The 1,153,433-nt window shown below is 36.0% G+C and overlaps 5 protein-coding genes, 6 long non-coding RNA genes and 2 pseudogenes across 30 annotated transcripts; 5 read left to right on the top strand and 8 right to left on the bottom strand.

Moving 5' to 3' along the window:
• Positions 1-70,644: 70,644 nt before the first annotated feature.
• Positions 70,645-93,179, bottom strand: LOC125752245 (uncharacterized). Its single transcript, XR_007401260.1, has 3 exons — positions 92,981-93,179; positions 87,350-87,502; positions 70,645-71,220 (listed from the first exon to the last, which is right to left on the bottom strand). It is a non-coding gene; the product is annotated as an uncharacterized LOC125752245 (long non-coding RNA).
• Positions 93,180-178,437: 85,258 nt separating this feature from the next.
• LOC112658702 (uncharacterized) lies at positions 178,438-238,261 on the bottom strand. The gene is made up of 5 exons (XR_007401258.1): positions 238,229-238,261; positions 197,517-197,600; positions 195,381-195,452; positions 183,610-183,682; positions 178,438-178,917 (listed from the first exon to the last, which is right to left on the bottom strand). It is a non-coding gene; the product is annotated as an uncharacterized LOC112658702 (long non-coding RNA).
• Positions 238,262-240,040: 1,779 nt separating this feature from the next.
• Positions 240,041-243,134, bottom strand: LOC125752242 (glyceraldehyde-3-phosphate dehydrogenase-like; annotated as a pseudogene).
• A 290,133-nt stretch (positions 243,135-533,267) lies between these two features.
• Positions 533,268-982,182, bottom strand: BCKDHB (branched chain keto acid dehydrogenase E1 subunit beta). Of its 6 annotated transcripts, XR_007401257.1 has the most exons (12): positions 981,937-982,167; positions 968,639-968,716; positions 967,183-967,251; positions 936,458-936,591; positions 935,828-935,983; positions 933,023-933,131; positions 910,073-910,170; positions 907,741-907,851; positions 829,779-829,865; positions 769,445-769,593; positions 692,573-692,669; positions 533,268-533,438 (listed from the first exon to the last, which is right to left on the bottom strand). XR_007401257.1 is itself a non-coding variant. In XM_049092277.1 (11 exons), exons 1-10 carry the CDS (start codon positions 982,115-982,117, stop codon positions 769,453-769,455), a joined length of 1,164 nt encoding a protein of 387 aa, XP_048948234.1. In that variant the 5' UTR covers positions 982,118-982,167; the 3' UTR covers positions 757,411-757,479; positions 769,445-769,452. The 6 variants fall into 6 exon arrangements, 5 of the variants coding, with proteins under 5 accessions (XP_048948234.1, XP_025300714.1, XP_025300716.1 ...); XM_049092277.1 differs by lacking the exons at positions 533,268-533,438; positions 692,573-692,669 and adding an exon at positions 757,411-757,479; XM_025444929.3 differs by lacking the exons at positions 533,268-533,438; positions 692,573-692,669 and adding an exon at positions 767,282-767,585 and having other exon boundaries at positions 981,937-982,182.
• On the top strand, positions 566,998-567,465 carry LOC125752243 (60S ribosomal protein L23a-like; annotated as a pseudogene).
• On the bottom strand, positions 579,490-579,880 carry LOC112658701 (40S ribosomal protein S17-like). Its single transcript, XM_025444933.1, is given in 2 exon segments — positions 579,490-579,580; positions 579,582-579,880. Coding segments are annotated over 2 exon segments (390 nt in total).
• LOC112658703 (uncharacterized) lies at positions 682,122-714,275 on the top strand. The gene is made up of 3 exons (XR_003135906.3): positions 682,122-682,231; positions 709,290-709,418; positions 714,050-714,275. It is a non-coding gene; the product is annotated as an uncharacterized LOC112658703 (long non-coding RNA).
• Positions 899,766-905,829, bottom strand: LOC125752244 (uncharacterized). The gene is made up of 2 exons (XR_007401259.1): positions 905,663-905,829; positions 899,766-904,566 (listed from the first exon to the last, which is right to left on the bottom strand). It is a non-coding gene; the product is annotated as an uncharacterized LOC125752244 (long non-coding RNA).
• A 78-nt stretch (positions 982,183-982,260) lies between the features above and the next one.
• On the top strand, positions 982,261-1,021,934 carry LOC112658456 (uncharacterized). Its single transcript, XR_003135718.3, has 4 exons — positions 982,261-982,342; positions 1,010,675-1,010,812; positions 1,011,925-1,011,993; positions 1,021,874-1,021,934. It is a non-coding gene; the product is annotated as an uncharacterized LOC112658456 (long non-coding RNA).
• A 10,567-nt stretch (positions 1,021,935-1,032,501) lies between these two features.
• Positions 1,032,502-1,076,248, bottom strand: TTK (TTK protein kinase). Of its 4 annotated transcripts, none has more exons than XM_049092273.1 (22): positions 1,076,055-1,076,248; positions 1,074,756-1,074,896; positions 1,071,973-1,072,195; positions 1,071,514-1,071,620; positions 1,069,133-1,069,276; positions 1,067,973-1,068,087; positions 1,067,740-1,067,812; positions 1,067,554-1,067,645; positions 1,066,034-1,066,121; positions 1,064,950-1,065,070; positions 1,060,822-1,060,970; positions 1,056,520-1,056,656; positions 1,054,986-1,055,112; positions 1,050,939-1,051,028; positions 1,046,560-1,046,717; positions 1,046,281-1,046,432; positions 1,045,122-1,045,246; positions 1,043,080-1,043,160; positions 1,038,076-1,038,252; positions 1,037,637-1,037,721; positions 1,037,225-1,037,322; positions 1,032,502-1,032,673 (listed from the first exon to the last, which is right to left on the bottom strand). In XM_049092273.1, the coding sequence occupies exons 2-22, from the start codon at positions 1,074,892-1,074,894 to the stop codon at positions 1,032,629-1,032,631; spliced, it is 2,526 nt and encodes an 841-aa protein (XP_048948230.1). In that variant the 5' UTR covers positions 1,074,895-1,074,896; positions 1,076,055-1,076,248; the 3' UTR covers positions 1,032,502-1,032,628. The 4 variants fall into 4 exon arrangements, with proteins under 4 accessions (XP_048948230.1, XP_025300289.1, XP_025300288.1 ...); XM_025444504.3 differs by lacking the exon at positions 1,032,502-1,032,673 and adding an exon at positions 1,033,860-1,035,054 and having other exon boundaries at positions 1,056,520-1,056,653; XM_025444503.3 differs by lacking the exon at positions 1,032,502-1,032,673 and adding an exon at positions 1,033,860-1,035,054 and having other exon boundaries at positions 1,076,055-1,076,247.
• A 40-nt stretch (positions 1,076,249-1,076,288) lies between these two features.
• Positions 1,076,289-1,079,734, top strand: LOC125752241 (uncharacterized). The gene is made up of 2 exons (XR_007401256.1): positions 1,076,289-1,076,543; positions 1,079,478-1,079,734. It is a non-coding gene; the product is annotated as an uncharacterized LOC125752241 (long non-coding RNA).
• On the bottom strand, positions 1,079,509-1,114,765 carry LOC118350379 (uncharacterized). Of its 11 annotated transcripts, XR_007401251.1 has the most exons (7): positions 1,114,455-1,114,742; positions 1,094,545-1,094,620; positions 1,088,131-1,088,294; positions 1,086,760-1,086,868; positions 1,086,255-1,086,434; positions 1,083,502-1,083,615; positions 1,080,717-1,081,654 (listed from the first exon to the last, which is right to left on the bottom strand). XR_007401251.1 is itself a non-coding variant. In XM_049092274.1 (4 exons), the coding sequence occupies exons 1-4, from the start codon at positions 1,114,756-1,114,758 to the stop codon at positions 1,080,485-1,080,487; spliced, it is 708 nt and encodes a 235-aa protein (XP_048948231.1). In that variant the 5' UTR covers positions 1,114,759-1,114,765; the 3' UTR covers positions 1,079,509-1,080,484. The 11 variants fall into 11 exon arrangements, 3 of the variants coding, with proteins under 3 accessions (XP_048948231.1, XP_048948232.1, XP_035553361.2); XR_007401253.1 differs by lacking the exon at positions 1,094,545-1,094,620 and having other exon boundaries at positions 1,088,139-1,088,294; positions 1,114,455-1,114,741; XR_007401250.1 differs by lacking the exon at positions 1,094,545-1,094,620 and having other exon boundaries at positions 1,114,455-1,114,740.
• Positions 1,114,766-1,114,860: 95 nt separating this feature from the next.
• ELOVL4 (ELOVL fatty acid elongase 4) lies at positions 1,114,861-1,146,324 on the top strand. 2 transcript variants are annotated; one of them, XM_025444506.3, is made up of 6 exons: positions 1,114,861-1,115,273; positions 1,136,917-1,137,104; positions 1,138,670-1,138,750; positions 1,140,079-1,140,250; positions 1,141,651-1,141,778; positions 1,144,251-1,146,324. In XM_025444506.3, exons 1-6 carry the CDS (start codon positions 1,115,174-1,115,176, stop codon positions 1,144,524-1,144,526), a joined length of 945 nt encoding a protein of 314 aa, XP_025300291.1. In that variant the 5' UTR covers positions 1,114,861-1,115,173; the 3' UTR covers positions 1,144,527-1,146,324. The 2 variants fall into 2 exon arrangements, with proteins under 2 accessions (XP_025300291.1, XP_025300292.1); XM_025444507.2 differs by lacking the exon at positions 1,114,861-1,115,273 and adding an exon at positions 1,115,445-1,115,592.
• Positions 1,146,325-1,153,433: the final 7,109 nt, after the last annotated feature.

Raw genomic sequence — 1,153,433 nt, 5'->3', positions numbered from 1 at the left:
ATATCAGAAAGGGAGACAGAACATGAAGACTCCTAACTCTGGGAAATGAACTAGGGGTGGTGGAAGGGGAGGAGGGCGGGGTGTGGGGGTGAATGGGTGATGGGCACTGAGGGGGGCACTTGATGGGATGAGCACTGGGTGTTATTCTGTATGTTGGTAAATTGAACACCAATAAAAAATAAATTTATTATTTAAAAAATGACAAAAAACATCTGTGATGACTTACCTAATTTCTGCTTTCTTCAATCCTCTTCTTCCAACTTTACATAACTTGAAAATCTGTATTTACGTCTTGAGTTCCCTATATTTCTTAGAGCAAATTTAAACCATGCTTTAAATTTCAAAAGGAATTCCCATTTCTCATCAAAAGTATCTCTCAATCTCAATTTGCTGCATTTCTGATCAATTTAAATGTAATCCAATTGAGACAGGCTAGGAGAAATGTTGTCATATATTTTGCTGATGCACATCAAACTGTTCTAGTTCAATTTTAATGCTCTATAAGCAGATACTGTCTTTGTTGAACAAGGAAGATAACTGATTAATACTTAACATATTTCATTTGTATTAACTTAGATTAAGCTTGAATACACTCAAATCCATAGGCAAAGCAATTGATCCAGAATATCTGACAAAGCTTTAATAGATGAGCAACAACACCAACAGCACTAATAATTTATGTTCTCTGTAATTAAATATAATACTTTGAATCTCTTGGAAGCACACAGTGGAATGGTATGTACTTGGATTTAGAGTTCTAATAGTGAACAGAGAGGGAGGACTAGCTAAGATATGTTCATCAGAATTATATTTGGCTGGCTGAGGTCATCAAATGTATCCAGTATATTAGTTCTTACCATAACATCAGCTGATAATGCCTCAGCCACAGAAAATGCTATATTTGCAAGATTGGAGATGGAAAAAAAAAAAAGACTGATGTCAACTTGTCAATTTCTTTACAAAAATATTAGAACTCTCCATAATTAATACTCTACAAAAATATTACAGCAAAAGATTGAACTGATTGAGACATGACTTTTGTATCATTCAAACAAATACAGTGACTTTTTTAGATTCTCTGAAAAAAATCTGCATGAGTCTTACTTTACTTTTCCAATGAGGTTTTCATTTAGGCACAGATAAAGGGGAGGAGCATGAAAAGGCAAGGAAATTGTTTAGCCCCTGCCATATGCCAGATTCTAGACCAGGTCCTTTATAAATTATGACTTCAATAGCTCCCCTTGCCTACACTGCAAAGTAGATATTTTTATACCCTGACAAATGAGAAAACTGAAACTGAAGTTGAAAATGGAAATACACAGCTCATTCATGCTGGATGGCTGTATCAGTATCAGTGTATGTCCAAAGACTTTGCCGTATATATACTATCATGTTGAGAAAAAAAATGTATTTATTAAGTGAGGAAAAATGTAAATAAGAAGGAAATTTTCCACCAAGATATATCAAATAATTAATGTTAAAGTCAAAGAAGAACAATATTTTCCAAGTATCCTCTGGTTTGGCTTCTACTAGTATTAAACACAGCCTTTGGGTCATGATTTTCATAACAAATGACATAATTAGGTTCTCTCTTCGTGGAAAATCTATGTGTAAATCAACTTCTTTAATTCTTTATTGAGTTCCTCACAAAGACTAGCATGGTTTGAATTCTGGAAAACGGTCAGAAAATGGGCTTGCCACTTGTGACACAACAAAATTAATTTGATGAGGTACAGATGTTATGCTCTTATGTCTACCAATTTAAAAATCAAGTAACAAACCAGATCACATCACATAAATACACTGATTTTATTTATAACAATGTCTAAAATAAAATTCATTTATTCAATAAATATTTATTGTGTAGCTACTATTGCATTATTCTATATATTGGACACCATTACTTCCATTACTTTATATTACAAAACATTTAATATCTCTTAGGGAGGCAGCAAATAAATATATAACATAATGTCAGATAGTGGTATTGCTTTGAGAGAAATAAATCAATGTAAGAGGGGGCACCTGGGTGACTCAGTGGTTAAGCATCTACCTTTGGCTCAGGTCATGATCCTGGGGTCCTGGGATTGAGCCTTGCATCAGTCTCCCCATAGGGAGCCTGCCTCTCCTTCTACCTATGTCTCTGCCTCTCTTTCTGTATCTCTCATTAATAAATAAATTAAAAATTAAAAAAAAATAAAAAAATAAAACAATGTAAGAGTACAGAAGGACTGGAAATGTTCTTTTCAGATCACTGATCTGAGTTTTCTCTCTGAGAAGCTGATTTGGGGCAATGATTCCAAAAAGGTGAAGGGATGAGTGTGTCCGTAACTGGAGGAAGGTAATACCAGGCAGAGAGAATAGCAGGTGCAAATGCCCTGAGAGTAGAGTGTACCTGGTATGTTAAAGGCACAGCAAAAATACAATATGGCTGGAAGAGAGTGAGCAAGAAGGAATATTGTAGAAGATAAATTTGCAAGAGAGCTACATGTTTGTAGTATGTAAGCTGTGGTAAGAATTTGAGATTTTAAGAATTATGGGAAACCATGCAGGTGTTTTGAGTAGGATATTAACTTAATGTGAGTTGCTATATTTAAAAATTACATTTTGGCTACCAAATTGGAAGCAATCAGGGGGAAGACAAGTGTGGAAGTTACTAAGATAGGATTTAATAAGAATTTCCACCTGCCCCCAGTGAAACACTAATCATATGGAAATGAGTATTTTAAATTATCCAAATCCTTTCTTAATCAGTTCTTAAAATTTTGAAATTCCTTGCTTTTTTTTAATTCCATAGATTTTACTTAGACTAGGGACTTTATTGAATACGAACTGATAATGAGATTTCACAATGAATTTTCAAGGCATTTGCTGACCAAGTATTATAAGGACTGTGACATTTGTATTTGCACGTTAAAAATCCTTGTGATGGAATAATATGACAAAGAGAAAAATGTAACATTTTTGAGCCCTTGGAAGCATAGCCTTTGTCTATAGGAAGTTACAGGGTCCCTTGTCCTCTTCGTTGTTTTTTTTTTTTTTTTTCTCATTAAACTTTTGTTTTAATGGGTCTCAAAATTCTGTGACAGATTTTTGGTCAAGTTGTTTCCATTAAAAAGTACTGATTTTAAAAACTAATAACTTAAAACTGCCACACATGCACACACACACACACACACACACACACACACACACACAAATAAAACAAATGGTCCACAAAACATTCTCCTTTCCTTCTGAAGGTTTTACGATGCATTGTTATCATTAACCAGTCTTTTACTATTAAACTTAAATGGCCAATTGACACAAACAGTTCTGAGACCGTTCTTCCACCACTGATTAAGACTGGGGTGGCAGGTATTGGGGATAGTATTCATTTAGCCTTCTGAGCTTTCTGGGCAGACTTGGTGACTTTGCCAGATCCAGCCGCCTTCTTGTCCATTGCTTTGATGACACCCACAACAACCATCTGTTTCATGTCACAAACAGCAAAATGGCCCAGAGGAGGATAGTCAGAGAAGCTCTCAACACACATAGGTTTGCCAGGAGCCATATCAACAATGGCAGCATCCCCAGATTTCAAGAACTTGGGACCATCTTCCAGCTTTTTTCCAGAACAACGATCTATCTTTTCCTTCAGCTCAGCAAACTTGGAAGCCCCTTGTTCTCTTCTTTGCAGTCTTTAGTTTGTATGTTCCTCTCAGGGATGTTGCTGGCAGGTGATTCTCAGCTAGGTTATTAATATCCAGATATAAAGTGATGTGACTAATCTGGTATCTTAGGGACCCTCACGGAGCCATCAGGTTTTAGAGAGTAGCTTATAAATTATAGGCACTTGTATACATCCTAGTGATTTCTAAGGGAGAAAGGCTTTGAACACCAAAATTTCCAGTTATGCCTCTGATTTACAATCTCAAGGCACAGTAGGGCTTATTTTCTTTAGAGACAACAAAGAGACCCATACTCAGAAAGACTTGGCCTTGAGTGCCTAAGTCACCAGAGAGTGATCAAAGAGGACTCTGGATTGGATGCACCTTCCCTTTTAGTATTATCATAGATATTAAGGAGAAGTGCCTGTTGGTAAAATATGAAAAGAAAATGGGAAGAGAGATGTTGAACTACTACCAAATTCAGATCTGCCTGTTCTGGGAGAAATATTGTGACAATGATTCAAAATGTGGACACTGAGCTAGCATGCTAGTAAAAATAAAACATAGAGATCTTGGATAAATTACAAATAAATACAACTTATAGTACTGTGTACCTATGCAAGAAACAAAAAGAACTTCAGTGCCCCACGCATGCCACAAGGGAATTAAAGAGAGCCTAGAAAAATTAACTCAGGGGACGCCTCGGTGGCTCAGCAGTTGGGTGTCTGCTCAGGGCATGATCCTGGAGTCCCAGGATCGAGGCCCACATCGAGCTCCCTGTGTGGAGCCTGCTTCTCCCTCTGCCTGTGTCTCTGCCTCTCTCTCTTTCTGTGTCTCTCATGAATAAATAAATAAATAAGTAAAATCTTTACAAAACAAAGAAAAATTAACTCAGACCCTACAAATACATATTCAGACCCTAACAAGCTGTATCTCTGACTTTGCTTTAATATTCTTCATCCTGCCTGGCTTCAGAGCTGCAGAGGCAGCTCATGAGACCATCTCCTCCCAATGATACAACTTAAAGCAAACCAAAAGTCCCCTATCCCTGTCGTCCTCCCCTACTGTTTCTCTTGACATGGCTAACAATCCTCATTTAGTCTTACCTAAGTCTGAGGGGTGAATAAGCAATCCAATAAGTAATGCCTCATCCCTGATCCTCTTTTTCTTTTTAGCCTCTTCTTGCATGTTCCCCCTAAGCCAGAGGGATGAAATTTTCTCTTGTCATTTACATTATATTTCTATCGTCTTGAATAAAGAGTCATTGTTAAGCCTTAATGGCACTCAGGAGAAACAGGCAAACCTACTATACCTATAACCTGCCTCTCTAATTTCTTCCAGTTTTCATGGGTTTATGTCTATGCTACCCATCATAGAAGCAATGATGATTCTGCTACACACTCCCAGTTTGGGTGTGGCCTATATGATTCAACATTTGTGTTAATAGATTCTGGGTAATGTCTCTGGAGTAGGGCATGTTTCAGTGGAATAAGAAAGAGAAAAGAGACATCATAAAAAAAGAATAAATTAACTTGCCTGCATGTATTTCTTGCTACTTCAGTATCAAACTACAGCTGGTAGAACTGTAGAGCTCAGAATTCACCTAAATGTGTACCGACTGGGTCAATGCTAAATATTTATTAAGTGTTTCCATTGATAGTATTCCTTCATACCCCATTTTTCTTTCATGAGATGCCATGACTGACTTAGAGTTCTACTGATTTTATACCTAAAAAACACATAATTGGGATATTTTATGAGTTTCAGGAGGGGAGTGAGCAGGTGGTGAGAATTTGCCACTGAAGGGTAGCATAGTCTCACTTTGAAAAATGTAATCATTAATTGGGTATTCCCAAAACACAAATGAAGATAGTTTCCAGAATCCTAGTTCTAAACTGAATAGGAGTTGGATAGGGTGAGGTTGGAGGTCAACAAGTAATGCATGAGGGAGAAAAGTATTGAATTTGAGGAGGCTCAGTAAATTCCACTGTTTTACCCATTCAGGTTGTCTACAAATTGATAAATGAAGCCAAAAGTTAATTTTATACTAATAAAGGTGATATTTGAGAATGTGACTTAGCTCCTGATAGTATTAGGATCTTACCCTCAAATGTGTGCCTAATTACCTTGTCTGCTGGGTCAGGCAGTGCTGAACAATGCAAGCTTCCATATGTGTACAGCATGGATGCCATATAACTCAGAGACAGCATCTTGGCTTCTAGGAAACAGTACAGAAAGGCTCCACAAGCTCTAAAGTTACAGCTTCAGGTTCAATTCCTCCTTCTTTACTGCAACTCCCTTCACATGAAATATTAAAAGCCTTGAAAAATTGTTCCCCACCCACTGTAAGTAACTGTTGTTGAGTGATTCTATCCTTTTTGTTGAAACTTTCACGTTAACACTGAAATTTAACTGTTGAACCTTACCCCACAAATATTAGATATCAGGAGAGGAGAAAAAAGGGCCAGCTGATAGTAGAAAAGACAGAGAATAGCAGTAAGATAAGGCAAAGTCAGATTCAGTGCTAAGGTTGGATTCAGATATATTTGTTTTTCTTTTGTATTTCTAATGACTAGCAGTATGGCACATGGCCATTATGAAGTCATAATTCTGAAGAAGAAAATGTTGAAAAGAACAAATGAAGAAGAAAATAAGTTTTATAACACCTTGATTATATGTTTTGAAATTTATTCCCCTGGGTAAGCAAAGACAATCTTCTGGCATGACTTGCCTTCTTTTGGGGCATAGCATAAATAAATCCTATGAACTGTAATCAAAATGTGAGATTTCTTCTTGCCAAAAATGATTGAAGTGTGAGATATCCTGATTACCAGCTATTGGGAATAGATTCTGTTTTGCTAAAGGGTGGGCCCAAACCACCAGCAATTTTTTCCACATTCTTCAAGTATAGGTATCCCCCACTTTTTGAAAGTTTTCAGTATGCCACTTCACTTTTATGTGAAAGACCTATGTTAGTACCTTAGTACCTGTTTTTGCTAACCAAAAGAAATCTGAAGATTTTCACTTTTGCACAAAAAGCAAAAATAGCATTCACCGTTTCTTTGGCAGTGAGCCTTTATAGAAGCAGAGCACACCCCAGCCTTTATAGAAGAGTGTCACCCCCAAGCTCCTTCCCTGTAAGTACACCAAGTTGTTCAACATCAAGCCACCATAGGTTTGAACCATGTCTGTGAGTATCTGTGCATGATCTCAATTTATTTTGTACATCCATTAGCCTCATGTGTCCTAAGGTATCATAAAAGCCTAAGAGAGGTTATTTTTTTAGTCTAAGACAGCTAAAAAAAATTTAAATATAAACTAATAATAATTGCTTCTTTGCTTTATGCCTTTTCAGCCTTTGAAAAGTTTCACAGGAATGTTCTACTTTTGGATAGCAGAGAAAACATGTACTTAAAATTCTACAAATACACATATTCCAGTATTTTATTTAGAAAATGGATTGATGTAAATGTCAGATACTAAACTCTCATATTAGCAGCCTCAATCTTTATGCAATTCAACTGAAGAAATCTAAAGATTTTCTGGTTGTTCCAGTTTTTAAATTAAAAGAAGGAAAAACTGGACTTATGCCATTATCTTGAACATATTTTAGAAAGTCTGGAGAACATAAGGTTACTATTGAAACCATATATAAAACAAATGAAGCATAATAGCCCGTGTGCTTCACAGTTTCTTAATTGGTGATAGATCAATTTTCAAGCAGTTGCAGTACATTTACCACTTAACATGACATTTCCTAGTTTTAGTTGTTTTATATCAAATTAGATTTAAGTGAAAATATATTATTCTATACAAATTTTGAATAAGATGAATTATAGTATTGCATTGAAAAATCAGTAACAGATTCCATTGGAAATTAAACTAATAATTTCTAGAGGATGAAAAACAGATTGAAACCAGAGTCTGGTTTAGAGAATATGTTGAAGAGGAATAATAAAGGACTAACATATAGACATGATTTTATGGTTCATCGTTATGGAGTAACCCCTGATTCACGGTGGTGTGCGGGTTACCTTGGAAAAAAATGAGCAGGCTATGATGGGCACCTTTAAGTCACAGCTTGGTAACTAGCCAACTAGAGAGAAATCATTTAAGCTACGATTTATGACTTATGTTGCCTGAATTTTTGAACTCTCTAAGAAAAAAGCATGTTTTTACTAAGAAAGAGCAACTTCTTTTTTCTTTTTTTTTTTTGAAAGTGCAACTTTTTAACCTAAAAAAAAAAAAGCAAAATAGATTTTATTTTTGGCTAATAAAGAATGCCTTTTGGATTTCAGTCAGATCATGTTACTCTTCTCTCCCTTAATAATAAGGGGACACCCGATTGTGCCACTAAGTTTTTCTGCAGAGTTGAATTTACTCTGGTAAATATGGCTGTCCCCTCATCTAACTTCTGAAGAAAATGAACACCAATAAGACTAGATATAAGGACACTAAGATAATAAGATATCTCTTTTCTTCACCCAAGTATTTTTGTGTGTTTTTGAAACTCTTTAATAGAATGAAAACTACTGTCATTGGAGGGAAAAAACAAACTGGTTTATTGTTTTCTGTTCTTTGGATAAAAGTAATTGACTTGCCTTTTTACTTTCTTTTTTTTTTTTTTTTCGTTTAAATAATTAGCCAACACATAGTACATTAGTTTCATATGTAGAGTTCGGTAATTCATCGTTGCATATAACACGTGGTGCTCATCACATCACATATCCTCCTGAATGTCTGTCACCCAGTTACCTCATTCCCACACCACATCTCCTCCAGCAAGCCTCAGTTTCTTTCCCATAGTTAAGAATGTCTGTCTCCCTTTCTGATTTCTTCCCATTCCATTTTCCCTCCCTTCCCCTATGATTCTCTTCACCGTTTCTTAGACTCCGCCTATGAGTAAGACCATATGATAATTATCTCTCTCATTGACTTATTTCTCTCAGCATAATACACTCCAGTTCCATCCATGTTGATATACATGGTAAGATTTCATCCTTTCTGATGGCTGAGTAATATTCTATGTGTGTGTGTGTGTGTGTGTGTGTGTGTATATATATATATATACACACGTATATATAAAAAATATATTTCCATATATATATATTTTTACACCTTCTTTATCCAGTCATCTGTCAATGGACATCTTGCTTCTTTCCACAGTTCTGCTATTGTGGACATTGCAGCAATAAACATTGAGGTGCAAGTGCCTCTTTGAATCATTGCACTTGTATCTTTGGGGTAAATACCTAGTAGTGCAATTGCTGGGTCATAGGGTAGCTCTATTTTTAACTTCTTGAGAAACCTACATACTGTTTTCTAGAGTGGAAATTCACATGGTGTCAGTCTTTGTGGAGACATATTTCACAATGAACAGTTCTTCCAAAACAGTGCCGTAAGGATTTAAATCTGAAATGTATAGAATTTGGGACACCTGTGTGTCTCAGCTGTTGCGTGCCTGCTTTTGGCTCACGGTGTGATCCCAGGGTCCTGGGATCAAGTCCTGCAATGGGCTCCCTACCAGGAGCCTGCTTCTCCCTCTGCCTATGTCTTTGCCTCTCCCTCTGTGTCTCTCATGAATAAATAAATAAAATCTTAAAGAAGAAATGAAATGTACAGAACTTGATTATTTACAAAGTTGTTTTGTGTCTAGAAGAATCCATGTGCATAAAGAATTTTCTAAATTCTTCACTTGGTTACATAGACATGGATATGGAAGAGTTCATGGAGAAGCTATGATTTTGTTTTATTTTACTTTTAAGATTTTATTTATTTGAGAAAGAGAGAGAGAGTGAGCACACTAGAGACAGACCATGAGCTGGGGAGGAGCAGAGGGAGAGGGATAAGCAGGCTCTCCACTGAACAGGGAGCCTAATGGGGCAGGTGGGGTCCATCCCAGGACCCTGGGATCATGACCTGAGCTGCAGGCAGACACTTAACCTACTGAGCCACCCAGGTGCCACATGATGATTTTGTTATTATAAACTTGTTTTTGTATTCTTGGATGTGAGGGTGATCCATTTGCAATTTCTCTGTGAAGGCCTTCCTTGAGCATTTGGATTGAACCAACTGATCTTTCTGCTGCCCATCCCTCCCTTGTCTCTCCATGTACCTACATCATTGGAAAAGGATATCCTCATTGATTCAAACATGGTTCTTCAGCCCAAAGTATGGGAGTAATTGTGATTCCTGTCATAATCCCTGTGATTTGTTGATCTGTCTGGTTTCATCAAGATGACAAAACCACTACTTCAGTGTTTTGGAGATGCCATTTCCTGCTGCCAAGTTACCAAGGTGCACATGCCTAGCATATTAGGACAGAGTAGGAAATCATGCAGATGTAAGTTCTGCACAAATGTCAGTTTCCTGAAAATTTGGTCACATCATACCTCATGGCTTATCGTCACTATCAGCCTTTGCTCCCAACCAGCCTGTTCCAGAGGGTACCATTAATAAATGAGCTAATTGAAGCTACTTGCCCCTCTGTGTGAACCAATAATGAAGTCACAGATCAGCAAATAAAAAACACTCCTAGCACCACTGCATAGGTTGAGGTGCAGTCTGCTTGTTATTACCCCCATGACCTTCTGAGCCATTAGTTCTTGATCTGTCTCAACTCTACATCAGAAGGCTTTTGCATTTAGTTTTGTCTGCACTAGGCAGACAGTTTGTCTCCACAAACTTTCCCAGTGGGGAAGCCCATTTTAAATACTACTGTGTTGAACAAGCCAGTCTGAATCCCAACTTAAGGCCAGAGCTTCCGCCTCCTGACTTAAACAGATCCCTGCCTCCACCAGTAGACCTAGCTGCATCCCATTTAATTCCTCCTCAGCATTTAATCACCAAGAACTCGGGTCCAGTCAATCCTGATATTTATGTTTGTTACTTGGAGAGGAGTCCTAAAGAGAGGAGGCTAAAAATTAATTAGTTAATCCTCAATTAATTTTCTCCTGCTTTCTGGAATTGTCTATTCTTTCACTAGCCCAGATCATATCTCTCCTTCAAATTTGGCCCTTACCTCACTGTCCATCTTCCCTCCCCTTGTCTCTAAAGCCAGTTCATGGACTAATTCTGCTATACCTTTGTTCAAATTTTGTCAGGCTTTTGGGTTTTCCTCCAAGCTTCACTGTTCAACTCATTTCCCTCAACCCAGGAGTTCTCCAAACTGTTCCTATTATGAATTCAACTTTCCCATGGGTTTGAACATAGTCTGCAGTTATGTAGTCCATATTAACCTTTTATTGGACACCTAAATAATAAAAGAGCTATTTGGGTTAGGCAATTTACCTGGCTTCTGGGTGGGTTTTTTCTTTACCAGAAATTTCTCTGCCTGTACTAAGGCACAGGAAGTTATTGAGGCAGCGAGGAGACTAGTTCTAAACTCTACTTACTAGCTTGGGGCCTAATTTATCACTAGGCTCATTTTCTGTGGGTTAGGCCTGATTCACTTCTCCAACATTCCTGTTTTTGAGGGACTTGTGGAATGGCTTGGAACTTGCTATGGATCTGATAACCTCTGTATCTTTCTATTCATTTCTAAAGACTTACCCCTTTCCATCATTCCCAGAATTAGACAAATTCCTCATACCCATTTTAGTCTGAATCTTCCATGTCATTGTTCAGATAAGCTCTGTGACATGGAATTATTGTTGGAGCCCCGAGCTTTGACTATTTGCTTAATTCCCTGGATTCTGGTTAGTTTCTCTTCCACTAGGTCACCAATTCCTGGATATAGTCTATTTCATTGCTTTTCCCAAACTCTTCTTTTAATTAGGTAAAGTAAACTCAGAATAAGTACTTCTTCCTTCGTGGAAGCTAATCAGACACAATACATTTAAAACTAATCAGACACAATACATTTATTTTCATTAATAAAAATTGATAAAGTTAACTAATACTATTTCTTTCATCTTATTTTATTGGGAAAAACTTTGCAAGAGGCAGCCAAATGATGGCTTTAAGAAATTCCAGAAAACTGCTACTACTCAGCCTAGAAATTCCTAGCAAACTTAATACCATCAAGGGATGTAACTATGATCACATAATTGCACAGCTCTGTTTTCAAGACTTTGTAATGTGTTTCCTAAATTGATAGCATTTGGCAATAGCAATAAATTTATGACAAACCAAAAGGGTTACAATTATGAATTACGGGGTTTGTTCCTAAGGATCCCACAGAAAAACTAAAAACTCAGAACCCTATTTAAGGCAGTAGAATTATTTCAACCATCATTTTTTCCATATCTCAGATCAAATGCATTGTCTGTCTCAAAACTATATAATAATGGTGTTTTAAGGCTTACTCAAATAGCCACAAAAACCTTTGAACAGATGCATAGTTCCAAATAGCCATTATAAACTATGACAGAAATGGAATTGATTTTTTTTATTGGTAATGAATACTTTGTATGGGGTTGATTTTAAAAAAGCTACACAGACCACCCTACTAAAGTAGGTCATCCAAGCTGTTTTTCTTTCTTTTTTTTTTTTTTTTTTTACATTGTCAGGCTTATCACACAGTGTAGTTGTATAGGTATTTTCTTTGCATGTATATTGGCATGTATATTCACCACTAGATTGTAACTTATGTGCTCCATGAGACCAGATACCATGACTGTTTTATTCATCAGTATGTACTTAGCACCTAAGCCTGTTACTATGTTAGATGTTGAATAAATATTTGTTAAATATATTAATTATAAGCATTCAATAACCATTGAATTGTGATGGACATAAATGAGATTATATAAATACTTTCTGACATAAGACAGAGATAGCTAAATTAAAATAGATTCATGTCTGATATATACATCTATCATATATGTCTTAGAAAGGAATACAATCATAGAATATCTATGATATATAAATCATTTATGTATATATATTTCCCATATATCTATATCTATCATCTATCTATGTATCTATCATCTATGTATCTATCATCTATCTATCTATCTATCTATCTATCTATCATCTATCTATCTAATCTATCTATTTATCTATCATCAACAAGTAGAAATGATTTGGTAAGTAATACCTTGGTTTATTTGTTTTTTGTAATAAGTAGATCTTGAGAATCTGAAAATTTTCCAATAATATTTACTTCAATTTTTCCCCCCAAATAACAGGTCTATTACATTTGAGGTATGATGCTTGGAAGGAAAGTTTAAATACTGGAAAAAATGAATCATCATTCATTCTGTGAACCTAATGATTCCAGACAAAATAGATTAAGTTCTATAGATAAATGCATTTAGTTATACATTTACATTTTTAAAAACTAAAACAACTAGTATAGAATGCGAAGGTTTGGGTAAATACCAGCATGGAAGTGTATGTGGTAAGGAGAGAACTAAATGTTTTAGCTGACTTTTAAGTTCTATTTGAATATTTTTGTGATGATTGCAATAAACTAACTAATAACTAACTAATGAATGAATGAAATTTTAGGTTGTATTATAAAAACACAGTGTTTAGAACATGTCCCGCCATGCCTAGTGTATTCTGTTTAATTCAGAGGATCACATTCTAAGAGACATGGGTAAACATGCACTTTTCCAGAGGCAAACACAATGAGAATTCCAGGAACTTGGAAATGTCACTGGAAAGGAATGTTTGCTATATCTAAGAACATGGGCATAAGCATTGTGTTAAATTACGTGAAGGACTTATCCTTTAAGTCTAGGACCTTCATCGATAATAGTGTGCCATAAAGTATATCCAGAACCAGCTGTGGAACCTAGAAAGTGGAAGAATTTGGCTCAATCCAAGAAGGAACTTTTTAGCATAATAATCAAAGTATTGAAATGAGATACTTTTTAATATGAGTTTCATGAATTCTGATAGCTTTAAAGAGAGGGTAGAAGTCACAGAAGAAATTCATTTAATTATCTAAAAGACTGAACTATAATGTTCTAAAATTGAAAAAACAGCTAACATAATGGATCCTTTAGCCATAAGTGGTTTCTATTAAAAATCGTAGGCTTCCTCCCTTAACCTCTGCTCATTTCATTTTATTATTTTAGTAATTTTCTTCCACCCACTAGAGTGTGTGAGTTTATGTTTCCTTTTACTGGGTTTACTGAAAGCATGAGCAATAATCTCAATGACCTATAATTTAAACAAGAGAGGAATTGTGACTTTTAACAAAAAGGGTAACATGTTAACCTGAGGGACACTTTCCATTGTTTACCAGGACTTCTCAACCTCCAACCTCTGCCTCACTTTATAGGACTCAGGGAAGCCGCAATCTGATGCCTGAACTGAGCCAAGAGAAAGAAAAATGTGCAAACAGTTTGTGAGTCACCTGTGATCCATTCTTCTAGGGACTCGGGGAGTGGGGGACATCAGTTACCTTCACTACACAATTGAAGTGCTTTCACTCACAATAGCTCCTGGCCATAGAGTCAGGTAAGAGTATACTTCCAGCAGCTAGCAACTAGATGGGGGTGAGGGTGGGGTAGTGAGCGCTGGTGGAGACAGCAGTTGACTGAACTTCAGGCAGCAGGAGTGTGAGATTTGATGCTGCCCCTGCAACCTTGGTTAGTTTTGTAAGGAAGCATGAAAACAAACAGAGAATGAAGATTTTATGTTTATGTCTTCCAGTGTCTCTCGTAGTGTGGTTCATGGAAGAATCATATAAAGAAATTGACTTATTGAGAACTGCAGATTTCACAACACCACTTTCATTCAGGATTTCACTCTAGTAAGTCAAGGACTGGCTTAGGAAGTCTGCCTTTTTAATAAGAACAACTACTGATTTAAGCAAAAATGAAACTTTGGCCTTTATGTTTCTCAGGTGTATCTCTTGGAACTCAGAGCCAGTTAATAGGGCAAAGGGCTATGGCAAATGTTAATGCAGGGGTTGGGGTGTGTGTGCACTAAGCATTCGAAGTATGATTTACGGACTACTATAGATAGCATAAATTATTAGATACTAGGAAATAGAGAAAAGTAGGGAAAAAGTGTAAAATAGTGTTCCAAAATTCCAAATAGAATTCCAAACTTCAACAACAACAAAAAATGACTCAACAGTAGGACAGAGGAGCTACAGTTTGCTTTGGGGTTAAGTGTCAAACTTCTATGTAATAACTCACAGCAGGATAGACTGTGCAATTTGCTTTGGGGTTAACAACATCTATAAGCTAGAAGGACAGACCATTATCCTTACTATTACCCTGCCAGCCTTATGAGGACAAGGGGGCACATTGTCATTCAAGCTATATACCAATCTAATGCCACCAGTGAGCTTAGGAAGCAGAAGTTATTAAAAGGAAAGTGATCACATAATGTGTGATACAGCTTTTCTGCACTGACTGTCTCTGAAGATTTTGATGAAGTGTTTATTCACCTCCTCCCAACCTTTCCTGGAATAGCTACATTCAATAATGCAAGATCACAAGGGTGATTTGCCTGCTTCCCGCCTCCCCCCATATACGTGCAAAGCAGAAGGGTGTTGATAGAATCATGGTCAGTAACCACTATTTTCTTCATGTTGTTATGTTTTTGCTTTCAAATCTGAGAAGAAAATCATATGAGAACTTCAGTGAAAACTTCAGCTTGAATCATGTCACTCAGGGTAATCTGGATACCAAGAAGCAAACAAAACAGACTGAATAAAAGCAGCCTGAAGCTCATCAGGTTTACTTTGCCTCCACCTGCTCTTAGAGAGACATAAATGTGCAATGCTTGACTGCAGTTTCATATTTACAGGAATGGATTGGAGACAGAAATCATCCTCAGACCTTAATCTCAAGGAAACCTGATAAACAACTTCTTTTTTTTTTTTTATTTAGTTTTTTTTTTTAAGATTTATTTATTTATTTATGATAGAGAGAGACAGAGAGAGAGAGAGAGCCAGAGACACAGGAGGAGGGAGAAGCAGGCTCCAGGCCGGGAGCCCGACGTGGGACCCGATCCCCGGACTCTAGGATCGCGCACTGGGCCAAAGGCAGGCGCTAAACCGCTGAGCCACCCAGGGATCCCCTGATAAACAACTCTTATAAAGCTACTTACAGGATAGCAGATGTGAAAATATGTTTTAGATCAGACAGGACATAATAAATAACTTATAAAAATGAAGTATTTTGGGGATCCTTGGGTGGCTCAGCGGTTTAGCGCCTGCCTTCGGCCCAGGGAGTGATCCTAGAGTCCCGGGATCGAGTACCACATCGGGCTCCCTGCATGCAGCCTGCTTCTCCCTCTGCCTGTGTCTCTGCCTCTTTCTCTCTGTGTGTCTCTCATGGATAAATAAATAAAATCTTTTAAAAAATGAAGTATTTCATTAAACAACTCAAAATGAGCATTAGAAATTTTATGAACTCTTTCTAAAATAAAATACTAGGAATAATGAGCATTTTTGGCATTACCTCATTCATTCATTTCCTTGTCCTTCATTGTATTGGATTCCTATGGTGTTAATTGTACCGGGGAGTTCTCAGTCTACTTAAGGTAGAAACACTCAGTGCCCTGTAGTGGGTGTGCAGGAAGCTAGAGTGACAGGAGTGTTCCTGGCCAGCTGCAGTCACTACTTTTCTATAGAAGCACACAACTTCCTGCTCCTTGTGGGAGATGTTCTGAAATAGTCCTAACTATGTACTCTTTCAGAAATGTGGCCATTTTATGAATTTTTTGGAACTGAACTTTCTTATTTAGCTTATCAGATTACTATTTGCCGTCATTTGTTCTTTCATTTTCTGTAATATCCCAATCTTTGGAATATATAAATGCATTTTTAGCTCTTCTGTTTTCACTGCCTATATTACAGTTTCTTACCTTTGACAAGAAAACAAATTATTAGCTTTTATTTTTTTAATTTAAAAATATAATTAGCATTTATTTATTTATTTATTTATTTTTTATTATTAACTTTTAAAAGGCATCCCTATGTTGTCCTAAAATGATAATGTTATGAAATATTAAAGACATATTAATATCACCACTAGAGCTTTGATTGGTCTTATAAAAGAGATAGAAATTAGAACCTGTAGGGAAATCAAAACAACCTGTTAATAGGCAGGTGACATTTAAGTTGAGCTTTGAAAAAAAGGACATAGTATTCCAAAAGTCTACTTATGGATAGACCCATAATGGCTTAGCAAGAGATACTCTTAGAAATAATGAAATACCAAAATAATTGTTTAGTACGGGTAAGGCAGATAAGTGTATCCATTCACAAATTTCTAGGACTGAGCCAAACCAATGGGGAATGAAGTATTAGCCCAGGAGTTTGTCCTTTACATTGCTCCTACTTTATTACCCAATTTCTCTAAAAATGAGAGAATAATTAATTTTATTAGCCATCCCCTCACTTCCATTTCTATTCTACTCTAACTCTTGTGTCCCATTTCATGGGAATTTGCCCACTCAATAGACAAGGATCCAAAATCATTAATATAATTTGGCAAACTACAGTTTCATTGGGCTTAAAGAAACATAGATCATTCCATTTCACCCTCATTGGAACAATAGTATAAGAAAGGATTTACCACTTCTGCTACTCTAAAGGAATTGGTCTCACTAATATCCTTGGCATGATGGGCATGTTTTTTCCCCACATAAAGGCTGACTTCCAGTCAGCTCCTCTGTTTCCACTAGACAGACCACTAAACTCACTTTGGAATGAACAGAATTTTCATTATGGATTGAAAGGGATCCTTTATCAATAAAGACTTTGGATTCTTGTCAGGACTTTTCCAAGATTAGAGTGACATTTCTCTAGATTGAAAGCTGCTTTACAAGAAACTCAGCAGGCAACTACCTTTGACAGAGATTATAAACACCGCCTTTTCTGTGTCTAATTTAAGATAACTGGGATCCCTGGGTGGGCAGCGGTTTGGCGCCTGCCTTTGGCCCAGGGCGCGATCCTGGAGACCCGGGATCGAATCCCACATCGGGCTCCCAGTGCATGGAGCCTGCTTCTCCCTCTGCCTATGTCTCTGCCTCTCTCTCTCTCTCTCTCTCTCTCTGACTATCATAAATAAATAAAAATTAAAAAAAAAGAAATATTTAAAAAAAAGATAACTTTTAGATCCTTTCTCTGGCCATTTGTTTAAAATTTTTCGAGATTGGAAGTAAAAGAGAATTTACAGAATAGTTTAGTCAAGATATTCAAGCTTAAAAATATGAATCTTTTAGTCACATAACATTTTTCAAGGAATCTTAATATATAAAAATAAAAAAGCAATATTATTAGTATCACTTTCATTTATAACTTCAATTTCTGTAAAGTCAGTAAAAACAAAGAGACACTTGAGAAAATGAATATTTGAAATGGCACAATTCCTTTCCACATGGTTCATTATAAAAGTATTTGTAAGAACATAAATTTAAAGCCAAATTGGTGAAAAAATCTCAGGATATTCTTTGATTAAATAGAAATGGCAGGGCATGCTTTCTTTTGGAGATGATATAAAACAAGATAATGTAGCAGTACTAATCAATAAGTGGATAGGCTCTGATATTGATTGGGAAAAATACATATTTAGACAGATATATTGGTTTTTCTTCTCAACTGTTACATATGTAAAGGAGTGTGTGTGTGTGTGTATGTGTGTGTTTGTCGTTTTTCATGAAGCATATACATGAAATCCTAGAGTTATGTAGAATTTGGTTGGGAAAGCATTTTACTTGTGCTAGCATAGAAAAAAATAAAAAAAAAACTAAGACTCAGGGAAGCATCTCATTCTAGGTCATTTCACAATCTACTGAGAGGAAGTAATTAGATTGTACACTTCTTGACTCCCATTGTGTTCTGCCAATTATTCCCCAATGCCTCTCTCATTTTATTATTGTTGTTATTATTGATATCTATTGATTGCTATTAATATAATTATTATGGTAAAGATGAAACATCCAAGAAATAATATAATCATAAGACGTTAGCACTGGAAGGGACTTTGAAGATAAACACCAACATCATAATTCCCCGAGGTTGTAAGGTGAGGTGAATTACTTGCCTGAAATCACATAAATTGTTAGCAACAGGGACCTGAGATTTCTGACTCGCTGCTCAGTATTTCTTCTTCATTGTCTTGTTGCTTCTTAGTTTATCAGAAGTGTTCTTGAGAATCAGGTTTAAAGAAGAGAATTTGTATCACCTGAAGCAATCATAGCTGATTTTTCATGGTCAATATTTAGTTCATTCCATTGAGAAACAATACTATCTGTGAAACTGGTTAAATTTTAAAGTTTTAAATGCAACGAGAAGTTCTGGTTTAAAACCTTAAAAAAATCCTTATCACTTTATTCTGAGAAATAGAAAAGAATACAACCACTGTAAAACATGTTTCTCCATTTAGACCTAGATTCTTACAACTTTTTAGCCCAATTTACTATACACCTGTTGCTTAGAAGATCAGACATTATTTTAAATGCTGGAAAAATGAATTATTGCCCTATAGACACAGAGAAACCAACAACATATTCATTTATTTCCTTTGTTCTTGAACTTTAGACTATCTATACTCTCAATAGAAGAAAGAATACCACATGTAAAGCATTTTCCATTGTACTTAAAGATGTTGGCTTTGTGAATCATCCAAGACTTCAACTTTCTTTGAATTTACCCTGAAACCACCACAAGCACCTATTAAGTATCCCTCAGCACTACTGAATTTGCAGTCAAAGTGGAAATATGATGCCTTCTCTGGGTTTGAATACCAAAAGGAAAATTTCATAAAGAAAAAATAACATTGCAGTTTGGCTTCTTTAATGAATGCAAGAGATGCATACTGAGTTTGTAATTAAAATACTTTCTGTCATTTTGGGGAATTTAAATGTTGAATGATGAGTATGCTATATTTATATTCACTTTCTTCTCCATTAATAATAAACATTTCCAATTGGGAATGAGTGTGGCCATAACTTTTGCTTGGTCTCATTTGGGATTCCAAGATCTAAGGCTTTTCTCTCTGGCTCTCTGTGTGCCTTGTATTATAATTTCATCACTGTTCTGTCTGCTTTGGGAAAATATTTTATCAATAGTTTTGTTCATATATATATATACACACACATATATATTTAATTTTTAGAAAGACATTAAAATGCAAAAAGCATATCAATTAAACTGTAGTCTTTTTTGTTATAAAAGTTTACTTAATAGACTGTGTTGTGTTTCTTTATCAATTAGATCATCAACCTAAGTTTATCTGGATCTTTATCCAAAAATCAGAGTTTGTTTTTTACTACTGAAATTAAATAAAAATAAAAAGGTGTTTAAAGTATCTTTCAATATATTTTATAGTAAAGAATAAAAAAGTTGGCATTTGCCATCATCTGATGGATTTTGTGATCATTCCCTTTTACATTACTTATTTCTATAGTCTTTATATTACTGTTCTGAGGGTTGTCATCAGGTGAAGGGTCATGCTTTGGCTATAAATGCATTCCCAAATGTGGTTACACAAAAATTTAGAGACAAAAAGTCTTTTCTCATGACACTTTTTTTTTCCTGTAAAATATGTAACACTTTATTTAAGTACCAACTGATTGCATTTCTTACTTTCCTATAGGTAGAACATAGCAAAAAGAGACATAAGCAAGAATGAAACCTACCTACAATGACTCCTTAGGAGCTGCTGTAACTCACTTGGCATTGGGGAGCTGGAGGGGTCGGTCTACAACCCACAGTCAAGCTCCTTGGACATGACCCAGTCACTGTTTCAGAAGTAAGAAAAATGTTTCCATCCCTATTATAGCCTCACTAGATGCACAACTTTTGGTTTTTTGATGACACAGTTTTATAACTTTCTTTTTTTCTTTTTTTTTTTAAAGATTCTATTTATTTTTTTAACAGAGAGACAGAGAGAGCAAGCAAGCACAAGTAGGCAGAGTGGTAGGCAGAGAGTGAGGGAGAAGCAGGCTCAGGAAGCCTGAACATGAGGCTCAATCTCAGGATCCTGGAATCAAGACTTGAGCTAAAGGCAGATGCTTAAACGACTGAGTCATCCAGGTGCCCCTTTTATAACTTTCTTATCATATTTGAGGCAGTTTCAATGGTGAGATATAGTCACAACTTTCTAGCTCTTTGGGACAACTCTTATAAGTTCTTCTTTATTCCTTAAAATTTACAGCAAAAAAAGCTAAAAATATTATTTCTGTACAAAGAAAGGATTAAAGAAATTGTGTATAATTCATATTTCTACATTTGTTACAAACTGTTTAATTATATTTTCTGTGAAGGGATATGTCTTGCTTAAGAAAAATGATCATAGGTTAGAATTCCATTTATTTCCTGTGTAAAGGAAGTAATGTCCCATGTCAAACCTTGATAGTTTGCTCAATAATTTACTCAATAGTCTGCTCCAGAAAAGGATTTTCTGAAACAGCAGGACTGTCCTTGCCTTGAGGACCTAATGCTCACTAACCTTGATGTCCCTAATTGAGACTTCACAAAAGTCTGCACAGACGTTTTATTTTATTGCCCAGTGCTTCCTGTTAGGAAAAATTTATCTTGCAGTCCCATTTGGAACATTGTACTGTGTTACCTCATGGCACTTATTTCTTCATTTGTTGAGAATACTTAGTGATTACATTCAGGTAGAGTATAAATGGCAGAGGTTGGCAGTCAACTGGGTCCATATCCTAGCTCTCCCACCTACTAGACACAAACCTTCATTTCCTTGTCTTTAAAATGGAGATAGTACCTGCCTGTGGTACAATGAGGATGAATTATTGCTCAGTTGTTTCTCAAGGTTACTTTGCATAAGAATCACTTGGTAGATTCGATTCTGAAGATCTGGGGAGAAGCTTGATATTCTGCATTGTTAACAAGCTCAAAGTTGACCCCCAACACTGCTGATTCATGGGTCACTCTTCGAGTGGTAGCAAGATTATAAGCGAAGACTGAATATACAAACAGATAATGGCCAACTATGTATCAAAATAGAAGTCTGACCCAAACCTGCAGCAATCTGCCCAGGAGACCAACGTCTTATCTTTAATAACTAGTCCTATAAGCCAAGTCAAATCTATAGGAAGTCAGACTGCTTTCTCCAGTAAGAAAGTCAAATTCCAACTTCTATAGCAAAATGGTCAGGACTTGATTAATATCTGACAGCTTGTTCCCACTTCCATGTTGGGACCTATAAGAGAGAGCCAAATATGCGTCTCTAACCAATTACATAAGATGCTCCACTTCTAGTTAGCATACCGAAAGTGTCCCCATACCAAAAGCCCCCAATCAGAGCATACCTGAAGCCTTCCCTATTTTCCACTATCTCACCCCTCTTCCTGCCTACAAGTCTCTGCCAGAATGCAAGTGATGGTGGTTGACTCTCTTGCTCTAAGAAGCTCTAAATAAATAGCCTTTTCTTCTTCTCATTTGATAGGTCTTTATTTCTGTAAATGCAGCTTATTAAAGGTGGGAGTTAACAGACACCCTGCCTCATTCTCTTTTCTATGGTAATATCTTCTCCTGAACTGGAAAGACTTTGACTATTTGCTTGGGATTGGGGGGAGCAGTGCTTTATCCTCTCCTTTCATTTAGGTTGCAAAGAAGTTCAGATAATCTCCAGTAAATGTATTTTCTCCTCTGTCTAACAAGTATAATAATAAGCTGAGGATATCTCTCACCTCCTCAGAGCAAAGCCAAGTCATTTCTCATTAGTGAGCCTATTGCTCTGTCTCTTCCTTATCCTCTCCCATATGTCTGGACTCAAAGGTGGTAAAATGATCATATTTTAGGTTTTGGCTGAAAGAAAAGGAGAAAGAGAAGCCTCCTTAAACCTAAATCATGTACTCTGTCTCAGGCTTTTAATGCAGCTATATTTGAGTTTAAGTTACTTCTTAGCAAAATTCAAGTGGCATTTTGCTTTACTTTCCCATTTTCCCTGTTTATATCTCCTTTTGGGACCTCACATGGAGAAGTAGCTGGTGCAAGGATAGATTTAGGCCTTCTTGGCCTTCCTAGCCATTCCAATAGCATTCCAATTTCACATCCTTTTTTGTCCTAATAATTTAATATATAATCAGACAAACACATGTTTACCCTAGAGGTATATTGACTAAAGGAATATTGATATCTTCCAATATGGAAGAGAAGGAAAAGGGTGACTCAGATTTCTACTAGCCTGTGCTCAAATGCAAATTTCTTGGCCCACATTGGCACTGAAAATTCTATTTGGCTCAGTAAAAAGAACAATTTATAAGTGGCTATGCAAAGGAATGTTTAAAACATAAATGTAGCTGGAGATGGCTGTCAAGCACCTGAATTGTTAGAACTGTGTTTACTTCTAAACACGTTCACAGAAAAAGAAAATATATTTTAGAATTTTTATCTTTACCAAGCATTTTCACCATATACTTGAATAAGTTGCAGTCTCAATGGCAGCTTTTTAGTATACTTTTGTTATTTGAAACAATCAAAATGTATGATAGCTCAATGCATTTGTTTTATGAACGCTTTTCAAGTCACCTTACTTCCTGCACAGTGCTCTATGAAATAGAAGAGAGTCTGAAATATTCCTAAGGAGTAGCTCTCGATTTTCCTAATAGTACAAAGAAATTAAAACTTAAAAGCCATGGTATAGTAGAAGATGGGTATTTTTCAAAATACCATTTCTTTGTAGAACTTTCTCAAAATACCATTTCTCAGGCTTCTTTACAGAAGATTTTGATTCAGTAGATATGGAGTGGGGCCCTAGAAGCTGTGTTTTTAAAAGTTCTGTAAGTTATTCTGTAGCCTGCCAGGTCTGGCTGTGGAGTTGCAATTAGATGGATGCCAACTGGCATGATTAAAATACTTCTGGATTGGAAAAGCCTGCAATCCTTTATAAAGCAGAGCAATTTGATTCAATTCAACATTTATTGAATGTCTACTCTGTGTCAGACACTTTGGTGTGTGCTGCAGAAACAAAGGTGAACACCACTCTGTTCTTGTCCTTCATTGGCTCAGAGACTATAGATAGGTTAGTGAGGGAGAGAGAGAAACAGAGGGAGAGGGGAGCAAGAGTGAGAAGGAAGGAAGAAGACATAGAGAAAGGAAGAGAGGGAAAGGGAGAAAAAATGGGAGAGAGAGAAGGGACAAATTAGCCTACCTGCAGTGTGCCAAGAAAGATGACCATTAAGTCTGCTGGAATTGACAGAGGAATTAGGAGGGAAGAAACAGCCACAAGAGAAGGTAACTTTGGATCTGCTTTGGGGGTTCCAAGAAATACAGCAGAGGTTTCTCAACCAGTGTTGAGCCTTGTGTGTGGGCAATTGTTGTGCTTGTGGGGCTGTGATTGGCATTTAAAAACTGCGGAGTGTTCCTGCTTAAGCACTCCTGTGAGAAATCCTGCATGGGTTAATGAAATGGAAGAGAAGTTAAGATCTTAAAAATCACAGTACTAGAAAATGTGAAATAAAAATGTTGGTTTGGATCATTACCATGATATCCTTTGTAATAAGAATAATAATAGAAAAAGTAATTAAGTTGTGTGAATGTTTTTAGGATGACAAATTTTGACTGCTCTGATAATTAAATACCTATCACTGTTTCAATTTGGAGATGTAGAATTGACACTAGTTACAGTGAAAATGCTAAAATAGAATCAGTTTTTATTTATTTGGAAGAAGCATAGAATGATGCCTTCCCTATAGGTCCTAAAAAACTAAGCATTGACCAATGGCTTTATTGCTTTAGCATCTACTATTTCACAAACAGGATAGTGTCCTCTTGAGGGAGTCCTCAAAACTTCAATTTTCACAGATTTTTTTCCTAAATCAATAGCATTTTTGAAATATGCTTTCTTTGCTTGGCTATATATGAAACTAGTATTTTTCTTTTGATTGTAAACCCTATTTCCAGAATTTTCGAACAAACAGTTATCTGGCAGTTTTTCTACTGAGATGGAAAATCATAATGTTAGGGTCAGAACACTTGCAGCCATCTACATGGTGAATGTGTATATCCCATTAAAAGCAGAGTTCAAAAAAGAAAAGAAAAGAAAAAGAAAGAGCTCAGAGAGCATAAGGAAAGTGTTAACTACATATTTGTTAAGACTAACTCATAGGATATAAGGCAACTCCATTTATTTATTTATTTATTTATTTATTTATTTTTTAAAGATTTTATTTATTCATTCATGAGAGACAGAGAGAGAGAGAGGCAGAGACACAGGCAGAGGGAGAAGCAGGCTACATGCAGGGAGCCCAATGTGGGACTCGATCCCAAGACTCCAGGATCACGCCCTGGGCTGAAGGCAGGCGCCAAACCGCTGAGCCACCCAGGGATCTCCAAGGCAACTCCTTTTAAAAATGCATCTGGACAGGTTCTTTTTTTAAAAAAGATTTATTTGTTTATTTTAAAGAGAGAGCATGTGAGGGGGGAGGAGATGGACAGAGGGAGAGAAGCATACTCCCCTGCTGAACCTGGAGCCTGATATGGGGTTTGAGGGTAGGTTTGAGGTGGGGCTTGATCTCATGAACCTGAGATCATGACCTGAACAGAAACCAAGAGTCGCATGTTTAACCGACTGAGCCACTCAGGCACTCCTAGGTAGGTTCTTGAATAGTATTCCTTATATTCCTCCTGAAAAGATTAATTTCTGTTTTTCTATACAAACATTATATGGTCTCATTCATTTGGGGAATATAAAAAATAGTGAAAGGGAATAAAGGGGAAAGGAGAAAAAATGAGCGGGAAATATCAGAAAGGGAGACAGAACATGAGAGACTCCTAACTCTGGGAAGCAAACTAGGGGTGATGGAAGGGGAGATGTGTAGGGGGTGGGGGTGACTGGGTGACGGGCACTGAGGGGGGCACTTGATGGGATGAGCACTGGGTGTTATTCTATATGTTGGCAAATTGAACACCAATAAAAAATAAATTTATAAAAAAAAGAAATTATGTTTGTTTATAGTTACCTTGGTACACACACCTGAATAAAACTGTGACAGTCTTCTTCTTTAAAATTTCAAATAAGCAGTCATAAATAGAAGTAAACAATTAATATTAAGTATTTTGCAATTATTGACAATTTCCTATGTTATATTAATATTATGCCTACTGTATAAGAAAATTTTCTCTATGATAGTATATGAACAATGTGTCTGTATTCTAATAAAGAAACTGTAAGCACGTTTTCAAGACACTTAAAGTCCAAAATCACAGATGCAATTAAGAGCTCTGGAGTTTTGATTCAGAGCTAAGTGACCCACATTTCCCAGAAATGAGCCTCTTCTTCAATATTCATTCCACTTAGATTCTCTAGCAGGGCACAGTCTAATATTAATCAAATATTTGTTTCCAGGTTTCATCAACAGAACAATCACATATTACTTTAAGTCTTGACTTATTATGTTAGGTTTTGATGATGGGCATGACACTTGGCCCATTGCTCTCAAAGGTGATATGAGGCTACCCCTGGAGACTAACTAAAATAGTATTATGAATAAAATAAATTTGTTTGGAATTATTCACCATCCATATCCTGACCCAGGGTCCAAGTTTTAAAACAAAGTTATCTTTCTTTTAGTCATTTAAAATCTATTATAAATTTTGGAACATACCATTGACTTATTTTACCACGCAAACCACTTAATGTGTAGAAGGTCTCCATTCATTCCAAGAGCAAGGCAAGAACATGCATTAAACCTTGGTCTGGACGATTAGATCTGTATAAACAAAAACATCAGAGTCTGAGAGGAGACATTAGAGACCATCTTTCCAACCTTCATGTCAACCAAGGAAAGAGAGATCCAGAGTGTGCAGCTGATCTAACTGGTCTAAACATGAACCAAAGTCATGTGACAGAATCAGGAATAGAACCTGGAGACTCTGACATCTTATTCATTGTCATTTCCGCTAAGTCACAAACAATGCTGCTCTAGTGTTGCAGACACCACCTTCAGATCTGACCCTTGGATGGCTAGTGGCTAACAGGAATTAGGTTGGTACTGTACATGAGTCACTGAAAGTCATTCTCATTTGTGCGGCATAATACAAAGAACACATTCTGCTGATGGAAGGTCAGAAGCGTGACCATCCTGCATCAGCATCCTATTTTTTCTCAGCACCTTTTGGGGTAGAGAGCAGATATTAAGATTTAAACTCTGAATTAATATATATACTTGAGTGCAAGACATCACTTTGTCAATTACAGATATGTGACGTTGAGGAAAAGTATTTATTTTTTCTAATTCTCATTTTTCTTGACCGTAAAATGAATGCAGTAATACTACTACTGGGGCACCTGGATGGCTCAGTCAGTTAAGCATCAAACTCTTGTTTTCAGATCACGTCATGATCTCAGGGTCATGAGATCCAGTGTGAGTCTCTGCACTCACTGAAGAGTCCTTATGAGATTCTCCCCGCCAACCCCCACCCCACCCCCTGCTCTCTCTCATGCACTCTAAAATAAATAAAATCTTTAAAAAATAGTAATAATTTTACTATTATGTGGAATTTTCAAGATTAATGAAATAAACAGCCTATCTTAAATGTTACATGAATGGATTCTGCTGCTATTTCTCTTTGAAGTTCCACATGGTTACTAGTATTAAGAACAGGAAACAGGCTAAGAATCTTAGACATAATTTGGTTTCATATGTAACATTTCTTTCTAGATAAACACACTGAGAAAGATGCACAATTGTATATATAGGAATTAGCTATCCTGAAATACACATAATTTCCTTCTTTTTTCAGGAAAGACATACTCAGACATTCAACAATTCGTGTTATAACTATGTTTACATTACTTAATGATGTATTTGATATCAAAGCAATAAATCAATATGTAAATAGGAAGAAAAGCATACTTTATATTCTATTAACTTATAATGTAAACTCATATAGAATTCATGAAATGCTTTCACTAATTCTCATCAGTCAAAGAGGATCTTCAAAATTCATGAGTGGTATGAGCCTTTTTATAATAAACGAGAAATACCAATTATCTTTTCTTTAGCTCAAAGAGTAAGGAACTTCTTATTACAAAATGCTTTCCTGCGTACCACAAATTTTCATGGGGTTTCTTTTAATATGACTACATAAAGCACAGTAAGTAATTTGTATAGATTATTTAATCATACAATGATTATTAAATGAACTAAACAGAATTATATTTTTTCCTAATGAAAAACTATGTATAAGTACTTTTCCCATTCATCTTACAAAATTGCTATGCAAGCAATACCATTAGAATCATAACAAAGTATTAGCTCAAAGAATGCATAAATCATGCCTCTCTGTTTCCTAGGCCTATGGCCGAATGAATTTTTCATCACCACATCTCTCTTTTTTATGTATGGTGTTTTTTGTGATTACATCTGAATTAAAGATTTTCTAATTTGAGGATGATAGTTAAACATTTATCAAAATAAAGTGAAAGTAAGCCTTTTTAAATTGTGCCAAAGGAAAAGTGGCAGTCCAATAGGGATTCTATCAGGAAGACAATTCAGAGCCATTTTCTCTCTCATCATACTGTTGATTTTAGTCTGGGCTACAGATATGTTGTGTAGCATAGAATTTAACACGGGCAGCTGGGCTCAGAGACCAAATGTATTATCCAATGCATGAACAATGTGTGATATAATTGTGAGAACATTTTTTTTTTTTGAAGAGTTGAAACATATTGTAAGTGGGACAAGTTAGGCTGGCCTAGTTTCATTTCACTTAAAATGCTGTATCTGAAAATTGAGAGAACATTTATTGAATGCCTATTTTATGACAGGTACTGAGTTCTTATATTTATATTTCAAGTTACTAATGAGGCATTCAAATCTAAATCTAAGAGGTCGATCTAGAATTTCATAGATCCACAAACTGATTCTTTCCCACCCTCATCATCTGACCTACTTTTTTGTCTACTTCCTATATTAACAAATATACAAATATATTTGTATATTAACAAATATATGTATTTGTATATTAACAAATATACAAATATATATACAAATATATTATACAAATATAAACCTAGAGACCCAAGACAGGACCTATGTGTCTTTGAAATTCCTTCCTCTCCTTACTCTCTTACACATAACTTATCAGCAAATCCAATTGATTTAGTCTCTGAAAAGCTTCTTGAATTCATCCCCTAATTCATCTCCTACTATCAGACTCCTAGATTAAAAAATGTGGCCCTTTATTTCTGTCCTGGGCTATTTCAATAGTCTACTCAATCTTCCTCCCTCTCATCTCACCAAATTTAATTTCTCCCTGAGCACTGACACAGAGCAGCTTTCTAAAGTGCAGATCTGAGCACAGTAGCACCACACTTCATATCTTTCATTGGATCCCCATTGACTATAAAAGTAGAGCCGTGTCCACATTTCACAGAACCATTGCCCTTGTTCCCTGCCCTCATCTCCCTTTCTATTTATGCCCTAGGCTCCAGTCCCTTCTACATCTGCCAATTAACCATGGGCTTTCAGGTCCCTGTGCTCTCAATGCTCCCCCTTCTTGGAATTCCTTTTCATCACATACAAATGAAAGCAATCTACTGATTTCTCAAGATCCAGTTTAAGGATTACTTCCTTGATAAAGCCTTTCTTGACGTTTCTATTTAGCTTTTTTTTTTTTTTTGTCTTCATTGCATTCCGCACACATTATTGTAATGGCTCTCACCACAACTACAAATATTTGTTGATGCTTTCTACTAGACAGTGACAGTGGCAAGAACCTTCTAACTGGTGTCTGTCTTCAATTGTTCCTCATTCTAACCTCCCTTCCTCATTGTTTTCAGATTACCTGAACACCTTTGATATTCCTTTGTTGTTTCAACTATGAAGTTCAGCTAGTGGGCATGGTATACTGGGTTTTTCACTCTGTATTCCTGGCCCCAATTCCATCACTCATGCCATGCATCCTACACTCTCGTACACAACAAATCACCCCTAAATGTACTTCTAATTGGTAGTTTATACTAGTATTTATTTTTCCTTTTTTGAGGACTGTTTTTTTCCTTCTCTCCAGACGGTCTATTCTTACTTACTTACTCTATTTGAAAGCTCACAAGACATACAAAATCTCTACAAAACCTTCCCTACACTCTTTGGTGAGCTCATCTACTTCTCTTTCTACTTCCAGAAAATCTTCTGCATAGGGCCGTATGACACTTGGAATCTGGTTAGCAGCCTGTATGGTGGTCTCCTCCTTCTACACTTGTTCTCTTCACTTAATCTTCAGCAGGGTGACCATAGTGATTCATTTAAAAGGAATGTCAAATCTTGTGAGTCTTCAACTGAAAGCCCTTCCCTAGGTCTCCATCACATTCAATGCTGATGAGGCCCTGCATTATATGGACTGTGTCACTTCTCTGACTCACCTTGTACTACTCTCCCATGTGCCCTGCCCCAGCCTTACCAGCTGGCTGCCTTGCTCTGCTCTGGACTCCTCAGACAAGCTCCTGCCTCTGGGAATTTGCACTTGCCTTTTTCCCTACCTGAAATTTTCGTCTCCAAATAATCAGGGCTTACATCTCCTCCCCCTCAAGTATTTACTTAAATATCATACTGTTATTGAGACTTTTCTCAAGTATCCTCATTGACACTGTATTTAAGTCTTTTCCTATCCTCATTCTCTATCCTCCTTCATTGCTTCCATGTTTTTTCACATCAAATATTTTCTTTTTTATTTCTTGTTGCTTTCCCTGGAAAAGAAGTTCCACAGAGGCAGGGATTCTTTTTTTCCTATTTTGTTTTCTGAATTATCCCTAGAGCTTAGAATTATTTCTGGTGTAAATAAGACTCAATTATATATGTTAAATAAATACACACATTCATGCTATAAAGTACTTGAATGGAGAGATCATGTTTGACTCAATCCCATGAATCCATCTGGGAATGATTCCTGGCACATAATCATTAAATCCACAAAAGTTTTTGATTAATAAATGAATGTATTTGCCAATCCTTGAATACAATGTAGAAGAAGCTACTTAAAACATGCAGCAGTTGGATTACTTCCATCTAAATATAGTTATCTAAATAACTTAACCTAGTTGGAAAAATGGTGAGCTATTTTTATTGGCTAGTGATCAGGAAGTTCCTCATTTAACCGAAAGATTATTGGAAGTCAATCCACTGTTCAAGGAAATGGGATTTCTGTTGTTGTTATTGCTTTGTATTTTACCCTTTGATGACTTCATTCTTTTGTATTGTTGAAAGACAATGTTGCTTTTCAACTCTGATTTTAAGGTAGAACACTGGGACATTATGGCTAATTCTGCTGCTACATATACAGAGTCAGGAATTCTGACTCAATTATTTGAAGTGCAGTCTGAACATAAGTAGTTTCCAAAAGTCCCAGAGAAATGAGAATGAAGAATCAGGAGCAGGATCATAATTTAAAAATGGTTGTATCTTAGGCTAACTGGTCAGATCTCAATGGTTGCCACACATCACCTTGCTTTCACCATGACTGGTAAAGTTGAGATAGTATTTTACATAAACTTAACAGATATCAAGAAAAGTATATATGTAGTCATTTTTAATAATGCAAAACTGCTAATTTTTTTTCTGATGTACATGATAGATTACTTCATACTTTTGAAAGTTTTTTTAGTGAGTTTTTGGCTATATTATGTGTAAAATACATCTTTTTTATTCCTTAGCTATTAAATAACAAGTGTGAATAAAGGACAAAAGCTGACATACAAATTAGCAAATTCATTATTTTCTTCTATAAAACTAAATATTATGGAAGGTTTCTTCTTCTCTGTGAATTAAAGTCCTGTGGATTAATTTATCATCAAAACTAGAGTCAACTTAAGAGAGAAACTTAAGAGCCAGCTTAAGAGAGAGAAATGATGTTTTCAGATTAGACATTAAATGATTTTAGAAAGAATTTTTTATCTGCCACTTATTCCTTCCTAACAGAACAGTGAAGAATTGATGGTGATGGTATCCTAGCTAACATAAAATAACCCCATTGGTATGTACAGTGATTTGAATTTATCTCTCTAGGAAATTAAGCAATTAGTTACAATTTGTTATGAATGTAAAGTAAATATAGAATATAGAATTAATTTTATACAATACTTCAATCTCTATATTTTTATACAGAATTGTTACCAGACACACACATTATTGCATATATGCATATTACATACTTATTTATATTTATATATACATATATTTATATACAGAGAGAGAAATGTTATATATGTAGCATTTCTATAAAGAAAATATAATCAGCAGTGTCTAACTTAGAGGATATTATATGTTTCATCTATAGTTTGTAGTAGCTGTGGCTCAAAGAATGGCATTTTTATTTCTTTTTGGTATTGAGTCATTCAAGAGTCTTATAGAGACAGTTGGATTTATTTCCAGTTACAGAGCCTGTATTTTTAGTAATACCTGAGCCTTTGCTTCCTTGTTGAAAATGAACTGTTCCCAAAGCCAGATTGTGTGGGATGAGTTGGAGAAACAGTGACTCTTCTTACTCATCATCAAATGAATAATGACACCAGTGATGTTTTAATATTAGTGGCACCTGAAGGAAAAATGGTCCATCATCATGCCTTCTTCACTGCCCAGTGAAACTATGTACCCACAGCTTCTGGGGAACTTCCAGTTTTACAGCACAATCTGAAACTAGGGTACATCCAGGTTGTAAAAAGAGCTGAAATACTACACTGCTACATTCCATTACTGGGACAAATAAGTCTGGCATGCTTAAGAAGTTCTGTAATTCGGGTTTAATTCACTCTTCCCAGCCCATTGCCTTTAGGTCATTTTGGTTTTCACTTTTAGAAGATGAGTTTTTGATGCTTTCAGGTAAATAGTAGTAGGTGTTTCTCACTCGGTCCAAGTTTTTCTCACTTGGGCCTGTCCATAACTCTCATGAGATAAATAAGTCCATATTTCATGAATTTGCTTGATTCTAAACAAGTAAAACTCTTTATATCCTTTGTCAAGCTCTTAATTTCATTAGAACCAATCTCTATGTACCAGCACAAATAAATAAGAGTGAATTTAATAGAGAAACATATAAATGTGTATTCACCAAGGTTTATTTGTACATAGTTCAATATAGGATAAACTCCATTTATTCTAATGGAGTTTAATGACATGAATTAGACAATTCAAACAGTTCAAATTCCATTTGCTTACCCTACCATTTTTCTTAGATGTGCTTATACCTTTGTCTTATCTTTCTTTAAAAAAAGAAGCTTTTTAAATTAAGACTTGCAGAAAATAAGTGTTCAAAAACTCCTCACTTCTATGATTTTCTTGTATATTTGTTGTTTTATTTAAATTAAGTTTTTCTTTCTTCCCCTTTCTTTTCTTTAAACTCCAAATATTTCTTTGATATAAATTATATTTAAAGTTAACCAATTTGAAGGAGAGACATTTGAAAGAAAATTTTTTTCTCTACTACTGCTTTTGAGTCATCTCAACCCCCTCTCCCATCTCTCAGAATTGAGGGTGTTTTGTTTTGTTTTGTTGTAATAAAATGAAGCTTTTTTAGGGTATAAAATAATTTAGGTAGAAGTCACTGAGAAGTCTTAAAAAAAAGCATGTGGCTTTAGAGTCAAACAGATCTGGCCGAGTAATCTGGGTAAGGAACTGGGTATTTATGCACATCATTTCTATTTTTCATAAAAGGTGAATAGTCCTACCTCACATGCTTTCATGAAATTCAATCTAATTAGAGAACATACAGAGTATGTACTATATTGTAGGCCCTTATTCAAAAATAGAAATTCCAATTCATGTTTCCCCTTCCAATGAAGATGCCAAAATCATTTTTATCTAAGATTTTGTTGATTTCTATACTTCTAAGTGACTGCAGTTATGTTAATGCATAATATAGGCTTAAAAATATGATTTAACTATTTAGTGTCATCAATGACTGCTTCAATGGAATAGATATTCAGTGACCTGAAACAGTTAGTACAGCCACAGAACCAAAAGAATCCCATGCAAGCAAAATTTCAGGTCAAGTGCTTAATATCCTATCAAAGCAAAATCCATAGATTCTTGGCCCTAGAAAAGAACATCTTTAGAACAAAGAGTTCTATATTCAGTTAAATTGCCAGTGATAGTTGTTTTGAATTGGTTTATAGGATTTAACTAAAGACATTCAATTGTCATTGGTGGGGATGGGTGATTCTGAAAGCAAAGAAAGGAAAAAAGGAAACCTGTGTTACATTTAGTGTCTGGATAAAGTAGGTAGGGCGTCTCCTGGACCTATTTTGAGGGGAACCAATCCAGATATATTATCTGTTTAAAAACAGTGTCTCACGGCTGTCAGTGTCTGGGGCTGCTCTAAAAACATAGATTTGTCATAAAACCTGAAATAGAAGGTGTAGTCTCTGGCTGCAGAATGCACCCTGGCATGAGATGTCCATCTCAGCATCTGGTTAGTAAATTACCTCAGCAGAAAACACTCTCCTTTGTTGACAAATGGTCTAGCTGCTTTCTCAGTGAGACTGGAGGATAAGAAACTTCTGGAAACACAGTTTGTATTCAGGCCCTAAATATGGAAATATGTTGAAAAGTCCTCTGATCCAGGTGGAATCATGCTCCAAATATTATTATAAACAAAGTCAATGCTTCTCTTCATTCTTTTCTTTAAAAGCATAACTCAGCTTGAGAACCTAAATCCTAAAAATGCTTTTGCTGCAGTTTTTAAATATCAAAACCAATAAGAAATAAATTTCACACGGCATTCTTATTCAAATAAACTTAAACAATGAGATTTCAAAATGGAACGATTATTTTAAGATGTGTTTATCAAATACTACTATCTAAGACTAACAATTCTTTACTAAGGTAACACTAAAAGAAAACTAATGATGCCCATTCTTTTTTTTTTTTTTAAGATTTTATTTATTTATTTATTTAATAGAGCAAGAGAGAGAGAGTGAGCATGCAGAGTGGGGGAAAGAGCAGAGGGAGAAGACAAAAAGATTCTATGCTGAGTGTGAAGCCTGACACAAGGCTAGATCTCATTACCCTGAGACCATGACCTGAGCCGAAATCAACAGTTGGATGACCAACTGATTGGGCCACCCAGGCACCCCAGTGCCCATTTCTTTCATTTGGACTATGACAATATAAAAAATGAATAAACTAAGAGTTGAAACAGAAAAAAATCATTTAATTAAAGTGTTAGAATTTGAAGAGAACTTCGATATTGTCTAATACAACCTATACACAATACAAATAAAGGTATGACATATGAAGTCTAAGCAGATTTAGAAACTATAAACTACTCAAATCTGTTTTCCTAGTTTTAGATCTAGTGTTTCTTCTATCATATCAAAGATCATTGCCACAGTAAATAGATTTATATGGCCAAAATACAAGGGACATGGAGGAGATGATAGGGCTAAAAAGGCAGCCAATATAAAATTGTGAAGACTGGGATGCCTGGGTGGCTCAGCAGTTGAGCGTCTTCAGTTGACTCAGTGAGTGATCCTGGGATTCCGGGATGGAGTCCTGGATTGGGATCCATTTGGGGAGGCTGCTTCTCTCTCTGCCTATGTCTCTGCCTCTCTGTGTGTGTGTCTCTCATGAATAAGTAAGTAAAACATTTTTAAACAAATAAAAAATAAAATTGTGCAGATCCTTCAATGAGAGGCTGGATAGTAGGGACTTCATTATGTAATAAGGATCCACTGGAAATAGTGTATGGAAGCTATATAAGACAGCTATCCAAGAGGCCCACAGGAAAACCTTAAATCTTCATGTTTATGCTCTGCCCGTAAAGCTCAGAAAACAATCTGTCACCCATTTCACACAGTACACTTGAGTAAATTCCTCTTCTTCACAGTGCCTGGGTACTATGACTATAAGAAGACTGCAAGATGTATATAGGGAGATTCCACTCTCCAGAAATAGATAGCATGATACATATTTGGAGTAGAAAAAAAAAAAAGAAAAGACCTTATGCAAGCCTGTTTCTTTCTCCATTTAGTTCTCTATATTAAGACTGAGGTTCCTCCTTCTAAAAGTCAGTACACCTTGAAAAATGTGGTCAAATACCCACAATTTCTGAAACAATGCAGTGAGAAAGACAGTAGAATAAGTATCGACTTGAAACTAGCAGACCTGCAACAATTTATAACCTCTGGCAAATCTTTTATTTTTTATTTATTATTTTTTAAGATTTTATTTATTTATTCATGATAGACACAGAGAAAGAGAGAGAGAGAGAGAGGCAGAAACAAAGGCAGAGGGAGAAGCAGTCTCCATGCAGGGATCCCAATGTGGGACTTGATCCTAGAGACGCCAGGATCATGCCCTGGGCCAAAGGCAGGGCTAAACCGCTGAGCCACCAAGGCTGCCCATCTGGCAAGTCTTTTAGCCTTAATTTTTTTCATCTATAGAAAGAGAAGAATCTTATTTGCCTATATTAATATTGCGTACCTCAGAGGGTGGTTGTCAAGTACCAATGGGACAATGTATATGGAAGTGCCTAGCCTAATTAGATTCACAACTTTCTTTTTCTAAAAAATTTTAAATTGGACAGGTCATCTTATGGTTCTGAGAATTATGATGATGTGGATATTTATTTAAGGGTCAGACATGGGTCAAATAAACAGAACATTTAAAAATTCACTTCATCTAATCTAATATTCTATCATCAGTAACCATTTAAACAATGACCAAAAGAATCAATTTGCTATCTCAGAAAGTGATTGTGCAAGAAAACATTTGATATTGAAGAGAACTCTTTATTGTGTGGTAATTATTTCTACATCCTAGAACCTTAAAAATATTAGTAAGGAATTATAAAAAATATAATTTGGGACTTCTACTTCTGTTTATGATATAGAAAGTCACAGGATATCATTGCTTTCATCCTAACAACCAAAAGAAGCTGGATAACCTTCAAAACCACAGGGTTCTTTTCTTTTTTTTTTTTTTTTTTTAATCCTTCAGAGGGCTGAGGATGCAATGAAACCTAAATAAACTAATTTCCAGAAAGATGACAAGCCCTTCACAAGAGAGAAGAGTTCCACAGCTGTTCGCTTTTCAGGCAAAGTAGCAGAGGAGAAGGTACCTGCCACAGAAGCGGTTAAGGAGAAACCAGCTAAACTTTTAATGAACTTTTAATGGCTGTGCGTAGGCTGGCATGAGAGATTAGATTTCCAAGGAGCCTAAACCACAGAGCAGATCTGCAACCACCCACCAAATATTTCCCACAAGTCTTCACCTTGTGCTTGAGAGTACTATGCCAAAAAATCTGGAACAAATCAGGAGAGCTGAGAGAGACTGTGCCTCACAGAGTCTCCCCTAAGTATAACACAGCACCCACAGTGGGGGAGGAGGACAATGGCTAGGAGAGCTGAGATATACAGGTCTCTCAGAAAACAGGTTGAGACAGGACAGGAGGAAAACCTTTGTGACATTCCATTCTTTCATAGCATGTAAGACAGCTGCCCATGTAAGGCTGAGGAATGGGAAGCAGGATTGAAAGAGGTCTCCAGAGTTGAAATCAATGATGGCACTGCATGTCAAAGTCTTCCTCCCAGTTAATCAGAAAGTTGACAGCTAAGCTACAAAGCAGAAGTATACTGTTTCATGGTACGGAGAAATAGTGGCTCAGTTCCAGAGTACAAAGAAAACTCCTGAATTTAACCAGTGCTCAAATCCAAAGCCATGCTCAAAGGAAAGTCTAGGTCCTTCCTTAAAACCTGGGAAGCCAGTGATGAAAGTCAGCCCAGTCCAACTGCTTATCATACTGATATAATCAATCTTTCACTCTAGCATCGAAACAAACAAACAAACAAAAAAAAACAGGGGTAACCTTTTTTGGAGGTTAATATTATTTTAGGCTCTGCTGTTCTTTTATGCAAAAGGTCTTACATACAATAAAAAAAATGGTGAGATTAAAAAAAAGCAAGATAAGGGGCCCATGGTCAATAAAGGAAAAAGTCAATAGAAATAGACACAGAAATGGCCCAGATCAGATAGGGACTTTAAAATAGCTGGGACAAAATTTCTATAAGATATGTTGAAAAAAGATAATTAAAGGCAACCTATTATTTTTGAAGATGGTAAGTATTGTAATAAACATAAGTGATATCACAACACATATGAATAACTGAACTGGTAAAGAAAAAAAGCAAGATTTGATTTAAGAAGTATCCTTTCAGGGGATGCCTGGGTGGCTCAGCGGTTGAGCGTCTGCCTTCAGCCCAGGGCGTGATCCTGGAGTCACAGGATCGAGTCCCACATAGGACTCCTTGCATGGAGTCTGCTTCTCTTTCTGCCTGTGTCTCTGTCTCTGTGTGTGTGTGTGTCTCTCATGAAGAAATAAATAAAATATTTTAAAAATGAATTATAAGTTCAGTTGTATCTTATAGTCTATTTAGAAACAGAAAAAATAGAGAAAGGCACTCCAAGAAGATGGAATAGAGAGTACAGAGACAAGTAGTTATGAAATAGCTTGTGTAGCTATAAAGCAATGAGAATTTCCAAGTCATAGGAACAGATAATTCTAGGTGTGGGGGTCATGGTAAATTCATGGGTGTGTAACCTGTACATGTACACAGGACTGGATATCCCAAAGAGCCTTTGCTTGGTTTATGCTTTGTGATGGCCAAACTGAAATGCTTAATCTTTGAAAAGAAGACATCACATTTTTATTCTGCATCAAGACCTGCAAATTATGTAGCTAGTCCTGAGAAGAGGTGTGATTGTGAAGGGCTTTGAATACACCATTAGACAAATTAAGGTGATCACACATCACAAATTCCCTAGAACAGGCCCAGTTTATATTGTCTCTTCATAATTTTTCCTATCACTTTATAGTTTCCTGATTTGAGTATACATCGTATGGCCACACTAGGGTGCATGAAGGAACCTGGGAATATTTTTCAACAGTGATGTCTTTTGAGTATATATGTTTTTCAAGCATACTTTATAGGTTTCAGTATGAAGAGTAAACTGAAGTATGAGGGAAAAGCCTCATTAGAGCAGTCAGGGGGCTTTTGTAAGCCACAAATAGTGGTGATCAAAACCAAAGGAATGGCTGAGGGGAAAGAAAGACGTAGATTATATCAGATTTGATAAATTTTTGGAAAAGAGAAGTAATGGAAATAAAAGGATAAAGGATGATATCCCAGTTTTCCAATTTGAAAGATCGGTAGAAACTGATGCTCTCATGCCAGATTTCAAGGCAATGGAAGAGATTTTTTTTTTTTTTTGACATGTTGAATTTAGAATGGCTGCAGGATAAAGATACAAGTGTTGGATTAGACAAATGAGAGTATACTGGTCTAAAATTCAGACTAGAGGTCAAGACTGGAGGTATGGATTTGAGAAACATGAGGCTGTCTCTTCTCCCCTGGGTTTATTTGTGGCTATGAGTCCTGGTCTTGTCAAACAGGAACTTGTTTATGACAAGATTACCCCCAAAACTGGCACATGACAGTAAAGAAAAGTAGAGGGGGGAAGTCTTAAAACCTTTTTCAAACTCTTCCCAGTGTTGGTGCTAAAAGTAAGGTATCATTTTCAAATGTAGTATCACTCAGTAGCTCTCTACTATCTTGCCTTTTTGCCCTTTTCTATCTTCTTTATTTTATTACAGAGGCACTTACATTATCAATAAATACCTTGGCATGCTTGTTCTGTTTTTGTTTTTGTTTTTGCCCTTTTGCTCTAAGGTATGCTCCTTGTCGTTTATTTTCTCCTTTCTACTTTGATTTATAACCTACTGCTTTAATCTTGGGACAGTTGCTTCTTTGTCTTTAATTATTCCCTTATAATATTTTATTTTTCCTATTTAATCATAAAATTTTCCTTTCTACTCCTTTTACAAAAAAATGAAATGCTTTAAATGATCCTTTAAATTTAAACTTCCAAGTTTAACTTTATTTTTTTTAAATTCAAATTTTGTATAGAGATCAATGAATATTCACATACAGTTGTAAAAACTAATGCAGAGATTTCTCCAAGCTCAGATAGTTTCATTTTACCAAACATTTAAAGAAAAATTGATAGAGGGGAATTATGTCAACGTGATTAAGAGGAATCACAAAACACTACAGCTAATAATGATATTTAAATCAATAATGGTAAAAGAACGAATGCTTTCTTCCAAAGGCTAAGAACAAAGCAAGATTGTCTGTTTTCACTTTTATTTAATATTGCACTGGAAATTCTAGACAAATCCAATTTCTTTATTTATTATACTCCTATTTAGATCGCCTATTTCATCTTAGTTGAATTATGGTAGTTTGTGATCTTCAAAGAATTGGTTAATTTCTTCTAAATTGTTGAATATTTGAGTGTAAAGTTGTTCAGAGTATTTCCTTATTAGCTTTTTAATGGCTGTTAAATCTATAATGGTATTTTGTATTTAATTTTTTATATTAATGATTTGTGTCTTCTCTCTCTACTTTTACTAGTCGTGCTAGAAGTTTATTAATTTTATTGATTTTTCATGAAGAATAGTTTTTTAAATTGAACTCTATTATGTTCTATTTCAATTTCTTTTTTTTAAAGATTTTATTTATTTATTTGAGTGATAGAATATGCACATGTGAGAGACAGTACAAGCAGGGTGGAGGGATGGAGAAAGAGGGAGAAGCAGGCTCCCCACTGAGCAGGGAGATTGACATGGAGCTCCATCCCAGAATCCTGGGATCATGACCTGAGCAGAAGGCAGAGGCTTAATCAACTGAGCCATGTAAGCAACCCCCCATTTCAATTCATTGGTGTATTCTCTTATCTTTATTATTTCCTTCCTCTGATTCCTTTGGGTTTATTTTCCTCTTCTTTTTCTAGTTTCTTGAGATAGCAATTTAGATTATAAGCTGTGTTTTCATTTTCAGTATGCATATATTTAAGCTTCTTCTGACCCATGGATTGGGAGGGGTGTTCCACATGTTTAAAGATTTTCTTATTATCTTTCTGTTATTGATTTCTAATTTTATTCTATTATGGTCAGATAACATACTCTGTATTATTTTAATTTTAAATGTGTTGAGCTTTGTTTTGTGTCTCAGGATATGATCTGTCTTGATGAATGATCCATGGGCACTGAATGCTTTCTGCTATTAGAGGTAGTATGTTCTCTACCTACCCATTAGATCCTATTAGATGAGTATTTTGTACAGAACTTTTCTATCCTTGTTTTCTATTAGTTCTATCAGTTGGTGAGAGGGGACATTGAAGTCCCCAACTATAACTGTGAATTCACCTATTTCTCTTTTCAGCTCTATCAGTTTTCCTTCATATATTCTGCGATACCACTGTTTTGTGCATGCACATTTAGAATCATTATATCTTTCTGATGGATTAATCCTTTTATTGTTATATAATGTTTCTCATTGTTTCTAGCAGTTTTCTTTGTTCTGAAATCTACCTTATCAGATATTAATGTAGCCATACATACTTTTATTTGATCAAGATTTCTATCATTTTTTTCATCCTTTTAATTTTAACATAGTCATGTCATTGAAGTTGTACAGCATATAGGTGGGTGATATTGTGTACCCATTCTACTGATCTCAGTCTTTTGGTGCATTTGACATGTTTACATTTAATGTCATTATTATTGTGTTAGGGCTTAGGTCTTTTATCATTGTTTTGCATTTTCTTTAGGTTTTCATTTTTCTATTTCTCTTTTTCTTCAACCCAAAGAATTCATCTTGATATTGAATATACAGTGTTTTTGAGTGTATTTCTTTGTACAGTTTTTACAATGATTGCTCTGGGTATGACAATATATGCATGTGACTTATAACATTTATCAGTATCAACATTTTACCACTCCAAGTAAAGTGTGGGCTCCTTCACAATTTTGCTTGCTCATTTCACAGTATTTCTTGACAGAATGTGGAAGTCTTAGTAATGGCAAGGAAGACAAGTGCTGCTCCTGTCTGCTTATTACTGACAGAGCTTCCAATCCATTCACCTGCTCCCCAATGCCCTCCGGGCATGTGGACTCACCCAATTTTGTCAGATTTGTGCTTTACTTGGCAGCTAAAAGCACCTACCAGGGCTCTCTTCTTTCAACAGGTTGAGCACTGGGAAATGCAGAGTCTGGGCAGCAACCTTCTGTAGGGCAGAGTGTCACCATCCTGTTCTTCTAAGCCTGGGATCTCAGACCAGCTTACCTTTTGTAGGTGATTCAAGGAATCCAGGGCCTGATCAAAGGAAGAGATACGACAAGAGGGTCAGTAACACACAAGCTTTATTGGGTGATGCTTAGATAGTGTTGCATGAGAGGGGAAGTCCCTAACAGTTTATGGTAAGCAGGCCACCATCTAGAAAGGGAAAAGGGCAAGGCAACTCCCAGGGTAGCGGAGCATTGAAGAGGGAGCTTATACATCTAGGTGATGTCACTCAGTAGTACAGTGGGAGTCTCCAAACAGCAGCAGTGACTTGGAGCCTTACAACCATAAGGCCCTATCTTATCTGTAGGTAACTTGTTGGGTGAGGCTTTGTGGGGCATGCAAAGTAGGCAGGCTGTATTGGCTAGAAATTGTTTGCTTGACCTATTTTTAAAATGATTGGATATGTAAAACTTGAGTTTGGCACTAGTCCACTTTTGAGCTAACAAGTCTTAGCCTGCAGTGAAGAAATAGACAACCTAGGTGTCATCTTCAACTCATTTATAGGATGCCTCTTTACCACCTTGCAGAGTTCTCCCTTGGTTGTTTCTATTTTTCTCAGCTTTATTTAGATACAATTCACATATCATACAATCAATCCAATTAAAATGTGTAATTCAATATATTTTAGTATATTCACAGAGTGTTGCATCTATCACAACAATTTTAGAACATTTTCATTACTCCAAATAGGAACTCCAAACCCCTTAGCCATTCCCTACCAATCTCTTCCATTGACTCACCAGCCCAAGTTAACCACTAGTCTACTTCTGTACTTTCTGTGCCTATACTGGAAATTTCATATAAATAGAATCATAAAATATGTGGTCCTTGGTGACTGAGTTTGTTCACTTAGCATGTCTTCAAGGTTTATGCATACTATAGCAGTACTTATTTTTTATTGCCAAATAACTTTCCATTATATTGATATATTTATCCATTCATCATTTCATGGATACTGAGGTTTCTACTTTTGGCTATTATGAATAATGCTGCTATAAATATTTGTGTACAAGCTTTTGTGTGAACATACATTTTTCATTTCTTTGAATATACGCCTGGAAGTAGATTGCTGGATTAATGTTTACTCTATGTTTAGTCATTTGTGGAAATGTCATATTATTTTTCCAAAAGGGTGCACCAATTTACGTTCTCACTACTACTCTACTGAAAGTTGCAACTCCTCCACACCTTTCCTTTATCTGTCCTTTTTTTTTCCTTTTTGATTATAGCCATCCTGCTGCATGTGAAGTGGTATCTCACTGTAGTTTTGATTGCATTTCCCTAATGATTAGCAGAGTTGGGCATCTTTTCTCTGTTTATTGACCATTTTGTTTTGTTTTGTTTTGTTTTAAGGATTTTATTTATTTGACAGAGCAATCAAGAGAGAGAGCACAAGCAGGGGGAGCAGCAGACAGAGGGAGAAGGAGAAGCAGGCAGGGATCCCAATGAAGGGCTCGATCCCAGGACCCTGGGATCATAGCCTAAGCTAAAGTCAGATGGTTAACCGACTGAGACACCCAAGCACCCCCTTATTGGCCATTTGTATACTTTTCTGGGAAAATATCTATTTGTTCATTTTTAATTATAATTTTATTATTGAGAATTCTTTATATATTCTGGATACAAGTTCCTTATCAAGATTTTTTCTGTATAAAACCATGTTATCTGCAAACAGAAATAGCTTACTTCTTTCTTTCTGACCTGGATGGTTTTTATTTCTTTTTCTTGATTACTGGTTAGAACCTCCAATACGATGCTAAGTTCCTTACCCAAGTCCACTTATCATCAGAAACCTACCCCATGGTGTTTCACTATATGTCTTTTTTTTTTTTTTTTTTTTTTCACTATATGTCTTATTTCCTGTGCATCTTGCTTAAATGCTTACTTAATTTTATACCTTGGGATATGCTAATTTCCATGGGTAATAGAAAATACAATTTATTAAAGTTATATAATCTGTAGAGGTAGGTTATCACTATGTCAGTTCTAAATCAATGTTCCATAAACATTCTTATGTTGTTCAGTTTGTGCATTTTCTATTAAATTTGCCTCAGGTGAAAGTCTCTATGTGTGTGAATATTGATTTTTAGACAATTTAGAAGAGGTTAGAACAGGCTAATAACATCATTTTTTAAAATCCATTTGAGTTTCCTTAAAGATGTCCTCTGTAGAATGAGAATGCAATGCACTTGAATTGCCACAGTCATATTTTGAAAAGGTCATGTAGGACTATCGGTTATAAAATTGATGAAACCATTGAATTTTTTATTTTACTACAAAGAAAAAATAATTTTGGCATGGCCCATATACATCTCCATGACTCATAACTGCATACACAAACACATATATTTAATGTTTATTGTGTACCTACTATATCATTGTATATAGTGAAGTGAAATATTGAAAAAAATATAAATCTCGGATTCTAAAAAATTAAGAAAACTTCCATGTTAAAGGAGATCAAAAAATGAAAACTAAACATAATACATGATCCTGGACTGGATCCATAATCAGAAAAAAAATTATTGCTATAAGAATCATTATTGGGACAACTGGTAAAATTTGAATTATAATTAATACATAGTGTATCAATGTTAAATTTTTTGATTTTGTAAGTCTATTATGGTTATAAAAATGGATGCAGTTAGGGGTAAAGGGGCAGGAAATTTGCAACTTTCTCTTAAATGGCTAAAATGGCAATAATGATGATGGTGATGACTGTATCTCTCTGTATATAATTATCTCTGTCTAAACATATGTATATGGACACATAGATGTAGATATCATATACAGATATGAGAGACAGAAGAAAAATTAATGACACAGCAAATGTGACAAAATGCTAACAATCCATAAGGGTAAAGAATACACTGGAGTTCCTTATCCTAGTTCAATTTCTGTAAATTTGAAATTATTTCCAAATCAGTAAGTTAATACATAAACTGTTTTTTGCGGTCTTCAAGAAGTATATAGTCAAGTTGGGGTTATAAGACCTACTATAAACATGAAGAATGTGTAAATTCAATTGGTAAGAAGACAGTACAAGAGATCATGTCACCAAATTAGTGACAGTGACATTCAGTCTCTACTATGTGCCAGTCACCATGCATAGCCTCAGGCTATGATAATGAAAACACATAGACCTTCTCTTCAAATATTTCATGGACTGATGGGAGAAAGAGACTCCTAAACAAATATTTCCACCTGGGAGAAGAAATGTACTACCAGAAGTATTTGTATGCTTCAAAGGAAGAATCAGCTCTCTCCATGGGTGTTGTAGAAGCTTGAGGAAGATGTTAATTATGTGTCTACTTTGAAGGAGGTAGCAGCATGAGAATAGGCCTGCAGACCTGCCAACCAAAGGAAGCAACTGAACTGTGCCCCAGCCACTGAGCTTTGAAATTCATCACTCACCCCATTTCCAGAGGCCAGGCTCCTATGGGGCAAAGGACTTGACTGTATATAGCAGGGAACTGAGGTCAGCTTTGGATCAAGGACCCCCAGAAGAGTTTCTTGACTGCTAGGCATCCAGGGTACTTCCACCCAAATTTCTTCTTTCTTTTCCTCAGACTTACACTGGAGTCTGATAAGGTTCCCAGCTTTACCCGGCCCCTCCCCTCCACATTTCCTTTTTCTCAGACATTTTCTTTAATGCAAATTTAATAGCATCCTTCCATCTGAGACTTCATCACTATGGCATTTACTGTCCGTATTTCCAATATTCTATTAATGACCATTAGGTATTCTCTAAGAAGACTGAGGCTTTCTTCTTTTCTCTTTATTCTCTATAGTTCTCCTCTTTTTATTCTGTGCCCTAACTAGAATCACCTTTAAGCTTCTGTCCATGGGCAGCCCGGGTAGCTCAGTGGTTTAGTGCTGCCTTCAGTCCAGGGGATGATCCTGGAGACCCAGGATCAGGTCCCATGTCAGGCTCCCTGCATGGAGCCTGCTTCTCCCTCTGCCTGTGTCTCTGCCTCTCTCTCTCTCTTTCTCTCTCTCTCTCATGAATAAATAAAATCTTTAAAAAATATATTAAGTGGGGTTTTTATTTATTTTTTAAATTAATTTGTTTATTTTAGAGAGAGTGTGAGAGAGCATGAATGGGAGGGGCATAAGGAGAGGAAGAGAGAATCTCAAGCAGACTGTGCTGAGTGGGGAGCCAGACATGGAGCTTGATCTCAAAACCCTGAAATCAAAACTTCAGCTGAAACCAAGTCAGTTACTGTGCCACCCAGGTGACCTAATCTTAAGTGTTTTATGTTTTTGTTGCTTCCATATAAATGATAATTTCTATTACAGATTTACCTAGATATTGCTAATATAGAGAGCTTTTTTTCCTAATCTTATCACTTGACTGAACTTTTTCAATAGACTGAATATTTTTACTTTTCTTTCTCTCAGGTTTTCTTGTCATACTTTTATACAGCCAAATACTAATAATTTTGTTTACAGTCTATTTAGATAGTATCTTTCTTGTGTAATCGTATCTTTTTCCTTTTGTGTATCTCTCTGGAGTTGTGTGTGTATTTTGTGTTCATTTTATGAAACTATTTTGAGCTTTTGAATCACATGCCAAGAAACTGGTTTCTGTAGGTTGAGAATGAATGACTTCCATGAGGGAAAATCTTGTAAATATCTTCAGCAGCAACAATACATGTTCCAAAATCTTATACAATATCAATGATCTATTATTTTCTAAGTAATTGGAAAGAAATTGTGATAACTCTCCAAGAATCTTTACTTGCTCTTAGTGATACATTAGAAACGTTTAATGAGCTCTTTACCAAATTTGCTCCTAAGGAGACTACCTAGATCTTTCTTTATAAGACTGGATGATTGCTGATTTGTGGCTCTTCTGTGTATCTCACAATCGTTTGTTTGTTTGTTTGTTTGTTTGTTTCCAAAGGAGGCCATATGACACTTCAGGGCATTTTGCTCTTGTGATTACCAATGTGCTTTGAGGCAAAACACAAAATCAAATTGCCTTCTTTAATCATGTTTTTAATAGACCTTTGCTTCATTTGTTGGACAACTAATTGAGAAGGAGGGAGTGACTCTAGTTTTACAGGTTGGAAAAAAGAAAACAACTTCACCCAATTATTTACTAAGAATTGACATGTCGCTGGAGTTTCTGAGAAGTCTATTTCCTACCACAGAATTCTACTGCATCCAAGTCAGAGTTTTCATCCTTCTGGGAATGATAGAAAGTCTTTTCAATCCTTTTTAGTTATACCATACTGTGTTTATTTTTTTTCTTTCTTATACAGTATAAGCACAAGCATTACTGAAGTCTATAAAGTGTTGGCTTTACTGGAGCTGAAAACTGCTGAATCATCACATAAATCCTAGTTGCCAAGAGGAGAGCATTCTTTCTGCACTTGAATAAATCCTGTAAATTTTCAGAGGCATATTTGAAGAAGTGTACCAAAGCTAAACATTTTTTTCCTAAGGAACATAATTTTTGTTTGTTTGTTTTGCAGTTATAATTTCATTTTTCTCAGGTTTTTTTTGGGGACATAGGGACTATACAACACAGGTTTTGTAAATGAGAACATTGTTCTTCCCCAAACCATCTACAGTCAAAGTACATGGTGAAAAATGTGTCCTGTATTTATTTCCACCCCATGTGATAGCTCTCAATTATTTAATGGCTCTGCGGGGCTCACATGAGCCACCAAAAACTGAAGCACACTTTTCACCAAAATTAAAGGCTGTCAGTTCACCTCATGATTCTAAAATTGTTCTGGACTCTGAATCCTTTCTTACATACCTTGTATTGAGAAACTACTGGTACTAATATGTGAACTGTCAGTTCCCTCTTTGTGAGTCTTTTCCAAATGTAACTGGAAAGTTACATCTTGTTAAATCTACTATGACATTGCTGGAGGAAAATGTCTATAGGCTTTGGTTTACTTAGAGTTACAAGTAATTCATTCAACATTTATGAATGCTTATCATGTTTAGATCTATGTAATAAAGAATAGAAAAATGAATACCACAACATCTTTATCTAACACATGGATCATTGTGTGCTTTCATAGGCTAAGCAAAAATAATTTTGACAAAAGTGGGCCCTGTGTACAGAAGCTTGATGTCCTCCATAGGCAAAGCATGGGCTTCCAGGCCATGCATTAAAAAGCAAGTGAAACAGCACTGCAATAAATGACAAAAGAACAATGGAGCTGTTCCAGAGACCTGTTTAGAAAAGTTGCTGTCTGGGCAGTTTTTGTTCAGTAGCTGCATGCATGGTTAATGACCCATGGAATCATGGACCTTAACAAAGTAAACAGTTTCTCAACAATATCTCTGAAAGACTAGACAGATTTGTTCAACTTCTATAGCTAAAAGCAGAATTTGAGTGGTATAATATTATCTGAGTAGTATAGATTAAGACTTTCACAAAATGTAGGTCTAATTTCTCAGTAATCTTTTGTAGAACATCGCAAGAGAAGGGTACATTCACATCCTAGCCTGTTCAACCTACAAAATAAGAGAACTAGATGGCACGATACAATCATATAAAGAATTCCATTCTGGAAGAGTAGTAATGAGATGAAAAAGACATAAAACTGCTGGCATGACCCTGAAACTGTCCCCTGGGCACTGCTGCTCTCCACCCCCAACCTGTCCAACTCAGCACAATGACACAAGTGTGCAAACCCTTCCTCAGAAATGGCCAAGCAACTGAAATGCTGTTAGCATGTGTGTATCATTTAGTCACAACTTCCCTTAGAAGAAGAAAAAAATAACATAGTTGTAAGTATATATTTCTTCATTCCTTTCTTCCCTTCCTTCCCTTTTCTCTGTTTTTATTCCTTCTCATGCTTCTTTGGTATTATGTGTCAGATATAGTCAGAGATGGTGAGGTGGGGTTGTGGGCATCTGGAGAGATGCAGAAAAAGGGAAAAAAAGACATTAAAAATGATATAAAGATACTAAAACAATGAATAAGTTTGTCTTATTCATCACATAATACAAAGTTTCATCAGAGAGACAGATATAAAGCAAAACAAAGAACCCTGTAAGTGGACAAAGTAATAGTATATATCCTGTGAGGGCATAGAATGTGCCGTGATAACCAGGCAGGTAAACAATTGGATCATCAATTTTTGTAAAGCCTTGCCTGGATTGTGTGAAATGAGGAAGAAATCATTGTGTAATTCAACAATGGAGAACTGGACACAGGAGTCAGCAGGGACAGGACATCACCTACCATCTTTCCCTGCCCTGTTCGCATGCCCTCGTAACCTCGCAGCATTCTCTGATCAGGGAACTCACTTCCTCCAGGGCTCTTCTGCAAAGTGTGTCTTGCTCCTTCTCATTTTCTTAGTTGCTGAACCTTAGTTTTCTCACTCTCCCCTAAGTTGTCTTGCAGAGCAAATAAATCCTCACTAATATGATAATGGGGTATAATGAATCAACATGTAAGAGCTGTGAGGTAATACGCTTGCATTTTAAGGGACATTTTGGAGATAATGTCCCAAAGGAATGGTGAGAAATTTTCTGGGAACACCGCAGGCCAGTGGCAGAAATATTTTTGGATAAGTCGGTAGAGGTCTTTCAAATCTTACCACATCAGTAACCACTTTTTCTGCCATCATGCAGGGCTGTTCCTCTAAGTATATTTACCTTTTAAAAAAAGAAGACCAACTGTAGAAGACTCTGTTATTTAACTCAAACTTAGTTGTGATACCACCCACAAAGAGCTTTACACAATTTCCCTTATGCACCCACAGTCTAGCCCTGTGTATTTTGTCTTTTAGGAAAACCAGAAGTGACCTGTAATTACAAGCACCCATCACTATTTTATTTCATATTCATGTCAAATGTTTCTTTTACACTTTAAAAAGAATGATTGTATCATTAAAGCAATTTCTTTGGGGGCTTAGAACTTCATTCCCCCCTCCCCCCCGCCCGTTTTTCAGATAGGAGTCATCTGAAGAACTATAGGGCACTCCTCCAGGAGGACCTGGAGCATGGGTGGCCAGACTTAGGTCCAGATGTCACCAACAAATCCTTTGATGCTCTACCACTCCCTTTTAATGGCCACCAGCTCCTAAAAGTTCTAGATGCCATATTTTCTTTCATTTTTAAAATTAAGAAAACGGAATATTTTGTTTTGAATATTTTAGAAGAATTTTGCAATGCCTTTTGAGAAAATGGCAGTGCTTGGTATTATAAAATCAAGGTGGAAGATAATTGACATAGAGGCCAGATGAGGGATATATATATATATTTTGCTTAATTGTAAGCCCCACAATAATTTCTTCTCAATTATCACATGTAATTCTTATGCAGGGTCTGTTTTCTAGATATACAGCTATCAATAAAAATGATATGTGAATGCTAAAGACGCATTTCATGCTTTCTTGCCAAAGCATTTCACCGGCTGGAGAAAAGACCAGGGTAATATTTTTATTTGGAAATGTCAAACCCTTATTTGGAAACCCATATGTGTCAGGTTTTAAATTCTTTATTTTTTTAACTCCCCTTACTCTTAACACAGACCTTTGAGATTGTTGAAGTCTATAGATTTTCACCTGCCTGTTAGGGCAGCTGATGTCAGAAGGGGCATTCCTTGTGCTGACGGATGCAAGTGGACACATTGATGGCAGTGTCCCATCATTTCCTCCAACAGTTGGGGAAGTCTCAAGCTGGTTTTGCAGCTTTATGTACACTTTACCGAAAAATGGACGGAAAACCTGGGAAGTTATAAGAAAGCTTCAAAATTTTCCTGGCTGACAAAATTTTAGCATCAAATCATTAGTTTAAAAAAAAAAAACACAAACTCTTCCTGTGTTTGCTCTGGATTTCTTCTCCCCATTCTCCACCAGTCACTGGAATGTTCTTAAAGGATAACTGGCTAGACCATTAAAATGACAATCAAGGAGACATTTGTGTTGTGACCTTTTGGGAGGATACCCTGTCCTGACAGTAACTCTGCAGTGACAGAATTTTTCTCCCCCTACCTTTTCCTGCCATGGAATAACCCCAAAGAAAAACTGAGAAAGATCCCACTTGGATAAGTCCTGAGTGAAGTACTTCAGCTGGATGAGGCTCACTTCTCCCTTGCTCTGTTTCTCAATTTGTTATTTTATTTTGTCACAGTAGTAAATAATGCCATGTGATAATTAATTAGGGTTCATCCATTTTTGCCAACTCACCTCTTCAGTCAATACATAGGGGACTTAAAAGGTTGTCAAAATATAGTCAAATAAGCTTATAACTTCAACTGTCAGACTGAAATTTTAATCACTAAGTGTTCAATATATGTACAGAGGTAAACACACACACACACACACACACACATCCATACACGAAAACAGCAAATAAAGAGTGAACTGTAGAACAAGAATACATGGCAGAATTTTTTTCATGATAGAGAAAATTTGGTTGCAAGGTTTGACACCAGATTAAGCTTTAAAATTAGGGAAGTTGAAATTGGAAATCATTTAAAATTAATCCTGTAAAATTGTTTTCAAATGCATATATTAGACATAGTTTCTCATATTTAAAAGATTTAAATTACAAACAGAAAAATACATCTACCTGCAATGATAGCCATAAATACGATACAAATTTTGATCTGAGTCTCTTTAACATTAGGTCTTCACAAGAATACTTTATGAATGTGGTGAGAAAAAACACCTATGAAAGGAAAATATTTTGGTATTCAAACTTTTTATAGCAGGTATTTTTTTAACTAAAAAAGGAGGAGGAAGAGAGGAAGAATAAAGGGATGGAAGAAGGACTAGAAAAGCACGGGAAAGAAAGAACTGGAGGAAGTGAGAGAGGAGGGGAAAGAAGAGGATGAAAACAAAGGAAGAGGAAAGCAGGGGTGGGAGAAGGAAGGGAGGAGAAAGAGCTAATGAAAGATTTTTTCCAATCCTGCACTGTGATGACCTTTCGTAATTTGACATTCATAGCATGTCATCCTGAGTTAAACTCAGCATCACAGTTTAGAGATATACAATTAGGAACAAAACAAAACAAAAATATTTTAGCGATTTGATAAGTATCAAAATTCCTGGACTATATTTTTCTCATTATGGAAATAATTCTATGTGTCTTGGACATCTTCAAACCATTCAGCAATTTATGGATTTAATAAATAAAATAAAACTTGAATACTCTAAATGCTTCTCAAAGTCATAGAGAGAATATATTCTTCCTTGGGTTTGGATATATGTGAAAATGTCCCCATGTGGCATTATTTACAGTGGCTGTATTTTTTAGATTGTTAGGATATTATTAAAATCAGATTTGAAATTTTTAAGCTTCATGATGCTATCTGTTGGTTTCAGGAAAAAATAAGCACTACTTTTTTCCCATCTCATTTAAAATATAGGAGCATCGAACTGCAGAAACTAAGCTAAGTCAGAAATGCATTATGAAGCAGTCACCTTTTGCATTCTGAGAGGAGCTCTGTGTGGGGGGCGGTGGGGGGGGTTGTTTTTGTTTTTTTGCAGTCCTGAGCAATTGTTAAAACAAGTCACCCGTTGCCTGTCAGGTCTGAGATGTACGTTCAACCAAACACTTGAATTTCAAATAATTAGCTTAGCTGGCATTTGTTTCTATAGCCATTATTTCCTTTAGCAAAGATCAAGTGGGTGGTTTCAAATCAGAAAAAATCTTTCATTTATAAAATTAAACAAGAATTTCAAAAAGACAAGATGCCAAAGACTATTCAAAAGTACACTTTAAGAATAGTGGTGTTAGGCTATAGCCTGATTCTTCTGTTTGAAACTCTAATTTTCCTACTGCATAGAGAGATGAAGATTCTTGTAGTATCTATTTTCAAAAATGTGTTGTAAAGAGTGTTTAGTCCTGGTCTAACACAAAATTAGATGAGCATAAATTTGACAATTGTTTTAATTACAGATATCTTCTGGTCAGCAACAAACCCTCAGAGGTACAAAAGCACACTAAAATTCCATTAATTATCTTTTCTTTATACCAGTTCATTAAATTTGTATCTTAAAATTAAGTTTCCGCTGTGTTGTGATTTAGAAAATAAATTTGGAGATTATCACAAGATCTTACTTTTAGACAAAAGTTTATTTGAACACTGATTATCTCACTTAATTTTTCTCTGATAATATATTTGCACTTGATATTGTCATTATTGACTAAAAGTTACTAAATTAACAAAAACATTTAATTTCCTTAATTAAATTGAAGTAACATTTAGTAAAATTCCAGGTACAGAATAAAGTAGATGTGATGGACAAAGGTTAATTTATAGTATCTTAACATTGGAAGGGATGTCAGTGATCGTTTAATTTAAACTTTTTCCCAAATCAGAGAGCTCCACAAATATAGGCTGACATTCACTGGTCCTCTGTTTGCTTAGCTTCAGGGATGGAGAGCTCATTTCATCACAACACAAACATTTATATTACTGAACTTAAGCGTTATCTGTCTTCTTGCATCTCCTACACCTTGATCTTATATTTTCCTTTTCAAACAGTAGAGAAAATAAGTCTGTTCCTTCCTGCATATGATAAACCTCCTAATATTAAAAATTCTATTCTGTTCTCAATTAGATCTTCCCTTTCTCTAGTTTTCCAACCACTTTTTTTATGGCATGATATTCAGACAAGATTCTAAACTATCCCACCTAAATTATTCTAAATTCTCTTTGTGTCCCATACCATATCTAGAACTATATTCAGTATTCTAGAGTTGTCTGACTAGTGCTGAATATATTGATGGAGAAAATCTCAACTGATTTGAAAAATATTTTTTCTCTGAATGCAACATAAAAACATGTAATTGGCATGTTGGAGAAAGGATTTGGTGGTGGTAGCTATTGTTAGGTGACATCATCTTTGGTTTGGTTTTTGCAATCTGTGGTCAACTAAAGCACTCTGATCTTTTTCAAGTCAACTACTGCCAAGACAGTCATTTTCATTCTGTTTTGTGTGTTCCTTATTTTTGTTGTTATTGTTTTTAATCTCCAAGCAGGAATCCAGTGTTGATCCTGTTGAAAAGGCAACATTTTGATTCTGTCAAAGCCATTTTGAATCTTTAGTTCATTCTCTTATACATGAGCTATCACACACATGCTTAGAACTCTGCAAGTTTGATAAATAAGCCCTCTTTCTTTTCACAAAACTCATGGATATAAAGTTAGACACAACAGAATCAGGAAATTCTATAGAATTCTACATGTCTATAGAAGTCTTGTAGCATATTATGAAAGATCCTTCTCTAGTCCCTGATTAACATACCTGAGCATGATTATGATCATTCAAATTAGTTATTACCTTGCAAGGAACTTCATCAAATGATTTCAGAATCAAGCAGCAGAGTGAAAGGTGATACAGACAGCATGGAGGTTAAGTTCAGGCCCCAGAGTGCCAGGGTTTGAACCTGGGCTCTGGTTCTACCAGCTGTTTGGCTTTGCTTTTGTTACTTACCTTCTCTAGATTAAGTTTCCTCATCTCTAAACTAGAGATGAGGTGGAAGAGGAAAAAGAAGAAATAAAGTATACATAGAGTTGTTTTAAGGATGAGTAAATAGATATAAAGTATTAAGAAAATACTTGACATATAATAAACACAACATTGTGACCAAAACTAACCCTACATTTCACGGCATTCTTTTGACTTATCAGCTTTTGTAAACCATACACTTACTAATCATTGACTTAGTTTTTCAAAGGTAATAAACCATTCATAATTTATTCTAAAAATTTATCTAAAATAAAAATTAAGCCTACTGTTGATAATTTTAAAATGAAATTTTTCATTTTTCAAAGTGAATAATCATGATCTAAAACAGTGTTTCATATATTATTTCAAAGGCTTCTCAGAGAATAAAAATTTTAAATGACCTCAGTCTTTTATATGTATTTGAGACTATTTTAGTAAAATATGTGATTCTAAATTAAAGCAAAGAAAGTATGCTTAATCTTGATTCATTATATTAAACAGAAAATTGTATTGCTTCTTGAACATGATTGTTTGGAATGAAAACTGACACATATATACCCAATAGTTTTTAAATTTTAAATTTAAGATTATTACCTCCTTTGTTCATGTTATTTCACTATAATATTATCAATTCTAAAGTATCTTTTGCTTAAAAATACTATCCAAATGAACTTATAGTGAAAACTGGCATTTGAAACTTCTGTTGAAAGATTTATGAAAATCCCAGCACTTCTGGGTAATTTTGTAAACTAGAAGAATGTACTGTTCTTGTTGAAAAGTGCTTGGATTAACTTCAACTAACAGATTTCTTGGAGTCAAAACCAAAACTTTTTCCAGTTGTATGAATTCAGCCTACAGTGACAGAGGTCAGTAAAGGTCAGAGTCAGGCAAGCAGGGGTGTACTTCTTCCTTGAAGTGTGACAAGGAGGAGCTGATCTCAAAGCTCTTTCTTCCTCTTTTCCCCTTGCTTGTGAAAGCAAGCCAGTAGAAAGCACTAAAACAGTTCTTTGCCTTCCTTTCTCCTCTTCTTCCGCAATCCAAGTAATTCAAATACCCAAATTTGGAATCCCCAAATCTCCAAACCTAAAGTGATAGTTTGTATAAGTATTATCATAATTTTGTTGTTATTTATTTCTTGAGTGAAATGAATAGGGGTACATCGATATGCCTTTGTTATTTCTTTGATTGTTAAATGACTTCTCTTAAATGGTTACTTCGTTGATGCTGTGACGACAGAGTTAATACTGTCTTCTTAATCGTCATTAACTAAGAAGAGCTATAGAGAACGTTCATCTGTCAGATCAGCAAACACTCAGCTTTGGGTGGAAAACTACAGAGGCATAGAGGTAGTTTATCAGTTAGTTTACATCAAAACTGCCAACACTGAGGTCTAGCTCTCAATTCTAAACTGCACAGGAGCATTAAAATTAAACTTCCATCACTCCTATATTTTTCAATAGCTAATTTTTCCTTATCTTGGTTCTCTGTCATCTTGAACTCATTTTTCTCTCATATTTGTAATTCAAATAAGGAAGAATGAAGGGCACTGCCTATAATGAGATAAGGAATAGAGTTAATAGGAAAAAAATATGTGGGTACATAAGGCTATTGACTTTTAGCCATCTAGTTGATTTAAAGGCTAACGAACTAGGGGTGGTAGAAGGGAAGGAGGGCGGGGGGTGGGAGTGAATGGGTGACGGCACTGGGGGTTATTCTGTATGTTAGTAAATTGAACACCAATAAAAAATAAATTAAAAAAATAAATAAATAAAAATAAAGTCTATGTCTGATAACATCAAAAAAAAAAAGGCTAACAGTAGAAGCCAAAAACAAAGTGTTTTCTCCAATAAAGTATCTGGTTTTATGTTAAAATCTATGGAATTCTCCCCCTACATATCTTCCCGCTCCCCTACATATCTTTAATGTGTTTGTTAGTCTCATCTGGATAAGTATTTCCTATATTGTGCTGAGGTAGATCAAGGGCAAATCACACATGGGGACACATCAGTGTGCTATAAACAAAACTTAAAAATGAAATGATAGTAAAGATATGAGTTTTGGGTCCACATCTAGGCAGTCTCATGTGCACTCCTAACTCTGTCAGATGCCTGGTGAGATTGAATAGTTCTTATCCTTATTGAAAGTCTCAGCTTTTTTCCTTCTTTCTCTCTTTTCTCTATAAAACAGGTATACTCCCTACTTCTCAGGATTTTGATGAAGATTTAATTAACTAGCATATATAAAATTTCTAAAATCACTAGGTACTTGATAAGTGTGTTCTGCCTTCCTCTGATGTTTTTAGTAAACAGTTATATTGAATAATTATTCATTAAAATTACATTTTAGTTATATTACATTTTTTGCTAAAGATTTAGCCTTTGGTTTAGAGGGTATGTATTTCATTTCACAATATACAAATCTACATGAAACAACTGTTTCTGGTTCAAAGTTAATGCTGGACACCATCAAGCTAAGAGTAACAACATTAATAATAGCTATGACCTCTAAGGTAAAAATTCCAAAACTATATTATCTCAGTTATGGGTATTTACACAGAAAGAAACCTTTCTTTTTTTTTTTTTGCTTTATATTTCTTTCTTGTTGATAATGAGGGAAAATTACTTAAAATTCATAGAAATAGAATGCTGTAATGAAAGTGTTAATAAAAGTTTAATAGTGGAATGGATCTGCTTGTGTATTTTTTACCTAAAAACATTGATTTTTCATTTCAAAACATTGACTTTAAATAGCTCAGAAAATAACAACTTAAACTGCAAATTATTTGAGGTCCAACTTAAATTCTTTTAACTGAAATAAATGCATATCCCTTATTTCCTTATTATGGTTGCATTAAAACAATGTTGTGGTACCAAGAAAATATGATTTTTTTGTGTTTGTGCTGAATAATATATCCATCACATCTCAGATAATCCAATAAATGCAACCAGATTGCAACATTGTCAGAACACCAAGTTTTAGAATTAGAAATGGGACAAACTTGTTTGGAAGTCATTGAATATCTTTAACCAAGGATTAATGGAAAATAAGGAGGAACACATGAAGTCCCAAATAATAAACTTAGTATTTACTCTTTTATAATTACTTCTCACTGGATGTCCTACCATTATAGTAACTGAGATTCAAAGTGTTACAGAATTGTTTTGCATAAGATTAAAATGAATGTTATATCCATTAATTAGTCAAAAAATCAGTAATGAGTTTCATATTGTGTAACAAATTCTTTTATACATAGTGTAGTAGGAATGACAGTTCTTTTCACCTTTGTCTTTTGAAAAAGAAAAAAGGAAAGGAAAACAGAATTTTTTCTTTTTTGAAATAATGCTCTTAAATGATTTGTACCTAGAGTAAAACTAGCCTAACTTACTTTTATGAACAACTTCCACAATAATTTCTTATGAAATTCAAATTACTTAAAAAGTTATTAAATAGAAGGAATGAGGTTTGTGAAAACATTTTAGAGAATTTTGAATATTGTTTTTTAAGAACTTGCTTCCCTTTTGCTTAAATTCCTATTCATTTTTGGAGAGAAACACATTAATCTCTCAACCACATGATACTTGGAGTCTGTAGTTACACGCCCCAATCCCTTACCCCACCACACACCACTTTAATCCTAATAAAATAGTTACCTTTAAAAAGTGAAGTTTTATAGCAATACTTTGGAACATGAGTTCCTTTTTCATGAACATAATAGATATTAAATTTTGAGGTTAGCTCACTATCACCTATGGAACCAGTGTTATATAGGGAGACTATAAACTCTGGAGACTATGGCCCCTTTCCCAAGGGCAGAAATACAGGATGAAGAGATGCATTGGGAGGCTGTTGTTGGTGTCACAAGTGGCAAAGATGATAGAACATAAACCAGATTAGGTGAAGCTTTAGACACAGCAATCCTGACTAGCAGTTACTAAATACCCTCTTAGGTACTACTTTTGATGACTCTATGTATTTTATATATACTCATATAGTTGATCCTTATAAAATTCCTGTGAAGCAGATGCCATTATTGTGCCTGTTTTCCAGAGGAAGAAATCAAGACATACAGGAGTTAAATAACTTACCCAAGATTACACATCTGTAAAGTGTAGGGCTAGAAGTGAAATCATGATAGCCCAGTGCCAAAGTTCACACTCTTAACCACTACACCCTAACACCTAGATGCATCGTAACAAGCACCACGATCACATTTTCTTCTCTCCCTCATCAGTCAGGGTCACCAGAAGTATGCTGATCTACACCTTTACAGTTTCTCAAGAGGGCAATCATTCCTCACCTCTAAACTGGAGAACTTCAGGTATGTTTTCTTCACATAAGATGTGGGCAAATTCTCTTTGTGCCAATTTCTGTGTAGGTCAAGTATTGTAGTCAACTGTTATTAATATATATATACATATACATATGTATGTATATATATATGCATATATATGAAACATCTTAATAAAAATGCTATTATTTGGTGTTTACTATGTGTGATACATATGACTTAAGTGGATTACCTTCTCTTATTAAGTCCATTTAAAAATGTTTCATAAATACTATTATCTTGTATTGAGTTATTCTTTCAATCACTTCAATCAGTCACAAGCTTTGCCATCTGGAAGCTATGTCAGCTTTTGTGAGTTAGGGTTATACAATGAATGTGGCATAGTTTCTGCCTTCAAGGAATCTACACTTTAGTTATAAAGATAAAAACCTCTAAAATAATATATACTGGACAGAAGGTAATGAGTTTTATAAGAAATATGCATATTAAATGCATATTTACACTTTAAGAATGAGCTCTTGGGCAGCCCTGGTGGCTCAGCGGTTTAGAGCTGCCTTCCACCCAGGGTGGGATCCTGAAGGCCTGAGATCGAGTCCCATGTCAGGCTCCCTGCATGGAGCCTGCTTCTCCCTCTGCCTGTGTCTCTGCCTCTCTCTCTCTCTCTCTCTCTCTCTCTGTATCTTTCATGAATTAAAAAAAAAGAAGAAGAAGAAGAAGAAGAAGAAGAAGAAGAAGAAGAAGAAGAAGAAGAAGAAGAAGAAGAAGAAGAATGAGCTCTTGTTCATGCCACAATACACTACTGTCACTGCAACCTTGGGAACTTTTTCTTGCTACAACTACCTGGGCCCCACCAGAGAAAATTCTTCCTAGTTCCTCTTTTTTGCATCTGTATCTAGAAATGGAAAAGGTAGAGATTACCACAACTGTCCATATTTATGCTGCAAAGGGAAAGAAAGGCAACTATCTATAATCTCTTTCTCTCCTGCAATGGGAGGATGGCTGAGCCCCTTGTGAAGACTCCTAGGGTGGTCAGATGCCGTATCATCTAGAGTGGCCACAGTTAACCAAAGGTTAAGGAATTAGAGAAAGCATTCAGATAAACCTGCCTGTGATGTGGTCAGAGAAATGAGCATCTTGTGGTGTTTCTATAGCATAAAAGTCCATGGAAAGGGTTGAAAGGGGTGGTAAGAAAGCAGAAAAGACTAAAATGAAAACTAGGTCAGATTATAGACCTTGTTAAATATCAAGTAAAGGAATTTAGTGTTTTTTAATACTCGAGATAGAGAGGCATGGAGGCTTAGAGCAGGGGAATGATTTGGCTTGGCACAAATAAGCCTTATTGCTCTGTCTTTGAGAAAGAGAAATTTATTTGACACTTGGTTCTTTTTGATGCTAATTTCTGCTGTGAGAATTTGCATTGTGAAATGCTTTACTCTCTGAATTTCTAACAAGATAACTTGGAGATTTCATCTTCCAATATGATTTTGATTTTGAATAATACATGATAAAATATGATATAAAATCAAACATTTTCATATCCCATGTCTCATGAGATGTTTTTAAAGAAAGTCCTCATGGTAAGTGACATTTCAAAGAATTTGGCTGGTCTGAATATTAGCAGATCCCTTCCTCCCCAAAAGTAAGACCTAAAAGGGCACGTCATCAACTACTATAAATTATAGTTTTCATGTTGTTTTTTTTTTGGTCTCTTGGAAAATAGCTTATCTATTTCACTTTTTCTTTCTTCTCTTTCCCTTCTTTCTAACATTAAATTAAATTTGAATGTGGTCACTCTACATTCTTGCTGAGCTCTAGTTTATTACCCATTTAAAAATTTGTTCTTCTTCAGTTTATGTGTGTTATTTTACTTCAAAAATGTTTTGGAGGGAAATATTGACTGGAAGGCATATCTCAGGTCAGTAAAAAAAAAGAAATGGAAGGGATAAGAAGAAAACATAGTGCTCAGCCTACGGAAGAGATGGTTTCACTCTGACCCAACTTCCTTGAATTTAAGGCAGAAAGAGAAATAGTGAAAGAGATTCTCACCCAAATTGAGCTTTGTAGTTTTGAAGAAACATTTTCTAAGTATTAAAATTTCAAACATGTGACTTTCTATGGGGATGTTTTCCATATCGATGATCTCGGCCCCATTTGATTTCATTGGATGCTAAAAGCACTAGTGCATTGAATGTAGTTTAAATTGCTAGATTATAGAGTTCCCCAATAAGGAGTACTGTTAACTTTTACTTTACTGTGGCAAAATAATCAAAGACAAACATGGAAATAGTAATGTGGCTACACTTTTTCAAGAGAAAGGGCATTTTCAACACTTAGAGAATAGCACCTGTCAGCAGTCCTGTCTATATTTAATGTTTAATTCCAAATGAAAGTTCATATCATTAACCACAATCATTACCTTTTAACAAACTCTAAATATGATTATGTTTGGCCTCTTATTAGTCTCTTACTGTTGGGGTTGTTTTCTCTAAGTGACTTATTTCACTAACTGAAGCCCAGTGCAGTTTCCTATTTATAAAGAGCTTAATTAATGGAGCAGAATAGTCACTTAGGTTTAGGGATTTATTGTCTTAGAATGATAACCAAATAAATTAAGCTTTACTGGCATTGCAAAAGTAATTAATAATATCAGCTGAGTTTTTTAAAAATAATTTGCATATTTTTAAAGACTTTTATTTATTCATGAGAGACACACAGAGAGAGAGAGAGAGAGAGAGAGAGAGAGGCAGAGACACAGGCAGAGGGAGAAGCAGGCTCCATGCAGGGAGTCTGACATGGGACTCTGATCCCAGGTCCCCAGGATCAGGCCCTGGGCAGAAGGCGGCACTAAACTGCTGAGCCACCAGGGCTGCCCTGATTTACATATTTTAATCAAAGCAAGCTTCACCACCAAATTCAAACAATTCTAAATGAGTACAAAAAAATATAATGATACATTCCATATTGTAAAGGATGTGTGTGTGTATGTGTGCGTGTGTGTATAATCACCACATTGAAGTTGAAAGCTGGTCATGAAATGAACCCTAACGTGGTCTGTTTCCTAGCTCATAAAATACTAATGACTATCTTACACATAATAGCCTTTTAGTGTTTATGCATTTACTAGAGCCTGAGGCCTTTCAATGACACATACTTTAAGTACACAGTTAGTTCAGACCACTTTAGTAAATATATTCATTGTAATCACTAATCTCTACATATTCTATGTATTTATGTGGATTGTATAGCATCACAGATTGGCACAGATTGGCATTATATATAAATATGTTATATACACTTATTTTATAAATATAAATAATAATATATATTATAATGTATGTATATTGTATAATATGTATACTGTACAATATATAAAATATACATATAGAAAAATACATAGATATACATATATATTTAGAATTCTATAAGTGGTACAGGATATTATTGGAAATTCTCATAGATAACCAACAGGTTCTTCTATAGAAGAACCATGCAGGCACATTCTAGGGACTGCCACCACTCAAAAGGGTTAATGCCAGAATGAGCTGGCCTAGATGCTTTAGCAGACAAAATTCAGGAGGGGGGAACTGAGGGCTTTCCAAGCAGGATTTCTGTTATGGGTCTAAGAAACTGCTGGCCAATTTGTAGTGGGAAGGAGACAAGAGTAGACAAAGAATGTCCAAGAACTAATTGGAAGTATGAAGAATTAAACTAGGATAATTTTAATATCAAGGTGGGCTCAGAGGGAATATCATCAAGGGATGTGACCTCCAAACTCAGAACTGAGGTTCCTACAACAGCTGATAAACCAGATGGACAGATTAGGGCTCTGAAGGTAAGGCTCTCAGAACCTGTTTTTCCTGTTTTTCAAGTGCCCCAATCCCTAGGGACCTGGTCAGGAGAGTTAGGCCCAACACCTGGGAAACTGACAGTCTATGAGTAAAGAATGCACTTTTTAAACAATCAGGTCTTTGAATGCCTTCATGGGAGATGATTGATGGTTGTTTAACTGATTAGAGAGATCAAGTTGTTCCTAGCATCAGGGCTTCTTTTACTTTCAACTAATTATCAACTCAATTGTACCCTTATTACAAAGATAGCCGTTACCATTTTTTCTCAAACAGAAGATAAATGAATTTAAACTGTGTTTCAGATGAACACTTTGGTAGAGTACAGTTTTCAGTAACATCAAGGATTTCAAATTTTCAGTAATATGGAAGATTTTCTCACTGAAGTGTTCATTAGTGATCTGTCTACCAATGTGTGCCTGCTCACCATTATTTATTTCTGCAGTACCTAAGATGTATTTTATAGGCTCAACAGTAAGTCCTGTCTGCTGTGTCAGCAATGCCATTCCTACCAAATTGCTCTACAGGCACACCTTCTGCTAATGTGATGACCAGAGTGACCACAGTGCTGCCCTGCCAAGGTGGGCATCTCTGCTAAAACTTAGGAAGTGTTGGCAGGACAGCAGAGGAGGTATTACAGTTAGTCAGGAGGAGGAGGCATGACTGTTTTGTGGAGCTGCACTATGCCATAATGCCACACCACCACCTCTGCCACCACTGAGCTTGGGATAGTACTTTGTTACATGCCCTTGTTCTGATACCGCTGAGAGATATTTTATGGACCCTAACCCTGTATCTCCTTAAACTTTTATTGAAGAGTTTCCTGCCTTTAAAAAAAAATTCTATTTTACAGATGAAAAGTGTATAATTTGAGGAACTTGCCAATGGTTACATAATATGAACCATACGAATTAAGAGTGTCTGTGTTTGAACAGTTATGCTGCTTTGTTCCAGGTAATCTGTTACTGAGCCAAGTTTCTCTGTGGAAATCTCTCTTCTCTTACAATGATTTCTTTCAGTCCCTCAGGAAAACAGATTCCTGATAAACCAGACCGACTTTAGAATACCCAGAAATATCCAAGCAGGGCTTGATTTTAGTAATTCCAATACATGATTATCGGAAAATATTACCACCAATCCATTTTGGGCCTCTCTCTATTGGGCTTGTCCCTGCAGGAGGATCATACTTCCTGCCCTTTGATGTCAATATTAGTCATGTGACCAGCTTTGGCCAATGAAAATTAATAGAAATTATGCTATTCCAGAGCAGAAGTTTGAAGAGTCATCTCTTCATTTATTTTCCCTCTGCTTCAAGACCAGAATGTACAGATAGAATGTACATCCTGGATCCCGGAGTGAAAAGGATATGGACCAGAGCTGAAGTTGACCCAAAAAAGACAAGTGAGGAAAAAACTTTGTAAGGAGTGGAACTTTGAGGTTGTTTATTATCAAGCATAACCTAGCTTAAGCTGGCTGAGAGAGAAGTCAACACAGCATGGGTAAAGGCTTAGATCGCTGGGAAGGTCAGCAGTTGCCTGTCTTTTTTTGGATCTGATAAGGGATCATTCCTCTGCTATACAGCCAAAAGCAATCATCCTCTCTCTGAAAATATAGCTTAGCCCCTTCTTCAGATAAACTTAATAGGAAAGAGTAACTGATTTGTTGTGGTACAGTGAAGTAGAGGAAGAAGTCAAAGATGCCTTCCATATTTACATTGCATGCTCAATTACTAATTTGCCTTCTCCCCCCTCTCCTTCTTGGTCAAGTCCACCGCAGTTTGGACCTTCAGTTATATCGGTTTGTCCCTGAAAACTTTGTATTAACAGACCTTTGACCATAAAGTTGTAAGAACTAGGGAAAGCTGGATCCACAAATTGCTAGCTTTGTTACCTTAAGAATGTTAGATATTGTTCAGATCCTCAAGATTTCCAACCTGGACTATTGCAATAACCATGTTCCTTATCTTCATTTCAGCTCCCTCTAGTTCCTCTCATTTCTTGAGAGGTTTGTCTTTGTAAAGAACACATCTGCTTATATCACTTATTTGTTTAATATCCTTTAATAAGTCCTTATTGCCCACTAGACAAAGTCTAAATTCTTTAACAAGGCACACAAGACTTCCATGGACTGGCCCCTACCTATTTGCAGTTTTATGTCTTGATGTTCCCTATCTGAACTTTGTGCACTAGCAGTGTTGAACTACTTGCATTTCCCTCTGCCACCTTTAAACCTCTCTATATGCTGCTTCCTCTGGTTTGTCTGCCCATCCACTCAAAACTCCTGTCTTCCTGACCTTCAGGTATGTGATCTCAGCCAGAACTGTTTCAAGCATGTGGAAAATCCTCTCTTGCTCCTTATTAGTGAGTGTATACAGGATTGTGTTTTCTTAAATAGAGTGGGGGGATCCAAGATTTAAGTATGAGATTAAGGATGATCTTTGCACTGTGAAAAGAGGTAGTCTAGACTTGTCTTTCCAGACAAAAGTAACGCTCCATGAAGTTCAATCAAACTCCCTAGTATCCTACATTTAGTACATATTTCTTTAACTTTGTGATGCATATTTCTATCAAAGACTTCAAGAAGAAGAAAGCTGGTGCTCTGACTGTTACACACTTGTGGTGAAGTCATTCTTAATCTCACCTAAACACACATTAAATTGTTTTGTACTACATGGTTTGCAGGCCTTCCCTCCATTGTAAACTGTGATGAGCTTCAAGTTACTAAACAGCATCTTTTCATCTTTGGAACCCTAGTGCCTAGCTCACTGTAGGTTATTTATAAATATTTTATTTTGATCCATCTCCAGAATAGAGTCAGATTCAGATTTGACTAATAATTACCGGATGCTGTTTACTAGACACACTGTAGTAAGCATTTTGACATGTTATTTTTACAAAATTCTTAGAAGTTATATTATGATTTTTGTTTTGTAACTAAAGAAACAGACTCTTTAGAGTATAAGTTAGACAGTGTCACATAATAAAAACAGCCAGAATTTGAACCCAGGTCTCTCTGGGTCTGTGTTTTTACTATATTATGGCCTTACTTTATTACCCACACAAATACCTTGTGATCTTATCTCTAAAAGGAGGAAAAAATAATTAACAGTTCAAAGTATACTTCAAGTTTTTTAAATAAATGTGAAACATTGGCTTATCAAGCTAATGCTCAAATCAAACTTTCAGTGAAGCCTCAAAAATTAAAACAGACTTTCAGGAAATGCTACTTGAATATTTACAAATTCTATGGCTGAGCTGAAGCAGAAGGCAGGAAGACAGGATCATCACTTAATGGGTTGGCTCCTGCCTACACACTTAGCCATAATTGTCCCTGTAGCATCAGCATAGATAAAACTCCCTTGCCTTCATTTTTACCATGGGATAGCACTCTGGAATATTATAGAAATATAAGATTCTCAAAAAAGCATGGTATTTCCCCCATTGTTGCCTTTCCATCTGTCCCTTATGCCATCTGTCTGCTTAGGAGGTGGCTTCCTGTATGTGAACCTAAGAGCATTCATAGGTGACTATCATTCAGTATACCCTGAATGATGAGAGGACCCCTGTGGACCTCTTATGTGCTCCAGTGTGTCCTGCTATAGGCCTGAGAACCAAAGTAGACACAGACAACTCTATCAGCAGTGGGATCAGTCACCTGGACAACAGATACCCATGCTGACATGAGGGGCTCAATAGGATCAACACAAAAAAGCCTGAGATACAGAAGAAAGAGAATGGCCTTGGGGTTCAACAGAGTCAACTTTCACTTTAGGGCTGCCACCCATTAATTGTGTGACTGTGAGGAAATGCCCAGAAGGTTCATTCTCAGACAAGATGAAGGCTCAGTGACCTTGGAATCACCTGGCTGAAAAGATTACACACAGCCCACCTGAGACAACAGAAACCCTGATTATATTGCCAGTATTAACTTGGGTGTAGTTTTCTCTGATGGAATTTTCATTCTCTGTAGAAGATCCACCAACAAGAGAAAGTTTACTTAGTGGTCTTTTCCTAAAGACAATGATTGAAAGTTAACAGAACAGTGTCAAGAAGGGCAAGAATGTTGAAGCTCATCAGGAGAAAACGAAAAAAACAAAACAAAACAAAACAAAACAAAAAACAGAATAAGAACTTAACATTTTGTGCCTTATAGAAAGTCAAAAAACTATATGCCAGGCACTAGGACAATAAGACAGCAAAAATCTTCATAAACTTTGTAGACTGCCCCATTTATTCATTTGTTTGTTTGTTTTTTGCCTTTCCATCATGATTCACATTTAAGCCCTTAAAATCTGAAAAGGAAGTGGTCTCCTAGGGGAACAAAAAGAAAGGAGTCAGAAACATGGCAACTTGCCATTTCAACACAGTCTAACTTGGAAGAGAAGAATCTTTTACAAGTGAGACATCTACAGAGAGGAAGAAGAAGAGAAGGGGATGGAGACCTATAAGAAGGAAAAGGAAGATGAACTAAGAAATAATGAGGCTCATGTGAGACAACCAGGCAGTGCTCCTGCAAGATTACGGCTGCATTTTCCCTTTCTTAAAATGGGAATAACCACTCCTACTTCATAGGGTTTCTTTGCTGTTAATTGGTTAACATGTCTATTGTACCTAGAATTATTCCTATTATATAGTAATTCAGAGTGGACGTGGCTTGGTGCAGTCAGTAAATATTAGTTCCCTTCACTACAGTGAAATGTTTTGTTTTTTTTTTTTTTTCTGATTTGCTTATCTGTGGTGATGACACTTGCTTATTTTAAAGCTCAGGTCCTAGTGGAGTCTTGTGATTTGTCTTTCAAAGAAAACACACAGACAAACAATAGACTGCCACTGTTGTTTTGCTCCTATATGACTCTTTCTCAAGACCTTGTCTAAACCCATATCCCTCAAGATTCTTAGGAAAGAAATGAAGTTTTTTAGGAAATACATGGAGCGGTCTCTCTTTTCTCTAAGACCAGTACAAGGGTACAAATGGAAGTTCACATATCTTACACCTAAACACTTAAAATTCATGAACAGCCAACAAATTATCTTATGAATTATATTCTATCATCTCTCCTTGACAGAATATCTTCATAATGAAAAAAAATTAAATGCATTAGGCAATGATTTTTACTCTATTAAAACTAATAAAAATATGTAAAACTACTGAATATAATTTTTATTGCACATGTCTGGATGTTTTGTTGATGAGGCATTGATATTCAAATGAGTAACTTCAAAAAGAAAAACATAATCATAATTTATTAGGATACCTGGGTGCCTCAGCAGTTGAGCATCTGCCTTTGGCTCAGGGTGTGATCCCAGAGTTCCAGGACCAAGTCCCACATTGGGCTCCCTGCATGGAGCCTGCTTCTCCCCCTGCCTAGGTCTCTGCCTCTCTTTCTCTGTCTCTCATGAATAAATAAATAAAATATTTTTAAAAATCATAATTTATTATACATTTGTTCCATAAAATTTATTTTTACTGCCTTCATTTTAACAAAATCACTAATTATGTTGGTAAAAATCAAGATTTTTATATAATTTGTGTTCTACTGATAGCAGTGCCCAACTAGGCAACCATTACTAAGTCACTAAAATTCTAGGATAATTTTGTTTAATGAGCTTAGGTTTAGAGAAAGTGCTTTGTTCACACAGCCATACTTAAATTTGAAATGAACACCAACAACAACTATATATATATATATATATATATATATATATATATATATTTATTTATTTTAAGATTTGATCTATTTATTTGTCAGAGAGAGAGCACAAGCAGGAGGAGTGGCAGGCAGGGGCAGAAACAGGCTCCTTGCTGAGCAAGGAATCTCAATATGGGACTTGATCCCAGGACCCCAGGATAATGACCTGAACTGAACGCAGACGCTTAACAGACTGAGCTACCCAGGTGTCCCTGAACAAAAAATTTTAGATATCATTTTCAAACATGATAATGGGGTCATATATGATAAATTGTTGGTAAGCGGAAATACTATGAGATACTTTGACTTCATCATTTAACTTTCTATAATATTTTGACTTCTGAGGACGCCTGGGTGGCTCAGCAGTTGAGCCTCTGCCTTCAGCTCAGGATGTGATCCTGGGATCCTGGGATCTAGTACCTCATTGGGCTCCAGCAGGGAGCCTGCTTCTCCCTCTATGTCTCTGCCTCTCTCTCTCCCTCTGTGTCTCTCAAGAATAAATAAATCTTTAAAAAAATTAACTATTCTTAAAAAAGAATTTTGACTTCCATAAATTCCTAAAGCAATATCTCCATTCATACATAATTAGTACTATACTTCACATATGTTGTCAAGATTATATATATGCATAAATATACATAGACATGTACAAATACATACATAAAATTTTAGAGTAATATGAATTTTTTAATATTGCAAACTGTCAACTGCCGTTTGTAAAATTATATCAATCTGTGAGTATCTCTGGAACAACAAATTAGAAAACAAAGTAAGAAAATGGATGCTTCTGTACTGCTTGTTATATTCCACAGGGGAAGGGAGGGAAAACTGAATGGGGAGTAATCAGAGAGGGAGACAAACCGTGAAAGACTCTTTAACTAAAGGAAACAAACTTGAGGGTTGCTGGAGGGGAGTTGAATGGGAGGATAGAGTAACTGGGTGATGGACATTAAGAAGGGCATGTGATGTAATGAATACTGGATGTTATACGCAACCAATGAATAACCGATGAACCCTACATCCGAAACTAATGATGTACTATATGTTGGCTAATTGAATTTAAATTTTAAAAAAGGAAATAGATGCTTCCTATCACTAGAAAGATATATTTCTTTATGCAAGAAACAGTATTCATGGTATTTAAAAAAAAAAGATTTGACCAGTTAATGAATTTGTCTTTTCTCTTATTTGAGTGCTTTGCTCATCTGCTCTGAAGCAACATCAGTATCTGATGGTTTCAGTGACTCAACACACAAACTTTCAGCTAATTCAGACACAGCTACAGAAGCTACAATGGCGCTTGTCAGAAGCCTAGAAGTTTAGGTTATCGGTCTTAGTGTATGAGCACTAATGCTGGATTCTGAGTGACAAAGAACTCATGGGCATCTCAACAAATTTATTTTGTGTGTATTTATGATATGTGGGGCCTTCTACAGTAATGATTCCAAGATAGGGATCACTGGGAGGAAGAGTGTTATAATGTTAAAAAATGGTCAAATTAGCTCATTGGGAAAGTATTGGGGCAAGAAAGTTATAAATAGATGGAGTGAAACATGTGGCTATATGAGGGAAGACATCTGAGGCTGTGGGAATGACCAGAGATAAAGCTGTGAAGCTGGAAGTATGACAGCTGTGTTGATGGATTGGTTTGAATTCCAGTATGGCTTAAGTTTATGAGTGAAGAGAGTGGTAAGAGAAGGGAGGCCACCAGAGGGTTCAAAGCAGAGGATTGTTCAGATTATATTAATGTGTGACATCAGTAACCAGAGTCATCTTAAAACACAGTTCTGATCATCCCACCTCTTCTCCAATCTTTAGAAATTCCCTACTACTTAAAAAAAAAATGAATAAATAAATGTTCGTTCTTTCTAGGCTACCTCTCAGGGACTTCCACAATCTAGCTCTAATCTATCGCCTGCTATTAACAGTCTCAGAGAACTATTTAAATTCAAATATTTGTTTTTTCCTAAACACTTGCAGATCTTTTGCCTGTGTGACTCCTCTCAAGGCATTTCATCCACTTAAGAATGTCCCATGTCTATCTCCATTCATGTCCTCCTCAAACTTGCCTCCTCTACTGCAATCTTTTCTGAAACTCTCAGTCAGAAGCAACCTCCACCACTCAGAAAGCTCTGCCTTTGCATCTGTCCTATAGTAATAATCACCTTCTAACTTTATGAGAATCATTATATTCATGACTCAGCTCTTGTACTATTGAGCCAAGAATGCTACTTTATTTACCTTTGGATTTCCTTCAATATGCTGCACCTAATATATACTCAATGAATGTTTCTGAGTAAGTGAATGAATGAAAAATCTTTTCAGTTTAGCTCAAAATGAAGACAAGATAATAGCTAATGCCTTTGAATGCAGGAAAATGTATGTGAAGAGTCTAGGTCTAGAGTCCTGATTCTAGAGTAAGGATTCAAATATAAAATCTCTTTTGCATTTCTAAGAATGTGTCTCAATATGTGGAAGAAAATCTGTTATAGAATTGAGAAGGCTATGTGTAGGAATCCCTTTTCTTTTCTCAAGTAACCTAAACTTCAGGATTTGGTGTGCAGTAATAAATGATAACACCACATTTCATCCAATCATGTTTTAATGCTATAAAAATATCTTAATGCAAAGTAAACTATAGGTATCTTTCATGAAACACTATCTTGCATTAGTAAATTCTAAAATACATTAATGATCCATTTATTAATGGAATTCAGTCTCTGGAAGAGCTTTTTGCCTATGGCCTTTTAATGGATCTTATTTTATGAATTGTTTTTCTATACAACTAAAGAAAAATAATTCAATTAATCATTTTGTATGTTCAGAACAGTGTTAGGTTAATAACTGCTATTTTATTATACTGAGACATTTAATAGGACACAAAATTAAATCAGCCATCCAAATTTGATAATTTATTACAGTTATGGATTTAAATTGAAGCATTACATTTTAACTTGCAAAATTTTATCTCTCCAATTCCAGACTTTATATTTATTTCTTTAGAATATTGACTATTTTTTTCTACACTTGAACTGAAAGTCACTTATGTTACCCACACAGATTTTAATTCCCTCACATCCTTTTTTTAGAAAAACAAATTAGTCCAGTCCATATGCATTGAGATTTTGTTAATGAAGTGGAAATGTGTTTCATTGTTCCAAATAGTATATAAATTGTATCATTGTGTTTATTCCTCTACAGATAATTTGCCTTAGACACCATAAACTTGTATAACACTATTGGTGAGAAACCAGTATTATGCAGTTATTTCAATGAAGTTGAATGCTTGGAAAACACAAGACCTAAAAAAAAAGAAAAAAAACAAGACCATTAGTTATTTAAATACTGACAGATGGTAGCAAAATGACATCCAAAGTGATGGTTTGTTTCTGGTGAGGAATAAAGTGCACAATTCAACTAACAAGAGAAATGCCACAAAAGAAGAAGGTTATAAAAAGTCAAATCGTCAGAGGGAAAGAGCAAATGTAGTATCAAAATAATGAGATAGTTCTTAGAGACAGCAATATCCACTTCTGCCAAGCTGAAAATTTTCAGCTATATACAGCAAGATACAGTAAGAATTTTAGCATATTTATGAAGAGTTTATTATTATTATTATTATTATTATTATTTATAGTCTATTAGCTGCCTACTATTTCAGTCGAGAGACCTTTGTTCCTGCACCCCGATGTTTATAGCAGCAATGTCCACAATAACTAAACTGTGGAAGGAGCCTCGGTGTCCATCGAAAGATGAATGGATAAAGAAGATGTGGTTTATGTATACAATGGAATATTACTCAGCCATTAGAAATGACAAATACACACCATTTGCTTCGACGTGGATGGAACTGGAGGGTATTATGCTGAGTGAAGTAAGTCAATCGGAGAAGGATAAATATTGTATGTTCTCATTCATTTGGAGAATATAAATAATATAATATATATATAATATATATATAATAATATATATAATATATAATTTTAACATAATGACATGTTAAAATTCACATATATATATAATATATATAATAATATAAATAATAGTGAAAGGGAATGTAAGGGAAGGGAGAAGAAGTGTGTGGGAAATATCAGAAAGGGAGACAGAACATAAAGACTCCTAGCTCTGGGAAACGAACTAGGGGTGGTGGAAGGGGAGGGGGGCAAGGGGTGGAGGTGAATGGGTGACGGGCACTGAGGGGGGCACTTGGCGGGATGAGCACTGGGTGTTATTCTGTATGTTGGTAAATTGAACACCAATAAAAATAAATTTATTATAAAAAAAGAAACTAAGCAGTTTAATAACTTTAATTTTTACATTGAATAATCTTTAATTTATTTTTTAGTATATTTGGTGTAGCATATTTATCATGATCTTTTTTTGAGATGAATATATGCATTATTTGTGTTAGCTTACCTTACCAGTTTTATTGAGCTGTAAATAACAAAAAATAAACTTTACATATTTAAAGTGTAAAAAAAAAAAAAGAAAAGAAAAGAAAAGAAAGAAATAAAAATGCCACTTTCACTTGGGTGTGGTTATGGTGAAGGCTGAGAGAAAGGAGCATAAGTGAATCTGATAGTGTAGAACAGGTAATTGACCATTGTTCAATCTATTACTACCGTATTAAAACAGTTCTGAATAATGGTATAGAGCGATGATTTATTTTCCCTGTGTAGTTTCCAATGATCCATACATTCTCTGTTGTGTCTTTCCCTTGTCCTCATCCCACACTGGCTTCAAGCTTTTTAAACCTTTTGCTTTCCTTGGGGTCTTGATTCTTAGAGTCCATTATTTCCATTTGGGACTGGAGGCCCCTGAAAAGAATGTGGAGCAGATGGAATTGGTGATATTTCAGATCCTCCTGCATCAGAGTGAAATATTTACAAAGTTAAGTACATGTCTTCTGTGCTAATACTCTCATGGCATATTTGCAATGTATAATTATGCTAAGTCAATCTTCTTTGCTTTTCTCCATTGGAGTACAGATTCAGTTCTATTATTTTAGCATTGCACAGGCCAGGACTTCAGAAGGAATATAGAAAGGGACTTCACTCCAAGATGGTGAGAAAAAATTATCCTACCATATGTCTTATTAAATCCATAGTGATTAAACAAAAATTATTTGCAGTCCCTTTAGGGTAGAGAAAATAGCTATGAAAACTTTCAGCCACTATTTAAGTCATTTTAATACGGTTATAGAATATTCTAATTTTTAATAATGAAGCCATCGAATTGACTAGCAAACTATCTTCACTTTGTGTTTAAATGTAGCCCCTGCCTGAAATACATAGACTTTAAGAAATAGAAAATAACTTCTAGCAATCACAAAGATTGAAGCAGTTGTAAACTGCTTACCACCAAGTCGTTTTAAGAAAACCGGCTTCTACTGAAATGCTTTACGAATGTAAAATTACATATTGAAATAAATAATACACTGTTTTCCAAAGAAGAATATGCTTTTCATTTTGTTTTATGTAACATGGTGTTTTATATAAAGTGATGTACCAGGAAGATATGATGAAACATGCAGTGAAGTTAAACGTAGGGCTCTCAGACTCTCCTCCCTATCACTGTCCTCCCCACCCTTCAGGTTGTTGGTCACTCTCAACACATCAGTCCCTTACACTGAAATGAAACAGTTATTGCTTTCTTGGCTTTGTTTTGGAAATTTAGTTTTCCATTTAAGAATCTCAGAATGCGGGATCCCTGGGTGGTGCAGCGGTTTATCGCCTGCCTTTGGCCCAGGGCGCGATCCTGGAGACCCGGGATCGAGTCCCACGTCGGGCTCCCGGTGCATGGAGCCTGCTTCTCCCTCTGCCTGTGTCTCTGCCTCTCTCTCTCTCTCTCTCTGTGTGTGACTATCATAAATAAATAAAAATTAAAAAAAAAATTTGAAAAGCACAGCTTTAGAGCAATTTAGTTTAAAAAAAAAAAAAGAATCTCAGAATGCTGAATGGTGGGGTACGGGAAGAGTAACAGGTTGAATAGACGGTTCAATCCTACCATCAAAAAAAGCAGCCCCACTTTACCCTTGTATTTTGGGACTTCACTTATGATTTTGGGGGGAAAAAATTCCCCTACTAAAAACTGCTTACACACCACAATTCTCTTTATACTTTAAATTTAGTTTACATCTATCTTTATTAGTTAGCATATAACATTGATGTGTGATAGACACAAACTGTGAAGGTAAAACAACCGAAGGCAGATAGTAAAAAACCATTTCAATATAAATGAAGAATGAGACTTTTAAATATTTTTTCTGACAATTTTATTCCATAAAATGTTTTCATGGTCAAACAAACTTAGAAAATTTCTCAAAGAGATTTACCATGTACATTAACTTATTAAAGACCCTGGTATGTCTTTTATGCTTTGTTCAACACAGTTACCAGTCTTATTAGATGACAGAACTTCATTTTATCTTTTTTTATTTATTTTTTTTAGAACTTCATTTTAAAATGCATATCTGTTACTCATTTGTGGAAACATGCTGCCATAGGGAAATAGAAGTGAGGCAGAAAGAAGATACTTTATTTTCCACTGTCTCTATAGCCAATACTTGGTGAAATCATCCAGAACATTAGTGAGCTTTACATTCTCTTATTTTCTGACATGGATATCTTGGGTTCTTGCTACAGCATCCAAGCCAAATACTGCCTGACATACTGACACAGAAGCTTCCAATATTGGTTAAAGATGACTTAATGCAGAATACATTACACAGGACTATAGACTGAACAAATAATTGTGAGTTTCTTTTCATGTCATGTCTTTTTAATAATAGGAATGGAATCCATTTACAGACAGGAAAAATATTTAGTTGCCATAGAAATGATATGTGTTTCTTAATACAGGAAAATCAACTAAAAGCTTCAGATAAGAAAACTCCATTAATTAGTGGTTTCTACAAAGTATTGATTGGTTATCTCAACTTGAAAATATTAACAGCATTTAGCTATTAGTCTAACTGCATGTTATTTTAATCAAGGTTGCTTCTTGTGTATATGGTATGCAACAGCATTATTTTATGTAAACTAGCATAAATTATTTTGGTAGTGAATTAAATTATCCTATTGTAGCAGAAGAAGCAGAAGGGAAAGGAATCAATTGCCAGTTCAAGAAGTCACAAATGTGATTCTTTTGGCAGTCCACTATTTTATACATTAGTAATAAATATCCAAATAAGAAAAATATTTGAAAATACTTTATTTTAGATATACTATGCAGATTATCAGAAGAGATAGTAAAAGACATTAGATTTTTCCTATCATAATTTAAGGAAGAAATTATTTATTATTTTTCAAAATTGCTTAAATTGAGATATAGCATACATAGAGTATGATGCTCAAAGCTTAAGCATACAGCTTAGTGAGTTTTTAAATATGGATGCACCTGAGAACCACCAATGAGAGGGCTAAATGGAACATTTCCAGCACCATAAAAGCTTCCTTAGGGCCCATTCCTAGTAGATACCCACCTACAACACCAGTAAAATAGAGATAATAATTATTCTGATTTCTGTAATCATGGATTAATTTTGCCTGTTCTTGAACTTCATATTAATGAAACCATGCAGTATCCCATATAGACCTATATTTATTTCTGTCTGACTCTGTCACTATGTTTGTGATATTCATTCATACAAATATTATGAAAATTTTTTAAAAACCTGCTATATACATTCCTAGACATGTCTTTTGTAGAACACCACTTACATCTCTTGAAGTGGAATTTCTTAGTCATGGGTAGACATAAGTGTAGTCTTAGTAAATAATGGCAAATACTAGTTTTAGTGGATGCTGCAGTTTTGTTAGGAAAAAGACCATGTGAATCAATGTTAGCCCATTTAAAGGTTCTTACAAGCTCATATAGATTGAACCCTTATATTAATTAATTGGAGATGACCCAGGGACAAAGTGACATGTTAAAATTCACATAGCTCACAAATGCCATATCTTGGTCTGAAACTCCCACATCTTGTTCACCACCCCTTCATTTCTACACTTCTCCCTTTGAGCAACAGCCTACACGTAGATAGAACTTGAAATTCAGTCAGGCAAGGCTGGATTCAAATCCCTTTTCTGCAACCCTACATCCCCACTCTTGATCACCACCCAGTACTTGATACAACTTAACTTTGAAGTTGCTTTTAGAATTAAGTGAGTTAGGGGTCCCTGGGTGGTGCAGCGGTTTAGCGCCTGCCTTTGGCCCAGGGTGTGATCCTGGGGACCTGGGATCGAATCCCACGTCAGGCTCCTGGTGCATGGAGCCTGTTTCTCCCTCTGCCTGTGTCTCTGCCTCTCTCTCTCTGTGACTATCAAAAAAAAAAAAAAAAAAAATTAAGTGAGCCTGAGGTATAATAGGGTCTCAGAATTATTTGTTCTTACTGTTTCTACATTCTGCTGCTTCCTGAAATATATCCTTAGGCATATTACTTAAGGATTTAGAGCCTGTAATTCTTTATTTTTAAAGTGGCCATAATTCTATCTCCTCTGCCAATTTCATATAACTCTAGTGAGGATTAACTGATAATATAGTAAAAAAAAAAAAAATTCTCTTACCTCATGCAATAAAGACTCACATTTTGGAAATAGAAATTCCAGGGAGGAATTAAAAATTATATATCAACTGTGCATATTTTATTTAATGTAAATTTAAATCTGTATTTATTTTTCAGGCTTTAATTTCAGGTCAGGACTTTTCCTTTGGCTAAGGGTCTACTTTGGCATCCAGACTGTCTTTGTTGTGTAGAAAATACCCACAGAGTGAAGTCAGTGAAAATGCTGCAGTAGGGACATCTGGGGACCATTGCTCCCCAGAAACACCTAAACACTTGTCATAAATTGTCAAAACTAACCTCACTGGAATGCAGTTTGCAGCAAGTGAGGATGCATAACCAGGAGAAATTTCACTGAAACAAGATCAGATATTTTAACTAACTTAGAACCATCCCCTGCTCTGGTGGACCAGTGATCTTGCAGATGACAGGCTGTCTCTACTGTAGGCACCTGGCTCCAGAAACAACAGAGTGGACTTTGTTCTCATTGAATTGTGCTTATCTGGTTTTACCTGACTGGGAGTTTCCCTTTGTTTTGTCTAACTCAGAACTCTACAAGGCTGAACAGTGACATAGCCCTTAAAAACAATAAAAACCAAATGAACAAGCTACTGCTGCCTAGTATGAAAAATAGCAGGAAAGATAAACAATAGGCATGCCAAAAGCCTAGGAGGAAAAACTGAATAGTGAAGTTTTGGGGGAGAATAGGAGATTTGAAAAATTGCCACATATGCAGAGGAAACTACAAAACTACATACATGCGCAGAATAGGACACATACTCAGAAAAGATTTGAGGAAGCTATGAGCTTTCAACTGTAGCTGACCTTTAGGATCAGTGCAAACCAGAAGTCCAGACTAAGAAAAAGCTGAAAATGGCCTGGAGAAGTATTTAAGAAATGTCACAACATAGAGCCAATATGAAAAGACTTGGAAGGTGATTTTTAAATTTCTTTTTTTATTATTTTTTATTTTTTTATAATAAATTTACTTTTTATTGGTGTTAAATTTACCAACATACAGAATAACACCCAGTTCTTATCCCGTCAAGTGCCCCCCTCAGTGCCCATCACCCATTCACCCCCATCCCCCGCCCTCCTCCCCTTCCACCACCTCTACATCATTTCCCAGACTTAGGAGTCTTCATGTTCTGTCTCCCTTTCTGATGTTTCCCACACATTTCTTCTCCCTTCCCTTATATTCCCTTTCACTATTATTTATATTCCCCAAACGAATGAGAACATATAATGTTTGTCCTTCTCCAATTGACTTACTTCACTCAACATAATACCCTCCAGTTCCATCCACGTTAAAGCAAATGGTGGGTATTTGTCATTTCTAATGGCTGAGTAATATTCCATTGTATACATAGACCACATCTTCTTTATCCATTCATCTTTCGATGGACACCGAGACTTCTTCCACAGTTTGGCTATTGTGGACATTGCTGCTATAAACATCGGGGTGCAGGTGTCCCAGCGTTTCATTGCATCTGTATCTTTGGGGTAAATCCCCAGCAGTGCAATTGCTGGGTCATAGGGCAGGTCTATTTTTAACTCTTTGAGGAACCTCCACACAGTTTTCCAGAGTGGCTGCACCAGTTCACATTCCCACCAACAGTGTAAGAGGGTTCCCTTTTCTCCGCATCCTCTCCAACATTTGTTGTTTCCTGCCTTGTTAATTTTCCCCATTCTCACTGGTGTGAGGTGGTATCTCATTGTGGTTTTGATTTGAATTTCCCTGATGGCAAGTGATGCGGAGCATTTTCTCATGTGCATGTTGGCCATGTCTATGTCTTCCTCTGTGAGATTTCTCTTCATGTCTTTTGCCCATTTCATGATTGGATTGTTTGTTTCTTTGGTGTTGAGTTTAAGAAGTTCTTTATAAATTTGGAAACTAGCCCTTTATCTGATGTGTCATTTGCAAATATCTTCTCCCATTCTGTAGGTTGTCTGTTAGTTTTGTTGACTGTACCCTTTGCTGTGCAAAAGCTTCTTATCTTGATGAAGTCCCAATAGTTCATTTTTGCTTTTGTTTCTTTTGCCTTCCTGGATGTATCTTGCAAGAAGTTACTGTGGCCAAGTTCAAAAAGGATGTTGCCTGTGTTCTCCTCTAGGATTTTGATGGAATCTTGTCTCACATTTAGATCTTTCATCCATTTTGAGTTTATCTTTGTGTATGGTGTAAGAGAGTGGTCTAGTTTCATTCTTCTGCATGTGGATGTCCAATTTTCCCAGCACCATTTATTGAACAGACTGTCTTTCTTCCAATGGATAGTCTTTCCTCCTTTATCGAATATTAGTTGACCATAAAGCTCAGGGTCCACTTCTGGATTCTCTATTCTGTTCCACTGATCTATGTGTCTGTTTTTGTGCCAGTACCACACTGTCTTGATGACCACAGCTTTGTAGTACAACCTGAAATCTGGCATTGTGATGCCCCCAGATATGGTTTTCTTTTTTAAAATCCCCCTGGCTATTCGGGGTCTTTTCTGATTCCACACAAATCTTAAAATAATTTGTTCTAACTCTCTGAAGAAAGTCCATGGTATTTTGATAGGGACTGCATTAAACGTGTAAATTTCCCTGGGTAACATTGACATTTTCACAATATTAATTCTGCCAATCCATGAGCATGGAATATTTTTCCATCTCTTTGTGTCTTCCTCAATTTCTTTCAGAAGTGTTCTATAGTTTTTAGGGTATAGATCCTTTACCTCTTTGTTAAGGTTTATTCCTAGGTATCTTATGCTTTTGGGTGCAATTGTAAATGGGATAGACTCCTTAATTTCTCTTTCTTCAGTCTCATTGTTAGTGTATAGAAATGCCACTGAATTCTGGGCATTGATTTTGTATCCTGCCATGCTACCAAATTGCTGTATGAGTTCTAGCAATCTTGGGGTGGAGGCTTTTCGTTTTCTATGTAGAGTATCATGTCATCGGCGAAGAGGGAGAGTTTGACTTCTTCTTTGCCAATTCGAATGCCTTTAATGTCTTTTTGTTGTCTGATTGCTGAGGCTAGCCTAGGACTTCCAGTACTATGTTGAACAGCAGTGGTGAGAGTGGACATCCCTGTCCTGTTCCTGATCTTAGGGGAAAGGCTCCCAGTGCTTCCCCATTGAGAATGATATTGCTGTGGGCTTTTCATAGATGGCTTTTAAGATGTCGAGGAATGTTCCCTCTATCCCTACACTCTGAAGAGTTTTGATCAGGAATGGATGCTGTATTTTGTCAAATGCTTTCTCTGCATCTAATGAGAGGATCATATGGGTCTTGGTTTTTCTCTTGCTGATGTGATGAATCACATTGATTGTTTTACGGGTGTTGAACCAGCCTTGTGTCCCGGGGATAAATCCTACTTGGTCATGGTGAATAATTTTCTTAATGTATTGTTGGATCCTATTGGCTAGTATCTTGTTGAGAATTTTTGCATCCATGTTCATCAGGGATATTGGTCTGTAATTCTCCTTTTTGGTGGGGTCTTTGTCTGGTTTTGGAATTAAGGTGATGCTGGCCTCATAGAACGAATTTGGAAGTACTCCATCTCTTTCTATCTTTCCAAACAGCTTTAGTAGAATAGGTATGGTTTCTTCTTTAAATGTTTGATAGAATTCCCCTGGGAAGCCATCTGGCCCTGGACTCTTGTGTCTTGGAGGTTTTTGATGACTGCTTCAATTTCCTCCCTGGTTATTGGACTGTTCAGGTTTTTTATTTCCTCCTGTTCCAGTTTTGGTAGTTTGTGGCTTTCCAGGAATGCGTCCATTTCTTCTAGATTGCCTAATTTATTGGCGTATAGCTGTTTATAATATGTTTTTAAAATCGTTTGTCTTTCCTTGGTGTTGGTAGTGATCTCTCCTTTCTCATTCATGATTTTTTAATTTGAGTCTTATCTCTCTTCTTTTTAATAAGGTTGGCTAATGGTTTATCTATCTTATTAATTCTTTCAAAGAACCAACACCTGGGGGATCCCTGGGTGGCGCAGCGGTTTAGCGCCTGCCTTTGGCCCAGGGCGCGATCCTGGAGACCCAGGATCGAATCCCACGTCGGGCTCCCGGTGCATGGAGCCTGCTTCTCCCTCTGCCTGTGTCTCTGCCTCTCTCTCTCTCTCTGTGACTATCATAAATAAATAAAAAAATAAAAAAAAAAAAAAAAAAAAAAAAAAAAGAACCAACACCTGGTTCTGTTGATCTGTTCCACAGTTCTTCTCGTCTTGATTTCGTTGAGTTCTGCTCGAATCTTTATTAACTCTCTTCTTCTGCTGGGGGTAGGATCTATTTGCTGGATTTTTCTCTAGCTCCTTTATGTGTAAGGTTAGCTTTTGTATTTGAGTTCTTTCCAGTTTTTGAATGGATGCTTGTATTGCTATGTATTTCCCCCTCAGGACTGCTTTTGCTGCATCCCAAAGATTTTGAATGGTTGTATCTTCATTCTCATTAGTTTCCATGAATCTTTTTAATTCTTCCTTAATTTCCTGGTTGACCCTTTCATCTTTTAGCAGGATGGTCCTTAACCTTCACGTGTTTGAGGTCCTTCCAAACTTCTTGTTGTGATTTAGTTCTAATTTCAAGGCATTAGGGTCTGAGAATATGCAGGGGACGATCCCAATCTTTTGGTATCATTTCAGACCGGATTTGTGACCCAGTATGTGGTCTATTCTGGAGAAAGTTCCATGTGCACTTGAGGAGAATGTGTATTCAGTTGAGTTTGGATGTAAAGTTCTGTAGATATCTGTGAAATCCATCTGGTCCAGTGTATCATTTAAAGCTCTCGTTTCTTTGGCGATGTTGTGCTTAGAAGACCTATCGAGTATACAAAGAGCTAGACTGAAGTCACCAAGTATAAGTGTATTATTATCTTAAGTATTTCTTCACTTTGGTTATTAATTGATTGATATATAAGGCAGCTCCCACATTCGGGGCATATATATTGAGGATTGTTAAGTCCTCTTGTTGGATAGATCCTTTAAGTATGATATAGTGTCCCTCTTCATCTCTCACTACAGTCTTCGGGGTAAATTTTAGTTTATCTGATATAAGGATGGCTACCCCTGCTTTCTTTTGAGGACCATTTGAATGGTAAATGGTTCTCCAACCTTTTATTTTCAGGCTGTAGGTGTCCTTCTGTCTAAAATGAGTCTCTTTTAGACAGCAAATAGATGGGTCCTGCTTTTTTATGCAGCCTGAAACCCTGCGCCTTTTGATGGGGTCATTAAGCCCGTTCATGTTCAGAGTTACTATTGACAGATATGAGTTTAGTGTCATCATGATATCTATTCAGTCCTTGTTTTTGTGGATTGTTGCACTGAACTTCTTCTTAAAGGGGAATTTTAAGAGTCCCCCTTAAAATTTCTTGCAGAGCTGGTTTGGAGGTCACATATTCTTTCAGTTGCTGCCTGTCTTGGAAGCTCTTTGTCTCTCCTTCCATTTTGAATGAGAGCCTTGCTGGATAAAGTATTCTTGGTTGCATGTTCTTCTCATTTAGGACCCTGAATATATCCTGCCAGCCCTTTCTGGCCTGCCAGGTCTCTGTGGAGAGGTCTGCTGTTACCCTAATACTCCTCCCCATAAAAGTCAGGAATTTCTTGTCTCTTGCTGCTTTAAGGATCTTCTCTCTATCTTTGGAATTTGCAAACTTAACTATTAAATGTCGAGATGTTGAATGTTTTTTACTGATTTTAGGGGGGGATCTCTCGATTTCCTGGATCTGAATGCCTGTTTCCCTTCCAGATTAGGAAAGTTTTCAGCTATGATTTGTTCAAATACATATTCTGGCCGTCTGTCTCTTTTGTCGCCCTCGGGAACCCCAATTAAATGTAGGTTTTTCTTCCTCAGGCTGTCGTTTATTTCTTCAAACTATCTTCATGGTCTTTTAATTCTTTGTCTCTTTTTTCCTCACTTTCCCTTTTTGCCATCAACTTGTCTTCTATGTCACTCACTCTTTCTTCCACCTCATTAACCCTCGTCGTTAGGACTTCTAGTTTGGATTGCATCTCATTCAATTGATTTTTAATTTCTGCCTGATTAGCTCTAAATTCTGCAGTTGAAGTCTCTTGAGTCCTTTATGCTTTTTTCTAGATCCACCAGTAGCTGTATAATAGTGCTTCTGAATTGGCTTTCTGACATTGAATTGTAATCCAGATTTTGTAACTCTGTGGGAGAGAGGACTGTTTCTGATTCTTTCTTTTGAGGTGAGGTTTTCCTTCTAGTCATTTTGCTCAGTGCAGAGTGGCCAAAAGCAAGTTGTATTGGGAAAAAGAGAAAAAGAGAGGAGAGAAAGAAGGAAAGAAAAGAGAAAGAGAAAAAAAAAGGGAAGAAAAAGAAAAAAAAAACGAAAAAAAAAAAAAAAGAAGAAAAAGAGAAAGAAAAAGGAGAAAAAAAGGGGGTGGGGGAAGGAAACAAATCAAAAAGCAAAACAAAACAAAAACAAAAACAAACAAACAAAAAAAGAACCACCGGGGAGTATCTTCTGATTCTGTGTTAAGTCCCTTGGCTTCTCCTGGAACTTGTCCATCTAGCTGGTCTTCTGGGGGAGGGGCCTGTTGTGCTGATTTTCAGGTGTTAGCACTTGGGGGAGCTGCTGTGCCCCTGCCTGGTGCAGGGCTTGGTGGGGGTTGTTTACCCCGTGAGGCCGCAGGAGGAACAACCGCAGTGGCGGGGCCAGCTCTGGAGCCCTGGATTCAGCCCTCGCAGGAACTCCGGAGCTCTCCGTCTGCAGGGCCTGGAGGCTCCGGGCGGGGCCGCTGATCTGCTCAGCTCGGGGCAGGAGCGTCCTTGCTGTCCTGGGCCCTCCCGGCCTCTGCCTGTCCCGGGGGAGGCCGGATCCTGGGCTGTGTCCCGGCGCCCTGTGCTCCAGGGCCTGCGATGTTGGATTCGCGCTCCCGCCCCGCAGCCCCCTCCGCGGAGCCGCCCCCGAGCCCTCCGAGCTGCTCCCGCCCCGCAGCCCCCTCCGCGGAGTCTCCGCCCGAGCCCCCCCAGCTGCTCCCGCCCTGCAGCCCCCTCTGCGGAGCCCCCCCGAGCCCCCCGAGCTGCTCCCGCCCCGCAGCCCCCTCCGCGGAGCCGCCCCCGAGCCCCCCCGAGCTGCTCCGGTCCCGCCGTGCGCGCGCTGCAGCCCTTAGGGGGCTCGGCGCACTCTCCCGGGGCGCAGGTGTCTGTTAGTGTCCCAGGGAGCCCGAGGGCATCCCCGCCCTCCTGGGTCCTGCTCCACCTCCCTGCGAGCCCCTTTCCGCCCGGAAGGTCGGTGCAGCTCCTGCTCCTCCGGGACGGGGCTCTCCTGTCCTGGGGACACTCGCCCCGGCTTCAGCCCGGCTCCTCCCAGGGCCCCTCCCCCTTGGAGGCCTTTTGTGTCTTTATTTCTTTTTCCCCGTCTTCCTACCTTGGTAGAAGCGCGAACTCTTCTCACTGTAGCATTCCAGCTGGTCTCTCTTTATATCTCAGGCCGAATTCGTAGATTTTCAGGATGATTTGAAGGTTATGTAGGTAATTTGGTGGGGACCGGTGATTTGGGGACCCTACTCTTCCGCCATCTTGCCCCTCCTCCTTTTTTTTTTAATTTTTTGTTTGCACATCATAAATGTCCACTCTTCAACAAAAAATTATGAAGTATGCAAAGAAGCAAATATGGACCGTACACAAGAATAAAAGAATTGAACAAAAACTGTCTTGACTAAGCACAGATAATGGGTGGAGTAAACAAAGACTTTACATCAACTCTTTTAAGTAAGCTCAAGTATTTAAAAGAAATAATGCACATGTAACTAAAGGGTTGGGAGAACAATGGTTCATCAAACAAAGATTAATCAATAAAGAGAAATTATGAAAAGGAATGCAGTAGAAATTATGGAGCAGAAAACTATAATAGCTGAAATGAAAATTTCACTAAAGGGATTCAACAACATAATTGAGCGAAGAGATGAAAGATTTAGGAAAGATGATGGTAGGTCAAATGATATTATCCAGCTTGAGGAGCAGAAAGTAAATATGATAAAAAGTGAACAGGGGCATCTGGGTGGCTAAGTTGGTTAAGCATCTGCCTTCAGCTCAGATCATGATCCTGGGGTCCTGTGATTGAGTCCAACACCTCATGTCTAACTCCCTGCTCATTGAAGAGTCTTATTTTTTTCCCCTCTCCTTCTGCTCCTCCTCCCAGTCCCCCACTCCCAAGTCATGCTCTCTCTCTCAAGTAAATAGATAAAATCTTTTTTAAAAAGTGAATAGACTCTATGACACCATCAAGCATATGGGCATATACATGAGAGTCCCAGAAAGAGAAGTGAAAGAGAAGGGATTATACTACTTAGAGAAATGATTGTCAAAAACTTTCCACATTTGCTGAAAAAGACATCCATGTATCTCCAGAAACTCGGGATAAAAGGTAGGATAAAAAGAAATCTGCACAGAGACACATTATAATCAAACAGTTGAAAATAAGAAAGAAAGAAAAAATATTCAAAGCAACAAATGAGAAACAACTTGTAATGTACAAGATATTTTCAATAAGATTAACAGATTCTTGGAAGAAACCATGGAGAACAGGAAATAATGGGATGACTTAGTTGAAGTCCTAAAGTGGCAAGGGAACTGTCAATGAAGAATTCTAAATGCAGCAGAGGTATGCCTCAAGAATGAAGGAGAAATTAAAATATACAAATGAACACTGAGAAAGTTAATTACTAATAGATTGACCTTAATAGAAATGTAGGGAGTCCTTTGGGCTGAAGTGGAAGGACACTAGGCAGTAACTCAGAGCCATGCAAAAAAATAAAGAACACTTCTAATGGTAAATACATAGATAAATATGAAAATAGTAAAAAAAAAAGAAAAGAAAATAGTATTATGAGAGTTTGATTTATAGCTTTTTTCCCTGTATTATTTAAAAGGCATATGCATAAAATAATAATTATAAATCTTTATTAGTGGATACACAACATCTAAAGATATAATCTGTGGCAATAATAATACAAGTGGGAAGGATGTGGACATGTAGCAATGAGTTTTTGTGTACTGTTAAAACCAAATTAGTTTCAAACTGGGTTGTTACAAATTTAAAATGTTAATTGTAATTCCCCAAGTAATTACTAAGAAAATAAGTAATATACAAAAAAGGAAATAAGGAAGTCAAAATGGCACACTACAAAAATAAAAATCAGTTAAACACAGAAGAAGGCAGTATGGAGATATTGAGAAACAACAACAACAAAAAGATATGACATATAGAAAACAAATAACAGTGACAAGTGCTTCCCTGTTAGTAATTACTCTAAATGTGTATGCATTAAAATGTCCAATGAAAAGAAATAAAATATGATCCATCTATATGCTGTCTGCATGTGACTGACTTTAGATCCAAAGACATAGAGATTGAAGTTAAAAGGATCACAAAATAAATTCCATGCACATAGTAACCAAAAAAGAGCCAACTGAGTTTCAGACAAAATAGACTTTAAGAGAAAATTGTTGCAATAGATGAAGAGGGACATTACGTTTGATTAAAAAGGTAACTCTGATAAGAAAACATAAATATAGATACACTAAAAAAAGTCCCAAAATATATGAAGCAAAAATGGACAAAAATGAAAGGATAAACACAGTTCTATAATAATAGTTGGGCACCTCAATACCCCAATCTAAATGATGGACAAAAAAACTAGACAGAAGACAAATGAAGAAATAAGAGGATTTGGGGCACCTGGGTGGCTCAATCAGTTAAGCATCCATCTTCTCCTCAGGTTGTGATCTTGCGGTTCTGGGGTCAAGCCCCACATCAGGTTCCCTGCTCAATGGGAAGTCTGCTTCTTTCTCTACCTTTCCCCCTCCCCCTGGTTGTGTTCTCTTTATCTCAAATAGATAAATAAAATCTTAAAAAAAAAAAGAGGATTTGAACAATGCATATTCCACCCAACAACAGCAGTATTCCCTCATGTAAACATAGAATATTCTCAAGGATAGTCAATAATGTTAGGCCAAGAAAAAATTTCAATACATTTTAAAAGATTAAGTTATACAGGGATCCCTGGGTGGTGCAGTGGTTTAGCGCCTGCCTTTGGCCCAGGGCGCGATCCTGGAAACCCGGGATCGAATCCCATATCGGGCTCCTGGTGCATGGAGCCTGCTTCTCCCTCTGTCTATGTCTCTGCGCCTCTCTCTCTCTCTCTCTCTCTCTCTCTCTCTGTGACTATCATAAATAAATAAAAATTAAAAAAAAAGATTAAATTATACAAAGCATCTTATCTTACTACATAGACAAATTAGGAATCAATAACAGAAGGAAAACTGGAAAATTCACAAATATGTGGAAACAAAATACACTCTTGCACAACCAATGAGTCAAAGATGAAATCACAAAGAAGATAAAAAATATCTTGAGAGGAATGAAAGCACAATACAACATATAAAAATTTAATGAGATGTAGGGAAAGCACTGCTCAGAAGGAAATTTATAGTTGTAAATGCCTATAGAAAAAAGAATGAGAGGTCTCAAATTAATAATTTTATTTGCACTTTAAAGAATTAGAAAAAGAGGGGCAAATTAAACTCAAAGCTAGTAGCAAGAAGGAAATAAGAAACATTAGTGGGGAGATATATATAAATAGAGAATAGGTAAATGATAGAACATGAAGGAAACCAAAATTTGATTCTCTAAAAGATCAACGAAATTGACAAATCTTTAGCTAAACCAACTAAGAGAGAAAGAATGAAGGAAGGCACTGATAACTAATCAAAAATAAATGTAGGAACATTACTACAGACCTTACGGAAATAAAAAGAATTATAACACCATCAACAATTTGTCACCGAGATTAAATGGACAAATTCCTAAAACCGCATAAACTACCATAACTGACGCAAGAAGAATTTTTTTAAATATGAAAATACCTGGGATCCCTGGGTGGCGCAGCGGTTTGGCGCCTGCCTTTGGCCCGGGGCACGATCCTGGAGACCCGGGATCGAATCCCACGTCGGGCTCCCGGTGCATGGAGCCTGCTTCTCCCTCTGCCTGTGTCTCTGCCTCTCTCTCTCTCTCTGTGACTATCATAAATAAATAAAAGTTAAAAAAAATTAAAAAAAAATATGAAAATACCTAGCAAGTAAAAAGATTGAAGCCATAAAAAAACAAACAACCAAAACAACAACAACAACAAACCCATGAAAAACTGCCCCAAAAAGAAAACTCCAGAACCAGAGAGCTTCACTGGTGAATTCTACCAGATATTTAGGGAATAATTAACACAAATCATTCTGAAACTTTTCCAAAAAAATAGAGGAGAAAGGAATATTTCTTAACATATTTCATATGTTCAGTATCATTCTGATCCCAAGGAGCAAATGTTTATGATGTTGGATTGACTATTGTTCCTTAGATGTGACACCAACACATAAGCAGTGGTTTCTCAGTTATGTTAAACATACAATTACTATATGACCCAGTAATTCCTCTCCTAGAAATACACTCAAAAGGATTGGAAACAGGTACTCAAACAAATAATTTATACACAAATGTTCATAGCAGCACTAATCATAAAAGCCAAAAGGTGGAAATAACCCAAATGTCCATCAACAAATGAATGCATAAACACATATGATATATCCATACTGTAAAATATTATTCAGCTCTAAAAAAAGAATGAAGCACTGATATATGCTATACATGAAAGAGCCTTGAAAACGTTATGCAAAGTGAAGGAAGCCAACACATAATAGACCACATATTGTATGATTCCATCTGCATGAAATTTCCAGAATAAGCAAATCCACAGTGACAAAAAAAAAAAAAATGGATTAGTGGTTACTAGGTTCCAAGATGAGAAGATAATGGGGAGTGACTGCTTCATGGTATGAAACATCCATTGAGGGGTGATGAAAAACGTGTGAAACTAGATATTACTGAAGATTGCACACATTGTGAATACACTTAATGCCACTGAGTTGTACATTTTAGACTGGTTAAAGGGTCAATTTTATGTGATGTGTACTCTACCACAATAAAAAGAAATAAAGAAAAAAAACATAATGCATCACTTTCAACTGGTAGCTTTGTGTTTTGTAAAATAATGGGGAAAAAAATAGAGAAACTTGGTAGGCAATTTGACAAATCATTCTAAATATTTTCTTTCCGCCAACCTTTTACAGTTGTTTTGCTCACACATAGTTTGACTACAAAGTTGGAAGCAATCATTCCAAAGCATTCCAGTTAGTTTTTAATATGAACAACAGTCTCTTTCTGTATTTTTATTTTATTCATTTTCATAGAATTTAATTAGAATATTTACTATGGTGTTAACAAACATATTTATAGAGATGTGTGACTACAATACGTAGCTTGGCAAAGAAACAAAACTGATTCTCGGTAAGCAGCCCAGCTCTTGGAAGCAGAAGTGAGTAAGTATGTTGAGGAGCATGCTACTACCACGTTCTGGGCACCACAGGCAGCTTTCACTACATTTTTACAGAGAGGATCAGGAGTGCAGATAACTCATGAAGTTGGCCAAAGGAGCTTCAATTATGCTTAATATGTGCATAGTGAACTTTGGTTCACAAAACCTTTTTCTCCTCTGCTATGTGAACTTTAAGAATGCAGAGACCTTACCTACATCATTCATAACTGGGCCTTTGGTGCCTATAAATAGTGCCTGGCACATAATCAGTTTCAGCAAATATCTATGACCAAGAAATTACTCAACAAAAGTGTTTTACTCATTTAACAAGAGAGGATAAAAAGTATGTTAAAGTGTTTGAAAATTTGTACACTCCATATAATATGCTTTATATTTCTTTGCACTTTGCAGCCCATATCTTCCTGTAGTGTATACTTGTTTAGAACATGCACTCTCAATCAACAGTGATTTATAAAGAACTGCACAGTTCTCTAAGAAAACCACAAGACAAAATGAATGGCACTTTTCATTATTTTATAAGCTGGATTATAGGGCCAACATTTTACAGGGCAATAATAAAATGAAAAAACTAAAATAGAACTTACACACATTATCATATACTTATGTGTGCCAACTTGCTTTTGGATCTCAACGTTGCTTTACAATCTCAGCTTTGCCTAATGATTCTGTTAAGCCTGAAAGCAGTAAAAGGGGGTTGATATGGGTATCTACAGTCTAGCTTACGGAAGGGTAAGTGATATACTTATTTTTAAAAAGTTTCTATCTTATCCTTGCTTTCAGTTACTTTGACTTCTTTAAAAATGCTTGTTTTTCTTGAAATGTTGCTTGGGTGGTTCAGACCAAGTGTAAACTGTCTTCAGGGCAAGTAGGGAGGAAAAACAAAATTACTTCAGCTATTTCCAAGTAAGGAAAACATATACTATGTTTATTATCTTTTATTATAATTAAATTAAGGAGAGACATTTGAGGTACCCTCGGCAATTTGAAAGTCATCCAGTGTGCCTATCCTGGAGGCAGTGTGGATGGTGGAAAAAAACAGGAGCCTGAAACCAAAAAATCTTGATTTCAGTAAAAATGTTGCCACTTTGTGGCTATAAGAACTTGGACAAGTCTTTTTACCATGCTTGGCCTTGCTTTCCATATTAGTAAACATGGAAAATAATAATACCCTTGTGAAAGTGGTTAAAATAGTCATCTGATAGCTTTACAAGGTAACAGTGATATTAGTTACTATTTTGTAAAGTTCTCATATATGAACATTAGTAACATGCCGACTTCATACAGACATAGAATACTAATTTTTTTTTTAATTTTTATTTATTTACTTATGATAGTCACAGAGAGAGAGAGAGGCAGAGACACAGGCAGAGGGAGAAGCAGGCTCCATGCACCGGGAGCCTGATATGGGATTCGATCCCGGGTCTCCCGGATCGCGCCCTGGGCCAAAGGCAGGCGCCAAACCGCTGCGCCACCCAGGGATCCCTAGAATACTAATCTGAATCTCACTCTTCACCTCCACAAAGTTTAACAGCTTTTAGTATGGTGAGATAGCCATTATTTTCCAAGTGTGGTAAGTTCCGAGCATTTTATGCTACAAATGATACAGAACTATTAACTCTTTATATTCAGAATCTACCCGTATTTCAAATCATACTGTTTAATCTACTCATCAATATCCCAGAGGTGGGGCTGTATTGCCTCATGTTTAGGTCTGCTGATCTCTTTATAGATCATTTACCTTTCCTTCTGGTTGTGTTTTGTTGTTGTTGTTGTTGTTGTTGTTGTTTACAAAAGCTTCAGCCTACATTTAGGTCCTGGACTCACTGACATGTCTGGAAACTCCAACTTGTCCAAGCTCTGAGCTGTAAAACCTTCCATAGATTGATGCTTGTTATTCATTTTCAGTCTTGCTTTGCCTACTAGTTTTGCCACCATCATCCACCATTTAGCTATGGCTGCAGCCTTTCCCACATACACAAATATAAAAATGTGGTGGGTTAACCAAACCTCTATGTAAAAATTTTGCATATAGATGGTCCCTGGCTTATGATGGGTCAATTTATGATTTTTCAATATTATGATGATGCAAAAATGATTTGCATTCGGTAGAAACTGTACTATTCCAGAATTTTGAATTTTCATCTTTGCCCAATACTCTCTTGTGAAACTGGGCAGCAGTGGCTTCGAGTCAGTCCCTTGATCACAAAGGTAAACAAATGACTAATGCCAAACATTAGTTGGCATTGTGTCTCTATTTTTCACTTTCAGTGCGATATCCTATCAATTATATGAGCATTCCACCAATTCATTTATTATAAAATAAATTTTGTGTTAAATTATTTTGCCCATAGGCTGATGTAAGTGCTCTGAGCACATTTAGAGAAGTATATTAGATGCATTTTCAACTTAGAATATTTTCAACTTGCCATGGGTTTACCAGGAGCGAACCCCATCACAAGTCAAGGAAGATCTATATAAAGATGTTTCTTCTCACAGAAAGACCACAAATATAGCCAAGTTTTACATAGAATTGGCTCTTAAAAAGTATACGAGCTTTATTTTACTTTCTCCACAAGAGGACAGCTCCCTTTCTTTCCGTCTAGCTACTTTGACAGAGCATGACCTCTTCACATCCTTATGACACACAGACATCGACTCATTATGAGTCACGGTCTTCTATGGATGCCAAGAAAGAACTCCATAAAATAACACCTTTTTAGAAAAAAAAAAAAAAAAAATCCAGCACAGTGGAATTTTCAGCAAATTATTTGACCTCATTTTCAAAGGACTATTTAAATTCTTCATAGAAGTTGTTTGAGACATTACCGTTTTGAAGAAAGACATACCAAAACAACTACATTATTGAAATGGACTGAGTTTTAAGGTTGAAATTTACTTTACTAGGGCAGAGTAAATGAAAGGAACAGACTTTAGTCAGAACATAATCCAATATCCATAAATAAAGCACTACTCCAACCAACATTATGGAAACAGAACGAGAAGGAATTTTTACATTCAGAAAATACTCAGACTTTCTGCAGCAGTATTCTTCTTGGAATAGATGACAGTGAAAATCAAAAGTGTGTTTCTACAATGCTCTGATTTGAACATGCAATTGTTTTGCTCTGTGAAGATTAAAATATGTTACATCCTTACAACTGAGCATTCGTTTTTATATACCTAAAATGGCTGACTTTAAAATATCATGTTATTGAAACTTCTTTCAGAATATCACCAGGGAAATTAAATATTTAACAGAAACCCTATGTTCCTATGAATACCTTATGAGAGAGCCTCAAGCTCTTTCCTGTTTCTTGCAGGAGAAATAGCAAGAGAAAAAGTCAGCTGGAACCAGTTCACTGCATCAAGAACACTAGACACCCAGATCAAAGAATATCTTACTATCTTCTAATCCTTTCTACAATTCTCTTTGGTTTATGAGAGTTAACTCCTTTGGTTTACTGAACACTTCTTCAGCAGACAATTTATTCAGAGAAATGCAGGTTTGCTTACAAATCAGAGATAGGAAATTACAGACACTTCAAATGTGATGGGGCCAAGGGGTGACTCCAACTTTATTCCCCATCTAGTTTTATTCTGGGTGGGAGTAAAAATGTGGGAAAAGGCAAGAAATTTATCAAAGGACAACACCAGCTCATATTTCTATAAAAGAAGATAATCAGCCTTTTGCAGTGAAGAAATTTTGCAACAATCTTAGAGCTAAACTTTTTAAAATTAAAGATCTCAGTTGGAAAAGAGAGAAGATTCTATCATTGTGGTGGCAAACTAAATAAATTTATTTTTTATATTTAAAGTCCATGACTACAACTTTGTCAGATCAAGACATGTCTCTATGAAGAATCACAAGGAGGAGGAATATAAAGAGAAGGAAAGTAGGTGAAGGAGGAGGTAATTGAGAAAAATGTGCTTGTTTTCTTACTTAAAAGTAAATAAAATACAAAGGATTGCTTCACATGAGGAGAAAAACAAAGCAATGAAAATGAAACCACTTTTACTGTGATTGTGAAGCTGAAAAAGACAAATTTGAGGATAGTGAAGTACAAAAAAATAATGACGGAATCCAGTGGCCAGTTATGGAAATGGCACTTACCCTGAAGGAATGTCTGGAAAAGTGTTTCCAGTAGAAGCTGGTGAATGGCTGTGCCCCTAGTGAAAATGAAAGTAGGGAGCTATAGCCAGCCAAGGGAGGAGCATCAGAGGGAACATTCCGCTGGCCAGGACAGATGATGAAAGCTGAGCAGCCACACTCAATGCCAGGTCTGGGACAGTCTGGAAAGAGAGGAAGCCAAGGTGGAGTCCAAGCTGGTAGGAAAAAAATATCCAAATCCTGAGTTATAAAAAGCAAAACCAGAAAGGTCACTTAGGTACCTCTTACTCTTTAGCTTATGGGTATAACTGTGGAATACTAAAGTAATGCATAGGGAAAGCATATCTTTGGTGATGTGACCAAAACTATATTGAAGGGAAGGAAAGTTACTCCGAGCACTGCATTTATTCAAAGAGCAGTCACATGGAGCCCATCTCGGCTAGTATAGGGTGGGTTTCAGGAACACAAAAATGAAAAGGGAGTCAGGGCAAGAATGGGTTTCAATAAGGAGAGACAGGACCACCATTATTAAATCCCATAAAGAAATAAAAAATGTCCACTAGATTTGGGAATTAGAAAGTGATGGATGGTGTCAGCAGAAGCAGTTTTAGTGGATGGCAGAGACAGAAAGATTGTAATAAATTGAAAAATAATTTAGTTGTAGGTTTATTAAAAAGAAGAAGAATAAGTATATGTAACTTTCATAACTTTCCCATGTTCCTAGTAGAAAGAGAGAAAAACCCCTAGCAGAGATAGAGGGGCTTGGGGCTCATGTAGTTTTGGTGTTACTAGTATCGTATTGGTGTTTCAAAGGCAAATAGTAATTCAATTGATTGTGGGTTTTTTTGTTTGTTTGTTTCTTTGTTTTAAGATTTAGTTTATTTATTCGTGAGAGACACACACACATACACAGAGAGAGAGAGAGAGAGAGAGGCAGGGACACAGGCAGAGGGAGAAGCAGGCTCCATGCAGGGAGCCAGAGGTGGGACTTGATCCAGAACTCCAGGATCACGCCCTGGGCCAAAGGCAGGCGCTAAACTGCTGAGCCACCCAGGGATCCTGATTGTGGTTTTTGATATGATATTCGGTGTATTCATATTAGGAATGATAATTTCGATCTGGAAAAAAAAACCCTAGAGATCACTCAAACCATTTTTTAAATTTATTTTTCACATTCCATAGATGAAGAAACTTAAGGACCTGAAAGTTGTGATATTCTAGTCATTCATTTTAAAACTTTTTCCAGTAGACATCATCCGTGCGATGACTCACTCCTTCCTTCCTTCCTTCCTTCCTGCCTTCCTTCCTTCCTTCCTTCTTCCTTTCCCCCTCCCAAGATTTAGAAATTCCTTCTCATGGTATCCATTCTAAATAAAGAATATGATTGAAATTATTATCCAGATAAATTAAGGTGGAAATATAAAAGTATACATTTTATATAGCCATATGTTTAAGCCATATAATTATAAGAAAAGCACATTTTGGTATGATCTTATTATAGCCCACTTCTACATTTTACTTTGCTTCTGTGGACGTGATGTTTGTATAAACCATTCTTATAAAAAGCAACTTGTTTTAAAAATAAAACAATTGAATAAAAACTGGACGCTTTTCCTGTACAACATTTTAGCAATAATTTTAAAGTACTATCATTAGAAACTGTAAATCTAAAAGAAAAAAGAAAAAGAAAAAGAAACTGTAAATCTTATAGCTGGACTCCCCGCATTTAAAGTGTCAATAAAAATAATGGTAAGCTGTAAGAATGCCTCAAACCCTATGGTAAATAGTAGACATTTTGTAGTTCTGAAAATTTTAGCATTAAAAATATTTAGTCTTTAGAAGCAGACATTATGTGCACCTAGAAAAAAATACAGGATTTAAAAACCTTATGTGACCTTCGGCTCTAATTGAGCCAAATACATGAATTATAGTACTGCTGAATCTGGAGGAGGAAATGGCTTATTAGGTCATCTAGTATTTCCCCTGCTAAATTTGAACAGTTCCCTACAGCATATTTTCTAACACTAAGTCTGGTTTTGGAAGTTTCACGTGATAACACTTGTCGCCACATCCTTAAAAAGCTATTAATCTAGTGGAGCTTCAAAGGAGGTGTCTAATCATGTTGAACTAGAAGCTTTCTTTTCTTAACATGATTCCACCAGCTTCCCTGCCTGGCATCCATCTCCAACAGACAGACCTTCCTTTTTCTGAGTATTTGAGTTGTATGGAGCCAACCTGAGGAAACATGGAAAAGTGGTAGGACTTTGCCAATAGTGAATCCCTGCTTCTCACTCCCTATCCAAATTCAGACACTGACAGTGAAGCGTCATCCTTCATACTGAAAATTATCTTGCCCTCTTCCTTTTTTCCAACTGTAGTGTTCCCTGAAAGAAGGCTAGTGTCTAAAATTATATTTATCGTCCTTTAGAGATGGATTTTCTTTCATTGTTAGCACTGTGTTTTTCCTAGCCTGTGTGCAAAGCAGAGACTCCATTATCGCAATTCCTTCAGAATGAATACAAGATGACAAACTGATAATAATCTTAGCTAATTTACCTTCTCTAAATTACTTGAAAGAATGGAGAAAAACTTTGGGGTTCATACCTAAAGAGTGATAAGTCATTAAATTTCATTCTAATTAACAACTGTGGGGATCCCTGGGTGGCGCAGCGGTTTGGCGCCTGCCTTTGGCCCAGGGCGCGATCCTGGAGACCCGGGATCGAATCCCACGTCGGGCTCCCGGTGCATGGAGCCTGCTTCTCCCTCTGCCTGTGTCTCTGCCTCTCTCTCTCTCTGTGACTATCATAAATAAATAAAAATTAAAAAAAAAATTAAAAAAAAAAACAACTGTGGTAGTCACTATGCAAGTGAACTGAAGGACAATTTTGGAAATTTGGGTCAACACTTGCAAAAGTGTAAACCCAGTTATTCAGAAGGTATTTAAAACACTTATACTGATATATAAGGGCTTTTATGTGCTAGGACTGACACAGTGCAGATAGTTAAATTTTTAGAATTTTTGTGAGCCAGTTTGATACACCGATGATTAAATACTAAATTATATGAACTAATAAAATTATATTAAAACAAAGACAATACATTCTAAAAATTCATCATTTCCTATTTTTTACCACATTTCAGTATTATCAATGCTCTTGAAACAATTTATGTCTATTGCCTCTTTATGGTGGAAATACCATAAACTAGTATATGCTCCTGAGCATTTCTTTCCAAGACTGTGTTCAGTGGCTTCATAGCTTGAAACCATTAGATTCCACAAAGCAGGGCTCTTTGGTCCCCCAAAAGCTGGTCATTGTGCATTTGCCATCACATCGCTATTGACAAGACTATAAAACAACTCTATTTTTAAAAACCCTAAACACAGATAGGTAAGGAAAAGGGAAGACATTGAATACCTCTCAGAAATTTTATCAGTTGTATGTTATCACTCTGATGCCGCTACACCTTTTAGCTGAATTCTGTGATTGATTTATTTTACTAACATCCTTTATGCTAGGATAGAACATTTAAGAAAATAAAACATAAGAAAATTAGAAATGCAATTAAAATAAAGCTGACTGGTAGAAGCAAATTCGTGGATGTCACTTTGTAATGTGAATAGGTTAATTTTGTAAGTACTGATTTGGTTCAAAATTTTCTAGAAGCAAAATAAAAATGGAACTCAATTAATTGTAGTGTGCTTTTTATCTGAAGAGACACTTATTTTTCTTGCAACAGAATACAAGAAGTGATGCATTTTATGTGTCATTAGGAAATAGATATTAATTAAATATTTTTAATGTTGTAAGCTTTAGGGACACTAGATAAAACCCAGTATATAGGCTCCAGTATATAGCTTATATAGGCTATAAAAGCAGACTATGTAAAGTTAAATTGATTTTTTTTCCTGATCCCTTCTATGTAAACCCAAAGTGTAACTTCTTCAACGTATTGAAAATACTTCACTGCTAGAGTTAGAGCTTGAAAAACAGAGAAGTGTGGATTTTTCAACAAATGTTTATTACCTTCTGGGCCCAACAGACATAAAGATTTTATGAAAAAGATATGTTTCTGGCTCGTGAGACCTAAGACATGAAGTGGGAGATTTTTACTATCTCCTAAATTATTGATTGAATTAAGTCCCCTCTCATTAAAACTTGTTTGATACAAGATACATAGTAAATAGGTATGATGTCTGAAGTGTACCCAGACAGTGTGGCATCAGAAATCATCTGTTAGATGTTGCCATCAGCTGCCTAGATCAAGTAGACACATTCTCTTTTCTGACTGAAAGGAGATTGATAGGCCGAAGATATCAGGTATGTAAGATGAAAAGCTGACAATTTTGATAGAAAATTTCACATAGCAACTTAATTTTTGCTTAGATGATTAATCCAAGCTTCCTTTACAAGGAGGCTTACAGCTGTAACTTAGAAAATAAATAAATATTTATCTATAAAATAAGGACAACTATCCTAGAGGCCATTCAACAGAAACCTTACAGACCAAATTAAACATTTGAGTCACACACACACACACACACACACACACACACAAACACACACACACCTCAAGAGCATAGATAATGCTAAAATGTAGTAAAATATTGGGCCAATATTTTCAGATTCACAGATTTGCTACTTTGATCCATCAAACTTTTATTTGTTTTTGCAGGATATAAACTCACCTATACTGACTTATATACTCTCCATTTACCTTATGAAGTTAGCAAAATTTTAACAGAAAAATTTTATACCTAGCAAATGTACAAAAATAAAATTATATATCAGCCCCATTACAAATAAAAAGGCATTTCTTGAAATAAAATATTACTATACAGTGTAACAAGCTAGTAGTATTTTAAATAGTGCTCATTTCAGTAGTTCAAAGGACTCATTACTAGAAATCTATTAACATAGCTTATTAAATCAAATAATTAAAGAAAAAATTCCATAAATCATAACAAAAGCTACAAAGGCATTTAATAAATTCACCTAGAACTATAACATTCAGTAGTATGTATAGAAGAAAACTAGTTAAGTATAATAAAAATTAGTGTGGTCCAACTCATATATGTGTTTAATTAATTCTCAAAGTTGATTTCGTATTCAGAAAAAATATATTTAAAATAAGTCTAAAGTACTTTCATTTTCAAGTGTCAAGAAAAATATCACAGGAAATTAAGATATAAGTGCTCCACAGGATCCAGATTTTTAAATGAAATGTGAAATCCGGAAATATTACTGAAAGATCTGTTTTTGGTGTGTGTGGAGAAAATATTTTTCTGGGAAACCATGAAAGCCAACTGACTTATGTTATAGAATATTTTATATCAGAAGTATGACTTCTGCGAACTGTTCCATGATACTTCAATTTCTGCCCAGGATAAATTTCAGCATAGGATCACTTTTGATTTTAATCAGGAATTTCAGCTGCCCAACCCGTCCTGCATCCATGTGCTATTTCTGCATAAATCCATCAGAACTCAAACCTTCCAAGCTTATCTAAGAATCTTGTCTCAAGCAATCAATTCCATGCAATACACACTTCACTATTTCACATGGGAGACAGGGGATGACCTTAAAATTATATATCCCTCAGCAATGTATGTAAACAACCCCGAAGTTTTGACAGTTCTGAGAAATGCTCTCTTGGTGGTGTGGCCAATGGCAGTGTAAGTTATTTTACCTTAACCATAAATACTTTTCCTACACTGAGCTCACTGGGCTGGTTTATCTCATTTGCATGATACAGAGCCTCTTCCTCCAAACCTGCATTGATAAAGTTAACATGATTGTATCTTCCAGTTCAAATGACCTACCTTGCTTATGATGTTGGTCCAGCCATTGTTTTGATCAACTGGAGTCCAGATAGGGCTTTCTCACTTGCAGGTCAATGAGGCACTATTTTAAAAGAAGATATTAAAATCAAGGACTCTCCCAAGTGGGAATTTCCAAACTAAAATTTTCTCTATAGCTTTACAGTATAGCATTAAAGCCTACACAGAATTCTCAGACAGTCTTTGGTCTGTCTTTGTGTCAAAAGTGCATCGAGTTTGCAGAAGTACAAGGACATCAATTCTCTACCAAGTTAAATTGGGAACACATCAGGGTGTGCCTGCAGAGAAATTTTCTTTACTGATTTCTTGATTCTCTTTTCAGAGTCCTTCTGACTCACATTTTGATTTTGAACAGTCAACCTCTTTGGGCCTGAGTCTCATTGTCTGAAAAATAGAAATAACCTTCAGGAGATTGTTGAAATAAGTAGAAAAAATACATATGAAGGCCTAGCACATAATAGATATGTAACTAAATGCCAAATACTTATGATAATTATTAGATGAGGTTATGAGTTCAAGTCTTTGATCTTTTACTGAAAAGTAATGACACCTAGAGCATGAGCTGTAAGTTTGTTGCTATATCTTAAAAGTTTAGCAGTTTGTCTGGAATGTCATTGGCAACAAAAAGACATAACAAAACAAAATAAAACAATAACAATTACTATGTTTTGAACTCTGAATGGATTCTGATTCTTCTATATCACAGCTGGGACCTAATTCACCTGCTTTTATACCCTTCTAGTTGTGCTAAATAATTTTACAAAATAATTATTTAGTAGAAAGGCAGCATCAAGGCACAGATTTCTTACAAAGATCAGCTTCAGGTTAAATTTTACAAACATCCTTATTTCTGTTTCTGTGATGTTATTGTCCAATTAAATTCTTACAGAGAATCAAGTCCGGATTCCTTAGCATGGCATATAGAATCAACAAGGGATGAAATAACACCATGGTTATTCTTCTAACTTCATTTCCTGTCACTCTCTTTGACATACTACATCTTCCAGACATATGGAACTACTTAAAATTTCATATATCTATGCCTTTATGCATTCATTCTTTAAGAGATTATTTTTAGAACAGATTCAGATTTACAGAAAAATTGAGTAAATAATAGAGTTTCTAAATACTCCAAACCTAATTTCTTCTCTTATTAATATCTAATGTAAGTATGATACCTTTGTTACAATTAATGAACCACCATAGATACATTATTAACTAAAGTCTTTCATTCAGATTTTCTTAGTTTTTACTTAGTGTTCTCTTTTTACTCCAGGATTTCATCCAAGATACCACACTACTTTTGGCAGTTACAGTTTCTCAGACTTTCCTTGCTTTTGATGGCCTTGACAGTTTTAAAGGGTACTGGTGAGGTATTTTGTAAAATGTCCTTCCAATGGGATTTATTTATTTTTTTTTTAATTTTTTTTTTTTTGGTGTTTTTTTCATTATGAGGCTGGGTTTATACAGTTTTGGGAAGAAGTCCAGAGAAGCAAAGTGCCACTTTCATTACCTGATTACCTGTGCTCTCAACTGGTCACTCTGTATTTTGGGCATTTTCCCAACATGGTGTTTATGTTACTGTTGGTGTTTGTTTGTCTGTCTGTTTGTTTGTTTTAGACTTCTCACAAGATGTTCCAGGTTCATCTTATTTATTACCTGCTTCAACCCTAAATTCAGACATTTTCCCAAGAGCCTTGATTCTTTCTGTTGGAGAATGAATTTAGGAGCCAAGATCTTAGAACTAAATGTGCTTATAGCTACTGGGATGTCCTTTCTTCTAGGCTCTTTCCACTGACAGAGCAAGGATGTATGTGTATGTACATTTTATAAGTAAAAAATAAAAGTAACCAACAAAATCCTGGTAAATAAACTTCTGGTCCCAGTTTAAGAATCCTTTGCTCTGGGAAATCCTTCACTGACTCAGCCATGAAAGTTGATTATCCCTCCCTTTGTGCCAAAACTTGACTATCATAGCAAGTACATTGTAAATTGAAATGATTTTCATATTTTTCTTTTTTTTTAAGATTTTATTTATTTATTCATAGAGATGCAGAGAGAGAGGGGGGCGGGCAGAGACACAGGCAGAGGGAGAAACAGGCTCCATGCAGAGAGCCCGATGTGGGACTCGATCCAGGGTCTCCAGATCACGCTAAACAGCTGCGCCACTGGGGCTGCCCTTATCCCTTATATTTTTTCTTCTACTAGATTTGGCACTTTTTGTGTCTACTAAATCATAAACCTTATAAATGTGAGGAATGGAAATTGAAGGGGTATGTCCCCAAAGCTAATTTAAATGTCTAGCACATAAAAACGTGTTGAATTAGTATATTAATCAACTATGTATTTTTATGATAGCAACTTTATGTGGTTGATAAACTTTTCAAATTATATAGATCAAAAGTGTTTTAAGTATATAAGTTGATGAGTTGTTTAAAGTCAATATGTCTATGTAAGCACCAGAGCAACCAAGACATAGAACATTCCCATCACCTCAGAAAGTTCTTTTATGACCCTTTCCAGAAATCCTAACTTTGTCTCAATGGGCAACCACGGCTAAGATGAAATTCCGTATAGATAAGTTTCACCTATTTTGAATTTTTTACTTATTTATTTTTAAAATATTTTATTTATTTATTTATTTATTCATTCATTCATTCATTCATTCATTCAGGAGAGACACAGAGAGAGAGGCAGAAACACAGGCAGAGGGAGAAGCAAGCTCCATGCAGGAAGCCTGATATGGGACTTGATCCCAAGACTCCGGGATCATACCCTGAGCCAAAGGCAGACTCTCAACCGCTGAGCCACCCAGCCATCCTTATTTTGAATTTTTAAAAGGGCTTATATGGTGGATCCTTTTAGAGTCTGGCTTCTTTTGTTCAACATAAAGTTCTGATATTCTTTCATACGTTTGCCTGCAATTAAAAGCTTATTCTTCTTAATTGTTGAGTAGAATTTTGCTGTGTGATTATATTGGCCATTTCCTGAATGATGGACATATGACTTGCTTTTATTTTATTTTATTTTATTTTATTTTATTTTATTTTATTTTTTTTAGTGAAGTAAGACTGCTTTATTCCCTTTTTTAGTTTTTTTTTTTTAATTCCTGTTAGTTGGCATACTATAATATTAGTTTCAGATATACAATTTAGTGATTCAACACTTACATATTTGTTTTTAGTTTTTGGCTTATTATTAATAAAGCTGTTTTAGTATTTATATGCAGGTGTTTTTATTTCTCTTGGGAACAAACTTGGAGCAGAATTGTTGAGTCATATGATGGGTGCACATTTAATTTTATAAGAAACTCTGAGTTTTTCAAAATGCTGGTGACTGTCTTACATTCACATCAGCAGCGTATGAATTTTCAGATCTACATCCTTGATAATTTTTGATGCTTTCAGGACATTTAATTTTAGCCATTTTAAGGGGTTTTAAGGGAAGTTTGACTATGTGTTTTCCATGATTAATAATGATGAAGATTTTAGGAGGTGCCTCTGTGGCTCAGTCAGCTAAGCATCTGCCTTCAGCTCAGGTCATGATCCCAGGGTCCTGAGATCAAGCCCTGCCATCAGGGTTTCTGCTCAGAGCCTGCTTCTCCCTCTACTGCCACTCTGCCTACTTGTGCTCTCTCTTTGTTAAATAAATAAATAAATATATTTAAAAATGATGAAGATTTTAGATGAGGAAATGATGAAGACTTAGCAGTCATTTCTATATCTTTTTGTGGGCATATGAACTATATATGCAAGGTTTTTATGAACTTTTGAAAATCTGTTATTTTGATCATTAATTAGATATATTTTTATTATTAGACATTCATCACATATTCTGGACCTAAGTTCTTATTTGATATGCATGGGGTGAATATTTCCTTCCAGTCTATGGACTAATTTTTATTTTCGCATCAGTGTCCTATGGTGAGCAAAAAATTTAATTATTATGATTGCCAATCAACATTTTGTCTTTCATGGTTAATGTTGTTTTATCTCATTCAAGAACTCCCTGTTTACATTGAAGATATGAAGATGTTACCTTATATTTTATTCTAAAAACTTTGTTTCTGGCTTTTACATTTAGGTCTATCACCTGCCCCAAAATAGTTTTTTGATTATACAAAGAAGTAAGGATCAAGGTTCATATTTTTTCATGTCTCTTCAGTTGTTCCTGCACTATTTTTTGAGAAGACTTCTTTTCCTCATTGAATAGGCTTGGTGTCTTTGTCAAACATTAACTACTCATAGATGTTTTGAATTACTTGAGTAGTTAATTTGTTTTATTCATCTATTGTTTATATATTTCTTTAAAACTTTATAAGTATAGTTGACATACAATGTTACATTAGTTTCAGATATGCAACATAGTGACTCAACTTATGTGTATATTATGCTATGCTCACCACTGTGTAGCTACCACTATTACCATACACTGCTATTACAGTATCATTGACCAGATTGCCTTTGCTGAGATCTTGCCATTTGTGAAAATATGGATGAACCTAAATGGTATAAAACTAAGCGAAGTAAGTCATATTGAGAAAGATAAATACCACAGGATTTCATTCATACATGAAACCTAAAAAACAAAACAGATGAATAAATAAACAAGGAAAAATAAGAATCAAACCTATTAATACAGATATAAAACTAATAGTTGCCAGAGGAAAAGTTTGGGCAAAATGAGTGGAGGGGAGAGGGAGATAACAGGCTTACAGTGATGGAATGAATCAGTCACAAGAATGATTGTCTATATTTATAAAAATACCATAATTGCTATAGCACAATAAATCCTTAAATAAGGTACTGTGCATTCTCTCTACTCTTTTTTTCAATATTGCTTTAACTATTATAGATCTTTCACATTTCCACATACATTTTGAAATCACATTGTCAATTTGTTAAAAAAAAAAAAAGCTGGGTATTTAGATTGATTGTATTGGTCTTAAGATCAATTTGGAAAGAATGGATTACATAGGCAGAAGGCTTCTTCTAAGTCATTGACATGACATTTCTCAATTTATTTAAGTCTTCCTTACTTTTCCCTCTTTTTCTTAAGTTTTTAGAATAGAGAATTGCACATCTTTTGTTAAATTTATCCCTAAATATTTTAGGTTTCTGATGCTACTGTAAATGAAAATTTTAAATGAATTTTCATCTTGACTTTCCAATTGTTTGCTGCTACCATATACAAATATAATTATTTTTGTATATTTACCTTTATCTAGTAACTGCCAAATTGATTCAGTCTAGGGGTTGTTTTTCATATAGTCAGCTTTTTATATGAATAATTACATCATTTATAAATAAACACAATTTTATTTCTTTAATTCCAATATTTACACTATTCTATTTTTCTTATTTTATTTGATTTACTGGTAAATATTGACTGGAAGTATGCAGAAATTTTTGCTTTGTTCCTGTATTTCTTTATTAAATTTCATGTTGGCTGCAGTTTGTCATGAGTAATTTCACATTGAGAACATATCTTTCTATCCCTAGTTTGCAAAGAACATTATTTTTATTTATAAATGAAAGTCTAATTTTATTAAATACTTTTTATGTATCTATTTAGGTGATCATATAGTATTCTCCTTTATTTTGTTATATGCTAAATTACTAATATTTTTAAAACCTTCCAATGAGGATAAACTTCACTAGATCATAATATAATATGATACATTAGAATTTTTTTCTATTTCAAGTTTTTATTTAAATTCTTGTTAGTTAACACATAGTGTAACATTAGCTTCAGGAGTAGAATTTATTGATTCATCACTTACATGTAACACACAATGTTCATCACAATAAGTGCCCTCCTGAATACTTATTGCCGGTTTAGCCCATCCCCCCTCCACCTCCCGTTCAGCAACCCTCAGTTTGTTCTCCATAGTGAAGAGTCTCTCTTATGATTTGCTTCCCTCTCTTTTTTTTTCTTTCCCCTAGATTAATCTGTTTTGTTTCTCAAATTCCACATATGAGTGAAATCATGTGGGTTTTTTTTAAAGATTTATTTATTTGAGAGAGAGAGAGTGGGGGGGGGGAGAAGAGGGAGATGGGAGAGAGAATATCAAATAAAGTCCCCACTGGGCATGGAGCCCCATGTGGAGCTTGATCTGAGGACCCTGAGACCATGATCTGAGTTGAAATCAAGAGTTGGACACTTAACAGACTGAACAACCCAGGTACTCCAGTATTTGTCTTTGACTAACTTCTTTAGCTTAGCATAATATATTCTAGCTTCATCCATGTCATTTCAAATTGTAAGATTTCATTCTTTTTGATGGCTGAGTAATAGTCCATTGTATATATCTACCACATCTTCTTTATTCATTCATCTGTTAGTGGCCATCTGGGCTCTTTTCATAATTTGACTATTGTGGACATTGCTGCTATAAACATTGGGGTGTGTGTGTCCCTTCAAATCAGGATTTTTGTATCCTTTGGGTAAATACTTAGTAGTGCAATTGCTAGGACATAGGGTAGCTCTATTTTTAACTTTTTAAGGAATCTCCATATTGTTTTACAGAGTAACTGCACCAGTTTACATTCCCACCAACAGTGTAAGAGTGTTCCCCTTTCTCTGCATCCTTGTCAACATCTTTCCTGAGTTGTTATTTTAGCCATTCTGACAGATGTATAGTATCTCATTGTGGTTTTGACTTGCATTTCCCTAATGATGAGTGATGTTGAACATTTTTTTTCATGCTGTTAGCTATTTGTATGTCTTTTTTTTTTTGAGAAATGTCCATTCATGTCTTCTGACCATTTTGTAACTGGATTATTTATTTTTGGGATGAGTTTGATGAGATTTTATTTTAAAGATTTTGGATACCAGCCCTTTATCCAATGTCATTTGCAAGTATCTTCTCTCATTCTGAACGTTGTGGTTTAGTTTTGCTGATTGTTTCCTTTGCTGCACAGAAGCTTTTTTATCCTGATGCAGTCCCAATAGTTTGTTTCTCTTGCTTCAGGAGACATATCTAGAAAGAGGTTGCTGCCTGTGTTCTCTTCTAGGATTTTGATGTTTTCCTGTCTCACATTTAGGTATTTCATCCAATTTCATCCATTTAATTTATTTTTGAATATTTGAATATGGTATAGGAAAGTGGTCTAGTTTCCTTCTTCTGCATGTTGCTGTCCAGTTTTCCCAACACCATTTGTTAAAGAGACTTTTTTCCATTAGATATTCTTTCCTCCTTTCTTGAAGATTAGTTGACCAGGTAGTTGTGGGCCCATTTCTGTATTCTGTCTTCTGCTCCTACGATCTATGTGTCAGTTTTTGTGCCAGTACCACACTGTCTTGATGTCTACAGCTTAGTAATATAGCTTGAAGTCTGGAATTTGTGATGTCCCCTGCTTTTATTTTCTTCTTATGAAGAATGTTGATTTTTGTTCTAGCAAATGGAGGAATTACTGCCGGATTACCTTAAACTTGTGAAGGATAGATCTTTTGGGTTTTATCTTACTTTTAGGATGACTCTCTTAGCTCCAACATGTTCTATTTCTATAATGTAGTCATTCTGGGACTTACATAGGGAGTCACAGTTATTTATCAAGGCTAACAATGCAGGACTCAAACTTTAAACCCCAATCTCTATTCTGTCTTCTCACCCTTTAATTTCTGCTATTCCCTCCATACCCACAAGCACACTTTCATTTCAGTCAAGGCTTTCATGGGAGTTTAGATGCAATGTTGAGGTCTCCCACTCTGTGGCTGTCTTCTTTCCTGATTATTCCCCCTCCATTTCAGGTTTTACTGGAAGCTCTAAAATCCATTCTTTGACAGCTTGAGCCAGATAGCTATGGCTCTCTTCTTGAGTTCTAGCCAAACTATAGTACATGAACTAAAGACTGTACTCAGGAGAAAAGTCCTATAAATGTGGAATTCACCCTGATCAGTTCTCTTCTTTCAAAAGTATAATCCTCTCAAGTTTCTGCCTAATACTGAAAGTATTTCATCCTGACACTAATGTAAAATATTCAAAGAAGTATAATCTAAATATAGTAAATTCAAATAAAATAAATAAGTTGTATTATGTATCCATTGGCTTCATTTACTAGCAAAACAAGTTCTAGTTATAAAATACATATCTTGTAACTAATTATAAATAATTACATTTAGGTCTTTTATCCAATTATTAATAAATAAATAAGTGAAATTACAATACAAAATACTGAAAGGTTTTGTATCGCCTTTATTAAGCTTTTTTGGGTGGAGATTTTAAAGATATTTAATTTAAATTCAATTTGCAAATATATAGTATAACATCCAGTGCTCATCTTATCAAGTGCTCTCCTTAGTGCCCGTGGGTGGAGATTTTTTTAAAAATTTTTCCTTGTAAAAAACAAATTATTAAATTGTGGCAACTAAAACAGAATTCTAAGAAATTCAGAAGACATAACAACATAAATTATTAGGAAGAATCAAACAGTTGTACAAAATGAGCTTTGAATGTGTTTTCCTTTTAGTCTGATTATTAAATATTTGACCATGACAAAAGAATTACATTTGTTAAAAATATCCAAACTCTTAAGGAAGCTTCGTCTATAAATGCAGAGCCTATTTGCCATGTAACATTACCTTAGGTCTCAAACTTATTTCCCTTGTTCTGTAAATGTGGTACTCTTTATTTCCCTCCACATAAAGCTACAAAGTCATGACTTTGATGATATTTATATTGTTTCTTGTCATCTAAGACACCTACCTTTAAAAAACAATAATCATCATCAGAGACATATGAACAGAAGGTAAAGTCAACAAATGCATCCCCAGTTTCACAAGATGCCTCAGAAAATTAATCCAACTCATCAGAATCTCCTATGATGAATCATTAAATCAGTAAATGATGGGCAGTCAAGGCTTTCCTAATAGGTATTTCCCCTCCAATATATTGACAGAATGTGTTGTGGATGAAAGATGGAAGAAAGCATTGATGAAAGAATGTAAGTCTCAAAGGAAATTTAAAGATAGCTCTTCAGGGACCCTGAGTGGCTCAGTCAGTTAAGCATTTGCCTTTGGCTCAGGTCCTGGTCCTAGAGAGCTAGGATCGAGATCTAGGATCGAGTCCTGAATCAGGCTCCCTGATCTGCAGTGATCCTTTACCTCTCATAAATCCCGTTCTTCCCTCTGTCTCTCATAAATAAGTAAAGTCTTTTAAAAAATTGCTCTTCAGACATAAGATGACTCCAGTTATTGAGACACAAAGTTAACAATGCTGTAATTTCTTGTGACTTGAAATAAGATGTACAATATTGAAGATATATTTTTAAATAATCTCAAAAAGTAATTTGCTCTTACATCAACTTACTGTAACTTGGATAGTCTTTTTTGAATATTCAGTATTAGTATAATTAATTTAGTAGATTCAATGTTAATATCAAAAGAAAAGTTAAAGTGTTCATGTTAAAAAAATCAGATAATTCAAGCCATTTAAGTGAATATTTGTTATGCACTTGTGTTATATAAAGCTCACTTTTTTTTCTATGGATAAACACAGATGGGAAACCTATTCTTTATGTTCTCAATCTAATGATGAGGACAGAATGCTCAGCTTATTGAGTGATAGGCAAAATGTGTTAAGTGCCATAGAGTGCAAATAAAATGTTTGAAATCACAAACAGTAGTAAAAATAGTGATAGGAGAGGAATTGTGGAGGAGGACAGAGAATTATTTTGCTTTGGGGTAGATTCTGTGCTAAACATCTTATACACATTATTTCATTTAATCTTGTTAACAACTTTATGCTATAAACACTATTGTTACATCATTTTTTAAAATGAAAACCCTTTTAAAATGAGGCTCAGTGGGGTTAAGTAACACTTCTCCAACTGGAAAGCTCACATACTCAAGATTTTTTGGACTTTAAAAGCTCCTCTTAAATACTGCACTATACTGCCTCCTAGGGGAAAGTGTCATGGAGATGGTGTAATTATAATCTCATAGGAGGTAAAGATGAAGATAAGGATGTTCTCCAAAGTCATGAGAATGAGGGAACAGTGTTCAGGAAATGCTTACAGTATAATTGGCTCAGAGTATCACATAAATGACTTTGGGCAAAAAGTATTATGTATATGCTTAATAGAGCATACAGAGTAAGACTAGACTAACAGAGACTCAAGTACCAGGAAAGAAGCCTGGACTTGACCTTTGTACATTAAGACTCCTTTCATATAGAAAGAACAGCATTAGAATTAACTCTTTGATAGATTTCAAGTCAGTAAGTATCTCCCCTTTTTCTAGATCTCATATCCACATTTCCTTATGGTAATTACAGCATTTCAGAACATCTTAAAATAATTAGTCTTTTCAATTTTCCCAAAATGGATTTGATAAACATAAAGAAGTGGAAATAAAGAAATTGTCATACTTTTTTATTAAGAATCCTTTGCCAATGATTAATATATGTAATTTGTTGAACATAGTTCATTCAATATTAAAAATATTTCCCACAATGAATTAAAAAAAAAAAACTGCCTCAATGGCTTTCACAGTAGCACAGTTTATCTTTTGTTTGTGCGAAAGTCCAACTGATATAGTTTTTCCAAGCAATATGTGGATGGTTGAATACATCAATGATTAAGTAGTTTGTTAGTTTTTCTGTTTTCAAATTTCTGTAGAAATCCCAGCAGCACCAGGTACTCTACCAGATGACAGTAGTGATAATTTAATGAGATTGATGATGTTCCAACTCCAGTTTTTGCTTTTCTTTGAGGATAATGGAAAATAGAAATGTTACAGTTTTCCAGCTGATTAAGCACCAAAAAGTCCTGCCCATTTCCTGAGTTACAGCATTTTCTAGTATCTTACATTGCTTGCTGATTACTTCAAGTCCTTTGTAGAATTATCATTCTCCTGTTAGTCTGCTTGAGAATCACTAAATTTGAATTATATGTGACTTATGAACTCATCTTGATCCAACTCCATCATTTTAGACATAATGATATTAACTGATGGTCAGAAAGATGAAATAAGCCATAACTTCCCAGTTGGCCAGCTCACCTGGAACTTGAACTTGGGTTCTCAAGTTATACTATGTTACAATCCCCTTCAAACCTCCTGCCCTTCTTACAGTGCACTATCCAATCTTTTATGCTATGAAGGTTTGTTGTTGCTTCCATATCTTGGCTAATGTAAATAATGCTGCAATGAACATAGGGTTCATATGTCTTCTCAAATTAGTGCTTTTATTTTCTTCAGTTACATAGCTAAAAGTGCAATTGCTGGATTGTATGTGATATATGTATATATACACATATGCATATATACATATATATACCACGAATATTACCCAACCATATAAAATAATGAAGTCTTGTCATTTGAGAAAATTTGGATGGACTTAGAGGGTATTCTGCTAAGTGAAATAAGTCACCTTCACTTATAAGATGGAATCTAAAGAGACAGAACAAATGGACAAACAAAACAAAACAAAACAAAAACAGAAACAAACTCATAGATACAGACAACAAATTGATGTTTGCCAGAGGGAAGGAGTAGGGACAATGGACAAAATAGGTGACAGGAATTAAGAAGTACAATCTTCCAGTTATAAAACAAATAAAAAACAGGATGTATACAGCATAGGGAATATAATCATTAATACTGTAACAAATTTGTATGATGACAGATGGGAACTAGACTTATTATGGTGACCATTTTATAATGTATATAAATATCAAATCACTATATTGTACACCTGAAACTGAAATAATACAATGTTGTATGTCAGTTGCTTTTTGTGTAACATTTTTAATTTTAAAAAGTTTGTGGTTGAATATATGAAGCAAACCAGAAAGTAGCTCATTTTGCCCAAAATTTTTTTGAATATATTTAACTTACTGTAAAAATGTAAGAAGTATACAATAAACATACATTCACCTTTTACCTGGGGTCATCAATTCATTTTTTTTGCATTTTCTTTCTTCCTTTCTTCCTTCCTTCCTTCCTTCCTTCCTTCCTTCCTTCCTTCCTTCCTTCCTTCCTTCCTTCCTTTTTCTTTCTTTCTTTCTTTCTTTTTCTTTTTCTTTCTTTCTTTCTTTCTTTCTTTCTTTCTTTCTTTCTTTCTTTCTTCTTTTTCTTTCTTTCTTTTCTTTCTTTCTTTCTTTCTTTCTTTCTTTCTTTCTTTCTTTCTTTCTTTCTTTCTTCTTTCTTTCTTTCTTTTCTTCTTTCTTCCCTCCCTCCTTCTCTCCCTTCCTTCCTCCTTCCTTCTTTCCTTCTTTCTGTCTCTCTCCCTTTACCCTCTCCCTCTCTACATACACATATATACATATAAGAAACATATACATATATGTTTACATATGTACACATGTATATATACACATGTATATTCTAAAGTATATATACATATAATACATTTTTTTCTGACTCTGAGAAAAAGTTTCAGACAGCATGAAAATGCACCTCTAAATACTTTATTGTGTATCTCCTCCTCCTTCTTTTCCCAAATTCACCTGAATTACCATAATACAGTTATTACATTTGTAGAGTAAAATGTAATACAATACTATTATCTATTTACCATCTATATTCAAATATCACTTTTATTCTACCAATGTATCTTATATCTATTTCTTTTTCCTTCCAATTCAGGATCTAGTCAAGGATCAAAATTGTTTTAGTTATCATTTCTCTTTAGTCCTTTTGAATCTAGTAAAATTCTACGATTTTTAAGTTCTTCATGACATTGATATTTTTGAAGATTCTAGACCACTTGTTTTGTTGTTTGGATTTGTCTGAGTTTTTCCTTATGACTAGCATCAGGTTAAACCTTTTGGCAGGAACACTACCAAAGTGGTACTGCCATCTTTCTCAGTGCATTAATTCAAGAAGCACATGATGTCAATCTAACCTGTCATTGGTGATGTGATGTTAAATCAATCACCTAGTTAAAAGGATTTCTAATTGACAAAAGCTTGTTTGTTAAGCAGTTAAATATTATCTGGATTCTAAGTTTGTTGTACAGCACCTATCATATCATCTATACATTTCAGTTTTTATATTCTATAAATGTTAAAAATTAAAAACATTGGTTACATAATGAAATATCCTATTTTTAGTATCATACATTGTACCTTGTGGCTAAATTTTTGAATCTTCACCTCTTTTCTTCATATCAAAGCTTTATACAATCTGAAATTTTGAATTCATTATTTGTGTGCTTTTGCTTTTTAACAAGATTTTTCAGTATTTATTTATATGCTTTTACTTGCTATTATGGTGGAAGCATGACCTTCAAGGTCATGTATTTGCATTATTAGTTCTACTAATCCAAAAAAACTCAAACATCACTAGAGGGCTCATATATTGACCATTGCTGCAATTATAACATATTAGGATTCTCAGCCCACTAATAATATGTTTTCATAAATATAATATGCAGAATATGCATAATGAAGTAAGTTGTTTTTGTTAATGTTGCCTTAAACATTGAACAATTAATTAATAACATTATGTTAAACTGTGAGATTTTGATTAACAATTAGCATAGGCATTGAAGACACCAAGAATTATAGCCCTCTTTTTATAAAGTACAAATACAAACACTTTGATATCTTCTGAAGTATTTGCCCTGGGGAATTAATTATCTCTCATCGGTGTTTTATTTTGACTTGTACTTAGTCTAACTGAATTACATTCACTTTAATCTGATAACTTGAAGTTTTGATAAAAGATAGCTCTTTAAAGCTACTTGCAACCTCATTCCAATACCATGTAGCCTTAGATAACCTTGTTTGGCAGTATTTCATTAGGAGTACCCATTTGGACAAAAGAAAGTTATTAAAAAAAAAAAAAAAAGGAAGGCATCCCTAATAGCTTTGGTGTTTAATCTTGCATCACACTAATTCTTTTGCCAAGATAACTACCTTTCATTCAGGCTGCTTGCCATTGTACATTTCAGGTGTCAGAATGAATCTACTTCTTCAACACTGACACAATGTTCTTGATCTTAGAGATCAGTCGAGGTTTTCAAATAGTACAAGAAATTAATATTTTTTCAGAGTTGTAGTTTTCTCTTTTAGTAAAGGCTGTATGGAACTCTAAAAAGGACTCATTTCTAGTTAAATATGGCAAATTCTGTCTTTAAAAGGTTTTGACCAAAAAAAAAAAAAATTAAAATACCACAACTGGAATGTTTTGTCCTGTGGTTTCTAAGTAAAAATTGCCAGCAACTCTTATTTTCTATTTATTTATTTATTTACTTATTTACTTATTTATTTATTTATTTATTTGCTTGCTTGCTTTCATCATCCTCCTTGATAATATATCTCATCAAAGGAAGGACATTAAGTAAGGCCATATCAGGAAGCCACTCTGCTGCATGCTTCTTATTTTGCACACAATGCCAAATACAACGCCATCCCCAATCGTCACATTTCCACATGGCTACCAGGAATGCTCATCTGTGTATGTTAACTAAGGAGAAATCACCCTGACCACATCTTCTTAACAACCTTGTCATCTTCTAATACACTATTTCTAAAATGTAAAGTTCCCATGTGATATAACCCCATAAAAGAATTGAAACAGTTTCAGAATAATTTAATTTCCTAATTTGGAAGGGTTATTTAGTCTAATGTTTCTTAACCTGAAAAGTAATCAGAATCATCTGGGGAGCTCTTTTAAAATACATGTTATTCAACCTCAGACCTACTGTATCAATAACCCCAGGAACCTGTGTTTAATTTGTAAAATTTGTTCAGCCTTCTAAGTAGGTTAAGAATGACATAAGATCTAGCTCAATGTGCACAACCTTTTCCTACATCATAGCTCACACAGAAAGTTATATTCATACAGCACAGTTGGAGATAGGGCTGGAGCACCTCCAGGTGCAGGTTCCAACCAGTTGCACCCAGGCTGGAAGGAGCAGTATATCGGCCCATCTATAACATATCTTTGGCTCATCAATCTTTCTGACAAACCAGATTAGGTAACTGGAAAGCCTAGCTGTAGAAAACAGTTGAGAGTAGGCTTACTCATGGAGCAACTCAACTCTACAATTGCTTCTCTTTCTATTTTGCCCTAAGAGAATGATATTAAAAGGATCCAAAGAGAAATTTAGAATTCTTCCCTTTAACAGTGGTAAAAACACAGCTCACATTTCCAAAATTAAAAAAATAATAATTTATTCGATCTACTTCTCTCTATTTGGATTCTGCTTTCCACTGAGGGGCTGCATTTCCAAACAGGCTCTCCTGTATAACCTGAAGACGGTCCCTGAAGCTCTTAATGAGAGGTGAGCAGAGGCATGGGGGAGAGAGAAGTGATGCCCATACTAAAGAAATATTAAATACTCCACGGTATGTTTATACTGACTAAAGAATATGTTATTTCTCATCATTTGATACCAGTTTAAGCAAAACAATGTGGCTAATAAGGAAAGCATAAAACTGTCCTTATGTTCTAGATACAAAATGGATTGGGTCCTAGAGCAGCAGTTGCCTAGAGGAGGTTTCTCACTCAGAAGATTTAGACTCTGCCAATTCAACACAAACCTTGGGATATTGCAAGATTAGGTTATATGTATTATCTATAGTATTACCATAAATTAATCTGTGCTTTAAATTTGTATTTATTTCATATAATTTTTTTATCATTAGTTTTTAAGTGAGAACATTTTTATTATAGAAATAACAAAATAGTAAATGTGCTATATGCTTTCTGAAAAATCTGGTTTTTTGGACACAAGGCTGTAATCAAGTAATTAATATTATCCTTGTGGCTACTCACCCCAGTTAAAGGCAATTTACAAGAAAGAAAGAAAGAAAGAAAGAAAGAAAGAAAGAAAGAAAGAGAAAAAAACGAAAGAAAGAAAGAAAGAAAGAAAGAAAGAAAGAAAGAAAGAAAGAAAGAAAGAAAAGGAGGAGGAAACACTGAGGTTTATGAGAACTACTTTTACATACATAAATGTGATGTGGCTATTAGACATTACTTGACCTGGGAGAGCCTTTGGTGGACAAATAATCAAGATGCTTTTAACAAAATCGTTATCATAGGTCACCAAGCCTGGAAGACACCACCAGGAAACTCCTAAACTCATCAGACCCTCTTCAAGGGCACAGCCTGTACACAAGAATGAGAACAAATCAATGGGCACTTAATGAATCAGAATTGTCTCAGTTTGGTTTTTGCCATGACAATCCTGTACAGAACAATACCAAGTATCATTTGTATAAATTTATCTAATAAGATAGAATACCTATGATGACTCACAATGCATTAATAAATTATTCTTGATTTGGGTTTACTTTGTATTATACTGAGTTTAATTTGTATTTTTAGAGAGACTTGTATCAATATTTATGATGACTTCTATGATGACTTCTTTTAGTTTATCATTGTTACTTGAAATATCTTTGTAAAGTGCATACCAATTCAAAATGCTCTTACTGAAACAGTACCAAATACTAGTATCAAATACTAGTGAGCTCTTTTAAAATTTCACTACTGAGCCCTCCTTTGGGTATTTCCTGTGGCACTGCAGATTTACTTGGCAGATTCAGAATCAAATCCCAACTAAATGGCTTTGGTTAGGTCATTGCCATTTTCTAAACTTCAGTGCCTTCTTCGATGAAATGTGATCCACATCCCCCCCCCCCCCCCCCCAAAAAAAAAAAGAAATGTGATCCACAGTTATAATAACTAAAATGTTAACCACATCATAGGATTGAATGAATAAAGTTATATATTATCTAAATCTTGTTTTGGTATCATGTATGCATTACTTTTAGACATTGATGTTATAATAAATTCTATAAATATTCTTGAAATAAGGCCCCATCTAAAAAAATCAACATATATTTGAAGATATAAAATATATCTTTATTTTTTATTCCACAATTTCATTAATCTTTAAACACAATGCTTTAGCAGTTACAAGTCTTTTCACACAATGTATTTATTTATGTTATTCTTCAAAAATCCCATGAGACAACTACTCAGGAGAATGGGATAGGCAAAGATTGAATTATTTTTCTCATGGTCATTCAGTTTGTACAAGTCACATGCTGCTATTACTGCATGGCTCTATCACCCAATTGTAAGACACTCTCGAGAGTCCTACTCTCTCAAGAGAATCCTACAGTTTCTCTGAAATGAAGCAACACAGATCTGAGAGAGGTATCATCATTCCTGTTCATTAATCCAATACTATCACATTATATTATAATGGAGAGCTTCTCTTCAATATTTTTTCTTAAGATATGTTAAATATGTTAGATTTCCCTGGTTCATTTATTAGTGTCTAGTCACATTTACCATGAGAATATTTTTGACCTTGTTTTATCTTTGGCATAATCTGTATTAGAACTGCATTAATATTTAACTGCATTACTATTTAACTTGGAAATATTTGGAATTTCCAAATACATTTTGGGAAATACCAATTAAGTTTAATGTAACATACAATTAAATTCAAAGCTGCATGTTGACTACTTTATAAAATACATAATAGATAGATATTTTGAAAGACTTAGTGTTAACTGAATCACCTCTTGAGGAATTAAAAAAATATATAGGGACAAAGAATAGAAGTACAAAAAGAGATTAATTTTAAAACAACAAGACCTGGAAGGCCTACAGAGGAAATACCATGAGTTAGTTGTGCAGTGACAAAAGAGAAACTTGTTTATTCACTTATCTATTCATGAAATATTGATTAACATATACTATATTTCACCATTCCTTCATTCACAGTATCCACTGTGGCATTTATTGTCCCAACCACTCGGGATAAAGAAATGAACAATGACATAATGACTTTCTCTCATGTATCATGGATTACAAGGGGGCAAAAGTAGAAAATAAATACATAAGTGAATAAATATAAAATATTTTAGATAAAGAGAAATAGAATATAATGCCAGATTCCTTGGAGAACAATGAAGTAGATGAAGTGGTCACAGATGTTGAATATGGTTCTCAATCTTGACTGAACTGAAAGCTACTTGAAAATTTTTTATTTTTATTTTTTCCAGTTTTATTGAAATATAGTTGATATATAACTTCTTCTGTTTTTAAATATTCTATTTCTTCTTTTTTTAATTTATTTTTTATTGGTGTTCAATTTACTAACATACAGAATAACCCCCAGTGCCCATCACCCATTCACTCCCACCCCCGCCCTCCTCCCCTTCTACCACCCCTAGTTCGTTTCCCAGAGTTAGGAGTCTTTACGTTCTGTCTCCCTTTCTGATATTTCCCACACATTTCTTCTCCCTTCCCTTAGATTCCCTTTCACTATTTAAATATTCTATTTCTTAAACTGAGTACTAAAGTAGTGTTATTCTTACTATGTCTTAGCACGCACAAATATTTCTGTATACTTCAAAATAATTTCATTTAAAGATTAGTCTATAATTATTTCTATTTTGTTTTCAGTATTGTTATTGTTTAAATCCTAGGGAAAAGGATAGATGAATGTCTCTTAGATGTTTTCCTTTTTTCACAAAAGTATGTAATTTTTTCATCATAGCAGATTTTGGCAGGGCAGCTCAAGTGGCTCAGCAGTTTAGGGCTGCCTTCAGCCCAGGGCCTGATCCTGGAGACCTGGGATCAAGTCCCACGTCCCCTGCAGGGAGCCTGCTTCTCCCTCTGCCCATGTTTCTGCCTCTCTCTCTCTCTCTCTCTCTCTCTCTCTGTCTCTCAGTCTGTCTCTCATGAATAAATAAATAAAACCTAAAAAAAAAAAGAAGATTTTGGCAAATAAAGATGCAAAAAACTGAGTCTTTTTTTAAAAAAATATTTTATTTATTTATTTATTTATTTATTTATTTATTTATTTATTTATTTATGACAGACACAGAGAAAGAGAGAGAAAGGCAGAGACACAGGCAGAGGGAGAAGCAGGCTCCATGCAGGGAGCCCAATGCAGGACTCGATCCCGGGACTCCAAGATCAGGCCTGAGCCAATGGCAGGCACTAAACCATTGAGCCACCCAGGGATCCCGAATTTGCCTTTTACTATGTGACTTATTTTATGCCAATACCATACTGTTTTGATTACTAAAGCTTTGTAATATAGTTTGAAATCAGATGGTGTTATACTTTCAGGTTTGTACTTTAACAGAATTGCTGTCTATTCAGAATCTCTTGAGGTTCCACATGAAATTTAGGATTTTTTTTATATTTCTGTAAATAAATGTCACTGAAATTTTAATAGCGATTGCACTGAATGTATAGATGACTTGTGTAGTATGGACATTTTACAATATTAATTCTTCTATTCCATGAACACAGGATATCTTTCCATTTATTTGCATCTTTTTCAGTTTCTTTCATGAATATTTTATAGTTTTCAGCATACAGATCTTCATTGCCTTGGTTAAATTTATTCTTAAGTTTTTATTTTTGATGCTAGTATAAATGATTTTTAAAAATTTCTTTTCCAGGGTGCCTGGGTGATGCAGTTGGTTAAATGTCTGACTCTTGGTTTCAGCTCAGGTCATGATCTCATGGTGGTGAGATCAAGTCCTGCGTCAGGCTCCTCATTCAGCATAAAGTCTGCTTGGGATTCTATCTTCTTTTATCTCTTTCCCTCCCACTCATGCTCACTCACTCTCACTCTCTCCCTCTTTCAAATAAATAAATAAATCTTTTTTAAAAATTTCTTTTCCAGATAGTCCATTGTTAGTACATAGAAATTCAATTGATTTTTTTTCTTCAGTTGATTTTTGTGTGTTGATTTTTGTATCTTATAGCTTTACAGAATATATTTATTAGATCTAACATTATTTTGGTGGAGTCTTTAGATTTTCTCTATATAAAATCATTCTATCTACAAACAGGACAGTTTTATGCCTTCCTTCACAATTCAGGTGACTTTTTTTTCTTTTTCTTGCTTGATTGCTTTGACTAGGGCTTCCAATACTATGTTAAATAGAAGTGGTGAGAGTGAGTATCCTTGTTTGGTGCTTGATCTTAGAGGAAAAGCTTTCAACCTTTTACCATTGAGCATGATGTTAGCTGTGTGAGCTTGTCATTTACAGCCTTTATTGTGTTGAGGTATGTTCCTTCCATACTCAATCTGTTGAGAGGTTTTATCATGAATGGATATTGAATTTTATTAAATGCCTTTCCTGCATCTGTTGAGATGCAGAATTTTTATTTTTTGTTCTATTGATGTTTGAATTCCATTTGTTGATTTGCATATGCTGAACCATCCTTGCATTCCCATGATGAATTCCATTTGATCATGGCATATGATCCTTTTAATATGCTGTTGAATTTGGCTTGCTAGTATTTGCTTGATAATTTTTACATCTATATAAATCATGGATATTGGCCTATAGTTTTTTGTTTGTGTGTTTGTTTGTTTTTTCTTGTAGTGTCCTAATCTGGCTTTGGCATCAGAAAAAGACTGGATTCATAAAATGAGTTTGGGAGTGTTCCTTCTTTTTTAATTTTTTGGAAGAGTTTGAGAAGGATTGGCATGAACTCTTCAAATGTTTAATAAGATTCATCAGTGAAACCATCTGGTCCTGGAACTTTCCTTGTGAGGAGGTTTTTGGTTATTGATTCAATATCCTTACTCACTTTGATCTGTTTAGATTTTCTATTTCTTCATGATTCAGTTTTGGTAAGTTGTATTTTTCTAGGAATATATTCATTTATTCTAGGTTGTCCAGGCTATAGGCATACAGTTATTCATAGAAATCTTTCATCTCTCTCATCATCCTTTGTATTTCTGTTGATCATCATTTTGTTTATTTATTTTCTCATCCAAAATACCAAAAACTCTATTAAAAACAAACAAGCAATACTAAACCCCTTTCTAAAGTCTGCTTAGGCTGTTGGTAAAGTAATAGAAATGATAGAAGGCCAGAAATTACGAGAAAGCAAGACACCTTAGAGGTAAACCAGTATTATAATCTGCTTTTGCTTGATGTACCAGCCAACCGTAGAAACTAGAGTCTATTTTAAATTAGCAACTACAAAGAAGTGACAAGATATATCTTTAGTTCTAGGAGGATGGAAGATCAGATTCATGTCTTGAATTAAAACCCTGGATTCCCAAGAGTATGGAGCAATAAGAGCCTTCATTCACTGTTGAGGAGAGTAAAAACTCATGCAACCATTTAGGAAAACTGTTTAACATTAACTAAAATCTGATAATATTTATACCCCACAATGGAGTATGATGCCTCTTACAAATTTACCCAGGGAAAATGCATAATAAGGACATATAAAATAATGTCCATAGCTACACTGTAGTTTAACAGCCCCCTACTTGAAACACACCAAATGTCCACTAGTGGAAAATGAATGAATAAATTGTTCTATATTTAATGCCTTGATCCTTTTTCTATTAGTGTTAAATAAGTGCATATTGATAGATGTCAGTAGCAATACCAATCTTCCACCACATAGAAAATCATTACAAACAAATTGGAATTTGTGAAATATATATAAAAAAAAGTAAAAGCAATTGGTTAGGTGTTACCACGCTTTTCAAGTGCTGGTAAGGTGCCAAAATTCTTGTTAATGTTCTGATTTTCTTTTCACATTCATATTGAGAAATGAGTCAGTGGAGTCTTCTTCCTCATCACAATTACCAATTTTCCTTCAATCCCTTGCCTTAAGAGTTCCTGTAAGTATGACCTTTAAGTAAAAGATGAAGACAATTTAAGAACTTGGGAAAATTTTTAAAGGACCGTGGAGAGTTTGTGATGCAATTTCTTAGCAGGAAACCTCAAACTTTTGAAGTAAATTACAAAGAAAACCATCAGTAAGTGAATTTTTCTATGTAAATGACATTCTCCATAATATCTTTGGATATAAAGTCAAATATTCTTAACTGTATAATATACCACTCTTTACATAGATACTATTGGGTGTTTTTTATTTTTGGTTTTGGTTTTTTGTTTTTTTAGTCTAGACTCCTGGCTATTCACTACATCTCCCTTTTTAAAAAAAGATTTATTTATGTGTTTGAGAGAAAGCGAGAGAGCATGCATACAGTGGGGGGAGGGAGAAGCAGAGGAAGAAGAGAGAGATAATCTCAAGCAGACTCCCCATTGAGCACAGAGCATGCAGGGCTCAATACCAGGACCCTGAAATCATGACCTGAGTCAAAAATCAAGAGTCAGACACATGAGCACGTGGGTGGCTCAGTGGTGGAGCGTCTGCCTTTGGCTCAGGTCGTGATCCTGGAGTTCTGGGATTGAGTGCTTCATCAGGCTCCCCACAGGGAACCTACTTCTCCCTCTGCCTATGTTTCTGACTCTCTCTGTGTGTCTCTCATGAATAAATAAATAAAATCTTAAAAAAAAAAGAGAAAGAGACAGTCAACCAACTGAGTCACTCAGGTGCCCCCATCTCTTTCTCCTCATAGGGTCTCTAACACCTGCTTTCCCCCCTAAAGTTATCAATGTCTTCTTGGATTCACTTCCCTCTGTAAAGAACTTAGATTTAATGCTCCATCACTTTAAACATACTTGAGTCAAGACATTTCCTTCACTAACTTACCTCATAGTACATCTGTGATATTTGCCTGTCAAAAATAGAAACCTACATCAATTTGATTCTCCTGTCATTCTGAGGGCTGCTGAAGAAGTCACTCAACCAGGCTCAATTTACTGAAAATAGCTGGTTTCCAGCTTTGACCGAACCTTCAATTCTATTCAGCGATAATTTATATTTTCCTAGTGAAGTCCTTCTCAATTTTCCATACTGACAATTTCAAATCTCCCATTCTTCCCCAACATCTGAACCCACCCCTTCATTCATAGCAGATGACCTTGCCCCTTAATAAGAGACTATAGAATACATTAGATTAGAATTCTCTCTCTCAACCTCTGGCAATTATAGCCACAAATTACTTCTATCTTTCTAACTCTTTTTTTTTTTTTTTTTTTTACTTCTCTTACGACATTTATCAAGGAAAGTAGTATGATTTCTCTTGTACAAATTCAATTCCCCTGTGCTCTGGCTCCCACCTTCTCCATCCAATTGGGTAAGTGAATTCAATCAATCACCAACTCTACCACCACCACTCCTCCTTCTTATATCTCTAGATTCTTTTTTATAATGGATCCCTCTCTTGAGTATGTGGGTTAGTCATCTTTTAAAAATATATCTTATTTTTCATTCTCATATTCCTCCTTCAGCTAATGTCAGCTTTCTCCTCCACTGAGAGTCACATTTCTGCATTCTCTGATTCCCCAGCTCTTACCTTCATCATCGTTCTTTGGTATTCCACTAACTTTTTACTTCTTTTCTCTATATTCTAAACATAAGTACTCTTAGAGTGCTATCTTGGTTCCTTTCTTTCTACTCCATTCTCTTGCTTCTGTGATCTCTTCTTTCAGGGCTTTAATAAGCCTATAAATAGAGATTATTCCCAAATCCTTAACCTAAATAAAACCCCGTACCTTATTTCTAAATCTCTCTATCTGGAAGACCAAGAACAGTTTAGCCCCTCCAAAATTTAATATATGCTCAAGCAAACCTGATTTTTCATTTTTTCCCTCAGGGAATGGTATCATACTCTAACCAATTATCCTGGTGAGAAATTGCTCATCTCTACAGCCATTCACTAATACAAGTCATTATAATTTCCTGCCAGAATTATAGATAAAGCCCTTGGCTAGTTTTTATGCATCTGGTATTGCCCTTCTTCCTACATTTACACTGAAGCCAGGATGATTCTAAAGAGCACATCGACTCCCATCACTCTCCCAACTGAAACCTCTAAATGTCTCCCTACTGACTTCTGATACAATCCCAACTCTTTTTTCAGAGTTTACAAAGTCCTGAGTGATGTGATTCAGGCAGCTTCTTCTCACACTACCTTCTCTTTATAATCAACTTTTAATTTTTCATTTCTAAGGTGTGTAATGTATCCCTTTGCCTCTGAAGCTTTATAAACTATTCTCTGTGAATTAAGTTTTCTTCAGTGACCCACAGAAAACTGGCCTTCCACTCTGAAAGCACATATTCCATTGTAGAATTACCTGTTTTCTTGCCTTACCATCTGATAAAGTTCCTGGGACAGAAGCTGGGCAAAGCTTGTTTAACTCCATATCCCTAGCACCTCCCAGAGTGCTTGTCATATAGCTGGCCACTCAATATAGACTTGTAAAATGGAATCTAACTTCTCTGGTTCTTTCTACAACACCATATTTCTGAGTTTAAATGGACGTATTAGCAATAAATAAGTAATTTTTGAATGGGTGCTATTTGAAAGTTCTTTTTCTAGTCCAACTCTGAAATAATTTACCCTGTTCTTTCTTCCCTTTTTTGTTTTTCTCACTTCAGGTTAGGGTCATAACATTTTTCCTTAAGCTAATTCATACGCTGCCAGACATCTCATCATCTTTTCTTTCCTTGTGCCACAAAGAAAAGATATATACTTTGTCATGTCAAAATCTGTGCAATCTAATGTATCTGTTTTCCTCTTTTTAGATGAATTCTGTTCTTGATAATTGGGTGATCCTAGTCAAGTTAACTTTCAAATGAAAGGAAGACCAATTCATTTTTAAAGTCTCCCTAAGTTCCAAAGTCTAGATTCTATTATATCAGCTCTCTACAATATGATCTCCCCTGCTTTGTAATTTAACATTTTCTATTGTACAGCACCAATAAAGGAGGAGGAAATGTTCATGAAACAAATATTGTAGTAAAATGAATCTATTATGATTTAATCAGATTAATTTAACAAAGTCTTTTTTAAAAGTGAAATGTTGAAATCTTCAAAAATATTAGAACTTAATTTGGAACAAACTGTTTTTCCACATACAATATAACAATACAAGGGGTTCTGAATTACTGAATTTATTTTAGAGAGGCATTTATTCTAGTCTATTCTAGTAGTAGTGCGATGTAACCCTGGGAAGCACCTTCTCTTGTTGGCAGGGAAACGAAATCACCAAGATGTTAGTTTACAATTGTGAGCTTGAAGAAATGGTAGGGACATTCATATTCTGAGCAATCCCCAGGGTAACCGTGGATAAATTGAATATACAGACATCCACAGAGTTGCTAGGTGTGTTTGGTGGAAAATGCATCTTCATGTCGTTTCTATGGCAATCATAAATAAATCTAACTACTCTGAAATCAACACAGTAGCTGCCCATACAAACAGATCTGTTCAATCTGGAGAGTTTCAGCATTCATCAGTAGTTTGGTTCTAGGCAGGCTTGTTTACAATAACAGAGTAAGTTGTTCAGTAACATTCACTTCTTATGTCAACTCCTAAAGCTTCCTTTTAGGTTTGGCTTTTTTCATTTTAAAGAGGGAACTAATGAGGTTAATTTTCCACATAGAAGGGCTGGCTCAATATTGTCTCCAATTACCAATGTAAGAAATAGGGGAAAAAAATGGATTCTTTAGAAAAAAAAGATAATTGGTTCAGCACTTGTTTCATTGAACACAACAAAACAACTATTATTATTACTCTTGTTATCATCATGTTAATATAAGGCAAACATTATGCTAATTGCATTATAGCTATTATTTTTTCCTAGGCCACACAACAACCTATGAATTAGATGGTATTGTGATTCCATTTCATAAAGAAAAGAATAGGCCCAGAGCAATTAAGTGATTTGTCCAGGTAGTTAGAGGAAAGCTAGAATTTGAACACAAGCAAGGTTTTATAATTTTTGATTGAGAAAGCCTATTCCAAGTGGTACATAAAAACTTAATGCTAGAAAAGAGAAGTTGTACATTTGTTTACATAAGACTAAAAATTGGTTTGTATAATAAAAACAAAGTAAAGTTTAAAGAAAACAAAGAATTGTGAACAAATATTTGCAGCTTACAATGAAGGGTTTATTTCCCTAACATATAGAGTATTTATTAGTCAATAAGAGAAAATATCACACATTCAATGGAAAATAAGTAAGAGATATAAATAGACAATATATTAAAAAGAAACAGCTCTTAGATATATGAAATGATTCAAATATCACTCTTAGAGAAATGCAGATTAAAGCTATAGCAAAAGCTTTTTCACCTAACAGATTGGCAAAGATCAAAAAGGAATAATACAGTGGATTGACAAAGGTGTGTGGAAAAGACACTCATATGGTTGGTGAGAACATGAAGAAGTACAAATCCTATGAGCAATAAACTGGCAATAACTTACAAATTATTGACAAAATTTGTCAAATTTTGACAAAAATTACAAATTCATTGACATTCTGACCCAGCAATTCTAGGAATTTATAGCAAACATATGTACATGTATACATCAGTTTCTCATTCTAAAAATAGAAAATATTGGATGCAGCCTGAATATCAATATGGAGACCGGCTTGGATGAATTACTATAAAAGCATACAATGGGATAGTATATCTAATACTTTGTAACCCTTAGAATTACTATTCCTGGTGTTGCTTGGAACACCAAGGGTGGGTACTGACTTGACCTTATTCTGTTGTCTTCTCATTGATGTCACCTGATTTCCTGCTCCTCACGGGACGTGAGCCCCATCTGTAACCCTAGTCCATTTGACCAGGCCTTGATATTCTGTCCATTTCTTTTCCGTAGAAGATGCGTCCTCTTCTAAGTCAAAGCCATCTCCATGGATGTGACGAGAGCATGCAAGCCAACTTGAAATGGTGTTCAGCTGCAACACACCCCAGGCTCATCACCTGACAAATAGGGCTATGGTGTCTTTTTAGGACACTGAGTGCCATAACTCTCCAAATAATCAATTTTCATTTTTTCTTCCTGGATGCAAAGTCTAAATCCCTTCACATATATTGTATAGTACTAGATTTGTTCTTCAAAAGGATTATTTTAGTTTTTATTTAAATGTGCAGAAAATGTTGATTTCATATTCATGTATTCAACAAACCTTTATTGCATACTTGAATATAGCATATTATAAGGCATGGTGCTAAATTGGGGAATACAAAGAAGGATAGTATAGGAGTTCCTATTTCCATGACCTAGCAGTCCAACAGAAAGCAAGGATAGTACAGTGTGCACTATAATTGAAGTGTTCCAGGACAGCAGAAAAGGAGGCCTAATCTAATTTAGCAGGTGGGCGGTGGGACACCAAAGGCTTCAGAGAACAAGTGAAAGTTGAGCAGGGATTGAGAGCAGGAAGGTAAATGGATAAGAGAGAGATTAGAGTAGCCTTTCTAAGATACTTTCATATAAATTACTTAACAGAATGTTTAAAGGTTTAAGAGATTTCTTGTTGCTTAAATGCAGTAGCTGGTGACATATAGTAAATGTTATCTGCTTAGTTATTTTAGTCTTCAAGAGCATTCACATTGGAGCAAAATGAAACCTTTGTTCTTTTTAGAGCATAATAGAGTGTTTGTTGATACTGTGTTTCTGTTCTTTTTTTTTAAACTGATGACAACCATGAATAAGTTCTCTCGCTGAAACTGCATTATCAATTTTACGTAGACAAAAACGTAATTACTGAAGATGGATTTTAGCCAGGCCACCTGAATTAATAACCAGCCTAAATCTGCTTGCTCTGGGAGAGGGTGGAACAAAACTGTTTATTGACCACAAATGGTCATGACCTTTGCTATCTTCCGTACTCAAAATACCACAGGAGGAAGTCATCTAAAACACCATGACATTTAAACCAAGTGAGAAATTTGTGTAGACAATTTATGAGGACAAGCTAACACTTCTAACTTGCATGACTATTTTTTAGATACTGAAATTAAAATAGGTCTTTTAAATTTTTCCTGAAAAATATTTTTTTTCCTTTTTGTTATATTACTACTACCTTCAATCCATTTTTGCCTCTCATGAAAATTTACCTCCTTTTGTTTTTTTTATGATTTTTTTTTTATGCCAGGTGGACATAAAAGAGAACATGCCCAAATTCTCACTTTGCAGTCATGTATAGTGGCTACTCATACTTGGCTGAAGAAATGTATTCTCAATAGGACTATTCAGCCAGTGGTCTATTCACAACTTTGGTTATATTTGCTACTGCTAGGGCCAAAATGACCAAGAAGAATATCCTTTAGCATTTGATTTAACTCTACTTTGATTGGAACACTAGAAAACAATTCAAAGTAATTCCAATAATAAAGTAATTTTTGGTTCGCTTCACCAAACCATTATAAGAATAAAGAGTTCCTGGTCTTGGGGAAGTAGAAACAAGGAGTTTGAATGCCATCAGGACTCTTTCTTGGTCTGTAATTTCTATTTTCCTTTGCAATTCAGCTTTGTCATTCAGCCAGGCATGTCCATGTGACTGGGTCTATGGGTAGACAGGAAAAAACTATCTCTTAGCTTCATTTAGAAATATCCCAAGATAGGGCATTGATAAGCCCAAGTTGGCTCATAACTATCCAAATATTAGGTCAGAAAACTCAGGCTGGATCAGACAGGGAAAAATAGTTTCCAAACAGAAGGAGATGCTGTTGCCATGAGATGCAAGAGTACTGAGCAGACAAAACTGTCAACAGTCTGTGTGAGTTAGTCTTATTACACATCAAAATTGCATTTGCTCAAACTGTGAAAATAATTCTCTTGGATTTTTTTTTATTTTCATACGCAAAAAGCACTAAGGTTGCAGAGTTGCTTGAGGACAGATGCATCATTCAGGACAAAACCCGTTGATTTGCTGTTGATGGAGGGATATTAATTTCTCTGCAAAGCATAATGGTACATGTTAGCGTGAACACCAAGAAATTGTAGAAAACCATAAATTGTTTTCACATTTTTAGTCTTCTGGTAGTTATTATCTATAAAAGCAAACAAATTTGAAAATATACAGAAAAGAATAAAAGTATTGGAGGAAAGACAGATTTTAAAACAAAACTCACTATGATGAGTCATTCTTTACCAAATTCCTTTCTAAAAAAAAAAAAAAATATCTTACAAACAAGTAAGTCAACACTTTATTTACTGGGAAAAAAATCTATTCACCATCAATTTATTTATAATTGAGTAAGTATTTGTTGCATAACCATAAAGAGATAATCTTAAAACATAGAGGTTTTTGCCAAATGAGTATTTGGAGAAATATGGGCAATTGCAATTCAAATGAGAATAAAACATACCTATAGCTAGGAGGATCAAGGAAGGCTTTTATAAATAAATAATATCACAATTGCTGTCTATGGTAATTTTTACATTATAAATTTTCTTTTTATATTTAATCTGAAGAAATTGCCCACCAAAGTAAAGGAAGAGCTGTGAACATCATTTGGACACTCAAGTCATCTTTGACAGCCCCATTGTTCATATTTCTCTTTCTCTGAACTTCTGTTCTTAAATAATTGTCATTAGTGATGAAGAGTAAGGGTGGGAATATCTTTTTGGTATCTGGAATTAGTATTTGGAATATGGAACAGACCTCCCCCTGCCCTTCTGAGGGCAGAGCGTTATATGGGGCTCAATACCAGGACCCTGAGATCATGCCCTGAGCCAAAACCAAGAGTCAGATGCTTAACTGACTGAGCCACTCAAATACCTCTTCACTTGGTGGAATCGAAAAAACTTTTCAAGCTCAATTCACAGAAGCATACATAAGGCTCTAAATAGGCATTATCATTTGTTCATGAAGTAATTAATGAGAAAGTACTACATTTGTTGTTTTATTCAAATCAATAAATATTCAATGAGGATTTGAGAATATGCTGGCAAATAAGATGAAGTTCTTGATCTCATAGAAATTACAGTCTTGTGGGGGAAACTGGCATTTACAATGCTGTTGGCATTCTAGACAGCAAGTAAATGCAATATGAGAATTGTCCTTTGAAGACAATAAAAGCAGCCAAAGGATAAAGAGTACCAGAAGAGGGAAAGTCTCTAGTATGGAGCATACAGACCAAAGAGTCTTGAGGATGAAACAGAAAAGGAAAAATCTCTGTATGTGCTGTGTTCCATCAGGAGACACTACGCTAGTTGCTAATATTTATAAAAAATATGTGTTTGGCATGGTCTTTATTTGAGCAACCAGAAGTTTTCAATTTAATTGGAAAAACAGGACATATGCATAGCAAGTAATCATATAGAATAGTATACACAAGGTTGGATATGGGTATGAATTATCTGAGTGCATGCAATCAGGTAATTCAAGGACTGGGAAACACAACTCATTATTTCATGAACATACTTGATTATAAGTGGCTGAATATGAAATTAGTACCCAAGCAAATATTCCTTCCAGTTAACCTCATCATCATTTTCTGTGCCAGTAGGTCTCTTGCGTGTTGTTGAAGCTTACACTCATGCAAACTTAGTTCTTCCTCTGTGATTCCCTATCTCAGAAATCACTCATTATTTCATGAACATATTTAATTATGAATGACTGAATATGAAATTAGTACCCAAGCAAATATCCCTTCCATTTTTTTAAAGATTGATTGATTGATTCATTCATTCATTCTTTCTTTCTTCCATTCATTTGAGACAGAGAGAGAGAGAGAGAGGTAGAGACACAGGCAGAGGGAGAAGCAGTCTCCATGCAGGGAACCTGATGTGGGACGCGACCCTGGGTCTCCAGGATCAGGCCCTAGGCTGAAGGTGTCACTTAAACCGCTGAGCCATCCAGGCCACCCTATCCCTTCCATTTGAGACCAAATTCTTTATCATAGTCAACACTCCCCTTGGCCTGACCCCTTCCCTGCCTATGTCATTTCCTCTTGCTGCCTGCACACCAGCCACATTGGGCTCCTTTCAAATCCTAGAATATCTGATGTTACCTTTTGCCACCAGACTTTGCCAGGAAGTGCTCTTCAGATTTTTCTTTTTTACCCATCTCTGCTGTCCCTGTCTGCTACACCTTGCATTTCTCTAATGCCTGCTCATCTTGTATATATCTCAGATTGTTTCCTTTCCTCAGGAAAATCACCTTTGACCACCCCACCCCCACCCCCACCAAGAGTTGCTGTGTACCTTTCTCCTAAGATGTACTTACACTTAAATATTATCTTTGTTTCCTATAATTATTTTATTAATATCTAACTTACTTTCTAAGATCTAATTAGAAGACAGACTATGTTTGCTTTGTTAACTTAAAAAGCAGAATGCTTCTTATACTGTGTTGAATGATTAAAATATCATTTTCTTTAAAGCTCTGTTCAATTTTGTCATTCCTGTATTATAAGGGTATAGTATTGGATGCAAAAAAATAATAAACATTTCAAAACAATTGAGATACTGACTTAATATGATTGAGAGATCTAAGTTTATCTGAAATGAGAAAATGATAACCTTTTAGTACTGTAGTTTTCTGATGAAGAAGACATTTTATTTCCTCCAGTGTCTTTTGATTTACTTTGAAGAAAATAAGACACAAAACCACAAGTTGTATGTTACTTCAAATACATTATTTTGTACGTGCTAAAATGAACCCAAATAAGCATTTCTGAATGACTAGACTCAAATAATCACACCATTTTTTTTTTTTTGCCTATAGAAACAAATGATGCATTTTCTATTGCCAAAGATGTGGCAGTTATCTTCAAGCCTCTCAAAAGTTGGAAATAATTCTAGAAGTGCAATATATTTATATGATTCAGACAAGTAGAATGGGTTCCAATTATTCCAGCTAATTCCAATTCCAAAACTCATGTCCCCAAACTGCTGCTTCTTTCCAAGTGCTCCATCATTATATTTACACTCATGCTACATATGACCTCAAGGACTTGACAAAAGCCGTTCTTACAAGGACTCAATTGCATATAAATTCTATTTCTCCAAAAGTCATGTAGATCAACTACCCATTGTAACTTGAACAATGTAAAAATCAATGAAATTGCTTTTCCATTTATATCTTTTAAGAATTCATTAGCACCACAAAAGAGAGATTTTTAGTAATTCTCTGACTGCAGTAATTGCTGGAGATTTTTAAAAAGATATCTTAAAATATGCAAATATACAAAAAGTATTTCCTGGTTAGTCCCACCTAAGCGGTAGGATGGATCCTATGATTTGATGCGAGCAGTGTCAATGTTAAATTCTTAGAACATATGCGATGGAAAATGTAGCCTACTCTTAGAAAATACATACTCTGCTCTTTGTCCACATATTTTATATCCCTTTTATATGCAAAAACAAAACAAAACCAGTTACCTCTCTCTCGAGAATCTCAAAGTCTCATCCCTTATTGCATCAACTAAAAGCTGAATGTGTGAGGGGACGCCTGGGTGGTTCAGCAGTTGAGTGTCTGGGTGGCTCAGCAGTTGAGTGTTTGCCTTCAGCTCAGAACGTGATCCCAGAGTTTCAGGATTGAGTCTTGCATGGGGCTACTGCATGGAGCCTGCTTCTCCTCCCTCTGCCTATATCTCTGTGTTTCTCATGAATAAATAAATAAAATATTTTTAAAAATTAAAAAAATAAAAGTTGAATGTGTCATTATATAAATCAGGATCAATTACAGATGATAATTCTCAGGTATAGCTCCTTAGATTGTATTCTTCTTAATCTAAAAATCCATAATCCAGTGAGACAAATTATTTACCCATCAAACACCCTTTTTTACAATGGTGCAAAATTATGAATAATTGCTAGTCATGTCCATTCCAAAACCAGAAAAAAATGATATGCACACAGCAGACATTGGTCATAGTAATTCTGAAATCTAGTTGGTAATATATTGCCACCTTCTTGAAAATGGCTCAGTCCTACTTCCTAAGGATTGTTCTCCATGGTCTTCAGCTTTGCACTGCACTTGGTTCTCGTTGCCATCCTGAGTCATTCTTCAATCTCCTCCATGTAAAGTAGGTGTTCTCTGTAGCTGAGTTTTTCACAACACCAACAGAAATTTTGTATTTTCTTTGTATTATCAGGTCCAAATTAGAATATTTATATTAAAATCTGTTTCTTTTGTATCAACTTATAACTCACTCCATTAGAAAAAAGTCACACCCACAACCCTCTTCTATATCTTAGTCTCCCTGTGAAATTGCTGTATAACAACATGCTTAGGATTCTTAAAAATCCCATTATTAAATAGAATCTATAAGACATATTGAGGCTTCTTAAAGGGGCTTTCAAGTGTTTGGAAATTTCGATGCGGTATCCGCTTAACAGTTTCCACTATCTTAACAGAGAATTTTATTTTCCCTGGATCTGATCTTTCTCTAAAATTTTTTTGTAATTGAGGATGATTGTTATATAGAGTTGCTGAGAATGAGAAACAGTTTTGCTTTTCAACTCAAAAGCTTCCAGTCTCTTTATATTAACAATTTATTATTTAGTTTATCTCTCTTGCACTTTAATCATAAGTAGCAAAATGAAGCCAGATGTCACTTTAGTCTTCTGCTGGGAATTCTCCTTAGCTAGATTACTGAGTTAGTTAGTTTCCTTCTTTCTGCTTACTGCAGAAACAGTGCTGCTGAACTTCTGGCACAGAGTAAGCCCTCCTTCCCTGCTGACACTGATAAAATTTTTCTTGCTTTCCTTTCCTCTCCTGTCTCATCCCCAGCCTCTTCTTTTTTAATGAGTGTTTTTTTTCTTTTTATTTTATTTATTTTTTTAATTTTTATTGATTTATGATAGTCACAGAGAGAGAGAGAGAGAGAGAGAGAGAGAGAGGCAGAGACACAGGCAGAGGGAGAAGCAGGCTCCATGCACCGGGAGCCTGATGTGGGACTCGATCCCAGGTCTCCAGGATTGCGCCCTGGGCCAAAGGCAGGCGCCAAACCGCTGCGCCACCCAGGGATCCTGATCCCAGCCTATTCAAGTTTCCTTAGGCTTCCCTTGACACCTTCCTAAAAGACCTGTGTAGGCTTTTCTTAATATCTCTTCAAAGTTCTCCCAGCTTCCACAAATCTCTTGATCTTAAAGCCAAGACTACGACGTTACTTTTTTTCTTTTTACCCTGACATTTCCATTTGTTTGTATCAAATTTGTTTTATTTTTTTTAGGTCTGTTTCCATAATTTATCAATCTTCATGTAGACTAAAATCTTATTCAAGTTTAAGATTTTCAAATCAGGCTATTCTCTAGATTAAAGATTCAACTCTTTCTTGGCTAAATATCTGTGTTTCTGATTGAACTGATTTCCCCCCTACTTTATAATCACTTCCTAAAATGCTATTGCTTCCCAGAAGTAATTTTTTCTATATAACACCAAACAAGATCACTCTTATCAGAGTTGCTGTGCCTTTAATAATTCTATCAGAAAGTGTATCTTGAGGTTTTGCCGTATGCTAAGCATTTTGTTTTAGGTGCTGGAGATAAATAGGTAAATAAAACAAATGTATTAGACATGAGTCATAATCTGCTGACCTAGGAGGGCAAAGTTTGTTAAAATTTATTTATTAATTCACTGAAAGTAACAGTAACAAGCCTCATTACGTGTTAATACAAATAATGTGGTTTATGAAAAATAACTTCTTCCAAACAGAAAGGGAAAACGTGGCTATCTTAGTCTATTCTGGCTGTTGTAACAGAACACCATAGACTTGATATCTTATGAGAAACAAACATTTATTTCTCATAGTTCTGGATGATGGAAGTCCAAGATCAGGAATGCCTGGGTGGCTCAGTGGTTGAGCATCTGCTTTCAGCTCAGGTCATGATCCCAGGGTTCTGGGATTGAGTCCCACATTGGGCTCCCCACAGGGAGCCTGCCTTTCCCTCTGTCTCTGTCTCTGCCTCTCTCTCTCTCTCTGTCTCTCATGATTAAATAAATAAAATCTTAAAAAAAAAAAAAAGTCCAAGATCAAAGTGTTGGCAGATTCAGTGTCTGATAAGGGTCTCTCTCTTGGCTCATAGACTGCCATCTTCTCACTATGCCTGTACATGGCAGTGAGGGGAAGAAAGCTCTCTGGGGTCTCTTTCATAAGGGTTCTAATCCCATTTATGAGGGTTCTGTCCTGATGACCTAATTAATTAGCTCCCAAAGGCCTACCTCCAAATACCATCACATTGGGTTATAGCACGTGGATTTTGGAGAGTCTCTAGCATTCTGGCCCTGGCTCCCAAATTCATGTCCTCTCATATCAAAGGCATTCATTCCATCTGAACAGTCACCAAAGTCAACTTATTCCAGCAACATTCCAAAGTTTAAGTCCAAAGTCTCATCTGAGTATCATCTAAATTAAATATGGGGGAGACTTGAGGGATGAATCATCCTGAGGCAAATTCCTCTCCTCCTATAAAGCCAAACAAGTTATGGCTTGGGCATCCTGGCCCACCTGAACTGGAGAGGTATCACCATCCTGTGAGATTGTCCTATGCCTGGGGTCCTTGCATTCTGCCTACCCGTGGAGATGGCACTGCACAGAGAAAAGCTCCTGGCTGCTGTCGAGATGGCTGAACCATAGAGTCTCTCTATTAAATCATCACTTGGCCACATTGTTAGTATTCTCATTTTTTAATTTGTTTTTGGTAATTTCTAAATCTTTAGGTTTCAATTCCTTTTAACTTAACAACCCTATATTTAAGTCATTTTCCTCCTCTTGCATTTTACTATAGGCAGTCAAGAGGAGCCAAGCCATACTTTAATATTTTGTTTAGAAATAGCTTTAGCTAAAAATTCAGTGTCATAATGTGTAAGTTCTACCTTCTACAACACACAAACACAACTCAACCAAACTCTTTGCTCCTTAAGAGGGATTGCCTCTCTTTAGTTTCCAATAGCATATTCCTAACTTCAATCTGAGACTTCATCACTATGGCATTTACTGTCCGTATTTCCAATATTCTGTTAATGACCATTAGGTATTCTCTAAGAAGACTGAGGCTTTTTTTTTTTTCTCTTTCTTCTCTATAGTTCTCCTCTTTTTATTCTGTGCCCTAACTAGAATCACCTTTAAGCTTCTGTCCATGGGCAGCCCGGGTAGCTCAGTGGTTTAGTGCCACCTTCAGCCCAGGGCCTGATCCTGGGGACCTGGGATCGAGTCTCATGTCAGGCTCCCTGCATGGAGCGTGCTTCTCCCTCTGCCTGTGTCTCTGCTTCTCTCTTTCTCTCTTTCTGTGTGTGTCTCTCATGAATAGATAAATTTTAAAAATCTTAAAAAAAAAAAAAAAAAAAGATTCTGTCCATGGCAGTCTAAGCTTTTCCAGCACGCATCTCAAAGCTCTTCCAGTCTCCGGTTTCATTACCCAGTTCTGTAGCTGTTTCCACATGTTTAAGTATTTGTTACAGCAGCAACCCCATCTTAGTGCCAGTTTTCTTCTCAGTCCATTTGGGCGGCTATAAAAACAAAACAAAACAAAACAAAACCAAAAAACACCTTAAACTGGGTAGTTCAAACAATAAACACTTATTTCTCATAGTTCTAGAGGATGGGAAGTACAACACGAAGACACTGATAGATCCGGTGTATGATGAGAGCCTGCTTCCTGATTCATAGATAGCTGTCTTCTCACTATAACTTCATTTGGAAAAAGGGTGAGTGGATCTCTCTGGAGTCTATTTCATAAGGACTCTAATCCCATTAATGAGGCCTCCACCTTCACAATCATATTCTGAAGACGCCACTTCCAAATACCATCACACTGGGGATTTGAGGTGGACCCAAACAGTCATTCTATAGGAATTGTTTATATATGTACTTTAAAAATAAATCCTTAATTTTAACGCGGTTTTACATTTACAGAAAAATTGAGGAGATAGTACAGAGAATTTCAATATACTCTGTATTTAATTCCCCAATTATTAACCTTACAATCGTATGGTACTTTTTTATAATTAATAACCAACATTCATACATTCCTACCCCAAGTCCACATTTTATTCATATTTCCTTAATTTTTATTTAATGTCCTTTTCCTATTTCAAGATATCATCCAGGATACCACATTACATCTAGTTGTGACAGCTTCTTAGGCTCCTTTAGACTTGTGTGATAGTCTCTCAGACCTCCTTTGTTTTGATGACTTTGACAGTTTATTCTTTAATTTGTATATTTCTGATATTTTTCTCATTATTAAAGTAGGGTTATGCATTTGGGGAAGGAAGACGACAGAGACAAAGTGCCATTTCATCACATCATATCAAAGTACATTCTATCAACACGTCATAACAATTCTTATTAACTTTTATCACGTGGTTGAAGTAGTGTTTGTCAGGTTTCTCCACTGTAATATAACTCTCTTTCTCCTCTTCCATATACTGCGGGAGTAAGAACTTGAGGAGTAGGAAATTATGCTCAACCTACAAGAGGGTAGAATATCTACATGGGATTATTTGAATTTTACTTTACATGGGAGAATCGTCTCTTCTCTCCCATTATTTATTATTTAATTATTTATTTATATCAATATAGATTCATGAATATTTATGCATTGGTTATAAACCAAGACACTTAATTTTTTGACATTACACAAATGTTTTAGCTTTCGCTACTGGGATTCTTTCAGTTGGATCCTCTGTCACTTTGACATATTCTTTTTTTTTTTTTAGCCCTTTATAATTTTTTGGAACCAGAGTGCTCCATGATCATTTTGTGTATTTTTTTGCTCCAGTTCTAGAATCATCCATTTCCAAAATAAGCCTTGGTTCCTTCTATTGGAGAGTGGTATTAAAAACTAAGATCTAGATTCTAAGTATGCCTATTGCTTTAATTGTTGTACCAGTTCACATTCCCACCAACAGTGCAAGAGGGTTCCCCTTTCTCCACATCCTCTCCAACATTTGTTTTTCCTGCCTTATTAATTTTCCCCATTCTCACTGGTGTGAGGTGGTATCTCATTGTGGTTTTGATTTGTATTTCCCTGATAGCAAGCGATGTGGAGCATTTTCTCATGTGCTTGTTGGCCATGTGTATGTCTTCCTCTGTGAAATTTCTGTTCATGTATTTTGCCCATTTCATGATTGGATTGTTTGTTTCTTTGCTGTTGAGTTTAATAAGTTCTTTATAGATCTTGGATACTAGCCCTTTATCTGATAGTCATTAGAAAATACCTTCTCCCATTCTGTAGGTTGTCTGTTAGTTTTGTTGACTGTTTCTTTTGCTGTGCAAAAGCTTCTGATCTTGATGAAGTCCCAATAATTCATTTTTGCTTTTGTTTCTCTTGCCTTCATGGATATAACTTGCAAGAAGTTGCTGTGGCCAAGTTCAAAATGGGTGTTGCCTGTGTTCTCTTCTAGGATTTTGATGGAATCTTGTCTCACATTTAGATCTTTCATCCATTTTGAGTTTATCTTTGTGCTTGTCCTCATAGATTTTCATAATGGAATTTACTCAGAAAATGAAAACACTTGATTTTTAAAATGTCATTCTTGGGGGTGCCTGGGTGGCTCAGTTGGTTGAGTATCTGATTCTTGATTTTGGTGCACATCATGATCTCAGGGTCATGGGATCCAACCTTATGACAGGCTCCATGCTCACTGTGGAATCTGCCTAGGATCCTCTCCCCCAGTCCTTTCTCTCTCTCTCTCTTTCTCTCTCTCTCTCTCTCTCTCCCTCTCTCCCTCCAATAAATAAATAAAATAATTCTTTAAAAGTAAATAAATTCTGTCTCCCTTTCTGATATTTAAAGACTCCTAACTCTGGGAAACAAACTAGGGGTGATGGAAGGGGGGTGGTGAGGGTAAATGGGTGACGGGCATTGATGGGGGCACTTGATGGGATGAGCACTGGGTGTTATTCTGTATGTTGGCAAATTGAACACCAATAAAAAATAAATTTATTATTAAAAAAAGTAAATTAATTAATTAAAATGTCATTCTTGGAAATACTCTTTAGGCAAGTTGTTGCTTTGTGCTTCTCATCAACAGAAAAGGAGGTATGTAGAGTGTTCTCAATCTGATCATATTTTAGTGGTGCCATGCATTTTATCTATCTTTATTTTTCCCAAAATTATGGGGAAGAAGATCTTGGCATTATAGCATTTAAGCTTCATGGTACCTATACAGCAGGTCAATCAACTGATTGACGATAACTCACTATTGTGCATTTTCCTCATTTTTACAAACTGATTATGACAATGACATTTATAAAGAGAAGCTGTGTCATTAATCACCAAAGTGTGTCATAATTCTATGTGCATTTTGTAGAATTTAGACAAGCTGGACTTTAAAATTGAAACATTAAGGACCTTCACATATTTTACAAAAGTCAATTGTCTATATTAGGGATGAAATAGCATTTAATAATTGTACAATATAAAATACATAGCCAGAGAGAGTAACTTCCAGTACTTAGATCTACATTGTGTATATTCTTAAGAGCTTGTTTCACAATATATGAAAACATAGCACAAAACTTTAGTTATCAAAACAGTTTACAACAAATACATTAGAAATTAGAGTAAAAGAAAAGGACAAGGGATGCCTGGGTGGCTCAGTGGTTGAGCATCTGCCTTTGGCTCAGGGTGTGATCCCAGAATCCAGGATTGAGTCCCACATTGGGCTCCCTGCATGGAGCCTGCTTCTCCCTCTATCTCCTCTCTCTCTGTGTCTCTCATGAATAAATAAATATAATCTTTTAAATAAAATAAGTAAATAAATGATAAAAGAAAAGGACAAAAAAAAAAAAACATTCTTGAAATAAATTCTTGCTATAAATATTTATAGGATTAGGGTTACCCAAATACCAAAACCAGAAACATGTATAACAAGAAAATAAAACTATATTATGAAAAAAATCTTAACAGGTAATGTGTATATAAATATATATTTACATAAGAATAATATATAAATGCATATACACACTAATATAAATATAAATGTAGACATACAAGTATGTATCTCACATCATAACTGACCAAGTAAGAATTATCTGAGCAAAGCAAGGAAAAAAAGACTCTCAGCAAGCTAGAAAGACAAATTTTTTTTCTCAAACTAATAAGCAGTAGATATGAAAAACCTATAGATAGCATCATAGGTAATAACGAAAGACAAACTGCTTTCCTTCTAATGTTGGAACAAGAGAACAAGGCAAGAATATCCACTCTAACTACTTTCCTTCAACAAAATATTGTTCAACAGTATATATTTATTCAAACTATATAATCATGTACATAGAAAATTTTAAGGTATTTGCGAAAAAATTACTGGCATCAATGAATTTAACAAAGTTACAAAGTATAGAGTCAATATGCAGCAATTAACAATAATTTATATGCTAGAAACTATCATTTGGAAATTAAAAATTTCAAGTGAAACTATAAGAATCCTAGAGGAGAACACAGGCAGTAATTTCTTTCACATTAGCCATAGCAACTTCTTTCTAGATATGTCTCCTGAGAAAAGAGAAACAAAAGCAAAATAAACAATTGGGACTTCATCAAGATAATAAGCTTCTGCACAACAAGGGAAATAACAAAACTAAAAGGCAATCTGTGGAATGGGAGAAAATATTTCCAAATGACATGTCTGATAAAGGGTTAGTACCCAAAATACATAAAGAAGTTACACAACTTACAGAACACAACACTCAAAAACCAAATAAGCCAATTTAAAAATGGGCAGAAAAAAAATTTAAAAATAAAAATAAATATGGGCAGAAGACATGAATAGACATTTTTCTGAATACATACAGATAGCCACAGACACATGAAAAGATGCTCAACATCACTGATTACCAGGGAAATACAAATCAAAACTACTGTGAGATATCACTTCATTCCTGTTAGAATGGCTAAAATCAGTAACAGAAGAAACAAGGGGTATTGATGAGGATGGGAGAAAGGAAAACCCTGTTGCACTTTTGGTGAGAATGCAAACTGGAGCACCACTGTAGAAAACAGTATGGAGATTCCTTAAAAAGCTAAAAATAGAACTACCCTATAATCCAGCAATTGCACTACTATGTATTAACCCAAAGAATATGAAAAACACTAATTCAAAGGGCTACACGCACCCTGATGTTTATAGCATCATTATCTACAATAGACAAATTATGGTAAGCCCAAAAATCCATCCACTGATGGATGGATAAGAAAGATATGGTATATGTATATATATACACACACAATGGAAAATATATATTTAATGGAGTACTACTTATCCATAAAAAAGAATGAAATCTTGGCATTTGCAATATTATGGATAGAACTAGAGAGTACTATGTTAAGTGAAATAAATAAGAGAAAGACAAATACAATATGATTGTACTCATATGTGGAATTTAAGAATCAAAACAAATGAGCAAAGAAAAAAAAAGGGAGAGAGAGAAGCAAACCAAGAAATAGATTCTTAACTGTTAGAGAACAAACTGATGGTGGAGTGAGGATGGGTTAAATACATGATGAAGATTAATGAGTACACTTACAATATGGAAGTGTTGAATCACTGTATTTTAAATCTGAAACTGATATTAGACTGTTTGTAACTAACTGGAATTTATTTTTATTTTTCTTTTTTTTACTAACTGGAATTTAAATAAAAACTTTTTAGGGATCCCCGGGTGGTGCAGCAGTTTGGCACCTGCCTTTGGCCCAGGGCGCGATCCTGGAGACCCGGGATCGAATCCCAAGTCGGGCTCCCGGTGCATGGAGCCTGCTTCTCCCTCTGCCTGTGTCTCTGCCTCTCTCTCTCTCTGTGTGTGACTATCATAAATAAATAAAAATTTAAAAAAAAAACTTATTTAAAAAAAAAACTTTTTAAAAACTGATGTGTGTGTGTGTGTGTGTGTGTGAACTGGCAAAGTGATTCTAAAATTCATGTGGAAATATAAAGACATAAAGTGCCAAAAAAAAAAAAAAAAACCTGAAAACAAAGAACAATGTCAGGATACTTTATATTACTTGGTTTTAATATTTATTTTTAAATTACAGTAATTGAGACTATAGTACAAATATTAGAATGTTTCAAAAATTTCTTGTCCAATATTTCTTCAGGTACTGTTTCTGCCTCATTCTTTCTTTCATTTCCTATAGGGATTCCAAATATGGCCCTTGAGTTTCAGTAGAAGGCTTGAGGTATTTACCAAGACCCTATAACTTGGAATTGAATTCTGAACTCTCTCCCCAGCACTAGTCAGCTGCCAAAATAACCGATTAGTTCTTTTAGCATCTGTTACTTTATGGATACCTTGGAGACTTGCTTTACCCATATGAATACGAAAATAAAAAAAAAATCAGTATAAGATTTGATAGAATGTTTGTATTTAAAATTGGGGCTCTCTCTCTCTTATCTCTTCTACTTTCCTCAATTTTCCTGCTCAATCTCCGGGTACTTTGGTAGGCAACCTGGAACTCTGCCCTCTAATTCCTCAAACAAGACTACTGATTTCTGTTAGAGCTTTGTTCTCTGTGGAATACAGAAGATAACTGTCATCAGGTCAAAGGTATTTTCATGTGGATCTCACTCACTGTATTTGCTTCTTCTAAGGGTCTTATTCACTTAGTTACTGCCTGTTTTTTCCAAATATAAGAAGGAAAGAAAACTGCTAATACAAATGAGATTGTTGGCCACAGGCTAGTGATATCAGTTGGTGTGGATTCATTCACTGAAACACTGACTATGCGTAGTTATTTTTGTTTATTGTTTCCAATTAGGGATTTCCTCTCCTTCCGCAAATAAAATGTTTCTCTGATATTTGATTCATATCTTAGCAAGCCTGTTGCCGACAAAAATCTTTTTCAAGATGTATAATTTTTCAAAATTTATAAAATCCTCTAGGGAACTTTTCATATAAGATCTACCTCCATGAAGAATGACATAGTGCATACAAACATGAGTTTAGGGGAAAAGCCATTTATAATTGATAGGAAGTGCAAGGAGTTTCTTTGCTAATTAGTTAGTGAGTTATTATCATGCTTCTTTCAGTCCAAAGCAAATATCTAAACCAAAATCTTCATAATTGTACTCAAAAAAAGACTCCTATTTTATAATCTGTTGAAATGAGATTAGCTCCCAGGTGAAAGATTTGTTTTGAAACTCCCATATTCATATCTGGAAACTTAGCCATACAATTTAATTTTCTCTTTATGAGGGGATTTGCAACTGTCATGAAAACACTAAATCACTGGAAAGAAGGGTCTCCAAGATATGTCAAAATGAATATTGGTGCATGAGTGCAGAGGTCCAAGTGGGAGGTAGAGTTGGTGGATAAAAAGTAGTCATTAACTAAAGATATTATTCTTCATATTTATATAAGATTGATGAAACTTCAGCTGTTCGTATAAACAAATGGATGAAAAAAAAAACGGATGAAGATGAAGGTGGTGGCTAAGCCATGTGTAAGCCCCTTTTTGATGCTGACATCATTGATAAAAAATAATCTATAGACACAATATCAATATCTCACGAGAGGATAGAGAACTGTGATCTCCCTGAAAAAACATATTTATGTATATATTTTAAATTTACATATATGCATGCATATTTACATATATTTTGTTTACATATATACATATAAAATATATTTTATTTACATATATACATATAACAATATATTTTATATTTACATAAATATAGATTATTATGGTCAGGCTTGTAAGATTTGTGTTCCAGTTCTAGTTCTATTATTAACTGGTAAATCATTCACATGGCAAAGTTTTGCATCATTCGGGATTTGAGATTTTTTATTATGTTTTATTTTACTAAAGTGAGGATATTAGGGGCAGTTCTGGTAGTTTAGCGGTTTAGCGCCGCCTTCAGCCCAGGGCCTGATCCTGGAGACCCGGGGTTGAGTCCCATGTCAGGCTCCCTTCAGGGAGCCTGCTCCTCCCTCTGCCTGTGTCTCTGCCTCTCTCTCTGTGTCTCCCATGAATAATAAATAAAATCTTAAGAAATAAATAAATAAGTAAATAAATAAATAAATAAATAAATGGAAGATATTAGAACACAAGGCATCTAAAACCTACTTAATGATAATTTTATAAGTGAAAGAAACATAGAAAAGATTAGGCAAAAATAAATTGTCTCAGGAACATTCTTTACCTTAGCTTTTGAGTAAGTATTGACGGCCTTTGAGCAAAGATAAAACAAAGCCAGGTGTGCTCAAAAGGTCAAGCTTTACTCAACTGGGTAAATTGTGAAAAGACCTCTCACGGCTATGATGATAAGTTATTGGCAAATTTTTTAAAAAGGGGGCCTTTGATGTGAACTGGCTTGATTATTAAAGCAGTAATGATACAAAGTTGCCTGAGAAAGATGATTGGTTTAGAGATTAACAGTGTTAAACTGTCCAATATATTGTTTATTAAGTTTTTTTTAATTTTATGTTGCACAATAACCATATAAAATAAGCATTATTGATACCCCTACTTTATAGATGAATAAATTAAGATATACATTGTTTAAGTAACTTAAATAAAGTCTCAGAGTGAAATCAGGCTTCTGCTCCTCAACAATGTGTGATACTTCCCTCAAAAAGCATACAAACAAACAAACAAAAAAAAACAAAAAACAAAAACAAAAAAAAAAAAACAAACAAAAAAAGCATACAAACAAAAAACAAACAAATACAAGCAATAAACGAATGAAACCAATAGAATAATCATTAACTATTAGACTGTTTTCTCTATGATGATATTTCTAACATAAATTATCCAATCAAGAATCTCTTTTGATTTAAAATAAACTTAACAGTGTGGAGGTAAGGACCAGATCCAAGTGACATGGTAGGGTTAACCACTTGTAGAAAACTGAAGAGGAAATTAATGGAAACAAACCTGTAATCAATGAAGAAGACACAGTACCTTAGGACTGCCGGGAAAGATGTCCCAGCTCTGAGTGCTCTACTGGAGAAAGTAGACAGAGGGCAAGGAGCCACTAATACAGCTCATTACCTTAAGTGTGTCCTTGAAAGCCCTTTGATTTCAGATCTTTCAGTGATGTAAGAGAAGGAATTTTCACTGAGATGGCATGAAATTGAAGAGAAGGAACTTAAAATAGACCACTTGCTCTGCCTGACAGAATGCCAAACAAAAATTCCAATAACTAGTCTTTAAGACAGACTTTTTAAAAAGCTTTAACACACTGGAAAATGGAATGGAGCATCTTAAATTGCTATTGATCATATACATATGAGTTAATTTTTTTTCTTTTAAAGGTATGTTATTGTTATTCAGATTTGAAAAGAAACCCGTGAAGCTCTTGATATTTGAAACAGCTAAAAATAATCAGGCTCCTTCTGCCAGATGACAGAAAGGTCATATTTGTGACGCAAAACTTACAATTACATGAAATTCAAAGTTCACAAATGGAAGGGTCATCATAATCAGTGATAGACATTTATTCATGCAAAAAAATATAGATTAATATGTCTTTTTCAAAAAGACTGGACTTTAAAATACAAATCCTAGAGATTTTGACAAAAGGAATATTTTATGTTACTGCTAATGTATTTAGCCACTTTCCAGTAGAAAAGGAAAAAAGAAATTTGGTTTGAGTGTGTAAAAGTTAAATATACTCATGAAGCCATTACATTTTAAGAAGGATTTCTCTTTAAAACTCTTAATGTTTGATTTCCAACTTAAAGGAAATACACAGGATTTCTAAAGATTTCATAAATGTCTAGACCCCAGCTAGGCCATCATTCTTAGGTTACATTCAAATGTCTGAGTTTATTTTGAAACACACTGTCATGGGGGAAAGATATTATGCTTAATAGTATATCTGTTTCACTATTTACTCATTATGCCATCATATACACAAAGTGCCACGTATATAGTGGATCATTACAATATTCTGCAGAATGTTAAAACCTTTTAAAATCCCTATAGACTTTATTTTGACAAAGAGCAGGGGATTTTACATGGTCTTGTGTTAAGGTGATGAATGTATGTTTCTGTCATTCTCCTGTAGAAGTGAACTGCCTTTTTTTTTTTTTTTTTTAAGTGGACTGCTTTTGATTTTCTTTATTGATATATTCTGGGACCCCATTTCCCAGATCAATAACTGCAAACAAAGTGTCCATAGCTGTGTGGATTATCTCAGCAAAAACATCTTATTATTATGGCAGCTGCAATTGGGGCTAGCATTATATAGGGTTCATGATCGTCTACCATCAATCATCTTGATCAATCTGATTTTGCAGAAGACATGTTGGTGAATTTAACTGAGAATTGGTAGGGATAATCTTCTCTGCATTCTTTAAGAGTTTAATAATTCCTCCTGCAATTTTATTTTTTCTTAACTGAAGGTTGGGAAGAGGCTCTCAGAGTACAGATAAAAGAACAATTATAAGCTTTCTGCCAGTTAGTGCCCTTATGCACTTGGGATAAGGAAAATGAATATAAGGTAGATTTGCTGACTATTGGACTCATTATGAATTGGACATATTAGTTATGAAAGACCTTAAAAATGTAGTCTATTTCTTCATGGAAATAGAACTGTATTTTTAACACTTGGTCTGCACTGAGATATAACCTGACTTGTAGATAATGGAGGATGGCAAAGATGATCCTGAGGAGGGCAAGTATTATTCCTTAGGTAAGTGCTTTGCAGGGTATTTAGGCAAGCCAGAGCTTTCTCTACAAAGGAATAAAATCTGCTTTTCATGATCAAGAAAATCCTGGGAATCTGTGGGTAAAGATTCCCAGGATTTTCTAGCAAAGCATTATTTCTCAGATCTCAGATTCTATATATTTTATTAGGGTCACACAATACAAGACTAATCTACAAAAATCAACTCTATTTCTTCATATAGCAATAAATAATTGGAAATAAAAATAAAAACAGTGCAATTTACAAATCACCATACAACATAAAATACTTAGGTATAAATGTAACAAAATATGTATGAGATGTATACACTGAAAACTGTAAAACACAAAAGATGTAAGAAGAGCTAATTAAAAAGAAATATATCATGTTCAAGGATTGGAAGACTGGCATTTACTGTTAAAATGCCAATTATCCCCAAACTGAACTGTGGATACAATGCAATCTCAATGAAAATCTGAAAATTTTTAATAGAAACTGAAAAAAATGATTCAGATATTAAATGGGAAAACAAAGGAACTTGAATTACCAGCATGTTCTGGAAAAATAGAACAAAGTTGGAGGCCTCACAATCCTTGATTTTAAGACTTACTATAAAGCTAAAGTAATTGATATTGTGTGGTATTGGTGAAAGGAGAGACACAAAAATCAAAGGAACAAATAAAGAGCCCAGAAACAGATGAACATATGGATGGTCATTTGATTTTTGACAAAGTTTCTAAAGGCAAGTCAATGGAGATAGGATAGTCTTCTTCAAAAATGGTGTTGAAACCACTGGTTATCGATTTGCAAAAAACAAACCTTGACTATAATTTTTACCATATGTGAAAAATAACTCAAAATTGATTATGGAGCTAAATATAAAATCACAAACTATAAAATTTCAAGGAGAAAACAGTATGATCATGAGTTAAACAAATATTTTTTTAGATACAACACCAAAAAATGATTCATAAAGACTACCACAATAAAGTTAGTTAACACATCCATCACTTCACATACTCCCTTTTTTTGTGTGTGAATGGTGAGAACATTTAAAATATATTGTCTTAGCAACTTTCAAGTAGTCACCATGTAGAATATTAGATACCCAGAAGATACCTTATAGCAGAAACACTTTGATCAGAATCTCCTGATTTCCTTCACTATTTTCTTCCTCCTATTGTTGGCTCCTTCATCAAATATTATTTGACTGTATTTGAATGGGTTTATTTCTGAATTCTCTATTTTCTTCCACCGCTCCATGTATCTGTTTCAATGTCAGAACTATACTGTTTTTGATTACTAGAGCTTTATAATATAGTGTGAAATCAGGAAGTACAATGCCTCTGCTTTGCTCTTCTTTTTCTCAGTTGCTTTCGCTATTTAGGGTCTTTTGCGGTTCTGTGTGAATTTTAGGATTTTCTTTTCTATTTTTGTGAAAAAAAAAAAACAGTAATTTTGGTAGGGATTGCATTGAATCTAGAAGGCTTTAGGTAGTATGGACATTATAACAATATTAATTCTTTCAATCCACAAACATGGATCTTTCTATATATTTGTGTTTTCTTCCATTTCTTTCATCAATATCTTGTAGTTTTCAGTGCATGGATCTTATATTCATTTGGTTACATTTATTCCTAAGTATTTTACCATTTTTGATGCTATTTTAAATAAGATTGTCTTCTAATTTATTTTTGGATAGTTTGTTGTTGGCATATAGAAATGCAATTGATTTTTCTATGTTGATTTTATATCCTGAAACTTTACTGAATTTGTGTATTTATTAATCCAACAGATTTTGTTTATTAATCTAACAGATTTTGGTGGAATCTTTGGGGTTCCTATATATAAGATTATGTCATTACAGAGACAATTTTAATATTTTTCCCATTTGAATAATTTTTTTCTTTTTCTTGCTTGGTGGCACTGGGTAGGACATCTAGTACTATGTTGAATAGGAAGTGTGAGAGTGCGTATTCTTGTCTTGTTCCTGATCCTAGAGGAAAACCTTAAAGCTTTTACCATTGAATCTGATTTTAGCTCTGTGTTTTTCATACATGACTTTATCATGTGAAGGAGTGTTTTGCCTATACCCAGGTTTTTAGGAAATTTTATAGAAAAAGCCATGAATGATAGAATTATATATATTCAAGATGGATTGATGGATGACCTTACAGAACAGATAGCTGTTAGAACATAATTCAAAACCAGAAGTGGGTTTGGAAAGAACATCTGCCAGAGATCATAGTCCATATGACCCAGGGTCAACTTTCATCTGACCCCTCCAGGTTCTCATTTAAATTCCAGGGTTTGTTCCTCTACCTCTTTCTCCAATTTAAGGTTGTTTTTATGGTTGATGTAATAGAAAAGTTCATGAAATGAAGATCTTTTCATTTTGCAATACCTAGACAACTCCATGCATACTTTCCACCAATGAACTTTTCAGGAGTACTGCATCATTAAATAGCAATGAGAAAGTCTATTCATCAAAGATCTTTCTTTCTTCCCCAACCCTACACCATGAACATGACAGTAAGTTATCTTCTGGGATAATTCAGCTTTCAAACAAACCTACTAGGACATCTAGACCATCAAAACAAACTAAAACTTGCAAGACTCTTAACTATAAACCAAGGGCTGTTGGAGGTGCACTGGGGACAAATGGGGGTTAAATGAGTGATTGGTACTAACTAGAGCACTTAATATGATGAGCACTGGGTTTTGTATGTAAGTGATGAATCACTAAATTCTACTCCTGAAACTAATATTACACAATATGTTAACAAACTGGAATTCAATAAAAACTTAAAACTAAAAGGGGAAAAAAAATTTAGAACCAACTCTCATTTTAGTTTAGGAAACTACTCTTAGATAAATGATTATACTTTTGTTCAGTGGGAGCTTCTAAGAATTGCAACCCTTAGGATAAAGTTGATTTAATACTATTATATAATGTTAATAATATTATAAGAATTTTTCATGTGGATATCTTTAAGACTATTTTGTTACTAACTCTGCTTCATTAAAAAAAATGCAATCCTACTTCCTTAAGTATAAGGAATTAAGATACAAAACAGGATAAACATTAGAGAAAGATTAATATAAGGAATTGCATTCTGGTTATGGATCTATTCATTTCAATTAGGAGAAGAAAAGCATGTCTTTGATAACTTTTCAGACAACTCAGACTTTTATTTTGTCAATGTGCAAACAACCAATTTACTAGGAGTCTTATTAAATTTTTTTCTTTGTTTCAGCTATAAATCAGTCATCCTCGAGAGTTGGAGCTCCTTTTAGTGCTGATAACATTTCATTTTAAAATACTAACTTGTAAATGGTATTTTTCTCAAAATATCCTTTCTGGTGATATTCTATTTTCCTATTATCTTGTTCTTTAGAAGATTAGTGATATTTGAAGGTCATATTTTCAGGCCACGGAGCAGATCATGGGATAAATTTGCATTTGGATTTGGTGAACTGTTGCCTGTGTGGATGATAAAAAGACAGAAGCTTGATAAAAACGTCTTCACAAACCTAAGAAACATAAAGAAATGAAATAGAAAATGTCAAATTGGCATTTACACCTTAATTTTGAATACCTTAATTATCCTTTACTTATCTTAAGCATGTCATTTTACATTTCCTCTCACTATATCTCAACACAAAAGGTATGAATCTGTTCTTCCACAATATCTATAGGGATTCATTTTCCTCCTGAAAGCAATTGTAAATAGCTGTGTGACATCTCAGAATCCCTGTTTTATGTATGGAGTAGAAAATTCTGAATTTTGAATATATTTAAGGATATGAAGATTTTATAACAGAGAAAACGTATAAACTATATTTCAGATTTTTTTATCAACAAGATAACTTTAAGAAATTATATCTTCCCATTATGGTTTTTAAAACAATAAAAATATGAATTAAAAGTGTGATTTCCAACCATAGTAGTAGAGCACTCACACACTGTTTATAAGATGCTAATAGATCAAGGTGTTTTTTTAATATCTTGATGATTTTTAAGTATTTTACATAATCAACCCATATGAGGCAAAATCTGGTAGAACTGCAAGGAGAAATAGATAAATCCACTAATATAGTAGGGGGCTCCAAAACTTCTCTATTAGTAATTGATAATGGTACAATGAAAATTAATTAAGGACACCAGTGACTTGAACCATCAATTAACCTAATCTAGTTGACATTTCTAGAAAACTACACCTTACAATAGAATACAAATCCTTATCAAGTTGTCATGGCATATTCACCAAGAACTACATTCTTGAACATAAAACACACCTTAAAAACATTTTTATAAAAAAAATTAGAAATCAAAATATATTCTCAGATCTCAAGAGAATTGAACTATCTATAGTTCAATATATATTTCAATATATATATTGAAAAATCTATAGTGAAAGGATAGCTGGAAAATCTTCAAATATTTGGACATTAAAAATAATTTCCAAATAATGCATAGGTCAAAGAAGAAATTATAGGAGAAATTTGAAAAATATTTTCAATTAAATGAAAATGAAATATTGGGATATGTGAAATCAGTTCTTAGAAGTAAATTTATAGTATTGAGCACATATATTTATGAAATAATTAAGTTCTAAAATCAAGGACTGAAGTTTCTATTTTAGGAAGGTAGAAGATGAAGAGAAAATTAAGCCTAAAGCAAGAGAAAAAAACAATAAAAATCAGAACAGAAAACAAATAAATCAAAAACAAGATTCAATAGATAAAAATAATCAAAACTAAAAGCTAGTTCTTTGAAAAGATCAATAACATTGATAAATCTCTAACTACACTAATCTAGAAAAAAAGAAAGAGTACACAAATTATCCATATCAGTAATGTTAGGGAGATCATTACTGCTAAGTCTGTGAACATTAAAATGATAACAAAGGAATATTATCAATAACTTTATGCCTACAAATTTGATAAATGGGATAAAAATGAATCAATTCTTGGAAAGACACAACTAACAAAACTCTTACCAGGATAAATCGGCAACTGGAAAATCTACAGTAAGCAAGATAGTGTGGTAGTGATTTAAAAAAAAAAAAAAATAGGCACATAGCACCATGGACAGAACTGGGGCCCCAATATAGATCCACACAAATATTGTTGACTTTTTTTTTTTTTTAACAAAAGCACAGAAACAATTCAATGGATAAAGGATCATCTTTTCAACAAATGGTGCTAGACTGTTGGAAAATCATATGTGAAATTTGAATTTAACCATAAGCCATACACCTTACACAAAAATTAACTCAAAATTGTAGATATAAGTGCAAAATACAAAACTGTAAGACCTTTGGAAAGAAACATAGACAAAAATCTATATTTACCTAGGTTTTGGTGTTGAATTTTTAGATACTATACAAAAAAACATACAATCCATAAAAGAAAAAACACATGTTGGACTTAATAAAATTCAAAACTTCTGCTCTGTGAAAGTTACTAATTAGAGACAAGCCACAGACAGGGAGAAAACATTTGCAAAATATGTATCTGAAAGGACTTGTATTCAAAACATACCCCCAATTGTAAAACAATAAGAAAACAAAGTAAACAAAGAACATAACCAAGAGATCTGAGCAGATACTACATCTAGAAAAATATACAGGTCACAAATAATCATATGACACAATTCTCATCATTTGTCAGTAGGGCATGGAAATAAGAACAAGATATGACTCCATACCTATTAGAATCTCTAAAATCCAAAACCTAATAGTACTGATTGCTGATCAAGTTTAGGAGCAACACCTGTCATTTAATACTAATGGGAGTACAAAATCATATAGCCATCTTGGAAGACAGTTGGAAGTTTCTTATAAAGCTAAGCATAATCTTATGACCTAGTAATCATCTAAGTATTTACTCATCTGATATGAAAATTTATCTCTACACAAAATCTTGCATGTAAAAGTTTATAGCAGTTTTATTCATAATTGCCAAAAACTGGAAACAATTTGCCCTTCAGTAGGTGAATATATAAATCATCTGATACATTCATACAATGAAATACTATTCAGTGATAAAAAGAATAAAGCTATCAAGGCAAGCAACAATATCAATAAATCTTATGCATGTTGACAAATGAAAGAAGCCAGTTGGAAAAGGATACATATGAATATTATTCAATTTCAATGACATTTTGGGCAAGGAATAATTCTGTAGATGGTAAATAAAGGGTTCAGTGGCAGTAGTGTTGAAAAAGTAAAGCAGAACGGCTTTTTTTTCAAACTGAGAAATTATTCTGAATGGTACTGTAGTCGTTCACAACACCATACATGTATCAAAACCCTTAGAATTTTATGGTATCCAAGTGGACCTAATCATGTGCAAAATTAAAAAAAAAAAAAGCAACTAGGAGGTCAATAAATGAAATAACCTTATTGAAGGAGATATGGGGGAAAAAAGCATTGACCCAGGTAACATTGATGAATGGAGACTATAAGACTAAAGACAGATCTCTACATAAACATTTTACTCTAATATAAAGTCACTGCCCATGGAGGAACAGGTTAGCCATTTCTAAAACCACTGTGTATGTATATTGGAATTGAACATTTAACTAAATGAATCGGGGATAATGAGATCTGGGTTTTCTCACTGATGTTGGGAGATTTTAGACCAGCAAAGAGAGAAGGCTAGAATGATCCAAATGGTTATGGAGTAAATGTTGGAGACCTCAGTATGAAATCATGTTTTAGCTTAAAATAGGGGATGACATATAGAAATAATTATATATATGTGTGTATATACAGTATATATGCATATACTTCCTTGCTCTGTCAGCTGAAGAGGGCCTAGAAGAATTGATACCTCTTTAGCAACAAGGAAACTTAGAACCACGCGCCTGAAGTGTGTCTAAACATAGCAACTCACTTTCAAAAATTATGATATGGAAAGGGGAGTAAAGAGTAACTTTATCATGGGAAAACCTGACAAACACTACCTCAGCTGGGTGATCAAGGTCAACATCAACAGTGCTAAGTAACATTGATATGTATACTCTGGAGGTAATGTGATAAGTGTGGAACTTTAACTCTGTGGTCTTCCTCTTAAAAACCCATGACCTCAGGGCACTTGGGTGGCTCAGTGGTTGACTGCCTTGGGCTCAGGTTGTGATAATGGGGTCCTGCGATCGAAACCCGCATCAGGCTCCCCACAGGGAACCTGCTTCTCTCTCTGCCTATGTCTCTGCTTCTCTCTGTGTCTCTCATGAAAAAATTAAAAAACAAAACAAAAAAACCTATAACTTCAACCTAATAATGAGACTATACAGGGAAATTCTACAGAATATATAACTAGTACTTCTCAAAATTGTTAAGATAATAATAGAAAAAATATATCCTGGATTAATGTTGATTATATTTTGTTGTTGTTGTTGTTGTTGTTGTTGATTATATTTTAAACTAATCAGTTTCCTTTACTTAAAAACTCTGATTTGATTGTGAAACCTTTATTAATAACATTTAATGAGAAACACCAGAACTAAATTTCATAATATTCTAATTTTACACATTTCGTATTTTATAACACAGACAATTCAGATACTATTTTGTATATACTTATATTTTCAGTTAAGAAAGCACTAGTTAACTTAGTTGCTGCTCTTGGACTTAAATTATATGCAAAAGATAATACTGATTTAACAAAGGGTATTTTCTTCAGTCATAAAATATTCTACCATTTTTACAAAATTGGTATAATTTATGTGTATTTTCTTATCTGTAATTAAGTGTGGACTTGATCAATAGTGAAAATATGTAAGCTGTAATATATAAAAATCAATTTTTATATGTTAAAAATTCAGCTTTTTTATGAAAGTTTTTCTCTGACTTAATTATCTTTTCCAACACTTGAAATATTATTAAAGTAGCACATGTAAGTAATTTAAAGAGTACTTCAGATTCATAATAAAAAACAGCTGTTCTGTGTCACTTTCTTTATTCCTAAGACCAGTTCCTTAGAAGTAAACAGTTTCAAATCTTCTAGGTGTTTATTCTAGAATTTTAATACATAAAATGTGTACAATGGTATCTTTGATCCATAAATTTAAACATCTCTATCGATTTTTGCATTATGTAAATATTGTATATTGTTAACCATGCACTGTCTTATATTTTCATCCTTTTTAATTTTTGTGTGTTTTTCATGAGTTTAATATCTACTTATTTTAATTTGCTTAGTTGTATTTTAATCAGAACCGTGGCATTTGGGACGCCTGGGTGGCTCAGCGGTTGAGCTGAGGGATCCGGGCCTGGTATCAAGTCCCAAATCAGGCCCCCTGCATGAAGCCTGCTTCTCCCTCTGCCTGTGTCTCTGACTCTCTCTCTGTGTCTCTCATGAATAAATAAAATCTTCAAAAAGATATATTTTTAAAAAAGAGAGAACAGTGCTATTTCCTTTGGTAATACAATTGCTCAGTTGTGGAATTTCTTGGATAATTGATCAGTTTCATTTTAGATAGTCCTCTATCCTCTTGCTCAGATTTGATTTGCTTCATGGATATGAGATCCTGGAGTTTTCTTTCACTATTATCCTAAGAATTATTCTTTTTGTTTGTTTCCAGTGACTGTATGTTGGATATCATATATTTTCCTCTTCCTTGTTTTGTTCCATTATTTTGGTGGAACATATTATCAGGAAAAGGTAAATAAGAGGAAAACTTTTGTAGACTGTGCACATATGAAAATAATCTTTTGATGCTTGATTAATTGTTTGGCTGGTAATAGAATCTAGGTTGGAAACAAAGTTTACTCTAAATTCTGAGGACACTTGTATTGAGAAGCGTAATGTCATTTTGGTGTCTGATTCTGTATAAGATCTGTTTTGTTCACACATTTTTCTGACTCTGGATATTTTGTGATGGTGTGATTTGATAATTCTCTCTTCCATAGGATTTCCATCAATTCTTTTCATCTCATATACCATCCTTTTCTTAGGAAATAAGCATCTTTAAGTTTTAAATCTATTTGGTTCTGCAGCATAAATAGGCTTGCTGCTGGTTAGTATCCTCTTCCACAGTCATTTGAAATTCTGTTTGCTCAGTTAGGTTAAAAATCTTACTGGTTTTTTATTGATCCCAAATTAGTGATATATCTTTTCCTTTATTATTTGTCCCCTTTTTCTCTTTGTCCTTGTACAATTATAACCTTTTTCTCTTTTAAATGGCCTTAATGAGGAAGGGAGAAGACATGAACGTATATCTTCAATCTGCCACATTTAATTGCAAGTTTATTCAACTACTTTTAAATTTACTTTATTAATATAATTATTATAAGATGTTCAATTATTTTTTCATATCTCCTGTTAAGTTGGTATTTTTCTGTTTTTCCTTTTGCCTTTATTTAAACAAATAAATTAGCTCCAGACTGAGCTTTTGATATATAAACAAAGTTTATCCTTTTTAAGGTTTATTTATTCATTATTTAAGAGAGAGCAGAGAGAGGGGCAGAGGGAGAGAGACAATCTCAAGCAGACTCCTGGCTAAGTGTAGAGCCCCTGCAGGGCTCCATCTCTCGACCCTGAGATTGTGACCCTGAGGTCTTGACCTGAGCCACAATCAAGAATCAGAGTTTAGGGAGTCCCTGAGTGGCGCAGCGGTTTGGCGCCTGCCTTTGGCCCAGGGCGCGATCCTGGAGACCCGGGATCGAATCCCAGTCGGGCTCCCGGTGCATGGAGCCTGCTTCTCTCTCTGCCTCTCTCTCTCTCTCTCTCTCTCTCTCTGATGACTATCATAAATAAATAAAAATTAAAAAAAAAAAAAAGAATCAGAGTTTACCTGATTGAGCTACCCAGGTGCCCTAAACAATATACTTATTCACATATGTGATAGCTATCATTAATCTGGTAAGACCAAGCAAGAAGCTATTTTGACAAATGACTAATTTTAGAAAATGAAAGGTTATTTTCAACTTGAAAATTGGTTCATTAATTTTTGGTGGAAATCTTCCTAAACACAGTGCTCATTTACTTTCTATCTAAAACAGATCATGTATGTTAAGTACTCTTTCAGCTATTGTTGATGATCTTTATTTAACAAAAACTAGTTGATTTACTCAATAGCAAGAGTAACGTTTCGGGTGCAATTGAGATACGTAGGAAAGATTATGAATATACTCACAGAGCACCATTACACTGATATTTGTTTCTCCTGCCTTGCTGTCTACTGTTATAGTTCTTATTTTCACTCACTTAGGCTTTTTTAAGTCTATAACATTCTGCTAGAATTTATCAACTAAAAAAATCAAATAGTAAATTTGTAAGTTAAGACATTTATTTTACTAACAATTGAAGTTTGTTATGAGGGCACTCATGGCTCGTGTCTATAATTATATGAAACAGAGCTATATGACAGTTGTTTTTCTTTTTTTCAGAGACTTTTTTTCCTTATTTCTTCTGAGTTCCTAGATGAATTCTGATTATTTTTCAGTAAGATTTACCTTTATCTCTATTTCTTGTCTGGATATTATAGTTGTCAATATATTATCACTGGATGAAATTATTACATTGCATTTATTAAATAAAATGTATCTATCATATTTACTGAGGTATTATAAGCAGTATTTCTCTGAGTGATCAAATAAAACATTTTAAATTAGTTAAATAACTTACTGAGTGCTTACTACAAAATATTAGTTAAAAGCATAACTGTACTCCCGTCTTCGCTCCACTTCTCATTGGCTGGTGCAAGATATTTAATCATTCTGAATTTTAGTTACCTCCTTTTTAAAACAAAGATAATAATAATTTCTTCCATGCAGGGTTCAATAAAGTTCAAATCACATAGTGTGTGGCACCCTCCCTCATTGTGGAAAAATCCCCATAATCATTAGCTGTTAGTATATTAAAGTTTTATGCCAAGAATCTAAGTGCTAGTGATAAACAAAACAGTTACAATCAATGCCTTAATAGTATAATTTCTTCGTTCTCCATTTCAAAGCAGAAAGTGATATTTAATTAGAATCTCTAATAATATAAAATGTGATTAATGCTAGGAGAGAGGATGGTGATAGATATACGTGGTTTGCATGCATACAGACTGATTTGGATTGGAGTTTTGGTTCTGCTATTGTCTGGCTATCAACTTTGGCAAGTTATTTAACTTCTCAAAGCCTTGGCTTCCTTAAATGTAAAATGGTTATTTATTTTGAGTTTTCTTTATGAAGTATATTTGACACACAATGTTACATTAGCTTCAGGTGCATAACATAGCCATTTGACAATTCTATACATTGCAATTCACCATGAGTGTGGCGACCATCTGTCACTGTACAATGCTATTATAATACCGTTGACTATATTCCCTATGCTGTACCTTTCATCCTGCGATTTATTCTTTCCATCACTAGAAGCCTCTACCTCCCATTCCTCTTTACTTATTTTGCCCATCCCCACCCCCTCTTTTCTGGCAACTATCAGTCTATCATCTGTATTTATGGGTCTGTTTCTGCGTTTGTTCATTTGTTTTTTTTAGATTCCACATATATATGAAGTCAGTCATATGGTATTTGTCCTTCTCTGACTTCTTTCACTTAATTTTAATAACACTTTCCCCATGGGGTTGTCATGGGGTATGTCATTTATATGAAAATGGCCATAAAAGGAACAATACTGTATATTTCACAAATGATTGCATAATACACTTAAGTACAATAGTGCTAATATTTATTTGAATAGCTAAATGCAAAATTTTAGTTAATGCTGTATAATTAATCATAATTTTCTATTTGAGAGTTATACATATAGAAATCTGATTTGTACACACACTTTGTGAACAATATAGCAAATTTAAATGTTTGTTATGATTATATCTCTTTTTAAAATCATATCTTCTAAGAGCAGTCTTTTTGGGGGAATGTTTCAAATAACACGGAAGGATTCTATTTTTATCCACCAATTCAAGAGGTTTATCTTGTACTTCTGACAAGAAAACTATTTAGCAATTTTAGGAAGATTCTGAGTTTTATTCCTTTGTCTGAGACATAGATTTTTTTTACTAACAAGAAATGTAGAGATTCTCCACTTTGCTCCTTTCATTTCATTTCTCCTAAAAATTGATGTCCAAATTAATCTCCAGGAACATACAATAAAGTTGGTATAAATCTTTCCTTATTGTCATGAATCACAGCAACCTATTTTTACTATTTAACCTCTAAGTGAAAGCGAGTGTCATTTTTACAAGATTAATGATGTGAAATTATTATTTGCACCTCTTTCTCTGAAAGTAAACATGTCCAACATTCATGCTCAGTTTTCTACATGATATAAACATAAAAAATAAATGAATTTGATTTGTGAAAGAAACGTAATCAGATTAATGATAGCATATTTTGAAGACCAGATAATTGTTAATTGAATTTTTTATTTTTATAGCGTAAGTTTGCAGCATTACATAGAAATATAATAGGAACAATGATATCCTTTAAATATTGGGCATTTTAATAGAGCTTTACAACTGAAGATCATATCTTTGAAAATGCAAACTATCATTACTTTCCATGTCTATAACATTATATGATTTAGTTGTGAGGATTCTACAAAATAACCTAGAACCTAATCAAATGAGATTTTAAAACTGTAATAAAAACTTGAGTATTTAAACAAAATATTCTAAATTTGGGCCATTTCCCATCTAGAGAACTAACTTATATTAGTTCATATAATAAAAAGTAGCACAAAAATAAAAATAACACTCAGTGGGGTAGGAGTTAGAGACATCTCCATCCCATAATAGACAGGAATTTGTGAACAAACATATATACAAGGAGGAATGTAAGAAAATAGTAATGGAGAAAAGAATAAATAATACATAAATTCTCAGAAGATAATGGAAGAGTATGAAAAACTTTTATAAGTTTCCCTTTATATTATCTTAATATTTTTGACACAGCTAAAGTTTTTTCAGGTTTTGGCAAGTAGTGCCATTATCAAATAGCAGTAAGGATTATGTAAACTATGTTTCAAAGTTGTTGGAACTTTTAAAAAGTTGCAGTATTAAAAATAATTACTATATGCAAAACTCAATGAGGTAAATTTAAAGATCACCAGCTGAAGTCTTATTTTACAGAAAAGCAAACAGACCATCAGTGTTAATTGAAGTCGTGGAGATCATCCTGTGAGTTACTGGCTGATATGGAGATGGAACTCTCACGTGTTCAGGTTTCTGTCTTCACATCACTCCATTGCCACACTAAAGTAAAATACCTCCACTCATCTGCTTTTTAACAAATGTTTACAATCTTTTTCCTTCTTCAAGCTATTTCTTTCAATCTGCAGCAAAACTTCTTCAGAAAATCATCTGTATCAGTTGTCTCCCAAATAGGGTGAAAAAAAAAAAAACTGGAAAGTTTATGGAAGACTAGTCACTGCATTGCAAGAAAACACAGTAGAATTTCCACTTCCATTTACTTTTATCATAGACAACCAAGAATTATACTTTCCAATGTATATCAAATATCACAGTCACATATATTGGATTACAATTCCTCTCCGTTTGCTCAAAGTAATCATAGTTTGCTCCTGTTCCCTTTTCCTTATAAAACTGTCCCAGTTTAGGTGACAGGTTATATGATCCACATAAAATTTCTATATGAGTATACATAAAAATGCCCTGATGGGAGTTTGACAATCTGGAAGTGTCCACTCAGTCACTCTTTCTCATTTGATCATTTCAGTGCATTTTAACACATTACTATTAACCAAGCATCACAAAAATGGCAAGTTCCTGAAAAATATTACTGCAAAAAAATCTGTAAATCAATATTTATGAAAATAATGTAAGCATGGAGAAACAATCAGAAAATGACAGAAGGGAGACCTCAACCCTATAGTTCTATGCTGTTTGTCAACTGTCATTATTTGTCATAATTCATTTCATTATATAATGAAAGCTGAAAAAAATCAAGTATAGAAATTCTTAAAAAGATTTCTTGAAATATGAAATTATATCCATTATCATTAATTTGAACCTTGCTCTAGAAAACTATATTATCTGATTTAAAAATTATCATGATTAGCAAGATATTTAAAATTAAGAAACCAAAAAATAAAGACATCACTTCCAATTGTTACACAACAATGCTTAGCAAATCAATGCATAATCTAAATATTTTACAAAGTATCACTAAATATCACTAATTTCATTAAGCTTTAGAATCTTAATGAAAATACCATTTTTGAACATTCAGTATGTCCCAAGATATGTTCTAATATTTAACATGTATTAATTCATTTGGTCTTTAAAACAACTCTGTAAGGCAAGTATGGCTATTATCTACCCTCTAATTGATGACAAAATTTGATTATAAAGATGATTTTTTTTAGGAGTTTTATTTATTTATTCGAGAAAGAGCGAGCCCAGGAGGAGGAGCAGAGAGAGAGGGACAAGCCGACTTGCTACTAAGTGTGGAGCCTGACGTGGGCCTCTATCTCAGGACCCTGAGACCATGACCTGAGTGGAAACCAAGAGTCAGATACTCAACTGAGTGAGCCACACAGGGACCCCTAAATTACAAAGATTTTTAAAAATTTTCCCGAGGTCACAGCTATTATTTGTTGGAAGCAGTCTGGGAAATTTTTAAAAATTATATTATTAGAGTCGTATATTGATATAATTCATATAAAAGCATTTATAAATGAAAACATTTTAGATTAACTCTGTTTTTGGTCTGTAGAAAAGAAAAACAAGAACAACCATCTCTATTCTTAGAATTTAATCTATAGATTTATTTGAAGATATAGGAAATGATAATATATATTTATTCATTGTAGCATTGTTTGTAATGGCAACACTTGGAAATAAATCAAATGTCCGTCATTTGAGGATTAGTTAAATTATAGCAAAAAGTAAATAAGATAGACCTATAAAAAAACTAGGACATCTGCTTATAGGTATATTGTTAAGTGATGAAAAGCAAGATACAGAATGATGTTTATAGTAGACTGACTTTTTATAAAATGGTGGGAAATGATCTATATTTATAATTGTATATTAAGACACTCTGAAAGTAAATAAAATGGAAGGGAAGAAATAATAACTGTTTACTCTGGGCAGTATTAAGGAACTGCACTGGCTGCATGGAGGGAGGGAATGGAAGAGAGATTTTCACTTTTTATTTGGGGGTTCTTAACTAGGTCTCATTTCACCTATTCAAAATTAAATTAGCTTAAAACTTAAAATGCTGTGAAAGCTATTGTATCACAACTGATCATAGTGGCAAAGACAGGTCAAAAAAAATCCAGAAAATAATTTGCCATAGTAGAAAATTAAGAATGAGAGAAATAGGATATAAACAACATTTTTCCTGTTCTAGTGGCTTAAATGTCAGGGCTACTGAAGGGAAAGTAGAGGAATGGAACATGTTTTGTCATGAAACGACAAAGATTATTTAACTGCCGGCCAGTGCATAGGCTCTAACAAGAGAGTGAAATGCCCACTCTCCATTTCCAGTGAAATTAAATGAACATGAGAAAGTTAATCATTTTCCATAAAGCATGAGTGTATTCATCATTTTACATGGAGCATGATTACAACTCCAGGTTTTAGTTAGTATCTTCATATTGGTCATCTTAGATGATCTTCAGACTATTATCCCTACTTCTGCAAAATCTATATATGAACATCTCATCAATATCTTCCATTTATATAATTTCCCAAGTTAATTATTCTTTCTCAGCAGTACACAAAATTACTCTTGCCTCTGAACTTAAGAATTTTTGACTCCTCAGAATTATCTTTTCATCCTTGAAAGTCATCAAGCAAGTAAACCTTGCTGTTTTTTTTTTCCTTTTATCTGTTCCACCTCACTTTCTTCCCACTAAATTCTATTTTAGATATCCTTATTACAGCGTATAAAGAGTACAAATTTTCCTCAAATTTTTTTCTTTTAACATGTCATTCATTTTTTTTTTTAAATTCCCAATAGTCCTAACCTCTTAATAAGGCTTAATGATGAACCTATGTCATATTACTGATTTAGTGTGATGGCAGTGCTGTGTTTACATATCAGATAAATCAAAGTTATAGAAAACTTATCTCTGTCCTCTGGTTTCATTTTTGTTATTTTATGCTCAACTGACCATGTGTTATTTTCAAATAAGTGAACATTGAACATTATGATCTTCAATAGAACTTTCCAAATACAATAGAAAAAATAATTTAAGAACAGGTATTTTGGGAAAAAAAAATAAATTGAGTAGAGGAATGTCAGTTGTTAACTAAATTGGGTACCTGAAGGCCAATGATTCAGAAGTAAAGGAGAAATTGAGAAACCATTGTATATTCATAGTAAAGACTTCCGAGATCCCTATCCTCAGAGTCCGGGTTGTCTGCCTTATAGGTTTTATTAACAAGGTCCTTTGGTCCTCCAGTAACTAAATTTCCTTAGGTGATACCAAGGAAATACACTCCTTATGCCAATTTCTGATCCATGGCACACAGTGCTACAATAAGGTATGTTTTGTATTACCAGAAGCAGTGTATTACCAAAGCATATTAACTACTACAGAGATTTGCAATGTGCACATTGCACATCACAGCATGACTTAATTGCACATTTGCCTTTACTACACTGCAAAAATAATTTTAAAATCTTGAAAGTAGAAGTTGGATTTTGTTAACAAAAGAAAATAACAAGTGGAAATCAAGTTCTCTTTTTTTGTTTATTTATACTGGAACAATGATGACTACTCTGAAATTAACCAAAAATAGTCCTACTTGGTAGATAATATAACTTCAATATGATCAAAGTGACATTTAGTGTTAATATGGAGCAAAATGAATTGCAAATGAGTTTCAGAATTGAAGATATATTCTATTGTTTCAGGCACGTTAGGGTTTACTTGTCAGTGTTCATTAGCAAGGAAGCTTATATCAACTCTGAAAATAATCATAGACTTCAGAAAGCATGTTATTATATTTCTGAAAATATTTCAAAATTAATGCAAGTAGTGAGTGTACCAATAATTACAAGGGAAAAGGGGCATTACCATTGTAAAAGAGTCCTCGCATATTGGTTGAGAATCCACTGTTAAGTGCAGACACGCTCTTTGTTTATGGAAAGCATTTAAAAATTATTTTCTTCTAATGTACCTTTGATATTGTAATAATGTACCAGAAGTATTCATTGGTGTAGTAGAAATCAGACATAATTTAAATTTAATTTTAATTTTAATTTAATCTAGTTTATTAAGGCACTAGTTTATTCTTTGAATGAAAATCTGGGCAGATTCCATGATGTCTTTGCTGTCCTATCAGCCATAAAATGACCTTAAGTATAGGTAGTATTGGTTCAAAAAATTCAGATATTCAATTTCATTAATAATCAAATCTTGAAAATTCACTTAAATATACTCTTTTTTCTCTCAGTTTTATAAAAAAAAAATGAAATGGCAAAAGGATGTATTTGGCATCTTCTCTTTTTCCTTGAATGGGTTCTATCTATTCTTCACCTTATCAACTGTGGGGGAAGGAATGGAGGAGAGATGATATCAGGAAAGGCCATATTTGGCCAACACCATCCAATATGGCACTGGATCACTCATCCCCTAGCACTTGGCAGTTGTTTAAATTGCTTCTTCCTTTCATGAGGAAATTCACGATCTCTTGAAAAGATTTTCTATTACTCAACATCTTTTACCTGCAGGTCTTTCTTTTGATGTAAACAATTGGATCTTCTTTTAGCTGGGTATTTATAGCTTCATGCTTAGGTTCTGGAAATCCAGAACTCTTTCATCAACATTAGTGTCAGTGTTTCCCTCTAGTGTCTAAGAATAGCATACTTGTCTGGGTGTCACATGTGGACCATGTATAGACTTTGGGAAGAACTCAAATTTTCTGCAACACTAAAATCTTAAAAAAAAAAAAAAAAAAAAAAAAAAGGGCAGCCCCGGTGGCTCAGCGGTTTAGTGCCGCCTGCAGCCCAGGGCGTGATCCTGGAGACCTGGAATCGAGTCCCACGTAGGGCTCCCTACATGGAGCCTGCTTCTTCCTCTGCCTGTGTCTCTGCCTCTCTCTCTCTCTCTCTCCTGTGTATTCTCATGAATAAATAAATAAAATATTAAAAAAAAAAAATTTCTGCAACACATTCCAGAAGCCCCAGTGCAGGACCCTTTCTGTGTTCACCATCAAAGAATCCAGTCAGGCAGACTCTGACCTTTTCTACTTTCCTGGTACATCAGACTGTTCACTATGTCCATAAAATTGTGAGGCCATATATTAAGCTCTCCAGCTGGTTCCACCAAGTCCCACTGAAGCCCATTTTCATAGGCTGATGAGAGGAAAAGCATTTCCTATGTTACCCCTGAGAATGGAAGCTGTGAGCAGTGAGACTAAAAAACTCATCAATTTTCTTTAGAAACTTCTCTTAACCTCCAGTTCTGTTATTTTTTTCTTCAAACCTATTGTATAGACTGAGGATTTTCAGCAAAATGTCACACAAAATGTCCTCCATATTTTTCTAAATCTTGCATGATGGCCTCCCCTTAAATTGTGGTATCTATTGTCATGGATCCTAAGTTGAAAATGAGGCAGTCATTCTCCATTTTTATATCCTGTTAACCTTGCTCAGCTTAGATCCATGCAAATCAAATGCACAGAGTTCTGACTTTGGTTTATGACTGTGATTTCACTTGATAAACTTGAAAAGACAGTGTGTTCCACTGTAATTCCAGATACTGCTGATATGTTTTATAGAAATGTCTGGGAATATTTTTTATCTGCTAATTATAAATTAATTGTAAACTATTTTAATATATAATAAATAAATACTATAAGACAGACATACAAAATGAAAGAACACATTTTTACTTTTGTAAGGTATTATAGGGAAATAAGATAATGTGGCTTTTGAGGACTTTATCTGAAATTCATTCAAAATTGTCTAATGGGATTTAGATTGTCCACCCCTGAGAGGCCATTAAGCTAAGTGTTATTCTGAGCACAAATGAAAGACTGGTTTTCTGGCTGTCTTTCTTCTTGACTAACATTGATGGAATGATAAAAATAGTATCTGCCTGTTCTCCTACAGAACATTATGTTACCATCAGGTTTGGGTCACAGCTACTTGGAGATTATTATCACTGTTTCCAAGCCTAGATAAAGATCCTTGGCAGCACCAGTAGCTCAAACATCTTTGAGGTTCCTAATCCTTTGCTTCAGCCACATATATATGATATGTATGGATGTCATTTATTCGCGTCTTCCACATTCTTATCCTATTGATTTCCAAGTCCTTTTGTTTCTGCTGCCTATGTATGTCTTAAAATTATCTACAAGTGGAAAATACAAGATTTGCCCCTGATTTTTCATATGTAGCATCAGAAGCTATAGTATAGTCAAATAACAGCAACAGATTTCTGACCAAAAAAAAGCTGTGTCCCTAGATAACATTAAATAAATTGATTGAAAGAATCAAGAAAATTACTTTCCCCTTATCACATCAAAAGAAAATATTTGAGAATACTCTGTAATATAATACTAATCAGCCAGAACAGAGAATTCAAGATGGAGACAGGCATTCAAGATGGAGAAAGGCAAAGAGTGAAAAGGAATGGTAGAAAGTTCATTAAAACACAGACTCAAAAAAACAAAAACAAAAACAAAAAACCACAGGCTCCATGAAGGCACAGGTATTTGTTTTGTTCAAGGCCGCAATCCAGTGCCTCACGCAGTCACGTACAATGAGCATTCTATAATTACTTGATAGATGAAGAGATTATTAATGATGTATAGTGTATCTCATTTAGTCTATATAACATATAATTGCATATAAATGGAGAATACCAGATTTTCTGTTACCATGATGGATAACATGAGAAATTGCTACTATAGAATGGATAAAATATCAGAAAACCTTATGTCTTAGAGTCAGATAAAGTATTAGTAAGTATATTCTTAAATTCTACCTAACAAGTGAGAATAAGGGAGAAAGGTGTGAAATGGAGATTATTTGAAGGGTTTCTTCTTCTTACAATGTGAGGGAAAGCAGTGAGAGGAATTAGTATTAGATAAAAAAAAAAAAAAGAGTTGGCATCTTGTTTTTATATAAAGAGTAAAATATTTTTTATTATAAATCCTTAGGAAGGGAAAGTAAATAAACTCCTAAATTTACAATGGAAAAAGTGGAATGATCAAACAAGTAATAATGTAAAGACATATAAACATGATAAAGGAAAAAAACAACTGAAATCAAATAATTATTCCTCATACTAAAAGCAAATAGGCTTTATCATTAGAAGATAGAGATGGCCAGATTGAATTAAAAAATCAATTATCTGTGCTATTTACAGAAATACTAATGTAACTATATAGATGAAAATAAAGGAATGAGCAAAAAGAAATGAGGAAATGCTCCAAAGGGGAAGTAGTAGTAGCAGTCTTATTAATACCAAACAAAGGAGAATTTAAAAAGGATTATCATTATGTACTGATATGATTTTATGTGAAAAATATCACAGCAAAACCCTGTAACATAAAAATAAAGCTAAATGCATAAAGTAAAAACTGGTATAAATGCACAAAGAACAAGCAAAACATACAGGTTTTTGTTTGTTTGTTTCCCACCAAAACATACAGTTGTATAGAAAGACTTCAATTGTTCAAATTAGGTACTTCTAGCAGCCAAGGTACAAGTGAGGATATAGGAAAGTGAATAATCATTAATATGAGTGTGTATAAAACATTGCCTCTTTAATAAAAAGAGGCATATACATATACTATATATATATATATACATATATATATATATATATAATGTGTATATATATACACATTCTTAGATCATGGAACATTGACACAAATTTAATTAGCTACTTGGCCACAAAGAAAACTTTAACAATAGTCATATGGCCTGCATTTTCTGGTTAAGAGACAAGACAATTAGAAATAAATAGTGTTGACCAAATGTACAAATTAAGAAACACACCACTAAACAACCCTTGAATCAATTAGGAAATCATGAGAGAAAATTATGCACAACTTAGGAACAATTTATATTAAAACCTAGTGATTGCAGACAATTCAGTATTTAGGAGAAAAAAAGTATAACTTTAATTACTATAGAAGGAAAGATTTTTAAAGGCACAGAGTGGTAACTAAAAAATTAAAAATAAGAAAAACAAAATAGACCAGAATATTAACTAGGATGATGATCTAAAAGTAATGAACAACACACACACACACACTTAATAAGATAAATAATTCCAAACGCTAATATTTTTATTTATTTTTATTTTTTTGTGTTTTTTTTTTATTTGTTTTTGTAAAATAAACTAAGCTACTGGATAGAACTAACTAAAACACTTTAAAACGAACTGACAAGATAAAACCCTGAATGGCTTAGAACTTAAAAATTACAGAGTCCATATTATTATTATTTTAATTGAAGCATCATTGACACACGGTGCTATATTTTTAAAAGACCTATAAAATTAACACTTCATAAACCTGAAAATGGAAAATGGAGAATTCAAAACTAAGTTAAGAAGAAGCATATAAAATTAGTGTAAAGGAAGAATATACATCTACAGCCATAGGAATCGTAACAGAATTTTTTAGTTGATTATTAAATATCAGTCCATAGCAACATATTTGAAAACCTTTGGGAAATAAAGATTGTTCTAGAGCATATAATTACTAGGAATTTCCAAGATTAAATGGAGACTTGAACAGTTTACAAATTACAGAAGAAATTACAAAATTGATTAAATTCTGTAATCTAAAAGGGCACAGATTAAATGAAGGTCACAGTTGCACTTAAACTTTTTATTTATTTATTTATTTATTTATTTTAGATAGCGAAAAAGAGCACAAACAGGGAGAGAAGCAGACTCCCCACTGAGTAAGGAAACCAACAGAGGGCTCTATCCCAGAGTCCTGGGAACGTTACCTGAGCCCAAGGCAGACTTAACTAAATGAGCCACCCGGGTCTTGCTGCACTTTAACATTTAAGAAAATTCAATATCATTTAAAGAATTTCCCACTATAGGAAATAATGAAAAAGTCTCCAGTTTATTGTGTAACGCCCCAAGAACTTTCATACTAGAACTCAAAGATATAAATAAAGAAAATTATGGAGGAATTTCATTTATGATCATGGAACCAAAATCTTTAAAATATTTTCTTACAATAATAAACTATTATTAGCTGCTAATTGCCTCTCCCGAACTTGTTGCCATCTACTGGAAATTGTCAAGATAAACATAAAAAATTAATATATCTATTTTGTGAATAGTACCCCCTAATGTTATGCAGTACAAACCCTGTGCCATTTTATGGAGTAAGCCTGTCTTATTGACACCGTATTCAAAAACCAGTTGCAGATGGACAGAGAATTTACATACAAACATTAAACAGGAGTGTGTTACAAATAAATCAAGGAGATCCCATGTAAAATTTAAGTACATGGAAGAATTCTTAACCAAGACTGGAAACCCAAAACCTTTAAAAAATAACAACTTGAATTTAATGATTTATTATAAATTAAGGTTTTTATGGTAAAACATTACAAATAATTTCAACAGAATAAAATAGGTTTGGAAAAATCACACATAAACCCAAATGAAATAAAAAGGCTTTATGCCTAGAATATTCAAAGAGTTCTTAGAAATTGAAAAGTATAGGGCAGCGCAGGTGGCTCAGCGGTTTAGCACTACCTTCAGCCCAGGGCATGATCCTGGAGTTCCAGGATTCAGTCCCATGTGGGGCTCCCTGCATGGAGCCTGCTTCTTCCTCTGCCTGTGTCTCTGCCCCTCTCTCTCATGAATAAATAAAATTAGAAAAAAAAATTGAAAAGTTTAAACAACCAACATAAATAAAAACTGTAGTAAACATACAAGTATAATTTATGGAAGATTAAGTCCAAAAGCTAAAACACGAAATTCAAGTAAGAAGAAACCATGATAGCTATTAAAATTTTCATTTTTTAATAGATAAAAATTAAATTAAATTATACTCTATTATTTCATAGTCATCAAATTAGTACCATTTAGAAGAGCTATAATACCTACATCATGATTGGCGGTGGAGAGGCTTATGGGGAAAGGATAGTTTCACATATGGCTGATGGAAATGTAAAGAGTTATTGCCTTTTTTTGGAAAGCAGTATGATAATATCTCTTAATATTAAAAATAATTTAATAACAAAAAATCCATTCCTAGAAATTCAATCACACGGAAACAACAGCATCAATAAATAAAAAAATTAAAAAGTAAAAAAAAAAAAAACACAAAAGACCCTTTACACAAGTATGCTTACCTTGTGCTGGATAAGGATAAATTAGAAAAAAAAAAAAAGTGAATGCAATTCAGTATAAAAAGGAATAATAAACTAAGGCACAGCTACTCCATGAAACATTTTGCATTTATTAAAAAAATAAATCAGTGCATACAAGCTAATTTGAAAGGATTTTCACAGTGCATTCCTAGGAGAAGATAAAATGAAGAAAAATGGATGATGAAAAGTGTATTAAATAATCCCATTTTGTAATAAATAATCAAATCTTCCCTATCTTTGCTAATTTATATCCAAATTTAGAGGAAAATATAGAAAGAGTAAAATGAGTTATAAATCTGAGCTATACTCTTGTGCTGAAATGCAGAGATGTCTGAAGCAGGAAGTCATAGGAGCAGATGATGGGGGAAAGACAGAGTGAAAAGAAGAGTGAGAAAACTAAAGGTCAATGTATTAAATAATTAAAACATACAGATCATACATTTCCTGAGTAGAGGTGTATGCTTTCAAAACAGTTCCTAAAAATTTGGTTAGCTTTATTAAATTTTATAGTTACATTATCTATATGTATGTAGGAAAGATTTACATGTTCTTAATATGTATCAATTATTTGACTAAAACTAAACTTAAGGTTACAGTCTGGAATTTTAAGTATTAAAATCCATGGAGAATTAATCAAGTATTGGAAAAGAATCTCTGCATATGACTATATTTCAGGGTACGTTAGTAAAGAAAATGGCATGAAGCTTGAACACCAAGATCTTTGGGTGTTCTCTCATGGACAGTCTTCCTCAATGGACCTTTCATTTAGTCAGAAATTTGCGTGCAGATCAACTGAACTACAGATATTCTTTGCATTTCCAGTGATAAAGGCAGCTTTGCAATTGTGTTTTGGAACTCTTTCATTCTCATGAAGACACTAAAATAATCTGAATGAAATTAAATATTAAAAAAATAATCCTTACTTTTAAGGCGGCATCTGCTGAACACAGTGAACTAATGAAAATTTCTTGTTCTCCACAGAGGACCTCTTGTGTCACAACTGATCACATCAGAAGGTGAGCAAAGATATTTCCCACTAATAAGATTCTTATAAATCAAATGCCTCTGGAAATGAAATAAGGCTAGAACACTATTGAGATATTCCAATATCTCAAAGAGCTTTCTGGTAACAACCAGTCTATAGTAGAAGTTTCCTCTTAATATGTTCCCCAGATTGGATTAATTCTACAAGACTATTCATATCTCAACCCTCAGTAAGAACGAGTGTATTTTCTTGGTAACTCCTGGTAGGAATTCCTTGGCTGCCATTCAAAATGAGAGCCAAGCTGCGAAGACGCCGTGCTCAGTGAAACAGGCATCTACATCTGGACTTACTCATCAATAAATTACCAGAAGGAATATTTCCTTTCTGTCACTTGGGAGCCACAGATGAATTCAACTTGTACTTACTGCTTGTTCGTGGTCAGGCCCGGGCCTATTGGAGGGCAGGGAAGGCCGGGCACAATGACTCATTCAGGCCTGAGCATAAGGAAGGAAATGCTCTATGGCCAAAATGCTATGTGGAGTTCCATTCAGAGCACCACACATTTCCCTGAAACTTGCTTAGGAAAACATTCTAATGCTGTTTTTAGTGTGTTCTATTTGTCATTCTGAAACACAACACATTAGTTACTTTGAACTGCTGGGCACTAAAAATATTTAAGTTACATAAGCAGATTGAGTGAAAGAAAGACTAAATGGAGCTTTTAACTCAACACACTCAAAAGCATCTCCTTATTGCCCTAACGAATAGTGAAACTCTTGTAAGCGACTGTGGAAAGCCCTCCAGACAGCCAGCCAGCCCATATTGGACAGTGCAAAGAAGCAGCAAAACCAAGATAAACAGCCGTGCATATTTTCTTCTGCTGGAATGAAGAGCAATGTTTTGCAAAAATACACACTCTTTTTTCCTATTACTATTACAATTCTTGCATGACTTGCATGTCCAATTGTTGGCTTACTTAGACTTAAGCAAAATGTTTGAGGATAGAAAGACAAGAGAAAAAAGATATTGCTTTTGTGCCCTAGTCTGTCCCATACACATTTGAAAAGCAGACACTGTGTAAATATAAAAGGAAATTATTCAAATTTGCTTGTCCTTTCAATTTTTTTTTGCCTTCATCTTTGTTTTCTTTTATTTTTCTGGAGCTTTGATTCATACTCTTGAATTTCTTAGTGTGGATCTCTATCTTCAGTAGCTATGTGTAAGGCATTCATTGCCAATGATTAGGATTGTACAGTTCACTAATTGAAACTGATTTTTTAAAGACATATTGTCTGCGTGTGTGATACATATGTGGAATATATTACATGAGAGTGATGAGGGAATCTTTATAGGGGCTCCTGTTATAATAAACAAGCCTTGTGAAAACAAGTTGAATAGGAGGAAAAGCAGAATAAATGGCATCACACATATTCACAATATAATCCTTTCTTAACATTTCTGAAAATAAGTGTGAAATCCTTCAACACACACATACTCCCCAATAAAAGAGAGATCAGTAACCTGAATAACTATTTCTTTGCAGTACTTACTGTAGTACTTTACTGGGGAAAAAAAGGGAGAGAGGCTTGGTAGTGGTATTATAAGACTCATAAAAAGTCAAAGACAAAAGAAACGACTTTTAAATTAAACTTTATTGCTTGATTTTTGATTTAGCATTTTGGGTCAAATGTTTATAAAATTCAGAAGGAAGCATAATTGAATTTTAAAAAAAAATCATATTTGTACGTTAGTAAATTAGACAATTGTCTGTTACTTTGTTCTAAATATAAACACAACTTCATTCCATACTAGTTTCTGAAAGGAGGAACTCAAAATTTTCTTGCTCTAGGGAAAAAAAAAAAAAAAAAAAAACAGAACAAAAAAACACAAGGCAGCCAAATTAACCTGCATAGCAATAAAAGAAAATAATTGTACAACAGATATTTCTTAGAGGGAAATATTTTCTAAAGCCTCTATATTTGAAGAATAATAAAAAAAGAGATGGTATTAATTAGTGGCAAACACAGATGTGAAATAAAATGAGGAGGGGCACAGGATATAGGAAACTATTTGAACTATTTTAGCACTTGAAAATGTCAGACAATTTATTGAGGATTTATTCACTTGGTTTGGAAGGTCTTAGGGACTGACTATAAAAACATCTAAGAACTGGTGCTGTTTTAACGTAGTCAAACAGCGGTGTGAGCGCAGAGTACTTTTCAGGTTATTTTATTGCTCTAGTAAATGAAAGGGATAAATTAATTACTATTCTTTTAACTCTAACCCCATAGATAAAAGACAAATAATTAGGAAGGAAAGCAAAAGTTAAATCAGGAAAAAGTTCATTTTGGAAAAATTTAAACTCTCATCTTTGTATGCCTTCAACACCAAAGGAAGATCATACCTGGTTAACTTTCAAACATCTGCTTTAATTTCAGGGAACCTTTGCATGAATCTGTGATCCTTTAGTTTCTAAAAGTCAAGCTAATATCAAAAGTACTATCTTACTTCACAGGAATATTTTCACAATATATGAGATAATTTATGTGTTAAATACTTTGAGATCTTAGGAAACAAGGAGTTAAGATAATTTTTTAAATTGGTATGGACATATTTAGAATATTGAGGAATTTATAGGAATTGCTATTCAGCTAATTAAATACACTGATATTCAACCTTCAATCCAGGTTTTAAGATGTGTGTAACTACCCCTTCCTACAAAAGACAGGCTATCAAGCATATCATAAATTAATGAGTGCCTAAAGCCCATGTCAAGTTTCTGAATTCCAACTTTTTTAGCACTTTTTTAACCGCCTTGCCTTATTATCATTGCATTAGCTCATTCACCAAAGTCAGGGTAAAACTAGCATGTTTTAAAACAAAGCCAATCTTTGCCTCAGAAAGCAGGTTATTTTCAATGAAAAGTTTTGGATTTTCCAATTCCTTTAACACCATAACCAAGGAGAAGTCATTTCACATTATTGGGCATAGGATACAACACGAGTCAATATTATTTCCCTTCTAAAAACCTGCAAGTGTTTACACAAACCCTTTATAAAATTCATTAATTAATCTTGTGGTGTTCTTGTAGACACTGATGTTTTCCCCTCCTGTTCAGTGATGAGAAGGCAGACTCAGAGAGGGAAAGAAAAATCCACATTTTGAAAAACAAAAATATTATTTTAGGGTTCCCCCCCTCCAGGTAACCTTGGATTATTACTGTGAGTTCCTTACTACCTTTGTGCTGAATGTTGGTGTTTGCTGTGCGTGCAGAAAGTGAATCATCTCATCCCTAGATGTTGGATATTTCTTTTAGCTTCAAATTTCAGAACCGTCATTGTGTAAACTCAAGAGGCTGTGTGCCACAAGAACTGTTAAAGAGTATTCAAAAAAGACATGTTTCAAATCCCACTTACTTTTTTCTCATATATTTCAAACAAAATAAATAACGTTCTTAAGGATCCTTTTAGAGCTAATGATGTCTCCATTTTGTTATGAATTTGTCTCATACTATCTCATACAGTCCCAGACTACGAAACTTTTCCATTCCCCTGTCCTGATTTTGGATTATTTTTTTCACTTGATGGTGATTTAGAGAAAAATGAAGTGTTGTAATTGAGTAACTTTATCCAGGTCACTGGAGCACCCTGCCTGCCTTCTTCCCTCTTCAGCCTTCCCACCCAACACACATACACATGCTAGAATGCAGCTGTGAGCATCATTTTCCTTGTTCTAACGACATCATAAAAACAATTGGGTAAGTGCACAGTGGCCAACTTTCTCTTTCTTTTCCTTTTAGTAAACACTGTGGTTCCTGAGTCTTCATCGCCACTTCTCAAGGCTTCAGCCACTCTCGCTACAAACCACAGCAGCCTGCCAGGGCAAAAACGCAATCAGAAAAAGTGCCACCTGCAAAGAGGAAAAGGGACAGCTTTGTGAGAGGGGCGGATGTGTGAAGCTGATGAGATGATGATGCTTCATCCCAAGGAATTTATTGATTTCTTACTGGGATGTCGCAGGGGAAAATGAGACAAGCCGTTATAAAATGAAACAAACTTGAGATTTGGGAGGGATAGGCTCTGGCTACTTCCCACCATGTCTTCTCAGCTGTTTCACGAACCAGCTGAATTAAATGTAACTCAATGAGAAGAAGGCAAAGCTCTTTGCCATTAATGTGGATACCGGTTGCATTCTTCTTTTAAAATGATCATCTTGGAGCCCCCAGGTGGCCAGTGGTTGAGCTTCTGCCTTCGACTCAGGTCGTGATCTTCGGGTCCTGGGATTGTCGCCCACAAGAGATTCCCTGCAGGGAGTCTGCTTCTCCTCTGCCTAAGTCTCTGCCTCTCTCTGTGTCTCTCATGAATTAAAAAAAAGAAAAAAGAGAAAAGAAAGAAAGATCATCCTTTCCAACTTCTGCCAAATGAACTTAAGGTGATTCAGTTTGAGGAGTTCAAAGTTTATAATACAAATCACAGACTTCTGTATCTGCAAAAAATATTTGCATAAAATATTAACAGACCCTCTTCAAACTTTTAGTATGAATATTGTTAAAATATTTTAACAATATTTTAGTATGTTTTTTAACTACACCCACCACTGCTTGGAGTAGCGTGTGGAAATAAATGTCGCTTAACTTTGTGATCAATATATTCAGACCAAACACACAAAAAAGAAATGTGAATGCAGTCTTTAAAGACAGTGATCTAGAAAGGGAACTGAGTGTGGAAAAGTATAGAAACTGAGCACAATAAAGAAGCATGGACACATAGATCATAAAGCAATTATACTGTTAGGACTGTCTCCAGATTATTTTAAAGACCTTTATCTTCTCAGAGGGCAATTTACAAATCACCTTCTAAACTCTGTATTACCTACTTCCACTTTTACATACTTCTCCCTGATAAGGTTTTCCCAGACATATATTTGAAGCAATTCAGTCTATGTTCAAATATTATGTATAAATAATATCACCTAATCACTAATTTTAAAAACTCTCCAGGAGAAGATTTTTATAGTAACATCCAAAAAAGACTACTTCTATAAAATACATCTATACATAAATATACTTCAGAGATTTGTTTCATTCTATTTTTTAGACTTAAAAAAATAATAGCGGGGTGACTCTTTCATGTGACCTGACAGCCTAATAGTGGCCAGGGCTAAATGAGTATTAAGACAATAATGAACATCAGTAAATTTTGGAAGAGGTTTGATTTCTATTTTTGTCTCAATAGTGGGTTGAGATGAGTCGAGAGAAAGACAATTGGTTGATAGGACATATCTAAGAGAAATGAAATAATCCAATCATGACAAAAAAGTGTTTTGAAATAAGGAATGAAGAAGGCCTTCTTGCAGTGTGATATGCTTTGTTATCAGAATGAATCAGGGTCCCAAATGTCAGATTGTCTTTCTTTTCTGATCTTATTTTGAGCTTCTGGAGAAGGGAAAATCTTGACTGCCTCTGAATATGCAACACTTAGACACTTAACACCTGTTCTCTAGAAAGACTAACCTTAGAAATGATCAGAATATTTTAGATGTAGTTAATGAATTTAAGGTTTGAGCTAGAAATTTCACTGGTGTGACAAATGTAGGTCAGTACTTTCTAAAATTGTGTATCAAGTATGGGTTCTCATGGAAATCATATTATATTTTACATATTCAATTAAATATTTTAAAGAGTAAGGTACCCAGTTGTCAGGATATGTAAAAAAACAACCAAAATGACATAGCTATTGATAGTAAGAAAGAGGACTGATTACTATGGCTTCTCTGTGTGTGGCTGGTCCTTCACACATTGAAGAGATGCGACAATTATCCTATTTAATAGGTGAAGATATGGATGCTCAGAGATACTAAGAAACTCAGAAATCACAAAGGCACTGACTGTCAAAGCCAGAGTCAGAGCTAATCTCATTCTTCTATTTTGTAAAGAGAAAGTAAGAGTGGTTTTTGAAAAATTATGGAGTTGAATTAAATGCAAAATCAGAATTTTGACTATTAAGCAATCTGATCATCTGAATAGTCATCTGAATCGGAATAAATACTCATATTCAGAATAACTTACCTAGTTTTCTTTCCACTTTCCCCTATTTTGATATACATACCAAGAAATTTAACAATTTTTTACTTTGCTGTCATACATTCATAAGAATGTCATACATTCTTCAAGACAATAAGATATGAGGCATCAAGGGTTTCTACAACCTGCAAGATTAAAAGCCAGGTAGCAGCTTTTTATCCAACTCTGTGCTTGAACCTGCCTGTGCCGACTGAGTAGCAGACTGTTTAAAGTTCCTGTGGCTTGGGCAAAAGCCAGTCTTTGCAGACACAGTTTCATAGAAGAGAGACTTTTTCCCCTCACAACTAGCCAAGTTTTAAATCCTTCAGTGGTTGAGTCTGATTAGGAAGGTAACACTGGGGGAAGGTGGAATGGGTTGTAGGAGTTCATTTGTTGAAGAGAAGGTAACGTTTTCTTAAAAAAGAAAGAAAGTCTGCAGCTGCAAAAATGGCATAAAGGCACAGATATTTTCCATTTATATCAGAGGCTAAAAGATGGATTACTCTGAAGTCACTGGGCTTGTTTCTGGGCTTAGAGCTGCCTGGACATAAAAAAATAAATAAAAAATGAAATCAGTTGACCCCCTTGCCACCTCAGTGTCATTGTGTTGTTGCTATTTTTCTTGGCTGGCTCTGAAAGCCTTTTCATTTCATTCGCTCACTCACACATTCACTCATGCATGCCTTCATTCTTCACTTGTGTCTACTGATATAAGCCATATCATTGTTCTAAAGTTCTAAGTTGAGCTCTCTGTGTCTGTCTTGCTCTACTCCATAATCATTTAGTTTCAAAACTACTGAAATGGCTTTCTAATCCATGTTACTCTAAAATAGAACAGCATTTTAAAGATATTTGACATGATTTTTTTTATTATCCTGTAGAGAAATGTGTGTGTGATTCATCTTCAATTCAAAACTACCGATGTAGGGATGCCTAGGTGGCTCAGTGGTTGAGCATCTGTCTTTGGCTCAGGGTGTGATCCTAGAGTTCTAGGATGGAGTTCCATATCAGGTTCCCTGCATGGCCTGCTTCTCCCTCGGCCTGTGTCTCTGACTCTCTCTGTGTGTCTCTCATGAATAAATTAAATTAAATTAAAAACCTACTGATATTTATATCGTTGTTGCACTGGAATAATGTAACAATTACTTGTGTGTTCATATAAAGATGCAACAATCATCAGTAACTACAGAGCTGAGACTCTTAACCCGCGGTACCTATACCTCCTAATTAAATGCACTTTGAGGGGTTTGTAATCACCTGAAATGGTACAACTTTATATATGTATGTATACATACGTATATATAGTAAAGACTCGATATTTTTATCAGATTTATCAGATTTTCAAAGTTACATACATACACATGAAACTGTGTATTACTTCTATTTACATAATTTTATTAAAATCCATCATGAAACGAATTTTACTACTAATGGGCAATGATTTCGATCAATTCAGGAAATATTCTCCTCAAATCACTCCTCTAAGCCTCCTTTCTTTCACTAAACTACCAGTTACAGATCTTCTGATGTGATATTTTGTTCTAGTTTATAGGAGACAAACTCTAAAAACCAACCAAAAATAAACAAACCCTAAAATACTTCTCTTGATCCCATTTCTTAACCAAATCCTGTGCTTTGTTTTTCTTCCAAATTTAAGTTCTTAAGCAAAATTGCACAATCATCTTTATGTCACTCACGAATTATTTAATCTTAATCTCTATGATCTGAGTACTACCTAAATCCAACTAAACTGGTATGGAATTTTGCATTCTTTATTAAGTTGGTTCGCCATACAGACTATGAAAATGCTTTGCAGATCTAACAGGTGAAGAGGCAAAGAAGAGAAAAGGAAATGGCTTGTCAAGATTACATTTGTAAGTACATTTATGCCCTCTGAGTCCATGTCATTTGCTCTTTCTCCCACTCTCTCATCCATCTTTTTGCTAACGTAATATTTTTCTGCATACTGTAACCAACTTATTCATCTTTTTCCAAGTCCTTTAATTCTCAATCATAGCAAACATCATATATCTCCTTGAATCTGTCAGGTTTATCCACTTTTCATGCATTCATCTATCACTCATTTATGCAAGATTTCTCCTAACCTCCTTAGGTTAGGAAAACTACGCTATTCACAAATTAACTGGTCTTTCTCTTCCTCCTAGATTAACTAAAAATTTAGAATTTCAACACTAGATGTCGGTTCTTCAAGCCTTCAGTTTTAATTTTAATTTTTGTGCCCCTATGAGACAGTGATCTGGAAAGATCAATCTATACATATGGAGGAAAAAGAAACTGTAATCATTGTAGTGTTCAGATGTAATGGCTTATCTTGGGGAGATACATTGAGTCTGTTTTGTTTTACTACTTCCTAAGTGTAACTCGATTTTTATCACTCTCGCTTTCAAAGAGAATTCCCTAACCTCTCTCTCTGTTTAAACCTATACATTGCATAATATTTAGTACCCCTTCTAATGTTTCCATGAAGTCTCCCTTAATACCAAAGCCTAAAGTCAATTCATCATCCCCTAAAAAGTTACTATACTAATGCATTGCAATTAATCATAGGAGATTAAGGAGAGCCAAATTAGTCAAAAGAGAGCCAAATCTTTATCATCATTTCCTTGAATTGTGTAATTATGTCATTTTAGTATTTTTCAGAATTGCTTACTTGTTTCCACAACTATATTTTCTATATCAGAGACCTTTCCTCTTATATTTATTACATCTTTTTTCCTACTTTATTTAGGTTTAATCTACTGGTATTATCATAGCTTCTTAAATTGAAAATAAAGTGATTCATTTTAACTTTCTCTCCTAATATACAAATAAAAAGCTATAAATTGTTCTCTAACCATTACTCTAAGCACATTCACATGTCATTAATCACTTGGTTTGAAATACTTTTTAATTTTTTTTATAAATTTATTTTTTATTGGTGTTCAATTTGCCAACATATAGAATAACACCCAGTGCTCATCCCATCAAGTACCCACCTCAGTGCCCCTCACCCAGTCACCCCCACGCCCCACCCACCTCTCCTTCCACCACCCCTACTTCGTTTCCCAGAGTTAGGAGTCTTTCATGTTCTGTCTCCCTTTCTGATATTTCCCACTCATTTTTTCTCCTTTCCCCTTTATTCCCTTTCACTATTTTTATATCCCCCAAAAGACTGTGACCATATAATGTTTGTCCTTCTCCGATTGACTTATTTCACTCACCATAATACCCTCCAGTTCTATCCACGTCGAAGCAAATGGTGGGTATTTGTCGTTTCTAATGGCTGAGTAATATTCCATTGTATACATAGACCACATCTTCTTTATCCATTCATCTTTCGATGGACACCGAGTCTCCTTCCAGTTTGGCTATTGTGGACATTGCTGCTAGAAACATCGGGGTGCAGGTGTCCCGGCATTTCACTGCATCTGTATCTTTGGGGTAAATCCCCAGCAGTGCAATTGCTGGGTTGTAGGGCAGATCTATTTTTAACTCTTTGAGGAACCTCCACACAGTTTTCCAGAGTGGCTACACCAGGCCACAGTAACTTCTTGCAAGATTCATCCAAGATTCAAGAGAAACAAAAGCAAAAATGAACTATTGGGACTTCATCAAGATCAGAAGCTTTTGCAAAGTAAAAGATACCGTCAACAAAACTCAAATACAACCTACAGAATGGGAGAAGATATTTGCAAATGACGTATCAGGTAAAGGGCTAGTTTCCAAGATCTGTAAAGAACTTATTAAACTCAACAGCAAAGAAACAAACAATCCAATCATGAAATGGGCAAAAGACATGAACAGAAATCTCACAGAGGAAGACATAGACATGGCCAACAATCACATGAGAAAATGCTCCGCATCATTGGCCATCAGGGAAATACAAATCAAAACCACAATGAGATACCACCTCACACCAGTGAGAATGGGGAAAATTAACAAAATAGGAAAGCACAAATGTTGGAGAGGATGTGGAGAAAGGGGAACCTCCAAATTATTGGTAATTTTTAAATATTAGTATTACATTTTAATTTAATTCTATTTTCCTAGAGAACATATTTTATAAGCTTCAATCTGTCAGAATTTATTGACACATTTTTTAATAAACCAGTGTATGATCCACATTGTTGTTTTATTTTCTATTTTTTTTATTTTTTTAATTTATTTTTTATTGGTGTTCAATTTACCAACATACAGAATAACCCCCAATGCCCCTCACCCATTCACTCCCACCGCCCGCCCTCCTCCCCTTCTACCACCCCTAGTTCATTTCCCAGAGTTAGCAGTCTTTACATTGTTAAACATTTCTTGTGCATTTGAGAAGAATGTATCTAGTGGTTTGGTGTACTGTTCCAAAAGTATGAATGAATATAATTTAGGTGAAGCTGGATGAAGTACTATTCAGGTCTTCTAGGATTTAGCTTTCTCTCTCTAGTTGTTCTATCACATACTGAGGGAAGGATATTATATTCTCTATTACTGTGCATTTATCTATTTATTCCTTTAGTTTGATCAAATTTTACTTTGATGCTCTGTTATTAGGTGCATACACATTTAAGATTACCGCATCTTCATAATTAATTGAGTCTTTTTTCATGTTTAAATGTCTTCCTTATGTATTATAATTCTTGTTCTAAAGTCTGCTTTTCCAGATATTGAAATAGCTAAAGAATTTTCTTAGTGTTTGAATGGTATATCTTTTTCTACTCTCTTATTTTCTAGCCTATTTTATTTTGATATGTATAGAGTATTTCTTATAAGTGGCATATGGATATGCATTTTTTAATCCAGTTTTACAACTTCTACTCACTAATTAAAGTCTTTAAACCATTTATATTTAATGCAATTAATGGTATTATTGGATTTAAGTCTTCAATCTTGATACTTAAAAAGTTTTGTTGTTATTTTTCCTTTCATCCTTTGTATTTGTTTAGTGGGCTACTTTTGAGTTTTCCATTTTAATGTCCCTATCAACTTTTGATATGCCTACTTGTATTTATTATTATATTACTTCAAATTATATAAGTAAACATATAACAGTATAATTCAATTGGCCTGTATATGTGAGTTTGATTTCTCCACATTCTCTCCAACACTTACTATTTATTTATTATTATGATAGCCCTAATAGAAAGTGTGAAGTGAATGCCCATTGTGGCATTGATCTGCATTTTCCTGGTAACTAATGACATTAAGTATTTATGTGCTTGTAGGCCATTTGAATGTTTTCATTAGAGAAATGTCTATTCAAGTCCTTTGCCCATTTTTAAATTGGGCTGTCTTTTTGTTGATGAACTGTGAGAGTTCGTATATTTTGTTTACTATACCCTTATTAGATATAGGATTTCCAAATGTTTGCTCCCATTATGTAGGTTTTCTTTTCATGTTCTTCTTAATATTTTCTGATGAACAAAAGTTTTTAATTTTAACAAAGTTGAATTTACTTATTTTCTTACTTTTTGTTCATGCTTTTGCTCTCATAACTAAGAATCCAGTACCAAATCCAAGATCATAAAGGTTTACTTCTGCATCTTTTTCTAAGAATTTTATGATTTTAATTATAAATTTAGGTTGACTAATCTGCTTTGAGTTAGTTTTTGTATATTAGCCATTGGACTTTGATGTCCTTTGATGGGGTTCTCCTTGTATCTATCTGGCTTAGGGCACTGATCTTGATTGGAAAGCTGATACTTTGACTTAGTTTGGTAAGTTTTTATCCATTATTTATTCAAATATTTTTAGTATTTTAACATCTCTTTCTGTGATTACAAGGATGATGCACCACTTGCTACTCTCCCACAATATACGATAATCTTGTTCATTTTATTTTATTCTCATTTTTTGCTGTATTTTTTTGTTTTTTTCTTCAGATTGTACAATTTCTATTGATCTCTCTTTAAACTTACCAACTCTTTTCTTCCGTTTCCAATATGCATTCATATCCATGCCGTGAACCTTTTATATCATATATTGTGGTTTTAAATTTTAGAATTCCCAGTAGGTTAGAAACTTTAGAGTTAACATTTCTCTGTTAAGATTTTTACATCTGTGCACTCATTATTTCCACTTTTTACTTTAAATTTTGAACTTTTTTTAAAATTTTTTATTTATTTATGATAGTCACTCAGTGAGAGAGAGAGAGGCAGAGACACAGGCAGAGGGAGAAACAGGCTCCACGCACCGGGAGCCTGACATGGGATCCGATCCCGGGTCTCCAGGATCGCACCCTGGGCCAAAGGCAGGCGCCAAACCGCTGCCCCACCCAGGGATCCCCCAAATTTTGAACATATTTCTGATAAATGTGATACTAAGTGAAATAAGCCAATCATGAAATAATACATACTGTATGATTCAATTCATATCAACATGTAAAATTACTTGATAATGGAATAAATCAGAAGAATATTTACCTTTAGGTTGGTGGTGGGGATATTCTGTGGGGATCTTCTGGGTGGATGGGTGCTCTATATTTATTTTTGGTCAGGTCTACATATGTGCATTCCATTTTTAGAACACATCAAACTGTACATCCAAGAACTGTATACTCTGTTATATGTTGAATATGCCTCAAAATATAGACAAAACTACAGAATATTATTTAGAGTGTACAAACTACTAACATAAGAAAGAAAATGATTAGTAAAAAACACACATTGGTAGTTACCTCTGAAAGGATGAGGGAATGTGATTGGAAAAGGCATACTGGGAACTTCTCAAGTACTAGTAATGTGCTACTTCTTCTGTTTTTAAATATTCTATTTCTTAAACTGAGTACTGAAGTAGTGTTATTCTTACTATGTCTTAGCATGCACAAATATTTCTGTATACTTTAAAATAATTTCATTTAAAGATTAGTCTATAATTATTTCTATTTTGTTTTCAGTATTGTTATTGTTTAAATCCTAGGGAAAAGGATAGATGAATGTCTCTTAGATGTTTTCCTTTTTTCACAAAAGTATGTAATTTTTTCATCATAGCAGATTTTGGCAGGGCAGCTCAGGTGGCTCAGCAGTTTAGGGCCGCCTTCAGCCCAGGGCCTGATCCTGGAGACCTGGGATCAAGTCCCACGTCCCCTGCAGGGAGCCTGCTTCTCCCTCTGCCCGTGTTTCTGCCTCTCTCTCTCTCTCGCTCTCTCTCTCTGTCTCTCATGCATAAATAAATAAAACCTTTAAAAAAAAAAAAAGAAGATTTTGGCAAATAAAGATACAAAAAACTGAGTCTTTTGCATGAGGAAATGCATGTGGTTTATAGTATGTCATATGTGTGACCAGGGTTTTATAGTTTATTAAGTGCCTTAAAGCCAATTTAACCATTCTTTTTCAAATGATTCAAGAAAAGAAAAGGAGTTTAAACAAAGGACTTTTTTTTTAATAAAAAAGTTTTGGGATCCCTGGGTGGCGCAGTGGTTTGGCGCCTGCCTTTGGCCCAGGGCGCGATCCTGAAGACCAGGGATCGAATCCCACATCGGGCTCCTGGTGCATGGAGCCTGCTTCTCCCTCTGCCTGTGTCTCTGCCTCTCTCTCTCTCTCTCTCTGTGTGACTATCATAAATAAATAAATAAAAATTAAAAAAAAAAGATTTTTAAAAAGTTTTTATTCTATAGTATTCATTCAATGCTCACATATGCCATGATACACATTTACCAGATTCCAGGGAATCCTGGAAGAGAAAACCTAGAAGAAACAATACTTATTTTCTATCATTTTAAGTTCCATATGAATTAACTTTGTTATCATTCAGGCCTCTGGACGATTGCTACCAAATTTACAATAGTATAGTGAATAAGATATTCACATACAAAATGAACCTTCTTGGTAGCTCTCACCTACACTGTTCTCTTTCATACCTCATTCATTCATTCACTATTCAAAAGGCATAGCAAATAGTTTAATAGTTTGCCAATCATCATTATAAGTTTAAGAGAAGAAAAGAATAAATGATTCATTATGTTCAGTGATCATTTTTAAGACAAGGAGAGATCAATCCAATGGTAAAAAATACATGCTTTTTATCCTTTTTCATATGTCAGAATGGTTGATTACAATACTTTCCTATTTTCTCCTTTGACATTATCAAATGGTTACTTGATCCTATTTTTTTTTAATAAAAATGAAAATGAGCTTTGACAAAAACCTAGAAATTCATTTGAATTTTTCCTACTAATATATATTTTGTTTGGTTATATATAAATTTTATATTTTATTTAGATGTTATATATAAATTTTATAAACTTTGTACTTACTTATTTTGTGGAAAGTTCAATGTCATTTCTCTATTTGTTATTATGCATCCTGCTTAGTATCTTCAATCTTCATCTAGTTAAAATATCCATCATTAGGAAATCTTAGAGGAAATATTGTATCAGTCATACTAAATTGCTTCACAAACTTTAATGTGCAGAAATACCATTGTCATTTTAAAGACATAAAACTAAAAATGTCAAAAACAGAAACAAAAGGACATTGGTAAAAAGTAGTCCCCACACTAACTAAGTTTTATCAAATTTGATCAAAATAAATTTTCGAATCTTAGGAGTAGAATTAAATTCCAGATTTTTCAGGATTTACTACTTCTTCCTATAGATACCCTGATTAGCCATGGGAATATTTTATGTGATTAATTAGTATCACTATAAAAGCATATAAAACATAAGATGGGGTGAATTGGAAGAAAGCAGGAAACCCCCACCAGAAAGGTGAAATAATATTTTGAGATATATTTAGTCAGTACTCGCTGGTTAAACAACACATAGCCAAAACCTGTATGTAGTAAACTTCAAATAAAGATGCAAATTTAATCTAAAATGCATTTATTGATCATTCATTGCTTTGTAAATTCTATGGAATAAGTCTAAATATACTAATTAAAAGGGAGATTGAAACAGTGATTTAAAAATATTACCCAAATATATGTTGTCTATATGATGCTTTTTTCAAATATAATGATATAGGTAAATTGAAAGAATATAAAAAGATATATAATGCAAATATTAATTGAAGGGAAGTAGGAATGCCTACATTAACATCACATAATATAGATTTTAGAATAAAGAAAATTATCAGAGATGAAGACATATTTTGCTAAAAAGCACAATCCACAAAGAAATGGCATCCTAAACACTGTGAGAGGGGAATTATGTCAGCAAGATGATAGAATCAGGAGCTGCAAAATATGTGATACAGAAAATGACATAATTGAAATAATAAATTGACAAATCCACGATTATAGTTAAAAACAACATCCCTCTTTCTAATGGTTGATAAGCCAAATTTTGGGAAATTCTTGGCTATTATTACTTCAAATATTCATTTTTCTCCCTTATATCTTTCTTCTTCCTCTGTTATTGTGATAATGCATATGTTACATGTTTTGAAATTATCCCACAGTTCATGATGTTCTGTTTGCACACTGTAAAAGGATATATTTTATAGTGAATAAATTACATCTCAATAAAACTGCTCTTAAACAGAGAATAACTTGCAAAAAGACAGTATAATGGAAAGGATTATGAAATGTTTACCATTCAAGTAAGTGAATGTGTGGAAACAGTTTCAGAAGAATAGATATTAATTCTTCTTTAAATGTTTGGTAGAATTCCCCTGGGAAACCATCTGGTACTGGACTCTTGTTTGTTGGGAGGATTTTAAGTACTGCTTGAATTTCCTTGGTGGTTATGGGTCTGTTTATATTTTTACTTCCTCCTATTTCAGTTTTGGTAGTTTATATGTCTCTAGGAATGCATTCATTCCTTACAGATTGCCTAATTTGTTGGCATATAGTTGCTTATAATATGTTCTTATAATTGTATTTTGGGATGCCCAGGTGGCTAAGTGGCTGAACATCTGTTTGCAGCTCAGGGTGTCATCCCAGGATCCAAGGATCGAGTCCTGCATCAGGCTCCCTGTGAGGAATTTGCTTCTCCCTCTGTCTATCTCTCTGCCTCTCTGTGTGTCTCTCATGAATGTATAAATAAATAAATAAATAAATAAATAAATAAATAAATAAAATCTTTAAATAACAGTGATTGCTTGTTTCTTCAGTGTTGGTTGTGATCTCTCCTACTTCATTAATGATTTATTTATTTGGGTACTTTTCCTTTTTTGACAAGTCTGGCCAGGGGTTTAGTGATCTTATTAATTCTTTCAAAGAACCAGCTCTTAGTTTCGTTGATCTGTTCAATTTTATTTTGGTTTCTACTTCATTGATTTCTGCTCTAATCCTTATTATTTTTCTTCTTCTGCTTGGTTTAGACTTTATTTGCTGTTCTTTCTCCAGTTGCTTTAAGTGTAAGGTTAGGTTGTGTATTTGAAACCTTTCTTGTTTTTTGAGAAAGGCTTTTATTGCTATATACTTCCTTCTTAGGACCACCTTTGCTGCATTTCAAAAGTTTCGAATAGTTGTGCTTTCATTTTCATTTATTTCCATGAATTTTTTATTTATCCTTTAATTTTCTGGTTGACACATTCATTTTTTTAGCCTCCATGTATTTGAGTTCTTTACAAACTTCCTCTTGTGATTGAATTCCAGTTTCAAAGCATTGTGGTCTGAAAATATGCAGGGAATAATCCCAATCTTTTAGTACCAGTTGAGACCTGATTTGTGACCCAGTATGTGATCTATTCCAGAGAATGTTCCATGTGCATTTAAGAAGAATATGTAATCTGCTGATTTAGGAGGTAATGTTCTGAATATATCTATGAAGTCCATCTGGTCCAGCATATCATTCAAAGCCCTTGTTTCCTTATTGATCTTATGCTTAGGTGATCTGTCCATTGCAGTGAGTGAGGTGTTAAAGTCCTATACTCTTATTGTATTATTATCAAGGTGCTTCTTTAGTTTTGTTATTAATTTGCTTATACAATTGACTGTTCCCATGTTAGAGACATAAATATTTACAATTTTTAGATCTTCTTTTTGGATAGACACTTTAATTATGATATAATAATAATATATAATATAATAATTAATAATAATTAATATAATAATGATAATAATCTTCATCTTTTATCATGGTCTTTGGTTTAAAGTCTAATTTGTCTGATATAAGAATCACCACCTTAACTTTCTTTTGATGTCCATTAGCATGATAAATACTTTTCCATCCCCTCACTTTCAATCTGGAGGTGTCTTTTGGTCTAAAACGAGGTTCTTGCAGATAACATTTCAATGGGTCTTGCTTTTTTATCCAATCTGATACACTGTGTCTTTCAATTATGACATTTAGCCCATTTACATTCAGAGTAACTATTGAAAGATGAATTTAGTGCCATTGTATTACCTATAAAGTCACTTTTTATATATATTGCCTCTGTTCCTTTCTGGTCTATGTTACTTTTGGGCTCTCTCTTCACTTAAAGTTTCCCTTTTAATATTTCCTGTATGGCTGATTTGGTGATCAAGGTATTCTGTTTTTTGTGTATGCTTTCTTTTTTTTTTCTCTTTGCATTTCAGTTTTGGAAGCTTATATTAACATATCTCCAAGCTCATTGATTCTTTCTTCAACAGTGTCCAGTCTACTGATGAACTCGTCAAAGGCATTTTAAAATTTTTGTTGCAGTGGTCTTAATTCCTAGTATTTCCTTGAATTCTTTCTTAGAGATTTACTTTTCCATGGATCCCTTAACATATGAATAATAGCAATTTTACATTTCTAGTTTGATAATTCCAACATCTCTGCCATATTTGAATCTTTTTGTAATACTTATTTTGTCAGTTCAGCCTGTGTTTTTCTGATCTTTTATTATGGATCATAATTTTTTATTAAAAGCCATGTGCACACACAGAACCATATAGTATATATTGAATAAAAGACTAGAGTTAAATAGACGTTAGTGTGAGGTTTTATGTGAATCAGACTAGGAATTTAGTTGTGTGTAATGTTTCCTATAGCTGTAGTTGCCAGAGGTTCAAATGCCTCTAATATTCTTGATTTTGTCTCCTTTGTTGTCTTTGGGTTTTCTTATTAATTCCTCCTTAAGTAAAGACCGCTCCCTGCAAATCTTTCAACTGTGATACAGTATTATCTCATGTAAGCCCTATTGATGTGGTAGGAAGCTGTGGGGATGAGGGGAAAGCATTCTGTATTTCTACAATTAATTCTCAGTCTTTAGATGGCCTTGTCCCTGGACTATGAGTGTCACAATTGTTTCTTAGCTTCTATTACCCTTTTAGGTGAGAAAGTCTAGAGGGAGCTAGAAGTGACTAATTTCCTTCCCCTTATAATAAATAAAGGCTATTGTAAAGGTATTTCTCTTAAAATATTGGCTTTTCTTATGATGAATTCTTTGGACATATTTCAAAAGGTCAGTTTTCTCCTCCCTCCTACAAAAACACAAGGATATTTCTTGTTTCTTCACTATGAAAACTTGGCAAGGTTTTCAGATGCACAACTCATGAAAGTCTTGGGACTCTTTAAGACTGAAGCCCCAAGAGTTTCCTATTCTCACACTAGTGTCCATTCTGCTTCCAGCAATTCGACAAAATAATCATGTAAGTTTATCTAATAACTTCTGTCCCCAGAAGCTTCTGTTCCTGATAAGCTGATCTCAGCTATGATTTTCTATATTCATCTTAAGATTTGGAGTCCTGGTTTGCTCCAAAAACTCAATTCTCTACAGGGTTCAAAAAAAAGGAATTGACTCTCCACTTGTTCAGCACTTTTTTCTTGTTGTAACATGAGAGTAATAATTTCCAAGCTCTTTACATGTCAGAACTGAAACTAGGACCCTTCCACACTTGTTTACATAAAAAAATTTGGAAAAATAGGAACAGAAAGATTTCCTCAACTAGATATAGAGCACTACAAAAAAACTACAATATACATTATATTTAATAGTGAAAGACTACATATTTCCTGAGGTAGGAACAAGACCAGGAATATCTGTTCTCATCACCCTCATACAACATAGCTATAATGTTCTAGTTAGTGCAATAACAGAATAAAAGGAAATTTAAGGCATACATATTTTAAAGGAAGAAATAAAACTGTCTCTATATGCAGATTCCATGATCATCTATGTAGGTAACCCTAAAGAATTTATTAAGAAAAATTCCTAGAATTAATACATGAATACATTAAAGTCACAGAATATATGATAAATATAAAAGTTGTATTTCTATAGACTATTAATAGAGCACAGAGATACTAAAATCAAAACTGCAACACTATTTACAATTGCTCAAAGGTAGAAAGCAATACTTAAGTATGAATGTAAGAAAACATATACTTGTATGCTAAAAGCAATATAATGTTGATGAAAAAAATGAAAGATCTAAGTAAATGGAGAGTTCTACCATGTACATGATTTAGAAGATTCACTATAGGAAAAAATATCAAGACAAGTATTTAGGACAAAAGCAGAACTCTCAAGACTCATTAGTAAGCAAAACAAACAAACAATGAAGTAGAATATACATGACCAGACATTTCACCAAAGAAGATACACAGATGGCAAATAAACACATTAAATTATATTTAATATCATTAGTCTTTGGCAAAATATATGTTAAACCGCAATGAAATATCTATCACTAGATGCCTAACAGAATAGATAAAATATAAATAGTGAAAACACTATATGCTGACAAGGGTGCAAAGAAAATGGATCATTCATACATTGCTAATGGGCTTAAGGTCATGCATGTTTAGTTTAGCCAGAAATTGCACTGCTGGGTATTTATCCCAGAGAAATGAAGAGTTGTGTTCACATAAAAATCTGTACACAAATGTTTATAGCAGCTTTATTTGTAATATCCAAAACATATCAACACATGTTTTTCAAACAGTGAGTGATTAAACAAAATGTAGTTCATCCATACCATTGAATACTAGTCAGCAATAAAAAAAATTTTTTAAAAAGAATGAATTATTGATATATGCACATCCTGGATGAATCTCCAAAGAATTATGGTGGGTGAAGAAGCCAAACCCAAAGGTATTTTTCCATTTACTTATCATTCTTTCAATGACAAAATTACTGAAATGGATACCGGATTTGTGGTTGCAGGGGAAAGTATATAAAGCAAGACAAGAGGCATCCCAGTGGTGATTGAGATGTTCTGTGTCTTCATCATATCAATGTCAATGTCCTTATTGTGATATTATGCTACAGATTTATGACATGTCATTAATGGAGAAAACTGGGTAAAGCATACACAGGATCTTTCTGTAGTATTTATTACAACTGCATGTGAATCTATGATTATCTCAAAATAAAATATTTAATTTTAAAATTAAGTTAAAAAGAATTCAGATTGCTAGATATGGAATAGACTGCTGAATGGGAAGGGGAGACAAGAATATAAGAAAAAAGTTCTATGAGAAGGTAAGTATAGTAATTCAGGAAGAAGATGGTAACATGTAACAGTAGAAATGAAAAGTACTAAATAGATTCAAGATACCGTTTGTTGCTGAGCCAGAAGACCTGCTGTGTATATGGATATGGGAGGTGATGTAAAGTAAGAATTAAAGGATGACTCAGAATTGCAAAATGAGAGATACTAGTGGGAGAGATATAAGCTGGTTTAAGAAATTAAAAAGGGAATGCGGTCAGGGGGAATGTGGAGAGGTTACCATACATGATTTGGAAGTCTACTCAAAATATGGAATGAAAATAATTTTTTAAGATTTACTTATTTATTTATTCATGAGAGACACAGAAAGGCAGAGACATAGGCAGAGGGAGAAGCAGGCTCCGTGCAGGGAGCCCAGTGCAGGACTCAATCCCAGGACCCCGGGATCACGACGTGAGCCAAAGGCAGGTGCTCAACCACTGAGACACCCCAGACACCTCTAGAATGGAAATAATTAAATAATAATGATCAGAGTTATTTCAGTGGTGTTTTGGAATTAATTAACTTATATATTGAACATTTCTGGACCAACAGGAGTGGGTGGCTAAGATGGCATTGGAATGAAAGTTACTGAGAATAAGAAGGTCTAGGACTGAAGGGCCAGAGGAAGGCTAGCACTCAGGGTATTAGGGTGACTCAGGTGGCATAGCTTTAGGCTGAGAATGGTGTGGCACAGTTTCTAAAAAACAAGAGTTAGTGACTGGGAAGTCAGAAACTGATAGCAAAAAGGAACGGTACAGTGCATTGTAGATGAAGGCATAGGGATTGTTGAAGAAAGACAAAGGCATGGTAGTCTATAAATGGCACTAAAGGTCTTCAGATTGAATACTCAGGTAAATTGGATGCAATAGAAAAACAGGATGTCAAAGAGCAGTGGAGTTACTAAGGGAGCCAGCTTTTGGGTAAGGCAAAGATGGAGTGTTTGGTGCAGATGATGAGGATAAGATGCATGTTTATCATGGAATAAGTATTTCATTGGATGTGTGTAATGATTTATGAGAGACAGAAATTTGGATCAGGGAAGAGGAAGTATATATAGTTTCTCTGGTTATGAAAAAATATAAGACAGATGACTAGATGTGTTTACACATCAGGCAAGATATCAAAATGAAGAAGACAGATATCTCATCCCTAAGCAACTAAAGAGATATAAAAACAGCTATTCACTATAAAAATGCCACACTGGGATTTATTTACTATCCTTTGCATGGACCATTTACGCATAAAGAATCTGCACGTTCTTCACTATCAGAGAGCTCTTTGCTGATGGATTATAATCACTTTACTTGACATGTTCTTGTGGTGGGAGAGCCCATATGTTGTCATGAAAATGGGGTGATGTTTTTATTTTGGTATATAGAGAGGTCACATCACTAGGTTAATACCTTCAATGTATCCACAATGAACTCTTTCTGAGATGTGAAACTGTCCTTGAGACCCAGCTAGAAACCATCCTTGGCAGAAGAAGAATAGGGTTCTGAATAATGAACTACCTCGAAGTCTTTTGGAAGTAATCTGAGTATAAATCCTATAAATAAATTAATTGATGAAATAGTGGATAGCTTGTGATTTCATTGCTCTTATTTTTATTCCCAAATTAATAAAAAAGGTCTGTCTCAAAAAAGAAATTAAGATATATCATGTTACCACATTCAGATTCTATGTCAACCAGATCCAGGTTAGAACTTTTGGTAATAAACCTTAAGTGGGGAGAGGAAAGTCACTTCAGCCAGAGTCTAACTGCGGAGTGGATGGATTCCATTTATCAAACAACAATGCAGCCAGGCCTTATCTTAGAACAAAACAGTTCCTTTGAGATCAGTTTCCAAAGGCTTTGTGTTTGGCAACCTGAAAACTTTAATTTAGGACAGAATCTTACATTCTTATGAGGGATAAAAAAATAAGGCCAGATGCCTTAATCTGAGGTTCAACTCTGTGGAAGAAGCATGTGGTCTAGTAAGTTAATAGTCTATTCCTGACCACAGTATTTTCCCCACAGTCTGTTTTTCCCTACAACAAAATAAAAGTTGTGCTGCCTCCAGCTGTTCAGAATACAGAAGCATGGAAATGAGATGCGGTGGCCTACAGAGGGAGGACAGGTCATTGTCAAATACAAAGCTGCAAATTGTATTATGTGAAATTAAATCTAATTTGTACATGAGGCATAATATAGTTTTAGTCATCCCATAATTAAGCTTGGGCTTCATGTATGAGACATCAGATTTAGGCTGATTCCTTCATTTATAATTGACAGTATATTCCTTCCAAAATGATCATCAAGCTATCTTGCAATTTTGTATGACCCTATAGAAGGCTGATCCTGCCCTGGGCTACTTATTTGCCAAATAAAGAGAGATATAAACTACATTGTTTAAGCTACTATAGTCTTGAGTTTTCTCTTAGTCAAAGGTGAAATTAACCCTGAGAGATACTCTAACAGGAATTCCATTTGCAGAGTTCGCTGCCTTCTGTGGTACCTGTTATTCCAAGGAAAACTTGACATTTTTGTCCTACCAAATTCTAAAATGCAGGTGTGTCCAATGAAACACTCTCAATAATTTCTATCAACGGCAGTTCCATCCATTCTATCCCATAGAATCTTGCACAAGCATCAATCATTGTCAGGTTCAAATTCCAGGAGACACTATATGTACAGGTCTCTAATTAACTTGAACCTATAGATCCCCATTAGATGACTTGAAGTTGTGGGAAGAGTCCTGCTATACAGTCTCCAGTGAGGAGGCAACTAGATACATTTAGCATTCTTTTTTTGACTGAAAATCCAACAAAGAAAGATTCTTTCACTTTCATCTCCATCAATTTCTAGACTTGTTTGTTTAGAAGCTGGGTAATGGACTAAGGATAGCAGAACTACTCTTTAGTCTTAGCAAGTGATGCATGAACAATCAATCATCTCTGTTCTGAAGGTGTGAATACTTCTTGCCTGCTATTGAAATCTCCAAGGTCTTAGTTTAAACTCTGAGGTGATATGGATAGACTCGATACATTCTATTTTAAGAAAACTAAGACCAAAATCAAGACATTTTGATACCAGATTTAGACCACTTACCACAATGTTTCTGATATCAGATGACTATCACTGAAAAAGACATTAATGGAATGATCTCCAGAGGGATTGGTCTTTAAAAGCCATATAGTGGAAAATAGCATGCAAATTCATTTGGATATCCAAAATCAACTGGAAGAATACAGGCAACTTTCCCTTAATAAATTTACCACTGACTGGTTTTGCTGTTTTCATCATATTTTAGGAACTTAATAATGAATCATCCTAAAAGTTTATGAAGAAATGAGATCTAGGTGTGGGTATGATTACGGCAGGCACTATTTGGGGTGTTTCCTGGATTTCTTCTGAGTAGCATTCCACTGGATGCTCCTACCAGACCTGCTATATGAAAGCTCTGGCACTTTCTAACAAACTTATCCAGAGGAGTCCTTCCATATTTAGAGGTCCTCTATGATACCCAAAAGTGGTTTCTCCAACTTTACATTTATGTAATAGTGATTTATGGTTTTCTTCTATATAAAATGTTCTTATTTTTTTTAGTAATATTTCATGTACTTTAGGGAAAAACTTTAGAGTTACAAAAAATATCAGAAGTAGTTATTCAGTCACTTTTGAAACATGAAAATTTGACTTGGACAGAATATTTTTATAAGAGTATATTCAAATATTCTCATTTTATTTTACTTGATTAAAATAAACTACTTAAAATTTTATGTGTTGTCTTTATCAGACACCATAACAAATTTGAACAAATCTGAAATTATTCTTAGTTCATTTCTACACTGAGGTATTATGGATCAATTTCATGACCATATTATGATTTAAGCGTGAAGTTGATGTCACTAAGCTTTTATAATATTCTGGAGGGAAATGTGGAGTCTAACAAGAAAGAGAAAACAGCAACAACAAAAAAATAGGACTGGATTTAAATATCAAAATGCATAAGAAGGAGCAAAAATTAGCCATATGTAAAGCATTTCTAATTATTAGCAGCTTTCTATATGAATTCTGTAGTGATGGTTATGTGAGACAAAAGAGGTCAGTAATCAACTAACACAAACAGACATCATGAATACATTAGAGATTATACATGCCTAAAGGATGAAAGCAGTGTTTATTATCCTAAAGTTTAGCAATAGTGGAACACCATGCCCAAGATGCTTTCTTAGTCTTTGGAGTCTTAAATTTCTCTCTCTCTTTCTCTCTCTCTTTCTCTCTTTTAGAGCCTTGCATTTCAATAGAGGGATGATGGGAGAGGGAAGCTACAAAACGACACTTACACAAGGATATCAAACATTTGACTTGCCTTGGCCAGGCCAATTTAATCTTATCTCCTACCTTCCCATGGCATAACATGCTGGAAAATGACTGCTTAGGATTTCCTTGAGGATAATTGTTATTGTGGTTCAAGGATAACCCAATCTTCAACTACTTAGTGTATTTGCATATTGTTTTCTAGTGCAAATTTTGTCAAGGCACACCAGTTGATGTTTCTGGCACTGTGTTGGAAATACACACAAACATTTGGAAATATTTCATGCCCTATAAATTCAAAGGGAAACAAATTAACTCACCATCATCATAAATAAACAATTCTTTGGATGGTTTGTTATGTTATAATAAGAAATAATTATGTCTGATGCATCATCCTAAAATGATAGTCATATCAATCTGCTCTAACACTGACAAGTGCCAAATTTGCAGTTGAAAAATTATATTAAAGATTAGAGTTATCCTTTTATGAAACTTGTAATGTCATTTTTTAAGGTTTTATTTATTTATTCATGAGAGACACAGAGAAAGAGACGTAGAGACATAGTCAGAGGGATAAGCAGGCTCCATGCGGGGAGCCTGATGTGGGACTCAATCCCAGGACCACGGGACCACATCCTGAGTCAAAGGCAGAGGCTCAACCACTGAGCCACCCAGGCGCTCCTGTAATGTCATTCTTGATGGCAAGTTTAGCATTCTTCCATAGGAGCAATACTGCTAATTTCCTAATTTAGTTTTCTTACTTTTATATAAACACTAGAAATATTAATGATAGGCATGACTAGAAATATTAATGATAGGCATGGGTGTGGAAAGGAAGAATAAACTAGCTACTATTCTCTTCCCAATAGTTGGGAGTATGATAGAATATATAGGGAAATATATTTTAAATCATCAAAATATTATTTCTTTCAAGTAATGTCCATAATATATTAACATATTAACATTTGACTCATACATCAAGTGGACAGACTAAACCAGAGAAATATCCAATCACTGTTCTAAAGTAGGTTACTAACAAGTGAAGCAAGAGGAATGATGTATATAAAATCAAGAAACAGAGGATAACTCATCAATTTTACAAGTAAGTGCTTACTAAATACTATAACAACTGGAGGTAAATTAGAATGGAAAATTCTCTGATAGTGAAAACCCACAGGGTTTTAGATCTATTTTGAAAGACATATATTTTCACTGGCAAAGTAACTCCATCTCCATAGAAAGACATAGCTTTTTAAAAAATCACTAATGAGGATATAAAATGGGAGGAAAAGAATTAATTGTTATCTTGTTTTTCTTATAGATATTCCTTCTAAGAAGCTAAATAAAAATGAAAATACACTGGTAAGAGTTGAACCAACCTGTATATGTGTTCTCAAATTACTGTGACCTTGGACAAGTGGGATGACCTCTCTGACACTTAGTCTCCTAATCTGTTAAAAGAGAAAATGGTTCTGATCTAATGAACTGATATTTAATAAAACTTCCTACAATATATGTCTGTAAATAGATACCAGATACTTCTCTTCCCTCACTGCATACCTCCATTGTATAAATATTTGTTTATATGTTGGTCTTCTCTGCTAGACAACATGTACACATGTACTTGGAGACAGGAAGCTCTGCATTGTATAAACATCTGAAGAGTCTGCATAATTTCTGGCATACAAGAAGAACTTAATAAATACTGGTTGGTTAAGTTAGTGATTCATATAGCACAAAAGTTGAAATTTCTTGAAGATAATATACATCTGATATACAAAAGATCCATATTTCACATTGTTAAAAATAGTAAAGCAAAATCTTTATTTAACAAAATGTATGCCAATTTTATGAAAATTGCTTGAGATTTTCTCTCCCCCTCATCTTTTATCCCTCCCCCTCCCCAACTTGTGCTCTCTCTCTTTTTAAAAAAAAAAGTATATTGTTAATCTTACTCAATGATATACATACAAAAAGCCAAATGACTACAGCATAAGCAGCACTGTGTTAGACATCTCAGTGTCTTGCAAATGGCCCAAATAGGATATCATTGTGAGAGTAAGAATGCTTCACATATTTAGATAAGTAAATAATTCTTAGATATAGTGATTATATGAGATTTTTAAATATCATGAAGAAAAATAGATGAACATCCTTGTGATGAACACAATTTGAGCAGAAAGTAAATAGGAATGCATACAAACAGACCTCTGTCATCCCACTTCCTAGGATTTGAGTTGAATTCACACCTACCTATGACATAATCCTGTTCATGTGAAAATCTAAGAAATCAAACAAGTAATTATAAAAATGAATTGATAAAAGATAACTATGAGACCTTTTTAAAAAGTGTGTGGCTCAAGAGAAGAGAATTTAACTGTGAAGAAATATTTTTGTTGCTTAGTAACTGTCTAGGTAAAGTTCTAATTCCTAGGAACAAAATAGTAAATGAAATAGCTAGGTTCCCTACCATAATTTGTCTCAGATTGTATGATTCAAAAACTTAAGATCATTGAAAAAAAACTTTTGCCTGCGGGCTATGTTGTTATGAGAGAAGAACAACACAGGTTTAAAAGAATGAGAGGAAGAATAAAAAAAGAAATGCCTAGGATGAAAAGCAGACCAGCTGAGTTTCAAACTTTGATGGTGAATGTGATGACTGGAAATCTAAAGAAACCCGATAAACATCACCATTCTTCCATTCCCTACTTCAAAGCCAATTCAAAACTAACACACACAGATGAGTAGCCATGATAATAGCTTCATTTAAGATAAAAGCTGATATTGGAAAACTCTACTTGTATCCACAATTTAGTAAACTTTCGAATAATGTAAAACACTAATAATCCAACTAAAATGATCTAACTAGGATTTTGCTTAGAAATGAAGGAGTTTCTGTGATATAGAACACAGTACTACAACTAGCAATCAGCTGAGCTAATCTGTACTTTCAGATGCATGGTGCATGGATACTTCCCATGACCACCTTAGGGCTGGGTTTGAAGTATTACTTTTCTTCACAATATAGCTTCCCTTTGAAGAATCAGCTCAGTACAATCCTCTGAAGCAAGATGTTCTGGGAAAGAGTTTAGTGTGATCAACTTTTCTTATCAGGCGTCCTATACTACATTCATTCTTCATGACAACTCCTTGAGGGGGGGGGGTCCATAGTATAGACTTTGTTCATATAACGTAAGTTATTTTTCATTTAGAATAAAATATTTACTCTTTTTAATCTGATTCTTATCTATTTCCCCTCCTCCCCACTAAGTAAAGTCCCACACACAGAAGGATCATGACTGGTTGCCATTGAATATCATGGTATCTGGAACAGAGTAGGCACCTAATAACTATATGTAAGTAACATATGAATGAAGCATATAGAATTAATCATTCAGGAAAGGACTATGGGTGAAAATGCATTATTTCTTCAAGACAGTTTTGATAGGACCTAGACTCTGGGTCAGCTGGTATGTTCTAGATCTCCCCGAGTCTCAACTAAAACCTGGGATTACCAGAAATGCTCCAACTTCACTGTTACTTCTCTTCCACCATTGAGGAAGGGGCAGAGTCCAAATCTCTGAGTCTTGTTTACCAAGCTATGCAAAAAAAGAAATGAGAGAAATATTTGGCATGTTAATTATCCTGTATAAGACAACTTTTTAGCTTAAAATGGAAATAAAATCTACTCTAGGGGACCGGGGTGGCTCAGTGGTTGAGTGTCTGCCTTTGGCTCAGGTCATGATCCTGGGGTCCTGGGACTGAGTCCCTCATCAGCCTCCCCATAGGAAGCCTGTTTCTCCCTCTGCCTGTGTCTCTGCCTCTCTCTCTGTGTGTCTCTCAAGAATAAATAAATAAATTTTTAAAACATAAAAATAAAATAAAAAATGCTCTATTGATTCTTGAGGAAAGTAAGTTAAATAATACAATCAAAGAAATTAGCCCAATGCTAGGAAAGATAAGTGCTTATTAAATAATTAATGTAATTGGTAAAAGCAGCAAATAATTTGAGTTGAATGATTTTTATTAAGTTGCTATGCCAAAATGTGAGAGTCTTCAAAATTGTGAAGGCTGTATTATACTTTTTCAGAGATGTTTTTATTGATGCATTCATCCATACATTCAGAAATCTTTATTGAATATTTATGATAATCCATTTTATTTTTCTTGGCACTGGAGATAACAATATTCAAAGAAGACAGAATTGCTGCTCTCAAAGAACTATTAGTCTAATAACTATAAATGTAACAATTTAAAGTGTGGAGGATGAATTACCTAAGAAAATAGCCAACAAATTTTAATAAACTGATGGATAGCGTGATGGAAGTTTGAGATTCACAAAAGGAGTATAAGCCACTTAGGGGTGAGGACAGTGATATTAAAATGTGCATGTAAACTAAATTACTTTTTTAAAAAAGATTTTATTTATTTATTCATGAGAGACAGACAGAGAGAAGGAGAGAAAGAGGCAGAGACACAGGCAGAGGGAGAAGCAGGCTCCATGCAGGGAGCCTGACGTGGGACTCGATCCCAGGTCTCCAGGATCAGGCCTTGGGCTGAAGGCAGTGCTAAACCGCTGAGCCACCCGGGCTGCCCTAAATTACTTTTATAAAATGTTAATACTCCTTCTATATCATTAACATTTGTGCACTCACTTTTAAGTGTTCTGTTCAAGTAAAGGATGTGAGTTAGAAAAACATCACTATGGTAGAACCTAGATCTCATCCAAGCCATTCTGTAAATCAAATGTGTACTATTGGCCAGGCTACCTGAGTATCAGTTTTCTCTTAGATAAAAAGAGAAAATTCATTTAAGCTATAAAATTTAGTTTTCAAATCAAAGACAATGTGTTACTCAACATTATTATAATCACCCCACTGAGGAGGAATGGACCCTCATTCCGAAACTTGGTTCAGCTTTTCAGACTGATGAAGCCACACATGAGCCAAGAGGGTACTTAAAGGCTTATTACTCACAAAAGGGGGATTTCTGGGGAGAATGTCTCTATCAGATAGGCTTATCTCTTAAATAGGTTTGAAAACAGCTAAGAGGGCAGAAAGAGAAACTTGTTTCGAGTATTTATGGTAATTAGGGAGTGAGGTTAGAATAAGAATTTCCATGTGGACCAATATTGAAAAGTCTGAACTTTCCACTTTTGCAAAGGAGGGAGCACCTGGACTTTCTTAGCTTGCTCAGATGTGGGGCAATAAGAGCAGGGAGAGTGGTGGCACTTGAAAGCTGTTAGCAACCAAACATCAAAAATGGAGTCACACTCTTTATTACAAGCCCACAGACCAGAGACTTCTCTTTGTCAGTGCCAAACCTAGGTACCTTCTAGATTGTTCTTCCTAAAGTGATTGAAATTTATTCATAGATTGTTGCTGAACCCTCAGGCCCTTTAGCAATCTAATGATTTATTCACATCATGCTTTTTATTTAAAAATATGTCAATATAACTGACTCATTAAGCTGTATGTTTACAATGGTCCCATGCTTGAATTTATGTGTTACACTTGAAGGTTTAAAAATGTAAAACATGTACGCAACTACTTAAAAATGGGATAGTTCAGCTGAAAATTCAGTAACTTTTCAGTGGTTATCATTGCAAAAACTCCTTGCCTGATAAGACACGGTATTAATTCTTTTTTAAAAAACAAAATTTGTAAGGTTTTTAAATTTAAAAATATTTCTAATATTTTGAAATAAAATTCCTTGCACAGACATAGAAATCAGGCCACTTTGTATGCTGAGACTCTCCCTTGCACGTGGCATACTCAGAGGCACATGTTCTCTAGAAGATAATCATAAACATCTGTCTTTTCAGTGGTATTTTTTTTCACCATAACACATGAAGAGGCTATTCCATGGAATTCTATGGATAAAGAAATATGAATTTTTACATGCACTATTGGAATCCTTTGTTTAATAAAAGCTTAGTGAAGTGTGGAAAATATGTAAAATATGTTGATTTACTATCTCTTAGAGAATTTCTAAGGAAGTATTCATAAACTTGACTGCCTTTAAAAACAAAATGAAATCCTTCTATAAGACTATAGTTTGATATATTCTCAAGTTCACTTTTTTTGCCTTTTCTTTAGTTTTTTCTTTTTTAAATTTTTTAAATTTTTATTTTTTTAGGCACACCATAGCTATGAGCCTAAATTCACTTACTAAGAGACCTATTGAAAACAAACTGGGTATTCTGATATTTATGCTGCAGGTTCTAAATGGAGATTTAAAATTTGACAGGCCAAAAGGATGTGTTGAGAACAATTCCACTCAAGACAAACAACCAGAGACTTGCAAAATCCGTGAGTGTGAGCTACACTGCAAGAGTTTATCAGAGCCAAAAGTTGGGACTTAGCAGCATTCTTGTCAACAGGACATACAGTTTTCCATATAGACTTACATAATCTAGAGAATACATATTTTTTTCTCACCAAAACCCAGCAACTGAGCTCTCAGAATAGTCTTGTCTATATTGTCAAATGTATGCAGACAATTGACAGAATGTGCTGGGTTTTAACTAAACTAACATATTTCTAGTTGTCTTTTTAAAAACTGCCAGTACTTGATATTCCTCTTCTTAGACTTTCTTAAACCAGTAGATTACATTCATTATCTCAGGATAATTGAATGTACTAAGTGGGGTTTGAATTACCTTGAAGTTTAATATTTATTACAGTATTTCTCATTTTGTTATATTTACTAAGAGCTTAAGGCAACATAATAAAGGAGACACTCAAGAAAATTGACAATACAAAAAAATACTATGAGGGAAAAATATTAAACACTTAAGTCAATATAGTTACTGCAATCAATACTAAATGTGTCTATAAATTATATGGCAGTTCTCGCAAAAATGAAATATAAATACTATTTTAATTGTTTGAGTCAGAAAATTTGTTTCAGTAGTCAGTATAGAAGATAATTTACTTGGAAATGAATTTTATCCTTATAAAATATAGTTTATATATATAACTATATATCTATAAATATATATTTATGTGTATAAAGTATAATAATTATACTGGTTTTATAAAGAGAACTACTGAGCAATGAAAACATGTATGGAGAACATGCAGAAGATTTTGCCATGAAGCCATTTCTTATTTTAACCCTTAAAATATTATGTGAAAAGTAGCCTGAAAGTATATTTTCATAAAGGCATTTCTGTAAAGCTATGGGGAAAGAGCAGATGAATTATTGGTTAAAAGTACTGACATATACATGTACACATATTCTGTGTTCTACAGTGATAGAAGACTATGGATCGTACTACTCAAATTAAAGGTTGCTCCTCTGGAACAGGATCTTCTGGATGCTTTAAGAATGTGGTTTGCTGGGATGCTCGGGTGACTCAGCAGTTGAGTTTCTGCCTTTAGCTCAGGGTGTGATCCTGGGATCTGGGATCAAGAACTGCATCAGGCTCCCTACTAGCAGCCTACTTCTCCGTCTGCCTATGTCTCTGCCTCTCTCTCTCTCTCTCTCTCTCTCTCATGAATAAAATAAATTTTTTTAAAAATGTAGTTTGCTAAGCCCCCACTCTGACCCATTGATTCAGAATCTTTAGGACTTGAACTCAAATGGACATTTTGGAGTCATTTTTCAGATATATTAATTATATTAATTGTGGTTTACAACAATAAAATTAACTGTTTTTTAGTGGAAAGTTGTGAGAATAATGACAAAATCCACATGTTGAGCAACTATTTCAGGTGATTGTTTTATCCATTAAATTTGATCACGATTGATTCCATCAATGGTTCTCAAAAATTATTGTGCATCAGAATCACCTAGAGGGCTCATTAAGACACAACCCTGCTGTTCTCCACCCCCATCATTCTGATTAAGCAGATCTGGGGAAAGGCCTGAGAATTTGCATTTTGGACAAGCTCCAGGTGCTGCCACAGCTGCTGCTATTCCTCCTCTGGTAGCCACACTGAGAACTGCGACTGGAGAGCGATAGTTCCGAACTCTCACTCTTCATCACAATCAGAATAGTCTTGTCTTAGGGACAAGACTTAGGGAATTTTGCCAAAAAACATGATTACCTGAGAACCACCCCTTTAGAGATACTGACTTAATTGACCCATGGTAGATCCCAGACATACAATTTATCATGAACTCCCCAGGCAATTTTAATATACAGCCAAGGCTGAGAATCATTATCATAGTGGAAAAAAAGGATATCATTCCAGTCATTTTCCCCAGAGTATACATTTGTTGATAGGAACCAAGGAGTACTGATGCTCTTGTACAATGTCATAAGGTGTTGTATTACATGTTTTCATTTAAGTACATATATTAAAAAAAACTCACTGCCTCCATTATATTGAGGAGGAAATTGAAACATAATGCTATTAATTAAAACTCCAAAGAATATAAAATTAATAAGTGGGGACAGAAGACAACAGCATTTCCCTCTGTCTCTATAACCCATGGTTCATGATTCATACTTTGAATGTCAGACAGTCCTGAGAGAAAATTATATTTTACTGTAAAAATTGAGGATTTGACTTGTCTCATTTCCCATATGCCAGTTTTACAAATGTCACGGACTGCTAAAGTACCTCTGAGGAAAATTTGGACCTATTCAAGAACTTGATAAAATACTAGTTTTCACCCTGCAGTTATTCTCCATTAATCTTGAGAAAAATTATTTGAGCTGGAAAAAAATGGAAGAGGAGATGTTATAATTTGACCATCTGGGCCATAGTATTGCTCCAGTGGGATATCTGATTTTGAATAATATTGCATTCAGATGAGCAGGCCAAAGAGCAATGATTCCCTAATAACTAAGAGCAAAGTCTAAGCTTTTCTCTGGGGGTAGCTTCTGCAGTGGAAGAACATGCTCTTAGGATGTATTCTTTTCCAACATTACTTTTTTTGGTAACAAGATAAAAACGCTAACATAAAAATTCACAGCCTCTTTCCCTTTTCCCAAACATTAGACATTTTATTTATTTCTTCTCTACTTACTCTTAATTTAAATACCCACACTGATGTTAATTCTAACTTAAACGACTTCTTCATTTTAATTATGCAAACCAAAGTAAATTTGGAAGGCAAAATTGAGGTACCTAAGGGGCTATCCAAAGTAGTATTGGAAAACGGTAGAGAAATTCTCACACACACACACACACACACACACACACACACCACAATGAGAGAAACAAAACTGCCTTTGATAGATTACTTGTATGAATGGCCCTAATTCTCTATTACCTACACTGCACTGAGCCTCATTACATTTAACTCTTAACTTTCACTCTGGATTTTTATTCTACAATGTAACATGTTCTGGCCAATAAGATGTTAGCATGTGAAATGAAAGCAGAGACTTGAAAAGCACATGTGCAATTGGCTTGATACTTGTTACCTTCTGACGTCACCATGCAAAGAAAATGTCTGGGTGAAACTACTAAAGGATGAGACACAAGCAATAAGCCCAAACACCCACAGTCATCCCAATCCAGATCATCAATCAATAGCCAGCTAATTCTAGCATTTGAATAAATCTGGCCAAGATCAGCAGAGCTGCCTAGCTGGCCTGTAGCTGACAATACATGCATGTGTGAACCCAGCACAAATCAAATGAAGCCTTCAGTTTTGTAAGCTAAAAAATATTTATTGTTAATGCCTAGGGTTTCCTGAGTATTTTTTCACAACATTATCATAACAAGAGACAACGGATACAAAGTTTGACTATCTCAGTTTAAGACAATTTCAGGAGAGATAGATCAGAGGTAGAGAACGATTTTGGAGCTAAATGTCATTAGAGAGAGAACAGGCAAAAGAAAGTGGTTTTCAAAAAGATTTGATATATGTTTTGAATGGAACATATTTTCACATTATTTAAGAGACTCTAAGTAAATTTTACATTTTTTCCAGTTAATTTTGATTGTCATATTTGAATTACATTAAATATAACTTACACTGAGCCTAGCCCCAACATTACATGAAATGGACCCCAAATTTTATGGGTTATCTTTCATACAAGTTTATGGAACAAGAATAATATTCAGGAAACTTCAGTTAAGGCTAAGGTATAGTCAAGATACTTGGAATACCTAGGAACTAGGCATATCATCATCATCACCTATTGACTTCAAAACCTAGTATAGATTACTCCAGAAAGATAAGCAGGATGATATGGAAATGTACTTCGGAAAAATCTATTTGTGTTTAATGGATTGAAATATTTGAATTCTAAATTACTTATAGAATATAAATTAGTAATATAATCTTAAAGTGAGAATAAATCTGCTGGATTTTCAGGTCTTTAAGCCAAAACAATGTTTATAGAATATTTTAAGTGGGTTGCTTCTAATAAAGAAAGCATAACAATTGATATTCTATAAGTATCTTAATAAGCTCTCATTTGAATTGAGATTTTTATAAGTATTTGAAAAAATTATGCAAAATGATCTCAGTGATTTTGACAAATAGAAACAATTTTCTAGGGAAAAAGTTTCCTAACAGTTTTCTTTATAAAATTGAAGGGGAAGCAATCATTGCCATTTTTACCTATTAAGCAGAAACAAGATGAACTCAGATCTGAGAGATGCAATGTAGGCACCACAGCCAAACACTGATGGATGGGAGAATAATTTGATACACTATTTCTTAGAGATAATTTGACAACTATTAAAAATTAATCAGAAATTATTAAATAAATAAGATATATCCATATTGTGGAATTTGCTTTAGAATTTCAGATCATGGTTTTAAGTAAAGTTAATGAATAAAAAAATAACAATATAGAATTAAGGATAAAAGCAAAATTCAAAACCTCCTACAATATGAATTATATGATGTAAATACATGTAAATTTGACATCCACAGCTTTTTATTAATTAAATAAATCTGATTCTAGTTCTCACTTTCTGTGAGAACAGTAAGTTCTAGATGACCTGCTTTGCATGGCTCCTTCCCCCTTCCTTGGTTTGTAATCCAAGGCCAAACACCTTGATTATAAAAAGAAAATCTCTTGCAATCAAAACATATTGACCATTGCCAGTATTTTTGATAAATAATGACACTGTCAATTACTGCATCTGACAATGTTGTCTAGACAGGCTATGTAGATGATCTTCATTCATCTGACTATAGGTTAGCATTTCAACCCTCTCCATTTCTGTTAAGGCCATAGTCCTAGTAGCAAATTTGTACAAGCATTTCTGTAACCACCTTCTTAAGAGGTCTTGCCAGCTTCATGTGCCAGAGACACTGAGATATAAAACTACAGGAGGCATTCTCACTCTCTAAGCCATGTAAATAGAAACCCCTGAAATGATACAATACAGCAGCCCTGTCCATGCTACTCTGCGTGAATAAAGCAGTCTCTACCTTTCCAAGAAATCGGAAAGCCTAGTCTTTCTTTCCCAGTCCTGGGGAAGCTATTCTGTAGCAATGAGTCAATTCCTCTGTCCTCTTAAGACAATGCCATCAAATAATCTCTTCTTCCAGGAAATATGACCAAATCCTTTGGTGGACAATAAGTTTTCAGAACAAAGACATGCTCTGGGTCTACCTAGGTGTGTACAGAAGATTGTCTCTAGGACTATCTTTCTCTACTTGGCCAGAACACACATCTAAAAAGAAGTGCTATTAGTACTTCTAAGCAAATGTAACCACACAACTCAAGAATATGAAATCTCATCTGCTTTCTTTTTTTGGAGTAGGGGAAAATATATTTTTTCATCTGATACATACAGTCACACACAGCTTTTTAAAAAACAATTTAAAACTTTTAACATTAAGTCAATGATATGACACTATGATAATCTCTATACATATTTTATATTCAAGGAGAAAAAACCCTCAGATATTCAGAGAAAAAGGCAAATTAACATGAAGAAGTCTAAACTTGTTTTTTAAGACAGTTAATGACAATGCAGGGCAGAGGTGAAATTTTAGGCATAAATATAGAAAAAAGGTCTTAGGAATCAGAGCAACCTATAAATTGAGAGCCTATGACTCCAAATTTAACAAATGGCACTATTACAAATGGATAAATGAATGGAAAATGAATCTCAACTTTGAACCTCTTACCACACACAGAAATTAATTTGAGATGCATCATAGACTTAAACATAAAAGTCAAAACTATAAAACTTACTGAAGGTATAATAAAAAAAAACCCTTCGTGCTAATAAAGAAAGCAAACAGTTATCAGAACATAAGAGGCACTAATCATGAAAAAACAAAATTATGATTTAGTAGACATAATAATGGTCCATGCCTTAATCTCCAGAATCTGAATATGTTACCTTACATGTGGAAAGGCACTTTGTGTATGTGATAAAGAATATGAATCTTGGGACAATTGGTGCCTCAGGGTTGAGCATCTGCCTCTGGCTCAGGGAACGTTCCCAATGTCTGGGGATCAAGCCCCACATGGGGCTCCTTGCAAGGAACCTGCTTCTCCCTCTGCCTATGTCTCTGCCTTTCTCTCTGTGTCTCTCATGAATAAATAAATAAATAATTTTTTTAAAAAGTATGAATCTTGAGTATGGAGATTATCTGGTAGTCCCAATCTAACCACTTGAGTTCTTACAATCAAGTGGGTCAGAAAGGAGTAAGACATAAAAAGGAAAAAAGACAGATTCAAAGTGTTAAAGGGACCCAATCCATCATTTCTGGCTCTGAAGCTGGTGGAAGGAGTCAAGAGCCAAAGAATGCAGGAAACCTCTGGAATCTGGGAACAACCTTTGGTGGGCAGCCAGCAAGAAAATAAGATCTCAGTCCTTACAATTGCAAGGAACTGAATTCTGCCAACAATGCTAATGAACAAGGATCAGATCTCTCCCTTGGAGCCCCCAGCAAGGAATGTAGTCTGCTAACCTCTTTGAGCCCCATGTGAGATTTACAGAACTTTAAGGTTGTAAATTTATGTTGTTGAAACTGCTAAATTTTAGGGAATTTGTTACAGCAACAATTGAAAAGTAAATGTAGATGAAGAAAGATGTTAAACTGCTAATTGAAAATCACCATTAAGAAGATGAAAAGGCAAGTCAGGAGAAAATATTTATGATACATGTATCTAACAAAAAATTTTGATCTGGAATATAGAAAAAAACCAATGAAGCAATATCAAAAAGAAAAACAAGTATATTTTAAAATTTATTTTCAATATTTTATTTTATTTTTTATCTTTAGTTTTAGGTGTACAATATGATGATTCAACAATTCTATATATTATTCAGTGTTCATCATGATAAATGTATTCTTCATCTCCTCCACCTGTTTTACCCATCCTCCACCTACCTCCCTCTGGCAACCACAACTTGGTTCTCTATATTTAAGAGTCTTTTTTTATTTCTCCTTTTTTTTGATTGTTTGTTTTGTTTTTTTAAATTCCACATGACTGAAATCATGTGGTATTTGTCTTTCTCTGACAAATTTCACTTAGCATTAGGCCCTCTAGATCCATCCATATTGTTGCAAATGGCAAGAGTTCATTCTTTAGTTATGGCTGAGTAATATTCCCTTTACATATACACACCATATCTTCTTTACATTCATCTATTGATGAGTATTTGGGTGGTTTCCATATCTTGGTTATTATAAATAATGCTGCAATAAACATAGGAGTGCATATATATTTTTTAATTAGTACAACCACAGGTTTTTAATGGGGGAAGGAGTTTGAACAGATATTTAATAAAATAGCAGATGCTAATAACCAATAAGCCAAAGTTCACCTTTATTCATCTGGGAAATTAACAGACACATGATAACATTACATAGCTACAAAATGACTAAAATTTAAAAGACTGACATTGCCAAGTATTATCAAGAATGCAGAGAAACTAGAACTCTTGCACATTGCAGATGCCAGAGTAAAAATGTACAGCCACTTTTGAAAACAGTTTGGCATTTAAAAAAAAAAGTTAAACATATACCTCCCCAGGAAATCCTTGACTATATAGCCTAGAAAAATGAAAACATATATTTAAAGAGAAAAACTTATACATGAATGTTGACAGTAGCTTTAATTGCAAGTTCCTACTACTTAAAACAATTTAAATGCTCATCAATGAAAGGATAGATAAGTAGAGTCAAGTGTGGTCATATAGTTAAATCTTATTCAGCAATAAAAATGAACAGAAGTTCAACAGGAGTTAACATGGATAACTTTTGAAGTATTATGTCATACGCAAGAATCAAGACACAAAAGAATACAAATTGATTCCATTTATAATAATATATGATATATAATGTAATATAGGATAATAGAAATCAGAAGGGGGATTGCCTATGTGATTGGAAGATAACACAAGGAAACTTTGTGGGGTGATGGAAATGTTCTATATTTTACTTGGGGTAGTGGTTACATGATTTTATGTATTTATCAAAACTTCAACTGTACTTTTAAGAACTGTAGATTCCACTGTTTGTAATTTTACCCCAATTCTGGAAACTCTGACAAGGAGTTTTGTATATGAGAAGTATAATAGTTCCAGACATTCTGAAGTTATGAAATACATAGGAGAAAATTTGTTGAAAATTATTCATTCAGCAAACCTTTGTACTAGAAAATGCTATTTGACTAGAACAAAGTTAGATTCAACAAAAACAATGATAGATAACCACAGACATTTCAAATTATATAGTGTAAGAAACTAAACAAAAAGGTTATGCATGCAATTATTTTTTAGATATACTTTAAAGGTGATACTTATAAAACTCTACAATATGAACATTGAGACAACTTCCCAAGTCCACTGTGTTATTACCAATTTCTTTAGAAAACATACAACAAAAAAGAGGGACTAATTGATCTTATTTACAGTGCACTATCACCATCTATTAAATGCTTTTCACATATGACATGCTTTGAAATGTCTAATAAATAAGTATATAAATAAAGCATTCTAAGTTTTAAAAATGTATGTTGGTGAGATGACAATAAGGTTGTTAGTGTCCTAAGAGATGGAATGTATTTTGTCCTATATTTTGCTTACTTGAGTCTTGTAGTGAAGTTATATGCTAAATTTTGTTTCAAAAGTTTTAATTTTAACATTTAAAAAATAGTTTTCTGTGTATTATAAAAGTAATATTATTCCGCAAAATTCAGACATATTGGAAAGTCTAAAGGGGAAAGAAAAAATTTATCTTGTAGTCAATTCAGAAATAACCACTGTTAAAACTTTTGCTACATATTTTGCAAGGTTTTATCTATGCATGGAAATATATTTATATATAATCATAGTAAATAACCATATATTTTATACTGTTTATAACTTTTATAGTACTGTGAAATTCTATGTTAAAAATGATGGATAAGGAATGGCGATTTAAGCATTTAAAAATACATAATGACTACATAGCATTCCTTATAAGGAAATGTCATAATTTTTAAACAGTTCTTTAATTATATATTAAATTATATTTTTAATGTTGTATTGCTATTTTATACAACACTGGGATGCATGATATTTTATAAACTCCTATGTTATTAAAGCCTGAGAATAATCAAGAAACATATTTGTGAAGACTTGAGAAAAATTTAAGAATGTAATAAAATGATCTCAATTATGAAGCATCTTGGGGGATAACTATATACATCTGAGTGTGTACATAGGAGGGAGAGGATTCTGAGAACTTACAGTGAGTACTTTAAGTGTTTTCTCTTCCTGTAGCTTTGCTTTTTTTTCTTGTACTGATGAAAACTATTAAAAATGAACATTATAAAGTCTCTCAATGGGAAAAAGATGGTTTTGAAAATATATACAATATTATAAGTTTGTTCATGAAACAAAATATTGATTGGGCCTTGCTGAAAACATGAGGCTACATAGTTCTACATAGTTTCTAGAAACTGCATATATGCTAAGCCCCTATCATTAAGCACTAGCTGATAGAGTTGCTTCCCTCCCAAAGACGACCTTCTTTGGTCACTATCCAGCATCCATTTTTGAACCCTTTCAAAGCTGACTCAGTGGGGTAATTGTGCTGATCAGAATAGAAGGTTCATGAATGTTGGCAAGTATATGAAGTAATATTCTGTGAGAGAATGGCTAGGGAAAACACAACATAATAATCTGGAGGTATTTCCATTACTTGAGATCTTGTACAGAATAGAGGCACCACCTTCCTGTGTCTTTGGTCCTCAAGTGTCATGATAACAAGGAGCTATGGCAGTGTCTCAAATTGCAGCTCTACATTCCAAAGTAAGCCATTTCTCCAAAAGTCAAAATATTCACTGAGATACTAATAGCATATTGTTTTCTTCATCATTCATATATATTTCATATTGATGTGCTTCGCGGGAGATTAAATAACTTAAAAAAGCAACATATCCTCATTTCTAACTTAGCCAATTGTGGTCATAATGTTTGATTGCCCCCATTTTACACTAACCTGAGAAACTTTTAATTAAACAGAGAGAAAAGAAAAGTCAAAATCTTTTTATCTTACAGTTAGTTTTCCAGAGCTGATTTTTCTTAGAACCACAGTTAATAAAATTAAACCAATGCTATCAAGCCAAAGTCTACTTGTTTTATAATCCAATATTTTCAATCAATTCATTAATGTATAGTTTGCCCCCAAACCATTTAACATGCTAAATATTTTTTTCTAATTTTTTATCAAAGCACTTTTTGAATTAGTCTCAATTTTTAAAAAATCCTTCAGATCTTATTAGACAATCTCCAAGAATAAATTATAGACCTATAATCTATAAATTATAGATACAAACCTAAATTTGTCCAAAAGCACAGGCAAAGAAAATAACTGTCAAATGTGGTAAAATATATAATATTTTATGTTATAAAATGACATTTTTAAAGACAAAGATAAGACAATTTGGTTCACAAAATGTGGTATAGTTTAACAATGTAACTTTGAATAATCATTACTGTCAAAATATTTCTTACTGCTGTACTATAACTCTCAGATCATCTCTGTCATCTTGTTTACATTTCCCCATTCCTCTACACTGGACATTTCAAACATAAATGATTACATCTGCCCCTCAATGTCTAGAATACATGATACATTTTGAACTGATAGAAATTCACGTTAACCTGCAGTTACTGAGCTGTCTTTTATAAGGTATTTTCAAGTATTTATTGCTTCAATTAAAAAAATTTGTAAATTAAAATAAATGGAATTTCTATTTCTGATTTATAGACCCTCATTGTGTTTAAGTAGTTCCCTTTTGTTTAGGAATTTCCTAGAATAATGACTTGCTGGCAGAACTGTAAACTATAGAAGCCATGATGCACTGCTGTTGGAAATACAGGCCTGTATAACTTAAATTCTCAAATAGGTACCAGAAGAGACACATAGTGGAGTGTTCAATGCTACATCATATTTAATGTCAAGGATTTGGAGGCAATCAATCTTCTCCCTATTTCAGAGGGCTATATAAGATGTTGTAGATGCAACATGGACAGTTATGAAGCAATTCATATCAATGAACTAAATGTAATCATAAAAATAAAAAATACGGATGTATCATTTTAAAATGTAATGTCAACTGATAAAAGAAAATGTAGAATAAGATCTAAAACATGACCTAATTTCTGTGAATTAAAATAGATACATGTGAAACCAACATACCAAATTTTCAAGAACACAAATGAAAAATCTTATCTATTAAATATGTTAGAATTATGGACTCTAAAAAAAGAATTATGGACTCTGACAAGTTTTTATGTATATTCTATTTAATATGTACATGTGTATGCATACCTACTTATACACACATGCATATAATTTTTTCAACCTCAGAAAGTAGAATAAAGTTAAAGATGAAAAGCTCTGTACTTGAAATCCCAATTCAAAAATAACAAAATAAGCTAAAGGAAGCAATGGTTAGTAGCAACAATTAAGCCAAAGAAAGACCTAATTGTTTTTGGTTTTATATAGTTTTTCTTAGCTTGGTTTTATACAGTTTCTAACCCAAATCTCTCAAAATTCTAAGCCAACCAATGAGTATTCAGGTAAAAAGGTTAGATCCTTTAAAAATGTTCCTAATACATACAAGCCATTCTAAAGATAATTATATTTTGATATTAGTATTTAGAAGAAATTTTTCCATGCTATAATCTTTTTCCATTGTCTTTTTTCTTTTTCTTTCTTTCTTTCTTTTCTTTCTTTCTTTCTTTCTTTCTTTCTTTCTTTCTTTCTTTCTTTCTTTCTTTCTTTCCTTTCTTTCTTTCTTTCTTTCTTTCTTTCTTTCTTTCTTTCTTTCTTTTCTTTCTTTCCTTTCTTTTTTTCTCCCTTCATAGACATAAATGGTAGAACAAACTATGAAAAAATATAATTTTCTGAGAGAAAGAAACCAATAAGTTCTCTACAAATTGGTAACTATGGTAAAAGGTGCTAGTGTTACCTAATTGCCCCCTCCATTAACTATGAGTGATGTAGAGATGAGTATGTCAGAGAAAAGTCCAATAAATTTGGGAATGTGAATAGTGTAATTTATTGTTTTTCTTAGCAGTAAAGACATCCTCTTTGAATTACAGGAATAAACTTGAGCCAAGTTTCCTTTCTAATAAGATAAAATTATTGACTCTATTACAAGACTTTTAGTAATGATAAAAAGGATAGATTATGGGACCATTAACCCCAACTGACCTAAGGCTTCACAGCACACTCTGCCCTTTAGGATATGCAGTTGGCAGTTATTCAATGGTCCCCCTCCAAAGACGTCCAATCTAAATTTCTAGAATTTGTGGATATAATAGGCTACATGGAAAAGAGGAAATGAAATTGCAATTGAGATTAAAGTTACTAACTAACTGACCTTAGATAAGGAGGTGATCCTGGATTATCAGAGTAGGCCCAATGTAATTTACCACGTTCCTTCAGAATGAAAGAGCAAGGATGAAGAGAATCAGAGAAGGACATGTGACTTTGGAAGCTGGGTTAGAGAATTGCTATGCTGCTGGTTTTGAAGATGGAAGAATGTTAAGGGTTAAGAAATGTAGATAGCCTCTAGAAAACAGAAAAAGCAAGTTAAATGGATTCTCCCTTATAGACTCCCAAAAGGAACACAACCTCGCCAACAACTTGATTTTAGCAAGTGAGATCCATGAAGTACTGCTAATTACAGAACTGGAAAATAACTATTTGCATTCAATAGTAAGATAGTATGCTCCAATTAAAAGAGATAATCAGAATAGATAAAATAAGCAAAACCCAACTATATTTCACCTACAAGGGAAATATTTTAAATATAAAGTCACAGATAGACAAAAGTAAAAGAATGGAAAAGTATGTTCCATTCAAACAACAAGCATTTGAAAGCCAGAGAATCACATAAAAAAGTCACATAAGACTTCAGTACAAGAAGTATCACCAAAATAACGAAGCATTTCATAATGATAAAAGGACAATTTTATCAGGAAGACATAAAAATCATAAATAAGTACACATTTGATTATAGAACATTGAAATGCACAAAACAATATCTGAAAGAATTATTTTTTTAGTATTGTACATCTAACATGAGATGTGTGTTTTTATATATTCATCAATTTACATATGATTAAATTAACAGATTACAACATTCCAACATCATCAGATGATACCACCATATCTCGACATGTAGAGTAGCTAAGTGTTATTAATGCCATATAAATTATTTTATTAAATACTGAGCAGGTATAAGGAATACCAAAATATATATGGAAGATATTAAAAGTAACACAATAACACACATACTACTCAGTTTAAGATATGGAATGTTTCAGGACTTTTGAAGGCTCTGGCCTTTCAGAGGAGGCTGATAATGCTTAATTTTGAATTATTATTCCATTGTTTTGTATGAATATATAAAACTTTGCAGTTGAATGTTGCAGGTTTTGAATTTTATGTATAAGAGATACCATATGTAGTCCTCTTGACTTGTAGTTTGATGAGTTTTGTTGTTTTGGGAGATTTATCTATCTTGATGGGGATACCTATAATTAGCTCCTATTGCTGTTATTTCTACAGCATTTAATTGATTAAAAATGCTCCAATTTGTCTCCCTAGCTACTGGTAAGACTAGTGGGACTGGTTTCTTTTATTCCTCCATTACAAAAAAATGTTATTATGAGTTACTACAGAGGTGTCTTGCTGTAGCTTGCCAAAAGAAAACTGCATGTAGATACTTAGGATTGTGGGATATGTGTATATATGTGTATATACAATACCCAGGTGTGCAGTAATGCTGAATTGTTTCCCAAAGCGGTGGCACAAATTTACACTTCCACCAGCAGTGTATAAATTTCTGTTGCTTTAAATATTGCTAACTTTTGACATTTTTAGCCTTTTTAATTTTTGCCTATCTTTTGACATAAAAGAGAAAACAGATACTTCCATAATCATGATAGTAGATGTTAATACTTTTCACTTGCCAATTTATAAAATGAGAATCAAAGCAATTAGACACGGAAGAATTTGAATATAATTTTCTACTAAACTTAAGTAAGATATTTATAAAACATACTCCCAACAAGCGCAAAATACATATCCTTTCAAATGCATATAGTGCACTTACTATGATCAACCATATACTGGCAATTAAAGAAATAGTATTTATTAATTTAAAAGGATTAAAATCATGCAAAGCATGTTAAATAGCCACAAAATTAGAATTGATTTAGAAGTTAATAACTATAAGATATTTAGAACTATAAAGATTTTCAAATTAAAAATAAACACACACACACCTAAATAGTGCACTTGTATGGCAAGAAAATTAGAAAATATTGTTAGTCAATGTGAGTGACAGCACAACATATCAACTGCAGCACTTAGAGGAAAACTAACAGCTTTAAATGTTTTTATTAGAAAAGAATATAAGTCTAAAATCAATGATCATGAGCCCCCTACAAATAGCTAGAAAAGGAGAGAACAAATCAAAGGCAATCAGGAGGAAAATTAAGTCAAAAGCCCAAATCAACAAAATGGAATACACACAGATAATAGAGAAAATAAATAAAAAATCTAGTTCTTTGGAAAAATCAACAGTCAATAAATCTCCCCCTAGATGGATTGAGGTAAAGAAGGGAGGACATAGGTCACCAATATTATGAATAAAAGGGTCTATCACTACAGATCCTACAGAGATTTAAAGATGAATAAGAGAATGTTATTAACAACTTTATGCCAACAAATTCAACTGCATAAAATAAATGAAAAAATTCTTGAAGTGACATGTGATGCTAACATACATTTGAGAACAAGAAATACATATTAAATCAAACAATTTTGATCCCTCAGTGACTTTCATAAGGTCCTGTAGTGAATGAGAATACAAAGGTCTGACTCAGTGAAGGGCCAATATGAAGCTCTCAAGGATTCAAAGATCCAGGATCCATGAAGCCTGGTTGGGGTGTTGGCAGCAGCTAAATTAGACTTTTGGTACAGTGTGGAAAAGTCTATTCTGCAAAGACAGGTTCCAAGTCAACCCGTTGGATCTCTCCTCCTGGTGACAGGTTCTCAGGTGATTCACTTAGGTTGGTGCCCAGCACTGTCAGTGAGGGCATGACAATGCAGAAGGTAATGTTAGGGAATTTCTATTTTCTATTTTCCAAGGAAAAAGTAGCAAAAAGTAGGACCATAGAATATTGTGATTGTAGCAGTTCTGGGACTATTGATGCTCAATAAATCCCACACAAAACATGTCACCAGTCTTATTTTTACATTTTAATATCTAAGATACACTAAGAGTTTAGTACTAGGCCCCTTCTTATATAACAAAATAACTTAAGTTGTAAAAGAAAAAACTGGTTTTTGAGTTTATATCATGGACCGGGTATCAGTCAGTTAAGTGCCTGACTCTTAATTTTGTCTCAGGTTATGATCTCAGGATTGTGAGATTGAGCCCTGTGTCAGGCTCCACACCTTAAGATTCTCTCTTCCTGGGGATCCCTGGGTGGTGCAGCAGTTTGGCGCCTGCCTTTGGCCCAGGGCGCCATCCTGGAGACCCGGGATCGAATCCTACGTCGGGCTCCCGGTGCATGGAGCCTGCTTCTCCCTCTGCCTATGTCTCTGCCTCTCTCTCTCTCTCTCTCTGTGACTATCATAAATAAATTTTAAAAATTTAATAAAAAAAAAAAAAGATTCTCTCTTCCCTCTCCCTCTGCCCCTGCACCCACCCCCACCCCCAAGGGGGAAAAAATAACATAATAATAAAAACTAAAAAAAAAAAAAAAATCTTTAAAAAAAAGAAAAAGGAAAATAGGAGAAGTAAAAATCTTTCTCAACTCATTCTGCAAGGCCATTATTCTGATACTGTAACCATACAGAGAAATTATAAGAAAATAAAATTACAGACCAATACACTTCATAAACATAGAAACGAAAATCCTTTAAAAACATCAGCAGGTTAAATTCATTATAGAAAAATAGTAATACATAATGACAAGCAGAAGTTATTCCAGGACTATAAGATTGGTTTGTCATGCAAAATCAATTGATATAATTCACTGTATTAACAGAATAGAGGAAAAACTGTATGATCATCTCAATAAATGCAGAAAAAGCATTTGACAGAACTCAACATCCATTTATAATAAATGTCTCAACAAACTAGGAATAGAAGCAAACTTTTTCAACCTAAAAATAGACATTTATGGAAAAAACTATGGCCAATAGAATGCATAAATTTGAAATAATATACATTTCTGTCCTAAGCTTGGGAAGAAGGTAAGAGTGTATACACACTCACTTCTTTTCTATTAAACATTGTCCTGGTGGTTCTAGACATAAAAGACAGGAAGAAACATAACTAACATACTGATCAGCAAAGAAGCGGTAAAACTAAATTTAGTGAGGTGATAGGAAATAAGTTTAAAATGTCAAGAAAGCAACTGAATTTTTTATTTAGAAATTAAATGTTTATATGTCTCATTTATAATACAGCCACCAACAAAATAATTAAGAATAAATTTAGCAAATGTTTTAAAAAACATGCAAAATCTTTGCACTGAAAACATTGTTGGGAAAGACAAAAATGCAGATACATGGAGAAACATGTTATACTGGAACATAATATTTGTAAATTTTTATTTAAATTCCAGTTAGTTAATATACAGTGTAATACTAGTTACAAGTGTGCAATATAATGATTCAGCACTTCCATATATCACCCAGTGCTCATCACAAGTGCCATCCCTAATCCCCATAACCTATATATTCCATCCACCTGCCCACCTCCCTTCTAATAACCCCACTTTGTTCTCTATAGTTAAGAGTCTGTTTCTTGGTTTGCCTCTTTCTCTCTCTCTCTTTCTCTGGAAAAGGAAACACTATTTTTAGAGTTTCATTTTTTTCTATATGTATTTTAAAATCAAATCAATGCCAATAAAAATTCTACCATTTGATGTAAATTGACCGACTGATTCTAAAATTTATAGGGAAATGCAAATGGTCTAGGTAGGCAAAAAAAATTGAAAACACAATAGACTCCTTACACTACTTGAACTGGAGTTTTTCTATGAAGCTTCAGTAATCAATACAGCGATGTAGGTGGAATGGTAGATCAATGGAATAGTATAGAGTGTAGAAAGAAATACTGACACAGATGGTTAATTGACTTCTCACAAAGGGGCCTAGTGGCAAAAGGAAAATCTTCAAAATATTGCTGGAATACCTGGACATCCACAGAGAGGAAAAAAAAATGAACCCTTAATCATACTACACACCAAACATGATACTTGAAATGGGTCAAAAACCTAAATGCAAACCCTAAAAAATATTAAAATCTTGGGAAAAAATGGGAGAAATAATGTTGATACATTTGAGACTTCATAGAAAAGAAAGAACTATTTAAAAAAAGGTAAAATTTAACCTTACCAAAATTTCAAGGTTTTTTTCTTATAGACACCAGTAAGGAAACAATAAAATATTTCATAGAATGAGAGAAAATATTTGTAAATTATATCTGACAAAGGATTTGTATCCAAAATACATAAGCAAAATGTATAAATCAATATTAAGGCAAATCATTGTATAAAAAACAGGTAAAAGATCTCAAAGACATCTCACAAAGAAAAGGCATACAAATAGACAGTAGGCACAATTTTTAAATGTTCAACATCACTGGACAATCCCCATGAGATAGAATGGCTAAATTTAGAAAGATTGGCAAAACAAGTATTCATGAAGATATGGAGCAACCTGAATTTTTTTTTATTTTATTGATTTATTCATGAGAGACACAGAGAGAGAGGCAGAGACACAGGTGGAGGGAAAATCAGGGTCCCTGCAGATAGCCCAATGTGGGACTTGATCCCAGGACCCCAGGGCCACGACCTGAGCCAAAGGCAGAGGCTCAACCACTGAGCCATCCAGGTGCCCCCTAGAACTTTTTTATACAACTGGCTGGATATCAAGTTGTCAGTTCCTTAGGAAAGTTAAGCATATGACAATTTGACCCATCTATTCCACTTCTGGGTATTTTTCCAAGAAAAACAAAATCATGTATCTGTATAAAAAGCTTGCAGAAACACATATACCTTTATTATAGGCTAACCTTGGAAACAACCCAAATGTCTATCAATAGATGAATGTATAAACATAATTTGCCATACCCATATAAGGGAATTCTATTCAGCAATAAAAAAGGAATGAAGTACTGATATACCTAATAATGTAGGTAAATCTTAAAATACATGTGCTGAGTAAGAGAAGCCAAACACAAAAGAGCACATTCTGTACAATTTTATTGTTTTTTTTATGTTTCAATTTTTTTAAAAAATTTATTTACTTAAATCTTTTTAAAAGATTTTATTCATGACAGAGAGAGAGAGAGAGGCAGAGACACAGGCAGAGGGAGAAGCAGGCTCCATGCAGGGAGCCCGACGTGGCACTCCATTCCAGGTCTCCAGGATCACGCCCTGGGCTGAAGGCGGTGCTAAACCGCTGAGCCACCCAGGCTGCCCAATTTCATTTTTAAATGAAAACAAATTTATATCAACAAAAATTAGATCAGCTCTATTGAGTGAGGATAGGAGGAAAGTATTGCAAATGGGGTGAATAGAGTATTTTGAGGAATATGGGAATACTCTGTATTATGATTTTTGTTTTGGTCTCATAGATGTGTATAACTCAAAATTTTGAATTACAGACTTTAAATAGATGCAATTTATTAGCCCTCAATGAAGTTGATATGAGGGAAAATCATAAAAATGTAACAGTGGAAGCAAATATAATCCAGGAAACTGAAGATAAATCTGTAAGAAGATATTAATTGAAACAATGGGAATGGTCTCAGTTCCTAGGAAAATGTTTATTCAGTGAATGGCTGCAGATCCCTCTGGAAAGAGGTATATAACAAAGTAGATGGAAAATGAGCCATAGGTGTGCTGTAATCCCCAGTATCCTCCAACTTTTCCCAGTATGGATCTTTCTATCATTCCTATAGCAGCCATCCAAGAATTCAGCATTGTCTTTAAGGTACTTGCTCTCTATTCAGTAGGTAAGTTTGCTTCTTGCATCACTCAGAAAATTACCACCATCAAGTATGAACCTCCTTTGAAAATTTTCAAATGGAATAAAAAAATTTCCAATATCTGGTACAACTTACCTTTCCAACATTATTTCTTTTGAGCCTCACACTCTAGCCTCCGATTACTGTTCCAGAGAGGATGTTGGGGAACGTTATCGTAAAGACATGACTACCTATTGATCTGTGAGCTGGACTCAGGCACTCAGAAGCTCTTCATGTCCTCCTCTGTTCTTGAAATGTGGATTCCACTTGCATCTCTCACTCAAAGACTGTTCCAAAGACATAGCCTTGAGAGTGATGTGATATTGAGAACACCTGCATAGTTTACATGATTGAACCCAGTTAAGTCCTGGGTTCAGCGTGGGTGTAGGTATCTACTCATCCTACTGTTTATTAAAACTGCCACCTACCAATCTAGACTAGCCTGCCTGCTTCTTTCATCTCTCCCTGTCCTCTGCATATGGGGGCCAGTTTCAGATTACACTTGGGAAGCTCCTGAGGATGTTCCAAACTAACAGAAAGTGTATGAGAGCATTCAGGAACAGATGCACCATTGTGAACTAGGTAGGGCATCCAGGTATGACATAACTAGTGGAACAGAGACACCCAAACAGCAGAAGTGAATTCACAACAGCTTAATAGCCAAACTTAATCTGGTAGGCTTTGCCTCCATGTGCCTTTGACAGAACAAAGTGGCCTGACAACAGATGGTATTCAAACTGTTACGTCCTCTTCAAAAGCTTGATTGGTAATCCTATGAGATGGTTATAAAGGACCTGTAAAATTGAAATGTCCTAGGTATCACAATTAAAAAGAGGCATAGCTGAAATTTGAAGAAATCTTATGATAACAAGTCTATGATTTTCCACCTACTAATTAATAATGCCTTGATTCAAGGAAAGAGCCTTATGCATATCTTGCATTGAAAGCAAGAGGGAAAAAAAGGTCAAGCAATAGATGCAGATCCCGGAGAGCACTGTTTTATATAACTAAAGGGATAAGAATATTTCAAATATGATTGAACAAGTATCAAGTGCCATAAAGAAGACTATGTCATTGAATTACAATTTCAACACTGACAAGTGATAAGAAATATATTTCTTACATCCACCCAAAAGTGATAGTTCCCCAGATGCAAGCATCCATAACTCAAGTCAGAAAATGGACTTTTGTCCCTGATTGATATGTAAAATTAAAGGACCTTTGTTGACAATCATCCTTCTTTCTCAAGATACCATTAACATTCTTTATACCTTTAATCAGAAGAGACTCTTAACCATAAAGAACAAACTGAGGGTTGATGAGAGGATGTAGGTGGGAGATGGGCTAAATGGGTGATGGGCATCAAGGAGGGCACTTGTATTGACCATTGGGTGTTATATGTGATGAATCACTAAATTCTACCCCTGAAACCAATATTACACTATATATTAACTAACTAGATTTTATTTTATTTTTTTAAAGATTTTTTATTTTATTTATTCATAAAGACACACACAGAGAGAGGCAGAGACACAGGCAGAGGGAGAAGCAGGCTCCATGCACCGGGAGCCCGACGTGGGATTTGATCCCGGGTCTCCAGGATCACGCCCTGGGCTGCAGGTGGCGCTAAACTGCTGCGCCACCAGGGCTGCCCAACTAACTAGATTTTAAATAAAAATTTGAAACCACAAATATTGGAGAGGATGCGGAGAAAAGGGAACCCTCTTACACTGTTGGTGGGAATGTGAACTGGTGCAGCCACTCTGGAAAACTGTGTGGAGGTTCCTCAAAGAGTTAAAAATAGACCTGCCCTACGACCCAGCAATTGCACTGCTGGGGATTTACCCCAAAGATTCAGATGCAATGAAACGCCGGGACACCTGCACCCCGATGTTTATAGCAGCAATGGCCACAATAGCCAAACTGTGGAAGGAGCCTCGGTGTCCATCGAAAGATGAATGGATAAAGAAGATGTGGTCTATGTATACAATGGAATATTACTCAGCCATTAGAAATGACAAATACCCATCATTTGCTTCAACGTGGACGGAACTGGAAGGTATTATGCTGAGTGAAGTAAGTCAATCGGAGAAGGACAAACATTATATGGTCTCATTCATTTGGGGAATATAAATAATAGTGAAAGGGAATATAAGGGAAGGGAGAAGAAATGTGTGGGAAATATCAGAAAGGGAGACAGAACATAAAGACTCCTAACTCTGGGAAACGAACTAGGGGTGGTGGAAGGGGAGGAGGGCGGGGGGTGGGGGTGAATGGGTGATGGGCACTGAGGGGGGCACTTGACGGGATGAGCACTGGGTGTTATTCTGTACGTTGGTAAATTGAACACCAATAAAAAATAAATTTATTATTTAAAAAAAATGTTTACACCTTTGTCTCTTGGTTCCTGGCATTTCCCTGTACACCTTGACTCACATTTCCACTCCCAGTCTTTCCCTCCCAGGAACACTGCTCCCAGTGGCTATATAGGTTATTACTGTGGTGATTCCTTTGGTTCAAATATGCTGTACTCATGTGATCCCTACCTGAAAAATTTGGGCTTTTTCCAGGCAAATAAATTTTGCCTGTGAGAACCGTGAACCACCATACAATTTACTTCTTTCACTGCTGGAAGATATATACTGAGTTATCAGGACTCTGTTCCAATTCTTCTTGGACTCTTGAAATCTTGTTGTGTCTAGGATACTACCTATGCCGCATTCAAAGTATTAGAGGGCTATAGTATACTTTTAAAGAGTAGTATGTTCTTTGCTTTAGGTGAGTATTTTCTGTTGATGTGGTGGGGACATGATAGTATTAAGAGATTTCATGTTTACTTCAGGTCGCTATGTTAGACAAAGACACTCAAAGGGAGAGTTAGAGTGCCATTTTTTACTTGATCTCAGATAAAAATACCAGATACAACCTAGTATTGGGAGTTCTGGTGGTACCTTCGCAACTCTAGAAGCAATCTGGCCAGTACTTTCAACCACTACATTGATCCAACTATTTTCTGATTAAAAAATTAAATCAAAAAAAAAAAAAAAAAAAATTAAATCATATAAAATTATTGGTATTTTACTGTACTATTTTCATAAAGGCAGATATTTCATATATTTCAACAGAATACTACTGCTACTGCTAGGAGCTTCCTCTTTCTCCTCTCTGCTTCATGATTTCTCCTTACTCATTATTCCTATTGTCTTCCAACTTCTCATTCGATATAGCTTCTGCTTATTGATTTCTCTATGTCTTGTAGCTTATGGGACACTAAACCATTTGTCTCTATTTGTTAATTAATGACATATCATGCAATAGGTGATTTGATTGGCTTAGCTGATCACTACTTAAAGCAGAGCATGGGGCTGGTGCCATATCTATTTACAGGTACAAAATTTGATTACATATGAGGCATAAGCAGGTATGGGGGGAGCATTGAAGGTGGTAGGCACTGGAGATGGTCAATACAACTACTCTTTTTTTTTTTTTTAGCTCTTTTTATAGTTGGAGAAAAATAGATGCTCATTTCTTAAGGACTCAAACCACATTTCTCCAGAGGCCGTCATATTACTTTGATTCTTTTATTTTCCTTCTCTATGAATCAATGGGGCATATATTCAAATGACCTCATTAAAAACACATGAAATAAAGAACCCCTGACAACCTGCTGGGCCACAAATTCAATTAGAGTTTATCTCTTCTTAACTGTAAGATATTTTATAGATTATTTATGTATTTCCCTTTCATTTTCCTCTTCCCAAAATGGGGTTTCTCTATATTTAAATTCTATTCTAATCAGTCCTCATTTATTTAAAATCAATAATACATATTTAAATAATCTTTGAAATCTTTATGCAGACTGAAGCAGTTTAGAATGGCCCTCAGCTTTCCTTTGCTTTAACACAAACAATAGGTCAAGTTGTCTCCAACTGAACCATGTCTAAGTAAGTCTGGCTTTCTTTTCTCCTTGTTACTGCTTGGCAGGCTGAAGGCCCCAAGGTCAGGTCATGGCTGTCTTTCCAAATATGATGGAGCCTGAAGTCCGGCTTCTCCTCCACTGCCTTCCAGACTGTTTAGTTGCTTTTTTTTTTCTTCAATGTGGCCAGATGGACTTTTTTATATCCTGTACTCAGCACTGTTTGGATTCAGTTTTTCAAGATGAATCCAAGTTTAACCTCTCAGTGTTACAGAATCTTTCCAAGGGAAATTTTTTCCAACCACTCTTATGCATTTAAAATGTCTAAATAATTGCATTAAAAAAATAATTGTTTCATCCAAACTTCTTCCTAGCTCCAGATCTGTATCTAGTGGACATTCACACAGCACACATGAAGACAAAATTTTGCATGGATTCAACTCATGCTCAGTTAAAATTAAGGAAAAGTCAATTAGGAGACTATATTTTATGTAAGAAACACACAGGAGTAATTGGGGGAAAACAGAACAAAGATTTATTTTCTCACTTCTGGTTTACTTTCCTCAATTATGGTACAAAATCTTGGTACATTCATTTTCAATTCTAAGCAAAGAGTGAGTAGATCCCATTCTTTTTCTGCCCCATACCTACAGACAGAGCATCTGACCTATGTGACATCCTATATCTGTAAAGTAATTCACTAGGATTGTCCCACAGACCTAACAGACAATAAACTATATGCAATTTCAAATGTTAACTGCAAGTTGACCCTGTTTTGCTTCACTGTTTGCATGCCTAAAGGTTAGAACTGAAACTCATTCTATAGGTGAGGAACATCAAAATCTTAAGCAACTATCAAAGATATTAAGGTAAGGAGAGGGGGATACTGAGTCAAGAATATAGAATTTCTGGTTTTGTAATGTGTAATGTTTTTTCCAGGGAATTTCATCAACATGAACCCTGGATAGGATCCTATGGACTGTCTTTATTTATGGCATATACGAGATGAAAATTTACTTCTTTCATGCCTAAACAGCTAGGTTTAAACAAATCTCAAGTTACCTCTAAGAGGGAAAAATTGTGTTAGTTTAGCATCCTGAAGGTGTCTGTTAAATTTTGAGTGCCCTTATCTTACTCTTTTGAAATCTGAGCTGAAGGAAAGCATCAGCTTTGGTTGTTTTGGTTACTTATGTTTATTATTTAAACTTAGCATGTTGATAGTTCCAGGGAGATTTGGATTTTAGACTTCATTTCCAATGGTAGATTGAAAGACATTGTTCCTTAATAAAATGATTTAATAAATCAGAAACTAGGTAGTAGAAGTGTCTGAAGACAGAGGTCTTACTGCCAAAATGCTAAGGCTGCTAGGATGTATACTCTCCAGAATGGCAGGACCCCTTCGGTTTTGGATTGACACACATTCATTAAAAAAAAATTAGTGTTCCCATCTGGTCTGACTCATTTGATGGGAACAAGAAGTTCCTTTAAAAGTACAAATAGACAGGGGGGGGGGGAATGGAAAAAATAGAGAGACATGGGAATGGCCTTGTGCAATCTTACTACATCTAAGGACTTCAGATGTAATTCTGATGTACAACTAAAATATTCTGAGCAGAACATCAGTAAGCCCACCTATGTGCAAAGATGTTTATTGCCTTGTATTACGCCACAGTTCAACTAAATTTTCTGTGGTTGACAGCTTTCTTTTAATCAATTTTCAAAACTAGCTTCTGTTCCAGAATCAAGCGTTAAATTATTAAGGGATTTAAATAAAAGTGTTCTGTATTCATTCTGATTCACTTTTGCAGAAGTAGTGGTGGAATTAATAAATAACATAATTAAAATGTAAGTTCTTTTAGCAGGGTTCTTGAAACAAGTAACTCTGAACTTCTTCCATTCTCTAAGGCTTTGTGGGTTGCATGTTACAATCTATAGTCAGGGAGGGGAGAAGGTCATGAAGAAAGAAAAAAAAATCTATATCTATATTATATATATCCAAAGTTCCCAATCACCATAGTAGACTTAACATACTATAAATCAAGTTTATTTATTACCCTTCTTTTGGCAAGGAAAAGATTTTTTCAATTTTTATGGCAGGCAATCAAAATTCTCTTTCACTTCTTAGATTCTTAAATTATTTTCTATTCCTATTTTAATCTTTTTGGTCTTTATAGACTGATAAAATATAGTTGTCTTGGCAGAATTAATATGTTATTTTCTGTTTTTTAAAAGTGCTTAATCCACGAATTACATTTTCAGAAACATATATAATGTAATGAGTTAAACTGACACAAGTAGAGTGAATTCAACTCTATACATAAAACTACTTTGATTATTCTTATGGATAATCTTAAATTGGCATGTAAAGTGAGATTTCCATTGAGTCAATGTTTTTAATTCTGTCAGCATCTTTCAAGGGAAAAAGTTCATGAATGATAAGCCAAAGAGATTTGCCAATTCTGACAATGTATTTTTCTTCTTTCATAGATGAACTAGGAAAGGAATTGAACACTTGTATGACTTATTTTTTTAAACCTGATATCTTTCTCTGAGAAATACCATATGGAACAACCACAAAAACATGTGTGAAAGGAAGTGAATATGTGTTATCAAGAAAAAAAGTAGACAATACGGACAATTATCTTTCAAATGTAATTTTATCCAAGTACATAAGAGGAATTTTTTTTACCACATTCTGAATTTGAAAAACAGATTAAACTTGGTTTGGATTAGCACTGATTCTTGCGGGGGCAGGATAGTAAGTTCAAGATTTTTAATTATCTTTCTCTCTAAAGATCAAGCATTTTATCACAAGAAATCAGAGCCAAGTTATAATCTATATAGAAAATATTCCTCTTTAGTTTTGGCTTCAGATTTTCTTCACTAAAAAGAGCCAATATTTCCTTGCAGGGGACTTCTAGGATATAACAGGCCTAATGTTTTATAACATGGCTACACGTGTATACGTGCAATATAAAATCCATGAAAACATTACTGTTGTTTTTAGTCAGGGTCCCTGAAATGGTCTCAAGGAAAGAATGTGTTTACAGATGTTTGGCTGACAGCTTAGTCAGGGTCTTCTAGGGGTAATACTTTAATTGGATAACACCAACTGAGGTCTAGTCCTCTTCTTAAGACAATTAGAAATTGAATTCGGTAAGTACATTCTGAGATAATCAGTCTCCTTTGGACTGGTTCATGTGAATCCAATTCATAAGAGACCTAGGAGTTATATTTAGTCTCCTTTTCTATGCTCTAGGCACTCTGGACTTCGCCCTGCCAATATAATCCGATCTCACAGCTTTTAAACTAGATCCTCCCTATGTCTGAAATGTTCAATCTTCAAATCTCTGTTTAATTTGGTCTCAGTTGAAATATCACTGTCTCAGAGAAGCCCCATCTGACTACCATAGCCAGCATAACCTCTCCCTGGATTCTCTGTTCTTCTTATTTACTTTGCTTTTTCACATAGCACATAGTAGTAACTGAAATGCTATTATTTATTTAATTTTCTACCAAGGTATCCTCTCCTCCCATTAGGATATATGCCTCATAAGGGCACTTTTGTATTTTTCACTGCTGCCCCAATGCTAAGAACAGCAGAAAAAGCTGGTGATCAATATATTTACAGGCAGGAGGAGGAAATAGGCCAGAAGTAAAGGCATAACCTTTGATTTCTCCCTGTTCCAATCCATAAAAACAACACAGCAAGACAAGATAGCAAAATATAAGTCTACACACAGCATATATAGCACTTGTAGGTTAAAAAGTGATCCAACTACCATCTTCAAAATATGAGTAGCCACATGCTGTCACAGACCACACAGGTATTAGCAACTATTGAAAGAAACCAAGGGAAAGCAAAGGGACCCCTGCAGTTCTGAAAGTCAGAGAACACCGAAATTGCCAGAAGATATTTGTTCCTTACGTATTTACTTTGTGTGCAAAGTCTGGAGAGCCAGTATGAGAATAGAATTCAAAATTAGGAGGGGACACCACAGGCTTTGATGTAAGGGTATAAGGAGACATCAGGAAAGCTAGATTGTTCTGAACTAAAAGAACACTAGAAAATCATCAAAGAACTTATAGTTAACTGTGTGATCAATATGACTGGGCCATGAAGTGCCAAGATATTTGGTCAAATATTATTCTGAATGTTTCTGTGAAGGTGTTTTGGGTGATATTACATTAAAGTCAGTAGACTGAATAATGCAGATTGCTCTCCCAAATGTGAGGGGGCCTCATCCAAATACATAAAGGCCTGAATAGAACAAAAAGGCTGACCTTCCCCTAAAGAAGAGAATGTTTCTCCCACCTAACTGCCTTCAAACTGGGACATCAGCTTTTTCCGGCTTTTGGATTTGAACTGAAACAATAGCTCTTCCTGGATCTCCAGTTTATCAGATGCAGATTAGAACCACACCATCAGTTCTTTTGGGTTTCCAGCTTGCTGATTCATCCTGTAGATCTTGGGACTTGTCAGTCTCCATAATAATGTAAACCGGTTCCTTACAATATCTCTCTTCAGCTAGATTACAGAAATATGATAGATACATAAATCCCCTATTAGTTCTATTTTTCTGGAGAATCCTGAGAAATACAATCCTCTTCAGAAGAAGTCTCACTGAAGAGAAACTCCTGGGAATAAAATCTAAATTGAGCCAGAAGACATTCTAGAGACAAGAGAAAGAGAAACTCCACATGGGATTATTGTGAGAGGGGAAATATAAAGATAAGTTCAAAGAGGCAGGCCTAACAACTGAGAAAACAACTCTAATTAAGAGGGGTTAACAGAAATTAAGACAGTTATATAAGATATGAAAGAAAAGCATAGATCAGAAGTAGAAAAATTTAGGAATGAGACGTTATACTAAAAGTATATTTGAAAAAGGAGCTAACAGGGCAGCCCAGGTGGCTCAGCGGTTTAGCACCGCCTTCAGCCCAAGGCCTGATCCTGGAGTCCGGGGATCAAGTCTCACATCAGGCTCCCTGCATGGAGCCTGCTTCTCCCTTTGCCTGTGTCTCTGCCTCTCTCTCTCTCTCTCTCTCTCTCTCATGAATAAATAAATAAAATCTTAAAAAAAAAAAAAAAGAAAGAAAAAGGAGCTCACAGATATCAGGACAAAAAATGTTTATTTTGTTTTTTAAGATTTTATTTATTTGAGAGAGAGAGAGAGAGCATAAGTGGAGTGGAGGGGAATAGGTAGAGGGAGAAGCCACTCCCCACTGAGCAGGGAGCTGGACACAAGGCTCAATTCCAGGACCCCAGGATCATGACTTGAGCGGCAAAGGGAAAGGAAAAGCAGGTTCCCTGAAGGCAGGGAGCCTGACCTGGAGCTTGATCCCAGGACTCTGGAATCATGACCTGAGCTTAAGGCAGAGGTTTAACCAACTGAGCCACCCATGCACCCCTGGGACAAAATATTTTTTAAAAAGAAAAATATTCTGCCAGAAATGAAAACCAAACTATAAGTTTGGTATAGTATATACCAAGTATATACCAAAGTGTATATATATATATATATATATATATATATATATATATATATAAACCAAAGTATATATATACCGTGAAAAATATCATAGAAGAAGAATGAAGTCTTTGGACAATGGTGCAAAGGCAATTCAGTGGAGAAAGGATAGAGTTTTCAACAAACAATACTGGAAAAATTGGAAATCCACATGCAGAAAAATGAACTTTGACACATACTTTGCACTATAAACAGAAACTTAATCAAAAAAATCTTAGATCTGGGATGCCTTGGGTGGCTCAGCAGTTAAGCGCCTGCCTCTGGCTCAGAGCATGATCCCTGGAGTCCCAGGATCAAGCGCTGGGATTGAGTCTCACATCCAGCTCCTTGCATGGAGCCTGCTTCTCCCTCTGCCTGTGTCTCTGCCTCTCCCTCTCTGTGTCTCTCATGAGTAAATAAATAAAATCTTAAAAAAAAAAAAAACATAGATCTAAATATAAAACTAAAAAAATAAAAATATAAAACTTCTAGAAAAAAGGAAGATAATATCTTTGTGATCTGGGTTAGGCAAAAATGCAGCCCATAAAACAATTTGTTAAATTAAACTTCATCAACATACTTAAAAATGTTCCTATTTAAATTACATTGTCACAAAAATGAAACAATTTTGTGAAACAAATGTCTGAAAAAGAATATGCATCCAGAATATATAAAGAACTCTCAAATTCTGCAATGAAAAACAAACAACCCAATCAAAAATGGCCAAAGATTTGAATAGATACTCCTACAAATAAGATATGCAGTGGCAAATAAGCTCATGGAAAGATATTCAGCAATAGCCAAAAACTAGAAATAACCCTAATGCCTATTGAAAGATAAGTAGATAAAAACACTGGGACATATCCATAGAATGTATAATATATAACAATGATATATGGACTGTTGGTACATGCAACAACATAAGTAAATCTCAAAATAATTATACTAAAAAATTGTGCTGCCATGGTTGTCTAGATATGGGGATAGGAGATAGGGAAGGATAGGAGGGAAGGATAACAGAGATAAAAACTTTTGGGGTTGGATATATTCATTACTCACTATATTCTTGCTAACTCTTCCTTTACTGTTTGTATAGTTGCAGAGATTGAAACATTGTTTTGATTGATTCTACATTATTTAAGAGTGGCTGTATTCAACAGTGAGCTTATAAAATACCTAAAAATTTAACAATCTGTTGCTGAAAGGTGATTTGAGCAAGTTCTAGCATACTACTGTAATTAACCCTCCAAAAAGAGCTAGGTCCAGATGATTTCACAGTAAAATTCTAACAATATATTAAAGGTCCCAATATTACATAAAATTTTCCAAAGCATAAAAAAGGAAGGCAAACTTTCAAATTCTTTTTATAGAGCAAATATAACATTGATATATAATTCTGATAGCAATATTATAAAAAATAAATTAAAAACTACTATCACTTATGAATATCAATGAAAAAGTACTAAGTGAAATAATAAAGAGAATCCAATCGCACATTAACAAAATAATCAGACATTTAAAAGATGCACAACTGGTTCAATATTAGGAAATCCATTAATATAGTATGTCATAATAATAAATCTACAAAGACAAATTATATGTATATCCCAGGGATGCTGAAAAAACTTGTCCCAAATTCAACACGCATTCCTAAAAAGGACACTTAGAAAAATAGAAATTGTTAAATGTCCAGGAAAGGTAGATAAAGTACAACTATATAAAAAAAATGAAAGATGTATGGGAAGAGTGTATAGAAAGTAGAATAAGCTTACATGTCCTTTGGGATCTAAGACTATAGTATAGAAGAAGAGAGATATACATATAACACCAAAAATGTAAAACTTTAAATCTTCATTTTTAATTGGAAATAGCAGTATAAATTTGATATGTTTTCTCTTAAAAAATATCTATTTCTTATTTCTGAACACCAAACTTATCTAGACTAATCTTAAAGCAATAAGCATCCCAAGAATCCATAGTTAGGGATTTCATAACAAAGATAAAAATGTTCGTTAGAGAAATGGTGGATTCTAGACTTAACAGAGGAAAGATAAACATGAACTATCTCATCATAATAGAAAATGAGGATTCAGAAACCATCTGGAAAAGACCCAAATAACCAAAGTTGGGAGAATTAGAATACTAATAAGGATAACTGCAGCATAGTGAACATATGAAATGTATTTATTTCCATGAGTTCACAGCAATGACCCCCCAAAAGACACTTTGATAGATACTAGCAAATAAAAATTATTATTTTTAAAATGAAATGAAGCATGATTTGAAAAGTTAATCAAGGGGAAAGAAAAAGCCAAACATAGTTATGTATTTATTGTATCTTTCCTTTATCACCTATATCTCAGAGTAACCAAACAGTTGATGAAAGTGTGCATCTATTTTATAGAAGTTTTCCAGTTATTCTTTAGAAAAAGGAATAATAAAATTAGAATATCTTGAAAATACTATATTGTGTAACTAAAATATGCTGAGGGTAGAGAGTAAGAACTTAAATGTTTTCACACACAACACAATAAAAGTAAATATGCGAGGTGATGGATATGTTAATTAATTCAATCGTGGGAATGCTTTCAGAATGTATATACATGTATCAAATCAAATCAAGTGCACACATTGTACATTTCAAATATCTTACATTTTACTTGTCAATTATATATCAATAAAGACAGGAAAAACATCAACTTTTCAAACCTAATGAATTAATTAAATGGATAATATCAATGACTGCTAATATCTAAGCATTAAACAGAAATCTAGACAGAAATCTAGGCATCATGTACCTACTGATGAATATATAAAAGCCTACAAAGTAGTCTTGCAAAAATTTAACAAAAACAAAAACTGAATTTGGATCTGATCATATCAAGTCTTTTATATCAGCCTGGGTCTAACCAAGAGACAGAAACCATATAGTAATTTGGACAGGAAAAGTTTAATATAAAGAATGATTAGCTATACTTCAGGATTGGTATAATAAAGGATTAGGTAGTATGGAGTAAGGAGAATTCTAAATAATATAAGACAGGCAGATATAGGGAGTAGCCACTGGCCCAAGTGCCAGAACAGAAAACTCAAAAGAGGAATCCTGAAATCAGACAGAGACTACCAACTAGGGATGAGATCTAGATCTCATGGGAGAGGATTGGGTCAAGATACACTGAATAGAAGATTCACTGAAGTGCCATATGGAGGGATTTACTGATAATCTTCTCTCTGGAGTCCAAGAGAAGATTCCACACCAGAGGAACTCCTTGGAAAACCACTTTGTGAGGTGGTTGAGAAATTCCTGCCACAGGAAGGTGCTGTATCCTGGAACTTATTGCATAAATGCTCAAAGGGGTGCCAGGGAAGTCATCCTCAGGAAGTGCCTTGCACTGCTGGCCACCTTGCACTGCAGAAGACAGCCAGAAGAACACACTAGAGCCAGGAGGCAGAATTCCTTTCTTCCTCTAGAATCTCTTTGGCAATCTCTACTAATAAAACTAAACATCAAGAGAAATTATGTTCCAATATAAGCAAGGTAATGAAGGGTGGATTTGGAAATGAAAAGCAATAGATTGATAACTGGTAAACATTTAGCTCCTAATACAGGGAAGTACAAGGGGATGTTTTATTTAACTTAGTCATAACAAAATACTAGAGACAAGATAGCTTGAACAATAGATATTTATTTTCCGACAGGTTGGGGCCTGGAAGCTCGAGATCAAAGTGCCATCAGTATTAGTGTCTGGTAAAGATCACCCTGACTCACAGACAGCCCTTCTCCCTGTGTCCTCATGTGACTTTTCTTCTCTGTGAGAAGAAAGAGAAAGAGAGATCTATGGGATCTCTTCCTCTTCTTATAAGGACAGCAGTCCTGACAGATTAAGGCCCTACCATTATGGTCTTATTTAATCTTCACTCTGTCTTTATAGGTCCTCTCCCCAAATATGGTCATGTTGGAAGTTAAAGCTTCAGTATATGATTTTGGGAAGTGCACAGTACAGTCCATAGAAAGATGCAAAGTAACATCTTCATCTAATGGGGATTCAATCAGAACATTTTAAACAAGTGATGAAGTCTATTGATTAAAAATAAATCAATAAAGAAGACAATAGTTTTAGGTGATTAAAACAAACTATTTTGGCCAATGTGAACACTTACTAATAATATTTGATGATATTAATAGTGTTTTCAGAAGTGATAATGCTACTGGATAGTGTTTTTTTACAGTTCTCATGTTTTGAAGTTACATGCTGAAATATTTACATATAAAGTGATATAATGTCTTGGATTTTCTTCAACATAAATCAGTAGAGAAAGGAAATGGATGAGGGTAGAGATAAATTAAAATTGCCATGAGTTAATAATTATTGATGCTGAATGACAGGAGAGGTCATTAGCCTATCTCTCTACTTTTGTGTAAGTTTATCATTATCCAAAATAAAAAATGAAAAATAACAATAAGTAAGTATGCCTGTAAATAGATTAAAAATTTTAAAAGAATGCAATATACAACTCTGTCCATTTCTTTGTAAGTATGTCTATATTTTAAAGGAATATTAATTAAGGATGTAAATTATTGATTGTCCTCACAATTGGAAAATAAAAATAAACTGGAATATTAATTATTAAAACATATTCCTAAACTCCCTTCTGAAAATATGCTACAACTACATGGCTTTGCAGGAAATTTATTCAAAACTATCTAAGTCAGAATGTTTCATAATGTACAAATTTTAAAACTTCTGTATCATGTTGGCCAATAAAGTCTGAATTTTTTGAGAATTTACTTGTGATACAGAAAAGATCACACTGGAAAGACAAAGGTACACCAGAGTTGAGAAATTGGTAGTCCAGACTACCACAAATTAAAAAGGGGCTTTTGATAATTCAGAGTTCCTGGATAGTAGAATGGGCATTAGGCCAGAAAAGCAGGAAATTAATTTAAGGAGTGCAAGAGCCCTGGGTCAGGCTTTGCCTTTGGACTCTGCATTGTTTGTGGTGACCATCTATGGACAATAGCTATGGCCTTGGTAGTAGTAGATAGAAATCTTCAGTGATCTTTGATAGAAGTAAAGCAATGATGAACTGATATTCATAGGCTATTCTTAAAAATAATTTTGAAAAACTAAATTAGTAGGCTGAGAATGATTGTGAATGAAAATTGTCACTTGAAAGAAGGAGACTTCCAATTATCTCTATCAGAAAGACCAAGGACAACCATCAATTCTTTGAAGAGAGAGCACTATATCGTATAATATCCAAATTCCATTTTATAGTAATTAAAAGTTGATGAATATATTTCTACCTAAATTATTCATATAAGCAAAATGTAATTTCTCCACCCATAGCACAGGTTCATTTATTTTAACTTTTTGCCATACTCATGAATCCTTGCTTCAATACATGCTCCAGGCAGGTCCTGGGAACAGATACTTTATACTCATATGTGTTTAGACTGCTTTTTATGTTGTTTCAAATCAATTCCAAATACCCAATCTCAACTTTTTAGGGCTCCATTTTCTTCTTCAGTACTTTGTGACACTCCATATCCATTCTGTCTTTCCCAATTCCCTATCACCAGTGTTTCTGTGCCCCTCTGAATTTGTGTCTTATTTTGTTCTTATTTTTATAACTTAAATACAGAACTCTTTCAGGAAATGTATTTTAAATTTCCTCTCCAATGTAAAGATACTTCTAGTGCCTAGCCTCTGTCCTGTGAGAATCTGCTCCATGCAGAGTCACCACAGCATGGGGGATTGGGAGGAAATGCAATAGATACTGTACAACTGTGGTCGTGGAATGTAATGTGAAAAAAAAATCTTAGCACTATCAAACCTAAAATATTTATGTGCATGTGCTGCATCTTATGAATGGATCTTAACATTTGAAAAAGACAGATCTTCCTTAATGATCAGCTATTGCAGGATCCATTTGTTCTTTTAACCCCATTCAAAGAAGTGAATTAATCCTATCAGATTCTCTCTGATCTCAACTTCCAATGAAAAGTACTGATGAGTTTAAGATCTCTATTATGAAGACCAAAGAATGGATAAAAGTGTACACCTATTAAATATTTGGTTTAACTTTTACTTTAAAAAGAGAATCTAGGGGGTCCTGGGTGGCTCAGTCAGTTGAGTGTCTGCCTTCGACTCAGGACATGATCCCAGGGTCCTGGGATCAAGCCCCATGTTAGGCTCTCTGCTCAGCAGGGAGTCTGCTTCTCCCTCTCCCTTTGCCTGCACTCACGTGCACACTTGTATGCTCTTTCTCTCTCAAATAAAGAAATAAAATCTTTAAAAAAAGAAAAATAAAAAGAATTGAAAATTCTTACACAGGAGTTTGTAGTATGCATTTCTTTAAGTTGATGTCTGCTTAATGAGGCCGAGTTTGGCATACTTCTCACAAAGTAGCCAGTGTCTCCTCTTTAACGGTGCTGACAGTGTGGCACTATCACAGCATAAAATTATAAACAAGGGTATTTCTAGTGCTTTTATTTGTATTATAAAATGGTTTCTCAAAAAACAGTATTTTGGACTTAGTTAAAACTAGAGGGCCTATATATATATCAGTTCTCCCAAGGAAATAACATTTTTAATTCATTGTCCAGAATGGGGTGCCTGGGTGGTGCAGTCATTTAAGTGACTTATGGTTTTGGCCCTAGTCATGATCTCATGGTTGTGGGACCAAGCCCCATGTGGAGTCCTGTGTCAAGCACTGCCTTGAGCCCTGCATCAGGCTCAGCATGGTCTGCTTGGGACTCTCTCTCCTTCTGTCCCTCCCATTCTCTCTCTCAAATAAATCTTTAAAAAAATTTATTGCCCAGAATGATTTACTTCTAGTATCTTCTTTCAGTTTCAAAAATATTCCTACATGGGAGATAAATTATATGATCCTACCATCTGAAACCTATAGCCTTCCAGAGATGAGTATCATCCATTTCATCTTCAAACGAAATAAAATTAAAAAGGAATCTAACCATAGCCTGCACCTCTTTGCAAAAGCAATGGTGGACTGCTAGCTACAAAAACATGGGCTTTTACATTAAATCTACTATATGGTAAATGATAAATGTAAAAAAAAGTATGAAAACATTAAATGGGCATGATATCAAGTAATTACATTAAATTAAATATAACCACTTGCTATTAACTGAAATAATTTTTCCTAAATGATAAGTGATAATGGTAGATGACATATAGAATATCATAATGTTTTCAAAAATTTAAGCACAAACAAAACTATGGAATATAGTTTAAAAAAAGAGAAACAATATTAACACAGTAGAATTAGAGGTTGGCATAGTATTCCTTTATAATTTCTTATAATTCTATTGCATTAGTCATTGGGAAAACAAGAGAAGGACACCACAGAAAAAAATAGAATATAATCTACCCATATAAATATAAAATCATCAATGTTAGTGTTGGAGAAAAACTTCCAGTCAGTTATAAGGTGATATATTTTTATTTTAACCATTGTTAAAGTTTCTATACTATCAGTTTTATTGACTGTGATTCTTACTGCTTTTTCTTACTTTGGGGATTTCCATTGAAATCATTCTACCAGAAAAAATAAATACACTCCCTTTACGAGAGTTGATATACATCTATTTACAATCAGTTTTGATGATAACGACTTCATGATTAAGAAGAGCAAAAAAAATCTGTCCTTTGTGTGCAAGCATGCCTCTGGGAGGACAGTTTGGATATCCTCCCCATTTGACATAAAATAGTGATATGCATGACTTTTTAAAGATGGAAAACATAGTAATACTTTTTTTTCCATACAAAAGGAAGTTATGGAAAGAGGAAAGGGGGGAAACTTTAAAATCAGCAGTCCTGCCTCTGGTTTCCATTCTGCCATGAAATAGTATGACCTTGGGTAAGGCCTTCACTACCTAGAGGGATAATGAGGAACAAATGTGATAATACACATGAAATCATGTGTTGGGGTACCTGAGTGACTCAGTGGTTGAGCATCTGCCTTTGGCTCAGGTCGTGATCTCAGAGTCCCCAGATTGAGTCCAGGGATCAAATCCTGCATTAGGCTCCCCACAGGGAGCCTGCCTCTTCCTCTGCCTAGGTCTCTGCCTCTCTTTCTCTGTGTCTCTCATGAATAAATAAACAAAATCCTAAAAAAAAAAAAAAGCATGTGTAAAGTATAAAAGCCTATATACATGTTGACTGTAGAGCACATCATTATTACAGAAAGATTTAAAAAGTGAGTATAGAGTAAGATAGATGTTATATTAGTGGCGTGCATGTAAATAAAAACTAAAACAAAACAAAAACTACATGTAATGATGAAAGATAAAGGGAAAGAGAAAATAACTGGAATTATTATTTCAGAAAATGCCCAAGTTTTGGAATTATAGAGCAAAGTGATACACATTATCTCCAACTAATAATGTCATTATAGAAAACTTTAATTCAGTCTTTCCCTGTCAATAAAAATGATACTGTCTTACTCATAGTAATGGCATAATAAGTCAGTGGTTTTAAACTACTTTGAATTGTCAAAAAAATAAGGTGCTAAAGATATTGGCTTCCTCATAAATCTGACACAGAAAATTCCTAGAGATTTCCCAATGATTGAAAATGTGGTGAATATAAATTGAGAGAAAAATATTTTAAATGAGAGAATCAAATGACACAATAAGCATTGAATTAAACAGGAAAAGAACTAAAAACCCAAGTTATCTAGCCATTGAAATTGGGCTTTTATTTAAGATCAGATGTAACAGTTTAGATCACTCATCTTTGATGCTAACGGTGGCAGACTGTTCCATGAGCTAGAAGTGGAAAAGAGATTCAATTTGGTACATAGATAAAATATAAACACTGAAGATTTTTTTTCAAATAGAAAATATTTTCAAATATTAATAAAGTCATTTTTAACATAGCTTTTAAAACTTTTAGGTGCCCCATTTTCAAAATAGTCCTGAAGAAATAACCTTCCAGCATTAAATGTTAGTAATTGTTGCTATCTCTGTTGATAAAACAGCTCAAGATTCTATGAAAAGAATAAGGCAATAAGAGCACTCAATACATTTCTAGAAATTGTCAATGTTCCTATTAATCCAATGATCCCTTTGAACCTTAGGAGCTGAGTCCCATTAAAAAAAAGTCAACAAACTGAATAGTCCTTTACCAAAATCCACTGCACAACATCAAGCCCCCATGCTGAAGGAGTTCACCTAAATGTGTGAAATTAATCCTTGTTCTGGAGCAAGGGGTTGGGTGCCTTAAAAGCCTTCTTGTTTCCTTGAGTCGTGCCTTGCAAACCAGATGAGTTTAGTGTTTCAGAAGCAGACACTAGGGGAAGCGTGAGCATGCCAATTCTGTAACAGATACTCACATGTCGTCATGTCTCACAAAGACCACCTTTGTGGACCGCATTCTTTTCCCATCAGGCCGTGCAGCCCTGACCTGTGGTGTGTTTTTAGTTTCCAAAGAATGCTGATCCTCTCTAAATGATCTACTGAAAACTGAGTGTTGAAGCACAAATGAAAAGTGAAAAATGCCATTTAGCACACAACGTAATTATTTCATAGCCTACTGCAAGTTAGCAAAGACACGTTCCAGCTTTTAAGATGTGAAAGTCAGACCATGCTGTATCATAATATTTTGTGTATTTTCTGGAAACAGGTTTAAATCCCTCTTTTCCTGGGTTGGAGTCTGCTCAGAAGGAAGGAAGAAGGGAATGATATTTTCATGTGGAATAGCTTTTTAAAGACTGAGTAATAAAACCTTGATTAAGTGAACAAACATTAAATTCAGTATCTGCAATGGCCAGACCCTTCCAAAAGAAACTAGCTTAACTTCGGGAAATAGCATAAGCAATCATAGCTATTTAATTTACTTTGTACTAAAATCTAATCCATCCAAGTACACCATTAAAGTCAATACCATGAATAGCCATACAGTGTGGACATGTATACACATACTAATTTTTAATACTGCATAGGTTTAATTTTATACACGTTCGATATAATACTCTCTAAGTAGAAGAGAAAGTGAGTTTATGTGACTTCCAATTCTCACCTGGATTCCTTCAATAAATTAATCTTTTATTTCCCAGAGATGCATTTATTTATTTAAGGTGGAGAGGGGTAGTGTGGAGAGGCGAAGGGAGAGGGAGACAGAATCCTAAGCATGCTCCACACTCAGTGCGGAACCCAGGCTCCCATTGATCTCATGACCCCAAGATCATGACCAGAGCCAAAATCAAGAGTCCAACTCTTAATGACTGAGCCACCCAGGTGCCCCAACAAATTAATCTTCATGATGGCATAAAAGAATCCATTTTTCCAGAAACACTCTAAGGCTCTATAAACTAATGTCCCTAGTCCTAATAACTGAGAATAACTTCTAATTAGAAAAAAAGAGAAAGTATAAAAAGGAATTACACATTTTACCAGGAAAATCCTAAATGTTTGCTGTGAGAGCTCTTACAGGAAAGGATTTTCTCTTTGACTCACCACCCCATACCACTATTTCACAAATAAATTTTGAGGTAAAGTAATTTGCTTCTCTGCCCAGATATCATATAATAGAAGAAAAAATAAACAAATTCCTTTCCTATTTTTATTTTTCAGAAAAATTATTTAAAAATGATACTCTTGTGATTGCACATTTTCCCACCAGTATCTGCAACAGCTCCACTAGAACTGGAACATTTTGTTTGCTGACCACAGTATAATGACTGTTGTTAATAACCTGCTTGATAAATGTTATTTGAATTAATCAAGACTTTAGGGAATTTCTCAATAGCCTGTCAACTTTCATCAGTGTGAAATGTAGAGATGACAATACGATAGAAAGGGAAGACTATTTGCAGCATTTATGCTATACATTTATGCAGCATTTATGCTATACACCTCAACGTTTGCCCTACTCCCAGTACCAGCCATCTCTCAGTGTTGTTTTTTCTTTATAATCTGTATCAGTAGCTTGTCGAGAAAGACTTGGATTGAAAAATTCATGAAAAGCATCCCCAAATATGTCTATTCTTTACTAAGTGTACACTATGTAACAAGTACTGTGTCTAGCAGTATGAATAACGACTCAAAGACGATATATGATGCTATTTGACAAATTAGCTCTTATTTATTATAACACCATGAAATTATTTAAGGAACAAATTATTTATTGATTTTTCTACCATGTGTTGAACATCAATTTTCATAATAACTATGAATTGTTATTATCACTTTCCACTTTCAGATGAGGATAGTAATGCAAAGAGAAATTGAGAAATATAGAAATTTGCCCAAAGTCATTCAGACAGTTCTTCTAGAGCCAAGATTTGGGCCACAGTAGCCTGGCTCTCACCACTAAATTATGCAGCAAAGGTTTGCTGGGTGATGATGAGAAAGCCTTGCCATATTATGTGATTTGTGTTAGAAGTATATTTTTAGACTGTAATATAGCTCTTCTGTGGCTTCGCCAAAGGTTTTGTGTAAAACAATCACATATTTGCTAACCTACCCGAAGAAATATATCCATTGAATAAAGACTTTTTCTCTGAATTATCAGTTGAACATTATTCATTTACAAACCTTCGATAAATAGTACCACTCACACAACACAGTAATTAGTTTTAATTTCCTTTTGTCCACCTAAAATGAAGGTGGAGTAATTGATATCTTGGTACTGAGAATTTCATGCTACCTAAAAGCAAGTTTAGCACTTTAGTAACTTGAAAGGATAGTTGACAATTGTCAAGAATCTTAAAATTCTGATGACCTCTGCCTGAAAAGGTTGTTTTATGAATTAAATTTCCTGTAACATGTTTCACAAATAAATTCTGCGTCTTAGATTTTAATGATACTTATTTCTGTTTGGTCTTAGTCTTCTGGCTCTAAGAAGAAGATTTTAAGATTATAAATACAAAGAACTCCACAGCTCTTTTTACTGTTAGTGAAATGACATCTGGTTAAGTGGATTCAATGTTTTAAGAAATGCCTCTCAGTCATAGACTTTCTTTTATGTCCTAACTTGGGCTTTATTATCTATCAAAATGCTTCATTGTTCTGTACTCTTTTGCCCTCCTTTTTTCATAACTATTTTGAAGTCTTTGTCCTCACACTGTAAATATTTAAAATGTGCTCTTAATGGTTCATGCTATGGTTTATCAAATATGTATAAAGGACCTGTTATGTGCTGGTACTGTTTATGAGTTGGAAATATGACAGGGAATTAAATTTTGCACTAATTTTAGATTGTTCACATTGCATAATAATGCTCAATTTATACAAAGGAAAGTGCACAGCATATATGTCTAAACTGAAAAGTTCACAATAAAACGAAAACCTCTGAACCTACCATCCAACCCAAGAATTGGAATATCATCAAAATCTCCAAAATCTACAAGTTCATTCCCAATTCCATTCCCTCTGCTTCTTCTCAAGATGTAACTACTATTTGAACTTGCCTTTTTTATTCCCTTTTTTTCTCCTGATTCTTATTGTTCTTTTCCTCCTTCTTCTTTAAGAGTTTTAACATAGGTGCATATATCTACTTTCACTGTTCTACAATATTTCATTCTTCAAAAGGGCACAATTTTATTTATCCATCTCCTATTAAGGAATATTTGGGTTATTTTCAGATTTTGCCATTATGTACAATAATGCAATGGACATTCTTTTATATGTTCTTTAATGTATGCTCTAGAATCTCTTTTGGTAAGTGATATTTTTATGAGAATAAAATCTCCAAACACTTTACTAATTTTAATTGAACTCTCAAAAATTGGGATGCACAGATGGCTCAGTGGTTGAGGTCTGCCTTCAGCTCAGGTTGTGATCCTGGGGTCCTGGGATTGAGTCCCACATCAGGCTCTTCACAAGGAGGCTGCTCCTCCCTCTGCCTATGTCTCTGCCTCTCTCTGTATCTTTCATGATTAAATAAATAAAATTAAAAAAAAAACTCTCAAAAAGTGTAAGATATATGTCAACATCTCCCACTTCAATGGATATTTTCAAATGTCTCCCTAGAATTTTTTGAGGGGGGAGTACAGTATACTTTATTGATGGTACATGACAAGGTAGAGCTCCTGAAGCCCCTCCCCTTCCTAGGGGCCTGGGATGTAAATTGGAGGTCAGAAGATTCTCATTGTGTTGGGGGATTAAGTTGGGGCAGGGACTCCCCAGCAGCTGAGGGCCTCTCTCTTCCTCTTGTTCTTGCTGGGGCTGGTGGTCCAGGAGGCTCTTACTCCTTGGAGGCCATGTGGACCATGAGAACCACCAGCCAGTTGCTGTAGCTGAATTCATTGTCATACCAGGAAATGAGCTTGATGAAGTGGTCATTGAGGGCAATGCCAGCCCCAGCATCGAAGATGGAAGAGTGGGTGTCACTGTTGAAGTCACAGGAGACAGCCTGGTCCTCAGTGTAGCCCAGGATGCCCTTGAGGGGCCCTCTTATGCCTGCTTCCACTACCTTCTTGATCTCCTCATATTTGGCAGCTTTCTCCAGGCGGCAGGTCAGATCCACAACTGACACGTTGGGAGTGGGGACACGGAAGGCCATGCCAGAGAGCTTCCCGTTCAGCTCAGGGATGACCTTGCCCACAGCTTTGGCAGTGCCAGTGGAAGCAGGGATGATGTTCTGGACAGCCCCTCAGCTGTCATGCCACAGCTTCCCAGAGGGGCCGTCCACAGTGTTCTGGGTGGCAGTGATGGCATGGACGGTGGTCATGAGGCCCTCCACGATGCCGAAGTAGTCATGGATGACTTTGGCCAGAGGAACCAAGCAGTTGGTGGTGCAGGAGGCATTGCTGACAATCTTGAGGGAGTTGTCCTACTTCTCGTGGGTCACGTCCATCACAAACATGGGGACATCAGCAGAAGGAGCAGAGATGATGACCCTCTTGGCCCTGACCTTCAGGTGAGCCTTCTCCAGCCTTCTCCATGGTGGTGAAGACCCCAGTGGACTCCACAACATACTCAGCACCAGCATCACCCCATTTGATGTTGGCGGGATCTCACTCCTGGAAGATGGAGATGGACTTCCCATTGATGACAAGTTTCCTGTTCTCAGCCTTGACCGTGCGGTGGAATTTGCCGTGGGTAGAATCATACTGAAACATATACACCATGTAGTTGAGATCAATGAAGGGTTCATTGATGGCGACAATATCCACTTTGCCAGAGGTAAAAGCAGCCCTGGTGACCAGGAGCCCAATACGGCCAAATCTGTTCACTCCGACCTTCACCATCGTGTCTCGGGGTTGCGGCGGGCACTGCACCAGAAGATGCGTCTGTCTAACGTGGAGGAGCAGAGAGCCAAATGTCTCCCTAGAATTTATGTTAATTTTTTCTTTTTTACATTTTGAAGCTTTATTATTTGGTTCATTCCAGTTATCTTTCTGTAAATTGAAACATTCTATTCTTAAGAATGATTGTAATTAGTATTAGAAGTTGTTTAATAAAAGACAGCTAATATTTTCATCCGCTATATTACTCAGCCAATGATTCCTAAGTATTGTTACATGGAAGCACTAGTGTTTGGCTAGGTATAATTTTTATTTTGATTTGATTGCATTAAATCTTTATATTTAATTTTCCCCAAATGTAGTCATTTGCTTTATTTCCTACTAGAAACATTTAGTAAATAATAATGAAAATAACTTTCCAGCATATAGCCTAAAGTTTAAAAAAATAGGTTTTTTATTTATTATTCATTTAATTAAGATCCTAAGTACACAGAAACTGCACTGATCATGATTCTCCGCCCATGCTATAGCCTTATCATTGATTTCTACATAAATCTATATGTTCACTTTTATCTCTTGATTCCTAATTTTTCTTTTTTCTTCCAAGAGGCACCAACTTTAATAAATTTAATGCATATCTTGCAATTTATCTGCCTGTCATTTATTTACATATTTATTATTCCAGAGCAAATAATACATGTTTTGTGTTTATGGAATTTTCATAACTGATATAGCACTACAAATAACATTCTCTTTCACATTTTACCTCGACATTTTTTTATATTTAGTCATGTTGCTCTTATTTACACAGTTCTTTTAACAGCTTTGTATTAACAACAACTAATACTAATACAAATACTAATACAAATTAGTATTAATACAAATTAATACTAATACAAATTTATAATACATTAAATATAGTTATCCTTAGTGACACTTGGGCTGACTCTAATTCTTTGCTTTCAAAAACTGCTCTGTTTAGAATAATCTCATTCATGTCTCTTTGGAGACCTGTGTGAACATTTCTCTGGGCTATATATCCAGAATAGAATTGCTAGATCATACATATATTATACTGTAATATATACTAGGTATATATTACAATATGCACCAACATATACTAAAATATATGTGCATATGTTGGGCAGCCCCGGTGGCTCAGCAGTTTAGCACCGCCTTCAGCCCAGGGTGTGGTCCTGGAGACCAGGGATCAAGTTCATCAGGCTCCCTGCATGGAGCCTGCCTCTCCCTCTACCTGTGTCTGTTCCTCTCTCTCCCTTTCTCTCTGTGTCTCTCATGAATAAATAAATCTTTAAAAAATATATATGTGCATATGTAATACATATTTATGTAATTCGTATTTTGTATATACTGTACATATATTACATATTTCATATATATATCACACATATTATGAATATATTTCACATGGGTATACATTCCCATATACTTACAACTCTTACTGCTATCTGACTTTCTAACTTTGGTAAACATTAAAGATATAAAGTGATATTTCACTGAAATAACCTGTGCTCTTATGATTACTATGTAAAATGTATATCTTTCCCCTCCTCAAAAAAAAAAAAAAACCCATAAATCTTTTGCAAGTGCATATTTGCCATTTAGGTTTCCCCTCTTATGAACTAATGCTCATATTCTTTTTTAATGTTTATGTCAAGTTGATTTTTTTTTATTTTTAACAGATTAGCAGAAGTTTTTTTCTATATTTTAGCTATTGATCTTTTGTAATTGATGTAAATATCCCCTGCCAATATGACAATTTGCTTTCCTTTTGTCCTATAGATGGGCCTTTTGAGGTGTGTAAAAATCATGATGATATTCTCTTATATTTTCTTCTATCAGATTTACCATTTGTTGTATTTTATAGTAAGGCATCGAATAATTTAGTTTTTATTTCAATAAATGCATGTGTGATATAGAAATTCTGAAATTTTTCCCATAAGGTGAATCAACTTTCTCAGTGCAATCATCTAAATAAGCTACTTTTTAATATAAATTTGTGGGGTCACTTCTGTTATATACTAAATATATTCTCACTATTGTAGTTGTCAGAGTGATTGGTATCAATAACATATTTTTAATAAATATAGCTTTGTAATATATCTTAATATATGTAAAATACATGTGTCCTTTTTTATTTCATATTTTCCCCAAAAGGAAATTAATGCCTTTACATTTCATGACCATTATCATGAACTTTATCAAGTTCCTCACATATTTTCACCTTTCATTATATTCTTAAGAGTTTTAAAGTACTTTCCAGTAGATCAGTAGCATACTAAATAGTTTATCATTACTGTAAAGGAAAATTCTTTACTTTTTTTTTAAATGTTGATTGTGTTTTGTTAATCAAATATATTTTTTAATAGTTTGTTCATTTTCCTGAGTTTTCAATTTAAATGACCATATTATCTCCAAAAAAAAATAAACTTTATAAAGGATGCATGTAATAGATATAAATAAGACAGTTGCTTAGAAAATTGATGACAGTAGGTTGCAAATTGTCAGTATTAAGGAAGAATTCTGAGAAAAATAATGGCTTAAATAAAAATAATAGCAAACATTAAGGTTGAGTTGGGGTTTGGAATTTCGTAATGTCAAGATTATTACAGTATCCTGCATTTTTCTTTGTATATTCTTTCTTAGTCATGTCATAACAAAAATAAATATCATAAAACCAGTTAACTTTTACACTAGTTGTTTTTGGTTCCAGTCTAACAACATCTTAATAATTAATGCATTAGTTCCTCAGGTAAGACAAAAAAAGCTATTTGGTGAAAATATATTTATATATGTGTGAAATGTTAAATTATGAGAACTTGTCTAACATTTTATAACACACACATGCCAACACTCCCAAAAACAAATTCCATTTGGACAACTCCCGCAGCAATTTTTCAACCTGTCATTGCTTTCTTGGAACTTATTTTATGAATATAGATTAGTCCCTTTCTAAAATAGAAGTGGACATCTCAAAATAAGATTTTTTCTTTTATTTGTAAAAGGAAAATAACTAATGTAAGTGATATATGTTTGTATCATCCCATTTAAAACTGTTAGTCTGAGCAAATTCATCAGAGAGAAAATGTTTTAAACAAAAGCAAAATGGCAATCTTCAATAATTAGAGCTTTGTGAAAAATAGCCAATTGGTTAATTTCATTCTTTGCTTATGATATTGTAAAAAGAATGATCATGTTTATAATAAATATAAAGACACTGAGCTATATGCCTTAAATTTAAAAAAAGAAAAGAACATGTCATAATATTGAACAAATTTTCAATTATAAATGAACTTAGGTGACAAAATACCTATTAACATTTGTGTGTAATAAGTTTTCAGTGAGGTCCTAAATATATTTCTAATCATAATATCAAAATCATACTATATTTAAATGTTATATTTCTGAATAGATATTATTTTTTTAAGATTTTATTCATTTATTCATTAGAGACACAGAGAGATTGAGAGAGAGAGAAGCAGAGACACAGGCAGAAGGAGAAGCAGGCTCCATGCGGGGAGCCCAACATGGGACTCAATCCAGGGTCTCCAGGATCAGGCCCTGGGCTGAAAGGCAGCACCAAACCACTGATCCACCCGGGTTGCCCTTTCTGAATAGATTTTAATTCACTAGACTTTGTTTAGAATTGAGAAATAAGCAAGGATGAGGATATATAAACAATTTCTAGCAAAACTATTTATAAATTATTCAGCCAGATTCACTATTCCAATATTTAACCACTCATATTCAATAAATATTTACTAAGCACTTCTATGTGATCATTGTCCTAGGCAAAGGAGACATATTAAAAAAAGATTGACAAAGTTTTGAATGTAGATTACAATCTAGTGGGAAAGACCTATAACAATTAATTTTGTAAGCAATGAAAGTAATAGTTTTGGTAAAATAAGATGGGTATTGAGAAGAATGTAGTGTGCAATGGGAGCTCTATATGAAGGGATCTCTGCATGAAACTAAGGAAGAAGTTTTAGGAGAAGCCATGCAAGTCTTCTAGAGGAATTGACAAACATACAGACAGATGTTTAATATAGATTTAGGCCAGTGAATGGGAAAAAGGGAGAGGTAGGATTAAAAAATATTCTGGGCATACAAAGGGATTGTCTGTTGACAGTCACAGTAGTAAGACAGAGCTGACACAGCTGAAGAACTGAATGAGTTCTCTATGTCTACAGTTTGGTAGAAGGAAGGGTGATACTTAGAAAACAGTGTAAAGAGAAAACCACTGGTCAAGTACTGAAAAGGCTAATAAATTCTGTGAGTCTATGTGCAATCTTAGGCAGCCTAGGGTATCTGAGAAAAGTGTCATGGCCATATTTTAATTTCAAGAAGATCATGCTGGCATCATTCAGTGAGTGAATTAGAGAAAGCCAAAATGGTAGCCAGGAGATTTGGTAAGACACTATTGTAATCATCATGGTGCAGGAGGTACAGTCAACACAACTCCATGATCAATTAAGTATAGGGGGATACAGTAGAAGGAAAGTCAAAAAACACCCTCAAGTTCCTGGTCTTAGAACTAGGTGACACATATCATTCACTGAAGTAAGGATTGAGGGGCTTAGTTTTGGACAGTAGAGTTTAATGTATCTGGAACATATTCACATGAACATTTCCATTAGGAGACTGCACTCTAGAACTTAGGAGAGAGAGCTCAGCAGAAAATTGGACTTTTTGAGTCATCCATGTATATTTGACAATTGAAGAAATGTGAGAACCTGGGATATCCTAGGGACTAGAATGAGAAATGAGACCAGGGCAGCCTTGATAGTATTGCAGTGTTTAAAAATGTAGTAATGTGCTAAGAACTTCAATTCCTATCAAATGGTAACACTTCCTGAGAAAGCTTGAATTTTATTAAAATGAACTATCAATATAAAAAGGCAAAAATAATGAATAAGCTTGGTACTTAAGTATATCTGAAAATCTATCTGTATATATTGAAAAATCTAAAAAAAAAAAAAAAAGATCTAACGTGTTATATAAACAACTTGTGACTTGACTTTTGTTTCAAGCTCTTAAAAAAATCATTGAAAAAAATGTCTTCTATGTCATATTATTTTCAAGCAAAACAATTTACCATGCAGATTAGTGTCTCTCAGATTTTTGTTAAATATATTTGCTATGATTTTATCAATATTATGTTCACTAAGCAGAGTTATTAAATATACAAGACAGTGTTAAAAATGGGAGGTTCATCTTATGTTTAGATCATTTATCTTTTTACAGTTGTTTCTGAATTAAACTAAATAACTGAATAATAATTATAATCAATGAGTAGAAGCCTAGTTTACAAGTACAAAAGTAAAACAAAGCCCAAGACTTAAAGCAAGAAAGAATTTAAAACATTTTGTTTTGAGAAAGATGCTTAAAAAATTGACCCTCTGAGATTCACTTTAACATCTGTCTATAAACCTGAAATGGATTTAATTGTCCTTAATAAACAATACTAGCAATAATCCATCCTGAAAATCACTGAGAAATAGTTTACTTGGTGAGCATATCATACCTCCTTTGTAGCCTGAAGATGGAATCGACCTAAATTATAATCAATGAAACCTTGTAAACTTGTGTATTTCAATCTGTTCTGAAAGCAAATGGAAATGAAGATGTATACATAGATATTGAGGGGTTTTGGTAATATAGACATGTGCAGTGGCAAATGAGGAGAATTCCACAAACTACAACTTACTATGTGCCTTGCAAGACAATTATTGTTTAAATCATAGTTAAATATTTTAATATAAATAGTATATTGTTCTACATAATTTTCATTATAACATATATTTTCCTCTGTCAATTATTTTTCTATTCTATCTCCTAGGACTAAATACAGAGTGAGTTTATAATTTATCTTCTGATCTTTTCCTCAAGAACCTCCTCTACAAATTAAATACTTAACATTGTGTCAATATGGGACAAGAGTTGCTCAACAAATGTTAGTTTATTTACTCCCCTCCAACTTCAGTTTAGTTAAACAAATAAATACAGAAGGTTTCACAAACTAATCATGCTTTAAAATTTAAGTTAAGGAATTTTGATTCCTTGTTTTAATAGAAAGAATATGCTGCTAAAAGATAAGCTGACTGAAATAAAGGACAGCCGGTTTCTGAGAAGGCATTGCAATCTCTAAAGTGAACCTGAGGACAAAATGTTTCTGTCATTTTCTAATCCCAGAGAGCTATTTCCTTCTATTATTAAAACTCTGAGCTAGATCATACTCACATTCTTAATTAATGGCTTTGTGTTTTCCCCATTGAAATCTGCACAGCAAAGCTTTGAAGACCTCTCAGTTCTTTGGCAGGAGTATGGCTTTTATGAAACAGTCAACTTTAGCATGCTCTGAGGGCAAACGAAATGGTCAACTTCACAGGGGATGCACTATCAACCAAATCAAAAGCTTTCAGAGAAACTTAACCCCATATTGACTCTGCCAATATTTCCCACTATCCTTATCTCACTGAGTGCATTGAGTCTCCACAGATTCTTCACTGCTATCCTAAATAAAGAGCAGATGAGGAGGCAGGAGCTATGAACCATTCCAACAGCCCAATAAGACTTTCATCCCAAGAGGGAATAAATCCAGCCTGTGTAGTCTCACATAATTTAACATGTATACTGTATTTCACCTACTCAGAAAGGAATTATGCAAGAGGTATACGGTATATATTCCATATTCAGTAAGTACAAATACATTGACTACATGATTAATCTGAAGTTTAAATTTTATTCTCTCTATATAGCATGATTTCATTAATTCTTTGGTAGTGTCTAGCTATATGTAATACCAAATTTAATGTCATTATGTCAACAGACAGCTAAAATACTTCCCTGATAGTTAAAGGAATCTCCTAGAAGTGAAATATTAATAAAAGAAGTGCTTTGTCACTACCATTTGGCCATAATAACCAGAATTTGGGGGAGGCATCACAAAATGCTTCTTCCCTATATTTTATCCCACAATACCACAACTTTCAACTCTAAATGCCAACTGCTTTTTGTCAACTCCTAGTAAGGACAGGAATTATTCTGCCCTGTTATAAAATGTTTGACCATTTTATATAAAAATAAACCAAAAAACAAAGAAAAAGTCTAATTGACACCTATAATGAGCTCTAACATTGTATGGATAAATTGTACCTCTCTTTCCCAAATATTTTATTCATCTATATTTCAGCAGTTAGCCCAATATTATGTCTGATATCCGGGGCTTAGAAGTATATTGTAAACCCTTAACTCCTAGGGAACATGATATCAAATCAAACATTTAATCTACATGATTTTTTTAAACTTTATTGAGTGGCACAGGGTGCAGGACAAAGGATAAAATCTGTCTTGGTATGAGAGAAACTCTCTGAACCAGTAAGATCTGACATTTCACTTCCAACTTTTTCTTTGATCTCTTTACTTTGTTCAGAAGTGGTACTGTCCTTAAGGAATGAGAGTTAAGGTATTTTTGTTTGTTGATTTTTGTGTGTGCATTTTTGTTGTTGCTTTTGCTTAGTACTTGATACTTAGCTAGTTTTGAAGGTAGAGGAGATGGCAAATAGGAGTACTTAGGTTCATGATTTGGCCTAACAGTATCAGGATATAAATAGAAAAAAGACACATTTACCTCAGAATTAAGTATTTTGTAGATTTTACTAAATATAAAACTACTGGGATCCCTGGGTGGCGCAGCGGTTTGGCGCCTGCCTTTGGCCCAGGGCGCGATCCTGGAGACCCGGGATCGAATCCCACATCAGGCTCCCGGTGCATGGAGCCTGCTTCTCCCTCTGCCTATGTCTCTGCCTCTCTCTCTCTCTCTCTGGGACTATCATAAATAAATAAAAATTTTAAAAAAAATAAAAAAAATAAATAAATAAATATAAAACTACTATCTAATGTGTATAAAAATTCAAAGCACAAAAAAATAGGATAATGATAAATTAGTCAATATAGTCAAGGAGATAAAAAATACACCTGCATATTTAAGTATATATTAAAAACTTGGTATTTCATCCATAGAAATGATAGTTGCTCAGTAGCTATTCTTTCCTTCCTCTCTATAATTTCTATAATCTGATTATTTTTTAATTCATATACATTTTTTATTTTATTTTTAGACGAGTCAAGTATTTATATGTGTTCTACTCACTAAATAGTAGTAGTTCTTGTTCTGAGTTACTCTACTGGTTTCAAATTTTGTTTCCAAAACTATGTCAGTGAAACTTAGTCCTTAATCTATTACAAGATTGATTAATTAGGGCTCATATTTTTTAAAAAAATGCTTCCTTAAAGTGGGTTTACTTGAATTATTCATTCTATCTATGTTTTTGATTCCCATACTTTCTAGTTTAAAAGCCCTTAGTGAGAAGACCCTAGGACACTTTATACACTAGATAATTACTTCCTACAGCAATTTTTATGGTTGGAAAATATAGACTTTTAAACTAGAAAATTGAAAATGTAATTTCAGCCCTATTATTTAGTAACTGAATGCCATCAGGAAATGTCCCTTACCTGTTTAAACCTGTTTCCTCATCTATCAAAGGGGTTGTAGGGAAGAAAGGGGCAATACTAGATATTGAGATTGTCTGCACAGTGTTAATCGTGCCTATCCATAGGTGTAGCCACTCATGCACTTGAAAGTGATGCTGACTCAACCATCAGTTGAGGAATGATAATCCTATTTTTCCATCAGAGTTATTGCTTTCAATAACCTCATTCCAAACTAACCTGCATATGGTTTTCCTATGGTCACAGATATGGGTTCTGTGATTCAATTCAGGCCACATAGATACAGGTGGAAATTTTCTGCTGCTGTGGGTGAAAAACAAAAATGTCAGAGGTACATTTCTCTACATTTTTCTTCCACGTGCTGTGGCACACATGTGTGAAGCCTGGAAGTGTTGCAGCTATTTTGCCTCCATGAACTGTCAACTTTGGGTTAACACTGACACTATGGCAGACAGAGAAACAAAGAGAAATTGTATCGTTAGTGTCATCATTTAAGCCATAAGATCAAATCAACACAAAAGTCTGTCCTAATACCTACATTTTTTAAAAGCATGTTTGAGGAGTTTTGTTCACTTTTTTGTTTTGAGTGTTATTATTGCTTTTGCTTTTACTGGCACAAAAACAGACACATAGATCAATGGAACAGAATAGAGAATCCAGAAGTGGACTCTGAACTTTATGGTCAACTAATATTCGATAAAGGAGGAAAGACTATCCATCGGAAGAGAGACAGTCTCTTCAATAAATTTGCTGGGAAAATTGGACATCCACATGCAGAAGAATAAAACTAGACCACTCTCTTTCACCATACACAAAGATAAACTCAAAATGGATGAAAGATCTAAATGTGAGACAAGATTCCATCAAAATCCTAGAGGAGAACACAGGCAACACCCTTTTTGAACTCGGCCACAGTAACTTCTTGCAAGATACATCCACGAAGGCAAAAGAAACAAAAGCAAAAATGAACTATTGGGACTTCATCAAGATTGTTTTTCTACTTTCAACAGGAGGAATAATCACTGCCAAGAAAGGATAGTCTACACCAATATGTACTTTATTTTCCAAATTTTATATATGCAATGTGTTTCATTTTGTTCTTAAAAAAAAAAAGCTTTTGTTTTGTTTTGTTTTAATGATCTTCTTGTGTGTGCCCCTCCATGTCCTTTCTGCACTTTCCCCCATCTTGTTAACTGTGCTAGAAAACTCACCCTTATGGATCATATTAAAACTTTACCCGTGTCCCCAGGCTTCTGTTGGGTTTAGAAAGACCAGACACAGATTGAAGGAAGAGAGAAGAAAGTCAGGGTATTTTTTGCTCTGGGCTTTCCCCACTAAGCATTTGCTTTGAACTGAACGTGTCCTTCCACTGAAGACCACTGATGAGTTTGGATAACTGCTTCAGAGACCCGGGAACTCCTCTCTTCCCTTGTAACTGTGTCTTAGGAGTGGTAAAAACTTAGATGCTCTTGCACTGGGTTACAGTATTTTTTTGTTCTACAAACTTCACATATTTATAAATGAACCTTATGTGAGTGCTCTTCAAATTATCTCTTTGAGTAAGTCATTTATTTCTGATTGGAGCCCTGACTGATATGTGATTCAAATCAGGTAAAATAGAATTAACTGAACTATTCTGTGACCTGCCTGTTCTACAGAAGTCCATAACATTACTTAGAGTGGAATTTTAGAATCTGCATTTTCAAATTGACCATTATAGCACATGCAGTAAAATAGAAAATATGAATTTGGTGGCTTCAAGATAGGGTTTCAACTACTTATTACAGAAAAAGGCTTTTCAAGAAATTTTATAAAATGTTATTATGAAATTTGGTAAAATTCTTTGTGTGATATAATCAAGTTATCTTTCACTAAAGAGAGAAGCTATTATGATGCAAACTCCCACAGGATTAGGTTAATTTTATGTCTTTTCATCAAGTTTGATAGTCCTACTCAGCTGTCCTCATATTGAATATATATGAAAAATTGGCCATTTTAGCTACTCAGTAAGCATTTGATAACAATGGAACATATTTTCTGAGCTACACATTATGTGAACTACTATGTCATTGTGGGAAAAATCCTGCGACATAAGCCGCTTTATATCAAGGCTTTCAAAGATGCGAAAGGAATTATCTCATGCTATGAGGATTTCAATAATGGCTTTAAATTATAGCAGGTTGGTACAACCCTGGTCCTAATGCAGTAGGAATAGTAGACCTAAAACTGCATTCCAACTTCTAAATAGAGCAATTACTTTCAGTCCCCTAAGGCTCTTGGTACACAAGCTCTAATACAACCTGATTTTGCATGCACATAACTTAACATGGCAGTCCAGAAATTACATAAATGCCTAATTCCACTGTGGCTTCTCAGGGTGTGAGTAAGCAAAGGAGATTAGTTTTAAATACCTGTTGCTTTAGGTTTAAAATGACCACTAACCACTACTAATCTGAATGAACACAGTGACATCTTAAATAGACATTACTTTTCCTTATATTATAAACCTCCTTAGTAAAGCATTTCTTGTGTCTATCTTATGAATAATTACAAAATACAGTCAGATACTTCTCTTTCTGATTTAATAGATTATGTATGTGCACACACATGGATTTTGGGATATGAGAACTGTGATTATCACCTGTCCAAAATTTTCTAACTTCAGATGATTAATAAGGTACTTGAGATGTGGTTTTCATTTAAATTTTAGTAAGCATGACAGTTTAACTGGGATTCTTATCCAAAGTATTTCTTTGTCTTTGAATTGTAAATAAAGCAAAATGACAAGAGTATTTGACTACAAAGTTGTGATGAGGGGAAGGAAAGAGGAAAGAAAATTGGTAAATTTCTACATTTTTTCTAATCTGAACTATTAGAGGAAATTTATAGAGGAAGAAGTTAAAGATTAAGTAGTCTATTATCCTTAATATTTGAAAACCTTCACTCCTATCACTGTAACAATTACGCTCATTATTTCCTCATACCACTTCTACCTCAGATTTATTATTCCAAGGATTTAGAAACTAAGGTAGGAAGATAGAATGGCAGGAATTTCCATGAGGGGGTCAAAACAATGATGACTGGTCAGGTCCCTTCTTTAGTCCGTAGTTATAGCCAAATTACTTTCTAGAATAATTGAATTTTCTTTAAATATCAATTATTAACTGACTGGAGTGTGGGGTTTTTTTTAAAAGACTTATTTATTTATTTATTTATTTATTTATTTATTTATTTATTTATTCATGAGAGATACAGAGAGAGAGAGGCAGAGACACAGGCAGAGGGAGAAGCAGGCTCCATGCAGGGAGCCCGAAATGGGACTCGATCCCTGGTCTCCAGGATCACGCCCTGGAACGAAGGCTGCTAAACTGCTGGGCCACTGGGGCTGCCTGAGTGTGTGTTTGATATAATATAAAACCCAATAAATATTAATTTCAAAATTTTAAAAAGACAATTAAAAATCATTCAGTTTATTACTTTTTTACAAAGCAAATGGAGACTAGAACTTAAGTTATTTTACAGAATAATTTTACATATGATGTATTTCAACCCATTTTATTTATTTATTTATTTTTAATTTTTTTTTTTTTTTATTTATGATAGTCACACAGAGAGAGAGAGAAGCAGAGACACAGGCAGAGGGAGAAGCAGGCTCCATGCACCGGGAGCCCGATGTGGGATTCGATCCTGGGTCTCCAGGATCGCGCCCTGGGCCAAAGGCAGGCGCCAAACCGCTGCGCCACCCAGGGATCCCTCAACCCATTTTAAATATTTTATTTTGGGGCAGCCCCGGTGGCTCAGCGGTTTAGCGCCGCCTACAGCTCAGGGCGTGATCGTGGAGACCGGGGATCGAGTCCCACATCAGGCTCCCTGCATGGAGCCTGCTTCTCTCTCTGCCTGTGTCTCTGCCTCTCTCTCTCCTCTCTGTGTATTCTGATGAATAAATAAATAAAATATTAAAAAAAATAAATAAATATTTTATTTTTATTTTAGAGAGAGAGCACACGTGGAGTGCTGTGTGCACAGTGGGGGTGGGCTGGATCTCAAGACCCTGAGATCAGGACCTGAGCTGAAACCAGGAGTCAGTTACTCAACCAACTGAGCCATCCAGATGTCCCATCAACCCATTTTAAAAGAAACAAAGCTTCATGTCATTAAAAGACTTTGTCATTTAATCTATAATAATGTAGTTTATATGTATGAATATAAATTAAATTAGTATCTTTACATTCTACATCAAAGCTATTCGTCTAACGATGTTAAATATTTTTTACAAAGATTTTATTTATTTATTTATTTATTTATTTATTTATTTATTTGAGAGAGTAAGCAAGCACAAGCAGGGGGAGTGGCAGAGGGAGAGGGAGAAGAGAAGCAGGCTCCCTGCTAAGCAGGGAGCCTGACATGGGGCTCCATCCCAGGATCATAATTTGAGCTGAAGGCAGATACTTAACCAACTGAGCCACCCAAGTGCTCCATGTTAAATATTTTATAACACCTAATGGTGTAAAATATTTTAAATATACTGCCAAAAAGTATTTTAATAAAAAATTTAAAAATGCATGATACACTAATTTAGATATATTTATAAATATTCTTTCATATAATGGTTGCTAATCAAAAGTGCAGCTATCATTTTTAAGAACTTACTATGTGGGATCCCTGGGTGGTGCAGCGGTTTAGTCCTGCCTTTGGCCCAGGGCGCGATCCTGGAGACCTAGGATCAAATCCCACGTCGGGCTCCCGGTGCACGGAGCCTGCTTCTCCCTCTGCCTATGTCTCTGCCTCTCTCTCTCAGTCTGTGTGACTATCGTAAAAAAAAAAAAAAAAAAAAAAAGAACTTACTATGTGTACTTTTCTGTTTATACTGACATAGTATTTAGGCCCAAGAAAACATCGGTGATTGACATTTTTCATAGTTTAAATTAAAATGACCTATGTTAAGTACGACCTTCAGCCACCCAAATAAAAGAAGATATTTCCTAAACTCAACTTTATAAATCTTTAATAAATCTCTTACTAAATCTCTTTAAACACATCTGGAAATCAAACCCTTAGAAATCATATATAATAGCACTTTGTTGAATAACATCTTTTTTAAAAAAGTTGGGTAAGGTTTGTAAGAACTTCACTATAATAATTAAAGTAAATGCATGCAGGAATTAAAATATAATAGTATTCACAAGTACAATATGTTGAAAACAGATTGATAAAAATGTTAATTTATGATATAGTCAGTCTCTTCACAAGAAGATCTGAATCATAAAAAGTTTTGAAAGTAAACTTCAAGACTATGAAGGTGGAATATTTGACACCAAGACTCTAATGGTTCAGAAATTGGGGTTGATAATGGTTAAAACTGTGAGTATTCAAATTCAAGGACAGAATGGTTTTGAAAGTTTGCAGTGTAGGCTGTAATGCAACATATTCCTAAAAAGCCTGAAAATTCTATATTATTTACTTCTCATTCTCTTTCCCTAAAATGTCTGCTAAATACAGACATTTCCTTCACAATATTTCAGCATGTGCTAAAACCCCCTTTGGCTGTAGAACCCTCTACTGCCTAAGCCTTCCATGCTTGGACATTACCTAATTTAAAATATCATTCTTTATCTTTGCCTCCCTGTAATTGTGTTTCATTGTCTATTTGTCAGCATTCTGCAAATTAAATGGAACAAGCTAAATCATTATGTCTCTACATTTTATTCCAGTCTAACAATTTTCAATTTCTTTCAATAAATTTCTTGTGGTACTTTTTTGAGTTCCTAGATCTTCCAGGTCATATCAACTTTTGATATCAACTGCCTCATATCAACTTTTGTATTAAAATATGCTACACCAAACTATAGGTATGACTTGACCTGACAGAATGGGGTCATCATTTTGTTCTGAAAAATATTTAATTACATACAACAAATATTATTATAGGCTGCAGTGGCATTAAGGCACACTAGGCGTTAAGGGACTAAAAATACAGTTTGAAGACTACCAATTATTTGTAAAAACTAGAGTGACACAACAAATAGGCACAAATAATGTGAACTAATCAGATAGAACAGAGCTTTTTTCATTTAAGACTTAATTTTTCAGAGCAGTTTTACATTCATAGCAAAATTGAGAGGAATGTACAGAGATTTCCCATATACCCACTGTCCCCACACATGCCTAGGCTCCTCCACTGTCAACATCCCCTACCATAATACATTTGTTAAACTGATTAACCTACATTGACACATTATAATCATCCAAAATCTATAGTTTATATTATGGTTCATTCTTGATGTTGCATATCCTATGGGTTTAGACAAATGCATTGTGACATATCCATTATTATAGTACCAAACAATATTTTCAGGGTCCTAAAAATCCTCTGTGCCCTGACTTTTCATCTCAACCCCTCCCTGCTCCTGATAACTGCTGATACTTTTACCATCTCGATTGTTCTGTCTTTTCAAGAATGTCACATACAGTTATAAGTTTTTCAGATTGGCTTCTTTCACTTGTTAACATGCATTTAAATTCCCTCCACATCTTATCATGGCTTGACAGCTCATTCTCTTTGGCACTGAATAATTTCCCATTGTTTGGATGTTTCCCCATTTATCCATTCACCTACTGAAGGACATCTTGGTTGCTTCTAACTCTTGGAATTATGAATAAAGCTGTTATAAACATCTATGTGCAGGTTTTTGTATGTACATAGGTTTTCAACTCCTTTGGGTAAATAATACCAAGGATCATGACTGTATGGTAAGAGTAGGTTTAATTTTGTAAGTAACTGCTAAACATGGTTTCAAAATGACTGTGCCATTTTTTTTCATTCCCACCAGGATTAAATGAGAAATCCTGTTGTTCCACACTCTCATCAACATTTGGTGTTGTCAGTGTTTTGATTTTGGCCATTCTTATTGGTTGTATAGTGCTAGTTCATTTTTATTTTCATTGCATTTCCCTGGTGATGTATAATGTGGAGCATCTTTTCATGTGCCTTTTTGTGATTTTTTGATTTGTGATTTGATGAGGCATCAGTTAAGGTCTGTGGCCCATTTTTCAGTCAGGTTGTTTCATGTTGTTATTTTAAGATATGCATACATACATATCTTTTTATAACAGTCTTTCTTTTTTTTTTTTTTTTTTTAGTGGGGGAGGTGGGCAGAAGAAGAGGGAGAGAAAGAATCTTAAGCAGACTCCACCTCCAGCATGGAGTCTGATTCAGGGTTTGATCTCACAACCCTGAGATCATGACCTAAGCTGTAATCAACGGTTGGATGTTAATTGATTGAGCCACCCAGGCACCCCCAAAACAGTCTTCCATTAGATGTGTCTTTTGCGGGGCACCTGGGTTGCTCAGTGGTTGAGCATCTGCCTTTGGCTCAGGCCATGATTCCAGGGTCCTGGGATCGAGTCCCACATTAGGCTTCCCACAGGGAGCCTGCTTCTTCCTCTCCTATGTCTCTACCTCTCTCTGTGTGTCTTTCATGAATAAATAAATTTTTTTTAATTTTTTTTTAATTTTTATTTATTTATGATAGGCACACAGTGAGAGAGAGAGAGGCAGAGACACAGGCAGAGGGAGAAGCAGGCTCCATGCACCGGGAGCCCGACGTGGGATTCGATCCCGGATCTCCAGGATCGCACCCTGGGCCAAAGGCAGGCGCTAAACTGCTGTGCCACCCAGGGATCCCAAATAAATATTTTTTTAATGTGTCTCTGTAAATATTTTCTTGTAGTCTATGACTTTTTTCTTTTGACATTGTCTTTCACAGAAGAGATAGAAGCTACATTTTGAGTGAGGTTATATTTAAAAAATAAGGAAAATTTTAAGGAAGAGTAGAAGAAAAATATATTTTCTTGGATTAGCAAAAGGAAAGAAAATAGAATGAAAAGATATAATGTGTCCCAGAATTAGGGGGATGATGGTGTTAATTTAGAATAGTTGGTGATAGATAGAAAATGAGACTCCAAGGACAACTGAATTAAATTGTGAAGAACCTTGAGTGTCATAATGAAAAATGTAAATCAGTGATAGCCAGATGGGAGAGCCAGATTTTTGAAGAGAGGAATAATACAGGTTTTGGCTGATGTGATACATGATTCACCTATATTGTATTGAATTTACTGTTAACACATTTGTAATGTTGTTTCCTCAACTCCTTATTTGTGCGGTTGCTATAGGACCTAGATCAGGAGTGCAACCCAATCCTGATAAGTTCCATCTTTTTAAGGATATCCATCAACACAACCTAGCTGGAACCTAACAATGATGCTGGAACTCTCTTTCCCATATTTGAAGCAGTCGTGTATTTGTAAACTACTATCTTAAAAACATACATAATTGTTTTCCTCATCTTTCTTTTAAGTTAAAAATATAAAAAATAGGGCAGCCCAGGTGGCTTAGCAGTTTAGCGCTGCCTTCAGCCCAGGGTGTAGTCCTGGAGACCCGGGATCAAGTCCATGTCGGGCTCCCTGCATGAGCCTGCTTCTCCCTCTGCCTGTGTCTCTGCCTCTCTCTCTCTCTCTCTCTCTCTCTCTTTCTCTCTCTCTCTCCCTCTGTGTCTCTCATAAATAAATAAAATCTTTAGAAAAAAATTTTAATAGCATTATGCCTTCTTTATAGGCCACATATCAAAGAGAACTCTGCTGCATCCAGCAGAAGGAAGCAATGGCATGGGATTGGAAACAGGCCTTCCTACTGAGTAAGCTATTGCTACTTGCACTCTGTGAACCTCTTGGTCTTTATTTGTAAAATAGGTGGTGGTAATAAGACCAAACTGACAATATTACTGATAAAATTAGAGAATCATTAAAAATTACATTTATATAGTGGCTCTTATTCACATAAGATAAGCATTCAATACATAATAGCTTTTATGTATATACATATTTATACCTGTTATTAATAGTAGTAGTAATTTTATTTCCTTTAAAAATATTCATATTGCATATTAACTTTTACTCAAGAATATAACAATTGAAATATCACTTTCATACTAAATAAAATATTTGAATCTTTTAATACAATGTTGGGAATATAGGACATTGTCTTTTGACCAAGAAAGAAATTTTTGTTAGGTGTAAATCATGGGAAACTGATTTCAACTCTTAGGCCACCAAATCACAGTGACTTCTCACAAGTACCATTAAAGGCAGAGACTTAACTTCTCTTGAGTGGTTTGTGTATTTGAAATAAAACTAACATCACTATATCTGTATGCAACAGAGTTACCATTTTTCCTTTTAGAGTGTCTTTTCAATTCATCAGTTAACCAGAGGTCATAGGAATATTACCTTCTTAAAGCTTTAGAGCATACCTTTTAGGCATCATTAATATTTTCATTCTTCTTTGGAAAAATGTTTTAAGTTCTTTGAATAAGAAATGTATTTGGATGCAAAACTTTATGAAAGTAAAGTTTGTTAATTTGTTTTGTTTTGTTTTTATATGTGAACCTTCTAAACTTTCAAAAGTCGAAGATGTTTGAGTACTTTTTTCTCTCTTCTATCCATGCCAGAAATGCCACTTTCCTATATGAGAAAAGAGAACAGATTTAGAACTGTCTCTGTATATCCTTGGTTTTGTATTCAAGTTGCCTTGGGATCTCAATCCAATAGGTTCTGCTACTAGAATCACAAATCTGAAAAGACACAATTTGTATTCAATATTAGGATTACCCTTGCACTGATACTAAACTAGAACCAAAAATGCCCTCTGGTAGGTGTAAAGCATTTTTATTTCATCCCTCTTTTCCAAAACCCCTATATACCTTGTGATTCTAAACTTGAAAGATTGAGTCAAGATGGGCAATATCCTCTCACTGGGATAATACTTTTGTTATATCTTTATTTGGTACTTCAAAACTTTACCAAAAATTGAAAAGGTAAAAAATACAAAATTTCTCCTTTGATCTTTCATACATGTTCAAGCCAATGTGATCTCTCTAGAGAGCCCGACTTTGTTCAGAGTTGTTTCCTCATTCTACTGAAAACCCTTCAGTGACTCATATCTGCCACAAATCAAACTCAAAATTCCTTAGCCTCACATGTGAAGTTTTTGACTATCAGTACAAAAATTGCTTTCCCATTTTTATTTCCAACCACAAGAGCCCTCCCCTTTGGGCACACTGAATATCACTCCATTTTCCAAAGGTACTTTCCATTTTGCTATCTTTGAGACTTTGTTTGTGTCATTCCTTCTCTGAGAGATGGAATTCCCTCCCTCTTCTCTTCCAGTCAGTATCCTACCTTGACCTTGCTTGGAATGCTACCATGGATCTTGAAGTGTGTGCTGATGTTTGAGAATTTGGGAAATATGTCACTTGGAGAAATTCTGAGTTTTTTACTTCTTATATTGCTGGTTGGCAACAAGGGTACATTTTCTAACTTGCCAACAAGATAGTTTAGGCTGAGTTTTCTCATTTTAAAAATGACACATTTTCATCTGACAGAAGGGCTTAACAGAAGTAAAATCTAAAGGAAAAATATTGTTATACTTTAAGCATAATTGTTACTATCTCATCATCCCATCTTTAATATTTTCCCAGGTTGATTAGCAGGTGAAATCAAAATTTATTGAAACATTCCACTCACTTTAGCTTCTGGAAAACTCAGTACTGTGAGTAGTTTCAGCAAGTATTTACAATTCCCATTGGAACCTGAAGACAATCCTTCCTTAATCTCGCCACTCATCATCATCAGCTTCATATTTATGAACAACATTTTTACCATGGATATCATTTCATTTTCATTTTAGTTTAATTCAACAAAATGAACTTTACAAATAAAGTCTGCATTTAAAATGAGCCATCTACTAAAATGAATAGAAAACCAGATGCCTGAAGGCCCTCAAGTCAACAGAGTATTAGAATCAAGAAACATTTCATGGGGCACATATTTAACACATGTTACTGTAAAGTCCATCGAGTATTAAAAGTAACAAATTTTGTCTGGTTTTACTTAGTGCTCATAAGACACTGATTGATAGATCTAAAGATAAAAAGGAACGCGGTGAAAGTTTAAGTATGAACCACAACACTACAGCAGCTCAAAAGTTCTTACCAATTGGGTCACAGTGATGTTTCTTTAATCTTTAACACTGGCAAATATTTATCACTACTGGTTGGTATCTTACCCTGTTCTAAATGCCACACTAATGGCCACATAATTATATTATGACATAGGATATCATAACATTACAGAAAGAAGTCAAGTTAGAGGATTCTCATTTATTCCTGGTTGGCTTTGGACTTGGTTTAGCAATACCAAAGTATTGTTTGGAATTCTGTTGACCTTGGGACATATGGGTGGCTCAGTGGTTGAGCATCTGCCTTCAGTTCAGGGATTGATTCCCACATCAGGCTCCCTACAGGGAGTCTGCTTCTCCCCCTACCTACCTCTCTCTCTCTCTCTTTCTCTCTCTCTCTCTCTGTCTTTCATGAGTAAATAAATAAAATCTTAAAAAAATCTATTCACTCTATGAATGATCTATCAACCATTCATTGTGTAGAATATTCAATCAGGTATTTAGGGCTATACAGTCTAAATAATTTTTTTTTAATGATAGAATGAGCTAGCTTTGTAACAAAACAGAAAGAATTCTAAGCACATGAATGTTCTATTTATGTATTTACATTTGCAAGTGTCATTTATTAGAATCAAAGCAGTTTATTATTCTTTACAAATCTTCAGAAGCTATTAATAGTATGTGTTGACATGTAAAAGCTTGGATGCATTCTAGCATTGTGTGTATTTATATGTAGTTACTACCTAAACCCATGATAAAAAATAGTGCAAGTGGCTTGTAATTTCCTTTCCCTATTTGGTTAAAATATTTCACACATTTTAAAGTCTACCTCTTTACTTCTTAACTACCAGCACATACTTGTTTCAATAAAGCCTAGCTTATCCTTACAATTTAATGATTAAAATTTCAGTAGTGTTAACCTTTTTCTTTATTTTTTGTGCTATTTAATGTAATAAGTGTTTTATAGAGCATTTTGTAATTGTGTGCTTTTTAATAACTTTGTCAGCAGGAATAATATACAAAATATTTATTTTTATTCTTTTTTTAAAAAGAATTTTTATTTATTTGAAAGAGAGATGAGAGAGAGTATGAGCAAGGGAGAGGGGCAGAGGGAAAGGGAGAGGGAAAAGCAGACTCCCCACTTAGCAGGGAGCCCAACACAGGGCTTAATCCCAGGACTCTGAGATCATGACCTGAGCTAAAGGCAGATGCTTAATGAACTGAGCCACACAGGAATAATATACAAAATATCTAATACACATAAGGTAAGTGCTTTAACCAGTCACCTTGGATTCTTTACTCTCTAGGATGCCACAGCTAATCTGAACAATCACTGCCATCAAAAGCCAATATGTGGGACACCTGGGTGGCTCAGTGGTTCAGCGTTTGCCTTCAGCTCAGGGCATGATCATTATGGGGAGCCTGCTTCTCCCTCTGCCTATGTCTCTGCCTCTCTCTGTGTGTCTTTCATGAACAAATAAATAAAATCTTTAAAAAAAAAAAAAAGCCAATATGTGTGTTCTGGTTGTATATCAACCTTGTTCTGAAGGATGCTCTACTTCGTGATTTGGGTGCTGAGAAACACAAAGACAACAGAGTAAGTTCCTTAATGTCTCTCAACAAATACACTTTTTTTTTTGGAACCAAAGTATAAAGGAATCATTTGGTGATGTATTGCCTATTTTTCACTCATTGATTAATTCTGGGTCTATTCAGATGGATTTACAGGCTTAACTGAATTATGAAGACAGCATGTGTAATTTGGAAGACATCATTTTCCATCAGCTTGTGTCCTATTTATAGCCTTCCATTGTCTGGCCTCTGAAGGTATTGTCATGTGAAAAGTGAAAAAATCAGGGTACCAGATCCAGCTTTGCTACTAACAAGTAATACATTCTCAGATTAATCATATCTTTTGGATTTCTGTTTCTTTCCTTGAAAATCTAAGATTTCAAATTACCTATCTCTAAATGTTCACATGACTTTTTAATTACTTGATTGAAAATATGTTTGAAATAAAGGCAGATATTTCTAGCGGTGATATACAGAATTTATTTTATTATGAATAAAAGGAGCATTCCTTTTTTTTTTTTTTTTTTTTTTTAGGAGCATTCCTTTTTAATGTTATTTTAATCATGGGTTGAAATCTCAGGACTTTTTTACTAACTTCAAGCTCATATTCATCAAATTCTGTACTCACTGGAGATTATAGGCTTTAAGTTTTCCATACTGTCTAGCTATTAACTGTTCTACCAGACAGTAGTGGTAGAAGAATAATCCGAGAAAGATTGAGCAATTATAGAGAATTTATCTTCATTTCTCTCCATAGAATCATTTTTAATTTGACCATTTATCTTGTGTTGATTTGAAGTTTGTCTTTGTCTTATCACTGAAAATATATTCATTAAGTATTTACATAATATTAATACTTCTTCAACAGACATTCCTGAGGAAACAAATATTTGAAAATAATTTAGTAAAATGGTTCCATGGAAAATAATACTACAATTATCTGATCATTTGGTGGCATAAGGTTGTTTGTATAGCTTGAAAGGTGTTATTGAACACTTTGGGGTGGAATTCTCAAACTCAATTTTGAAAACTAGACTAATTTGGACAACTTTGAAAAAATACTAATAACTGGGCTCTACCTCATAACATTTCATTCAAAATGTCTTAAAACATTAAGTTAGGGTAACAATGATGTGGGAAACAAAGGCAAAAGAAAAAAAATAAATTTCATTACTACTTATAGCCCATTGACAAGTTTTTGAAACAAGTAAAGTGACCTTCCTCTAGGGACTCAGCTGCCTTGAATTTGACACTCTGCTAAGGGCAAAAGGCAATCTTAAATTAACATAATCCCAACCTCCAGGATCCTGTAAATCTACTTTAACATATAAAAATTCCTTCGGAAACTTCCTTTATCTCTACTCCCCAAGATACATGTTAGCAATCATCTCCCAAGCATATGGCCCACTGATACACATCTGAAGGGTCTCATGACTAAGGTTTTATTAGACAGTAACAAATAATAGCAGCTAGCCCCCTCAAAATTCTGGAAACCTTGCTTAAAAATTCCTGAGAGACTTATGCTATCCTTAACCCTCTCCCAACTTGAAAGAATATAATCAGTCACCACACACAACTCCAGTGCAACTCTTTCCACCCACAGGTCCTGTCCACGTGCTTTAATAAAACCACTTTTTGCACCAAAGATGTCTCAAGAATTATTTCTTGGCATCAGCTTTGAACCCCAACATTTCCATATCATATGCCTAAAATAAAAATGTCATTTATTTGAACTATTACAAGATAGAGACATTAGAGCAGTCATTCTCTTGCTGCATATTGGAATCACTTGGGGAATCTTTAGAAACTATGGATATCTGCATTGTTTCCCACACATTCTAATTTAGTTAATTTGAGGTTCAGGACGGGCATTGGATTTTTTTTTGGGGGGGGGCATTGGATTTTTAAAATCTCCCCAGTTGATGCTAATATAGAACAAAGTCTGGAAACCACTACCTTGAAAGAACCCTTCTTCTATGTTAATATGTTTTGCTATTTTACAATAATTACATATTAAAAATGTAAAAGTATAAAACATTACTATTCAGAGATCTCTAAAAAGAAACAGAAATAGAAGATATTCAGAATGGAGTATTCCAGGTTTATTAGACTCAAGTATTGCTCCAGGTATAGTGCACAAAATAACATTTCTTCATAAATCTATTTTTTTCAATATATATGGTATTGTGTTGTGTGTGTGTGTTTTACCTTTTTAACACATTTGTGATGTAAATTATTCAGAAAATTGGAAATATTGGGAGCTGTCAATGTTAAAAACAGACATACTGCCTAATTTTTATTGCCAATTCATCTGGATTATTATTTTCACTTGCTTGATTTGAAATTTTAAGGATAGATTCAGATTAACTAATGCCAATGGATGTTCCTTTTCAAAAAATGTGTTGGCTTTTTTTTTTTTTTAAACAACTCCAATGCTATTCAGTAATGGATAAAGCAGATTTTTTTTTCATTTGTTCTCTCTACTAGGAATTTTCAATAGGTAGATAGTATAAAGCCTTGCTGTATAATTTTGGAATTGTTTTGAAAGATTATTTGTACTTTTGGAGGTTTTACTTTATTACATTTTTATTTATTTTGTTTAGAAGAATCTGTATTGGGCATCAAAAAAAAAAAAAGTAGTGATTTGTGTGAACTAGACTGCCTTTGGTGAAACTAGATCTCTATTACTGACATTAAAACTAAATCTTTCCAGTGATTAAGCCGGGTGGATGAAAATGAGAAAGCTACGAACATTAGATGATCATTGAAGACTGCCTATAAAATTGCTTGGGCAAAGAGGCACTTCAGTGCCACTTGGCAGTGGGCATGGCTGAGAATACACAACAAAAGAGTGCAGGCATGTCATCAGTAAAACAGATACTCAGGAGGGTTTGGATCTTTAATACCATTGACACTTTCAAAATAACTATTTCTCCTAATATTTGGTAAGAATATAAATGCTATTCCTGATGTCTTAGGAGACTATAATGATTTGTTTTTCATATGGTCTATAAATTAGAAAGTAGACAAAGAGTTATAAATTTATAAACTATAGGAAGATGGTGACCTCAACAAGAGTGTAGTACCCTGTCCCTTACCACTCCCCACTATTTAACCAATAATGGCTGATTATTAGAGCCTGAAGGAAAAAGCCTATTTGAGATACAATGCATATGGCTGAGACCTTTAAAGGAGACCCTGGTAGATAGCATGTAGAAAAGTCCCCAATAGGGGTGCCTGGGTGGCTCAGTTAAGCATCTTCTTTTGTTCAGGTCATGATCTTGGGGGTCCTGGGATCAAGCTCTGCATCAGGCTCCCTGCTCAGTGGGGAGTCTGCTTCTCCCTCTACCGCTCCTGTCTCTCCTACCCTTGCTCATGTGTACTCTCTTTTTTAAATAAATAAATAAAATATTTAAAGATTTTCTTTAAAAAAAGAAAAAGAAGAAAGGAAGGAAGAAAAGAAAGAAAAAAGAAAAGAAAAGAAAAGAAAGAAAAGAGAAGAAAAAAGAAAAGAAAGAAAAGAAAAAAGAAAAGAAAGAGAAGAAAAAAGAAAGAAAAGAAAAGAAAAGAAAAGAAAGAAAAGAAAAAAAAGAAAAGAAAAGAAAAGAAAAAAGAAAAGAAAAGAAAAAAAAGAAAAGAAAAGAAAAGAAAAGTTCCCAATACTTAAAATGTCTTGTATTGCCAGTGGAATCTGAGGCAAAGTTTACAGATGGAACCATTATATCAGTGTTGGGTGGGAGGGAGGAAGTGAGTTGATCTGTGTGACAATGTATTTGAAGGATGGATGGGGTGCTACTCCTGTGACTTTGTTTATACTAGCTTAGTAGAAATGGAAACACTGGAGGAGAATTATAGCAGTTGACTGAGAATAACCTATACATTTGCACCTGAGAATAGAGTAGCCTCAACACAACTTCCTAAACTAATGACTTTGAGCCTCTGGAGAAGAAATTTTCATCCCAGTTTCTTCCATTTTACGAATCCAATGCTAGCCAAGAGATTACAACATCTTGACCTACATGTTGAGAGGTTCCACAATGCTAACATGAGTTGGTAGAGATATTTATCTTGCATGGAAGCTCTCAATTCATTTTTCCTGCTATGAAGTATTTTGTTCATTAAAATACAATTGTATACCACATTTATCTATGTTTTGCATACCTAGTTTGCTTCTTTTCTTTTTCTTTCTTTCTCTTTCTTTCTTTCTTTCTTTCTTTCTTTCTTTCTTTCTTTCTTTTTCTTTTTCTTTCTTTCTTCTTTTTCTTTTTTGCTATTATAAAGAACACTGCTATTAATGACCTCACATAGGTCTCCTTGTGTTCCTATGAAAGAGTTTCTTTAAGGCAAACTCCTAGAATGGAATGGCTAGAATATATATATATATAATGTATATAATTATATATAATATATTATAAATAATATACATAATATAATGCATATTTTGCATACAATGAATATATATACATATAATGAATATATAATGCATATTTTCATCTATACTAGATATTTCTAAATTACATTTCAGGATGGTAGTACTAACTTTAACTTCAGCTAGAAGTTTATGAGGGTTTACACTGTTTCATATCCTTTCTGACATTTTATTGCCAGACTTTTCAATGTTTGCCCCTATATGGTTGTGGTTTTAATTTTCATCCCTTTGGTTACTAGATACTTAAGCTTTCTTTGTGTGTCATATTTTTTATTGCCACTTATTTGTCTCTCAATTTTCCCAAAAGTTTTATATATATTTTCTCTGACAATATTCCTGTATATTTGACCTCAAATAAACAAACTATATAGGCTTCCTATATAGGCCGCCTGTAATTGTGCCTTCTAATTTCCTTCCAGTTCCCACTGTCCCTTATTTCTTTACTAAAATAACTGTATTTAAGCTGAGTATATTATTACCTACATATATTACTATTTATCTAAGACTCCTTTGTAAGTCAAATGTAGCCATGAGTTCAGTTCTGACCAATGAAATATAAATGACATGTTATATGCAATTTTCAGAATGTTTACTTAAATGGCAAGGGGTTCTCTCTTAGTTTCTAGTCAGTATGGAATAACTGGTAACTGACTACCTCTCCTAATATAGACAATTAGAAAACTGAATTAAATAACTAACCATCTGTCTATAGATATTAAATAAGAGGCATCATTATAATCCCATAGAGAATTAAAATCCCATAGAGAATGAAAACAAATGAGGCATGTCCAACGATTGTCCCAGCTTTCTACCTGGGAATAATATCTAGATATTAGTGTGGGAAGGGAAAATTAAAACAGAGATCAGCTATCTCACTGAGTTGAGAAAATAGAGATTGTTGGGCATCTAATTTTGTAAAGCATAATTCTAGAGAGGAGTGAATAATGTGAAAAGATAACTCTAGAAATATGTATGGAGTTTTCTTTGAGTGGTTGGCTGAATGTTAAACATCATAGAGTGATACACCATAAGATCAGGCAAAAAGCAATTACTAGCGATTGTAAATGGAACAACTTAGAAATAAAATGCTATTCAGTGATAAAAAGGTACAGACTCCCAATACACAAAGAAAAATTGATAAATCTCAAAACGACTATATGAAAAAGAAATCAGACTCAAAAAATACATACTGTATGATTCTATTTATATGAAATTCTGGAATAGGGGATACTATCCTCTACTCATAAAATCACATCAGTGTTTGCTTTTAGCTGGGGCTGAAGTAGCTAACTGATGAAGCATGAGAACATTCTTTGAAGTGATGGAAATGTTTGAAATTTTGGTTGCGGTGGTACTTACATAAATGTATAAGTATGCCAAAATTTATTTACCTGAGCACTTAAAATAGGGCATTTCGTTTTATGAAATTTATACCATAATACGGTTGATTTCACAAAAGATAAAAGATGTCATTTTATTTTCCATTTTCAATTTGTTTTTTGGAATGAGACTCTGTTAACTGGAGTTCCAACAGCTATCCTAGTCCATGAGGACAAGATGTTTTGTAAAGGATACTGGAGAGGTGCATGAAAGACCTTTGGTCTCTGAAATGATATATGTCTACTGTAGCTATACATGAGTCATGTAAATCTAGATAAGATAGACACATCTAGAAAGAGAGGTCACTGGATTTTTCATCTCTCAATTTCTTATACACAGAGTAGTCCTATATTGGGAGCTAAAGAAATATTTTGTTAAGATAGAAGGACTCAGAATGGATGCTATCTTTGTACCCCATATGAGGAAATTCTTTAGGAAACTATTCTAATTAAAGATAGGGAAAGACAAAGATTATAATAAATGGTGATGAACAATAAATATAAAAAAATGATAGATTAATCTATATGATTATAATGATGATAGTACAACTGAGCATTGGTACAATGTGTTAAAGATCTCACATACACATGCACAAGCACATACACATACACACACACTAAAGTAAGGGAAGAAACAGTAACTTAGACTAAAAATTCTGGAGTTTTTAAAATTAAACATCATAGGGGGAATGAAAGCCATACAAAAATTTCATCTCAATGGCAAGAAGAGAAGAAAGTAAGTAAACTACTCATATAAAAGGGTTTTCTTTAAATTTAATTATATATTGGAAATATATATTGAATATTCCTAATAAATAGGAAAATAATTATTGAATATTCTTTAAAAAATGATAAAATGATAAATAGTAGACAAATAGAGGTACATGTTGGATTTTTTTTTCTAAGATTTTATTTATTCATGAGAGACAGAGAGAGAGAGAGAGGCAGAGACACAGGCAGAGGGAGAAGCAGGCTCCATGCAGGGAACCCAATGTGGGACTCAAACCCAGGACTCCAGGATCACACCCTGGGCCGAAGCCAGGCACTAAACTGCTGAGCCACCCGGGGATCCTCAGATATTTTAAGTAGTGAGGATGTGAATAAAAAAAAAAACTTGCTCAATCAAACATATTTTTAAAATATATGTAATAAGAAATTTGTCATAGAAAATATTGAGTTTACAGGAAAATTATAATGAATATGAATGAGTTCTTTTCCCTAACAAAAACCAAATACTTGATAATATCTAGATTTTGTGAAAGAAAGTGACCAAATTCTAATCTTTACAGATGGGACATCATATCTAGAAAGAGAAATCACTCAATTGTATGTTGATTAGGCTCTTTCCATGAATTTTTGAATTGGTCCCTAAGACTAAAATATCCTCACCTTTCATTTTGAATTTAAAATTCTATTTGCTTATCTTCTTATCTCTCCTCCTCAGACTAGTATTTTATATGTCTATTATAATATTTCTCTATTGTGGTTAAGAGATATTTCTGCCTATAGATTGTGACCTCCTGAAAGAAGGTATTCTACATTACAATAGCTCAAAAAATATTCTTTTTAAGAAATCTCCTTATTATAAACACTTTGTGTGATTCTTTTGACATATTTCCATCATTCAGAGGGCTTAACAATATGTTTCTTAAAAAGAATGTTACCTTAGATGTTGTCGAATAAAACTGAATTTAATATATAGAACATGTTCAACTATAGGAAATTCTGTTGAAAAATACAAACCAGAAAATGAGACATCACAAAGATCAAGAAAAATACCATGCGGGATGCCTGGGTGACTTAGCAGTTGAGTGTCTGCCTTTGGCTCAGAGCATGATCCTGGGACACCTACAGGGAGCCTGCTTCTCCCTCTGCCTGTGTCTCTGCCTCTCTATCTCTCTGTGTCTCTCATGAATAAATAAATAAAATCTTAAAAAAGAAAAAGAAAAAGAAAAATGCCATGCAGATGGAGTTCTAAATCTTACCTTTGTATTTCATAGGAAACTCTTTTATTTTTAACATATACTCCCTCTTATTTGACCACATATTTAGTAAAATTCTCTCTCTTTTTCTGGCTCACAGTAGATTTGAAGCAGCAGATTACAAATGCGCTAAAGGATGAGAGATTTTAAAAGTTTGCACATGTAGCAAAACAAATGATTGTTCGTTGCATAAATGTGAGAGAAAAGACAGAAATTACATGAAACAGATTTAAGAACATAGTGGCAAAATGTCCTAGAAGTCTAATGGTCCCTTTGGACATCTTTCCATTGAAATACAAATGATAAGAACATTTTTTATGATGACATTAATATTTTAACATGTGCAAAGTGTTCCACAATCCATTTGTTGCAGAGAGCATGAAATGCATTTTTAAAAAATATTTCTATTAAAAGAGAAAAAAGAAGAAAGTTCATTTGTTGTATTATTCACCTAGATGAACACCTCATTCTATAGCAAAACCCAAATGATGCTTCATTTTTTTAAAGATTTATTTATTTATTAGAGAGAGAGAGGGAGAATGCATGCAGTTGGGGGGGCAGGGGTATAGGGAGTGGGAGAGACAGAATCTCTAGCAAACTCCTCTCCGAGTAGAGCCTGGAGCCCTATGCAAGGCTGACCTCAGAACCCTGAGATCAAGACCTGAGCTGAAACCAAGAATTGGATCCTCAACTCAGTAAGTCACCCAGGAACCATTATTTTATATTCTTTTACATATGGTAGGACTGGTATAGATAGCCTCTCATTCTCTGAACATCACTGAAAAACAGGTAAAGAAATAAATGATTCCTATTGCATAGGGGAAGATATATGTTTGCAAACAACACAGATTCCCCACACAACCAATTTGGATAATAATTTTTAAAATGTTACAATTCTAAAAGTTTTGCCCTCATCCATCAAAAAAGTGTGATCTATTTTTCACATACTCATAGTTTGGAATATTCCCTCAGAAATACATTGGCTGAGCACCTGGGTGGCTCAGGCAGTTAAGCGTCTGCCTTAGTCTTAGGTCATGATCCCAGGTCCTGAAGTTGAGCACACTTCAGGCTCCCTGCTCAGTGGGGAGCCTCCTTTCCCTCTCCCTCTTCCTGCTGCTCCCCCTGCTTGTGCTCTCTTGCTCTCTCTCTTTCTCTCAAATAAATAAGTAACATCTTAAAAAAAGATACACATTGGCATGTTGACTTTTATTTTTTCAATTATGTTTTTATTTAATTTACTCTGCTGTTATAGATGCACAATTATGAATCACTGGGGTTTACAAGGCATTGAGTGCAGCATTTCTTTCAAAGACTGTGCTTTATTTGAGCTGTAATACAGGCTAGGACATCCTTAAACCTCCCTGCAGAACCAGAGAAAATAATGGAGTGCTGAATAGAGGTAAAGAATATACCCAAGTGGGCAGATATAGCCTATGTCTTTCAAAGGTTGAACGCTCTGGGTTTTGTTCAATACTTTCCAAGGTATTATTTCTCCATGTAATGGTATTCTCAAAACAGGTTCTTCAAATGTCAGAAGGGGAGAGGTAGACCAATAGCCTACAGTTTGGAAAAGCAAGTAAAACATTTGTAAGCCTGCTTGAAATGTATTTTGGTTACACTTACTGATTTATCTATAACACTCAGTGTTTGTTTCCCCATGTGGTACATCATTTAGTGAATCTGTCTGCAGAATAAAAATGTTTTCACCTACTGATCTCCAAAGTAAATATGATCAAATTAAAGCTCAAAAGATAACTTCATAGATACTACATAACAGCAGAGTTGGTTTAGATATTCTTTTATTCAAATGACCATTACCAATAGGTGAAAGCTGACACTGAAACTATTCTCCTTAGATTGAAAGTTATCAAGACCCATTAAAGACTTATTTCTTTTAAAACGTGTTCCTTTCTTCTTAATGCCTCTGGAATGGTGCAAAATACAAACTGGGACTCAGAAAGTTGTTTATGTAGGTGGATTAATTTGATTACATAATAATTTCCTGTTGTGATAGCTTACTCTTGTGGCCATTACACAAATACTATTTGAGAGTGATGAATGAGGATTTACTGGGATCACTTTTTCCTTTGATACTACCCAAAGTGGAAACAAACATTGGGCCTTCTGCTTCCAACTTGGAAAAAATGTTGGATTTTTTTCCCCCACAAGCATCACACGTGGATAAAGTAGAGTAGAGATAAAAGTTATTTTCTAAATAAAGATACTATAGAGGTGCCCCTATCAGAAACTTCAGGACTGACTAAGGACTAGTCAATCTTGGCAACATTTTGTAAATGATTTAGATGCACTGCCAAGATTAAGGACTGTTCTAGGATGTAGGCTGTTTAGGATTAGAGCTGAAAGGAACATATATAATGTGGGTTGAATGGGCATTTCACTAATTTGTGTTTGCTCTACAACATATCTAAAATGAGTACTATCAAAGGAGAATGGGTTCTAGTAACTTTAGGTAAAGCAACTTTAGGTAAAGCAATATTATTCCACAGAGGATTGAGTAATTCCTTTTCTATTTCTTTCCTGTTCAAACTAATATCTAGTTCTAAGCATTTAGATCTAAATTTTAATTATCAGTGGTCAGTCTGATAAAGGATAGAAGAATCCTCCTCAAGAAAATACATCAAAATGTTTCCTCATGAACTGTCATTCAACATTGATTGCTTTGGAATGCTCTATTTACATCATGAAAGCAATAAATAATAATAAAAAAACAGCAACAATGAGGAAAATATAGCTTGGAATTTTTTTTTTTTAATTATTCATGAGAGATACAGAGAGAGAGGCAGAGACACAGGCAGAGAGAAGCAGGCTCCTAGCAGGCAGCTAGATGCAGGATTCGATCCTGGGACCAGGATCACACCCTGAGCCAAAGGCAGACACTCAACCGTTGAGCCACCCAGGTGTCCCTATAGCTTGGAATTAATAAAACCTTGCTACGGCATTTAGAGGTTTACTATATAAATTAATTTTCCACTTGTTTTTAGTGAAATCACAAGTGTTCAGATCCAGTATCATTGATACTTGTAGCACACATGTTCAAGATGTTAATTATGTTTACATTTACAAAAATATTTCTTAAAAGCATGGGATTACTCAAGGGAAATAAACAGGTCACATAGGAATATAATCTCTTCCTTAAACATTTTTAAAATGAGATTTCTCAAGATTATGCAATTTAGTAAATATTTAATGGTAATACTTTTAACATATAGATATCATTTTGTTAGTAGATAATAGCTGGAATATTAAAATGGTCAAAAACTATGTTCTTTTTTTGTGAAATAATATTCCAAACAATCTCCAATAGAACAACATCATATATCTTCCCAATATATTTTAGTTATTTTTCAGGTAAATAAAATATACTAAATTTACATGCAGTCTTGAGAACAGGATAGTGTGAAAACTTATTTTCCCTGTTCTCATCAGAGTTTCACTGGTCAGAATATGCAGGTCACAGTTATGTAGGAAAAGTTGGGGTTCAGACCCGATGCCAAGAAAGAATTCTTGAGACATCTACAAAGCAAAAAAGTGGTCTCATTAAAGTATGGGGACAGGACTTGTGGGCAGAAAGAGTTGCACTGGAGTTGTGGGGAGTGACTGATTATATTCTTTCAAGTTGGGAGAAGGATAGGGATAGGATAAGTCTCTCGGGAATTTTTAAGCAAGGTTTCCAGGACCTTGAGAGGGCTAGAGGCTATTAGGAAAAGGTCATTTGTTACTGTTCAGTAAAACTTCAGTCAAGAGATGCTGCAGATGTATATCAGTGGGTCATATACTCAGAGGATGATTGCTAACACTATCTTGGTGGGTTGAGATAAAGAAATTTCCAAAGGAATTTTTATATGTCAAAGTAGATTTACAGGATCCTGGGGTGGGGTTAGGATTATGTTAATTTAAGATTGCCTTTTGCCTTTAGCAGAGTGTCAACATCAAGGTAGTTGAGTCCCTAGAGGGAGGTCACTCTGCTTGTTTCAAGGACTTGTCAATGGGCTGTAAGTAGTAAGGAAATTTAATTTTTTTTCTTTTGCCTTTGTTTCTCACATTAATGGTTGTATAGATTTCAGTCATCACATTTTTCTCAAGACAGTCCTCCATAGAGATTCTATCCTGATCCAAATAAAGATAATTATTTTTATGTTTTGGTTACTTAAATTATGTGTAGACAGCTGTCATCTGGCTCTAATCTATAAGAAATAAAAAATCAAGTAAACACTTAGAAGTGTTAAGGTAACATATATCCAAGATTACTATTCAAAGTCATAATATAAATGTTCCTAGTGTGTTTGGACAAGGAAAATCTCAATGTGTGTTTAATAAAGTTTATTCAGCCTACATGCATTATTTGAACTTGTAGTAATAATTAAGAGTTGATATAAATATTCAAAAACAAATAAGGCTATGCAATTTAAAAGACAACTTGATCAGGGAACAGGGCTGGCTGAAGACAAAGCACAGTTGATATCCCACAAAGGACCCCTGCCCAGGGGGGGATATGTGTGACATTCCTCAGGAAGCTTCCAATTGTCTTAATGTTGATGCCTTGCTATAGGGAAAAACAATCTAACTTGACAATGGCAAGGCCACCAGTATCTTATAAATCCTCTTTAGCATATGAAAATCTTTTGAAATCTCCCTTTTCCCTACTTCCCCCAACTCCCAGGTATATAATCAGCCACTCTTCACAAGCCCCAGGCAGTAGGTCTTCCTGCCCATGGGTCCTGTCCCCAAGCTTTAATAAAATCAGTTTTGCACCTAAGACATCTCAAGAATTCTTTCTTGGTCATCGGCTCCAGACCTCACCTATATTCCAAAACCCCATCAAACTTAATCCTTAATCTCTGTCAGCATTTAAAAATAAATAGTAGTGACAAATTTTTTAATTAGGAACAAGTGCTAGTAAAAACTGAAATGATGCTAGTTTCTTACACTAATAAACCTAGATTAAGTTAAATGGTAATGCATTTCATCACAAATAACTGGCCCTTATCCCAAAACAAAGGAACCATTTCCTTTTGATGATAATATTGTAATAATAAAGACAGCATTTCCATGTTAACCCTTCAAAAAGAAGAGCTGTCTTATTCTTCCACAGAATTATGGGGAAAGAAAAATAATTTTTCCTCTACCCTTCTAGGTTTTTGGCTGAACCCTCCATGTAATAAAAGATGGATTAAAAAAAAAAAGATGGATTAACAGTAGAAAAATAAACAGAAATGTAGTAACATGTATACTTCCTGTCAGAGAGGAAGACCTTCTCTGCCCTATGGTCCTTCTAGCTGCACATAGATTCAAAGTGACATAAGAGAGGTTAACAGGAGAAAATCAAATTTAATAGGAATCCACACAGACTTGGAATTCTGAAGACAATGAGGCAATATTAAATTCATAGGATCCAAGGACAAGGGGAGGGGCCTGAGGACACAAGAGGAGAAAACCCCCTTTAGCAAGAAGGTGAAAAGGAGAAGTTTGAAAAACCAAAATTGTTCAATTATGCAGATGAGTTCCTTTGGGATATAAGGCTCTCTTTTATTTTTTTTTATTTTTTTTTTAATTTTTTTTTTATTTATGATAGTCACAGAGAGAGAAAGAGAGAGGCAGAGACACAGGCAGAGGGAGAAGCAGGCTCCATGCACCGGGAGCCCGACGTGGGATTTGATCCCGGGTCTCCAGGATCGCGCCCTGGGCCAAAGGCAGGCGCCAAACCGCTGCGCCACCCAGGGATCCCCGGATATAAGGCTCTCTTTTAATACTTCTTGTTACAGGCTCTCCTTTCCAATGTAAATTTAGGCAGTCATGAGGGGAGACTGAACACTTTTCTTGTAGCTGCTGGGTTTTTATTAGTTTTAACTTGAAATAATCTTTACGCCACAGCTACCCTTTCACTCCTGTATACATGAGAGCTACCCAGAAAAGCTGAGTGACCCTTCAAAATGGCTCAAGCTACCACCTTAAATACTATCCCTCCAGCTAAAGCCAAAAATAAGATGTTGAGGGATGGGGAGCCAGGTCTGGGACATTTTCAGGCAAAGCATGGTAAACCAGGGTATGAGTTAGGCAGATTTAAGTTTCTGCCTTTTCCAGTGATAATATTTTCTGGAGATTAAGTCATCCCCCTTTTCCTGGTACAGGGAGGGAGAAACTCACAAATGGAGACTTTGGTTATAAACGTAAATGTTTATAATGCTTAGTTTTCAGAGCTTCTCCTGTGTCTGCAGTGTCTTAAAAATAATTAGCCTAAAATAATCCTTATGTCAAAGAGGCATGTTTTGGGGTGATAAATTCTGTTTCCCTTCAGGATAGCTCTCATTCTTGGAAGTACTGTCACCCTGTTACTTTTGGTCATCTTAATTTAAAAATGATCCTTCCTGCCTATGTCATCTAAGAAACAATAACCTGAAAAGGTATAAATTTATGAAACTGTTAAATTGAAAAAACTCTCATCTCAGCATTTGTAAATTGCATTTCTTAAGTTTACTTATATTTCAAAGCTTTATGGAACATATATTTTCAATCTCATGGTTATATTAACTATCATGTGTACATACACATGAAAACATACATGAAAGGCATTAACATTTATAGACATGTATGATTTAAAAAATGAATGATCTGATAATTCCATTACTCTTAGACAGCCTTTTTAAAAGTTTGGTCATATAATTTTTCAGATTTTTTCTAAGTATATGCTAGTTATATATGCTACATTAAAATTATATATAAATTACATAGAATATGGACAGTGGCTGGAGGGTTAAGTGAAGTCAAGAGGTTCTTGAGATGGAAGAAATAATAGCACAGTTGGAGGAACAACTTCGTGTGCAGAGAAAAATGGATAATGTTGCTAAGAATTGCTAAAGAGATAGTGAAACAGCTTAAAAGCATAAAGTGGAACAAAAATCAAAATGCCTGCACTGTTTCAGCGAAGCTCAATTTTATTTTATTTATTTTTTAATATTTATTTATTTATTTTATTGAAGCTCAATTTTAAAGTAACTTTTTTCCTCTTTTCTGCAAACTTCCCCTCCTCCCCTTTGTTTCAGAAACGCAGTACCACCCTAAAGACTTGAAGACGGAAGCAGGTAGCTTGTACACAATTCCTGTCAAAACTGAGTAGATTCTATATTTCCCTCTAAAACCTCTGAGCCCTTTCCTGGGGGCAGGCTTACCGTTTCTTTGAAGGCTTAGCCTGCTACAGCATCCTTCACCCAGCAAAGTAATAAACCATTTCCCTTCCTTATACCCAGACTGTCTTCACGTTAAATATTTAAGCTCCCGAGCACAGAGGTTGGTTTTCAAAAATAAGATCTTGAATATATTAAAGAGGGGATCAAGTATCCAAGGGGAGGACATAGACACGTTCTCTACACTTTGAAGAAAGAGGACAAAATTGGGAAGTACAGAATATGTTAGATGGGTACACATGATGAATATGTTAGACACAGAATATGTTAGATGGGTACACATGATGGTAGAAATTTGTGGAAGCCCTTTTCTGATTGCTTCTGATTGTGTAATGGTTTAGGAAGCAAGATCATTGGCAAACACTGAATGAGAGGGAGAACATGCTGGAATTTTAATGAGAAAGGTATGTGATATGAGAGTTGGAGAATGAATAGACTAGGACAATAATGATCTATGGGTAGCTCTATGAGCTCATTTGTGGCCATAAATTTAAAAGCAGTGTGGTTTGTGTCATTTTCTGTAGTCATGTTCAGTTTGTGGGTGGGGAACAGGTAGAAAGACAACTCATCACATATATGAAGAAGAAGAGGCAAGGGAAGTGAGAAGTTATCATGAAATTATAATGATTGATTATGGATGTTAAGTTGGGTAAAGAGGAGGAGAGAGGGTATAATAGCATGCTTGGGCTGCCATAATGAAATAGTACAGACTGAGTAACATTTACAGAAATTTATTTTCTTTTAATTCTGGAGCTTGGAAGTCCAAAATCTAAGATCCAGAGGGTGGATTTCTGTTAAGCCCTCTCTTCCTGACTTGTTCTGCACCATTTAAAAAATTTAACTCATAGATAAAGCAGCAATACTTCCAGAGTTGAAGGTCTAAACCAATCTTGGTGCAAAGTTCTCTTAGAGAAGTGCTTTTCTTGCCATAGTCTCTGAATTACCTTATGGTTCTATGGAAAAAGCTCAGATAACCCCTAGCTATGAAATTATTGCTTCACTTTCTTTATTGTTTACCAATTAAATTACAGGAACATTATGGAGACTCAAGTGTGTAGCCAAAAAAAAGGAAGGAATTCTATCTCTACCCAACAAAATCAGAGAAGTATTGGAATAAATATATAGGTCTATTAGCATAAATTTCAGACTTCAACTTTAACATTTATGGGTAGTTTATCCCTCACTTCTATACTAAACCTCTGTCCCAGTTTGGGCATCTCTCAGTATACACCTGTTATTCTATCATCCTTAGGTCAATACTTCCCTTTACTTCAAAAGTGTTCCAGTTTGCATAATGAATATATTTAATCAGTCACCAAGATCTGGCAATACAGGCCAATTTAACACTAGTATTTCCTACAGCACTTATCATTTGAAACTGGATATAAAACCAGAATACAGGTTTAATTTATATGTAAAAGTTAAATAAAATTAACACAGCAATAAATCTGTGACATTTTTTATGCTGTTCCCATAAGCATGGTTTCTAGTTATACATGCCCTTTAAAAGTTAACAAAAGGGAAATGAATGTTTAGAATACTTTGCATAAGAAATGTATTGCCTTTATAATAAAAAGTTATCATGGCAGCATTTTATTTTCATATGAAACAAATACTAGGTCACTGGATTTTGATGTTATGAAGAAATACATTAACATATTCAAATGAGAAAAAGGTCTTGACTGTTAAAATTTTTACACCAAAAGATCATAAGCCTTTTGCAAGAAATACAGTATTCTTCAATAGAGTGTTTTGTGTTGTTTTGTTTTAACATGTGATATTCAGTAAGCTCCACTTTAAAAATACAAAAATGGGTAAAAATAATAATACATAAGTACCTTCATTCTTAACATGACAGATAAATATGATTCCCTTTGCTTGGCTCAGATTTCCCCCAAATCCATTCAAATACATGAATCACAGATGTTCCCATGCAAGTCCTTAGAGATGTGAGTACAGGGTATAAACAAATATTTAAAAATAACTTGAGTAACAGACAGAAAAAATTAAATGTGAAAAATGTTAATAGAGTTTTTAGATTAGCAACAACCATTGGGAAGTATGGTGAGCATCTTATTGAAATCATAGAGTGTAGGAGTGTGCAAGGTCACAGTGTGCCATTTCGAATGTGGGAGAAGAGAAGCTATGAGGACCTCATTTGGCAGATGACAAATGTCCTCTAGGCTTTTCTAGATTAAAGCCTGCCAAACATGAAATTTCTACATAAAACTGTCAGCTGATCTGTGGCACTATTGTATTGCTACAGATTTCAGGAGAGATAGCCAAAAGAATGAAGCTAAAACACATGCAAAAAGATTAAAACCAGTTTTGAATGCTTGGGAGCAAAGGAGGACAGTAGTTCACAAACACAACTTAAAATATGTTGAGAAGAGGATGAAAAACTTATATATATATATATATTTTTTAAAGGTTTTATTTATTTATTTATTCATGAGAGAGAGAGAGGCAGAGACACAGGCAGAGGGAGAAGCAGGCTCCATGCAGGGAGACCAATGTGGGACTCGATCTCCTGTCCCCAGGATCACACCCTGGGCTGAAGGTGGGCGCTAAACTGCTGAGCCACCCAGGGATCTCGAAAAACTTATATTGAAGTGATAATTACTTGACTCCAAGTGACATAACAAAATTCAGCTCTACTTGCCATCCCTTATTCATGGAAATTTAGAAACTGTTAGAGTTGAAAGGGATCCTGGCTAGGTCAGCAAGGAAAGTAAGCTAGTCCACCTTTAAGTTACTCCAGCAACTTCTGGATAATGAGGTATGTGATAAGACCAGTCAGTTTCAAAGCCATGAGTCCATTGTTGTAATTTTTGTTGTACAATAAGTTTCTTGATCAGGAACAGTGCTAAAGAGACTTCCACAAGAGTGATTAAGGTGTTCTGTGAGTCTATGGATGGCTGTGCCTATAGAAGTGTTATAAGCAAGGAAGATAAAACCATATCTATAATGTAATTAACTAAGGAGCTAGCTAGTCACAATGGTGCCAAAACAGAGGCTCCATGTTGGTCCCTGCTATTAATAGGTTAGGCATGGAGCAGCAATGTTAGCCAGGCCAGGCTTGGTAAGGAGAATCCCACATTGCAGAACCCATGCATAGTCTTCACTTCTATCTCCATGGCTACTGTTTTACCCTTTGTGCACTCTTTAAGAACTGAAGAGAAAATGAAACATCCACAGAGTGTTAGTTTGTCCACAACTGATAATTAAGATTCTTCTCTGTTTTTGATCCTTTTGATTGCTATTCACATTAGAAACAAATATATTCATAATTTGTACTCATTCTGAAAAGTTTATCCACATACTTCTTACCCAGACTTCCTTGTAGCCAGTCTGTCAGTCCTGTTCCTTCTGATTCACCATTAGCAGTCAAGCCATTAACAACTGGAGATTGATCTCTGTAGCTCCATATTTCTGACCACCTCTCACTCCAGATAAAGTGGACAACTAAATGTTCTGCTTGAAGCTATGCCCACTGGTAGGATTTTCCTTCACCACTGTACTTTAGGGTCACCTTTGAGTGGGGCTGTGTTGCTATGGCTGTCCTCTTTTGGATTATAATAGCATATTGCACAGACTAAATTGTTCACTGAACTAAAATTTTTGGGTTTTTATCTTCAGTTAACCAGTTGTAAGGAACACAACTATAGACCACAGGTACAGTCTGAGGTAGAGGAGGAGATGGTATAAGTTGAATCATGGTCAAAAGAATCTGAGTCTCCATTGATACAACTTACTTATATTTCTTGGACCTTCCTGAGCTCAGTTTCTAATATGCTAGATGATAGATTGCTGCTGCATACACCCAAACTATGCTAAGTGAGGAAAAGGACACTCAGCTAGTATTGGTAATCTCACATCCCATCATGACCTGAGTCTTTTCCAAGTTCCAGTAGCAAACTAGAAACTGTTCCCCAGAATGAGGTTAGTTATCTGCAGGGAAAGGCACTGAATTGCTTCAAAATCCTAGATGTTTGTGCTGTGAGTCTCCTTTCGGTGATGACAGAGATCTCATTCAGCATACCTGTTGCTATGAATATTTTGAGCATCCCTGGATTTACTAGATCAAAAATCCAAGTATTAGAGCAATTTTTACTGAAGCCTTAGCTTCCTGCAAAACCTTTTTTTGTTTTACTCCTCAGTGGAAACTGGTAGTCTTATAGATGACTCTGTTAATCCATTGAAGTAGCACTGTTTAATGTGGTATATCTCCTCCAAAATCCAGAAAAGCATACCAAGTACTATCCCTCTTTCTTCAAGGTAGATTGTGTGAAGTACACCAATTTGATTTGCACTTTGGAGGAATATCTCAACATATTCCAGACATTTATCAACCCTCCCCTTCATATACAACACTGGAAATATTGAGTCAGAGAGCCAGCTTTTGTAAGGTTTATCTCCAACTATCTAGTCTGGATTTTTTTTAAGGTATCTAGAATACTTGTACTTCCTATTCATAGGATCCAATTAGCCTAATGCAGTTAATGAAAAATAGTAGTGTAAAATGCTGTGGCCTATGAAAGATTCAGAACTACTGTGTAGTGATACCTAAAAGATCTAGGTATTTCTTTTTTCTTAGTTCACAGTCCCCTCTATTGTGGCCTCAGGTCCCTTTGGAGAAGGCCTGGAATATTTACTATACTGGCAACTATGGTACAGGATGTTTCCTCAAAGGAACTAATTTCCTTTCAATCAAGGAGCCTTCAATCTAAAAATGTATATGGCTGTGAGTTTCCATTGCTCAGTTCAAGTTAGGTTCTTGGCTACCTGATAAAGAATGTTTGTTTGTTTGTTTGTTTGTTTTCTACTATACAGATCGTGCAGTGCTCTGGTTAACTGACCATTTATTTTGTTTCTAGGGACACCAGGATCAATTAGCCACTGTCAAAAATTCCTGAAAACCAAAAAATTCTTATTATGATATGTCCTTTTGTCCTTTATGGCATATACGTCACCCTTATCTTTGGCAATTAATTGCTGTCATTTCCTATCTAATACTCTTGATTCCCACTAGTGGTTTGTTGGTAAATACTTGCCATCACAAGAAGGGAAGATTGCCATCACAAGAAGGGAAGATTTCCATCACAAGAAGGGAAGAGGAAAGAAGGAAGGAAGGAAGGAAGGAAGGAAGGAAGGAAGGAAGGAAGGAAGGAAGGAAGGAGAAGAAGAAGAAGAAGAAGAAGAAGAAGAAGAAGAAGAAGAAGAAAGGAGAAAGAAGAAAGAAAGAAAGAAAGAAAGAAAGAAAGAAAGAAAGAAAGAAGAAAGAAAGAAAGAAGAAAGAAAGAAAGAAAGAAAGAAAGAAAGAAAGAAAGAAAGAAAGAAAGAAAGAAGAAAGAAAGAGAAAGGAAAAAAGAAAAGAAGCCCCATCTGGGGCAATTACTAGTTTTTGTGGTATAAATACTACCATTATGGCTGACTTCAAGTTACCAGTGTGATGTTACTGAAAACAAAATTGAGAAGAGATGCAGTATATAGTATTTCCACCATATATACACAGTAGACATAATCTCATGGGCTTTTCTAATTTTTATATAAATCACTGAGGATTAAGGAAACAATGAAAAATAATACATCATTTGGCACAATAAATCAAAATTTTGTTATAATCAGTCATAATGCTAAATCCATGTGGATGCTTTCATTTTAGACATATATGTAATGATAAGATTAGTGAACAAATTTTTACGTCATATGGAGGCCTTTTAATATTGAGAGGTTATTAGAGAGAAAATTTTATCTGAGTAATTTTCCTAAATAAAGAAAATAAATAGAAATCATTTATACAACACTTCTTAACACTGAAATAAAACCAGGTCCAAACTGATTTTGAAATTCCAAAATCACAATGCTTACAATAATTTTAAACTTTGATACCAGACATGACTTCCTGATTGTTCTGATATTTTGGAAAGAATAAATTAAGAGACATGACAGAACAACCATACACTGGAATATTGCCTGATGACATCTTCTTATATTGTCTATCTACCTTTAAAATTCTACCTTTTATTTAAAACATTCCTCAAAACTTATCCTCAAAACTTATCCTCATGATTCTAAATCTTATAGTTTTTAAACATAGATTATATATTACTTTGCTCTAATATTGTTGCATAATGAATTGTTCATTTCTCTCTCCACTAAAACAAGTAAATTAAACAAATAGTAATTTCCACCTGCAAGATTGATGAGAAGCATCTCTTTTAACTTTCTCAGGTTACTACACATTATTTTTTGTCCATATTTTTGTTGACACATCCTAACATTTGGCTATTGCCTATTTTACCCTCTTGAAAAATGAAGTAGTCTCTGTTTATCTTTTGGACTAAACCATTTCAGTGTAATACTACTGATTGTATTTAAAGGCTATGAAATAGGGAAGCAGCCAGTCAATGTGAACACATCAGTGAAGCAGTCCAATAACCTGAATGATGGGGCAAGTATTCAAGACTAAAGAGAATTAACACATTGGTGACTTGCTTATGCAAGGTCATTTGGGCAGTGTATTTTGACACTCGTAGATTATTTTCATTATCTTGAATTTCAATTTACAAGGATTAGTTATTTTAGGGCTCTATCAAGCCTACATTATTTCTGGCTGTTCTTAATTCATCAAGCTCATCAGATTACTGCCCTAGTGCTTCTGACACACAACTCAGTTATAAATCTTCTGTGATAGGTAGCATCTCACAGTCTTTCCTCCAGAATTAATAAATTTCTGGCCTTTGACACTATCTATCTTCCAAATCACGATATTGCTTTGCTTTTTTACATAAAATTTTACAACTTCTAGTCTGATCTGTCCTGCTTTTTTCAGAGAAGTGTTTAGATGGAACAAATAACACTTTGTATTGCACTATTTAATTGTGTTGTATGTTTTATGTTACTTTTAAATATTTAATATTGTTATTTCTAAACGCAATATGTGGAGAACAAGAATGATGGTAGCAGTAGCACTGACTGTGAACCTTCCCAATCCTTTTTCAAAAAGAGATTGGAAAACTAGAAGCAACAAAATAACATTTTCACAAAAGTTGCTGACGAGATATTTCTATAAGCCTCAGAGAATGAGCAAGCAAGGTCAACTCAAATGTAATATAAAAAGCTGCACAGGAAGAGAAGCTATGCGGGAAAAGTAGAAGAAAGACAAAGAGGGCTTCTAAAAGAGTTAAGATCCAAGAAACAGAAATCCCTAACAAGCCTTCATTTCTACAAGGGCTTCCCCACTCTGAGTGAAAGAGTCAACTAAAAAATTCCACAGAGGCTCCAAAAACTCCAACTTGTAGGCAAATGCAAAGGGGACTGTGAGACAATCATCAGGCTGGAACCTGGGCCCAGAGGGCCCCCAAAATAGAGTGACAGTAGAGAGCACTGTGAGGAAATACTACTGGAAATAGAACTTAAATTTATTCAACCAGGAACTCTGGAGCAAAGAAGAATGAAATTTCAGATACAAGTGGGAGAGGGGTCCTGACAAAAACATATCTTGAGAAGTTTTGAGGAAGGGGATTGATGTCAGCAGGATGGCAGAAAGGTAAGTCCTAGTCCTTACTCTACCCAAAGAAACCATGATTTTACCATCATATATGTATCAGAATACCTTTATGAAAACCCTAGGATCTAGTTGAGAAGTTACAGTCTCCCAGAAGAGTACAGAACTGAGAATAACTGCATTGAAATAAGTGAGAAGAGTAATTTACCTTTACCTGTGTTTCCCTCTACTCCAAGTTGGCAGAGGTAAGCATCAAGAAAGATCCCAATTGCCAATGAGGATTACTCCTGCAGGCAAAAGAGAGTGAAGGGTACATCTAATATACCCAGCATTTTGGAATGCTGCCTGTGAAATTTTCTCTAGTCTTGCTTCATTTAGAGTGCTGAAGAATTTGGCATGGCTGGATGCCTCAGAAGAGCTAAGAACAAAGAAAAGGCATGGGTGGCTCTCAACAGCTGATGTGGCCCCCAGCAGCCATCTCAGCACCCAGCAGCCAGTGCAACCCCTAGAAGCTGGCAAGGAAATCAACAGAGAGTGCAGATCTCAGCAACCTCTGTAAATCTCAGCAGATGACGCATTTCTCAACAGAAGTCATGAATCTCAGAAGACAGTGCAGTTCTCAGCAGCTGGCTCAGATCTGTGGAACTGGAATGAGGAGCATAACCATGAGACTTCTTCAGAAGAGGGAGACAGAAGTGGAATTTGTGCTCAATGTCTTGGCATCTCAATATACTGTCCCAGAAAAAAAGAAAGATGGCTCTCAGTATCCAGCATGGCTCAGCAGGACTAGAAGAAGATGTATAATCTTGAGACTTCTCTCCCAAGAGCAAGAAGGAGAAAGAGGAATAGAATGTTCACATCCACAAAAAGCCTTGTAAGTCTCCCAGAATCTAGCCAGGCTGATCGGTTAAGGTCTTTCCTTGCTGAAGCCAGTCCTTAAAACTGGAAGAAGTGGCTGCTTCTTCAAATGTGCAAACACAAACAAAAAGTTATAAGAAACACAGAGAATCAACATTAATAAATGAAAACAATAAGTGCCCAACAAACACAAAAGAAATGGAGCTCTATGAAGTACATGACAAAGAATTCAAAATAATTGTCTTAAAGGAGCTCAGTGAGCTACAAGAATACAGACAGTTAAATGATATAAGGAAAAGAATATATGAACAAAATGAAAATATCAACAAAAAGATAGAAACTATACAAAAGAAAAAAACAGAAATTATGGAGCTGAAGAATAGAATAACTAAACTAGAATTTTTAATTTAATAGTTTTCACAGAAGACTTGGTAAAGCAAAGGAATCTGTGAACTTAAAGGTAGGTCATTTGAAATTATCCAGTCAGAGAACAAAAAGAAAAAAATAAAAAGTGTGCAAAAACCTAACTGACATGGGAAACTATCAAGTGAACTAATACAATATAGGTATTATAGGAATCTCAGAAGGAAGAGAGAAAGGGGCAGAAAACTTATTTAAAGAAATTGTGGCCCAAAACTTCTCAAATCTGGGGAAAGAATTGGCATCTGGATTCAAAAAGTCCAAGAAACTCCAAATATGAGAAATTTAAAGCCTTTTATACCAAGAAACAATAAAATTGTCAAACTTAAAGACAAAAAAATTTTGAAAATAGCAAGAGAAAAAAGAATCATCACATATAATGGAGTTATAAGTGAGTCACATATAATCAGCAAATTTCTCAACATAAAACTTGCAGTCCAAAAGAGAATAGGATTATATATTCACAGTGCTGAATGAAAAAAATTCAAAGTCAAGAATTAAAAATGTTTTGCATAAGCCTCATGGTAGCCACAAACACATATATACATATATATATACACACACAAATATATATTGATATACATGAGAAATAGAGAAAAGAATCACATGATATACATGATACTTGATATACATGATATATATATGAGAAATAGAGAAAAGAATCATAGAATATCACTACAAAAATTAATAAAACACAAAGGTAGTTAGCAAAAGACAGGAAAAGACAAACACAAAATGACAAAATTAACAAAATGATGATGGCATGCTTTTCTTCTCAATAATTACTTTAATCATAAATGGATTAAATTTCCAATCAAAAGATACAAAATGAATGAATGGACAAAAACATAAGACCCAACTATATACTGTCTACAAGAGATTTACTTTAGATTAAGACATAGCCTGAAAGTGAAGGGATAGAAAATGTATTTCATGCAAAGAGAGCAGAGGTGATGAAATTTATATCAGACAAAACAAACTTTAAATTAAAAATGGTCACAAGAGACAAAGAAGTACATTATATTATAATAAAGTGATCAATTCATCAGGAAGACATAAAAATTGTGAATATATATGTACCCCACAACAGAGTACCTAAATATAGAAAGCAAGTATTAGCAGAACTGAAGGGAGAAATAAATAGCAATGCAATCATAGGAGAATTCACATGTCACTTTCAACATGGATAGAACATTCAGAGGGAAATTCAATAAGGAAATAACAGATTATAAATCAAATAGATTTGACAGACACATAGAACTTTCCATACAAAGGGCTACACAATACAGATTCTTATCACATGCTCATGGAACATTTTCTAAGATCACATATTAGGCCACAAAACAAGTTGCAGTAAATTTAAGGAGATTAAAATCATATCAATTATCTTTTCTAACCACAATGGTATGGAATTAGAAGTTAATGACATAGGAAAATTAGTAAATTTAAAAATATGTGAAAATTAAATGATACATTCCTGAATTACCAATGAGTTACAGAAGAAATCTAAAGAAAAATCAGAAAACATCTTGAGATAAAAAAATGAAAACATAGTATAAAAATTTATGGGATGCAGCAAAAATAATATTAAGAGGGAAGTGATAAATACTTATATCAAAAAGGAAAAAAGATCTCAAATAAACAACCTAATATTACATGTAAAGAAACTAGAAAGGAGAGAACAATTAAGGCCAAATTTAGCAGAAAAAAAGAAGAAACATGAGAACAGACATAAAATATAGGCGAAAGAAAAGAAAGAAAGAAAGAAAGAAAGAAAGAAAGAAAGAAAGAAAGAAAGAAAGAAAGAAAAAAGAAAGAAAGAAAGAAGAAAGAAAGAAAGAAAGAAAGAAAGAAAGAAAGAAAACCAAGAGTTGGCTTTCTGAAAAGATAATTAAAATCAACAAACCCTTAGACTAAGACAAAAAGAGAGAAATCTCAAATAAATAAAAACAGAAATGAAAGGGGAGACATTACAACTGATGCCATAGCAATTAAAAAAAATTGTGAGACTATTACAAATAATTATACACCCATCAATTAGATAATCTACATGAACTGTAGAAATTCCTAGAAACATACAATCTACCAACACTATATAATGAAGAAATAGAAAACTTGAACAGAACAATAACAAGAAAGGAGATTGAGTCAGTAATCCAAAATCTCCCCACAAAGGAAAGCTCACAACCTGATAACTTCACTGGGAGTTTTGTTTTACCAAATACTTAAAGGAGAATTAACATCAATTCTTTTCAAACTCCTCCAAAAAATTAAGAGGAAGAAAAACTCTCAAACTTTTTTTATAAGCAATACCTTATAATGCCAAATACCAAAGCCAGACAAGGACACTACAAGAAAAGAAAATTACAGTCCAACACATCTTATGAACATAGGTGCAAAAGTCCTCAACAAAATATTAGAAAATTAATTCAATAGCATATTAAAAAGATTACAAACCATGATCAAATGGAATTTATCCCTGGGGTGTATAGATCGCTTGACATACACAAATCAATCAATGTGATGCACACTACTTAACAGAATGAGAAAATCATATGATTATCTCGATATATACCAACAGGGGGTGCATGGGTGGCTCAGTTTGTAAAGCATCTGACTCTTGATTTTGGTTCAGGTCATGATCTCAGGGTTCTGGGATGGAGCCCCATGTCAGGCTCCACACTTAACTAGCAGTCCGCTTGAGATTTTCTCTCCTTCTGCCTCTCCCCCCACTTGCACACACTCTCTCTATCTCTCCTAAAATAAATAATAAAATAAATCTTTAAAAAAATAGGTGAAGACAGAACATTTGACAAAATTCAACAGCCTTTCGTAATTAGACTTCTCAACAAATTAGGTATAGAAAGAAAGGTAATAAAGGCCATATATGACAAGTTCACAGTTAACATCATGCTCAATGGTAAAAACCTAAAAGCTTTTCCTCTAAAATGAGGAACAAGACAAGGATGCCCAGTGTCACCACTTCTACTAAACATAGTACTAGACATCCTAGCCAGAACAAGGAGGCAAGAAAGAGAAATAAAAGGCATCCAAATCAGAAAGTAAGAAGTAAAATTGTCTCTACTTCAAGAGTATATGATCTTACATAAAGCAAATTCTAAACATTCCACACACACACACACACACACAAATTAGAAATGATAAAGCAATTCAGTTAAGTTGTAGAATACAAAATGAAATTACAAAAATTAATTGCACTTTTTATACATTAACAATGAACTATTTAAAAAGGAAATTATAAATCAAAATAAAAAATGAGATACTGGGGATCGCTGGGTGGCTCAGCAGTTTGGCGCCTGCCTTCGGCTCAGGGCGGGATCCTGGGGTCCCGGGATTGAGTCCTGCGTCAGGATCCCGGCATGGGGCCTGCTTCTCCCTCCTCCTGTGTCTCTGCCTCTCTCTCTCTCTCTCATAAATAAATAAATAAATAAATAAATAAATAAATAAATCTTAAAAAAATGAGATACTACCACACATTTGTCAGAATGGTTAAAATTAACATCATGAGAAACAACAGATGCTGGCAAGGATGCAGAGAAAAGGGAGCCTTCTTACACTGTTGGTGGGAATGCAAACTGGTGCAGCCACTTTGGAAAGCAGTATGGAGGATCCTCAAAAGTTAGAAATAGAACCACCCTATGACCCAGCAATTGTACTATTAGGTATTTACCCAAAGGATACAAGATTACTTATTTGAAGAGATACATGTACCTCAATGTTTATAGCAGCTTTATCAACAATAGCCAAATTATAGAAAAAGCCTAAATGTCTATCAACTGATGAATGGATAAAGAAGATGTAGTGTGTATATATATAATGGAATATCACTCAGCCACAAAAAAGAATGAAATCTTGCCTTTTGCAATGATGTGGATGGAGCTAGAGATTACTATGCTAAGTGAATTAAGTCAGTGAAAGATGAATACCATATGATTTCACTCATATGTGGAATTTAGGAAACAAAACAAATGAACATAAGGGGAAAAAAAGGGAGAGGCAAACCGTAAAAGATATTCAACTATAGAGGGTTGCTAGAGAGAGGTGGGCAGGGGGATGGGTTAAATAGATGATGGGTATTAAGGAAAGCACTTGTTATGGTGAGCACTGGGTGTTATATTTAAGTGATGAATCATTAACTTCTATACCTGAAACTAATATTACACTGTGTGTTAATTAGCTGAAATTTAAATAGAAACTTAAAACTAAAATAAATAAAAAAATAAGAGAAACCAAAAAATCTATTTATAGTAGCATCAAAAAGAATAAAATACTTAGGAATAAACTTAACCAAGGAAATATAAGGACCTAAGTTTCATACCATTTACACAATTTAACTCAAAGTGGATCTTGGACTTAAAAGCAAAATTAAAAAGTATAAAACTCTTAGAGAAAGAACATAAGTGAAAAATCCTCTGATCTAGGGCTGTATAAGGCAACTCAAGCTTTCCTCCAAAAGCACAACTTGTAAGAGGAAAAATTGAGATATTGGACTTAATCAAAATTAAAAATATTTGCTCTGTAAAAATCCCTGTAAAAAATATAAAAAGGCCACAAACTGGAATAAAATATCTTCATACCATATACCTGATAAAGAATGAATATCTATTAATCTGAAAAAGAACTCTCAAAATACATATAGTAAAAAGAATGCAAACAATTCCGTTAAAAAATACATAAAACATGAAAAGACATTTCAACAAAGAAGATACACATATACCAAACGAGCATATAATAAGAGGTTCAATGTCATTAACCATTGGGAAAATACAAATTAAAATCCCAGTGTCTAAAATAAAATGTAGTGAGAACATCAAACTCTGGCAAGGATGTGAAGAAACTAGGATCACTTATAAATGCTAGTGAGAATGTAAAATAAGTATAATCACTCAGGAAACATTTTGGTAATTTATTTTAAAACTATGCATACACAGCCATATGGCACAGCAATCTCACTCCTGGGCTTTCTTCCCAGAAAAATGAAAACTTATGTTCATGAAAATCCCTGCACATGAATGTTCATAACACTTTTATTCATAATAGCCAAGAACTGGTAAAAAACCCAGGCATCCTTCAAAGAATGAATATGTAAACAAACTGGTACATTCACACCATGGAATACTACTCAGCTAGAAGAAAGAATGAATTATTGATGCACCCAGAAAATTAGATGGATCTCCAGAGAATTATGCTGCATGAAAAAAGAAAAGTAACATAAAAAGTTACATTGTATTATTGTATTATTCCATTATTCAAAATTATAGAAATGACAAAATTATAGAAATGGAGGGCAGATTAGTAATTGCTAGGGGTTGGGGGGATGGAGTAGCATGGACATGTATGTGAATATAAACAGTAAAAGAAGGGAATCTTGTAGTAATAGAAATGTATCTCTTGACTATATAAATGTTGACATCCTGCTTGTGGTATTCTATAATATTGGAGTATAGTATTATTGGAGCAAACTGGGTAAAGGCTATCTGATTTCCTTGTGTTACTCTTTTTTACAATGGTGTATCAATCTATAATTATCTAGAAATACAAATTTTAATTAAAAATAGTCATAACTTCTTGAGATGAATTCTTAAGTATTTATGAGTCAAACTTTTAAAAACACACAGTTCAGAAAGGTTAGCTAGCATTTTATCTAAAATAACCACAATTCAAAGGAAATGACAAGTACTTCTTTGATCTGTATGTCAATCAGCAAATCTCATTTTGTTAAATAGCACAATGATTTTCATTTCTCAGTGTATGAAAATAGTTTCTTAACTAGTAGAATACATTTTTAGAAATGGACTTTCATTGTTAAAAATAAAAATATTCAAAAATGTGTGGATGGGCTAATATATTTCTGAGATACTCTTAGTGGGGTGCTGGGGTCAACTCACATCAGTTTGTAAGAAAGGATTGTTAAATTTTCAAGAATTTTATGAGTCAGTTCTTCAACAGAGCCACAATTAAAACTTAAATTATATAAATTTCAATTAAATTAATTATGTTTAAAACAAAGGTAAAGCTCATCACTTCTTAGTCAATTTTATGCTTTTGAGATTATTTACATCTATTATAAATATTTGGTGGAAATTCTATATAATGATGTACCACTTCACATTTTTCCCCAACTCTATGCAGTGACATCATGTGGATAGCTTGAGATCAGCCATGGTGGGTATATTTATACTACAGAAATAAACAAATGCTAAAAATTAGAACTGTTTATTTCTGGAGAGCCAGTCGTTAATTTTTACCAAAAAAACACTGAGTGACACTTTTCATTTTTGCCTGACTATAGTTTAAGAAACTAGAGAGGCCTCTAGCTTATATTTATTAATTGATCCCTGAGTGTCCTCTGTCCAATCATTGGTTGTCAAAGGCAAGGAATACTGATTTTGGAACACCTAAAGAGACTCAGCTAGGACTTCATAGAACTTAATCTATATGTTGAATAAGCTGATTTGTGCCTCCTTGCTAATGAATTAAATAATTAACAATCAATAAATGTCTTTATAGTTGCCAGAAGAAGTAAAAATAGGTGCTTAATGTAGAAAAATTGGATGCATAAAAAATAGTAAAAAATTAAAATTACTTACCATCCTATCTTCTAAAATGAACTATTTTTTTAGCTTGATGTCAAAAAAAAAAGCCAAAAGTGTGATTATTTAAAATAAATATTCTGAAACAAGCTTAGTATAATTATTAGCATTCTGTATCAGTTATGTGCCAGGAGCTTTACTATATATTTACACATATTATGTCAATGAATAATCAATCAATCACAGCAGCCCTGCAAATGATGATCTATTTCCATTATACAGATATTAATGAAGTACAAAGAAGTTAGGCAACTTGTTCAAAGTTATCAAGCTAGTAAGTGCTTAGAAATAAAATTTATTAATACTTAAAACTGAAACCTAGACAATCTAATTTTTTTAAAGATTTATTTATTTATTTGAGGTGGGGGGAAAGGCAGAGAAACAGAATCTTCAACCAGACTCCCTGCTCCTGCTGTGTGTGGAGCCTGACAAGGGAAAGGAGGAGGATTGGATCTCACGACCCCATGATCATGACCTAAGCTAAAACTGAGAGCTAGTGCTTGATCCACTGAGCCACTCAGACAATCTAATTTTTTTTATAGACAATCTAATTTTAAAGGATGTTTTTTCTACCTTTTCTAGCCTGTTCTGTTTTAATTTTTATCTTTCTTAAATATTCTTTTTTTAAATTTATTTTTTATTTTATTTTATTATTTGGGGTCGGAGGCAGAAAGAGAGAGAGAGATTCTTAAGCCAGAAATCAACAAGAATGAGCAAGTATTGCATCATTAGAATAACAAAAAAAAAAAAAAAAAGAAAAGCCAGAGGCAACAGAGGTAAAAGCAAACCCTCTAGCCATAGCTGGGAAAAATGTCTTACAATGGCACAGTAAATAAGAGCAATGAGAAGTCTTCTCTTTGAGAGCTTATAAATTCACACAACCCTTTTGGAAAGTATGGTAATTTAATAATATCTAATAAAGCTGACTATAACCCTTCATAACAGACTTTCAACACTAGAGAAAATTCTGTGCAGGTGCTCCTGGAAAAATGTACAATGATGTTCATAGCAGCATTGATTGTAACAGAAAATCTGAAAACACATTAATTTGCCTAACAGAAGAAAAAAATCAATTTTGATACATTTATACAGTGGCTTACTACTCATCAGTCAGAAAGGATAATCTAATGCTACATGTCCCAATAACCATTAAGACTAAACATGGTTAAACTTGAAGGCATTATGCTAAGTAAAATAGTAGACAAAGAAAGACAAATACCGTATGATCTCACTAATATGAGAAATCTAAAAAAAAAACTGAACTCATAAATACAGAGAATGGAGTGGCAGTTGCTAGAAGCAGGAGGTGGGGGTAGGGGAAATGGGTGAAGATTGTTAAAAGTACAAACTTCCAGTTATAAGACAATTAAGCTCTGGGGATGTAATAATGTACAGCACAGTGACTATAGTTAAGAGTATGGTATCATATATTTCAAAGTTTCTAAGAGGATATATCTTGAAAATTCCCATTACAAGAAAAAAAAGTTGTAGCTACAAAAAGAGATAGATATTAACTAAACTTATTGGTAATCATTTTTAAACATGTATATACTTCAAATCATTATGTGGTACACCTTGAATTTATACAATATTAAATGTCACTTATATCTCAATAAGTTGAAAGACTAAAAGGCAGTCTATTAATTAAGAGAAGACAAAAATTAGAAAAAGATATATATAGTAATGTGTAATAAAAATGTAAAGTTTTAAAAGATACAAAACAGCATTGTACATCAATATGAATACACAATTATAGGAAAAGAAAAAATGTATGGTAATAATGCAACCAAATGCTGATAATTGTTGCCTCTAGTATGATACTATTGAGTGAGGAGAAGAGTCTTGCAAAAGGAGCATAAAGTTTTATTTCACTTATATGATGATTTTTAAATGTGTGCTTATATTAATCTTTATTTTTAAAATATATATCATAAGAGTTAAAATGAAAAAATATACAAGAAATATATAAGACTTTTATGGTACATATCTATAAGAAAACTATTAAAAATAATAAGACCATAAATATGTAGCAAGAAAATCCTCCTGATAATGAGCTCATGGTTTAAAAGAAAAGTCGGTCTCATAGTAAGAGCAGAAAAATGGTTGCCAGGGGCAAAGCAGGAGTGGGAATAGGAGAGGATGGTAAAGGGTACAACTTTCAGTTATAAGATCATTACACAGGTAAGTCATTTGATGTCGACTTTATATTTTTTACAATTTTATATGACAATGAAAGCTATAATTAATTAATCAATTAATTAAATGGTCTCAGTCCCCATTTTTTAGTTGTAAAAAACTACTTAATTATTCTAATAAGTTACTGAAACATAAATATAAAAGAAACTCACCTACTCAACATGAGAAACTTTTACTTTTATGAAATAAAATCAAGTTATTTCTTTTTAACTCAGAAGTAATTCAGAAGTAATATTTTTCAATTTAAAAGGCTATAACATCTGTACATATACGTTAAGATGTATTCAAAATTGGTTTGTATTTCTACCAATTTATTAGAAAGCTCTAAGACACTGCAAATGCTTGGTATTTTTCAGTCTAACCCACATAGATTAAAGAAAGCAGAACTATTCTAGTGCTCCTTTCTGGAGAGAATATAACATTTTTCTTTTGCTCTTGCTTGCAAGTTCGAATGTCTAAAAACACTCTTTAATATATCATCCTCGCTTAGATTTGTGATGTAATTCACAACTATTTTATGTGTGGTGTCATTGTGCTAGGTCAGATCCTGTGGAAGAAAGAGCACATAAGCAGAGTTTAAAAGTTTACTTTCAAACATAGTCTAAAGAATGTTGGACTGATATTCCCCATTATATTGAATTCATTTCCACCGGGAAAGATAAGTATTTTTTATTGGAAGTCAAAAGAAAAATATGAATTTAAATAAGGAATCTTACCTACTGGGGGATCCCTGAGTGGCTCAGTGGTTTAGCGCCTGCCTTCTGCCCAGAGCATGATCCTGGAGCCCCAGGATCGAGACCTACATCAGGATCCCTGCGTGGAGCCTGCTTCTTCCTCTACCTCTCTCTCTCTATGTGTGTCTCTTGTGAATAAATAAATAAAATCTAAAAAAAAAAAAAAAAAAGGAATCTACCTACTAATCTAATTAAGGAATCTAGCTAGCAAATTAGCTTTCATTCTCTACCAACTATCACCTATATATTTATCTACCTAGATTTCTACAAGTCTTATATTTTATGGGATTTACTGAGTAATTTCAGTTTCATTTCTGTATCTTCTTTTGAGTGTTTAGCTATGCAGGAAGGGATAATAAGAATATTCCATTTTCTCTTTTTCTACATCCCTCCTGGAAATCTTTTATTCAAATGTCAATGTACAAAGAAGGCATATGGTCAGGAACTTTTAAACTATATTTCATCATTCTTTTTCTGATTATACCTAGATTTTTCTTAAAGGAATTTTTTCTCATGGCAGGATTGGGAAACAATGCATCTGATTAAGACTCATTATAATGTAATGATTAAACCAAATATAAAGACAGAAGTGAGTTTCAGTCTGAGCTGGGTAAACCTGAACAATTTATTTAATCTCTCTGAATGTTTTGGTTGTGTCATTTACAATGAAGATAATCCCCACAGAGTTGGTGTGTGAGTTAAATAAGATGAACTGTGCAGTGTTTAGCACAGATACATGTGCAACATACAAGAGGAATATAAATTAGCTTGCATTATTCTTCCCTGTATCCTGGAGAATATATCCTTTTTAAATTTTAAATACTCAGAAAGAGGAGTATGAGGGAACCTGGATGCCTCAATTGGTTAAGTGTCAGACTCTTGGTTTTGGTTCAGGTCATGATCTTTGGGGTCCTGAGATTGAGCCCTGTGTTGGGCTCTGTGCTCATCACAGAATCTGCTCCAGATTCTCTACCCCAACCTGCCCTTTCTCCCTCTCTAAAATAAATAAATAAATCTTTAAACAGAAGAAGAAAGAAGAGTATGGTTCGTACTATTACATACCTTGTGCAGAATCTGAGGAGGGGAGAGACTACATACTAGTTGTTTGCATCTTCATTTGGTAGTGTATAAGTTTTCTATGTCTGCTATAACAATTACCACAAACCTGGTGGATTATGTCATTTATTCTCTTACAGTTATGGAATCAGACATCCAAAATCAGATCACTAAGTCAAAGTCAAGATGTCAGCAGGGCTGCATTCTCTCCAGAATCTCTAGGGGAGAGTCCATTCCTTATCCTTCCAATCTAATTTGGCAGTTGTCAGCATTCTTTGTTTTGTGGCTGTGTTACTCCAATCTCTGCCTCTATAGTCACATAATTCTCTCCTCTTCTGTATGAAATTTTCCTCTGCCTCCTTTCTATAAATGTACTTTTGATAACTTTATAAGGGCTCACTCAGATGATTTAGAATAACCTTCCCATCTCAGGATCCTTAACTTAATCACATCCAATATCTCTTTGAACATTCCCAGATTCTAGAAATTGGTACTTGGATATTTTGGAGGACAAATTTTCAGCATACCACCAGCATCTTACCCTCATAATCATACTGATCACTTCTTTTTCTTAAGATTTATTTTTTTATCTTGGGGAGAGAGAGCACATGAGAGTTACAGGTGAGGAGAGAAGGAAAGAGAATCTCAAGCCGACTCCATGCTGAGCAGGGAGCCCAACACAGGGCTCAGTCTCACAACCCTGAGATCACAACCTGAGCCAAAACCAAGAGTTGGACACTTAACAGACTGTGCCACCCAGGAGTTCCATACTGATTATTTCTGAATTGCCACTCCTTCTTCATCATAGAACTGGCCAAAATAAGATTCTTTGGTTTAATATTTGCCACACATATGTGATCTATTAAACCCTAAAAAATGAGTTAGTTTCCCTCAAGATTTTAATCACAGACTTTGGGGTCTAGATTCAAGCTTCATGGACCCAAAAATTGGCTCATCCATATACTACATGTGTGACCTTGGGAAGTTTATTTAAGATCTATATACCATAACTTCCTCACTTCTAAATGGAAATAATAATTATTTAATAAACTTGATATGGAGATTAACATAAATCACACTTGTAAAATGCATGTAATAGTACCTAGCATATTATTGAGGATATTATTTTTATTATTATTATGCTACAGCTGTTATCAAATGGGCTTGCACAGGAATGCATTTTTTAATCAGTGATGACAAACATGATTATCATGTGAATAAGGGAGTTTTATTCCATGACCATGCTATAATAAAGAGAACATGGAAGACATTGAATATAGCAGGAGTCATGTGGCAGTCCCCAGTGGTTTCCATCTTCTATCCTTAAATCAGCAGCAGATAAAAACCATACTGAAATTTCAAAGTTAACATTTTAATTTTAAAATTCTTATTTATTTATTTATTTATTTATTATTATTTTATATTATTTATTCATGAGTAACACAGAGAGAGAGGGGGCAGAGACATAGGCAGAGGGAGAAGCAGACTCCCTGCAGGGAACTTGATGCAGGACTCCATCCCAGGACCCTGGGATCATGACCTGAGCCAAACGCAGATGTTCAGCCACTGAGCTATCCAGGTACCTTTTGAAGTTAACATTTTTGAAAGAAGCCAAATATCATTCACAAATTCTTTAAAAGGATTTATGGAAGCCACCAAAGAAATTCTAGTGGTCACAATTTGGAAAATAGTATAATTAATATGAATGAAATTTATTAGTTTAAAGTGGGTTAAAAACAGAATTTCTCATCTACCTATTGCACATTAATTTTATAACAAAAAGTATTATCATTGTTCCATCTTTGTGTCTTTAATACATGCATCCACATGTCTTTTATATATATATATATATATATATATGTGTGTGTGTGTGTGTGTGTGTGTATCTATATATACACTATATTTGTATCAACAGTTTCTTCCATGAATGGTTTTCAAAGTGCTTATTGTTGCATATTTGTTGAATGTTTTGAGTTGTATTTATTCCAGTTGCAGCATAGTGATAAATGATGGCTTAATTCCTGAGACATCCTGATGCAACATTAGAATTTCAGAATCAAAAAAACTATACTACGTGAGAGTATATAGAAGCCATCTACTAATAATAATTATAATTAATGATTATACATTACTCTGTGGGTTACTACATACATTCTAATATTTGATCCTCAAAAGCATCAAATGATTTCCCCATGATTTTATAGCCAAGTCTTTAAAAAACCCAGAAAATGGGCAGCCCAGGTGGCTCAGTGGTTTAGTGCCACCTTCAGCCCAGAGTGTGATCCTGGAAACCTGGGATCAAGTCCCATGTCAGGCTCCCTGCATGGAGCCTGTTGCTCCCTCTGCCTGTGTCTCTGCCTCTCTCTCTGTGTGTGTCTCTCATGAATAAATAAATAAAAATAAAATATTAAAAAATACTCAGAAAATTAATCTCAGACTCAAATTCCTGTGCTTTTTGTACCTTACTTTGCTCTTCTCAAAAGTTTAAAGGACAAAAAGAAAAAAGAAAGAATATTCATTACGATTTGAGAATTATAGAAGAGAATCCACTGAAGTGGCTGAATTTTGACTTTTGACTCAATCTTTTTTTTTTTTTTTTTTTTTTTTAAGTAAACTCTACCTCCAACTTGGGCTTGAATTTATGACCCCAAGATGAAGAGTTGCACATTCTACCAACTGAGCCAGCCAGGTGCCCCTTACCTCAATCTTAAAACATAAAACATAATAGCTTAAAATTAAGGAGAGTATTATTGGATAAAGGGAAAAGCATTAACCAAAATTTAATGAGAAAAAAGTGCAAGTTGGAACTGGGAATTATCAAGTCAATATATACAACCCTTTCAATGAAATCTGGAAATAAGGCTAATATCAAATTGTTGAAAGACTAAGAGCAGATTTTATTAGGCAGATGATAGAGAGTTTGAGTTTTTGAAGAGAAGAATAATATGCTGCATAATCTGTAAAAGGGACATAAGGCTACCAGCAGCATGCAGAATGGATAGGATGGTGTAGTGAAAGGTTGCTGGTAGGGGGAAAATGCAGACCTTTCCTAGAGCCACGGCAGAGTGAGAATAAAAAGGTGAAGAGTATAAGAAATATAACTGAAAAGGATGTGTTGATTTATGAGAAAAAAGATCATAGTTTTCAGGTGCCTGCTAAATAATCATTATTTTTATATGTTGTTGGAAATGATTTTCTAATGTTTTGTTAGGATATTTGAATCTATATTCATAGGACATATTTGTGTTTAGGAATCTTTACTTAAGCTAATTCTCTGATTTTTTTTTAAAGATTTTATTTATTTATTCATGAAAGACACAGAGAGAGAGAGAGGCAGAGACACAGGCAGAGGGAGAAGCTGGCTCCATGCAGGGAGCCTAAGGTGGAACTCGATTCCGAGACTCCAGGATCACGCCCTGGGCCAAAGGCAGGGGCTAAAGCGCTGAGCCACCCAGGGATTCCCAATTCTCTGATTTTATATCAGGATAAACTATCTTCATTGAACAAGTCAGATTGAACCAGTCAGAAAATATTTCCTCCTCTATTTTTTGAGAGTCGGTTTAGAATTATTTATTTACTAAAAGCATGAAAAAAAAATCACCATGTATAACATCTGAGCCTGAAATTCTGTTTATGAATAAATTTTAATTGCAAATTCAATTTCTTTAATAAATATAGGAATATTTATGTTTTCTCTTTCTTTCCAAGTCACTTTTGGTAACTCATGCTTTTAAGGAGCTTTAAGGACTTTTATCTAAGTGGTCAAATTGGAATAAATTTGTGCATTATATTTATCATTTGTTTGCTGTTTATGAGATTTGTACTGATGTTCCCTCTTTTATTACCAATTTCAGTTAGTAATTTTATTATTACCATTAGTAATGTTATTATTTTTTGCCTTTTTTCTTTATTTCTTGATCAGCTAATGGATTTTCTCCAATTTTATACATCTTTTCAAAGAATCACCTTCTGATTTCACTGAATTTTCTCCTTAGTTAGGCTGTTTATTTTACTGACTTCTACTCTTCTCACTGTTTTATTCCTTTGCCTCCTTTGAATTTATTTTGTTTCTTTAGCTTTTTAAGATAGAAGCTTATATCTTTAGATCTTTCTTATTTTTCATGTTCACACACATATGAATTTTACTTGTTGCTTTTCAAAAACAGTTACATGTTATGTTTTCATTTTCAGTTCAAAATACTTTCTAACTTCTCTTTCAATTTTTTTTTTTTTAGGCCCATGGATTATTTAAATGTATGTCATTTAAATTCCAAATTGTCTTAATGTTTACTAGTAAAATTTTGTTAGTAGTTTCTTTTTTTTTTTAAAGATTTTATTTATTTATTCATGAGAGACACAAAGGGGGTGGGGCAGAGACACAGGCAGAGGGAGAAGCAGGCTCCATGCAGGGAGCCCGATGTGGGACTCAATCCTGGGTCTCCAGGATTGCACCCCGGGCCGAAGGCAGATGCGCAACTGCTGAGCCACCCAGGCGTCCCTTGTTAGTAGTTTCTAAGTTAATTTTGTTGTTGCCTGGTCTACGTGATTTAAATTCTTTTGTACTTATTAAGACATGTTTTATAGCACAGAATTTATAAATTCTATATACATGTGCAAAGAATGTGTATCCTGCTATAGTTGGTAGAATGTTTTTTATATATCAGGGTAGGGTAACTTAATTTATAGACTTGCTCAAGTTTTATTTATACACTTTCTGATTTTTTTGTCTACTCCTGCTGGTGACAGAAGAGTATTACAATCTTCCACTATAGCTGGTACATTGTCCATTTCTCCTTTCAGTCTGTCTATTTTGTTTCATGTATTTTGGAGCTTTGTTTATAACCAAGTGTACATTTATAATTGTTATATATATTTTTTGCTGCACTGATCTTATCATTATAATATCTCACTGTGTCTCTAGTAATGCTTCTTAACCTGAAAGCATGAGATATTTTTGTTTCAATCAGTGATATGTCTCAAAGAAATTTAGAGAAAAATGGTGTATATGTATATATATTTGTATGTATAAACATGTACATATGCATGTGTGTCATCTTTTATATTGACCCTTATATTTATCATCTCTGGTGTCCTTCATTTTTTTCTTGCATAATTCAGTTTACCCACTGGTGCCATTTCCTGTCAGTATTTCTTTTAGCATTTCCTAAAGTGGAGTTCTGCTAGCAAAATTTTTCTCTGGTTTCAATATTTATTTGGCATTCATATTTGAGGATTAGTCTAGTAAGTTATAGACCTCTCTATGAATAGTTTCTTTTTAGTACTTTGAATGTACCATTTCAATGTCTTCTGGCTTTTATTATTTCTGATAAGAAGTCAGTAATTAATTGTTATTGTTTCCTATATGTATTAAACATTTTTTCTTGTTGCTTTCAATATTTTCTTTTAATATTTGGATTTTATTGGTTTAACTACAGTGTTTTTCACTGAATTTGAGGAGTTTTTTAGCCATTGTTTCTTTAAAAAAAAAAAAAAGATTTTTTTTTTCCTTTCCTCCCAGGACTCCAATAGTTATAGTGTCCATTTAATATGATCCCACAGGTCTCTGCTACCTTATGCACCTTTTGTTTTGTTTTTACATCTTTTCTTTTATCTGTTTTCATTTTGGAAAATATTTTTTTTGTGTGTATAATTTCCAGCTGTGTTATGATTTCTTATCTTCTTGTTTTTAATATTAAATTTACCTTTAAGTCTTAATTCAGACCTTACTCTTGTCTTTGCAACAAATTTAAAATAGTTGCTCTGAAATTTCTATCTGCTCCATCCCACAACTGGGTCCATTTGGAGTCAATTTCTCCTGACTGCTTTCTTTCCTGAGTGTGGGTCCCATATTCATGTTCAATTGGTCGTTGTGAATAACATGTTTTGAAGACTTTGGGATCCAGTCTTTCTTTTTTTCCCAGTCTGTTTTTGGGGGATCCCTGGGAGTCTTCCTGAGCCTGTGTAGCTTAGTCTTGATTCAAAGCTGAGGCAGAATTTATATTCCGATTTTGAAACTTACTCTCTTGTATGTTTCTTGGCTTCTGGGGTTTGCTCCTAATCTTGCTGTGAGCCTCAGTTCTGCTCACAAGCCTCCCAAAGCATACATGGGTTTGGCAACCAATTAAAAGAGCAGCACACATGTAAATCTCACCAGGAGCAGTTCTTCTCTCTTAAGGTTAGGTACTCTCTGATTTCTGGCCCTTTTTGCACCAGACTACTTTGGGTCCTCCCATGGGTTTGCAGTGTAATGCATTTTATATGCCGTTCAGGACTTTCATGTGAACCTCCAGCCAGAGAAACTTGTCTATAGCACTGCCTGAACTGGGGGCATCAGGATTAGAGAGCTCCTCACACAACAGAGTCACACATTTGCCATTCTTATCCAATGTAGCAGTATAAATACTAAGAGTTCCTGACTGACTTTTGTTTTCAAATGCTTACAAACAGTTGTTTTAAAATATTTTGTTCTAGTTTTTAAAATGTGAAATCATTATCTATGAGTGGAATCACTGACTTCTTCACATAGCCATTACTGGAAGACCTCTGCTGTGTGTATTTTAAATTAGAAGTAGTTTGTGTTTAAGTAAACTGTAAAGTCATTCGCTAATTGGTTTCAGGGAAGACACTGGTTGGTAAGTTCAAACTTTAAAGCACACGATTTATCTAAATTTAAATTCTTATTTTAAAAAAGGCTTATGTAATGAATGCATATCAAGAAATGTGAACTTTAAAACCTGTGCCTGAATCTTCAAAAGCTTCTCTGTGATTGTGACTTTTCATAAATGGGATACATTTATATTGAACCAAAACAGATGGGATTCTGAAAAGGTTCTAGTAGAAGTCCAAAATGTTCAGAGGAAGTTTATTCTTCCAAGACTCATTTCATGGTTCATGTATAAAACACATCTTTCTGTTCCATGATTTCAAAATAATTTTTGAGGAAATTCATCATACTTTGAAGAATACTGGAAATTCACTTTAAAACAGGCAAGAAAGATTAGGGAAGAGTAACATTAAACACCTCACATTTCTTATTTTTTTTTATTTTACCAATGTGATTTACATGAAATATAATTTGCTCTTTTTCTGTTTGATGTTTTCAGTATTTTATTGTCATCTGGAAACACTTGATCTCTAATAAAAAAAAGTCACTACATTTTAAATCTCAAAGAGTTTGGATGATTATTCCAATGCCTTATATTATGTGATATAGTTGCCTTACCAAGGTGTACAAAATATAATCAATTAATCAGTTTTTCTTTTCTTTATTAGCTGAATATTTAATATGAAAAGAAAAAAATAAAGGAGAAGAGGAAAATAACAGGGAGAGGGAGAATGCATGTGTATGTATACATATTTATACATATGTATAATTCCAAACATGGAAAACCATGTTGTAATTACAAGTCACTTTTCTAGTACTTTCATTTTTATCATCTCACTGATAAGAAAATAGACGAAATGTGGTTTATATCCCTGCAGCAGTGCTAATGATTGTCTTATCTCTGTTTTCCTTAACAATTGGACTGGGAGCTTCTTGAGGTTAAGGAGGTATGTATACATCCTTGGATCCTTCAATGCCTATTACAATGTCTGATATATCATATGCAATCATAGTTTTTACCAAAGGGATGAATAAATTCTGGCTTTCATTTTCATTTCATCCTGGTACTCATTTCCAGTTAAATGAGCCCCCCCCCCTTTTTTTTTACCTTTAGTAGAAGAGGGGAGGAGGTCATATTTCAGTGAGAAAACGGAAATAGGAAAAGCAATGTAGTCAGTAAATCGTTATCAGAGTGTATAGACAACTTCACCATTAGCCTTTTATGATAATCAGATTTTTGCCCACTGAAGTGAAACCAGCCTCAGCAAGAAACAATGAATTGATTAAAGCTTTGCTCTGCTCTGGCTGACTTTCAGCATTCTTGTGTTTTATACAGAACACAGATACACTTTGGATTCTGTAGTACAGGATTAGATGATCTACAGAGGATCAGTACCACAGACCTTTGTCTCTCTGCAAGCAATGTCTGCAGTAATCTACACCAGATGGTGCTGTAGAAATCTTTAGTTTATAACATTATCCAAGGAACTCATGACTAAAATCAGGGTAAAATTCAGAACTAAAACTGTAAATTTGTGGAATGAAGTTGGATAGTTCTCTGTAAGTTAAATAATACTTATATTGTTGCTACATATTTTTATATCCTCTCCCATAGTATAGTTGAACAGGATGGTATATAAACAGGATTGAGGGAAAGTTCTGGAAATAAAAATAGATAACTATCTTTTGTGAGCATTTTTACTACACTATTGAAATAGGTTGTAATGAACATTTGAGAGTATGTGTATATTTTAAATTAATAAAAAAAATGGCTTGCTGAATAATTTTGTTTTAAACAAGGATGCTTTTTCTCAGTCTCCCACTTACATATTATTAAATAATGGGATACTACTGCTGGTTTTACTGAAGACGCATTTCTTATATGAAGCATGCCATGGATGTTGAGAAGAGACATTAGTATCCTAATATAAATATACACTTGTATAAATAGATTTTAAATCACTTGACATGCTAAGATTTTCAAAGAGTCATGTACTAGAAGAGTGTTATTACTGCAGCATTGTGTTAAATAAACCCTGTCAGATACTGAGGATAGATGCATAAACTGTCCACAACAACATACCCAGCAATTATAAAATGACAAGAGGATTCCAACACTGAGATTGACAAAGAATTTGAGCAAGCATGTATATATGTATATACTCAAACCACTGGCAAAATATTCAGTCATATCTTCCTTTGATCATGAATTTGTAAACATTAAAAATCCAGAGTAGTAGTTATGAAAAAGTTCTCAGAGAAAGATAACATCTTGAAAGTATTTCACTACAGAAAACTAATAGTTAAGAAAATTATTTTGCATGCTCAAAGGGAAAAAGCATGGCATGGCTTACACAATATGTTGCATGCTCAAAGGGAAAAAAAAACATGACATAGCTTATACAAAAAATCAAGTCTGATAAAGAAAAAAATAAGATGAAATGAAAAGGCAAGAGTATGGGATGAATGAGAAACAGTGAAAAAGAAAACAGAAAAATAAAATGATATACCAATTTTTAAGCTTCATCTGAAGGTTTAAATATAGCAAGTATAATGAGCAATACAAAGGATATGTTCACATTTTGTATGGCATTTTAAAGAATAAGCAAAAACCTGTAATAATGTGGGGTTAATAATTTAGAGAATGGGGAATAGAGCCGTTAAAGGAGATTATTTTAAAAAGATCAATTGCAGTAGCAATGATTATCAGAGATTCAAATGAAGTAATTCATGGGTGAAAAGTACAGTATACAGAAGTTATGGTTTCTTCTAGAAATTTTATAGTTTCGGGTCTTACATTTAAGTCTTTAATTCATTTTGAGTTGATTTTTGCATATGGTGTAAGATAGGGGTCCAATTTGAGGATCCCTGTGTGGCTCAGCGGTTTAGCGCCTGCCTTTGGCCCAAGGCGCGATCCTGGGGTCCCTGGATCGAGCCCCGAGTCAGGCTTCTGGCATGGAACCTGCTTCTCCCTCCTCCTGTGTCTCTGCCTCTCTCTCTCTCTCTGTCTCTTTCTCTGTCTCTCATGAATAAATAAATAAAACCTTAAAAAAAAAAAGAAAAGAAAAGATACTGAGCATAGCATCACTAATCATTTGGAAAATACAAATCAAAACCACAATATCACCCGATACTGCTAAGATGGATATTATCAAAACAAAACAGAAAGATAACAAGGGCTGGCAATAAAGTGGAACAATTAGGGCAGTTATGCATTGTTGATGGAATGTAAAATGGTGCAGCCACTCTGGATAACAGTTTGGAGGCTCCTCGAAAAGTTAGAAATGGAACCACCATATTATCCCACAATCTCACTAATGACTATAGTATTAAAACTATTAAAATATGAATCTCAAAGAGATTCATGCTCTCGCGTGTTCATTGTAGCATTATTCATGATATCCAAAATATGGAAAACCACAAATATCTATAAATGGATGAATGGATAAAGAATATGTGGTATGGTATGTACATACAATAGGATAATATTCAGCCTTCAAAAAGAAGGAAATTGTACTATTTGCAATACCATGGATGGACGTAGAAGACATTCTATGTGAAATAAGCCAATCACATGATTGATTCCACTTAAGTGAGTAGTCTGTAACAGTCAAACTTATAAAAAAAAAAAATAGAATAGTTCCAGGGTCTGGAAAGAGGGGGAAATCAGGGAGTTGTTCAGTATGCATAAAATTATAGTTATACAAGATGTATAAGTTCTAGATCTGCTGCAAAATATAGGGTCTATAGTTAACAATATAGTGTTGTGCACTTAAAAATTTATTAAGAGGATAGAACTCTTGTTAAGTGTTTTTTACCATTAACACACAAACAGAGGGGAGGGACCCAAGAAAACTTTCAGAGGTGATAGATATGTTTATTATGTTGATTGTAGTAATGGTATCATAGGTATATGCATGTGTCCTAACTCATCAAATTGTATCAAATATGTGCAGGTTTTTGCGTATAAATTATACCCCAATAAAACTTAAATAAAAGAAATAGAGAAACTATAATCCATAGCAAACATCAGGCTTAATGGTGAGATGTTGATAGTGAAAAGATAAGAATACCCACTGCTTGTACTTTCATATAATATTTTATCAGAAATTGTAATGAGTGCAGTAAGTCAAAAAAATAATAGTGTATGAGCTGGAAAATAATTATTAATCATGAATATATACTTCACATACATCACAAAGCAGAATATACAGATAAATTACTAGAATTACTAAGAGATTTTTAGCATGTTGCTAAATATAAACACGACCATTATTTGGGTTTCATGCTCAATCACTATGATTTGCTGCCTTGCTACATAAAGAGATTGCACTTCCCAGCTTTCCTTGTTTCTGTTTCCAAATAGCTATAGTCTATGCAGGTCGGGCAGGAGACTGCATGACAGAAGAAATGGAGAAAACAGGGTGGATATTCCCGCTCACCAGCTTTAAGCAATAACAACAAAAGCAGTTGCATCCCTTCCCAATTCACCCTCATTGGTCTATCATCTGCTGAAAACCCCTGTGTTCCAAAGTCCCCATTCTTGGTAGACAGGCTCACTGAAACTGCAGCTTCTCTGTGATGCACCTGCTTCTGGACTCTAAAAACACCTTCTCCTTTCTTTGTTTTTATAGCCCTAGAAGGATTAGGGAATCCCTGCTATTGCTTATTTTGGAGATGCTTGTTTCTGGCTTGCTTATCCATTCTTACACTATACATGTAATTAATTTCTTATATTAAATTACCTTTGTTTAAAATGCATGTAGTGGATTTCATTTTCTGACCAGATTCTGACTGATAGAGTTCTTGGTACCAAGACTCTTGACACCAGAGTACATAATTGAAGTGTCTAATTCTTTAAGTTTGAAATACTTTGATGATCTCCTTTTTCTTTTTTTTTTTTTGGTAAAAAAAGGTATACTAGTATACCATTATACTATACCATTATACTAGTATAATCATGAAATTATGATCTATAATGCTTGGGATGAAGGGCTGGTTGACTGTAAGACTTCAGGAGGTTAAGTATCTGTTCATTTGATAATACGGTTATAATAATGACTACAAAGACTGGGAGGTGGGATGACCACTTATACTATGCTAGAGTTTGCAGAAAAAGCACTGAATTTTCAACTCTTTAATTAAGACACTGTCTGCTGAAACCCCACCACCTCTATAACCTTAAAATAATTACTGTTTTTCCTAGTTCAAGATTCAGGATTTTTTTCGTAAAGAGTCAGATAGTAAAGGCTTCAGTATTTTTCTTAAAGATTTTATTTACTTATTTGACAGAGAGAGAAAGAGTGCACAAACAGGGGTAGAGGCAGAGGGAGAAGAAGAAGCAGGCACCACACTGAGCAGGGTGCCAGATGTGAGGTTCTATTCCAGGATCCCAGGATCCCAGGATCATGACCTGAACTGAAGGCAGATGCTTTAACTGATTGAGCCACCCAGGTACCCCAAGGCTTCAGGATTTGTGAGGCCCCATACAGTCTATGTTTCTTTTTTTTTTTCTTTTACTCTTTAAAAATATCTAAGCCATTCTTTTCATGTGCCATGGGCTATAGTTTTCAGTTTTCATATCCCTGTTTTAGAAGCCTCAGCGAATACATGATTTAGAATTAGATTCAAAAAAATTCAATCTCAAAATTCAAGTTCAAAGTAGTTTTTAAATAGTCATTTTTATTTAATTTATTACATTATTTGGAGTGAATAAAATTCTGATCTTGTGATTGGAGTGCCTTAGATAGGCTCTGATATTCTTTCGCTCCCTTTACCAGCAGAAATAGCCTCTTTTTCTATCTTTTTTTTTTAAAGATTTTATTTTTTCATGAGAGACAGAGGGGGTGGGGAAGAGAGGCAGAGAGAGAAGCAGGCTCTATGCAGAAGCCCTACTTGGGATTTGATCCTGGGCCTCTAGAATTAGGCCCTGGGCTGAAGGCAGGCACTAAACCACTCAGCCACCCAGGGATCCCCTCTCTTTTCTTATCTAAATAGATTAGCTCTTCCTTTCTTAAAACCCCTGTGATGTCTTCATTTGATGGAATTACTTCACAAAGAGCATCCTATTCTCTTCCTAATCCACCCAAACACCATCCATTAATCTCAAATCTGTAAGTAGTTAAATATCAGTGTGCCCCAAGAGAGCAATTACAGAATCTTCTCTATAAAGAGAATAATTTATAGACTCTAGAATTGCAATATTTTGCTAATTCATTTCAACTGGAACCTAGAAAACATATCTGGGATGGGATTCTAAAAATGTTATATCAGAGAAGAAGAAATTTATTAATATAGGTGTCTTTAATCAAAATTCTTGATTTAATGTGTTACTGTAGGCAGCTGGAAGTGACCTCAAGAGATTATTAGTTTGGTTGCAAGCATCCTGGTTTTAATGGTGGCTTTCATTCAGTGAAATTTTTATAGGACAGAATTTCCGTAGCATAATTTGTAGGAAGCAATCAAGGCTTAGAAGATGGGAATTGTGGACTGAAATTATTTTGTTCTATAGAACACCCTCTCAACCAGCAGGGACCCAGCAAACACTCAACTCCCAAAGACATTAAGAAATTGAATAATAAGAGAAATAGCATCCATAAAATTTCCATGAGGGCTGCCCTTTATAAGCTAGGAATTCTAATTAGGGATTCTCCCATTGAAACTGGTTCTTGAATTTAATAGAGATGATGGAATTCTGTAGCAAAGGAATCCAAGTAATAGTGACTGACCATCAGAGTCAATGTGGATGCCAACATTGCAAAAGCATCATGGATGGAGTGGAAATTAGAGTATTTTGACATAAAGGAATCTTCCAAAGTGATTTACTGTTTATGGTGAGCCAAGGAATAACATAGTTTACTAAAGTATAACTTCATCTGTATAACCAAGAAGTTCCTAGGCACAAGTGAGAAGACACTTCTTTTGAACTATTAACATAGGAAGTCATAGCTTTCTCACCCAGTTAGCAGTCCTTTGTAGCAGAGGAGTCTGATCTTCTTGGGAAAGATCTCTGCAGTAAGGTCATAGCACTGTGTTAGGTAGAATAATGGTTCCCCCAAAGATGTCCCTGTCCTAATCCATGAGACCTATTAGATTACTAATAGGCTATCTACTATGGCTATCTACTATGAAAAAGGGGAGTTAAGACTCTTTGTTAATCAAATGACCTTAAAATAGAGAGATTTTTCTGCTTTATCTAGATGAACCCATTGTAGTTACAAGAGTACTTAAAGTGGAAGAAGGAGGCAGGGGCATACGCAGAACGAATGTTGGAGAGTCAGAAAGAGTTGTGGCTAAGAAGAATGGCCAGAGAGATGAAATGTTGCTGGCTTTGAAAATGGAGGGAGGAAGCCAGGAGCCAAAGAATGTGGACAGCCTCTAGACATGGAAAAGGCAAGAAAAGATTTTCCCCTAAATCTGTTAGAAAGGAACATAGCCCTACTTTGATTTTAGCCTAGTGAGACCTATATCAGATTTCTTACCTACAGAAACTTAAAACAATATGTGTGTGTTGTTTTAAGCCATAAATTTGTGGTAATTTCTTATATCAACAAGAAAAAACAAATATACATATATAGTATAAATATTTCTCCCAGACATTTCTAAAGGCCTTTGAAGCTATTTACATCTGATGACTGTGAACTTGAAAAAGAGTAACAACCAGACTTTAGGGACACTGGCTCTGAATTAATGTACATTTGGGGAAAGAAAATAGTACTGTAATCCATATGAAAGTTAGGCTATTGATAAAAGGAGCTTTAGTCTGAGTCTCTTACACGAGGCCTAGTTAATCAATGAATACATCCCGTGGTGTTCCCACATGTCAATTCCTATATTTATAGTCAAAATAGCTGGGCTCAGCAAATGGGAAAAAAAAATCACAAATTGGCTTCTTGAGTCATGGACTAATGGATAATACAGTTGAAATACCAAGTAGAGGTTCCTAAATTTATTCCTCCTTACCAAAATACTAAATTAAATCCAGTACTTTATTTCTGAATGACTTGAAAGATGTAGAGGTGATGATCCTAGCTCCTCCTTATTTAAATTGGCCAGTTTGGCCAATGCAAAAGTTGGATGGATCTATGGCTGTAGGTTATTATTAATGTAATCAAAGATTGAATCTAACTGTAGCTTTCCTCCAGACGTGTAACATTACTGGAGCAAATCAACATAGCTCCATGTGGTATGGAGCTATTGGTCTGGCAGATAAATTTTTCTCTATTAGCAAGGCATATCTGAAATAATTTGATTTTTACCTGGCAGGGACATCCTTATTGTCTTCCCTCAGAGCTAAGTTAGTTCTCTTGCTGTATGTCATAATATAGTCCACAGGGACATCAACTATATAATGTCCAAAGAACATCATGTTGATCCTTGACACTGGTGACATTATGATTACACCTGAGAATAGGAAGTACCAGATATCCTAGATGTCAAGACACCTTATGTCAAGAATTGTCAGAGCGTGGAAGATAAAATCCCTGAAAATTTAGCCACTGGTATATCAGTGAAATTTCTAAAGGTCTATGATATCTATGGCTATCTACTCTAAGAAAAAAACTGGTTGCTGCACTTGTTAATATCTACCAGTTATTGAAAAGTGCAATATAATAGATCTGTTTAGATTTAGAAAGCAACATAAACGACATCTGAGTGGGGAGTTTTTACATGTAACTCAAACACATAAACCAGCTAGCTAGTTGTAAGAGAACCCCAGAGCAAGAGACTGCTCTGCTACAGATTTAAGCTGTGATGTGATTAGTTTTTCCACTTAAGTCTTGTAACCCAGTAGAACCAATGGTAATCAAAGTACCTGTAGCAAATAAAGATGCTTTCAGGGCACTTCTAGTGGGCCAAATAGAAGAATCAGTGTAAAGCTCAAAGATTTGGGGAAAAACTATTTTTTCTCTTGTAGATAACTATTCCCTGTGGTGAAACAGTTATTTAATTGATACCAAACTCTGGTAGAGAGAGAAAGCATGACCAAAGAAAAGAAGATGACAATTATATATTTGCCTTCTTATGACAAACTAGATGTTTCTAATAAAGTAGCTGATCTGAGTCATGAGAGAAGTGAATGCAGCATCAGTATCATTAAGGGAAGGACCCATGTGATATCATGTTTTAATAGGCCAGAAGATACAAGTATGTTATTTAAGCAGATAGATGGGATTCTCATCATGCTTCTTCCTGTTGCATTGCTGACCCTTCCTCAGCCCCTACTTATGGCTATGTGAAGTAACCTACAATCAGGCAATAAGGGAAGAGAAATTAAATTTTCTGTACAGGTGTGTCTGCATAATATGATAGCCCAGGAACTAATGAAATACTGCTGCATTACAGCCCATTTGGGTGATGTGACAAAGTGTGGTGAAGAAGCATCCTTGCAGTAGGCAACTTTTGGTCAATACATGTAACTACTCAATCTTTAACAGAAAAACAGATAACATAATTTAGAGTTCTACACCAATTCACAGGCAATGCTAATGGGTTGTCAGGTTGGTCTGGGATGTAGAAAGAACAAAATAGGAAGACTGGTGATGAAGATATCTAGAAACAGACTTCTCAGATTGGATATAGAATTTTTCCTCTAAGTAAGTGACCTTTCAGAATGGGTATAGAATTTGAAGTCCAATGTGAAAGCCTACTGAGCTGCATCAAAAAATCAGGTGGAAAATATGACTTGTCCTATGGCTGTCAGTCTTTTTTCTTTTTTTTAAAGATTTATTTATTTATTTATGAGAGAGAGAGAGGGAGAGAGAGAGAGAAGCAGAGACACAGGAGGAGGGAGAAGCAGGCTCCGTGCCGGGAGCCCGACGCGGGACTCGATCCTGGGACTCCAGGACTGCGGCCTGGGCCAAAGGCAGGCACTAAACCGCTGAGCCACCCAGGGATCCCCCCGGCTGTCAGTCTTTTTATCTTCAGTTACCATACTTATTTAATGGGTCCATGTGCAAATAAGTCAGAATAGTTGGGATGGTGTTGATGAACAGCCCAAAATAATGCATAGACTCTCACCAGGCTGATCTAGGTATTGTCACTGCTGAATGCCCAACCAGATTCATAAAGAGGTCAATGTGAACACCTGATAGGGCTTCAGCCACTGTGGGAACCAGCTAACAACCTGGGGATAGGTTGTTTACATGGACTCATTTCCTTAAGGAGAGGGTAATAGTTTGTCTTTGCCAGTACTCACATTTGTATTGGATATGTATTTGTCTTCCATATAGATTAGACTGTGCTAAATTTATCATTCATGGACTCATGGAATGCCTTTTGCACCATCACTATAATCCAAACATCACTGATTTGATTAAGGAATTCCTCATTTCACAGTAAAATAAATCCAGCAATGTGAAAAAAATGAGGAAAATGATGTTGCTTGGAGATAGAAAACTAGTGAAAATGGTAACTTTGAGTGTTTTGTTTTCAAGGATCAGTGGGAGCACTTTAATTCAAATAAAAGATAGCTTTTGTTTAGATGGAACATAAAATTGTCCAGGAGTTAAATGTTGGTGAAAGTGTAAGAATAGATTCTGAACAAAAATACAAAATATTCTTAAAATTCTACACTCCAGTAGAAAGGTGAGGAAAAATTTGAATAGCTATTTGCAGAAGATGAAATCCAGTTGGCAAAGTATATATTTCCATCCTTTGGCTATGTGCTTGGCCATGTGATTTATTTCAGCAATGAAATGGGGTAGAAGTCTTGCACATCTTTGCCTATTGTATTTTTACCATTCTAACGAGAAAAATATACCTCGGTGAGTGCAGTGGTCCAAAAAAAAAAAAAAAAAAAAAGATAATAGAAACAGGAAAGAGAGCCCTTCTCCCAGATAGACCCACAAATCTGCAGAAAGAAGCAGAGTCCCCTAGCTAAACCTAGTATGACTAATCGGATCTTCAGTGACTAAAGTATCTGTAAAAATTAGTGTTAATTGCTCCATGCTGCTAAGATATTTTGTTCTTTGCCTATTATGCAAAATAGCTGATTGATACAAATGAATAAATTTCTATTGATTATATAGTCACTAAATATAAAGTCACACAGTGAAGGTCATGAGTAGAGGGATGCTTGAAGCATAATCTACCACCACCACAGCAAAGTACTTGCAGACACATTCCCATGCACAAAAGGTACAAAGTAAATATTGACAAACACAAAAATGGAAAGAAATGTTTCTGCAAGAGACTTTGTAATTCTGTTAAAAGGGTTGAGAGACAGAAAAATATACAACTGACTCTGGAGACTTTATGAATATCTGGTTGTAAATCAACAACTGCTTTACAGACTAGGCAACAAGTGAGATCATTCTTCCTTCCCTGGTCTAGATTCCGAAAGGTCTAAGGTTTTGAAAGCTAATATGGAGAATGCAACTTTGGCTGGGACATTACAGTTCTCATAATAGGCAGCATCAACAATGACAGCAGGCAGATTTACTTCTAAATTGATTTATAGGCAGCAGTTTTCAGTCACTAGCACCCAAAGAGGCCAGACGCTGCAGAATGACTACAGTTTAGAAACTGTAGTGTGAGCAGCCCTTAGGAACTCTACCATTTAGCTAGAGAATGAAGTAAAAACGCTAGCTTTCTGCTGCAAAGGGTGTGGACACAGAAATATACTATTTTAGGCATACAGTTTTAGCTCACTTTGTAATATTACCAGTGAGATTATATATTCTTCTAATGTTCTGACAAGTAACATTAAAGAAATTAATATCTTGGGGAGCCTGGGTGGCTAAGTCAGTGAAGCATCCAATTCTTGATTTTGGCTCAGGTCATGATCTCAGAGTTGTGAGATCAAGGCTCATGTTTGGGCTCCACTCTCAGCCCTGAGTCTGCTTGAGATTCTCTCTCCCTCTCCCTCTGGCCCACCCCACCCCCACTCACGCAAGCTCTCTCTCTTTCAAATAAATAAACAAGTAAAATCTTTTTTAAAAACTAAATTAATATTTTATAGGTAATTTTTCAATCTCATTTTCATTTATGACTCATTTTTTCCATCTCATAGGAAAAATAAGCAAAATACCACTCTAATTCCTCAATTTGAACGGAAAGCTCTTTCCTAAGATAAGAGCATGCAAGTGGTCAAAGGTTTTATTCAATTAAGATGGAATTATATTATAAAGCTCTAAATTCCAAGTTTAATCCCCAAACAGTACTTATATTGCTAGTAGTTTTAATTTTTTCCTGGTACACATTTCCATTGTTCTCATGAAAAGAAAATTTTAATTACGGAGAAGTAAAATAAATTGTCTTAGGAAAAAATGAATCATCCTTTAGGAAACGTAGTTACTGGTGTGCTCAAACAAACTCCCTCTGATATATACTCCCTTTGTTTCAATCCACATAAATTGTAATCTTTCCCACCAAAGGCTGATTTTTAAAATGTCTTATAAAGAAAAAACATAATCATAAATTTTGAAAACACAAATTAACTATTTTAAAATCTGCTTATTCTACTTTTCTTGAAACTCTTGCCAGAAATAGTGCAAATGCATTGTTTACTTCCAAAGCAACATCAAAATAGACCACACGTGTATTGGATGAGCCTGGGTGGGATAATTTATATATTAGCTATATGAACAAGAAAATCACATCAATGTGCCATGCCAAACACAAGCAAAAGTAGACAACTTAATACATGTTCCATGTGCTATGAAACAGAGAAGCTATTTGAAGATGAAGGAAAACGATCACTCAGCTAAGAAATGAAATAAACAATGATGAAATGATCAGATGAGCAACAAAGAGAAGTTCTCAAATTTTAGCAACTATTTAGAATCTTAAAGCTTTATAAAAACAGGAAAATAAGTTTCCTTTAAGAAATACAATTCAATCTATCACTTATGATTATTGTTATTGTTGTTGTTTCTTACTCTGTGCAAAGATTAATTTTAGTTTGTGGCTGGAAAAAAAATGATGAATAAGGACAAAATATAATGAGGAAGACAAGAACATAACCTCTTCCTGTCTACAGCCAAAAGTGCTAGTATGATTGAAGAAAGACAAAGGATTCCAAAGCAGAGTAAAAACATACTTTGCTTGGGGTCAGGAGAGGCTTCTTACTGAAAGTAGCTCTTGTGATCAGCATAAGCCTGGTTGGTATCACTACACAGAAATGTAACTTGAAACCAATGAAAATTTAAATCCAGAATTAACAGCAAAATCCACTAATGATAAATAAATAAAACTAGTGGATGTTCAAATAAATATTGAATATACTCATTCAAATAAATATTGTATTTTTTTAATTTTTGAAGCTATAAATTGTTTTATTAAAAATTAAAATATTGGGGTACCTGAGTGGCTCAGCTAGTTAAGTGTCTGACATTTGATTTCAACTCAGGTTGGGATCTCAGGGTTGTGAGATTGAGTCCCACATCAGGCTCCATGATTCTCTCTCTCGTCTCCTTCTACTCCTCCCCCCACTTTCTAAAATAAATAAATCTTTAATAAAAATAAATTAGTTAAAATTAAAATATCAAATACTCTTTTAGAATCGGTTGCAATTTAAAATTAATTGAATATTACATCCACAAAGGAAATCAAAACAAATACACATTTGTAAATCCCCTTTTCCAAGGATTCTAATACACTCCTCCTGGTTTCTGTTTCTCTGTTCTACTCCTTCCCATTTAGAATCTAATATGGCATAGAAATTGCTGATGAATTGTCTGTGACTACTTATGTTTACACTATTTATCTACCCATCAAATGTTTATTGAGCAATTATAACTTGTAAGGCAAAATGAGTACAAAAGAGAAACATAAAGATACTAATATGATGAGTATAAGTATACTATGGAAGTTAAATGAAGATAGTATTTCCAAGTGGAATATTATGAAGAACTTTAAGGATGTGGTGATATTTGAGCCCTATCTTGAAGGATGGATATGATTTGGTGTACAGAGATTTGGAAACACATAGTTGAAAAATTCTAGGAACTTTCTAAGAAAGAACATAAATGTCATTACATCAAGATATATCTTGATGGGAACTCCATCAAGAGAACTCCATGAAAACAGTTTCATGGAACATACATTGTGTGAAAAGTAATGGGAATTACTTTTGGAAAATAATATTTGAGCCAAAATATGAAGGTAAATAGAGTTTGCTTCAATTCTGTTGTCAGTGGAAATTCACTCTTGGTGATGTTATTTAGATCAATTTTGTTATAGGACAGGAATATGAACAGATTTTGCTTCAGGAATCTTAACCTGGGACACCCAGTTGGTATCCCACTTTATTTTTGAAGCTTTAAGTTATTTTAATAAAAACTAAAGTATTAGTTATATTAATTTTAAAAACTAAAATATTAGTTATATTAATTTTAAGCATCCAAATCTTGATTTCAGCTCAGGTCGTGAGATTAAACCCTGCATCAGGCTCCACGGTGGGTGCGAAGTCTGCTTAGAAATCTATCTCCCTCTCCTTCCACTCCACCCCATCCTCATACTTGTACTGCTACAATCCTGGGTAGCAGACTGGATGATCTGTGGAGGCAAAGGAAGTTAAAACACAGCAATGACAGACTACAAGACAGGTGTGGGACATGGAGGAATGCCTTGTTCACCCCACTCTTCAGAGCCCAGTCTCAGGATGTATTTGTTTTGGTAGTTTGCTCTCTCAACTCTGCTTTACCAAATGAAATCCTAAAAACTTTTTAAGCCTCTAAGTTTTAATGAGAAATCATCAATGTTTCCTTATCATTTGTCAGTAAAACTAGTGGATGTCAGAGCTGAAAGGAGCCTTTTGTGTCAATTAGCTGAGTCTTTCACTTTTAGATGAGGACACTAGAGTTCAGAGAAATCAAATAACTCATTCAAGTTCACGCAACTAATTATCGGTAACTCTCTAATAGAAATATGAGCCTCCAGCCTTGCCAATCGAGTGTTCTTATTAATCTGTACGTTCCTTGCCTGTAGCCTGCTTTAGTCTGCATTGGATTTATCAAGGGGCCTCTGAAGAGGGGGATAGAAGCAGTGTCTGGAAGGGTGATGCCAATGGAGAAAGTCCTGGTAAATACAATGCCAGGATGCTGACACATAGGTGTTAGATTTAAGAATGATACTCAGCTTCCATCCAGCTGATGGGTTATAAACACCAATAAATGATGTCCATTTAGGGGAACCTGGGAGGCTAAGTCAGTTAAGCGTCCAACTGTTGATTTCAGCTCAGGCCATGATCTCATGGTTGTGCCGTCAAGACCCAGTTCAGGCTCCACCCTCAGAGCAGAGTCTGCTTGTCCCTCTCCCTCTGCTTCTACTCCCCTCTCATGATCCCCCTCTCAATCTCTCTCTCTCAAATAAATAAATACATAAAATCTTAAAAAAAGAATCTCCATTTATAAGCTCATGTTTTTGAAGAGGGGTTATGGAGACATACATGCTATGAATATGAAGCAGCTATGCTTTAATGAGCTCTTGAATTGTCTCCCCCAAAGCATTCATTAGCAAAAACCAGGGAGACAGCAGCCATCAGTATCAAGCCCCTACCACTCAGAAATGAATACCATATTCTACAAAGGATCCATGGCTTCAAGTACATGAGTTACATGTAAGAACAGACACTGCATATAAACTCAAATTATATCCAACAAAGAAAAGTCTGTTTACATAGATTCAAACCATAGTTAGATCTAATGCAAATATAGTGGTCTCTGTATTTGCCAGGATTATTTGGTTTGTTTAATTCTGCCCAATTGAAGTTGAACAGAGTATAGGGGAGACCTCCTCTCTACTTTGAACAGAGAGGCAGACAGCCTGCCAGAGCACCACAGGTAAAAGGCCTAATTGAGGGGAAGGGATGATTCAGTCATCTGTGCCTAGAGACTTTCTGTGCTGAATAGAGAATGCGAACCTACTACATCACTACACAGCTGAGTCAGTAAGATTTTGTGATCAAGTGTTTACAGATGCTACTTTCTGATAGATGCTACTTTTCACAAAGGTGAAATGTCTGTTGAAAGAGGACTCTATGTATAAACCCCAAAGTAGGTTCTAGCAGCCAATGAATTGTCCCTTTCGACTTACTCTTTTACTCATATCCGAAACTGAGTATATCTTTTGCAGGAATATGAAAACCCCAGGACATACCAGATTATTTTAGAGTCTGACTGACTTGGGTTTAACTTCTGGGTTTCTGCCATTTACAGGCTTTTTTCTCTATGTTACAGGGAAAATTACTAAGCTTAATTTCCCCTTCTGTAAAAAGGAGCCACAAATATCTCACATATTTGATATAAAAACTACATGTAAAATATCTAGCAAAAACTTAATACACCGTAGACACTCAGGAAATTGTAGTAAATTACAGCAGCTTTTATCACTCAGAATTTTATTGCAGCATGGGACCCTAGGCTCTTGACTATTATCTGGTCTTCCTTTCACATAATGTACACATAATCAATTAAAATGAATCATAAATCTGTAAATGATAATAAAACACCATCTGATTTTATTCCTTCTCTTTAGGAGGTAAACATGCTAAATTATTGGAATTAGATTTAGGTTCCTATGTACAAATTGTTGCTTTATAATTTGAGAGAAGGCAAATGAGTCCAGATATTGAGAAAGAAAATGTAAGGCCACCTGTGAAACTCTAACACTTGATTACTCAAATTCACAGATTCATTTATTCCATTTTTTAAATTAAGAGAATTGGAATTAAGCCATTAATAGGCCAAAGCTCCTGCCTTTGGGGAAGTCATGGTTTAGCCAGGGAGCCAGAAGGTTAAACAAACAAACAAACTATATGCATGTGTTGTCTGTGTGCCTCTGTGTGTGTGTGTGTGTGTGTGTGTGTGAGAGAGAGAGAGAGAGAGAGAGAGAGACTGAAAGTAGGGGTGGGGGGAGAAATAACAGAATGGTTTGCAAATTTTATGGAAACATTCAGGATGGAACAAGTCCCTGTTCAGGTACGAATTCTTCAAACTAGCTGGTTAGTGTACTATTTTTTAAAAAACTTTTCGTGCCTGGTTGGCTCTGTCGGTTAAGTGTCTGCCTTCAGCTCAGGTCATGATCCCAGGATCCTGGAATGGAACCCTGAGTTGGGCTCCCTGCTCAGTGGATAATTTGCTTCTTCCTTTCCCCCTGTTCCTCCCTGCATTTGTATGCTTTTTTCCCTCCCTCTCAGATAAATAAAATCTTAAAAAAAAAAAACAAAAACTTCTCTTGATAGAACATTACTATAGAAACTTCCAAATAATTAGTGATGTTCACCCTGATTCAACTATTTCTGTTTTATGAAATCTAAAATCATTCTTACTGGGGAATTCAGTGAACTATGGAAGAATATAGTTAAAAGGATCCAAAAATATTCTGGGTTAAGCACACACAGATTTACTAAGCAATTTGCAGAGGCACATTAACAACTTAGTAGCCCATATTTTGTACAACAATGTGTTATTGTTAACTTCTTTCAGCATCTCTAATCGATTTTGTCTAATCAAACCACTCTAAAATCAGTGTCCTGGCCCTGCATCTCTGACTGTCTGAGCCACTAGGAGGCCTCACCATGATTGAAGGACTTAACTGGCTCACCCTTTTCTGGAATCATGTTGATGATGCTGGCTTTATGGCTGCTGGTCAGAAGTAGCCACACACTCTACCTCACTTCAAAGACCTCTAAGGGGTTTCTCTGGCTCCTGTAAATCTAGCAGATCTATTATCTATTCCCTGAAGAAAGGACTTTTCTTCCAAGACCCAAGAAAGTCTGTTAGAAAACTGTCTTTCCAGGAAGCTCAATTGTCACTGATCCTGTTTACCTCGTTAAAACTTCCCATACACTGCCCCAAACTGACAGCCTTAAGTTGTGCATTGCAACCATGTGCTGATGGTTGAAATTAGAAATCTCCAGAAGCTTTTCTGCCCAATAATTGTGGGTTACAGACTCTGAAATACAGAAGGTCCTTATTGTCTTAGGGTTATAGTAGTGGGAAATACTATATAAAATAAATTATTTAAGATGAAGATGAAATTAATAAATTAAAAATTATTAACTGACATATTACCTTAAAATGAAACTAAATTAAGATAGTATGTGTTTTTATATTCAATAACATTCAAAATATAGTTGAAATTCTATCTAATTCTTAGAATGGACAAAAAAATTCAATTGCATCATATCTGAAAGCTCTGAATGACAACATTCTAAATTTTCTATTTGGTCTTTACAACAGGATCATAAAAAGTACAAAAATATTTGATATATTCATTGGTTCCCCCAAAGGTTTCTGCTAATCATTTGATAAGCAAATCATTCCCTTTAGAAGTGTCTATCTTGTCATTACCTTTGTTATTTTCTCTTCATCAGTATTAAGCAGTCTCACTATGCCAATTCTAATTTGTCAGTGATTTTGCCTATGGTTTGATCAGCTTTCTAATACAGTATTGCAAAATCAGCATTGTCATTTGTAACTAATTTTCCCTGTATTTTCATTGTATTATTTAGTATTTATAATATCCCCAAATCAGTAAGATATTTAGTAGAGCAGAGTAGTACTTAGTTCTCAACTGGAGAATTATCTTCATAAAGGGTCAATTCATTTGAAAATATGTTTTTATTATAATGTCATTTACCTCATTAATTATAACTTTTCTAATTGGTAGGACACAGATAATAAACCTTTAGATTATGTGGACTCTTACACTATCTTTGCACTGATCCTGGTAATTGTCAACCCAACTTTTTGTCCATGGTTGGCCTAAGGAAATGTCTACATGTAACCTCACACACAAAAATTACTTGATTGCTCAAATACTTATTAAGGTAGTAAGTCAGCAGTGAGAAATTCTCATGCCATTTAGTGACTCTCACAACTCTGCCAGACATGCAACTTATTGATAGTATTGTATTTCTCTCAGTGGTGACAGTCCCCAATCCAAACCTCATGACTCTGAGGGGCAACTAACTAAAAAGTATTGCGGTTTTGGTATTTTCACTGACTTCCTGGTTTATCCCAGTTTATTTATAGAAATATAATCAGAATGAAAGTTCCTGTTTGGCAGTGTCACAGTCAAGGAACTCCACTTGGGTCAAAAAGAACTCCCAGATCTAAGAACCCAGAACTCTAAATCCTAGTCCTTTCTCTTCCACTACCTAGAAGGGAGCTTCATAAAACTGTCTGTGAGCCCTGTTATTTCAGTTTCTTTCTCTGTTAAATTGGATAATAATCTGTGCCCTCTTAATTCCTGTGATAGGCTGGATAATGACCCCTGAGGATATCTGTGTCTTAAATCTACAAAACCTGTGAATATGTTACTTTACATATTCAACAAAGAGATGTTGCAAATGCGACTAAATTAAGGATTTGGGGATGAGGAGATTATTCTGGGCTTTCCAAGTGGGTCCACTATAATCACAAGGCTCCTTTTCTTTTTAAAATATTTTATCATTTATTTGGCAGAGAGAGAGGGAGGGAGGGAAGGGGAGAGAAGAGAGTATAAGCAGGGAGAATGGCAGGTAGAGAAAGGAAGAAGCAGAACCCCCCTGAGCAGGGAACCTGATATAGGACTTGATCTGGGGACCCTGAGATCATGACCTGAGCCAAAGGCAGATTCTTAACCAACTGGGCTATCCAGGTGCCCCAAATTGCAAGAATTCTTATAGGCAGTAGGCAGGAGGATCAGAGTGAACAGCAGATGTGACCATGGAAGCAAGAAGTTGGGGTGCTGTGAAGAAGGCATCATAGCCAAGGAATGCAGGCAGTCTCTAGAAACTGAAAAAGGTAAATAAATGGATTCTCCCATGTAGCTTCTGCATGGAACACAGACCTGTTGACATCTTCATTTTAGACCTCTGACCTCCGAAATTCTGAGAAAATAAATTTATGCAGTAAACCACTAAGTATTTGGTGATTTGCACAGCAACAATAGGGAATTAATACAATCTCCAAATGATTGTGAAGATCAGTGGGGCAGTAAATAAAGAGATCCCTCAGGAAAGGCAAATGAAATGTTTCAAAGCAAGAAGGAATGGTAGATCATTTACTCTGTGTAATTAGAAAATTTCTATAAATTATAAACACAAGCCAGAAAGTTCAATTGTACCTTAGTTTTCATATGCATTAAAACTAGTGGGGAAAGTACAATGAGATGTGACATAAATCTCAGTTTTCTTGATCATGCCTCAAGGGCTTCCAGGTACATTCTATCTTATCACTCCTATGACCTTCAATCATTAACTGCATTATCCCATTTTACTCCACATCTTTTGCCCCCTTTTCCCTTTCTATGCTCACACCTCTCCTTGCTTTATGAAAATGATGACTGTTGCACTTTGTCAGGGGTGGTGATAGGGAGGCCGTTAAAAAGAACCTGAAGGTATAACAACTTTTGGGCAACTTTCTCAGCATAAAAAGCAGCTAGCCCCACATATGGGAAGGAGGGATGAGGTGAGAGAAAGGGATAACTTGGAATATATCATAAATATTCAGACTCTAGGTTGGAAGTCCACAAAGGAAATCAATCTCACACATTTTTCATTTCCTGGTCATTACTACTTTGGCTACAAAATGACAGATTCTAAAGCCAATCAATCTAATATTTAAAAGTCTGAGTATGTTATAGAAACATTTGCAAGGTCGGGAATGATTACTTTGAGTATTATGTATAGTCCCAGGGCTTACTAAATGTGATGTTGTGTTTTATAATAAGAAACATATATTTGGTCTTTATCACACTCTTGGCACAGAGCTCCTAAAACCGTTGGAATTTCCTAATGTTGAGAGCAATCTTGGTGTTTTTTTATATGTTAATGAGGTGACTTTTAGGAAAGCCTGTAGGTAAACTAAGGGTCAGGGCTGGTTGCCAGGAAAGACAAGCTGGGAGACTAGAACTTTCAGTCCACCCCTGAGTCTGGCTCACAGGGAGGAACCACAGGCTCAAGATTGAGTTCAATCACCAATGGTCAATGATTTAACCAACCATACCTATGTATGAAGCTTCCATAAAAACCCAAAAGGATAGGGTTCAGAGACCTTCCAGGTTGGTAAACACATAGAGATTCAGGGACAGTGTCATGCTCAGAGAGAGTGCTCCCATATAATTGTCCTACACACCTTTTCATCTGGTTGTTCATCTGTATTTTTTATCACATCCTTTGATAAACTGATAAATTTAAGTGTTTCCCTGAGTTCTGTGTGCTGATATTGAAGCGGGAGAGAGATTCTTTCTTGTCTCATGGAGTCGAAGAATGAATCTCATGGACAAGGGACAATAAGTAAAGCGATAGAGTTTTTATGAAGCAAGAATACAGAAAAAAAGCCCCCAGGAGTCAGAGGGGTCCCAACAGGTTGCCAGTGTGGCCTTCCACTGACAGTCTGTTATTTAAAAACGACCAGGGAGCTTGTGGCCTTAACAGTCTTGGTTTGAATAAGGACTGGTGATAACATCTTTAATGACTTACTTCCATTTTAGGGTCTGGTAATTCTTTGTTGGTCACAAGTGACTGTTGTAACAAGACCTCACCTCTGACACCTAAGTCAGGGTGGTCTGGTTTGTTCCCTTATCTCTGGTTTCCTTACATTTCCATATTTCTGGGATTTCTGTGAGCTGGATCCCGTAGCCCTCTTCCTATCTCTCTGTACCTAGCCCCACCTGTCCTTTACTTACTCAGTGAGGCCCTTCAGATGTATATCAGTGGGTCATATTCTTGGGGGATGACTGCCAAAATGTATGGGGGAGGTTGAGATAAAGAAAGTTTCCAAAGGAATTTTTATATATTAAGGTAGATTTACAGGGTCCTGGGGGTCAGGCTAAGATTGCATGGTGCCCTTAGCAAAGTTTCGTAAGTGCAAAGTGTCGACATCCAGTGCAAAATGTCGACATTCCATAGAGGAATGTCATTCTGCTTGTCTAAAGGACTTGTCAATGGGCTGCAAATTATAAGGAAATTTTATTTTATTTACATTCCCTTCTACATTTGTTTCCCACATCACTATGTATGGGTGGATAACGTTACAGTTCCAGGGTCTCTGAGTCTCTGGAAGTTAGGCTATTGATAAGAATGCTTTTTTCCTTGTAAATCACTAAGACGTTTGTAAATTGAAGGAGACTCATGTCTCACATGACTGTAATCTCTATAAATTAACCATTTGTTTTTCCTTCCCTCATTAGGGCAGCCAGGAGTGCTTGAGGAATATCACAGATATTCCACCTGGGAGTGTGGGGAGAGGATGGCGGGTATCAGCTTGTACTTTGTCCTCAGCTTGCCTTCTGCTTCCTTATCAAGATAGCAAATAATTGAATCCAAGGGCACAGAGGTCATGGAAATATGAAAATTTGTAGCCAAGTTAGACAGAAGTTGTGGATAGCTAAGGACATACTATTTGCAATTGGCATCGGGAGTAGAGAGTCTTATAGGACTATAACCTGTGGGATTATAACTGGGTGCACCTGGCTCCAGGGGTCCCAAATAGACCAGGTTCGTCCACTTGCCACTTAGAAAATCCAAAGGGAGAGAGAGGAGTGGTGGTGAACATGAAAGGAATTTATTTCAGTGAAGTGGACACCAGAAAGACAAGCAATCATCTCAAAGTGCCAAAAATACTTCTAGGTTTATATAAGGAAAACAAAGTGTGGTGGGTGCCTACAAGTAGGCAAAAGATCAAGTTGATCATTATCTGGCGTCAATCATGTGTGGTCTTGCTAGAGTCTGGGCAGTCTGTATTGCTTGAGAGGGTAGTTTCAGTTACCGTTACAGAATGCTTTACCCACAAAGTCTTTTGCTTGAGTTGAGAGATGAGCTGAAAGGATATAATCAATTAGTACAGACTGAGGTCAAAATGGAGGTAGTTGAAGTCCTCTTTCAAGATCTGATGTTATCTCCAAGTAGATAATGTCAGAATTTAGTTAAATTGTTCACTCGGGGGGTGTCAGAGGTTTGATGGTGGGGAAAAACCCTACACTTGGTGTCAGTAGTGTTGAGTGTGGTAGTAGTGTGAGAGTAAAGGAGACTTACAGGATAACTAGATTTGCCACATACTAAATGAATGTTTCTTATCTGGAATCTTCATATAGAAACCTCTGCTCAACAGCGATCCCTTTAAATTTCACTATAATTTAAACATAATGACAGACAACAAAGAAAATTGAATAGGATCTTTATGTTTATATTCTTCCCTTAATGTGTCTTAACTTTCCTAGAATAACTCTAACACCTGGGGTTTGTGATTATGGCTACAGGATGTTAGCTCCAGCCTATTGACATGAATATCAGCTTATACTGTGAGATAGTACATAGTTATTGCAATTCAAAGGATGTCTGAAAAGGAGTAGCCAATTAATATGTAATCAAGCATTCTATGAGTAATTAAGAATTATTAGAACCATTAGTAATTATAATCAATTATCCCGTAGTACCCTAAATAGTACAATACTCAGGGAACATGTGAGAAAGAAATAAAAATGCAATTCTGAATCTTATTGTTTTGAAATAGTATTCTTTATATATAACAGTTAAATGGGAGGATATTTATTAAGCATTTTTTCAACTTTATAGTTTATTGTTTTGAGTTTGGGCCAAAATATAATGTCAGGAATATTTTAAATGTGTGTAAATAAACACACATGCATACATGCACATACATTAATTTTAAACTTTTTTTTTCCTTTTCTTTCAGGACGCATTCATCTCTTTATTAGGTATTCTTCATTTGACTATTCTGTATAGGCCATTCGGTTTCACCATTGGAGGCCGTGATGATTACTTTTATGTGTTGATTTGGCTAGGCTACACTACCCAGATATTGTTCAAACACTTGTTGCTGTGAAGGTATTTTTTTGATGAGATTAACATTTAAATCAATAGACTGAATAAAGCAGATTATTTTCCATCAGTTGAAGGCCTTAATTGGAAACATGTTGAGGTTCCCTGAGAAAGAGAGAATTCCTTCTCCAGACTGCCTTCAGACTTGAGGCATCATACATCAAGTCTTGCTTGGGTGTCCTGTCTACTGGCCTACTCTACAAGGCTTGTACTTGCCAGATTCTACTGTAATCATGCGAGCCAATTCCTTAAATATACATCAGTCTTTCTCTCTCTCTCTCTCTCCTGGACAAATACACTTGATAATTAGAGTCCTTTTTTTTTTTTTTTTTTTGATAATTAGAATTCTTGAATTAAGAATAAAGAAGCAAATCATATCATAATTTTCTAGTATTCCTAAGTTCTGTACCACTTTCTGAGCAATCTCAAATATCTATAAGATATCACTAATGATATCATGAAAGAAAAGGTAGAAAAATTAAAAGGATTGTTCTGGTGCCTTATCTCTGTACCCCAACTCAATTTTGAGATCCAAACTATAAAATCTAAATTCAGGAAGGTGGCAAAACTTAGAATAGTTCTAAACTATTTTCTCACCACCAGATTACTATATAATAATATTCATATACCTCACCTTTCTCAACGGATAGGAATAAATTGCTTGATTGTAACAAGTAAATTGAGACAGTAACAATAATTTAAGAATCCAACAGCCTCATTTTTCTTAGAAAAGCTTTGTTAGTTATTTCCAGTACATATCATTAATATTTACTTTATAAACATTTAATAAGTATAAAGCTGAAAGTGTCTTGACAGTCCCATAAAACTTGCTTAACTTATTGTTATAAGAAGTAAAAAATAAGCTATACTTTTCTAATTACAAAAATAGCTAACATTTTCATATTGAAGTTTGTTGCCTCTTCTGGTTTTTACCTAAATTAGATTACCTGAAATGTACAGGTTCCAAAGAAACATTTCTGCTTTCTCCTGGGACGTTGACTCCTGTGCTGCCTTTGGGATATTTTTGCTCTTCTGTTTTGTTTTTCATTCCTGAGGCAGAGAACGATGCTTATTCTCTTCAGGTTTGAGTTTGCTTCTGGCTATATGAATTCTCTAATCCAATATCAAGGCATAACTACTCTAGCACTTACTTAGCAAAACAAAACTTGCTTTTTCACTAAAACTCATTATCATCACAGGTAAAAAAATATTATTCAGACTGATTCTAATATGCTCAAAACATGACTGTTTCAGTTAACAACATATCAACTAAAATTTAAATGCTTGAGCAATATAGTGTCCTGGAAAACATCAGTGAAATGTAAGTGCAGCTTATGCAATTTAAACAACCAAGAAGAATAAGGTAAGTTTGATCCAAATATCAAAGAACTGTCCCAAAAGTTCTTATCTCTAAATATTGTTGTTTTTCTTGCTTGCTATTTGTTAAAATTTATGGGGACAAACAGAAGAATTATCTGGAGAACTTCATGATACGGCAAATGCTGTTGTGTAACTTATGCCAATGAATAGAATATGATGAGTTTGCCCCAATGTCAAAGTTTTATATCAGTTATGATATTGAATTAGGAAAAACTAAAAAAGAAAAAATGAAAGAAAAGATGAAATGTTTGGGCCTGTCTTCCCTTGATCAAAGACAAATTTAGGGCATTGGAAAGAGGGAAATTTTAAGCATCATAATAGGTTACATGTATGGTGGTATATTAAAGTATGGTATTTTAAGGTGTGTTTTTTTCTCAATTTAATATAAGAATCACAAGAGTTAAGTATGGTGCTTATTCCTATCTTATGTACCTGAGGTTGTTAAGTTGCTTGAGGACATATAGCTAGTGAGCATCAAGACAAGGATTTGATGTGGGCATTCTGTTCTTACTCCAGATAGGTCCTGTAAAATTCAAAAATATACAAATAGAGGATAAAATGAAGATACAAATTTTTAAAATCAAATTCAGATAGGTTTCTTATTGTTTTGAGATAAAATGAAACAAAAAATTAAGTAATATCCAGGTTTTCAAGTCATTTGTGTTACCATATCACAAATTAGACTTAATACCATCTGGGCAATGGCTCAGCCAACTGGGCTATGCCTAAAGGACACCTGCTTAGCAGCTAGAATAACTTTCACTGATAAATGAATCTTTGGGGATCAAGGTAAATACACCAGGGTGGGGGCAGCAAACACAGGATGGTTATCATCTTTCAGTAAAAAGAAAAACTTCTTAAACGGGATATGTGGGTAGTTAATGACAGGAGTCCTGTGGAAATAGAACTTTTTCTTAAGTATCATCTAATACAAGCCTTTCTCTCAGCTGGCTGGCCTCTCTGTTGCCCTCTGTAAAATGTATAGATATTACTATTCTTGAACATTTTCTCTTATTGTTGGATTAATTCATTTCTAGAATCTGTGGCAATCTTAATTTTATAATGAAATGATATTCTTTTGTTATCCAAGTAAGTAAACTCCCTTGGCTATTTTATCATATGCTGCCTGCTTGACTCTGCTGAAAACATTCATTGCATCTCATTCTTGCCCAAGATTTACAAATAATATATATTTTTTAGAAATATTGTGATAGCACCCGAGTCATTTCTTACAAGTTTTAAAACTTTTTTTTCTCTTAAAAGGACCAAGTTTTTAATATGAGAAACATTTTCACTCCAGATAATGAAAAGTGGTGGAAGTGATGAGAAAAAGATGAAAAAGAATGTTTAAAATGAAAATGGAATGCCTACCTGCAAATATTCTAGGGTTTTTTTTGTAGACTTAAATGTTTAATGACTAGATCCTCACTAGAGAATAATCCAACAGAGAGCCTGACCATTTGCTTTTCTATGTCTTCAGCATAGAGCACAAAGTCTGAAGCACAATAGCTCAGTAAATTTTATTAAATTAAATAAATGATAGTATCTTTTCCCCTCAAATACAGAGCTTCATTTGAATATAGTGATAAAGCATGTAAATTTTACCCAGATAGAAAGTGAGATCATAGGAGCATAAAATTTTAGAAGTGAAAGAAGCTCATGAGGTTTCTTTCTTGGCACTTAGAATAATTTTAGATTATAGGAGAAAAGTATACATCAAGAGAATCTGAATTCAGTTCTCAAGCTGTTGTCTTTTCTCTAGTGATGTGTATTTTTTTTAATCCAAAGTTTCCTTTCCACTCATATTGGAATAACTCTGTCCAGTCTGCTTACCAGATGCCCTTATACTAGCCTTTGTCAAAACTCTATGTATTAAGTGTCATCTATTTATCAGGCCCCTTTTTGTTCTTTTCTTTCTACTCAAATTAAGAATTTAGTGTATCTCCATTCTAGGAAATTATGGCTCATTTGCAGTAGAACAATGCAAATTTCAGAAAGAAATGTTCAAATCACAGGTAGCAACTAAATATTCTAGAGCTTTTAAAATAAAGAGCTATAGGACACAACAGAGAGCTCACTTAATTCAAAGATAAACTATTGTTATCTTTAAATATAATAGTTGAATCGGAGGATGTTAGGATGACAGTCAAGGACCTACACATCAACCCCTATAGCTGTTATACCAATGGTTTCATTCCTATAGATGTCTATAGCTTCAAAATGCAAACACACTTGTGATAGGTCATATCTGCAAACACCTTATTTATCATTTAATACCTTATCCAGGTTACTAAACCTTTGACAACAAGCCTGAGGCCAAATGCAGGTACTCAAAGGTGGGAGGGAGAAAACAGTATTAGAAATAATTTAAGTACATCAAAGATAAAATCTAAATCTATCTGAATCAACTGGATTTGAGCTCTTTCTCTTCAGACTCAATAAACCTTTTGTACAGTTTTATGGGACTTATGTGTATTGTAGTTACATGAGTGTTTTATTATCCCCTTTAGCATGTGTCCTCTGTGTGGGTAGGAACTGTGTAATGCTTCTATTTGTTTCCTCAGTTCCTATTCAGTGCTTTGCATGAAGCAAATGTTCATTTTATGTTTGTATATTAAATTTTGCTTTGAGCCATCATTACATTTGGTAAATACACTCTTTGGTCACATTTAGAATAAAAGAAGAGCAAGCAATAGTCCATGAACTTGGGCTAATTAATCAGAGAAGCACTAATATTGTAAAATACATCAGCCATAATGTGTAGCAACATCCATATTGTTGGTCTTCTATCTCCACATACAATTAAAAAGAAAAATGCAATTAAATCTGGCATTTTCAACCTATGAATTTTGCAATTTTGACCTTTGAAGCTCCACACTTTCACCAGCAACCTTTGTAAACCACTAGTTTCTGTTTTTATTTAATATGTCCAAATTAGATTTAACAGAACTCAGACCCATTCCAGCACATCAGGCACAAAAAGTCTCTTTGATCCTTTTGCCACTTTTAAGAAACATCTGCATCTTTGTAAAGACCTAGCAGGATGAGCCAAAATTTTGAAAACAGATATAGCCACATGCAGGAAGATAGAATCATTGGGGAAACCAACTCTCCTTGTTAGAGTCCCAGAGATCTGCAAGAAATCTAGCAGTATCTAAAACTGAGAAACACAGAGTCATTTCTAAGAGTTGGATGATAGAGGTGACCCATCTCAACATCCTATTGAACAGGATACACTGCTATCATCATCAAAGGACAGAATAGTAGAATTGGGTATTCAGTTACCTAAATATTCACTTCATGATTAAGGAAACTCACAATGAAAAAAGTTCATAGCCGTACTTTGTCCTTTTTTGGACTTTCAAGATAAAGTTTAGACCTTTGTCAAAATACCTCTGTTGTGTTTTACTGAGTCTGCCAGGGAGAAAGAGGATCCAACGTGTATCTCAACGCATGTGGGGAAAGTGTTCAGCTACTGCATTAGCCTCCCTTACAAGGCTCTAAGCCTCCTGAGTGCTTCATAACCCTCTGAACATTCCACAGCTTTTGTCACATGTTGAACTGAACTGAACTTTTTTGTTCCAGATAAATGCTGGAGTGAGCCATGTAAAATAACGTTCAAATGCTTCTCCTTTTGAGCAGAGTGTTGCAAATGACAAGATGAAATTTCAGAGAGTAGCTCAGATATCCTGGGTACAAGAGGGGCCTTGAGGGCCAGCTCAGAACACCAGGGAAGAGTTAACCTTTGCCTCCTATTTCTGCTGCTGCCCTAAGGTTTACTTTTCCCAAGCAGGTGGAAGTGGACCGCTGAATGAAAGAAAAAGCAAAGTGGTAGATGATAGACAGCAGAAGTTTTCAATCATAGCCTCATCCAGGTTTCTAGCACATGTTGTAGATTGAGTGTTCTGTGAAGCTCAAAAGGCATGAACTGAACAGTAGGTTGAGCCAAAACTTCTCATGACTTATTGAAAACATTTCCAAGTCTTGGAAATGTATCCTAATAGGAATTCCTATCATTTCTGGAAAAGCCAGGCAAACCAGTATGTTCTGAGAACCCAGGGCCTTCCTTCTCCCCTTTTAGCAAGAAAGACAGTAGACAGTCCAGGCAGGATATACTTGAGAATAAGTTGCTTTCAGAATTTAAACAAGAGGAGATAAAGTCTTATAGATGATCCTATACTATTCTGAATTATCATGCATATATGTATGTATACACACATATATCTATCTATGTTGTACATTACTGACTGGGAAGCAAAAGATCTGGATTCTAACATAAGCTCCCCTCCTCAAGGAAGGTCACTAAATGACTTCTGAAGCTCCTTCAAATTCTAAATTATATTGTTATTTCATTTTATTTTTATCAACCTAAAGTATACTTTAGGTAAAACAAACTGCATGCATTCCAAGTTTGCAAAGAAATGAATTTTGACAGATGTACACACCCATGAAACTACCAACACAATCAAAAGGCAGAATATTTCCATGGCCCCCAAACAATTTCTTATGTCCACTTGTAGTTAATCCATTCCTCTATCTCCAACCCAGCCAAACAGTGTTCTGTTTTCTGTCAATATAAAGATTTTATATTTATGTAAATGAAATTATATAGCATGTACTCTTTTATGTCTGGCTTTGTTCACTTAGCAAAATGATTTTTGATACTCATCCATGTGACTGCATGCATCAGTAATTTCTTTATTCTAATTGTTTTGTTTTGCTTTTCTAACCACACATCTGCTGATGGACATTTGGGTTATTTCTGTTTGAAGCTATTCTGAATAAAGCTGCTATAGACATGCACATGCAAGTCTTGTGTGTTTCTCCTGGGTAAATACTTCAGAGTGTGAAATAACTGAGTCATATATTAATTGTACATCTAAAATTTTAAGAGAGTGCAAAATCTTTGTCCAAGGTAGTCATCAAATTTTACATTCCCACCATCAAAATATGAGTTGTGGGCAGCCTGGGTGGCTCAGCAGTTTAGCACCGCCTTCAGCACAGGGCATGATCCTGGAGACCCAGATTGAGTCCCACGTCAGGCTCCCTGCATGGAGCCTGCTTCTCCCTCTGCCTGTGTCTCCGCTACTCTCTCTCGCTCTTTCTCTGTGTGTGTGTCTCTCATAAATTAATAAATAAATAAATAAATAAATCTTTAAAAAAATATGAGTTCTTACATATCTTCATCAATGCTTGGTATTATTAGTTTTTTAAAAAATTTCATCCATTCTAACTATGTATGTAGCTCTATATCCTTCCTATCTGCATTTTCCTGATGACTAATGATGTTAAGCATCTTCTCATGAACTTATGGCCATTACTTTACATTATTCTGTGAAGTGTCAGTAAAGATTTTTTTTTGGATCATTTTCATAAGGTGGTTTTTATTTTTATTGTTGAGTTGTAAAAGTTGCTTATGTATTTTGGTTAGAAGTCATTTGGCAAATACACGTATTGCAAATATTCATTCTTGACCTTTGGTATGTTTTTGTTTTCTTAACCATGTCTTTGGAACAGAAAAACAAAATTTGATGATAAAGTCAAATATATATTTTTATGGCTTATGTTTTTTTACTTCCCAAAATTACAAAGTTTTTTTTTTTGTTTGTTTGTTTGTTTTTGTCCAGAAGTTTATAATTTAACTTTTTTATTTTGGGAGAATACTAGGCACAGAGAAAATTCTCCCAGGTACTGAGAGTTCCCAAGGATCCCTTACAGAGCTTTCCTTAATTTTAGCATGTTTTGGGGACACCTGGGTGGCTCAGTGGTTGAGCGTCTGTCTTTGGCTCAGGGTGCAATCCTGGAGTTCCGGGATCGGGTCCCACATTGGGCTCCCTGCATGGAGCCTGCTTCTCCCTCTGCCTGTGTCTCTGCCTCTCTCTCTCTCTCTCTCTCTCTGTCTCTCATGAATAAATAAATAAATAAAATCTTTCAAAAAATTTAGCATCTTTTGTAATCACTACAATGATCAAAACTAAGAAGATAACATTGGTAAAATACCACTAACTAACCTGGATATTTTATTGGATTTCACCAGTTTTTACACTAATGTCATTTTCAATCCCAAGATCCATATTGCATTCAGTTATCAGGTCTCCTTGTTATATACAGCAAAGCTGTAAGGCCACCATCACTTGCATTTGGCAGAGATTCGAAGATGGGCAGAGGAATGAGAAAGCTTACAGAGGGAAAAAAATAGACTTCAGGTATGCCCTTGATTGGAGGCCGCTGGCATAGGGAAGCCACAGTTAGCTATAGTTAGTCATCATATATGATTCCTTAAAGATTGATATTTAGCTTTTCCAGCTTGGTTCTAATTTAGAAGTTGGGACAAAAATACAGAGGCTATCAGATATTAACCAAATGCTTGTTTTGGAGGGCCAGTTGCTTTGCCACAGGGGTGCCGTTTGCCTTTCTGGACTGATTGTGACTAAGAGTAGTTTGATTTCCTAGACTGGTTACTATCCATTATGTGTAGTCTACTTCATAGACTGGCTGCTTCAGATTTTGGGTCAGAGTTCTACTTTATACATGATCTGGGGACTCTCTATTTGTATATTCAGTCTCTCATTTTTGTCTCTTCCAGGGAGTGATAGTTTCCCAGTCTTCCTATGCTTTGTAACCTTGGCCATTTTGCAAATAGCTCCTTGGTTATTTGTGTTTGGCTAATGTTATTTTGTAATTAGATTGAAGTTATGTATTCTTGGCAAGAATAACACTAAAGTGATATTCCCTTCTTAATGCAATATATCAAGGGGCACATAATGTCAACATGTCTTAGTATTTGTGATGATAACTATGATCATTTGGTTAAGGCAATGTCTGTTGCATTTCTTCACTGTAAATTACTATCTTTGCTTTGGTAGCTAATAAGTTCTAACAAAGATTGTCTATTTCTTTCATTTCTTATACATTTATTAATTGAAATTGTTCTGTAAGAAAGAACCTTTAATTCCCCCCCAGTATTATTTATTTATATTCATGTGTATTTGTGGCATATTCTTATTGTCTGGATTACACAATAATACTATCATTATTTATTTTATTGTCAGACTATTTGGGATTTGGCCATTTGGAGCTCTTTCAGGTTGCTTCCTGTAAACTTTTAACACAGTTCCATACTTTTCTGAGCACTTTTTTATTTTCTAATACTTTTCATTTATTTCTCAAGATTTGTGTTTCCCACTGGTATCATACTTCCTTTCAACTTGAACCACCCTACTTGAATTATAGACCTTTTGGTGATTTTTGTCGTCATTGTTTTTTGGTTTTGTTTGTTTTTTGGTTAACCTGAAATATCTTTATTTCACCTTCTTTCTTAAAGCATATATTTTCCTGGAATAGAATTTTGGCTTAACAGGTTTTTTTGTTTTTTTTTCTCTTTCTGTATTTCAAAGATTTGATCCATGGTCTTCTGGTCTTAATTGTATCTGATGTGAAAACTACAATATTCCAAATCACCTTTTTTCTAACTGCTTTCAAGATTCTCTCTTTCTCTTTGGTTTTCAAACTAATATGTTTTGATGTGGCTAGGCATTATGTTTGTATTTACTCTACTAGTGGCTCACTGAACTTCTTGAAGTTGTAAAATTAAGTCACCAATTTGGTATTTTTTTACCACTATTTTTGATATGTTTATTTCAGCAGACAGTTAAATTGATTAAACCCAAACTGTAAATTGTTTCACCTGCAGTGGGTTGTGTTGCCTATCTCCCAGTTCAGTCCTTCTACCTTTAGGGGGAGGTACTTTGATTTTGCCCCATGTAAGCATGGTCTCAGGGTCAATCAGAAATTAGGATAGAATCTACAATTTAGGGTTCCCTTTTTTTGGTCTTTTTTCCTTTTCAGGACTTCTTCCTCACACTACAGAGGTCATGAACACCCTGGGCTCTGTCTTCTGGTTCTTTGGCTGTCCTTTACCACCTTGCATCTGTGACTGAGGCTAGGTCATAAAAACTGTTTCAAAAGAACGCCATGAAAAAAGTAGATATAATTTTAACAATTTAGAGAAAAAAATTAGGATCTTAAAGATTAGAAGTTAACATAAGATCACATACTTGGTGTGTACTCATTTGCCTGTGTGTGTGCACACATGTGCACACGTGAGCCCCCACATGCATGTGTATGGAGAGGAAACTGTCCATTTTTTGAGCAGGAACAAACTAAAGAAACCTTAAGGATAATTAAATTCAAGCATTTACTATGAAAGAGTGGAGTTAGATCACTTAGATGACTTTCAAGGCTTGCATAACTAGTTTCTTATTCTGTCTCAAGGATCAAACTATTATGAAAGAGCATTTGTGGTAATAAAAAGGCCAATATCAGTTCTATAGAAGGAAGGGCTTTTAGCAAAAGTGCCATATAAAAATAATAAACCAGAGAACTGCACATTCTCCCTTAATTTAGAGGCATTTAAGCAGGGACTGAACTTGTCAGGGAAGCTATAGAATATATTTAGACATTGATGGGTAACTGAAGTAGATAGTTGTTAAGGTTTCTTCCAGACTAGAGGATCTATGATTTGACAATTCAGTGACTATTACATTGCTTCTAAAAGTGCCATTCCTTCATTCTGACTCTATCATCTTGATGACACATTTGGGCATATGTCCTGAAGAAATGTTTTTTTCAATTGTGGGATTAGTAGTCTTAGCATGTAGTGCTTGCAGAGTTTTTTGATGCTGCCTAAGAACATGTTTTAGAATCCCTATCAATAGCAGACATGGGTTTCACATGAGAAACCACTTTCATAAATTTATTATTTACTCTTTTTTTGCAAAAAAACTTAACTAAATTTATCTTATTGACTAAATTTAGTCAATTTTTATATAAAACAGCAGAAACTTATTCTTATAAACCAAACACACACAGGGAAACATACATGTAATTAGAAATATAGATATGTGGATCAATGTTTCCTTGGAAAATGTTCCTTTGAATTTATTAATGTGAGTGTAGTTTAAATTGAAAAGTTTTAGTCAAAGAGAAAATGTAAAAATTGTAATTGTTAGTATTGTTCTACAATTCAGCTTAATGTACTCATGGACCACTCCCCTTTTTCCAGTAAGACATCAGTTCTCAGAATATGGTGAAGGGAGACTTGTAAGTTTCCAAGGCCATGCCAGGAGTTCTTCAAGGCCAAAACTACTTCCATAATAATATGAAGACCTTATTTGCCTTTTTACTTTTATTCTTGTACAAGTATACAGTCAACTTTTTCAAAAATCACAGGCCACGTAGGATGTCATTTGCTTTTACTGCTAATGGAATATATGCTTGTGTATTCTTGTTTATATGGATAATATTCTGAATATCACCGTATAAACGTGCATTTTCATATATTAACTCAATTTTTTTAACTCAATTTTTAATTAGTACTTAAACTATTCTATTATTATCACTGTTAATACTTCTTGTAATCCTTGTAAAGTCATTATCATTCAGTAAGTCTTATGTTGGAATCCTGAAATTTTCCTTGTACCTACATGGAAATACAAAAAGAAGTGAAATTGTCTGAATTTGCATAATATTTTTAAATTCTTGAAAAATGTTCTAAACTTTTAAGTATTATCTGAAGTTTATTATTTTAGAATGTAATAATAGTTTAATTTGAAATCAAGAAAATACATTTTTCTTATATTTAAGGAATGATTATTGACTAGAAAGAGATAAAAAGATTCATTTACTCAACCCATAGATGTACCACCTATATCTAAACATGCTGAGAACAATAAAAATAAAACTTTCATATTGGAGGGCTATTTGACCCACGGAAGAGAAAACTCTATTCCAAACATCCTGAGTGAAAGTATAACCAAGAAATAAAACTATGACAAAATGCTATTTCCCTCATATTTATATGTGCTAATGGTTTTCTTTACTATATTTTTTCAAACAGAATATTTTACATGATTTTATAGTAGTAAGTTTCGGTCTCATTTTGAGACCAAACATTTAGAAAAAAATACTTAAATATTTAAAACATAGTTAGATTGAACTCTCTAACTAAAACTATTTGTAATAGCTTTTCAAACTAGAGTCTCAGAAGCCACTGAAATATATTACAGATTATGTTATATTGAACTGGCTGGAGAAGAATACACAATAGATGGGATTTAATAAAACTTTGGACTATTGACATTGTTCAATGCCTTCTGATAAAAAAATCAGTGAAAGTATTCACATCGGTGCCGATGTTCAATGTTACCACATCTTGTCAATATAAAGTTTACTTGCAAGCCTAGAGATGAGATCATATCTGTAGAACTGTACTTTTCCTTACACATGAATGAATCTACAAATATGGTTGGACTTGCTCATTTGTTTGTATTTATTTGGTATGGGCACCAATGAAGCAGTCAGGAAGATCTTGTTTTATATGAATATATTTGGCACCAAGCACAAGTGGCACTGAAATATTCAGTGTTAAGAAATATTCAAAGTGTTGAGTAATGTTTTTGAATTTCATAATTTTTTTGGACCTCATGGAAGAACTATGTTTACTTTTTCAGTGATGGGACAAAACCAATAATGAGTAAAACTGGTGGTGCCTTAGCATAAATCAAGGTAGTGGCACCCAAAATGTACAACTGGTCATTGTATTCTCCACTGGCACTTGCAAGTAAAAAAAAAAAAAAAAAAAAAGAAAGCCAATTTTACTTAGGAATAGCTGGTTGTTTGGATTTCCCTGAGTACCGAGGATAATGAAATTTGGTACCTGCTTTATCCCTTGGAATACTCGGGGATGCTTGAGGAATTTCACTTAAGGTGGTTTTTATACCTCCTTTTATTATGTTATTCCATAATATATAGAGGCTGTGAGGGAGAAGGGTTCAGGGATAAGCAAAGATGCTGCCATCTTTCCAGAAGTTAGTTGGTAAAAATAGGAATATCTAAATCCATTAATCTTTTCTTGGGGCATTAATTTTTAAAATAATTTTTAAACAGAAATTCATTCTTCTACATAAGTATAGTTCTAGGCAGAAATTCATTCTTCTACATAAGTATAGTTCTAGGCTTGCAGACTTTTTTTTGTCTGTTTACTATTGTTTTATTGATTTTTATTAATTTTATTTTTGTTTATTTAGTCCTCTAGACTTATTTAATAATAAATATATATTTTTAAATTTAGCTCTATCTAGTAGGTTAAAATGTAAAATGTAATATATGTAAATCCATGTATATAGGATGCATAGGTAACTCAAAGACATAACCACCAAAAATGCCACTATACTTGTTATTCACTGACTTCTCAGATGGCCAATGCCTTGCTCCCTTCTGCTCAGGATATCAAATTCCAGCCTTACCCTGATTAGTCTTACATAACTGAGTCAGCTTGAACCTGATTAAAATCTCCTTCTCCTTTGGTTAAAGACTTGGAAAAAGTCACCTCCCAGTTTGCAATTAGACTTGTCTTCACATGCATGGCCTTCTCACTCTACCACATCCACAGAAATGTCAGAGAACAGTTAATCTACTCCCTGTTATGTCTAGTTATCCAATTCTCTACCTTCTGTATGTCTTCCTGGCCATAGTTCTTCCCCAAATTTCATGATGGGTTTAAACACTGGTTTAGAATCACTTCATTGTTGATGGAAATTTTTCCTCTCCTCGCCTTGTTTTATCCTACTCTTTCTGCAGCTAACTCCATTTTTGTCTTGTTTTATATACACCTCCTTGATCCCCAGTTTGGACATCTACAAATATACTGACATACACCAGTACATATTCAATCATACAAATATTGAATGATACCACTGCCTACACACACCAAGATCCAACATAAGCATTGAGGTCAGCTTCTTTGAGTACTCATGCCAGTTAGGACCATACTGGAAAGGGTTAATTTGGATAGCTAGTCATGCTCTTGAAGGGGACAGATAATTTTGTTCTTTCTTATTCATAACACCACACAGCATATTTCAAAACTATGGCTACATTGACTGATGTAATTTCCTATGCAGTTTATTTATTTATCATCATCATCATCATCATCATTATTATATACGTGCTTACTTGCATCATCATCATCAATATTTATATATATACTTACTTGCTGTTTCTTTGCATTATGAACACAGCATGAATTTCATTAAATCAAATGCTCTAGAATATTGAGTGTATCTATATTTGCCAAATCCAACATTATTTTCCAAGCCACTAAATTTATTTCTATTTTAAAGGAGGGAATTCTGATGTTCAGAGCAGAAAAGTAATTTTTTCCTAATGGCCCACTGTATGTCAGTGATGGAGCTGGTAATATAACCCCAGTTCTTTGAATCTCCAATTCAGTGCTCAGTTGAAATTGCATTCTTCACTCAATGAAAGCTAAATGAGAAAATAAAAGTTACACTGATTCCACAGGATATGTCGTGCCAGACTAATGTTACCCATTTTACTCCTCGCAATTCTACCACACTTCAAGTACTATTTATGAAATGACCTGTGAAGGTCATTTTGTGCAATAGTGCAATGTTTGAAGGTTACAAGTCACCCACACTGAAATATTAACAAAATATATTTTGTGAGCCTTCTCCCCCTTGCTCATAAAATTAATAGACCATTTACCTACCCTGGTCTCCTAATAAGATTATGAGAATTTATTCATTCAAACTAATAGCAATAATGGTAAGTACTGTACTAAATAGTGAAGTAGATTTTTCAAAAGTTTCCTGACATTTGCCAAGCAATAACCATGATAATTTAACTTATATGATTTCATTGAAGCTCCTAAAAATAACAGCGAGATTGATATTATTATTATTATTATTATTACTTACTATCAATAAAGACAAAGCTTTGAGCATTCAATTCATGTAATGAATTAACATAACCAAGTTTCAAATTCCACTCTTCAGGTCAGCATCTACACTGTGGATAAGGCATTATTCTAAAACCCTTATATTTCAAATCTAATAATAAATATGAAACTGAATTTAAGAAAAAGAAATAATTTATTATCACCAGTATCTTCTGTGTGGTCCAGAATACTCTACCAGATACACAATGAAATATTTGAAATTTGTAATTTACATTCTAAGCACATATGCTATATATAATCACAATAAAAAAGAACACATTTTATTATTTAGGAGATTCTAGACACTTGGAAAGAGTTTAACAGATACTTTTAAAATTATGTCTAATTTGGGGATCCCTGGGTGGCTCAGCAGTTTAGCGCCTGCCCTCGGCACAAGGTATGATCCTGGAGTCCTGGGATTGAGTGCCACATCGGGCCCTCTGCATGGGGCCTGTTTCTCCCTCTGCCTATGTCTCTACCTCTCTCTAAGAGAGGTAAATAAAGAGAATAAATAAATAAAATCTTAAAAAGAAGAAAGAACTCTATGCCAGGGCCCTGGTATCATTTTGGAAACACTGTTTCCTGGGATGCCTGGATGGCTCAGTGGTTGAGCTCTGCCTTTGGCTCAGGTCTAGATTCCAAGGTCCCAGGATCATTCCCGCATCAGGCTCCCTGCAGGGAGCCTGCTTCTCCCTCTGCCTGTATCACTGCTTCTCTCTCTGTGTCTCTCATGAATAAATAAATAAAATCTTTAAAATAAAATAAAATAAAATAAAATAATGTCTAATTCCTTTTAATAGACATACTATTTACCCCCCAAAAAAGATCCCATATGAATCATCATATGAAAAGAATTATCTTAGTTTATTACTTTTCTTTGGTTAAATATTCATGAAGACAATCATTATCTATAGAAACCATTATAAAGAAAAGTAATATTAGACTCCTAAAATATTTAAAGGTAACTCAAAAGGCTTTCACACAAAATCAGAGATCTTAAGAATAGAGAAGAATCATGTCAATTAAAACTCTAAACCCAGGGGAAACGTGAGTGGCTCAGCGGTTTAGCACCTGCCTTCAACCCAGGGTGTGATCCTGGAGTTCCGGGATCAAGTCCCATGTCAGGCTTCCTGCTTGGAGCCTGCTTCTCCCTCTGCCTGTGTCTCTGCCTCTCTCTCTGTGTCTCTATGAATAAATAAATAAAATCTTAAAAAAGAACTCTAAAATCAAATATTCTAAAAGACAACATCTAGGAAATAGAGCATTAATAATATATCTAGCCATTTCTAGAAGTAAATAACTGAGAAGAAGGTCTATTAATGCATAAAGTTTGAAATTTTTCACAGTGCATATAAGCAACAGTTCTCAACCCTGGATCCTTGTAAGACTTAACTGCAGATCTTTGAAGAGATCATCTATTGCTGCACATCAACCTCCTTGATACTTCAATCCAGTGAGTGGATCTGAAGTAGAATTCTTGAGTCTATAATTTAAAAACAAACAGTCAAGCAAACAAACAAACCCTCTCAATAGAGTTTGATGGGTATTCAGTAGTTGAGAACCACAGCAAATACAATGATCATACAATCTTAATTACATGTGGAAAATATTTTTAATATTCTACTATACTTTGTGATATGAAGTTTAGAAACAGTGCTTCCTTAGTTCCAAAAGAATACACAAGTAAAAGAGGATGAAAAATAAAATATATTTATCTCATTGGAAAAGTCACACAATAAATAATAAATGGTGGGATTACCAATGTAAGGTTGTTATCTCATTTATTTTTCTAAGTCAAGTACCTAAGTATTAGGTCTGATATTTAGTATAGGTATTCTGTTGGTACTTAATAAATCAATTAATTATAGTAGGGAACATATGGCTATAATAAAAGTAGTGTCTCAGAAATTTGGAGAAGGAAAAGTTATAGTTGCTACTTTATACATAACTAACATGAAAGCCTTTTTAGTGAAGAGTACCAGAAATAAATATACAAAGAAACCCATCCTGCTACATTACCTTTCATAATATTGAACAAAAAGTTGACATATCAAACATAATCTAGATTCTAAAAATACAGATGTGAATTTATATTTACATTGTAATTTTTGAAAATTGAAATGTAACTATAAACATGACCTAAATCACAAAGACTATAAGGAGAAAAAAAGTGCTATGTTGCTCTTCCTTAATTCCTAGCACAATGTTTTATATTTAAGAAGTTCCCAATACTATGTTAGGTGGCCTTAGAGAAATATGAGCCTCTAAGAAACAAAATTCTGGCTACTGAACTGGAAGCGATAAAAAGATGCACCAACTATAAAAAATAACATGGCTGATGAAGGAGGTGTTTTATAAACTCTCGATTTAAAGGTGAAGGAAATATCTAAAATATCAAATGACAAAATTGAGATTCAAGAGTACTCTGACCAATGATGGGTTCAAACAACACGACTGAATAAGAAAAAAAGATAAAGTGTTGATCTGAGAGCAAAAGAAACCGATTGTGTAAGGATGACATGGGGTAGACCTGGCCTGACAATAATTTAAGTAAAGAGATTCAGTAGAGTATCTGGCCAAAAAATCTCAGCCAGGTAATGGGAGAAACACTGGTGGGTCTGCTGGATGCAAGGTGAAGACAGAGAGGCAGTACTGCTTTTGGGGTGGTGAGTAGGACCAGTTAAGGTGATCAAGAGAGAACTTCGGTAACCTCAAAACCTTGGATGTAGGAATTATGCACTAGAGCAGGAGAGCCCAAAATAAAAATAAAGGAAGAGAACCAAAGACCAACCTCATTTACATCAAAATTTTGGCTCAGGTCTGCTTTATGAAGTGCTGATTTAATAATATGTGCACTAGTAAGAAGAGGCCAACATATAAACAAACCTTGAAGATTATTTCCAGCCCTCAGATAAAAAAATGTTTATTGACTGATAGTACAATAGTTGTGAGCAGAGAAACATTTCTAAGGAGTGGCAGGTGAATTCAAGGGACAAAGGGGTAGTTATTTTACATTTGTGGATGTATTAATGTCATCAATAAATTAAATATATTCTTTGAATTATACAAATGAGAAATTTCAGTTGATTTGGTGCTATGGATATTTCTAAGACTCACACAAAGTTAAAATTAATATAAAATATGACAGGAATTTTTAACTTCATGGGTTTTAGAAGTTATTAAGTATGGAGTAAATCCAACCATCTGGTAATGTTAGTGATGCAATTCAAGTTTTTCAGTATCAACATACAACTTAAAGATTTATTTCCAGATATAAACATGAAACTTCAAATCTTTAGGATGTATGCCTGTTAAATAGGTAGACACACAACTAGAAGACAGAAATCATTTAAACAATTACATTAAAAAATAAAAGGCTTATTTTATCATATGATGAAATTTAGTTTCTGAATTATTGAAAAAATACACATAGCAGATTTTATGTATCCCTTAAGTATTTCCTATGTCTAATAGAATCAGCTGTTTTTCATAAAAATCATGATGCTCGATGTTTTCCTATGTACATTCATTCTTTTTTTTCTAAGCCCAAAACATTTATCCAAGTTATTCAGAAGTTTAGTAGCAGACAGTTATTAGATATATACACATTTAAGCAGATAAACAAAAGTAAATAGCATATAATGTAAGCTAATTTACTTCTACTTTTTCTATGGAGTACATTTCAGTTGAGTTCTAAGAATTATTAAAAGACCAATTCTCTTTATTTTCTATCTGTTTCCCAAGATTCTTAACCAGGACTTAAGTTTTGATCACAACAAAATAAAGAGAACCCCTAGGGGAGACTCACAGAAATGATATAAAAATGAGAGAGGATTGGACTAAAGGGCTGAAAGTCCATCACATTCTGAAACTCAATGATCCCACCTTCATTTTCATATACCAGGTGGGACACATAGTTACTTGGTTTCCCTAGAATTATTATAAAACTCAACAAAAGCCTCAGATTCTCCCTGAATAGGCTCATTCTGAGTCCTAATCTCTTATAGAAAGAATAAAACAAATAAAACATCTTTCTGAACATATGTTTTATCATTTCATCTAAGTCACTTTTTGGCTTACCATCAACTCAGAAAATTTAATCATTCATAGTTTTTCTTCCACTGCATAGTAGTGTTCAAAGTAAAAACACAGATTCTGAATTCAAACTGACTACATTTCCTTTTCAATTCTGCCACTTGTTAGCTATGTTCCTTGGGCAAGTTGCTTGGCTACTCTGTAATATAGTTCTATTTAAAATATGGATAATAATATTACCTACATTATAGAACTATTATGAGAATTAAATAATTACATGTATGAACATTGCCTGACACATAATAGATGCTATATGCATGTTTACTATTACCACTATCATCTTGTTTTAGTTCATTTCTCTGAAAATAGGAAAATTGAGAAGAATTAGTATGAATTTGTAACTCACAGCCTTCTGTTCTCTCTGCTTCTCTTCTTACCAAAGATATAGCTTAGTAATGTTATAAAAGGGTAGAAAGTTAAACTCAAATTAATTTTACTTTTCTCTGTTAACATTTTAAGGAATCATTATTTTTATAAAATGGAAATATTTTTCTAGGACTGGGTAAAAATAAATTCCCTCTCTTCCCAGAAAAATATTGATAATTATGGCTTATGAAACTGTATCCTTAAGAGAAAGAAAAGTAGTTTCTAGATAATGGTGTGGAGTCCAGTTATAATGGGTCACTGAGATTTTAACTGATAGACCATCAAATGCTACTATGTGAGTAAATAAAAGAATAGGTGTTCAATGTATGTCAATGACTAGTTCAGGGAGATTGGAGAACCTTGGGTGGATAAGAGAAGTAGCATATTAGAGGGAAGGAGTACACAAAACCCAGAGAATAATCCTAGAGTTCTTTCTGGAAAGCAGTGAGTGAGTGGGCAAAAGAAAGAATATGAAAAGTATATCATTTTGGTGTCCATGAGCTATGTGGAAAGAGTCTATTTGAACACTAATCAGTTTTTGTGTAAATTATACAGGGATTGTTAGTGGTTGCTTCCAAGGGTTAGAATGCAAAAGGTCTGTTTCCTCTGTCTTCTATCAAAACTAGTGATTTTCCTTGGAGAGGGAGTTTACTTCCCCCACAGTATAATGGCAATGTTGTTGATGTGGGCCTGACAGACTTAATCTAGTCAAATGATCTCATCACCATGGTTTGGTATTTAAGAATGACCTATAAGCTAGTTCAAGCCAGGAAGACCACAGGGAAGTAGAATTTTTCTTCCACTGCATAAATTGAACAGATAATATGAGGTGTGGGACTGCAGTCATCATAAAAGAAGATCAAGGGACCACCATGTAGAAATGAAAAAAGAACACTAGTGCCTTGGAAGGTGGAGCAAAGAAAGAGAAAAAAAATGAGATGGCAGTGACTTATACACTGTGCCAAATCACATAAGCATCTTTTATCTGGACTGCTAACTTAAAGTAGTCAATACATCCATTTGTAGTTGTTAATTATAACAGTTTGTGTTGAGTCTTCTGTTATTTGCAATTAAAGTAATCCAGCCAATGCAAACAATAATTTCACATCCATATCCTAGGCTTGCACTTGACAAACAGATGTTCAGGCATATAGTAATTTTGCTGATTGTGAACCATACATCCTGTTAGCTGATCCCTCTGCTAAAGTATGTCATAAATTTTTAATTGAATCCTATCTGGTGACCCCACAAAGAACCTCTGCAAGGTTGAATAAAACATGCTAGATTAACCAACACCAAGATAGAAGAACTGGAAAACATTGCTGGAAAACTTTTTTTTTTTTTCAGTCATTTGTCAGCATCTTAAATTCTAATCTAATAGTGATAGGAAGCACATAGTAGCTCTAGATCTATCTACTCATTTAAAGATAGCACTCCATAGGTGAAATACACACACACACACACACACACACACACACACACACTCAAACTGAACTATCATTCTACTGTCAAAAGAAAGACATAGAAGTGGCCTGTTTTCCCAACCACAAATCTTAGTCAGACATGGCCATATCATTCTTTCTCCTGTATTACTTGGAATAGTAATCACTTTTTCTTTCCCAGAATGATAGGAAAAACTGATGTCTGTAGCAAAATTCCATCTGTTTGGCCATGTGAGGTCTGTTAGCCCACAAGATAACCCCTCCCAAAGGACTCATCTTCATATTCTAAAACATGAATTTAAAATTCATTATTTAATATTATAAATAAATCTTTGAAATTCAGGATACCAAATATGGTTTCCAACATATGCCAAATTATTTTTATGGTAGCTAGTGTAAAAGCCGCAGTAGATACACATGTTTTTTCCTTCTTAACAATTTGGTATATTGACAGAAATATATTGGACTACCTCATGACATCCAGGACAATACTTGAACAATTATTTTAAAAAGCAAATCTCAAGTCTTCTTAAGAGTTTTAGAACTTTTATAAGATTGTAAAGCGTGAAAATAGGAAATTATGGTCAATACCTCCTTACATTCTCTCATATCACTTTCTAAATTTATCCAGAGGACTTTCCACGTTTTAAATTATGTGTGTGAGAGAGAATGACAGAGACATAGATGCAGAGAAAAAGAGAGAGAGAGAGAGGATTATTGCTTTTGTTGTTTTTTGAATCAGTGCTATTTCTTCTTCTAGTTTGTAAACTACTAAATGTCAGGGACAAAGTCTGTTAGGCTGACAAATAGGAGGCTTTCAGTAACTATTTGTTGAATGTATAGGTGAATAAATTAATGAATGAATGAGTAAATGAACAGGGTCATCCTGTATTTGCATGGATCTAACAATAAAGGCAAAAGCTGCAATGACTTTAGTGTGTCTATATTCTTGTTGAATGATCTCTATTTATTTTACAAATATTGATTGTACACCTAAAATAATATCCAGCAGAATAACAGTGTGCAGACCCTCACGGGGGAGGTCTTTGACAACTCCTGCTCTTCTGAAAGAATGGCAGTCTTCAGAACTTTCAAATAAATTCACTAAAGGGTTATGCTAAGAAGCATGCCTAACTGTCACAGGGAGTGAGAAGGTTCCAGAGACTTGGATTTTTAATACTGGGAAAGTCCTATCAAAGGAAAAATGTACCAGATGGAGTTAAAGTAGGAAGACCTTATTCAATACTGTTGCAATAGGGGAGAGAGAATGAATTAATCTTTACTGAAGGGTTTTTAAGCTCTGGACTAAGCTAGTGGGAAAGTATTGGGGGACATTAGGAAAAAAAACTGGTCAATGAGATTAGGCCATCTATGTTTGTTAGTTGTTATTTATTGAAGTTAGGTTACATCCACACAAAAAATAAGAGATAGTGTTATCTTTCCTGGTGGTTACTTATCAAAGAGACAACTCTCGGGTCCCTCAGAAAGCTTTTCCTGGATTGTGAAACTATCAAGTGGCTGTTAGAAGATGTATCATCTCAAAGAGGCAGAGAAAAATTACAATGGAAAGTTTTCTAAAGTTGCTGCTCTAAGAAAGAAGGTCTGGGCCTAGAATCAGAGAAAAATCTATCTGCAGTTTAGTCAAGCTGAGGAGAATGTTAAGACCATCATGACCAGTCCTAAGCAAACTGGGAGAATTGGTCATTTACTGGATGTTAAATGTTGCCCAGAACTTTACTAAAAATGCTCAATAGCTGAAATTTGGGATATTCGTATTTAGCAAATTCTCATGTGAATCTATGACTTGACTAGCTTTGTAAGCCTACTGAGAAAATGACCATTTTTATTGGAAGATATCTATTTTAATATACAAGAATGATTTTTGTTTCCATGAAATAGTTTTTAGAAATCCTTATTTTTTGAGCTTTCTTTGGGTTGCACTAAAATGAAAGTTTCATATTCAGTAAAAACTTTTAAACAAATCACATATAGACACAAATAATTTAATGAATGAATCTGTTCCATGACGCTTCTGCTGTACAATAAGAATCTTCTACATCCCATAAAGGGCTTTAATTTACAGTTACACACTCCACCTTCTCATCTCAAACTTTACCATTATTTCAGATACTCCGAAATTTCAAAGACTTGAGATTTGCTTCTTTTGAAAACATGAATTACAAGAATGTGGCCTCATGGTCAACTTTGATCATTTAAACTCTGATGATAAGGACATGATAATTTGTATGTGGCTTGAACTAGAAGATCTGTTGAAAGGAGTCTTTTTGCTTTAATGAAAAATAAATCTCACAAGTTTCCAAGTTAAAATGTGTCCGTACTTTATGTAATAATACATTGTATTGTTCATTTCCTATATTCTTAGTTCTTAGGAGGGTTCTGAGCCCATATGGTGAAGGAGTTAGACTCTAGAAATGCACTGAACCAAACACAGAACTAGGGACAAAAAGGAAAACCCTTTTCCAATACCTGTGGCCAATTCATCGTTAGCTTGAGCCAAAAGAATGAAATGAGAAAAGACCTAAGATATTTTTGTAAAGAACCAAATAAATTCTTAGTCAAAATGTCAACAACCTTCAATGTTTATCATATTAAAAAGAAAGACCATCACATCATCAGTGGCTTAAGACTACATTAATTTTCTTCAGAGGATAAAAGAATGAACTGGTAATTCCAGGTTTCTTTTTTTCCTGCTAATTCCAGGAATTCTACTTCTCTATGATGTGTGTGTGTGTGCGTGTGTGTGCTTATGTGTATTTATGTGTGTGTGTAACAGTTCTGAGAAACTGTCCAGAGGCAATAAAATTAGAAAAAGTTCACAATAGATTTATTGTATTCGGAGTTGAGAGAAAAACAGAAACCTCACTGAGTATACATAACAAATAAAAAATGTTTGGCTGAGTAAGAATACATCCAAATTGTGAATAGACTTTAATGAGTAAAATTTTAGGGAAGAAAATGTATTGAAAGTAAAAACTCAATATATTTATATATTGATTAGCTCATTCAAAAAATAATCAGTGATCACCTTTTATGTGCCCAGGCCTTAAGATAGGTAATATATGAGTAGGAATGTCATCTGAGGAAGTAACATAGCCTCATGCATGTATAATCACTCCAACACAACAGAAACTTCATACATGTAGAATCACTCCAACAAACAGAAACTTAGTTCTTGCTTTTATAACACATAGGGTTTGTCAGCCGAATAGCCCTCTTTCATGCCATCTTTCAGAGTTAAATTGAAGGAGGCCCTGCTATCTTTAATATATGGCTTCTAAGATCACTCTGGAAAATGTCTCCATTCTAGCTAGCTGAAATGGAGAAAATTAGGTGGTGGAGGGTGAAGGAGAAAGTCAGGGACATTTAATAGCCCAGACATGGAAGCAATCCAAGGCTTATCCACTCATCTTGTAGATGGAACTGGTCAGCTAGATGCAAGAAAGTGTGGGAAATTTTGTCTTTTGCTTCCCATGACAACTTCATAATATGGAAGAGGAAACATGTTTTTTGGTAGGCAGCCACGTTTCTACAATCTATCTCTCTCACTACAAAATATTACTCTATACCCTATCCCCAAGAAAACAATTCAAAATCCAATCCATTTGCTGTGTTCACTACAAAGTCCTATTGTGTATAGGAAATGCAGTGTCTTCTCCATCAGTTCTAGATGGGATTTTTCACAATTTAATGACCTAAAATGACCACTAAAAGGTCAACTATTTGCATCCTCCAACCCTCCATGCCTATTTTGTAAGGTGGACCAAAGATAGCAATAAGAACTACCATTAGGGAGCAATTTCTCTCCCTTTTTTCAGGAAGAGAATACTGTATAGCCTTGTAAACTCCCACATTCATAATTTTGGGTTTCCCATCCTGTAGGGTAAAAGATTCCTTTGCACATATATGGTCCATCTGGTTCTGACTGCATCACTCAAAGGGGGAAGAATAGGACACAGAGAATTAATGTTATTGCTACAAGAAATAATACTCTATCCCTAATCCAGAGCCCTGATATTTGCTTTCAGAATAGCATAAATAAATGTAGACACTAAAAATGCAGCAGTTTATCAAAGGCAATCCTTTCAAAGATATGTGCCACAAATGGATGAAAAATCACCAAAGGAGAAATAAACATACAAGAGTGGCATCCAACTCTAAAAATAGTGTCTATGAGAATAAAGCTCAGAACAAACTGAGACTGTGAAAAATAATAGGAACACTACAAACAGATTTATAGATATTTCTTAAACAAGAAGATGAGCAATGAGAGAGAAAGGGCTGTGATGTCAAAAAAAGACTGGAAGAGAGTCCTTTAATAAGGAAAAATTTTCACTAAAACAAATCATAGTAAACCAAATCCCTCCACTGTTTGATTAGGGTAATAAATCATATATAATGGAATTTATTTAGGCAAGGCATTTTGACAGTTATAATACCTTAGTAGAATTTTGTAAATAGGTTAGATTTATAGAGTTATTGGGTGAATATATGCCAGAGTATAACTGCATTGCATTAATGATTAATAGTGTCCTGTAGATAAGAGAATGTTCATCACTGGCCTGCCACAAGATTTGCTCCTGTTTTACATTTTAATCACACTCGGCTAAAAGGTATAATGTACTCTTTTAAACAACAAAATTATCTCAGCTAGGTCAACCAACTAGAATAATAAGTGCAATTGCTAAATTCTCACTTGGATTAAGAGGCTAGCTACAAATTAGAGAGCCCCGAATTAATAGCAGTTTTGAACCTGCCTTTGAAATTAGAACCCAATATTTGGCATGAAAGTTAGACTTTAAGCTAAATCACTGTGTGATAGATTTTGGTCCCAGCATTATAGTCCAATAGCTAAGAAATGTGGAGGAAGTCACACAATTGCGTAGGCCTGTGACTTTCTCATTCTATGCATGGTATCAAATTCAGGAGAATTACAGAACTGTTTTCTATTATTATGATTCCGGCTTTACAACATCATATCTGATTCTAGAAAGTTTACTTTGGGAAAGACATTGGCAAACAAGGGAGTTTCCTGAGAACAGCCAGAATAGAGCAGAATCCAAAACCTGAGTAATGGGACTCATTTGAGAATTAAAAACTTTTAGTCTAGAATACAGAACACTGGGTAGGGAATATCATCTAAATAATAAAGCAATATTATACTGACATTAAGGGAGCCTTATGTGGGGAAACATAGATGAGAGGTACAAAATTCTAATAGTGTATGTTAATTATATTAATTGAATATTTAGGAAAAATGGCATAAATTAGAAAAAATGTAGCAACAAACATTAAAGGTCCATTTTTAACTGTTTGAATTAATTTTAAAAATTAGAAGTATTGTCTCATGGACAACCAGTTTTGCCATAGAAGAAAATATCTAAGACTAGCAGATAGATGTTAATAATGCAGAGTAATAAGAATAAAACCTTTTAACTCTAAAAAGAATTCTCTTAGAAATAGAGTGCCAAGTTCCTGAAAGTGTTCAAGTTAAGGCTAGAAAACCATGTAACTGGAGATGGAATTGCTGGAAGATAACCTCAACGACCTTCTCCAAGTACAATTCACTCTTCTATTCATTCTCCTATGTGGAGAAAAGGTTAGAAATACAGAAACATCCAAATATTAAAAAAAAATATCTAGTAAAATTTGCAAAGGATGAGGTTAGAGTAGAATCTGGAAACCATGTCTCTGGAAAGATTTTTCAGGAATGCAAGAATCAATGGATACTAAATGAATTTTGCAAGAAAAGCACTGGAACTTGAAAAATAAAAATTATTTGAAAAGAAAGTAAAATCCCAATTTTAGTGCTTTTCTCGGTGTAACTGTAGATTTATGGGTTGAAATTTCCAAATCACTAATACTATTTATAATTTTCTTATTTTATATCACTCAGAATATCACTAATACACATAAAACAGATAATGCATATCTGCTCATATACATGTTTGCATGCCCATGTAGAAATAATCTAGTTAGGATTTTCTCAGATGCAAAGAGCTTTATAGGCTTTAAAATTTAGGATCATTCAGAATTATTTCAGTTATAATTAATGCTATTCATCTGAAATAGATAAAATTTTCTCATTCTGTTTAGCTGAAGTCCACATTTGTTTACTTTTTATTTTATTTACTATTTATTTATTTTTCATATAATATTTTCTGAGTCTTTTTTGTCTGTTTCATACCATTTATCTTCAGAAGAGATTTCCATGGGATAAGGTGGGCCATCACTGTAATTTCCAGTTTGCATAGTTAGTGAGCTCCACTTATTTGTTCATTTGGTTTAGATTTAGTAGACACCTGGAATAATCATGTAGGATGTCACGTAGGTGGCAGTATTTATGGTAAGCTATTACTGAAGGCAAGTGATTAATAGAACTAGTGAAACTGTTAAGTGCTATGATAAGGGGTGTACAGAATGTCATGAATATACATAGTAGAGCTACACCACTTACCCTGGTATAGCAAGAGCTGAGGCAGGAGGCAGTTAATAAAAGAGATGCAGCCTCAAGTAGATCTGAGGTTTGGAGAGGAATTATTCAGAATAAGGAGGAAAACGTATTCCAGACCAAAGAAAAGACCAGATGAAACAAGGATAAATAAGAATTGGCAGGTACTAGGACTTGAAAGAACAGAATTGTGCTGGTGCATAGGGCATATGGGGGCAAAGCAGGTGTGAAAAAAAGAAAGACTATATAGTTCAGCAGGGTCCACGCTTTTTAAGGCGTATCAATGAATTTGATCTTTATCCTGAAAACAATGAGAAGTCATTGAAAATTTTTCCTCCTAAAGGCAGTATCAGAACTTGCTCTGTGTGGAGAATGGATGTGAAGGACTATGATTGGATCCAAGGAGACCATGTAGGGGTCTACAACAGTCCACATGTGAATGTTGGTACCTCCCATGAGCATGATGACCTTAAGGATGAAGACAAGCACAGCCTCAAGAAATATGTTTTAAAGATGAATACACAAAACTTTGTTACTCATTGCTCATGGGGAGTGAGGCAGAAAAAGAAATCACAGATGATGCTCAAGGTGTTTTCTTAGAAAATTGAGTCAATGGTAGTTCCAAGGAAATAGGAGACATTAAACAAATAAACATAAGTTGATTTGCTTTTGAACATTTTCAGTTTCAGGCAGCTGCAAAACAGTAGAGATATCAATGAAGAAACTACAGAGATCTAAGGCTTAACCTATAGAGAAAATATTTGCAAATCTTGTATCTGATAAGAAGTTATTTTCCAAAACATATAGAGAACTCATCCACTTAATAGGAAAAAAACAAAACAATCCAATATAAAAATGGACAGAGGAACTGGACAGACACCTTTCCAAAGAAGACATACAATGGCCAACAGGTACATGAAAAGGCACTCAACATCACTAATCATTAGGAAAATGCAAAACTATAGTGATATATCACCTCACACCTGTTATAATGGCTATTACCAAAAAGACAAGAAATAAGTGTTGGCAAGGATATGGAAAAAGGGCAAACCTTGTGCACTGTTGGTTAGAATATAAATTGGTGTAGCCACTTGGAAGATAGTATGAAGGTTCCTCAAAAAATTAAAAATAGGACTACCATATGATCCAGCAATCCCACTTTTAGGTATACATCCAATGGAAATTAAGACAGGATACCAAAGAGATATCTACACTTCCATGTTCATTGAAGTATTATTCTCTATAGCCAAGATATGGAAACCATGTAAGTGTCCATTGACAGATGAATGGATAAGGAAAATGTGATGTATATATATAATAAAATATCATTCGGCCATGAGAAAGTAAGAAATTCTGTCATTTGTGACAACACAGACAGGTCTTGAAAAACTATACTAAGTGAAACAAGCCAGATAGAGAAAGATAAATACTCCACAATTCACTTATATGTTGAGTCTAAAAAAAAAAAAAAAAAAAAAAGAAGTCGAACTCATAGAAACAGAGTAGAAAAATGGTTGGGGAAGGCTGAGAGCTGGGAGGAAATAGGAAGAGATTGGTAAAAGGATACAAACTTTCAGGTATAAGATGAATAAGGTCTTAGGATCTAATGAATAACATGGTGACTGTAGGTGATAACACTGTATTGTATAACTGAAATTTTCTAAAAGAGTAGAACTTAAACATGCTTATCAGAAAAAGAGAAAGATAAATATGTAAGGTAACATGTTAACTAGATGGGAGGAATTCTTTCACAATATATACATATATCAAATTATTTGATGTACACCTTAAATACTTTACAATTTTCTATGTCAATTATTCAGCCATAAAGCTGAAATTAAAAAGATAAAAAGGGAAGAAAGATCTGCAATAGAAATCTGGGTATAGTGATCCATCAGATATGAATAGGTGGTTACTGAAGCCATAGGAATGTGCAAAACCATCCAGAACTATAGGAAGACTGGAAGGAAAAGACCTGAAGCAGATTCTTGCCATACTCCAAGAATTTAAGAGACAGGCAGAGGAAATATTGCCTGGAAAAGAGGTCAAGAGTAAACAACCAAGAACTCTTAAATTTCCTTTTTGATTCGCGCTCTCATCTCCTATGTCCTCTATTTTCTTTCAGCTTTTGGTCAGAAATGGGAAGCAAGGAACTGAATTCACTGGAAAGAGGTTTAAGTGCAGATTTCTAATGCAGATAGAGATGGAGCCCAGAAGTATCAAGGGTACAAAGTCAGTGTATCAGATAATAAAAGAAAGCCACATGTAAAACACAGGCCAGGAAATGGCTTGATGTCTTACAGTGCTCAAACAGTCATTTTCTTATTAAGAAACATGCTCTTTACTAGCCACAGGAAAAGCTCCTCCCGACTTTTGCCTGCTGGAATGTAGGATACGCGTTTCATTGGTCTCTGTTCCTGAAATCTGTGGCTTGAAACTTGGAGAGCAGAAAGGTCATTAGATTTAGCTGGCCTAAAATAATAATACTCCAGGAACCAATTTCAATTGTCAAGTGAAAGTATTGGCTTGAGATCTAAAAACCCGTAATTCACTGGAATGAATTAATTGACATCTTTAAAAAGTAAGATTTATTTGTAGCATTTAGGAAAATGTGTAGACTCTGTGAATGTAGGGCTCTCTTAAGAGAAAGGTATTATTTAAAGCCTGAAATTAAATTTTATTTTTTATTTTTTATCTTTTTTTTAAGATTTGCTTGTTTGAGAGAGAGAGCACACACATAAAGCTGGGAAGCAGGAGGGACAGAGAGAGTCTCAAGCAGCCACCACTCAGTGTGGAGCCTGATACAGGGTGCGATTTAATAGTGCTAAGATCATGACCTGAGCTGAAATCACAAGTTGGATGTTTAACTGACTGAGCCACCCAAGCGCCCCTGACACTGAATTTTAAAAGACATTTTATATTTTGTATTTGATAAATTTGATATATTTACCAGTAATTATCCCTTATCTTTTACCTTTATCAAGGAATGATATTTTAATTTTTGATCTACCAAGCAAAATTTTCACATAGGGAATTGTTGAAACTTTAATATTTGATATCCCAATGTAGAAATATTCCCACCTGCTTCCTCGCTTCTAGTATATTCCTGGATATGTATAGCTATAACTCTTTCAATTTACCAGTCAAATGAAGAGATCAAGATTTGTTTTAAAATTATAAATTAAGAGAGCTATTGTATGTAGGAAAATATTATTTTGTCCATGGATCATTAATAATGTTCAGGACAGATTTTTTTTTCATACATGATCCCTTATATAAGTGTTTGAGCTTTTTTCTTGAGCTTATATAATATGTGTTTTTGAGGTGTGTACCAAGGAAAAGCAAGGCCAAATCATGAGATGCCTGTAGTATGGAGCTCAGTAGTCATTTAAAGGAACCTCACCTGATGTTAGGTCTTCCAGACCCCCCATATTCTGAATGAAGTGGTCATTCTACTTAATAGAGAGTATTTTCAATAATTTGCAGATAAACTACGGAGTCCTGATATAAAAAATTCTGTCCCACCCATAGGGCAAGGCGATGGACATTTTGATTTTTTTTTAAGATTTTATTTACTTATTCATGAAAGACACAGAGAGAGAGGCAGAGACATAGGCAGAGGGAGAAGCAGGTTCCATGCAGGGAGCCCAATGTGGGACTTGATCCCGGGAAGTGGGATCATGTCCCGGGCCCAGGGTAGGTGCTCAACCACTGAGCCACCCAGGTGTCCCTCATTTTGATTTCTTGGGGCACTTGGTGGAAAGTCATAATCTCTCTGAAGAGTTTTGCCTGTTGTAGAATAATTCACAGTAGTAGGGAATTTGATATATCCTGGGGTAGATTGCAGCTCTCAGAATTTACTTATAGATGTACATATAAATTCTGAGCATAACCATGGAGATTATATATAATTAATATATTTGTTATTATTTGTTGTTAAGATACTTGTTTTTCTCCTCTGCTCTGGGGAAGATCTCAAGACATTTGTTCTCAAGCCTGACGGCTGTTTGGATCACCCCAGGAGCTTTTAGAAATTCTGTTGCCTGAAATCTACCCCTAGAGATTCTAATTATTTTGAATTAGAAAAATGGTATTTTTAAGCTTCCTGGGTGTTTCTAATGTGCACCTGAGGTTAAGTACCATTGCCTTTGGCCACTGTGCAAAGCCAGACCTCTTTGGTCCCATGACAATGACTATTTCTTCAATTTTGATCTTTGACTTAGACATGCCTAAGTTTGAGTTCATGCTCAGCCTCACTAGCTAGGAAGGGCCTTATTAGTTTCTAAGGCTCAGTACTTTATGTGAATTATGAAAAATAATCACAGCTATCTTATAGGATTGTGGGGAAGATTAAATGAGATTCAGCAGTTTAAAACTATTAAATAAGGTCTTGGCATAGAGTAAGTCCTGAATGTTACTCCAGTTACTGTTGCTTCTGACATACTTTTCTGATTACTAACCATGCTATTCAAACATTTCAAATGGAGAGATGGCCATGATTGGTTGCTTTTTGCATACTCCTCCCCACAAGGTAAAACACCAGATTCCACCAAGTTCCCAATATGGCTATTCCTCCAAACTAAAATCTTCACATATAACACAAATATTTTTGAATTGTTTTCTTAGGTTTATGTTGCCTACTGAAATGTAAGCCGAATAAAAATGGAACAGTTATTTCCTACTTTGCACTATGTATTTTCAGTATATTTGCCTATATTAGACTGAAATCTTGACATCAGGGTCCAAGTCCAGTCTTCTTCATGTATGCATAATGTCTAGTCTAATTTTTTACACAGAGTAAACACTCAAGATGAGTAAGTAAATAAATGAGTCAATAAGTTAGTTATGAATTTAACAACCCATGCAGATCATATCTTGCCTTCCTGGCTATTAATATCAGGAAAAGCATCCCAGAATGAAAAGTCTGGTAGCTCCTATCACACTATATTGTGATTGTTTCTTGATAGATGAAAGCCTTGTGGTGGCATAGGCTATGTCTGTTACTCTCTCCTCCAGAGATTCCAATCATACAGTAGATGCTCGATAAATACCTGGACTAGGACATTATGAATTTATGGATAAATACTTGGCTAATAAGCTTTTCCACCCTATCAAATCTTTCCTTTTATGATCCATGAAGATATTTCCCACTCTCCGGGCAATTCCATTTTGCATCTCTTGTCAGTGTATCCATGCATGGTGTCTTCTCATTGTCCCCGAAATGCATTCATACATTTGTATGTGTGTATGCTTTCTTTTCTAAATTAGATTATATACCTTTCAAATAAGGAGCTAAAGTTTGCCGCCCTTTTATATCACCCATACTACTTAGCCAAGGTCTGGACATGTTTTGAATGATGATTAATAAATGTTTATTGATTGTTCTATCCCCAAGCTGCAAAGGCAAACATATTGTTGTTATTATTCTTCCCATTTTCCACTTCAGTTTCATGTTATAGGGAAGCCTAAGAAATCACTTTCCATAGGGAAATCTTATAGTATATTAAATTGTCCTTTATGTGGGCCAGTGTGGATGATGAGGGCTGCATGGAAGAGAGGGAAATGCATGGCCTGACCCAGGGCTGGTCCCACTCTATGCCTCAGAGACCTCAGCAAGGAAGTAAACAGGGCCTAAATGAATTCTGCAGATGATACTAAAATGGGAAATGTTGGAATAATAAAATGGGCCCTAGCAAGGAAAATAAAATAAGGTTCAACTTGGAAAAAAGAACTAACACATTGAGGGGAAAAATAATTCAAAACACAGATTCAGTAGGAGGGACAAACTTGGAAAGCAGAACTTAGGGCAGGCTACCCTTACACAGTCCAAAGCCTGGGTTGACATTTCAGTGGACTCATTCCCCTTTCTCTCCCTCATCCCTGAAAGGGTGGCACTTACCTGTGGTTCTGAAAAATTCTGAGGCTGAAATTTTCATATCCCAAATTCAACCTTTTTACTTAAACAGGCAAATGTAACCAGGACAGCTCAGACATAAGTAATGAACTGGACAAAGGCAAAATTTAAATAGTAATAAACACAATGAGTGTTTCTCAGAGGAGAACAAGTACAGATTATCAGAACAGAGACCATATGGCAAAACACACTCTACAAAATTAGATATTAATATCAATGCTTCACTATACCTCCAACCATATTTCTTTTTGGCCACAGCACAAGGGCTCTTACTTTAGAAAGAGATGAATTTAGGTTCAGAATGTGTTACCATTTTGGTTTCTTCCTCATATCCACAGTGTTTCTTTACTGTAGCCCCATTACTGTCCTTTTCAAGGCCTTTTGCTCTCAAATGTCAGCCACATCACCTTGCACTTCTACCAAGACAAAGTAAAAGAATTGATATTCCTAGAGTACTGGGATATGTTAGTCTTATGTTAATCTTATTAATAACTGAAACATTCTGTAGTATAAACTTATTTTAATACAAGCTCACAAATAATCCTCAAAAATTGATTATTGCCTCAGTCTATTTAACTCATATTATTTATCATTTCAATTAATCTGTACTATATTTCCCTACCTTAGATCCCATCCATATCAAGAATTAAAAGGAATACAAGAACCTCTCTATCCTGAGTAGATTTGGAATCTCACACAAATGCAGATTAGCATGAAAACCAGACAAAAAGAAGAGACAGACTAAATATATTAAGATTTGCATCATTAGGCTGTTGCTGATTCTCATTTGCTCCACTCTGATTTCTTTTAGGCCATGGGTATGAGACCGCAATTATTTTCAAAGTTTCTAGGAAAAATATTGTTTACCATCATTCCTATAACAAGCAAGAGCTCTGGTATTTTTTAGGTGTGAACAAATTTCAGACAAAATGATAACAATATGTATTACATTATCTTAAGGGATATTTAGACTAAAAGTTATTTTGGATTCCCAATTCTGGCCAAAATGAAGTAAAAAGAATCTAAATTTACTCTGTTGTCTGAAACAAACAAAAATGGACAAAGCATATGAGAATATGTAGTGTTTATAAGACACTACACATCAGGCAAGGAAAAACACTGATCTCTTATAAAGGGGAAACAAGCAAGTGAGACCTACATTTGCCCCACATGTTAATTTGGGAGACTTTTTAGGTCACAAGGCAATGCAGGAAGGAATCTAGATAAAGGCTGGCAGTCTACTTTAGATGACAAAACAGAGCTGAAATTCTTGGAAGAACAAGGCAGCTAGGGTTCCCAGGAAGAGGTATCAGAGAGGAAGAGAGAGAGATTTAGTTTTGAAGAGTGTCCATCTTGAGTATCCAGTTGAGTAGTGATCAACAAATCTGTGTGAGGAAGCTACCCAAGCCAGGGGTGAAAAATCCCAAAACAGATAGAAATAACATTGCTCAGCACTCATACAGAGGAAGGAACCATAACTCTTCTCACTAACCAGATTGGAAAATTTCAATATTCATGAGTCACAAAGTAGAATACACAAAATGGTCTTGCCTCAGTAGTGGGGACTAATTAGCCATAGACGAATAACTGTTCTAGTCTTGTCTAGCAAATATTAAAAACAAAATGAAAAATCAACTTTTTATGTAATTTACCTTCATTCTAAAACAAAGCTCAGCAACACTTGTGGTAATACAAAAATATTCAGTACCAAACAGAGTAAAATTCACAATCACATCCAATAAAGAAATACTAGGGAGCAACAGAGCAGTAAAACATGTCCCAGAATGAGAGCTGATCAATCAAAATAAACCCAGAACTGACACAGATGTTAAATAGCAGAGAAGAATATTAAGCATGCATTATAAATATATTTATATAATATAAATATATATAAAATATAAAATAAATAAATAGAGATATGAAAGATATAAAAGAGTAAACTTCTAGAGATGAAAACTACAATAGATGAGATAAAATATATATTGTTAGGATTAATTCCCAAGTGGATATTGGATATTGCAGAAGAAAAGATAAATGACCTTAATAGTATAGCTATAGAACTATCCAAGATGAAACACAGAGATGAAGACAGCATTAATGAAATGTGGGAAAAATTTAAATGGCTTGGTATGTGTATAGTTTGCACTATGGAAGGAGAGGGAAGGAGGGAGGAAATAAAGAAAACTAATGGACATTTTTTTATTTGAAAAAAATCTGTAAGTACACAAATCCAAGAAGCTCAAAGTACAAGAAATATGCAGGAAGCTATACCAGAGCACATCATAATTAAATTCTCAAGACCAATGAGAAGCAGAAAATCTTAAATTCAGTGAGAGAATAGAGGCATATGCAGAAAGATAAAGATGTGGATGAAAGCAAATGTCCTGTAAACAACAGAAGTAAGAAGTCAGCAAAGCAACATTTTTAAAATATGAGAGACAAAAATTGCCATCCAGAACCAGGGAGAAATTAACATAATTTTTTATAAAAATTAAAACAATAAAGAAACTAAATAAAAGCTGAAATTTAGTTCTTTGAGAAATACAGTGAAATTAATACACCCCTAAGCTATCAGGAAAAAAGAGAGAAGATAGAAACAGGAATGAGAAAGGTGACATCAGTATAAGTTCTACATATATATATATATATATATATTTTTTTTAAGATTTATTTATTTATTCATAAGAGACAGACACAAAGGCAGAGGGAGAAGCAGGTTTCCCGCAGGGAGCCTGATGCAGAACTTGATCCTGGATCTCTTGAGCCAAAGGCAGACACTCAACCACTGAGCCACCCAGGCATCCCAAGTTCTACATATATTAACGGACAGTAAGAGATTATGAACAACTTTATGCTAATAACTATAATGACAAATAAAATGGACAAATTCCTTGAAAGACACAAGCTACTTTACTTTGCTCATTCAAGCTAACTCAAGAAGAATAGATAACCTGAATTATGTCTCTTGGAGTATCTGAAACTGAGTTTAACAACAACAACAATTTTTCACACAAAGAAACTCCAATAGTACATGATTTCCCTGGTACATTTTATTTTTTAAAAGTTAGAAAAAAAACTAATATCAATCCTACAAAAACTCTTTCAGAAAATTGAAGAGGAAGTAATACTTCCTAATTCTTCTTTGAGGCCAGGATTACTCTGATACCCAAATCAGAAACCACAGGCCAATATTTCTCATGAATATAGATGCCAAATTTCTAAATGAAATCTTAGTGAATCAAATAAAAACCTAATAATTCATGATTAGATGGGGTTTATCTTAGGAATGCAGAGTTGATTTAAGATTTAAAAATCAATCAATGTAACTTACCATATTAACAAACTAAAACAAACAAATCCATGATATAATCATCTCAATAAGTACAGAAAAAGTATTTAACAAAATCTGGTATCTATTCTAGATAAAAAGTTACAGCAAAGTGGGAATACAAAGAAAAATTTTTTTTTAGTTTTTATTTATTTATTCATAGAGACACACAGAGAGAGAGAGAGAGGCAGAGACACAGGCAGAGGGAGAAGCAGGCTCCATGCAGGGAGCCGAATGTGGGACTCAATCCAGGGTCTCCAGGATCACGCCCTGGGCCAAAGGCAGACGCTAAACCGCTGTGCCACCGGGGCTGCCCCAAATAAAATTTTTTAACCTAAAAAGGACACTTAGAAAGAAACTTTATAGCTAACATAGCACTTAAAAGTAATACACTGAATGCATTCTGCCTAAGTTCAAGAACAAGACAGGGATATCAACTCTCTCCTATTTAATGTTGTATTAATGGGGCTAGCTGTGCAAAAGCTTCTTATCTTGATGAAGTCCCAATGGTTCATTTTTGCTTTTGTTTCTCTTGCCTTCATGGATGTATCTTGTAAGAAGTTACTGTGGCCAAGTTCAAAAAGGGTGTTGGCTGTGTTCTCCTCTAGGATTTTGATGGAATCTTGTCTCACATTTAGATCTTTCATCCATTTTGAGTTTATCTTTGTGTATGGTGAAAGAGAATGGTCTACTTTCATTCTTCTGCATGTGGATGTCCATTTTTCCCAGAACCATTTATTGAAGAAACTGTCTTTCTTCCAGTGGATGCTGAGTGAAATAAGTCAATCGGAGAAGGACAAACATTATATGGTCTCATTCATTTGGGGAATATAAAAAATAGTGAAAGGGAATAAAGGGGAAAGGAGAGAAAATGAGTGGGAAATATCAGAGAGGGAGACAGAACATGAGAGACTCCTAACTCTGGGAAACGAACAAGGGGTGGTAGAAAGGGAGGTGGGTGGGGGGTGGGGGTGACTGGGTGACAGGCACTGAGGGGGGCACTTGATAGGATGAGCACTGGGTGTTATTCTATATGTTGGCAAATTGAACACCAATAAAAAATAAATTAAAAAAAATGGGTCTAGCGGTGAAAGAAAGCAAGAAAAAGAAATAAAATTCACCCAGTTTGGAAAGGCAGAAGCACAACTGTCACTATTCATACACGAAACGAATGTGTATGTAGAATATACAAAGCAATATACAAAAGTACTACCAGGGGCAGCCTGGGTGGTTCAGTGGTTTCGCGCCACCTTCAGCCCAGGGTGTGATCCTGGAGACCTGGGATCGAGTCCCACATCAGGCTCCTGCATGGAGCCTGCCTCTCCCTCTGCCTGTTCACTGCCTCTCTCTCTCTTCTGTGTGTGTGTGTGTGTGTGTGTGTGTGTGTGTCTTCTGAATAAATAAATGAAATGTTTATAAAAAATGTACTACCAGAATTAATAAGTGAGTTTATTAAGGTTTATGAAATGAGGCAAGAGACAATAGGCAAAAATCAATTGTAATTCTATAATAGCAATAAGCAATCACTAACTAAAATGAATAACTAAAACCACTTACAATAGCATCAAAAATATGAAGGTAGAGATGATTTGACAAAAGTAATGAAAGATTTGTGCAGATAAAATTACAAAACATTGCTGAGAGAAATTACTCAGGTCATAAATAAATAAATAAATATACTAGGCTCATGGCTCAGAAGACTCAATATTATTAAAATGTCAGTTCTCCCCAAATTGATCTATATATTTGATATAATCTCAATGAAAATCTCAGTTTGTTTTTTAATATAAATTGCCAAACTTTCCAAAATCCATATGGAAATACAAAAGATGAATCAAAACAACTTTGAAAAGGAAGAACATAATTGAAGGACTAAAAGTAGATGATTTCAGTATTATTTAAGCCACTGCACCTTAGGTAGTGTGATGTTCAACAAGGCAGACAAATAGATTAATTAAATGGAATATAGACCTACTTGAGCCCATGTATGGAAGATATGATATACTTGATTTGATTTGGCTACACATTTCTCTGTGGAAATTTGATTATCTACAACTCAAATTCATTACAAGGACTGAACCCATGAAAATATGAGTATTAAGAGCTTACTGAAAAGTGTCAATAAAGCTGTAGGTTACACAAAAAATAAATAAATAAATAAATAAATAAATGGAATATAGAGTCCAAGAATAGATTCACACTTTTATGGGAAGCTGATTTTGAAAAAAATGCAAAGCAATTTGTGAAGAAAGGATAGTCTTACCAACAAAATTACATTGAAACAACTAGATATTCACAATGCAAAAAATGAGCTTCAATCTTAATACAAAAATTACCTTAAAACAGATCATAAAACATAAAAGTAAAATCTAAACTTCTTGAAGAAAACACTGGAGGAAGTTTTGTGGCTTTGGTGAGGTATAAATTTCTTAGCTAAGGCATCAAAACTATGATTTATTTTAAAAAGTTATTCAGATTGCATCAAAATTAAAAACTCCTCAAAAATCCTTGTTCAAAGACTGAAATAAATTATTCTATCATTTATTGTTTTTAAAGTAGTTATAATTAACCATTAATAGTCACCATCCTCTTGAACTGGCAGTATAAACAGAGAAGAATTGAATATATTATAAGATACAAAGGAGCAGAAGACTGATAAACATTAAGTAATATAAAAAATGAAGTTCACCAATTCTGAAGGGGAAAAGAAAAATTTGTGTGAGCATTAAAAAAAAATTTTAAAGATAGGATGTGGTCTAGTCCTTGAGTAAATAATAGTGTTTAGATATACAGAGATCATTTAAAGAAATCCCTAAGGAAGTAAAAACATGAATGAGGGTGCAGAAATGTGAATATATATAAAATTTTTAAAGACTCAAACATGCTGGCTGGTGCTTGCTTAGGGAGGAGGAAACCTGAAGAAATGGATTACTAAGACGCTATGCAGAATCTCGAATGCCAGGTTAACTTGTCTACATGCATTGGAATACCAATCGAGAGTTCAGGTCAAATGTTAGTTATTAGAAAAATTATTTTGATTGTTTGTAGTATGGTTTGGAAGGTGTACTAACAATAGATGTGGAGACCTGAAGGACTTTTTTGCAAAAAGAGTAACCAAAATTTTCTTGCCACTGCTGTTTAAAGAACAGCTTTATATCTATTGCAGTTACTGTGTAAATTACATTATAATTTTATCTTGCTGGTTTTTTAGCTAATACATTTGATGCTGAGACTGTCTTTAGAATTTAAGAAGTTTAAATTATTTGAGGAATTTCATTATTTCTTCACGAATATAAATCCTCTTGCTAATATTATTTTTGTTAGAATTAAGTATTAGGTAAAACCCTTCCTATAGCATCTATTTCCTAAGATGTGCTCAAAGTGTGAGCAGAATCTGGTTATTTTTTTAAATTCAGGCTAATTAGATGGTTGGTCTAATATCATAATTCTGGTATAAATTTCTTAAAACTCCTCAACGAACTCCTTGGGTGGGTTCATCAACCAAAATGAAGGAGAAAAATCCTTATATCCTTGACTTAACCTTTGTCAGTAGAAATCTGGGACCAACTAAACTTTGTTGAGGTATCTTCCTTTTTGTTATCCAGGATCAGAAACTGCTAACAATGCTTGCCCAGTAATAGCTCATATGTTTTTCTGTCAAATAGAGCCAACATGATAATAAACTACACCTTTGTTGTTTATGATAGTTTAGCTTCACCTTTCTCCTAGTCTCTATGTAAGATTTATGTATTTCTAATAATTTTTTCAGATTGAGTAAAGCCAGACATATTGGAGAACCCAAGCAAACCATCCAAAGCTGTGCCTTATTTAGCTGAATAATAGCAAACTTTAAAAAAAAAAAAAAAAAGAAGAAGAAGAAGCTTTATAGTTAGACATGTCCAATTTAACTACTTCAGGTTATGACTTTGAGCAAGTTATTTCATCTTTCTTTGTTTCAGTTTCCTCTTTCATTAAATATGGATTGCAATGTACACCTACCTAATAGGATTATTATATAGATTCAAAGAGATGTAATGACTTAGCACAGGTTCTCTTTTTTTTTAAGATTTTGTTTATTTATTCATGAGACACACACACACACACACAGAAGCAGAGACACAGGCAGAGGTAGAAGCAGGCTCCATGCAGGGAGCCTGACGTGGGACTTGATCCTGGGTCTCCAGGATCACGCCCTGGACTGAAGGCAGCGCTAAACCGCCAAGCTACCTGGGCTGCCCTTAGCACAGGTTCTGAATAGAGTTTACACATATTCTTGTTCCAGTTCCTGTGTATATCCTGGGTCCATCTAAAACTCTCCACAGGTGATAGATGTCTTGGGTATCATTGGTGTCCGAGGCCTCACAGAAGATGCTGTGAACATATCAAAGGGGAAATTGGATCCATGTACTTGAGCTGTGAGTTGTTATATTGATGGGAGACCAACTGGGAATAAGTGAAAAGTTGCAGAAGAGTAGGTTTTGGGGGCCTACATAATTCTTTTTTCTCAAAATGTACACCTTTCAACCAAGATTATAGACACCCAGAATCTCATGATGCTTATATGCATGGGAATATCAGACCAAAGTTTCTCTTTTCCACTCCAGAAATCTGAAGGATGAAAACATTAAAAAGAAATGGCTATAGAACCTTCAAATTAAATATGTTATCCTCCTTGCTTTCTCACCTGACTTTTAAAAAATTTTCTCCAACTAAGGAAAGAGGGCAAACAAAAATATTTTTATTGTTGGCTATTATTACCATTCTTACTAATGATAAGTTATTTATTGAGTACTTTCTATAAGTTAGACATGGTACTGGATATTTAATTTCTGTTATTCCACTCATCCTCACAAAAAGTCAATGCTACAGAGTCATTATCATATTTCTCATTTGTAGATTAGAAAGCTGAGGCTTGAAGATATTAAGTAATTTGCCCAAAGACATACAGTTAGTAAATATCATGTGTGGGCTTTGAATTCAGTTGTCTGATGTGAGAGTCCATGTGTTCCTTCTGTGGAATGCTTTCAAGCATTGTATGTCTGGGGTTGAGACTGTTTAAGCACCTAGTTCTGAGAATCACATCCTGACTTTAATATTACTTATAAAAAATTACTTGTATAATTTCAAATAAATTACTTAAACTCAGTTTTCTCAACTGTCATATTTATCCTAGTAGTTTTTTTTAACAAGGGAAAAATGCAATTCAGTGCTGTAAGTTACATAAGAATTTGTATGTTCTATATAAGGCTGCTTTTTTATCACCATGATTATGATTTTATAGACCATATTAGTTTACAAGGCTTTTCAGGTACCTTCAAAACAATTTTAGCAATTTAAATAAGTTATTTTAGCAATTAAAATAAGTTTCTTGTTGAATTAAAATTATTCATAAATTTTTAACATTGCCATAATTACCCAAGGGGGATTCTAGTTTGATCACAAAGATCATAGAAATGTGTAGAACAAGTTTTCAGACACTTAGTACATTAGCAAATAACTTCAGTGTTATCAAGAAAAAATATAATACAACCAAATGTATTGCCATCTATCATTTACACTAGGCTCCACAGCAGTTTGAATTTTCTAAACATCAAATCTTAATGAATATATAAAAGGAATATCTTATGATGATAAATAGATATGTATTTTAACTCTCCTTATATACAGAGAATCAGATTCTCAAAGTTCGGATCATGAGATTTTGATCAGCTTGAGGAATCTGTAAAGATAGGTAGTAGAAGATGAGGTTACTAACGAATTTTAAGGATAGATTGCAAGAAATCTTCCCTGAAAATCTAAAGAATTTGTATTTTACAGTGTGACAATGAAAACCCATTAAGTATATTTGACTAAAGAAAGTACATGCTTGAAGTTTTGGGTTAGAAATACCAGCAGTATTTCAGAAAAATTCAAATAGGGAAGGAGACTGAAGGCAAGAACAGTTCAAGTGGCTATTTAAAGCTTGGGGATTGAAATAATGGCAGCAGTGAAAAAGAAAAAGAAATGAATAAGAGAAATAGACAAATCAGTCAACTCTAGTTGGTGGGGGCTGAGTCTGGAAAATAAATGTTGAATCTGATAAGGAATAGATATATTAAAAATAGAAGTAAGGACAGTTACTTGAAAGTAAGGACAGTTATGAAGGAAATGTTTAAGCTAGAGAATTTGATGTGATTTCAAGATAATAAGAATTAGTCGAGCAAAGAGTTGGAAAAATATAGAACTGAGGCTTAGGATTAGGTTAGTAGATTTGATAATCATTTACCAAAATAAAATGTTTTCAAAGAATAAAAATTGAGAGAAAAAAAAGACGCTTGAACTAAAAACTGACATATTTTCTGCATAAGAGAGATGTTAAGAATACAGAGAAGCAAGGGTCAGAAAAAAAAAAAATATATATATATATATTCAAGAAGACCTAGGAAGAAGGATAGGCAGATAAGAATTGTAATCTTTGTCTTCACAATATTAGGAATCAGAATCTTAAAGCAAAGGGTAAAAGAGAGGCAAAAAATATAAATAAGAATATTTTAAATTATTGAAGAGAAAGCAGAGAAGGAAATAATATTTACTGAGTGCCTATTATGTGCTGATATACATATGTGCTGGATCTTGTGTGACAGAACTAGAGAACTGAATATTAATTAGAGAATGTTCCTTCCAAGAATAATCCCAAGGGCAACGGAACCATCTTATAAATGACTCAGAAGAGATACTAATAGGGAAATTGGCTAAAGTTAAAAGAGCCAATTTTTCATTACAGTTGAAAAATTTTCAAAACCCAACTACTATGGTCAACAGATATTTCATCCAAGTTGTTAGGTGAACTGAAAACAGTGAATTGAAGCAGTACAGCCATCATATCTCACTAGTAGAGTTTTGAAGCAGAGTGATATGGTGATGTGTATCAAAAGGTAGATCAGAGTTCAAGGTCACTCTATTACTTATAACAGACTACCATGAACAGTTCTTTGAGATTCAGTCTATTCTTATAAAAAACAAGAGAATTATGATAGTTTCTATAATATATTAATTTTTATAATCATAACATTGAGTAACTTTACATAATGGAAGACAGAAATGAATCTTATCTTAAAGCTTGAAAACAATGAACCACAGGTAAATCATGTTATATAGACCAGGACAGCAGCTGGCCCAGAATTAAATTATAATCTTCATGTAAATGCTTTTTGCAAGTCTTTGAACTAAGAGAGGAGATGCAATGTTATTCAACATATACACTAGAAATTTTATATCACAGCTCAAGCAAATTCAAGTGACATTAAAGAATGATTTCCATTCTGGTAGATGAAAAACAATGTCTATGTTAAATAAGATACAGTTGATACTCACTCATAAGGTCAAAATGAATATATAACAATTTAACAACATAGCACTGGAGACATTAAGCTAGGGTTGGCAGGTGAGGGAGATGATCAAATTCTTTTTTTTTTTTAATTTTTAATTTATTTATGATAGTCACACAGAGAAAGAGAGAGACAGAGACACAGGCAGAGGGGGAAGCAGGCTCCATGCACCGGGGGCTCGACGTGGGATTCGATTCTGGGTCTCCAGGATCGCACCCTGGGCCAAAGGCAGGCGCCAAACCGCTGCGCCACTCAGGGATCCCAGATAATCAAATTCTACTTGTCAGGGACAATGAATGTCATTAGGATTTTTCTTTTTACAATTATTCATTTTATAAAGAGAAATTTTATATTTGTAGGATTCCATTTGAGGACATAAAAATGAGAAAATTAAAGCCTCACATGAAAACAAAAGGAAAATTCAAATTGGCAATCACAAAGGTAACGATGAAAAGTCTGCTCCCAAGTTTGATGTCTGCTTTGTGTACTCTGGCCTCACAAACATTACAGTAGTACCTCCTGGGTAAAATAAACCTGATTTAGAGTCTACACATTCTCTTCCCAGTTAGACACATATTCAATTGCTCCTAAGGGGATATTTTATGACATCAAGTGTTCATTGCTACAATATAAATGGGAGAAAAGGGAAGAGAGGAGGAAGGAGCAAACTGAAAAGAGAAATTTTATTTGTGTTTAAAGTTCAGGTTTAGAGCCACATTATCAACAGTTTTAGCTCTGGAAACAAATCTTCAGTGCTCTTATTAGAAGCATGGCTGAAGGACCTCATGTATTATTTATCTAGAGCTTCAACAATCTACATACACACAAAAAAAATCATTTGAAAAAAACAGGAATCACTGCATAAAGCCTCAAAAAGTGTTGCTATATGAAATGCACATAGACACTAAATTTTAAAGAGTTAAGGTATCAGCATAGCCAAAAAGAGATATGTATTTATTGTACCACATGTTCTTCTGCCTCCTGATTATCCAAAGGCTAGAGATATATCTAAATTTAGTTTACATAAACTAAATCCACTGGAAGATCCATTGACATTACAAAACCTTCCACTGCCAACAAAAGGCATTTATATCTTCGGCTAGTTTGAGGATGAGCAATTAATCTTTGCTGACCACCGATGCAACAAAGAGTGGAAAGATGTGTATATCTTGCCCACATACAAACTTCGGGAGCACAGATATACAGGTTAGTTTGCAAAACATAATACCCTAGACAGTTGGAGATAAGAAATTCCCACTATTAAAAAAATACATTTTTATTAATTTAGTCATATAACTTGCTTAAGAGTTTTATAATTTGGGATCCCTGGGTGGCGCAGCGGTTTGGCGCCTGCCTTTGGCCCAGGGCGTGATCCTGGAGACCCGGGATCGAATCCCACATCGGGCTCCCGGTGCATGGAGCCTGTTTCTCCCTCGGCCTATGTCTCTGCCTCTCTCTCTCTCTCTGTGACTATCATAAATAAATAAAAATTGAAAAAAAAAAGAGTTTTATAATTTAATATTATCTGGGCAAATTATGTAGCTGAGGTAGGATATTTCAGATTATGCCTTGAACCACAAAATTTCCTCATACGGTACTGGAAATGTATATCAATATTCACCATTTTTAATAGTAATAATTTCTAATGGAGTTTAAGATATATGTAAGATTGAAATGTGTGACAACCTGCGTATGTTTTCTAGGGCTACAATAACAAAGTACCACAAATTGGATGGCTTTAAACAACAGAAATTTATTGTTTCATAGCTCTGGAGCCTCGAAGTCTAAGACTGAGCTGTTGGCTGAATTGATTCCTTCTGAGAGTAGTGACCTCAGTAATCCCTTGGCTTGTGGATAGTATCCCCCTGTATCTTCACATCATCTTTACTCTGTACTTATCCCTGTGTCAAAACTTCTTATAAGGAAACCAGTCATATTGAATTGGGAGCCCATCCTATTCCAGTATGATTTCTTCTTAACTAATTACATCTGCAGTGATTGTATTTCCAAATAAGATCATATTCTGAGGTATTGGGGAATAAGACTTCAGTAAATCAATTTTGAGAAGGACACTATGCAACCCATAACACAACCCTAAACATTAAGTTAAAAGAGTACTGAAAACTGGAAATTATATAATATTTCTTATTCTCTAATTCTTATAGGCTCACAACGATTATACTTAATTTATACATTCCTGGATTTATACGTTCTCTGTGGAATATAAATCCACAGAAGAGCTTTAATGTTAAAAATCATAGTACAAGAACAGGAGAAATTATGCAACATTAATTTTTCAGATTATAATATTACATTAACAATCTTTCCAAACATAAAAGGCAAACATTTGGATAAATTAATTCCCAAAAACTGGTAGATTTGATTTCTCTGTCAAAGTAAATTACTAAACAACCCAAAGCTACATTACTCATCTGGGTGATATATCAGATTGTATAATCTGCATCATCAAAAAAAGTCTAGAAAACTGAAAGATACGTTTTTTGAATAAAGAACGTTTTCAGCTGCAGTAGATATTACTGGTGCTCACCATAGCCAGTTACCCTCTGTTACTCTGTTTCCTCCTTTCATATATTAGATGGGACCTTGTGACCTCCCAGGGGATTGTGAGGAGAAGTAGCCTATATCACTTCTAGGCTAAGGCATGAAAAGCTTCTGTCTAAACCTCTGGCACTCACAAGGCCTGGCAGTTTTGTGTTCTGTCATTCCAGATCTCCAAGGTGCAGTCTGAAAGAAAGTTGCCTTGTTGTGGTACCTGCAACGCACTTTGTCTATCAAGCCACTAAGTGTATTTGTCACCAGAGCATAGCCTAGTCTACCCTAACTAATAACAAAAACACCAGTATTTAGACATCACTTATTTATCTGTCACTTTCAAGCTTCCTTAAGATTTGTCAAAAAATTTAACAATTCCACCTGGACAGTCAGAGAAGCCCAACACACAGGAGACTTCTCCCTAGAGAAATCAGATTGGCAACACCAAAAGGGAAAGGCCTACTTGCATAGTATGAAATCCATTCTTCACTTCACAATTCTTCTAAATGTATGGGACAGATGGGGAAACAAACTGCATCAAAAAGTTGCCAGCTTTGACATTCCTGGGACAAAAAATGCTTCCAAAAGGGCATAACTCTACAAGCCTTCACAATCTGGAGGACTAATTCACTTCATCACCTTCATCAAATTGTTAGGAATAGTACAATGTTCACTGGGATAAAACTAATGGAGAAAACAGGGAATGTTCTGGTGCTTTTGTACAAATTAGACATTTTAATTTAAGAATTTTGCACAAAACCACCAAAAAAAATTCTTTTGAATTTAAGAAACTGACAGTTGACCAATTTGATTGCTCTAAAGTTATTATGACTAAGTTATGTAAATTATCTATAGAGACTATAAAATTTCAGATGCTATACCTGGAAAAAATATATTTGTTACAACCTGGATATTTGTTGAAATATTTGAACTCTCAACTAACATTGCGGGGTCTGGAGTCTGACTGCATTTGACTCCCAGCTATTCCACTTAACAGGAATGTGACTTTGGACAAATAAATTGTTTTGTTTCTTATAAAAATGGAGATTATTCCCATATTATAGTGCAATGAGGCTTAAAAGAGTCTTATATATCATAATCCATCTACTACAGGGACTGACATAAAATTTACACAAAGCCTTTTAATTAGTATTACACAAACAGAATTAAATTAAAATGCAAATAACAAACTATTTGTAATCTTTAGTTTGAGCACAAGCAGGTATGTTGCATTCATGAATAGCTGAGGCTTTTGAGTTTATCTATTGAGCTCAAATGTGTTTTACAACTTCAACAGTGAGTGAATAAGTGAAGTTGGATGAATTATTTAATTGCCTAATTCTTCACTTTCCTTCTCTGTAAGCTGAGTTTTAAAAAATATAGCCCAACTTAGAGGAATATGAAAAATAAATGTGAAAAGCTATCAAATGTCTTTTTATCACATTATTATTTCCAAAAATCAAAAGGGATATTGTATATGCATCATTACTATTTAGAAAACTATTATTAAATCTAAGTACAAAAATGTTTATTTTATCATTGTGTTGTAGTTATTCCCAAGATAATTAAGATCCAGCATTTGATATACACGAAGCCAGTACTCAAAATAGCGGTATTTAGAAATATGGAAAATGACTGTATGCTTCAAAAAACAAAGATCAAATATAAAAAGGATGTTAATGTGCACCTGGCTGGCCTGGTCAGTAGAGCATGGAACTCTTGATCTCAGGGTCATGAGTTTGAGTCCCATGCTGGGTGAAGAGATTACTTTAAAAAAGATGGATGTGAATACTTTATATCTAACAACTGAAATATTTTGCATGGATTATAATTGGATGTAGTGAAATCAGTCCACAATAAAAACCTACATTATAAGAAACAAAAGAATTCAAAACAACTCTGCATAGTTCTGCATTTCAGATAGTTACAGGATGATGCTGAGAAAATACATACAGTTAAACTATATATTATTTGGGGAAGGAGGCTTTGGGTTTTTTTGGGGGGGGGGGTTGTTTGTTTTTTAAAGAAGAATAGATCTATTCTGATTTGAATATCATGACTGTGGATCTCCAGTGTGCATTTACAATATGTCCTTAATCAACTGATCACTTTCTACTTCACTAGTCTATTTGTTCTTTCTCTCCCCAGATGTCTCTGTCACACCTTTTTTTTTTGTCTTCCAATCTCCAAGAGTCTCACCCCAAAATTCACTCTGACCCAATGACAGCCCTTCATACTTCTTTGACAAAATTTAAGCATCAGAAGAGAACCTCCATAGACTTCCAACACCATCTATACCCACCTATCTCCCCCATCACCTATCTGTACTCACATAATCTGTCTCCCCACCTGGCACCACAGATATAAAGTAACCATTCATCTCCCAAACCCCATTCCTCCATTCATTCTCTGGAGCCTACCCTTACTCACTTTCCTTTTTTTTTTTTTTTTTAAGATTTTATTTATTTATTCATAGAGATGGAGAGAGAGAGAGAGAGAGAGAGGCAGAGACACAGGCAGAGGGAGAAGCAGGCTCCATGCAGACATGCAGAGAGCCTGACGTGGGACTTGATCCAGGGTCTCCAGATCATGCCCTGGGCTGCAGGCGGCACTAAACCGATGCACCACTTGGGCTGCCCCCTTACTCACTTTCCTAAGGATATCACTGTGGCAGGTTTTTTTTTGTTTTGTTTTTTTTTTTACTTTTCTGTATTATACCATAATCCATCTTCTCTTTCTCCTCCTACCCTCACCTTCCCCTTCTCCCTCCCTTCTCTCTCCCTCTCCTTCTCTCTTCACCGATATAAAATTATACTGATATCTCTATCATCTTACAATACCTTTTCAGAATCCCACTAGTTCTCCAGTATTTATTATGCTGTTTACTTCATACACTTTGAAGCAAAACTCTTCAAAAGTATTGTTTATATTTCCTTTTCCCATTCCTCCTGACCAATTCTACCTCAGGCCTATTCTGTTCTTGATTTTGCTCCAACTATTCACCAAATCTGGTTTTTGTCAAGGTTACAAGTGACTTCTATGACACAAAATGATTAATCCTTAGTCTTAGTCACATTACTGATCTGTCAGCAGCTCTCACAAAGTTGGATTGTTCTCTACATCTGAACTTTCAGGACACCATGTCCTTTATGCCCTTTCTTGCTGTTATGTCTTCTCAGTCTCTTGTGCATGTTCCTCCTCTTCTCCCATATCTCTGATTTTATAATCCTGCAGGACCCAGGTTTTGGTCCTCTATCATCACTCAGTTCCTTAGTGATTCCATATAGTCTTATGGCTTCAAAAATAATCTTTTTGTGGATGATTCTGAAATATATGTAGTTCCAGCTGAAACTTTTATTCCAAATTTCATATTCATACACCCAACCACCTACTCAATATCTCAATATCTCTAGTAGAGAGATACTACAATCAACACATCCAACAGGGTGGATGAGGAGAGAAGACAGTGATTCAAAGTTGGACATTAAGAGAATCTAAAAATAAAAGAAATCATCAAGACAAATTCACACATTTTGATACCAGAGGCTATTCACTGAATTATGCAAACAAAAATATTATAGTAATACCAACCTAAAACTACTATAAAATGTTATTATTTTTATAAAGTGCATGTTAATAAACACAATCAACTCGGAGTATTAATCATTTCATGCTGTTTTGAATCTTCTCTTCTAAATCTTTAATATTCTTCCATATTTCCCTTTTCCATTTAGTTTGAGTAAAAGTGATACAGATTATATTTTTAAATATAAATTCTAAATTTTCTCCCACAACATTTCTGAACTAAAAACAAAAAAATAATCTGTAAAGACTTTTTTCACAAAAGAAAACCTTTTAAAATCTTTGTAACTAATGATTATATAGAGGTCAACTTGAAAGGACAGTCAATTCATCATAAAGCTGTGGTACTGAAACCACAGAAATGGGAGATACATTATGTGTGACTGAATATTTTATAATACCTATGAATATTCATAGAATATTATTTATACACATGCAAACACACATATACATAAACATTCTCTTGAGAAATATAAGTTAAGGGCTTTTTTCCTAAGGCTAACCACTGAATGATTAAAACATTAAAACACTCAAGTGATTTTGATTATTCCTTCAAAGATAACACCTTTCATCTGAAATCCTGGCTCAAGTTTTCAGCACTATATTCCAAGTAAGCCTTAAACTCTTATATTAAAAATAAATAAAAGAAATAAGCATAAACTCTCTATGTAAATTCATCAATGCATCACCAACGAATTATTTTCTAAACACGAGAAGTTACATCATTACCGATTGATGTTAAAATTGAAATTCTCCCCTTTTTGCAAAAAAGCTTCTGGTACTATTTCAAACTTATAAACCCATACATTTTAAAGCTGTTTCTCTTGCTTACTTCACCTGTTTTCCAGAAAGGCTAGATCCTTGCTGTAATCTTATTAGGATTTATTTAGAAGTGATACTTCTCAAGATGAGGTAACAAATACCTTAGGAATTTATCTTCTTGAAATCAGGAGCTCTTGGAGAATTATATTAAAAAATCAGAAAAGAAATGATTACCCTTTCCTTTACATCAAATAAAGATATTTTGATTGGCCAATTTTTGTTACTAAAGAGTTAATGAGACCCAATAGATGTTTAATCTGGTATGAGGCAGACTCTGTAACTTGGTGTGAAAATATAAACATTCCATCCCTTGCCTAGGAATCTTCACCACAGAATATTGTCAGAAGCTCAATCTACTCCTGCCGGCCTTCCTATTGATCTGTTCTCATTGATGTCACATTCCATTACCACTACCAAGTATTTCAAATGATTTTCTTCCCTCTCCTTTTCCTAAAAATGCTAAAACAGTCAAAACTTGAACAAAAGTGAATGCCTTTATCTCTGCTGTCAAGTCAGCAAGTCACATTTGCCCTCTGTGGCAAGAAACACGCTCTTCATCCTCCTGTGATGGTGAGTTAGAGCAGTGCTACCATATGGTTACCACTGGATTCCTGTGTTGGCACTTTCCATGCTAATCACCTGTTTACTCCTTCCCAGTGGCTGGACAGTTAGTGAAACTTGCCTGGAACTGAGATACAGAGTCTATTGACTTGAATATGGAGCATATCTCCCTTCCTTCCTTTTATTTTATTTTAAGAATGGAATTATAACCTGCATAATGAACCCTTGCACATGGAATGGCTTAATCAGAAAGCCCACACCCATAGAAGATCAGTCATATAACAAGAACCATTAATATATTGGGGCAGGTGCAGCAGATACACTCAGACACGGCATGTAACCTCAGAAGTCATATGGACCTACTAAGCTATTAGGTTGTCCTAACAACACACTTTTGGAAAATTCAGTCATATTAATTAACATTATCTGAGTATACATTAATTCAACATATCTGAGTATAAATCTCATCTGCACTCTTAAGGATATATTTTTTTAGCAAACAAAATATTTAAAAATATTTTAAGATTATGGTCAGATGCATATCTCAGCCGCCTATTGTTCTAGCTGTACACTTAGCCCAAGTATTTTCTAAGACTCAAATTCCTCAGCATGCTTAGTTTTGATTAATCTAATGATGTAATAGTTTATTAAAAATACCTGCTGATAACACTTGTTATTACACATATTTATTTTGATTCATTCTAGGACTTCTTATGTTTGGATGCTGTTGTTTGGTTTTTAGAAATAAAAGAAATCCATGTAGATAAACAAGTATCTTTCTAAGTAGCACGTCTGTTTTTTTATATCTATGCTCAAAGGTATGAGGAAGGCATAGTAAGTTTAAGCTGTGATTGTGCTGCTATGGAACTTCTTTTGCAAAAAAAATGACTTTGATTAGGGAAAATATATTGTAGACAAGTCCTTTTGAGATAGGCACATAAAACATACATATTCATTTAAGTTTCACACACACATGCATATTCATGGAAGAGGGCATGGATAGTACATCTGTACACATTTTGTAGTAAGGTTCACCTATCTTAAGGAATTACTAAGAATTAAAGATTAAATTAAAATAAATTAAATTAAAATTATTCACCTATCTTACGAATTATTGTCCTTTTACTCTAAGGAAAGATAACAATGCTAGCTTAAAGGAACTTATTATCTTGTAACAAGTATTAAAGGATTTAATCTTTTAGAAATGAAAAGATTTTGACCAGGGACACCTGGGTGGCTCAGCGGTTGAGTGCCTGCCTTTAGCTCAGAGCATGATCCTGGAGTCCTGGGATGGAGTCCCACAAGGAACCTGCTTCTCCCTCTGCTTATGTCTCTGCCTCTCTTTCTGTGTCTCTCATGAATAAGTAAAATCTTAAAAAAAAAAAAAAAAGATTGGTACCAACAGATTCTGAAACCCTGCTCTTGCCACATGTCTACCTAGTAGTCAGATTGAGAAGTGAAATGTAATTGAAGATTAGATCTTTCACAGACTGATAGGACTTCCTGAAACATTATTGATGACTCAGAATAAAATGTATTTAGTAAGTATCTATTTTATGAAAATTATTATCTGAGGATGCTATGCAGTAGGAAATAAGTTCTCCATTTAGCTATTGAGATTCAGTAGCATAGAGTAAGCTGAAAGAAGGAAATAGTAGAATGAAATTTTACTCTAAAAGAAGGGAGTCAGCATTTATATGAAGGAAGCAGAATAGACTTTATAAAGGAGAAAGCACATAAGCTGAAATTGAAGGATGGCTAGAATAATGAGGGTCAGAGGGAAAAGTACAAGTTCTAAGAAAATGAACCCATATATGTAAAGACATGGTACATTGCAGGCTTTGAATTATTGAATGAAAAAAGCAAGTGTTGTGCATATTAAGGAAATAGTTTTATCTGCTAGTATATTTAAAAGTCTATAGGCAAAAGATTCCAGTACAGCAGATTCATTTTTTTTTGATAGTATAGCAGATTCTATACTACTAATAGCAATATATTAACAGTGCTAGGATATTTTTGTATCCAATTTTTCCCATCCTTCTTATTCTAATTTCCTTAGCTTATAGACTTTTGCTTCTTTTCTTGTCTCATGATCACAAGATGGCTGACTGGTGTAATGTCAGCCATCAGTTTCTTGCTCCACAACAAAGCAAAAAGGAAGGGAGTGGGGGAACTGTTGCTTTTATGTCTCTCTTTTACAGGGAGAAACATCTTTCCCAAAATGTTCCACAGCAGAATTCCTTTATATTTAATTGGCCAGAGCTAAGTCACATAACCACCTCAGACTAACCTCTGACAAAAGGAAAAGGAATCCACCATGATTCATCCCCTGGGACTGTGCAAGGTGATTCCTGAAGGAAATTGGGGTTCTTTCAGCAAGAAGAAGGTCTATTTAGTAGATAACCAACAATCTAGGCCATTGTAGGTATTTCTGGCATGTGGCATACATGGAAATCATATAACCTAAGGGAGAAATATAACCTAAAACTGGAAAGATTTGAACTAGAGAATGAAAATATTGATCATTGATCTACGAAGCTGATTTTTAATTTGATTGCCAATGGAAGGCTTTTAAGTTGAAAGCTTTGTTGGTTTGTTTCTTTATTGTTTAGTCTAGTTTTCTTTTGGCTTGGTTTCATTCCATTGGTAGGAAAATTACCGTGGCAGCAGTGTATAAACTGGATCAAAACAGTCTGGTAGTAAGAGAAACTGGGGAATTTTTCTAATTACAAGTAATGACAACTGGAAGATGGAAGTAGAAAATTGATTCAAAAGGCATTGCAAGAGAACAATTGAAGAACATGCAAATTAATTGAGAAAATAAGTAGGAGGGCTCACAACATAATTCTAAGTCTTTAAAGTTAGGCTTTTAGAAACATAGTGCTCCCATGAATACACAATGAGAGGGTTAAGAAGATGATTCTATGAGGAAGCTAGTGAGCAGTTGTTAGTGGACTAAAATAAGCTGAATTATCCTTTGGCCAGTTATTTAGCCAAAATTACAACCATATACAATAAAACACACTATGACATTAAGCAATCTAGTAACCAGGAAGCATATACTGCTAAGAAAAAGCTGAAAAAGGTTAGCATTATATTTATACACTAAATTATTGATAAACTGTATTCACATACAAAAAAGTTTAAAGATGGGGGCACCTGGGTGGCTCAGCAGTTGAGCATCTGCCTTCAGCTCAGGGCATGATCCTGGGGTCCTACTATCGAGTCCCACATTGGGCTCTGCTCAGGGAGCCTGCTTCTCCCTCTGCCTATGTTTCTGTCTCTCTCTCTGTGTCTCTCATGAATAAATAAATAAAATCTTAGGAAAAAAAAGGTTAAAGACTAGTATTTATAAAATATTTAGTTTGTTAACCCACACTCTGTACCTGATGATACAATATAAATTGTGAGTTAGTTTAAGGGAGAAAAGATTTAAAAACGGTGTGTTTTTAGCAGCCATGTTCTGACAAAGAATTTGGAAGTGTTTTATTTTTAATATTGTATTTATAAATATTTTTTAAACAAACACTAAAAAGGAATAAGTAGTTTTAGGTGCACTTTGATTAAATCATAATATGAATCTGATATTGATAAAATAAAATTTCTAGATAAAAAACAAACACAGTATTACTAAGTTTTTCATTACTCTAAATTAAATAATTAAATTAAAGAATTTAATAGAAAAGAAATGGAATGACTAGAAAATAATGAGTTTAGTCAATCAGAAGAGATAATTCTAAAATATATTAAGCTTAATTATGCTAACTACTTTATATTAGCTATAGGCTAAATTACAATAGGTTGTATTTAACACACGAGTAAACTTAGAATAAATAATATTTGATCTTTCTGAGCTCATATAGCTAGCAGACGAATGATTCCACAGCCCATTCTCTAAAACTTTTGTAATTTTGTGTATATATAGTACGTGTATATGTATTTGTAAGTAATTTCTTTACAATATTAGTATAAATGCCTATACATAATGACATCTAAAACTGGTATGCATCTATTAAAATAGAAGTGGCCAGTTGAGAAAAGCTGCCATGCTGGAAGAAATTGCTCAAACAGCAGAGGCCTACAGAAAGTTATATTATGGCTGAACTTTAAGTCAGACCTGGCCATAGAGATGCCAAAACACCAATAGTGTTTGCCCTTATTCCTTGAGCTACTATTATGATTTCAGGATAATTATATCCTGTTTTCTGTGTTTTCTGTAATAAGCTATGTCCTTACATAACTAAAGCATAAAGTTCTTATTTCAACTCATGTATTTATATTCTTTTACACACATTCTTATGATTAATAAGTTCTCAAGATAATCATTAAGAGGATCAATAAGTACTTATTAATTTGCACTTTGCTAGTCATAAACATGTTTTTGGTCCTGCATATTATTCATGCACATTTGGCTCTTATGTGGAGTTATATCCTATTAGTCATTTTTATTATTAAAAAGTGATACATTCCAGTTCATGGGAAGACTTCAGTGTTTGTTAAATTGAGCTCAACTACACCATATATGATTAATACCTTCTAAACATCACACTCTTGGTGAGCCTCAATATCGCTTGTTTTCAAATTGCACATGAAAGAATTGATGGTAAGCTAAATCTCTTATCTAAAACAAGACTAAAAATTGTATAATACTTAATACATGATTAATTATGAGTCACTGGTTCATCTTCCTAAATGAAAGCTCCAAAATGTTTCCAGTGGAAACTGTGCTTCTTTTTCCTGCTGCGCTAATGTCTCTGAGGGATATGGAAAACATTCAGGGGGTTCTTTAATTGTACTAATAGAATTTGATGGTAGATTCTAAAGGGCAGTAAAAGAAAGTAGAAAGAAAAGAATGGGTTTGAAATGTCTATCCCCTCTTCCTTGCCATTCTGGTATCACTGCCACCACTACTCTAGACATACATACAGCTCACCTGAACACTTACTAGCTTAGGGTCACTATCCTTATTTGTGAACAGGCAGCTGGAGAAAACAGTTCAATTTCTTAGGGTGCTGATGTTATTTTAGACAATCATTCTCCTCAAACTGTCCATCCCTGTAATGGCAGTAGTCAAAGTAAGCCAAGAGAGATGTCTAGATTTTCATACAGATATTATAATGTTAATAAGAATAGTCTATTATTATCTGGTTGAATATATGTAGGTTATAACTTCATCATAAAAAAGTATGTCATTTTCTCACATAGATATGGCTGATATATCTATGACATTGATTAAATCTTTCTCCATTAACAAATGGAGGTGGTGTCAGCTTGTAGCCTCTGCAGATCTTGGCTTCTCCCTCAATGTATTGTGATTGTAACCTCTACTCTATTTAGAGCATTTTCTCCCTCAGTTAGAAAGCGTTTTTGACTTGAATACCTATACTGTCAATTTATTTGTGCAGGGCTGAGCATACAGCATTTCCAGCTCAGTTCATAAGACTACCTATTCCACTTAGCAGTGGTAATCAGGAAAGAAAGCACTAAGATGCCATTTCTTAATATCTTAGTGTTAACTTTTTGAACATTGGAGTAAAGTATATTCAGATTAGACTTTGGGGATATCGTCATTAGTGAGTAAAGATTGGAAGAAGCAGAAGAGGGAATGTTTAGAAAAGAAGGCATGGGCACTTAATATTTATCTCTGGCAGTAGAGGCTCTTAAATTTTTTTCAATCTAACAGACGTGACCCATTTTCTTCCTACAGTTTATTTTCTTCAGCATTTACTGTGAAATTGGTCAGAAATGAATTATCAGGAAGCAATAAATGTCCCTTGGCTTGACTTGAGAAACTAGTTCTAGAGATCAGATTAGGGAAATGTTATTTTGATTCTTGCTGGTAAAAGACTCCTTAAATAACAAACAGAAAAGAGAGTCCTTCAGGAAGGTTCATCATTACAGCACAGAAGAGGTATTTCCTTAGAGGACCACAATTAGGCAAGTGTTTACAGCAAGAGTAAACTCTTCGATTCTGCAAAAGTTCATTCTTTTTTCCTCACAGTTATCTAGATCCCATTTGCCTGGGAAAGGGTAAGCAGGATTCTCATAATACTCAGTTCTGACAATGACAGTCTCATTTCCTAAACTTTGCTCTAAACTTCTCACCTTATAACATCTTCCCACAATGGCCATTTTAACAATTTTCAAATGGGATGCATGAATATAATTATGCAATTTTGCAGTAGATAAACTAATAGTTCTTATATGGTGTGTCTATTGATGCCATTCTTAGAGATAAAAGTTGTTTTCTTTTGATAGATCTATTTAAGAAACAACTCACAATAAGATAATCTCTCATTAAGTACAATAGTTCTAATTATTTAAGCAAGATTTTTTAAAAAAGTAGTCTCTACATTGAATGTGGGACTTGAAATTATGACCCTGGGATCAAAAGTCACATGCTCTTCCCACTGAGCCAGCCAGGCATCTTTATTTAAGCAAGATTTAATGAAATCAAAACAGCACTATAATATATGATAAAATTCGGGCATACTCCAAAGTGATGTATGATTTGCTAAAATGCACAGCAGAATAAGTGCAATTAATGTGATTATATGTTGTATCAATAAAATATATAATGGGAAATGTGAGTTTCCTTTCTAGACATGTGTGTGTATCAATAAATATGATCTTCCTCCAAATTGTTCAGTAAATTTGCACTGTCATATAAGGTCCATGATTGAGATCTGGTTGAAAATACCAGACAGAAACAGTGGTCTGATGTAAATGTTAAACAACCAACTATCTTGGGGTAAAAATCCTGCTTTGCAGCATTGTATGATCTCTGTGGTGTAAATCGTCACATAATGATGAATTTCAAGCTACTAATGTCATGTCATGGAATGTGGAGTTGGGAAGATAGGCATAGTAGCTCACTACACATAGTATTAACAACATATAGATGCAATATGTATAAATAACCCTCAAGATGATAGATAATAGGAAAATAATTAGGAAGCCGTTAGTTCTGAGTAATCATTAGCATTTTCAATATAACTTAATTGTAAGTTATATAAATGATACATTATATATTGTATATGTATTATATATATTAATAATAGGTATGTCTAACAACCAGCACACGAAAATTCTTAAAATGTTAATAATTGGTTCTTGAAAACAAAAATTGGTTTGTAAAAGCTGGTAAGGGCTAGTTCCAGCCTACCACTGACTAAAGCATACATATTCACCTCCCTTGACTCCCTAAATATCATGAAAATGATACCAAAAATTCAAAGGCAAGATGGTAAAAAACCCAGCTGCCAAGAATGATCTAGAGTTTCAGGGAAACTGGGAAGGATGGAAGGATCATGAAAACATATTGATAATAAACCATATTAATGAAATAATGGGCCAGAATGCATGTAGAACAGAGAAGCAACACAGACTCAGGTAAATCAAGATGTTTGTGATTCACAAGGAGGAAAGGCAGCTCTGCCCAAGAGGGAATATTCCTACATTTCTTCCCTTGCCAACCTGCTTCTCACCCAGGTAACCTAAATTAAAGACTCCCTCCAATGTATGCAGGTCTGCAGTGAGTCTCTTTTTAAGATGAAAAGCCTGCTTGGGAAAAAAAATTTTTTTTAAAAAGACCTATCATCTGCTGAAGAGAACTCAGCTACCTGTATTAATCAGCTGTCATTCACAAAATAGGAACAATAGATATTTGAATAAAATCAATAATATGAAAGGAAAGGAGTAAGACAAGCAGAATAATTAACTCTAAATAAACAGAAGGGGGGAAAAGAAAACAAAAAAAACCAAAAAATTTTTAATTAAATCAGCGTCATTAAAAAAATACATGAGAATATTCAAATTTGTAAAATAAAAGCAAACTGCAATGAAAGAGAAAAGTAAAAAACCAAAGAGTTCTAGTAAAGTACAAATACTAGTGACATACTGGGGGGAAAATGAGGACTGTATAACACAATGGAAGTGTTTAAAATGTGAAATTTTTATTCAAAATAGAGTTGAGGAAATACCTCAAAATTTTGAGCAAGATTATTTAATTTTTTTTTTATTATTATAGTCACAGAGAGAGAGAGAGAGAGAGAGAGAGAGAGACAGAGACACAGGCAGAGGGAGAAGCAGGCTCCATGCACCGGGAGCCTGATGTGGGATTCGATCCCCGGTCTCCAGGATCGCGACCTGGGCCAAAGGCAGGCGCTAAACCGCTGCGCCACCCAGGAATCCCAATTATTTAATTATTAAGAGGCACAAAAGATATATCCAGGAAGTCTGGATAGAATTTCATCAAAGAGACAGAGGAAATGGGAGGATTAAAATATTCAAAAAATAAATGGTAAAAATTTTCCTGAGATAAATAAAGGTATAATTTTCCATATTAAAAGTTCTCAAGGGAGTAGGGGCACCTGAGTGGCTCAGTCAGTTAAGCATCTGACTGTTGATTTCAGCTCAAACATGATCTTAGGGTCCTGAGATTGAGACTCTGGTCCTAAAGTCTGTTAGAGATTCTCTCTCTCCCTATGTAGCTTCCTCTGCTCTCTTTCTCTCCCCCTCTCTCTCAAATAAATAAATAAATATTTAAAAATAAAAAAGCTTTGAAGGGATGATGAAAAAGATAAATAGTAATATCTATATCTGACCCTAACACATTTGTGTACATTTTTCAATGTTAAGGAAAAGGTATAAAAGCTTTAAAGAGAAATAAGTTATCTAAAGCAATCAATAATCAAACTGACATTATTATTGGATGTGTTAAGAGTAATGCATTCAAAGTTGTGAAAGCAAGTTATATATTAAATCTAAAATCCTATACAGATTTGAATACTTAATTATCTGAGAAAATATATTTTCAAATATGTAAATAAAAGTAGAAGCCTATCCATCAGACATTCTTGCTAGGAAAAAAATTATATTTAGTCAGGTATACTCCAATGAGAAGTAAATATAAATCAAAGAAATTAGAAAAAAACAATCCAAGAAACAATGGAACCAATTAAGAAGAGAACTAGGTTTGGGTAGGAAATAGAAACTTGGAGGTATAGCTCACTAGGTAACCACAGAATAGAAGGGAGTGTCCTAAATAAAAGTAGTAACAGAACGGTGAGTAAATAAAAGCATTAAATTATGTAAAGTCATAAAGGAAACCACTGAAAAGATATGAAGCAGTGATATCATTAACAGTAACTGGGGAATAAGGGAGAATTGAGGGGGTGTGGGTTCTACATTTTTCATATTTTATAATGGAGAATAGATGTTAGATGATAACTCAGTATTTTTTCTTGTTGTTTTGTTTAGAGTTTCCTAGAATAAACAATTGCTTTTTTAAATTTTCTTAGTTGCTTACATTATTTGTTTGTTTACATAAACACCTATGGCCATAAATTACCACATCAAACGCAACATTTTACAAACTGTGCCAAAGCATCTCGATGCATTATATGAAACCAACAGGTGCTGCAATATATTTACACTCTTGAGGAAACCAGCAATATTCAACATCTTCCAGCCACTGAGCAAAATATTAGTTCAAGCTAGATCGCAGTTTCAATATTAAATGGAGCCATATTTTTTCTGATGATGTCATTCTACATTCCTTTCATTGACTTATCTTTGCAAACCCATGTTTCACAAGGTTGCTGTGATAAAAATCAAGAATTGTGAGAAATTCAACGTGCCCTAGGAAATGAGGGTTCCAGTGTTCAATCCAATTCCAATTTTGGGAATTGTCAGTGCCAAAAAGCTACCAACATTCCATTGGTAAATAATTAAGTTTATTGAATAATGATATAAAATATATTTCTTTTCATTTATTATATTTTTATTTCTTAGTTTTAATGTCTGGAGATGTTACTTTTCTATACTCTCAATAATTTTTAAGTCAGTTATCACTCTTCCATCCACTTGTTTTCTTTATATAAATGTTCTAAAGTTACAGGTATATCTTCATTTCAGTAAAATATAACCATATGCCTATTCTCATTGTCCACCTTCTCTTGTTTCACTTTTTTTTTAAAGATTTACTTATTTATTCACGAGAAAACAGAGAGAGAGAGAGAGAGAGAGAGAGAGAGGCAGAGGGAGAAGCAGGCTCCATGCAAGGAGCCTGATGTGGGACTCGATCCCTGGTCTCCAGGATCAAACCCTGGGCTGCAGGCGTCGCTAAACCGCTGCGCCACCAGGGCTGCCCTGTCCACCTTCTCTTGAAGTGACTTTTAAGGAGGTAAGATGGCAAAACATCTTTCTCCAAGAGATACTTAACTTTTATGGATCATTTAAACTGTTAAAAAAAAATCATGTGCATGTATTACGTTTATATTAAAAAAAACAATTAAAAAAAAAAAAAAAAGTTTAGGGATGCCTGGGTGACCCAGTGGTTGAGCACCTGCCCCTGGCTCAGGGCATGATCCATGGTCTCGGGATCAAGTCCTACATCGCGCTCCCTGCCTGGAGCCTGCTTCTCCCTCTGCCTACATCTCTGCCTTTCTCTCTCTGTGTCTTTCATGAATAAATAAAATCTTTAAAAAAAAAAAAAGTTTAAAAAAGTTTAAAATGATTACTTGCAACCAACTAAGATTTAAAATTCAGTACTGTATGAACACTAGAAAGATAAAATAATTTTGGATGATAAAGAGTTAGTAAAAACTCATCATTATATAATATACATCACACTTTATCTTCAGAGGGTCTCCTATCCCCTACCAATACCAGGTTTCCTTTACTTGGTCTTTTCTGTTTATCTCTATCTCTTCCTTTTTCTCTCTCTCTCTCACACACACACATAGACACATCACACTCCCATATATATCTTAAAGATGACTTCATTCAGGGAGAAGTGGCTGAGCAGCTTTGACCTGGGTTATGTTGCTGGTGGGAATGTAAAATAGTGTAGCCAATTTGAAAATACTCCAGCAGTTCCTCAAAAAACTGAACAGAGTTAACATATGACTCAGAAATTCCATTCTTAGATATGTACCCAAGAAAATTGATAATACATGCCCACACAAAAACTTTTACATGAATATTTATAGCAGCATTATGCATAATAGCCAAAAAGTAGAAGCATATTAATGCCCACCAAATGATGAATGAAATAACACAATGTGGTATATATACCATATTATATATATGTTTATATGTATTATACAATGGAATATGATTTAGCAATTAAGAAGAATAAAGTATTGACCCATGCTACAATAAACTTTGTAAATATTTTGCTATGCAAAATAAGGTAGACACAAAAAGTCATATATTGTATGATTGTATGATTCCATTTATATGAAATGTCCAGAATAGGGAAACCCGTAGAAACAGAAATTATCTTTGTGGTTGTCAGGGGCTGGAGGAAAAAGGAATGTAGGGTGATCATTATAGTAGATGAGATTTTGGGGGAGTGTGTGTGTGAAAAAGCTCTGGAATTAGATAGTGATGGTTACACAATAAAAATTATTGAATTGTGTACTTTAAAAATGTGAATTTTACAGTTTATGAATTGTATTACAACAAATAAATTGTATGAGAAAAAGGAATATTAAATCAGTCCTCTGTGCTTTAACGATTTTGCCTCTTGAAACAGTTTGGTATCTAGCATGCCTTCTAGGATGCAACGGGAATTTGTTTCACTTGACTTGAATATTTAAGAGATCTTTTCTTCTGCTTACAAGTTTTCAGACTCTTCAGAGAATCTCCAGGACACTTTCAGGCATGAGAATGTATTCCTTCTGTTCCACTCGTAAGCTAAAGGCTCCCTTCTAATTTTATAGCCCAAGAATAACTCTTCTAATTACTTTAAAATAAAAAGAAGAGTACAGAAAAAAGAAAGCAGAATATTCATTCTGGAAAAAAATTGGTATTTCCTTTCCCAAGGAAAGACATTTTGGCCACATATTTTTATTTCTGCCAGAGAGTGCTTTAACAATCTATCTAATTTCCCTGATATTATTTTCGACCATTTTTCCCCCAAATTTTAGGCAAAAATAAAAGGAATAAATTTATCCTTTTCTTAAGTTAGTATAATCAAGTATTAGAATCTGCTATTTCAGACAAAACTGAAATGTGGGTGTGAAACTAGTTTTTGGGTTTTTTTTTTTCGAAACTTGTCTTTTTAACAAGTAGATCAGGGAATGGAACTTTTATCTAAAGGAACAGATAGTAAATATTTGAAACTGCATGCATATGGTATTGCAACTACTCACTCTTTCATTGTAGCATGAAAATAACCATAGATTATATATACAAGAATTTGCATTTTAGAATTTTTATTTGCATTCCAATAAAACATTTTTTACAAGTCAGTAGTAGACCAGATTTGGCCCATAAGCCATAGTTTGCTGACCCCTGAACTTGACAAAAATATTTGAAAAAAATGTAAACAATTTGAGAAGTTGATAACAAGAGAAAGGTTCATATTTAGAGGAAAAATGGTTATTAGTTTATATTCATAATAATTATTAGTATATTTAATATAATTCATTTTTTCTTAGTTCAAAGATCTGAGATTATTATCTAAACTTATAACCAGTCGAAGTTATTAATTTGTTACATCATCCCTCTTTTAGCCCCATTTAAAGAATCATGTTGTTTGTTTTTTTACGAACTTTTATTATAATGATTTTTATTGATTTCATTATAAGAACTATTCTTGTGAGAAGCATGTCAGGAGTCACTGTGGCTTCCATTTGATCCCTAGTTCATGTTTTAACGACTCTGTGTGTAATCTTAGAACAATAGGAAACAGTGTGTAATGCCTACTTCAATCACTAACACTTCATTAGAAAAAAAATGCTTGCACATGTTCCAGTTGCACAGCCAGAACAAGTGAAGAAGAGAAAACCTCACTGCTTCCATTTCTGATTTCTTCCCATTAAAATTCTTTGAGCTGATGATCAGAAACTAAAATTATGATGACAAGATGGTTTAGGAAATTGGCAGCCATCAGCTGTTTTTTGCCAGTGTTATGAAATTTTGAGACATCATATGGTCTACCAAGTCATGATAAATAATAGTCCTTCTACAATAGAAGTGTATCTACAATTGAATGATCTTTCTGCACTTGCCCCTATCATGTCCTCACACAATTTGGAAAATGAATTCTGCTTGTAAACACATTGTATGCAATCAAAGAAATGTAAATGAACTATTGGAAATTGAATCCAATTTTACCCCAGACTTTCCCAGTGATTTATTAGCCCTTGCTTCTTAAAGGTTTTAACAAAACAACAGAATTTCTGACCTCATACCAAGGAACATGGCTTTAAAAAGTGAGATGATCAGTCCTCCATCTAAATAAACTGTAAGGGAAGATTTTGTTGTTCAAGACAGTTAATATTTCTTAGAAATGATATTATATTTCATAAGCTAAATGAGTCTCTAAATTGATATAAAATGACTCAAAATGTTTGAAATCTGCTGGAGATTCTTTGTTCCCACCCCCTCCTTATCCTTGAGTCTGACATTGATTGAAAAACCATTGTTAATTTGGGGAAAATATCATTTATGGAATCTAACTTTCTGCTTAATATTAAGATTTGACAACACAGAAATTAAGATATAAATGCATAAAAATATAGCATCTCAAAATGTACATTTTAGCTGACCCAAATTAAATCAAATATTTCTAGTTGAGCTATAATTTTAGAAGGTATGATGTCTCAGTAGCTTCAATATTTGTAAAAATATATCTTTCCCACTTTAAGTAGTTGCAGTTTTATACCAGTGGTCAAGCAATATTCTAGAAAATTATAATATGATTCTGGTTTGGTTTTTTTAAGAAATTTTGACTTCATGTTTTTATATTTTGTTTTTATTATAAATAACACATAACTGAACACATTGTTTCATTCAGTTTTTTCCTTTTTTATATTTCCTTCCTTTATAAAAAAAAAACTCAGTAATTTAATATTGTGTGAAAAATACAAATATTTTGTAACTTTTGAAAATATTTTAGTAAGTTGCATTTTACAACTATAAGAACTTACACTGGCACTACTTTGGATTTGTTGGTTTTTTACATTTTTAGCATTGCGTTTTATATATTTTTTCCTTTTTTTGCATAGTCAGTGTAAAATCATTCATTATTTTATTTAACAATGTTTTCTCAGCTCTGCTTTGCATCTGGCTCTAAATTCAGAGAAGCCAGATATCAAGAGACACAAAAAGTAACTTCTTTCATTCTTACTTACACTCTTACAAGAGCTTATATTCTTACTCTGAATTCTACACCAATGCACCTTTTAGTTTTGATTTGCTTTTAAGAAAACAACATTTGTTTAGACAAAAACTATTAGTGCTTCATTTACATTAAATAATTCAATCTTCAGAATACCTTTGGGAGATTGGATAAGATAGATAGGTAGGTTCTTATTTTTCAGAGAGATTAGAAAGCAAAGAAGTTAATGTTTCCAAGATCATGCAGCCAGAAAATAGTGGACAAGGATGAGATCAGAAGTCTGACTTCACAGACCTTGTGCCTAAAGCTTATGTTTCTTTTTCCTTTTTTGAGATTTTATTTACTTATTTGAGAGAGAGATAGGATGAGCAGCAGGCAGAGGGAGAGGGACAAACAGACTCCTCCCTGAGTAGTGAGCCTGATGCCGGACTCGATTTCAGAATCCCAGGATCTAGACCTGAGACAAAGGCAGATGTTTAATCAATTGAGCCACACAGGTGCCTCCTAATGTGTTTTATGTCTCCTCCACGATTATAAGCAGAAATGGATATTTCTCAACATACGATTTGTAATTATCTTTAGATATCCTCTCATATTTACTTATTCAGATGTTGATATTATTCTTATAACTGACTAATAATAATTAATATAATATTTAAATGAAATGGTTAACAGTATAAGCTTTAAACTCATACCAACCTGAGTTTGAATTCAGTCACTGCACCTCTACCTTCATTGTCTTGGACAAGATACTCAGTCTCTCTAATATACCCTTTCCTCATATCCAGATATAAAGTCAGTCCCACTTGAAGGGTTTCTGTAAGGATCAAATGGGATAAAAAATGTAGGCTTTTAGCTCATTCCCTGGAACCTAATGACTGTACAATACATTTGGTTTGTTAATATAAATACCACATGACCTCAAACACTCGATAATAAGAATTTTACCATAAAAGGAATGAGGTATGGAAAATTTTGGCAGAACACAGATACTGGGGCATCAGAGATATGGGGCTTTGGCCCATCAGAGCCTAGCACTGGTAGTTAGACAGGGGAGGAGGAACGAAGGAAGGTACCAAGGCAACCTTTGTAAATTTCAAAATTGCATTGATGGAGGAAAGTCTTATATGATCAAAATCTAAGACAGGCATTTCTGGACCATTGTTGTCTGGCTTCTGGCTTCTGACAGGGTCACAGCTGTGATGGACAAGTCATGAATTGATAGCCTTGGTATATGTGTCTCAAGGTGTGCTGGCTGTTCTTCCTTTAACAAGCACCTCTGTCCTATACACATGGGTTTATAGAGCACTAGCACTGCTTTGTTGAATCCAATGACAGTATTTGGATTGATAATATTGACAATGTCATATAGTGAGTGCATCAACATATATGCCTCTTTGTAAGTGACTTTGACAACAATTTATGATAACTTGAATTTAGGTACTTAAAGAGACAAAAATATGCTGACAATCCCCCTGGAACTCTATAGCATCTCAATCTCAGTGTTTATTTAAAGGTCATTGCTTGATGAATTAATGTTTCTATGTCTTAGCGTTTCCTCAGGTATAAGCTCCAGATTTTCTTCTCCAGAGTCTTTCAATATACATACACATTCTCCTTCTTTAATCTGGATAAAGCTTTTTAGATCCTCCCCACATAGGAAGGCTACATATCTTTTCAGGTACATTAAAGACATGAGTAGATTTAAACTTCTCATTCTTCCTCCCAGTCCACTTTTTTCCTTATCCACAAAAATATGTAATTAAAAAGAAATTAAAGGGGTGCCTGAGTGGTTTGATCAGTTAAACGTCTGCCTTCAGCTTGGGTCATGATCCCAGGGTCCTGGGATCGAGCTCTGCATCATGCTTCCTGCTCAGCGAGGAGCCTTCTTCTCCCTCTGCCATTCCCCCTGCTTGTGCTCTATAACTCTGTCAAATAAATAAATAAAATATTTTTAAAAATTAAAAAGAAAAAGAAGTGAGAGAGGTACTGCAAATTCATTTTCCATTCATACTGTGGATGCATTCAATTCAGTAAAACAGGAAAGGAAGTTTGGGAGAGAGAGTGATTTTGTTTCATTGTCTTGTAATAAGCCTGGTTCCATTGTCATCTCTATCTACTCAGTAAGATGATGTACCAATTTATAATTTCCTGACTGTTCAAGCTCTCAGGCCAGCTCCTTTACTTTACCTCCCATATACACATGGAATGAAGTGAAGAGAGTGTCTACAACTGAGCTGTACAGAAACCATATCATTTGGCTAAGGGATAGAAGATAGTGAAAGGGGAGCTTATAGATCTACCCACTAAAATAACACAAGTCTCCATAATTTTGGGTTTCCTAACACACTACTTTCATTTGAAACTTCACAGCTAGAAGCACCAATAAAATGGATGCCCACATTTTAAATCATTCTCTCTTTGTTAACCACTAATGCTATGCAAATCTTTAGCTTTCATAATAACTAAACTGGTTATGTGCTGGTGACTGCATGAAATTTTATTTAGCATCATTATTCCTATTCGAGTTTGAGAAAATTGTATCACATAGGGAAGTCAAATCACTTTCTTAAGCCCACAGAGTCTATTAAGGGCCTGTGTTAGCCCCAAGAATCTTGATCTTTTTTCCATCTGCTGTCTCTCTCATGTTGCCTGTCCCTTTTCCCCACATTTCTCTGAAATTAAAATCAAGAAATCTCTTTATGCAGCTCTGTGCTGATGCTCAGTAGGTGACAACTATGAGAAGACTTCCTAAATCTTCTTCCAAAGTGGGAATAATACAACTAAAATCTAAATGAATGAACACCATTGCAAAAGCATGGGCGTTTTAAGAATGATCTCACATGAATGCAAAGACCTAGGGAGCTGTAATTGGGTTGAGAGGATGACAGAGTTGCAGCTGTCTTTCAAAACAGTTCAACAGGGAAACTCAGAAATTAAGGGAACTGTGCTGTAACAACAGGCACTAAAATGGATTCTAAATGTCCTCAAAGATAAGTGTGGTCATGCTAAAGAGACACTGATACTTGGAAGCTCCAGATATTGGGAATATCTGCATCTGTTTCTGATTTACAAAAAATAAGAGCCAGTTTTTAGGTTACCATCCTCAGTTCTCGACAATATAGATGAGCTTACAAGAGAAAGTATAACATGCTAGGCAGAAACATAGGGAGAAAGAAGAGACTCTTCCATTTTGAAGGGATGGAGGAGCCAGATAGATAGCAAAACCAACTAAGTGTATTTTCATTTATTTTCCTTTTTTATTATGGACTCAAACTGTAAACCTCAGGATGATGTTGCATAGAGATCCTTTAAAAATACTTTGTACATTTTTTACATTATCTCCTTTTATCAGCCAGTCTAAAGAATATGCACATGTGTATGTAACTACATGCATATATGTTTGCATGTATGTATACATAGAGATACCTACATATTTATAGATGTCTACATAGAGGTATATACACATATAGGTGTATATTCACACACACATACATATACATACACATGTTTGTAAACTCATTTATCTTGAGTACCACTCTGATTCAAAAACTATGTTTGATATCAGAAAACAAAAGATACAAGCCCTAATTTCATGGAGCTTATAGTATAGTAAAAGGCATAAAAAAATACTAGAATTTTATCAATGTGTCAAAAAGAAGGAATACAAATATGGTCAATTCTAGTTTATATGTTGCCATAAAACTAGGTAGTCTATCATATAAATATGATAAACAAAAATATGTATAAATTTATTGTATTTACTAATAACATAAACTACTGATCAGTCATAAAAATAATTCAGATTCTTCATGGCATCCAATAATAAATGGAATATCAAGCTAGCTATCAAAAACAAAGTCCTAGATAAGCCACAGATAAGCTAAAAAATGAACATTAATGAAATCTAGACAGTAGAGTATTCTGTAATCCTCTGAAGAACATGAGATGGGAGAAAGAGAAATACCAGTATATGTGGCAACACAAACTGTGAATTGTTTACAAATTAAAAGGAAACTGAAAAACTAAGAAAAGTGTTTATAGATATATGAGAAACCAAATGTTCATGTTTTTAATAGATGTAAATCTCAGGCACATAAGTAAATAAAACCTAGTATTTAAAATGTTTAATAGAAATGAAAAGGGTTTTTTTCTAAAAAGGAAAGAATAATGAATACATATAAAAATTCAAACTCACTCTACAGAGTACATTTTAAAATATGCTAATTCTATTTTATATTATAGCCATATACCACTTAATATATATTAATAATAATATTTGGTAATGATATGAGAAAACTAAAACCTTAAAATCAGAGTATAAATTGCTACAATTTATTTAGAAAAAAAGTAGCAACTTGTATCCAGAATCCTGAAACATTTTTACTTTGCCACTTCTAGTAATCCTTTTTCAAGAAATAATCTTTAGCACAATGTAAGAAAAAAATAAACAAAGATTTTTGTTCCAACACAATGTGAGGCATAGAAAAATAGGAAAGCAACCTACCCATTTCCAATTTAGCATAATGTTTAAGAGCTTCAAGTAGTCAGACAGATTTGATCTAGAATCTTGATCTTTAGCAAATTATATAAATTTCCAGAACTGATGGAAATTGTCTAGTTTGTCATATAGTCATAAATCCTGACTGGTGTGTTTCCAGATATTCCAGGTAAAGAAAACTACATCTAGTGTAATAACAATGTTCCAATTTTTTTCTTTCTATCAATGAAGAACAGCTTTTGTTGAAAACACACAGTTACTTCTCCCTGTATGTTGGCTATAATTTTGCCACATGCGCATGCCAAAACCACACAATGTAACACCAATTGGTTTTTAAGAAATGTGCAAAAGCAATTAAGTGAAGAAAAGATAGTCTTTTCAAGAAATTATGCTGAAAATGTTGGACATCCATATACAAAAACAAAAACTTTCAACCAATAGTTCATACTTCATGCCTTTTAGAAAAAATATACTCAAAATGCATCTTGGGCCTACATGTAAAGCTTTAAAACTTTTAAAAGGAAACATGGGAGCACACCTTTTGTGACCTTGAGTTAGGCAGAGTTCTTGTACACGATACCAAAATCATGATCAGTAAAATTTTTGAAAAGCACTATATTTAACTTCATAAAAATTAAAACTCTTGTTCTACAAAACAAACTAAGAGAACGGAAAAATAGGTCACAAGCTGGGAGAAACCATTTGCAAATTGCACATCTGACTGCTTTTGGTTTTGTATCTAGAACTCATAAAGAACTCTCAAATTCAGTAGTAAGAAAACAAACTGTGATAAGTCAATAAAATGAAATGTGAAAAAAGTTTGGGAGACACATCTCCAAGGAAATTATCCTGATGGCATGAAAAGGTGCTTATCCTGTACATGAAAAGGGGCTTAATATCATTATCCATTAAAGAAATGCAAATTAAAACCATAATGTGATACCACTATATATCTATTAAAATGACAGAAAGACAGACAGCCAGACAGAAAGCAAGGAAGGAAGAAAACTAAAGGATTCAGAACAACTGGAAATTGCACATATTGCTGGTAGGAATTCAAAATAATAAAGTCACTTTGGAAATAAGTTTGGCAGTTTTTTATGAAGCTAAACATAGACCAACCTTCCAATCCAGCAATCCCACTCTCAGGTAGTTCCAATATTGAAATAAAAACCTAGATTCACACAAAAACACATACACAAAAACACATACATGAACATTATACCAATCTGATTTGTAGTCACCAAAAACTGGGAACAACTCAAATGTTTTTCAACTGGGAAATAGACAACCACACTGTGGTCCATCCACACAGTGGAATCCTACTTAGAAATAAAAAGGAAAAAACAAAGCAATAAAAAGGACATTCCATAGAAGCACGAACTTCATGCATTATGCCCAGTTAAAGAAGCCAGACTCAAAAAGCTACATCTATTATGGCTCCATTTATATGATACTCTATTAAATCAAAAGTATAGCAACATAGGACAGATCAGTGGTTTCCTGCAATTAGGAATGGGAAAAGGCATAGCATGAGGAAAATATGAAGAATGATGGAACTGTTCTGTGTTTTCATGGTAGTTGTGGTTACGTAATTCTATGCATTTGTCCAAACTCAAAAAAGAATAAAAATGATAAAGAAAAAAGTGATATGAGTTTTCTGTTCTTTAAACTTTCAGTATGTTTGATGGATTGCTAACTGGAGTAGGATTTAATATCTTTTACTTTTTAATTCTTTTCTCATTGTACACTTTTTCATCAGGCAGTTGTCATTTTGAATCTTAAAATCACGGAACTTATTCCACACTGGATAAGTTACTAGCTTTATCATTGTGAAGATGTAATTTCCCTGAACTGAATTTTCTCATCTCATAATAGATATAACAGTATGTGGCTGATAGAACAGATTCTTAAAAATCATGTATATACATGGAGAATAACTAGAAACATGCAAGGCAATATTAATATTTTCTTTATATAATCAGCAAATATTAATGAAGGCTGCACTCACAGAAAACTATCTCTGTCAATTCACTCTTAAATAAGGAAAATAAGGAATGTTGGTTAAATTATATTAATGAATCATGTAATGAGTCTAAAAAATAGACCAATGGACTTTAGGGAATAATTCAGAGCTGGCAGAAGGATGAATTAGATAATTTAATATGTATTTTCCATGTCTGATTCACATGATTATGTAAGCAATAAACTTATTTCTTCTATCATGAGGCCAAGAACATGCCAGATAAAAATATGGTTCTTCGAAACATGGAGAGAATTTAATTTGGGAGAAAATTATAGGAGACACATTGTAATGTGTATTGCAAAATAAATAAAATTGCTTTAAAAAAATTTCTTAATCTAATACTAGCAAAAGTTAGGTTTACAAAGCAAAGTAACTAATCTCCTAAAACTGGTAATGTGGTTAGAAGGACTAAGTAAAAGTGTAAAAGTAGAATTCATGATTGGCCCTAAAAGGTAATCCCCTTGGTCTCTTATCAAGGTCAAATGAGCACAAGAAATTGCAGTGTCTCCAAATTCACAAAAAACATGCAGCAAAAAAGCCGTACCTAACAACACCTGGTAAACATTTAACCCCAGAAACTGAAAGGTGATTTGGGGTAAGCCCACAGAGGTGAATGATTGTTGTTAAGCTAACAAGGACTTATTTTGTTTCATAATTATTTTCCTCTTAATTGTGAATGCAGAAAGAGTTTAATATGTAAGGCTCTATAACATTACACTGCTTAGAAAGGAGGGAAAGAGAGAGAAGAGGGAGTGAGATAAGAAGCAATGCATTGAGGCAATACCTTTCTCTTGTTCTTATCCCCAGAGGAACTGTTTTCAAAATTGAGGCTTCCAAGAGAATTTTTCTTAAAATCGTATTTATCAGGGAAAAAATGCTCCTGGAGAGCTGTTCAAACTTTATAAACGTATTTTTGGCAGACTCCCTCAGGCCTGAGTCCCTTGTTTAGAACGATCAATTCAAGTAACACTTCCCACAATCTTTCCTTCCTAAGAGACTGCTTCTTCTGCCTCTCCTGCCTAAAAACACACTTCCTCTAGAAGAATCTACTGCAGGCAATCCCCAGGCAAAAAAAGCAAATTTTCTTCCCTAAGTGACTGGCTCCTGCCTGCAGACACAAGTCTCACCTCTCTGCTGCTGCCCTGCGGTGGTGCTGGTGCAATCTTACTCAGCAGGGATTTTACAAGCCAACAGCTCAAGGAAGGAAAGAGTAATATGATCATTGAGTCCTTTTATGTGAAATGGAAAGGTCTAAATCTGGCCAAAAAGTAATTCGAAACATGAAACTATAATCTTTGTTTTATTCAGTCTTCTATAGAGCCTGCTGCACGGTGATCTCAGATTAAAGAGATAAATGTCTATTCCTACTCTTTTGAGATTTTTTTGCCTTATAAAATGCACATTTGAGCATGAAAGAAAAATTGAGCTACATATATTATAAGAATTTAATGCATGAGAGAATTGTAATTTTCTTTTTTTCTCTAATCAATACGTTCTGTTGATTGTCATCCCACTTCAGATAATTTGAGAATTTTACATTAATTCAACCTTAACACATGCTTATTTTATTTTATACAATAGTGTGATAAATTTGCCTATGATATGTTGCAAAATTAATGTACTATATCTACTCCTGAAACTAGGAAAAGCCCTTCCAAACTTGAAAGGAAAATTCTTAAAGAGAGGATATTTGACAGGGATGCATTTTGAATTATCAAAAATTTATAAAAGCAAAAGTTGAAGTCTATCCTGGAAAAACTAACTATATATATGACAAGCAAGTGTTAATCAAAATTTTAAAATAAAGAGCTTTCAAAAGTAAATAAAAACAGAAACATGCCACTGGAAAAATGACAAAGATATAAACTGATTATTAAATAAATAAAATTCACCTTAACTTTCAAAGATGGAAAGAACTCAACATTGTGATAAAATATTCCTTTTCATCTCTCAGGCAGTCACTATTAAGAATTGAATGATTAGTGCTCCTAAGGAGACAAAAGTCAACACATTTTAAACTCATGCATGCACACTTAGTAATACTATGGTTTCTAGAAAAGCCACTTAGAAACATGCACCTTAAACTCATTATCCTATTTGACTTTAAGCGGTGAGACAGACAGAAGAGATTTAATCAAAGAAGATGTTAGACTTGTATGCAATGTGTTAACTTTGTTCTTCCTTTTTGCTTCATTCTAAGAAGACATTCTCTTAGAGTATTTATGCGATTAAAAATTGACACAAAAACATGCAAAAAATTCATACATTATAATGGCATATATAACCCAGTACTTAGTAATAATACATACATGCCAGTCACTGCAACCCAGAACCAAGAAAGACCCATGGATCAGGAATAGGAAACGTTGACAAAGCTATAGGAGCCAGTCAGGCACCTTGGTACAGTGTCCAAGGATGCTCCAGCCTCACTTTCATTCTGGATCTACTCGGCACTAGGTTGAGATGGCACTCATTCAGATAAAGAGTGCCACGGTGGAAATTCCAGGTGACAGTCAAAACCTAGAAATCAGTGGGGAAGACTGCTATCTGTGAATCTCTATACAGTTGTGTGCCCTGCCCTTGGAGATAGGGATTCAAGTCAGAGGAAGAAGAGGAGCGATACCAAGGCAGAAGAGCAGAGATCCTGAGACTAATGGCAGGATAACTTTATTTTGGGTAAGGGCTACTAGGCAAAATTGGAGAAGAAAGCTGATCTCTAGTCCTGAAGACTAGGATCTCACTTATTCATTCAGGAAACACATACTGGTATCTACAGACAACCCAGAAAGACTGGAATTGTCCCCAGATTACATGAGTACAGGTTGTCGTTATACCAAGACAATCTGGGGAGCAAGTTCAGAGGTATGGCTTTCACGCGGACCACAGGTCGAAGTGGGTCATGTGTTCTTTGCCTCCATTAGATGGTTAGACAGGGATTAGGGCTTGAGTATACAGATGGAGAACCTTGTGGACAGATCCAAGAGGGAGTGGAGAAGGAAAGATAGGCTGGAGAAACATATCTTTTCATCAATATTTAATGTATATTTCCCTCACCTCTAGTTAAGTTGAGAACCTTTTCATATGTTTACTAGTAATTTGCATTTCCTCTACAAAGAACTATCTGTTCATAGCCTTTGTATACTTTGCTATCGATGTGTTTATCAATTGGTTGATTGTTTTCTAAAAAATATATTAATATTTTTGCCATATATGCTTGTTTTTTCTCGTTGTTTATTGTGCTTTTGTGAACATTTTTGTGTGTTCATGAAGTCAGATTATCTTGGATTTTTTAAAGATTTATTTATTTGAGAAAGAGAGAGAGAGAAAGGAGTGGGGAAGGGCAATGGGAGAGAGAGAGAATCTCAAGCAGAAACCCTGCTGAGTGGGAAGCCTGACTTGGAACTGGATCCCATGGCCCTGGGATCATGACCTGAACCAAAATCAAGAGTTGGCCACTTAATCAACTGAGCCACCCAGGCATCCCTCTTATCCTGGATTTTTATCTAGACTTTAACACCTCTACTGGCTGGAATTTGGCTTTCATGTTCAGCACTTCACAAATTTTTTTCATAATGTCACTAGTGATAGTCTACTTGAAAAATGCAACAAATACAACTCAGTCTTTTGACTAATTGTCTCAGATACACTGATTACTCCTTTCCTTTCGAACTTCTTTTTTTCTTTTTTGTCAGAAACTTAACCTTTCTTCATTTTCCCTCTGTTCTAACCACCTCCATTCACAGATACTCTTCTTCCATCTTTTTCCTTCTTTGTAACATCCATTGAATGATCTTTATTAGTCCTTTTGCTTGACAACCTTCCACAAGTTATTAATTTCTAACCTGATAATCCTATCTAACTTTCCCCCTGTAATAATTAGCTGCGTTATTACCAAATCTCCATTTTGGAAATTTCCCTGACCGGAACACCTCCTTCTTTATCTCCTCCCATGTTTTCTTTTCAAATCTATTCCCTGACTTAAAAAACTATTCATCTATGCCAGAAACCTGGAAGTTTTTCTTTAAAATTTCTTTATCCTAACCTGTCTAAATTGTATGTCCTATCAATTATATCTTTTTTAGTATTCAAATGTGTCCCCCTTGCTATTGTCTTAATTCAGGTCCCAATTTCCTGTCTGATTATTTCCATATCTTTTATTCATCTTTCTAACCTACATTTTGTTTCTTCCCCATTTTTTTTCTCTACTAACTGTAGAATGACCATAAAACACAATACGACAACTGGGTGACAGACACTGAGGAGGGCATTTGATGGGATGAGCACTGGGTGTTATATGTTGGCTAATCGAACTTCAATAAAAACAAATGAAAAAAAAAAAAAAACACAAGATGACAATAGTTTCCCCCATTATTCAAAAGTAGAGTCATCCTATGAGAACTTCATAAACTGAAATGGTATAAAATGAAGAAACAATTATCATTAATTTATATGGTATAAAATGAAGAAACAATCATCATTAACTTATATGGAAAAAATGTTAAGTGTTCACAAACCCTGCAAAATAACCCCCTTTTTTTGGCTTTTCTGATACTATAAAACACATCTTTTTTTGGGCAACAGATGCACAAAATAAATCAAGGTAAAGCACAGATACTCAGAGACATAGTTCAGATCTGTAGCGGTTTGATGCTGAGCTGCCAGGTATAGTCCTGGGAATGAGCTTGGTGGGTCCACTCACTGCTCTGGGCACCCTCAGCTCTCATACAGGCTTGCTGCAAAACAAACACTGAATGCTATTTCTGTTTTCCACCTTTTTCCCTAAAAGTAAAAATCCTCTCCAGATTTCTTTTGGTTAGCACAAATAGGTACTAATGTAATTCTTTCATAAAAGTAAAGTGACATAGTTCAAAACTTCCAAAAAGCAGGGGACACCTGTATCACCTTTAAACTTAACATCCTTAAATGACCTTGTGTCACTCCCAAGGTCAAAATTCAAACTTCTTACCATACATAAGACACATATCATTTTGGGATATTATATGCCCTTATTGGCTCACATCTCATAAGTTCTCCCTTCCCATTATCCAGTTGTAAAGATCTGTTTATATACTCCTGAGGGCATTCTGTGTTTCTTTGTTGGCACAGACTTAGCCTCTGATCTTTGTATTTCATATTCTTCTTTAAATCATTACATGAAAGTTATTACCTCTCTGAAGCCATCCTTAACATTTCCACACTTCTGCCAGTATTGACTGCCAATTTTTTTATGATTCTAAATCCAACAATTACACAACACTCTGTGCTTCAGTGATCAAAATTATTAGCTTAGTTTCTTAGGAAATTCATGAGACTGTGAGCCTTTTAAAGATGAGGATGTCAAAACTTTTGTTCATTCATTACCTAGATATTTAGGTTATTTTATATAGAGTTTAGATCGTATTTGTAAGTTTTATCCTTTAGAACAAGTTGGATGGAGACAAGGTTAAGAAATAACCCTGGAGTCAGGTGACTTGGTTTGAATCCTGGTCCTATCACCTATAACCTATGTAATTCAAGGCAAATAGCCAAACCTTAGTTTCCTCAGCTATAATATCAGGAATTAGATAATCTAATACATTTCAAATCCTTAACATAGAGATGAACACTTAGTAACCAATACATAATAATGTTAACTTTCAATGACACAGATTTTTATAAATACAGAGTGATAACATGTATATGGCTATGAAATAACTTGTGTCACATTTCCAACTGTTTCCTGGCCTAATATAAGAATAGTTTTCCTAGTTTGTTTTATTGTAGCTCCAAGAAGTCATCCACACCAAAATACTACTAGAATTAATAAATTCAGTAACATGGTAGGATATAAAATTAATACCCAGAAATTGGTAGCATTTTTACACACAAATAACAAAGTCACAGAAAGAAATTTAAAAAATAATACCATTGACAATTGCATGAAGAAGAATAAAATATCTAGGGATAAACTTAACCAAAGAGATAAAACACTTGTACTCTGAAAACTATAAAATACTGAAGAAAAATTGAAGACAAAATAAATGGAAATAAATTTCATGCTCCTGGATTGGAAGACTTAATACTGTTATAATATTGTTATAATGTCCATATTATCCAAATAAATCTACAGATTCAATGCAATCCTTATCAAAATACCAAAAGTATTTTTCACAAAACTAAAACAAATAATCCTAAAATTTGTGTGGAACCATAGAAGGCCCCAAATAGCCAAAACAATCCTGAGAGAGAAGAACAAAACTGGAGGTACCACAATACCAGATTTCAAAATATACTAAAAAGCTATAATAATCAAAACAGTATGGTGCTGATACAAAAACAGACACATAGATCAATGGAACAAAATAGGGACCCTAGAAATAAACCCTGACTATACAGTCAATTAATCTATGACAAAGGAGGCAAGAATATACAATGGAAGAAAGATACTCTTTTCAATAAATGGTGCTGGGAAAACAGGAAAGCTACATAACACATGAAACTGGACTACTTTCTGTCACCATAATCTAAAATGGATTAAAGACCTAAATGTGAGACCTGAAGCCATAAAAATCCTAGAAGAGAGTACAGGCAGTAATTTCTCTGACATTGGCCATAGCAACATTTTTCTTACTAGGTCTCCTAACACAAGAGAAACAAAAGCAAAAATAAACTATTGGGACTACATCAAAATTAAAAGCTCCTACACAGCAAGGGAAGCCATCAGCAAAACAAAAAGACAGCCTACTGAGGGTGAAAAGGTATTTGCAAATGACTTATCTAATAAGGGGTTAATATCCAAAATATATAAAGAACTTATTCAACTCAACATCAAAAAATAATCTGATTAAAAATTGGGCAGCAGACCTGAATAGACATTTTTCCAAAGACAACGATAGCTAACAGACACATGAAAAGATGCTCTACATCACTCATTATCAGAGAAATGCAAATCGAAACCAAAATGAGATGTCACCTCACAACTGTCAGAATGGATAAAATAAAAAAGACAAGAAACAATGAGTGCTAGGGAGAATGTGGCAAAAAGGAACCCTCATGCACTGTGGGTAGGAATGTAAATTGGTATAGCCACTGTGAAAAAGAGTATGAAGGTACCTCAAAAACTTTAAAAATAGAAGTAGCATATGATTCAATAATTCTACTGGGTATTTATTCAAAGGAAAAAATACTAATTTGAAAAGATATATGCTTCCCTATGTTTATTGCTGCAATAGCCAAGACATGGAAGCAACCTCAGTGTCCATCAACAGATGAATGGATAAGGAAAATGTGTGTGTGTATATATACAATATATACATACAGTAGAATATTACTGAATCATAAAAAAGGATGCTAAGTCAGACTGAGAAAGACAAATACTATATCCTTCCACTCATAAGTAGAATATAAAATAAAATGGATAAACAAAAAGCAGAATCGATCTATAAATACAGAGAACAAACTCATAGTTGCCAGAGGAAGGGGAGTGGAAGTTTGGACAAAATGAGTCAAGGGGAGAGGGAGCTACAAGCCGCCTCCAGTTATGGAATGAGTAAGTCAGGGGAATAAAAGGCACAGCATAAGGAATATAGTCAATGACATTGTAATAGTGATGTAAGAGGAGAGATAGTAGCTGCACTTGTGGTGAACACAGCATAATGTATAAAATTGTCAAATCACCATAGATTAGATAGATAGATAGATAGATAGATAGATAGATAGATAGATAGATAGATAGATGAAGATAGGTAGATAGATGATAGATAAACATCATCCACATTAAATGATATATTTTTTTTAAATTTAAATTTTGAATTTAAATTCAAAGTATTAATTCTTTTTGCTACCCTGAAATATTTGTTAATATTTATAATTCTGAAATCATTTGCAAATTTTTAATAGATTCCTGGATTCTATATCCTGTTCATTTGATCTACTTTTCTATCTTTATGCCAATACCACAGTCTTAATTATTGTGGCTTTTTAGTCAATCAGTGTAACTTTACAGTCTCATTTTCTTTTTACAAAGTTGTTTTATCCATATGCAAACAACAATAACAACAAAACTTCAGCCCATATCTTGCACCATAAACAAAAACTAACACAAAATGGATCATAGATCTAAAGATAAAACTTAGAATTATAAAGTTTCTCAAAGAAAACATAGGAGAAAGCTTTTGGCAAAGATTTTTTCATATACCTTGAGGACAGAAACAGACATAAACTTATCATCTGTTGTAACATAGAAGATGTTCCCTAAATACCTTTTTCTATATGTAAACAAAGAATTTTTCTAAAAAATAAATAATTTTCAAAAGATATATTCTTGCTGACTTCAAACACTCCTGCCTCCACTGCAGGCCTATCAACCTTGAGAATCCTGTGAGAAAAACAAGGCATAGGTCTTCTTCTCTACTCTCAGAGTCTAAACTCAAATTTGTGATTCCATGATGTCTTTCTTTACCTTCAGGATGCAACCCAAAGTGTGGGGCAAAAGAACTCAGCTGCTTTTCCTAATAACTTTCAACCAACTATTAAGTTTCTCTTACAACTTTTTTTTAACCTAAATCAGTGTTTTAGAAAGTCATTAATTCACTGCTTTTTGTCCTTCAGCTTCAAACTAAAAATTCACTCATAGGAAAGGAAGAAAAGTAGCCTTGTGAAAAGCCTTTGTGTAATCCAAATGAACTGATCAGGTGGATGGCTGAGGCACGGCTGTGTGTGAAGCAAAAATGTCTCAGTTGTGGTAACTAATACATTGCAATAGGATAAAGAGAGAAAACACTGAAATGAGAGCCAGCAGACTGAAGTTCAACAGGATTCCTGTGTCTTCTGTGATATAGCTGTTTAGAAAATTATTTAACCTCTTCAGGCTACCTTTCCTTACCTGTAAAATTATGCTTGACAATTACCTGACCACAAAGATCCCATTTAAGTCCATGATAAACAATTATGTTATGCTTTCTATACCCTAAATAAATTCATGTCATCTATGTAACATAGTTGAGGACACCTTGTTTCCCTAAGTTACCTACGTTTTCAAATATATTCCCTCCTCTGTCTTCTCATAGAACATCTCGGGTCTCTCAAATTCTGGCTTAAAACACTCTATTTGGCAAAATTAAGATAAGATCTCTAAGACTGCACCCAAACTAGATGAATTAACTTTTGATCATTGCTAGCTAAAGGACTCTAAAATAAGCGATTATTTCCTTGGACTTGAGCATGAGATACCTTGTTGTGTGGTCAAATTGCCTAAGCACAGTACTTGACATGTGGTATGTACCAGTTAAATATTAGTTTCTTTTTTGGGGGGTCATATATGTTTTTGGCTAGAGCCAAATTACATGTCTACTTTTAGCCAGAGTGAAACAGAAGCACCCAGCATTTTAAACTGAAACTGACTCAAGCTCAAGACAAGAACAGAAAGATTACCTGGCCCTGATCCTGTCCTTTGACTTTATTTTTCACTAAGAGGTGGCACTTGGTTTGAGATGGAGGTGGGAGTAACCTTTCCTGTAGTTATAGTGCCCTAAAGTATAAACAGAAAGAAATAATTTGTTCTTTTTGAACCTCAGCGTCTGCTCAATCTCACACAAACAGCAAATTGTTCAGTCTTCTTGTTTCAGCATGGAAGCTTAATTTGGCTGCTACGGACAATATAATTGGTATATAAAAGAAAAAAATCCCAATTTATATCATTTTGAACGATGTACCAATGACCAATGCATGTGTGTGTGTGTGTGTGTGTGTGTGTGTAGTGCATATATCAGTGCATATATTTATAGTGTTAAGTTTTTCTCTTTGATTAGAATAGGCAGGTTGTTGTTGGTGGTGGGGAGTTCAGAGTTTCCAAGGACTCTGAAGATATATGGGTGTGTGTGTAAATATAGCCAAGTGCCAAAAAGGAAATTAAGGCAACTGAAAGTTGATTCGGAAGATTGGGGGCAAAGCAATGCAGTCTTCTATAGGTCACTGATATATAACAAAACCACATGTAATGTGAAATAGTCTGCATATCCATAATGTAGCATCACAGTGTCATAAATATTGTGTTGATACTTAAGAGTTCAACACACTCAACATAAAATAGGATTATCTTGTATCAATAAGAACATCAGGGGATCCCTGGGTGGCTCAGCGGTTTAGCACCTGCCTTTGGCCCAGGGCATGATCCTGGAGTCCCAGGATCAAGTCCCACATCAGGCTCCCTGCGTGGAACCTGCTTCTCCCTCTGCCTGTGTCTCTGCCTCTCTCTCTCTCTCTCTCTCTCCCTCCCTATGTCTCTCATGAATAAATAAGTAAAATCCTAAAAAAAGAGAACATCAATAATAGATATTGAAATAGTACTTAACTCTAAATTGCTGAAGCACTAGAATGTAATTGAGATTTTCAACATATAAATTTTCCTACAATAATTTTATTTACATGGAAAAATATAATGTAGACACTCAGAAGAAAATAAATACAACAAAATATATAGAGTGGGATCTGTGTGTGTAATTATTGTATGTTTGTGCATAATAAAATAAGTGAGGGTTCAAATAAATTTAACTTTTGGGGTATATTGAAGATACATAAGAAGAAAAGGAAGGGGGAGAGAAATAACTCCTGAATAACAATCTTAGAAACACCATGCTAGCCAGAATAAAAGACACGCTTTCCCCCGAAGCCTTTGTCTCAAAATGATCCTGCATCAACTGCCCCACTTGGTATGGATGAATGCTGACACAAAAAACATAGAACAGTGGATTGATTTAACTTCAGAGGAAAGTTTACATTCCCTCATTGAATCTTCTTCATAATATGTAGAATAAAAAACAGTAATATTTTATTACTCGTTTACTGAGCTAACTCTAAAAAAAAAAAAACGGTTAGACTATCCTTGTCCTATAGCCTTTAAATCTCTTGTTATAGTTGGTAAAATAATGGTGAATATCCCTAATAAATATTCACCCAAATGTCTCATTTCCTATATATTAGCAGTTATCTCACAGAACAAACAGGTTGGAATTGGCCCAGCCTGACTCAATCAGCATGTGTCAGTTTCATAAGAAAGAGAACATTCCAGTGGAGCCACTGAGTTTATAAACAGAGTCTGACCTCTCTAGCTTCTGTACTTTATTCTGTTCTCTGGAATTCTTGGATGAACCTACTTGTTCCCATTCAAAATATTTTATCTCTTAGATGTTTCTTCTCAACATCATCTAGCTTGGTTAATATCTCTGTGATTTGGGGAAAAAAATGTCTCATATTCATCACTGTTATGGGTATGGACCATTTAGAAGCAGTACTGACAAGTATCTAAATGACATGTTCTAGAGTCCCAAGTTACATTCTATCTTTATCACTAACTGGCTATGGCACTATGAACAAGTTAATTAACCCCTCTTTGTCTTGGTTTTCTTGTGAAATAGAAATGATAGTGTGTTTTCTCAAAAATTTGCAACAAACAGCATCCATAAAATGTTAGAAGACTGCCTGGCACATAATAGGCACTCAATATATATTAGCTATTCTTAATACGCAAGTGTAGAGAGTAAGGCAGAAAGGGAGACCTCACTTTAACATTAACCCCCTTACTAGAGGGGTTAATGTTTTCTCTTTGATTTCTGATGTCTTTTGGTTCACCACTGCTCCCTTAGTATACAGCCAGCACATTCAGAAAATAGCCCAGATTCCTAGATCATATTGCTGAATAACTCATATACAATGATTTACCCCTAAATTCTGAGTCCTACACTTACAAATGCTACATAGACTTCTGCTCTGAACTTGTTTACGCAGAATAGAGGCATGTCTTTTCAAACATGAGATCTTGCTGTCCCTGATTAGAAATAAGGAGCTCAATACATTCTTTCCATAAGAGGTATTATTTCAGAGTTTGCATCAAAAAAGATACATTTTACCTTTCTATTTTTTTTTATCACCAAGGCATTTCCCCTGTCCTCACTAAAAATTTACCCCAGTCCCTTAATGTATAATTTTAAATAACATTTGGCAATAAGACTTTGGCAAAGAAACTTGTTCAAAATCCCTCTCTTTTTTTCAAAACTGAAATAACATCCAGTTGTTTCTCTTTCTTTCCATATGTTCACATGCTCAATTACTTCTGAATTTGTTCACTATACAGAAACAGACCAAAAGGGTTAAGATTAAAGTGAATGAAACCACAAACATAATGAAGAAGATAAACTTAGATTTGTTGATCAAATCTCAAAAGACACTGGCAGATTTGGAAAATTTCTCTTGAATTCTATAGAATGAATTTTTTAGAATAAAAAAAATAAAGTACTCCACTTTATTCAACAGGCCATAAATGGAATAAATATGCTATTTCAAACAAACAGAGCATGATAATCCTAAATAAGTATATAGATCAGATATTTCCCAGGGAGATCCCATTCTGAAATACTGAGGAAATCTAGAATTAGCTGGTGTTTATCCTTAATGAAAATTCTTTAACAATTCAGACAAGATGATGTTAGTTTTTATAATTTGCCTGGGCATCATCATACTCAGACATATTAAATACTGCAAGGGAATTCTATTTTCAGTCAAGATTTTGTCAGTAGTTTTGAAGAGTTCCACATTTTTTTCTGGAGTTTTTTATTCATTGGTCATTGCCAAAGCCCTTTGGTTGCTTAGTGTCTGGCAGGAGTATCTTAAGAATCTGGTTATTTCAGTTAGGTGAGTACTTAGGGAAGGGGGTAAGGGGAATTCTAGGTATGCAAATTCCATGAGCTTCCAGTTACAGACCAGATTTGAACTTTTGTATATTTGAGTTTATTTGTCTTTGACAAAACAATCTTCTTGTCTTTAAAAGGAAAAAGTACTGAAACATACCTTATTGAGAAGGGAGCCAAAGTTGGTGGTACATCAAAAAGCTGTTAAAATTAATATTTGATGATATGAATTAAATGAATTAAAATTACACAGATGAACATTTCCTTAAAATATGCAAAGTTATATGAACTATGTGTTGGGTTTTTCTTAGCCTGGCACAGTAGAAAATTAATTTAAGATGATTGGAACATTAAAAATATGGCCAGGTTCACTAGTTCCTCAGACATATGCTGAAAGAATGGTATTTTGTTTCAAGGCAGAATTCTTGTGGTCTGAAAGAGCACCCACCCATTTCTTTTTATGGGTCCTTCAATTGTAAAGAGCCTCTGGGAGACTTCAAAATTCGTGGAAGAAGAATCAAGATCTAAAGAATACTTCTTACAACTAAAACAGATGAAAAAAAAAAAACTAACCTCTGAGTGATGCATGCCAAACCTGTATGTAGCTCTCCACTTATGATTTATTAAATTCATAAAAATGTTTCCATAGTTCCTAGATCATCAGCTTACAGCACACAGATTTCATTTGGAGTTAGTCTTATGTTCACAAAACTCTGTTCTTTCTGTGCAATGCAGAAAATGGTGAAACACTCATTAAACTCACTCAAAGCTCCACATTTGTATATCAATATCTTAATCCTCCTTTTCTTAGCTAAGAGCCATAGTCACAAAGATAGTATTGCCAGGGGATACAACTTATCCACAAACTATTGATTTCAAGAGTCACGTTTTATGTATGGCTCCTCCATATCACCATGAGCCATGTGGCACTGAAGTAAAGACATGCTAAGGTTTACCTGGGTTCACAACACAGTCTTCCTTATAGATTTGTCCACATTTCATTCCCTGAACTCAGTCTTTTCTCCATCACACTCTCTCAGCCTCCTGGGCTCTCCTCACTCATCCACTCTCTGGAATCATTTATCTTCCATGACCACTTTTGGAATGTTCTGTTTCCATGAAGACATTCTAAGGATGACAGCCTACATTGATTACTCCCTTTCGAAACATGTATTATTATGTACTTTATTATTTCATGCTTTTCTTCTATACACTTTTTTGTTTTATATGTGTAGACAATGCTATCTCACCAACAAAGTTTGTATTCTGTTAGAGGGCAGGGTGATCCCAATACTTCCTTTATTACTTTCTTCAATGCACAGGAGGAGGTCTGTGGTATATTTTTATAGTTAGAAACTGCCTTATCTGCTGCAGGATCAGTGATGGGCTTTTGTGTTTGGGAAGCTATACCCTTTTCTTCCACAGGTCAACAAAAATGCCCCATTGTAATAGAATACACACTGAAGTATAAACTTTGTGTAATGAACAGAAGGATAAGGAGGTGTTGACAAGGCATGACACACTCTGTTTAAATGTTTCCTCATGTAGAAGGAAAGGCTGCCAGGCCAATGGGGCTATTTTCAAGAAAGTTAGATCCAACCCATCATAGACATCCTTACAGAGTTTGTAGATAAACTGTATCTCTTTTCTCTTCTCTCCCTTTCTTCGCCATTTACTCTTCTATTTGAAATATGACATCTATTTTATTAATCTACATTTTCTAAGTTGGAATAGTAAAGAATAAACAAATCAGGAGCACATGGGTGGCTCAGTCAGTTAAGCATTTGCTTTCTGCTCAGGTCATGATTCTAGAGTCCCAGGATTTATTTTTTAAGAATTTATTTATTTATTTATGAGAGACAGAGAGAGAGGCAGAGACATAGGCAGAGGGAGAGACAGACTCCTCGCAGGGAGCCTGATGCTAGATGGAATCCCCGGACCCCAGGATCACAACCTGAGCCAAAGGTAGACACTCAACCACTGAGCCACCCAGACACCCTTAGTGTGCTAATAAAATGTCTATCTTGTGTAGTTTTGATTCTTTGCAAGTATTTTACTGAGGGCTTAAAAGAACCATCATCAGGGGTTACTTGTCAATACCCATTTTAAAGAAAATTTTTGTAAACTATTTCTTCTCATTTTTAAACCTCAAGTGCTGGGGTGGGTTTTTGTTTTTGTTTTTTACTTTATTTATTATTTATTTATTTTTATTATGGTCTCGCATTTCCTAAATCATTCAGTTTGAGTCACTTATCTAATAGTTAGCATTCAGCTGATTTTAAATTTCACATTTTATTTAGACAAGTTTTTTTTTAAAGAGGGAGAGAGAGAATCTTAAGCAAGCTCCACACCTAGCACAGAGCCTGACATGAGGCTTGATCTCATAACCCTGAGGTAATGAGCTGAGCTGAAATCAAGAATCAGACACTTAGATGATGACCCACCCAGGTGCCCCTATTTAGAGAAATTTTTAAAACTTTCTCATAATCTCATTTTTTGGATGCTATTTCTATCATTTTTTCCCTTTACAATTAAACATTAGTTTTCTTTTTCAAAGGATTATTGCAATTTTTACTTTCAAAGTTTGTACTTTCAAAATTTTCTGAAGATGGAATCCATATTTTCTTATTCATTTTTTTTCCTTTGTAGATGAGAGAGAAACTCAAAAACACTGTAAAAAAGGTATATGACAACTTTCAAATAATCTATGTAGATAATTCAACTCAAAGAGGTTAAGCTTTGTTCCATGCATCTTAAGCCTGGGGGCTGCATCTAGTGATACCCTTCTAGGAAGTATTATATATAAGTATAGTATTATTAAAGAGAAAAATAACCTTTTTTAAAGGAACTTGACAACATGACCTCAGGTGATCAAGACCAACATCAACAGTGATAACTCATGTTGATAGTACACATCCTTGATGTGATATGATAAAAATGACATTTTACATCTTCCTCCCAATATTTCATAACCCCATGCTAATAATGGCAAAAAACATCAAACAAATTTGAATAGATGGAAATTCTACAAAATATATAACCAATATTCCTTAAAATTGTCAAGATTGTCAAAGCAAGGGAAAGATACTGTCAAGGACAAGAAAGGCCTAAAGACAGATGACTAACTGTAATGTAGTGTCCTGAATAGGATTCAGGAATAGAAGAAGAACATCAGGTGAAACTAAAGAAATCTGAATAAATTGTGGAGTTTATTAATAATAATATACTGATATGATTCATTAATTGTGACAAATGTACTACACTGATTTCAAAGTTAATAATAGAGGAAAGTAGATATGGAGTATATGAGAATTCTATCATATTTATAATTTTCTGTAAATCTAAAATGTAAAATAAAAAGATTTTAAATAAAAATGTATGATATCAATTTATGTAAATAGATGGGAGTCTCAAGGTATCAGACATATATCTGGTAACAAAGTAGGCTGCCAATAATGATTGTTAGTTGATTTTAATTCAACAAAACAAATACTACCTGTGCATCAAAAGTCCTATATGATAAGAGATGTCATATACATAACTCTGTTATCTATAGGGGTAGTATGACTGATAGTTAAACTATAGGCTAATTCTCAAGGTATTCTAAATTTCGACAGAGAATCTGATTTTATTCACACTGCTGTTATAAGCTCACTACTAAATCTTTCTTGAGTGCAGTTTTGTTTTGTTTTTTATCAGAGACAGAGGAAATTAAAACAAGAAATCTTTCTGCTTTTGGGTTTCAAACATTTATTATGTATCACAGCAGGTGACAGAGCTAATGCTATCTACCCACTACTTAGTCATCACTTTCTTTTTTAACTCTGGAATTTGACTCCTAATCAAGGTTAACTTCTACCGATCTACAATTATGCTACAAGTTTGCCCAAAACACTATTTATCATGGTATCTATAATCTATTCCTGTTAATTCATAAGAGTATCTTTTGTTTATATTAAATTCTTATAACAAATGGTTGAAGTTTTTCTTCAGGATATTGTAAAAAGTGGCATGAAGTTTTACAAATTAAAATTTTCACTGCTTAAGACAATTATGTTTACGATGGTCAAGCTTGACCATTATTCTTCTGCAGTGATAGTCAGTGATGGTGTTAATGGTTACCCAAATTAGAAACAAGAAGTTTGGGGTGCTTGGGTGGCTCAGTGGTTGAGCATCTGCCTTTGGCTCAGGTCCTGGGATTGAGTCCCGCATCAGGCTCCATGCAGGGAGCCTGCTTATCCCTCTGCCTATGTCTCTGCCTCTCTCTCTCTCTCAGTCTGTGTCTCTCATTAATAAATAAATGCATCTTTAATAAATAAATGAATAAATAAATAAAATTTTTGTAGCTCTACATTTATCTCTAAAATAAATTTAATTTATTTAACTTTCATTTAGAATGAAATACAATGTGTATTTAACATTGTTTGCATAGTCTGTAGAATTTATGATCCTTTTGGAACACTTTAAGAGTAGTAGCTACAGCAACTCTGCCCAGGGAGAAATTAGTTAGCAAACAGCTGTGAGCAAAGTTTATGATGAAGCAAGAAAATACACTGATTTCAAACATAAATGGTGATACTACCATAAAAATATTTTTCCTGGCAATGAAGTAGTTGTACACATAAAAATTAACATAAGCACATATTAATAAAAATGAGGAGGACATATGACACTCGATAAGTCTGAATATTTATGAGACCGGTTTAATAAAACAACGGAACTGTTATACTTTGTTTTCTTAGTGGGAGCTGGACCACTAACTATCACAAGGTACAATTAATGTCAGGATTCTGGCTTTTGGGTTGATGGTTTTCGCAAGGCACAGATAGCGAACACTTATTATAGGAAACATTTTCTGGTGCTGACTTCCCTCTGTTGTAAACTTCATATACTGGCTAAATCCACATGATAAACTATAGAGATGCTTTAATGATAACCCATCCCAGGTAACTGAATGAACCTAGGTAAAAACTATCGAAGCATCTCTGGGCAAGACTGGAACCCCACTTCATCTTTAGAAGTACACACACATACACACACATGTATTGAGGTTTATGCAACATTTTACCTTTTGATTTAATTAAAGAAAACAATGTTATATTAAAAATGGGAAAATTCTTTGAACAATCCCTCCTAATCAGGAGCAGATCTTGGATTGTTAATAATATAGGTTCTTTTGAAGATAGTAGGAAGAAGTATCTACTTTCTAAAGCCACATTTTCATTTAATTATTTGCAGTCTTATTCCCCATATGCATTCTTATTTTCTTCTTATTGAAAGACATTATTTGAAAGCATTTTTTAAGAGGTCTTTACGTGTTAAACTCCCAAGCCCTTGTAGGACATCAGAATATCCTTATTGCACACACATTTATTTCAATGTTACAGCTCTCTTCCTCACTGTTGAGAAATTTGATATGCAGTAAATTTTTATTTTTGTGAGTCATCTGATCTTTCTCTTGAGAAACTTTTATACTTTTCTCTTTATCTTCACTTGTCTTGAATTTAACTATAGTCTATCCAGGTGTATTTTTTACTCATCTTTGTAAAGATGATCCCAATAATCTCTCCTTTCATAATTGTCTGTTATTTTTGCAATGTGACTCTAATGCTCCTCCTAAAAGGAAGGAAATGAGTCTGCTTTTCCATCCCTAAATCGAGGCTTGGCCATATGACTTATTTTGTTAATAGAATATTTAGCTAACATGACATAAGCAAAGAGTGAGCACACTTGCACATTGGGTCTTACCCTCTTTTGTAGCTCTTAGAATTTTGAGACCACTGTGTGAACATGTGAATGAGGCTGAGATAGCCTAGGAGAGAGACCACATGGGAAACATCTAAGGGCTCTTGCTTCACAACCTGCCAGACACGGGAGTAAGGGCATCCAAGACAAACCAAATCCATCTGACCAGATCCATGACTGAGCCCAGGAGAGATCAGCAGTAAAACCACCCAGATGATCTAAAATCAAATTGCCAGCTCTTAGAATTTTGAATTAATAAATGATCTTTCTCTTATAAACCACTACATTTTGGGGTGGTTTGTAACATAGCAAAGGCTAACTGGTGAATTTGACTTTCCCAAAGAACTGTCAATCCAAAGTTTTCCATATTTCTTTAATTTGTGAGAACTCTCGGGATCCCTGGGTGGCACAGCGGTTTGGCGCCTGCCTTTGGCCCAGGGCGCGATCCTGGAGACCCGGGATCGAATCCCACATCAGGCTCCCGGTGCATGGAGCCTGCTTCTCCCTCTGCCTGTGTCTCTGCCTCTCTCTCTCTCTCTCTCTCTCTGTGACTATCATAAATAAATAAAAATTAAAAAAAAAATTTTGTGAGAACTCTCAATTATTATTTCCTTATTTCTTTAGAGTTTATTTTTTAAACCATTTTATTGGGGTATGACTAACATGTAAAAAGCTGTACATATTTAATTTATACAATTCAGTGGGTTTGAAGGTAAGTACACCTGTAAAACTGTCACCACCATCCAGGCCATAAACATATCCATCAAATTCCAAAGTTTCTTTCCCACCTATTTATTATGATTATTGTGTATGTGTGTACATGTGTGTGTAACATAAGATTTACCCTCTTAGCAAGTTTTAATATATAATACAAAGTTGTTAGCTATAGGTACTATGCTACATAATAGATCTCCAGAACATATTTATCTTGCATAACTGAACTTTGTACCCTTTGACAGTCACCTCCCCATTTTCCCTTACCCCCACACTCCTGGCAACTACATGCAATAGAATATTATTCGGCTGAATAAAAGAAGGAAATCCTGCTTTTGCAACAAATGAATGGACCTAAAAGACATTATACTAAGTGAAATAAGCCAAATACAGACAAATACTGTATGATCTTATCTATATGTCAAATCTCAGTTCATTTTATGTCCATCTGAAACTGCTTTTATATGGATTTTTGATACCTTCACTTTTTCATCTCTACATACATTTCTATCACTTTATTCTTCCCTGAGTTTTTTTTAATTTTTCTTTTTTTAATTTTTCAATATTTCAACCTTACTTCTATGTGGATAATTTATTCCTGAGGTGACCTATCTTCTTATTTCACAGTTTGAGTTATTTATATCAACCATCCGTATTTTGAATTTCTGCTATATTCTTTATAATTGCATCCTATTTTATGTCGTATAGTTTCAATGCATATTTTTATTTGTATAGTAAGATCATCTTATTTTGTCCTTATTTTATTCTAGTTTTAGACTCTGATTCTAGAGAATTTTACTATATGCATATTTTTAACTGACAGTGCTAGTACAATGCATGCATTTACTTCACCATCATGAAAAAAGTAATTTATATATAAGAAATGGACTAAAGTTTATATATAAGAGTTTATATATAAGAAATGGACTAAAGTTAAAATAGGAAAACCTGGTCTGAGAAATTGGCTTTCCACAGACAGTTAATTAACACTGTCTGCCTTTGATCTTAAGGATACATTCAAATGTGAGTCTGGTATGATTATTATGTCCTGACCATAAGGTCAGAATACAACCCTCTTAGCAGAAGAGAGGTTTTCATCCTGAAGAAATTTGGGATTTCTACAGCCAGTTGTCAATCTTGGGAAAATGATAAAAACTTGGGAAGTAAACCTTAAATGTAGAAGTGAAAAAATATTCCTCGTTTTTGAAGTGAGAATCGGTTTAGTAAGGATATGACAAAACCATGCAATGATTAGTATAGGGCTGGTCTTGACTATCTGATGCCAGGCTTTGGCCATTGTTTTAAGAATAGCTCTCCAATCAGCACATAAAAACAATCATGACAAGACTGTTATGGCACGGCTCTGCCTCATGCAAGGGTAAACTTGTGACCCTTCTATCTAATCAGGGACTTAAAGCTTGATTCAGGGATGGCCAAATCATCCATTCCTGGCTGACCACTTTTATGTAATTATCATGAAAGAGACACATGCTTACCTATCCTATCTCTAGTCTAAGAATGTTGTGAGCTTGGTGACTTTTCAGCAAATGTATAGTTGTGGGGAAGCTGCCTGATAATTAAACCAGAAGGAAACTGGTAAAAGAGAAAGGAAGAGAAGGAGGAAAGAAAAAATAGGAAATTAAAAATATTATTAAAGCACTCTGATTCTTCTAGGTCTTGAACTTGAAATTTGTTGGTTTTGTTTGTTTTTGGCTTAACCAAGTCAGAGTTGGGCTTCTCTCTACAACCAAAATAATAAAATAGTCATGGTTAACACAAGAAATGATACTAATAGTAGAGTGCATATAAAATAATAAAATGGCTCACTTCATTCCTATTAGGATGACTACTAGAAAAGAAAAGAAAAAGTATTGATGATGATGTGAGGAAACTATAACCATTGTACATTGCTGGTGGGACTATAAAATGATGCAGCTGCTATGGAAAATAGTATGATGGTTCCTCTAAAAATTAAAAATAGAATTGCCATATGATCCAGCAATTCCAATTCTGGTTATATATCTAAAAGAATTGAAAACAGAATTCTTACAGTTACTTGCCCACCCATGTTAATAGTAGCATTATTCACAACAGCCAAGAGGTAGAAGCAAGGTAAATACCATTTATAGATGAATGGATTTTTTTAAAAATGTGGTATATAAAATATTATTCAGTCTTCAAAAGGAAAAAAAATGGGGCACATGTTATATGTGTAAACCTTGAGGACATTATGGTAAATGAAATAAGCCAGTTGCAATAAGGCAAATATTGTCAGATTCCAGTTATATCTAGGGTAGTTAAATTCACAGAAACAGAAGTAGAATGGTGGTTACCAGCAGTCTGAAAGAGGGGGAAATTGTGCGATTTTGTTTAGTGGGTATAGATTTCCAATTTTGCCAGATGAAAAAGTTTTGGAAATTGGTTACACAACAATGTTATTATACCTAACACAACTGAACTGCACACTTACAAAGGTTAAATGGTAAGAGGAAGCTTTGGTGGACATTTTCTATGCTTTGAGTTTCAAGTACTTTTTAAAATTTTTCTCATATTTGGAGAAGGTCTTATATTCTGAGTCCATGCAAGGTACTCATTTTCCCAGTTTCCCCTTCCCAGATATAAACATATGACTTGGCTATGACACTCAAAATCAGCTTTGCAAATCTCCAATTCAGATGCAATGCAGAGAAGTAGGCATCACATAGGATTTGTTCTAGCAAGCAGACACATCCAGTTGTCAGAAGCAGCACTGACAGGAAGAGGTTCAGTGGGATGCTTTTGCACTATTTGTGCTGGCGCCAGCCATGGAGTATCTAAGGTGGCAGCCCTATAGTAGAATACAAGTGTTGTTCCCAACTATGTAGCATTCAAGTCTAAATCTGCAATTTTACTGCATAAAATTCTGACTTTTTATCTCTGAATTCCACACAGTCATTTACCTCCTCACTTATTTGATTACATTTAAGGAGAAACATAAACTGAACCTTTTTCTTAGTGATAAAATAATATTCAGTAAAAAATACACAATTGTCATTATTATCAGAAATCTTAGGGATGTGCCAGCACAGAATTCAACAGGTTTCTCCTAAACATTTTCCAAATGCCTCCAGCTGTGTTTCTCAGAATCAGGCCAGACAATGGCTAGACGGATGGTTACATCAGAGTGGCATCTTATGTACAAAGAGGGCTCCCTCCTCTCAGAAGTTCCTAACAGAGGGTCTGTAAGGATGAAATCATCCCTGAAAATATTATTTGCCTTGCTTTTTGCTTTATTTTCTTAACCAGAAAAGTGTTTGTCCATGAAATAGTTTGGCAAGGTCTATTATCCCAGAGGATTTCTTAAACTAACAGTCCACCATGTCAAGCCTAGGAAGAAAAGCAATTATTTTGAACACAGAATATTCTTTATTGTGAATTATCAAATTACTTTTTTATTTTAAGATTTTCAAAATTTATTTTTATCCTTGTTCATATTTAGGCCCAAATATGATACTATTAGAGAAAAATCTATCAACTAGGTTATTTTTTATCAAAAGTAAAATATTGTTTGGAGTTGAATAGGTGCCTCAATTCTTTGAAAAACTCTTACACGACCTTACGCCTACTTGTTTCCTTCTCTTGTTGAAAAGTAAATGAGTTCATTAGGGAACACCCTGGAAATGAGAATCAACAGTGGATACGTTTTCCTAAGCATTACCTGTTTGGATCTGAACATGACTGTGCTCCATAAAAGTACATTTGGAATTTTTACTTCCAAAATAACTGGAGTGAAATTAGGAAAAATCGATCCCATCCCATTCTGTCCTTTTTTCCCCCATCTGACTCTCCCTGCAAAGCAACTAGGCTCTATGCCTAAGAAAACAGTAACACACTCACAAGCTATAAAGGGTAAAGAAAATTACTACTCAAAATGTAATTCATTGCCAACCACAATTCACTACTTGAACAACCAGCTACTGACTCATCTAATTTTACTCTCACATTCATAAGAACATTTACAAAAGCCTAAAAGCTCTTGAACAGATTCTTTTTAAAATTGCTACTTGCAATTAGCTCATGCACTAGTCTTTTGCCTATGTGGCTTTGTACATGCTGCTCTTTTTAACCCTGTTCTCCTGGTTAAGTTCTATTGGGCCTTAACTCTCAGTTCAGAAGCATCTTTCCCAGGAAAAGTTCCTTGCCTCCTCTTTACTCTGGTCATTCCTAGTAGCTGACTCCTTGTTGCTCCCAAGCAATTGTTACACTCATATGGATTATACTACATTTTAGTTGCTAGTTCATCATCTCCTATAATAGATCATGAACTCTTTGAGGATAAGTGCTGTTTTGGGCTATATGCTCAACCCCTTATGCGTTTTATGATCCATAAATTTTTGATGCATGAGTAAATTAATGCAGAAATTATTTACTCCAGTTAAAGTATTCATTTTGGTTGACTTTCCATCATCCATTCCTCACCATCTACCCTATGGTAACTTTCTTTATGCCAACAGAGAATGAACACTTACTACATTTTCAGCCATGTGGATTTGTGGGAAATGATCCATGACCCCTACAATATGTACTCTAACTCTATCCAGAGAAACTACTTTGGGGATGTGCATGTGATCTAATCTGAGCCAGTGAAGAGTTTGCAGCATTTTGAGAGGAGGAGAGGCCCTTTTCTTTTGCAGAAACGATTGGAAGAAGTCATTCTCTGTTTGTGCACATGATCACAGAAAAATGACTGCAACCTCAAGAGCTGCTGGTAACCATCTTGTGATGAAAACAGGAGAGCCTGAGAGTAGAATGTAGGAGGAAGCAGAGTCAGGGAATAGCAAGAGAAACCTTATCCTGCTCACATTATTTGAGGCTTGAAGAAAGACATCCCTAAAGTTAGATGGTCCTTGGGCTATTTTATATGGAGAGTCAATATTATTTTTAAAGTTGTTTGAATTAAGTTATCTGTTCCTTTAACATAATTAGTTCTTTTTACTTAAGTGCTCAATTTCTCACCAAATCTTACTTTAGCTCCATCTCCCATTTGATATATTTCACCACCTGCTTCAATTCTTCCCTGGGGGCACAGTAATGCAGAATGGAAACAACATGGGTTTTGAATTTATTTTTTTTTATTTATTTTTTTTAATTTTTATTTATTTTTGATAGTCTCACAGAGAGAGAGAGAGAGAGGCAGAGACACAGGCAGAGGGAGAAGCAGGCTCCATGCACCGGGAGCCCGACGTGGGATTTGATCCCGGGTCTCCAGGATCGCGCCCTGGGCCAAAGGCAGGCGCCAAACCGCTGCGCCACCCAGGGATCCCGGTTTTGAATTTAGATAAACAGGCATTTTCATTTAAGTTCTGCCTTTTATTATCTATAGACACTGAGCAAAGCATTTTACTCTTCTGGGTCTGTTTTTCCTCAACCATATCTACCTCAAAATTCGCTGGAGGATTTAATGAGATAAAGATATTTAATTTCATGTTTATAGGTGAAAAGTTCATAAGATAATTTCTTTGTTTCTTCCCTTATCAATCTCACTAACTTGAATTGCCTCATGGGAATTCTGACCTCCTGTTCTGACATTTCAAACTTCTGAAGCATCAACACCCTTTTTATTCTGCGTCTACCAGCTACCATACTAAAATACCCTGATGTCATAGGAGTTCATTCTCCTATGACATATACCTTCATACCACAGTTTTGCCATCATTGTAAATGACAGCTCATCAACTTTCTTAAATCCACACTTCACATTCCTTCTTTTTTGATCACTTGTCTCTTTTTAATTCCATTTGCACTTTTTTTCCTCACTAAATAGAGACAGATTCTCTAAATTAGACAAATTCAATAGACAATAAAAATCATGAGAGGGAGAGATGTAGGCATAGGGTGATAGATATAGGTGCATCGTGAAAAAGAAACTAGTGTGGAAGCAGATAGTAGAATCAAGAGGCAATTATAATAATGTAGGGGAGAGATGACTGTGGTTGACTCAAGATGATGGCAATGAAAGAGGTGAGAAATTAACACATGATGGATATATTTTGAAATTTGAGCCAAGAAACTATGCTGATGGGCTAGATGAAGAGTCTGGAAGAACAAGAGGAGTCAAGGATAGCTCCTAGTTTCAGGGAAAGAGCAATTTGAAGAATATAATTGCCATTAAGTGTGATGGGTAAGACTGTGGAACAGAAGTTGAGGGGAGATATACAAAAGACACTAAATACATACGTATGCACATGTGTGTGCATATATAAATAAATATGAAATATAGACATACAGACATACATATACATATATACATTGAGTTTATAGTAAAGACCTAGAAAAAGATACACATTTGAAAGTTGTTTGCATATGGAAGGTAATTAAAGCTTCTGTGATTGAATGAAGTGATTGAGGAAGCAACTGTAGGTAGAAAATAGAAGAGATCCAAAGATCAAGACCCAGACTCCACTGTTAAAAGTTGAGAATAAAAATACACATGCAGAGAAAAGGACTGAAATTATATGAAACAAAATTGTAACAATGATAAACAAGAGAAAGTTCTATTTTCTTTCTCTTCATTTGCTAATTTTTTGATAGAGAAAAAATTATTCTTATATTGCTAAGGCTATTAAAATTTAAATAAAATAAAAAATTGCTAACCATACATAAATTTTATGGGTAAGAAGACAAATGGCTAATTACTGAATTTGAGGTTTTGTATCTTTCAAGAGGTTCTAAATAATTCCAGATTCTAAGTTGTTTTGTGAGGCAGAGGGTTACTAGATTCTCCAGACCCTCCTCATCCTCACCAGTTGGATGTATCAGCCCTCTCTCAGTCCATTGTCCTAGGATCAATTTGGAAATACTCCTGGTATTACTTGAACTGATGCATCCCCAAATTCCAAGGCCCTGCCATCTGTATCCTGATAAAATAATTCGACTTCTACTCTATATTGAGGACTAATCTCTTCATGCCCTATCAGATAACTAAACTTCTGCCTCATTCTTTATTCTTACAGACCTCTCAGACCCTCAGGTGCATCTAAGGTGTTTTATTCCCAAAATAAAACAAATAGACCATGAAGAAAAGCTATTATTTTCTTTAACCAAATGGACTATTCTCTTTAAGTATTCTTATTTTGACAAACAATCCTGGCTTTTGTAATTTTCCTAAAAACATGTAGCTGAGTTATAAAGGTCAAAAAGATCAGAATTATAGGCATATAAATGAAAGTAGCATTTAATTGTCAATTAATATGTAATAACACTGCTAAGTATTTCTACAACAGTTTTTCTTTAAATCTGTTTTATAAGAGACCATTGGAAGACTTACCCAACATAGTCATTCACAGTGAAAATGTGTAACAAATATATTTATCTTAAAAGCATGCAAAATACACTTTTATATAAAACCAAAATTGTTCATCACTATTGTATTTCCTGACACATCCTGAAGATCTTCTATGTTCCCCAGTGACAGATATATTTTTTTATCCTGTATACAGTGAAACAACATATCGAGACCACTTAATATTATATATGAATAAAAGGTATATGTTCTCCTGGAACATAGACTCTTAAATGCTGCTAAATGACTCATGCTTCTCTTGATGCTTGTACCTACCAAAATTATTAACTTTATTCACATGACATACCAGTCATGACATACAGAGGTAAAATAATAGAGCCCGTCCTACATATTGCTTCCACACTGAAACATAAAATAAATGCTGTTGATTACATAGCATCACATGCTTCATAGCAGCTGAAAAATGATAAACACAATTTCCTTGTTTTTTGACAGTTGACAGTTGAGTAACTTCTTTCATTTTAATTTCTCAAGTCATGGCACTTCCAATAGAAACAAAAAAGTATGGAGTGACAGTATAAATGCAGAACAATTGATCACCACTATTTATCCCATCCACTTCTGCAAATTTTTAAGTGCTTGATGAGACATTAATTACTCTGAACCACGCCAGATTCCGTTTGGAGACTTTATGACTAACTACCTATTGCAAGAAAACCTGATTTTACACTTTTTTAGTAGAAGTAACTATCTTATAAAAGTGAACATCATTCATTCATTCTTTTGTTAAAGAGAATCTCATGGAAACGGTGACTCTTCAGAGAAGCGAGATGCTGAGTCCACTTAGGGGAGATGGTTCCAAGCAGAGAAAGAACTATGGCAAGAACAGTGGGGCTGGAGTTTGCCTGGAATGTTTGAAGATCTCTAAAGTGAGGAGTGTGGCTACAACAGTCAGTAGGGGCAGAGGGAGCAAATATTAGAGCAGAGAGGTATTTGGTGAAAAGTCTGAGCTTACTTTGAGTGAATCAGGAAATATGGGGGAGTTCTAAGCTGGGGCATTACATGATTTGGCCCATGTGTTAAAATTCTAAAGAACCACTCTGGTGATATGCTGAGAAAAGACTAAAGGGAAATAGTAATGAAAGCCAGTAAGGAGACTACCTCAATGATCCAGGGGCAAAAAGTGGGAGCAGTACAAGGGATGAGAGCAGTCACTTGCTGAATACATTTTGAATAAATTCTGATAGGATTTGCTGTTGGATTGGATATAGGTATTAAAAGAAAACTAGGGGGGATCCCTGGGTGGCGCAGCGGTTTAGCGCCTGCCTTTGGCCCAGGGCGCGATCCTGGAAACCCGGGATCGAATCCCACGTCGGGCTTCCGGTGCATGGAGCCTGCTTCTCCCTCTGCCTGTGTCTCTGCCTCTCTCTCTCTCTCTGTGTGTGACTATCATAAATAAATAAATTTTAAAAAAATTAAAAAAAAATCTTAAAAAAAAATAATAAAAATAAAATAAAACTAGGAAAAAAGAATCATTCCAAGATTTATAGCAGCTCCCCCACTCGGTTTCTCAGGCCTTCAGCCTTGGAGTGGGAATTACACCATCAGCTCTCCTAGTTCTCAGGGCTTTGGACTTGAACTGAAGTGTACCACCCAATTTCCTGGCTCTCCAGTTCGCAGACACCAGATCGGCGACTTCTTGGCCTCCATAATCCCATGAGCCAATTCCTATAATAAAGCTCTTCATATAATATATAATCTACTCATATATATCGGTTCTGTTTTTCTGGAGAACACTAGTTAATACAGTATTAAAGCTGTGGGATTATATGAGTTCACCAGAAAAGGGAATGCAGGTGGAGAATGTGATCTCTGAGGTGTGTCAGGCTTCAGAGGTCATGCTGATTAGGTATCAGTCAAAGGACCTGAAAAGAAGTGATCAGTGGGATGAAGCATATGTCATTGTTATTACTATCTGCATCAACAAGATCACCATCAGCATTAATCAAATGTATAGATGTCATTCATGAATTATTCGAACTACCTTATGAAGGAGGTACTATTATAATCTACATAGCAGTTAAATAATTTCCCCAAGGTCAACAAAGAATAAGAGTCAAAATTTAAACACAGCTCATTTGACTCTAGAGTGCAGTCTCTTCACTGCTACAAAGTAGCGACTAAAACCTAGGAGAAAATGTTTAAAAGAGAACGAGAGTGATAGCAGAAGCACATCCATCATACATTTTTGCTATTTAAAACATTTTTGTACCCAAGTATCGTAATCAATCACTAAAAGAGCTTACAAGGAATGTTTACTAATTCACTTTTCCGATAGTACTCCATGTTTATGTGTAAATACCAAGCTAAGAAGAGGAAATGCACAGGTTCCTACTCTAAATTAACAAGTCTGGGTGACATAATAAAGATGTGATGCGTGTGTCTTTGTTTAAAACATGCTAACTTGTGAATAAAGAAACTAAGATCAGGCTGTTGCCTGAGGGCAGCCACAGTGAGACCTCAAGCAAGTCACTTGGCCTTTTGGAGCCTCCTTTACTAAATCTGTAAAAAAGGTATACTAGAAGGTAAGTCCCAAATTACTGTCTATACGTTTTATATACCCCAAAAAATGACTGTGCATTTTAAACACTGAAAATTTCATGCTGTGGATTAAATACTTTTTTTAAGCCCCACAATGAAATATTTTCTATGTGATATTTTCTTTAAGTCTGCATGCAAGATTATGAGCACCATATACAAAATGATAGAAAGGGTATAATATCATTTTTGCAAAACATTATTAAAATATACAATTGTTCTAAATAACTCTGAGGAAAACATCAGTGAGATTAGTTGACTTCAATGTCTTCTCAAAGCATCAAATATTTTAATTTATTATGATAATCAGTGAATATTAATGCCATCACCTTCTCACTATCATTAACACCCCTGGAAGAACAACATAAGAAACATAAGAAATCCATATACTGGATTGAAATATCAAAAGAATGGTTTTCCATTGTTCAATAATATTAAGTGAATTTACTTTTTTGCATCAATTATGTTTGTGAAAATTTAACAAATACAATTTAGAGAATGCCAACTATGTTCAAAGCATTGTCCTAGACTTATCCTCTATTCATTCCATTATCAAGCCACATGTTTAAATATAGTTTATTAAAAACAGATCTTTGCTTGCCATGGATAATTTAACCCAGAAATAAAATTACAGAGGCAAACTTCCCAGTTTCTATAATTGTTCTGGGGGTCTCTAAGAATTTACTCAGTAGCTGCAACTAAGACATTTTTCATTAACTTCATAGTGTTTAAAGAATTATTTAATTTCTTTAAAGCTAACAATTACTCATAAAAGTAAAAAATTCATATAGTAAGCAAATCTGTCCTCTCAAACAGTAATTAAGCAACATTCGAGAGATAAGATAGAAAGATTCCAGGTCCTCTGGGTTATCCCTGGGCCAGTTCAGAAAAGTTCATCCTCAGTGAATTTTTTCTTCCAAATCAGAGTCATCCTTTCCAATGGTTGAGTAACTAGCATTCTATTTCCCTCAAAACTCCTTGATCTAAAAGAAATCTGAAGACATTTTTCTGAAGTTTAGCCCACTTGCTTGCCAATCCATTATTCTATTTTAAAAGTCTCTAAGTACAACATCTATAACACTGCTTCACAAGCTTATCATTCTTGAATAAGTGACTCATGTGCTCTACAGAAAGCTGTGGCAGTCTTACACAAAGATAGAACCCGATGAGCTGGGGTGCAGATAAGGGACATTAGGTCTGGTTGCCCAACAAAGAGCCTTGTGGGCTTAGTCTGCCAGAGTCAACAGCAGAATGGCTGACAACATATTTCATGGCTACGTGACAAGAATTAACTAGAATTCAAGGACTCACATTAAGAAACAGTGACTTAGAGGTGATAGGGAATATTACTGGAATCAAGAATCAGACCTGTATCACATAAGGTCATAAAATATATATATCATCCAAATAACCCATTGGTATCTACTTTATTGAGGGCTGAGTTGAAGACTAAAATGATGCTTGAGAGTATCATAAAACTTCATCTAGCTTCAACATTCTTCCCCTACATTTATCAATTTAGTAATAGATAATAAACTAGAATAATTTCCTGCCTTCCTTCAACTTAGAAATACTTAGAAACAGTGAAATTTCAAAAGCATACAACAGAAAAGACAAGGAAAAACCATCACTACCACCTGAAATACTTGGTAAATGGTTAAAATAAGTCATCAAAGATAGCATTCAAAAAGTGAAATGAGAAAAGTATGATCTAAGAAAGAAAAGAATTGATAAGTTGGACTTCATAAAGTGAAAAACTCTTTGTGAAAGACACTATTACAGGAATGAGAAGGCAGGCCACAGACTGAGATCTTTGCAAAACATATCTGATGAATAACTGGTATGCAAACCACACAAAGAACTCTTAAGGCTCAACAAAAAAAATTTAAAACATTAAAAGATAAACTAAAAATGGATAAAAATAACTGAACAAGCAACAAACTAAAGAAGATATAGTTAGCAAAGAAGGATTTGCAAAATATGTTCAATATCCTATATCATTAGGGAATTGCAAATTAAAATAATGTGATTACACACTTAATAGAATGCCTAAAATCCAGACGGTGGCAACATCAAATGATGAAATTGTGAAAAAATAGGAACTGTCATTGCTGCTGGTAGGAATGCAAATGGTACAGCCACTTTGGAAGACAGTTTGGCAGTTTCTTTCAGAACTAAGCATACTCTTACCATTCAATCTATCAGTTGTGCTCTTGTATTTACCCAAAAGAATTGAAAAATGCCACATAAATATCTGCACATGAATTTTTATAGCAGCCTTATTCATAATTGCCAAAACTAGACTGGAATCAGGATGTCCTTCAATAGGTGAATGGATGAACAAGCTGTGGTATATCTAGACAATGGAATATGATTCAGTATAAAAATAAATAATCTGTCAAGCCATGAAAAAATATGGAGGAATCTTAAATGCATATTTAAGTGGTAAAAAAGCCAATCTAAAAAAGTTATGTGCTGTATCACTCCAATTATATTAAATTCTGGAAAAGGCAAAACAATGGAGACAGTAAAAAGATTAGTGGTCACTAGGGATATGAGCAGAGGGAGAAAAGAAGGGATGAAGAGGCAAAGCACAACAGATTTTTTAGGGCAGTAAAATTATTTTACATGACATTGCAATGGTAGATACATGTCATTACACATGTAACAAAACACATAGCATATATACAACGCAAAGAGCGAATCCTAATATGAACTATAGAACTTAGTTAATAATAATATGTCAATCAGCTCACCGGCTATAACAAATATATCACATTATTGCAAGATGTTAATAATAGAGGAGATTGGGAGTTAAAAGTAAGGGGATATGTGGGAACTCTTTGCTTCTGAGCTCATTTTTTCTGTAAATCTAAAATCACTCAAAAAAATATATTTTTTTAACAGGAAGAAATGACCAGGATTCTATAAGTGTTCATAAAGGCAAATAAACCCAGGCTAATATAATTTCTGTTGTGGTTTTGGTTTGGTGTGTTTGGGTACTGGTTTAGAATACATGTGTTAGTAAGAGACAGATAAGAAAGCAAAATAAACAAATAATGAGTTTAATCTGTCACCCATTAAGATGCTAGATTATAACTTTGGTCAATTTCCCTCATATTTGTTTTGTGGACCTTCTAGGACTAAATACATATTGGTCAATAAATTCACATTAAATTAATTGTCAAAGTTGTCATTAAAAAATAAGAACTAAATTAACAGAACTGAATGATGTTATTCATAAGACAAAGTTGCCAGAAGTAGCAGCTATCTTTTCCTCTGAAACCATTTAGTTATAATTTACATTCACAATATGAGAATTCTAAATATGGGTTGCCTTCTGAAGTTTATTCACACAGAAAAAATTCAAATCCTCTAAAAACCCTTTACATACTGGAGTATTAATTTCATTCCAAATTTAACACTAAGTTTAGGACACTATAACTCTAATGTTAAACATAGTTCATTGATATTTCTAAAACTTATTATCTGTCAGTTAATGATAAAACAGGGCCTTGAGAATCTTTTGATCATCACTAGAATCCAGTGAAGTAAATCAATATGATATAGTCTTAATAATCATAGCCAGCATTTGACAGAAATGCAAAAACAGCTCATAAAAAGGAAATCACAAAAAGGATTAAAAACTATATCTCAAAAGGTAACATTCTATGTTCTTTTCACCCACTGGATTAGGGAAAGAAATTCCAGGTTAAACAGATCTATCAAATGGTTTAGAATTCTCTCCCAATTATCCTACTTCCATAGTTTATCTTTGGGAAAGACACTATTTGTGATTCAGAGCATTGTTTCTTCCATAGGAGATTATATGGTGGAAAAATCCTCAATACTTTCTGATATATCCCTTTAGGTTCATCATTTAGGACATAAACTTAATTCCAAATTCATATGACCTCAAGTTCAAATCAATAATAATTTTGTTCTTAAAAAAGTATGTCCTTCAATTAATTTTCCTAAGACTGGTATCTGTACGATTAGCATCAAGGGAGCTAACATGGAATCAACTCAAGCATGTTTCTTTGGTTTCTTAGAACTCTAAAAAATGTTATAAGTATTAGTATTTTGGTTTTAAATTTTGCTTTCAGGTAAGGAATATGAACCCCGCTCCTAAGTTCTCCTTCTTAGTGCCCCTCTCCAAAATGCTTTGCATTTATATCTTGGCTTTCTAGTTAGTTTAGTGTCAACTAGTCCATATTTCAAAGTTGATTAATACTAGAAAAGTCTCCTTAAGTGATTATATGGAACCTGTCTACCCCATTTGCCCTGAGTAAGTTGCTTTCTTCTGATGACACCCAGGTATAACATGAATAATTAGCTCATTTCTCTCTTACCTTGTCCTTTAAAGGATCTGTTTTGCACACTGCTACAATTATTTCATCTTACATAGAAAGAAGTTCAAACATATCTTTCTTCATTCCACTTATTATAAGAACATAGAGCTCTCAGAATATTTATCTTTAGTTTACACCCATTAAGTCTCAATAAACTGGTTTGTCAAAACCAGTTTACAATAGATGTGATGTAAATAAGAGTTAAGAAAGCAAACTTTGCTATATTTTATTTTAAAATAAATTATCAAGAATTTAAATTTATCCCTATATAAACTCTTACACAATAGTTTCATTACTAATAGTCTTCTAAAATGTGTTATAATTGCCATATCAGAAAAAGAATCAGTGGTACCAATTATTTTATTACTTGTAGGATTTGAGGAAATTGGGGTATTATTTCAAAAATCTAGATACATCCATTGGTTTGTGTTGTATACGAAAATACCTTCCTTTATGACTATCAAAACAGAAAACCCTTTTGGAATATCTGGTTTGTAGTAAAAAATATCAAATCATTAAAGTATGCAGTTAGGAATTACTGAGACTATATTACTGACTTGTAATCTGAATCTAGAGATCAGAATTTAACAGAATCCTTGTGGAAATCAAGGAACAAGATCAAGAATCTCAGGGACCAGATCTTTAGAGCAAAAGTCAGTTAACCAACAGATGAGTCTTGGAAGAAGGTAGACGATATGCTGTGATTTCTTAAAGATCAGAAATGGAGGAAGAATGCCTGGAACTTTGTCTATTCTCAGTGATGTCTCCTCATCTGCTTACCCTAGAATTACAAGTTAAACTCAGGAAACCAGCCTAGCAACTTTCACAAAGGGCTCTGATCTTATCAGAAATTCCTAAGAGGTTACTGACACATTAACCTTAGTTCTTACAACTGTCACACAATGTTACATCCACACAGATATAGTTTTGGACTCCTTAGGAGAAGTAAGGAAGACAGAGAAGGCAGGGAAGCAAAGAAGGAAAAAGAAGGGAAAAGAAAAGAGAAAGAAGAAAGGAAAGAAAGGAATAAGAAAGAAAGAAAGAAAGAAAGAAAAAGAAAGAAGAAGGAAAGAAGATAGGGAAGGGAGAGAGAGAGAGAAAGAGAAGGAGGGAAGAAGGAAGAAAGTTAGAAAATGTGAAGCTATTTTTGGGGTATGCTAAGAACAAGAGCCCTTGAAGTTTTGCATAGTAATGAAGAGAATTTGAGTGTAACCTATGTTTTCCAGTACTAAAAACAACTATAGATCAGTAATCAAGTCAGAATTTAACCTTAAGTTATGGAGAGCATGTTCTTTTGGTAGAATTTGCTCACTAAAATTGTATAATATTTAATTAACAGACCACAGTTTCCATTATAAAGTTCAAGTTATCTGAACATTATAACATCTCTAATGTGTTAATAGAAGAGAAAAGAGGAGGAAGAGGAGATGAGATTAGAGAAAAATGTGACCCATAGTGTGATAAATACTATAAATATAGTATTTAAATAAATATAAATATAGATAATACTATATTCTTACATTTACTAGGAAGAAATTCAACAGATTTTATTTAGATAGTTTTAGTGACTGTTGGCTGAATTAGTCTTGCAATATTAAGTCTTCCTAAAACAAGCTCTATGTTTAGATTATTTCTCTTAGTATGTATTTAGAATATTTGGGAAAATTAAATTAGAAAGATTCATCTTATGTATTGTCTTTGGCTGCTTTCAAGCTACCATAGCAAAGCTGAGTAGTTGTAATAGAGACTGTGTGTCTCCAAAGCCTAAAATATTTACTATCTGGTTCTTTACAAGAAGAGTTGATGATCCCTGGCATAAACTAACAAATTAAACATTAAAAAATTAAATACTATAATGATTTAAGAAATGAAATAGGATATGATACTTTACAATTTGTTGTTATTATACCATAAGTATAGGACATCCTTGACACATATATGAACTATCAAAGTGATATCTGAGGTTTAGGGTATGAGAAAACTATAGTCTCTGAATCCAGATACAGGTTGGGTCCCCATTTTTATAGTCTTAGATCCCATCCATTCTGTTCTTTTCTAAGAATCAACTTTTTTAATCAAAAACTAATCAGTATCTTAAATTTAACTCCCCATTCAAAATAGTAGCCTTCTCAGTAAAATCAGAGATGTTTATGCCAGTGTTTCAGGGGTTTTAATTCCATATGACATTGGAAATTTTGTAAATCTGAAGTTCCCTCTCTGTGGTGAATCATAATAATAGTATGCTCTGAATAATTTGTTTGCTGCAGTATAGCAATGTGGTAGCCAGGGTCCCAACCGTTCCAAAGAATTGAGAAAATGTAACCTAAGTCTGAGAGTACCCAGAGGGATAGATATGTTAGCTGCAGCTGTCTTCAAAACAATTGAGAGATATAATTTTGGTTTTGTAAGGTAAGTAAATATGACTAATAAACCTTAGACTCTTGCATAAGATCCTACTTTATACTCACAAGCACCCTCATGGGGTGCCGAGAATTAAAATTCTGCCAAACTCTTTGGACATTAGCAAACCTTACTCATAATGCAGTTTTGCTATTTGGATCTCTTCTGAATCACACCAAAAAGGCATTTCCCCCTGGTTGAGAATTCAAATGAGATTTGTTTTCATCCATGTGTGGGACTGGATTCAGCCCAGGAACAAAAGTGACTAGGTTAAGAGGCAGATTGCTTGGCCGGCTTTTGATTCCATGGCTACAGAATGATAGCAAGTAACTGGAAAGCAGAGAGTGACTAAAGTAATGCCAAATCGATCAATTCCTTAGTTAGGGACATAAATCTTTGGGTCTAATAAATCAGAAACAACAACAAGTAGACACCAAGGGAGAATATGACCTACTTTATTGGGTGTGGGTGGAAGTCATATTAATTTTTATCTCACACTGGAAAATAATATAAACTAATATTATCTGTTAAAGGTATAACCAAAGAACTGAGAATGTGTAAAATGAGCCTTTATTGTGTTTACAGGTGCTTATCAACTTAAAAAAGTGTATCAAAATGCATTAGGCTTTCATAGCACACATTGGTCTGTCTGAGCACCAGTTTTGACTATATTTACTCTCTCTTCTTCTTTCTCCATTATTTAGCTTCAAGAGAAGCTTCATGAAAGAAAAGCTGTGAGGTTTGACAGAGCTGTTATACCACATATTTACATTATAATTATCACTAAAATAAATTTTAGCTATTTTATATTTTAATCTCTTATGAATTTACTTGAACTTATGATAACAGTATATGTATATATACACATAATAGTATATCCTTTAAATATTATCTTCTAGCCTATAATTTACATTGAAAAATATTTCAGGAAGATGGCTTAATATTAGCATTTATTTTTATATAATTATATAGTGAGTACATAATATTCCATAATATTAAATCCCTTGTTGTTGGATATTTATATTTTTTTCTAAGTTTTGCTGCATAATGTTACATCTGTAACATGAATGGAATCTGAGGGCATTATGCTAAGTGAAATAAGTAAGACAGAGAATGAAAAATACTGTATGATCTCATTGATATGTGGAGTCTAAACAAAACAAAAACACAGATACAGGTAACAGATTAGTGGTTATCAGTGACTGAGGCAAGGGGTGGAAGTGGCAAAATGAGTGAAGGTGGTCAAAAGATATAGACTTCTAGTAATAAAATAAGTAAATCCTGAGGATGTAACATACAGCATGATGACTATAGTTATTAATATTAGTATTGTTTATTTGAAAATTGCTAGAGTTCTCTTCACCAAAAAAAAAAAAAAATTTAAAAGTTCTTACATGAAAAGAATTATAACTATGTATGGCAATGGATAGTAACTGGACTTATTGTGGTGGACATTTTGCAATATATACATACATTGAATCATCATGTACATTATTTAAGTTAATATAATGTTGTATATTATATGTCAATCATAATTTTAGAAATATTATGAAGTTTCCATCATTTCTCTGTTAGATATCTACAGGTGTGATTTTTCTATTATGTAGGTCCAGCAATAAAATCTAAATATCTAGACTCATATTATTGTTTAAAATCACATTATAAAATCATATCAATCTTCACTTTCAACCCAGTATAGGACATGGATCTCAAAGATGAATAAGTAGGACTTTCCAGGTACAGACCACCCAATATACTAATAATATTGTACTAAAATACCACATGTAAGTCATCAACTTTTCTTCTAGTCTAAAATGGTAAGATCTACATTTAGCCAGGGCAACAAGAAAGGTAATATGAAGATATACTCAGGGCAGCCCCAGTGGCCCAGTGGTTTAGCGCCGCCTGCAGCCCAGGGTGTGATCCTGGAGATCTGAGATCAAGTCCCACGTCAGGCTCCCTACATGGAGCCTGCTTCTCCCTCTGCCTGTGTCTCTGTCTCTCACTCTCTCTGTGTCTGTCATGAATAAATAAATAAAATCTTAAAAAAAAGAAGATATACTCAAAAATTATACCACCTTCTGTAGCTACCATCTATCTGTTTGACATAGCGAAAGGGTAGGGTAACAGAGAATGATATAGCATAGTCTTTTACTTCTTTGATTCTTTCTCATCCATCTCTTATTTTCTGATTTACTTTTCTTGCAGGAATATAAATTTCTCAATATCCCAATCACTTCTAGATGTTTACTATAGCTTGGACCAGCAGTGGTAACTGTTCCTTTTTCCATCAGCCCATGGTATCTCAATCCCAATTGATATTTGAATAAAAATAAGATCTAAATCATTTTCTTGACTGCAGGTAATTAAATTTTGTTTATTCTTAAATAAAGAAGGGGAGAGCCTTATTAATTGATCTTTCAGTTCCCTTCCAGCTTCAATTTTCTTGAGTGACTATTTCAGAATAAGGATAGGGACAAATTTAAGATACAAATTTAAGATACTTTGTATCATCCTGTAAACTATTTGAATTGCTTTCACTCTCCCTCTTATAATAGTTTATAATAAAAATAAAAATTAAGACTACCTTGCCAAATAAGAAAAGTTCCATGAGACTGAAGCACAGATTTTCCTCAGTACCAAAGAACAGGTAAATAATGGGGTGAATGGAAATAATATAACATCATCCATTCTAACTGAAAGATTTTTTTTTTCAGTTCTCATTAACTACAACTGTTTCTTTTTAAAAATAGGCAACATAGAAATGGCAACATCAAGATGGTGAAATAGGTTCTTCGGGACTTTACCTTACCCTAGTTGAAGATAAATTAGCCACTATCCATAGACAACACATCAGTGTGAAAATCCCAGAACGTGGGGGTAATGATGAAGCACCCCCTGGTTAACAGAGACCAAGAAGGACCACATTAGAGAGGTAAGAGGAGTGTCTACACTTGCAGACTTCAGACTTGCAGAGATTAAATGAAATGAAATTAAAGCAACTGGAAAATAAATACCATGTAAGTAACATAATTTGGATCTTATATTCTGTTAATACCTCAAAAGTAGTTATTTTATTCTAAAAACCCAAGCAAAAAAAAGCAATTAATCAAAACAGGAGAAAATATAATAAACAGGCTAGTCTAAGGTTCTCCATAGCAACAAGCAATGCCAAAAGACAAGTTGAAATGGCTACAAGTGAAAGAATTATGGCTTAAGATATTATAACTGGTCACTATGGCCATTTATCGTAAAAGCAATGACTAGATATTTTCAAAGGCTAAGTAAATTGGAGAATTCATCACCTAAGTACATGTCTTTTTAAAATGTCTATCAAATAATCAAATTAATTAAGAGTCAAAGACAAATAAATGTGAAGGAAAGCTGTCATACAATGATGAAAATAATTGATCACTTTGAACATGCACGTAAACAATTATGGGAATTACAATTACAAAAGAATGTAAATGGGGTATCTTGGCAATATTCGACTGTCAATATAAATTGAAAAATCAAGCTATGAGGGACATAAACATGACAGTCTTCTTTTAAAGTTTCTTAACTTTCACAAGTTAATTAGTTCAGTAAAAATATAAATAAGGTGTTTCAAAAACATTTAAAATTTTTAAAAGTTTTCATTGATTTTTTCTAATCTTACAAATTATCTTTAAAGCAATAATATATTTTAGTGGGGAAAATATTTATGAGAAGCTCAATATTTCCCTGAATTTTAAGTTTTTTCTTCTGTAAATATAGATATAAAATATTTATTTCAAAATAATAAAATTCAGCAAGATTACATTTTTATGCATTTTAAAATATAAATATATTTCTACTTTACCATCTTCTTTTATAAAGGCTGCAAAAGCTATATTCTCACTTTTTCAGACTCGTTTCCAGTGAGGAGTGGAATTGTAATATAGTTCTAGCTTATGAGCTATAAGCAGAAATCTACTGTAGGTGATAATTGCCTGGAAATTTTTTTTGTTTCTTTAGTAGTAAAGGAGAAGCTAATCTCTGGCTGGTACTTCCTTTTTGTTCATGTCTTGACTATAGATGCCTGGATGTAAAGTAGCCATTTTACCACCATGAGACCAAAAAAAAAACACAGGGGGTGGTGGAAATACTAACAGAAGATACAGAGTTTTTATAAATTTCAACACTGAATTTCCATACAATTTCTAACTGCTTTTTATGTGAGAAAACGTAACCTTTACTTACCTCTACCATTATTAATTTAGTTTTCAATAATTTGCAGTTGAAAGCAATGTTAATTGATGATGCATTAACCATCCATGTAAAACTATAAGTTTACACATATAAATATGTAGTATGATGTACTGTTAATTGATGAAATCCCAAGTACATTTTCCCTTTTTGTACTCTGATAAATTGCCAAATCTTCCAAAATGAGAATATCAGTTTTTTTTAAATGATTATTCTTCTGAAGTGCTTGAACGCTTTTGAGGCTTGACAAAGTTATTGATATAGAACATAAGCAATATTTCTTAATATTTGATGGAAAATTAGACAGGAGACAAAATTTTAAAACCTCTATTTTGTCGTTAAGAAAACTCTTATATCAGTTAGACTGACAAAAATAATGCTCGTGCCACAACCAATTGAGTGAGCAAAACTGCTACTGTGCTAGTTTTAAAATAGATATGGCCAATGCTACCTTTCCTCTCCATAATCATTGTTGACTAGTAGTAATAAATATTTTCAACAATAACCTTAAACTAAATAACATGAAGTTGTGTTTCATTGACCTTTATAAATTAATTTAGGCTTTCTTTATAACTTGGTCACAGATACAAACACTTGTATACTATATACATGGATAGGTTTGCTAAAACAAATTCATGGTATAAAATACTCAACTTATTTAAAAGAACATCTGACACTTAGGTATGTTAGAGATGTGTATATATTTAATAACAATTGACTATGAATTATCCATAGTATTTACTATAGAAATGCATCTTTTAATCAATAATATGCTTTAAACTTTGCTCATATTGACATAAGTGTAATTCTTTTCTTTAATTCAGTCAGACCATCTCTCTACACTAGCCAAAATTTAAAAGGTTTATAGGTGGCACCTTATTTTAGATCTGAGCATGTTTAACAATTATTTCTTTTTTTTAACTTTTTTAAAGATTTTATTTATTTATTCATGATATACATAGAGAGAGGGAGAGAGAGAGAGGCAGAGACACAGGCAGAGGGAGAAGCAGGCTCCATGCCAGGAGCCCAACACTGGACTTGATCCCGGGACTCCAGGATCATGCCCTGGGCCAAAGGCAGGCACTGAACCACCGAGCCACCCAGGGATCCCCAATGATTATTTAATTCAATCAACCACAGACAAACATTTAGCACTGACCTTGGTTTGGTTGTTGTTTTTGCCTCATAATTTTATTCATAATATTATACTTCATAATAATTCATGCTTTAAAAAGGTAATTTAGTTTTATTATGCATGAATCAGATTAGTGATGTAGAAATAACTTAGAAAGTCAGAACACTTCACCTGCTTTGAGTAAAACACTTAATATTTGGTAAGCCTCAGTAAATGTATCTATAAATTAGATCAATGATTCTTCTTGCAAGGATCAAGTGAAGTAGGGCAGATTGGTTTTATTAGAACTATTGCCCAATTATAGTAAAAATCCCAAACTAAAATCAAGATATTTTAGACTATTCAAAATATGTGGAATTTTCATTTTATTTTTTTTTTCTTAAAATGCAGTCTCATTAGATTCTTGACCTGTTTTTGTTCTTTTTTCACATTTCAAAGTTATTTCATGGAATTCCTTCCAGGATATGATAAGAAACAGATACAAAGATTTGCCAATGGGATTATAGAATAGGGCAAAGCCTCTGATGGACAGCACACATCTGGCTTAGTAGTGGCCTTAAACCAAAGAGTTTCTGAAGTCCATACATTAGTAACTTTATATTTTTTGGTAATTCTTCTTGTTTCTGGGTCTGAAAAGGATATAATACAGAATTCTAAACAGTTAAGAGGAGATTTTGAGGCAGAATAACTACTATGTGACATGAAAAAAAAGTAAAAGTGGATGCATTTTTTTCCTGGGAAGCTTAAAGGGGAGGAAGATAAGCCAGGCATATTTTTCCTCATTATTCTTGCTCATGAGTAAAGCAATGTGAGAAGGGTCCCCCCCCCATAAATAATCAGAAGTTCAGAGGCAGATATGTTTATAAACAGAAAAAATATATATAAATAAACATATTTTTTAAATATTTGTAGATAGATTTTTTTACTGCAGTTCTGTGAAGAAAAGCAAAACGTATTTTAGGGCAAATGTATGATTGCATGATATCTTTGGCTGAACAGAGCAAAGCACAAAAGAAACCAATTTATACCCCATGTTGTGAAATTAATTTTTTACACTTTACTCTTTGTTGGTTACACTCATGATTAACTATTCAAAATGTGGTATTACAAGTCTTTCAGAGCTCCTGGGGTCATTAAATTTCTATAGAATATGTTACTAACTAAAAAGTTCTGTCTTTCTTTTCTAATGGATGATGTGTGTTTGGGAAGGAAGGGTACTGTAGAATGAGAAACACCCTCATCACAGGCTCTAAATATGGGGATATTTGCCTCCATATATACTTCCTCCAATTTTCCACTATAATATTTTCCAGATAATATTTTTAAAATGTTGATGACTAAGTTATTAAATGAAGTTGGCTTAGCCTCTTTAATGTCTAGAGACCCACTGAGGGGGGAAAGGGGAAAGACAGACTCCACCAGAAAGCTGGGATGCTCTGAAAATAAAAGACCCAATGAGGCCTTGAACTTCATCTGGGAACTGTGCCCTGGGAGCTATCCAAGGTACTAACCAGCCCCAGCTTAAACTTCATTCCAATTCTGATTAGTTTGTTCTTGGGAAGCAAGGTATAAGATAAAAGGGATAGAGAAAGGGGAGCCTGGCTGGCTCAGTTGGAAGAGCACGTGGCTCTGGATTGTGGGATTGTGAGTTTGAACCCCACATTAGGTGTAGAGATTACTAAAAAATAAATAAAAATTTTCAAAAAAGAGAAAATAGAGAAATGTTTCCCTACTTACTGTGAGTTTAAGTCTTAACTCTTACTGTTGCAAGTTATGCACACCTGGGAAAGCTATTTAATTTCTCTAAATCTTAATTTCTTCACTTGGAAATGGACACAATAACACTACCTATCTCATAGGATCATAAGAAATTGTAAGAATTAAATTGGTTAACACATGTAAAGAATTTAACACAATGCCTGGCTTAGGATACTTTATAAATGTTATTATTATTCATATGTTAAAAACTTGATACAAGTACCCATGTATCTACGCCCAGCACTGCTAAATGTTACATTTTGTTACATCAGTCCTAGATTGAATGCTTATCTCTCCTACTAGAATTTTATACTCTATAAGGATAGAAGGTATGTCTGCTTTTATCCATTACTTTCCCAGTACCTACCTGGTTCAAAATAGGTTCTCAATGCACATGTACTGAACATTAATAAATGAAGGAAAAAAGTAATAGACTACCCATGAAAGAGAAAGAGCAGGTTGATTCACCAAGGCTATTTCAAAGAGCAGAAAACACACACAGTATCCCAGCTTAGGGAAAAAAAAAAAAAAATGGAGCCAAGACATAATAAAAAAAACAGTCCTGCATTTGTTTTTACCTATTAGAAATTTTGGAGGGATGCATTCTTGAAGTATGAAATAATATAAATACCTGGGCCAATTTTCACAATATAAAGCTTTAGGAACCAAGGTATTTTTCAGTTTTACCTTGAGGATGTTTGTCCCTACAAGATTCTTTAAGTTTATAAAATCTACCCCACCAGCACACAGGCACTTTTATGTTTCACATAAAAACAAGCCATTTGTGACCTCCTAATGTTTATAATCTCTATCCTAACCTCCTACTAGAAACTATTTTGAATTTGGAATCCAAATCTGCCCCTAGATCCTCCTGTATTCTGACCTCAATAATCATCTTCTGGTAGATTGTGCTTCCTCACAGTATGAGGAAGCCCATCATGCTTCCTGTGCTCCAACATTTGTTCATATTTATGACTATAATTTACTTTTTTTCTCTGACTGTTATTTTTTGAGCCAATCTGAATACACATGCCAAATAACCAGTGTTCCTTGGAAAAGTCCTCAATACTGTGGGCTAGCATTCAACATGAAATCAATGAAACTTTGAGAAAATGTGTACATAAAAGAAGTACAGTATACAGGTAAGTTGTTTTATAATTATTCCAACCTCACCAAATACCAAAGCAACAAAGAAAGTTTGGTGGAATGAAATTTTTAAAATCTGGCTTTATGTACTTCCTAAAAGCTACCTTGATTTTGTGCAGTACTATCAATCTCATTGTATTCAAAATACCGCACTTAAAGAATAAAATTCATACTGAAAATTTGTCTATTTTTCTTAATCAAAAAGTCTCTTATTCTATGGAATGAGCCCCCAAATAAAACAAGGAGAGAATAATTATTGTACAATTAAGAACACTGAATATAGAATGATGCAATATATTTGGAGTGATGGGCAGGATGATCTACCAGTTGTGTCTCCTTACAGTTCTTATAACTGTGTGAGATTGTATAGGCTGCATAAATGTTTGCTTTTTCTCTTTAATTGTCATATCATTTATTTTTTTCCTTCTTGTAGTACATTAGGCAAAAGAGACAATAGCTCATTTATAATAATCAAAGATGAAGACTCTGCTTATAAATAAATGTATACATAGTCATAATTGCAGGCTGATTGACTCTGAGATCTTGCAGAGATCATCTACTTTCTTACTAATGACTGTGACAGCTATGTAGGACTAGAACTGAGAAGCTAAAGAATTTTCTTTATAGATGAAATAATTGCATAGCTATGTTGATTTGCATTTTAGTGGCATGGAAATTTCCAGTCCTGGGGAATGAAGAATTTAAGTTTGTTAAGTTTTTAAAATCTGATTAGACTGGTTGTAGGGATCAGTAAGAAGAGAAGTATGGATGCTATAAGGTGTCATAGAAACCATTAAGAATAATTTCCAGGGGTGCCTGAGTGGCTCAGTGGTTGAGTGCCTTTGGCTCAGGGCATGATCTTGGAGTTCCAGGATTGGGTCCCACATTTGGCTCCCTGTTTGGAGCCTGCTTCTCCCTCTGCCTGTGTCTCTGCCTCTCTCTGTGTGTCTCTCACGAATAAGTAAATTAAACAATCTTTTTAAAAAAGGAATAATTTCCAAAGTGTCCATTCAAATCAAGAATCAGTCATATTATAAAAACTAATGTTATCATACATCACACTTACATTCTGTGAATTGCCTCTGCCTTTATGCCCATTTCAAAGAAAATAAATATAAAAATAAAAATATCATTTTATGGATTTCTTTAAAAAAAATATTTTATTTATTTATTCATGAAAGACACAGAGAGAGACAGAGAGAAAGGCAGAGACACAGGCAGAGGGAGAAGCAGGCTCCATGCGGGAAGCCCGATGTGGGACTCAATCCCAAGACTCCAGGATCATGCCCTAGGCTGAAGGTGGGGCTAAACTGCTGAGCCACCCAGGCTGCCCCATTTTATGGATTTCTTTGGAAAACTTTATCCTACTTGCTGGCTTCTGGGACTTTTCAGAAATGTGACTTCTTAAAAATCTTATGTAATTATAGATCTTCTACCTTTCTCAATAAAGAAGATAAAGTGCACTGACTTTCAGAATATTGAGAATTTGAATATTGAATCAATGAAATAGGAAATGAGATATATTTAAAATCATCTTGAAGGGATCAAATGGCTTTTAAGCATAAAGAAAGATATTATGATAATATAATTAATGCTATTGAGATATTGTAAAGAATGTCTGTATATCTAAGAATTTGGGGATCAATGTAGAACAGAAAATATATATACAGTGAAACAAAATTGACAGTGCTTACCTAGTACTGGGTAGAGAAGTGAACCAGTCAATTAAATTCAATTTCTTGTACTGTGAGAAGTTCATGCCTCTTATGGGAATGGATTATTAGTTTATCACAGCTTAATTTTATCAGCCATTTAAACCAATCAAATGATTCTTGTTTCAATTTCATGGTGTCTGAACAATCTGACTTCCTGAATAGAGATTTCTGAACAGAGATGATAGAGCAGCCAACATGAGTATCTTAGTTCATATAACGTTATAAATCACTATGATTCACTAAGTAGCCAACCTACTTAATATATGAATCTTTATGGGATCCCTGGGTGGCGCAGTGGTTTGGCGCCTGCCTTTGGCCCAGGGCACAATCCTGGAGACCTGGGATCGAATCCCAGGTCGGGCTCCCGGTGCATGGAGCCTGCTTCTCCCTTTGCCTATGTCTCTGCCCCTCTCTCTCTCTCTCTCTGTGTGACTATCATAAATAAATAAAAATTTTAAAAAATCTTTAAAAAAATATGAATCTTTATGATGTTTGATATGATGAGTCCCTTAAAGATAGATTCATGGCACTAAATTAATTGAGTTTGGGGTTTCCCAAGCCATTGATAGTTGACATAAAAGCAAGGCACAGTTTTTGAGTTATCCTCACCAAGGCATAAGATAACCAGGCTTTTCTCAGATGCTACCCAACCTCATAATTGTCACCTAAACTCTTAAACACGAAGTGACAAGAACCCATTGAAGCAAATCATAGCCATTCTCTCAGATGTGACCTTAAAGAAAAGAGATATCACCCTTGTTACAAATTCTACTGTTGCTAAATCACAAACCATTCTTCATGGCATAGAACAACAAACATGTTATGATCAAGAATTCAATAGGTCAGGAATTGAGAGGCCACAGCATCTTGTTTCTTTTTCTATTGCCTCAACTGGGAAGCTTCAAATGACTGGGAGTAGCTCCCATGCCTGAGTGCTGAAGTTATATGGAGGCATCTTCACTGAATGTTGGTCACTTGGGTTGAAATTATTTAAAGAATAGGGGCAACTGGGACTGTTGACCAGAGCACCTATAGTCGATCCCTCCCTGTGGCTTGGTATTCCAGACCATGTGTTTCCAGAAACAATATCCTATGAGAAAACATCCATAGAGTGGCCTTTCCAAGAGAATCAAAGAAAGCAGAATGGCCTTTGCTTTACCATCAGAAATCACAGTTTCACTTCTACTAAATTTAATTATTGCTTATTTATTATAAGTTACTAACGTTTAATCCAGAATTCTCTTTATTTTCTCCATAGCACATCTACATATTATTACTTAATTATTTATTGTCTGTCTCTCTGTACTAAAATACAGGCTTTATGAGGACAGAAATTTTGTTGTTGTTTATCCATTGACATGTTCTCAACATTTGGCACTATCCTCACACATAAAGGGTGCTAATAAATCCTTATTGAATAAATTAGAATGAATAAATTTTATACTTCTCTTAGGTATTAAGATAAGCAGAGGTATTTAGAAAACATGAACATATTGAATTTTCAAAGCTGAAAGTTATAGTACCAAGTTGGAAATGTCTGATTATTAAAAAATGATTCACAGAACACTAAATCTATGATATGTTGCACAAAACAGGTTTCATGGTCAAGTATACTTGGGAAACACTTAATGACAGTTAATTCTTGGAAAATCACTCTACCCTTTAGCACTTAAAGACTCTGAGAAATCTTAGCATTTAAAAAAAAAAAGTTTAATTTTATTCTAATCACTATCCTCAGTCTTACCACAAAACATCTCTATAATGGAGTACTTGCTTACCTCCCATGGAGCTATTTTTCACAGAGCACAGTTTAGTACAACCTCTCATTGTAATTTAGTTAAAGTTGTTTCTTGATATTTAGGTGCCAGAAGCACATAAATGTGAGGACCTGCTCTCTGGAGATGTCTCAACATGGTGACATAATTCAAGCTACTTCCTTAAGTAGAGTTACTGGAAAGCTCAGAACTAAAGCTGAGGCTTGTTCCTATTAGTAAAATACTCCTTTTATAATACCATGGGTTTTTCAGATTCATAGACACAACTCTACCTTGGACTCCTCATGGACAGATGGTTATTCTCTTTTTAAAACCCTTTGAGAGATACAATTTGTAATCTCCCTCAGTAGCCTGTCCCATTATTTATCAAGTCAAATTCAGATTGCAATAGGGTGGGATTCCATTCCAGAGGGAAAGCATTTTCTTTGTCTGATTTAAAATGTTCCATTAAAAGAAATAATTTACAATAATTTCACAAGCACAGTTTGCACTTGTGCCTTGGCCAATAGGGTGGTGGAGCTTGGAGCAGTGTCTTCAGTATGCACTCAGTCCTTGGCACCAGGCCCTAGTTTAATGACAGTCTGAGTCCTCACACTTACAGGCCCCGCCCAGTGAGGCTGCCAAGCATTTGTCATAGTCATGCACATCAGTCAGTCATGAGAATGGAATGTGAAATGGTCCAGAGTGCAGCAGACCCTGAAAGAGAGGGTTCCAGCTCCAAAATGCTGAATGATTAAAGTACAACCTCTATATATTTCACTTCAGTAATATAATATGTATTAAATCATCAGATTCTCTCTTCATTTCCTCAAAGATTTTAATCCTCTACTCATTTGCATTTCTACAGATCCAGTTTGTGATCACTATCTGCCTCATCAATTGCTATGCAGCCTTTTGCAGGTTACTCAACAGAGCCAAAGTTCTCAAATCTGAGAAAATGAGGACGGTGAGTACAACTTCACTTTACTTTTATAAGAATTAAATAAGAAAACATATTTAAAAGTAGCTGACAAAATGCCAGGAACATAGTAGTTTTCAATAAATATTCTTTCCTCTTTCATATAAAATCAGAATTATATTCAGATTATATTCTGACTTAAAAACTAAAAGAGTCTTGAGATGGGGGTTGAAAATGAGTTGTTCAATGGGGATAGTTTCATTTTTGCATAATCAAAAAGCTCTAGATATCCATTACAAAACAATGTGAATACAGGTAACACTGCTGAACTGTACACTCAAAAATGGTTAAAATGAGAGGTAACATCAGCAAGATGCTGGAATTGGAGATCCCCTGCTCATATTCCCCCTCAGCAATAATAATTTGATAGCTATCCCTGGACAAAACTGTCTTTGAGGGAATTTTGGGATCTAGATAGGAGATATTGAAACACTGGTGGAGCACAAGACCACAGAGGACCATTTTGAGAGATAGGCCTGTGCACATTGGGTCTGATCCCAGAAACAGCCATGTGACCCAGCTCCAACCTTACTTAATTGTAATCTTGAAGATGATACTATTAGCCTAGAGACCTAGCAGATCTCTGCTGAAACCAAATGTGTAAGGACTAGAAGAGCTGTTTGCTCCTTCAAATGCAGACACCAATACAAAGCTACACAGATCACAAAGAATCACATAAACATGACACCACAAAAGGAACCAATGAAGCTCCAGTAACCAGCCCCAAAGAAATGGAGATCTACATATTGCCTAACAAAGAATTCCAAATAATCATCTTAAGGAAGATTAGTGAGATGCAAGAGGACACAAATAGACAACAAAACGAAATCACGAAAATAATATACAGTAAATGAAAAGCTTAATAAAGACACAGAAACTAACTAACTAACTAAATAAATAAATAAATAACCAAACAGGAATCCTGGAGGTGAAGAATACAATAACAGCACTGAAAAATTCAGTAGAGTGCTCAAAGCAGCCTCAATCACAAAGAAGAAATCATCGATCGGCTAACTTGACAAGTCATTTGAAATTAGCCATTTAGAATGGTAATTTTTAAAAAATAGAATAAAAAAAGTAAAGAAAGCATATGGGACCTATTGGACACCATCAAGGCATTTTAGGAGTCCGGAAGAAGTGACAGAGAAAGGAAAAAGCTTATTTTTATAAAAATGCTATAAACTTCCCAAGTCATAGGATGGGCATGGATTCTAATACACATGAAGTTCAGACGACTCTAAGATCAAGACTCCAAAACAAGATCAATCCAAAGAAGATTACCCTGAGAAACATAAACAAATTCTCAAGTCAAAGACAAAAAGAGAACTACAAAAGTAGCAAGAGAAGACCCTTGTCACATAAGTTATGAGTGTATTTCTCAGCAGAAACTTTGCAAGCCAGGAAGGAGTAGAATACAAAGTGCTCAAAGAACAGTAACAACAACAAAAAGCAAAACAAGAATATTATTGTACTTTAGAAATAAAGAAGAAAGTTCTCTCCATATAAATAAAAGCTGAGAGAGTTTATCACCACTAGACATACCTTATAAAAATGCTAGAGGAAGTTCATGGGGGTGCCTGGGTGGCTCAGTCAATTAAGTGGCTGCCTTCAGCTTAGGTCATGATCCCAGGTTCCTTGGATGGAGCTCCGGGTAGGGCTCCTTGCTAGGTAGGGAGTCTGCTTCTCCTTCTCCCTCTACCTGCCACTCCCCTACTTGTATGCTCTCTCTCTCTCTCTCTCTCTCTCTGTCAAATAAGTAAATAAAATATTTTTTTAAAAAAAATGAAAGTTACTCATTTTGAAATGGAAAGGCACTAAGTAACATGAAAACATATGAAAGTATAAAACTCATTGTTAAATGTAAGTATATTTTCAAACTCAGAATATTCTAAATTCTATAACTATGGCACATAAATTACTTTTAACTCAACCCAAAATAGACTGTTATAAGATGTTTTATGCAAAACTTATGGCAACCACAAAGAAGAAGAAACCTCTAATAGATACAAAAAGAGAGTGAGAAATCAAGGCATACCACTATGAAAAAAATTCAACAAATCACAAAGAAAGAAAACCAGAGAAGAAAAGAGGGAAAGAATAACCATGAAACAGACAGAAAAGAAAATGACAGAAGTAAAATCTTCATTATGAATAATTACTTTAAATGAATATGGACCAAATCCCCCAATGAAAGGACACAGCATGAATGAATGGATAAAAAACAAGATCCAATCATATGCTGTCTACAAGAGGCTCACTTTAGATTCAAAGACATACATAGGCTAAAAGTGAAAAGATAGAAAAAAGATATTCCATGAAAATAGTAAACAAAAGAGAGCAGAGATGGCTATCCTTACATCAGACAAAATAGATATTTAGTCAAAATTGGTCACAAAAGACAAAAGTCACTATATAATAATAAAAAGATCAATTCATCAAGAGGAAATAACTATTATAAATATATGTGCACCCAACATAGGAGCACCTAAATATTTAAAGCAAATATTCACAGACCTGAAAGGAGAAAGACAGCAATGCAGTAATAGGAGACATCAATACTCTACTTTCAACAGTGGATAGTTTATTCAAGGAGAAAATCAATAGGGTAACAGCAGACTTTCCTAAAACTAGATGGACCTAACAGACATATATAGAAAATTCCATACAATAGCAGCAGAATCCATATTGTTTTTAAGTACACATGGAAATTATCAGGATAGATCATATTGCTCATAGGCCACAACACAAGTCCCAACAATTTAAGAAGATTGAAATCATATTGAGTATCTTTTTAATGACCATAGTGGTATGAAACTAGAAATCCTTAACAGAAGTAAAATTGGAAAACTCACAAATATGAAGATATTAACACATATTGAATCCCCAATGAATCAAAGAAAGAATCAAAAATAAAATTAAAAAAAAACAACCTTGAAACAGGCAAATATAGAAAAACAACATACCAAAACTTACGGGATGTAGGAAAAACAGTTCTCAGAAGAAATTTTGTGGTGATTACAGCCTGCTGTAAGGGGGGGAAATAAAGTTCCCAAACAAACTATCTAACTATACTTCATGGAATTGACAAAAGAAGGACAAACTAAGCCCAAGTTAAGTAGAAGGAAGTGATAAAGACTTGAATAAAAATAAATAAGATAGAAACTAGACAGACAACAAAAAAGATCAATAAAAGTAAGTTATTTTTCTAAAAGATAAACAAAATTGATAAACCTTTAGCTAGACCAAGAAAAAAACATAAAAGACTCAAATAAATAAAATAAAATTATAAATGAAAGAGGAAACCACAACTGATACCACAGCAATAAAAAGGTCATAAGAGACTACTATCAAAACCTAAATGCTGACAAATTGTATAACCTAGAAGACATGAATAAGTTCTTAGAAACATTCAACCTACCAAGACTAAATCATGAAGAAACAGAAAACTGAACAGACCAGCAACAAAAAAAGAGATTAAATCAATAACAAAAAAACAAAATAACTCCTAACAAAGGAAAGCCTGGGACTAGATGGCTTCATGGGTAAATTCTACCAAACATTTAAAGAATAATTAATGTTAATTCTTCCCAAACTCTTCCATAAAATTGAAGAGCAGGAAACACTTCCAAACTCATTTTTGAAGCCAGCATTATCCTCATACCAAAGTCTGACAAGGACACTACAAAAAAAGAAAACTACAGATCAATATATTTGCTGAACATACATGCAAAAATTCTCAAACTAAAATACCAGCAAACCAAATTAAACAACACAGTAAAAGGAACATACACGGGGATCCCTGGGTGGCTCAGGTGTTTAGCGCCTGCCTTCAACTCGGAGCATGATCCTGGAATCCCGGGATCGAGTCCCACATCGGGCTCCCTGTATGGAGCCTGTTTCTCTTTCTGCCTGTGCCTCTGCCTCTTTCTCTCTGTGTCTCTCATGAATAAATAAATAAATAATCTTAAAAAAAAAAAAAGGAGCATACACCATGATCAAGTTAGATTTATCACTGGGTGAAAGGATGGTTCAAAATATGCCAATCAATATATGTGCTACACCACATACAACAGAATGAGAGATTAACAACCATAGGATCATCTCAGTAGATGCAGGAAAAGCACTTGACAAAACTGAATATCCTTTCATGAAAAAAAAAATGCTCAACAAATTAAATGTAGAAGGAATGTACCTTAACATAATGAATTCTGCAAATGATAAGCCCAAAGCTAATATCATACTAAACAGTGAATATCTGAAAATTCTTCCTCCAAAATCAGGAATGAAACAGTTGCTCAGTCTCATCACTTCTATTCAACATAGTAATAGAGGTCCTAACCAGAGCAATCAGGCGAGAAATAGAAATAAGAGGCAGCCAAGCAGAAAAGGAAGAAGAACACTTTCCGTGTTGCAGATGGCATAATCTTATGTACATAAAACCTTGAAAACTCCACCAAAAAACTGTTAGAACTAATAAAAAATTCAGTAAAATTGCAGGACACAAAATCAAGATACAAAAGTGGTTCTATTTCTATACATATGGATATGGATAATATGGATATATAGATATGCATAACATATTATGCAAAAAAGAAATTAGGGGAAAAAAAACCATTGACGATGGCATCAGAAAAATATAATACTTAGGAATTAATTTAACCAAGGAGGTGAAAGATCTGAATACTGAAAACTATAAAACACTGATGAAAGACATTGAGGAAGACACAAAAAAATGGGAATATATCTTCTGTTCATGGAAAAATTAGTATTGTTAAACATTCATACTATCCAAAGCAATCTACAGATTTATTGAAAACTATCAAAATTCCAATGGCATTTTCATAGAATTTTTAAAAATCCTAAAATTTGTATGGAACCACAGAGGTTCTAAATAGTCAAATAAGAAAAATCTTGAGAAAAATAAACCTGGAGGTATCACATTTCCTGATTTCAAACTATATTACAAAGCTATAGTAATCAAAACAAGATTGAACTGGCATAAAAACAGACATATAGATCAATGGAACACAATGGAGAAACCAGAAATAAACATAAATTGTTAACTTTTTATATTTTTATTCTTTGACTAGGATACCAAGAAAATACAATGAGGAAAGGATTGTCTCTTTAATAAGTTGTCTTGAGAAAACAGTATGCAAAAGAATGACACTGGACACTTATACTATACACAAAAATTTACTCAAGGTAGATTAAAGACTTAAATGTAAGACTTGAAATCATAAAACTCACAGAAGAAAATATAAAGAAAAAGCTCCTTAACAATCGTCTTGGCAATGATTTTTTTTTTAATATGACACCAAAAGCACAGGTAACAAAAGCAAAGGTAAACAAGTGGGAGTACATCAAACTGAAAAGTCTCTGTACAGCAAAGAAAACAATCAGTGAAATTAAAAGGTATCTCACAAAATGGGGAAAAAATAGATCTATCTGATACGTAGTTAATATCCAAAATATATAAAGTACTCATATAACCCAATTATAAAATGGGCAAAAAACCTAAATAGCTATTTTTTTTTCAAAGAACACATAGAAATGGCCAACAGGTATATGAAAAGATGCTCAATATCACTACTGATTAGAGAAATGCAAGTCAAAGCCACAGTCAGATACCATTTTGCACTTGTTATGATGATTAGAATCCAAAAGACAAAAGATAACAAGTTTCGGTGAAAGTATGGAGAAAAGGGAACTCTTGTGCACTACTGGTAAAAATGTAAATTGATATAGCCACTATGGAAACAGTATGGAGGTGAAAGCTCTTCCAAAAAATAAAAATAGGACTACCATACAATTCAGCAGTTCCACTCTTGATATATCCAAAAGAAATGAAATCACTATCTCACTCCCATGTTCATTGCAGCATTATTCATAATAGTCAAGATATGGAAATAACCTAAGTGTCTGTTGAAGGGTGAGCAGATAAAGAAAATGTGATCTAGGAGCACCTGGGTGACTCAGTTGGTTGAGCCTCTGACTCTTGGTTTTGGCTCAGGTCATGATCTCAGGTCATGAGATCGAGCCCCATGCTGGGCTCCATGCTCAGTGTGGAGTCGGCTTGAAATTCTGTCTCTCCCTCTCTCTCTGTCTTTTACCCTTCTTGCTCTCTGTCTTTCTGAAAGAAATAAATAAATCTTTAAGAAAAGAAAATGTGATATATACACAGTGGGATATATATCCACATGTTTATGGATAAAGAATATGTATATAGAATGGAATATTAATCAGCCACAAAAAAAGAAAATTTTGCCATTTTTGACAACATAGATGAAACTGGAGGGCATTATGATATGGTAGATACAGAAAGACAAATACTTGTATGCTCTCACTTATACATAGAATCTAAAAAGTTAAACTCAGAGAGTACAGTGGTTTCCAGACATCAGGAGATGAGAAAAATAGGAATGGTGGTCAAATGGGTACAAACTGTCAGTTATGAAATAAATAAGTTCTGGAGATCTAATTACATCATGATGTTTATAGTTCATAATACGGTATTATATATTTAAAATTTGCTAAGAGACAATATCTCAAATATTCTCAAAAAAAGGGAACTACAATATAAAGAATATGTTCACATTGGGAGAAAAAGTTCACCATATTTTTTATGATATTTTCTCTTTACCACTATTTAAAACTTTTTTAATTAAAAAGAGAGAAAATCACCAGAAATCCCAATGGGAGTACAATCTACAAAATACCCAGCCAGTACTCCTCAAGACTCTCAAAGTCATAAAAGCAAGGACAATCTGAAAAACTGTCACAGCCAAGAGGAGCCTAAGAAGACATGATGACTAAATGTAATGTGGTGATCTGGACAAGATCATGGGACAGAAAAAAAGGCCTTAGTTAAAATCTATGGAATCTGAATAAACCATAGACTTTAGTTAATAATAATGTATCAATATTGGTTTGTTAATTGTGACAAGCATATCATACTTGTAAGGTATTAATAGGAGAAACTATATTTGGGGTGAGAACGCTCTGTACTATCCCATCCGTTTTTCTGTAAATTTAAAACCATTCTAAAAATAAAGTTTGTCCTAAAATATATTTTTTTTAAAATACTGAAGTTGATCCTTTTGAATGCAAGGCAACATTTTAATATGAACAAATAATCATGTATTTACTTGCCTTTTAACTATAAGCACCACCACAGATAGCTGGAGATTATGCTCTTAAATACTGTAACTTTGCTTTCTAACCTCCCTCCTTGTGCATCAGCCCTAAGCCAAGCCATTGGTCCAAAATGGTTTATTCCCCCTTTCCTGATATGCCACCAGTGTGTTCCAAGAGCCATAGGCAAAGCCATGCATAATATGATATTATGAATAAAGCTCATGGTCACTGCCTTTTTGGCTACACATTCAACCAAATAAAAATGTACCAGTTTACATTATTTTGATTTTTAGTAACCCAAAGGCATGGAAAATTCTCTAAGTAAAAATGCATTTAGGCCTGGCGAAACCTGAAAAATGTAGAAAATGATTGCAGTTCTACATTTCGACTCATTTTCCATAAACATGTATAATCATTACAAGGTTAAAATTGAAGTTCACTTGTGCCTCAAACTATAGAAATCACTTTATATCAAATGTCAACCAAATCTGCAAGCTATTTTCATGTAGGGAAGAAAAACACACTTTGACATTTCACACCAAAAATATGCTTTCTGGGCATGTTAAATTCAAAATAAAATTATTCACCTTAACAATTCAGTTGGAAAGTAAATTAAGATAGTTACATAACTTATGAAGACTATAACATTTTAGTACAAAAATTCAAAATGGCTAAATGCCTGAACTACCTATCAAATACCTGGAAACACAAATACCTTTCAAATGATTCTATTACAATAAAGTCAAGCTTGAACAAGTTTCCATAAAATAATCATTTTTTACTGTTTTGTGGCTACCCAATTATTGAGATCTCCTTATACTGTGGATTCATAGACTCCTATTGGTCTGAGGTCTCTACTATATCCTGATCTACTAGGCCTAATCACCACAGTACGGAAGGTAAGCAAATACATTTATTGTGAGGTGATAAAAGTCATTGTTTATGGGTTCACAGACAAAATAATGGCCCATAAAGTAGTTGACATAGGAACTAGTATGGATATACCAGCTGGGAAAAACTCTAGATTATGTCAAAATGAATTCATGACCAAAGACCAAGAGTACCAAACTATTTCAAGACTACTACAGGGTTTAAGTTGTTTCAGGATTGAATAAATGGCTGCATCTCTAAAACTTCATGACTGAGCACAGGTAATAGATAATAAATCTTGGCACAGAGAGGTGCTCTCAGCTAGTCCTGTAATTATGAAATAATTTTTGTCCTAGTCAGTTCAGGCTGCTATAAGAGAATACCAAAGACTGGGAATCTTAACAATAAACATTTATATTTTTTAAAGATTGATTGATTGATTGATTGATTTGACAGAGAGAGCATGTGCACACAGGAGCAGAAGGGTAGAGGAGGAGGGAGAGAATCTCAAGTAGACTCCCTGCTGAGTGCAGAGCTCCATGCAGGGCTCAGTCACACAGCCCTGACTTGATGACCTGAGCCAAAATGAAGAGTCAGACACTTAACTGACTAAGCCACCCAGGCACCCCAATAAAGCTGAAAAGCTGACAAATCCAAGATCAAGATGCTAGATCAAGTGTCTGGTGAGAATGCTCTTCCTGATTTGCAGATGAATGGCTTCTCACATGGTAGAAAGAGAGAGAGAGAAGGAGGGAGGGAGAGAAAAACCTCTCTCCTGTCTCTTCTTACAAGAGACTAATTCTCTTCATGAGGGTTCCACTCTCATGACTTAATTACCTCCCAAAAGCCTGACCACCTAATAAATACTATCACACTAGGGATTAGGATTTTTCGAAATATAAATTTTGAAGAAACCCAAACATTCAATCCCTAACAGTTGTCATTCACAGAGCATGAAATTAGAAGAAAATAAAATCCCAGTGTAGTGAGCATGGTTTCTCCAAAAGAAATTTAGAGAAAGCTTTTGCCTTTGTTAAAATTCTAAATTTCCTATAAGCACACTGGATCATGATGTTTCAGATTCATTCTGCTTCACAGAAAAACTTAACAGTAAGATGTGTCTGCTCTAAACTATAATATTTATCCTTCTCTCTTCCAGCATTCATTATTAACCAACCTTAATGGTTTGGATTAATTCTGAGTAATAGGACATACATTTTCTTGATCTATTTATTTGAACCACTTTATATACTGTGCAATGTATAATGAGTTCAAGCTTCCAATGATTTAAAACTATCTTAGTTATAATCTAATATACTCTTAGTATTTTATATTAATTCCACCTATGAGATTTATTTCCTTTATCACTGATTCATTTAAGTATTTTAGGTAATTTACTTATTTTTTTGTTATTTTATTTTAATATGTGTGCAGGCAATAGAAGACATTTTTTACATAACTTTACAAGATGATTATATCTGCTATATTACTTTCTTCTCCAAAAAAAGAATGATATTAAAATGTTACATTTTTTTTAAATGCCCAAAGACTATTTGCTATTTTTAGTTGTATTCTCTATATTCATAGTCACATATGTTCCAATATTCTTGAAAGAGGTTATAAATAAGAAAAAACATAATTAATTTGTAAAAAAACATCCAGGTAATTGGTAGAGTGGATGAAGTAGTATATTAAATAAAAAATTCAAGGACAGTGAGTGAAAAAAAAATTTCTAGAATCAAGACTATTCTTTTCTTTGACCTTATTATTCTTAAGAATATGGAATCCAAGAACTGATCATAGACATAAAACCCACTTGGATGAGAAAATCAAAAGTGGGGATAAAAAGAAAAAGTAATCATTTAGATAATTCTCAAGAAGTATGATGTTAAGTATTTTTTTTTTATTGGTGTTCAATTTACTAACATACAGAATAACACCCAGTGCCCGTCACCCATTCACTCCCACCCCCCACCCTCCTCCCCTTCTACCACCCCTAGTTCATTTCCCAGAGTTAGCAGTCTTTACGTTCTGTCTCCCTTTCTGATATTTCCCACACATTTCTTCTCCCTTCCCTTATTTTCCCTTTCACTATTATTTATATTCCCCAAATGAATGAGAACATATAATGTTTGTCCTTCTCCGACTGACTTACTTCACTCAGCATAATACCCTCCAGTTCCATCCACGTTGAAGCAAATGGTGGGTATTTGTCATTTCTAATAGCTGAGTAATATTCCATTGTATACATAAACCACATCTTCTTTATCCATTCATCTTTCGTTGGACACCGAGGCTCCTTCCACAGTTTGGCTATCGTGGCCATTGCTGCTAGAAACATCGGGGTGCAGGTGTCCCGGCGTTTCATTGCATTTGTATCTTTGGGGTAAATCCCCAACAGTGCAATTGCTGGGTCGTAGGGCAGGTATATTTTTAACTGTTTGAGGAACCTCCACACAGTTTTCCAGAGTGGCTGCACCAGTTCACATTCCCACCAACAGTGTAAGAGGGTTCCCTTTTCTCCGCATCCTCTCCAACATTTGTTGTTTCCTGCCTTGTTAATTTTCCCCATTCTCACTGGTGTGAGGTGGTATCTCATTGTAGTTTTGATTTGTATTTCCGTGATGGCAAGTGATGCAGAGCATTTTCTCATATGCATGTTGGCCATGTCTATGTCTTCCTCTGTGAGATTTCTGTTCATGTCTTTTGCCCATTTCATGATTGGATTGTTTGTTTCTTTGGTGTTGAGTTTAATAAGTTCTTTATAGATCTTGGAAACTAGCCCTTTATCTGATATGTCATTTGCAAATATCTTCTCCCATTCTGTAGGTTGTCTTTGAGTTTTGTTGACTGTATCCTTTGCTGTGCAAAAGCTTCTTATCTTGATGAAGTCCCAATAGTTCATTTTTGCTTTTGTTTCTTTTGCCTTCGTGGATGTATCTTGCAAGAAGTTACTATGGCCGAGTTCAAAAAGGGTGTTGCCTGTGTTCTTCTCTAGGATTTTGATGGAATCTTGTCTCACATTTAGATCTTTCATCCATTTTGAGTTTATCTTTGTGTATGGTGAAAGAGAGTGGTCTAGTTTCATTCTTCTGCATGTGGATGTCCAATTTTCCCAGCACCATTTATTGAAGAGACTGTCTTTCTTCCAATGGATAGTCTTTCCTCCTTTATCGAATATTAGTTGCCCATAAAGTTCAGGGTCCACTTCTGGATTCTCTATTCTGTTCCACTGATCTATGTGTCTGTTTTTGTGCCAGTACCACACTGTCTTGATGACCACAGCTTTGTAGTACAACCTGAAATCTGGCATTGTGATGCCCCCAGATATGGTTTTCTTTTTTAAAATTCCCCTGGCTATTCGGGGTCTTTTCTGATTCCACACAAATCTTAAAATAATTTGTTCTAACTCTCTGAAGAAAGTCCATGGTATTTTAATAGGGATTGCATTAAACGTGTATATTGCCCTGGGTAACATTGACATTTTCACAATATTAATTCTGCCAATCCATGAGCATGGAATATTTTTCCATCTCTTTGTGTCTTCCTCAATTTCTTTCAGAAGTGTTCTATAGTTTTGAGGGTATAGATCCTTTACATCTTTGGTGAGGTTTATTCCTAGGTATCTTATGCTTTTGGGTGCAGTTGTAAATGGGATTGACTCCTTAATTTCTCTTTCTTCAGTCTCATTGTTAGTGTATAGAAATGCCACTGACTTCTGGGCATTGATTTTGTATCCTGCCACGCTACCGAATTGCTGTATGAGTTCTAGCAATCTTGGGGTGGAGACTTTTGGGTTTTCTATGTAGAGTATCATGTCATCGGCGAAGAGGGAGAGTTTGACTTCTTCTTTGCCAATTTGAATGCCTTTAATGTCTTTTTGTTGTCTGATTGCTGAGGCTAGGACTTCCAGTACTATGTTGAATAGCAGTGGTGAGAGTGGACATCCCGGTCTTGTTCCTGATCTTAGGGGAAAGGCTCCCAGTGCTTCCCCATTGAGAATGATATTTGCTGTGGGCTTTTCATAGATGGCTTTTAAGATGTCGAGGAATGTTCCCTCTATCCCTACACTCTGAAGAGTTTTGATCAGGAATGGATGCTGTATTTTGTCAAATGCTTTCTCTGCATCCAATGAGAGGATCATATGGTTCTTGGTTTTTCTCTTGCTGATATGATGAATCACATTGATTGTTTTACGGGTGTTGAACCAGCTTGTGTCCCAGGGATAAATCCTACTTGGTCATGGTGAATAATTTTCTTAATGTACTGTTGGATCCTATTGGCCAGTATCTTGTTGAGAATTTTTGCATCCATGTTCATCAGGGATATTGGTCTGTAATTCTCCTTTTTGGCGGGGTCTTTGTTTGGCTTTGGAATTAAGGTGATGCTGGCTTCATAGAACGAATTTGGAAGTACTCCATCTCTTTCTATCTTTCCAAACAGCTTTAGGAGAATAGGTATGATTTCTTCTTTAAACGTTTGATAAAATTCTCCTGGGAAGCCATCTGGCCCTGGACTCTTGTGTCTTGGGAGGTTTTTGATGACTGCTTCAATTTCCTCCCTGGTTATTGGCCTGTTCAGGTTTTCTATTTCTTCCTGTTCCAGTTTTGGTAGTTTGTGGCTTTCCAGGAATGCGTCCATTTCTTCTAGATTGCCTAATTTATTGGCGTATAGCTGTTCATAATATGTTTTTAAAATCGTTTGTATTTCCTTGATGTTGGTAGTGATCTCTCCTTTCTCATTCATGAGTTTATTAATTTGAGTCTTCTCTCTCTTCTTTTTAATAAGGCTGGCTAATGGTTTATCTATCTTATTAATTCTTTCAAAGAACCAACTCCTGGTTCTGTTGATCTGTTCCACAGTTCTTCTGGTCTCGATTTCGTTGAGTTCTGCTCGAATCTTTATTAACTCCCTTCTTCTCCTGGGTGTAGGATCTATTTGCTGTTTTTTCTCTAGCTCCTTTATGTGTAAGGTTAGCTTTTGTATTTGAGTTCTTTCCAGTTTTTGAATGGATGCTTGTATTGCGATGTATTTCCCCCTTAGGACTGCTTTCGCTGCATCCCAAAGATTTTGAACGGTTGTATCTTCATTCTCATTAGTTTCCATGAATCTTTTTAATTCTTCCTTAATTTCCTGGTTGACCCTTTTATCTTTTAGCAGGATGGTCCTTAACCTCCATGTGTTTGAGGTCCTTCCAAACTTCTTGTTGTGATTTAGTTCTAATTTCAAGGCATTATGGTCCGAGAATATGCAGGGGACAATCCCAATCTTTTGGTATCGGTTCAGACCCGATTTGTGACCCAATATGTGGTCTATTCTGGAGAAAGTTCCATGTGCGCTTGAGAAGAATGTGTATTCAGTTGAGTTTGGATGTAAAGTTCTGTAGATATCTGTGAAATCCATCTGGTCCAGTGTATCATTTAAAGCTCTCGTTTCTTTGGAGATGTTTTGCTTAGAAGACCTATCGAGTATAGAAAGAGCTAGATTGAAGTCACCAAGTATAAGTGTATTATTATCTAAGTATTTCTTCACTTTGGTTAATAATTGATTTATATATTTGGCAGCTCCCACATTCGGGGCATATATATTGAGGATTGTTAAGTCCTCTTGTTGAATAGATCCTTTAAGTATGATATAGTGTCCCTCTTCATCTCTCACTACAGTCTTTGGGGTAAATTTTAGTTTATCTGATATAAGGATGGCTACCCCTGCTTTCTTTTGAGGACCATTCGAATGGTAAATGGTTCTCCAACCTTTTATTTTCAGGCTGTAGGTGTCCTTCTGTCTAAAATGAGTCTCTTGTAGACAGCAAATAGATGGGTCCTGCTTTTTTATCCAGTCTGAAACCCTGCGCCTTTTGATGGGGTCATTAAGCCCGTTCACATTCAGAGTTACTATTGAGAGATATGAGTTTAGTGTCATCATGATATCTATTCAGTCTTTGTTTTTGTGGACTGTTCCACTGAACTTCTTCTTAAAGGGGAATTTTAAGAGTCCCCCTTAAAATTTCTTGCAGAGCTGGTTTGGAGGTCACATATTCTTTTAGTTGCTGCCTGTCTTGGAAGCTCTTTATCTCTCCTTCCATTTTGAATGAGAGCCTTGCTGGATAAAGTATTCTTGGTTGCATGTTCTTCTCATTTAGGACCCTGAATATATCCTGCCAGCCCTTTCTGGCCTGCCAGGTCTCTGTGGAGAGGTCTGCTGTTACCCTAATACTCCTCCCCATAAAAGTCAGGGATTTCTTGTCTCTTGCTGCTTTAAGGATCTTCTCTTTATCTTTGGAATTTGCAAGCTTCACAATTAAATGTCGAGCTGTTGAATGGTTTTTATTGATTTTAGGGGGGGATCTCTCTATTTCCTGGATCTGAATGCCTGTTTCCCTTCCCAGATTAGGAAAGTTTTCAGCTAGAATTTGTTCAAATACATATTCTGGCCCTCTGTCCCTTTCGGCGCCCTCAGGAACCCCAATTAAACGTAGGTTTTTCTTCCTCAGGCTGTCGTTTATTTCCCTTAATCTATCTTCATGGTCTTTTAATTGTTTGTCTCTTTTTTCCTCAGTTTCCCTCTTTGCTATCAACTTGTCTTCTATGTCACTCACTTGTTCTTCCACCTCGTTAACCCTCGTCGTTAGGACTTCTAGTTTGGATTGCATCTCATTCAATTGATTTTTAATTTCTGCCTGATTAGCTCTAAATTCTGCAGTCATGAAGTCTCTTGAGTCCTTTATACTTTTTTCTAGAGCCACCAGTAGGTGTATAATAGTGCTTCTGAATTGGCTTTCTGACATTGAATTGTAATCCAGATTTTGTAACTCTGTGGGAGAGAGGACTGTTTCTGATTCTTTCTTTTGAGGTGAGGTTTTCCTTCTAGTCATTTTGCTCAGTGCAGAGTGGCCAAAAGCAAGTTGTATTGGGAAAAAGAGAAAAAGAGAGGAGAGAAAGAAGGAAAGAAAAGAGAAAGAGAAAAAAAAGGGAAGAAAAAGAAAAAAAACGAAAAAAAAAAAAAAAAGAAGAAAAAGAGAAAGAAAAAGAAAGGAGAAAAAAAGGGGGTGGGGGAAGGAAACAAATCAAAAAGCAAAACAAAACAAAAACAATAACAAAAACAAACAAACAAAAAAAGAACCACCGGGGAGTATCTTCTGATTCTGTGTTAAGTCCCTTGGCTTCTCCTGGAAGTTGTCCTTCTAGCTGGTGTTCTGGGGGAGGGGCCTGTTGTGCTGATTTTCAGGTGTTAGCAGTTGGGGGAGCTGCTGTGCCCCTGCCTGGTGCAGGGCTCAGTGGGGGTTGTTTACCCCGTGAGGCCGCAGGAGGAACAGCCCCAGTGGCGGGGCAGCTCTGGAAACCTGGATTCAGCTCCGGCAGGAACTCCGTCTGCAGGGCCTGGAGGCTCCGGGGCGGGGCCGCTGATCTGCTCAGCTGGGGCAGGAGCGTCCTCGCTGTCCTGGGCCCTCCCGGCCTCTGCCTGTCCCGGGGGAGGCGGGATCCTGGGCTGTGTCCCGGCGCCCTGTGCTCCGGAGCCTGCGCTGTTGGATTCGCGCTCCCGGGCCGCGCAGCCCCCTCCGCGGAGCCGCCCCCGAGCCCCTCCGAGCTGCTCCTGGAACCGCGCAGCCCCCTCCGCACCGAGCCTCTTCCTCTGCCCGAGCCCCTCCGAGCTGCTCCCGGGGCCGCGCAGCCCCCTCCGCGGAGCCGCCGCCCGAGCCCCTTCAGCTGCTCCGGGTCCCGCCGGGTCCCGCCGTGCGCGCTGCAGCCCTTAGGGAGCTCGGCGCACTCTCCTGGGCGCGCAGTTGCTGTTACTGTCCCGGGGAGCCCGAGGGCATCCTCGCCCTCCTGGGTCCTGCTCCAACTCCCCGCGAGCCCCTTTCCCCCGGGAAGGTCGGTGCAGCTCCTGCTCCTCCGGGACGGGGCTCTCCTGTCCTGGGGACACTCGCCCCGGCCTCAGCCCGGCTCCTCGCGGGGCCCCTCCCCCTCGGAGGCCTTTGTTCCTTTATTTCTTTTTCCCCGTCTTCCTACCTTGATAGATGCGCGAACTCTTCTCACTGTAGCATTCCAGCTGGTCTCTCTTTAAATCTCAGGCCGAATTCATAGATTTTCAGGATAATTTGAAGGTTTTCTAGGTAGTTTGGTGGAGACAGGTGATTTGGAGACCCTACTCTTCCACCATCTTGCTCCTCCCCCGATGTTAAGTATTAAGGTGAAGTAATCTGATCTGTTTCAAAAGACCAGTTTGGGGCCCCTGGATGCCTCAGTCAGTTAAATGTCTGACTCTTGGTTTCAGCTCAGGTCATGATCTCACCATCATGAGATGGAGCCCTGCATTAGGCTCAAAGTGGAGCTTGCTTAAGATTCTCTCTCTCTCTTTCTCTCTCTCCCTCTAACCTTCCCCACTCACACTCTGTCTTTCAAATAAATAAGTTAATTAAAAGACCTGTCTAGTTACTCAGTAGCAAATGGAATATAAAAAGGGCAAGAATAGAAGCAGTGAGCAATACAAACTAGACAGCCATTACTATGGTCTAGGCTGGAGATGATGTTGTGCTGACAGTAAAAATTAAGACAAGTAACAAATTAAGATACTTTAAGATAGAATACAGAGATCATTGATAGATAGGACAAGATAGAGTTTTGAGGTTCTTCCTTGAGCAATTGGCCAGATGGTATTAACATTCATTGAAATGTGGAAGCTAGGAGACAACAGGTTATTTTTTATTGGTTTCTCATTATTGTTGTTCCTTTACTGATGGAGAGAGAACAGAATTCTAGAATTCCATTTTTTCTTATAAAATGTGAGATATCAATAAGATCCTCCAAATAGGAATTGGACATATGATTCAGGAGCTTAGATGAGAAGTTTAGGAGTAATCAGCAGAAAGATACACTGAAAATTAGGATTATTTGACTGATATCACTTATAGAAAAAATCTGGCAGAAGCTAACTGTCAGTAGCAGAAGTAGAACCCATACAAGGAGAACAACAAAAAGTTGTCAATTTGATTATGGAGGCTAAGGTCAGTCAGATTAAGGGAAGTGATGTTACAGACTCTTAAATATTGGAGAACATTATGTTAGCTGTCAGAGAGGTGAGTGCAAGCATGGGCAAAATCAATAAAGAGAATTAAGAGGTACCTCTTAAAAGAAGTTGCAGAGGTGAAAAATACAGCATGGGGAATATAGTCAATAATATTGTAATAGTGTTGTATGCTGACAGATGGAAACTATACTTGTCATGGTGAGCACTGAGTAACGTATAGAACTGTTGAATCAATATGTTGTACACATGAAATACTTTACATCAATTATACTTCAAGAATTTTAAACAAGTAAAAACTATAACTCTCATATAAAATGAATATGCATCAAAACTTACCTAACTCATTAACTGAAGGAGTCAGACAGATGTCATGACCAATTCAAAGAAGTTAAAGAACCACAAGTTTATATAAAGTAAAGAAATGATGAAATAAATTTACAACGGACTCCAAACTGGCTGTTTTAGGAAGAAGGGGGAGGGTTATTTCCATTGCTTTCAGTTATATAATTCCCAGTCATTATATTGCTCAAAGGCAAGAGTCAGGCCCCATAGAATCAGTCAATTACCAGAGGTTCCAGCATGGCACTAAAAGAATACCCAGAAATCTCTTTTGCTATTCCAAATTCAAATTATTTCTTACATGGATAGCCAAGGGAATATGGTGTGCTGGAAGCCAACAAAAAAAAATTGTTTTAATACAGAGTGAGTGGTCATCCGTGTTGAATATTGCTAAGTACATGAAAATGAAGACAGAGAAGTATCCTTTGGATGTGATAACATGGAAATCATTGGTATCCATGAAATAACAATTTTAGAGAGGAATGGAGATGGAAACCAGACCCCTGGGGAGTGAATGAGAAGTTGAGAAGTGAAGACTGGAAATGTAAACAACTCTTGAGAAGTTGGATTTTTTGTTGTTCCTGTTGTTTGTTTATACTACTAAGGAAAACATTGAAATGTGGGGGCATCTGGAAGCAGACTCGTGATGAAGAAAATTTTGAGCTTTTTTTGATTATACAAAAGGATCATGGATATATTTGAATCTCAGAATGCTGTTAAGAATATCCAAGAAAGAGGGAGAAACTGCTAAAGTAGAAATAAGAGAAAAATAAATATAAATGAAAAGTGCTTGCAAAAGTAAAATTAGTAAGAGCCAGTGTATAAGTAAAGGGTATCTCTAGCAGGAAGTAAGAGAAGGATAATACATAATGGATAGTATGTGGAACTTTTCTTTCCCAGGTTAAAAAAATAAAATCCCCTGCTACGTTTATTTAAGTTCTGAGACTTTCAATATTCTACCCAATTATCAAGCTTCCTAAGACCTAGTTCCCCTGATTAGTTGGACATTCCATTCCTGCATCACCCCATCTCCCTGTCTGAGGCTTTACATTTTATCTGTTTATGTTTCTAGTTGTCAAGATCACAAAGTTTTGGTCTAGAGACATCCACCAAATGCCAGCTCTGTAACTGTTTAAATGAATATCAGTGCTCTTTGATTTACTTTTGACTTGTGTTGATCATTCCCTCTATATTATTTACCTCTTAAAGGTATCTCACTTTAAAATTTTCCTTAGCCCTAAAGTCTTCATGTCTCCATGCCTAGAATCACTGGCCTCTGATGTAGCTCCTATGTTGATTTGTCAGGCATCCTTCCCTAAAGATTGCCATAGATTCTGTCCTGAGATTTCTTTATTAAATGGTTATGAACATTTAATAGTAGCTTAAATTTAAAGAATTAAGAAGACTATATAATCTAACCAGAAATACCCAGCTTTTTGGAATCCTTAATAAAATTGTGAATGTCTATTCATCAATTTTAAAGTCACATTTCTAGCTGGTAAGTTTGCACTAGATAATATAAAGCAACTGGGGGGGTATATTTTATGTATTTCTAAATCTTCACTCACACAGGTCAGTAAATATATTCTATAAGGAAGAAAAGAAAGCATTGGTTAATCTGGTGACTCAGTTCAGTGAAGGTCTTTAAAAGAGTTTCCGATATATTTTATCCTTCCAAAGGGCTATTATTTACCTTTCCCCATGGCAGCAATAAGCCAATGTTAGTACAAGGTTTGTATTAAGCTTAAGTTATAAGATTACTATTATTATTCCCAGAATAGGTTTAAATAGAAAGAACATTTGAAGTCAGATCTTAAGTCATATAGAACCAGGCTTGAACCACAATATCATGGTTACTTATTTGTTAGGAGATCTCAGGCCATACAATATCCCTGACCTTCATCTTTATGTGTGAAATCAGGATAATAGAGATAATAAGCCATTCCCATAGGGATGAGGGGATTAAATAAGAGATTTATAAGTAGTCCCAGTGACTGGTATATACTAGATGATGGATAAATGTTGGTTCCTTCCCTACCATTCAAAATGACAAAACAGGTACAAAGAAGTAAAGTACTCAGCATCTCATAAACAGTTCACTAAAGGGACCAAATCAGGTTCCTTTGTTTTCATTCATAATATCAACCAATTAATCAGTTGAAACATGAGAAGTTCAGTCAACCAATCTATTGCTGTTTCTAAATATTAACACGACTGGTTACACATAATAATAACAGCTCCTTGTTAAGGACATTAGCCCACCCCTAACTCCAGTTAGCTCTCCAGAAATAGAAATTATCTGGGGACCAGACATAGATGGATTGATGTTTTTACAAAGCCAGTAGTGAAATTGAGTGGTCTCTGTGATGATAAGTCAGTAGCGCCATCTATGTGTGAGAAGAATAACATATGTTCCTCTGAGACCTCTTTTTCAATGAAATGACTGGTTGTTTCACTAATAGAGAGGGGAAACAGAGCTACAGTCTACTGCTCAGGTTCTGAGCCGTCGGGCTTCTGCACAGTGCCTGGCTGATTTTTTTAACTTCAATTTTCTAAGCCAGTGGTTTAGGCTAGAGATATGGATAGTTAGACTGGGCAGATAGGACAAGTCATTGAAAACACTTACACAATACTAACATTTTATGATTAGAGAACAAACTTTGGGGATATTGGTTGGCATAGGCAAATATTCATGCTCTACCTAAAATACTAGTAAATAATGCCCACATAAAAAGAAAAATCTAAATATTTCTAAATATTTTCATTTTATATTGTATAGGAAGGAGCTTTAACATGCATTATCTTTTGAGCCTCACAATAATAAGAAGAAATAAGGAAGAACACGAGAAGCAAAACTACCTCTAATTATACTTAAATTAAAACAGCAAAAATACTAAGATGCCTCCCAGTTAAAGGGATAATTAGGTAATATTATTAGCAATTAAATTACATTATATTTATCATTTTCATTTCTTGAAGTATCTTTTAGGTTTCTTTTAAAAATTATAAACTATAACTAAACTCATGTTTTTAAGAAAGAAATATTTTTCAGAACATATATTTATTGATATTTTGAAATAAATGAAACTTTATTTCATTTTATCATTTTCAAGCATTAATTTTTAAAGGGCTAGTTTCCAAGATTTAGTATGAATACAATAATAAATACAGCTATTCTCATTACATATAATTATACCCTATTTTTTATATACTGATGTCTCAAAGAGAAACACTTAATCCACTAAATTTAAGACTAAAATAATGTTTGAGAATCCCTTATTAGCCATTTGAGGAGAGAATAAAATCACCTCTGGGAGGTGAAGCTTTACCTTCAGTCTCCTTACTTCATAACTTCCTACAATTAGCATAGCTCATAAGGTCACTTGACATTTCCTTTGGCATTTGCTAAAACATGAAGTCTTTCCAATGTTATATAGTAGAACTGTAACATATTTAATTTGTGGGAATTTAAAGAAGGAGAAAAAATACTACGGTTCTTTAAAAACTCTAGCAAAGATTTTTGTGTTCTTTTAAACAACACATGGATCTCCCATGACAAAATCTCTTTAGCTTGTAAGTGGAATAATAACTTTTTTTTCCCATCAGTACATTTAAATAGAAAAGGTGGAAGAGTGAAGGAATGTGGGGTGAAGGACGCTAGCAATTATTAAGTGTCTGTCTATGATTTTCCCGGTGCTTTATACATAGTATCTCATTTAATCCTCTCAGCAGTCATTTAAGAGAGCATTAAAATTTCCATCTTACAGGTGAAGAAACTGAGGTGTAAACAGGTTAGATACCTTCCTGCAGGTTAATACAGTTAGCCGGCAGACTCAACATCTGCATTCCAGCTTGTCCAATTTAAACACTTATGTTCACTATATTACCCTACACAGTATATATTTAAGAGCAAAGAATTAATATCAAAACATTGATGCTAATTTAAAAAGTCAAGCACAAAAGAATACATCATGTACAATTCTTTTAAAAAAGCATTCAAAAAATAGGAAAAACTAGTCTATGGTATCAGACATTAGGACAGTGGTTACCGTTCGAGGATAGGACTAGGTGAGGGTACAATCGGGGTACAGATATGTTACTTCTTAATTTCTGTGCTAATAATGCATAAATGTTCATTTTCTGATAATTCACCAAGCTGCACACTCATGATTTCTGCACTTTCTTTTTGTATATTGCACTTCAAATTAAAAAATAGACATATTCATTTTTCAGTTGGATGAGACATCTATGCCATGACATTTAGGCTTGAATTGATTCCATTAAAATGCTTCTCTTTCGCTTATATAACACCCGAACATCTTGAATTCCAAGAGATAGGCAGAACATCTTTCCAAAATGACTTTCATCTGAGACCTCTGTATTTGTCTCTGATCCCATCAAATCCTTAGAGGTCAGAGGTAAATACTTGTAAATAAAAATACGAACACTTTATATACTGCCAGCCACATCAAAAGTGACTCAGATCAAGCACTGGCTCCTGTCTTGAAGATGATGTATTTTTCACTCTTCCTGGATCAGGCTGCTTGGCCGAGTCATACCTAGAAAATAAACTCATACTGCCTTTTATTTCTACATTCAATATAAATATTGTAATAGAAAACATTCAAATAGATTTAAGTCAAGAAATTCTCCTATTCACTACTTATTTCTGAACTGAAGAGTTCTAGAACCTAAAGTATTTGTATGAGTAGCAGTTTTCATATAATGGACATTTATAATCTCGGTATTGAAAGAAAAGGAAGGGGAAAGGCAAGGAAGGAAATAAGAAGTTAGGAGTGAGTTCTGAGTTCACAGTTGGATCTTGAAGTTTCTTGACTATGGAATTTTTCTTCTTTTGTTCATATTTTAGATCTAATATTTATACATCATAAATATTACAAATTTCAAGTCAGAAGATAAAGCATTCTACAAATGTTTCAATAAGACAGTTTGAGATACGATTTTAAAATAAGAACATTAAAAGTTATTATCTGTTCACTCAATTAATACTACATTTGAGTTACTTGTATTAGAAGGACCTCACACAGATGAATTTTAAGTTAAATTCAGATCCCCTAACTGTTGTATGATAAGATCCTCAAAAAGTACAATGTGATTCAGCTTGCAACTGAAATGACAAGATGCCTGCCACTTATTAGCCAATAGAAATCAATAGAAAGGCAATAGAAATCACCTTATTTTTATCAGTGGTTTTAAGCTTTCCTGCCTATTAGAACAACGTGGCTTTTTTTTTTTTTTTTTTTTTGTTCCAATGCTCTAGATTCTCCCTTTTACCAATTAAATCAGGTTTCTGGCAGAGTGTAGGAGGTGGCTGAGCATTTGAAGTTTTTTAAGAAATACCCCCTGGTGATTCTAATATGCACCCAGGTTTGAAAAGCAATTGGCCGGATACTTCCCAAAGTTCGAAGAAGTTGGTAAGACTTTTGGATGAATTTCAAGACAAACTGTTTAACTTCCAGCAATAGGTATTCAGTGTAACAAGTGTGTGTATTTCAGCTATGATGAATAAAAATCAGAGAAACTCAGAAATATAGACAATTTTGTTTTTCTTTTAGAATTCTCTGTATCTGAAATTAACTCTCAAGACCCCATTTGCGTTGGTAGCAAAAATGTTAAATTACATAATAATACCTTGGTGGTTTCAGGTAAATTCACTTTCAGCCAATGGTTTGAAAAGCCAGCTGACAGTTATTTTCTCAACTTCCTTATAATCTTTCTCTCCCTCCTCCATTCCTGGCCCTGCTGCTTATTCTCAAGCAGAGAGAGGGATGAGGAAGAACCTTTTTAAAAATTGAATATGGGGATCCCTGGGTGGCTCAGCAGTTTAGTGCTGCCTTTGGCACCGGGCCTGACCCTGGAGACCCGGGATTGAGTTCCACGTCAGGCTTCCTGCATGGAGCCTGCTTCTCCCTCTGCCTATGTCTCTGCCTTTCTCTCTCTCTCTCTCTGTCTCTCATAAATAAATACAATCTTTAAGAAAAATAAAAAATAAAAATTGAATATGCATTTATTGTAAAGAGATCGCAGGTTATTGTGGTTTTGCTCAGGTCTACTATAGGTCTAGCTCCTTAAACTTCTGTAATCTGTTTTCTCAGTGGGAGTGATATCTAATGCTGGCTCTATTAGGTGGCACACTGGGGACTATGTAGGTGTCTATTAGGCCTCTGCACTGCTTCTTGGTACAAGCAATTTCCTGAAGACCAAGTGCACTCTGCATCAGAGAGAACCTAGCTCAGAGTGCATAGCTCAGCCCTCTCGAAGGGTAAATGTTCCCTTCACTGAGTCAGTGAATTTGCTCCTTGTGATAATTAATTTTACATCTCAACTTGACTAGGCTACAGGGCACAGTTGTTTAGTCAAATGCCAGTTTACAGGTTGCTGTGAAAGTATTTTTTAGATGGGATTAACATTTAAATCAGACTTCGAATAAAGCAGGTTACTTTGGATAATGTAGGTCAGCCTCATCCAATCAGTTTAAGGCCTTAAAAGCAAAGACCGAGGTTTCCCAAAGAAGCAGCAATTCTGCCTCAAGACTGCAACATCAACCCTTACCTGAATTTCTAGCCTGCTGGCCTGCATTACACATTTTAGACTTACCAGCCCCCATAATCACATGAGCCAATTCCTTAAAATAAACTTCCCCATGTATGTAATCTCCTATTGGTTCTGTCTGTCTGCAAAACTCTGACTAATATACCCCTAAGATACTTTGTGTTCTACTATGTCAGCCTATAGGAAAGAAACATTCCAACATTTCTAATCTTTATGCAATGCAAGGTGTTTGCTTGCTTTCTCTTTTACTGCCCTTTCATTGGGTCACTCTTGGTATTTCTCTGTCATGGGGTGATGCTCAACTGCTGGGCTTCCATATATCAGAAGTCAAGGCAAAACAGTGTCATACATGTCTATCTCTCCAGTTCCCCTGGGGAGGGGGGTGTAGGGAACAGGGAAAATCCAATTGTATTGCTACCTGTTCTCTGTGCCTGAATTACTTTGGGTAGCAGAAACCCTTAATATCTTCACTTCAGTTTCTTTACCCTTCTCTGACCCCTCAGCCTCTGTCAAAATGCAAAAAAGCAGTATCTGTATAAGTTGGATGACCAACTGTCCCATTTGCCTGGGACTTTCCCAATTTTAGCACTGAAATCCTGGTCCTAGGCAAACTGGAATGGTTGGCCACACTAGAGGGGAGATCAAGTCACCCTATCAGATTGCCTCATTTTAATATTACTTTGAAAAAAAAAAAAACTTCTCCACCTATCACCCATTTTTAATCTCAGATGTCAACAATCTGGCAGATTTAGATTCTAGTTGACTCTATCAGAGGAAAACTTCATGTCTCCACTCTGAATTGAGGGAAGGATTGTTGTAGAAGAAGCTTACATAGTATAAAATATCTCAGAGTAGTACTCTGCCACAAATTAATACTTCATATATTAACCTAAGAGTACTTTCATACCTCCCAAACAATTTATTAATCCTTAAGAATAATTAATCTGGCATGGATTATGAAAGAAGGCAAAGACTATGGCACTAGCAGAGTCTTTTTTAGAATAAATAAAGGTATATTTATAATAAAATTGTTGCATATATTTAATATAAAATTCCTACACTGAGGATATATTTTATAATAAATCATATCTTGGAACCTGGGAAATTTTTTATTATTTTTATTGATTTAGTAAAAACAATGTAGAAATGGCACTACAGTCCACAAAGTTCTTCAGTCACATCCAAGACATGTGAGCAAATGGACAGAGATTGTTAAGAACAGAAGAATGAGAGTCCAGATAAACATGGGTGACCTTTCAACTGTCACTGAGTACACAAGGTAGCAAGCTCAGGGAAATTAGTTAACAAAGGCAGTAGCAGATCCTGTAGATATAGAAAGGCAACTGAAACTCAGATGGTACAAGAAGCCTTGGTTTCAGTTTCAGTGGTATTGTGTAGGCTATAACCAGTTAGTCCTAGTTCTAATGGCAAATTCTGCCCCTAATTACACAGGGGTGGGACAGGAAAGCTAAAACACAGGTGCTATGGGCTAACATCTTGCTAACATGCCCCTGCACTGAAGAGATTTCCAAAATTAAAGTGAGAGCAAACTGGTGCAAATGAAAATATGCCACATAGCTAATATCTTTCCAAAGATCTACATTTATAGTTGCATTATACATATTCATTCAAGTGTTTACTAAGCTTCCAGCAAATTAAAAAATATTATTCTGGGATCCCTGGGTGGCGCAGCGGTTTAGCGCCTGCCTTTGGCCCAGGGCGCGATCCTGGAGACCCAGGATCGAATGCCACGTCGGGCTCCTGGTGCATGGAGCCTGCTTCTCCCTCTGCCTATGTCTCTGCCTCTCTCTCTCTCTCTCTCTCTCTCTCTCTCTGTGACTATCATAAATAAATTTAAAAATTTGAAAAAAAATAAAAAAATAAAAAATATTCTGATTTACATGTAGTTTACTCTCAGATCTGAGAATTGTGGGAAAAACAAATTCTTACCTTTTTTATAGAAAATGATTTTTTTAAAAAGATTTTATGTATTTGAGAGATAGAGTGAGGGAGAGAAAGAGCACAGCAGGGGGAAGGGAGGAGGGAGAGGTAGAAGCAGACTCCTCACTGAGCCCGAAGCCCAATGCAGGGCTCTATCCCAGGATCCTGGAATCACAACCTGAGCCAAAGGCAGATACTTAACTGACTATGCCACACAGATGCCCAAATTCTTCTTTTTATTGCAATTCATTTTTCAAAAACTCCACAACTACCTGTGCTACCTTGGCTAAGGTTTTATTATGAAATAGATTGACCAGGAGCAAACGCTTCAGAGTAAATGTCAAGGTGTAATTTGGGAAAGATATTATTTTTCTAATAATCAAGGCTTGCCATTTTAGACAGCAAATACTGATATATATATATATATATATATATATATATATATATATATACACACACACACATATATATGAGCCAAAAGATATAAAGAGAGTTCACAGAATAAATTATAGGGAAATACAATGTGTATCTTGGATTTAATATGGATGGCATTTACATCTTACTGACTATAAAGGTTAAAGAAAACTGAACTTCATTGTCAATGATTTTTTTTCTTTGTTGGGAAAGCTTCTATAATAAAGTGACAAGGCTTTATTTTATTTATCCTTCTTAATAATTTTTAAAGTGCTCAATGCATACTGAAATAGGCTACTCATCCCCAACTACACTTGAAATTTTAATTAATAGCATAGGGGTCAAAATTTTTTTGGTGAGGAGGAAAATTGTAATTATTGAAATTTATTTTAAAAACCAGTCAAATTTGTTTTAATAATTTACATTTATACCAATAGGCATAGTAGTACATAAATGCATTGATTTATCACTTTTATTATTTTCTGCTGAGTACCCACCAAGGAACAGATTAAAGTGATAAATGATAGCATCTTTTCACTATTTTCCTTTTGAAGTTTTATGCACAAACAAGAGGATTCAGTTCATTTCACAAGAAATTTATTTCCACTTGGGCATGAAATTTTTATAGAAGTATGTTTATTCAAGTAAAAGACAAGTTCTGGGCATAAAAGGAAAGGAGTTTACAGCATTTGTGAATCTCAACTTCCCATAGTTAAATTCTTAGGACTGCTTGGAAAAATATCCAGTTGCCTATTTTCCTGATGGCATCTGATGATCCTTGCTACTCACCCAGATTATTGCAGAAACTTCCTATGCAGTCTTAATGCCTCCAATGTTTTTCTTGAGCAAATTTTTTTTCCTGAATACTGTTGGAGATTTTAATCTAAAAAAACCTCTGAACATATCACTATCCTATTCAAAACTCATGAATGTCCCTATCAATTAGAGAATTAAGGATCCATTTGTCTCCTGGTCAAAGCCTTCCAAAGGAAACCCAGCCCTCTGCTCCAGTTTCATCCTACCCTCTACAGAAAGTGTCTCAACCAAACCCATCCACTCATTCTTTTATACTACACCCTGTACATTTCCACCTTGCTTATCCATCAGAAAATGTATTCTTCCTTATATAGTCAAAGTCTTTTCAATCTTTCAAATCTCATTTAAAATGCTACCCTAGCTAGCTTCCCTCTAAAACCTCTTGGCACTTTTTTGCCCTGATGCCACTTAACACATCCACCTGTATCATCTTTAGTTAATATAACAAAATATGGCCCTAGTACTTTAGAAGCTCTTAGAAGGAACTGCATCTTTTTTTTTTTTTTTTTTTTTTTAAGATTTTGTTTATTTATTCAGGAGAGACACAGAGAGAGAGGCAGAAACAAAGCCAGAGGAAGAAGAAGGCTCCCTGTGAATAGCCTGATGCGGGACTCCATCCCAGGACCCCAGGATCACCACCTGAGTTAAAGGCAGACACCCAACCACTGAGCCACCCAGGTGCCCCAAGAAGGAACTGTATCTTAATGGTAATTCTTTCTCCATTAGCACCGAGTACAATCTACGCACATGGAAGTTTTCTAAAAACATTTGCTTATGTGATTTGCTTGTTTGTTTATCCTGTCTGAGGAAAGTGTTACATCATAATAATGCTACTCCATGTACCTCATTACAACTCTGATAAAATGTGAATGCTTATGCTTCATATTATACTCATATCCTTCATATGGGCTCAATATAGACTAAAATACCATCATTTTAGATCAGATAGTTTTCTCTCTGTTGCCATCTAATTTAGATCCTTGAGTCACATAATATAAAACCTGCGAGCCACATATTCTTAGTTCTACGTTAGGACTTCTCTCCTGTATTTCTTGGGCTTACAAAATTTCTCAAGTAAATTATTATGAACAATTAAGACCACATTTAAAATTACAGCTTAAACCAGGGCACCTGGGTGGCTCAAACTATTAAGCTTCTGACTCTTGATTTTGGCTCAGGTCACGATCTCAGGGTCTTGAGATGGAGCCCTGTATTAGGCTCCATGCTGGGTGTAAAGCCAGTTTGATTCTCTCTCTCCCTTTCTCCCTCTGCCTACCTCCCCACCACTCATGTGTGATCTCTCTCCCTTTCTCTCTCTCTCAAAAAAAAAAAAAAAAATTGCAGCTTAGGGATGTCTGGGTGGCTCAGTGTTTGGGCGGCTGCCTTCAGCTCAAGTTGAGATCCTGGTATCTGGGATCGAGTCCCACATCTGAGGCTCCTGCAAAGAGCTTGCTTCTCCCTCTCCCTCTGCCTATGTCTCTGCCTCTCTCTGTGTGTGTGTCTCTCATGAATAAATAAATAAATCTTTTTTAAAAAATTACAGCTTAAACTAATTTGAAAAGTAATACCAAATGTCAGCATACAATAGGGCTGAATATATAAAGATTATGAAGTAGGATACTTCACAAAAAGACAATTCCCTAAAATATTAGGAGATTTTTGTACAATTAAATATATAATCTTGGAAAGAATTTTGTCCCTCATACCCATATGGCATGTGTTGAGAGATGTTTGCCTCTCTGAAAAAATAAGAATATATGCTTCTATTTTTTCATAAGACTAAAATTAGAGAAAATGTAAAGTCTCAAATTTATTATCAAATCTTTACTTCAGTTGACATTAAACCTGTTTCCTTAAACTGCCTACATATCATATAAAAATAATCTTGGTGGGATTATGGAGTCAACAAGGCTGCCCTGGATATCAGTTTGGGAAACTTAAGTATTTACCACTTAAAAGAACAGTAGCTTTTTTTGTGCTCAAATGTAGCAGATCAGAACACCAGCAAGTCAAATTGCAGACTATTTCCATTAACTTTTGTAGATATAATATTCTTCAGAAATTTACCTTATTGCATGTAGTAAAGTCCCAAGAAAAAAATGGACATTTTCAAAATTGTTTCTCTCACTTAAAAAACACCCACATGGTAGTAAGAAGTCACTAAATCTTTCACAAAATGCTACCTGATGTTCTTTAAAATACCTAGCAGCATTGGACATTCATTTTGGTTAACCATTATAGTCATTTTTTGCATTTTTGTATCTTTTTCCAAAGGGGGAGAAATATGGCCCTATATAAACCTAATGCCAAGAAAAATGTAAGCTAGTATTCATTAAAATACCCACTCTTCGCCAAAGCTAAATTCTGCCTCGGAATTGTGAGGGCAACGCCCGTCACAATGCCTTTGATGCCACAGCAAATTGTTTCAACCATCTTCATGCTATTTAAAGTGTGGAAAAAATACAGACAATCTTCTGGAATGCATTCATTACCTTGAAAGTTCTTGACATGCTGGTCATGCTGAAATGAATATGATTGTAGCTTTTGTGGTACAAAACACTTTCACCTCATTATAGTCTCAAGGCAATTTATGATATAATCCCATTTTCACTTACAATTGCTTTCAAAACTCTCCATTGAGAAACTTTCATACGACGTAATGGACTTAAGTTTACCTTTTATATTTAAAGAATGGAAAAAAACACCTTTTAACAACAAACAAATGCCTTAAGGATTTCAGAGATTAGTTAACTATAAGATTGAAGATTTCAGACTACAGTGGTCATTCCAATGATCAGAATCACACCTATGGAGCACAAGGAGAAGAAAAAATAAATAAATAAATTCTGAGTTCATCAATGTTAATATTCAATTAACATCTGGCTTGGTATAATGAAATCTGGGAGCAAGTTGTAAAAGAAAGATATTTTAATTATATATAAAGGATCTCTGCTGTCCTTGTACTATATTACTTGTCACAAATAATGAAGTTGATTTTCTTGCCAGTGTAAATGTTGTTCATTAGTATAGGGAAGTATGCTTGGAGAACATTAGCAACCTAGAGAAGTTAAAATTTATATATTATAAAAACTTAAGAATACAATATTTAAACTAATGGTATTCAAAGCTCATCGACAAATGAGGTTAACACTAGAACCAATAATAAGTTTAAGAGATTCCCTACTGATAGGAAAATTTACTACTCTTTCCCCACACTACCATGCCATCGTCTTCCAGGAAGTGAGTCCCCCATATTCTACCAGATGACACTAAACCTCAGTGTGACCTGCAGTGCCTGACCCTGCCCTGGCCCTTCTATATCTACTTTCCCTCACCACCCTCCCGTCCTTTTTCTGCCTTCACTCATGATAGTATATCTGTCCAAATTACCCTTCTCTGCACATCTTCTGACTGTCTATGATCACAAACTCCTCTTATAGACTCAGCTTAAGTATTACCATTTTCTTTCAAGTCTTTCCAGTGCCCCACACACTCTGAGAAGGATTTGCCACTCTTTCATGTGGGCCATTTAGCATAATACCTATAAACACTTGAGTGGATATACCAATTTGTATTACATCCATCAGCAATCCCCATTAGGTCTACTTTTAAAACATATCTTAAATGACCCACTTCTTTTCATCTCTTTTACTACCCTTCATTTCAATCCATGCCAACATCATTTCTGGTCTTGTTTATTACAATACTCTCCTAACTTATATCAATTCTTTCACCATGGCACCATCCACTCCTTTCCAACCCATACTTGATGCAGAGTGATCTTTTTAAAAATGTCATCAGATTAGATCAATAACCTACTTTAACTCCTTTAATATGTTCCTTTAATATGCTTTATAAATCAAACCTAAAGTCCCTCCATGGCCTGCAAGGACCTGTATGATCTGGTTCCTCCTGCCTCTCCAGCCTCATCTCAGATCACCATCCCCAACCCCAGCATCTCATCATTCTCCAACAATACTGGAATTATTTTGCTCCTCAAATACTCTGAATTACCCTGGTTATTCCTCTATAACTTATCTCAGCTCCCATGTGGCATTCCCATTGTCATTCCTCAGGTCTCTGCTTACTATCACCTACCAAAGAGTACCTTATAATTTACACAAAGTAGTCTCTCCTCAGTTACTCTGGATCACATTACCCCATTCTTCCATATATAGGAAATACTATGTGTTGATTTGTTTACTTGCTCATTCTCTGTCTTCTTCTCTAGAACATGCCTAGAACATGAAGGCTTCATGAGGGAAGACTCTTGTCTGGCTAGATGCTGCTATAGGATATCCTCCAGTCCCAGCTCACTGACCTATGATGGATGCTCCTTAAATATTTGTTTAATTAGTTAACTGCTTAAGCTTCTCTCCCTGTTACACTATAAACTTATTGAAAGTGAGTGTCATGCTTTATTTATCTTTGTAATCCAGAAACTAGAAGAGAGCTTGGTATAAGATAAATTGTCCACAAATGATTGTGGAATAAATGAATAAATACATTCAAATTTTTGATTAATGTCTTTATATCCACAAAATGTATAAATCCAATCCTAGAACAGTGTCTAGACCCTCGAAAGTATTTTTTTTTATTTATTTATTCATGATAGTCACAGAGAGAGAGAGAGAGAGAGAGAGAGAGGCAGAGACACAGGCAGAGGGAGAAGCAGGCTCCATGCACCGGGAGCCCGACGTGGGATCCGATCCCGGGTCTCCAGGATCGCGCCCTGGGCCAAAGGCAGGCGCCAAACCGCTGCGCCACCCAGGGATCCCTCAAAAGTATTTAATAATAAGTGTTGAATGAATGGGCAGAGTATGCACACAGATAACTTATTTCTCTTGCTGCTCTAGTATCTTAAAACATCCAAAATAAACTGAGACTTAAAAACTCATTATCTAAAGAACAAATCTGAATGTGTTAAGGCTTAGAGTTCTGGTTTTGTGCTTATAGTCATAGCTTCTCATTCAAAGTCCAGTGTCTTTCAGGTGTTTGTGTTTACTCTTCTTCCCAATTATAGCAAAATCAGAAAACATCTGGAACTTCATATCACAGTCTTTGATATCAGAAAAAGTAAAAAAACTCTGGCTTTGAAAGCACTTTTTAATATAAAACAGACTAATTTGGTAAGCACCATTGCTGAAGGGTGCATGTACTTTAATCATAAAAACCTCCAAATTGTTTCAGTTGTCATTCTGAACGATGAAAAGAATCTCTTTCAACCAAGTTGTTGATAACAAGCTCAAAATCTGAAAGTGAAGTTTGAGACTTGGAGGGGTGTGGAGGCAGGAACAATCATTTTTTATAAATAGTTTATTTTTTTGAAAAAGTAAAACATGTGTTTGGATTAAAAGCAATCATGCTTCCATGCTTATATTTTGGAATAGTATGTTATGTAGCAATCACAATATTAGGACCATAAGTGATAGACTTAATAAAAGATCAGTTCACAATAAAACAAAACTGCAATTAAAAAATCTAGTCTTTTCCCATTTAACCATGACCTTACCTGAAAAAATAATTTTTTCTGTACAGGTTTCACAGGAAAAATAGCCATTCATTTTGTTCCCTTTAGATTCTGCTTTCAAATAACTTCATATGGGGTGGGAGGTCTTACACATCACAAGAAATAGTCTACACAAGATGTTACCTTAACAAAATAAATTTGTTCTTAGAAGTAAAATGAAGTGAACAAAGACTATCGAAATGTTTCATGAAGCCTCAGAACTTCCAGAGGTACTCAAAATTTCAATGTTGCAATTAGGTCCTGTCATTTGCATCTTTTAATTTTATCTGTAATATTTAGAATTCTAATTGTAGCTACCATGTTTGGAACTCCTAATATTAACCTGGCACCATGTTAGGCACTTGACATTTGTCATCTTTAATCTTTTTTTTCTTTTTTTAATGGAAGTATAATTAATACACAAAGTTATATTTGTTTCAGATATACAATATAATGATTCAATAATTCTATACATTACTTAGTGCTCATCATGATAAACATACTCTTAATCCCCTTTATCCGTTTCACTCATCATCCTTCACCGCCCCTCTGGCAACACCAGTTTGTTCCCTGCATTTAAAAGTCTGATTTTTTTTGTTTGTGTATCTCCTTTCTTGTTTGTTTGTTTTGTTCCTTAAATTCCACAAATGAGTGAAATCATATGGTATTTGTCTTTCTCTGTCTGACATACTTCACTTAGCATTACACCATCTAAATCCATCCATGTTGCTGCAAGTGGCAAGATTTCATTCTTTTTATAACTGAGTGATATACCATTGTGTGTATGAAATAGATGATAGATAGATAGATGATAGATAGATAGATAGATAGATAGATAGATAGATAGATAGATAGATATATCCCACATCTTATCCACTCATCTCTAAGTGGACACCTGGGTTGTTTCCATATCTGGTTATTGTAAATAATGCTGTAATAAACATAGGGGTATATATATCTTTCCAAATTAGTGTTTTGGGGGGCAGCCTGTGTGGCTCAGCCGTTTAGCGCTGCCGTCAGCCCAAGGCATGATCCTGGGGTCCCAGGATCGAGTCCCACATCGGGCTCCCTGCATGGAGCCTGCTTCTCCCTCTGCCTGTGTCTCTGCCTCTCTCTCTGTGTCTGTGTCTCTCATGAATAAATAGATAAAATCTTTAAAAAAAAATTAGTGTTTTCATTTTTTTTGAGTAAATATCCAGTAGTGGAATTACTGGACTATAGAGTAATTCTATTTTTAATTTTTGGAGGAAACTCCATACTGTTTTCCATAGTGGCTTTACCTGTCTGCATTCTCACCAACAGTGCACCAGGATTTCTTTTTCTCCACATCCTGCCCACACTTGTTGTTTCTTGTCTTTATTTTTCTAGTCATTCTGGCGTCATCTCTAATCTTTACTTCAGAGAGTCAAGGTAGATGTTATTTCCTCCTTGTCAATGAGGGAAGTGAAGCGTGGAAAAATTTGGCCATACGCCAAGCAGGATTTAGTACCCTCAAAGTCTCCACAGAACTATCCGAGCCCCTCACATAACATGTTCTCTATATTAGTGGTTATCAGAGCAGTATGAGAACTCTTACCAAAGACCTTGTTAGAAATGCAAATTCTCAGCCCTCCATTGGAATCTCCTGAATTAGAAATGCTGGGATTGGGGGTGGCAGTCAGCAATCTGTGTTTTAAGAATACCTCCAAGTGATTTTGCTGCATGCTCAAGTTTAAAACCACTGCTCTAACTGAATGCATTTGCTTTGAAATGCAACTTCCTGACAAGTCCCTGGCTCCTTTTCAAGTAAAAACTGTTTCTTCTAAGCCCTATCTGTAGAGTTCTAGTGCCTCAGCTCTCTGTCTGCTAACCTCAAAGCCTTTCCTTCTATCCACACTTCCTGCTTCTTGATTTGTTCTACATCTCTTCGCCCTTGTTCTTTCTCTGAATCTTTTCTACTTTGTTATTTTCTCCTCTGAGGATCAACCTTGCCACTTCTGAATCTGCCACTGCTACATCTCAGACCTGTGATCACTCAATTGCCCCTTAGGTCTTTTTCTTAGAGAAGAATTCCAACTCTGGGTGTGACAGTTACAAGCTGCAGAGAGCCTACAAGATTCATCAGAGAAGTACAAAATAATCCTTTCCATGAAAGGCTGCTCTCCCATCACAGGCTCAGCCTGGCTATCTACAGCTTACTGAAATCTACCGTTTTATCTGCCTGGGGATTCAACAGGACAGGAATGGTAAACTCAAGGTCAGGTTGCGCCCAAGGTACACAGATATGACACACATATCACAGCCTGTCCAGATGTTTTGATCTGGCATTTTTCATTTTATATAAAATTAATATCAGCAGTAACCATGTATACCCGTTAGTCAGAGTGGACAGAAATCAGGAATAACCAGAAACATAGGCCCTTTTGGGATAAATATCAATAGAGGAAATGCAGTTTTCCTGCAAAATGTCAAATCACATATTTAGGTATTCAATATAAAAAAACAATAAGTTGACTGATGATCGATCAGTTGGATATTTTTCCAATTAGTTATATACTCTCTGGAGGTCATAATAATTGTTGATTACAATGCAAAATGAGCTGATTATCAGAGAGAATTTCTAAGTGATTGTTCCCTAATTTATAAAAATTTTTAAGAGAAGAAAAATAATCACAGAAATCTTAAAAAAATAGATCCTTATTGATCTTCCTAGGTTCACAGGATTCATATGCTTCAATAAATCATGGAACCCTAATGTCAGGTGAGGCTTTTGTATTTTCCAATTGTAAGACCCAAGTTAAAAAAAAAAAAAAAAAGGGCTAATCATGGCTGATTTCTCATGATGGCCATGGAAAGAGAAATCAATAAAACAAAAATCACAAATTATAGAACCTTTATTGACTAAATCAAAATTTAGTACAAAAGGAAAAATAATGAATGGACACTCATTGCCCCTCATAACTGATTAGAAAAGCAAAGGGATAATCCACCATTATTTTTTTTTTTCTGATAAAAGCTACATTAAGACATTGGGACCAAAATTTTAAGGTGTGTTATTAATCAATGTATTAAGCCAGATTCATCTCTAGTTTACTTTAGGGTAGAAAAATAGTACCTCCCACAACCTAGTTTAGCCATCCTTTTTGTCACTGTATGATGGAATCTTTTTGAGGCAGAAAAAATACGTCTGAGATTTTACAAATATTTCCATCTTTCATGAAGTACTAGATCCTGAATGTCAGAGCTAACACTGGGACATGAGTCCATGAACAAATACTCATCAACAAATTAAATTCCGAGGCAATTACTACCAAGAATAATATTGATGCCTAGTTTTTATATAATCCCTAGAGGAAACAGGGATGGAATACATAAACACAACTCATTGCCAGAGCACTGACAAAGCAAAAGAGAGTTTAAAAAGAGCCATCAAATTTTATTTTCAGTATGAACCACAGAACCTGCTAAGGAAATTTCAACTTCCAAAAAATTTTTAAAAGGAAGTTGCTCCACTTTTTATTTTCCAAATATGTACAGCTGCTTAGTTCCTGGCAAAAAGGTTGATAAATGAGAATGTGTGTCAGAATTTTAGGAGGAAAAAAAAAATCTATTCAGAAGATTCAGTAAAATGAGTTATTAAAGCTCTATCTACTAAAAAAAAAAAATCTTAACAAAGTATTTTATTTTTTGTATTTTTTAAAGATTTTATTTATTTATTCATGAGAGACAGAGAGAGAGAGAGAGGGGCAGAGACACACACAGGCAGAGGGAGAAGCAGGCTCCATGCAGGGAGCCCGACGTGGGACTCCATCCCTGTCTCCAGGATCACGCCCTGAGCTGAAGGCGGCGATAAAGCGCTGAGCCACCCAGGCTGCCCAACAAAGTATTTTAAAAAGTGTTCTGAAACCGAAGTAATTATATGCCACTGACCTCTACTTATATAATTATCATAACTAATCAAATCAAATAAGCATAATATGTAATGTGCTTAATAATTTGATGCCATCCAAAGGATTGGCAAATTGAACACTGTGTTTAAATTATTTATCTAGATAAGATGGAACTGTTACCAAATTAATAATTCCATTAAAAAGTTTCTTTTTACCTATATGATTATTTGCTTTTTTAATTTTTGTTTTATTGTGACATGTTGTGGTGTGAAATATTTGTAGGTCTACCCTCCAACTGTCCAAGCATAATCTTGTGACACTGAGGCCCACTAAGATCCACCCAGAGAAGAACACCACTATCATTCACATTATTTAATGTAATCCATTCATAGACTATTTGAGAACACGTGTGACTTTAACAAGCTATAAGATGGTTGGGGAAAGACATATAGTATTTCTTTAGAAGTAATAAAATGGAGAAGTAGGTAAGAATTAGACTTCATCAATTTTGCTTCTGAAAAAAATTATTTCAAAATCCTTTAAATAACTTGTATTCCTTAAGCAATTATTAAAACTAACAGGATGTAAACTCCAGAGATCATTGTTTTTTAACACTCATATATTCAAAACATTGGGAACACTGCCTGTTATGTAACAGATACTCATTAAATATTTGTTAAACTAACAAATCATGCCAAAATATCTAAATTTCTTTCTTTCTTTCTTTCTTTCTTTCTTTCTTTCTTTCTTTCTTTCTTTCTTTCTTTCTTTCTTTCTTTCTTCTTCTTCTTCTTTCTTTCTTTCTTTCTTTCTTTCTTTCTTTCTTTCTTTCTTTCTTTCTTCTTTCCTTTCTTTCTGGTTTTTTTTTTTTTTTTTTTTTAATTCATGAGAGACACAGTGAGAGAGAGAGCCAGAGACTCAGGGAGAGGAAGAAGCAGGCTCCATGCAGGGAGCCTGACGTGGAACTCAATCCCGGTCTCCAGGATCACGCCCTGGGCTGAAGGTGGTGCTAAACCTCTGGGCCACCGGGGCTGCCCCTCTAAATTTCTTTCTTTAGTAAATTCTGAACTTCTTCAGGAAATGATAGCTTTCACCCAAGGTTTTCAACAATGTGTCATTATATTTTGTTACTTTAATAAGCATAATATAGAATATCACCTTATATACAAATATTAATGTTTTCAAAATATTATCATATCTCAAATATTCTCTTATTCAATATTTACTAAGTTCTGTAAGGAAGTAGGAAACGTGTTATATTTTTTCAATAAATGAAACTTGCTTCCTAAGAGGTAAAATGTCTGGCCTTGAACCACTTAATTACTTAATAAAAATATTTAAGCTATATTTATCTGTCATAATTTCTTATCCAATGGTTCTTTAATTATACAAAAATTATGTTTATTCTCAGCCTATACTCATATATGCCAGATATACTTGAAATAAGAGACTTAAGCCAAAAGCTCTCAGAAGAGGAGTCCTGAGTTGCAAGAAAGGAAATCATCTAAAAGATCAAACATTTCCAGTCAATCTTTTAAGTTATTGGGATTGGAAACAGTATACTGTGATGCAGGTGGGATGTGCCAAAATTGTGAACAATGATTTTTAACTTTGAGAGTCAATACAGATCATTTCTGCTCCAAATGCTTTATTATACAGATAAGAAAAACTAAAGCCCAAAGAGGGTAAATTAATTGCTTACTGTCATATAACTAACACAGTGTAACTAGATTAGAACTCCAGATTTTTTACTCTTTCCAGATCAATTATTACTTCACTCATACAACAAAATATGGAAATGGAATAATATATTTTTGATGATTTTTATCTTGGAAAAAATTACTGAAGCTTAAGAAAGTCAACTACTGTAACAATGCTAGAGTTTGAATAGACACTATACTCTGAGCAACCAAATCAGTGAAATCTTCTCATTCTTACACAATAGCCATCCATATGCAATGGATAGGATCACTTTTGTATTATTTTTCTATATTTCATCAGATATATTTGCTCCCATGAAACCCTCCCCCTCACCACCTCTGTCTTATTTCTTTTCTCTCTTGCAAGATAATATTTCACCTGTTGTGAGAAGCTCATTTCTGCTATAACAACAGAACCCTAGCTCAGTGCAAGAATGTCAGCCTTATATTTCCACCATGGACCTGGAATCTGCCAATTCTCTGGCTTCACAAGCTACTGGAGAAAGGAGTTTGAAGCCATGTGTCAAGTCATCTCCTCCAGAAACAGCTCAAGAATAAGCCCTGCTGCTAACAGGAAGACTAACTCAAGAAATCCCAAATCAGCAGTATTATACGCAACCATAAAACTAGGCAATGGTAAATAGTGATCAATGTACTAAGTTTAAGAATAACATTCTTGGGAAAGCCGTTGGGTTTTTGTTTGTTTTTGTTTTTTTTTTTATTTTTTGAGATGTAATTGGCATACATTATATTAGTTTAAGGTATAGTATACAATATAGTGACTCAACATTTGTATACTTTGCAAGACGATCAACACAGTAAATCTAGTTATTACCTGTCACCATAGAAAATTAATACAATGTTATTGACTATATTCCCCATGCTGTATACTACTTCCCCATTACTTATTTATTTTATAACTAGAAATGTGCACTTCATCCATTTCACCCATATCACACACCCCACCCCCACCATTTGACAACCACCAATCTCTTCTCTGTATCTGAGTCTGGGTTTTGCTTATTTTTTTTGTTTCATTTTCTAGATTCCATAGATGAAATCATGAAGTATTTGTCTTCCTCTGTCTGACTTATTTTACTTAATATAATACCCACAAGGTCCCTCCATGCTCTCACAAATGGCAAAATTTCATTCTTTAAAGGCTGAGTAGTATTCCATTGTGCATGCATGCACATGCACACACAGACACCATATCTTTAACCACTCATTCTTTTCCTATTCATATTTCCATAGACACTTGTGTTATTTCCCTATCTTAGCTTTTGTAAATAATGCTGCAATAAACATACATGTATGTATCTTTCTGAATTAGTGCTCTAGTTTTCTTTAGAATTTCACCCAGTAGTTCTATTTTTAATTTTTAAGAAAACTCCACACTATTTTCCATAGTGGCTACACTAATTTACATTCCAACCTGTTCTCTTTTTTTCCATATCCTTGCCAATACTTTTTATTTCTTGTCTTTTTGATAATAGCCATTCTGACAGGTGTAAGATGACACCTTATTGTGGTTTTGAATTGCATTTCCCTGGTGATTAGTGATGTTGAGCACCTTTTCATGTGCTTGTTGATCATCTATATGTGTTTGGAAAAATGTCTATTCAAATTCTCTGCACACTTTTTAATCAAATTCATATTTTTTTGCTATTGAATTGTATGAGTTCTTTATATATTTTGGATATTAAACCCTTATCGAATATTTCTCCTCCCATTCAGTGGATTACCTTTTCATTTTGTTGATGATTTCCTTCACAGTGCAGAAGTTTTTTTTTTGTTTTTTTCGTTTTTTTTTGAAGTAGTCCATTTGGTTATTTTTGCTTTTCTTTCCCTTGCCCTTGGAGTCAGGTCCCCCATCCCCCCAAAAAAACCCACATTGCTAAGACCAATTATCAAGGAGCTTACAACATATGTTTTCTACTAAGACTTCATCTGCCACAGCCAGAAAGCAGTGGAGTGCTGCAACTTCACATATTTTCCAGCCCCAGGAAAGCAGTGACCACTTATTTCCACCTGTCTTAGGTGATGGAGGGTACTGTGTCTGAGTTCATCTGCTTGTGATAGCAGGCTAGCCAAATGTGCCAAAGTGGCATTTGCCAGTGTCTCCATCTCCAAGGATAATTTCAAATCTCTTCTATCCCTTTAACACATGCTTTTCAATTAGCAAATGTGAAAAAAAAAAGATTAACGAATGACTCTCCTTCACATATAGTCTATGTGCTTTTCAAATTGTTATTTTTTCACTGGATATTGAGCACATGAGACTGCACATGGCCCTTTAAAACAGGAATCTATTGTAGTACTTTGGGTACAATGGACATCAGCCTGTTTGTTTTCTAAATCAGACAGTTTGAAGACTCATCTCTCTGGTGCAGATTCTAAGGGTTTGGTACTTAATGTGGAATACCAACCCCTTGCTCTTCAGGGAAAGCACCAGACTAGTGCAATCTCTCCTTATTGTGTGTCACTATGCTGGGGGTAGGGTTTTTAGTAAAACTGTATCTCTGCCTCTCCTACCCCATCTCAACGTGGTCTTTTTATCCTTTGTTGTAGAGAAGTAGTTCATTTAGTTTTCAAATATTTTCCGGAAGTAGATGATCTATATGATCTGTAGATTTTATGTGTCCATGGGAGGATGTACATTCAGGATCTCCCTGTGCTGCCATCTTGAGAAAGTCTCCAAACCAAATGATGAGCAGTTGTATAAAATGAATAATTCGTACTTCCTAACAAGCTTCAGGGGCATGACATCACATTCACATGCCCTAAAACTAACAAAATAAGTCCAAGCAATTCTGTTGCAGCAACCCTTGAAGGCTTCATTGCTCAGAGAACAATGACACAAATGAGATTTAGGTGCATTATCCTCCTGCCTTCTGAGATCTTTTTATTCATTTGTCATTACACTACAGGAACGCAGACCACACACAATATTATTTCTTCCTAGCACCACCCCAAATATGCCCAAAGGAATAACTTCAGCATTGTTGCTGAGAATTGAACCCAAAATATCTCACCCAAAATAGACTCCTATTCCTACTTGTAGAATGTTTTTTGGGTGGCTGGAAGGTTGTGGTTCCCCATAACCTCAAGAAACTTTCTATTTTAAGAATCATTATAGTTTGGTTTAAAAGCATTTTCATTTGATTTGGGACTGAGTAGATTTATGGGGAATATACTTGGTTTATGTGAATTGTGTAAAAATGATGAATTTTCCTTTAGATACTTTGCATCAAATTACAAGTTACAGTGACTTTCATCTCAGGTTAGCTTCACATTTTAAAGTTATTTTTCAAATGGTCAGAATATAACCTAAAAGCTATTTGCAAACTATTTTGCCTTAAAGGCAGAAGTATGTTTCTAGTTCCTTTACATGTAAGTCATCAAATGTTATTTAAGGAGCAATTTTTATGTCCAAAAAAAATCTTTTCAACATTTTTGAGACACTTTTAAACTATCCTTCTACAAGCTGGAGGTCATCTTTTGGAAAAATTATATGAACTCAAACTTAGATCACCTCTCGAAATGCAAGAATTTTAGGTGGGTTCTAGGTTTGAAGAACTAAATTCTTGCCTTTTAGTCTACTTTCAGTTTTTCAAGTCAATAAGCAAATGGTTTTAATAGGATTTTCTCTCTACCACCAAAGTTGAGAGTTAAAGGCATGCAATACTAATCTATAATTTTATTAAAATAGTTGTTTGTTAAATAGCATGGATTTTTTTAATTCTAAAGGTAACACATGGTATTTGTAAGTACCAGTAAACTGGGAAAATAGGTAAGTACCAGTAACTGGGAAAATAGAAGTAGGTGGAAGAAAATAAGAATCACTTGTAAACTTGCCACACAGATAATACTATTAACATTTTATTTCATATCCTTCCAGTTTTCCTGTGAATATTTATGCATGAACTTTTAAATTTTAACTTTTATATTTTAATATCTTTCAATATCTTAAACTCTGAATCTTTCCCATTATAAAATAACAGTGTAGTAGAGAGATTTAAATATCACTTGTTTCTCTGATTTTACAGATACTCAATTTTTTCTACTACTTGGTTTATTATTCAATCAAGTGTATATCTCTACCACTCTACTTAAAAAGTCCTTTCCCAAGACATTGTTAATTATCTTACCTATTCACCATCTTGATCTTTTCTGAGATATTTTATAATCCCATTTGTGTCATTCTTAAATTATGAAGAACTTAAAAGTATTTCTTACCAGCACCTTCATAAAACACCTTTCATTTGGTCCCTATTGTCATTTTTATCTGACTTGTTCTGACCACACTTTCTCAGTCTCCTCCATTAATTTCTTACTTCCCATTCCTCAGCCTTGGAAGGATCATTAGAGGAAGGAAAATATGCATGTATTATTTTTAAGAAAATTGTAAAATAAAGTGGGCATAATATTTTATAACTTTCAATTTAGTATAGTAATTCATTGTGAACATTTCCCTGATTCATTTACTATTGTATATGACAATGGCTAGATAAAATTCTATTCTATGGGACAATATAATGTTTAACTAATCTGATGTTAATAATGAACACTGAAGATATTTGTAATATTTATCCTAAATACTAATTCTGTAAACATCTTTATATAAACATATTTGTATATGTTCTTATTATGTTCTTAATTTAATTTTTAATTTTTTAATTTTTTTTAAAGATTTTATTTATTTATTCATGAGAGACACAGAGAGAGAGAGAGAAAGGCAGAGACACAGGCAGAAGAAGAAGCAGGCTCCATGCAGGGAGTCCGATGTGGGACTTGATCCTGGGTAGGCGCTAAACCACTGAGCCACCCAGGGATTCCCCCTAATTTATTTTTTTAAATGGGAATTTCTAGTTTATAGGTGTAAGTACTTTTAATATGCTTAACTAATTTTGCCAAAATGCCCTCCAGAAAGGTTATATATATAAATGAAATTATTCCTTCTCCCTGGTCTTTAGCTATATTAGGCATTAACACTTTATTTAATTGCCAGGTTTTATTGGGTAGGGAAAAGAGGTGAAGAAAAGACAGTTGTATGGAACACTATTCTTTCCATGAGTCACAGTAGTTTCTCTTCTGGTTACATAAATCTATTAAGTGAAACTGATTACAGCCACACAGACTAACTGGGGCCTAATCTTATAATAGCTCCTTTTGTCTTAATAGTGGGTACATTCTTTTTTGAGCTCCAAGGAATATTTTTAATGTTTTTGGAAATAAAGATCCTGAAAAAAAAAAAAAAGAAAAGAAATAAAGATCCTGGTTGTCAAAACTCAGATACATTCTAGAGACACTCTTATTTAAAACCCCTGTTTAAGGGGTGCCTGGCTGGTATAGTCAGTTGAGTGCCTGACTCTTGGTTTTGGCTCAGGTCATGACCTCTAGGTCATGGAATGTGGAGGCCGAGAAAATTAAGGCCATTCCACCTCAAGTTTAACATTAGCACAAGTACAGCCATGTCAGGCCCTTGTGAATAAGAGCTTAACTTTACAGGAAGAAACCACTCCCCAACCCTAGTCAAGCCACCGGCTCATATAGGAATGAGAACCCCCAACCAACGAAGAATGTAAACCGCGCCCTTTGCCTGCCAAACCTCCGTGCCAATTCTGACCAGAGTAACAGGCTAGTTCAAACGGACCCTATAGGATGAATTGTAATTCAATTGGCCACTTGCATGTGGACTGACATGACCATGTAACTTTCTGTATGTGTTACAATCCCCATTGGCCACTGGCACCTATAAAACTGCTATACCTCTTAACCACGGGGTCCAAGCCCCTGCTCTGCTGTGTCAGGTATACTTGGACCCAAGCTCGAGCTTGTAAATAAACCCTCCTGCATTTGCATCAGTGTCGGCTCCTTGGTAGTTTCTCGGATAGGCAATCTTGGGCACAACAGGAATTGAGCCCCACATCTCTTCAGCACAGAGTCTGCTTGAGATTCTCTCTTTCCCTCTCCCTCTTCTCTTTCCTCCAGTTATGCTTTCTCTCTCTCTCTCTCTCTAATAAATAAATCTTTAAAAATCCTGTTTACTTCAGTTGATGTAGGGGACAGTGAGGAGTGGAAGATAAGCAGGAAAGAATATATAAAACCAGCTTTTATGGTCTGTTTTTCCAAGTGTTTTTTTTTTTTTTTTTTTAAAGAATGATTCTTTTTTGAAGTGGTTCCAATCAAATCCTTAATAATTTGTTATAAGGCAAAAACTTGGAAGTGAAATCAGTGTTACATAAGCAACTTCTAATCATGTTCAACTTGAAATGCTGATGGCATTTCAAACTGATCCTGACTCCCAATTTTCCTGTCACTTTTAATGGCATAGCTATTTTCCCATATGCCTAGGCTAAAAATTCTGAGTCACCTTTGAACCCATATTCTCAATTCGACATCTAAAATACTTCTTTCCTGTTTCTTCTTTTCTAGTCCTCTGACAACCACTTCAGGTCAGGAGCTCATTGCTTTTCACTTCAACCATAGGCTTTTAAACTATTATTGACAACCCATAAGGAAGTCTTGGAAATGGAATAGAGAGGCTCATGGTAACCAGGACTCTGAGACCCATCTCTGCTTCAACCTGATGCAGTGAGTAATGTTCTGGGTAAGGTTGCCAGATTGAGCAAATAAGAATAGAAAAAAAAAAAAAAATAGAGGATACCCAGTTAAACTTGAATTTCACAAAAATAACTAATTTTTTGGCATGAGTCAAATATTACATGGGACAAACTTATACTAAAATATCTATTGTTTACCTGAAATTCAACTTATACTGAGCATCTTAGTTGTGGGTGATAGAAAGGGGGTAGGTGGTAGTAGTAGCTGAATCAAGGATTCAAGTTACCTTACTAGTGTTTCCTTTAACATATGTCATATGTCAACTCTAACATATGGCCTGTTTCACAAATCAAGGGGATCATTTTCACCTTTGCTTGGATTCTAAAGGCCAGTATCCCTTGGATCCTAAACTCTAGGCAGTTATATGCCATGGGATATAAATAAACGTTTGAAACTAGACTCTAAAGCCTGGAGAGACAAGATCACTTTATCTGCATAATGTGGAAAAAGTAGGAATTCAATTTTATTATTAAAACCAGGGTAGGCTCACTCCCCCCAAAATGTTCTGATATATAGATTTAAAAATATTTTATAGCATTAAATTCACTGAAAGAGAAGACAAAACTGTATGTCGGTATAATGTAATATAGATCACAAATACATAAAGAGACAGAACAGATATACTGATATATTTTTAAAGATTTTATTTATTTATTTGAGAGAGAATGTGTGTGACACTGGGGGTGGGGCAGAGGAGGAGTGAGAGGGACAAGCAGACCCCACACTGAGTGCAGAACCCATTAGGGCTCAATCCCACAACCCCTAGATCATGACCTGAACCAAAAGTCAGATGCCCAACCAACTGAGCAACCCAGGAGCCCCTGTTGTTATATACTTTATACAAATACAAATATGCATACATAAAAAGAGTAAAAGGCTACAAAAAATGATACCAACATATTAATACTGGTTACTTCTGAGTGGTGGAATTATGGCTGAATTATTTTAGGTGTTAGAGGATTTTCCAAATTTTCTCTACAACTCTTAAAAAGCAGATTCCTAATATTGCTTGGTCTTGGTGTGGAGTTTTACCAAATATACGCATAACTTCTCTAAAATCTTATTTTCCCCAGTATTCTCAAACATGCAAAGGGTTTCTTTTTCCTCCACACTCCAAAATCCCCTCAAATCTGAGCATATTAGTCAAAATACTTTCAGTTCTTAGTCTTACGGAACCAACTCAGGGTAACTTACATTTTAAAAAAAGAAAAAGAAAATATATTGGTTTATATAACTAAAAAGTCCAAGGCTGGTTTTGACTTTAAGTATAGCTATACTGTCAAGTTGGATTTTTTTGGATGCTCTAGAGGGTGGAATTTTGAGCCAAAACAATTATTTACAGGGAACCCTAGTATATTACTATTCCATTTTTAAAGTTACCAATTCAAAAGATTTATTCCTTAATTTTTAGTTCAATTTGTAAATATTATTCTATTCACTAGTTGAGCATATTTTAATAATAATTTGTAATGTAAATTTTATAATATAATTATTTACATTCCTTTAAATATTTTTAAACTGTAGTTACAAATGTAATATATTTGATTTCCCCTTGAAGTACACTCACATGACTAAAGAAGCCTTCCTATGTACCTCAGTAATTCTCATAAAGCTACACTTATAAACCTTGAGATTTCTCATGTTCTAATATAATTTTAAAATGCTATAAGATTTCAACCCAAAATCACAAGTTTAAGCCAATTAGTCAATTTGTTACTCAATTACTCATTTGTTATTCTAATAGATAAAATCTCCCATAAGTTTTTAAAAGCTTAAAATGCTGAAATCGATACAAATTATATTTCACTACAAAAAAATGTACTACTGCAGGTTTGTTTTGCTTCATCACTCTAGACTCAATTCTTAAAGCTAGAATTTTAATTCTCCTTAGAGTTAAAGATGCTTAATCCCTTAGAGGCAACTACCTTCTCATCTGGTGAGGCAGAAATGGTTTGAAGACCATTTGGCTTGAAGACTATGGGTTTGACTTGGGTGTGAAGTCTGGAATTGTAGATATCCAGGGTTATTTTTGTCATGACTCTAAAAACTAAGCTAAACTTATTTTTATGGTTTGTGTGTCATGGAGTTTTCTTAGAAGTCAACAGAGTCTACATCGTGGGTTAAATCCTATCATTTCCTAATTCTACATCATCCCAGGAAATTTAAGTTTTTCAGAGAAACTACTATTTCTCTGAGTGAACTAGTACATATGTATGATACATTATAGTATAATGTATGTGTGTATATTGCATATATATGTAGCCATATATGTGTGTTTGTGTACACACACCCACACAACTAAACTCCTTATGTGATTTGTTGATTTTTGCATTCTTGAGCTCTCTAGAGATATTTGTGTGTCATTTATCTTAGCTCTAAGACTGCATGCCACATTACACATATACAATTCCAAGAAGTATGATAGACCATAATGTGAGTTGGGCCTCCTGAAATTATGAACCTATATGGACCTCTACAAAGATAGTAACACTATTGCCTAGGCCCTCAATACTCTTTTATTTTAAAAGAAATCTTACATTAATTTGTTATTCTTATTAGCTAGATATATGACTCTTAAAATTTTTAAAACTTTCTGGGCAGCCCCGGTGGCTCAGCAGTTTGGCATTGCCTTCAGCCCAGGGCCTGATCCTGGAGACCCGGGATGGAGTCCCACATCGGGCTCCCTGCATACTCCCTCTGCCTCTGTCTCTGCCTCTGTGTGTGTGTGTGTGTGTGCCTCTCATGAATAAATAAATAAATAAATAAATAAATAAATAAATAAATAAATATCTTTAAAAAATGTTTTTTTAGACTTCTTATGATTATGTTCTATAATGTGTCTTAAACTTTAGTTACACCTTCTAAATTCATTCTAAGAACAACCACAAAAGAAATCAAAACACCAAAAGAGGTCAGTCTTCAGACACAACTTAACCTAGTACAATCAGGACTGTCTGTTTCCATTTCTCACTTCTGGTTTGTTTTTCTTGCTTTTTCATTCCCACCTTCACATTATCTCTCAGCTTAGTTCTAAGGCAATCTCCTCAAAAATGTCAGAAAAGGTAAATACTAGCAGAGGAGATCTAGGGAAAAAGTTAACTCCTGGGAGTTAGATGCTGAATCAGAATTTTATCCCCATCACTAAACAGTAGTGGGCATGGGGGAAAGATATTTAACCTTTCTGTGTCTTGTTCTGTATCCATAGATAATTATAAGAGTTCTTCTATTACCTAAGTTTTATGAGAATTAACAAGGTGTACATGAGATTTTTAGCACAATGGCTGAATATTTGTTCAACACAGAACCAAGAATCTTTATTTATTACACCCTCTCTTTACCTTCTATACTGTCCCTGTGTTCTTAAAGTTTCTTTCTTCTTTTCATAGAAAGCCTTAGTCCTCTTTGATTTCTCTCATTTTTTCACTTTGTTTTTGTTTAAGCTTGCAAAACAGTCCCCTGTGACTTCTGAGGCAACTCAGCACTTGTCAACTTTTTTATTCAGAAAACATCAACAATTTAATTTTTAAGGAATACAAATACCTTTCTTGGAATAAAACAGAAATTTAATCAAAAACAAGCAAAAAAAAAGTAGTAGCAACATTTTTAGTACCACTTCCTAATATCATTTACATTAGACAGCTTTCTTTAAAGCCTTGGATTTTCTTAACTTACATGCCAATTGAATAACTTTAGCCTTGTTTCATATAAAAATCACTATTTTCTCTGAACTACTACAATATGTTATCTCTCCCTTACCAGTAAATTATAAGAAGTCAAGATGGTGGTCAATGCCATGATTTTGACTTATCTTTGCATTCTCCCCAAGACCTAGCACAGAGCCTAACATATATTGGCATGCATGTAATGTCCTATAAAAAATGCAATAAAAATATAGTTGATATGTGTATCAATTTCAAAAATGACTAGAATGAAGAGACCATTCACTTTTACTAACTGACTAAAACAAGATACAAAGAAGTCTTAGGATAGAGTAGAATGATAGGAAAATCTAATAAGATAATATGCAACAGAATATAATGTTGTTGCTTAATAATAAGAAAGTATGGGCAGGTGTGCCCAGAAATCAAAATTAGAACCAATTCTGGAAAGAAGGAAAACTTTTATTCATGGCATGAAAGAATATCCCAATGAATTTTTGGAGATTTATTAGAACAACTTATTCTAGTGTTGTTCATGTTGAGAACATTTCCTCAGTCTCTTCCCAATTCCTGATTGGTACCTTCCTAAACTCAGCCTAAAGTTGAGAATGACTGATCTTAAGAGTAACATTTATTGGAAGTAGTTTTCTACCATAGGACAGCTTTTCCATTGGAAATAGATTAAAAAAAGAGATTACCCAAATAATATATTTGCATTGGATTTCATAGATCACAAAGTTGTTTTACAAATGTCATTTTATTTTATATTTAGAGTAACCATTTGAAGTATTCAATGAAGACATTATTCTCATTTTTAGATGAAAAGTTTGAAATTCAGAGAGAATAGTTAGAAAGAGAGCCAAGCTTAAAACCAGAAGTGGCAATAAAACTATTCCAAATATGGGTGTTTTCTAATAACAAGGGAGTAAAAATCCATGCTTTCATATAGAAATACAGATGGAATTAATTGACAAAGGCACAGAGAAAAGCTGCCCAGGAAAATACCATACTTTGCCTAGCTCTAAAAATGACCTTGAATGTGTTCTTTATCTTTTAAATTGCCCCTTCTTGCTTTCCTTCTGTCTGTAAAATTTAACTATTATATAACTAATAAAAGCTAGTAGTTATATACTAGATATTAGCCAGTAAAGAAAGTAACAAAAAATGATAATCCAAAATGTGCTTTCTCAAAAATTCATATTTTTCATATAATATATGAGATATACATATGTACATAGTATATTATATTTATGACAGTTCTTGAAGACAAACTCAGCCCTATAAAAATCTCCATTAACTAAAAAGATATTTTGCTATAGTAGTAGTAATCAGTCAACATATAAATAGCTACAGTTGAATTTTAGAGAATTTCAGTATGTAATTTGAGGGCATGGTTTGGCTCACATTGCAGGGTTGTCCTACCACAAGCGTGACCAGACCATAGGAACTGAGAAACACATTTATCAAAAGTGAAATGTTCAATGACTCCTTTTACTATGTACCAAATACACTGTGTACCTATCATGATTATGAGGTTATGACTGAACATTCAGTCTCCTGGTTTTGAACATAAAAGGTCTTCATTTATATGACAGATGATATTTTTCAGGTGATGTGTGAGATTTCCCCAAGGCAAGTAAATTGAGAATATATGGAACCCAGGTAAATACCATATGATTAGTAATAAAAATTCCACTTATTTTTGCAGAAAGTGATTTTTATAGAAACTGAAATAAAGTTACAAATTTGTTAGGTAACAGACTAGAGATATAAGAATCACAAGTGAATTAATTTTCATTTATTATTTACTGTAGTGTCTTTTTTTATGATTCAAAATATCAAAATCAGCCAAGTTAAATGGGGCTGATTCACTTCTTGCCTTAGATGTCATGTGTGAAGGACTTGCTTTTGCAACATTAACACAAACATCATAGCTCACTGTACTTTTTCCTCATATCATTCAGCATGGAAGAACTTTGTATTTTTGTGGTGATTTCATTAAATCTTATTACCCACTCCCACCAGATCCTATGAGGACAGGGAGTGACTGTGTATCTGATGTGCATATCACAGCATTCTAGTTAAATGGGTGGATGACCAGAGGACCAAAGGTATGGCTTAAGGCAGGTCTTTAGTGCATTAGAAACAAAAGTGCAACAATGGTCTATCTGAGATGTTCCAATTGTTCTTAGAAGTGGTGACCAGACCGACAGAAAAAATTTTCAACACTGCTAGCCTTCTTGTTCTTCTTGCTACATTTTTGTTTTAAATATTTCACATTCACAAATAACATCTATTTCTGAATATCTATAATTGTGTGAAAGGTAAGGTTGAGGACACTGGAAACTACAGCAATGCTCATGGAGGAAGAGTAATTTGGGACTTCGTGGGAATAAAAAAAATGAACGGGTCAACAGAGTCCTGTGGCTGGAAGAAGACCAGGGTGGAGTTTTATAGAAGAACTGAAGCTCTGTGTCGGAAATAAAAAGAAGCCCAGTATAAACTGTACCTAAAACTGACAGAAGTGGCATCTAGTCTACACTCCTCTCTCAAAAAGTACATGTACACTGAAGGAAATCTTCTAGCTTCCGTGGACCTCTGTCCAAAAACAACTGCAAGAGGACATGTTGTATTCTTTATGGAAAGAGACAGCCTGTCATATTAACCTAGGTTGTTTCTTCAAAATTTTGAAAACCTCAGTGTTGTGGACAATGAGTCCTCCTTCTATAATGGACAGTTCTACTTGTTCTGAATTCCCAAAGAGTATTTTTTTTTTTAAATAACAAGCTCATACACAAGAGCACAAAGAGTTGTTGCCCATTCTCTTATCCACAGTTTCTCCAACCCTATACTTTTCTTTTCCTTTCTTGACTTCTTCCATTTAGAGAAACTCCCAAATGCACTAGACTCACAGTGGCTGAGTTCAGAGATCTGAACTTGGATGTCGATGCAAACATTCCCATGTCGAGGCTCATACCCATTCCCTTTACTCTCATATCATATTTTTAAATTTCCTTCTATTTTCTGCATTTTCCATTTCTTTAGTAATACATGAGTTGTACTTAATGGGAAATATCAAAGTAAAAATAAAATAAGTATCTGATGAATGTGAAAGTCTCTGACCATGCTCATTGCCTTTATCAGCCATCTCCTTGCCAGGGATTCCACTGCAAATGCTCTTCCAAAGTCCTTTTGTATTCCATGGCTGACATTTCATCTCCTTCATTTTTTCTCATTTGCCTTGATGGTCAACCTCCACTATGATCCAATTCTTGCTCCAGAATTAGTGTTTTGAACAGATTTTCTAATGCTAAACATTTACCTCTGTGTCTTATAACAAATTCAAATCTTATTTTTAGTTTGTTCACACCTATAGCCTAGTCTAGTCCAATCCTATCCAGCCCCAAATTCCAGGCAGGCCTGCATGGTTCATGGCCCACAGCGTTTTACTTCTACAACAGGGACATTCAAGACTTGTGCAGGGCCGAGGAGGCATCCTGTCTCTAAGGGAGCCTCTGGGAGTTTAAATTCTGGAAGTTGGGGGATGCCTGGGTGGTTCAGTGGTTGAGCATCTGCCTTCGGCTCAGGGCATGATCCCAAGATCCTGGGATTGAGTCCAACGTTGGGTTCCCTGCAGGAGCCGGCTTCTCCCTCTGCCTATGTCTCTGCCTCTCTCTGTGTGTCTCTCGTGAATACATAAATAAAATCTTTTTTTAAAAAGTCTGAAAGTTGGAATTAACACACTAATACAAAAACAAAGACATTAAAAATCAAATTTTAAGCTTAACAATGAGTAAACCTTAAAACATGCTCAGAGGGGTTTTTGGAATTACAATGTTTTAAACTGATATTTTAAAACTTCAAACTGTGTATGAATCAAAGAAAGCAATTTGAATTGACTACTTTCTACTCTTATAGTTACTCTAATGACAAAAATATATAGGTTTAGTCTGTCATGGGCTCAGGAATCAAGTCAGGTAACTGGAAACATTTCCTAAGGCTTCTACAGTGTTTCTCCATCTAACTTATTTTTAGTTGCTTTCTTTTTTGCTGGGGTTATGTATACTCACTATATCCCTACCTGTCTGTCAGTGAGAAACATCAGAACTTTTCTTGACATTCCCTTAAGTTTATTATTTCCTAAAACTCAAAATATAAATACATTGCTCAGAACCAGTAGAGTACAAAAGTCACTAGCTATCATTGATTTATTACTAAAGGATGCATATTGAAGTGTCCCCAAAGGGCTAGAAACAAGACATTTATTAGATTTTGCCAGAAGCTGGAAACTCATGGTGTATCCCAGTGTGGAAAGCAGGGCAAAGGAAATATCTAGGTGTCTGAGCCATAGAAATAAAAAAAATAGAGAGGGAAAGAAAGGGAGAGAGGGAAAGACATCATTATGTCTTGCTAAGACCACTCCAGAGGGAATATTGAGAATCTATGACCATCAAGTGGGCTGTGCTTCCCTCCTTCTTAGCAGGGAGACACATCAGATGTGAAAGTATCATGAGCAGCCTGTAGAGCGTGAGGTTCAATGACCTCACTGCACAGTAAGAAAATGTACACAGACACTAGAATCAGTCATGGCTGTTGGTGATAGGATTTAACTATTAGCTGATCTTTGAGAGCTGAAGTGATTTTCCCAGGGACTTAGAATGTAAATTACAGTTTTGAGAGTAGAATGAGCCTCTGACTCCAACTTAAAAAGCCTTCCAACCTAACTATGGCCTGGGGAGGGACATGTCCCCATTAGCAAACATTAACTTGGTATGCCTTGATTCTGCAGTCCTCAATAGGCACTATGGAGATATCATCTCCAGTTTCAAAAAGGGAATGTCAATGTAAATTAACAACAAAACAAAAACAAGAACCAAAGGAATTTACAATAGATAGAATAAAGATTAGGATATAAAGTGTAAAAATGCTAATGAATATATATATATATATATATATTTTTTTTTTAAGGCACTCTGTGATCTGATTAGACTTAATCTTTTCATTACTTTATCTTGAACTTCTGGAAATTTTCTGAAAAATGCCCAAATACATTACATTTGAACAATTTACAATTGCAAGATTAGTCATAATCAAACTTATGTAAAGAAGATTAAAGGACAAAAAATTTACTATTTAAGTGAACTGTTTCCTTACACACTTAGGAAATTTAAATTGAAAGACACGAACCATGGCAATATAATTCCATTGTTTATTTTAACACTACTGATGAAATTATATCAGTGGAAAAGAAATCCTGGTATCAGTCATTTATCACCTTAATTCCTCATCTGACTTGTGAATTATTTGAAAAATAAAACATGTATGCCATGTTAGACTACTGCTAATTTTAAATGATAAATAAGTTATTAATTTGAATAGCTTGTTGTTTATATCTGCAAAAATATAAAAGAAAAACAAAGGCTTTCTAAGAAAAGGTAGCAAGACAAACACCTGCAGATTTTCCCCCCAATCCTATTTTAATTTATATTCCAGTGGTTCATGATCAGAATTGGAATACAAAATTGGATGTCTAGTGTTAATTTCCTGATCCTACCTCACAACACTAACTTTTTTTAACTTCAAGTGCCAAATTCTTGAAATTATAGCAGAATCAGAAGCAGGCATGCAGGAAGAGTGCTGGAGAATGCCAAGTACAGCAAGGAGGAAGAGCCAAGGGATATATCAACTCATAGCAAGATCCTCAGCAAAGGATGCATCTGCTTGCCAGATCACTACAGTCACCACCACAACTCTGCCAGGGTTTGCATCATTCTCTTGCTAACAATTTAAAACATAGATAACGTTACCATATTATCACTTTATCTAAGGACCACCCCAAAATCTCTTGAGGGCCCAAACAGCAAACTTAGTTATCCCACCTCTAACAATGAAAAAAACAAATGAATTAATAAGAAGGTCAGACTGAAATTGTCTTTTGAAAAATGTGTGAACTTAACAGAACTAAATATATTCACCAGGGGTGACTCCTATTGATCCATAGGCACAGAAAATAGCTAGAAAAATTCTAAGCAATAGGATGGACAGAAATACACTTTGCACTATACTTCTCAAATGGCAAAAATTGAAAAGAGACTCTTAATTCAAAATTGTTTTCTGTAAGTTTCTTAACTAAACAGAGATCTTCATTCCTCTTACTAAGTATACAGCAACACATTTTTGTATCAGAGTCTTTCAAGAGGATGGGTCTGTCAAGATTCCCATACTGAAACAATTTGTTCATGGATGGTTAGTTATAGGTTTTGTGTTTTTACCCAGAAAAAGCTTAACAACAGTATTTCCATGTTACAGAATATGTTGGGTATAATTTACAGTCTGGCATGTGCTATATTATATTCATAATGAAAAAGAATTTGTCAGATGCTTCTAAAACATGTTATTTGCCAGATTATATTATCTTTCTTAGTTAATGAAACCCAATCACCTAAGACAGGAATCTGGAAGTCATTCTGTTTCCTTGCCTCTCTCTCATCATCCACTTCATGGAGATCATGAAGTCCTGCCTCCTTCTCCCCTGAGCATCTCTAAACTTCTCCTCTCTTCTCCATCCTCACTGCTCAAGATTATATCAGTTTCTCCCTCTGATCGCTGGAAAGTCTCCTTAGCCTTTGTCTTGCCTCCTTTCTTCTCCCAATCCCTTCCACCCTTTCCATCTAGCCCAGCAGAATAGCTCTAGGGCTTGAATATGATTATCTCATTCCCTTCAGGGCACACTGACATTAGGATCTGGCTCTGCCAGATGAAATTGATAGATGAAACTCAGCTTTCATTCCAGTGTCTCCAACCCGTATGCACCACACACATGTCTACCGAAATTTCTGCCATTCATTAAACACATCCTGTTTTCTCACGCTTTGCTATTCTATTTGTAATGGGTTGCTTTCATTATTTATCTTTACCTTCCAGCTCTTGCTTATTTTTGAAAACTCTACAGATGTCTCTCCTTTATAAAATGTATGTTCTCTTTCCTTTTTTCTGAATTCACTTCCTTCCCCATGTTCTCCAAAACTCCTATATGCCTTTACCATAGCATTTAAAACACTTCCCACTGAATATATTGAATAAATATTTATCAAGTTGAATATTTATCAAGATTGTTCTTAAGTAACCAGTACTAAGGCAAACAACGGAAAAGGATAGCCCAAGAAAAGTAGTGACTAACACTGCAAGCAATTGAGAGTTCATCTTCAAGTGTTTTGTTACCCCTGAACTAATCAATCTAAACTATACACAGCATCCACCTGGACAATATGCCCATGCAATACAAATATAATAAATAAGGTTCTTTTGATGTAAAATGCCTACCTAATTTGTTGGCTGGTCTTCTGAAATTACCATTGCTCCTATTAACATATAATCTGAATCTTAGGCCCAAATTCATGCCGGGTAATAACAGGGTGCCTGAAAGTCCACACCTCTTTCTTCAGCCTGTGAGAACCATGGTGAAGGGGCAAAAAAGTTCTCAAACTCAAGTCACAAAGTTTAAGCCCAGGTGGTTGAATCCACAGGAAAGCTGTGTTCTACCACCTGGCTCCAGCTAATCTCTTTATCCAAGGTTTCTTGAAGTCTCCTGATCATTCCTTTAAAATACTATCAAAAAAATGCTCTCCAGACCTGCTCCCTGCTAAATATAAGTGGGAGAAGAGCAAGCTTCTTTCTTTCTCATTAATTTGGTGCTCAGGGTCTGGAATGTCTTTTTAGTACTTTCTCCTTATACGCTGGATACAAATAACACACTTGGAGACATTGCAATGTCCTAGACTTTTCAATGTCTTAACCATTTTACTCCTTGTCAACTTGTCCTGCTTCCTTTCTTCACATAGTACTCAAATCCAATGGGGTCCTGCTTTACTTCTTTGTCTCAGAAGACAAAACTCATTGAGAAAGCCCTCTTGTACAAGCATAGTGCTGTACTAAGCCATTCTAAGTGGTCCTTGCAACCTGAATAGCTCCACAATATTGCTTAATCTTGTATAATTCACATTTCATGCAATTCCTAATTAAATGACACCTGTGTGTATTCATTTGTTTATTCATTTAATACATAAATATTGATTAAAGTCAGTGATGTGTTGATGTTCTTTAATTCTCTCGGAAATTAATGACTCTTCCCAGAAAGCATGCCCATTCACACCAAAAAATCTCACATATAATTAATTTAAGTGCTTTGAGGACCTTCTAGAGTTTAACCACAGAGAGAGAAGTGTTTCTCAAAATTTTGACATCTGTGACCCATTTAATGGATTTTGATTCTCAGGCAGAAAAATCTGTAACAATTTAGAAAAGTTTAAATAACCTGTAATTTGAAATTACTGTTAATAACTATTTCATATCTGTTAGACAGCTGCAAAACAGTTGGTGTCTCCATCAGATATTTATATACTGCATAATTAGATAGACATGGACCCAGGAATAACAGAACATCTTACTAAAGACTATTTTCAAAATTCCACTTGTTGATAAGTGGATGACTATTTCCTGCTCGAATACTGGAAGACTGATTGTCTTAACTTGGGATAGGCACATATTCCTTATCTACTCTCTGGTTGTATTTGGCTCTAGAAAACTATTACTTCATATTCTGTAACAACATTTGGATATAGTTCTAAATTATGACCAGGCATATGACTTCAATTTATCTTTTAGATGAGTGAAAAAAAAAATCAATACATGGGCACATGCCTGTAGCAGAAGGTATAACACACTAATCAAATAGCCCCACCAATTATTCTCACATTTCCCAGTCTTCCTGCAATTATATAGAAGCATGTGACTCTTCCTAGCCAAGAAAATGAAGGTGACACTGATGCACATCACTTCCAAGTTGAGGCAGTGAGGAGACTCTGGGTATCCAGGCTATCTTCTTCTCTGTCATAGTGACCAGAAGGTTCTATGTTGCAGATGAGGCAAGTAGAGGATGGAAGAACCTCTATCAGATTTGATTCCTATGGGGTTATGTGAGGCAGGGCCCAGACTGCCCACAATGGTCAGAAGTGAGAGTAAGAAATAAATCTTTATGGTCTGAAGCCATTGGAGTTTCAAGGAGATTTTACACTGCTCTATAGGCCTAACCTAGTCTAATAGTGACATGATAGTAGGTACTGGAACACTGGCATCTGAGGCCAATATATTTTGTCAATCTTGTTATCCTTGGCTTTTACAAATCATGTTTCAAAATGTTAAAAATATTATGCCATAGGTGTGACCAATGGAAATCTTGGACATGATTTTATTAGCTTTTGTACCATTTTGAAATATTTGAATTTTTCTTCATTTTAAAAGCATTTTGTAACTTTTCCCTTTCAACAGCAGTTACAGTTCAATATCAAGAGCTGAATCATCTTGTATTTGCAAGTGTCATTTTATTGCATGTTGAAAAGACCTATGTCTGGTGGCCAGATTCTGGCTAGATTTTAATTAACTACTACTTAATGCACTAGAAAGGACAGTTTCTCTTCTGGACTTGCTCACAGTCTAACCCAACCGTTTTTGTTTTTGTTTTTGTTTTTAAGATTTTATTCATTTATTCATGAGAGAGACAGAGAGAGAGCAGAGACATAGGGAGAGGGAGAAGCAGGCTCCCCAAGGGGAGCATGATGCAGTACTTGATGCGCGGACCCTGGGATCACGACCTGAGCCCTGGGTTCATGACCTGAGCCCTGGGATCACGACCTGAGTGGTAGATGCTCAACCACTGAGCAATCCAGGTGCCCAACAGTTCTTAAATGTCTTTCCACACACACTTACTCTTGGAAGTGTTAGTGACTTTTATGTGAACAAATGCCACTAGTCAAATAAACATAGGATGCTCTTAAGAGCATGAGTACTAGAGTCAGACTGTCCACTCTACTCCGTCTGACTCCATGACTTTGGTAACTTCTCAATTCTTTTGTTTCTTTATTTGGAAAATGGAGATAATATTTTACCCCTTCCTTTATTGGTAAAATCAAGGCATGAATTTAAAGTGCTTAGCACAGTGCTTGATACGTAGAAAGGGCCAAATCAAAGTAGTTATGATTGCTATTCTCTTTTCATCTCCATCTTGGAGACTCACAATAAAAAGTAGCATAGAGACACACACATACACAAACACACACACACACAAACACACACACACATAATTATGGGGGAAGACTTTATGCTTCTTATCATTATACTTAACATTCAACAGAACTGCCTCACTCATCAAGACCCTGATATGTGTCTCCAGTTTACCTTCTTTTTTTTTTTTAATTTCCTGGACAAATGGAGAAGAAAATATTTTTATTAAATAAAGTAATATATTTAAGTCTAGCAGAGTACCTGCTCAGAGTAGACACTCATTAAATGATGATTCCTTTACTATTTGTGACTTCATGTCACATTACTGAGCACTGTAAGCTGATTTCATGATTATAGGAAGTCCTCATAAAACAGGTTATGGCTGATTAAAAACTCTAGAGTTCCTGGTGTATTATTCTAACAATAAATTGGCAAAACAGTTGGATTATATTAATTCATTTTAACTTGACTTAAATCATGTTTAACATCTTATATAATAACTATAAACATCAGTTATTATAAGGTAATGGTTGCAGAAACGGATTAAAGAGCAGATGTTTGCCCTTGAACTAAATGATCTTAAATTACATTTCTGTGGTTTTTCCTGTTGTTATTGTTTCTTTAGCTATTGTTGCTATTTTTTGGTTTGGTTTATGAGAAGATTACCCCTGGTTTGTGCTTTGATTTGGATTTCCCTATACTATTTCTCGGATCCATCATCATGGCTTTCAGTGTGCCTGGTTCTTGTTTCCACTTCCAAGATTATTTCTAACTATTTGTTGTCTTAGAAAATAAATAACTGAGTTATTACACTTGAAGCTAAAATGTACATAAATTAGGTATGAGTGCAGTCCTGAAATATCCCCTATGTAAACTACATGAATTTGGGATGTATGGAATTTAGGGCCTCTACCACGGCTACCAGAGGTCTTGTTTGTTAATGTTTAGATTCTCAGTGGAATTCCAGAAAATGATGTTTCTAGAGATTTGAATTCTGCATAGGAGCTAATTATTATAATATTAATGAACCATGAAACACTGGAAGACAGAGACTTGTAAAGGTAAAGTAATTACAATAAAGATATAAAATTATGTATTTTTAGCATACCTTGTCTTGCTTTTTGGCAACTCAAAAACTGTTGGTACTAAATCATATGGTTTATTTCTATATGTCTGAAGATTCCTTCCACAATGTATTAAGTAACATTATCAGTTATAAATCATTTTCCATTTGTTGTACACAAACTATGAATATATGCCTTGAACATTTCTGAAAATATGTTTCTTTAGTGCTTTTCCAGAGGAAGTTTTATCAGTGAACAAAAGTTTTACTTCCTACTGTGCATAAAACAATATACTTTGAGGAGGAAATTTTCCAATATAAAGCAGTAGGATATAAAGACATAAAATACAGTTATCTCGTGACACTTAGAAATACATTTGTAAAAAAAAAAAAGAAATACATTTGTATATAAAACATACGGTAATTATGTTGATTATAACAATTTGATTTATAAATACATAAAAATATGAGTCAATAGAATCAAGTTATTGAAAATACTCTAAAAGTATGTAATAAACTCATATTTTAACAAAGTGGCATAGAGTCAATAATTCCTAAAGTGACTAAATTTGAAATCTGCCTGACTCCAAGTTCATTATATTCCAAACTACAAACTTACAAAGGAATTTAATTAGAAAAAAAATGTAGGGTGCATGGGTGGCTCAGTCGATTAAGTGTCTGCCTTCAGCTCAGGCCATGATTCCAGGGTCCTACACTGGACTCTGCTCTGCAGGGAGTCTGCTTCTCCCTCTCTCTCTGCCTGCCACTCCACCTGCTTGTGCTCTCTCTCTCTCTCTCTCTCTCTCCCTGTCTCTGTCAAATAAGATCCTAAAGAGAAAAAAAATGTGAAATAATTTCTGCACCCTCTATTTAGGAGCTTCCATTACTAATTTAGTTTCCTACTACACTTTTAGCCTGTTATCTCTAAAATACATTTTTTACAACATTCATAGTGAAAACACAGTCTTCTCAGGTAGAAATATGATAGGGATAATTGAAGTAGCAGATTATCTTAAAAATGACTAGTTTAGCTTCTTAGAACTTTAGAATATTAAGTAGTGTATTTCCCATTTGACTATAACTTGAGAAAGTGAATTTTAGTCTGCTTTCTCTTAACATGCATGAGATAGTCCAGAAGCAATTATTCAAACTAAATAAAGCCTATAATTCATATGCATATAAACAAGACTTAACCATTTCTTTTATTGTCATTCTCAAATATAAGCATGATATAGCTGGTAGAGTACCAGTACCAAAACAGACTTTGTGATATCAAATAGTGGCTTCCCCAATTTCCCACTCATTTCACAAATAATTACGAAAAGCTTATTTATTACATGCCCATCATCATGTTAATGTTTCAGATATGTTCATAGATCATATCCTCCTGGGTTGTCTAGTGATCAAATAGATGCTTAAGCAAGTAGAGATGCATAATACCACCGGAGCACAGGATATCTGGGGAGGACCTTCCCCTGATGAGGGAGGTGAGGGAAGATTTCTCAAGATGAGGTCTAAAACAAAAGGGTTAAACCTTAGTTGCTTGTCCTGTGGCTTTGGGAAAGTTATTTGGATTAAGTAAGTTTTAGTTTTCTTACCTGAAAAAATAATAAATTTTCTCACAAATTACTGTGATAATTAAATTACATCATGCTTACAAATTACTTAATATAATGCCAGCCATATAGTAAACACTTAAAATGTTTAAGATGGCAGGCAGTACCTTAAACTCCTTGTTAGCAATTGTGGTTATTTCAATAAAAATCAATATTTTAAAAAGCCACAAATTAATAGGCACTCTCTTCTAGATATCTCACAGATGTCTTCAAATATTTGTTGTCAATATGCAAAATAGATAAAAAATAATAATACCTAATTGTTTAGAAAGTGGTATCATATTAAGTTGAATCATATAAAATTGACATTTTATATATCAAAAATGCTCAAATATTAGCAATTCATGTGGTTCAACCTTAATATTTATATCATAGTTACTCTCAATGTGAATACTAAGTTTTATCAATATTTGCAGGAAAATCAGGGAAAGGCTAATTAATATATATTAATTATAAAGAAAATAATAACCTGTCAAACATGGGTTCTATATTCAGCAAAATTATCCTTTAATAATGAAAGAGAGGCTAAGACATTCCCAGGTAAACAAAAACTGAGAGAAGTTATCACTAGCATTATCAGGCTGAAATGAAAGGACACCAAAACAATAACTCAATTCCACATGAAGTAATAAAGAATGCTAGAAAATGTAACTACATAGGTAAAGATAAAATACAGTTTAAACATTTTTAGCTCATTTTTTATTTGATTTAAAGGAGAACTGTATAAAGCAACAATTTTAAATTGATGTTGATGTATACAACTGCATAATATATAAATTATACAATGTGTAAAGCTGTAATCTGTGGCAATAACAACATAAAGGTTGAAGGGCAACCTATATAGAAATGAAAATGTTGTATGCTATTGAAATTAATTTGATATTAATCTGAACTACATTATTATAAATGAAGATGCTAACTGTAATCCCTAGAAAAATCAGAAAGAATAACAAAAAATATAGCAAAAGATGTGACAAAGAAATTAAAAACATTCAATAGAAAATACCTATGAAATACAAAATAAAGTAACAATGGAGAAATTGAGGAACAAACAATGCATAAGACACATTGGTAACAAAATCTAGCATGTAACCATGGGAGTGGATGAAAAATCATATGGAGAAAATGATCATTATCAATGAGAGGCCAAATAATAAATATTCGGGGTGTTAGAATTTTTATCCCTGGGGATATTAAAGAACCAAGAAGAATAGAAGTATCAGGGAGAAGGTGAAGGTCCAGGGGCAATAGTCTGCACTGAGTGAGGGCAAATGACAGGAGGAGAGGGGGTGACACCAACACGGAAGCAGAGAAAATGTTCTAGTCCCAAAAGAGCAGATGAACAAATAAAGTTATGATTTAAGGCCATGAAAGGAAGTGGAAAGGCACCACCCTGACCTGTCCCGTGAGATGTGATAGAAAAGAAATAAGTTGCTTATAAAGCAAGTGGAAAGCAGAGTCCTCTGGGGTTGAGGGGGTGTGTTGCAGCTAAAACTAGTAGGTGATACAGATGGATACACACTCATATACACATACACACAGAGAGACACATTGACCTAGGTCTGTTTTCTTCCTCTTTTTTGCACTAATGTTCCCTTTTCTGAATGCAGAGGTGACAGGTCTTGGGTTCTATAGACAATAACCATTAAGTAGAACATAGTCACATAAAATTTGAAGAAACAAAAAGGCACTAAAAAGACTCATTTATTAGAATCGTGTTCTGAGTAGCAAAACTTAAAAAAAAATTAGCTCTGTTTTAAAACAGACAAAATATTCTCAAGCATACCTAAATTAAGACACCAGCTATTGTAGTAAAAAACAAAACTAAACTATTTGGCAACAATTAGATAATCCATATTCAAAAGATAATCATGTAAATTGTAATTGAAAAATGAATTCTGAACAGCAAAATAGTTTGGTAGGCTGAGTAATCATGCAGAGAAAACTACAGCTAAATAAGCAAAGGCATTCACTAAAGATGCTCATAATTATGTACTATTATTAACTTTCAAAGAGCTAATCTGCTGAAATGAGCTTACAAGGGCTAAATCTGTAAAGAGAAAAGTAAGAATATTCAAATGAAAAGTCTCTGTTGTGTGGTTTGTGTACTGGAACCTTTAAATGCTGTTTGCTTCAGTTCTTGTTCCTGGCTACTCCTAAACACAAAACCAAATCAGAAAAGAGTTTTGTTTATTTTACCAAAGAATTAGTCACATTCAAAAACAATTTCCATATCTTCATGTGTTCTATTCACATTTTGAACACCCCTCTTCTCTTCGTTCTCTGAATTTTATCACCTTCCAACACCATTAATCACAGACTAAGAAAATGACATTTGGTGTATATGTAACCTTGGCCTAGTTTTTTAACTTCCCCATAAATCTGTTTCCTCATATGTAACATGAAGAAAATAATATTATCCACCTCATAAAATTGTGGTAAAATTAAGCCAGTAAATACATATAAAATATTTTTGCTTAGCACATACCAAGTACCAAATAAATGTTAGCTGATATTGCTAAGCAGACAAATATTTGTATTTATTTTTTCTTTTTCTTTTTATCAAAGCAATTAATGCACATGGCTAACAATAACATTTTTTAAATACTCTTTCCTATATCTAAACTAATTCCCCCAAAATAACACTTTAGGCCAATGATCAAAGCCTAAAAATTACATGTAAACTTGAATAATTTTGTCTAATAGAGAATGTAACCAGTTTTTGGTTCAGTATAAAAGATAATCCTAAAGGATGCAATTTATTGTCTGTCGGACATCAAGTAATTTTGTATCTTATTCAGCAAACTAACCTTAACATTTCTTTCTTAAATTGCCTAAAAATATATAGTAGCTCAAAAGTTCTATAAACTGGTCATAGCATCTTACTAGTTCTCTCTTTAATAATGAGTTGAAAAAAATATTTGATACACCTTCATTTTATAGTTGAATGAGAGTCATCATTTTACCTTTTAGAAAATTACACTTTAACAAAATTAATCTTAGTTATTTAATTGTTTCCTCCAGTGGTTACTTATGTAAAAATTATTACTACTGCTACTTCTCAATTTATCAAATTTAGACATCTAAAGAGAGATTTATTTATCTAAGAACTTCCTGTTGTGACTGATGAAAACTCAATCTCTGTAGGCCCCCACCTTTTAATATAATTCTGATATTATGATATTTGAGTTCCTCTCTGGGTTCATTCTTACAACAGTTAAGTAATAAAATAACTTCATTTCCTGTTTCTTCAACTTAAAACCGTATCATATGATTATTTCACAAGATGAGACTATTAATACCATTCTCTACTTTTCAGATATTTATCCCTTTCTGCCTTTCTTTATATTTTCTAATAATAAATAACAGTCTGAATAGGATGTATATAAATTGATTTTTTTTCTCCTCATGCTTGGGGTTCTCTGAGATTTTTGTATGTGTGGTTTAATGTCTTTTACTAGTGGGGGAGAAACTCTCAGCTATGATCTCTTTACATATTTCTTCTCCCCATCATTCCATTTCTTCTCTTTCTTGGACTACAATATCATAGACAGCTTGATATTACCCTGAACCCTGTAAATGCTCTGTCTTCTTTTTTAATGTGCTTTCTCTTTGTGTTTCCATTTCAGTAATTTCTGTTGAACTATCTTCAAGTTCATTGATTTTGTTCTCCTCTGCTGTATTGAGTGTGATAATAAATCTGTCAGTAGAATTTTTCCTCTATGACATCCTGTTTTTAAACATTTCTATCCTTTCTGTTTGACTGTTTTTGTACTTTCCATTTCTCTACTGAAATTATCTCTTTATAAACTCTCTTCACCTTTTTCATTACATTATGTTGCATATTATTCAGTTATTTTAAATACCCTGAGCTTACACATCTAGATCATCTCTGTGTCTAGTTCTGTTGATTGTTTATCTCTTAAATTTTTGTTGTTTTTTTCCCCATGGTACTTGTGTGTCACTTTTTTTTTTTTTTTTTTTTTTTTTTTTTTTTTTTACTGAATACAGTTCATTGTGTATAGGACAGTTAAGACAAAGTTAAATAAGATCTATGCATGGGAGGGACACCTGGGTGGCTCAGTGGTTGAAGCCTGCCTTCAGCCCTTCAGCCCAGGGCATGATCCTGGGGTCCTGGGATCGAGTCCCAAATCGGGCTCCCTGCCTGGAGCCTGCTTCTCCTCCTTCTGCCTGTGTCTCTGCCTCTTTCTCTGTGTCTCTCATGAATAAATAAAATCTTTTAAAAAAAATCTATGCATGAGAATGTCTCTTTTTTCTGTGGGATATCTACTTACCTATACTTTTAAAATATGAACTTTTCTTGGGTGATGGGCATTAAGGAGGGCACATGATGTGATGGGCACTGAATGTTACATGCAACTGATGAATTATTGAACACTATACCTGAAACTAATGATGTACTATATATTGGCTAATTGAATTTAAATTAAAAAATGCAAAAAAAAAGAACTTTTCTATCCCTACTACCATATTTACAAATGAAATTTAATTTGTAGAATCACTTGATCAGACAGAACTATTCTACCTCTCTAGAAACATCACTGATGCTTTTATCACTATTTTTTTTTAGTCTGGAATGAATTGCTATATTTTCTTTTTTTAAGTTACTTTGTATAAATTCAAGTCTATTTTTGTTTCCAGGTGAAAATATGTCATTTACAATACACTCCTGACCAATATTTCCAGTGCTACATAGGCAGTGCTCACCATGTATAGTTCAACTCCAGTATAACTTCATCTTATACATAAAAGGCATATGAAGCATATAGATCCAGCATCAATACAATATTAAATGGACTTATTTTTGAAAGTTTTTATTTTATTCATCCCCTATAATACACATTTTTTTTATTTGACAATTTTCAAACCAAGATATTTTTAGCTATTTGCATAGAGAAATTTGGTATTAAACAGTAACCTGGGCAGGTTACATAAAGATTGGTATTTCTGAGCACCTCACCAAGTAATCTCAATTTGTCACAAAAAAGAATAAATACCCTTTGATATGGAAAATTAGTTATGGGATGTGGTACCTAAGTAAAGGCATCTTTGTTTTGACTTATCATTTATAGTATAACTTGTGTATAAATGGGTCAGGCACCAAAGGCAAAATCAACAGCTTTAAATAAATTGTTAAAAATAAGGGAAAGTGTTTATGTGCTTTGTATTAAAATTTTTACTCATTAAAAAAAAAAAAAAAGGCTAAACCTGAGATTAAAAATGAAATCAATTTGGTAATGTTCTTTTGTGGAGCCAGTAAGTCATGAAAAAGTCTTAGTGTAATATTTCTTTTCAAAATATTCTATTGCTCAAGCTCCTGGAAAGACTACAAATAATTTTCATACAAGATTCATTATAACTATGTTGAAGGGGAAAAATCAAAGATAAAGATATTTTAAATTATTTAGAAATTGATTAAGACATATGACATAGGACATAATTTGGAAATCATTGACCCTCCAATGTAAATGGGAACTGTTAAAATATCTCAGACTTGTGTGATTTTCACTTCATGGCACTTAAAAACTAAAAATAAGACTCAGGTGGATAGCCTTTCAGGAAAATTACCTATATATAGAATAAACAAATGAAACCAGTATGGTTGCCAGATATAGGCTACCCAGTTGAGTTTCAGATAAATAACACATAATGTTTCAGTGTAAATATGCCCCAGATACCACACATTTTATATGGGAAAAAAATTTTAATTAAATAGGGATGAAACTATACAATATAAGGGGGGAATATATATAAAAGAATGAGAATAAGATAGTTTTAAGTTCTGTCTTTGACCTAACTACAAATACTTGAGTGCATCATTCAATTGTTCTGATTCCCAATTTCCTCATCTATAAAATGGGGATAATTGGGCAGCCCGGGTGGCTCAACGGTTTAGCGCCCACCACCTTCAGCCCAGAGCCTGATCCTGGAGACCTGGGATGGAGTCCCACGTCAGGCTTCCTGCATGAAGCCTGCTTCTCCCACTGCCTGTGTCTCTGCCCCCCACCCCTCTCTCTCTCATGAATAAATAAAAAATCTTAAAAAAATATGGGGATAATCATATGCTTCAAATGTTGTTGTGAGGATTAAAAAAGACTTAGACACCAAGTCTTATAATGACTTTTGTAACTGGACTCCTAATCTCAATATAGAGAGAATAAAGTAGGGAGAAATAAAAATCAGTAAAAATTTCTTCATGTTTCTGTTCACATAAATCTACCATAATCAAAGACTCTCAATGAGTATAATTAGATCAGGACTTTTGATTCTCCTATATGTTGCGTGAAGCTCTGTGCCTAGTATTATGTCTGAAATGTAATCAATGTATGACAGTAGATAGTAGTATTATCTAACTTATTAATAAATATTTAACTTATTAAGTATTCAACATGTGTCTATGTGCCTGTCAACGGAGAGAGAGAGGAAGAGATTTAACCTTCAAATCCTTCACGCTAAAAAATCGATGCAAACCCTGAGTCAAGAGGATGCAAAATGATAGTCATTCTGGAAATGAGTTTGGAAGTTTCTAAAAATTTCAATATATACATACAAGGTGACCAGTCATCCCATTCTTACATATTTACCCTGGAGTAATAAAAACTTACATTTATAGCCAAATCTGTACATGAAGGTTTATAGCAAGTCTGTATATAATCATCAAAACCTGCAAACAAATGTCCTTCAAAGGGTAGATGGATAAACAAATTGTGGTAAATCAACACAATTCCATTGATTACTACTGAGCAATAAAAATGCTGAACTATTGATACACTCAACCACTTTGGTTAATCTCAAAGGCATGTTTCAAATTTAACATACTGTATGATTTATTCGTATAAAATTCTCAAAAATATAAATCTTCAGTGACTAAGCACTGATTAAAATTTATAAAGCTATACACCAAAAAAGCACAATTTACTAAATTTTCATTTTAAAAATAGTATTAAAGAGAATAAATATGTAAGTGGTCTAAACATTCTAACTAGGGGATCCCTGGGTGGCTCAGTGGTTTAGCATCTGCCTTTGGCCAAGAACATGATCCTAGAGTCCTGGGATGGAGTCCCACATTAGGCTCCCTGCATGGAGCCTGCTTCTCCCTCTTCCTGTGTCTCTACCTGTCTCTCTTTCTCTGTGTCTCTCATGAATAAATAAATAATAAAATCTTTTATAAATAAAGAAATAAAAATAAACATTCTAATTAAAAGGCAAAAGTTGGGGTGGCTTAGTCAGTTAAGCATCTGATTCTTGATTTCAGCTCAGGTCATGATCTCAGGATCTCTCAGATTCTTTCTCTCCCTCTCCCTCTGCCCCTCCTTGCCTCCAAATAAATAATTAAAGATAAAAATTTCTGAGACTGAATAAAAAAGCAAAATGCAACTACATGCTATCTACAACAACAAGAACACCCAGGTATAAAAGTAAAAGAATGAGAAAAGATATACCATGCAAATATTCATCAAGTATAAGCTGGTGTAGTTATATTAATATCAAAGTAGATTCATAGATAAAGATGAACTTTTATAATGAATAGAGATCAATTTACTAAGAAGATAGAAAAATTCTGAATGTGAATGCAACTAATAAGACCGTTTCAAAGCACATTAGGCAAGAACCGAGAGAACTGAAAGGATAAATGGAAATATTATATATAATTTAAAACTTCAACACTTATGCTTCCAGGAACATGATGACAAAGGATTTGGCAGGAGTAAAAAACTTGAATGATATTATCCAACTATCTTGACATAATTGATGCTTATATCACACTCCTCCCAAGAATAGCAGAATGTACATTTTTTAAGAGCATATAAAACATTCTCCAGGGTGGAATATATGTCATAAAATAAATCTCAATAACATTGAAAGGATTAAAATTATACAAAGGATATTTTTTGAGTACCAAAGAATTACATTAGAATTCAGGATGGTCTTATATTTTGGAGTAGGGGAGGGTGGTTAATAGTATTTTTCTTTTTATGATGAAAAAAGAAATCTTGCCAAGTCAAAGATTGAAATAAATGCAATTATTGCATGAGTGCTTATTACTAGTTATATAAGTGCTAGGTCTTATGAGCAAGGTTGTTATCTATCATTGTGAATTGTGGGCATTGAAGTTAGGTGGGACTATGATATATCTTTGTGAAGATCTGATCATCATGGATCTGCTCATACAAACTGACACCTTTCTTTCCTAATTCTCAAATATCTTTATTTAATGTAAGTGTACATAAATATGTCATGATGTCACAAAAAGACCAAAAAATGTGTTTTGAGTCTCATAAAGGGTTAATAAAATATTTTATTCTTTAAACTACTCTATTCTTTTTCATACTCTGAATATGATTTGTTCTCTCCTCAGGACATACCCATGTAATTTTTATATATCCAAAAGTGTTACTACATATCATATATTTTCTAATACTATTTTACTAACTGATTTTTACCAAAAGGAGAGCAAATGCTGGGAGATTGCCATGTTCCCGGAAATGGCAAATAAGAGAAGAGAATCCTAAGAAACTAACTTATTCTTATTCCTTTGAGCTACACTCAAGTTTATCAGTCTGTTCCCCAGAGTCATGATACACTAGTTCATCTACTATCAATCTATTAAATAATTCCTCTGCTAAAATAAGTTTCTAGGCATAATCCAATATTATGTCTCCAATGAGGACAGGAAAAGCTGATGCAGAAGTCATGGGTACTATAAACACAGGCGGACAATACTTGTAGTCCCTTTGTGCTCACAGTCACAGTGATCAATGAAGGAGGGAACTAAAAAGAACTAAACGACAGATGGTAAGAAGCATAGCCACAGCACCCGATTTCCTGCAATGCACTTAGTGGATTTTAAACTGTATAAGGCATAATTTAGAGAACTGACCCAACTTAAAAAATTAGGCAGTGTTTATAAAAATCTAGATATTAAAAAAGTAAAATAATAAGCATGGATGACTTGCCCCTGGCTACTGGCTAAGATTTTAAATTCCAGGAGCTTAGGAAATCCAGCCAAAGGATGTAGTCTTTCTCCAGTGTCTGTGACAGGATCATACAGCTGCTCCAAACAGCACACACCACATGACCAATGTGTAGAATTGCCTCTTGGCAACACACCATCGTGCAAAATGTTACAACTTTGACATCTCAGCCAAAAAAAATATGAAGTTAAATGAGATGTATAAAAACAAGCTTGTGCAAGCATGAGAACAGCTTTTGAAAAAATTAAATTCTTACTCCAAAAACTACTTTGGCCAAAAACATAGTGTAACCATTTGGTTGCATTGTGACCATAAGTTCGGTGACAGCCCTGCTCACTAAATTACCCAGGTGTTGCCTTCTGTCTCCTGCATTTCCCTGCTTTCATTTGCCCAGAAATACACACTATCCCACCAGGATGCTCTTGCACTTTTGTGTGTGTTGGGGGGGGGGGGGTGATGGAGTAGAAAGAAAGATCTTAATGGCATTTTTTTCTTTATGATTAAAAAGTGTCTTGCTAATTCAAACAAAGATTGAAATAAATGCACTATTGCCTGAGCACCTATTAGTTACCTAAGTGCTAGATGTTATGAGGGTTGTTATACCTAGTTGTGCAGTTGAGGATGGGAGTACCCAGCCAAAGTAAAAGTGGGGGTAGAAATCTTCCCCCAGGACAAAGAGCCCCTTCTCTAATTTGCCTGCCCATGGATGGTACCTATTTGCAATTTGGTTTCTGAGAAGAGGTGTCTTTTTTTTTAAGATTTTATTTATTTATGAGAGACACAGAAAGAGAGGGGCAGAGACAGGCAGAGGGAGATGCTAGCTCCTCACAGGGAGCCCAATGCGGGATTCAATCCTGGGACTCGGGGATCATGCCCCGAGTCAAAGGCAGATGCTCAACCGCTGAGCCACCCAGGCGTCTCAAGAGGTGTCTTTTACTAAGTCATACAAACATAGTGGTATGCAAGCAGAAACCTTAAATGTGACAGAATCTAGTCAAATGTGAAAGCAAACAAACAAACAAAACCTGGATAGATATAATCAGAACCAGGGAAATAAGACAAGGAACTGCTGCAAGCAAAGTATAAAGTTTTTACAAAAGATCCAGAAAGCTGGATGGTGAAGAAAGGGTAGGATTCTGGAGAGTAGGTTGTAGGCATTATGGACATTGGAATTAGATGGGGCCATAACCATATTCCCAAGAACTACATCACTCATTCAAAATTGGATAAGAGTACAGCCCTGTTCAATAACCAAGAAAATACCATGTGTTCCTATTCATGTACTTTTATCACTACAGGAAACACTTCAACACTTTTAAGAAAGATATCCCAAAAGAAAGGAGGAAGAAATTTTATTTGTGTAACAGAAAATATATTTTTGCTCTGAATTTTGTCTCACAATAGAGCAACAATTCAGGGTTTTATAAAAATAAAAAAAATTGTCTAAAAAAATAATGGGTTAATTGATTGTTGTCTTTCTTTTAAGTAGAGTTTGCATTGAATATCACACGAATGTATTCTAGAAAAACAGATTAAGAAAGGCAATCACAGAGAATTGAGAAAAAGATAAAAGACATAGATCATGAAGATGTGCAGTGTACCAATGTGAATAACTTTAAAAATGAGAAAATGATGGGGAAATGCATTCTCTTTTTCTTTACATAGATGCAGTAGTTCAGAATAACACTTAAGTAAGAAAACTCAAAACAGTAACACAGAATTTCTACATTCCCGTGTAGTTGAAAACTCAAAGCCATGTTCATCCATAGAAGGGACACCTTCTTCATGTTCTTCTGCACCTTTCATCCTTTTAATTACCATTATCCCCCTCTTTTTCTTTTCAGTTTCTCCATCCTCTGCCTGCCCTTCACTACGTTTTCTCTCTCCCTAACGTTCAATGTTCTAACTCCCTTCCTAACAACCAACCCTGTTAAAATCCAACCTAGTTCAATGTTTTTTGTTTTTTTTTACATTCAAATAGGGGTAGAAATGAGGTGTAGAAATGAGGTCAACTACTTCTGTTCTCACTGGATCCCTTTTTCTTTTTTAATTTATACATCAAAAGTCATAAAGTGTAGCCAGATTGGAACAGGGACAAAGAAAGCACCAGGATAGGAAGAACACCATAAATGAAGTCTTTTGAGGAATAGAGAGGTTCTTCTAAAAGCTCTGTATATGTTGTTTTCTCTGCCTAGAACATCAATCTCCCACCACACCTCCCATGTAGCTGTGTTTCCTACAATTCACCCTCTAACTTGGTGTCATCCCCTCTGCAAAGCTTGACTTAACTTCTCAGTTTTGGGACTTTTACAAAAGCAGTCCATTTAACTAACTGCTAAAGCTCTTAGCATGGTTCTTTGGGGGAGGAGGATCACGTCCATCCCCATATCTATGATGAAAACAGGGTAGAAATGAAAGAGGGAAGGAGAGAGGGAGGGAGGGAGGGAGGGAGGGAGGGAGGGAGGGAGGGAGGGAGGGACGGAGAGAGAGAGGGAGGGAAGAGGAAAAAAGAAGGAAAAAAGAAAAATTATAATTGTAAAGAAGAAAAGCCATTAAAAATATAATATCTTTATTAAATCATTTGAAGGATTGTTATGTAAGAAAATAAGCCTTATTCTACATAATTTAGAGAACAGAAGAGTGACCAATGGTAAGAAGTTTCAGAGAGGCAGTTTCTGACCCATACTATAAGAAAAAACTTTATAACATCATATCTCTCTGAAATAGGATAAAGTACTCTGTTTTTTGTCTTTGGGAATATCCATATAAAGCCTGGAAAATTACTTTCAAGATGCATTGGTGTGAGATTTACACAGTAGATAATAATTGGACCAGATTGACATTGAAAATACTTTCAAGCCTGGATTATATTCTTTTGTTGAATTTTAACATTCAGGAGAGGCAATACATTGATTAAGACTATTTCTCTCTCTCTCTCTCTCTATCTCTATCTCTCTCTCTTCTCTCCCTCCCTCCCTCACTCCCACCCCTGCCTCAGTCATTTAGTTCTGCACAGAGGGTAGTATTTTCAGCAAATATTTATACAAATCTACATTGGTCTTCTGAAAGAACAAAAAACATTTCATGAAATCCTTATGGTAAGTTATCACATTACACAGATTGACATCTGAAAACAGTTTTAAAAAGTACAAGGCAATGAGACACACCACAAGCAAATATTTTTATGCCTACTGTACATGAGAGAAAAAGAAATTCAAAATATATGAACAATATTTCTCAGAAAAGTGTCTGTGATATGAAAGCAAAAACCATGAGTAGGCTTCATACAAATAATTATATAATTTCTAAACATAGTCATTAAACATTTATATCATGTTTTTAGCTTGTTATATGTGGATACATCTAGATTGTTTTGTGTTAATCAAAAGTTGTGTGACTTTTTTTGCCAATATTTGGAATTTGGCAAAACTTAAAGTGAATTTTTCCACTATTTATTAAGCCCATATGAATTTCAAGGATTATTTATGAGAATGGTTTGATTCATTTGGAAGGTTCCTACTGATGGATTTGTTTATAAAAGCATGTTAATGCCTAGAAAATGTACTCAATTAAATTTTTCAGATGAATTTTTCCATCAAAAGGAGCACTAATTCTGGACTTATCCTAAGGACTGAGATTTTAATCCCTCTTTGGCCTCATTTTCTTAGCAGATCGGCCGTTTCCTGAGTACCCACTTCATGCCAGGGACTTTACATGTGTACCAAGGGAGTCCTGGCTGAGTTTGTTCCCTATGAAATCTCTTTTTTGATTGAGAAAAGATTAATTAGGAACTGGACTGGGTTTGATGTAGCCCCATGTGAACTAGACAGCTGATGTCCCACAGATGGTCTTACTTAAGACTAAATAACCTAGATTTTAGGAAAACAAACTGATGTTCGACTACTGTGGGAACTGGGCACTGTGTTGGTGATGCCACAGGACCAAACTGAGAGTCTTGCCAAAAGAAAATGATGATGAAAATCTAGTATTTTCTATAGTCCTTGAAACTATGCTTTTCATCCTAAAAGTACCAGAGCTCAAAATCATGGCACACTTTATTAAAAATAGCCTGAAGACATGAAGCTATGCATAACTGTTAATTGCCACAAGCTTCTACACACAAAGGAGACTTAGATCTACTCCTTAATTGTAGTGTAGGGAAAAGGTTGCACGTAATTTTATGGATAAATGCAAACAAATGTCAAGTAGCTTTAGAAAAAAGCATTACTTTTTCATGAAAACTTCATATTAAATTGATGACTCAACTTTCATTGGAAGCCATCTTAATTTTTTTTTTTTTAATTTTTTGGAAGCTAAAAAAAAAAAAAAAATTTTTGGAAGCTAATTCAATCAAATGTTGTGGTACACATTTTGACCATCTCTCCCCCCTCGATAAATTGTAAACATCTTAGTGGTATTTTATTCACTCATGGAACATGTGGCATGAGCTGCAAACTGTGAGTGAACAACTGGCAGAAGTTTAAATAATACCATTGTAAAAGGGGTCACTGCATATAGCAGATACCATTTAATATGCAGAAAGCTTGATAGACTGAGATAAGAATTGAAGATTTTAAAAATCAAGAGATGATATTTCTGTTTTGAATTTTTCAGTTCCAAGGATTGTTTTGGCTTTTTTTTTTAAACTACTTTAAGTTACTACCCTCCATCTCTATTTGTTCCTTCCTTTTTCTCTCATGTTTTTCTCTTTTCAGTCCCAGATGTTACAAGGTTCTCTTGGAAATATCATGTTTATAATATGAGTAATATTTTAGAACAAGATCAAATTCAGTAACCATGGGATCAGATCCATTCTTTTACTGCTCATGTAACAAAATAGCACCTATCAATGTGTCAGAACAAAAGAGGAAGGTAAATAAGATACCTTTCTTACCTTCAAGTTATATACAATATAATGGGCAAAGATCTTGCAAGTTTACTTAACTATTTTTTAGTCCAAAAATTGTTCCAACAGCATGACCACTCTGCTGTATTTATAACTACCCCAGTTTGCTCAGGAGCTGGGTTAGTGGCGGGGAATGAAGTCAAGGAAATAATATACAAGTCATCACCACTATCACCTTTCTTTGGCCATCCATTGCATCCTAGGAATAAGAAAGATGCCTGAGCCAAGCCTCGGGTGTTTACTTGACTGGCCTCCTTCCTTTGTAAACTTCTCATCTTCTTTGTCCATGATACTCTGGCTTCACCCACTTCATTCCTCTTTGCCTTATTTCTACTAGATGGTAAGCTTCTTGAGGGCATAATGATGCATTGTTTTTTTCCTCTGGGTCTTCACCAAGTTGCCCACTATCATGCATGGTATATAAATGTTTAGTGAATGCTTCTCAAGTTATAAGGTTTGCAGTAATAAAAAGGAAACTGAAAAAAAAAAAAAGGAAACTGTAAAATATTATCAAAGGAGTAAAACAAAACTATCGGAAGGATACTTGATTTTAACAGTCTCTCCATCAGAAAGCCCGGTGTCTGTTCTTAATTTCCTAGAATTAATCTATAATGTCATATGCACAGTAAGCCTACTCAGTTGAGTTTTCCACTGAACAGACAATGCTTGCATAATGGCCCTGAAATATATGAGGAAGATAAAATGAAGCACTTTGAACAATTTAATTAATAACTATCTCTCAGAAAATCTGAAAGATAAAATCCATTTTTATTTCAGCATATGTGGCAGATACTGAAGGTTGCCAAGCACAAGCCACTTCCTCCTCCTGTTCTAGTGGTCATCCCCATCCCTTCATGATGATCTGAAAACACTAGCTACCCAAGTTTCCAGCTTTACTTGCCAGTAGAGGAGATATATAAAGGGAATTCCGCAGGGAGGCTCTGGGTGACAATTTTTACACCCTGATTAAAAGAGCAAGACCCACAAGGACATTTCTCTCACCCAGCATCTTCCTTTTTGTCTTTCAGTAGGTCTGGTCCTCAAGCAGTGACAGTCACCTTGCAACCATGAGGAAACATGCCGAGAGTGAAAGGTGACACACAGAGTCTGGCAGAGTGAGGAGAAGCCTGAGCTTCCCATTGCTGGATTTCTGCCATGAGACAACATAAAACCCCATTGTTTAAGTGACATTTTTCTGAATGTTCTGAACTGTGTGTTAGATGCTCTGCTAGACACTTTATATGCATCACTTCTTTCTATAATTAAAACAACACTGTGAGTAGATGTTTGGATCCTATTTCAATGGATAAGGAAATTGGGGCTTGGGTGGTACATTTCCATCCCATGCCATAGTTAATAGGAGGCTTGAGGTTCAAAACTATAACTGTCTTCAACAGGACAGTTTTTACCTTAATACTTCTTAATTGGCTTACTTCTCGCTTCTCAGCTGAAAAGGAAATCATGCACAGTGACTAGTACAAAGTGACTAGTACAATGTGATGCAGCTTTACTTTAAAAAGATGGCATAAGATAAGGACTATTGGGAAAAGGTCTAGGGGGATGCCTGACAAATCAGGACTTCTCATGATGAAGAGTTTGTCGATTTCATACCCTAAAACCTGGGCAGGAAACACAATTCACAATTCCCCACGAGACTAAATCTCATCTGAACTCTGGGACTATGAATTTCTAGACTTCAATAAGAGCAGTTGCATAGGAGGCATTCAGTAAATATCCATGTGTGGGTGAATATGGGGATGAAAGCCAACTATTGGGATAAGCAAGGAATACACACATGAGGATCAGGGCAAATTAATTCTCAGAGTAACCACAGGAGGCTCAAGTAGCAGGAAGTATGTTAAGTGTTCTGGAAGGAAGGAAGGAAGAAGGAAGGAAGGAAGGAAGGAAGGAAGGAAGGAAGGAAGGAAGGAAGGAAACAGTTTAAGAGAAGGAGCCTAAGAGAAGCCCCTGTCATAATTTAACTGCAGCCACTAGTATTGTAGCACTAGTTCAGGTACCTCAGATCACTCTCATTGATTTTTAGGGTCCCAGCTATTACATAGATGAGAGCATATCTTGCCCTGCAGTGTCTTCCAATGGCTTTCCTGATCCTTGCTTCTGAGCTCTCTGCTCTCCTATGTTTGGAGACATGACCCTTGCATCTGGACCTTCTTGAGGCCATTTGGCCCCATGCAAGCTTCCACAGATACTGCTATTTGCTCATTGACCTGCCTGCTTAGGCTTCATTTACTTTCTGATTTTTGGATCTCTATCCCGACTTTAGTGTCCAATACTCCTGGTTCTTTTTACTCTTCTCTTTAGATTATTCTCTCCAAAAAGTTGCTTTTGGACCTATGTCCCAACGTGTTCCTATGTATTCCTATCCCATTCCCTTTTGCAATGGTCTGCATGGTATGTCCTCTCAAAATTCACATGTTGAAATTCTAACACCTGATGTGATGACATTAGAAGGCCGGGCCTTTGGGAAATTATTAGGTCACGAGGGTGGAGCCCTTATGAATGGGGTTACTACTCTTTATAAAAGAGATCCCACAGAGTTCTCTAGCTCCCTCCACCATGTGAGGATACAGAACAAGTCTGCAACCTAGAAAAAGATCCTCATCAGACTAAGCTAGCACCATGATTTTGGACTTCTAGCCTCCAGAACTGTGAGTAGTATGCCATTTATGAGCCACCCAGTCTGGTATTTTCTTATAGCAGCCTGAACAGACTAAGACACCATTCATTGTCTTTCAAGGTATTGGCCAAACCTTAGTTAAAATACATCAGTGTAGTAGTTCTCAGAGTGGGTCCCAGACCAGTAGAATAAACATCACCTACAAAGTGATAGAAATGCATGTTTTTGGGGCAGTTTGCTTTGCAGGAACAATTGATTGATAAAAGTAGTAATTTTTTGTCTGTATTATGGTAGCCAATCTTAGACCTACATTGTTGTTTCTGGCAATTATCTCATAACTAACAAGACAGAAAATTTTAAGCTTCCTGAAGAGGTTATCATGCTATAGAATCTAGCAGACCTAGGTGATAACAATAAAAACCAGCTCTGCCACATAACATTTGTGCAATCATGGATGTGATTTAACCTCTAAGTCTTTGTTTCCTAATCTGAAATATGGTAATTATTCTGCTACATCATGGTGCTCTCTCAGAATTTAATAAAATGATGCAGACAAAACATTTGCTAGGTAATACAATTATAAAAATTAGTGTTTATTGAGGGTTTCCTATGTGCCAGCCACTGTGCTCAAAGCAATCAGCTGGAAACATTCTGTTTTAGTTCTCATACTACTTATACAGAAATCAAGGTTTAGTGGGCTTAAATAACACCTATGGCTACATGGTTAGAAAATGTCAGAGTTGGGTTCCAGAACCTGTGATCTTAATTTCTACAGTTAGCATCTCCACCCCCTTCTTTTCTTACATTTCTCCTATTCCTTGCAGTCTAATATATATTTATTGTTAGAAGAAGATCATCCTTCTATATCTGGTGAGCTAAATGCATCAACTAAATGTTTACTCTGAAAGCAAATAGTCAATGACCACTTTCTAAGAGCAGACTTGGTAGTGCCCAGGTACACCCTCAAACCAGTGGTGTCTTGGTGAATATTTATCAACTAGCTCACCTCCTCATCCCACCATTTGTAACAGTTGCAGATTTGATGGTGTAAGTATTGCCAGGAATGATTTCAAACTACCAACATAAGGGTCATTGATCATAACTTGGGAAGAAATATGTGTAAGGGGCTGTCAGGAATTTTTATGGCATACCACTGCCCTCAAACCCACCACATAATGGGACAACTCACATCTGGGAAGAGTCAAAAGGCAAAGTGTAAGCAACTCCACTTCCTTTCAGATGCCAGAGATAGTAATCAACCTGAGGGGTTATAAATTTACAAACAGCCTCAGAATAATTAATAATACTGTATTGCAGTCAGAAGTGTTAAGAGAAGAGAAATGCTGTGTGTACCTGGGTCTCAGTAGGTTAAGCGTCTGCCTTTGGCTCAGGTCATGATCTCAGGGTCTTGGGATCAAGCCCCACATTGGGCTTCCTGCTCAACAGGGAGTCTCTCTTACTCTCTCTCTCTCTCTCTCTCTCCCCTCCCCCGACTCTACCACTCCCCACTGCTGATTCCCTCTCCCTGTCTCTCAAATAAATAAATAAAATCTTTTTTAAAAAAGAGAGAATAGGGAAGCCTGGGTGGCTCAGAGGTTGAGCATCTGCCTTTGGTTCAGATTGTGATCCCAGGGTCAGTCCCAGAATCGAGTCCTGTGTCCAGCTTCCTGCAGAGAGCCTGCTTCTCTTCCTGCCAGGGTCTCTGCCTCTCTCTCTATGCCTCTCCTAGATAAACAAATAAAATCTTTTTTATTTTTATTTTATTTTTTAAAAGAGATAATAGAAATGGTGGAGCCCAGTGGTGAGCCCAAGAGATAGTATAAGCTATTCCAAAAGGGGATTCAAAGTCAAATTTTTAAAAAACATGTGCCTGCTCCATGTACACACACACACACACACACACACACACACACATGCACACAAATCTATATACTGGAATAACATGTGAGCCACCAGTTTTCAAGTTCTGCTTCTCTGCGACTCAAAATTTGAATAATTAGACTCTCTGAGGATCACGTACAAAATAATTATTCAAGAATCTTCTAAATAAATTCTGCTCATGTAGCCTTTATCTTGGTCCTATGAAACAATATTATCTTCAACTGTAACAAAACAAACTCTTAAGTGACAAAATTCTATTGATGTCTTCATTCCCCTTTATCCTTAATTAACCCAATATAGCAAGCCAAATGTCTGCTTTGAATTTCAAGCTGCATTTTCTTTTTGTAGATTCTATATTCCTTGTGAATACAAGGGTGCCCTGGTTGAAAATGTTAATCTCCAAAGCAGTATTAGTTACTAAGCTACCAACTCTATTTCCATGGTTTTAAAAACTACCTCAGACAAAGATTTGGAATGAAGATCTCCAAAATCTGGGATCAATCAAGAAATCACTCCCTAAAAATCTTGTTAGCTCCATTAAGTATTTCCATCTAAAAAATGAGTTTTACTTTAGAACAATTCCAAATCCTCTGAATTAATTTTCCATTTTCCTTTTCACTGTTCCAGCACTTCTTTTTGTATATGCCTCTGTTTTTTCCAGGCTGGCAGATGTCTAAAATTTTTAATAAGTACATTCAAGTTCTTAAGCTAATTTAGAAGAATAGGATTAAACCAATCTATTCTGGCCAGTGAATTATCACTTTAAATTAAATCACCAAGCAACCGGAGTCCATATTCCTATAAAAATTAGCAAAATACACCAGAGACTGTCTAAACGTTTCATAACTTTTCTGGAATTTGCTGTTGCCAGTATTCATAATCTACATAAATGCATGAGGTTTTGCCAAGGAATATAATCTCAAAGGGTTAGCTGTCCAAATCTTATCAAAGTCCATCTGAAGGAAAGTGATATTTATGGCATATGGTCTGAAGCATCTGTAGGCACCCATTCCTGTAAATCAAGGACTTCCACATTGTATTCTTGAATCCTACAGTTAGATTTTAAGAACAAGGGCAGGCTAAGGTGGCAGATTTCAGAGTCTCTTAGTCTCACATAAATCAAGGGAGTTTGGTTTTATATACTGGGATTCTGCCAAAGTTTCATTTGAAAAGAAAGGAAGGATTCTGATAAATGTATAAAAATCAGCACTGTAATAATGCTATATTTTATACTTAAATCATCAGAAATATTTGTTATTACTTATACAATGTTGATTCCAGGATAATAATGACCTTGATCATTATTTTTAAAGAGCACACCAAGAAACAATACTGTGAAACCTTTAATGCAATTGCTGAGGTCTCTTTCCATTGCCTATCTCAGTGTCCCCCATATATAGCAATATTTGAAAAGCTATTTCAGAGTTAAGAAATAAGCAGAGCTTTATTTTATAATATTGGAGAAAGTATACCTAATCATATATACCTTTTAACTTCTGCCTCCTAGAAACTTGGAACCAAATGCATGTCTCAGAGAAAATCACTTTATGTAAATAACTTTTGATTTAGGGTTCTGGTTTCTACTTTTAATTTTAATTAAAATTATATTATTTTATTTTTTTAACATTTTATTTATTCATTCATGAGAGACACACAGAGAGAGAGAGGCAGAGACACAGGCAGAGGGATAAGCAGGCTCCATGCAGGGAACCCGACATGGGACACGATCTTGGGTCTCCAGGATCATGCCCTGGGCTGAAGGTGGCGCTAAACTGCTGAGCCACTGGGGCTGCCCAAAAATTACATAATTTTAATTACTCTTTCTTCACATAGTAATTTATATTTTTACCAGGCTACATTTTAAAAACTATTTTATAATATGTTATATTATTTAAGTCTTAAATTTGATAATATGTAACAAAGACTGAAATAGCTTGTTAGAAATGTATTTCTATCTCATATGAAAGGGCTTTGGTCCATGAAATAATCCAGGGACTTGGGCTCCCCCTATCTTGCTGCTCCCTCAAACCTCGAGTGTGGTGCTCAGCTGCATGATCATTGATGGGATGCACCCATGTCCACATCCCATGCAGCAAGATGAAGACAGGGCTAGGAGAGCAGCATGGCCTGTCTCCTTCAAATACCACCAGGAAGTTGTCCATGTCAGCTCTACACATATCACGTTGGCCATATTTAGTCACACATACTTTATAATTGTGTCTTCATCCGTGGGTTCTATTGATATAAAAAAGAAGCAAGGAATATAAAAACTGAAAGAAGAAAAGAAACATTCATTTTTTTAGTATTCTAGCCTATATCATTGGTTCTCAAACATTAGCATGCACAGGTTCACCAGAAGCACACTTATTTAAAATATAAATTTCTGGGCAACTAACACCAGCAACTAACTAGAACTTCAAGGAAAGAGACCTGATAGTTTATATCTTTTATACTAATTGCAGATGATTTTGGTCATCAGGTACATTTGAGAAACCACAAAGTAAATTATTTTTTTTTTATTTTCAATAAGATACCTATGCTGAACTAGGTAATTCAGATATCATTATCCCTTTAAACCATATTGGAAGATAAAAAATAATATCACCCCCAGGCTTATCCTCAACATCCAACACATATCCTTCTCTTCTCCTGTCAATCTTTCTTTTTAATGCCTGCCTGCCTGCCTGCCATTTCCTTCTAAATTAGGGTTTTTCATCACAGTCCTACTTGAGTCTACTTCATTCCTAAATGCAGCCCTACTGTAACTCCAACATTACCTTTGGCAATAACTGGTGCCATGAGGAAACAGCCACCTTGGCAAATAACTACCACAATATGACAATTGCTGTTTTGGAGGCAAGTGGAAATTGCTCAAGATGATGAAAAAGTGGATCATGGACATCTCAAAATAAGCCTCAGTATGAAGAGAAGAAAGAACAAAGAAGCTCAGGCCATATGGACAGCAGAGTCACAGAAGGCCAAAGATATGTAAAGGCTTTTTAGGGCTCACAAAGCTACATCAAAACACTCATCAGAAACCTATGCGGAAATAATACACACCCTCCTCCTAATTCTTCCTAATACCATCTTCATGCTATTGACATGGTGGCATATAGACTGACATCTCTCCAGAAGTCCCCTTCATCAGGTCCCCATAATGTTTGCCTGGTCATTACCAGAATGAATCTTTCCTACTTGAATTCTTAAGCCAGATGGTTCAGAGAAACAAAGGTAAACGTCTCATACACAGGGTTCTCACTAGGCTTACTAATCCTGTGGGTTATAAATAAGCAGACATCATGGCCAGAATAAACAATGCTCCCTTCCAAGGTTCCATTAGCCAATTTCTGATTTGCTCCAATAAGTTTGTACTTAATCATATCAGTTGTATGTTTAAACTCCACAGCATTCTAAAGTATGTGTATTTTCAGTTGAAACTTATTTATTTCTAACTTGAGAAATCTGATTAATACTACAGAAATATATTTTATGCCATCTTTTTAGCTCACACATATTCCAGAAAGTAAGATCTACTTATGCTTCTATCTTCAGACTACAAAACAGGCACTTTCAAAACTGTACATATAAGAAGTTAACAGTACAGGTTGATATACATAGCTAGTATGGGGTGAAAACTATGTCACTAAATAGGTTCCTACTATAGGTCTCCTGGTGGGCCTTAGCATTAAAAGAAGTCATAAGACAGCAAAATCTGAAAAACAGAACCCTTAAAATCAATGCAGATAGAAACAGTAAAGAGGATTTGTGAGTTGGTGCTCAGAGACATACATTCAAAATAAGCAGGCTCAGGCTGTCCCTAGTATTAAAAAAAATGACATTTGATTTGAGTCCTTGCTTTACATGCAACTGTAACACTTAAGAAGTAGTATTTTATTTATAAGTGAAATTGGCTTGTGATACACAACTTAAAAACATACAATTCTTTCTAGTAATTAAAGCCTAAACTCATTTTCTATTGTGAATCTGGCATACAATATAGTCACTAGAGCTAAAATAATTCAAGAATATTTAGCCATTACATTTCTACAATGAAATGCAGTATTAGTTATTAGAAATGAGCAAATACAGAAATAAAAGCATCATATTATTAACATAATAGAATTATTTATCAAAAAAATTCCAGACAATCAACATAAAATTTACTAGACTTAATTAGAAAGTTCACTATGTGGCTGGATACCAGAAAATAAAAATAAATAATTTTCTCATATGTAAGCAATTACTTTTTATGAAAAAAAAAAACAATAAAACATGAATTTAAATACAAAGAAAATATAAAACTATAATATAAAATGCCTGGGAATAAATATTAATTTTAAGGAATCTATAAAAAATGAAAGTAATATTTTACTGAAAGATGTAAAAAATATTTGAATAAGTATTGAACTAACATATGTTCATTATTTAGAACACTCAATATATAAAAAATGTTGATTCTCTGCATATTGATTTTTTATAGTTATCCAATATAACCCCAATAAAAGTCAAAATGGAATATTTTTATATGTACTGAGTTGATTCTAAACTTTCTAGAAAAATAAATATGCAAAATAAAGAAGAAATATTGGGGTATTTATGCTGTAAATAGAATTAAATATAAAGGCAGATGTCCTGGGCACCTGGGTGGCTCAGTTAGTTAAGTGTCTGATTTCTGCTCAGGTCACTGAAAAGACTTATAACAAATGTTAATTGTGCTATTCTCTGGATGATAAAATTATCAATAATTCATTTAATTCTTAACTTTTTTCAGATATTTTGCATTGAAAATATTTTTCATTTAGAATTAGGCAGAAATACTAACAAATCCAAAGACAGAAATTGTTAGGACACCTGTGATAGTAATTTTTTAACTGTGAACTTGACTGGCTGTGAGATGCCCAGATGAAACATTATCTCTTGATATGAAGGTGTTTCCAGATGAGGTTTGCATTTGAATTAGTGGACTCTTTAAAGCAGATTGCCCTCCACTATGTGAGTAGGCATGATCCAATCCATTGAGAGTCTAAATAGAAGGGAAAAAAAAAAGAATTTATCCTTTTTTTTTTTTTTTTTTGCCTCATTGAATAAGCTGAGACATTTCATTCGTTTTTTTTCTGGCCCTGGGATTGAGATGTATACCACTGGCTTTCCTGGTTTTTAGACATTTGGACTTAGACTAATTCACACCACTAGACTATCAGCTTTCCTGGGTCTGCAGTTTGCAGACCACAGATTGTAAGACTTCTCAGCCTCCATAATTGTGTGAGCCAATTCCTAATAATTAACCTATATCTATCTATATAGAGATATATGTAAGACTATTTGTATATATTTATTCTTATCCATATATATTCATATATCTACTGGTTCTGTTTCCAATAAAGTAAACACTGGAGAAGTATGGTTTTTGTGCTCTTGATTTAACCAAGAAAGATAAAAATTGGTTATTAAGCTAAAGTAAATAATCCAGCTGTTTAGCATCACTCAAAAAAATATCCAGAGAGGTGGCTCAATTTTTCACTTGAAAATTATTTGTCTGATATTATGTGACCACCAGCTGATCTACAAGTTCAAAATGTGTTCCAAGTACCACTGACCACGTGTGTGACTAGATCCATATACGAAACAGAACAATCACAACAGCTGACATTCCTCATCATTCTGCTGAGTCTCAAAAGATCACATAAATCATTTCACCAGAATCAAAGTGGTGGCCATTCCCAGCCATCCTCTGCTACCATTGAGAGTGGCCAAGAGAGGTACTGACTCAGTTACCATTGAATAATAAACTGAAAACTGAAAAATCTAATGACTTGGTCTGGGAAAGAATGAAACCGTAACACACAGCTCAGAATGAACTGGAACGGTTACATTTCACCAGTTCTGGAACTGTTGGAGATAGGTCTTTTGTGCTATAGCTATCCATAGTTTCTTCTGTATTAACTGAGATTTACATCAAAGAGTGATAAATTCTATAACTCCTACTTCTGTATAATTCCACTTCCCTTATTCTCATTGACAAGCACTGCCTTGCACTTGCCTAGTACCATGACCTTGTGATCAACCTCCTTCTCTCACATCTCTCATCTAGGAGTCTTCAAAGTGAGGCCCATATACCTCAGGGGCTAGGAGGTCAATATCCTTGAGTATTGGAAGAAATATTTCTCTTTGAGTACTGAAAGAAATATTTAATTTATACTTATTTTTATGCTTAAAATTTAATGAACATAAATAATAGCACATTTCTTCATATAAAATAGGAAGCTAATATATATTACATGAAACTGGGCTCACCTATTGGTGGGTCTCAAGCCAAAAGACACAACCAAGTCAAAGAAGAGGAAAAGGATGGTTTTTCATCTGCAACAAGTAAAGGGGAACATGGGGGATATTTTCCAAAGAAATGTCTCCCAGAACAAAAAACAGGGGAACTTTTAAGCTCAGAGTGCATTCATATTCATGAAGGGGCTTGTGCAATGGGGAATCCAGCATGGAACTGGAGCAAAAGTCATCTTAAGGTGACAGAGCCCAGGTCTTAGTTGATCAAAGTCACAAGGGCCGCCAAGGTCAATATCATCAATTTTCTGAGTCCAATTGGTCAGGTATTTGAGAGCTCAAAAAGGTGTAAATCCTGCAAAGATAACTCAAGAATGTGTCTTGGGCAAGTAGTGCCAGCCAGGCAGAGATCACAAAATGGTCAAGGACCTAAAATGACTTTTCTTATGTCAAGAAAACTATTTCTTGAGGCCCCTGGGAAGCTCAGTCAGTTAATCATCTGCCTTTGACTCAAGTCATGATCTCAGAGTCCTGGGATTGGGGCTCCATGCTCAGTAGGTAGTCTGCTTGTCCCTCTCTCTCTATGTCTCCCATTGTTTATGCTCTCTCTATATATCTCAAATAAATAAATAAAATCTTTTTAAAATTAAAAAAAAAACTATTTCTCATTTTTCTTTTTCTGGGGATCCCTAAATCTTTCTGCTTACAATACTAGTACTTTTCTCCTAGAGGAAAGCTATGAGTCTTGGTTAGCATAAATGGGGCCTGGAAAAAAAAATAAGTTCTGAATAAAGATTAGTTATAATTCCTAATAGGTAAATCAATGCTAGTATGGGCAGCTTCAGTATGCCAGCTCTTTCCTTATACAGCAATTATCCCAAGGTAAGAGGATGTGTAGGAGTTGATAGTGCTAATCCTTTCAGTATATTGCTTCAAAAAGGTTTTGATGACACTCAGTTTTAATCAAGCTGGTCATCATTGATTAGTGATATAAAGATTTCCACATGAAAAAGAAATAAAAAGAAATAAAACAGTAAGTTTAAAATAGCACTAAAAATTCAAACCCAAGCCCAGAGAAGAAAATTACTGCATTGATGTATTTAAACAGCCACATTCTGAGATAGAAACATGATGAACTAATCAAATCTACTGTGGTTATATAATTTTCCCCCAATGGTAATACCGGCAACTATAAAAATTCTTACCAACAGATTTTAAAAGCTCGGGAATACATTTAGTACTTATTAAGGATTTTTACAAACAGTTTCAGTGTGTATAGAGTTGATTTATTAAAAGTTGAAAATCCTACAACTTCCAATTAGTCTGTAACATCTGCCTGATATCAGGGAAAATATAAATTTCTTAGCCAAATTTTAATATAAAACTTTCAATAATTGGAGGACAGGATTTAAAAATGAATAATATTAGGAAAGTTGAGTAGAGTAAAATCATGAAAGTTGAATAAATATTGCAGCAACTATGGTAGCAACAGAATTAAAGCATCAAAACAAACTGAACTTAGACCAGCACTTTCAGATAGCTCTATCTCAAAGTGTAGACTACAGGATTGCTGAGGTGTTTTTAAGAAACATATTCGATCACATTGTTCTCAATAAAAACATTCATATATTATATGTAGTAGTAACATTTTATCACTATCTCAATTTTACATTAGGAAGCAAAACTATTTTACTGTCAATAATAAAATTTAAAAGAATTAAGAGTGGAATCTTATTTTCATTTCCATTTTGTATAGTTTTATAATATACATAATTTTAATACTGTAATACTTTAGTGATGTAATTAATGAACAATAAATACATAGTGGGTTCATGAGCAATCAAAAAAGCTAGGATAATAAACACTGTTCTAGTCTTTAATTCTCATTGCTGTTAAGGTTTTTCTCTTAACACACACTTGAATCATGCCTTATGCTTCTTTAAAAATCTGTTAATGGTTCCCCATGGCCTAATGAACAAAATGCAAACTCCTTAGCAAAATATATGAGTGACTGGGTCAAACATTTTTATCCTAATATCTATCTGGCCTTTCCTACTCCCTCAGACATGATTAATTCCCCATATTTCTAAAGCACTTGACCTGTAATTCTAGCACAGCACTCATTTCACTCTGCAGGATTATTAGAAGTTTCTACAGAATAATGAATAAAATACTGGACAGTCATGAAAACTCTGGTTGTACACGGCTCTACTATTGCCTAGCTATGAGACCCAGACTCGGCAGTTTATCTATCTGAGCTTAAATTCCTCTTCTTTAAAATGTAGATAATGACAGAATGTTAGAAATAATATATCCCCATTTTCTACATAAGCTGTCTCCAGCAGTCATTCAATACATACTAGTTGAATCAATATACCAATGAGTAAATGATTCATTTTGAGAGATGGATTTATCTGTAGAATTTGACCCAAAGTGAATTACATTATAATCTTACTTATACCAATCTCTAAGGGATACAGGGATTCTGACTAATCAATAATACAAATTAATAGAGTTACTACATGTTACATAGGAAACTGTAACTTATTTTCAATAAATGAAAATGTGATACAATACTTGTAACTTCATTTAATTACCTTTAATTAATTCTAAGACACATTCAAATTTTGTTGCCTCTTAATATCTAAAGCATTTTTTCTATTTCTCATGATTTTATTTTAGTATTAACAGAAGTTGTCTCCATTTGGTTTTCAAAAATATTCACTTTCTTGAAAGAAGGGGTTTTAAGGGACCTAGAAGTCTCAGGTGGTATAGGACTTCTCTCTAGCTCTACTCAATACACAGCAGAAATCACTATGTGTAAAGTTTAACTTCACCCTTCCCTAGAAATTTGGTTAACCAAGCAATTATAATAAGTATAATTAAATTTCTGAAAACTATGTAATCACAAAGCTTGGTGGATGGTGTAAGGTTCTAGAAATTAATCAGCTCTTTCACAGATGCATACCACAGAAGATCCCACCTGTAGGCCAGGATAATTTGTAAATTCTGGAGAATCTGGCAGCCAAACAGAGCAATAAATAGGAGTTGTTTCTGATATGAGCCATTGTAGCCTTTGTATACACACACTCAGAGAAGAAAGCAATTTTTAACTACACAATTCATTCCAAATGCACACATATGTGGAAATAAGAAAAAATACCCAGTGAGCATATGTGTGATTTAAAGAACAAGTAAAACTTTGAACTCTTGGCTGGGCTCATGTAGATGACTAAAAACAATGTTCATGACATGCCAAGAAGTCAGCTATGTATGTACATTTATGTGTTAAATAAATATAGTGTGATCCATATTTTGAGTTAAGTAAAATTTAAACATATGTCTGTACATGTTCCAGAGGCATTTCTTTAGGTGCATTTCATGGATGTGTTTCAGAGAAAGTGTCACAGAAATTCACATGTGGATGGGGTCAATACAAAAGCAAAAATAATACCTCAGTCCCTATAGAATATTGAATGGTTTTAGTGCCTCTGCTTGAATCCAAGCCAGAAATATCCTGAAATCCTCTGGCTAAAAACATTATTTATAAAATTATTTACTTTGAAATTCTTATTTCTAAAAATGTGATAAGACTCTGGAGAACCCACCAGTGAACTTTACTATCATACTTCAGATCTGAGAGCAATTACACGTAGTTATCCATCATGCAAAATAAAGACAATTCCTGAAACTCATGAATTCTGGAAACAGAAAAAGATGTAGAGAAAGGGAAGTATACATTGAAGCTCTAATAACATTTACAGGCTTGACCTTTCAACTCTCATTTCAGCAGATGGATAGAAAAATCCTTACCATAGAAAAATATTCTCTAAGAACGTTTAGTGTTCAGGTAAATAAGACTTTTTAAAAATCACAATACTAACCTGAGGGAAAACATTCTGACAAATTTCAAATGCAATGAAACTTTTCTACTTTTGAATTTTCAAAAAGATTTTGAGCCTGCTGCTGTTGGAAACCATTTTTGGAAAAATCAAACTCTGTTTATAAGAAAAAATATTTTAAAAATATACAGTGACTACCTCCTGCCTTGCCTGCTACCCACAAAACTATCCTTAAATTAGTAAACTTAATAAATAATGTTTTCCTAAAATTTATATGGATTTAAATACCAAGGTGAATATATCATAAAGTTTACTTTGAAACTTTTAAACTTATTTTCTGTGAATCCATATATTAATTATGTGATAAATCTATCAAAATAAGTTTGGCATACTGGGGTACAGTGGATGAGGTGACAATAGAGCATTATTTAGCATGTCTCATGTTGAAATAATTTATGAAATTGAAAATAGTGTTCTTTTCAGAGTTCATTTTTATTTCTAATATGCATTCTAGGCATATGCTCAAAAGTATACAAAGTCTTATAAACAAGATTCCTTATGCTTCATCTAAAATATTTACTGATGAAATGATATGCTGTCTGAAAGTTTCTTCAAAGTATTCCAGAGATAAAGGTTAAGGTTAGGATGGTTTACAGAAGAAACAAGATTGATGATGGTTAATAATTGTCAAAGTGATATAATAAGCACATGTGGGTATGTTATACCACTCTGTCTTACTTTAAAATGTTATATACTAATTTTTAAAAATATTATGCAGATATTAAATGCAGCATTATTTGTTGAAGAAAAAGAATGGAAACAAGCTAACTATCCATCAATAGAACAGAGCCCTGGCTATTAAAAATATATTACAAACTTATATTACCAAAATAGTACACAGCTCTTAAAAGAAAGACTATATCTATTTGAGCTGGTATGACTATAATAAAGTGGAAGGTGCATAAGTGAGCATAATGTGTTATTTGTGGAAAAGATAGAAAAACTGATATTTATCTTTTGTCAATAGATAAATAGACTTACTAATTTTCTAGTGTTGTGGTAACAAATTGCCCCAAACTTAATGGCTTAAGACAACATAAATGCATTCTGAGGGTCAGAAAACCAAAATGGGTTTTGCTAGCCTAAAATCAAGGCTTTGGATGGGGTATATTCCTTCTGTATGTGCTAAGAGAGAACTCATTTTCTTACTTTTTCTAGCTTCGAGAGGACACTTTGCATTTCTTGGCTCGTAACTCCTTCCACCATCTTTAAAGCTGGCAGCATAGCATCTTCACATGTTGTCTGACTCTGACTCTCCTACCACCTTATTATAAAATAAGTACTTTTGTGATTTTATTGAGCAGATCTGGATATTCCAGAATAATATCCCCATCTTATAATCCTTAAATTAATCACATCCACAAAGTCCCTTTTCCCATGTAAGGTAGCATATCATTGGGTTTTGGATATTAAGATGTGAATATCTTCGGGAGGGACATTATTCTGTCCATCACAGATATGTTAATATATATCTTTCTAGAGATAATAAAAACTGGTAATATTGGATTTATTGGGGGAGGGAGACTATGGCACTGGTGGTCTGAGATAGGAAAGATTTACTATTTATTGTATATCATTTTGCACTTTGAATTTTTCCCTTGTGTATGCATTATTTTAAAGCACTGTATTTAAAAGGTCACCAAAATAGTAGATCATTTAGATGATTTTTAGGAAGATATAATTTTACCTAACATAGAAATACAAGAGTAAAAAGTTATAGTTTTAAAAAATTGACTTTAATACAAAAAAGAGCCTTTTGAGGTTGAACATTATTTTTTTTTTGATTTTGTTTTAAGTAGGCCTCTCACCCAATGCGGGGCTTGAACTCATCACCCTGAGATCAAGAGTCACATGCTCCACTGACTGAGACAGCCAGGTGCCCCAGATGTTAATTTTAAATATTCCTTAAATTCTGAATTTTGGTAGCCTTTGTCTCCATTTATATTAATATGAATGCAATCTTCTTTAAACATGAATGTACAGTTAGAAAATTTAGCTATAAATTTAAAATATAGTCATGAGGCTAGAATTTACTTCTTCATTACATTACTTATTAGCTTTAATTCATTCAAATGAGCATATTGTTCTCAGAAATACAAAAGAGAGAAAAGTCGAGTAACAACAGAAAGGAATTTATCATGGCCCATCCCAGTTATCACCTCCACTCTCAGGTGCCATGAAGAGATAGATGCCACAGCGTAGGAGAACAGAAATGTGATCTCCTTTTGTGATTAAGAGAACAAAAGTGGCACTAACAGCCATTCTGTTCCGTGAAGATGGATAGTGTATATGAAAACAGGGCAGCTGAGGAAGGATCTTTAAAGGCTTAAAAGTTTAGAGGGAAGAGTCAGAACCAAACCTAAATGGGCCATGAACAACAGTGGATGGGAGGCAACAGTATTGACTGTGGCATGTGCAGTTCGGTTTGCTAAGTTCTAACAGAAAAATGACCATAAGTCATGGACTTTATTTCCCTCCCTGTAGTTCTTAGTACTTTTGTTTTTTACAACCAACAAGAAACTGCAACAATCCAATCCCTTTCCGTTGTTTTACTCCTGTTCCCTAGATGTCAAATGTTACAATGAGAACATCAGTTTTAAAACTTGCTTTGTTTCTGGTTTTGATCATTAATATTCTGCACACCTGCTGCAGGAAACATAAAATGAGATGTTCAGATTCTAATTCTTATAGATGAATTAATGAAGGAGTCAGAAAAAGGTCCTAACTTAGATACCAGATTCATAAAGTTGAACAATGTCATGTCTCATTGTGAGATTAATATCCCAGTTGCAATTCCTCCTGCAACTTCATTCTTAAATCTTATTAAAATATTTTAAGAGGCTTATAAGAGGATAAATATTCATTCATGGATGACTGCCAAATTTGTACTTAATGACAATTTTGCATTCTGTCTCATATGAAGAGGTAAACAAATTGTGTTTACATTTAAAAAAAAAATCGTACCACCACTTCCCTTAAGGAGTATCATGGTAAGATGATTCACAAAATATAAAAACTTTTTTTCAATTAACAATCCATTGCTATTTCTATTTTTGTTTCAATTATTAGCTTTCACTGCTCCCTTTCCTTTTGGTCTCTTACAGACTTTGAGATGACTTGCACTCAAAGCCTGCTGAGAAAGGCAGGCTGGGAAAACCACAGGCATTTCCCACAACCACTACACCCAGAGTGCAGTGGAGTTTGCAGCTATCTGAGCTGTAGGGCCTAATGTGTCTGCTGGCAAACAGGATTCAGTATTTTACCCTTTCTCATCCCTTCTCTCCTGGCACCAGCCATGCTGTGGAATTCCAAAAGTGTCTCATAACACTATTCAATTTTAAATCAGGCTTCATAAATTTCTTTCATAGCTTCATCTACTTTCATCGGCAATTTGTGATTGCCCTTTCAAAACCTTTGACAAATTTCTTCCTCATAGCTGTCCTTGTACAGCAATTTTCACTGACAATGAGATGAAGTCTGTTGAACCTCTGAATGCCAGCCCTTCCACCACATTCTTGTGTCATTACAGTTATAAACTCATCCTCTCAGCACACATTCTCTGCGGGCAGGCAAAGGAAACTAAGACTTCCAAGTGATCTTTATGAGTTGTATGTAAAAGTGATATCCATTATTTGAGCTGTATTTTAACCCAAGCAGGATTTCCATAAAAACTGTGGTCTGCTTTACATTTGGAAGAGGTAGTCAACACTTAATCATACTAACCAGTTCCTGAATAACAGTAGATAAACCAGAGTAAGGACTTGAGAGAACTCACTTTGCAAGCATGACCTGGTAATTAGGTAGGGGCTAGTTTGTACTGATTGTCATCACACAAGCAGCCTGAAAGGTTCTGCACCATCCTTGATGATGTTCTTGTTAAAGGGATGTAGGGAAAGAGGAGATGAGGTCGGAAGAGGCTGATCATCTCCCTCCCTCTCTCCCCATCAGCTTGACCCCAAGGTTCTTGTCACCATCAGTGAGCATCAGTGCTAGTCAGCTTTATTACTGAGTCAAGTTCTCATACTAGGAATAAAGCTAGATAACCCACGATGATGGAATTGACTTTTATTTTGTTTTAAAATCTATTATTGGATTAAGTCTCACTTTTCCCCTTTAGCCTAGCTTTATGCCCACCATTTCCTTGATTCATCAAGATTCATGATACTTTGTTTTCGGGGATGGTGATAACAATAACAAATGTTAATATTAAACTTTTCTATGTAAGTACTTTATTCTTTAATTTAAACTCACAGTTGGGATTTTAATCATCACCATTTTATAGACAATGAACTGAGACTTATAGAAGGGTAGATGTCTAAATTAAAGGCACTCAACCATTTCATAGGGAGTCACTCAAACCCAGGATTTTTATTCCAAAGCCCTCTGCTGCTTTTACTATGTCATAGTAGCTTTCCTTGATGGAAGAAGATGACCCATTCAGGGAGATTCTTATTCACGTAGAATCAGTTTCAATTCTAAATGTGAATCCCTAAAATATACCTCATTAAAAAAAAAAAACTTGAATAAAATATACCAATTCAATAGCTCCTAAACATGGGAATAATGTTTTACTAAATGCTAATGTCCATAACTAATGTTGATTTTTAAAATTCTGTTTAAAACATTTGAATGACCTGCCTATGGATTAGAAAACTGTTTTCCTGTGCCTGTAGTATCTATAGCAAAGTCTGCTACATTTGTTCTGAAGACTCCTAATTCCTAAGAAGAATGCATACAGCAGAAAAACAGCTTAATTTTCTTAAAGAACTTAGATATCATACTTGGATTTGCTCACTGAGACATCAGGAAAACTTCACACACACACAAAAAAAAAAAAAAACAAGGGAAGAAAATAAATTTATTATTTAATTGTGACATTTTATAAACACTTGGTGACTCAAAACCAATATAAAAAATATACTCTAGAAAACAAAGCAAGAGCTTATGATACTACTATGCTGTTAAGGAAATGGAACAAACATTTATTGAACACATATTATACAGACACTCATAAAATTAACAGAAATTTACAACCCTAACAGATTGAGTGTCTCAATTTCAAAGGAATTGAAGAGCTTTCCACAGGTCTTATAAACTCTTAATGGCAATTATTAATGGCTAATTAATATATAAGTCTAACAGATTAAAAAGTCTCTGATCTTTTTACTGAGTCTTTTCAGCCATCATAATAGTTTTCCTCAAATATCGTTTTCTACTCTGCAAATGAAAAATTAATAATTTCCACAAAGTAGTAGAAATAATTCTTTAGTAAGCATCCCCCTTCTTCTAGCAGGGCCCTGACCATAATCATCACCACTTCCACACCCTACACTTTCCTTCCTGCTGTCTACTGATATCACCAGCATATAGACTCTTTTAGATATGGTCTCCTCAGATTATTACTAGAGTTCTAGTTCCAATAAAATTTCTTTTACTAGCACCATAGCCCATTAAAAACTTGCTTGAGCCAGGTGACAGTCGAATGGTGGGTATTTATGTACTGCAGTCTAACTGAATAGTTGTCTTCTCTAAGTTGGGTTATAACCAGAAATTCCACTGGAGAAAGGGCAAAGCTATTTCAGCCTCTCCTTCACAAACACAGGTATCCTGAGTACAAAAGCCATGGAAGCAGGACCTGAGTTCCCCAAACCATCATTGTCCAAAAACACCAGTGGATCATAGACATGTTGAAGGGTGACTTTTCTACTTTTCTGTTTCTCTCTAGGAGGCCAGATGGTGTTACACATATTTAAGTTTAAATCCCAGGTTCAGCTTTTATCAGCCAGGTGATTGAGATAAGCATTGACTCTTTCTCTCTCTCTCTGAAACCCTATTTTGCTTTCATCTGTAGAATAAGACCACCTACTCTGTGTTGAAGTTTAAGCAAGGTCATGTATGTAGAGCGCCTAGTAAAATACCTGACCCAGAAAAGATATTCAGAAAATATCCAGTCTTCATATCTAAGTTTGCAAATAATGCCATTCACTGACAAAATGTGGCATATTGTCCTATTTTCATGATGCCTATCCTAGTATTGGAAGGCATTCATTTCAAATGATTAATTTACCTTTTTTTTTTTTTAAGATTTTACTTATTTATTCATGAGAGACACACACAGAGAGAGAGAGAGAGGCAGAGACACAGGCAGAGGGAGAAACAGGCTCCATGCAGGGAGCCCAATGTGGGACTCGATCCCTGGTCTCCAGGATCAGGCCCTGGGCTGAAGGTGGTGCTAAACCGTTGAGCCACCCAGAGCTCACCCGGGCTGCCCAATTAGTTTACCTTTAGAAAGGAATGATTAAGTTTTTTCTACTGACCAAGATGACTTATGTTAAGATGCAGAAGTGGAAAGGGAAAAGACAGAGGTCTGGAAGAGAAGACAATGCAGTATTATGACAAGCAAAGTGATGTGGTTAATAGTACTGGCAATAAAAATGATTTGGGCAGTTACAGAATCAGTAAAGGAAGAATCTCCTGCCTGAGCAAATATTCTCTATCTGAAAGATACCTGTGAATTTGTGGATCATATTAAGCCACCATGGATTTCAAAACTGACTAAAGACCTTAAAAACAGAGTAATCACTCAACTTCTGTTATTTTAGTGTGACATCTTATATATGAACTATAATGGAAAAATCCATGTTTTATTATAATATACTTAAAAATGCTAAAGACATCTGTGCCCATTTGCACACAACACAGCAAGAGTAACTATCAGCACATGTACGTCAGCATGGATACAGCAAATGAAGCATGGTATGCAATGAACTGTAAATACCATCCCTCAGATTATACGTTTGCTATTTTTCTGGTCTCTAATAAAGGAAATAAGTGAAGTAATTAAAGCCTATAAGCTTTTCTGGGTAAGTTTTATGCATTAAAGAAGTGGAAAAAATTATCCCTACTATACAATAACTAGGAAAAAAGAAAAAAAAATTCCTAGTGCCAATGGATACTAATGGACCAGGACCCACAAATGTATTCAAGTACACAAGAAAAGACATGAAAGAGTAGAACTCCTTGAGTTCACAAACCAGGATTTCAGCAGGCTTCCCGTGGTGTTCCAGGTCACACAATGCCCATAGAGCACCCACGCTGAAATGGCATTAGGCAACTCCAATACCACATCTGAATGTGCTGAATCCACACAGCTAGACTTCAGGGATTTGAACTATGTTCTAGAAAGTGGTGACATTTCTGGTTGTCAACAACTTTCTTCTTCATAATCCAAACACAGATAAAGTGAACTTTGGAGATGCCCAGGCCAAAGGAAGATCAATTAAGCCTTTAAGTCTAAAAACTAGGGATCTGTCACAGATTCTAATAATTGTGCTGTGATTACCTCTACAGCAGGGAGTATGCTACTGCCAGAAACATAAGCCAAGATAATGCTTCCAGATCCTGGTTTAATCTTCAGTTACCTCATTCACCCACCCTTCACAAACCTTCACCTTGGCAAATTTGGGTAAGTGAATTTGGCACCAAGAATTAGCTTTAAGCCAATCTGTGAAGCTCATGAAGGTTGACTGAAAACACTCTCAACTCTTTTCCATCATCATCTTTTACTTCTATTTTCCATAACCCCCTACAGAGTTTTAACAAGCTTTCTATGTACCCAAGAAAAATCTAACTCTCCTGGGTTTTATTCTGTAAGCAATACGGTAAATTGGTTTAATCAACAACTTGTTTCTAAGAAGTTAATATGTTCAGAGCCCTGGATGCCTGGGTGGCTTAGCATTTGAGCATCTGCCTTTGGCTCAGGGAGTGATCCCAGAGTCTCAGGATCGAGTCCCATGTTGGGCTCCCTGCACGGAGCCTGCTTCTCCCTCTGCCTGTGTCTCTGCCTCTCTCTGTGTGTCTCTCATGAATAAATAAATAAAATCTTTAAAAATATATATGTTCAGAGCCCATTGGAAGCACTAGGAATACAATATTGTTAAGACCTCATCTATCCTATCCTAAATGACTTTAACAGTTAGTTTGGAGGAGAAGATAGACATATGAAACAATTGATGAGAAACAGTAGACAATAAAATGTTAATGTGAGTCATGTCCCATGTGCCAAAGGACTTAAAGAAGTAAGAGATCAGAACAAGACTACAAATTGAAATGATTTTGGGGTGGAGAGGGAGACCATAATTGAACTTTGAAGAATGAGAATTATGTGATATATGGAGAAAGCATTCCAGATGGAAAACAATTAAATCATATAAGAATAAAATAGAAGTTAGTGAATTTGATACTGCACTGCTTAACAAAAATGTGGCTTTTTATTGAAGTTTCATTTCTTCAACTCACACAGACACTAAATAGCTAGAACAATATTTTGCGGGTGAAAAGCTTTGATAATCCTTGAATTTATGCCTTCTTGAGGATTGTCTAGCCCCCCTGTATACATAGGCAAGCACTAGACAGCTCCAAAACCAGAACCCTCTCTGGAAATACTCACCTGGACACCAGAGAAGGTAACATGCCTTTTTAGGATCAGATATGGATCTAAACCTATTTGCTTTTGTTGCTTTATCAAGAGAGAGTGCTTCCTCTTAAACCAATCAACACACCACATACACAATTTTATTTTATATATTTTGTTAAAGATTATTTTTTAGGTATCTTAACAGAGTAAAAAACAAACAAAAAAGCCCTGTGAATACATGACATTTTCACCTGAGAAAAATATTAATGCCTTGCTACACATTAGCCATGTTTATAGGATACTAAACAATAAGTCAAAAAGTGAAAAAATTAGTCACAATACCTTTTGGCAGCAAATAGAGAAAAAAATGTAAAAATCCAGTTGCTTTTTTGAATTCAGAGCCAATTCAGAGGTTGGCTTATTTTTAAGCTAAACTTAATCAAACAGGTATTTCTGACATGTTAAAAGTCTTTCCACATGCAACTACTGTCGGGACTAAAGAAAGGCATTTTTTTAAGATTATGTATTTGTTTGAGAGATAGTGAGAGAGAGCACAGCAGGGGGAGGAGCAGAGAAAGAGGGAGAAGCAGAGTCCTCATGAGCAGGGAACCTGATGTGGGGCTCTATCCCAGGACCTCGAGATCATGACCTGAGCCAAAGGCAGAAACTTAACAAACTGCGCTACCCAGGTGCCTCCAAAACAAGGCTTTATTATGGGGAATTAGTAAAATGCAGATTCCAGTTCAATAGGTCTGGGATTGGGCCTGAGAGTATGCATGTCTGGAGCATGGTTTTAAAATTTTCCTGCTAATATTCACTTTGCATTTTGTTTTATATTTCAAAATGGGTAGGCTTTACAGGATAAAATCCTAATAATGAATATCCTTTGTCAAAGTACACCTCCCTCAAAATATCTAGTGCATTCTAGTGTATGAGGGAAGCAGAGAAATCCCCTAAGTAGATAATAGCAGAGTAGAGACACCACCTTTAGGTCCAATCCAATTCAATCCCACTGACCTGCTGAACCTCCAGAAAGTACTAGGATAATTACTATGAAAGATTTCACTACTGTCTCCTCCTAGAAGATAAGCTCCATAAGGGCAGAAACTTTCTTGTTTGTGACTTTTTCCCCAGCACAGAAAACACAGCTTCATGTATAGTAGGCACTGAATGCTTGTTAAATGGTTAATGGGATGAATAAATGGAAAGCAAAATTAATGATGCATGCCTCCACTCCCCTAATTTTTCTTTCATATTAGCAATCCTTGGGCCCTTTACTAAAAGACTGTTTAAATCCAATCCTTCCAATAATACCTCATGCAATGGAGGCAGCTCAGGTTCCTTTGGGGGTTTGAAAATCAATAACTTCTCACATGTCTACAAGACAAAGTGAAAACTAGGACACAACCTAGAGTCTGTTTTTCCATGAATATCTTAGCACATTGCTCTGAGCCAGACTCACAGCTCAGTTTTCCTAATGTTTCTTAATTAACTTATGAAAGTACAAAAGCAGGTAAAAGCAAGTTCAATTTATCATGGAATTCAAGATTCACACATAGCTAACATTGAGTGTAACTGTTTTGTCTATCCTTCCTCTATCTATTAGTTGTCATGGTTAGAGTTAACAGGGAGAGAATACACTACTCTTCCTACTTGGGAAAAAAGAGACTTTTAAATAGCTCCTTTAAAAAAAAAAAGATTTTATTTATTTATTCATAAGAGACACAGAGAGAAAGAGGCAGAGACACAGGCAGAGGGAGAAGCAGACTCCATGCTGGGAGCCTGACGTGAGACTGGATCCTGGGTCTCCAGGATCACACCCGCGCTGAAGGCAGCGCTAAACCACTGAGCCACCCAGGCTGCCCTAAATAGCTCCTTCTTAAAACGAAAGAAAGAAAGAAAGAAAGAAAGAAAAAAGAAAGAAAGAAAGAAAGAAAGAAAGAAAGAAAGAAAGAAGAAAGAAAGAAAGAAAGAAAGAAAGAAAGAAAGAAAGAAGAAAGAAAGAAAGAAAGAAAGAAAGAAAGAAAGAAAGAAAGAATAAATAAGTAGCTCTTTTTTTCCCATCATGTTTACACTCTATATATATATATATATATATATATATATATATCCCAGTTAAAAAATGGACAGAAGACATGAATAAACATTTTTTCAAAGAAGGCATCTAGATGGCTTATAGATGTGAAAAGACACTCAACATCACTTATCATCAAGGAAATACAAATCAAAACTACAATGAGGTATCACCTCACACTGGTCAGAATGGCTAAAATCAGCAACACAGGCGAGAACAGATGTTGGCGAGGATTTGGAAAAAGGGAAGCCTTCTTACACTGTTGATGGGAACACAAACTGTTGCAGCCACTGTGGAAGACAGTACGGAGGTTCCTCAAAAAGTTAAAAAGAGAACTCTTCCATGATCCAACAATTGCACTACTAGGTATTTACCCAAAGGATACAAAAATACTGATTCCAAGGGATATATGCACCTCGATGTTTATAGCAGCTTTATCAACAATAGCCAATATATGGAAAGACCACAAATGTCTATCAACTGACGAATGAATAAATAAGATGTGGTATATATGGAATATGGCTCAGCCATCAAATGGAATCTTGCCATTTGCAACAATGTGGATGGAGTTATAGGGTATTATATTAAGTGAAATAGGTCAGTTGAAGGAAGAAAAATATCATATGATTTCACTTATATGTGAAATTTAAGAAAGAAAACAAATGAACATAGGGGGAAACGAGAGAGAGAAGCAAACCAAGAAACAGATTCTTACTATAAAGAACAAACTGAGGGTTGCTAGAGGGGAGGTGGGTGAAGAAATGGGTTAAATGGGTGATGGGTATTAAGGAGGGTCCTTGTGATGAGCCCTGGGTATTGTATTTAAGTGAGGAATTATTAAATTCTACACCTGAAATGAATATTACAATGTATGTTAACTAACAGGAATTTATTTTTTAAAGATGTTATTTTTTTATTCATGAGATACACAGAGAGAGAGACAGAGACATAGGCAGAGGGGGAAGCAGGCTCCCCTCAGGGAGCCTGATGCAGGACTCAATTCCAGGACCCCAGGATCACTACCTGAGTCAAAGACAGACGCCCAGCCACTGAGTCACTCAGGTGCCCCAACTAACTGGAATTTAAACAAAAACTTGAAATTACAAAAAAATAGAAGAGTCTAAAATCAATGAAGTTAAAATCTAATCATAATCCATTCTGATAGTCCATTAACTGTGTTTACCAACAGTACCACTTGTCAAAAGGGAAGAAAAAAAAAAAAACGAAGGTAATGAATAGTATAGGAACAAGTTTAACTTTCTTTGTTCTTTTTAAAGTATGAATTTCATGACAAGAAAAGTTTTCATTACTGCTCAGCCTTTTAATGCTATGAAATTTTAGAAACAAAGTTTGTATGAGTTTCTCATGATTGATCCCATTGCCTTTTCACTTCCAGCTTTTGGCTACCAAGTGTCCCACAGTGGGATGAAGGGAATTCTCTATGCTGGAAGAAGAGTCTTGTCAGTGCCCGGTGTGGCCTAGCTCCAGCTTCATAAAAGATCATAGGCACATTGAGCCCCATCATCCCTTCATTATATGAAAACACAAAGTGCTTTGCGTTAAACTTTTTTTCTTTTTGCTACAACTCTGAACCGGTAATAAACCCATTTTGAAATATTTAGCCAACTTTAAAAAGTTATTTTTCATTTCTTCTTACCCCATATTTCTGCTTAGGAAAAGTGAAAGCTAGAAAGAGATTTGAGAATTTCTTCCAACAGCTATGTCTGACCCAGTAAAAAGCAGGAATGAAATATACAGAATGATACAAATGTTTCCTCCAACTTAATATCATCTCTGTTATTACTATAAGGTGATGTTGGTGAAGGCAGTAAAATATCTTGGTTAAGAATATGAGCCCTGGGACCAGACAGATTTGCAACTCTTTAGTTCAAATCAGTGACCAGTTGTGTGCCTTTGGGTTACTGCCTTCCTTCTCCTCTGCTCCCTGTCTCAGCCTCTTTACATATCAATGTGAAAGACAAAAGTATGAACTTCAAGGAACTATTGAGGAAACCAAGTGTGATAGTGTCCATAGAGCACTAAACTCTGTGTCTAGCATGTAATGGTAGTAAGCACTCAATAAACATTAGCAAATTTTAATACTATTGTGTAGTATAAGAATTCTTTAAAATCAGGAAAAAACAGCAAAACAGTCGTAAAATATTAAATAGCACATCACTCCTGTAAGCATTGATAAGTAAGATGCTAGTGCTATTTGTTAGCATAAGCCTGTGGTGTGAAAACTATTACTGTCCTATTTAAAAGAAAGATGGCTTGCTTGAAAATGTTGGCTTCCATGTGTATTAAAATTGCAATTCCAATTTCAAGGATGCAATGCATCTTGATGTAGTTACAGTCTATCAATAATGTTGATAATCTAGCTGCCTGTGTTTCTTTTGTGTTCAAAATGTTGAGATTTCTTAGAGGGTGGTCAGTAGCTACCAGGCTCAGTGAGAGAATCAATAGAGGGCCCATTTCCTAAGAAGACAATTAATTGGATGTAGGTAGGTAAATTTGTTGACTATGACCAAAGAACTCCAAGACTATTGCACTACAGATAATTTGCGTGACTCCTCCCACAGAAATCTGGATACATCAGTAAGGTCATATATCCAAGAAACGTCTCCTACACATTATCACAGATAATCCATCTGCCTGCACATCTGACTGGATTGCTCATACACTAGTCAGTATACTCAACACAGTCGTATATAGCAACCTGAACTGATGATCAGTTGGTTTAAATGATCAGTTTGATAAACCCAACCAGATGTTAGGAGGAACTTCATAGGAAAAACTCTCATGGAAAGTCCTTTATCAAAATGCAAGATACAATCATATCACTTCATTTTATTGACTAGGAAATGAAGACCCCAAACATGAGGTGTGGCTCTGCTAGGAAATGGCATAGCTGGGATAATATTTTGGCTTCTTCCTGGTTTCTCATCTTAAGGAAGTATTCTCCTCACCTGCCACCACTTCTTCCATATATCAAGTATGTTTCCGTATCTTGGCTATTGTGAAATAATGCTACAATGAACATGGGAGAGCAGGTATCTCTTTAATATGCTGTTTTAATTCCCTTGAGATATATACCCACAAGGGGGATTCCTGTGTCATATGGTAATTCTATTTTTAATTTTTTAAGGAACCTCTGTCCTGTTTTCTGTACTGGCTGAACCAATTTATATTCCTACCAACAATGCTTAAGGGTTCTCTTTTCTCCACATCTTCACCATTACTTATTTCTTGTCTTTTTAATAATAGCCATTCTCACAGTAATGAGGTGATATTTCATTGTGGTTTTGATTTGCATTTCCCTGATAATCAATGATGTTGAGCACCTTTTCATTTACCTGCTAGTCATCTATATGTGTCTTCTTTGGAAAAAAGTCTTTTTATGACTTCTGCTCATTTTTTCAAATCACATTGTTGTGAGTTTTGCTATTGAGTTGTGTCATAGTTTTTAAATAATTGTGTCTGTGTCATTTGTTCAGAATGAACTCAGATTTTTTTAAGGAATCTATTATTCTATTGAATATCTGTCTCTTTGCTCTTCTTCCCAAAGGGAAATCCAGAAACAAAAAGAGAGGAGGACCTTACTTAGACTGTGTAATAGTCTGACTCCACATCTGATATTTGACTACAGACAGTTGTCGATCCCCACCGCTCCTCCTCCCTTCAGCTCCACAATTGGCAAGCTGATAGAATAGTTCAGGTGTTTACTTCTTTGGTGCCAGGAGAAGGTTCAAACCAATTAAGCCCCTATCCTCAAGGGAACCCTCATCCCAGCACTACTCCCTAACCACAATAAAAACCCTAACCAGCCTCCTTTCCCTACTCTCAAACTTCTTTTCCTACTCTTACACTTTCCAAACCCTATTTGGACTGCTAGGAAGCTACCTTGGTCTCTCATGAGTAATTACCTTTAGCACCCTGTTGGTGCATGCATGGCATCATACGTCAGCACATCTGAACCAAATTTGGGGTGGAGTTTATTTTGTCTCTATGGGGTGTTCCAACAGACTGCCTCTAGGCATACATATAGCCAATAGCAAAGAGGAGAAAAATCTTTGATGGGATTTGAAATTGGTGTTTGAAATATATGAGTGGATTTCTAAGATTCAAAAGTAATTTTAAAAATTAATAGGTAAATTTTTTTTAAATTAATAGGTGAAAATATAAGTGAAAAAATAGGTGAGACAGGTGAAGGTGGTTATGAGGTACAAAATTCTAGTTATAGAATACATAAGTCACAAGGATGAAAAGTACAATGTAGGGAACATAGCCAATAATATTGTAATAATTTTGTATAGTGACAGTGACTACACTTATTGTGGTGAGCATTAAAAAAATTATAAAACCTGCTCATTTTTATTAAAGGACTGGAAGCAAATAATATACTAGAGCATAGCTGGAAGCAGTGATTAGAGAAAAAAGTATTTTAGATTCCAAGTTGTGGACATTCAGTTAAAAAGTTATATTTATATTAGAAAGAAAAGCAATTTCAGTTCAAGTGATTTGATATCTATGCTTTTAGGATGACAAGGTTTGTTCCACCTAAATAATCACTCTGTGGAAATGAATAAACAGTATGACAGAAGTCTCTCATGAATGATCTACATTTTCAGTAATGCCAGAGTCATTATGTGATCTAGGAAAAAAGGCCAATTATGCTTTTGGATGCTCTATCACACCACATAGCCTAAATTACTCACAAATCAAATTTTCTTAGAATTTCTAGGGTTTTCTATAAAGACTCATCATACTCATCCATTTATATAAACTACAAAAGAGTTTGTTGCCTTAACTCCCTATCTCCACAACCTAATATAGTGCTTGGCAAACAAGCCTCATTCAATAAATATTTGTTAAGTGAAACTCATCAAACAAGATTTGTTGAATATCTAAATGTCAGACATTGTTCTAAATATAGATGCTAAATATTTTTGATTCTTTAAACACAGAATATTTTAAATAAGAATTAATTGGATGTATTTGGTTACAATGATTTCCCTTGCACTAAGAGTGTTCCGGAATACAAAGATGGGTGGCTAGAAGTCATGATTTATTCTATGACTTAAAATCCCTGGCCAAAATATTGAAAGGCTGAGGGATAGGCAGATGGCCAAATCAGCCCAATTGCAATCATCCTCCAGAGATTGTTCTAACAGGAACAATGACAAAAAAGGTGGCCAGGCCAACTCTGGTACATAAAGGTACAGAGCTCAAGAGGTACAGACTCTTTATCCTGTGGAGGAAGCCAATCTTCAATGGAAGAGAGTGAAACTGGCTACAGGTAGAAGAGCACATTGATAGGTCACATCAGTAGCACAGTTCCTTACTCATCCCTATATGTGTACCTTTTACCTTGTGACTTTACAGTTTTCACAAGAAGCCAGAGTCTATTTACTCATCCCTTGAATCTGAGCTGGGCTATGCAGCCAATAACAAACAGTCTATAGAATGAAGACATCACAGTGAGCTAGTTCCTAGGTTTCATGTGTTTTTATTCTTGCTCTCATGCCTCTGTCACTGCTATAAAAACAGGTCTACTCAGCTATAGAGTTAAATACCCTGGTAGCTTAAGCTGACAGCCAGAAACCCTCAGATGCATGAGTGAGCCCAGGGGACATGTGCAAAGCTGTAACTGATTTCAGACATAAAATCAATAAATACTTACTGCTACATATCACTAAGTATATAATAACATTATTGCACAGCATTTTTATGGGCATAACCAATACAATCCCCTTTCCATATATATATGGAAATATATATATATATATATATATATATATATATATATATATATATTGGCCATTTGGATATCCTCTTTTATTGTCTATTCAAGTTCTCGGATGGGTCCAAGAAAAGTTATAAAGTTCTGATTTGTTGGGCTTTTTGTTATTCCAAGGGTAGAAGTTAAGCTCTCTCTAGATCTCTACATTCCTGAATCAACCACAACTGTACACCTCCTGACATTTCATTCTCCTCTAAATTCAGTATTTGGATAATTCATGAGTCTGTTTTTATCATGTGGGGTATTTTTTTTTCTTAATTGCCAGTCACATATTCTTGCCTTTCCGTACATCTAGTAATTGTTTATTGCACGGAGGACATAGTGTAAATAAAAGAATTCTATGGGCTCCAGATGATATAATCTACCACCAGATAGAATTCCCCCATTCCTTAGGCAGACAGGATAAGGACTGACAAGCTCAATCCAAATCAGAGACTGAGCTATGTCAGGGTTCTGTCTATAACCAGCCTTCTCAGTTATACATGACCCTTCCAGGATTTTGAATGAGTGTCCTTCTCAGCCCTGAGATTCTGGGAAGGTTTAGAATTCCCCTTCAGTATTTCACAGCTTACCTCTGTCTTCCAATCCCCACCTACTTTCAAAATCTGGTATGTATCTGTCTTAATTCTGGATGCTACCTGTAGTAAGTTCTGTTTCCTAAGAAACATTGTGAGACTGCAGAGATTTCACACTACCTTGTAATAGTTTCAGCCTAGATTCTCACAGTACTAGACCTTAGCCTCTCTTGTTTCTGGTTTGTCACACCAGCCCTGCACAATCAGTGAAAGGTGTGCTGGTTTGTCTCTGCCTCCAGCAAGTCCTAGGTGAGAACCACCTAGGACATCATCAGTTCGCCTCAGAGAGTTCTTTCACTTCAATCATTATGGATCATCTAGTCCTGTTGTTTTTAAAGCTCTCTGATGTCTTTACAAAATGATTTTATAATTTCTCTGGCCTTTTCCACTTACTTCCATGGAGGCATTGGCCTGTCATAAACTTATACATGCCATCCAAAAATAAACATCTCCTGCATCTATTCTTAACAAAGATTTTCATTAAAAGGAAAAAACTAGCTAAGCTTGAATATGTTATTTTACAGAAATAAATTGGGAATATGTTTACATAAAAGTTTAAAAACTCTGATTAATCAAAAGATATTTTCCCCTTAGAGTTTGGAAATATCTTAAATATAACAATTTTCCTAAAAGTTTAAAAAATACTGTGAAACAGTGGCTTAGTTTAAAACATGTGCCTTAGTTGTAACACCTCTAAAACCTAATTTTTACCTTCTTTCTTTATTCTTCTATTAACTATACAGATCAAATAATTTCTTTTAATTGCTTTGTATTCACATTATTGTAAATTTCTTATAATTTACAGCCTAATGAGTTGACCTCCTTAAGTCAATGTTTTAAAAATATCTATAAATATTTATATAGCATTTCAATATTTCAGTATTTCTAAGGAAAGACATTGATATTAAAGTAGTATGTCTCTTTCTTTTCTAAAAACCAATAATACATACATCAGCTTAACCTTGATTTTCTTCTTTGCATCTTCTCTAAAACAACACTCCACTTATCACATGGTTATTAATTAAAAATTCTACAGAGGAGACGAAAGAGACCATTCATATTGTAAAGCACATTTTATGAGAAAGACTGAGTAAATGTGTCCTTTATCCTCTCAACTCCACATTAAAAAATACACACAAAAGATATTAAAGACCATTATACTAATATTTTTATTATGCAGATAAAATTATGCAGGGTTTTGATACAAAAATGATATGCATATATTTGAGTGTGTTTGGAGACAATATCCATGGGTCTCATATATCTGCACATCTTATGAGAAAAGTATGACCACTACCCTTTGTTCCAAATTATCATTTCAAGAATGTTTATATAGGGGCACCTGGGTGATACAATCGGTTAAGTGTCTGACTCAGTTTCAGCTCAGGTCATAATCTCAGAGTCCTGGGATTGTGCCCCACATTGGGCTCCATGCTCAGCATGGGGTATGCTTTAGATTCTCTGTCTCCTTTTCCCTCTGTCCCTCCCCCTGCATGTTTTCTCTATATATATATCTAAAATAAATAAATAAATCTTTAAAAAATATTTGTATAGTGAACAGTCTTGGAAAAGAATAATGTTTCTCTTTAAAAAAATGGTTCTCAACTGAGAGTAGATTTTGTCCCTCACAAGACATTTGGCAATTTCTAGGGACATTTTTGATTGCCATGACTAAGGATGTTCCTGGTATATAGTGGGCAGAGGCCATGGAGCTGCTAAATATCCTACAATGCACAGGAAAGCCCCCAAATCAAAGAATAATCTGGCCCAAAATGTCAGTAGGGCTGAGATGGAGAAACCATGCTTTAGAGTAAAGAGCAAACATGCTTGCTGTACATTATAAAATATTTAGGTTCCCTAAGTTCGGGATTCCTCTCTTAAAATGCATCCTATCATCTGGGCAGGTGTCATCTGGCCATTTTTGTATCACTTGTGAATTTGGGGCTCAGAGTAATTGTGCGAAAGCGTTGACATTTTTTGCTACTGCTTTTGCTGCAGTTAGTAATTTACTATGTCATCTCTGATCCAGGAGATGCATGTCTTCTACCAGCAATTATGAAACTATGGCACCCTGATTAAAATCAGAGTAAAATTTTAAAAAATAAAAGCAAAGTAAAATTGCAGACCCTTAACATTTCTGGATATACTATTTTATATTTTAGGCAATAAAAAATAAGTGCAAAACCAAACTGCTTTTGAAAAGCCTTTCAATCTAGATGGCCTAAAAAAGAACTAGTTGATTAATTTTGTACGCACTTTTATAAGACTATACTAAAATTAGACAACCCAACAGAAAAATGATCAAAGATATGATCATATGATTTATACTTTTTATAATAATGGAATTCAATGTATTTAGGAAAATGTCCTTGTTTTTAAGTTGTAAATAAAGTTTTTATGACCAAAGTATCACAAAGAGTCCCTTTTACTTTTAAATACTTCTGGAAAAAAAAATATGTGTGTGTGTGTGCATGTGTATGGTGAGAGAGCTCAAGAACATGGCAAATGTTAGAATGTAGTAAATCTAGGTAAAAGATACAGAGATGTTAACTGTAGTATTCTTATAAGTTTCCTATGTGTAAACTATTTCAAAAGGAGGGGAACATAAACAGATGACATAGGTCTATGCTCAATAGTTTAAGACTGCACACTAAAACTATGATTTACATTTTAAAAAGATATAGCTGGCTTTAAAACAATAAAAAGATCTATCTTATTAATTTTTAAAATACAAATAAAATGAGGGTTTTTTTATTTCTATGATTAGCAAAGAATGTTGCAGTTTGATCATAATCCAATACTGATGAAGCTTGGAGAAAAGATATTCTTATCCACTTCTGATGGGACTATGACTTAGAGTATACATTTTGGAGGAAAATTTTGAACAATTAATTAGAGTTTTTTAAATGCTCCCACCTGTTCTTTCATCAATTGTTGATGCACCAAGGACACAATTTCATCTATATAACCCTCATGTTCAGAATGTTTAAACTGAATCTAATCATTTGAAAAATCCAAATTGTAGAACATTCTGGAAAACAACTGATATGGACCTTAAAAATATGTCAATGTCATGAACAACAAAAGTGGCTGAGGACAGTTTCAGGTTAAAGAGACGTGAAAATTATCTCCTTCTTAGTGCAGTAGGCAGCACATCAGTCTCCATAAAGAGACATGACAATTAAAAAATTAAATTAAAAAATTAAAATGAAATAAATGCACATAGTCTTAAATCTGATAGTAACATTTCCAAGGTTTTACTCTATAAACTCTACTGAGGATATCTCAAAATCATCAAGCCACAAGCATGTTCATAGTATGGTTTCTTATCACAGGAAAAAATTAACAATCTCGATTTATATCACTAAACCAATGGTTAAATGTTTCATGAATCCAGTTACATAATCATATGTAGACACTGAAAAAATGGTCTGGGTATGTATATGCTATTAGAAAAAAACTGCAACATTTTTTAGTTAAGTGGGGGGAAAATATAGTAGAGTATATTATATAGGTACCCTTTTTTTTGGAAATAAAATACAGAAAGATGTGGATAGATGGATGCAGGAAGACATAAGGTTGGTGTTTGGGAAACTGAAAGAGTAGATGGCACAGGCTGGTTCTGAAGGCACAGAGTTTTGAATCAAAAGCAAAAATTTCTGTGGCCACATATAGGTGCAAGAATGAGAATAATGGCATGGAATAAAAGGGAAAAGGATATAAGATAAAACAGTCTCTGAATGACCTGCATTGTATCAACTTGAAGTAGCTCTTAAAACTTTATTTTTGCAGGCCTCTCACTGCCCCCCACCACTATCCTTGCCCTCCCTAATTTTCTGGTTCAGCATCTCTGACTCCCAGGGTTCAGAAATCGGGACTTCCAACAAGCGTCCCAGGTACCCTCGCCCTCACAATGTTTGAAAACCAAGAGCGGCTCTCAGTTTTATGAATATGGTGAAACTATCTAGCCAGAATCTCTTGATTGTTTTTCCTCCTGGCTGCACCATCCATCTGTTCAAAGTCCACCCAAGCTTTTCCATCTCTCCTGCATAAAGGAAAAACTATCCCCACTCTTTGCCAAGGTATTTTTAACTCCACCTGTTCACAATCAATACTCCCCATCTCTTCTAGTTCACTCAGTAGTCAACAGAAAGAACCACCAGATCATATTTTTCTGGGCCTGAAGATATGGTTAAGTCCATCTTTCAGGTTGCTTTAAATTATGGCCAAAGTGGCAAGATAAATAAGTGCGAAATATCAGAAAGGGAGACAGAACATGAAAGACTCCTAACTCTGGGAAATGAACTGAGGGTGGTGGAAGGGGAAGTGGGTGGGGGGTGGGTGTGACTGGGTGACAGGCACTGAGGTGGGCACTTGATGGGATGAGCACTGGGTGTTATTCTATATGTTGACAAATTGAACACCAAAAAAAAAAATTTTATTTAAAAAAATAATAATAAAATAAAAACAAAGTGGCAAGATGAAAGTTGAATGCAGTATAAAATAAGAAAAAAACTGACTAATGTTTAAACATCCACATTTAATATGCACAGCTGGGCCCTGGATGAGAAAAAGGAAAGCATTGGCAGAGATAAAGATAAAGACTGCCTCACAAACAGCCTCTTTCAGTTTAAAATGTGGAAGTTAGGTAAGAAAAATGTTCTGTGAGGACATCTGCAGTTCAGGATTGCTTTGCTTCAAATCTTCTGAGTACCCACAGTTACAATTGTCAGGGAGGTCCTGCAATAATGAAAGACCTGCCTGTAAGGTCTACTCATCTTTGCAGTATTGAGCCATTTTTACTATACCTAGTTTAGTAGGTATAGTATGATAGATCATTTTATAACTATAAAAGTAGAAGATTCCTTTCTATTAATTTTGCTAACCATCTGAAATACCATCCATTTAGATTTCCTCATATTTTGGGGTTGGGGGGGTCAAGGGTTTTTTTTGGTAGGCATTGTTAAGTATAATTTTGGGTACTTTTAGTACTAAAATGTTAATCATTACATTTTAAATGTAGTGTCCTTCAAGAAATTAATTGAAGGTGGGGTGCCTAGGTGGCTCAGTCAGTTGAGCATTTGACTCTTGGTTTCAGCTCAGGCCATGATCTCATGGGTCATGGCTCCATATTGGGCTCTGCACTCAGTGGGGAGTCTGCTTGAAGATTCCCTTCCTCTGCTCCTCCCCTGACTTGTGTTCTCTTTTTCTCTCTCTCTCAAATAAATAAATAAATCTTTTAAAAAAAAGAAGCTAATTAATGGTAATGTCTATCAGATCTGAATAATTATTACTCAGTGTCCCTCCCAACTTGAAAATGTTCACTGACCTTTCCAGTCAAACTTTTCATACTATCATACTATTCAGTGTAGAATAGCAGTGCTTTGCCTGAACAACTGGTTCATCTTTATCATAACTGGTTCAACTTCATCACTTAGTCAATAACTCATCATACTGTCCTCTCTACCTAGATTTCCTATTAACTTTAAGCCAAATCTCTGGCCCACCTTTAGCAAAGGAAGCCTCAATCAAAAAACTGTAAACTAACCTCACCCGGTTTTGCTATTTTTTCATTTTATTTTCTCTTTTGCTCAACTTGCTCACTCGGTTGTATCACATATTCTTTCAGAGTACCTTAAATAATTTTTGGAACCAATAGAATATAAATAAATAAATTAGGCTCAAGCATTGCAAGAGTTCCCACTGAAACAAAGTTTTGCTTCTTTATATTCATCTCCTTCTGGATGACAAAAATCATTCTTAAAAATAAAAATGTCTCAGGGTGCCTGGGTGGCTCAGTCAGTTAAGCGTCTGCCTTCAGCTCAGGTCATGATCTCAGGGTGATAAAGGGATGGAGCCCCGCTTTAGGCTCCCTGCTTAGCGAGGAGTGTGCTTCTTTCTGTCCCTCTGCCCCTCCTCCCTGCTTGTGCTTTCTCCCTTCTCTCTTGCTCTCTCTCTCTCTCTCTCTCTCATAAATAAAAACCTTTATTTATCTCTCTTTAAAAAACCTTTTAAAAATAAAAATGTCTCTTGGTGAATGCTTAGCCACTCACCAAGGTACCAGTATTGCTTATTCAGTAATACAAACTTGATATGACTATTTGTTCCCATCAGTATCCCACATACACAAAGTGTGTCACTGCCTTTCCAGAGGCTAATCAGAAATCTTTTTCTTCCTTCTGCTGTTTGTTGACTGTTCAATGCTGCAAAATATTCCTAGGAAAACCCTAGAGTCACAAACTTCTTCTTTTCTTACCTTTGTGGCATCAGCAATTAGGAAGGCACAAAACAAAAATAAACTAAAAACAAAATCTCACCAAGCAAGTCTCCTAAAGGGCAGCATTGACAGTTTTCCCTACCTATGGCTGGCTGCTCTGTGGCTTTTAGCATTACCTGCCTCTTAGTGCCATGTCTTTGTATTTGTACAGAAAAAGCAGGCTTGCTCCCAGTCCTATTTGGCTTTCTGTTCTCGATAAAGCAATGCATTTTAAAAGGGTCTGTGCTCTTAGCTTAATATTATTCATCTAAGAACATTTCAACCTGGATGAGAAACCCAAATACGGGGCGGTATGTGCACAGATGATTTCAGGAGTACAAATCAGTGTGTCCTTTTAAGGGAGCTCCTTCGGCTCAGCAGCTCTCCCAACAATGTACAGCTGTGAGACTGCGACTTTTTCCCCAGGCTGGTAAGGAACAAGTGTCTTTGCAGTGACGCAGGAGGTCGAGCAGGAAGTGCTGGCTAAGTGTATTTGGTGACTCATATCCATTTGCTCTCCAGCTCACTTGCAGTTTGCTCATTAGCATCAGTGCTGGAGGCTAATGGATACTCAGTAGGAAGTAATTTTTCTTTGTAAATGTCTGGTGAAAAATGGAAATGAAAACCCAAAGAGGGCTCTGTTTCTGACAAAGCTTTCCAAGGCTGACAGAGATTGTGTTTTGTGAGGTCTGGCTACAAGGTTCAGTGGTAAATTTCATGTTCTTAGGACTGATTATCTTCTTCCTAAGATAGGCTTTTGATCACAAAACAAATAGCATGAAAAAAATGAGTAAAGCTGAGTCAAAGAGGTCATATTTATCTCCAATGTCTATTTGTTTCCCTCAAAATTATTAGAGGGACATTTTTAAATACCATGCATTCGTTATGTATCCAAGCACCTAGTGGTATGTTTGTAAATGTTTGGCAACTATCTCTGGGGAAAAAGAAAAGGCCCCGATTTCCACTGTTTCCTGATTTCCATGATGTAAATACTCTCACCATGGCCAATTTCAAGCTACAACATGAGTCACTGAATAAAAGGTTGGGTGGGAGGAATGTAAACATTCAATCCTCTTGTGAGCTGGTAACTGCCAGCTCGACACCACGAGCCCTCTAAACACAAATAGAGGCTCATCTCCAGGAAATCAAAATATGATTCTGTTTGGCTGAAGGTGATAGATGATAGATAGATAGATGATAGATAGATAGATAGATAGATAGATAGATAGATAGATAGATATAGATATAGATAGATAGATGATAGATAATTTTTTTTGAGTTTCCATATGTTTAAATCCTCATTCCTGATTCATTCTTGAGTCTGTCTAGTTGCCCTAGGAGTAATATTTGAAAGGTAGAGAAATAATCAATTATTCTAATATAAAAACTGAGGCATCCTCTGTGTAATAGGAAGGTTAAAAAATTTTTTTTGCACGATAGGACTCTTGCACTGTAATACAAAATCATTGACACACTAACCATATGGAGTAGCTTATTGCCTGCCATTGCCAACTTTTTTAGGTTGTTGTTTTTGTATCCAAATGTTTAATGCTTTCAGAGATGATTAATCTTATGGAAGTTATAAGAGGAGATGATATAATTCTGAGACTATGTAGAGATTCTGTGTTTTTATTCACCTTTGGAAAGTGCAGTGAAAATATTGCTACTTAAGTGAATAAAATCTAACACCTGATCAATTTAATGTCACAGCCATGGATTTACTTGCATAAAAAAAAAAAAAAAAAAAGATGAGCTGAAATATTCTATGCCAAACTCCAGAATGCATATGATTTTAAGGCAAAAGACAGCTAAGAAGAAAGATTTGGAATCAGTCTGGCTGCAATTTCTCAAGGCCTAAAATGTTGGGTTAGAGCTAGGGCCCTAAAGCCACACTGACCTGAATGTCAGGTCACTTTTGAGCTGTATGGTCTCAGGCATGTCGCTCATCCTCTCTGTGCCAGTTTCCTCTACTGTTAAGTGGTGATAATCATAATACCTAACTCCGTAGGTTATAATAAGGATTAAATCTGCCAATACGTAAAACAGCTACAGAAGCATTTTATAAATAACACATAAGCATTTGCCAAATAGGAGTTTACTAAATAAACATGAGGAGAATTTTTAAAGACTAAGAAAAACAAATGGATAAGAGATCTAATCTAATCCTTTCAAGCCAGCTGATTTACAGAAGAAAAGTGTAATTAAAAAAAGTGTAATTTAAGCTAATAAATTACATGACCATGCAATATTGCTCCTGCTCCCCTGACTCTGCAAATTAATGCTAATGCAGGACATGGACTGCAAGTAAAACATTTAACAGTCTAGTTAAAAGAAACTACTTGCTTCTATTTCAACCAACCTGAAGATATTTCTTAAATGTGAACATTCAGGTAGTCTAAAGGGTACCATTCTGACTATCACAAAGACATTCAGGGAACTATGGGACATTCCCATCTCTGAAGTGTTTGATGTAAAGGAAAGGTATAGGGAGGGCACAGATCAAGACTCTAAACAGTTCTGAGATATTACTAATCATATCTGAAATGTCACTGTGACTATTGCATGGAGCTATGCAGAGCTCCTATCAACTATCAGAGTCCTTAAATTGGATGGAAGTCAAGCATTCTTTCTATTCTGTGAACCCTAGATGATGACAATGATGCACTTCAGTGTTAGTGTTGCACATCAATGCATTAAAAAAAGAGATAAAAAAGATTTAAAAAAAGATTAAAAAAAAAAAAGAAGAAGAGATAGACCTATCTATGTCTTCTATGGTGTTTGACCTTTCTAATCCTAACCTGCCCTCTCTTGGTTCCTCTTAATTTTTTCATGCTGTTGACTGCCCCCTAAATTTCAAATCTTCTTTCCCCAACCCCAGAAATGGACCCTGTCTCTACCAAGTTTCATAGCTGCCTGTTTACTACAATTGCTGAAAAGATTAAAACTATATACAGATGGCTAAGCCTCAGTGAAAATTTCCTCCCAGATTACACATTTTAGAAAGACACTTGTGGAAATACAGTCTCATAATGATTCTGAACATGGGCATTTCAGCCATGTGCAGGCTCACAAAAGGACAAGGGCGAATCATTTGGAGCAAGGAACTTCCAAAGCAACTTCCAAGGAAAATTTGTTTTCTAATTTCCTTTTAAACCACACCTCATAAGAGGTCACTTTTTCTACCTGACAGGACTTTCTCCCATATTAAGATTCCTGAAAGTGTTAAACATTTCCTCAAGTTAATCTAGTTAATCATTTGTTTATATTTTTCACATTTAGAAGAGTTAAGCATAGATTTTTCCAATATACTTGCTTATTTTTCTTTTTTAATATTTAATAGGTCCAATGAAAAGAGATATCTGACTTTTAAGCCACACTGGGTAACAATACAGAACTTATGCCAAAACAACCAGGAAACAGACACTTTTTATATTTTTTAAAGCATATATATTTTTAGGTATACCAATAATTAAATTACACAAGCTCCTTTTCCATGATTGTTGCAAATAGTCACTACAGCATAAAAGAGTAATAGGAAGTAATCATTAAGTATACATATCCTGTATGTTCATACATATCATCTCATATAGTCTCCCAACAACTTAAGGAAGTTTTTCCAGTTGCAAACATTGATGTTGCTTGCCAATTATTTCTTCTCATCTTCCTCCCTGGCAAAATTTGAATTCTAGGGATGTCTGGGTGGTTCAGTGGTTGCTGTCTGCTTTAGGCTCAGGGCATGATCCCAGGATCCAGGATCAAATCCCACATCGGGCTCCTTGCAGGGCGTCTGCTTCTCTCTGCTTGTGTCTCTGTCTCTCTCTCTTGAATAAATAAATAAAATCTCTAAAAAAATAATTTTGAATTCTATTCAGGATGTCAACATATTCAGCAAAAATATCATGTCCTAGAGTCCCTGGAATAGGGGATAATTTTGTGTCATAGTTCTAACAAATAAGGTGGAAATGGAAATCCACTAGATTGCTTTCCTTATGAAAATTCACCTGTCTTGTCCCTTTGAACTCCACCCTTCCCTTCCTCTTGTCTAGAATATGGATACTATGCTCGGTGGTACACTCATAATGAAAACCATACACTAAGGATAGTGGAGCAGAGAAGTAGAAGCAGCCCAGGATAATAAGATGAAGAGCAGAAACAATAGCTTTGAACCACCTATTTCCAGACTTCTCAATAAATGAGAAAAGTAAAATCCTTGCTTGTTCAAGCCATTGTAATCAGAGTTCTTTTACATGTAGCCAGCACAATAGTTTCTATACTCTTTTTTTTACATATAAGAAAATACAGGGCAGCCCAGGTGGCTCAGCGATTTAGCGCTGCCTTCAAGCCAGGGCGTGATCCTGGAGATCCAGGATGGAGTCCCGCGTTGGACTCCCTGCATGGAGCCTGCTTCTCCCTCTGCCTGTGTCTCTGCCTCTCTCTCTCTTTCTCTGTGTCTCTCATGAATAAATAAATAAAATCTTAAAAAAGAAAAGAAAAAAAGAAAGAAAAGAAAAGAAAAGGAAAAGGAAAGAAAAAAGAAAAGAAAAGAAAGAAAAGAAAAGAAAAGAAGAAAAGAAAGAAAAGAAAAAAGAAAAGAAAGAAAAGAAAAGAAGAAAAGAAAAAAAGAAAAAAGAAAAGAAAGAAAAGAAAAGAAAAGAAAAGAAAGAAAAGAAAAGAAAAGAAAAGAAAAGAAAAGAAAAGAAAAAAAAGAAAAGAAAAGAAAAGAAAAGAAAAGAAAAAAAGAAAAGAAAAGAGAAGAAAATACAACCTTGTGGAGTTCTGGTCCAAGATGGTGGCCTAGGAGGCTCCTGAACTCACTTTCTCCAACAGACACACTGCATCTACAGCTACCCATGGAGCAAATATTTCTGAAAGAAATCCAGAAACTAACTGAAAGGCTCCCTACACATTAAGTGAACAAGAAAAAAACCCTCATCAAAATGGGTAAGAAAGATGGAGGCTCATTCCTGCCATAAACCTTACCCCCAGCACACCAACATGTAATTGGAGGGAAACTTACAACGCTCAGTTCTCCCTGAGGAGTAAAGGGTACGTCTAGCATCCCAACTTTTAAGACTTCTACCTGAGGGACAGCTCCGAAAACACTTAGCTCTGAAAGACAATGAGGCTTATATCCACAAGACCCACAAATAAAGAAATAGTTCTTAGTAGGCTTTGGAGGACTTAACATGGCTATCCCCTAGGGCTCAGCACAGAGGGAGCAGGCAAAAACATCCAATTCTCAGTCTTTCTTAAAAGAGGTCTATTTGCCTTTTCACAAAGATGGCACTGAAGGCAAAGAAGGAAGCCACTGCCCCTCCCAAAGCTGAAGCCAAAGTAAAGGCTTTGAAAGCCAAAAAAATCATGCTGAAAGGCATTAACAGTCACAAATAAAAGATCTGCATGTCACCTACATGCCAATCACCCAAGACCCTGTGTCTCCAAAGGCAGCCCAAATATCCTCAAAAGAGCACCCCCAGGAGAAACAACCTTGATCATTATGCAATCATCAAGTTCCTCCTGACTACTGAGTCAGCCATAAATAAAATAGGAGACAACCACACACTCGTGTTCATTGTGGATGTCAAGGCCAATGAGCACCAGATCAAACAGGCTGTGAAGAAACTCTATGACTTTGATGTAGCAAAGGTCAACACCTTGATCAGGCCTGTTGGAGAGAAGAAAGCATATGTTTAACTGGCTGCTGACTATGATGCTTTGGATGTTGCCAACAAAATCAGGATCATCTAAACTGAGTCCAGCTGGCTATAAATCTAATTACAAATTTTTTCACCAAAGGAAAAAAAAAGATGTCTATTTTTGTACTTTTAAAGCTATATGGTATAAAGGTCTGACTTCTAATCAGTCTACATAGAGGTATTAACTGAGATCCTCCCCTTTGGGACACTGACAGGTCTTAGAACACTCTCAACTACTAAGCCACTAAGAACAAGGAAGGAAGCTTGGAAATCACAAAGGTTTAAGAGATAACCAAGAGCTAGGGTCAGGCTAAATGATAAAGTTCATCTACACAAGACCACTTCATCAAGTCTGAGAGAGGTGGCTGCTTTCTCTAATGCACAGAAGCCAACATAAGGAGTCAAGGAAAATAAACAGAGAAATATGTTCCAGATAAAAGAACAACATAAATCCCCAGAAACAGGTCTTAATGAAATGAAGATAAGCAATTTACATTATAAAGTGTTCAAAATAATGGTCATAAAGATGTGCACCAAGATCAGGAGAACAATGCATAAACAAAGCAAGAATTTCAACAGAGACAGAAAATATAAGAAAATACCAAATAAAAATACACAGAGCTGAAGAATACAATAATGGTACTAAAAGAAATTCAATAGAAGGATTCAACAGCAGACTAGATGAAGGAAAGAAAAGATCAGCAAACTCAAAGAAAGAGCAGTGCAATTTGTTCACTCAAAGGAGCAAAAGGATGGGATGCTTGGGTGCTTCATTGGTTGAGCGTCTGCCTTTGGCTCAGGGTGTGGTCCTGGAGTCCTGGGATCGAGTCCTACATCAGGCTGCCTCATGGAGCCTGCTTCTCCCACTCCCTGTGTCTCTGCCTCTCTCTGTGTCTCTCATGAATAAATAAATAAAATCTTTTAAAAATAAAAAAGGAGCAAAAAGAAAAACAAATGAAATAGAAAATACAAAGCCAAAGTCACAGAGCTGCAAGATTTGCACCAAGCTTTCTTTGATACACATGCCATGCTCTTTCCATTCTTTCATACTGCTTTTATAGACACACAGACATTCTATATTAGCTCTGGAAAAAACCCAAATCCTCATTTTAATCATGAGGAACCTGAGGCTCAGAATTGTTAAATGATCTACCCTTAGTGTGACTAAGAATAAAATAGAACAATCCAGTGTTCTCACCAGTGAATATATTCAGAAATCATTGGGATAAAGCAGATGGAAAATTAACTTGAAGCCAAAATCAAGTGCCTTTAATTCAGGGTCAGGGGAGCAGAAAGTGAGATTAAGAATCCTGAAGAACACAAGAAAAAAAAAATACAAGTTTATTACGACAGATTGTGTTGGCAATGGTGAGGTGTAGTGTTGCAAGAAGCAGATATTTTGGTATCAGAGAGAAGGATTTGAGGACTTCCAGGAAACAGAAAAGCTGTAACTGAGGAGCACAGCCTCTGAATGACCCAGGGATGGGTCTTGCCAGGAAGGCTCTGAGATGAATTTCACTTGCATATCCTTACACCAGGCAAGGCCAAATGAAAATTTGCTTCTAAAATTTAAAAGGTCTGCATTTACAATGTAACATTTGAATATGTCCATAGCAGGTTAAGTAACATACACAAAACACACAGATACCTGCATGCACATACACACATACATAGATGTAGACACAGGAAAAGTAACTGAAAAGCAACACAATAAAATGTCAATAGTGTTTTTTTCTGAAAGTCAGGGTCATAATTGATTTTTTAATTTGTCTCATTGCTTTCCTATATTTTCTAAACTTCTACACTAAATATATACTGTATTTATAGTAGAAAAGTAAATAAAAACATATTTAAAAATCCATTTGATGGCTATATTGTTCTGTAGTTACAACACAAATGGAACTTGAGACTTTTAAATATATTTCCACATTAAATATGAATCTTATTCTTATAATGAACCAATACATAATATGTTCTCATAAAACCATTCAACAATCAATCATATTTTACTTGTTCATCACCATTTTTAATGGTATAAGAGTAAAAAGTACATCAGCTATGGTAAAAAATACTTTCTTTAAAATCAGATTATTATTATTTTATTTGATTTTTCAGGACTATGAGCTAAATGATGACCCTATATTATTTTTGAACATGTAGATACCACAAAAATATTTAATAAGCCATTTACTTTCACTTAAAATAAAAGGTGGTTTACATCATTGATGTAATTATTAAACAACCATGTTTTGGCAGTTAAGAAAATGGATTTAAACTTAAAATCTCTAACCCAATGCTGGCAATAAAGTGATTATGGCATATCCTAAAAAGAATTTTGTCTCAAAATATTGAAAGCAATCTTTTCAAATAAAGTTTTAAATACTTATTTTAAAAAGTATTTACTATTGAGAAAATAGGCAATTGTCAGTGCAAACATTAAACACAAAAAAATTCACATTCAAATCATAGGTTCACAGATTCAGAAATATTTTATTCTCAACAAAATGGCATAAAATATAAGGCAAAGACAATAACTTAAACTTTTTAAAATTCTTTAAATATTGATGCAAGGAAAAGTATGCTATTGCACACACTTATCATTTTGGATTGCCCAGATATCCTTGTATCTGAGGGAATCCTAAAGTGACTAAAGAAGCCAAAGGTTTAAGACATTCCCTTTCCCAGCTCCTCCAGTAAACAAGTCAGACACTCAAACTTGGGACTTTATTCTGCTGCAAGTAACTTACAGCCATTATACAGACTGCATTATTTGTAGTGCCTAGTGCTGAACTGGAAGTCCTATGCCATAATGGTGAGCTTCCCTTGGGAGCAGGATCCAGAGGGGGCGGCAAGGCTGAGGGCATCAATATTGGGATCATAGCCAGCCTACTCCTATGACCATATCCTTGGCTTGTTTTGTGTCCACTGGTTCCTGGTCATTTTCCAAGTCTAGTTCTTAGTAAGACTTCCCTGATTTTCCCACTTAAGGAAAAATCTATCTATTTATATTAATTTACAGCACTGAATACTTCTTATGCATAGAGTTTAATTATTCTTTCATTTACCAAGCACCTAGTATATGCCAAATGCTATTCTGGAGGTATAGTGGTCAACAAAATAATTCAGATGTTATCTTCCACATATCGCATATTCTATAGGGTGATAGACCATAAATAAGAAAACAAATTTCATCTAAGAATAAATAATGTAGAACATTAAAAAGGATATCAGATTGAGTTAACAGATCTTTAGTTGGAATAGTCATTGAATGCTTGTCTAAGAAATGACATTTGAGCTGAGACATGAATAATAGAGAAAAACAAGGAAAGTTCTAAGGAATAACATATCAGGAAAGGGGAATAAAATACACAAAGACCTTGAGGTAGGAATGAGCCTGGCAAGTTCAAAGATCTCAAATAAACCCAGTGTAACTGGAATATAGTGAACAAGTAAAATAGTTTAAAATAAAGTCAGAAAAAGAAAATGTAAACTAGCACTGTTCAACATAAATATAATGTGAGCCAAAAAAATTCATCCACATTTATAATTTTAAGTGTCCTAGTTATCACATTTTTAAAAAGTAAAAGGAAGCAGGTAAAATTAATATTAGTACTATATTTCCACTATAATTCCAAGATATTATCCTTTTAGTCTATAATTACTATTTGAAAATTATCAATAACATTTTTTAAAGATTTTCTTTATTTATTCATGAGAGAGACACACAGAGAGAGAGGCATAGACACAGGCAGAGGGAGAAGCAGGCTCCACGCAAGGAGCCCAATATGGAACTCGATCCTGGATTTCCAGGATCACACCCTGGGCCGAAGGCAGGCGCCAAACCGCTGAGCCACCCGGGCTGCCCTATCAATAACATTTTTATATTATTTCCTCACTAAGATTTTAAACCTCCTATAGAATTTATATATATGTGTATATATATATATATGTATATATGATATAATTTAAGTGTGTGTGTATATATATATAACATACATCTCTTTATATATATTTATATATATAAAACATACATCTCTTTTTTGCCTAGCATTAATCCAAGTGCTCAATAGTCACATGTGGCTAGGCGCTACCATACTGGACAGTACACTAGATCAGGTTGGCCTTTTAAGTCATTGTAAGGTTTGCAATTTAATATAAATAGAGTGAGAACCTATTGGGTAGTTTTCAATGAAAGGATAACATAATATGAATTGCCTGCTGATAATTGATAGATTTTTTTCTAACATTAAAACATTATAAAAAGATATGCTAGAAAATATTTTGGTATGATATATGATCTTAACATTTTTACCCCAAAATATAATCAGTGATACTGTACTAGTTATTAGGAATAACAAAATATATATAGAAACCAACCAATTCTCAGCACTCTACCATTATCTTCCTGGTTCCAATTCACCATCACCTTTTATCTGGATAAGAGCTGTTTATTCCTCTTGCCCTTCAGCCATCTATCCTCAACTCAGCAGCCAGAATGATCTTATTAATACCTAAACCAGATCATAAAGCCCTCAGTGGCTCCCTGTCTCCCTCCTTATGTGTCCCACTGAGGCCCTACCTACCATGGCCTCCTGTTATATCTGTGACTTCAACCTCTAGTTGCTGCCTCATTCACTCTCCTTCAACCTCTCTGGGCTTCTTGATGTTCTGAGAACACACCAGGCACCTTCCTGCCCCACGACTTCACCCTGGTCCTTGTCTCTTTCCCTAGAAATATGACTCTTGACCTCACTTCCTTCTGTTTTTTGGTCAATTATTTAATTTTTAGTGACATTTACCAACCACTCTATTCAAAAGAGTATTCATACCACCCTCTTCATATCACCCTCCTGCTTTGACTTTCCAATAGCACTTATTATCATATGGAACCTTTTATTTTTTTACTTTTGTTAGTTTATAGACTCTTTCATATGATAAGCTCACTGGGGCAAGGGATGGTTATAAGTCCTTTTTATCTCTATACCCTCAGGGCTGACAAAATTGCCTGGCACACAGACATAATCAATAAACATTTAATAAATTATGATTTGGTCAACGTCTATCATCCCCACTATATTTCAAGCCTCTGTGTGGAAAGGACCATGTCCTCTGTTTGCTTATAATTATATCTCCAGGCACTAGCATCCAAAAACTATGCATTCATTTTGTAGAAATTCCATCAAAAGGGACACCTGAGTTGCTCAATCAGTTAAGCATCTGCCTTTGGCTCAGGTCATGATCCCAGGATCCTGGGATCAAGGCCCACATTGGCCTCACTGCTCAGCAAGGAGTTTGCTTCTTCCTTTCACTCTTCTCCTCCCCACTGTTTAAAAAGGAAATTCAATAAAAATATGTTAAATAATACACTCATTCCCCTATATCAGATAACACTACAAAGAAAAGAATAATTATTTCATGATAGTTGGGTAGAATGACAATATAAAAGTAATAGTTTGTAAAGAGGAACTTAAATGGGCTTTAAGTTATCACACTTCAAAGGTGAAGGTGGTCTGTTTATGGGGGCTATTTATATGGGCTGTTTATATGGGCTTTTCCAACTTTGGTTGGAAAAAGAAGAAAAGAGGTCTAAAAAATATTAACCTGAGTTTCCTTTATCTCCAATTATGACAGCCCTATTTCAAGTATATGAGCATGAACCTAGTAACATAGATCACCATCATTCACCATCATAGATCACCATCTAATGAAAAGAAATTAAGAAAGACAGGTGTGATTACCCAAGTGAAAATGCTCAAGTAGCTGACTATCAACTATTCTTATCTAGATAAGTAAGCATATGTTTCATTGTAAAACTGAGGATATCTATATACTTTCTTTTTTGTTTTCACCTAAATCTGTTATAGCTCAATTTTTAACTTGTTAAAATGCAGTTAAAGCAATTTTATAAAGGGGATTCAAATTTGTATATGATTTATGGCATTTTGTCACATAATGAATTTTTCAGGAGAACTGAAAACAATCAAAGATTTAATAATGTGCCCTGCCTCTGTGCCAATGTCAATAGGACATGCATTTTGGGTAATTTTTTTCCAAGTATGAGGTGGAATTTGCACTTTTCCACTCACACTGTCCTTTTCATGCTAATGGTACACATTAGCAAGGAGGTGGGTTGAGGTTAATGATGCAAGGATGACTAAATAAACTGGCCCACACAGGCACTGAATCCATAAACGTGACTTCATTCATATGGTGCTTTAATCAACTGAATAAGCAACCACAGCTAATTAACCACTCTACCACTCACACACCTCTAACCTACAAATCAATCCATTCATTGTCTCTCTGCACCATTGAAATACTTTTCATTTAGGGATGGGCTTAATTAACAGTCAATGCCACAAAACAGCCATAAAAAAATTGCATCATATAGTTTTTCCTTTCTGTTCTTTTCCACAGAACAAGAGTATGCTAAGAAAATTATTGTCTTCTCAAATTGACAATCTCATGAATGACAATAACACCAGAATTAACACAAATCATAATATCTGATTGGTCTAAAGAAGCAGCACAGTGTAATAGAAAGGCAACCTAATAGAAAGGGGTAGACCCTTGAAGATTCAACTTTTGGCTCTGCCTCTTCCTGCTGTATGACTCTTGGACAGCAAAGTTTCTCTCAGCCATAATTCCCTTATCTAAGAAAATGGAGTAATGACATTACTATGAGAATTAAATGGCCTGATGGACATTAAGTGCCTGGTATATTGTAGCCATTCAATGAGTTTTATTATTATAGACACATTACTGTAGTAGCTATGTTAAGGACAGATTAAATAAATCCAAAATGGAGGAAGGAGAACTAGCAAGTGGTCGTGGAGGGTGGGGGATGATGTTGCAATAAATCTGGTCTCAAAAACAGAATTGTAAGACATTGAGGAAACAAAATCAACAGTTTTCTGGCACAACGTGAGAAACTGTGGAGTGGTGAGGTAGTGAAATGCAAGGAATGGGTGACTAAGAAAGGAAAGTCTAAAGTGGCTTTCACCAAGAGGTTAGTCTACAGAGTTCTGGAAGAAGGAGAGGTGATAAGACCAGCAAAATTACATGAAGGTTACATGAAGAATTGTCTTTATTTTAAAATCCAGTTTTCTCAGCTTTTGGGCTCTGAATCCCTGGGAGCTAGAGACATGTAAATCTATATGAACTCCAAACTACTGTTGTAGATAAAATAAATACTATTCCCCTCATGTATTTTACCACTATCTTTCACATTTATGTCAAGGCTGTAGTGATTAATACATTAAAATTTCTTACACAGACATTCTAAAATGTAACTTGCAACTTTTTTTTTGTTTGTTTTTCTTTTTTTTTTTGTCAAGTATCATGTCATGTTTTGGTAAATGGACCAGAATATGATTATCTCTTTTTATTTTCCTTAAGAATGGTCCTCGTTCTTAAAAATAATTGTAATTATTAACCACTTTCAGAAATTATTCTGGTTATTTGAGATTCAATAAATATTCCATAATCATAATTCAATTATGATTCCATAATTATTCCATAATTCATAAATATTCCATAAATATTCCATAATCATTCTGATTACTTGAGATTCAATAAATACAACCATAATAGAGAGAAATTGACAGGGAAGTCATAGAATATTCTGCTGTATCCAAACAATGTCATTTTGTTTGGTAATTGTTTTTCTTTGCATCAATTATTTCAGTCACTGTGACTATTCCCATAAATATTTGTACACAGCTGGACATAATTTTGTGGCGCTCATTTCCCTGTTAAAACCTCTATTCAACCCAAAGGACTTCCAACAAGTACTTGAGTGGAGATTCCTCCAGGTAATTGCAATAGAATCTGTATTCCCTTGTGAAAAGACTTAGCTTGATTGATTATGAGAAAAATAACGTTAATCTAAAAACAGAGGGAAATGCTAAATAGAGAGATGAGTTGCAAACACTGCCTGCCTGCCATTTTGACACACCCAAGGCATTAGTCATTGGATCTGCATTTTCAGTTAGGTTGTACATAGCAAAGAAAAGTGAGTGTTATCCAAGTCAGTAAGGATATGGGGAAATAATTGCTACCAGCTCATCTTTCACCACCAACCCATTTCACAGCCTATTTAATAGCTCTCCAGAAAAGAAATTGAGTAAGAACAAATATTCAACAATTATTTGAATAGGATGACAGTTTTACTTATTTTATTTTATTTTGTTCCTGGAAACTAGAACAAGAGTATTTCTAGTTAGTTAAGTCATTTGGAATGTGCATTCTCCTTCCCTACCTACTTTATTGCTGCCACAACCACCACCACCACCACCACCCTACATATACATACACACATACCACACACACACACACTTTTTTGTTTGAAAGTATTTTTGTGGAGCTAATATTTGAAAGTTCTTTTTATCACATGGTATACATTGTCATCTCTACAGTTGTGCTTTTGAAAACCAAGGACAACAGTTATGGACTTTTGTCTTTGGTGAAAATAGCAGAGGTGAATTTGAGACCAAATTTAACTACTCCACCAGAGAGGTGTAAGAGGCTCCAAAGTTAGCAAAAATTTTAGAGGACTAAGAGTCAAAAAGCCAGGCCTAAATCCAGCTCAGCTACAGCTGGGACCTAACCTGAAGCCAGTCGCTTTGGTAATCTCAGCCTCTGATTACTGGCACAGGATGAGGGTCTAACAGTGGATGATGTCTGTAGCCTCTTGCAGCTGTTGAATTCATTGCTTCTCTGAGCTGCCTGTCCATTCATTCAAGGTCCTCCACATTTGTATTTTCCCAGGCAAAAGACAGCCAGGCTCAGCAGCACTCTGGTCCTAAGAAACTGCCTAGGCCTCATCTAAAGAACACAAGTTTAGATCCTTTCTGCATTTGTCTTATCCTGTGATGGAAACCTAATTCAAACACGTATTTTGCCAAAGAAGCATGTGTAGAAAAATACATGTAAAAATGTGAGTAGAATGAGGCTATGTATACAGGCCATATCAAACTTCTAGCTGATATTCAGTCAAAACAGGAAAATACCTGAAATACTGTTGAAAGGAAAATTGAAACAAATGACCCATGCAGTCAAAATAGTTACCTGGAAAGGTTAAAACAGAACAATAATTACCAAAGTATACTCCATAAGATGTTAAATGTGTCCCTGTTCTTAAAAAGAGAGAAAGAGAGAAGTGGTTATTGTGACCAAATTAGTTTGGGACTAAGTGGGTTAAATGAGTTAAATAGAGTGTTTTTTGTTTTTGTTTTTGTTTTTACAGGACCTCTGAATATGGTATGAAGGTTTTCCCAAATTTACTTACCATGGAACCCTTCTTCCCCAAAATATCCCATAAGATCACTGTGGAAGATCCTATAAGATATACTAAGATAAATAAGGGGAAAAGTACATTGACAAAACATGTCAAATTGTTTTCTAATATTCACTAGTGAATTAACATATTATCTTTAAGAAAGACATATCCAAAGTTGATATCTACTCGAGATTTTATTAAGCTTGGATCAAAATCATTTGTTTCAAACTGACATTTGTCAAATGTCTAGGTTATTCTCAAAATCCCTACTATTATATTCCAATACAAATATTCTATGCATACCTTTATAAAATAGACTTTGATATTTACAGACTGAAGAGCTGAATAGAAATAAGAGAAAAATGATTTTTAAAGTGATCTATGTTTGTCTTCCATGGAATTTTTTCCATCTTTTTAAAAAGAAGTTCCTTGGCCAATTCTGGCATCTCTCGGGAAATTACAAGCCAGGGTAAACCAGGAGCCTGCTATAACACTTCATTCTTATGCATCATTGAAAAGGCATGTACGCTTCGTGTGATTCCAATAACACTAGGCATACTGAGAACGGGGGTTATGTTAGGACCCCATAAATAATGCTTCATCTCATCACTTAGGTTTGACAAAGAAACCTTGTGCAAGAGAGAAGTTACATTTTAGAATAAGGTGTCCTACTTTGTGAATATGTTGAAGATTTCAAGCCTACAACCACAAAGATGAAGGAGTTGATAAAACTATACCCTTACTTTAAAAAGAAGTGGAGATTGATTTTTTTTTCAGAAATGATAGCTGAGAGTATGAGAGTTTGATCCATAAGAGTATATAGTAATACTATAAAAATGAGAGAGATGAGGCATACATGTTTGGTCCAAGGACAATATGCCAGAATCAAAGGGAAGATATAACTATGAGGACAGCGCAATGTCAGTCACTAAATCCCCTGGTGTCAGAACTTAGAGACCCATGGTTAAGTACCAAAACATGGAAGCATCTACTAAAGAGCATATAAAAACAAGAATACCTGGGACAGATCTAGAGTACACAAGACAACTGCAGAATTGGGGCTAGTCTTAGCCCCAACAGTAGGAGATATTGATGGCTGATGCCATGACAGATTCATCAACACACTCAGCAATAGGCATTGGCAGCCTAGGCACCAAACACTGTTACTTCTAGAATCATCTCCATAGGGTTGCACTGGCAGCAAAGCTGTTATTTTTCATACCAGAAGGCAGTAAATAGACTATATAGAATCAGGATAATATATATATATATATATATATATATATATATATATATATATATATATATATATAATATGGCATAGGATACCATTTGGTAGTTAAAAGATTAAATTTGCTGATTGTAGATGATATACACCTTAATAATGCTATAACCATTTAGTAGACATCTAAGGATGGTCTAGAGTTCTCCCACATAGGAGCTGTGTGAGAGAAATAATAACTTGCAAAAATCATAACATTCTATTTTTATCCCCATGCTGGTGAGGCCTGAGAATTAAGAATTACATAAGAAAGAATTGCATAATATTGAAAAAGCTTGTATTGGAAGAGTCCTGGCTGGCTGTGGCAGTCTTTGTAAACAATGGAAAATCTCATTTAATTGAATTGGCTTAAGTTTGGTCCATTGTGAGAGGCTGTGAATTTGATAACCTATTAAGGTCATCTCCCTAATCACCACAAATGTCCTAATGAATACTGCATTTTTTTCACCTTACTCCCAAAGATCAGAGCACTTTGGCTTAGTCCTAGTTAAGTTTTGTCATTTCCAAGCTATATATTCTAGAGTGTAATAAAAATGCATTTTGATCATAGCCATAATGATGGTCCACTTGAGCATTTTTTAATAACAACAAATAATTCTTATAAAGGTAGCTCATATTTTTATAGCATGCTAGGTATTTCAAAGTTCCTTCATGTGATCACCTTATCCTATAAGAAGAGAGAAGACATTTGGTAGATAAGGAAACAAATTTGTTGAATTGGCCAATGACAAGCAATTACTGAATGACAACATTGGGTTGAGAACTGCCATCTCTGGACTGCTAGTCTAAGCCAACTCAATGAACCATACCAGACCGCCTCCTCTCCAGCACCTTTTCCCAATCTTTCAGTCAATTCAACAAGCTCAAATGTCATCCAATATCACTGTACCAAAAAATCTAAAACAATGAACTTCATTTAGCTGTATTACCAAGAAGCATTAGACAGTGAAATCTCCCTGGGGGTTTAAATTCTTTTAAAGTAAAAGACGCTGTTTTTCTTTGAGTTTTCAACCTTTGCTTTATTAGTGTCTTTAATGAAATGAATGCCAACACTGGTTTATTTGTTTCTCTCCTAGACATTCTTACAAAACACTCAGTGGTGTGTTCTCAAGCTGTAATGCCATTCTTTCCATGAGTTGCACAACCCAACAACCCAGCCAGAAGACAGACAAGGTATCCCCCATAGAGGTCAAGTTACTTTGCCAGTTTATGCCTCCAGCATGAGGAATGACCACATTGTAATAAAAACTAATTGACTACATGATAGAAATAGACATCAAGGGAAAAATAGACTTTCACAATAGTTAGAATGTTTGTTCTTCCCTTGAGGAGGCAAATATTAAGGTTATTTCTGTTGTTGATCAGTCATACAGACACACACATGCATACACACATACACATATCCAATCTACTCCTCATAAAAATAATCTCATTAGCCTCAGTCAGGGGAACCTCTATATGAAAATTTTTTTCTCCCAAGGTTTATGGAGGATACTACAGCACAACCAAAAGATTCAAACAACTCCACGTGATGTTTTGAAATGTATCCCAGTTGTAGGCTGAGTGACCTGCAGGCTGAGCAGACTGCCAAATTTCAAGAGCCTCGGGATCTATTTCAATGATCTCCTAATCCAGAGCTGAGACCTCAGAAACATAATTAACTCTTCTTTTTCTCTCCTCCTTCTGCAGTTTGATGCAGATACCCATCACCAGGCCCCTCTGATTCCATCCCATCAGATATTTGACATACCCTCCAATCTTGCTACAGAGCTTCTTGTTAGGAATAGTAATGATCTCCCCATACAGGGGATTGTTGGTATAGAAGTCACTGCCCAGGTGAGTATGGTACTTCTCCGTGAGGACCCTGGCCACCTTCTTCATGGTTTTGGTGCAAATACAGCCCATGTTGGTGAGTCCCTGGTAACAGAGCTCCATATGACTTGTTTTTGGAGATCAACTCAAATAACTCAATGGGAAATAATTCAACCTAAAGCCAAGAATTACAAGAATGATAAAGATGTCCACCATGCCATGATACCTGGAAATTCCCAAAGTTTGTGTCACATATTGTTGGTTTAAGAGTTTATACACCCCAATACAAAGGAAACTACACAAATGATATTATTTGTAATTATCTTCTTTTAAATAATGAAATGGACCATGATCCTTCCTTTTCCTTTTGATACTCTCCAGATGAATAAAATGATTCATATTAAATTCATATTAGCTTTGTATTATCACAGATTTTTCTTCTTTTTTGTATCTTCATCCTTGTGACTATACTTTAATATAACTTCATTAAAGGGGTGACTGGGTGGCTCAGTCAATTCAGTGTCAGACTCTTGATTTCTATTCAGGTCACGATCTCAGAATTGTGAGATCAAGCCACACTTCAGGCTCCCTGCTCAGCAGGGAGTCTGCTTCTCTACTTCCTCTCCCATTACCTGCCCACCACCCCATCAGCTCACGTGCTCTCTCTCTCTAAAATAAATAAATAAATATAAATACAAATATATATATGTAGATACATATACATATATACATATATATAAAACTTCATTAAATTCAAGGGACAATTTGGGTAATAAGAGCATATACATCCAAAGAGTCCTCGTATTGAACTCATCCAAAGAATGCAAGCAATGACATTTTTAAAGCTTTTGCAATGGACACTGTAAATCACACACAAGACACAAGTCTTTGGTCATCTTCATGATTATTCTTAACAGAATTATCTAAACCAAAATATCCAGGATAATGAGAAACTCTTTTGATTATAATGTTTTAAATCACATTTTATATGGGAATGTAGAAATATATATATTATATATGCACTACATACACACACACATACACGCACATATATATATAAAAGAATATAAAAGATTCTTTTCAGAGGGCCTTCTCTTTGTTATTTCCTGATCATATAAAAAATACAATTTTATTTTGAATGTAGTAAAACCTCATTAGAATATTGTGAAAAATTTTCAAAATATTTTATATAATACAGAACATTGCAAAAATGCATTAATATAACTTATCCTAATAGCTGGAAAGCTAATGTTTTTAATTCATTCGAAATCTCTCTCCTTTAGTTCCTGAGCTACCTAGACAGAGTTTAGAAGTCCTAAAATTTTAGTACTGGTTTTTCACCCAGTAGCTTTTGAGGTTTTCATGGGATTCAAGTTTGAAGAAAGAAATTGTGCAGATAGAATCTCTTAGAATTGACTTCACAGGCATGTGGTGATCATACAGCAGAATTTCTGCCTAGGGATTAGGGGGAATATATATTAAAAATATAGCCAAGCTCTAGACAGCAACCATAGTAGAAGGTCTGCAAGCAGAAATAGGAACACCTAAATATCTCTTTTGCTCCCTCTGCTGGTTGGTTTCATAAAATAAAGAATGAGCGCTTTGATCTCTTTCCAGAAATGCTGATGCATTTTCATTTTACCAGACTTGCAAAATTTGGGCGTCAAGACTTGTCTATTTGGTTTGTTATGATTGAGTTGTTGAGCTTTTGCTTGTCCAGATTATAAATGAGTGTGAAATATTAGGTGGAAATAGATACCATGGAAATGGCAGTTCTATTAGATTAACAGACCAGTGGTTACTGAGCATGACACAAATGGGAATATGACATACTCATCTAAAAATAAAATGATCTCAAAGAGGGTAAAATAGCATATACAAAACTACTTAATAATAAGCCAAACTATGATTTGAAACTAACCTTACAACTTCAGAAAGTGGGAAAATTTCATAAATAAGAGATAAGAGTTGTGTGAAGACTTAAAAATGAGCGATATAGAACACAAGCTAGAAAGTAATAGGAGTGATTGTTGAGAGAACAAGATACACTATCATCAATAATCCAATCTGTGACTTCTCCACCCAAGCACAACCTTCTTCCTATACATACTATTGTAAACAATAGCAACAACAGTATTCTCATACCTAGCATAAAGAAAATATAGACATTCAAAATTAAAACATGAGCAACCTGTCCTCAAAAGTGAATACCCACAATAATTCAGTAATCATAGCTATCTCTGCAGGATAATCAGTCCTTCTCTATCTAGGTTCAGTCACAAGACAGTATTCTGCTACCTATGGTTCAGACAATAAAGTTAATCATCAATAATACACTCTCTATAAATATACTAGAGAAAGACTAGGAAGAAAATATATTTGAGACTATTACAGGGTCCTTCCACACCAAGACAAATCTTTCCTTTCATTTAAGGAACTCTAAGTCTATGATCTGATTCAGGTTAGGCAAGTAGGGGAGGGACCATGAATTTCCAATGTAGTGGTCCACTCATGCCACTACCAATCCTAGAGGGTTTTTAAAAAGACCTTAGTGAGATATCAGTGATTTCAGCTCTGGAATCCCAAGGATCAATTAGCCACTTCTGAAGTTTTCTGTATGTTAAACTTTATTATCATCACTCTCACCCTGCCAATTACCCTGGGAACCACATCATCTTGCTTTCAGTTGAGTGCTATCTGGCCTCAGTCAACATGGAAGGCCAATGTATGTGGTGTTATTATCCCAGCATAGAGATGATAACCACTTAAGTCTTTTACAAGAATGCTGCACTCCCTTCACTAGTGAATTTCCTAGTGTCTAGTGAGGAATGTGTTTCCTATAGCTTCTTGAAGAACAAGCTGGAAGATACCAAATCTCCCTAAATTCTTTGTATTTCTCATTCTACAAGATACCATCCTCTGGCATTTATCTTCATTTGGCACATTCCATTGGTGAGTCCAGGTTTTAGGCAATCAGGCAAACAAAATCATTTCTAGGTGCTTAAGCTAGGATGTTGAATCTATCTACTACTATCTATTGACTTCTACATTTATTGATGCATCTATTCATTTATTCAACAAATATCTATCCAGTTTTCACTGTCAGGTATCTGACAATATTTTAGGTACTGGAAATATAGCATGGGTAGAGTAAGCAAAACCCCCTGGCCTCCTGGAGTCTACATTTGATGGAGTCTACAATAAACAAATATGTTAAAATACATTGGAAGATGACTAGTTTAGCATGGTAGAAAGAAACAAAGCAGATTAAAGGCAATTGGGGGCATTGTAGTGTGTAAATTTAAGTAGGAGGGATCAGATTAAGCAACTCTGAGAAAATGACATTGAGCAAAGTGAAGAATTAAGACAAATATCCAAGGGAAGAGCATGCCAGGCAGAGAGCACAGCAAATGCAAAGCTTCAAGGCTTGTGTAAGATCAACAAGGTGGCCAGTGGTGTTTAGAACAAGGTGAGCAAGTGGGAGAATGACTGTTAGCATTATATTTTAGATAAACTCATAGTTTGGGAAATGAAAGAGAATATGAGTCCCATTTTCCTTTCTCTCAAAACTCAGTTTCGGATTTGTTAGTAAAGTGTGCCGAAACTTACCATTTTATATTAGTAAATACTTCATGGCAACCAGCTTATCACTAGTTATCTAAAATATAGGAGTTAAATTAGTAAGAATAATTCAGAGCTGTTCTTTCCTTCTTACTCAACTCATAACAAGTTTATCAATCATCTATTATGATTCTCTCTAATAACCACAAGCTATGAGGAAATTATCACCATGAGCTGAGTATATATTAACAAGTAGGGATATAATGATAAGACTTAAGTGCCATGATCAAGAGTAATTAAGGTTTCTTTTCAAATAAAGCAGTATTTTCAAAGAGCTTGTTAAAAGGTCTGGCAACATCTTCTATCTTGTCAATAAACATATCTATTTTTTATAGTTTGGCTTTTCTATTTTTAATTGGCATGCTTTAAGAGAAACATCCAAGTCATAGCTTTTGAAAGGGGAAATTAATTATTGATTGGCCTCTAGGCAAATAACTTAATTAAAGCTATATGCAGAGTGCCTGGTTAGTTTAAGAAATTGAATATAGAAACTCATTTCTTGTTTAAAAAAATTGTGGTTCACCTCAGTTATTAAAATAGATTCTATTTTGTGGAGACAATAATATGGAATAAGCATTCATTAATAGTCAATAGCAGCATTTTTATGTAGCAAAGCCTCTTGACTAAGCCAGAACTGCAGTCTCGTGTTAATGGATGTTGTGATAAAGAGATGACTTTTTCAGTAAATTTTCCAAAGGTAATCTGCTGGTCTAAAACTAGTCATTTATACAGAGATTAAGTAAATTCAGATGGAAATGATAAAACTTCTTATACTCCATTTCAGTGGAAAGTTTAATTTTCACTTTATTAGTTTAATCTAGCATATGTTTGCTACATATTGTATTAAATTATTTACAAACATAATCTGATGTCATCATCATCATAACAATACTATCAGGCAGGTATTATTATCCCCATTTTACAGATGAGGAAACTTTCAAATAACATTTATATTGGTTAATTATTTTTAAAAGATATACCTTAATTACCAACCCTTAATGTATAATATGAATACATTAAATAATTTCAAACCTCCCAAATCTTAAGACTGTAGTTTCACATAGTCCTAAAATTTTCTTACATGCCAAAGAAACCTGTTCTGGTAACCTCATCTCATTCCAGGAAAATTTTATCCCTAAAAAATACACTTCCATAAAAGACAATCCACACAAAAATTCTATTCTTTTTACACATGGATAACAGTTTCTCTCTAAAACCAAATGGAAAACCACTTTTTAGGTAAAAAATAATACATTTTTTAAAATTTGATCAAAAATTTTAATCCTTACATTAAATGCTTTCCATTGTTTCTTTGTGAAATCTTTAACCAGATCTCAGAATAGGACTTGCCTCCTGGTTTAATTATACTGTTTAGAATCTTCAAATTTCCCTCTTGGGTGAATATAAGAGGTATAAAATAAAGGGCAGAACCCTCTGAGCTTCCTCATAGAGGTTTATCGGTCTCCTTTAGTTCCATCTGTAAAGTACTCAAGATAAAAATAGACTAAACCTGATGAATAAGGAAAAGGCAGCTGGGGTTACCAGCTGCACATGAGCCAGAATTAGACAGGTCCTAAAAAACAAGCTCACTATTGTGTTCACAGCAATGTCTCTTATGTATCCAGCACTGCATATGTTTCCTGATTTAAGCTTCCTAAAAGGTCTAAAAATTAGGCAGAGTAAGTACATCCATCCCCATTCCCCATGAGGATACTGAGGCTCAAAGTGATTTCAGTGACTTGTCTGATGTTACCAGCAAAGCTAAGGCTTGAACCCAGGTCTCTAATTCCTGGCAGACATGCCACTGCACTAGATGACTTCTATTAGGGAATAAATAAATAGATAAACAGGTACACATCAAATAATCCTTTTCCTGTCTGGGTAATAGTATTGTACTCCACAGAGGCATGAGCCCTGGTGACAGTGATGGTTAAATTAGCATTAAGATTATAGAACTACTAGATGAAGGAGTCTATGAAAGGAGGAATAATAAAGACTTATGTGAAATTTTGAAGGTTTGCTATTAGGTGCATACTCAAGATACAATTGTGATGTCTTCATGATAAATTGATAGTTTTATGTCTATAAAATACTGAGTTTCATTTATGATCTCCCTTTGCCTTCATCTATTTGCTCTGAAATATAAATTGTTTGGTGGTGATACAGTCACACCAGGTTTCTATGATTTATGTTAACATAGTGTATTTTTCCATCTCTTTATTTTCAGTTTAGCTCTGTCCTTATATTTAAGATGTATGCTGTAAATCACTGTATTTGGATTTTATTTTGATGTACTTTCTCCATAATCTGGCTTTCTCTGCCTTTTAATTGGATCATTTAGTTCATTTACATTTAATGTAACTATTAATATAGTTGGGTTTAAACCTACCATCTATTTGTTTTCTATTTGCCTTATCAGGATTTTTTTCTTTACCCTTTCCTGACATCCTTTGAGCAAAATATTTCCAGTATTTCTGTTTTGCATTACACTTCATATTTTCTATTAACTTCTTAGCTGTGTCACTACATTATTCCTTAGGTAGTTTCTGTAGTGATTACAATATGCATCCTTAATTTATCACAGGACACTTTTAATTAATATTATATCACTTCATAAATAATGTAACAACCTTACAATAGCATAATTCCATTTGTCTTATTACATCCTTTGTGACATTATACTCATACATTTTGCATCTATATAAACTATAAACCTTAGAGTTCTTTAGTTCTTTGTAATTATATTTGCTTTAGATAATCAATAGTCTTTTAAAGAAATAGTTTAGGAAGTCTTCTTTATTTACCGAATATTTATCTTTTACAATATACTTTATTGCTTACTATAAATTGGACTTCTATCTGGGACCGTTTTTTTTATCACAAAGAACGTCCTTTATTATTACAGTCGACCCTTGAACAACACAGGTTTGAACTGCTTGGGTCAATTTATATGCAGCTTATACTTAGTATTGTAAATGTATTTGTCTTCCTTGTAATTTTCTTAATAACATTTTCTTCTCTCTAGCTTACTTTATTGAAAGAATACTGTATATGATACATATATCATACAAAATATGGGCTAATCAACTGCTCCTGTTATTGAAAAGGCATCCAGTCAATAAGTAGGCTATTAATAGTTAACATTTTGGGGGACTCAAAAGTTTTGCACAGACTTTCAACTATGCAAGGAGTCAGTGCTCCTAACTTCCACATTGTTCAAGGGTAAACAATATGTACAATATAAACTGCTAGTGGTAGATTCTCTCAGCTTTTGTGTATGTTTGAAAAAAGTCTTAAGCTAACTCTCATTTTTGAAGACTATTTCTGCTGGATATAGAATTCTAAGTTATAATAGTTTTTTTTTTTTTTTCCTTTTCACCGTTTTACAGATGTCCTTCCATTACTTTCTGGCTTCTGTTGTTTCTGATTACAAGTTGTCTTTCTTCCTATCTTGTTCATCTGAATGTATTGTTTCTTTTCTCCGTGGTTACTTTATAATTTTTCCCTGTATCTTTGGTTTTCAGCAAAGTCATTATGATGTGTCTCTGTGTGTATTCTTTCTATTTACCCTGCTTGTGATTCACTGAGTTTTTTGAATCTGTGAAGTATTAGTTTTAATTTATTTGAAACTTCTTGGCCATTACTTTTCAAACATGTGTCCCACTTTCTCCTCCCATTCTGGAATTCTAATTTAATGAATGACCATTTGATTTTGCCCCAAAGGTCTGATATGCTCTTCTGTTATTTTTTAAATTCATTCTTTTTTCTTTCTGTACTTCAGTTTGGATAATTTCTACTGACATATTTTCTAGTTCACTAATTCTTTGTCCTGTTCTGTCCAATCTGCTCTTAAGCCCACTGAATATTTTTCATTTCAAGTATTATAGTTTTCAGTTCAAAACTTACATTTGGTTCTTCTTTTAAAGTTTCCTTTTCTCTGCTGACATCCTTCATCTTTTCATCCATTTTGGCCACTTTTTCAAAGGCCATCCATTTCAAAGTCCTTTCCTACTAATTCCAATATCTTTGTCAGTGTGCTTCTGTTTTTAATTTTTATTATGAGCTCTATATTCCTGCTTTTGTCATGTTTTTTAGTTTTTATTTTTTTTTTATCAGTCATTGTGTAAGAAACAATAGTCAAGACCGAAAAAGGTGATATTTCCTACAGAAACAGCTCCTCTTTTCTTTGGCAGACATCTAGAGGGGCTGATCTCTTTGACTCAATAAGGAATTGAACACCATTGGGGCTGATTTTCTACTTCAACTGGTTTTAGTTCATTTCTGGTTTTAAGTGTCTTAAAGGTAGAATTAAGTGTGTCCTTCCACAGAAATCTGGGATCTAGGTACCTCATGAAATCTCTTGTTTTCCAGCCTAGCTCCCAAGTTTCCATGCAGCTGTTTATTCAGCAGAAATACTGCAGAAGAGTATTGGAAGGTAGGGTGGATAAACTCTGTGTTTGTATCTTCATGGGATTCCAATATGCCATGATACCACACTCATAATCATTGAAAGTTCAATTGGATTCATAGCTCTTTAATGGCTTTAAAGAAAATATATACATTTTTAGTTTACCCAGTTTAGTTTTCATTGTTATGTCATAAGCAGTGATCTTTTGTGACTCCCTACATTTTAACTTAAAGCAGAACCAACTATATGAAACGTAAAGGACATTCAGCCAGGTCTGAGTCAGTTGTTGTTTTTTTTTTTAAGATTTTATTTATTTATTCATGACAGACACACAGAGAGAGGCAGACACACAGGTAGAGGGAGAGGCAGGTTCCCTGAGTGGAGCCTGATATGGGACTTGATCCCAGGACTCCAGGACCATGCCCTGAGCTGAAGGCAGATGTTCAACCACCGAGCCACCCAGTGTCACATGGTCTGAGTCAGTTATAAAGGATTTACAACTTAAGCAGGAATTGTTATATAAATAGGAGTGTAACACTTTTCCTTTTAAATGGAGTGATTGAATAAAAAGAAACCTAGACTACACATAAAGAATATCTTACATGGCATTACCAAAAGAGGTCATAACTATTCTGTTCTTAAATTATGCAAAGAGACCAGTCTCTTTTTGTCTTAAATATCCAGATATTCCATTATTTTGAAACAGGGATAGATTTGGTGGCCATTTAAGGTCTTTTTCAGTCCCATGGTTCTAGAATTGATGAATCTCTTTCATCAAAAACCCTGCTAAATGGTACATAAATGAAAATAAAGAGTGTCAAAAAAGCAGTATAGAAAAGTGAAAAATGAAAAGAATTACTAATTATTTTTAAATAGAGGAGAAAAATAGAATGATAACAGTCATAATAATATATACATTTATGAATAGTTACTGCATACAGGGAACTGTGTATGCTTTACAAATGTATTTATTTTACAGAGTAGTAAATGGAGGTTCAAAGAATTAAGAAATGTGCCCAAAGTTATACAAACAGTGACTGAATCAGAATTTGAACTAAAGCCTGTCTAATGCCAAAGCATATGCTATTACCACTATAATGTACTGTCTTCCTAAAACTTTAATGCACACTTACAGATATCATTAGCTCTGGCAGTTACAATCAATGGTGTAGACTTAGAGGATGATATTACACATGATATTGCTTCAGTAAAAGTGAAGATCCTAGCTGATATCTGGTACATCTATTTATATCAGCTTTACAGGATTACATTTTTGTATTTTGAAAGAACTATTGTCCTAAGACTTAGTAGCAGTTTGTTTCATTATTTATTTTTTCTTATTATCTAAACTTTTAAAAGAAAAACTCGTTCCCAATGATTCAGAGCTTTGTGAAGAAAACATGACCTAGAATATAAAATTTCACATGCAAATGGAGGAGAAAAAATAGAACAGAAAATATATATATTTCAGAGTCTAAACTTCGAGGGGGGAAAAAAACCCTTAAGAAGTCAATCTTCACTATTAGTGACACCAATGACCAGTTTAGGTCAATGACATACAACTTAGGCAAAAGAATCTTTTTTCTCTCCTTATCTTTCACCTACATCTTCATGCATGATAATTCCTTAGCATCTCACCCTCCTTGCACTTCTCTCTCTCTCTCTCACTCTCACTCTTTCTCTGCCTGGTAACATTATTTCTTCAGTTTGATACCTTTCCTTATCTATTTTTCATGTCTAGTTTGCTATTCTTTGCATGGCTTTACAGTTTCCTAAGCCTCCTCCAAGTCATACTCACTCCTTGTTTATATCTTCCATCTTTTAGATGTTCATCGGTGCCTCACTGTGCTTGGCCATATGAAGCTTTTAGTCATTAAACACGATGTAGTAACCATACACAGTTTGAAACCTGCACATGCAGTCAGATGAACTGGTGGGAGAAACACATGTGTAGAAATATGGGAGGAGATGTAACCCTTGGGAAAATAAAATTTTCATTTGCCAATCTATTACTCATAGCAACTTCTCCACACAACCTGTAAATTGTTGTCAAAGGATTTTACTTTATTTTCCTTGGAGATAACAGTTTCTAAATTGTTCAGACATGATTTAGGCTACTCATAATTTTTATCTGAACTCATTAAATGACAAACCAATGAGTCAAATCATCAGTATTATTTCTTTCCATCAAGTAAAAGCTGGTAGTTTCCTGGATAAGAGGGTGGAGAATAGAAACAAAATACCAGGTAGTATTTATGTAGGATAAAACAAAATAGCTTTACTATAAATAGTAATATTTAAAACAGTTTCCCTAAATCAATCATTAGCACCTTTTTTCCTTCAGAAAAAGAGGAAGCGTCCCCAAATTGACTATAGAGACATCACTGACTGAACAGAGTAAAGAGACAATAAAACAAGGTAACCAAGATAAACAATAGTAGTTAATAAATGATTGGTTTACATCTGACTAAGGAAATAAAAGGCATTCATACTCTATTTCATAACAGCAATTTTAAGTAAGCAAAAATATAGGAAAACATATTAATCTAAGCCCCAAAGTAACACTTATCACAACTCAGATGCATCCTGTGAGGTGGAAGTGTTAAAAAGTAAGAGCAGCTTTTTCTTTTTCTTAGATCTGCAAGTATGCTATTAAGAGGGCAACCCAGGATCTATCATTGCTTTTGAAAAAGATAAGTAATAGAGTATATTAACTGTCAACAAACATCTGCTAAAAGAGGTAATTAACAACATCAGGCTCATACTACTCAAAATAGACATAAGATCAGCCATGTAGCAGAGCAGTATATGTTTTGTTGGGATATCAGACCATTGTAGCCTTGTCTGAAAATTTCCCTAGTTAAACTCTGCTAGTTTATAATCTAAACTGTCTGTTTCCTAAAACTGAGGTATCAAAAGTCCACACTAGGGAGATGATTTTAAAAACCGAGGTCATTGGAATATTTGCAATCAAATACTAGGTGTCATGTATCCAAAAATAACCTAGTAACAGAAAGGGAGAAATAACTAAACAGTCAAAACAGTCATAACAGAATCCATCTTCTAAAGCCCTAAAGTAATCTTATAAAGGAAACCATTAAGCAACTACTGGCTATTATTTTAAACACCTTTTCAACAGATTTTTAGAATAGAGCTTCAGTGCCCATATTTGAAAGCAGACAGTTATACTCAGAACACAAAGAAAAATCAGGTGACAGTTGACAACCAGTCAAGAATAGAAGAGACAAAAATCATTAAGAGAACACCGAGAAAACAAGCATGAGAGTTGGAGTCCACTTACTCCTAGCAGCAAACCAAACTATTTTACTAATCTTGACTCCTTGTTCTTGTTGCAGTTGTAATGCATTGGATTACATTCACTTTAACATATAGATAGTAGCAATAAGATTCTTTTAAGAGAGTAAATTTAGAAAGAAAATTGGAGAAACCAGGGACACCAGATGTATAAAAGTCTCATGAGAAAGAAAAGAAATGGAACACTACAGGAGAGAAAAGTGATTCATGATTGGAAGGTTAGAAGTATTGAAAGCAATCAACCATTTTACTTTTTATACCTAGGACACTTCTTGCATTTAGTATTCAGATGGCTTCTAACAATTCCTGAAAGATCTGTTTCTTCCCAGAAACAGCTCAGGTGTCTGTCATAGCTGAGAATCCTTGATAGTAAGGCCCATTTCAGTCTTCCATGAGACTGTTTTCATATGTGCATATACATATATGTAATTGGAGATCTAAAGGAAATATACACATGAATGTTACAGATTTAAAATTGCAGCATGGTGACATGATGGTTTCATCATAATGTTAATTTATATATACTGTTTGAATTTTCCATTCAATTACATTTGTTACTTCATTTAGCATAAAAGTGTAGATTAAAATAATATATACTCAACATCATTAGTTATTATGGAAGTGTAAATCAAAACCACAATGAGACACTGTCCAGGATGGCTAAAATTTAAAGAAAAAGGGAAAGAACAGATGTTGGGGAGATTGTGGAAAAACTGGAATCCTTATACATTTCCGGAGGAAATGAAAAACTCTACTCCTAGGTACATACCCAAGAAAGCTGAAAACGTGTTCACACAAAAACTTGTACATGAATATTCATAACAACATTATTTGTAACAGAAAAAGTATACATATCTCAAGTGTTCATCAATTGATGAATGAATAAACAAAATGTAGTACATGTAGCAGAATATTATTCAGCTATAATAAGTAATGAAGTACTGACACATGCTACAACATGGATAAATTTTGATAATGCTGTTAATTAAAAGAAGTCAAACACAAAATGCTATATATTGTATGATTCCACTTATGGAATGCCCAAATTAGGCAAATCCATAAAAACAAAAATTAAATTTGGGGTTGCCAGATGACTAGGGAGAGAATTGGGTATACGGTTTATTTTTTGAGTGATAGAAATGTTCTACAGGGGCTAGATGTAGGGGCTGGATGACTAGTCAGTTAAGCATTCAACTCTTGATTTCAGGTCAGGTCATGATCTTAGATTAAGACCCAAGTTGGGCTCCACACTCAGCACAAAGTCTGCTTCTCTCTCTCTTTCTCTCTGTGTCCGTCTCTGTCTCTCCCTCTTCCTCTCTCTTGGCCCTCCCTCCTGCTTGAGCTCTCTGTCTCTTTCTCTCTCTCTAAAATAAATAAATAAATCTTAAAAAAAAGAAATGATCTAGAATTAGTGATGATAGTTGCACACTGTTACAAATATACTAAAAGCCATGCAAGTGTATATTTTAATGCAGTTAAAATGGTGAATGTTATGTAATTTTGTTTCAATAAAAAAGAAGAAATCAGTATATACACATTGTTTCCATGCTATCATCCTCTAAGTCCACTGTGCTTAAATGTTCCCAAAGAAAATTAAATACATTCAAAGAGTGAATAAATTAATGTTCAACTCTCTCATCTGAGCAGCAGGATTCCTCTGAATACTTCATAATGTTTCAATTCCCAGATGAATACATTTTACTTTACTCCACCTTATAAAAGATTTAAAGGGATGTAATACTTTAATGTAGAACATTTTACCTACATGACAATAATCTACCATCCACTTAGACTCCTTTTGGCAGAGGGAAAACTTTTTCTCTAATACTTCATGTGGTCTTAGAAACAGAGAAATAAAAGGTAAAACGCACAGCCTGATTTAATATAGGCCTAATGTAGCCAGTCAAATATATTTCCCCATCTATGCAATATATTTCAAAGGAGAACAACTTAGAGTAGTGAGTATTTTCAAAGCAGGACACTCCAGTCCCCCTTCCTTAGAGGCTACTTTATTTCCTTTAAACTTTAAAGTGTCTACAGTTTTCTTTTTTTTGAAAAAGGACTCTATTGTTGGATTTTCTAAATCTTACTGAGACAAAGAATTAAACATTAAGACATTATCTTAGGGTTAATGGATGTAGTATTTAATAAGAATCAACTTTTAGTAAAACAATAATGGTGATCATTTAATAATTCATTAACAATGGCCAAAAAACATTAGCCTAGTTTGTGCTTTTGAAAGTCACAGATGATTAGACTTACTCATTTTGTCAAATGAATAGAAGTACAGTATTGCAATTTTATCTGCATGCCCATAGCATTTTTTCTGCTTCTTCAATATTATCAGACTAAGTCACATGGCAAGATATCCCAATGTTAGAGAATAACCTGCCTATATTATCCACTGGTAAACTGGGAATACTCTGTGTCCCCATCTCCCAAGTAATGTCTGTATTTTCTGTATCTTTTCAAATCAAAATTGCTTCTCAACTTGAGTGGCAACGGAATGACAAGAGCACTTGCCTCTGACTCTTCATCTGCTCTTCTGAGGGGTCAGAAGACAAAGAGAGAAGCATGGCATAAGGGACGGACATAAGCACTTGACAATCCAGAAATCTACAGGACTAGTCCATCGTTATGTTCTTGATTTTTAAACAAACAAAAATCTGTATTTGCTCAGCACACACTCCTGACTCTCCTCTTCAACTCACCTTCTACTCTGATGCAGTCATACTTGTTAATGGTGAAGAGGAGGTGCACCTTTTTCTATATCAACAGAGAATGAAAAAGAAGAGCGAGAAGGACCACAATAGAAAAGGAAATGAAGGAGAAAGGAAAAGGAAGTAAACAGAAAAGAGCACCACTGCCAGAGTGCAGTGACTTTAGCAACTATTTCTTAGTCAGAGTTGCCCCCTGGCTCCACTTGTATGAATGTCAGTAGGACACACTTCTTAGGGGCACTTTGGTAGCTCAGTGGTTGAGGGTCTGCCTTTGGCTTGGTTCATGGTCCCAGGGTCCTGGGATCGAGTCTCATACCAGGCTCCCCACAGAGAGCCGGTTTCTTCTTCTGCCTGTGTCTCTGCTTCTCTCTGTGTCCCTCATGAATAAATAAATAAATTTTTTTTTTTTTTTTTTTAAGGATACACTTCTTGGTTTGATCTACTCAGCACTCCTTCTTCACCTTCAGGCATCAGCAAGCAGTACCTCTCTCCATCCCTTTTATGGGTAAACTGATGCTCTTTCATGTCATGGGTTCTGATGGGGTTGTCAATCACAGTAAATCACTCTCACAAAATAAAAATAAAATTTATCTTTCTCTCACATAAAACATTTTTGTAGAGGTGGGCACATGAGCTGAGCTCAGCTAAAGAGACGCTTCACAGAGATTTTAACTCTAAAGATGACATGCCCACAGGGGAGAAAGCAGCCCCCAGAGGTTTGGGCCTCAAGTTTCTCAGGTTGATGTCCCTGTAGGTCCCCAAGTTTTGTCTCTCCTAAGGCCTGGTTTTTCTAATATCCTTTTAATTCTCTGAGCAATCCATTATTTCCCCCGTGTATGCCTTTTCCCTGTTTGGCTAAGTCAGATCAGTTTCCTTTGCTTACAACAAAGAACCTGAACTGATGTGGCAGGGCTTGTGTTCAAAGCATTTTGCAGCAAAGATAACTTGTAGATGTAGCCTTGGACTTGGGTGGGGAGGGTGGTAGTGATAGGATATCTTGGTTTAAACTGGATTCTCTATATAACAATAAGCAGTCAGAACACGTCTCTGAAGCCTGTATTTCTTCCTACAAAATAAGGAGTTGAGCTTAGAGACACTTTTTTCCAGTTCAAAAATTCAACAGCTTTGATGAGCAAAAGGGAATTGAGTGGGAGGATAGGAGTGAAGCACTTGGCATGGATCTGCTTTGCTGATACAACTTCAGAGGGCTTGGGGGATATTTTTTGAAAGAACTGTGGGCTCTTTAGCACTGTCGTCCTCTCAGTAGAACTATCAGCTATCAGCTGACCTGCTGAAAGCTGCTGCCAGAGAGAGCTTTGGCCAACAAGACTAGTTGCCACAGTCCAGGGCCACGTCCATGCTGACTGAAGTAGGCCAGCAAGGGGCTGCTGCCTTGGACCTGTGCTGGGGTCCTTCCAACAGCTACCACTTATAGACACAGGTGTGAGCCTCTGTTTACCTTATGGCTCTGAGGTGTACAGCCCTTGCCATCTTAATATGAATCACTCTTAAAATCTGAATGAGAAAAGAGAGTGTGGATTTTTCATACATTTCTTGAGTAGAATGAACAGAAATTTCCTACCACTAAATTTTATGGGGTTTATACCCAGAATATGTGTACAAGGGAAAGTATATGGATCTGTGGAAATCTCCCTAAGCCCTTGGATCCCAGTATCCTGTACCCAAGTGTTTCTTTTTAGGTGGCACTGTGAGTGTGGGACCATGAGACAACTATGCCATGGTAGCACAGAGAAAAACTACAAGTGGAAGCTCTCATACTTCCCAAAGAAGAGCCTAGAGAAATGAAAGTAAAAGTTATCCCAGAAAGTAAAAGTTATCCCAGCCAACTTGCTCCAACAAATAGTATTAGTCTCAGGGCACTCTTAACTCTAGAAAATGCAAAACAAAATGGAATGATGATTCAGGGCACCATTTTATGTTCTGCTGACCCTGCAGAATGAAAAGATGTTTTTGAAACTAAGACTTCTCAAGCTAACTGGAACCTTTAGAAAGTAAAACTCAAGAAAAGGATATAGTAAATTTTGGAGATTTCTCCTGTATTTCCTCTCTCCCATTCTTAAATTACACCAAAGCCCCAACAGGTAACACCAATGAACAGAAAGAAGGCTCATTTACGAGCCAAAGATATAACAGTGTTTGTTCTCAAAGGAAACAGTGACAATGCTTTGGGACTAGAACAGACCTACTTGAAGCTTGTCAGTGACTATCCAATCCAGTTGAGAAAACCCAAACTGTACACAGATAGACAAGAAATGGTTAAACAGCAAACAGTAAAGAAGAACACAGATTGTTATATTCTCTTTATTTCCAGCTACTAAAAATCGTAAGAAGAAATAAAAGAGATGGATAGTTGTAAGCATAACCTACACATCAATGCTAAGGGATTCCTCAATTTTGAAGGGAAAGCTTCTAGACGTCATTCATCCTAGATGTTATATTTTACCACCTAAGTTCAAATTACAGGAGTTCTTTCAAATTGAGGAAGCATAGGAAAAGAAGGTATTTTGCTATAAGCAACAACCAGAGTGCATTCTCGGGGAAGCATAATAAATTCCCTTCATTGAATGGACTTGGATAGTGGGATCTGAGCTAAAGCATTATTTCAAAAACTGTATTCAATACAAAGTAGTTCACTGAGATATTTATAGGTATTTCATAAACAGCACTTCCATAATCAAATAATTTACTTCATGACATTCACTTCATGAAGATGTTCAATGCATATTACCATTTGAAAGACTCTGGGAGATTTACTTTCAAATAGCTTACCATTTTACAAACTAGTGTTTCTAAAAATTACTTGGCCATGGATTCATTTTTTCATATAAAAATTATTTAAATTCTTTTGGAATAGCTTTCCAAAAAAATATAATTTAGGAAACATATACCTGCACAAATTATGAAGTTTATGTGAAAGTTAAACTATAGACATGGAAAGATCTTTTTCAGTTAGTGCAAAATACCAAATATAATAAAATTACCAGTTCAATCTGAGCTTTAATGAATTAGTTTGGAGTGTGGAGACACTTAAGAAGAGAAGTTCTAATTCTGTTTTAGCCACTCATTGGCTTTGTTATTGGACAACTTAATCTTGGTGAATCTTAAAGACTGATAAAATCATTAAGTAAGATACGTGTGTAAATCATTTAGCACCATATCCAGCACACAGTAAGTACTCAAAACTATTACGGTAAGAAAATCAGTGGGTAACAAAGAATTGGTTTTGAGAATAAAGAAAAGATCTAGACAGAACCAGGACAGAATTTCTGTAAGAAAGCCCATTTCACCAGTGCTTGAATAAAGGACTGGTGTTTAACAACAGATCTATAGGCAGACATACCTGTGTATTCCTGCTATGTGCTACTTAAATAGGCCAAGTTTTATTTTGACTTAAAGTCTTCATACTTTAGTGACAACATGCATAGACCTTGAGGATGTCATGTTAAGTGGGATGAATCAGATAAAGAAAATACTTTATGATATCATCTATCTGTGGAATCTAAAAAAGCCAAAAAACAGGCATAAAATCTGGTTACCAGGATATAGGGGGTGGGATGTAGAATGGATGTTCTTGAAGGGCAACTTGTAATGAGTAGTATGTAAATAAGTTCCAAAGATCTAATGCACAGGATCATGAAACGGACAGCAATATTGTATTATAATCATCAAACTTGTCAAGAGACTAGAACTTAAGTATTTCAAGCACTAAAAAGAAATGTTAATTATATAACATGATAGAGGTGTTAGTTATTGCTACAATGACAATCATATTACAAAATATAAATGGTATAAAAATTTTTTAAAAGTCTTCATCCTCACTTTCCTGTGTTTAGAATGTCTTCTCCCAGGTGTTCATAGAGCTTGTTTCTTCAGCTCCCTCAGAACACTTATCTGCAAGGTGCCTAACCATGAGGATTTCCATGATCATCTTGCAAATAATGGCAATAATCACCACCACCCACTCACAACAGCTATCTCTGTTTTTCTCCACAAGAACCTAAGACCATCTGATCTACTATAAATGTACTTGCTATTTGTTTATTATCTGTTTATCCTCTCAGAGTATAAGGTCTATGAGGCCTTCTCTGTATTTTTCATTCCTATGTCTTCTTCATCCCCCTGAATAGTATCTGATCCATGGTAGGTATTTATAAATATCTGAATAAGCAGTTTGAAAGTAAGTATCTTCTTTTCATCCCCTCTCATTACTCATTTAGGGACAAAAGTGAATACTGGACGCCATTTTTAAAGTTATAGGGACACTTGGGTAACTCAGTGGTTGAGCATGTGCCTTTGGCTCAGGTCATGATCCCAGGTCCAGGGATCAAGCCCCACATCAGGCTCCCTGCGGGGAGCCCGCTTCTCTCTCTGTCTGTGTTTCTGCCTCTCTCTGTATCTCTCATGAATAAATTAAATTAAATTAAAGTCACCATTATGATTTTTATGTTGCCATTTTTCTAAAAATATTCTAGACAGTGAAGATAAAATTTAAAACCTTAACTTAAAAATTCAAACCTACATATATTAATATAGGTGCTTATTCCTTATAAGTCACAAATTTAGTTTTTATGCTCTTTCCTCAAAAATTGCAGAGAACACACTGTTAATTAACTCAAAAATACCTGCCCAGATTACATACAGTTAGCCTTACAGTTAGCCCCCTAAATTCCTCAAATTTTAAACAGAATAGTAATACCTAGCTTTATCTTTAAGATCATTAAGCTCTTCTTCATCCCATATAAACCTCTAGCCATGTGAGCCAAGCAAATAAATATCTGTAAAGAAACTGCTCAATGAACATACTTTATTATATATTCCACTTATTTATAGAACAGCTTGGCCTTTGCACTGGTTAATATCTCCAAACTTTCTATCCATTTATTCTTGGTCTGCATCTCCCTTGGAATTTCCCTTTTAAATTTTTAAATATTTTATCTGTTTATTTGAGAGAGAGGGTTAGAGAGAGAAAGAGAGAGAATGAGTGGGGAGAGGGGCAGATAGAGAGGGAGAAGCAGGTTTCCCACTGAGCAAAAAGCCTGGCCGGGTGCTCCACCCCAGGACCCTGGGATCATGACCTGAGTTGAAACTAAAAGTCAGATGCTTAACTGACTGAGCCACGCAGGTACCCCCCGTTTTTTTATTTTTAATGATTTATTTATTTAAGAGAGAGAGACTGAGAGAGGGAGAAAGTGAGTAGGGAGAGGGGCAGAGAGAGAGAGTCTTCAAGTAGACTTCCCACTGAGCACAGATTCCACACAGGGCTCTCAATTCTATGACCCTGAAATCATGACCTGACCTGAGCAGAAACCAAGAGTCAGACGCTTTAGCTGACTGAGTCACTCAGGCACCCCAACCCCCTCTTATATTCTCATGTCCCTTGCTCACAAAACCCAACAGTGAAATGTGTGTGTGTGGTGTATTGGTGTATGTGTGTGTGTGTGTGTGAGAGAGAGAGAGAAAGAGAGAGAGAGAGAAAGAGAGACAAAGGAATTCTTACAATAGCTTTATCCTTTGATATTTATAACACACACCTATCTTCCAGTCCTGAGGATCACCCTCTATGATCTATACACCCATGTGATCAATGGCTTCAATGGTTACTTTTATTAAAAGAACATTTTTGTTTTCACATTAATCAAGTGTGGGTTTTAATGTTTGCTTTAATTGCAGCAATGAGAAGTTATCTAGTGGTACTCAGAGAAATGCAAGTGCTGGATAAATTTCTACTCACAATTTTCTTTAATATATATTTATTGAGCACACATTTATATGTAGAACACAGCAAAATACTCACTTCTGGTACATGAAAATTTCTATATTCATCCATATAATTCTGCTATTAAATAATGTTACTGTTCTTTATGACCCATTAATACTTCCCCTTTAGAAATGTGGGAAGGATAAAAGCTTCAGTATATGTGACTCTTCTGATAATTAAGAGATATTAGAAATGCCCCTCTGCTATGGCTGAAAAGTGACTGTTTACGTGTAGCACAGGATATTCAGCAGTCAGACTGTGTTACAGTCAGCACAATGACTGTAATTGGTATGAATCTTAGTTGTCTGTTCCATAGCCAATCCCTGGTCCCAAGTCAGAATGTCTGAGAAATGACAGAAACTCTTCCCAGCCACTCTGTAGCTCAAGGTGGCCATGAGACATAATTCTGAAAAATACTATCTTAAAAAAAAAATCTGAATTGCTTTCCAGAAATATTCTGGTCTCAAAAACAGAGACATACCCATGGAATAATCCCATTTGCCCCTCTTGTCTCTCTTTCTGCTCTAGATACCATCACATTAGGACTAATGTCAGGAGCTACAGCAGCTCTCTGTGATATAAATGAAGCAAAGGACAAGATCAAAATCTTGAGCAAAAACTGAAGTGCCGGTCCTTGCGAGCATCATCTAGCTAGTGAACCACTCTCTAAATGTCTATCTCTGGGCTTCTTATCCATCAAATTAAACATCATAATGGTTTAAGACACCCTTAGTTTTCTGATAGCTGTGGTCAAAAAACAGTCTTTCTGACTTACTGGGCATCCATTTTCAGCTTGCTTCTCAGACATGAATCACTTTTACCACCAAAGTAAATGAATTATAAACCATACCTTCACATAGTGACCTAGAGGAAGCAGACAACAAAAAGTATATTAACATAGATACACAAATGAAAAACTGTTTGGAGAGATACTGGTTCAAGTAAATACACAAAAATGATTCATCAGTTTAAGCATTCAGGAGTGCTTTCTGCAGAGTAATAGCGTGAGGGAAAGTGTCTATATAAACCAATTGACAAAGACTATAATTTGATGAGGTTTATAACAACAACTAAAAAAAAAAAAAAGAAAAGAATAAAGAAAACTGAAACTAAAAAGGAACAATCCCAAAGTAGGTTCCCATGAGACTCTCAGGAAAAAGAACTAGACAACAATAGAACTAGGACAACACAAAGAAAATGACAGTCCTATCCAATTAGAACACTCTCCTGCTTGAGCCCTGGAGCTAAAGATTATCTCCAGTCCCTAGGAATATAATTGGTCCATGGAGAAGAATTTATAAGAAAAAATATTTTTTTTGTTTAAGTCCATTTACAATAAAATAAATATAGTTATTATTCAGTTATAATATTTAAACATACTAGGGTGCCTGGGTGGCTCAGTTAGTTAAGCATCTGCCTTTGGCTCAGGTCATAATCTCAGGGTCCCAGGATGGAGCCCCACATCAGGCTCCCTGTTCAGCTGGGAGTCTGCTTCTCCCTCTGCCCCTGCCCCCTGCTCATGATCTCTCTCTTTCTCTCTCTCACACACTCTCTCCCTTTCTCAAATGAATGAATAAAAAAGATTTAAGCTTCTAAATAAATCCTTTAACTAATCCCAAGTTCAAGAACCACTGGTTACTGTCTCACATTGCATGGACTGGATTCTACCTAACAGAGATTGCTCAGATTTTGCTGATTATAGCAAATATATTACCTCTACCCAAGTTAACATATAAATATTACATTATATTTATATTATAAATATATTTAAAATATATAAGGCTTTTTCTCTTACACATGTCCATTCAGAATATCTCTACCTAGACCTAGAGGTAAGGTGCAGGTTTCATGACAACTAGTAGATCACTTCATGATATGTCTATGAAGTAAAGTATAAGCTACTTCTCTCAGACCATAAAAATATAGTTCCAGTCCTCTACCACTGGATTCAGAAAAAAAGGACAAGACATCTTGGAAACAGTCCATGTGATGAAAGAAGAACTGCTAATATGTAATGATCTAGCCTGTAGTGAGCACTTCTACCTTCTTGGTACACTGAAACCTTAATAAAGCTAGTTTCTGGATTTTATAAAAGGAAAGCAGCTTAGCTTTTCTGTGGCATCATGCTGTATGCCAGTGTCCCCAAAGTCCTCTCACTCTCCTTCCCACTGCATCTCAGAGCTTAAATTTTCACATGGCGAAGTCTAGGACATAGAATCACTGGGTGCACATTGAAGAATATTGGAGAACCAGAAAAGGTCTGACTTCTAAGATATATTACTGACATTTTTCTAACTGAACAGAGACTATTCAATATCCTTCCTGGGCAAAATGAGCTGATTTATAATGCACACCAGTATGGCCCAGTAATAGAAAAGAAAGAGTAATGACAGATTTTCATCCTTTCAGAGGCTGAGAATTTTTACATGCCAAATACAAAGTATCCTTTAAAGTATCCATCAGGGCATTTTGCATGATGTTTCTATTAATATATCCCCAATTTCAATATGTAATTTAGAAATCTAAAAGTAAGGCTAGGGCCTTTTGTTCTGACTCTTTTGTGTTCAAAGTAATTCATGTACTAAAGAAAATATTTGCCATTATTTGGTGGATTTTCTGTTGATGAAGACAAGTTATATTTCCCTTCTCTAGGATCTCCTCGATTGCAATTAATGTATTAAGGAAATAAAATATCAGTATTTTTACTAGAAAGTATGCTCAAAGCTGAGTTCTAAATATGTAAATTTAGAAGTACAACACTGAATGACAAACCATTGTACATGAATACTAAGCACATAAATAATAAACAATATGTATTTTAAACTGACTATATGCCAGGCACTTGTCTGGACACTTCACACAAGATAAATTTACACTTTGAGGTACCTGGGTGGCTCAGTCGGTTAAGCAGTCAGAGCTTTTTCTTTTTTAAGATTTTATTTATTTATTCATGAGAGAGACAGAGGTAGAGACACAGGCAGAAGGAGAAGCAGGCTCCATGCAGGGAGCCTGATGTAGGACTCGATCCTGGGACTCCGGGATCATTCCCTGAGCCGAAGGCAGATGCTCAACTGCTGAGCCAACTCTTGATTTTGGCTCAGATCATGATCTCAAGGTCCTGGGATGGAGCCTTGCTTTGGGCTCCCTGCTTAGTGGGGAGTGTGCTTCAGGACTTGTCTCCCTCTCCCTCTGCCCCTAACCCTGCTCACGCATGCTCTCTCTCTCTCTCTCTCTCTCCAAAATAAATACATAAACCTTAAAAAAAAAAAAAGAGAAACTTCTACTTTATACAAGGCCTTTCTCTCCAGATGTTTCTACTATTTCCATTTGTGTTTCCATGTGATAAATCAAAGGCAGTATTATTTCTATTTCATTTACATATAGAAAAAATTATGACAAAAAGTCAAAAATTATAGACAAAAGTTATGTTTTGTTTATGCAAAAAAATAACTACTTAATGTTTCAAGAAAGTCAACAAGCAGAATGAAGTCCAGTATCTTTATTCTTCTAAATGCTTTATTCTATCTAAACACTTCTAATTTTTCATCATAAAATATTTTCCCTAAAATTACAATATATTTGTTGAGCATCAGAGTTCTCAAATGCTTTTTCACATATATATTTCATTTGAACCTCACATTCACCCCATGATGTGTATACATGCATGTTTGTCACATGGAACAGTAATATTTTGGTTCATCTTCCAAAAGTAAACATAGCCTCACCTTTAGGAGAAAAAGCAGATACTAAAACATGTTAAAGTGACTGATCCAAGTACACATCACCTCAACTCTGGACTTCTGGTAGGTACTATAACTCTAACAGAAACTTGACTCTTCCCTTTTCTATAAAAATGTCATTATATGTTGATCCCATATCTTAAAATCACCAATGGATTTTCACTAGACATCAATATCCCTCTACTTCTCTCTCTCTGTAAGTTAAAACAATAAACACTATGATTCTGGCTTTGTACTCAACATACCCAAACTCGTTCTGAAATTATTCTTCAAATAACTCAGCTTGAGAATCCTTAGCCCTATTACAAGCATACCTCACTGACTGAAATATATTTAAAATGCCTTGGGAGTTATTTTGAAAACCAGATAATAATCCACAAAAGAATATAACTTTCTTTACCTAATAGTAACACCTCATTTTTTAAAAATTAGTTAACAGTTTAATCACTCACTTTCTTTACCAGATGAGACTATGATTTCCCTGGACCTTTCCCAAATATAATATTTTGACTCAAAGTATGAAATTTTTCACTATTAAGTATAATTTTTAAAGTTTGCCATGGTCTTGTGGGACAATTCCACAAGAGAAATTCTAAGAATGATTTGTCCAAAGGCAGCATCCCCGAAATGAGTATGAAGCCTGCTAAGGTGATCTTTGATGGGACTAACTTTCCCTTAGTTTTCCAATTGTATTTAAGAAGAAGTTTTGAATCTCATAGTCATACATCATGTATTATATGAATTTGTATACCCACTGCCTAAGAAGGGGTTCTATATAGATGTTACCTAAAAAGGGGAGGCTTTCACCATTGCTGCCAAAATTAAGCCCTCTAAAGATAGTGATTTTCTGAACTAGCAATAGTTCAATTGCCAAATGACTTCTGTTTCTTACAATTTAGCAAGTTTCACTTCAATCTACCAATTTTCCCATTATGCCACTTTTAAGAGAAAGGATCATTTTAACCTCAGTAAGGCATTTCAATAAATTGCCTACTACAGAAATGCTAAAGATGTGTTATAGCACCTTTTTCCTTCCATAGAAATAATACCTTTCTGAAATTTTGACAAGTTAATGAAGCATCTCTTTCCCATCTGAGAAAATCAGTTGGCATTCCTTCATCGAGTAAGTAAGCTTCCAAGTGTTTCTTCATTTGACCTTCAAAACACCTTTTAACACTTTTCTTATGAGTGACATCAACTGGTATGTAAGCCACTTGGTACATTCCTAGACCCTTTAAAAATAATTCCATCATATTGACTAATCCTAGGGGGTCTCTCCAGAGCTAAGTGCACTTGTAAAACTATTCATAAAAAGGGTCTCCTATTTCTGTCTCTACTTCCTTTAACACCCTGGTTATATTTTACTTGGACTAAGAAACGCATAAAATCTCAAAGCTTAGAATATTGGTCCATTTTTCAACTGCTTCAAGGAGCCTGTTCTATGCACCCTCCTCTTTCTTACTAATAAATTTGATTAAGGCAAATTCTCCTTTGTGAAACCAGAAACCAAGTTTTTCTGCTATGCTCCCAATGCTTACATTTGGCTTCAGTCTCCATTAATTAACCACTTGGATCCTTAAAAGTCCTCATCTCTTTCTCCTAGCATGTATATATTCTTTAAAGGTCTCTCAGCAGTCAGTTGAAATGTTTGGTCTTGCTTGAAATTAATTTTCCACTTTTATTGTTGCAATTATTTGGCAGGTTTTATGGCTTTATAATAATTCTCCAGAACCCTTTGAATCTGGTATGCTTTTTATGTTTGTGCTTGACATGTTTCCTTAGCAACACATTGATTCTGCCAACACTGTTCCATAAGATTCAGGGAGTGAACATGTCAGAGATTTGAATATGAAGATGACTGTCATGGGTTTTAATGTTTTGATGATCCCCAAAATGGTTTTTAAATTGTGGCACTCAGAAGATACATCTTTAATTTCAACCTTATATTTTTTTTCAGCCAATGTGCTTCCTTTATTTCTTTGATTCATTTCTACTTACTTTACTAATGCAAAATTTTAAGACTTGGTTAATTAATGAGGTCATGGAAATATTACAATAGAAAGATATAATCAATTTCAGAAAAACCAACAGTTCCCACAAATCCGACTAATTTAGTCAATAAGCTTTTTTACAAATGTGAATTAATTTATGCTAAAACCTCATAATATTGTCATTTGACTCCAGAAATATTATGTATTCATTAGTTTATTCAACAAATATTAATATAGCAGTGTTTAATATAGATTTTTGAAATTACAGAGTAGGCATTACTAAAAATTTACCATGGTTTCTTGTACATCTTTAGATTATGCTAGTATTTTTAGTTCCTTTAGAATGAGGTTCCCAATAAGAATAAATGGGTCAGATTTCCGGAAAGATGGTCTCAGAGCAGGAGGATCCTAAGCTCACCTCATCCTATGCATGTGACATCAGAGTAAATAACCCAGAAAATGACTGAAGACTGGTGGAACAGATTCTCTACAACTAAAGGTAGAGAAGAGGCCACATAGAAGAAGTAGGAGAGACAGAGATGTATTCAGGAGCCAAACAGTCAGGAACCAAACAGAGGGTAGGAGAGGCAGAGATACAGTCAGGAGCAGGATTGTCCATGGGAGGGAGGGATGCTGTCAGCGCAAACGGAAAGGAGCAGTTCCCCAAGCCGGGCACTCCAGGCATGGGGGATCCACACAGAGAAGAGGAATCCCCATAACATTTGGCTTTGAAAACCAACAATCATGGGACTTAATGTCTGGAACTTTAAAAATCTAGGAGAACTAAGAGGGTAATAGAAAACTATTACTTATGCTTATAAAGACAGCACAACAAACAGCCCCATGGAGATAGAGCATAGAAGCAATAGTTTGAAAAATGCCTAGGGTATACAGGAAGGTTTGTTTATTAGTCCTGGAGGAGTCAGGATTATTGGGAGACTTCTGAGGAACAGAGGAGCTAGTGAACACCTTTTCCCTTCCTCACGCCTGGCCTACATACACAGACACCTGCAGGAACCAGCATGGTGACAACACTCACTACTTAACTTGCTAATAGCATGCTCCACTCCAATACACCTTTGGCCAGAACCCATCCAAAGCAGTGCCAAAAGCCTGGTACTGTGCAACCAACCCCGACAGGGGCCAGCACCACTTCACATGACTCCTGCCCTGGAGAATGGGAAAGATAACCACATATACCAGTCCAATTGCAGCCCCAGCAATGGGCTGAGGCAAACATTATATCTGATTTCAGGTACCACCTGCCAATGGAAACTCAGACAACAACATAGGGAAAGTTTCCTGTAATTCAGTACTACTGCACCTCTGGAAAATGCCTGAACTGACTCAACTCAAGCCCAGGGCAGCCCCAGACTGGCCCACTAACATTACAGGGACCAAATTCTGCACATAACAGGCAAAGACAGACATTGCAGATGATTGGACTGAAGGCAAACATGGCTCAGGCACAACAGTAGGATGTACATAATTCACATAAGAGATACCCCTGAGGAGCCAAATTCTGTAAACAAGGGACATTGCAATGCAGGGGACTACACAATCTCTTTTTCATAAGGTCACAACTTTCAAGAGCAGGAGACAAAGCTGACTTTCCTAGCACATAAAAATGGACAGAAAGACTTAGACAAAATAAGGACACAGCAGAATATGTCCCAAATAAAGAAAACTACATAACCACACAAGAGAGCTAAATGAAATGGAAGTAAGTAACATGTGTGATAGAGAAATTTAAAGTAATCATCATAAAGATAATCACTGGACTTAAGAAAGAGTGGAGGACATCAATAAGACACTTAAGAAAGAGATAGAAAACATAAAAAAGACAATAGATGAAGAACTCAATAACTAAAATAAAAACACACTAGATGGAATAGATAATAGAGGAAGCAGAAGAACAGATCAAACAACCTGAAAGACAGAATAATAGAAAGCAATGAAGCTGAATATGAGAGAGAAAAAATGATAATAAGTGAAAGTAGACTAAGGGAACTCAGTAACACCATCAAAGTGTAATAACATTCACATAACAGGGGTACCAAAAGGAAAAGAGAGAGAAAAGGGGGTAGAAAATGTACTTGAAGAAATAATAGCTGAAAACTTCCTGAATCTGGGGAATGAAACAGAAATCCAGATCCAGGAGGCACAGTCTCCAACAAAAGCAACACAAGGAGGTATATACCAGAAAACATAGTAACTAAAGGGAAACCCCATATGGTTATCAGCTCACTTTTCAGCAGCAACTTTGCAGGCCAGAAGGGAGTATTGTTATATATTCAAAATGCTGAAATAGAAAAAACCTACAACCATGAATACTCTATCCAGCAAGTCTATCATTCAGAATAGAAGAAAAGATAGTTTCCCAGACAAACAAAAGTTAAAAGAGTTCATCATGACTAAAATACGCCTAAAAGAAATGCCTCTATGAGTGGAAAGGAAAACGATAAGTATAAGTAAGAAAAATAGGAAGCATAAATGCAGTTAAATTAAATATATCTATAAAGAACAGTTAAGGGATTCACAAAATAAAAGAATGTAAAGTATGACACCATATGCTTAAAATGGGGTGAGAGGAATAACAATTTAGTGCTGCTAGAATGGATTCAAACGTAAGCAACCATCAACTTAATATAGACTGCTATATGCAGAAGATGTAATATATAAACCTAATAGTAACCACAAATCAAAAGTGGTAATTGAAATGTAAAAAACAACAAAAAAAAGGAATCCAAGTATATCACTAAAGAAAGCCAGCAAATTGTGAGAGTAAACTACAAGAGAAGAAAGGAAAAGAGGGATCCCTGGGTGGCGCAGCGGTTTGGCGCCTGCCTTTGGCCCAGGGCGCGATCCTGGAGACCAGGGATCGAATCCCACGTCGGGCTCCCGGTGCATGGAGCCTGCTTCTCCCTCTGCCTGTGTCTCTGTCTCTCTCTCTCTCTCTCTCTCTCTCTCTGTGATGTGACTATCATAAATAAAAATAAAAAATTAAAAAAAAGGAAAAGAGAAGAACTAAAAAGCAAAAACAAAAAGTGCCATAAAACAACAAAATGGCAATAAATATATACCCATCATTAATTACTTTGAATGTAATGGACTACATGCTCCAATCAAAAAACATAAGGTGATGGAATGGAAATAAAAGCAAGACCCATCTATATGCTGCCTACAAGATACTCATTCCAGATCCAAAGATACACGCAGATTGAGAGTGAAGGGATGGAAAAACATTTATCATGCAAATAGAAGTGAAAAGAAAGCCAAGGTAGCAATACCTATATGAGACAAAATAAACTTTAAAAGAAAACTAACAAGAGACAAAAAAGCACATTATATAATCATAAATGGAACACTCCAACAAGAAAACATAATAATTGTAAATATTAATGTACCCAACATGGGAGCACCTAAATTCATAAAGAAACTAATAGCAAACATTAAGAAAGTAACTGATAGAGCAGCTCTGGTGGCCAGCGGTTTAGTGCCATCTTCAGCCCAGGGCCTGATCCTGGAGACCCAGGATAGAGTCCCACGTCGGGCTCCCTGCTTGGAGCCTGCTTCTCCCTCTGCCTGTGTCTCTGCCTCTCTCTCTCTCTCTCTCTCTCTCTCTCTCATGTATAAATAAATAAAATCTTAAAAAAAAAGAACAAACCTAGAAATAGTAGAAAGAAGGAAATAAAAAAAGATTAAAGCAAAACAAACAGGAGGGAGGAGCAAGATGGCGGAGGAGTAGGGTCTCCAAATCACCAGTCTCCACCAAACTACCTAGAAAACCTTCAAATTATCCTGAAAATCTATGAATTCGGCCTGAGATTTAAAGAGAGACCAGCTGGAATGCAACAGTGAGAAGAGTTCGCGCATCTATCAAGGTAGGAAGACGGGGAAAAAGAAATAAAGAAACAAAGGCCTCCAAGGGGGAGGGGCCCCGCGAGGAGCCGGGCTGAGGCCGGGGCGAGCGTCCCCAGGACAGGAGAGCCCCGACCCGGAGGAGCAGGAGCTGCACCGACCTTCCCGGGCGGAAAGGGGCTCGCGGGGAGGTGGAGCAGGACCCAGGAGGGCGGGGATGCCCTCGGGCTCCCGGGGACAGTAACAGCAACTGCGCGCCCAGGAGAGTGCGCCGAGCTCCCTAAGGGCTGCAGCGCGCACGGCGGGACCCGGCGGGACCCGGAGCAGCTGAAGGGGCTCGGGCGGCGGCTCCGCGGAGGGGGCTGCGCGGCCCCGGGAGCAGCTCGGAGGGGCTCGGGCAGAGGAAGAGGCTCCGTGCGGAGGGGGCTGCGCGGTTCCAGGAGCAGCTCGGAGGGGCTCGGGCGGCGGCTCCGCGGAGGGGGCTGCGCGGCCCGGGAGCGCGAATCCACCAGCGCAGGCTCCGGAGCACAGGGCGCCGGGACACAGCCCAGGATCCGGCCTCCTCCGGGACAGGCAGAAGCCGGGAGGGCCCAGGACAGCGAGGACGCTCCTGCCCCAGCTGAGCAGATCAGCGGCCCCGCCCGGAGCCTCCAGGCCCTGCAGACGGAGTTCCTGCCGGAGCTGAATCCAGGTTTCCAGAGCTGCCCCGCCACTGGGGCTGTTCCTCCTGCGGCCTCACGGGGTAAACAACCCCCACCGAGCCCTGCACCAGGCAGGGGCACAGCAGCTCCCCCAACTGCTAACACCTGAAAACCAGCACAACAGGCCCCTCCCCCAGAAGATCAGCTAGACTGACAACTTCCAGGAGAAGCCAAGGGACTTAAAGTACACAGAATCAGAAGATACTCCCCCGTGGTTCTTTTTTTTTTTTTTTTTTTGTTTTGTTTTTGTTTTTGTTTTTGTTTTGTTTTGCTTTTTGATTTGTTTCCTTCCCCCACCCCCTTTTTTTCTCCTTTCTTTTTCTTTCTCTTTTTCTTCTTTTTTTTTTTTCTCGTTTTTTTTTCTTTTCTTCCCTTTTTTTTTCACTTTCTCTTTTCTTTCCTTCTTTCTCTCCTCTCTTTTTCTCTTTTTCCCAATACAATTTGCTTTTGGCCACTCTGCACTGAGCAAAATGACTAGAAGGAAAACCTCACCTCAAAAGAAAGAATCAGAAACAGTCCTCTCTCCCACAGAGTTACAAAATCTGGATTACAATTCAATGTCAGAAAGCCAATTCAGAAGCACTATTATACAGCTACTGGTGGCTCTAGAAAAAAGTATAAAGGACTCAAGAGACTTCATGACTGCAGAATTTAGAGCTAATCAGGCAGAAATTAAAAATCAATTGAATGAGATGCAATCCAAACTAGAAGTCCTAACGACGAGGGTTAACGAGGTGGAAGAACGAGTGAGTGACATAGAAGACAAGTTGATAGCAAAGAGGGAAACTGAGGAAAAAAGAGACAAACAATTAAAAGACCATGAAGATAGATTAAGGGAAATAAACGACAGCCTGAGGAAGAAAAACCTACGTTTAATTGGGGTTCCCGAGGGCGCCAAAAGGGACAGAGGGCCAGAATATGTATTTGAACAAATTCTAGCTGAAAACTTTCCTAATCTGGGAAGGGAAACAGGCATTCAGATCCAGGAAATAGAGAGATCCCCCCCTAAAATCAATAAAAACCGTTCAACACCTCGACATTTAATTGTGAAGCTTGCAAATTCCAAAGATAAGGAGAAGATCCTTAAAGCAGCAAGAGACAAGAAATCCCTGACTTTTATGGGGAGGAGTATTAGGGTAACAGCAGACCTCTCCACAGAGACCTGGCAGGCCAGAAAGGGCTGGCAGGATATATTCAGGGTCCTAAAGGAGAAGAACATGCAACCAAGAATACTTTATCCAGCAAGGCTCTCATTCAAAATGGAAGGAGAGATAAAGAGCTTCCAAGACAGGCAGCAACTAAAAGAATATGTGACCTCCAAACCAGCTCTGCAAGAAATTTTAAGGGGGACTCTTAAAATTCCCCTTTAAGAAGAAGTTCAGTGGAACAGTCCACAAAAACAAAGACTGAATAGATATCATGATGACACTAAACTCATATCTCTCAATAGTAACTCTGAATGTGAACGGGCTTAATGACCCCATCAAAAGGCGCAGGGTTTCAGACTGGATAAAAAAGCAGGACCCATCTATTTGCTGTCTACAAGAGACTCATTTTAGACAGAAGGACACCTACAGCCTGAAAATAAAAGATTGGAGAACCATTTACCATTCGAATGGTCCTCAAAAGAAAGCAGGGGTAGCCATCCTTATATCAGATAAACTAAAATTTACCCCAAAGACTGTAGTGAGAGATGAAGAGGGACACTATATCATACTTAAAGGATCTATTCAACAAGAGGACTTAACAATCCTCAATATATATGCTCCGAATGTGGGAGCTGCCAAATATATAAATCAATTATTAACCAAAGTGAAGAAATACTTAGATAATATACACTTATACTTGGTGACTTCAATCTAGCTCTTTCTATACTCGATAGGTCTTCTAAGCACAACATCTCCAAAGAAACGAGAGCTTTAAATGATACACTGGACCAGATGGATTTCACAGATATCTACAGAACTTTACATCCAAACTCAACCGAATACACATTCTTCTCAAGCGCACATGGAACTTTCTCCAGAATAGACCACATATTGGGTCACAAATCGGGTCAGAACCGATACCAAAAGATTGGGATTGTCCCCTGCATATTCTCGGACCATAATGCCTTGAAATTAGAACTAAATCACAACAAGAAGTTTGGAAGGACCTCAAACACATGGAGGTTAAGGACCATCCTGCTAAAAGATAAAAGGGTCAACCAGGAAATTAAGGAAGAATTAAAAGATTCATGGAAACTAATGAGAATGAAGATACAACCGTTCAAAATCTTTGGGATGCAGCAAAAGCAGTCCTAAGGGGGAAATACATCGCAATACAAGCATCCATTCAAAAACTGGAAAGAACTCAAATACAAAAGCTAACCTTACACATAAAGGAGCTAGAGAAAAAACAGCAAATAGATCCTACACCCAAGAGAAGAAGGGAGTTAATAAAGATTCGAGCAGAACTCAACGAAATCGAGACCAGAAGAACTGTGGAACAGATCAACAGAACCAGGAGTTGGTTCTTTGAAAGAATTAATAAGATAGATAAACCATTAGCCAGCCTTATTAAAAAGAAGAGAGAGAAGACTCAAATTAATAAAATCATGAATGAGAAAGGAGAGATCACTACCAACACCAAGGAAATACAAACGATTTTAAAAACATATTATGAACAGCTATACGCCAATAAATTACGCAATCTAGAAGAAATGGACGCATTCCTGGAAAGCCACAAACTACCAAAACTGGAACAGGAAGAAATAGAAAACCTGAACAGGCCAATAACCAGGGAGGAAATTGAAGCAGTCATCAAAAACCTCCCAAGACACAAGAGTCCAGGGCCAGATGGCTTCCCAGGAGAATTTTATCAAACGTTTAAAGAAGAAATCATACCTATTCTCCTAAAGCTGTTTGGAAAGATAGAAAGAGATGGAGTACTTCCAAATTCGTTCTATGAAGCCAGCATCACCTTAATTCCAAAGCCAGACAAAGACCCCGCCAAAAAGGAGAATTACAGACCAATATCCCTGATGAACATGGATGCAAAAATTCTCAACAAGATACTGGCCAATAGGATCCAACAGTACATTAAGAAAATTATTCACCATGACCAAGTAGGATTTATCCCTGGGACACAAGGCTGGTTCAACACCCGTAAAACAATCAATGTGATTCATCATATCAGCAAGAGAAAAACCAAGAACCATATGATCCTCTCATTGGATGCAGAGAAAGCATTTGACAAAATACAGCATCCATTCCTGATCAAAACTCTTCAGAGTGTAGGGATAGAGGGAACATTCCTCGACATCTTAAAAGCCATCTACGAAAAGCCCACAGCAAATATCATTCTCAATGGGGAAGCACTGGGAGCCTTTCCCCTAAGATCAGGAACAAGACAGGGATGTCCACTCTCACCACTGCTATTCAACATAGTACTGGAAGTCCTAGCCTCAGCAATCAGACAACAAAAAGACATTAAAGGCATTCAAATTGGCAAAGAAGAAGTCAAACTCTCCCTCTTCGCCGATGACATGATACTGTACATAGAAAACCCAAAAGTCTCCACCCCAAGATTGCTAGAACTCATACAGCAATTCGGTAGCGTGGCAGGATACAAAATCAATGCCCAGAAGTCAGTGGCATTTCTATACACTAACAATGAGACTGAAGAAAGAGAAATTAAGGAGTCAATCCCATTTACAATTGCACCCAAAAGCATAAGATACCTAGGAATAAACCTCACCAAAGATGTAAAGGATCTATACCCTCAAAACTATAGAACACTTCTGAAAGAAATTGAGGAAGACACAAAGAGATGGAAAAATATTCCATGCTCATGGATTGGCAGAATTAATATTGTGAAAATGTCAATGTTACCCAGGGCAATATACACGTTTAATGCAATCCCTATCAAAATACCATGGACTTTCTTCAGAGAGTTAGAACAAATTATTTTAAGATTTGTGTGGAATCAGAAAAGACCCCGAATAGCCAGGGGAATTTTAAAAAAGAAAACCATATCTGGGGGCATCACAATGCCAGATTTCAGGTTGTACTACAAAGCTGTGGTCATCAAGACAGTGTGGTACTGGCACAAAAACAGACACATAGATCAGTGGAACAGAATAGAGAATCCAGAAGTGGACCCTGAACTTTATGGGCAACTAATATTCGATAAAGGAGGAAAGACTATCCATTGGAAGAAAGACAGTCTCTTCAATAAATGGTGCTGGGAAAATTGGACATCCACATGCAGAAGAATGAAACTAGACCACTCTCTTTCACCATACACAAAGATAAACTCAAAATGGATGAAAGATCTAAATGTGAGACAAGATTCCATCAAAATCCTAGAGAAGAACACAGGCAACACCCTTTTTGAACTCGGCCATAGTAACTTCTTGCAAGATACATCCACGAAGGCAAAAGAAACAAAAGCAAAAATGAACTATTGGGACTTCATCAAGATAAGAAGCTTTTGCACAGCAAAGGATACAGTCAACAAAACTCAAAGACAACCTACAGAATGGGAGAAGATATTTGCAAATGACATATCAGATAAAGGGCTAGTTTCCAAGATCTATAAAGAACTTATTAAACTCAACACCAAAGAAACAAACAATCCAATCATGAAATGGGCAAAAGACATGAACAGAAATCTCACAGAGGAAGACATAGACATGGCCAACATGCACATGAGAAAATGCTCTGCATCACTTGCCATCAGGGAAATACAAATCAAAACTACAATGAGATACCACCTCACACCAGTGAGAATGGGGAAAATTAACAAGGCAGGAAACAACAAATGTTGGAGAGGATGCGGAGAAAAGGGAACCCTCTTACACTGTTGGTGGGAATGTGAACTGGTGCAGCCACTCTGGAAAACTGTGTGGAGGTTCCTCAAACAGTTAAAAATATACCTGCCCTACGACCCAGCAATTGCACTGTTGGGGATTTACCCCAAAGATACAAATGCAATGAAACGCCGGGACACCTGCACCCCGATGTTTCTAGCAGCAATGGCCACGATAGCCAAACTGTGGAAGGAGCCTCGGTGTCCAACGAAAGATGAATGGATAAAGAAGATGTGGTTTATGTATACAATGGAATATTACTCAGCTATTAGAAATGACAAATACCCACCATTTGCTTCAACGTGGATGGAACTGGAGGGTATTATGCTGAGTGAAGTAAGTCAGTCGGAGAAGGACAAACATTATATGTTCTCATTCATTTGGGGAATATAAATAATAGTGAAAGGGAAAATAAGGGAAGGGAGAAGAAATGTGTGGGAAATATCAGAAAGGGAGACAGAACATAAAGACTGCTAACTCTGGGAAACGAACTAGGGGTGGTAGAAGGGGAGGAGGGCGGGGGGTGGGAGTGAATGGGTGACGGGCACTGGGTGTTATTCTGTATGTTAGTAAATTGAACACCAATAAAAAAATAAATTAAAAAAAAAATAAATAAAGCAAAACAAACAAAACAGAAACAAACAAAAAAAGAACATATCAATGAAACCAGGATCAAGTTCTTTGAAAAGACCAACAAAATTGATAAACCTCTAGTCAGACTCATCTTAAAAAATGAGAAAGAGAATTCAAATAAAAAAAGTAAGAAATGAAAGAGGAGAAATAAAAACTGACACTACAAAAAAACAAAGATTGTAAAAGATTATGAAAAAATTATATGACAAATTTGACAACCTAGAAAAAATGGAAAAATTCCTAGAAATTTATAATCTCCAAAAAACTGAACCAAGATTAAATAGAAAATTTGAATAGACCTATTATCAGCAGTGAAATTGAATTTATAATAAAAAAAACTCCCAACAAACAAAAGTCCAGGACAAGACAGCTTCACAGGTGAATTCTACTAAATATTTAAAGAAGAGTTAATACCTATTCTTCTCAAATTATTCACAAAAAAATAGAAAAGGAAACAAACCCTCAAATTTATTCTAAGTGCATCATTGCCCTAATATGAAAGCTAGATAAAGACACAACAAAAAAGACAACTATAAGCCAATATCTCTGGTGAACAAAAATGCAAAAATCCTCAACAAAATATTAACAAACCGAATCCAACAATACATTAAAAAAAATAATAATTACCATGATCAAGTGGGCTTTATTCAAGTGGGATGCAGGGGTGGTTCAATATTCATAAATCAATCATCATGATACATCACATCGACAAGAAAAAGAATAAAAACTTTATGATCATTTAATAGAAGCAGGGAAAAAAAAACCTTTTGATAAGGTACAATACCCACTCACGCTAAAAGTCCTCAACAAAGAAGTTTTAGAAGGAACATGCCTCAAAATAATAAAGGCTATATATGAAAAAACCCATAGCTGACATCATAGGTTAATGATAAAAATCTGAGGGCTTTTCCCCTAAGATGAGGAATAAGACATGGATATACACTCTCACCACTTTTACTCAACATAGTATTAGAAGTCCCAGCCACAGCAATCAAACAAGAAAACAAGACATAAAGGGCATCCAAATTGGTAAGGAAGAAGTAAAACTTTCTCTATTTCCAGACAACACATATATAGAAAAGTCTAAAGACTTTACTGAAAAACTACTAGAACTAAAAAATGAATTCAGTAGGGTTGTAGTACACATAACCAATATACAGAAATCCATCCTGCTTCTATACACTAATAATGAAGTAACAGAAAGGGAAATTAAAAAACAATCCCATTTACAATTGCACCAAAAATAATAAAATACCTAGGAATAAACTTAGCCAAGGAAGTGAGTGGTGTACTCTGAAAACAATAAAACATTGGTGAAAGAAATTGAAGATGACTTAAAGATACGGAAAGACATTTCTTGATCATGGATTGAAAGAACAAATATTAAAATGTCCAAACTACCCAAAGCAATATACAGATTTAATGTAATCTCAATCAAAATACCAACAGCATTTTTCACAGAACTGTAACAAATAATCTAAAATTTGTATGGAACCACAGAAGACCCCAAATAGCCAAAACAATCTTGGAAAATAAAGAACTAAAACTGGAGGTATCACAATCCCAGATATCAAGATATACTACAAAGCTATAATAATCAAAACAGAATGGTACTGGCACAAAAATAGATACGTAAGTCAATGGAACAGAATAGAGACCCCAGAAACAAACCCATATATGGCAAATTAATCTTCAACAAAGGAGGCAAGAGTATGCAAAGGGAAAAAGACAGTCTTTTCAACAAATGGTGTTGGGAAAACTGGATAGTTACATGCAAAAAAAGGAAACCAAACCATTTTCTCACACCATATAGAAAAAATAAACTCAAAATGGATTGAAGACCTAAAAGCAAGGACTAAAACCATAAAAATCCTAGAAGATAGCACAGGCAGTAATTTCTCTGACATCAGCTATAGCAACATTTTTCTAGAGATGTCTCCTGAGGCAAGGGAAACAAAAGCAAAAATAAACTATTGGGACTACCTCAAAATAAAAAGTTTCTGCACAGTGAAGGAAACAACAAAACTAAAAACAACCTACAGAGTGGGATAAGATATTTGCAAATGACATATCTGATATGGTTCATATCCAACATATATAAAGAACTTATACAATTCAATGCCCAAAAAACAAATAATCCAATTAAAGAATGAGCAGAAGATATGAAAAGACATTTCTCTGAAGAAAGCATCCTGATGGCCAACAGACACATGAAAACATGGTCAACATCATTTAGTACCAAGGAAATGCAAATCAAAACCACCATGAGAAAAAAAAAAACAAAAAAAAACAAAAAACCACCATGAGTTATCACCTCCCACCTCTCAGAATGGCTAAAGTTAGAAAGAAAAAAAAAAAAACACAAGAAACAACAAGTGTTGGCAAGGATGTGGAGAAAAGGAAACGTTGTGCACTATTGGTGAGAAGGCAAACTGGTGCAGCCATTGTGGAATATAGTATAGAGGTTCCTTAAGAATTTAAAAATAAAATTATCATATGTTTAAGTAATTCCACTACTAGGCATTTTCCCAAATATGAAAATACTAATTTGAAAACCTATGTGCACCCCTATGTTTATTGCAGTATTATTTACAATAGCCAAGATACAGATGCTTCCAAGTGTCCACTGATGATAAATGGATAAAGAAGATATATACATATACGTACATATATAATGGAATATTACTCAACCATAAAAAATGAAATCTTGCCAACATGGCTGGATCTAGAGAGCACAATGCTAATGAAATAGAGAAAAACAAATTATTTCACTCACATGTGGATTTTAAGAAACAAAACAATTGGGCAAAGAAAAAAGAAACAAGCCAAGAAACATATTCTTAACTATAGAGAACAAACTGATGGTTACCAGGGGGGAGGTGGATGGAAGGGATGGGTGAAATAGGTGAAGGGGATTCAGAATACATTTACCACGATGAACACTAAGTATAGATTTGTTGAATTATTGTATTGTACACCTAAAAGTAATATAACACTGTATGTTAACTGTACTGGAATTTAAAAAATTTTAAATGGGATCACTTTAGTAGTTCTCTAAGACAAAAACAGTTAATCGACAACTGGCTTTCCTTTTCTTTCCAACTTCTTGCAAATTCAGAAGATAGCTATCATTGAGACTCAAACTAGAGTCAGTTTAAATATATATATATTTATATATTTATAATATATTTATATAATATATAATATAATACAAATATATATTATAAATATATATTTATTTATCTGTCATATCACAGAGGTCTTGTGAGTTTGGGTCCAGACTACTGCAATAAAAAAATATTGCAATAGGGATCCCTGGGTGGCGCAGCGGTTTAGCGCCTGCCTTTGGCCCAGCGCGCGATCCTGGAGACCCGGGATCGAATCCCACGTCGGGCTCCCGGTGCATGGAGCCTGCTTCTCCCTCTGCCTATGTCTCTGCCTCTCTCTCTCTCTCTTTGACTATCATAAATAAATAAAAATTAAAAAAAAATTAAAAAAAAATATTGCAATAAAGTGAATCAAAGGAATTTTTGGTTTCCCAGGGCATATAAAATTATGTTTATACTACATTGCAGTCTACTAACTGTGTAATAGCATTCTGCCTAAAAATCAATGTATGTATCATAATTTAAAAATACTTTATTGCTAAAAAGTGTTAACCATCATCTGAGCTTTCAGCACGTTAGAATCTTTTTTGCTGGTGGAGGGTTTTGTTTTGATGTTGCCGGCTGCTGACCGATCAGAGTGGTCGTTGCTGAAGGTGGGGGTGGCTGTGGGAATTTCTTAAAGACAATGAAATTTGCCACATCAATTGACTCTTCCTTTCATGAATGATTTCCCAGCAGCATGCAGTGGTGTTCATCGCATTTTACCCACAGTAGAATTTCTTCCAAAAATTGGAGTCAATTGTCTCAAATCCTGCTGTTTTATTAACTAAGTTTATGTAGTATTTTAAATCCTCTGTTGTCATTTCAACAGTCTTCACAGCTTTGTTACCAGGAGTAGATTCCATCCCACTGAAACCGTTTTCTTTGCTCAGCAATAAGAAGCAACTGCCCATCCCCTGAAGTTTGATCATGAGACTATAGCAATTCAGTCCCATCTTCAGTCTCCAATTTTAATTCTAATTCATGCTGCTACTTATACCATATCTGAGTTACTTCCTCCAGTGAAGTCTTGAACCCCTAAAAGTCATCCATAAAGGTTGGAATCAACTTTTTCCAAACTCCTGTTAAAATTGACATTTTGATCCCTTCCCATCAATCATGAATAGCATCTAAATGGCATCTAAAAAGGCAAATCTTTTCCAGAAGGTTTACAATTTACTTTGCCCAGATCCATTAGAGGAATCATTACCTATGGCAGCTATAGCCTCACAAAATGTATTTCTTAAATAAGAAGACTTGAAAGTTGAAAACCCTTGAGCCATGCATTGCAGAAAGGATGTTGTGTCAGCAGGCACAAAAACAGCATTAAGTTTAAGCTCATTATACATCTCCATCACAGCTCCTGGATAACCAAATGCCTTGTCAACAAACAGTAATATTTTGAAAAAATCCTTTTTTCTGAGCAGTAGACCTCACATTGAGCTTAAAATTCTCAGAAAACCATGTTATAAACAGATGTACTATCATTCAGGCTTTGTTGTTCCATTTATGGGGCATAGACAAAGTATAATTAGCATAATTCTTAAGGACCCTAGGAATTTCAGAGTGGTAAATGAGCACTGGCTTCAGTTTAAAGACACCAGCTGCATTAGCCCCTAACAAGAGAGTCCAGCTTTGAGGCTAGACTTCTATCTAGCTATGAAAGTCCTAGATAGCATCTTCGTCCAATGGAAAGCTGTTTCATCTACATTGAAAATAAGTTGTTTAGTGTAGCCACCTTCATAAATTATCTCAGCTAAATCTTCTGGATAACCACAGTTTCTACATTAGTACTTGCTGCTTCATCTTGTACTTTTATGTTGTAGAGACAAACTTCTTTTCTTAAACTTCATAAATCACTCTGCTAGCTTCAAACTTTTCTTCTGCAGCTTTATCAGCTCTCTCAGCCTTCTGGATCAGGCTTTGGCTAAGAGAATTTTATGGCTGGTTTGATCTTCAATGTAGACCACTAAAATTTTTACCATATCAACCATAAGACTTTCACTTTCTTATCATTCATGTACCCACTGAATTAGCACTTTTAATTTCCTTCAAGAACTTTTCCTTTCCAGTCATAACTTGGCTATTTGGCACGAGAGGCCTAACTTTCAGCTCATCTCATTCTTAAGCATGCTTTCTCACTAAGCTTAATCATTTCTAGTCTTTGATTTAAAAAGAGAGACCTGTGACCCTTTCTTTCTCATGAACACTCAGAGGCCATTTTAGGGTTACATAAGGAGAGGAAGAGAGGTGGGGAACAGACAGTGAGTGGAGAAGTGACAACATATACACATTTACCAATTAAGTTTGGTATCTTATATGAGCATGGTTCATGAAAACAATGATAATGGTAACATCAAAGATTACTGATCACAGGTCATCATAACAAGTATAATAAAAATGAAAAAGTTTGAAATATTCTGAGAATTGTCTATACATGACACAGAGACAAAGTGAGCAAATGCTTTGGAAAAATGGTGCAAATAGATTTGCTTGACACAGGATTGCCACAAACTTTCAATTTGTAAAAAAAAAAAATGCAATATCTGCAAAGCATAATAAAGCAAAGTGCAATAAAATGAGGTATGCCTGTATTTCAAGCCATCAGGTGGTGGAAAGATCATAGATTTAATGGCAAACAGGCCTGAGTTCAAATCCTAACCATGCTCCTTACAACATGAATTATGCAAGTATGTAATCTCATTGATTTCCAGTTTGCTTATAGGCAATACAATTATGTTGATTAAATAACATACCTAAAGTGCTCTACACTTGGAGCACTTGTAGTTGGTATTTGAGTAAATATTTTAATTAATACTGTTTAATGTATTATGTTGGGAATTGGAGTTTTATGTTCACAAAAATAGTACATGTGTTGTTTAAATAATATAAACTTTTTTCATTCATGGGTTTTGTTTAGATCCTTAAGAATTCCAATAGAGAATTGCTATTGAGGAGCTGAAAAGCTTACAACAAAAAAAGTATTCAGTTCTGTCAGTTTTTGCTGCATTTTGAAGCTGAGTTGTTAATTCCATATACATTTATGGAACCAACTGTGATTATTACGTCCTTTTGGTAAATCAATCCCATTATCAATATGCTATATCTCTCTTTATTTCTGGTAATATTTCTTGTTCTGAAGCCTACTTTGACACTAAAACAAAGTCCCCTGATTTCTTCTATTGTTTGCATGATACATTATTTCCCATCCTTTTACTTTTAACTAATCTACAACTTTAAAGCAGACATCTTACAAACAGGATCTATAGTTGAGTCTTGCTTTTCAGTCATTCTGACGATCTGCTTTTTATATGTGATACAATCACACATATTTCTTCCCTACCTCCAAAATATTTTTTTGCTATTCAAACACTTTAGGAATCCTTATGGCATTTTTTTTAGTACTCAAAGTGAAGACAGAGTCTTTTCCAAATGAAAGCTTGTTTTTAACCTCAAATAATATGACATGCACATTTATCATGCTCCGGACTCCAAAACCAGGTGTCACTTGGTTTTATAACAGACTATCTTCTTTGTCCTCACTTATGAGGAAGAATTTAGGTAAACTTAACATTTCCAAGAAAAATTAGGGGTTTTGAGAGTACATTCATTTTGATATATCTCATATTTTAAACTAATGATAATGGAAACTTAAAACATAGTAAATTAATGCTTTCCCAATTTAGCATTTTTCAAATAACACTTATCAAGAATTGCCATGGACAAGCATTCTGCTAGATATTTTTACATGTTACTTCATTAAGATACTATTTTTTAAAAGATTTATTTATTTATTTTTAGAGAGAGAGAGAGTGCATGCGTGCAGGGGGAGGGGCAGAAGGAGAGGGAGAGAAATCTCAAGGAGACTCCCTACTGAGTGGGATCTTGAGTCAGGGCTCAATATTCTAATTAAATGTGACTTAGGAGTTATGCAAACTGTAGAGAGAAAAGCATGATATTTCGGGTTCAATAGAGAGATACCCAAGAGAACTATCTGCTTAAGTTTTTGCTTCTGCTTTTGTTTCTTTTTGCTCTGGCTTTCTTTTTCACAGCTGTATTGAGTTATAATTTACACATGATAAAATTCTTCTCTTTGAAGTGCATAATTCAATAGTTTTCCATATATCCACAGAATTGTGAGACCATTATCATAATCTAATTTTAGAACATCTTCATCACCCAAAAGGACACTTTTTGCCCATGGCAGCAATTCCCCATTTCTTTTCTTCCCAAGTCCCAGGTAACCAATAATCTACTTTTTTGTCACTACGGATTTGCCTACTTTAAATATTTTATATCAATCAAATTATACAGTATAGTCCTTTGTGACTGAATTCTTTTAATTCTTATCAGTTCAAAGTTATTTCTTAAAATGGAAATTGGCACCAATACTATATGAATATAAAGATAAAATTATAAAAATGTAATCATTTCTCAAAATAAGATAGACAAATAGCCAATATGTACATTAAAAAAGCCCAACACTCATTAGCTATCAGGATAATACAAATAAAAACCACTGGATATATGACTTTACACTCACTAGGATAGCTATAATAAAAAAGAGAGTAACAAGTGTTGGCAATAAAATGGAGAAATTGGAACCCTCATACATTGCTAGTGGGAATGTAAAATGGTACAGCCATTTGCCACAGTGTGGCTATTTCTCAAATGATTAAACATAAAGTTACCATAAGATCCAGCAATTCCATTCCTAAGTAAAAATAAAAACATACATAAAAGAGAAATGAAATGAAAACATACAAAAAAGAAATGTGTATGAAAAGAAATGAAGCTAAGAGAAATGAAAACATACACAAAAACTTGTGAGCAAATGTTCATAGCATCATTATTCATAATAGTCAAAAGTAGAAGCAACTTAAATGTCCATTAACTGATAAATTAATAAATAAAATGTGATATATCTACATACTGCAATTATAAATTGACAAAATTAGCATCTGTCAATATGTTATCAGAGATACTATAAAATATACATTTTTAAATTCAGGTCCAGATATCATTTAAAGCAGTCAGTGTCAATATTAATTGTTTTCCACCAGAATTTACTGGGCATTATAAGCAGCTACATAGATTTCGCTAAGTAATCAATGAAATAATAGTGATTTAATTACATACTGGTGAATTCTAACAATGTTACGGTAAAAATATGTTGAAGGTTAGGGTGAAGGGAATCAGTTGATAAAGACAGAAACAGGGAACAATATTTTTAATGCTTAATTCTACCACAAAGATCAAGACATACAATGAGGCTTATGATTTTCAGTCAACAGTTACTGACTCAGAGCCCACAGTGCTGACATAACCCAATAAGCAAGACAGATAAAATCTCTGTCCTGAAGGAGATGTTAATTCTAATTTTTATAAGTTATGAACATAAAACCTCTTCTCCTTACCTTCTCACTATGCATAATGGAATGTAAACAGGGCAACCACCTCCCAGTCTGAAATTTCATCTGGTGCCACTTAGGAATCTTGACATTGTGAAGAGTAATAAATCTCTTTAGAACAGTAGTTAGATACGTGGACAAACTAGATACATTCAACAGGGTAACCACCTTTTTAAACAATTCACAAATCATAGGCCTCATTAAACTATTTCTTCTACTCCGCTCTGAGGAAAAATAATGGGAATGCTCGTTTCATTCCTGAAAGCTCAGACATATAGTTTTAGAGCCAATGGGAGAGTGTGAAAATGTATATGGATATGCTGGGGGTTCATACACAAAGAGGTAGACACTTAATATTTTGATGTAGTGGAATGAAAATGTTTTGGTATCAAGAACCAGAAAACTTGCCATATCTTAGGAAGGTCTCAAATCTTTGGGTCTGCATTATCTTGTTCCTTTAGAAAAAAAATCTGAACTACAGTCATACTTAGCTCTAAAACTATAAATGCAAATAGTAATGCAAAACCTAAAGCTACACCTCCTGAAGTCTTGTATAGTGACCCAGAAGATAGTCTTCTACACTAAGGAAGGAGTAAACAATGAGGTCAAAAGTTCAATAGTCTCTAACATACCTTTCTTTCCTCCACTCAATTCCTTCCCATAACTCATGAATTTGATCACAAACAAATTGTGGAAAGAAGAGTACAAGATTTGCACGGGCAGGGGATGATGAAATGAGGAGGCAAGGGAATTAATGAAGGGGAGAGGGAGTCAGGGAATCCTTAGCACTTTTCTCAGATAAGGGAAAGACTGCAGGGTACAACAGGGGAATGAGAATAAAACTGATAAAGACAGACAAAAGCAATGATACACAATAAGAAAGGACTGTTCTGATCATAGCTTCCTCACCTCCTTCCTTTCTTATTCTCCACTACAGGATTTTGTCGAAGATCCCTGTCAGGGATCTATAGCACCCACTTGAAGACCTACAGTATACTCTCTTGCCATCTATCCCCACATCACAGGACTTCCAGTTACTATGCTCTGCTCTGCTTGCCATCTCCTAACTGCCATTAATTCTACTACATGCCCTTCTCTAATATGTTCACCTGGGTAAGAATCTAATTCTCAGTAGATGTTACTGGTTAATTTTACTATCAATCCTAAGACGCTGCACAATTTAAAAGACATTATGTTCACCTGAAGTGTTGTTAGAGGTGGGAAAGACATTTATTTACAAAGGACTGAAGCCAAGTCTATCCTCCTCCCTTTCCACCTTATTGGCATGCTACACCGAACCACACTGGTGCTAATGTTGTCTGTATTAGACATTAGTATATGTGCTACGTTGTGCTACGTTGTGCTACGTTGCCTCAATGGAGGAGTTCCCAGTACGAGGAGAGGTATGTTAGGAATATTTTTGAGGAAAGAGAGGCTTTTCAGCACCTTTAAACATTCTCTGTAGTCTATCATCTTGATTTACACATTAGGCTTTCCTGAGACAACAGACAGCAACATCATTAGCTCTTGGTATAAAACCAGACTGGTAAAACCAAGCAAGTCTGCCATTACTCTCTTTATATATGCATGTGTGTGTGTTTTGGTTTTGAATAAAGGGTTTTGGTTAAATAATCGATCCTTATATTGTTTATTTTAGTAAGGTCTTCAAAGTGCCTCCCATTTACCACACTTGTTTTTGAATACAAACAGTTGAGGTAGTTAGCTAGATACATTGAATTTGTTATTTTGCATATAAGGAGTAGTGGTTTAGAGGAAAGTATCTGGACTAAATTGCCTGGGCTTGAATCACAACTCTACCACTACTAGCGCGTGACCTTAAACAAGTTATTAACTTCTCTGTTCTTGAATTTGTTTTTCTGTAAAAATCGGGGTAAAAATAATATTTACTTGTTAGAGTTCTTTGAGGATCTAATGAATTAATGCAAGAATAGTGCTTAGAACAATGCCTGATACCTGGTAAGCACACAATAAATGGTCATTGTTAATATCATCCTTGTCACCATCACCTCTATCACCATGTTCATCATCATCATTTGGGGTGGTTATTTACTCTGAGAAAATTAATCATAAGATTACTAGATCCTCACCTCACTTTGTACACACATAGATGTGGTCCTAATGTTGCTGCTCACTGCTAATGTCATCCCTTTGTCTTCTTTTGCCATAATTGACTTCATGAATTAACTTTATTTCCAATAGAGAGGGGAGAGTAATATCTTAAGTAGTAGCATGCTGAGAAGATGCATGACTTTCTCCCTTTCTGGAATGTAATATTAAAATATTTCAAGACTATGATTTAGGGTTATAAAGCATCCAAAAATTTCTAAATATACTAATATTTGGGGATGCCTGGGTGGCTCAGCAGTTGAGCATCTGCCTTTGGCTCAGGGCATGATCCTGGATTTCCGGGTTCTAGTCCCACATCAAGCTCCTTCCATGGAGCCTGCTTCTCCCTCTGCCTGTGTCTCTACCTCTCTCTCTCTGTGTGTGTCTCTCACGAATAAATAAAATCTTTAAAAATATATACATACTAATATTTGGGCTTCCATTTTTAGCTATAATGTCCTTTATGTGTGCTCTTATAGTCTTTCATGCTATAATACATAATGTATTTTGTTTTAAGACTTCAAGCAACTAGGCCCAGAACCACAGAAAATTTGCTTAGTTTATGACCCTTCAATAGTAAACTAATACAAATAACTCACAATTAGCACCATAGTGGTAATGGCACCAATAGAAACTGTCTTATTTAACAAAATTAGGATTCCAAAAATAAAGCTATCTAAGCCAAAGATTTGTATTAGGGATAAAAGATTTTATAATAATTATCTGTTTGTTTGATAGATTGATTTTTAGCACAATTGCAAAAGATACAGGTACCAAAACATATATCTCTCATAAAGATCAAGTTAGAGAGTATATATTTGGTTATATGCCCTAGGAAAATTTAGCAACTCAATCAAACCATAGATAATGGTCCATAATCTAAACACCTATTACTTCATCAAAGACAATTTTCTGGTATTAGCTTGTTTTACATTCTTAGCCAACTACCTTTATAAATTAAAGTTTATAATCTTAGTGCTAAGTATATTTTGTCTATATCTGGCAATAATAGTCTTTTGAAAATTGCCTTCTTACTTTCAGTGGAAAAACTCATCCTCTCCGCTAAGACGAGGTGTCCCTAACTTTACGCACCTACTTCTCTTAATTGCCTTCATTCTCATGTGATTATATAAATCCAAAGCCCATGCCTCTACATATTAACATGAATGCCTGTGATACCAGCTCTCTAGATGCTTTTTAGAAAGTCAGATCTTGAACACAGTGCCTTATGATACCTATCAAAAACCAAGAAAAGTAATATTTATTAACATTGCCTAAAGGATATCAGAAGTCAGTTCCACCAGATACTTTAAATCTGTCCTTGGATTAAGATTGACCAGTATACTATCTACTAAGATTGACCAATGTACTCACTGCCCACTTAGATTGCATTATTAATTTGCACATATTCCCCATCCTCCTTCCTAAGCCTCTGGCTTATATTGAGGGATATTCAAAGAAACAACTTTATAAGAGGTATGTTTTACCATTAGAATGTTGAAGAAGTCATTGTTTATTAGATGACAAGAAATCTTCCATGGGAGAGGAGAAGGGCAGAGAATTTGAGGCAAGCTGCTTAATAAACTATAATCAACCTAAATTCAAGATGGCAACACTGCTCAATATAGAGAGATTTATGCCCCCAGAGTCAGCCCTCTCCAGCCTTCTTTGGTGAAAAAAGCATGTCCATCTCAGATTTCTTCCCTGGTCTTGAAGTGTTACCAGATTGGTAACTCCCTTCTATTGGATTCATTCTTTCCTTAGTCTTCATTTTGTCTCCCGGGCTTCAAAACATGCTAAAAAATTATCCGTAAGAAAGTTTTCTATAAACCCATCATAGTCCCAGCCTCATTTTCTCATCAGTTAAAGCAGTTTCTACTTTTAGGTGAAACTGAATTTAAAGCAGGTTCTACTTTTAGGTGAAACTGGATTTCTTACCATAATATAAACTTATGTCTGATCCAAATCCCACTGTTTACGGCTCTCAGGCAAATTTCCAGAAGTTTTACTGCTCTGTATCTTATGTTTGTGATAAGATCAATCCAGTGCCTTTCCTCAATCCCATGCCTTTTTCTGATTTCCATATCCTTATTTCTTCCTGGATGTCCCACAATAATCAGAGTGCTTGGTGAAAATAAAAGAATGTGTGTATGTTAGGAAATAGTTAATATAGTATTTTTGAGGTTGCTATCTTTTGAGTGGTCTACTTGCAGGGTTGGCCCCTCGGTTGGCCTCTGGAGACTTGCTTTTGGGATGTTTCATATGTTAATAAGGTTGTTTTGCCACCTTGGGTACTATAGCCTCTGCACCAGCTGGACTAGACTGATCATACCAAAAAAAAGTGATTGATGGTGAATATCTGCTTTCCTTCTGGAATTTGGCACTTTTGGCTGGCCAGGTCAGCAGAGAGTACCTACAAGACCAGTCCCAAATAGAAAGTCTGGACTTTGAGTCTCAAACAAGCATCCCTGGGGAACCCTGGGTGGCACAGCGGTTTAGCGCCTGCCTTTGGCCCAGGGCGCGATCCTGGAGACCCGGGATCGATTCCCACGTCGGGCTCCCAGTGCATGGAGCCTGCTTCTCCCTCTGCCTATGTCTCTGCCTCTCTCTCTCTCTCTCTCTCTCTGTGACTATCATAAATAAATAAAAATTTTAAAAAACCAAAAAAAAACAAAAACAAAACAAAACAAAACAAAAAACAAGCATCCCTGGACCAAAACACTCCAAATATACTGCTACATTTACTATTGGAGGAAGGAATATGTTAAATGTGATCTTAAGAGGGAAAATGCTGGATGTCTTGAGATTCTTCCAGACTGCCTGCTGTGTCTTTTTCCATTGCTGAACACTGCAATAAAACACAATCATGAGAACTGCTGACTCTGAGTCCTGTGAGTATTTCTAGTGAATCATCAAACATGTGAACAGTCTTGAGACCCCTGAATTACATATGTGTAAATGTTAAAATATGCAAAAGAGTTTAATAAATACTTCAGGAAAGAAGATATATATATGACAAAAATATGGAAGAGTTGTTCAATGTTATCATTCATTAAGGGAGTCCAAATTAAAACCACAATGAGATACCACTATCAGACTGGTTAAAATTAAAAAGACTGACCATATCAAGTGTTGTCACATATCAGTAATGAACAAGTGGAATTTTAAATTTAAAACACAATGTTTACATTTAAACACACATTTATGTTAGCACCCCCCCAAAAAAAGAGAAATCCTTAGGTATAAATCTAACAAAATATATCTAAAACCTATATGTGGACAACCATGAAACTCTGATGAAAGAAATTAAAAATCTAAACAAATGGAGAAAACTTCCAAGACATTATTCCCAACCTGACCTATAGATTCATTGCAATCCCTGGAGATGAAGAGACAGGACAGGGAATTCCAGGAAGGAGGCATAACCAAAAGACACAGGACACTTTTGGACATGATGAATATCTTCATTGTAGTGATGGTTGTGTATACATATTAGAGAACATATTAAATTTTATGAAATATGCATAGTTATATGTCAAAGATACATAAAGCTTTTTTTAAGAGTTTATTTATTTATTATTTGACAGAGAGGAATGAGCACCAGCAGGTGAAGAAGCAGATCGAATGAGAGCAAGAAGCAGGCTCCCCAGTGAGCAGGGAGCCTGATGTGGAGCTTTATCCCAGGACCCTGGGATCATGACCTGAGCCAAAGGCAGATGCTTAAGCAACTGAGCCACCCAGGAACCCCCATAGAGCTTTAAAAAAAAAAAAAAACTCATGTAACCAATCCTTTCAGGCTCCAGCTATAGGCTATTAGCAATACCACCCATGCAAGGTTTCCTATGACAATATATGCAACTATAATAATAATAATAATAATAATAAAGCAATAGAAAGTAATATTTGGAATTTCCACAATAGATATGATATAATACCTGCCAAGAAAGAATGTATCTGAAAACTGACTTACATAAGAAAGAGGCAAAGGTTAGAAAGATAAAGACTGGACACATTACAAATTCCTAATCAAAATTCTGCAACATAATCATTAGTTACTATAAGTTATATAAATTCAAACCAGTATTCTAAATCACTGAAGTCTTAAAGTATACAGCTTGTCTAGACACAAATGTCTAAGATCTACAATATGCATTACAGTAATCATTGTAATTATGTACTTGGGGGATGCCACACAAGTTTTAGACATATTCAGAACTTTGAAGTCTCCAAAGCACTCTGTGAAATGGTTGATTACCAAGTAGGTGGGAAAATGAATCCATAAATGAAAGTCTTACAAATTACATGGACACTGATATTTTAGTTTAATTACTTTAAAAAGAAATAGGAAAAAAGTAAGCAAAAAATATAGCTGTTATTTCCCTCAATTATTTTACACTAATGAAGAAAAGTAGGATATCATAAAACTCCAAACACTGTAAATACTTCCACAGAATAGAATCTACTCTCTTAAGTGGTCATTTCTAGAAATCGACAAGTAAAGTTTTAAAGACTTTTGTGGTTAATATTCTGGATCTTGGTGATTTCTTAAAGCATTAATTACTTTCAATATTTCCAACCAAATGATAACTTATATAAATATTTCTGAACTATCAATATATGGTCATTCCTCTTCATTAATCTATTAAGTGCACTAGTTTATGTTTATAGTTTGTATTCCTATGAAGCTGATTCTAGTGTTAAGTAAACATTCCAAAACCATTTATATAAACACATAGGAAATAAGGCACAGTCATTGAAATCATAGCAGTCTTTGTAAACACAATACTATTAATTGACAAAATTCATATGTGTAAAATAATACAGCTCCCTAGAATTGCGCTTAGTTGTTGAATGTCTGAGACTTGACTAAAACAGTCAATTCCACATTGTTTTCTTTTCTTTTCCTCCAGGGTATCCAGTTATGGGAAGGGGATGAAGATGTTAGGGGCTAGCCTCCTGCATGATCATTCCTCCACTCCAGCATCCTCTGAGGATTTGCTGTGGCCTCCTGCTCTGCAGCCACCTAGCCCAACTCACTTCCTTCCTGGCATCTCCTCACCACCACCAAGAGAAATCTTCAGGAACAACTGGCTTCTAAGTAAATCTTGTCCCCTTTTGAAGGCCAAATACTCAGCTATATATCAGTGTTTGACAATGTCACCAGGCAGTGTTCATAGTCATTTTCCCAGGTCCCCCCAAAAATGGCAAGTGAAGTCCTCCAGGCTCATACTCCCAAACATCTCTTTATCTGGCGGGAGTGGAAGAAGGGCTGGAGAATTCTATTGTCTCTCTTCCTAGCCTCCAAGAACTTCCAAGACTTACTCCCTCACTTCCTTTGAAACTTCCTCCTCCCACCTCCTTCCCAGGGCACTAAGAACTCCCATCTAATCCATCAGATTTGATATATAATAAAAGTTATTTTCCTGATGTCATCTGTAGGCAAGGGATTCAACAAACAATACTTGCAAACAAAATGGGCACAGTCTGAATGATTTATACCTTAATCAAAATGCATTCAGAGCAAGCGCCTGATGCATTTTGCCATCAATCTTAAGAACCACTACAAAAAATAATTGCATATATATTTCTCTAAAAGGAAAAGTCATCACCTCTCAGTAACTCCCATCAAATTTAACTTTCCTAGATACAAATGTGAACACTTTTTTTCTTCCTTTTCACACACAGTGTCTCATACACGGTAACTGCTTCATAAGTGATTCCTAGATAAATAGCTTTCTCTTAAAGAAATTTTTTTCCAAATAATTTGTCATGGTGTTCTATTCAGAACCTGTACAAGCAACATATCAATTTTTGATAGTGTCACCACCATATCTAACTATTCTAGTTTGGGGTCATATTAGATCCAAAGTAGCTTTGGTCCTTCTAGTAAACAATGCCATTGGTGATTAGACGTATACTCATTTTGTTTAGAACTTGAATGAAAATGAAAGGCTGGGCGTTTCCCAAAAAAGCCCAGGTATTTCCAAAAAAGGGGGAAATGGAGAAGGGAAGATGCTGCTGTGATCCTAGAAATATAAGTGCTTTAAGAGGAACTTTTTTTTTTTCATTTTATTGCAACAGAGCTATTTTGCCACGTTACTTACCTAGCCAGAAATTATAGGCATCATGAACTGGAATCAACTGGGTGCCAGATGAGGTACTTATGCCCACTTTCCTACTCATGGTGGCCTTGGGGACTATAATCCTTTCATTAGCTGTTTAATTGTCCTGGGAACATCCCGAGTCAATATTTTTATTTCCTGTTTTCACCTGCCAGTGGTGAACATTTTTCTCCATTTTCTGAACATACAACTAAATTTAACATGGTAGTTATGACAAGACAGGCTAGAAGCTGCCCAGGCCAAATGAAATGGAAAACTCGAACAATGTAAAAAATGCCTTACTGTTTTGAAAGAAGTCTTGAAGTTCTAAAGACCCTTCCCCACCATTACTGAAATTTCATCATGATGCCACAACTCACTTGAAAAATTTCCAAACTTCTACAAAGTTAAAATCTGAATCATATTGATTCTGTATTATAAGAATAAGGTAAAACATTTTACACATTAATTTTGATTAAAAAATTATAAAACATTTTTACTTCAGCTAACTGCAAGCAATATATTCTGGTTAAACTTTAAATGAAATACTTTTAAGTTACACATTCCTAAAACTTATTTCACACAAAGAATCTTTCAAACTTCTACAGTTTGTTTTAGCATCTTTTTAAGATCTAAGACTCCAGAAGAGATATTAAGCCATCATACATACATTATCTCACAATAAATTATCATCAATTAAACAATATGTGACTGTTTCTGTCTGAAAGCAAAACTTTGCTATCATAATCTAGATATGAGATATATTAGTTTCATAATACATTTTGTATTTCTTCTTTCCTCTTTTCAAACAAATAGATTTCATAAAACACATGCACAGAAGTGAGCAATCTGCTTGTTTTATCTATCAGAATATCAACCAAAAAGTGTGCCTACTGTGGATTGGAAACCCAAATTTATGAGGATTAAGTGTAGCACAAGAGTAAACAAGTCTTCCTTTTTAAATACACATGGTATAATTGGGCTTGATTTCTCAGCCATAGTAGTTACAAGAAAAGAATTAGAAATGAACAGCTGGTTCAAGGGGAGATGGAAGTTTGGGAGGGATGATGACACATGGGAGTTCCTCCTGAAGTAGATAAGCACTAGTGACAATGAAAGAGAGAATGCAAACATAACTTGCCAATTGTATAGCAGATGATTTGGAATCATTGCAGCTAACAGGCTTTCAATTCCCAGAGGTATCTAGAGCCAAGGATTTCTAACACTGGAGTTATGACAGGCTCTCTTCAATTGCTGGATTTCACTAGACTCAATTCTCATTTACTGCTCTCCTGTGTTAAACCATCATTCAATATGAAAAATAACACCCGACACCTTGGTCTAGTGGTCACTTATGTATCTGAAATAACTCCACAGGACAGTGGAAAACTGAGAAATTACTCAAATAGTACAAAATTTTAGGGCTTTCAAAATTGTTTCTATGTAATATAGACATACCTCATTTTATTATGTTTTGCTTTACTGTGCTTTGGCTTTATTGTACTCCACAGATATTTTATGTTTTATGAACTGATGTTCAAGAATTCAGGGGAGGAAGTAACTCAGATGTGGTAGAAAGAGCAAGAGAACTAGAATTACAAACAGAGCCTGAAGATGAAACTAAATTGTGCAGTCTCATGATCAAACTTGAAAGGATGAGAGGTTGCTTCTTACAAATGAGCAAAGAGAGTGGTTTCTTGATATAAAATCTACTCCTGGTGAAGATTCTGTGAATATTGTTGAAATGACAACAAAGGACTTAGAGTGTATTACATAAAAGTAGATGATAAAGCAGAGCTAGGGCTTGAGAGGATTGACCCCAATTTTGGAAGAAGTTCTACTGTGGATAAAATGTTATATCAAATTGCATCACATGCTTCAGAGAAGTCATTCACCAAAAGAGCCAATTGGGATCCCTGGGTGGCTCAGCAGTTTACTGCCTGCCTTTGGCCCAAGGTGTGATCCTGGAGTTCCAGGATCAAGTCCCACATGAGGCTCCCTGCATGAAGCCTGCTTCTTCCTCTGCCTGTGTCTCTGCCTCTCTCTCTGTCTCATTTTCTCTGTCTCTCATGAATAAATAAATAAAATCTTAAAAAAAAAAACAGAAGAGCCAATTTATATGGTAAACTTTATTGTTGTCTTATTTTCAGAAATTGTCACAGCCACCCCCACTTTCAGCAACCACCACATCTATCATCAAGGTAAGACCCTCCACCAACAAAATGATTATGACTCACTAAAGGCTCAGAGGATGGTTAGCATTTTTAGCAATAAAGTACTTTTAAATTAAGGTATGCACATTGTTTTTTTAGATATAATGTTATTGCATAATTAATAAACTACAATATTATGTAACTTATATATGCACTGAGAAACAAAAAATTCATTTGACTTACTCTGTTGCAATATCTGCTTTATTGCAGTGGAACGCAACCCATGATATCTTTGAGGTGTACCTGTACATTTACAAATTCTATGCATGTAGGTGATGAATACATACCCATGAAAAGATTTCTCTGCTACTGAGAAAAGTTCACAATAATAATTTAGCTAGTGGTTATTAAGCACTACAAGATGCCCAACATTGTTCTAAGTGTTCTACACATACAGTGTCTTAATCCTGACAACAACCCTCTAAATTGACCCTATTATTATTTTCACAGATCACAGAAATGTGAAGTATTGTATTCAAGGTCAGCCAGCCAGTAAATGGCAGAGCCAGCATCCAATCCCAAGCAGTCTGGCTCTGGAGTATATACTTTTATCACAACACAATACAACATCTCATTTGATCTAGTTATAGAAGTGCTATGATATCAATTTTTAAATGGAGAAATTTAGACTCAATGGGCTTAAGTAACTTTTGAGTTTCCTTTGCTAACAAGTGATATATACTGTGAGTCAAGCCTAATCATTCTGATTCCAAAATCCATGCTCATGACCACTATGAGCTTACAAAACCACTACAGCCTCCTAAATACAGGACCACTGTGTAAAATGTGAAAGTTACCATGACCATCAAATACAATAGAAGCAAAAGTACGTAAGTTATAGTAGTAGCCTGATCCACACCACCTTACTGAGATGGTTCACCCCTAGAAAGGACCAATATTTACACAACACTAATGACAGGAAAACGGCCCCAAACTAAATGTCCCATTTGGACCAGAGCTACTATTGTCAAGACTAGAGATGGCCTTTGCTTTCCTGATCTTTACAAACTTGCATATCAGTTTCTCTCCCTCTGGAAGTGGCTAGTCATCTGGCTAGTCAGAAGAAAATTCAATCCAGAGCCAGAATTGGATTCCAAATGGACTTGCCCACAAGTCTGAGTCAGGAATTGTGTCCCCACATCGTTCTCTAAGCCTTAGAGAGGGAACACAGTGGTATAAAGGAAGAGAGAAGCAGACCATAGACGGGAGAAGCCTTTTGTCAGTGGAAGCCTTTTCCTCCTAGATGAGCATTCTGGATTTCAGAGTGGCTGCTTCCTGCTGAGCTTAGATGAGCCTGGCCTCTGCCCCTGCACAAATGAGTAGGGGAATTCTGAACTCAAACATGAAAGCACAGCAGCAGGCCACAAAGTTCACAGCTCAGACCTGCTGGGAGCCCCAGCCAGTTCATACACCATATGTGCTCTGCTTATCCATCTGGTTTAATGGACAAAGCCAAACAAAACAGTGAAAACAAATGGCAGAAGTCTTTTGCCCTGGCCTCGAAGTGCACACTGACCTCACCTTGCAGAGTTTTTATTTAAATCATTTGGGTTATAAGTAGTTTGGCATAAAGTATAAAAACCCAAGTGATACAAAGCTCTAAAAAGGAAAGAAAAGTTTCAAAGTCACAGCTGATTAGCATCTGAACACCTTATTTGGATTGTCCCATTTACCAATATTACTCCATAAAGCAAACACTAAAATTCAGTGAAACTATGGAAATATGTAGCTTAACCACATATGAATCCAAACCAAAAGCAATCACAATTTATACAACCACTACAAAAGCCTCTGCACTATTAAATTAGTTCTTAGACTGAGGATCTGTCTTACCTATTAAGCAAAAGTCAAAACAGTACATTTCAAGGTAGTAGAATCCGTAGTCTCTGAAAAGTCATTATTCTACATCTTTACTGTACTTTATGTAATTTCTACTTTGATTAACTTCGGGTTACCTTTTGAAATGAATATATGAATATGGTTGACACTTTCATTAAACTATGTTTTTAAAGTTAATTTCAATAGACCAAATATTAGTCTTGCTGTCTATCCAGTTTTTCAGTCTCAGCACTATTGACATTTTAGCCTAGATAAGTCTTTGTTGTGGGGAATTATCTTGTGCATTGTAGGACATTTAGCAGTACCTCTGGCTCTAGATACCAGTAGCACTTCCCCCATTTGTGAAAACCCAAAATGTCTCCAGACATTGTTATAAGACCCTGAGGGGCAAGTCAAAATCATGCCTGTTTGACAACTGTTGACCTTACAATACTAAGAATTAGTTTTGAATACTGATCAACCCCTTCTCATTTATACACAATCATTCAGTAATTACTATTACTTAATGCAAATGGTTCAAGGTAATGTCTAGTTCTATTATGGAATTTCTTAAATCTGTTGTTATTTGTCTTCTAAGTTCATAAAAATTATGTTATCATGGTTTTCCCTTTCTGAGTAGCATGAAAATCCAATCATACACAAGACTGTGTACTATATAATGGATTGAATATGCAATATACATACAAACAGGTACTCTGCAACTAAATATTGAAATCTTAAAAATCTGAATTTTCTGAATTATTCCTAAACCATTGGTAAGTTTTTAGATTTCACTCAAGAATAATATGGGTTTTTCTGTCAAATCTAATAAAGTTTACAAAGACCCAAAATGTGTGTAAATTTTAATAATATATGTAGGGCAGCCCGGGTGGCTCAGTAGCTTGGCGCCATCTTCAACCCAGGGTGTGTGATCCTGGAGACCCAGGATTGAGTCCCACGTCGGGCTCCCTGCATGGAGCCTGCTTCTCCCTCTGCCTGTGTCTCTACCTCTGTGTGTGTGTGTGTTGTGTGTGTGTGTGTGTCTCATGAATAAATAAATCTTTAAAAAATTAAAAAATAATAAAATTAAAAATTAAAAAATAAAAATAAAATAAAAATATATGTAATGTCCAAACATTAGGTCATTAAATTAGGTTTTTTTTGAAACCTGTGTTTTTCTCTTCCAATATATTGAACTTGATTTGGAAGATATTAACATGAATGAGGCCCATATGAGCCTTTGCTTTTTAAAAAAATGAATGTCAATAGTAAAGGTGGAAAAAAAGAGAAAAAGTAAATTCCTGCCATATTTGGTATTACAGTATGGTTTCTACATGATAGGTAGATATGAAGGGGAAATTGAGAAAAGCATCAAGTCAGTAAAGTATAGAGTATATTAAGACAAAGAATATTTAATTAGTTTGGATTATAGAATTGTAGGTTACATGCAAAGCAAGTAGGTGCAAGAGTTAAAGAAAGAATATATAATAAGAAATGAGAAATAAGAATGAAAAATAGTTAAAATCCAATTAATTGGAAGACTTGGTGGTCAGATTAGTGAGACTGGCTTATTCGAGAATCAATAGGAAGCCATTGAAGGAAATGGATCTGAAAGATCAGAGTTAAATGTTAAGAAGATGTGCTTTTTCCATATCTAAAACATAATATCTATCTTCCACCTACATCTAAACTACTTGACCATCATCACTGATAGGTGGCACCTGGTCACCTAAGGAACTTGCATCCAATTCTGAGACCTAAGATCAATTCATTTTTATGACTAATCTGCTTCTTAGTTTGTGCTCTAGGGCTAATAACTGGTGGTCCTATTTTTAATACCCTGTCTACCTTATTCTCAATTCTAGTAATTAGTACCTGGCTTCTGTCCTGCATTGATAGCGGTACTAACACTTCAGAACATAGTGGAGTAGAATCTGATCCCTGAAACAACCTTCATCCATCACAGGGAGTAAAATCCAACCTGCTATGGCTAGTGCCTGCTATGGCAAACATGACTTCTCTCCTCCTACCTGGGTACATCTTTTAGTACTTTTTTATCTGGCTTCCATGTGGTCATGCTCTTCCTGCTTCTGGGCCATTTGAGTTACTCTGGGTTGGCTCTCTTTGATACCCAATGGCTGCCATCAAATGGCTCCCTGTTACCTTGCTCTTTTATGAGACTCTTCTACTCCCTGTACCACCCAAGTGGGTAGGTTTATTCCAGGTCCACTGCCAAGTCTATTTTGCTTCACTGAGGTTAACCCTCCATGCACACCTGGGGTTTGTGATGACAGATAACTGGCAGGCAGGAAGGACAGATGGGAGAAGAGAGAAATGCAGCAAGAATACTACTAAGGAAGCTCTGAGCAGTACCAAGGTGGCCTGAGCCATATTAGTAATATTCTTTATGATAGCTAGAAAAATATGTTTTAATGCAAAACAAACTAGTTTTATAATGTGTTTTGTATGAAAACATCCTTTTCATATTTAAATAGGATACATAAAATCTCTGTTTTGCTCTTCTTACTACTCTTACTAAAACTCATTATTTTAACCTGGGACCATTTTTTGTAAATCTCTTATAGTATCACTTTACTTAAATCATTAGTCTTTTTTTTTCCCAGATGTTACATTTCTTTTAAATAATGGCAAAGATGTCAAATCAAATTAGCTTCACTATTTCCAAACTGAAAAGTTCCAGTGAGCAAAGACAAATTTTTATGGCAAATTGGTTAATAAAGTGTTGTCTCATGAGAACTGGACTTTAAACTGGAAAAGTAACTCCTAATGTTTAACTTCTTCAGCAATCTGAATTCTTCCTACAGTCACTGAAAATGTTCTCTGGTCTAACCACAACCCATAACACTATACACATTGAAATTACTCCTTTATTCCTTACTTAATTTAAGACAAACACAAACAAATAAACAAAAACTATGGGCTCTGCTAAAAGAATCCAGCTTAGTTCTATTATTAGGTGTCATCATTTCACATCAGCTTCAGTGATTATATTTTCTTACCATTTAGCCAGACTGTAGGTAGGGGTTCTCAATGTTGACTTAAAAAAAAATGCTTATAAATTAATGTAAACAGAGTGCTTAGAACAGTGCCTGAAATAGTACCTTGTACAGTAAGAGCTATATAAGTGCCTACTACTACTATTAACAACCCCTGGACTCCACTAAAAACCAACTAATCGAATCCATGGAATGTAAGTGATGCCAACAGAGTAACTAGGCTCACACAACTGGTACTCTTTCAAAGCTCTCCATGTGATTCCAATGAGCAACCAATGCTGAGAACCAGTGAGGTTAACCAAGTACCAATGAAACAAATTCCATGGCTTAAATCTCAGAAAAGTTTACCAGTCCCATTCTCTGTTCCATTGATAAGAAAAGGACCTATCATTTGCCAGCACTGTGCATGTCAAAGAAGACATAGCAAATGAGTAAGGCAATCTCTACTCTGAAGCCACTAGCAATCAGTTTGGTGAAACAGACCATAGCTAAATAAATACAGAGCAATTCTTTAAGGGTAAGAATAGTGATAATAACTTAGAGCATGAGTCAGACAAAAAAAAGCTTAAAGCCAATTCTACTGGGATAAAGCCAAGAAGCCTCCCAGAAAAAAAGAAACTTGAGCTGACCTTTAAAAGATGAATGGGATTGTGCATTAAGTGGAAAGAAAGGAAAGACATACCAGACAGAAAGGTATGTCTAAAATGTACAGAGAAGGGAATAGCATGCAATGTTCAAGGATCTATAAAGAAGTAAAAGAATTGAAGCAGAAGAAATACTGAAGGTGAAGCTGGACAGATTGGAAGGGCCTATAAAACTAGGCCAAACTACTATGACTTTTCCTTACAGGTAAAAGGGATTTAAGGAGGATACGCTTTTATAAAACAGTAGCAGTTGGGACGCCTGGGTGGCTCAGCGGTTAAGCATCTGTCTTCAGCTCAGGGAGTGATCCTGGAGTCCCAGGATGGAGTCCCACATCGAGCTCCCTGCATGGAGCCTGCTTCTCCCTCTGCCTCTCTCTCTGTATGTCTCTCATGAACAGATAAAATAAAATCTTTAAAATAAATAAATAAAATTAAAAACAGCAGTAACATAATCATATCTACAACTTATATGTCTTCTGTCTTCAGGTAGTAAGGGCAGCAATAAACCTACTCATTAGACTTAGGTTCTCACATGGTCAGGCTAACTTGTTCAGTTGAAACCAGCTTTTTTACTGTGCTTTCCACCTAGTTCTATTGAGGAATAAGGAGAAGATATTTTAAAAATTAAAATTTTAATCATAAGCCAAACTGAGCTAAAAAAATGTATTGTAAAGTATCTTTTTCCCTTGTACTTTCCATGGAGCAAATAGGGGAAATTTGGGTAGTTGGTTTTTTGGGTTTTTTTTTTTTCTGAATGGAAGTTTCTACGTTACATTCATTCAAGATTTTCTATAAAATTGTACTGCAAAAAAACAAAATGAGAAGAGAAAGTGTGAATCTTATAGATGAAAGAAAAGGACTCCTATAGGACCTTCATTTAGGGAAGGATATCTTGAAATTGTATGTTTCTAAACAGAATCTTTTAACAGAGCTTTCTTTCAATATAAGACTACACATAAGAATTGGCTTATTTAAGGTAAGGGGGGAAAGTATCACTTAAATAATAACATTGGCAAATATTGATTGTAGCCTAGTATATGATTAGTACTGAGCTCATTGTCCTCACTACAAGTCTATCAGAACTATTCATAAAGTCTAGTTTATAAGTGAGGATCCTGAAGGTTAATACTGTTAAATAAGTGTCAAAAACCATCAAGGGTCTGATATTTTATCATACTTGGAAGCTAACAAGCTACCTGCCATAGTTTCATTGATGCTTGCAGAAGACTTGAAATTTCTCAGTCAGAGACAAAGGACTTATTCATAGCACTACCAGTAGTAGCCAGAGTATCATCATTTTCTTTTTCCAAGTTCCTGAATCCTAATTCCCACTGAGCAACACAGAGGGGAGCAGGTAACACCTGTACTCTCATAGATCGAGTTAGAGGAATTTTATAATGTGTTACACAAAGTTTTACAGTTTGTGTTAAAGGAATTCTTTTTTTTTTTTTTTTTTTTTTTTTAAGGAATTCTTATAATGAACACTAAGCATGCCTTCCCTTTGCTCTGGAAGGAGCCACTATCTCAATCTTCAAAGGTTAATCACTATGCAAACATGCTTGAAACTAATTCTGAAACAGAGGCAGTCAGTTCCTCTGCTTAAAAGATGGGAAGATACACAAGAGAACAATGAAGAACTATCTCAGCAATAAGTTCCCCATTTTCACACAATTAGTAGATGAGAGAACCACAATTTGAACCATCTGTGAGAGGTTGGGTCCCTGTGTCCCACAGGGACTGGGTCCTGGGTCCCACAGTCCTTTTTTTTCCCCAAAAAAGTCCATCTCATTTGAGCAATAGAGCTCTATACTAAAGGATCAGGAAGCAAAACCTGAAGAACACCTTGAGTTTTGTGGAACTTGAGAATATAGATCTAGTAATTTTAGAAAAAGATGAACCAAAAAGACTTACAAAGAACCAAGAAGACTTCAACTATCAACATTGGTTAAGAATGTCTCTTTTCTCCTAGGGTTCCTGGGTGACCCAGTTGGCTGAGATCAAGAGTTGACCTCAGCTCAGGTCTTGATCTCAGGGTCTCGAATTTAAGCCCTGCTCTGGGTTCCACTCTGGGTGTGTAGAAAAGAAAAGAAAAGAAAGAAAAGAAAAAAAAGAAAGAAAAGAAAAGAAAAGAAAAGAAAAGAAAAGAAAGAAAGAAAGAAAGAAGAAAGAAAGAAAGAAAGAAGAAAGAAAGAAAGAAAGAAAGAAGAAAGAAGAAAGAAAGAGAAAGAAAGAAAGAAAGAAAGAAAGAAAGAAAGAAAGAAAGAAAGAAAGAAGAAAAAGAAAGAAGAAAGAAGAAAGAAAGAAAGAAAGAAAGAAAGAAAGAGAAAGAAAGAGGGAGGGAGGGAGGGAGGAGAAAGGAAGAAGGAAGGAAGGAAGGAGAGGACAGGAAGAAAGAACGAAAGAAAAAGAAAGAAAGAAAGAGAAGAAAGAAGAAAGAAAGAAAAGAAAGAAAGAAGAAAGAAAGAAAGAAAAAGAAAAGAAAAGAAAAGAAAAGAAAGAAAAGAAAGAAAAAAAGAAAAGAAAAGAAAAGAAAGAAAAGAAAAGAAAAGAAAAGAAAAGAAAAGAAAAGAAAAGAAAAGAAAAGAAAGAAAAGAAAAGAAATGTGGACCAAGAATGTCTCCTTTCTAAAGGTAGGAAAATGAGGGTGGGGGGGAGAGTGAGAGAGAGAGAGAGAGAGAGATCATACATCTCTTTAGGCAGTGAGGACAGTTTGAAAGAAATGGTGAGCATAACAGTGCCATAAAAAAAATACCTATGATATTCTTGGATGTTGTCTCCAGATGTTGAGTTTTAATGCTAGCCTGACTTAAATAGTAGATGAAACATATTTAAATACTATGTCAATAGTGTACCATGTTCCCACCATATGCTATTTTGGACCATTAGGCTCTCTGTTCAGGAGATATTAAAGTATGGAAAACATAATCATAATTTATGTCTTCCTTCAGTCTAAGGACTCAGAGAGTTTCTTATTTTATATCCAGAGGTAAACAAAATTATTGTTTTAAATATAACAGAAGCCCACATCTGCTCTTGTCCAAGCTCCTTCTAGCTGCACCAGGGACTGTGGATGTCCATGCAGAGCCACACCCTATCCTAGTTCAAACAGATCTGGCATTCCTGTCAGTTTCTTGTCCTTTTCCTAAGTAGCTGCTGAGGAGCTCACTGTGGATACCATGTTGCTGTATTTTGGGATCTAAGTCAAGAAAATTCCTACTTCCCTACCAATTACTATGTGTATGGAGACCCAGACTGTGAGATAATGATAAATGGGGCTCCACCTGTTTAATACCCATACCTAATGTTTTGATCATTGCAATGTCCCCTGCTAAAGGTAAATACTGTTTGCTGACCTCTTAGATCAGCATTGCTGACTTGGAAAAGGGAAAAAGTTTCATCTGATCTTGATATGTAAACACTCAGAGTAAGCCTCAGCAGGAATGTTAGCTTTAAGAGTTTTAGACAAGCCTACACCATGGCCAAAGACTCATTTCTGCACACTGCAAAGGCCAATTTCCTGTTTCATGCTCTGTATGCAGCCATCCTCAACAAATGAGACCTGCTGGAGATCCCTTTCTGTTTCTGAGAAACAAAGTGTTAAGTCTGACATGGGTCAGTGAAATCATTTTTTGCTTTAGAGCATGGCTAAGAAAAGGAGGAGATCAATTCTCTCTTCCAGAATTTGAAATCTGTCCTGAATCCCTGGCCCATGAAGATGCTGGTATGCTTCTTGGTATTTGGGGATTTCTTGCTGATGAATATAATACAGCCAAAGCCTTGCTTGGCTGCAAAGAGAAACCAGAGAAAAATAAAGATTTGCTTTCGTTGGTAACATATTGTAGGGTCAGGATGTTGTTCTAGTGACTCACTTGAAAAAAAAAAAAAAAAACGTGGTAGGAAAACTAAATTCAACCCCATGACAAAGTGCTATGGCTTTTGTTTAACAATAATTCCAGCCAACTCACTGGCCAGGATTCTTTTTATATAGGCTGGGTCTATGTGATTTCAAAATATCCAGTACATTTAATTCTAAAATTTGCCTCAGTAACCGAATTTGCTTATAAAATGTTAAACCTGAACTGAACTAATTTAGACAAATAATATATGGAGTATATACAATAAGTGATCAATTATTTGATTTATTAACTGTGGCCTGAAATTTTGCAGTGCTTTGCTGTTTTGAGAGATTCATTAAACTCACTGCTTCTAGAGCTTACTACCCTATTATTATCTCTGTTTCCTAGCTTCTAGGCTAGAAAATATATTTCTCAGGGCACCTGGGTGGCTCAGTCAGTTGAGCATCCAACTCTTGGTTTCAGCTCAGGTCATGACCTTGGGGTCATGGGATCAAGCAGTGCATGATGCAGTCCATGCAGTCCATGCAGTCCATGCTCAGCAGGGAGTCTGACAGATTCTCTCCCTCTCCTTCTGCCCTTCCCCCCAACTCATGTTCTCTTTCTCTCTTTCTCTCTCTCTAATAAATAAATAAATCTTTAAAAAAGAAAGAAACTAAGTAAGTATATTTCTCAACTGGAATAGCTCCAATGTCCATGAGGTGGAGGAGGAGATCATTGGGAAGATATAACAGACCATCTCAGGTCCCTACCTTCCATATTTGAGGCACTCTATCAACCACTTAGTATTTTTTAACCTCCTTTATTTAAGACTTTGTTAAAGTTGGAGTTTTAAAATTTATATTAATGATTCTTCCATAACCATAATTCATGACATATGCATTCCCACCTAAGTCATGTTTCTCACCTGTTACCTTCATGTGAAAAAGCATCTCCTTCCAGCTTCACCTCTCAAATATTATCCATACTTTGAGGCCCAGCTCAAAACTCTCTCCTATAAGAACCAGTGTGAATTTCCTCTTGTACCATGCAATGATGTCCCTGGTTACAAACTAAACTATGTTTATAGCTTTATCTAGCATGCTCTGCCTTGTGCTATAATTCTTGCATCCATGTCTGTGTTACCACTAAATTATTAGCTCCTTGAGCACTGCACTTCTGTTTATCCTATAGTAGGTAAGTAAAAATTGTTTCTTAATTTAATGATGCCTGCATCCTCTAAATAAATATACCAGATGACAAAGTGGTGGGAGTTATGGGGGGAGGTGGAAATAACACGGAGGGGGGAAAAGAAGAGAGTGAAGACAATGGTGAATTGGAAATCCCAACTGATTTAACATCTAATAATATTCATATTGGCAACTATAATGAGGACAAACCCAGACACTTTTGCTCTGCATTTTATAATGCCTTATTTTTCTTTTGGTATTTTTATTTACACACAAACAACATTTACAACAACACAATCTTCCTGATTGGAACATGAACATGTCTACCTGGCTTTCTTTTGAACAAACAGCTTGAAGAACAAACCAATTCTGATAATAAAGTAAATCTCCTCACTTCTCCTGGCCAACAACTCCATCCTTTGTTTTTAAACAATAATTTGATGTATCAGTACTACCTTCTCTCAAGGCAATGGAAGAAGACAAGAGCCAGTGAATGCTAATATATAACAGCATCACCAGTGAAATACAACTCACATCAGTATAGAAATGACTCTAAGTGGGTGGTTGCTGCCACATAGGAAAAGTACATACTCAGGAATGAACTATCTGTAGCATAGGAGTGAAAATTTTTTCATAATATATTTAAAGAAGTAGTCTTATCCTAAATGCATTTTTAAGTAAGAGTCAGTATTCTTGAGTAATTCAGGAAGCAGATATTTCTTATGATTGACCCACTGGGAATTTTAAATTTTTGGAATGCTCAGGATTCATGCTTCATCATCTATATCGATAATTAACACTCTTTCAAATGTATTACCTACCCAGGCGGTTTGATGGTTCTGTTTTTTATTTTAAATAGAGATTTAAACAGCCCCACCATTTTGATTTGGTTTGATTGTTATAAACAGAATCTAGGGATTTTACACTATGCATCACAAATCGTGAACCTTTGCTCTCCGCCAATACTGTACTTGAGATTTCTAACACTTAGCAATTTTCTAACATCATGGTTTAGATCATCTTAGAAAGACCGACATTTATATTTTCCCCTTGTGATGCAAAATCAATACTTTACTGGCTGAGAAAAAGTGAGGCACTCCATTCATGTTAGACTGCTGAGTGAAAATGCAAACAAGTAGGCAGCAAATCTTTGCATGTTATGGAAACACAGAAGCTAAAAAAAAAAAAAAAGTCTTGCTGATTGCTGACTTGCTTGCTGGAAATATTAAATTTGTCCAGTTTTTAGTTTTTTAAAATCTCATCTTTCTGCACTTGTTTATGAAGAGTTTTATCAAAAGTATTCATGATTACCAGACAAAATCTATAGTATTCTTATGACAAGAATTTCCATCTAAATTTCCATATACTTTCTGCAAAGTCAAATTCTTTTTTTTTAAATATTTCTCTTTTTTTGGCCAATAATAACATGATCAAATAGTAAAATAACATGCAGCATGTATTAGTGGAAATACCTGTGATGTAATGGAAAATCAACTAACTGAGATAATGTGGCAAGGAGGTCTAAAAATAAGGTGAAGTCTCTAGACCTTAGTATTCTCCTAAAAGCTGCCCACAAGGTCAAAACATTTCACTTTGGTTTAAGTGTAAAGGAAATTAGCTGCAATTTATACAGGAGAGCTTGAAGATTTAATTGAGTTCTTTAGTGTGTATGTTTTGTGATAAAAGGTAGCTGCACTTCCCCACAAAGAACCTTTGCCTTTGCTGCCTGCCACAGGACCTCACATTCTATTTTGGGGGGGAAGATCTTTTTTTATTTAAATTCGGTTAGCCAACAGTTAGTACATCACTTGAGTTTCAGATATAGAGTACAATAATTCATCAGTTGCGTATAACTCCCAGTGCTCATCACATCACCTGCCCTCCTTAATGCCTGTCACCCAGTTACCCCATCCCTGCACTCACTCCCCTCCAGCAACCCTCAGTTTGTTCCTAATAGTTAAGAGTCTCTCATGATTTTTCTCCCTCTCTGGTAACTTTCCACTCAGTTTTCTGTTCTTTCCCGTATGATACTCTGAGTTGCTTCTTATATTCCACATATGAGTGAAACCATATGGTAATTGTCTTTCTCTGATTGACTTACTTCACTCAGCATAATACCCTCCAGTTCCATCCACATTGATGCAAATGTTAAAGTGCTTCCTTGTCCAGCAGAGCTTCTCAAACTTAAGCAAGCACCCAAGTCCCCCAAAGGGCTTATGAAACAGCAGACTGCTGGGTCCCACCCAAACAGCTTTCTGATTCACTGGGCCTGGGGTCTGGCCTCGGAACATGCATTTCTAAGAAGTCTCCAGCGGCAGCTGACATTGCTGGTTGATGACCACATTTCAGACACCTCCATCTTCAGCAGGAGGAGTTTAGAGCAACTCAGAGGACAGCTCTGGTGGGCAATGAGTAGAGGAGCCAAGAGAGAGCCATGGAATGAAGCTGAGCCTGTGAGGTCTGAGAAACAAGAGACTTCCCAACAGCCATTCTGGGAAGGAGAATTAGTCTTAGAAAACTCCATGTGGTCAAACTGAACCAAGGGACATGAGAGTGAAGAAGACAACAGAAAAAAGAATCACAATAAAAACTTAAAAGGGAACAAGATTACTAACACACCAAGCCCTTCACAAATGACAGCAACTGAGACAGATTACAAGGAAAACCTCTCCTGCACCAAGAATATGATCCTCCTCCAATCCTCCTCTCCTGCCTGCAATTGGAAGTGATGGAAGCTCCCTTCTATAAACAAGCAAAACATGTGTGAATCTCAGTCCACTGACTGCAGTGTACAGAAAATACCATGTTCCCAATTACCCAGTACCTCAACTTCATTGCCAAATCCAAGTCCTATGCTAGCTGGGGAAATGTGACCTCGGTTATGTGTGAAGTATCCCTCTGACTCCAGGCCTGTGACACTGAAAGTTCAAGGACCACAGATAGGCTCAAGCATGGTGTAGAATTTAATGCTCTATGGTGTTCGAATACTGGTCATCAATCCACAGATACCGTAGCTGGGACATCATGGACCTTGTTCCATAGCCAGGATCTGTTGCTTCCTTGCAATACTATTACCATGAGAATCTCCTGTGACCTTCCTATAAACCAGTCTGACTAAAGGCCCCACAGAGCAATTCTCCCTTGCATTCTTGCTACCCCATCCCAGAAGGCAAAATTACCTACTGCATTAGGACTTACAGATAGTCCACTTCTCTCCATCCCTTGGGTTGGAGGGTGATCTCTTTCCAGCGTGTGTTGACAACAAATTCCTGAGCTCCCCACTTCTACACCTACATTTCTCTGGGGCCCAAGGACCCTCTTCTCTCTTTTACTTCCTTCACAACTTCCTAAGTTTTCAGGATTTAAGTTCAAATGTCTGAGGTTCCAGCACCTTCAGGAGCCACAATTCTAGAGTAAATAAAAGAAGCTGGTCAGGTATATATGATCAAGAGTGATGGGGAGTGTTGTACACTGGATTGAACCTTGAAGACATTAATATTACATTCTTTTAACTGTAGAGGCCAACAACACACACATTTGGGCCAATGTATAACCACCTTCTTATTTGTGATTATGGTTCAAGTTTATGAAAAACAAAGATTTGATGACTATTTCTTCTTTCCTCTTGGCTATTCCTGAGGCACTGAGTATCCCACAGGTACTATCTTCTTGAAGGTAAGATTCATGACCATCTGGTTCACTGTTGTATCCCCAGGAGGTAGAACAGAGCCTGGCACACCATAAATGACCTCAGCAAATCTCTTTTGAATGACTGAGTGAATGAATGAATAAATAAAGACAGAATCGAAACAAGGACAGTATTATTTTAAAAATTACACAACTCCATCATCTTTAGTCTATACTAATCACATTAATGATCAAATGCCATGTTGTACAGAAGAGCAGATGGCACAAGGATCAAATATGAGGTATACTTACAAGGTTATATATTATTTCCATGAGAGACAAGACCTCATCTTTGGAACCACCCACCATATCATTGGCTGTTCATGGTAGTAAAATCATAAATTCCTAATAAAATGTTGAATGCATTTGACTAAAGCTAAATTAGGCAAATAGGTTTATGTCTGACTGTGGCCTGTGTGGTGGCTAAAGGAAAACAGAAACTCAAATGATAGGGAGTGTTCTAGATTTCAGGACTTAAAAAAGTCAAGAAATAACCTGAGGAACCCAAGCTTAGAAGCTAAAAACTTGACCTGAACTAATGTGTGCTGTGCTTCTCACATTCACTAAAAAGCAGTCTAATTTGACTCTGCCTTGGGAAAAATTATCATTGCATTGCTACCACCTATTTGCCTTTCTGCTTCAGCCAGCCCCTGGAGGTCATGGTTTTCTGCCTGCAGCTTTCTCTTTTATCTGAGGCCATTCTATGAGACCCTGATCCACTGGAAAGAAATTTAATCGTCTGATCTACATGGCTGCTTCCACCTGTGGATTGCTTCCCTTGGTGAAGCATTTAGCACTAAGCCAGAAGCCCACAAGCTCTGATAAAACACTCCAGAGGAAGAGAGGATTTGCTATTGCAGCTGTTCATTATTTGTGAACCTCTGCAATGTTTGTCCTGTTAGTATTATCCAGTTTGAGGAATACTTTGGTAAGAGACAGGGATATTTTAAAGTCCCTATGTCCTTAAGCATGGATATCTGGGAACAATTCAGTGTTCATTCTTACTTTATAGCAAAGATTCTCTCCACCTATTTGGGCCCCAGGGTCTCTATTTCAATCAGATGCAGCTTATACGCTACCTTCACATGTACCACTGATCTCAAACCTCTGATCACTTGAACTGCCATTGCTGAGGGCAATGCATAAGAGCTGCAACCTACAGCACCATGTGCTAGAAAGATAGTGTGATGTGTGGTTAGGAGGTCTGGGTTGAGTTACGGTTCCATGACTTGCATGGATTTGTTTAATTACTAACTTCCAAAATGTATGTCTTAGTGAAAATTTAAGAAAAGAGATTGCAGGAAGGTTTTGAAGAGCAAATGAAATAAAAGTATGAGGAAGCCACTTTGTGGGAAGTAAGGAACAATGAAAGTGTTAGTCATTGCTATTGATGGTACTGATCCAGTTAGGAGAAATAGAGCGGGAAGTGAGAGGAAGATGGGAGTGAGAGATTAATTGTGGCAGCAGCAGGAAAGACAAAGGCAGAGCTCCAGGACTCTGTGATAAGTAGTAGTTGTGGGGCAAGGGGGATGTGAGTTCAGGGAACCAAGCCTGACTAATCACGGTATGATTAATCCGCTCGTCACTGCCCCAAAAAGAAGAGAATAAACACCCTGGTCTGCAAAAGAAAGGAGGTGGGAAGATAAGACATACACACACAACTGTGAGATCTCAACAATTTGTGTCATCCTTCTCACGCAGCAGGCCCCATGAAATCACAGAAGACAGAGGAAGAAATAAGAAATGCTTTTAAGCAAGGACGGAGAAATTACAAAAATTTGAGATGCCAAACATGAAAAATCTGGATACGATGTGCAATTTTTTAGGAAATTACCAAAATTATTTCAGGAAGCAAAAATAGATTGATAACCATGATAAATAATGAAACAGCTGTCAAAATGTACCCCTGAAATGGCCAGTGGGACCAAACAGATACTTGAGTAAATTGAACTAAATCATCATGAAATTAAGGATTGCCAAGCTGTTTAAACTCTTTCAGAATGCATAAAAATGGGGATCCCTGGGTGGCTCAGTGGTTTAGCACTGCCTTCAGCCCAGGGCGTGATCCTGGAGTCCTGAGATGGAGTCCCATGTCGGGCTCCCTGCATGGAGCCTGCTTCTTCCTCTGCCTGTGTCTCTGCCTCTCTCTCTCTACCTATCTCTCTCTCTCTCTCTATCTCTCTCTGGGTCTCTCATGAATAAATAAAAATAAAAATAAAATTTTAAAAAAAGAGAATGCATAAAAATATTTCAACTTTCCATCTCCTTATATAAAACCAATATAACTCTGGTAGCAAAACTGACATTAGATAGCTCAAAAAAAGAAACTATTGGCTAACGTGTTATGTAGTTATAACAACTTTAAATAGGTGATAGAAAATCCATCTCAACATGACATTTTTAATTTTTAAAACAGCCAGGGAAATATATGTCCCTGGTAGAAAAGTTTTAAAACTGCACATATACTGGCCCATTTTATTAAAAAGGAAGAAAAAATGGCAAAGTACTTTGGACTTCAAAGTTAGGAGAGCAGACAATGAGAGAATCTGCTTATTCCAACACTAGATGAAAGGAAGAAAAACACATGACATAAACTTTGAGAAGAGATGGCCAAGCCAATAAATAAAAGATGCTTATTGGGTTCAGGAAGTCCTTTAACCTTATCTGCGTCTCTCAGAAGAAATGGTAGGGAAAGTAGATGAGTCAAGCAAGTCCTCAAAATGTTACTAATAGTTCTAAAAATAGAGAGAAGCCGGGAGAGCAGGCTGCTGGTGAGAAAGTCAAGAGAGCACCTTTGCAAACATTTCCACCAAAGGAACTCACAGAGGAAGAGAAAACTTCTAGGGAGTGACATTCTGCTCTCTTCCAGCTAGAGAGGAAAAAGAGAGGGCGCTAAAGATCTCCGGCAGTATACTACAGAGATGAAGACAAAAGAGCAGATAAATAAGAAAAAACTCAGAACTGTCTGCAAGAGCCAAAATGTGAGAGATTAAGTAGAAGTTAAAACTCCCCTTGGCCACCAGTTGACTGTTAATGGGGCTCCACCCCACAGGAAATGCTACATTTTCCTATTCTGATTGGAGAGGAAGGGTGAATAGATTCCTGACTCCTGGGAGAAATGTGTAAGTAAAACAAGGAACATGAGTAATCTGAACAATCTCTCTTTACTGGAAGCATAAGCTTCAGGGCATCACAAACAAGCCAGAAGATGTTTGAAGGACTCCAGAAGAGAACACATTCCCAGTTAGATGAAGTAGAGTGGGAAACAGGGAGTTTGCCCAAATCAGAGAAGAAAAAGCAGAGCCAGAGTTTCCACCTTCCCTACTGTCATGATCTGAGGCTAGAGAAAAATTAAGTGATAGTAACAACCAAGCCTCAGAGTGCAGCTCTGAGAGAGAAAGGCAAAGTGGAGAGATTTCCTGGAGAGAGTATCCTGGAGAATTAATTCATAGACACACTTCCAGAACAATTGAAGGTCTGGACACTGCCTGAGTTAAGCTCCAGTGAGATTAAAAGAAATGGCATTGCAGTTATATGTAAGTACGACAAAAATGCAGGGAAGAAAAGTGACATGGTCTACAAGAGGGACAGAAAAATCCTAGTTGGAAAGAAAACATATTCTAAGTGCTAAAGAGATTCTCTTAAATTGATTCATTGTACAAGGATTTAGGGGCAATATGAAGGAAAAAAAATGAAAGCCCCTAAAACAACAGGAGTAGGCATAAAAGAAGTCTGAAGAGATAACCTGGTACTGCAACTCTACTATTAGAACCATTATACCTGGCACCAGGGTGGCTCAGTCAAGTTGAGTGTCTGACTCTTGATTTCTGCTAACGTCATGATCTCAGGGTCGTGAGATCAAGCCCCACAAGGGGCAACCCATTCAGCTAGGCGTCCGTCCACTTGCAATACTCTCTCCCCCTCCCTCCGCCCCTCCCATTTGCATTCTAAATAGATAAATGATAGGTTGATAGATAGATAGATGATAGATAGATAGATAGATAGATAGATAGATAGATAGATAGATAGATAGATAATAGATAGAGGATAGATAAAATTCTTTAAAAAAAACAATTACACCTCTATTTCATAGATTTGAAAGAGCAAGAAAGAAGCACTGAAAGTCATATTAACAGGACAGAGGAAAGACTTAAGATAATGTCAATATCAGAAAACAAGTTAGAAGCTGATAGAAGGCAAAGCTAGTATAACAGAAGGATATTTTATGCCTTTGGAATTGTGACTCAAACAAATGAAACAGAAGAAATATTCAGAATATTGGAAAGAAAAGTCCCCAAAATAAGAGAGAAGTTCAGATTAAAGAGCAGAGCTTCTCTACTGAGAAAAAGATACAGAAAGATCAAAATCACAACATATCCTAGTTAAGGGATTAAGATTCAAACACAAAGAAATAGGTTTCTATCAGCCATGCAGATATAAAAAGCAAGTCAGCTAAAAGGAGGGAAATCAGATTGGTTGCAGACTTCTCCACATCAATATACTAAGCCAGAAAACAGTAGAGCAATAGCTACAATATCTTGAAGGAAAAAAATTATACTATATCACAATATATTACACCCTGACACACTGATTTTGAAATAAGGGCAGTGGGCAGACACGTCGAAATGTGATAGAACTTAGGAAATATAATACCTGAGACCTTCCTGAGAAAAAATATTACAAATAAATTAAGCCCACCAAGAATGGGAAAATCATAGTAAAATGACTAGTTGAATATACAGGGCCATAAAAGAGCAATGTCAAAAAAAAATCCTAAGTCCAGAGTTGTGAACTAATGCCCACAAGGATAGGCAGGACATATGAGTGATAAAAGCAGATTGGATTCCGTGTATTGAAGACCTCACATTACCAAAAAAATATAGCTACATCCAATTTCATCTAAAAGGAATAATTTAGGGGCACCTGGGTGGCTCAGTGGTTGTTTTTATGTTGTGATATTAACTGAACTTGTATTGGTTATAAATTGTTCACAAAAAATCTATTGTCATTTTTTAAAAAATAATAATAAAACAAAAAATATGATTTCCATTCACCTGGAGAAACTTCATTGCTACAACGCAGGTATACATCATTCTAAGTATATATACACTCAAAGATACACAAGCACACTTATTTTTGCACACATATACTCACACACAAACGTACAGACATACGCACACACATAAAAATGCAATTTTTTAATGGGTTTATTCCATACTTAAGCTGCTTTTTCACCAAATAACATAAACACATTAGAAAATACAGTTTTATAATATCTTTTTAATGTCTGCTTAGTCTCACTTGAGGATATATACATTAATTTATTTAACCAATACCCTAGTTTTGAATAGTTAGGTTGTTTATAAGCCTTTGCTTTCCTATATACTGCTGTAATAAACATTCTTGCAGCTACACTTCTGTTCCCTTTATTTTTTAAGAGAAAATTCAGCAGAATATTAAAAGAATAAAACACTAGGATCAAAAAGGATTTATTCAGAAATATAATTGCAACTTAAAGAAATATGTTAATCAAATTTATCATACATGTAAATTTAAAAAATAATTATATGATTGTTTTATGTAAGTTTAAAAAGTACTGGCATAACCGTAATATCTAAAGCCCTTGGTAAAACAAAAGAAAACTTTCTCAAAGAATATCTATCGCAATGAAATACCTACTAAAATTACCAAGTCAAAATAACAATTAACTACTAAATAAATACACAGAAATCAATGCTTTTTCTAGATTCCAGCAATGAATACATAAACAATCAAGAGAAAAAAGATGCTCTTCAAAACGGTATCAAAATATGAACTAGCTAGAAAAATTTTAACGCATAAAACACACAGAGAGGAAATTATAAAATTTGCTTAGAGACATACAGATTACCTGAGTAATGAAAAAATATATACCATGATCCCAATGGCAAAACTCAATATTGTATAAAGAAAAACTATCCCAAATGAATGTATGCAATGGGCCTGTTTTAGAACTTGAATCATGACAATCATTTTTTGGAGAAGTATGATAAAATAGTGATTTTCATACATCTCTGGTAGGAAAGTACACAGGGATAAACTTTTTGGAAGATAACTGTGAAATCTATATGAAAGGCCTTTCAAAATGCCCATGCCTTTGCCCAATGATGACAGGTTTATACATGTAGAAAGATATATCCACAAAGCCTAATATTACATAGGAAGCAAAGATAACCATTTCACAGTTCAAAGAGTTCTGAGATCGGCATATGGGGCACATATACAAAGTTCATGAATATATCTGAATGTGTATATGTATATTCACACACTTAAATATTATAAGCAGTACAGTGTAAGACAGATAAGACAGGTGCAAAATGATAAACGTCTCTATGACCACATCATTTGGAGAAAAGGGTAGAATCTAATGATAGAGAAATGAGTCTACCATGAAGCTAATGAATCTTAAGCCTCAGGGCTCCTCGCTTACACATGACATTGCCAAGTCCCTGGGAGGGGCTTACCAGTGTGTTCACATGGTCATATAATTTTTTTTGCAAAATTTGCAAGAGTAGGATATTTTAACCTCAGTTAGTAGGGCTTCTGTCTCTTTCTACTCATTATCCCCACTGGCCCACTTTCCTTCCCTCCCACAGAGTGGCCATGAGTATTTGTGGTTCAGCTAAGGAGAAATTAAGTTGGGGGTACATTTGTTGGGCTTAGTGGCATATACTGATGTGATTCACAGTCATCTCTATCTTTGTTGAGTTACTGCTCTCCCTCACAGCATAGGACTGGCTTCCAAAAATACTGTGCAGTACAATGTGCCAATTCACTCTCTATCCTGACACAAAGGTGCAGGCTTATAGGATAGAAACATGCCCACAATTCACAACCTAGGAAACATGTGGATGGTATAAGCAGAAACAAGACTTGAAATGTACAGACCCAGAAGCCAGTCTGTGGAAAACTCTTCTGATCATCAGACCTGTAACATTGTAAACAGATGAATTGGCACCTCAGTATGCCTCAATTAGAAGTTTTTTTCCTGGCAGAAGTTATACTCGATGAAGCAGAGCAAACAATTCTGACCACAGTGAGCTTTTTTTTCCTTTCTGATGGCAATCATGAGAAATAGAATTTATCAGACTCTCTGTGTTTGTAGGTCACAAACCTATAACAGAACTATAAACAGGAATCACATCTACATGTGAAATTGCATATTTTATGCATCCCCACTCTGTGTGATAAAACATAAATTTCATTCAGCCATGTTAGAAGGAAGATTAAATTATCTGTCTACCTTAACCACAGAAAATGATCTTAGAAAAATTATTGTCATGTAAAGAGGCAATTAGATATTACAAAACTAAACATACTCTTACCGTATGATCCAGTAATTGCATTCTTTAGTATTTTCCCAAAGGAGTTGAAAATTTATATAAACATCAAAAACCTGCACACCAAGGCTTACAGCAGCTTTATTCATAGTTGCCAAATACTGGAAGCAACCAAGATTCTCTTCAGTAGGTAAATGGATAAATAAACTGTGGTGCATCCAGATGATGGAATAGTATTCAACACTAAAAAGAAATGAGCTATTAAGCCATAACAAACCATAGAGTAACCTAAAATGCATACTACTAACTGAAAGAAGCCAATCCGAGAAGGCTACATATTGTAGGATTCCAATTATATGACTTTTTGTAAAAGGCAAAACTATGGAGACACTGAAAAGATCAGTGGTCACAGGGATTGGGGACAAGAGATAAATAGGCAGAGTATACAGGATTTTTAGATCAGTGAAAATAATTTGTATGATATTATAACAACAGATACATGTTATTATACTTTGGTCTAAACCCATGAAATGTACAACACCAAGAATGAACCTTCAAGTAAACTATGGACTATGGGTGATTAATGATGTGTTAATGTAGGTTCATCCTTGGTAAACAATGTACTGCTGTGGTGAGTCATGTTGGTAATGGAGGAAGCTATGCATATGTGAGGGCACATAAGAAATCTCTGTATCTTTCTCTCAAATCTGTTGTCAACCTAAAACTTCTCTAAAAAAAAAATTAAGGCTATATAAAAGAGACAGAGATGATGCAGCCAAAAATAGTAAGGGGGGGGGGGGTAAGGCATTGTAGAAATGTGTCAGGGAGTTTATTAACACAGATATTGTTATTTTTCTGAATTTTATTATGTCTGTGGTAATTGTCAGCTTTTTTAAGTTTTCTGATTCAATATGTTTTTTCTCATTCTAATTTTTTTTTAATTTTATTTATTTATTCATGAGAGACACAGAGAGAGAGGCAGAGACACAGGCAGAGGAGAAGCAGACTCCATGCAGGGAGCACAATGTGGGACTCAATCCCAGGACTCCAGGATCACGCCTTGGGCCAAAGGCAGGTGCTAAACCACTGAGCCACCCAGAGATCCTCTGTTTTTTCCTAATTCTAAAAAATTAGTCTCACACTTTCTAAACACTTTTGTAGCCAATTTTGTATTTGTAATTTTGTATCCTGTCTTTAAAGAGGGCTCCAAAAATTGTTAGTAATGGGCTCCACCAAACCTACATCTGTCTTTGCTCAGGGGAGGTAATTTTGAGCAAAATTGATTTTACAAAGACAATAACTAATACTATTGAGGACCATTATCACATCACCAAGGTCTCCAAATATCCTAGAAAGTGCTTAAAAGGAAATAACTTAAATAACTGAGGGTTACTGGGATCCAGGTGTTAGCAGGTTCTCACCTCGAGAGAGATGGAATTCCATGTTTGGTGTTTTCCCTCAGAGAGTTCACTCACTGTTCTATAGCCTTCTCCTCAACATAAACAGATCACCATCATGTGAACCACCTCTCCTTAACAGGGTTTGTGCAGGCTTTTCTTAAGCACAGTACAACAGAGCACATCATGACACAACAGCGTGTTCACTAAGTCCCATGTGTAATATGTGGGAAAAGATATTTAATCATCCTGTCCTCGTATCTTCATTCCTCTTTCCCCAAGACAGAGCAACATAGCACGTTTCTTCCATATGCTAGTCCTGTGGCTGCCCCTTCTTCACTGTTTCCCTCAGTTTCACAAACCTTAACAGTAGCATTTGAGAAAAGCTTGGAATGTCTGGGGAGGCTTTCTATCTTGGGAGTTGTATTTTGAGAAAATAAAAGCCGGAACAAGCAAAGTAAGCCATAAATATCTGCCAGTGTCCTGTAGTCTAAAGCAAATGTAAGTGGATTCCTGGCTTGCAAGCTTTTTTCAGAAACTTAGAATCAATGATAGAATGTAGGTACAAACTTAGGGCAGATCTAACTCTAGTTTCTTGTTTAGAAACCAATGAGCTCAACTTATCATATTCATTCCCTAGCTCTACCTCCTAAAATGACCATCCAAGGGGTAATGATGATACAGAGAACACTACTATGAATCATAAACACAGATTTCCATAGGCAGATCTTTTGGGCTCAATTATATTTTTTATAATTATTTCTTTCATCATTCAGACAAAGTTTTCTCCCAATTCATTAAGGAGCAGGAATCTAAACACAGAAACAGAGTTAAACAGCAATAGGATTATAAAAGTCTCTCACTCGTAGTTTTTGGTTTATTTTTGCTTTTTTAATTCAGGCAATGAACCAACAACCAAGGCATGGAAAATATGATAAAGGATTTGATGTTTGAGAGAACACCAACCCTGGTAATCTTCTCAGTATATGCCATTACTTATATAAATATTGAAAAATTCAGGAGATTTAAGATCTGAACTAATAGTAGAAATGACCAATGATAAATAAGCTTATTAAAGAAAAAAGAGAATTACAGCATTATTGAAAAATTTTTTCCTTCAAAACAACAGAAAGTCATTCTGGAACTTTCTAACAATAGATATTATTATCAAATTTAAGTATCAGACATAAAAATGTTGCTTTGAATTTTCTCTGATGCATAAAAGCTAGTTGCAATTACTTTAATGTTTTCCAGGATTAAAACATCATCATTAGTGATTTTAAAAAAAAGGTCAGTAAATTTATAAAATGCCAACATTTAATATTTCCTAATTCTTCAAGAGATTTCTACCAAATATTCTTTGGATTAGGTAATACCAAGATAAAAATGGCTCAGCTATTCTTTGGTGTATTTGTACACTTATCTTCTAGTATTTGACTAAAATACATGCTGTTATCTAATAGGCTTATGTGGATGTCTTAATTCATTGTATCTACAACTTCAGAAAACGATTAATGAGGAAGTCATTCAATTTTTCATAGGTTCCAGGACATGAAGTTTCCACCTGGGGTTGTCTGGTCTACCACTCTGCTTCAAAGAACACAAAAGCTCAATATCCAGTCCAGGGTAGAGGGTGAAAAACTGTGGTACATGTGGCTGGATGCCACATTAGGAAGCTAGTGAAGTTTTGAAGTTAATCATGTTCTTCAAATAACCTTCACTAACTATTAGTTGAGCATCTACTATATCCCTGCACAGTGCCTGAAGTTGAAGTTAAAGATACATAAAGGGAATATAGATGTGCAGCTAGTTGGACCTGGCCCCGGCACTTGCAACCTTAGAAGCCTGGGATAATTTACTCAGCCACTTATGGTCCTGATTTATACTTCATAAAACACTGTTAATAATATCTACTGGAGAATGTTGTTATAATGGTGAAATGAATGATACATGCATTAGCAAATAAACCTTCACAAATAGTTTCATTTCTTTAAAAACTCTGCTCAGCTCTGACTCTAATAAGAATCAGACTCAGTATTACTTTAGGGTGTCCCCAAGAATTCTCCAGAACAACACATTGAGTGAGGCCCACACTAAAATTGTCTTTGGAATTTGAGAAGAGAAAGTGACCACAGAGAAATAGAAAAGAAAGAAAAGGTGGGTGGGGAAGACAGAAGGGAGAGAAGCCAAACATCTTCTTTTGTTCTCTCCCATGCTATTTCACAGCAGAATATACCTCTAAATATAGTAGATTACTATTATTATTATTATTATTCAAAAAATCTGGAAGGAGGGAAAATAATCTGGAAGGAGAAATTGTAGCCACCCTCTAAAGTTTATTCACATGTTTTGGTAAACATATCTATCCGTGTCAAAAATTACTGCAACTTTTTTTAATGTGATCAGATCTCCCCCTGGAGTAAATGCTTATTAATACATAAAACCTTTCAAAAGCTCGTAATTATCCATATATATCACACACACTTTGTTGACCATCCACGGCATATTTTAAAATCAAGCTGGCTTTGTCCCAGCAATCTACCACAAATATGGCTAACCAACAACCGGTGTGCTCTCAAGAAGCACAGATTTCCACATGTAGCACAAAGCAAAAGAAGGTAAAAGGAGCACTACAAGATCAAAGGAAAATGATTTGAGAATTGCCTACCAATTTTGTTTTATCTATGCCACTACCTTCTTCCCTTATTTGGATAGTTAAGACTTGTCACTCTTTGGAAGGTTAAGACTTGTCACTATCTGTCCTAGCACTACAATGCAGATGACAAAGATCACTGCCAAGTCTGAAATTTGAGAGACTGTATACTGGTCCTCTGAAAACCCTCTAAGGAAAGTAGTTATTTTGCCTTTAGAACCTCTTGAGATTATATGTAAATGTACATGCATGCAAAGGCCTGTTGGTACGTGAACTTGGAAGAGAGTTCCCAAAGCTTTCCTCGCACTCTCTAAGGAGTATGATTTTGGCTCTTGATTATCAGGACCAACTTAACGAAGCTTCCTAATTTCGTTTTACTGATTGTCCTGTAAGCCTATTGTATTTTCAGAACTAGACATTTAGAGATGCAGAACAAGAAGAAAAATATCACTTAACTCAGGAATTACACAGAAAGCATGTGTTGCCTACAAAAGAAATCAATGTAATTTTTTCCTGGAAAACCTTAAGAAGTCAACTGAGTTTGTAGCATGCAAACTTTAGTTTATGCATCTTGTTCTTAGTACCTGCAGCCCTCAAACTTGTGTGTAAGGAGCAAAAATTTACTTGTGTGATAGCACAGATTTGTAAAAACTACAAAGCGTCCAGAAATGTAGTACCTTTTCTAACCAAGTCCGATTATAAAGCAGAAGACAAGTCTAAAGCTGAAAATATCTCTGCTTTGCTTGGAGTGATTCTTTGAGCCAGAAGGTTGGAAAGTATCTAATTAGGCATTACAATGTTCATCTTTGGTAAACTGAGGCCCTTAAAATTTAAGTGAATTTTCTCAAAATTACATTTCTTGTTAGTGACAAAATCAGCACTATAACTCAATTTCCTTCCTTCTAGCCCAGTACTTATAATTTAAAATGTTGAAACAAAATATAGTCAAATACAGTGTGTCATTATTCATGACAATGATTAATAATTGCTAAATTCACTTCTAATCAAGTTCGCCAAAACCTTTTCTCTGAATTTATAGTCATGAGTATGTACTCCAAACCACCCAACTTCTTAGAAAATGTAATATCTGAACACCCATCTTAAGTTTTTATAAACCAAGAAACTTAAACCTACCCGCTACTGATTCTATTCTTGTGACCTACTGCATGGATTTTCTTTGGCAGCCCAATAAAAACCTCACATGTTGAAATAATTTATTTCTGAACCTAATATCCCTCCACAAATTCTTCCATTTGATTAACTTTTTTTCTCTTTATCATCTCACAGACATTCTAACAGAATTGGAAAATTGCTCATTTTTCCAATTATGAGAATAAATTAAATGAGGTAATTTGAGAAGGGGAAGGTGGGAGAGAGAGAAATGGAGAATTAACTTTTATAATTTTCTTGGAGATTATATATGGTTCAGTAATTTAAAGATAGCTTCTTGGGGATTTTACTTACAATCTCGTTACAATCTTTTTAAGAGCAGGGTAGGTTCCAAAAAGCTGTTTCTCAATCCATTTGTTTGAACTTTTAAAGTAACCCTCTAGAAGCAGCCCCTGAAAGCCTTTGGGTCGTTGAGGCCCTTTGTGCCAGACTCTGTAGTGTTTTTCAAACCTATAAAGTTAAACATTTGTAAGAAAGAAGCTTTTTTCTGAGTGCAAACAAGAGACAAGAGTACCAAGGTTGCTCAGGTTAAAATTAAGGGATGTTTAACCAGGAACAGATGTAGGCATACAATTTCTCTCTGTTCCTGACTTTCAGAAGCACCTTTCTACCATCAGAGAAGCCAGCAACGCCTTGCACAAAAGTTGCTGGTTTATCTTCTCTTCATTGTAGTCACTCCAGAGAAAGGGAAATGAAATTGCCTGCCAACCCTGTCTCACATTTCGCCATCTCTCACCACCTCTGTCTAATCCTTGGGTAGGAATGGCCAACCAAGAGTGGCATTGCTGAGATCAAAATCGGAGCGTTCTTTCTCTCTCAGAACACAAACAGAAGAACCAGGTACTAAGCACCAGATGATTAAGTACTGAATGAAATGAACTGACAGTTCTGAAAAGAAAGGGGGTGAGTTATAAATATTTGATGAAGTTAATGGAAAACTCACTAGAGAGAAGCAAACAGTGTCACTGTACACACTAGTAGACGTAATGTGCCCCCTGAGGCATTTTCCACTTAGCTTTGCCTTTTTGTACCTTTGCTGCTAGGCATCAGTTAAGCACTTTTTTTCTGATTATCACTGGTAGGAGTTCTGCTTCACTGTTTACATTCCTATCATCACCCACAAGCTTGCCAGCACTTTTTTGTGAGAAATCAACACCACAAAATTTTGACCTGCCTGACCCAGAGTATATCTATGAAGGTTTTAAAACCCGTGTTTACACACGGAAGTGCATACTCTGTGTAGGGCATCACCTTAGCAACTATCATGTAATCTAATGCTGGAGGAGAACAAATGATGACTATTTATTCTTCCTCTACCCACTCACAGTTTTGAAAGTCCAAGTGGAAAACACTTAGAGAGCAGCACCAAACCCAAGTAGGTATCCTGGCAGTGGTGATGACCTATTCAAATGTTGCTCAAATTTAAGGAGAACCTTAGAGCATTTTAATGCATTTCCTTTATACAAGAGGACTTTACACTTTATATAAAGCCCATGACATTTTATGTAATTCATCTGGAGAATTCAGATGTTTATGAGAAATATTACATCGGTGTGGGTCCAGTGTTCCTGTCAGCTGGAATCTAAAAACCTAACATCTACTCTGTAGAGCACATCAAAAGGGTAAATACGCCAGGAGAACGTACTACATGGGAGGCCTGTTCAGACATCCAAGTTCTGGACAATACTGACAAGGCTCATAGATTTGGAGGGGAAACCCAGAATATTCCCTGAAAACTAAATAAATTATTTCTTTGGAAATAATTGAAAACAATATTAGGACAAACTATGGTCTAATATCAAGAATTAATCAACAAGAGAAATAAGAAATTCAGCCAGAGTAAGCAAACTGACATGATTTGAAATTCAGACAAGTCCATTTGAGAAGGAAAATAAAGAAAACAGACCTTAATTCAGGTCCAATCTCCCTGTCCAACTTTCACTTTTGATTTACACATTGAGAGCACTTCAATTGGAAAAGAATAAGGGCAAAGCAAAAAGACGGAACTGCCCGAGGAACGCTGGGAGGAATGGTCACCTCGGGGTCTTCTGAACCAGTCATGGGTAATTTGAAGTCCTAGAGAACCTAGAAACATACAAGTTCCGACCAAAGCTCAGCCTACGAAGCCTTACGGCGCCTTGCTGACACTTCTGGAGGAACGGATCCAATTGTGCTGACAGGGTTTTGCCAGATGAACAACGGCTTCCACATTAAGAACACATATGCTGTGCAGAAGTTGCCGAGTTTCCTGGAGTTTTTATGAAGGATTTCAAATAGCCCAGAAATAACTTTCAGTTGCCACAGTCACTAGTAGCACGGTGCTCCTTCTAAGCTAAAAGGCCCAAGGGCATTCAGACTTCTTCGGAGAAAGTTCTCAGCATCAGCTGAGGAGTTTCAAGGTGAGAATGGGAAAACCTGGTGCTTCCTGTGTTAGGTTTTTTTGAGTGCTTTCAGAGCAAACGATTCATTGCTGAAATCGTTACAAATATCATTATCTTCTCTTCCCGTGTTGAAGCCATGAGAACGTGGGCAAATGCCCTTCTCCTTAGGACACGATCATCTATGCTTCTCACCTGGGGATGATCAACTCTCCTCCAAAAGCCCCCCTGCCCTGGCCTCTGGCATATCACTAGCCATGCTATGGCACCTCCAAAAAGAAGACACTTGGAGTGAGCCTCAAGTGCCTGTGGACAGTTTTAAGAGATGTCCTCACCTTTTAGTTCCAGGCACAAAACGCATAGTGTTACATACAACAGTAAAAACAGCCACTGATAGAAAAGCTGTCATACCTGCAGTCCCTTGCTCCCTATCACTCTTTAGCCCCTAATTCTGATTTATATTCTTAAGGCACTTTTTATCACTTCATGTATTAGATGTTTCTATATATGTTTATTGTCACAGCAAGGACTTTGTCTTATTCACATTGAGCTCGACCTTTAAAAACTAGATTATGCAAGATAGATATCAGTTACTCAGTACACTGCCTCTGAATAAATGAATCTATGAAATTTCATATTCTCATTCCAATTTCATAACAAGAAAAAAATGAAAACTCGAGGCTCAGAGAGGTTAAATAGCCTACTCAGGGACGAATAGTGATGTGGCAAAGCCACTTGCATTTCCCCAAGTGTAACAACATTAGCTACTGGAAGAAAACACACTCACAGCAGAATTCATGCTGTATTTGGAAGAACACATAGTTTAGGTATCTAATATTCACTACATATTTTATGTCCATGGAGTATTTCCTAGCCCAGATAATCTAGTGCTATGCAGAAGGGTTGCCTCAGCAGGGATAAATTACAGGAAAATAATAGAGCTGGTTTTTAAACTTTCATTTTCTGTTCACTTGGAAATGAACAGTGATTGTTGGGTGTCAACACAGATTAAATAGCAACAACAAGCAGGTTCACCATTTGTCTGGGGTGGGTGGCCCAGTGGTGATGATGATGACAGCCACTGCAAACACTTGGACAGCACTGACTATGGGCTCAGCATTTTTCTGGGCATACACACTAACTCATTTTCCTCACGTGAACCTACACACTGTTATTATCCCCATTTTACTGATAAGGAAACTTATACACACAGAGAAGTTAAGTAACCTTCTCAAAGGCATACAGCTAATAGTACATAGTTTGCCAAGACTCAAACCCAGGCAGGCTAGCTGGAAAGTTTGTGCTTAAACACTGTACTCTTCTGCCTCAGGAAAAAAACAAACAAACAAACAAACAAAAACAAAGTGTGTCTGTATTCAGCAAGTCATTTGGCAAGTCTCAGGCTCATAGACAATGTAAGAAATGTGAGTTGAATTAAAGTAATTAGCAGGACCTATATTTTGTTTACTCTGTCGAGGAATATTGATTAATAAGAGTGTCACCCTAGAAGAAGATTCTTAGACACTAACCAATAGGTCCCCTTCTGATCAATATTTGCATCACTTGAAGGCATGCACAGAAGGTGTGCTCATCTGGCTTGCTCATGACACCAAGTTGAGGGACTCTGCAAATGTCCTATTTGACACAACCCTAAAGTAATCTGTATAGCACCCCCATTGGAAGGGCAGTGGCAGAGCATTCCAACAACACAGCTACTCTGGACTTCTCCATCAGCATCCCTGCTGTCCTCCTCCTCTGTCCTCCTCAAGTCCTGCTTCCTGTCCCTTGTTTCAGGCTACCACCTGCATCATGGCCTGCGGACAAATTGCCACTTGGAATGGCTTTGCTGTAATGCCAGATTACTGATGATGGTAACCTTCATGTTCCTTGCTTCCTTCTGAGTACTGAACAGTCCCTTGGCCTCCCCCCGCCTCCCATCCCACCATTACCCAGGTGGATTAAAAGGAACTAGCTAAAGCAAAGTATCTAATTCTCTACCTTCTCAAGAGTCTTTTGAAATCACTCTATTACAGCTCCTTCTGTTCCCACGTCATCCTCTGAATACATTAATAAGTAATGTTGGGTCGATTTAAATGCATAGAGTGGCAGCAACGTGCACATATAAAATTTTAGTAGTTACCATTTAAGAAGAGAGGGATGACTCACCAGGCTCTCCTTCCCTTGTAAACACCGCGTGGTGCAAAACACTTGAACCCTGTGTGTTTTCAATGTCTCTGACCTCCAAGTGTACCTGCCTGATGGGGGCAGTTTATTGGCTAAAGCCGCATGAGGAGGCAGATGAAGCCTTGCAACCCGCCGCGAAGCTGTGCGGGTCCCGCGGCCTGGGGCTGGGGATGCGCCCTCTGCTGGCACCAGGCCCGCCCCGCCGGCCGTCGGGGCTGCGGCATCCACACCTGGAGCTGCGGCGAGCAGAGGCGGAAAACAGGTGAACGAAAGGCAGCGGTTCAGGAGTTCCGGAACTTCTGCCCTTTCTCTAGCAGGGGTCAGCGGATATAATATGTTCTTTCGGCCTGCCACAACTGCCCTCTCCGCCCGACCCAAATCCTGTGCCATTGGGAGAATCACGTGGAGTCCCCATGTGGACAGCCGAGAAACCCGTGCTGGGATGGGCTTTTGCACTGGCTTTGACTCTGCCTCGGGGGGGCAGGGCATCCGAGCTACCGAGCTACCTTCGGCGAGCAGCATCATTTATTAATGCTTCGCGCTTGAAGCCATCCTTTTGCTATAGTGCCTGGGAACACTGCAGTTGAGCTCATTTCTAAAGAAAAAGGAAGGAGGCCATTGGAAAAATGTTTCCTCTCGGACAGACATGCTGATGAAAAGTTGCTTGGTGCCCGTCCAGATTGCTGTCTTTTGCTGAATTTTTAATCTTGTTTCTCTTGGATGAGCCCCCACTTCTCTGGGTTTGACCACTGATACATGCGCCGGGGTTATTCTATTCTGAAACTATAGATTTTTGTTTGAGAGGGGCAGACGCTGCACCTGGAAAAACTGGCTAGGGAAGGAGCCGTATTGTTTTATTAACTCCCTAAGCACAGTTTCAATTCTTTACAGCTTTCTTGAGAAATTGTACTAATAATAAAACACGTTTTCAGTGAGCAATTATAGTTCACAGAGTTTTCCTTACTTTGCTGAAAAGGCATTACCTTCGAATGGATGCCAAAAAGCAAAGCTGTGCATTCAAATAGGGAAGGGGAGTTATGTGTTTGAGAACTACCTAAATCACTCCTGTAATTTGCAATGCCAAAGAGGGAGTAAATGTCCTCATGTAAAATTCAAAAGAAATACAGGGACGATATCTCCCATAGCAACAGCTGTTTTAGAAGTTCCAGCATGATTAACAAGCGTCTGTTTCATCTTTTCCTTTGTTTAAAATCAGACCACAGCCTGCTCAATCCCCAGGTCAAAATAGTACTAAGACTTGACAAAAGAAAAATGTGGTTACTATGGATTTTTTTTTTTTTTTTTTTTTAGTTTTTCTGATCGTTCAATTATTTGCCATATTGGCCATCTGCTTTTAATTAATTACTAGCTAACCATGATTAAGAAGCTGATTGTTTTAGAGAATCAGAAACTATTAGTAAAATCAAGATACTCTATCTTCATTACCACATCGATTAAGGGACAGAATACATTTCAGTGTAGTAATAGCTGCTGGAATTTACTGTCAATTTGCAATGTCATCAAGGCATTCAACTTCTAAGTCTTCAATTGGCATATCTCACACCTTGGTTCCCTCAGATAGCATACTCTGAGACGGAAGTTTATGTGGGAAAGCTCTTGGAATCAACACCCGTGGAAGAAAGAGGACTTAGCAGAGAAGTTGAGCTGCACTACAGTCCCAGCACCACCAGTTGGCCCAACAGGGAGCTATGGCATCAGAAAGGGTTCAGAGACCAGTGGGCCTACATACTATATGTTGATAGGCCATTGGATGTGGGCTGCTCAGGGCAGGGAATCCAACAGGATCCCAAAGAGGACTGAGAGCTAATGACCTTCTAACAGCACTCCCACCACCAAGAGAATAATTTCTGTAATCCAGAGAGGGATGAAGGGGGCAGTGCATCACATAGCCTACCATGGTACATATGCATAAAATGCAACATTCATTATCTTTTCAATAGGAGACATGGAAACAGAGAGAATAGAACATCTAACCTAAGCCAACTCAATCAATATTATACAAAAATGATGAAACATTTTGGGACTGGGAATAAAGCATCAGCTCAGAGTCACAATATCTATTAGTTCTTTAATATATCTGGAAAAAGGACAAATTTAAATGCATTGAATTCTCATTAAAAATAACCACTTCTGAGAAGAGAAAGATATTAAAATACAATTACTCAAAGCATATGAAAATTAAAATATTCCCGTGTCAGTTTCTAAAGTAAACTCCCAGGCAGAAGTTATTTTAATGATCCAGCATCCACATGTGCTATAAGTGTGCTTAATTTGATAGATGTAACTTTTAGAAGTGCCCTGTGTAAATGCAAATGCCAGCTATATTAATTATCCTTTTAGAGTCCACCTGTGATTATAGTGTGTGGATTTAAAATACAGTTTGTATACACAAACATTCTGTCTCCTTTATAAATGTTTATAGACAACATTATTTAATAATTAGTTGTATCTTTATTTGATAGCAATAAAACGTAAATGGTCAAGAACACTGGGAGTTAATATACAGATTTTTTTCCCATAAAGAAGCATTTCATAAAAGCTAGGCATAAAATAATCCAATTAAAAAATAAGCAAAGGATCTGAATAGACATTTTTCTAAAGAAGGCATACAAATGGCCAATAAGTATATGGGAAGGTACTCAACATCACTCATCATCAGGGAAATGCAAATCAAAACCACAATAAGATATCACCCACCCCTGTTAGAATGGCTATCATCAAAAAGACAAGAAAAAAAAAAAGAATTATCGAGGATGTAGAGAAAAGGGAACTTGTGTGCACTGTCGGTGGGAACCTAAGTTGGTGCAGCCACTGTGGAAAAACAGTATGGAGATTCCTCAGAAGATTAAAGATAGAATTATCTTATGATCTAGTAATTCCATTTCTTGGTATTTATCTGAAGAAAATGAAAATGCTAATTTGAAAAGATACATGTATTCCTATGTTCACTGCAACATTATTTACAATAGCCAATATATGGATACAACATAAATGTCTATTGATAGGTGAGTGGATAAGGAAGATGTGAGATATATATTTATGTGAGATATATAAAATGGAATATTATTCAGCCTTGAAAAGGAGGTAATCTTGCCATTTGCAACAACATGGATAAATCTTGAGGGCATTATGCTAAGTGACATAAGTCAGCCAGAGAAAGGAAAGACAAATGCTGTATGATCTCACTTCTATGTGGAAACAAATAAACAACAAGAAAAAAAAAAAATTTTAAATGACAAATTTGAACTTACAAATTCAGGTTGATGTAGTCTTTTTTTTTTTTTTTTTTTTCTGTATAGTTCCCCATGCTGGGACAGATTCTCCTTTCCCTTAGAAGTTAAATACTTATATCCATTGCAAGAATATCAAAATGAAATCCAATTGCAATTTTAATAGCATGTTACCTAGTGAACATAATAAACAGCAAACACTAAATGTCCTGGAGAAAGAGGAGCTAAACTTTCATCAGCAGGTTTAATAAAAACAACATTGAGAAGTTTTACATATTTGCTCTACACCTGTTCACTCTTAAATTTCCCAGAATGTTCCTAGAACCCAAATGAATCTCTCCAAAAATAAGTAGAGAAAATTTGAAGGAAAAAATATAGAATGTATATACAAAGAGAATTGCCAAAGGCCAGCCATGTTATTACAAAGCACCAAGATAAACACAGAATAAACATGACCCTAAAAAGTTGCAAATGAGTATGTTTTGCCGATTTGGATGTACCACCTCCGAGTCTTCAGTACATATAGTTACTACTCTTTTCTCTAGAAATAGAAACATAGCCACTCTATATTTATGTTCTATTAGTGGCTGAGTTTTGGAAGCCATGCCAAGAGGATTCCAGAAATGAAAAAAAAAAACATTTTGTACGAATCATCTGTTATAATCCTCCATAAATCTACATCATTACCAAAATATGACCAAAATTGCTATATAAATACCAAAGAATTGGAACAGAGGAGAGGAAGGGAGTATTATGTCAGAATTCAATTAGTTCTAATATGGAAGGAAAGCCACATTCATCTGGGAGTCCATGAAAAGTTCTTCTGTTGCTTTTGATGTTTTACTTGTTGTTATTGTTCTTTTTAATGATACGCTCACTTGAACATAAGGCTGATTCAGGAAAAGTTCCATGGCACAGGTTTGCACCCCATATTGTGACCACATCATTGTGCGGTGATGTGCTCCATCTTTCCCCCAACCCTTGCATTTCAAGGCTTAATTTTAAATGGTCTTAATACTTTTAGAATATATGTAGGACATACATAATGAAGAATATCATTCATTTCAATCATAATCCTCAAAATAATAGCTTTTCATTAATTTGTAATATATGTTGACTTAATTTTCCTCTAGAAACTTTTCAGCCAAGTTATGTACTCATTCCTAAAGTTTTAGATACAAATAAATATCTCATTTCCTTGAGTTTAAACATAACTGAAAGTCTCTTGGAAAAAGATATAATTCAACATTTTTTCTAATATTTTACTTCTAATTGTATTAGTTTCAAAGGTTTTACTGAAAAATCTTTTAGAAAAAAAAACTACTCTAGATATTCAGATAGTGATATTTTAGATCATCCCCATTAACTTGTTACCCAGTACTTAGGTCATCTCCTAAAAACCTAACGCTGCACACACATGCACACACATACATACATATATACACACACTCCCTATCATAGCATTGGCACCTATTAGGGGCCTGGTAAGTGCTACATCAGAATGTAGTGCAATTCTTTCTAGCAGCATGAATTCAAACCAACAGAGGGGGGCCTAAGGGGGAATGGAAGTTATTTTTTTTAATTGATCATCTACATGGGTCACTCTGAAATAATTTTCTGAGGGACAAGCATTCAAACACAATTCAGTAGCTCAATTCTAAGACCAGAACAATGTTAGTGAAATGTGATCAAACCACATATGAAGAATAGTTTTGCAATAGAGTCGAATAAGATTGAAAATCTTCAGCAAAATAAAAAGCTCTGAGTACCTACACATACATAAATTCTGCCATAACCTCTATTTTAAAGATGGTAAAATTAAAGCTTAAATGAGTTAGTTGGATAAATTGCCCATGACTCCACTACTTATAAAATAGTAGCCTCAATCCAAATCATGCTGTCTGACTCTAGAGTCCACATTCTTGTATGATGATTATGTAACACAGAGAATAACACACACATGCATACTGTCAACCATTTTTATTCAATGGTATTTCCTTTATTCTGGGATTTAAAAATAATAATAAATGAAACTGTCTTTCCATTGGCACATGCAATTTTTTAGAAAGCAGACATTACAAATATGTAGAGCAGTTAAATAATATGAAGCACTGTATGATTAATGTCTATGCCAAGTATGATGGACTAAGAATTGTACAGAGGTCAAAATACAGCAGTAATGTGGCCTGGAATTATTATGAAAAGGCTTCATAAAGACAGTGGACTTGAATTGGATCCTGAAATTAAATAAGAATTGGACAGTTTAGTTGAGATATGAGGATATTCCCACCTGGAAGAAAATTACCCAAGTAGCTTTGGCACATTAAATAAAATTAAATGAACCACCTTAGTTGAATAAAACATAGAGAGAGCACATAAAGTCAATAGCACCATATAGAGGCAATTAACATCAACTATAGTAGCCACACCTGGGTGGTTCAGTTAGTTAAGAATCTGACTTTGGGGCAGCCTGGGTGGCTCAGCAGTTTAGTGCTGCCTTCAGTCCAGGGCGTGATCCTAGAGACCCGGGATCGAGTCCCACATCAGGCTCCCTGCATGAGCCTGCTTCTCCCTCTGCCTGTGTCTCTGCCTCTCTCTCTCTCTCTCTCTCTCTCTGTCGCTCATGAATAAATAATAAAATCTTAAAAAAAAGAAAAAGGAATCTGACTTTGGCTCAGGTCATGATCTGAGTCCTGGGATGGAGCCCAGGAGTCTGCTTCTCTCCCTCCCTCCCTTTCTGTCCCTCCCCCAGCTCATTCTCTGTCTCTGTCTCAGTCTCTGTCTCTGTCTCTCAGAAGGAACAAAATCTTTTTAAAAAATCAACTATAGCTAAGGTCATCTATTTTGAATAACACCAGTTAAATAATGATATTTTAAATACTGTACGATTTGAGGTGCCTGGGTGACTAAGTCATGTCTGATTCCTGATTTCAGCTCAGGTCATGATCTCAGGGTCATGAGAGGTAGCCCTGTGTTGGGCTCTATGCTCATCGGGGAGTCTGCTGAAGATTCTTTCTCTCCCTCTCCCTCTGTCCCTCCCCCCACTTGCATGCTCTCTCTCTCTTTCTAAAATAAATAAATAAATCTTTTTAAACAATTAAACATAAATCAATGCTGTACAATCCTATGTTTATTAAATTCAAAAACAGGCAAATTTAATCTACTGAAGTAGATATCAGATTAGGTGATTACCTGTAGGCAAAAGGATATTTACAGGGAAAGGATGCATAAGAACCTTCTCAGGTGCTGGAAATAGTCTGTCTTGATTTGGATGGTGATTACCATTACATTTAAAAAGTCACTGAGCTCTACATGTAAGAATTGTACATGTACAAACTTCCTACTTGTGAGTTACACCTAATTTAATAAATGAATAAGGGCTAGTGTCTGTGATAGGACACAAGTTTTTTTAGTGTAAGCTGTATTTAGCATTAGAAAAATTTTCAAGGTAACCTACCTCAACTCTGTCCTTCACAGATGAGGGAACTGGCATCAAACAGATACAGAGATTTATTTGCCCTATGTCACACACATATTCAGAGGCTGAGATGCGTAATTGTTATTGAAAGGATTTCCATGGTTTGGTCGTGCCTCCAAAATATATTTCATGTGCCACATATTCCAAAAAGAAGATCCAAATGTACCATTGAATTCTTAGTGATATTTATTTACTAGTTTCCTTTTTTTTTTTTTCTCACATTGATCACATTTATTTTTCCTCTTTATTCTTGGAATCTCTAGACTAAACATTCCAATCTTTTCTTTCATACCTATTAATAGGAATACATGTTTTCCCTAGAGGTGTTATTTCACATGTACTCACTTAATCTTACCCATTTCCTAAAAATTCAATAATGGTACCTGTTCAAACTTCAAAGAGACTCCCTCCATTCCCCTGAAAGACTCTTTACCTAAGTCATCTTATACTCATCGCATCACCGTATTTTAACATTTAAACTCTTTGCTCTTTTTGCTCAATAAAGAAGAAAATAATGTAGATACTAATATGGATGGCTTTGCTTTAGGCAAATGTGTCCTCTCTGATTTTTTCACCTAATTTACCTGCCATTGGTATCTCCCTGAAAAGTAATTCAGAGGTATTTCCCATGCTGCTCCCAACAAACACCCTCTATTCTCAACTACTTCTGAGACCTTGACAGTAAAATCTGCCCATGAGAAAACTGCTAAGTGTCTTTTATTTGGATGTTTTTTCATTTAAATAGAATAGATTGTTTCTCAGTTCAAATCTGCATTCTCTAAATTTTATACTTGGTGCCCGACTATCTCTGTTTTTTATAGGGGTCTTAATTTACCCAGATACATTAAGGTAAGGCTTATTGAAAAAGTTTAAAGAAGACTACATGTCATGATACAAGTGAATTACTTGTGGAACAATCCTTTGGCAGATTCATAAACTACTGTAAAGTGATCCAAATACAAATATTTCAGAGTTAACTAAATGGAAGGTGTGGGTACACTTGTAATCATATTCACAGATGACTGCAGTCCAAGTGCCTGTTTTTTACAATCAATTATTTTACCTGTAACTGGAGACATTGCAATCTGGTAAAAAACCATTCCAATAATCTTCAGAAGAATAGTTTATGATCAAATGCAGCAGGTGCCAGAACATTGCTAGGCACCGCACACCTTCCCTTGAGTTGATTTGGTTCATATTCTTCTATGTTGATGTAAGTATGACAATCCACATGACATCAAATTCAGAGGCTTCTTGGGCAGCCCAGGTGGCTCAGTGGTTTAGCGCCGACTTCGGCCCAGGACATGATCCTGGAGACCCGGGATCAAGTGCCACATCAGGCTCCCTGCATGGAACCTCCTCTCTCACTCTCTCTCTCTCTCTCTCTCTCTGTGTGTGTGTCATGAATAAATAAATAAAATCTTTTAAAAAAATGGATCCCTTGAGCTTAAAAAAAAAAAATTCAGAGGCTTCTCGATGAGCTGTGCCAGATTCCTTCCATCTGGCCCTTCCAATTCACTTTCCACTCCAATCCGCCCTGTTCTGTGTCCAGGAGGCTGATTTTAATGGACTTTATCAAAGAGCTCCCTGCTTGCTGCCTTCCCATTGTGTCGGTCAGTGGTCACCAGTAAGATAGTGGAGAAAGAAGTCTAGGCACTTTTCTTCAGGTCCTTCAAAGGAGGATCTATCCATCTTACAGAATCCCTTGAATGAAGGTCACTTTCCTGTTAGTCTGCTGTGTCCTAGATTACCTATGTGGTTTCTCTGTACCGTCTCCACATCTTTTTAAACGGCCCCTTTATACACTCTCTTGAAATAATGCAATTTGAGTATGCCATCTGTTTTGTGTGGAGAACTTGACGGAGTTTCACTGAGCACATAAGAGTCACTTTGGAAATCTGGCCTATCTTAAAAGAAGAAACATTTCGTGTGCACCCTCCCCAAGTTCCAAGAAAGCACAGTGGCACTTCAAGTGAGTACGAGGCTGTTGCATCCACAAGACTGTCAATCCCAACCTTCTACCCCAAACCTCTCATATAAACTAGAGTGTTGTACCTACACCCAATCAAGTAACTGTGATATATCATAAGCTTGTCTGTATCTCTGTTTTAGGGGAAATTATTTTAAACCATAAACCCCTGAAAGTAAGTAATATGTGACTTTTTCAGTCTTCCCTATATGGTAAGATTTATGGACTAACTCACAATGGTGATGATTGGTTAGAAGGTAGAAGTCACCCCTGCTAATAACTGAACCAGGATGTTTCCTAACAGGATATCAATAGTGTTTCCAGTTAGACGTGGACAAGGCCAACAGAAAACAGTGTTTCTTTTTTTTAAATATTTTATTTATGTACCCATGAGAGACACAGAGAGAGAGAGAGGCAGAGACACAGGCAGAGGGAGAAGCAGGCTCCATGCAGGGACCCGGACACCAGACTGATCCTGGGACCTTGGAATCTCAACCTGAGCCAAAGGCAGAGCTCAACCACTGAGCCATCCAGGCATCCCAGGAAACAGCATTTCCAAAGTGGTATCTCCAAGGCCACATGGTAGCTGCACAACGAATAACACCTTCCTCTGAGTTGAGCATCCCCCAATGACTTTCTGCAGCCCGGCTTCACTCTTCTTGCCTCCTGCACAAAGACCACAGGAATACCCGCTGCTACACTGCCCCTCCCCTTGACAGCATCAGTAGAAGTGATGGCCATTTCCTTTGATCCCTCCAGAGAATCCCACAGCACTAGCCTGACCCCTGTGAAGAGCACTCCCCACCCTCTCTTACTGAGATGCACCCAAGTTCCTCTGCGCTGTCTATTCTCCGTGCTGCAGTAAGCTAAATAAACCTCACTTTTTGGATAGAATGGTACTGTGGGACTGCCGGAATGGAATCCAAGAGTAGATGCTCTATCTCTACTCCTCAATCCCTTTTCCATTTTTATGCACACTCTCTTAGAGTGTCTTTTACTTAAAATGGCAACCCTTGCTTGGTTATTTATAGAGTGCTTAAAATACCCGGGAATTTACATTCTACTAGAGAACCCTCACCAATGGCTGAAAGATGCAGAATTAGAACTACTCCTTCCCCCTAACACCGATCAAGACAACTCTGAGGTTTACCTAAGCTCTTTCCAGAGCTCCCCTGTGAGAAAGTGCCAAAGTTACTCTTAATAGGACTTTGCATGATAACACAGCTTTATCTATCTGCTTCCTTTCCCTTCCTGGTCTCACTTCCCCACTACCCTGTTGACAATTCCTGGGAAGTTTTCTAAACATTTTCACATGAATTCTCCTCTCAGGGTCTGCTTCTGGAGAACCTAAATTAGGGCAAATCCAACCTAAATGTTCGATGAGGCCTTTGGGGAGAAATGATCTTCTCACCTAATAGTTAGAGAATGTATAAGAGCTAGGCAAGTAGAAAGGTAAGGAATAGCATAAAAGACTAAAGAGACAATTCAAAAACAAACAGAAAAGGACACAGAAAAAGAGGTCATCCATAGTCTGCAGGGATCCATTCGCCTCTCCACATTGTGGGAGCAAACAAGTGTGAACAGTGAGTGTCCAGTCAGGGCCAGATCATGAAAGGTTTTTTATGTCACCTTAAAAGTTTGAGCTCTGTCTCATGACTGGGAGAAAAATGATCAAATTTACATTCTGACCCACCATGTGGTAGCTGTATGGAAGATAGAACTAGCCAGAAGTCTACTGCAAAAATTGCAAAAATAAATAAATTAATAACAATAACAACAACAGCAGCGGTGGCATGCACTGATCTAGGATATGAGTCGGAAGAGAGAACTTCAAGAAATGAATCGAAAGTCAAATTGTCAGTCCTAGTGGGTGTGGGTGCTGAAGGGAAGGAAGGACCCACAGATGACTCCCAGGTTTCTAGGCTGGGAACTAGGTGGATAGTAAGAGAATCTGCTAATGGCAGGAAGAAGAGCTGGTTGCGTTGGTTCCACAAAGGTTTTACTTTGACATGTGCTGAAATTGAACAGCCCTCAAAATTCACAGATGAAAATACCCAGCCAGCAGCATGAACTAAGAATATGAGTGTCAGGGTAATGTCTGAAAGGAAAAACAAGTGGTCATCCAGACCCCAAGAGTAGATGAGCTCACTCAAGAGTGTGTGTAGTGAGAAGAGCACTAGCATGAGGAAGGAACCTCAGTGTGCTGGAAATCTCAGCATTTAATGTGCAAGGAGAAGAATGGGCTGATAAAGGAGAAGGGGCCCTAAGAGTTAAAGAGATTTGAGGAGAACCAGAAAAACATCTCTCCACTTTCCCAATCATCAGTCTGCCCATTTTTCCCCTTCCTGCAATGTCCAGACATTGGGACACTGGCTCAGGATAACAGCAAAGTTCCTTTAATATTTTGTGCCCTCAAATATTCTCATGGCCTGCAAGGCCTCTCCCCAAAGAATAGCTAGGTAAACAAATTGGGAGGACACTCCATGATTCTCTGTAGATGGATCCAAAGTGCTGAGAGAATAAGCAGTGTCATTTACATACTGATGTTCATGCACTGAAGCTAATCCATCTCCTAAACTTTTCATACTCAGTTGTCAAAACCCAGCTTTCCCTTTAGTGCCCCTTTAAAACAAAGTAGGAACCAGTTCTGCAGAAGAGCCATGTATTCTGGGAAGACTTAGAAACTGCCTTTCTCCCTAGCCATCATCAAATTAGTCACTTGTCAAATTGAGTCATGGAAGAAATACATCAGAAGCCTGGAAAAATAAATATAGAAAGAAAGAAGTAGGGTAGTGTGAGAATGGTTCTGACCACAACAGATGTTAATAATATAAATTAAAACAATACTGCCGCTGAATCAGGTAACTTATATCCAACTGAGACCTATTCTATATCAAGTGCATGCTCTATACCAGTCATTATGCTTGATGTTTTACCCGTATTTGCTTGTTCAATATTCAAAAGAACACCTTGAATAGGAAATCATATAATCCCATTTTTAAGAATAAAGCACATGATGGGTGGCTGGGTGGCTCAGTTGGTTAAGTATCCAACTTGGTTTCAGCTTAGATCATGATCTCACAGTGGTGAGATCAAGCCCAGGTCAGGCTTGCACCCAACATTGAGTCTACTTGAGATTCTGTCTTTCCCTCTCCTTTTGCCCCTGTGCCCTCTCACACGCTCTCGCTTGCTCTCTCTCAGAATAAATAGATAAATCTTTGGAGAAAAAAAATAAAGCGATTGAGGGTAAATAAGAATCCAAGGGTCACAAAGCTAAGGAGCAAAAGAACATGGATTTGAAACAATGTTCTGTCTGGCACTATAACCCATGCTCTTAACCACCAAGCTACATTGCTTGTTCAACTTTTCTACCCTGGGGCCCTTAATGCCAGGATTAAGTTTGGAGATAATAACAAAGCACCAGAAGAGCACATAGGAAAGCCTCAAGTCTAGTTTAGTTTTTCATACTGCAAGGACAAAATATTCACCTCTACATCTCTACATCCCTACCATAGTTCTGTGGTAGAACTTATTAAAATGCAGACTTTTTTAATGTATATAAAATGTTTTAATATATGATGAAGTACCAAGTCAAAACAACAAATGACTATTGCATCAAGAAGACAATGTGAATTTATTTTAAAGTTAATGAAGACAAAGAAATTTCAATGTTAAACTTCAGTAGTATGACGTAAAATTTTAACAAAGTAAACTGTACACAAAGGAGGTGTTTCATAAAATATTATCAGAATGATAAAGAGGAAAAATACTTAAAAACATTTAAAAAGTGATTATTTTTTCAAGCAATTAGTCTTGAATTTTGGGCATGCCAATGATGAATTAAAAAAAAAAAAAAAAAGAGTCACTCACTGCCCCATGAGACCAAGAGGAAGGCAAGTTAAGCTATTGGAAACTAATATTCAGCTTTAATGGTGAGCCTTGTGCTTTCAGCATCTATATTCAAACTATAAAACCTTTGCAAGGCAAGCAGGGACCTTGCATATAAAGGGCAATCACACATTTATAGTCCAGAAAGATCTTTCTTGTGAGAACACATTCTACACCCTCACTACTCTAGAAACCCTTTGTTCTCATACAATTTGAAGATGCAGTTTTACAGCCTAAAATTCAAGCCCTTATGTGAAGAGAGGTGCTTTTTAAAGAATACATCCTCAGTCTGTTGTTTGCCTCCTGCATGCTGACCCTTCTTGGGTTTAGGATGACCATTTTCCGAGAATAGAAAATTTGGTCTAAATGAGAAATACTCTTTAAAATTGCATTATTGCTATGTTGGTTTTTCTTTGTAATTATGGTTGAGTTATTCCATAAAATTTACTGCTATGACAGTCTTGTAATGGCAATACAGTCCAACCAATTTGTTATTCACTGGAGAAGATGGTAAATAGGCTATGGAATCTAAAACTAAACCAGTGTCTTTTGCTGAAGACACTGGTTAGGTTTTTCCAGAAGCTTTTGGTTGGGTTTTCCATAGGAATTGGCCTACAGGCAAAGCTGAATTTGAGGTGTCCTAGAAATAGCATGAGAAAATGCTTTTCTAGCCTTATTTCCATCTTAAATTATGAGCAGAACTGTGTGTTGAAAGGGAACCGTTTGTGTTGGACTTGAGCAATGAAGGAGGGGATAAGAAAAAAAGATGGAAAGACCCGAACAAAAGTAGGCAGAATGCCTGGAAATAAATATGAAAAAAATATATATATATACACACTTTAAAACTATAGACTTAAAAAATGTATAGCTCCCAAACTCTGAAAATGGGAGTCACCAACTGGCATAGTTTTGTTTCACAGGTGGTATTACAAAAGGCATGGGTCCATTGCTACCTAATTTGAATCTGAAATATAAGATACTACCATATTAAAAATCCTAAAATTCTTCTTAGTTCATTAAGGCATTCATTCTTCATGAAGAATGCTTTAATTTGCCTGCATATCCACACCCTATTATAGTCTCTTCATTTCCCTCTGTCCTCCTTGTTGAAAACAAATGAAATAATGAAGTTAATAAGTGTCCAGCTTAAGCTATTTCATTAACATTAAATAAAAGTCAGTTCACTTCCAATCCCCAAATGCCTTTTGCTTCAACCTCTGAAATCCAAGTCCAATTGAACATGTGACACCAGACCAAATACCACTGTGTCTAAAATAAGTAATAAAAATGTCATCCACGCCCTCTCTGAAACTTGGATTCTGTGTATTATTATCTATTTAAGACTTTTATTCAATTTATAGACAATGTCTCATTCATGAATGAAGAAATAATGAAACTGCCTAGATCAGACATAAATATAGCACCTACTGTAAATAGTGGAGGAAATAATACATAGAACAAAACTCCTCCTTCCAAAATAAAACATGATCAAACAGAGTATTAGAATAATCCCACCTATCAAAGAAAGGATACCAGAAAACTGGTATCAGAAGAGAATTCCCTTTTGTTCTTTCTTGTCACATCATTTAGGTTAGCTTGGGTAACTTACTTAATCCTCTGAGCCTCAGTGTGCACTGTATAAAATGAGAATAATAATACCTGTTGGTCAGGGTTGTGGTAAGATAATCTTGGAGGGGGAAATCACCAAATTTACCAACAACCAGTGTTTGTAAAGTGTGGTCTTGCACCAGCAGTTTTAGCAACATCTTGTTAGGAATGCAAATCTCAGGTCTCACCCAAGACCTACTGAATCAGAAAATCTGAGGATGGGGCCCAGCAATCTGTCTGAAAAGTCCTCCAGGTGTAAAAATCACTGATTTCTTTTTAAAATATGATCTGTACTATTTTCATCATAATGAATCCATGTGTGAAACAAATCCGCATATGTATCCATACAATCCAGTTATTAAAATATTCAAATATGTAAGGACTTTTATTATTTTATAAATATGAGAACTGTAATGTTCAAGCGATTTGTACTTTTTATACAGGTTTACAGTTTTTCAAAATAGATCATATTATAAAATTATATGCACACATACAAACACAAACATATATAATTTTCTCATTGCTTTGCTTTGTGAATTTGGAGATGCAGGCCTATTCGAAGCAAAAAGTTCTTCAGTCTGCTCTGGATTGAAAAACTTTCAGTGTCATAGCCTTCCAGACTGTATGATCCTTAAACTCACAGGTGTCATCTGGAAGACATAGACCTCTACCATTCATGCTTTGTTTTGCTGGAGTTTCCAAATTCTGGAGTCCCTTCTCTTTCAAGAGTCCCACTTTCCCTCAATTGATATGTTTTTTTTCTTGTTCTTATTGATTTCTGTGTTTTACCTTTTAACCTCTTTTTGAATGTCCTATAGAAAGAAACTAGAGAAGCACACTAATGATGCCACCTTTTAATACAGCCTGAATATTACTGAAAAGAAAGTTTCAGGTCAAGTAAATAACATCCACACTTCTCGATACTGTAAGTTTATCAGACTAAGTTCCCATTCAGCAAAGATTTATTCATTGAATGTTGGATAGGTTGGTATTTCCAAAAAATGGCCTTTTCCATCCACTTTTTCTCATTCTTTTTCAACACATATAAACAAATTTGAAGGTTCTTTCTAATGTAACCTAGCAGTCATAACACAGACTTGGCAAATAGCAATCTGAGTTCTAGATATTGGAATTGAAGTTAGATAGGGTTGAATTCTGTCTCCAAAATCAGTCAAGGAGCAGAAAGGATATGAACAGCAAGGGAAAAATCAGAATTCGGATTCATTTCTCAAGTTTATGCTGCATTCTCTATTGGTATAACAGAGTGAACTTCCAAATCTCTATCTATGCAAGTTGAGAAAGTGAGAAAATAGGAGGTGAATTCAGAATCACTATATTATAACAGGGTTTCTCAGCCTCAGAACTATTGAAATTTTGAGCCAGATAATTATTTGTTGCTGGAGTTATTCTGTGCATTGTAGAATGTTTAGCAGTATCCTTGGTCTCCACCCACTAGATGCCACTAGCATTCCCTTCAGTTGTGAAAAATAGAAATGTCTCCAGACATTGCCAAATGTCCCCTCGGGAAACAGCACTGCCCCCAATTGAGAACCATTTTGTTATATTCAAATGTCTATATCTATATTTAGATGGAAAGAAAAAGAAAGAAGAAAGAAAGAAAGAAAGAAAGAAAGAAAGAAAGAAAGAAAGAAACCTTCTTCTAGAAGATAAAGATCAAGAAGTTAAAGAAAGTTTACAAAAAAGGGTAATATAGAAAATATACCACATACTGTTGCCTTTACAGTGTATAATACAAACTATATGAAATGGATAAGGGGCAATTAGTTGAATATAAACCTGTCATTTGTTTCAAGGAAATGGGCACAACCCAGGTGGATGAGAAATGTGATTTCAGCAGTTTCTCTATAATCAGTGTCTCAGAAGCACAGTTGAGGACTGAATTAACCATATCTATTCTCTGTATTCTGATACTTTGACATCTGGGGCCTTGCTGACCCTAGAGGGACTGACTGTCCCTCAAATTCCTAGAGATAGTCAACTACTTGCCCATGAATGTGTTTTTCAAATGCAAATCCATCTAGAGTTCACATCTAAACTATCTTGCTTATTTGGCTCTCACACTCCAGGCCACTACACATCTTCCATAATTACCAGGGCCACATACCAGACAACTAGAGACAGGCCTTGTACTCTAGAGTATGTTGAAATTATTCAAATTATCCAATCCTAAACCTGCTTACTCTGCCTTGTCATTCTTCATTCTTCCCACAGAAGCCACAATAAAGATTCTTGCCCACAGCTCTCTCTCTCTCTATGCCTCATAACCAACCCCAACACCTCTTCAAGCAACCCCACTGGAATGGCATGCCTATTGGAAACTGTGCGTAAACAACTGTCTTTTCAATAGGAATTGTTTCCTAATCTGTTAGCCTTACTATACCTCACATTTTCTATTCATATACTCTATTTTCAAATAAGGAGCATAAGTCACAAGATGGCATCAATTACTGGTTTTGACACATCCAAAGGAACAAGACTTGATCTGATACCCAAAGAGAAATGACACTTTTTAAAAAGGGACCATGCCTTTCTGCTCTTTCTATTCTTAAGTTTGTGGTTTTATCATTCTTATTTGCTAATGTTGTATTTTACCAGCTTAGTTTCAAAGGTGTTCTGGGGAGAGAATATTAGTGTAGATATAAGAAAGTGCATGGGCTGTGGGTATAAATAAAACTAACTTTGAATCCAAAGTTTATTCTAGATCTTTGGGGTCCTTTTCTGTTTTCACCCACCTGCTTTTACTTTCCTGTTTGTAAAACAAAGATAATATTAAAATAACTATTATGATATAGGATTATTTTAAGGATTATATGGAGTTGTATTAAACATGTATTCACTTAATAAAATGTAGCCTATTAGGTACCAGGCACTGTACTGCTTTTTTATGTTATACAGCGTAATGTTAGGGATATAAAAGCAAATAAGCAAATGAATAAATAAATGAAAATTTCAGTTGAAAGATACAGAACAGAGCAAAGTGTCCTGGAGGTATGGGCCTGATTGGGATGTGCTTTAGATATGATGGTCATGTAGACTATCTCTGAGGTCACTGACTGGCCAAGTGATGCCTGAAAAGCTCCTTCTCCTTTCTGAGTTTCCATTTAAATACCTGTAAATGAACTAAATATATGGAATTGCTGCTAGCAAACAATATTTAGTAAGTATTTAGCTATTATGACAAAGTATTGACTATTATAATGGCATTTGTTAAAGTTTATATCATTCTTAATGTAGACTTTGTGTTTCATCACTCTCAACAACTTCTGTTGATAATTTCATAAAGTCCCAATCTGAATGAACACCAATAAAAAATAAATTTATTTTAAAAAAAGTCCCAATCTGAAGAACTTCTCTCTGGACTAAACCAGAATTCCATCTCTAATTCCATCTTTAGTAAGACTTATTTTGATAGAGTGTGCTAGATGTCACAGCAATATTTAGCATAAGGAGTTGTTATCCAGAAATAGACACCTTGAGGATAAGAAGTAGTGTTTATAATTCATTTCCTAAACAGTGTTTTTAAAAATATTGGTTAAGTGAACAAAGAAGGAACCACTAATGGAGAAATTTTCAGCCATATTTTCTTTAAAGCCACTTCCATTTTTCTCCAAATTTCTCTATTCGTCTCTTTTTCTTTTCCACCTTGCTAGATGTTGTAGGTGAAAATAGTCTCTATATTTAAGGAGATTAAGTAATTCTCATTATCTTAACTTTAAAAAAGAACTTTAGTAAGAAAACACATATTTGCTAAGTTTCCAGTTACTTCCAAAATATAGTGTCATCGGAAAAGGAAAAAGAAACTTAAATAGTGCAGAAATTATCAAATAAATACATATTCTCAGTAGAAAATTTAATTTTTGACCTCATTCTTATGAAAGAAACATTCACTAGGAAAACCATTCCATAATCCGTATGTAGGATAAGGGTCCTTCTAGGGAAATCCAAATTTTATAGTAATAACTTAAAAATTAATAGTATTGAACACATATAATATGTGTCAAGAACTCTTCTAAATGTATTACCTTCGTTATCGTGAAATAGATGCTATTATTACCTTAGTCTTGTTGTGGAGAAAAGTGACAGAGATAGTAAATTAATGCCTATACAGTCAAAAAGCAGAAAAGATTGACTTGAACTCAGGCAGTTTGGTTCTCAAGTCAATGAATTTAGCTCCTATCCTATTCTTTCTCTTAAAAGCAAATAACCGAAGACTATACTTTCAGGGATCATTTCTATAGTTTGTTAAAAGCAAATAACCTCAATATCAATTTCAAGTCCCAGGGCTATACAAATCATAGGATTTCTACAACTAGTATTAATATTTAGGTTTTAGTCTAAAAAAAATAACCCCACAAAAGCAACTGACATCAATTTGTTACTTTCATGGACAATAGAGCAAGTATTTAAAAATAAACACTTCCAGTTTCTCAAAAAGACCTTCATATGTTACTTTAGTTTTGCCTTTTGGCATATGTGTAAACAAATTACACAGCATTATAAATTAATTGCCTTGGGATTGTTTTAGGGTGGCCTTATTAAAAACATCAAATAACTACTATAGTGTTTCTGTGAGCTGCTTGTACTTGGGATTGTACTTGGGGAGAGAAGAAAGAAGATATGAGGTCAAAAGAAATACCACAAAGGAGAAATTCAACATTTACCAGTGAAGTACAAAACCAGACACTTCCTTCAAGACACATAAGGAGGAAAAAGCTATTTATGGCAAAGAGAGTATGAGGAAAGAAGTATAAAGAAAGAGTACACAGAAATAATAGAAACTGAGATATTATTGAGAAATAATCAGAAAATGCATTGCTTTTTATTCCAGAATTTGCTGTTTAATCCCAAAGAGCTTCAAGGCACTACAGATCTACATAAAGGTCTGAGAAATGTTTGGTATTCTCTGCTGCAGTCCTCTACTCAGTTATTATGTTTTACAAACTTTGGGAATATAAAGTAGGATTGAAATGACAGTGCATCGTTTTAACAAATCCTTTTCAGTATTTCTGGGAAAAGCAGATATACTGGCACACTTTGTTAAAATGATAAATTCTTTATATAAGTATTTTAGGAGCAGGAATAAAAACTGGCCCATGTGAAAAATATTTCTGCATAAAACAGCAAATTTTTATGTTATGTAAATATCACTGAAAGGAAAGATTTCTGCTGAAAGTGGACCAATTCCAGTGACTCTGGAGAAATTACCTTTGAGAAAGTTACTATGAAGTTAACTATTGGGAATCTCGCTGTTATTTGAGATGCTAGCATCCAAACGGTTTGAAGAAATTGCAAGGTTGAAGGAAACTGTGATGAAAGTTCCAATTCAGGGAGGAGGGGGAGGAGGAGGAGGAGGGGGGGCGGGAGGAGAAGGAGAAAAATATGAAGCACAGAAGGGGAAATAGCAAATATTTTAAAAGAAGAATATTTCCTTCCCAGCTTAGTAGCCAAAACTAACTTAGCTCTGGACATCACTCAGGCATGTGACCTGTGGCCTGTGAGACACCCACCCAGACTACTTACACTTCTACAGGGTGGTTGAACATGTTTTAATGCCATGTTAACTTGTGACAACCTACCGATGTCTAGTTTCCTAACGTACATCTTCAAGTAATTTTTCAAGAGGGTATTCCTATTACATTTTTTGAGCCCTTGAGTATCTGACAGTGTTTCTCTGCTCCCTTCCTACATGAATGACTCCAAGGAGATTGTCCCATGGCTCCCTGATAGCCACTGTTGGAATGGGAGATTTTATTGCCAGCCTGAGTTTTATACCAAGGTGCCTGAAGGGGCTTTTATGTAGTTATTTGTTAGGTCTTTGCCACTTCACAATATTGCAAAAATGGGACAAGGTCTATCTTCAGTGACCATTCTTCCTGGAAGCCAGCAGTCCTTTTGATTTGCACCTCTAGGTATTTTTACACTTAAAAAAAAAAAAAAAAAAAAGGTCTGCTTCAGCTGTATCTTCCATCATATTCTGGCCACATTCATGATTTCTTCTTCAAAAGAACATTAATTGTCAGGCTGGATGTCTACCATTTGTTCTCTGCATCATTCCTCAGTCCCCATCATATTGTATCTTTTTGTTTTGCAGTAATAGTTTCAGGGGGCTCTCCACGCCAATGATTCAAATGTTTAGCATTATTGAGTCCTTCTTTATGACCTCCAGTGCAAGTGTTAATTCACAAAACTGAATTCCAGTCTTGCTTTTTCTCCTTATCTTTTCAGTGTTTCAGGGCTCTTCCTTACTTCACCAACTTCGCTATACTGAACATGCATGTAGGTTCTACAATCACACTACATGTGTTCTTCTCCCAACTACCACTTCTTTGCTGTGTAATTGTAGGAAAAGTGTGTTATAGTTCCCAACAATTATTGAAAAGAGGGAAGCAGACACATATCTAAGCTTATCCTCCCTTCTCTTCTCCCACCCCCTGATTCTCTGTTATCACTGGGCTGTTGTACCTGGTGTCGCAAACACATACAAATCCCTTCCCAACAAATAAAAGAAAGAGCAAAAGAAGATAATGACAGTAACTTCCTAACAAATTTGTTGTGACCATTAAATGAAATGATCTATGGGAAATACTTAACTTAGTGCTTGGTAGAAAATAAGAAGTTAGCAAATACTAGTTCTCATTTTCATCATCACTATCATCATCTAACTGGCGCCTTCATATCTCCTCCTCACAGTTTGCTCCTATTTCTGCTCACAACACAGTGATTCTACAGTGTTCTCATTCTTGTTCTTATTCTTCTTGTTTCAAGTCTGTTTGGGTTGCAAAATCCAAACAAAGAGATTGATTTATAGCCTGAAATCTGAAGCGCCTCCACCTCGTCATCTCAGTTTGCCAGGTTTTGAGAGTTCACCTGATTTGGTCCACATCTCGAGTTCATTCCAGAGGAAACATGTTCCCATAGCCACCAGCCACCACCACAAATGCTATGTGAACACACAGAGTTTTAAATAAATTATAATCACACCCTTCTACCAAAATACAGTCACCAGCAATATACATAATTTCTTAAAAGTTTTCCCAGCACTTTTTATCAGAGAGTGGACTAAAAAAATGTATATTGTGTTATTTATTTCAATCAACTCATATTTACTGAGCACTATGTACCAACCTGTTAAATGAACTTTCTGCTTTCATTCATGTTTTAAGAGACATTTCATTTTTGTTCTCAACCCTTCCTGGAATATAAACTTTCTGAGTGGCTTTAAATAATGCGGCTGGCCACCGTAATACTAAGAGTCATTTATGTTTTCCTAAACTTTGTTTCTCCTGATTCAATCAGTGATGTGCACTACTTTTTAGGGAGGGAAGAATCTCATTATTCAGTTGATTTATTAATGATACCACTTCAAAGAAAAGCAGTAACCAGAAATTAATAAAACAAACTACACTTCTGAAGCTAAGCAAGTGTACATATCCTTACTTTTGAATGACAGAGAAGTCAACTTGAAAAGTGATGAGATATCAGAGAAACAGACCAAACAGAAAGATGACAATATTTTTTTAAGATTTTATTTATTTATTCATGAAAGACACACAGAGAGAGGCAGAGACATAGGCAGAGGGAAAAGCAGGCTCCCTGAGGGGAACCCAGTGGGAGACTCAATCCCAGAACCCCAGGCTCATGACCTGAGTCAAAGGCAGACGCTCAACCACTGAGCCACCTAGATGCTCTAGAAAGATGACAATCTTGAAAAGAAGTTGACAAAGTAATGGCTGCTTCAACAATGATTAAAAAAAAAAAAAAAAAAAAAAAAAAAAAAAAAAAAAAAACTAGAATAAGCCAGAAGACAACACTTATTTTCAAAACATCAAAACCCTAAAATCCCTGTAAGTTTAATGACTGTTTAGGATCCAAAAATAGGTTAGATTTGAATTAATTCTGCCTTAACTTTCATGGGGAACAAAACAGGAAATCTCATAAGCACCTTATAAAATACGTTGAGGTTATCTCCTATGGCCTTCTCTTTTCCCTCAGGTCAGAGTTAAATTTGTAAATAACTTTTCTCAATGAGAGAAGACCTGTGAGTAAAGCACACAAAGAACAATTACTAACATAGGCAAAGAAAATGCTAAATGGAAAATCTGAATTAGGCATGTTCACAATTTAAAATGTTCCATGTAGGAATCAAGGTAAAAACCATATAATCGTGGAATGTGAAAACCAAGGTGTCTTTTTATTTTTATTTTTTTCCATGGTGTCTTTTGAAAAGTCATTTAGTTTAATCCTTTTTTTTTTATATGGAGATTCAGAAGTAGCAGGTTAATAAAGTCCCGTGCTTATGGTTACTGCCATTTGAGGTAGACTAGAAAACCGCACAGTGTTTCTAAGACTGCAAAATGTAGACTACACCTCAAGCCACAACACAATTGTACATTTACTATCTGAGGGTATATTTACCCCAATATGTCTGAATGACCTGTGTTCAAAGCCCTTGGCTAAATTACCAGAAGTAGTTCTAGAACAAATTGTGACTGGCAGAGAAAGAGCCTCTGTAAATAAATATGAAATTCTTAAAAACAGAGGATACTCTAATAAGTTTCTCCAAATGGATTTGTGTGAGCTATCTCTAGCTCCCACCTCTCCTCTGTAATCATATTAATCCCTCCTCCACAATTTCACTTGAATATGTCTTCCCCGTCTTTAGATGTTAGCTCAGTTGGCATCCTCCCTGGCAATCTCTTTAAAAATTGCAGCATAGTCCTTGACTCTCCATCTTCCTCCTCAAATTTATTTTCCTCCAAGTTACTCATCACCATCTAACATACAGTCTATTTTACTTACTTAGTTTGTACATTATCTCTTCATCAACCTATATTCCTGCACCTTGTATAGGTCCATTGTCAGCATGAAATATTTTTGAATAAGTATATGGATGATTGAATGAATGAATGAATGAATTTCCTAGAGTCTTACAAGCAGATTCTATTAATCCGTTATATCTTAAAATAGTCTTCATGAATATTAGTTGATCTGATTCTTTAAGTATAACTGAATCATTTCTTTCTTGATTAACATCATTATATATAATGATATCTCTTTATAAATTGAACTATCATACATAACTATACTATGATCACATCATGAATTGAGCCCTTAAAGGGAAGGGGGAAAAAAATCTCTTCTTGATACAGAATATATTACTAAAAAGACAGTTCTAGTTCTTTCCAAATTTGATGTCAGTCTAAATAAACAATCATCTTTGAGTTAAGATAGATACTCCCATCCAACCCAGGTCTTTATTCTTTATTCATATACCACATCTAGGATTATCCTCAGAGTATCAGAATGTATTAGAAGAGGTGGGACGTGTAGATGTGATTATGTCCCATGACAACATACGAGGTTTCTGTCATTGCTTTACCCACTGAAATCCACAAGGAGACAACAGGAAGAAAAAGCCACTTTCTAAAAAGAACATCATTCAGTCCAAATGTCCATTCATTCTCTTTATTCATGTTAGAATTTATTTCAAAGCACACTTTAATTCTGATCCACAGGAACTCTAAGATGTTGTAACTCCAGAGATTAAATTTAACTTTTTATAGTACTCCACTCCTTGCTTCAAGGTTTTGGCTCAAGTGGCCAAGCTAAACTACTGGTTAAACTCCTGACATGAAATAAGATTGTTGCTTTCAGGCTGGTCCTAAGTGAGCAGCACCACAATGCAAACCGCTGGAGCTGTCATTACTTTATTTTTTATTCTGAAAGAAAGATTTGTACAAGATTTTTCTCAGTAATGAAAAAGAACCAAGAGAGCCCTAACTATTGATGATTTTTTTTTCCTCTAGCACAACTCACTATTTCTGAATTTTTTATTATGAAAAAGTATCCCTTCTCTTATTTGAGGGGGATAATCTAATGTTTCATTCCCTCAAATTTGGTTTGAAATTGAAAAATTTTCAAATATATGCTGTTTTTAAAAATATGGAAAACCCTTAACTGGTTTATACCTGGGATCATAAGGAAAGACCTGAACAAGATCTCTTCACCTGAGTGAAGAGAATTAGAATCAGTTCTTTGTGAATATATATGAGTATATATACAGATATTGAGTGTGTTTCTATATGTGTGTATGTGTGTGTGTGCACGCACATGCACTAAAGTGATCCAAGACCATCACAGAGATAACAATCAAATCCAGTAAGATAACATTTATTGAGTACTTATTCTGGACCCTGGACCAGAAAAAGCAAAGTAATTTACATATATGATCCTCACATTATATATTTGACTGGGTATTTTACAGATGAGGTTTGTATTAGTTTCCTAGGGTTGCTATAACAAAGCATCACAAATGTCCTGGCTTAAAAATAACAGAGATTTGTTCTTTCACAGTTCTAGAAGTTAAACATCTGAATCAAGTTGTCAGCAGGGTTGTGTCTCTCTAAAAGGCTGTTGCAGAGGGTCTGTTCCATGACTCTCTGGAGTCATGTTCTGGCTTCTGGTGGTTGCCAGAAATCCTTGGCATTCATTTATTTATCAATGCATCATTTCAACCTCTGCCTCTGTCTCCACATGGCCTTCTCCTCCTGTGTCTATATTCACATCTCTTCTCTTTGCATATGTGCCTATATTTTCTTCTCTTATAAAGATACCAGTTATATTTACTACTCCAGTTTGAGCTCATCTAAGTAATTACATATGCAAAGACTATTTCCAAATAAGATCATACCCTGAGGTTTCAGGAAGCACATTTTTAAGGGGGGCTGGGTCAGGGAGGGGGACACAATTCAGCCTAATAAAAGCTTACAAAGACCCACAAAGACCTCAGGTACTAAAATTATCAATTAAAAAATACAACAAATATGCTTGATATGTTTAAATAAATAAACTATGGGGCTTAATACATAACTAGCGCAAAAGAGATTATTAAAAATGGTAGAAGGGCAGCTGGGTGGCTCAGTGGCTGAGCATCTGCCTTTGGCTCAGGTCATGATCTCAGGGTCCTCGGATCAAGTCCCACATCAGGCTCCCCACAGGGAGCCTGCTTCTCCCTCTGCCTATGTCTCTGCCTCTCTCTCTGTCTCTCATGAATAAATAAATAAACTTTAATAAATAAATAAATAAATAAATAAATAAATAAATAGCCTATCTTGAAAAATAAAAACATCTTTAGAAATAAAACTATTAAAATTTATATAAACTATTTAATTTTATAGACATTAGACACTGGCTATTCATGGCCAAAAAATGAAATTAAGTAACAGGAATGTTTATCTGCAATTTTCTAGAATATAACACATACAAGTAGATAAATAGAAAATAAGTCAAAATTGTTAAGAGACATGGCAAATAAGTAGGAAGATCCAACCAATATCCATTTAAATATAAATGGAAAAGGAGATAGAAAATTAAGCAGAAGAAGTATTTGAAAGGATAATGGGTAAGAAATCTACACAACTAATAATGAGTTAATGAATCTCAAGTGAGATAAAATGAAAGCCACATCTAGGTACACTATAGCAAAACCTTGTAACACCAAAGACAAAAATCTTAAAATCAGCCAGAGAAGGGGCACCTGGATGGCACAGGCGACTGAGCATTTGACTCTTGGTTTGGGCTCAGGTAGTGTGATCTCCATGGTCATGAGATCAAGCCCCAAGTCAGGCTCCATGCCCGCACAGAAGCTGCTTGGGATTCGCTCTCTCTTTGCCCCTCCCCATCACTCTCCCTTTCACTCTAAAATAAATACATAAATCTTTTTTTAAAAAATCAGCCGGAGTATACAGATTAGCTTCAAATGAATGATAAGTATATTAACATCTGATTTCTCAAAAGCAATAGTGAAAGTTGGAAAAGAATAAAATAGTAACTTCATTGTGCTGACAGAAACTAAATATCAATTTAGAATCATTGGTGTTTGCATGTTAATGTTTTTTTCCATCCTTCCATCTTTAACCTTTTTGTTTTCACATTTAAGGCATATCTTTTTAAAACAGCAAAGAGTTGAGTTTTCATTTTTTTCTCCAGTATAATACTACTCATCTAATCATTGGAGTATTTTTTTAAAGATTTATTTATTTGTTTGAGAGAGAACACTAATGAGCAGGGGGAAGGAACAACACCATGCATCAGACCATGCTAGCTTACAACGCCAAATCAAGGGAACCTTAAAGTCTCAGTGACTTAACGCAATGGAAGCCTGTTTCTCCTTATATCACAGTCACTAAGGGTTCAAGGATTATGACACTATCAGTTATGTGACATTTTCATCTTTGAGAGCGCCTTGGAATCCCATTGGGTCTACAGGGTCCTCTTCATTTAATGGCCAAAAAGAAATGAGCGAGAAGGAAGAACTTTCATGACATTGCAAGGGCCAAGACAAAAGTGCCTTATATTACTTCTGCCCATTTTTCTCATGTTAACTCAACTAGGCACTCACCCTAAGATGTAGAAGACTAACAGAATTTCCCTCCCAAATATAATGAAGAAAAAAATAAAGATATGTGCACATATTACTGAATTAACAAACATGTACAATATAAAGATTCGACAAAGTCAAAAGTTGGTTCTTCAAACGTGAAAAAAAAGGAAAGACACAAAAAAATATGCCCTTTGCAATCTATCCAGAGAGGGGTCTATACCACATTGTCCTGGGTTCCCATCATAACTGAAAGGGAAAGTTTCATGATGTCTGACATACTTGTTGTTCTATAGATGAAGAAGAATGTCCTCACATTCTTCACAGTAATCACTCACTTGGGTGGCATCAAACTTGACTTTCCAGCGGAACCGTACATCTACCAAAGGAAAAGAGATGGCATCTGCATCATAATTCTGAGAAGAATGTGGGAAGAGGCTATGCTGGCTGCTCCTGCCATTGTTCCTATTGGAAATATTGCTGCTTTGTGAAAGGCAAACTTATAGTCTAGTACATTTAGAAAACATGTTTCCACCTCTATAGTCTTTGAAACCATGTAAAACTTTAAAACACTTTTAGGGCTGAAAACGTATGTCTTAAAATTATAAAGCTATGCTTGTGAATGATTTACAGAAAGTTTTCAGAGCATGATAACCAGAAAACTGGGGAGAAGAATGCAGTTGGGAAGGACAAGGTGTTCTACCAGTACTGTCCTATTTCTAAAGCTGACCGGTTGGGTCCACCAGGTTTCATAGTACTGTTATTTGTATACCCTATATGTAGATATATATTTTTCTATTTAATTATATCCATTCAAATATTAAGCATTTATAGTTCTATAGAATAAGCTTTGTTAATGTATACAGATATGAATATATATAAAATGCCAAACCATGGGGCACCTGGGTAGTTCAGTCAGTTAAATGTCTGCCTTCAGCTCAGATATGATTACAGGGTCCTGGGAGCAAGCCCTGTGTCTGTGCTCAGTGGGAAGTTTGCTTCTTCCTCTGCCCCTCCCAACCCCATTTATGTGCGATCTCATGCACATGCTCTCTTTCTCTCTCTTTCAAATAAATAAATAAAATCTTAAAAAAGAAAAGTCAATCCAGTGAACTTCTAAATGTGGAGAATGATTAACTCTATAGAGGAAAGTGAGAGGGTAGTAGATGAAGCAACCCAAATATATTAATTTGTATATTATAAGCATTTCTTATGCTTATAATACATTCGTATTGAGGTAAAAATGTATAATACAATCATATAATGGAATACTCATAGTTATTTAAATTGTACTGTAGGAAATTATTTAATGATATGGAAAAATACCAAAGATATATTTTCAGAGAATAAAGATTGCAATTGTATTACAGTGTTATGCCATTTAGATTTCTTTATAATAAGAAACAATAAAGCAATAGAATTCCAAAACTCAACAGGATGGTGATAGTTTACTGGGGTGGCCAAGGATAAGAAAGGAAAATGTATCCATTCATTGCAGCATTAATGTACCCGTGGCTTCCATGTAGCCTCGCCTCGGGTAAACAAACTCATCTGGATCCTCAAGAGACCTCGGAGATGACTAAGCAGGGATTTTCCCTTGGCAGATTCCTTTAGGCCCAACTGGGAAATAAGAGAAAAAAAGAAAAAAGAAAAAATATATATATCTCACCTCTTTTGCCTGACCCCTGGGGGGAGCATTCACTTTCTGAACCTATTGTATGAAATTTGAGGTCTTAGGGAAAAAACTTCAGATCTGTGCGACTCTTGCCCAATATTAGCAAATATTTGTGGTCTCCCTACCTACATAGGGACTGTATGGCTCTACTAAAAAATAAACAAATAAATAGATGACATCATTTGGCCTCAAGGAGGTGATAGCCTGGTTCCAGAAGAAATATTAATGCAAATTTAACTCTGTATAAAGTGATGCATCTAAATTAGGGCAATTGCAGGTTACTTTGAATCACAGTTGGTTAGGGTATCTGGATAGGAAATTAGGACAACTTAAACAGATTTGAAGGCACATGGAAAATGTAAGCAAAAACATCATTACCTTCTGCCAAGCAAGGTGGCATATTTCAGATTCTCTCTCAGAACTTTCTGATAATGGAGACTAACTTGCTTCCTAAATAATGCATATGCAGTAAAATGTAGGCTTTATTTTATTCAGTTCTCTGTGAAAGGCTTCCAGGGTTTTTCTCAAGCCTGTGAATCTGTCCATCCTTCAAGACCCAGAGCAAATACTGCCTTATTTATGAAGTCCTAATTCCAATCCACATGCATGTAGCTACTCTATCCTGTGAACACCCACTATGCATCATCTGCTCCTCATTCACAGCCTGTTACTTTATATTAGGTTCCATATTCAACACTTGAAAGAATTTGTACCACGTACCACTATATCTCCAGAGCCTACCTCAATAGACAAAACATTTTCAGAAAGTGTTTGTTGAATGAATAGACAATCCATAGATAAGTCTTAGCATCCTTGAGAGTAAAACCCATTGGCACAGTTATCTGTAATTTGTAGAGTTCATGGACTGGACCCAAGTACTGAATAAATGAATAGAGTCCAGTTTCCCTCCTTTTGATTCTGAAGAAACAACTTGGCTTGCCCTAAAATCTCTACAGGAACAGTTGTGCTCAGTTCTAGTGCTCGTAATTGCCATACATTTTTTATTCCCTTAACTCGTCCTAATTTCACTAACAAGTCCCTCATAAGTAACCAGTTAGGCATCTTGCTACAAAAGGAAAAAATTAAGGCATCAAGTCTACTTGATGACAGGTTCACTGGGAACATACATTTGGATGAGGTAATGCTCATACAAAGTACAATTTCCATGAGAGATCAGAAGTCTAACACCTTCCTGGTAGAGTAAATTAGATTTTAACAGGAAGTGAATATGTTACATATAAAAATTGTGGTGCAAACCTAACTCTAAAATGCCCTGATCATTAAAACCTGAGCAAGAAAAAAAAAATCTGAGCAAGACATATTTAAAGACAGCCCTCGCTCCCAAAATCATTTCTTGGTTCATTAGTCGATAAGTCCATTTGAAGTACATAAGTATGCACATTTCTGAAAATGATCCAAGATAGGAAATTAGAATTTCCATGACTAGAGTGAGTTTACCAAGGAGATGAAAAGACCATTAGAGATGTTGTTGGCAAAATATCACTTCTGGAATCTAATTTTTTTAACCAGAGGCAGTTTTCCTAAACAGGGGAGATTCAATAATGAGGCGAAGGAAATCCCTCAGACTGGATCCCCTATGAGTAAGTTTTGATAGTTGGACTGGAGAGCCCTACCTGCAAGGTAATAGCTGTCCTAACCATTTCTGACATGTCTACAACTTCCAAACTCCCAAATCTGACATGATCTTTCTCATAAAATTCCAAATGCATACATGCCTTATCCCTATAATCTTCTAAAGTGCCCTTGTTAATACTGTATGTGAAGAGGACTAACAGAAGGTGAGCTTTATGAGAAACATACTTGGCTTCCTCCTAGATCTTGTCCCCTGTTTTATCAGAGAAGACAGAAATTACTTAGCAAGAACATAACAAAATTTTGTAAGACCTCAATGCTAAACCAAAGGTCCAAGGCCATCAGCATAAGTACCTCTAAGATTCTCAAATCAAAAGCAGGTAATTATGACAAATACACTTAGTATCTTTTTTCAAAAAAACTCTCTTTTGAAGACCACCCAGTTCATGTCCCTATATGCCTACAGTTCCAACCACAGTGGCTGGCAATGGCATGACAGCAGCAATAAGCAATGGAGACCTACTAGACCTGAGCGGAGTCCCAACCTCTCAACAAAAGCTTATAACTGTGCTGGATGAGACTGGTTTGTTGCAAAACTGTACCTGGTTTATTGCGTTCTCTATTTCCTCTCTCCTTACCAGTAAATAGCATTTCCTGCACAACCGAAAAGCAAAGACATCTGGTCATTTGATTCATACCTTATTGAGTGTCTAATTTGTGCCAGAGTGTCCTTGTCTCTGCTGGGGAGTTCTCATATGTTTATATTACAGACTTTGCCTGTATGAGGAAGGAGGAATGGAATTCACAGAGAACTCCGAATTTTCAACCTGATTGACTATATGTATTAGTGTTACCGTGAAGAGAAATGGGGAAGAGCTGGAAAGGAAACTATTTTGACAGAAAAGGATTACATGAACTTTGTTTTATACATGTGCTGTGCTTGAGTTGTGAACATATTGTCTACATAGAAGACATCTGGACTAGATACAACATAATTTGGGAAGGTAATAGGTTCATGACAAAAACTGCATAAAGAGAGAAATGAATTGGATGTACAAGGTGGAAATACACCTGCCTAAGACTTACAAGCTCTTCTGAGTCTCTCAGCCCTTCCAGGTCTGGAACCTTCAGCTGTTTACCCACTTCATCAACAATGCAGCAGAGGTCTGCATGCAGGCTCTGGTAGTCAGTCTCTTAAAAGCAAACACTTTATGCCTGCAGTCTGGCTTCTCCCATCTCTTCTCGATTTGGGAAAATGCCACCCTAGAGAGTATACCTAGCTTCCCAAGAGAGTGCCAAGGACTTCTACGACACAGTTTGGCATGCAAGGAAGTTGACTCACAGCACTGTCTGGGCCAAAGGGAGCAGGAGAAAACTGGACAGATCAAGTTCTCTCTTCCTCCCTGAAACCAGCCTGGTTGAAAATGTCCTGTGTGACCAAGTGTAGGCACCTGCCAAGCAACAGGAAATGCCTCTTTGCAGCTCACCATAAAGAAGTAACCAAAGTGGTAATGCTTCCCATTCTCCGGCTTCCCATCCTCACTTAAGTGGCTTCCCTTTCCTCTCACTCTCACTGACCTGAGATTCAACTTACAAAAAAATACTAGCACTAAACCCTTATCTGAGGCTCTACCTCCTCTGTCCTAGACTTTAGAACCCAGACATAATGCAAATGTGGAGGAGCAGCACGATAAATAGTATAGCCTTTCCTCTGAAGTGCAATTTAGTGATTATTTTGAAAGAGCAGGAAAGTAGTGTGGGGAACAGGGAGCAAATGGTCTTTTCCCATTCTTTCAGAGAATGGCCTCTACTGGACAGAGCCAGAAGAATTTTTATTAGATGTTGGTGGTTGTTTTTTTTTTAAGATAAGACAATGGAGTGATTATTTACAGAAATCCTAAGGGAGTTAGTAATTTACTTATTTATTTTCAGACTCCACAGAAATAAATTGTTTTTTAGGGCTAAGTGAATCACTGAAGATACACACGTGGCATTGTACCACCTGTGAACTTGGGCTGACAGTCCAGACGACAGTCCAGTCAAGACCAAAGAGAGACTAAGTATACCTGTAATAAATGTTTACAGAGGTAGGCTCACAAACTGACAGACCCCAAGAGGGCAACCATCTGGAGGGTGGGGTGCTGAGTAGCAAAGGTTCCTGAAAGAGCTGAGCTTCAAAAGACATAGGAGTTGTCCAACTAAAGTAGGGTATGTAGGACAGTCCATGGGAGAAAATGAGCCTGAAGGGGTACTGGGCAGAGCATTCCAGGCACAGAGAATATCAGCTGGAAAGGGCTAGAGGCTTACTAACCAGGTATGTGAGCAGGCACCTCACTTACCTGTCTGAGCCTCGCTGTTTCCAATGGCCAAGTGTGAGAAATAGTACTGTCATGTGGAGAGATGTCAACATTAAATGAGACACCATATGCTCTATTTTATGGCATTATAACAGGTGCTAATAGATAGTAGTATTTCTTTTAAGTCTGACAATAGCCAAACCACTTACTTTCTACTATTTATGGAGAGGAGCCTGAAACAAACAGCAAAGGCTGAGAAAATCCAGTAAATTTCAGAATTTAAAAAAAATATTGAAAAACAAAATATAAGAAGTTCAAAATTCCAAAGATTTTGATTCAAAACAATTCCTTCTTCTCTCTTAAAATCCTCCCATATGTATGAGTCAAACTTGGCTCTCATCTGTTGGTTTCCCCATCTATATCACCGGGACTGCAGCTTATGTGTGAGACTGTTTGAGGTCTACCAAGTCATAAGAATCAAACATACTTTTCATTGCCAAAGAAAAATATGTTGCCAAACCCAAACACAGCTTGAATTCAAATGGAGTATCCTTTAAATTCTGAGCAATTTTTCTATTTGGCTAAAAAGACTAGTATCTCCTCAAAATTCAATACTTACCAAAGAGAAAAATCCAGCAAAGAAAGTCTTTTTTTACTTTACATATAAGGACAAAGCAAAATGGGGTCATTAAATAACAAAACCATAATTCATACCAGATCATTCAAAGTATGTTTGCATGTATTTAAAGCTTACAGATAAATCTAATTTAGAAAAATATGTGATTCTCAGTTCCTCACTTACTCATCCTTCTTTTTTGTTTTAATTGTGGGTGTGTATCATTCCAAACCCTCTAAACAGTCCCATAGAATTCAGAAAATCCAGCTCTGTTACATGTTTGCTGAGTTCCATTTCTCATGCAATGGCAGCAAGATGGAGACCTGAGAGCATGTTCATGGTGGTTTGTTCCCAGCGAATCAGTGCCTGAAGAGGCCCCTGGCAGCACTATAGACAAATAATCCCAAGGTTCATTTGGAAGAAGAAAACTCTATGGAAATATCAAGCTCTCTTGGCAGTCTGTAGCCACTGACAACCTTGATTTGATTCCCACAAACTCGTGGAGCATCAGGTCCAACATTCTGGATTCCACATGAGTTCCCAAAGCCATGAATGTGGAGTTAAATATTTTCCTGGTTTCAGAAACCATAGGGCACATAATGCCTTCAAGAACAACAAAAGATTTCTCTTTTGCCTCCTCAGAAGAACACACAGAAGACTCTTGGAATTCTGGTTATAGACTCTCAAAACCCAACTCATGGCTACTAAAGCCTCAGTTCAGTTGTCAACTCTCTCTGTTGTTCTCATGTCTAGAATGTGAGTGGAAGGTACACCAACCGGCTATGGAAAGCTGCTCAGAGGCCTTATCTGATGCTTGGTCATTTCAAAATAAGGCATCATGAATCACATCCTTCTTCTTGGGTGGTAATTCAACAACTGAGTAGTTACTTCTAAAGTCTATCAATTGAGTGCCTACTGTGTACCAAGTACTGGGCAAGGCATTAGAGATATAGTGTTGAAAAGATATATAGCTCCTGACCTCAATAGCTCTTGGAAGAGATAGATAAATAAATAGGCATTGGCAGTATTTTTTGTAAGTGCCATGAAAAGTAAACATATCAGGTATTATAGAGGTAACAAGGAGGAGCATCTAACTCAGATCTGGAATTAGAAAGAGATCAAGAAAGGCTTCCCAGATGAAATGCCCTCTTGGTTAAAGGGCAAACAAAGATTATTCCAGGCAGAGGGGAAAACATGCAGAAGCCTAGAGGAAACGTAAAATGGCCCATTTGAGCACTTTGATTTGGCTATAGGGTATGGTAAGAAAGGAGAAATATCTAGAGCTGAAACCAAAAAGGTTTAAAGACAAGAGAATCAGAGCAAACATGATATTTTATGCCAATATTTACAGTTTGAGTTTTATCATAAGGAGGATAGCAAATTTTTAAAGGATTTTAATCAAATGAGAGAAATCATTGAATGTAACGCTTGATGAAAGCCTGGATCATGGAGGAAGGAGTCAGGGAAAACCAGTTAGGAGTCTGAGGCAATGATCAAGGAACCAATGCTAGGAACCTGAACTGAGACACCAGCAGAAAACAGGGACAGAAACGGGCAAACCTGAGAGCTGAGTAGATTAAGATATAGCAGGTCTCGGAGGTTGATTGTGGGGAATAATGGAGGCAGAGAAGTCAAAGACAACATCTAGGTTTTTTAATTAAGCAACTAGGTGATATTGTTCACTGAGAAAGGAAGAACAGAAGCAGCAGGGCAGAGCAAAAAATGATTTCAGGGAAGTCTGGGTGGCTCAGCGATTGAGTGTCTGCCTTCAGCCCAGGGTGTGATCCTGGAGACCCAGGATTGAGTCCCACTTCGGGCTCCCTACATGGAGCCTGCTTCTCTCTCTGCCTATGTCTCTGCCTCTCTCTGTGTGTCTCGCATGAATAAATAAAATCTTGAAAAAAATAAAAATAAAATAAATTGAAAAAAAAAAGATTTCAGGAGCACCTTAGTGGCTCAGTCAGCTAACCATCTGCCTTCAGCTCAGGTCAGATCCCAGCATCCTGAGATCAGCCCACATCGGTTTTCACTCTCAGCAGGAGTCTGCTTCTCCCTCTCCTTTTGCCCCTCCTCCCGCTCATGCTCTCTCTCTCTCTCTTTCTCACATAAATAAATAAATAAATAAATAAATAAATAAATAAATAAATAAAATCATTAAAAAAATATTCCAGTTTGGAGATGTTAAATTTGGGGTATCAGAAGAACATGCAAATGAAAAAAATTCTAGTAAGGCAGTGGGAATATAGATTTCAATCTTAGGAAATAATAAATTTTTTTATTCTCTATCTTTATATATGGTGGGTAATGTTGTAAACGAATGACCTCACCAGACACTGTGTATGTGGTACAAGATATAACAAGATCATAACAAATATCATAGGAAGACCAGCTATTAAGGGATCAGCTAAGAAAAAAGAGCCATCGCTAGGTAAAGTGTGGAGAATCTCCCTGAGAGGGGATAATCACAAAAGCCAAGAAATAGTGTTTCATGGATGAGAGGCCAAAGAACAAACAAATATTACAGAGCAGTCAAGCAAGATAGAGCCTGGAAAGTGTCCATGTGACTCTGTAATTTCAAGCCAAGAAGATGAGTTTTGGTCCAAAAATAGTATCTCAGCAGAGTTTTGATTTACCCCTGGCCGAGAGCTCTCGGACTTTTTACAATAGCAACCAATTCTTCATATTTCTTATTATGCACCACTGAAATATACCACAAAGCCACAGACTCCCAAGTCCCTTCAGTTTCAATGTATTGAGGATGAACCTGAAAACTGCACTTTCCCTAAACAAAAAGGGCTAGGAGTATTTTTGTTTTTCTTCTTCTATCAAGCAGTGAGCCAATACTTGGGCAGTCTTTACTCTGGGATGTAGTAAATTCATCCTTTGTTTAGGGTGGGGTATTCCAGACAGCTTTTCTGTTGTGTGTCCTTGAAGTGAAGGTTAAACAGAGTTCATGGGAAATATAACTTAAGCAAGTACTTCTACGTTAGCATTTGTTTTGTTCCAGAAATATCAATTTTTAATGAAGAAAATATCTCTCTCGGTTTGCATTAAAAGGATAGTGTGGGCAATTTCATTGTTCTTTAAAATATGTCATCTTTTTAAAGTTGTATAAAACATACTCGGTAATATTCATATCTCAGTTGGAAAAATAAAATGTTATTTTCCCAGAAAATTCAAAGCTTCTTGCTCTACATATCTCCTTGCAATTTCCCTAATTTTAAAGATTTAAAATGCACGAGTGGTGAGTGTATTTCTTTTATCTATTCTAATACAGAAGCCACTGGGGTAAAATCAATACTTTCTGATAGTTTGGTATAAAGCAGCCCTCGAGAACGGTGGAAGCACATAAACAACATATCTTCTGCCACCAATTTTTTTTTTTAAACTTAAATCTCGGTTCCATTGACAGTAAGTGATCTTTATCTATTTGGGATGGCTTGGGAAATGGCTCGTGGGTCCAAGCTGTCACGATGAATTGGAATCACTCAGATCACCAAGTAATTCCGTGCAGTTACACAAGCTTGAAATTCAACCTTTAAAAGAGTCACTAACAACACTAGCTACATATTTGGGAGTAAAAATGATGGAACAATTCTGTCTTCCACAAAGTCCCTCCGGCAGCCAGATTTCCACAAGGTAAAGCATTAACGATAGGCCAATGAGAGTGCACCAAACACTTCTCTTTCATTTACTTCAGTTTAGTTTTGTTTTTCCTGACCGTTAAGTTTTGCCTTTTTTCTCAAAGTGAACTACTTAGACATTTACAACAAACCAAAACATAAATATCAGCCTTAACTGTTCCATCTCTCGAAGCCTGTATTTAATCAGATGCCATTAATAATAATAGCTATTGTTTATTGGGTGTTTATTGATCATATTGGTTACTTGGCTAGGCATTTGATGTCAATAATCTCATTCAATTTGAAGCACAGCTCCACGAGGGGACTTTTATTACACACATTTGATAAATGAAGCACTCAGTGATTTAAAGTGATTAAAGAGGTTGACTGATGCCACACATATTCATTCTGCTGGGATGAGGCCTAGCCAGGATTCAACCGCAGACCCCAGAGCCCAAGAGTCCTGCTCCCTCTTCCATTCACTAAACACTAAATATCACTAAAGTTAGATATTCATACACATGTACACATTTACAAATCACATAAAATACTCAGCCTCTGTTGTGTGCCTACAAACACTTAAAAAAAAACAAAAAACAAAAAACTCCATTCTGGCTATTTGCTTGACCCATGAGGTGATATTAGGTTACAGCAGACTGATTTATTATGCATTTTTTCCTATCCAAGAATAAGAGAAGCTTTCCTTTGATGGTGTAGAAAGTGTGTGGAAAAAATTAACATGACTGGCGAAACAGCCCTTCCTTCAACATACTTGGCTTTTCCATGGGAGTTTGCCCCATTCATTCTTTCAGCAAGCCTAGTTTCTAAGGCTGCATTGAACTAGAAGAAATGAGGTTCTCGGCCAGTCACAGAAGTTGGAGACCAAATCCCTGTTCCTAATGAAGACAGTAACTTAGCTGGGAAGATAATTAACTTCCATGAGATCTATGTCCATACACAAGTTCCAGATAATGCACTCCAAACTACCTATAAATGCCAAGGATAGCAGAGAAGGAAGGAAAATTGCCCATACTTCCAGATTTACAAGCCCTTCATTTTTCATCTTAAAACACAGATGAAAGGGGATACATTTGCCTTTGATTTCCTGACCACTGGCACTTTTGTGCTTTGGTAGTTTGTGAGGTTTCTGCACACTGAAAAGCCATAAGAGGGGCACAGATAGGATTAGTAAGTAGCAACAGGTAGAAAGTGGTAGAGATCCGTGTCTGATGTTCCGACATATGTGACAGATTCCAGCCTTCAGCCTCATGGTGAATAGTTTCATGCTTTTCTTCAGGACTCTCCACAATTGCACATCAGTTCAAGCAACTGCATTAGCACAGGAGTGCTGAGTCTTTCCAAAAAGAGAGTGAGTGAGCCAATAGCTACAGCTGGCAGCCAGGGAAGGGAAAATGTGCTCTGAACATTCAGTGAGTCACTTGAACAGACAGGAGGGAGTGTGAGCCAATTTAGTCTGGATACTGTGCCAGAGCTCACACACTCAGCAGGGGCCGCATTTGCATAGGGTCTGAGTTCTCAAAAGTCAGGCAGTAGCTATAGGTGACTGGGTGGGTAGGATTTTTCCCCACCTGTGCCAGCAATAATTTCCCATGGTTCTGAGGGTCTAGTGGCTTGCTTCCAAAGAAGGCATAAGGCTGAAAGCCAGAAGAGGTAGCTGGCCACTGAAGGCCCTACCTACATGTCCGAAGCTCACATCAGGTATACAATATTCGAAACTTCTGTTTGCAAGCCACACTACAGCTGAGGTTACTTCTTCTTGGTTCATTTCCACCTATGGTTTAAAATGCCACCAAATTCATCCATATACTTCATGTTTGCTCTCTAGATACTTATTTGAAATACAAGTATGTTGGATAAGTTTACAACACAAGAGGTTGTGTCCAGTAATCTGTTTGTGATGAACAAGTCTAACTGAATTATTCTCAAGGAAAAATAATAGGTCATTGTGGCCAACATGGAAACAAAAGAGGAAAGTGTATGGCTGTCAACACAACATGATGAACCTATCCTTTCCCCCCATCAGAAGGCAGGTAGGTCATGATAGAGGATGCACTCGTCCTCATAAGGGAGGAATTATTTTCTCTCCAAATGCGGATGAGAAAAGAATGCATCTATGCTACAGGTTTCACACGTTTAAGCATGAGAATCCCCCAGGTAAATAAGAAGGTGCTAAGAACCTTCAAAATTAGATTCAATAAGATTGAATGTATTTTTAACAAGCACCCAAAGTGATTTGGATACATGCCTGAGTATACACTTGAAAAAATGCTCTCTTATAATATACAGGACCATATAGGAAGTGACATTTGAGGGACATTTGGCAGGAGCCTTTACCCAAACAGTATCTTCATACTTATGCACTCAACTGATTTACTTTAGATGCTTAAGACTTTTCTGTTTTATGGTGGGTGATTGAGAAATGGAAGGGAGTGGTAGACATGCTTTAAGCCACTACAAGATAATTTTTAAGAGACTAAACTTTATTGTTCTGTTTTGTTTTTAAGTAGGCTCCACACTCAATGTGGAGCCCAATGAGGGGCTCAAACTCATGACCCTGAGATTAAGACCTAAACTGAGATCAAGAGTCAAACACTTAACCAACTGAGCCACCCAGGCATCCTAAGAGATTAAACCTTTAAGTCTTTTAAGTAAAAGATAAAAGTGACAAGCAGCTAGCAGGTTGTAGACAAGAATCTGGAGGCTAGGGGACAGATGAGGGAGGTTAGAGAGACTGGAAACTTTGTTCAGAGCCACAACCTTTTCCTTGAGCAGGGAAGTATCTTGGATTTCATTGTTGTTTGGCTGCTCATTCGTTCATCATTTTAGATGTGAATTTCTGCTTTGTGGAAAGCTCTATGCATGGTGCTACAAAAGAATGCCAAAACAAAACAAAAGTTTGATATAAATATACCAGAAAGACTAGAAAACTTGCTATTTAAAACAACAACTCAAGCTGCTCCTGCCCATGATGGAGTAAGTAGCATACCTGCTTACCAGCGTAGACAGCCTTCCTTTTAGCTAGCCACCTGGACCAGCCACTTTGCTCTGGGTGTGACAGTTGAGGTACCTAGCATGTGGTTGGAAATACACTAGTAAGAAAGAGAGGACTACATTAGTTTGATAAGAAATTAAGAATTTCAGGGGTGGGGATTTTTGTGTTATTGGAGGTATGCAGAGAAGAAAGGGATGTAGGTTGTAGGGCTCATCCCATTGTATAAATTAGGCCTTAAGGAGAAATGTTAGCTAGGGAGAAATTCTTTCTGAAGGATGCTGAAATGACACTGAGAAAAAGCAATTTTAAGATTCCTATTTTTAGTATGTGGAGCCAAAAAGAGTCCGAGGACTACTATCGCTTCAATATAGTCTTCTACTACAAATGCCTAACATGAGCAAGATTATCAGGGAAATTGAAGAAAGGGAGCAATTTCTTTTTTTTCTTTTTAAATTTTTATTTATTTTATTTTTTTAAATTTATTTATGATAGTCACAGAGAGAGAGAGAGAGAGAGAGGCAGAGACATAGGCAGAGGGAGAAGCAGGCTCCATGCACCGGGAGCCCGATGTGGGATTCGATCCCGGGTCTCCAGGATCGCGCCCTGGGCCAAAGGCAGGCGCTAAACCGCTGCACCACCCAGGGATCCCAGGGAGCAATTTCTAAAACCAGGTTAGTGCAGAGCTAATAAGTTAAAGTCTTTAAGAGATGAGCCATGGGTGAGATTCAGACAAATAGGAAATGGGGAAGATGGTAATTAATTATGGGAATGAGGCTAAAAACCTCCCAAAACTTACAGAAATCGTTTTTCTAAAGATGTATTTATTTATTTTAGAGAAAGGGAGGGAGCAGGGGGAGGGACAGAGGTTGAGGGTGAGGGAGAGTCTTAAGCAGACTCCCTGCTGAGTGCTGAGCCCAACACAGTACTTGATCTCACAACCCTGAGATCATGACCCGAGCCAAAATCAAGAGTTGGATGCTCAACCGACTGAGCCACCCAGGTGGCCTGAACTTATGGAAATCTTAGGAGAGGCCCTGAATTTCCCAGACGATGAGAGACCATTTTATTTAAGTTTCAGTACACAGTACACAGAGTGACCTCAGCTGACAACCAAGATGCATAAAAGAATGTAAGATGCCTTTGCATCTCCTTATTTTCCCTCCTACTTCCCACAGTGATAGCCCTGGTCTTTACGGACATTACTCTTGAGAGTACTCATTTACAATCTTAAATGTAAGATGGTTTTATGTATATGAGATAAAGGAGGGTTAAGGGAAATGAGAGTTCTGGTCTATGCAAAAAATCAGAAAAAAGAGGCAAGACCCCTTCCAGGAGGAGGAATTAGGGAGGACTCATAGACAAAGTGAGGTTTGAACTCAATTCTCAAAAATAATTAGTACCAGGATGGTCTATTGAATTTTAGGGGCAGTGTCTGAACAATGCAGGAGAACTCAAACTCTAGTCAAGGGTCATGAAGGAGGACAATTTAGGCACAAATGAGAAAGGACAAGCCAGAGCCAAGCTGAAGAATGGACAGCAAATGCCTTTGAAAAGCATGGAAAGGTCTGAGTCAACCTTGGAGGACCTGGTTAAACAGGACTGGAGACATGCAGAGTGAGGCTGTTGACACTGTGTGTGGTCTTGCAGACGGATCCATACACATACTCCAAGGGTCTTCTGGGCCTTAATCTCCTGAGGACCCAGCTGGAAACAGAATTATGCATCCAATGCCTTGCAAACAATATTCAGCTCCATCCAGGTCTCTGTGGAAGATCAGAGGCCACAAGGTCTGCAGTCCTGACTTGTATTATTTAAAAGAGTTACCAACATTCATTCTTTTATTCCATAAATGTTCCATGCCTGAGATTCCCACAACCTCATTGCCTCATTAAACAGAAAGTGTAGATCCTCAAGAGTGTGGATCGTGTCTGTGAGCAGTAGTGCCTCCCAGCTCTGTAAGTTCACATACCACAGTAATGTGTGGCCAATACTTCTCTCCATCAGGCCACCAAGGAAAAAAGTGACTAATTGCAGTTGGGAAGAACAATGACCCAGAAACACCCTGTGCAGGAGGACCAGAGATGATTGTGAGGTTTCACTCTCAAGAGACAGAGCATATTTCCAGTCTCCTCATTGTGCTGTGTTTCCAGAAAATTGTGGGCCTACTACCAGGGGCTCTGCTTTGTGAATTCTCATCTGTGCTTACAGAACTGTTCCTTCCCCTTCCTATGTTTACAGTATTTGCTTCCAGGACATCCCCGCACCTAATTCTGATTTCAGAGTTACCCTTCCCAAAGTTAAAGGGACACTGATTAGGTACACTGTGGGAAGTAGACTTCCTGTAGGGACCTGTGCCATGTAAATTCATGTCCATCTAACCAGACCCCAAACCATCACATGACAGAGCTCAACAGAAAGAAAAGATGAAATGCTAAAGAGAACCTTTCTCAGACTTCTGCTGGTGGGAAAACCAGGCATTGGGATGGAGCAGAGGATGGGGAGCCAGCTGACCCAGACCGTATTGAAAGAGGAAAATTAGAAAAGAAAAAAGAAAGAGGAAAATTAAAATGATGTTGAAGGAGACTATGAGGAGCCTGCAGAATGTCTAAGTAAAGCAGGAAGAACAGAAAGAAGTTTAGAAAAGATTTTAACACGCTAAAATCTTCAATACTTTGGGGTATTTGCTCCCTGCCCAAGACTGAGGATTGGGCTTTCCCAACTGCACCACCCTACACTACTTCTTTTTTTCTGTTATGTCCCATCAAACCTCACCAGCTTAGTGTCCCATTTCCTTGGAGCCTTGTACCTTCCTCAGACTCAGGCAGGCTGTCCAACTAAGTTGTTCTGGATTCTCAGTAGTCCACATGGGAGTACCTTGTGTTGGTCATTAACACCATTCATGAAATATTTTTAATTCTTCCCTTTGGGCTTATGGTAAAATTGCATTTCCCTGCCCTTGAAGGGTCCTGTGTTTTTTCTTAACCACCCCTTTTCTGAAAATGCTCCTGTGATTTACTTTGGCCCCAGATGAGAAGTGACATGTAGCTCTTCTAGACAGAAGTTTCAAAAGCCTGAGCATGCATGATTCACTACTTTCCATTTTGTTCCTCCAGTCAGAGTAAAACATGTGTTCAGATGGAGCCTCCATTAGCTGAAGCCTTGAGTAACTGTGAAGAGCGAACCACCCTCTTTACTTACCCACATTGGAAATGAAGCATGAAAAGGAAATGTTTGGGTTTTTTGTCCACCAAATTTTTGGTGTTGTTACTGTGTCATAACTTAGTCTGTCCAAACTGATATCATATGCGCTGTAATGGTGATTTTCCTGAAAACAGGAGCTAACTGCATGTGATTTTCATGTATCAGAGACGACAGGTGCATGTTTGTGTGTATGTCTGTGTATGGCCCTTGTGGGGAAGAGAATGTACTTAGAGACAAAATAAGAGCACTGACAGTAAAGGAAATGGCTCGTTGAATGCCAAAGGGCATTAAGTTGTAGAAAATTGTGTCCAAGTCATCCCAAATAGCTCTGGTTCCTGAGATTTCATTTGTTCTTGATTTAGTTATTCCTATGACTTCCTTTGCCATCAACCATTCCTCTTTCCTTTTGTCATTGTTTCCCTTCAGAGGACCCCGTGTCCACCATAATCTACAACTTTCTGCTCCTAACCTGCTTCTTAAAATTGTGAGTGAATTAAGAACGATCAGATTTTGAGTGAGGTACTAAAGGATACCTCTGTGAGTGAAGAAGTTCAGATGTCACAAAATTAGCGTATTTACATTTCATAATCCTTTATGGTATATTAAGCACTTTTACATTTGTGACCACTTCCTCCATCCCCTGTGTCTCTTTTGATTGTTTAGAAAATGGGTTTGCACAATCCCATACTCATGTCTATTTCTATTATGGAGTTACCAGATAATGGCAATCTGTGATAGATTGCATTCTTTTTCTGAATTATTTGTCCCTCACTCCCCACAGAGGGAAAATTTTAATTCCCTGCCTTCACAGTATGATTTACAGGATTTCATATTGGAGAAATATACATCCCTACTCTGTTGAAACCAGGCTTGGCCATAGGACATGCTTTCATCAATGGAATGTGAGCAGATGTGCAATAAACCACGTCTGGAAGATATAGGAGACATCATCATTTTCCTCCAGCTCTCTCGTTCTTTCAGCTTCACCACCAGACTGCACCAAATTTAGAGACTACTCCTGCAGCCTGGGCTCCAGAGGGAGAGGACACATGGAGTGGAGCTAGGCAGATGTCCAGAAGCCACAGCCAAGTCATAGGCAAAGACCATATTGTGAGTAAGAAATAAACATTTGTTGTTTTGGTCCACTGAGATTTGGAGATTGATTGTAATCACAGAAAAAGCTGATTAATATATGTTCTAAGTAGGATATTACCGAAGAGTTATATGCTTAACTTTAAAGTACTTTCACATTTCTCTCCAAAAGGGATTGGGTATAATGGCGGGCACAATGGCTTGGGACCTGCCAACCTGATCAACTGCTTCACTTTGGCAAACATGAAACACCCTCCAAGTGACATTTTTCCTCTGCCACTCCTTCTGTCAGAGGTGATTTTTTCCCCCTCACACCCCACTCAGAACAGGGAACCCTGTTCATACTCAAAAGTGACCAACTGCAATAGTTGAAATACACTATTATACTAAAATTCATGAGTTCATTATAATACTCAAAAAAAGAAAAGCCAAAAATAAACTAATTAGTCACCACTGAGATAGGATTGGCACCAGCTGGCAAGCTTACTGGAAACTAATGGGAAAAGTTAAGTGCTTAAATATTTCAACATGAACTGTATGAGCAGTTTTCAGTAAAACAAATATACTGGTTGATGAGGGAAAATTCTCTTTACATAAAAATTCCAGGTAATAAATATCGAATAAATAGTAACACGTTACACAAACACAATTTTACAACCCCTAATAAAGTAATAGTGTCAGGGATTGATTATCAGTGGATTTTAAAACTATTTGGTGAAAGGTTGATAGGGATCTGGGTATTTGCAGGATGCCAACGATTACTGTATGGATTGATCTCTAGTCATAAAGGCACACTACAAATTTACCCTGGGGGGGGGCGGTCAGGCTACCTCTATCATCATCTTTAAAGGAGGGACAACTAGACATGATGAGCCCCTAATATGATGTAATATGAAGCTCACACAACTCCCTGATGGATTTTTGTCAGGAAAGATGCTCCTGACATCTTTAGATCAGCCTTTAGATCTAACTTGAACTTTATAGAAAACATGGAAAATAGAGACGAGGGACATTCCATTTAGATCTAACTTGAACTTTATAGAAAACATGGAAAATAGAGACGAGGGACATTCCATTTGACATAATCTTGCCTTATTTTTCTGTATCAAGTGATTAATGAATTAATTAATCTGCCCTGTGGAATATAAGCTCCGATAGCACAGTGACCATGACAGCCAATTCACAACTCTATCCTGGGGATCTATGACCATGTTTGGCACATGTTTAGTGTTTGATATAAATATGTTAAACACACAAAGGAACAAGCACCTTTAACCTTGTCAAACTTGTTTCCACATCTAGGACATGGAGAGGCACTGCCCTAAAGGGCTGTTGTAAGAGTTAAATGGGGTAATTAACAGAGGGCTGGTCCAGTTCTTCCTGCATTATAGATGGTCAATAAATGGCATCTATTTCTTCATATACATCATGCACCTAATGCTTACACTAACAGTATGTTATAGAACAGGAACCATTGCCCCCATTTGGCAGATGAGAACATTGAAGCACAGGGAGACAGTGCAGGGAGAGGACTCACACCTGGACTGCACAGCCAATCACACCCAGAAAAACTTGGCTTTTATTCTTGAACACCTGCAAAGATCCTCTCCCAAGTTTGCAACATTCACCTTCACCCTAATTCCCACCCCTCCTCCCTACTCAGGGACCTGCCTATTCCAGGATGGGAGATTCTGGGCCTATTGACACTGTGGACTACCCCTTAGGAAAGAATTGGTTCTCTGGGTTCTGAGCACCAGCTGAGTCCTGCCTACCATGCTGCGGCTCTAAACAGGGCAAGTCTGTTGTCCCTTTGCCAATAAGCCGCTTTACAAACATAGAAAATCACGTCATTGTGTTCTCTACCTTCTCAGGAAGGGCTGTGGTGGAGTAGCCCAATTATCCCACCACATCAGACAATACAGTCAGGCTGTGGAGCTGAGTACTCTCACTCACACGTTGAAAGTCTATGTAATCCATCTTTCCAACAAATCTCACTCTTTGGCTCTCTAGGCATGTTATACACCAGTCTTGCTGAACCACTCACTGTTTCCTGAACATTCTCCTGAGAATTCTCTTTCCCAAATCCTTGCTTCCATGAATAATAATACAGCACAGAGATGGCTCGTGGTACTTATTTACTTACATGCCCCACCTCGGACCTAAAGTTTTGATGCGGCTGGTCTGCCAAAGAAGGCAATAAAATTAATGCATGTACAATTTTAAAGAGCATATTTTTCTCAAAGAGACGTGAAAAGTTGAGGTGTTTCATTTTGTGGACCTCATCTCCAAGGAAAAGCTGCAGGGGGAGAAGGACCCATAGACCCAGATTCTATGGTCTCTGATATCAAGATACGTCTGCTACAAGTCCCTGTGGTCTTATGATATTTCAGATGTGGTCTTCCTAAAATCAGCCACACCAGCTCATGCATTCATTCTTTGGAGTATTGAAAAACCCTTAAAATAACTAGAGATGCACATGTGTTTACAGCTGTGCTTGCTTCCTCTGTCCCTGCCTTATAAGCCATTCTTCCCTGCTTCATTGATAGGGGCCCCACTCCACTCACCCACAGCTTTGGAAATGAAACCTCAGAGGTCTTTTCCTTTAGGAAAAAAAAAACAGCAGGACACCTGAGTGGCTCAGTCAGTAGGGTGTCTGCCTTTGGTTCAGGTCATGATCGCAGGATTCTGGGATCCAGCCGCATATCAGGCTCCCTGCTCAGCAGTGAGTCTGCTTCTCCCTCTGCCCCTGCACTCACTCATTCTCACACTCTATCACTCTCTCTCTCAAATAAATAAATAAAATCTTTTTAAAAAACTTAGCAACAATAAACACAGCTTAGGCAATGGTTTGCTATACTTTTGATGAACGACAGGTAGTTAAATGTTTTAATATTGGCAATTAGATCTCAACAAGAGGCAAGGGGTGCTTGTCTCACACAAAGGTGGCTACTGCTTGAAAATAAAAATTACAGTTTAGAAGGTCTCTGAAGATTGTATTAATCTGTTCTTTTCTATATATAACCATGACATTGAGAATTTGAGGTCATCTGATACTAAGAAATTCTATAGCAATTAGGAAAGGAAAATGTAAGCAATATGATAACTTGTCATATTTCTTAGTGTACTACAATATGAGAACACAGGGGGTGCCGGGATGGCTCAGTCAGTAGAGGGAGAGACTCTTGATTTCAGTTCAGGTCATGAACTCAGGGTCTTGAGATTGAGCCCTGTGTCAGGCTAGGCTCCATGCTGGACATGGCACCTGCTTAAGATTCTCTCTCTCCCTCTCCTTTTGCCCCTCTCCCTCCTCACATAAATAAATAAATCCTTTAAAAATATATGTGAACACAGACTTACATTTCTGAAATAAAAATTGAGATGCATGATTTGACAAGGATAAGTGTGCTTATGAGAGAGAGCAATAGAACACAGTATTAGAAGCTGGTATTTGTCTCAAAATCTGAGTGTTGTGGTGCATATCTCTAGGTAAGAGGCAAAAGTCATTGGCAAATGCAATGTATATCATAGGCACTTAGTAAAAAGTTGTTGAATTCAATTTAGCCTGTCCATCATGAACCAGTTATTTTGCACCTTCCAGGATAAAAGACAATAAATGCAATTTCACAAAAATTGCAATTTGAAAATCTAACAGTAGTATGGTTGTATTTAGTTATGATAAAGAAGTGTTACTAGCAAATAGTTTGACTCTATTGTAATAGTTTTTAAAAAAGCCTTAAATCTCCAGTTTTTACCAGTATCTGATACTATGTTGACAACTTTAGGCAAAGCCAAAACCAAAGGTTGAATTCTTTTAACAAGTGTCAATAATCATATCTCAGGGACAGAGTAATGTAACTGCATTAGCTTCTTTATCATTTTCATTGTCCCTGTTCTCCTCCATCCCCATTCTTCCTTCTTCCTTCTACATAGTTACCAAAACAATCTTCCTAAAATGTTAACTTGATATTAATCTATTTTAAACTCTTCCATGGCTCCAACAACCACAACAACAAGTCAAAATCCATTTTTAAATCATGATATTGAAGGAACTTGTATGGCTACCACTTAACCTTTCTGTTTCTTTTTTCTCTACCCCAACCCCTCCCACCAAAACACCGATCTTTTCAGCTCACTAAAACTCATAACTCCTAAACATTTTGTGATAGGATTATCAATTTACCCAAATCACAATCTGGAGAATAGAAAGAAATGCTATTTCTTTAGGTAGAAGGGAAAAAATTTAAACCTACAGCTTGGTTCCATCATTCTTAGATCATTGAACTTGGTTTATTTTTTTTTTTTTTGAACTTGGTTTAAATGACTCCAGTAAACACATTTATTTTTCAGATATCTAAATATATGGGATTAAGTAGGATCTTACACAATTACCTGTTAGACTCTCAATAAACTTACATGACGGTCAGATGCACAAACAGTAAAAATTCTGATGAATGAATAAAAGGCTGAATACTATAGAAAACATGATTAACTGTGACGTAAATTGGAGCTTGTTTGTTTCTATGTAACAAAAAAAATTTAAAGATAAGCAGGTTTTGCTAATTTGCCTGCTAGGTGACAATATAAATAAGTTCCTTCTGGTTTTCACTCCACATCCTCAGCATATTGGCTTTTTGTCTTCCTGCTTCTAGCTTCACGGACAAAGGAAGGATGCCTCAGGAACATATTCACATTTAAAGAAAGAAGAGAGGGGGCACCTGAGCGGCTCAGTGGTTGAGTGTCTGCCTTTGGCTCAGGGTGTGTCCCAGGTCCTGGGATCAAATTGCACATCAGGCTCCCTACAGGGAGCCTGCTTCTTCCTCTGCCTACGTCTCTACCTCTCTGTGTGTCTCTCATGAATAAATGAATAAAATCTTTAAGGACAAACATTATATGTTCTCATTCATTTGGGGAATATAAATAATAGTGAAAGGGAATAGAAGGGAAGGGAGAAGAAATGGATAGGAAATATCAGAAAGGGAGACAGAACATAAAGACTCCTAACTCTGGGAAACTAACTAGGGGTGGTGGAAGGGAGGAGGGCAGGGGGTGGGGTGAATGGGTGACGGGCACTGACGGGGGCACTTGACGGGATGAGCACTGGGTATTATTCTGTATGTTGGCAAATTGAACACCAATAAAAAATAAATTTATTATTAAAAAAATAGGTGGTCCCAGCTATATCCCTATGTTATGAAGATAGGAAATCACTACGCAAATGCCCCACTAGGCAAGTTCTCTTATATATCATTGACTGATACTTATCAAATATTCATCGTAGTCTGTAAGAGAGATATAGAAAGACAATATCTGGCTTTTGCAGCCTCATTAATGGAAAAGATAAAGGGAGTTAGCAATGGATGCTGGTGTCTTTCTTAATGTTCTTTAGGAGTTGAGAAAAGGGATCCTAGACTCATATGGTGTCCTTAGTAATGTCTTTTGTCTACTTGAACTCTCTTAACTTTATAAACTTTCTTGGATGACTTAAGCTCAATGACCTCTGACCATCTTTAGACTCCAACCATACACTGAGATCTGACTATATTATCCACTTGTTTCCTGCCCAGATGGCACAACCCAACATATTTGCCATACAGTTCCTCATTCTTACTGCAACAGCTTCCTCTACCCACAACACACAGGAAGGGAGTGTTCTATAAAGCTGAATATCACAGCCTCCTCCATGGCCAATCATATTCTGATATCATGTTTATTTGTAATATGGAAATGTCCCTCAATTGATCTGGAGGCAGTTGCAATTATCTCCTTCTAGAATTGACCAAATTTCCCTGGTTCTTAAAGATCCATATCTTCTCCAGCATTTCAAAGAGATTCTTTTCCCATCATCTCACCCTTGAGTGCGTGTAGTGAGGAGTATGGTAGAAGGACCCTACTATCTTCCCGCCTTTTCATCTTTCTCTATCCTCTCATTACTTACTGGAGTGCCTCCTATAATAAAAAAATTAAAATACATTTCTCTTTCCTCCAGACCATACCTTTCATCTTCTAAACTCCATTCTCATGACTAAGCTTAAATAATGGTCAGGTTCTCTGTTCTACACAAAGAAAAAGTTGTAATATCCATCAGGCTGAGCCCTTGATGTTAGTGAGAATTAGAAGAATATAAAAATCCTTATTCTCTCAAACCTACTGCCTGCCAACAAAATCCTATTTTGAATGTCCAAAGCTAAATATGAATATATTTGATTCTTTCTGAAACAATCTCATTTTTCAAAATGCTACGCTGTTAGAAGCTCTGTATTTAATACAAGCTATATGCACATGCTGTTGCCTTTACTTCACTAATCCCTTTCCATATTTGGAAACAATCCTAGGCATCCTTAAAGATTCTTTTAAGTGTTGCCTTCTCTTTGAAATCATTAACAACTTAAAGAAGGTTTTTTGCCCATATTTTGGATCTGAAGAGTTTTGATAGTATAATTTATAATGCATTCACATTACATTTATTTGATTAATACTCTTTTTCCCTTTGAGGGAAATCTATAGTTTATTTAACTTTCTTTTCCTAAATCCATGTATGGATCCAGGAATATGGGTTGAATGAATGCCTAGTAGCATGGTTGTTTTTTCTAAGAATATACTTTACTTTTAAGTACTGAGACAACCAAAATTGCAGTTTGTCACTATGCTACTGAATGCTTTGGCAGGACAGTCCAGAACCACTCATGCCAAGCAATGGTATTTTCCAGAGTAGTCTGTGGAATAACCTTTGGATGTAAGCTTCATTTAGTTGATTCAAATTATTTTAACATACCCACCCATAATACTGCTAGAGGAGAAAAGGAAGATTTGCATATTGTTTTATTTCACTTAGTGGTTAAGAGCATATAAAATAACATTTAATTTGATATAACCAAGTTTGAATTTCTACAACTTCTGAATCCTGCTGTCCCAGAGGTTGAGACCTATCCAAGCATTCACATTATAACTGGCCCCAGATAAAATGTTTAAAACTATCACAAAGTTCAGAGGGGGAAAATATCCCTAAGCAGTTAAAGCAATGGTCCAAGGTGTTGTTATATTTCAATTTTGTTTCTGGAAAGGAAGCTTCAGAATATTATTATTCATCCTAAAGAATACTCATTTATCTATTCTCTGAAAACCTAACAGTTGGATGTGTATCCTGCTTCACTTTTTTGCAAAAGGCCTTGCTCTTTTAAACCACATGTAGAGATATTGCCGGCTCGTTAATCTGCTGTTGTCTTCAACTTTCTTTGGAACAACAATCTCCCAGCTGCAGTTGCACATCCAGCCTAGAAGCCCACAGCCTTCAAGGCTTCATCCATTATTCCCAAATTTACCAGTAAGGAAGCTTCAGTGTTCTCACAGAGAAGGCCAAAAGTTGTTTGAAGTGTTCCAGTATAAGTCATATTTTCCATTTTTATTTTAATTTCTTTCTGACCCAGAGTCCTCCTTTTAGATCAAGGCTAATTTCTTTGAAGCCCTTGGTTTTGAGATATTAAATCTCACCACAGCATTAGCATCTGACACTCTTAAAAAGCTCTTATGGTGCATAAATTTTCACCAAACACTTTAAATACTTTGTGGTTCTTAATGTTATGCTATATTTGAGTTGAGGAGTCCTGGGGCATATTTGAAAAATCAAAGACTAGAGAAGCATATAGAATGGAAAAGTGATAGTCCCGCGTTGCATTCCAATATATGCTGCAAATCCCCTCTGCCTTGCCAGAAGTAACTTTGATGCATTGTCTTCCTATGCTTTTCCTGTGCAATTCACAAATGTATTTATTCATGTGGATGCAGCCTTTTACACTTTGGATGATAGGAAGGATGAAGCTCGTTATATCTGGGTCAACATCTGGTTTCCATTATATGTTGGGCATTGTAGAAAATGAAGGAGCTCAAAGGCAAAGTGCACTCTTATCTCAGCCCCAATTTCTTCCTCTGATCACTCCCTCACTCAGAAACACACACATGCACACACACACACACACATTCAGGCAGTTTTATTAAAGTGGTGTCATAACATGCACAGTATTCTGTGACACATTTTCTTGTTACTACTTCCTAGTCATCTTCCCATGTCAGAATATATGATCATTCTTCATCTTTATTAATGAGGATCTTAGAGTCTGGATTTTCCCATAATTTATGTAATCATTCTTATATTCATAGATGCTTAAGTGATTTATAGTTTTTTCTATTACAAAAAAAATTCCTGAAACTCTTGTGTTTTTGCATGTATATGTTTGTGCACATGTGCAAACATTTCTGAAGACAGATTTTTAAGAAATGGAACCCAAAGGTGATGCATGTTTTTTTGACAGATACCAAGAGATAGCTACAAGAAGATCATTATAATTGCATTCCACACTGCATAAAAGTCCAATATTCCTCATACCCTCATCAACACTGGATAATAAAAGAGAAATCTTTATATTATACATGCACGAAAAATAAGTTTATGAAAAATATACATTGTTGTTTGTATTCTTAATTAGAGAAGAATCATGTTCAAAGTCTTTGTTCCTTAAATTTTAAAACCATGCATAAACTTTAACATAGCCATGCCAGCACACATCATTTTCCAATTAAATGGAATTATAATTGGGTTATAAGTTATATTAAAGGATGAGCTCCTCTAACAGAGATCCTAGAACACAAAATCAGCTAATCCCACTATATCCAGAAGGACTGTGGAGGAGTTTTGCCCAATGTTTTAATTTTGAGACCTAAATACATCATTTCTGATCACTTCTATTAATAAGAACTTGACCATCTAACTGCAAGGGAGGTTGGGAAATGTGGTCTAGTTAAGAATTTGGACTCAACCACAACTCTATCTTCATGGAAGAATGGGAGAACAAATTTGGTGAAATTATCTGCCTTGCCACAGTTACTAAACCCTCAAATATCATAATAATAACTTAAGTAAATTAAGGAGATAGCATTTCTTATAGTCAAATACAGGAGAAGATAGAATTGCTATGTTCAAAATTATGTTTTAATGTACATGTGTTTCAAATTACATAGAAATTTTCTTCCAATAATATTTTTTGAGAAGTGTTTATTACCTTCACCTCCTTGGTTAAGTTTATTTCAAGATGTTTTATTATTTTCAGTACAGTTATAAATAGGATTGTTCTCACAATTCCTCTTTCTGCTACTTCATTATCAGTGTATAGAAATGCAAGAGATTTCTGCACATCAATTTCATATTGTGTGATTTTACTGAATTCATTTACAATTCTAATAGTATTTTAGTGGACTCCTAAGGTGTTTCTATGGATAGTATCTTGTCATCTGGAAATAATCCAAGTTTTATTTCTTCCCTACAATTTGAATGTATTTCTTTTTCTTGCCTAATAGCTGTTGCTAGGACTTCCAGTACTATGCTGAAAAAAGGTGGTGAGTGTATTTTGTTCCTTGTCTTGTTCCTGATCTTATAGGAAAGGCTTTCAGTTTTTCACAATAGAGGATGATCTACTGAATAAGAGAAGATATTCCAAATGATATATCCAATACAGGGTTCATATTCAAAATATATAAAGAATTCATACAACTCACCTTAACACACACACACAAAAAATAATCTGATTAAAGATGGGCAGAGGACCTGAATAGACACTTTTCCAAAGAAGATATATAGATGACCAACAGATAAAAAAATGTTCAACATCACTAATTATCAGGAATATGCAAATCAAAACCATAATGAGATATCACTTTATACCTGTCAGAATGACTAAAATTTAAAAAATACAAGAAATAGAAAGTATTTACAAGTATATAAAGAAAAAGAAACACCTATGCATTGTAAGTGGGAGTGCAAATTGGTGCACCACTGTGAAAAATCATATGGAGGTTTCTCAAAATATTAAAAATAGAAGGGCAGCCCCAGTGGCCCAGTGGCCCAGTGGAGTAGAGCCACCTTCAACTTGGGGTGTGATCCTGGAGACCCAGGATCGAGTCCCACATCGGGCTCCCTGCATGGAGCCTGCTTCTCCCTCTGCCTGTGTCTCTGCCCCCACCCCTGTGTCTGTCATGAATAAATAAATTAAATATTTTAAAAAATAAAAAAATAGAAATATCATATGACCTAGTAATTCCATTATTGGATATATACCCAAAGAAAGCAAAAACACTAGTTTAAAAAGATATACATGCTCCTATATTTGTTACAGTATTAATTACAATAGCCAAGATATGGAAGCTGCCCAAGTGTCCGTAGAGAGATGAATGGATAAAGATAAAGTGGTATGGGGCACCCATACCACATTGGCTTAGTCAGTTAAGTGTCTGACTCTTGATCTTGGCTCAGTTCTTGATATCATGGTTATGAATTTGAGCCTTGCATTGGGCTGCACTGAGTGTGGAGCCTACTTAAAAATTTAAAAAGATTAATTTTAAAAAGATGATGTGGGATATATATATAATGGAATATTACTCAGACATAAAAAAGAATGAAATCTTGCTATTTGCAACAACATGGATGGATCTAGCAAATATAATGATAAGTGAAATAAGTCAAAGAAAGACAAATACCATATGATTTCGCTTATATGAGGAATTTAAGAAACAAAGAAAAAAGAGACAAACAAAAAACAGACTCAATATAGAGAACAAACTGGTGGTCAGCAGAAGGGAGAGGGAAGGGGAAAGGGTGAAATAAAGAGGATTAAAAGTACATTTATCTCGATGAGCACTGAGAAATTTATAGAACTGTTGAATCATATTGTACACCTGCAACTAATATAAAACTGTATGTTAGCTATAGTTCAGTTTTCAAAAAGTGTTTAGTACTATTTGGTCCATCCTGGACCATCTAAAGTAACTGGTCATTTCTCTCTTATCTTCAGAAGTTTCCTATAAATATTGCAATGACTTAGAACAAAGTGCCCAGGACACTCCACCTGTCACACTTTCTCTTCAATTTGTGACAGTCTCATCTCATGTCTAGTGGAATCTAGACTACTTTTCAAAAGTCTAAACAAAAATAAATTTGTAACTGCCTAACATTTTGCAAGCACACACAAATAAGCCTGAAAAGAATTTAGTGGCCAGGAATAAAATTCACCAAATATATGCTCTACAGCAAGAAGTCAATTCCAAAGCTGGGCCTGGGATAGAGAATAGAGAAAGCCATAATCCCCTCTAGTTGGACTTAAGCCTGCACTGGAAGACATGCCTAACTCCTGTCTTACTGGCACAATGAACACATTTAACTACAGGCACACAAAAGGGCCTTTATTGTTTTCTGGAAGATGATAAGACCAGCTGAATAGTTTAATGCCTTTTTTGGCAGTGAGAGATGGATTCAGAGAACTTGGCAACTGTAAGAGAGCAATAAAATGGCCATGTGAAAAGGGCACTTTGGAAATCTAGTAATGACAGCAATATAAGATGCATAAATGTGATCAAGATTTACTGCTGGAAATGTTACCATAGCTTCTGATGTGCTGTCACTCTCTTGAGCCTGGCAGCCGGTGGTGCAGAAGGAAGTCCGCAGCAAGTCCCAATAAAGGTAACTTCAGGACTTCAGCCTGCAACCCACTTCATTCTGACCTCATAAACAAGGTATTCTGTATAATGTATGCATGAGCCAAGGACTGGATAAAAAGTGATACAATGACTAAGTACTCAACATAAAACAGAGGGGCAGGTAGTTTACCATTAACTTTACCAGATGGCTTCTTCAAGCACTGTCATAAATAATAAGCAAAAGTCATATAAAAAAAGAATCAAAGGAAGAGGATGAATAGACAGCTTCTTTAGCATATTCATCTTATAAGAGCCTAATGTTTTAAAGAAGCTTTGCTCATTTTCTGGAGGTCATACCTCAATCCTGTGCCCTCCTTGATTATACTGGTAAATCTCTACCGTGCTCATAAATATCCTACATGCCTGTGTTTGTTACCTAAAGATATATTTTACTTCTGTTTTGAGCCTGGTACATTTCCCTTTCTGAAAATGTAAATCTAGGACTTGCTTCCATTAGTGGGTACTTGTTCTCCTTTCTGTTGAATGTCACTCACCCATGCCCAAGTGCCTACAGGGAAGCCCTGTATAGAAAGAAAACTGTGCCTTGGCCAGCTGCCAGCTCAAGAGCCTGACTTTAATTTTCTTGCCATTCCAACTCCAATCTTCCTTTAGGAGATTGACAACAGGGTTCCAAGTGGATTCATTGGTTGATAGCTTTCTAATAGGGAGACAATTCCAATAGAGTCAGGATTGAGATGGCCAATCTCATGAACACGTGTGACCCAAGCCAAATTACAGTCCAAATGGCTGATGGTGAAAGGCAAACTGTCCCCTGCACTGACACACCCTTTCCTGAACTCAGAGGGTATGTTCCCTTTGAAATATTTGTGGCACTAAAATGAAAGGGCATTTGATTCTTGTCTTTAACTTCACATGATGATTAAAGCTGACATTAAAAATAATGAAATCATTTTCAAAAGCACAGGGTAAATATACAGAGATGTGTCCTTTCTGCCATGAGAGACGTAAAGGAAATGTACATGTAGGATCACAAAAGATAAATCTTCCCCAGATTTTAAGTGAGAGTTTTATTCGAATATCCAAATGACAGATTCTATAGAGCCCCTTCAATCAGTCCATAGTAACCAAACTGAACATATGCCTTACTCTATTATATCTATGTCCTCTTTACTGTCAGACTCTGAAGAACTCAAAACAAGTGTGCAAGTAAAACTGAAAGAGGTTAAAATCGCAAGAGAACCTGCCACTTATAATAAAGGTCCTCCATGTGCTGATTCCCAGAGACATATTAATGGTCAAATTAATAAAAATAATTTTGTGATTTCTCACCTGACACTTTAGATTTAAAATTCTTAAATTTTAAAAGAAAAATAATCAAGCATAAAAGGAATTTGTCATTTTGAAATAAAGTTGGTAACTTGGACTTTAGTTTCCTTTCTGTTTTCTTAGCACCTTCTGCAATATTGACTCACCTGTGGTCTTGTCTTTTCCCATCAATCCATTGAAACTGCTGTCAACATGTGTCTTAATGACTTCTTTGTTATTAAATCCAAGTGGCATTTTTCAGTTCTTAACCTCCTTTACCTCTTAGACATTCATCCAAATCATATTTACCAACTATTAACTAAGTGCCAGGCACTACATTAAGTACCAGGCATAAATGTTGCAGTAGAGTTTATTGTAGAATGAGGGAGTTTGATATTAAACCATTGCAGAAATGATTATTTGATTATAGCTATGACTAATGATAAAAAGAAAAATATACTATGCAGTAAGAGCATATAATTGGAAAATATAATTTAAGGATGCCAGCAAAATTTCCTCAAGAAAAGTATTTCTAAGCTGAAATTTAAAACTTTACTTATTTACTCAAAAATAGCTGAACACAACCATGTAGCCTACTTATCTTTCATTCAGTCAATAACATCTCAACTAAAAAAACAAACACAAAACAAACACAAAGACAAACAAAAACAAGTAAATCTCAATTAACCAATATATTCGTAGATACCACACAATGATAGTCAATTTTGATAATGATAGTTATGGATAAGAAAAGAGCCACCTTCTAGATCATCAAGGTTGATTAACATTTGGCTACTATAGTTTTAATACTTAGTGTATTTTAATGTTTTGAAAAAAAATATTCACATGTGGCCTATAGTCACATTATTCCTAGACCACTCTATTTCCTAACTGGGTTGTATAATAGTACACTAAACTGTCATACTAGGTTTTAGTTTATCTAAGAGTTGTTCCTATATGTGTATCGATAAAAGTTTATGTGTGTATATGATTGTGTGTGTGTGTGTGTGTGTGTGTGTCTTAGAGTTGAAGCTACACAGGTAAAGAATTCAGAATTAGAAAAGCATTCAGAAGTCTCAATTTCTACCCACCAATCTGACAAGCTAATCTCTGAGCATGATGTTAAAAACAGCAATTCTAAACATTTATTGAGTACCTATTCCATATCAGGCATTGTACTAGAAACTTTATCCTTATTACTTTTTAATCTATGTAGTGTATCTGTCAGCTTCTTCTGCATAACACACTAAACTAAAACAGTAAGGTTGCATAGTGACTTCAAACAATAGATATTAACTCTCAATTCTGCATGTTGATGTACAGGTCAGTCTTAAGTAGACATTTCTTGTGCTCTGAGTCTGGCACAGTAAATCTTAGCTGGGCTCACTTAAACTGATAAACCAAAGATAGAACATAGCACAGTGCCTGATTCATAATAGGTTGGTGGGTAGGCTGGGGCTGACCAGTTTACAATGGCCTTGACAGCATGGCTGGGATTAATTGACACCTCTTTCCACTTAGTCTCCTATTCTTTTGAATGCCAGCCTTGGCCTATTCATATAGTAGGCACAAATTTTTTAAGAAAGAGAGTGGAAACCTACAAAGTCTCTGAAGTTCCATGCTCAGAACCCCCACATATCATTTCTATCACAGTATATAGACCAAAATGAATCATAAGGCCAGTCCAGATTTAATAGGTAAATGAAAAGACTCTACTCCACTGAAGAGGCAGCAAGGTCACATTGCAAGATCATGAAAAGAAAGGTGGAAGAATTTGTGACCATTCTTTTTTTCGATCTACCATAGTGAGGTAGGTGTTATTTCTCCCTGTTTTATATTGACAAACTAAATCTGGAATATAGCACAGTGCCTAATACAAAATAGACATTCAGTGAATATTCTAAAAATAAAAAAAGTTATCTCCTGAATAAATTGAATAATTAAATTAATACATATTTAAATAGAGCTACAATTCAGGCCTGGATTGTCTGTCTCCATGGCTTAATTCTTTTCTCATTATTCTATATAGGCTCTTGAATAGAAAAAGTCAACTGAGAAATAAAATTTAGGAATGACGTGACAAATTTTTGCAGAATCAGACTGTGTTCAGTTGGAGACTCCCATTGGTGGCCATAAGAGAGTGACATACGAAGCAATAGTTTTAAAACATTGCATAATAGCACAGGACTGTGATCCCTGAGAGAAGAAAAACACAAGGGTAAGTATATAAGTGCTCCAACTTGCTGCCTGTAAGTGGTTTCCAGGCTGCAATGCAGAGGGGGTAAGGAGCCCAAGCAGAACCTGAAAGTCTTCCTAAGTTGGAAATTAGAGTTCCAGAGGGCCAAGATCACTAGAATTTATAGATTCTCTCTGGAGAGGAGAGAGCTGCACAGAGAATGTGCCAGAGATCTATAGAAAAATACCTGTGGGTCTCTGGCAAAGTTCAGATCTGTGACTGCAGAAGAAATTATCCAAAGCCAAGAAAAGAACCACTGAAAAGCAGTAGGCTGAACAGGTTGAAGAGCTCAAATAGGGCTGGAAATGGTTCATACTCCCCACGGGTCAGAGTAGAGAGATTTCATAATACACAGGAAATTGGGTAAAGTCCCCAGAAGGCCATTGCCTTCGTAGTATGCTGAATAAGCTTGAGGCAAAAGACTTATCTGGAGCTAAGAAAGCCTCAAAAGGTTAAACTGGTTTCAAGTAACTTAACCATACCTCAGAACAAAATTCAACACATTTTAAATAAAGTTTAAGAAAACAAACCCAGGACCTGACAATGAAAAGAATCACAATATCCAACATCCAATGAGAACTTATCAGCATGCAAGCATCTGGAAAATATTTGTCTCATAATCAACAGAAAAATCAATCAAGAGAAACAAACTCCTATGTGACAGAAGTAATGAAATCATGCAGTCTTTAAAACAACCATTATAAATATTATAAATGTGCTGCATGAATTCAAGACGTAGAGGAAAACCATTAAAATGATGAAGAGAGAAATGGAAGATATAAAAAAGACCCAAATGGAAGTTCATGAGATGAAAAAAAGCAATATTTGAAGTTGAAAAATACATTGGATGTGATTAAAAACCGATTATACAAGCTAGAAGAAAAGATCAGTAAACCCAAAACACAAGAATATAAACTATTTAAAATGAAGCACAGACAGATAAAAAGACTAAAAAGACCATCTCCTCCCTCCCAAAAAGAGTTTCAGTAACTCGTGAAACAATATCAAGTGATTTAGCATACATGCAATTGACATCTCAGAATGAAAATGTGAAGGGAAAGAAGAGAATATTTAAAGAAATAAGGCTGAAATTTTTCTCCATGTGATAAAACCCAACCCAGATATCCAAGGAACTTAAGGAATCTAAAACAAATGTAAGAAGGAAAAGTGGGGAGGATGCCTGAGTGCCTCAGTCAGTTATGTGTCTTTGGCTCAGGACATGATCTCAGGGGCCTGGGGAAGGAGCCCCACATTGGGCTCCACTTCTCCCTCTGCCCCTGACCCTGTTCATGCTCACTCCTCTCTCTCTCTCAAATAAATAAATAAAATCTTTAAAAAAGGAAAAAAAAAACCCACACAAAACTGTGCACTATGCAGTTACTGAAAACCAGTGATAAAGAAAAAAATGTTAAAATCAGCCATGGGGGTGGTGGCTAGAGCAGTGGGAGACACAAATTAAGCACAAAAGAATGAAATATGAATGACAGCAGACTTATTTGTCAACAAGTACACAAACCAAAACACAAAGACATAACATCTTTAAAGAACTGAGAGAAAATTATAAACCTACAATTCTATAGTTAGCAAAGAATCTTACAAAAATAAAAGTGTAATTTAAAGTTTTCAGATCAAAAGAAGAGAAAAGCTGAGAGAATTCATTGCCATTCGACATTCATAGAAACAAATATTAAAGGAAGTGATTAGGCACAGAGAAAATGAGAACAGATGGAAACCAAAATCTACAGAAAAGAATAAAGAATGCTGGAAATAGTAGACATGTGGGTAAAGTGAGACCTTTTTAACGTTGTTTTTCTCATTTATAAATCTCTTTAAACAATTATTTAAAGCAAAAATAATAATGTATTTTGAGGTTTATAACATGTAGGAGTAAAATGGATGACTGTGATAGCAAGAAGGCTGGGAAGAGGAATATGAAAGTATGCTATTGTCAGATTCTAACACTGTATGTATAGTCGCATAACATTATTATTTGAAAGTACACTGTGGTAAGTGAAAGATGTGTACTGTAAACCCGAAAGCAACCACTAAGAAAAATAAGGTAGACTTAATAAACTCATAAAGAAGACAAAATGAGAACATAAAAGTCCTTACTTTAAATGAAGGCAGAAAATAGGAATAAAGTACCAAAGAACAGATGCAGCAAATAGAAAATGAGTAACAAGATAGTAGATTTATTGAAAAATCCTATGTCAATGGCCAAATGCTCAATATTAAAGTCAGAGAATGTCAGACTGAGTTAAAAGAAAAACCCAACTTTATGCTGTCTATAAGAAAAGCTACTTAAAATAGGAAACTATAAATAAGAGTAAGAGAATGGAATAAAATATACTTTGCAGACACTAAACATAACATAACTAGAATGACTATATTAATTTCAGATGACGTAGATTTTAGAAAAAGGAATGTTACCAGGAATCAAGAACATTTCACAATCATAGAGGGATCAAGTGCTAGAGAACATATAATTCTTAATGTGTGTGCACCTAATAAGTATACAAATAAATTTTGAACTTTAATATGTATAAAGCATATACTGATTAAACTGAAGAAAAATAGGTAATTCACAATTACAGCCAAAAATTTCAATAATTTCTCAATAATGGAATTAGACAAAAAATCAATAGAATATAGAAAACATGAACAACACATGAACCAGATTGACCTACTTGATATTTATAGAATACTCTCCCCAACCACAGTACAATAGAAATTTTTTTAAAAGATTTTATTTATTTATTTGAGAAAGAGAGAGCACAGTGGGGAGGAGCAGAGGAAGAGGGAGAAGCAGACTCCCCACTGAGCAGGGAACCCTACGCAGGGCTGGATCCCAGGACTCCAGGATCATGACCTGAACCAATGCAGACACTTACCCTGCTTAATCAACTGAGCCACCCAAGTGCCCCTCAGAAGACACATTTTTAAAAATTAGGTGCACATAGAACATTTAGAAAATGAACTATACTCTGGGCCACAAAAACAAGTCTCAATAAATTTTTTAAAATTAGAATTCTTATAAACATGTTCTCTGGCCACAAGATAAAGTGAAAGTTAAAAACAGAAAGATAGTTTTTGAATCTCCCAACTCTTTGTAAATTTAAAAAATGTGTGAAAGTGAAATGAAATGGGGTCACTTATGTGAATGGAGTTAAAAAAGGAGTTGGGAGGCCATTAAGGAAATGGCCTAGCATATCCTTACTGGTAGAACCATGAACTTTTGAACTGGACCAAACCACAAATATTCCAAGGACTCAGCCTGAATACCTGCAACTTGCTATATAGAAGGACACTTTGCTTAGCAATAGTGTTAGCAACCAATCAAAATTATTTATAAATAATGTATATAAATGCTCTTCCTTGATAGAGGAAGAGCATTCCTCAGCAAAGCTATAAAACTAGGTGCGCTCTCCTGCTAGAACCTCCAAACAAGCTCTCAAGGTCCATATGTAGGAGAAGGTAGAGTAGTCAAGCTTCCAAGATTCCAGACACATCCAAATGAGGTGCTGCATGTGGCAGTCTACCTTTCTTTTAAATAATTTTTTAAATAAAAAGAGATTTTGTATTTAATAAAAATTAAAATACAACATATTAAAATGTACGAGGGATAGCTAAAGCAGTACCATAGAGGGAAATTTATAGCATCAATTATATTAGAAAAGTTCTCAAATCAATGATCTAAGCTTTTGCCTTAAACTAGAAGAGGAAAAGCAAATCAAACTCAAACAGAAGGAAGCAAATAATAAAGGTAAGATCAGAAGGAAATATAAATACAATAGATAAAATAAATGAAACTAAACTCTAGTCTTTAAGAAATGATTTGGCCAAGCCAAGGCGGCAAAGTGAATTCAACATATTGTAGGATGTGGTACCAAATCAATCACGTACAAACATTATCACTAGTACAGAGAAATCTTCAGCCCCAGGCAGACAACATTTTTACTATTTTTCCTTGTTACTAGAAAACACTTTTCTTCTTGTTTTCCAGAAAATCTGGCATAGACATAAGTAGCCTATTTTTACTTTGCCTGGTTGCAAAGTGGGGTGATTATGCATACGGGAGTAGTATTTAGATTACCACTCAACTAACATATAACCCAGGAGGAAAATATGAGTCTGAACCTGACCCATATCAATAATAAGTCTTTGCCAGGAAGCTTTGAAAGGAAACAGAAGTAGGTTTTGTTTTTCTTAGATACAAAGTTGAAAAAACAAAACAAAACATTATTTTCTGTGAACAGAAATCCCCTTGCTTTGAAAACAACGTGTATGTTACATTGTCTCATTTGATTTTTCAAGCCAGGAGAAAGATGTCTCAAGTTGCAACACTATCCTTTTTTCCACTTATAATGCATAGTATTGTGGATATTAAGAAAAGAAAAATTCACTGGAATGTGAACACGAGACGGTAAGTTGCAAGACCCTTGCAGAAGATCATGCTAAAGCAGTCCGCTTTCTGAGGATTCATTGTCATCAGCTACTGTGGTAACTAAGCATCTAAGACTTCTGAGGATAAAGTAACCTATCCCCAACACATGCTATTTTAAGCACTTCCATTTAATTCTGCTTTGGAAAGGACTTTTATTTTCAGACACTCCAGATGTAATCCCTTCACTGACCACACAATGGTTTACTCTGAAAAATGCTGTAAGGAGCAAATTCTTTGAATCCATATTTCCTCCTTGGACATCACCAAGCTATTACGATTTCTCGGTGACATGTGGCAGTTGCATTTGTAACAAGCCATAACCAGGGGAAACTCTGGAAGCTCAGTGGTTGCACAATTTATACTCAGCCATTGGAGGAATTAGGTATTTTGGTCTCGAATTCCAGTGTGGCCTAGGGAATGTTAGCAGTCTCTTTTTCCAAAGCTGTGGCATACATACAACCCAGTTAAGTCCCTTACACAGGGCTTAGTCATCATCCCCTGTATATTTGGAGAGTGTTTTGTGTGTGGCAAATTAATGTAAACTCGTCTTTGTTTGGCATCTTCCAAGCTGTAATTCATTAAATTATCTATCAGTGAGTTGTTCTACTTCTTAAGTCTGGGAAAAGTCTTTTCCAGACAGTCATCTGTAATTTTGGCCATTCTTCCCCTTTGCCTAAGTACAATTTAATTTGTCATAAAACGCCACAGAGGGTCTATGGAGGCTCCCTCAGAGATTTCAAAGCCAGGAAGATGATAAGCTTTCCCTGACTTCTTTCCACTCTCTGCTCCAGAGCCTGTGGCCCTAAGCTAGCGACTGAACCATGACATCAATTCCTGAGCCCTCCTGTCAACCTGAGAAATGCCCCCAAATATAGCCATTCTTAAGAAGCCTAATTGCTTCCAACAACCCAAGGCTTTTATTGAACTTACAAGAAAAATGTTAGTCATACCACTTCCAACCAAAGATATCTCCCTGTCTCAAGAAGGAAACCAGCCAGAATCAAAATGTAGTTTCCAAAGCAAATATTTCATACCAGCTATCAAGAAAAAAAGGTATTCAATACATAAATTATGATATTCCGGTAAATACAACTAAGACTTATAGTTTATAGTTCTACCTCTGTTGCTCACTCACCTGCTGGCTTTACATAAATCTCTCCATTTCTCGGGATCTAAGACCTTTCTGGCTCTCAGAGTTTATGGTTCTCATGAAATAAAAATTAAGGGATAGATGGGGCACCTGAGTGGCTCAGTGGCTGAGCATCTGCCTTCAGGTCGGGTCATGGTCCTGGGGTCCTGAGATTGAGTCCCTCATCAGTCTCCCCCTAGGGAGCCTGCTTCTCCCTCTGCCTGTGTCTCTGCCTCTCTCTGTGTGTTTCTCATGAATAAATAAAATCTTTTTAAAAAAATAAGGGGTAGAGGAGTAAGGAGAATTTTAAAATATTTTTATGCATTTTACTTTTTAAATTATGGTCAAATATACATAACATCAGCCAAATTAATCATTTTAAGTGTATATTTCATTGGAATTAAGTACATCCATATGGTTGCGCAACCATCACCAACATCCATCTGCAGAACTTTTTTCATCTCCCCAAGCTAAAACTCTGTTCTCATTCAATGATCACTTTCTACTTCAGCCTGCCCCCCACCCCTGGCAACCACCTTTCTATGTTCTGTCTCTATGAATAGGACTACTCTTATTTAAGTGAAAACGTGCAGTTCTTTTCTGACTGGTTTATTTTACTTAGCCTAATGGCCCCAAAGTTCATTCATGTTGTAGCATGTCTCAGCAATCTCTTCTTCTAAGGCTGAATAATATTCCATTTTATATACATACCATATTTTGTTTTTCCATTCATCTGCCAATGAAAACTTAGGTTATGAGAAAATTTATTTTTTAATTATTTGCCATAGAGTAAATTTCCTTCCAGATCAAGTATTTAGCTACAAGTCAAACTCAACTAGGAGTTTTTAAAAGTACAGATTCCTGGGTATAACTTTGGAATTGCTAAGTTGAAATTTCCATACAGGGCCTAGGAATCTGTGTTTTAATAAAACCAATGGTCCAAGTGCTTATTGAAAAGTAATTGTGCAGCTGTCCCTTCCTAAAGAGCGTTTAGGAGTCTTTAGGTGTTCTGAGCACCAGTCTCTATAGTCTCTATACCATATCCAATATACTCTTGGCCAGTTGTAATTACAGTTTAACCATGAATCAAGTCAAGAAGAAATACACTTGTGTGGAGGGAGTGGGTCAGTGACTAGTTCTTCTGAGGTAAAGTACTACGGCTGGAGCAGAAACATGAAACCCCTGGCAGCAGTGTATATTGGGAGACTGGTTTTTACTGCACTTTTTTGATTCGCAGTATTAAAGGACCAAATTGCGGGGGTAGTATAGAATTGCACCCTGATGCATCAAAGCAGCTCTTTGTAGACACCATTCAGATATTTAAAACCTTCTTATAGGTAAGGGTCATAGAAAGAGACTCCTCCATAAAAATAAGTATAGGGTTAACACAGCCAAACAAAAATCACAAAGCCTGTTTGTTGACAATCTCCATTTTGTAAAAATCATTACATTTTAAAGAATGAATAAAGAAACAAAAATGAACCTGGAACTTATAAACAAGACAAACAAGTGTAAAAGGCTCAGATGTTATCCAGAGAAAACTACAGAAGGCTGGCTATTCTCAAAAGTGTGTTAAAGATAAATGCCTTTTACAAAAGATGGGCCAAAAAAAGCATAATATACAGGCTAAGAATATTAGTGGAGGTAATACTTACTGTTACAACAAATAACACCCCCTCCCCACACACAATTTTAGTAGGTTAAGAAAATGAAATTTTTTATTTTTCTGGTACATAAAATCCAAAATATTGGTTAGTAGATGGCTCTCCTCCAGTTGGCAATTTAGAAAACCAGGCTTTTCCAACCATTTGGCTCCACCATCTTTGACACATGACTTTTAAATTTGCCATGGTATGGGAAATAGCGTAGAGTATTGCATGTGTGAGATTTTTATGGGCCAGGTATGGAAGTGGTTTAGAGCAGTTCTTCATATACTCTATCAGTAAAATTTGATCACGTGGACATACTTAACTTCAAGAGAGTCTGAGAAATGTGTAGTGGGTTTCCAGGAGAAAAGTCAATCAGATTAAGTGAACAACTAGTCAGTCTCTTGCACTATGGCTACAAAAGGCGTATAGAATGAAATGTACATATAATAACCTGGGGGGAATAGAGAAGATTAGGTGAGGGAAGATGAAAATAAAAGAGCAATAACAAAAATGAGTCCCACTCAGGAAGCAAAGAGCAAAACCGAAATGAAATAAGCCTATGAAGCCTGCCCAGAACACAGAAAAGGAAAAACATCTGAAAGTAGTTTTAGAAAATATGACAGATATGAAAAGCAGAGAAGTGAGAACAGAGATATTTATCTCAAACTTAGAGATGCTCCAAAAGAAGAAACCAGAAGAAAGAATAGACAGGAATAAAGACATAACTGAAGACAATTCTTCAAACAAGAGACTTAAATATGTAGATGTGAATGGTCAACCAGGTTCCAGGTAAATGCAGTGAAAAGATACCCATGCCAAATATATTGTAGAAGCATTTTGGAATTAGAAGGTTAAGAAAAAAGAAATGCTACAAGCATCCATGCAAGCAAATGATTCAATAATAGATTAGAAGCTAAGCAACAAAACCAGATTGGCAAGTATTTTTCTCTGCAACTTGACATTCTAGGAGACAATGCTCCAACATCTTTTTATTCTGGGGGAAGGAGGTTTGATGAAAGGATTTTATATGGAGAATCAATGTATCACTCAAATATTAAAGCAACAGAATGAAATCTCAGATATTCAAGAATTCAGAAATATATAACTCAAGTAATCTTTTTTTTTAAGATTTTATTTATTTATTCATGAGAGACACAGAGAGAGAGGCAGAGATACAGGCAGAGGGAGAAGCAGGCTCCAGGCAGGGAGCCTGATGTGGGACTCAATCCTGGGACTCCAGGATCACTCCCTGAGCCAAAGACTCAACTGCTGAGCCACCCACGTGTCGCTCAAGTAATCTTTTAAAAAGAAATAATAATAATAATAATAAAGAAGGCCACCAAATTTTTTTTACAAAATAGTATACCCTAAATGGTAATAAATAAAATTAAATATTTTGAGAATGAGAATCTTATGTTTAAAAGGCAGTATTGAATAGTATTAAAGTACATGAAACACAGACACCTGGCTGGCTCAATCAGAGGAGCATCCAACTCTTCATCTCTGAGTTGTGAGTTTGAATCCCATGTTGAATGTACAGATTACTAAAAAAATAAATAAACTTAGAGGAAAAACACATGAAACATAGCTTAAATTTTTTAAAACAAGTCTTTATAATATTAAATACAAATGTCCAAAATAATTATTAAAAGTAAATATGCAATATAAAACAATGGAGTTACACTAATCTGGTTTATATTACCAGAAACTAGAAAGGGATCATAAAGATGAGAGGTGGGTTTGGACAAGAATAAAAGTAATGTAACATTTTTAAAAATGTAACTTTCAGTCTTATAATTAGAAAGAATGTCAGAAAAAATAAAAAGAAAGAATGTTAGAGAACTATAGATTTAAAAAATGATTTTCTTTTATTTTAACGGATACTTTTTATTTCTTTAATTTATAATTAGTTAGCCAACATACAGTACATCGTTAGTTTCAGATGTAGAGTTCAATAATTCTTCGGTTGTATATAACACCCAGTGCTCATCACATCACATGCCCTCCTTAATGCCCATCACCCAGTTACCGCATCCCCCCACCCACCTCCCTTCTATCCTTATAAACTTTATAGTTAACCACAAGTATCATTTCAAATAGGGGAAGAACTCTGGCTCAAAGGGAATTTGGGTAACAATCCCCAATCATCCTCTTTCAACTTCTCAATAAATAGCCATTGAAAACAAAAATAGTTGAAAATTCCCAATTATGTTGAAAACAAAGACTGAAAGATGTTCAGAATCTGAGAAGAATTAGTGCTAGATGAAAGACAATTAGTGGAGCTATAGTTTCTGACACACTCTCACTTTGCTTCATGGAACAATATTCCTAACTATGGGTTTCATGCCTCAGCCACCATCTGTCCCAGGACCTATAACAACCAGGACACTGCAAATATCCATCTGTACCCATTGACAGATGCTCTCTAAAACAGAGTATCTGCTGCCTGAATTCAGATACTATAAACTCCTGGAAAACAATCAGGCACAAAGTAAAAGGAAATTTCTGGATTCAATGCATCTTCTGAGGCAAGTAGTCTGGAGGACAAAATACTTGGGTAGGAAAGAAGAGGGTGCAATGCATGCCCAAAATGTAATTTTTCAGACACTCTATTCAGTTCAAATGAACAATGAACTAATTAGTGGGGACAGGAGGAAGGGAAGGGAAACCTAAAACAGAGCAGAGATATACTCCATCAGAGTAAGTTATATAGGAACTGGTGACAAATTCAGGAATTGTGTAGATGAACATTGTATAAAGCTACAGATTTGAACAGTGATGAGAAGAGAGCGAGAGGACTATATAATCCAGTTGCTTCCACCAAATCATACGAGTAGGAGAAGGAGGAGTAAGAAGGAAGCAACAATAAAGGGGCTATGAAAACATATTGCAGAAGAAAAAGGATAAAGAAATGCTTCGGACTTCAAGATGTATTAAAAACATACCTCTGCTTTGTCTTGACATTCCGGTCAAAGGATATAAGGGAATTTGAAACACACAACAAGCACACGTGCACAAGTGTGCACACACACACACAGCATTAACTTAAAAAGACAAAGAGAACAAGAGGAGATAAGAGTAGAAAAGCGATATGAACCAGTTTGAAAACTGCAAAGCAGATAGAAGGGAAGTACCTGACCCCACGAGGTGCTGGCACTTGAGAACAGGTGACCATATAAGCCAGCGGGCACCCAGAAATCAGAGAGGCCTCCACGTATCTTTGATAGGTGAGAATTAAGAGTGGAGGCATTGCTTAAAAGTATACAAAGGAAGCAGATAGACCTCCAGATGTCCTCCCAAAGTCTGCGAAGCCTGGCAAATACCCACCCCTATCTGATCAAAGGAAATTTTTCTAGACAAGCTGAATTACAGAGATTTTGGACTCAGGAATTCTGGGCACAGCTGAGAGTCAGGCTTGAGTTCTATCATTTCCATAAGCATTGGAATATCGAACCAAGAGATCCAACATACAATTGTGACACTCAGGTCCCTTTCCTCCCACTTGAAAACAAACTCAAAAAGCATGGGCAGCCACACTTACTCCCTATAGACAGGGACTAGAGTATTCCTCACTGGGGAAACACACCTGCCCAAGAGGCAAGACCAACAGGTACTGGCAATTGGGGATCCTCCAGAAAGACATTAGGATGTGCACTCAAACTTCAGGGAAGCTCTTACTTGATAAGTCTCTCCAACACCAAACACAGAGCTTACAAGTGGCCGTTAAGTGGTCTAGGATCATCAGAAGTTGAGGAGAATCCCAAACATGAAAGAGAAGCAAAGGAACTCAGGAGAGGCAGGAACATCACTGGGAGAGGATGTAAATTTAAAAAGAAAGAAAAGAAAAAGAAATTAATGTCCTCAAAAGAGATGAGAGAAATACAGAATTTAAAAAAAAACAGAGTTCTATTTTTAAAAGACATGTTCGGGGAACACAAAGAAGCCTTTGGCTATTAAGGATGTTAAATCCTTATTAAAAGATAAATTCATAAAAAAGATAAATTCATAATTCAATTAACATGTCAAAAGAGGAAGTTAGAAAAATTTGCTGGAAAGCAGAAGGAAAAAGAGAAAAAGATGGAAAACAGTAGAGAAAACCCAAGAATATTAGAGATACAAACTAGGATAGCCAATATCCAAATAACACAATGTCATGAAAGAAAGATTAGCGAAAATGTAAGGGAGAAAATATCAAATTAAAATGAAAATTTCCAGGACCAGACAGCATGATCTTCCAGATTGAAGGTCTACTTCACACAACTCAATAAATGAGAATAAACACTTCTCAAGCTACATGGTAGTGACATTTAAGAACCTCACAAATAAAAATCCTAAAAGCCTCCCAAGTTAGGGAAACAAAATCAGTGTACAAACAAACTAAGTAAACACACAGGAGTTTTCAAAAGTAACACTAAACTAACTATAAGTGAAAAGAGTGAGACATCAAATTATAAAAGAAAAATATTTATGAGCTGCAATTTTGTATCCTACCAAAATGTGTGGTGAGGTTTGTAAAACAAAGCAAAACAAAACAAAGTTCTCGACATGCAAGTCTCAAAATGTTACTCCATTTACTCTCTTCCCCAAGAAGCTCCTGGAAAATAAGGTCTTGAAACAAGGAAAGAAAACAAGAAAGAATTCAGTAGTCCAGGCTAGAAAGAGCTCAACAGAGAAAAGATGTGAACTCCCAGGATGATGGGGCTTAACATAACAGTGAAGCCAAAGCCCTAGATGATAGCTGTGCTCCAGGTAGCAATAAAAGTAGGAGGTTGAAGAACTCCAGAAAGGACACCTCCAAGAGAAAAACAAAACTGGTAAATTGACAGGAGTTTAGTAAAGATGGATATATCAAACTTAGTCAAATAATGAATAGGCAATTAGAGATTACAGGGAAAGCAAAACAATTGCATTTTTACTACATTATATGGCTGGAAAGGGAAATATACCTGTTGTAATGATGTAAACATTAAATACTGATTGATAGAAAAGTTACAAAAATATTCTGGGATATTGAGGAGGGATTATTAAAAAGATATTTATTAGAGATAATCTTCATATTCCGTAGCATGACAATGAATTCAAAACAATAAAATCAAGATATAGTAATATAACCATGTTATTTAGACTAACAGGGTAGTTACCAGAAGACACCAGGTCTGTCTTTGGACGGTGGGAATTAGAATGGTCAGGTAAAGCCAAGATGAGGCAGAGAAATTTTTTTTTTTTTTTTTTAGTAGCTTGTTATAGGCTACTTGTCATTTTATTTAGAACATTAAATGTATTTTAATAAGTATGTAATTGTATGAGAAAATATAATTTGGGTGACCTAGTAGGAGACCAAAATGCTCAGAATCCTCATTTAGGAAGATAAAACCTCTATAAACAAGAAGCCAAAAATCACAAGGAATAAAACAAGTTAGAAAAGACAACTCAAAGTTAGATGGACTGAAACCGAGGTAACAACATAATAGCAGAACGAAAATTGACATTGGAAGCTGTAAGGAATGTGAGAACTGTTGCAGAAAATGGAAAGGATATTAATGAGGACACACTTTAGCAGCCATCCAAGAAGACAAAGAAAGAGACAATAGGAGGAAAATGATAAACGAAAAAAAAATCATGAAAATTGAGGTCAGAGAAAAAGGACAATATAAAGCACAAGTGCTAATAAAGAAAGCTCAAAATAAATAATAATCAGAATCTGCAGTGGACTGAATTTTTGTGTTCCCCCAGAATTCCCATGGTAAAATCAAGCCTTCAACGTGATGGTGTTTGGAAGTGGGGGCCTTTGAAAAGGGATTAGGTCATGAGGGCAGAGCTGTAATAAATGGGATTTGTACCTTATAAAATTAGCCCAGGAGAACTCCCTGGTCTCTTCTACCACATGAGGTTATAGTGAAAAGATGGCTCACTATGAACCAGAACGTGTAGAAACAGAAAGACCTTGATGGTTCTGTCATTGAACCAGAAAAATGACTATCCATGAATCTTCCTCATCAGACACTAAATCCTGGCAGATCTTGGACTTTTCAGCCTCCACAACTGTGAGAAATAAATTCCTATTGTTTATAAGCTACTCAGTCCATGGTATTTTGTTATAGCTGCCTAAAGAGACTAATACAGAGCCTTAATAGAACAAAATATTTTGAGCTGAGGAAAATCACCTCTGTATGTATATTCAGAAGCTTATTCCATTTTAGAAGTTATCAATAAAAAGAGGTACATCCTTGATGAAGTTTTAACAACAATAACAACAAAACCAGAAAAAAAGATCCTACAAAGAATCAGAAAAAAAATGTATGTTCTATTAAAAAGAATGATGGTCAAGAACAATGATCAGTATAACAGCATCCAAAGAATATTAATGGAATAAGGTTATAACCCCCGAATTTTATACCTTGCCAATTTATAGTAAAGGCAGAGAAAGACATTCTCTTTTATTATACCAGTGTTCATAAAATATCATCTTATTAGTTTCCCAGGACTTCCATAACGAATTACCACAACCTTGGTGTCATAAAACAAGAGAAATTTATTTTCTCACCTTTCTGGAGGCCAAAAGTTCAAAATCAAGACGGCAGCTAGGCTGTTCTGTCTCCAGAGGTTCAGAAGAAGAATCTATTTCTAACTTTTCTAGCTTCTCATGGCTGTTGGCAATGCTTGGTGTTCCTTGGCTTACAGCTCCACCATGGCAATCTCTTGTCTCCTACTTCATAGTGCCTTCTCTTCACATCTGTGTCAAATCTCCCCCCGTCCCTCTCTTATAAGGACACATGTGATTGTGTCAGGTTCACCTGGATAGCTCAGGATACTCTCTCCTCAAGATCCTCAACTTAATCACATTTTTTCTCCATATATAAGGCAATAGTTACAGATTCTGGGGATTACGATGTGGACACCTTTTGGGGCTACCATGCAGCCTACTTCACTGCCTGTGTTGACTTCTTGGAAAAGAAAATTACTTGTAAATGTCTCCCGACTGATTAAGAGAGTAAAATCATGAGCTCATGGATGAGAAAACTGTGGCATAAAAGTAGTGGCAGATGAAATTGCTTTCTGAACAATTATTCAAAATTGATCTTCTTATTCAACTAAATATTGAAAAAAATGATCCTCAAGATAGAATGCATATAAAGAAAACATAATAATTGTCTCTACATTAAGCCCATATAATTTATATCTTTTGAATTTTGAACCATATGAAAGGAGCACCTATCCAAAAATATTAGTTTTTTTAAAAGAAACGGTAAGATAAATATTTTGAAAAAGGAATCCTCATTTTACATCATAAACACAAATTTTAAATGAGTTGAATATTTAAACGAAAAACTTGAAACTATAAAATATTTGAAGACTATTGGTAAATTAATTTTATTATGCACAAGGGTATTTGAATTATATGGTCGTTTGAAGAATGAAGTATTTACATAACATTCAATTGGTTACATACAGGGTGTTCTATGCACCTAAAATCAAATTGTTTTAGAGTCAAGAACTCATATCAGTAAGAGAAATATTTAACAGTCTTCTAGGACTCAGTGAAGGACAAGAAAAAACAATTCACTAAAGAAAAAAATGAATAAGAACTTATAGGAGATAGTTTATCACACTTTAAATTAATGATATGTCTAAGTACAAAGATGCAATCTTTGGCCTGTCAGGTAGGTGTAGATTATAAAGGAATATTATGAAATGGGCACTCGAAAAGGCTCCTCGTGAGATCATAAACCAATGTCAGTATCTGTTTAGACTATTTTAAAGGGCTCAGACTGCTTTCTTAAAGTAATAAGCCATAAACACCACTAGCTTAAACAGTAGGAATTTTTTTTTAATTAACCAGAAGTCAAAGATGAAGTAGACCCTTAACTGGGTACAATCAGTTTCTAAAACATAATAGCAAGGACCCAAATTCTTTTCATCTCCCTGCTCTTTTGTCCCAGTGTGTTGAGTTTGCCCCAAGGCTGTCTCCCTTTGTGATCAAAAGATGGCTCAGCCTTTCCAAACATAAGGGCCACAGGAAGAAAGGGGATTGTTTTTTTTAAAAAAAATATTTATTTATTCATGAAAGACACAAAGAGAGGCAGAGACATAGGCAGAGGGAGAAGCAGGCTCCATGCAAGGAGCCCGATGTGGGACTGGATCCAGGGACTCCAGGATCACACCCTCAGCCGAAGGCAGGCACTCAACCACTGAGCCACCCAGGCATTCCAGGGGATTGCTATTTAATAATAGTGAGGCAATGTTCTTTTTAAAAAACTCGAGAATTCTGCCCCTCGCACTTCATTATCCAGAAATGGATCTTTTAAGCATCCTAAAGCAACTGCTGACAAAGGGAGTGGATTATCAAACTTGGTTTGGCCCATTGAAGATGAGAGATAGAGTCACTTCCCCTGAAGCATATGTCTCTATAGCAGATGGGGGATAGTAAGGGGATAGAATGTGAGAATAGGTGTTGGGTAGGCAGTAGTGTCTCATAAGGATCCTCTGCCTTTTTCTTCTCATCCCTGGGGCTTCAGAGGGTTATTCAGTCTCCCCAAGAGGGCAAGTTCTGCACCACTTTCCCAGAGTCCTGAGGCCAAGGCCATAAACCCCATAGCTCATAGGTTCTAGCAGTCATTGGCTTAGGAGAGGCAAATTGCTGGGAAAGGAGGATGGAGAGGAAGGGAGTTCAAATCACTAAGCTTCTGAAATCCTCCTCTACCAGTAGTCTGTAAGATTTTTTTATGATCAGTGGAACTATGGTGGATTATGTTATGTCCTGTGAAAATCATGTGCATCCCTTCTCTTTGAGAGGATTAAACATTTCCACCCATTGTATTTGACTTGCAGTCCTCTCTAAGACAGAACTATACTTCTCCACCCATGGGCTCAGGTTTGGCCATGTGATCAGATTTGGCCAATACAATATGAGTTGAAGTGACACATGTTCTTTCCCAACAAAAGTTGTAGGAGCCAATACATGCTTTTAGCATTGCTCACCCCCACCCCCACCCCAGGCCACCACCAGACCAAGATAGGAGCTGTTCCTTCAGCCTGATCACAAAGTGAAGAAGATACAGAAAGAACAAAGCTGACTTTCAGCAAATGTATATGAGAGAGAAATAAAAGTCGGTTTTTTTTTTTTTTTTTTTTTTTTTTTATGATAGTCACAGAGAGAGAGAGAGGCGCAGAGAAGCAGGCAGAGGGAGAAGCAGGCTCCATGCACCGGGAGCCCGACGTGGGACTCGATCCCGGGTCTCCAGGATCGCACCCTGGGCCAAAGGCAGGCGCCAAACCGCTGCGCCACCCAGGGATCCCTAAAAGTCGGTTTTTGTAGGCTACTGTGATTCCAGTGCTTCTATATATACCCACAGAATGACTTAGAAAAAGTTGACTTATACACTAACCATAAATGCAAAAATAATGATTGAAATGAAGTACAATATTAAAGATAAGAATGCATTAACTGCTAAAGAGTAAACTATGTGATTTAAATTTATGAACAAAGAAAATATAATTGAATTTTATTAATAAGAATCTTTTAAAAAATATTTTATTTATCTATTTGACAGAGAGAGAGTACATGCAAGCTGGGTAGGGAGAAGCAGACTCCCTGCTGAGCAGGGAGCCAGATGCAGGGCTCCATCCCAGGACCTGGGATCAGGAATGGAGCTGAAGGCAGATGCTTAATTGACTGAATCATCCAGGTGCCCCTAATAAGAATCCCTTAATTATATTTCACTGATTGCCGCATTTATCCTTTGGCATTTTTTTGGTTTTGTTTTAAGTAAAGAGCTATTTCAAATTGAAGTGTGTGTGTGTTTTAATAGTTTTCAAGACAGGGAAGACTTCCAAGGCAAAAGTGGAAGGAAGAGAGGATCAGGGAAGATATAATTCCCTCGAGAAAGCGATGGACATTTGGATGGATATGGGAAGTACAGGGCAGGCCAGCAGGTTGTGCTGAACAGAGATTCTACACAAACCTGAGGCGTGAAGACCTCACTGATGCTACTTGATTAAAAGGGTTTTACATAGGGATTTTCGGTGAAATGCATGCATAAAGTAGATCTTGGTAATACAAAGAAAATATGTTTCAAATCTAATGAATATAAACCTTGCCTCTCTGCAGCAAGAATTATAAACTTTCTGGATGACAGCAGATGATTTCAAATGCCATTATTTATCTCAATGCTATTTCAATAATTTTCTTACAACTTTCTTTTTTATACAACTTTGCCTGAACCAAAATTAATAAGCCACAATTTATGCTTTGATATTTCCAGAACCCAGAGTATTATAAATGATTATTACGTCTTTCAAATATTTTTAGACAGATTTCATGATTGAAAGAAAAAAAACATACTTTTTAGACTGGAGTCCATGATTGTCAAAAATGCATCAAGGATGATGGTAAACATTTTCAACAATTGCTTCTTCTTGGAATATGTCCTCATTGCCATCAAAATACATTTACTGGCCATCAAATAAGTTCTTTACCTCATCGGTTCCAGTTTACCACAAATTATATTGTGTTTAATAGAAACATAACAAATAATATATTAAAAAACCTTCATTTGACATGTTTATCTTATTTAATCAGGTGTTGGGAATTTCTCCAAGCCTCAGAGAATTACACTCAATATGCAAAATATGAAACACATTTCTAAATTTCTAAAGAACAGAGCCATTGGTTGTTAAAATTGTTAATAAAACAGATGCCATGGGAATTACAGGGCTCGCCATTCTGTTTCTCTGCAAAATAAAGAATAAACCATTTCCTGGTATTAGAAATGCCCTTAACAAAGAAGTGATGCAGAATTTATTTAAAATTTATAGGAGCACTGGGGTGGCTCAGTCGATCAAGCATCTGACTCTTGATTTCAGCTCAGGTCATGATCTCAGAGTTTGAGTTGGAGTCCTGTGTGGAGTCCTGCACTGGACATGGAGCCTGCTTAAGATTTTCCCTCTGCCCCTCTCAGCCCCTCACATGCACTCTCTCTCTCAATCTCTATAAAAAAAGAAGAAAAAGAAATATTATCAGAAATAACCATAGATGCATAATTTAGTGAAATGTGTATAGATATAAAAGCTGATAAAAATTAAACACCAGACACATCTCAGTGAAGATATAGGAAAATGTTTTTGTTCAAAAACCTGCTGACCTCATCAAGTGTGATTAATATTTAAAATGTGATGAACTGGGAGAAAAATGAATAAACACCATATAATTATTAAATAGTAGCTGGTGAGAAAAAACATCAGGCATAAAACTCTCTCTGGTGGCTAAATAGATTGTGAGTGAAAGGCAAAATATATTTAATTTCAACAGAAGGAAGAAGGGACCTAATATATTGAATATTTGGCATGACCCACATTCTGGCTCCAGGGTTACAGACAATTAATTAGCATGTGATAATTCTATTCTCAGAGGTGTCATTGACTTTGATTATATAGGGCTTATCTGTATAAGAGGTTTTACCTTAGTCAAAAGGGATGTAAGAATAACAGTGAATGCCATGAAGTAACAGGAATCTCTGTAACAGACCATACAAATATGGTGAAAGAAGATTAGGAAGTACCTATGAGAGACAGAAAAAAAAAGTATCTTATCACTTTGTATGCCTGAACTATACACCTAGCCTCCAGACCTAAGAGAGATAATATTCCCCACAGATACAGAAGGAAGAAGTAATATCTTCTCTTTTAGCAGATGACATGATCATGGATAGAGAAAATCTTAAGGAATTCGCTAAAAAACTACTAGAACTAATAAAGGAGTTCTGCAAGGTTAGAGGATTTAAGACCAATATATAAAACATCACTTGTTTTTCTACACAACGAACAATCCAAAAATGAAACTTAAGAAAACAATTCTATTCACAATAGTATCATCAAAAAGAATACAATATTTAGGAATAAATTTATCAAAAGTAATGCAAAACTTATACTCTGAAAACTACAAAACATTGTCAAAAAAAAAAAAAACAAAACTAAAGATCTAAATAAATGGAAAAACATTCCAGGTTCATGGAACTAAAGACTTACTGCTGTTATGATGGCAATACTCCCCAGACTGACCTACAATCCCTATCAGATCCCAGCTGACTTCTTTGTAGAAATGGACAAACTGATTCTAAAATCAGCATTATTGCAAATGATTCAGAATAGCTAAAATGATCCTTAAAATGAAGAACAAGGGAGGAATTACAGTTCTCCATTTGAAAACTTACTACAAAGCCTAAGTAATCAAAACAGTGTGGTATTGGTATAAGATAGATATATAGACCAGTAGAATAGAACTGAGTGTCCAGAAATACATCCATACATCCATGATCAACTGGTTTTTGACAAGGGTGTCAAGATCATCCAGTGGCAAAGTAATAATCTGCTCAACAAATGGCACTGGGACAAATGGATAACCACATGCAAAAGAATGGAATTGGACTTACTTTACATCATATACAAAAATTAACTCAAAGTGGACCAAAGGCTAAATGGAAGAAATAAAATTCACAAACTCTTATAAGAAAACATAGGAGTAAATCTTCATGACCTTGGGTCTGGCAAATAATTATTAACTATGACACCAAAAACACAAGCAACAGAGGAAAAAATAGATATATTGGAGTTACAGTTAAAAACTGTTGTGCTACAGGGGACCCCGGGTGGCCTAGTTGGTTAAGCATCTGACTGTTGACCAGCTCAGGTCATGATCTCTGGGCCATGAGATGGAGCCCTGTACTGTCAGGCCCTGCACTCAGTGGAGAGTCTACTTGGATTTTCTTTCTTTCCCTTTCCCTTGGGAATGTGCACACACGCTCTCTTTCTCTCTCAAATAGATTTAAAAAAAATTAAAAATAAAAACTTTTGTGCTACAAACTATGCCATGAAGACAGTAAAAAGCTAATCCACAGAAAGGGAGAAATCTGATTTGTAAATCATCTGATAAAGGATTTGTATCTAGAATATATAAAGAACTCCTCCAACTCAATATTAGAAAGACAACCCTATTAAAAATAAAGGACCTGAAGAGATCTTTCTTACCTTTCTCTGCCATCTTACTCCCAGTAAGAAATAATTTCTTACTCTATCAAGACAACCTACTCTTTCAAGTTCCTACCTTCCTCCATAACTCAGGTCACACCTCAGCTCTTCACTATGCCACACTGCTTAGTCTCTGGTAATGTCATGTCCTTCTACAGGTAAAGAAATGCAAAATATAATGCAGCATCTACCAATGTATAAAACCCCATAGGCATTTTGTTTTCCACAAGGCCTAAAAGGCTAACTAACCTCTTTGGTCCTCACTAACTTCGAGGGAGAAAGACAGTTTAAGCCTTACTTCTCCTCCCCATAGCAATCTGGTTTCTTCTTCTGAGCTCTTCAACAAGACTATGTACTATATTGTGTTGTCCTCTTAAAATTCATATGCCTATGTTATTGTTATCTCAAAAAGATTTATTTTCTGAAAGGAAGAGTTATTCATTTTACTGTTTTATACCAGTGCCAGATGCACCAAAAATCCAATCAATGTTTTTTTGATTGATCCCGTTATTGCCTTTGAAGTTGCATAATGAAATGTCACAGAACTTTTAAGACTATTTAAAGCAATAGTTTAAAATAGTTTTGGGTGCCTCCAAATTCAAGGATTACTAAAATGTTCCTTTAATGAAATATATCTTAGAATAGTCTAGAAGGAAGTGTTACTTAAAATCTTACTTTTAAATTTGACAAATAACTGTACTTTAATTTCTGCCAGAAGGTAGATTTGGACAGACACATTGATACTGAATTCAAAGTTGGCTTCCCATTTCTTGTGCCTAACAGTTCTGTGGGCCACTTTTGGAAGCCACATGTTATTTTGGCATTTCTTTGGATTTATTATACAAGTAGCACATTATTTCCAGCGCCTGGGCCATCTGAAATAAGTAAAATTCTACCTCAGTGCTGCAGGCAGTTAGTGACTGGATGAGCCCCAGTCAGGGAAGAAGGCAGTTTAGTCTTTCCACATGCCAAACCTAAAGCAAAGATGGCTAGAAATTGGCTTGGAGGGTCCCATAAAAACAAGAACTGACTTGAACTTCATTTAAATATAAATTAAATACCATAAAGAGGTTTGAAATAATCCAAACCCCCATCTTTCTTTATTGGTTCTATTTCTCTCCTTTTCGTTGGTGGTGGTGTTTTTAATACCTTTGACCCTTTCCTGGGTTCTAGTCTGAACTAAGAGTGCCAGAAAAACAACACAAAATACTGCCATTGTATTTATGGCTTAACCAGAAGTGGGAAGCACTGGAAATATCAAGACACCATAATTAAAGTCCATCCAATTACAATTCTTGCAACAAAGAATACAAATAAGACAGTAGCCAATGTGGCTTTGAAGAGGACTAAGTCTAAACTGTCATTGGCAGAATTTTTTAAAAGGAAAGAGTCAGAGACAGAGAGAGACTGAGAGACAGGGATAAGAAGAAATGAAACTTTTTATTTTGGAATGACCAAAGGCAAAGCTGTGAGCATGTTAGTGAAATCCAATATCTCAGTATCCACTGTAACTGTTAATATCGATGCCTTTCCAGTTAAAAGTTTTCAGTTAGTGGTAAGTAGAAATTGATGGCTAAACTTTACGTTAATTCCCTTGTTTCTGTAGAATGTCTTGAAGATATAAGAATAATTTTTAAAGTAAAAAAGAAATAAATATAGGGATCATCTACAACCAGAACAACCAACTTCTAAATGATTGAGACTGAATATTACCAATTTGTAACTGGAAGCTGATTTTCAATGTGACCAATACACCAGTGTATATTGAGCAACTGCCACATTATCAGCACTGTGCAGACTGCAGACCAAATGACTGAGTTTTGGCTCCAGCAGTAAGGGAGGAACAGCTTCAGGAGAAAAATGATAGATTTTACTCTAGACATGTTATGTGGTGAGATGTGTCCAGCAGGCCCTTAGATATTCAGTCTGGGGAATAGCTGGAGGATAGAGACAGAGAGGTGTAAATTGAATCTCTAACAGTGAATAAAATCTAGAAAGGGAAGAAGATGATGACAAAATTACACATGACACTTATTAAGTGGACTGAATGAAACAGAAAACCAGAGAGAGCCCAAGAATAGCTTCATGGCTGTGTGATCAGTTCTGCCTCACAAAGCTCCATGCCCAACAGGGCTCCAGCCTGGTGAAATGCTCTATTACTATGGTTTGAAATTCTTAATCATTTTATCTCTGAACTTATGTTTTGTAACTAAAGTTGGATGGGAGGATCACCTGGGTGGCTCTAGTGGTTGAGCATCTGCCTTTGGCTCTGATCAGGATCCCGGGATCCTGGGATCAAGTCCTGAATCAGGTTCCTCACAGGGAGCCTGCTTCTCCCTCTGCCTATGTCTCTGCCTCTCTCTCTGTCTCTCATGAATAAATAAATAAAGTCTTAAAAAAATAAAATAAAGTTGGATGGGACAACAGAACATGTAAGTAGTGGATATACACAAAATATTCATGTCCACAATCCATTCCTTGTCTCTTGATTCACGAGAACATCCCTGCCATCTCCTAAGCACAGAATTCCCGTGCCTGCGATGTGTGGAAGCTTGGCAAGACTCAAAGTGAGTACCAGGTAACCTTCAACTGAGGGAGGGAGAGTTGGAGGAAGGCTGAAAGCTCCAAGAGGCTATGATTTGTGTTCAAGCCACAATTTGCTGGTTTGAAGGGAATCAATGGCATTCCAGGAAACATAACTAATCATGAAACAATCTTATCCTTTCCTATTTGTGTTACTTCCCTGTATTAGCCAGCCATATAAACCAGAATGATGACATGGAAAGAAAAGGAAAGATAAGACAACCCACAGTTCCCTTTCTTTCCAGTCCTTCCTTACTCATCAGTGAGCAGATTCAAGAGTGTGTTAGTAGAATGTGTACATATCAAGAAATGAAACTGAAAACCAGCAGTTTGTTTTGTACGGTTTGTTTGATTCCATTGTTCTGATAAGAATGAACTACCTGTGACTATGAGCTACAAAATACTAATGGTGTCATTTCCGTGATTCTACATATAAGCTAACTGCTTTTAAATTTTCATTTAAATTGGTGTCGTACAATGTAAAAACAAATGGTAAAATTCCTATTAGGAATTGAAAATTTTGAATTTTTCTTTATCTAGAATGATAGTAAATAGCAAATAAAAAGACACCATCACAAGTGAAGAGAGTAACTGCAAGGGAAAAGGAAAAGCTTTCCTGGTACCTTTTCCTTTTTTGAACATGGGATGTTTTTAAAAAAAAATTTTTAAAGATTTTATTTATTTATTCATGACAGACAGAACGAGAGAGAGAGACAGAGATACAGGCAGAGGGAGAAGCAGGCTCCATGCAGGGAGCCCAACATGGGACTCGATCCCAGGACTCCAGGATCAGGCCCTGGGCTGAAGGCAGCGCTAAACCACTGAGCCACCCAGCTGCCCGGGAACCCATGTTTTAATTTGTACTGGGTCCCACAAATTATGGAGCCAATCTTTTGGGAGGACTATCAGGTTTAAGGGGAACCGGGATAATCAGAACCATGGAAGTCAAAAGAGAAGTGTTTGGGAAAGAAAGTTTTTGGCTATTTGTTCAGATACAGGCCTGGAACAGCTCCCTTGCTGGGGTGTGGGGACAGGACATGACTGCATGCCTGCCCTCTGACTGGCATAGGGCCAAGTGTTCAGGGAGATGACTCACCTCTGAAGTCTGCCTTTCTTTCCTTCTGAACCCAGGCTGGGGACTAAGAATAGACAAATAGAAGTTGATTTGGTAAACTCTTAAGAGAGCAATATGAGGAGAATAGCTGGATTAGAAACCAGATTTGAAAGGACTAAGGAGGCAGCAAAGAGAACATTAATGCAGCAAAGATAATCTATACTCCTAGAAAGTATATTGGAAGTTTGGATGGATGGATGGATGATGGATGGATGGATGGATGGATGGATGGATGGGTCAGTAGCTGGTTGGATAAATTGACTTATATACCTTATTTTCTACTCTTTATAGTGTTTAGACACTATATTATGAAATGAGACAACTGGAGATTTTTATAATTAGACATAAAAACCAAGAATGACACTGAAAATACTATGTAAAACGTTCCCTGCAGAACGAAATGTCACTTTTAGGTCAACAGGACTCTTGGATAATAAGTCAAAATTGGAGTTTCATACATAGGTAATTTTATATTTTCCTTTCCTTTGTTTGCAGATTTTTCTCTTACCATTAAAGGGAACTATTGCTGACTATGGTTACAAACAGGATGCTAGGGTTGTTCTGACAGCAGGCCATATTCAGTGCTTTTCCCTCCAGTTATAGGTATGGGCTGCAGTAAGTACACTAACATCCATACTTTTACTTCAAGATCAAATTGTGTCCCATGATAGGCATCTGCCTGATGTTGCCTAGAGATGGGAATTCAATCTGTGTCTTTGAAAGATATTTCTCTCAGTATGAAGCCAAATGGCCCACATGGGGCTTGGCTCTACAACATCTGCCTCATTAACAGCTAATGAGGAGAGCTCAGTGCCAAACAGGGAAATTCCTGCTTTGATTATTCCAGGTTCAAGGTTATGGCATTGGTCTAGAGACTGAAATTGGCTTGCAGAAAATTGAAACACACTCCATACTAATAAAAACACAAACTGCATACACCATAAGGCATCTCTGAGTGATTATACCTGAGAGACTCATACCAGTTGTATGGAGATCGTTTGCTTTTCAAATATTTCCAACGGTGTCATATTATACCTCCTGCTCAGAATGAATTCCTGGCCCCAACTTGGCTTTCAACAGGTTCACTGATTGTACAGGGAAAGCCAAAGTAGGAGCAAATCTAACTTTCTGTGAATTGCCAACACTTGTTCCTGTTATGATGAGTCTGATTTTACAGTGTGAACAAGTTTGGGTTTTAATCTCAGCTGAGAACTGCTGAGTTTGAAGCTCTTGACATATGATTGGGTTCCCTCACTTTGGTGTAAGTGGCCGTAAACAAAGGTGCTTGTAGAAAAGAAAATGAGTGAAAACAGGCTCTATTTACCTCTGAAATGGATTGATAAATCCATTTTACTTGTAGGATAATACTTGTCTGAGGATTACTTTGGAAAATCAGAGAGCAGGGCCATCTTTACCACCAAATGGCTTGGGTCCTCCTCACCCCACATCAAACCAGAAATAGACCCAGATCCCCTCCCTCCCCCATCCATCGAATATCCTTTTCTGACACCACAGCAATGCCTAATTCAATTATCTGCACATCTCTGCAGACCTTATAGCAGCCAGTCCATTTCAGAGCTCTCTGGTCATTTGTGGCGTGGCTTGAGGATGCTAGCGAGCTGTTCTTTCTTTTCCTTGGTTAGTTTTATTCATTTAAGGTTTGGGTAATTGCACGTTTGAGTTCAAGTAAAAAATACAAATATGTGAGTGATAAACATTCTCTAAATCCTAGTGCACATGACTCATACACACACAGGAATTTCAAAAGAAAGAAGCTGCAGAACATCACTGTAGGACTATTATTAGTCATTCCAAACTTTGTAAGGAAGAAAGGGTGTAGAGTGTTGGCTGGAAGTACTTGTGAATTGTTTGAAGCTTCTACCTCATGGCCTCAAATGTCTGCACGTCAGTGGCATAAATAACACCAACGCTGTTGTCCTTTAAAGGAGCCCAGGACTAGCTGTAAAGCTTTGACAAGTAAGCACAGAATGGCCCAAATGTTAGTCCCCTACAAGCCACCTACACAATTTTGGTTACACTAACGTATTCTTTGTACTCTCACTCTCAATATTTTTATGTAGATCTTCTCAGATGTTTAGAGAGACAAGATTATCTATTTTATTTTATTTTAGATTTTACTATTTATTCATGAGAGACACAGAGAAAGAGGCAGAGACATAGGCAGAGGGAGAAGCAGGCTCCCCATTGGGAGCCTGATACAGGAATGGATCCCAGGATCCCAAAATCACGACCTGAGCCAAAGGCAGACGCTCAACCACTGAGCCACCCAGGTGCCCCAAGATTATCTATTTTAAAAGAAAACTTTAAAATCCTGCTGTACTCTTTCTGCTTAACTGCATCATATGCCCTGGGATCATGGACTTGATCCTGCATTTCTTTTGTAATCTCCTTGGCTCACGGCCCTACACTATGCTATCCTAATAGTTCGTACAACAATGCTCCTAGAATGAGGTCAACGCTTCTAATTTCGAGGGCCTAAGTATATGGATAATTTTATACACAAAAAGTGTAGAAAGTTCAAAACATCAATTTTCATGGGTGACAGCAAGAGAATAATTGTACATAAGACTCACAGGACCTCAGACTTTGATGTTCAAAGAGACAAGAAAGAAGTTCCTAAAGATAGGCTCTTGAGGGGATCCCTGGGTGGCTCAGCGGTTTGGCGCCTGCCTTTGGCCCAGGGCACTATCCTGGAGTCCCGGGATCGAGTCCCGCATCAGGCTCCTGGCATGGAGCCTGCTTCTCCCTCTGCCTGTGTCTCTGCCTCTCTCTCTCTTTCTCTGCCTATCATAAATAAATAAATAAATAAATAAATAAATAAATAAATAAATAAAAATCTTAGAAAAGAAAAAAAGATAGGCTCTTGAAAAAAGTTTCTTATAATCAAATCCATGTTAGCCCTTGGAATTATCTGGTAGTCTCAGCCTTTTTAGAAATGCTGAGGTCCATAAGCTCAATCCCTTCTCATAGTGACATGAAGAGAAAAGTAGAAAAAGCAGAACAGCAGCAGAAATAAAAGTGACTTTATGCAACTACTTTTGCCTCCATTGTTTGTGCCCAGATTTGAAGAGTGTTCACTATTTTCTTTGCTAAAAATTTTCCAAGTGTCATCAAACTGAGAACTTGGGGCATCTTGTCTGGTTTTGGGTAGAGAGTAATTACCATCTGCACCCTACAAATGTGGGTAAGCTTGCACTGAAATAAACCATCCAAATCCATGACGAACATCAAAATTGTAGACACAAGGAGCAAAGCGGAAAATTGTAGTATGACAAAATAGCTACATTTAATTATGTAAAATTACATAGAATTTGAGTCTTCTTTAGAGGTGCTTTATTTAAACTTACATCTAAAGGCACATCTTTGGTTAATGCAACTTGCATTTCAAGTCTGAGAGTTGACAGAACAACATCCATTAAGTTTAAAATTCAAGCAGGTTGTAATTTTTGAAATTTTAGGCCACTTTTATGAGAAAAGGGTCACTTAAAACTGCTAGGCCAAATTGATCTCCTTTTCTCCCATCAAATCTTACATGTGCCCCTTCCTGTATAGGGTTTTCTGCTCTCTTCCACAGTATAAATATCCATTTTATGTTCTAGAGTCTACTCAAAACTTTCTCTTTTGGAGAACTTTCCAAGAAATGTGCCCTATACAAGGCTTGGCAGGTCCTGTGATGGCCCTTGGTTGGCCTTATTTCTGGATCCCTCCAGAGAAGCTACAATAGTGACCCAGGGCTATTCTAGCGCCAGGAAGGACACTGAGGGTAGCTTGCTGGCTGGTGGGAGGCTGAAAAATCAATGATATCAACCTCTGATTATCCCAGGAAGTCAGTAAGGACCATCCCGCCCATTATCCACCCTGACCTCTTTGGCCCCTTTCAGAGGAAAGCATTGGTGGACTTCCTATAAAACCAGTCCTATTCAGGCTGTAGCAGATTGACCAAACCTGGATTGGGGGCTGAAGAGTTCACTCTGAGTCAAATGAGATCAGATTCCCTCGATCTGAGGGATTGACGGTAAGAAAGGAAATAACCAAAGAGAGCAGGATTGAACTGACCATTGTAGAGAAGAAACAGGAAGTTGATTAGTTAGTGCTGCTTCAGAGCCCACACAGGCTTCCAATTCTGGTCCGTTCCTGTCCTTGCAATTAATCACCATTTCTCAGAGACAGTAGCACACTGGGGATATATGTTAAAAATGATACAATAAACAAAGGTCACTTTAATTATGCAACTCTCAGGACCACTGTCTCTATTCAACACATGACCTCTGCTCCTTAGAGCATCTTTCCATCCCAATGTTCTTTCTCTCCGAATCTGCCTCCTCCTCTAGCTCCTTTTTAGTTGACAATGTGTGACCTCTGTGTGCAAAGACAGCATTTAGAAGGTCACAGAGATGGGAACTCACCAATCCCCATGTCCCTGTCCCTGTCCCTGTGTGACTCCCAAGCCTTGGTGTAGCTCAGGGTCCATTTTCCCAAGCTCTATTTGTCAATTCCTTTATAAGCTGACAGCATCCAAATGATGACTTAAGAAATGTGGCTGCAGGAAAGAAAATGCACCATTTCTTGAGGAGGTAAGTGCTCCTGTTTGATGACAGCGAGAGCAGCACCAGGCAGAGTTGCCTGAGAATACCCTCACCCCCATGCTATGTTTTCCCCAGCTTCACAAAGTCTTCTGCCGGAGACCACATTCATTCACACTTCATCTAACCTTCTGTTTCAGAGATACCTGTCAAGTATATTCTAAGAGAGATGCCGTCTTTCCCCAGCCTTCCATAAGCAGTGTACCTGTATGCCCTTTCCCAACTGTGGACCAGGAGAGGACACCTGGCTCATGCTGGGCCAACCATGCCTATTCCTGGGAACCTGAAATTCAAACTGATAAATACTGAATTCATTAATTATGTGAAGGCAAGCTAGAAAGCCAAGTACAGGATGCCATTTTAAGGCAGCCAGGCACAACGTGATGAGTGAATTGAGAAAGTAGAGAAGAAACAGGAATGAAACTGGTGTGTAGTAAAGCAGAGTTACCAAGAGACCCAAGAGAGAGATGGAGGAAGAAAAGAGGGAGATTTAAAAAAAACAACAACCTTATGATAACTTTCTAATTCTTATAAGTCCTAGATCCCTCCTGCAATTAGATTTATAAGAATAAATTCCACCTTGCATGAACTAATATGAGTCGGTCTCTGGTCCTTGAAATGAAATGTACAAGTACCAGTGGATTTCTTAGAATGAAACATAGGATTGCTGAGTAGTGATCTGTGAACGTAAGGCTCTCAATTTTAGTCATCCTGATATTGAATTCTGACCTCACTCTACATTTTCCAGCTTATTTTCTTCTATTTAAATTATCATCCTATATCAGGATCTCCATATACTGTACAATCATTCATTGAGCCACTTTGTGCATGGTGATGAATAAGGCAGGATCTTCCTGTGGGCGGGTTTTGGCGGGGGGCGGGGGTGGGTACAGTGGAGGTCCAAAGGTGTAAACAAATTATGAAAATAGCATGTGAAAAGTCTGTATTAGAAGCAAGGGTTGATGTTCTATTGCTCCAGAAACACTACCTTATTTAATTTTTGCCTCCTTCAAAGGGGGTTATGAGAATTGATACTTTGCAAAAACAATCACACAAGACAAGGACACAGTAGTTCAATTTCAGTAAATTTGCACTTGAAGCCTGAGGAGGTACAGTGTTCTCTTGGCACATAATTAGCATTGAGTAAGTGTGGGTTACCCCCACCCATGGCATGCCACGCCTTAACACCTCCAAACACGACTTTAACAGTTAAAAATCAGGCACAATAATGATTAGGCAATTTGTCAACTTCCCCAGGAACACAGCTTATTTTAAAGCAGACAATTGGGCAGGTATTTTTTTATTCTGTGATAAAATTTCCCCTAATAGATTTAAAAATAAACAAACATACAGGCTTCCAGCTAAAGTAGCCCATTGAACAACATCGTTCCTGGAATGGCATGGAAATGATAATGAAGAAAGAAGTTATTTTAAGGAATAACACCCAATGACAAGGAAAACAGGAGAGAGAACATGAGCATGTTGCCAGAAGAACAAAAGCAGTGAGGGGAGCTGTGCCAGAGGAGGAAGGGACGGTGGAGACTGAGCCCATCAGACCAGAGGCGGTTGTCCAGCTGTGCCAAGACCCTGGGAGGGTCCGGGTGCAGCTCACAGTAGGGTCGAGGCAAGAGGAAAAAAACCGAGGGATTCTCTTCCCTCACCCTCATGAGAACAAAGTGTCTACTGCTCCATGGAGGCCAGAGACCTTGTCTGTGGAAAAACTGAGAGGGAGAGCGTTTGGGACCAGGAAAATCTGGTTCAGAGCAAGAATAGAAAATGTACAAGGTGAAAAGCATGGAACTTCATGTAGCAGCCAGACCCCAGAACCGGCACTTAACAAACGAGGCTGCTACCCTGTAGGTGGTAGAACAGAACATTTTTTCTTGGGAAAAAGTCCCAAAGAAAATGTTTTCATGTACCGGCAATGTTGAGCCTTCTCTAAGTGAGAGGCTCCTTGCCTAATCATCCAGAAATGAAGGCCACTGCTTGTCCAGCCACACATCCACATCCACAGATTGTCAGTCAATCTAAAACAGAACTTTTTGAGGTGGTATTCACATCACATACAATTAACCATTTTAGAGGGAATGATTCAGTGGCACATAGTACATTTGCAATGCCATGCAATCAGCTCCTCTATCTAGTTCCAAAGCATTTCTGTCGCAGCAAAATAAAACCATTCTCCAGCCCCTGGCAACCACCAATGTGCACTCTGTCTCCATGGATTTATCTATTCTGGATATTCCCTATACACGGAATCATACAATATGTGACCTTCTGTAGCTGACTTCTCTTATTTCGAGTGATGTTCTAGAGGTTCATCAATGTTGCAGCACGTATCAGAACTTCATTTTTACAGTTAAGTAATATTCCGTTGTATGGATATACCACAATCCAAACCAGCTGTTGATGCCTTGGTCTTCAACAAAGACAACTAGAAATCATTATACTTAAGACAAAAGACAGAAAAAACGAAAAGTGGAACCGGAGAAAGTAATATTGTTCAGAAAACACAACAAAACTTCTAAAGAAGTCATAGCTCTAATATATATCCTGAGACATGAAGACAACACACACATACACGTATATACACGTGTATATATGCATAAATTTATGTGCATCCACACATATATGCACATATATACAAGATGGCAGCCTTAAAATAAGAGGGTGCTGTGAGAGATGAACAAAGGTTAAAAAACAAGTTGGCCAAAATAAAAATGACATATAAAGAAGGCTAGGAGAGGTTATGAAAATATCCCAAGAAATCGGACAAGGAGACACATTTTGAGAGAAATAATAAGAGACTTGGAAAAGTGTGACAAGAAAACTATGCAATGCCTTAATTATTGAGACAAACGCGTTTCTTAGCCTAAAATTTTACACTAGGCCAAACTACTTGTCCAAGGGTTAAAGCAAGGCCATTTTCTGACATGAAAGGTCTCAGAAAATTGAGATTTTTCTGAGGAATCTATGACATGCTCCAACAAAATGAAAAAAGAAAGAAAAAATGTGGACCTCAAAAACAGATGTAAGCACAGAACAGTTGCAGTGCAGCCGCCTTGTGTCTAGTCCAGATTTTGGCAGGAACACTGGGGACTCACCGAATATCACTGCAAGTACAGGAAAGAGATATAAATGGTGTACAGTTCCACCAGCAGAACATATAAATGACATAACCTAGCACCCACTCCAGGAAAAGGTGGCATGACTAAATAGAACCTACATTTTCACCAGCTTCAAAAATAAGAAGTTAAACAGGCATCTAGCTGGCTATCTATGATGTCTAGCATAGCTGTGGGTTCCTTGTGCCAGTCATCCTCCGTTCGCCCCTCTAAACCTATTCTTTCCCCTTTTTGGTCCTGCTCTGTTTCCGGAGAGGCTGACTTCAAGTGAACACATCACCAGGCTACGTTGCCCTTTCAATGTAGGGCAACGCCTGGACATGAGGTGGCTGCACTGCAACTGTTCTGTGCTTACATCTGTTTTTGAGGTCCAAATTTTTTCTTTCTTATTTCAACCCTTGCAATTGGGTTCAGCTGATGGGAAGCACCGGTAGGCCAGCAGGGGTTAGGAGAGAGGGCGGGGGAGAGGCATATCCTCTCCTCTCCCCTCATGCTGTTTGAGCAGTCTTCTGTTTTTCCATGGCCACATCTCTTGCCCCTCATCAGGTAGCCCCTCCTCCATGGCTGTTCCTCTCACCAGGGTCCAGGGCCATTCCTTCCTCCCTGGGCCTTCAGGCCCGGGGTGGTAATGACTTCACAATGCTGCTCCTTAGGGGCTTTACTCTTCCTTCCCTTTGTAAGTAGTCCCTTATTGTAAAACTCTATTCCAGAAAACCTTTGAATGCGATGTCTTTTTGCTGCTGTGACCCTCACAAACTCTTATACATCTTACTAAAAAAGTTAAAACTTTACAAAAGCATTAGTATGCTACTATAGAAGGTGAGTTTTTTTTTTAACTTTCCCTTCAGAATTTACCTAACAAGGATCCCTGGGTGGCGCAGTGGTTTGGCGCCTGCCTTTGGCCCAGGGCGCGATCCTGGAGACCCGGGATCGAATCCCATGTCGGGCTCCTGGTGCATGGAGCCTGCTTCTCCCTCTGCCTGTGTCTCTGCCTCTCTCTCTCTCTCTCTCTCTCTCTCTCTGTGACTATCATAAATAAATAAAAATTAAAAAAAAAAGAATTTACCTAACAAATCACTTGTGGAGTGTGTGTGTGTGTGTGTGTGTGTGTGTGAGAGAGAGAGAGAGGTGGGGGAAGGGAGGGAAAACCAACCTATTTTATTTCAAGTTCTGGCAGTAATCAGATGGACAAAAAGATTCTTTAGTACTGATGCTTAGGGACCATGTTTTAAAGAATAGGCAGAAATGCAGTGCTTAATACTTGCTAAGTTTAGTAAAGTATATATTCAGTATTTTATTACTTTGCAGTAAACACACTAAAAAAGAAATTCTCTTTTATTATAACTCATAGTCCTGACTTTAATACTGCTGTTGTGTTCTTTATTCCTGTGTAAAAAAAAAAAAAAAAACATAAGTAATAATAGTTGTAATTATAATACACATATAATTTTGCATCCTGATTTTTCCACTTAAAAGTATATAATAAGTATGTTTCCGTGTTGCTACATAATTTTTATAATCATTACTTGCAAATTCTACATTGTATCTAATCATACAGATGTACCATAAATCCTAAACCATGCTTGCTCCTTTTTCTCCTAGGCAATTTTCCCATAATCTATATGAAAATTGTTACTGTGCACATAACATCAAATAAGTCTGATAGACATGAGGTCTTTCCTTAGACGAGTCCATCCAGTTAGGGCTAACCTATGTTTGCTCTAGGATCTAGACTGGTCTGCCGGGCTGGCAGGCAAATTGGCTGATGGTCTATGTGTAGTGAGAAATGGAGCAGCTCCGTGCAGAAGCCTATTCTCAGACAAGAGGGAGCTGGAGAACCAGACTTAAACCAGTAACAGTGCTCGAGCCCAGAGGGACAGAGGTTCTAAGCACAATTCATCTGTTTCATCAAATATCCATGGGACACTGAAGGCATACAGCCACACTATCTTGGGATTCACGTATCTCACTGGGAGATGAGAGATTCTCCTATTTCCTATTTTGGAGAACAAAGCACTGTTACCACTCCAGGGGCCCAGCGAAGAATAGCATCAAAAACATCCTCTCCTATACATGGTCCTGGTGAGGGGCTGAGGGGAGATTCAGGGCAGTGAGTGGCAGCTGTAGGTGGCCGCTGTGGCAGTAGCAGCCCCAAGGAGCCTTCCATGGTTGCTGGCAGCAGAAATGTCTGCAGGGAGCTGGAGCCAGAACCAGGGAAGCACGGACTCCATGTGGTTGTTCAAATGACTATTGCAAAGCAGCCCTCCAGCAATTCTCCAAAATAGAGAAACCTTTGTGAAGCTGTCTACCACACTTCTTGTTACCATTAATAGGGCTTTAAGTTTTCCTCTGGGTTAGGGTAGCCTAGGAAAGATGATTTGTACTTTATGATTTTTGCGTTAGGTAGAAGGTACACAGACATTCACTACATTGTTCTCTAACCTCTTTGAAATACTTCACATAAAAGATGAAGGGTGAAAGTAAACTTATGACTCAATGGAAGGAAAGTAAACATAAGGAATTTGCACAAAGTGTTCTCAAAAAAAAATTGCTATTGGACTGACAATAGGGCAATATTAAATTTCTTTGAAAAAAAAATTCCCCGGGGCTGTTTTGTAGCCATATGGGTAAGTTTAACAAGGGTTCTAAAGTCTCATGACTTCAGTAAAGAACTTTATATGAATAAGCCCCAAAGAGCACGTCTTCTGAAAGACAGATGCTGTGGAAGTGCTTATTTGCCTGGACTAAAGGAAGCTTTGTGGGCATTTGCTATTTCAGGCTGAAAGTCTGAATTCATTTGTTTTATGGCTAAAACACTTGACATTAACACAACAATATCTGCAGCTAATTTGCATGTTGTAGGTAAAAAAAAAAAATCAAGCACAATCCATAGGCCAGTCCCAAAGGTGAAGGGTTTTCCCCAAGTATATATTAAAAACACGTGGACTTTCTTTTGTTGAACTAAATATATTTCAAGGCATTTAGAATGATTGGATTAGAATGCTTTTGGTTGCAAGCAACCGAAATCCAACTTAGAACAAAGAAAAAGATAGTTTCTTGGAAAGATCCTGGGGTAATTCCTCACAGGATGAAAGAAAGAATAGAACCATAAGGCTGTACATGGAAGGAGTGCAGCCAGCCTTGGGGGGTGACAGATTCCAGAGACTGAAATCTGGCCAGGATGGACTCCATATTGCACTGCAGCTCTCCTCAGACATGGGTTCTGTTCTTTTTCAGATGAAGATGGCCTTCCTCCATAGAGAAGGTAGCTATGGGTCCCCCTAGAATAACATCTGCTAAATCTATTTGTTCAAAAAATCCTGAAGAAGGGCTCTGATTGGCCCAATTTTGATCCAGTTCATACCTCAACCAGCCATTGTGGCCAAAAAATGGTGTCCTACCAATGACCCAACCTCAAGTTTGCAGACTCTACCAACCACAAGAAGGGAGATTACAGCACAGACAGGGCCACTGGGAGAACAACTCTGATCCAGTGTGACTTTTCATTTGCGACTACAAGGACGGAAATTAAGAAAATAAAGTTGCTGATAATCTCATCATCCCCAAATTAACAGTTTTGAATGAGAATTCTATTCTGGTTTGTCCATTTGCACATACAGCTTAACGTACAATATTGTCATAAAGCCACTTTAAAAAAAATACATGAAGAAACAGGCCTAAAAATGTAGAAACAATGCTCATCTTTTGGGGAAATTTGAGGTCTAGTCCTACACAAAGGACTGTGTTCCTCAAACTCTTTAAGAAATGAAATACCACCTGGGCCTCTGATGGTATAGAATATCAACTGGTAAAAAATATCAAATGCTATTAAAATATCACTTTAAATGTCTATACTACCCAGAGACCTCTTGACCTAAGTGCTTTTTAGGTAAAAGGTCGAATTCAAGTAGAGTCCTGAATTTCCCTTCATCTCTTTGTTCGGCAACATATTGAGACTATGTAGATCAGATGCTATTCTAGGCTCTACAGAAATGGTAGTAAACAGGCCCAAACTTCCTGCCTCTATAGAACCAGTAAAACATTGTGAATGGGGGCCGTTGGATGGGGGTGGAAATCTCAGTATAAATAGGTGTTTCAAATGATCAAGAAAACGTTTCAAAAATAATTATCTAGTCGCCTCTGCCTGGCTCTCCAGCAGGGATGTTGTATCTGGGCTGCGGCCTGAGGCTCCACCCAGCTCCCTTATGCACGGAGATGCCCAAGAAAGCTAGTGCAAAGCACAAGGGTAAGAGCCAGAGCATGGAGCCAGAGAGACCACTTCCTCCCTTAGGTCCTGGGGTGGTTGATCCTAAGGGTGTGTTACCATGGCCATCCATGCCATACAACAAAACACTGTAACAGATGTGGGAGCTGTGATCATGGCCACTGCAGGCCACGTCCTCCCCAGCCTTGGAAGGAGAGGCTAATGTTTGAGTCCTGTCTGTACCTTTCCAAGGTCTGGGAGCTCTGGAAGAGTGAAGTGGGTTTGAATAGGGATGGTTAATCTCATGAAAAAGTGGTGAAGCAATTAGCATCCACAACTACAAAAAAGATCTTGGAGAAATTAAAGCAGCACATCAACAACAACAACAAAAGAGTTATGAGAAATACATCCTTGAGAAGCTCTTTAATTGCTCGTAATGAAGATGCTGTTAAATAGGAAAATATATTTCAGTGCACAGAAGACCATGGGAAAAATAAATAAATTTAAGAACTGGACTTGAAAAAGAAGTAGGGATTTTAAAAGTACTGTATGTTCATATGTTGGCAAATTGGATTTAAGAAAATATTTTGTCTCGCTTTCTGATAAACAGAACATGAAGACTCTTAACTCTGGGAAACGAACTAGGGGTGGTGGAAGGGGAGGAGGGCGGGGGGTGGGGGTGAATGGGTGACGGGCACTGAGGGGGGGCACTTGACAGGATGAGCACTAGGTGTTATTCTGTATGTTGGCAAATTGAACACCAATAAACAATAAATTTATTAAAAAAATAAAATAGCAAAAATTCTAAAAAAATAAAAAATAAAACAAATAAAAATATTGAATTAGAAAAAAAATATTTTTTAAAAATGAAAGTACTGCACATTCAATATAGGTTCTAACATCCTCAACCCCAAACATCTTGGAACTTATTAGTCCAATTTCATCACATTACAAAATATCAGAGCTGGAAGAGATCTTCAAGATGACCTGTCAGCCCCTTTCATCCTGTGTGGGGGCTTCTGCTATCCAGAAGTTGAGAGACTTGCTCAGGATCACACTGTGCAGGATGGCAGCTAGAACCCAGGTCCTTTGACTCCTGGTTCGATGAAGCTTATGATGATTATAAACTAAGATATTTCCACAGCACTTCTATGGTTCTGAGGATAAGTGACAGAAGAAATCCTGTCACATGGCTTTGTAGTCTTTATATTTTAAAAGACTTATCTAAATACAAAAATGATTTTTGTGTATTTTTAAAACTCTATGGAGCATTTTGTGAAAAAGTAAATAAGAATAATCAGGACCTATAATTTAACGTTAATTATCGGGGAAGTCACTGAATTTTCGTCCTCCTTGGATGGTAAGTGCAATCTTCAAATCTGTTGTTCTTATGAATCTCCAAAGATCCTCAAAAGAAGAGGGCCTGCATGCTACTTTCAATATCTGTAAAAGCCTACCAGAAATCATATCTACATTAAAGCTTCAAAAGCTAAAAAAAAAATAAAAATAATTACTATTCTAATTCTTTAGTCATTGTATCTTCTGAAAACTTACATTAAATATTTATGGTAGCAACCAGGTCTTGACAAGAAACTGAAGGACTTTTAGCAAAACAAAACCTTAATAATTATTTTCGTAAAGGGATGGAATAAAACATCCAAAAAACAAGGATGTTTGCTTACTAGTATTGTGGGCAAATGATTAGGTTTTGCTAAATAATTTCCTCCATCAACGGACTGTGACCGTATTACCCGACACAGGCACAGCCATTAACATGACCTTTTTTGCCTGTACTGGAATTACAAACAGGTAGTGTAATCCACCTCGTAGGATACATAGAGAAACTTTCACTTTCATGAAAAAATAACTTGGCTCTTACAGCTTTGTCTTATTTGGAACTTTCTGTTTTCATTTACTTATCTTATTCTAATTTTTTCGTGATTCTTGTGCTTCTTCCTCCTTGATTCTTGTAATCTTGCATTTTCACTTTTCTCTTGAAAGGCTATAACGTCTGTGAATTTACCTCTGAGTAAAATCTTGGCTGAAGCACATCTTTGATCTTAAGTTCTAAATATTTTGTAGTTGTTTTATATCTCCTCCTTGGTTCCACAGTTGGATATGTTTTTATTCTACATAGCTGGGAATATTTGTTGTTAATTTTGGATGTGGTCAAATAACATGGAGCCTTTTAATACTCTTTTCTTTGGGGAATTTACTGTCATTTTTCTGCATACCTCAGTATATGCTCGATTCTTTTAACTGCTGTCTATGCTTTAAAAGGTGAAAGGTGATATAGTCTCTGTTTATGGGGGCAAAGTTTAAAGTATATTTGTCGACTCAACCCTATTACTTATTCTTATCTACTTCATCTATAAAATTGACAGTGGGGTGACAAAGTTGTCTTCTATGACTCTTCTATCCATATCCCCATGTTGACATGCTTTGCTTACATTTTAATACTATGCACTTAGAACAAAGAATTTAACTGTTATATCTTCCCTGTAATGTATGCTTTTTGTTACTATTGACTGCATATTTTTTCCCTTGCCTTTGGCCAGACATGAATTTTGCCACATTTGTTGTTTTCATATTTATTTTTGCCTAATTTGATTTGTTCATTTGCAAATTTTAACCTCTCTAGGTCAACTGATTTCCAAGACCCTTCCTAGTAAAAAAACTTGTAACGGGATTTTCTCAACCCATTCTAAGTTCTTTCTTTTAAACTAGGGAACTTACCCTATTATATTTATTGTCATAATTGTTTTGTTTGGCCTTGTTTTTTCCTATTTTTCTTTCCTTCATCTTCAAACGTTTTTTCCCATTTTCTTTGCAGGGGATGTTTCTTAGTTACCTTTGCATCTTAGGATCTAGCCTAGTGCCTGGTCTGTTTCAAGTGTCCACTAACTGTACAATGAATTAATAAGTATTTCATATCAATACAATAATATGAAAGATACATATGCCACTTTCCATCCTCTTTATGATTAATTTTATTTTCAAAGCATTTAGAAACCAATGTTAAGAAGTTTTTGCACAGCAAAGGATACAGTCAACAAAACTCAAAGACAACCTACAGAATGGGAGAAGATATTTGCAAATGACATATCAGATAAAGGGCTAGTTTCCAAGATCTATAAAGAACTTATTAAACTCAACACCAAAGAAACAAACAATCCAATCATGAAATGGGCAAAAGACATGAACAGAAATCTCACAGAGGAAGACATAGACATGGCCAACATGCATATGAGAAAATGCTCTGCATCACTTGCCATCAGGGAAATACAAATCAAAACTACAATGAGATACTACCTCACACCAGTGAGAATGGGGAAAATTAACAAGGCAGGAAACAACAAATGTTGGAGAGGATGCGGAGAAAAGGGAACCCTCTTACACTGTTGGTGGGAATGTGAACTGGTGCAGCCACTCTGGAAAACTGTGTGGAGGTTCCTCAAACAGTTAAAAATATACCTGCCCTACGACCCAGCAATTGCACTGTTGGGGATTTACCCCAAAGATACAAATGCAATGAAACGCCGGGACACCTGCACCCCGATGTTTCTAGCAGCAATGGCCACTATAGCCAAACTGTGGAAGGAGCCTCGGTGTCCATCGAAAGATGAATGGATAAAGAAGATGTGGTTTATGTATACAATGGAATATTACTCAGCTATTAGAAATGACAAATACCCACCATTTGCTTCAACGTGGATGGAACTGGAGGGTATTATGCTGAGTGAAGTAAGTCAGTCGGAGAAGGACAAACATTATATGTTCTCATTCATTTGGGGAATATAAATAATAGTGAAAGGGAAAATAAGGGAAGGGAGAAGAAATGGGTGGGAAATATCAGAAAGGGAGACAGAACGTAAAGACTGCTAACTCTGGGAAACGAACTAGGGGTGGTAGAAGGGGAGGAGGGCGGGGGGTGGGAGTGAATGGGTGACGGGCACTGGGTGTTATTCTGTATGTTAGTAAATTGAACACCAATAAAAAAAATAAATAAATAAATAAAAAATAAATAAATAAAAAAAAAAGCTTTCAAGATTAATAGCGGGATAATGAAGTTATACTTCTCTTTACTGAAAATGAAGAATTTGGCACTTTTGAATTCCTCTTGGCAAATCTACTACTCTAATCTTTGTCAATTTAAGTCATATTTATTATTAGCACCATTTTCTTATTTTTACAATATGAAACATTTGTTTCACATAAAAAGTGTAGTTAAAACAATTATTTTAGATATATATCTTTTTATTTAACTTGTTTCCATTTGTACTTCCAGTCCTTTCCAGCTAGGATTTCCTCATTCTTGACTTATTTTACTTCTCATTTTCCTGGCAAATATCTTTAATCATGATGTTCAGGGAGATATCAGGTATCAGGGTTTTTAAATCTTTGCCCATGTATGAATATTTTCTATTTCTTTCCAAACTAGATGGCCTGGGGGTGTGTGTCTGAGTCTCTAAACCTCACGTGTCTCTGGAAATTCTGACAGGGTGGCTTTGGGGTCATGCTTCTCACCCTTCAGCCAAGTGTTTCTGCTAAAGTCAACATTGCACCTAGCTGGTTAACATCTATCAAGTATATCCTCAGGTATACTTGGAAAAGGTAAAAGTTTGAGAATCTTTTAGAAATTAGTGTCATCAACAAGGCAGAGGCCAAGTTTTGTTTCTGCATGGGTAACCCAACTTCCTTTCTGAGGCATCTGACCAGGCTGGGTCAGGGCCATCTCTGTGGCTAGTGCTGAACAGCACTGGAGTTGGCAGCCCCTCCAGAGCCACATGCAGTGAGGAGGGAGTTCTCAACGAATGTTCTCAAACATCAGCACTGTTACTAGAAGGTGGGGGTAGGGATGCCAGGCTGCTGGAAACCACACATGTCCATCACTGGTGAGCATCTGATGGGAAAGGGATTTCACTAAACCAAATGTGGAACCTCTAGGGATGTCTACTCAGGATTCTTCCTTAGAGTTTCTGTTTTATGTGACTTAAACCTAAGGGATTGAATTGAGGTCATTTTCTCGATCTCCCGTGCCGCCTTTCTTTTTTTTAGTGCGTATACAGGTCTGTTCACATAACTTGGAGGATACCTACCAGTTGTATAGAACATGGATGTTAGATCATGTTTGTTTTCCTAAAGGAATTGGAAATTTGAAGTGTAGAAGATTACCTTTGCTTTTTAAAATCTATATTGTCCCAGGGAACACCCTTCCTATGCTGAGCTGGGAGTCCTGGGGATTTGGAACTTCTCCAAATTCACTTAACACCACCTGGGTGTCTCCTCATTTCAATGCTCTTATTTTCACTATATGGAACGTTTGCTTCATGTAAAGAGAATGTACTTAAGATAGCCATTTAGGTGTACAGGTACATCCTGTGCCACAGACTAAGTTTTATATTAACTGTAAGTCATTTCTTTCGGAAGGGGAAGGGGTGCTTACTGGTGGGGACTGCAGGGCTAACTAGAAGGGGGAGATGCCTTCCAACTCAGCTACTTCAAGCACAGAGTATCCCCACGGTTGTCCTCATGCCTGCTATTTCAAAACAGAGTAACAGATACTAAAATTGAAATCACTAAGGGAAAATTCTTACAAGGCCAGACATATAGAAAAGATTATATTAAAAAGATACATTTGGCAATTAACTGAAACAAGGAACTTTAACTAAAATCATAAATAGTACCAACTAAAAAAGTAAGTTCTGCTAAAACGAATATCTTTGAGTAGGACCCAGAATAGGCCACGATGGGGTTGACTACTGTATGTTTCCCACTCTGCTAGACTGACCACATGAGGCAAGAATTCCCTTCCCTGCAAGGATGCCTTATGACTCTCATGGACAGCGAAGAAAAGCCAAAGGCCATCCATTTTAAACTCAGAATCTCCTGTATCATAAGCCAATCGGACTCCCTAAATGTTACCCAAACTTGATGCTGACAAATACATCTTTTCCCATTCTAGGATATACAGGTGTTTCTAATTTTTAAACCAAGGACAGGGCTTCATTTTTACCCTGACAAGTGCTCTGGTTCTTTACTTCAGCCCATTGCTACATAGAATCTGTGACAAAGGCATTCACTTTACCTCCAAATTTCTGGAAATCTACAAATGATACTGGAGATTTCTGTATCCTCCAAATAGCTGATAAAAGTAAATAAAATGCAGCTTTTTAAATTGTAGTTTTAAAGTAAAATAAACATTTGTAATCATAAGAATATAGCTATTTTGTCTTTATAGAGAAAGGAAAACACTCCATGGCCCTGTTTCTTTGGTTTTTCAGGAAGGTGGATCTTTCTGCTGGAACTGGTAAGAACTTTTCTGGAATCTATGGAAGGGGTGGCAGATCTACTAGCATCACCTGTGAGAGCCAGGCCCCCAGAGAGGAGGTGTTCTGGGAAGGGGATTCTGTAGGATATATACAGGCTGTTTCAAAACAAGATGAGGGGCAGAAGAGGCAGATTAAGAAATGAGGGGTCCTGGCAATGTCCCCAATACAGAAGCGTCCTCTTGCCAGAGCCTTTTAATGCTGCTCATGTTCTGCTTTTTTTATTTACAAATAAGTGGGAAAAGATACTTGCTTTGCAATATCATAGCAAAAACAAAACAAAATGAAACAAAAAAAATTGTAGCAAAAGCTTGGCCATTTTATAACAAAAGACAGGCTCATGCTGTCCATCTCTGAAAATTAGGAAGAGAGGCAGCAGCAAGGATGATCCTGACCCACCATGCTTTGGAGAAAAAGTGAGTATGTCCATCAGTGCATTTTGTTGAGACAAGAGGGAAGAATGAGGAAAAATATCGCAGAAGTTTCACCAACATCCAACTATCTTAACCATAAAGAACTATACCAAACATATTGAAGCTGAAAATCAGCATTTCTAAACATTTTAATTTTATTCAGATTTAATCAACAAGTTAATCTATTACTTTGATGAAAATTCTTTTAGCTAATGAAAAAAAAAAAAAAAGGACACACAACCTGAGGCCAATCTGATTTTGCTTTATTGAATACTATCCCACACCCAATATTTACAGATGTAATTAAATGGAATTTATAGGACTACCAAGTGAAACATTTTAAAAAGTTAATCTGAGACACTCTTAATGGAAATCATCAATTCATATGTGTTAATACAATAATTAATTTAAAATTTTCAGCCAATATCCAAGGTGGTTCAGTTCATAAAAACTCTATTTTCAAGAAGAGAGAAGTCTGAGGAAATAAAAAAAAATTTTTTTTTTCAGAAAAATATTTCCGTATCTAGTCACAATCTTCCAGTTTTTCTGTAAAAGAAATCAATAACAATTATAGACATTCTGGCCACCACGAATTAAATATAGATTTCTCAGATGCATGACTATTCTCCTTAATGCCATATTTAGCTTGACACATAGAAAAACTATTCTTCTATCATGTTTTCATGATAGGCTTAAGTATTTTTTAGGTTTAAAAAGAAATATAGACCCAAATTTAAACCAGCACCTAAATACTATAGCCACGCGTTATTATTACCTTGGCTATCCATTATGCACAGTCCATAGAAGGAGCCAAGATGGACAACAAATATGGTATTTCTCTAACTAGTCATAAGTGTGACCTACTGTAGAAGCCAGTTGCTTTTATAGATATTAAGAGGATGCCAGATATACAGTATCTACCTCTGTATGTCTGAGAGAACGCCAAGGACATGTGGACTAATGGCCCGAACTTACATCTGCAACATTCTCAAAATAGAACTGCAAAAATGTGGGGATCATAGTGGCAGATGGGGATATTATTTTCTCTACCTATACAAATTTAAAGATATGAGATGAGGTAGGTTTACTACTCCTCATACATAGAATTCAAGAATTATAGTATTTCTTATCTTTAAAAAGTATAGGCCTATGTTATTACACAGAACCTATTCTCCCCCTTTTCTTTGAAAGATGGTAGTTCTTGGGGCACCTGCGTGGCTCAGTGATTGAGCATATGCCTTTGGCCCAAGTCGTGATCCCGGGGTCCTGGGATCAAGTCCTGCATCAGGCTCCCCATAGGGAGCCTGCTTCTCACTCTGCCTATGTCTCTGCCTCTCTGTGTCTCTCATGAATAGATAAATAAAATCTTTTTTTTTTAAAAGATGGCAGTTCTTCAAAATGTATTATTGTTGCTATTTTTAGACAATCTAAATATTAAAATGTAAATATGACATGTTAATATTAAAATATTAAATGTAAAATTCAATCCTATCTATGCATTTAAAAATGCCAAGATAAAATGAAACAGCATGTCAATGCTAGCAACTTCTATATTAAAATTCTGAAAACTAAACAGTCTTTAATGATATTCATTTTTGCTAGAATAACACTGCTGAAGAAGCAGATAAGCATGGCATAGAAAATCATCATAAACAAATATCATTCATTATTCACAATTTAAAAACATTCAATTTCCAAAAAGGATTCTGGAAATGGTAGTGGCGCTGGATTTTTCTTTTAAGTAAAAACCTCCCTATCCGCAATAAATAGGTTTCCTGCTTAACAAACCTTTTTTTTTTTTTTTAAATACAAAGGCAAATTTCATATAGTTTAAATTCATTGGAGTCTAAACTATTAGTGCTCAAAGGACCTTTATTTTTTTAAAGATTCTATTTATTCATGAGAGACAGAGAGAGAGACATAGGCAGAGGGAGAAGCAGGCTCTTTGCAGGGACTTGATCTCCAGACCCTGGTATCATGTCCTGAGCTGAAGGTAGTTGCTCAACCGCTGAGCCACCCATGTGTCCCAAAACCATTTTTAAATAACAGAAATTAACCCTATTCGTGAACAGTTTAGATAGCTGATAAAAATATAGAGAAATGAGGATAAAGTTGGAAGAGTGGAGTAAGGTGTATTTACAATCAAACCATGGTACAGAGCATCTTCATCTTCACTGATTACTCAATATATACATACATCTGTCTTATAGATATCAGATAAACATATACCTGATGCGTTTCTATTAAATGTAAATAAATTTATCACTGTAAATTTGAATTTTTTTTCTTAAATCCACATTTTGTTTCAGAAATTGCCAACACACTGATGACAATGGCTCTTGGTTAACAGCACATTCATGTGAGTGGCATATGCTAGCTTTCTCAAAAATGCAGAGCAGACTTACCAATACGGTCAATAGTTGATCATTTTTCGAAGGGCATCATAGCACTTCCATTTGTCTGGGATGTAGAATGGCTCAAAAATGTGAGGGAACGGTGTGTCATACCCACATACTCTTGATATAGGAGCCTCTAGATTCAGGAAGCATTCTTCCTACAGAGAAGAATACATATAGTTAACTTCAAGAATGTTTCTTTTTATTCACAGAGATGAAACATTTCCACTCAAAATGTAATTCTTTCTAAGGGCATTAAAATAATTAAGTATATTATAATGTAAAAAAAAAGTTAAAAAATAAAGTAACACACAGCATGTTTGACATGATCCCAATTTTACTTAAAATGTTTTTGTACATGCGTCTGCATCTATGCCTCCATACGTATCTCTTGTTTAAGCCTAACTGGGACTATACCAAAGACGTTGTCCTACAAATACAAATGTTATGCATGACAAAATCATAACAAAATGTTTATAGGAAACTCTGCAGCTTAAAATTAGTGGTGGTATATGTTTTCTCTTGTGTCCTGTATTTTTCAAATCTTATATACAATGGACATGCATTACTTTCTTAATAAATATTTCTAATTACTCTACAATCAGGCTGAACTTCTCTACCAGTTACTTAACTGTGCTCTGCATTCTCTCATGGCCAAGCTTTTGTAGATGCTGATAGGTCCATGGCCAATTCACTGCCCAAAGCCCATCGCTCTTTGCCTGACTGATGTGTGCACATCTCTCAGATATCATGTTAGGAGTCACCACTCCTGGGAATCCTTCCCTGGTGGCACTACTGATAAGAGGGGTTTCTGCCCTGAGCTCTTACGGTACTGCACTTGGCAAGATCCGCTGTAATTGCCCAGATATTTGTCTCTCCTGAGAAACAATGAACTCCATGAGGCTAGAGCTCTGAATCAAAAATGTAAACTACCAACCATCCTTGAAGAATTCTATAGGAAATTATCCTTAGAAGAAAAAAGTTATTCAGGTGACCAATTCAAACCTGAAAATAAAATTTTTAGAGAGTTAAAAAAAAAAATCTAAAGAGAGATATGTGATTAAACTATTCCTATGAAAATGATATTAACATTACTTTTCACAGCTATTACCTCAAATAAAATCTTAGGTTTCTGCTGATGGTTGCCAGAGGGGAGGTGGGTGGGGAGTTGGGCAAAATGGGTGACAGGGAGAGAGAAATGCAGGTCTCCAATTATAGAATAGTTAAGTCATAGGAATAAAAAGCAGAGTACAAGAATACAGGTAATGATACTGTAATAGTGATGTAATGGGACAGATGGTAGCTACACCTGTGAAGTAGCATGATGTATAAACTTGTCAAATCACTAAATTGTACCCTATAATGTTGTGTCAACTATACTTAAACCCCCCCCAAAGAAAAAACTGACGGTTTTTATGCCCCTATTTCTATATTACCTTCCTTTAGAAAAAGTCAGAGGTCCACCTTTCCTTATGTATTTTACTTAACTGTATTTTATTTTAATTTGCTTAACACAATGCTTTTTTTTACTTATTTAATTATTTTTAAAGATTTTATTTATATGACAGAGAGAGAGTAAGCACAAGTAGGGGGAGGGCAGGCAGAGGGAGAGGGAGAAGCAGGCTTCCCATGGGGCAAGGAGGCCAATTGGGGGGCTTGATCCCAGAACCCTGAATCATGACCTATGCCAAAGGCAGATGCTTTACCAACTGAGTCACCCAGGCACTCCTTAAGATTTTACTTAAATTCCAGTTAACATACAGTTTAAAATTCATTTTAGGTGTACAATATAGTGATTCAACACTTCCAGGTATCACCAGGTGCTCATCCAAACAAGTACCCTTCTTAGTCCCCATCACCAATTTCATCCATCCCCCCTACCCTCCCTCCCTCTGTGTTCTCTAAAGTTAAGAGTCTGTTTCTTGATTTGCATCCATCTCTCTCTCTCTCTCTTTGGTCATTTGTTTTGTTTTTTAATTTCTACATACGATTAAAATCATATGGTACCTTTCTCTGACTTACTTCACTTAATATAATACTCTCTAGATCCATCCATATTGTTATAAATGGCAAGAAGTCATTCCCTTTATGGGTAAGTAATATTCCATTATATGTATATACCACATCTTCTTTATCCATTCATCAGTCAATGGATACTTTCCATAGTTTGGCTATTGTTATATTCTAAAATTTTCATTCAAGCAGAAATTTTTAAATGCAGGAATCCTGATACCTCATGTTTACTACCTATGCTCTGTGCATATTTCTTCAAGTGACAAACATAACAGGGCAGCAAGGGCCTGAGAACAGGACAAATTAGCATCGAAGAGATCCAACTAGCCATTTACAGTTGGATAACAACCCATAACCACTGCCCCCATAACCCCTATGATTTATAGTGTTGGTTTTTCTTAGCTACAGGAAATCTTCATTAACAACTTGAGAACACTACAAGAATTACCTAAGAAATTCCACTAATAAGCTTTTTTTTTAAAAAAAAAAGATAGATTGGTGGATTGTTTCTTGTTTGCAACAAATAATTTTAAAAGGATTTAAATTGTTGATATGGGATTAGCTCTGTTTTATTAGTTTAGTTGACACAGGCTGTTTTTCCATCTTCCCTGAATATGTACTCTTCATAAACTACCCATGGTCAAACTGTAAAGTACAGAAAATCAAAGGTAAAACATTTCACTAAATGCCCTTGACTTTACACTTTACACCTGTTATAAAATAGTGGAAAGCTGAGGCTACAACAAAATGATCTGCCAGTGTTTGTGAAAATGACTCCTTTTAACATAATGACTACCATCATCAAACTTTTTTTTTTTTTCCCCCAAATAACACTGCTCCTAATTCCTCAAGAATTTTACAATCACTCTTTACAAGATACACCTGTGTGTTTGCATGGGCACAGAAAAATGTCTGAAAGGTCACACTTGAACTAAAACTGGCAGTCACCCTCTGAGGCCAGGAGTTGCAAAGAGGTAGAAAGGACTCTACTTTATACCTTATATGTACTGTTAGAGTTTTTATGAAACAGTGTTACTTTTGTAATTAAATAGCATTGATATAAAAGAGTAAAGAATCACCTTCTTATGTGAATAAAAGTTACCATTTTATGTTAGTTTTGTAACTTTATATGTAACATTTCCTTAATTTGGAAACAATTACTATACAGTAAGTGGAATTAAAGTATTTTAAAGTACTGTATATAAGACATATTTTAAAAATCATGGAAGATAACAGAAAAATATGTTAACAGAGGACTATGATTCAGTTTTATAAGGATATGCCCTGATCAAATGATACCATTTGACATCCTAATTCTTTGCTAACTGAAGTATTTATTATTAAAGAGACTTAAGTTTTTACTTCCACAGCCTTGTGCTAAAACTTCTTTTAAAGATTTCAGAAAAAAAAAGATGTTCGGGTCAAGCAACTACACAGAGTGACTTCCTACTGAGTTAGTTCATATACAAATGATTTGTATGTCGCTATATGGTTCTTTGGGGAACCATCAAAACAGGGCATCCTTGTTTAACCTATTTTTTCATACAGAAGCTGTATACACACACACACACACACACACACACACACACACTTAAAAGGAATATTTGAATCTCATTGGCAGATTTATAGGTCAACATACCACATTAATCCTCCAGAAAATACATATCTCTATTATATACCATATTATGATACCATAATTACTATAGTAACCATGTACCCTGAATTTCCAAGACTGTCCAGATTAATCATATTTTTCTTTTCCTTAACTGTGTAAGAACACTCTTATTTTAAAAACTCTGATGATTTCTGATTTGGAAATAGTAATTCACATAAAATTAGGTAGAAATAATGACCTAATCCACAGGGTTGTGAGGATTACAGGCCATGTCCTCATAGGGGTTAACATGGGAAGTGTCAGTTTCTGGTCTAAGGAGCTTGTATGTGGAACCATTATAGATGTGAATGTGAGGTTCCAGAGCAGCTTACAGTCTAATATGTAACTAGGGACATCAGAAGGGAACCCATACAGGTGCCAAGAGAAACTTCTCTCCAGCTATTCATGGTCCAAAGTTTTGCCATGCATCCAGTGAAAAGGGAGTATAAATGAACCCTACTGCAATCGCTCAGTAATTCCTACATACATTTTGTTGTGGTGTGTGCTTCCACATAAATAATCAGATTCTTAAAGAGAAACAGATATTCCCTCCAAAAGACTGTTGTATGAAATTCTAGTATATGATATTCTAAATTTACTTTTGAATATCTTTTGGTCATTATGAAAATTTTCTTTCTAAAACAATGTTAATAATAGTACCCAGTACTTATGATGTAGCAAATGGTACATATATTTTATCTTGGTTAATCATTCTAACAAATCTATGAGGTAGGTATTATATTTCATTTCACAGATGAGGAAATCAAGGTGAAAGAACTTTCCCAGGTCAAACAGCTACATACATAGCCAATTAAGATTCCAACCTGACTACAAAGCCCATATTCCTAGTTATTCTTCTGCAAAGTGACTACTGAGGATAGTAATAACAGGAAAAACTCAAATAAAATAGGAATAAAAAGGAATGATGAAAAAGGCAGGCTGGGATTAGGTTTTAGAACAGTGCCTCAAGAGGTATGATGGGTTAAATTCAGTCTAAGACTCTTCAGTGTATATATAAGGAAGGTAGAGGCTGAGACATGTGAAGAAGTTGAAAGCACACACTTAAGCCTAGAAGTAACAGAGCAATAAACAGATGGTCCCAGGTCTTAGCAGCCTCCTGAGCTATCCTAAGCAATTTAAATAAGCATCAGGTTGTTTATATATATTAGCCATCTGGGTTGCTATGCATATTATAACCAGAAAAGGAAGCTGACAATCTGAAATGACAATTCCATATTGTAAAAACCACAAACGCAAGCAACATAAATTCTTTATTTGCCTCTTTTCTGTAACAAAACAAAGTCTTACGTGTCTTATGGAAATTGAAAAGCACAGAGATCCTGTATATTTTTTAGCAGGTAAGAGGGAGTAAGTAAAAATTAATTACAAGAGGATCCATTATTATTTTAGGAAAACTAAAATTATCAATCAGTTTTTAAAAATTACATATGCTGCATTTATTCCCATGTTTTGGTGAATGTAATAAGATTATATACTGTGTATATGTAAATATGTATATATGAGGGCTTTCGTGGGATCACTCAAGATCTCTCGGCACTTAACCTCATCTCCCCATTCAAGTTTTAAGTATATCAACCATAAATTCTCCCATCCCTATGTTGCAGAAGTCACAGCACTGAAATCAATTTCGGGCACACAACACTGTGGCTTTGGTCATTCTCCACAAATCTTTTCATTGTTTTTATGGCAAAGCTGTATAACATAATTGATACAGCATGGAATTTGGAATTCTATTTGAAGGGAATACTATGATTTAACTTGTTTTCCTATGATTTAACTCCTCAGAGCCTCTGGCTACTCTACAGAAAACTAGAGGTATTAAAAATTCTGCTATTATATTACATTATCCTATTGTCTTGTAACTCTATTTTGCTAAAGGTCCATTCGCCTCTCCAGATTGTGCAGTAGCGTATAAAGAGTACCTACTTTCAAGCTTGACATAACATAGTGCTCAATAATTGCTAGGTGTTTGCTTCCCTCTTAAGATTCCAAGTTACAATAAACACAAGGTGTTTGAAATTATAGATTAAATCATCAGTGAAGAAAAGATTCTGGTACACGGAACAGTCAACACTAAGAAGTAACATCCCTTATAGCACTGTGTCTGAACAGCTATGCTTTATTGGAGACCTACTAAGCCTTAAAAAATGTAAGGAAATGCCAATAATAAGTAAATGCTGTATAGGAGGAAGGAGGGAGGGAATCACTGAGGTTAGGAGCAGCCCGGCTGCGCACAGGCCTCAGGGAAAGGGAGGGTCCGGTGCTGCCCCCTGGTGGGCATCAGGGAGCCTGGATACCAATTGCCAGTTCCTGGGGCCACAAAGACAGATCCTGGGGCTAGGTGAGGAAGCAAGAGCTCTGGAAATGGTTTAAAAAAAAAAAAAAAAAAAAAATCTACTTCCCCTCCCCACAAGGCACAAAATTTCCAAGCACTGCTACTATATAGCAAATTAGGCTGTCAGTTAGCTATGGCTGGCTACAAGTAAAAGAGCCCAACATAATTGCATGTAATCAAAGCATACATACTTTGAAAAACAGTCAAAGAATAAAAGACCACCACTCTGTATCATTTATTTTTAAAGTAATCATTTTGTTTTTGTTTCTTAGTTCAAGGCAATCCCAGGCTCGAATTTCTTTCTGGGAACAATTTTGGAATAATTTTTATTCAGTTCTTCTAATGACAGAAAGTTGGATGCAGCCTATTGTGTTAAGACCACATATCACCTTGAGTTAGAAAGTTATGAAGAAAAGTTTAAAGAGAGATAAGAAAACCTAGGTCTTTTATATATGTTCCTACTTTTTATAGCTGATATGGGCTGATTAAATTACTTAATTTTTCCTGAAAAACATATTTTTCTAAACATTTAATGGAAAGTCAAAAAAGCAGGACATTATAATGGGACATACCTCACAAGTCAAAATAGGTACACATTGCCTACAGGGTTACCTGATAAATCAAAATTCACATTCCTCCTGGGAACAAGGAGAAACAGTTCACAACTTAATTTCAAAGTAATAGCTCAGAAAATGGATTTGTAAATTATTTTGCAAGCAAAAAAGTCCAGAATACATCATATAATCATATGCTGCCAATAAACCCATTTAAACTATAAGAATATATTTTGTTTCTGAGGGAGGACAGAATGGGGGTAATAAATTAAGCTATAAATGTAATGAGCACCAAATAAGACACAGAGATCACAGAGTTATCATTTCTTCTCTAGGAGAAAAAAAATTAAGAAATGATTTGTGGATGTGCTTAATTTTAAACCTAAATTCCAATACCATTTAGTCCTAATTTAGTTAAACTATTAAATTAACTATAAAACAACAGAAATCTTGCTTCTAAGTTCAATTAGTTGTCTAGAGGTCATAATGAGCAGTGCAAGAGTTAAACTCTAAAAATACAAAAAAAAAAAAACAAAATAAAACAAAACAAAACCCAATATACCAAATGTTGTAAACCTGATAGTTATAAAGTCAATGAACTTAGAGACTTATATTTTGATTATAAGTTGAATAGTCTTATCTATGTAAGGCTAGACATCCCCCCAGTTCCCCGATACTATCAGATTATATTTGTTTTAAATTTGTTTTAAATCTGCCATGAAACATGCCCATAGCCAAAACATGAGCTTTAGCAGATGAGAAAAAAATGATTCTGGTGCCTTGAATCACACTTCCTTAGCAAATGAGTCACAGAAACCTGTGAAGGCACCATGCCAGCAGCTCCAAATTAATTTCATTATTGAATTAAGTAAATACAACTTTTACTAATGTAAAATATGATTTTTCATTTAAGCTAATCATTTAAATAGTATGTTATCATGTTTTTAAAACTTAGCTTTTTAGAAGACATATTAGGCTATATCAATTTTCTACATAGCACAGACCTATGAAATTAATTCTTCAGGCAGCACAGTTCCTAATCTGCCCTCAAACATCAAAGCTACTGCCCTCAAACATCAGAGCTATCTTTATTTTATTTTTCTGATACCATATGCACATGAGATGCATTCAACAAATACTTGGTGATATGAAGTCTCTCACTTTTAAAATACAGTTGAACCAGTGTAACTAAGTGAAACAGTATATGAATAATATAATTTTATCCAGCTTTCTATAAGACCTAAAACATTACAGTCAAGCCCAGCTATTTCAGCAAAGCTTCTATATAAAATCATGGTCTTGACTAAATTAAAAGCTGAGCTCTCTCTCATTTAACTTCACTGAAATGTCTTCTGTATCTGAGGACTTTAAAAAAAAATTCCATCTCTCCCTCTTTAATCCAAATTACTGGCAATCTGGTACAATTTTTGTTTTCTGCAATTTCTTTAGCTAAAGAATGGAACTGAATTCCAAATTAGGATTTTCATTTAAATTCAAATTCCAGATTTAAAATGGAAGCTTATTTTCTGAAGTTAGAAATATTATTTCTGAACTAAATGGGTTCCCCTGGATATAGTTTGGCTACCTAAAACAAAGTTGGAGTATGATATTAAAACATGTACAGAAATGATTCATGGCTCAAAGTCTATAGTTGTGTTAAAATATAAACATGTTAACATATAATTATCTATGAATCTCAATAGATAAACTGTAGAAACTGAAGTAGAACAAATTTTAAAATCAAAATATTTTAAAATCAACCATTTATTACATAATAGGAATTTTTTATCCTCAGAATGATGGTTTTTTAAATTTCACTGTTTTAAAATCAGAAATAAGTGAAAGTAAGTGATAACTCATTTCTATAATTTATAATGTTTTATCTAAGATCACTTTTTAAGAAAGTACATAGTGTTCATTATTGCCTTGGGACTATATTAACTACTTTATAAACACTAATTCGTTTTGCTTTTCATAAAAACTAAATTAGCAACCACATAGGTAAAACTCACACCCCATCCAAACCACTTAGGTTTTCCAGGTAAAACCTGTAAAGGTTTGGTTCTGCTTTTGAGCTTTCCCCCAGATAGTCTTGAGCTGTGACCCAAACTGCCGCGCCACTTTCACCTGAAAAGCACGGTGAGAACAGCAGCCCAAAAACAGTCCTTTCTTCCTTAAATCTTCTTGCAAATAAACATCGTATTTATTTGCAGCACTTAATCTCCAAAGATATCCTGAGGCTTTACAAGTTCAAAAGCTAAAGTTAAAATTCTTTTCAGACATACTATGGGCAAATTCTGACATTTATAATGTACTATGGCTACAATGCTTTTGTTAAAACAATTTATATTCAATAGAGAGGGGAAAAAAAGGCAATGCTCTCAAATTTCCACAGACGCTGAAGCTCTCAAATTTTATAGTTCAGAATTCTTCCCTATAGAAGCAAGCATCGGCAGCAGCAAAGTTTGAAAGTGGAATTTCCTGAGAATGTGGGTGCATAATGATAAACATAAGCGACGTGCAGCACTGGGTCATCTCATGAACAAACCTCTCTCTGTCAGGTAGGATTCTTGCTTTTGTATTTGCAGGAAACTTCAAATACTCCTATTAAGCAACTTTCAATGATCTGACAAAACATTTGGTTTTTCTGATTGTTTTTTTCCATAAAATTATTCCTATAGCATTCTAATCCCACCAAATGGTGCTCGGGAGGCAGAAATCAATTCTGGCTACAGCAACCTGATGATTCTTTTGTCTCGTGACACAGGAAATATATTCTTGTAGGATTTGGGGAACTGAACCTGCACTAGAAAAATTTCTATTGGGATTTGCCACTGTCCCAATTTTGCAACCTGATTTTAATTTTCCAGACTAATCACAAAACGAAACTACTTGAATAAAGTGATTTCCCCTTATCTGACACCATCTTTCTAAAAAAGTTTGAGAAGCTGGATAAAGAAATGAGGGCTAAACTAGCTGCTATTTTATGAATGATCTCTTGTTACAATATAAAGTTTATTTTTTGTTACTGCTTTTTCTTTCTCTTTAAGTGTCAAATTTCTAGTTTGTGTTTGTGCATAAATACTAAACCAACTTGCTAAATGTAAAAAAGGCAAGGAAAAGATCAACTTTATCTACATAATGCCAAAAGAGATATGTCAATGTTTTTATTGAAATTAAACACACTTTTTTTAAAGTTAATCTTGGGTGTCATAGCAACACAGCCTTTAAGCTTGGTTTTGCTGAATGAATAAATCAGACCAAGTTGTTTTTCAGCAATTTAATTCTGGTGACTAGATCACTATAATTTCACTACTATTTCTGCACAGCAGAAATAAATGTTCTAAGGCTATCACCAATTATTAGGGAGATCTAGTCAAAATTTTGTTAATTGGATCCTAGTAGTAGTAGCACTCCTGAAATTTAATAATTGAACAAATTAACAAAGGAAACAAGTTTTTGGCAGGAATCTCTGACCTAAGTAAGAAAAGGCTTGTTAGTGCTCTCATTATTTACATGTAGATGACTTTTGCTAATACAATGAGTTTAACCTTTTCATTAAAACAAACCTAGCACTTGTGATTACTGTCTGCATCCAATTAAAATATAATGCAGAACGCAAAATATATTTTCCTCTTTGCTGCATTTACATATCTATGTTTCTACCTTTAAAGTTGCATAACATTTCTTACAAAGAAACTTTTCAGATTAAGTGTCTATGTATCTGCATATACACATTTTCAGAATTTCAAGAATCGAGAGATATTTCAGAATTAGAGGAAAAATACACATGCCTCCTTTTTTATGCCCATAATTGGGTAAATTGTGTGCTGATACAATGAATCCAATTCTCACAAAATCTATGTTGCATGCTCACTGTGGACAAACTTCTAATAAGCATGACAAAACTACAGATACACTAGTGAAAGGTGGTTCATAACTAGGACCTGGCTCTGGATACTTTTATAGATGAGTGCAAAATTATAATATTAAAAATGTCAAAGTTACTGTTTTTAGATGACTAAATTTACAGAGTTTCTATAAAAGGGTGATGTTCACACAGTTTACTTAGATGGACCAAAGTACTTATTTCCTATTTTTTTATCTACTTATTTGAGGACGAACTCTACAAAAATTCCATCAGGTCCCTTGATTGGGAATCAGGCTACAACGCATAGCACAGATTCCCCCAGAGAAATCACAGAAGTTTCCTACTGGTCATATACCACAGGTGTAGAAGCACATGCGGACACAAATAACTCTGTGTTCAATCTACAAGTCCTGGTGAATATCCTGAGAAACAACAGGGATGCCTCCAGGAAAAGGAATGTATTTGTTCATATGCCTATCACTTCAGAAAAAGGAATCTGTACATGCGTACAGAGAACAAAAAAGCCAGACGTTAACTAAATAGTAACCAAAGAGATATTCTTATTTAATAATAAACAAGTATGATTATTTATATAGTCTCAAGCCTTTCAACAACTCTATGGGGTGGTGACAAGTGAAGAGAGACTGACAAAGGTTAAGTGAGGTGACCCTGACCACACAAGTTCCGTCACCGTTCTGTCGGTATTTGAACCAGCTGGTCTGCTTTCTCTTGGGCATGCTGTCAGGGCTTTAGATCTAAAAGTGAGCAAGAGAGTACTGTTTGGATAGAAGGCAAAATTTATATGTATTACTACCATGATAGCTGTGAAAGAGAAACTGGTAGAATCATCTTCTTGTTTATGCAAGTCCAATCAATACATATTTTTTTAATAAAAAGCTTTAGCAGTCAGGGTCTTTGGGAGCCAGTGGTTATTAGGAAGAGATGGGTCTCTAGAGTCACAGTAGGGTAAGCTCGGACTTATAGGTTTGGTTTCTTTTAAATATTTGTTGGGGAGAAAATGGGAAATTGAGAGAAAGGAAAGACATGAGTGGAACTTTGCTTGAGTGCCGGCCATAACTGCCACATTGAGTCATGAAGCGCACTTTGAATTCTGAGAAAGAAACGAAGATGTTCAACCAATGGTGGGCTTTAAGTTGAAAGTTTCTTTCTTTTTTTTTTAAGATTTTATTTATTTATTCATGAGAGACATGGAGGGAGAGAGAGAGAGGCAGAGATGCAGGCAGAGGGAGAAGCAGGCTCCATGTTGGGAGCCCGAGGTGGGACTCGATCTCAGGACCGCAGGATCACACTCTGGAGTCAAAGGCAGATGCTCAAGCTGAGCCACCCAGGTGTCCCAGAAGTTTCTTCTACTTTAAGAGTCAAGAAAATCAGTTAAGTGGTTCACCAGGAAATGAAACTTGCTTCATTTCCTTATCTATGGGGAAAATCTAGATTTAACTTAAGTAGCTAAGTAATTTGATAAGAATATGCAGCTTTTTGGTAGAGTAGGAAAATATTTTAAATAAACATGGGTTACAAGTTTTATCCGAGCCTTAAATTAGAATATGAAATTTAACCTTCTCCTTGTAGTAAATATTTTATAGCTATTCTCCATGCTTAACTCACTTTTGTAGAACTCTAAAACTACAGAAGGAAATTCCTGGAGTATTTAAAGAAATGTCTTTTGAGAATAAGATTAAATTCTTTTTTTTTTTTTTGCAATTAAAACAGCAGACAATAGATAAGACACTCTACAATTGAATTAATCTCAAATTAAAATGTAAATTTAAGTGCGGTATGGGGTCTCCCTGTCTCAGATTCTACTCACTGGGTTCAATTAGTGGTTATTGGCACAGACTCCACAGCTGGCACTGGGGTGTTTATTAAATAGCCGTGGGCTCTCGATATAGGTGTAAAGCTAGTTGCACACACATAAGTGCCACCAAGTGGACATGGCTGTGTGCAGACGGGTCCATCCCCACACATGGAAACAGGTCTCGGTTGTCTCGGACAAGAACTTCAGACATCCCCGAGAAAATATCACGTTTAAAAGCTCAGTTAAAAAAATTATATATGTATATAATATATCTGGGTTATGATGCATTAACATTTCATCATTTTCAATTCCCAGTCCCCCGAATGAGCACGCTTATATGTCTGACATAACAAATCACCAACCCGAAAGGATTTTCCTTAGGTTTTCTCAAATGCTAATTATGTAGCAAATCTAATTAAGTCTGTATATGATTCACTTCAGCAGTAGGTACTTCAGTTACTTCAGAATTGCCAAAAGGGATCTGAAATGTCTATTCTCCCTCCAAAACAATCATGCTGCGTGCCAAACTGATAACCATTAAACACAGCTGCAGAGCAAATGTGCGGTCTTGGTCCTGTAAATACAGTGTTCACACATCAGTCTGCCCTGCGAGCAATTTCGGATTCAGAACTACCGATTGCAGGTTTATGTTACTGTTAGACGAGTATTATACATGAGTATTTTCACCCAGCACAGCTTGAACAGATTTCTCTATGTCATGAAAGTTTCTTACACCTAAGATTACTCACTGAAACTCTGAACATCCCCAAGCAGTGATAAAGAGCATTTGATCAGCATCTTGTTGAACTGGTTTTCAAGCTCTATTCCACACGTGAAAAAAAGTCAAAGTTGCTGTGTATGTCTGAGAACATATTTATGGAACAATTAACATGCAATCCATTTAGCCTCATTCCTGAAGAAAATCATATATACTGTATTTACTATAAATACTTTTCATTACAGTGAGAAAGTATGCAAAACAAATCTATGGGCCTGAGTTACAGAAATTAAACTCTTTTTATTTCAGTAACTCAAATCATTTCCATGGAAGGAAATTCTTTTCAGAGGGGCTCTCCAAACTGGGTGGGTTTCCGGATGCTTAAGGCCATGACCGCATTCCCTCCAGAGGCTGTTAGATCGCTATGGCAACTACCCTCTCCCTATCAATAAGCAACAGCTCGAACACTGATATTCTTTAAAAAATGGTTTCCTTCTCTGTGGCCATTACGGCATGAACTAGTTTCAAGACTAAAATATACCACGTTTTGTGCAAAACTAACGTATGTTTGCTGATGAATGGTTTCACTAGAATTCAACTTTATAAATAAATGCAAAAATAGGAAACCAGTCACTGGACTCCAATTCAGTTTCAAAACAAGGTAATAGTTGTGACATAAAAATCTAAGGATGTTACAGCTGGAATGGGTTATGTGTGGAGGTCCAGGCAGAAGAAAATTGGTCTCCAAGGAGCAAATGACAGATCAGAAGCAAAACTGACATGAGAACAACATATGCTTCCACCCAGCTCTTGGAGTTTCTTAAAAGCAGCACACATTGGAATAGTTGTAGTTCTTATATGTGGTTATTTCCTGATATGTAATTATTACTGTGCAGGGTAATAAATAAGTTGGCTGCATTGATTAAATTAAATAGCGTCTCTCTCCTATTTCAGGAGATAAGTGGTTGCCAGCTCTGTCTTCACTGATTCAAGATCATAGCTAAGTCTCTTCACTTGTGCCTCATTTTAGGTGTGCAAAACAAACACTGGAAGCCATCACGCACACTGCTTTTCACAGCCCCCTTGTCTTAGAGGTATGATGCCTAACGCAGGGTAGGCCTCAGTAGATAGCTGCTAACCAAATGGTTCTACTTTCAACTTAGACTATTTCACTCTGGGGCACTAATAAGCTTAGTCACTGATGAGGCAAAAAATCAACAAGACAGGAACTGGGGTGTGGACATTTTCACTCCTTAGCAATTACTGAACACTGTCTTACTCATCTACCAGACGCCACACCATTTATTGTGATCATGCCCTCCCCTAGTTAAAAGCTTTTCCTGGCTCCCCAAAGCTTATGCTTTATTTATCTCTATTTCCCTCCCAGCCCAGTACAGACATGCACAGGCCCACCTCCACCCTGAAGCTTACCATTTTAGAACACTGCCTTTACAAAAATCTCTCTCTCTTCTCCAACTCCCGAATTTTTCCATCCCTTGCTATCTTCACACGATCCACTTTCCAAATTCAGCTCAAATGTCCTTTGCCAGGAAGTCTTCAGGACCGTGATGTTGATTTTAAAATTTATGTGTTCAGTCATTCATCAAAGATTTCGAGCCTCTTATGTCCCGATCTTCAGAGTTTTATATTCTTGTCGGGGAAATACGTATGAGGACACGCTAGAAAGGAAGTATGCAGGGGTCTGTGATAGGTAGTAATGGGGAGCTAGAGCTCCAAGTTCTCCAGAGGGCTCAGGAAGGGGTTTCCCGAGGACGTGGCATTTGAAAATCGTGAGTATCCAGCTGTGCCAAGAACCACAACAGAGATGGAAAAGAGCCTGGTGGGATCCAGAGATGGAGAGAAAGCAGGTGGGGTTGTAGCACAGGAGGAGGAGTGTGCACAAGGAAGGAAGAACAAACAGAGTGAGGGAGAGTGGTGGGCAACCAGGTGGCCAGGTGGCCAACAGACCAGCCTTGGCAGGAAGACGGTGACATACGGTTTTGATATTTCACATAACTATATTTTACCAAGTACCTAAAAGAGTAGCTACAGAGATGTCCAACATTCTCCAGGTAAACTCAGGGTTCACTTGCAGGGAATCAGAAATATCATCAGAGATAAATCCTGGAGCTGCTGATAATGAGACACGGAGCAATATAGGGATGAGGGTAGTACGTTAAAGTATACAATACAAACAGATCATTTTTGGGGTGCAATTGTGGAGAAATATCACTTTATTCAGTACAAAATTTTTTAAGGGTCAACACTGAAATGCCCACTTCTGAGGAAAATAAAAACACGGGACTTTAGAACTGGAAGTATTCTACTGTACTTTGTGGCTAACTGGAAACCCTTCTTGGCAAATATTCAAATACCTTTTCTCATCTAGTAATTCGATAGATTTACAACCATATCTAGTTCCCTAACGATAATATCAATTTCCCATTTACTCACATTGCTGACTTCCTCTCCCTATTCCTTATCTCTGCATCTCTCTTCAGGGGCTTTTTATGGCTATGTATTATAAAGAAAAAGGCTTAAAATGGCTTCACCACATGCATGAAGATCCTTTTTTCAAAAAATGTGATCTATTGTTCCTTTGGCAAGAATTTGGAATCCACTGCAGAGAGAGAGATTTTCCCGTGCTCTATGTACAGGCAGTAGAGAAAAACCATCCCCCTTATTCATATCCTTTCTGGTTTTTCTGTCACCAAAGCTGATTACAATATAGCAAATTCTGAGCTAGTCCCATATTAATGTTGCTACTTAGCAACTTGGGGTGGTTGTGAGGTAATATAAAAATGAAGGCAAAACAATTAGAAAGTGCTCCATGTGATGTGCCCAATTATGCAACATTGAGATGGGTATATTTGTATTTTTGCTTAGCGTTTATCTTAATTCTGATTTATAAAAATTCTGATTATGTGAAGGTTTCAGTCTTTGGAATTATTATTTGGAATCTTTTAGAAAGTTTAATTCCAATTAGCTCTTTGTTTTGTGAAAAAATGATTTCTTTGTGAAAGAGAATGACAAAACATCTCAGCTTCTTTGGTTTTCGGACTAATACTGTACCGCAAAGTAGAAGACTTGGGTCCTTTTCCTGATTCTGTTATCAACTAGGTAAGTGACAAGACAGTGTGGCTCTAGATTTTCTTAATCATTCTCACTGCCTGCTAGGGTACATTGATCAGCATGATAATAAGGGAAATCGAACTCCAGTCACTGGAAGAGTAAATGCCCTTCCTGAATCCCTTTAATAGAAGGCATGCTTGGTACAATGTCTGGCACACAGCAGGTACTCACTCAGTAGAGGTTTACTTGGAAAATCTAGTTTTTACTTATCTTCACATCTTTCAGACAGGGAGAAAGGCAAGAGCTTGAGAGTCATTTGCCCTTCAATACTGAAAACAGAAACCAACAGATTCTGAACAAAAAGAACTTCAACCCTGAATTCTTGACAAAGCTTAGACTCAAGGTTGTCAGATGACCATTTTGATACTCTAATGGGAAAAAAAAAAAAAAAAGATAAAATCTTGATGGCCTCAGAGCCAAAACAAAACAAACACAAAAGGAATAAAACAAAAGAAACCCCAAGGAACTAAAGAAGTCACAAACTGCTTTTGTTTAAGAATAAACACTGAAGGGGCACCTGGATGGCTCAGTGGTTAAGTGTCTGCCTTTGGCTCAGGTCATGATCCTGGGGTCCTGGGATCGAGTCCCACATTGGACTCCCCTACAGGGAGCCTGCTTCTCCCTCTGCCTATGTCTCTGCCTCTCTCTCTCTGTGTCTGTCATGAATAAATAAATAAAATCTTAAAAAAAAAAAAGAATAAACACTGAAGGGGCTAACTCAATAGCAAGGAGATAAAAAGTACAGGAGAACTGGCCCTATGGGTGAAAACAATCTTATCACCATTAACAAAATGGGTGGGAAAGACATCATGAAAGAGAAGTATCAGAATCTCTAGAATAAGAAGTGCAGAGAGTGGGGAGGTGGAAAAGTACTCTTTCATTTGTAACAAAAACCTAGAAGTTTGACAAAATCTTTGATGATGAAATACGTAAGAATAGCTTCCAGGGGTTTAAAGGCAGGAGCATCTCCTCAAGGGAAAATCAGAACCTCTAGGAGGTAAAATGTTAGATTTAGTCAAAGTAGGCATAGGACAGACTGGAAGCAAGTATCTGTAAAGCACCTGTCTGGCAGAGATCTTCTATCACAGGATATGTAAACGGCTCTCAAAACTTATCAGTAAACAAGGAAATGATCCAATCAGAAAGTGGGTAAAACACAGGAATAGACATTTCATCAAAATGCCAACATAGACGCCAAATAAGCACATGGAAAAATTGTCAACACATTAGCTACTGGGGAAATGAAAATTAAGGCTACAGTGACATATCACTGCACACTTATTGCAACAAAAATAAAGATTGTGACAGCATAAACACTACTGAGGATGTGATCACCCATACACTGGTGGTGGGAGGGTAAAATGGTACAGCCACTCTGGAAAACAGTTTGGCAACTTCTTATAAAACTAAATATACACTTATACCATGTGACCCAGCAATCATACAGAAGTGAAAACACTGAAATGTACACACAAATATTAACAACTTTTTCACAATAGCAAAAACTGAAAACAACTCAGCTATCTTTCAATGGGGGGATGGTTAAAAAAAAAACTGTGGTATATTCATACATACCATGAAAAACTAGTCAGCAATTAACAGGAGCAAACTAGTCATCTACACAATAACCTGGAAGTAGAAAAGGTCTAGAATTGAAGTCACAACCAGACTCTTGTGGAGTCTGTTAGGAAGCATCGGGCTCTGGGTAAATTAGCCTTCCGAATCCCAGTTCTTCTCATTTGTAGAAATGGTTGGTCTATTCCACAGGCTTCTAAAAATTGGATGTGTTTAATTTTAGCAAAGTCCAGTATGTGCGTGACATACAGTAGATATTACTTTCCTTGTTTCTTAACCTACACTACATTAGAGTGAGACAGACAGACAGGAGGTCATAGACCCAGAAGAAGTCCAAACACCAAATCTAAGGGGGCACTCCAGCCTTAGCGGATACACAGAGGATCCAAAGAACACAGGATTGTGGCCCTCACCGAGCAGTAGCTTGAGGCTCTGTTGCTGTTACTTTGTGGTAGTAACAAAGGAACCACCAAAAAATGTTCCCAAAACTCAAAAAATAACTTTAAAGGTAGTTTTATATTTACAGAAAAATGGTGAAGACAGCTCAGAGTTTTTCTATACTTATGCTCAGTTTCCACTATTACTACCATCTCACATTAGTAATGGTAAATTTGTCACAACGAACAAATGTTGATACATTATTATTAACTAAAGCCTACTTGTTATTCATATTTCCTCAATTTTCCACTAATGTCCTTTTTCCATTCGAGGGTCCTACCTATTATTTTGTTCTCGTTTCATTAAGATCTCCTTGGCTGTGACAGTTTTTCAGACCTTCCTTGTGTTTCATGACCTTCACGGTTTTAGGGAGTACTGATTGGGTATTCTGTAGAATGTCCCAGAATCGGGATTTCTCTGATGATTCTCTCATAATTGGAGTGAAGTTACAGGGTTGTTGTTGTTGTTTTTCCTCAAGTATTTTTAGTCACAGACTTTAATCTCAAATTGAAGAGAGGTAATTGACAATTCAAACTTCTAGAAACTAGCAAGTGGTTTTCTGGTCACTCTCCTGTTAAGAAACTGCTTTGGGATACCAAACATTTCCTAAGAATATTATTGTCACCATTTAATCAGATCAACCTAACCTGTGTCAATTATAATTAAACACAATACAGTTCTAAAGCTGATGGTTATGACCGTTATCTCAAGCAATCTTTAGACCTCTAACAACCTTCTTTTATTTCACTTGTTAATTCCATTTTGTAGAAGGTTTTGCCCGTCCTTTATCAAGCTCTTTGTAGCATTTGTTCCATTTTCTAGGCAGAGTTTGCAGAATCTTAAAATGATATATCCAGGAACCACATTTTTCTATTAAATACTAACCAGAAAAAGGCAGCAATATGTTTGCCTGTTTATCTCCAGAAATACAGCAAGAGAGGGCTAGTTTCTGCCACAATAACAATGTTGTGAAGTAATGAGAGTCTTCACAAGAAGAATCAGTAACACATGTTATAGACTGGTACATGCTGTAGCATTTACATAAATTGTTTTGATACAAGAAACTATCATTTGATATTTAGCATATTATATTCTAAAATATCATAGATTTTCCCCCAAAATATCTAATGCTCAGAGAGAAATACAATCCCTATAGCATCTTCTGTATGTCATTCAAAATGTCCTCATTAAAACTATCAGTAATTTACAAATATAAAAATTCATTATATTGCATCGCTAGGACTTTATATGCAGTAGGCAGTACTGGCTGTCCAGCATCCATTCCCATCTTCTCTCCTTTTAAGAGTACCCAGGTTTTTCCTTTAGGTACTCATTCTTCTTCTGTGTCTCTCCTCTGTATTGTGTGGGAAGCCAACAGTTTCCCCAGTACAAGGCTGGGACTCTACTGACTCAGCAACTTGGCGTATTCCATTCTCCTGATTTTGGAGTGTCTAGTTCAGGAAATATGACCTTTATGGTCTAACAAGGGTGAATCTAGAATACTTGCTTGGAACTGCTAGAGCCAGATAGCCACCATGAAAGAAGTCAGCTCTGAGATAAAATATTTGATAGCCAGCTTCCTCTCACTTGATTTAAGAAGGAAAAGGACAAGGTGACCACAGGCAGGTGCTGGAGGATAGAGAAAGCAGGGAGGGTGGCAGAGAAAGGGACAGGTATGTCACAGTTACCTAGAAGTTTTGTTAACAGCAAGTTCATCCCTGACCCCTAAATTGTTGATTCACTGCCCTAAGAGGCTGGCCGAGCCTCCCTGCTATGTATGCTAACACAAATATGCTACTATGTTGTTACTGATAATGTACGAACTATAGTTCCTAGAGGTACAGTCCTGCGTCTCTTCTTCCTTTAACCATGAAAACATAACAAAATGGTAGTCCACATTTCCTGACCTGGTTTCTTCCCCGGTCACTCACGCCTGCCATAATTCCAATCTAATTGCACCTTACATAATGCTCTCCCCGAGTACGGCTCAGTGCTCTGACTGACCGTACCTTAAAATCACTGGAGAGCTTTGAAACTGATGTCTCAGTCCCAGCCTCTAAATGCTCTGATTTAATTATCTGAGGTACAGTCAGGTCACTAGGGGTTTTAAAAACTCTAGGAGATTCTACTGGACAAATACACAAACAGGGTTGAGGACCACTGCTCTACTGCGCCGTTGCTACAAATGACCTTTGAATCACTGAAGTCAATGAATTTTTCTCAGCTGTTTCTACCTTATGCTGGACTGGTAGAAAATAGTCACCAGAAATGCCTGGGTGGCTCAGTGGCTGAATGTCTGCCTTGGGCTCACGGCATGATCCCAGGGTCCTGGAATTGAGTCCTGCATCAGGTTCCCACAGGGAGCCTGCTTTTCCCTCTGCCTATGTCTCTGCCTCGCTCTCTGTGTCTGTCATGAATAAATAAGTAAAATCTTTAAAAAAGAAAAGAAAAAATAGTCACCAAAGAGAAGTAATATTTTTCTCACTAAAAATCCCACAAAGTTGGAAAAAGAGAAGAACAAAATCCATATGCAGAGAACAGCTCTACGAATATGTGAGTTAGGATAACTAGTGTGAGAATTTTAAGGGAAATAATACTGTTAGAGAAAGTAGATGTTAGGGAAATACTAAGGGGAAAAGAGAGAAATCATTGCATACGTCATTGTCCATAAATCCCGCTCTATTAAGAGAAAAGTTTGAAATGGGTCTGTATATTGTGTAAACCCATTTATTAAACAGATACAGGAAAACTCTCTTAAGATGGTTTAGTGCCTTAAAGTTTGTTTGTGTGGAAAGGTGATGTGTGTGTTCAAAGAGAATCTGAGACAGCAGACTTACTCTCTTTTCTGTGCATTTTCAGAGACAGAAATGATCATTTAAAAAAGGACAATTTGTATTTTGTGTTCACAAGTAACATAATACTTCAAAAGATAATACTTCAAAAGCTGAAAACATATTAACATATTGGGCGAATACAGGACAGCAAGAACAGAAGGCAATGGCAAGTTTAACCTAAAATGTAAAATCCAGAGCCAGTCACTCCGGAGATTTTCCATAAATGTTTACGGGTGATGATGGACAAATTATAATTTTATACTCTCCTTGATTCATGCTATTTCTGTAACTTTAAAGTCCTCCCACTGTGAATATATTTCCCAGTAGCTCTACTTTCCATTTCCACACAACCACAAGTCACTAAGCCAGCGTCTCCTCTGACTAAAGGTGGTTAAGCAGATCCCAGTTCCTAATGAATTCATTTTGGTTTAGAACACACACACCACCAGCTGGCTTCCATGGGCTTGAAAATGATAGCTTAGTAAATAGTAAATAATGGAGAATGATAGTAGTATTCTGAATAAGCATTCTCCTCTTAGCTGCTGAAAAAATGTACACATTACATGCTCCATATAGTGATGATACAAATTATAGCTTCTCTCCTCCTAAGTGAATGCTCCTTGGAGACAAGTACCATATCTACTTATCATTGCCTCTCTACTGCCCAGCACATGTGGTAGACTCCATGTACATATCTGCTGAGCTCATTTAACATTTGATATTCACCAAAATACTATAATATACATATTGGATGAGGAAACACATTTGATTTCAGATTATATTTTTCCTACTGGAAATCTCACATGTAATTGTTAAAATTTTACAAAATATAATTGGGAGTACAGAGAAATGGAAAATGAAGAAAGGAACATTTTATGTTTTGATTACTACTGAATATTTTATAGCTACCAAGAGTATGACACATTATTTTCCTGTTTCATATTAACTGAAATACATTAGAGATGGTGACATATTAGGGTAAAGAATTACTCTTCATTTAAGTGTCCCTTTTTAAAAATTTAGGCAAACTTGGATTATCTGAAAGTTTCTGAGACTTTAGTTTCAGTCATGTTAATGAAAAATATAAATATTTTTAGGTTTCAAAAGAGTTAAGTATTGGATACAGCCCTTATCAAGTTCCCACAGTAAGAATCCAACATCATGCTCATGACCACAATGACAGCAACTCATCTATGTCCATGTGGGTTAAATTACCATGACCACTCAACATAGCACTAGAAGTTCTAACTATAGCAATTACACAAGAAATAAAAGGCATCCAAATTGGTAAGGAAGACATAAAACTGTCAATATTTACAGTTATACTAAATATAGAAAACTCTACAGACTCCACCAAAAAAAAAACCCTACTAGAATAAATGAATTCAGTAAAGATGCAAGATACAAAATTAATACAGTAATCTGCTGCATTTTCTATAAACTAATAATGAAGTAGCAGAAAGAGAAATTAAGAAAATAATTCCCTTTATGATTGCACCAAAAAGAATAAAATACCTAGGAATAAACTTAACCAAGGAAGTGAATTACCTATACTCTGAAAACTATAAGACACTGATAAAAGAAACTGAAGATAACATAAACATATGGAAAGATATACCATGCTCATAGATTGAAAGAATTAACATTGTTAAAATGTCCATACTACTCAAACCAATCTACAGATTCAATGTAATCCTTGTTAAAATACCAACAGCATTTTTCACAGAACTAGAACAAATAATCCTAAAATTTGTAGGAAACCACAAAAGATCTAAAATAGCCAAAGCAATTTACAAAGTTACAGTAATCAAAACAGTATGGCACTGGCAAAAAACAGACACATAGATCCGTGGAACCGATAGAGAGCCCAGAAATAAACCTACAGTCATATGGTCAATTAATCTATGACAAAGGAGACAAGAATATACAATGGGGTAAAGACAGTCTTTTCAATATGGTGCTGGGAAAACTGGACAGCTACATGCAAAAGAATGAAACTGGAACACTACTCTTACATCATACATGAAAACAATCTCGAAATGGATTAAAGACCTAAATGTGAAAACTGAAACCATAAAACTGCCACAAGAAAACATAGGTCATAATCCTAGACATCAGTCTTAGCAACATATTCATAAATATGTATCCTTAGGCAAGGGAAGCGGAAGCAAAAATACAAAGCTTTTGCACAATGAAGGAAATCATCAACAAAACAAAAACAGCAACCTACTGAATGGGAGAAGATATCTGATAAGAGGTTAATATCCAAAATATATAAAGAGCTCATACAGCTCTATACCAAAAAGCAAACAATCTGATTAAAAAAGGGGTAGAGGACCTGAATAGACATTTTTCCAAATAAGACATACAGATGGCCAACAGACACATGAAAAAATGCTCAACATCAGTAATCATTAGGGAAATGCAAATCAAAACCTCAATAAGACATAATTTCATACCTGTCAGAATGGCTAATACAAAACACAAGAAACAAGTACTGGCGAGGATGTAAAGAAAAAGGAACTCTCATGCACTGTTTTTGGGAACACAAATTGGTGCAGCCAATGTGTAAAACACGATGCAGTTTCCTCAAAAAATTAAAAATAGAAATATAATATGATCCAGTAATTCTACTAGTGGGTATTTGTTAAAAACATAAATAAAAACACTAATTCAAAAAGATTATATTCACTCCTATGTTTACTGCAGCATTACTTACAATAGCCAAGATATAGGAACAACCCAAGTGTCCATCAACAGATGAATGTGTGAAGAAGATGTGGGATATATATACAATGAAATATTAACCATGAAAAAGAATAAGATCTTGCCATTTGTGACAATATGGATGGACCTATAGGATATGATGATGCTAAGTGAAATTAGACATAGAGAAAGACAAATACCCTATGATTTCACTTAAATGTGAAATCTAAAAATCAAAATGAATGAACAAAAAAACCCCCAGACTCTTAAATACAGAGAACAAAAAGGTGTTTTCCAGAAGGGAGGTGGGTGGGAGTATGGTGAAATAGCTGATGGGCATTAAGAGGTACAAACTTGTAGTTATAAAATAAGTAAGTCATGGAGATGCAAAGTACAGCACAAGGAAAATGGTCAATAATATGTTAGTAATATTGTACGGTGACAGATGGTAACCACACTTATCATGATGAAAAGGAAAAAAAAAAGTTACCATTACCATTTCACAGATGTCCTTCCTGTTCAGGTAATCCTCCCTCACAAAGGATATAACTACAAAAACAGGGTTTTCCAGGAAAGGTTATTCAACAGAATTAGGGAAAGATCCCAAGTTACAGTTCAGAAAATGAGAGGCCTACTGTCTCTATGTCCCTTCTCACCCAGACTTTTAAGGATGGAAAATGTGTGCCACTCTTCACCCACTGCTGACATTCCCTACCCACTGTAGAACTGATGGTGGCACTCTGTTTCTCCAAACCCAGTAGCCTTCTCAACACAAACTCCAGGTAGCTCCTACCCAGATGACAGGAGTTGCATGTGAAGTAAAGCTGTCAGCTCTAGATAAACCAAATTGTCTAATTCTTTTTCTGTTAAAATGTCACTACTTTCATAACAGGAGCTTGCTTAGATCATAAAAGAATCTATCCCTGGGGTATACTGTCACTGGGTATATTTAATGGATTTATATTAATTTTATACTTTTGGGGGGCATATCACAGGTATAGTGCAGAAACATCTCATTTTTGTGTGACTATCACAGGTTTAATTTACTCAGTGTCCAAAACTATCTCTGAGAAGGCTTTTCCTTTCAAAAATATGGTCAGAGATGCCTGGGTGGCTCAGCAGTTGAGCGTCTGCCTTCAGCTCAGGGCCTGATTGTGGAGTCCTGGGATCGAGTCCTATATTGGGCTCCCTGCATGGAGCCTGCTTCTCTTTCTGCCTGTGTCTCTGTCTCTCTCTGTGTCTCTCATGGATAAATAAATAAAATCTTTAAAAAATATATGGTCATTGTTGCACATGTATTAATGTCATAAGAAAATATTTGCTCACATATATTGTAAAGCAAGAAGCTGGAAGAGAATAATGTAAGGATGTATTTGTTGCTATTCATATTATGATACTGCAATTAATAAAGAATTTAAAAATGCAAACATACTCTACATTTGAAAGTATTTCCTCTTATTTATGATGCTTTTATGAACGTTGAATTCATGCTTTCTCTATTTAAAAAACACATGTTTGTTCACTTTGGTATGAATCCAATTTCATTTTGCTCATATTTAGAAAGTGTTCATATTTAGTATATTTTAAATTTAGCAGTATATACATTTAACAACATTTATACAATGTTTCCTATTTCATTAAAGATTTACAAGCAAATACAACATGTGGCTGATAACCCAACTCCAAAAAAGAATTGATTCTACAATTCTATTAATATTTTAAGGAGGCTACTTTGAAGGTCACATTTATTAAAGACTATAATTATATAGCCTAACCACAGGAAAAATTAGTTTCTTTGACATTATCATTCTCCATATTATCTCTGCAGATTTACAGACTTAAAGAAAACTGTGAGATATCTTCCTAATATAAATTAAGCATTATAAACTATCCTGTGGGAAACTGACAATTCCTATGCCTAAATAAATATACTTCCATGTGTGTAGGTCGTATTCACATGGCTTCACTTATGCAGTGCAATGAAATTAGAGGTCTTCGAGTTTCCTTACACATCTAGAGGCAACTCCTAAACCATAAATAAGAGGGAAAAGCTGGCTTGAATCAAGACATTTGTTCCATATTATGATGGCAGCGAAGTGATGAGTAATTCAAGAGAGATCATGATGATACATGGTGACAGTGATACATTACGTTATTATTGAATGTTTTCTGTATGCTGGATGCCATTCTAAAAGCTTAACATTATTAACTCATGCAAACCTCACGACAATTCAATGAGAGGAGTGCCACCAATGGAAAAACTGAACACAGATAAGAAATTTGTACAAGACCACACTCTCAGTAAGGTGTCAGACAGTATGTTGATTCCTACAGGTTTTCTTAAGAGCAAGGGGATGAGAAAGAAAAGAAAAACACAAGTTGTGACGTAGAATTCTTTTTCATGTCAAAAATTTCACAGCATAGCTCTTTCCATAAAAAAAAAGGGGGTGAAAGCAAAGACTTCTCTGGTTAGCATGGTCCTACTATCATCTGCCCAACCCCAGTTGCCTTTGGATAACTGCCCCTGAAACCCCCCCAGGGAGACTTAAGGGCTTATCTTTCCTAAGCAACCGTTATAATACACACATGTACATATACAAATGTACACATATATCCACCCATCCATCCTGTAATAGAAATGATCACACTGCATTCCTGTTAGATGGTTAGCTTTCAGAAGGCAAAAGTCTTTTTTTTTTTTTTAAAGATTTTATTTATTTATTCATGAAAGACACAGAAAGAGGCAGAGACATTGACAGAGGGAGAAGCAGGCTCCTCACAGGGAGCCCGATGCAGGGACTCCATTCCCGGACTGGGATCACGCCCTCAGCAGAAGGCAGATGCTCAACTGCTGAGCCACCTAGGCATCCCAAACCTAATCTTTTAATCTGATTATCCTTATACCCTTTGTGATAATGTGATTAAATTTCTTGTCTGGTTCTAGAAGCCCCAACCTGCTCAATAGAGAAAAACTTTAGTGGGGAGAAGTAGGGGATTATAGGGTTTTTAATTATTCCCTAAATACCCACCACTGTTGGGAATTTACTGCCATTTCTGGGGCTGCCCTGCTGCATCCTGTGAGGAAAGTCACAGGAAGAACAGAATACTGGCATATTGAGGTCTCAGGGGAGAAGCATATCAAAAGCAAAACCTAGAGCTGCTGGAGGGAATTAGAGGGAGAGACAGTCAGAATTTCAGTCTGTTAAACAGAAGGGGAAAAGACTGAGAAGCCCTGGCCTAGCCACTGGATTTTGTGCTTTTATTTTTTTTCAAATATTTTATTTATTTATTCATGAGAAACACAGAGAGAGAGACAGAGACATAGGCAGAGAGAGAAGCAGGCTCCCTGCGGGGAGCCAGATTTGGGACTTGATCCCAGGACTCCAGGATCATGACCTGAACCAAAGGTAGACACTCAACTACTGAGTCACCCAGGTGCCCCCAGGTTTTGTGCTTTTAAAATGACTATATCATTTTTAAATGATGGGCCTGCTGTGAGGAAGAGGAGAGATGGTGGGCTCCCCCAGGTCCCCAGACTAGTGTAACCCATTGACAAAAAAGGAAGTGGATTGTAGTAGGAAGAGTAACTGCCCTGAAAAACGTCTGTCCTGATCCCCAGACACCGAGACCACGTTACCTTACACGGCAAAAAAATACTGCACAGAAGTGATTAAGATGAATGATGTTGAGATGAGAATAGTACCCTGGGTGATTCAGGTAGAGCCAATCTAAGTACCTGAATCCTGAAATTTGGAGAAGTTTCCTAGCTGCAGTCAGAGAGAAGGCACTAAGACTACAGAAGGAGAAAGAAATGTGCACCAAGGCTGGCTTTGAGGACAGAGAAGTACCATGAACCAAGGAATGGATGGAATCAGCCTCCAGAGGCTGGAAAAGGCCAGGATGATCCCCTAGAGACACCTCCAGAAAGGAACACAGCCTTGCCAGCATCTTGATTTCAGCCCAGTGAGAAGTGTGTTGAATCCAGGTCTGTAGAACTGTGAAATAATAAATGTGTGTTTTTTTAAGCCACCGAGTTCCTGGCTATTTGTTGTGGCAGCAATAGAAAACTAATACAGGGGTCTTCAAATTCTCAGTCAAATCTGCCCATGAGGAAAGAGCTGCAGAGGCCCCAAGCTTGTGTTACAAGCCCAAGTAGAGAGGAAGGCCACATCTGACCCTAACAGTTCAATGAAGCCTGAAAGGAATTGGAAGGAAAACTTTTCAAAGAACGTGAGCAAGCGCAGAGAGAGTACCTAATGCAAAAGGCTGATACCATAAATCTTTTTCATCTTGGGAGAAATGCTGCTCTGATTCTCAACCCCACCCCGAGATTCTCTTCTGGGAAGGCTGATTTGAGCCAATTCAGAATGTCCCAAAACAAACAGAATAAAAGCCACACTGTTCAGTGCTCCTAAATGCTTTCTGCCCTCCATTGCAATCCAAGGTCAGAGCAGCTGTGCATAACACAAGGAGGCAGTCCACAAAGCATTCTGTAACGAAACCCCATGTCCAGGCTGCAGGCAAACAACTGCTAGCCACTGAGAGATCAAAACAATTAAGATCACTTTCCTCTCATTTCTGCCAGTACTTCTAGGCAAAGAAAGCAAAAATCACAAGACAAATGTTAGTGGTACAAAGCATTTTATTTTAAGAACTCTTTGTGGGAAGGATCTTGATTTCATAATTTTCTCCATTAATTAAGAGTGAAATTAAACTGAATGAAGAACGGACATCATAAACACATTTGCTTACATTGTTACCCATCATATAATCATATAATATGAACCTAGTAGTTGCTGGGAAGTTCTGATGGAAATAAGCATATTTTTATCCTTGTAAAGAATTAGAATAATGACCATGGACTATGGAAAAATGACGGATGCAAAATGAAAAAAAAAAAAAAAAAAAACCCAAACAGCCAGTTTATGTTTGACTTGCACTGAAGATTATGTCATATAATGAATGATACAGAACTGGAATTACTTTTCATATACAAATTAAATCATTATGATTCAAGGAAAATCTAAGATAATCAAGTATAGCTTAAGTTCTTAAGATGATTGGACACTCAATTAAAAAATAGTTCACTGAGGTTTGTAAATGTTTTAACATCTGTTTTAGGATTTAACTGTCAAACTAAATTATCCTAAATTTGAGACTGTACTACCTAACAAAGTCTACCAGTTGTTTTTACTGTTTCAGAATCTTAAAATTACAGAATATGAATGAAACCTTAGAAATCACTCTAGTCTAGTCTAACAACTCGGCTATTGTGAATGATATCCCTAAACAGGTATTTTTACTTTTTAAAAGGCTCCAATCGATAAAAGCATTTTTCCTTATATAATCTCCTACTGACTAGTGTATGCCCCAACTTAAGTTGCAAACAAAAAAGAAAGAAAATCAAGTGGTCATTTATTCTGTGCCTACTATAGCTCAGATATTGTGGTAGGTGCTTTACATATTTTTAAAGATTTTATTCTTCACATCATCACAGTGAAATAGTATGAGCTACATTTTATGGATGAAATAAACAATAGGTTAAAACACAGAATAGTACTACTCCTCTCTAAATAACTAAAAATCAATGTCATACAACAGGTAAATACTTAACAATTATTTTAATAAAATTGAAGTGGCTATAGAAAGTGCGAAGGAGGTAAATTCATTCTTAATATTCAAATCTACTGCCTATAATCTATATTTTTCATAGTAAACCAGAAAATGACCAATAGCTTTATAATAAGGAAATATTTTAACAAAAAAATAATATTAAAATATTAGAGAACTAATAAATGTCGATTTGGACACTTAGGTCATATTCCAGGTTAAAACAGAATACGTCTAAAAGTGAACATGAATGATTTATAAATTTTCTATAAAGTCTATATACTTGTAGTTTGACCTTTCTATATGAAACTGATTATTTTTCACTAGAATGTATTTTTGTAGACATTAATGGACACATCTGGAGACTTTTTTTTTCACATCTGGAGACTTTTTAAGTCTCAATTTACAGAAATTGTAAAAGAGAGGCACGCTCTTTCATGGGGGGATGTGTCTGAAAAAAAGGTAACAAAATCATTAGCACTATGAAGCACAGAACACTAACAGAGAGGGAACAGAGACATTTAATATTGGATATGGTCCAACTTTAGATTATGGAAAAAAAATACAAATACCTTACTGCTTTCCTATTACACATTTGGCAGTGTACTAGGCACTCTGCAAACATTACTGCAAACAATCACTGTGCGCTAGATTGATCACCTCCATTTTTCAGATAAGGCAATTAAGATTTATAAAGGAAAACAACTTTCCCAAGAAAACACAACTGTTGTGTAATGGGTTCTAAACCAGTCTATTTAATTAAAGCTTTTTTCTCCTCTTGGAAAGGAAAAGTTGGTGGTGAATACCAGTTAAAGGACTGAGGAGCAAATCTCAAAATAAGCAGCTAGTTGTGTAACTTAAATGACAGAAAAGGCTTGAAAACCCAAGTTCTGCTTTCAGGATGGAGAAGAAATTTCAGGAACAGTCTCAGATGGGCTGGTGCTTGGCCTAATGAGCAATGCTTCTGGAAACTGACCTTTACTGCCTCAGTCTCACAGTGAACATCATGTAGAAATGTGCTGTGGTTTCCTTGTAGCAGCCACTCACTCTTGATTACCAGGGGGGCTTGGAGCCAGTCTCCAGAAGGAGAATCTCTAGGAGGAGGCTGGGGTCAGGACAAAGTCAAAAGAAGTGCTCATGTCTGGTATCAATCCACAGCTGTCTGACTCCACGGGAAAACACAGAGCTATACCCTCCATGTGAGAGCATATTGTGTCATCACCGGATTTATCTCCATAAGTTTCTGTATCATTTTCCCTTAAGGAAATTAAATTCTTTATCTGTGTCTGATGGTGTCTATCAACACACATCCTGTTGCCACAAAAGTTATTAAATACCTCCTTCCTATGAATGGAATTCCAGTCATATCAGTCCTGGCTTATTTACTTGTGTGCCCAGGACACCTTTACTCATTCTTCAAACCTCAGGGAAAATGTTACATTCTTCAGGAGTCTTCTGGACTGATTTTCTTAGGTTCATTTAGGCACTTTTTCTCTATGTTTATTAGATTGTACTGCGTAAGTCCTCCCATTGTACCCACATGTCAATATCATGATGTTTGTTCACAAACGTCTCTCTCCATTAAACCCAGATCTATCTGGTCTGATAGATCCTCTTTAAGCCCAGCCTCTAGTAGGTACTCAGTATTCATTTGTTAAATAAACCTGCTATTTTTGTTGTTGTTGTTGTTGTCTTTTTCACTTCAGACACATACTGTTTGAATGTCTGCATGTTAACACTGAATTAGACCCAATGGGAGGTGTTGTTAAAAGATGACACATTAATGAAAGTATTTGGAGAAAAAGAATAACAATGTAAAGAAATAAAAACAGTAACAGCTACTATTTCCTAAGTACTGTGTACCAGATGATATTTTACTAGTTTCACAGGTAGAGATTAATTTAATCTTCACAATAACACTTTGCAAAAAGAACTGTTATTTCCCTCATTTTCCAGATGACGATGTTTTCTTTTTTTTTTTTAAGATTTTATTTATTTACTCATGAGAGAGAGAGAGAGAGAAAAAGAGAGAGAGAGTGAGAGAGAGAGAGAGAGGCAGAGACAGAGGTAGAGACATAAGCAGAGGGAGAAGCAGGCTCCCTGCAAAGAGCCCGATGTGAGACTCGATCCTGGGCCCTGGAATCAGGCCCTGAGCCAAAGGGAGATGCTCAACCGCTGAGCCACCCAGGTGTCCCTCCAGACGAGGATGTTGAAGCAGAGAGAGCTCAAACGCCCATCGGGTCATACAGCAGATAAGGGGTGGGGGGTGGGGTGGGGACTGCTCTGTGGGTCCAGGTAGTCCAGCCCTGTAGCCATTGCTCTGAACCACTGATAGCCAAAACTTCCCCTGTATTAGCAATTTATAAATCGCTATAAAAAGATTTATTCTTTTTCATTTAATCCTCAAAGGCAGTTCTGTAAGATAGAACAAACATACTAGGAGCATAAGTCAAGTTGCATCAACTTGATCTGGTAAAGTGGCAGGGTAGGTGCTGTTAGTGCTGTATAATTGAGCACTGCCTTGTGAGAAACACACGATGCCAACATTATCTACATGTATACTGCTCCATTTGCAGCATCTTGAAGCAGAAATTATTCCTCATCTCATTCTTCCTGTTTGGAGTATTTAGGGCTCCTACTCTCTACAACACTTTAGCACCAACTTGTCAGTTTCAAGGAAGAAGTCTGTTTGGGTTTTGTTGGAGTTGGAGTGAATGTGGGGCACCTGGGTAGCTCCGGGGCTAAGTGTCTGCCTTTGGCCCAGGTCCTGATCCCCAGGTACTGGGATTGAGTCTCACATCGGGCTCCCTGCAGGAAGCCTGCTTCTCCCCCTGACTGTCTCTGCCTCTCTGTGTCTCTCATGACTAAATAAATAAAATCGTAAAAAAAAAAAAATGAAGATGGACTGAATCTATAAACAATGACTCATTGTAATCAATCTCCCTACCTATGAACATAGTCTTTTAAAAAAATCATTTAAAAACTGTTTTTAAGGGGCACCTGTGTGGCTCAGTGGTTGAGTGTCTGCCTTCGGCTCAGGTCATGAGACCAGGGTCCTGGCATCGAGTTTTTTTTTTTTTTTTTTTTTTTTTAAGATTTTATTTATTTATTATTGGGAAACACAAAAGGAGAGGCAGAGACATAGGCAGAGTGAAAGGTAGGCCCCATGCAGGGAGTCTGATGTGGGGCTCGATCCTGGGACCCCAGGATCACGCCTTGGGCCGAAGGCAGATGCTCAACCATTGAGCCACACAGACATCCCTGGGAATGAGTTCTGCATCGGGCTCCCAAAAGGGGGCCTGCTTCTCCCTCTGCCTATGTTTCTGCCTCTCTCGCTGTGTCTCTCATGGACAAATAAAATCTTTAAAAATAAAGAAAAATTAATAATTTAAGTGATTTTATAAGTTTTATTATTTTTCCATAAAGGTCTCAAATAATTTTTTAAAGATTATTGTCACATATCCATAATTGCTACAATAGATACCGATGTTTTTATTGTATTTTCAGTTTGCATTTGGGGTCTATCTGTAGCAACATTGTTCAACTCTCTAATTCTAGTAGGCAATTTATGAGTTAAGTTGGATTTTCTATGTAGAAAATCATATTTATTCACCATCAATAAATGACACTTCTTTCTTCTTTTTCCCTTCTTTTCTTACCAATTTTCAATTTTTATTCTGGTCTTACTATGCTGGGGCTAGGACATCTAGTACAACAATAAATATAATGAGTTACAGTGGGTATCCTGGCTTCTGATTTTAAAAGTAACACTTCCAACATTTACCATTAAATATAACATTTGTTCTAGGTTTTTGTGGAAAACCTTTACCACGTAAAGGAAGTTACTAATTTGCTAAGAATTTTTTCCTTCTTTTAATTATAAGCAGGTGCTGAAAATAACTGAATATTGATTCTGCAGTCATTAGGATGATAGTATAGTTTTTCCTCTTTTATTCAGCTAATATAATGAATTAAATTAATAGACTGTTCAAAGTTAAATCAAATCTTCCATTCCTAGAATAACTTCAACTTGATCTTCAATATTTCTGGATTGAGGTTGCTCTAAAATCTTTGCATCTAAGTATGAATGAGATTGGTCTAGAGTTTTCTCCTCTTATATTATGCTTGTGTGGTTTAGAGGTTATATGAACTTCATCAAATGAGACGGGTCATGTTCTTTCTTCTATTCTCTAGAAGATTTTCTAGTCTAGAAGTACATAAAACATTGAACTCCAGTAGAATTACTTATACAATCAACTGGGCCTGCTGTCTTTAAGGAAAATAAACTACTGGCTCAGTTTCTTTTATACTATGGGAAGATCTGAATTCTTTCTCTGCTTGGGTCAATTTTGGTTCATTTTTATTTTTCTCGGAAAGTCAGAAATATGCAATTAACTACAATTTACAAAATTAAACTCAGAAGTTTAGAGGGATTATTAGAGAAAAAAATAACAATTTTTACTTGTTCTCTAGCAAGCCCAGTAAATCAGATCCAGAAATCCAAAATCCAAAATGCAGCAATGATAAAAGATATCAACTGATCTCCACCCCAAAGATAACAATGACAATTCAGATCTGCCAAAAGCCCCTTGTAAGAACCAATGAAAATAACATAGCACTGCTAATATGTCCACTTTCTTATACTCTTTTGACACTTTTACAAGTGTAATTCAGAGCATTTACTCTCATCAGGATGGAAACTATTTTTGAATTAATCAGTTATCACTACCATAGCTATCCTTATGCCCAGCAAATTATAGACTGCTTCCTACATTGTATTTCCTTCCAACATTCATTTGGGTTCATATAAAGCAACCTTTATTTTGGTTAAATTTTTTGTTTTCCCATTAAATTAGTATCTCAGCTTCAGGAAGTTGTTGACCAAATTGCATAAAACTATGATGCTAAGTCATACTTCACTCTTAACTGAGATTGAGCATAGGTTTTCATCTGTCAATCAGATATAAGATTACAAATCCCTATAACTGTGTATTTAACCTGCTTCAGCAATATGCCATTTCTTCCTTCAAACTTCAGAAAACAGAGTTGGGGTAGGGTGAACACACCTAAAGAATTTAGGAATTGAAATTTACACGGCATCACTTCATGACACCTGCAATTAACTCCAACTCCCTTGAATGCTTCACAGTAGAGAACTGGTCTGTTACCTTAAAAAAGATGTTGTGAATCCTAGAAGAAAAAAAAAAATTACTGCCTGCTATAATTTCTAAAACATCCTAAGGGATTGAAATATAAAACTTCTATTTTCTAAAAGGCTTCTAAAAAGCACTCAAGTTAACATTTTCAGATAACAATAACTGTCTTTGAAAGAAGTGACATCTGTTCATCTTTAAGACCAAGAAAATGTAATCGGTAGTCACACTATGCTCCCAATCTTCTACCAAGCAATTCAATGAATTCCACAAATGAGAGGAATTTAAAAGTCAACTAAGAAGCCTTCAAAATGATACTCACATGACTTATAAAATGATTACTTTTTAAGGACATATGGAAGAAACAGTGAATATTTAGAAGGCTATAAGTGAAGAAAGCATTGTTTTTTTTTTTTTTTTAAAAAGAGGAAAGTGCTGTTTTGTTGTTTTTAAAAGGGGGGGGGGTCTTTAATTGGGAAGGACAGGGAAGACCAGTGAATAAAATGTTACAGGGTCTCAAACGAATTCACAGATGGTGTTAAACCATATCCAATTTTTCTTGAGCTCTTAGAGGTCATGAACGATTTTGTCATTCTGATATTGTAGAGGTTTTTGCAACCTCTGTCATCAGGGTGCAGGCTGAAAACAGGGTTAGTTGATTTCCCTAAAATATCAGCGTAAGCAAACAACCTAAGAACCATTATTTCTACATTCAGCTCATTTCCCCGCTGAAATGAGCACAATTAATAGAAAATATAAAGATGATACAATGACAAGATTAGGAAAATCGGAAGTTAAAAATAAAGCTGAGAGAAAAAAAAAAAAAAGATGTGAAATAGGTTAACTACCTTCTTCTATGCCTAGAGATCAACTGGCACCTTAAGGATGGAACAGCTACTCTGCTGAGGACTCAAATTTTAAGCTCTGCCTAACCCAGCAAGCAATATCCAGTCTTTAGGCCTGCAAATTGCCAACCCCAAAATACCACACTGCCCCAAGTGAGATACAATTTCCCTCGAGGTTTCATTAATCTTCAAATCATTCACAATCCATTCAAATAAAAGAATCATTAGTAAAACTAAAAATCCAGGCACATAATGAATCCATATAAGTCAGTTAGTGGTGAAAACCAACCTGGCACAGAATAAGAATTGTGTTTCCTTGATGCTGTTTTTTTAACTGAGCACTTTCCACTGAGCTACCTAGGTAATAAAAATTTAAAACCTGTATTCTTTCTCCAAGTATCTATATCATCACAATGAATCTTATCTGTTTGTAGCTTTTTGTTCATGTTTGTTGATAATGTAAAATTTCCTAAAAAGCTGTGTACAATGAACTTATTTATATTTCATTTCTCTTATATTTATTTTTATTCATTTATTTTTTTAGAGGGAGTGAGCAAGAGTGAGGGGGGGGAGCAGAGGGGAGAGGGAGAGAGAGAATCCCAAGCAGGTTCACACTTAAGTGTGGAGCCTGATGCAAGGCTCTATCCCACTACCCAGAGATCATGACCTAAGCCAAAATCAAGAGTCAGACATTCAACCAACTGAGCCACTCAGGTGCCCCATCACTTCTACATTTAATGTTGATTTTTAAACTATTATTTCATCATTCTTCTAAAGCATAGTAAAAGTTTTAAAGGATATTAAAATATAGAAAAGATTCCTTGAATTACATTTTTATTTCTTAGGCAAGGATCTGGTTGTCTTACAAAATACACTTATCAACCAATGCTGGGAAATAACATTACAAGTTGAACATCAAATTAAAGATGAAAGCCTTCACACTCAGAAATCACAACATATAGACATATTATCTAACAATTAGTTATCTGTTGTCTTTGAAGAATTATAAAGTCAGTCAGAAAGTTTCTTGCCAAATTTTTCCTATCATTAATGTGGAAGTTTATTGGTATTTGAAAACTTGGATTATCTACATTTAAAAATTATATAGAATTATATAGTTACTGAAAAAATATCACAGACATGATGTTACAAATAATGATTACTTGTGTTAAAAATAAACTGGCCAAAATTTATGATAATAGCAACTGTTGTACAATTTCATAATTTTATAATGCTTACAAAGTTATCTTGCTTCTTAAAAAAACAAAGGTTTATTTAACTAAGGATTATATGTAGCATTTGTTTTTTTATCAATAAAAGTATATTAAAACAGATTGAAAAGTCATCATAAAACTAATTCCAGTGGTCCAAATTCTTCATAAGCATGCTTACAAATATTTAATTGAAGTATTTTTCAACTTTTACCAGAGTTACAGTACTTGTTTCTCTGTCACACAGAGTTTAGGGAATTCAGCAGTCTAGAATCAGATGACCAAGGTTTAAATGTGCTACCTACTAGCTGTGTGATCTTGAGCAAGTTGCTAATCTTTGTGTCTCAGTTCTTCCATCTGTAAAATGCGGCCAACAGTGAGTCCTACTTGATTATCATTTTTTTTTTTTGTGGTTACAGTTTTGTATTAATAGTACTATAAATGAATAATTCAGGTAAAAAGCTTAGAATGGTGTCTAGCATAACAAATGCTGGCTGCATATCCATTATTTAATATATTTTCATTTTTCATATTCCCTCTTTTCCTTAAACAGAATACCAGGAAATCCACAACAAATGGATGAACTAAAGGGAAGGAAAAAAAAAAAAACAAAAAAAAAAAACACCTTTTAAAATATATCTCTTTCAAATTAACTACCTAGTTTAGGGTTCAACAGCCCAACAGTACTGGTAACTGAATTCCTTAATTACTTAGCTCCAACATTTTTAAAACTTTGAAATTTTTTTAAAAAGACACTAAAAAAATTTAATAAAAAATTTCAACAGTTTTAGAACACTCCTCGTAGGACAGGCTGCTCCTATCCATATTTTCTTGGAGATCCACCAAGGTCGACCTTTTGGTTGTGTAATATAAAGCAAAGACAAAATAGAGACACAGCTCTAAGGAGCTAAAATGTCTGCATGATAATGAAAAAAAAAACCCATCTATAGCACCGTTTTATAAACTGGTACAATTTCCTACACTCAAGAAAAAGAGACACTGGGCTGACTTGTTGACAAAGACAGTAACACAAAGGCCAATTAACATAATCTATTGCCAAGAGAAAAATGTACCTAACACAAACAAAAGAAGATGAACAAATCACAGAATAAGAGAGTGTCTTTCCCAAGAAGGGATTTGGAAGTTTGATAAGTTTCTATTTCCATTAAACATTAGAAAGGTGGGGAGGGAAAACAGCACCCTTATTCTCATTTTATTGTGGACTTGCTTTTTGAAAAAGAGATCTTAGCACAGGCACAGTAGACTTGGTAGTCTTTTCTAACTTGCTCTAGGCCTACAAACCCTTGCTGGTTCTTAAGCAAATGCCTTATCTGTCCCATGGGTAGATTTGTGTGGGCACACTCAGGAGCATCCAAACAAGTTCCCAGGGGATTAAGAGAAATCAGAGCAGAGGAAGTGGGACGTTGAGCTGGACATTCTCTAAAATTCTCTTTTCTTTAGGACTTCATGTGTTCTGCCCTAATTTTTAGTTTCTTTCTTTTATCATCTATTTTTGCCAGCCTTACTCAGTTACAACTCAGAAGTGGATATAACTAGTTTTGAAGACACTTTCTTTTTTCCATCTAGTCTGCTACATTTACTACCTACTGTACACTGTATCTCAACACTAGAGCTTCTTGACACAGGATTATGTAAATCTCACTAGCTGAAACCAGAAGATTCAACAGTTATTCTTTGAGTGCAGGTAATATCATGTGAAGACGTTTTCCTGTGGCTTTTATTATTATTTTCTAGTTTTAATAAAACAAGGTCCTATCTACATTTCTCACTATGCACATTGGAAATTTTGTCTTTTGGGTTATTTTATTTTATTTTTGCATCGTTATCCCATGTAAACTGGCACTGATATTTGTGAATCTCAAAACTAAGTAGTGCTGCCACATGTCACAGATCTGCTTTCTAATAAACGCTGCTTTGTGCTGTATGTTCACATTGCAATGTTTGTTTCTCAGCATAGCTCATATTTCATTTTTTTCCCAGAATTTTGTTTCAGCACTTCATATATCACTTTCCCTTTAATAATGTAACTGAAGAAAACACCAGATCCAAAATATAGTTTAGAGCTAAGCAAAAATAAAAGCTCAGTTAATGATAGAACTAGTTGTTTTCAATTTCTGACTAGTCAGAAAATTTAAATTCCCTTGGTATACGATGACCTATATAACACCATGCTAGCTGTACTAGAAAATGTTTCTATCACCTACTTGATAACATATGGCTTTGCCAAAAAAGTCAGCATTTCAAATAAGTAGTCTTCCAACGTAGTTCATGCTGATTATATCATGATTACAGAACTCGACATTTTGCAAAATAAAAAGGTATATTTAAGCTTTTGGCACTCACAAGAGATCATTCACAAAACTAGTATGAAAAATCTAGGATCAAAAAAAAAAAAAGAAAATTCTAGGATTTGTTCTCCAAAATTCTTTAGTATAACAGTTTTAATTACATACTTAATATGAAATATATTTCAGTACATGCAAAGATACTTTTCTCCTAGAGTTTTAACATGAGCTTCACATACATATTTCTGATATGAATCATTGATTCACTATTAATTCATCTCCTAATGCAAATATTTAAGTATTATAAGCTGAATCAGACCATAAAGGAATACCTACAGAAAGGTATTCTATTTTACCTTTCACTATTTTTAAATGTGTCTGAAAATAGTTTGCATTCTACAAACAAAAACAATCTTTTTTTGATACATTCTACTTGCCAGATATATAATAGGGAATAGCCGCCATTAAATTGAAAAGCTTCCTTTTCATACATATATAAAGAGAGAAAAAGAGGTGGGGGGAAGAGAAGGATGCAAAAGCTTAACTGCCAATTTTTAGGGCAGTTCCTGGAAGAAAACAAAATAAAATCTATTTTTCCAAGCGTTTTTACTCCTCTTTTATAAGAATGAATATTTAAGTATTGAAATGATGTTCATGTTCATGCAGGAAAGGGGGGGCAGTTTCGTCTTCATGGTGAAACAAAAGTTTTCTTAATATTCATCTTCTTTTGCAACAACTCTCTGCTTAATTTAAATGAATTTCATTTACGTATAGAAGAAAATGGGTTTTGAGAATACAAAACAAAAAAATAACTACATCTTGGATTCAATAAGAAGAAACAACACAGTCATCAGACACCTCTGAGTAACACCCCACACAGGGAATCCAGTTTCACACGCTCTGTTAGTTTCCTACTTGGTTTGCTGGGATTAATTACTGCTATGTTCGCAATACTTATAGTCAAGAGAGAGCAGATGGAACCTGGAGACAGATGTGGTAGTTTCCAGTTCCTTTACTTGCCTGCTATCCAGCTACAGACAAATTAATTTCCCTCCTCGAGCCTCAATTTTCTAATCTGTAAAAATGAACATAACAAACACTTCATTAAGATAGTGAGAAATGAAATAAAAGGTGTGTCAAGTCCATGGCTGAGCAGTCAGCACACAGTAGGCGCCTGAGAGCTACCCCACCTTCCCCATCCCTCACCCTAGCCTTGTCCTTGCCCTTCAACCATTGCTAGAGAATCTGGACTAAGGAATGCATCAGTCCTGCTGGTGGGTTGTCAGTTCATCTTTCTTAAGAACCAATTATCTTTGGTTTTGTTAATTTCTCTGTAGTCTCTTTTCTTTTTGATTGTTTCTGTTATTATCTTTAATATTTCCTTTCTTCCACTTAGGTATAGGTATATCTTGTTTTTCTTTCCCTTATGGTAGAAACTTTAAACATTGTTTTAAGGGTTTTTTTTTTCCTTTCTAATATGACCATTTACAGTTATGCATTTCCTCTAAGTACTGTTTTAGCTTCTCTGCACATATTTTATTTTGTGTGGTCATTATTCAATCCATAGGATTTTGTAAATTCCTTTGTTATTTCTTTATTCTACTATTATTAGAATTTTATTTTAATTTCCAAATATTTGAATATTTTCTAGGTATCTTATTAATATCTCATTTAATTCCACTCTGGTTAGATAACACACTATGTAAGATTCCAAATGTTTGAATCTTATTAAAATTTGTTTATGGTATAATAACATATGGTCTATCTTGGCCAACGTTCTTTGTGCACTTGAAAAGAATGTGTGCTCTGCAGTTTTTAGTTATAGATCTGAGTCACCATCTGCTGTTGTTTCCTCTCAGCATGAAGAATGTCCTTTAGTATTTCCTGTAGTACAGGTCTAATGGCAGTCAATTCTCTCATTCTTGCTCATCTGAAAATTTATTTATTTTTCCCTGTATTTTTGAAGGCTAGTTTGCCTGATTGTAGATTTCTGGGTTGTTAGTTTTCTTGCTTCCAGTCTTTTAAAGGTGTCACTTCATTGTCTTCTGACTTCCATTGTTCCTAATGAGAAGTAATACAACTCTGGAATCCTATTCCCTATATGCAATGTTTCATTTTTCCCCCCTTCTGGCTACTGTCTTTGTCTATAGATTCTATGTCTTTGAATTTCCTCTGTTTCTCCTCCCCTTCTGAGAGTTCGATTACAACATTATCTTTGCAACAATATTAAGAGTACAGCTGGAAAAAAAAAAAAAAAAGAGTGCACTGAGACCACTCTCATTATTTAGTTAAGTTAGAAAGGGATAAATAAAAGCCTATGTGGATCAATTAAATAAAAAAGCTTATACTAAATTTTCTTAAACACTGTATTAATGATAAAAATTACAGGAAGATTTTAATCACATGCTAACAAATGTAACATTTCTCTATGAAATGAATTTTTCACAATTACTTTCATAATTACTTAAATTGGCATTAACTCTGTAAGTTGTTATTACTCAAAATATGGCATTATAAAAAAGATGAAAAATAATACCACATCCTAAGAAACTTTAAGTTAGTTGTCCAGAGCATTTTTGTATTGTCTGGATCAAATTTTCTGTTTTTGTCTGATCTGTAAGATATTCGGAAGCTATCATCAAAAGTATGTGTTTCTAGCTTTATGTTTAATTTTTTTTAACTACAATTATATTCATTTAAGGAGCAAGATGATCCCTGAGGCTAGATAAGTGCAAAGAGGGCAAAGAGAATTAGAAAATAAGATTAAGCAGTAGAGCTGCTCAGACTATAGTAAGGAGTTAGTATTTCATGGTGAGGATTGGCGGGGGGGGTGGAAGCAGGGGAAGTCCACTGGGACAAGGAAATACATGATTTAATTTGCACTTTCAAAAAGCTATTTCAGCTACTCTGAAGGAAAAACTTGCAAGAAAGTAATAATTCAGGGAAGAAAGATGCTGGCTTTGATTTAGGTAGTGGAGGTGCTAGGGGGTCAGATTAGAGCAGTATTTCTAGAGCAGTGCACCACCTGGTGGACTGATTGGAGGGTATAGGGAGAATAGGCATTCATGAGGCCTCCTAGGCTTTTGGCCTGAGGTAGGGAACACAGAAAATAACTGAGTTTGGACATTTGTTTTTTAAAAAACTTTCAGACAGCCAGATGGAGACATGAAGCAAGCAGTTAAGAAATTCTGGAATAAATAATGCCTTTGATAAAGAAGAGAATTAAAAATCACTCACACATATAATTCCTCTACCTAAAAGTAACAAATATCTACTATTTTATAATTCTCTTGAACCTTCCTAAATGAACTTGAAAAAGAACCTTTTCTAAATGCTTTTTACCCAAGAGTGACTATAATAGAAATATCTCAAAAAGGAAATATAACTATAATTTAAAGCAGAAGTCCCTTTTGATCATAGTGTTATTATCTAAAGTTTTTCTCTGAAAAATCTGAAAAGAACCATTCATTAAATAAAAGTACTATCATATAGGATAGTATCTGTCATCCCTAAATATATTAAACTAAATTTTCTACGATGGCAAACCAAGATGCTATGTGAGCTAATCAACTATATTCCAAGTGACAAATGATTTGTTAGCTATTTATTATTTACAATTACAAAATGAGCACTATTTTATAACATTTACTATTATCACTGACTTTTGTTCATTCCTTGATCTTTTTGTAGTTCACTAGTACAATTTGATACTTCAACACCTGATATAATTGGCAGTCCTACCTTTGCAGAGAAGAGACATTCAGCTTTGTACTGGGCATAACCCTTAAAGAGCTATGGAATCAATGAAAAGGTGGCTATTTTTAGCCTAAATTATAGACTATGCAGTAAAATTTTAAATGCTACCATACTATCTAAAATGGATTGCTAGAATCATAACGAAAAGAAATAAAAGAAACTCCCTTCACCCCCCGCCATACACAAAGATTTAAAAGTTCTAGAAATATACAGATTGGCCATTCAGTAATACCTCAGCATTGAGGGTTTTGCCAATCTCCGTTTGCTGGAAACAGCTTCATACTTGTTCACCAGAATTTTAAAATGTGACAGCTATTTATATATGTGCACAGTTACATTCTGTCCCCTTAAACAAAAGGACACTTAGCTACTCCTGCTTTCTAAACTTCTAGGCTTCTCAACACTGAGTGATACTTTAGCCACACTGCATACATGAGCAAAGGCTAAGCAATGAAAATCACAGTCATCAGCCCTAGGACAATATGTGTATACACACACACACACACACACACAACTAGTCATGCAAAAAAAAAAGTTTTAAAATCTTAAAAAAAAAAAAAAAGGATGACCTTTAAAAGCTTAAAAATCTTTTTAAAGGATGAAGCATAACATGAATAACATAAAACTTTGGAGGAATATACTTGATGGTACATGTAGTTCTGAACCACTGTACGAAATGAAGATGGCTCCAGAGAATGCAGGAGGCAAACAGCCATGATTCCACTTTCTTTTGGAAATAATGTCCTTATTTACTTCATTTTAAATGTATTTTTAATGTCAAGATGCCTGGGTGGCTCAGTGGTTGAGTGTCTGCCTTCAGCTCAGGTCATGATACCGGGGGGTCCTGGGATCAAGTTGTTTTTGTTTTTGTTTTTTTTAAGATTTTATTTATTTATTCATGGGAGACACACAGAGAGAGGCAGAGGCATAGGCAGAGCAAGAAGCAGGCCCCATGCAGGTACTCCAATGTGAGGTTCGAACCCAGGAGCCATTTGATTTTGCCAAGTGGGTCTTTCTCATCAAGGCATTTTTCAAAAACATACATCCCAAAATCAGCATGCAGTTGAATAAATTTTTATAGAATCATTTCAAGCCTTTAATAATTTAATTCAATATAACAAAAATAAAGTTATCTGAAAGACTAAAGTCACTGACATGGTTAATGAATCTCTCCAGATCCTTAATTTACCAATTGGGGAACAATAAAATCTCCCCCTTCAGCAGTTATTTCAAAGAGTCAAACTTGTGAAAGCTAAAAGCTGTCATTAATAGACAAGGGTCATTTTGCCATTCCTTGATTGGTAAAATAGCTAAAAAATAGAAGGCACAGTAAGTTATATAACTATATTTTCATCTTCATTTTGTACATAATACAAACAACTAAACATTCACTTTAGGAAAATGTTAGGTATTTAAAGTTATTTTAAATACATTTAGAAATTGTTGAACATTTTTAAACTATGAAGGATTAATGTCCAGCATAACAAACAAGTCATTAAATGATTCCCAGGTAGTTTGCCAATAACTAAAAATAAATTACACATGAGAATAAGCTGCGGCAGCCACTAGCAAAAACAACCCATCTTAAACTCTTCTTTTACATTTAACAGATATAATCACTGAACAAAGAAATGGTACTTATGCTCTTGAGGGTTTTTTTTTTTTTCATTTTTTTCTTTTTTCTTTCTTTTTTTTTTTTTTTTTTGTTCTTGGACATTTAAGAAATCTAAATTTGATCTACTAATAATCCTTCTTATCTAGTTCTATTTCCACTAGTACCTGAAGATTTATTTGGGCAACACTATAGTTGACATATTCCCATAAAGTAGCCTAAGTCAATAATTATACACCTCAGTATTCATGGGATGATCCCAATTTGTGCCTACTGTCCATATTTGGAAGATAAAATATACAATCACCTTCATTCCACTACTAGCACAAGACTTCACTGTCCCTAGGAAAGGTTTCCTCTTCACGCAATAGGATGTGAGGCTTGGTAGAAATGAGAATAACTTTTTAAACAAATGGGCCAAGAAAACTGGGTTTAATTTCTTTACTTTCTACCAGTTCACCTCTATTTAGCCTGACATGGAAGCTGAAACAATGATCACTTGCTACACATTGTGAACATTTCTTTTTTTAGATAAATGTATCCTAATAAAGATGTCAGTTGTATTTGACATATAGATGATCCAAGTCTTCACGAAAACCAATGCAAAGATTAAATCACCTTTAAAATGCTTGATTTGCATAGAGCATGAAAAAAATAAGTATTACAGGTGGTCATAGTCCACCTCTACAACCTTAAAAAAATAAAATAAACTTCACTAATAAAAATCTTCATTAAAACAAAGGACTTCAGATTTTATCTATGAAATAGCTATCAATTTTAAAATGTTCTAGATAGGGCAGCCCGGGTGGTTCAGCGGTTTAGTGCCGCCTTCAGCCCAGGGCGTGATCCTGGAGACCCAGGTTCGAGTCCCACATCGGGCTCCCTGCGTGGAGCCTGCTTCTCCCTCTGCCTGTGTCTCTGCCTCTCTGTGTTTCTTATGAATGAATAAATAAATAAAATCATTAAAAAATATATTCTAGATAGTAGAGAGACTGCTGGCCTTACAGTTGTAAAGTAAAAGGCTTTTAACAAACTAGTATCCACCCGAAAAGCCCAACTATCCTTTTCTGTAAATCAAGGAAAGCATCTCTATTTGTAAAACATGGAGTTCTATCCTCTCAGAAAACACTATTATTTAAGGCTAAGTGTCCCCAAGGAAAACAAATTCATTAGCTGGAAAGAATGAACTAAGCCTTGGTTCTAAAAGAATCTTTTTAATAGAAGTCACATACTGATGATGTTAAAGATAACTCTGCTTTAGATTACTAACTTAATGTGTCTTCATGAATGAATAAATACTATTCTATCCCAATTTTGAGTAACAAGGCAAGTAGTAAGAAAAATCATTCAAAACGAACTTTTCAAATAATTGGAAAATTTCTTTAAATAGGACAACCACCATTTCAAGATGGGATTTTTTTTTTTTTTTGAGGATGTTTGTTGTGAAGGTAAAAATGAAAATTGGTCTTCTCTTAAGGAAATAAAAAAATGTACTATAGACTTCTACTTGTTCTATTATTCATTTCAAATTTGGGGGAAAAAAGTCTTTCTTAATTATGTGTCCTAATGATGCCTCTAGTTTCAATTTTGGCAAATTATCCTTTAACAGCATCATTAAAACTACTGTTATCTACGATATTCTTGGAGGAAATTAACAACATAGGTAGAAATATCATCTATAACACCTCGTTCCATTACACTATTTTTTAAAAAAACACCGGAAAAATATACACTCACAAATTTCACATTCATAGATGATTCCCTTTAACAATGCGTCACAAATAGTATTAATTCTGTAAATTTTTAAAATGTCACCTTTGATCAGCCATGTGAAAAAGAAAATATTTGCCTCCATCTAATTTCATTCCTCTAACTTCATCCAGTATTAAAGGGCATTTCTAATTTTTGCCTAAGATGGAAAAGGCTTTCATAAGCACACGCTACCCCAAATAATGCTAGCATGTCCATGGTCAGAGAAGAATTATAGTTTTACCACAAAGATTCATATGTTTGCTGAGGCTAGCAGGAAAGGCAGAGGGAAAAGCAAAGAAGGGAGGCAAGATGGCAAGAAAGGAGGGGGGAAAAAGATACTGTTGGTCTCTGGTGGGCTAACAAAAGGAATCCAAGTGGCATGCTTTCTAATAGGAGCATTTTGCTTTACCTACACTATTGTGGCTCTCATAACTCCAAATATAGGTTAGTCAAGTGCTAGTTTTATAAAATATGTGGGTTTTATTAAAATGGATACTGTATTTAATTTATTAGGTAAATTGATAGCTGCATACATAATAAAACATTCCATCATATTAAAATGGTATTTTATCAATATTTGTATAATACTTCATTATTTTAATGTATCTGAACTATGTTTTGGAACTGCCATAGGAAAGCTGGTTTTAATAAAATATAGGACTGTGTGATATTAGAATATTATTCACAAAATATATTCAATTTGGTCTGCTAAGCACTCTTAGGTAGACATTGATGCCCAGAAAAGTTCATGGTTAGAAAAACAAAGCCTACATTTATTGTCAGGATGCAGAGGCAAGAGATTCTTCAGTAATGAGTTGTAAAGGTAAGATTAAGTTTTAATTTCTTTAACTGCTAATATAGAGTTAACCATTGGTATTTTAAAAGGGATAGATTAGAGGAGAAAAATGGTGCCAGAAAATTTGAAAATACAAACTATCTCAGGGAAAACAAAGAGTCTGTCTGACTGATCCAGAAAGTGCTCATAATACAGGCATTGGGAGGTCCGGGGCAGGCACCTAGCTGGCTGAGTCCATCAAGCGTGTGGTTCTTGACCTCAGTGTCATGAGTTTGAGTCCCATGTTGGGTGTAGACATTACTTAAAGTCTTTAAAAAAAACTACACGCATGGGGAGTATTTTATAGCATCTGTAGTTTAAGCTGGGAATATAAAATTGGTGCAGGAAAAAAAATGAGTAGTTATTAAGAGGGTTAACTAATCCTACCAGAAGAAAGCAAATAATCAGGACTTGTAAACAATAATACAACTATAATTATAAATAATGGATCTTGAAATATTAGCCATCTCAAGGCACTTATTTTTAAAAGACTTAATTTATTTATTTGAGTCTGAGAGCATGAGCAGGGGTAGGGGCAGAGGGAGACACAGAGTCCCTGCTGAGCAGGGAGCCTGATATGGGATTCGATCCCAGGACTCTGGGACACTTAATCAACTGAGCCATGCAGGTGCCCCTCAAGGCACTTCTTAAAACATAAATAACTATTCTCCTAAGAGAATAGTCATAAATTACACCTCTTGTTTAATAATTTTGATAAAGACAAATTCTTGGTGCTATCTGCAATATAAAACTACCTTAAATGGTAAATATCATTATATAGTCCTTTAAAGGATTAAAACAGAAAAGCATATTTCTTCAAGCGGATCAAGAAATAAAGTATCTTCTTTAACACAACTTGAAAGAAAATAATCAAATACTCAACATTTTCTCAATCAAATGCAAATTTTCAGACATTCTGCAAATTAAAAAAAATCTTTAACACGTTAATACTGATAGATTTTAAAAATCTACACAGTTATAAACTAGATGATTTTTGCCTATAACTTTCATTTTCAACTGCTTGTTTTTGAGGTAAGTGCTGATTTTAACTTGTTTTAATTTTCACAAGTTTTAGATTCAAACTGAGCAGAAAATTCATTATTCATTCAATAGTTAATCTCTATTTTAACATCTATTTTAAATGTAAGCATGTTTTGGTGATTTGTGAACTCATTCATGAAAAGAGGTGATGGCCTTTGTAACAAAGTATAAACTAATTTGAACTGTAAATTTAATTACACTAAATTACTAAAATAAAATGACCTTTCAACAACGGCAACTTTACTGCCCACCAAGAAGCATGACAAATTAGCTGAGAATTTTGGTTCTGTCTCCAAGAGGCCAACCCAGCCCCTTACAGATTCTGAATACAATGCTGACAAAACACACCTAAAATTTCTTGACAAATTTAATATGCTTCTCCTTATTTCTCTACAATGGCTGAGAGGGTTAGCCAGGTCATGGATAGATGCTCTGCTCTCTCTCCCTTAGAAAAGCTTAAACAATTTTATTGTAGTTTGAAAAATACTAAGATTAAACTTAAAAATATACATATTTTAAAAAGAAGGGAAACTACTGCATGCCAAATAAGGAAATGAAATATTTTCAATTATAATTTTCTTTGAGGATACAACCAGACCTTCAAGAATTGCTCTGAAAGTAAACTACAACTCTTTAGATGCTAAAATATAATTTAAAGGTACCAAATCATAGAAATAATGACTATAACTTTTAAAAGAAAGTAATTTTTTTAAGAAAATCTATTTTACTCATTAAATAGTCTATTCATTCTAGGAAACTTCACTGATTACTATATAAAAGTAAATGTCCTGGGGGCACCCAGGTAGTACAGTTGGTTAAGGGTCCGACTCTTGGTTTCAGCTCAGGTCTGATCTCAGGGTCCTGGGATCAAGCCCTACATTGGGCTCCACATTCAGCATAGAGTCTGCTTAAGCATCCCGTTCCCTCTCCTTCTGCCCCTCCTCTCAAAAACGCTCTCTCTCTCTCTCTCTCTCTCTCTCTGTCTCTCAATTATTTTTTTTTTAAAGTAAATGTCTTTTTTAGCCTCACTAGAGAATTAAGAGGAGAAAAAAAGTATCACTGGTTTATTCACAAGAAAGAATAAAAGAATAAGATAAATTCTGTCAGAAGTACACAAAGTAGCAATGCAAAGGACAAGGGCACATGGTATATCAGTACTTATTTTGGAAGTTAACTCATAAACACAAAACAAACCTTTTTTGGGGGGTGGTGGTCAACAACTAGCAGTTTTTGTGACTAGCAATTTCTATATGCAACACAAACCAGCAAGACATTCTTCTTCAAAGAAATAGCTAACAGCAGTGGTGCTTGGGGCAAACAATTCATTTAATTATTTGAGTGTCTGCTTAGTGCTGGCCACTGGGCTCACCGATGTGAACAAGCCACACGTGGTCCTCAAGCTCACAAAGCTCGCCTTCTGCTGGGGCAAGAAGGACACTGAACAAATAAAGAAGACACCTACAGACAATTCAAAGGCTATGAGGACAGTAAGACAGAGTAATGTGTGTGTGTGGGGATACTCTGGGGTGGACAGCTACCGGAGACAGGATATGGGAGAGCCTTTCTGAGGAGGTGCCAGTTCAAAACTGAGGTTATTGGGGAATCCACATACTCTTTAAATAATGTCTACCTCATGATTTAAGACCATGTTTATAACATAACTTTTCACTTGAGTACACATCCTTTCAAATGTTCCAGCAGTTGATTTTTCCCATCCAACTGGCAGATCAGTCAGTTGTAAGCAGGATAGACAGGAGTGGTTTTGGGATATCACCAAAAAGGACACAACAAAATGCTAACCAGAGGTTACAGAGAAAGGAAGAGAGGAGAGAGGTACATAATGAATGTGTCTTTGAATTCAAAGGGGACTACTTCTGACAGGAAAAAATATTAACCATTGTATGAGAGAAAACTGGAGCATTTTATCATTACCCAGAAAGATAGAATGTAGATGATCTTTCTCCTGACTGGCTTCCGTCCAAAAAGATTTCAAAAAGAATGACATCAATCTTTTGTAAAGCCAATACAAAAGGAGGGAGAGAAAAGAAGAAGGGGATCCAATGTTAGTCTCAGTATCACTGACCAATTAACATGGGAAGATGAAATAATCTGAATATCCCAATATGATGATGCTTTCACTTTTATAATGAGAACAATAAATCAAATAGACCATGCATGTGAGGGATGGAACATATCTGCAGAATACAGAATCTATGTACTAGGGCTTACTGGTTTTAAATCCCTCTCACATCCCACAAATCTGAGGAAGTAGCCACTAACACTAAGACAGTAATTCCTCAAATGCAAAGGTACATGATTAAGGAATCATGTCACAGTAAAGTACTATGATATTTTAAAAATCAAATTTATGAGCAAAGTAGGTGTTCTTATTTAAAACAATTTAGCAAGAACTGGAAGATTTACCATGACATATATGACACATCTAACTACAAAAAAGCTTTTAATTATTATAAATGCTTCTGTACATAGAAAATTTAGAAATTATGAGAAGAAAATATAAATCCAAAAAAGTCATATTTTATAAGCTGTTTTCCCCCTATACCTAGATATACATATTTTTTTTCTTTCCACAAGTGGGCAAGTAAAACACTGGTAGGCTTGCATAGTGAGTTTTCATTTACTATTATAGGCATACAAATGTTACCCTGCCGTCAACAATTCTTTTAATGATTTTCATAAATCTCTAACATTCATCATATGGAGAAACCATAACTTATTCCACTGTATTCCTGTTGTCATTAGTATTTTTTACAATATTTTCCTAACAAATGACAGGAACTGAGAAAAATACCCTTCTATATTTTTGTGTGGAACTCCAAAGTGAGGATTTCAAGAATTCTGAGTCAGAGGAAATGCATACTTTGATGAGTCTCAGTACTCATTCCCAAACTGACTTCTTAGAAAGATCAATCAATATGTATACTCACCTTGAACCAGTTCAACACTGAATACAATTTATTTTTAAGCAGTATGATTCTTATGAGTAACAAATGATAGGTATCTCATTTTTGAAATTTCCATTTTTAGCCATAAGTGGTATATCTTCTCATGTTTACTGGCCACTAACGGTTCTAAAAAATTAATCTGTCTCTGATCTTTTAAAGGTGCTAGTAGTTTCCGTATTGATATTTAAGAATGTTTAATACAATATAATCTTTTGTCATGTGCCTCAATACTGACCCAGTTGTCGTCCTCTAATTGTGCTTGTTTTTGTCACACAATTATTTTTCACTTTATGCAAATATATTAATCGATGATAATATGGGGGATCTTGTTGCTTTCTAAATTTCTGCTCAAAAATTTCCTATCCACCTTGGGGCACCTGGGTAACTCAGGAGGTTAAAAAACTGACTTGTCATTTTGGCTCAGGTCATGATCTCAGGGCTCCACACTCAGTGCAGAGTCTACTTGAGATTCTTTCTTCTCCCTCTGCCCCTCACCACCCCCACCAAATAAATCTTTTTAAAAATTTATTACCCATCTTAATATCAGTTATTTTCTACATTTTTCTTTTAGATTGTATGGTTTTCTTTCTTTTTAAGTCTTTTTAAGTCTTTCTTTCTTTTCTTTCTTTCTTTCTTTCTTTTTAAGTCTTTTTAAGTCACCACCCCCACCAAATAAATCTTTTTAAAAATTTATTACCCATCTTAATATCAGTTATTTTCTACATTTTTCTTTTAGATTGTATGGTTTTCTTTCTTTTTAAGTCCATTTAGAGTTAAAGGGCAGGTTTGAGAGTTTTTTTAAAAATTCCACTAGGTGGGTTGGAGGGGTAAGGAAGAAAATGAGGATGAAAAGGGAGTGAGGGAGGGGTTCAAAAGGAGAAAATGGCATTCCATGTTGAGTGAACAGCATTTAGAACAGCATAAACTGACTTCTATTTTATGCCTCTCCCTCTCCTTTGTTAAAAGTCATGTTTCATGAAGTCATGTTTCCTTGTTTAAGTCTTCACTCATTCATTCACTGACCCAAATATAATACGGCCTCCATCCTGGCTACAACCCTACATTCATAAAAGTCACCAATGTCTTCCAGTTACAACCATCAGTCTATAGCTTCTATTAAATGCTTCTAGACTCTAGGGACACCTGGGTGGCTCAGCAGTTGAGCATCTGCCTTTGGCTCAGGGCATGATCCCAGAGTCCCAGGATCAAGTCCCACATCAGGCTCCTTGCATGGAGCCTGCTTCTCCCTCTGCCTGTGTCTCTGCCTCTCTCTGTGTGTCTCTCATGACTAAATAAATAAATAAAATCTTTAAAAAATCATATTAAAAATTGCTCTTGACTCTAGGAACATTTAATAATGTTGGCTACATACTCTATGGTGAAACTCTCCCCACCTATCTTCTGTAGTGACTTTCTTCTACTCACTTTTTTCTGGCCACTGCATCCCACACTCCTTCACAGCTCTACTTTCTCTTAAATGTTTCTTCTTTTGAAATTTTCTTCTTAAGACTAGCCTTTTCTTATATGATCATACCCATATCCCTCACCTCAGCCATCATAAGATGATAAATCCTTAATCTTCTCCTATATCTTAGATGCTCTTCTGAGTCGCAGACACATATTTTCATTCTCCTCTCAAATTCTGTAAATCCAAAATGAATTCATCATCTCCCACAAAAGATGTGCTTACGTCTGTTTTTCAATAATATTCCCCAGCTCAGTGAAATTCCCCAGCACCTCCATTCTAAAATCACCTAACCTAGAAACCAAGCTAGGCCTTATTCTTAACTCCTGTCTGCCTCTTCTGTCATACAACCCAGTTTCTGAACTACTCCCTGTTTCACCAGTCAGCAAGTCTACCTTTCAAATTCTCCCTCCTTTAAAATTCACCTGTATCTACACCACCACTCTCATGCCCTTGACTTAAAAGACCCCCAATCTCTCATTTAAATTACTCAAGTAGGGACTCCGGGTGGCTCAGGGGTTGAGCATCTGCCCCAGGGCATGATCCCGGAGTCCCAGGATTGAGTCCCACATCAGGCTCCCTGCATGGAGCCTGCTTCTCCCTCTGCCTGTGTCTCTGCCTCTCTCTCTCTCTCTCTCTCTCTCTCTCTCTCTCTCTCTCTCATTCTCTCTTTCTGGGTCTCCTCATGAATAAATAAATAAAAATCTTTTAAATAAATAAATAACTCAAATAGTTTCCCTGTTAATCTCTGTAACTTCCTCCCTCACCCTTCATGATGCATTCTCAACACAAGTGCCAAAGAATTTTTTCCTAAATTGTAAATCCTTCCAAGTTAATTTCCTGCTTAAAATCCTTTTAATTAAATAACAAAAATAATTGTGACTATTGTTTTCCTGTTGCAGATGGTTGCTGGTTTACCATGGTTCAATTTACAGTTTTTTGACATTATGATGGTGTGAGAGTGATACACATTCAGTAGAAACTAAGAAACTAACCTTCGAATTCCTTTTTCTTTTAAAGATTTATTTATTTATTTATTTATTCATTCATTCATTCATTCATTCATTCATGAGAGAGAGAGAGAGAGGCGCAGAGACATAGGCAGAGGGAGAAGCAGGCTCCATGCAGGGAGCCAGACGTGGGACTTGATCTGGGGTCTCCAGGATCACAACCTGGGCGAAGGCAGCGCTAAACCGCTGAGCCACCCAGGCGTCCCTAACCTTCAAATTCTGAATTGTGATCTTTTCCCAGGCTTTCCCTCATTATGCTGAGCAGCGCTGTGAGCCACAGCTCATAATCAGCCAGGAATCATGAGGGTGAGCAACCCACACATACAACCATTCTGTTTTGCACTTTCAGCTCAGTACTCAATGAATTACATGAGATATTCAGCACTTTACTACAAAATAGACTTTGTGTTAGATGATTATGCCAAACTGTAGGCTAATATAAGTGTTCTGAGCACATTTAAGTTCGGCTAGGCTAAGCTATGATATTTGGTAGGTTAGGTGTATTACATGCATTTCTGAGTTACAATGTTTTCACCTTATGATGGATATATTGGGACCTAGTACTGAAAGTTGAGGAAGAGCTGTACTTCCTATTTGCCAGGAAATTTATGAGGGGTATTTAAAATACATTATATGGGAGAACTGAAATTTATTACTTATGTGAGATGGCTCTGCTCTGTCAAACCTTTTCCTCCACACAAAACAAATTCCTTAGTATTACATATAAGATAAATTACGGTCTAAACCCTACCAACTTGTTGATCCTTACTTGGTGTACAGCCTCATATACTACTTTTCAACCATAATCAAACCACTGAAATAACTAGAAAATAATTTCTTTTTCCTGCCTCCTTATTCCTTCTTCCTAGAATCACAATCCACCTTCACCCTCAGGGTCATACACATCCTCCAAGAGTTAACTCAGCTTACATATGGATTAGGTGATCAAGTTTTTTTATAGTCCCACAGTCCACAGAATATTTCTATATCCAAACATATACCACAATATAACTATCTGTTTAGCATCTATTTTTCCTACTAAACTTGTGTCACTAAAACACGAGCTCCCATTTCTTAAATGAAATGCCCAGATTGAGGCTGTGCCCAGAACACTCAGTAAAGTTTGGCTGCAGGAATTAATTATCATTCAAGAAAGGGTCAGTAGGACAGCACACTGGAGTCATAAGAAGATATGAGAAATAATACCAGAAACATTGGTTGGGCAGATGAAGACCTTTAATGACAACATCAAGATCTTATTTCTATAGCCCAAGAAGACCTACTGGAGTACTCAAACAGAGGATGGGCAAAATTTGATGTGTTTTAAGAGTACAGTGAATAGTAATTTGGTAAGATGTGAGAGGCTGCAGGGCAGACAGAAGTAAGGAAACAATTTAAGAGGTCCAGAAAGAGTTGAAGAAAAATAGAGTTCATTTTGAGATAAGCTGATTTCCAGAAATTGGCAGATATCCATGTGCTGATGTCCACCTTTTCTCACTGCTTCATGTTAAAAAAAATCCCTTCACATAAACCATTTTATCATACAAATTTCTTGTCACTATCAAAACTAGCATGAAGTTGAAATTTTGAATCTAATATTCAATAAGCAGACTAAGTCCTGAAGGTTTCAAATTTGAAAGTTTTAAGAACAGCCATGCAAATGCTTGGGACTGCTCAAGAAAGAATGGGGAGATGAAGGCTGAAGGTAAAACCTTGGTCACATTTATACAACTGAGCAAAGGAGAAAGAGACACTGGCATGATCAGGGCAAGGAGCATAACTTGGTGTAACTACTTGGATGTAACTACAAACTACAAACAGTAATGGAGCAGCCCCAGCCATGATGCATTCCTGGAAAGATTTAGCCTTTGGTTCATATCTATGGCCATAGAAACTGCTGAACACTAAACAGGTTTCCAGGCAAAATTCCATTTTAAAAAAAGGCCATTGTCTATCTGAACACTCTATGTTCAACCATGTTTCTAATGTTCTGGCTCCATTTAAACAGGTTTTTTTTTGTTTTTTTGTTTTTTTTGTTGTTTTTTTTTTTTTTTTTTTAAACAGGTTTTAATATGGAAGTACACTTCTCCTGATTGTTATATCTGTTGTTTTTGGCAAGTGTCTTGCATCATTGGTTAAAAAAAATAAATTTAAAAAGATTAAGATTATAAAATTGCAGTAAACTATTCATCAAATTACTACTCCGATAGCTTTCTCTGATGGCTCTTACTTTGCAATGTCATAATTTTAATTAAACATTTTCCACAAGGATAAAAACTCAAGACCACTTAGGAGTTTCTCTTTCTCCTTCAGACTGATGTTTTTAGGCAGAGTTGGTAAATTTGGTAGGAATAAGAAGTTTATTTTTAAAAAATCCTTCTGTACAATCCTTTCTAAGATGAAATGGTAAAGAAAGGCAAAATTCCTTTAAGTGAAAATTATGAAAGTTTCCGTTTACTCAGTGATTTGTGTAAACCCTATAAAAATCCTCTCAAAGTATTAGAATATGATTACCTTAAAAATATATGTCAGTATGCACAACTTCTGAGTCCTTATTCTAGGAAAAGAGACCGCACAGAAAGGATGGAACAATGGTATGGAAACTTACCATCCTCTCCAGTTGGACTCTTTATTGCAGACTTATTGCTTCCATGTGTTAAAAAAAAAAAAAAAAAAGAAAGAAAGAAAGAAAGAAAGCAAATCAAACCTTTAAGCCAACCCCAATCCCTAAAATTTTTGGCACTCTTATTGAGCATTGAATCCAGAGGAAAAAAAACCAAAACATTTTTTTTTTTATCACAAGCCTATCAGAGTCAAGATTTATTTCATCATTATGGGAATGTGTTAGAAATTAATAAAAAGGTTGGTCTCTACTAGGCTTAAAGAAATTATACTATTTAAGGCTGTTAAAATAGCACACATTATTTGGCCTTAACACTTAAATAAATAATGCCTATTTTGAACATTGCATTCTAGAACATATAATATCAATTAATTAGAGGAATACTAAAATGGATGAGGTTGACACATTTCTTTTGCACAGAAATGCTTTTTTTAAAAACCTATGGTTACTGAAAACTGAGGAATACAAACATCACATATAATTAATTTATATAATTTTCTGGAACAACGAAATCTTTGCTCAAACTACACGATGAGGTCAATGAATTACCTAAACTCTGTTTTCTTTGCACTCTTCTACAAATCAGAGTGCCCAATGGAATGCATAACTCCCTAAAAGCTGCGTATCTCCAACTTTCAGTATGTGTCAAATGAAAGAAGGAAAAAGTTCCCTCACCCCCAAAGTGAGAACAGATGGGAATGTAAAATTAGATGGGAAGAGACAGTGAAGCTTTGGATGACCGACCAAGAAATCTTCCCTAGAGGGGGAGCCAAATATACCAGATCTTGGTTTGTTCTGCCTCCCAGTGAACTTCCAAATTCAATCCAATAGGAATGAAAAGCAGTTCTTAGATTTGATGCATTGGTTTTGATTTCTATAAGCATTCATATAAATTTCATGAAGAAGCTATTGACAAATATGTTTTTAAAATGTTATGTTTAATCACGTCTGTGAGTTTAACGTTACTTCGAACTAACACTGTTAACAATGAGTATTTTTTTAATAAAATAAATGGCTTTATGAAAAAGAGGCAACAGGCATGAACAAACAAAATGCGGACAGTGAATTCCTTGTAAGACGGAAGAGCCATCTGCCATAAATTAAAAAGTTATATAAATAAAGTATGAATACATTTCATATTCATTCTTTTCATATTTTGTCTGTACAACTAAAAAAAAAAAAACAATTTAATAGCAATGCCAGCAATACTTCTTATACCCAGCAGAAAAATGTTCTGCTGATACTCAATCTTATAATAATATAATTTTTCTACCTAAAAATACCAACTATAAACTTAAAAGAATACTCCCTATAGTGCTTATTATCTTCAATATTTTTTATCTTTAATATGGGTAATAAACTTTAAAGGAAACAGAAAATGGTGTTCTCAGATTTGAACGTATTTTAAAAAGGTAGATTTCTTGTGAATTATCATTCTCTTAAAATATTGTCATATGAAGAACAGTTTTTTGTAAGAGTAATCATGACCCTTTGAAGAACCACTAGGAATCTTTCACAAAATAGTGCTTGTGTAGCAGATTTTTTTGGTGTGTGCTTATTTTTGCATAAAATTTACATTCATTGATACAACAATGAGCATAACTCAGTATTTTAATCAAGAGTGCTCAAAATTTATAAATCACTTTCATCCATAATTTCAAACTTGTTTTCCAAGACAATGATAAGTTCTACGTGTACCTTTTCCCAGCTGTCCCAGAAAATTGGCTTTCAATATCTTAACGCTGTTGTGTCTTTTTTTTTTTCAAAAAAAAAACCTTACATTGTAGTTTACACAACAAAAAAGAAATATAGAAATATGAATCATTCCAAGTGATGAAAAGCAACTGCACCTCACACTTAAGTAATTTCAGTTTAAACAATCCAAGGCACTGGTAATGCGATGTAGGTTTCACTTCTAACAGGGAACAGGCTTTCCATAAAAAAGATGCTCAGTATAGGACACTGCACTCAGTTGAATATGTGCGTGAAACAATTACTGAAAAGAAGACTTTATTCTTCAGATTACTCTGAGTTATGTGGAAACATTATTACCGAAAAGGAGGAAAAAAAAAAAACTCTCAAGGTGTCTTTTTTTTTTTTTTTTTCCTCTCTTACCAATACAAAAAAGCCACAATAGGCAAACATTTGAGGATACGGGTTGATTATATTTTATTAAAATCTATTTTCCATACTCTACATTTATGCAAATAAAATCTAAATTAAGCAGAAACACTATTTTCAAAATCATCCTCATACTAATCAAACTAATCCCCTAAAACCTCAAATGCAGATCCCTCTACATTATTGCCTTAACTCATTTTATAGTTAGTTGGTTGAATTATTTTAACCTGGAAAAGGAACATTTTATAATAAATTTAAAACTTCTATCTTCCCTTGGGGCTTGGGGGAACTTTGAATAAAGAATGCATATGCACAAACTCAACATTTACTCAAGACTCCTGTCCTAGCTGCAGATCCTCCACTGTCTTTTTAAACTGGGTAAGTCAAACACACTCTCGGCAACAAAAACTCGTGTGTAAAGGGAATAGGGTCAGATTAGGTCATGATTTCTCAGACGGTAGCCTGCAAACACCTATGGGGATATTTCTGGGAGTATGAGAGGGTGACAAGGGGTCTTGTTTTAATTTTGGTGTCTTCATGTTATGATATAAATATAATTACATTTTGGATAATCTCATTCACAACTTTTACCACCAATTATTATCACATAATTTCAGGATCTGATTTTCACACAGTGGTTATGATCCTGTTCCTGTTTGCTTTTTGTAATTACTGTGTTTAACTCATAATATGGTATTCCTCAAACTGAAATTCACAAATGTATTCTTGAGGCCTGATATTTTTCTGTTAATACAAGTCTACATACTATTCAAGACCAATAGACACTAAATTAGATCTAATTCCTTTCCTGTCTGAAAAATATGGGACACTCTACTGCAGTTTACTAATAATTTATGGAGATCCAGTCTAAGTGTAGAGAAAGTGGTCTTCACCAGAGGTATTATAATTTCTATGTTTTACTTGTTTTCTTTTTACATTTAAATGAAAATAAAATTTTTGAGATAACAATACAGCATTCAGCAAACAATGAATAAGGCTATCAGATCAAAGTTCTCTTACCAAGTCACTATCATTTCAAATGATTTAGTAGACTACATATTAAAAAGTATCAGAGAATTCCAGTTTATTTTTCCAGTTTTGTCTCTGACTTGACATAGCATCTTGGTTTTAGAGTGATTTATTCTTATAACCCCCATTTTTTTTTTTTACCAAGTTACTACATTATGCTACTCAATGAATAAAATGCACAATAAATGCCAGGCACAGATGTTATATAATGATAAGTAGTACGCTTTAGATTTTTACTTAATAAATTTTAAAAACAAATCTTCAAAACTCAAATATTTTATTTCCTTAATTTTTTTAGTGACTATAATGTATAAAAATTATGGTATACTTTTTTGATATAAATTATGGATTATGTCTAATGACATTTATCTTTAAATCTGATTCATCTAATTTTAAAATATTTACGATGCTGTCAATTTGCACTTAAAGATAATTTATTGGTAGAAATCATTGTTTACTGGTTAAAAGTTCAACTTATAAAAACTTATCATTACTCATATATCATAATTTTATGTCAAATTTTTAAACCATATACTCTTGAAGGAATTCTCAACATATATATTAACAGCAGAATCATCTTAACACCAGTAAAGAGAAATAAAATGTTTGCAAACTGCAAAGATATCTGAAATTTAAAATGCATATACTTTACATTTAAAATAGTTATTGAATTTTAATTTACAAAATTAGGAAAAATGAAACTCATTTATATCATCTTATTCCTATCTGTGGTATAAATGTAAACAAAAGTTTTAAACAAAAATCCCTCATAAAGCAGTATATGGAAATTTTTTCCTCCTTATTTGCAGCAATTTAACTGAATGCTTTTTAAAAAGGTTTTAAACCATTTCTAAAGCATGGCCAATAGCAGAACATAATATGATTATTAATTAAACTAACAAAAAATCACTTGTTGATTTTGAAATTATATATTGAATTTATATATTGACTTTTGACAGATGCATTTTTCTGTAAGGTGAAGTCTGTGAAAACCTAAGATCAATCTATTGCATAAGAAGTTTAAGTTTTATCAAAAGAGAAATACCACATTCAGATGTAAAAGTCTTCCTTCTGGTTATACTAGCAAACAAAACTAACATCAGTTTTGTAAACTCGTTTCAAACTTTCTTCTTCTTATAAAGGAATTCTCAGCTTTTATTACTTCAAGATTTCTTTTCTAGAAGATGTAATTAGACCATTAACTAAAAGACCGTGGAATCAAATGGAAAACGTGCATTTCCAAAAACTACATACTTTTATATATTGTGATAAGGAACTTTCTTCTTGGAATAGACAAGTGCAACTGCACAAATGTTAAAACCAGTGCCAAAGTTACTCTACCTGAACTGTAGAGCTGATCTCCGATGCAAAGCCGCCTGTCAAGGGAGCCTCGTGACTGATTAACAGTCGCCCTGTTTTGATCACAGACTGAAAGAGAAAAGGAAAATCTGATGTTGAAGAGAATACATATCTTCAAGTATATGATGGCAGTTTTGATTAAGAAATAAAAACAAGGTATTTCAATCCAATACATAATTAAAAATTAGTAATACAATTTTATGCCAAATAAGTTGTAACTCTCTCACAGTACAGTTATTTGATATTTGCAGTTACAAAATTTTTCAATATAGTTTATAGTCCTACTACAAAAGAAAAATGTGATTTATAATTCTGTCATTAAAATGCATTCTATTATAAAATACTTCTGTGTTACAAACTAAATTATTTCATGTTTTTATCACAAAATTATTTTTTTCATACTGCCTTAAGAATGAAAGTGCTTTTTTTTGGTTCATTTTTGGGTGTATTTGCATATAAACAAACAGCCTTAGGAAATACTGTTTTGTGGAGTAGGAAAACATAAAAATAGCATATAAAAGCTGTAACGCAGGCAAAGCTCAAGCCACTAGATTTTCGAGGAAACCTAACAGGAAGAAATCACTGAAGTACAAGGGTTACAACTGTCTTTGTTCATCTGTATTAAAATCTGGTTAATGACCACAACTCCATTTTAACATAGAAAATGTCACAAACAAAAAGATGTCCTTGGATTACTGGCTCAGTATGGTTGTTCACCCAGACTGGCATATTTTATACATTAATAAATCAAAAAGAATAGCTCATAATATCATAGCAGGATGCCAGCTGTGTTGGAAGGTAAAAAACATTAAAATCAACAGCAAGTTACTGTTTCAAATATGTTGAATAATTGACATGTCACCTAAGAGACGGGGTAATTTCTCTTCTATGTGTCTAATAATTTGATACCACCTTTCCTAAATTATACATTAATATTTTGTGAATACAAGATCTTCCAAGCAAATACACATATATAAATTAAAAGATTTCCTTCATTCTGAGCAATTAGAGTATAAAATCTTAAAGTAGCAGATGTTAAACTCCAAGATATGGCCAGTAGCCATGATAAAAATAAGTTATTGTATCTACTGAGTAAATAGTGACTTAAGAATATAAAATTTCATGTACACCTTAATGAATATGTTTCCCACCTCCAATGAAATGCTAACCTTAGTATAATAGTATTTGGATTTTATCACTGTAATTAATTTATGAAAGTCCTAAATTAAATTTTAATGCACCTGGTTAGAAATATACAGAGACAAAAATAGTCCACAATCACAAGAAAAAAAAAAAATGCGTTCTCAAAGTACTCTCTAAAAATAGTCTTAACTACCAATTTAAAAAACCAGATTCAACAACCAACCCTTTCTTATTACTCTGAAAACCCAAAGTCTACCAATGTATAAGTGTCCAAGGATGGCATAGCCAAAATCCATCCCAGCTACAGGATGCATCTTAAGTCTCTGGAAGGTAGAAATAAGAAACTTCTATAAAAATGCTACTGTCACCTTAAACCCCCATACAACGGAACTGGTATTTTTTTTTTTTAATTTAAACTGAGTCCTATCCAAGATCAAATGACAGCCCTCAGAATGATCCCTGAAGGCCCATAAGCAACCAGGACAGATAGCCTGGCTTCCTATAGCCTGCAGAATATAATAGGGAAACTAAGCACAGATGTAGCCAGGATAAATGCTTCCAATCCTTGGAGTTCATGCAACACGATGAAACCCAGAGACCTCCTGGGTGTCTTTCAGCAGGAGAAAAGCTAAGCATACCAAGACAGAGCAATACAGTTGGGTTTTATGCAGCCATGAAAAAGTCTGAGGACAGGGAAAGGTGCCTATGGTAAATTAATTGATAAAATGAGCAAACTGCAGAACAGCATAATCTCATTTTTACAAAAAACCACCACCATGGCAGTTGGGACACCAATAAACATAGCTGAAGCAACATGTGTAAATTGTCTAGAGGGATTCAAAACTTGTTTCTCCTAAGGAGCGACACTAAAGGAATTACTGGAAAAAGATTTTATGTAAAAAGAATTTTTATATTATTGCAAGTATTCCCAGTAAGTCATTATTAAGTAAAGGTAAAGCCCTTGAATTAATGCTGAAAGTTACAAGTACACAGTGTGTTGTAGTCATAATCTCCTCAAAGAAATCTAACAACGTTTTTTAAAAATAGTATTTTAGGAATAGCTTCCAGTACAAGGAACCCTGAGGTCCCAAGCTACAGCAGCAAATAGGCACACTAAAAACATAGGGGGCCAGTCTTGGCCTGCCAGTCTCTACATGCTGAGATCCATGGCAGGATTATAACTAACTCACCTCTTGACCCTTAAACTCTTGGATCTTATACAACATGGTCAATAAACTATTAGTATCAGAGAAGATGAAGCTCCTCAACACCTCCATATGTCTGTTATGTCATGTGTGTTCTTGGATCAGGAGTTAAGCTGACAGTTACGAAAGAAATTCCAGAAATTTCTAAAACACCAAGAGCTAAAGGGCAGACACAGTGAAAAGTAATAACACTGTGAGTTTATAGAAATTATTATAATATATAAACCAGTGAGAGACCGTATGGCAAGAAGAGAGGAGTCAGAAATAATGATAATCATAAACAACTGGTTGTCACATAAGTTACTATGTGCTAGGCTGTGAGCTGAGCATTTTAGATTATTTAATTTAATTTGGAAAGCACCTAAGTTTTGTTTTTGCTTCTTAAAAGCAAGCAAATCTTGATTTGCTGAAAAGTATTAAAATGTATAAAACAAAGTTACAGAAAAATTCTGAAAATTGCCAAAATTAAGAAGTAACAGTTATATTTTCAGTCATATCATCAAAGAATTAGCATGTATCACTAATGATTGAGTCTATAGATACAGTTCAATAATTTTGTTAGGATATAATTAAATTCAACTGCTATGTGCCTTTTTATCATTCACAATTTTAACTTCTCAGAATTTCTGAGGGTTGTTTCTTTTCTATATACTCCTTTGGAAATTATTAACACTGTTAATATTATGATAATGAGATCATCGCATATCTAGAAAATTAGAGACACTTTTACTCTATTCCTTGTGATTCAATTAGATATTCTGATTAAATAACATGTTTTTGGTCAACTTCAACAGGCATTTGATTTTCATACATTTAGGCACAATGATACACAAGTGCCAGGTAATGTTGCTAGCCAAATTTAGCATTTTGATGTACTTAGTAAAAATTAATACGGTGCCTTTTACTAACTAATAACTAAAGATATAAATTACTAATACTACTTTAAAAGTCATTGTCTTTAGAAGAAATTTTTAAAGTTTCAAGTTTTCTTCTGAGATAAACTTATTTTACCACTTGAAAAAAATATTTAAGAGGGTTTAAACAACTTTTCAATATGAAAAGCTGAACCTATCAGAGCCAGGAAAGATCACGTAAGGCTGGATTTTCCAGTATCTGCTTCTTCAACTTCTTGCCACTGAGCCCTGCTCCAGGATTCCAGCCTTGGGCTGATGGAGCACCAGTGAGCTGGAGGCAACAAATGGCACTACGGAAGGCTGAGCCAGTTAAAGACCAGGACTGTGGGTAACTGTTCTCTGTATCCCCTACCACAAAAAGGGCTTTGTTTCCTACAGCAGCTCCAGAAGATTTGTCAAGAAAACTTTAAAAAGCAATTCTGAAAGGCTAGGAGGGAAGCAGCCTGTGGCTGCTAAGTCAGTTAGCCTTGGTGGGCCCTGGATTTCTCTCGTGGAGTCTCACTTTCTCACTATTTCAGTTAGCCATCTCCGTTCCCAGGGCACCAGCAGCAGCCCCACACAAGAGGAACTATCAAAATGTCAATATAGAATACACAACAACTTTGCCAACAACAGGCTAACTGAGCAGGACACCCCTGTTCTGATGGGACCCAGACAATGCCTTGCTTCTGGTCCAGCCACTTGGTGACATTTTCCCCATTGTCCATCTTCCACCCAGACATCATTACCAAAGGCTGTCACTTCAAGTTATTTATGCGGGATACCTAATATGATGCTCAGATTATGGTAGACACTCAAGAAAAGTTAGGTAAAAGCCTGTTATAAAATAATTTCATTGTATTAAATATGTCCTCCTGTGATTTACTGAGCTATTTTTATTGTTTTCTTAGCAAGCTCCATTTTTAAGATAGGACAAAAGTATACTTCAGCACATCCCAAAACAATTTAAATACAAAATAATAGACTCCAAACTGAGGATATTTTATAATGTAGATCTGACAATAAGATATCTGTGGTAATAGCAGAATTGCTAAGTTATACTCCGTTAAAATGACTGCACAGGTTTTGGCTGCCCGAACGTTGGACATATGTTTTAGTGAATGTAGCCTTTAAAGATTTTAACACGATCCAACCAGGAAAACTGTTAAGCTGTCATTCCAGGAGAAAATGATACAGACAAGCAGACCATTAGGCTTGCATATGCCTGAATGTGTAACACTGACATTCAAAAAGCCAAAAAATATATATTTTTTATTTCTTACTCAAACTGCATAGCAAGACTTTCTCCTACAGAGTAGCACTTTGACCTGACCAACACAAAGTTCAGCAGCCTATTCTAACTGCTGAAAGATAAAGCAGGAAAGTAACACTTTGGATAGGAAATTTATAGCTCTTTTAAACATTTTCTATCTGAATATAAAACTAATAAAAAGCAAAAGAAACACCAAAGCCGGCCTTTTCCACTTCCTTTTGAGATAAAATGTTTATAAATACATGTAAGTAAAAGTAATGGTAAAATCATACACCTGTGTTTTCATTAATCAAGAACATATTAATCAATAAACAATCTATTAAGGACATGATTTAAATTAGCTTCACATATCATTGCAAATGGATTACAGTTTTTGAAATGCTTTCTTGTTTAATAGCCACATGCATTTGAAAAGTTAGCCAGAAAAACTTCACAATTAATCACAGGCCAGCAAATGTATTATAATATGCCCAATAACTATTATTAATCAGCATGATTTTCACACACAGACCATGGACTGATACTCTCCTGGAGAAATACCAATGCTGAGAGAAAAAGAACAGTCATGAACTCCTGAGAAAGTTCGGAAAAGTCCATTTTGGCAAGAATATTAGTGATGCGGTTACAAATATTTTGCTATTGTAGGAAAGTGGAGCAAACGGAGAAAAACTAAATCCTTGGAGCTTTATCACCCATGTGGAAAAAAGTAGGTAAGGGAGCAAGCAGAATATAGAGAACGGAGTAAAATCAACAGGAAAAGAATGAGCAAATTACACTAACAAAGGCATGAAACGTCTGGGAAAATTTCAGACATCCACACTAGTTCATTCCTGCCTGAATTATTTGTATAATCACAGCTCAAACACTAAGGAGTTGGGGAACAAACAACTCAGGCAAAAATTAAAAGTGGACATCTTTCTGAAATTATTTCAATCCGTGTCAGATAAACCTGTTTCTTTCAATCAACCTTACCTTTCTGCCTTTTCTTAGAGTCCCTCCAGGCTTGGGCCAATCGCTACTCTGTGAACGTGACCCATGCTTTCTTGTCTCTGACTTCCTTCACCAAATTGGCAGGCATTCTATCCCTCCCTCAAGACCCATCTCATATAATGCCTCCCCCCTGGTCCCCTTTTTCATATCACATTATATACCTCCTAGCAACCATTTCCTAATAGAATTTGAAGTTGCCGACAATGGATATTCTATGAAACCTAAAACCATGGTACAAGGGCAAGGGGTCAACTACTAGGGTCAAGGTAACACTTACTTACTGCTGTATCTGTCTTAGGAATACTAGGAATTCACTTTGTAGGACAGTCCCATGCACATCTGTCTTATTAGCCTTTCCAACCGCACAAAAATCACAAATTTGAAGATGGAGACTGTTTTATATTTAGGTCTGCTGTAGAACACAGCACATAACAAATATGCATTAAATTGAGCAAGTTAGGGGTATCCCTGGGTGGCTCAGTGGTTTAGTGCCTGCCTTTGGCCCAGGGAGTGATCCTGGAGTCCCGGGATCAAGTCCCACATCAGGTTCCCTGCATGGAGCCTGCTTCTCCCTCTGCCTGTGTCTCTGCCTCTCTCTCTCTCTCTCTCTGTCTTTTATGAATAAATAAATAAAATCTTTAAAAAAATTGAGCAAGTTATGCTCATTTTATTATTTTGGGACCCATGTATATATTACAAAAACAAAACGGTTTGAAAAATACTTAAGCGTCTTTCCATTTCTTTGTTTTAGAGGGTATTCTTTTTCTTAGAGAGCCAAGTAGGGATGTCTGTGCTATCTCTCCCAGCAGACCCTAACTCATTCAAAAGCACAAAATTCAGAAAGTGTCATGTATTCTATACCTAACCACAATACCTTGATATGGTTGTGGATGTGGACTCAATAAATGTTGATTTTTTTTTTTTAAAGAGGCATACAGACATAGTTATTTAAATGAATCATTAGCAAGCTTCCAATTTTCTGATGCCTTTCAGCTCTTAGGAGAGACTATATGAGCTGTAAAATGCATTGAGAGAGAAGTCCTAGAAGCTAAGATCTAATCACTGTTCTGATTCTAATAAAGGACTCCCTTGGGTCAACTCTTTCCACTTATTTTTCCTAGTCCTGACTAGTGTTAGAATAAAGAGTTAGCAGTACAAAAGATGTTTCTGTTTTTATGTACATCTCTTTCAAATACATGCTTGTAACAAAAACACAAGCAGAACATTTCCTTTTCCTGGTACTGAACATAAATTTTCTTTTTCTAGTAACAAAAGATCATGTCACCATGATGATAAAGGTATTATACTGGATGGATAAAGGTATTATACTGGATGGATAGACTTTTATTAAATAGTTAAGCCATGAGTAAATATGTAAATGTATGTGTCTTAATAGAAAATTTTTTCATTTCCTCCATTAGCTCAAGCATCAGGCAAAATACAACTATCCATAGGTATCAACGTTTTTTTTTTTGCCAAAACAATTTTTCAATGATTGAAGCAGCCACTTCTCAAGCCGGTTTCCTGTCATGGCCCCATCATTTTTCAGCATGATTTAGAATATTTTCATAAACTCATATTTCTATAACTCTTATCCATTTCTTTTCAGGAAAAGAAGTTTGAACATGTCATTTGGATATGAATATTATTGACTGCTATGTTGTAGAATTTTTAAAAACTGTTAACAAGAACTATTACAAAACCAAGCCATACTTTTGAAAACACAGTCAGGGTATTGTGTGTATCCTTAGAACCATCCTGAGCTCTAGTAGACTTTTCCTTTGGAGTTTGCAATAGCAGAAGAATTCAGAAGCAACACAACCAAAATTTTACTATAAATATGATTATATTCTTGTAATAGATGAAAAAGTGGGCATACAATAGCTCCTATACACTAGATGGATGGCAAATCTAGAACCTGACGCAACAGTGAAGACCATTGGCGGTACCATTCCCCTACATTTATGATCAATTCAGGTCGTTTACTTTCATTCAAGTAGTAGTATTTTATCATGGTACTATATACATATAGTGTGGTAGGGGAAGGTGTTGATAACTAATCTCTAGTATCTAGGTTATGATATGGGCTGACTTCAAATTCCATAGTTTTGTTTGTTTTCCCACTTTAGTCGTTTTTAACTGAACAGCTAAATGGCATTAACTACATTCATGTTGTTGCACTATCATCAGCACCATCCATCTGCAGAACTTTTTCACCTTCCTCAACTGAAACTGTGCCCATTAAACAAGAACTCCCCATTTCTTTGTCCGCCCGCCCTCCGCCAACCCAGGTTCTGGCAACCAACATCTACTTTCTGGCTCTCTGACTCTGACTACTGCAGGAACCTCATATAAGTGGAATTATATTTGTTCTTTTATCACTGCCTTATTTCACTCAGCATAAGTCTGTTCATCCATGTTGTAGCATTTGTCAAAATCTCCCCCCTTAAAATTGAATAATAATCCATTGTATGTGTATACTACATTTCATATATCCATTCATCTCTCAGATGTGAATTTCTTCCACACTTTGGCTATTGTGAAAATGCTGTGGACATGGGTGTAGAAATATCTATTCGAGTCCCTGCCTCCACTTCTTTTAGGTATATACCCAGAAGTGGAATTACTGATCACATGGTAATACTTTGTTAAGCTTTCTGAGAAATTGTCATACCAGTTTTCAAGGCATTTGTACCATTTTACATTTCCACCATCAATACACAGAGGTTCCAATTTCTCTACATCCTCACATTTGTTACTTTGTTTTTTGGTCTTGTTTTTTAGAGTAGCCATCCTAGGGTGTAGGGTGGTATCTCATTGTGGTTTTGATTTGTATTTCCCTAATGATTAATGATGTTTCATCACTAATAATTTTGTAGTCTTTTTCTTTGTAACTTTCTAATAAGGTTGTTTGATTTTTGTTGTTGATAAAATAGTTTTAAAAATGCTTAATACATCAAAGTTCTAAATTGGTCCCTCTGAAGACTGGAAATAAAATCTCTTTATAATATTCCAAAGAGAAAAATATATCATCAAACTCAATTGTTCACTATGCCCTTTTCTGGAAAAAGCATCTATCTGGTTTTCTCACTATCCATGTTCTAAAACAAACACAAAAGACATTTTATCCTAAGATCACTAATGTCACATAGTTCCTTGCAGGTTGATTATGGAGTCTAGGGACACCTGGGTGGCTCAGTGGTTGAGCCTTCAGCTCAAGTCATGATCCCGAGGTCCTGGGATAGAGTCTTGCATCGGGCTCCTTGCAGGGCTTCATCCTTCTGCCTATGTCTCTGCCTCTTTCTCTCTGTCTCTCATGAAAAAATAAGTAAAATCTTTCAAAAAGAAAAAGTTTTTAAAAATGGAGTCTAGTTATATAATATAGAACCTTCTGAGCCTCCTGTCTTTGTTCCCTACTCTGCCAGTAATTAGGAGATAAAACAATGCCAGCTAAGAAAGTTTGGAACATGGGTACCAACCAGGAAAATCACCACCATCTTATTTATGATATGCAATTTCCCAATTAATTTTTAATGTTGTATAAATTCCAAAGGTCACTGGTTCATGCTGAAAACAATTTATTGAGCCATTCACATGTGCCAATACTAGGGAAACAAAGATGAGTTAAGCCAGGTCCCAAAGGATTGTAATATGGGTTGCCACAATGGCCTGGGACGAAGCATACTTAAGAAAGAAATTAAAGAATACTGGAATTAAAAATCATGTTCCATTTGTTAAAAACAAAATTTTTTGGAATTTTAAATTTCAACTCCTAAGATCTTTTCTAAAATAACATTGAAATAGTGAATTTTTCTCTTCTTAAAACAAACCACAATTACGAATATTCTCTCCTTTTCTATTCATAACTCTCCACTTGGCAAATTTTTCTCAAGTGTTGACAACAGAGGGAAATACTATGTCTGGCCATCATAAGAGTTCTACAGGGTAGAAACTGATATCATTCCCTGTGCTCCCAGCATACCATGAATAATAAGAAAGTGACCCTAACTAAAACCAGCACTGTCAGCCAGTTATGTTTTACACTGCTGTTTTAAGCATGTATCAAGGGTACAATTTTCCCTGAAGCCAGCTGGTTGTCTACCAAGGTAATACTTCTCTAAGGAATGATCAAAAATATAAACACTGCTACAATTCTGCATCACCATGGATAAATGCTTTTATTTTCTAAAACCTGATCCAATTCTGTGGAAGTAAATGGGTTTTTAGTCCATTACGAAACAAAAATCATGTGTAGTTCATAATACATGGGCAAGGCTTAAAATCTTTAGGGTCTTTTTTATGACTCAAAACTGTGGTATAGTAAAACTCAAAGGATACTTCAGCAAAAGTTATACATATATTTTTGAGTGTATATATAGTTAAGATGGCATAGAGAGAAAAAAGTACATACATTTCATACTTTCATTAAAACCAAGACAATGGGGAGAAACTATTTATATAACAGGTGGAGTCAGGAAAAGAATCCATTTAGCAGAAAGAGCAATATTTGTCTACAAAATACTCACTGATTTGAAAAAGAAGGTGAGGAGGTACACATATCTCAAAGTAAGAACTACACTATCAAAATCCATTGCTAACGGAATATTAGTGAGAAGTTATATGCAGTATAAGAGTTGTCCAGAAATATAACTCAATATTGAAAAATCAATTTATATCTAGATTTAAGCCTCTTTTCTTTTTCTCAGGGAAAACATTCTGAAATTTTCTTTCCTTATAAACCACAAAGATATTAGCAAACACTCCTACTTGATTTACAACTCTCTGTTCTGCAACTTTTTTATTGATAACAACTAATAAAGCAGAGTAAGATAACTGTGGCCACCATACCACAAAAAGTGAGAAGTACCTGTTATAGCTTATGAATGATGAAGCCATTTTTTTTTCTGAGGAGTGATCCAAGATTTTGTGCTTGTTGACTTACTTTATTGTAAGTTGATCATTTAACTATATCCTTTAAGAATATGATTATTATGAGAGAAAATATTACTAACCGATGAAAATGTTCCATTGCTCTAATAATTTAAAAATTAAGTTAAAAAAAAAAAGAATGAAATAGCACCTCATCCATTAAAGTCACAAAATAATTTAAATTTGAATTCTGGCCAGGCCATAGCAAAATCTCACACTGCCTATGCAATGTAAACCAGCATAAATCTTTTGAGAAACATTTTTGGGAATCCATTTATCAAAAGATACTAATGTTCAGATTCTTAGAATAAGCAATCTCAGTTCTAAGATTTACTCTGAGAAAAAAAAATCCAAACCTGTAAAATACTGGACTTCTGTTTTAAAATAATCATATGTATGTACTAGGTCAAAAAAATTTTGGGACGCCTGGGTGGTTCCGTGGTTGAGCGCCTGCCTTTGGCCCAGGGTGTGATCCTAGAGTCCCTGGATCGAGTCCCACGTCGGGCTCCCTGCATGGAGCCTGCTTCTCCCTCTGCCTGTGTCTCTGCCTCTCTCTCTGTGTGGCTCTCATGAATAAATAAAATCTTAAAAAAAAAAAAAATTCAAAAAAAGTTTAAGAAACACTGCTGTAGAAACCACGGTTTCATACTAAAGACTCCAATCAATACCATATTTGGCTCACGGGTAAATTCTGTTTAAAAGGGCAGGAGAGGGCAGCCCCGGTGGCGCAGCGGTTTAGCGCCGCCTTCCCTGGGCGTAATCCTGGAGACCCGGGATCGAGTCCCATGTCGGGCTCCCTGCATGGAGCCTGCTTCTCCCTCTGCCTTTCTCTGCCTCTCTCTTTCTCTGTGTGCCTCTAATAAATAAATAAAATCTTTAAAGGGTGGGGGGCAGGGGATCCCTGAATGGCTCAGCAGTTTAGCGCCTGCCTTCGGCTCAGGGCTGATCCTGGAGACCCAGAATCGAATCCCACGTCAGGCTTCCTGCATGGAGCCTGCTTTCTCCCTCTGCCTGTGTTGTATCTCTGCCCCTCTCCTCTCTATGTCTCTCATGAATAAAAAAATAAAAATTTAAAAAAAAGGCAAAGCATTTTAGAAATATTGCATTTAAATGCCTTCCACAGCTACCATATGTAGCATACTGTCTAAAACCAAGGGCTTCAATAATTTTGCTACATCTGCCTAACTTCAGGCTCCTGAGTTTATGAGCCCTAGCTCAGAGTGGCAGAGAAGCAGGTGGAGGAAAAACTGGCAGTGTAGGAGAAGCCCCGACCTGGAAGCAGAGTTCCTGTCCTGGGTATTCAGGCTGGGAGCTGCATAGCCTACCCTTTGGCTCAGAAATTAGAGAAAGCAGAAAAACAGAACAGAATCAAAATGAACCCCACATGCTGGCTACATAATTAAATTACCCTGTTCGAAAGTAAGTAAAGGAAACAAAACACAGTAAAACATTAGTCCTAATGGGGAAAAAAAAAAGAATTCTAGAAAGTATTGTGATCATTCAAAGAAAAAGCATGCCTCTGAAAATTATCTACTCTAGAGTCAGAAGTGTTATGTGTTAAGCAACTACTACTCATTGTCAGGAGAATGTAAGTTCTAGTCTCCAAGAGACAGGAATAAAAATTCTAAGGAGATGGTATGGTTGGGTGATTTAGGATACAGATGAGATCTGAAATTCTCACATGAGAATTAAAACTGCAAGAATAAATAAAACAAAAATTCACAGTGGTTTCAGTGGTAACAGAGCTATCTCTTGCCCACTGCCCTCCACTAGCCCAGTACAGTGCTCCACATTCAGCAGACTTCGAAACTATATGCTGCACAAATGCAAATGGATGAACTGGACCCCATGCTAGTGTCAAAGAATATAGGGGCAAGAAGCAAGCACACAGGAAAACAAGGTGGGTCTTTTCTCTTCCTTCCATGGCCGCAGGATGGCAGTGAGGAAGGAGCCTTTCCCTAGCTTCCCTCCACCTCCTGGGACATCTGTGGACCAGTGCTGGAGAAGCACAGGCAGGAAGAAGGTGGGGAGGTTCTTCCTCCGAGTCTGATGGCAGCTTCAAGGCACAGCATTAATCAGATACTGCCTACTCTTTCTTTAGCTTTCTCTTAGCAAAAGACACAAAACAAAGGTCTCAGAGCCCTGGGGAGAAATGAGCATAACTGAGGCAATAACAAGTGGTGTGGGGAGTGTGGACAACCAAAGAACACAGTCTCTGACTTAGGTGGTCAGATCTTTTTCTTTCTTTCTTTCGTTTTAAATACTGTGAAAGCCAAGCAAAATATGCCACCAGCCCAGATTCTGCCTAAGAGTCGCAATCTATACTTTAAGGAAACATCTTTCTGGCACAATAACACTTCTCTTTCTTCCCCAAATGTCAAGATGCACTTTCTGCCATGTTATCTTTTCCCACAAAATTATACACTGAATTAGGCAGCCTTCCATTCTGGCCTTACCAAATGTTTTGCAGATATTTACCAGGGTAAACATCCATTTCATTGAATGTTACATTAGCAAAGCAATGCCAGTGTTCCAAAAGAAAAGACGATTGAGCCATTTCTTCACCACGTGTTTCTAAAACCAAAAAAACAATAAGCTATCCAAGGTAACGTGTAACTTTAAGTTTTCAGTAGTCCTGCTATGCGCTCCAAAATGACATCATAAGTGGACAATTACAGCATTTGAAATTGCAAATGTGCAGGGGAAAAAAGCAGTCTACAGCTCTGAAGCTCTTCCCTACGACTCACTAGCACAGTGTCCTACACTGCCTAACCGCGAAAATGCCAACGTGTTTATATGCTAGTGAAAAACTGAAAATCAGTTTGCCAATTATGAGTCCTTCATAGATTAAAAGCTTTTTCTCCTATCAAAAATATAATTTTCTAGAAATTTTTTATATAAAAAGGGAATCTTTAAAATTCTTTATTATCCTCCCTATTCCCCCACCCACCCCGACCAGTTTCTAAAGTGTAAATTGCTAATTTGGGCCATAATATTGGACCCAGGCCAGGCCAACAGCAGTGAGACTAATGTCCAAAGTTAGTGTGTCTGCCTTAGCTACAAGGAACAGGTATAAAGAAGAAGCATGGATGCCACAGCCAACATTTTAAAGCAGAGGAGGATAATGAAGGTGGGACCATGAAAATAATCAGGTTTATTTCAGGACCCACACAGAAAAGGAACTGGAAAATCCAAAATCAAAATGATGAGGATAGGACCATGAGGTTTTCCTCGTAGTCATGATGTGGGTTCAGGATGATGGGTATTTACCACTTCACCATCACTGCTACCATACTCCCAGAGGTTACCAACCCCTCTCTGCTACAGTTTAGGTTCAAAGTAATGCTAAAAAATAAACGGTTTTGTCCTTCATTAATCATAAATTCATTTGTTCGGTATAGAAATGGATGTTCTTGAATCTATTATACACTACCCTGTTAGTTCCCATGGGGATTAACGTGATAATTATTTCCAATAAATTAAGGGAAACATAGTAGGGTTTTGTAATTCTTTTGAGTCCCAAAAAACTTGTCAGAAATCATTCATAAATCTATCTTAATGAAAAATAATCATTTTTCACATCTATTATTTAAAAAATGTATGACCTGTAAAATATATGGGCTTGTGTTTATAGGCACACCTTTTTTCACACTCTCTTATCTACACTATTTGAAGTTCATATATTTTAAACTACAGCTTCAAATGAAACCAGGAAACCTCCATGAGGGTGGAATATTAACATAACCTTTAATGTTATTGCACTCCAGTCCCACCCTCCTTCAAAGGAGGAGGCTATCACTTTACACCGGGACAGCCAACCATAATTCTGAAATCAGAACAGGGCTGGCTCTGCATGAGTGACATGGAACCACAGTATTGAAGCTGGCCTGCAGGCAACAAGTCACCATGCTCACGGAACAAAGCAGTGGGGACGGAAGGGTGGCTGGGGGAAAATATTTAAGACATAAATCTGCAATTGCCAGTATGCAATCTGAAAAATTCCAAAGACCAGTTCTTTGAATAAAATTAAGTGATGACCTCAGTAACACTAACCAACATCTCTGCACTACCTTCAATATTGAATTGATTTGGCACTATTTTTTAAAACCACAAGATAAGAAGTTAGCCAGAAAACAAGATCACGGAGCTGGCATCTATCTTCAAATAATCATTTTTATGTAAAGAATCATAAAGAGAAGTCTAATTCATGAAGAGGAGTCCCTAACAGACATTCCCGTCTTCTAAAAAACATATTCAGTTTTGAAGTGGAAACAACATAAACAGTGAAATGCACATAGGTGGCGTGAGGGGGTGTAGAAAGACTCAGATTAAAACCCAAACCTAGCTTCTTTAGTTACCCATTGGGTGGCTTAAGTAAATTAATTTCTTTGAGCACAGGTTTTCATCTGTAAAATGGGGATCGTATTGCCTACTTCCAAGGTTGCTATGAGAACCGCTAATTGCATATATTACATGTCTGGCACGTAGACTGCTCTCACTAAATGGTAGCTGCTTGCCATTATTATCATCATGATCATCATCATCGCCAAATTGTCATGAACTTAAAGATTGGGAAATTGGTCCTAAAAGGAAGGATGACCCTAGCAAATGTGAGCAATACAATTCTGAGGGTCAAAGAAATTGTTATGCTTAAACAAAATTGGACCTCATTTGAATTAAGTGGTTTCTAAGGTAACACTTGGGCTCTAATAGATTGCAAACCCTCACTGAGTACAGAATATATAACTACAGACTCCAAGTCACTATCCAGTTCCAGCAGGAAACAAGAGTGGCAGGCCTGATGGGATCCCAGGAGGTAGAAATCACCAGAGACAGAGAGTGTGCTTTCCCAGGGCCCGTGATCCCAGCTCGTATGCTGCAAACTGCACTCACAAAGGTCCTTGTCTGATGTTTCTCAGCTAGAATAATGTTCAGACAAACCCCCTTTAGAAGAAAATTTTCCAAAACTAATTTATGAACTTATTCTGATACTTAAATGTGCATAAAATTAAAAACTCCTTACATAGATAGGTTTATACAACCATAAATCAAAAAAGTTTCAAAGGACATAGAAAAAAAATGAAATTTATACCAATAATATCAATTTAATGTCAGCCATCTCCTGAATTTCAGATCCTAAAGAAAAATCAAAATAAGGAGATAATGACAGAATATTTATCTTGCTTTAACTACTGTGCTTTCATGTACACAGATTATTAAGCATAGCCTCTATGCTCAAGAGACTGGGAGAAAGTTGCCAAGGACATGGACAGGATCTGACCTAATAGAAGGAAGTTCAAATGTCCGTTCATGCACTGCACTCTCCATTTGTAGTGTCCTGACCATAGATACCACTCCTTAGGACATCTCCTGGCAATGGCCTTCTAAATTGAAAAAAAAGAAAAAAAAATGCAAATAAAGTATACAGTAAGTAGAAGTGTAGTGACGCCCACTCTAACTCTGGCTTGGGAGAAAGTTCTGGGGAGGTGTTTGAGAGAGAATTACAAGCAAAGAGTAATAGCATGAAGGTGAAGGATATGGTTTATGCTTTCATGTGTTAACTTGAGTTTCAGGTACCTGTGCTACTCAACTGGTCCTCTCTCTGCTAACATCCGTCATCATGGAATAAATGTTGACACCACCCCACACTGCCTATTCTCACAGGATCACTGCTAGGGAGATTAACCCCAAACCAGGAGCCTCGGATGAGAGAAGGCAGATCCTCCTCCTCCCCCTGCTGAGTGTGGCTCAGAATCATCCTGAATCCCAATGCATCAAACCCACCAAAAAAGCAAGGTGGGACAAAGTGTCAACACACAAGAGAGGTGGGAAACAGAGGGCCAGTCACCATTGTTTGTCACTTCAGAACTTTTTATTCCACAGAACGACAAGCTAGTGAAGAAAAAAATGTCTGCAAGGCTGACTGTTTTTAAAGAAGTTAAAAATTTTGTTGAAAATTTTCTCTGGTATCCCTCTAAACAAAGAACCAAGCGTCTTAATCCATTACTATGGCTTCTATTTGTAATCAGCATTCCACTGGTTTTCTCAGAGTTTGATAAACAAATGCTGAAGTCCCTTCAAGCTCCAAAAGCCCCTGAAAATATGAATCCTTAGCTCAGTTTGGTGACCTTTCCTCCTGGATACCTACACTACAAAAAGCTGTCCAGGAGCTGGTGAAAATAACGTGCCACTGATCTTGGAATGCTTTTGGACTTTCAGGCAAAACAGTGCCTCATTCATTTCTCCATTTAATATTGTTTCAGTCAAACAGGGAAAAGGTCTGTGAAGAAATTAATGTAGAGGACATATTATAAAGCCACAAAAGTAAGGGAAAAATTTAGGATACATAATAGGGAATTTTTAAAAGTGGAATTTAAATTCTTAAAATGTGCATTATTTTTATATAAATTCCCTGATTTATAGGTTTTATCATAAGAACAGAAAAACATATGTATGAATGTTCAACACAAGAATATTTACACTTACAGTAATATCTTGTATATATACATGCATATATGTACACAGTAGCACATGTATGTGTGCTCATATGTATGTGTATATTTTGGGAGTAAGGTATGTGCAAGTGTGCAGACAGAGATATTAAAGAGGAACTAGGAATTTTTTTTAAAGTAGTCAATCAGCTGACTGTAAGAATTTAAGCCTCATACAGGAAGGACTTTTTCTTTTTTTATGACTGGGCCTTGGTAACTCGGTACATAGTAGCTGCTCAATAAACTCATTTGTCAAAGGGCTAAACATAATTTTTTTTCTTTTTAAAAGTAGTCTCATATAACAAAGAAACTATAACTCTAACAGGCAAATTTATTCTTATTTATTGTTCAGCTTTATTGAGCTAAAACTGACATAATATTATGGAAGTTTAAGGTATATGATGCTCTGATACATGCATATGTTGCAAAATGATTACTACAATAAGGTTAGTTAATATTCATCACCTCACAGTTACAATTGTGTGTGTGTGTGTGTGTGTGTGTGTGTGTGTGTGTATGGTGAAACTTTTAAGATATATTCTCTCAGAAACAAGTATACATTATTTTTCACTATAATCACTATGCTGTGCATTATACCCCAGAACTTATTTATCTTACAACTTGAAGTCTGTACCCTTTGACTACCTTATATCCACCTCTGCTCCTGGCAACCAGCAATCTGTTTTCTGTTTCTATGAGTTGGGGTTTTTTTTAGATCCCACATACAAGTGAGGTCATATATAGTATTTATCTTTCTGTGTGAAATTTATTTTTAATAATGTAGGTATTCACCTTTGTAAGCAACTGGAGAAATCATAAAATTGCATAAGACACTACTAGATTTTTAAGTAAAATCACCTGCCATAAATAGTAAATTTGAAAACATCCTCTGTTAGCCAATAAATGTCTGTTAGAAATCTGTTTTGAACAGTATTGTCAAAAAAGCATGCGTACTATGAGACACTACATTTATCATGGCTATATATTATCAATTATATCTCCTGCCTGAAAAGCTAACAGATGTCAATCAGTTTTTTAATTTTAAAAGTATGACTAAAACAAAGAGCCTGATTTTGCCAGAACAGAGAAAAGTGCTATTCAGCTGAACCTAGGAAGAACTACCATGAGACTGTTTTCTATCTAAATAAAAAGCCGAACTATAAAAAGCATTATAAAAATTGGCAATTTGGGGGCACTTGGGTGGATAATAATGTGGATATAAGCAGATTCATTTTTAAACAAAGAATGAACGTTATGCCTCAAAATACCAAAGATATGTTATGCTAGCCATTTTTTTATTTATTTTTTTTGCCTAACACATTTTTGGAATTCTGTTTTGTACTCCTCTCTAAAATTTGTTTATGAACAATTACAGAGACCATTCACATTACTTTACAATCACACTTTATAATACAGAATTTGGAAAGAAAAACAAATTTTCAAAAAGAATCTAATGAAAAAACTATGACATGCAAAAAAAAATAGGTTCACTAAAAGAAACAGAGATTAGGATTAGGATAAAATAGTAACAGATAAAAAGTACTAATGATATATTAGGAAACTAAGAAATCAGAGGAATTTATACTTTCTTAGATTTGATTATAAACAGGGAAGAGGTAGTTGTGCTATGGCCTGTCTTTGATGGTCCTATATGCACATTGCATACCCCTAAATTAGACAAATGTGAACACTGATACATTCTTAGTTCTTTTGTAATAAAGGAAGAACCATGATTATTGCAGCAGAGAAATGATTACTTATAAAATGTTGCCCAAAGACAACTTAATTCAAGTCCTGGAGATATTTTAAAAACACATTTCTATTTTAACAATATTTAACTTTTAGAAACTTTGATAGGAATCAATGACCCATAAAAGCTAAAACTTACAATCTTCTCCTTTAGGGTTAGAAACAAATTATGGTTGAAAATCTTTCACCAAGGTTCATTATGAAAACTACGTAACATCCAGAAAAACATTATATATACATATAGCTCTGAGTTTTGAGCCAAAGACTACCTGTGATTAGTATATCAAAAAATATATATAAGTTTTTGTTTTTAAAGATTTTATTTATTTATTCATGAGAGACACACAGAGACATAGAAAGACGGAGAAGCAGGCTCCCTGCAGGAAGCCCGATACAGGACTCGATCCCAGCACCCCGGGAATACAACCTGAGCTGAAGGCAGGCACTCAACCATTGATCTACCCAGGCGTCCTGAGGTGTGTGAGTTTTATGCATGATAAAGTGGCATGGGATGACAGGACATGTTGCAATTTTCTCTAGCATCCCTGTTCTCTCTCCTGCAGGTTATTTTTTCTTTGGAAGTTTATCCCCTCTCTGTATGATGACATGCTGAAGGTGCCATCAACCAAAGCACCTGACATTCTCTTTAACAAGGAATAAACACAGAGTCCAAAGGCAAGGCTAAGAAAACTCTCCTGAAAGCTGATATATGAATAAATAGCATGATTGCATGAGGATACAAATCTCATTGACCCCAAAGTGACACCTGAAAAGACCATCCACTACTTCCTGCAACTTTCTTTCATCTCTGGATCTGCTGTGTATCCTGTTTTTCTAAGGTACTTCCCAGCTGTTTCAAGTGTTAGCCTACATAAAAATCTAACATCTGCATGGCACATTGGGTTTAGAAGGCTAGACTGCTCATGGGCTGGAAGTAATGGCCGAGGACCCACCCAGCTGACCTTAGACTAAGAGATCAATATCAACTTCCAACTATAACCCATTCTAAGCACTCAGTGTGCTTTGGCATAGCTCCAGGGGGCTGGATTGTTCCAATTGTACTCAAACTGCAAATCACAAGGTATCCTTCCCAATAGACCACTCCTTTGCCTGAGTTGCTTGCAACTAAAGAGCTGATGTAGACACCTGGAAGAAACTGATGGAGAGGATGGTAATGAGGATGATGATCATGAACAGGACACTGACAGGAAGAAGAGACAAGGAAAGAGAAGGAATAGGAAGAGAAGGAAAGTTGTACACTCTAAGATACTTTACAAAGAGGCATATCTCAATGGCTTTCCTTTAACTGCATGACCATAGATTTTAATCATTCAATTGTATTTTTAATACTTAATATTTATCTGTTATGTTTAGTGTCTTAGTATCTCTTCGGTATAAATACAATTACTGTTTGCAAATATTGCAATGTTGAGAATAATTTAGATGTAAATGGTCATAAGTATTAAACATTACATGTTTACAGATAAGTAACTCTCTGTGATGGTAGCCACATATGGCCCTAGTTTTGTGCAAACTATCTAGATATACTTTGGTTGCAGTGCACTCAGTGCTTCTAAAAACAATTTAAAATTTTTCTCAGTTTCTATTCAGAAACTTAAAGTTCAGAAAATTTTTAAAAATAATTTGTAACTAATAAACTTGTCAAAATGTGGTTTTACAGCTGAGATGCCAGGGAGTGAAGAATTAAGGGACTTTCCTTCTATAACCATGTTCAGTTCATAACACAGTCTTATTCATCAAACGCTAATGACAAAATAATCTCAATGATCTCAGAGTCACATTGTTTGGATTTGAATTTCCCCAGAAGCCACTCAATTTGCTACTAGACTTAATATAAACAAAAATAAGTCCCAAGGTCATATGAAGGAAATTTTGGAAGTTTTATTATAAAATGCAACCTCAGCCCTGGCTTTGGACTGGGGCAGCCTGGATTTACCACCCCCCCACCCCATCCTGCAGCTCACAGGTTTATGAACACGGGCAAGTTTCTTGACTTGAGCCTCAGTTTCTTCATGTATAAAATAGATGGAGCCACTCCAGGAGTACTTCAAGATATTCAAATGAAATAAAGTTCTTAACATAATGCCTAGCTCCACAGGAAGAAATCTGTTAGCTACTGTTATGGCATAAAATTGAATTTCTGTTCTGTGTCAACTCTTTCTTTATTTACAGTAGTTTTTAAATATTTGTATGATAAAGCCCCCCACTGACTTTTATGTAGCAGCAGCAGAGTACCCTAAGGTAATAATTCAATCAAAAATCTGTACACAGCTTATGATGAAAGTGTTTTTATGAATTTGAGTCTTAATAATTTAACTCCGTCATTACCTTAAAAATTATATATATATGGGAATCAACCATCTGTTGATGTTGGTGGTTGCTACAAACACTATAAACAAATAGGAATACATAAAAGCTGGAGATGGTCTTTAAGATGCTAGGAGTAGTTTTCCACGAGAACAGAGTATGAGTGGTATTTGAAAAAGGAAGTCTAGAGTGAAAGCTGCTGTCTCTAAGTTGTACTGAATCTCCTTGGTTTATACAATAAACACATGGTAAAAGGATAAAAATCTAAACACATAAAGGATGCATGATTCGCCCTCCTACAGCAACAGAGTGCTTGGAAACTAAGAGCATTTGGCTACAAATACTCAAATACAAAAGAAATTTGCCTTTGTCGTATATTCCTGTGACAGGCTGAGCATTCTAAATAAGCTTATACTGTCCTCTAACTTTGCACAGGGCTCCTTAAAACATAATTAAGTTGTAAGATATCAATTAACCAATTTGATCTATTGGTGCATACTTACCTAAAAATGCATTATATAGGATTATTTGCAAAGGACTTCACAATTGCCACAGCTATTCAAACCTAGATGAGTTAGGCTCAATGAGTTAACAGATGCATTTTTTTTTAACAAAAAGATCGAGATTTCTAAATAGTAAAATAAAGCTCAATATTAGAGCTTAGAATATGAAAGATCATTCATTTCCTTGTATGGTTTTAAATATAAGGAATCCAAGGTACACAAAGTTTAATGATTTAATCAAGGTTATTACCTAGACAAGCTAGAGAATCTTAATCTCCTTGAACCAGAGAACAACCAGAGCAGTATCACACAATTCCTGAACAAATAAACAATCTATAGCATATAAATCATAAAAACCACTACACGCTTTTACACAATGATCATATTAAGTCCTGACAACCCTCAGACAACCCTCACTAGAGTTTTACAGATGAGGAGTCAAAACGAGAGAGGTTAGATAACTCGACCAAGTGCACACAGGGAGCCAGTAATTAAACTTGGATAAACATGCTCTAGCCCCTGTACCATGGAGACTCTCATGAGAGGAGACTTAGGACCCTCACAGTTAAATAGACTATATTTACTCTATCCTTCCTGTACTGTATAAGACCAGGTGAGTCTAAACCTAATTCTGCCTTAAATGATAAAATATAATTGCTGGCTCCAAGTGGCCTAGTCATTTCAAATCAAATGACAGAAGTATACCGACAAGGCTCACACCTTCCTCAGCTCTCCACATACTACTCTTCCGGTCCCCAGGAGTAAAAGCTGTATAAAGACTTTCAAACTCTGGTATTCTCTCCCTTCTCTTCCCATTTCTATTCATCAAGGCTGTACTTGGATTTTGAGAAGGTAGGTGTGGATGCTCTGAGTGTGGGCCAAAAGCACATTACAGAGGCTCAACTCTATCTTTTTTCTTCCTCCATTTGTTAGAATAAGATTAAGAGTGGGGCTGGAAGTCTAATAGCCATCATTCTACGAGGTACAGAAAATGTACAGTAGCCACAATTTTATGACATCTTAGGAAGAAATGCTGGAAGATCCATGAGAAGAAGTGATGCACCACGGTCTCAGATCCTCACCTCGGCTCTCTCCAGCTGTGGGTCAAGAACCCTAACTAGCCTGTGAGGAAGGGGGGCGTTGGTCAGGGAAGACACAGAGCTAAACAAACAGGAAGCAAAATACTCTGTGAGGCTGCTCCCTGGGCCACTCTACACCACTGTGCACTGTAACAGGACATGTGGGCCGTGAAGAAAGGAAAGTGAACAAAAAGAACAAAATCCTTGTCCTCACAAAACTTGCACTCTAATAGAGCAACTAATAGCTTCATTTCAGAGCAACACATACACTGGCCAGTGCTTGCCACTGACATATATTATCAATGTGTTAATAAACTTGGCTACTAATTCTAAGAGGAATGTTTTAAACTACAAGTTAATTCAGCCACTATGGCAGGTAACTTATTAAGTTACTTTCTTCTATTCTTTATTCTTTATGAACTCTAAACAAATGTGCACTCAAAAATGTTAAGTACTAACTCTTGTGTTTCAAATTTTTTACATGCAAATTCTTATAACAAAGTTCCTATTTGCTTCACTTGAAACCCATTCTCTTACCTCCGGCCCCAAGAGTACTCTCAGGTAACTCTTTTGGATGGTCTGCCTTAAAATGTTCAACACACAAGGAACTAACAGCAAACTACTGGCTCTGTCACTCTTTGGAGTGCAGCACCCCCTTTGTTTATATACAACACACACAAAGAGAAGGTTTGATTGGAAATGAACGGCTATATGTGCTTTTATGTGCAGTACATGATTAAAAGAAAATTATAAAACTACTTAATAGATCTTCTAAGATAAGTAAATGGGGGTCAGGATAATGTGCAGAAGCAAATGTATTTTTTAGCTGTTCTGAAACAGAAAAGCTAAGGTAGCTCCTCCAAAAATGCTTTACATAAGCTCAAGAGAAGAACTTGCCCAGGTGGCTTTACAGCCCATGGGACATTTAGCAGTATCTGCAAGACAGTATTGGTTGTCACAACTGACAGCAGGAGGGTAGGGAGTGAAATGCTATTACTATCTAGTGGGTCGAGACCAGGGATGCTGCTAATCATCTTACAATGCACATGACAATCTCTCACAAAAAAAAAGAATTATCTGAAACAATCTCCCACAAAAAAAAGAATTATCTGAAACAAAATGCAAATAGTGCCAAGGTTGAGAAGTTCTAGTCCAAGTTTGTCGCTGATTCTCAAACTGTGCATTTCCAGAAAAGCCTATCAGTGACACTCAACACATAGATACCTCAACGTCACTATAGCTATTTGGAGGGGTCTTTCCCCACCAGGATATCTGTTTACAGGAGAATATCATAGCAAGTCTGGTAGTTATTCAATAGGGAATTCATCTTGCTTTTCTTCCATTCACTCCCATGGCTTCCATCTAGCACTTGGAGTCAGTCTCTCCTAGTCAAGCTTTTCCCATATCCCAAACTAACAGCAATCTCTCACAGCTCCCCAACTCTACCCAAACCATCCCTCCTCCACTTCAAGTCTGTGTTCCTGCCTTGGTGAATGGCACCACTGCTACTGCTACTCATGTGGGAAGTGGGCTCACCCCCCTCCCCAGGACTATCACTATACTCTGCACATAACTGGCACTTGATTCAAATGTTGAATTTGAAGCAATCATTTTTCAGACCAATTTATAAGTGGTAAGCCCAACAAAGTCTAGAGAAAAAAGTAAAACTATGCAGCAGAATATGTACTTCAGCTTGAAAAAAGAAATAGCACATTTGGAAACATTTCCCAGGTTTACACAACAGGAAGAGTCACAGACCCAAAAAGAACCAAAGAAGCCCAGGACATGGTTTAAAGAGTGGAAAAGATGTTGAGATAAAGTGACACTGACCATGTAGGGTGCTGATTCTGGGCTTACTTTCTTAAAAAAAAAAAAAAAAAAAAAAAAAAAAGTCAAGCTTTCTAAGCATGAACGTCTCAAAGCGATGAAAGAAAAGAAAACCATATGAAGGAGAAATAAGAAAACAGCAGGAAAGCTAGTAAAAATTTTAAAATAACACTTGCATAGATTTGAAGTTTACAATGTTCACATAGATTATCTCATTTTGTTCTTTGAAAAACTCTAGGCAAGCCCGTCTTGAAGCATTCTGAACGCTAAGTAGCAGAAGGCATCAAAACCACCCTGATGCAGCCAGGGTCAAGTGGTCTTCATCATCTGCTAACATAGCCATGAGCAGCAATTTGCAGTCATGAGTATCCAAGCAGATGCTATTTCAGGAACTGAACAGTAGTCACTTCAAGAACCATTTCTGTTCATTTTATATCTCTAATAAGAGAATTTGGTTGGCTGCTGACATCTTTCATTGTGTCTCCAGAAGTACAGACAATATGCTTCACTGAGAGAAGTGAGTCATTCTGTCTAAGAGATAAGATTCCGGAAGGTTTAAATAAATTGTAAAGACATCCAAATGAATCAGAGAGGAGTCAGAATTTCAATTTAGGCCAACAGTTTCCCCTCAACATCTAACATTAGCTCACCTGTAACAATCTTTGACAAACTAACAATTCTGTTTATAAATATGCATAGCTATCAGCCTAACTCATCACAAAGTTAGGGCTGTAAATGATTGAGGATTTTTCTCCTGTGGTATAACAACTCAGGTCTAAGCAGCAAGAGTTAACAGAATAGTATTTTTGAAATATTATCTGTTTTGCTTTTTTACTCTTACTGATTTTATTGCTGTACCCAGTAAAGCTGAGTCAGCTTCAGCTTTGGGGTATAGGCAGGCACAGCCAAGGACAAAACTTTGTTGTTCAGTTCTAACTTTCCAAATAGAATGTTTAAAATGAGATCAGCAGAAGTAATAGTCTTGAAACCCACACCCTGTGCTGCAAGAGTCTGAGAGACAAATAGTACATTTTGATGTCTCCAAAACATCTGACTAGGAACACCTAGGATTGAGAGTGCATATGAAGGTTACTCATAGAGTATGACAATAGCGCAACATGATATTAGAGCAGTTTTCCTGGTTCTAGGAAAACAGACAAAAGTCTAATTGGCTGGTAGGAAGAGGTAACGACAAGGTGTCTAGAATTTAGACAATACCTGGGAGCTTAAAGGGGTATATATGCAAGTGAATGTCTGGAGGGAGACAAGTCAGTATTGGCTGGATATCACAGAGCAGTAATGGTGGCAGCATGCTGGGGCAGAATGGGATTGAGAGCTCTGAGCTTCCCTGTTATCCTGGCTCTAATGGGATGTTGAGGAAATCCAAAAACATTCCCATGGCCCCTTCAAGAGAGGTCTCATGAGCTTCTGTTGCAGCAATGCGGGAGGGGTTGGAGATAATGAGCATGGGGAACTATGGGGCTGGCCAATGAATCACCAAGCAGTCTTCATGGTTTTGGCTTACCTAAAAAAAATAATCAACAATAAGATGCCTTATCATTTGACACAGCAATAGGGATAACATGAAGACAGAAGCAAAGCTCAATCAGGATGAGACATATAGGAAAGGCTGGGAAGAACCAAAGGGCAAATGAATTGGATGGACACCTTTCTCCTTCCAATGTTTTCTCTACACTGAGACTATCTGGAGTACATTGGGCAGTGGGTGAGGGTGGGAGTGCAGGAAGAACCACAGAATGGGAACAGCTCTAAGTATGACTATGAGCTTTGCATTACATCTTGCACTGGACTTGACAGTTTTTACTCCCAAGTGCTAAAGAGAGGTTAACTTAAAGTAGCAATATTACATGTCTACTCACTACCAGCAGAAAAGGAAGTTCCAGAGCTAAAATGAGTTCAATTACAGAGGGAAAAAAAATCACATTTCTGCACACCCACAAAGGTATACATCTTATATTGCTGAACAGTTTAGAGTTTTCACAGGTTAGAACATCACAAATCATTATATCAAGATTATCTTAAAGTATGATTCTTATACATAGGTCTTAAAATGTCTTCCTTTCTCTCTCTTAATTCTAACCAGGTAATACTCATCTCTTTTCTCAATTCATTAGAACTGACAGAGTGGAAGGAAAGGGCAATGCCATACAGGGGCTGTTCCTTCTCTGGGACATTCTTCTACCCCTGAAGTCAATACTTTGTCTAAATAGTATGGAGAACTGTACTTGGGAATAATCATTCGCTATCCCAATTATTTCAACGCTATTAGGCTCAGTTCGACTCTGTAGTCGATAGTACAAATAAAAAGAATATTGAAACATCATGCCTTTACCAAGTACTAAACAGTGACCAGATGCAGAGGTGAACCCAGCAAGGAGGAGGCTCAAAAAAACTACAAATGAATGTATCCCAGCCTCTGGCTTCATCTACTTTTTGTTTTGTGGTCATTTGGAGGAAATTTTTTTCTCCTTTCCTACAGATGACCTTTCTTGAATTCTACTTCAGAAAACTATCTCCTTACAATTGTTATTTGTTCCAGCTCCGTGTCACCCAGCAACCTTTTGATAAACATTTCCTTGGCATTATCAGAAAATACTAAAATTGTCATGTGGCTTACCTGTGTCTCCCAGGAAGACAATGTGAACATCCTTAAGTCCCCAGTCTCTAATTCAGTTGACTTTCTGTGTCAAAGTGGTAGGCATGGTACTAAGTACTCTACATACATTAAAATTCACTTCATATATTAAAATTCACTTCATCCTCAAAATAATAACAGAGACTAAGGACTACTATGACCATTTCCACTTCAGAGATGAAGAAACAGATGCAAAGAGGGGTAGAAAAACAGAACTGAGGATCAAACTCAGGCTGCCTGACTCCAGAGTAGATGCTCAATAAAAGTTCGTTAAATTGAACTCAAGCTGGAAATCCAAAGTTCCTTTCTTCCAAATACTGCCTTTGGTCAGCACATTTTAAATCAAGAGTCCATGAGAATGCAATTAAAGAAACACTGTATCTTTTGTTTAAATAATTTGTCTGTTATATTACAGATGTCTTTCTTCCACTGCCATACTCCTTCAGTTTTTCCAAGATATCGTTATTTTCTTGAGCCAAAAATCATAGTAATATAATGACTTTTGTCAGCTTCCACAAGGCTAGCTTTTTGGTAAGGAAGAAACTAATTCTTTCCATGAGCTGTTAAAAGACATTATCTGTTACTATTATAGTAGACACACACATACGCAAAGCACAAACCACACACACAAAACGCCTGTTACCCATTCTTCCCTGGAAACAAAGACAACTTTGTTCTCTATTTAGATAATAACAACAAAACAAAAAGATTTATGACTAATTCTTTTAATAGTGATTTTAACAGTGTTATTTTTTTTATAATTATGTTGGAGTCCTTCAGGATTTGATTAATGAGCAACCCCTTTTAGAATCTCTGTGGGATAATAAATACTTCAAAAGGAAGCTTCATTTTCTACCATGTTTTTGAAACCACTCATTGCCTACTTATGACTTCTACTATAACACATGCCTTTAGAAACACTATCTTATGGTTCAAGACACATACCTACACACACAAAAATCTCAAAACTCTGCCCTTCCCTTTCCACACCTCTCCAGGCTTCGCTTCCATCTGTCATCAAACACCTCAGCTTTCCCCAAATATCAATAATTAACGTGTGTTTCCCAGTTACAGTTTCCTCAACATAAAACCCCAGTAGCTTCTGTTATTTTATGGATTCAGATTTACAGAACCCGTGTTCAGGAAGTAGTATATTTTTTCATACACATTTTGAATATATGTAGAACATGTAACTTCTCACTGTCATAGTTACTTACACAGAAAAAGTAAATCTTCATTCACCCTTAAACTTATTAAAATAGGCAAATATAAATAGATCTTTCATAATTCTAAGTCCCTATACTTACACTGTGACCCATTTAAAGATTTTTTAAAATATAGATGCTAGAGGACTTTCCATACTAAATTTTAGCTGTCTTCAAACAATGATTAAGTTAACCTGCTTTTGCCCAGACCTGAGTTCAAAATGTTGGATCAACCGTCAATCTTCCTATATTGGATATGCACTCATTCAGCTCTTATCTCCATCAAGAAGCAGCACAGTTGTCATGATCCACAGGGCTCCCTGCTCCTTTCCCTTCCCAAGTCCTTTCTCTTTAACCCCGATCAAAGAATGGAACCCTTTTCCTGATAAGAGCATGCCCAGGGCAGCCCGGGCGGCTCAGTGGTTTAACGCCGCCTTCAGCCCAGGGTGTGATCCTGGAGACCTGGCATCGAGTCCCAGGTTGGGCTCCCTGCATGGAGCCTGCTTCTCCCTCTGCCTTGTGTCTCTGCCTCTCTCTGTGTGTGTGTGTGTCTCACAAATAAATAAAATCTTTAAAAAAAAAAAAAGGCCTGCCCACGTCTATCACCTGCCAAAACATTCCCTACCCTGACTCCCATAGGAATACTCAGATCTACCTTTACTTCTGCTTGACTTGGGTATCTGGGAACATACCCAAATGGCACACTGTATCTGTCCTCTTCCATTTATCATTAGATTTCATTTCCAGTGGATTTTCAGGATTCTTCAAGTCTACCATTACTATGCACTAGAAGTATAGGAGATGTTACTCAGTGCCCTGTAGCCTAGCTACCATCACACTCTTCTTCCATAATCCCTCCTTTGGAATAAGTAGCCATGTTTTATAGCCCCTGGTGATGAGTAGCATAACCAACTAATGTACTGCCCAAACTGAAAGTTGGGGTATTATTAATTGTTCTGAAACAACAATTATGCTAGGCAAATTGGGAAATATAGTCATCCTACAAAATACTGAACCAATGGTGAACACTTGACCAAACAAGCAAAAAGCAAAACAAGTCAATTTATGGTCTGGCCTGCAACCTGTGAGCCTGCTTGAAAAGATGATTGGGCCAACATCACAGTTTGGAATTTAAAACAAGATGGACAGGAAAATTGCCAGTTGGTTGCAGGTGCTAGAGTTTGAAAGGTTGGATCAGAGCTGAAGAAGCCAAGATGATTGAGAAGCTGGTTACAGTGGAAAATGAAGAATCCATTGAACATTAGCAAGAATCAAAACCCACCTGACAAAAAGCCCTAAGAGCTAACTGCACTTCCAGTTCCTGTAACTGGACTTGTCCAGACTTCCATTTGATCCACACAATGCTATTCAGATTTCTACTCAGCTAGTGGGCATAAATTGTAGTTCTCACAAAGCTGGCTGACTAAAATGCAGTCCTCAAATGAATTTTCAACTATTCAACACTTCCTCTTATACATTCAACCTCATTTAACAGGATCATCATTTAATTATTATCATGTTCCCAAGTCTCTCTCTCTTTCATGTTCCCAAGTGTCTCTCTCTCTCTCTCTCTCTTTTTTTTTAAAAGATTTTGTTTATTTATTCATGAAAGACCCACAGAGAGAGGCAGAGACATAGGTAGAGGGAGAAGCAGGCTCCCTGCAGGGAGCCCGACGTGGAACTCAATCCAGGGACTCTGGGACCACGCTTTGAGCCACACTCAACCACTGAGCCACCCAGGCGATCCCCATGTCTCTCTTCTTTACTCACCTCTTCACTTCCCTAAGTTACAAGTTTGGGGGCCTGCCTTAGACAGCTATGAAACCAGGCTTTCTTCTCCACCCCATTGATGCTATTTTGGTTCAGTCTCCCAGTATGGTCTCTCCCTTTTAGGAGACTGCTTCACAAATTGCCCTTTCCATTACTAATCCCTTCAATCTCCATATTGCTCCATATTCAAAGAGAAATAATGTTCTTCTGGACCAGTAATAGGAAAATAAAATGCCATAGAAAAAAATAGATCCTATTCATCACAGCAATTAAATCTGTAAGGTATCTATGAATAAATCTAACCAAATATAAGCAAGAAGTTTATGGAGAAATATACAAAAGCTTATTAAAGAACACAGAAAGCTTGAATAAATGGAGGGATAGAACATATTCAAAAAGGAAAAATCAATATAGTCAAAATATCACATACTCCCAATAATCTATAAGTTAAATGCAATTCCCATCAAAATTCCAATTGGGCTATGTGTGTGTGTGTATGCGTAACTTGGCAACTTAATCTTCAAATTCCTATAGAAAATACAAGGACCAAAACTAGCCAAGAAGTGTGAGTAAGAGCAGGTTGGGAAAACTTGTCCTACCAGATATCTAGATTTATCATAAAGCTATATTAAGATAGTGAAGTATTAGTGGAAGCCTCCTTAGTGATACAAAGAAACAATAAAGAGCCCCTGAATAAACCCATGCATACCTAAAAATCAGATACTGACAGAAGATGTATCACAAATCCACAGAAAAGGACAGACTATAAAAAATGGTGCAGTCAAAAATAAAACATGCTTCCTAGCTAAAGCCCCACTAAAAATATCAGATATGATTAGAGATGGTTAAAGACATAAATTTGAAAGATAGAACTTTAAACTTGTTCAAAGCAATATAAAAGAATATCTTTATAATCTTGTGATAGCAAGGATTTCATTGAGACAAAAAAATCACAAACTATAAATAAAAAAACAAATCTGACCACAACAGAATTTAAAATTGCTGTGCATCAAAAGTTACAATTTAAAAAACTGAAAAGGCAAGCCACAGACTGAGAAAAGATAAAATATAAAGAACTCCACAAATCAGAAAGAAATTGTTATTTTTTTCCCCAATAGAAAAATGGGAGAGTTACATAAAAGGGACCAGAATGGCCAACACATTTATGAAAAGATGATCAATCTTATTAGTAATCACAGAAATGCAGATTTAAACCCAACAGGATAACATTTCACACATTCCAAATCATCACCACTTACTGTTGGTGAGTATGTAAATGGCAGGTACTGCCACATTGTAGAACAATTTGAAAATATCTATTAAAGTTGCAAATACAGATAAAGATCAAGATATTTCATTTCCAGATATTTATGAGAAATAGGGCATGTATGCACAAGGAAACATGAATCAAAATGTATATAATACAGAAGACTAGAAAACAACTTAAATGTCCATAATGAGAACACAAAGCAATTCTGAGATATTCATAAATGGAACATTAGCATAATGAATTAGAAAATATACATGCATATATGTACACAAAATACTCAAAACTGTGCTCTTACTGGGCCATTCTCAGGATGCTCTTATTTATCCCATGTCTTTAAAAGATAGAAAGCAACAGTCTCTTGAGCCAACTTCCACCATCCTATACCATCTCCTTGGCTTCCATTTTGCCAAAACCTCCTTGACAATTTTCTACATTAGCAATTTTCAATTCCTCTCCTTTTATTTCTCTTTAACACATCTCAGCCAGGATTTTTCCCTAACATCTCACTAAAATGTTTCATTAAGTTCTCCAATGAACTCTGCATTGATAAAACAATTGCTCAGTTCTCACTACTCATCTTACAGATCCTATCACCATCATTTGGCACAGCTGACTACCCCTCTTCTCAACACTAGGATTTCATACTTCTGTATCCCACAGATGGGATCATTCTCCCATCCTCTCTGTTGATGCCTTCCTTTCTCACTGATCTCTGAAGCTTGGAGTGTTCCAAGATTTCCTTGTTAGATCTATTCTCTATACTCATTCCTTTGACGATCTTATCCCATCTCGTGGATTATGTGCTCTACATATTGATGACTTTCAAATATATATTCTTAGTTCAGACTTCTTTCCCAAACTTCAGATTCATGTGAGATACATAAAACACAACACAATCAAAACTCTGTTTGTGATCTTCCCTCTACTAAGGATATCCCTGCAGTCACACCATTTTGGTCAGCAGCAACTCCACCCATCCAATAGCACTAGTCAAAAAATTTGAGTCATCCTTGACTTCTGTTTCCCCCTCTCTATACACCCAGTTGCTCAGTAAATCCCATTGTCTCTGCCTTGGGGGGGAGGGGGGAAGAACACCCAGAATCTGACCACTTCTCTCACTACCTCTACTATTACCGACTTTGGTCCAAGCCACCATCACTTCTCTTCCAAATTTCTACAAGTCTCTTAATTGGTCTCCCTGACTCTAATCAGTGTAATCCCACACAGCAGCCTGATCAAGCCTTTTGCAATATAATACATTATTTCACTCTACAATAGCACGTATTTCAATCATGGTAGAAACCAAAGTACTAACACTCTACTCTCCAACCTCTCCCACCTCCCCTATGACCACACTTGCTGTCACTATCAATGCTTCAGCCACACAAACTTCTTTGGTATTTCCTAAGTATATGAGACATACATCTGCTTTACGGACTTTGTACTGACTTTTCCCTCTGCCTAGAACATTCTTCTCCCACAGAACACTACAGGGGTAATTCCCTCACCTACTTTAAAATCTGCTCAATTGTCTGCTCATTGAGACCTACCCTTATATACTTATTTAAAATTGCAATCATACATCCTCTCCCCTCTCCCCCTGGCTAATATTTCTATTCCCCTTATCCTAACTTTCTTTTCCCTATAGTTTTTTTCCTTCTAACATCCTACATAGTTACCTTTTAGGAATGCCTATTTTATATTGTCTGTTTCCTCTAGCTAGAAAATCAATGCCAAGACAGAAATATCTTTCTTTTATTTGCTTAATGTATCCTAAGCACCTAAAACAATGTCTAGCACACAGCAGGTCCTCCATAAATATTTGTTGAATGAATAACTCTAAAAAACATAATAGAGATTTTTAAAATACCACACATTTTAGAAAAATATGTATAGTAAGAACCCATGTATTTCTAAAATGTAAAATAAATAAAACTGTACAATATATTAAATATACAAACACATGAAAGATTAAAATCACATGATCATCTCAACACATGGAAAAAAGCATTTGACAAAATACTCCCATGATAAAAACTCTCAACAAATTCGATATAGGGATCCCTGGGTGGCGGTTTAACGCCTGCCTTCGGCCTAAGGCATGATCCTGGAATCCCCGGATCCAGGCCCACATCGGGCTCCCTGCATGGAGCCTGCTTCTCCCTCTGCCTGTGTCTCTGCCTCTTTCTCTGTGTCTCTCATAAATAAATATATAAAAAAAAATCTTTAAAAAAAAATTTGGTCTAGAAGAAATGTAACTGAACAGAATAGAGGTCATATATGACAAACCCATAGCTAAGATCATACTCAGTAGTGAAAGGTGGAAAGCCTTTCCTCTAAGATCAGGAATAAGACAAGGGCATTCACTCTCACTACTCCAATTAACATAATACTAGAAATCCTAGCCAGAGCAATTAGGCAAGATAATAAATGGCATCCATATCAGAAAGAATAAGTAAGGGTGTCTCCATTTGCACCTGATATGATCTTATATAAATAAAACCCCAAAGATTCCACCAAAAACTGTTAGAATAAAGAAATCAGTAGAATTGCAGGATACAAAACATACAGAAGTCTATTACCTTTCTATACATGAACAGTGAAATATCTGGGAAAAAATAAAGAAAATTATATTTATGATAGCATCAAAAAGAATAAAATATTTAGGAATAAATTTAACTAAGATGGTGAAAAATATTTATATAAGAGAAAACTTAAAGTCACTGGGGAAAGAAACTGAAGAAAACATAAACAAATGGTTAAATTAAACCATTTAAATTAGTTAATATATGTAAAATGCTTGAAAGAGCCATACAGTGAGGGCTTTTGCTTTTTTTCCCCATATAAATTATAGAAGCCTTGGGCTATGTATAGAAATATGTAAGACCATGAGACCCAAAATTACACCTATATTCATAGATGAAATTTTCATTTTTCCAGCTAAACTGAGACCTATAGTTTGAGTTAAATTTAATCAGTTACATACAGACATTCTGAACAGAGAAATGTTGGGCTTTGATTTTAGAGTTCAAATCAGTTCATACTAACTGATCATCTAAAAGTCTGTGATCTGTTAGAGCACAAAGTTGATTATCCTCAGTGATGTCCTTTGTTTCCAGCCTAAGACAGCCCTTCTTTCAAACAGTCCCTGGCAAGGCTGGGAATATGGATGTAAACAAATTACCATAATGTGGGTAATGCATTCATTGTATGGATAAAGTGCTTTGGGAACACAGCAGTACCACATTAAAGATACAAGGCAATAACTCATAGCCTACCGTTTTATTAAAAAAACAACAGAACATCTAAATAGCCAGAGAACAATTGTTTTGAATAATATTTTGAATAAACTAGTTTTAAAAACTCAGTTTTACATTTCCTTCCAAACTTGAAGGGCTACAAAACCAGCCTTTCCACATATAGCATGGCTTAACTGTCTGGCTGAACAGACAGCTGTCTGGCACAGACAGCCCCATCTGACTGGCAACTGGCCATTGACATCCAGGTTCTACGGCTAACCAGAGCCATTCCTATCTGCATGCCATGACTAAGCAGTGCCATAGAAGCATATATTCCCAATGGTTTCACACTATTAATCTTGTTGCCATCTTATGCCACAGAAAGCTCAAAGATGACACAGTGAGATGTTCACCAAGCAGGATGTGACCCTAAGTTATCCTATCCACTACTCCACCAGCAACTACAGGAACTGGTGGGACTTAATTTTATTCCATCCTTTCTATAGAACCTACTAACTGCCATTGGCCTTTGGACAGAATTAATGTGAAAATGAAAAGAAATATACCTTAAAAATCAAGAACATAGGCTTTGGCATCAGATTAACCCAGGTTTAAATCCCAGGTCAGACGCTAAATCAAAAACAAGCTCTTCTACTTTACAGAAGAAATATTCTAGGAATTGGCTTTTTATTTTCAGTGATTAACCACAGGTTACTCAACTTGTCCAAGTATCTGTTTCCTTATAAGTAAAATGGAAGTGGTAACAGCAACTATCCCTTTAGGTTGTAAGTATTAAAAGGGAACAAATGTAATGTGCTTAACCAATGTCTGACACTGGAAGTATGAACTATTGCTATGGCTATTGCTATAATCTGATCTGAAAACAAACTTTAAAAAATGCAAATTTAAGATATCGTGTACTATCAAATTATTAACCTTCTCAAAACCTTTACTCCAGCTCTGAATTTGCATACAGATATAAATTCACCCCTCCAGCTGAGGCACAGGATTCTATCCCTGATCACAGCCAACAAAAAGTAAAGCTCCCAGCTACCAGTACCCACCTAAATAGCTACAACGTGTTTTTAAAACTATTTTCTTGGTTTCTTCATGGAATAAAAAGAAAGACACAAGATTACTGTGAGTAGTCACTCCATCCTCTATACTACTGTTATTTCCATTCTGTTTGGCTTCTTAAAGTTTAGACCTTCAGGAAATGAAAGATATAACTCCTTTAGAGCCTCTGGATAAAACGTGATGTACATTTAGAGTATCATGAAAGAGGAGGTGGTCTAAGAAATTGAGACCCAGCAACAGCCCTCCATTTCATTGGACATCTGACAGGCACATTAGATAAAATGAAGAAATTAAGAACTACAAACAAATAGGACATTTACCTAAGGAAATTATAAATAATCCCTCTAGACTATTTAAGCCTAATTAAGGTAAATAGAGTTCATAGTAATATGAAAAATATGCCTATTTTCTATCCAAAAAGTATTTTAATATGTCCATATTCTAAAGCTCACTAATATTGTTCTTACACAAGTCCTCTCCTTTCAGGCCTATGGAATCTCAATTTATACACAATACCAACTCCAGCTCTCTTTCCTACTTAGAAGAAAAGATAAAAAGAGGGAGAAAGAAAAATATAGTAAGACGGAATTGACAACAGAGGGAAATGACAGATGACAGCCTGAGAACAAAGAAGAAGAAACAGACCAGTGTAAAATGCACTTTACTGACACATCGTTGACTTTTGTACTTTGGCATTTAGAGCACTGGGCAGAAATCACGTGGTGTTAATACTCGCTGTAGACACTCAGGATGCTTGGTTTTAATTTTAACTAAACTGTGGGATTCCGTGGGTGTGTATTAGTACTAAATTGGCTGCTAGGCACCTTGGAAGTGGGGTGGATGGGGGATATTGTGACATTTTTGATACAACACTAAAGATACCATCCATGAAGGAAATGACTGATTAGCTGGACTTCATTAAAATTAAAAAATTCTACTCTGCAAAAGGCAGCATTATCAAGGGAATGAGAAAACAAGCCACAGACATGGAGAAAATAACTGCAAAAGAAATATCTGATAAACTGTTATCCAAAATATACAAAGAACTCGTAAAACACAAAATCCAACTTAAATATGTGTCAAAGATCTTAACAGACACCTCACAAAAAAGATACAAATGGAAAAAAAAAGGACAGCCTGGGTGGCTCAGTGGTTTAGTACCGACTTCAGCCTGATCCTGGAGACCTGGGATGGAGTCCCACATCGGGCTCCTTGCTTGGAGCCTGTTTCTCCCTCTGCCTGTGTGTGTCTCTGCCTCTCTTTCTCTGTTTCTCATGAATGAATAAATAAAATCTTTAAAAGAAAAAAAAAAAAACATTTGAAAGGATGCTCCATATCATCAGAGATATGCAAATTAAAACAATGAGCTATCACTATGCACCTTATGTTAAAATAGCCAATATCCATAACAATAATGACACTAAGTGCTGTTGAGGATGTGAGGCAACAGGAACTCTCATTCATTGCAAGTAGGAATATAAAGTGGTACAACCACTTTGGAAGACAGTGGGACAGTTTCTTATAAAACTAAACCCATTCTTAACATATGATTCAGCATTTATGTTCCTCAGCGTTTACTAGGGGCACCTGGGTGGCATAGTCAGTTGAGCACCTAACTCTTGGTTTCAGTTCAGGTAGTGGTTTCAGTGTTGTGGGATCGACAACCCAAGTTGGGCTCTCAGCTCGGTGTAGTCTGCTTGGGATTCTCTCTCCCTCCCCCTCTCCCCCACCTGCTCATGCTTGCTCTCTAATAAATAAATCTTTAAAAAAAAAAAAAAAGAATTTATTAAAGGAGCTGAAAAATTATGTCCACACAAAAACCTGTACACAGATGTAACAATTTTATTCATAATTGCCAAAACTTGGAAGAAACCAATAGGTCTTTGAGTACGTCAATAGATAAACTGTGGCATGTCCAGACAATAGAATATTATTTGACAGTAAAAAGAAATGGGCCACTAAGCCATGAAAAGTCATAGAAGACTTGGTAAATGCACATTACTAAGTGAAAGAAGTCAATCTGAAAAGGCTATATAACATATTATTTCAATCACAGGACATTCTGGGAAAAGGAAAATCATGGAGACAGTAAAACGTTCAGTGGTTGTCAGTAGTTGTAGGAGTGCAAGGGAGGGATGAATAAGCTGAGCAGAGGATTTCTAGGGCGGTGAAACTTACTCTAGATGATACTTCAGTAATGGATATATATTTGTCTAAACCTATAGAATGTACAACACCAAAAGTGAATCCTAAGATAAACTATGAAATTTGGGTGACTGTGATATGTCAATGTAGGTTCACCCTGGATTAAAAAATAAGAGGAACAAACCTCCAAAATAATAATAAAGAGGGAACCATTCTAATGAGGGATATTGATAATGGGGGAAGCTGTACATGCATGGAGGCAGGAAACTCCACAGGAATGACAAATAATTTATTCCATTATTTCCTTATTAATTTTGTTTCCAGTTATTCCCAACTAAAAACTGAAATAAATACCCTTTTCACAGAAACCCTTGCCTACTCATGCTTTTATTTCTACAGGGCAACAAACGACCATGTGTTGAGCACATATGATGTACTGAGCATTTTGATACCTTATTTGCATTACCTGATTTATTCTTTCCATATATTAAGAGGTGGATACCACTATGAGGTGGGTCCAATACTATAAAATAGGTACTTTAAGTATCCCGTTTTACAGAAGAATACATCTTCCAGTGATGCTGACCATCCTCTCCTAGAGCCACTGAACAGTTAGTTTTTCTTTGCAAAAATAGACCTCTTTGTCCCCTTTCTAACTGGGTTGATTGAAGAGGCACTTTGCATGTCATGGATATTAGTCCTTTTTCTTCATATATATTACAAATATTTTTTACAGACTGGCATTTTCATTTGCTTATAGGTAAGTTATCAAATTTTGTAACTCTGCCATTAAAATTTTATTCATATATGCAATCAAACATCTCTCCTTTTCTTTATAGTTTCTGTGTTTTCTGTTGTTTAAAAATATATCCTCCAGTCCTAAATTATACAATATTCTTTTAAATTTTCTTATATTATTTTTTGTTTAGTTTACATACTTAAATATTTACGAAGAGTTTATTTTTGTGTTAAGTAAGAATTTTATTTTTCCAGATTAATATAAATGTTGCCAGCATCATTTATTAAATAAACTCTCTTTTGCAAGTAACTTTTGAAATATCACTTTTATTACATACTGTATTATCAGTTTCTGAGCACTATTTTGTTCTAAGATATATATCATGAATTAGCAAACAGTTCAAAAAATAAATTACACCCAAATAGCTGCTTTTACCCTAAAAGGCACAGTTGAATAGTCAAGGGACAAGCAATTTGGCCCACAAAGTTGAAAATATTTACTATCTGGCCTTTTATAGGAAAAGTTTGCTAATCCCTATATGTTAACTGCTAGCCATAGATTGTTAACATGGCTTTACAATTAGTTTTAATTTCAGCTAATAAAAGATTTTTAGACAGTTAAAAAAAAAAGACTAAACTCCATTAGGACTGAAATTGGGATTGTATTAGATAGTTTATGCTATATTGTTGTACCATCCAAGAACACAATCTCTTTGGGTCTGGTTTCAAGGCCTTCCATAAGATGTTATTATTTTCTGTATACATCTACTATCTTTCTTGTAAAATGTATTTGTAAATATTTTATAGTTGATTTTTATTATAAATAGAATCTTTTGGCCATCTTCAGTGTATGGCTATCAATGGAATAGGGGAAAACTATGGCATTTTAAATATTTACTGTAGGGCAGCCCAGGTGGCTCAGTGGTTTAGCACCACCTTCAACCCAGGGCCTGATCCTGGAGGCCCGGGATCGAGTCTCATGTCAGGCTCCCTGCATAGATAAAGTCTGCCTGTGTCTTTGTCTTTCTCTGTCTCTCTCTCTCTCTCCGTGTTTCTCATGAATAAAATCTTTCAAAAATATATTATATATCAAGCTTCCTTTTTCAACTCTTGTATTCTCAATTGTTGAAAGTCTCTCAGGCTTCACAAGTGTATGAACATGCCCTATGAAGTTCAAATAGTTTTATTTTTTGTTTTCTCTACAATAATTCAATGTTCTAGTCTTGCATCATTATTTAGATCCTCCAGAGTTGTGCTGATGAATAATGAAGAGAGTAGGCATCTCTACTTTGTTTCTGATCTGGCTGTGGGTTACTTCTATAATCTTATCTCCTATAACCACAACATCCTAGTTGCTATTACTCCAATAAGCAAAGCATCTTCCTGCCTTAGACCCTTCTCACATGCTATTAATGCTACCTACTGTTCCATTATATATTTTATATATATAGCTTTATAATTTATATATAAATATATATAGTATATATATTTTTTATTCATACATTTCCTTTATATATTTGTAAAGCTTCTTTAAGTTTGTATCCCTTCTGGTTACTTAACATATATGGCAAATTTGGCTTCAGGTGTAGAATTCAGGGATTCATTACTTACATATAACACCAGTGTTCACTTTAACAAGTGCCCTACTGAATACCCATCTCCCTCTATCAACCCTCAGTTTGTTCTCTATATTTAATAGTCTTATGGTGTGTTTCCCTCTCGTTCTTTTCCTTCCACATATGAAACTGTATAGTATTTGTCTTCAACTTACTTCGCTTAACATAATACTCCCTAGCTCCATCCATGTTGATGCAAATGGCAAGATTTCATTCTTTTGATGATGGATATTCCATTGTATATATATGTACCACATCTTCCTTATCCATGTATCACTTGACGAATATTTGGGCTCTTTCCATAGTTTGGCATTTTTGATAATGCTGCTACAAACATTGGGGTGCATGTACCCCTCTGAATCTATATTTTTGTATCCTTTAGGTAAATATCTAGTAGGGTAAGTGGTAGGCTATAAGATAGTTCCATTTTTAACTTTTTCTGGAACTTCTATACTGTTTTTCAGAGTGACAGCACCAGTTTGTACTCCCACCAATAGTGTAAGAGGGTTCCCCTTTCTCCACATCCTAGCCAACATCAGTTTCCTGTGCTGTTAATTTCATCCATTCTGACAGCCAAAAGGTGGTATCTCATTGTGGTTTTGATTTGTATTTCCGTGACGATGAGTGATGTTGCGCCTCTTTTCACATGTCTATTAGCCATCTGTATGTCTTCTTGGGGAAAAATGTCTGTTTATGTCTTCTGCCCATTTTTTAACTGGATTATTTGGTTTTGGGTGTTGAGTTATAAAAATCCTTCATATTTGGATACTAACCCTTAATCAGATTTCTCCCATTCTGTAGGCTGTCTTTTAGTTTTGTTGTTTCCTTCACTCTGCAGAAGCTTTTAATCTTGATGAAGTCCCAATAGTTCATTTTTGCTTTTGTTTCTGTTACTTCCAGAGATGTGTCTAGTAAAAATTGCTACAGCCGAGGTCAAAGAGATTGTGCCTGTATTCTCCACTGTAATTTTGGTGGTTTCCTGTCTCACATCTAGGTCTTTTATCCATTTAAATTTCTTTTTTGCATATAGCATAAGAAAGTGGTACAATTTCATCCTTCTGCGTGTTGCTGTCCAGGTTTCCCAACACCATTTGTTGAGGAGACTATCTTTTTTTCCATTGAATAATCCTTCCTGCTTTGTCAAAGATTAGTTAACCATATAGTTGTGCATCCATTTCTGGGCTTTCTATTCTGTTCCATCGATCTGTCTTTGTGCCAGTACCATCCTGTTTTGATAACTACAACTTTGTAACATAGTTTGAAGTCCACAATCATGATGCCTCTACCTTTGCTTTTCTTTTTCAGGATTGCTTTGGCTATTTGGGGTCTTTTGTGGTTCCATACAAATTTTAGGATTGTTTTTTCTAGCTCTGTGAAAAATGCTGGTGGCATTTTGGTAGGGATTGCATTAAAGCATATGGCTTTGGATAGTACAGACATTTTAAGAATGTTTTTTCTTCCCATCCATGAGCATGTAATGTTTTTCCATTTCTTTGTGTCATCTTCAATTTCTTTCAGAGCATACTGTAGTTTTCAGATCTTTTACCTCTTTGGTTAGGTATATTCCTAGATATCTTAGGGCTTTCAGTGCAATTGTAAATTGGATCAAATCTTTGACTTTTTTCTGCTGCTTTTTTATTGGTGTATAGAAATGCAACAGATTTCCGTAGGCTGTTTTTATATCCTGTGACTCTGCTGAATTCATGTATTACTTCTAGCAGTTTTTTTTGGTGGAGTCTTTCAGATTTTCAACAGAGTATCACGTCATCTGCAAATAGTGAAAATGTTTGACTTCTTCTTTGCTGATTTGTATGTCTTTTATTTCTTTTTGTTGTCTGACTGGTGTGACTAGGACTTCCAGTACTATGTTAAAAAACACTGGTGAGGGGTACATCCCTGTCTTGTTCCTGATCTTAAAACTCTCAATTTTTCCCCACTGAGGATGATATTAGCTGTCAGTCTCTCATATGTGGCCTCTATGATGAGATATGTTCCATCTATCCCTACTTTGTTAAGGGTTTTTATCAAGAATGTTAGATTTTGTCAAATGTTTTTTTCTGCATCTACTGAGAGGATCATATGGTTCTTATCCTTCCCATTACTAATGTGGTATATCACATCGATTGCTTTGTGAAAACTGAACTACTCCCGAAGCCCAGGAGTAGTGATCATGGTGGTGAATAATTCTTTTAATGCACTGTTGGATTTGATTTGCTAGTATTTTGTTGAGAATTTTTGCAACCATTTTCATTGGGGATGTTGGCCTATAATTCTCCTTTTTTGGTGGGGTCTTCTTCTGGTTTTGGAATCAAGGTAATGCTGGACTTGTATAAGTATGGAAGTTTTCCTTCCATTTCTATTCTTTGGAACAGTTTGAGAATAGACACTAACCCTTCCTTAAATGCCTCATAGAATTCCCCCAAGAAGCCATCTGGCCCAGGACTTTTGTTTGTTGGGAGATTTTTGATCACTGATTCAATTTTTTTGCTGGTTATGGGTCTGTTCAAATTTTCTATTTCTTCCTGTTTCAGCTTTGGTGGTTTGTATGTTTCCAGGAATTTATCCATTACTTCCAGATTGCCCAGTTTGTTGACATAGGATTTTTCATAATATTCTCTTATGATTGTTCGGATTTCTGTGGTATTGATTGCAATCTCTCCTCTTTCATTCATGGTTTCGTCTATTAGGGTCCTCTCTTTTCTTTTTAAGTCTGGCTAGGTGCTTATCAATTTTATTAATTCTTTCAAAGAACCAGCTCTTAGTTTTGTTGATCTGTTCTACTGGTTTTGTTTCTACATCACTTACTCTCTAGTCTTTGTTATTTCTGCTTGCTTTAGGCTTTATTTGCTGTTCCTATTCTAACTTCTTTAGATGTAAGGTTAGGTCATGTACTAGAGATTTTCTTGTTTTTTGAGGTAGACTTGTATTGCTATCAACTTCCCTCTTAGTACCACCTCTGCTGCCTCCCAAAGGTTTTGGCCTGTCATGTTTTCATTTTCTTTTGCTTCCATGTATATATATATATTTTTAAATTTCTTCTTTAACTTCCTGGTTCACCCATTCATTCTTTAGTAGAAAGTTCTTTAACCTCCATGCATTTGTGGTCTTTCCAAATTTTTTCTTGTGGTTGATTTTGTTTCATAGCTCTGCGGTCTGAAAATATGCAGGGTATGATCTCAGTTTTTTGTGCTTGTTGAGGCCAGATTTGTGGCCCAGTATGTGATGTGTTCTGGAGAATGTCCCATGTGCCCTCAAAAAGAATGTATATTCTGCTGCTTCAGGATGAAATGTTCTGAATATATCTGTTAAGTCCATCCAGTCCAATGTGTCATTCAAAGCCATTTTTTCTTTTTGTTAATTTTCTGCTTAGATGATCTCATCCATTGCTATAAGTAGGGGGTGTTAAAGTTTCCTACTATTATTGCATTATTATCAATGAGTTTATGTTTGTTATTGACATATATTAGGCTGCTCCCAAGTTGAGGGCATAAATATTTACAAGTGTTAGATCTTCTTGTTAGATGGACCCCTTAATTATGATACAGTGCCCTTCTTCATCTCTTTTTACAGTCTTTGGCTTAAAATCTAATTTGTCTAGAGATGACTGGGTGGCTCAGTGGCTGAGTGTCTGCCTTCACCTCAGGGCATGATCCCAGGGTCCTGGGATTGAGTCCTACATTGGTGCCTGATTCTAACTCTGCCTGTCTTTGCCTCTCTCTCTGTGGGTCTCTCATGAATAAAAAAAAAAAAAATATCTAGTTTGTCTTAGACAAACCAACCAAAGTTGGTTACTCCAACTTTCTTCTGATGTTCATTAGCATGATAGATGGTTCTCCATCCCCTCACTTTAAATCTGGAGGTGTCTTTAGGTCTAAAATGAGTCTCTTACAACAGAATATAGATGGGTCTTGTTGGGTTTTTATGCATTCTGATACCCTATATCTTTTGATTGGAGCATTTAGTCCATTTATATTCAAAGTAATTATTGATAGACATTAATTTAGTGCCATTGTATTACCTGTAAAATCACTGTTTCTGGAGATTTTCTTTCCCTTCTAGTCTTTGTTGCTTTTGGTCTTTCTTTCCCATTCAAAGGATCTCCTTTAATATTTCTTATGGGACTGGTTTAGTTGCCATGAACTCCTTTAGTTTTTGTTTGCCTGGGAAACTCTTTCTCTCTCTATTCTGAATGACAGCCTTGCCAGATACAGTAATCCTGGCAGTAATCTTCAGCACATTGGATATATCATGCCACTCTCTTCTGGCCTTCCACGTTTCTGTAGATAGATCTGCTGCAAACCTAATTTATCTTCCCTTGTAAGTTAGGGATTTCTTTTCCCTTGCTGCTTTCAGGAATCTTTGCTTATCTCTATATTTTGCAAACTGTACTATGTCTTTGTGTTGCCCAGCTTTTGTTTAATTTGATTAGAGTTCTCTGTGCTTCCTGGATCTGGATGACAATTTCCTTCCCCAGATTAGAGGAGTTTTCAACTATAATTTGCTCAAAACTGCTCCTTTTCCCCTTTCTTCTTCTGGAACTCTTATGATATCGATCTTATTATGCTTTAAGGAGTTGCTGAGTTTCCTAAGTCTACATTCATGATCCAATACTTTTCTTTCCCTCTTTTCAGCTTATTTTCCATAATTTTATGTTCTATATCACTAATTCATTCCTCTGTTTCCTCCATCCTCATTGTCATTGCATCCCAGTCAGTTTTGCATCTCACTTTTTATTTTGGCCTGACTAGTTTCTAGTTCTTTTATCTCTGCAGTAAGGGATTGTCTAGTGTCTCCTATGCTTTTGTCAAGCCTGGCTTGTATCCTTATGATTGTTGTTTTAAATTCTGGTTCAGTCATTTTACTGATTGTAAAGTACTCATTTTACTTGTTTTAATTAAATTCCTGGTAATTACCCTTCCTGTTCTTTCTTTTGAGGTGAACTCCTGTCTTGTCATTTTGTCTAGGTCACTGTTTGTATATTAGGAAAGCCTGTTATACTCCTGCTCCTGAGTAATGGCTCTATTAAGAAGAGGTCCTATACTGTCCTGGGGCTGGTGCTTCAGGAGGTGTTTCCGAGTGTTTACTCTGCTGTTACAGGTTTGTTTTTAAGTAGGCTCCATGTCCAGCACGGAGCCCAATGTGGGGCTCACACTTATAACCCTGAGATCAAGACCTGAACTGAGACCACGAATTTGATGCTTAACAAACTCAGCCACCCAGGTGCCCCTCTGCTATTATGTTTTGGCCACTCTTTCCCTCAAGTCAGTCCACTGAAGTTTTTCCTTGTCAGCAGTGGAGAGCGTTTAGATCTTACCCACTATGTGGCAAGTTTTGACTAGGTCTCTTTTGGTCTGCTTGTTAAAGAAGCCAGGTCCTATTTCCTCTAGAGCTAAAGCTTTGCAGCACTCTATGATCAGTAGACTTGGTGTGTGCAAGAGGTTTGTGCTAGTCTTCTGGGGGAGCGCAGGTTCTCAGGTGGCCTTGCCTTGGAAAGATGCACTTGCAGGGGGAAGGGGGCAGGGCTTGGTGTAAGTGGCTCCAGCCTCCACTGGGGGCGCTGTGATTCTCACTGAAGTAGGTCAGTGCTGATGGGCAGGGGGAATGGTGTTGCCCTGCTCTCTTATTCCTGGAGTGGGGAGTTTGGGCTTTCAAAACTCCAAATTATTAGGGACCTGGCACATCATGGACTGCACTGATCCTCTGTGATAGGGTCTTGCTACACTGCGGCTGGTGCTGGTTTGTCCCAGTGAAATAGTTGTAGAATCATGCAAGGCCTTGTGGAGGGGCTCAGGGTTTATAGGAAAGTGCAACAAAAAGCTGGCAGCAAGGTTTGCTACCTTCAGCAGGTATCTCTGTTCCTATACTAATGAACAGGAAAATATATTGGCACCCCTAGGCTCTTTTGTCCCTGGAAAGACCATGCCACCTCTCCCATATTTACTCCAAGACGGAGAACTGTCTCTCCAGTGCAACCCAAGGGATCCTCAGGGTACACAATCCACTCCTGGGCCTCTGCCCTCCTTCCCCACAGAGGCACTGCTGTGCCTGCCAGGCTCCACCTAGTGGTTGGAGTCTTCTAAAACTTCAGAATTTCAGCTCTCCTACTTGTAAAAGGCTACCTCCCCGCTACAGCACCCAGGATTCTTTTCTCCCCAGAATCACATTGCTACTTCCTATCTTCCACCATGTGGCTTCTTTACTCCCTCTAGTTGTGCAGTTTGTTCTCTCAGCGTCCAGACTGATTTATTGGGTGTTTGGAATGATGTGATCATTATCTAGCTGTGTTTAAGGGATGAGGCAAGACTAGGATCCCCTTAATGCTCTGCCATCTTAACTCCTCAAGTATCTATAAGGCTTTCTGCTTAAATCATGTATCTGTTCAACAGGCCCATCTGAGAGTGGTCATCCCTGACCAACTATGTAGCATAGCACCTCCTTTCACCTCACTATTCTTTTAAACTTAATCATTCTTCATAAAACTTGTCATGACCTGACCTAAACATATTTGTCTACTGACTGTCTCCCCCAGAAGAATCTAAGCTCCAGGAGAGGGGGGAAAAATCATCTATTCTGTTTGCTCTGTCCTCCATTTCTAAAACACCTAGAAAATGCTAGCAGTTGCTCAATGACTATTTGTCCAAGGAAATAAACTGAATAATTTTAATGAGAATGCTTTTAGCATATCCTAGTTCAGCAGGATATCTTCTATATAGTATTTTAGTGAAGAATCTTTGCCATAGGGCTACTGGGCAGGTGCCAGGATTCCCTGAGGAGTTCCCAGGCAACTTTAAGGTCTAGGTCTTCACACAAATCTCTCCACTACTACCTTTTTCCCCCCTCCCATCGTGGAAAGTAAACAAAGTTCTGAAGCCTCCTGAGAGCCAAGGCTGATCACAATCTGAGTCAGGAGTATGCCTCAAATCTCGGCACACATGCTTGCTCTGGCTTGGGTTGATTTGAACAGTAGTAGAGACACCAAAGCTTGGCTATGACAGATATAAAGCTCTCCACCCCAATCCCATTAAAATAAACACAAAAACCAGGTAAAAGCACTCTGTGTGCAAAGAAAACACTATTTTAAGACAAGTTCTCTAGGTGTTCCCCACTCAAACCCCTAATTTCCTTCTCCTAGAAATTCTGCAATGGCTGTTTTAGGTGGTTGAGAAGGAACCCAGAGGCACAGGTTTAGATGCCATCTTATCCAGAGTCCCCCTGGAATCTGATTTCACTCTACTATGAAAAATACAATTTAATTTACAAAAATAAGATAAGTTATTAAACATTCAGGAAAATGAACCACACAGAAATGTGCTATCTGCTTAAATGTTTCTGAGAACTGGAAACAAAAATCTCAAAAAGCTCAAATGGAGTATTCATTCACTGAAGTTTTTAAGTTTTATCATACAATGCACTTTCCAAAAAATCATTAAAATGAAATTCAAGTGAACCATTGTATATTCTCACCTAGGAAATGGAAAGGAGTTTATTTCTAACTTTATCTATCCAAGTACTTTCTTAATCTTTCTTAATCAATCCAGGCACTTCCCAAATTTTCATGTAAGAGATCACTTTAAATTTACTTTTCTACTATTGAACATCACATCTGGCTGAAGAAAATGTCTTACATACTTTATTTATTATAAGTTATTTGGAAGGCTGTTGCTGTTTGTTCAAAGAGTACCCCAATGTCATTCCGAAGAGCCTAATCACCACATATGGTGGTTGGAAAAAGCAACCACTCTGTCATCCCACAATCCTAAGAAGGAATATTTCCAACCCCCTATAGTGGGTTCTTTCTACAGCTCACAGGAATAAAAGGCAAGGGAACTACAAGGAGTCAGAGACACACTCTCATTAGGTAACAGTTCCACCATTAGTAGTATGCTGTATACTTTTCAAATGCTCACATCAGACTTTAGCCTCACTGTTAGCTCAAGTACAACACTTTTAGATCCATAAACAGAGGACTCCCTTTAAGGTGTTTTATGGTTATACACCTAAAAGCAGATTGCACTATTAGCTTAGGACTACAGTCAGGTCTTTAAAGTCTACAGGCTTATAGGGCACCCAAATATGAAAAATGGAGTGTAAATGAGCTAAGAAGGCTTCAAAAGCATAATAGACTTGTGAGGTACAAAACCTGGAATCAAATTTATGTCAATTGTAACCCAAATACCTTCCCAGAATGAATTCATCTACTTAAGAGAGAGAGAGTACAAAATTTAAAAGTGAGAGCCCTAAAGAGATGAAATAATTCTGATGCAATTTAAAAGACTGATTACCTAGATTATTTTAAAGGGTTCCTAAGAATCAACTACACTAACTGAAGGGACTTTAAAGGTTTCAGTGACTATACAATTCTTCAGGGTTGCCTGAACTTCTTTAATGCCATAATACATTTACATGGACAACATAAACAACCACATTGCTTTCCTCAAAAGAGACTGAAATGATTTATACAACATAGACCAGACTTACATCTTCTATTTAACACAATCTGGAATACATATTGAACCCATTGGGGCATTGCATTTAATTTATTCTAGTAATGTGAGAAATCAACCTATGTTAACTAAAGTACTCAGATAGGTACTAACTCATTCAGCAAACTCTTATTTACCTTTATTTGTTATAAACTTTTTTGAGACTAAGGAAAAAAGAAAGTCTCAATTTTACAAAGTAGAAAGGAAAGTGGAGAAGAGATTGACTCACTTGTCCAAGGACATCCAGCAACCAGCAGAAAACTGGGGCCTGAAATCCCTCTCCATGCCCCAGAACTCTGTGTACTAACCAGACTATGCAATCACTCTTATAGTCTGGAAGCCTAAAAAACCTGGGAGAGTATGCTTCATGGTAGGAGAAGGAGGAAGAAGCCTATCAGGCTATTCTCACAAAAGGCTAAAGGCAGGCAGGCGCCTGCTGCAGAAAAAAACTGACAGCTCCAGTTGGAAGTCATTCTCACCCATTCTCCAAAACAAGTTAAGTGAGGCCAAATGAGTTCAATTTCTTACTATATATTTCTGGTGAGTGACTTTGGGGTGACAATTGATAAAATCAAGAAATGGGAAATATTCATGACTCATACCCTACGTTAACTTAACAAAGGACCCAACATACCATCCATATACTCCTACCATCTTTATTTTGATTAATGGGCCAAAAAGGGATGCAAACTGAGCCTATTTTTGTATCCTTGGCTTGATAAGATGGTGAGAGGCTTCAGTCCAACAAGACCATGCATGCTCTTTCTCAAGATTAATAGTCATGGAAGTTTCAATGAGCCTCCCTTCCCTGAGGGTGAAACGGTTACAAACCACAATTTACTTAGAGATTTTGGTTTTTTAGCATCCTTTCCTTATAACACCAGAACCCTTTCATTGAATGTTCTTACGTGCAACATGTTATTGAACTAAGTATCTCACAACAGCCACACATTTTTAAAATTACCTCAAGGAAAAAAAAAAGACTCTATACAGTGGAATGTTGTTAACATTGTCACTAAAGAATCACTTGTCCTAAAATAGATACTACTAATTTGTCCTAAAATAGGTACTACTAAATAGATACTACTAGCTCTCACTGCAATAATGGGGCAAAATCTATCAACTACACAGTCCCAAATCTATAGTAAGGTCAATATATTTTTCAATACTTTATTTTTAGGATTAAGAGTAAATAATATTCCACTTATGAAAACATCACTGATAAATGGCTAAGATTAACTAAGAAAGCATAGCTAAAGTTATCCTCAAGGAAATGGGGGAGTAGTTGATACTGGACAAAACAATGTTAACACCACTGATTGAGGGCTTTCTAAAAGTTTGTAACAACCTAGTTGTATGGCCCCAAATGTTGACTCTTTAAAGAATAAGTAAACAACGTGGGCAAATGTGGAGAAAATTAGAGCACTCTTTTGCTGACGTGAAGGGAAAATGTCAATGAAATTTTGGGGAACTAAAAGTTTTTGACAGAAGACTCAGTCTCTCATAGATGCAAAATAATCTTGCAAGTTTATGCAGAGATTGGTCAAAGAACAAAAGCATGTAAGTGCTCTTCTGAGAGAGGAATAATCACTCAAGTATTATTCCCAGTATTATGCGCTCTAATATGTCCTCTATTTTACAGTTAGTATTTCATACAGGTACTTTTTAAATAGCCATTTTAATTTACTTTTGTAAGGACACCATACTCTAATTAGCTATTTGTTTTTATCTGTTAACATCCTTGATATTATGCGCATCCCCTTCACATATCCAATGATGTGGAACACACTACCTTTTCAAGTATTTCAAAACAGAAACATAAAAAAACATTGTTCTCCTTCTAGGTCATAACAAAGGTCATAGCTTAGGAGAAAACAGGTCCTAGTAAGCATTTGGCTGACAGACAATACCTCAAGAATCATTTTTAAGTCATTTGAAGCTAAAAGGGTCATTGGACATTGAGAATATGTCCAAAGAATAGCCCCCAGTACTGTGAGGAATCTGGAAACCAGAGGATTTAAGTGATAGCTGAAAGGATGGAGAGAATATTTGGATTGGAGATGAGAAGATTGCAAGGAGGCTTGGAAGGTGTCCAAATATTTAAAGACAAGTTGAGAAGTAGATATAAACAAAATCTTACAAGAGAGAATGAGAATCAATACGCGGACCTAGAGAAAAGCAAATATCACCTGGAAACTCTCTAACAGTCAGAATAGCACAATAGAACTGATTGCCTCATTTGACAGGAAGAGTCTAGCAGAAACTGCTGTCAGGTTGCTACAATGCAGGGCACAAGGAACAGAACTGGGTGGCTTCCCCAGTCTGCAGCTCCCTTTTGCCTACTTCTGTTTTCCTACAGGATTTTGGGTAGAACAATCAATTCCTGCCTCTCACGTTACAACATTGTGGTAATACGGTAACATTATAATTTTATGGTGGTATAAGAGAAGAGGAAAAGATCTTTCTTGCAGAGATAATGAAGCATTATGCTGCCCTATGCCTGTGGTAGGTATTAACTAACCTAATTAAAATGTATAAATATGGGATGAAAGAGCGAAGATCTTTATAAGGCACATGATGCAAGGATAAACCCCATGAGAGCCTTTGGAGCCATTAGGAAGCAAGACACATGAAAGTGCCATGAGCACACTAAAGGGTACCACTGTGATCTGAGAGATGAGGTACAGGTTACCCCCGAGGCTAACTCCCAAAGAACGGTTTAGCCTCTGGAAAATCTGGCTCGAACTCCTAGTTGTGAAAGCTTTCTCAGCTGCCAAAATTTTTCAGTCACATGAAAACTGAGGTTGTCAGGCTTCCTTAAAATTCCATTCTTCAAAAATAAGCCTCTCGTCCCTAGAGAGACTAATTAAAAACAAAAATCCCTATTTCCAACCATCCACAATTTTCATCAGAAATACTAAGGAGAAACTAGACTCTCAGATAAAAGGCTACTTAACAGATTAGTCAATACACCCTCCACCCGCTGGCACCACCAGCCCCACCTCCCCTGGAGTTTAACCACAAAGAGAGACAAAAAAAAAAACCCTGTCTCAAGTGATTCACACCAAGATCAGTGCCCCCGAGCCACGGCACAGGGGCTTGGAGTCCTGTTACTCCACATGGTATCTGTCACACCTCAGTATCTTCAGAGATGGAGGTTTCATCCCCCTCTATTCTCCTTCCCACCAATTCAATTAAAGTTTGGAAAATGTCAGAGAGATTTATACAAAATAGTATCAGAATTAATGATTTACTGAGGTTTCCACCAGTGAAAACTCATAAGCAGTTGCATGATTAAAAGAACTGAAGAACAATAAGAGCCAAGAGAAAGGGGTCATTTTATTAGTTTCCAAATGTGACGTGAGAAATCAGAGATTAATAGAAAAATGCCCTAACAGAAGATCACTAAATAGCATTGTTAGCAATATGAATATAACCAAAGGGAAATTAATGATCAGAAGCAGAGCACCATACCCTGCAGCTTTCAGAAAGAAACTCAGCAAGAACTCATTTATCTAGCACTGTAGGAGGCTGGGTTACTCAACATATTTGAGAGTTTACCCTGCTCATACCTTTAAGCAGTAACATTGCATTTCAAACAGTGCATAGAACAGAAATTAATCTCTTCGTGATGTGATGGATAGAATTTGGAACATCAATTATAATACCATATGGCCAAGGCACAGGTCTATTTTGTTTCTCCATTGACTACAAACAGCTGTGGTTTTTAAAGATTCTTATGTACTTTTTATGGTTTTATCTTTTCCCATTGAGTGCCTTGTTCTTGGGCTATCATTGTATCAGCTTTAGGCTTCCCTGTTACCTCTGACATCCTAACCTTGCCCCATCTTCCAAAGAAAGGTGAGAGCATATGATGAATGGTTTCCTATAGAATGAGCATGTGTGTGTGTGTTTAGGAATGGGTTTTATGGCCGCTACTTCAAGCTACTTCTAATTCTTTTTCTACCTATTTCAAGGTTATGAGCCACATCACGAGAAAATGGGAGATTCTACAAAACCTAATCTCTAAAGACATGGAAAGTTCATGGGACAAGAAATGCTTTCTTATTTCACACCTTCTCCATGCTGCTGTAAGTTGTGAACACAGAGAGCTAAAAGGCAGTGTTGTGAGGGTGTGAGGGAGCTAGATGAGGACATTAAAAACTACAAGGAGAAAGCAGCTCTGAAAGCTGCAGTGCCCTGTGAACACTGAGAAGGCAGCAACATGGACTTAATAGACAATAGGAGAACAGGTCAGGAGAAGCTTCCTGGAAGAGATAACTTGTAAACTGAGGGTGGCAGATGAATCAGAGCTCACATCCATTCTAGGGAACGAAGGGCAGAGGAAACAGCACACACCAAGGCACTGCAAGAACAAAAAAATGGGTTTTCTGGGAACGACAAATGGTTTGGTGTCATGGGCTATGACATCTGTGTGGAAGAAATGGCAGGAAAGGATGAGACAGTACAGTGGGCTCAGCTAATGGAGGACCAAATATGCCACCATAAGATTTTACATGTTGTCCTGATGCCAGTCTGAAAGCACTGCCAGAATTGAACTATGGAGAGTAATAGCAAGAAGGTTTTTGGTTTAAAAAATTACCTGGGGAACACCTGGGTGGCTCAGTAGTTAAGCATCTGCCTTAGGCTCAGGTAGTGATCCTGGGGTCCTTGGATCAAGTCCCATATCAGGCTCCCAACAGAGAGCCTACTTCTCCCTCTGCCTATGTCTCTGCCTTTCTGTGTCTCTCAAGAATAGATAAACAAAATCTTAAAAAAAAAAAAAAAAAAAAATTTACCCAGGCAAGAAGGGCGGACTTCAAAGGAGCAAGAGGACACTGTGTCCTAGGGAGAAATGATGATGATTTGAATAAGGCAATGAGAATGGAAAAGAACTCATGGTGGGAGAGGTACTGCAGGTGGCCCACTCCACATGAAAGTGGGCTTAAACTGAGGGGTGGGAATGGGGGGGCAGGGACAGAGGGAGAGAAGACAGTAGCAGCTATGGAAAATTTAAAAAGTAAATGCTAGAGAGGTTACAAAAAAGTCACTATAAAACCCAGCCAGTGGGGATCCCTGGGTGGTGCAGTGGTTTAGCGCCTGCTTTTGGCCCAGGGCGCGATCCTGGAGACCCGGGATCGAATCCCACGTCGGGCTCCCGGTGCATGGAGCCTGCTTCTCCCTCTGCCTGTGTCTCCGCCTCTCTCTCTCTCTTTCTCTGTGTGACTATCATAAATAATAAAAAAAAATAAAATAAAATAAAATAAAATAAAAAGTTTAAAAAAAAAAAAAACCCAGCCAGTGGATGTCTGTCCTACTTACAAAACTGGAAAAATAATTTAGTATTTAATTGTGGTAAAAAGAAGACAAAGCTGGCAAAAGAAAGTCTAAGGACACAGGTATTTTACTAGAAATATAAAAAGAGGAATTTCCTGTGCAAAACATAAGAGATGAAGAACTTCTGATGTCTGTATTATTTTCTTACGTCACTTAATGTTGGAATATAATACTATGTTCCAAAACGCTAAAGGACAGTTTTCCTTTATTCCACATAGTCTTTGACACAGAAGAGACAGGTTAGACCATCCTCCCCATTCCTTCTCTTAACATTTCTGCCAAATGATCTCCTATTAACGAGGTTCTCACAACCACAAGGGACAATTCATTTCATGTTTTGATAGTTCCAAATAATTTAAGTTTCCTTTAAGGACAAAACTGATACACAGTCTCTTTTACTTTGACAGAAAATCACTTCCCTGCAACTTCTATCGAGCATTTCCAAATACTATACCCTAGAGTTTCACATCATGAATCAGTTTTAACATTGAGAGGGCGAAGATGGCGGAAGAGTAAGGTCCCCAAATCACCTGTCTCCACCAAACTACCTAGAAAACCTTCAAATTATCCTGAAAATCTATGAATTCGGCCTGAGATTTAAAGAGAGACCAGCTGGAATGCAACAGTGAGAAGAGTTCGCGCTTCTATCAAGGTAGGAAGACGGGGAAAAAGAAATAAAGGAACAAAGGCCTCCAAGGGGGAGGGGCCCGCGAGGAGCCGGGCTGAGGCCGGGGCGAGTGTCCCCAGGACAGGAGAGCCCCGTCCCGGAGACGCAGGAGCTGCACCGACCTTCCCGGGCGGAAAGGGGCTCTCGGGGAGTTGGAGCAGGACCCAGGAGGGCGGGGATGCCCTCGGGCTCCCCGGGACAGTAACAGCAACTGCGCGCCCAGGAGAGTGCCCCGAGCTCCCTAAGGGCTGCAGCGCGCACGGCGGGACCCGGAGCAGCTCGGGGGGGGCTCGGGGGCGGCTCCGCGGAGGGGGCTGCGCGGCCCCGGGAGCAGCTCGGAGGGGCTCGGGCAGAGGAAGAGGCTCCGTGCGGAGGGGGCTGCGCGGTTCCAGGAGCAGCTCGGAGGGGCTCGGGCGGCGGCTCCGCGGAGGGGGCTGCGCGGCCCGGGAGCGCGAATCCACCAGCGCAGGCTCCGGAGCACAGGGCGCCGGGACACAGCCCAGGATCCCGCCTCCTCCGGGACAGGCAGAGACCGGGAGGGCCCAGGACAGCAAGGACGCTCCTGCCCCGAGCTGAGCAGATCAGCGGCCCTGCCCCGGAGCCTCCAGGCCCTGCAGACGGAGAGCTCCGGAGCTGAATCCAGGTTTCCAGAGCTGCCCCGCCACTGGGGCTGTTCCTCCTGCGGCCTCACGGGGTAAACAACCCCCACCGAGCCCTGCACCAGGCAGGGGCACAGCAGCTCCCCCAACTGCTAACACCTGAAAATCAGCACAGCAGGCCCCTCCCCCAGAACACCAGCTAGACGGACAACCTCCAGGAGAAGCCAAGGGACTTAAAGAACACAGAATCAGAAGATACTCCCCGGTGGTTCTTTGTTTGTTTGTTTGTTTTTGTTTTTGTTTTTGTTTTTGTTTTGTTTTGCTTTTTGATTTGTTTCCTTCCCCCACCCCCTTTTTTTCTCCTTTCTTTTTCTTTCTCTTTTTCTTCTTTTTTTTTTTTTTTTTCGTTTTTTTTTCTTTTTCTTCCCTTTTTTTTTCTCTTTCTCTTTTCTTTCCTTCTTTCTCTCCTCTCTTTTTCTCTTTTTCCCAATACAACTTGCTTTTGGCCACTCTGCACTGAGCAAAATGACTAGAAGGAAAACCTCACCTCAAAAGAAAGAATCAGAAACAGTCCTCTCTCCCACAGAGTTACAAAATCTGGATTACAATTCAATGTCAGAAAGCCAATTCAGAAGCACTATTATACAGCTACTGGTGGCTCTAGAAAAAAGTATAAAGGACTCAAGAGACTTCATGACTGCAGAATTTAGAGCTAATCAGGCAGAAATTAAAAATCAATTGAATGAGATGCAATCCAAACTAGAAGTCCTAACGACGAGGGTTAACGAGGTGGAAGAACGAGTGAGTGACATAGAAGACAAGTTGATAGCAAAGAGGGAAACTGAGGAAAAAAGAGACAAACAATTAAAAGACCATGAAGATAGATTAAGGGAAATAAACGACAGCCTGAGGAAGAAAAACCTACGTTTAATTGGGGTTCCCGAGGGCGCCGAAAGGGACAGAGGGCCAGAATATGTATTTGAACAAATTCTAGCTGAAAACTTTCCTAATCTGGGAAGGGAAACAGGCATTCAGATCCAGGAAATAGAGAGATCCCCCCCTAAAATCAATAAAAACCGTTCAACACCTCGACATTTAATTGTGAAGCTTGCAAATTCCAAAGATAAGGAGAAGATCCTTAAAGCAGCAAGAGACAAGAAATCCCTGACTTTTATGGGGAGGAGTATTAGGGTAACAGCAGACCTCTCCACAGAGACCTGGCAGGCCAGAAAGGGCTGGCAGGATATATTCAGGGTCCTAAATGAGAAGAACATGCAACCAAGAATACTTTATCCAGCAAGGCTCTCATTCAAAATGGAAGGAGAGATAAAGAGCTTCCAAGACAGGCAGCAACTAAAAGAATATGTGACCTCCAAACCAGCTCTGCAAGAAATTTTAAGGGGGACTCTTAAAATTCCCCTTTAAGAAGAAGTTCAGTGGAACAGTCCACAAAAACAAAGACTGAATAGATATCATGATGACACTAAACTCATATCTCTCAATAGTAACTCTGAATGTGAACGGGCTTAATGACCCCATCAAAAGGCGCAGGGTTTCAGACTGGATAAAAAAGCAGGACCCATCTATTTGCTGTCTACAAGAGACTCATTTTAGACAGAAGGACACCTACAGCCTGAAAATAAAAGGTTGGAGAACCATTTACCATTCGAATGGTCCTCAAAAGAAAGCAGGGGTAGCCATCCTTATATCAGATAAACTAATAAACTAAAATTTACCCCAAAGACTGTAGTGAGAGATGAAGAGGGACACTATATCATACTTAAAGGATCTATTCAACAAGAGGACTTAACAATCCTCAATATATATGCTCCGAATGTGGGAGCTGCCAAATATATAAATCAATTATTAACCAAAGTGAAGAAATACTTAGATAATAATACACTTATACTTGGTGACTTCAATCTAGCTCTTTCTATACTCGATAGGTCTTCTAAGCAAAACATCTCCAAAGAAACGAGAGCTTTAAATGATACACTGGACCAGATGGATTTCACAGATATCTACAGAACTTTACATCCAAACTCAACCGAATACACATTCTTCTCAAGCGCACATGGAACTTTCTCCAGAATAGACCACATATTGGGTCACAAATCGGGTCTGAACCGATACCAAAAGATTGGGATTGTTCCCTGCATATTCTCGGACCATAATGCCTTGAAATTAGAACTAAATCACAACAAGAAGTTTGGAAGGACCTCAAACACATGGAGGTTAAGGACCATCCTGCTAAAAGATAAAAGAGTCAACCAGGAAATTAAGGAAGAATTAAAAAGATTCATGGAAACTAATGAGAATGAAGATACAACCGTTCAAAATCTTTGGGATGCAGCAAAAGCAGTCCTAAGGGGGAAATACATCGCAATACAAGCATCCATTCAAAAACTGGAAAGAACTCAAATACAAAAGCTAACCTTACACATAAAGGAGCTAGAGAAAAAACAGCAAATAGATCCTACACCCAAGAGAAGAAGGGAGTTAATAAAGATTCGAGCAGAACTCAACGAAATCGAGACCAGAAGAACTGTGGAACAGATCAACAGAACCAGGAGTTGGTTCTTTGAAAGAATTAATAAGATAGATAAACCATTAGCCAGCCTTATTAAAAAGAAGAGAGAGAAGACTCAAATTAATAAAATCATGAATGAGAAAGGAGAGATCACTACCAACACCAAGGAAATACAAACGATTTTAAAAACATATTATGAACAGCTATACGCCAATAAATTAAGCAATCTAGAAGAAATGGACGCATTCCTGGAAAGCCACAAACTACCAAAACTGGAACAGGAAGAAATAGAAAACCTGAACAGGCCAATAACCAGGGAGGAAATTGAAGCAGTCATCAAAAACCTCCCAAGACACAAGAGTCCAGGGCCAGATGGCTTCCCAGGAGAATTTTATCAAACGTTTAAAGAAGAAATCATACCTATTCTCCTAAAGCTGTTTGGAAAGATAGAAAGAGATGGAGTACTTCCAAATTCGTTCTATGAAGCCAGCATCACCTTAATTCCAAAGCCAGACAAAGACCCCGCCAAAAAGGAGAATTACAGACCAATATCCCTGATGAACATGGATGCAAAAATTCTCAACAAGATACTGGCCAATAGGATCCAACAGTACATTAAGAAAATTATTCACCATGACCAAGTAGGATTTATCCCTGGGACACAAGGCTGGTTCAACACCCGTAAAACAATCAATGTGATTCATCATATCAGCAAGAGAAAAACCAAGAACCATATGATCCTCTCATTGGATGCAGAGAAAGCATTTGACAAAATACAGCATCCATTCCTGATCAAAACTCTTCAGAGTGTAGGGATAGAGGGAACATTCCTCGACATCTTAAAAGCCATCTACGAAAAGCCCACAGCAAATATCATTCTCAATGGGGAAGCACTGGGAGCCTTTCCCCTAAGATCAGGAACAAGACAGGGATGTCCACTCTCACCACTGCTATTCAACATAGTACTGGAAGTCCTAGCCTCAGCAATCAGACAACAAAAAGACATTAAAGGCATTCAAATTGGCAAAGAAGAAGTCAAACTCTCCCTCTTCGCCGATGACATGATACTCTACATAGAAAACCCAAAAGTCTCCACCCCAAGATTGCTAGAACTCATACAGCAATTCAGTAGCGTGGCAGGATACAAAATCAATGCCCAGAAGTCAGTGGCATTTCTATACACTAACAATGAGACTGAAGAAAGAGAAATTAAGGAGTCAATCCCATTTACAATTGCACCCAAAAGCATAAGATACCTAGGAATAAACCTCACCAAAGATGTAAAGGATCTATACCCTCAAAACTATAGAACACTTCTGAAAGAAATTGAGGAAGACACAAAGAGATGGAAAAATATTCCATGCTCATGGATTGGCAGAATTAATATTGTGAAAATGTCAATGTTACCCAGGGCAATATACACGTTTAATGCAATCCCTATCAAAATACCATGGACTTTCTTCAGAGAGTTAGAACAAATTATTTTAAGATTTGTGTGGAATCAGAAAAGACCCCGAATAGCCAGGGGAATTTTAAAAAAGAAAACCATATCTGGGGGCATCACAATGCCAGATTTCAAGTTGTACTACAAAGCTGTGGTCATCAAGACAGTGTGGTACTGGCACAAAAACAGACACATAGATCAGTGGAACAGAATAGAGAATCCAGAAGTGGACCCTGAACTTTATGGGCAACTAATATTCGATAAAGGAGGAAAGACTATCCATTGGAAGAAAGACAGTCTCTTCAATAAATGGTGCTGGGAAAATTGGACATCCACATGCAGAAGAATGAAACTAGACCACTCTCTTTCACCATACACAAAGATAAACTCAAAATGGATGAAAGATCTAAATGTGAGACAAGATTCCATCAAAATCCTAGAGAAGAACACAGGCAACACCCTTTTTGAACTCGGCCATAGTAACTTCTTGCAAGATACATCCACGAAGGCAAAAGAAACAAAAGCAAAAATGAACTATTGGGACTTCATCAAGATAAGAAGCTTTTGTACAGCAAAGGATACAGTCAACAAAACTCAAAGACAACCTACAGAATGGGAGAATATATTTGCAAATGACATATCAGATAAAGGGCTAGTTTCCAAGATCTATAAAGAACTTATTAAACTCAACACCAAAGAAACAAACAATCCAATCATGAAATGGGCAAAAGACATGAACAGAAATCTCACAGAGGAAGACATAGACATGGCCAACATGCATATGAGAAAATGCTCTGCATCACTTGCCATCAGGGAAATACAAATGAAAACTACAATGAGATACCACCTCACACCAGTGAGAATGGGGAAAATTAACAAGGCAGGAAACAACAAATGTTGGAGAGGATGCGGAGAAAAGGGAACCCTCTTACACTGTTGGTGGGAATGTGAACTGGTGCAGCCACTCTGGAAAACTGTGTGGAGGTTCCTCAAAGAGTTAAAAATATACCTGCCCTACGACCCAGCAATTGCACTGTTGGGGATTTACCCCAAAGATACAAATGCAATGAAACGCCGGGACACATGCACCCCGATGTTTCTAGCAGCAATGGCCACGATAGCCAAACTGTGGAAGGAGCCTCGGTGTCCAACGAAAGATGAATGGATAAAGAAGATGTGGTTTATGTATACAATGGAATATTACTCAGCTATTAGAAATGACAAATACCCACCATTTGCTTCAACGTGGATGGAACTGGAGGGTATTATGCTGAGTGAAGTAAGTCAGTCAGAGAAGGACAAACATTATATGTTCTCATTCATTTGGGGAATATAAATAATAGTGAAAGGGAAAATAAGGGAAGGGAGAAGAAATGTGTGGGAAATATCAGAAAGGGAGACAGAACATAAAGACTGCTAACTCTGGGAAACGAACTAGGGGTGGTAGAAGGGGAGGAGGGCGGGGGGTGGGAGTGAATGGGTGACGGGCACTGGGTGTTATTCTGTATGTTAGTAAATTGAACACCAAAAAAAAAAAAAAAAAAAACACAAAGGTAGAACAAGTTATTTTTATGTATATCATTATTTATATATATAAATTCATTTTATATATCCAAAAAAAAAAAAAAAATAACATTGAGAGGGCAATTCTTAAAGCACCTTTAAAAAATTAAAAATAAATCAAGTAGTTGATTTCTTCTACATGATAATCAACAACCAAGGCTTTTGGTTCTTGCAATGATTTGTCATTTAGCTGTTGAGCATGTAGGCTGTATTTATCACGTGCATGGATCTGTCCAGTTACAGTTGTCTCACTACGTCTTTACACTGGCTTAGGTAAAAGATGGATTGTAGCTGCCAGTCACGTGTCTTGTTTTCCTCGATTTATTGGCAAGAAATAGAAGTTGCCCAAGAATGATAAACATCTGAAATTTGGTAAACTCCATTGGAAGAATTTATTTTACTTTCTTTTTCACCTCCAGTTCTGAATTGTGACTATTGGGCGAAGAAGTACCAGAGGTACTCAGGCTCTGAGTGACAAAGCCAGTCACTCAAAACTACTACCTCTGCAGGAAATTTCTGTTATCTTTCTCACTAAGCCAGGACTCTATATAATGAAGTCAGGACTTTCTATTTTCTACTTCACAATTCCATCAGTTCAATACTGGGCCTTAGAAATATTACATTCAACGTCTGCTATCATCACTATCATTCAATATTGTTCAGTGGTTCTAGTCAAACGAGAAAAAAAATAAGTATCTAGATTAAGAGACAAGATTAGTCTCCCTTGCAGAATAAGATTACCAGCCTAGAAAATCAACTAAGAAACGACTGAAATGAGTAAGATTTCAGTGAAGGGACAATACGCTGACTGAAATAATAATAATAATAATAAAAAATCATCATGCTTTTGTTAGAAAGAAAGAAAAGAAAAGAAAAGAAAAGAAAAGAAAAGAAAAGAAAAGAAAAGAAAAGAGAACATAATAGAAAAGCTTTCCAGCTCAAGTGATAGACTGAATACATACTTTTGTATTTTTTCTCTAAGACAGGAAATGAATACAAAAGGGAGAAAACCTGTAAGAGTCAAAACAACCAAGTTGGGGAGGCACAGCAACTATTAGACAAAGAGACTAAAACAGGTGTCTTGTGGATGTGTGATGAAGATGCAGATGAGGAGCAGAAGAAGCCAAAGCCCAGACACGTGGGGGAGTGGGGGGAGGGTGTCCAAGGGAAGAGGAAGTTAATCTCCCCTGAGGCCCCAGATGGGCTCACCAGCAGGTGAGGAAGCTGGGTGTAAGAACCAGGAATGATGACAGGGGAATTAAATAGAACAGCTGTGCCAATTTTCCCACTTCCCCCAAATAAAACACATCTTTCCAACCCTGACCGCACAGACAATCCAGGCAAAGAAGCTAGTCTGATTCTGTAGGCAATTTGAATGGTTTTATCACAATCTAGAAAATCTATTATCCAACTGATAGGCCTATTCTGTGAGGGTTGATGTGTAAAAAGCTAGCCAAGCACAGTGGTATGTTGAGAGGTACCCATCTTCTCCCAATATAACACAAGTATATAAAGAAGCATTATCTTTAAACTCCAAAAAAAAAAAAAAAAAAAAAAAAAAGGAAAAAAACTAAGTAAAAGTTACTGTAAACAAAGAATTCTATATCCAGCCAAATATCAATCCAGTGTGAGTGCAAAACACACACATTTTTTTTTTTCAAATGCAGGTAATCCCAAAAGCCTCCCACATTCACACAATCTCTGCTTGATGAAGCTAATTATGTATGTTCCCTGGCAAAATGAGGGAGAAAATAATGAAAGAGAAAGTCAAAGGACCCCAAAAACAATGTCTTCAAAAGTACAATGGAGAAACATCCCTAAGAATGAATTTGCAGTGTATTTAGAGGATGGCAGTGAAAACTGGAACAGAAGGTCAGAGGGCTGGCTCCTATAGAGGAAAAAAAAAAAAAAATGGATTCCAAGTGATGTATTGGTTTTCAAGATATGTTAAAGGCTGACTATGCTTTTCAAGGAGAAAAAGAATAGGTAATTCAAAATCCTTAAAAAAAAAAAAAAAAAAAAAAAAACCCAGAATGATCCAAATGAATGCTATAGTCCAAACAGGAAACATCTAAAATGTGACAAGATTTTGTGGAATTACTGCACCATACGAAAAGGCGAACCATTTGTTCTAGAGGCCAAGAATATCTCCTTTTAAGTGCATAGGGGCAAAGACAATTGGACTAAAATTTAAAAAATAAAATAAAATCTTACCCCCCTTGTCAGCTCAGTGGTAAAAAATATTTGTTAGCATAATATCAAGACTGTTTACTGGTTTTTAACTTTTGGAATCAAACGTTTGGAAGATTTAATTATGGTTATAGAACAGAATTTAATGTTATAAGTCTCAGCTATGTAAAAATAAATAGTTGATACAAAACAGAAATTAGAAGAGTGAAGACAGAAGTAGAGGGCACCAATGTCATCTTACACCGTGAAATGTGGAGGGATATTGAGAAAAATTAACAGAACAAGATAAGAGATTTAAAAACATGAAAATCAAAAGACAATCAGTAGATGAAGTAACTCAAAATTGGGGAAATGATAAGATGAAGCTAATAGGTGAGGCAAGTGCATTGTATCTTCATGTGTCAGAGTGGGGAATGATGTTTAAAATCAATAAATGAAGGTATACATACATTGATTATACACAGATACGTGTGTATATACATTTGTGGATATGTGTATATTAGACCTCTTCAATTGTGGGATAACCCAACATTTTTTAACACATTCTCCACATTTCAATAGTTTCCTTAATTATCAAAATCCTACTTCAAGGTAGATTGTAAAAAAATTATTTCCAGTCTCTATCATAGCTAAGATAAAGATGTAACCTAGGCGCCTATCAAACCCAATTCATTAGTGAACTCTATGAGGGACTGGGGGGGGGGGGGGGAGTCCAATTTTCTGGCACAAGGTATGAAACATGTCTTTAGGTCAAAGTAGCAGCTACTGTCCTACTTGTGTTGGCACAGATGCAATTCACCCCAGCACATTAATGTTTTATGATGCTAAGAAATACAGTAAGAGGCAAAGCATAACCACAGAGCCGAGAGCCTCAAAGAAAAAGTTCCATACACTATGCCTCTTGACTCAGGCAGGCCCATCTGCTCTGGTTTAGAAGTGTTTATTGCATGGTTCTCCCCAACTTTTATGCATTTTGCCCTTAACGCCATAACTCAGCAGGTTCACTCCTTCTTGATTCCAGTTACGAAGCTGTAGATGTTTTAAACTATCTGCCTAACCTACTTTTTCCCCATAAACCCTGTTATTTTTGCTATCTGTTTAGAATCCAGATCTTGGCAGAAATTAATAAATTATAGCCAAAAGACCTGTACAATGTCTTAAAGATATGGAAGTAGCCATCAGAACCAACTAGAGAAGTGGTTAAAGGTGGCTGTGTTTAAGGGTGGGCCTAGAAACAGGGATGGAAAATATTGCTTTACATGGTATGCTCTACTAAACTGTTATTTACATGATAATGTATTTAATTTTTTTAATCTCTTCCTTTACACACAGAAAAGGGAAAAAGGAAAATTGTAATAACGATGATGCAATTCACAATAACAAAAATGCTTAAAGCACTGAAAAATAAACTTCAAGATGTGTCACAGATATATAAGAAACTATGCCACTTAAAGATATAAAAGAAAATGCAGACAGAAAGAAAACCAAAGTTCCTGGAAGAAAAAGCAACAAAAGCATATAACAGGGAGTATGTGTGTGGTTGAAAAGGTTAACTATTTATGACTGGTAAGGGTGCTTTCAATTTTGGAGTAAATTATAGAAGTAAGTGGTATTATTCCCTATGTTTATTTTTTAGAAACCTTTGTAGATGACAGTTTCAATAAAGTTTTAGGTTATAGTATCTAGACACTGCAAAACCAAGGTATTCCTGATAGAAAACGCAAGAAAAACTTACCAATTATAGCATAAATACTACAATTTCCTAAGTGTAAGTACCAGTTTAATGGCCATCAAAAAAAAAAAAGAAAAAGCCAAACCCAGAAAGAACAGAAAGTCAACAAATGTAGATTTCTTACATTACACCTAAACCAGATTTCTGTTAAACTAAAAACACAAAGTACCTATGAGCTTTTTTTCACTATGAAATGAGGTAATGGATTTCTTTCTTTTCATTGCTATCTAACAGCAAAAGCAAATAGTTTCAACAAAATGAAAATCTTGAGTGAAACTCAAATAATTTTAAGTGTATAAGGGGACACATTATGTAGGATTAGAAATGGAAAAAATATAATTATAAAATTTAATCTTGCTTTCTCCGGCTCCATGTAGAAGGAAAAAAAATAATGCCAAATGAAATGAAATATGGTAGTGTGATTTACAAGGTGTATACAGTATTTAGGAATGTTATATTTTTTAAGAAGTGTTATACAGGTGGGCAAATGTGAGAGAAAATTCTTGAAATGTTATATAATATTTGCAAGCTCAAATTTAGAAGTATTTCATCGATAAAGCATAAAGTTAGTTAATCGTAAAATAACTATTCTAACATAACATGAGGCATAGTTATACTATGAAAATGTCAGCATTCCAGAATTTAAGACCTAACCCTGAATTGCAGTTCTGCCACTTATTAGCTGAGTCACGTGGGGAGGTTTCTAACTTTTCTAAGACAGTTTCCTCAACTCTAAAATGGGAATAGAAATTCTAGTGTAGAGAATGAACACACTTATACCGGAACACTTTACAGTTCTGACAGTAAGCCCAGCCAAAAAAAAAGAAAGAAAAACAACCAGAAACTACATCTCCCCACAGTAAATACGTTGTTTCAGTCACCAATATATTCTATACTTGCACGTTACATTAAAATTACATCACAAATCAAGTTTCCTCACCTCTGAAAAATATTTACAAATTCTGCTGAAACCCTGCTTGAGAAGCTGCACGCTGTAATAAAAAGGCACAGGTAGGGAGCCCAGGAATCTCATCAGCTGTGTGACCTGGAGCAAGTTACTCAATATTCTCACCTATAAAATAATGACACTGACATCTAATTAGGAGAACCGCTGTGAATACTAAGGGAGATATGCATAAAACATGTTGTTTTAAATTATTATTTGCCATTCACTAGGCACTATGTCAAGCCTTGTATAATACATAAAGTCAATCAGAACCCAGGCATTATTTTATCTTCTTCAAAACCTATCTAAAATATTAAGTCATACCAAAAATAGACCAGGTAGCAGCAGTGATACTCTCGGGACATTTTTTTCTAACAGAAATTACCAGTTTTTCCTTTAATTTCTTTCACTGAAAAACTGAATTATTACTACATATTTCATGCTATTTTTGAAATACAGTAAGATTATTCAACAAATATTTACTATCTTCTCTATACTGTACACTCTTTAAAATTCTGAGGAATACAGTAATAAAATTCACAGAACTCCCCTGCCCTCATGGAACTAAAAACCATATTTTCATTATTCCTAAAGGAAAGCACTTAATTTTACCCCAGATAATACTGAGTCTAAAAAAACGTTTTTGAATCCTCTCTTAGATTTTTGATATTAGCAGCTTACAATAATTATGAAAGAAGTACATATTTAAAATTACTTATAAGTCTACATCAGAAAAATATATTACTCTCAATAGTTCAACACAACATGTTAAATCAGTAATAATTTTAAACCTAAATATCCTTGCACTATCAAAGAGACCTATAATTTTCATCTGGGCATATTCTTTGATTACATGTTTTTATTAATAGCTTATTTACAGAGTGAAAGAAGAGCAGAGGGAGATTTCTAATTTGTTTTCAGTTAATAAATCATCAGTTGTTCTGATAAACACATTAAAGAAGACTTTTGGGTTACATTATAATATATGCTCTAGCAAAAAAGTGCTCTCATACCATTTATTCAGAACTGCAACATAAAATATGCTTAATTTACAATGACAGAGCCAGGTCCCATTGTAGAAACCTGGTGATTTTAACCATAAAACTTGGCTTAAGAGAGGCCTCTAGTGGTTATAGGTAATTATTAGCTCCCCTTCCCACCCCCAATACCTCACACTCTGGTGATGCTCTTGTTCTCATCCATTCCCATATTTCCTTACCTCTCCCCTCACCAATTAAAAGCTTCAAGCAAAGGAGCTAGTATTCAAGCAGTGAATTATTCAATCAGGTCCAAGAAATCAACTAAAAAAGTATGTAACTGAGAGTACTAAACCATTATAGATTCTCTAAAGGCAAATTCTCCAACCTCCCCGTAAAACCAATGTAGAGCCATTCAGTACAAAGTAAAGACCTTAAATATTATTTTGCAAGTGTTACTAATCTTACAAAAAATGAGATCTAAGGTAATTTAAATCAACGTTATGAAAATAATCTAAAGGCTACAAAATCATAATTAAAGTCATAAAATATAACCCATACATTTTTATGCTTAACTTTAATGGAATCTTGGGTCTTCTAAGCCAGTTTTGCACTATTCAACAAATATGCTAACACTGGGTGCAAATATGGAGAGTAAGCAAACTTGGTTCTTTTTTTTTTTTTAAGATTTTATTTATTTGACAGAGAGAGAGTACAAGTCGGGGGATCAGCAGGCAGAGGGAGAGGGAGAAGCAGGCTCCCTGCACAGCAGGGAGCCCAACATGGGGCTCCACCCCAGGAACCCAGCATCAGACCCTGAGCTGAAGGCAGATGCTCAACCGAGCCATTCAGCTGCCCCACACACTTGGTTATTTATATATAAATGCTTAGCCACACCCAAGTGACCAAGGTTTAACTTCTTCCCAGTTCCAGTCCTCAATATCCATTTCCTCTTTTATTGAAGGAGTATGCTCCCAGAACCTTCCCACCTCCACCCCACCTGCCAGCCCTAGAACCTGCCTCACCTTTATCCAGGGCCCTAGTGAAATCTCTTGAAGAACAGAAACAGCTAGAGTGAAAGAACAGAGGGGATGTTAAATGCACCCTCCCAACTACAGTCACTTCCTCATGCCACAGCAAAACTCCTTCCAGCTTCTGTCTCACACTGTAGGACCACGGAGGTCTTGCCCTGCTCCTTAGGATACTCCCCAAATCCTGAAACTACAGATGTCTTCACATGTAGCCAAAGAGCAAACATTTGCATCTACAGGCACATCATCAACTTTTGCTACAGAATTCAGGTCGAAAAGAGAGGGAAAGCAAGAGGGAAGTAGAGAGAAGAGCAGACAGGATAGAGAAGTTCCTTTCTAAATCACTTCCAAACTTTGTTAAGAATTTGAAAGGTAACAACCCACCTCCTGAAAACCTCAAAAAAAAAAAAAAAAAAAAAAAAAAGCAGATTACTTTAGGGGAGGAGGAAGGGGCTTTGAGACAGTATCTCATACCAGGGTTTGAACAGAGAAAACCCCTGATCAGAAGCAGTGCAGAGCTGTGATGGATGTTAAAAGTCACTCCTAGGACCAATAGGAAGGCCAAAGGGAACAGACGGAGGCTAACCTCTTCCAGATCTAAAGCCCATGACAATGACCCACCTGCAAAAAAGCAGGCAAGGAAATAAGAGGAGAAAGGTTCTGAAAAGCCTAAATTGGTATCATAAGGTCTGAAGAGTAAAGCATGTGTTCTTGATTCATGAGAAATCATTACAGGCCTTCCTTGGCCAATGCATATGTCTCAGTTATAGTTTGGTCATCTGGATCCCATGCACAGCTGGCAATAATGTGACAGCAAAAGATAAAAGAAAATTTAAATTTAAAAAACTTAAAACCATGAAATTAAGCACAGAAATATATCAATGAAGTAAATAACCATATACCTCAGTAAATGTAAATGTCTTAACACAGCATAACAACCCACGTTCATTTGGACTAAATTATTTTTGAAAGATGAAATCATATACGTTATGCTTTCCTTGAGAAAAGTGAAAAGTTTTTGGAAATACTGACATTCAAAAGGTTAAGAAGTTTTAAAAGCTGCTACCCAGAAATAGTAACTCTCATCTATATAGAAAATCATCATAAGATCTCAATTCTCAGAAACTATAAGATAGCTGAGGTTTACTATAGTCACTTTCACTTTACTTTTTAGAATTGGTCCTATTCTAATGAGAATTCAAATGATAATTTCTATATACCATTATGAAAAATGGATAACTGTTAAGACAAAACACAAGGTCAAACTAAAGCTTATTAAAACCTTAGAATAAATGCTTCAGCTTAAAAACAGCTTTATTCATAAAGCAATAGTGCAGAGCTACTTTTTAAACTTCTGTATAAGCATCAAAAATAAAAAGTATCAAATTCAAAACATTTCAATCTTAAACAATTTTCATGCATATTAACAAACATTTTTTCACTGATATTCATTATAATCACAAAGCAAATACTCACTGAATACCAAACCTAAGTATTTTTTCAGGTTCTTAGAATTCAGCAGTAAGCCAACAGACAAAAACCCCTCCCTCACAGACTTTACCTCCTAATGGGGGAAGAAAATTGACAATATAAATAATAAAGTTACATAATATGTTAGATCATTTCATCTCTCTAGAAAAAAGGAGGGAGGGGTAAAAGGGAGTCTTGGTAAGAGGGATGGGATCCAATATCAAGTAATGGGAAACTACTGAGACTAGAAGGGACATCGTGTGACTCATGTTTGAGAGGACTGATTCTGCTTACGACAAAGAAAGAGCAGAAGCAAGACAGTGCTTTGAGGCTATGGTCAAAACCCAGGTGAGAAATGCTAACAGCTGGGGCCAGGATCAAGTAACAACATTAGAGGGAGTGGTCAGATTTTGGAGATATTGTGGAGGCCAAGCCAGCGGGATCTGTTTTGGAATTGAATGTGGGCAGGTAGAAAACGAAAGAAAGAGAGAAATCAAAAAAGGCTCCAAGTATAAAGGCAAACCCTTCTTTATTTCAATAATTAGCATAATTTAATCTTTAATTAAAGTATAAGCATGTCAAAGCTCTGAGTCAATGCTTTCTCCTCTCTATAAACTTGGGGAAAATCACCTACATCTTGTCAACTGTCATTTTTCTTTTTTTTTTTTTTTTTTTGCACTGTTGCCTGTAGTTGATTTTAAGTTGAAGGACAATATTATTCTTGAATCCTGAGTTTCTGTCAAAGACAGTCATTCTCCTGCCAAAATCAACTTCTTATCCATAGGCAACTTTTCTCAATTTCTACACATTAAAAAAAAAAAAAAAAAATCATTTCAAGTTGGACAGCACCTCAAGTCTAAGTCTGCCTGGCCACTGTTTTGTTTTTTTTTTTTTCCTTTACTTTGTAGTTCACTTTTTAACTCACTTTAGATGTGGTCTGTATCTCAGCAGGAAAATTCATTTGAACTTCAACACTTAGCCATGGCTCTTATTCTTGGGGGTCTTAGGAAGAACAGCTCTACTTAGTGGTATGGGGTTTCTGGCTGACTGACCAAAAAAACTCCTCCAGGTCAGAGCACACCAAGGTTCTAAGTCTATACAAAGGCTTACTACAATATAAATTCAAGGAAATTAATCAATGACAGTACAGTGGTCTAACTTTACCCCAGTACAATGCTGTAATTATTATAACCTTACAACACACCTTTATCATAACATATTTGATAAATAAGTTCCCCGCTTTATTCTTCACAATTACCTTGGCTATTCTTGGCCTTACAATTGATTAATAGGGTATGTGCTTCAGTTTGCTTGCATTTTTTCTAATTTCCTTGAATGATGTTTTGTGATTTTCTGCATAAAGCATCACTCAATTTCACCCTAGATATTTGATTTTTTTGAGGATTTTTCAAATGTTATCAATTTATTTCTTATTTGTTACTGGTACTTTATATTTATTTTCTATTTGCTGCCAGTATATAAAAATATAATTATTGTATATTGCCCTTGTTTCCAGAGGCGCTGGTAAACTCAATTCTAATGATCTGCCCTTAGATTTTACAAGATCGGGATGCCTGGGTGGCTTAGCAGTTGGGCGCCTCCCTTCGGCTCAGGTTGTGATCCTGGGATCCGGGATCAAGTCCTGCATCAGGCTCCCTGCGAGGAGCCTGCCGCCCCCCTCCCCCCCTCTCATGAATAAATGGATAAATCTTTTAAAAAAGATTCTACTAGATCTTCCTACATACAAATTATCTTATCTATGAATAGTTAAGTTTTACTTCTTTCCAATCCATATGATTTTTGTCTCTCTTGCCCTTATGTATGGGCATCCTTGTTGCATTCTTTTTTTTTTTTTTTTTTTTTAAGATTTATTTTATTCGTGAGAGACACAGACAGAGAGAGAGACAGAGGCAGATGGAGAAGCAGGCTCCTTGCAGGGAGCCTGATGTGGGACTCAGTCCCAGATCCTGGGATCACGACCTGAGCATAAGCTAGGCACCCAACCACTGAGCCACCGAGGCGTTCCTCCTTGCTGCATTTATTTTTAATAATAAATTTATTTTTTATTGGTGTTCAATTTGCCAACATACAGAATAACACCCAGTGCTCATCCCGTCAAGTGCCTCCCTCGGTGCCCGTCACCCATTCACTCCCACCCCCTGCCCTCCTCCCCCTTCCACCACCCCTAGTTCGTTTCCCAGAATTAGGAGTCTTTATGTTCTGTCTCCCTTTCTGATATTTCCTACCCATTTCTTCTCCCTTTCCTTGCTGCATTCTTGATCTCAACAGGAAAGCAGTCAAAATTTCAGTAGGAAATACAATTTCTGCCGCAGGCTTTTTATAGCTATTCAGAGCTTACAAGGTAAAAAGTAGCCTTATCAAATTAATAGAATTCCCTTCTATTTCTAGGTTACTAAGAAATTTTCATTATGAATGGATATTGACTCTTAACAAATGTTTTTCTGTATTATGAAGATCATTGTGATTGTTCATGAACCATTTCCTGTTCATGTGGGAAACTGCATCGACCACTGTGTTTGTGAATGTCAGACACCCTTTGCACACTTGAAATAAACCCTCACCTTTAGTTTTTTATAGTATTGGATTTGACTTTCCAATATTGTGTTTGATTTTTACAACTACATTCATAGGAAATATGTGTCTATAGTTTTGCTTTATATAGTGTGTCCAGAACAGTTTTGATATGATGATTATGCCAGCCTTATAAAAAAGAATTTGGAAGTTTTCCCTTTTGTTCTATTTTTTGTAAGAATATTCATAAGAAATGTGTTTTAAAGAATTTACCAGTAAAGCCCTATGGGTCTAAGGTTTTCCTTATATAAATATTAATAAAAATAGATTCAATTTCTTTGATGTATGACTACTGAGTATAACTAATTTTTATTTTGAAAACATTATATTTTCCCAGGAATCTTTCCATTTCAACCAAAACTTATTGGTAAAATTGTTCATGACATCCTCTACTTCTATTGTCTCTAGGCTCTGTGATTTCCCCTTCTTCATACCGGATATTCATTTGTGTTTGCCCTGCTTTTCCCATTAGTCTTGCTAAAGGTTTATCAAGTACACTGGTCTCTTCAAAGATCTAATTTTTACTTCATCAAACATCTTTATTGTACATTTTCTGTTTCACTGATTTCTGCTCTTTATCACTACATTTATCCTATTTTCTCTAGGTTTGATTTTCTTTCTGGAGATGCAAATTCACATCATTAATTTTTTTGTTCTTATTCCTGTTTTCTAAATATATGTATTTATAGCCATGTTGTCTGCCTCCCTACATTCAATGTAGGGAGTACATTGAATAATAGAAACCTCCGAGTATGGCTTAGCTGAATCTTGAAATTTTTGATACGGGGTACCTTCATAACCCTTCAGTTCAGTAGTTTTCTAATTTCTGTTGAAGCTTCTTTTACAATCTATGATTTAAATATAAATTATTTAATTTGTAGGAAGTTGAGGCTTTTCTAGTTTTGTCTCAATTTCTAACTAAACTCTACTGTTGTCCAAACATACTCCAAATGACTTCAAACATCTGAAGTTTAAGATTATATTTATGTCCTAGTATTTGGTCAATTTGGATAAATTGAACAAGGCATATTGTGGCATTTTAGAATGTATATAAATAATGAATCATTATGCTGTACACCTGAAACTAATACTGTTCTTCAGTGGAAAAAAAAATGTCTTATATAGTTGAGTACAAAATTAGGACAAGTTTGATAAGTGTTCAGATCTATATACTTACTGATCTTATCTGCTCCTCTGATCAGTTTTTAAGAGGGGTGTCAAGGTCTCCCACTAGAACTGTGGATATATTTACATCTCCTTTCAGTTTTGTATTTTGTTTTGCTTTATGTATTTTGAAACTCTGCTATTGATGACATAATAAATTTAAGACTGTAATATCCTCATGGTAGGTTGATTCCTTCAGCACTATGAAATGTTCTGTTTCTAGTAACATTTCTTGCCTTAAAAGTTTTATTTGAAATTACTATGGCTACACCAAAGGTCTTTTTTTTTCCCCCATCTATCTCAAATTTTCTGTGTCCTTATATTTAAAGCATTTCTCTCATAAATCACACATTGGTGTTATTTTTTAATGAAGTCTGACAATCATAGGTTTTTGCCAGACTTAATCCATTTGTTTTTAATTATTATACTTAGGTTTATATCTATTATCTGTTTTCTATTGACACACCTGTTTTGTTTTGAGTTTTTTGGTTTTTGTTTTTTTGTTTTTTAAACACATTTGGCTTAACCAAATATTTCTATTCATCTATAGGTCCCTTTTGAACTTGCTGCATATACACTTTCACTATTATTTCAGTTGTTAGTACAGAAGTTACAACATGCATCCCTGACTCACTATAACCTAATAAAAATATTACACTTAATTATCCCACAACAACAGAATATTTTAACTCCATGTAAGCCCATTCTGACTATCTTCTGGATCACTTTCCTTCTGCCTAAAGAACTGCCTTATAGAAGGGAGAAGAAATGTGTGGGAAATATCAGAAAGGGAGACAGAACGTAAAGACTGCTAACTCTGGGAAACGAACTAGGGGTGGTAGAAGGGGAGGAGGGCGGGGGGTGGGAGTGAATGGGTGACGGGCACTGGGGGTTATTCTGTATGTTAGTAAATTGAACACCAATAAAAAATAAATTAAAAAAAAAAAAAAAAGAACTGCCTTATAGTACTTCAGTGAAAATGTGCTGGTGATAAATTCTCTCAATTTCTATTTACATAAAGTAATTTTTTTTTTTCATTTTAACTTTAAGAGTAGGTTTTTAGGGATGCCTGGGTGGCTCAGCAGTTGAGTGCCTCCCTTTGGCTCAGGGCATGATCCCGGATTCCCAGGTTCATGTCCCATTTCAGGCTCCTTGCATGCAGGAGCTCTGCCTGTGCCTCTGCCTCTCTGCCTCTCTGTTTCTCATAAATAAACAAAATCTTAAAAACAACAAGAAAAAAAAAAGAGTAGGTTTTCACTGGGTAGAGAATGCTAGGTTGGCATCCTTGGCAATTTAAGATCTCATTCCATTGTGTAAGTGGCTATGGTTTTCTTTGAATACATCCCTAGAAGTTCACAAGTTCTCAAGTATGGCAATGTCCTGAAAGTTTCGTGAGAAATATTTTTATATTGTTTTTAACTAATTCATTCTCTCTTCTTCTGGAATTCAAATCATCTATTTGACCAGATCCCCCGTGTATTTTATGTCTTCTTCTGTTTTAGTCTATTTTATTTTCTCCCTCTCTGCACTTCACTTTGGACATTTTCTATATACTTGCCTTCTAATTCATGAAAACTATTATCATCCACTAAGTTCTTATTGACAAATATTTCTTTGGTTCTACAATGGTCTCTCTCTCTCTCTCTCTCTCTCTCTCTCTCTCCCTCACACACACACACCTCTCCAGAATAATTCTCCACTTTCTTACCTCTTTTGTTCCTTTTCTTCCTCCACGGTCCTAAACATAATAAAGTTTTTGCTAACTCCAATGACTGGATCACCTGTGTTTCTGCTTTCTATTGTTTGTGTTCGCTCTTGGTTTTGAATCAAATGGTCCTGTCTCTTCATATACTTAGTAATTTTTTTATTGAATGCGGATTCATAGAAATTCCAGATGATAGGAAGACTGACTCCTTGTTCTGCTGGGCAGACAGAGCAGAAGGTAAGTTATATTAATCCAGTAAGGAATTGAGAGGGGGAGAGGCTGTGCTGTGGATTTGGGAAGTTTTAATCTACTTCTGGTAGATCCTAAAACCTGACTCTACACCTGTCAACTGAGAATATGACTGGTCTTTGACACTTCAGTCTCAAGTGATGACTTGGCTTTTCAGGTATTTGCTGATTAGCTCTCACCACAGACAGCTTTAGAATTTGTCATTTGTCTTGAATGGGAGACCAACTCTGTTTAAGCACTCCCCACCAAGCATCCTATTTTGTTCCTACAAGCCCATGAAACATGGATTCAATACCCCTGGATTCTTAGTTTCTAGTAGAGTCTTACTTTACTTAGCAGGTGCCCCCAAGTAAAAAGAGGCAATTTACCACTCACTTCAGGGCTTTCAACCCTCCCCACTGATGTTTTTAAGCCACTCCACCCCATTCACACTCCCAGTACCTAGAGTAGGTCTCTATCTCTTAGGCACTTTGAAACTCAGGAATTTTTATTCTGTTTATCAGAGGCTTTCAGCTTAGCTCTCTAATATCAGGTCCAGGATTGAGTAGATGAACTATGGTTCTCAGATGGGCTCAGGTCTCTAATTTTGTAGCTTCCCTGTGCAGCATTCAAACACTGCTGCTCTCTGTCTCCAAGCAATTTTTCAGGATTATAACTTCCAAACAATGCTTCAAGGCTCAATCAAACAAAAAGCCTGACTATGTTTTTAAAAACATAGTTAAATTCAGGGATGCCTGGGTGGCTCAGTGGTTGAGCGTCTGCCTTCGGGTCAGGGCATGATCCTGGATTCCTGAGATGGAGTCCCACACTGGGCTCCCTGCATGGAGTCTGCTTCTCTCTCTGCCTATGTCTCTGCCTTTCTCTGTGTCTCTCAATAAATAAATAAAATCTTAAAAAAAAAAAAACAAAAAAAAAAAAACACCAAAACCCACATAGTTAAATTCAGACTACATTAACCAATTCCTCAAGTGTCCCAGAGTCATTTTACTATGCATGGTATGCTAATGTGTATGTATGAGCAATAAGTTGGTCTATTTGTTCTTGTTGTTGTTTTTTTTTACCTTTAATAGGCTTTTCTTGATTAGGTATTCCAAAAGATGCATTTGAGTGTTGAACTTAACATGTCATGAATGAAGCTGAGGGATCTAATTATATTATAAAACAAAAGAACCAATAAAACACAGCACTAACTGAAAGAGATAATAAATTTTGATTACTACAGAATTCATAAAGAAAAACTTAACCGTAGTTAAACAACAATAACAAAAGCCTCACTTTTAATGAGGTTTAGCTATAGGGCCCTCTTCTTTAAAATCATCTCCAAATCCTAGAAAGATGCCAAGTATCAAAACTTTTCTTTGATACATGAAAGGATAACAGAAGATTACCATGATCAGCAATGAAGAGACTCACATAACCCAAACTAATCAAGAAATGACAAGCTAGCTTTCACTGTCATAACTAGAGGGTCATCAACTAGAAAAATAACATGATGAAAGCACCCCAACACAAGACTAAAAGGATGATGCTTGCGAGTTAGAGGTTGGATGCATCACTTTTTCATTCAGGAGTGGTCTCTAGTATCCTCTTTCATGTTTTCTAGTAGTCAAGAGACCTAAGAAAATAAGATCTACATTCCAGGATTACACAAAATGCAACCGGTAGATTTAATAAAGGGAGGAAGGAGCATTCCACATAAGCAAGTTATTTATTTAAAGATAAATAATTTCCCCCCTTTTTTCCTCTCTTCACTTTACTTTCACAATTAAGCATGGAGTGTTGTTATATTCGTGTTTTACCATAAACTGCGACAAATTCTGTTTGAATGTATAAAGTACATAAAAACATAAATAAAATTTAAAACTACTTGCCCTATCCATTTATCAGTATCCCCACTGTACCATAACAAAACATATCACCAAAGAAAAGCACCATTCACTTTATGAATACAAACTCCAATAATAAATGGGGGATATATATGCAAAAAGGAACCCCATTTTGGGACAAAGGCTATCAGCTCTGGTATAGCCGTAATTTGGAATATTTGGCTACTTGAGAAAACTCAGTGTCTGATTTGATTTGAAAAACCCTGCAAGAAGCATTACTTTCATGGAGTTATGAATATCTCAACCTAAAATACTACTTTTAATGATAGAAACTACAAATATAAAGACTTAGAATATTGTTGCAGCCATCTGCAACCATGTCAAGTTTATAGATGTCAAGAGTGTCTGTAGAACATTTACTATAACAAATCTTATTATGTTCCATTAAATCATAAAACAATCTTTACCTAAACACACCCTATGCTATACTTTTACAGCAATAGTGACTGAAGGTTTTTTTCACACAACAAACCAAAGAAACAGCCTATAAAAGCTGTGGGAATACTAAAGTTCTTTAAAAAATATAAAATACCCTAGGTCCTAGGACTTATTTGCTGTAACAATAAATCAAGGAAAAGTAACATATGCAATTATTACCTAAACTTCAGTAGATAAGAGTATGACAAAGTAAGAACTTAATCTTCTTTATATACCACACAATGGAAATAGATGCACTTTGGTTTATCTATACGTTAACATAAAAGATCAGTTATAACCAACCATATTCCTGAGGAAGGACTATTCCTTGGATAGAAAACTGAAAGCAGATAGAATCCTATAACATAATATTCAAACTTATTCACAGTATAAAGATTATATAAAGAGGTTTCTGGGGTTTTGTTTTGTACTTTAAATAATCCATCTCCATCTCTTCTGGAGAGGAGACAAATGAAAATTCGGCCAAACCACTTAAGTGACTATATTAAACTTTGCTTATCCAACCATAACTTAGAAGTAGTTCAAAACACAGGTGACTTCAACAACTTGGCATCTCTCATTTGCACCACTCCATGACTTCCACAGCTCAACCCAAGCTGGCTGCATGAAGGACACAGTTCTGTAATATTTTAAACAGAAAACTATGGGAGGGAATTATATGATACATATTTTCTGTCATGGTGTAAATTTTAAAGTTTTCAATCAGCTGAAAATGCTCATGAAGCTCAAAATTTCAAAACAATTCTTTGCAAACTGCCAACAAATCTGGCCCAAGGGTTAAAGGAAATGATACTCTATCAACACTATATTCATACCTTGCAAACTGTATCTACGTCCCAGGGTAGTATAGTCCTCAGATCAATGACTTCACAAGACACTCCAAGCTTTTCTTGAGCCATGGAAGCCACCTCTCGGATCACGTGAACCTGAAATAAAAATAGCAGAGAATAACTACAGAGATTCAGACCTGAAAAGTTAACCAAATTCTGACATCATTAATAGAAAAGCATTTAAAGCCAGAAGAACTTATTTGCATGGAGAATTAAATTTGTTTTAGATACGTTGAACCCCATATTCCACCAAAGTAATCAAACACAGATGCTAGAAAACAGTTGGAAAGATGTTCTTAAATTTCAGAAAAGGAAAGGAGTCATTGACAGAGACACTGATTCTAAAGATATCAGCACACAGAAGGGAAAGTCAACCTACTTTCTAGAGAAAGCATGTGGAGGGAGAAGTAAAGGGCAGAACTCGTGGAACCCTGTAGAAGACCAACATTTAAGGGGAAGATGGAGAAGGAGGAATTTGCTTTAAAAAAGAAGGGATGCCTGGGTGGCTCAGCGGTTGAGTGTCTGCCTTTGGCTCAGGGCGTGATCCCGGAGTGCCAGGATCGAGTCCCACATTGGAATCCTTGTATGGAGCCTGCTTCTCCCTCTGCCTGTGTCTCTGCCTCTCTCTCTCTCATGAATAAATAAATAAAATCTTTTAAAAAATAAAAATTAAAAAGAAGAAGAAAAAAAAAGAAGCAAAAGGAGGAGGAGGAGGAAGAGGGGCACCCAGGTGGCTCAGTCAGTTAAAGGACCAACTTTCGATTTGAGCTCCCTCAGGTCATGATCTCAGAGTCATGAGATAGAGCCCTGCGTCAAACTCCACAGGCTCTTAAACTTGCTTAAGATTCTCTCAACTGTCTCTGTCTCTTCCCCCTCAGCCCTTCCCAACTTCTCTCTCTCTCTCTCTCAAAACAAAACGATGATAATGAGAACAGTGAAGGAAGAAGAAGAAAGAAAAAGAAAAAAAAAGAAAGGAAAGAAAGAAAGAGGAGACAATATATTCCAGAAACTAAAGAAGGGTTTCATAGAGACAGTAGCCAGTGTCATACACAGTAGCAACATGTGTTAAGGGTTGGACTTAACAATTAGAAAATTAGGAATGTCTCTGGAATAGTTTTAGTAAATTAGTGGGAACAGAACTCATAAGGTACAAAAACATAGGGAAGTTAAGGAATTAAATACAGATAGTAGAAAACAACTGTTCAAGTTCAGTGATTAAAAAAAAGGAAATATACTGGTATTTAAGGGAAAATCAGGGTAGAGAAAAGGTATTTTTTTTTTTTAGAGAATGTATATACACCTTTTTAACATTGAAAGGAAAAACTGAAGATGCAGAAGAGGGAAGGGACCAGCCAGTAAGTTACAGCCTGGAAAAGGTAAAATGGAATATAATCTGAAAGATTTGTAGAGGTAGCTATGAAAACCAGACACCTCTTCTTAGGAGGACAAAAGAGAAAGAGGACTGTCAGCAGACATGGTAAGTATGAGGAAAAAAAGCAAAACACTGACCTCCCTATTACCAAGACAGGCAAGATGTGTACTGAGGGACAGGGATCTAGATAAAAGATTTTCCCACCGGAATTAAGAAACCATGAGGACTAACTACCTCTCCAAGCCAAAACTGAAGTGGAGAAGAGAGTCAGAGGTTGTAGTATTACAAATTATTTATTTTCTTTATTTAATGCTATACTAAGTTTTCTAAATTAAGTATTTCCTTTACACACACAAAAAAGAAAAATAAACCTTTTTTTTTTAAAAAAAAAAAAAAAAAAAAGAAAAGAAAAGAAAGAGATAAGAGATAGATGTCTATAGTCAAAGGGAAAAAAAAAAGCCCCAAGTTTAAAAGTCTGGAGGTAGAACAACATGAGAACAAGCATTAGGAAAACTGAAGCAGATCAGTATTGAGGTTCACTAGAGCAGAGGACGGTATAGAATCCTGCGTCGGGACCCGTCGATGGCCCACATGCAATCACAAGAGATAGCAACAGATGTGCTGAAAAAGACAGGAGGTCAAGTACAGAAGCAAGTGAGGATGTATAATGTGTGCTTCGAAAGAAAGTTTTTAATGAGTACATTTTTATAAATTCAACAGATTTTAATGGCTTCACCACATGAATACATATTTTAATAAGACTGAATAGATTGATATGACCTCACCTTCAACCAGAAATCAGTACCAGATATAGATGCAGCACTAACAAGACTTAAATATGAGACATAAGAAAAACAACACTTTTGCTTTTTACAGTATTAGGATTAAAAATGAGAGCTTCCAAGCACAGCATGGACATTATCAGTTCTTATAAATGTTACTGACCTGAGTGCCCCAGGCAACTAGAGTCACATCGCTCCCTTCCTGAATGACTTCGGCCTGGGACAGGGGAATGTTGTAAGGTTCTACAGGAACCTGTTCAACTGAATATATAACAGGGAAAAAAAGTAATTTATTTTCTTGCATGGGGCATTCGTGCATAAGTGAATATAAGAATTTCACTGTGGCAAAGCTTTATTTTATTCTTCTCCCAAATTCCCTAAGTTATTTAAAACAGAAATAGCATTTATTATTATACATATGAAAAGGTACAATGTAAATGTTTAAAATACACCAGCTATCCTGGAACAGAAAAAGAGTTTGGGTAAATACTAAGAAAATCTTAAAGTAAGGGCTTTGGTCAACAATGTGTCAATATTGATTGGCCCATTAACTGTTAACGAATATGCCATACTAATATATAACGTTAATAATACAAATAACTGGGTGAAGGATATATGGGAACTCTGCTTTACTATCCTCATACTTTTTCTGTAAATCTAAACCTGTTCTAAAAAAATAAAGTTAAAAAAATTTTAGTATGCTTCTGCTAAAACTTGATCAGACTGAATTAACTTCTCAGACAAGTTTTCTCTCAAGAAGCAAACTTATGGGGGGTTGAAAAACAAAACACAGATAGTAGGCCCACATTTTTAAGTAGACTTTATTTTTGCACCTTGCCTCTATGAACACTTCATCAACTATGGCACCTGACAACACCTTAGTGTTGTTTCAAAGCTGAATCCTGTAGACCCCAAAAAGATCCATTAAAGCAACTCTACCAGGCCAAAAGGACGAATAAGCCACTGGTATCTCAGAGATGATTATTTCAAGATTATTTCTGCCCAATTAAGCGCAAGCAGTATAGAGCTAAATTCAAGAGGAAATCATAAGGTGAATTTTTAAATGGAAGCAAGTTGATGGACTTGCCTCCATTATGCTGGGAAGCCTTCTTGAATTCCCATGTGGGAGCAGTAAAACAGTAGAAGTGTTGAGGGCAAAACGTTCCCTTTTGTTCACCTGCCCTATCATCTTTTATCATTGTTATATGGATTTTTTTTTTTAATTAAAAGAGTAAAGAAGAGCAAACTAAAAGGTTCCCTCTGTGCCCCAGTTAGTTCTTCCAACTCTCCTGCCTGGGGTTATTAATACCAACAATTTCCTGAGTGTCTGCAGGGGACAGCTTTCACTCTTTCTGTCATCCAAGCTTCTTAATCTTCTTCCTAAATTAGGGAAATGCCCCAACTGCTGAGGCAGGGGCCCTTTGTCCACAACAGAAGTAGGGCCCCCATCTGCACTTTTTCAGCTTCTATTGCAGGTAGGGCACAAAATATGGGCTCTGCCGATCAAATGCACCCATGCCACACTCTGAAGTGGAAGCTGATGACAAGAGCAGCAGGCATCCAGAATGCATCCTAGAGTACTGGTAACAGTGGAGACAGATGCAGCGTTCAGGCTTAGCGGTCTCAATGATTCAGACTATGGTGCCATGCCCACAGACAACTGCTGAGGCATCTTTGTAAAACCAGTTATGCAGTAGAATTTGGGGTACTGCTTCTAGACATATGGCCTCTGAGCCTGGTTCTTAGGCACTCCAAAGATTTCTGAGCTATTCACTATCTTTCAATACATCTTTTCTGCTTATATTGGCCAGAGTTGGATTTCTGCTTGAAAATTAAGAACCCTGACTGTCTTTTCAGATGTTTACAATATTCAAGTATGCACGTTCATAAACATATGTGAATCTTAGTTTCTACATATAAAATCTCTTTGTACAACCTGTTCAGAAGTCTTCTATAATCTCCCTTTTTCGCTTGGCAATATATCTTGGCCATGTTTTCATGTCAAAAGTATAGTTTTTAAAATCATTTACAAGTAAATCTATCAAATTTAATGGTACTGTTATCAGCGATGTGGAAATTTTTAATTCTTGTATTTTTTTATATTTCCAATCCAGTAACATTTCTATAACCAATGCCAGAGAAAGATATTTTTTAGACCATCAGTATGTTTAAATAATACCCTGAAATCTACAAATCTACTCCAGACAGATGACAATTAAGCTACCTAACAAACCTGAGACACAAGTTGTGTTAGAGAACTCATAAGTGTTAAAAGCATTTTTTAAAGTCTTTGTGTAACACGCAAATTATGTTGAGCCAGATACTTCCATCTAATCCAGGAGTAGGCAAGTCAATTTTTGTAAACAGTATCTTACTGGAACACAGCCACCTCCATTCATTGACATATCATCTATGGCTGGTTTTGCCCTACAACAGCAGAGCTGAGTAGTTTACAAAAGACAGCATGGCCTATAGGCTAGAATTCTTATTACCTCTTCCATTAGAGAAAGAGTTTGCCAACCTCAATTCTAAACAGTGCTTTCAGAGGTTAATTCCAGTCCATTCACTGACAGCTTAAATCCAGTATTTGATGGACAGATGAGCCAACAGATATTCAAGTGAACAAAAGAACACAGAGACAGGGAAACAAACATTCAACTGGAGTAGTAGTATACTCTACTGAGCAGTTCTCAAGTCGCTAAACCAAAATGATGGTCAAGAATGATACTGATGATATCCAGCAAACATGCAAAAGGTCGCACATAAACTCTTTGCCATCAAGTTTTTTCTCTGGCAGCAAGATCTGCACGCCAACGGACAAGGCTTAAAATGTGTACTGACACACTCTGTCTTGTCAGTGAGTCAGTGGCTGTCATTCAAGAATCCTGTCTTCCCGCCTTTTAAATCAGTTGCCAGCTGATTAGCAAATCCCTGGAAAACACAATTTTAATGGCTGGCATACTAAAAGAAATGGGTTAGCATCTTGGCCCACTTCCTTTGAAAAACTGCCAGTGAGTGACTAACTGCTTCATTGTATTAAATAAATTACCCAGAATAATAAGACCTCATTACTTTAACACTTAATTAAGGAACAACATGGCACACAAAGCCTTGTTCTCCAACGACAAAATCGTGCAACGAATTAGATTCAAGAAGAGTCTCATGTTAAAAAACAAACAGAAATCTACTAGATTCTCATAAATTTAATCCTGAGAGCCGAAGAATGAGAGTATGTTTGTTTATTTGAACTCGGCAAACACGTCACATTGAGGGCAAGTCATAATTCACAAGTACTTTAGTTACACAAATTTAAAAGATACTCCAAGAGAAAGTTATTATTTCAAATGAGCATTCTTGCATTCCTACCCCATGACTATGTGCTTTTTGAAATACAATAGGTAAGAGGAGTGATAATAAAAATTTTAGACACTGAAAGGCCCCTATACAGTCATATTACAGATTCCTGTTTTCATAGCAGTGGGACCAACTGAGACCACTCCATTTACCAAATGCTGATTACATTCTAATCTTTGCACTAATGAGCATTCCAGACAAACTTCCAGACAAACCCTTCAGCATCAGATATATACTGACAAAAATGTGTCACCCAGAAAAATAAGAAATCTTTCTGAGACCAAAATTTAAAAGATGCAACTTGTGGCTCGAATAGCAAACCCATTTTAAAAAATTTTTTTTCAAGTTCCACATATATGTGTTCTTTGGATTTACAAATGCACTTATATTCATATTACAGATACACTTACAGACTCGTGGCACAAATGTGGAATTTTATTTCCCATCCTCCTCCTTTTTTCCTTCTAATTTTCTTGTCATTTGTTTGGTCATCTTGAACACATTTTTAAAATAAGGCAGTGTATAAATGTATATACTATATACAATACACCTTTATTCATCTAATAGTTATTACATACCCAACATATGCAGGCATGATACAAGATACTAGAATATGAAATTGCAAGAGGCAGTTGCTGTCTTTGACAAGCACAAACTCAACTGGGAGTTATGAAGATGGAAAGACATGATCAGCAAACAAAAACATGATATTGTGGTGGGGATAAACTGCGTGGGAAAACAAGGGGAAGCAATAACCTGGTTGTAAGGATCGAGAAATGGAGGGCATTGGTTGTGCCCCACCATAAAGGGCACAACTAAGAGGGGTCTTAGAGATAACAAAGAAATAAAGAGGGTACTCCATATAGAAAGAATAGATGTATACAAAGAAATGGAGGTGTGAAGTCGTGTGCGCGCATCGACAAACACGTGTCAACACACATTTATGTGCTGTTTCAGATGAGGATGAAAGCTTTAAATTCTATACCCAAGTCCCTAGAAAAACCTTTTCAATTCCTTCTGGCTTCATATATTAATAACACATGTAGAACGTGTCTGCAAGATAATAATAACTCACTCTTAATGATGCAAGCTTCCCTGTGAGGCACAATATTACCATTACAGAGATAATAGGGTCATTTCTCTGCCCTGGCACTAATCTACAGTAATGCTAGTTTCCTCACAAATGCGAAAGTCAGTAGGGCTTTATTCATGTTGCATTATACATGATGCAGTGATAAAACATAAATGTTCTTCTTAAAAAGAAATAGAATATATTTCGAAAATGTTACTTCATGTTGCCTGATTACTAACAACATTGGCAATCTTCATACTTGAAAAAGTCTTACCTCATTTGTCAGAATTTACAGTCTAATGAGGGAGAGTGGGCAAATCCACTCAACCAAGAACCCAATTCCCAGCCCTGTCTCTGCATCTAATTAATTTGGTGATCTCTGACAAAGCACTGTGTTACTTGTATGCCCCAGTATCCCATGTGTAAGCTATGGAAGGCAGCATCTGTCTGTCTGCCACATCACAGGGACAGAATGGGGACATATTAAGTGAATCACTGTGGCTATCCTTTCAGTTCTTAGGAAGAAGACAGCTTTACATTTGAAATAATTCAATGATAAAGTCATTAAAACTACAGAGAAAGTTTTCATTCTAGGAACATTTATTCTTACTTCTATTATTATTTTCTGTATAAAACTGATATTTAACCATCAACCAAGATCTCTATATTACAATTGTTATTTTTCCAAATAATCTTTCAGATGAGGCTCCTAATTATGGTCATACTTTGATAATTTTCACTTCTACATTAACAATTCATTTTATTTTATATTTTTTTTAAGATTGTATTTATTTACTCATGAGAGACACCGAAGGAGAGGCAGAGACAGGTCCTGTGGGGTGCCTGATGCAGAACTCGATCCCCGGACCCTGGGATCACGACCTGAGCCAAAGGCAGATGTTCAACCACTGAGCCACCCAGGTCCCCCTTCATTTTAATATTGATGTTGGAAATGAGAAAATCTATGAATAGAAGAGCAAATGTAATCTCTTCTGGTAATTATTTTCAAATTATTCCCCAAATACAGTTGTATCCAATATCTCCCTCACCTCTTCACCTCAAATTACTGAAAATCTAAAGCAAGACCAAATCAATACACTGTTAACAGTACTGTCTAAATAAGTTGTGATTACAATGGTTGTTATATTACTATCTAATTAAAAGACAAAATTAACTTTCAATAAAGAATAATTAAGCATTAAACTTTTCATACTAATTAACCCATGGTGATACTAAGTAACCCATGGTGATCACTGGGATCATGTGTGGACAGCATAAACTAGCATCATAAGCCTCAATACCACTTGGGAGTAAACCAGAGAAGTCTCTTAGAAGAGCAAACAGAAAAACCACAAAAAAATGTTGTGGTTCTGAAAAATGAAAATAATGTGATGCACAAAAGCAAAAAGTTACCTTTCTAAGCAGGAGGGTACTATACATGAATAACAGAAAAGTCAAAACAAACAAGCTAAGAACACCACCATGTGTCATCATACGTGATGCTCTGAGAAGGGCACAGAATCACTTCAGTGGTATCCTTACCAAATAGCTACATAAACCTGAATTTTAATCTTAAAGAAACATCAGAAAGATTGATTGAGGGACATTCTATAAAAGAGCAGACCAACTGTGAAGATCACAACAGACAAAAAAGACAAAGGAATGGTCTGTCTCAAAATAAAGGAGACTAAGGAGACATCAGTAAGTGGAGACTCCGGATGGGATCCTGATCCAGAAAGAGGACATTAGCAGGCCTACTGATGAAATTTGGATTAGATGTTGGAGGAATTTTAACAGTTTTGGGTCACTGTTAATTTCCTGGTTTTGATCATTATTGCTACAGTTACTTATGAGGTTAACATCCAGGGAAGCCCAGTAGGGGATACGTAAAAATTATTTGTACTCTTTTTGCAACATTTCTGTTTAAATTTATTTCAAAATGAAAAGTTTAACAAAATATTAACATTAAATTTTTTAAGAGGGGGCTGATCCATCTTCTTTAGGTCTCCCACCGATTCTGGGAAAATATGGTAGAACCTGATGAACAAGTATGCAAAATTATCAACGTCACCAAAAACCAACTATGGGAAATTGAGCTAAATACCAGTCATGACAGAGGCACTGTAGACTCATACTGCCTTGTGAAACAAGCTGTGCTTTCAGAAATATCAGTACAAACAGAAAATGAGGTTACTAATAAAGCTATCCAATTGCAAAAGGAGTGCAGCTTCATCTGGTACTGTCCATGTGACCTCATCTACCTGGATGAACTTAACCAAAGTTCTGACCACACAGAGGCATAAAGATGGGAAGACATCAATTCATTATCTGTGCATGTCAGCTTTTTGTTGGAGACTCTTGACCGCTAAATAAAAACCAATAACCCGTCAAGCTGTCTAACCATAAATACGTCACGTCAGAATCAGCAAGTCTCTAGCATGTAACCAGGAGACTTGTCACATGAAGATACAAAAACACTTGAAATCTTAAAATCATTAGTGTTATTATTTTAAAAGGTCATGTTTTCTTATTGCCGAAATACTATTGAAAAGTAAGACCTATTATTTTTAACTGGATAGTGATATTGAGAACGTAGTGACAAGCAAGATTAAATAAGGAGCCCTGGACTTATTTCAACTCTAAGGCACTCTAATTCTTTTACTTGATAATTAATCTGAAAAAATGCCACATTTCTAATTTTTTGTGTGTGTAATGAGACAAATTAGGTTTCTTTTAAAACTAGTTTGCAAACATATCACAAAAGTAAGGATATAATAAAGGAACAATCCTATTCCTTACACAACTTCAAAATTAACCTCATTATGTTCTCCTATCATTTAATGTAACAAAAAAGCTTTGAGACTGATGATATCACATAATATGCATCCGCACACTTAACATATACACTAAAATTTAACCACTTTGTAATAAATCTTGTTCAATTTTTGCAATGACACAGTATTTTCTCCATGGACTCTTTTAGTATGCAGCATCTAATAATTTAACAAAAGTTCTCCCATCTACAATTTTACTAGTTGTCCCTCTTTCGTGTTTAATACATTATCATTTCTTTTGTAAATATTTTTCAATGCATTTTCTATAGCAAGGAGCTACACATGGGTAAACTCCATTCCTATGAATGACTCTAACATGGTAAATGGCAAAATGGAAAAGAAAATGATTAAATGCTGAATTTAATGGCACTATTTTAAAGCCATTCTCCAACAGCACATGGAGAGTTGAAAAGAAAAAAAAAAAAATCACCTAACAGAGAATTATATCGAGACAGACAAGGAAAACATTAATTCACTGTCAAATGTAAGATATGTCATTATTTTATGAACTGCTAGGAGAAAACCACCAATTAAACTGATACTGTTTACAATTATTTTCTTAACGAAAAAAAATTTAGATTTAATCAAGCATAGGTTTTATTACATATCACCCTTCTACGGACATAACAAAACATAAGCAAAATAAATTGGTTAAGCTTTTCCTAAAACTCTTCAACCTTTAGAAGCTAATTCTTCTCATTCATCTTCTAACTTATAATCATCAGTGTCCATGTTTCTTCACAGAATAGCACTTTCTGTGTCAGCAAGCACAACGGTGAAACAGCACTTTCTTAAATGGATCCAAAGCTAGCTTCAGTATTTAGAACAGCCTATTTCTGACTCCTGCTTCCAAAGACTGTTAAATTAGGATTCTCCACTTTGCCTGACCTACCCATCATGACCATTTGAAACCCTCATTGTTAAAAGAACACTTCTCTAGTGTCTCTGGAACTTTATTCTAAGCTGTGGATCTGATATTCTGTAGGTATTGGTACTGATTGGGGATTTTGATATTTATACCTGATTAGGTAACAGCAATTACTGACCACTGGAAAGATAACTGCCATTGGTTTTAAGCCATATTCCAATTTTGGAGACGTTAAAATGTGAGCGGTGACAGAGATCTCAGAATCAATAAAATATAGTACCTTAAATTGGGTAGATGACTTTAAAACATTGAAGTTTTGTTATAGATATTTTCTGCATCATGTTTTTGGTATCTTAAGTCCCTTAGTTATCATAAATACCATATGACCCACAAGGAGCTACAGTTCCCACTAGACAGGGAGAATTAGCTGCTGTCCACCAGCTTCTTAAATGCAGAGAATAAACAGAATGTCAAAAGGGCAATGGAGCACATTGACAAAAGATAATTATTTTAAGGATAAGAAAGACACATAGAAACTATGTGAAACTATGTGATGTTTGTCATACTGCGAAATTCATCACTGAATTATGGAATACTGAATGGCAGCTGTTGACTTTATGAATCAGCAGCCAAACAGGAAAGCAGAAGCCTCTCTAGAAGAATTTAATTCAGGAAATTGGTTACAAAGATGTTGGGGGGGGGGGGGGGGTGCTGAGTAGCATGGTAAAGTAATGTAACCCAGAGGTCAAGAAGAGATAAAACCCCTGGGCTAGCCTCAGTAGTCCACAGGAGCCACTAATAGTACTGAAACTGCCAGGGGCTGCTGCAGAGCCACACAATCCCCACTAAAGACCCCATATTACCAAGGCTGCAGAACAATGGCAGGCAGAGCACAGTCTTGTCAATCACCAGCACCAGTCCCACAATGGCTCCTTTCTCCCTTCATCCCACTTCCTCAACTATCCCAAGTGGTCTCTATTGACAATCTAACTGGAACTGAGAGAGGCAGGGGATCAAGAAAATACACTTTACTAGTTTTCAACCCCAGCATTGCAGAGGAAAATTCAGAAGGGCAAGTGTGAGGATAAGAGGCAATGGACAAATAAATATACAACAGGTTTACATTATAAAAAAAAATTTATTTTTTTAGTTTTTTTTTTTTTTTTTTTTTTTTTTTAATTTATGATAGTCACACAGAGAGAGAGAGAGAGAGAGGCAGAGACATAGGCAGAGGGAGAAGCAGGCTCCATGCACCGGGAGCCCGATGTGGAATTTGATCCCGGGTCTCCAGGATCGCACCCTGGGCCAAAGGCAGGCGCTAAACCGTTGTGCCACCCAGGGATCCCAAAAAAAAAAACATTTAAAAAAAGAAAACGTAATCTTTGATGAGAAATAAAGGGAACGTAAATATATTAATAATCAAAAAAAGCTAACATTTGAGCCCATTCTGTAACTGACACTGTTTAAAGCATTTAAATGTATCCCCTCATTTCATCCTCACAACTCAATACAAATGATACTGGATTTATTCTGGTTCTACAGATAAATAAACTGAGGCTGAGAGATACTAAGTAACTCAGTGAAGTCATAATACAGTAAGTGGTAACTCTGAGGCCCAGGCTCATAACCAACATGATAAATTGTATAGAAATCTGCCCAAAGTGGATTTTAGTAGCAGTATCAAGTATGAACACAGATCAAGCTTGATCCTCACCATAAGCCTTAAAAACCAAAAGCAGCCAATTGTATATTTTTTAAAAAGGGAACACTGTGTATACATTTTTAAATATTAAAAACAATCTTTAAAATAAATAATTGCTATTTTCCTGCAGATCAACCAAGTATTAAATCTAGATTTCTCATTGACCTTCCAGCAATTCACTCTCATTTTCTCAAACTAATTTTTTAGCTACCAAACGGGCTATATAATCCATAATGCAAATATTCTTTAAAATCTCCACATACATATCACCCAGTATCAGCGTCTGTGTTGCACAGTGTGTCATTTCTCCATTAGAAATCTGTATTTTTCTTCTATATAAATCCCTTCATATCAAATTATGGATTAAAACTACCTAATTATGAAGGACTCCAGGCATATTCATATAGCCAGAAACTATGATTTGTAGTCTAGCGGTTTAAGTCAAATAACATTTAATAATCATTTCATAACCCCAAGCTATATTTAGTGCTAGAGTTTTTTTAAAAAGGATAAATTAGGTAGAATCCATAAATTCAAGTACAACACTGAGGAATGCTAAGAGTACTGGTAAAATAATTTCCAGTTACCAATAAATTTTCCCAGAAGCAATTTTTATAAACCCAAACCCTTTATTTCTACTTGTGAAAGGTAAAAATATGTGAAAATATACTAAATGTAACCCTAATGGTCTTAAAAATTTAGTCTTTACAACTTACTTAACCTGTTAAGTAGAGGCAATTTATAAAATCTTTAGCTTTTGCTCAACACACACTTATATACATTGAAGATGAAAACTCCTAAAGAAGTGTGTGCCTTTTATTCCAAATTTGAAATTCTTTAGATCAACTATGAAAATGTTAGCTAAAAACACCCCATCTGCTAATCAACAGTTTGGTTTGGGTAGTGTTAATATCACTGTCTGATTGTCATCGACAACCAGGTCTACAAGGTGAGGTTTAATTGGAAATTTTCTATTTTAACTTTCTTCATAAAGGACACTATCATATGTAAGTCGATCTTTGACTTTTAAATATCTGCTTTTGTACACATTTTGAGAAACATTAGGAACGGCCTATTATCAAAAGTCGAAGGCTCTTGGCTTGATTTCACAGAATACATGCACATCCAAATATGCTAGGATATGTTAACAATCCTAAATAATCTGTAAGAGTCCCTGAAGGATTAAAAATGTCCCACAGTGGCCTTCATAGGACCATAGACCCAACAACTGTTTTTCACCTTCTTGCAAAGACTGAATTGCCCAACCAACAGATATTAAGCCACAGGTTCAATTACCTCCTCTTCACAAAACCATTTTGGACCAACTATTCCTGAAACTGGTTGAATGTTGACAGACCTCTCTTACTAAAGCTCTATGAAATATTTACCCTTCTTTCGCTTCTGAATTTGAACACTGAGTTGTGCTCAAGGCTCAACAGCCTAAATAAAGATTTATGCTTACGGGTGTTAATATTAAAATAAATCCACTGGAGATTTTTTAAATAATACAGAACATCCTTTCATGCACTACTAATATTTATAAAGCATTAATTATCAGTCAGGCATTATCATAAATAGTCTACATGTATTAATATATTTAATAAAATGATACTAGGAAATAAAAATTTTATACTACTAAATTTGAAAATCCAAAGAAAAAGTATAATAAACAAAGATATAAATGACCAACATTTACTCAAGAATATGTAGTAGTCTAACAATCATAGGAGATACTAAAAAGAAAGTCAAAGATGTGTACCAAAAGTCACAAGACCAGACAGCTTTACAAGCAAATTATATTGAACCTTACAGAACAAATAATTTCTAGTTATTCAGTGCATCTGGAACAAAGAAAAAGAAAGCATGCCAGTTCATTCTACAAGACTAGAACAACTCTGATTCTTAAACTAGACAAGGCTTCTAATTCTGGAATCAGACTTGCATAACTTCTGATTTTGAAGGAAAGAAAACTATACACCAATTTGACATATAAACACATGCCTGTGTTCATACATGTAAAGAGAAAAAGCTACGGTCCAATTTTATCTATGAACATAAAGGTTTTTTAAATCTTCAATTGAATCCAGCAATGTTAAAAGCAATAATGCATCATGATAAAGTAGAATTTATCACAAGAATACAAGGATTGAAATGTCAGAAAATAGGTTCATGAACTACATGTCATCAAGAGCTCAAAGAAAACCCAGGAGCACCTGTGTGGCTTTGCCATCCAGCGTCCGCCTTCAGCTCAGGTCATGATCCCAAGGTCTTGGGATCAAGCCCCTCCCTCCTCCATGGGAAGCCTGCTTCTCCCTCTCCTCTGCCTGTGTTCTCTCTAAATAAATGAATGAATGAATGAATGAATGAATGAATGGGCAGCCTGGTGGGGCTCAGCAGTTTAGCACCGCCTTCGGCCCAGGGCCCGATCCTGGAGACCAAGCCCCTCCCTCTGCATCTCTGTCTCTCATGAATATATAAATAAAATCTTTAAACTAACTTAAAAAAAAAAAAAAAAAAAAGAGGGCACCCCGGGTGGCTCAGCGGTTTAGCGCCACCTTCAGCCCAGGGCCTGATCCTAGAGACCCGGGATCAAGTCCCAGGTCAGGCTCCCTGCATGGAGCCTGCTTCTCCCTCTGCCTCTCTCTCTCTCTCTCTCTGTGTCTCTCATGAATAAATAAATAAAATCTTAAAAATAAAATAAAAAAAGAAAGAAAAACCATATAATCGTATCATCAGATATCTAGAAAGAACCTGATAAAATTCAGCACCTTGGGAGAAATAAGAGGAATGAGCCTTCAATTTAAAAATAAAGAGATATTCCCATAACTTGATAAAGAGTACTGACCAGGGCCCCTGTTAAGAAAGCAGGAGATACCCTTATAATAATAACAATAACAATAAATGTCTCATCAATTATTAGGAAATAAAAGCTTTATCATTAGCTATAAAAGATTTTCCACCTCGAAAGTCTGAGATATTTAACTAAAATATTATTAGAGAATTGACTATGGTCTCCAAATGTAGTATTAACATACAAAAATCAATAGCTTTTCTATATACCATGAATAAAACATATTAGAAATACGTAATGAAAAAAAATACCAATCATAATGGCAAAAAAGACCATAAACATCTTGTAATAATACTAACAACAAATGTGTCAAACCTAATGGAAATATCTGTATAATTTACTAGTGAACATAAAAGTTTGAACAGTCTTTTTTTTTTTTAAGATTTTATTTATTTATTCATGAGACACACAGAGAGAGGCAGAGACAAAAGCAGACTCCCTGTGGGGAGCCTGATGCAGGACTTGATCCTAGGATCATGCCCTGGGCCAAAGGCAGATGCTTAACCACTGAGCCACCCAGGTGCCCCCCTGCTTGCTTTAGGTTTACAATAAATGCTACTCCACAAGGTTTAGAAGTCCACAGAACTAGGTCGTAAAGAACAGATATGAAATAATATGGAATACCTAATTTCTCTTGTAATCAAATAAGCAAACACTGAAATAAACAGAGTAATAATATTCATTTAAAAGTACACATAAGGGATCCCTGGGTGGCTCAGTGGTTTAGCGCCTGCCTTCAGCCCAGGGCATGATCCTGGAGTCGCAAGATCGAGTCCCGCATCAGGCTCCCTGCATGGAGCCTGCTTCTTCCTCTGCCTATATCTCTGTCTCTGTCTCTCTCGCTCTCTCATATGAATAAATAAATAAAATCTTAAGTACAGATAAAAGTCTGGCAGTATATTCAACAAAAAGTCAACAGTAGTTAGGTAATGGATTTATGTCCTCCTTTTATCTTTTGTATTTTTTCAGGAGTTTTCAATAAGCAGATAGGCAAGACTGAAACATAAGTAGTGTGCCAAAGGTCAGCCAGCTCAATAGGGAATAGAGCCAGCACTTCAAACTCAGGTAATCTGGTTCCAGAATCCACATTCTTAATGCAGAGTTCATTGGATTGCCCCAAAGCAGAAAAAGGCCTACGGGAAAAAGAAAAACCTGATTGGCCACCTAATGTGTCCAAACATAATGAAAACAGGTTATATTGAGGAAATTAGGGATTTTACTGACAATGGAAACATGAGAAAAGGAAAACATGATTTGGTCCAGAGAAGACAGAATTGTATACCAATAAGGAAATAAGATGCCCCCCCACCGCTTTTTTTTGCTCAGTTGTAAATCATGTCAATATGATGATCACAGTAATGTGAACACTAATGATCTGACAAAAAAAAAAAAATCACACTTGCAAGTCTATGAAGACATTGAGGAGAAGTTTGTATATGATGAGGAAGGAATGGCACATGTAGCGGAAAATAAGGGGCCATAAAATAGCTAGATCCTAGCAGGAAGTTAAAAATCCTAATCCCTAAAATGTTAAAAAGCAGTATAAGCTATTCAACTTTCTCAACATCATTTATTGAAGAGACTGTCTTTTTTCCAGGGGATATTCTTTCCTGCCTTGTTGAAGATTAGTTGACCATAGATAGAGTTGAGGGTCCATTTCTGGGTTCTCTATTCTCTTCCCTTAACCTATGTGTATGTATTTTTGTGCCAGTACCATCCTTTCTTGAGGATCACAGCTTTGTATTACAGCTTGAAGTCAGGCATCATGATGCCCCCAGCTTTGGTTTTCTTTTTCAACAGTCCTCCGGCTATTCAGGGTCTCTTCTGGTTCCATACGTATCTTAGGATTATTTGTTCCAACTCTGTGAAGAAAGTCCATGGTATTTTGATAAAGATTGCATTGGATATGAAAATTGCTCTGGGTAACACAGACATTTTCATATTTATTCTTCCTCCAATCCATGAGCATGGAATGTTTTCCCATCTCTTTGTGTCTTCCTCAATTTCTTTCATAGTGTTCTGTAGTTATCAGAGTACAGATCCTTTACCTCTCTGGTTAGGTTTATTCCTAGGTATGTTATAGTTTTTGGTGCAATTGTAAATGGAATCAATTCCTTCATTTCTCGTTCTTCAGTCTCATTATTAGTGTATAGATATGTACTCGCCTGCATCAAGATCCACTTCATGATGCCAGTCAAAACAAATTTAAAAAGCAAATACTCTTTCATGTATACATATACTGGGCAAAAACATTTTTAAAGTCTCCTACCACTCAAAAAGTACTTAAAACAATTTTCTTCTCCTCAGAACATATGGATTCATATACAATCAATGTATTTACTAAGGAAAGAAAAAAAAAAGAAAGAAAGGAAAAGCCCCCTCAATGCCATTATGACCTATTTTTGCCTGAAAGGGTCATCTGAATCCTGGAAATGAAACACTGTGAGGCTTTTAGTCTTTTTTTTTCCCCCCCATTAGAACAACCACAGATAAAAGCTGTATTTACTTCATTATCACTGATGTCATGAATCAATTTCAATTAAATAAAACCAAAAAGCTCAAAAGGGATAAAAGCAAAGCTTCTCCACAAGATGCCTATACCTGATAATGTCACACTGACTCATTTTCTTTTTGAATGATAACTATTTTGTACATGTTTGACACTGTCTAGATTGCTCTTCTACAGATCTGTCTTTTCTAGATATACCTCTGCCATTTTTGAAAGTTTAATTGCATTTAAGTATTGAAATTAGAATATGGAAATATTTTCCTTCCAAATTTAGAAGATATAAGTTCTACATTTATTTTATATTCAAAATAAGTAGAAACAAAATTCAAGAAAATCACTGCATAAAAGAATGTATTACCGATTTTTACTTTCATCTTTGTAATTCAAAAGTTAATGGCTGTACTGAAAGAAATCTTTTCTATATGTTGTAGACTAGACATGTGGAGAGTCAACTCAGCACAGATGTTAAAGATACAGAACAGTACATGAACCAGGCCCCAAAGGAGGCAATCAGAGAGGTTAAGAAGAGCTGTGACAAGACAATGCTATGCACTGTCACCCCCTCTCCTCAAAATGTAGGCAGAGACATTTCTCTGCTGATTGGCCTCCAGCTCGAGACACAGGATTAGGTCCCTTACCCTTAAAGAATGCATGAAGCACAGGCTCCCAAACCTCTGTATAACCTTACTGAATTGTGATATATACAGTTTTCAAAACTTTCAAAGAAGCAAATTAATCCTATGCCAATGAAGAAATCAATGCAGTACATATTCAGAAAATGGAATATTACTCAGCCATCAGAAGGGATGAATATCTACCATTTACATCAATGTGGATGGAACTGGACGGTATTACGCTGAATGAAATAAGCCAATCACCATATGGTTTCACTCACGTGGAATATAATAGTGAAAGGGACTATAAAGGAAAAGAGGGAAACTGAATGGGGAAAAAATAGAAAGGAAACAAACCATGAGAGACTCATGACTGAGAAATGAACAAAGTGTTGCAGAAGGGGAGGAAGGTGGAGGGATGGGGTAACTGGGTAACAGGCACTAAGGAGGAGACTTGATGGAACGAGCACTGGGTGTTATACTATATGTTGACAAATTGAATTTAAATATTTTTTATTTTTATTTTTTTAATCTTTTTTTAAATATTTTTTAAAAGACCTTGTTAAAAAAAAAAAAAAGCATGGCTACTGATGACATATTTCCACTCAATTGCAAAGTAGATCATTTTAATTTTGTGGGTAAATCTTTAAAATGGCATATTTCTTGGCATGAAACTAGGATGCTAGACAAAGTTCTATTTATACCCTTCATTCAATAAAGTTTAAATGGGACCCCAAATTGGGCAATATTAGAAAGAAGGCAGCCTCTGGGGTCAGAACATCTTGGTTTAAACCTATCACTTATTCCTCTGTGAGCAAGTTTCTTAAAACTCTCAACTTCAGTCTCAGGATAACACCACCCCATAGTGTGAAGATCAAATGGAACCACTGGTGCCACAGACACCCAATACCCTGGAAGCAGACAAACTGGGTTTGAAACCTAGCTGTGTGGCTTTGAACAAGTTGACTGACTTCCCTAATGCCCAGGGGTTTCTCATCTATAAAATGGTCATGGTGCCAGAATTCTTTTGATAAGTTTGTTATGGAGATTAAAATAGTCCTCCCATCTATGCAATATAGCACTATGTGAGCACTTAAGTGTTCAAAAGACGCTTAAAGATAAGGCAGTTACACACATGGATTATCCAATTCAATCCTCTCAACCTTATGAAGTAAATTATATTATGCATAAACAGATAGGGCTCCTACTTCAGCCATTAGGACAAAAATCGCATTTATATTAAGTTGATTGTACTAATCAAACTAGGGATATCTTCATCTTCACTACTTCATCACCAAGATGATGTAGTACAGCAGTCAAGATTACCTATTTTTATTAGTAAAGTCTACAGAGGACTGGAAATCAAAGGAGATTAAACCTAAAAATGAGATTAATAGGTTTCCCTCAGATCCTTCCATCTACACAGAGGAAGTTCAAAGGAATAAGAGTAACTCAAGTAACTCAAGGAACTTTAAGAACCTAAAGAATAAAATGGTGAGGATTTTCACTTTTCATTTTTATTTCTCCCCCTCCTTCCCACAATCTTCTACTAAAGACCACTAAGACCACTATTCACTAAGTTGTCACTAGACCCCAGTCTCATGTCATTCTGGGCAAATCACCCATAGAATGTGCAGCTCTGGGGCTCCTGGGTGGCTCAGTCATTAAGCATCATCTGCCTTTGGCTCAGGTCATGATTCCAGGGTCCTGAGATCGAGTCCCCCACATCAGGCTCCATGCAGAGAGATGCATGTTCCATGCATAGTCCTCTGACTATGTCTCTGCCTCTCTCTGTGGGTCTCTCATGAATAAATTAAAAAAAAAAAAAAAAAAAAGGAAGTGCAGCTCTGTCTCATACACACAATCTCAGAATACCTGGGTTTGCACCTCATATCCACTGCGGAAACCAGTCAGATATGATGACTGGACTTTAGAGCAACAGAGAGTGGGGTAAGAACAGTGGCCATGGGAAGAATAGGTTTTAGCAGGAAAATATGGGACTAATAGATGGTAAAAAGCTACTGAGAGAGAGCTGTGCACTACAACTCTGAGCTAAAGCCTCTACAATTAAATCAATCTCAAACAGCATTTAATAACAGAAATAATGTAAATAGAATGATACATTATTGAAAAATTCCTTGAGTTAGCCAGTTAACTTTTATAGGTATCAAATTATTTTGGCTTCCTAAGGAATTTTTTACCTTGTATCCTATAAATATCTGGGGAATTATATATAGATCATGACTCAAATTTGGGGAAATAACAGATTACCTTAATGATTCTGCAGGAGGAAAAAGTAACAGATGATACTTTTCTGAAATTATTTATCACACCAACCTTGTTACAATGGCGCAATGGCATAATATGCCAGGGCATTACTTCTCCATCAACAAAATTCTATTAATGAACATTATTAGAAAATTCACTCTCCTGTTCCTCAAATATATTTAGGCCTTCTCATTGTCCCTTCCTATTCAACACCTCTCTCATACTTTCCTTTTCTTTGTTTCTCTAAATTATATTCTGCTAACTTCTTTGGCTTTATCGTTCAGCTAATTCTCCCTTGGTTTATAATTTCTGGTTAAACCAGAGGGAGTTTTTTCTTGATTATATTTTCTTTTTTTCTGTGCAATTTAGTATACATCTAAAATAAATACACACATGGATACCAACCATTCATTTTAGGGTATCTAATCTACCATTCGATTATCATCAGACAAGGGAATCTTATCCTATCCTTACTCAATACCTCCCTCTTCTTCCCCCCACCCCCAAAATTCATTTAGAAGCCAAGTAGTTGATACAGTCTAAGAAATTGCTAACCTGGGGATCCCTGGGTGGCGCAGCGGTTTGGCGCCTGCCTTTGGTCCAGGGCGCGATCCTGGGGACCCGGGATTGAGTCCCACATCGGGCTCCCGGTGCATGGAGCCTGCTTTTCCCTCTGCCTGTGTCTCTGCCCGCCCCGCCCCCCCCCCCCCCCCGTGCCTATCATAAATAAATAAATAATTAACTTAAAAAAAAAAAGAAATTGCTAACCTATCTCTCACTGCTAAGTCAGGCCCTCACTATTTCTTAGGCAAGCTGGTAAAGCCTTCCAGCCCAGTTTAATGATCAGTCTTTTCCCCCACTAAGGTCTGGAGGTAGTAAGAGACAGTTGTTAATCAGTTCCAGACTGTCCCTTGGATTCCAATCCAATGTTCTTGTTTGTCCTGATCATCCCCTACTTAATGTCCATCTTTCCTGCCCGACAGTCAACCCAATAGATTTCAGCAGACAGCACCAGACACAGAAGAAACAATTTTCATAGACTAATCAGCTTCTATCATGATATATGTTATGGCTATATAGTCTTCATTAGATCTTCTGTGCAGCATCTCTGATCAAACCTTGACTGATAGGGCAGTATCTAGAGATCTGCTCATTCCTTAAAGAGCTACAATATAATCCATCAGATATATGTAACTTAGCTTATTCAAGCAACCCCAAATCCCCTAGTGATGGACAGATAGGTTGTTTCTAGTCCTTGCTCTTATAAATAGTGCTGCAACTAATATTTTTTTTCAGACTTTTATCAGTCTATCTCTGAAATAGATTCTTAGAGATAGACTATGGGTCCAAAGGGTAAATAATCACTATTGCTCAGTTCTCTTTCCTCCTTCTTCTAGAAACCATACAAGCAACTGTGGCAGATACTGGTAGTCGTTAATAACCATCTCCCATTGTCGCACAATAAAACTTAGTGGGGGCACTAAGCTAAAGACGACTTCTTTCAACCTCCCTTGTGACTGGGTGGTGGCACCATGATGAAGTTCTGACCAATGGAATGTGCAGAGATTTAATATGTGCAATTTCCAAGTCATTCCTTTAAGAGAAGGAGAATTCTCTTCCCCTCCCCACCCCATCTTTCCTCATGGCTGAAATGTTTCTGTGATGATGGGAGCAGAACAGTCCCCTGGGACCAGAAGCAAAAGTCACAAAGACAACAGAGAAATCAGACAGAAGGATTCTGGTACCTTGATATTTATGGGAGAGAGAAATCAATTCCCATCTCTTAAAGTCATATATGGATTTACTGTTAGCCTAAATAACATATCTAACTTTTTAGAATCCTCTACTTCACAGATTTATCTATGTTGAAGAGGTCATTCCGTAAATAAAAGTACTTAAATGCATAGATTTTATAAACATTGTATTATACTCAAAAGTTTTCTTTACTTATATATGAGTATGTTCTGTTTAATTAAGATTACTTATTAACCTAAATGGGCTATCATGTAAAGAATACAACTCTCAATTATTTTTGCAAAGGATTGTCAGCCTAGTATTTAAAATATATCAGTGAACTCCTTTAAAAAAACTCAAAATGTGTGATGTCTGGGTGGCTCAGTGGTTGAGCATCTGCATTTGGCTCAGGATGTGATCCTGGGGTCCTGGGACTGAGTCCCATATGAGGCTGCCCAAGGGGAGCCTGCTTCTCCCTCTGTCTATGTTTCTGCTTCTGTGTCTCTCATGAATATATAAATAAAATCTTTAAAAAACAAAACAAAAAAAGAACTCTAAATGTAAAGGTTCATACCTTTGGTCTACTCTATTCTATACTCCCCCAATGTATGCTGAAAATTCAAAAAAGGATGCAGGAATAAGCGTCAACCTATTAAATTATTATCTATGGATACTAAAAGTCTTCCCACTGCCACCACTTCTAAGTGGTCTTTGAGATAAATCTAAAGTATCTTTTTTCACTGCTATATGTGATTGTTAATACAGAAACGTCTTCTACAAAGCATTTCAGATTACGGACTCAAAAATGCATCCTGAATTCTATATAGGAAGTGAGAATAAAAGAAGATAAATGGAAATAGGCAGCATTAGTCACTGCTTCAGAATTGATATGAAGCACTGGTTCTCAAAATTTAGTTGGAGTCAAAGTCACCTGGAGGGCTGCTAAGAGACACCTTGAGTCTCACACTCCGAGGTTCTAATTCAGCAAGTCATGAAACCAGGCCCAACAATTTGCATTTCTTTTTTTTTTTTTTTGTATATTTTTTTATTGGAGTTCGATTTGCCAACATATAGCATAACACCCAATGCTCATCCTGTCAAGTGCCCCCCTCAGTGCCTGTCACTCAGTAACCCCATCCCCCTGCCCATCTCCCCTTCTACCACCCCTTGTTCGTTTCCCAGAGTTAGGATTCTCTCATGGTTTGTCACCCTCTCTGATTTTTCCCACTCATTTTCTCTCCTTTCCCCTATAATCCTTTTCACTATTTTTTTTTATTCCCCATATCAGTGAAACCATATAATGTTTGTCCTTCTCCAATCAGAGAACAATTTGCACTTCTAATAAGCTCCCAGGAGGCTAATGCTGCTGGCTCAGGGATCAACTCTAGAAAAAACATGGATATAAAAGGTTTTGGTGGCTAGCCCTTTTTTCCTAGACTACTTTCTTCTGCAGAGAAACTCTCGAGCTGTGAAAGAACCTCTGTTTTGTTCTTTACTGAGCCCCTAGAGGTCAAGAAAAAATTCAGAATTAAAGTCCTTGAAATGGCACATAATCCTTGGGAAACTTCTGAAAACCTTTGAGCCCCATTCCTGATGAGTGTTTTCACAGTCTCTCCCAGTGCCAAGGCTACAACAAATTTCTCAAGCTCACTCTCTTATGTGGAATCCTATAACATTACACATTTATTTCCCTTACCAATCATGATTTTGACATTTGCAACAAAATGGATATTGCTTTTCTAAGTTTCTTATTCACTCTCTATTTATTAAATATGTACTGAAAAAAAATCTGCATTAGTTGATAAGCTTGCACAGTTGGTTGGTCTTACAAATATAATACCCAGAATATCTAAAGCAGTTAGCAATCAAAGAGCTACTTGGTGTACACCATCTGTGTCTTCCTATTCACCTCAAGACTTTAAATTCTTATGTTACTTTTAATTCCATTATGAGATACAGATCACAACAGAGTTCCTAAAAAATGAAAACATTCCATTTAAAATACGTTTAACTTAAGAGCATTGGAATTCTGAAAAATTCCAATGGAAGCATAAAATGGTATAACTGCTTTGAAAAATTCTTCAGTAGATTCTTACCAAGTTAAATGTGCACCTACTTTGTGATGCAACAATTCCATTCCTAGATGTTTATTACTCAAACGAAAAGAAACAGTATGTTCACAAAGCACCTGTTCAAGAATGTCCCTAACAGCCTTGTACAAAGTAGGAAAAAACTGAAAACAATGATGGACATTTGTTCATCAACAAGAGAATGGATAAATCGTGAGTATATTCATACAATATAAATATTATTCAGCAATGAAAAGGACATAAACTGCTGATAACAAGCAACAACATGAATGAATCTCAAAAACATTAGGTTGAGCAAAGAAGGCAAATACAAAAGAATATATATGGTGTGATTTGTTTCTATGAAGCCCTAAAACATGTGCAACTGATCTATAGGGACAGAATCAAAGTGGCTAAGCTTAAGGTAGAGAAAAAGAGGAATTGCCAGGAAAGAGGCAGAAGGAGCTTCCTGAAGTGATGAAATTGCTCCAGATTTTTTCACATTTTTTCCCCTAGATGTGTAAGACTGTCAAAAAAAAAAAATCAAATTGAACACTTAATATCTGTATACTTTATTGTATGTAAATTATATAATAAATAATGTTAAGCTTAACTATTCAAGAAAAAGAATGATTTACCAAAGCAATGTTTTTTATATTCAAAATAAAATGTACTTTAGACAGAATTGTTTGATATTTAAAATTTCCATTATAGGTGATAAATAAGCAGTCACAGATGAATGGTTCCAGATTTAAGATTCTGAGCTCATGGTAGGGTGACTGAACATCTCCATTTGCCTTAGACAGTCATTCCAGCATTGACCTGATGCCACAGCACTGATAGTGCACCCTTCACTATCAAATGTATCTTAATTCAGAGAAAGACCTATAGCTAGAAGGATATTTGATATTATTTGGTACAATGCACTCATTCACTTTTCCATTCAACCTACATTTATTAAGCATCTACTATGTAGCTAAACATAGTCCCTATATTCTTGCTACCATTTCACATTGCTCCTTTGTCTCCACAATCAGAACCTAAAACAGCTAGATTGTCTCTAAAGTTAACAAAAACAGAGAGAGACAAAGTAAATACAGAAGAAACCAATCAGAATCTTCTATAAACAAGGAAAATACAAATCAATATTATTAAATAAAAAGGTTATCATTTTTTTGAGCTATGCAAAACAAAATGCATAAAGATATCCACAAATATAAAATAAAGGAAACCTTTACCTGCTGCCCTGTAAAGTATTTTAGGTTCAAAAAATATACAAGGATTTCTATCCTCTATGCATGACAAAAGAAGTCCCTTGGCCTGGAAAGGGCTTCTGGGTACAACCACCTGCAAAACAGATTTTTTTTTTTTTTAACAAAAATTTCAGTATAAACTGTAGCCCAGTAAACTCATTTATAAGAAGCGTTGATATTTCAGTAATTGTTATTAGTTATAGAAATCATTTTTAGCCTAATTACCATTATAAATTTTACATATTGCCCCATCCCCCCAAAATTCCATTTGTTAAATAAGTATTTATCAGATGTCCACCATATTCTGGTAACTAAGATACTGTTCCTCTCTTAAAAAGCTAAATTTGCATACACAGACTAAAAGGAAATACATAAAAAGCAAAGTTGTCACTATCTTATATTCACCTATAGAAAAATCTTTTCCACTAATACTCTACTGCTACTTTCAAAGGGTATGTAATTATTCTCCAATTTTAATATACCAAAATCCCCTCCTTTCCCATGAAACATAGGGATCATCCACTGAGAGTTCTGATCTGGGCACTATAATGTTCAGTTATTGCAAAGCTAAAAGAAAAGTGTAGAGGCAACCTGGTGACTCAGTGGTTTAGCACCACCTTCAGCCCAGGGTGTGATCCTGAAGACCAGGGATCAAGTCCCACATCAGGCTCTCTGTATGGAGCCTGCTTCTCCCTCTGCCTTTGTCTCTGTGTCTCTCATGAATAAATAAAATCTTTAAAAAAAAAAAAAAAAGAAAAAAAGAAAAGTGTAGATACTTCCCACTTCCAGATGAGAGGGATGGGCTCCAGGACCATCTTGAGAAGGCCTTTGACAATGAGGAAGATGATCAAAGCAGTTGGCACATGTTGTTACCTGGGCCAAGTACTCTATATGGATATTACTCTTCATAGCAACTCATGCTATTATTATTTTCCCCAATTTAGAAAGAGAGACAAGAGATTAAAAGAGAGATCAAATAACTTGCCCAAAGTTTTACTGCTTGCTATACCAGGGATTCTTCCACAGTTCTGACACCTAAGCCTAAGCTCTTACTACACCATTTTGCCTCAAATCACAAACTTATATCTAGTTTTTAATGACAGTTAAATAACTGCATAAGTGTCAGTGTTACATGGGAAGAATTATTAAAATAAATCTGATTTTATCTCAAAGACTCAACTAAGATTCCTTGAAACAAATTACGCTTGGCTTTCAAAATTAATTTTATACTATTTTAAACTAAAGGATTCTTATTTAAAAAATAAATCTCACAATTCTCTATAAAACAGACTGCTGAACACATTGCTTACTGTACTACACAATGTCTTTATGTTCCTTTAGTTTCTCTTCATCTGCTTTCCTCATGTATTTTCAGCATTTTGTACTATTTTCATTTGGGATTAAAAAGAGGGAAAGGGGCAAGTGGAGAAAAGTTAGGAGATTAAAAGAAAGAAAATCTGTTCTTAAAAACACTGGGTAAGGGGCACTTGGGTGGCTCAGAAGGTTAAGCGTTTGCCTTCAGCTCAAGTGATGATCCCAGGGCCTGGGATGAGTCTCTTTTGGGGCTCTCTGCTCTGTGGGGAATCTGTTTCTCCCTCTCCCTCTGCCTGCCACTTCCCCTGCTTACGTTCATTCGTTCTTTTTCTCTTTCTCTCTCTCAAAATAAATAAATAAAATCGTTTAAAATGCTGGATAAGAACATTAACTTTAAATGTGAATCAATGTTCAATTTAAGCACAAAAATAAATGTAGCTTCAAATGTGGCTTCTGTTGGAACCTATCACTTCCGGCTTGCATTGAAAAATTATGCAACCTTTACTCAACTAAAAAAACTTTATGACTTTGCTCTGGTATAAAAAATAAAAATAAGACAGACATGTGTTTACAACCAATTCATGTTATCCAACACATATACAGCCCTGGGAAAGATAAAGGCATTTCTATTGTGATCCCTAGAAAGCTCTTCAGCAAAAAGAAATAGAAAAGATAATGTAAAAAATTAAGACACAAAATATGCAAAACAAGCCACATTTTTTTCTTTTTTTAATCAAAAGACCTAAGCTATTGTGGAACACTTAAAATTACTGGCTTTAAAGATATAAGGCGGGATCCCTGGGTAGTGCAGCAGTTTGGCGCCTGCCTTTGGCCCAGGGCGCGATCCCGGAGACCCGGGATCGAATCCCACATCGGGCTCCCGGTGCATGGAGCCTGCTTCTCCCTCTGCCTGTGTCTCTGCCTCTCTCTCTCTCTCTCTGTGACTATCATAAATAAATAAAAATTTTTTTAAAAAAGATATAAGGCTTTAAAAGAGAGGTGCTTCAAAATTGTTTGATCAAGTATTACCTTACCTGGACTGGAAAACATGTGGATAACAAAGGCTTCTTTTAAACTGAAGCAAAAGTCCTAACCCTCTGACTTTGAGGTAAAATATGTACTAAACAGTAGGTTTATTAAAATTAATCCAGAATCAGTTAAATGAGAAAGCTGGATTAGAAAGAAACATCTTTGAAATAGGGGTAAGTTAAACCAACTATGTTCTCTGTCTCATTCTCTGAAGTCTGTGAAATTAATGTCAGGGTTAAGCCAGTGCTACTTCAACAAGAATATTCTGTAAACCTGGGAACTGGAGAGCTGATCTAAAATAAATACTCTCTCTAAAAATAAACAATTAAGTTCACATAAATTCCATAAATCCTGTTTGCTTTCCTCTGGATAAGCCTATTAGTTAACAGAATGAACCAAAATGGAAATATCCAACACAGATCAAATAAAGTACATAAATGAGGATACCTTGATTCCTGGGCAGTGAGCAAAAAAAGCTTCAGGACTCTGAGAATGATAAAGAGCCCCGTGGCCCACACAGCCCCAAGGGGCCCGGATGGTGAGGCTTCCACAATTAAAAAGATCTCCAGAGCGATAGCGATACTTGGCAGCTTCATTAACAATCTGGGGGGCAGGGGGGGGGGGGGTGGGGAAGGACAGGTCACAAGGAGTTCTTTATTTCCATCCATTTCCTTAACCATTTATTAGATCTTTAAATATATGCCCATAACAAAGTAACTCATAATGCATTAGCTCAAAGATGACCAAAAAAAAATCTCCATGATAAGAGGTGGGACAATGGAGGCAAAATATCAACACCTCATGGACTTAAACTAAGAAACATTCAGTTATAGGGGCACCTGGGTGGCTCAGTAGGTTAGGCTAAGTGTCTGCCTTTGGCTCAGGTCATGATCCCAGCATCCTGGGATGTGCCCTACATCAGGCTCTCTGCACAGTGGGAAACCTGCTTCTCCCTCTCCCTCTGCCCCTCCTCCCCCTGCTTGTGCTCACTCACTCTCTCTCAAATAAATTAAATCTTTAAAAAAAAAAAAGAAGAAGAAAGACATGTTGAACTATAGTAAAATGAAACCTTCTTACCTGATCAAAAGCAGGGAAAATATAATCTGCAAACTGAATTTCTGCAATGGCGGTAGCCCCAGTGACTGCAATCCCAATTCCAAACCCAACGATTCCTTGTTCACACAACGGTGTGTTGAAAACTCTATCTTTTCCTAAAAGAAGGTTAAGATAATCTTAATATGACAAACGAGAGTGTGGTAATAACACACAACACAACCGAAAATTCAGGGAATTAATGGTGATGAAGAAAAAAGCATAGAAGAGGTGAAGGGAATAGAAAACTAGCATGATGGCTGGTTTAAATGCAAACAAAACAAATATGTTAACTAGAAGTAGTCAGTGTTTCAACTGAAAGAAAGGTTGTCATTCTAGGATAAAAGAAAGCAAAACCCAACTATTTAAAAGAAAACACTGAGACAAGAAAGATAACGAACAATGAAAACCCTAGCCAAAACAAGCACAGGATTAGCAAAGTAGACTTTAGAGGAAAAGGCATCACCCGAGATAAAGAGAAAATTCATAGTTTTAAGGGGTGCAAATCAAAGGAGGACATAAGTCTAAATTTACACTCATGCACAACACAGGCTCTAAATAAATAGGAAAAATTAACAGAATTAAAAGGATAAATGAATATATTTCCAATATGGTGGAAGATATTAATATACCAATCTCAGTAACAGAAAAAAGCATACCAAGATACAAAGGTAGGAGTAGAGAAGATTGCAATAGGATTAGCAAATACGACCTAGCTGACACACGCAGGACACTGCACCCAACAGCCAAGAATACAAACCCTTTTCAAGTAAGCAGAACACTGACACTCACTGACTACAGACTGGGCTATACATCCAATGTCCACATATTTTGACAGATTAAAATCTTAACAGGGTGTATTCCCTGACCATGATGGAATTAAGCTAGAAGTCACTAACAGAGAATTAGAAAATCCTATCTTAGAAAAAAAATTTAAATATGTCTAAGTATCCACGGCTCAAAGAAGAAATCATAAGGAAATTATAAAGTATTCCGAACTGAATGACAATGAAAACTATGTATCAACTTACTGAGGTTTACAAATTTACTGATGAACAGCTTTTTTCAGACTAACCTCCCCACATATATTAACTCTGGACAAAATAGAACAAAGAACTACTTAATTAAAGGCACTGGAGAGCCAAAAAGCACACCTAAATCCAAGAGGGCGACCCTTGAAAGAAGGAAGAACAGTGGTTAAGTATAACATTTTCAGAGCTTGTCCCCTGAGGGGACTCTCCAATCTCTGAGACAAGGACTGCTAGGATTCAGACAGGACAGACTCAGTCTTTATTAGCTCAGGTATGAGAGAATGGGGTTCAGAGCTGCCAGTGGCTGGATATGGAGAGAGCAAATCCCTAAAAGAAGAACATTACCGGGGATCCCTGGGTAGCTCAGTGGTTTAGCGCCTGCCTTTGGCCCAGCACGCAATCCTGGAGTCCCAGGATCAAGTCCCACGTCGGGCTCCCAGCATGGAGCCTGCTTCTCCCTCTGCCTGTGTCTCTGCCTTTCTCTCTCTCTCATGAATAAATAAAATCTTGTAAAAAATAATAATAATAATGCATAGAGATTATAGTCCTAGAGACAGGAGTCTCCCTTAGTTAAAAAAATGTCTTAGTGATTTACAAGAAAAAGCATTCTTAACAACCTAACTTCCAGAAGGAAACTCCCATCTATCTTAATATCAATGCTTTACTAGAGGGAAAAACCACCTTAACTTGGCAATGGCAAGATCTCTGATATCTTGTAGGTCATCTTTGGCATACAAACATTCTTTTGAAAACCTCCCTTTCCCTTACCTCCCCTAACTCCCAAGTATATAATCAGCCACCCCTCACAACCCCAGGGCAGCAGCTCTTCCTGCCCATAGATCCTGTCCCTGTGTTTAATAAAACCACCATTTTGCACCAAAAAGATCTCAAGAATTCTTTCTTGGTGGTCAGCCCCAGACATCACCCCACCAAACCTCACCTATATTCCAAACTACATCGGGGCACCCCAAAGTCTGTGCATATACTCTGTTCAAATCTTTGGCTGACCTCTATGGCTGCAGGAGACTCCAAGAGCCCAGCAGAGAACAGCTCGAGCCCAAAATGCTGAGCAAGGATTTCTGCTCTACCCACTAAGGAAAAGATGGAATTTGGAGTCTGAGACTCTTCAAATTAAAAGAGCTTGATAAACACTTCAGGCTTTCCATTGAAACCACAAGGTACATGTTACTAGTGTTCAATTCTCATTTCAAATTTCACCACCTCTCAGCCAATATCAGCATTTCATGAAAACTCCTAATTTTAGGGAGCTGGATAGACATAAATAATGACCACAGTCTGGCAAGGTAACAAAAAGTGTGCAGACAGATTCAGGGATTCATATTTCACTTCCGTGATCGAGGGATACCAGTTCTTCTTGGAGCACAGCATCCACTCTCAGCTCAATCATTCCTTTTGAATATGAACCGCAAATAGGACAGGTGCTGGGGAAACGCCAGCCAGACACATCCTGTAGAATGCACTCTAAAAGCAGCTGCAAAAAACTTAAAAGCATGATTCATACTCAGCACCATCTGCGACTACCTTCTGAAATTGTGACCTCTATCACTCATCAGTTCCCTATTTGACTGAGATCAGCTTGATAATTTCTGAAAATCTACAACTCCATTGAACTAAGAACAATTCATGAGCAAAAAATGAAAAAAAAAAAAAAAAAAAAAAAAAGATTCCTGCTGCCTTTGGTGGAATCCACATCCTTGGAATACCTGAGCCACCTTAACCACAGGAGCCCTGTTCTTATTTATTCCCTGTCACTTCAAGTTCCCTAGACTCAGGTATTTTTCATCTCAGTAAATACAGCCTTTTCTGATGCTAGAAGGCAGCAAACTCGAGTTTCTCAGAACTGTTACTCAAGTACACATTTGGTCTGAGGAATCAGCCTAATTTAACAACTCTCTCCAACAAGCTGCAATGCCATGAACTATAGGTTAAAAATCTATTTTCTCCCAAAAGGTAACAATTGAGGGTAAGGACACACGTAAAATGCACAATAATGAGGACTTCCTCTACGTCATAATGCAATTAACCCAATATAAAGTTCATACACAAACAGTGATTGCACCATGAGCCAAGACAGATGTGGTGCTCAGTGCTATCTCCACAAATACAAGCCTTTGTAAGGCTCAATTCCTTGTCTGTAACAAAAGTATCGTGATACTAAAAAGATTAAAATAATTCATACACTTATTTGAACATTTATAAAGTGCTTAATATTGTATGAACCATATTCTAGATGCAAAGAATAAGCAAATAAAGCAATCCTATCCATGAGTAACTTACATTGTAGTCAGAGGAAAGAGACAAAAACAAAATAAATGAGTAAAATATACAGTGTATTAGATGATGACATGTTATGGAGAATATTAAAGCAGGAAATAGGTAATTAGAAGTGGGAAGTAGAGCTACTGTGATTTAAAATAGGAGGGCCAGGAAGACCCCAGTGAGAGGTGACATATACAGAAAGAGTTGAAAGAAGTAAGAAAGTACACTGCACATATATCTGAGGGAACAGATGTTCTGGGCAGAGAGATCAGCAGGTGCAAAGGTCCTGGGTATATGCATTTTTTATTACAGCAGAGGAAAAGTAAGAAGCCCAGAGTGCCTGGTCTGGAGTAAGAATAAGAAATGAAGCTGGAAGAGTTGACATTGGGATTGGGCAGTGGCACAGATCAGGCAAGGAGGGCCTTGTAAGTCACCGTCAACGCTCTTTCTACTATGACAATGAATAAGTGAACAAGTAGGTGAGGGAGACAGGCAGCCATTGAGCAAAATCACACCATCTTTTCAACTGCATTCCATCTCTCTAGCTGGTATTTGCTGAACAGTCTCTAACCAGACGAAAGGGACATAGCAAGTCTGATTACAGGATACTACAATACCAGTAAGAGATGAGGGCTCCTACTTGCAGAAAAGTTGTGAGGCTCTGGATAGAGTCTAAAGATAGAAGCAAAAGGATGTGCTGATGAAACGGATACAGAGTATGAATCAGAGAAAAATGCCAAAGATGACTCAAAGGCTTTTGGGCCACGCAATCTGAAAGGAGAGAGTTGCCCTTAACTAAGGAAGGGCAAACCATGAAGCATGTTGGGATGAGATACTAGGAGTTCAGTTGTGGAGATGTTATAGTTGAGAGGCCTTCAGATATGAAGGCAAAGCTTGGAAATAGACTGTTAGGTATAGGAGTTGAAAGTCTTCAGCATCAAGACCCCCCCCCCCCCCCCCCAAAAAAAAGGGTCTGGATGCAATTGCCAAGCAAATTTAAGTGAGTGCATAGAGGAAAGATTCAATGTTAAAAGGACAAGCGGTAAAAAAAAAAAAAAAAAAAAAAAGACAAGCAGTGAGAACAAATATAATCAGCAAAGTTGGGGGAAAAAAAAAAAAAGCCAGAGTTTGGAGAAAAAGTAAGAGAATGTGCTGGCCTGGAAGCCTCTTCTAGGAGGTTAGAGTAATCACTTTTGCTGTATGCTGCCAATTCCAAGTGAGAGGAAGGCTGCAAACTGTATAACTGGTGATCTTGACATAAGCAGTATCAGCAAAATAGGAGGGAAGGAGCAGCGAATAAAAGCGGAGGTCAAGAGGGAGCAGGGGAAGAAAGATCGGAGACAATGAGCAACAACAATTATTTGGAGATATTTTGCTGCAAAGGAGAAAAAAGGAGCAACAACTGCTGGATAAAAATAGGAGATCCATAAAGGGAATTTTGTAAGACCAGAAATAAAAAAACATCTGCAGACTGATAAAAATGGTCAGTAAGAAAGGAAGAAATGATTGAGAAAATTAATGAACTGGAGAGGCGGAAGAACCAGAGCTATGTCTTTGATGGGAAGGAAAGGGTTTAGTGTGGAGGGATTGACAGGAGTCAGAGCACAGGAAGAAAGCATTTAGGCACCCTGACAGGGCATGTGAGCAGGTGCAGCAGTGAAAGCTTGTCAAAGTTCTCTCTTCGCTGCACCTATCCTCTTGGCAAAATATGAAACTAGATTATTGGTAAAAAGGATGGGGGGTGGCAGTGTTGAGGAGAGTATGACATAGTCATCTGGGAAAATGGAGGAGTCAAGGGGACCATGACCAGACAGCAGGATGGTGGGAGGCACGAGTGGCCCCCTCAGATTACTAGTCTTAGACTAAAAGTGACAAGATGACTTTTTCTCTGGCAACATTCTGCTTAAGATTGCAGGTTTAGAGGATGGATTTAGCAGAGACTGGATTTTCCCAAGCAAATAATGACACAGAATTTAAACTGGGTAAAAAAGTGGGGGAAAAGGTCATCAGGAAAGTGAGATACGGTGACAGGGTGGTATAATTCAGGACTTTTCAGAATCAGTATGGTCAAAATGTTGTTGGATTGGAGGAACCAGAAGTAGTGAACTAGAGGTTCCAGGTGGAAGTCAGAGTTGGGATGCTTTAACTTGAGATTTGGGAGGGACTGCAGTTACTACTGATAATAACATCCGGGATAGGATGGTTAGAGTGAGAAGCTGAGGTAGGATGGAGGACAGGATCACTAGAGAGACAAAAATGAAACAGTGAGAACGCCACCCCTGTGGCTATTGACAGGAGTACTGGGGAGGCAGACAGTGAGCCACGCTGGAATGAAGAGTGGCCTGATGTGAATGGATGGAGTAATTTACTGAATTATTATTGATAGTACTCAATAAACATTTATTTTCAAAGGAAAAATTAAATAATGGAAGCTAGTTTCTTTTGATTCAGAAATCCAGTCTTTCTTTACTTTCTGAGGGGACTACAATCAGCTTTTCGATAGTTAGAACCAAATTTCTCAAATTCACTCCTATTAAGTAGTATTATGGGATTATATAATAATCTCACACAGACCACATGATTTAGGTCAGGTGGTACATAGAACAGTCATGAAACACATGACCATTTACAACATTCATCCAAATGATAAATAAAATCTAAGATCAGTTGCAATTCCTAACTTTCAAAGTCAGTCTAATGACACAAACTGAAGCTCAAGGAAAGTCGCAAGGAGGAGGCAGCTTCATCAAAGCTATAAATTAAACTCAGTGAATGTTAAAGTGGCCAGGTGCTTTGATTTCATAAAAAAGAAAAAAAAAAAAAAACTATGTCTACCCTGAAATAGCTCTTCAATGCTCAAGCTTGGACTAGGTCAGAAAAAAGTATATACTATACAAATTACTACTTTCTAAACCTTGTAACAGAGTAAAATTAAGTTAACATTTCAGATAAACTTACTGCTATTGATATTACAGGTACTTAGAAGAAAAGACTTTTTTTTTTTTTTTAATTTATTTATGATAGTCACACACAGAGAGAGAGAGAGGCAGAGACATAGGCAGAGGGAGAAGCAGGCTCCATGCACCAGGAGCCCGACGTGGGACTCGATCCCGGGTCTCCAGGATCGCACCCTGGGCCAAAGGCAAGTGCCAAACCGCTGTGCCACCCAGGGATCCCCCGAAGAAAAGACTTTCATACAACATGCCATCTTCTTGAATTTTGCTACCTGTGCTTAAATTTTAGGTTATCTCTTTGTAGGACTCCATAATCTCAAGTCCATGCAAGCACATGTAGAATGCCAGGTGTTTGATTATTTAAATAACTGACGTGTTAGTGTCCCATTTGTTGACAAAAATCAGGTATAGAGTCATACCACCTTCTTAACAGTTTTCTTGTTCTGGAAAACAAACATGATTAAGAAGCTTTACATGACTGGCAGCACACTAAAGACATTAAAGATACCCTCTACCATGTAATGCTGAATATCAAAAGAAAACCAGCAGTTGGCTTTTCTAGCCAAAGGGTCACAGATGAACACAACTGAGTCCACCAGTGAACCCTTCTCCCCACCACAACATTTAGGTGACAACTCGCCCAGAAACAGTAAGAGTGCAAAGAAACAATTAGGAAAAAGAAGCAGCAGCCAAGGGGTAAGGTGTCAACCAATTATCTCCTGGTAGATTATGAAAGTTAGTGAGTACCTCCATTTGCTCAGTGCCCAGACATTCTTTGAAACCCATAACTAGTTTTAAATTAGCTTTCCTTTTGAACACAGTGGTTCTGCAAGTTATTAAATCTACCTTGGGTAAAATTAAATTTCTTATTCCCATAAAATTTCTGGAAAGGCAGATTTAAAACCGCCCATCTCAGGACGCCTGATGGCTCAGCAGTTGGGTATCTGCCTTCAGCCCAGGGCGTGATCCTGGTGTCCCAGGATCAAGTCCTGCACCAGGCTCCCTGCATGGAGCCTGCTTCTCCCTCTGTCTGTGTCTCTGCCTTTCTCTCTCTCCCTCTGTCTCTTATGAATAAATAAAACCTTAAAAAAAAAAAAAAACTTCCCATTTCAAAGCAACACATATTTCCTTAGGACACAAATCTGAACAGGTCAGTATATCCTTCCAGAAGAGATCAACTCTATCAGGGAAACACCTCTGAGTCCCTGACCAGAAGGGCAAATAAGGAGATGAAAGATTCATGACTAAGCTATAAAATACACCAAGGGAAAAGCCATTATAGATACAATTTTCACGGGGGTGGATAATACATCGCAATAAATTCAGTCACAGGCTTTCTGGAATATATCGTGATTTAACATTTTAAAGTTTGCTGACAAAGGATTTGATAAAGATGAAAGGCATTTGTTTCAGGGTCAAGTAAAGCAAAAATAAAGTTAATCCAGAGGATCACTTCTACCTCTTAAAATAAGTAGAAAAGTAAATATAGTATTCCATTCACTAGAAAGACATTTAGAGAATAAACATGCAAACAAATTTTAAAAATAGAAATACTAGGGCAGCACAGGTGGCTCAGCGGTTTAGCACCGCCTTCAGCCCAGGGCGTGATCCTGGAGACCCAGGATCAAGTCCCAAGTCGGGCTCCCTGCATAGAGCCTCCTTCTCCCTCTGCCTGTGGTCTCTGCCTCTCTCTTTCTCTGTCTCTAATGAGTAAATAAATAAAATCTTTAAAAAAAAAAATAGAAATACTAGGTAGAATGGCTGTACAATTTACCTTCCAAATGGAAATGTCTGGGAGTGTTAAGGATACTAAAAATAATTAAATAGATGTTAATTGATCTCAACAGGCCTAAACAGTACAGACTCAGGAAAACAGGGTTGTTCTGAATAAACCAAGACATATAGCCATTATTAGGGTTAAGTAATATTAACACCTAGATAAAAAGCAATAAAGAAAATATAAAGCCAAATGTCCACCTTAGCCATAACTAATCTACCATATATTAGCATCCTAAATTAGGATATTCCTGTTTGAGAGCTAGAAAATTACAAAGTGAATTGAATATGCCATTTTACCATCATGGTAATGATCACAGTTTACTGCCTATAGTGGACACTGTAATGTCTGCACCCCAGACCCCATGTGTGAAGAACTTGTTGCCCTGCTTGCTGAGAATGCTGTGGGCATCAGTAGTCAGCCCTTTTAGGAACTATATCAACTATAACAAACTTTCTAACTCAAAAAACCCATAACTTTCAAAGGCACTATCCAAAGACTGATCAGTGTGAGACTATAACAGTCTGGTAATTTCAGTTCAATTAAGGACAACCCAAAGGGTTATTATTATGACTCCAGAGATCCCACAGGGTTGGCCAAGGTGGTCCTCGGACCTATATCACTTCTAGACATTTCTCTCTACCCAATCTTGCTTTTACTTGAAAGCAGCACTCTATTTATGGTTACAGAAGACTCCAGATCCTAAGGTTTCCAGAGTTAGAAGTATTTTACCTGTATTTACAACTACCTTAAAACATTCTTCAAATGCCTCTGGGCAACAATGAATAGAAAGGGCTGTTTGTGAGTCTTGTCCTATAGATTCCTCCTCTACTTCTCAGAAAACCTTTGGCAAAGAGTTTCTGGGTCATTAACATGGGTGAGAGGAAAATTAAAGATAAAAGTCAACCAGGAGCAAATCCATATGCTAATAAACGTTTACTGAATGAACAGATGGAGGGATAAAATGCAAACGTCACTCTGTAATCAAGAAGTCTACAATTTTGGGTACAGATCCAAAAATATCCACAGATCCAACAATCAGTTGCAAAGATTCAATGACTAGATTAAAATTTGTAAGCTTCTTTCCTGAGAATACAGAATGTTTCATTCATCTTTGGACCCTCAATATTATCTAGCACAAGTTCTTGAATTTAATAGTCATTCAATAGCATTACTTGAATGAACAGGCTTAAAAGACCCATCATCTTGGGCTGAAAAGGCATTTTAGTACATGGTAATCAGGATGTGGTAATGTTCCACAAGTACTCAAGGCATATAGATATGACAAGGCAAAAAGAGTAAGTCCATCTGAAATTGACATGTACTAAGCAACATATTCATGAAATTTTTTTATAGTAGGAAAATGCATAAAAATGAGAATTATGTTCCATTATCCCTTGTACCTAGCACAGAGTAACATTTAAAAAATATTTGTTAAGTGGATAGCTGAATGAAAAAGTAATCAAGGGATGCCTGGCTGGCTCAGTGGTTGGGGATCTGCCTTTGGCTCAGGGCGGGATCCCAGGATCTGGGATCCAGTCCCATATCGGGCTTTTTGCATGGAGCCCACTTCTCCCTCTGCCTGGGTCTCTGCCAATCTCAATATCTCTCTCTCTCTCTTCTCTCTCTCTCTCTGTCTCTCATGAATAAATAAATAAAATCTTTTTTTAAGAAAAGTAATCAAAATAATACTCAAAATGATACCTCAAATCAGGGGAAATTACAAAATTAGATGGATCATAATATCTTGAAAATCCAATTATCCACACAAAAAAATTAATAGCTTATTCACTTCATACTATATTTTAGGTGGCCATGTCTTAGAGAAATCAGTTTTAGAAATGACAGAAAAGGAAGAGTTGATTCTAAGCAACTCACCGAGACTGACAGAGGGGACATGTGGTTGAAGGTGAGCCACAATGACTATGATACAATAATGATCAATATCCTAGACCAAGGTTGCTCAAACCACTACTAGATGGACAACTTGGTTAGAAGAAAAATATTCTCTTGTACTCCTAATGTCAACTTCAATCTTAATTATCTTCATACATACAAAATTAAACTTAGTATTTATTGCCCTGATAAGACAAAGGTAAAACAAATTCATACATACAAAAATAACTACATACCCAATTAAGTCAAGATTAACAGCAAAAATACAGTGTAACAAACCATGGTTTCCTGCTAAAATGAGAGAGCACCAATGGAACTTTAGGTTCCTTTTTTAATTTAATCATTATAATGGGAGAAAAATGCATTTTCACTTAAATTCACCCTATAAAATAGTTATGATCTTGTGGCTTTCTTTACTAGGTGAGGATAATCAGACTTACTAAATAAAATCACCCACAAGTGTTCCTTGAATGATAATTTTAAGAAAGTTGCTTCAAGATAAAGCTGGTATCACAACCATATCAAAATCTGCATTAAATGTGTAGCTATTCAATTATTGCTGGAAGCAGGTTAAGAAAGTTCTTCAGTATGTAATTACTGATAAACTTATTGCTAGAGAACTGTTGAAAGGTGCTATATTAAGAAATGCAATCTGTGAAATTTTTCTGACTGTAACTTGATTATATTATCACTACACTGTTGCTGTAACACAGGATAATCTGGATCCTTCAGGGATGGCATGCAGGGATGCTCCTATCACTGTGTATTATTTGAATCTCAAGTGAAAGCTTCATACACTTCAGACACTGTGAAGTAGCTAACCCTTAAACACTTGGTTATATGGCAGGTGTCTGGATGACCCAAAACCTGTTTTTTTTAAATGATTATCACTGATATTAAACCCCCTCAAATGTTAAATCTCACTGAAAATAGGAAAACTCCCAGAATATCCACAGACACATAGTTAGCTAACAGCAGCTAGAAAAACAATATTCTAGGAAAAGAGCAAATAATTAACTCTACTGTTCAATTTTAGAAAAAAAAAAAAAAACTACTTGAAAATAAATTGAAAAAGTATTTTTAAAATAAATTACACATGACAAGTGTGGCAATTGCTTAAAACCATCACTGGTAACCAAAGGTTTTGTTTTTTTGTTTGTTTGTTTGTTTTTTAATATCTGCCCCCCAGCCCCACATTCTTCAAATAAGAAAACTGAGCCTTGATTTATGTGATTTGCCCAAGGACAACAACAGTCAGGAACTGGCAGCCTTGGTACTCAAAGGCTCACGCCATTCTGTTAGAGAAATGTCTTTCCTAAATTGGCTCCACTACTCAACTCAAATGCTAAAATATATGAAATTAGACCTTAATTATCTGACATGACAGCCACAGATGCAAAATAGTCCTGAATATTTCATCTGAAAGCAGTAAGTCTTTACGGGCAATTCCTAAAATTCCCTCCAATGTTTCTCCAAAATGCTAAAGCAAGTAAGAGAGCTGGGTTAAACCTTACGTTACATTGACCCAATTTCTAACAATGAAGTAAAAGAAAAAACACCTTCAAGAGAAAACAGCAATTTAAAAATTATCAAGAAAACAACTGAGAATTTAAGACCTTTTAAAAGGGCTGCTCCAAACTTTGAGTCAGTAATTGCATAGCAAGATAGCACTATTACTCTGTATACATATATACATGCTTCTATCTAGAAATGGTATAAAATCTCCAAACTGTGCACAAAACTAAGATGTTAAATAAAGCGTCAGGTCATTCTTACACTCTCCATTCTTAGAGAAAAGGGGGAAGGGGGAAGGGAAGAATTAAATACATACCACGGAAATATTAGAGAAAGTCCTCATATCAGTTCAAATTCAACCACATATCCAACTGACTGTATCAACTACATTGTTCAAATGATCTTAATTATGATAAGAGTTACTTTTTAAAAAAATTTTAATTGCATTCAACATTTCCTGCTTGCTATGCTCCTGAAGGCATGCATCAACTTTAAAGAGATTTTTGCTTTTTAATGAAAAACAAAGAAATCTTAAAGGGAAAAGTAAAAATGACTTTGGTACTTGAAAATTGGATCTTCTTTTGTTTGCAAAGAAATTCAATTACTATTAGCAATTACCAGATTAGAGACTACTAGAAATAGGGAACATCAGAATAAATTTTAAGATGAACAAAGTGCCCAGTGCCACCATTTAGATAAGATCTTTAATGAATCAGTTGTATCCTAAGAGATGGACCAAACTGAGGAAGAATAAGAGAGTATGATATCTCCAGTATGCCCTCCTAGGCTTATTGGACAGGGGTAGGAAGGGAGAACACCACAGCCTCCCAAATCCTTTAACACCACCATCAGAGGCTTTAATTCTGACCCCACAAAAAAAAAGAAAAAAAACACCTTGATAGGATTTGTTTCTACCTAATGCAGTATTTCCACAAAATATGTGCTTGATCATATACGAGGCACTGTAGTCAGATGCTACAAATGCAGGGATAATGAGATATCATTTAAACAACTATAACTGTTTAAACACTCAAAAACCTTATGTGGTAAGGACATAAGTCAAAGAGAAATAACTATGATACAAGGAAATAACATAAAAATAAGATGCAATCAGGGATAGGTACAGGAGGCCTGCATGTACCTTCATCCAAAGATGTTAAGGGTCAGCACTGAGCAGAGCAGAGCTATCAACAGAGGCCTGGCCTCTGTTAACCTGCAAGAAATAACCTAGAGGTGAGAATAAAGAGTGAGGATCAAAAGCCACTCAAAAGCAATTGAGGAATGAATGCTGCTGCTGTTGCTATGCATCTGCAGAGGCCTGGAGACAACTACAGGCCAAGGATTAATCCAAGGGAGCCCAAAGCCTTCCAATGTACCATTTGGAAATAAGGGCCAGTTGATCCCAGTAGGCACGGTCCTATTTAAACAAGCATCCCCTTGGAAGCACTGGCTCCTACACTACTCCCTTCAAGCATACCTGAGCAAACCAATGTCTGGGTACCTGAACTAAGTGCTGTGTGCTTTCACTGTACATCTGAGTATGACCCTAGGACATGACAATCCACACAGGTAACAGCATAACCACAGCAGCACAGAACCAACTCGGCATTCTCAGAGCCCCACATGTCTTCAGGAACTACCCAGTGCTGGCTTTCACAAGGGCAATGGGCCCACCAAAGATGTATTATTAAACTAGTAATAAATCAACCACTGGTGTTTTGAGACTTGCATATAAACTAAGTTTTGTTTCTGAGCATGATCAATGTGATTTCAGAAGATAAAATTCCCACTTATGAAATCATCTTATCTTCAATGAAACTGAATTTAAATAAATGTAATCTGAATGTTTGGGTTCTAGGAAATATGACTATTACACAATTTAGGCTCACATTAGACTCTCCTTTAAGTGACACCTGGAAAGAAAACCCACAAAAACCCATTTCTGCCAAACTGATATTCTGAGTCTAAAAACAACAAAAACCCAAAACCCAGTTTCATCATGTAAGAAAGATAACACTGCAGCTCCTCTACTTTTTATTAAAATCAAATTGACTAAGTTATTGACATGACTACAAATTTAAGTGAAGCTATCTAAATTTAAGAGATTAAATCTGAAGTTTAATAAAATGCACACAAAAAATATAATTTTTCAAACATATGTACACATAGCTGATGTTGGAAAAAAAAAAAGATTCCCCAAAAATGAATACAAGAAGCATTTCTGAATAAACCCGTAATAATTTCACTTTACTTGAATACAACCAAAACTGTTTTTCCAGAAAATCAAAAGAAATATTTTCGTCATCCTTGTGATAACAGCTGGAATTTAAGAGCAAGCCATCTAAATTTTTTTTAGTCTTCCTTCATTTATATGGAAATGAGATGTTTCCTAAAACATATCTGTCCCCAGTACCTACGTCAACACTGAAGCTCAAAGCCCACAAATTCCTCCAGCTGATTCCTGACTATAAGTGAAAACACTATGCCAACATCATCTAAAACCCATGTGCGTCATTCACCAAGAAGGACATTACCAAGCTGTCAATTTCAATTAACCTGCCTCGCTTTATAAATAGCCTAAACTTCCCTATCTAAATAGGCTGGTGCCCTTTTCTCGGAAGCAAAGGGAACAACATGACAAAGAAGCATGAAAAATAAATGAGCTTTCCCCTTTGTAAACAGGAGAAAGTTGACATTAAACCAATTCTAAGTCCAAATTCAAGAGCTATTAATAAAATAAAGCTCAAGAGAATCAAGAACTAGTTTAAACCAGAAAATAAATATTCGCTATCAGCTCTTTTAAAAATATCTGTGAGTCTCACTGTTATAGAAAGCTAATTCAGTGTACATATACAGGCAGAATTAAACACAGATATCATAATTATGATCCTTAGTATGGTCACCAAAGTAACACAGTTTAAAGGTCCCAAATGATTGATGCTCAGCCAAAAAAAAAAAGTTGTTTTTGTTTATTTATTCATGAGAGACAGAGAGAGAGGCAGACATGCAGGCAGAAGGAGAAGCAGGTTCCCCACACAGAGCCCAAGGAAGGACTCAATCCCAGGACCTCGGGATCACGACCTGAGCCAAAAGACTCAGCCACTGAGCCACCCAAGTGCCCCTAGTTTTAAAAATTCAATTATATCATTCTACTCTAAATCTGAACTGTTTTATAATTTTTATAATTTATAGCATTACAATTCCTTATGGTAGTTCTAGATGTTTCTTCCTGTAAAATGGATTATAACCAACAAATCCTACATCACTTCTATAATCCAATTACTTAATAGGCCACACTTTTCTAATTCACACTCCAATGAGTAAATGAAAGCAGAATCAGAAAACATCAATGGGATTTATCAAAAGGCAGATAATAACTGGTTCAGATTATCAATCAGGCTACTGACTCCGATATTAGTTCATCCAACTAATATCTCTTGTGTGGGGGGGCGGCGGGGGGAGAGTTGGCCACCATATTAATCTCAGGTAAAATGTGTGAATTCGTGTATATACACATACACACACACGTCATCCCAGTAATGCTTACCAAGCTTGCCATAACAGCATAACAGAAAAGGGACATCTTGCAATAAGGATAGTATTCAGCTTACTGAAATATCCAGGGCAACCAAAAACTAGGAAGTTAAAAAAAAGACTTCCAACACAAGAAGATGACAAAGTTGCTAGATCGTACTTAGAAGAAGTCCCCTTAAATCCTCACTCAGAACAGATTAGAAAATTCCAGTGCAAGTCATCTACTGGTACACAATACTCTTATATGTCAGTTAGATGAATCACCACTTTATTTGTATCAAGTTTGTACCAAGTCATGACAACTGGCTTCCCATTCTTCCATTCACTCAACCAATTTCTGTGTCACTATTATGGGCATCACAGGAGAGAGGAAGATGAATTTTATACATAACTAAAACAGGGGCAAAATAAGCATCATGAATTATAGATGCAGCACTAGATGGAAATTGATGAGAATAACTGAGAGAAATTACTTCTGTAGTGAAGGCTGTGAAAAAGATGTGCTTAGTCTGGAAGTATAAATCAGATTTGAGGCAGAAAGAGGACTTCCCCAGGGACAGAGGAACATGGGTAAGACTCATGAGCAGTGGAGATGCAGCCAAGAATATGGGGGAGAGAAACTAAGGTTAGAAAGAAAGGTCAAAAAGCCAGATCATTTAAGATCATAAATGCTAAGCTAAGAAAACTGGACTTGACTATTAAACATGGGGAAGGTTTTAAGCAGAAAGTATTGTGATCAGAACTGCATTCTGGGAAAACGCAGATGTACACAATATGAATTACAGAAGGAAGGACAGCGAGAACCAAGGCCCTTAGGACAAGTATTACAATCATTCAGATAAGGTAATGGGTGCATAAACTATGCTAGGGCAGTAGGGAGAGAAACCCCAAGGTAAAGCCGACAGAACTTGACGACTCTAAAGTTTTAAGTCTGAGCTGTTCTGAGGATCCATAAGCAGGATGCAAGAGGCTGAAAGTTACCATACATAACAAAGTGCAAGGAAAATGGTTTCTACATTGATCTAAAACTAATACGCACATATGCAGAAGGGGAAGTTTTCACTGGAAATAAACTGGACACGTTTTAGTGTCAGATCTATTTTTATACAAAAGGTCAGGGGGAAAGCCAGAAAGTATCACGACGCATAATACGATGAAGCCTGTAGTTGGTCCAAACCAGATGGCCAGCTAAAATAAGCCGTGATGCAGAGTATAACCCAGTGTTTCAGAATTAATGGAATCTATATTCTATATGCTACAACAGGATAACCGTATCTCCTCGAAGCCTCGGTCATCTATTTCTGGCCCTACTTTGCCATGAAAATTGCTTTTCTTTAGGTCAAGTCACCCAACCAACTCTTTTCAAGCTGTCTTTCATTCAATGCTGAACCCTGGCCAACTGCCCTAGATCCTCTCTTCATTTGCCCCAACTTCCAAAGAATGGCAAGTCCTAGCAGTACCCCCTTATTGACTCTTCATTGCTCCCCTCCGGATTTCGCCTTCCCTCGCACTGACATATGCTAGATTCTCATTATCTCTCAGATAGATGCAATCGTTCTCAAATGGTCGTCCTCAGAAGAGCAGCAGTAGCAACATCTGGAAACCTATTAGAAGTAAAAATTCTTCGGCCCTAACTCAGACCTACTAAGCCAGAAACTCTGGGATAGGGCCCAGTAATCTCTACTTGGGCAAGCCTTCCAGGGGATTCTGATGCACATTCATGTTTACAGACCCCTGGACTCCGCAATCCTAACTCCCCACCTCCATGTCCCTGCCTCTAGCCTCACGAATAGTTCCTCGTGCTGTGGCCTGAGTTACCTTCTAAATTAGCAGTTGAATAATGTCATTCGCCACCTCTACAACAGTATTCAAGATATATAAACTATATTTTAAACAGAAAAAACCAATAGACCTCAAATGTTAAACGATTTGTATTTTAATGTTATTTGAATTTGTACACACATAATATAGTTTTAAACACCTAGCACGAATTCCTTCTATTTATCAAGCCTATGTCCATATACCCTTTTTTTTTTTTCCCCTGAAGAGAACACAAAACCAATACATCAAACAACATTAAATGGAAACCAGGTTTTTCTGAAGCTTAATCACAGTGTCAGGCTTAATCACAGAAAGATGAAGTGTTAGGCCTGGTTCTAGTTGTGAAATCTTGAGGACGTTATTTATTCTCTCCTGTGCCTCAGTTTCTACATCTACAAAATGTGATAAGACAATTTTATAGGGTTGTGAGGGATACATGATTTAATATATATAAAGTTCCCAGAACAGAGTTGGACATGTAGAAAGCACTCTAAGAGTTTCTGCTATCATCAACATCATCGTTATACTAATGTAGCAAATACCTGTCTAGGAAAGCACGGTACTGACTGCTGATTCTCCTCTGACATTCACTCTCCCTTTCTTCTACATAATAGCACCCCAGAGATTTAGCTGAGCACATATGCACGGAGAAGACAGACTCCATTTCCCAGCCTCCCTTAGCTCTAGGTAGGTTTACATCTACCTTCTCCTTGGAGAATTAACCTCCAGGATGTTCCTGGTGGTGGAGATCTCAGGGCTTCTTAAAAAGACTTTCAGGGGTGCCTGCAGGGGGGCGGGGGGTCTCAGTCAGTTAAACATCTGCCTTTGGCTTAGGTCATAATCCCAGGTGTCTGGGATGGAGCCCCACATCAGGCTTCCTGCTCAGGGGGGAGTCTGCTTCTCCCTCTCCCTCTCCCCCGCTCTCTCCTCATGCATGCTCCCTCACTCTCTCAAATAAATACATAATATCTTTAAAAAAAAAAAAAAAAAAAAAAAAAGACTTTCAACCAATTCTCATGACTCTAGAGCACCATTCTCTTCATCCCTATTCCCAGAGGTACTTGGTGTTGCCAATTCCTAAATCCTTGGGTAATTGCGTGATGTAAACTAGGCTGGTTCTTGACCACCCTGCTGCTCATTCCAGATTCTGTTCTGGCAAGCCTAATCAAGCCCTTTACCTTCCAGCTTCCAGCATTATGTTCATGTGTCTCCAATCCCACTATCCCCATCCTTGTGGATTCAGGCCGCTACAAAAGATCCCTTGAGGTTTTACTGGGCTTTTGGGAGGGAACAAAAGTAGAGCTTATGCTCAATTTTCTTTTTTCCAGAAGTCTCCAGTGCTATTTTCTATAGAAACTCCCAGTGCACCACTTAGTTCATCCTCTGTCATTTAAATTCTGGCCTAAAGCAAAGAAACAAAGTCACTAGGCACCTTCTTACATAGTTTTATGTTGTTATTTCATTCGTACACTGTTATTTTACTTACCATGTAATTAGGCTGCGGCCCAGCAAGTGTACTGGGATTTCCTTAAAGGCAGAGACCACATCTTAAAAATTTTAGTACCTTCTAGAGTAGTAGTTCTCAAACTTGGCTGCACATTCGAATCAACTGGGGACCTTTTAAAACTCCAACACCCGGGCCACACCCCAGAGCAGTAACATGGAATCTCTGGAGGGAGACCTAATTATCAGTCCTGCGACACAGAGGCGAGGCCGAGAAGCACTGCCATGAAGTGAGGGATACTGTTGCCATCTGGAGACCTACTTCAAACACTTATCCCACACATGTACACACACAACTGAAAGGCATCTGCCTTGCTGGAATGGGATCTCCCACAAGCTCTTAAAAGATCTCGGAAATAACCCGAGTAACCCCAGGACATAGTAAGGAAGTGCCTGAGTCCAAGACAGAAGTTTGGGTACACATTAACCACTTACTTCCTGTGCTCTCTGGTCAATGTGGCAATGGTAAGGGTCAAGGCCAGCCTTTCTCTGCTGAATGCACTTCAGCCCATCACTGCCTTCATTATCCCTTTGTTACTTGTGAGCAGTTAGCCTGGCAAATCCCTATCACATGCTTGAATGGACCTAGAGCTATTTTGGGTGGCAACCTTCCAGTGCTGCAAAAACTATAAAACTGACCCAAACAAAGAAAACTGGTGGAGTTGCCAGGCAGCAGAGGCTCCAGAATACCCAGAATAGCAGAAGGTGAGGTGAAGCATTCTGGTTGGAGAATAGAGCCTGAGGGCTTGTCTTAGTCTTATATTTTTATAGCTGGCCCACTCTTTGTACTTAGATCTTACATATGCATGGGATGGTTTGGGGTAATTGTGAAGATTCAGGTCACCCCAAGACCCCCTGAAGCCACGAATTAGCAAAGGCAGAAGCCACAGATCCACAGGTCAACTGCACCAGCAACAGGGGCCTCTTCATTGCCTTTTTTTGGCTGTTCTCCAGAGACGTTGGGCCAATAGACATTGGGTCACTGGTGGCTGCACACACAGTGATGGCAAGAAGAGCGCAGGCAGGGTCAAACTGTGACAAACTGCTAAAACCTCCAAAAGGAGACCCAGACACCATGGGATCTAGAAGGGAGACAGTACATCAAATGCTAACAACTGGACCTAACTCTTTAGCTAAATGAGGGAGGAAAGGCTGTTGCTATTGAACAAAGGCTCTGCCAGAGACCACAAATAGACACCAATAATAGTAGAAGGGGACCTGAAAAAACTAACATGTCAGGAACTCCTGACATGTTCGGTCCATGACTTGCAGCGGGAAGAGTCTAACCTATAAATCTCAAAGAGAGAGCCATGCCTATTCTCAGATCCTGTAATTTCTTGGAACATGGTGAGGACTAGTAAACAAATGGGACATAGGATGAGAGTGACAGCAGTAGCACTCTATGGCTACAAGAATATTTAACAGTGAAACACCATGCAGTCACTTGGCTGTCGTTCCCTTGGGAAATGGACATGGAGAGCTAAGGATCACCTAGCCTAAAAAAATTGGGAGCAAATTTTACCTAAATTTTACTTTGCTGGAATCTTTAAGTGAAATGGGAGCTAAGGCTGAGTAGTAAGTGGCCTTCTGCCCCACACCTGAGGAAAGACTAACATGAACTAGATAGGCAGACAAATAATAACGGAGAAAGGAGAATGCTTAATTGAGACTCTGGCTCAAATTCTGCTTACAAGGATCTGAGAGAAATCAGGAGAGGCGGGCTAGGTTAGAGGGATAGGACAGACTCTGGTTCCCCTCCTGGTTCACTGTTAGCAGAGTGGGGGATGAATGAAGTCATTTGAGAACAACAGTACAATCATTATAGCCACAGTAGCTAATCTCTCTCTCTCCTTCCCTCCCTCCCTCCTTTCTTTTTTAAATTTTTCTAGTAATCTCTATATCCAATGTGGGGCTTGAACCCACAACCTTGAGATCAAGAGTCACATGCTTCTCTGACTGAGCCAGCCAGGGACCTCTAACTTTTCTATGTGAAGAAGCAAACACTGTGAACCAAGTTGTAAACTTAATTATTAAAAGTAGAATAATTAAAATAATTTTTATATAATTAAAATATAGAATATTACACATAACATTAAATTATTACAGAACTAATATTACACATAACATTAAAATATTAATTACAGAATATTACACATAACAGAATTAAAAGCTAAATGCCTAACCAGTCCTTGGGCAGAAACTCTAGAATCTTTGACAAAAGAAAAAGGTACCTTCTTCAGACAAATGACTGAGCTGCCCTATTGGACTTAGGAAACTGTTGAGAATGCTATGGAACTCCTCTCTTTAATATCCTATCAGTATTCAATTTAGATTTGAATTGACATAAAAGGGTTTATGCCCAGGCACCTGGGTGGCTCGGTTGGTTGGTTAAGTGTCTGCCTTTGTTTGGCTCAGGTCATGATCCCAGGGTCCTGCCCAGCAGGGAACCAGCTTCTCCCTCCCTATTCCCCAGCTTGGGCTCTCTCTGTCAAATAAATAAATAAATATTTTTTAAAAAATAAAAGTTTGTGGCATTTAAATATTCCTTTCTTCCCTTTAAGCATTGACATGCTCCTGGGACACCTGGGTGGCTCAGCAGTTGAGCATCTGCCTTTGGCCCAGGGTCCCAGGATCGAGTCCCACATCGGGTTTCCTGCATGGAGCCTGCTTCTCCCTCTGCCTGTGTGTCTGCTTCTCTCCCTCTGTGTCTCTCATGAATAAATCAATCTTTTAAAATAAAAAAAAAAAAGCATTTTTTTACATGTTCCTAAAGTGATTTAAAAGTTTCCTTTTGGGGATCCCTGGGTGGCGCAGCGGTTTGGCGCCTGCCTTTGGCCCGGGGCGTGATCCTGGAGACCCGGGATCGAATCCCACATTGGGCTCCCGGTGCATGGAGCCTGCTTCTCCCTCTGCCTGTGTCTCTGCCTCTCTCTCTCTCTCTCTGTGACTATCATGAATAAATAAATAAAATCTTTAAAAAAAAAAAAAAGCTTCCTTTTGAATCCTAAGGAGACTCTACTTCTTCCAGAACAAAATACTCAAATTTAGCATCTACAGGATCTTGATTAATTAAGAATGTAATACTGTGTTTGTGTTTCTGGCTTAGAAACTAGGGTCTTTGTTTCTGCTGGACTCCCAGCTGGCAGAGACCAGAAGAGGAAAACACGAGGGTTAGTTAAATCAGCAGCCTGCCCAGAAATTGAGAGTGGGAGAAATCCCTTATTACCAAAGATGCTTAAGTGTCCAGGAGCCAGAACTACAGAAAAAGAATCTTTTGGCTAATTTAAGGTTGGCTTGATGCCACCATTTCTGGCTGGTGGCCAGAGGACCCGGGCGGGGGAGACGGATGGCAGAGTGCCACCAGAGAAGGTCAAGCACTTCATTGCTAGAGCTGCCTTTGGGTGTAGCTGCTCACTGGGAAACTGAAAACTTTTTGTCCAACAAGCTTCCCAAGTGATTCCTTAGCACATGACATTTGCCAGCCTTTACCTAACTGATCCACTCTGCCAATCAAAGCAACCACAAAATTTCATCTATACTAAACGGGAACAGAAAACAAAGCATTTGCTCCAATCCTCTCTGACTTTACATAGAAGTCTTCGTTCAACAAATACCTGTCGAATGACATTAATGCTATCTTCCATGCAGCACTGTTTGTACTGGCTACTCCCAATTTGACTGGAAAATCATTTTTCCTGGTGAATTTAATTGTCATGTGAATTTCTAACTGCCATGAAGTCACTTAACAGTGGAATTCCAAGTTCGAGTTGAAGTAAAGATTGTATAGTTATGTAAATATGTGTACTTAGATGTAAACCTCTTGAGCCAGGTAAATGACCTCAGGTAAGTGACAATAACAGCTCAGTACCTGAGAGCAACGTCAAAATGAAGCTGCTACATCACTGCCATGATCATTGAACATGCTACTCCTGGGGAAGGAAAAGCAGTCTCAGTTGTAATTTAATGGGCTTTGTGATCGGTTTTCTTAAGATGAACAAAATAGGATGGGAGGATCCAGGGAGTCCCAGATACGCAGCAATCTAAACTATATATGAAATTTATTATACTGCTGATCCCCTTTTATCCCTGATAATTTCTGAGAACTAAAAAGTGTTATAATCCAAAAATTATATTTAAATCAAATAAGCGATTCTGATTATAAGAAAAAAAATCATTGGCTTTGATATGTAAAAATTAGAAAATGAGCTGATCAAAGTAAAACAATTAAAAATATCTAATGCACCCAAATTCAAAAAATGCTAAATACTGAAGTGTGTTTTCTTCCCACTGTTAAAAGTACCACTTTTGGAAGAAGATATTCATAAAACTTGGCACCTGATTTAGCAAGCCAACTTAGCAACATCATCTGTAATATTAAGGATATAAAATATAGGTCTTACTGGCTAGTGCCAAGTATAAAATGAAAGAACTTTTACTCCCTCTAAAGTGTTCTCAATATAGTTTTATTTTTCTAATTCTTAATTGTGATGTTTTAAAAAATATAGGACTCATGTTCTGGCAAAAATGACCTATAACCCCACTTTTCCTGGTCTACTTTAGTCCAACCCTATCTGCTAAGCCCGGCTGATGCTCACACTTGATAATTTTAAAAGCCTGCCATTGTCAAATAAGGTTGAGAAAAACTGGCTTAAGGGCATTACACCCTGATGCTCAAAATGTCAAAGAGAACACCTGTTGGCAGCTCTAACATTTATTGTTTAATCAACTAAGGAAAAACAAACAGTCAAAGCAGCAGCTGCCACCCCAGAACAACTTAATACACTAATCAAAAACACATGTTCACAAAAGAATCAGAAGAAGAATTCTTAAGAACTTTTTAATAGGGGTTATTTATGACTACCAATGGCTTATTCCTACTCCATGAATAATCAAAGCCCTTAAGCTCTGTTCATTAAAATTCCTTATATATTCCTTATACTTTTCATGCTTTATATGAGTTGCTCACTTATAACTAAGAAGGTAAAACAACGTAGTGCAAAAAGCTCAGGACTGGTTTTTAGGAATGTTGAGCTCAGGATCTGGCTCACCTACTTACCACTGAACAGCTCAGTAACATCTAATGTCTCAGAACATCAGTTTCTATATTATGTGGATGACTAGATCAGGGATTCTCAACCTTGGCGCTACTGGCATTTTGGGCCAGAGAATTCACGGTTTGGTGGAAAAGGCCGGCTCTGCACACAGTGAGACGATTATCAGTATCCCTGACCTCTACCCATCACATGCCAGTGGCAAGCCCCAGCTGTGACAGTCAAAAATGTCCCTAAACTCCTGGGCCCAGGAGTGAAAAAAAATCACCCCCAATTGAGGATCTATCTAGCCCAGATAGATCCTCAATTTCTCTCTCTCATATCCCACAAAAGACATTATATCTCATTTTCTTAAATGTTATTGAGACACTGATCAACATGCCAACTGTAAGGATACACACTTTGATTTTAGAGAAATTAAAATACAGTGACATCTATACCAATTCTAATTTTAGTAGATTCCAAAATCTTTTAAGAACAAAAATTTGCAAAAGAACATCAAAGCATTATACAGGGGAAATGAATGTAAATGAAGTATATATCAATAATATTTTCATCCCATTTTCGAGGAACTTCACCAAGGTAAAAGAGATAACAAGAAGGGTACATTAAATATGTTCTTCATCTAGTTCTATCACATGTGTACTCTTAGAAAACAAAGGGCCTTATAATACGAGGAGCAACTGAAAACACCTGACTTTTAGGAAGAAAGACAAAGCTACTAACAATCCTTTTAAAATATTTTTTAATAAACACATTAGGGAAAAAAAAAGTTTACATCATCTTAACACCTGTTTTTATTCCAAATTCACAGAAGAGTTAAACCCTTACAGCTTATATGTGGTATTCAATCTGCTGTGAAGTAATAAATGTATATACGTCATAAGGGAAAAAAAAATCATGCATTTCATTTCCCCCAAGAATTGCCATTATTTTACCAAGATTTTTCTTTTCACTGAAATGGATTCCAACTGCCTCGAAGCCAAGCCCCCTTTCACTGAATGACATTCCTGACAACACATCCAGGAGTACAATGATTACCCAACAAGCCCCTTCTCTGCAGCAGGTTTTTTTTTTTTTTTCTGTTGAAGAGGTTAATTTCATAATTCACATAAAAATGTAGCAGACTTGTCAAAAGATTTTGCCTTCATCCCCCAAATTTAAAATTTATACTGGAAAAGGGACTTCTTGAGAGAAAATTAAGGGTCTCAAGTGCCCACAATTCTGAAATGACAGAATTGTTATATTCATAAAACCTCTAAATATGAAGGAAATTGAAATGTAAAGCCAATGCACTCCTCTTTTTAAAAAGAGACAAGCAAAAAAAGAGACGCAAGCTGGGGCACCTGGGTGGCTCAGTGGTTGAGTGTCTGCCATTGGCTCAGGTTGTGATCTCGGGGTTCTGGGATCAAGGCCCACATCAGGCTCCCCACAGGAGCTTGCTTCTCCCTCTGCCTAGGTCTCTGCCTCTCTTTCTCTGTGCTTCTCATGAATAAGTAAAATCTTAAAAAAAAAAAAAAGACACAAACACAAAGAATACAGAAGGAAGTGTCTGTGAGGAACATCTAGTCCTTTCCTTGACTGATGGGGCCATGGAGGCTGAATGAAAATCAAGCTCCAAATATCTGCACATTACAGAGGAGAACGTGTCTTCTCCACACGCCCACCCTTATTTCCCTTCCTGAATCCCGGGTACTGAAGTGCCTGGTTATACAATTTCGATGATGTTTACATAAGAAAACAAACAGGCGGTTATATTCGTTTTCCCAAGCTGCTAAGACAGGCCACAGTTGTGGTGTACAGGAATGAATACAGTAATGGAAAAACATCAAATCCCATGAAAAGGCAGATGTTTGGGCCCGTAAACTAATTCAGCAAGTCCTCTGCTATTCATTTTCTCACCTAAGTTTCTTCAGATAAGTGGACCAAAATACAGCCTTATGAACCACAGCCCAGCAACATCCACATCAGTATAGAAGAGTGTAAAATAAAACATGTCACGGGCTGGAGCCCCTGGTCGGGCTACATGCTCAACAAGGAGTCTGCTGGGGTTTCTCTCTCCCTCTGCCCCTCCTCGCACTCTTTCTCTAATGAATGAATAAATCTTATAAACAAAAAAACAAAACATATACTAACCCTGACATATCGAAGCCTTATGTGACTAACACACAGACAATATAAAGAAGACAACAATGTCGACACGTTTTGTAGGACCTGTGGAATCCATCTCATTATATAAATGAAAAGTTGGGTGGTATTCAACATAAAATTACACGTCTCCTAAAATAATAAAAATAAAAATAAATAAAAATAAAAATAAAAATAATAAAAATAAAAATAAAAATAAAAATCAATTACCATTTGAACTGCCCTCTCCTACCCAGGGCTTCCCGAGGATATACCTAGTTTCAACTGTTGCTCCGGAGCAAGGAATCCCTTGCTTAAAAAGGCTAAAGCTGATATTTGGTGTGCAATGTGTCAATAAGGTTAGACTACTTTCAGTTTTCAAACCATCCTTATTATTTTGTTCCATCAAAGGACAAGGAAGGAGAACAGTGCTTTAGGGATGCTACACTCACTCATCTGGATTATCTGGAGTACAAAAGAGCTCATTCTCTTTTTTTTTTTTTTTTTTTTTTTAACAGCACAGTCCCTAATTATACAGTTGCTTCTTTTTAATATTAAGTAGTACTCAGCATCACGATATTAGGTCAGTGACCAGCAATTCTTCAAATTCTCCCTTCTGGTGGGATTTAAAATGCTTCCCACAGTTGCGGAGTATTGGTACCAAGCCGGCGAAGATAGGACAGTCTCATTTCGAAGTGTAGGCTGCCACCTACTGACTGTGATCCGTTATCTCTCAACACTCCGCTCCTCCCCAGAAGGCTAATCCATTCCTTGCAAGATGCTCTTTACTAGGTCATTTAATGCCATGTATTCAATGATATCGATATTATCTTTTAAAATACAAGTGCTTTTAACTTCAAAAAAATACTAAGTGGGCATGTTTCTGTACAGCTAAACATCTCTGGCCTGCATTCAAAAAGGCAGAGAATTATTTTTAAAAGATACATGCTACGTTTTTAAATATGGAAAAAGTTTTAATATTTCTCTTCACCATTTCCTTTATTCTATGCTCTTGAAGACTGAACCTCACTCCTTCTCACTAGAGAAAGTTGATTTAATGTTCATACTGACCAATCTGGAATTATTCAAAACTTCAATCCATAGTCCTAAAGCACTTGTAAAAACAAAAATTCACAGCAGCTGACAATAAAACTAAAAACTAGTGGTTCATTAGCTCAGCCCCCTGTCTAGAGACCTAATCTGCAAGTGCCTCAATGAGTGGAGGACTTTTTCAAGCGAGAGTGTCTCCCTGTTTTAACCTTTAAGAAAAAAATCAGACCAACCAAACATCAATTAAAGGACAATACGGAAATCCCCTTTCTGACGCAGGAAGCCACTTTCTTGGTGAGAGGGTGAAAGGTAAGTTCACTCAACAACATCCACTTAGTAAGTACTGCCAGATACTGTATTAGGAGCTCGGGATGCACAGAGTACTTAAATATCTATTGCCTTGCAGAAGTTGTCTGGTACAGAGATCAGACAATCACAATGCAACCTGCCATATGTAAAAAACGTAAAATCTGAACAGTGAAAACTAGTGCCTGGGTCTGCTTGAAAGGTCAGGAAGAGCTTTACAGAGGAACCTTCTGAAGGTAAAGTGGAGCTTACCAAGGAATCAGATGAGAAAGATCCATATGGTGTGTGTAAAGGAAGGGGGGGAGAGGAAAAAGCAGAGGCTTAGGGAAAACATCTAGCAATTCAATATTAGTAAAGAATAAAGTGAATGAGGTCAGGTAGGTAGGCAGAGGGCAGATCTCAGAGTCCCTTGTGTATCCCATCAAGGGTGACTTTTAGAACGATCACACTGGCAGCCAGGTAGGCAGTGGAGGTAAGGTGATTACTAAGAACAGTGGTGAAACTGTCCAAGCAAAGGTGATTATGGATCTGAATGCACACCGGGGAAGTGGGAATGGAAAGGAGAGGCCATTTTAGAGACAAACTGTAAAAATGAACGTGCTGGGATGGTGCTGGTGAAGCATGAGAAAGGAGCCCTAGTTTCTGGCTCAGGTAACCAGATGGATAGTGGCCTATTCACGGAGATAGAAAATGCGGTGGGAGCTGTGGATGTGCTGGGTGGAGAGAATGCACTCAGCTGAGTTTGTAAATGCTGAGTGTGAAGTGACTGGAGCATGGAGATGAAGATGTGCTGTGATAGAAGCTCAAGTCAGAGGTCTAAACTGGATCTAGAAATTCAGAAGTCCCTCCAGTGCGAGCAGCAGAGGACAGGGATGGAATGTCCCCAACAGAATGGGCACAGGCTGAAGAGCCCACGGATGAGAACTCGGGCAGGCAGCCAACAGGAGACTCGCCAGCTTAAACAAGCAGTGGGCATGCTACCACCCTGGTACAGGCGAGACAGGAGAGCCAGGGCAGTGCGCTGCTCGGCAGCACGGCCACGCCACATGTGGATGAAGCTAAGTAACGTGAGCCCCACTTGACCTCTGGTTTCCAGTTCCACATGTGAGGAGCTGAAACCTCTGGTTTCCAGTTCCACGCTGTCCTAATAGCAAGTAAAAGCTGAACAGACTGAAAAATCAACAACTCTTCTTGGACCCATACGAGAGGAGAGGACACAGAGCAAACTGCTGTCCTTGAGACTGAAGAGACAGACAGGAATACAGGGAATCTTGACTTTATCAGAGCAGAGACTGGAGAGTAAAAAGCCATTGTCAGCGCCGGTACCAGGCTAGGAGAACTTGAACTGTGATTGAGAAATTGCTGGAGGCTCCATGTGGATAAGTCTGAGTTACAAACGCCAGGGAAATGAGTCATAAGAAGGCCTCCCCAGTTCTGTGAGGCTTACCTCCAGGTCGACCAGGTTCCTATGATAAACAAGGAAGAAAAATCTCCTCTTGCTTCCAGCTGGAGAAGCCGACAAGGAACCACTTTGAAATACGCCAGAGCATGCCCTTCTTTAAAAAGCCTAATGTCAGGTGAAACTAGTTAACCAGAGCCTCATCTGCTGGGTACTTATTGTCCAAGTGTAATTGGCCTGGGGGAAGGAGGATGCCCAACTCCAGGCAGCTCCAGCCATCCTGTCCCACTTGAGAGAGAAGTAAAAACACCTGGGTAGTTCACAGTCCAGAGGCATCGGCTCAATAAAGGACTGAGACCTAATCACAAGACTACAGAATGCTTCCCTTCCCCACACACTTCGCCAACACATTCCTAAAGGCCTATTCACAGCAGTTCCTTTTACCCAGTGTATCATGTCCAGCTAGCAAGAAAAAAATTACAAGGCATACCAAAAGGCAAAATCACAATTTGAAGAGACAGAACAATTAGAACCAGACAGGGCAGGGACTAGAATTATCCAGGCCAGGGATTTAAAACAACTCTGACAAATATATGCTAAGGGCTTCAAAGGATAGAGTAGACAATATGCAAGAACGGGTGGGCAAGGTGAGCAGAGCTGAAAATCCTAAGAAAAAAACAAAAGTATGATTCTGTGTTTAACATCAGTTACTATTGCAAATATACTCGAGATATTCAAATATGGCCTAGAAGTGTGTATACCAAGAGGGGTACCATGGTTTTCTCTAGATTATCTCTGGAAGTATGGACAATTTTATATTTCTCCTTTATGTTTTTCTATATTTTCTAAATTTTCTTCAATGCATATGCATTGCTTTTGAAATCAAATGCATAAAGACTTTGAAATTTCTTTTAAAGAGCTAAAGTTTGTAGGCATCTGAATTAGCTGGATTGGAACTAACTGAGCTAGTGTGAGCTAGTTGAGATTGCCCCAACTATCTCAAACTCTAAACAGCTGTTAGAAATCAACAGGAGAAAGCAGAGGGACAGGACTCGGAAAATGAACCTGCTATAGAGAGAAGAGAACTTCCTGGTAAGCGAGATGGAACATGCCAGGGGGTCTCGGATTCAAATATGAGATAATCTCAGAGAAGAGTGGGACAAGGAACAATTAGAAGAGAAAAAAAAAATCGGAAAGATCCCCCACTTGAGTGCACCCATGTGCTTTAGAGAGCAGTGGCAAAGGTAAACAGAAAGGCAGATGTCAGCTCCTCCCCTAAACTTAAGTGCTTTGCTGACGTACAGTTTAGTTAAGACTGAGAGATGAAACGAAAAGTCAATCATCTCAAAGTCACCCCTCACAGTAAGGAGTTGAAATATAGTTGAAGGAGGATGTCAGGATGGGCCAGCATGCACTCTGGAGTCTGAGTCACATGAAGTAAGAGCAACAGGCAAAAATCAATCACATGCCAAGCAGAAGACAGACATCAGAGGACGTAAAACATGTAAATAATGGGATGGTAATTTTTTCTTTTTTGGGGGGGGATGGTAGATTTTGTGTGTCCACTCGGCTAGGTGATAGCACCCAGTTGTTTGATCAAATACCAGTATAGATGTTGCTCTGAAAGTATTCTTTAGATGTGATTAACATTTAAGTCAGTAGACTTTCAGTAAAGCAGATGACCCTTCATAATATGGAGGGCCTTCACCCAATCATTTGAAGGCCTTAGGAAAAAAGACAGGTTCCCAAACAAGAAATTCAGCCTGAAGACTGCAACACAGAAATCCTGCCTGAGTTTCCAGCTTACTGGCTTGCCCTATGGATTTCAGACTTGTCAGCCCCCTCATTGTGTGAGCCAATGCCTTAAAAAATAAATCTTTCTTTCTCAATATAGATATAGGTATAGACACACACACATATATAGAGAAATACATATAACTACAAATAGATATAGATGCATATATAACACATATACATATGCACACACATACATAGATACAGGTATGTATTTCCTAACGCTTCTAATTCTCTGGAGAACCCCAACTAACCCAGGTAATAAAAGATGAAATCCCTTAACAGAAAGCAATAGGGTAGAATCTTGAACTAGAGGCACTGGAATCAAAATTGGCTAAGGTAGGCAGTACTAAGAGATCAAAGCTTCCTGGATTTGAATGACATGAAAAACCATACATTTGATGAAGATTATTTTGGCATCTAAAATATGTGTGATCTGAACCAGATCAGAGGGATGCTGCAAAAAGAATACATCTGGAGAAATGTAGGCCAAAGGATTCTGTGGATGGCTATGGATACGGAAAACAAAACCAAAATGAGAAACCAACAACTATCTATACAATAAGAAAATGGCAGATAACATAACAGGCATATTTTTATCTTCAGGACATTTAAAGAAAAATTATACAGAAATGCTCTTCATATAAAGTTAACATCTTTATGTTAACTTACCATATTTGTCTCGCAAGCCAACAGTACATCTAAAGACTCCGCCAAAGGCGACATCTTCACCAAATATTACTGAAAAACAATGTTTAAAGAACAGATTTTATTTAATAATCCCTAAGTGATACTGACAATGAAAATTAATTTCAATGTTTACATTTTAAATCAGAAAACAGAAATGGATCAAAGGTTAAACCAAGGTTTCTAAACTTCAACATTACTGACATTTTGGACTAGATAATTCTTTTGTAGTAGCAGCCTATTCTGTGCACTGTAGACATAGGGCAGCATCCCTGGTCTCCTCTCAGTGGCTGACAGTTGCCCCTCCCCAACACACACACAATTGTGACAGCCAAAAGTGTCTCCAGACATTGTTAAATGTAAGAGGAAGAAGGAGGATTAAAATCACCCCGATTGATGAAAAGCCACTAATCTAGAAGGTCCTCTTGTTTTACCCATGAAGAAAATGAGGCCAGAGAAGTAATAAAGTAACTTGACAAGTTAGAAAGTAAGAGGCAGAACTATGCCTCACACTCCAGGCTCAGGTCTTTTTTACATGGTATACACTGAAAGTCAACAATCTGAAAGGTTGAAGGAAAAGCATTCCAAGGTGAGAGAACAGTTAGAAGTAGGAAAAGGACTTAAATTCCGTGAAAGGAGGCAAGTATGGCAGGATATAGTGAAGCAAGGACAATAAAAATGGGTGTTCAGAGTTGAATTCTAGTCCTCTTAATGCACCTAACCAGATTTATGGACCTTAGAAAAACAATTCACCCTAAATTACTCGTCAACATCAATTATTCTCAGATGGCATTCAAACAAAGCAAGATCTCATCATCCACAAGTGTAGCTTTCAGTTCCTCCTCACAACCCATTCTTCACTTGATTTAAAACTAGGATTCTCAAGTGGAAGTCCCAGGTATACTAAATATATATATATATATATCAATACATATATATATATATGAAGTAAAACATACAGCAGAACAATTGTTTTTATACCAATAATAAATAACTTTATCTTACCAAGTTTGATCATTAAAGTTATTTCCCAAAAATCTTGTAGGTGGAATGACAATGTATCTCAAAGGAAAGCATGGAATCAAATCTTCATTTCATAAACAGATTTATAAATCTGAATGAAGCAGTACTTCCTACTTTTTTTCTATATGCTGAAGGAACAGAAGTCCTTAGTAGGCATTAATCCAAAAAGTATTAAGATAATACCAGGATCACACATACTATGGAAGAAAGCTGACTTGATGATGTGAGATATACATGAGAATTGATTCATAATGAATTGATTTTAGAAATGTGTTAATACCATATTTTTGTGATATCAGACCTTTTAAAAAATTTCAGATATATGTACTGTTAACCATTAAACTTCAGACTCAATATTTCCAGAAAATTGCAATTCTGAATTAACATGCTACCACAGTCAAGCACAAAGGAAGTTTACCTGCAGTAGGATCTTTAGCCAATGAGTTATCCAAGGCACTTGTTATCGCCTGGAAAAGATTCATTTTCTGAGTTTGCCCTGTGAAAATTAAAAAGAAAAAAAAAAAAAAAACTTTTTTAATTAACTTTTCCTATATTGTAAGATATATATAAAAAAAACAGTTTCTTAACAGTTGATTACAACATGATTAAAATCAAAGTAGAAAGGAAGATATAGAATATAGTGTGTGAATTTATTGGATGCTGGTTCTGGGGGAAATACAGAAGCCATACAGACTTTTGTACTTGATGATAAAGCAAAATTTACACATATTAGATTAAAAAACAAGTACACAAAAGGAAAAAGGAATAGAAGCAAGTCAATGTGCATAGAAAAAAGTGATGGGAAGTCAGGAAGGGGACCAGCAGAGTGGAAGTAGTCTGGAAAGACATTCTGGCCAGGGGCTAAGGATATATGCCATAACAAGTACACCTGGCCCGAGGCACATGTAATATGCCAGTAACAGCAAATGGTGGTGGGTCATAAAACAATGAGGGAGGAAGGCTAATGATAAACTTTAGCACTCAGAACTTGCTGGTGTTTGGAGAGTACTATAATCCCATGCCTTGACACATCAGACTTGGTCCTTCCTCATATCTTATTACTGCTCAAGTTAGATCTCGGCAAGCCAACCTCTGGCTCCCTAAGTAGGTCGATAGGAAGGCTAAATGGAACAATGCATGTAAAGTACTTAGAAAAGTACCTGACACAGTGAATGCTGAATAAATATAAGCTATTTATTATTAGAATCTGGACTTTGCCCATGTCCTTCATCTTGACCTTGGTATTAGGAATGGTAGAAATTTTTATTTAATAAAGTGCCAAATGTTAGAATTCAGAACATCATTACTCTGAGCTTTAAGTCTTGGTGCTGCCCAGAGCCCACAGATATCCCAGAACTGGAGGTCACATTCCAAACACACTCTTCGGGGCAGAGAAAGGGTTTTGCCTGAATCTTCTCTGATCCACATGCCTTCTTCACTTTATTGCCTGATCTGTGCACTAGGGTTCACTTTAACCCACAGCCATGCTGGTAGCAAATCCCTTGAACACCTGCTAATTATCCTGACTTCTGTCCCAGTTAACTTCTGTGGTCGGTCCTCAGTAGCCTGGGGTGTCCCAAAAAGCCAAGGTCTAACTCACAGTGTGATTCACAACAGTCATTGCTGCCATCGAACCTCTGGCTGTGACACCCACTGGTCACTCGCCCTTTTCCTGGAGACCTATCTTTGTCCCAAGCTCAGCCTGGATTCACGGTAGGCTCTGATTTATGACATCTCTCATCTTCCATTATCCACTGACACTCGACCTTCTGACTCCACCTGCTCTGACCCCTTCCACACTGCTGAATGTACGGGATTCGGGGCTTGGCAATATCCATTCAGATCTGCCCTGCTGCCCTTAACGCCAAAAATAAAGGCCTGAAAGGACGCCTGCATGGCTCAGCAGTTGAGCGTCTGCCTTTGGCTCAAGGCGTGAATCCAGGGTCCCAGGATTGAGTCCCACATCGGGCTCCCCACAGTAAGCCTGCTTCTCCCTCTGCCAATGTCTCTGCCTCTCTCTGTCTCTCATGAATAAATAAAATCTTAAAAAAAAAAAAAAATCATACCAAGTAAATCTGGAAAGTACTGCTTAATTTCCTACAAAGAATATACTCTCTTATATGAAAATAATTTATACGTAAGATTATATAAGGGTTTTATTTCCATGTAAGCACAAAAACTTCTACTTCTGAATACTCTTTTGCAAATAGATTGAAATTTTTAGGAGTTTGGATTAACTGTTATTCTACTAGATGCTTTTAAAAGATTCAAATAATTTTTAACAGAGCAAGAGGAACATCTACTTTCAATTATTTTTAAAGTTGGAAGATAGTCTGTGAATGGGTTAGGAAGAAATCACAAATTATTCATAGGTAAGATCATTTTAAATATTTATTTCCTTTAGAATTACTTATCTCCTACAGGTTCTATTAAAGACCATTGATAAGATATGTCTATGTTCCTTCATGACAAAGTATGTACCTATAGCACATCTAACTATGAACACTAAAAAATTATTAAACATTGCTATCAGAGGTGCCTGGGCAGCTTGGTTGGTTAAGCGTCTACTTTCGGCTGAGATCCTGGGATTGAGCCCCCACATCAGGCTCCTTTTTCGGTGGGTAGCCTGCTTCTCCCCCTCTCTCTACCCCTGCTTGTGCTCTGTGTCAAATAAATAAATAAAATCTTTTAAAAAAAACAAACTGCCAAATCATTCAATCACCAGTATTAATAAACGGCTGCTAAATTTCAAAACCAAACAACTCTTCTTTCCAAGATAAAAAAGTTATAACAAACAAAAATGTACACAGCAGTGTAATTTCCCTTTCAGGGATACAAGCTAATGGGTACCTATTGGTAAAACATAGCTTTATGGATGGAGCGAGCTGCTCACTTGAACTTGTCCTAAGTAGAGCACTGTGAAAAACCAAGCTGTTATCATTGTTGCAAAGATAAACTGGCATATAATGGAGCGTCTGCAGAATATACGGAACACAATAGATCAGAAGCCCTGAGAGGGCTTTTGATCAGAAGTATATGCTTAGCGCTTATAACAATGTCTTCCATGTAGTAAGTGCTTGATAAATATTTGTTGAATGAATGACAGAACAAAGAAATATATTAGGTTGATTCAATAAAGATAAAATACACAAAGCACGGTGTTAACCAACCACTAAAGGAGAAAGAAATACAGTAGGAAAAAATATCTACCACTGTGACAACTCAGAGTCACTCTGCAGGGAAGGGGAATGAAGTAGAAGTGTTATTGAGTTACTCTGAGTAACTATTAGTGTGCAGAAGCATTGAAGGGAGACGCCTTGCACAACTAGAGTCTCGAGACTAAAGGGGCAAATGGGTGCCCCAGAAGCAGTTGTCTAGAAATAAATAAGGTCAGCAGCAGGACATGTTGACAGGGTGTTTGTAGTCAGACCATGAACAAATAAAAAAAAACCCAGCTATGATATGGAAAGTTAGGGTCTGCTTTCAGAAACCAAAGGTTCTACAAGCATAGCCAGCAGTGGCCCTCTTGAGCTTGGAATACACTCGTATAGTATAGCATTTTTGTGTCATATTCCTGAGGAAGTTCAGCATTTAGTGCCTAACAGAAACAGGACAATCAGTATATGCCTGTTGAAACATGATGAATGAAGGATTTTAGCGGCATAATCTGGCACTAACCACACTGTGAGATGGAAAGATGCCTAAGAAACTACCTATTTTCTCCCAACAAAACCTCTTCCACCCCTACAGATGTCCCATTCTCCAGGAATCCCTTTATATGTGCCAGATATGTACCTCTGTCCCATTTTAATCCCTACTCTGGGGTTTCCCAACCTCTACCCCATAAAGTTTCACAGAGATTTCAAATAGGAGGGACAGAACATTTTATATTAAAATTTATATAAACACAAATGCCTCTTCAGGGTGCCAGTAAAGGAGGGGGGTGGTTGGTGGGGGGTGTGGGGGGGGGGGGGTGTTGGCAAGGAGACTGTCACCTAAGGCCAAAATTGAGAGGACCTAAGAAAGCCTTAAAGCTCAATAGACTGTGGCTAGGAGCCCTGGGTCTCCCTAGGAGCACCTTGTGTCTTTTGTCATGGTATGACGAGCTACAGCTGTTTCCCTTCCTTTGGCTGGCTACTTCTCTACTCTGTCTCAAGTGCCTTTTAAATTCTTCCAAATGCTGGTGACTCCCAATCTCCAATCCAGACCTCTCCTCTCAGCTCCAGGCTTACACCCAACAGTCACCAGTTCCCTACTTGGGTCAGGCTTTTCTAACTCAGGAAGCACACAACTGAACTCTTGACATCTGCTCCCAAAACCAGTCTTTTCCATCAGCAAACAGCGCTATCCTCCACTCAAGTGTCCAAACCAGAAATCAAGGAAGCATCCTGGAGTATCTTCCTTTTGTTCATTTCTTCTATCCAATCCCACTTCCAAAATATAGCTTAAAATCTAGTACTACGATGTCCCAATTCCAGAACTCACCGTTTCTTTCCTGCTCCTGAAAACTACCTCCTAATGTCCTACCTTAGCTCTCGCTGCTATATACATCACACACTGAGTGGCTTAAACAACAGAAACATTTTTCACTCTTCTGGAGGTTAGGAAGTCCAAGACCAAGGTGAGTTCCTAATGAAGACTCTCTTCCTACTTTGCAGAAAGCCATCTTCTTGCTGTATCCTCACATGGTAGAGACTCTCTTATGTCTCTTAAAAGGGTTTTAATCCCATTCACGAGGCTCCACCCTCATGACCTAATTACCTCTCAGTGACCCCCATCTCTGAATACAACCATACTGGGAATTAGGGCTTCAACATATGAATTGGGGGGGGGGGGGGGCATGGGAGACACATACATCCAGTCCATAGTACCACCTCCTCTCTTCTACTCCTTCACTTCTCATTCATCAAAGCACTACTACAATAAGTCCTAAAGAGCAATGCATGTCATGGTACTCCTCTGCTCAAAATCCTTCTAAGTTCTCTGCACCCGCAATAAAGCCCCACTCCTCACCATGTCCACAAAGCCCTGCTTGATCTCATCCCTGCCCACATCTAAAGTCCTATTTTGTACCACTGCCCCCCAAGGCTCAGCACCTGAGACTTCTCTCAATTCCACCAAACCAAGATCCCTGCTATATCAGGACCTTCATGCATGCTGGATCCTCTGCCTGGCACCCCCTTCATACCTTCTTAGATGTCCCTTCCTGATCCTTAGAGCCTAGTTAAATGCTGCCTCTTAAGAGCCTTGCTAGGTCTCTATTCTCTTTCCCAGCACCTGAGCATGTCCTACAGGTCATTTATTGCCATTGGGGCTGATTTCAGTACACATTTGCTTGCTATTTTTTTAACTTTTTTTTTAAGATTTTATTTATTTATTCATGAGAGACAGAGAGAGAGAGAGGCAGAGACACAGGCAGAGGGAGAAGCAGGCTCCATGCAGGGAACCTGACGTGGGACTCGATCCCAGGTCTCCAGGATCACACCCCAGGCTGCAGGCAGCGCCAAACCGCTGCGCCAGCAGGGCTGCCCTTTTTTTAAGATTTATTTATTCATTCATGAGAGACACACAGAAAGAGAGAGAGAGAGAGAGAGAGAGAGAGAGAGAGGCAGAGAGAGAAGCACTCTTCATGCAGGGAGCCAGATCCTAGGACTCCAGTATCACACTCTGGGCATGAAGGCAGATGCTCAACTGCTGTGCCACCTAGGCATCCCCGCTAGCTATTTTCTGTCCCTCTTCCCAACTAGACTTCAAATTCCATGAAGACGGGTCCACATCCACATTTGTGTTTTGTGCTAAGCACCTAGCACAAAGTTTGGCATCCAGGAGAAAATTAAAATAGGATTAATAGGATTAATAGAATTAATAAAGAAACCCACACCTACACACAATGCTGAAAATCAGGGGCAGGGAGAGGCCCAGATGTGTTCTTGGGGAGCAATACAGGGCAGCGAAGGCGGCACACACACTGACATAATTATGCAAACCTGGCCTGGCATCCGGTGGGTCCTTTATTCCAGGTGTGACTTTGGGAAAGTTACTTCACCACTGACATTCCACTTCCTCTTCTATAAAACAGGGATAAGACCTAATGTATAAGGCCAGCATGAGGTTTCAGTGAGATAATTACCATCAAATATCCAATATGTACGAGCATCTACTCTGTGCTGGTCACCTATGGTTTCCCCTAATTAGGGACACCAATCTTAGTGCAACTGGTACGGGGCACCATAATTACATGGCTTATCTCACTAAGTTCCCCCAGCCACGGACACAAATAAGCCTGGCCAATCTCACAGTGCTAAGTGCAAAGGGGGCCTCAAATTCAAGCACTTCTGCCTCAAGAACCACATCTCTCAGCTTCTTTGTCACATGGTTTCTGCAATGTTGTCATCTCCCATAATGATGGTGAAAATGGGATGAGATGAAAAATACAGCAGAGCGAATGAATATGGGCAATCATTGTCATAACCTTGTATGATGACAGAACGTGAGCCTACTTATCTGGGTGAAGACTGAGTAGTATACAGAATTACTGAATCAATATATTATACACTGGAAGGCAAAACAAGGGGAGGGGATGAGATGAGAAAACCAGGAATCAAATTCCTGGGCAATAAGTAAATAAACTTGAAGGTGGGTAAATTATAACAAAAAAGGAGGCTAGGAGTCTGCTCAGATGAGATGCAAAAGATGCAGCAAATTTGGGCAGCCCGGGTGGCTCAGCGGTTTAGCACCTCCTTTAGCTCAGAGCCTGATCCTGGAGACCCGGGACCAAGTCCCATGTCGGGCTCCCCACATGGAGCCTGCTTCTCCCTCTGCCTGTGTTTCTGCCTCTCTCTCTCTCTCTCTCTCTCTCTGTCTTTCATGAATAAATAAATAAAATCTTTAAAAAAAAAAAAAAGCAGCAAATTTGGGGAAAGCCGGGTTTGAGGTGGAGTTAAGAGGGGGCAAAATGTTGTGTGAATAAACTGAAGCATGTATGAATAATGCAAAACAGTGTGTGGTGGTGTGCACAGGGGCCCAGCCTCTGCTCTCGGAGCAGACCAAGTCAGACTACCTAAAAATGAAGCCTGGCTTCACCTCATACAGATAGGGTGACTTGGGGAAATTTAAATGACAAAAAGTACAGGGGCTCCTAGGTTAAGACAGTTAAGCAAGAACTCTTGATTTTGGCTCAGGGTCCTGAGATAGAGCCCCACATGTGTGATCAGCATGCAGTCGGCTTGTCCATTTTCCTCTGCTCCTCACTCCTCGCCTCCCCACCCCCATCGTTCACTCTCTGTCTCTCAAATGAATAAAAAAAAATTTAAGATTCTATTTATTTATTCATGAGAGACAGAGAGAGAGAGAGAGAGAGAGAGGCACAGACACAGGCAGAGGGAGAAGCAGTCTCCATGGAGGGAGCCCAACGTGGGGCTCGATTCCAGGTCTCCAGGATCAGGCCATGGGCTGAAGGTGGCGCTAAACCACTGAGCCACCCAGGCTGCCCGACTAAATAAAATCTTAAAAAAATAAAATAAAAAAATTGAAATTTAACCTCTTTGCAGCTAAGTTTCTTTACCATAAAATGTGGATGATAATAGGATCCCTATCATTGCACTGTTATATGAGGATTAAAAATTGCTACATGTAAGGCACTCAGAACAGTGTTTGGTACCTGGTAAGCTCTGATAAAAGTGTCTGCGGTCATCACGATTATCTTTCTGTGGGGTACCAAGGAAAGGTCTGGACAAGCAATGATAAAGTAAGAACAAGGAAACACAGAGTAGGAAGAGAAAACAGGAAGGCCACGAACTGGAGCAATTCTGCATAAGACAGGGAAAAGAGACATGGAGAGAATTATCTAGTCTCAAAGGTTCCCAACTTTTGACATGGTTGTGTTGGTGTCAGACTAGCACTCAGACTAGCCTACCTCATAATGCTATGTTCTGCCAACACTTCCAATACTATAGAATAAATGTGTGTCCCCCAAAATTCATATGTTGAAACCTCATCCCCAATATGATGGTACTTGGAGGTGGGGCTTTCGAACATGAATAGGTCATAAAAGTGGAGCCCTCCTGAATGGGATTCATGCCCTCACAGAAAGAGACCCCACAGGACACCCTCACTTCCTCCACTAAGTGTGGTCACAGGGAGAACACAGCTGGCTAAGAACCAGGAAGCAGGGCCTCACCAGACACCGAATCTGTCAATTCCTTGACCTTGGACTTCCCAGCCTCTAGAACTGTGAGAAATAAATTACTGTTGTTTATAAGCCACGAGTCTGTGGTATTTTTCTTACAGCAGCCCAAAAGTACTAAGACATCCAATCAATGCATCCAAACCTAAGTCGTCCTCTCCCCAAAAATGTGTTTCTCTCTTCCAGCATCCCTCATTTGTATCAGTGATACCACCACTCTACCCTTTCTGCCTCCTAGGCTAAATGTCAAGTCATCTCTGCCCCTCCCCTTTTAGCCCCCACAGGCAAAATAACACCAAATCTAGTCAATTTCTTCAAAACACACAATCATTCACACTGACACTCCCCAAGCTTTAAAGAGTTATACCTGGGCAGCCCCGGTGGCGCAGTGGTTTAGCGCCGCCTACAGCCCAGGGCCTGATCCTGGAGACCCGGAATGGAGTCCCACGTTGGGCTCCCTGCATGGAGCCCGCTTCTCCCTCTGCCTGTGTCTCTGCCTCTCTCTCTCTCTCTCTCTCTGAATGAATAAATAAATCTTTAAAAAATAATAAATAAATAAAGAGTTATACCTTCTTGCCTGGGCAGTACAATACCCTACTGACCTCTCTGCCTCCTTACCTTGCCATATCAATTCTATAACTCTCCTAATAACATTGCCCAAGCACATCTCAAGTCACTCTCTTACCTATAAACCATCGATGGCCCTCCACAGCCCACAGAATAAAACCTGAACCTGAATGTAAGGCAGGCAGCACAGTGTAAGATACACTGGATATATTCAATCTTTTCTCCCCCACCCCCCCAACCTTTTTTCAGGCTTTCCAAACTTCGATTTTCTATCCTTCCTCTTTTTCCTCCAAACCTACTTCTCATTCCTCATAAGAGCCTATGCTTTCTAGCATGTCTTTACTCATGCTGTTTCCTTCTCTACAAATTCTAATGCTGGAAGACCTTCATCCTCACAAAAAGAGGACTCTTCAGTCTACCCTTGGTTTCTGAGAGCTGCCTGCCTCCCTCTACGTAGGCAACTTCCATGGCTTTGCTTTCCCATGCACCACAGAACAGGCTTACCTCACCTCAGAGATCTCACCACTGCTTGCCCTTTTTCCTTCTAGGAGAACATTATTTTGCCTTGGAGATAATTCCTTTGTCATTCTTCATAGTGAAGCTTAAATATTACCTCCTCAAAGTCGACCTTGAACCACCCCTCTATTTAAGCAGTCTCTTTCATGGGTCAAAATAACCAAAATGTCAGGACACGTGGATGGCTCAGTGGTTGAGTGTCTGCCTTCAGCTCAGGGTGTGATCCTGGGGTCCTACGATGGAGTCCCACATTGGGCTCCCTGCATGGAGCCTGCTTCTCTCTCTGCCTATGTCTCTGTCTCTCTGTGTCTCCCATGAATAAATAAATAAAATTTTTAAAAAATAATACTAATAATAACCAAAATGTTAAAAATAAAACTATTTGTAGCATACATGAAAGACAAAGAGCTGCCATCTTCATTAATATTTTTAATATACAAAATATTAGCACAAAAGTAGTGTGAGAGGCTTTTCAGGTAGACATATCTGGGCTCACATATTGGCCCTGCTACTTCTCAGACTTGGATATCGCTGAGCTTCAATTTTCTCATCTATAAATGAGCATAATACTCTCTAGGTCACAAGGTTACTTACTGTGAGGATTATAGACTGATGTCTACCACACATCTGGAACAGAAAGCCATTAAATAATGGTAGGCAGGATTAATACTGATGGACAAAATTACTAGGCATATAATTTTTTAAATATGCAAAGACAAGGAACATCCAATTCACAAAAGAAAATAAATCTGGCTAACAAGGGGTGCCTGGGTGACTCAGTCGGTTAAGTGTCTGCCTTCGGCTCAGGTCACGATCTCGGGGCACTGGGATCCTGCTTTAGGCTCCCTGCTTTGGGCTCCCTGCTCCATGGAGAGTACTCTCCCCTGCTCGTGCTCCCTCATGCGTGCTCTCTCAAATAAATAAATAAAATATTTTTTAAAAGTCTGCCAAACAAATATCTGGTAAATATCCCTTAATAGAAATAAAACCGGGGTGCCTGGGGGCTCAGTTGGTTAAGCATTTGCCTTCCGCTCAGGTCATGATCCTTGAGTCCCGGGATGGAGCCCTGTGTCCAGCTCCCTGCTCAGAGGGGAGTCTGCTTCTCCCTCTGCCCCTCACCCCACTCGTACTCTCTCTCTCTCTCTCCCTCACTCTGTCACAAATAAATGAATAAAACCTTTAAAAAGAAAGAAAACAAATACATAGTAAAACAGCATAAAATAATAAAATACCGAAGCATGAGTACGTACACACACACACACACACAATACTGATACCAATTCCAATTTTTTAACACACCACCAAGCAATTCTACAACACTAGCTGGGTGCCCTACAATCTAGCTCAACCAGTGGGATCTGGAGCGAGTGTCAGATCTCACAGGTGAAGGGCTCAGGTGTTATTAAGACTGCGCCCACCTCCCAGTAGCCAATCACAAGTCCAGGTTGTCACCTGTGCTTCTGACTGCCTACGGTTTAGAGGTTCCTACAACCGGTTCTTTGGGATTAATTTGCTAGAACAGCTCACAGAACACAGAGAAATATTTTACTTAATTGATTAATGGTTTCTTATAAAAGGACATAACTCAGGACCAGCCAGAGGAAAGAGATGCATTGGGCAAGGTATGGGGAAAGCTCACGGAGCTTCCACACTCTCTAAGCATGACACTATCCCCAAATCTCTACCTATTTATCTACGCAAAAGCTCTCTGAACCCCCACCCTTTTGGGTTTTCAAAGGAGGCCTCATTACATAGGCATGACTGATTAAATTCATTCAACCTCCAGAACCTTTCCCCTGCACAGAGGTCAGGGGTGCGACCCAAAGTCCTAAGCCTCTAGTCACACAACTGATTCCTCTAATGACCAGCTCCCATCCTTAGATGAACTAGGAGCTTGTGAAAAGACACCATCAGAATAACAAGATACCTTTATTGTTCTCATCAAAAGAAATTTCAAAAGTTTAGAAGCTCTGAGCCAGGGAAAGGGGACAAAGACCAGTATGTATCTATTATAAATCACAGTATCACACACCGCACAGTTGCGATTTTATCGTGACACTCAATACTCACACTTTAATAAATGCAGATGGAAGTATAAACTGATCATTTGGACTATGTATTAAAAATCCATTAAACTGTTCATATCTTTGGGTCAGAAATCTCATCCCTAGGACTTTATTCTAAAGAAATTATCTCAGGGATGCCTGAGTGGCTTAGCGGTTGAGCGTCTGCTTCTGGTTCAGGTCATGATCCCAGAGTTCCAGGATCGAGTCCCATATCATGCTCCTCTGCAAGGAACCTGCTTTTCCCTCTGCCTATGTCTCTGCCTCTCTCTGTGTGTCTCTCTTGAATAAATAAATTTTAAAAAATTAAAAATAAATAATCTCAGATACATAAAGGATACATGAAATGTTTCTATCCCTATTATTTGTAACAGTGCAAAAGTGTAAAACAAAAGCATAATAGCAATCGTTAACTTTCCACTTAGAGTGCTTCTTAGTAGGCAAACCGGGTTGAGTACATTGTACACAACTGTCTATATTTAGTCCTTATAACATCCTTTGAAGTAGATATTATTATAAAATCCTGACTTACAAAGAAAGTGAGGCTAATGGATGGTGGGTAATTCAAAGTCATAGGTAGCAGGGCTGAAATCAAACCTAGGACAATCTGATTCTAGGGCCAAGATCTTAACCACGGAACAAGTGTTTCTACTCCATGGAACACGTGACGTTCTAAAGGTTACGAAAACTATGTAATCATATGGGAAAATGCTTCTTGTTAAATAATGCAGATTGTATCTGCATTAAAACTACAGTTATAGGAAAATGTAATTCCACTGATTTTATCAGTGGAGTAATTTAATTCCACTAAACTGAAAGGAAATACCTAGAAGGATTATGTTAGCAGTATTTACAAATAGTGGATGGTGTAATCACTTTTTCTTACTTTTTTCTGTTGCCCAAACTCGCTGTAACGTGCATTTATTTTTATTTTTAGGATGAAGACAAACATATAAACGTAATTATCATTCTACCTGGATTTTAGTAATTTCATAATTATGGAAGGGACATGGGAGGATTAAGAAAAGCTGTGTTCTATTTCTCAAGTATCAGGCTAAAGTTTCTTTGCTTTGAAGACAGAATTCAAGATTCATCCTGTTGCTGAGAAGAAATTGCTATTCATCTTTATGGTATCTACTATTTCACAAAAGTGGTACACCTCTTAGTTAATTATTTCTACATGCATTATAGTACATTATTTAGAATGGAAGCTTTAGAATCTGAATAATTAAAATCCAGAGCAGAAGCTGTCACTACCTTCCGTAAAGCCTTGGACAAACTATCTCAAGACTTCAGTTAACATCGCTCACCTACCTCTAAAGGTTGTCCTAAGCATCAAATGAAATAATGAGTGGGAGTGAATGGGTGACGGGCACTGGGGGGTTATTCTGTATGTTAGTAAATTGAACACCAATAAAAAATAAATTAAAAAAAAATGAAATAATGAATGTAAATTTTTCAGCATAGTACCTGCCTATGGTAAGCACTCACTATATATTCATACCTATTATCCACAAGTAAAGACACTCTTCCAAAAAATATCAGCTCTAGCACATGAAAAGTTATCAGACAAGGAGAAGGTAAATGTTTTCTTATTATTTCTGAGGTTCAGATAATAGACACTAGATCTTTCGGAGATTACACACAACCTGCAGAAAAAATGGTAAAGGTCATGCAATTGTCATACTCTGAGGAGTTTGCTATGTGACCTTTCTACCAATGAGAGTACTAGACAGCTTCCTCTTCCCCTCACCTTCACTAATTAGCCCCTGCTTGGCTAAATGGCAGCCTAGCCCAGCCCAGGCCCATTGCTAGGCTCAAATGGGAAACCTGGATTCCTTCCCATCTCTCGGAATAACCTGTTCTGTGACCTTGGGAAAATCATTGCACTTCCATTTCCTCTTCCCTGCCAAAGCAATAATAAAATAATAATGATGATGATGATATGAAAAATAATTCTCTTTTTAAATACCGGTGCCTGCGGTTAACGGCCTAGCTCGGGGCAAACTGGGACAACACACCTAGGGCCAAAGCTGGGAAAGTAAGGATGGAGAACTGAGAAAAAGAGGCGTTCCCTGGGCCCAGCCCTCCACCCCTCTGCCCTTCCAGACCGCGGTATGCCCTCTCACCCATCTCGAGGGGGCCGAGGGGCTGCCTCTCGAGGGTTGCACAGTCACAGAAATAGAGCCGGGAAGAAACCACTCAGACCCTAAAGTAGGGAGGCTCCAGAAAGCAAGCAATACAGGAATTACATCAAGAAGCAAGGAGATGAGCCCGCCGCCCGCCGCCCGCCGCCCGCACGAGCAGGGTGGTATTCCTTGCGAGACCCCCACAGGCCCGGGGGTCTGGGCTGCACCGGGCGCAGACAGGGCAGCCCTAGCTCACCATACTCCTGGGGCTCCGGGTCGGGCTGGAAAGTGAAGTGAGCCACATGCCGCCTCTGCGCCGCATCCCCAGCGGCCGAGGCTGCCTGCAGCCCCGCGCCTCGAAGCCGACACCACTGTCCTTCTGCCCCGGCCGCACGCAGCCTCAAGAGCCGGCCCGCAGTCGCCGCAATCGCCGCCATCCCCACTGGCAACCCTGGCTCGCAAGCTGCGCCGCCGCACACCGCCGGCAGAGGGGGCGGGGCACCCAGGCGGCTTCCCCATTGGCTGGGTCCAAGAGGTGGGCCCATGAAACAGACCAATCGGAATCAGGAATCCGGGGGTGGGGAAGGCGACGAGAGGACGCCGGAGGCGTGGGCCTGCAGTGCGCATGCGGAAGAGGAGCAGGGGCCGGGGCGAGCCTGCAGGTGAGCCCCAGTGAGACGGATCCCGGAGGCGGCGCCTTCGCCAAGTCACCGCGGGGTCCCGCGGCGCGGACGCGGGTCGCTAACCTCACACGCTAGTCCCGGATTTGCTTTTACTGATGTCGTTTAGCGTCGTTACCTCCGTAACTTCTTATTTTGAGATTTATACTTTCTTTTTTTTTTTTTTTTTGAGATTTATACTTTCTTGCAACCTTTTTTTTTTAAATCCTCTCCTATCCTTTATATTATTTTATAAGTAAAAGATGGATGGGTTGGGTTACTGATTGGCATTGGTTATTGGTTTTGGATTTCAAAAAACTGGGAATCACGGCTCAAAGCTTCCGCTCTTTATTCAAAGCCCCCCCCCACCCCCCACCCCGCTTAAGAAGCATGTATACATTTTTACTGCTTTTGTTTTTCAGGACTTAGAGGAGAGTTAGAGAGGTAAACTTAGATTTCATCCTGGAAATCTATTTAATAGGAATTCAGATGCATTTTTGCCCAGGTGCAGTGAAAATGACCTGACTGGCTTACTCTAGCTTAGAAATCTGGAGGATTCCAATCGCTAATTTACGTTTATAATAATCATTTTTGCAAATTTTCTTCTTAAAAATCCAAATGTTTAAAAAGAGTCCTTCCCTGCTGATGAATTTAAAAATTAAAAGACAGTAAAGGGGCGCCTAGGTGGCTCAGGTCATAATCCGAGGGTCCTGGAATTGAGCCCCACACCTAGCTCCCTGCTCAGTGGGGAGCCTGCTTCTCCCTCTCCGTCTGCGCCTTCCCCTGCTCGCGTGCTTGCTCGCTAGCGCTCTCTCTCGAATAAACTCTTTTAAAAAATTAATTTAAAAAATTAAAATCACAGTAAAATATGGCAGAGATAAAAGTGAAAGTGTTTCCATCAGAGGAAGGTGAGAGAGGGGAAGGACAGGCCCAAAATAGAATTGGGAGAGGGGTGGAAGAAAAATGAAGCGGAAGGAAGAGGGGGAAAAGAATGTTCTTCTGTTACTTTTGGCCTCACAACCTATGTTTGGTTTTACAAGGGAGGCAAGGGAGGAGAGAGAAGATATGGGGGGGGAGGGGGCGGGGGGGTGAAGACAAAGGCCAGGAGATGCACCAACTGCCTGTTTTCTGTTTGGGACTGAGACAGAAATTTAAAACTGCTAGGGAGAGAACCAGAATTATATCCATTATTCCTACTCCTACTCCTACTCCCAAACACACGAGGGGCTCTGCGCTGGGCCTGGAGCCTGCTTAAGATTCTTTTTCTTTCCCTCTGCCACTCCCCCCTCCCTCTCTCTGCCCCTCCCCCTCCTTCCCTCTCTAAATATAATAATAATAATAATAATAATAATAATAGAATTTCTAGTTGGTAGAGAAAGGAGACAAATTACATAACAACTACAATCCAGTGTAATAGGGACTCTAGAACTGTGAACAAAGTTAAGCATACAAAAAGCAACAAGCTCTGTTTTTAGAATTCAAGTATGCTTCTAGAAGTAATGCTGATGCTGGACCTAAAAAGATGAATAGAAATTATCAGGCAAACTAGAGAAGGGAAGTTGTTCTAGACAAAGAAAAAAACATACAAAGGCTAACAGGGCCAGAAGGAACATGGTGCATTCCAGGAAGAGAAAACAGGTTGGTAGCTGCTAGACTTGGAGTATAGAGATTGACAGGGGTCAGAAAAATAAATTAGAGGGAGTATTTCAAGGTCTTCATATGCTAATTTAAGATCTGTGGACTTAAAACTACATGCAGTCAGGAATAACAAAGAGAACACCTAACACATTTGTCTGCCAAGCAAATTATTATGGGGGGCGGGGGGTTGACATTTTCCCTATCCCTACAGCACCAGCTGCCTGGTAGCCATGAATATGTCTTTATTATTAAAGTGAGATCTACCCTGGCCAATATTTCATTGAAATTAAGTTGAGAAACTCATTTCCTGGGACTTTTGGAGGCATTATTTAGAAAGATAGAGTATCTTTTTGGGATGCCTGGGTGGCTCAGGGGTTGAGTGTCTGCCTTTGGCTCAGGGTGTGATCCCAGTTGGGTCTGGGGAATAGAGTCCTGCATCAGGCTCCCTCTGGGGAGCCTGCTTCTCCCTCAGTCTATGTCTCTACTTCTCTCTGTGTCTCTCAGGAATAAATAAATAAATTTTTTTAAATGTTAAAAAAATAAAATAAAAAGGATAGGGTATCTTTAAATGCCACTAGGAGGTGCAAAAATGGAGAGCTTTCAGAAATTTGATGGCCCAGAAAAGGTGAAAACTATGACTGCATTTGAGTTCCTGGTTCTATTTGTTTCTGAGGCCTCAGTGCTTTTCAGGTCCTGGGTTTCTCTGAGACTATGAGAGGCCATGATAACCTTAAAACAGATTCTCCTCTTAGCTTAAGTGACTTCTAATTGCATTTCTGCAATCTTAACCTCATGAACCACCCTCAGAGTCTGTGACTGGAGGGAATACAAAGAGAAGTTGCATCTCATTCTTCAGAATGACTTTTAGCTTATTTTCTGTCGTTGAGCTTCGGTACCTGTACAACTTGTACCTGTTTGAACTCAGCTTGCTTTTGGAAACCCTTATTCTATATCATATATGTTGCTTATCATATATAACAACATAATATCTTATAGTATTACATCCTATATCCTGACCCCTGTTCCCATTCAAACTCAAACTCAACTGGAGGCATCAGGGATACAAAGTAGACAAAGGCTCAAATTCTTGCTTTAGAATGTTAAAAGTAGGTTGTAATGCTGTTGGCAGAAAAAAAATAATTTGAGAAAAGAGTTTGAGTTTTAAAGACTAGTTTCTGAGTATTAAACCTCAAGAAGGGATCCCTGGGTGGCACAGTGGTTTGGCGCCTGCCTTTGGCCCAGGGCGCGATCCTGGAGACCCGGGATCGAATCCCACGTCGGGCTCCGGTGCATGGAGCCTGCTTCTCCCTCTGCCTATGTCTCTGCCTCTCTCTCTCTCTGTGTGACTATCATTAAAAAAAAAAAAAAAAAAAAAAAAATTAAACCTCAAGAACCTGAATGGCTTAGGGGACAAGATTCATGATCTAAACAAAATGTTGTAAATAGCATGCCAATTTAAGAGCCAGTTTTTACCACCATCCATGGAGGCAGAGCCACAGCACAAAAAGAACTGTAGGTGTCTTTCTTGGTAGACAGACCTAGGAGTATCCCTGTCCTCAAACTCCCCACCATGGCATGGCATTTGGAACAACAGAATGTTTCTCTTAAATGGCCAAGAGAGATGCAGGTATGGCATTAAGGTCCAGAGAATTTAAGAAGGCCCAGCAGTCAGCATGATAAGGGATTTGTATCTAGAATATACTTTAAAAATATTTTTTAGGGATCCCTGGGTGGTGCAGCGATTTAGCGCCTGCCTTTGGCCCGGGCTCCCGGTGCATGGAGCCTGCTTCTCCCTCTGCCTATGTCTCTGCCTCTCTCTCTCTCTGTGTGTGACTATCATAAATAAATAAAAATTTAAAAAAATATTTTTAACTTGATAATAAGAAGATAAATTACCTATTTAAAAAATAAGCAAAGTGGGATCCCTGGGTGGCGCAGAGGTTTGGCGCCTGCCTTTGGCCCAGGGCGCGATCCTGGAGACCCGGGATTGAATCCCACGTCGGGCTCCCGGTGCATGGAGCCTGCTTCTCCCTCTGCCTGTGTCTCTGCCTCTCTCTCTCTCTCTCTCACTGTGTGCCTATCATAAAGTAAATAAAAAATAAAAAAAAATAAGCAAAGAACTCAACCATTGGTGGTGGGAATGCAAAATGGTACAGCCACTTTAGAAGACAGTTTGAAACTTACAAAACTAAACATACTCTAGTCATATAATCCAGAAATCACCCTCCTTGCTGTTTTTCCAAAGGAGTTGAAAATTTACACCTGCAAAAATCTGCCCACAACTGTTTATTGCAGCTTGATTCATAATTCCCCAAATTTGAAAGAAACCAAGATGTGCTTCAGTACATGGATAAATAATTGGATTGGATAAATAAACTATAGTATATCCAGACAATGGAATAGTATTTGGCACTAAAAAGAAATGAGCTATCAAGTCATGAAAAGAAATGAAGGAACTGTAAATGCATATTACTAAGTGAAAGAGGCCAATCACAAGAGACCATACAGTGTACAATTCCATTTATATGAAATGTCCAGAATAGGCAAATTGATGAAAACGGACAGTAGATTAATGGTTGCCAGGGGCTAGGGAAAAGGGGTAAGGAGGAGTGGTTGCTATTAAGTATAGAGTTTGTTTTGAGGTAATGAAAATATTCTAAAATTAAGTAATGGTGATGGTCGCACAATTTTATGAATGTACTGAAGACCACTGAATCATACACAGAGTGGATTTAGTAGCATATAAATTATATCTCAGCAAAGCCATTGTTTACAAATCAGGTTATAGAAAAATAATAAAAGTCATATTTGTACACCTAAATATGTGATTTAGGAGATTCATTCCCCTACGGCATATGTTTGACAACATGTAGGTTAGTTCATAGACTCTGTTTGAAATTGGTTTCAGGGATCCCTGGGTGGCGCAGCGGTTTGGCGCCTGCCTTTGGCCCAGGGCGCGATCCTGGAGACCCGGGATCGAATCCCACGTCGGGCTCCCTGCATGGAGCCTGCTTCTCCCTCTGCCTGTGTCTCTGCCTCTCTCTCTCTCTCCGTGTGACTATCATGAATAAATAAATTTAAAAAAAAAGAAAAAAAAAAGAAATTGGTTTCAGTTCAGTACTGGAGATACTTAGTTGGAAGAGCTCCTTAGATGGAAGGATTTTCCTTGCTTTGCTGATTCTACCATATGGAAGAATCCTGCTAGGATCATTCCGAAAAGAAAATCCAAAATCTAGTCAAAGCCAATGTGTTCATTTCCTAGGGCCGCTGTAACAAATCTTACCAACTGGGTACAGAAATTTATCGTCCCACAGGTCTGGGGCTAGAAATCCAAGATGAAAGTGTTGGCAGAGTCCTACTCTGAAAGCTGTAGGGGAATCCTTCCTTGTCTCTTCCTAGCTTCCGGTGCTTTACCGGCATTCTTTGATGCCCTTGGCTTGCAGCTCCATAAATCCAATCTCTGCCTTTGTCTTCACAAGATGTTGTTCTCACTGTTTTTCCTTTCTTGTCTCTGGTATCTTTGCACAGCAATCTTATAAGGACACATCTAGTCTTATTGGATTAGTTCATCCTACTCCAATATGATCTCATCTTAGCTAATTAGGTCTACAACCACTCTTTTTCCATAGAAGGTAGCATTCCGAGGTACTAGGGGTTAGGTACTGGAGGTTAGGCTCAATGTATCTTCTGGGGGCTAGGCATGGTTCAACCCATGACAATCCAAGATTTAATGGCAGAACAGAAGCTAAATGGATGCTTCTGATGAACTTTCTGGAGAAACCTGCATTGTTAAAAAGTTTTTATAAATTGTTTAATAGATTTCTTCTAATATGAAATTCTCTGATTTGCAGTAGAGTTAAAGAAACTGGAGATGATTGGTCTACATGAGATTTTTAAAGTGATATATTAATTCTCCTTAAATGTTTGATGGCTCCCTTATAGAAAAAGGATTAAATTTTCTGTTTGGTTCCAGTGAGAAAAACAAGAAACAGAAGAAGCAAATTCCAGTGTAATATAAAGTATATAAAGTAGATTGTCTTGGGATGTAATGAATTCTCTATTATTAGAGATAGGCAGGTACAGGATGGATGAATGTTATTGGAGAAGCCTCTTGGGAGGACTTATAGTTCATTTAGGAGTTGTTTAGGGGTTTTCTAATTTTAAGAATGTGATTCTACTATTCACTAGTATGCATTGAGAGCCTTGCATGTGTCAGGTAATGTGTTTCAATGCACATTATTTTCAGCCAACCCATGGATCTAAGCTATGTAGACCGTCCAGCATGTAAATTATACTTCTTTCTGCCCTTCCCAAGCATCCATGCAACTTCTCTCTGGCTTCTCCTCTCCTGCAGAGGCTTGAGATGCACTTGTGATCAGTCTATCAGGAACCTGACCATCTACTGGATAGAAATCTTGTGAGTAGACACCACAGAAAGGGCAGCTTTAAAGTGACATTATCTGGCATTTGTGCTCAGCCTGATGGAAGGATTTAGATAAAAATGATGACTCAGAAGACTGCTCCAAATACTGGTATCTGCTGTCTATGTAACAAGCAGAACCACTTATCCAGAAGCAAAATTAGATGCCAGTTTGATTTTTTTTAATTCCCTGCGCAATTTGTGAGTATTGCCAGGTTTCTAACAGCCTAATTAAAGTTACAGCTTACATAATCATGAGTACTGAGGCCAAAAGAAATTTTTAAGACCCATATTTAACCTTTCCTCCATTTTTGTTGTTGTTGTAAGTTTTATCCATTTATCTCATTTAAAAATCTTGAATAACTGGCACTTCTGGAAGCATGGGAGACTTTGTGAGTACCTTGGGAATGCCTAATGGTGACCAGTGTGGAAAAAAAGGGAGGAGAACATGGACAGTTGAACAGTGGTCACCACCAGTAACTTTAAGATTTTATTTATTTATTCATGAGACACACACACACACACATACACACACACACACACACACACACACACACTCAGGAGGCAGAGACATAGGCAGAGGGAGAAGCAGCTTTTCACAGGAAAGCTATGTGGGACTCAATCCCCAGACCCCAGGATCACACCCTGAGCCAACGGCAGACGCCCAACCACCGAGCCACCCAGGTGTTCCTCCACCAGTGATTCTTGACAGTTTGCTTTCCCCATCATATAAAGCCATCCACAAACATAGGCAAAACAGAAGCCCTCCTGTGTCACATCATGCATACATTTAACCTTCACAAACTAATATTACACTTTAATTAGAGCAGGTGATTCTTTCCTCCCTTTCTGACAAAGAGTATAAGCCTTAGACTGGGTATTCACCTGATTTCTCATTAGCATTATCTGGAGAGATTTCAAAACATACTGCTATGCAGACCCCAAGTAGTAAACATTAGCAATACTCACAGGTATTTCTATTCCCTCGGCGTCTAAGACCTCAGACTGTAACAACTGGGTACATCTGAAATTAGACATGGCAATGTGACTTACATTGCCAATGAACTTGAGCCGGAGAGTAGAGAATTATTCTGGGTGGAAGAATTTCAGAGCTAATTCTGTTTTCTTCCTCTGCCTCATCAACTAGCAACATCCCAGACAGCAGATCAGTTGTCAGCCTGTTCCTGGAGTGACACTACCTCAGGCATCACTGCCCTCATCCAGCCCTGTTTGGCATGGAGCATGGGTGAGAAATGATTTGAGACCATAAAGTTGTGTACGTGTGTGTGTGTGTGTGTGTTTAACATGACTTCTAAGCACAAGCCAATTACTTTACATGGTATTCAGCTACTCTAACCTATTTTAACTCTTCAGATGGGCTCCTCAGTTATATGTTTGATGAAAGACATTACATTTGTCCACAGCATAATGCATAAGTGCGGTCATATGTTACTATTGTAGATTTACATGATTTTCAACCATAATTTTGGCTACTCACAATTTTTGCCTTAGATGTATTAGATTTTAGAATATAAACACCCACAAATGATGCAGCTCTCCTCTATAGAGGCAATATGAAAATCCTTTACATACATATTTCAATCTTTTAAAACAACTTGATGGATAAGGTCTTATAATCTTCATTTTACAGATGAGAAAACAGGATTGGAGGGACTGACTAATCACTGTTTAAGCAGCGTAAAGCATTCTATGTTTTTCAAATTTCAAAGCCTGTGCCCTTATGTTGTGTCTCTCAAATGTATTTTGCAGATTATTCCCTGAGAAATTTCTTCCAATTGCAAATTCCCTGAATCCCACACTGAGGAATTCTTACTCATTAGGCCTGGAGTAGGGCATTTACATTTTTAATAAGCTTTCCCTGCCTAGTATCTTTGATATGGTTGATCCACATATCATATAGACAAACTCTATAAATCCCATACAGCCTTTCTAAACACTATGTTCCCTGTGTAGAGTAGAACAGCTACCACTTTACCCCCTATTCTCTCTTTTATCAGTTAGGATTATTTAGTTATAAGCTACTGAAATCACCTCTGACTAATTTAAGCAGAACTATAATTACTTTAGAAGATATGAGATAGCCCATGAAAACTATAGAAACAAACAGCTCAGAAAGAGCTGACACCAGGGCAGACCCAGAGACCAGGTAATAGGAGGTAATTTAGAGTCTTATAAGAATATTAAAACCTCAAGCTTGAATTGACTCATCTGTGTTTGATTCTGTTCAAAATTCAGTTCCTCAAGGAGAGAATTTGGTTAGCCCAGATCAGTTCATTGCTATATCTTGACTAAGAAAGAGAGAGTATCTTTTACTAAATACAAAGTAAAAGAGATTGCCTAAACATAACTCAAAAACTGCTACCAACCAAACAGGGAATTGGTGCTTGGAGGCCAGAAGACCTAATACCATACAGTCATACTGCCCAGGAAGTGCCTCTGTGGTCCCTCCAGTCAAGAAAGTTTCATCAAAAAAGTCCTCACTATGGAACATAGTTCATTACTGAAACATTCTTACTAAAGAGTACTTTAAAATGCTTCTGAATCTCTGCAGAATAATGGTGGCTTCATAAATCTGAATCCCTGTACATCATTTCTTTAAAAAAAAAAAAAAAAAACAGAGTAAAAGGGAAAGCAAATTAAACACACAAAATTTATATCTACAGAATAGTTAGAACACAAGAATACGTAGAAGCCTATAAACTCCAAATTTATGAGTAAGTGATGAATTTAAAAACTTGGTATTGGCTCACGGAGTAGGAGTTTAGGAAAAGCTTTGTTTAGAACAAGAAGATAATGTGAATAATCCTATATCTATTGAATAAATTAAATTCATACTTTAGGGATCCCTGGGTGGCGCAGTGGTTTGGCGCCTGCCTTTGGCCCAGGGCGCGATCCTGGAGACCCGGGATCGAGTCCCCCGTCGGGCTCCCGGTGCATGGAGCCTGCTTCTCCCTCTGCCTGTGTCTATGCCTCTCTCTCTCTCTCTCTCTCTCTCTCTCTGTGACTATCATAAATAAATAAAAATTTAAAAAAATATTTTAAATTCATACTTTAAAACATTCCAACAGAGAAAACCCCAGGCCCCAATGGCTTCACTGGGGAAACTCTACTAGATATTTAAGGAAGAAATATCCCCAATTTTGTTTAAAAAGTCCAAGACAGGGCACCTGGGTGGCTCAATGTTTGAGCATCTGCCTTCAGCTCAGGTTGTGATCCCCGGGCCCTGGGATCCAGTGCTGCACCAGGCTCCCTGTGGGGAGCCTGCTTCTCCCTCTGCTTGTGTCTCTGCCTCTATCTGTGTGTCTCTCATGAATAATAAATAAAATCTTAAAAAAAAAAAAGTCCAAGACTTAGGAGATAGGATAATACTTTCCAACTCTTTCTATGATGCCCTGATATTAAAAGCAGAAAAAGACATTATATGAAAGGAAAACTAAAAATAAATCTTCATGGACACAGACACAAAAATCCTCAACAAAATTCTGAAAGATATAATAAAGCAATATATACATAAAGATAGCACATCATGACCAAATGGAATTAAACACAGGAAAGCAAGGTTGGTTTAACATTTAAAAATCAATCAAAATAATTCATCATATCAACAGACTGAAAAAACAGCGTTCACTTCAATAAAGGCAGAAAAGGCACAGACACTCAAAAGGCAGAGATTGTCAGACTAGACACAAAAACAAAAACAAAAGCAAAGAAAGATCCAACTAAATCCAACTAGATGACACACTTTACATTTAAACACATGAAAGTAATCAGATAGAAAAGATACACATGCAAATAGCAACCACCAGAAAGGTAGAGTGGCTGTACTAATATCAGATTAAATAGACTTTAAAACAAATAAACAAAAAAGTACTAGAGATAAATAAGGACTTTTTCAAGATTTTATTTATTCATTCATGAGAGACACACAGAGAGAGGCAGAGACATAGGTGGAGGGAGAAGCAGGATCACAATCTGAGCCCAAGGCAGACACTCAACCATTGAGCCACCTAGGCATCCCAATAGGGACATTATACAGTGATAAAATGTTTAATCCATCAGGAAAATATAATAATTATTATGAGCACATATGCAATGTAAGCACAGAACACCAAAACACACAAAGCAAAAGCTATTGGCAATGAAGGAGAAAAATAGACAATTCAACCTTAACAATACTCTACTTTCAGTAATGGATAGAACAAGTAGGCAGAAAATTAGCAAGGCAATAGATGACTTGAACACACTATAAACCAACTGGACCTAACAGACATCTGTAAGACACTATCCAATGCATTCTTCTCAAGTGCACGTAGAAAATTCTTCAGGATATGTGTTAGGCTGTAAAATAAACTTCAATACATTTAAAATAATAGAAATAACACAAAGTATGTCCTCTGACCATAATGGAATTAAATTAGAAATCAAAAACAGGGGGCACCTGTGTGACTCAATGACTGAGTGTGCCTTCGGCTCAGTTTGTGATCCCTGGGTCCTGTGATGGAGTTCTTCATTGGGCTCCCCACAGGGAACCTGCTTCTCCTTCTGCCTATGTCTTTGCCTCTCTCTCTGTGTCTCTCATGAATGAATAAATAAATAAAATCTTAAAAAAAAATCAAAAACAAAGAAATTTGGGACCCTCAGAAGTATGTTAAACTAAACAACACATTCCCAAATAATCAACAGACTAAAAAAGAAATCAAAAAGAAAATAGAAAATACTTTGAGATGAATGAAAATGAAGAGGGGTGCCTGGGTAGCTCAGTGGGTTAAGCATCTATTTTCGGCTCAGGTCATGGATCTCTGTGTGGGCGGGAGGGTCCCTGCTCAGTGGGGGTCTGCTTCTACCTCTGCCTTGGCCCCACCCCTCTGTTCTTGCTCTTTTTCTCTCTCAAATGAATAAATAAAATCTTTAAAAAAATAAAATGAAGACACAATATATCAAAACTTATGTGAGGTAGCTAAAAGAGCTCTTAGGGGAAATTTACATCTGTAAATGCCTATGTTAAAAACTAAGAGGGGCACCTGGGTGGCTCAGTGAATTCAATGTCTGACTCCTGATTTCGGCTCAGGTCATCATCTTCCGGTCATGAGATCTACCCCAGTACTGGTTTCTGCACAGATCATGGAACCTGCTCAAGATTCTCCCTCTGCCCCTTCCCCCACCTCTCTCTAAATAAATAAACAAACAAACAAATAAACAAATAAGATCTCAAATCAACTTAACTCCCATCTCAAGGAAAAAGAAGAGTAAACTAAAGCAAAACAAGCAGAAAAAAGGAAATAATAAAGATTAGAGTGGAAATTAATGACATCAAGAGTAGAAAAAACAAATAGAGAAAATCAATGAAAACAAAAGGTAGTTCTTTGTAAAGACAAAAAAAACAAAACTGATGAATCTTTAGCCACACTGACCAAGAAAAAAAATAGAGAAGCTGGGCACGTGGCTGGCTCAGTTGGTAGAGCACGTGACTCTTGATCTCAGGGTCATGGGTTCTATCTAGCCTGAGGGTGGGGGTTGAGATTACTTATTAAAAAAAGAGGGAGAGAAAAGAGTCAAATTACTAGATTCATAAATGAAATAAAGGAAATGATATAAAACAGCAGGAATGCAAAGGATTAAAAATGGTTATTAGGTATAAAATTATAAAAGATAACCCTATCCATTTTTTAATTCCATCAAGAAGCAAATGATTGTTGAAAGTAAAAATTATAACATTTTATTGTGGGGTTTATGATGTATTTAAATATAGAATATACGACAATAGCATAAAGAATGGGGGTATAAATGGAATTACACTATTCAAGTTTCTCATAGTTTGCATGAAAAATGGGATATCAAGTTTCAGTAGACATTGATATGTAAAGTCTTTAATCAACTCTGAGTTGATTTTTGTTTATGTTGTAAGATATGTTGTTCAACTTCATTATCTGGCATGTGGCTGCCCAGTTCTCTCCATGTTATTTCTTAAAGAGACTATCCTTTCCCCATTGTACAGTCTTGGCTCTTTTGTTGTAAATTAATTGGCCATACATGCATGGTCATTTCTGAGCTCTCTGCTCTGTTTCACTGATCTATGTGTATGTTTTTATTCCAATACCATACAGTTTTGATTAACAGTGATATGTAAAAAGTGAATACTGCAATCCCTAGAGCAACCACTATAAAATCTTTCAAAGAGGTATAGCTGGGATCCCTGGGTGGCGCAGTGGTTTAGCGCCTGCCTTTGGCCCAGGGCGCGATCCTGGAGACCCAGGATCGAATCCCACGTCAGTCTCCCGGTGCATGGAGCCTGCTTCTCCCTCTGCCTATGTCTCTGCCTCTCTCTCTCTCTGTGTGACTATCATAAATAAATAAAAAAAATTTTAAAAAAAGAGGTATAGCTAAGAAGCTAACAAAGGAATTTTTTTAAAGATTGTATTTATTTATTCATGAGAGACACAGAGAGAGAGAGAGTCAGGGACACAGGCAGAGAGAGAAGCAGGCTCCATGCAGGGAGCCCAATTTGGGACTCCATCCCAGGACCCTAGGATCATGCCCTGAGCCAAAGGCAGCTGCTTAACCGCTGAGCCACCCAAGCATCCCTAACAAAGGAATTAAAATGAAATAAATATTTAGTTGATCCCAAAGAAAGAAAACTTACTGAAAACATAATGATGAAAACATAATTATGAACTTATAAAAATAAATGGCTATGTAAGTATAGCATACTCAATAGAATATAGAATAAATTATTATATACTACAGAAGCAGTGAAAGAAGAAATTGTTTTGTTTTTGTTTTTGTTTTTTTGTTTTTTAGATTTTATTTATATATTCATGAGAGACACAGAAAGAGGGACAGAGACACAGGCAGAGAGAAGCAGGCTCCACACAGGGAGCCTGATGTGGGACTCCATCCTGGGACTCCAGGATCATGCCCTGGGCCGAAGGCAGACGCTCAACTGCTGAGCCACCCAGGCCGTCCCAGAAATTGGTTTAAATACCAGTTCTACCATTTCTGGTTGTATAACTTTCAGTGTATCAATCTCTGAGTCACATGGGGAGAACACTAAAACTGACATAGAGGAAAAAAAAAAACTGACATAGAGGGATGCCATGTTGATAAAAAAAAAAAAAATCACAAAATACATAGAAGAGACTGATACATAGCAGTCACTCAGAAAGTATTTGTTGAATTAATTAGCTAATTCACATATAACTAGTACATAAAAGGTTTAGTACAGGGCCTCACCCAGAAAAGTCTCTAATAAGTATTAGCTATGATTATTTTTTTGTATATAATCATTCCATTTTTTCTTTATCTTTTTTACATTTGTTTTTATTTAAGTTCGAGTTGCCAACATATAACACCCAGTGCTCATCCCATCAAGTGCCCTCCTCAGTGCCTGTCACCCAGTTACCCATCTCCCCACCCACCTTCCCTTCTGCAACCCTTTGTTTCCCAGAGTGGGGAGTCTCTCATGGTTTGTCTCCTTCTCTAATTTTTCCCACTCAGTTCCCCTCCTTTCCCTAATAATCCCTTTCGCTATTTCTTATATTCCACGAATGAGTGAAACCATATGATGACTGTCCTTCTCCGAGTGACTTCTTTATCTCAGCATAATATCCTCCAGTTCCATCCACATCGAAGCAAATCGTGGGCTATTATTATTATTATTAATTCACAATTGCAGGTTGTAGTAACTTGGTCAAGGCACCAGGTGGCATGAGATAATAAAAATTATTGCTACTTTATAATCTTCAGAATCCAATTGTATAATGATGTGCATACTATTAAAGTTCATGAAAGGTTGAGATTAAAATTTCCTAAATCACATATAAATTTGAAAATACCTCTATTAATTCATTTTCTGGTAGCAATTTTCATCTCAGTATTTCAGTGTATCTGCCTTTGCTTCTGTCAAGTAATGATAGGCCATGCCCCAAATGTTACAGACGCTATTTTATTTTCTCCTCAACTCTCCTAGGAGGTATGTACTAACTCTAGTTTATAGATGAGAAAACTGAAGCTTAAGACACAAATGGGATTCAAACCAAGGCTTAACAGAAATGTCTTTAAAAATTAGTTTACATGGTCTCCCTTGGTCCTTAATTCCTCTAAAGAACAATGAATAAAGAAATAGCTAAAGTAACTCTTTTCAAGTAAAATAAAAGAAACAATCTCCATGTTTATTATTCTTTTTAGCTTGCATGTAGATGTACAATATTGAATTTAACAAACATACTATAAAGAATTTTTAAGAGCAAGCTTATTAATAATGCAAAATTTATACTCCTACTTAAAAGTCTTAAAATACTTTGATTTAAAAAAATCAATATTTAGTAGATAGACATCACATTTTTCCATTTATAAATGAAAGAACACAGCATATATGGGGATAAGTCATTTAATCAGTCACTCCCTCCAAATCCATCTTGGAATTGGTTTCAGAGTATGCAAATGCTGGGTTTCCAAGACCAAAATAACATTTATTTATTTCCTCTTTCATTCAATAAATATTTATTGAATACTGTGTGGGGACTAATATAAACCAGACACAGATCATTCCATCAAAAATCTTAATCTCTGAGGTAAAAGAATCAGGCTGTAGAATAGTTTCTGGCCTGGCTTGCCCAACCTAAAGACCATCTACCATTTCACTGCACTATGGCTGGTTCTTCCTGTTCAGATGATGTCATCTGACTTGTCACTGATATCTGTCATCTTGAGGGAGTGGCATTCCTAGACCTTGATAAGGTCCTACCCTGGGGCCTTGGGATGGGAGGATAGGAAGATGGGATAGTTATTGCTTACTTCCTTCTCTGGGTGTGGTTCACCAACCAATATAGAACTCCTTCCCAATTTTTAAAAACTTGGTGCACAGAAATGTCTACTCTGCTTTGTTGGAAGTATGAAAAAGCTAGGACAGATATAGGCAAGCCATTACAGAAACTGTTCTGCAGCCCATGAAGAATGTAATACAAACTGGAAAGAAATAACACACTTAAAGAATACAGCAGTGTTTTTCAGTGTGGTTCCTTACTACTGCATCATTAGCTAGAATGTAAGATATGGAGACCTAAGCTCTACTCCTTACCTACCAAGTTAATAGCACATCCTGAAATAGGGCCTGGGAATTCACAATGCATTTTTAACAGGGTTATTAGGTGACTGTGATGTAAAGTTGAAAATTAAATATTGGAGATTTCTTTTAGCCAAAGAATCATTTCTGTACCACTCTTTTCATATGTAGCAGGACCTTGAAAACAGGGAGAGGACAGCAAGGCAAAGCAGAGTGTAAGAACAGGAATGCAGCAAAGGATATATGACAATTCATAATAAGAAATAAAATCAGGGATCTCTGGGTGGCGCAGCCGTTTGGCGCCTGCCTTTGGCCCAGGGCGCGATCCTGGAGACCCTGGATCAAATCCCACGTCAGGCTCCCGGTGCATGGAGCCTGCTTCTCCCACTGCCTGTGTCTCTGCCTCTCTCTCTCTCTCTCTCTCTCTCTCTCTCTGACTATCATAAATAAATAAAAATTAAAAAAAATAAAAATAAAATCAGAATTGTCAATAGGGGCAGGTCAGAAGAGCTGTAACTGTCATGCTAGGGAGTCTGGACTTTGCTTCACATTGTCAGATGAGCTCTGGTAATGATTCTGATGAGACCAATAATGGCCAGAGCCAGGTGTAATGAAGTCTTATGCCACTCCAATCCATTGGCTTATTTTCCAACCTCGAATTTTTCTTAAGCTTTAATGAAACTCAAACAGGGGTTTCTTTTGTTTAAGAGAATCCTAAAATATTAGGGGGAAAAAGACATTTTCAAATACGGTGGTTTTCAAACTAAACTCTTGCATGGTGGCATACAAGAGGCCAGTCAAGTGGGGCTCTGAGTCTCCCCATCTTATTTAACTGTTTAACCTCTAGTTTGAATAACCTGCTCTCAATGTGTTAGATGCTAGAGAAGAGGTCATGGCCACTGGCCAAAAGGGACAGGATCTTTGTTTAGTCAGTGACCCAATAAGTCTCTTTGTCATGGAAAAATTATACATATGCTCCCAATGACTCGCTTAAAGACTGTGTCTCATACTACAAGCCTCTCAATAGACTTTTACTTTGTCTAAAATCTCATTCCACAAACCTCTCTCCAAATCTCATTTTCCCTGTTGGTGCAGTTAACTCACAGGTGAAAGAGCACATGCAACCAGGAGTGAATGTGGGCTACTCATCCAATGACCCTGCAGTGCCGGCTGGCCTTTACAAGGCTGGCTGCTAGAAACGTCTTAGACAGGGTCTCTTTTTCTTTAGAGTGATAAAGTGCTCAACAGAGGTAAGTAAACAAAGAAACTTATTCTGGCAAAAGTGGTGAAGTAGCAGAAATTCTAGCTCTTTAAAAAGTGGTTGAGCCAGATCAGTGGAATTACCATTTAAAATAATCTTAAGCATATCCATAGAAAATATTATATACTTATATTTGCAATTACAGAGCTTCTTTTTTTTCAGAGCTTTTTAAAAATATAAATAAGGCAGTTTATTCAAACCAAAAGACACCAAGCTGCTCTAATTAAACAAAAAAAGGAAGATTCTCAAATTGATGACCCCTGACCTTGAATTGACCCTGGCTTCTCACACGCAGTCATTGGATCAAGATGTCACATTGGGTCACTTAAAGAAACTGGTCTATAAGAACAAGCACATGGAGCTAACTGTGATGACACTTTTCCTCATATTTAGTTGGCTTCTGCCCACATGTACCCGTGAAATTGTCATCTTAAAGGAAGTAAAAAGTGACATTCTAACCACTACCCTTTTCCTAGCTTTCATCTTTATGGACTGATATGAAACATCTGACACTATTGATTAACCATTTTCTCTTCCTTTAGCCTGCTACTTCCTCTTTCCTCTACCATGCTGCTATTTCCTTCAGAGGTTCCTCTTCCTCCTTCCACCCATCTTAATGTAAACTTCTGAATTTGAAGTCCTGTCCTTGGACTTCTACCTCTATCTCTCATAGGTCTTCCTTCTTTCCACTATCACTCAGTGGTAATGGTAGCTTTCCTTCTTGAGAGTCTACTGTATGTCAAAGAGTGGTAAGTGCTTTATATGTGTTTTCTCTGACCTTCACTAAAATTCGGTTAATGATAATTCTTATCACTGTCCAATAAATAAACTCAGAGGCTCAGAGAGTTAATATACTTCCATATAGACAATCTACAAGTGAGACAGCTTGGGTTCAAACCCAGAGAAGCTTGAACCCAATGCCTGACCTTTTCCCATGCGGTCCATCATGACTGTCAGGTGAAGTCCAACACTACCTACAACAGAATGGAATTAGCAAAAATACAGCCAGACTGATCAAAGCGCAGAAAGGACAGTTCAGAAAAGTCCTAGTCTATATAAGAGATGACATGTGATACATGTAGTATTTCAAATGAATGAGAAAAAAAAATGGGTTTTCTAACAAATTATCTTTTGACATGAAACCTCAAACACCTAGTTCATATCACATCAAAATTCCAATTGGATTAAGATTTTTTTTAAAGATTTTATTTATTTATTCATGAGAGACACAGAGAGAGAGGCAGAGACATAGACAGAGGGAGAAATAGGCCCCTGCAGAGAGCCTGATACAGGACTCCATCCCAGGACCTCATGATCACAACCTGAGCCAAAGGCATACATTCAACCACTGACCCACCCAGGTGCCCCAGATTAAGATTTTTGTTGTAAAAAAACAAACTGTAAATATTTACCTATATTTTCTATATATGTATATCACATATATATTTACCTGTGTTTTCTGTATTTACTTTTTTTTTAGATACATATTTACATAATGTAGAGGAAGAGAAGGACTTGCAACGCATAGCATCAAAGCTGGAAAGCATAAACGAATTAGTGAGAGATTCAATTCCCAAACACATAAAACTTCCACGGGAAAAAAAAAAATCTCTTAAATCTCAGTTCTGGGCCCCTATAACCATCCACCTCCCTGCTATCCATGCTGCTGGCTTCTTATGTCTGTTTATAGCTTGCTATTTTCCCATTACCATCTTATCCTTATCTAGAAGAAAGATCTCTGAATTAGTATTCAATATTTAATTCAGCTGCAACTGTGACCTCAAGTATGCCAAACTTTCTAGAAATCAGTTCCTTTTCTTATAAATAGAAAGCATTGACCCGGAAAATCTCTGAGGTCTTTTCCATTCTAAAATTGTGATTCTCTTTTTACAGCCTCTTATTCCCTTCTGTTGCAGTTTGAGAAGGATAATAAATAACCACTCTTTCTTTTCTTGAGTTTAGAATCAATTAAGAAATAAAATACACTAGAGACACAAATGGAATAGCTTTCTTTTTGGTAATGCTCAGTCTGAAAAGGTGGCTTGAATCCATGGTCACTGGAGCATGCTAGCACTGATCTGCAACAAAGAATTCAAGTCATCCACCAGTCAAAGGCTGAGCTTGACCACCACAGGCCCCCCACCCCACTGCATGGCAGAGAAGCAAAATAAGGAGAGAAAATGTGAGATTAAGGTCCACACCCTCATTTCTTCCTGGCAACCTCACTAGAGGTAGGAGTACAAACATAGCTGAAGTCTTGGTACATGAAGTCATAAAGGCATGGGAAAGTGCTCTCTGACTCGAGTGGGAAGGCACTCTCATTTGAACTCCAACTGTATATTTCTCCATAGCTCTTGAAAACCAGTCTAGTTCAGAGTCCTTTCTCCCTCATTTAGAAAAAAATTATAATATTATCTAAATTGGTCTTCCCATCTCGGCTCTTTCTACAATCTTACCCATTCTATGCACCACTTCTAGATTAATCTTTTAAAATTATGTCATCATCAAGAAATAGCTACACAAAATCTGAACATGAAATCAGGAAACATAAATTTTCATCCTGGTTCTTTTATTAATTACCTATATGGCCCTATACAAGTCACTTTACTTTCCTAAATTTGGGGAATTCTCATCCATGGCATGGCATGGTTAGACTGCCCCTACCTCTTTCATAATATCAGTTCAAGTGTCAAAAAACTTGTAGTAAATTTTGAGGCACCTGGCTGGCTCAGTCAGAAAACCATGAGACTCTTGAGACCCACATTGAGTATAGAGATTACTTAAATACATACATACATACATACATACATAAACTTAAAAAAACTTTCAGTTAATTTGTCTACAGTATAAACCGCTTAGCATTGTAAATATGGCTTTATACAATTTTTAAAAGATTTTATTTATTTATTCATGAGAGACACAGAGATAGAGAAGAAGAGACATAGGCAGAAGGAGAAGTACGAGCCCGATGTGGGACTCCATGTGGGACTCAATCCCTGAACTCCAGGATCACACCCTGAGCCAAAAACAGAGCTTAACCGCTGAGCCATCCAGGCATCCCTGGCTTTATATAATTGACTAATGATTTCTAGACTTCATTCCCAGAATTTCCTACAGGGTCTGGTCTTTTTTAGCAAAATAGATCTCTAAAACATTTAGTACTTTATTTTTTCTTCTGTGCTGTTCTTTAATTGGCAGGTACCCACATCCCCCAAACTCCCGAAACTGCTCCTCCAGAAATGGTTCATTCTAGAAAATCCTGTAAAAACAATGCTTCTTTCCCGAGGCTTTTTGGATCTTCCCAGCCAGACGTGATCTCACACTCACATCTGGGTTGGAGATGTACCTGTCACATTTCCATCTGTGTCATAGAACTTTACAGCTCAATGAATAGGCCATTCCTTACTCCCATTCTCCTCATGGCTAAGTGAAGTCTTGTAACTCGTTCTAGACAATGCACTCATGTGTTTTAAGGACACATCCTGTTTCTGAGCCAAATGACTCTCTAGTTTTCTCTTTCTCTGCTGTGGCAAGCTGACAAATATTTGTTTAGATGTCCATTTCACAAGACCTTGTGACATGAAAGACATGGAGGATAGCTTGATTGAGCAAGTGAGATTGGTTACCACAGCATAAATAACCCAGCCAATTCTACAACACCACCTGGAAAGAAGGCTGAGGGTCACATGGCCAAAAGCTGTTTCCTCAACTGGACACAGAGATCACAATAGCACCATGATAGTGGAGTACCAGTATTTATTATACCTACTTTTTTTTTTTTACTTTTTTTTAAATTATTTATTTATGATAGTCACACAGAGAGAGAAAGAGAGAGAGAGAGAGAGAGAGAGGCAGAGACATAGGCAGAGGGAGAAGCAGGCTCCATGTACCGGGACCCCGACGTGGGATTCAATCCCGGGTCTCCAGGATCGCGCCCTGGGCTAAAGGCAGGCACTAAACCGCTGCGCCACCCAGGGATCCCTTATTATACCTACTTACTTATAATTAATAATTATAAAAATCCATGATAATTATTATTTATATTAATACTATAGTATATTAGTATATGTAATCTTATATATAGTACATTGTACTAAAAATTATGTCACTATTTATTATGTTGTTTATAATAAATACAAAAGTGTTTCTGATATTTCTTATTGTTTTTAACTTTTGAAGCAGCTTTTTATTTAGGGCTTAAAATATATTATTGAATTCCTGCTCTAAGCAGTATGATAGAGACCCAAAATGAAAATTCCAGTCTTTTAGAGATTGCACCCCTTCTCATTATGTGTTGGATTTCATGACATTTTTACCACTTCTAAAAATCTGAGTGACTTTAAAATAAATGATAAATAATTGAAACTGAGGCTTAAAGAGTTTCAGCCTATTAAGTTCACAGAGACAGAACAGGATGCTACATTGCCTTCAGTATAAAACAAACTTAGGAAGGTAACCTGGAGGACCTCAGAAATGATGCTTTTGCCTTCTCTACACATCTGCTTTAAGAATCACCACTTTATTTTCTTTTAAATTATTATTACAAAAAAATCCCAAGACTACACTCAAAAGTAAAGCTAATAATGAACCCATGGCACAGATTCAACAATTATCAAGACTTTGTCCATTTGCTTCCTCTATTTTTTAAAATTCAGCTCAAGTCATAATCTCAGGGTCATGATCTCAGGGTTGTGAGATTGAGCCCCTCAACAGGTTCTGTGCTCAGCACAAAATCTGCTTGTCCCTCTCTCAATCCCAGTTCATGTATTCACTCTCTCTCACTCTCAAATAAGTAAATAAAATCCTCTTTTAAAAAAAGATTGTAGAATTGAAAAAAATTTTTTTAATTTTTAAATTTTAATTTTTAAATTTAAAATTTTTTAAAAAAAATTCTAAATACACATATTTTCTTACATAACCAAGTCACTATTACACACAACCACATTTTTAATTCCTACATTGATTTTTAAAAATTAAAATTAATGGGAAAAATTCATTTTGCTAAGGAAATTACTTAGAAATGCAACACAATACCTCCCTGCAAAACCTGGAGATGCCATCATATCTGACAAAGTGCAGGCTCCAACTGTTCAGCGTCCCTGACAACTTTCAGGGCTTGATACTGTCACCTTTCAGGTGACAGGAGATGCAAGGCAGTTGACCAGCCAGTTCTCCTCCAAACAAAAATGCCCACTCCTGGGATGAAAGGTTATCTTTGTCTCTTCCCTTAGGCCTATGTCAGGATGCTTTCTCTCCCAGATATTCTTAGATGAGTGAGATGGGATGGGCGAAGGTGTGACATGTGTAAGAAGAGATTCAAAAAAGCTAGTCACTCCCCAAATCTTTCAAATTTGGAGGAGCTGGTGTCGATGTACTTATTATTGTGTTTGTTGTTATAAGGGTTGTTGTTAAATAAGGGGACAGGGGATTGTTATAAGTCTTGCCTTGGGTGGAGAAGAGAATTAGAAAACAGCAGAGGATGCCTGAAAAGATTTCAGTCACCAGATTGAAGCTGTGACCATCAGGATTCTTGTTTGATATTCACGACAGGGCTCCTAGCATATTACCTATAATCAATTTGATTGAAACACTACACAAAACAACAACCAAGATGAACTAAATATGAACAAGCTGTGACTTGCAAGCCATGTAGCCTGAGCAAGTCATTTATCCCTAACTATTGGTATCCTCATCTTGGAAATGGGAATACTGAAGCCTACCTCTCATTCGTGTTAGGCAGTAAGAACTAGAGAAAATGTGTGTAAAGGGGGCTTACAAAGGACAAAAATTATGGGGCTTTTTAGTTGTCTTGTGGTTTATTTTAAACATTTTATTTCAAAATAATTTCAGACTTACACAAAGTTGCAAAAATTATAGAAAGAATTCCCCTATACCCTCCACTTAGATTCTTGAAATGCTAGCATCTTAAATAACCACAGCACAATGATCAAAACCAGAAAAATATTGTTAAGATCTACGATCTAGTCAGCAGATCTCATTGCTTTGCTCATTGTCCCACAGATAGCATTGATCTTATCCAGGTTCCAATTCAAGAGACATATGTTTAGTTGTCATGTTGCATAATTAGTCCAGATTCTATACTGGAGGTAGGGAAACTTATTCTGTAAAGGTCAGATGGTAAATATTTTATGCTCTCTGGGCCAGATGATCTCTATTAATACTATTCAACTTGGCCAGAAGTAAGCACAGATAGTTCATAAACAAATGGGTGTGGCTATTTTCCCAATACGATTTTACTTAGAAAAACAAGCAGCCAACTAGTCTTGGATGATGGGCCATACATAGTTTGCTCATTGTAGACCACTCAAAGTGCAGTCCCTAGACCTGTGTATCACCCAGGAACCTGTTAGATGTACAAACTTTCAGGTCTCATGAATCAGAAATTCTTAGAGGGAAGCGGGAAACACCAATATGTGGTTTAACAAACCCTCCAAATGTTTATGATGTATGCTAAAGTTGTAGAACACCAATCTGGACACCTTCTCAGTCGATACATGTGGAGAGCATAGGCCTATTATTCTGCAGGATATCCCTCGATTTAGGTTTGATTGATGCTTGCCTATGATTAAATTCAGGCCATGTAATTTTTTTGGAAAGAATGCCACTGACATGATGTTGTGTCCTCCTCATGGGAGTTGTCAGAAGGCACATGGTATCAATTTATCCCTTGAAAGTTGAGGGTAACTTATATCACTTGGTTAGAGGGATTTCTGCCAGGTTTCTGTACTGTAATGCTATTATTTTCTTTTTGTAACTAATAAGTATCTTGTAGAAAAATACTCCAGGTCTATGTAAATACTTTCATGTGCTAATTTTGGCATCCATTGATGATTCTTGCCTAAAACAACTATCCCTGTCCTTTTTGCCAAATATGATTTACATTATTCTTTCTACACTACTCAGAATTCTACTTTAATAAATAGCATTTCTTTATCCTTCATTTAATTATTTTTTCAATGATTTCCTTATATCAACATGGATCCATAGATTTCTATTATATTCACATGTGTTCTAATTCATTATTATCATCATTGTGTTCTTTCAATTGTCCCAGATTGAACCAATGAGAGCACCTTGAAATTGGCTCTTTTGTCTTTTTGGACTAGTCCCATCATATTTTGAGGCTCGAGAATTTACATCCCAGTTACCTACTTTCTGCACTCCACTTACCTACTTTCTGCACTCCACTTACCTACTTTCTGAACTCCAGTGACTGGGGTTCAAGGAATATGGACCACATTTAGCTGTGCATGAATAATAATAATAATGAGAGAATTATGTTCAAGGAAATATGAAGAAAAATCAACACAATGTGAACTTAGTTTTTTAAGTATGACTATGAAAGACTATCATCACAGTGTTTCAAATTCATGATTCATTTGTAACTGGATACAAAGATTTACATTTGAGTTGGTCTCCTTTTTTTTTTTTTTTTTAAAGATTTTATTTATTTATTCATGATAGTCACACAGAGAGAGACAGAGAGGCAGAGACACAGGCAGAGGGAGAAGCAGGCTCCATGCACTGGGAGCCCGACGTGGGATTCGATTCCGGGTCTCCAGGATTGCGCCCTGGGCCAAAGGCAGGCGCCAAACCGCTGCGCCACCCAGGGATCCCTGAGTTGGTCTCCTAAGTGTAAGAAGATTACACAGGGCTTCCAAGAGGTCATCATCACTAATGTCAGAATTCAGTAATTTCATTTCTATATATTTAAGCAACAAGTTAGAGCCTCATTTCAAAATTTCCATTACAGAATAGAATTTTTATATCCTCTACTCATTATAAATACAATGGACCTAGATTTTTCTATCTTGACATCTTTAGAATGAAACAATATATGTGTTCTCCAAAATAAATAACAGCATTATCCAGAGACACTGGTAAAACTTAGATTCAGAAAGAAATTGCATTTCGTTCACTTTTGTGACTTAATCTTGACATTCCTGAAATAAGAATTACTGGCCAAAGTCTGCAGATGGTAAGTAGGGTATGTGTTTTGGGTCCACAATGAGGTAAGACACTGTCCGAGCTGCTTGCGATTGCTACAGAAATCTTAAACTGGCTATGTCAAACATCTGCTTCTGTTATGGTTTGTGATATAGGTTACAGATCAGAAAGAGTGAGTGACAAAATTAAGCACAGGTAGGAAGAACCACACAATCTAATCCTTTATCACCCAGACATTTGGAACTATTGACAATAACTGGTTGGTTTAGTTATGTATTTACTTATTGTGTATTACTGAGCACCTTGAAAAGACTAAATAAGTAATGAATTACATAAACACACACGCACATATGCATGAATAAGAAATTGCTAAAGCAATTAAAAAGTACTTCTCCATTGGATATTGCTTTATTGGTAATTCAATGAAAAAATAATTCCTTCAGAAAGTTTTCAAGTAAAAGCTGAAACTATTAAAAGTAAAATTACATTTTACAATCAATTCCTAGGGCACCTGGCTGGCTTACTCAGTAGAGTATGGGACTCTTAATGTCAGGGTCATGAGTTCGAACCCCCTGCTGGGTATGGAGAGTACCTTAAAAGTAAATACATACATATGTACATACATAAGCAAGCAAACAAATCAATCAATAAATAAAATCAATTACTAATGACACACAGTATGAGTCATTTATATGAAGTTCTAGAATAAGCAAAATTAATACTAAAATGAAAAATCAGAACAAATATATTGGGAGTGTAGTAGTATCTATTTCTGTATCACAAATTACCCCAAATTTAATAGCTTAAAAAAACAAACATTTATTATCAAATAGTTTCTGTGGGTCTGAAATTTGGGAGTGCCATAGCCCAAAGGTTCTGGTTCAGAGTGTCTTATAAGACTGAAATTGGAAGAATGGCCAGGACTGCAACCATCTGAAGGCTTGACCAGAGGCGACTGATTCACTTCGAATACAGCTCACTAACATGGTTGTTGGCAAAGGCCTCAGGTCCCTAATGACTCCAGCCTCCTCAGGCCTCAGTTCCTTGCCACAATGCCTTGAGTATCCTCACAGGGCTGGCTTCTCCCAGAATAAGTAATCCCAAAGAGAGCAAGATGAAATCTGCAATGTCTTTAAAGATATACTTCATCATATCCAGAGTATCCTATGGACTTTCTTGGTCAACTTCATCTGGGGCAGGAGGAGACTATGCAAGGGAATGTAATATGGTAGAGAGCTTTGTGGACCATCTTAGAGGCTGGCTACCATAAGGGGTAGGGGTTAGCTAGGGAAGGAAATTTCTTTCTTTTTTTTTTTTTTTTTTTTTTTAAGATTTTATTTATTCATGAGAGACACAGAGAAAGAGACAGGCAGAGACACAGGCAGAGGGAGAAGCAGGCTCCATGCAGGGAGCTTGATGTGGGACTCGATCCTGGGACTCCAGGATCATGCCCTGAGCCGAAGGCAGGTGCTCAACCGCTGAGCCACTGAGGCGTCCCAAAGGAAATTTCTGGTGAAATAAAAATGTTCTATAGTAGGATAAATATGCAGGTCACATGTGTACATACATTTGTCCAAACTGTACAACCAAGGTGTGTGAATTTCAATAAATGTATATACATTTTACATAAAATGAAGTATAAATAATAATCAACAGGAAGGAGTGAGGAGTAGATGGAGGATATAATAGTGGTAGAATGTTGATACCTTCTGAAGATGGATGGATTGGTACAAGTGAATTTATTAGATTAAATTATACTTTATAAAATTTCAGTTCAGAAGGTTATTCAGAAAGATTCAGGGAATTAAGGAACCACATATATATGATATTTACCCAAGGATGCATCAAAACATCTTTAACTTGTTTTCTAAACCTAATTCCTTTAGTCTAGGCCCTTTGAGAGATACCCATCCCTTTCCCTTTCTCCCTAGTCCCTCCACCTATATTCATTTATTGGGCCAAGATTCTTAGAAAATATCATACTGGAATTTCTTTCTCCCAAGAGGGGAAGATAATTTCAGAATATGATGGTAGTAATCAAAATAGCCAACCAGGTGAATTAAATGATGCTTCAATATCTTTTATTTGCTTTATTGCTGAGATTGAGGGCACTAATAATTTGTCCCAACTAGATCACCCTCCTTCTGGGCAAGAGCTTCAACTAATATTAGCAGAATCCACAGTGCACCCTCCATCAAGATTCAAATAGATCCCTCCAAACCTCTCCAGAATTAATATTCTATAAATAAAGAAGACCCACAACGCATCAAGCCATAGCAGAAGATCACAGGCTCAGGGCCCCATTATCCCTTGCACTGGTCCTTCTAACACTTCTGTTTTATCTATGAGAAAACTAGTGGCTGAGGATGGAGGTTTGTTCAGGACTTCTGTGCAATAAATAACATTTGTTATCTCTTGGCCCCCTGTTATTCATAACTGCCATATGCTACTGACATCCATTCCCACTGAAGCAAATATTTCACTGTAATTGATACATGTGCTTTTTAGTATTCAATTGATAAAGCCAGCCAATATTTTTTTGTTTTTACTTGGGAACAACCATAATACACCTGAACAGTAATTCCGCAGTGTTTTACTGAGAATCTTTTGTTACTTTTCACAAACTTTGACTGACTTGGATGATATAAAAGTTTTCTGCAGGTTTTACTTTGTTACAGTATGTAGATGACTTGCTTCCCCTTCCTTGCTCAAGCCTCTTCACAGGAGACAGCATCCACCTATTAAAACTTTTACCCTTGGGACGCCTGAGTGGCTCAGCAGTGGAGCATCTGCCTTTGGCTCAGGGCATGATCCTGCAGTCCTGGGATCAAGTCCCACATCGGGCTCCCTGTGAGGAAACTGCTTCTCCCTCTGATTGTTTCTGCTTCTCTCTGTGTCTCTCAGGAATAAATAAAATCTTTAAAAGTAAATAAATAAAACTTTTAGTCTTAAAGGGACATAAAGTCTCCAAAGGAAAATTGCAGTTTTGCTCAGATTTAACATTTAAGACACTGATCTTATTTTTTTTTTTTTAAATTTATTTATGATAGTCACAGAGAGAGAGAGAGAGAGAGAGAGAGGCAGAGACACAGGCAGAGGGAGAAGCAGGCTCCATGCACCGGGAGCCTGATGTGGGATTCGATCCCGGGTCTCCAGGATCGCGCCCTGGGCCAAAGGCAGGCGTCAAACCGCTGCGCCACCCAGGGATCCCTAAGACACTGATCTTAGAACACGGGCTACATTTACATCCAGACAGGCTTTATGGCATCTTGAATTTTCCCAAGCCCAAAATTACATGCCAATTATGAATGAGGCTTTCTCAGACTAGCTGGCTACTCTCAAAAAAAAAAAAAAAAAAAAAATGTTTTTAAGAGACTGGGTTTTTTGTTTTTTTTTAAAAGATTTTATTTATTTATTCTTGAGAGACAGAGAGAGAGAGAGAGGCAGAGACATAGGCAGAGGGAGAAGCAGGCTCCATGCAGGGAGCCCGATGTGGGACTTGATCCCGGGTCTCCAGGATCACGCCCTGGGCTGAAGGCAGGCGCTAAACCGCTGAGACACCTGGGCTGCCCAACTCTCAAAATTTTATTCCAGACTTCTCTCTTATGGCCCAACCTCTATGTGCTTTACCAAAAATGGCAAACCTGATCCTATTATTTGGAATGATCGGGTTGACATAGTTTTTGGAATTTTAAAGTAAAGCTTTATAAAACTGCTCATCCTGGGACTCCTGGGTGGCTCAGTGGTTTAGTGCCTGCCTTTGGCCCAGGGTATGATCCTGGAGTCTTGGGATCGAATCCCACATCGGGGTCCCTGCATGGAGCCTGCTTCTCCCTCTGCCTGTGTCTCTGCCTCTCTCTGTCTGTCTTTCATGAATAGATAAATAAAATCTTAAAATAAAATAAACCTGCTCATCCTTGGAAACCTAATTATCAACTTCCTTTTGTTCTCTTTGTATATGGGAAGGAACGCAACACCCTTGGAGAACTCACCCAAAAATAAGGAAACCGTTATCAACCCACAGGATATTTTAGCCAACAACTGGACCTATGGCAGGAGGATACCTTCCTTGCCTCAGAGCCATTCCTGCCACTGCTCTTTTGGGTAAGGCCACTGAAAAAATAATCACGGGATACCCTTTAACCGTCCTGTGCCCCATGCAGTAGAAGCCTCTTGATTTCTCACCACACTCAACACCTTTTGGCCAGTCATCTCACCTCTGAAATCTTTCTGCTAACTGTCCCTCCATAGCTCTTCCTTCCTGTAATAACCTTAGCCCTGGCATTCTTCTCCCTTCTCCTCCTGATGAAACCCCTCATCACTGTGACACTGACAGATCACCTTTGATTCCCTGTGATAATTTACAGAAAACTCTAACCAATGCAGATTTGGCATGGTTTACTGATGGATCTTATTTAAAGAATAAAAATGGTAAATATCATGCTGGGTATACTCTTGCAAATCTGATAGTTTTGAAATTGTCACTTTTATCTTTGGCAACTCTGGCCCAATAGGCTTAGTTATACCAAGGGCAAAATAGAAAATATTTATACTAATAGCGTGTGCCTTTGGGGTAGCTCATGGTTTTGAGATGTTATGGAAATAGCAGTTACCTTACCTCTATGGGGATAAAATTAAAAATGGCTCCTATGTCCAAAATTTATTAGATGCCATACTTTTGCTGGCTGCTCTAGTTATTATTAAGAGTCCTCGGCTTCCAGACTCAACTCCCAAAGGAAACCACCCTGCTGACATGTCAGCCAAAAATATTGCTATCAAGGACACCAGAGCCAAACCTCTGTCATGGTCCAAAGGGATGTCTTCCTAAATGATAATTTGGAAAAATTGACCAAGACACCCAACAATTGGCCCCAGAAAAAAAAAAAAAAAAAGTGGAAATTTAATAATTATCAGTTTGATAAAAAAAGATAACTCTGATTTGGACCAAGTAACAACACAGCCCTACCCTAAATTCTAAAATTCTAAAACTACTTAGCACTGTACCTGAATTAAACCATTGGTCTAGTGACAAAATGATAGCATTTATGAAACAATATTGGCGGGAAAATATTAAGGAAGCAAGAAGTGCCCACCTTGCTTGTCCTGCCTATCCTAAATATAATCCTTGGAAACCTGTCCACACTGCCCTGTAGCATTTTATTTTATTTATTTATTTATTTTTATAAATTTATTTTTTGTCTGTGTTCACCCTGTAGCATTTTAAATTGACTGATGGACCATTTGAGGTTTGACAAATGGATTTCATACAGCTTCCCTCATCTCAGGTATGAAGATGTTTTAGTCATGGTTTGTATGTTTTCTTACTGGATTGAAGCTTCCCCTTTTATACAGGCCACTGCTTCTTTTGTGGCAAAATGTCTGTTAGAAAAGATTATTCCTACCTGGGGATCCCTCCTAAGCTTCAGAGTGACCAGAGCACCCACTTCACTAGTCAAGTACTCTGATAGATCTGTGTTGTTTGGCTTGTCCTGTTAACACTTTACTTACCAACCTCAACCCTCAGAGCCACTCGAATGCACTACCACCCATCATTAAGACTCACCTGGCAAAATCTGTAGAGACCCTTAAATACCCTGGCTAAAAACATTGCTACTGGTCCTTCTAAATCTCAGATCCACCCCCTTTGGAACTCATAGACTCTCACCCCTTCAGACAGTCACAGGGCACCCGAAGCACCCGGCTCCTGCCTCTTTTGATCCACAGCTGTTAAAAGGAGATATACTCCAATATTGTAAAGACCTAATTGCTTTAGTTGAGAATAACCATGCTTTGCTAGAATGATGTTTTCACAGTGCACTCCTACAAGACAAAGACCTTTAGCATCCTACCTTGCCACCTAGGGATTTAGTCTATTGGAAAAGACAATTCCAAAAAGACTCTCTTTGACTTCAGTGGAAGGGCCCCTACAGGTACTGTTAACCAACCTGTGCTGCCAAAATTTAGGAAATAGATTTCTAGATTCAAGTGTCACATCTAAAGAAAGCACCAAACCCCAACTGGACCTGTGCACCAACTAGTGACCTAAAAGTAAACATTTCTAGTAATGAAAGCAGATGACATCTTGCAGAGGGAGCTTTCCCAAGATACCCAGAGCAGGCCTGTATACCTTTTGCTCACTGTTGCTTCTTCTATATTATTTTCTCCCTCTCTGTTTTGAAGATAATGATCTTATCAGTATTTCCCAATCTGTTGCCAAAGGAAGAAACCTTTCTGACTGTTTTGATCCGCCACCAGAAACTCTGATCTGTTCATGATATCTGAGATCCCTTGGTCTTACCTGTAACCCATTTCTCATGTTTCCCTGCACCCAAGGGAAATATCAATGGGATGAGTTCTCACTGCAAGGATTTTAGAAAAGAATCCTTTAAGATGTGATGGTACTTCACAAAATGTTATCCCAATTCCTCTTATCCCTGGCTTGAAAAGGTCAAGCAGGAAATTCCAGCTTATAGATCTTTCAATGACCAGACCTTAACTGGAGTCCTCTGGGCTCCACCTGGTTTCATTTTTGTCTATGGTAAGATAGCCTTTCCAAAGGGCATATGAATATTTAGATAGCTGGTGAACTTATTGAGATGTTTAACTGTCCCTGTCGACATCCATAATACATCAGAAGTCTCCTGTTGGTCCACTCACTCATCTTCCAGAGCTGCCTTAAACAGGAACTTCCAGGAAGAGTTCTTGATTTCAGGCTTGTCTTTATAGGGAGAGTATTTCTTCCTTCAGTTGAAGTAAGTACTAATGAATACATGATCAGAAGAAATCTCTCCCTAAAGAGAAGAGCTGGCTGATTCCATAGCCAAAGCAGTAACATCCCAACAATGATCACTTGAGTCATTGGCTAAAGTAGTTTTGGACAATCACAGAGCCCTTGATTATCTACTTGCTGAATAAAAAGGCATTTGTGCAATAGCAAATACCATCTGTTGCACATGGATATAGGCCTCTGGAGAGGTGGAAATTCAATTTCACAAGATCAGGGAACAGGCCACTCATTACAACAAATTTCACCTAATGACCCCTGGTCTTTTAACCTATTTAGCCAGTTACCTTCAGGTTTGGGCTCCTGGTTTTAAAAGAGAGTCTAAACTGGATTTGTCTTATTACTTTTGATTCTACTTTGCATAATTATTTTTAAGTCTTGTACCTGTTGCCTATCAAACCTTTGTGAAAATGGCAAACCCAACAGGGCGATGCTAGTTCACTGCTTCAAGATGATCTCTAATGTTTATGATGTTGATGAGATATAGACTTCATTATTATTTTTTATTGTTTTTAAATATTTTATTTATTTATTCATGAAAGATCCAGAGAGAGAGGCAGAGACATAGGCAGAGGGAGAAGCTGGCTCCCCACAGAGAGCCTGATGTGGGACTCAATCCCAGGACCCTGGGATCACGACTTGAGTCAATGGCAGAGGCTCAACTGCTGAGCCACCTGGGTGTCCCTAGATATGGCCTTTAGATAATTCTTTGAGAGTTCTCTCTCCTAAACTTTACTACTCAACTGTGGCCTTAAGGGGTTTTCAATTGCTATGTACCTTCCCTCTGACTTGGTACATGACAACCAGGAAATGTCCTTTCTGGCACCAAGGGAAAAAAACCAACTAGATACAAGAAACTTAATTCTTGATTAATGATGCTTTCTTTAAAAGATCTTGATCAAAGGAGGGAAATCTCTCTTTGGGGTACTAAAACATGTATCTTCTACCCTAACTCATCCTGAAAAATATTAATTCTGAGACTACGAGGGCAAAGAGGTAGCTCACATTCTGAAGGTACCCAGACAGCAGTAGAAACAAGAAAAGTTCTTGTCATTTAACAGACTCTTAACAGACTCTTTGATTCTAGACCTTCAAGAGTAAATCAACCTATGCCCATTTAACTTGGCTTTGTTGCTTAAAATTGCATCGAGGAGACATAAGAGGTTTTCTTTTCATTTCAAATTCACAAGTTTAATAATGGAACCAAGTTACATTTAATAAGGCAATTTCTCATCAAAGAATAAAGCAAAACTTAAATGAACACTGATGGTTTAGAATTGGTGTATGTTAAAGGGAAAGACATGCTTACCAATGTTTAATCTCACAAAAAACTTCTTTTAATTTCAACTTAATTTCATTGCTCTCCAGTCACTAATGATGTTGAAACCCATCTCACTTCTTTTCTGAGCTCTTTTTATTATTATTATTATTATTATTATTATTATTATTATTATTATTATTAGCCTTTGTAGAAGCTCATCATTTTAAGGCCAGGAACGCCCAGAAATGACAGGTATCTGCATAGTAGCAGCTGACCAACTCAGTCTGAAAGTAGCCTATAGGTGCTAAACTTGGCATGTCTTTTGCTTTTTTGGGTGTTTGGTTTTGTTTTTGTCTTTTAGCATTCACAGGAAAAATTACTTTTGCTTAACTGCAGTCCTTTAAATTTCTCAGTGATTCTGTCTGTTAAGGCTAAGAGCAGCCTATTCTGGCCTAAAGTTACAAGACATAAAGAAGTCTCAAGGGCACAGAAAGAATGAAATGGGAATCTTGCGTGAAGAAATGGTATCACCATAGAGAGGTAGTTGAGTATGTACTGCTTGTTCTGAACCTTTTCCTGGAAGATTCCTAAAAATATCAAATGCTACTACCACAAAAATATCAAACGCTACTACACAGTGTGATTCAATGCAATGCAAATGTCTACACTTACAAAATTACCTACCACACCTGCCCATATTTCCTGAAATGTCTCTAAGAATGGAGAATAAAGGGCTTAAAATACCAAAACCTGGAAGAATTAACATGCTTATATGAATGTGTTTTAAGTGTAATTAATGGTCTCAGATCTTTGAATTGAAGGAGAGCTTCAAAAATTATAAGAACAAGGAAGGTGGTAGCACTTGGGTGGTTCAATCAGTTGAGCTTCCAACTCTTGTTGGATTTAGGTCATGATCTCAGCATTATGAGATTGAGTCCCACATAGGGCTCCATGTTCAGCATGTAGCCTGCTTAAGATTCCCTCTCTGTCTCTAAAAAAAGGAAAAAAAAAATAAGGAAGCTTAGGGGAAAGGGAGGGTTTAATACTGAATAATAATAATAATAAACAGAAAGCAAAGGCTGCAAAGAGAGAAACAAAATGCTTCCTGGCATTTCACCAGGACTTGGTTCACCTTTATCTGTAAGAAAGACCAAGCTAAAGTGGCAAGGGACACCAACTAGCCAGGTTTCCTCAGGTCCAAGGCAATACCTGGGACTGAGGTTTGCCAGGATATGAATACTTCCAGTGCTAAAACCAAAAAAGCCTTTGGCAAACCAGGACCATAGGTCACCCTAACTGTACTTCATGACCACTGGGCTGCAAGGGAGGTCACATAGCCAAAATCAGACTTCAGAATAAGGGACTGAGAGCATTTTCCAATCCAGAGTTATAATTCATGGAGTATTTAGTTTATCAGAGCTCCTGCCTGCCCTCCTCCTGGTCCTCACTGTGAATGGATAGAAGATACAGATCCATGACATTTATAAGTCCCTTGAACGACTCAGAATTGAACTGAGTGGGTCCACTTATATGTAGATTTTTTTCAATAAATGAAGTACAATACTGAAATGTATTTTCTCTTCCTTATAATTTTTTTAAATATTTTATTTATTTATTCATGAAAGACACACACACACAGAGAGGCAGAGACATAGGCAGAGAAAGAAGAAGGCTCCATGCAGGGAACTGGATGCGGGACTCCATCCCACGACTGCAGGATCGCGCCCTGGGCCAAAGGCAGACGCCCAACTGCTGAGCCACCCAGGCATCCCTGATTTTCTTTCTTTTTTTCTTTCTTTTTTTCTTTCTTTCTTTCTTTCTTTCTTTCTTTCTTTCTTTCTTTCTTTCTTTCTTTTCTTTCTTTCTTCTTTCTTTCTTTCTTTCTTTCTTTCTTTCTTTCTTTCTTTCTTTCTTTCTTCTTTCTTTCTTTTTTTAAGATTTTATTTATTTATTGGACAGAGAGAGAGCATTCACAAGCAAGGAGAGCAGGAGAGGGAGAAGCAAGCTCCCTCCTGAGCAGGAAGCCTGATGTGGGGCTCAATTCCAGGACCCTGGGATTATGACCTGAGCCGAAGGCAGACAATCAACTGAGCCACCCAGGCACCCTTCCTTATAATTTTCTTAATAACATTTTCTTTTCTCTATATTACTTTATTGTAAAAATACAGTATATAATACATATTAACATACTAATTGGTTTACGTTATTGATAAGGGTTCTGATGAGCAGTAGACTATTAGTAGTTAAGTTTTGGGAAAGTCAAAAGTTATATGTGGGTTTTCGATTGTGCAGGGGCCTACACCCCTAGCCCCTGGTTTTCAAGAGTCAACTATATTTTAACCTTTGGTGAAAGACAATTTCAAAAATGGACACATGTTAAGTAAAGTGGTTGTAATTAAAGTAATCAGTTCCTTCAAGCTCTAAAATGCTGTTCTTTAATTAATTGATCCTAAAATTATAAAACAGATGTTGGAATTTTTATAAATAACCTAGTTCTGTCCTTAACTAAAGCTAACACCTACTTGTCGCCCTTGCCCAAAATATGTTGAGTTTTTCTTTACTTGGATTTTTAAAAATAAAAATGAGCCACTGTCCATCAGGATATATTTCCGCTTTTAAATTTTCATTACATGATCATATTCACTATAAAATGATCATAGTACTAGTACTTACTTCCTTGGGTTGTTGTGATGATTAAGTGAAACTATTTAGAATTTTACTTGGCATATAGTATGTGCTCCACATATTTTACCTATCACTATTATTTTTTTGTATTGGTTATTCATAATCCTTTATTCAACTTGGGCTTTTTGTGTGACCTACATTTGCAAAATGGCTGACCAGGAATAGAAGCCAGGAATTATAAGACAATAAACCTGGGGAAGTAAATTTTATTGCTCACAACTAACCAGTGATGTTTCCAGTAGGTTGGTGTGTTACCAGCCCCAGGCGATCACTATACTGATGGTAACACAGACAAGCAAGTGGCACTGCACATTGCAATTCAGAATGGTGGGACCCAAGCCATTAGTCAGCCTCAGCTGCTTCTTCTTCTTTTTTTCAGATTTTATTTATTTATTCATGAGAGACACAGAGAGAGAAAGAGGCAGAGACACAGGCAGAGGGAGAAGCTGGCTCCTTGCAGGGAGCCTGCTGTGGGACTCGATCCCAGGTCTCCAGGATCACGCCCTGGGCCAAAGGTGGTGCTAAACCGCTGAGCCACCAGGGCTGCCCACAGCCTCAGTTTCTTACTCAAGCAGTGTGTTTGTATCCAAGGATCTAAAGGTGAAAAAACACAGCTTGACCATAGCTTGACCAAAGAAACATGATACACTCTCCTGCAGTTCAGTTAAAAGTACAGTGTAAAGTGTTGTTTTCAGGATCTTGACTCTTAAATAATCATTAAGAGTCATTTTGGAGGGATGGTAACTTTTATGTATGGATTCAAATTTCATTTTGGTCTACTGTGTCCCTTAGTCCCCCCATAAATGACATGGAACACTGCCCAAGCTGGAAGCCTATAATCACCCTCTTTTTATCCACCTTCCTCACTTTAAGTGACCATCTTATTGATTTTATGTCTTATTTACTGATCCATCCTCTTCTCCTCATCCCTAATCTACTGTCTGGGCTTAAGCCCTCACTCTCTCACTCCCAGCCTTTAGCAATAATCTATTTGCCTGTGTCCTCACCATTCTATTTCTCTCGAAGAATGAAAGAAATATTTGAAAGTGCAAATGGAGACAGAACTGTGTCTGTCATGTTCTGGAGACTTTAATGATCCCCACTTAGTTTCAGGAAAAGAACCAACTCTTTAGCATGGCATACACAATCCTTCCCATCTGGCCCTACCCCCTATTCCAGCTTCAGCTCCCACTCTGCCTCTACCAGTTATATGGGGATATAAGTGGTTTTATTTATTTTTGCATCCCCTGCGCTTATCCCACTCCTGGATTTGATAAATGTTTGCATAATAAAGGAATGCCTACATGCATAATAACAAGCATGAACTTTAAAAAGCCAGTTTTTAGCTCTAAATTTTCTATGAATGGTTCTAAGCTATTTCAGTTATTTCAGATTATAACTTTGAAGTCAGGTAAAGCTCAATTTGGACACTTAGATACTGATCAGAGAAACCATATTTTATATATATTGTATATACAATAATAAACAATACAATATTGTATATGTATACAATATGAATTATATATATATACAAATGTGTATATATAGGTATGTGTACATATGTATACATACACGCGGGCATATTTCATAGAACATAAATATTTTTATTTCCCAAAAATCTATCTTTAAAGTTTTATCTGTTTCCTAAAAACATATTATTTAGCACAATAAGCATATTGATGTTTGTATCTTTTTGTCGATATAAAATGAAATGTTTTTGATTAAATAGTGACAATTAAAAATTAGGAAAATTGAGAACAAAGAGGACTGAAATAAGACCAAAAAAAAAAAAAAAAAAAGCAAAAACATACGGAGGTATTGTGATTGGAGGCCTGAGGAGTAGAGATCAGAACAAAGGAAAGTGTGTCTGAACAAGTGGTAGCTATGACCTGGTAAAATGTCTTGTTAATCTATGCATGTGGCAATTCATTAGACATCATTTCAAGCAGGTGCACTCATTATAAAGTGCCAAGCACTATATGGGTGACAAGAAGGCCTAGATCTTGACTTGAGTTCACAATCTAGCAAGAGAGACAAATAAGCCATCAATTATTATAATATAGTGGTATATTTAAAATGCTATTAAACTTAAAGAAGAAGCTTGAGTGATGGGACCAACAAGGAGACCAAATCAAGGAAAGTTTTTTTAAGGGAGGCAATATGAACTGGGCCTTTAAGGAAAAATAGTGAAGGGTTATCCATCAGAGAATCCAATGTGAATATTGGCAAGGAAGTTTGTGAATCTATGGAATATAATGCGGCAGCAGGGGGGTGGGAGTGGTAATTAAAGGAAATTAAGCTGGAAAAGTAGGTGGAGGACAGATGACCCAGTGCGAAGGGCAATCTAAATAATCAATGGAGGATAGAAGTCACAAAGCCAGTATCCTAATTTGATGCTCAGAAACAAGACCACTCTAAGAGTGGGTGATTTCATTGGATAGCTGTTCTTTATCCATGAAGCAATAGGGAATACTTTGCTAGGGTCATTTTGATTTATTAAGCTTCAAAATCATGCTTTTTATTCAGTGTTGTAGATCTCCTCTTACTAATCATCTTTTTCAAAATGCTAGTCAAATCCTATATAATCCAAACAAGGATTTTCTAAATGTGGCCAATCTCATTGGAGCTAGCTATTTGACTTCTTTCTAGGAAAATATGGTCTATTTTAATGTTGTGGACTTCTTTCCAATTTTTACATTTATGCATTTATTTCTACTCTTATCACTTCTACAAGTGATTTAGTGCAGCCTATAGTGGCTATAGAATAAAATAAGGATAAAATATAAGTAGAAATGAAGAATTATGACCAGGAAAAATAGGGAAAAGAAAGTTCCAAGGAAAAGAGTCTTTCCAAAGACCAAGGAAAAAAGAATACAAATATATAGATGATAAGAACAGATACAATTATTCCATTAGAGTTTTAAATCTAACTCTGAGCTTCCTGGAAATCAGAGCAAAAAGGGATATGCCCCAGTCAGCTATGTGTTCTAACCAAGAGAAAGAACAAAGCATACCAGTTGATCAGGAGACATGGGTCCTACACCAGGTCTTCTCTAATTTGTGTGACCTTGGGACAGTCACTGAGTCACTCTGTGTTTCAGAGTTCTCATTTATGAAATGTATAATATTTCACTTAGTCTCTTTCAGGAAAATCAATTAGAATTATAACAGAGAAGTACTTTGGATAACATAAAATGTCATACAAATTTAAGGTATTATTATTTGTAACAGATGCTAAAAAAAATTGCCTTAGGAATATTTGCTATCAATCTATAAAGACACAAACTGCATGGCTCTTAGTAAGCATCCCAATGGCATGATAATCATGTTGATATTTATATCAATTTACCAAGTAAATCAAACACCAGCCTCCCATAGGACTGTCATTTGCCTGGCTTTAGATAGTGCAATTCTTGGGACACATCAAGTCTGCTTCTATAGAAATAGCATCTCTGATTTCTATCACTGAAGTCAAAAACATCTCTCCACTCTCCCACTGTAATCTCCTCCTTAGCTCTTTATTTATATATTTACTTGGAACCTCAAGAGAGCAGAGCATTGAGTTAATCCACTCATCACATTATTGTCCCATTATTACTGCTAACACATGCAAATATCTTCTCTTGACTTTTATATCAATTTATTCATCTCCCCCCTGTATCCACTATGATTGCCTTCCCAAAATACACACCTAATTTAATATTTGATATGTATCATTTGCATATTTCCTTATAAAACATGTATTTTCCTGGGTGCTCTTAATTTAATTTAAGTGCTATTATGCTTTAGAGTTCATTCTGTTTCCTGCTTTCTTAGCACTGTTTTTAAGATACATGAATGGTGGCCCATGGACACCTAGTCTACTGCTGACTATGTTCCCCATCTTGATTCCCCTATTTCTCCCCATAACAGACATCCAGATTACCTCCACTTCCTTGTCCATAAATGTGTCATTATAACATTGTTGAATGTTTCTGTGTGAATGTTTAGTTTAATAAGCCTTAGCGATTCTAATTAAAATTTTTGAGGAACAATTTAAATGAAAAATATCCATTGTATTAAAAGAGTTGTACTATGGTCTCTACTATCTAAGACAGGAAGAAAGAAGTAAAGAAAAATGAAATAAAGAATTTAAATGGTTGAGTTTAAAATTTAAAAAATACATTTTATAGGAGGAAAATAATAGACACATCATTAATATAGATGTGAGTCTGTTGGAGGAGAAATTGACAAATCATGACCTCTGATTGACCCTGGAAGTTGACCCAAGCAATCAGAGGCTCCTCACCCCTTCTCTTACGCTTGGAATATGCACTCTCCCCACCATTCCCAGAGTGAGAGCTGTTTTCAAGGGTACAGCCTTGAAAAAGCAATGTGTTGTTGAGATGGTATACATAACTAAAACCAGTTAAGGCCTCTCTATAAATTTTTTTAGATTTGGTGGATGGTTGCAGAGATCTACAATAGAAGGGGCATCTGGTGGCTGCCTAAGACAGACTCAGAGTAAGTTCCCTTTGTTTACTAAATGTGCTCACAAATCTAAAGCGTTCTGGCTCTTTCCTCCGTCTCTTTGCCCCCCGTGTGTATGATAGCTAGTTAGCAAACCAACAGAGTCCTATGAGACAGGAAAGAGTATGTGGAAAATTGGCTAAATTATAGGAATTATCCATTTCCCTCTTGATATCCTGGGGTATGGGTAGTGGGGAAGTAAGGAAGATGAAAGACTGGCAAGATACATGGTTGACTTCTGGAACTGCTTTCTTAACATATGTAAATACAGTCTCATTACATCATGTATGTTGTTCACTCACATCATGGTTTCTCATGCTCACATATGCAATAGCAACAGCCATTCCTTTTCCCTTGCAAGGTAGGTACATTAATTGCCAAGCTTTCTCTACCTCTGCTCTGGGAACCGGAGATCTGCTTGGGTTTTCTTTCCCTTTCCCACTCTCCCAGTGATTGGCCTCAGGACATAATGTTTATGTTATGACTTCTGAGTTCGGAAACATATTCAATCTCTTCATCCAGGACACCTGCTCTGCTAAATATACAACCAAAATCTAATTATTGTCTCATCTACAAGTCCTTCTATACTTGGATTGCAAAAGATGAAGGACTGAAGGTTCTGAGAAAATTTCAATAATGTGATGAGTTTGAGCAAGTCAAGAGTCCTATGAGATGCTAGTGTTTGATTCAAGGTGAACTTAGTGGTGACCAAGGCATTCTACATTCTCATTTTCCTTGCTTCCACTCTCTCTCCCCCATTTATTGTTGTTTTTGTTTGTTTTCCAAATAATGAGAAAATGTGATTTAGGGAGCAAAGGCATTTATAGATGAGAAAAAGATTAATTGATTAATCATTTCCCTTATTCTTTGCTTTGGTTAATTGTTCACATTACCAATTTTTATTTTGTGTCTGCAGTAGGATAATGTAATTTTTTTGGCAGGTACTCAGTTCCATTAGGCCTGGTCTTGAAAGTGTTTCACATTGACATCTCTCTTTGTTGCCTGATCCAAGTCTCAATGCAAAAAAGGGAAAAAGTGGGAAAACAGATGTATCTTAGTCATCAAAACCACACGTATTGGGGCAAGAGGTTCATTTGTGTCATTAAAATGCACCAAAGAGCAGTAAGACTTTGGGTGAATCTTAGGACATTTCTAGACCTCCTTATCCTCATTTGCACAATGAGAATTTTAGTGAAATGATGTCTAAATATCTTCTTGCTCCTCACTTTTCCTATTGCCCACTGCTGATGGCCCTCTTTGGGTGAGTTTTCTTTTTCAGCAATCACAAGTAAATTAAGGAAAAGCTGTGTATCTGGATACACATAGATAGGTATTATGCATGGTGTCATTAACTGTTCACAGTATCCTAGGCATTTTACTAACATTCATTGTTCCATTTAATCCTCAAAATAATGTTGCGAGGGATTATTAACCAAATTTTACATAAGAGAAAATAGAAATTTAGAGAGATTAAGCTAGTTGAGGGAGTGACGGAGCTTAGAGTCAAGTGGGTCAGCCCCCAGCTACACTCTTTATGTTAAAACATACTGCCAATCATGCAAATCAATGCAAACCCATGTGCAGACTGTTAAGGGCAAAATTATTCTTATTCTATTCTAAATATCACAAAAGATATGTGAAGGGCTCCTGGCTGACTCAATAGAAGGGGCATATGACTCTTGATCTCGGAGTCCTGAATTTGAGCCCCACTCATGCGGGGTGCAGAGATTACTAAAAAAATAAATAAACTTAAAAAGACAAGATATGTTAAAGTGTTTGTGTTTTTCAGGTGGTGTACCAGAAATTAAGAATTCCAAAACGTGGGGATCCCTGGGTGGCTCAGCGGTTTCGCGTCTGCCTTTGGCCCAGGGCGTGATCCCGGAGTCCCGGGATCGAGTCCCACGTCAGGCTCCCGGCATGGGCCTGCTTATCCCTCCTCCTGTGTCTCTGCCTCTCTCTCTATGTCTATCATGAATAAATAAATAAAATTCCAAAATGTTATCATAGGATCTTGAATTTACAAAAAGAGATGAAAAGAGAGAGATGTCCGACTGAGTGGATAAAGGAGTTCAGAGCAGAGCACTGCTATATTGGGTTGGGACTTTCTGGACAGCTTCACAGAGATAATAGACTTAAAGTTATGGAGCCTAGAGAAAATGTCTTTGTCTAATAAGCAGAATGAGAGCTTGTAGATTACTTAGGATGCTTCCAACTATATAAAACAGATATACAACTCAACTTGTCTTAAATATTAAGTTAAATTGATCTCATATAACAAGAACTCCCAAGATAAGATGGCTGCTGGATGAACCTCATGCTCTAATTACCAAGGTCCCATGATTTTTCCACATTCATGGTCTGTGCTTAGTTTTCCTCATGGTTGCAAGAAAGCTACTCCAGTTCATGAAATGAAATGCAGACATAACCGCATCCAGAAGAAAAATAGGTACTGCTAACTTTCCATGAATTTATTTTTAAGACCAAATATCTATTTCCTGGCATCCACCAGCAGATTTCCCTTCATGTTTCATTTGCCTGAAGATGTATACCCAGCCCTAAACCAATCACTGACAGAACAATGAGATCACCAACAGGGGCTTAATCAATCCCTAGAATTGAGAACAGAGAGGCTCTTCTCTCAATCTCTTGGAGGAGGGGTGGATCCCTCTAGGGAATCACAGTCCTGCCTCTAGGCAGAAACAGGAAGTGTAGTGATCAGGTAATTAGTGTGGCTATACCTTACAAAAGATAAGGAGGTGGCAATGCTCTGGAAAGTTGACTACAGCATAGAATAGGAAGGAATTATGAAAGAAATTGGTATGTGGCGAGAATAGGTACACATAGGCAAAGCAAGAAAAAAGAGATAAAATTATTTAGAGTTAAAATTTATGGACCAAAATAGCAAGAAAAAGAAAAGAACTCTGGATACAGAGCCACCTTGATTATAGGAAGAAGACAATAAGTTCAGTCTGTCATAACGAGTTGCTGCTTGAGTTGAATCCTTCTTGCCTTTTTCCAGGTTTCCCTTGATCATACCAGCTGGTGAGGACAAAATGCAGAGATTTGCAAGACTGCAAGGAAAGTGCTCTGGGCACTCACCAAGTAGATTGGGTAATCAGTGACTGACAATGTCTTCCAACCTGACCTGACCCAGTTAGCAAATCTGTCCCTGGCTGAGCCCTGTAGCATTGTTTCAAATCAGTCATTTATGCAAACTCCCACCCAAACTGGAAAATCCTGCTTAGGACCAGAACAATTGTTGTCACTGTCACTCCACACCTACCTGGAGGCTGTGAACCTTAATTCACTAGGCCACTCCCAAACTTCAGGAATGAGCAGAACTCTCCCTTACCAGACTCAGGCAGGCAATCCTTACCAGAAGGAGGCCCTTTCTAGCCCCAGAGAGAATTTAGGCCAGGCTGAGTGGAAGGAACCTCCAGCCTGGAGTGTGGAGAACAACTGGCTATGACAAAGACAGTCCTTGGGGATTCCTCACCAGACAGGGGAGCCAGGGATCCCCTCAAAGATAGCAACAGAGAGAGGTCAGCACTCTTTGCATCTTCCCCTCACCAGCCTCCCAAAGCCTGTGGGCACACACAGTCACACTGCTTGCTTCTTGTGTTCTGTCAACACTTCCATGTACTTGCTCTACCGTAGATCAATAAGAACTGGAAAATCAATGCTAGGACAACTGGGCTACAGAAAAAAATATATATATTCCTGATTTCACAGGAAGAGGAGAAACACAGAAATAAGCACCTGGAGGGCAGGGACTTCAGTTTGCTTCATTTATTGGAACATAGACATACTTCATCTAGGAGAAGGTATCATGTGATGCCTCTGAAAAGGCAAATCCCAAATTCTGTATGAAATCCTGTCAGTCAAGGGCATGTCTAGAAAAAGTCTGCCTCTGTGAACATCCTTCATTCTGAGTTAGGGACAAAAGGGGCTAGGCAGGGCTAGGTAGCGGGCCATGGAAGCAGGCTCACAAAAATCTCCAAAATGCTGAGGTGTAAGGAAATCAGAGATAAGGGAACTAGCCAGACCACCCTGCCCTAAGGTAACCCACAAAATCATCATACTCTAAAAAGGAAGTAAGCCATTAATGATGTTATCACTAGTCCCTATTCAATGGTGATATCAATGGATATGTTAAGGGGATTTAGGTTCCCTGACTGGCTTCCAATTGAAGATCAACCCTCCAAGCCCTCAGTGGCAACCCTGTCAGGACCCCTCTCACTTCTGAGAGCTTTATCTGTATCTTTACTTAATAAACTTGTATTCCTTTACTCACTCTCCTGTGTCCACGAGATTCATTCTTTGACTCCGTGAGACAAGAACCTAAACTCTCCCATATCAATTCCTAAATCCAAGTGTCGCTTGGAATGGGTGGTAGCCATAAAGGACATCTTATTTTGTTCGCCTCTCTAGGAGTTACATCAGTCCACTTGGCTGATATCAGCCAGTTTGCCGATATTGCTAATACTGTTTCTCTGTAAGAAACATAATTCTCTCTTTCCAGGAAGAAAACTTTTATTCACGTATTCAACCAATATTTATCAAGTGTCGAGTGTCAGCTATGGACCAGGCATTATATTAGGCACTGGGGATACAGTAGTGAACAAAACTAATAAAAAGCTTTGCATTCTGGCAACTGGTATTATTGGGGGGTCAAGGGGGTGGGGAGATAAATAGTAAAAAGACCAAACAAACAAAAAATACACCTAAATCAATTATAAAGAATGTCAGAAGGATAAATACTACAAAAAATAATTAAGCAACAAGGAAGGGGATATTGAGGGGCAGGGGGATTATAATTAAATATGCTATTTAAGGCAGGCCTCACTGGGAAATTGACGTTTGAACAAACACAAGATGAGGAAATGACTGACTCAGGACTATTTGGTGTCCTTGGGATTTATGGGAGCCCGACTCTGGGCCTTTCCCTTATCTTTCCCTGCCCACCCCCATCTATCCCTAACTCATTCCTACATCAGAAACAAGCCTAGTGTCTATTGCAGAAAAAGCATTCTAGAAGAGGGAATGGCAACCCAAGGGCCATAAGGCAGGCATGTGCCTATGCATCCAAATTCTGGCTACATATAGAAAGACACCTATCCTTCAAGGACTTGGGCATTTACTTTGAGTTGGATGGAGTCAGTTGGAAGGTATGGAACAGAGGAGCAAAGTGCCCTAACTCATATTGGAACAAATCGCTCTGGCTGTCCTATAGAGCAGAATAGGTAAGAAGAGTGGAAGCAGGGAGACCAGTGAGGAAATTTTTGCAGTGACCCATGTGATGTAGGTGCTAGTGGTGAGAACTGAATTCTTTTTTTGTTTTTTAATATTTTATTTATTTATTCATGAGAGACACACAGAAAGAGAGAGGCAGAGACACAGGCAGAGGGAGAAGCAGGCTCCATGAAGGGAGCCCGATGTGGGACTTGATCCTGGGACTCCAGGATGACTCCCTGAGCTGAAGGCAGGCACTAAACCGCCGAGCCACCCAGGGATCCCGGAGGACTGAATTCTAAATATATCTTGACAGCAGAAGCAAGACTTTTTCTGGTTAGATAGCATTTGCCTCCTCCCTAAAATATCGTTTAATTAAATCTACTCACAAAGATATTAGGTTGGCCACCACATATCAGGGATTTCAATTTCAATTGCTAAGTCTAATATCAAACTGCTGATAATTAAAAAAAAAAAAAAGTTCCATGATGGTATCACAATCTTTAACTGTGGATTTACATTATTAGTTATATTTTAGGACAAATATTAACTTCCATTCCCATTAATTCTGAGTTATAAACAAAATTTAAAAATAGAGAAATATCTTTGTACATTTACATCATAGGCTACTACAAAGGAATCAAAATTATATTTGTGAAGAGTTTAAATGACTTAGGAAAATGCTTTAGAAAAGTAGATGGAAAAATAAGAGTATAAAGTTATAAATATATTATCTTGATTGTGCAAATATGCCAAAAGTTAATAGTAATTGACTTTGGATGATGGGATTGAGAGTTATTTATACTTCCTTCTATCATACCTCTCAAGTAGATTAAGGAGAGACTAATATTTTCCTTTTGTAGTAACATATATGTCTCTACAAACAGCCAATAAACATTATTATGACTTTAACTACTAAACAACTAGTTAATTACTAATACATTTCTCTCTTCAATACAATATACTCTCTTTCTGGCAGTAAAAGTGGACAAGTAGAACAGAGAGGAAGAAAATAAGAAAAAGGAAGGGCAAAGAACCATGGAGAGCATCCCAAAGTTGTTTGTAACTACTTTGGGAAAGTAGCATCAATTAAAAATCCTCTAAAATGTCATGGCAAGAAAAAACAGAATACTTTTATTCTCTGTGTCACTCAAAACCTAGTAGTCCTAGGAGGCCCTGAACTACAGGGTAAGAATCCCTAATTGAAGCAAAGAATATCGCTGTATCTTACAAATTTTAATTAGTGCTGTTCATGTATTTTTAGCCTTCTTTCTAGACACACAATCATTACATTAAACCACATAACTTCTTTAGCCAATGAATTCTGAGGATGTAATTTTCAAGTATTAATTTTAAGAAACTTTAATTTATCATGCTTTCCCTTTTTGTCTGCCACAGCAAACAGTAGAGCACCACATAGCCTGGGTCCAGGAGTGAGGCCAAAGCAGGGCAGTATTCTCTTCCCTCCTCCACAGGCATTAGTGAGAAATAAAATTTCATTGTTTAAAGCTACTGATATTTTTCAGGGTTACTTGTTACCATGGCAAAACCTAACGTACCCTGATTGATATTGATACTGGTTTAAGTTAATAGCAAATGCTGGCATGAAAAGTAAAAGGAAATCTTAGAGTGGAGTCAGGTTCCCAGTGGGAGCTCTTATGCTATAACACTGTTATCAATTACAGATCCAATAGGAAGAGATGGACCTTGCAATTGGATACTACTTTGCTATCGAAGGAGGAAGAAAAGCTTTCCTCCTTTCCCTGGCAACAGCTTAGCCAATGAAAAGCTACTATACTTCAAACTGCCACTTTACTACAATGGAATTCTTGCTTGTATCAGCCTTCCTAATGTTCCCCTTTCCTCTATAAAAGTGTACCTCTGCTTTGTTCTATGGACTTGCCTATGGTTCTTCTATAGCTTGCTTGTTCCAGATTGCAATTCTCTGCTATTCCCAAGTAAAACCAGCTTTTGCTGGTAAAATAACTGGCAGTTTGATTTTTTAAGATTAACACTGACTTCCTCTGCAGTTTCCTAATATTTGAGATCAAACAAATCAGAGATCTTAAACAAAGACTAACAAATTCACAAGAAGTGTAAAGAGTAAACATTGCAAGCCTGAGACTGATATCATTAAAAAAGGTCTGCTTGGAAAGTTGTCTTTGGCCAGAGTCTAAGGAACTCAAATTTCTGGAGGGTTCCCACCATTTCCTAAACAAGGGGCTTCCATTGTCTGAATTGTGAGGTACAAACAATGTGGTTTAAGATAAATACCTGCTTTCCTTCTGGGAGCCTAATATTTGGGTACATTTTAGGCAAAGGGTGAGTACATGACCAGGCCCCTGAAACAGAGTAACAAGTCTCTAATAAGCTGCTGTGGTAGACATTTTACACATATCGTCACCGTCACAACTTACTGCTAGGAAATTAGTACATCCTGGAGTTCTGGGATCAAGTCCCACATCAGGCTCCCTGTTGGAGGCTCCTTCTCCCTCTGCCTGTGTCTCTACCTCTCTCTCTTGGTCTCTCATGAATAAATGAATAAAATCTTTAAGAAAAAAAAAAGAATATATACACGTGATAAAATTATTTTTAAAGAGCAAAGGGAAGATAATTTAGATCAACTCTTCGAAGGACAAACTTAAAAAAATAAGAAAAAATAATCATAAAAAGAGCTAATATTTAGTGGTAAGGAGCCTCAAAGATGACCCATGATGATTTCTGCCTTCTGGTAGTCATATCCTCAAGAGAAATTAAAAATTATTTTGAATAAATGAAAATGAGAACACAACTTACCTAATTTATGGGATGCAACAAAAGCAGTAGAGAAAAATTTATAGCATAAAATGCATATATTAGAAAAAAAGAAAATTCTACAATCAATGATCTAAGTTTCTACTTCAAGAAACTAAAAAAAGAAAAGCTAACTAAATCCAAAGTAAGAAGAGAGGAATAATAAGAATTACAGCAGAAATGGAGAAAATTGAAAACACTTAATCAACAGAGAACAATCATTCAAACCAAAAGCTAATTCTTTGAGAAGATAAATAAAATCAATAAGCCTCTAGTCAAATTAAGGAAAAAAAGAAAGGACACAAATTACTAATATAAAAAAATAAAATAAAGGACACAACTACAGATCCTATGGACATTAAAAAGGTACTAAAGAACTACTGTGAAAAACTCTATGCCCATGAATTTGATACACTAGACAAAATGGACCTATTTCTTATAAAACACTATTTTCCAAAATTCACACAAGAATAAATAAACAAACTGAATAGGTTTCTATCTATTAAAGAAATTGAATCAATAATTCAGACATTCCAGATAGGTCCCAGGCCCAGAGTTTACTGGTAAATTTTACCAAATATTTAAGGAACAAATTATATGAATTCTCTACAAGTTCTTTCAGAGGATAGAGAGAAGCCTAGAAGCCAAGGGAATATTTCCTAACTCATGCTATGAGGCCAGCATTATCCTAATTCCAAAATCAAAGACATTACAGGAAAACCATAGACCAGTATCTCTCATGAATATAGATGCAAAAATCCTCAATCAAATATTATCAAATCAAATTCAACAATGTATGAAAAGAATTATATACAACTGAGTTGGGCTTATCCCAAGTAGTCATGGATGGTCCAACATTAAAAAAACGATTAATGTAATCAATCACATCAATAGGCTACAAAAAACCCCTCATATGATCATTAATAGATGAAGAAAAAGCAACTGACAAAATCTAACATCTATTCATGATAAAAACTCTCAGCAAACTAAGATAAAGGGGAATTTCCTCAACTTAATAAAGCATATCTATTAAAAAAAACATACAGCAAGACACCTGGGTAGACAGTTCAGCATCCAACTCTTGGTTTTGGCTCAGGTTGTGATCTCCAAGATCAGGCCCATGTACTGAGAGGGCTCAGTACAGAGTCTGCTTAGTTTCTCCCTCTGCCCTCCCCCACAACTCTCTCTCAAATAAATAAATAAATCTTTAAAAAAATACAGCTAGCATCATATTCAATGATGAGAAACTTGAAGCTGGGCAGCCCGGGTGGCTCAGTGGTTTAGCGCTGCCTTCAGCCCAGGGCCTGATCCTAGAGACCCGGGATCGAGTCCTGAGTCGGGCTCCCTGGATGGAGCCTGCCTCTCCCTCTGCCTGTGTCTCTGCCTCTCTCTCTCTCTGTGTCTCTCATGAGTGAATAAATAAAATATTTAAAAAAGAAACTTGAAGCTGCTTGAAGCTACTATGATCAAAAACAAGGCAAGAAAGCTGCCTCACAACTCCTTTCAATAGAATATTAAAAGTGTCAGCTAGTGTAAGAAGACAAGAGGGAAGCCTGAATGCAACTCTTCTTGATCCTGGGATTGTGAAATTTGAGGTCTATGTGGAGTATAAAGTACTTAAAAAAAAAAAAAAAAAAAAAAGACAAGAAGAAACAAGAGGCACATAGATTGGGAGGGAAGAAATAAACTGTTTGCAGATGACATGATCATCTATGTAGAAGACCCAAAAGAACTCCTGGAACTAATAAAAAATTATAGAAAGGTTGTAGGATACAAGGTTAATATACAAAAGCCAATCATTTTATATAGCAATAAACAAGTGGAATTTGAAATTAAAAAACACAATACCAGGGGATCCCTGGGTGGCTCAGTGGTTTGGTGCCTGCCTTTGGCCCAGGGCGTGATCCTGGAGTCCCGGGATCAAGTCCCGCATCAGGCTCCCTGCATGGGGCCTGCTTCTCTCTCTGCCTGTGTCTCGGCCCCTCTCTCTTTCTCTGTGTCTCTCATGAATAAATAAAACCTTTAAAAAAAAATACCATTTACATTAGTACTCTCAAAAATTAAATACTTGGGAATAAATCAGACAATATATATATACAAGATCTATATGAAAAAAGTATAAAACTGATGAACAAAATCAAGGTATGAATAAATGAAGAAGTATTCCATTCATGGACAGGAGGATTCAATATTGTCAAAATGTCAGTTCTTTCCAATTTGATCTACAAATTGAAAGCAATTCCAATCAAAATCTCAGCAAGTTTTCTTAATGAATATTGACAAACCAATCCTAAAGTTTATATGAAAAGGCAAAAAAAAAAAAAAAAAGGCAAAAAGCCCAGAATAATCAACACAATATTGAAGAACAAAGTTGGAGCACTGCCACTATGCAACTTCAAGACTTACTATAAAGTGATAGCAATCAAGACAGCATGGTATTGGTAAGGGAATAGGAGGAAAAGGAGCAAAAGCAATACAATGGGACGAAGACAGTCTCTTCAATAACTAGACATCCACATGCAAAAACAATGAATCTAAAGACAGATTTTATACATTTTTCACAAAAATGAACTCAAAATGGATTACAAACCTAAATGTAACATAAACTGCAAAACTGTAAAATTCTAGAATATAACATTGCAGGAAATAGATGACCTTAGGTATGGTGATGACTTTTCAGCCACAACATCAAAGGTACAATCTATGAAAGAAATAGATAATGTACATTAAGATTAAAAACTTCTGCTCTGTGAAAGACAATATCATATAATAAGATAAGCCACAGACTGAGAAAACATACCCACAAAAGACAGGTGATAAAGGACTGCCATCCAAAATATACAAGTTCTTAAAACTTAAGAAAACAAACAACCAGGGATCCCTGGGTGGCGCAGCGGTTTGGCGCCTGCCTTTCGCCCAGGGCGCGATCCTGGAGACCCGGGATCGAATCCCATATCGGGCTCCCGGTGCATGGAGCCTGCTTCTCCCTCTGCCTGTGTCTCTGCCTCTCTCTCTCTCTCTCTCTCTGTGACTATCATAAATAAATAAAAATTTTAAAAAAATATTTAAAAAACCCAATTTAATAAATAAGCCAGACATACCTCACCAAAGAGGGTACCAGTTGTCAAGTAAGAATATGAAAAAACACACCACATGTGTCATTTGAGAAATGCTAGTTAAAATAACAATGAGATACTACTACATACCTATTAGAGTGGCCAAAATCTGGAACACGGACAACCGCAAATGCTGACAAGGATGTGGAGCAATAGGAACTCTCATTCACTGCCACAGGGAATGCAAAATGGTACAGCCACTTTGGAAAATAGTTTGGCAGTTTCTTACAAAACTCAGTATACTCTTACCATCAATCCATCCAACATGCTCTTTGGTATTTATTCAGAGGAGTTGAAAATTTATTACCACACAAAAACCTGCATAGATTATAGCAGCTTTATTCATAATTGCCCAAATTTGGAAGCAATCAAGATGACCTACAGTAGGTGGATGCATAAATTGTGGTACATCCATACAATGGAATATTACTAGGTGCTAAAAAGACCTAGAGGAATCTTTTCAAAATGAAAGAAACTTATCTGAAAAGGCTACATACCGTGCAACTCCAACTATATGATGTTCTGGAAAAGGCAAAACTATTGAGGCAATTAGCAGTTCAGTGGTTGTCAGGGATTAGCAGTTCAGGGGTGGGGGAGGGATGAATAGGAGGAGCCCAAAGAATTTTTAGGGCAATGAAAATACTCTGTATAATATTATTATAATGGATCCTTGTCATTATACATTTATCCAAACCTATACAATGTATACCAACAAAAGTGAACTGTAATGTAAAACTATGGGCTTTGGGTGATTGTTATGGTGTGTCAATGTAGGTTCATTAGTTTTTTTTTGTTTTTTGTTTTTTTTTTTTAGGTTCATTAGTTTTAACAAATGTACCAATCTGGTAGGGGACGTTGATAATGGGGAATACTATGTATATGTTGGGGCAGGAGCTAGATGGGAAATCTCTGCACCTTCCCCTCAACTTCGCTGTGGACCTAAAACTGATCTTAAAAGGTCTTTAAAAAAAAAAAAAAGAGAGAGAGAGAGAGAGAGAATACTAGATTGAGTCCCAAAGACTCTAAGACTACATTTGTAATTTGTCAATTACCAAGCAAATTACAGTGAAGGTATGCCCTATACAACTTATACCACAAGCTAGCATGATACTCTAAACACTGTGCAATAGATATTATGAAGAATCAAAGAGAGAATTAAAAAAACAAAGTGTAGCCCTAAAACTCTGGACTGCATCAGTGCCATAAAGCAATTAGGAAATCTATTTTAGAATTCAAACCCTTTGGAATTTTCTTCTTGAAATTCATTTACTAAGATCTAGTCTTGTATCTTCCCTTAATTTTTTTTAATATTTTATTTATTTATTCATGAGAGTCACACAGAGAGAGGAGCAGAGACATAGGCAGAGGGAGAAGGCTCCATGCAGAGAGCCTGATGTGGGACTTGATCCTAGGACTCCAGGATCATGCCCTGAGCTGAGGCAGATGCTCAACCGCTGAGCCACTGAGGCGTCCCTTCAATTTTTATTAAGAATTTTGCACCATATCACCAGTACATTTGTTTGAAGAAAATAATTACAATTTCTACATTTTAGTGTCATTTTATGCTACAAAGCTTTATTTACATAGTTCTTCAGAATGTATTTCAGTTGTTCGCCCACTATTCTGAATGTGAAATGGTATCAAATAGAGTAGATTTACAGGAAAGCATAAGAGAGAAAACAATTCTACAACTTTATACAGTACCATTAGTGGTTATTATTTTTACAGTTTTCTTTTGAGGATAATCTACTGAATTTTTCTGCCATTGACATTTCAGGGTGAAGTTGTCTTTAAGAGCAGATTTCCACAGAGAATAAAGAGTATATACAGTCCAATATGATTTACAGGTGATATTTGACAGTTTAGGAGTAGCTGTAAATTATTTTTTCTCCCACTTGTTTTCAAAAGTCTTGGATGATGAAGAGGAATCGTGACTTTCACCACTACTATAGCGGTCATATAAAGTCTGAAATGAAAAACACACACTTGTTTTCCAACTTCTAAAATTCAATGTATTATCAGATGAATAAAGATAACTACATATATTCTAATATGTAATGAATGTCTCTTGTTCTTTTAACTAGAAAATTACTTTACAACCTATTGAAGATAATAAGAATTGTAAACACCTAGCTTGGCCTAAAAATTCACTATCATGAGATACAACTCAATCATTCTGTAAAAGAAATGTAACAGCCATTAATAAGCATATATATGCATTTTTTTAAAGATTTTATTTATTTATTTGACAGAGCACAAGCAGGCAGAGGGAGAGGAAGAAACAGGCTGAGCAGGGAGCCCAATATGGGGCTTGATCTCAGGACCCTGGGATCATGACCTGAGCCAAAGGCGGATACTCAACCAACTGAGCCACCCAGGCACTCCCATATATATGTATTTTAAAGGCCTTCTTGCTCTCCCTTATTTTTTCTTAAATAAAGCAAGTCTTACATAACTTGCTACACTGTAAAATAAACTCATCAGGAAATAGTTTCAGATGATATTTCAATTAATAAACAGATGACATTAAAAAAATACAAGTTATGGGCAGCTCTGGTGGCTCAGCAGTTTAGTGCCGCCTTCAGCCCAGGGCCTGATCCTGGAGACCCGGGATCGAGTCCCACGTCAGGCTCCCTGCCTGGAGCCTGCTTCTCCCCCTGCCTGTGTATCTGCCTCTCTCTCTCTCTCTCTCATGAATAAATAAATAAAATCTTTAAAAAAATACAAGTTATATGAATAAACATAATTAGCTATATTAACATCTACATATTGTAAAGGATTTAAGGTTAAGCCAACATCTAATTTATAAAGATGACAGATATCTCTACCATAAAGGAACACATAACCTTAGAGGTAAAGGCAACTAATTCATCTCAATTTTATTCATAAAAGGCTCTAAATAATACACTGGGGGGAAATTAAAACATGGAGATATGAAATATAGAGTAAAATTATAAAACAAATTTTATTCAATTTGAATTCCTAAAACCACTGATTTAACGATAAGACAAAAATTTACTTTATATCATGAATGCGAATATAATAGTGAATGTATAATAAATTCCTCCAGAAATGTGTCCAAGTTCTTAACATCTTAGAGTAGTTTTACCCTACCCAGAGAGTTAAGAGTGTTTTTAATTTAAGCTCCCATATTTTATAATAGCATTATTACTGAAATTAATTAGTAACTGCTTGGTAACTAAACCAGTTGGTTAATAAGCATACACAGGGTTCTAGAATGACTAGGGGTTTGATGGCAACGAGATCCAAATATGGTGGTATAGACATAAACACTGGAAAGCTGAAAGGTCCAAGACCTCTGCTTTGAGAAATGTTCTGACTGTGGTACATAGCTTCATTACCTGTAAACAAATACCGAGATTTCTCCTAGATGGCTTCTGGAAAAAAAAGATGGCTAGAAGAAATGAATGCAAAAGCTGTGTTAAGGGACATCTGGGTGGCTCAGCAGTTGAGTGCCTGCCTCTGGCCTAGGGTGTGATTCTGGAGTCCTGGGATCGAGTCCCACATTAGGCTCCCTACATGGAGCCTGCCTCTCTCTCTGCCTTTGTCTCTACGCCTCTCTCTCTCTGTCTCTCTCATGAATACATAAATTTAAAAAAAAAAAAAAAAAGAAAGAAAGAAAAGAAAAGAAAGCTGTTTTAAGAATGTTGTTGATTTATGGGACACCTGGGTGACTCAGTGGTTGAGCATCTGCTCAGGGCATGATCCTGGGATCCTGAGATGGAGTCCCGCATCGGGCTTCCTGCATGGAGTCTGTTTCTCCCTCTGCCTCTGTGTGTGTGTGTGTGTCTCTCATGAATGAATAAATAAAATCTTTTAAAAAAAATGTTGCTGATTTAAATGACAAATTCCTTATGAAATTTATTTCAATTGAGACCTGACAGCAATCTTACAATTACACCTTATATGACAATATACTTTCAATTGTGCTATCTGCGGAATAAGAATGTAAAAGTCTGTATTTGTCAAAAAGCATACATTAAGAATCTAAATGTAGAAATATACTTCATATTTAATCTGATGACTGGAACAACTTTTCTTTGGATTACCTGTTTTAAGTGTCTTATTCACTAAACTACAAAACCATTAAAAGTAATGTAGATAGACATTCTTACTTTAGCAGCTTTCAAAATGGAGTTAGGAGAATTCAGACCAACAAGTTGGCCCAGAACATATTTCATTTCTTCAGTGGTACCCTTAGCCATCTGGTTACCTGTAAAAATATATAATCATTAACATGCTGTAACCAATAAAAAAATACAAAATCACATGCAAATACATTCTGTTTAACAACACAATAACTGGCATCTTGTAATTTATCACTGATCATAGCTACTTACCTAGGGTAAGTAAAAATGCCAGCACATTAAAAAAAAAACACATTTATTTTAGTATTTTAGCATAAAAGGAACTTCCTTAAGGAAAGAGGAATGCTGGAAGAGTAGCCAATTCATGTTCCATTTTTTGTTATAGCTATAAGTCTGTTATTATTAGTAATTACTAATAAGTTGATTTTCAAAGAAGTACCTGGATGAGTTTGAATTTGAACATATGGATGCGCCAGAAGGTCAGGAATGGATATCCTCTGTTTAGGGTCCCTTATTAAGCAACACTACAAAAATAAGGATTCATTTTTTAAAAATCAAGTTTTCTTATGTAATATCAATATAAAGTATCTTTCAAGATTGTATTGTACTATAGTAGTTGCTTTCCAGATAGTCTACTCGGAAACAAGATTTTATAAGTTCTTTTTGCAAAATCCCCAAGTATTCATAACTCTTAAAACATCTTCAAAGTGAACTTAACATGACTAAAAAGCTAATTCATTCAGCAATTCCTTTCAATAGACCATATATATCTATCTAAGCCAGTTACATAAGTCCAGTAATTTCACCTATTTACTCTAAGCAAACAATTTAAGTATTTGACATATTATTCTTCTATATCCATATACTACTAATGTTACCTTTAACACATCTTGAAGATCCTTCTCTGGAATATCAGGAAATTCGATTTCATGATTAGGGTCAATTATGGCATGTAATTTAGAAATCTGGTTAATTATATGCTGAAATGGTGTCTTCCCATAAGTCATATAGTACAAAATGCATCCTAAGGACCAAACGTCACTTTTAGGACTTATCTAATTAGGGGAGGAAAAAAAAGAAAGGTAAGTTGCTGTAATTATTTATTTATTTGAAAGAGAATGAGCTGGGGTCAGGGGGACAGAAGGAGAGAGAGAGGGAGAGTGAGAAGCAGGCTCCCCAGAGCAGGGAGCCTGATAAGAGGCTCAATCCTAGGACACCAAGATTATGACATGAGCCAAAGGCAGATGCTTAACTGACTGAGCTACCCAGGCACCCCAAATAACTGTAATTTTAACATACAATTAAATGTAAGAATATTTTATACACAGATATGTACACATACATTCCTTAACACTTAAAATTATAACTAAACCTCAATTAATGGGCAAGCACTCGATTCAGTTTACATGAAAAAACACTGTTTTATAGTTTTTGTTATACTTGGTTATTTTATCAAGAGATGAGCTGTAAGTCTCTCAACAAACTCATAATTAAAATATTTGAACTGAAACATGTTTTGTTCCTGTCAGCTTATGAAAATATAAAAGACTAAAAAACATAACTGCAAGTTTTAAATTTACTTGTTTTCTCCAAAACTACTGAATTATAATAAATATCTTTTAAGATTTTATTTACTTGAGAGAACATGGGCTGGAGAGCTGAGGGAGGAGCAGAGGGAGGGAGGGAGAGAGACAGAGAGAGAGAATATGAATCCCAAGCAGATTCTGCTGAGCACAGAGCCCAAAGATGGGCCTGATCTCATGACCCTGAGATCATGACCTGAGCCGAAATCAAGAGTTGGATGCTTAACCTACTGAGCCACCAGACACCCCAGGATTATGATAAATTTTTATGTAAACTCATAACATATAAGTATGCATAGATTTTAAAAAGGTTAAATTGAGCTATCCTAAACCCAAGAACACAAACTATAGAATCAGGCTGGGCTGGATTTGAATCCTGGCCTTATTACTAGCTAGTAATTCTATGCAGCTTCACTTCCTCTTCTCTAAAATAGAAAATAATAAAAGTACATTTTCATGGGGATTAAATGATATAACCATGAGATACGGATAAGCATAGAGAGTAATTTCTGGGTATAATAAGAAAACAAGAAATGCTACTTATTATTTAAGTGCTCTTTGCATCAAATAATCTCATTAGAAATAATGTAATATTATTATATAATTATCATTTTGACTTTGAAATGAACATGAATAAGACAAAACATAGCAATGGGCATAATAAAAGAGAATGGTTAAATTCTTCTTTAAAGGTAGATATTAGGGGATCCCTGGGTAGCTCAGCGGTTTGGCGCCTGCCTTTGGCCCGGAGTGTGATCCTGGAGTCCAGGGATTGAGTCCCACATCGGGCTCCCTGCATGGAGCCTGCTTCTTTCTCTGTCTGTGTCTCTGCTTCTCTCTTTCTGTGTCTCTCATGAAGAAATAAATAAAATCTTTAAAAAATAAAAATAAAAGGTAGATACTAAACATATTATTAAAACAAAATAAAGGGATCCCTGGTGGCGCAGCGGTTTGGCGCCTGCCTTTGGCCCAGGGCGCGATCCTGGAGACCCGGGATCGAATCCCACATCGGGCTCCCGGTGCATGGAGCCTGCTTCTCCCTCTGCCTGTGTCTCTGCCTCTCGCGCTCTCTCTGTGTGTGACTATCATAAATAAATAAAAATTAAAAAAAAAAAAGTTAAAACAAAATAAAGAGGCACTAGCGTGGTTCAGTTAGTTAACTAAATAAGGAAAAAGAAATGGCACATATAACTTCAAAACAAAACAAAACCAGAGAGAGAAAGAAAGCAGAATAGGAATGTTAATATTAGAAAAAGAGAATGAGAACAAAAAAAAAAAATGCTTTTAACAGAAGAGGGAAAGCCATTTTATAATAAAAAAGGTACAACCAACCAAGAAGAGATGATACTCACAAACTCCTATGCACTGAAACTACATTTAATACAACTATATTAAGTAAGAACTATATCAAATTCTTTTGGGGGAAATGGTAAAAAGATTCTAACATGCCTTTTAGAAAATGGCAGATAAAACAGATTACTATCTTAACACAAAGAAAACTAAAAAATCAAAATAATTTAAAAACTCTCTTCTTCCTCCAACTTAAAAATCTGGAAATATCCATCTCTAAATAAATCATGGATTAAGAAGGATTTCAAGGGCCGCCTGGGTGGCTTCACAGTTGAGCCTCTGCCTTCGGCTCAGGGTGTGATCCTGGAGTGCTGGGATCTGGAATCCCACATCTGGTTCTCTGCGGGGAGCCTGCCTCTCCCTCTGCTCATGTCTACCTCTCTCTCTGTCTCTCATGAATAAAGAAATAAAATCTTTAATGAAAAAAAAACAAAAACAGGATTTCAGATTTTGGAAAAATGGGAGAGGCAGGAGAGTGAGAAGTAGGCTCCCTGGTGAGAAGGGAGCCCAAGGCAGGACTTGATCCCAGGACCCAGAGGATGACCTGAGCCAAATGCAGACACTTAACCATCTGAGCCACCCAGGTGCCCTTGTTTATTTTTTTAATTAAAATATAGTTGACACACAAGGTTACATTAGTTTCAGGTGTACAATATAGTGATTTGAGAACTCAATACACTAGTCTATGCTCATCACAAGTGTGGCTACCACCTGTCATCACACAACTCTGTTATAATGCCACAGACTCTATTCTCAATGCTGTGCCTTTCATCCCCTGACTTATTTATTCCGTAACTGGAGGCCTGTACCTCCCACTCCCTTTCACCCATTTTGCCCAATCTCTTATCCCCCTCCCTCTGGCAACCATCATTGTTCTCTGTATGTGTGAGTCTGTTTCTGCTGTTTATTTGTTTGCTTTTGAGATTGCAGCATAGTTTTTCAATCTGTCCAAATCCCCAGATAAGATGGACAGAAAAGCCTGGTAGCAAAACCATATATATAGAGAAAACATTTATAACAAAACTAAGTAAAAAATTATACCCATGAACCCCAGAATAAGAATGGAGACAAACTACCACAGCCAAAAATCCTGTAGAGTCATTTGGAAAAGAAAGCAGGGGAGAATAGTGAATGTGCCTGATTTTCAGAACAGAAACTCCAAATAGCCAACAAATGTTCATTGGAGAATAATTTGGAAACAGAGCTAGACTGGGAGGGGTTTGAACTCTTTATCAGCAGAGATTACTTCATGTGTTGGGATAAAAAATTTGCCTTCTATTCAGAATCATTAAGGCCACTGGATAGCAGTGTTAACTCTACCTGCAATTCAAAATAAATCTTATTTTTAAAAAAATATATTATTTCAAAGTATTTTAAAACTGAAATTGCAAATTTTAGAAATTAATGAAAATAAGAAACACCACAAAAAAGGTATAAATAGAAGTTAAAGTAAAAACTCACACAATTCAGTTTTAATGTTTTAATTAATAAGAATATAAAAATTAAGTTAGCAATTATTTAAATCCAAAAACTAGGAAAAGAAAGAAACCTGAAGGAAATAAAAATAATAAATAGCAGAAACTAATTACAGAGCAAATGAAAATAGAATGAAGGCTTTGTTCTCTAAAATAAACAAAACCTTAGTAAGTCTAATGAAAAAGAAAAGACAGATAACAAATCTAAGTATTAAAAGAAAAGCGGGGGATCCCTGGGTGGCGCAGCGGTTTGGCGCCTGCCTTTGGCCCAGGGTGCGATCCTGGAGACCCAAGATCGAGTCCCACGTCGGGCTCCCGGTGCATGGAGCCTGCTTCTCCCTCTGCCTAGGTCTCTGCCTCTCTCTCTCTCTCTCTGTGACTATCATAAATAAATAAAAATTAAAAAAAAAAAAAAAAAAAGAAAAGAAAAGCGGAAGCTAAAGAGTTCTAAAAAGAATTTCATAAGCGAAATTATTTGACATAATGTTATACCACTTATTTGAGAAAATATTTAGAAGCCAGTTTTTTAGGAAGGAAAATATAATTAGTAAATACACATTTATCAAGCAATTACTTTGAGCTAGACGATGTTTTGATTTATATTTTTTCCCATTTAATCAATTACTTTTTATTTTTTTAAAGATTTATTTATTATGAGAGGGAGCGCATGCAAGTGGGAGGAGGGGAGGAGAGGCAGAAGGAGAGAAAGAGAGAGAAGCAGTTTCCCTGCGAGAACGTGCAGAGCCTGACGTGGGGCTCAAATCTCATGATCCTGAGATAATGACCTAAATTAAAATCAAGAGTCAGACACTTAGGTGACTGAGCCACCCAGGCGCCCCTCTATTGCTTGCAGGTCCCTGGACAACAATGTGTGCTTGTGCACACTTGGTGACACTGCTACAGAGCAAGAAGGACTAGCTCGGGAGCCAGAGGCATCCTGGCAGGCAAAAGGAACTCAACGAGGGACACCAGTGAAGCTAACACAAAGCTCACTGAGCTGGTGAAATAAGGTAAGTGGGAAAGTAGCCTGTGGCCGGCTGGGAAAAAATTACATACTAGAATTGTACTTGGAAATGAGCAATTCACAAATGAATAAATGGTAAGAGATAAAATGTAAGAATCAAAGAGGAAACAAGACTTATCAATTATCAATTCAATAACATTTAAGGGGTCCAAATCAGAGCTAATTTAGTCTAAATTTCTACCATTAATTTTAAAATTTAAAAATATCCTAGAAACATTTCTCATTGGAGCACACTGTTGAGACATCACCATATTAAAAGAAGAGTCTCAAATCAATAAACAATAGCAAAGCTGAATTCCATGACAATTTGCTTAAGAAAGCAAGGTCTCTATAATGGCCTAAAAAGTTTTAGAACTTAAGCAACTTTGAGTTAGCTGTTAAGTTTAATCAGAGAATAGTCCATTCCTTACTGATGCCAGCTAAATGGGATGTAAATAACCTTCATAGTACCTTTGACTTGGATTTTCCATTCTCTCTTGAGGAAGACATATCTTTGATTGCTTCTGGTGGCATATAATTAACTGTACCAACCTGTATGCCAAATCACAGAAAACACAAATCAATGAAAATACTTCACTCTGCTTTAGCTTTTTAAAACACAAATGTCAGGTTCTTGGAAACTTGAATAATTACATATTGTAGTAATATTTTTTAAAAACTCAAATAACTGACAAAAATATTAGGACATAAATTTATTCACAACTCCAGCAAAGTAAATTGGATTCATAATCAGGAAAGTTATTCCTCTCAGAAAGCTCAGCTTTTTCTAAGATGATGGCGAACAACGACCATAAAACTATCGAGGCTAAAATTATATTAATAGCCATAAACTTTGAAGGAATTGATATCAATTATTCATTTCTGCGCTGGAATAGACCTAGAATGCTTTTTTTAAAAAATCAACCAACCAACCAATCAAAACTCTAGCTATGTCTCCAGTATTCCCTGGGCCCATGTCCAGAGTGAGATGGGGTGGGTATGTAAATCATGCAAAAGCTTCCACAGTCAGATTATGCCAATCTTACAAAGCATTTATTTTATTCTAAAACAAATGGTTCTGTTTTCAAACACAGAATACCTGTACTTTAGGATCCTGCCATAGAGGATACCTTCAAGTTGATTTACAGCCAAATGTTCAACCGTTATCTTATTTTTTTTAAGATTTATTTATTTTAGAGAGTGTGGGCACACAAGGACGTGAGTGGGGGAAGGGCAGAGGGAGAGCAGCAGACTTCCCACTGAGCAGGGAGCCTGATCTGGGGCTCCATCCCATGACCCTGAGATCATAACCTGAGCTGAAAAGTCAGACGTTCAACTGACCAAGCCACCCAGGAGCCCCAATGTTCAGCAGCATTTTTCATATAACGAGAAGTCACTGTCAAATAGAAATGTTTCAAGGGCATGTTGTCCACCTATTTCTCCTAAAAAAGGTCTAGTTTTATGTCTAGGCAGATCTACACCAGAAATCTGCATACGTGGAACACATCATCTTGGCTCCAAGCAAAATTCTTTTTATTAATTCTTTGGTGTCATCACCTTGGTTTTTATGGGGACAAATTTATTAAGTTTGTAACTGCATATCCTTTTAGAAAAATGCAGTTGAGTATAGTATTCATTATGGTGTTTCCAATATGAAGGCCCACTTAAAATTTTTTTCAGGGGCACATGAGTGGCTCAGTCAGTTAAACGGCTGGCTCTTGATTTTGGCTCAGGTCATGATCTCAAGGTCCTGGGATCAAGCCACACCTTGGGCTCCTCACTCAGTGGGGAATCTGCTTGACGATTCTCTCTCTTCTTCTCCCTCTGCCCCTCTCCTGATTTGTGCATGCTCTCCTGCACACTCTCTCTGTAAAATAAATACATCTTCAAAAAAAAAAAAACTGAAGTTATTGAAAAAAAGAATTTTTTTCAAATGTAAGTGATAGGAAAAGCTTTACTTTTTCAGAAGAATGAAATAATCTTACTTCATGGACAATGAAAAACAAGTAACTGCAATTTCCTCGTTGGTTGCTACCAGGAATCTCTGAGAATAAGTTTCAGGTGAATTCAAGATCATGGGCAAGATGATCTCCGAGACAGGTATTACTGCTTCTTTACCACAGCTACAGGAAAATCTTTCAAAATTGCTGGATTTATTTCTACCTGATCTTGACTTTCTATACTACAGTGTTTTATACACTTTAAATATGGTTTTAATTCTTAAAATATTTAATCTTTTAAGATTTTATGTATTTATTCATGAGAAATATTCATGAGAGAGAGAGAGCAGGGAGCCCAATGTGGGACTTGACCCCGGGACTCCAGGATCATGCCTTGGGCCGAAGGCAGACACTAAACTGCTGAGCCACCAGGGATCCCAAAATATTTATTCTTATACAAAGGGTTCAAATTCTTTGAAGAATGAGAATGGAAAAAATAAAATCTCTATTAGCAAAAGACTTTACAGGAACTGAACTGCAGTGTGTGGTAACCAACCATTCATTAAGTCTTACCTGAGAATCTTTAACAATACTTGTTGTATCTGGTTGCATTTGGTTTGCAATTCCAAAATCAATTAGTTTTAGCATTCCATCAACTATCAGAAAGTTAGCAGGTTTCAGATCACTATGAACAATGCCTTCAAAATAAAAATCCACTGCAATATTAGACAATATAAAACATTCTAAGTACAAAAATATTTCATAATCTACCGGTAGAGTGGATTCCTTTAGTCAATCAAATAAAATGCTCATTTTTAATATTTTCTAAAAAATAGAGCACCTGCTATGTGCCAGACACTATTCTAAGTTTGCTGTTTATATTGACTCACTTAATCTTCATACCAGCATGGAGTTAAGTATTATTATTATCCCCACTTTTAAGAGGAAATTAAGGCAAAGATTTTAAGTAACTTGTTCAAGATCATACAGCCTAAAGTGACAAGGCCATAACCTGATCCAGGCAGTCTGGCTTGAGTTTATGATCATACCACTATGATTCACTACCCACTAGATAACATCATAAATTACAATGTCGGGTGGTAAGACCCTAATGCTCCTGTCTCCTCTATCCCTACAACCCTAATCTTAATCACTAGTGAATTATCTTTTAACTTATAGAGAGACATGAGGGAAAGAATTATAATTATCTAGGTTAACAGTTATTTTTTAAAAAGGAAAAGGTAAAGGCAGAGAAGCCCTAAAAAGAACCATGTCCAACTAAAGTGAAAAAAACAACTTAAGGGCTAACAATTGAAAAAAGAATAAAACCAACTCCCACACAAGGCACACAATACAAAATGACTAGAATGAGAGAAATAAAAATCTCAGATTTTTGGGATGCCTGAACCCTACAATCTCAGATCTCCTATAAGTGAACTACATGGAGACCCAAGATAATGGACTATGTTAATACTAATAAAGATATGGGTACATTTTGCATTATGCATGCATTATGGATGTGGGGACTTGAGTTCATGCACGATATCCTTTGGTAAATAGTGCTTTAAAGAAATGGTTTTTTGTCCCTTCATCTTCAGATGAGCTTCCAAATATTTAGTTTATCTAATCTAAAGGTGCTAATAACAAATATCTAAAAATTATAGGTATATTTCTCTGAGATAACATTATTAATGATTAGTATAACTCTGCATATAAAGAGATTTTAAAATACCATGTTGATGAATTGTATAAACTGCCTCCAACATATTTTTCCAGTAACTTTTACGTTCCCATGGATTGATGGATTTTTTCTTTTTAAGCCAACTATTTAGGTCTATATTTCCACACTCCATTACCATGTAAATGTACTGGTCCGTGATTTCACTGCCATTAAAAACAAACAAACAAAAAAACCCAAAACAATATATGGTTAGGTTATACTATTAAGATGCACTAAGTCTAAAGAGTTACAGCAAAAATATTTTCTTTTCAAATTAAAAAAAATTCTTACTAATCATAAAGTCGGATGATCTTATCACTGTGTTGTTGTAGTTTATTCAAATAAGCAATTTCATTCCGGTAACTCTCAATTGTTTGATTATCTGCTTCTTCTAAGTTTACATACTTTATGGCATGTATCTGTTTCTTTTCATTTAATACCTGGAATACCTATATATTAGAACAAAGGAAAAAGTTTAGAATGTACTACTTTCATATTATCATAATAATTCTAAATTTATTAAATTTTAAGTTAAGGAATACTAATATGAATAATTAAACATGTCTGGGCTTATTTTTGAGTACTAAAGGGAAAAATATGTTAAGAGAGTTAACAGACCATTCTCAGCTATCTATGACAATGAGTATTCAATAATGCAAAGGGGTAAACCTAAGAAGTTTTTATATTAACATATAAGAAATAGAATTTAAATTTCATATATATATTTATAACACTATTGGATGCCTTAACCAGGAAAATAACCTAAAGAAGATGTTCAAAATGTTAAGAACATCAAAAGGATGTCATAAAGAGTTAATTCATTTCACAGATGATGTTTCTTCCTTTGTGCCTGGAACTAACATTTCATTCATGCGGTAGGGAATATTTAAAAATATGTAATAATTGTAAGCTATCTGTATATTCAGTTGTGAAAAGTGGAGTAGTTCCAATTTGTAACATCAAGTTGACAAGAACAAGATGTTCCTATAAGCCCATTGTCAGGATCTCTGAATCTCTGAGGTCCAGGTCAAATTGCTCTGGCTATAGTGGTAGTCAATTTCTAAGCAATATTAATGGGGCAGATAATACATTTTGAAAAGTAGAAAACACTGTTAATGTGTCCAACCTTCAGCAAACATGCAATAGGGATGACACTTCTGAACTGCATGAACACAAATATGAATGAATGCCAGGGTAAGCAAGAAAAATTATATTCATTTATCCCTTTAGACACACTGAAGTAAAATATCATTTATTCAAAAGCCATTTAACCTTGACTTTGACTACCCAGCAGGTCAGGGCAAGAAATAAGAAAAGAACAGAAATGTACATAAGATTTGTGCAATGCAGATGCATTAATAAGCTTAGTTATTTAAAACTCTAAATTCAAAACTCTAACAAAGTATTACTGGTTTTACCTGCATACATAGCAAATTAGACAAGGGATGGACCTTAAAACAGTGATAGGGCAAGAGACAGCAGAAAATAGCAAGGGAAGAGATAAAAGGAATTTTAAAACATATAAAGCCACTTTATCTAAGGTAAATAGCTTTACAAACCTCAGAGAATTGAGAGTATCTACTACTCTATTACATTTAAAATTTTGTTAGTAGTACCTACCACATAAAGTTGGAAGGATGACTAAGATGATGTGTTTGGAATACAGTAAAGTTAGCTATTATCATTAAGGACAATTAGTACAGAATAAAGTGGACATTTTAGAACCTATTAAAGTTGTTGGGTGTATCAGAAAAAAGATTTGCAGGATATTAAAACTATGCAAGTTCTCAAAGTTTTGGAGGAAATGAAAACTTTTAAATCAACTTTTTGCACATATATACTTTCACTCCCCTATTGCCCCTGCTCAGGCAAAACTCTTGCAATAACTGATGATTAGGTAGTCCTTATTTTCATTTCATAGAAATAGTTATCAGTTATAATTTTCAGTTTCATGGAAAGTTAATGAAAGAATGGAAGGCCATTGTCATGACCATTCCTATTAGTCTCCATGACCTTTCCAAATGCTCTTAATACAACAGTATAAGTTGGTCACTCTCTAAATTCTAGAGCATAAACGGTTAGTTTCATAATGCGTGTTACCTTCTTTCCCTGAAGTATTTTGATTTTGTCAACTCTACCATGATAATTAAATAATGATAAGGTAACCACACTAAAAAAAAAAACATAGGCCAGTCCCAGTCACAGCTTTATCACTTGGCCTTGACTTAAGCTAACATCTTCATTATGCTCCAAGGAAAAAAATGTTTAAAACACCAGCAAGGGGGATCCCTGGGTGGCTCAGTGGTTTAGCACCTGCCTTTGGCCCAGGGTGCGATCCTGAAGTCCCAGGATCGAGTCCCGCATCGGGCTCCCAGCATGGAGCCTGCTTCTCCCTCTGCCTGTGTCTCTGCCTCTCTCCCTCTCTCTATCATGAATAAATAAATAAAATCTTTAAAAAAATAAAACATCAGCAAGATTATTTTACATCCTCTGATAACATGCCAGTAAATATTGCACCTTGACATTATTCAAATACAGCTAAAGAAATAATAAATATTAACCAAAGAATTTCTAGTAAAGCTACTAAATCAGATATTTCAAATATATTGATAAAAATCAATTGTATTGTTCCTTTGTTCTCATGCCCGAAATTTGAGGCAACGGAAAGAAGAAAACTTATACGAAAAAGAAACTAATATTATTGAACAGTTGCTACAGAGATTAATTTACATGCCTTACTTATTGTAAGTTAATAAGACAGTCTTAAATCTAGTTATTGTTAGCTGGCTTAATAAATACAGTAAAACTTAAACCCAACAGGTTTTGCTTCATATATCATTATTATCCTTAACTTATAATAGCAAAACAGCTGAGTGGGGACATTCCTTCAACAAAGTAATTCACTGTTACATTATAGGCACTATTCCAGATTACGGAGCAAACATGATTGAGCAAATCAGACAAACATCTCTATCTTGATGGAACTCACATTCAAGTGCAGGAAGATACAAACAACAAACCAAACAAATAAATTACAGAGCATACTAGAAGAGGAGCTACAGAGAAAAATACAGGAGGAAATGGAGCTCACCAGTGATTGGAAGGCAGGAGTTGTAGTACTAAAGACTGTGGTCAAGGAAAGCCTGTTTGAGAAGACATTTAAGCAAAGATATGAGGATATATTGAGGAAAACTGACTCTTTTGTGAAAATACACCAAGAGAACAAGGATTGAATCAATGATACTACCTAGAAGGCTATTATAATAAACCAGGTGAAAAGATGACAGATGCTTTGACCAAAGTGATTCCAGTGGAGGTGGTGAGAAATAGTCAGGTGCTAGATATACTTTAAGGTAGAACCAGCAAAACTTGTTGATTTTTTTTTTAAGATTTTATTTATTTATTCACGAGAGACACAGAGAGAGAGAGGCAGAGACATAGGCAGAGGGAGAAAGCAGGCTCCATGTGGGGAGCCTGATGTGGGACTCGATCCTCGGACTCCAGGATCATGCCCAGAGCCGAAAGCAGGCGCTTAACCGCTGAGCCACCCAGGTGTTCCAAGATTTGCTTGACTGATTGGATGTATGTGTGAGAGAAAGTGGAGTCAATGATTCCAGAATTTTTGGCCTAGCTAATGGGAGGATGAAGTTGACATTTACTGAACTGGGAAAGACTTTGGAGCCAGAGTTATGTTTGGGACATTTTAAGTTTTAAATACCTAGTAGACACTCAAGAAGAGATAACTGAGGAGTCAAACTGGATATACAAATCTGGAATTCAAGGGAGAGGTCTGAGCTAAATATATGTTTGGGAATTGTCAGCATATACATGATATTTAAAACCACGAGACTGGACAAAGCTAAGGAGTAAAGTGAGTTTAGAAAGAGAAGAGGTCAAGGTCTGAGCTCTGGGACGCCATGGAGAAGACTGGAAAGGAATGGCCAGTTGGAGAAGAGGAAAACTGAGAGACGCCAAGGGGGGAGAAAAAAAGTTTCAACAAGGAAAGAACAATCAACTGCCCTAAATGCTGAGTAACCCACAATTAAAGCTAAGAACTGGATTTGGCAAAACATGGAGATTATTGGTGATCTTGATAACAATTGTTTTGGTGAATGATGAAGATAAAAATCTGATCTAAGTAGATTTAAGAGGACAGAATGAGAAAAACTGAAAATGTTAAGTATAGACAACTCTTTTGAGATGCCTTTTACTCAATGAAACAGAACCGTGAAAATTATCACTCAGATAAATTTAGGAAATGTTCTATTCCAATTCCAGAAATTCACGTTACTATTGTTTTTGAAAAGAAAAACCCAAAAAACTCAAAATATTAGTCAAATATCTTGCTGAACCATCCTAAAATATTATTTACACAAGATTGTTTTGTGATAATCCACAGCTTCATTTGCCAACTCAAAGTCAATGTTAATGTCATTTAGAGAAGAAATTTGGAGCACAGGACATCAGAGGAAGAACAGAGAACTGAAATGAAGAGATAGGCCTAAAGAGATATGTCATTTGTTGGACAGAGGGACTGGGAGCAGGGGATGAGAAGGATTTTTTTGGCTCAAAAACAAGGCAGGCCCCTAAGTGTCAAGGAAAAAGAGCCCCAAAAGGTAAAAAAGAAAAGGAAGTTTAAAATATTTTTCTTACATATTTAAGATACTCACCTTACTTGAGCCTCCGCTTCCTATCTGCTTCAATATAGAATACATTCTTCCTTTAACTGAAATGCATTCATTTGTTGAGGATGCTGAAATCTAAGTAATTAAAAAATATAAAGATTCAAAGGTGCAAAGAATATGCCTGAGAAATTATCCTGCATTTAGCACAGTGTGAAATGCTTCTAATTTTGATATTATCTTAAATTTTAAGTAATTAGATATTAGTCACAATTTATTTAAGATTTATTTATTTATTTATTTATTTATTTATTTATTTATTTATAAGATTTATTTATTCATTTATTCATGATACAGAGAGAGAGAGGCAGAGACACAGGCAGAGGGAGAAGCAGGCTCCATGCTGGGAGCCTGATGCGGGACTCAATCCTAGAACTCCAGGATCACGTCCTGAGCCAAAGGCAGACGCTTAACCACTGAGCCACCCAGGCATCCCTAGTCACAATATTTTAAAGACAAAGTTTACTCTATTTTAGTCAAAGAAATAAATTTATTAATATATATACTCCCAAGGTGTCCCCCTCTAACTTGCCTTTACTTTTTAAATTTTTATTTTTTTAAAAGATTTCATTTATTTATTTGACAGAGAGAGAGAGAGAGAGAGAGAGAGAAAGACACACAAGTAGGGGGAGGAGCAGAGGGAGAAGCAGGTTTCCTTCTGAACAGGGAGCCCAATACATGGGGTTCAATCTCATGACCTGAGATGAAGCCAGTTAACTGACTGAACCACCCAGGTGCACCTTATTTATTTTTTAAGATTTATTTATTTATTTATTTATTTATTTATTTATTTGAGAGATAGGGATGGGGGAACTGCAGAGGGAGAGCAAAATTCAAGCAGACTCTGTGTTTAACACGGAGGCCAACTAAAGGCTCAATTCCACGACCCAAAATCATCACCTGAGCTGAAACCAAGACTTGGACGCTCAACAACCCAGGTACCCCCCCACTTCTTTTTTAAGAATTTTTTAAAATTTAAGTATAGTTGTATAGTTGACATATAATGTTACATTAGTTCACTCATATTTTTTAGAAACATAAATAAATAGAAGATTTAAGATCTCTTCTAATGTCCAAACTCACAAGCTTATTACTTTTCACCTTATTCTTTTTTCTTACATAAACCTCTTAATTTACATATATAAACAATTATACTTATACTCTTTTTCATTTAGCATTACATTATAAAGAAAGCAGTGTTCTAAGATACTTAGAGCTTCAGAGTCAATCAGATAAATGTGAATTTCAGCAATGCTCTCCTTTTGCTGGGTGATGTTCAACATGATAGTTGATTTGAACTTCAGCATCCGCTTCAGCAAACTTCAGCAAACTTTCAGCTGATATCCTATTGCAACAAGCCCCCTCTTCTCTTCCCTTATGCTAGAGCTCTCTGTGAACATACGAATGCTTTGCTCGATGGAGCACAGTGAAAGGAATCATTTGAGGCTGACACGGAAACTAAAGACACAAAAAGCACCTTGCTAGCTCATTCACGAAGTTGAAACAAGGTCTGAATACATGTCAGTTTAACCAAGTCCTGCTTCAGATCCCAAATGGTAGAACTCTCTTGAAATCTCCTTCTCCAAAACGTAAAAGATAAGGATTCTAATTTCTTTAACCTCTAGGGTAGAAAAACATTGCTGAGTCATGAGATAGGCTTTCTTTAAGCAAGTATTAGGCTTTGAAATATGTACCTCTTATTTTTCATTAAGTTAAAATTTCATCAAAGTTTTTCACCACCTGCTCCCACCCCTCATCATTTTGGAGGATCCTCTCATACTTAAACTGAAAATTCCTGAGAGGGGAGAAAGCAGTTCAATGTCTCCTCCCTCTAACTGCTGACAGTTTTTAGGGTAAAGTACTTCTGACTTATTTGGTTCAATACCAATGTGAAGCTGTTTCCTACATGGGTCATCCACATGCCCCTTGGCCAATCCTCCTCACTATGGCTACAGTAATTTTTTTTTTCAAGATTTTTAAAATTGATTTATTCATGAGAGACAGAGAGAGAGAGGCAGAGACGTAGACAGAGGGAGAAGCAGAAGCAGGCTCTATGCAGGGAGCCCAATTTGGGACTCGATCCCGGGACTCCAGGATCACACCCTGAGCCAAAGGCAGACGCTCAACCACTGTGCCACTTTAGATCCCAAATGGTAGAACTCTCTTGAAATCTCCTTCTCCATAACGAGAAGGCGTCCCCAGAGTAATTTTTTTTTAAGTGCAAATAAGATCACTTCACTTCCCTGCTACCAACTATAGCACAGCTTCTTATCCCTCTTGCCTCTTGGGGTAAAATTTAAAGGGCCCAGCAGAGGGGCACCTGGGTGGCTCTGCTGGTTAAGCATCTGACTCTTGATCTCAGCTCAGGTCTTGATCTCAGGGTTGAGTTTGAGCCTCAGGCTGGGATCAACACTGGGTATGGAGCCTATCCACTTACATACATACATATATAAATAAATAAGCAAAAATAAAGGGCCCAGCAGAACCCTAAGACTCACCTCGCCTCTGCCTGAGCTCCAGTCACACTCTAGACCCTTTTCAGTTTCCTCCTGACACTGGACTTTTCTAGAAGGCTCCTGGCAACTCCACTTGGTCATGACTTGACTTGTAGAAATCAACTCAAACAGGGTCCTGACATGAGTAGTAACTCAATAAATGTGTTTTGAATCAGTATACATAGGCAAACTTGATCATCTTTCTCTCCTTTGTAATTTATTCTCTGAATAACACTATTCCTCTTTCCATAGTATAACCTATTGTCAGCTTTCTTATACTTTATATTTTAAATGATTTACTTATTTGAGAGAGTACGTGAGCAAGGGGAGAAGGAGAGAATGAAGGAGAGAAGCAGAATCCCCACTGAGCATGGAGCCCAATGAAGGATTGGATTTCAGGAACCTGAGATCATAACCTGAGCTGAAACCAAGAGGTGGAAGCTTAACGGAATGAGCCACCCAGGCACCCCTTTTTTGTTCTTTTTTTTTTAATTGCAAAATACACATAATAAAAATTTAGCATTTTAACCATTTTTAAGTATACCACTCAGTGGCAGCATTAAGTGCATTCACACTGTTGTGCAAATACTTCCATCCATTATCTCATATTGAAACTCTACATCCATTAAACAGTAACTCTCCATTCCTGCCCCTCTCTAGATACTGATGACCATTGTTCTACCTTCTGCCAGCTAATTTTTTTTATCTCTTAATTTGTAATAGCTAATTACCTGTATGGGCTTTTTTTTGCTAGTTTTTAGCTGTTTTATTTAAATAACAATTGCTACTAATTTTTATTATTTACTAAGTAGCAGGCTCTTTCATAAAAGTTACATATATATTAATTTAATCTTCACAATTATCCTATAGGGTGGGTAGCTTTATTATTCCCATTTTATAGATGATGAAAGGGGTATGGAAAATTTAAGTAACTTACAAAAGATCACAGAGCTGGTTAAGTAGTGAGGTCAAGATTCATGGCCAGAAAGTCTCCCTTCAGAGTTCAGCTTTCTACCAGTTATTAAGATGCCTCTCAGATAGTTATTAGAAACTAATTTTAGTATTGATATCAGGAGAGTGTTTTTTCTCTAGATGACAATACAATCACTTCACCAGGAAAAAGTTTTTCTTTCATTTTTATAATTACTTTATATTTTAGTAGCATCTCATACTGCTACTCTGATATTCTTGAAAACTTACCTATAAATTAATCAGCCAATGAATGATGCTGCTCAGTAATAGCAGACTTAAATAGTGAAGAAGAATAAAAAGTAACCTAAATTACAAGAGAAATTTTGTCTAGCTATTCAAAGTGGATCTTTTGGCCTAGTTAATGAAAAAAAACTTCATTAGCTTTTAATAATTAACCTCTTAAAGTCACAAGGTATTTTTTATGAGACATTAGAAAAGTGTTTTGCCTCATAGAACTAGGAATGGACAAGTTCTTAAGATCATTCCTAACAACTAGATGCTGTGAAAATAAATCTTTACATTTGATCATACCTTAATAATATACCATCATAAATAAAGCTTATCAAACCTGTAAAGTTTGAAGTGGAGTAACAGGTATTTGCTGCTGTTGCTGCTGGAAATGTGCAAGCTGGCTGTAAGGTGTTGACAACTGACAAGCAGATGGAAAGTCATTCTTTACAACAGGAGTTCTAAAACTAGGAAAGATACAGTTTTAATTTAAAACATTAAAATTGTAAACAAGATTCTGATTCAGTTTTTGTATGATTTTAAAAGATGCATATAAACTTAAATGCATTACATCAAACAGAATCCAAGTCAGTTTTAGTAATATAGCTAGCTAAGCTAATTATTCTAAATACACCATCACCAGAAATTTCATTTGGAAGCAATTCTTTCTGAAAGTAATTTTTGTCCCTAGACAAAAAAATCCTAACTAGTAAGATTAATAAGATGGCATTTAAAATATGGATTTGGAGTTATTTTATAAGACTTTTGCCTTAGCCAAGGCAAACATTAGCCTATGGCTAGTTGTAGAGCTTATGAGTGCTTTTTAACAATTATGTTCTACAATGGCCTGCTAGAAATATCTGAAAGAAAATTATATTAGAGGAGTTTGGCTTTTGAGCTTAAAGCTGTTGAATTCACATTTGTGCTTTGCTTGTCTTATTCACTATCACATCCTCAACACCTAGAATGGTGGTTGGCACAATGGAATTCTACAAATATTTGTAGATAATAAATAACCTGGCTTCACAAAAAAATACATCATGATTCTAGGGAGCAACCATTCTTTAAAATATTCCACGTATAATAAAATGAGGTAATATATAGCAATATATTAATATATAGTAATATATAACTGGATTAAATTGGTAGAGACCAGGTTATAAAACCTCTTTTATAAGGCTAGTTCTAATTAAGATCTAAGATCATTTACATTATGAAAATGAAAAGCAAAAGGCATCATGGACTTAAGGTATTCTCTAAGATATTAAAAATATAGCCAACTAGTTGAGTGATATGATGTGCCACATTACTTTATTGTCTTTCTTTGAAATGTCATTAATTTGGTTTTGCAATATCCTTATATTATATTTCCTGTCAATCAGCATTGACCATCCACTTTCTTTACTCATCCCTTATTCCCATCCACTCAACTCCTTTACTTTTGAACACTCCAGAACCATGTGACCTATACAACCAACCAGAAACTATCAGAAACATTTAATAACTCCTTTGCTATAAAATGTTCCTACTACCCTTTATCCAGTCTAAGAATGCTAACCTTTAAAATCTCTCAATTACAGAAAGATATCCATGTGGCAATGTATAATTATCAAGAAGTCTTACATATTTAGAGTACTTATAGACTGTAGGTATAGATTACAATATAATTAAGAGACTTTCAGAACAATCCTTAAATATGTATTGCAGCCATCTTCCCCTCCCTTTATACAGATGAAAAAACTAATGCTCAGAAAAATAACAGAAGTTTGGAAACTCCTTAAAGTAACAGAGCAGGATTCAACTACAGATCTATTTGGCCCTGAAGCCCATGTTATTTCTATTGTGCCAAACTAAACACCAAAAAGTAATTTTACCAGTTCATGTAATCATCCAAGGCACTGCTACTGGGTGTTTTACAAAGAGATTTTGGATCAGTCCATGTAGGTGCTGATATTGGTGGTGACTGCTTTGAAACTGAAAAGGCAGGTTGCTCAAAAATGGTTTGTTTCTGCTAAATCAAAATACAAAAAAAATCACAATTTAGCGTTTTTAGTCACCTATTCAATAATTTTACAAACATTATAATTTCTAACAGAAAAATATGAAATACACAAGCATGCTAAAATGAGTAAAATGTATGTATTCCAGACTTCCAAAAACTTATTATAGCTCTTTTACTCTAAATTCCAAAGCCTCTTATATTTTCCTCAGAGATTAAAAAGGGAGGGAAGACACAGTACTGTTTAACAAAACAGGATCTAATATTCTCTGCCATGAGGGCTACTATAACCATTAGTGAACTTTTATAATCTAAATAAGTACTCTGTACTTCTGAACACTAGTCTTTCGTTAATCAATAATACCATAGTATATGGGAATGGGTAGCTGGGGTGAAATTAAGGAAATGGTCATGAGGGAGAAGAAGTAATGAATTTGAAGTAGATGGAAGTGATCCAAGGCTAGTATCTTTAAGGAATTTTGGGGAGTCACTAAGATGTTCGGAGACAACAGCAATGAGCAAGGAACAGGATGGTATATCCAGAAAGCAGGAGCCTCACAAAGTCAGGGCTTTGCAGAAGAAATGGTCTGGGCATAGCTACCAGGAGTTTCCAAATATAAGGTAAGTGATAAGTGAGATGAAAACACTCTACTTGAAAAAAAAAAAAAAAGAAAGAAAGAAAGAAAACACTCTACTTGAGAGGGCTGCTGGAGAAGCAGGGATTCTCAGGAAACCACCTGGTTTCTTTTTCTTCTTTTCCTAAGTGTGCTCTTCATGGTTTTTAATGTATTCACAAGAGTATACAATCATTAGCACTATTTAATTACAGAAGATTTTCATCATTCTAAGAAATTCCATATCCATTGGTGGTCACCCTCCATTCCCCACTCCTCCCAGCTGTATCAACTACTAATCTACTTTCTGTCTCTACAGATGTCCCTATTCTGGACATTTCTTATCAATGGGATCCCGCAATATGTGGCCTTTTGTGATAGGGTTTCTTTCACTTCACATGTTTTTAAAAGATCATCCCTGTTGTAGCATTTATTACTAATTCATTACTTTTCATTGTTGAATAATAAAATGAAATAATAAATTTAGAGTACACGTTTTATTAACTCACCAGTTGATGGATATTCAGGGTTATATATAATGCTGCTATGAACATTTATTTATTTATTTATTTATTTATTTATTTATTTATTTGCTATGAACATAATTTATGTACAAGTTTCTGTATGATAGAGATTTTCAGTTTTCTTGAGTATATACTTGTAAGTACAACTGCTAGATCATATGGCAACTATATGGCTAGCCTTTTGAGAAACTGCCATACCATTTTCCAAGTTATTGCACCATTTTACATTCTCACCAGCAGTGTATGAGGGTTCCAATATATCCACTTTCTCACCAACATGTTATTGTCTCTTTCTAATTATAGCCATCTTGGTGGATATGAAGTGGTATCTCATTGTGGTTTTGATTTGCATTTCCCTAATGACAAATAAATGGTTTTGAGTCCTTTTACCATGCTATTGACTTTCAAATTTAAAAAGGAAAAGGTGTTTCATATGAACCATGATTTAAACTGTCACAATTTTTCCCATCTAACATTACTACCTCATTATTTAGATCTTTAATAAACTAAGATAAAGTCTCTTCAGTAAATGGTGTTGGGAAAACAACAACAAGCAAAAGTATAATACAACGACTTTCTTGTACCATATGCACAAATTAACTCAAAATGGATTGAACTCTTGAATGTAAGACCTGAAACCATAAAACTCCCAGAAGAATATACAGGCAGTAAGCTCCCTGACATCAGTCTTGGCAAGGATTTTTTTTTTTTTTTTGGATCTGACACCAAAAGCAAAGGCTTTGGTAGAACTGTATCAAACTAAAAAGCTTCTGCACAGCAAGGGAAATCATTAACAAAATAAACGGCAACCCTCTGAATGGGAGAAAATATATGCAAATCCTATATCTGATAAGGGGTTAATATCCAAAATATATAATAAACCCCTAACACTCAATACCAAAAAAGCAAACAATCCAATTAAAAAATAGGCAGAAGATGTAAACAGTCATATAAACATATTTTTCCAAAGATATATAGATGGCCAATAGGTACATAAAAGATGTTCAACACCACTAACCACCAGGGAAATACAAATCCAAACCATCTCACACTTCTTAGGATGACTATCATCAAAAAGAAGAAATAACAAGTGTTGGCAAAGTATGTGGAGAAAAGAGAATTCTTGTATACTACTGGTAGGAATATAAATCAATGCAGCCACTATGGAAAACAGTAGAGAGGCTCCTCAAAAAATTAAAAGTAGAACTATCAGACAGCCTGGGTGGCTCGGCAGTTTAGCGCCACCTTTACCCCAGGGCATGATCCTGGAGACCCAGGATCGAGTCCCACATCGGGCTCCCTGTATGGAGCCTGCTTCTCCCTCTGCCTGTGTCTCTGCCTCTCTCTCTCTCTCTTTCTCTCTCTGTCGCTCATGAATAAATAAATAAAATATTTAAAAAAATAGAACTATCATATGATCCAGCAATTCCACTTCTGCGTATTTATCCAAAGAAAATGAGAACACTAACTTGAAAAGATATATGCATCCCATGTTCACTGCAGCTTTATTTACTATAGCCATGACATAGAAACAACCTAAGTGTCCATCAATGGATGAATGGATAAAGAAAATGTCACACACTCTCACATTCACACACACACACACACACACACACACACACACAGTGGAATATTATTAGCCATAAAAGAGAATGAAATCTTGCCATTTGTGACAACATGGATGAACATTGATGGCATTATTACGTGATATAAACCAGACAGAGATAGACAAATATTGCATACTATCGCATATATGTGAAATCTAAAACAAACAAAAAAACAACCTCAGAGATTCACAGAACAAATTAATGATTGCCAGAGGTGGCGGTGGGTGGCAGAAAAAATGGGTGAAGGGGGTCAAAAGATCCAAAGGTATTTCCAGTTACAAAATAAATAAGTTATGGAGATATAATGTGTAGCATGGTGACTATAGTTATTAATACTACATGTATATTAGAAAATTGCTAAGAGAATAAATCTTGTAAGTTCTCACAAAAAAATTATGTAGCTGTATGCCTATAGATATTAATTGAACTTGTAGTGATCACTTCATAATACAAATATTCAATCATTAGGTTGTAGGCATGAAAAAAATGTTATATGTCAACTATACCTCAATGAAAGAAAACATAAAATACTTATTTTTCATAAAAGTATATATGACTATAGTCATATGTCATATGGATTTATTATTATTTTTAATAAGTTAATGTTTTTAAATGTTTTATTTATTTTCTAATACAATAAAACAGATATACAACCTACATAAATAAAAACTCTTTATAGGCCTTAATAATTAAGAGTATAAAGAGGACCCCAACACCAAAGTAGGTGAGAACCACTGAGTTACACTATAACCAAAAAGAAAGAGTGAGGAATGTATAACCATGGACTATATATAGGTATGGTTTTCTAGTAGCCTACCAGATCATTCCTTCTGAAATGACTTATGGCCATTGGGAATCATCATTCAATCTGTTATAAATTCATATATATTGTCTAGTTTTACTTTCCTATTTTATCCATGGGGATGACAATAGGAAATTGTCAAATGCTTTAGTACAGCATTGCACTAGTTCAGGGATCGGCATGTTGTATTCTGTAAAGAGCAAGAAAATAAACATTTGAGGCTTTTAAGCCGGATAGCTTCTGTTACAACTACTCAACTCTGCTCTTACAGTTCAAAAGCAGCCATAAAAAAGTAATAAATGGGCATGGCTGTGTTCCAATAAAACACGTTTTACAGTCAGACTGGGGACTAGATTTGCTGCAGTTTGCTGACTCCTAGCAGTGGTCTACCAGAAATCTAGAAATACCACTGAAAATAAAAGACTTCAGCTTGACATACACTTTTACTGAATCTGTGACTCTTAGTGATCACGGTTTTGTGAATTAAAAAAAAAAAAAAAAAAAACCCTTTAAGTAAAACTATTCCACTAAATATGGTACATAAGGATTTAATAAAAGAAGAAAACATTTAAATGATCATCCACATTACAAACAATGGGAATGTTACACTTGAGAAGAAAAGAAAATTACCTCTGTATCAACTTTTCGAGAAACCTCTGGAATCTGCCACAGATTTGAGGATGCAACAGGATTCTGGTTTACGCATTCTGACTTTCTCACAGACTGCCACTGTTTCTGGTTACTCACTGTAACATTTTGTTCTTGATGTTCCTTAGTTTCTGAAATTGCATTTGTAGTTATTACCAATAAAAGGAAAGAAAATTTGATAATAACAAAATTAAATCTGATCTACAGAACATATTACAAACTGTATTAGTACTTCACTCTTAAAAATAAGGACACTAAAAACTTTAAGTCAGCTGCTGACAATTTGTTTTTAGCAAGCAATTTTGCTGAGGTGCCATACAGCCATCTTCCTAAGTTGCTACCTAGAGCTCTATCGGAATCCATTCTGAATTTAAATACTTCCAGTCCTCACCAGAAGACACCAAATAAATTAGTAAAAATTTAAAAACACATATATATCATAAGATCTAACTAATAGACACTAATCCACTACTTTTCATAGACCTCTAGTTTTTTTAACAAAAATTTTACCTTAAGTTAGCCTGTATCTTACCTTCTTGATGGTCTCCAAACAAGAGAGCCTCAACAATATATTTACTATTCTATGATTATATTCATTCCTACCATAATAAATGTAAAAATCCTTTTTTTTAAATAAGTATTTTTTTTAATTTATTTATTCAGAGAGAGAGAGACACTGAGAGGCAGAGACACAGGCAGAGGGAGAAGCGGGCTCCATGCAGGGAGCCCGACGCGGGACTCGAACCCGGGTCTCCAGGATCAGACCTGGGGCTGCAGGCGGTGCTAAACCGCTGCGCCACCAGGGGTGCCCCAAATGTAAAAATCCTAAATATTTGCACTGATATGCAAAAGGGATAATGAATTGTGACCAAGTTGTTTATTTAGGAATACTGCAAAGGCTGCTTAACTTTTGCAATCAGTTTATTTTTTTTTCTTTTTTTTTTTGCAATCAGTTTAATTTGCCATAATATCAGAACTGAGAACATATGATCAACTCAATAAACACAGAAAAAGCATTTGATTAAGTTCAACACTAAGTCACAAAAAATTAATGGTAATCTAAGTGTAGAGCAAAATTCACTCTGTTTTGATATCTAATAAGAGTAGCCACAAAAATCTATAGCAATTATCATACAAGGTATGATAATACTGAAAGCTTCCCTCTAAAATAAGGAATGAGTTAAGATCTCCACCTATCATCCTTTCCATTCATCATTACGGCAAAAAAAAAAAAAAAAAAAAAAAAAAAAAGATCCTATCCATCATCACAGCATCACATCAAAAATATATCAGATATCTAGGAGTAACTCTAGCAAAAGATAAGAAAGATCTCTACACAGAAAATGATTCTCGATAACAATTTAAAGACTACTTATGAAGGGATTTGCCAGGTTAGTGGATGAGACAACTTACCTGTTAAGATGTCAACCTGTCCCGTTAGGATCTCAGTCAAAATCTCATTTTTTTTACAAAATGGCGTTTGCATCTGATAGATCCTAACATTTATACAGAAACTCAAAAGGCCTAAATAGCTGATATAACCTCAAAGATGAATGAAGTTGGAAGATTTTACAACTGACAGATATACTTATTGCAGTAATTAAGGTAATACTGGCACAAAAATAGATAAAAAGAACTGTGAAATGGAGAAGAACCCAAAAGCAGACATCACACACAGATCACTTAATTTATAATTCAGTGAGGGAAAAGAGGGTCTTTTCAATAAATAATGCTAGACCAACTGGATATCTATATGAGAAAAAAGCCCAAAAGAATCTTGATACTTCATCTTACATATACACAAATATTAAGTTCAGGTAGAAGATAAATCCAAATGTGAAAAGCAAAATGATAAATCATCTAAAATATATGGAAGATCTTAGAATAGGAATAGATTTGTTTAAAGACACAGGAAACAGCACATAGGAAAAGACTGATAAATTAAAATGCTTGATATTTAAGAATTTCTTGTTTTAAAAAGTCTTCACTACATAATGGGAAAAAGTTACTTGTAGCACATATATCCAACAAAAGATACTTAGATATTATATTTAGATATTATATTTAGATAATATAAATATCTCCTGGGTATCAACAAGAAAAAATTGCAGGAGTCAAACAAGTACTTCACAAAAGGATTTCCAAAAGGCCAATAAATACAGAAAAAGATATTTAATGTTGTAAGTCATCAGAGAAGTGCTAATTAAAACCACAATGAAAAAAAATAAAAAAATAAAAAAATAAAACCACAATGATGGGGATCCCAGGGTGGCTCAGCGGTTTAGCGCCTCCCTTGGTCCAGGGCGTGATCCTGGAGACCCGAGATCGAGTCCCACATTGGGCTCCCTGCATGGAGCCTGCTTCTCCAGGCTTCTCCCTCTCTGTGTCTTTCATGAATAAATAAATAAATAAAATCTTAAAAAAATAAATAAAACCACAATGACATATCACATAGCAGCATCCAATGTCTAAAATTAAAAACCAACAATAAAACAATTGAGACTAAGATGGAGGAAGAGCAAAATATCTGGTCAAAGGTACAATCTTTTTTTTTTTTTTTTTTTTTTAAGATTTTATTTATTCATGAGAGACAGAGAGAGAGGCAGAGACAAAGGCAGAGAGAAAAGCAGGCTCCATGCAGGGATTTTTTTTTTTTTTCCCTCCCAGGATTGGGATCACACCTCAAGCCAAAGGCAGATGCTCAACCGATGAGCCACTTAGGCATCGCACAACTATTCTACAGGACTATTTGGCATATCTGGCACAGTTGAACATATGCACATCCTGTGACCCTATAACCTCAATCTTTGAATACACCCATAAGAAATGTGTATGAATGGAATGCTATTTCACTGGGCTGTACTCATGATTTGGGAAATTTTGTGACTGAAGTTTTACTATGTAAGAAGGTATCACAGGCACTGTGTAGGTAGGTACTCAACAAGCATTTATTGAAAAACATTAAAATAGGTGTCAGATTACTACTAATAACAAGCATATTTGGTAAAGATGATTTTTCAATAATACCAGTTCATAATAGAGGTCATGAAAATTCCCTTCAAATACTAGGGATAGGAATCTCTTCTTAGTCAAAATAGTGACAAAAGAGATTATTCCAGGGTGATTAACAGTCCCAGTTTGTTGGGGACTGAGGGTCAAACTGATGTATGAAACTTCCAGGACTAATACCAGGAAAGTTTCCGTTTGTAAACCAGAGTCTCAGCAAGCCTAGTTTGTCCCAGTTTTCCTCCTCTGTCCAATTAAAGAAAAAATAGTCAATCTTGCAACATTTGTTTGGATGGAATCATCCAATTTGTGATCTTGTTCAAAAATCTTTAATGGTACTCTGAGGTCTACAAAAAAAATTTAAGCCTGGCATTCAGTCTACGAGTCTTATCTCCCACTTCTACATGACCTGTTACAGTTTTCCACATAACTAGACTGTCTTGGTTTCTAAAATGTTTTATTCTTTTGCTTTTGCTATTCCCTCTCTCCAAAATACTCTATCACAGCTATTTCTTCCTCTTTAAACCCAAACAGTTCTTTGTGTTTCTTTTCCTCCATAAAACATTTTCTTATTTACCCTAAATCAATTAGTTCTTCATGTTACTCTCTTGAGTTCTCTAGCACTTTATTTATGTGGTTCTCATGACACTTTCTAAACTCTACACAGCATTATACTTAAAAGTCTCTCTCCCATGCTTGATGGCAATCTCTTTGGGACACTGTCTCATTCATTTGTATACCCTTAGAACATTTATCATAGTACTCATATAGTAGAAAATCAAATGTTTGATAAAAAAGAGAGAATTGTCCTACAGATACAGCTTCTGTGATTTTTTTTTCCCAGAAAGTATTTGTCAAGCCAACTGAGAAACCTAACTCAACCCCATTGTAATGTCCTTCCACTCTTCCTTTTATGCACCTTTTAGTCAAACTTCTGTTGCTGCAGAATTCAATACATTTTCAAACATTCTACATCATTCAACTGGCATACAAAATGAAGAGATATAGGTGCACTCTTACATTGCAATTCTTAGATGGCTGGTCAACTTCCACAAGCAACAAAGTATTGTTTTTATTTAAGGAAGCTTATTTTGTTTCTCTTACCTTCTAATTTTGTTAGAAGACTTGATTCAGATTTATTCTTTAGGGTTACTGAATCAGTATCAAGTTCAGAACTCTTCTCATCTGACATCAGAGATTCCTTGGAATTGATATTTTGAATAGACTACATGGAAAGAATTAAGTTATCAAAAAAGATAAAGTCTCAAAAATAACAGCACTAAAAAAAAAAAAACAGTAACAGCACTAATTTCTCTTAGTGTTCAAAATACTGAAGTCTCATCTATGTGAAAAGATTGCTAAGTAAACTACCTACTATAATCAGATGTAGACAGACAAACTCTAATATTAATTTCTTCAATTATTGATTAGGGCATTGGGAATGGCCATATGTGCTTTCAAAGGACATAATCAACTGCTAAAATATATTCACTTAATAAAAGAGACTGAAATTTTGAATCCAACATAAGACATGTCTCATTATTTTGTTACTATGATTTTATTTTACCCCAAAAATAACGTTAGTGAAAATTAAGATTTGTATAAGTCTAAAACAGTAGTTATTTTAAATCCAAAAACTATTCTCTAAGATAGCTATGATTAGTTAAAACAATAAGCACAGACCATGGAAAAGGAATTGCAAAAATTGTGAGGCCAGCAGTTGAACTCAAGTACAAAATAGTATAACCCCTAAAACCCCTAAAAAAAAAAACCCCTAGAGACTAAAACTGTATCTTTGAATTCACAAAGATACATTATAATTTACTCTCATTGCTGCATAAGATGCCCTGTCAGATCAAATAATTAAACACATCAAGAAACAAAAGTTGGGGGGAATGGCTCCCCAGCTATTCCCAAACCCAAGCCAACTAATCTACTTAAACTTATGCATAATAATTGTTACTTCAAAGGTATCCCGGGAGATCACCGATCATTTCTCTACCATCTCAATTTTGGAGGAACAGTTTAGGACTTCCATAGTACTTCCCATTAGTAGTCCCTATAACTCTTGGGGCTGCAGGAACTCTGTTGGATACCTTCTCCAGAAAAAACTCTATGGATCCAGGACCAGGACCCTTTACTCCTGTTCTCTCACATGCTCCATGTAAAGATTTAAAAATCAAAATACCTTTAAATGTCTCAATTCACTGGAATCATTTCCACTTGATTTAGATCCAGACACAATTATATCTCGGCGTTCTGATCCAGAGGTCTGTCTATTACCCACAAAACAAAATTGTTTTAAAGCTTAACTTGAAATTAATCTTTATAATGTGTTATTTTTTTTCCATTTTAAAGTTGAATTTTTAACAATATGTACACTTAATTAGAAAGATTTTTTTGAAAAAAAATTTAAATAGCATAATTACAATACAAATGTAATTAAATTGTATCTAAATTAGGTGCTGGCAGTGACAAAACCAACAGAGATAGGTATTACTTCATTATGTATTAAGTAACAGTTGTAACTAAGTATGACTGTGGTAATGGAGAATGGGACAGCAGAATATAGGTAAAACTAAACTTCAGATTGAAGTAGCTTAAGGACCAGAGTACAAACCTTCCCATGGGCCTCTACCATGCCTAGCAGATAGTCTGTCATTACAAACACCAAGAAAATGACTGGCTTGGTTTTGTTCTTTATTTATACTGGGAGAAAGTCTCCTTTATTCTTCATCTAGGTGTTCGAAGTGGAGACAACAAAAGTTATCTTCTAGATTTTGGATAACCAAAATGCTCTCTTAATATCTATCTTTGGTCAAGCCCTAAGCATGACAAGATTTTAATTAAAGAAGATGCCAACTAAAAACAAGCAGTTGTACTTTTGAAGTTTATTTGTAAAATGGTTCTCTGGAATCCAAGGAGGCTTTTTAATAGAAATAAGAAATCAAGAATGGTTAGTTAAGAACAGACCAGAAAAATTTCTTTAGCTAAACTGGAATACTAGATCCCATTTTTTAAAAAGGGATAAATACCCCAACTTGAAGGAAGGAGAACACACTGGATATGATGAGCAATATTTCATTTCTACCTGCCCTGCCCCACCTCTTGATGCTCTGGGCTCTGAAGCAAATGAGCGAATTAATCATCTTTCCCACTGATGGCTGCTCTTCTCCTTGAATGAACTAGTAAAGAAATTCTAGATCTCTTTCCACTCTTGCTATGAAGACTTTCATATATATGAGGAAGAGAGTCTTACCAGAGAGGTTACTTCTTAAGCAAGAAATGTCCAAACATTTGTTTTTACCCCAGGGACATCTTCATAAACTTTTAAGCTTAATATTGATGTAATATTTTTTTCTCCTTCTTTCCTAATTTGTTAATCATTCCTTTAGTTTTCTTTTTTAAGATTTTATTTTTAAGTAATCTCTACATCCAAGATGGGGTTCATACTCACAACACTGAGATCAAGAGTAACATGCTCCACCAACTAAGCCAGTCAGTTGCCCCCCATTCCTTTGATTTTTAAAGAGTGAAAAAGCAAAATAAAGTCATATTTCCTACTCATTCCTTTGTCCTAATAGCATTTAGAGACTTGGTAACCTTTAATACTAAATATTTAATCATAATTACTATTATGCAATAAAGGATTCTGTCATCAACCTTTGAGTATTGAAAACAAATTGAAAAATTAAAATTCAAACATACCTTTTAGTAAAACTTGGTAAAACTGAACCATCTGTCTTCCCATAATCCGGGCTATTTAGAAGGTTAACTGGGACTCTTCCAAATGGGCATGACTAAAAAAATTTTGAAAGATTTAGTAACTAACTAAAAAATAAACATATACCTTACTGCTATCATTTTAATCAAGATAGATCAAAAGTAACTTACCCGTTTAGCTTTGTTTGTTTGTTTCAAGGAATTTCGATGACCTATCTCTGCATCTTGAGGGGGCAAGTTCTCTCTACACAGAAAGAAAATATCCCAATTTTTAAAAGAATAATATTAACATATGTATTTCTATTAACTGCTAGTATTTTTACTGTAATGTGAAAATACATCTGCAGATGTATAAATAATGTAAATGTATGATGAACACTAAAAACCAAATTCAGTTTCCTTACCCATACAAAAACCTGGCTTTTGTAGTCTGTCCTCTGGAATCACAACTGATGTTCCTATTCTGTAAATGTCCAAGTGAATTGGGGAATGGTTCTTGAGTAGTCAATACCATAGATACTGTAAAAAATTTTCAAGTGTAATTAAGTTTATTAAGACACGAGAAATACACAAAAAGTAATGGGACACCTAGGTGGCTCAGCAGTTGAATGTCTGCCTTCGGCTCAAGGCATGATCCCAGAGTTCTGGGATCAAGTCCCATATCCGGCTCCCTACGAGGAGCCTGCTTCTCCCTCTGCCTATGTCTCTGCCTTCTCTCTGTGTCTCTCATGAGTAAATAAACAAAAATCTTAAAAAATAAAAAAGAATATCTAAGAAGATAATTTATAGTAAACATTCGTTCCCAAATATGACATGCAGACATGAAGATGTTACAATTCTCTAACTATAATTTGTAATTTTCATGACATACCTGTTTCCCCAGAAAAAAGGCACAGTCCCTATTTCTAAAAATAAAAAGTCACTCTCTTGCTTAGACTGAATTGTTTTTAATGTGTTACTAATGGGTTTGATTAAAGAAAAAAAAATCCAACAGGGTTAATAAAGATTTTGTTACTCCTTAAAGTCCTACCTCCTTTACATCTAAAATTTAATCTTAGATTTTGATCATTCTACAAAGATGGTATTTTTTTTTTAAAGATTTTTATTTATTTGTTCATGATAGACATAGAGAGAGAGAGAGGCAGAGACACACGAGAGGGAGAAGCAGGCTCCATGCCGGGAGCCCGATGCAGGACTGGATCCCAGGACTCCAGGATCGTGCCCCGGGCCAAAGGCAGGTGCCAAACCGCTGAGCCACCCAGGGATCCCCTACAAAGATGGTATTTTAAAAAAAAATATTATCCTGAGGGTGCCTGGGTGGCTCAGTGGGTTAAGCTTCTGCCTTTGGCTCAGGTCATAATCCTGGGGTTCTGGGCTAGAGCCCCACATGGGGCTCCTTGCTCAGCAGGGAATCTGCTTCTCCCTCTCAGTGGCCTGCCCCAGCTGCCTGTGCGCCCATGTGCATGCTCTCTCGCATTCTCTAATTAACAAATAAAATCTTCATAAATAAATTATCCTGAATTTTTTGCCACAGAAAAGTAGTAGTACACATTAATACATTTACCTGATAAACTCTTCTTTTCCTCCTCTGAAAGCAGCTGCTTCTTTTGAAGGTTTAAATTCTGAATGGCAATTTCCAGCATTTCCAGTGGTACTGCTCCACATTCTACAGCTTTATGAAGAAGTTGTTTACTTTTTTTGAAATTACCTAACAAAGTAAAAAATAATTGTCATTTTAATGCAGCAATCTTCTATTTCTCAGATACTTATTCATCAGGATCTAGGGAGAAAATTTAAAAATTTAAAAGGTTTAGGCAAAAATATTTATTCCAAGATTCATGTACCTTATTTCATTAGCAAATAAAGCAATTTCTCTCTTCTGGTAATAATGCCTGTCAAATAGTTTACTTATGTAATATGTAGTTAACATAATTATGCATTAGTTTATCACTACTGTCTGTTTTCTTTTCTTTTTTTTTTTACTGTCTGTTTTCAAAAGTAAAAGAAATATAACAAAGTAGTATAAACTAGGGGCAGTAAAAACCAAATAAAACGAAACTTAGGGAATTTAGTAAAAGGGAAAACTAAACCCTAGATGTTATTATAGTCCTAAGAACACCAACCTGTTACAACACAGTATAATTATCATTCATGACAACATTTAGTTATTAAGGTTGACATCTTTTGCTAAAGAGAATCCTCCATCAAAAGGATCTATATTTTAAAAAGTAATAACAGAGATTAGCCTTTAGCTACCAGACTTAGCTATACCATCCCAAAAATGCAAAATAATTGAGATTATCATAATTATCTGAATACAAATAAATTACCAAATTTTCTTTCAACTGCAAACCTACTCAATATATTTTGTCTAGAATTTGATTTATCAATATCAAATGTATACATCATGGATCATATGGAATGTGTTAGCATTTATGGGAGCCACTCAGCTATGCTATACACTTGGCACTTAGGATTTAAAAATGATTGAGAGATGGCTTCTAGCTTCTGACAGTTTACAAATTTTAAGAATATAAACATATCTGATAGTGGCTTAGTATACATTTATTCAGAATAGTGGTATTTTAGGATTTAAAATTTTTAGAGCAGCAAAAGAAAGGTAGGCTTAGATAAGAACTAGTAAGTAGGGAGCTTAAGAAGGTCATAGACCCTTTTGAGAGTCTGATAAAAAATGTGGAATGTCCACCAACCTTACAAAAATATATATACACACTTAACTGCACATATGATTTCACAGATGCACATAATTCCTGAAAGCCTATTCATAACCTTGTTCAAAATAATCACAATTTTGACCTTGAGGCCACTACTACATTGCAGTGATAGTTTATTTCTTTTTTACAGATAACAGAATTAGAGATTTTCAGTATTTATGTGTCCTAATGTATAAAATTTACAGTTGCTATTGATAGGCCGTAATACTTCAACAAATAAGTAGAATGAAGGAGAGAGGGTATTAAAGGCCTGGCCAAACTTACTCTAATTAGCAAGGAGGAATCAATTTTCCTAGGCAGAAAAGGAATGATTTTTTTAAAAAGTCACCTGACAGTGCACAGGATGGATTAGAGATGATTCAGATCACTAGGCCTCAAATCTTGTAAATAAGTAAAAGTTCAGGGTTCTCAATCCATTTCCTGAGGTTTTGCAATGCTTTTCTCCAACCTCAACCCTGGGAAATACACTCCAGTGACTAAGCCCTGCTTTGGGCACCGGGATGGGGATTCTGGTTGAGCCAAACCAATAGTGATAATGTATGCATACTGGTAGTAAATGGGATTGTGGTTGGGGCAGAAATAAGGTAGAGGGAAAATTAGAAACATGTGGTCAGAAGGCAGACTGAGCACAGATCCAAAAGCCCTGGAAAATGAGAAAAAGAAAAGACTAAAGAATGGGTAGGCTAAAAACATCTGAAGAGATTCTCATGGTTCTGTCCAAAAAAGTCCAGATTACACAAGAATCAAATGAACAAGAAATAAAAGGTCCTACAGTAGTTTGCTTTGTCTTTTTAATTAAAAAGGATAACTACCAATTAATGCTACAATTATATTTTGATGTGTATCTTGGTATTATGAAACCAAGCATAAGGAAACTTTATCTAAGTGCCAACGTAAGTATCTTATGTCCTTCTATCACACAAATATTCAGTGAAAAAGCTACTTTCCTTTAGACATTTCCTGAATCTAATTAATAGCACAAACACAACTTTCCGGCTTATTTCCAGGGATTATGCCTCACAAGTAGAAAAGCTAGTATAACAAATATTCTCTGCATTTATACGTCAGCGGCATTCTTCCCCCACATTATCTGATCAACTTTCATGCTTTTTGCCGCAGAATTCCACTTCATATGTATGATTTAACACTACAATGTGAGTTACAGCAGTAAGCAATCTATTAAAATTTGGACTTGACATTTTCAAATTACCTTGCGATAGTTCAAATTGTGCAAAAGATATATGCACGAAAGCAAATTTCTTGCAGTTTGCTTTGGCCATATGAAAGTAGTCACGGGCATCGTCCGGCTCCTGAATACTGTAATAAAGATTTCAGAGTCAAATTTTAAGAAAAAGGACAGAGCTACCTAAGTTTGAGAACTCCTCATTCAATTTTCCAAGGAACGTGGGATATTGTTTTTTTCTGTGCGTAAAATTAAATACTGATAAGTTGATTTTTAAAATGTTTTTAGGCAGAGTCCAGAATATGTAACTTTTGTGGAAATACGTACATAGTAAACAGAGTTTACAATATTCACTTGTAAATTCTAAACAAAAAAATTTGGTTAAGAAATATTACTTTTCTTACAATCAACCCTGACATGTTTCTTTTCATAATGTAGTTATGTGCTATGTATGTAGTTAAACGTAGTTAAAAAGTGAATACTTACGCTTTTAATTCAGCAAATCTCACTTGAATTTGAGCAAAACTCTCATTTTGCCCATATTTATCTGGAGGCAGGGCTTCAATTGCTTGACTATAACGACCAATCAATTTATTTAAAAGAGCATCATTTAGAGGGACACTGTTTTTCTCTAGTTTGAGCAACAAATTCAACCAGTCCTCTGGGTTGTTTGCCATCATCATAATTTGATTAACAGTTCCTGAGTTATCTGAACAAGAAGAACAAAATATACCATAACAAATGCCAAATTGCACTTTCCCTTCAAATTAGTTAATAATTTGTATTTTTGGTATAGATGTACATAAACTCCTTAAAACCTTTAAAACTTCAACAGGTCATAAATATAAGCAACTTATTTATTGCATATATGTCTTTATAAGAGTTTATCTTACTCCAAAAGTTACATATTTTGAAGGAAAGAAAAACTTTGGAAACAGTTTTCTTATAAGTAGCTTTTTAAAAAGACCATATGTAGTCTAAGGAAATTTTATGCTCTACCAGCTTAATTCTATTTCAGCACTCTAACTATCCAAAGAAAACCTAAGCCTCTCCCACCAACACCTATAACAACTTTTTTTTTTAAATCTTTTTTTTAATCTTATTTATTTATTTATTTATGATAGTCACACACACACACACACACACACACACAGAGAGAGAGAGAGAAAGAGAGAGAGAGGCAGAGACACAGGCAGAGGGAGAAACAGGTTCCATGCACCAGGAGCCCGACGCGGGATTCGATCCCGGGTCTCCAGGATCGTGCCCTGGGCCAAAGGCAGGCACTAAACCGCTGGGCCACCCAGGGATCCCACCTATAACAACTTTGTTAGAAAATTCATCAATGACTTACTCATTAAAGATTTTAAAACTTACTGTTGCATTCTTAACATACCCTTCTTTACCTCATCCATCCAACACAATCTCCATATACCTCAAACTTACCTTTAACCCAGTCAAACAAAACTAATTTATAAAAGATAACCGGTATGGTTATTTTCTTCTCCCTCCAAGTTACCTCCAGAATTTTCATGTTGTGATTGATTGATGGATTGATTGATTTACTTACTGTCAGTCATTTTAAAAAGACAAATTGAATTAATATCAGTCTCCTGTTTAGGATATTTTAGTCATTACTCACATTATTACATTCAGATTTCTCAGAGAAACTATCATTTCTATGAGTTTTAGTTACCTTCAATAAGGGCAAAATCTTTGCTTTTACAAAAAAAATTGTTGTTTCTACTTTTACTAAAACATAACATGTTCATAACTCTGCTTTTTAATTTTAATCTGGGCTGATATTAATTTCATTTTCCACTTTTTTACCTCCCTTCCATTGCCTTCCTAAAAAATTAGTCTGAAAAATGTCTAAAAACCACTGTTTGCAAATGTATTCCTCATGCCTCTGAGTACTCCATTCTCTCCCTACTCAGAACTTAAATTGTGTCTTTATTGTGCTAGTATTCAGTTGATGCCAAGCATATTTCACAGTGCAGCACAGTGAATATATAAATTCTTGTCACCTAGAAACCATGGTTTTAAGCATCTATGGATGCTTATAATACTTACAATGACTTATATCCCAGCTATCAATATATGTCAAGTATTTAGTTTTGAGTGAGCTAAGAATTTTAAATAAGGACTCATCTTGGTGTGCAAGCTTTGTTAACATTATTTAAATACACATAATAAAGTATGGTAATATTCTAAGATTTTGCTTAACACCAAAATGATCAGTTTCTAGGTTGTTCCAAGTGAGTAGGATCTGCCATCATGACTAGACCTCAGGGTCTTCCACTTATTTTCAATCCCTCACCTATTTAATGGTCAATATAGATATAACAAATTTATCCAAAAGTCACATTTCAAACAACCCCAACAATCTGAAATAAAGAAAGAATTAGGCTTCTGACCTAACTGCTCATAAAGCTAGGGTATTAAACTTTGGGGACTTTCACTCTTTCATCATCCAATAAAAATTTAAGTATCTACTAAATGCCAGGCACCATTTTAAGCTCTATAGATATAGCAAATCAGACAAAAGTCATGCCTTCATGGAGCTCACATTCTCGTGGAGGAGACAGATAACAAACAAATTCATGAGTAAATTAGATATAAGGTGATTAGTGCTATAGAGACAAATAATACAGGGAAAGTATATACATGCTCACACCAGCAGGTTGCTAGGTGGGCTAGGAAAGGCCTCACTGAGAGGACCTGTGAACAGACTTGGAAAAGCTAAGAGCAGAGAGATATCTCAGGGGCGATGTTCAAGGCAGAGAGCAAGAACAAAGGCATTGGGGTAGGTCTAGCATATAGGAGAGAGCAGGGAAGCCACAGTCACTGAAACAGAGTAGGCAAGAGAGAATAGAATAAAAGGAGTAATAGTAGGATAAAAGAAAGATTCTCCCCTATCAAAAATTGAGTGTTTGACTTTAAGTGTATACATCATTTCATTACGATTCATCTGGTTCTCAGTTTGCAGCAAAAATGAAATGGAAAAAAATGGCATATCTACTGTTGGCAGGCGTATCAACAAAAAGAACAGCTGACAGTAATGCAAGCATTAAGAGTACACTGTAAAGGGTTTCTATTTTTAGGAATGCAAAAAAAACATGGGAACATTTCCACACAGAAGGGTTAAAATACAAGGTGTTTGTAGTCTAATTGGTAAGCAACAATTACTGAGAAAAAGTGTATTTGTGAAATGCAAGTGGTTAACACTTCATTCCTTAACCTTAGCGGGCACTCAAAGAAAAGAAACTCACCTGTAGAATCAGCAGAGACTTTATTCAAGCTTAGTTCATCAGTAAGGTCTTCATTTTTAAATTTATTTTTAATATCTCTCACTTTGTTCATTATAGAATCAATTGTCAATTCTCTGCCACCTACGTCTTCAGCCTCCATTTCTAAGGCAAGAAAAAAAAAAAAAAGAACTGGGCATCATTCCTTTTTACTAGCATTAAAGAAAAAAGATGTTTTAACTAGCCTTTTAGAACCCAGAAGACTAAAGTATTTGTTATACTATCACATCTAAACACAGATATTATCAGAGTAGTATTTGTGAAGCTTTGTGCATAAAAACAACAGCATATCCTTGTAATTTGTCCAGCAAGGTTTCCAATAGGCCAGGTACGCCTTTTCTTCCCAAAAGAAACTTCAATGAAGCCATTGCACAACACAGAAATTGTTGCCCGTCCTTACTTTCAAACTTTCCATTTTTCTTCCACACTTTCACTTTTTCCAGAATTATTTCCTCTGGGCCATGTGCAAACCCTTTTTTTTTTTTAATGTGAGGGAATGTTTGCTTGGATTCTGGCGACAATATAGATATAAAGAATGTTTTTGATAGTGATAATAACCATTCCTTTATTCACCAGCTGTATGCAAGCCAATCTGCACATTACAAGTGCTTCCAAGGCGTATTGCCAAAATGCAATAAACATTATCGCCTTTTATTGATGAATGGGATATCAGAAGGCTTATTCTTATGCCTATTTGGCAGAATTATGATTTGCTATCTTAAATCATGCTAAAACCAAGAAACCTACTGTATTCTTCTAGCACCGAGCACTTGCTCACCTGCATGGTGGTGATGCTGCAAAGGGCAGTTCATCCTGTCACTCTCAGGTTTGAGATTCTCAGACATTAACCCGGTGGCCCAGGGTAAATACTACCAATACCGCCCCTGACCTCGAGTTTTGACAGTGAAAAGGGGCGATAAAGTGGGCAGCCAGACACCACTGGCTGAAGTCGGGTTCAAAAGGTAACTGTCAGAACGAGGTCACCGTTTCCTCTCCCAGTCCTAAAACACCAGCCAAGAGGGCAAATCCTTTGGGAAACGATCTCCTGTCCCCAAAACTGCCCCCAGGGGCCCGCCAGGCTCTCTCTTCGGCGAAGTACACACCCACCTCTCGTTTCCTGGGTCCTCAGCAAAATCGCCCCCTCCACCCACCCACCCGAGAGGCGGAAGCAGCGAAGCCTCCCCTCCCCCTCCCTTCGTGCAGCCGCGCCCCCCCCTCTTCTACCAGGCCCTGAGTCCTCCCCGCCTCGCTCTCACCACTCACCGGCCCTCGCGGCTAAAGAGCCCCACACACGGGCCGCCGCCGTCCCTCGGTGTGTGTCTGCGAGGGAAGAACACCGCGGGAAAGCGGAATCCGGAAGAAAAGATGGAATCCAGATCCCTCTCCTCAAACACTTTTGAATTTCCCCGCCGCTACCGCCGCGGCTGCCGGTTGGTCAGTTCTGGTCACGTGGGAGCGTCTGCCGTCATTGGCTCGTGCGCGTCAGCGCCGCCCGGGTGCCTGGGATCGCCCAGTTCCGCCGCGGGAGGTCCTGCGCTCCGACTCCTCCCGGTCCGCGCGGGCGGTAGCGTAGTGCTGTGGCCGGGTGGGGGGGGCGTCCCGGGTGTCACCAGGCCCGGTCTCCTGCCTTTCCCCGTCGTAGGCAGCCCAGATTCTCGCCGGGGAGGGAGCCACCCCTGGGCAGGGCTACCTGGCGAGAGGAAGCTAGTGACGGAGACCGTTAGTCCCAGCATCAGGACCTAAACGATGCCTGTGAGTCGGCCCTTCCCGCCTCGGTGCCACCCGACTGGGTCCTTCACCCTCCCGCTGCCCCGCTTAGGGGGGACGTGCAAGCAAGGATCTTTCTCGGAGCCGCCTGTACGCCTGCTGCCTGCGCAAGGATCTCCGTGCTTTTTTGAACTTGAGCTTCCCCTTGGCCTTCCCGCTCTAAAATAAATAACTCCGCGCTTCCTCTTGCAGCCGAGCCCTCCCTCCCCTTTGTCAGAATTCAGCTCGGAATACGCAAGCCCGTCGGGAAGGCAGCGGCCGGAACTCGCGGGATCAGCCCCCTTCCTCCCAATTTGTCCCCTTTAAGAGCTCAGGCGCCTGCAGGGAAAGGGCACCTCCCTTGCTGGGCCTTTGCTGTTAAAGTGGCTTTGTGTTTCCATGTTGCGCACATTCTGCTATAAACATCGGGGTGCAGGTGTCCCGGCATTTCCCTGCATCTGTATCTTTGGGGTAAATCTCCAGCAGTGCAATTGCTGGGTCGTAGGGCAGGTCTATTTTTAACTCTTTGAGGAACCTCCACACAGTTTTCCAGAGTGGCTGCACCAGTTCACATTCCCACCAACAGTGCAGGAGGGTTCCCTGTTCTCCGCATCCTCTCCAACATTTGTGGTTTCCTGCCTTGTTAATGTTCCCCATTCTCACTGGTGTGAGGTGGTATCTCATTGCAGTTTTGATTTTTATTTCCCTGATGGCAAGTGATGCGGAGAGGGACAAATATTATATGGTCTCATTTATTTGGGGAATATAAAAAATAGTGAAAGGGATTATAGGGAAAAGGAGAGAAAATGAGTGACAGCATCAGTGAGGGTGTCAGAACATGAGAGACTCCTAACTCCAGTAAACGAACAAGGGGTGGTGGAAAGGGAGGTGGGCAGGGGGATGGGATGACTGGGTGACGGGCACTGAGGGGGGCACTTGACGGGATGAGCACTGGGTGATATGCTATATGTTGGCAAATTGAACACCAATAAAAATAAATAAATACATAAATAGATAGATAGATAGATAGATAGATAGATAGGCAGCCTGGATGGCTCAGCGGTTTAGCGCCTGCCAGGGCGTGATCCTGGGGACCCGGGATCAAGTCCCACGTCAGGCTCCCGGTGCATGGAGCCTGCTTCTCCCTCTGCCTGTGTCTCTGCCTCTCTCTGTCTCTGTCTCTCTGTCTCTCATGAATAAATAAATGAAAATCTTTAAAAACAAATAAATAAATAAATAAATAAAAATATTTACAAAGATAAAAAAATAATAAAGTGGCCTTGTGGTTCAAGGCACCACTTTCTCTTCTCTGCCAATTGAAGAGAGGTCTTTGTTGTGTCGGCATTAGGACATCTGTTGTGTGGTAGAAAAGGCTGGTTGGTTTTGTGTATGTGTAAGAAAGGAACGACAGAGGTCCCTTGTTAACTCCAAAATTGCCCTGAGAACCCTTGCATTCCCAGGTCTGGCTAGGCACTTAGCCAGCCAGGAAGCCTTTCCTCACTTAATGCATCTTTCCATGTCTACTGGTTATATATTTATACTTCAGCAGAACAGAGTCATCTGCTTTGCATGGTTGGGTGATCACCACCTCTACACCATTGTGCCTAACACTGCATTTACCTGGAAGAAATTGGTTATTCCACCAATTCTTGTTGATGTCTTAGGGACTGATTCAAAACTTGCATTTTCCTAAAAATACACCCTAACATTTCTTTCTTTATACTCATTCCTTTGGTGATCTCCAGTCTCAATTTAAAAATATCAACTGTATGCGAATGACTCCCAAATTTATATGTCCAGCTGAGTTCTCTCCCCTGAACTTCAGAATCATATATTCATTGCCTACTTAACATCTCTACTTACCCATCTCATAGGCATCTAAAAACTGAAAATGTCCAAAACTGAGCCCCTGATCTTCCTCTCCCTTATCCCCCAAACCTATTTCTTACAAAATCTGCTCTGTAAAAGACAATTCCATCGTTCTAATTTTTAGGTCAAAACCTTTGGTGTATGCATGACCCCACATCCAATCTACAAACAGACTGAGTTAGGTCCAGCAAGGTATTCCTGAAATGCTACCACTCCTCCCCACCTGCTCTGCTACCAGCCTAGTCCTTCATCACTCACTTGAATTATTGCACTAACCTCCAGGCTGGTCTCCTCGCTTCTCTTCTTCATCTCACTTCAAATTATTCTCCAACACAACAGAGTAATTTTAAATCACATCATTCCTTTGCTCAAAACCCTTCAGAGCTCCTTGTCTCACCCAGAATAAGAGCCAAAAGTCCTTACAATGGTCTAGAGCTACACTGTTCGGTATGGTCGATTAGCTACATAGGCTATTGAGTACTTCAAATGTGGCTAGTGCAACAGAGGAACTCAATTTTTAAATTAATTAGGTTCATTAAAACCTGACATTCTGGGCAATTATTGGAAGATTTCTATGTTTAGAACCTGAGTATGTGAATCTACTTTTTCAAATGTAAATCTGTGACATCTACATGTAGATTAAGTACTTTCAATGAAAGTGCTTATAGGTTTTACATATAAATACACCCTGGATTTTGAAGACTTAGTATGAAAAAATGTAAAATATATTATGGATAATGTAAATATTGATCATAGTCTGAAATGATATTTTTGATATATTGTATTAAAGTATATCATTAAAATTAATATCACCTGTCACAGACCAGAGGCAACTAAGGAGATATGATAAGTAAATGCAATAGGGTATCATGGATTGGATCCTGGAACAGAAAGTGAACATTAATGGACAAACTGATGAAATCCAAATAATAAATAACTGTGACTTAGTTAATAGTAATGTACCAGTTTTGGTGTCTTAATTTTGACAAATGTATCACAGTAATATATGATCTTAAAGATAGGAAAATTGAGTAAAGAGTATACACCAATTTTCTTTTTTTTTTTTTTAAGATTTTATTTATCTATTCATGAGAAACACAGAGCACGAGAGAAAGAGGCAGAGACACAGGCAGAGGGAGAAGCAGGCTCCATGCAGGGAGCCAGACGTGGGACTTGATCCCGGGACTCCAGGATCACAACCTGGGCTGAAGGCGGCGCTAAACCCCTGAGCCACCTGGGTTGCCCATACACACCAATTTTCTATACTACAATTGCAACTTTGTGTAAACCAAAAATTACTTCAAAATAAAAAATTTATTGAGATTTAATTTCATCTGTTTCTTTGTACTTTTTTAATATGGCTAAAGGAAATTTGACAATTACATATGTGATTTGCATTATATTTCCAGCAGTGGTCTATAAAATCCTATAGTTTTACTTATTTATGTTATTTATTTTCTGACTCTACCTGCCCCTCCAGTAGAATGTAAACCCCAGGAGTACAGGAATTTTTGTCTACTTTGTTTGATACAGTATTATTAGGGCTTAGAATGGTATCTGGAACTTTGCAGACACTCAGTGAATGTTAGCCAAATACTAACATTTGCAATCATTGGAGTATTTCAGAATCCTGTTTCCTCTACTATATTTGCAGACTTCTTGAGAACAGGCAACTAACCACGTAAGCTTCCTATAAGTGCTTGAAAAACCTTTTTATTGTATCCTACACTACTCTCAGAAACTATTTATTGACAGGTTATCATTACAAGCTATTCAGAAACAAAACTAGGTACCATTCTTGGCTAAATGCTTTCTTAATTATTTTCATGGAAGATATGTAACAATGTGCCATATTGGAATAAATAGTTCCACTGCAGTGTTTAGATGTCCACATATGAGGGTGTCCATGGCTCTCCTGCTTTACCCAGAATCAGTGCTTCTGACTTACCTATCCAAATAGATTTTGACCCTTACCTGTTGTTCATTCAGGCCATTGGAATCATAGACCAATGATAAGCCACTTCCAGAGATGAGTAAGGAAATGAAGTTGTTCCAGTCAAGATGATGTACCACAATCACTAGTTTGTCTTAAAACCAACTTCATCTGGGATCCCTGGGTGGCGCAGCGGTTTGGCGCCTGCCTTTGGCCCAGGGCGCGATCCTGGAGACCCGGGATCGAATCCCACGTCGGGCTCCCGGTGCATGGAGCCTGCTTCTCCCTCTGCCAGTGTCTCTGCGCCTCTCTCTCTCTCTCTGTGACTATCATAAATAAATAAAAATTTAAAAAAAAAAAAAAAAACCAACTTCATCTGACAGTGAATAAACTTGTTTATTTTCAGTCAAGCCTTCCACAAAACAATACAATTCACCAAGAATTCACCAATTCACCTTATAACTTTAAGATGGGAAGCTTCACATTTTTTTCTTACACAAATAAAAGTTTGGGTCATGTAAGTTTGCCATTATCATCATGTCACCTTTTTTTGCTAATCTGACAATTTTCTGTTAGCATCGTTTTGTTTTGTTTTGTTTTGTTTTGTTTATTTCAATTACTGAAGTTATTTTACATGAGTTCACTAAATCCCAAACTTTATTCCGGAAACTGTTTCCCATACTTGGATTTACTTTTGAAATGATAGTTTTTAGAGAATGTAGTCAGTTATGCACTGCTTTACAATGATTTATTCTGGGACTAAAAACGTATTCGTATACCTGCTTTGGGTGCATTTAGGAATGGTATGAAGCTATAGGAATGGTCAGAGTCTATACAAATAATAGAAGGAAAGCTACATATCACAGAATGGACCAAGTATTTTTCAAGAGAAAAAAGAAAGGACAAGGACAGTCAACAGAGTACTTCAGGATTGTGAAGAGAAATGGCAATGACGGTTTAGATTATGTTCTGACCCAGGAAAAGAGCAGTGACATTTTGGGACCACTACTTGGAAACCAGGTATTATTTAGTTATTCAGGCAACAGATCATGCTAACAAATGACAGAAGACAAGTAAAATTCCGATTTTTCTTTTTTTCTCCATCATGGATAATAGCATTCAAACTGACAATCTTAAAAAAGAAGATGATTGGGACGTCTGTGTGGCTCAGGTGATTAAGCATCTGGCTCTTGATTTTGGCTCAGGTCATGATCTTAAGACCCTTATGGGGCCCTGCTCTGGGCGTGGCATCTGCTTGAGATTCTCTCTCTCCCTCTCCCTTTTCCTCTGCCCATCTTCTCTTCTCCCTCCACTCCTGCCTCAAAACAAAAAACAAATATGGTTGAGGTTCTTATCAGGTGAAGCTATATAAGAAAGATATTTGGGGCGCCTGGGTGGCTCAGTCAGTTAAGTGTCTATCTTTAGCTCAAGTCATGATCCTAGGGTTCTGGGATGGAGCTGCATGTTGGGCTTGCTGCTCAGCAAGGAGTCTGCTTGTCTTTCTCTCCCTCTGCCACTCTCCCTGCTGTGTTCTCTCTCTCTCTCTCTCTCTCTCTCTCTCCCTCTTGCACTCTCTCTCTCAAATAAATAAATAAAACCTTAAAAAAAAGACATTAAAATTTCATTAAAATTTACTGATACAATGACTTTTTTAAAAATTTTAGCCATATGTTTTCAATCTCGGCTATATAAAAGGAACCTCACATAGCTGGGTAATATACTGGAGATAATAAACAGAATATTGAAAAAAATTTGTATTATAGTCCCAGAAACATTGTCAGCAGCTTCTGAAAAGTCATGATAAGCGAGACCAATGATGAAAAATCAGAAACAGACAAATGGCTCTTTTTAGTAAAAGTAAATTGTGGAATTTTTGCTCAATTCTGGAATACATTATAGAATTGTTTGTAAGCAGAGAGCTGCAGATACCAACATGAATTCTTTAAGAAAAATCCATGTAGAATAAACTCTTAATTGTGACAGTGTCTAAATTTAGGGAAGGCAATAAACATAGAATACCTTCATTTATGCAAAGAAAGTGATAAAACCTCCCTTACTGTTTCGATGGTCCAGATATGGATCTGTTACCCATGATGCGAGATGATCCTGCAACTCTATGGACCATTATTCTCAAAGAACACTGCCTAATGGTTTGAGAACTTCATGGTGATCCCTAGTGGAAGGCCTCAAAACTCTATCATTGGTCTTACACTAAACTACATATTTTATCTGTGTGACAAATATATAGCAATAATGTTTATTCCTTTGACACATTAATTAAAACAAAAAATGAAAATGTTAGAATAGAATTAAAAAGGGCAAAATTAACATTATGAAATTTATAGGGATAGATGTAATTTAGGTTTATAAAAATAAAATTCTCAAATACATAATTAGAGTCCAGCCAAGATAAACATAGTCTAGATTTAGTATCTATAAACAACAAAAACCTCACAAAATAAACGAAACAAGCATTTTCAAGCATTAGACACCAGATGGCACAGGACAATGATCCCTGAAGGTAAGGTAACAAACAAATGAGCGCTGACATTGTGCATTAGCTCCAGCAGAGTGTTTCCAAGATGCAGTATAGGAAGGGGAAAGCCAGGAATTGCCTCGCATTCTCCATAAATTAAGAAGATAGGATTTGGGATGGTCATGGCAGCTAAAGTTCACAGGACCAGAAAAAGAGAGCAGGACAGAGAGAGAATTCTGGAAATCTATAGAGAGGCCTCTTGAGGCTCTGGCTGAGTACCAATGAGTGCATGTGTCTTATTTTCCCCCAAGACCAGGGGAAAATAATAGCTGGAAGGATCAGAGGGAATAATCTCTAGAGCCCATAAAAAACAAGGGATGGTTCATGTTCACAGAGCATCAGACAACGGACTTATATATTGCCTTAGTACTGGAGCAAAACTAGCTCTAGACAAGACTGCACTGGTCCAGCCTAACAAAACTTAGGAGCAAACCTTAAAAGGATCAAGTTGTTTCCACATGGTTTAACTGCATCCCAAAACAAAGCTCAGTAATATGTATGGAAATATAAGATCATTCAACCAGATCAACTTCACAATGTCTGGCATATAACCAAAAACATTACCAGTTATTCAAAGAAGCAGGAAAATGAGTGGACTAAACAACAGAGATTTATTTTTTCTGCACCTTGGAGGCCAGAAGTCCAAGATCAAAGTTCTAGCAGGGTTGGTTTCCAGTGAGGCCTTCTTTCTCAGCTTGCAGATGGCGACTTTCTCAGCGTGTTCCTTAACTGGATTTCCTCTGTGTACAGATTGAGAGAGAGAGAAAAAAGTCTCTCCTTATAAGAACACATCCCATTGGGGGTGTCCTAATGCCATGACCATACACATTTTGGATTTCAACATATGAATTTTAGGGGGGGGGACACAAACTTTTTTTAAGGGTGAGGATGGACCTTCCCCACCTTTTTAAAAAAATATTTTGTTTATTTATTCATGGACATAGAGAGAGAGGCAGAGACATAGGCAGAGGGAGAAGCAGGTTCCATGTAGGGAGCCCGATGTGGGACTCGATCCCAGGACCCTGGGATTACACCCTGAGCCAAAGGCAGATGCTCAACTGCTGAGCCACCTAGGTGTCCCAGGGGTACACAAACATTTGGTCCATATATAATATATATATGTCAGCATATATAGTGACTAATATGGTTAAAACTATATATATGAATATAATTTTGCAACCATATATATGTAAATATATACATATAAACACATAACACACATATTTCTTTAAAGGTGGGTGAATGGATGAAAGTAAAATAAATATAAATGAGAAATCCTATTGGGAAGCCTCAAATAGTTTCAAAATGTTTAGAAGATATTTTGAAGGTGGAATTGTGCTTCATATTTTAGTCTATTAGTGACTCACTCTTTTGAACCTGCTAATTCAGTTTTCTATTTCTTTGATAAATCCACATTCCTCCACTCTTTCTGAGAGTCCCTTGGGCTCTGCACATATGTTCATATATAAAAAACAGACACCCAGAGTGCCTGTGTGGTCCATCCAGTCAGTTAAGTGTCTGCCTTTGGCTCAGGTCATGGTCTTGTGGTCCTGGGATCGAGCCCTGAGTTAGGCTCCTTGATCAGTGGGGAGTCTGCTTCTCCCTCTCCATCTCCCTCTGCCCTGACCCCCATCCCTGCTCATGCTTTCTTTCTCTCTCTCTCTCTCTCTCAAATAGATAAATAAAATGTTTAAAAAAAAATAAAACAGGCAGCCATTACATAGTATTTGAATTGTCTTCCTTTGCAATCACTCTTCTCAGGGTCCTATCAGGTCTCTGCAGGACATCTTTGCCATTTTCCCTGTTACATTACTATTATTAAGACTTTTAAACCACAAGTTTTGTGTGTATGTATATATATGTATGTTGCTAAACTCCTCAACATAGGACTGTGGTTTTTTGTTTGTTTGTTTTTCTTATTGTTTTTGTTTTGTTTTAGTGGGCTCAAGACCTGAGCTGATATCAAGAGCTGGATACTTAACTGACTGAGCCATGCTCCCCCAACATAGGGCTGTTTTAATGTGAAAGGTAGGCCTATAAAAGTTCCACCTCCATGAGCCTCCTGGGAGAGTCAGTTGCTAAATAGTTAGTCTTGGTATAGAAATCCTCCAGTGAAGAGGAGGAAACCAAAGCTATCCTGGCATAGGGAGTGTCCATTTTATGTCCCCTGGAGTGAGTAGGCAGGAGTTCAGATATTAAGTCAATGTAGAGACACTACACATTAGTGTGAAGAATAAGGTTGGTGATAAGTCACTGAATAATGCCACCCGACATTTTCTCAGGACCAGTTCTTAAGAATTGAGGTTTCTTCAGAATTGAGGGAGACTACTATTAGAAAATAGAAATGAAAACTCTCAGCATCTGTTACTATAATTTCTAAGATTATGACTGTCCCCTGCTTAAAGCATTCATAGCCTTCCTAGTAACCAAAGCAAGAAGCCATGCTCCTGACCAAAGTCTAAGACCCTATATTATTTGACCCTTCCTAATTCTCTAAGCTCATCTCATCACACTTTCTCCTCTCTCACTAAACTCTAGCTCACTGGCTTCTTCTCAGTTCCTTGAACACATTGAATTTGTTCTCATCTAAGGCCCTGCCTTTTATTGTTGCTTCTACCTAAAACACTCATCTGCAGATCTCTGGTGGTTGGCTATTTTCTATCTTTTAGGCTCCTGTTCAAATATTACCTCTTCAGTGAGACTTTTCAGTTTTTTGTCATCGTATCACTATGTTTATTCTCTTCATTGTACTTAACCCTATATGTAGTTTATTTCTTTTATTGATCTTTGTGTTTATAATTTATTATCCTTGTGTTTATCTACTCTTACCAAGTAAGCATTCTGAAACTAAAATCCTTCCTTGATTATTTGTTTATTATTATGCCAAAAACATTGAATGATATATAGCATATTGTAGGTTAATAACAATAACGATAAAAATTGTTGAATTAATAAATAAATGAATCTGTGCTGCTCACTGGGCTATGAGGTCTGTAAGACCTGATTAAAATATGTTTTGCACAGTATATACTATATCCCCCTACACAGAGGATATGCTTAACAAATATGTGCTGAATAAAAATTAAAGAGAAATAATAAGTCAAGGGGAACCCTTAAAAACCTAGGAGGCTAAGTCATTTTGGTCAGATAGTAATTAAATGTCACTGCATCTTCCATCTGTGGTTATTGTAAGTCTGCATCTAGCTCTGAAGGGACCTCGCCAGCCCGTACGTGCATTCAGGGTCACTTGAATATTACTCAGATTTCAGATCTTATCACCCCTAGTTGCATAAAGCTGGTCCTCAACCCCGAAGATGTTCCCTTTAGCATTTCTGAGAGTTGTAGAGGATGTCTTACTTGTAATCGGAAACACAGATACCTTACTAGATAGATAACCACATTTCTCTTCCAGCAGTCACCACAGCTTTCCCAAATCCTGTTCCTCCAAGCATCTTATTCTTCAGTAAACCCTGTGGCTACTCCACTGAGCACAAATGATGTCATCACATGCTGTAGTTCTTAAAAGTTCACAGGTTCCAATTTGTAACATTCAACCAATCTGAGGAGTCAAAAACAATGCAAAATATATCTGTGTGTATGCCTTCAGGTTTTATGAAGTGTTCCGTGAATGTTCTTCCAGTTTTAATTTATCGTCCTCATTTGACCTAGGACTCAGACATTAATGTATGGGACTGGGCTAAGAACAGATATGACAGTCTTTCCTCCTCTGATGACTAGGGGTTTGATAGTGGAGTTCATTAGGTCTCCCTCCTTCCACCCTTAGGATAAATTCTTTTCCGGGAGACCCTCTTTCAATGACTTCTGTCAGAGTATTTCACAATTTACCCCAAATACCTAGTAGCCGAGTAGGAAACAAAACTCACGCTTTTTCCATGTGCTCTTCAGGCCTCTGGAAAATAGGCTGGTCATAAATTTTCCAGGCATGCTTGGACAGGTATGAGCCTACAGGAGCTGCACCCTGGGTTTGCCATCCTGATACACAAGAAAATCTTCAAATGAACTCAACGATGACAAGCTTTCGAATCACATAAAGCCATCCTACACCCTTGATAAGAAAGCAGCCAGCAGAAACAGAAGCCGTGAGGTGGCAGCAAGCACAATTTAAAGGCCACCAAAGGGAACATAGAAGTCAATTACACCAAAGTATATTCTATCAAGGGCTGGAAGGAATTTGGGCTTTCCATAATTCTACTGGAATTCCTCCATTTTACTCCTCAAATCAGAGACATGAGTTACTTGTTAATCTATATTGACTGGAAGGATAAACACAGCATTAAAATTGTTGCTTTATTTGAATAATGGAATTGTGGTACTTTTTTAAGAAAAAAGTTTAGTTTTTATACTTCGTTACTCTGTTTTCACCATTAAAGGGCCAAGGAATAAGCGAAGAATACTATTATGTATCTGTGAGCCTATCTATTCTAAGATCATCAGCTCAACAATAACTTCTTGTTCAAAGCAATAATTAATAATTAATTCTCTTTAATCCCCTGTCCAGTTTGTGAATGTGTATGTTAAAATCCATGACATAGGAGTAGCAGAATCTTGATTCATAAATTCAAAAGTGCAAGAGCAACCATATTTGTTTATAATCAATAAATCACTTGAAAGTCAACTTAATGCCCCATTCTTCTAGGCTGGTGGGAAATTCAGTAATAATTGGGGCTCCACCCACCCAGGGCTGTATCTCTGTCTTGTGTTTGACTAAGACTCTGGGGAGGGGGGCTCCAGCCATTAGTCATTTGCTCACAGTTATTACTGAAGAACTGTTGGGACATCTCCAAGGAATCTGGGGCTTTGGTCCTCATTCAGGACCCTGGAATCATCAGTAAGGCTGATAGTACCTGTGCTAATAGTGTTCTGAGTGCCCCTAGAAAGAAGCCAGCTCCTCTAGGAGTCTTGCCACCTCTTGCCTCTGAGGCAAGGAGATACTAAGGGACTGGTCACCTGCTTGGAATGAATAATTCCAAAAAAGCCATCAACATGAATTCCTAGAGAACATTTATAACAACTAAAACACATATAATTAACTTTGTAACACACAGCTGTGAGGCTAAACATAATAAACAGTATTCTGAAATTCTAAAACAGTTTCTGCAGATTAAATAGAAGGCACAGAGTGGTTAAAGTCTTTATTTATTTATTTATTTATTTATTTATTTATTTATTTATTATTTATCATATTTAGAATTATCTTCTAACTTATTATCTAAATTCATAAAGAAATTCAATACCAGGACACCTGGGTGGCTCAGTCATTGAGCATCTGCTTTTGGTTCAGGGCATGATCCCGAGGTCCAGGGATTGAGTCCCACATTGGGCTCCCTGCAAGGAGTCTGCTTCTCCCTCTGCTTATATCTCTGCCTCTCTATGTCTCTCATGAATGAATAAATAAAATCTTAAAAAGAAAAAAAGAAAGAAAGAAACTCAATACCTTTCCTCAGGGAAAGATTTTAATACATTATTTTATCTTAATACTTAGGTACCTAAAGTTTTCTCCTTACATAATTAAATGTGCATCTTTTAGTGAGAAGAGCTGTGTGTTAATATTTTCATATTGTTCTCTTTTATTTCAAATCTTAAAAAAAGGTGATCCCTGGGTGGCTTAGTGGTTTAGCCCGTGCCTTCAGCCCAGGGCATGATCCTGGAAACTTGGGATCAAGTCCCACATCAGGCTCCCTGCATGGAGCCTGCTTCTCCCTCTGCCTGTGTCTCTGCCTCTCTCTTTCTCTCTCTCTCTATGTCTCTCATGAATAAATAAATAAAATCTTAAAAACAAAAACAAATCTTAAGAAAGGATTTCATTGACTCTGAGCACACAGATGTGGCAAGGCATTTATCTGGGGCGAGGAACAAGTCATCCACTCATAGCCTCTTGCACAACCATGTGTGCACATGGTCTGATTGTAGTGCCACTTGCGCCATGGACATCCAGGATAGTGACAGCAGTACCTGTCAGATGCTCACTCCCTGATTTGTCTGATAGGGCAAGGTTGCACAGGGAGTGCCCAACCGCCCAGCCAGTCCTGTCAGAGGGGAACCCACAGATGGATCGGGGGTGAAGAAGAGAGTAACAAGAGTCCTTTCCTGTAAAAACAGTCAAGATGAAAAAATTAAGAGGCAACTTCACCATCAACTGTGGATGAGTGCAGGAGGGAGAGACAGGCAGAAGAAAAGCAGGCATTGGTAAATGATAATTTTTTTGACAACATAAGATGTAAGACTACAACTTATGGAAAATAAGTCATCTGATTTTTAAAAATGAAAGGGGAGCTGGGCAGCCCAGGTGGCTCAGCAGTTTACCGACGCCTTCAGCCCGGAGCGTGATCCTGGAGACCTGGGATCTACTCCCGCATTGGGCTCCCTGCATGGAGCCTGCTTCTCTCTCTTCCTGTGTCTCTGCCTCTCTCTCTGTGTCTCTCATGAATAAATAAATAAAATCTTAAAAAAATAATAAAAAAATAAAAATGAAAGGGGAAGGAAAGAGAAATGGGAATTCAAGGGGAAAATATAGCCCTCTTAGTGAGTGAAATTGAGGTTTAAAAAAAGTAAGTTTCTCTGGAATAGTACTTTAATAAAGTTTGGATATTTAATAATTGGTGATTAGAATTCTGAATTGTAGTCATTTGGGAAAAATATATCTTATGATATAACCACATCTAATAACCCCGTATCAATATGTTATGATAATAGCAATTTTAAGAACTTGGTCATAGGTTCCTGAAGGAAATATCAAGAGTGAAACAGAAAGTAGTAATGTTTTCTATTTGTAAATAACCCTACAATATTCAAAATGCTTCATTTTGGGATCCCTGGGTGGCGCAGTGGTTTAGCGCCTGCCTTTGGCCCAGGGCGCGATCCTGGAGGCCCGGGATCGAATCCCACATCGGGCTCCCGGTGCATGGAGCCTGCTTCTCCCTCTGCCTATGTCTCTGCTTCTCTCTCTCTCTCTCTGTGTGTGTGACTATCATAAATAAAAAAACAAAAAAACAAAAAAACAAAAAAACAAAAAAAAAAAAACAAAATGCTTCATTTTGAACCTCATATCAGTTTATGAAATAGGCATAATATATTTTTTTCATCATTTGCAGGTAGAAGAGTAAAGACTAGACCAGTTTAGTGATTGCCATGGGTTGCATGTCTGGAAAACAGCAAAATCAGGATTAGAATTCTGGACTTCTGCTTCTAAGTCCATTTTTATTTCTGCCATAACGATCACTCATAATTCTATAGTTTTTCAGTAAAAGTAGTTATTAATTTTCAGAGTTGAGTAAAGCTGGTCTACAGATAGGTACAATTCACAGTACTTATTCATATTGAATTGATGCACTTTGTGGTTGTCCCTTCTCATATACTGTTTAAACAATATGTGAATCAACTTAATAAAAAATTCTGCTCACAACTTTCCCTTGGGCTCTCCAAGAGCCTTACTCCTCAATCAGTTTAGTTGGCAGGTGGCTGAGTTTACCCTTTGAAGAACATCCCTTCTACCTACTCCACCCTTTGACCCAGTTTCTACCGTAAGCTGGAACCACAGCCATGATATTGCATATAGTTCAGAAGTTTTGAATTGGCTTTAAACCTGTTTCAACAATTGCCAACCAGGTTATTTAACTTAGTCTGGAAAGGGCAAAAGTAGGAAGACACATATGCAAAGAGGTTGTTAGGTTCATTCTCTTCCCCATCAATTTCTTAGATCCACCCCTTTCCACCCAGACCTAGGTGTAAATGTGCAGATGAGTTAGGCTGGACACTTTATTTGGGTCACAAAGACTTTGAGTGGGCCATACAAATGTTATTACCTCTGAGAAATCCCCAGAAACCATGAAAACTCCACATGATGTAGTTCCATGGAAGATAACCCATTTCACTTAAAAATTTTGGATTACACTTGGTTTCCTTTATGATCAGAAAAGGTTTGCCTCTAACATTTGTTAGCTCCATGGCAAGAGCACAAATAGAGGTCCACATTCCATATATCTAAATATTTCAATGTTACAGGTCAGGCTAACAACCTGTAAGATGAAGTATGTTCTCTCCTCCTACTGAAACAACAGTACATTCATAAAACAAAAATAAAATACATGTTTAAAGCTATGGCTAGGGGCACCTGAGTGACTCAGTGGTTGAGCATCTGCCTTTGGCTTAGGTCATGATCCCGGGCTCCTCAGATCAAGTCCTGCATCAGGCTCCCTTCAGGGAGCCTGCTTCTCTCTCTGCCTATATCTCTGTCTCTCTCTCTGTGTCTCTTATGAATAAATAAATAAAATCTTAAAAAAAAATAAAGCTATGGCTAGCTATTACTGATGGTTGGCAAAACATAAAAAACATTTGAATTTAATTATTATTCTACATTTTAGGGATTTTTTTGTTGACAGGCCAGAGTTTATATTAATCATAACATAGAATATATAATTCATAAATTATCTATAAGTTGACTCATTCTACAAATTTATTTTTCTTACTTTCATTAGAAAAAGATCACTCACTGTATTATTCTAATTATAGCTTTTACCTTATTTGTGTTCTGTTGACAGTAAAGAGCTAAAAGATTAAAGTTAATTGTAACTATATTAAGAGTACAAAATTTGAATGTATTTCCAGCAAAAATTAAAATAAATATAAAAATTAATATATTTTACATATATTTTCCAAAAGTCATTTTCTTCCAAAATACTAAAATTATATGTATATTAAAATTAAGTCAAAAAGCAAATTCTAATCAATGAATATGAAAAATTTTAAACAAAGTTATTAAATAAAATTGATTTTCAAAATCATTTTTTTTTTTTTTCAAAATCATTTTTAAACATTTAATTAGGGCACCCTGGGTGGCTCAGCAGTTTAGCGCTGCCTTCAGCCCAGGGCGTGATCCTGGATCCCCAGGATCGAGTCCCACATCAGGCTCCCTTTATGGAACCTGCTTCTCCCTCTGCCTGTGTCTGTGCCTCTCTCTCTCTCTCTCTCTGTGTCTCTCATGAATAAATAAATTTTAAAAATCTAAAAAAAAAAAAACATTTAATTAAATCTTAGTAGATATATATATATATATATATATTTTTTTTTTAGTAGATATTTTTTATAAAGATAAAACTCTCCATCCATGGACCCTGAGGGCATTATGACAAATGAAAAAAGGTCAGACAGATAAAAACAAATGCTGTAGGATCTTACTTGTATGTGAAATGTTAAAACAAAACAAAAACCCAAATACCAAAGTCACAGATACAGAGAACAGATTGATGGTTGCCAGAGGTGGGAAGTGAGGGGTAGAAAAAATAAGTAAACTTGGTCAAAAGGTAAAAAACTTTCAGTTAAAAAATAAGTAAGTCCTAGGGATGCAATGTACAGAATTGCCTAATAATACTATATTGTATACTTAAAAGTTGCCAAGAGAGTAGATCTTAAAAGTCCTCATCACAGGAGAAAAAGTGTGTAACTGTATGGTGATAGATGTTACCTAGAATTATTCTATGACCACCGTAATAATATAAATACAAATATTACATCATTATGTTGTTCACCTGAAAGTAATATATGTCAGTTATATCTCAATTTAAGAAAATTATTCACAATTCTAGAATTGCATATCCATTTAATTGTTAATAAAAAGTATCACACTTTATAAGTATTATGTCTAGATTAGCACCGTCCAATACAAATATAGTGCAAACCACATGCATAACTCTTAATTTTTACACTAAAAGTTTTTCTACAGTAGAATTAAATATTTAGGGATGCCTGGGTGGCTCAGCGGTTGAGTTCCTGCCTTTGGCTCAGGGCGTGATCCTGGCATTTGGGATCGAGTCCTGCACTGGGCTCCTTGCAGGGAACCTGCTTCTCCCCCTGCCTATCTCTGCCTCTCTCTCTGTGTCTACATAAATAAATAAATAAATTCTTACAAAAATAATTAAATATTTAAAACAACTCAAATTAATCATATATTTTATTTAGTAAAAATATTAAAATATTATTCTAACATATAATCAACATAACAATAATTAATGAGGTCTTTCACATTTTTTTCCCCACCGAGTGTGAAAAATTCAATGTCTGTTACACTTACAGCACTTCCTCATCAGACTAGCTACATTTCAGGTGCCTCAACAGCCACATATAGTTAATGCTACCATATTAGAACAACATAAACTGTTACAAATACCATATTAATTGGTAAAGGCCTTCAGACCCACACACTGAAACACAAAGAGAACTAAATGGATGTTTCATAGTACTAGAAATGATATTAAAAGGAAGAACTCGACAAATTAATTAGTTTTTCTTTTATCTAAGCACTCTTACCACTAACAGTGCTCTGAAGCAGTGTCCATCCAATGTTGGCAGTGGCACAACCCACAAACCTTCATGGGTACAGGTACCTTTTGTTTTAAAGGTCCTCAGATGAAAGGTTTGGAGAAGGATTTCCTTGGGGCTTGAATGAGGTTAGGAACAAGAGTGGATGTTTGTTTGTTTAAAGATTTTATTTAATTATTTGACAGAGAGAGAAAGACAGAGAGAGAGAGAGAACACAAGCAGGGAGAGCAGTAGGCAGTGGGAAAGAGAGAAGCAGGCTCCAGGCTGAGCAGGGAGCCCAATGCGGGGCTTGATCCCAGGACCCTGGGATCATGACCTGAGCCAAAGGCAGACACTCAACTGACTGGGCCACCCAGGCATCTCCAAGAGTGGATATTTAGGGTTAAAAATCACACTGTGTAGTGCTGAGCACTAGATGAGTAATAGAGATTGAATGTGTTTGTTAATAAAAGTATTTGTTGGTATGTTTGTGAAAATTTGGGCTCAGAAGGGGGATACTCTTGCACTGGTATGAAGGAGGTACTGGATCGGGGCACCCCTAGAAGCTAGCTGGGCTTCTTGGGAGTACAACAGAATAGGAAGGGATGGAGACAGGCCAGGCCTCTGAAGACTGTTTGAGACAGGGACTATAAATCTAGGATCACATTGTTTCTCAGTGTTGAGTTATTGAAGTGTTCAGCATAAGGATGTTCACTGGTATATATTTTTCCCTATGCTGTTTTTTGATGCATTGGCTCCAATATCAAGGTTAAATTTGAAAAAAGTAAGGATGGAAGAGAGGGAGATACCTGTTGACAGCTATATAACAAACATACAAGGCACTCTGTTACTTCTCAAATTCAGATAAACAGTGAGTGATCTAATATTTATTGTTTACCTGAAACTCAAATTCAATTTAACTAGAGTCTAGCATTTTTCCATTGTGAAACTTTTTTCCCTTTGTAATTAATGTGACGACTATGAAGTGATGTTTCAGATTATGTGACTATCCTGTTCCTTAACAATCCTCCAACCAATAATTTTAGAACCTATTGATAGTTCTAGCCAGAATCAACTATTACTATAGCTGTTGGAGAATCATGGCTTTTCTACTTTTATCATTTCTTCTATGTTTATTGGTGAGCATTTGTGTCAAATGATACAAAGATGTCACTCATTTACTTTAGTTTCATGGAAGTTGTAGGAATTTTACTCTGCTACCTCTGATATAAGCTACTTCCATTCATATCTTATGTATTAATAACTTAATTAAAAGCCTATGGAAAAGGAAGTGCTATGTTGGAAATACCAAAATAGTGAGTATGGTGGCATTAGCTTCTTTTCTTAGTACTCACCAGCAGGGTTACAGGATACATGCCATTTCTGCAGCATGATATCAAGGAGAGCAGATGCTATAAATTCATATTTAATCTGGGCATAGAAAGCATATTTCAGAATGTGTACATTACAAGAAATCATTGCTTAGTTCTAGTTGTTTTGTTGTCATAATGTTTTTTTTTCCTTCTTATTCTTTTTGACTTTTTTTTTTATTCAGCTTTACTCTTTTGTCTCACATTCCTACTCAGAGGAAATGTCTGCTCATTTACATCTGTAATGCTACAAAATTCTGAATAAAATGCTTAAATATCAATTATAGTGAATAGAGATTTTTATAAATATTCATCACACACTATAATCTACTATTTACTAGCTAATAAATTAGTAAAGCTCAGTGCATTGTAAATAACAGTCTTCATGGTACTTTGGTCTTATTTATTTTTGCCAAATGATTATTAGGAGAATGGAGACTGGAGCTAAGTAATTACATAAAGAGAGAGAATGCCTGGTGTGTGCGTGTGTAGGTAGCTGGCTGTTATTCCCACCCCTACCTTCAATCCTGCCTACTTAACAGGCCTACAAGAGACTGTGATATATTGCTTTAGTCTGTATTTTCTAGATAAGTCTACTATATCTACTTATTCATTCATCCATTCAACATTTGCCATCTATATTGAACATCTACTCACTTTCAGGCACTGTTCACAGATAAAGAAATGAATAGGATACAGTTCCTACTCTTAAATAGATTCTGCTATTGTGTAGGAATCAATCTACCTGTAAGGCTTTCTCTCTTCTTTCTCAGTTATTTCCTCCCAAATGCGAGTACCTGTTGTTTCCCTCCTCTATTCTAGTGCAGATCAAGCCTACTTTTGAGGACTGTTATCCATGTCTCCTTCTTCGAGGAAGTTAAAAATCACCTCTTAGGCTGTCTTTTATAGACTACTTGTTAGAGGAACTGTGTATTTTTCTCACCTCCTATGAAATGACTCAAAAGAAAATATGATATAGGGAGAAGGGATAGACATATTTGTCATGAGGGGATAGATAAAAATCCTAAGAAAACTTAGATTCTCCTTTTCCAAAATAACTGTCAATAACTTTATGAAGGAGATAATAATACCTAATCAAAGATTAGGGAACATAGCTCATGTTATTCTTTCTAAGAACAATAAAAACAATTAACAACTCCAGGTTAGGGTACCTGCATGGCTCATTCGGTTAAACATCTACCTTTGTCTCAGGTCATGAGCCTAGGGTTCTGGGATCAAGCCTTACATCAGGCTCCCTCAGCTCTCCCTGCCCTCCCCTTCTCCGCTCGTGCTCTCTCTCGTGATCTCTCTCTCAAATAAATAAATAAAAACTAAAAAAAAAAAAAGAATTCCAAGTTATCTAAATTACATTTGTAATTGCCAAATCTGTGCAATCCTTTTAAAGTGGGAGGTTTTTTTCAACACGAGAAAATACAATAAAATACCTAAAGGGCCCTATACTTCTTTCCCATGGGAAAAATTATCAGTGCTTATTTCCTTTTTGTACAAAGTAAATCTTACATTATATATAGTTACTTAATTCAATTACTAATAAAGAGAGATATATTAGAATATTTTTCAAAAAGTCTTTTCAATTTCCCACGAAGAACTTATTCTCTTTTAAGTATGTTTATTAGTAACAATTTCAGTAGTAAAAATGCCATGCTTTAAATATAATTTCATATTCATTATCTCATTTGACTCATTCAACAATTATATGAAGTAGATAGAGAATATGTTATCTTTATCAGATAAGGAGAACTATAAAGTGACTAGTGACTTGCCCATGCCCACACACCTTATAGCCAGAAATAAAAACAGAACTGAAGTCTTCCTGATTCCTGGTCCAGGATGCTTTCCATTATAATATATTATCTTCTTAGATGCTCTTAATATCTATTATCTGTTGCAGACAACATGCCAAATAAGGAACCTACTAGTTAGGATCTAATAAAATGTGCTCAAAATGTGTTGCTTTTCTCCAGTCTTACCCTTATTCACCCTAGATCAGAAAAGAATGAATTGCATACTACCAGAAATTTACCAAGAGACCAATTACTTTTTAATTTTGTTAATTATATGGCCAACACTAATTCGCACGTCATCCTTTACTTGGAAATCTTTTGTATTATTCTAGACTAAAATCTTACTAGTAATTTAACAATGTTGCACAATCTAATTTGTCTTTGGCAATTATGTGGGATTCTGCTGATCAGTTAAGTTAGCTCTACCAGATAAACCATATTGCTTACAGACTTGATTTAGTTTCTCAGTTTAATGATCTCAGCAGAGCATGAAAGCATGGTATTTCTTTCACTTTTCACATTGACTTTATAAATGGGGAGAATTTTATGATCATTTAGGTCCTATTCACTGACAAACCTATGCAATTTAATTCTATATATACCCTGGCCAGGATAACATTTTTCAATTTACAGAGATTTTTCTTTAAAGAATGTCTATTGGTCCCAGATGTGATACTGACTGATTTCAACCATTTTGAAGAAAATCTTTTGTGCTATTCTAGACCAAAATCGTACTAGCAATATAATAAATGGTGGTCAATGTACAAGCTATAGAAGGAAGTAGTGTCATTGGGAAATCACTTTTGATTTCTCAAAAAACTGATGGAATAGTTCCTGATATACATACTAGTAACTTGTATGTTTGTTGAATGAATACATGAATTAGTTATTTATTCATGACATGTCTTAGCTGTTTATCATTTCTAGAAACACTGACACCCCCAGTCTAAGTTAGGAGATCTTTCTGTTTCTATTGCACTCCATCATACTTCTGTCTTAAATTTGTCATCAATGTTGTTGAGCTTAATACCATTTATTGGTTGCCAGAAGCAGATGTAATAGATTAGCTCATTTATTTATCTTTCTATTACACTGTCAGTTCTTTGAGGATTGTTTCTGAGACAGAATCAGCTTTGAATAATAACAAAAACAACAGCAACCAATATTTACTGAGTAGTACTCAGACTACTTTATATGGCTGACTTAAGTTTCACAACATACTTATGCTCTAGGAACTATTGTAAAACCTACTTTACCATAAGATACATAGTAGTCATTTCTTTAAGGTATATTCCTAGAACTGAAATTACTGTAAAAGGTTATAACTATTTTTTATGTTTTATTTATGATTTTTAAAAGTCTTTATTTTAAAAACAATTTAGGTTTAAATAAAAACTAAAAAAGAGTCCCATATACCCTACATTCAGTTTCCCTTATTAATAACATCTTACATTATATGGTACATTCGTCTCAATTATTGGGCCAATGCTTAGTTAGTACTTTACTCAGATTTTCTTAGTTTTTATCTGTTATTTTTCTATTCCAGGATTTATATGTAGGATAATACACTACTTTTAGTTTTCATGTCTCCTTAGGCTCCTCTTGGCTATGACAGTTTCTCAAAATGTCTTTGCTTTTGATGGCAATTTTAAAGAGTACTAGTTAGATATTTTACCTTATGTCGCTCAATTGGAATTTATTTGACGTTTTCCACATGATTCTACTTGGGTTATGGATTTGGGGTAGAAAGACCACAGAGGTAAAGTATCATTTTTCATTACATCAGAACAAAGGTATGTACTATCAACGTTTCTTGTCATTGTTGATGTTGACCCTGATCACCTGGCTGAGGTAGTGTTTGTCAGATTTATCTATTGTAAAGTTGTTCTTTTTCTTCCCTATCCATACAGTACTCTCTGGAAAGAAGTCACTATGTGTAGCCCTTACTTAAGGAATGGGGTGTTATGTTCCATCTCCTTAGAGGTGGAGTATCTCCATAATTATTTAGAATTCTTCTGCAGGGGATATTTCTCTCTTCTTCCCCATTTATCCAATCATTTGTTTATATCAGTACATACTCATTAATTTTACACTTTGAGTTACAGTACAATATTACTTTATCTATTGCTCAAAGTAACCAACTTTGGACACTGGGATCTCTTCCAGTTGTCTGTGGTATCCTTTTGCCATATCCACACCAATTACTTTTTCCCCTTTAATTTCTAGCACTAAAAGATGTTCTGAGATCATCATATACATTTCCTGCCTCAATCTTAGAATCAGTCATTTTTCCAAGGATCCCTGGTTACTTCAAGTGGAGAAGAGTATTACACTGGTGTCTCCAACTCTAATCTATTACCACATGGATCATTTTAGCCCCCTCTCCTAGCTTACCTATAAACTTCCACTCCAGTTGTGAGAAATGGCTGACATCACTTGCCATCCATTTACTGAATTGTTCGATTCTAGTATACACATACAGCAATATCAGAATTGTTGACTTGTACTCTTGTGGGAAACCACTTTATCAATTAGAGTACATCGACTACCTGCAGTTTCTTTTGCCTATAGTCTTACAGACTCTACTCATTTCCAAATTTACTTACATCTGCAAATTTTACCCTGATCCTTTTCTGTGAGGTCATACCATAGACTTTGTAATAAAATTAGATTCTTTTGTCACAGTTTGTATTCCGTCTTGGGATTTCCCAACCTCCTAAATGATTAAGAAAAATGTTCATATGTTAAGGCTAACTCTCTGCTGTGACGTTCTATGGATTATGAGAAATGCATAGTGTTATTTATCTACCATTACAATGTCATATAGAATAGTTTCATTACCCTACAAAATGTCCTGTATTAGACATATTCAATCTCCTTCTATCTCTCTGAGCCCCTGGAAACCACGGGTCTTTTTACTGTCTCTATAGTTTTGCCTTATCAGAAATGTCAAACAATTGGAATCATACAGTATACAGCCCTTTCACACTAGTTTCTTTCAACTAGCAATATATATGTAAGTTTTATCCATGTCTCTCATGGCTTGATAGCTTATTTACTTTTATTGATTAATAATAATCCACTGTATGAACGTACCACAATTTGTGTATTCATCATCTATTAAAAAGCAGCTTTGTGCTTTCAGTTTTTAGTGATTATAAATAAAGCTACTATACACATCAATGTGTGACATTTTGTTGGACATAAGTTTTCAAATTATTTGGGCAAATACCCAGGAGCACAATTTCTGGATTGTATGGTAAGATTACATTTAGAAACTGCCAAACCGGGATGCCTGGGTGGCTCAGTGGTTGAGCATCTGCCTTTGGCTCAGGGTGATTCCGGGATGGAGTTCCACATCGGGCTCCCTGCATGGAGCCTGCTTCTCCCTCTGCCTATGTCGCTGCCTCCCTCCCTCTCTCTCTCTCTCTCTTCTCTCTGTCTCTCATGAATAAATAAAATCTTAAAAAAAAAAAAAAAGAAACTGCCAAACTGTCCTTCAAAATGGCTATACAATTTTTTTCTTTTGCATTCCTGCATCATGAATGAGAGTTCCTGTTGCTCTGTAACTTTACTAGCAACTGGTATTTGTTAGGCTTTTTTGAAATTTATCCATTCTAATGGGCATGTAGTATATCATTGTTGTTTTAATTTGCAGTTCTCTAATAGCAAAATGAGTATCTCACATGTTAATTTGCCATCTGTATATTTTCTTTGGTGAGGTGTCTAGCTCTCTTGCTTTTTTCTTAAATTGTTTTATAACTGTTTTAAGAATACTTTGTGTATTTTGGATACAAGTCCTTTGTCATGATAAGTATTCTGCATATATTCTCTCCAAGTAGTGACTTGTTTTTTCATTCTCTAAACCATCCTTCACAAAGTTTCTATTTTATTTTTTAGATGATATTTATTTATTCATGAGAGACACAGAGAGAGAGAGACACAGAGACACAGAGAGGCAGAGACACAGGCAGAGGGAGAAGCAGGCTCCACGCAGGGAGCCCGATGTGGGACTCGATCCTGGGACTCCAGGATCATGCCCTGGGCTGAAGGCAGGCACCCAACTGCTGAGCCACCCAGGGATCCCTATAAGTTTCTATTTTAACGACTTAACATTTTTTTTCTTTCATGGATTGTGCTTATGTGTTGTATCTAAAAATTCATCCCCCAAACTAAAATCACCTAGATTTTATCTTATCTTTTCATCCAGAAGTTTTATTATTTTACATTTTACATTTAGGTCTATGACCAATTTTAGTTAATTTTGATAAAAGACAGATGGTCTCTAATTTTTTTGTTGCATTTTCTTTTGTTTTGCATATGGATATACAATTTTTCAGCACCATTTGTTGAAAAGACTATCCTTTTTCCATTGAATTGGCTTTGTTCCTTTGTCAAAAATCAGTTGACTATATATGTGTGGATCTAGTTCTGGATGTTATATTTCTTCCATTATTCTATGTGTTCATTCTTTCAATACCACACCATTTTGATTACTGTGGTTTGATAGCAAGTCTTGAAATCAAGTAGTGTGAGTCCTCCAATTTTGTTCTTCAGTATTGTGTTTCTTTTGCATTTCATAAAAATTTTACAATCAGTCTGTTAATAGCTATAAAATAGTTTTCTGGGATTTTGATTGTTATTGCATTGAATGTGTAGATCAGATTGGGAAAAATTGACATCTGAACAACATTTAGTCTTCCAGTCAGTGAACACGGAATATCATTTTTCTTCATTTACTTATATATTTCTTGATTTATTTATTCTTTGATTTCCTGATTTATTTATTTATTTTTTAAGATAAATAAAAAACAGAGGGAGAGGGATAAGCAGGCTTCCCACTAAGCAGGGAGCCTGATGTGGGGCTTGATCTCAGGACCTTGGGATCATGACCTGAGTTGAAGGCAAACACTTAACTGACTGAGCCACCCAGGTGCCCCAGTGATACTATTTTTAAATTTCAAATTCCAATTGTTCATTACTGGCAAAGCAATTGACTATTGTATATTACCCCTGTATCCTACGAACTTCCTATTATTACTTATTAGTTCCAAAAATTTTTTGTTGTGGTTGATTCTTTAGGATTTTCCACATAATCAATGTGATATCTTGTTTTCCAATCTGTATACACTTATTTCCTTTTCTTTTCTTATTGCACTAGCTACAATTTCCAATACAACATTGAATAGAAGTAGTGTGAGAGGATACACTTGTCAGGTTTACTATTTTAAAGAGAAAGTATCCAATTTCTAATTTTCAATGACGTTAACTGTAGGTTCTTTGTAGAGATTCTTTATCAAGTTGAGGAAATACCTTATATTTCTTGTTTGCTTGTTTTTATTGTGAATAGATGTTTAGATTTTGTCGAATGCCTTTTCTGTATTAGTTGATAAGACCAATAAGAATTTCTCATTTAGCTTGTTGATATGATAGATTACATTGATTTTTCAACATTGAACCAGTCTTGCATAACTAGAATAAGTCCCACTTGATCTAATTATTTTTATACAGTTGGATTTAACTTGGTAATATTTTCTTGAGGATTTTTACATCTATGTTTATGAGAGATTTCGGTATCTAGTTTTCCCTTATTGTAATGTCTTTATCTGATTTTGGTATTGGGGTAATGGTGGCCTCATAGAACGAGTTAGAAAGTGTTCCCTCTGGTTCTATTTCCTGGAAGAGATTGTAGATAATTTAATATCATTTTCTCCTTAAATGTTTGGTGGAATTTACCAGTGAAACCATCAGGGCCTGGATACTTTCCTTTTTGGAAGGTTATGAACTATTTATTCATTTTTAAAATAGATATAGTTCCATTTACATTTTATATTTCTCATTTTATGAATTTTGGTCATTTATGTTTTTAAGAAATTGGTCTGTTTCATCTAAGTTATCAAATTTGTGGACGTAGATTTGCTTAGTCTTCATTTATTAACCTTTTAGTGTCTGTGGAACCAATAGTGATGACCGCTCTTTCATTTCTGTTAACAATTTGTGTCTTCTTTCCTTTTTCCTTAAAGTCAGTTTGGCTAGAGGCTTATTGATTTTAAGCCTTATTTGGCTTTACTAGACCTTTATCAATTTAATTTTTGCTTTCAAAGATGTTGCTTTTGGTTTTGATTTTTCTCTTTTTCTTGTTTTCAATTTCATTAATTTCTGTTCTAATTTTTCTTTTCTTCTGCTTTCTTTAAATTTACATTGCTGGGACACCTGGGTGACTCAGTAGTTGAGCATCTGCCTTTGGCTCAGGGTGTGATCCTGGGATCCGGAATCAAGTCCCACATCGGGCTCCTTGCATGGAGCCTGCTTCCCCCTCTGACAGTGTCTCTGTCTCTCTGTGTCTCTAATGAATAAATAAATAAAATCTTTTAAAAAATTTACATTGCTCTTCTTTTTCTAGCTTCCTAAGGTAAAAGCTTAATGATTTTAGATCTCTTTTTCTAATATACTCATTTAATGTTATAAAAAAACTAAGCACTACTTTTGCTGCATCATACAAGTTTTAATGTTATATTTTCATTTTAATTCATGTTTTAAAATTGTTCTTGAAACTTATTTGACCCATGTTATTTAGAAATATATTGTTTAATCTCCAAATATTTGAGGTTTTTCAAGCTATTTTTCTGTTACTCATTTCTAGTTTGATTGTATTATGGTCTGAGGACATACTTTGTGTGACTTCTTTTCAATTTGTTAAGGTGTGTGGTGTGTTTATGGCCTAGAATATAGTCTACCTTGGTGAATGTTCTATATAAGCTTGAGAAGAAGGCATATACTACTGTTGTTAAGAGTATCTTACATCAGATCAGGTTAATATATATGTTGTTTAGGCCAATTCTATCCTTACTAATTTTCTGCTTGCTTCATCCATAACTACTCAAAAAAAGGTGCTAGGTCTCCCAATATAATAATGACGTTTTCAACTTCTACTTGCAGTCTTATTAGTTTTTACCTCATGTATTTTGACACGTTCTTATTTGTGCACACACATTAAAGATGTGTGTATATTTGTTGAATTTGGTTTGATAAATTTTAAAAGGATTTTTACATCTATGTTCAGGAGGAATGTTAGCCTATACATTTCTTCCTTTTTTTTTTTTTTTTTTCATGACAGATACAAAGAGAGAAAGGCAGAGACACAGGAAGGGGTCAAAGCAGGCTCCACGCAGGGAGCCTGACATGTGACTCCATCCCGGGTTTCCAAGATCACGCCCTGGGCTGAAGGCGTCGCTAAATCACTGAGCCACCAGGGCTGCCCCCTTGTTAGATTTTGATAGGAGTAATGCTGACGTCATAAAATAAGTTGGGAAGAATTACCTTCTCCTTCATATTCTAAAAATAAATCTGTAAGATTGATATTATTTCTTCCTTAAATGTTTCATAGAATTTGGCAATGATGTTATCTAGGCCTGGAACTTCTTGTTGGGACATTTTTATTTTTTAATTTTATTATTATTATTTTTAATATTTTATTTATTCATGAGAGACATGAAGAGGCAGAGACACAGGCAGGGGGAAAAGCAGGCTCCATGCAGGGAGCCGGATGCGGGACTTGATCCTGGGACTCCAGGATCATGCCCTGGGCCAAAGGCAGGTGCTAAACGGCTGAGCCACCCAGGGATTCCCATTGTTGGGACATTTTTAAATTACAAACTTAATTTCTTTCACAGTTTATGGCTATTTCATATTTTATATTTCTTCTTGGTTTGGTTTTGAGAAGGTACATTTTCTGAGGAACTAGTCCATTTTATCCAATTTATCAAATCTTTTTTTAAAATTTTTTTTATTTATTCATAAGAGACACAAAGAGAGACAGAGACATAGGTAGAGGGAGAAACAGGACTCGATCCCAGGATGCCAGGATCACAACCTGCGCCAAAGGCAGACACTCTACCACTAAGCCACCGAGATGCCTCAATTTATCAAATCTTCTAGCATAAAGTTATTAATAATATTACCTTATTATCCTTTTCGTGCCTTCAGGTTCTGTAATAATAGCCTTTTTTGCATTCTCTCTCTCTCTCTCTTTTTTATCTTAGCTCAGGGTTTATCAATTTTCTAACATTTTCAAAGGTTGGCTTTCATACTGCTGGCTATGCTGATTTTCTCAACTGGCTATTTTGTTTCCTTTTATTTTTGCTCTTTATTATTTTATTTCTTTTATTATTTCGATTTTACTTTACCCCACAGATCTTTAAGTTTAGAAGCTTAGAGCACTGATTGTAAATCTTTCTTCTTATTTAATATAAGTGTTTTAAGTTATTTCTTTTCTTCTCACGGCTGCTTTAGCTATGTTCCACACATGTCAATATGTGTGTCTTAATTATATTACTCAATTTGGGGTATTTTCTAATTTCTACTTTGAATTATTTTTTGCCTTATGTGTTATTTAAGATCATGTTGCTTAATATATAAGTAGTTAGCAATTTTTTTTTTTTAGTTAGCAATTTTATTAGTATTTTATTGTTACTGATTTCTTATTTAATTCCCTTGTGGTCAGAGAACATATGGTATAATATTTCAATACTTTGAAACTTATTGAGAATTATAAAAGGACCTCTAAAATCCTAGGTCTTTGCAAATGTTCTGTGCGCACCAAAAAGAATATGCATTCTGTCATAATTGGATTTAGTATTCCATAAGCCTTAACCAGGTCAAGTGATTTACACTGTGATACAAATCTATTTTTGTCCATGTATTCAAATATAAGAGATGGCTATTGAATTCCCTGACAATGATTTTGAATTTGTCTAGTTTTTACTTTAGTCTAAAAATTCATGTATTTTTAAGTACATATAAGTACGTATAAGATGCTCAACTTTTACTGACCCTTTTCTCTCTACTAGCTTTCATCAGCCTACCTTCTGACTTTAAGTATGTCATAAAAAGAAAAACTTCTATCATGTTTTAAGCACTCTTATTTGCAGTTTTTCTGTAATATATACATACATACATAATACTAAATGATATAAATAGTACAATAGAAAAGCATAAGATACCATGAAGGCATATAAAACCTAGACATGGAAATCAGGAAGAGCTTCTTGATGGAAGTGATATATTAATAGTCAAGTGGAAGTTAGCTCTAATCGGAGGTTATGAAAGGAGCATTCCAAGAAAGGGAAATTTTGTGTGCATAAGCCTTGAGGAAAGGAGGAGCTTGGCTCTTTTTTTTTTTTTAAAGATTTTATTTATTTATTCACAAGAGACACACAGAGAGAGATAGAGGCAGAGACACAGGTAGAAGAAGAAGCAGGCTCCATGCAGGACTTATGTGGGACTTAATCCTGGGTCTCCAGGATCATACCCTGGGTTGAAGGTGGCACTAAACCACTGAGCCACCAGGGCCGCCCAGGTGTGGCTCTTTAAAGAAACAAGGAAGTAAAGAATAGCTTCATTGTAGAGTGAAGGCAGAAGTAGCAGGCACATATGTGGGGGCTTGGAAGCTTCCTGAGTGAAGTGGGAGTATTGAGGTTTTAAGTCAAGAAGCACCATGATCTGGTGTGCAATTTTTAAAAAGTACTTAAACTGTTGTAAGAATAAATTATAGAAGGCAAGAAATTGATGCAGAGAGTTCAGTTAAGAGATGATTGAGGTGATTAAGGTACAGGAGGTGATGGAGGCTTAAGTTAAAGTATATGTAGTAGAGCTGAGGTAAATATAAGAAGTCAAAGATAAATTTTGCATGTAGAACTGATAGTTGGTCATGGATTGGATGTCAGAGGTAAGAGAGGATAAAGTGCCAGTAATGATTTTTGGCATGTGTGGAAATAAATATGAAAGAACAGATGTTGGGGGGGGGAATAGGTTCTAGCACACCAAAATTTAGATGTTGAAGGCACATCAAAGAGAAAGTATTACACAAGCTATGAGATATATGAGCTTGAAAGAAGGATCTGAGGGGGAGATATAATTTTTGGAGTTATAAACAGGCAGCAACTAATGCCTTGAGAATGAATCAAATAATATGGCAGGAAGTATAATTATAAAAAAAAAGACTATAAAGCAATCAGGAAGAACTCTGACATTCAAAGGTCAGAAAGAAGTTGCTGATGAGAAAAAAAAAAGAGAAAAAGGGATCAGATATATAAGTAATGGTATTAAAGTCAATACTTTCCCTCTGTTGATATCTTTCAGTTTTGTGTATGGATGCTTCAGAGTGAAGGTTGTTTCTCCAAGGTCTGAAGGATGTTATTCATTTTCTTTTCTTTTTTTTTTTAATTTTTTATTTATGATAGTGACAGAGAGAGAGAGAGAGAGAGAGGCAGAGACACAGGCAGAGGGAGAAGCAGGCTTCATGCACCGGGAGCCCGACGTGGGATTCGATCCCGGGTCTCCAGGATCGCGCCCTGGGCCAACGGCAGGCACCAAACCGCTGCGCCACCCAGGGATCCCATGTTATTCATTTTCGTATAATTATTCATTTTGTGTGCATGTCCCACTGCACAATTGCTAGATCCAAAACATTGTAGCCAATAACCAGAAAATTTCTTTAAATTGATTCACACATAGTTATTTTCCTTAAAGCACTCTCAGAATATCAGGATGGCTCATGAAAGATGGCTCCTGAATTAGCTAAACACTGGCCTGGAACCAAGAGTAAGATTTTTATACTGAGTCCTTGAAATATAGTCAATTTCTTTCCTCTATAGTGATGAATTAATTTCCCCTCCAGAGCCCCTCTATCTTTTCCTACAATGGAACTAGACTCACTTTTAGTAATGGGAAGATAAGAGCAGGGTGAAGAGGCATCTCCTTAACACTTTCCTTTTATTATTGTATTTTTTGGTTAAGGTTTATATCGCCAGTAAAGATGGAGATGTTATAAGATGTAGTAAATGAAGGAACTGGAAACCCAGACAGTATTCAGTTGAGAATAACAGAACTTTTCTTGGTGAAACCAATCCAGGAAGAGCTGGTAGAAATACCATAGTTTGGCAGATTTATCACTCTGTTCTTGAATGCATGACTTGAAGTGTGGCTACATGCCTTAAAGGATGGCTATATGAAGGAAGGAATGGACCAGTGGCATTGACCATAAAAGAGAAGGACCATAGACTAGGTGTACATAGTGGATAACCCCCAAATGATGATTATCCAATGTAAGCTATTTGTAATCAAGATTCTTAGAAAGGGAGTAGCATATGCTCCTAGAAGTGTGAATTAGAAACTCCAGGGGTTATACAGTTTGAAAATCATCACAAGACATTCTGATACATAATTCTTTTGAAGACGGTGGTAGGTGAGCCTAACTTATTTCCAGCCTCCAATATGCCCAATTAAATAGTATTATAACAAATTCAGTAAAAGACAAACTGGGAAAATATGCTTGTAACATATATAGCAGACAAACTTATTAATTTTATTACATAAAATCTCTTCAAATCAATTAGAAAAATATAATGAATAGAACTGTGCAAAGAATGCAAATAGGCGGATCTCAAAAGAAAGAAGCTAAAATGCCAATAGCATGATAAGCCATTAAGTAACAATGAAATATTTGCCTATTAGATTGGTAATGATTAAAAGAATAATTAAATTTAGTGAGGAAAATGGGGTGTGGGTATATGACCACACTTTCATAGATTTTGGTGGAACTGTGAATTGATGTAACGTTTCTGGAAGGCAATCATGTATCAACATTTTTATTTTTTAAATTTTTTCAAAAGATTTTATTTATTTACTCATGAGAGACAGAGAGAGAGGCAGACACACAGGCAGAGAGAGAAGCAGGCTCCCCACAGGGAGCCTGACACGGGACTCGATCCCAGATCAGGTTCATACCCTAAGCCAAAGGCAGATGGTCAACTGCTGAGCCACCCAGGAATCCCATGTATCAACATTTTAAAATGAAAGCTCCTTGAATATAAATACATAAATAAAGCTCCCTGATTCAGAAATTTTTCCTGCAGAAATTTATGCTAAGAAAATAATTAGACAAGATAATAAAATTGTGTTTTAATAGTACAGGGATCCTATTTAATATCACTCACCTTATGCCTATGTAAGGATAGGGTCTCTAACTCTGTACAAGTCCCTCACACCATGTTTTACACAATGAATACTTACCCAATGATGATGATGATGACACAAAACAACTCACAGTTCTTGCTTCAGTTATAAGATTTTCACACAAAGACACACACACATATACAAAAGATAAGTTTGTTAACTATATGTCATGATGATTATTTATTACTTATTAAGTGGAAGTGGATCATCATAAAGGTCTTTATCCTCAACATCTTTATACTGAGTAGGCTGAGGAGGAGGAGAAAGAGGAACAGTTGGTCTTGCTGTCCTAGGAGTGACAGAGGCAGAAGAGGTAGAGGAGGTGGAAGGAGAGGCAGAAGAGGCAAACATACTAGGTGTCTCTCATTTTGTAACATTACAAAAATGCATTGGAATTTCTGTATAACTTTTTTTTGCCTTTTCTTTTCTCTAAAGTGTTTTTATATGGTACCAATCCACTGTTAACTATAAAGCAAATGTATCATAGAAGGTCTGCCATAAAAGAAGTCAAAAGCAGTATAATTGAATAATTAGAACACTTCTGTCAGATTGTCTAACGTCAATTTTTCTGGCACTGCTTCTTCTATGTCTTCTTCTTCATCATCTGGCACTGGTTCAAAGGCACTCATCTCCATTAAGTCGTCTTCTGTTAACTCCTGTTGTGTGATGTCTATTAGCTCTTGAATTACCCTAAAATACATATTTTGAAACACTTCACCCCTCCACTTTTTTTTTTTTGCCATACTCGCAATCTCGCTCATGATTTCCTTGATCATCTGTCATAAATCCTATGAAGTCATGCACAAAATCTGGACATCATTTTCTCCAGTAGGAACTCACTGTGCTGGGCTTGATGTATTTCACAGCTTTTTCTATAACAGTGATAGCATCTTCAATGGTATAATCCTTTCTTACTTTCATGGTATTCTCCCTATCAGGGTTCTCTTCCATAGCACTAACAATCCTTTCCATAGAGTACCATGTGTGATGAGCATTAAAGATCCTTGTGACACCCCAGTCTAGAGGTTGAATTAGAGATACACTATTTGGGGGCAAGCAGACCACTTCAACAACTTTGGTGTTCAACTCATGGGATTCTGGGTGGCCAGGGACATTGTCCAATATCAAAAGAATGTTAAAAGGCAATCCCTGGGGTGCCTGGGTGGCTCAGTTGGTTAAGAGGCTGGCTCAGGTCATGATCTCAGGGTCCCGGGTCAGGCTCTGAGCTCAGTGGGGAGTCTGCTTCAGGATTCTCTATCTCCCTCTGTCCCTGCCCCCACTTGCTCACTCTCTCTCTCTAAAATAAAGAAGTAAATCTTAAAAAATAAAAATAAAAAGGGCAATCATCTATGCACAAGGTCCTTTCTGACTTTAGGGACAAGCCATTAATGGGATAAATCCAGAAAAAGGGTTCGTGTGGTCCAGGCCTTCTTATTGTACAACCAAAAGGCTGGCAGCTGTTTATCTTTTCCCTTCAAGGCTCAGGGGTTAGCAGCTTTGTAGATAAAAGCAGTCCTGATCATAAACCTGATTGTATTTGCATAAAATAGCACAGTTAGCCTATCCCTTCTTACCTTAAATTCTGGTACTGACTTATCTTTCTTATTAATAAATGTATTTTGTGACATTTTATTCCAGAATAGGGCACTTCTGTCGACATTAAAAACCTATTTAAGGAGATACCCTTTCTCCTTAATGACTTCTTTTTCCTTTTTTCTCCTCAATGATTTCTTTATGTTGTCTGGGAACTCATCTGCTGCTTCTTGCTTGGCAGAAGCTGCTTCTCCTGTTATCTTAACATTTTTAAAGCCGAAATTCTTTTTAAAATTATCAAACCATCCTTTGCTGGCATTAAATTCTCCAACATCAGGGCAGTCCAGGTGGCTCAGAGGTTTAGCGCTGCCTTCAGCCCAGGGCCTGATCCTGGAGACCTGGGATCGAGTTCCACATCAGGCTTCCTGCATGGAGCCTGCTTCTCCCTCTGCCTGTGTCTCTGCCTCTCTCTTTCTCTCTCTCTCTGTGTCTCCCATGAATAAATAAATAAAATCTTTTAAAAAATAAGTTCTCCAACATCATACACTTCAGCTTCCTTTTAAGTTGTCATATAATAACGGCTTTTTTTCCCCAAATCATATTAGAGTCTATAGCTATGCCCTTCTTATAGCAATCCTGAGCCCACATAAAAGCTGCATTTTCAGTACGAGATAAAAGGGATTTTGCAAAAAGTGTAAGGTTTCTGCACCTGCTGGCAGAGCGGTAGTAACAGCTTCATGACTTTTCTTTTTTATAAAACAATTGTCCTTAACTGGATTCATTCATCTTGAAATGGCAGGCAATTATAGCTACATACCTCAATCTATGATACATATCAAGCAATTCAACTTTTTTCCTAATGTCATGACTTTTCTCCGCTTCTTGGGAGCACTTCCAGCATCACTTTTCTAAAAAAGTGACACATTTCTATAGGTCCCACGGTGTTATTCAAGGTTTACAGTATTGCATTAACCATGATAAAAGGGAAGTGAGAGCCACCAGAGATAACTTTTAACTGTCATTTGCTATTTGCTGGAGAGGCAAACTCTTCACACAGAGATGATTAGTATCACACAGTATTTTAAGTGGTTACTGGAAACACCTGAGCTCACCGCAGTAGCAACAGGAAGGAGCTATGAAATTATTCCAGTAGTACAGTATGTACTAGTTAATTTCATGCAATTATGACTTAATATTATATCTTTACATTTGTTTACAACTGTGAATAGTGCCATGTATGGTCTATAAATGTGTGGGTGAGTTTTGATAAGTTTTAACTTTTTATAATAGATTTGCATATATTTTATGATAAAATAGATTATATAGAATATATTTTATGATAAAATAGATTATATAGAATCTATTTTATGTATTCATGACATATCTTTTATTCTTTTAGATATTTCTAGACTATGTGGTTCATCTGAGAATTTTTTGAAATTGTTGCAAATCTCCAAAACAATTTTAAATATATTTATGGGAAAAAAATCCATGTGTAAGTTGGACCCATATAGTTCAAACTTATGGAAGTTTGAACCCACATAAAAGCTGTATTTTCAGTACGAGATTTCAGTACTTATGGAAGTTTGAACTATAAGTGTTGTTCAAGGTCAACTGTTTTACTAATGATTTTCTCCATTTTCTATATTACCTAAAATTTACTTCTGTAAGATATAAAGTCTTTCTACAATTCATCAAACTATTTGCTCTCACTTATGATTCAACAGATTCTCAGATTCACTTTTTTTTGAAAGCATAGGTTTCTGACACTATTGACAATATGGAAAGGCAGAAACACAAGGGAAAAAAATGGATAGCTTGATTTACATTGTTAACTCTGTATGAACTGAGAAGTGTTAAAATATTCTGCTATTTTATATAAAATCAATTTTTGTTACAATAATATCCTCTCTCAGTTTGTATAGATAACTATATCTTAGTTGTATTTAATCCACAACAAAAAACTCTAATCCTCAAAATTTTGCAGATACTATGGATATATATATATATATATATATATATATATATTTAAGATTTATTTATTTATTTATTCATGAGAGACACAGACTGAGAGAGAGAGAGAGAGAGAGGCAGAGATACAGGCAGAGGGAGAAGCAGGCTCCCGATGTGGGACTCGATCCTGCATCCCAGGATCATGACCTGAGCTGAAGGCAGGCGCCCAACTGCAGAGCCACCCAGGCGTCCTGGATGTTTATACTTGATTTTGTTTTGTCATGATGCCACCAATATCTTGGTTAGATGGCTGCCACTCAAGGTGAGTAAATATGCACATCTCCTTCCCTTTGTACAGATTAGGTAGGCTTTGGTTTGGTCAGCCATTAGTATTTGTAAACCACCTGTGAATTGATTTTGTACTAGACTGTTAGACTGTATGCTGAGTAATAGAGCTCCTGGGTGGATAAGTTCTAGGGTTCTTCTTGGTATATATTTAGACAGCTCAAAAATGCAAATAAACATACTACTCTTCCAGGTAGTGTGGACAAAAGGTTCAGTGCCATCCCTGACTTAAGATTTGTCATTACTTGACTAGGATTTTCTTATATGTGACAGGCGCCCCCTAGTGAATAAAGGGACTTAAGTTGGCCTCTATTACAAAACGCTAGAAAAATATCTGAAGCTAGTTTAACTAAAGTTCACACTGCATTATACAAGTAAAAGAGAGAGGAAAACAAACCATAATAGACTCTTAACTATACAGAATAAACCGAGGGGAGGTGGGCGGAGGATGGGCTAAATGAGTAATGGGTATTAAGGAGCACACTTGTGATGAGCAGTGAGTGTTATACATAAGTGATGAACCACTAAATTCTACACCTGAAACCAATTTTACTATATATGTTAACTAACTAGAATTTAAATAAAAACTTGGGAAAAAAGATGCCAATTTTTGTGCATGTGAATACAGATGAGAGCGGGGATCTGTTCTCCATAAAAAGCATCCAGGATTTCATAACACAAAAGTAGTAATCAGTTTTCTAGATGAAGATCAAGCTAATCTGAACTTTGCTAGGTCATCAAGGTACAGGAGTAGATCACTGATCTTTACTCTCCAGGTATTACAACTTGAATTGATTTTTATAAAATGTATTTTAAATATAGATATCTATATATCTATACCTATATATGTCTTCTGAAATAAGTATGATACACATAACTTGGGGTCGAGATTTGAGAAACCATAATTTCAATCCAAAAACTTTAATCTGGTAAATATATTTGATAAATTACATTTTTTAGGTTAATTTCAGGAATAGAGCATTAAAGAAGACAGGTTGCTTGATAAAATCAATTACATTTAATAACCTTTTCTCTTCCTAACGCTTCTGTCACTTACAATAGTTTTTAAGTTCTGAAATAAATATGCTATAATTTTGACATCGTCATACATATTAATTATTATAAGTAAAATAATATATAATAAAATAAATAGCATTGGGTTAGGTCCTGAACAAAGAACCAAAAATAATTCTTACTCTCTAGATGTTTCCAATATAAAATAAAATCAGAGTATATAACCAAGTCAACTGGAAAACAAATAAATATGATAAAAAAAAACAGTATTCACATTTTAACAGTGTCAAAGGGAAGAAGCAATCACACACCTACTTGATTCAGTGGCCTTCAAATGGAGCATCCTAAACCAACAATCAGAGGAAAGGTTAAACAAAAAGTAGGTGATGTGTTTAAATAACAAGTAGGTAAGAAGTTTATTGGATCACTCTCAAAGGTCCTGTTTGATGTCAGAAACTATCAAGAACAGTATGTAATGTGTATTTGCAGCACTCCAGGGGTTCACTTTTCAGGGGGTAGATTAGCCAGCCTGTTGCCTCCCACCTTATCATCTAAACATTTTTTAAAAATATTTTATTTATCCATTCATTCATTCATGAGAGACACACACACAGGGAGAGAGGCAGAGAACAGGCAGAGGGAGAAGCAGGCTCCATGCAGGGAGCCCGACGTGGGACTCGATCCCAGGTTCCCAGGATCACACCCAGGGCCGAAGGCGGCGCTAAACCTCTGAGCTACCAGGGCTGCTCCTAAACATTTTTTTTTTAAATTAAAAAAAATATGTTTTCCTATTTCACCTAGATTGCCCTTTGCCTTCTGGGCAATTATCCTTTTACATTCACCTGAACTCCTCCAGGTCCAAGAGGACTTCTCCAACTGTAAGTCCCCTCTTCATCCTCCCTCTTCTCTGAAGCTGTAAGGACCTTAATTTAACACAATTCTATTGCTTTGATGGTTCCACGTATATTCAAAGAGCTTACAAAGCACATGCAAGCAAAGCATTCATTCGAATTATTTGCAACCTGGTTAACGAGTAGACCCCAAAGTCCATTCTCCACCACTGCAGCTTGGAAGACAGTATCACTTGACTAACTTAGAGGGATAACTTGAGCATTGCTCTTGTATGACAGGCATGTGCTGGTGGAGGTGAAAAAAAAAAAAACAAAAAAAAAACAGAACCCCAAGGAAATAGAAGGGAATGACAGGTAGGGACCAAAGCGCCTCGCCTACCTCCTCCTTGCCCACAAAACGCCCATTCTTCCCCGTCCTGTTTTCCTAAGATGTAAGAGGGCGGAGGCCAGGTCACCCGTGGGCAGGCGGCATACTCCTCCGCAGCGGCGTCGTACCCTCCCGCTGAGGATCGAGACCGAGCAGGAGACTGGCGGAGACCTCCGGGGGGGAGGGGGGCGGTTAGAGACCCGAGAGGGCCAGGTGCCTCGCTCCCGCGCGACCCGAGGGAAGGGTGGGAGACGAGAGGTGCGGGACGGCGCGCGCCTGCGCGGACCCGGCTCTCGCGGTCCCACGGCGGCCGCATCCCTGCGCAAGAGTCCCAGCGCGCGGGCGGGGGGAGGGGCGCCGGCCCCGCCGCCTCGCGCGCGCCCACGTGACTCGGGCCGAGGAGATTGGAGCGGCGGCGGCGCGCGGCGGCAGACTGGTGCAGCGCCGGGCGCTCACGGCGACGTCTCCTCCTCCTCCTCGGTCTCATAGGAGCCTGGACGGCACCTTCTCCTCCGCCCGGCCGGTCGACGCGGCCGCCGCATCCCTGTCGCCGCGGCGCCCGGAGGAGGAGGAGGAGGAGGAGGAGGAGAAGACGCCCGCGGGGCCGCCGCCGTGAGAGGGGAGCCCGGCTGCCGCTCGCTCCGCCGGCCGTCGCCTCCGAGGTCCACCCTCCCGGGGTGTCTCCCTTTCTCCTCCCCGCGCTCTGCCGCCGGCGCCCGCTTCCCGCCGAGATGGGGCTCCTGGACTCGGAGCCGGGCAGTGTCCTCAACGTGGTGTCCACGGCGCTGAACGACACCGTGGAGTTCTACCGCTGGACCTGGTCCATCACAGGTAAAGCAGCTGGCGTCCCCGTCCCCGTCCCCGTCCCCGCCCCCGCCCGGCCGCGTAGTCCCGCGCTCCCTGCGGCTGTTGGGATGCTGCGGATCAGGGCAGACGCCGGGGCGCGGGGACCGCGGTCGGGCACTGGTTAATCGGATCCGAACGTTAAGGCCTCCCCCTCCCCCTCCCCCTCCCCCTCCTCCCCCCACCGACGCTCGCACGGTTTTCCTCTGAGCGTCCATCTCTCCTCAGCTCCTCGGATGCTGGAGCTGACATATCAGATGGAGCCGGTGCTGCTAAGAGCTCGGCGCAAGAACCACTCCGCCCTGCTGTACGCCCACATCTCCCGGTTTCATCTGACAGTTTTAACTGATGCACAGGATTGATTTGAACATTTAGTAATAGTCCATTTGGAGAGATGGTTGGGGGAAGGAGGAGGGCTCTAGTGGTAGCTGTGTTTTTGCTTCTTGGGCCTCCTGGTTGCTTTGACATAACCTGCTAACCTGCTAGGATTTTTGTCTGGCTCATCCATCTATACTGTAATTTGGAATAAAAAGTAAAAAAAAAAGCCATTGTTTGGCTTCTTGAACCTTGAAGAATGTCAGTTTCTGAGGCATTTTTCAACAGCAAATATGCTTGAGGTGATTGTCTGTAATGGCTGTGCGCAGTGCAGTGCAGTCAGGGGGAGGGGGCGGCTAAAATACCCGGGAAAGAAATAAGTCTTTAGGAAGGGGGTCTCTACAGCAGCACCTAGAGGTTGTCCCAACAGCCTACACATACACAGTTTTCTTAAATTAGCAAACTTTTCCTTTGAGCCGTTGGGGTTTATTTGACAGGGATCATCAATTGGTTGATTTATGCAGCTCCTCTAGCGGAAATAATTGTGCTATTATGTTATTTTTCCATTTGTCCATTTATTTTCTTAATTTGCTTCAGTTGCTCTTGGTTTTTTAAAGGATTTAAAAGATTTTTTTTTTTTTTGGAAATAAAATATTAGCCTAAAAGGATTTTAGAAATGATCTTATGATTTAAAATTATCTAGTCCTTTTGCAGTATTGCGCTGCATCCCAGTTAGTGGAAGAGATTAACGTTTCGTGTTGTGACTCTGCCTCCTTTCCCTAGAAATGAAGATATATTCATGTAGTTTTGTATTTTGTTAGTGTAAATGGGACAATGGTTACAACATGATTGCAATATGTGGGATACATTTTGTGGGGCAAAATGTGTGCTGGAATTATTTCTGTGTGAGATAAAATGATTCTTTGATGTTGATGCGTCTTTAACTTTAATAGGAATCTCAAGTTTGGCACTGAGAAATAAGCTATTTAATTGGCCATCGCAGTTGAAAATGGTTAAAAGACAGTTTTAAATGGAGTCTTTCCTTAAATCTTTCTTCTCTGCACACTGAAGTCATGCTATACCTGCAAAAACTGGAAAGAATGTACCCTTCCCTTCATCTCTGCGATTTTGGTTATTTAGACATTGCATCAGGGTTTCCCATTACACAATTGTGCAGGGCTGAACATCAGCTTTGGCAGATAATTGCACTTTGCATACTTCAGAGTTCAGACATTGTCAAGGTCCTCCAATCTCCATAGAGCCAGAGCCACACCCAAAAGTTCTCATTCCTGTCTATCATTCCCTTCCTATCGCAAAGCTTTCCTACCTCTGAGTGTCAGAAAGAAACTGAGCACAAACGTAGAATACACCTTTTTGTGTTGGTTAATTCCTTCCTAATGATGCTGGTGTAAAAAATACCATGAATGAAATAGAAAATTTTGTGCAGTTGCTTCATGTGAAAGCTTGCTGCTACCCTGTGAAGGGCATATAAAATAATATTTATTATAGGCTAAGCCTGAGAAAAGAGAGTAACCACTGGAGCACAGGTGACCTCTCACTAGCAAGTCAGAGGCAAGCTATTCACCCCTGCTGTGGCTATCCACTTACGAAACTTGAGACTGCTTCCTTGCTTTCTGTAATGAGCTACCTAGTGTAGGTAGAGGGTATTTCTTAAACCAACTTAGAGGCTTAGTGGGATATAGTTTGTTCTGCCTTGCTGCTATGAAGAGGAGTATTTTAGGATTCAGCCAGAATAGACCTGAACCCTGTGGTGTCTCATTTCTTTTCATCTGTATCCCATGCTCTCTTTGTTCCCTTTCTTTGACTTACTCACACTGCTCTGATTCCTCCAAGGATCTCCTCTTGCTATAATTTCACAAAAATCTGAGTGAATGAGTTTCAAAGTAGGAGAGTAGCTTATTAGATGAGGCTGAGTAAAAAGTTGATGAGTCAGATGTTTGGAAAGAGGGGGAAATAAAAATGGGTGGAGAGAAGGATGGTCTTGAGAAATCCTGGTGAGTATGGCGAAAGGATACAAATTATTCAAAGAGAGCAAGATATGAACTAGGCTCCATGCCCTCCCTTGACTGGCTCTTCCCCAGGTTGTAGTTCCATGCTTCTGCCTTTGTTTTACTGGTTCATTAACTATTTCTCCCTACTGAAGTTTCTACCTAAGTGTAAATGAGTATATCTACTTTGGACTGTCATAATAAGAATAGTTACAGAATTCTAGAGTATATTTGATGATTCAAGAGGTTTTTGCCCTCAGGTAGACAGTTTCTAGAAAAATACCATTTTGTGCTATTATATCAAATGGTGCTATCTAATAAAACATAAAGCAATATTCAAAGTAGTGTATAAAAAGCGGGCTTTTCAAAGGCACATCTCTAGCAAATATAGAATATAGCCCATAGAGTATTAACACAGAAAACGTTACTTTTACTGTAATTGTTAATACTTTATACATTGGTACTGAAACTTTGAAAAAGTTGTACTTTTAGGAAAACAAAAATAATTTTCTACTTCCCTATATTATATTTTTAGATGTTTTGAACAAGTAAGTTAATCTCGATTTATATTATAGGAAAGTTTAGACTGATGTAGAACTTTATACTAGTTGGGAGCACGGGAATAAGAACTCTGATGTCAATGTATTTTTTTCCTATTCTTTTACTTTATGAGTACATTAAAATTATTAGGACTGGGATCAGCTCAAAGTATATATGTAATCAAAGTTGTATGTAGATTTTTAAAACGTGAATCTTAATATTCTCCAATTTATAAATGCTCAAATTATCTATACTATCTGTTGTATTTCTTTATTTTAATAAATGCTTTTAAGTAGCCTTTTGTGTAAATGAATTTAGCATAGAAGCATCCTACAAAGCTAATAGCCAGCATGCCTACAGGAAAGCCAGATGGCTCCTGAGCCACTTATTTCTTTTTGACCACGTTTTTGTTTTTTAAAGATTTTATTTATTTATTTGACAGAGAGAGAGAGAGAAGGAGAGCCAGAGCACAGGCAGGGGGAGCAGCAGGAAGAAGGAGAAGCAGGTTCCCCACTAAACAGGGAGCCCAATGTGGGGCTCGATTCCAGGACCCTGAGATCATAACCTTAGCTGAAGGCAGACACTTAACCGACTGAGGCACCCAGGCTTCCCTTAACCACATGTTTTTTTTTGTTGTTGTTTTGTTTTTTACCACATGTGTTTAAACAGCCTATTGTTCATGAAGTATATACACACACATGCTCGGGGGGAGTTGGCATTGCTCTCTGTTTACAGATATAGTAGCCCATATTTTGATGCAAAATTTGTGTCTACTTGGGAATTGAACTTAGAGCATGGAAGGCCATCCTAGCTGGCCTTCTTAATTCACTTTGGAGAGGCAGAAGAGAGAAGGGGAGAGTAGTACAGGAGGAAGGAAGACTGCTGTAGGATGATGATAAAATTCGGAAGCAAGACTTATATAATCATATATTCTTTCCTCATCACTTACCATGTGTGGGAATAGTTCTGGGCTCTGGAGAGAGAATGAGGATATTTGGTCACTGCCCCCATGCAGCTTATGGAGTTATGGCTCTTCCGCCTTACTTTGTATCATGGTCTAAAGGCATGATCTGTGATCTGTCAGAATCAGGCATAGCTGGCGCATAGGGAAGTCAGAAAAGTCCTTCTTTACTATTCCTATCTTAACTTTTACCTGCACCACAGTCTTGAGTTAGAAGAATCTACAAGCTTTATTTTTAGAATATTTTAGCTATCACCATGTGGAGTTGATGGTTATATTGTCAGAGAGTGTTTGGATAGGTAGACTAAGGAGAAGGGCATCAAATACTAAAAATTCATGGAAACTGGGAATGTTTTTAAGAATCAGTGAGTCGTCCTGGCTTGCTGAAACTGGGGGCTTGTGGGAAGGGACATTAAACTCAGCTCAAATACCCTGGGGTAAAAGATCTGTCCCAGGGAGTGCTAGGTCCCAGAAGAGCATGTGTCTTACAATATATTTACATTAGTATTATTATTTGTTATAGTCAATGTATACTCTTTAATCTTTGTTATTGTCTAAAATATGTTTTGTTTGTTTGTTTAGCCTCTCCTGGAAACCTGGTTACCAGTTTTAATGTCTTTTCTCAAAAAGACATTCTAAAGTCTAGGCAGCTAATTAAAGACAAATAAGTGGAACATCACCAGCTCCTAACATGGCATCTCCCTTAGCTAATATTTTCAGTGAAATCCTAGGGTTATCCATCTCTCTCATAACCTCCCTCAAGCCTCTATGAGATCTATACCATTTTAGGGTTTTTTTGTTGTTGTTTGGTCAGTTCTTTTTTCTGATGGCTGACTCTTACACTTAAATGTCTCATGCTCTTGTCCATTCCCCAGCAGCCTCGTAGCAGAACATCCAATCACAGATGAAATTACAGGAGGGTAAAACCATGCAAATTCTAAAACTGGTGCTGGGACAGTTTTATGTAGTTAGATATTTTGGCTCAGGGAGACCATGTTTTAGGAATTAACATAGGTAATCAGACAGTGCCTATGTGAGCCACAAAAAAAAGTTGGTCATCCTTTTAAAATTAAAGTTGTTAGATTTTTTTTTCCTCAAGTCATATGCTAATGTCATTAGTGAGTAATTTAGTAACCTAAGTATTATTTTTGGATTTTTTGAGTCATTATTTCGAATTAGACGTAGAAGAACACAGAGAAGTGTTGTGTAACAGAATCTGTCTTTTCTCACTATAGATGGCTTTTTTTTTTTTTCCCCTTTTCATGATTTAGACATTTCTCCTTTTAAAAATCAAGGTGCTATAGTTGTATTTTCCCTCGGAATGAGAATGAATTGAAAACATTTTTAAGGCTCGTCAGGGTTTTGATTTTTAGAAAAGGGAGAGAACATGGCCTTTCAAAACCAAGTTTCCTAATTTCCTTTTTAACCTGGTCAGCCATTGTATACCTGCCCGTGGACCTGCAGCTCTAACCAACTTGGGTAACTCCCCCTTGAGTAAAACCTGCACATGTCTATCTTTGTGTTTCTTATCACACTGTTCCCTTTGCCTTCATTGCCCTTTCTCCTCCTTATGTCTCCAGAAGCCCTCCTTCACAAAGCCTTTCTTGGCCAGGGTGCCCTGGAGCAGTTCATTCCTTCATTTGATTCCATCAGTTTAGCAGTTGCTCGTGCACTTTCTTGTGCCATTCCTTCTGTAACTCTATCATCTTGGACTGTTTTAACTTTTATTATTATTTACTCTTTCACACTTTGTATTTTTCTCTGCAACACTAGAAGTGCCCTTGTATTTGTTGATTTGGTAGGTATCAAGAGATAACCCCCTTAATCTAGCATGATTTACAAATAGTGAAATATTTTGAATGCTAAGCACTAGTAGGGTTTGGTTCCATACTGAATTCTGGGAAGTTTTCTTTTTTTTAAATGATCTTTATCATGAGTTAGTGGTAAATTCAATTGATGTTGACTATATCTAATGAAGGAATCAAACCATTAAATCATTTATTAGCATAAAACAGTTACTTTCAAAAGATGTAAAATCAGATATAATTCTGTCTTCCAAGTATTGTGATGAGTGTGGAAGTGAGGAGGGCAGCATGGCGTAAAGAATGGGAAAGAACACTGGACTGGGAGTCATATGACCTAGGCTAGAGTCCTAGACTTTAGTCTCACTGATTAGCAGTGAGAGTTTGGGCAGGTCCCTTTGTTTTTCCAATCCTGACTTTTTCATCTGTAAATTGAAAGAGTTGAATTAGGTAATCTCTAAGGTTTCACTTGGCTTTAAATTCTGGATATATATGAAATTTTAAAAAATTCTTTAAATAGGTCATGCAACCTCAAATAAACATACAGTGGTCGGTAATTTAAAAACCTCACTGTGCAATAATTCCAACCTTTTCCAACAAACCTATTATTAGTGTTGCTAAGATAGTACATATAACAGATTCATATTTAATTCTTTTTACTCTCTTATCTGCCCCATAAGAAATAGGTACAGGAGTAGAATAACAGAGGGATGCAGTTATTTAAGTACCTGCTTTGACGTAGCACTGTGTGTTGCTATAACACTGTTACCTATTCAATTATCTGGGTATTTTTTGAATAACCAAGAGTTACCTATTTTGTCAAAAATAATAGCATTAACATTAAAAAAATTTGTGTTATATATATATATATTAGTCTGTTAAATTTATACAACTATATATTACATTTATTATGTAACATACAGCTTCTGAGGATGGCTTATTATGTAGTTTGGGGCAAGTGGTTTATGATTTTTTGGGTTTCATATTTCTACCTGTACCATGAGATAGTTGAAACTAGGTCATCTCTTATGGCCACTTTATTGAATCCTCATAATGTCTCCTAAAGTGGTAGCTTAAATAGTCTAAACTTAACCTTACTTTATATTTTTTTCTACAGAAAATGCAAAATTTTATCATATGTCATTGTAAAAGATTTTCAGTTTATAAGCATTTCTAAAATTTAGAAGTATGGCTTAAAATTCTTATAAAATTTCTACAAATAAATATGTCTTAGTGTAGGGGGAAAACTAAAGAAATTAAATAATTTTGGTGTAAGTATGTTCCTTAATCAAATGTTAATTTAAAAAATCTTGGTTTTGTCATATATTTTTATTCATGAAATATTGTCATTCTTAAATACTTCTCAATATATTTTATGATTACATTTTATTTAGAATATGTCTTGAAATTTGAAAGGGAAATACATTAATCTTTTTTTTTTAATTTTTTTTTATTTATTTATGATAGTCCCACAGAGAGAGAGAGAGAGAGAGAGGCAGAGACATAGGCAGAGGGAGAAGCAGGCTCCATGCACCGGGAGCCTGACGTGGGATTCGATCCCGGATCCCAGGATCGCGCCCTGGGCCAAAGGCAGGCGCCAAACCGCTGCGCCACCCAGGGATCCCGGGAAATACATTAATCTATTGAAGGAATCAGTTATTCCCTGTTAGGTGTAATCACAGAAAGGCATTTGTGATTTTCAGCAGGAGTAGTCAAAGGAGTAAGCTTTGTTTTCATTTTTATTTATCAGTTGAAAACTTAGGCACAGATATATATTGTTAGAGTTTCATACAGCTTTGTACACGCATGTCCATAAAGTATTATTCACAATAGCCAAGAGGTGGAAAATGTCCGTTTGTGAATGAATAGATAAAATGTAGTATATACATACAAAAGAATGTTAGTTAGCCTTAAAAAGGAAGGAAATTCTGACACATGCCACAACATGGATGAGCCTTGAAGACATTATACTAAGTGAAATAAGCTGGTCACAAAAAGCAAATATTGATGAATCCATTTATATAAGGTCTCTAAAGTAGTATAATTCATAGAAACAGTAAGTAGACTGTTGGTTACCAGGACCTGTGGGAAGGGGGAGATGGGGAGTTGTCCAATGGGTGTAGAGTTTCAGTTTTGCAAGATGAGAAAGTTCTGGAGATTGGTTGTACAACAGTGTGGACATACTTAATATCATTGAACTATACACTTAAAAATGGTTAAGTGTGTTTTATGTTATGTCTTTTTTACGATAATTTTTTAAACATTTCATAGGACATTAATATAGTACCTCTTCATGGTGTTTCTTCAGTGTTCAGTGGTAAAACAATTGATTATATGAGTAAAGGAAAAACTCATTCAAAATGGAGTTGCGGAGGCATCTGGCTAGCTCAGTCAGAAGAGCATCCAACTCTTGATCTTGGAATATGAGTTTGAGCCCCACGTTGGGAATAGAGATTACTTAAACATAAATAAATAAATATTTTAAAAATGGGGTTGAGAACTTCTGAAGGGGGACCTCTCAGGCATGTACCAGCCTACTTTATACACTCTAACCTACAGGAAAAGGCTTACTTTAACACCCCAGCTGAAGGAAGATTTTTTTCTTTGCCCAGCAGCAACCCAGCCAGTGAGAAGTTGCCACAAACCTGAACTCTCACCCTCTTCCAATGGATCATCCTAAACAACACCGCCCAACTTATTATTTTTTTTCCTCTGTTAAAAGGATGCCCTCCTCCTTTGTTCTCAGGGCTTGTCTATGGTTGACTGTGGTTTACGTGTCCAAAATTGTAATTCCTCTGCTGTCCTCACATAAACTCATTTTACTGGTAAACTAACTGGCTATTTTATTTTTCTTGACAATTTTTTAATTATTATTTTTTTTTAGCTTACAGTAAAATAGCTTTATAAAGACAATGAATAGCTGTTACCTAGGAAAGTGCCCAGTGCTAGAAAGTAGCAAATAGCAAGGAAGACAAACTTACCTTTATTTTTTGTTTTTTGTTTTTTGTTTTTTTCTTTACAATTTTATCAAGAACTTCCCAACCCTCAAAGATAGGCCTGGCAGGCATCGTTATTTTCATATCTTTAGAAGTCTCTGAGAGTCATAGAAGTTAAGTTATTTGTGGATGAACACTGTAGTGGGAATGGGCTTAACAGGTTGTTTTGTCTCTTAGCCCAGTGCTCTTGTCTCATCACACTAGCCAAGCAGGAAAGCAATAATCAATCCTCTGACCTATATATTTTCTCTTTACTGCTATCTTATCTATATAGTATCACTACTTAGAATATTAAAAATCTGAACAAAGCTGTAATACCACCAAAGGTAATCTGAAATGCTCAAAGGTACTATAAGTGCTGCTGTATGAGATGAAACTAAAAAGTGACATTTATTTTCATAAATTTATATATTTAAATTATATATATGAATATACATATGTAAAAAATGGTAGCCTGAGAAGATGAAGTTGACTTCTATATGGTGGAGTGGCTAGGACAAATAAATTATGTTCAAAGAGAATTACGGAAATGTTTGCCAGATTTCACAGTGTAAGAAAACTGAAACAACTGGTAATTAGTGAAATGGAATAAATTCAGGACCAATAGTATTTTACTCATTGGATACTCAGCTTGTAGAATGTTAGCAAGAGAATATTAGGTCACAGTTCCCGTTTTAAAACACATATACATGCTCCAATGGTATCTTGTCTTTTTTTTTTTTTTTTGCCGAAAGTAAACATAATTTCAGTTTTCTTAAATCTGTAAGATCATTAGTGGCACTAAGGGTGGGATATTTGGGCTTTGAACTAACTCCCAGGTTAGCACAGGGAGGAAGTTTTATGACTGCATTTTCTGAGAAGTCAAAATGTGAAAATGAGGTAAGAAAGAAACTGTTTATCTGCAGTTTACCTTGCCTGCCAGGATGTAAGGCATCATTCTCTTATATCAAATACATATATATATATGATGAAATATTCATAAAATTGTGTTCATAGGGAAAAGGAAGACAGTGGCAAAAAGTGGGGGGATTTGAGGCAATAAGTCTGGGGGGAAAATACACAAGTGACTCTTGAATAATGCAGGGGTTAAGGGATACCAATCCTCTGCACAGTCAAAAATCCACATATAACCTTTGACTCCCCCACAAATTTAACTGCTAATAGCCTACTCTTGACCAGAAACCTTACCATAATATAAACAATTAATGTACTTTGCTATATGTATTATATACTGTGTTCCTAATGATAAAGCTCGAGAAAAATGTTATTAAGAAGATCATAAGGAAAATGCATTTACAGTATTGTATTCATTGAAAAAAAGTCAAGAATTTAAGTTGCCCCATGTGGTTTAAACCCACATTAAGGGTTAAATAAATAAATAAATAAATATCCTTTTTTTTTAACGATGGATATGGATATCATCTGCACATTGTAAAACTCACTTCTGTTTATTGAGCTTCTAGTACAGGACTCTTTTGGACTATGAAATGCTGTAGTATGCATTTTGTACACCGTATTTAATGTTCATAGTATCCCCATAAGGTAAGTATTATTTAATCATTCTGTGCTGCAGAAATAGGCTTTAAACTATACAGCTGGAAAGTAACGGAGCTGGAACCTAATCAAGATCTTTCACCTTCCCACATCAATGACCTTTTCCTAAGACAGGCTTCCTGTTCATCAACAAATACTGTTTTACTGTCCAGTAATAATAGCAAACATTTATTGGATGCTTACTAAGTGTCAGATACTATGTCTAATTCTTCACATGTATTATCACATTTAATCCTCATACTCCTTTGGGCTGCATACTATTATTTCCTTTTTCCAAGCAAGTGAACTGACTTTTCTTGGATCTTTTCCATCTACTACTTGCCCTCCCAAATTAAACCTCAGAGTAATCAGTCTCCAGCTTGTAAGGCACACTGATTCACTCAGCTCATCTGTGTTACAGACAGTCCTTTCTCCTTTTCAGCTTCCGAGTCATCCCTATTTATGTATTCTCTGTGGGAAATTTTATTATTTCTCTCACTTTCTACCTTTATCATGATCTCTGTTCAGGCAGACTTGGAACTTAAATTCTTCTTTCCTTTTTTTCTGTTTTTGAACTCCTCCATCCATTCTTTCAGGCACTTAGGTGACTGTGTAATCCCACTGAGTTACATAAAACCTCTTTGCCCTCTTGTTCCAAATGCTTTCAGGCCATTTGCCCCCCTCACCCTCTCAGACACTGCAACATACCTTGCCTTGCTGGTGAAGACCTCATTCCCTCCTGTCTGCCCATCGTATACTGACCTCTTGGTTATTTTTTAGCCCAGCCTCTGCCTGGTCCACCTCCTCAAGGGCTGTCCTGTCCTTACATTCATCCAGGCACTCTTTCCAGCTAAAACTGTCATCCTCTTTCCTTTTTTTTTTTTTTTTCATTTTTTTTCATCTTTTTTTTTTCATCCTCTTTCCTAAGGACATAGAGGAGGTTAAAGCAGAAATTTTCCGATCATCACCCTGACTCAGTAGGAACTGATTGGAGTCTCATTCATCCACCGTCCTCAGAATCTGTGCTTTAGTCCTAGAGTATATCTCAGATCATTACCTGTCCATTGTATCCAGTTGTGTGATGACCCTTTCTCCTTTACTTCTACCTTTTTCACCTCACTGATACCCAAGATCTTACGTGGGGTGGAGCATATATCATGCATTTTAAACTAGAACCTAGAAGAGGCGTTATGGTGGTTATTTGGTTTATCCCTGTCATAGAAAATTCTTCTCAAACTCTGCTTGACAACAGTTACCTACATTTTTCATTAAAAATTTAGCAACAAATGTCTGATGGCCTTGTATACTAGACATTGTTTTAGAGATACATCACGGAAAAAGGACTGTGGCCCTCGCCCTCATGACCTTTATAATAAATGGAGGAAGACATTGATCACCTCCTTAAAAAAAACTTCAGCTTCCTTTTGGTGGGCCTCTAGTGTAAAATGTGACATTTGTTTTTTTTTGTGTGTGTTTGTGTAGTCAGTAAAGGGAAATGGATTTTTAACAATATCACTTGTATATTAGTGCTTAGTAGAGAGGTTTAAAAACATGATGTTGGTTTGCAGCTGTTGGTTCTAAAAATAGTAAAGAAGGATGAATAGTTCTGGATAATAATATATAGGACATACATCTTGATGTCTTAAATATACTTCGGAAGCTACTCACTATTTCTAGTTGGTTGTTAGGCATGTGTTTTTCTTTTGTTTATGGCAGGTTAAATACATGTAGATATTGTTAAAAGAAAAAAAGGTTATTCATTCAGGTAGACTCTAGGAACAAATAAAACAAACTTTTATGACTGGATTATGTATTATACAAAATAGGCTTACATTTATGAGTAGACTAGAGCAGTTCTTAGATTTTAATGTGTAAATCACAGGGAATATTACTAAAACACAGATTCTGGCTTTGTAGGTCTGGAGTAAGGCCTGAGGTTCTGCATTTCTAGTAAGCTTCCAAGAGATACTTTTCTGCTATTGTACCACACTTTGAATAGTAAGGGAATTGAGGATTCCTAATTTCTTTGATAATCTGCTGCTATATTACTAATATGGAAAAAGAATTAAAAATGTTCTTTTTTAAATTTATTTATGAGAGACACACAGAGAGCGAGGCAGAGACATAGGCAGAGGGAGAAGCAGGCTCCATACAGGGAGCCCGATGTGGGACTCGATCCCAGATCCAGGGATCACGCCCTGAGCCAAAGGCAGACATTCAGTGCTGAGCCACCCAGGTATCCTGAATTAAAAATGTTCTTAAGCTATTGATTTAAAAATATATTTAAGAAAGCCATACAATGGCATGTATTTCTATAGAACATTTAGTTGTTTTTTACCCCAACAGGGATTTTGTATATCTTTTAGAACTATTAGCTCTTGCTCACTTTACCTTTAATCAAAAGGGCAGTTGAAAAATGTCTCCAATGTCTATTCTCACAATAGCAGTAGCCTTAATAACATTTATTTTTCTAGAAACTTTGTGGCCTTTATTTGGTGGTCTGCTAGTCCTTAGCCATTAGCTGGGTATATCTACTCTTGTAAGCCTTTGTGGCGATAGAAATAGCAGTACTGCCCCTGCCTAGTCTGTGTGGAACACACTTAAGCAGACTAAAAGGACAGTGGAATGGTATGATAGAGGCAATCAAAGTGTGCTTTAAAGGTTTCAAGAGAGATATATATTTAATATTTGTAAGTACAAAGAAAGAGTTAATGTTGGAGGGGCTTCTTACAGAGGGCTGTCAATTTGAGCCTCAAAGTAACTCTGTGGTTTGGATAATCTTATTATTACCCCCATTGCATAGGAGGAATTGTACTTCAAGAATTTCAGGTCCAAGTCATGGGGCTAGCATATGATGGATAGATCTGGAATCTGGTTATTCTGAATTCAAGCACTGTCCCCTGCCCCTATAGCACATTCCCTCTGTTCCATGTATCTTTTTTTTTTTTTAAGTTTATTTATTTATTTATTTATTTATTTATTTATTTATTTATGAATGAGAGACACACAGAGAGAGGCAGAGGCATAGACAGAGGAAGAAGCAGTCTCCATGGGACGCCTGGGTGGCTCAGTGGTTGAGCGTCTGCCTTTGGCTCAGGGCGTGATCCCCAGATCTGGGATCAAGTCCCACATCAGGCTCCCTGCATGGAGCCTGCTTCTCCTCTGCCTGTGTCTCTTCTCTCTCTGTGATTCTCATGAATAAATAAAATCTTAAAAAAAAAAAAACAAAAAAAAATAAACAAAAGAAACAGGCTCCATGCAAGAAGCCCGATGTGGGACTCAATCCTGGGACTCCAGGATCACGCCCTGACCAAAGGCAGATGCTTAACTACTAAGCCACCCAAGTGTCCCTGTATCTTCTAAAGTCATCACCCACCTAGGATTATTTACTGGTCACTCTCGTTAATTCTAGGAATTTGGATGTCTTAGAAATTCAAATTTTAACTGATTTTTCTTTTGGAAGATGATAGCTAGCTTAGACTATTTGGGGGAATAAAGCACATTCTAACTAGTAGACAACCTGAATTCTGAAAGTCTTTAAGAAAAGTCAGCCTTTCCAAAAAAAAAGGCCTACTAGAGATTTTTTTAAAAAGATTTATTTATTTTTTTTGAGGCAGAGAGAGGAGAGCATTAGTGGGGAGGAGGGGCAGAGGGAGAGGGAAACTTTAAGCAGTCTCCTTGCTGAACATGGAACCTGACACAGGGCCCAGTCTTAGAACCCCAGGATCATGACCTGAGCTGAAATCAAGAGTCAGATGCTCAACCAACTAAGCCAGCCAGGTGCTCCAACATATTAGAGATTTTTAAGGAAGTTCCTTTAATATACACAGTGATATTTCCTATAAGAATTAATTACAATTGTTTGTATATAAGTGGAGTTTTCTTTCTTTCTTTTTTTTTTAAGATTTTGTTTATTCATGAGAGACACACAGAGAGGCAGAGACATTGGCAGAGGGAGAAGCAGGATCCCTGAGGGGAACCTGATATGGAACTTGATCTCAGGACACTGGGATCACAATCTGAGCCAAAGGCAGATACTCAACCAATTGAGCCACCCAGGTGCCCCTAAGTAGAGGTTTCTAAAGGATTTGGATTATTTCAAAACTATTGGATTACAAATATTTTATTATTATTAAAATCTGTTTTACATGTTTTTGAAAAAAGAGGATTTAAAAAAATAGCCGAAGTAATTCAAAATTCAGATACAGATTTGTTATGTATTGTTCTCCTGAATACATTATAGAATGTGCTGTTTTCTCTGTATACAAAGTTTTTAAAAAATATTTATTTATTTGAGAGAGATATATATATATAATATAAGCAGAGAGGGAGGGAGACAGATTCCCCACTGAACAGGAAGCCTGCCATAGGGCTCAGTCCCAGGATGACCTGAGCAAAAGGTAGATGCCTAACTGACTGAGCCATTCGGGTGCCCCCTCAGTATGTAAGTTATAAAATGTTCTGTTTTCTCAGTTTAAACTCTTACACAATTAATTATTGATGGTACTTTTTCTTTATTTTGGTTCAACTCTTTTCTTGGAAAAGAGGATTTAGTGGTTTGATTATTTTCAATAATAATGACAGTGTCAACATTTATTGAGCTCTTATTGTGTGTCAGGGACCATACGTATAGCCATATCTTATTCCTCCTAGCAACCCTATTATTATTCATAAAGCCAAAGAGACTTATGTAACTCAGTGTATTTACCTAGTAAATGAGAGAGCTAGGATTCTAATGTTGGTAGACTGACTTAAGAGTCAATATTTGGAACCTAGATAACTTCTCCAGATCAGGAAGAAAAGACCTAGAAGACATCAAAGGTCTTGACTTTTAATGGGAGGGGCTCAGATTATTCTTTTTTTTTTTAAAGATTTTATTTATTTATTCATGAGAGACACAGAGAGAGAGGGAGAGAGAGGCAGAGAAACAGGCAGAGGGAGAAGCAGGCTCCCTGCAGGGAGCCCGACGTGGGACTCGATCCGGCACTCCGGGATCACGCCCTGGGCTGAAGGCAGGCGCGCAACCGCTGAGCCACCCAGGCATCCCAGATTATTCTTGACATAAGACACACCTGTGTGAAAATGGTGTGGATAGGGGATAGGGTACAGCAGAAGGAACAATTCTGTGGCATTTATGTGTGCTACAACTTTTACATTTAATCATCACACATCAAAACCCTGTGAAGTAGTTATTTCCTCATTGAAGAGAAAAGAACAGTTGATTCTCCATCTATAACTGTCAACTGCCTACCCCATCATTTTGAAAACATCATACTCTCTTGCTTTCCTCAACATTATTTTCTATTTTTCTTTGGTGTTTCACTTCCAGTTCTCCCACTCCTCCCTTAAGTGCTCTCCAGTATTTGATCCTTGTTCATTTTATTCTCTCATTCCACGTGCTCTTTGTGACTTCAAACTCCGATGTGCTTTTCATTGCCAATGACTCCTCCATGTGTCCACAATGCCGGTAGTTCTCTGCAGCTTCAGAGCCTACTGGATGCCTCCATCCAGGAATCCACAAGTACTTCAGACACAGGATGTTTAAAAATTCACCTGATCATCTCCTTCCAGATCTGTTCCTCTTCCTTTATGCTCTGTCCAGGATCATGACTTCACCATCTCTGCTGCCAGCCATGCCAGACATTTAGGAGTAATCCTGAACTTTTCTTTCACTCTTAACTCATATCCGTGTCAGTCACCAAATCTGTTGATTTTACTTTCATATCTCCCTGTCTTGGCCATCACCACTGCAGCCTTCTATATTCAGATTTCCATAATTTCTGCATTATAGTGGTGTCCAAGTCTGGCTGCCCACGAGAATCACCAGATGAATTTGAGATCACAGTCCTAGGCCCTATCCAGAGATTTTGATTCAGTAGATCTGGGGTGGAGCCTAAGAATCTACACTTTTAACAAGCAGATGGTCCTTTTGTGGGTGGCCCAGCAACATAGAGATGTTTGAGAACAGTGATCCAACTGGTTTCCCCACCTCTTGACATCTCCTCTTCCCCTTCAGTCCATCTCTCACTGCTTCTGCCATATCTTTTATAAGCTAAATGTGATCCCCTATTTTTAACCAATTAAACATCTCCCCATTATCTACCAAACAGATTCTAACTTTTTCAGCATAGTTTGTAAGACTCTCCCAGTTTGCCGGGTCCAGTATGACCTGTGAGTCTCTAGTCATTTCCTGCCATCTTCCTTTATAAATATCCTCTACCTCAGGCCTGCTTAGTTTCCAGAATAAGTGTATTATTCCTGCTTTGGGGATATTTATACATAGGGTTCTTTCTGTAAGAAGGCCTTCCTTCTCTCTGTTTGGCAAATTCCTCTTCTTTGAGAAAAATCAAATGTCTGTTCTTGAAGTCCATCTTGTTCCATCTCACCTGCCATATCACTGTTCTTAAGACTGGCCTCTTGTATTACACTCATGATCCTGAAAAGCAATAGATTTTTGTGTCTGTCTCCTTTTCTAGTAAATTAGTTTTCAGAGGTCAAGAACCAAATAACCTCCTCCAAATCACTTAGCTCAGAAGGGGTGGAGAGTCTGACCTGAAAGTCTGTTCTATCTATCCATCATGCTATGTGATTTTAAGATAGAGATCAGGGTAAAAATAAAGACCTGTTGGTGGAGGGTATTTGCAGGAAGAAGGCCCACTTCAGATATACCATTTTGCCTCACATTTGTATAAAGGTATAATTTACACATAATAAAATTAACTCCTTTTAGCTAACAGTTTGTGAGTTTTGACAAGCACATAGAGTTGTATAACCAGTACGTGACCTTTTAATACAGATAAAATTGTATGATTAGTGACCTGTTTGTAAATAAATCAGTCCTACTTGGCAAGAGTTTTATGAAACAATCAAAATGTTCTAAATAGAAACTATTTCCTGAGAAAAAGTTAACCCTTAAGGGTCCAGAAGGGTTAAGGTAATGTGTCTTAGTAATTCTTATTATTAAAATATAGTTTTTTGCTCCTGAACTTGCTTTTTATGATATTTATACATCTTTTTTTTTTAATTTTTATTTATTTATTTTTATACATCTTTCTTAGAAGAAAGGCAACATAAAAATATGTTGTTGAAACTTTTGAGTTAATGAAAGGCTGGATAATTCATTATTTTAAGGTTATATAAAATACATGAAGCTTCAGTACTCATGATTTTCCTTTGCTTTTCTAATTCCACATCTTTCTTTCTTCTTTCTTTCTTTTTTCTTTCTTTTCTTTTCTTTTCTTTTTTTGGTTCCAGACTTGCAAGGGGACCTGTTAGTAATAGTAAATTTTTATATCATTGTATGACACTATTGTGACTCACTCAGTCCTTTATAGTGGAAAAGGGAACAAGTAAAAGAAGTATTAGATATTTGAATCTAATCAGAAGTACTAAGGGAAATATTTATGCAAATTTAGAAAAACACAAATAACTGCAAAGGCATGGAGAAATATCACGCGAATATCATCATAGAATGGGATTGTAATGTTGTGGTTCAGGTTACTGACAGTTACTACAATTTCTATAATGGTCATTGGAGATGGAATTTTTAAGAGTGTTCTGACCCTGGTGAACTAGAAGGGCTAATCTGAGAAGGATATGATGTGAACTGCAGCCGTTTATAGGCTGAAGACAGGATTTTGTTAAGTGATTGTTGATTGAATGCACAACTTGCACTGGTTGGATAAAGAAATGGGAGCATTACCTTTTTTCCCTGGAGAAAGCAATGAAGTAAAGATACGGAGCCTTATAGACAGAGCACACATGCCCTCTAAATACTGGATTGAAGTGTTGTTGACAACGTAAAGGAGGAACTGGGCAGAGCTATAGGAAAGGGTTGCTGGACACTGAAAAACTTGGAATATCAATAAATGCACTAGTGGATTTTATTTGAAGGGATAGAGAATAAAGGACTAATATGAAAAAAATTGGCCACTCATCATTTATTCATCAAATAAGTGTTGTTTAGACAAGCTGATAAGCCTTACAGTACACGAATGAGAGACCCAGCTCCTGCCTTCAAGAGGGTTGCATTTTAGAGGAAGGTCACAGGACAGTGTGATGAGTGCCATAGTGGAATAGAAACGTGCAGGTACTTGTATGCAAAATAGGTCCCCTGACCAATGAAAATTGCCTATTTTTTAGGTCCAGTTTTCCTCACTTTCAATTCCATTCTTCCACCTATTTATCATTTTTAAGAGTAATAATTTCAAAAGTTAAAAAAAAAAACTAAGGGATTATCTCATTTCTTTCTACTCAGAGGGTGATCCATGGAATAGTGACACAGAATCAGTTGCTTCCTAGAAAATGCAGAATCTTCCTAGAAATGGGCTGCACCCCAGACCTACTGAGTCAAAACCTGCATTTTTTTTAAAAGATTTTATTTATTTATCATGAGAGACACAGAGAGAAGCAGAGACATAGGCAGAGAGAGAAGATGACTCATGCAGGGAGCCTGATGTGGGACTTGATCTCGGGACTCCAGAATCACACCCTGGGCCGAAGGCAGGTGCTTAACTGCTGAGCCAGCCAGGCATCCCAGAACCTGCATTTTAACAATGCCTCTCTCCCTTGTGATTTTTTTTCTCACTGAAGTTGGAGAAGAACTAACGGAGTTCCCCTTCTTCTAACAGGGTTTATAGATGAAGGGATGAAGACAGATTGTGCCTTTAAGGGCCTATGCAGAGTAGCAGAGCTGATATTAGAACTCAGCCCATCTGTTTACTGATGGAGTCTCAAATGCTTTTTCTAATATCTCTGTTATTTCTTATCTGCTCCCTTCTCCTTTTTTACTCTTCTTTGGCCTCTGTTAGTGTCTCATATTGTCACATCTTCAGCTTCTGACTCGTGTCTCTTCCTCTCACTGTCTTTCTTATTTCTCTCTTTAAATATCTCTGTTGAAAGAGAGAATGGCACAGGCTAACCATCCAAAAAGAATGAGGATTTTTATTTATTCTTGATTTGGGGGAAATTTTGGGGCTTATTTCTCTTATTTTTTTCTACTTGTTGCTCAGAACTTACTTTGAAGTCAGCAGGAATTCTGTGTGTGATTAAGAGTGATAGGGATCCCTGGGTGGCGCAGCGGTTTGGCGCCTGCCTTTGGCCCAGGGCGCGATCCTGGAGACCCGGGATCGAATCCCACGTCGGGCTCCCGGTGCATGGAGCCTGCTTCTCCCTCTGCCTGTGTCTCTGCCTCTCTCTCTCTCTTTCTGTGACTATCATAAATAAATAAAAATTAAAAAATAAAATCTTAAAAAAAAGAGTGATAGCATTGGGGCACCTGGGTAGCTCAGTTATTTGAGTGACTGACTCCTGATTTTAGCTCAGGTAATGATCTCAGGGTCCTGGGACTGAGCCCCACGTTGGGCTCCACGATCAGCTGGGAGTCTTCTTGAAGATTCTGTTCTCTCTCTCCTCTCTCCCTCTGCCCCTCCCCCTGTTCACACATGGTCTCTCCTCTCTCTCTAAAATAAATCTTTTTTAAGAAAAGAGTGTGATATATAATCTGTGATATGAGAATCTCCTTACAGATGAGTTTATATTCCTTCTTTGTTACATAGGATTATCTCATAACAGAATCCTTTTGCTCTTTGTATCAAATGCATGGTAAAAACAGTGTCTAGTCTCTAGTTTCTGGATAGGAATCGGAAGCCACAGCTACTCCTTCTCTAGTTTCTGAAGTAAGTAGAGCAGAGCTTTAGGAATTAGGAGTTTGTCTTAAGTGTTTCTCCTATGGGAAATAAATAAATAGCTAAATACACCATATTTAAGGGGACTTTGTCACAGAGGGATACGGTCATAGCACGATATTATGACTATTATAAAGAAAAGTAAAAAGTCAGTGATAAGATCATAGTGGTACAATGCCTTCAACAAAAGTCAGCCACTCATCTTTTAAGCCACACCCTCTTGTAAGAGGATTATTCTCTCTTGTAAGTGTTTTAGTTTATTTTTAACTATGGAATATATTTTGGTTTGAGTGACAGAACCATAATTTCCATGAATATATAGATAGTAAGCCTCTTCTATAAACTCTGAAATAAAATCAGTTTTTCACTGGGTGTTGTACGCAACTTATGAATTATTGAAAACTACATCTGAAACTAATGATGTACTATATATTGGCAAATTGAATTTAAATAAAAATTTTTTAAATCAGTTTTTGTTTTTTCTTGTTTTCATATGTGGTTTTCTTTCAAATTGCTAATGCATCTTTCTAACAACCTGTATTTCATAGAAACCATAGTTATGTCCCTTCCTGACTTTGGAGACTGTGATTAAACATTTCATTTCTGTGTCCTCCTTTTATCTTATTTTCTATGAATAGTGTACAGAAACAGACTAACTTTAAGTAAGATATTTTGAAACCTAATTATCTAATCCAGAGCTATTCTGCATACATAGTTTTAGTGAAACTGGCAATTTAAGTGCGGTGGGACATAGTAACGAGCAATTAAGTTAAATTCATTTGGGCTTGGCTTTAGGAACTGATTAAAATGTAGAATTTTGTTATTGTTATTATTTTAAAAATACATTATTTTCCTCAGCATAAAACATAGAAATGTTTTATATTACCAAGCATAAACTAGACATTAGATTCACAACCTATAAAATACTGTTTAGGTTTTAGAAATATAAATTTCAGTATCTTTTTATAGTGTATTAGAAAGTCAATTTTTGTTAGCCCTATATTTCTTTATCATGCTTCTCTTAGAAATGTTACTTGTGGCAAAACTTTTATAAAATTGATTCAGGGTTGCGTATTTGAATGTTAAGGACAGTGTACTCATTTTAAATGAAATATTTACACATATGTGAGGTAAACGTTTATAGTTTTAGAAAAAAAATAAGCTGGTTATAGTCATGGCTGAATAGGCTCATGCTATGAAAGAAAAAGAAAAAGGTCTTAAATATGATGATTTCCATTTAAAGAAATGATAGAACTGTAATCCCCCCTAATTTTTTCTCCCCACTGTAATTGTACTTTTGTCTTCAGTATCCAAAAGTGTTTCAGGAAATGATTTCCATTGCTGTACCTCTTCAGTTTACTATTCTTTTCCTGCTAGGCGCAAGTAAGGCGCAACTTCCAAACTGTACTGATACATTTCACATGTTTAATATGGAAGATAGGTTTCTCCTTAAAATATTTATTTCCTGTCAATGAAGTCTTTAATCAACTTTTCATCCTCTGCTTGTCCTATATTTGTAGCAAAGTTTATTTCTTATCTTTGTTCTCTTGGTGTCTATAAAACTTAATGTATGCCACATGTAGTGAAGCATTATTTTCAAAAGCTACTCACAGGAATTGGTCTCATTCCTTTGGTTTTAATGCCATGTTTTCTGTTGTAATTCAAAGAAAAATGCCCTGCATTTGGCCAAATTAGGAAAAAAGCTAAGCTGAAATACTATAATTCCTAACAAGTTCATTTCAAACAAATTTAGTGCTTAATAAATTTAATGTGATTTTGTTCTCTCTAGATAAACGTGTGGAGAATTGGCCTCTGATGCAGTCCCCATTGCCTACACTTTGTATAAGTACTCTTTACCTCCTGTTTGTGTGGCTGGGTCCAAAATGGATGAAGGACCGAGAACCTTTCCAGATGCGTTTAGTGCTCATTATCTATAATTTTGGGATGGTTTTGCTTAACCTTTTTATCTTCAGAGAGGTAGGTTTACTAAAGTCACCTATTCTTCCCCAGGGTTATTAGAAATTAAGACATTGAATATGTCAAACCATTATTGTAATACTGTATCCCAAGATAACTGTTGGCTATTCTAAAAGTAAAATTTACTTTTTTGATATTTTTCATGTTTGGATGACAAAAATATGAGATATATGGAAAGTATAGGACAGTTTATTTATTTATTTATTGAAAAGATTTTATTTATTTATTCATGAGAGACACAGAGAGAGAGGCAGAAACACAGGCAGAGGGAGAAGCAGGCTCCACGTAGGAAGCCTGATGTGGGGCTCTATTCCCAGGTATCCAGGACGTGGGACTTGATCATGGGTCTCCAGGATCACACCCGTGCTAAACGGCTGAGCCACCTGTGCTGCCCAGGACAGTTGTTTAAAATGGAATGTTGAAGCAGACATACTAGATTCCAAAATAACCATTATTAACTGACAGTAGGAGTGATATAACTTTTCTGAGACTCATTTTCCCCTTCTGTAAAATAGAGATTAAAAACCTGCCTTCCAGATCAGAGATAAATGAAATTTTTTTCATAGTATTTGGCACATATTAAGTAGCCAGTAAATAGTTGTAGCTCCTTATTTGTAATTCTTATTCAGTAGTTTCAGGTTTGTTAACTGATCAAAATATGCAGATGTAGGATGCCTGGGTGACTCAGTGGTTTAGCACCTGCCTTCAGCCCAGGGCGTGATCCTGGAGACCCAGGATCGAGTCCCATATTGGGCTCCCTGCATGGAGCCTGCTTCTATCTTTGCCTGTGTCTCTGCCTCTCTCTCTCTGTCTCTTATGATTAAATAAGTAAAATCTTTAAAAAATGCAGATGTAAAATACTGATTTCAGGTTAAATCCTATTACATAATGTCATTGTATTTGGGTTTGAACAAAAATGAGTTAACTGTTATACATTGTTGCTGCTAGCCATCATGTACTTTTCTGGACACTAGAAAATTCTCCATGACATTCTGAAAAGAAATCCTAAAGGCTAAGTTGATACAGGCATTTTTTAAGTTATAAGAGTGGAAGGAATTTGTTTCCCAAGAGACTCCTCATTAAAATTCTGTATGAATTCAGAGAACTGGACTGGTGATGCTAAGAAAATAAACAGTACTCTTCTTTAAAGAAATCTGTAATTGACAGCTTAGTCTAGAGAATCTCAACTTCACAAAAACTTTTATTTGTTTGGATACTTTGACCTCATTTGTTTGATACAAACCACTCTGGGTCAAGAACAGAAATCAATGTAACTGTTAGATCTGAGTCATGGTTAATCCTAATTTCTCTTAATTATAAAGTAGATGACAGTTGAAGTCTCAGCCCAAGAGTTACATGTGATTTTTAATATAGATTTCAATTTTAGAATAAATTGACACACAACAAATTTTAGAAACTCCACAACACATTGTTTATTGCATTTGAATTTCTTAGACAATATTGTTCTTTAAAGTAATTTGAAATGTTGCATATTGTGTTTAGTGTTTTGAAATTCCATATCTACTAAAACTTTGCTTTAAATGTTATTCCCCCTTTTTTTCTAGTTATTCATGGGATCATATAATGCAGGATATAGCTATATTTGCCAGAGTGTGGATTATTCTGATAATGTTAATGAAGTTAGGGTAAGTACATTCCTAATCCCGTTAATCAGTAGAAGTGGGTTTAATTTTATAATCCCCACTCTGAAAAACCTACTTTCAAAGAATGGTAAAAGTGTATAGGATCATGTTGAGTCAATAAAAGTCAACTTTTCTTTAAAAGTACATAATTGAAAAATTTTCATAGTTATAGTGACCTGTTTGGTTGTATGAGAATGAATATGTGTTGGATTACTAGAATGTAGTAATTTTAAAAAGTTCCATGTTTACTGTTAAGATGACATTTTTGGATTTTTGTGTTTTGGGTCAAGAATGGAAACTCATAAAGAAAGTCTAATTCATTTGTTAAGAGCCTGAGGAAAAACAAATATTTTATAAACTATGTAATGTTTAGTAAGTTGAGCATTGCACAGTTTATATAGGTGTAAACTCAGTTTTTATTATATTTGCAGAAAATAAACTATTGGTAATATAATGTTACCATATTTTACTTTCCAGTCACCCTTGACATACAGAAATCTATAAACAGATTTCAGTTATGTACTGTTTTCTTTGTTGTTTGTACATAGGACACACATTATAGAAAATACTTGACATTTAAAAAGTTGAGTTTAGGTACTATTATAGTAAGGTTCTTGTTAAATATTTTAAAATATTCACAGAGGTCACCTCTTACTGGATCCTTGGATCCTTAATCTCAGCATGTAACATAATCTTTCTGTACCATCTGGTGTCTTAATTAGAGCCCAGGAAAAGAAAAGACTTATTCATGTAAGTAGGATTATATTTATGACCTAGGAAGTATTTGTTATTTTTGTTTGTTTGTTTCAGCTTGCAACTTTAAAGATTTTACCGCCTAATACAAAGTACTATGATTAGGTACTTGTTGCACTTAAAGCGAGAGACAGACAGACACTAACAGAGACCAGTGGCTACACAAACACACTTGCAAAAATATCTGAGGTACTATAGGCTAAGCATGAAAAACCGAAATACCTTTACAAAATAAATATCTCAATTTCTTTACTATATTGAAAAACATAGCAGTGTGAAGGCGTTTATAGCTCTATATTTAGTAGTTTGGTACTTCATGACATCTGGCTCTGTAACAGACTAAAAATTTTCTCTATATCATTGCCACTGGGTAAATAGAGACTTGGACTCTTTCTTTCCCATTACCCCCGCCCCCGTGGATAGATGCCTAGGTTTCATACCTACTTAGGCAAAAATGACTCCATGCCTTGTACATTTTGTGCAATAATGATTGTTTAGGACTAACTTAACAATGAATAAAAAAACATATGATAGTGTCACTCTGGTGTTTATAACATGCTTTTCCATTCTTTTTACAGATAGCTGCTGCTCTTTGGTGGTACTTTGTATCAAAAGGGGTTGAGTATTTGGATACTGTATTTTTTATCCTAAGGAAGAAAAACAACCAAGTCTCTTTCCTTCATGTATACCATCACTGTACAATGTTTACATTGTGGTGGATTGGAATTAAGTGGGTCGCAGGGGGACAAGGTGAGCATTTTCAGGAACGTAGATGCATATATTAAATTATGTAAATGTGTTGAATGGAAAAGTAATGAGAAGCTGGGAATATGATTTGGTCTTTAACTTGCTTTCATAGTTAATTATTTCTGTGTTAATTTCATTTTAAAGACATATGAAGAAAAAAAAGAAATTTGAAGAAAGTAAAGCTTTAGCTTTTTACCTATGGCTACTTAAATACATAAAGATTTGCCTCTGAGATAAACATTAACTAATCTTAAATATAGCAAATTAATATTTTAATGAGGAGTGGCTGTAGTGTTTCTGATTCAAAGGATACTAAGCTGGGGGTGCCTGGGTGGCTCAGTCAAGCATCCAACTCTTGATCTCAGCTCAGGTCTTGATCTCTCAGGGTCCTGAGTTCAAGCCCCACATTGTGTTCCATACTGGATGTGGAGCCTACCTAAAAAAAAAAAAAAAAAAAAAAAAGACAAAGGATACTAAGCTTTAACTTCTCAGTTAGTTTGAAGGCTCCATCTCCAGTCCAAGCCCAGAGCCCACTCCTCTAAAATGAGCCTTAAATGAACCTGTTGGTTCTTACTCAAAGGTAATTATAAATAGCTTTGTTATAAAGGATCTGAATTCACATTTTGGCCAAGATATGTCTTCAGGCTTTCAGTTGCCTATAGACTGAAGATGTTTTACATCACTGAGCTGGAAACAGATTATTTCTCTCTTGAGAACCAAGGCTATAGGTCATTATAGTAGTACAGTTCACCTTCTGCTTTCATTTAAAATTGCTCAGAGACCTAACAAACAAGTACTATTCTGTTGATATGTTTATGGGCATATCTGAAAGCAATAATGAGGCTTTAAAAGTCTATCAATCTACCTTTTATTAATTTTTTTTAAAACATCCTTTTTATTTCATTATTTAAAAAAAATTTTTAAGTAATCTCTATACCTCATGTGGGGCTTGAGCTTAGGGCCCCCACCAAGATCAAGAGTCACATGCTTTTCTGACTGAGCCAGCCAGACACTCTATTAAAAATCTTTTGAAACAATTATATGTACTATGCATGTCTTTTTTCTCTGAGAAAAATAGCTTGAAAAATAATATACGCAGCACTTCTTTATTATGGCATACATAAGCCACTGGGGTACTCCATTTGGAAACTTGCCTACTTTGAAAGTCCTTTGCATTTGAGGAACACGCATTTTTATTTATATGCTAAAAGCCAGAGTCTAAAGTTTAAAAAGACCTAATGTGATCTGAAGAGAAATCTTTTTCATTATTTCTACTTTACAGTTTTTATTCCTCATCTGTACTCAAGATTAGTTAGGAAATAATGTGGATTCATTTATTTTATGTTCAGATGGTTTATTGCCTATTAAAGTTTTCAGTATCTTGTAATTTTGTTTTTCTGAAGCATTTTTTGGAGCACAGCTGAATTCCTTCATCCACGTGATTATGTACTCATACTATGGGTTAACTGCATTTGGCCCGTGGATTCAGAAGTATCTTTGGTGGAAACGATACTTAACCATGTTGCAGCTGGTGAGTTAAATTCTTCTGAACTTTCTTCTGGTGAAACACTGAAAATATTTGAACTGACTAATTCTGAAGAGCTAAGTTATCCAGGACAATTTTCTGTTACAAATTTGGCTTTCTCTGTGCTGCAGCTGTGAGAGTTGAGGCTGCTTGGCTCTTGGAGTTTCTTGTTCATAGACCTAGTTGTCACTGCTACTAACCTTTTTAATGTTCTTAAAAGACTAAAAATAGTTCTTATCTCTCTAAAAGAAATGTTCTTTAAAAATATCTGTGAAATGGATGAGAAAAGATCTAAGCATACCATAAAGTACATAGACTTATATATGACCAGAAAAATAATATAGATTCTTTCTCAGGTGATTTTTTTTTAACAAGGTGTTATTATTACCTCTCTTCATCCTGCTCTTGGTTGAATTTTGTTTTCTGTTCCATTTTTTAGTCCTTGTTAACAGATCCTCTACATTTAGGATATAAAAATTGAAGAGAAGGCACAGAACCAAGGAAGGGTTGGGGTGAAGGAAGAGAACAAAGACAAGAGAACTCCTCTTACTGTCTAACACATAGTTCTTAGAGAGCAGAGCTAGGTATTTTCAAAGGCTAACCTTTAGAGCAGACAATTTTCAGCACTTACTCCTAGGAGGACTTCTTGTAGCATCTGGGTACCTCAGTGAAACATTCAAAGCAAGGTGTTAGCCCAGTAATCAAACTGGAAATCCCAAGCCAACCTGGCAGCTGTTCTTCAAGCCTTGGAATTTATTATAATTTGCTGTAATCATAGCATGTGTACAATTTATCAGTGGAATCACATTTGGAAATATTATTCGTCTCTGCTTTAAGTTGCTAAACAGCTGGCTGGCTGAACAGGAAACACAACTTTTGGGGAATGCTGGGTGTGAAAGATTCATTTGTAACTAAAATGCTACAGGAAGCTTCCTCCAGTTTTTGTGTAAGCTGTTTATATAGTTTGTGTAATTCAGTTTCCTCAGTAATTAGTAAATGGTCACAAGAAAATGAAGAGAGGACAAAAGTCATCTGAACTCTTTATATCTACTTTGTCAGAGTCCTCACCTGAGTCTTCTTGAGTGATGCCATACTTAATCACACCTATATGCATAAGCCTTTTTTGATAATTTAGGTTCTAAGAACCATTATGAAATCAAAAGTTCTTAAAACCTGCATTTTGCCATGGAGAGTTTAAAGTTTTTCAGTCTAATATAAATTTGGGGCTCACATGGAATAAATTATTTTAATAATTTTTAATATACTAGTTAATATGGGTAAGACTATACTTAAAAGAGAAACCACAATTGCCCATTCCAAATAGGATGTTAATTTTGTGAAGAGTAGAGTATTTCCAAGCCATAAGTTCTCACAATAGTTAATCATGTAAGTGAATCTTGTAAAAATTTAACCCTTGTTAACACGTGGAATTTGTAATTCTTATATTGAGAACTATTCATTTGATATGTTGGAATTTCTACTGATTTGTCTTATCTGAATTACAAAGCATCTTAATTTTTTCTTCTTTTAAAAACTTTTAAAGTAGAAAGTGAGTCTTTCTTTTTGCACTTATTATCAAATATCTACTAAATTTTACCAAAAATCTAAATTTGTAAAGAATAATGTTAATTCATTTAGAGAGAGAGCACACACGTGTGCACACATGGAGTGAGGGAGGGGCAGAGGGAGAGCAAGAGGGAGAATCTCAAGCAGACCCTGCTGACCATGGAACCCAGTGTGGGGCTCAATCCCATGACTTTCGAGATCATGATCTGAGCTAAAATCAAGAGTCAGATGTTTAACTGAGCCACTCAGGCACCCCAAGGAGAATGTTAATTCAAATGCAGTTTTACCTGTGTGCTATTTTATAAGAAATAAATAATGATAGGTTCACTTTTAAAAGTATATGTACCATCTTGCTGACAGTTTCATGGAAAGAAATCAGTCTAAAATTTGGGAGGAAAAAAAATCAAAAAGAATATATGGTACTATTATTTCATTCTCTTAGGCCATTGATAACTCCCTATCATTAAACATTATTCAACATTATCCAACAAATTATTCATTGAATCCAGACCCTGTGCTAAGGACTCAGGAATCCTCAGAGAGCAACACAGAACCCTACCCTCTGAAGTTATATACTAGTGGAAAGATGGACAATGAAGAAGTTAAGAATTACAGATAATTGTAATTGTTAAAAAGAAAAAAACCCACATAAAACGAAAGCCCTCATTAATGGGGTTGAGAGGCCAGCCGGATGGAGATCCTTTGTCCTAGCTGGCAGGAAGCTCTTCCTGAGGGGATGACATCTGAACTGCAGCCTGATGAGAGGGAGCTGTAATCAGGCATGGAAGCCAAAGAGCTATTGAAACTTTGGACACTGTGGCAAGATTTGGGCCTATCTTAGCTAAATAGAAGATTCTGGTGAAGTTACTCACTGTTCACAGTAAACGTATCCTACATTGTTTTGTTTTTCAGGTTCAGTTCCACGTGACCATTGGGCACACGGCGCTGTCTCTTTACACTGATTGCCCCTTCCCAAAATGGATGCACTGGGCTCTCATCGCCTATGCAATCAGCTTCATATTTCTCTTTCTTAACTTCTATGTTCGGACATACAAAGAGCCTAAGAAAGCAAAAACTGGAAAAACAGCTGTGAATGGTATTTCAGCAAATGGTGTGAGCAAATCAGAGAAACAACTAGTGATAGAAAATGGAAAAAAGCAGAAAAATGGAAAAGCGAAAGGAGAGTAAATTGAACTGGGCCTTAACTGTTGTTGACAGTGAGGAAGCTCCCATTTCATATAAAATTTCAGGGAAAACAAGCAAATGAGGGTTTTGGGGGTGGGGAGAAAAAGGCAAATGTGCTCTATGTCTTAGTAACCTTTAGATAGAGTAAAGTGTTAAATACAATGCCCGGATGTTTTATTTATGAAGTTTTATTTTAAACATTTTTTTTTTATTAGCCTTGTTGTCGTCCAGACCAAAGCAATCATTATGTGACTTTGGAGGCTCTCCCTCTGTTCACATCCGTTTGTCTAATGCATGACATTTTTCATGTATCTTATATACAGTCATTCTTCAGTCTGATGATCACAGAAACACAGTATGAATTTTTTGGCTAAATTACTATTACCTACTGATTACAATCAGTTACCTTACATTTTCTAGTCCAAAGCTGGAACTGTAGATACTTTAAAATTTGCACATTTGAATTCATTTGCTGACTGGTATGGTCAAATCTCTCCACCTCTAGTCTGAATATACCCTTTTGGTTGTAATTAAATTTAAAGAATCTGATGATCTCTGTAGACTCTTAGAGGCTTGACGATGATGGTGTTGGTGAAAATAAGAATTACAGTAAAATCCTGTCTAGTGACCCAAAGGTCACCATGACTTGCGGCACAAATCACTGTGGGAAACAATTTTTGATGAAAAGACAGCCTTTCAATACTCCTATTACTATCAGAAGTATATTATGAAAATTAGGATTATTGTCTGATTGGAACATGAAACAACTCATATCTTTATAAGTAACATCAGAAAAGAGTTACATTTATGTGCTGTTAGAAGAGAGTATGTTGATTTTTATCAGGCTTTCCTTGTTTTGATTTGTGGCTGTTACCGATTTTTCATATGTGGAAATATACCTACCTCTTCTGTTGGAAAGAACATTTAAAATTAAATAAATTTTAATTAAAAAATCAAGGAGTCCTCTAATGTAAATTTTACTATTAGCTTTCGAATCCGCTAGTATTTTTTTTGCCTTTTTTTTCTTTTTTTTTAACAAATAGCATACACCCAACTTTTCTGTGAAACTATCCTTCTCTTTCAATGTGATTAATTTTGGAGTGATATTTTCCTTATAACAAAGTTGCAAGATCTTATTTATTAACTAGATATGAAGTATAAACCCATTTTGGTGCAATATTCTTGACTCCTTGGTGCTAAAGATCATTAAATTTAGTGTATGATTGTTACAAGGTGTTAATTATTAAGACACAAAATGAATTAAAGTGAAGAGTAGTCAGAACCAGAAAATGAAGTTTACTATGTGTAAATGGAGTGTTTCATGTAATATAAATGAACAACTGGAAATACACTAGGAAAGAGAACTTGTACATTGTTTTATTACATTGGTTAAATTGTTAGGGGATGTTGACCAGGGATCATTATAGAGAAAGAAAATGTGACAACAACAAAAAAAGCATGAATATTTCTAAGTTATCTCAACATGTCAAAACTGCATGTACAGGATGTATGCTGTTTGTGCAGACGAACTATTTTAGAGTATTTTGTAAACTATAAAATATTTATTGTGCATTAAAATTACACTTTTCCCCAAAGGCATGCAGTCATGAGAAATATAGAATATTTGCAACATTTAAAATAGTTTGGCCTGAGAGGATTCAGCACCTTTGTCTTAGCTGCTCGGTGTGTAATGACTAGAGATTTGTAAATCTTTGTGAACATTCTGTACTGGTTCCCCAGACCTCTTCATTCCCTGCTACCTGATTTTAGCACAATAAATATACAACTGCTGTGGGAAAAATGTTTTTTTTTTGTTAATCAGTTTATTACATAAATTATCTGCTAGATGTTTATTTGATTCAGTTGTTAATATTGTAAATTTTTTTTTGCTGCCAATTTCTAATGTAGAAAAGATGTGAAACTAGAACTTAGAGTGCCTAAAATTTCTGGAGAAAAGCTTATTTTTTAATGATGGCATATTTTTACTTTAAAAGTTAGTCCTCTTTGGAAGATCTTTTGGATCCAGACATAAAACGTATAATTTTCTTTTAAACTACTCTTGTCATTTCAAATGTAAGTTTTAGCAGTTTTTAATGCTGTGGGTTTTTTGGTTCCAAGAATAAAGTGGAAGAGCTCTTGTGATCTTACGTTAGATCATTCAGCTCTTACTACACTTTTTAAAGTTCATTATCTTGGATGACTTTAATCTGTGATGTATAGCCTGTTCTGATAACTTTCATAATTTCTCCTCAGTCATCACACTGAGTTGCATGCCTCATACCTAAAAATTCATGGAGGGGAACTGCGTCCTTTTTTGGTAAAATTTTGTCACTAACTAAAGAAATGTTTTCATGCACAGAAAATGGAATTTTTAACATACTTGAAATGGCTAGAAATACCTTAGGCAGATGACAGTGCATTTTCCAATAGAATTATGGATGACTGTATCTCTTCTTTTTTCTCTTTTCTGTGTTACTCTTGATTTCATTTTGCTGATGGACACTGATGACTGATTTCACTTTTAGCATTATTAACTTAGTCATTCTCTTTTTTTTTCTCTTTCTGCACACTTCCTAGGTATTCAAAAATATTTTCATATGGACTTTTATATTCACATTTTAGAACATGGAGTCTAGTGGTTTCATAGTTTATTAGGAATATTTTAATTTACAGATTTGTTCCATATGTGCAACTCAGTTATCCTGTAAGTATGAAAGAGAACCTAGAGGTGATTTTTGCTACACTATCCATCTGATAATACAACAATCCAGGCATTATGTACTGATAATTGGCACCTTTGCGAGAATGCAACATCATACTGAGCTGTCCTGTTCTCTCAGCTCTTGTCTTGTTGTAGCCTAACACTCAGCCAGCTGAATTCCTAACACTGTCTTCTTTATGGAGAAAAAGAGGGCCGTAGATTATATAGGAGCTCAAGAGGAGTGCTAAGTACAGACCTGGGTGAGGTAGGTCGACTTGGGATCCTGCTGGGTGGTAGATAGGGCTAGCAGGGCTGAGATGTTGAGCTACACACACAGGAACTTAAGACCTGCTTCATGAGACTGGTCGCTTGCCTCCTCAGCATGCAAACAATTTTGACAAGTCACCTTGGAAAGCAAGTCCTTCATAGTGTATTTTAGCTTAATCTTAGGTGTTATTTAGGCAGATGCCATCTGAACCAAAGAAACAGTTATGAAGAGGCAGGGGAATATAAACATTCATTATTTCAAAACACTACAAGATCATATAAGTATTAGAAGTTGATTTCCCTCATTGTCTCCCAAATTTCCTAATTTCCCTCTTAAATTATTGAGGAAAGGCACAGCCGTGAATTGAAAGGCATACTTTTTTTTTAAGTTATAAAAATAGTATGTAACATGACTTTACATTTCTGAAGGGGATTCAGAGGTAGAAGTTAATTATAATTGATATATAGAACTACTCAGATGAAGACAGATTTTAGAATTTATCAGTAAAAGACCATGTGAGTTATGAAGAACGTAGTCAATCAGCTGTCTTTAGATGATTATAAGAATTTTAGGTTTGTAAGGGATGATCTGAGATACACCTTGATGTTCTTTTAGACTTCTAGCTCTAGGTTTTGCTAGAGAAATTGGAGAAATTAAACTTTTTCTTACCTGTTAAGAAAAAAAGGCCTAGTAATTAAATCTCCTTTTCTCTTTGTCTTTTTCATTTTACCTCATGAAGACATGTTTACATGTCCACATGTGAACAAATTTCCTTCATACTTTCATTCCTTGGAGATCTATCCGGTTTTAAATAGGAATCCCACAGAATTTTTTCTCTTTTTCTCACTCTCATAGGTGAGGTTCTCCCAGGGATTGTGTCCTTAAAGTAGTATCTCCTTTGAGAATAAATACATGCTAAAACACATCACTTGATATCTATCTACCTAATTATAATAATCTAATGCAGCTACCAGAAGGTCACATTGTAATTGAACATCTACACAGAGAATATGTCCAAATTAAAAGCCATTCTAAAACAAAAAAATCTTGGAAGGTTTAAATAATACAGTCCTTTCTAAAAAGGGAATTATTGGAAATTATTGGGTATTTTTCAGTTTAAGTACAAGACTGTGAAGTGTAAAGAGAATTTGTCAGTCCACATGCATATTCCATATACTCAGTCTCCAAGAATCCCTGAATCCCTTTCCTGCAATTTGAGAGAAGCCAGTTAGGTGCTCTTTTCCTCCGCTTTAAGACTTTTCTTTGAATTTGTCTTTGGGAAAAAGCAAAGCACCCAGTTGAAATTCCTTTTTTGTCATCTCTGATGCATCATATTTAAACTGAGTTTCTCCTCCCTGTGAGGAAGCTATCCTAAGAACCAGTCTTTCAAGAATAATGATTACCCAGCTATTTGGTAATGAGAGGGTGGTAAGTTATGAGTCTTGCACAGAAGGTAGAATTATGTTAGTGACACCTTTGAAAGTGGCTTGTGTTCTAATTTTGTTAATAAATCTGAGAATCAAATACAATGTTTACATTTTTATAAGCATATTATGCAGTTAGGGTTTATCACTTCTATGTGCACAGTTGGTTTAAAATATATTTGAGTTCATTCCTCAGAGAAAATTTAATAAAGGTGTTATACATGGTCACAAAAGAACAAATAGCTGCTCTTGAAAGCTGTATTTATTCACCAACATTTAAGTGTTTTCATTACACTTGAATTATTACTGTCAGCCTATGTAAAAGTGGGGTCTGGTATTTTTTCCAGAAAGAAAAGGAGGATGGGAACCTATGAGGCAAAAAGAGCAGAAAGATGAATTCGGGAAACACATTTCTCATTTCTAATTACAGTTGAGATTTGGAGTTTACATACTAGAGTCTACCCTAAATATTAACTACTTCAGAAAGCCAGCACCATCTGTAGATTAGTGTGCTAGATATTTATTGGTTCTATGAATCCATCTCTATCCCTTCAATATCTCTCCCTTCTTCACTCCTCCAGTGTTAGAGCTTAAAATATAAACTAGAAATTACATTTCTGATTCCCTCACAAATTTAGGTTTTGTCAACATGAGGCACTCATGAAATTTTTGGAAGTCATAAGGGAGGTGGATGTCATCCTTCTGTAGTAATGCAATTATATAAGTGGGCTCCTTACAGACGTAAGTGTTGGCAACAGCTGAATTACGTGATCCATTATCTTTTTTTTTTTTTTTATATGATAGTCACACAGAGAGAGAGGCAGAGACATAGGCAGAGGGAGAAGCAGGCCCCATGCACCGGGAGCCTGATGTGGGATTCGATCCTGGGTCTCCAGGATCACGCCCTGGGCCAAAGGCAGGCACCAAACCGCTGCGCCACCCAGGGATCCCCCGTGATCCACTATCTTGACACTGATTTTGTAAATGCAGGTAGTGGTAATGGAGACAGTGATCATGGTGGATGTAGTCATACTAATTTGAAGTCAAAGACTAGGGGTGGCCTTCTGACTCATTCCTTCAAGTTACCAGTAATCTAATCTTTTGAATTAAAGCACTCTGCTCAAAATACCTGAGTAGTGTCTATTTCATGCAGTGAGCCTTATCTAATTAAGTATTCAGTGCTAAAATTTGATCAGGAAACAAAGATAATATGAAATTGGTTACTGAACTAGTTGAGTTTACAGGCAGTGATAATGACCATTGGGAAATGGGATACTGTTTTCCATGTAGCAAATAGCTGAATTTTTCACATATGGCCTCATAGAATGAAATCATTGTAAGCAAAGTCTTTGAACAAGTGACAGTTGCATGGTAATATTATGATGAAAATGAGAAAGAGTTTGAGTGAGATCATTGCTTCTAATTGCCCTGCAGAACTTCAGGGGGAAAAAAGGGGTGATGATCCAAAGTGGGTTGCAGAATTACAACTTACAAATTCACAACATCGATAGTTTCCTAAGTGAAAGTTGTGGTACTAATTAGGAAAGTAGGGGGAGGAGGAGGACCTGAAGAATTGGAATGAAGATTTAGATTGAGATGAATCTGAGAACCTGAATCTCTAAATCCCATTAAATATTGCTGGCTGACAAAGGCAGCTCTCTTCCCCTGTCAGATGACCTCAGTTCTTTATTGCTCGAGATCCTGTAATGGCTTCAACCAAGGTAGTTACTTTCCAAGGGATACTGATTTTCCTTATACCTGCCATCTACTCTTTTAGTGCCATCAGATCTGTAAAGATAATTAGAACAGAGCATGTCTCAGGAAGACAAGTACAAAATCTACCTTGGGAGGAGATAGCTTAGAATGATAGGATTTGGCTAGTTTTACCTCCAGAAATGTGTAGGAATAGATCTAAGAGTGCTAAGCAAAGAAGAAAGAAACATACCTTTAGATTGGACTGAAATTATTAATATAGGTGCATTTACTAGAAATTCTTAATTTAAAGATAAAGCTCAACAGTGAGAGGTAGCTTTAATGATTTGGCAATTGTTTAAAATCTGAAATCACTGGTGGCCAATATTAAAATGAGCTATATGTTAGAAATTCATTGGAATAATGCAAAGCTCAGGGAGTGAGGAATGTTGGCGATGATTTATCATGTGCCATCCACTTGACCACCCCCTCACTATGTTTGAGAAATACATAGGGCAAATGTACCTTGGTCCTTGAAAAAGTAGTGTCTGTTTTCCGAAGGCTAGGGACTATAGGGGGGAAAAAAACTCTTCTCCCACCTGCTTAGGTTAGTGAGTGAGACTTGTGAATTAAACTGACGAAAGACAATAGGAAAAGTTTATAACTTTTATTGATACTAACATTTTTAATTTTATGTGCATGGGGGCTTCATGGGAAAGAAGAGAAAAACTCGCAGAAGTGGTTAGCCTTATGGATTTAACAAAAGGCAATAAATTGTGGAGAAGTGACTAGACAAGGAAAGAGAGACTGATAAACTGGGGGAAACTGAAGGTATAGGTAAGAGTTATTTCATAAGTTCTAATTATGCAGACTCATCTCAGTGCCCTCACTGTTTCCATTGGTAAGGCTTATTCTCCTTTTCTTGATGCAGGAGAGGGGGACAGCTTCACAAATTTATGCCCTGCTGTTAGGCAGATAGAGGGAAGGTTCTTCCTGGGTCTGCTTTTACTCAATTGCTTTCAGCTCAAAATAACCTTTATGTCAAAGTAGCATATTTTGGGGTGACATATTCTGATCCTGCTTCAGGAGGATGAGGGAGGGAGGGAGGATGCTGTCTCTAAAATGGACCCTCGGACTTCAGTAAGAATGATGGAATTACAGATGAATAGAGTCCAAAGGTCAGTACTTAAATGCCAGAGATGGAGTGGACATGGTTACAGTAATGGGCAGCAGAGTCAGACTGGTTATTAGAATGGATTAGTACATGAGTACGTCTGATGGTGGCTAATTTATTATGATGCCCTTAGGACTGAATTAGAAGATTATCATATACCCATTAACTCTTCTGTTTGACTTGAATAGAAATTGGAGAGTCTTAGGGAATAACAGTGGATTAGCATTAACTTAATCATGTAATTCCAAGTTCAGATGTACTCAGTTAACTGAAGCAAATTAACATAATTTTGGCATCTGATATGCAGTGATCAATCTGCTAAATGTTTGCTTCCCCTTTCCAATTAAGAGATTACAGAAGAAGTGTTTTTCATCTGTATTCCTTCATGGTCTTGCCTCAGGACAGTATCAATTATTCAATATTCTTTAATAATCTAGGAACTTCATTTGTCTCATCATGATAAGACACTGCTTTGGTCCATCATGCTGATTGCATTTGGTGAATAGGAGGTATCAAGTACCATAAATTCCTTGGTAAGGAACATTTATGCCAGACGTGGGAGGGGATAATATATATTCAAGGGCCATGACATCAATAAAGTTTTTGGTAGTCCTGTGATCTATAGAAAATTAAGACTTTTGCTCCTCAGTGAAAGATGATCACTACACCTATCACTGTTAAATAAATGAATTTCTTAGACTAGTAAATCTCATTGGACTTTTGAAACAACATATATACATTTCAGGATACTGCTGTGATACACTTTTCAAGTAACCCAGAAGGCTGTCAGTTCTGAATAGGGCCAGAGTAAGAGAAGGCTTTGTTACCACTATGGACTGCAGTGCAAGTTATTCTGCATATGAGCCTTAGTATCCAATAGATCAAATGGTGCTTGAGATGTCTGACAGCAATCTTCTAGGGGCCTCTGGCAAATCTTGATTTAGAATTACAGTTTAGGGCAAAGCCATGACCTATTCTCCAGATAACTATTCTTTTAAGAAACAGATCCTGGGTTGCTTCTGGATTATGGTAGAAATTTTCGTATCTGAGCACAGAGTATCGAATGATCATGTAAGCTAAGCTGCCTGTCACGGACTAGGTGTTATCTGATCCACCATGTAATAAACCAGGGCATGTACAGCAGCACTCTTTCATCAAATGGAAAGTTATGAAGGTATAGGTAAGTGGCATGAGCAGTGCCTCATGACCATTGCATCACTCCTGATGCTTTGTCACTTCTCCCTAAATCTACTTGTTTGACCTCTTGAAAGTTGCTACGAAATGTGGGCTTATTGTGTTTGCACACCTATGATACATTTTGCCTTGTTTTGTGTCCTAGGATAGTGACCCATGTGGACACCATCACCTCGTCTTCCTTACCAGCTGGTTTCCAGTTGGGTACAATCAATAGAAGATCAACAGGTAGATGGATAGAGTAGGTAGGATTATCTCTTCTATGCTCTCTCCCTACTCCAGTGTTGTATCTCTGACTCTAGCTATTTTCCTCTACAAACATAGCCTCTATCATAGTTTAAATTCTCATTGAGCTCCAGGATCATTGTTTCTTCTCTTGTTTCTGGGTACCGCAACATCCTTTATTCCTTTAACCTTGCCTATACTTCTATAAGCAATTCTTCACTGAAGGCATATG

The sequence above is a fragment of the Canis lupus genome, chromosome 12 (genome assembly GCF_003254725.2).
Source record: "Canis lupus dingo isolate Sandy chromosome 12, ASM325472v2, whole genome shotgun sequence".
Classification (NCBI taxonomy): Eukaryota; Metazoa; Chordata; class Mammalia; order Carnivora; family Canidae; genus Canis; species Canis lupus.
Note: the sequence above shows the minus strand (reverse complement) of the source record. Positions and strands in the feature narration are given on the sequence as shown.

Bases quoted from the DNA above. Each gene is read 5' to 3' on its own strand.
- BCKDHB (XM_025444929.3), bottom strand. From the start codon at position 982,117: ATGGCGGCGATTGCGGCGACTGCGGGCCGGCTCTTGAGGCTGCGTGCG. The intron at 933,132-935,827 runs GTATCCTCATTT...TCTGTTTTGCAG, and splicing joins CTCACTGCCCAGGAATCAAG to GTGGTTGTACCCAGAAGCCC. The intron at 769,594-829,778 runs GTAGAGTAACTT...TCTTCTCTGTAG, and splicing joins AGATCAGCTCTACAGTTCAG to GAAGAATGCTTCCTGAATCT.
- TTK (XM_025444503.3), bottom strand. From the start codon at position 1,074,894: ATGGAGGCTGAAGACGTAGGTGGCAGAGAATTGACAATTGATTCTATA. The intron at 1,055,113-1,056,519 runs GTAAAATTACTT...TATCTTTCCTAG, and splicing joins TTGGATGATTACATGAACTG to TTTTAGAACTCCTGTTGTAA. The intron at 1,046,718-1,050,938 runs GTGAGTATCTTA...TCTAATATATAG, and splicing joins GAAGCGGAGGCTCAAGTAAG to GTATTCCAGGTATTAAATGA.
- LOC118350379 (XM_049092274.1), bottom strand. From the start codon at position 1,114,758: ATGCGGCCGCCGTGGGACCGCGAGAGCCGGGTCCGCGCAGGCGCGCGC. The intron at 1,086,869-1,114,454 runs GTAGGCGAGGCG...CTTGTGTATCAG, and splicing joins GTTTTGTGGGCAAGGAGGAG to GATGGCAAACCCAGGGTGCA. The intron at 1,083,616-1,086,759 runs GTGAGTTTTGTT...ATCTGTACACAG, and splicing joins GAAGAGCACATGGAAAAAGC to AGGAAATCCAGTTAAGGAAC.
- ELOVL4 (XM_025444506.3), top strand. From the start codon at position 1,115,174: ATGGGGCTCCTGGACTCGGAGCCGGGCAGTGTCCTCAACGTGGTGTCC. The intron at 1,137,105-1,138,669 runs GTAGGTTTACTA...CTTTTTTTCTAG, and splicing joins ACCTTTTTATCTTCAGAGAG to TTATTCATGGGATCATATAA. The intron at 1,138,751-1,140,078 runs GTAAGTACATTC...TTCTTTTTACAG, and splicing joins ATAATGTTAATGAAGTTAGG to ATAGCTGCTGCTCTTTGGTG.